This window comes from Felis catus, chromosome D1, assembly GCF_018350175.1.
Source record: "Felis catus isolate Fca126 chromosome D1, F.catus_Fca126_mat1.0, whole genome shotgun sequence".
Taxonomy (NCBI): domain Eukaryota; kingdom Metazoa; phylum Chordata; class Mammalia; order Carnivora; family Felidae; genus Felis; species Felis catus.
Window position 1 is genome coordinate 79414658 of NC_058377.1, and position 1153433 is coordinate 80568090.

General features: G+C 36.2%; 2 protein-coding genes, 1 long non-coding RNA gene, 1 other non-coding gene and 2 pseudogenes across 8 annotated transcripts; 3 read left to right on the top strand and 3 right to left on the bottom strand.

The window, feature by feature from the left end:
* The first annotated feature begins 165700 nt into the window (after nt 1-165700).
* Nucleotides 165701-665847, top strand: LUZP2 (leucine zipper protein 2). 5 transcript variants are annotated; one of them, XM_023239656.2, is made up of 14 exons: nt 165706-166125; nt 399721-399838; nt 403355-403425; nt 408315-408396; nt 414117-414179; nt 523519-523581; nt 529231-529293; nt 576796-576870; nt 586329-586496; nt 632730-632822; nt 657945-658031; nt 658791-658891; nt 662916-663052; nt 663657-665847. In XM_023239656.2, the coding sequence occupies exons 1-14, from the start codon at nt 166064-166066 to the stop codon at nt 663680-663682; spliced, it is 1209 nt and encodes a 402-aa protein (XP_023095424.1). In that variant the 5' UTR covers nt 165706-166063; the 3' UTR covers nt 663683-665847. The 5 variants fall into 5 exon arrangements, with proteins under 5 accessions (XP_023095425.1, XP_023095424.1, XP_023095422.1 ...); XM_023239654.2 differs by lacking the exon at nt 663657-665847 and having other exon boundaries at nt 662916-663402; XM_019812198.3 differs by lacking the exon at nt 663657-665847 and having other exon boundaries at nt 165711-166125; nt 399725-399838; nt 662916-663402.
* On the bottom strand, nt 596742-613731 carry LOC123380505 (annotated as a pseudogene).
* A 16469-nt stretch (nt 665848-682316) lies between the features above and the next one.
* On the bottom strand, nt 682317-705229 carry LOC123380245 (elongin-B-like). Its single transcript, XM_045038097.1, has 5 exons — nt 705178-705229; nt 701536-701628; nt 694516-694568; nt 683391-683471; nt 682317-682721 (listed from the first exon to the last, which is right to left on the bottom strand). The coding sequence occupies exons 1-5, from the start codon at nt 705227-705229 to the stop codon at nt 682317-682319; spliced, it is 684 nt and encodes a 227-aa protein (XP_044894032.1).
* Nucleotides 700085-700157, top strand: TRNAQ-CUG. The gene has a single exon. It is a non-coding gene; the product is annotated as a tRNA-Gln (tRNA).
* A 38549-nt stretch (nt 705230-743778) lies between the features above and the next one.
* On the bottom strand, nt 743779-744613 carry LOC101101335 (annotated as a pseudogene).
* A 354584-nt stretch (nt 744614-1099197) lies between these two features.
* LOC123380547 lies at nt 1099198-1106171 on the top strand. The gene is made up of 3 exons (XR_006586455.1): nt 1099198-1099506; nt 1100621-1100710; nt 1105747-1106171. It is a non-coding gene; the product is annotated as an uncharacterized LOC123380547 (long non-coding RNA).
* The last annotated feature ends 47262 nt before the right edge of the window (nt 1106172-1153433 follow it).

Here is a 1153433-nt window from a genome sequence, read left to right on the forward strand (position 1 = left end):
GGGTCAGTTGAGTATTAGATGGTGTGGTGTTTGCAGAAAGCTACACATATGGTAAAATTGAATTTAGCCATACATGCATACCCTTGACAAATGAGTGAGTGCATTACCTGTGAGGTAGTATTTATTCCATTATGCATATAAAAATACTAAGCCTTAAATTAAATTACTTAATAAAGTTTTTTGATAAGTGAGAACACCAGAATTTTATCTCAGATTTTTCACATTCCAAAACCAATGTCCTAATCACTACAAAGCACTGTTTTCAGGCAATTTTATTTTCTTCTATATCGTTTTATCTATATAGGCTTTTTATGTGTCACTTTCTTACAGAACCTCTGCTGATATGAGCACACAAGTTAGGATCAATGGTGGGCTTAGGAAGGAAATGTAGGTTTTCATGAAGCCCAGTATTTGGAACCAAGTGGATCATGTCCTGAAGAGAAAAAAAAAAAAAAAAGAGAGAGAGAGAGAGAGAAAAAACAAAGCGACACCCTGGCTTAAGGATGTGCAAACCCCTATAGTATAAATACAGCAACTGTGACCAATATCAAGTGCTAATATGACATCAGTGAATGTGGGGCTGGGAAGAACTATGTGTTAAACATCATTGCATGTTGGGGCGCCTGGGTGGCTCAGTCGGTTGAGTGGCCGACTTCGACTCAGGTCATGATCTCGCGGTCCGTGAGTTCGAGCCCCGCATCGGGCTCTGTGCTACCAGCTCAGAGCCTGGAGCCTGTTTCAGATTCTGTGTCTCCCTCTCTCTCTGCCCCTCCCCCGTTCATGCTCTGTCTCTCTCTGTCTCAAAAATAAATAAACGTTAAAAAAAAATTAAAAACATCATTGCATGTTATTTTCACCATTCAGAAACAACAGATATAAACAGCCTGAAGAGCACGCATAATTGTAATATAGAGTGAAATAATGAGGAAGGATGTCTTTTCAGTATTTACTATCTTTTAATGCATTTTTGTTAAATTGTAGGTTGGTGCAAATTAATATTTAATAACAGCTATTTTCAAAAACTGGCTCTCAAAATGCCTGAAAATTGACCAGTTTGCTATTGTGAATCAATACAAGCCGATTCCACTATGCACAACTATATAATCTCATTGTATTTCTACAGTTCTAATTCTCAAACATTTACACTAACATAACCCTAGTTGGTACACATGGTACACATGGTACACATGAAACCCAAAGAAGCCTGCTTTAATGGAGAATATCTGGAGGGGAGATACTAAAATCACCTGAAGCCTATTCTCTCTCTCTTTCTCTCTTCCCAATTATGCTGATTTTAAACACTCATTTCATAATACTGATGCTGATACTTCTTTTAATAAATTTTATTTTAAAAGGCAATACTTTAAATGATTCATATTCTCATGGGTGCATTTTGTTGTTGTTGTTGTTGTTGTTGTTGTTGTTGTTGTTGTTGTTTATTCACAGGTGTATTGAGAAGTTCACTTCTAGTTTGCCTAAAGGTTATCAATGGAATGATAAGACCATCTGAGGGTTTTGCACTAAAAACACAGTATTTTCGCCCACTATAAAATTGCCTTAGCAGAACTAGTTGAACTACTCCCTCATGAGAAAAAGAAAACTGTGGAAAATTCATTAATGTCTTTATTCTATTTATTCAGGATGGATTCCACAATAATTCATGTAGCCACTTTTATTTAAAAAAAAATCACAAAGATTTCTCGGGTTTCAATATCAGGAATATTTAGTCTTTTTGTTGTTGTTTGTTTGTTTAACACTAAAACCACTGAAAACATTTTCCTTTTACTCTGGCAAAAACAAACAAATGAAAAAAAACATAAACTACATTTATTTTGCCCTGATAAAGCAAACACTGCATCCTTGTCTACCCCAAGAATTATACAAGATGCCATAGCAAGTATTTGAAGTGTTCATTCTACCCTTGATTCATCTTCTTCTTTTACATTAATAAGTATTGCTTATTTATTGTAAATTTATCCTATTATATAGAATAAATCCAAGTAAATCATTATAAATCATTTTTTAATTGAGGCAGAATTCCACAGAATGCTTTTGCTACAGCTTAGCCATATAGAAATTGTTCCACAGACAGTTTTCAACTTGAGTATACCTAGCCAGAGGGAAAAAGGATAAATAACGTTTTCCATAATTAAGTTGAATCTTTGAGGAAAATATTACCTTAATCTAAAACAATACTGATACTTTTAGAAAATAGCTTTTCTGCTGCCAACAGAGTTATATTAGTCATTCTATTCATCAGATTTCAGTAAAAGTTTTAAAATGTTTAAAAGATATTATGACAATGTAAAATTAATGGCAGAAGCATTTTTGTCGAATTCCATATTTGCATTTTTAATTATTACACATCTGCTTATATTTTACCTAAATCCTGAAATGGATTTATTTTTTCTCTGTATCTTTTTGGTTTGGTGTTATTAATAATGATTGTGGAACATTTGCTTTACTTACTTCAAAAGACTGCTGTATCAAAGAACATTGGGTATCATTAAAGAACCTTGAAAAAGCTATAAAAATCTATCAAGCATTATTTCTCTTCTCACGTCATTAAAGCTGGTTAGCTTCTCCAGCAGGTCATAAAAGAAAGCCATGAATGATTCCCAGTGATTTGTAAATTCTCTTCCTACTTCATGCCTGACCATCACCCTGACACTCAAAACTTATCTTCCCAATTCCAAATTCCTGACTACAAACACCCAATTCCCTTTCTGCTACAGACACACATCAAATTATTTGTTCTGCAAAACCCTTTATGAAGTGTTGTTCTTTTTTGTTCTCTTTCTTTTTTTATACATTCTGGGAAGGCAAATGGTATTAATATTCATTTAATCAGTCTCTAGAATATTTTTCCAATTGTTTCGAGTAAGAAGTTCCTCACTCTGATGCTAACTGCTGCATTCATTGGCCCAGCACTCTCCAATAAAAGTGGGACAAAGGAGAAATATTCTAATGTCAGGAATTACGCATTTACCAACTTCATAAGAAACTAGAATTAGTACATTCATTACATTCATCCCATCTCTGCCATCATTAGGTCATGTGTTCATTATTTTGTCATCAATTTTACTGAGAAAATGTGAGATACAACAAAATGTACACATTCAAGTGTACTAAATGTGAGTTTAGACAAATATATACACACAAGTATTCACATCCCAAATACAGACTATTTCCATCACCTCAAAATGTTCCCTCCTTCCCCTTTGCTGTCCATCTCCCACCCACTAAATCAGACAATTACTGATCTGATTTCTATCACTAGTGTCCCCTGTTCTAGAACTTCATATGAGTAAGTACACTTCTTTTCCTCAGCACAATATTTATGTTCAACAAAATGTTTTTGAAATGAAATCATGTTGTTACATGTTGTGATACCTTCATGCTTTTATAAAGAGCATACAGCATTCCATTGTATGAATGTGCCTCAGCTTATGTATCCATTCATCTAATGAGGGAGATGTATTTTGTTTCCATATTAGAGGATTACAAACAAAGCTGTAATATATTTTGTAAAAATATTTTTTGACCCTATGTTTTTATTTCTTTTAGATAAATTAGAACTGCAGGGTCTTATGGTTAGTGTATGGTTAACTCCAAAAGAAACACACTTTTTTCCAAAGAGGTTGTATGATGTTGCACACTCATAAACAATGTATTAGAAATTCTAATTTATCTATATTCTTGCTAACCTTTTGTACTGTAGTTTAATTTGCATTTCCCCAGTGACTAATGATCTTATTATGTATTTTTGTATATTCTTTTGTAAAATGCACATTCAAATCTTTTGTTATGTTTATTTTGTATTGGTACATTTATCTTTTTTGATTCACTGAGTTGTAAAATTTATGTATTCTGGATACAAATAATTTGTAAAGTGCATATAATGCCAGTACTTTCTATCGATTTTAATTTTCTTAACAATTACATTTGAAGATAATTTTTAATGAAACAAGTTCTCAATCATCTTTCTTATGTGATTATTAATTTTGTCTGATAATAAATATTTCTATGCTGATAAATATCTACCCCAAAATCATAAAATTTTCCCATGTTTTTTTCTAGGAATTTAAAATTTTTACCTTTATATTATACATATGATGGATTTGGAATTATCTTTTGTGTATGGTGAAAGATAGGGTTCAAGTTTTATTTCTTCTATATAAATACCTATTTTCTATATTAACATCTATATTAGCAACTTTATTAACACTATTTGTTAAGAAGACTCTTTTCCTGATGTAACTACCTTGGCATTATGCAGTGAATAATTAAGGATGTCCAAAGAAAGGTTTGGTCTTGCCCAGCTTCTGGAGAGTAACTTCTAAAACCATGGAAGGTCCTACCTGTTAAGAATGTCTTGTTTACCTGGGCATCTATGACCATGCCAGATAGTCTACATTAACAATGAGTTTTAGAGTGGAGGGCCATGTGACATCATGTGGTATCATCTATACCTCTGTAGGTACTAAAGAATAAGGTTAGTCACACAAGTGGTTCATCATGCATAATTCACTGAGCTCTAATAAAATTCTTGGACTCCAAGGTTTAGGAAAGCTTGTGTTTGACAATAGTCCATTCCTGGAGAAGTGCTGCCTGTGTGACTACTGAAGAGGGCAATCTGAAGCTCACACCTGGACCTCTACTAGACACTGCCCCGTGTGCCTTTTCCCATTGTTGATTTTAATCTGTATCTTTTCATTACAATAAAACATAATCCTGAATATAACAGCTTTGCTGAATTCTGTGAGTCCTTCTAGCAAATTATGAAACCTGAGGATAGTCTTGGAGATCTCTCAAAACCATTAGTTTTCAAAAAAACTAATCAATCATGTATGTGGTCAATTGGACTTTATTTTCTCAATGTATATTTGTCTACTTTTAGTTCTCTTTCTTAATTACTGTAAATTTATATAATTCCTTGATACAATTAACTATAAATCTTACATGTTTCCTTTCTAAAAAAAAAAAATGTTGGCTATTCCAAGTACTTTGCATTTCTGTGTAAATTTTAGAATGAGTCTTTCATTTTATACTAGTAACTCTCCTGGTATGCTGAATGGGATCACGTTAAGTCTAAGAGCAATTCAGAAAGAATTAACATCTTAAAAATATTGAATTTTGGGGCACCTAGGTGGCTCAGTTGGTTGAGTGTACAACTCTTGGTTTAGGCTCAGGTCATGATCCCAGGGATGTGGGCTCCATCCTGAGGTTGGAAGCCCCAGTTGGGCTCTATGCTGAGTGTGGAACATGCTGAAAGATCCTCTCTCTCCCTCTGCCCCTCTCCCCTGCTCATGTTCTCTATCTCTAAAATAAAAATATATATTATATATATATATATATATTGACTTTCTTAATCATGAACCTAGATATCTGTTCATTTATTTAATCCCCTCTATTTTCTCTCATTATTGTAGTCTTATCTCTTAATTTCTTATAAATATTTCTCTTTCTACAGCATCTATTCCCCAGCACAAAAGTCACCATGAGTGCTTTAGAGCTAGGTATGAATATCATGCTTCTGTTGCCAGAGCAATACAAGATCTCACTCCTCAGGCTAAGGAGAGCCTCTATTTAAATCTGAAATAATTTCTCAATATCAACAGTGATGCTAACCTCCCAGTAACTAAAAAATATTAAATATTAGAAAGAGGAAGAAGAGGGGTGCCTGGGTGGCTCAGTCGTTAAGCGTCTGACTTTTGGTTTCAGCTCAGACCATGATCTCCTCGTTTCATGAGTTCAAACCCTGCATCAGTCTCTGCGCTGGAATCACAAAGCTTGTTTGGGATTCTCTCTCTATCTCCATCTCTCTCTGCCCCTCCCCAATTTGCACTATGTCTCTCTAAAAATAAATAAATAGGGGTGCCTGGGTGGCTTAGTCAGTCGGGCACTGACTTCCGCTCAGGTCATGCTCTCACAGCCTGCGAGTTTGAGCCCTGTGTCAGGCTCCGTGCTGACAGCTCAGAGCCTGGAGTCTGCTTCAGACTCTGTATCCCTCTCTTGCTCTGCCCTTCCCTCACTCATGCACTCTCTCTCTCTCGAGAAAAAAAAAAAAAAACATTAAAATAAACTTAAAAAAATTAAAAATTTAAAAAGAGAAAGAAGAAGGAAGGGAAGAAAACAATGAAGGAAGAAAATGTGTTTTCTCTGCTAGACTGTATCCCATACAGTATTCTACTCCATGCATCTACATACATTAGAAGCATTCTATAATGATTAAATAAAATCTGAAGTAAAATCACTAGTTAACTTACCACTTTTATCTGCCTTTTATTTGCCATAAACTAGATTTTTAATATATTCAATATTTAAAAGATAAAAGAATTCTATAGTCACAACTTTGATTTATGTAACATTTTAGTGTGGGTTGTAGCAACTCATATAACCTCAAAGCTATGTAGATAGAAAACACATAGGGGTGCCTGGGTGGCTCAGTTGAGCATCCAACTTCAGCTCAAGTCATGATCTCAGTTTGTGGATTTGAGCCCCAGAGCTAAGAGCCTGCTTCAGATCCTCTGCCCCCCCCCACCCCTCCCATGTTCGTGCCCTCTCTCTCTCTCTCTCTCTCTCTCTCTCTCAAAAAAAAAAAAAAAAAAAAATATATATATATATATAAAGAAATATATAGAAATATATGTGTGTGTGTGCATATATATATATATATATATATGCACATACACATGAATAAAGAAAACATATAGAAAACAATTTCAAACACAACTTATAGAGTTTTTAAAACATTACATGGCTTTCCAGGTTTTATTTGAATACTGGACAAAAAGCAAGATTTGACTGCCAAAAACACATGTATCTACCTGAAGAGACAATTTATACTAACACTTACAGAAAATTTTGTCAAGGATTCATCAAGTATTTTCAATTGATTTTTTTTTAATGAAAATAATGTGGAGGTGCCTGGTTGGCTTAGTCAGTAGAACATGTGACTCTCGATCCCAGGGTCATCCCTTAATTAAAGGGTGCTTGGCTGGCTTAGTTGGTAGGCATGCAACTCTTGATCTCAAAGGGGTTGGGAGTTTACTAAAATGAATAAATAACTAATGTTTTAAAATGAAAATGATATATACTTTAAAATCTTTTTAAAATGTTGATTTTTTTAACTTCATAACACATTTTTCTTTTACTCTGCAGCAAAAATTATGTATCTTTCTGATTTTCAGGGTATTTTCAATGTATAAAGGCAAATTCTGTTAACTGTAAATGAACAGCCACCTGACATACTCAGATCCTGTTCCAAAAGTATGAAATTTCATTAATATGAGGCTAATTTAAAAAAAAACTCAAATAAAGTCTACATAGTAAATTCCAAATCAATATCAAATTTATGTTCTTTGTTGTGCTCTTAACTTCTTTATAGGTGAATAGATAAATCTGTTTATGAAAAATTACAGCAAACAGAAGACTGTAGAGAAAAATGGAGAAGTTATTATCATTCCTCCTTTAAGTATCTATTCTTTTCAATAACAGCAGCATGAGGGAAAAGATGATGTGATGTGGTTTTACGTGTGTGTGTGTTATTTTGACACATTTCTGGTAATGTACTTATAAATGGTAAAATTAAATGTAAAAATTTTTGTGTCATGGCAAAATGTCCCATTGAGAGCATCCATCGCAGAAGGGTCACTAAAAAGCCATATAGACAAAATTATTTGGCCAATTGAAGTCAATTGCTTTCTTTCATCAACCACCTAAAACTGATACAACTGGTACATTAATGGATTAACTGCTGTCACATGTATGGAGGCTTATTTATAGGCCCGACTACATGGATCCCTACTTATGAAGGTAGCTTTAGCTACTGTTGTTAACAACTGCCAGCAACACAACCAAATCTAAGTTCCTAATACAATATCATCCTTCAAGAAAATCAATTGGCCACTTTATAGTAAATTGACTTCAGGTGACACTTTACACCCTGGAAGAGGCTACAATTCATTCTGACAGAGACAGACACAAAATCCAAGTATGGCTTTATCTTTTCTGCCTTTTCTGTTATGGTATCAACTAGCACCACCATCTGAGGGCTTAAAGAATATCTGATCCATAAGCATGAGATACCATATAGCATCATATTAAACCAAGGCACCCACAACAAATAGTAAGTAATATGCAAGAGTAGGTATATAATCATATGACTTACTGATCATATCACCTCTCCTATAACCTAGAGTCTGCCAACATTAAAGGTTTATCAAAATGCCTGTTGAAGGCAAAGCAGAAGTACCAGTTTAGAATAAACTCCTGGATAGAATGCTGAATCCTTAAAGATTCAGTAAACAACTTAAGCCAACAAATTTTATGCAGTGCTGTGTCTCCAACAAATATACAGCATAGGAACCAAAATGGAAACAGGAGTGGCCCCCCCTTAACTTAAATCCCAGTAGCTTATTTGGGGAATGTGTGGTTTCTCTTCCTGTAGCTCTGCATTCTGTAAGTTTCAAGCTTCTATTTCTCAAAAGGGAAATACTTCTTCCAGGGGAAAAACAAGAGACCCACTGAACTATAAACTGCAGTTATGGCTCCAATACCTCAGGGCTCTTTGGCCAGGAAATCATCAGGGGGAAAAAAAAAGAGTTTTTCTCTCACTGGGGAGTTGAGCCACTAATACACACTACAGGCTGAGAAAAATATGTAGTGGTACCCAGGTGACCCATCAGATGTCTCTTGGTATCCCCTTGTTCATTTTTATGGTAAATGACAAGAGAAGCAAGTGTGTCATGATAAAGTTATGGTAATATAGAATTTGGGTCCCCAATGGATGACTCCGGAGCATGACAAAACATAAGCCACAAAACCATTGGAGGTGCTATTCTCATTTAATGTACAATGGAGGGAGATGATGCATATCATTTGCGTCCCCAATACTAGCCACAGTGAAAGAGCCTGCACTTCGGCTCTCTAACTTTTATCCTCTTAAGTTTTTTCCAGGAAAGGAGGCCCACTGGAATACTGGAAGAGCTGTGTCCAGAAATTAATTAAAGTACTCGCATCCATGAAATACAGCCAGATGAACACTAAACCATCCTGCACACCTAGAAAACTGCTTTGAGGATTCACACAACAATCTGCACAACCTAAACCACAGAACTCAGCAGGTATGCGGCACAGAGAGGTGAACCGGGGGAGAGAGAAGCTGCAGAGGGCGGGGAGCTGATTTTCTTGCGGAGAGAGGAGACAGGGGAGAGAGTATGGGAAAAGCACTCCCCCCTGCAAAAGCAGCTGGAGAGAAAGTGGAAGAGTGGAAACAGCCGCAGGGAGATGCCATCTGGTGTCAGATGTGTGTTATGACTTACCATAATCTCTGAAACGCTGCTGCTACACGACGGCGTGAACATTTTCTGGGGACGGGCTGGCATCCAGCCACAGTCTCTGGGCCTTGGCAGCAGCACGGTCCCTCAAACATTCCTGAGTGTGGCCAGAACCGGCCATTGCTCGGTGAGACTCTCCCCCAGAAGGTCTGAGAGGCACAAAGCCACAGTCCCTCAAAAGTGAAGGGGCGGGAAACACAGCCGCATCTGGGATAAAAGTCAGGAGGAAGGTGCCGCCTGGCAACCTGACGGCTTGGCCACCGACGGTATAAAAGCAGGGAATGGAAGGAAGCCGGAGACGAAGGACAGGTGCAGAGTTACTGATCGGGAAGAACAGACTTCGGGTACTAGAGACTGGGAGCTGGGGGACGCCATTTTCACCCCTCTCGCACATGCGCATACACACCTACAGGCGCCTTAAAAATCCACCCCATTAAGCTAAGCAGCGCCATCTAGGGGAAAAGGGGGCTGTTACACTAAGCCCTGCCCAATTGAGCCAACAACACTCTTTAGGAACACCACAAGTCTCTCTGCCTGCTTAGTTTACAGACTACAAACTGCTACATAGTTTGACTTCTAGGGGAAAACGATGTAATTTCTATCGTATTTCAATCTGTTGGCTGGTCTATTCAATTTTCTTTTATTTATTTTTTTTACTTTTTCATTTATTTTCTTTTTCTTGAATACAGAAAGAGAAAAAAGTTTATTTTTATTTTCAATTTTATTAAAAATATTTTCTTTAAAAATATTTTCTTTATTTTTTTAGTATATTTTATACTTTATTGTAAATTTTTCAAATTCTATTTTACTTCCATCATTTCATTCTATTCTATTTCATTGTATTCATTTTTTCAAATTTTCAAACGTTTTCCTTTTGTTTTTTCTTTTCTCCCCCCCCCAACCTTTTTTCTTAATCTATCAAGCTCCTTCCAACAACCAGAACAAAACACACCTAGGATCTAGCATCATTTATTTGATTTGTGTGTGTGTGTTGTTTTTATTTTTTTAATTTTAATTTTTTAACTTATTAATTTCTATTTTTCCTTCAAAATGACGAAATGAAGGAATTCACCCCAAAAGAAAGAGCAGGAAGAAACAACAGCAAGGGACTTCATCAACAGAGACACAAACAAGATGTCTGAACCAGAATTTGGAAACATGGTAATAAGAATACTAGCTGGGGTCAAAAATAGATTAGAATCCCTTTCTGCAGAGATAAAAGAAGTAAAAGATAGGATGAAATAAAAAATGCTATAACTGAGCTACAATCTCAAATGGAGGCTACGGTGGCAAGGATAGATGAGGCAGAGAGGGAGTCAGTGATATAGAGGACAAACATATAGAGAATAATGAAGCAGAAAAAAAAAAAGGGAGACTAAGGCAAAAGAGCACGATTTTAGAATTAGATAAATCAGTGACCCATTAAAAAGGAATAGCATCAGAATCATAGGGGTTGCAGAAGATGAAGACAGAGAAAAAGGGGTAGAAGAAGACAGAGAAAAGGGGCCTTTCCTAGGGAAAGATACAGACATCAAAATCCAGGAAGCACAGAGGACTCCCATTAGATTCAACAAAAACTGCCCATCAACAAGGCATATCATAGTCAAATTCACAAAATATTCAGGCAAGGAGAGAATCATGAAAGCAGCAAGGGAAAAATAGTCCTTAACCTACAAGGAAAGACAGATCAGGTTTGCAGCAGAACTATCCACAGAAACTTGGCAGGCCAGAAAGGAGTGGCGGGATATATTCGGTGTGCTGAATCAGAAAAAATATGCAGCCAAGAATTCTTCAAAATAGAAGGAGAGATAAAAAGTTTCCCAGACAAACAAAAATTAAAGGAGTTCATGACCATTAAACCAGCCCTGCAAGAAATTTTAAGGGGAACTCTCTGAGGGGAGAAAAGCCAAAAAACAAAAAACAAAAAACAAAACAAAAAAAAGCAACAAAGACTAGAAAGGACCAGAGAACACCACCAGAAACTCCAACTCTACAAGCATCGTAATGGCAATAAATTCATACCTTTCAGTACTCACCCTAACGTCAATGGACTCAATGGTCCAATCAAAAGACATAGGGTAACAGAATGGATAAGAAAACAAGATCCATCTATATGCTGTTTACAAGAGACCCACTTTAGACCTAAAGACACCTTCAGATTGAAAGTAAGGGGATTTAGAACCACCTATCATGCTAATGGTTGACAAAAGAAAGCCAGAGTAGCCATACTTACATCAGACCATCTAGACTTAAGTAAAGACTTGAACAAGAGATGAAGAAGGGCATTATATCATAATTAAGGGGTCCATCCACCAAGAAGGCCTAACAATTGTAAACATTTATGCCCCAAAGGTGAAGCACCCAAATATATAAATCACTTAATCACAAACATAAAGAAAATTATTGATAATAATACCATAATAGTAGAGGACTTCAATACTCCACTTACAACAATGGACATATCATCTAAACAGAAAATCGACAAAGAAACAATGGCTTTGAATGACACACTGGACCAGAAGGACTTAACAGATATATTCAGAACATTTATATTACAGCAATAGAATATACATTCTTCTCCAGTGCACATGGAATGTTCTCCAGAATAGATCACATACTGGGACACAAATCAGCCCTCAACAAGTACAAAAAGATTGAGATCATACCATGTATACTGTCAGAACACAATGCTATGAAACTAGAAATCAACCACAAGAAAAAATTTGGAAAGATAACAAATACTTGGAGACAAAGAATATCCTACTAAAGAATGAATGGGCTAACCAAGAAGTTAAAGAGGAAATTAAAAAGTACATGGAGGCCAATGAAAATGATAACACCACTGCCCAAAACCTCTGGAATGCAGCCAAGGTAGTCATAAGAGGAAACTATATAGCAAATCAGGCCTTCCTAAAGAAGGAAGAGAGGTCTCAGATACACAACCTAACCTTACACTTTAAGAGCTAGAAAAGGAACAGCAAATAAAACCCAAGACCAGCAGAATACAGGAAAAAATAAAGATTAGAGCAGAAATCAATGCTATCAAAACCAAAACAAAAAACAACAACAACAACAACAAAACAGTAGAACAGATCAATGAAACCAGAAGTTGTTTCTTTGAAAGAATTAACAAAATTGATAAACCACTAGCCAGTTTGATAAATAAAAAAAAAAAAGGAAAGGAAAGGACCCAAATAAATAAAATCAAGAATGAAAGAAGAGAGATCACAACCAACACAGCAGAAATAAAAACAATAAGAGAATATTATGGGCAATTATATGCCAATAAAATGGCCAATCTGGAAGAAATGGACAAATTCCTAGAAACATATACACTACCAAAACTGAAACAGGAAGAAATAGAAAATTTGAACAGACCCAAAACCAGTAAAGAAATCGAATTAGTAATCAAAAATCTCCCAAAAAAAAAAACAAAACCCAAGGGCCTGATGGCTTTCCAGGGGAATTCCACCAAATATTTAAGGAAGAGTTAACACCTATTCTCTTGAAACTGTTCCAAAAAATAGAAATGGAAGGAAAACTTCCAAACTCTTTCTATGAAGCCAGCATTACCTTGATTCCAAAACCAGACAAAGACCCCAGTAAAAAGGAAAACTATAGACCAATTTCTCTGATGAACATGGATACATAAATTATCAGCAAGATATTAGCCAACTGGATCCAACACTACATTAAAAAATTATTTACCACGACCAAGTGGGATTTACACCTGGGATGCAGGGGTGGTTCAATATCTGCAAAATAATTAACGTAATTCATCACATCAATAAAATAAAGGACAAGAACCACATGATCCTCTCAAAAATGCAGAGAAAGCACTTGACAAAATACAGCGCCCTTTCTTGATAAAACCCCTCAAGAAAGTAGGGATAGAAGGAGCATAACTCGAGATCATAAAAGCCGTATATGAACGACCCAATGCTAATATCATCCTCAATGGGGAAAAACTGAGAGCTTTCCTCCTAAGGGATATCCACTCTCGACACTGTTATTCAACATAATATTGGGCATCCAAATAGGCCAAGAGGATGTCATATTCACTCTTTGCAGATGATGTGATACTCTATGTGGAAAACCCAAAGATTCCACCAAAAAACTGCTAGAACTAATTCATGAATTCAGCAAAGTGGCAGGATATAAAATCAATGCACAGAAATCAGCTGCATTCTTATACACCAATAATGAGCAGCAGAAAGAAAAATCAAGGAATTGATCCCATTTAAAATTGCACCAAAACCATAAAACACCTAGCAATAAATCTAATCAAAGAGGTGGAAAAATCTATACACTGAAAACTATAGAAAGGTTATGGAATAAATTGAAGAAGACACACACACAATAAAGGAAAAATATTCTATGCTCCTACATAGGAAGAACAAATATTGTTAAAATGTCAATACTACCAAAGCAGTCTACATATTCAATGCAATCCCTATCAAAATAACACCAGCATTCTTCACAGAGCTAGAACAAACAATTCTAAAATTTGTATGGAACCACAAAAGACCCTGAATAGCCAAAGTAATCTTGCAAAAGAAAACCAAAGCAGGAGGCATCACAATCCTGGAATTCAAGATGTGTTACTAAGATGTAATCATCAAGACAGTATGGTCCTGGCACAAAAACAGACACTCAGATCAATGGAACAGAATACAGAACCCAGCAATGGACCCACAAATGTATGGCCAACTAATCTTTGACAAAGCAAGGAAGAATTCAATGGAATAAAGACAGTCTCTTCAGCAAGTGGTGCTGGGAAAACTGGATGGCAACATGCAGAACAATGAACCTGGACCACATTCTTACACCATACACAAAAATAAACTCAAAATGGATGAAAGACCTAAATGTAAGACAGGAAGAGTAAAAATCCTCGAGGAGTAAGCAAGCAAAAACCTCTTTGACCTTGGCCCCAGCAACTTCTTACTCAGCACGTCTCTGGAGGCAAGGGAAACAAAAGCAAAAATGAACTATTAATTGGGACTTCATCAAAATAAAAAGCTTCTGCACAGGGAAGGAAACAATCAGCAAAACTAAAAGGCAAGCAACAGAATGGGAGAAGATATTTGCAAATGACTTATCAGATAAAAGGTTAGTATCCAAAATCTATAAAGAACTTATCAAACTCAACACCCAAAAAACAAAAAAATCCAGTGAAGAAATGGCCAAAAGACATGAATAGACACTTCTCCAAAGAAAACATCCAGATGGCCAACCGACACATGAAAAAAATGCTCATCACTCATCCTCAGGGAAATACAAAGCAAAACCACAGTGAGATGCTACCTCACACCTATCAGAATGGCTAACATTAACAACTTAGCCAACAACAGATGTTGGGGAGGATGTGGAGAGAGAAGATCTCTTTTGCACTGCTGGTGGAAATGCAAACTGGTGCAGCCACTCTGGAAAACAGTATGCAGTTTCCTCAAATATTAAAAATAGAACTACCCTACGACCCAGCAATTGCACTACTAAGTATTCATCCAAGGGATATAGGTATGTTGTTTCAAAGAGGCACATGCACCCCAATGTTTACAGGAGCACTATCAACAATAGCCAAAGTATGGAAAGAGCCCATATGTCCATCAATGGATGAATGGTTAAAGAAGGAGTATTACTCGGCAAGAAAAATAATGGAATCTTGCCATTTGCAACCATGCGGATGGAGCTAGAGCGTATTATTCTAAGCAAAATTAGTCAGAGAAATACAAATATCATGTCACTTCACTCATATGAGGTCTTTAAGATACAAAACAGATGAACATAAGGGAAGCAAAAAGAATATCAAAACAGGGAGGGGGACAAAACATAAGAGACTCTTAAATACGGAAAACAAACAGAGGGTTACAGGAGGTGTTGTGGGAGGGGAGATGGTCTAAATGGGTAAGAGGCATTAAGAAATCTACTCCTGAAATCATTGTTGCACTATATGCTAACTAACTTGGATGTAAATTAAAAAAAAAGAAATTAAAGTAGATTTCAATGACTCAAAGTAGATTTCACTGTGATAGACAGTGGGATATACTGCCCATATTCCTCTTCAGGAATGAACAATTTGTAATCCCAGCTGTTGGAAATTCAGCTGAGTAAACTTTAGTTCCCAGTCCATTTTAAAAAGCCCCAACTTAGGGCTCCTGGGTGGCTTAACCAATGCTTAACAGACTGACTTCAGCTCAGGTCATGGTCTCGCATTCATGGATTGGAGCCCCGCATCAAGGCTCTTTGATGACAGATCAGAGCCTGGAGCTTTGTTTCAGATTCTGTGTCTCCCTCTCTCTCTGCCCCTTTCTCTCTCTCTCTCTCTCTCTCTCTCTCTCTCTCTCTCTCTCTCTCAAAAATGAATAAACATAAAAAAAAAAAAAAATACCCCAACTGAAGACAGCTATCTTTCTTGGGAAGAAAGACATATACCTTCTTGGGAAGTATGCATTTATCTGTTTGCTGGAAGAATATAAAATTCTGGGCCTCTTTGTCCCATCTCGGGATAATTCTAAAGTGTTATCTCAGATTTAGAGCTCTCTGCGGAATAAACTGAATCCTTCTTTGTAATCAAGCTTCTTCTCTGCCCAATTCTTCTCCCTTTTCCTTCCACAACAGTTGATCTCAAGAGTATTCCCTAATAAACCTCGTTTTCACTAATCTCCATATCTGACTCTGCTTCCCAGGAAACCCAACCTGGAACATGATCTCATAGGTGCTCAGATGCTGGTTTAAGGTACATAATAAAAATTCAAAAATGTTATTCATTTGAGTTCCTTTCATGAGTATTACAATAAATATAAGTAACAATATGCTTTTTGACTCACATATATGCTATTTGAATTATAATTTAAAGGTTTAATTAAACCAAGACTCTAATTCAAATAAACTTCGGAAGACAATGTTGTAACTATGTTGGCTATAAATCCATAGTGCAAACAAATCTATTTTAACATTGTCTGATTTAGTCACCCATTTAATCTATTTAATGATACCAACAATTTTTATGAAAAACTACATCTTTTTGTGATGCAATATATCAAATAGTTTTTGGCACTTGGTTTATGATCATCTTTTTATTGAAAATCCTGATGGATATTAATTATAAAGATAAATAATTTAAAAATAACTTCAGAAAATGTGATACAATAAATAATATTGGAAAACCATTACCAAGCTAGATTTGCTACAATTGCTCTACTAATTTTATAATAAGGCTACTTAAAATAAAAGTTAAATTGCTTTATTCTAGTTAAAGTAAGATCTGTAAAAACATTTCTAAAGTAATGGCCTTTTAAGTGTGTTCCATAAAGTAAAATTTGCATAAGATATACTATCATTAAAGAGAGACAAAACATTTGCACTTAAATAAATTCTGAAATAAGGGAATATTAAATCCCATCTTGGATAATCACAGTTCACATGAATGTATTAGATCTTTTAAAGTGGAAACCAATGAAATCTGAACTGTAAACCTGTGATTTTTCCAACATAATTGATATGAATTCAGTAACTTCAGGCCATCCATTTATATTTTTATAAGTCATGAGTATTTTTATAAATCACTGTGTAGTGAGCACCTACTGTGTACAAGGAAGGTTGGCTACAAAAGGATATAAGATTAAAAGTTTGGGCCTATCTGGAGCTTGACTCAAGGGAAGAAAAGAGAAGATAAATATTCAAGTAAAATCATTAGAGTAGGTTTATATACTATTAAGAAAATTAAAAATGAGTGGCACCTGGGAGGCTCAGCTGGTTAAGCATGCAACTCTTGATGTCAACTCAGGTCATGTTCCCACAGTTCATGAGGTGGAGCCCAATGTTGGACTCTGCGCTGACAGCACAGAGCCTGCTTGGGATTCTCTCTCTCTCTCTCTCTCTCTCTCTCTCTCTCTCTCTCTCTCTCTTTCTGCCCCTCACCCACTCATGCTCTCCATCCCTCCTCTCTCTCTCTCAAAATAAATAAATAAATTAAAAAAAAAAGAAAATTAAAAAAACATTAAAATATAACTAATAAAATGGAAATAATAAATATGTATAAAATCATGATTCACACCTTCATATACTTACTTGGTATACTTGCCTTCATAACTTAAAATGAAGTACATTTCAGAGATACAACGAACTTTTAGTTATTAATTTTATTTAGACAGAGAATATTTTTTGAACGTCCTATTTCTGAATACCTTGCTTCTTGTAAGCATGAAACAAAGGTAGAATATCAGTTTTGCTGCCTCAAAATATGGTAAGAAGGAAAAATTCCAGAAAGATTAACATCCACGATCAATCTAAAGATGATTTCTTTTTTCCTATAAGTACATTCTATGATGATGTCACCTGGCTTCAGTTTGGATTTATGTACAACATGAATTTTAATCCCCAGCTGTTTGTCCTCTTGCCACAAGATATATTTGGTGTACCTATAGAATTTAGTGTTGGATAAATACTATGCCCCTTTGGAAACTGGCATCCTTCCTCCTTTTCAATAATGAGAACTCTGCAATGTGTCACATGTTCTCTTTCACACAGGCAGTCAAAAAGCTCAATCAGATTTTTAAAGCCCAGTTTCAGTATTGATGTTAACTCTTCTGAATAAAAAATCCGATTATCAATATTTCACTGACTTGTTGCCTCTCTAGTTTCTTTCTTTCTTTTTTTAATTATTAGATATTTCAATCATACAGAAATGAGGCGAAAAGAATATAACAAACAATATAATTAAACAGATATCAAAAATGTTCCTACTAAATTCTCATCTTAAGTCCTAAGAAAGCACACATTTAGATACTGCTTCACAGCCCATCTCATCCTTCTCACACCCTCACCAGAGGGCAACCAGTGATTTGAAGTTCGTGTGCATTGCTCAACTCCACAAAGTATCACTAGACAACCTCTTAATAAGGCAACATGTATTTTATTTAAACTCAATGCAGTAATGGAAAATATTACCTTGACAGAGGATATTTGTAAGTCGTAGGGTTAGGTTGCAAGTGGTTTATGGTTTGTCTTTCAGGTAGGGACATTTATTATAATTGTAAAAAGTTTGCAACCTTGGAGTTTGGGAGATGTACACAGTAAGTTGATGGTCTTGAAATGGGTCTTAGTAGGTACAGCATTTGATATGTAAGTTATTTGCCCAGATGAGCAGATAAATTTCTCTGATAAATTGATTTGTAGAAATTTTCTTGAAGTTGGGGCACCTGGGTGGCGCAGTCGGTTAAGCGTCCAACTTCAGCCAGGTCACGATCTCGCGGTCCGTGAGTTCGAGCCCCGCGTCAGGCTCTGGGCTGATGGCTCAGAGCCTGGAGCCTGTTTCCGATTCTGTGTCTCCCTCTCTCTCTGCCCCTCCCCCGTTCATGCTCTGTCTCTCTCTGTCCCAAAAATAAATAAACGTTGAAAAAAAAAAATTTAAAAAAAAAAAAGAAATTTTCTTGAAGTAAACAATGAAATTTTTTATGGGCTTAGTCTTAATGATGCCAGGCAAATGTTTCCTAGAACTTAAGTCACTATGACAGAGATCTTCTATACTATAGATTGATGCAGATGGGTTTTTTAGTACTGTGTGTATATGTATGTGTGTTTTATATGTACACTATTATGTATACTTCCATGAATAATCTGCTTTTTATCAAAACTAAGGCACTATCAACATGCTATTGGCTATAAGATTCAGAGATATCCCTATTAAAAAATGTGCATTTTAGTATTATTCAAAACTAGATATTCTATATTTTTGTGTATTCAAAAATTTTTGTGAATGACATCATGCGTTCCCTACCATTTCTCCATTGCATATATTTTAGTTAACTTTATGCTTAGAGATACAGTGATATATATACATGTGATGTAATATCTTCATTTCAATTCATGTATTTTTTGCATTAACCAATCAGCTTATTGATTCATCTTTTATTTATAGAGAATCAGAGGGTTGTTAGCATTTTTTATTTATTGTCCCTATTTCCTTAAACTCATATGCAAGATTTGTTACTAAAAATAGTACCAGATTTAAGTTCAAATTTCTAATTGCTTGCCATTTTATACTATTCAGACATCATCCAGAGAGTAGGTACAATTTGGCTTTTCTGTGTATTATGCACTTCTGTGACAAAACTAGTCCTACCAATTCACTTTCTCATATACTAGATATACCTAAGTTTTCCATTTTCCTACATTTATATAAACACTTAATGTTATCAGTTTTATTGATATTTGCCAAACTGTTTGTATAAAATCATACCTCAATATGACTTCAATTTACTTTTCCATTCTTACAGGGGAAGTGAATACCCTTCTGTATGTTTATTGACTAATCGAGTTTCTTCATCTTTATGTCCTTTACCCATTTCCTTTTCTTTATTATAAACTCAGCTCTACATTTAAAGAGACTGTAGGAGTGCCTGGATCGCCCAGTCGGTTGAATGTCCAACTCTTGATTGCAGGTCATGATCTCGTGGTTTGTGGGTTCAAGCCCCGCATTGGGCTCTATAATCATAGTGCAGAGCCTGCTTGGGATTCTCTCTCTCCTCCTCTCTCTATGAGCCTCCGCTGCTTGTGCACATGCACTTTCTCTCTCAAAATAAATAAACTTAAGAAAATAAGAAACAAAAATAAAGAGACTGTAATATGTTATCCAGCATTTCTAGAAGGTTGCAGCAGAAGAAATTTCGTCATACAAGTCTGTCATATTTCTATAACTGGACCTTTGCTCTCCTTTATTACCCTTGTCCTGTAGAACATTGTTACACATCCTAGTTTCAAAAGATATAAAATAGTAATTCTAGAATATATAAAAGAGTGTCAGTAGCACATGGGAATTACATAATATTATTTTGGTTATGTTTTTTTATCAGCCAAGTGTAAATTTCTAATCTCAAAAATAAAGAAACATAGTTTGCAGATCAGTAATTACCAAGAGTAATTTGCAGAATAAGACTTTCCACAAGTATACCCACTACACAGTGCTATTTTGATTATGGATTTTGATCCCAGATGATACAGTTTGAACACAAAGTGTGTTATTGAAAATGGTATCTCAAAACAAAGAAATTTAGCCTATGCAATATTTTTTCAATGTTGATTTATTTTTTTGAGAGAGACAGAGTATGAGCAGAGGAGGGGCAGAGAGGGAGGGAGACACAGAATCTGAAGCAGGCTCCAGGCTCCAAGCTGTCAGCACACAGCCTGACATAGGGCTCAAATCCACAAGCCACTGGATCATGACCTGAGCAGAAGTTGGATGCTCAACCAACTAAGCCACCCAAACACCCCAAGAATGCTTATCTTGAATACAAGTTGGTTTTGTTTTGTTTTGTTTTTTAACTCTGCTAGAAAATGGAAAATAAATAAGTAAAATACTACATTATTTATTTAATTTGTATGCATACATTTTAAATCTTTGATTTTATTAATTCGTTATGCTTTATTTCAAGAAAAAGTTTTCATCTATACAATTCTGTAGCTAAAATTACCTGAGCTGAAGTCAGACACTTAACTGACTGAGCCACCTAACCAACTGAGCCACCCAGACACCCTGAAAATTAGCCCATCTAGGTCTCTCTTAAGAACTCAGCACTGATCTGTGTTTTGATCCACCAGAATTTATGGGAAAGAAACCTTCAACCTTCACACTTAGAGATACATAAACAAACAACCACATATAAGAGCCCAATTATACTTTAAAATTACAGACATGAAAGAAATATACAAGTGGAAATTCAATGGAAGTTTCATTTACAATGAACAAATTATTTGCACATACAAAAAAAAATCCCTTTTTTATCCAAAGTTATTGATAAGTATAAATTAGATATGAAAATCATTTCCATAAAACATGTTCCATGTTTATCTTAATTTTACATATTAGAAAAGTTTTACTATATATACATATATAATACATATAATATAGATTTATATTTAATTTTATCTGAAGAAATAGCTATTAAAAAACAAAAAAAAACATCTTCTGCTTTTGATTTGATTGACTCTTTATCCGCATTTCATCTGTAGAATAATTTTCTTATTAAAAATCCAATGATACAACAATCATTTATCACTGTATCTTAGGGGTAGAAAGAAACCAACAACAACAACAACAACAACAACAACAACAACAACAGACAAAAATCTTCACTATTACAAATTGAAAATTTCGTATATTGAAGGTTTTCAGTGGTAATACTCCCATATTTGAATACATTTTCTAAAAGTTAACATTTTTGAAGTGATGTGGAGAACAAGGCAAAAGAAATGTAGATAAAATTAAATTTCCTTATAACCTGCAGCCCATAGACAAATACTTGAGATTGGCAGAGGATGACCTTCCTCCAGGAATTCCCAACTGTCCTAATGTTAATGCTTCACTAGAGAGAAAAGCAACCTTAGCTTGACAACAGCCAGGCCTCCAGAATCCTGAATCTTCTTTAGCATATGAGAAAGATTTTGGAAACTTTCCTGTGCCTTTACCTCCTCCATGTCCAAAGTATATAATCAGCTGCTCCTCACAATCCCAGTCAGCTCTTTCTGCCTAAGTATCCTATCTCTGTGCTATAATAAAAATACCTTTTTGCACTGAAAATGTCTCCAGAATTCTTTCTTGGCCATTGGCTCCAAACCTCAACACTTCAAAAAACATCATTTTGGTGCCCAGAAAGTGGCCTGAGTCTTCTCGTATGGACTCTGAGCCTCGGTGCAAACTTGATGAGTAATTCCTCTCCCTTCCCTTTACTTTAATTTCAGGGGCTTTTCAAGGAGTATGGTCTTATTGGAACACTTTCATGCTGATTGCTCAGCTCAGGCTGCAGTCCTCATGGCTACTCTACAGGGAGAAGAAAGCTTGCCTTTTGGCTGGAAGTTAGTACCATGTCAGGAATAGTAATAAGATTCAGAAATTTGATGTCCTCTCTTTATTCCTGTCCTTATAAAAGTTGTCTGTCTTGGGCATGGGACAGCCACCTATGTGACCAGGATGACTGCCAGTATTAAGACTCCCAAATGAGGTTCCCTCCTCATTGATCTAATGTGATCCCCTCCACATCCCTGGTCTAACAGTTTCTGGCTCAAGACCTCTACTCGGAGCTGGCCAAAAACCAGTACCCAATTGAATTAAAACCCAACCAAGGCCGTTTCCTAGGGAAGTTGGCTGTAAAACACTACATGTGTTGGAATGTCACTTGGATTTCTGTCTTTACTGTTTTCTATCAATGTGCCCTACTGATTACTTAAACTACAAAATTGGGTAATTTCCCCTTGTAAAAGTTTTCTAATGTTTTCCATGGGTTAAAAACGGTTGGTTCTTCATGGCATGGCCTTCATGGCAAAGCCAGGCATTTCAGGGCTTTCGCCAGCACCCATCTGTATGCAATGGGAAAGTACAGGAACACTAGCATCCCTCCTACAGGGCCTTTACGGTGGGATGGTGATCAACAGTGATTTCATTTGAGGGACCTCTCTGGTTGCTTTTGACACCTGGAGCCTCTAACATATCCTGCATGGGACACCACTAGGGAGTCGGGGGAGACTTGGGGGAATGTACCTTTTCTAAGAGACTTCTTCAGTTCCCAAGGACTATCCATTGGGATGCCTTTTAATCCACTTGAAACAATTCAGATTGTAAAATTGAAATAGGATTGATATTCTGTAACACTTCATGGCCTCAGTATGATCCATCAGTTAGATCTCTTCTGCAGGAAACAGGGCAAATGGACAGAAGTACCCCATGTCCATCCCTGTATGGCCCTAAATCAGTACTCTGGCCTAAGGGTCTTTGCAGAATATATTTGGCTAGTAAGCCACCTGCTGATATATTGGATGTTAATTGTCCAAACAGGCCTCCTTTGAATAAACCCAGGTTGCTGGATGAAACACTGGGCTTTCCAAACAAAGGGGATACTCTCTCTCTCTCTCTCTCTCTCTCTCTCTCTCTCTCTCTCTCTCTTTCCTGATAGACCCAGGTTACTCTAGCTATTTGTGGGGGATTTTCCCTCATTCATTTCCCAAGCTAATGGCTATGATAATTTGAAGCAATTGTCTTTGATAAGTCTACTTCACAATAGGAACTTTAAGGAATATTCCCAAGCAGCTGCCAAAACCCCTTTTGTTTTGGGGACGTACCCTGTCCTCTCTGGCCTGACATAAACTGCCTATTTACACTTTAGTGGAAAGAAAACCTGTCTTTTTATCCATCTAAACATGAGCTTTAGGACCTGGAGGCCTCCTTCTCTGTCCTCTGGAGTTTTATCTGTCTCCAACCTTCCTGGTGGCCCCTCACCTCTTCAGTCTTCCCCTCCCACTCCTCCTGTTTCTGCACCACCTCAGATGTGGCCTGCATAACTGGATCCTATAACATCTCAGTGCCTCAGGCACCATTAGCTGCTCTTCCTCCCCTCACTGTCTAGAAGGAGTCCAGAGCACTCCTTTGGACTTATACCACCCACTTCAGATTTTCCCTCCAGTGTCCCAGGAAAAAATTAAGAATGGGGAACAAATCGATTGACTTATAAATGGACGCAGGTGGAATAAATTTGCTTTTTAAGCTAATTTCAGTTTGTTGGGTTTAATTAAGATAGACGTGTCTTTAGAGTTACCATAGTAGTAAATATGAAACTTTTATTCTACCAAGGTTTACTGAAGGTCAAATATACACATGATCTCTGCTCTGATTTTTCAGTCATCAAAAAGAATTTAAAATGATGGTTATTTTGTCTGTCTCAAAGTTTTCATGGGTAATTGTTAAGATAGGTTTCTAAGTCTTCGGTAACATGAAACTTTATAAAGTTTTGCTTGGATGATAAAATGGGTTTGAATTCATTGGACACCTAGGCCTTTTCTAAATAGGATGGAACACTGAAGCATTAATTACTGAACATAGGTGTGTGCTTTTGGCTTCTTATTGCAGAGAAGCTAAGAATATTTGGATCTGTTGGAAAAGATGCTTTGTGCTTAACAGATTCATAAATTTGCCATCTAAAGAATTCTAGTGTAACACTTCACAAATGGCCACTACTACGTTTTCACTGGTGACTAATGTTTCTAAGAGTTAAAATGTTGCTAAATGTAATTGGACTGATGGAAATAAGGAAAGCAACTCTGAATTTAAAAAGTGGTCATAGAAGGTTTATGAAGGGAAATCTTTGGAAAGGAATTTTATATGTGGTCAAGACTTAAGCTGAAAATAACGGATATTAAAAGTACACTGGTATGAGATTGAAATTCTGCTTTTCTGTTAAAAAAAAGTTTTCTTTTTTTTTTTTTAATTTTTTTTTCAACGTTTATTTATTTTTGGGACAGAGAGAGACAGAGCATGAACGGGGGAGGGGCAGAGAGAGAGGGAGACACAGAATTGGAAACAGGCTCCAGGCTCTGAGCCATCAGCCCAGAGCCTGACGCGGGGCTCGAACTCACAGACCGCGAGATCGTGACCTGGCTGAAGTCGGACGCTTAACCGACTGCGCCACCCAGGCGCCCCAAAAAAGTTTTCTTTGATAGTTGACCTGCATTTGATAAGGAGATGTAAACAAAGTTTATTTCCTCTTTTGTCTGTCCAGAAACCAATTTCTATTTTTGTCTTTATTATGTCCTTGAGTACTTAGTTAAGACTTCTCAATATGAAAGGAGCTAAGTTTTGCTAACAACCATAAAATCCTATATATTTGCCTTTGGAATCTCTTACTGTCACCTTGGTTAAATAATAATTAAGTTTCAAGTTTTATAATGATCCATAATCCTATTTGGACATGTGCTTTATAACTTTATGAGGTTTTTAAACAAACATCCCAGGATTTAAATTGCAAATGAAGTCTTTTGACCAATTAATATTTTGTTTATTTGTTATGTTAAGTTACTTAGAAATAGAAAGCACTGTCAAACAAATAATATGCCTTAGGTTGTATCGCTTGGGTAAATGCTATAACTTTTCAACAATATATATATAATTCCTGAAGTTTTAATATGTTTTGGTAATAAGGTTATCACTTAACATTCTAATTATTGAAGTGTTATATGTCACAGAAATAACTGAATATCCTTGTCAATTGCATTACAGTCTTTTGTCATTTGCAGAGTTTCATCTTCAAAGAGATTCACAAAAAGAACTTTTTTTTTTTATTTTAACCAGTAAAGGTTTTTTGATAGCTTTACAATCATAAAACTAAAATGGGTGAAATTTCCAGAACTAACTAAAAGCTGCATTGAAGCTGAACAAGAATTAGTAATATGGGACTAAATGAATTAAGGAAGATGATTACAGTTTTCATGACTCTTCTTTGAAATATTGTTGGTTCTCTAATGTTTGCTTTTCCAGATTAAGGAAATTTTCTCTTAAGATATTTATGACTGGGTTGCCTGGGTGGCTCAGATGGTTAAGTGTGAGAAGTAAGCCCACTGACCTAATCAAAGGAGGGATGCAGAGACTTGGAGCACAGTGAAGTGAGGCTTTAATCAGTGTTTTTGCAAGAGTGGGTGTCTGATGGACAGACAAACTCTGAGCAGTTGCAGCAGAAAATTTATCTCCTAGTGTGCAAGTCCCTCCTCTGATTCCTCATTGGCGGAGTACTACAGAGGTTACAGCATTATCTGATGTCACCTATGCCTATGTCAGGCAAAAAGTAGTCTGATTGGCCTGAGGTGATGCAGAGTTTCAGTCCCTCCTTCATTCTTTGGTGCATGCTCATTGGAAAGCCCATGAAAATAAGCCCATGAAACAGAGAGGGGAAGAAGAGCCAGGAAGTGAAGTATCCGAGGGCTTGGGAATCCATTATGAGGCTGGGGGTGTTCATATATATTTCCAATAGGTTTTAAATCTACTGTTAAATAGACAGCACAACTTTCATGTGGTATTTCTGAAAACGAATCATCTCCCTTATTTCTCACATTAAGCAACTGACACTTGATCTCGGCTCAGGTCATGATCTCACAGTTTGTAAGTTCGAACCTGTGCACTGACAGCACAAGCCTGCTTGGAATTCTCTCCTTCCCTCATCTCTCTGCCCCTCTCCCCCAAAATAAATAAAAAAATTTAGGGGAAAAATGTATACATGATGTACAGAAATGTGATAAAGTTTTCATTAGTGAACAAATTGAAGAGTTTAACTTTTCTGTCTACCCGAACCCTCTGAAATTCAAAACTTTCTGTGAATATTCTTTCTTTCATGACAATTATAGTTATTCACATAAGTTCAATATGAATCTGTTTTTCTTATAACAGAACACCTTTGGGAATACTGGTTATTTTGCTAAGGCTTTTAACCAGAATGTCATATTTGGGAGCCATGCATAGACTCAGATATGAGCAGACAGCTTTAAGGAACAAAGGTTGACTTTATGAAGCAAATAGAGCCCCTTAGAAATGTTGACCTGATACTTTGCTTAGAGAGTTCCCATCAGCCTTATCGGGTGAGTAAAGAAAGTCATATCCTGGCAGGTGCAGGAACATCAAGAATTTGGGGGACCTCAAGAAAAGAAATTCACCCAAATCTACAGGTATTGCAGGTATGTCTGATGGCAAGTGTTTGGCTTGGCTTCTGGCCTAGAGAGGCTACTAAAAGCTCAATCTAGAGATTTGTTACAAAAAGTTCCAGCGAAGCAAATTTTAAAAGATCTGTATGGTCAATCATTATTCTTTCTGAGCTTATGTAAATAATAAGATCAAGTTTTTTATAATTGGTTTTGTTTTACAAATGAATCAGTCTTCATTTGGCTATTTCTGGAAATGAGGGTAATTATAAAGAAAAGTTATGTTTCAATAACACATCTTTGTAGATATTCAATTCTAATACTATTTATTATAAACTGGACTAGACCCTGAATTTTTCAGGTTTCCTCAAATATTTGGCTATGGCTCTTCAACTAAGGTTTCCAAACTTCTTCCATTCTCTTGACTTAAAGTAATTAAAAACTAAATCTACCTTTTCCCTAAAAGCCCTAAAAACTGATGCTGGACAACTTGAAGTAAACTTTAGAGAAATAGCTCATCTATAGACAATCTTCTTGCTTATTATTCTGGGGGATAATAATAGGTCCTCATGGGCTTATTATTAGATTATTTAAACACCTGGAAAATGGGATGGATTCCCTCAACAATTGTATAGGAAAAGCCTTTTCTCACTATAGACCTATCAATAGATAAGGTGCTTTATTAAACTATTCACTTGAAGATGGGTTAATTCATACATCTCTAAATGAATATGCAAACCATACCCTCCCTAAACATGATCTGACAGTTACTAGCAAACCACTCCATAGAAGCCCAGGGGACATGGTTTATTTAAAAGATTGGAAGTCTAATGCAGAAAGGGATTTAACTCCAAAATGGCAGGCCCTCGACCAGGTCATATTATGTACTCCCACAGCCATAAAATTAGAAAGACATTCTTCATGGACTCATACATCAAGAACTGAAGCTGTATCTTCCTCACATGAATCCAGTGTGCCAGATAATGTGCCTTCTTATACCTGTGAACCTGCAGAAGACTACAAACTTCTTTTCAAATGAAAGTGATGGTTGTATCTTTCTCTTTCTTTCTCTTTTCCCCTATACTGACTATTCCTTCTTACAATGGGCCATTATAAAGGTTCACCAAAGACTTGAATTACAAACCACAAAAACCCATCAGATTCCAGCTGCCTGTTCCCACTCCATCTGGGTGGGATGCTTTAAGCCTAACATCTAAAAATCTTCTCACTGGCAGCACTTGAGGCTAAGGCAGTAGCTTATAATTCGCTTGAACCATTAACTGATATGTTTCTTTTGTTTCCATGGAGGTGTCTCTTAATGTTACCTGATTGCTTGCTAAACAAAACAGTATTTGATGGCTAACACCACTAGCTACACAATTAAGGCCTTAGGTGACTCTCAAAATGGCAATAGATATTTTAACTGCTGTACAGCGTGAAACATGTGGTAGCATAAAAACAGAATGTTGTGTATATATTCCAGATAATCACAAAAATGTAACAGGATTGCCAAAAGATCTAAATATTCAAATTGATGCTCTAAACCATCTCTCTTTCCTATAGTGATTGGTTAAACTCCTGGGTTGGAGGAAAATTTTGGTCAGCTATCAAAATTATTTTATTCAGGCTTCTCCTTCTCATAATAATATTAATCATATTTTGTTGTCTTTTCATGTGTCTTCCTGCCCAGTGCCAAGATTCCTTCACTGCCATAACTTCCAGCTGATGGAGCATCCTTTCTCTTCAAGGATGTTTATATATGTTATCTACCGTGGATTGGCTGCCTCTGCTTTAGTAACTCATGTGTAAATTCCCCAGCTGACCAATGTTGACCCATAGGTAGGGTCTTCTTCAGCAGGAAGAAGTTATAGGAGAGACCTTCGGCCCTCAGCAACCTTAAAGATTTAAGGGTCAAAATGGTTCTGGGGTGGGGCGGGGAGGGGTGGGGAGATGATGTGGAGAAGAAAAGCCAAAGAAATGTAGATAAAATTAAATTTCCTCATAGTCTGCAGTATAGTCAAGTATTGACAAATACTTGAGACAGGCAGAGTATGACCATCCTCCAGGAACTCCCAACTGTCTTAATTTTAATGCTTTGCTAGAGAGAAAAGCAGCCTTAACTTGACAATAGCTAGGCCTCAAGATCCTGTGAGTTTTCTTTAGTGTATGAGAAAGGTTTTGGAAACTATCCTGTGTCTTTACCTCCCCCATCTCCAATGTATATGATCAGTTGCTCCTCACAATCCCAGTCAGCTCTTTCTGCCTAAGGATGCTGTCCCTGTGCTATAATAAAAAGAGTTTTGCACAGACAATGTCTCAATTCTTTCTTGATCATTGGCCCTGAACCCCAAAACTTGAAACCACATCATGAAGTATAAAGGCAAATCTTTCCCACTGGCTTTATTCAAGCAGCCATGACTACTTGTTGCAAATTTCTTACTTAATATATTCTACCAAACTTTGCTCCAGGAATTTTCATTTGTAACCTGAACAGGATATTGTTTTGTGTCAACCACAGTTCACTGGCTGAGAACATAAAGATTAGAGCAGCTGACTACTGGCTGTTGTTAAAAACAAACAACAGGTTCCCAAAAGGAGTCACTTTCGCTAATCCTCACCAAGACTTAATACCTGGCAGCACTTGAGACTCAGGCACTAGCTTATAATTTACTTGAACCATTAATTTACATGTTTCTTTTGTTTCCATGGAGGTGTCTCTTATCATTACCTGGTTGCTACAATTTCAGCCTCAATCAGGAGGGGCATTTTAAACCAATCAGTTTCTTGATCAGCACTAGTTAAGTAATCTGCTTGATAAAAAAAAAAAAAAACCCTGCCTTTCCCTAAGGGAATATAAGTAATCTTCCCTAAAATAATCCATTCTTTCGAATTTCTTGTCCTGACCTCCTTTTTCCCATAAAAGCCTTCCATTTTGTATACCTCCCCAGAACTCCCTCCTGTTTGCTAGATGGGATGCTGCCTGATTCATGGATTGTTGAATAAAACCCATTAGATTTGTTAATTTACTCTATCAAATTTTGTTTTTTAACACACGTAAAGGATTTGCAATTATTACTATTGCAAAATCAATTAGCTCAAGGACAAAACATGGGATAGATTACTTATTTTCCTTCCTGAAAAGTGTAAAAAAAATTTGGCACAAAAAATAATTTTGAGGGGCGCCTGGGTGGCGCAGTCGGTTAAGCGTCCGGCTTCAGCCAGGTCACGATCTCGCGGTCCGTGAGTTCGAGCCCGCGTCGGGCTCTGGGCTGATGGCTCAGAGCCTGGAGCCTGTTTCCGATTCTGTGTCTCCCTCTCTCTCTGCCCCTCCCCCGTTCATGCTCTGTCTCTCTCTGTCCCAAAATTAAATAAATGTTGAAAAAAAAAATAAAAAAATAAATAAAATAATTTTGAACAAAACCACCATGAAAGGCAGCAGAATTTGCCACCTCAAAATATGCCTCTTTGGCATAAGAATTATTTTGAGCTGGTTATTTTTAAGAAACAGCAGGCATAGAAAAAGACCTAAAAACTGAAGTTACTCTTTTACAAACAACATTTACATTTATACCAATGGAAATTTCCATTGAAGAGTGTCTTCCTACCAGAAAGATGAGGATGACTAAATCATTAGTACCTCTTGTCAGTGGAAAGGCAGTGACTCATAAAGGCATAGCAACCTTAGTCTTATGTACTCTGCTTTGTCTGATAACCTTCCATAACTGCCTCCCATTCCATACCCCATTTTCTTTTGTCTTTAGCTGAAGAAGGTGCCTAAAGTGATGGCTTTGAGAAGCATGGGTGGCTCAGTTGTTAAGCGTCTGACTTCAACTCAGGTCATGATCTCACAGTTTATGGGTTCGAGCCCCATGTCAGGCTCTGTGCTGACAGCTCAGAGCCTGGAGCCTGCTTCAGATTCTGTGTGTGTGTCTCTCTCTCTCTCTGTCCATCCCCTGCTAGCTCGCTCTCTCTCTCTCTCTCTCTCTCTCAAAAATAAATAAACAAACAAACAAACAAACAAACAAACAAACATTTTAAAAATAACAAAAAAATGAAGTGATGCTTTGGACCATTTCAGAGAGTTACTCAGTTTTCCTGGGTATCTCCCAAGTATACCTGAAGTATACATGTTACTTAATATCCATTTTTTTTTCTCTTGTTAGTCTATCATTTGGTATTGGTAGCCTTACACTCAATTCTTCCCCAGAACATATTTCTGTTTCTTGTCATATAAGCATATTTTCTATAATTATTAAAATGAGAACTTTGAAAATATATTCTAAGTAAGATTAACATTGGCATAAACATTAAAAGACTAGCTTGTTTCTGTGGATTCTTTGGATAGAGTAGGAGACCCTGAATAGTTAGAGGTGTTTTCCATTTTCTGCATGTATCCTCATCACTTTCTCTTCCCTATGCAAAGTACAATATTAGGTCAGACATACAGATAAAATTTATTTCTGGTTATGATTTTGCTCTTTATTACAATAGGGAGAAAAGTGATGTTTTCAAGACACAGTGTGCACATGTCCAAGAACCTCTAAAAGTTCCAGACCTCATTTAATCCTTAAACCACAGGTGTAGGCCAACTAAGGATATTTGAAGCAATCCTATCTACTTAGCTCACAGTAGGCAAGATCAAGACTTAAAGAAAATGCAGTTGAGCAAAACCAAATACATTTAGCAACTTGTACAAGTCAAAGTCAGTGCATCAATTGGTGCATTCAGAATTGGTAATCGTACATACAAGGATCTATTTTGTACCAATAAGCATCTCTGCTTGCATATGAAAATGTTCTGGTTAATGGAAAAGAAAATTGAAGAGAAATAGCAACATCTGGCATTGAAGTTTAGCTCCTAAATTAATACAGAGTAAGCCTTTTTAAAACTTTCCACCTAAGCATATCTTCTATGCCCTAAGAAGTCTCCTACATTAAAATCTAAGTAAGAATAACCAAACACGTGTTATCAAGCACCTAGTGTGTGTGTTTGTGTGTGTGTGTGTGTGTGTGTATCATGATATACAAATGCTTGCCCTAAGAATGTGAGTAACACTGTTGGAAAGATAGAGTTAAATTTGTAAGTAAAAAAAGAGTTTAACACAGAGTTTTTTGGCCAAGGGTTCTAATGGAAAGAAGAGAGGAATGAGTTGCACAGCCTAGGTTTAAGCCCCAGTTTGGGCAATAACAACGTAATCTTGGACTTCTATAGCCTTCCTTGTTATCAGTTTTCTCCTCTATATAAAAGAGATAGTGCTATTGTAGGTGGAGTGAGGGGTTTCAGAAAAAAAAAAAAAAAAAAGGACAGAGAGAGAGAACATAGCATTCTTGACATAAGAAAAATCATTTTAGACCCCCTGCCATCTTGTGATATCTGCTTGATGGGCACTACTTATCCAAACTCCATTTTTTTTCAGAACTTCTTAATACATGCTGATATTGTAGAGTAATAGACCTCAGCAGCTAATGATTTTAAGAGGAAAAAAGGAATGTAAGAACAAACAGCCACTATCAGTCCAGGAGATAGTTTAATCTATCAGAGAAAATAAATTAGTGGTGAAATTCCCAGTGCTGTTTCAAAAGTAAAGAACTCAGCCATAAAAAAATGAAATCTTGCCATTTGCAAAAACATGGATGGATCTAGAGAGTATAATGTTAAGTGAAATAAGCCAGTTAGAGAAAGACAAATACCATATGATCACACTCATATGTAAATTTAAGAAACAAAACAATAAAAAAAGGTGGGGGGGAGGGAAGAGAATAGAGAACAAAGTGGGGAGGATGGGTAAATTAGGTGCAGGGGATTAAGAGTATGCTTATCATTATAATCACTGAATAATATATAGAATTATTGAATGACTATATTGTACACCTGAAAAGAAAATAACACTGTATGGTAACTACACTTGAATTTAAAAAAGAGGGGAGGGCTCCTGGGTGGGTCAGTAAGTTGAGTGTCTGACTCTTGATTTCGGCTAAGGTCTTCATCTTATGATTTGTGAAATCGAGCCCTCCATCAGGCTTTGCGTGGACAGCACAGGACCTGCTTGGGATCATTTCCTTCCTCTCTCTCTCTGCCCCTCCCCACATAGTGTTATCTCTCTAAATAAATTAATTAATTAATTTTTAAAAAGACTGTGCTGATGTACATTCTTGAGTTATCTTTACAGGATCCAAGCCCCTTTGAGCACTCATACCAAAACAACTATAGCCAGAGAATGAATGGTGCTGACCTCCTGACTTGCACAAGGTCATGATCTCCTGGTCTGTGAGTTCAAACCCCAGGTCAGGCTCTGTACTGACAGCTCAGAGCTTGGAGCCTGCTTCTGATTCCCTCTCTCTCTCTGCCTTTCCCCTGCTCGCTCTCTCTCTCTCTCTCTCTCTCTGTCTCTCAAAAATAAATAAAACATTATTTTTTTTATAAATAGCATAAACTGCAAGCTCTGTCAGAATCCAGGAAAAAAAAAACACTAGAATTTTGGTTAGAGCTGAATGAAGTGACAGAAAAAAAGATAGAGGGATCATTTCAGAAGTGAACAAAAGCTTGAGTGGAGATGAAGCCTGGGATAATCTTGATAATTTGCAGAAAACAGAGTAATGAGAACAAAAGAGCAATCTTTTCTTGTAGCTTCCCTCCCATTCGCTAATGTTATTTGTGCTGCAGGAGAGACTGCAAGGAATTGTTGAGCCAAATCCCAGACACATGTATGGGAACTGAATGGGGGCTGGGACAAACATTTGACAAGACAAGAGAATGATACATGCTATGGATCAAGTGGAAATAACATTGGCCAGGTACCACAGAGTCAGATACAATAGTTATTGACACATTAGGACTCAGGGAGTCACTCAGGATCATCGACCAGAGAAACAAAATGATGAAAGCAATGTTTAGTGAAGTTTAACGGATGGTGCTACCCAATGGAAAGATGATCAAATGGGAGGAATAGAGCTTTAGAAAAAAATGCATGAAGGTAGGGAGATTTGCTGTTCTAGACATGAAGGGATTTAGTCAAAGTTGAAGCAATAGAAAAAGAACATTGTGGAAATATATTTAAGAAACAATCAATAATTTTTATATTTGACTGAATATATAAGAAAGAAAAAAATTAAAAATAACTCCATTATTATGGTCCTTAGTCAAAATAGCATAGATTTCCACTAACAAATGGGAAAAATTGGTGATCTAACATCTGTTACATATTTATCATTTGCAAGGAATTTTTTTTTGGATCCATTATTTTATTTAATATCCATAGCAAACCTATGAGGTATCACCATTTCTCTGTTACAGGCAAAGAAACAGGTTGAGAAAGTTTGGATAATTGGGCCATTGTCTAATAGGGAAAAAAATTAGACAGGTATTCTTCAAGTCTATGTCTAGTTGTAAAGCCCATATTTTTCTGTAATATATTGCTACAAAGTACCTTTCACTACCAAAATATGATATAAAGGAATTAGGGGAAATAATAGTCAAGTCCTGCGAAGAATGTTGTCAGGGTAACAACAGGAAGGAAAACTTATATACTGAAAATTTTCAATACAGAAACTCATGTTAAGCAAGTGAGAGTTAAAAATGTACATACACATAAAATATAAATATTAAAAGTGAAACAAATGGTCAGCTGAAATTAATCGTTCTCCTTGCTATCATAAAAAAAAATAAGGGTTTTTGAGAAATATTTTTTAGACTTAATTTTGAGATGATATGGTCCATTTCTAAATCAGAGGTGATTTATTTGGAATAGAAGGGATGAACAAATGGATTTTTCTATACTATCACCAATCCAAATTTAGCTTGAGAACCTGTATATTTATATATATTTATATTTATAATATTTATATTTATATACACACACATATATGCACACACACACATGTACATACACACTGTTGACTGCAGCCTGCAGAATCAGGAAAGCTAAGGTGTAATTCAGTCACAATCTAAAGAACTGGGAACCAGGAAGCCAATGTCATGAATCCCAGTTCGAATCCAAAGGCCAAGGAACCAAGGGCACCAGTGTCTGAGGCCAGGAGTATATGGATGTCCCAGTTCAGGCAGAAAGGAAAAACTTGCACCCTTCCACTGCCTTTTTATTCTATCTAGGTTCTCAATGGATTGGATGCCCACAAACTTTTGTGAGGGCCAATTTTTTTATTCAATCCATCAATTCTTATGGAAATGTCCTCACAGACACACCCAGAAATAATGTCTTACATGCTATTTGAGCATCTTTTAGTCCAGCCAACTTGACACACAACATTAAACACCACACAGTGGTCACATGAAGAGACAAAAAATGCATAAACCCATATGCATATGCATAAAACTCAAGACTTCTCTCATGGTAGGAGTTTACTGCAACTAGAGACCTGGAAACTAGCTGAAAATGTTGAAATGCTATTTAAAATCTTTACGTATTTTGGGGGTGCAGGGAGGGTAAGGAGAATATGTGGATTTAAACTAAGTTGTGGGGGAAGAGAGAGTATTTGTAACTTTTCAGAGATATACTCTATGTCTTGCTATTCCTGTAAATATGAATAATGTTCAAGTTTTGTATTGCATATGTTGTATGGACTCACACCATTTTCTTTTACACCAATCAAACAATCTGACAAAGAATGCTTATCTTTTTAAAAAAATTTTTAAAAAGTTTATTTGTTTTTGACAGAGACAGAGAGAAACAGAGCATGTGGGAGGGGCAGAGAGGGAAGGAGATACAGAACCCGAAGCAGGCTCCTGGCTCTGAGCTGTCAGCACAGAGCCTGATGCAGGGCTTGACCTCACAGACTATGTATGAGACCATCACCTGAGCCAAAGCCTGACGCTTAACCAACTGAGCCACCCAGGTGCCCCAAGAATGCTTATCTTGAATGCAGATAGGTTTTATTGTTTTGTTTTGTCTTTTAACTCTGCTAGAAAATGGAAAATAAATAAGTAAAATACTGCATCACTTCTTTAATTTGGACACATGTTTTTCAAATCTTTGATTTTATTAATTGGTTATCCTTTATTTCAAGAAAAAGTTTTCATCTATACAATTCTGCAGCTAAAGTGACATTAAAGTAAAATTTCCTGTTTTTAATTTTTTTTAACGTTTATTCATTTTTGAGAGACAGACACAGAGTTCAAGTGCAGGGAGAGGCAGAAAGAGAGGGAGATACAGAATCTGAAGCAGGCTCTAGGCTCTAAGTTGTCAGCTCAGAGCCAGATGCCAGGTTCAAACTCATGAACAATCACCTGAGCCGAAGTCAAAGGGTACTGACTGAACCACCCAGGCACCCCCAAATTTCCTGTTATACAACAAATGAAAGTGTCAAATGATCTTTGAAGGTTTTTAAAACCAGCTTTAAACATCCTGTGACATTGGATGTAAACTTGGTTTCTTCTTTTCTAAGTCAATGGGTAAAAATAAGTAGATTCACTGAGGTGACAAAATGGTGGAGACTTGACCAATGGTTGCTTGATCCAAACTTAAACATTTATTTGGTTGCAGCAGGGTTAGCTCATATGGTAACACACTATTTTAATTTATCAAATGACAATATAAAGTTTCGACTTCTCTAATTAAATTTGGAACCAAATGATATTATAATAAATAACTTAAAAAATAAAAAATAAAATAAATTACTAAAATACATCTGTGAGCTTATAAAAAAATTAAAAGATAAATACATCTTGATGTCAAAACAGTTAAATTTACCTCAGACTTGAATTGTCAATATTGAAATGTAAAATACAATAATTTGAAATAAAAGATTCTATAATTAAATAAATATTTGGCCATTAACTTAACAGCAGAATCTTTGACTCTAAGTTGTAGGAAGACATGATGGGGTGTGTATACTATATATATTAAATCATAAATACTTAAGTCAAAACAATGAAAACTAGTCCAACTTTCATTTTATGGGAGCAGAAATCCAAGCTCAGAGAGCAGACATATCCAAACCTCTTGGTATTTCCTGACCTTTCCTTGGGATATTACATCCACTTGGAAACTTTATAGACCTGTCTGTGATCATTCATTTCCTCCCTACTTTATGGTCTCTACCAGCCTACTTGGGCCTCTCTGCTAATGGAAAAGAGATGCCTGCTCTAAGCAGATAAATTAGAGAAGTTTCCACCATATCCATCTTTCCAGTGGTTTCTGAGAGAAGGGGCACTTTTGTGCAGAAAATGCTCCTCACATTCCTCCTATCAATTTAGTCTTTCCCTGAACACAATGTTAGCCAGCATAAACTAGTTAGAATTTCAGACTCTATTTACACCTCAACCAGATGTCTTTGTGCAATGTGCAAAAAGCACAACCACTTGAGCTTGCTTTGCCATTTTTTGTAAACACACTGTATGTAAACTTTGTTTTCATATGAGTTTAGTGTAATCAACCCAGTTATCGAGTTGTATTTCTAGCAGTGGTAGTTTTTTGTTTTTTTCCTTAGAACAAGGAAAAAACCTTATACTATTATCACCTTGAGCTCGCTTTGCCATTTTTTGTAAACACACTGTATGTAAACTGTCTTTGTTTTCATATGAGTTCAGTAATCAACCCAGTTATCGAGTTATATTTCTAGCAGTGGTAGTTTTTTGTTTATTTCCTTAGAACAAGGAAAAACCCTTATACTATTAGACTTTTCCATTCACTGTGGCATTCTTCTCATGCAATCCTCTTTTCCATTTATCAATATTTAATTAATTTTCAGATCAATTAATTAAAATTAATTAATTTTCTAAATCACTGGTATAACTTGTTTTTCACTCTTCATTCTTATAAAGTTATCTACTTGAACTCAGGAAAACTATCAGACCATGTATAAATAGCTTTCTAAGTAAAGAAACATTTTCCTATAACAACAGTTCATTACTTTAAAATATCCTGAGATTTCTTATGTCTTTATCACCTCAAGTAAAATACAACCTATTTCTTACTCCTAAGCACAGAGCCGTATTCCATTTCCCAACCTCCTTTGCAGTTGAATGTGGCCATGTGATAAGAGTTCTAACCAATGGAATATGAGGGAACTGACTGAACCACTTCCAGCCCTGGCTGGCCAAAACTTCCCAAATTGTAATGTCCTTTTCCCATTCACTTATGCATTAAAGACTAGCACTGCAAAAGTATAGGCCACTTAAAGTAGTGACATTAGAAATGGAGGGAAATCACCAAGTAAGTTAAGAACCCCCTCTATTTACAAGCAAAAAAAACTATTGATGATGTTTAAATAATTATATATTTAGGGGTTATTTTAGCAGGCATTATCTTAACTAATACACAACCATTACTTTAAATTAGAAAATAAAGTAAGGATCTTGCCTTGAAAACAAGAAGAAACCTCTTAAGCAATGATAGCTTCCAAGTTATATATTTATTAAATTTTGATTTGGATGAATATTTCTGTTCACATATGGATATAAATGTGTGTATGAACATATATGAATTTAATATTCTATATCTGTCACATGTATGACATATATATTCTGTATCATATATATAATCTACATAATATATATGTGCAATTTAATAAGATTTTTCAGCAAAAAGAAGAGACAGAGAGAGAGAGAGAAAACAACATAGATTGAGATAAGGAGGTTCTACTAGAAATATAAGGGTCCCAGACAGAAGGAATGAAAGAATTGTTCGTGTGTTTTGTTCAGTTTTATCAGGCGCTATATTAGGTTTGGGTGTTATATTATATTTTTGTCTTACAAAAATTTTTGTGGAAAAATTATACATAAATTTTACAAATAAGAAAGGTGGCGTATGCTATTTTTCTTCCTAGGGTGATGTCATATTTTATTAACTAAATTGTATTCAGGAATTCAATGAAGTCTGAAATTAGAAAGCTGCTTCAGTCTCAGGATGGCTAAAATTTAAACTAAAATAATGTTTAAATATTTTCATGAAACTCTGAAAGGTGAACTTTTCATAAAGTACTAGACTGAGATTCAAGTTAGCCCTTAGTTGTCAAGAACAGATCTTTTGTCTCAATTTGCCTCTGCTACTTGGGAGACCTTTATGTTTTAAAGTGCTGTCCATATGCCCCCTTTGACTAATGACTTTCAAAAAAAGTTGGACTTACTAGGATATCTATATATACATTTTCTAAATTAGAGACAGAGCAGTAATGGTCTTAAGAAAACAGCTGGCAGCAAGACTATTAGACTGTACAGAGTTAGAAAACATTTTAAGTGTAAAACATGTTCATATCTATATAAATGTCCAATAAATAATTTAAGACAACCTTGCTAACAATTTATAGTGTTGAGTCATTTAAATACAATCAGCAACCGTTGCACATATGAGCAATTTATTTCTATAGTATGTTTTTCTCAAAAAATAGCTATTAAATGAGGATATAATATCTCTATCTCTATCCCATGAATTATGAATGATATTTTAATCTAAGATGTTCAATACTATGAGTATAGTATTTCTAAAATTACATGCCTCTTTATAAATTATCTTATGAACTTTCATTTAAAGTAAATGGGAAATACTGAAACTTTAAAGTGACAAATTGCCATCTTCTATTGTATTAAATCAGGAATCATTTCTCTTCACTTTGAAAACAAGAAATGAATATCAAATACAAGAAAGTTATTAGTTCTCAAGTTCAAATCTAAAATAACTTTCAAAAGGACACCATAGACGCATTCTTTAATACATCATTTTAACATGACTTACACTATTTCGTGAAGATAAAATTGGTTTGTTAGGTATTATCACTTTCAAAGCAAAGGGAACCATCAAGAAAACAAACAGGCAACCTACTGAATGGGAGAAGATATTTTCAAATGATGTATCTGATAAGAGTTTAATATGTAAAATATATAAAGAACTTATAAAACTCAACACATATACATACACACACACACAATCCTATTAAAAAATGAGCAGAGGACTTGAATAGACATTTTTCCAAGGAAGACATACAGATGGTCAACAGACACATGAAAACATCACATCATTCCTCATAAGGGAAATAACAATCAAACCACAATGAGATATCACTTCACACAAGCCAAAATGACAGGTACCAAAAAAAAAAAAAAAAAAAAAAAAAAAAAACAAGAAATAATAACTGTTGGCAAGGATATGGAGAGAGGGAACCTTAGTGCACTGTTGGTGGGAATGTTAAGTTGATGTAACCACTGTGGAAAACAGTATGGAGGGTCCTCAAAAGACTGAAAATAGAAATACCATATTCAGTAATTTCACTACTGGGTATTTACCCAAAGAAAACAAAAACAATTTGAAAAGATGCATGCACCCTTATATTTATTGCAGCATTATTTACAATAGCCAAGATATGGAAGCAATCCAAGAGTCCATTGATAGATGAATAAAAAAGATGGGGTGCCTGTGTGGCTCAGTTGGTTAAGCATCCAACTTCAGCTCAAGTCATGATTTCACAGCTTGTGGGGTCAAGCCTCGTGTCGGGCTGTGTGCTGACAGCTGAGAGCCTGGAGCCTGCTTTGGATTCTGTGTCTCCATCTCTCTCTGCCCCTCCCCTGTTCACATTCTGTCTCTCTCGCTCTCAAAAATAAACATAAAAAAATTTTTAAAGAAAGATGTCATATTATATTTATAATAGAATATTACTCACTACAAAAAGAATGAGATCTTGCCATTTGCAACAAAACAAATGGACCTAGAGGGTATTATGCTAAGTAAAATAAATAAGACAGAGAAAGGCAAATAACATACGATGTCACTTATATTTGGAATCTAAAAAACAAAACAAAGAAGAAATAGACTCTTACATACAGTGAACAAACTGGAAATTGCTAGAAGAGAGGTGGAGGGGGGAATGGGTAGAATAGGTGAAGGGGAATAAGAGGTACAAACTGCCATTTATAAAATAACTAAGTCATGGAGATGAAAAGTACAGTATACAGAATGTAGTCAATAATATTATAATAATGTTGTATGATGGCAAATGGTGACTATACTTATGGTGAGCACTGAGTAATGTATAGAATTGTCAAATCACTTAGTTTATACCTGAAATTAACATAACATTGTGTGTCAACAATACTTCAATTTAAAAAAGTAGCTATTTGTCACTCTGCATCAAATATGACTTCAGAGAAAAACATGGGTTTATATATTTGGGTGATGCTCTCTAATACTCCTTGTATTTTCACACAAATTTGGACATATAGCAAATGTTCACATGCTAAGTCAATAGATTGGTTCCCAATGACAAGAATAATATGGACTTCTAATTTACTCATAGTAATGTTCCTGAAAATGGAAATGAAAAATGGAATTTACAAGCAAAACCAGAGTAAAATGCAGTATCATTAGCTATCAAGGTAAAAACTCAATGTACACTTATGCTACACAACAGTAAAAATGTAAAAAGCCTAATCTTTTTAGTCTTACAATGTATACTTTGGGCACAATGTTTTCTTTATTTTTATATTACATTATTAGTTACAATTTGTTGCACTTATTAAGAGCCAAGCACTTGGCTAAGAACTGCATCCATTATCTTCTTCAATGTTTGCAACTATCTCATAAAAGATATAAGAATATGTTCAGTTGTAAAACTTTTTATTTTTTTAAATACTTTTAATGCTTATCTTGGTCTAGGCACTATTTAAGCACTTCATAAATATGAATTCAAGCCTTATTACAACCCTCTAAGTACATGCCATTATTACTCACATCTTGCATATGGAAACTGTGGCAAAGACAGATTAAGTAATTTGCCCAAACTTGCACAGCAATTAACTGGTGGAATAGAGGTTCAAATCTAGGCACTCTGGCTTTAAACTAGAGATTAGAGTGGTTAAAACAGTTATCTAAGAGTAAACAGCTAAAAATTGATAAGAAAGATATTAATGTGATATATACTTATAAAATTATACATATATACCCAGGCAAGAGAGTCTTTTGCCCTGACTCCTAAACTTCTTTTGGGGATGGGGTGGCGATGGGGGGGGGGGTGCTCCTTCAGCTGTGCTCCTTTCTATGAAGAAAGGAATACACAGGATGGAGAGGATATACATCCTAGGAGCCCTTCCAAACCCTCTCTGAACCCTCATACTTGTACTTGAGACTTCAGTGCCCTGTACACAAGGCTCTTGGCTGCTTCCATAGCCTGCTCAAGCCTTTTCTTCAGCAACACTTCCAGTGTGTCCAACATTAGGCCCAAGAAATTACCAAGGGTAGCTTTTGACGTAATGTAAACTGAAATTAGATGTGCAGTCTGAGTGCCCAACAAGTGTGCTGTTAAGGCCAACCCTTGGTACCGGATGGAGCAGGGAATTAAGAAGAAATGGGTAGACCATTTTCTAGGGGATTGCAGCCTATGCCACCATGGTTTCCAAATTTTCTAAATCAAAACCTCGATATCCAGGTCATTATGAAGGTGTATTTGTCAAGGTAGAAGGAAAGAAGGTATTTTATTTATTTTTTAACTCTTGTATCCTAGAAATATTGGTGATTATTCTTTCCAGAAAAAACACATCCTTATTCTTTATGATATTCTACATCTTCAAATCTAGTAGAAAATGTGTGGATAAAAATGGAAGAGCACACAACCTTATTATTAACGTGGTGAAGTGAAAAAGTGTTTCCCCTTTTCCCTCAACTCTATTTTATTAATGTTTTATTTGACAAATCACTCATAAATTAATGATCTGCAGGGGAGTCCTAAATCTGAGAATGGAGGTATAATGCCATGATATAAAGAATGATGAAGCAATTCTTAAATTGTTTAGCTGGTAATGCATCTAAAAACAGTACACTAAAATGTAAACAACTTCAAGTTTCCCAGCCTTGCATCAGCTATCACCATTTTCTCAAATTCTTTGTCAAATGTAAGTAAATACATTGATTTCAAGGTTCTTGAAACCTTTGAAAATCTTTGTAGATTTTTAATCTTGATGGTGAATTTATTGCTCTTGAAATACCCTCCATATATAATTTGCTTTCACCATACTTTATACAAGGAAGCAAAAATTGATTCCTTGTTTTTCCTTCAGGTTAGCTATCTATCTATCATACAGTGTCTTATACTGAAGAAATAGTTGATCCAAAAATGCTTTTGATTTCAAACTAAACACAAATATAAAAACTTAACATTCGATTAACTTTGGCATTAGTACGAATATTTGAAGAACTAAAAACAAACATACTATACTAAGACTAATGCGAAAGAATAAGGAAGAAGAGACAATCATAAAAGGTCAACATTTCTTCTCAAAAGTAAAATGTTCAATTCAAAAAATAACCATTTTTTATTAAAAGTAAAAATATTTCTATTTTGAAAATTCAGCTCTGAAAATCTTAGTCATACATGAGTATAAACAATGTGCGAGACTATACAGAGCCAATCGGTAAGTGAACTTTATATGCTTCAGGAAATAACAGTTAATACAGAAGTTTCGAAACTTTCTGTATTCAATTTAAAAAAAGTTTTCTATGTGATTATTTTGAATAGCTTTTTTATTACAGGATCATTATTTTATGATGATGAAATGAAAATACTAGTGATATATAGCTAGCTCTCTTTAAAACATCCCTAATTCTAGGGGCGCCTGGGTGGCGCAGTCGGTTAAGCGTCCGACTTCACCCAGGTCACGATCTCGCGGTCTGTGAGTTCGAGCCCCGCGTCGGGCTCTGGGCTGATGGCTCAGAGCCTGGAGCCTGTTTCCGATTCTGTGTCTCCCTCTCTCTCTGCCCCTCCCCCGTTCATGCTCTGTCTCTCTCTGTCCCAAAAATAAATAAACGTTGAAAAAAAAAATTAAAAAAAAAAAAAAAAACATCTCTAATTCTATAGCAAGAAGCCAAACTGGAATGCCTAATCAGATTTCCACTTTGCCCTTAAATTCTGCTTTTTCAGCATGTCACTGTTAACATGGTTCATTCAGTTCAGCTGTATAGTTAGAGACCAAGGCACTGCTGTGGAAATGCCTTTGGTTTCCTAAACCTTAGTCTTTGAATTCATCCTTTTCTGGGACAATGAACATTAATTGCCATTTGGCATTGAAAATAAAAATGAAGGAGATAACCAGCAAACTGCCTCCACAGCAAGAATCTGTAGGGGAAAGGAGAAATGGAGTTTATGATTTCATGATTTGTCCATATAGTCCCAGGAATCAGGATGTTTAGACAAATGAAAGATTATATGGATTTTTGATTTTAGGTCAAGTAAAAGCAAAACAAAAACAAACAAAAAACAAAACAAAAACCCAAACCCAAAAAACAACCAAACCAAAAACAAAATAAAACCAGGCACCATGGTCCACTAGAGACCTGCATTCTGTTACTCAAAGAAACATTTAGGCAAACAGATGGCTGTAGAATTTCAGCATAGATTTCAAAAAGTATTCTTATATGTATTGTATTATGCTGTAAACTGTGATTACACAATGCCAGAAAAGTATAATATTGCAACAAATGTTCTATTTGTTGGATAAAATGTTTGAGTAACTTCTTCCCTCTACCCTCACACCCGGCCCTGGGCCTCCTACACACACTAAATCAAGGGATCTGAGAACTTGTGAGTCTTATCACACCAACCTCTAGCTGATGTGGCTAAATGCTAATCAAAAAACCATTTTAGAAAACTTTGTGTTCTGTGGTCAAAATCACTTTTCTTTCACTGTGAGATCTTATACTTTGTAGTAGCATAAATACACACTGATGGCAACATTCAAAGGGCCTATTTATGTACTTGGAGAGGAAGAATAGTTAACGGTGTCGTGACACTTTTTCCATCATTTTTGTCAAAAAATCATTTAAGATTTTTAGCTTCGAAAAAAGCTTTGAGCCCATGTTGGGATTTGCTAAATCTGATTCTAAAGAGAAAAATGAAAGAAGAGTGAAATTCAGGCATGCTTCAAAGAGCTGTTTATTTAGAATAGAAATGGGGGGAGAATGGAAAGCAAAGCAACACATTTCAAGAACCTGCAAATCTTTTATCTTTGCTATGCCTACTTAATCTGTCCTTCTTATTTGGCTAATTCACAATGATGATAGAATACTGATGAATGTTAATGTCTTATACGTATCTGCAACAGTCAACAATTGACACAAGAGTAAATATTCTATGAGAACATAGTCGAGTAGTGATTCTATCTGTACTGCGAATGTGTATGGCGATCTAAATGCTGGATACTGGAGATGAAATAAGTGGAACATTAACTCCTACCTTTTGAAGAGCTGATGACTTATACTTTTGTAATTGCTCTGTTATGATAGATAAGCAAATATGAGACACAAAATATTACCACCAAATCATGTGGGCTATGTTGTATAGGAAAAATTCAGATTAGGTTACAGTGGACTGGGCCCACTGATGTCAGGAATTTTGTAAAATTGGGCACCTGGGTGGCTCAGTTGGTTGAATGTCCAACTTTGGCTCAGGTCATGATCTCAGGGTTCATGAGTTTGAGCCCTGCATCAGGCTCACTCTATCAGCTCAGAACCTGCTTAGGATTCTCTGTGCCACTCTCTCTGCCTGTCCCCTGCTCATGATCTCTCTCTCTAAAATGAGTAAACATTTGGGGCGCCTGGGTGGCGCAGTCGGTTAAGCGTCCGACTGCAGCCAGGTCACGATCTCGCGGTCCCTGAGTTCGAGCCCCGCGTCGGACTCTGGGCTGTTGGCTCAGAGCCTGGAGCCTGTTTCCGATTCTGTGTCTCCCTCTCTCTCTGCCCCTCCCCCATTCATGCTCTGTCTCTCTCTGTCTCAAAAATAAACGTTAAAAAAAAAAAAACTAAAAAAAAAATGAATAAACATTAAAAAAAAAAAGGATTTTGTATAATCATGTCCAATAAAGTTATCAATGTTACATACTTTCCACCATCAGTATGCCAACTGAGAGTATCAATACCTATTTTGGGGTTAGTTTGATATCAACCTCAAAATTATAAAATTGGAAAGCAGGTTTCATTCATATATCTTATATTTCTAATTCATCGACAGTAATCCTGATACCTTCACCATCGGTTCCAGGGTTCCTGAATCTAAATGGTCCTTAATGTCTCACACTGTTGATTTTCTTTTTAAGTTTATTTGTTTTGAGAGAGAAAGGGGAGAGGGACAGAGAGACTGAGAGAGAGAGAGAGAGAGAGAGAGAGAGAGAGAGAGAGAGACTCCCAAGCAAGCCCTACATGGTCAACACTGAGCCCAAAGTGGGGCTCCATCTCATGAACTGTGAGATCATGACTTGAGCTGAAATCAAGAGACAGATGTTTCACCAACTGAGCCACCAGGCACCCCTCCTATTGTTAATGTTAATAATAATTACCAGAATAGCATTTACTCAATGTTTGTACTGTATCATACACTAATCTCAGCATTTTTCATATATTAAACTATTACATCTGTAAAACAACCATATGGAGTAGGGAGTAAAATTATTATCTTTTCATAGATGAGATACTTGTTTTGGGAGTAATCAATATTCAATTAGTTAATTAATTCAATAACAATTTATTGAATACTCTGTTCTAGGCATTGAAATGGGCATGAGGATACAACCTCCCAAAAAACCCATTCTCTTCTTTCACAGAGTTTATAATCCAATAGTGGAGCAGTTACATTTCCCACAGCTATAATAAAATAGCTTCCTAATAAATGTATGTAGAGAATGTCTTTAAGGTCACAAAAGAGGGCCATCTAAAATGTCAGGAAGGGTCCTGAAACATGTCCTAACTTAGACATCCTTAATTAACAGTTATATAGAAGCATGTCTGTGTGGGGAAGCGAAAGTCATTCTGGGCAAAAGGAACAGTATCCATGAATATAACTTGATTGTATGAAAACAGTCACTCTGTATGTAGTCATTTGTACTTTCGATAAATTGGGGATTTTAATCCCATGCTCTGCAAGGGTGATAGAAGAAGAGGATTCTTAACCAGTGAGAAAGCCCAGCCAAATGCCCAGCAGCCAAATTCAAGGGATTATGTGTCCTATTTAAATTCACATCGAATCTCATAATGTGATAAAAACTGTTTATTAAAAATATTTAAAGTTAAGAGTGTAACTAAACTTGATGTGAGCATATAATTAGGATATTTGATGGTGGGTGGGGTGAGATCCTAAAGAAACTGGAAATGTCACATAATTTCTCAGTCATGAAGGTCTTGCAAAATACAGTTCTCCAAACTGTTAACTTTGTGGTTCAATCTAGCTCTGTGTTAAGTATATGTGATTCCCCCCTAATTGCTTCTTGCTGCTAGAATTGTTCAAATATGGCACTGCAGCTTAACAGACAAAAGATATTATCTTGAATAGCAATTTATATACCTTATTTTTATATTTTAATCACTCCATGATCCAAAATTGTCTCATACTGAGTACTCCAAGTAAGCAGGATAGCATAGCATTTAGAGAACGAAGTCTTGAGCCAGGCAGACTTAGACTTCTCTGATGTTGGCAGTACAGGTAATCCCAACAAAGCCTTACTTTGAAGGAACTAATCACCAAAATCTTGCCATTTAGTTTTCTCAGGGCTGGAGGTTAGTTACCAGTTTTAATATTTTAGGTTTTTGCCAGTCATCAGTTCTTTGTAATTATTACTACAGGAAAAACATTTCAAACCTAATCATATGGAACTTTTGAAGTCTTCTCACTGAATTAGGAAACAGAAGGCAGCCCCCTTGTTCTCCTCTCTCTATAGAGACTTACAGCACAGAAACATATCTTTAAATAAATCTCCATCCCAGTATGATTTTCTATTCTTTTGATCCGTTTATATTCTAGAAGTGGGTGAATGAGTTCACCAGTTATGAAACAGGTTCTCCTTTATTCTCTTTATAAAATATATATGGGGTCAGGGGATGCATTCTGTTTTATTTGTCTTTTCATATCATTAATGAAAATGATATCATATCATTAATGAATGTCTTTTCATAACATTCAAAATGGCGGCAAGAAGCATGCATGTTAGTATCTTGCTATATAAGAGTTTGACACTGAATCCAATGCTATGAATTTTAATATTTATTTTAGGAGTTATTTCATAAGTTTTCCATATAATTTTAATACTAGAGAAATAAAAGCTTTGAGCCTATGTTAGAGTCAGATTTAGCAAATCCTAAAGAAGGAAATGAACAACAAAATGAAAATTGAACAACAGTTTTGTGACTTCCTTGTACACTGAGAGTGAGCCAGACTCAGATTACTAAGTAAACACAAAGATATTTGTATTCTCTTGACATCTTCAGCGTCATATAAGCTTTTAAATGCATTAAGTTGATATAACCTCTTCAGAAAAAAAGATGATAAAATACCTAGTAAAAACCATATGAATGTGTATAATTCTTCTTCCTATAGTGTGTATTTTTGTGTGTTCAAAATGTATTATAAGCTTATCTCCAATACAATTAATTATAAAGAGTTAACTAGATAAACAAATACACAATTAGCAAACAACACAAAGACATAACACAAAGCAATTGCATAGTGAATTGTGGAATGTCAACAGAGAGTAATCCAGCATAGGTGTTTATAATTATAAAGTTCCAGAGACACAGGGAGAAGTTTTATTGATTTAAAAAGCAAAAATTCCATGTGTATGATGGTTGCAACTATGTAAATTGCACATGCGGGTATGCATGTGACTTTTTTGATGTTATAACACATTACCAAAACTTGAGCCATGTAAAACAACAGATTTATTATTTCACAGTGCTGAAGATCAGAATTTCCATATGACTCTCATCAGCTAAGAGCAAAGTAACTGCAGGACTGCATTCTTATAGAGTCTCTGAGGAGAATCAGCTTTTAAGCTCATTCAAGTTATTGGGAGAATTCAGTTCCACATGGTATAGGACAAAGATCTTTATTTCCTTGCTGACTGTCACCTGGGGTTATTATCAATTTCTAGAAGGCACCCATATCCCTTGGTTTCTATCCCTCTTCATTGATCTCCAAAGCCAGAAATCATGAGTAGTGCCTTCACATTTTGGATCACATTTTTAGCTTAATCTCTTTTCAGTTTTCTTTTCTTTCTAACTAGATGGAAGATACTCTGCTTTTGAGAGTTCATATTAGATTAGATTGAGCCTACCAGATAATCCAAAATAATCTACCTATTTAAAGCAGTAACTTTAGTTGCATCTGCAAAGTCTCTTTTGCTATATAAGATAACATAGGGTGTGGACATGTTTAGGGGTCCATTAATCTGCTTTTAAAAATGTGGATAGTGGACAAAAGTTCATATGTAAAATGAGAATAATTACATTAAGATAGCAAAAGAGCTTTTCACTTCTTAAAATACTCTTAGTTTTCTCTACTATATTCTCAGAAATAAAAGGCAATTCATCATTTAACATTTATTAAGTTTTGACACATCAGTTCAAGTGTATATATGTGTGTGTGGCTAATTCATAAATAAACTCACAAGACTTTCTGCATTGCAGTAATTATTATCATGGTAGCAGTTTGTTATATAATAAATCTTAAAGATGCAAAATACAGCTTAATAGGAGGCCAGCATTGCAAAATCTAGTCATTTTTAATAAAATTAAACTAACAAAAATTATAATATTTATAAGAAGTTCATAAGAATATGTAGCCAAGGGTATATTTTACAGCAAAACAAAATAGTTTGTGAAATTTTATGCAGCCAAAGAAATAAAAAAGAAAAGTGCCGTTTTAGGTACTTTTACTTAAACTGTTCCAGCATTCTACAAAGTAAGCAAGAGATTAATAATAATCCTGTCACAAAACTTTTTGAAGCAACAATTAGGTATGCAGAAATAGAAAGTGATGCTCAGAAATTAGCTAAGACTTTCTGGGAAGTTTTAGGAAGGAAGAAAGAAAGAAAGAATTCCCTAAAATGCAAAATGTATATAAACACTGGTGCAGACCCATGAAGTAATACCCTAAAAACTGAGCAAAAGCCCCAAATCTTATGTGGATGCTAGTCATACTGAAATTTTTGTCCTACTATTACTGGAGTCATAGAAAACAAGGACAAAAAAAAAAAAAACAAAAAACAAAAAACAAACAAAAAAAAAACAGTTCATTATTATCGCTCCAGTCATCATGTTTTAATAATTTTCGTATCCCTAAAGGTTGCACCAGTCATACAAACAAAACAAACAAACAAACAAACAAAAAGTTATAGAGTGTTAAAAGAAATTAGTTCACAGATAAAAGTAAATCACAGTCCCATAGTTGATTATACTGCCAGGTAAGACATCCTTGCCTCAAATCAGATTAGATAATCTAGCTTAAATACTCCTTTAGAGGAGGATGCTTAATTCAAAAGGGGTTAAGTATTGTTCTGCAGCTGTTCCATTTCTGTTAGGTTTAGTCCCCTCACAAAAGAAAGAAGGAGGAAAAAAAACCCACTGTAAACCCTGGATTTAATGTAGAAGAGTGTGTTTATTCCACATAACTACCTTGTAAAATAGGTATTATTCCTATCATTTCACAGATGAGGCAGTTGGGCTTAGTTGCTTAAGTTACCCAAGGCTAGTTATTTCTGGGAAAATAAACGAGGTGTCTTTCTCTAATTATTTTTTCTCTCTCCTTCTCTCCCGCTTTATCCTTTCTACCATTGCATTAAAAACAAAGAAACAATGGAGGATTTGAATGCATAAAACCATTTAAACTAACAGATTACAATTACCAGTTAAACATTCAGTTATTATGAGACAACTATAGCAGAAAGACATGAATGAGTTATCTGCTATAACTAAGATTCTCTTGGGTAAAGCCAAAAATGTAACATCTCCTTATGATTAAGGAGAGAACTATAGGATTCAAATGGTGGGAGCCACAGGAAATATGTTGCAACATTCTCTTTTTATTGAAAAGCATATTTCAAGTGTGACCAATATTTATACTTCAGGTATAAAAGAAAATAAAAGCATAGTTTTGGTTTCTGGTTAAGAGATAAAGAAATGGAAAGAATACTGCACCTACCCTTACAACAATAAAGTATGCCAAATTGCAAGCTCATGACTTTTCTTGAGTATATTGGACAGCTGAGGCACCCACCTAGCCCAAAATATAAGAAGAGACAGGTGTCTACAAAGGGAGACTGGATGCGAGCAAGTGTTTATGTGGAGCAGGTATAGCCAGACACTATCGGAAGAATTCAATCAGCATGGTTAATGAGTTAGTGGAAGATGAGACATAGGTTGTTGAGTGTGGAATCCTCGGAGGCTGCAGATATAGGGAGAATTTGCACCTTCTTTAAAGCTCTTGTCTTCCCCACCATGTGTCCACAAAACAAGAGTGACAAGAATCCTGAAAAAAGCATCCTTTTTGAGACAGGGTAACAGCAACTACTGTGTGAGGGAGACAAAATCTGCCTGGGCAAATTTTTTCTTATGTTTGCTATGGAACAAAAGCATCATGATGGGAAGGGACATTTAGAACGGGCATAGTTAGCTTGCATTGATGTCAGTGATTTCAGTAGTAGAAATATGTAGATTAGCATTAATGAGAACAATTCCCTGCTATTCTAAACTCCAGAGAGTTTAGAAGTACCTGTGTTCAAGATTTCCAAGTTCATCTACCTATATTCCCAACCCCAGGTTCCAGGGTCCTACAATTTCCCTATTAGTTTCCTGATTTGGGTACACTCGATCTGCTTCATCTGAGAATCCAGATTTCTTTAACTCCTAGTCAATCTTATAATTAGATTGTGTGCCTTATTTTCAAGTCTGTGTGTCCTGAAATTACAAGAGGTAAATGTCTTTTTAAACGATGCAGAGGAAACTCTCCAGTTCTCACATTTTGCTTTAAATTGTAGATTAATAAATCTGAGACTCTCATTTTTCTATTCAGTAAATCGATGGCATTTAGCAACAGGCACTAAGTTCCAGACTACAGAATAGTTATTCATTCTGCCATGCTTTCCAAGTTCCAAAGATTTTGGCCAGATATGTATCCCCTTCATCCTATATCTGTTCCAAATTCACTACAGGTAAACATCTTGGCAAAAAAACTGCTACAGTCTTCCAGGAACTATCAAAACTCCATTTACCACCACTGACGGTGTTCTTATTGCCATTGGTTGGTGCATTCACCTCCAGATTCCTATCCTTAGAGTTGGCTTCCTAGAGCCATGTCTGGCACCAACTCTCTTCAATTAGACTCCCTAGAAACAGAGGCAAAGATAGAATTTCTTTTGAAAGCTATTTATTGATAGATTGCTCTCCAAGAGAGAAAATAAATAAATAAAAACCTGTAGTGAAAGAGCAAAGCAGGACAGTTGGGGGGAGGGGGTGGGCGGGGAGCTGACAAACACTACAGTCTCAGCAAATGCTTGGCTTTGGCTTCACTCATAGTGGGAGATACTTGGGAATAAACTCATCAGCAGTGTTGCCCTCCCTGGTGCTATAAGATTCCTTTTGATTTCCCTGTAGCAATCAATCACTGGCTGTGAGTTATCCAGGGAAGGGGGTAGGGGTGGGGGTAGAAAATACTCTAATCAGTGGAGGGCAATTTTCTGGAAAAGACAGGTAGCTGTGGGCCATTACAAGCTGATGGCAACTGGGGAATGTGTATGTCAGTTAGTTTTGAGCCCAGGGTTTATGGGTGGGGCAACACAATTTCTCTGGTTAGGATAAAGGTCTTCTGATCCTCTCTCCTTCCATCTTCCACAAACTCTTTCCTCCACTCTTGTTCAAACACACAGAGCTTTCCCTTTTGCTTTCAGTATAGGCCAGTTATGCTTGAATATGTGGCATATGAATGGGGACAATGATTAAAACATTGAAATATTTACTGAGACACCAACTTAGATTAAATCTTGTGGAGTATGGAGAAGGTAAGTGCTAAAAGTGGTAAAGAGACACCAAATGCAATAATGGCAGTTGGAACAAGCACAGATTTAGCCTCATCCTGCCATGACAGCCACTGAGTGTTGAGAACACAGATCAGACATCTTCTCAGAACACTGTAACCTTCATTGGCTCTTCCTGAGATTCTATGCCAGATCTCCAGCACATATACAAACAAAGCAAAACCCACAGGGGTGATTTCCCAGTGCATCTTTGAGGCATTCTCCCATGAAATTTTGGTTTCAGAATGTAACAGGGGTGAATCGGACACTGAGTGTAAAAAGAGAGATCAAATTGAATTATCCACATAGATCACGTGCCCATAGTCACCAGAAAATGGTGTTTAATGGTCTCTGGCAGAGTCAACAAATTACAGCCCCAGGTTGAATTCAGCCCATGACCTGTTTTTTGTTGTTGTTGTTTGTTTTTTATTTTCTGTTTTGTTTTGTTTTTGTTTTTAATGGCCAAAGTGATGAGAATGGTTTTTCATATTTTAAAAGATTTTAAAAGAGTAGGGGCGCCTGGGTGGCGCAGTCGGTTAAGCGTCCGACTTCAGCCAGGTCATGATCTCGCGGTCCGGGAGTTCGAGCCCGGCGTCAGGCTCTGGGCTGATGGCTCAGAGCCTGGAACCTGTTTCCGATTCTGTGTCTCCCTCTCTCTCTGCCCCTCTCCCGTTCATGCTCTGTCTCTCTCTGTCCCAAAAATAAATAAACGTTGAAAAAAAAATTAAAAAAAAAAAAAAAAAGAGGAAAAGTAAAGTAGGATAGGGAGCAGGACTGTATGTGACCTCAAAGCATAAAATATTTACTCTCTGGTCCTTCACAGAAGTTTGCCGATGCCTATTTTATGATTCAGGTCTCTGGAAATATCTTCCACTAAAAGAAGGAAAAGCAATATTCTCTGGTACAAAAAATATTCTCTAGTAGTAGAACATAATCTCTATCCCCAACTGCTGACGGTATTTTACTTTGGCCATAGCAGTAAGGATATAGTTTTTTGAATTACTCCCCTCATGAAAACTACACTTGATATGGCCCTAAATAATCAGTAAAATACTACAAAAATGTGTTCCCCATAATTTCTGCATTATCTGAGGTTTGTCATACTTCTGTATGCATGGGAATCACTGGGAATTTTTCTTAAAATGTGGATTCTTAACTTCTATCCCAAGAAATTTCAAATTCATAATATATTGGGTAGGGCACAGGAGTCTGCTTTTCAAACATCCCCAGGTAATTGATACAGGCAGATTATAAACTGCACTTTGAGGAATACATGCATTGTGAAAAAGCATAAATTTAAAAGTCAGGCAGATTTGGATTTCAAGGCTAGTATACTGATTAAATCCACAAATACTTGGAGGACATTCATTACCTTCTATGTTTCAGCTACACTTGTCAGCATTTGGGGATGCAGCAGTGAACAAAACAGAAAAAAAGATCTGTATTCTCATGGCACTTACATATGAGTAAGTATAAACAGATTAAAAACAAGTAAGTAAAATATACAGAGTGTCAGTGTGACGAGTGCCCTGAAAAAAAAGAAGGCAGAGAAATGCAGCAGGGGCTTGGGTGTGGAGGCAGATGGGTAAGGGGTCTCACTGAGATGCATTATAGTAAAGATACATGAAGGTAAGGGGGAAAATATAATTCAGTCTTGAGCTGCTCTGTTCCCAGGAGAGAAAACAGCTAATACTAAGCTTGAAGTTTCGCATATTCAAAAATAAAAGAGTAAGGAGGCAGTATGAGGCGAGGATCACTCTGCTATGTGAAGAATAAACTGTAGGAGAGAATGGAAGGCAGAATAATACCACTCCAGTCCCCCACATATCACCTATATGGCAAAACAAAACAAAACAAAAACAACAAAAACAATTGAAGATGTGCTTGTTAAGGATTTTCAGATGAGGAGGTTAGCCTGTGATATCCAGGTTGGCCCAGTTAATCATTACTGTCCTTATACGTTAAAGAGGGAGCAGGGGGTAAGAGTCAGATCTGAAGATGAAGGGAGAGTCATAGTCAAGAAATGCAGGGAAAGACACCCTGAGAAGTTGGAAAAGGTAAGAGAAAATTTTCTCACCTAGAATTTGAGGAGGGAATGCATCCCTGCTGATACTGTAACTTTCTCCCCGAGACAGACCCATTTTGACATCTGACCTCCAAAAAAGTAAGATAATTTTTTTTTTTTTTTTGGTTTAAGCTACTGTACGTGTGGTTATTTGTTAGAGCAGTCAAAGAAGAATAACACATGGAGTGAAGACATAAGCATGGAGATAACTAGGGACGTCACCGCAGGAATTAATTCAAAAAGTAATAACTAAGTAAAGACTAAGGTGATATTAGAAGAGACAGTATAAAAATGATTGAGTGGTGCTTGGGTGGCTTAGTCATTTGAGCATCTGACTCTTGGTTTCGGCTCAGGTCCTGATCTTGTGGTTGTAAGATCGAGCCCTGCTTCAGGTTCTGAACTGAGCGTGGAGCCTGCTTGGAATTCTTTCTCTCCCTCTGCCCTTATCCCCCACTCTCTAAAATAAATAAAATTTTAAAAATGAATTATAGGTCCTGCCTTGCATTCTGAAGGGGAATCGTAATGATTCACAGAGGGATAGGGTGTTAAATATAAGAGAAAGATCAAAGTCAAGAGTAAAGTCCAGGCTTTTGGCCTCGGATGATGGAAGAAAGTGGCTGTCGTTTATTCAGATGGGGAAAATGCTGGAAGAGCAAAAGGAAGAAATGCCTGTTGGACATCCAAGTGAGTTTGTCAAATAGCCCATTTCCTATTCAAGTCTAATTTTAGGAGTGAAGTCTGGGCTTGAAAGGTAAATTTGTGAGTAACCAGTTTTAAAGAACATTTGGAGCCAGGAGAGAAATCTTCAAATGGCATGAGTAAAGCTAAAAAAAAAAGAGATTTAAAACCTGAGCCCTGTGATTTAATGAGATTTAAAACCTCATTCTAGCTTTGGGAGATTGTGAAAGGAATAACAAGCTAGCAAAGGAAACTGAGGAACAGCAACAAACATGGTAGGAAAATGGAGCAGGTGAATGAGATAAGTCTGGCAAAAAGGGATTTGAAAGATGGGCTGAAGTTAGGGATCTTCAGATGGGGAGGTCCCAATATAACCCCAAACCTCCTTATAAGGGCAAGAGGGGGAGCAGGCAGGCCAGAGATCTGATGATGTCTGGTGCTGGCTGTGAAGACCAAGGGGAGACTCACAATCAAGAAATCCAGGAAAAGGCCCTTTCCCAGAAGGTGAAAAAGGGAAGACAAGACTCACCTACAGCTTTAGGAGGGAATGTGGCCCTGCTGACACCATGATTTTCACCCAGTGAGATCCATTTCAAAGACGTCTGACTTCCACAAAGGTAAGATAATAACTTTGTTGGTTAAGGTACTGCATGTGTAGTAATTTGGTACAGCAGCCAAAGGAGAATAATATAGGGAGTAAAAGTATAAGCTGGGGATAATTTAGAAGGTCATTGCAGTAATTAAGGAGCAACAGTGGGGGCAAATGTAGGAAATATTGATGAGAAGTCAATGTTGAGTACTGAGGGATGACCATTGACTTTAGCAAATTGTGCATTATTTGGGGCCTTGATAAAAGCCCTTTTAGTGACGTGTTAGGGGAGAAAGTTGGAGTGAAGGAGTTTGGGTGGTTCTACCACCTGCTAACTTTAGAACCATGGACACCTTTCTTAACTTCTGGAAATGTTAGTTTCTCCTAAAATATGGCATAATTATTCATGTTACAAAGGTCTTGTGAAGACTAAAGGGAGTAGTGCTTGCATAGTGTCTTCTAAAATTTCTGACACACAGAAAAATGTCAGCTATTTTCCTTCTGTTTCAATACAATATTCCAATGAAATAAACCTATTTGTGTCTGATGTATTCTATAAAGTGAACATGAAATGTTTGTAATCCAGATAAGATGTGAACTTATGCTGTAAGACATTGATCTATTAGGTTAAGGTATCTTCCATTTCTGGATTCATGAAAAGTCTAGAGACCTCTGAAGAATTACTGTAAATTTCTAGAAGTTCATCCAGTGTTCCCACTGATCTGAACACTTAACTGCTTCTCAATTTAAAGATAGTCTTATTTTCTAGAACTAAATCTGTTCACTTACAAATAATGTAAAATCCAAAAAATGATCTACGCATAAGAAAAGTTTTACTCCCCTTTTTAAGACCAAACTGAGTGCTTTCCCCCAAGGTCAGGAACATGACAAGGATGTCCACTCTCACCAGTGTTATTTAACATAGTGTTGGAAGTCCTAGCCTCAGGAATCAGACAACACAAAGAATTAAAAGGCATCCAAGTTGGCAAGGAGGAAGATAAGAAACAGATGAACATAAGGGAAAGGAAAGAAAAATAATATAAAAACAGGGAGGGAAACAAAACATAAGAGGCTCTTAAATACAGAGAACAAACTGAGGGTTGCTGGAGGGGTTTGGGGTGGGGGGATGGGCTAAATGGGCAAGGGGCATTAAGGAGGACACTTGTTGGGATGTTTACTGGGTGTTATATGTGGAGGATGAATCACTGGATTCTTCTGAAATCATTGCACTATATGCTAACTAACTTGGATGTAAATTTTTTAAAAATAAAAGATGGTTTTAGATGGATATTTTTAATAGTAAAAATTTTAAATATCTACTAGAAAATATGTTGAAAAGGAATGTACCTGATTTGTCTTTAAAAAAATTAAAAAACAAACAAACAAACAAAAAACGGGATCCTCTGAAAGCCTAGACTGAAGGTTTTCAATGAACCTTCCAAACACCTCCCCTACTCTAATCCCTGAACTCCCCAGGGGATATTTGACAATGTCTGTAGACATTTTGGGTTATACAACTGGATGGCGGAAGGTATGAGAAGTATCAGGTACATAGGGGCCAAGGCTCCTGCTGAACAGGTTGTAAGGGACATTCTCCACGATCGAGAATTATCCTGCCCAAAATGTCATAGGGTGGAGGTAGAGAAACCTTGATGTAGAAGGAGGTTATGTTTCTGGTCATTTGATTCAGAATCTTTATCCCCGTAACTGCTGCTGCCTCTAGGCATGTTGTACAGAAAAATGACTTAAGACTTTTTTCTGCCATCTCAACTGATATTTTACAAAGCCCAACATTTAGAAGGAAGTTAACTTAATCTTCTGTTTGTGCAATTGCATCAGCCTCCACCCTCTTCTATCTCGCTCTCTGTCCTGGACTGATGATGTATATTAATAAGATTCAGATTCCCTGGGAGTTTGGCCAATGGGACACCCTAATGAAGATGGGGAGAAGGAAAATATGCACTATACTTAGACCTCTTTTCTTATACCTAACTCCCTCTATGTCACATAGTCTGGGTCCTTTTCCAAAAAGTCCTGATCTTGAATTTTTTCTTCCTGGGTCCCCTAACCCATCTTATTTTAAAGGTAGGCACAGTAGGGGCACCTGGGTGGCTCAGTGGGTTAAGTGTCCAACTCTTGATTTCTTTTCAGGTCATGACCCCAGGGTCATGGGACTGAGCCATGCATTGGGCTCCATGTGATTCTGGAGCCTTCTTGGAACTCTGTCTCCCCTACTAATGTGCTCTCTAAAAATAAATAACAAATTAAAAAACAAAGTAGGCATAGTAACATCTCTACTGTTATAAGCTCAGGATCACTGACCTATACATTATGGTCCTTACTATGCATTTACTTCTTGTGTAAATGTCTTGAATTTGAGTGTATTATTGGTTTCCTGATAGAGATCTAATTCAGTTTCGGAGTGTGTCTGTGTCTAGGGCATAGTTGCCCCTTTATATCATGCCCACTTAAATGTTGTAACATCTCTCACAAGAAGTAAGTAACCTCCAAGGAGAAGAAATAAAAATACAACAGTTTAAACACAATAGGACATGAAAGAACATAAAGCAAGTTATACAACTTGTGAAAGATCTCAATTATCTTCTAAGATTAACATGTTACAATTGACCATTTTTATATTAACATGTTAGAATTGACCATTTTTCTTAAGTTAGAGACAAAAAGCACAAACGATACTCCCTCACTGGGAAAACCTTGTACTATCCTTATCAGATTGTACCCTCACCCTACTATATGCTTATCAGGCCTCCCCAAGGTCTTCCTATCCTGCACCTAGACAACAATAGTTGCTTTCTCATTCAAGACCCAGTATCCACTATTTCTACACTAGCCCACTCAGCAACCTATTGCTATTCTAAAATATCAAGGTGATCATTTATCTTCCCTGATTAAACTTATTTTGTTTGTTATTTGCCCAGTGAATACTGTCTAATATTAATATGAAAAAGAAGGCCTTTGGCAATCTGATCTCAAACTTTCTTTCCAATATTCTTTTACATACGTTTAAGAATTTCTTCTACCCAAGTTAGAAGGGCTAGGTTTGCTTCATACCAGTCTTAATTAGTCTACTAAACATCCAATTCTGAATAAACAGTTATCTGCTAATGGTTCTTTTCAAGTAAAAATGGTGTTTGATTAAAAAAAAGTGGAGGGGGCTGGGGCACCTGGGTGGCTCAGTCATTTGAGTGTCTGACTTCAGCTTAGGTCATGATCTTGTGGTCTGTGAGTTTGAGCCCTGTGCCGGGCTCTGTGCTGACAGCTCAGAGCCTGGCTCCTGCTTCAGATTCTGTGTGTCTCTCTCTCTATGCCCCTCCCCTGCTCATGCTCTGTCTCTCTCTCTGTCAAAAATAAATAAACACGAAAAAAAAATTTTTTTTTAATTGCAGGGGGTAGCAGTCTAGCTTACAACTCAAATATTTTTCCTTGAAACAGTCATACTGTGGTTACAGAAGTGTTTTATGCATACCTACTTTCTTATGGTCTCAAATATTTTAAGTTTAATTTATTTTGAAAAAGAGTGTGAGTGAGCAGGGGAGGGGCAGAGAGCGGGAGAGAGAACCCCAAATAGGCTCCGTGCTGTCAGCACAGAGCTCAATGTGGGGGTTGATCTCACAAACTGTGAGACCATGACCTGAGTGGAAATCAAGAGTCAGACGTTTAACTGACTGAGCCACCCAGGTACCCCTCTATTGCCTCAAATATTAAAAGGAGTTAAGACTTAAGTAAAAATATTAACAGTAACTTAAGTGAAGAATACCATGACTCTTTCAGGCTGGTTCGGGCTGAAGCACCAGCAGTTTATCCATTATTTTTACATCTCATAAATCTCAGCATAGAGAGAAAGACTAATAATTAGAAAATGTAGCCCATTACTTCCCATCTCATGGGCTACACCTTGACCTAACTTTTTTGTGTTAAGATACTTGCACTTACTTTTCTTAGTACTACTTAGTATTACTAAGAAAAGTTTTTACCAACAGACCTCTTGAAAGATTTTCAGGAAAATCACGTTCTTATAACTGCTGCTATAAACTTTGAATTAAATTATTGAAGATGCTTTTCCCTTTCTCTAACTCCTGGGTTGTTACCAAAAAAGAGCAAGAAATCACTAGTTGAAGACATGGAAGGTAGAACCATCAACTTCATGTTCTGATTTTCCACATTTGCCCAGGGTTCATTCCTCCATGCCTGTGGAATTGGGCCAAGACACAGCTTCTCTGGAGATTTATTTCCAGCTTTCCACAGCACTTTTTACATGGCATATTAGTGTTTCTATCCTATTGATTTTAGTTATTAATTTGCATGTCTTTCTCATTAGGTAGAAAGTGTGCTTCTGAAAAGCAGGAAGCATGTTGTATTCAAACTGGCACCCTACCACCTAGGGTTGGCACAGAATACACGTTCCAAAAAGGAAAAGCTCAGGGACAGTGGAAGTTTTAAGTGGTTACATTTCATTGTAATGGTTATTTACTGAAATAATAGTGGTAGGTATTTCTCTGTGGAGGTCTTATGATGTTTCAAGCACGGTCCTGGTGAGTTTTGGGGTGATGGTGGGATTCATGGGGTTTGGAGCTGACGGCCAAGAAAGAATTCTTGAAGATGTCTTTGGTGCAAAAATGGTGATTTTATTAAAGTACAAGGACAGGTCCCGTGGGCAGAAAGAGTAACACTGGAGTTGTGTAGAATGACTAGTTACATACTATGGACTTGGGGGAGGTAGTTAAAGGGAAGTTTCCAAAGAGACTTTCATATGCTAAAGACTCACAGAGTACTGGAGGCCTAGCTATGTCAAGCTAAGATTGTTTTTCCCTCTAGCAAAACATTAACATGAATACAGTAGGTAGTTCCTGGAGAAATGTTATACTGTGTACTTGTCTCAGGTATTTGGTCAATGGACTACAGAATATAAGAAAACTTAATTTTACCTGCCATTTCCTTCTTGCCTTTGTTCCCCATGTCACTATAGAGGGGGTGATGTCCAGGCCCCAGGAAACTGAGTCTACAGGTTTCTAGAGATTGGGCTATTGATAAAATTGCCTTTTTCTTGTAATTTACTAGGACATTTGTAAACTGATGGAGACTCATGTCCTGTATGACTGTGATCTCTATCAGTTAACCACTTTTGTCTTTCCTTTGTTTTTAGGCAGTCAGGAGTGCCTGAGGAATATCACACATACCCCACTTTGGGGCTGGGGGATGGTGTGTGCTAGCTTGTACTTTGTCCTCAGCCTGTCTTATGCTCCCTCATCAGTCCTAAGTGCTTTGCATATATCATTTAATCCTTACACAATTTTTAAATTTCTACTTTTTTCCAGTTAACATACAGTGTTATATTAGTTTTAGGTGTAGAATATAGATATTTAACACTTCCATACATCATCAAGTGCTCATTATGACATTACACAATCTTTACATTCACAAATTATTATTCCCAGCTCCTCTCCATCTGCATATTGTTGAAACAGTTGAAACAAAAATAGGGGGTTAAAAGGACAGAGGTGCCTGGGTGGCTCAGTCTGTTAAGCCTCTGACTCTTGGTTTCCATTCAGGTCATCATCTCACAGTCCATCAGATCAGAACCACGCATTGGGCTCTGTGCTGACAGCATGGAGACTGCCTTGGATTTCTCTCTCTCTCTCCCTCTCTCTCTCTCTCTCTGTCCCTCTCCCACTCGCACTCACTCTCTTTCTCTCTCTCTCAAAATAAATTTTAAAAAAATTAAAAATCTTTAAAAGGACAAGTAATATATTTCTTTTCTGTAGTCAGCCAATTAGCAAACATTGGAATCAGTAATTCAATAACACACTTACTGAATGTCAGCTACTTTATATATAAAAAACAAAGCATGCTGCTGGAGACTTGGTTGTAGACTTTTTTTTTTATATCATTTGTGCATCTTCATCTGAGAACATGAATCAAGATCAGGTGGCTTTTACTTTACCCTGATAGGCGGCTGCTAAATATTAGACAGTTTCAGGTAGGCTTCCGTGATATTTCTATGCCTCTGACTGGTTTTCATGTGAATTTTTTTTAATTGAAATATGTCTGTATGAAAACATTTTTCTCCTGATTCTGTTAGCCTCTTCCTGAAACATGTCTAAACTATTGTCATGTAGCCTATCTTATAGCCTATTTAGTTGAAGAGCTTTAATGCTGAATAGTCAGTAACTGTGGCTGAGGAAGAAGAAAAAACAGCCTTAAGATTCTCCACTGATCAATGGAGATTAAGACCTGAATGAGCTTCTCCTGTCCAGAGGCTATGCTGCTGCTATTCAGATGCAATTATCTCTTTGTAGCCAACTTCCCCATGTTAAACTTGGCATGTAAAAATAGGCCAGCACTTCCTTCCTTACTATCCCTCATAGGAAATATCATGATAGGATTCTCTAAAGCCCTGATGCAGGATACACCTTTCCAGCAGGAAGATCTTTAGGTAGGCAGACCTCTCATCAGAGGTGTATTTATAATCATGACTTAGAAGATTGAGAATAATTCCCTTAAAGTCAAAATGAATAATTCTAATAGACCACATCCCGAATTCCTTCTTAGGTTACAGAATACTCAGGGATTTTTGTTTGTATATAAATTTGTCTTTTCCCAATCATCATAGCTCCTTACTATAATACTAGGTTCCATGACAAAGTTTCCTTCTCTGTACTCTGTGATCATTCCCTTATGTTGAGCTCCTTCTGAGCTCAGCAATACCATGGTGATATTATGTGTTGTCAAGAGTATTTCATAGTAGTTTTCAAACTATTTGACTCTTTTTTTTAACCATAGCCCACAGTGAGATTATATATTTTACATCATGACCCATCTAAAAACATACTTTCACAATTTTTTTTCTCTTATTAAGTATAATGTACTGTCCTATATTCTTTCTATAGGTCCACAAAATTGATTTTGTGATTCACAAATAGGTCCTGATCATCAGTTTGAAAATGATAACCTGTTCCAGGGAAGTGGCTTTCAAAGTGTGGGTAAATTAAAGAAAAACCATAATCATAAGAGAATAAGTACATATTTACTGTAAGAAAACCAAAAGAACACCTGTAAAATTTTGCCATGCATCAGAATCACCCCTTGTTAATACAGATTGCCAGGCTCTGCCTCAGAGATTTGATATAGTAGGTAAGGTGAGCAACCCAAGAATTTGCATTTTAAACAAGTTCCTAATACTGCTGGTTTCAGCAATGCACTTTGAGGACCACTAGTCAAGAGGGAAAATCAAGGATTTCCTCCCACTGTTAATCTTATTAGATCTTTCCTCAGAGTTCTATGTATGCCCCCTCGTGGCAATCCAAGGTAAAAGTTTGGAAGATGGTGCTTCCCAAATACTACTGAGTGATAAAGGCAGTAAAAATTAACCCTCACATTTAAGATGTCTCCAACAACCTTAGAACATTCATTGTAAACAGAAAAAAAGGGGGGCGTACTTAAAAGGGCAGAACTAAGAGCCAGATGAACGTGGGTTCAAACTACCACTTTAAATATTTCTTATTAATGTTTATTTATTTTTGAAGGAGAGAGAGAGTGTGAGTGGGGGAGAGGCAGAGAGAGGGAGACACAGAATCTGAAGCAGGCTCCAGGCTGTGAGCTGTCAGCAGAGTCTGACGCAGGACTTGAACTCATGAACTGTGAGATCATGACATGAGCCGAAGTCGGATGCCCAACCGACTGAGCCACCCAGGTGACCCTCAAACTACCACTTTAAAAATGTAAAGTTGGGCAAGTTCTCTAATTCACAGCGGCTCATCCGTAAAGTGATATAGCAGTACTTTATATCTCACATAGTATTGTTGAGAATTAAGCATGTTAATACATGAAGGCTCGAGCATCCTGATAATTTAGAGTGTGAATAACCAGCCTTTAATGTTCCAAAGTACCACACTTGAGCCTATTCATACTCTTATCTACATTGTCAAGCCCACCACCTAATGCATCTTTGCTCCTATATGTCCAGGAATAAGTGTGTATTCACACCATACAGCCTGAATTCAGAAATCAAATATACCCTGGTCTCTGCATAATTCTAAAACTGCTGCTACCACTTGAAGTCGTTTGCTCTAGAATAAGCCATCAAGCTATGCAGACCCTGGCTGGTATTAAAACCTAGAAATGATACAGCTGATACCAAGGCATTCCAAGGGAACTTCTTACTGCTGCAGACATGTCTCCAGTATGTGGTTAGAACTGAGTCCTGTGCCCTGGGACTCTCCAGTGCCACCAATGTAGGTATTTACCCCAGGCTCCAGTGGTTATCAGAGGTAAAACTAGAACCACTTTCCTTTCAGTGCTGTGCTTAGACACAGATGTGCAACAGCAAGATGGGTCTGAGCCCTACCATGCAGCTTTTTAGATACACATTTTCAATAATTTTCATGTTCTACAATCCCATGAATCAAAAAAATATGCTTTAAGAACTAAAAACCATTGGGTGGCCAGGTGGATTAGTCGGTTGAGCATCTGACTTTGGCTCAGGTCATGATCTCATGGTTCATGAATTTGAGCCCCACATCAGGCTTTTTGCTGTCAGCAAGGAGACTACCTCAGATCCTCTGCCCCTCTCTTTCTGCCTCTCCCCCACTCATGCTTGCTCTCTCTTCTCTTTCTCAAAAATAAACATGAAAAAAACCTAAAAGTCATCAAAAAAAGCACAACTTGCTTTAAAAAAAGAGGCAGTAGTCAAAAAAAAGTCAAATCATTACTATTTGAAAATAAAGGAAATTAAAAGGATCAATTCCTGCCCTAAAGGAATTGATTCTATAATAGGAAAGGTAAGCCTGTATTTATTTAATTTGATCTTGGGAATTATTTTTCCTCCTATTTGAAGACAAGGGGATATTTCCAGTGTAATAACTTTCTTTCTTTCCCCCCCTCCCCCCGAAAGTAAACCTGTTAATAAACCAATGCTGTATTTGTAGTCGGTGGCATTTCGGAATCCAGGGCAGGAAAGTTAGAAACAATAATACAATGTGAGGGCTTTTGTAAAGGTCTGGCTGAATATTTTTAGGTTATGTATCTAAGAGAAATTTGAATGGAAATCTTAAATGAAAAACGTCGGCACTGACTTGCACACAAACACACACGATATGCTCAAATACAAACGTGGCTAGTACTATCATCACAGCTCATAATTATATCCCAAAGTGTTTTCATACGGAAGATGTCTGTTCCTCATCTCTAGGAAGCAACCAAACTCAAAGCAATATTAATAAGCATAGAATAGTCCTCAAGTACTTGTAAATAGTAACATAAAAATCTCAGCAAAACAGCCATCATTTCCAACCTAAAATACTGAAAACTGTTAACAAATATAAAGCCTGGCTCTCTAGCATTTGAAAAGAATGTCTTGAAATATATACATGTGCGGAGTTTCAAAACTGAATTTTGGAATTAATTGCTAAATGAAGGTTTAAAAAATGGTTATACTGGAAAGAACGCTTTACAAAGAAGCCTCTGTTTGTCTAGAAAAGGATAGCAAAAAATGAATGCTCCTGTCTGAGAAACACTGTCATTCATGAGCAAAGGTTGGCATCTGGACCTGCTTTTAATCAGGCAGCTCTAAACACTGCAATCAAACTGAATCCTTCTGTGTGGCTTTAAACATCCACTTTCAAATGCATAGTTTAAAATTTTTTTTATTGTTTATTATTTTTGAGAGAGAGACAGACAGACAGAGAGCAAGCAGGGAAGGGGCAGAGAGAGAAGGAGACACAGAATCAGAAGCAGGCTCCAGGCTCTGAGTTCTCAGGACAGAGCCCCACATGGGGCTCAAACTTACAGACCGTGAGATCATGACCTGAGCTGTAGTCGGCCGCCCAACTGACTGAGCCAACCAGGTGCCCTTCAAATGTATAGTTTTAGAAATGCACAATTCTGAGATAGATGTCCAGAATTTATCTGCATGTTTTTAAAATCTGTGATAACAGCCAGGAAAACAAATTCGTCAGTAGAAGCATTTTTCTTTTACAACGTACTTTTTTCCTCTCTCATTTAGTGATGTTACAATCACACGGATATAAAAAATGATTATGAATGCTGCTCATTCTCTATCAGACTAACTCCTTCAATATAAATATGTCTCTTACACCATGCATCCGCTTATCTACAGAACTACCATAAGTGATGCAGTTCAGCATGAAATTTTAGGTGTGGCATTAAGATTTGTGACCTTGGGGGCACCTGGGTGGCTCAGTCAGTTGAGCATCTGACTCTTGCTTTCAGCTCAGTTCATGATCCCAGGGTTATGGGACTGAGCCCCAAGTCAGGCTCTGTTCTGACAGTGTAGACCCTGCTTAAGATTCTCTCTCCCAGGGCGCCTGCGTGGCTCAGTTCAGGTTAAGCATCTGACTTGGGCTCATGTCATGATCTTGAGGTTCATGAGGTTGAGCTCCACATTGAGCTCTGTGCTGATAGCTCAGAGTTTGGAGCCTGCTTCAGATCTATGTCTCCCTGTCTTGCTGCCCCTCCCCTGCTCTCTCACTCCCCCCCCCTTCTCTCTCTCTCAAAATGAATAAAACACTTAAAAAAAAAGATTCTCTCTCTTCCCTCTGCCCCTCTTCCCTGCTTATGTGTTCTTGTGTGCTCTCTGAAATTAAAAAAAAAAAAAATTAAACCCTGCTACTATTAAAAAAAAAATGGCGACTTCAGGCAAATCACTTAAACAATCTAAGCCTTTTTTTTTTTTTTTTTGATCTAAAATAAGGATAACAAATCTATCTGGGTTGTTGAAAGTATTTAATCTATGCAAAATGCTATGTCTGGCATCTGCTCAGTAAATTATACTTTCATAGCTTTTTATAGATACCCAAAGTAGAATAAAAGTCATACAAAGGTATAAATCATGGTTTACCTAAAAACTATATACAGGGAAATATCAAGTAAAATTTATATATGCCCAAAGAAAATGTTAAAGAACGATGATTATCTCTTTACAGATGAATTCAGTAGAGGACTCATGATCACAACTCTTGAATTCACTTAAAACCTGAGATAAAATGTTGATTTGTATGGAATTTATGGGACCACACATCATATGAAGCAAGGTACACCTGTCTTTTCAAAATGCCAAGGTTCATATGGCTCAGTCCTTAAGCATCTGACTTTTGCTCAGGTTATGACCTCCCAGTTCGTGAGTTGGAGCCCTGCTTTGGGTGACCCCTACTTCTTTCTCTCTTTGCCCCTTGTGGGATTCTCTCTCTCTCTCTCTCTCTCTCTCTCTCTCTCTCTCTCTCCCTCTCCCTCTCCCTCTCCCTCCCTCCCTCCCTCCCTCCCTCTCCGCCTCTCACTCACTTGTGTGCGTGCTCTCTCTCTCTCAATAAATGCAAATTTTTTTCTAGTCTGTATTTCTAGGTTTTAGAACTTGTCATGTACAGTAATAAAAAGCTGTACAGTAAGAGTCTGAGGAGTGAAATCTGGGCCGAGGAATTTATAAACAATACCTAGCCATGAGAACGATATGCATATGGCACCCATGTGATCATGACTGTGTCTGTGGGCCTATGGCTGGGGAGACAGAAGGGAGGAGGCAGGACCAGAGTGCACAGACATCCTTTTAGAAATCTGCAACCTGTCAGAACTTAAACAGATTTTTAGCTGGTTGAGTCTCCAAGTTTCTTAGTTAGGAATGCTAAAAAGATAATAATAAACACAAAATGATTTTAGTCCTAGAAGTCATACAAGCTTTGAGCAAAACTGGACTTGAGGTGAGGGAAGAGTGATTTTTTAGAGTACTCAAGAGCATGTGTTGTTAATTATCTTCTGGTTCTTTCTACTTGCACTTTCCCCATTTTTTCCATCTAAGAAGTTAGTGTGGTATTGTACCAGGAAAGAGAAAGGGTAAGAAAAAGGAGGAGGGGTAGGTGGAGAGAAAGGACTACTATTTCTGAACAGCATAAATATGGCAAAGGCTAAGTAGGGAATCTCCCACAGAGAAATTAGGGCCAGCTTTTCATGGGTCATGTTAAAATTCTTAAGTCCTTTATCCTTGAGCTTGTTTTCCTGGCTGAAGTTTGATGAGACAACAGAACGTGCACGAGGGCTCAGGAGATATGCCCAGTGTGTGACCCCTGCCCTGCTTCCTTGCTGCCACTGTTTGCATGTATCACTCATGATGCTTTAGGAGCACAAAATTATGGGAGACCCAGGAGTTGAGTGAAACTCAAAGTCAGTACAGGGTAAGTAAGGTGTGATTACTACTTAAGTCAAGGGTGGCAAAACTTCAGATCCACAAGAAAGTAGCAGTGTTCTAAGAAATGGGAATGACCCAGTAGCTCTATCCTATCCTTTCTTACTCAGCCTTCCCCCACCCACCCCACGTATTAACCAATCAAGTAATATGGGAAAGAGGACATCAGAAAGGGAAAGGTGGGGCAACTGGTGGTTCATCTCCCTTTCAGTCCTTTACCCATGAGTAGACTAAAGGCGGAGGGTATTGGTAGGACGTGGGTGTGTCAAGAGGATGAAGTAAGAGTTGATTGAGTTTGTGCATGCAGAAACTGTAAAACACAAGTTGTGGAATTCCAGTGAGTCTGCATACAAGTGAAATGTTCCTATTTAAAACTAGTACTTAGAATATTTCTAACATGAAAACATTTAAAGCACTTAAAAATGTAAGCAAAAACTTAAACACAAAGCAATTTCAGACTAACACTACCCAACATGAAAGTGAATGGCAACATTCATGCTAATAATATAAAGCGGGTTTCTCTTAGAATACTATCAAATAGTAATAAAACCATCATGGTAGGTAGAGCCTGCATTGAAGAAAGAAAACAAAAAGTTTTATGTGTTAGTACCATTAATAGCATCTGTTTTCCTACTTTGCATTTTCATTTTGCACTAGGCCCTGAAACTTTTGCAGCCACAATATGAAGGTAAGCGAAGGCGCTTTTTCTTACAGCAGCAAAGAAGGCGTGCTATGCCATAACCAGAAATACTTGTCAGAAAAGCCTCTTCTGTCCCTCAGCTGGATTAGCAAGGCTCTGGCTCTTCCTACACATGAGCTCTCAAATATGATTCTCCTGTCTACCACATAACCCCCTCTACCTCTTACTGCCGTTAGTTAACCTCATAGATCTCCATATTTTACTGAAGGGGTGGTGCTTTATGAGTGTCATGGCTACTTGAGTTTCAGATCTGGTGACACACCAGTTATCCTACCTTGATAGGCTATTCATGTGGTTCAAACCATTACTGTCAGTTTCATGGGAAGCTCTGGTGTGAGTTCTTCCAGAAGGGTACTGTGACATCCTCTAGAAAATGGGGATATAGGTTCAGTGTCCGCTTAGCTCATCTGGTATTGAGGTGAAGTCAAAAAAATCAGGGCATAGATTCATTGCCTGTTTGTTGTATGTTCTATTTAGACTTTATTCTTAATCATAACCAAACACCTTAAATGTGTGTCCTTGGTCACAGAAGGCAATTATGGAACTAATAAGGTTTGGGGTCTTCAATGAGTTAGAATCAATATTCTACCACTTGGCAAGTTGATCATTCTCAATCTTTCTTCATTGTGACTCATTTGTTATTTTTCTCACAAAAGACAAAAGATTGTAACTGAAGTGATCACCAGGGAAGGGGAAAAGACAATTGGCTGCTATGCGGACATTTGGATTCTTTTGGTAATTCAGAATCTGAAGCCCTATACTCGTTTAGGAAATGTTATGAAACAAAACCCTCCATCAAAATATAAAATGTTAGATATTCACCCTTCTGAACTCTCTAGCAATGAGGCTGTTTGAGGTAAGCTCCAATCACACACATTCAACTATAGTTTTGACTAATATGCTGTTGAGGTTTAGGGAAAGGGCAACCTGCCCCAAGTGGGCCACTTTGTTATGAACATTATTTTGCGTTAAAGTAATCATAACCCAGCCAGTGCAGGAGAATATCTCTTCAGGGTCCTCAACTGCCCAAACTGACATCGGAAAGGAGAGACTATAACAGGAAGAAAACTATTAACAGATAAGAAACTTATGTGCATAACAGGGTAACCTTCTTCAGAACATCTCCTTCACTTTCTTGCTAAGAGTCTTCTATATATATCCTACCTCTCTCTCTCCTTAGCTCCTGTAAGCATCATGTTGCCTGTCTTTGGAATTTGCGCATCTGCATGGATTCCCCATACATATGCCTAGTAAATTGGACTTTTTCCTATTAATCGGTCTGAGGTCAATTCAATTCTAAGTCCTTCTAGAAGGACCATAGGGCACAGAGTTCTTCCTGGACAGAGGCAAAGAATCGAGGCTACTCCAGAATTCTTTCTGCTCAGCCTGGCATTGGCAGCTCCATCTACCAGGTTAAAGAAGACTCTGTCTGAGGTGACATTTCCAAAGGCAGTGCCATCATCCAATGTTGATGGGTAAATTTTTTTTAATTAATTTATTTATTTTGAGAGAGAGAAAGAGAAAGAACATGAGTGGGAAAGGGGCAGGGAGAGAGAGAATTCTAAGCAGGCTCTGAGGTCTCAGCCCCAATGTGGGGCTCAAACTCCCAAACTGTGACATGATGACCTGAGTGGAGATCAAGAGTCAGACACTTAACCGACCGAGCCACCCAGGCACCCCATAATGGGCAAATTCTGGTGTCCCTTCCTGGTGGCAGCAACAGTAATGTCTCTGCCAGGGCAGCACTCTAGCATAATTTACAGTATTATTCTTCTGTTACATATACCCCTGCCTTGGTTCTAAGTCTTGCCTAGAGATTCTGAGTGGCTTGCTAACCTCTGAATACATTTTGTGCTTATGTCAGCTAGAATTGTTTTCCGTTGCTTGAACCGATAACCCTGACTGATCCAGTAGTTGATGCATATGTTCCGATATTCTAAGAGGCCTTGACAAATGACGTAGAAATAAATAATAATTCATTTCTAGGTGAACAGTTCTATACTCTATTTTAGAAAGGCCAGCCAAATCTTGCTGACTATACTCCGAAGGAAAAACAATGGATATTTATTTAGAAATAACTATGAAATCTGAATATGCAAAGGTCACTGTTAAAGAAATATGTTAAAGGTGAAGAGTGCCTTTTGCTATATGTTTGTGTGAAATATATAAAAATACCCCTACAATATGGCACTGTTGTTCCCAAAAGATGGTAGCAGATCCTGGGCCAAGTTCACAGGCTTTCAGGAAAGGCTTTTGACTTGGTTCCATAAAGCACAGTACATGGAAATGTCCTATGTATATTCTCGGTATCACACTTACTGAACAAGAAGGCTGATGTTTCTGATCTTAAAAAAGATACCGGGAAATCCTATGTTTGGAGCTTTCTGCCTGGGAACCTTCTCCTTTACCCAAGGGGATTTGTCTAGTAAGACACCTAATCAAAGAAGAAGTGAAAGGTGCTATGACCTTAGGAACCAGAATCCACACATCTCTCTCAATTTGTGCTTTCAAAGTAGATTAACTGACTTCTTTGGTAGAAAGAAATCCATTAATTACCAGCTTTGGGCACTCTCAAGTTTTCACTTCATTTACTCCCCTTCCTTATTTGATCCTTGCTCTGTGGCAGCTCTTCTTTCTGGAGATTGAGATTGTTTGGTTTGCCTCTTATGCCAAGACTCATCCTGGACTTTATGTAAAACCTCATTTTCCCTCTGTTTCAAACTATGATATTTTTATAACTTAAAATGACCCTCACCCTCAGGCAGTTTTTATTTTTATTCCCTGTTGGACTTTAGATATCCTCTCCTTCTGACCTAGCTCTTTTTCTGAGCTGCTTCCTGGCATCTGTCAGCCAATATCTCCTCTCTCTCTCCAAGGAGCACGGAGGGAACCATATCCCACTTACCAGTGAAAAGCTTTCAGCTGCAAGAAACACAATTTCCAACTAAAGCAGGCCTAAAACAATAGATACTTCTCACTCAAGAAATCTGTATTAGAAAGTTTCAGTTTCGGAGGAGCCAAGATGGCGGAACAACATAGAAATTTTTTGTGTGTCTTGCATCCATGAAATACAGTCAGACCAACACTAAACCATCCTGCACACCTAGAAAACTGATTTGAGGATTAACACAGCAATCTGCACAACCTGAACCACAGAATTCAGCAGGTATGTGGCGCAGAGAGGTGAACTTGGGGAAAGAGAAGCCGGCAGCGGGCAGGGAGCCGCTTTTGCAGGTGGAGAGAGGACAGAGACTGGGGGTGGGGGAGAATACGGGAAAAGCAGACCTCCCCAGAAGCAGCTGGAGAGACAGTGGAAAATTGGAAACAGCCGCAGGGACTAAACTAAAAAGGGAGAAAGGAGAAAGGAAAGGGTTTCAATCCCATTAAGACTGTAAACAAGGGGAGCACAAAGGCTGCAACCCCGCAACTCCATACCTGGCGGTGCTCTGGTGGGAAGGGCGAATCCCCAGGAGCAGAGTGGGGTCCGGGAGGTTCTCGGGCCACACGGGAAAAAGCAGTTCCACTGCTGGAAGGACATTTGATAGAGACAGTTGAAGCCACTTGGTCCCAGCAGACACCAGAGAATGGCCACATTCACTGGTTCTGGAACAAGGTCGTTAAGGGTGAAGCCTGGTGCCAAAAGTGCGTGGTGATTTTCCATAATGCCTGAAATGCTGCTGCTACACTGTATCGCGAACATTTTCTGGGGTGGGCTGGCACCTGGCCGCAGTCTCAGAGCACTGGCAGCAGCAGGGTCCAGCAAGCGTTCCTGGATGCAGCCGACATTCGGCCATTGCTCATTCGGTCATTGCTCAGTGAGACCCTCCCACAGAGGGGTGGAACAGGTCAAAGCCTCAGTCCTTTGGAAGTAAGGGGCCAGGGAAAACAGCTGCATCTGAGACAAAACTCAGGAGAGAAGTACTGCCTGGGGCCTGGTCATGAAGAATGAAAAAGCAGGGAGTGGAGGAGAGCTGAAGACAGAGGACGGGTGCACAATTGCTGATCCTGGAGAACAGACTGGGTACCTGGGTGACAGCATTTTCACCGCTTCCACGCATGCGCATATGCACCTACAAGCGCTTCAACGATCCACCCCAGTAGGCTCGCAGCGCCATCTAGTGGAGAACGGAGCCATTACACTGAGCCCCACCCACCTGGGCCAACCCCGCTCTCAAGAACACAAGTCTCACTGCCGGCTTAGTTTATGGACTATAAAGCGCTACATAGACTGACTTCTAGGGGAAAACAAAGTAATTTCAGTCCTATTTCAATCTGTTAGCAGGTCCATCTATTCAATTTTTCTTTTTTTTCTCTTTTAGACTTATTTTTCTTGAATACAGAAAGAAAAAAATCATTTTTATTTTCAATTTATATTAAAAATATTTTCTTTAATTTTTATTACTATATTTTTTATTTTGTGTAAATTTTTTCAAATTCTATTTTACTTCCATTTTATTTTAGTCTCATTCAGTGTACTCACCTTTTCAAATTTTCAAACAATTTGCTTTTTTTTCATTTTTCTTTTTTCTTTTTCATTTTTCTTGAATGCAGAAAGAGAAAAACTTCATTTTTAATTTCAATTTGTATTAAAAATATTTTTATTTTATTTTTTACTATATTTTTTGCTTTTGTGTAATTTGTTTCAAATTCTTTTTTACTTCCAGCATTTTAGTCTACTACAGTGTATTCACTTTTTCAAATTTTCAAATGATTTCCTTTTTTTCCTTCCTTTGTTTATCTTTTTTCTCTTTTTCGTTTCTTTCCTTTTTCTTTTTTTTTTTTTAATTTTTTTTTCAACGTTTATTTATTTTTGGGACAGAGAGAGACAGAGCATGAACAGGGGAGGGGCAGAGAGAGAGGGAGACACAGAATCGGAAACAGGCTCCAGGCTCCAAGCCATCAGCCCAGAGCCCGACGCGGGGCTCGAACTCACAGACCACGAGATCGTGACCTGGCTGAAATCGGACGCTCAACCGACTGCGCCACCCAGGCGCCCCTCTTTCCTTTTTCTTAATACAGAAAAAGAAAATACTCTATTCTAAATTTTCATTAAAAATAGTTTTCTTTAATATTTTCCTACTATATTCTTTACTTTTGTGTATATTTTTTCAAATTCTATTTTACCCCCCTCATTTCTTAATACAGAAAAAGAAAATACTCTATTCTAAATTTTATTAAAAATATTTTTCTTTAATATTTTTCTACTATATTCTTTACTTTTGTGTATATTTTTTTCAAATTCTATTTTACCCCCCTCATCTCATTTTAGTCTACTTCAGTGTATTCTTTTTTCAAATTCTCAAATGATTTCCTTTTTTTTCTCCCCCCCTTTTTTCTCCAATCTGTCAAATCACTTTCAACACACGGACCAAAACACACCTAGGATCTAGTATCATCTATTCGATTTGTGTATGTGTGTGTGTTTAATTTTTAATTTTAATATTTTTTAATTCTAATTTTTTTATAATTTCAATTTTTCTACCTCATAAATTCCTTTTCTCCCTTCAAAATGACAAAACGAAGGAAATCACCCCAAAAGAAAGAGCACGAAGAAACAACAGCCAGGGATTTAACCAACACAGATACAAGCAAGATGTCTGAACCAGAATTCAGAATCACTATAATAAGAATACTAGCTGGAGTGTAAAATAGATTAGAATCCCTATCTGCAGAGATAAAAGAAGTAAAAAAAATAGCCAGAAAGAAATTAAAAATTCTGTAACTGAGCTGCAATCATGGATGGATGCAGTGGCGGCAAGGATGGATGAGGCAGAACAGAGAATCAGCGATGTAGAGGACAAACTTCTAGAGAATAATGAAGCAGAAAAAAAGAAGGAGATTAAGGCAAAAGAGCACAATTTAAGAATTAGAGAAACCAGTAACTCATTAAAAAGGAACAACATCAGAATCATAGGGGTCCCAGAAGAGGAAGAGAGAGAAATAGGGGTAGAAGGGTTATGTGAGCAAATCACAGCGGAAAACATTCCTAACCTGGGGAAAGACACAGATATCAAAATCCAGGAAGCACAGAGGAGCCGCATTAGATTCAACAAAAACCGACCATCAACAAGGCATATCATAGTCAAATTCACAATATACTCAGGCAAGGAGAGAATCATGAAAGCAGCAAGGAAAGAAAAAGTCCCTAACTTACAAGGGAAGACAGATCAGGTTTGCAGCAGACATATCCACAGAAACTTGGCAGGCCAGAAAGAGTGGCAGGATATATTCAGTGTGCTGAATCAGAAAAATATGCAGCCAAGAATTCTTTATCCAGCAAGGCTGTCATTCAAAATAGAAGGAGAGAGAAAAATTTTCCCAAACAAAAATTAAAGGAGTTCGTGACCACTAAACCAGCCCTGCAAGAAATTTTAAGGGGAATTCTCTGAGGGGAGAAAAGATAGGGAAAAATAGGTATATAAATACCAAAAGCAACAAAGATTAGAAAGGACCAGAGAACACCACCAGAAACTCCAACTCTACAAGCATCATAATGGCAATAAATTCATATCTTTCAGTATCCTAAATGTCAATGGACTCAATGGTCCAATCAAAAGACATAGGGTAACAGAATGGATAAGAAAACAAGATCCATCTATATGCTGTTTACAAGAGACCCACTTTAGACCTGAAGACACCTTCAGATTGAAAATAAGGGGATGGAGAACCATCTATCATGCTAATGGTGAACAAAAGAAAGCTGGAATAGCCATACTTACATCAAACAATCTAGACTTTAAAATAAATACTGTATCAAGAGATGCAGAAGGGCATTATATCATAATCAAGGGGTCTATCCACCAATAAGACCTAACAATCATAAACATTTATGCACCAAATGTGGAGCACCCAAATCTATAAATCAATTAATCACAAACATAAAGAAACTCATCGATAGTAGTACCATAATACTAGGAGACTTCAACACCGCACTCACAGCAATGGACAGATCATCTAATCAAAAAATCAACAAGGAAACAATGGCTTTGAATGACACACTGGACCAGATAGATTTAACAGATATATTCAGAGCATTTCATCCTAAATTTTTTTTAACATTTATTTATTTTTGAGACAGAGAGAGAGCATGAACAGGGGAGGGTCAGAGGAAGAGGGAGACATAGAATCTGAAACAGGCTCCAGGCTCTGAGCTGTCAGCACAGAGCCCGACGCCGGGCTCGAACCCACAGACCGCGAGATCATGACCTGAGCCGAAGCCGGACGCTTAACCGACTGAGCCACCCAGGCGCCTCTAGAGAGTTTCATCCTAAAGCAGCAGAATATACATTCTTCTCCAGTGCAAATGGAACGTTCTGCAGAATAGATCATATACTGGGACACAAATAGCCCTAAGTAAGCACAAAAAGATCGATATCATACCGTGCATATTTTCAGACCACAACCCTATGAAACTCAAAATCAACCAGAAGAAAAAATTTGGAAAGGTAACAAATGCTTGAAGACTGAAGAACATCCTACCAGAGAATGAATGGGCTAACCAAGCAGTTAAAGAGGAAATTAAAAAGTATATAAAAGTCAATGAAAATGATAACACTACAACCCAAAACCTCTGGGATGCAGCAAAGGCAGTCATAAGAGGAAAATATATAGCAATCCAGGCCTTCCTAAAGAAGGAAGAAAGATCTCATATACACAACCTAACCTTATGCCTTAAGGAGCTGGAAAAAGAACAGCAAATAAAACCCAAAACCAGCAGAAGACAGGAAATAATAAAGATCAGAGCAGAAATTAATGCTATGGAAACAAACAACAACAACAGTAGAACAGCTCAATGAAACCAGAAGCTGTTTCTTTGAAAGAATTAACAAAATTGATAAACCACTAGCCAGTTTGATCAAAAAGAAAAACGAAAGGACCCAAATAAATAAAATCAAGAATAAAAGAGGAGAGATCACAATGAACACAACAGAAATAAAAACAATAATAGAATAATATGAGCAATTATATGCCAATAAAATGGCCAATCTGGAAGAAATGGACAAATTCCTAGAAACATATACACTACCAAAATTGAAACAGGAAGAAATATAAAATTTGAACAGACCCATAACCAGTAAGGAAATCAAATTAGTAATCAAAAATCTCCCAAAAAACAAGAGTCCAGGGCCAGATGGCTTTCCAGGGGAATTATACCAAACACTGAAGGAAGAGTTAACACCTATTCTCTTGAAACTGTTCCAAAAAATAGAAATGGAAGGAAAACTTCCAAACTCTTTCTACGAAGTCAGCATTATTACCTTGATTCCAAAACCAGACAGAGACCCCAGTAAAAAGAACTATAGACCAATTTCCCAGATGAACATGAAAGCAAAAATCCTCAACAAGATATTAGCCAACCAGAGCCAACAATACATTAAAAAATTATTCGCTATGACCAAGCGGGATTTATACCTAGGATGCAGGGCTGGTTCAATATCCGAAAAACAACGTGATTCATCACATCAATAAAAGAAAGGACAAGAACCATTTGATCCTCTCAATAGATGCCGAGAAAGCATTTGACAAAATACAGCATCCTTTCTTGATAAAATCCCTCAAGAAAGTAGGGACAGAAGAAGCATAACTTGAGATCATAAAAGCCATATATGAACGACCCAACACTGATATCATCCTCAATGGGGAAAAACTGAGAGCTTTCCCCCTAAGGTCAGGAAGAAGACAGGGATGTCCACTCTCACCACTGTTATTCAACACAGTATTGGAAGTCTTAGCCTCTGCAATCAGACAACACAAAGAAATAAAAGGCATCCAAATCAGCCAGGAGGAGGTCAAACTTTCACTCTTCCCAGATGACATGATACTCTGTATGGAAAACCCAAAAGATTCCACCAAAAAAGTGCTAGAACTGATTCATGAATTCAGCAAAGTCACAGGATATAAAATCAATGCACAGAAATCGGTTGCATTCCTATACACCAACAATGAAGTGACAGAAAGAGAAATCAAGGATCGATCTCATTTACAGTTGTGCCAAAAGCCATAAAATACTTAGGAATAAATCTAACCAAAGAGGTGAAAAATCTATATACTGAAAACTATAGAAAGCTTATGAAATAAATTGAAGAAGACACACACAATAAAGGAAAAATATTCTATGCTCCTACATAGGAAGAACAAATATTGTTAAAATGTCAATACTACCAAAGCAGTCTACATATTCAATGCAGTCCCTATCAAAATGACACCACCATTCTTCACAGAGCTAGAACAAACAATTCTAAAATTTGTATGGAACCACAAAAGATCCTGAATAGCCAAAGTATTCTTGAAAAAGAAAACCAAAGCAGGAGGCATCACAATTCCTGAATTCAAGCTGTATTACTAAGCTGTAATCATCAAGACAGTATGGTCCTGGCACAAAAACAGACACTCAGATCAATGGAACAGAATACAGAACCCAGCAATGGACCCACAAATGTATGGCCAACTAATCTTTGACAAAGCAAGGAAGAATATCCAATGGAATAAAGACAGTCTCTTCAGCAAGTGGTGCTGGGAAAACTGGACAGCGACATGCAGAAAAATGAACCTGGACCACTTTCTGACACTATCCACAAAAATAAACTCAAAATGGATGAAAGACCTAAATGTAAGACAGGAAGCCTTCAAAATCCTCGAGGAGAAAGCAGGCAAAAACCTCTCTGATCTTGGCCACAGCGTCTTCTTACTCAACAAGTCTCTGGAGGCAAGGGAAACAAAAGCAAAAATGAACTACTGGGACTTCATCAAAATAAAAAGTTTCTGCACAGGGAAGGAAACAATCAGCAAAACTAAAAGGCAAGCGACAGAAGGGGAGAAGATATTTGCAAATGGCATATGAGGTGAAGGGTTAGTATCCAGAATCTATAAAGAACTTATCAAACTCAACACCCAAAAAACAAAGAATCCAGTGAAGAAATGGGCAAAAGACATGAATAGAGACTTCTCCAAAGAAGACATCCAGATGGCCAACTGACACATGAAAAAATGCTCAACATTACTCATCATCAGGGAAATACAAATCAAGACCACAATGAGATACCACCTGACACCTGTCAGAATGGCTAACATTAACAACTCAGGCAACAACAGATGTTGGCAAGGATACGGAGAAAAAGGATCTCTTTTGCATTGTTGGTGGCAATGCAAGCTGGTATAGCCACTCTGGAAAACAGTATGGAGGTTCCTCAAAAAACTAAAAATAAAACTACCCGATGACCAAGCAATTGCATTACTAGGCATTTCTCCACTGGATACAGGTGTGCTGTTTCGAAGGGACACATGCACCCCCATGTTTATAGCAGCATTATCAACAATAGCCAAAGTATGGAAAGAGCCCAAATGTCCATTGATGGATGAATGGTTAAAGAAGAAATAGTATAGATATATACAATGGGGTATTACCCAGCAATCAAAAAGAATGAAATTTTGCCATTTGCAACTACATGGATGCAACTGGAGGGTATTATGCTAAGTGAAATTAGTTAGGCAGAGAAAGACAAAAATCATATGACTTCACTCATATGAGGACTTTAGGAGACAAAACAGATGAACATAAGGGAAGAGAAACAAAAATAATATGAAAACAGGGAGGGGGACAAACCAGAAGAGACTCATAAATATGGAGAACAAACTGAGGGTTATTGGAGGGGTTGTGGGAGGGGGGATGGGCTAAATGGGTAAGGGGAACTAAGGAATCTACTCCTGAAATCATTGTTGGATAATATGCTAACTAATTTGGATGTAAATTAAAAAAAAATTAAAAAAAAATTTAAAAAATCAAGTCCATTGGAGTAAACTAGGGAAAAAAAAGAAAGTTTCAGTTTTGGTACAACCACTTAATAATATGAATGACCCAGAGATATCACATCTTTCACAGTACGGAAAGATGACTGGCAGTATCTCTCTTCATGGTCCCAGTATCTGGCCCTATTTCCAGGCACTTCAGTCTCACAGGACAGCATCCCAAACAGGAAGGAAGGGGGCAGGGATTAAATGAGTTTCTCTGTGTATGGCTATTCATTTTATCAGAAAGCGACAGTTTTCTCAGAATCTAAGAACTACCTTGCGACCCCCTTGCCCTCCCTCTCCTTCATCTTACTCTGTGCCTTCCATACTAATGAATACATGGCTTCCAGCGAGGTAGAGGAAAGTAACATCTTCAATCCAGATATTTCAGCTTAAAATCAGTTTAGGACATTAATTCAGATTTCAGTAAACAGGTTATATTTATTGTGACTAATGCATAAATTGTAGCATTCGGTCCTGAAGGTGGAACTCCTTAGTGTCTGTGATGAATGCCTCTGCCTCTGTTTCCTTTCATTATATCTGAGGCATGATATAAGGTAGAACTGATTGCTGTGACAGAGGAGCGGAGACATCCATATGAAGGAGATGAATCACCCCAGTGCATTTTTCTCCATGATTTTGGATTATGGCAGGTGAAGGAGTGAAAACTGCCTGTAGAGACAGATGAGCCAAAGGCAGATGTAAACCTTGCTTTGTATGAGCCACTCTGCCCTGAAGAGCCTGTGGAGATGTGGCCCCTGGTGATAATTGTTAAAAGAAGAAAGAGGGATTCAGCTGAAAACTATTCTGAGTGTATCACGGAAAACGTTGCTGACTTGCTGGGATCTCTGCTAAAATAGAAGGATTTAGAATAGACATTTAAAACAAAATTTATCACAGCACAAGAAAGTCCTCAGTCAATATCCATGGCTGTTTAACAGTTTGTTATTAATTACCTGTGCTATTGGGATGGGTTGGACCAAAACAATCTCCACATACTAGAATCTCCTTTGTAATCCTTTCCTCTTCCATCCTATTATCTGCTCCAGAAAACAATCTTGAACTTGACTCTTCAACCTTATTTTATCTTTAATAAGTACATTTGAAAAATGTCAATGTTAAATGACCCAGCAATGTCGGTAGCAATCGATTTCAGGGAGTATAACTGTGGCAGTAGTAATAAAACATAAGAATTTTTTACTGACATTTTATTCTCCTGACTGGACGAAATAGCTAATAATAATATTGATCATTTCTTTTTAACCTTGTGCTAAGGACCTTCCCTTTCATGCACTATCTTTAATCATTATAAATACCTTGTCTCAAAAATAACTAAACTGGCTTAATTTACTCAGGGCTATGCAACTAATGAGAGGTGGAACTGGTCTTCAAATCCTATGCTTGTTTTACTTCCAATAGGTTGCTTTAGAGAAACCAGTGTGTCCCCACAACATGTATTTCACTTTAGTACAATAACAGATGTTTTCTTCTTAGGAGTTAGGCACAAGAAAACAAAAAGGACCAGAAAGAGTAACTGCTCTTGTCCAAAATGTAGGGCAAAAGACTAGGAGTAAGACATTAAATGTTGCCTCCTAAGTAGGTATATAAGTCTAGATTCTGTAGAGAGAAAATAGAACTAATAGGGTGTGTAAATATAAATGTGTGTCTAATACATATACATGTGTGTACACATATGTGTGTTTATAGGAGACAGAGGCATTTATGTTAGTGAATCGATTCACACAATTCTAGGGGCTGGTGATTCTGAAATCTGCAGGGCAGGTTGAAGACCCAGGCAAGAGTTAATGTTGCATCTCTAAAGGAATTCTGCAGGCAGAATTCCTTCTAGGACCTGAGACTTGTTTGTTTGTTTTTTTCCTTCTCTAAAGGCCTTCAACTGATTGGATGAGGTATTCATTATGAAGAATAATCTACTTTATTCAGTCTACTGATTTAAGTATACCTAAAATATCTTCACAGCCATGTGTATACTGATATGTCACCTAAACTTGGGTGGAATAACTTCCAAGTTATCCAAGTTGACATATGAAATTACCATGAAAACAGGGAAGTGACAACTGACAAATACTACCCAAAACATTGGGAAAATATCACCTAATATTTTATTTTGCTTCTAAATCTTAATATTGGAAACTTTCACAACACTAATCCTTACCATGTATGGTAATAATCATCTCCCCTTAGTCAAGTTAATGCACAGAAACATCTCCAGGAATATTACTTGAATCATTTAAATGTTATTAAGCCTCTATTAAATGCCATGAAATATGCAAAGCACCAGGACAAAAAGAGAAGACCTAGTCTCTGTCCTCAAGAGGCTTACAATCTGATATGAGGGACTGGGAAACAGAATGTCTATATATTAAAAAAAAAAATCTTTTCACTAATAGCTTCAGTGTCAATGCCAGCGTTACTATATTTATTAAAACTGGATTAAGTCCCCCTTATCAGATAAGGTGATGCAGGTGAATTTTATGCCTCCAAGAATATGTTGTCTTGTCATGGATAACTTCCATGTACCAACAGTGGTATTTTTTTAAAAGAAATTCATATCAGTAATAACGTATTGGGAATGTAGTGCACGCAGTTAAGGATAAAAGAAATATAATTAAGATGATTTATGCAAATTATTTCAATGGAAGTTATTCCACTAATTATGAATTTACATTAGAGTCTTACATGCCCAAATACCACACAGGTACTGAACAAAACTATGGAAAGAACTTTTTTCAAAAAAAAAAATTACAGTCCTTTGTTGTTCCCAGAATCAGTTGGAAAGCAAGTACTTTTGACTTGACTTGAGGTCAAGGATCTACTTGGTTTTCTACTACATTTTGTGACCTCGAGAAAGTTACGTAAGCTGCAGAGTCCTGACTTTTCTGGTAATAAGTTTTTAGAGTTGTAAAAATTAAGTGGGAATCACACATGTGAAAGTGCCAAGCAGCAGTGTGAGAGTAGAAGACATTCAGTAAGGACTATTTCCTTATTTATATTAGACTTGAAATTTAGGAGAATAGCTCATTAATTTATGGTTTCATGAGACTGCCTATTATACTTTGCATCATTTATATCCTTGACTTTGGTATATAAATTGCCAAAGTGAGAGGAGATAAAACTATCTGTTCCCCACCTGTGTTACTGCTGCTGGCACACAAGGACAGGCACACACTTCCTGGTGAAATTATATTCAATTCTACATTACAAAGTTATCATTTTTAGAGATTACTACAATGATTGCATGCTGTCACTTAAAGGTGGCCCATGTTATCCAAAAGACAAAGTATGCTTGAAATACACTGATTTGTACAGGAATAACTCATAGGCTTATAAGAGAAGCTGTTAAATAGTAGACTAACAAGGTGAAGAGAGGAAACACAGACATGAGTTGTGAGCCTGACCTTTGTTCTAGTAATTTTCTGACTATTCCAATGCTCCAGCTAACAGATTTAAGACGTGTGTGTCAATATGAGATCCAGCTGGAGAACATTGTGTCCCTCCAAAGCTGTATAATGATGGATGAACTGTTGTTCATACTTTTTTATTCATTCTGGAAAGCAAGACTCAAATTTTGATAAATGTTTCTTAGAATACCATATAAGGATGAAGGAGTGAGAGACTAAAGACCAAACTTGGGACTTCTCTGCTGAGATTACATACTTTAGACATAGATGAGCTCTATTAGCCTGAGTTTCTCTTTTTAAAGATGTAGTGAGTGAAATTCAGAGAACCTCAGGTATAATTATTGTCAGAGAGAAGGCTTACTTTCTTTTCATTAACTGTAAAAGCAATTAGAAAGATTATGAAAATAACTGTTTTGGGGAGTAGAAAGTTTTAGGACATAAAAATAAACCCATAGTTTTCTCTAGGTGCATTATCATGCTTTTCCATATGGTCTTTTGTCATTACACAGATTAAAAAAAAAACTCCTATATTTAGGAATTAAACTTGTCTTTAATCTTCTGATACAAATGTTGGTAATATGATAAAGGTTACATTACATTTATATTTTTGAGTCACAGGATCGGAAGCTTTCTGGGCAAAAGTCAGTAAATATATCACTAACGTAACTTAATTTTTGTCATGTACATAGATATATACTCTTAAAATTGTTTTAATTTTATGTATATAACTTGTTGCATTTAACTACAAAATATGGAATTACATAAAATGTAACATATAAACTACATGTCAATTAATTATGTAAAGTAACAAATATATAAAGTAAGTTACACATAATTGGTATGTACAATAATATAAACACTTCTGAGTATACTATCTGATTTTAAGGTTTTTTTCCGTGAGGTTTTTTCCTGTTTTTCTGTTTAGAATGTATTGTTTCCTCATTGTGCTTGATTCTGAGTCACTCTCTGTGCATCAGACAAAACCTTCCCTTTCCCAGTCTGGAATGAGTGTCCTCTCACAGAAGATGAACTTTATGGTTCAACCCCGCCCTAGCTCTTGTAGTCTCTGAAACCTTTGCCATTGTCCAAGAAGCCTATTTTATTTTTAAAGGTTCCCCCGCAGTTAGGTGTGTGTTAAGACCTGTCAGTGCCCCAAGGGGAGGTTTTCAGTCAGCACCTAGATCCAGGCTGACTGGAAGCAAGACCTTCAGCAGCTTTAAAGTATGCAAATATATACAGTCCTATGGGACCACAAGCATAAGCCCTGTTAGCCACCGTGCCTAGGGACAGAGGTGTCCAGGAAGCAGGTGCAAAAACCCAGCCACCAGACACTGTAGAATTCCCCCACCAGGGGAAATACCGGCGCTATGGAGCAGCAGGGGGAAAGAGCGCAAACAGCGCCCCCAGCAGTCTCCACTAGGAGAGCGCAACCGCAAGCTCCAGAGGGGTGTCCGTCCAATCAGATGCCTCGCCCTCTGGCCAGCACTACGAGAAGAGACCGCAAATGAGACTGACTCACACGGAGTCCCCGGGCACCTTGGCCGCTGCTTTCTCGCGAGTTCCCAGGGCGGTGAGTCCAAGCGCGAAGCCCTTTAAGGGAAGTTTCTCAGATTGCAATAGTTTTGTGCGTCTCTTGGACGTGAGCTCTGACGGTTTTCAAAGCTAGATTTTTGGGGGGATTCTTTCTCAGGTTCATGTTTTAAAAGTTAGGCATGCCCAATGTGGGGTCCAAACCCTTTGCTCCTGGCGGGGAGAAGCTCCAGGTTTTGAGCTCCCTCCTGACTGTGCGGCCGTCTCCGCGCCGAGGGTAAGGTTGACGGTGGGATTGTGTCTCAGCCTCTCCAGCTGCTTCTACGTGAGCCTTCTGTCCTTTTGCTCGATGTGGAGGGCACTCAGCCGGTGTTCAGTTTGGTGTTTAGAGGACATCTTTTCATTTGGAATTGTGGATTCGGTGTCTTTGTGTTAAAGATGTGAGTTTAGGGTCCTCATTAGTCGCCATCTTGAGCCCGAACTTTTTTTTGACTTAAATAATGATCTTCTAGTAGACTCCCTGATCTTGTCTCCTCCTCCATCCAATCTCCCCTGTTCAAGAAGTAGCCATTATCCTGAATTTGTTTCTTAAAAAAAAAAAAAAAAAAAATTTTTAAGTTCATTTATTTGGAGAGAGCGAGAGTGCGTGTGAGCAAGGGAGGGGAAGAGGCCAAGCAGGCTCCTCATGGTCAGTGGTGAGCCAGACCTTGGGCTCTATCTCAGGGACTGGGAGATCATGACTTAAGCCTGAATCAATCAGACTGAGCCACCTAGGCCCTCCGTTTCTTAAATTTTTTAAACATTTCTTTGCCTGTTTAAAATTTACACATGTATATGCTCATTAAAACAATATTTTAATTTTTCTTGCTTTAAAATCTTAATAGAAATTGTTCTATATTGTATATATGTGTATGTTTGTTTACTCAACGTTATCCAACAATGTTTTTAAGATGCCTCGTGTATGTGTTATGACAGTAAATTGAAGGTTGGCCATAGCAACTCTTATACCATATTTACAATCCAGAAAAATTATTTCGTGAGCAAGCTTTTTTTTTTGTTTTCTTTTTAAGTTAGAGGTATATTAAAATGTTTATTTTTTGATTGCCACTTTCTCTGTTCATGGTCTATTTTGTAGCCTGAAATTCCCAATAGTAAATGCTAATTTTGATTTCAAAGATGGCATCTTTTCTTTCTCAGGCCCAACTGTAAAGTATCCTCATAATTTACCACCCCTCTCCACCCAGGTATTTTGAAAGGTTATGGCCAGAATTACTCATCAGTGCAACTAATAACACTAGGAAGTGTAAAATTAAAAGGGCTTGAATGTATGTGGGAACCAGGGAAGGCCAGGCTCCAGGCAGAGAATTTGAAAGATGCTATCCAGAATTGGAAATATTATATTTAGTTTCATGTAATTTTGGACCATAATATTCTTCCACATTTTAAAATAATTTTATTACATGCATGAAAAAGACAAAAATTGGAGCAATTTCTAAATAAAGAGATTCAAAAGAGCTTTTTCTAAAACATGCAGGTTTTAAAAAAATTATGCAATAATAGTCACATAAATCTTGTTTTTGTTTGCATGACACCACACTTTCAGAATCCCATTGCTGTCTGTGTCCTAATTACTTCACATTCAATGTTCCAATTGCCTGTAGGTGCCTGGTACTGTTATTACAACAGGGAACAAGCAATAATGAAGACTCTGCAGATAAAAAGGAGTCATTGACTGCTTTTGTCAAAAACTAAGCAGATAACTACCTTATCTGGGTTCCACAGGGACTAGACATCTTTACCCTTAGTTTACTGCAAAATAAAAAAAAAATACTCTAGAGTTAGTCTTCAGCCATGAAACATCCGTATGGCAAGTGAAATCATCTGGCATGCCTTAAAATTATATGCTTGAGAAATATGTTCCTGGTTTATAAGTAGAGAGTGCACTCTGTTGGGGACAGAGTGCACATTCTGCAGCAGAAGCTGGCTCCTGACACAGCTTAGCCACACTCGTCTTGAGTAACTCAGCTCACACTCTGAAATTGAGTACCAACAGGTTATTAAAGAAAAAGGTTAAGATTAACTAGAATGGCACCTTTTAGATTTCCTAATTAAATTGAAGCTTTTTGTAAATCTTGTTTAAACATAACTTACTGTACACAGTGCAGGGCAAACACATGAAGTTTTGAACCCTGGAACTCTGTTTTACCTTAGTTTCCTATCCAGAATTCCTATAATTTTCTTAGCTCTTCTATTTTATTAGACATTCAGGTAATCTCAAGCATGTGTTCTATCACTCTAGCCTTCCCTTTGCACTTAAAAATGTACTACTGATAACAAATGAACTGCAGATAAAGAGATCCTCTATTGAAAGTTGGCCAGGAAGAGGTCTGTAAATGGTTGGAGGCACTAGTGATCTCTAGACTTCAATAATAAGGGTATTTCTATAACCTAAGTCCCATTCAGCAGAGCCAGAACAATCCAGATTAGGGCAGGCTAAAGTCCTTGAATCTATAGCCAATCAGGTCAGCTCTGTGCATGAGAACATGCCAAGGAGGGTAGGTCCCATTCTGAGACCAAGTGGAAGACTCCAAATAGGCCAAGAAGCTCTGTAAATGACCACGATTCTGGAAAAGGAGCTCAGAAAAACTTATGCTTTGAACTCTCTCTCTAAGAAATAGCCCTTTTTAAGGTCTATTTAAAAAATTTTTTTTTCTTAATGTTTTTATTTATTTTTGAGACAGAGAGAGACAGATCATGAGCAGGGAAGGGGCAGAGAGAGAGGGAGACACAGAATCGGAAGCAGGCTCCAGGCTCTGAGCCATCAGCACAGAGCCCGATGCAGGGCTCAAACTCACAGACTGTGAGATCATGACCTGAGCTGAAGTAGGACGCTCAACCAACTGAGCCACCCAGACGCCCCTAAGGTCTAATTTTAAATGCTACTAATAGTACTGCTATCATCAACCACTATTGCAAACATCATCCTATCATTTAAGTCCTAACATGTGCCTATCACCACAAGACCCACTCCTCTTATTCCATTTTTGCTAATCTGCAGAACTGGTTTACCAATTATGTTATAACTACAAGTTTTATAAGGGAAAAACAAACATCAGATTATTTCACTTAATTGGCTTCACATTCTGATTTTGTGGTACATGTGTAGACTCAAATAAACACATTCTTGTGCAGACACATCTGTACTGCCTCATGTGCTGCTTAACTTCCTCCACTGTAGGCATCTATGTCCTATTTTTTATTCCTGGTAGTTGTCATTTTATTGTTAAACTGTTGTCTATTTTTTCCCCCAAGAACATAAACTTGAGGGAAAAGAATATGATTTCTTGCTGTATGTACAGAGACTAGAGCAATGTTTGGCACATAGTTGGCACTCAGGAAATACTTGTTGAATAAATGAACAAAATAGTATCCTGAATGATAGATAATCTGGCAAGTGACAGAGCCAGGATATAAGGAAACTCAAGTATTCAGTGGCCAAAATTTATAGTTTCTATCTACTATGTTTCACAGCCTCTTAATGTAGGATTCTCAGATGGTATATACTATGACCTCAATTTTCTCAACAAAGGAAGAATTCTGAGTGGTTAGAACAACCCAGTCCTCCTGGTGTGAGGGAATTATCACCAGTGTTCCTGTGCATAATTCAGTCACATTGTCTGGGTGGATTTGATTCTTGGGATGTGTGGGTTTTTTTAAATGGGTTTTATTTTTAAATTTATTTATTTTTTTATTTTAGAGAGCGCATGGGGGAGAGGGTCAGACAGAGAGAATCCCAAGCAGGCTCCACACTCAGAATGAAGCACCCTGTGGGGCTCAACCCCATAATCCTAGGATCAGGACCTGAGCTGAAGTCAAGAGTCAAAGCTCAACTGACTAAACCACCCAGGCACTAGCTATAGTGATGTGCTTTTTGAGATTCCGTGGATTGTGGCCAAGACTGGACAATGCCAGACCCATCAAGTCCTATCAGGATGTCAACCACAATAATTCTTGAGCACTCCAGGGTTGGAGTTGAGTTCATCTATTTGGAAATACAACATTAAATAGAAATTTTAGGTCACCTAAGTGTCTCAGTCAGTTAAGTGTCCAACCTTGATTTCAACTCAGGTCATGATCTCAGTGGTTCATTAAGTTATGGTTTCATGGTTCATGAGATCGAGCCCTGCGTCAGGTTCTGTGCTGACAGTGTCGAGCTTGCCTGGGATTTCCTCCCCTCTCTTTCTCTCTGCCCTTCTCTCCTCTGCCAACCATGCATGTGTGCACTCTCAAAAATAATGTATATATTTTTGGGAGCTTTAATTATGACATTAATATCAACTGGAATGATCATGTAGTTATAAAAATAGCATAAGTATAGGCCGCATTGAAAAACTGTTTCTAGATGTCAGAATGTTTTGAATTGGCTCTAATGGAGAACCTATCTGGGGAAAAAGATTCATTTATTTCTCTCTCAAATACTGAGTACTGACTGGGTACTTTTGAAAAATACTGGGGACAATATACAGTTACAAATGCCAGCTGTAAGAGGAAATGCTAATTAATATAAGGTCCAAATAGTATATTTCTGCTTGATTTAAAGATATAATAATCACCAGTCTATACTATGTTAATGTTGTACTTCGTGAATTTTTGGTGATTCTTATGAGAAAGTATCACATGTGTTCTTCTGTGCAGTCACTTGTTCTGTAACAATATCCGAAAGACTTACCAAAGTTCCTGCACCTCTGATTTTCTGGCCTGCAAATTCATTTATTCACAAAGTGGAACTTAAATCTGCCCATTTTCCTAACCTCAGGCTATCAATGAACAGTTAGTGCTACTTGCTCATCTTCAGCAGGTCTTTTGCTTACAGAACGGACTGCGGCATTAAGGTGAGGGTTAGCCTTGTCATCTCCAAGATCTTTCTTCTTCTCCCACCTCCTCAGCTCTTGCAAATGCATTCCCTGGCATCTTGAATTTTAACATCACCATCACTATAGCTATCTGGGCTTGATCTCAATGTCATTTTTACTTCTACCTGCTCTATTCTCCATATTAAAAACGTATCAAAATTCATCTCAAGTTTTGTCCTTTATTTGCCTCCTTGGATGCTCAGTCTTTCTAGAATTGTCCTGAAGCGAGGCATCTAAGAGCCTTCATGACTGAGCTCTCACCTGACTTTTTAGTCTCCTCTGGTATTTTCCTGTAACTCTTTCAGAATATGCACCCCCCCCTTGCCCCTGTCCCACCATACACATGCTTTTTGCTTCTTCTTTTTTTTTTTAATTTTAGAGAGTACCAGTTGGGGGAGAGGGGCAAAGGGAGAGAGAGAATCTCAAACAGGCTCCGTGCTCAGAGCAGGGCCTTACGTGGGACTGGACTCCACAATCCTGTGATCATGACTGGACCCCAAATCAAGAGTTGGATGCCCAATCAAGTGAATCACCCAGTGGCCCTGTGCTTCTCTTAATCTGAAATTCATTTTTTTGTCTCCAAATTCCACTCCTATTTTTCTTTGCTTAAGCTCTGATGACTTCATATTCATACCTTAAGCCTGTCACAGGTGCCACCCCTGATGGATCTTTTTCAAAATTAAGTGGATTTGTGGCAATGTGTGTATTTATTAGAAGTTACCACATTTATTATAATAATTGTATTTTTCCTTGGCCTCTTTTGCAATACTGTGTTTTTCTTCACTGTGATGCCACAGTATTTGGAAGAGAGACTTGTATATATTGGGCATTCAATGTCATATGAGTGAATTACATTCTAACAAGATGCTGTGATTACTGGTTATTCTCTTCAGGTAATTAAATGTGAAATTGATTTTAATTTGACAGCTACCACAAAAAGCAACAAAACACATGTCCTAACTTCTTATACATAGCTTTCTTTTCTATTTTTATAACTGTACTAGAGTGTTTTACTACAGAAATATGGCTTTAAACAGTAATAAAACTTTCTGATTATCCTGTTGCTTGCTTAAAAGTAAACTCTCAGTGGTTACACTCTGGTCCAAGATATTATTTAAAGATTTCTGTGATAAATGCATGAAGGGAAAATTTAGTTCCAGGAAGGTGATATGAATCAGATCAATGGATAGAATCACACTATATGCTGTAAGAATTATATGGGTTTAAATTTACATTTCAAATGTGCAAAGCAATATAAAATGGTAAATTGACAAAGCACTCCAGATAAAATACCAAAGAAACCTGGATCAATTCTGAGCTCCAAGAATATTATCAACTTTCCTTTGTGTGCATATATCTCACCAGAGAGAGATAATTGGTTTGACTCCAGAGTCCGGATACCCTGGGCGAATGGTGTTTATGTATTGAAGCTGGAGGCGGTAGCTGCTGTCGCTTATACGCTTCAATCCAGTGAGCATCTGATTTTCCTTATGTAAAAATTTTATCCTGAAACTCTTCTGATTAGAACTGTTCAGTGCTTCCTAAGTAATGAATGGAAACTTCTGAGGTGGTATAGGAAGGTTTTCAAAAACTGATTGCTGTCCACTGTCTACAATCCTATCTTGGCACCTTCTACCTCACACGGCATGCGTCAGTTATATGCTACTGCTGGGTGTCCCACAATTTTCTGTGATTGCAGGCCTCTCTTGGTTTACATGCTGTCATGCCTGCCTGCCCTTCTTTACTCAGCAAGTCAAATCTCCTATTGGAGTTCCCTTCCTGATCTTCAAGGAACCTCTTCTGTTGCCCTTATTTTAAATTCCACTATAACAATTTTTCATTTCCATTTTTTAAGCACTTACCTCATGCTTCCTGCTATACTAGATATAAGGGATAGAGTAATGAACAAATATTTATGGTCCCTGATCTCTGTATGCTTATAGATGAGTCGGGAAGTCAGTATGAAAGCAGTGATGATGATAATAGGATAAAGGAAGGTCTTCTATGAGATTATAAATGAAGGAGACCAAACCAAGTCAGGGATTAAGTCTTCTGTGTGGAAATGTTTAAGTTGAGAACTAAAGGGAGAGTGGAAATAACTCCTACAGAGACTCGGATTCATGAATAAAAATCCTATTTTCTCAATGACCTATGTATTATCTTTGTGAAGAAACTAATATTCTATAAATGTCATTTCTTAATTACAAGTTGAAAAACTATCTTTTTAATGCTGGGAGTTTATGGTCCTGTAATAGTTGTACTTCCACTGTGCTACAGGTTGACTGTGTCCTCCTGAATTCTTCTACTGAAGCCTAATGCCCACTCTGATGGTAGTTGGAGGTGGGGCTTCTGGAAAAGGATTAGGTCATGAGGGGGTGGCCCTCATGGATGGAATTAGTGCCCCTATAAAAGAGGCCTCAGAGCACTCCCTCACCATTTCTACCATGTGAGGATGTAACAGGCAAGATGGTTTATGAATCAGGAAGCAGAACTTGACCCAGAACCTGATGAGGCAGGCAAACCAGTCTTGGACTTACAGCTTCCAAAAATCGTATAAGCAACAGAACTTTGTTTCTCAGTTACCTAGTCTGTGGTATTTTGTTGTTCAAGCTGCTCGAATAGACTGAGACCCACTGTGTGCCACTCTCCTACCTCCAGGACATTTAGCAATCCCAGATGAATATATGATACTTCAGGATATCCTTCACTTGGGTCAGGTTTATGCTCATTACTAAAATACTTTAGTGGTTGTTCCTCACATAGTCACTAACGAAAGAGAAACTCATTTTCAGTTATATAAGAGGCAGCTGCTTGTGGTGTCTGCCTTCTAGACACTGAAACTAAAACTAACCAGCCTGAAAGACCCATCACCCTTTTCATTTTCTGCTGGGCAGAACTTTTTTGGCGTGCTCTGACCAATAACTCTATTCTGTCAATTCGTTTAGAGCAAAATGGACCAAATGTTGTTGTTGTTGTTGTTGTTGTTGTTGTTTAATTTTTTTAATGTTTATTTACTTTTTGAGAGAGGGAAACAGAGCATGAGCGGGGAAGGGTCAGAGAGAGAGAGGGAGATTCAGAATCCGAAGCAGGCTCTGGGCTCCGAGCTGTCAGCCCAGAGCCTGATGTGGGGCTTGAACTCACAAGCTGTGAGATCATGACCCGAGCCGAAGTTGGGCACTCAACCGACTGAGCCACTCAGGCGCCCCAAATGTTGTTGTTTTTAATTTTCTTTTTACTGTTTATTTATTTTTGAGAGACAGAGACAGAGCATGAGTGGGGGCGGGGCAGAGAGAGAGGGAGACACAGAATCCAAAGCAGGCTCCAGGCTCTGAGCTGTCAGCACAGAGCCCGCCACAGGCTCAAACTCACGAACTGTGAGATCATGACCTCAGCCGAAGTTGGATGCTTAACCAGCTGAGCCACCCAGGCACCCCTGGACCAAACATCATTTTAAACACAGAAGTTGTAGACATTAGAGAGTCTGGATCAAATATTTCAATGCCATCAGTTTGTTCCATGTCTACCATTCTTTTAAAGCACTAATTTAGGAGGAACTTGCAATCAACAGGGACAAAAAAACAAACAACAAACACACAAAAACCACCACCGCCACCACCAACAACAAAAAACCTACTGGCATAAATGAGCTGGAAGAGGTGTCCACTGGAGAGGAGAATTTTTTACAATGTATACCAAGCAACTCCTGAAATGGCATAAAGCAACCTAAGTAATTGCTACATAGTCACAACTTTCCTTTGCTTAGCAATGGCCTTTGCTGTATTGTATTCTGCAGCTAGAGATAAAGCATGTATTCTAATGAATGCCAGGCTTTTTTTTTTTCTTTGCTGAAAGCCTGTTCCACCTGAGGCAAACTTGAAAAAAGTTTCACTGACATCATGGCAAGCCATATTTTATCAATCTAAGATGAATTAGTTTAAAAAAATTACAATAGCTTATTCATTTTCACAAATTAAACATTCTACTTTAAAAAATTTTTAACACTTTTTTCCCTTTAACATTACATTTTCCCTAAAAGGACCATCAGGGAAGAAAAAAACAAAAACAAAAACAGGGCTCTGACATAAACTTTGGTTGTAAAGTCTCTTGGCCCTGTGTAGGAAACCACAATGGAGATTCTTCAGAAGAGGGTGAAGCACTGAGTTCCTTTGGGCAACACAAGAGAGGAAAGATATTTTGGGAAAGCCTAGAAGATAGTTGCTGTTGCAGATGTCTGCTGGTTTTTGTAGTGGCAGTACTTTCAGCAGACACCTCAATTGTGTGCCAATGTTGTGTATCCTGGCCTATGAACATGGGAATATTCCATTTTTGGTGCAATTTGTAGAAAGTAACCAGTTCTGGGAGTCCAAACGTGGTGGACTAATTTTCTGTGTCAAGTTTTATATTAAGAGGAGCAGCATGATAATGGGCAACAGATCAAAGGTTTTGAGTCTAAGCAGTGGAAGGAGAACTCTTGTGCTATCTCAGGCAAATCATTTACTTGTTCTAGGCCTAGGTTGTCTCCTATGTAAAATGGGAAACATAAAATCTAAACCCCCTTGAGTTACAAAGAGAATTATATATGACATAATGAATGTTATGTCATGTGTTGGTTGTTGATAGAGTTTAAACCCCTTACCTTTTGCAAAAAATTATGATTTTGGAAAAATGAGATCATTAGCAAATTTTAGGCATGGTTTCTGGAACAGTCTTTGAATTAAATGAAGAAGGGTATGTGAATGGACACGAATGTCTGAAACTTGGTAACAGACTCCTAAGGAGGAGGTATTTAGTAGAGAATGTTTGGAGGAAAGTATTTAAAAAATTTATCTTTAAAGATCAACTTTAGGACTTTGAGATGGAGAAAACAAAAATAGCTTGAAGAAACCTCATCTTTGACCTGTTTGTTTTTGTTTTTGGTTTGTGGAGGAAAAGCATAACTCAAGAAGGACAGCATTTTGAATATATAAATATATACCCAAAAGAAATGACCCCCCAAAAGCTATGAACTGTGAAATTTTAATTTTTTTTCCTATTCCTTTTCCAATATTGAAAATATTGCTTTAGTTAGGCAACTCTTCCATCCAAGTATTAATTATTCTAGATTGGCCATAACCATGAAAGCAAATATATCCTGATTTGCTATGACTTTAACACATTTAATAAACTTTGAATTCAAAAATTTTAAAATCTATTTAGTATGGCGCACCTGGGTGGCTCAGTTGGTTAAATGTCTGACTTCAGCTCAGATAATGGTCTCAAGGTCCGTGAGTTCAAGCCCTGTGTCAGGTTCTGTTCTGACCACTCAGAGCCTGGAGCCTGCTTCGGATTCTGTGTCTCCCTCTCTCTCTCTCTCCGCCCCTCTCCCTCCCCCTCTCTCCCTCCCTCTCTCTCTCAAAAATAAACATAAAAAAATCTATTTAGTTTTATAAAAACATGTATTTTTCCAGTCTGCCAGAGATGTAGTTCAGTCAGTGGTTAAATTAATTGAAATACCAATATTCTAAAATGCAGCCTTCTAAGGCAATTTGAAACAGTAGTAAATAATTGCTTTGAGCAAGTCTACTTACACGGAAAGGCACTCTACTTACAGCAAGGTCACATAGTTTACAAGTCCATGACCTGATGCCTGGACATGACACATAAGGGAATTCAGGTTTTTATAAAAATGTATGAGAGGGCCTCTTATCCTGGGGGTGTGTAATAGTCCATTATTAGTCTCTGATTCTGCTTTCTCTAATGAGTCCCTTTGTCCATTTCTCTCCATGACCTTTGACTAAAATCTATGGGAGTTTTTTTTTTCCATCTTTTTCTCTACCTTGCCATATTTGAAGTAGATATTAAGAAATATATCCTCCTTAAAAGATGGGATGGTGTTCTAAACCTATTTATTGCTTAAAGAAGACTGGGGACTTGAGTGTCTTAAGTCTCAATGAATCTCTAGGGTTTTTAGTCTAACTAATGAGGTCTTTAGTACCTGAAAGTTAGTTTTATTTTTTCCCCTGTCTTTTTCCTTTATGATTATCCTCTTTTCTCTCATTGTTGGGGTGGGGAGAGGGTAATTTAAGACTGTGTAACATCAGGTGTATGGCTACACTTTAATTTGATCTTTGCCCTGAGACATCTTGGCTTTCAGTTCCAGAGGCCTCCATTTTCTCTTTCATTCAGGTCTTCTTCTTCTTCTTCTTCTTCTTCTTCTTCTTCTTCTTCTTCTTCTTCTTCTCCTTCCTCCTCCTCCTCCTCCTCCTCCTCCTCCTCCTCCTCCTCCTCCATTTTTAGAGAGTGAGAGCACGAGGCAGGGCTGGGAGTAGGGTGCAGGCAGAGAGAGAGGGAGAGTGAGAATCTCAAGCAAGCTCCACACTGTCAGCACAGAGCCTGACATGGGGTTCACTCTCACGAACTGTGAAATCGTGACCTGAGCTAAAACCAACAGTTGGAGCCTAACCAACTGAGCTACCTAGGTGCCCCTCAGCTGAGGTCTTCTAAGTGACTTGAGTGTCCCCATGGCAGGGTGGTTAGCTTCTCCCAGAACAAGGTGTCGAAGAGACAAAGGCAGAGAGTGCTAGCATTTTTTTGGTCTAGCCTTGGGAAGTACACACATTATTTCTGCTGTTTGACATTGGTGACACAGAGCTACCCTTGATTTAATATGGGAGGTAGACCACACAAGTGTGAAGGATTATTTGGGGCAAGGATTACTGGGGGCCATATGGGAGGGTCACTATAACAGGACTGATTTTGATTATGGAAGAGTCCTTGACATGGCTACTGCAGACATGACCTCTGTCTGCCCAGGTGATTCTGCTTCAGAAGCATTGACTGATACTGGCTAATTTAGAGGGAATTTGAATGCCAAGTGCACGTCAGGGCTGTGGCTTATGCAGGCACATAACATTAGCCTCTTTACATCACTGGTGAAGACAGTATTACATTAAGGCATTGGACATACCAACATGCTTCAGTGTGGCAGAAAAAAAAAATGTTGGCTGGAGTTTGCCATTAAAAACCTGATATATGGAGGAAGGGAAATTAGAAGAAGGGTGAACCCTTATTGTCCACCTATAAGGAAGCTGATTGCTGTGATACCTTGCTCATTTTATAGCCAAACCAAGGGAATTCTAAGCTTGTACATTTTGAGAACTTTTAAATTTATTTTAGGCCTGAGATATTAGCCTTTTCTTCCAGGAATCTGAGGTTTAATAAATAATATTGTGGTAATGTGGCAAAGTCTGTATTGTCTTGAGCTTTTGCTTAAAAGTACGGTGTTACAGTGAAGGATTAACTATGTGATACTTACAGAATCTATGCAGTGAAAATTATTTACCTGTAAAAAGGCAGGTATTTCTTCACCCTCCTCTGCTTTGAAATCTACTACGGTCAAATAAATCCATAGGATTTGTTTATTTAAATTTAAGTCCATAAATATTATCAGGATTTATTTCATTGTGATGGTACAGAAGGGATACATTTGGTTTCATAGTTAACTACATGGCAGATGGGATATGTTTTTATTCCCAGACTGCCCTTCCTCTTCCCTAAGGAAATGAATACATATTATGAGGTACTGCATGAGCATTTTCCAAATACTGCCTTTTGAACCCTCACAGAAGTCATAAAAGATGTTCTGTGTTTGTATTGTTAAAAGAAGTAGTGATATTTTCCTTAGATCTTTTTATGTTAATTTATAATACATGTATTTAAATACTTTTCATTTAAAATGGAGCTCTTTGAAGACTTCACAGGTTTATAGTATGGAGATCAGAGGAGAACGCTACTGACCTATTTCAGTTAACTATTGCTACTTTAAATCCCCCCCTCAAATGTAATTGGTTAATAGAATATTTTTTGTTCATGAATCTGAATTTTGGGCTAGACTCAGTGGGGACAGTTTATCACTGTTCCATACTGCATCATTTGGGTTGATACAAATGACCTTGGAAGATCCAGTTCCAAGGTGATTCATGTATAACACTGATAAATTGGTGATGTTTCTAGGTTCCTTTCCACTTAGGCCTTTTCATGGGTTGGTTTCTTCATAGTATTTTAGTCAAGTTCCCGAGTGAATATTCCAAAATAGAGGAAGTAGAAGCTAGTAATTTCTTAAAGTGTTGGCCCAGAAACTGCCCTAGTGTCAGTTTTACCACATTCTATTGGTCAAGTAGCAACAGATTCCTGATTCTATGAGTGGTGATATAGACTTAGTTCCCAGTGAGGATACTGGAGGCCTTAAAGTGCAAGAAAATGAGTATTAACTTTAAATATTGGAATTTTGTTTATAATAATTGATTTCACGAAAGTCATAGATGCAAGTGAGTATGTAAATCCGATTTCTTGTATACTGACAATGGGTAAAGACCAGAAATGTGTATGAAATACACCAAATGAGCACTAAAGTAATGAAGAGATATGCTCTCTTCATAGATTAGAAGACACAACATTGTAACATAATTTCTCCCCAAATCTAATAGTAATCAGAAGCCCATCAAACTTTTGTAGATATTAATAGTCTAATTCAGAACTTACTATGAAATATAAATTGAATGACAACAGACAAAATAAATTTGAAGAAGAAAAAAACAGGAAGATTTGCACTGTCTTCAAGGCTTTTCATAAGGCTAAAGTAATGAATACAATGTAATATTGGCAAAATAATAGGGGTGCCTGGGTGGCTCAGTTGGTTGAGTGTCTGACTTTGGTTCAGGTCATGAACTTGCAGTCTGTGAGTTCAAGCCCCGTGTCAGGCTTTGTGCTGACAGCTCAGAGCCCTGAAGCCTACTTCAGATTCTGTCTCCCTGTCTCTCTGCCCCTCCCCTGCTCATGCTCTCTGTCTCTCAAAAATAAATAAACGTTAAAAAAAATTAATGTTGGCAAAATAATAAATGTAGATAAATGGAGCAAAGTATATACATAGAACCACCAAAATTGGTTTAATTGATTTTTGACAGAAGTGCAAAAGAAATTCAGTGAAAAAGAATGGTGCTGGAAATTTTGAATATGCTTATTTGTGTTTAAAAAACCCTCCAGAGGCACCTGGGTGGCTCAGTCACTTGAGTGTCTAACTCTTGATTTTGGCTCAGATCATGATCTCACGGTTCATAAGATCAAGCCCCACACTGGGCTCTGCACTGACGGTGTGGAGCCTACTTGAGATTCTCTGTCTCCCTCTCTCTCTCTCTCTCCCCCTCCCTTACATGGGTGTTCTCTTTCTTTCTGTCTCAAAATAAACATTTAAAAAATTAAAAAACCCTCTATCCTTATTTAGTACCCAATAAAATATCAACTTGAAATAGATCATAAATATAAAAAATATAATACATCTAAAGCAAAACAAACGTGGGAGAAACCTTTGGCTTTGGACAAAAAGCTATCAGATACAAGATCAAAATCACAATAAAAATTGATAAACTGTCAAACATTTGCACTTTTTGGAAGTCTTAAAAATAACGGACATGCAAGAGATTAGGACAAATATCTGTAAATCAGACATCTCACAGATTTGTGTACAAGCTATACAAAGAAACCTCAAAACTCAATGACAAAGGAAGCTATCCGATAATCTGAAGGTTTGACTACACACTTTAAGGAAGCTATACAGATGGCAAGTGAACACATGAGAAGATACTACTACATATGTACTCGAATGGTTAAAAACACAAAACAAAAACTGACAAGTGTTGACAAGGATAGATAGCATCTGGAACTCTTTTATATGTTGATCCTGGGAATGAAAAGTGGTTACAGCTCTTCTAGAAAACAGTTTGGTAGTTTATGTAGTTTAACATATGCTTGCTACACTTCCAAGCAATCTCATTCTGAGGTATTTACCTAATAAAATTGAAAACTTAGGTTCCTACAAAAAACATACATGAAAGTTTATTCAATGTGTATAGCAGTTCTACTCATAACTACCAAAAACTGGAAACAACAAATGCCATTTGGTTGGTGAATGGATAAACAAAATTCAGTACATTAGTACAATGGCATGTTTGAACAATTTGAATTATTAGCAATCAAATTAATAAACTGATGCGTGCAGTGACATAGAGGGGTCTCAAGTAAGTGAAGAGCCAGATTCAAAAAGCTACACACCATGTGTGTCATTTATTTATTTATATCTAATTAATTAATTTATTCTTTATTTTACATCCAAGTTAGTTAGAATATAGTGCAATAATGATTTCAGTGGTTCATTCCCTATGTATAATACCCAGTGCTCATCCAAGCAAGTGTCTTAATACTCCTTATCCATTTAGCCCATCCACCACCCACTTAATTTTTTTTAGGTCTGTTTATTTTTGAGAGACAGCACAAGCAGGGGAGGGGCAGAGGGAGAGGGAGATGCAGAATCCAAAGCAGGCTCCAGGCTCTGAGATGTCAGCACAGAGCACAATGCAGGTCTTGAACTGAGAAACCGCGAGATCATGACCTGAGCCAAAGTTGAAAGGTTAACCAACTGAGCAACCTAGGCGCCCCCATGTATGTCTTTTAATATGAATTTTTGGAGAGGCAAAATTTTAAGAACAAATTAGATCAGTGGCTTCCTGGTTATATGTGGAGATGAGGAACTGACTAAAGAGGGGGATCATTAGGAAATTTTCTGGGGTGATGGAACATTCTGTATCTTATTAGTTGTGGTTACATAACTGTATATGTTTGTCTCAATTCAAAGAACTGTACATTTAAGAGTGAGTTATGCCATATGAAACTTAAAAACTGAAAAAAAGTACTGTAGGCACGTCTGGACATAGTAACACAATACCCCCAACCCACATTTGCTGAACAGGTTCCACGTGCATCTGATCCAACCCAACTACAACCTAAAGATGGGTCAAGGGTAATGCCTGCCTCAGATAACACTCTTACTAAAAAATTACCGGGGAGGGGTGTGTGTAAAAAAATGGAGGAGAATGAGTAGATGTGGGTATCATATATACAAAAGATAGCTATCTGTGTTAAAACTGGCCATGAGATTTAGTGGGAAGGAGGTGACTTAAAGTCCTTGAATGTCATTATTGTCTGGGCTTACATACAGATCTTCCAAAGTTACTCAAACCTTACCTCTTCATCTTATTACACCTTCCCTATATTCAAATTGTATCCTGATTCATATATACATCACTGCTTAGACATGACACCTGTTTACTAGGTTCTTGAAAACCTACTATGTTTTAAAGGTCCAGATTTCTCCCCTGTAATCTGACATTCTGATTTTTTGTTTAAATTGATAGGGTTAGGGGCTGCATTCCAAACACAAGTCACTTCTGCCTTTATTTGACTAACTTTAACTTGCTGGTGACGTAGGTTATGGCCATAGCTGTCTACTTCACTTGCTCATTTTATCCAGCCCGGCAAAACTCACTCATGGATTTTCTTCCTAATATGAACATGCATGCATTTAACCAGCCTCACTCATTTTGTCATTAATCCAAACAGGTGTCCTTAGTTTTGGATGGCAGTTTTCAGGCTGGCAGTTGTCTTGAGACAAAAGTGCTTTCAGCTATGATCAGCGAGAGTGATTGGCAGGAGCCGAGATCCTGCAGATCTCTGTTCTTTAATCACAGCGGAAAGGACATTTGGGAATTTCATCACCATCCACAACAATCTCATTTGGGAGAAACTGCTTAGCATGTCTTGTACTGCAGAGCAGAAGGAAAACAATCAATAATAAGATATACTGTTAAGTAAAGTCAATACAACATCAAATATCTCATTTTTATAAATGAAACTCATCTTACTATAAATAAGACAATGTTTTCACTTTGTATACAAAAAATGAATAAACAAACTTGTTTTTTAAAGCCCAGGAGATAACAATCAGAGTTTATATATCTTTAACTTATAAGTAAAAAGAAATCCAATAGAAAATGGCTTAAACAAAGGAGGGGTTTAACTGCTCAAAGTGACTTGCAAATTTAAAAGTATGGTGACCATCAGCATTAGTTTGATCTAGGTGACTTCCAAGAACCCAGTTTCCTCCTCCTGTTCTTTTCTGCCTTCAAGAGTCAGTTTACCCTCTTTTATTTCCACTAATGGCTAACATCAGCTCCAGAAATAACCTGTTTCTCTGTTTATATTCAGAGATTGCAAGAATGAATATCTTCTTCAAATATCAAATGAAAACTCAAAGCTTTAAACAGGATTGAAAAACCTAAGAGTCTACTCCAGAGCCAGCTATTGTGGGTGTTAATTGACAGGATCCAGGGTTATAACTCATTACCTTAAAAACTAACAATTGTGAAGGAGATAGGATTTTGTTAACTGAGCAGGCCCCTCCAGGTCCAGTCCCTATCAGCTAGGAGTAGGTTCAGCCCTACTATTGTTTGCTGTACAATGAGAGATGGTAAATGAGTGGAAGGTCACCATATCTAAAAGTACATATAGTAAGTGGTAGGCAGAAGTGTAGAATTAGTTGATTAAAGGCCATTCTAGGCTTGCCAGTTAGAGACATAGGCAAAACTCTTCACCGTTCAGTTTATATAACCTCATCTTTCAAATGAACATAATAGCTTGTACAGAGTTATTATGAGACCAGGAAAAGAGAATATATGTAAAAGTTTTTCCCAACTGAAATAAGCTGTTTTTGAAAGAAAAATTTTAAGGACATCTAGCTAAGTCGGTTAACTGTCCAACTCTTGGTTTTGGCTCAGGTCATGATCTCACAGTCCATGAGTTTGAGCCCTGTGTTGGGCTCTGTGCTGACAGTGCAGAGCCTGCTTGGGATTCTCCTTCTCCTCTCTCTGCCCTTCTCCTGCGTGTGTGCACACGCTCTCTCTCTCTCTCTCAAAATAAATAAACCTAAGAAAATTTTCAGTTAACATTCAGTGTAATACAGTTTCAAGTGTACAATATAGTGATTCAACACTTCCATACAATACCCAGTGCTCGTCACAGCAGGTGCACTCCTTAATCCCTGTCACCTATTTAACCCATTCCTCCACCCACCTCCCCTCTGGTAATCATCATTTTGTTCTCTATAGTTAAGACTCTGTTTCTTGGTTTGCTTGTCTTTTTTCCCCTTTGCTCATTTGTTTCTCAGATTCCATATATGACTGTAATCATATGGTATTTGTCTTTCTCTGACTCATTTCGCTTAGCATAATACTCTCTAGCTCCATCAATATCATTCCATTGGCAAGATTTCATTCTTTTTTATGGGTGAACAATATTCCATTGTGTGTGTGTGTGTGTGTGTGTGTGTTTGTGTGTGTGTACACACATATATACATGCACCACATCATCTTTATCAGTTCATCAGATGGTGGATACTTATGCTCTTTCTGTAATTTAGCTATTGTGGATAATGCTGCTATAAACATAGGGGTTCAGGTATCCTTTGAATTGGTATTTTTGTATTCTTTGGGTAAATATATAGTAGTGCTATTGCTAGGTTGTAGTTCTACTTTCAGCTTTTTGAGGAGCCTCTGTACTGTTTCCCAGAGTGGCTGGATGTGGAGAAAGGGGAACCCTCATGCATTCCCACCAACAGTGCAGTAGGGTCCCCCTTTCTCCACATCCTGGCCAATACCTGCTGTTTCTTTTGTTGTTGGTTTTATCCATTCTGCCAGGTATGAGGTGATATCTCCTCGTAGTTTTGATTTGCATTTCCCTGCTGATGAGTAATGTTGAGCATCTTTTCATGTGGCCCTTTGTTGGCTTTCTGTATGTCTTCTTTTGAAAAATGTCTGTTCATGCCTTCTGCCCATTTTTAAATTGATGATTCATTTTGGGGGTGTTGAGTCTTATACTTTATATATTTTGTATACTAACCCTTAATCAGATATGTTATTTACAAATATCCTCTCCCATTCTGTAGGGTGCCTTTTAGATTTCTTGATTGTTTCCTTCACCATGCAGCAGCTTTTTATTTTGTGTGGAACCACAAAAGACCCTGAATAGCCAAAGAAACCTTGAAAAAACAAAGCTGGAGGTACCACAATTCCAGACTTCAAGTTATATTACAAAGTGGTAGTGATCAAAACAGTATGGTACTGGCATGAAAGTAGACCCATAAATCAATAGAACAGAATAGAAAACCCAGAAATGAACCTGCAACTGTATGGTCAGTTAATCTTCAACAAAGCAGGAAAGAATATCTAATGGAGAAAAGACAATGTCTTTAACAAATGGTGTTGGGAAAACTGGATAGCAGCATGCAAAAGAATAAAACTGGACCACTTTCTTATACCAAAATAAAATAAATAAATTCAAAGTAGATTAAAGACCTAAATATGGGACCTGAAACCATAAAAATCCTAGAGGAAAACATAGGCAGTAACCTCTTTGTCATAGGCCACAGAAACTTCCTTCCGGATCTGTCTCCTGAGGCAAGGGAAACAAAAGCAAAAATAAATTGTTGGGACTTTTCTTAATTAGAAAGAAACCATTGTAAAGAAGCGCATAGTGATCAAGTAGAGAATTGCTTTAGAAAAACATTTATAGAAACTTAGTAAATGAGTCCACTTGTATTTTTATGTGTTCTATTTTATCTTTCTTTGTCTTTTTGGGAGAGGGCCAAATTTAATCTCTAAATTCCAGATCTTGACTAAATGTTGGAGGAAAAAAATATACTAGAAAAGAAATTTATCTCCAAGGATAGGCAAATTATTTTTCTGTAAAGAGTTTAAATAATCCTCAACTGAAGAGTCCTGTTGCCAAAAATAGATAAGGTTTATCTTTGTATATTCTGCATACATATTTGAGTTAATATATATGTAAAATAGGAGTTAATGTGTTCTATATTATAAATGAATTTTATATTTAGATATGTATATATCTCTACATGTATAGAGTTAAATAATCTTTAGCAAATAGTCCTTTAATCTTGCCTTTTAGGAATTATGCATTTAATTCATCTGCCCTTTTAGAATTTCAAAGAATAAGAATAAAGTTGCACTGCATTTGAATCATATTTCAAAACAAGTAGAGAGTTTATCAGTTTGCTTATCCAAATAGGTTTTCCTGAAACCAAAACAAAGAATACATTGTATAATACACTGATTATATAATAGTTAAATGCATGCTCACTTCCATTTTTCATAATTAGAATTTTTAATTCCACAACACTGATAACTAATGATTTTGAGAATAAACTTGATGAGAAGGGGCAGTTCCTGGAACAATTACAGAGCTTGATTAACCAGAGTAAGAGGAAGCTCCCCCCTCCCCTTTGGTCTAAGATGATGCCTGTGATGCTTGAAGCCATTAAATATAATAACAAAAATAAGCTTTAAGAGTTCAGAAAACAACAATGCATGAAGCTTAAGATGGCAAATATACAGAAACTCTTAGCTCAGGAAGCCTGCATTTTTGCCTTTTTAAAATATAAAATTCTTTACCAGATCTACAATAAAGGAAACATGACTGTATTACTGAGAACCCTTCTGTGAGGCATGATGATAATCATTGAGACATAAAGAAAAGGTTTGAATTTCACCCCTCTTATGAGCTTTATGAATTGGGTAATTTACTACTTAATCTATCCGTATTTCTGCTTTCTCACCTAAAAATGGAAAATAAGACCTACGTCATAGGTTGTTATGAAAATTACATGATCCAACAGTCTAATTTGGGCTGTGGGCTATCATAGGTGCTTACATAAATAATAACATGTTTTGGTTAGATTTAAAAATAATTTAGAGAATATTATTGCCCTGAACAGTCAGAATTTTAAAGAAAAAAGGAAAAAAGAGAAAGATCTTGGGATATCTATATCCCGAAACACTTTTCCTTAGAATGTATATAGGCAACCAGTTTATATTTTTTGAACTTCTGTTGCATCAGGGCTTCACACAGTTATGGAAAATTTGAAAAGTGGTAAGAAAACAAACATTTTCCCTCAAGGAGCTCACAATCTATAAGCTAGATTTTTTTTAACATTATATCTAATTTAACACCTCACTGTGATAGAATTATATTTAGGTTAGGAAAGATTAAGACTGGACTTTTTGTTATAAAATGCCTTGCACAGCATTTAACCAGCCAGTTGATGGATATTTTTGATTGAACCACTCTGGTTGAAGATGGTCTGTTTTGTTTACAGGGGAAATCAGTATAGGAGGGCCAATGTGTTTTTCTCAACAGTTACAAAATTTCATTCATCCTATTCTTTAATGAGGGTTATTTGTGATAACTTTGAATACATTTCCTATTCAAAGGGAGAGAAATGCTAAAACACAGAGGATATCTTACAACTGGTGAATTTTAGCATGATCCAAATCTCATTTGTATTATAATAAATTATTAGAGCTAATTGTGCTTTGAAGATTTCCCATGTGGTTATATAGCTCTTAATGATGCTGTTAGGAGGCATATTATGCTGATGCTATCAAATTTGAAATTGTTAAACCTACATGATAATTGTAGTGCTACACAATACCAGAGGGTTGTAGGAGGGTTGACATTTTTTCTACATCCTTAACACGGGATGCATTTCTGAGATTCATAACTGTTGAAACCTTTATTTCCCTCACTTTAAGGTATGTATGGCCTTGGACAAACACTAATCTTCTTTCTGTGCCTTGGTTACTCACCTGTAAAATGTGGAGACTATTGCCCTGTCTTTCTTATGAAATTTTGTAGAAATCAGATGGCTCTTTGCATTAAACTAGAGTTTTCTCATCCAGTGCTTGTGTTCTTTTGACCCCTAAGAGCTCTGCAGGTTATCTTGGGGATTAGGTGGAGAGTGGCCCAGTAAGCCAGAATCTTTTTTCTTTTCCCCCTTTACCATTTGTGCCATTCCAATGTCATCAAAATATTCACCAATAGTTTCTTCCAAAAGTTTAAAAGTTCTATTATATTTGGTGCCTATAAATCCGTATATAGATATAAAGAATGTGTCAATGAATGTGAGAGATCCAATCTTACCTTACGTTCCATATTGTCGTGTTACTATAACCCATCTTTCTCTGCTGATTTGTAATCCCACAGCTTTCATATGCAAGTCCCCCTACAGATGGATCTTTTTCTGGGTTCCTTCTTTAGTTTCATTGGTTTGTTTGTCTGTTCTTGTCTCTACCCCACAGCATTTTAAATATTCAAGCTTGGTTAAAATTCCACATATCAATAGCTAAGTCCATTTGTTTTTGTTCTTTAAAATTGGCTTGGGGTGCCTGGGTGGTTCAGTTGGTTAAGCGTCTGACTTTGGCTCAGGTCATGATCTCACGGTTCGTGGGTTTGAGCCCCCCGTCAGGCTCTGTGCTGACAGCTCAGAGCCTAGAGCCTGTTTCAGATTCTGTGTCTCCCTCTCTCTGACCCTCCCCCATTCATGCTCTGTCTCTCTCTGTCTCAAAGGTAAATAAACGTTAAAAAAATTAAAAAAAATAAAATAAAATTGGCTTAACTATTTTGACTTTTATATTCCTGGAAATGGTAGGAGCAACTGGGTAAGAATTTTAATTGGAATTGCATTGAATTCTGGATCAATCTGGGGGATGACTGGCTGCTTTGCCACACTGAATTGACGCACATACGAACATTATATCTCCATTTTTTCAGACCTTCTGTGTCCTGTATTCATATTTGGTAGTTTTTCCCAGCAAACTTGCTTTTAACTTTTATTGGCAAGGGCACACTTAGGGCACATTTATTTCTTAGATAATAGATAATAGCATATAGTTCAACATTATATTCTGAATTTTGCGAGAAATTACATTTTTTTACTTTTCACATTACTTTTTTATTTTACTATTCAGTAATAACATTTGTTTTGAGATTTTGCCTGCCACTGATACCTTGCAAAATTGCTGAGATTAAATCATGACATTTTAGCTTCTATAAAATATTTTAAAGAATATCTATAAATGTAAAATAGCAAAAGTTAGTTTCAAAAAAACATGTAATAATCTGGTATAATCTGATAGTGACCCCTGTATTCAGAGGGCAGAGAGGGACTAAAGAAAGTGGCAGGCCGTTCCAGGTTGACTGCTCGAAATTTTAATAATAACAAAGGGAACAGGGGCCCCTGCGTGGCTCAGTTGGTTAAGTGTTCGACTTCGGCTCAGGTCATGATCTCTCAGCCTGTGGGTTGGAGCCCCATGTTGGGCTCTGTGTTGTCAGCTCAGAGCCTGGAGTCTGCTTCAGATTCTGTGTCTTCCTCTCTCTCTGCCCCTTCCCCACTCGTGCTTGGTCTCTCTCTCTCTCTCTCTCTCAAAAATAAACAAACATTACAAAAATAAATAAAAATAATAACAAAGGGAAGTTACATATGAGACTTATCTTGGGCAGCAGCAAGGTGAAATGGACTCCCATACTTCCCCTCCAAATTAAAGGTTTATATGGAAGCCCCAGCTGGGCTCAGTCGCATATACCATGCGAGTGTTTTCAAAACCATCACCATCTCAAGGCTGTGCCCTTGGAGTAGCCTCTGGGAACTGGAAAGGCCAGTGGAACCTACATTCCAAGGGCAAACAGAGCAGGTGAGGAGCCTCTGAGTGCCCAGGTTCAGCTCAAAGGTCAGTCAGTGGTCACATCTTTTTGATGATGTCCCCCAGTACCCTACAGTGCTTTACAATTCATGTTTTATTATTAAAGTCTGGTAAAACCAATAGATCAGGAAAATATCGACATTAAAATGATAGTTAGGGGGTGCTTAGGTGGCTTAGTCGGTTAAGCTTCTTACTCTTGATTTTGGCTCAGGTCATGATTCCAGAGTCATGGGATTGAGCCCCACATGGGGCTCCATGCTGATCATGGAGCCTGCTTAAGATTCTCTCCCTCTCCCCTCTCTCTGCCCTTCTCCTGCTTGATGCTCTCTCTCTAAAACAAACAAATAAATGAAAAAACAAAGGCAAAAACAAAAAACAACAAAAACAAAAAATGCACAATAGTTTGTTATTCAAGAGGAGGCATGTTACTCTTCACATGGCCACATGGGAAAGCACCAGGGGTGGCCAGGGGGCAAAGGCAATGAGGGCAAAAGATGGACAAGAGCCTTTAATGTAATTTCAACTGGAAGGAACGGAGAGGAAGGGTAAACAGATTTAGGCCTGGCTAGTTTGCATAATGTCAGGGGGCTTGGGAGCAAAAAGGTTATCCCTAGTTGCTTGGTACTTTGCACTGAGGTCATTAAAACAGGGAGAGCAGTAGTGGAAAAGTCTGATAAAGTAGGTGATTAGAGTACACCTCTGGATTGGTTGTTTTGCATATAAAAGGACCACTCATAGGTAAGTCATTTACTATGTGTAGTAGTCAGCTAGCCCTTTAAGAGGCGGTCTCAGCAGAGTTTGCAAGGTCCAGATGTCTGAGCATCAGAAACACAGAAAATATAAAGGCATAGTTGACACTCTCTCTTTTCTCTACCCAGATCTTCTCCCAGGAAGCACACAGAATTAATCATCTTCTTTTCAAAGATAATCCATGTTTTCAAATATAAGTAATTGTGAATTTTTTTACACAGAGAATTACAAGTAAAACATATTTTGCTTTCAGTTAACAGTATTTTTGAATTTCTTTTCATATCAGTACATCTCATTTTTCTTTCATTCATTTTACCAGTTTTGTAAAATTCTATTAGATACATTATGATTTACTTGACCATTCTTTTTCAGAAGGACATTTAGTATGTTTCAATCTTGTGCTATCACAGGTAGCACTGCAATGGGTATGCTTATTCATACATAATTCTCAGAGAGGAAGACCTTACTCTGCCCTACAGTCCTTGTAGCTGGTCTTAGAATCAAATTGACATGAGACAGATTAGGAGGAGAAAATCAAATTTAATAGATGTATGTACAGGGAATCCACATAGACGTGAGATTCCAAAGACAGTGGGGCAACTTGAAGCTTCTGTGAGCTAAAGAGGGAGTAGGGATGGAAGACACAAAAGGGACACAAAAGGGAGAGAGGTGTTAGCAAGAAGGTGAAAGGAGATTCTTGGAAAAGCAAATGTTGCCCATTATGCAGATAAGTCCCTTAGGTAATGAGGAGTCTGCATAGCTCTCTTTCTGGTACAGGCTCTCCTTTCCAATGAAAATTTAGGCAGTTATAAGATAGGCAGAGGGCTTTTACTGCATCTGGTGGGTTTTGATTCCTTGTAAATCAAAATAATCTTTGTGCCAAATTAGCAATTTCTGGGCATCTCATCCTGTACCCCTTTATAACCAACATATGCATGATTACAGAAAAAGGGAAAAACTGAAAAGGTCATGCATCTAAAAGTATATATTGATAATTTTTTTCTTGACAGATAGTACCAATTTATACCACTACCATATTTTACCATTTATACTACTACCAGTGATTGAGAAACACTGTTTCCCTGATTCTCAAGGTCTCTAAAGTATTTATCAAAGGCTTTTTACCTTTACATCATTAAGCAAAATTCAACCAAGTAAATTTGAAGATGTAATTGATGCATGCATCAATTTAAGTGATGCATGCATTAGGCAGCATCCCATCCAGCAAGTAGAGGGGAGCTTTAGAAGTTGTATAATATGGAAGGAGGGTGGGACCAGACCTTATTAGCAAAAGAAAAGGATTCTTTTAGACAAGGTCATCTTCCCTTAGGGGAGAGGCTGGGGTCTTATTAGGTAGATTACCTGAGCTTCCTTTGAGTGTTGGGGAGCTCCTCTGACAGATTACCTCATTAGTGCTGGACCACAAAATTCCACTCCTAGAGAGTTTGAAACAGCGATTAGTCCTTGGTTTGCTGTCTGGGGCCCAAGTGACTCCACCGTGGGCCTATGGCTTTCTTTTTGACATTATAAACCATATTTTTTTGTGTGTGTATGCATATATAAGCATATAAAAAATGCTTATACACATATATAAATGTAGGTGATTTGATATTTAGGATTTTTGTAGTTCTGCTCAAAATATTTGCCTGTAGTATTCCTTTCTTCTGTTCTTCTAGGTTTTTTTTAATTTTTTTTTAACATTTATTTATTATTGAGAGACAGAGAGAGACAGAGTGTGAGCAGGGGAGGGGCAGAGAGAGAGGGAGACACAGAATCTGAGGCAGGTTCCAGGCTCTGAGTTGTCAGCACAGAGCCCAACACGGGGCTCGAACTCACAGACCGTGAGATCATGACCTGATCCAAAGTCGGACAGAGCCGACTGACTGAGCCACCCAGGTGCCCCTCCTTCTATGGTTGTAATATCAATGCCTTACTAGTTTTATAAAATACTTTTGGGAGTCTTTCCTCTCTTTACATTTTTTGAACATACATGTAAGGGATTATATGTTTCTTGAATATGGTAGAACTTTCTTTAAAAATTGTTGTTACTTGTTTCCTTAATATTCAAGTCACGATTCATGAATCTCACCCATGATTTTTATGTAGTTTCTGTCTTGGAATTCTGCACATGGCTCAAGTTTTAATGATGTTGAAAGTAAAAGTTTAGAATTATCTGAGTAGTCCATTTATTTTATTCACAAATAAACAAAATAAATGGTGGCCCAAATTAAAGAAATTATTTGCTCAAGAGTAAGTTATAATTCTCTCAAATCCACAATCTCTCCACTGTGTACACACACTCTCTCTCTCTCTCTCTCTCTCTCTCTCTCTCTCTCTCTCAATGCCATTAGAGATCTCTTGGTGGCACTAAGTTCCAACTACTAAGCATAATTTCCTTGGAGTCCTTTCATTCCCCCCGCCTTTTGGTTAATTTATTGGTGTCTGGGAGATAGGTGAAAGGACTAGGGTAGCCTGGTCCTGTCAGAAAGATTTCATAAGATACCAAAGAACCCAATATGTCACAAGTAAGCATATTAAGACTAACACATTGAGACCAGGTTTGTGACCATCCCTAGCTAGCTTTGATCACTGATCCTTTTCCATTCTACAGGGTCTCAAGAGGAGGAACACACTCACCCATAGGATGTATTCCTCACCTTTACCCATTTTGTTAAGTTTGAGTCCTTGATTGTGTTTTTAAGTGAGGAAATAAAGCCTTTTCTACAGAATGACCAACATTAACATTCCCCTTCCCAAGTTGGCCCTCTCTTCAGTACAGGTGCATGAACACGATAATAACCTAATGAACAAAATTGTTACAGAGCCCCCCAAAATTGTACACAATTCCAATAAGTTTTCCCAGTCACCAAATTTCACAAGCTGAAAATCTTTTCAATAATAATAATAAAACAGCATTTGCACTCCTGATGTCTTAGAAACAGTATGATGCCATAAAAATGTAAATTATTTTGGTTTTGTCCTAGTTTTTATGAATAAAGAAGTGAAACTCTTAGAGGTTTACAGAAGTGCCATTTGGTGAAAGACTGTGCATTTTTTGACCCCCAAGCTGGGCTTTCTCCTGAGTTCGCTGCAGTCGTATTGTTATTAAGCATTTTCCCATGTCTAAGAAAACAGGGTGCTTAGTTGCATTTATAATCAAACATCAACTGAGAAAATTCTTCCCCTTTCTGACAGTTCCATCACGAGTATTACCTTTACAATAAGAGAAGCCAAAAGAATAGTGAGGATACATTAGATATGATTAAGTTCTAAATTTGAATACCTTCATGTCTCAAGACTCGTTCCAGAGCATGGCACTATATTTGTGGAAAGTTAATAGATACAAATTCATATTTAATGTGACATGTCATAGTTTATTTATTTTTTGATGCTGAAGTTATTTTCCTTAGATGGTGTGAATTCATTCAGTAAGCTATAAAAAGCAAACATTGTCCATCCTTTGGAATTTCAAAGGGCCGTGTGTTTAAACAGTGAGTTAATTATGTAAGGATGCCAGAGATCATTAATGAATGCATTTCTAGTGGGGGATTAAAAAACTTCACGCTAGTGACAGTGAAATCCACTCGCTTGGTTTGATTTTTAAGAGCTGTGTTGAAAAAAAAAACAACCAAATATTGCCTTTGTGAGGACACTCTTCTGCCTATAATCATTGAGATGCCACATTTCAAGGGCTGTTTTTAGGCTCCATTTAAGGGACAAGGACTTAGTACTCAAATTGGTTAATTGCACCCATTAATACTCAGCAAATATACACGGAGCTGGAAATGTTCTCTAGGACTTCCTACACTAGAAATGGCATTGTAATTTTAGTAAGTGAGAATTAGAATCATTCTTTCTTCCCCATTTCTAGCAGCACAAAGTTTTTCTTTTGCAAAATTCACAGCTAAGAGAACCACTTGGCTCCAATTCCAGTACCAAGGGTTACCACTTCAGTGACTTTTAACAAAGAAGAATTGGCTAGACTAGATGAGTGAAAATATCTTAGGCTGTTCAGACCCAATGATCCATAAAGCCAAATGTGGTGCCACTTTGCTGTTAGATTACAAAAAAAGTCTTTTTTGTTGTTGTTGTTTCTTTCAGAAGTTGTCCTATTTGATGAATACATGTTTGTAAATTATGTAATAGTTCAAGTAAGTTAAAAACAAGTATTAAAAGATGGGTAATTTCTTACCTAATTGAACTATGCATGTATGGTAAAATAGTGTAATTTTTATTTTTAACTGAAAGGTATCTTCATAATTATCCAGTCTAAAAATTACAGAAACTGAGGCTTAGAGAGATAAAAAGGGACTTTCTCAAAGTCAGACAGCTGAAACTTACAATCCTGCTAGCAACTGCTACATCCTGTTCCCTGATCATGCAGGTGATTCACTTCCTCTGATGTTCCCCTAATGCAGCCACATACATCAAGGGTGCTCCCTGCCCTCTCCCCTAATGCTTTATAGTGTAAAGCATTTCAAATGTTCTTTTAAAGGAAGTTATTATCTTTAAAAAAATTTTTAATGTTTATTTATGTTTTGCGAGGGGGGGGCAGAGAGGGAGACACAGAATCTGAAGCACGTTCCAGGCTTTGAGCTGTCAGCACAGAGCCTGACACAGGGCTCGAATCTAGGGACCCCAAGATCATGACCTGAGCCAAAGTCGGATGCTTAACCTACTGACCCATGCAGGTGCCCCAGGGAGGTTTTTCTTTTTAAAGAAGCCCTTCAAATTCTAGTGGGATATAATCCCTCTTTCTGTATCCCCATATCTTTTCTTACTTAACTTTCCTGGTCTAAGATCAATTCAGTCTTTGTATTGTTTGCCTTAATTCATGCCCCCCCCCCTCCCCAGGCTATAAGTTTCTTGAGGACAACTTTTTATTTTTGATGGTCTCTATTATATCTAATAGAGCATCTGATATTTGAAACAGTAAATACGTTTGGGAACTTTTTATTTGTAGCTGTATTTTATTTTATTTTTTAAGTTTATTTTTGAGAGCATGCACACATGTGTGCATGGGGAGGGGCAAGAGAGAGAGAGAGGGAGAGAGAGGGAGAGAGAGGAAGAGAGAGGATCCCAAGCAGGCTATGCAATGTCAGTGCAGAGACTGACGTGGGACTCAAACTCACAAACAGTGAGATCGTGACCCGAGCTGAAATCATGAGTCAGACTCTTAATCAGCTGAGCCACCCAGGCATCCCTATAGCTATATTTTAAATCTGGTTGCTGACTTGTGACTCTGAAAGCAATTTAGCTTTTTTTATCTGCCACTATATTGCATAGTAGGAAACACCATCAGACAAATTAAATAGACAAGAAAGACTGTATTCATGACTTTATTTATTCAAGACTTTATTGTATTAAAAGAGAGAAATTAAACTCTTCCCTTAAACAAAAGGTAGCATAATTATTAAATGCAGGAAAGAGCTAGTGGAAAACTAGGGTATTAGTGAGGATTTGTGTAAATGTGATTAAATCGTGTGTCTGCCAAATAGCTCTTGTCCACCTTTGTATTTTACACTCCTACAGAGTTTGGGAGATAGGGGTGTTACCTTTTTTGATGATTGCCAAAGATAGCTCCTAGGTCTTGAGAAAGACCTTCCTGGGTTGTAAAACTGCCAAGAGGCTGGAGATTTATATTGAAAAGGGGCAGAGAAAGAATTTACAATTGCAAGTTTTTTAAATAAAGAAAAGGAGGTCTATAGTCTAAGGTGAAGATGAAACCCATCTAAAGTTTAGTCAGTCTGGAAAGAACATTAAGGCTATCTAGGTCACCATCCAGTGTGTTACATTTACTGACACTATATAATTTATGATGTAAGTAATAGAAAACTCAGGTCAAAATGGCTTAATAAAGACATTTCATTTCATATAACCAAAAGTTCTAAGGAAGGTGTGGTTCCAGGATTGGTTAACCAAGCAGTTTAAGGATATCACTAAAGACTTACTTATTTTTATCTCTAATATCCTACTCTGGTATGAACCCCATGTTGCCTAAATCCTCCTTATGGTGAAATAATTAGAACTAAATTTTCAGGCACTCCTTACAATGAAACTACATGCCAGATACAGTCTCTTAATTAGCTTTTAGGGAAGATGCTTGTACATCTCATTGGCTAGAATTTGATCACATGTTCATTTCTAACCTGAATTTAGAAGGATGAATGAGAATCTCTTGATTAGGTAAGCATTACCAGGATTTACTCCTGAATTCCTTGAGAGAAGAATGGATTGAAAAAATATGTATATTGATTCTTCTTTGCCGGAAGAATGTATAAATTAATACTGGGTAAACAATATTGGAAGACACTACAAAAATTATTAAGAGTTAGGACTTCCAGTGATATTCACTTTATTGAACCATTAAATAAATTGGATTAGGATAATATAGAGAATGAGTTCTTGTAAACAATGTTAAAATCTATGTTCTTTCTAAATTTACCAATCTTTCCAAATATATGTCCAGTCTAATTTCTACATGTAATGACAGACTGGGCAATATAACTAAGTCACCTACTCTCCCCAGCAGCCACATGACTTTCTGTCCCATGCCTCCTTTTTATAATTTTGCCATATGTGCGTGCATCTGTATATAGTATATACAATGATTTTACAGGTATAAAATTTTATATAAATGGAATATTGTATGACAAGTATTTTTGCAGTCTGTTTTAATTATTTTCTCAGTTTAATCATGATGTTGATAAAATTTATCCGTGTATATCATGTCAGTACATCTGAAATTGTTTTTCAATTTATCCGTGTATATCATGTCAGTACATCTGAAATTGTTATCCTAAAAGGATAACATTTTTATAGTACAGATAAGTGAATTTTTCAGAACCTTTTATTAAATGTTTTTATAAACTTATTTATTTTCCAATGATATATATCCTCTCTACAGTATATAATACTCCTCATATATTGTATTCCTATATATGTATTTTTCTGAACTCCCGGTTGTGTTGATTTCTGTCAGAGCCAAGTATTCTCAGTTCATATAGCTTTAGAGTAATTCTTGATATTTGGAAACAAAAGCCACTCCCCTTGTTCTTCTTCAGAACTATTTAAAAATTTTATGGGCCATTATTCCTCTTTAAAATTTTTACTTTCAGGGCGCCTGGGTGGCGCAGTCGGTTAAGCGTCCGACTTCAGCCAGGTCACGATCTCGCGGTCCGTGAGTTCGAGCCCCGCGTTAGGCTCTGGGCTGATGGCTCGGAGCCTGGAGCCTGTTTCCGATTCTGTGTCTCCCTCTCTCTCTGCCCCTCCCCCGCTCATGCTCTGTCTCTCTCTGTCCCAAGGAAAAAAATAAAAAAAAAACGAAAAAAAAAATGATAAACTTTAAAAAAAAATAAAATAAAATTTTTACTTTCATGTTTGTCAAACTTCAGTTAAAAAAATTCTGATTATAATTAAAATCTTATTGAAATTAAACAGGTGTCTGAAAACTATTGATGTATTAAATCACTGAGTTCTTTCCAAAATGTGGAAAGTCAAAATTGGGTCTTCTGTGATGTCTCTGATATTTTATATATTTCTCCCCAAATCTTATCTAGCTAGCTAGCTATAGTTGAGGCTCTTATATTTTACATCATTATAAAAATGTATTTTGTATTTTTTAACTTTTTTTTGATAATATAAACTGTGCAACTGATGTTTATGTTGATTTTAAATCTAGAAACTTGAAGAATTCATTACTTGTAATAAATTTTCTGTTTATCTTCTTGATTTTTCTTCTTAGGCTGTCATCAGAACTTCTCCAAATACTGATAGGCCTTTTTTATCAGTCCTTTTATCTTTTGTTCTTATATTATTGCCTTGGTTATGTCTTTGATTCAGTGCTGAGTAGAATTCGTGATATTGGGCTTTCTCTTTTTGTTCCTAATTGCACAGTAAAAGTTTTGACGTTCGAGTTTGTGTAGTTTTTGTTAAGTATTTTTAACAAGTTAAGGTAGTTTTCAGCACCCACCAAAAAACCCTTTGTATACTGTCTTCTCTTTCCCTTCCACCCCAAAACAGTGACTGCTATCACTTTCTAAAACCATAGATCAGTAGTGACTGACTTTAAAATTTTGTAATGATTTTAAACTTTAGATGAATGCCAAGGGTACTCTTGCTTTAGGCCTCCTTTGCTTAGATTATATTTATGATATTCGTGTTATTATGTGTAGTTGTAGTTCTTTCAAAGTGATGTATAATATTCAAAATGTCAAATACATTTATGCATTTCTTTGCTGATGGAAATTTGTGTTTCCAGTTTTTGCATATTATGAATAGCATAGTTCTGAATGCTTGTGCATGTGTATTGTGGAGAACACTTGCATGCACTTATGGATACATACCTGAGAATGGAATTGTTGAAACCTGAAACACGCATGTGTTCAACTGCCAAATAGTTTCCCAAAGTGGTTGCACCAAACTATACATCTATCAGCTGCATATTTTCACAAATTGAATATCTGTCATTCAGTTTAGTCATTCTGGTGACCTTGTAGTAGTCTTAAATTGTTTTTTAATTTGCACTTCTATGATGACTAATGGTATTGACAAATCTGTCATATTTGTAACGTGTTTTGGAATATAAATTAGTACAACCACTATGGAAAACACTATGGAAGCTTCTCAAAAAAAAAAAAAAGAAGTCTATATAAACATTTTTCCAGCAAGTCCATCTCTGAGTATATACCGAAAATGAAATTAGTATCTTGAAGAAATGTCTGCATGCCCATGTTCATTGCAGCATTACTTACATTAGCAAAGACATGGAAACAACCTAAATGTTCATCAATAGATGAACGGATAAAGAAAATGTGGCATATACATATAATAGAATATTATTCAGCCTTTATAAAGAGAAATTCCTGCTATTTGCTACAACATGATGAACTTGGAAGACATTATGCTGAGTGAAATAAGCCAGACATAGAATAAATTCTACAGGATTCTATTTATGTAGGAATCTGAAATAGTTGAACTCGTAGAAGCAGAGAGGAGAACGGTGGTTACCAGGGGCGGGAGGAAAAGGAAATCAGGGAGGTTTTGGTCAAAGGTTTTGATCATCTAGTTCCACTCTATGAGTAAATCCTAGAGACCTGCTGTTTATAGTGTATATAAATAATAATAATGTGTTGTGTACTAAAGTTTGCTAAAAGGATAGGTATATCTTATGTTAACTGTTATAAAAAGAAAGAGGAAACTTCTGGAGGGGATAAGTAAGGTATTGTATAGTGACAGTTTCACAGATGTATACTTCAAATTCATTAAAGTATGTATATTAAATATGTATAGTTTTTTATATGTCAATCATACTGCAATAAAAATTAAAAATATTTTAACTATTCTTCTGTTGTATCATCTGTATCTTTTTAATGTAGAAGATCATTATATATTCTATGTTAAGTCCTTAGAATATATATATACCACAAAATATCTTCATCCAGTCTGTGGTTTACCTTTTATTTTTGATGGCATTTAAAGCAATGAGCATAATGTTTACATATTCCCATTTATTATGTTTCTCTCTTATTAATCAGTGCTTTTATAATTTTAAGAAATTTTGCCTACGTCTGTAGTTTGAAGATAGTCTATTTTGTATTCTAAAAGTTAGCTGTTTCATTTTTTTTTTAAATTCTACCTTTGACATTTAAGTTTAGATTTATAATTCCTCTACTATTGATTTTTTTTCTCTGACCTTGTATTAGTTTTCTGTGACTGATGTAACAGATTTCCACAAGTTTAGTGACTAAGGTATACAAATTTATTATCTTCTAGTTCTTTAGGTCAGAAGTTGGACTCCTGTCTCCATAAACTATAAGCAAGGTGCCGTCGGGCTGCCTTCCTTTCTGGAGGCTGCAGGGGAGAAAGTTTCCTTGTTTTTACCATGCTTCTAAAGTCTGTCCTCAATTATTGGCTCATGACTTCCTTCTATCTTTAAAGTCGATAAAGGCATATTGAATGACCCTCATATTATATCACTCTGACCTCTTCTTTCTCTCCTTCCACTTTTAAAGATCTTTGTGCTTACATTAGGTCCGCTTAGATACTACAGGGTAATTTATCTATTTTGAGGTTAACTGAGTAGTAACCTTAATTTAATTTGCAACCTTAATTCCCCTTTACCATGTCAGGTAATATACTCAGTTTCCAAGGATTAGGATATGAGCATTTCCAGGGGGACATTTTCTGCCTCTTATAGGCATGAAGTGGAATTTGTTTCAGTGTTTTTTTTTTTTTTCTATGTTGGTATCGAATTGGCCCAAAATCACTTCTTAAAGATGTACTGCACAGAAGTATGAAAAGTCAAGTGTTTGGTTCTTTTTATGAACCTTTTCTGTTCCATTTTTCTATTCTTATGTTGATACCATGTTGTCTTCATTCCTTCCTCTTTTTAATTTTGTTTAAGATTTCATTTTTAAGTAATCTCTACTCCCAACGTAGGGCTCAAACTCACAACCCCAACATCAAAAGTCCCATGCTCTATCAACTGAGCCAGCAGGTACCCGGATTCCTTCTCTTTGTAATAACTATTGGTATCTGGTAGTTCTGTGCTTAAATTATTTTACTTCAAGATTGCCTTGGCTTATCTTGGTCTTTTGAATGATTAGAACTATCTTAGAATGAGATTATCAATTTCCAAAAATTCCTAGGATTTTCACTTGGGTTGCATTAAATTTGGAAAACTGACATCTTTGTAATACTAGATATATTTAGATTTTCTGTACATTTCTTCAATACAATTTTATATTCAGTGCAGAGTCTTAGTTTTGTGAGATTTATTCATAGCTATTTGATGTTTTAGGGTGCTATTTTAAGTTGTAACTTCATTTTTCAGGATTTTCTATTTGCTAATCCATGAAATACAATAGATTTTCCTGTTTTTACCTTTTATTCAGTAACCTTTTTTACCTCAGGAATAATGAAAATTAAGCAAATGTCATAACTGGGCATATGAGAAGATCATCAATTCCGATACTTTCACCAAAATCTCTATTGAATCGTCTTCACCAGCTTCCTTTTGCCCAGGCAAAGCCTGGATTCTCAGCCTCCTGTCCTGAGGGGAAAATCAGCTTCAGAAGATCAGCTGACCTCTGTTATATGTCCCTCTGGAAATTTAGCTCTTAGTATTTCAACTTAGTATTTCAGCAGCTCTCTGATACTTTTGAACAGGAGAGTCTTGTATTTTACGACTTGTCTAGTTGTTTCTGGGCTGATCACCATCCTACTTAGAGTGGATATTGTATGATGGATTTTATCCAAATATTTATGTAAATATATTGAAAACAATGATTTTTCCTTAGAGTTTCTAATATTAAATAATATTAACTTCACAAACCCATTTTGAGTAGTATTTTTTATTAAAATTTGATTTCTTCTACATTATTAATTCTTTTACTTATTTAATTGAAAAGTTTAGTCAATTTTTTTAGCTTTTGTTTCAAATATAAATATTCACATGTATAAATTGAACTATAATCACTATTTTTTACACACTCGAAAGTATGAGTACCTTAATTGTATGCAGAGTTAAATATTATAATATATTTTTATGTCATAATTTTTTTACCTTCAGATTCATTTAGAAGGGTGTTTATAATCTCAAAGAATGATTACTTTAGGTATGACCTTAATATTGAATTCTAGTATAATTAAATCATGGTTAAAAATCATGACCTAAAGAATATAAACTCTTTAAAGTCTACTGAAATCTGCTTTTGATCTATTACTTTGTACATTGCTAATAATAGTCTATGTGTTTAAGAATAAATACTCTTAAAAAAAAAAGAATAAATACTCTAAATTTGGGATACACATTTCTCACTCTCCCCCCTCCCTCGCTCCCTTCCTCTCTCTCTCTCTTTCTATACACACACACACACACACACACACACACACACGTATATACACACATATATATACACACACACATATGCATATATGTATATATATATGTATATAGACAGATATATATCATATATGTGTGTGTATATGTATATACATATACACACACATATATACATATATATACACATACATATACATATGTGTGTATATATATATATATATATATATATATATATATCTCCAGATCAACTTTGCAAATAATTGTTTAAATTTTTATATCCTCCTCTTTGTTACTCCTGTACATTGATTGGTTTTTCTATCTCACATATTTTCTTTTTAAAATTTGGCTTGTGGGTTTATGTTCATCATGACTTTAACTGTGGGAATTTTGCAAATGTAAGGTCTGTCCTAAACACTCGTCTTTCCTCCACTCAGGCTTTGGACCGGCTTCTGCTGGAACCCAAAGGTGTACTATCAACCTAGCCTCAGGTTTTCAGTTAAATTCTTTACAAGATTGCATTTTCTTTTTCTCTGTATCAAATTACCTTCAATATTAGAAGCTTAAAACAATAAATGTTATTATTTATTATAGCATTTTGAGATACTGTTGAAGGTCAGGATTTCGGGAGAGGCTTAGCTAGGTGGTTTTGATTCAGGATCTCTTATGAGATTACAGTCAAAGCATTGGTCAGAATTCAGTCATCTGAACACTTGAGTAAGGCTACAGGATCCACTTTCAACATGGCTTGCTCATAGGCTGTTGGCAGAAGGCCTCAAATCCTTGCTTGTTATTGGCAGGATGTTTCCGTTTGTTTTCATATGAACGTTCACATAAGACTATTTTTTGTCTGTACAACATGGTAGAAGATTCCCCCACAGTGAATGACTCAAAAGAGAGAACAAGGAGGAAGCTGCGTGCATTTTATGGCATAGTTTTAGAAGCTACACATTGCCCTTCTGCCATATTCTATTTGTTATGAGTGAGTCATCAAGTCCCACCTTCATGCAAGAGAAGGGAATTAACTCCACCTTCTGAAGGAAGAAGTACCTGGTAATTTGTGTACATATTTTAAAATCACCACAGAAATTTTTACAGAATTTGAATAAAATGTAAATTCCACGCTGGTGGCTAACTAGACCTATTGTTTAATATTTCTAAGGGTAAAGATTTTTTTCTACTTGGTTTTAAGGCTCAATTATCTTTTTCTTTTAGTAGAATTGTATTTTGTTTGCCCTTTTCATTGAGACCTTCAAGGATGAGGCTATATGAAGGGTATCAGTTCCAAATCTGCTTTACAGAAGTCTAAAGCCATTATCTCCACATGGCCATTAATCCTGAAACCATTTGGTCACCAGGATTGCCACACAGGTTTAGGCTACCCAGTGCACTTTTGCTCTGTGATATACTCTCCTTGATTTAGCTCCTGAAGATTTTCTTTGCTTTCTTGAAAGTACAATCATAAGCTTAGAAAATATGTTTATTATATATTATCCTGAATTTTTATGATTTTTCTAGTAAAAGTTGTTATAGGATAACCACTCTGCTTCCTTCCCGGAAATGAAAGTCTCTGAAGAAAGATTTATGGTGCAGACATACACTAAATCTTAATTAGAGTACTAGGTACTACTAATCCATAATAAGTTTTTGGCTCCCCCTCTGGTAGTTAACTTTCATTGACCAATTCCATCTTTCCAAGATTACCTTTATCTTCTCTCTTCTATTCTTCTACATTTGATGATGCATCTCTTTTGCTGGCTTCACACTTTCTTATGGTGTCTAATAACCAAATCGTTTTTAGCCCACCTTGTATGCACAAAATATTTCAAGTTTTCTTTTTTACCCAACCTCATTCCCTTCTAAGAAAAATTCTCTTGAAAGCTATTAACTTATCTCTTTATATAAGTCTATGAATTTTAGCTTTCTACCAACTTACTAGCTGTTACCTCACAGTAAAATATTGACAATTTTTTGTTACCATTTAGCAAAATAATTTTAACTGATCATTATCTACTGGATTATTTATTTAAGCTTTTATTTAATTATTTTTTAAATGTATATTTCAGAGAGAGAGACAGACAGCCAGTAGGGGAGAGTCAGAGAGAGAGAGAGAGACCTAGAATCTGAAGCAGGCTCTGCGCTGACAGCAGATAGCCCAATGCAGAACTTTAACCTAGGAGTGGTGAGATCATGACCTGAGCCAAAGTCAGAGACTTAACCAGCTGAGCCACCCAGGTGCCCCTCTACTGGATTCTTAATATTCAGAAAGCACTAAGCTAGGCGCTGGAGAGAGAAAAGGATGGAAGAGATTCACAGAGCTAAAATTATAAACATTAGAAAAACTATTGGTGACAAAATGCACTGCAATAAATAATGTGCATGAGTGCTTTAAGGAATAATAGGAACATTTTAATTTACATTGGAATAGGAGAGGGAGAGTTAGAGAATGCTTTTGTAGAGACACTTTAGTTAGGGCTTGAGCAAAAAGTTCTTTAGTTGAAACTATGAGTTGGTAATGGAGAAGGAGAGTAGAGTGACAAGTGGTGCGAAGAAAGAAGACAGTGGAAAAGAGGGGAAGAGTCTCAGGAAAACAAATAAGAACAAGGAGACATGAGAGCACAAGGAACATTTGGGCAACAACAAATATTTACTGAAGTGGCTGAAATAGAGTACACAAAGGTGGAATAGGGGAATGACACAGAATGGTAGACAAGGTTGAAATTTTAAAGAGCTTTGAAGAGCAGGATGTGGATTTCACGATTTATCCTGTGGGAAACGGGGGATATGAACAAAGTGGTAAGAGATCTCAGACAAAAATGGGATTTCATGGGTGAAGTCTTAAAATACTGAAATGTTCAAGACCTTTGTTACGGATTGGGTTTCCTAGGCTCAAGTCACATATTGGCCGATTATATTTGCTTCAGAACAAATGTTCTTTTTTTTTTTTTTAATTTTTTTTTCAAGTTTTTATTTATTTTTGGGACAGAGAGAGACAGAGCATGAACGGGGGAGGGGCAGAGAGAGAGGGAGACACAGAATCGGAAACAGGCTCCAGGCTCTGAGCCATCAGCCCAGAGCCTGACGCGGGGCTCGAACTCACAGACCGCGAGATCGTGACCTGGCTGAAGCCGGACGCTTAACCGACTGCACCACCCAGGCGCCCCACAAATGTTCTTTTTATTTTTGTGGCTGGTTGACTATTGTTGATACATGTGAACATACTTTCAGGTTCACAAACTGTTGATACTTTGAGTCTGTTTCCTCATATATTAAACAACTGATGAGAGCAGGGTGTAGCTATCATACGTACTTGATAATGTTGTGAATCCAAGACAACAAGACATGAGAGAAAGTCAAAAGATGACACTGTAATTTTCAACTTAGTACAAAGTGAACTCTCATGAATTTGACTCAAAAGTTTTGTTTTGTCTTTTTTTTAAAAATATATCCTGTGGTCACTACCACCCCCGCCATGCTTAAGATGGTTTTGTAAGAACATTGACTCATTATGGGAGTTATTTTAGGCTGAATCTCTCTATTTAAGAGAAGAAATAGTTCTACCAAAAAACTGACACTGAGACACATCAATTAAGGTGATTTTAGTAAATACTTGTAGAAACTTCTACCAAATAAAACTCTTATGTTTGTATTGCAGTCATGTTTGTTTTATGAGCTATTCACCCTCATCTTGGCTCATTAGGTGATACAAAGACACCCTGACTTTAGCTTGATTAATAAGATTTTTCTCTTTGGAAAATATAAAAGACATTAAGTGAACTGAGTGGAGACACAAAAGACCTCTTGGAAAATCCAAGACTCTAGCTCTGTTTTGTTTCCCATGAATCACCCTGAGTTCTAGTTGTTCAGGATTTAATTGACTTTCATTAAATTCAAGTAACATAAATATTCAGTTAAATAATGAAAAATGTGGGAGAGTGGCTGCAAAATGGAACACACTGAGATCTCTCTTGGCAAGGTTATTAACCATTTACTAGGTTTCATGGGTTTTCTAAACTTGAGATAAAGGGTCTAAAATATGTTAAACATATATCAACCTGTGAGATAATGAATCCCTATAAGATAAACTTTAATATGGAAAATATCCTCAGTGACTTCTCTGAGGATCAGTTTTCCTCTTAACTGCATCTATCTTAATTAGTAAAGAAGAAAGCACTCAATTGATAAGAGGTAGTTTAAGGACTACTTTTCCCTAAGCCATATAATACCCTTTTAAGCAGCCATGAATCACAGTTAATGAAGTTTTAGGTTGCTCTAGAGATCAGCTAGAAGGGATAAACAGGTCTCATTAGGATTATTTTCAAACAATGAGAACTTGAACTCTGAACCTCAGACCAACCTGGTTTCTTCTTCTCTTTGCCATTTACTAAAGCCAAACCTTTGGGTAAGACTGTTGAGACTGTGTCTTAATTTCTTCACCTTATAATGAGAGCATGGGCAAAGCACTTGGCCTGGTGTGTTTCACTGTTGCACAGCACCTAGAACAGCATCTGGTGCATAAGACTTCAATAATATTGAATGAATGGACGAACTGTCTTATGTTTGGCTTTAGGCTTAAGTGAAACAATGTCTTTATTGTTTCTTTATCAGTAAAGTTATCTTCAAGGGTAAGAAAACCCACAAATTGCTAAAACAAAACCAAAAAAAACTGAGAAGCATTATACATGGTTAACCTATTGAAACTGTAGCGTAGATAGTATATCTGGCTACAGAGCTTTAGGGATCTTTGGGCTTTTAAAACAAAAAATGTTTTTTTTCTAAATCCGTTTTCTCTGAATTTTGTCTTTGTTGTATGAGGCGAAATTCTCCATGATTTAGGAGAGCTGGATGCCTAATCCCATGTTCATATCCTGAGAAAAGAAGGCTTTTCTTTCTCAGCTCCAATTAAAAAAAAAAAAAAGTGTTGGGGAAGGCTTCTGATTGAAATGGGAGGTGCATCCCTATTATCTTAGGACAAAAATTCTTTGCAGGTAATGAAACTACAGTCATTAAAAATAACTTTAAGCAATATGGTTTTAGCATGAAACAGACTCATGGATGAATGGAATAGAATGGAGGGCCCAGAAATAATCCCATAAATGGTCAATTAATCCATGACAAAGGAGGCAAGAATATGCAATCAGGGAAAGAATAGTTTGTAATAAATAGTGTTTGGAAAACTGGACAGCTCAATGCAAAAGGATGAAACGGAATCACTGTATTACACCATACACAAAAATAACTTTAAAATGGATTATAGAAGAAAACATAGGCAATGAGTTCTTTGACTATGGTCTTAGCAGTATTTCTTTGGATCAGTCTCCTTAGGCACGGTAAACAAAAGCTAAAATAAACAAGTGGGATTACATCAGACTAAAAAAGCTTTTGCAAAAGCATAGGGAAATCAAAACAAAAAGTTAACCTACTGAGTGGGAAAAGATATTTGCAAATTCTACATCTGATAAGGGGTTAATATCCAGAGTATGTAAAGAACATATACAACTTAAGAGCAAAAGCAAAGAATCAATCACAAATACACAAAGGGCTTGAATATTTTCCCAAAGAAGACGTATAGATAGATGGCCAACAAGCACGTGAGAAGATGTTCAACATCACTAATGAGGAAAATGCAAACAAAACCATGAGATATGGCCTCACACCTGTCAGATTCGCTGTTATCAAAAAGACAAAATTACAAGTGTTCAGAAGGATCTGAAGAAGAGAATCCTCATCTACTGTTGGTGGGAACATAAATTGAACTAGAACTGCCATACAACCCAGCAGTTTCACTTTTGAGAGTTTACCTGAAGAAAACAAAAACAGCAATTCAAGGAAATGTATGCACCCCTCTGTTCATTGCACCATTATTTACAATATCCAAGATATGGAAGCCACATAAGTGTTCACTGATAGATGAAGTTATATTTAATATTTAGATATAAGGGATTATGATAATAGATGAAAAGGTTTTTTCCACCGTTTCACGTTTAAAAAGCTAAAACTCAGCGACTAGGAAAAATAAGCTAAAACTACTATAATGTCATATCACTGGATACTATCTGGTTATGAGATTAACAACATATTCTAATATTAAATCAATTATTGATGTTATATGACTGGTTATGACTAAAGGTATCGATGAGAAATAAAAACGACTAGAAATACGTATATCTTAGGGAAAGCTACAGATGCTACTTCTGCTGGCCTCAGGAAAATCTGTGTTTTAAAAGTGAGGTGTGTTAGCAGGCTTTCAAATCTAGCAGAAGTCTTCATTTATTTACATGGTAGATTCTTAACATCTTTTTCTTTTTTTTTTAATTGAAGTATAGTTGAGCCATGGCATTACATTAGTCTTAGGTGTACAGCATAGTGATTCCATAAGTCTACATGTTATGCTATGCTCACCACAAGTGTAACTACCACCTGTCATGGCACACTATTACAGTATGATTAATTATATCCCCTACGCTGTGTATTTTCTCTCCCTTCAATATCTCCCTTTTCAAAACCTTATATATGCATATTTGAAGAACTATTCCTCACCCATTATGTTAAAAAATATCCTTTGGCATTAAAAAAAAATCTAGTTGCCACAATAGGGAAGACTAGAGATGAATTAATTGAGCAGTACTGGGAGTAGGTGAGAAAGTAAGGTTTATTTTGTCAGAAGGAAGTTTCAACTATATCCGTAGAACTAATACTTCCAAAGTCTCTAAAATTCTCAAGATAAAATGATAAAGACCATATGCTGTGATGAAGTATTACTGAATGAGATCATCAGAGAAGATCTGGGATTTGAGAATTTATGGAGGGTGAATAAGCTGTTGAAGGACTCACTGAAAGTGGTGAGACTTTGAAAGGGAAGTGATGTGTGGTCCTGGAATTCTATCACCTGACTTGGTGAATTCTGGAGAAAACTAAGCTATCAAATTTATTTTGAATTACTTAATTTTATGATATATCTTTCTAGTCATTGATACTCCTTGATCTACTACCCCATGTCACAAGTCACATGCATCCCTGTTTCCGTGTTTTAGCTAATTGTGTTACTCTACCTGGAATGAATTTTGCTTTTCCTTTTTAAAAGGTGACTAATTCAAGACTCTGCAGGTCTCTCTGTTCTTGATGGCTCACTAAAGAACAGAAAGTCTGTCTTCGTTACGTCACAAATTCATCCTTTGCATTTCTGTTGCATTTATTTGGTAGTTTTTTTAGTCCTCATACAGCTCATGATCATTTTACTGGTGTTTATTTTTAAAATTTTTAATTTTAAGATAATTGTAGTTTTACATGCAGTTATAATAATTCAGAGATCCTATGTACGGTTTACCTAGTCTTTCCCAAAGGTAACATCCTGAAAAACTGTAGCGTAATATTAAGTCCAAAATATTGACATTGATAGTCAAGGATCAGAATATTTCATGACCACAAAAATCCCTCATGTTGCCTTTTGATAGTCATACCCATTTTCCTCCTACCCCCAACCCCTACTTTATCCCCAGTAGCCACTAATCTGTTTTCCATTTCTATAATTTTGTCATTTCAGCAATGTTATATAAATGGAATCATGCAAATCCCAAAGGCTACATTTTTTTTTCTTTTTGCCCAGCATGTTTTAGAAATTTGTCCCAAGTTGTTAAATGTATGGCTTGTTTCTTTTCATTACTGAGTTGTCTTCCGTGGTATAGGTCTATCATAGTTTATTTAACCATTCATTTATTGAACATCTGGATTATTGCCAACTTGGGGCTATTAAGAATAACGTTTCTATGAATTTTTGTGCAGAGACTTTCCTGTGATCACAAGTCTTTATTTGGGATAAGTGTCCAGGAAAGTAATGTTGTATTACATGTTAGTTGCATGTTCAGTTTTTTTGTTTGTATGTTTATTTAATAAATTGCCAAACTGTTTTCCAATGTGCTTCTACCATTTACATTCTCACTATCAACGTATAGATGATCCACTTGCTCTACATCCAGCTAGCATTAAATTTTTGTCATTTTTTTTTAAGTTTTAACAATTCTGATAGGTGTATAGTGGTATTCCGTTATGTTTTTCATTTGTATTTCCCTACTGGCTAGTAATGCTGACCATTTTCTCATGTGGTTATTTATGATCTGTATGTTGTTGTAGGTAAAATGTCTCTTGTCTTTTGTCCCATTTTTTGGACTATATTTTTTGAGTTTTGAATATTCAGTATTCTAAACACTAATCCTTTGTATACATAATTTGCAAATATTTTCTTGTAGTCTGTGCCTTTTCATTCTCTTAACAGGATTTTACAGAGAAATAGATGTTAAAATATTTATAAAGTCCAGCTCATCAATTGTTTTCCTTTTATGTATCATACTCTTAGTGTCAAATCTGAAAACTCTTTGCCTATCCTAAATGCTGAAGGTTTACTTTTATTTTTTACCAAGTTTTATAGATTATTTTGCTTTTAAAATTACTGTTTACATTTAAGGGGAGCATTCTATACCTCCTACTTATGATAAATGTCCTGGCTCCCTATTTGGTCTTCTCTGACACCATACTGGTGGGTTTTTTGGTACTTCCTAATAGGATGGTAAGGATGAAAGTCTCACTGTCCAATCAACCTTTCTTGGCATAGGCGGATGTGAGCCATGGTTTCCCCCCTCCCTGCCCCCCCTCCATGGTATTTGAGTGGATTAGAGCAGTTATTGTCCAAACATTTTCTCTTTTGCTAGGCTGCCTCTTTCCTGGTCTTGGCCAGAGAGAGCATGTTTTTGTTGGGCTTTTTGTTTTTGGTGACTCTTAGCATTTCTAGGTTGTTGGCTTCTTCAGCTCTAAGTATAGGATATTTGAAGCAAAAACTCCATGACCTCATAGTCTTTTTTCCCTTGGATCACCATGTTCCAGCCCACCTTCTTCTCTCCACTTCTTATCATCGTCTTTATGTTGTTTTATATAATGTCCAGGGTTTTTCGTTGGTGGGAAGAATAGGGAGATGTATATCTAGGTCATTTTTCCAGTATCTTTCAGTGGTATTTTAAATTATTTATATATAGTCTATCTCCCAGATAGGTCTCAGGTCTTTGAAACAGACATATTATTTTATAGTTTAGCAGGTGTAGCATAGCCCCCGAGTTCATGATTGTGATGGAAATGCTGTTGGTTTGATGATCTAGACTTGCATTTGGCAACTGTAAGCAAAAGTGGTTTTCTGCAGTTACATCTTTGCTACCAGACACCGTTCTTTAGGACATGAATAGACAACTGATTCAGTCTATGCCATTTGAAGTCTAGTATCTGAGCAATTTCAATAAAAGGCAGAGGCATATAGATAGAGGATGAGTGTAGACATTGATGGAGTGATTGAGAAAGATAAGATTGTTTCCCACTCTTTATGTAATTAAAAAACTTTAGAACTGAGGGTATTGTCCCATGTGGGCTTAGGAGGGTAGTCTGTAGAGAAAAAGAGAATGAAGCCAATGCATAGAAAAGTACAGATGAGAGACCTAGAGCACACTGCCTGGGTTGCATGTTGTGCTTAGGTTTTTATTCCAGATCCTTCGTATGCAGGCACCATTTCTACATAATTTTTCATGTCCCATGCTCCATCCTTTTCACGGAAATTAAATTTTGTTTCTTCTTTTAGTCATCAAATAATGATAATTCAATCACTTAGAGATATTGGATGCATCTTTTTTTTTTTTTTTTAACTCTGGAAATATATTCTATAGCTTCTCCCAATTTCACTTAGATTTCTTTTCTTTGTTTCCCTCTAGTTTTCTTAGTTTGTGTTGATAATATAAGAGTAGCAGCATTGCAAGTGGAGGTGTGGTAGATAGTTTCTTTTTCCTACATTTTCCATCCTCAAGACCCACAAAATACATAATATTTATAAAATCTTGTCCTACATCTGGGAATGGCTAGCAGTACATTAAAAAGCATCCATTACTTAGAAGCAATAGAAGATTGATGTTCATTCAGTTTGACAATACATATCTAATTGCCCACTTATGAGTGAAGTAACATTATAGACACTTTAGAGCTATGAAATATTGATATAGAAAGGCCTCTGACTCATTCTGTTAAATTGTTGTGCCAAGTGTGTTTTTAAGGACCTTCTGAAATTTTGAGTTTATCATTAGTTACTTCATCTGCAGGAGATGTGTTAAAGGTATCTATTGAAAGTTGCAAGAAAGGGTGCCTGTTTCTGTAAGCATGATGTTTCATGAACTGGTTGGAATTTTTCTTCTGATAAATGATTTGGTGGAGAGATGCTAGCTGGCTCAGTCAGTTAAGCATTGGCCTTCTTGATTTCAGATCAGGTCATGATCTCACAGCCCATTGTGGAGCCAGCTTAGGATTCTTTGTGTCCTTCTTCTCCTTCACCTCCCCTGCTTGTGCTCTCTCTGTCTCTCTTTCTCTCTCTAAAAAAAAAAAAAAAAGGGAGAGACAAAGGAAAAGATTTGGTGGAATTACTGATAACAACCTAGAAGTCCTAGGTAAGTTCTAGAATCTTTGTTAATGTGAACTTGAGATGTTTTCTTAGTAGGAAAATTAATTGAAAAGATGTACATTTAAGGCCTGTTTAGAAAACTTCCTGTCTTTTATTGTTTAAAGGGGTCCTGTATCAACAACATAACCTCATCAGATCTCTAATAGATTGAATAGATTGGTGACTATGATTTGGTTTCCTTCTAGAAATAACTTATATTTTAGGGTATGTTAACACTGGCAGAATGTTTGGAAAAGGGCTGAAACAATGTCCTTCCTTATCTAGACATGAAGATGAGGGGCATAGGTAATTTTAATTCTAATCACGATAACATGACATGACTTTTCCTTAAGTTCAAAAGACAAAGGAGACACATGTACAACTAATCAAATAACACTAATTTAGAGAGCAGCAACTATGTGCCCTGCATGGTGAAATTAATTCTCTATATTCATTGTCTCCCCAGTTCTCAAACTCCAGTGAAAAAAGTACTGGCCATTTCACATATGAAGAATCTAAGTATTTTAAAGAAGTTAAGCTCCTTGTCCACATTCACATATACAGGAAGCAGCACAGACAGGATCTGAATTCTTACTGACAGGGAAAGGCAGGATAAAATAGGCAGAAAGGGAAAGGTTAGGACCCAAGGTCCCTGGGTGGGGAAAACACATATTTTAAAACAATGCTGAAGTGATCCCCAGGGGTGCCTGTGTGGCTCAATTGGTTAGGCGTCTGACTTTGGCTCAGGTCATGATCTCATGGTTCGTGAGTTTGAGCCCCGCATCAGGCTCTGTGCTGACAGCTCAGAGCCTGAAGCCTGCTTCGGATTGTGTCTCTTCTCTCTCTGCCCCTCCCCTCCTCATGCTCTGTCTCTCTCTGACTCTCAAAAATAAATAAATAAATGTTAAAAAAAGTTAAAAAAAAAACAATGCTGGGAGCTAGTGACCACCAGCAAACTCCCTTCAAATTCTCTCAGGCGTAAGGTTCCTCTTAAGATTGTAACAGATGCCACCTACTTCTCCTCAGGAATTTGACCATCACAATACCTAACTAAAATAGATAAACCATAAAATTTATGTTGTATGAGAGACAGTATGACCAAAGTCTGACTTCTCACACAATGGAATCCAACCAATCAGGAATGGACAGCCCAGCACCTGGAGCTATCAAGTCAATAAGGGTAGAACCTGAGAAGGAACAAGGAGGAAAGGAAACAGGGCTGACCAGAACCTTATAAAACAAAGTCTCTTCCCTATAGTTGAGGGTATTCACTTTCGAATGCCCCCTCTCTGTAAAGAGAGCTTTCATACTATTCTTACTTTCTGGTCTTATACTCTAATAAACTTTTGCCTGCTACTCATTTTATTCTGTGTCTACCTCTTCATTCTTGAAGCTGTGAGACAAAGAACCCCAGGCATTGAGGTAAAAAATCCTGAACACTATCTAACTAGAACACCTGTTGTATTAATGAAATTCCTATATAGTCTCGCCATGACTGGAGCAAAATTCTTTTATTTTTTCCCAGTCTTAGATCATTTCCATTTTCAGCAAATAATTTAAGCAGGAATTAAGTGGTGGCTCAAATGTTGTAGTGTTTCTCTATAATGCACAGCATGCCGCTGGAATTTTCTAATTTCCTTTTGGGAAAAGAAAAAAGGTCTGCAAATGATAAGAATCTGTCTAGTTTATTGTAGGCACTGATCAAGAATTGATTTTCCTCACAACATTTAAGCCACCATGCAATTTATTTAAGTTTTTTTAATGTTTTTATTTATTTTTGAGAGACAGTGTGAGTAAGGGAGGGGTAGAGAGAGGGAGGCAGAGGATCTGAAGCGTGCTCTGGGCTGACATCAGAGAGCCTGATGCTGGGCTTGAACTCACAGACTGTGAGATCATGATCTGAGCCAAAGTGGGACACTTACCTGACTAAGCCACCCAGGTGCCCCAAGGTACCATGCAATTTGGGTAACTGAATTTATATATACCTTCCTCACCTGATCTATAATTTTTATTCATAAATTCTGAGCTTTAAGAGATGAATTCTTTATAAGCCTTGTATTTTACATGGCTATACAAGATGTAATAAATTTAGTCTCGATTAGAATATTAAGAACACAGACTTTGCCACTTTGTTCTAGGTAAAGAGTTTTAATAAAAACAGCAAGAACACATTCAATTAAATTGAGCATGCATTACATTTGCAAACAGTATAGGTGTAGCCCAGAAAAGAGCAGGAACCAGGCCCTATCCTCCAAAGGGGAAAAAATGTATAGTCTATTTGGATGGCAAACTATTCCAAATATTACAAATAAGACCCTGGGGTGCCTGGGTGGCTCAGTCGGTTGAGTGTCCGACTTTGGCTCAGGTCATGATCTTACAGTTCGTAAATTCCAGCCCCATGTCGGGCTCTGTGCTGACAGCTCAGAGCCTGGAGCCTGCTTCGAATTCTGTGTCTCCCTCTCTGTCTTCCCCTAAGCATTCTGTCTCTATCTCTCTCTAAAATAAATAAACATTAAAACAATTTTTAAAAACAAATAAGACACTATCAGATCTCAAATATGAGATCCCATTTGATTGAGAGAAGAAGCAGGGAATGTCCATAGAAGAGACATTTGATGTGGAACTTGGATGATTTAACTTTGGCCATAGTTAGAAGATAAGAGAAAATAGGATGCCCTTGGAAGTGGGATAGACATGAGGAAAGATACAGATATAGGAGAGGCCACAGTATGAGGCATCAGGTACAATGAATCTAGAGTAAGTGACTGAGGAGAGGTTGAAGGCCACACTAAAGCTTTTGTATTTAATTTTATGGGAAGTCTTGAGTCTTTTTGAATTTGTTTTGTTTTGTTCTGAGATGGGATAGTCCAACATTACATGAGCAAGTAGTCACTTGTATATAGGATAGTTAAACCAACCTGGGGTGATGAAGCATTCCCTAGCCCATAAAGCATATCACTTGACTTTGATTTAGGGGGAAGAGAAAATGTGGAAGAGCCAATGACAATTGTCTAGAAAGCATAAAATGCATATCTACCTAAAGGTTTACCAGGAATACAAAAGGAAAAGTCTTTTCTGCAGATGCTATAAAGTTAGAGCCTTAGGTCTTGGCAAATGATTATATGGGAAGGACGGTGAAAACACATGCAGTCGTGAATACTCTAGAAGACTATGAAAGGAAAATAAATGTGTAAAGCTTTTTATCCTTAGAATTGCTCCTATAATAGGGATTTGTTATAATAATCTACATGGTGGCAAAGGAGTTTTGAATCTAATAGGACTCCAGAAACTGTTACACTGCCAGACTCAGAAAGACTAGACTCACAATCCAAGGCTGTGCTACAGGTCAAAATGCCTTGTGGTCCCTGCTGCACCAGGAGGTTGTTGATATTTAATTTAGGACTCAGTTATCACATGGGCACAGCTACTGTGTGTCTTGAGGCAGGCTTTTTTTTTTTTCAGTTCCTAGTATAAACCAATGATCCTCTCTCCAAATCTACATCTTGAATTCTTGAATTCCTAATTAAGAGTATAATGGACCTATTTTGTACTCCTTCATGCTTGCTGTCACTTTCACAGGCCACCGACAAAGGATCTCTTAGAATCATTTTGAGAATAGAAAAGACTCAAAACATCAACACATTAAACAAAGTAAAAGTTTATTTCATTCACCTTAAAGAGGGCTGGAGGTGGTAAAAGCCTGAAAGATGGGTCAAGAAAGCAGTATCCTTCGTGATGTGCCTTTTATTTCCAAGGTAACATTATGGTTGTGGCACTTCAGCCATTATGTTCACTTTCCAGGCAGCAGAAAAGGGAAGGAAAAGGAGAACCTTCATAACGAGAAGAATTTCCATGTGTGTTTCATTCATTGATCTTACTGAAAGAATTTAGGCACAGTTCTTTTTTTTTCCTCCCAGCACAAAAACAGTTTTTATTATAGCACAGGGATGGCATCCTTAGGCAGAAAGAGCTCCACCGGGAATGTGAGGGGCAACTGATCATATACTTTGGAGATGGAGAGGTAAAGACAAAGGGAAATTTCCAAAAGGTTTCTCATATGCTAAAGAAGAGGCAGATGATTGATGCTGGAGGCCTGGCTATTGTCAAATTAAGGTGTTTTTTTTTTTTCTCTAGCAAAGTGTTAACATTAAGATAGTTGGGAGGGAGTTCCTGGAGCAGTGTCCTTCTCTGCCTGTCTTAAGTATTTGTCAATGGGCTGCAAGTTACAAGGAAAGGAAATTTTATTTTATCTGCATTTCCTTTGGCTTTTGTTCTCCACACCATTCCTCCCTGAACAATTTTGACCCTTAAATCTTTAAGGTTGCTGAGAGTATAAAGGTCTCTTCTGTAACTTCTTCCTGCTGTATAGGGCCATGGAGGTGTCCCTACCTACGGGTCAACATTGGTCAGGTGGGGTATTTATAGATAGGACTTACCAAAGGCAGAGGCAGCTGATCCAAGGTAGACAACATATGTGAAGCTCCTTGAATAGAAAGGATCATCTGTCAGCTGGAAATTAGGGCAGTGAAGGAGTCTTGGCACTAGGCTGGGGGACACAGGAAAAAAAAACCCAAAAGGTTAATATTATGAGAAAAAGAAGCCCAATAAAAACAGCCTTTGATAGTTAATCAGAATTTTCCTCTGGTCCAGGAGTTTAACCAATCACTAAGGGAAATGAGCCATTTAAAGCACCTATTTGAGTATTTATATCTTTTAGCAATCTTGTTATATTCTTACGATATTTGGAATATATATACAATATTCTGTTCATTCTTGTGATATTTGGAATATATACACAACATCCTGTTTTTATGCTAGCACATGTTTCACATTGTGAAGCAGTTAAAATATCTAATGCCATTTTGAGAGTCATTTAAGGCCTTAAATGTATAGGACGTGGTGTTAGCCATCATATACTATTTTGTTTAGCAAGCAATCAGGTAATTAATAAGAGGCACCTTTATGGAAACAAAAGAAAAATATAAGTTAATAGTTGGAGCAAATTAGAAACCCAGTATCCTGAGTCTCGAGTGCTTAGAATCTAGTATCTACAAAAATGTGTTATTAAAACATTTTCTCTCTCTACAATCTTGTTCCCAGAGATAGCCAAATCAAGACTATTTCATTTGAAAATCAAGTCCAGTTTTCATAAACTTGGCCTAATTATTTATATAAGCTCAGTAAGAATAGTGATTGATCATCTAAATCTTTTAAAATTTGCTTTGCTGGAACTTTTTATAAGGAATCTTGATTGAATTTTTAGTAGCTTCTCCAGGCCAAAATCCAAGCCAAGTGCTTGCCATCAGACATACCTGCAATCCCTGTAGATTTTGGCAAATTCCTCTTCTTGAGGTCCCCAAAATAGCCTGAGTTTCCTGCACCTGCCAGGAGGTGACATTCTTTACTCATCTGATAAGGCTCCTGGGAACTGACAATTCTAAGCTGCAAAAGAAATGTAATTTTAAAAATTGTTCCTAGTTAAAAATTGGAATTGGTTTACTAGAAGGGGAAAAAAGATAATGAATATTGGGAGAAAAATACCTGGTCCAGTTTTATAATAGATTGTCACTGAGTTAAATGCCCATCACTAGTCCAAGGTGCTATTGTTGATGGAAGAGTTAAATCATCTGGAGACCTGACTATACAGCTGTCTCACTAAGGGATACAGCCAGGCATTTTACCTTAGGTGAAGACCGTGAGCAACACAGACATCATGATTGGCCTGCCCAGAACAAGGAAGTTGAGTAAAGAGCAGATTTGGGGTAGAGTAAGCTTGGCAGTGACAGGTAATTGATGAGATCAATTTTGTTCTCATTAAGTTTTTATTGATGACTGGCACAGTTGCCCATAACTTTGTTTCTGGGGGCCAAATAAAATTATTGCAAACTAGGATATAATAAATATTATAATAGTAATTTTGAGTCTTTGCAATCGTTGTGTATTTCCCAAAGGGGACAGATGGCCTCTTACAGTGTATGTAGGCACAGAATTGCTTTCACTTTCATTCTAGCCATGGGCTTTTCCTGCACTTTCACCTCTGAAATCATGCTTAATGAGAACTCTACATTTACTAGTAAATGGTATTTTGTATGGTTTCAGTCTTGTTGCTTTCCATTGCATACTTCACAAATAATGTTATAGGGATCAGGACTATGACTCATCTGTGCCCTCAAATGAACTAAAAAGGTGCTCAGTGAGAATCCAGAGCATTTTTTTTTCCTTATCAAGGGGCTCCTGTTAGCCAAATAATGAAGGCAGAGTGGAATGGTGAGGTACCAGCAACCCCCATATTTTAAAACTTAGAAATGTCATTTTCTTTTTTTTTTTTAAATTTTTTTCAACGTTTTTTAAATTTATTTTTGGGACAGAGAGAGACAGAGCATGAACGGGGGAGGGGCAGAGAGAGAGGGGGACACAGAATCAGAAACAGGCTCCAGGCTCTGAGCCATCAATCCAGAGCCTGACGCGGGGCTCGACCTCACGGACCGCGAGATCGTGACCTGGCTGAAGTCGGACACTTAACCGACTGCGCCACCCAGGCGCCCCAGAAACGTCATTTTCAACAAATGAGTTACATAGGAGGCTGCACCCAGAAAGACACAGGTGCACTTGGGAGAAACTTCAGGATATCTTGGCAGATTTACATTTGAAGATTTTTTCATGAAGCCTATCTTTAAATGAAAATTTTGCATTGTTTTTGGTGCATGTGCATGTGCACACACACACACACACACACACACACATACACACACACAAATATACATACTCACTGTGCCTTCCAAACTCCCACTCTTTCTGAAAACCTACCCACTGCACTTGAGGTGTTCCATTTATCACCAAAATTGCCAACCCTTTTGTGCTTATATTTAGGTTTATATTTATGTGTCAGATGAACATCTCTGCCTAGACTGTCCCCAGTCTAGTTGTCAGTTCATCCAAATTTCACCTGATTTCTTTTTATTAAATTTTTTTAAATGTTTATTTTTCAGAGAGAGAGAGAGGTGCGGGGGGCGGGGGGCGGAGAGAGAAGAAGACTCAAAATCTGAAGCAGGCATCAGGCTCTGGGCTGCCAGCACAGAGCCTGACACCAGGCTTGAACTCAGGAGCTGTGAGATCATGACCTGAATCAAAGTCCTACGCTTAACCGACTGAGCCACCGAGGTGCCCCTCACCTGACTTCTTATGTTCAAAACTTGACTTTTCCATCTTGTTGAATCTGAGCTGCTGCTACTTTTATTTCTTAGTATTGTCATCTCTTATTATACCTTAGTATAACTTATGTTGTTTTTACTCATCCTATTACCGGCACTTTCAACTACACATTGGAAATAGTGTCTATTGCCAGTTTTTTTTATGGTGGATATAGTTTTTATCTCACATTTTTATTTTCAACTTTCATACAATTTATTCCTCCTTATAGCTTTCATACATGCACAAAGCCAATAATTTGGGTTTATCCAAACATATTGTAATTTAGATTTGTTTCATGTGGTCTTCTGTGACAACGAACCACAGGGTCAGGTAGACAGATGAGTGTGTTGTTGCTTGAAATTGTTAATATCCTTCTTTTGGTGCATAGATTTGTTGTGTTTGGAGATGAAGGTTTTATTACACTTAAAGAATCATCTGAAAAGTGGTATAAATTTTCAAGAGACCTTATGGAAAAAGTTATCAAATGAGGTAAGTCTGTTGGTCGTGTGACTATTTTTAATATAGCTCTGTGAGCTGAAGAAGCAGTGGTCCTACCTCAGTTGCCTTTTTCTCACTCCGTTTCTTTTAAATTGCACTCCCCAGCAACAACAAAATAGCACATAAGCTTTTGTCTTAGGCTTCATTTTCTGAGAACTTGAAAATTATTTTCTAAGGGTAAATAGGTAAAGGAAAGAAAAGATATAATTAGAAAGGTGTCCTCCAAATTTTCCCTTATCTGAGGTCCCTGGCCTCCTTTTCCTCATTCATAAATCATTGGGCACACAGAAAATGACTGAGCTTTATTGGATTCATCAACTGTTCTCCTCTTTGTCCTGTGGCTTGAGATTTATAATGCTGTGTAACCCTAATTAAATATTGTCTCTGCTTCATTCTTTTTAATATATATGTTTTAGAGAGAGATCGAGCATAGGCAGGGGAGAGGGGCAGAGGGAGAGAGAGAGAATCTTAAGCAGGCTCCATACTCAGCATGGAGCTGGATGCAGGGCTCCATCCCACTACCGTGGGATCATGACCTGAACCACAATCAGAAGTCTCAGAAACTCAACCAACTGAGCCACCTAAGCGCCCCCTCTCTGCTTTATTTTTAATCCTTTTAGTTACTTCCTTTATTCTACTTGGCAAGGACCAAATGGAATTCATTCTCAATCATGACTAACACAGAAAAATGTTGTGTCTGTGTGTTAGTCTTCATACTGTTTATTCTGAATTTGATTTGGCGGGGGGGTCCACTCCATTGAGATAACTATGAAAGAGAAGATTTAAAGATGCAGAGCAGAAGCCTGTGCTTTCTGAAGCTGTTGGCAGACCTGGGAAGGATATATGGAGACAAGAAGGAAAAGATTGGAATTTATTCACTCAACATTTTTGTTAAGTGCATCCTATTTGCTAGGCTTTTGAACATTTGTAACTCAATAGATGCATAAAGTCGGTACTACATACATATAATGGTAGTGGTAGCTACAAAAGTTCTGGATTAGCAATAAAAAGGCACACTGCTTTTAGGTTAAATTCTGCCATTGAATAGTGCTGTGACCTTGAGCAAATCAACTGTCCACTCAGGGACTCATTTGTCTTACCCATAAAATAAGAACGTTAAACTGAATAAAACCCACCAGTCTCTTCTCCATCTAAAATTCAGTGATACTAGCTCCTTTGTGTGACATTTTATTATTCATTTGCAAAATGAGAAGGTTTGCAGGGGTGGCTTACTTCAGTGATGGTAAAAATATGTTTTTCAAATATATTGAGTGCTATATAAATGCAAAGTAGTTGCGGGCGAGTTTAGATATGTTTAATGCGTTGCTGTTAGCTTTCATAAAACCACTACAACACTTGAGCATCTGTTATATTTCTAGTTCTATATTTATATATTATGAAGAGAAAAAGAAACTGGCTTATAAACATGTGTTTCCTAGAACAGGTCCAAAGCATTTGTTTAGTTGTCCTGAAAAAGATTGAAAAATAAAAATTAAAACCTGCGAAGATTTTTGTTTCGCTTTTTTTTTGTTGTACTTATTTCTTATAATTTCACTCTTGCTGCTTCAGTGTAGTCCTGTGGTGATATTAGACATCTTTTTTGCATTCTTTCCTCGCAGATGGCCTGCTTGCTGTCCAGAGGCTTCCTTTAGCTGTTGCTCCTGAAAAAGTTTGCGTCTTTCTCCCTTTATGCTTGTATTCTTGTGTAAGTTAATTGGTGCTGTTGGAGGGTCTGAGCAGACCTTGCAGTGAGTAGAAAAATGGGCTAAAAATCCATGTGAAAGTGGAATTGCAACAGTTGAAGCTCTTTTGGGCTCTTTTGTCCTTGGGCTTTTTCTAAGAGTACCTGTTCTTGATAGCCTCCACTACTAGATTATTAGGTACTTTGTGTAACATTTGTGTCTCAAAGATCTTAATAGAATAATAATAATAATAATAATAATAAACAAAAGAGGTAGTTATTTGTGGTATTAAAAAATAGTACCTAGCAGATCACTTGGTTTGTTGTAGATAATTGATATATAGTTGTGCTCCATTATTCTGGATCCTTTGCCATGTCAAAAAAAAAAAATATATATATATATATATATATATATCACCTGTAAATCAAAAAGCTAAATATGTACCAAATGCATACTTATTGACATGTGTATTGTCTGTTTCTTCTGCTAAGATTTCAGGAAGATGGATATGTCTTGACCATTGTTATAGTTCCAGCATCTGTGACGGTGTATAGAACAAAGTGGGTTCTAAATACACATTTGTTAAATGAATGTGTTATGGTTATTAAGATTATTTGTGTTACGGTTTTAAGATTATTACAGAAAGTATCAATAAGTTAGAATTTATGTCTCCGTGAACATAAAAAATAACGAGGACCAAAAAGGCACTGTCAGTTCTTGTACCATCCGCGTCCCTTGCTCACTGGCATTATAATTATTAGGCATTTGAAGAGTTGCAACATGGAGAAGGATCAAACTAAATGAAAAGGGGAGGGGGAGGCAGTGTTTCCTAGTCTTCCATTGTTTTGTTTGTCTCTAAAACCCTACTGATCTATAGAAGTATTGGATTACTGAATTTTAAAGCTGGCAGGGACCATGAAATCTTCAAGCCATTATCATTTTCAGCAATACTGTTAACCATTCCTTTCGGTTGAACAATTATGTCTTGTGAAAATTTAGTCAGGGAAAGCCTGTCTTTCTTTCTGTCCTTGTAAAGTTTGTGCTATTGTGGGTATGTTCAAAAAATTCATTAAATATGCATTCACTGTGTGTCTACAAGTATTTTGGGGGGCCAGATCTCTTGCTATATGTTTGAGACAAAGAGATAAAATAAGTGATTCTTTTTTTAAATGTTTATTTAGTACTTGAGAGAGTGGGTGTGCATGCAAGTTGGTAGGGGGGTCGGGCTGAAACCAAGAGTTGTGTGCTTAACCGACTGAGCCACCCAGGCACCCCAATAAATGACACTTTTATACAAAGAACTCACAGTCTTGAGAAAGGGTCAAACAAATAAACAACAATTATTACATAAAATAATATAAACAGTACTAAACCTGTATATAAAACAATGGCAGAAGGATGGGGTCTGATCATCATCAGTGGCATAGCAGACTATGTAATACACAAGCATAAGCTTGAAATATATGTTATATTTAATTATATACAGAAGGGGGAAAGAGCAATAAGTCAGAAAAACCTGAATGTTAACACAGAAAGGTGAGACAAAGCATGTGTTTTGTGATCAACAAGTAACTCTGTGGGCATAAAAGGTAGGACACTGTGGGAAGCCATAGGTCGTAAAGCTGGAGAAGTGGACAGGATTAATAGCTTGAAGCATATGGTGTGTCAGGCTGAATTTCAACCTTAAATTTCAGGTTGTGAGGACAGGTAGGGTGGTGACATGATAAAGCAGTATGAAGTATAGAGAAGAGGAAGATATGTTATTGAATTAGACTTCTAAAAGAATAAACAGATGATTTAAACACTAAAACCATAGACAGAATAGCATTTGGAATTAAATATATAAAACTTAAAGGCTACATATTGGAAATAGAATACGAACCATGGCAGATGGTAGGATAAATTGCTAAGATCCACTTTATAGAAGGAAGATGTATTATCCCAGCTCCTGGAAGTTTTGCTGGCTGACAACCCTCAGTTGTCAACCTCTTTTAGGAACTGCCTCGAGATCTGAAGTGAGGTTCCTTGCCCAAAGTTGAGCTTCCTACCACAGATCTTCTACATCCAAAGACTGATTGAAGTTGGAGTGCAAAGGTCAAACCCTCTTAACCCAATACTGAAAAACTCTGAAAGGTCATACCATTTTCAGTACTCACCTACGAGCCCACTGAACCCCATCACAACTCCAGGTGTCTCTTTGCTGAACTTTCTTACTCCCCATTCACAAATGTTAATAATTAAAACTTCTTGGGGCGCCTGGGTGGCTCAGTCGGTTAAGCGTCCGACTTCGGCTCAGGTCATGATCTCGCGGTCCGTGAGTTTGAGCGCCGCGTTGGGCTCTGTGCTGACCACTCAGAGCCTGGAGCCTGTTTCAGATTCTGTGTCTCCCTCTCTCTCTGACCCTCCCCCATTCATGCTCTGTCTCTCTCTCTCTCAAAAATAAATAAACGTTAAAAAAAATTATTAAAACTTCCTTAAATCATTTTGCTGCCCACAAACTTCTATCACAGAGTCTGCTTGCCAGTTCCAAACAAGAGACATAAAACTTTATTTTCTGTATTTTACCCTTTGTTGTTTTTTTTTTTTATTCTGCTAAATTCAGTTTAATTCCAGAACCAAATATTTCTTTCTTTTTTTTAAGTTTGTATTTATTTATCTACTTTTGAGAAAGAGAGAGTGAGCACAAGCAGGAGAGGGGCAGAAAGAGAGGGGACAGAGGATCTGAAGCAGGCTGTGTACAGACAGCAGAGAGCCCCATGTGGGGCTTGAACTCATGAACCATGAGATCATGACCTGAGTTGAAGGCAGAGGTTAGTTAACTGACTGAGCCACCCAGATGCCCTAAGAACCAAGTATTTCCATTACTGATTATAACTTCACTCAACTTTTAGAAGTACTCATATCAATTATCCAGCAAGAAAATGTAAAATGTTGATGCAATCTCATTTCTGTGTATGGTTCATAGAGTGAAAAGTGGTTTCTTATACCACACAGGAATAGTTGTAGTTCCATATTTAGATGTTGTAGCTTCAGGGTATTTTAGTTTCATCACCTATTTTTAAAAATTCATATCTGAAGGGTCAGACCAGAAACAGTTACAAAAACCCAGAGAAGAATGGATGATAAGAGTCCTGACAGGATCTGTGGCCTTTGGTAGAAGGACTCTGTCAAGCCTTGAAGAATATCACAAAGTCGGGCCATGGGAAATGAAAATTCCATACATTCTTCTTACCTCTTGGGAGAGCTTACTGATTCCTCCTTTAGTTGACTCCAACCAGAAGCAAAGGGAGAAGGGAAACTGTTGATCAGAGCGCGATGAAAATATATGGAACATAGATTTGAAGGAGAAATAGAAAACATAAAGCACAAGTCACAAAAAGCTAAAGTTGTCACAAGTGATGGATCCTATTAGGAAAGATCTGTAGTAATTATGAAGGTAGTGGACAGTCGCCTAGTGTTTATACCCCATCCTTAATATAACAACCACTCGGTGTTATAATGACACACCTAATCAATATTCGATGAATGAGTGAATTAATGATTATATTTTCTTTCATCATGTAGCTTCAGGCTTTACTTCTTATTTATGGCTCTGTGTTAATCATGAATTTGGTTGTGGTCTATATATCTTGTAGTTATGACATCTGGCTGTAGATGGGCACTGGTTGATATCTTTGTCTCTCCTGATCAGGACTGAATTCATGCGTCCTTTATCCACATTGCCATTCAATTTCTATGACTTGTATTTGGTATTTTAAATAGATCTTTAACCTGTCTATTTCTCTAAAAATCCCACCTGTCGCTGCCCTATTTCATACCACCATGATGTTTTTCCTGGCCTATTAATACAGACTCCATGTTTGACTACTTACTGTAAACAGTTTAACTGCACCAATCTGTTCTCCATCCTGCAATCCTAGTGATTTTCTAAAGTTAAAATTTGATCATAATATCTTCCATTTAACATCTTATGGTGGCTTCCATTAGGGTAAGATGATAGAGGACTTGTATAGCCCTCTGCAATCTGGGTTTTGTTTCATTCTTGTCACTTATATCCTCATTCTCCATTATATTCTCTGAGATCCAGCCAAGCTGAACTTGCCTGATTTCTTCAACAAAGCATATTCTCTCTTAGTTCTGCTGCATGTGGACATCCTTTTTCCTGGAACAAGCCCCACTGGGACCTCCATTCCATCAAAGCTGCAGGGTAAACTCCTTAGTGTCTATATAATGTCCATGTTTTCTGAGAGATTTTAAATTCCATGATGTCTCTTTCTCTGCTGACTCCCATTTCCCAGATATTAGCACAGTACCTGGCATAGAGTATTTAGCTAAATATTTGTGGAATAAATCACATCTTCCTAGAGGGTCATCCATATTAAAAAAAATTAATGCTTGTTTATTTTTGAAAGAGTGCAAGCGGGGGAAAGGCAGAGAAAGAGGAATGCAGAATCTGAAGCAGGCTCGGCACTGTCATTGGGCAGAGCCCAATGCGGGGCTCCAACTCACTAACCGTAAGATCATGACCTGAACCTAAGCTGGATGCTTAACCAGCTGAGCCACTCATGCACCCGTAGAGTGTGATCCATATTATTTTTTAGAAATGTATTGAAATATGTTTTAATTCTAAGAAATTGACAACAGAATTATACATGGAAATTAATGAGCAAAATTGAATACTTATATTCTTTCATAGTAAATGTTACACAGAAGCATCAAATGCTTTAACTTATTTCCAGGTACTGAGATCTGGAAAAATGCAAGATATACCCGCAACAAAAACAACTTTCATGTATTAGGAAAACACAATCTTGTGAATAATATAAGTACTATATATTTATACTATATATTTAAAGTTCTTGACAGAACTTCTGTCATTCTATACAATCTGTATAATGGGAGATATTTTGTTTCTCCTTTCAAAAATTTATTATTTCAGCAAATTTTAATTGAGCATCAGACATTGATGCCCCAGATATTGTAGATAGTAGCGATAAAGTTATGACCAAAAGAAACAAAGACCCTGCTTTTATGAAACTTACATATCTGAAATACAGATAAATAATGGGAGAAAAGAAATCAGAATAGATAAGATCTAGTTACGTGAAAGAAACCACCTAAGTTATGTAAAAAAGGAAATTAAGTATAAAGAATAACTAGGTAAAATGTCATTAACTAGTTAAAGAGGTAAAAATAAAATTCTAAAGTCTATGAGGGTAACAACTACCACAGCACCTGACTAACCCTATGGCTGAGGGAAAATTGAATCAGGAAGAAACAAACTTAGAGGAAGGACCTCACAAGATTGATATTAAGACCACGAAAGTGCTGGTCTACCTGCTGCCAAATTACATTCCTGCTGCCATAGTAAAGGGGAAACTTTCCCAAGATCACCCAGAAACTGGGAGAGCAGCCCACCCCCATGGGGACTGCTAAAGAGACCATCCTGAATTTGCCACTGCAGAAAAAAACAAAATGATGAAGAAAAATGTAGTCCTTTTATCCTCTATCCTTGCCTTCTTATTCCAGTGCCTCCCACTGACGGAATTTGACAGAGAGCCAACTGGCAAAGGAGGAATACAGGTCTCAGAGACAAGTTCCCATAGCAAAAAGTAGGCCATAAAAGGATGGGGGTGGAGTTAGAAGGCAATAAATTAATAACTAGCACAAATCCCTGATAATGTGGGATTTCCTCAGAGGTCTAAATGAAGTAAGGAACACAGCTACATTTTTCTCCGAAGAAAAAAGATTTCAGGCAGAGAAAAGAACAATTTCAGAAAACCTGGAGCTGGATCACAGTTGGTAGGTTTGATAAAGAGCAAGGAAGTCCACAATGCTGGAAGGAACATGAAGGGGTTCAGAGAGATCGCAAGGGAACAGAGCAAGGATAGACCTTTCCTTTGAGTGAAGTGACAGTTGACTTAAAGATTCTGATCAGTGGAAAGATGTGATCTTATTTTATTTATTTTTATTTGAGAGAGAGCATGTATACAAGTGGGGGAGGGAACAGAGAGAGAGAAAGGGGCGGGGAGAGAGAGAGAGAGAGAGAGAGAGAGAGAGAGAGAGAGAGAGAATCTTAAGCAGGCTCCATGCTTAGTGCAGAGCCTGACACAGGGCTTGATCCCATGGACCCTGGGATCATGACCTGAGCCAAAATCAAGAGTCCAGTGCTGGACCTGCTGAGCCACCCAGGCACCCTGATCTTCATTGATTTTAAAAAGATCACTTTGGCTGTCATGTTGAGAAATGACAGTGGGTGGTCATAAGGAGAACCAGAATGTAAAAAAATTCAGTGTGAGAAAGGAAGACGGCATGGACTGAGGTGGATATAGGGAGGTAACGTGAAGACATTGAATTGAGGGTGGAAGTAAAAGCTAGCAGAGGTCACTGATGAATTGTAAAGGAAATACGTGAGAGGAAGAGAAATCAAGAAAATGATGCTGAAGTGTTTTTCTTAATCATCCTTCCTGCTGGAAGAGTGGAGATGTCATGGAACTCTGATGAATAAGCCAGGGAGGGTTGCATTTTAGGGGTGTGGAGAAATCAGGAGGTCATTTTTAGATTTATTGGTTTGTTACGCCTGTTGGACAGGCAAGTGATAACAACGAATAGTCACTAGGGCATACCGTGTGCCGAGGAACATCCAAGCTAGAGTTGTATATTTAAAGTCATTGGCTTAGCGATTGAAGACATTATGTAATCAGTGAGATTGGTTAATATCATCTAGGGATCAAGTGCACATCGATGAAACAAAAGGCTGGAGAGTGAGCTCAGGGACAGGCTGACATTTACAGGTTGGGGATATGTGGAAAAACCAACAAAGAATTTGAGGTTGGCCAGTGAAACACTGGTGTTGCAGAAGTCAAGTAAAACAAGTATTCAAGAAAAGTGATCACCAAGTTGATGTATGGAATTGTTGAAACATTGTATTGTATGGCTGAAACTAACATAAAACTAACTTGAATGAAAATAAAAATATAAGATTTTTTTTTAAAAAAGAAAACATTAAATATAAATAAAAGGAAAAAATGATCATTTTGTTCAAATGTAGCTCATAGGGAAATAGGGAAGGGTAAAAAATTTACCACTGTATTAATACTCTTTTGCTGCCCATATTGCCTCCTCTCTTTAGCTACAGTTTGTACTTCCCCCAATATTTAAGTAACAACCAATTAGATGCAATTTTTCTTTTATGATGCAACTGGATCCCAAACTCAAATTTTAAGTTTTTATTTTCCGGTTAGTTAACATAAGTGTTATATTGCTTTCAGTTGTACAATTTAGTAATTCAACAATTCCATACATCACCCTGTGCTCATCACAACAAGTGCACTGTTTAATTTCCATCACCTATTTAACCCATACCCCCACCCAAAGTCAAATTTTAATTGGTCATCTAGAAATTAGAGACTGCATTTTCCAACCTCCTTTGCTTTGTGTTGTACATAGTGATGTGTTCCTGTTGCAGGATTGGTTTCTTAGAGATTTTTTCATCCATTTTTTCCTGCAGTTTTAGAAATCATGATGACTGAAACACTCTTGGGTTGTTTGGTCATGTCATTATGATAGATAAGCATAGATCAGAGTCTACCCTAACACTCCCTGGGTGAGGATCCACTGGTCCTCTTAAATCTTCAATCATGAAAGGCTCATTTATCCTAGTTTGGCTTCTTTTTTATACTAGGAAGAACAGATATAATTTAATGTTATTATACTTAGCCCTTAGAGGAAATGTTATATAAACAAACTACCATCTTCTTACTTTCCTTCCTTTCGTTCATGTATTTCAGTGATAATGTGATTTTAATATATATGAGTGATTTAAGATAAATTAGGGTAATGCTAAGGCTTAAGATAATATCTCACTGGTATTACTTTCTTTACAAACAAAACTTAATTTGCTGAAGGATTTAGGGAAAATCTGCTTCTAGCATTATCACAATTCTCTAATACAATTTCCTTTGTGGCATATATACATTTCCTTTGGAGGAGATAGCTAATATATCAGAAAGAGTCCTGGTCTTACCTAGAATGAGAAGATCTAGTTCCATGAGAAGCTACGAGGTAACTTTAAATTGCCTTCAGCTGGAACTCCCCATAAATGCATGAAGGCCATTAAATATATCTCCAGGTGACAGGAAAGATGGCAGCTCCAGGTGACAGAAAATGTTCTGTTCTAAGCCATGACTCTGCACCAAGCACCGTTTGCATTATTTGGATTAAATTCACGGGTCCGTCCTTTGACTATGACTACAAGAACTCACTTAGGCAGACTCTTCATGAAAGAAACAAATACCGACTTTCACAATACTGTATCTTGACTCTGTTGCAATATTGTGCAGACCTCTTCTATCTTGAAAATATTGTGCTATTTCTCTCAAAATGCTAGTAGGCTTTTTTTTTTTTCAAATTTGAGATCCTATTAGGATTAGGCTGTATGTAAAAATAATCTCACCACAGGGAGTGATTCTTATATGTGAGATACTATTTAATTACTTTACTCGTTTAATCCTCACAACTCTGTAAAGTGTATACTGTTATTCCCATTTTACATATAAAGTAACTGAGGTAAAGCGAGGAGACTGAGGAATTTACACAAGGTTGTAAAGCTAATACCTTTCAGAGCCAGGTTTCATAGTAGTTAGCATCAAATTCTGGGATTTTAACCCCAACTTTATATTTAAACTATAAAATAATCTATAAAGACAAAGTCTTTATATACTTGTAGCTTACACAGGTGCTTAGTCAAAACTGCCCTTTAAAACTTTGAGAGAAGGTGGAAAAATTCTGTTCCCTGACTGTAAAAGTCTGGGGAATTAATACAACACCTTAATTTTATTTGCTGTCATTAGGTGTTTTGACTGAGAAGTCATTTTATGCTGCTGGATTTCCCCAGGTAAATGACAGTGAGATAATATATTTTGTTCCAGTGGCATCTTTCACCTACGAATCTTCAAGGGCTCTACAAATGTTAGCTCATTAACAATCCTATCTCTTTATCATACATTCTCTCTAGAGTAGATAGCAAATAATTGAAGCTCAGAAGTATTACATGACTTACCCAAGGTCACAGACCCAAACCTTTCTAAACAACAAAGAAAAACATGTGTGGGTTAATTTATTTTCAGTTCTCTTGCCACATTGTTGTATACCAACCAATATCCTTCCTCAGTTATAGTCTTGAAGCAGAATTTCACCCTTATTTCAGTAGGTCCTAAGATAACAAGTTAGATCTTAGGTTGGCCATCTTGCTCTTTGGTACAGTAATAATAGGAAAAATGCTTTATGTTTGTGTAGTAGTTCATAACAGTTTGGTCACTTATTGTATCACTTAATCTCTCAGATGTCCCAGGAGGGATATAAGGTAAGTATTATTCATTTATTGAATAGAAGTACTGAGACTTAGAATAATGATTACAAGCTTTATTATTTACTATATGTGGAATATTTTATAAGTTGTACCTCTTTCTATAAAAAAATCATATATTAGATACTAAAAATATTCTACAGGTAAAGAAACTAGAAACTGGGACTCAGAGAAGTTAAATAGCTTGTTGTTATTGCAACACCCTGTTTTTTCAATACTGTTTAACCCCTATGCTACAGGACCTGAGGTCCCAGCTGGTCACCAGTGGTAATGTTGAGGGTAGATATCATCACCACATCACACACACCCTTCACTATTAGCATCATTTTCAGTGTCCTAGGTTTGGATTCCTGGAATCAGATGAGACAAAGTATTGCATGGAGGTTTATTGAGAAGAACTCTCAGGGGATATACCAAAAGGAAGTAAAAAGGCAGATGGGGCAAGAGAAGAAGGTGATCTGCAATGAAGCCCCAGCAGATTCTCTGAGGAGCTTTGCTGTTTTTCACAGTTTTCCCAAATTGAGCAAGGGAGTTAAGCCTTTGACACGCTCAGTTGTCACAAGCCAAAAGACAACACTTGGAATGGGGAGTAACTTTGGGCAAGGTAGTCGTGAGCCATCTGCAACAGACATAACCATCAAAGAAGGTGGATATGTAAGCCTTGAAGTGTTCAGAGCAAAGCCCCATGGTATCCACAGCAGGCAGTAATATTCATTAGGCATGTACCTGTGTCAGGTACTGCACTAAGATCTTTATGTGCATGATCTCATTCCACCTTTATGAGTTTAAGAGATTAATATTATTCTCACTTTAGGGTTAAGGATATTTTTCCAAAACTACATGAGTACTACCTTTTGCACTTAACCACTGTTATGAATCTCCTGATATTCAAGAGTCTCTTGCCAAGATGAGTGAAGTTTCATGAGTTGATTAATTCCTCTGAAATTTCACAGATATATATCCATTTAAAAATTGGCTGTTGGGCACATTAAATGAAATTAAGTGAAACCACAAATATGGAACTGGTTTAGCTGTTATCAGCTACCACACAAACATAAAACATTTTTTGCTATTATTGGTACATAGAATGTATTCAACAAATGGTAGTTCATTTCCATATCCATCTGTCTCAGAGAGATTGGCTTTAACTGTGCCTACTTCCCCTCAGAATAATATGAAATGATGATCTCCTATCAATTTAAATAAAAAACAGTTATGCAGTGAAACCTTGGTTTGTGGATATAATTCATTCTGGAAACATGCTTGTAATCGAAGGCACTTGTATATCAAAGTGAATTTCAAGAACCATGGCTCAGTTGTGATCATGTCATGTATGGCGTCACATACTACTTGTATTGTAAGACATTGCTCATTTATCAAGTTAAAATTTATTAGAAATGTTTGCTCATCTGGAGGAAGAGTTGCAGAACAAGTTTGTCACAATCCAAGGTTTTACCATTTTACCACATGAGTGACTTAGTCTGCACTATGTGTTGCCTGAAGCTACCAGATCACCTGTCATCTCCTGTAGTACCATCCCCATACAGTACAACACTGAAATTGTCCGTGGAGTAAACCTTAACTCGATTCTTCAGTCACTCCTATTCTGCATCAAGAGCTTTCGCTGTTGCCTTGAGAAAAGGTATCTCTATGTCATGATCAGGCATTTCTGAAATCCATGGCAAAACGGGATGTAGCATTTCCTAAATAGAAGTAGAGGATGGGGAGATGCCCGTAGACTAATTAGGTAACTTTATTTTTAAGTGTTTATATGGCATTTGGTCCATATAAAATCAGCAAAAGAAGAGAAATAAGGAATGTTACGTTTCATCTCAGATGTGAGATGCCAGATTCCTCACTGTACACAACAAAATGCCGAAGCATAGCTGGTACTCCGTTAAAAATTATTATAGAGTAATAATGGTAATCAGTACTGTAAATTTATACTCTTTGTTCTATATCAATATCCCAGATACCTTATCAGCATACAAGTTTCCTTAGATGTCACTTCTCTCTTTGGGCTTTATTTTTCTATCCACTGCAATAGTGCTACATTTTTTTTTATTTCCTACATACTTTGAAAATTCCAGAGTGCTGTAAAGACCAAGTTTTATTATCCAATTACATTTTTATGCAATTGTAACCAAAAACTTGTGCAATCAGTTTCTTTCAAGCAGGTACATTTTCTATTTGAATCTGATTGATTTTGCAATGAATGGCTGAGGTGTTAGCATAAATCCATGTAGTTGTTTAGGACAACCTGATTTCTATAGACACCTTGAAAATGGAATACAGTGAATGTAAACTGAAGATAAATTATCAAATGAAAGAGAGACCTGAACTAAATACAGACTTAAATATTACATGGATTTTATGGTCACTTCCACATTCGGATGCTGAAGTGCTAAAATATAATGAAGGGAAATCTGCCTGAGATAATTCCCATGAAGCAGTGCTTGAAAATAATAGAAATCTCAGTATTACTATCCACAAAACAAAAACCAAGAAAACATAACCAGAAGTTTAGAGAGACAGTATGGGAAACATAAATTTCGGGAGCTGTTTAAAGTAAATGTAATATCTTCCATAAAAGAGGTATCACCACCAGCTGCTAACAGTGGAGGGAAAACAAAATGGAATTGGCAGTTTGGGGCACCTGGGTGGCTCAGTGGATTAAGCATCTGACTCTTGCTCTTGCCTCAGGTCATGATTTCACAGTTGGTGAGATGGAGCCCCTGGTTGGGCTCTGCACTGACAGCGCGGAGCCTGCTTGGCGTTCTGTCTTTTCCTGTGTCCCTCCCCTATGTGCGCTCTCTCACGCTCTCTCAAAAACAACAAAAGGAAAATGGAATTGGCAGTAGACATAGTTTTTGAATATCACGGGAGCCTCAAGGATCAAATAATATGGAAGTTCAAATGTAGTCTGGAAAGGCTTAGCTGACTGATGTGATGTTTGAGGCAGACAGATAGGCATGGATGCTCTATACACAAGAGCCCATCCTTATGCCATGATTGTCACTGGAGTACAGAATATGCTCCTTAGCCAGCCTTGAAGTGTACGCCTACTTCTGAAACCAGGACATTGTGTCAGCCCCATTCAAATCACCGCGGAGAGAAGGAAGACAGAGGTATTTCATCAGAGGAAAATCAGTTTATTTACAGAATCAGGATAATGAAGGGAGAGCAAGCAAGCAAAACAGTAAGTGTCCACTAAGCCTGAATATTACCCAAAGCTTTACATATGAATGTATGTACCTTTTAAAATACAAATTATGAACTGAGAACAAACTGAGGGTTGATGGGGGGTGGGAGGGTGGGGAGGGCGGGTGATGGGTATTGAGGAGGGCACCTTTTGGGATGAGCACTGGGTGTTGTATGGAAACCAATTTGACAATAAATTTCATTAAAAAAATAAAAAATATATCAATTATGTATCTAGAAATATATTACATATATATACATGAACATGAATATGTGTATTATATGTTATATGTAATATATATTTATTTAAATAAGTTATGTGTACAACATAAATATATTTATTTATGTATCTCCTCAGAAAAAGTAGTGGAGCATGAACTATTTAGTGGTTATGATCTTTACACAAAGTCACTTTCTTTTTTTTTTTTTTTTTTCAACATTTATTTATTTTTGGGACAGAGACAGAGCATGAACAGGGGAGGGGCAGAGAGAGAGGGAGACACAGAATCAGAAACAGGCTCCAGGCTCTGAGCCATCAGCCCAGAGCCCGACACGGGGCTCGAACTCACGGACCGCGAGATCGTGACCTGGCTGAAGTCGGACGCTTAACCGACTGCGCCACCCAGGTGCCCCTACACAAAGTCACTTTCGATTGGGTTTTATCCTAACATTGATAAGCTTTTTTTTTTTTTTTTTTTAAGAGAGAGTGAGCAAAGAAGAGGGACAGAGGGCTAGAGAGAGAATCTTAAGCAGGCTCCATGCTCATCACAGGGCCCGATGCAGGGCTCAATCCCACAACCCTGAGATTGTGACCTGAGCCAAAACCAACAGTTGGACACTTACTCGACTGGGCCACCCAGGTGCCACAACATTTTCAGCTTTGATTAAGCACACAGGCATGCTTGAGATCTGTTTTGAAGAGATATAGAATTTTGCCAGTGTGATTCAGAATGATTATGTTTCTTGGTGTGGCTCTTTGGAATAAGTGTCGTAAATACAAAATGGTCCAATTTTGGAGTTTTGTGGAAAAAAAAACAGGATATACTAAAGCAAGTGTTTAAATATTTCTAGCAATGAGAAAGTATCAATAGTATCTTCAGTTCTATTTTATTACTGTATGTTTCCTCTGAAAAAGCTGCATTGAAATAAAACCAAAGTAGTTCATTGTAATAAATAGGCAGTTTTAACGACAGGGAAAGTGGCAAAAATTACCGTAAGAACATCTTTCACAGCAAAAATTTAAGTATGGAATAACAAGTCAATTAGAAAACTTGTATGTTGGTTGTATATAACAGGTATTATAGCTTTTTTAGGCACTTAATATATTTTGATAATATTAAGAGTCAAAAAACTCAAGTAGAACTCAATGTTTCCTTGGTTTACATAATGCTATATTTTTTATCAAGTGTGCAGATTATGTAAAATAAATTAATTTGCTTAAGGAGGAATGATAATGTAGAGGAAAAAAATATTTTTAAATAAAAGCAGAAAAGAAGCAGATTGGAAAGGAAAGAGCCGGAGCTCATACCGTCTATGGTCGTGAGGGAACTATATTGACTTTGGACTGGTTCCTGGCACTCAGATATCCTGTTTGTAAAATAGATAAATTGAGTTCAGATCCAAGCCCTGATTCTTATTAACTGTATGACTGTGAACAAGTTATGTAACTTCTAAGCTCAGCTTTTATATCGATACACTGGAGATAAGAAGTCCTACTCCACAGAATTATAGTGAGGATTAAATTCCTACTCTTAAAAAGCACTGTGTAAATATTAAAAGATTATATGGAAGTTAGTATTCCTTGCTAAAGAATATAATGTGTCCTTGGAAATGAAAATTAATAAATGAAACTTAAAAGTGTTATGCAGCTCTAAAATGCCAAAAATTTAGTAGGATTTAGCAAGTAATAAATTAAATTCTGTGCCCAAAATAATATTACAAAATTTTAAAAATCCATTTGATAATATTACAGGTTGATGTTACCTATTGGACAATCTATTGGAGCGTGAGAAATTACAGTGAAACATAGCAGTGTAAAGCAAAAATACTTTATTATCTGATTATGTGTTTCTATTGGTAAGGAGTAGCTTACCTGAATAGTTCTGGAATTTGTCTTTTAATTAATTAGTAGGGCTATTTACATTGTCTAATTATTCTTGGGTGATTTTTGGTAAGATGCTTTTTCATAAGTGTGTCCATTTTTTCTAAGTTGTAAAATAGGTCAGAGTAATATATCTCATTGTTCATTTAATATCTGTAATATCTGTAATAATGGATCTTTTTATTCATAATGTTGACAGTATACATTGTTATTTTTTGTATCACTAATTTCTACTCTTATTGTTTCTTTCCACGAAATTACTTTGAGTTTAATTTGCTCTTCTTTTTCCAGTTTCTTATGGTGAACATTAGATCACTCTTTAAAAATATTTCATCTTTCTACTATTAGCATTTATCACTTTAATTGTATCACACAGTACTGATATGTTGTTTTTCATTTTTAACTGATTAAAAATCTTTTTTGATTTTTCTGTGATTTCTTCTTTGATTTCTTTCGTTACTTAAGATATCTGGAAACTTTGGCACTGCATTTGTAATTTAATTCTATTTGGTCAGAGTATATGTTCTGGAAACTTCAATTTTTTTCTTCTAATATTTTATTTAAACTCAAGTTAGTTAATATATAGTGTTGTCTTGATTTCAGGAGTAGAATTTAGTGGTTCCTTACTTACATAGAACACCCAATGCTCATCCCAACAAGTGCCCTTCTTAATGCCCATCACCCATTTAGCCCATCCACCCACCCAACACCCATCCAGCAACCCTGAGTTTGTTCTCTTTAGTTAAGAGTTTCTTACAATTTGCCTCCCTCTCTGTTTTTTTAATCTTGTTTTATTTTTCCTTCCCTTCCCCTATGTTAATCTGTTTAATTCCACATATGAGTGAAATCATATAGTATTTGTCTTTCTCTGACTTATTTTGCTTAGCATAATAATTCTAGTTCCATCTACATCATTGCAAATGGCAAGTCTTCATTCTTTCTGATGGCTGAATAATATTCCAGTGTGTATGTGTGTGTGTGTGTGTGTGTGTGTGTGTGTGTGTGTGTGATATCACATCTTCTTTATCCTTTATCAATTGACCCAGCAATTGCACTACTGGGTATTCATCCAAAGGATACAAAATACTGAATCAAAGGGGGCACATGCACCCCAATGCTTATAGCAGCACTATGAACAATAGCCAAATTATGGAAAAAGCACAAATGTTCACTTTTTGTTTACCACATAGAGAATTATATTATGGCATGCCCTATTGTCTTATGGCTAATGTTCCACAGACACTTAGAAAAATGTATTTTCACCATTTTTGATGAGGTATTTGATGAATGTTACTTAGGTAAGGTTGGTTAATAATATTCTTCAAATATTCTCTATCCTGATATTTTGTATATTTATCAGTGATGAGAATGATGTTTTGAAATTTCCATTGATACCTGTATTTGTTTTCCTCTTGAGTCTCTTTTCTTTTGAAATTTTAAGTACATACATTTAAATTTCTTGTCTATTTCTGATTTCATCTTATTATGAAATATCTTTTTATTTTTACTAATATTCTATATCATGAAATCATTTTTCTATTAGTGTAACCACTCAAGCTTTCTAATGTAAAGTGAGTTTTTTTTTTGTCTTTGTATTTAAACTACATTTCTTCTAGACCATTCTTAGTCACATATTTATCCAATTGGACAATCTCTTATTTTTAATTGATACCTAATTGCTTACATTGACTTAATCTAATTACTGATATGGTTTGTTTTATGTCTACTATTTTACTATTTGCTTTCTATTTCTATCATTTGAGCTACTGTTCCTCTGTTCATTCTTTCTCGCCCCATTTTGGCTTCATTGTTTATCATTTTTTTTCTCTACTTTGGAATATTTGTTATAAGTATTTGAACTTGTTCTGTGGTTACTCCAGTGACTATATTATGCATTCATACTTTTCATATTGTGTTTAAAGTTAATATATCCAACTTCATGTAACAGAACAAAAGACCTTTTCAGTAGGATAATTCATTTGCCATAGCTATCTTTTGTGCTATTACTGTCATATATTATTTCTACATATTCCAGCCGTAGAATGTAATGTTACTATTTCTTTTTTAAATAAGGGAAAAAAGAGATAGCCTTTTATATATATCTAAATATGTATTATTTCTGGACCTTCTCATTCTTTCCTATAAATTTACATTTTCATATTGTATCATTTCCCTGTAGCCTGAGCAATCAATCTTTTATTATCTGTGCTAGAGCAGATTCTCTGTTAAGAAATCTTTCCAGTTTTATTTATTTGGAAATAATCTTTATTTTGCCCTTATTTGTGAAGGATATTTTGCTGAATATAAAACTCTGGATTGACAGTTTTATAGCATTTTAAAGATAATTCTTCCATTGTCTCCACTCTATTGTTTGTGTTGAGAATCTGTCATTATTGAGATTCTTTGGTGTATGGTGTTCCTATTTAAGATTTATTTCTTGGGGCACCTGGGTGGCTCAGTTGGTTGAGCGTCTGACTTCAGCCTAGGTCATGATCTCTCCATTATGAGTTCGAGCCCTGCATCATGCTCTGTGCTGACAGCTCAAAGCCTGGAGCCTGTTTCAGATTCTGTGTCTCACTCTGTCTCTGCCCCTTCCCCACTCCCACTCTGTCTCTTCCTCAAAAATAAATAAACATTAAAAAAATAAAAAAAAAAAGATTTACTTCTCTTTTTGGCAGTTTAACTAGGATATATCTAAATAAGGCTATTTTTGTATTCTGCATAAATTTGGTGGAATTTCTCAAATATGTGAATTTGTTTTTTCAACATATCTGTATTTTTGCCATTGCTTTTAAAAAAAATATAATTTATGTCCTAATCTTTTTGTCTTATTCCTCTAGAACTCAAAATATGTTTGTTATACAACTTGATATGATACTACAGTTCACTAAATCCCTGTTCATATATTTATTTCATTATTTTCTTTCTTCAGATAGGATTATTTCTATTTATGTGTCTTTAAGTGCATTAACAATTCACTCTTTGGCATTCAGAATTATGCGTTTTTATTTCATATTGTCAGTTCTGGAATTTATATTTCCTTTTTGTAGTTTTTTTTAAATTTTTATCTTTTGAGGTTTATTTATTTTGAGAGAGAGCGAGTGTGTGAACAGGGGAGAGGCAGAGAGAAAGGGAGAGACAGAATCCCAAGCAGGCTTTGCACTGCCAGCACAGAGCCTAATGCAGGGCTAGATCTCACAAACAGTGAGATCATGACCTGAGCTGAAATCAACAGTCAGATGCTTTACCCACTGAGCCATCGAGGTATCTCTCTTGTTTGTAATTTAAATTTCTCTGTAGTGATTGTCTGCTAATCTCAAAATCTGTGTTGCTGAGTTCTGTTTCCACTGATTGCTTTTATGCTTGATTATGTGTATGTTTTCATGTTTCTGCATGTTTGAAATAATTATATACTTGGCATTGTGTTGGATACACTGTAGAGATTCTGAATTGTGTCCTCTTCTTTTAATGGATGCTGAATTTTCCTCTGTAGGTAGTTAGGTAGCAGGATTTTCAGAGTTGTGACATTGAGGCTTTTCTTTCCAGGGAGCAACTTTAGTGCTGGCACTGCTCAGTAGGGTTCTTACCGGAAGAACTGAGCTCCAAAGGCCACATGGTGTAGTTTTTTATGTATGTTTTTACTTCTTTGTCTCCCATATCTGGTGACACACAAACATGTAGTCTGATTAAGTGGTCTCATGTTACAAGGTCATGAGGGATGGTTGTCCTATAATGTGTATAACCAGGTTGCCTTGAGGTTTGCTTGTTTTTTTCTTTCCTTAGGGAGGGGACCCTACCACAGTTAAGTTACTGGTGGTTCTTTTCATACTGTCAGGCCTTATTTATTTATTTCTACTATAAATCTGTATCAGTTTTATTCATTGTTCTAAGAGTCATCTCTTATCCTTAGGCATGGTTGTTACCCCAAAAGCCTGGCCTTCTGTGAGTCTCAACTGAATACTTGAGGTGTTCATAAAGTGTTGTTGCAGCTTCTCCATTCTGTCCAGATGGGAATTCCAATGTCTCACAGTAGTTCAGAAACTCTGGTATCTGTCTTCCAGATTCACTGCAACTGCAAGTTAGCAGAACGAGGCCTTTCAGAGTCTGGTCTGGTGTATGCAGCCCAGCCCTTGGCCAAGGGCCCATGACAAAGCCCCATGCAGTATCTTGGAGGTTTTTTGCAAAGCATCTCCTTCTCTGGCACTATTTTCCCAAAATCCTAGGAACCTTAGGAAATCGAAACTCTGATTTCTGCCTCTGCTCATTAGGACTATTATTTTCCTGGTATGTACCTCCTTGTACCATGCTAATTAAGATGCTCCTCTTGAAAAAACTCACGTGAGCATGGGCTTGCTTCTGTGACCGTGCTCTTCCTATTTCTCAATGCTTGCAAATGTAGCAGGATTCTGGTACAGAGAGTCGTGACACTGAGGCTTTTCTTTCCAGGAAGCAACTTTATTCATGTGGGCACAGCTCAGTTGGGTTCATACCCAAAGAACTGAGCCCCGAACAACAGGTGACTTAGTTCGTTATATATTTTTTTACTTCTTTGTCTTCTATATATGGTAACACACAAACATGCTGTCTGATTAAGTGGTCTCATGTGACAAGGTCGTGAGGGATGTTGTCACGTATGCATATAGCCAGGTTGCCTTGGTTTTTTCTCCCCACCCCCCACCCCCGCCTTAGGGAAGGGACCCTACCACACTAATAATTATCTTTTTTTGAGTTGAATATAATGTTGATGGGAAGATGTCTTTGAAAACCATATGTCTAATGTTACATACAGTAAAAAGCAGGTATGCATTAAAAATCTTGGTTTAGCAATGGTTCTATAGTGAGAGATAGTCATAAAAGGGACTAAAATGGGTCTTAAATGTATCTGAAGAAGTTCACAGAGACAACTGTGTGTAGCAAAAGGAAGCACACTCTAAATCCCAGAAATAAGAAATGGCATTGATTTTACAAGTTAGGTGGAATTTAACTGAATGGATTGGTTGTGCAGACCAGATTCCTTTATAAATACACAGAGAAATATGAAAATACTTTTTAAAAGACTTAAAATGTATACATTAAAAAATTGTTGTGCTCATTAAGGAAGACTTACTCACTTTACAAGGGGATTAATTGGGGTCACAGTACCCTGGTGAATTCCCAGTGTAATTGTTTGCCAAAAGCAGATTTACAATGTATCGCCTACATTTGGATAAAGGGAAGGAGAGCGACTGTTCTGTGACTGCTTTGTCTATTTTTTTCTTCAAGCAAATAGACTGAGTCCCAGGGCAACTCACACAGTTATGCTAGCCAAGAGGAGGATGTGGCATTATTTCCAGGGCGACTACTATAGGGTAGAAGAGATCCCTGGGTCCTTCCTTCTTGAAGTCCCATTCCAGAGATCTTGCACTGACTTCTCACCATTTGTGTGAACCAAGAGGATGACTTATAAAGGCGGTGGGGAATTCCGTATTTAATTCATATGACTCGGATCAAAAGTACTAGACAGTATAGGATTTGGTCTTCTTGCTTTTGCTTTTCTTGCTTGTTTGATTTTGTGTGGGGCACAGACACTTGCATTGTTTTTTCTCTCTTTTCTTCCTTAGGGTGTGTTTGGCAAAAAGAAATAGCCTTATTAGAGGAAATTTCATTGTAGATAGTTTTCATTAGCAGCAATAAAACAGTAAGTATGGAAATAGGAAACATTTTCGGTGAACCATGTAAAACACTTTGTTTTGTCTTTAGGTCTTTAACACTCACACCTAGAGATACCTGAAAAAATTAGTGATTGGCTTAGAATATACATACATAAAAATATGATTTTTACAGTATCCTCACCTTCCTTAGTACTGAATAAAGTGAGAAATATCCCTCTGGTTCTTAATGTATTTATAGTACAGTGAGGAACAAAAACATATAATGACAAAATGATATTAAGTACCAAGGCAATCTGGCACACATCCTAGACTCAGAAGGGTAGACCTCATCAAGTTTGTGGCATCTGGTAGGCTAGGGAAAGTAGTCTAGAAAAAAGCCTTGATGAGTCTTAAGTGATTAAAGTAAGGGACAGGTAAGTGAATGAGAGAACAGGTCAGGAAAAAAGGAATAACATGAAACATTACAAAATCATATCAAGGAAAACATCTCTCACTCTGTTTGGAGTACAATATGGAAGTTAAAGCACAGAGAAAAGGCATGCATTGAAAACATTATTGAATGTAGTTTCCTAGTTTTAAGGCACTAAAGACATTTGCAGCCAAGGAAGGTCATATTGGGGCAATGAATTTGAGGTAAATACATCTGAAAGCAGGGAACACACTTCAGATCAAAAATATAAACCCTAAATAGAGCCTGCTTACTTTATTTAATATAGGTTCAATATTGGGGTGGCATAAAGAAATACATATGAAGTGATAGGACTTTGTGATTGACTCTATGTAGGAGAAAGGAGGGTTAAAAGTAAATGAACGACCCCCAGGGTTGTAACTCTGATGACTGAGTTGATGAAGGCATGAGGAAATATATAGAAGGCTGATCAGAGAGGAGGAACAAAAGTTTAGTGTGATTGACTTTGAAGTATCCAGAGGAAACCTAGCTAAGGGCTCAGGGAAGAAATGTATGCTGAAGGTAACATTTTTAGACTCATAATCATATTGGCGATGGTAAAAGTCATAAAAAGTGCTGTTCACCTTGGGAGGAAAATACAGAATTTTAAATGTTTATTTACTTATTTTTAGAGATTTAGAGCATGAACAGGGGAGGGGCAGAGAGAAAGAGAGAGAGGGGAGAGAGAATCCCAAGCAGGCTCTGTGCTGCCAGTGCAGAACCCAATGGCAGATTTGATCATGAACTATGAGATCACTACCTGAGCCAAAATCAAGTCAGATGCTCAGCTGACTGAGCCACCCAGGCACCCAAATAGAGAATTTTAAAAGAGGAGGATCAAAGGTGAAACTCTAGAGGATATCAGAGTTTAGTATATAGGAGTAGAAAAAGAAATACAGAAATGATGAAAACATAGTACTGTGAAGGATAATAAATAGCAGGATAATTCCACAGAGGAGATTAAATGGACTTCATGAAAATTAAAACTTTTTGCTACAAATGACACAATCAAGAAGGTGAAAAGATAACCCATGGATTGGGTTAAAACATTTGTAAATCAGTTGTCTAATAAAGGAATTGTATCCAGAATGCACAAAGAGCACTTACCATTCAGAAGTCACAAATTACTCAATGAAAATAGGCAAAGAGTTTGAATAAACAAATGTCCAAAAATTGTGTATGAGTGGCCAGTGGGCACATAAAATTGTGCCCAATATGATAAATCATCAGATAAATACAAATCAAAACCACAATGAGATACCACTTTACATCCCCATAAAAGGCTATAATAATAATCTGAAAATACCAAGTGTTGGCAAGGCTGTACAGAAATTAACATGCATATATTGCCTGTAGGAATGAACAGTGGTATAGCTATTTTCAGAAAGTTTGGCAGTTTCTCAAAAAAATTAAACAGTGTTATTATATAATCCAGCAATTCCTCTCCTAGGTGTATACACAAGGGAATTGGGAACAGATGCTCACATGGGAGCTTTCATATGAATGTTCATAGCAGCATTATGCAAATAGCCAGAACACAGAAACAATCCTAGTGATGAATGGATAAACACAATGTGGTGCATTCCTACAATGGAACATTATTAAAGGAATTAAAAGGAATGAAGTACTGATACATGCTATAACACGGATAAACCTTGAAACAGGAAAGAAACTAGTAATGTAAGACCACATATGGTAGAATTCAATTTATATGAAATGTCAAGAATTAGACACATCTGTAGAGACAGTAATTAGACTGTCAGGGGTTAGGAAAAAGTGAAAAACAAGAGGTATAGTGTGAGTGACTAGTGGGTATGGAGTTTCTTTTGGAGAGATGAAAATGTTCTGGAGTTAGATATTGGTGATTTCATAACCTTGTTGAGTATGTTAAACACTGAATTACACACTTTAGTGATGTTTTAGGTATCTGAATTAAATCTCAGTAAACCTGCTTAAAAAATAGCTACTGTATCTCCCAATCCCAGCATTTTATGGACACCAGCCTCTTGCTGTAACTGCATTGACTTTCTTGATGTCCTTTATCCAGACTTGGGTATAGTTATTGCAACAACTTCTGCTGAGCTCAGTGTTGGGACTCAGCATAGGACAAGTGGTTTCAGCTAAGTGAAACTGCTGTCTGCGCTGCTGCATCTTTAAAATTCATATGCCTATTCTCCGAAGCCATAAAATCAATTCTGGATTTGAGTTTTCCTGTGACAGTGTGGACAGAATGTCATGGGTGATGGAGACTTACAGTCTTGTAATTCCCCAAGAAGAAAAGACTTCTGCCGAACGGCAGATCTATACTTGAATTCAGAATATAATACCGCAATCCTCTAAATCTGCAGGAGTTTCCAAAATCTCACTTAGGCTCACCTTCCAAATGTGCTTTCCTGATGCTTGCGTGCCCTTCTAAGTTCGATGTCTTTTTTTTTTTTTTCCTACTTGCAGAAAATTCACAAAGGCCAACAAACCTTGTGGTTCTTTATTGGTCTCCAATACAGAGGTACAACATAACTGTGAGACACAGTCTAAAAAGAATTCATTCTAATACTTGCCTTTCTTGGTTGACAATCTACAGTTGTCTATTGTTTTATGTTTTATGGCTAATAAAAAGTAATGCAATTTAGGCTGGGGAAGGTCTTTTCTTACATAGGTGTGTTAAAAAAAATTTCCTTCAAAAGAAAGATTATGAAGTGATAAGCCTGAATTTGAATGCTATCTACTAACTAAGTGATCTAGTGACCTTGAGCGAGTGACTTAACCATTTTGAATCTGTCACATCAACTGCTAAAGGGGAGAATAATGAAAACGACTACTACATTTGGTTCCTATAATTAGGACCACAAGATAATGAACTCAAACTTGTTATGTAAACAAATATGTGTTCCACAAGTATGAGCGTTATTTCCTAGTATAGTTTTTTTTTTTTATTACCAAGTAGTCATAGGCTTTTGTTGAGTATACAACTCAAATGTTCACCTTTCAAACTAAGCAGGAAATCTATTGTTAGATAATTCTGGCAGGAGCAAACTGAAATACATATTTTCCTTTGGAGTCAGAGTTCTGTTTTAGCAGAGTGGAGTGCAATTTTTCTTTGTAAATGACATGTTATTCACATGTGAGTTGATTTTATATATGCCTGGTTATATCTATTGTGAATCCGATTGCCCAAGGGACCGGTACCCAGCTTGCAAAAGTTATTATTCATCTATTTTAGTAGTCTGAGGTTTTAAAGCAATATGTGTCCTGTATAAATGTCTTAAACTTCAATCCCATTAAAAACAAAAACAAAAATCATTAAAATAGATGGTTAATTCTTTAAACTTATATCCTCTTTAAAATAAAAGCTTTTTAACGACTATTTTTTCCTACAAATCATGTTTCAAAAATTAGATTAAGGGGATGCTTCATCTAAATTTTACTCTAAGTGTCTTGCCCCTGAAAAAATGGAATGTGAGCTGAATGCTCTGGATAGGAATTACAGTTGACCACCTGACCTTTGCCCCATGGGGTCTTTGGTGCACTCTAGCCGTTACTGAACATCAGCTTTGTGTTGATCACTGGACTACTTGTACTAGGTGTAATGTTTCAGGCAACATTTGCTGGAACTAGGGTTTGCTTAAGATTTAAAACAATGAAATTCTTTGTTAAAAAGAAAAAAAAATCCAGCCCAGATCTTACTGGTCTTCAGTTACCTCATTTCTATAATAGGGACAATATTAATTTATATTTCTCTAGGATGTCTCTGGTGAAGATCAAATGTGTTGATGTATAAAGAAGTGCTTATAAACATTCAACCAAGAAATACTGTTGGAATATCAAAAATAAACCATGTTTTAAGGACCCTAGAGTGAGCATCTCAGTTGAAGTTGGCTTTTTTTTTTCAGAATTGCTTTTACAGAAATATTATTTTGTATTAGTTTCTAAAATTTTTCTCATTTTCCAAAATAAAGCTTAATATCAGATGTTTATTATAGAAAATATGAAAAATATATTAAAAAAATGACAGAGTCTTCTGTCTTCTGATACTGCCACTTTGAGTTAATTACTGTTAGCATTTTGATGAATATTAGTTATGTGTCCTCACCTGAAGGAAAGGACCCCTTCAGGTGAGTGAATTTGGGCCGCCAACTCCAACCCCACTGTCAGCTGCTGGTACAAGGGGACAGATTGAAATTGGAGGAAGGTCAGAAATCTTCAAAACCAGAAGCAGCAGACGTCCTAACTGTCCCGAAACCTCTTTATATTTATATCCACGTTTGCGGCCAAAGAAGCTGGCAGTGGCATTATGGGCTCAGGGTGCGTTTCTGGACACTGCTCACTTCTGCTTCTCTTCAGTCTGCATCAGGCTAATCATTATGCAATTCTAATTAGAATATTTTAAACACTCTTCAGAGCGACGTTTTTCCAAACACTGTGTAATCAGGTGAGGGACACCTGCTTGCGAGTCTGAGCGTGATGGTCTTTCCCAGTGAATTCTGTCTCACATCCTGCTGAGTACTCAGGTTCAATTACTGGAAGGTTAGATTTCTCTCCTCGCCCCCCACCCCTGCTCCGCCCTTCCCCTCCCTCCCTTTCCCCGTCCTCAGGGGAAGGGGAATAAATGGTCAACCCCAGGAGGGTGTGCAGTCCGGGGAGCGGGGAGCGCAGCCCGTAGACCCGAGCGCCGGGCCATCGCTGGGAACCCCTCCCTCTCCCCGCGCCGCCTCCAGCGCGAGTGACAACGCGCCCTCCAGGCTCGGGAGCAGCCGCGTGCCGAACAATCCCGGGCAGGGCTCGCCTCGCTGGTGACATCACTGCCGAAGATACTCCCCGCTCTCTCAGTGCCTGCCTTCACGAGGCGTCCGTCCGTTTGTCCGTTTCCTTCCATCCGCTGCTGGAGAGGGCTCAGCGCTGCCGGGGACAGAGCCGGGCACCGAGGAGCGACAGGACCCGGAGGAGGAGGGAGAGCAAAGGCAGCGAGGGAAGGAGGACCCCGGCAGGCGACAGCATGAAATTCAGCCCAGCGCACTACTTGCTGCCTCTCCTGCCAGCGCTGGTCCTCAGCACCAGGTGAGTCCAGGAGCGTGAGTGACCTGAGCCAACGGGCGCTGTGGGTAGGGGTAAGTTGGTCCTACCGCAGGTCACCTGTCAGGGCCAAGGACAGGCACTTCAGCCCTTTGCACCTCCCGCCTAAGTTAAAGGATATCTCTGTGGTTCGGGCTCTCAGATCCTTCCCGGAGAATAGAGCCCTTTTCTAGTTATCCTAGTCCTTAGAGAAAGTCTGTGTTCTTACCGGCAAGGGAACCAAGAGCTTTCCCTTTCAAAGAAAATATGTTTCCCTCCAGCCCTAGTAGGAGCAAACAGATAACAGGCAGTAATACCAAAATTAAGGAAATGGAGAGACAAGGAGGAAATTGTCACCAGGCAGTGTATTTATATTAGAGCTGACTTAATAGCCACAGAGCGTACTTACCTCCTTCAAGTGTGTCTGATTTTAAGGTAGGAGAATAATCCTGGAAGATAGTAAACCTTGTACAAAAGTTCCTGGACTCATGAAATGGCCTGTTTTAAGGTCTTGAGGAAGCTTAGTGGTAGGCATTTTCATGTGGCTGTCCTGTGAACAGGTCTAATTAGAGAACACACAAGGCGATTAAAAGTTAGAAGGCACTCTCAGTGTGCTGATGCAGAGACCCTAGTCAGAAACAATTAAGTACTGTACTTCATCACTGGCCACTGATGGGACTTTAAGCCCCAGCACAGAGAAGCTATTTTTAGTGGAGGTTTAAAATGCAATGGTTGAAAAGAGTTTTGTGACTCCCCACTGTTGATCAAGTCCCAAAGTTGGTGATGGGCTTGCATTCTTCTTCCTCAAGAGAAGCACAAAGGTGGTCTGTTTCATTGCCCGGGACTGAGCCTTTATTCTGTATGCTCTTAACATCATATTGGCAGCAACCTCTTTCCCTTGGCTACTAGAAAATAAAATAACCCTCACAGCAAGAGCTTCATTTCAAATCTATGTGAATGGAAACATTATCTGATTGTTCATCTGATGGAAAATGAAGAAGGGAAACAGGGTAATATCAAATTCTGAAATTAAGAATGAAAAAAACCTCATTATCTATAAAAACGAGGCAGTAAAATTCTGGATTCCATTTCTAATTTACACATCTTCTTTCAGGTTCTTGTAACCAGACTTTCCTTTTAGAATGAAGACTGTTTGATTTAGCCTTAATCACTGATGAACTTAGTCTTTCCTTGCAGACAAAGCCAGGTGACTTTCCCACAATAAAATAGAATATGAGGTGTGTGTATATATATATATATATTTTTTTTTTCTTTAAAGGTTGTCACTTCAGTACACAAAATGCAGATGGTTTTAAAATCACTTTGCTTCCCAGAATTACAGTAACTTGCTCCAATTACAGAACCCATTTTAATATTTGTGGTTAGCTTTAAATGACTCAGTGCAAATTGTACATCAGTTATTTTTTTTAAGCGTCTTGCCACTTACACTGAACTCTTGTGTTGTAGTTTAATAATTGTAATTTCTAGAAAAGGGAAATTCTCAAAGTTGGACACTCAACTAGATGCCTGTCATCATATGCATAAAATAATAAATATTTAAACAATAGAAACCCTGCCCACAATGATTTTTAAAGACATTGAAAACCCCTAGTGTTCCAAAAGTACATTTGCTTTTTAAGGATGCCATAATTTAAGTGAGTCAGGAAGCTGTATAGTCTCTAGCTTCTGAAGTTTTAGTGTTGGTTACATAATACAAAGAGCCATTATCTATCTTTTGATGGAATGGTTAATTTTTATTAGAATAAAATTTTAAAATAATCAACATTTATTACAACAGAAATTAAAATTAGTCATTCCTAGTTTATTTTAGATATGAAACTTCTGCAGTGTTTTTTATGTAAAACCTATGTCAGGTCTTTACATTTTCCTTCCTGCAAACTCAACAGAAAGAGCAAGCTGGGCTTAAAAAAAGTGAAACTTTTTATAACCAGTGGCCTGTCTTGTTGTGATTGTTGTGTAGAAATTTATTTTATTGGTTATTCAGATTACTTTGTGACAGCAGATTTGACAGTGAATATGGTACTATCAATATGTCATTTTGCAAGAAGAGATTATGTTTTAGTGGTTTCTTTCGGAAGGCCATTCTCTTTGTAATATTTAAGGGTTCTTGTAGGCAATGGTTAACGTGCAGGTTAGAACCTAAACTAAACAGGTTTGTAAGAACAGTTGCATTAGTGGAGGTGAGTTTATTGTCCTGCTGAGAAAAATTGTAGCTCAGCCATGAGCACCCGGGCAGTGGGCTTTCTAGCCAAAGACTTGTTAGTTTCTTAGTCAGTGGTTTTGTATGTGAAGCAAGTGGCATTTCACATGCTTAGGTTATGTTGAAAGCATTAGCACAGGATGGCAGTTGCTAGATACTCTTATATAGCCTCTGGATGTTATCACTTTTATTGTCAAATCTTTTCAAAGTGTGACGAATGTGGATCTGTGGCTCTTCATGCAAAAGAAACCCATGTATTTGTTTCAACATCTCTTTCTCTGGGCAAAGCTCTTTAATACCATACTATTATATTTCCAAGAGGCCTAAAGTTCAGTTGTTTTATAGTAAAGGGATGTGTTCAGCAAAACACATGCTGCAAGTAGGGAAAGATCATTATTATATAATAGTTTCTCTCCACAAGGATGAAAACCCTAAAACGATTTCACCTTTTAAATAGGAATTTTTGGATAGCTGTTTCTGTTTGCTCTTCATCTTTACATCTTTATAACAACTTTAGATGCTAAAGCCTCAAAATGCCATAATTTTCACCATAGTGAACACTTTACTGATGCCCCTCAAGTAAAGTGAGTTACTTTATTTGTCCTGAAAAAAAGTTAAATGTTCGCTATGAACAACAACCAAGAATTGTCCTCTGTTTCACTGGTAAGCCCCATAGAGTTAAAAAGAGCCATTTAATTTTCTGTACATTGTCTCTCCTGTTTATAAAGTTCATGTAAATTCAAAACAGCAAGTTAATGTTATGAATAATGAAGCTAATGCAGAAACCCATTTAACCTGTGCACAAATAAATGTGGTCAAAGAAAGCAAACATATATTGGTTTAATAGCTTTAGAGTAGAATGACTGTACTTTTTAAATAGCTTCATTCTGTAGAAGTATTAAATTGCTATTCCAAGGCATCCAGCAATTCACTTCAGAAAGAGGTAGTATAGGTATTGAAGAGTAGGGTGAAAAAAATCTTTAGAAGTTCTTGGTGAAAAGGGACCCATGGAGTGCTGGGGAAGGCTTGTGCTTTAGTCTGCTGAACCTCTGTTCCTTTATGCTGTGAATCTACTCTTGATGCCTTTGGTTTATTGAGTTTTAAATGACTTAATGGGGAGAGAAACATGGCAGGGGAGAAGTGAAGGTCTACTGACTTCTGGTGGTTTTCCATCAAGCAAGAACTTTAAGCAGATGGTCGCTTATAGTCCTCACAATAGGAGTCACCTTAGAGGTCTCTCCTGGGCCCTCTGATCAGCAGTCACACCACATGTTTACTCTGGAATCTATTTTTAGATGATACTGTATATTGAAGATGCTCCAGGCTCTTATTTGCTCTGTACCTAAATCTAACCTCAGAATCAAGTTGATGTATAGGACAAAGACTAGAATCACAATTAAAACACAATAAGCAGCTTAAAAAAAAACAACAAACAACTTAAGCAAATAAATTTTTGCAGTCTTCCTTGAACCTCCCCCAAGTTGATATGAGATAATGTGGGTTTATTCTCCCAGGGCCTACACAGAGTGAGTCTTGCCACACATATCTTTATATGACCCTACGTACATTCCTTTGTGATAAGAATTACACACTTCTGTGTAATCGAATTGGAGACAGGTCTTTTCTAGGCTAAGACAGTATTAATAAGTAAATGTTTTTGACTTTTCAAATTTTAATTCTGGACCCTAGTTGCCTATTTCCAATAGCAATTTTTTAAAATTACTTATTAGGGGATTTCTTTATGGATTAAATTTATTTCCCTCATGACTAATAAGTGACCCCTCCAACATTTATGATATGACCACAATTGTCCCAGACCAAACTCCATGTGATTCAAAAGGAGGAATATGACCTACCTACCAGGAAGCAAAAATCATTGAAACCACTGAGGGGTATGTGGTTCTAACAATACAGTGTTTTCTCAAGTGTGTGGTAAGGGTGCTCACGAGCCTGTTTTGACTGACTTCTACAGGAAATCCCTTTAATGAATAGGGCTAAATCATTTAACCTGATTAAACATATTTAATACTGAGTTTTCTTCTTTGGAAAAGCAAACAAGTCCATTTGAACTTCATAACCTTCAGATGTCTTTGATGTTTTCATTATCACACATTAAAAGTGTGTCTGCAGTGTGCCAGTCATTGCATATGGCATCAGGACAATAAGATATTTAGTTCCAGATGCGTGTGCTCCTAACCCGGTCATGCACAGAAATTGTTACGGGTAAGACCAAATTGCATAAATAACAACAAGCATTTTGAAGTTCTAGATACAAATAGAGAAGAGAGTGAATAATGATAGTAGAGGAGTATCAGAAGTAACTTCCACTTTGAAGACAGTGAGGGAAGTAATATATTTTAATTTTAAAACTTGAGTATCCTGCAGCACTTGCTAACTGTGTGATGCTAGGTAAATTTCTTACCTCTCTATCTAGTTATCTCATGTAGAAAATAGGACTACTTATAGAAACTACCTGAGCAGTAAGGACTGAATGAGTTTATTTAGAAGAATTGGCCAATATTTCTTAGAACAGAGTAAGTGATCAACAGGGACTAGGCTGTGTAGGTAATACCATGTTTTAATTATTTTCACAAACTTTTTGTATCTATGATTGATCAGGACATATCAAAATAAATGAAAACTTGGATACAAGTCAATTGAATGACAGAATATGAACAAGAGTCACAGTCCTCATTTAAAAGTAGGAAAATATTGGCAAAGAAGAGAGAAGCAGTAGCAGAAGTAATGAGGATTACCTCGTTACTAGGCTGCTTCTTTCAAAAGTGTTTTGGTGGCAAAGTGCCTGGATGGTGCAGTGCACTTTGGCAAACACCGTGAAAAACTGTAGTTTATAATTTATCGTATAGAATATGTTTTAGCACAAAAGTACATATTTAGCTACTTGTATATCTGTTTAAAATTTAGTTGTATATATAGCACATCCATCATATCAAATCAAAGCCATGAGCATCAATAAAAAGATGCTTTGAAACTACATAAGAAGGATTGATGTAAAAGGTTAAATAACTTTATTTTCTACTTTTCAATTGATTTCATAATCTGTTGACAATCTATGAAATACAGTTTCTTCTCAATTTTTCTAAATATATAACAGATTTTTTTCTACTGAGAACAATTTGAAAACCAGTGATACAGAAGAAACACAACTATGTCTTAAGAGTCATCACATGAGTTATTCCCTAAGCTTTTTGAAAATGACTTTAGAAACCATCTAGTTTCAACTAGTTTGCACATATTTCATCATAAAGTTTTCATAGTTTTGCCAAGAAATTCTGACCACTAAATGAAAAAAATTTTTTTTTTGCCATAGATTATTGTGTGTTTGTGAATGTGTGATGTGTATTAATCTAGTGAATCCTGGAAAAGGGTATGATTTGCTGCTGTGGGGAGATAATAAGGCATAGATGATTGTTAAATCTGCATCAAAGAAAGGACACATGTTTACTGGGATGTCTACGAACTTTGCTTCATAATTATAGCAAGCAAAAAATCTAAACTATCACATTCAGATGCAATCTGAAGGTCGACCAAGTAAACAGTGTGCTCTGAGAATGCTTTCATAAACACTGGGAGGCGTCATTATACCATAGGTAGTGATTGCATTGCAATTATGTCTGACTTGTTTGGTGTTGCTTTCGAGTGTTTTAATCTCTTTGAGTGTACTTTAAAGAGTTTGTTATTGAGAAACATACTGTGAATATAAGGTTGTGTTCTATTCTAAAGCCCTTCACTTTAGAGATGAGAAAACTGAGGTCCAAAGTGACAGACTCCTCTAAGGCTGCAGAAGGAAACCAGAACAAGGATGTAACATTGACCCCAATACCCAGCAATCAAGCTATATTTGTACAGTTGGTCCCTACAATATTATCTAGAACTATTGTAGTTATTGTGAAGTTACTCTAAAACAAGTTCTCTGAGCACGTATACTCATGGTAGAACAACAGGCTTTAGTCAAAGGAAATTACAGCAATGGAGAGTTGTTTCACTATATTCAGTTGTTTTTTGAAGAGTGAGATGGCTTAAAAAGAGATCCAGGTCATTTTCAAAACCCAGAGTAGTCATTAATGAGTTCTCACCTTGGTACACAGTTTACTTCTCAAGCAATACACCTCTAATAGTTCCTGTTGATTTTTCCATTCTATTGTGAAGGTGATATTGTTGATGTCTTTGGGATCTTTTCATTGAATCTAGTTCCAATAAACGTGGTTCCTAGCTAGGCATTTGCTTTTATATTCCTTAACTATCAAACCTATGCTGTAACTCTGTGGTATTGTTCAATGGGAAACATATTCAACTATCCTACAATGAATAGTTCCCAGATATGTTCGCATGGAAATTTATGGTGAGCTTTAACACTCCACCTGGTGTTACCTGTCTCTACATTTTCATCATAGCCAGTGAGCAACTTATATAGCATTTTTAGGGTCAGACATACATATTTGTCTTTGGATAGGTTTCTTAACCATTCAGACTTTAATTTCTCATCTATAAAATGGAGAATAATACTGTCTGTCATTTAGGGCATTTAGGATTAAAGAAAATGTACTTAAGTGCTATTTCAGTGCATATAGCTGTATAGCTGTGTTCCGTAGTCTTTAAGAGATCCTAAGACATGTTAGCTATTAGTATCGATAGAGAGTACAATTTAGCGTGTTGATTTTACATTGGACACCTCAAGCAACTGACATTTAATTATTTTATCAAAATTCAAAATAAATTCCTTAAACGAGTTGATTTGTATAGCCAAAACATGAAAAACATTTATTTCCTAAGATTTTGCTGGGGGTAGGCAGGGAGGAATTGAGCCCAGTGATTAATCCTTGGGGGAAAAATGGAACAAGAACATGCAATGACTTGCTGCCCTCCAAAATTGTCCTTGCATCTGAGCTAAGGTATTGCTAGGAGCTATTGCAGATTCTGGACCAGCCTTCATCTCCTATCCTTATAGAAGATGTGACTTCCTCCAGCCTATTCTCCAGAGGATTATTAGGGTTTCTAATTTCCTGTCCTTCCAACTAATATTCAAAATACTCTGAGCAGAAGCACTTAGTGAGCAAGGTTTACAAGAAGTACTTGCCCTGTCATATGGGTTAAATCCAAAGAATGTGAACTCAAACAGACTTTGGAATAGCCCCACTAGCCACTTGACTTAATGTCAATTAACAACTCTTAGCCACATTTTCCTATCAGTAAAAAAGGTGATAATAATGCTCCTCTGATTTAAGAGTATTTAATAAGATAATGTGTATAAAGAATAGTGTCTAGAACAGAGAAATTCAATATATTTTCAGTCTTATCTGACTGAAGGGGATTAGAGCAATTTTACCCTACCAGAGTGTACTTTCATTTCAGAAAGAGCGGTCCCTGATAAATACACACCTGATGCTGGTGTGTGCAAGACAGAGGTATTGGTGAAGAGATTTTAGAGTTCAACCCCATCTTCCCTTATCACAGATGATAAAACTGAATGGAAACTTTATTTTCCTTAGGAGTTCATGAGGATGATTTGAGGCCAAAGTAAAAGCCAATTCTGGATTGTCCTATAACCAATCTCAGTTAGCAACACTGATTTAAACACCTGTAACATCCTCAAGAAAAAAATAAGGAAAACCAGTATGACCTGTCCTAGCTTCTATTTGGGGTCTGAAAGCTCCAAATTATGTTGCTAATAGTTAAACATTAAATACAGTTATTAAATTATATTACCATAATAATGCCTTTAAAGGAAGTTCATGTTTCAAGTTTACCTGAGGATGTTGGAACCAAAGAGATCTATCTTAAACTAGGACAACATAACAGCAACAAGCCTTTTTGACAAATTGAGGGCTCTGGATTCTAATAATTCAGTGTTCTCACATGGGGTAAGGTTGCTCCTGACCTCTGCGGAATGGTGAAGGGGCTGGAATGGAAAAGGGAAACAAGAAACTTAGCATACTAAGACTCTGAATGTGGTATGCGTGGACAAAGATGGTAGGAGTGAACAAGAAAGTCCTCTATCATGTAAGCCTTCCTGTTTTCATTGTTTTTGTTTGTTTGTTACTGTTTTTTAAATGCTCTTCTCTAATGCTTACAGTCATTCATTGGTTGTCTTTGCAGTAAACTAAGCCATTAGCATTGGGCAGGGAAGGGGGCAAAAAAAAAAAAGATTCTGAATTGTAAAAGAAACAAGACAATGCATGAGAAATTGAAGTGATGTGTTGGCAAGAAGCAAATATGGTTGAGGAAGCTTTATATTGTTGAGAGCATGTAGCTTTTCCCTTCAGATGCCACAAAGTGAAATGTGAGCTCATTCTACAGATAAGTTCATATGAAAATGGGGGCACACTTTTTCTGACACTACAATTTAGAAAAATATTGAAAAGCATCAAATCCTTTTTGTAGTAGTATGTATCTTTATTTCAATTGGTAATTTTATACAACATGTAAGTTACAGTTTCAGCCAATAACTAATTAATTCCCTGGCAGTGTTCTAGGTGCTTACTTTGTTACTTAACCCTTCCTTGCAACTGATTTTACTTATATACCTTTATCAGGAGGGAGGCTGAGTTTTAGACACATTAAATGATTAACTTACATTCTCCCAGCTAGAAAGTGGTTAGATTCTAACCCCTTCATTTTGAGAATTGCTTTATGAATGAATTTATAGCACTGCCATAGAATTCAATTTCGGTATAAATACACAATGAAGAAAAATAATATGTGATATACAAATAAGAATGCCAAACTAAACCATTTTGACAAATAACTGTTTTCATGAAGTAGGACAGGCTACATTAAAAATATTCTTAAAATTGTACCTGAAACTGATATGTCATGTACCCGATATACCTCAATTAGAATATATTAAAAATTAAAAGATACAAATGATCTGATATTAAGAAATCAATTCTTAAATCAGCCCAAGAAATTCATTAGTTTGAAGACCAGTCAAATTGAAGCCTTTATAATACACACAGAAGTTTGCCAGCTAACATTCCTATTCCCATGTAGGAAACATGTCTTCAGGCACCTTAGTGGCTCAGTCAGTTGAACATCTGACTCTTGATTTCTGCTTGGGTCATCATTCCAGGTTGGTGGGATCGAGCTCCACTCTTGGGTTCAGTGCTGAATGTGGAGCCTCCTGAAGATTCTCTCTTGCTCTTGTTCTCTCCCTTACCCCCTCTAACCCTCCCCAAGTTCTGGGGAGTTCTAACTCCCCAGAGTTCATGTACTCTGTCTCTAAAATAATAATAAAAACATGTCTTCAGATCAGTGTTTCTCAAAGTATACCCCTTAGTGTACCTAAATTAGAGTACCCTGGGATGCCTGTAAAAAGGCACCTTCCTGGTCGCTGCCTAGACATACTAGATTAGATCCCCTAAGGAAAGGAGGAGGGGGCCCAGGAATTTTCGTTTTAACCTGGACCTCAGATGCTTCCCATGTACTTGAGAGCTTGGAAAGCGCTGCTCCACTATTTGAGAACTATAGAGTCTCGAACACCTTGCCGTCTTCAGCAGTAACGCCATGTGCACATTGCAGCTGAAATCAGGGTGATGGAAATATGGTGATACTTTGCCAAAAACAAAAAAACAAAACACAAAAAACCTGCCTATTTTTACATGGGTATAAATTTAAACTTTTTTATGTTTATTCATTTTTGAGAGAAAGAGACAGAGTGTGAGCAGGAGGAGGGGCAGAGAGAGAGGGAGACACGGAATCCAAAGCAGGCTCCAGGCTCTGTGCTGTTAGCACAGAGCCTGATGTGGGGCTCGAAGCCACAAACCGCAAGATCAATACCTGAGCTGAAGTCTGACACTTAACCATCTAAGCCACCCAGGCACCCCTACATGTATATAAATAAGTGAATATCTTGGTATCAGTCAAGTTACATGAAAATGATTCTCTGCCTCATTAAAAAAAAATGCAAAGGGCTGAAAAGAGCTGAGAAAATAGTCAAACTAAATGATATAAAACTGTATTACATGGATTTATCAAGGAATACAATCTATTTAGAATGTCCTGGAGAGTGAGGTAAAATCTTAGAAACTCTGAAAAGAATGAAGCTTTAACTGTGTCTCCTGTCCTCCTGTGTTGATCTTTTCAAGTTCTATGACAAAGATGCACTGAAAACCAGGACCTACATATAAGGCTGTGCAAATCCTTACTGTTTTTTACTTGGTGCAGGAAATTAGAGTTTTTCAGATGAAGTAGAAGTAATTTTCAGCCTGACAAAAAAGGTTTTGAGCCCCCCCCCCACACATGCTACATTAAATGTACATGTACATGTACACACATGTACATTTCTGGATTAAGCAGAATGTACAGCTATGCTAGCCATATTGTGGCAGTTCTTTTCCACTCTACAGTTTCAGTTCTGGAATAACAAAGGAATCAAAAGATGGTATAATACGTAATAGCTCACAATCACAGAAAACCTTAAACCAAGTTAAGCCTCATAATAAATTTGTGAGGTGGTTCCTGATGTTGCCTTCAGTTTATATATGTGGAAACTAAGGCACCTAGGGGTTAGGTTACCTGCCCAAGGTTATAAGCCCATAAGTGGATTCTGAATTCAAAGGACAAATAGCACTACAGCCCATGCTCTTAATTACTATGCTACAGCGCCTCCTAGCGTGTGATGTAAAGCACTGGAATGAGCCAGTGTCGGCTTGCATCCCTCTCATGTGTGGCTTCTGATTTATATAGTGAGAAAAGGAAAGAAAAATGTAGCGTGCTCTGAGGTATCCCCAAAGCTCACAACTAAAGTTCTAACTAAAATAATGTATGGTGTATTTTGCTTTCATCGTGAAAGAAAATAATAATATTTGTGTGATGTTGCCTTTGCTTGTGGATGTTGTTTTCCAAAGTCAAAACCATTGAACTACAATGTTCTATTGCCTGGCTCCAGATGGCACTTGAATTTTCACTGTGGAGCTGGTGGGAATCAGACTGACCTAATTGCAGCACCTTCCACCTGTGTGATCCCAGGTAGCTGTCTCAACTGCTCAGACTCATAATTTTATTTTTAACATTTATAACAGTGGTTAAAGGTTGTTTACATGTGAGAATTGTGCTACACAGTTCTCTAGGGTAACTTAGTTAATGCTTTTCCATACCTCATGAAGGTATTTGGTAGATGAGAGCATTAAGGATTAGAGAAGTTAATACCTCTAAAGTTACTAAAATGTAGAAGTGGAATTTGAACCTATGATTTAAAAGGCTTAAACTTTAAGGTCTGGATTCTCAGACAAAAAGAGTTTTAACCCTGAAATTTCGTGGCATCTGGCTTTGGGAAGTATCTCAGAAACAATGCTGTTGAGAACCTAACGCAAAAAGGGGACTGTGTTATACACATGGATACCTGAGCTACAGGATTCAGTGCCCTGTTTGTATGCAAACCCTCACAATATCCCCATCTCATAAATAGTATCCCCTTTTGTTTTAAAGCTGTGAGAAAGCAACAGTCTCATCATTTGAACGTTGTCTGTCTTGAAGGCTGACCTGATAATAAGTCAGATTTTCCTTACGAGTTTAAGTGTGATGTTTCACTGGAACTACATTTCCATGGGTAGTCAGAAGATGGCACTGTGAAGTATAAAGTACAGCACAAGCATATCTCTGTTGTAGATTCAACCTCTTTATAGACTGACACATCTCAAAATTGATACCTGAACAAATGACTTGATTTCATATCAAAATCATTAACAGATACATGTATGTATATATAAGTCTAGGTATGGATGTACCTGTATATATGCATATGTATAACATGCTTTATAATATAGTACATATTACATATAATTTTAATTATAAAACATAAGTATTTTAAAGTTTTATGAAAACATATTCTTAAAAATAGGAATTGGGAGCACACTGCTGTTAGCTTAGTTCCATTCATCATTGTAGTAATTCTTATATATCCACTTTTTTCCTTGAGAGTAGACCTGAAAATTGGAGAATGTACCCATTTCCCCTATATACTCTTTTTATTCAAGTGCCCTATTGAAAGGATTCTCAAGGATCGACTTGAAGGGGAGTAGGCATCCTGTGAAGAAGATCTACCTGACACATTTATACTATTTAAATTTTAACTTTCATACGTGTTCATACATTTTCACATCACCCTGTGTAGCAATTAGTAACAACCCCTTTTTATGAAAATGAGGAGACCATTACTAGTGACAGTAAGAGGCCCAGACCTGTGGCTTTGGTACTACTTTTGCAGCAGCAGAGCCAGCGTCTGGTGAGAACCTGCTTTCTGGTCACATGGGTTGTATCCCTATGGGATGGAGAGCACGGCCAGAGGACACACGTGGTGCTTCTTATTTATTTATTATTCTAAAATTATTCATTTATTTATTTTTAATTTACATCCAAGTTAATTAGCATGTAGTACAGTAATGTTTTTCAGGAGTAGATTCCAGTGATTCATCTGCTATGTATAATACCCAGTGCTTATCCCAACAAGTGTCTTCTTTAATGCCCTTTACCCATTTAGCCCATCCCCCACCCACAGCCTCTACAGCAAGCCTCAGTTCTCTGTATTTAAGAGTCTTACATTTTGTCCCCCTCCCTGTTTTTATATTCTTTTTGCTTCCCTTCCCTTCTGTTCATCTGTTTTATATCTTAAATTCCTCATACGAGTGAAGTCATATGATATTTGTCTTTCTCTGACTGACTGACTTTGCTTTGCAAAATACCCTCTAGTTCCATCCATGTTGTTGCAAATGGCATATACCACATCTTCTTTAACCATTCATCCATCGATGGACATTTGGGCTCTTTCCATACTTTAGCTATTGTTGATAGCACTGCTATAAACATTGGGGTGCATGTGCCTCTTTGAAACAGCATACCTGTATCCCTTGAATATATACCTAGTAGTGCAATTGCTGAGTCATAGGGTAGTTCTATTTTTAACTTTTTGAGGACTCTCCATGCTGTTTTCTAGAGTGGCTGCACCAGTTTGCATTCCCACCAACAGTGCAAGAGAGTTCCTCTTTCTCTGCATCTTTACCAACATCTGTTGTTTCCTGAGTTATTAATTTTAGCCATTCTAACTGGTGTGAGGTGGTATCTCATTGTGGTTTTAATTTGTATTTCCCTGATGATGAGTGATGTTGAGCATTTTTTCATGTGTCTGTTAGCCATCTGAATGTCTTCTTTGGAAAAGTGTCTATTCATGTCTTTTGCCCATTTCTTCACTGGACTATTTTATTTATTTATTTATTTATTTATTTATTTATTTATTTGGTGCTGAGTTTGATAAGTTCTTCATAGATTTTGGATACTAATCCTTTAACTGATAGGTCATTTGCAAATATCTTCTCCCATTCCGTCGGTTGCGTTTTAGTTTTGCAGATTGTGTTTCTCCGCTATGCAGAAGCTTTTTATCTTGATGAGGTCCCAAGAGTTCATTTTTGCTTTTGTTTCCCTTGCTTTCGGAGGTGTGTTGAGTAGTAAGTTGCCATGGCCAAGGTCAAAGAGGTTTTTGCCTGCTTTCTCCTCTAGGATTTTTTTTTTAATGTTTATTTATTTTGAGAGAGAGAGAGACAAAGCACAAGCAGGGGAGGAGCAGAGACAGAGAGGGAGACACAGAATCTGAGGCAGGCTCCAGGCTCTGAGCTGTCAGCACAGAGCCTGACACAGGGCTCGAACTCACAAGCTGTAAGATCATGACCTGAGCTGAAGTTGGATGCTCAAACGACTGAGCCACCCAGGCACCCCTCTCCTCTAGGATTTTGATAGCTTCCTATCCTACGTTTAGGTCTTTCATCCATTTTGAGTTTATTTTTATGTATGGTATAAGAAAGTGGTCCAGGTTCATTATTCTGCATGTTGCTGTCTAGTTTTCCCAACACCACTTGCTGAAGAGACTGTATTTATTCCATTGGATGTTCTTTTCCTGCTTTGTCAAAGATTAGTTGACCATAGGTTTGTGGGCATTTCTTTTTATAAGGGCACTAATCTCATCATGAGGGCTCCACCCTTGTAAACTAATTACCTCTCCTGATTCCATCTCAGTAAGGGTTAGGGTTTCAGTATATGAATTTTGGGAGAACCCAGACATATAGTCTATAACACGCCTGTTGGCTAGGAAGGGAAAGGACAGAGTCTGGTAGCTAAGAGTACTCCCAGTTTTCATTTTTGGAAGATGAAGCAAAGGTGACCAGCCTAGTAGCATTAAAGAAGGTGGTACATATGTGGTATCTGATATATATATGTATGTGTGTATATATATATATATATATTTTTTTTTTTTAATACATGGTTTTGGTCCTATTATCTGTGTACCTTTCATAAATCAATGCGAGTACATCCCTGTAAACCTTACCACTTTAGTGAGCTAAGATTCAGTTTCTTGGTATGTATCAGAAAACTGCAAATTACAATGCCTTATACAAAACATACATTTATTTCTCTTACATAAGATATGCATACAGGTAGGAAATTACAGGGTGGTTGATTCTCCATCATCAGCAAGCAGGTTGTATTTATTATCCCTTGCATGGGTCTGAGGTACTTTTATCTTCATCAACTCCTTCCCCCAAGTGTAAATGTGTATATATAGATGTTTGTGTGTGTGTGTGTGTGTGTGTGTGTGTGTGTGTGTAATTTATGTGTGTGTATATATATGTATATATATGTATGTTTTGTAACTGTTATAAAAATGAGTATATTAATATGCTTAAATCTAAAAGTTCATTTTTAATTTTTTTAAAGTTTTTTTTTATTTCAAATCCAGTATACTGGAGTATATATAGTGTGCTATTCATCACAGTAAGTGTATTCTTTAATTCCTGTCACCTATTTCACCCATCTCCCCATCCACCTCCTTTCCAGTTTGTTCTCTATAGTTAAGAGTCTGTTTCTTGGTTTGTCTCTCTTTCTTTTCCTTCGCTCATTTGTTTTGTTTCTTAAATTCCACATGAGTGAAATCATATATTTATCTTTCTCTGATTTATTTTGCTTACAATTATACTTTCTAGCTCAATCCATGTTGTTGTAAATGGCAAGAGTTCATTCTTTTTATGGCTGAATAATATCCCTTATATGTCTACCACTTCTTCTTTATCTGTTCTTCAGTTGATGAATGCTTGGGCTTCTTCCATAATTTGGCTGTTGTAAATAATGCTGCTAAAAACACAGAGATACATATATCCTTTCAAATTAGTGTTTTTATATTCTTTTGGTAAGTACCCAGTAGTGTGATGACTGGATCATAGGATACGTCTATTTTTTAACTTTTTGAGGAACCTCCTTACTGTTTTCCATAGTAATTTCACCAGTTTGCATTCCCACCAACAGTGCAAGAGAGTTCCTTTTTCTCCATATTCTCTCCAAAACTTGTTGTCTCTTGAGTTTTTTGTTTTAGCCACTCTGGAAGGTGTGAGGTGATATCTCATTGTGGTTTAGAGTTGCATTTCCCTGATGATGAGTGATATTGAGCATCTTTTCATGTGTCTGTTGGTCATCTGTATGTCTTCTTTGGAGCAATGTCTATTCATGTCTTCTCATTTTTTTTTTAATGTTTATTTATTTCTGAGACAGGGACAGAGCATGAGTGGAGGAGGGGCAGGGAGAGAGAGGGAGACACAGAATCTGAAGCAGGCTCCAGGCTCTGAGCTGTCAGCTCAGTTCCCGACATTGGGCTTGAACTCACAAACCGTGAGATCATGACCTGAGCTGAAGTCAGTCGCTTAACCGACTGAGCCACCCAGGCACCCCAATGTCTTCTCATTTTTAATCATAGTTTTTAGGGGTTTCCTGGTGTTGGATTGTACAAGGTCTTTATATATTTTGGATTCTAACCCTTTATCACCTATGTCCTTTGCAAATACCTTCTCCCATTACATAGGTTGTCTTTTAGTTTTATTGATTCTTTTTCTGTGCAGCATTTTATTGCGATGTAATCCCAATAGTTTATTTTTGCTTTTATTCCCCTTGCCTCAGGAGACATTATCTAGAAAAATGTTGTTACAGTCAATGTCAGAGAAATGACTGCCTGTTCTCCCTTCTAAGATTTTTATGGTTACAGGTCTCACTTTTAGGTGTTTAATCCATTTTCAGTTTATTTTTATGTATAAGAAAGTAGTTCAGTTTCATTCTTTTGCATGTAGCTGTCCGCTTTAGGCTTTTACTTTAAAATAAATTTTAAAATGTTTATGGGTCCCTAAGAATGTCGTGGATCCTCAGCACTGGGTCCACTGTGCCTAATGACCAAGTTGGCCCTGTCAGTAGGGACCCCATCTCTTTCCAGCTCTCTGTTCTGCTGAAGCCCTTGCCATCATGATCCAAGAGAATTTAATAGAATAGCTGTATTCAACTAAAAGGGAAGCTGGGACTTGCAGTCTTTTTACCTGGGCTGTATGTTCAGGTAAAAATCAGGGTTTTGGTACTAAGTGACAAAAGGATAATAGATATTGGAAGCTCTATTCACATTAGCTTTGTCTTTCCTTTGAACTGCTTTTCCAATTCTCTGCTAGGTAAATGCTTCCCATTACCCCCAAAAGGTTTTCTCTTTTCATTACATTGAAATAGAAGCTAGATGTCTCCCATTAGAAATTACTTTAAAAATGGCAAATTTCCTGAACGAGAGTCATTGTTTTAGTTTATAGATAAAAGCTTCTATCAGTGGGATATAAACTAAGAGGTGGAGACCAACGTAGGACATAGTTGCAGCTTAAAGAGGGGTATTTTTAATTACTTATTTTGTGTGACTCCTATATATTTACCAAGAATAAAATAGTATCAGCAAATGGTTGCATCTTGCATTAAGTACCAGTTTTCTGAAGGTGACCAAGTTAAAGGCAAGGTTCACATGTATTTTATGGCCTTATACTGTGGTTTATATATCACAGGTACCTAAATATGTGCTTAAATGCTCTATCTAAATAATTAAAAGTAGATGCTTTGCTTCAGTGTTTTTTTTTTCTTAAACTTTGTCTTTTTTGTATGTGTGTTCCACCCTCAGGTGGAAAGATAATACGATCTAGGTAATTTTTTAATTTTTAAGTAAATGATGCAATTATTTTTTTAGGGAATTATGTTTCGATTTTATGTTACCAGGAACTGCCATTTTTTTAAATTTGTACCCTTGCAAAGATCCTTCCCTAAGGAAGAAAAGCTAAAGAAATTTCTCTGTACAGTTTTGCCCAGTTGGAATAGGGATGACATGATTATGGTAACACAGTGACTGAAATAATGGATCTTGGATACTAGGCTGAGTAGGGAGGGAAGTGAAGCCAAGACAGTGCTGGAAACAAAGGCAGAGACCAAGGATCTAGATATCTCTATAGGCTCACTGAAGGACGTGGTGGTAGTCACAAGCTGAGAAAGCAAACAGGAGAGGTGGCCATATATCAGTAGTACAAACCTTAAGAACCTTCTTAGCATCATAGCATTTCAGACCTCCGTGGGTCTTTCTACCCAGCCCTTTCTTTTTCTGAATCTATAAATTTAGGCTTCTAGAAATCAAGTAACTTACCAAAAGAGATGAAAACTGTTTAATAGTGTACTCAAGACATAGGGGAAAAAATACATGTTTTTATTGGCAATCCAGCATCAGTATTTCATAAAAATTGAGAACTGTATCATAATCTTGAGCTCACCTGACCATTGTAAAGCATCCTGAAAAAAATTATAAACAAATGTTTATGGTGGCTTTTGTTTCAGATATTTATAATGTTCTGTAACATGAGTGTAAATGGTTAAAAAAAAAAACTTCAGTGACTTTGAATTCTTGGTTCCCTTCTAACACTTGCCACTAAGTTTAACACTAGTTTGTATATAAAAAATATAACTTGGCTTGTCAAAATGGGTCTTTTACTTTCTGGTGCTAATCCTTTCTCCTATCCGGCATAGTTTTACTCTGCTCTGGTTTTCTTTATTATCTTAATAAAATAGATGGTGATTTTTTTTAAACACGATTTTCTTTCAGTTTCTGGAGACAAGCTAATACCACAAACTTCTTTTAAGAGAATGAAAATTATATTGGCTGACAAATAGCAAAACAACCAAATAACCAAAATGAAGCATGTTTGCCTGCTTTTGAATTCATAAAAGATTTGACTATATCTGAATAAAAAAAAACCTACACATGAAAAACAGTCTTATAGAGTTATAAGATGGCTAGTTGTAATCCTGTAGCAATCATTGGTTAAGTTTTATTTCTTAGGATCAGTATAGCAAGTAAAACAAAGTAATGGATGAGACTTGTTTGGGGGCCAACAACTATGTCTTAAAGTACTTTCAGATATTAAGAAAATAAAAATTTATCAATAGCCACTTTTAGATCCTGCTCCTTCATGACTGCCTCATTAAATTAAAAATGTACATTTTTTTTTAATATACTCAGGACTTATGTAATACAAGACCCATATGGTTTTGTCTGTGGCTCTTCTCTGTTCTTTATCCCTTACGGTGACACCAAGTTGCAGGGCCAGCATTTGGACCCGGCCCTCACTCTGAAGTCTAAGTTGTATCCTGGAAGATCAGTGGATGAATCCCATTAGTACCAAACAAAAGCTAAATTCTGGCAGAAATGTGTGATTTTCTCTTTCAAGAAATCACCAGCATTTGCCTACTTGCAACCTTTCAGATGCTGAATGCACAGAGTGTTTATCCCAAAGAAGTGATGAAAAGGTGATAGTCTAGGAAAATAAGAGCTGCTAGACAGAATGCTAAGTGGAAAACCAAGTGGGATGGAATTGATTTAGTGTTTTGATGTGTGCAAGCATAGTACATTTTATAAATATCATCAGGATTCTCTGGCTGTGTTTTGTAATAAGCCCAATTGGTTGGGGGGCAGAGGGGAGGGTGCACAGGCTCTTGGAAAATAGAATGTTTTAAAGATAAAGAGTGACTACAGTGCCTATAAACAGATGCCTGTGATGCATCACTAGTGTTGAGCTTGAGTTTGTGGAAGAGAATGGATTGGTGGAAGAGAAATCCTCCATTGAATACAGACACTATTTCTGGTTTGTTGTTGTTTCCTGGAAATAAAAAAGACATACAAGACAAACTGGCAGAAAGAGGGAGATTAGTCGTTGGTGATGATGAGTCCCTTATTCCTCATCTGTAGTGAAGCAAAGTATAGTGACATGAGAAGAAGGAATTCAGAGTAAGTGTGCTTGCTTTAGAAGTAGTCTCCACGTTTCAGCGGAGCTCAGACGGTAGCTGGACAGAGCTGCAGCAGAATGAGGGAGGCGTGCGGGAGTACTGGCCACAAGCACATAACAAGATCAGGCCCTGCCTCTCTCCAGCCCAACTCCCCACTGGATGATTAGGAATTTCATTTTGTGGGGGATGATATGGTATCCTCTTTATAGGGAGCCTACTGAATTTATGCTGTTTATGTAGAGAAAATGATTAACATAATTCTGTGGTTAGGTTTTGAGGGTGTTTTTTTTATTCTCTCGATGATGAGGCAATGAGATTATGACAACACAGCAGTATTATATGAAACTAATTACCGGGAGCATTTTTTAAAGAATTCTCCCTACTGGTGTTGGAATAAGCAATACTGTTGGAATAAGCCCCTCAGATGAAAACAGCCCTGTTGGAATGTGTAGCTCAGGGAAAGCCAAGTTCATAAAACCAAGGACTGGATAGGACAGTCTTAAGCTAATTAGAGATGAACATAAAAGCTCACTTTTCATATGACTTTAGGTCAGGAGTCCCAAAGAGGAGAGTGAATGAACTATTAATAAGACCAAAAGTTGTAGCAAATAATCATTGTTACTAAGACTTTTCTGCTGATTTGAGCTCTGAGTGCCTGCAAGTGAAGGATGCTGGGAGATGTTACTTGCTGTTCCCAAATTTCTGGGCAAAGACTAAAGCCAGGAAAACAGTCATAATTTTTTTTTTTTTATGGTAAATTCACCCAATTGACCCAGGGCCTCTCTTACAGGGGTTGCACATTCATCCAGAGATTCCCCACCCCCCACCCTGCCCTGGAGTACATTATGGAATCATATACCGTGCCCAGTAGCCCAGGATGTGTGTGGTCAGAGGATAGAAGTGGGTGGTTATGCTGTAGGGGCTACATCTTCCATAATTTACTCTCCTCCTTCTGGAGAGGTTCAGTTTCTCTGAGCTATAAAGGATACTTTTGAGAACCAGCAAGAGGAATAATTTGACAACTGGTTGGTTTAATAGCAAAGAAGGTTATGCAAACTAATGTAATTAATATTTACTAATTAATGTATACTAAGAACCTGATGAATGCCAGGAAATCACATTAAGTGCTTGGCAGCCCAGATGCATAAGAAAGACATCCTTTGGGGAATGGGAGGGACATCAAATGTCCAAATAGGAGCATAAAGAAACCCACCTCTGGGAATGGAGAGGAGAGAGCTGTGGAAGATGTCGGAGAAATCAGTGTCTTTTCTTTGGGTTTCAACACCTAGAGGGACATTTTCAGGAACAGTTTTTGCTCAGGAAAATAAATTCTAGGAATATTCAAACCATGCCTTATAAGCAGAACAGTAAGAAGGGAAAATAGACAGTCAGTTTGCCCATCTTCCATAGTTAAAAAAAAAATATCCCCTCTTTTGGTTATGGAAATCTGGATTAAAGTTTGTCACGTAAATGAATCTTATGTAACTTGAATAGCCCCCAGAAAATTCTACATTAAGTGTTTATATATAACCAGTGTATTATCACTATATACAAACACATTTTTATAGTTTTCAAATATGACTACGACATTTTACCGGGTTCACAAAGAAATGAGACAGATTTGTCTGTGAGTAGGCACTACATACATAAGCATGAGATATCTTCAGCCTTGTATGAAATTGTATACACTTGACCTTAGCCAAAAGTCCGAGAAGCAATTGAAATTGTATACTAACTGTACAAGTCTTGCCTGTATGAGATGGGAGATCCTGATCTCTGAGGATATGGGTGGCCCAAAAAGTCCTCAAGTTTAAGTTTCCATGTCCATAAAAGAAGGATAGGATTAGAATGCCTCAAACAGAGGAGATAAGATAAGGAGTCCATGTCCTGGGAAGCTGACAGGATATTAATTCAGTTCAACATCCAACATTGTAGCATGTGGAAGAAGCAACATAGTGTAATGGAATTCAGAGGCTGTGGAGGGTCTTCTTGGTGCCTGGTCCAGATTCTCTCTACTAGGAGTTCCACTGTTTACCAATTACTGTTTTGGCTCCCAACGGCTAACAAATGCTTATCTCCACAAAAATGCTCATAAGCACAATGAGATTCTTCCCCTAAACCTGAGTTTTATTCACCCTGTCATTCAGCAACACCCTGTCACATTTCTAGCCTCCCCACTAGTGTTCCTTCCCTTTCCCCTGAGTATTACGTATTTTCTCTCCTCTCTTATATATTAATTTGGCCTCATCCCTACCACTGGATAATACGCAACTTCTCCTTTCATGAAGCGGCTGACCCTGGTCTCTCACTCCAAGGTCAACAACCATGTGTCTAACATGCAGGTAAAAACAGAATGCAACCTGCCTCAAGGTAAGTCTGTGGTGCAGTTTGTGCCCCGGAGCTCTCCTAGGGACTGGGTGAAACTAGTCTCTTGCTGGAACCACTTCCGTGTGGAACATTTTTGTCCTGTTATGTTTTCTTTTCAAGTTTTGAAAATCTTTACTCATCCAGGTAAATCACTGCCAAAGGGCGCCCCTCTTAGGCTTCATTTTTAGGAAAACTGACCTGAGACAGATTGAGCTACTTGGGTTGGAATCCCAATCTCCCACATTACTAGTTATGTGACCTAGGATGAGCTATTGAAAATTCCGTTGTAGATATTTCATTTGAATAGGGCAAATAACCAATCTCGAAGACTGGATGTGAAGAATAATGGATAACAGATTTAAAACACCTGGAACTTCTGTATGCTTATTGTATGCTACTTCTCTTCCATTAGTTATGGAAGTGAATGTAAAGCCTAAAGCTATTTCCATGGAAAGTGAGGTTTTCTGGAATATGAAATCCTGTGACCCCCTCAAGGTGGAATAAGCCGTGTGCTGCAATTCCTGCTCCAGAGTTGTATGGTCTTCTTTTCTTTTTCTGAGTTTGGTAAGTTCTTGTTGCTATATATATGATATTTTTCTCACATCATCCTTCCAAACACAAAATACAGTTTTTAAAAATCATGTTTTCTGTGTTCTAAATTGAAATGTGTAAATGAAGTCTTGTTTGAAAAAGGCAGTTGCCTGTCCAGAGAATTATTAGGAAAGGTTAAGAATACTCCCTACCATCTTTTATGTAAGAACTTCAACTTATTTCTTCAATTTCGTATTTGTTTTCGTACATATCTAAGCAATGACTCCAAAAACTCAACCATTTCATTGAGGGCATCAATCATACTGCTTGCATAGCTTTAATTATTTGAGCCAATTTCTACAATTTACTTTCTTAAAAATCCATTTCAGAAGGTTGAGTGTATAAGATGGTGTGAGGTAATTAAAAGAGAGTTTAATCTTATTGAAGTCCGATTTTGTTGCTGCTCAAGGTTATTTTCATGTTGTGTCTGAAGAAAGAAAAATCTTTTATGTGTCTAGTAATTATGGTGTATAAGAATTCTTTTTAATTATATTGAAGTCTTGCCTTTTTATCACTGAGAAAATAATTTCTCTATGGTAAAATAACAATTTCCTTCATTTGGTTTCTAAAATCATTTGTTTTGAAATGTGGGTTACTTAACTCTATTAAAGTTCTACTGATTTGGGAAGTAAAATGGAACTGTTGTAGGCAAACAGATCTTTGAGATGGAGGTACTAAAGGCCTGTAATTCATCACATTTTATTAATATATTTTTTAAATATAAAATAATTTGTACTTATGTGTTAGATATTAACCTCATTAATCTATTTTTGCCTAATTGAGTTAATTTATTACATATGATATATAGCTGAGCATACTAAGGCTCCGATAAATTAAGAAACTTGCTTCATTTAGTCAACTGTTCAATGAGGGAACCAGAATTCAAGTCCAGCGTTGAATGTCTGAACCTAAAGCCTAGGTTATCACTTGAGCCATAACCATTAAATAACCGTTAAAGTCTTCTGATTATTTTGAAAAAATAAATGATATACCTGTTTTCCCTTATAACATTCTGTGTTTACATCTGGCCTAAAATAAAAAATACATAGCTATGTGATGGTACATTATCTTTTCTGTAAATATTCAGGGAGAAATCTGAATTCATTTGATTTTAATGTGGGCTTTGAACACCTGTCTCTCTTTATCTGTCTCTCTTTTTCCTTCCCATTTTCTCTCTGCTGATGATCAACTCAGGTAAAGGGAGCTTCATTCTCCCCTAACCCTAACTAATGTAGTTAAATAGGAATTTGAGTAGTCAAGTAGGTTATTAGATTTAGTTGTTTGGAATAATTGAGGGGGTATTCCAGGGACAGAAGATTATAGTTTGAGAAGCAAGGGATATGTTACCTCAAGAAAGTGTAAGGTAGTACCACAAGCCGAAGTAACGGGAGTGTAGAGCCTCTTCCTTTTCCTTGAAACAAATCTAAGAGAAACTGTATAAAATTTTCAAAGGGCACATTTATTGAGTGTCCCTAATATAGTTGTGAATTTGTTAAGTTGGTGATTGAAATATCAGAAGGTGATAGTAGATCTCGATGCAGATTTATTGAGTTGCTCTCTTCTTAGTCTTTCCGCTATTTATTCCTAACTCAAAGCTAGTTGGTAAACAGAGAATGGCTTCATAAGCTAGTTTGCGCTCCCAGTCCTATTGTCCTCTTGTCTGAGGTCTTGCTTTATATTTTGACTACAGTTATTGTTCAGACATTTTAAGGACTGTTAACACCACTCCTCAATCTGTTAACTTTATTCTGAATGAGTCTTGAGTTTTGGAGAGTACTGTTCATCATTGAGGAGTATAGTCTGCCATCTGGGAGAATCTATGTAGCTGGATATAGGTTTAGGGAGAAAGACAAAGATTTGAATAAAAGATTCTTGAAAGGTTTGAATGAAAGATTCTTTCAAGGTTTTATTTTGTGTAGTTACAACACTTGGTGCTTAGTTCTGTTACAAACAAAATGGAAGAAAGGAAGCATGAGATTTCCAGAATTAGGATTGGATTGTGGCCATGTTAGAAGAACAGGCCTATTACTTTTCTCTATAAAACTCGCCTGTGAACGGGGCGCCTGGGTGGCGCAGTCGGTTAAGAGTCTGACTTCAGCCAGGTCACGATCTTGCGGTCCGTGAGTTCGAGCCCCGCGTCAGGCTCTGTGCTGACGGCTCAGAGCCTGGAGCCTGTTTCAGATTCTGTGTCTCCCTCTCTCTCTGCCCCTCCCCCATTCATGCTCTGTCTCTCTGTCCCCCCAAAAATAAATAAACGTTGATAAAACTCGCCTGTGAATTGGGAAAGAGGTTTTGCCTTCATCTGGGATACAGTTTCAGTGAGTTAGTTCTGCATATCTGCTGAAATTTGTTGTCTTCTTGCATCTGTTTGTGTGTGTTTTTGGCGGAGGGGGATAGAATTTCATTTATTGTGTGCAGAGTTGTCTTTCAGATTTTAGTAGAGTACAACTATTTTAATATAATTACTATATAATATACACTTTCTAAACAAATTAAAACAACTGCATCTTTTCAAGAATGTACTTTGGCTTATTTTTCACCTGTTAGCATCATCATCAGGAAAATTTTCATTTCAGCCAAGCTTTAGACATGAAGATGTTGACAGCACAGACCTGGGATATATCTTCACTCCTCTCTACTAACTCAACATAACAACAAGAACAAAAGCACCTTGGTGTCAGGCAGTTATAAAGGCTTTACTTTTATCTGATTTCTTTCGTTTCATTAGTTTGCTAGATTTATTACCTGATCTTAGAAGCTTCATAGATGTGTGACTGTAAAGTGGCATAACAATGCGTAAAATCTCTAACAGCTAGGTCTTTAATTTTGGAGAGTTTAAATGGGAGGATTTGGGAGATTTTGCTTTCAAAAGGGGAAATCTGGTAGAAAGATAGCTGTCAAGATGCAGTGGACTTATTACCAGCAGAATTAAATGAACCACGCAAAGTTGCTATCTATTCTAAAACTCACTAGTGTATGACCAAAAGGAGTGGTTGAAAATGGAACTGTTATCACCGTGAAGGGAAAGCAGAATTGAAAAATGATTGAAATGAGTATTTGCATCTGTGATTCCATTTGAACATCATTTTGAAGCACTCCCTGCTGTAGAAATCTGGTGTGATTTTTGTGGTTTTCTGCCCATGGGAAGCAGACATATAATTTAAAAAAAAATTTAATGTTTATTTATTTGAGAGAGAGAAACAGAGAGAGAGAGAGAGAGAGAGAGAGAGAGAGAGAGAGAGAGAGAGAGAGTATGAGTGGGGGAGGGGCAAAGAGAGAAGGAAATACAGAATCCAAAGCAGGCTCCAGGCTCTGAACTGTCAGCACAGAACCCGACGTGGAGTTCAAACTCAAGAACTGTGAGATTATGACCTGAACTGAAGTCGGATGCTTAACTGACTGAGCCACCTGGCGTCTCCAGACATATAATTAAAAAAAGATAATAGGGTTGCAAGATTATTGAGCTTGCACAGATCTTTGTGTATAAATTTAAATTTCACTATTTCAATTTAATTTATATTTAAATTTCACTGATTATTCAGCAGCACTAAGTTGCTGACTAGTCATTAACGAAACTCATCGATGGAAAGGGGATTGAAAACACAGTATTGTTTCTTCCTCCTTCTCCCGTGTTCAGTTAACCTCTTTTGGGGGGGGGGGAGATGGGGGACACTGAAGCATGGGCCAACATAAATTACACTTATACAAGAACTAACACCTGGGCCAGACTTGATTTAGGAAATTTGAATTTTGCGGTTAGTCATTTGTGATGCCATTGAAGGGCCAAAAACTCAATTTTTGTCAACGTTCCTCACAAATAAGTCAGCAGAGAAGATAATTCATATTAGTTAAGCCTGTATGAGTTTGAAACATAATCTGAAGTTGCAGCATTGTCATTGAGGAGAAATTAAAATTCAATGGTGATAGATGCTAATGTTTTCCAATCATTGCCTTACCCCTCTGTAGGGAAATATTCCTGGATGGCCACGTTATGATCAGGTCGTAATGACAGTAGTAGCAGCTGTTATGTTTTATCGAAAAAAAATCGTCATGGGTCTTAGCACTGTGCTAAGCTTTTCACATATTTTATTCTCTTACAGCTTCATAGCATAGGTTCTTTTATCACCGTCACTTTACAGATGAGGAAACAAAACCTTGGGAAAGTCCAGAATTTGCACAAACTACATATTCTGTCAATGCCATGGGTAAGATTTAGATACACATCTGTCTTTCAGCAGACAAGTTAAGAGCCCAGGCTTTCTACCGCAATCTAGGTGAGCCTTTACTTGGAAATAGAAGAAGGGCAGTCCCAAAGAATAAGTCATCTAAGGTACACTGGGACTTTATTTCACATCCTCCATTGCTAGGAGGAGCATCTATATAGGGGCTGGTTAGTCACATTACATTTCTCCTTTGGGCCAGTGAAAACTGCTTTTTTTCTTCCTTTTTTTTTTTCTTAGCCTTGAGACTAAATAACTTAGTGTCTTCTTGCTTACTAATACTCATGGGTCTATCTAGTGTTCCTGATATTTTTAAGTGTCTTTGAAGGAGTGTTATATATACCTCACCCTTTTATTCGTAATAGCCTGTCACCTATAGTAGGTACTTAGTTCATCACGAGTGGCCTTCTCCAGGCCATCTCAAAGGTTAACTCTGCACCTCTTCTTGAGGGCATAGCGCTGGGCTACCTCCTCCATGATGGCTTCAGGGTGGCTCTTATCATGGTGGCAACCATATCATTATCTGTTGGACTGAAACCTTACACGAGAGTGACTGTCCCCAGGAAACTTTGAGGTCTTATTTAAAAGACTAATCTAGACCGCATATGCTTAAATAGTTGTGCTTAGAGAGTTGGCTTAATTTGAGAAAGGGAGAATCTGTCTTTAGTAGCATGCAATTATTCTTTCAGAATATACAACCTATACCCTGTACAATCAAGACCTTCTCTCAGAATATATCTTTTGTCAACCTGAATCCCAACAAAATAATGCCCCTATACTTGTCACGGCTTGTTTTGAATAATTTGGGATGTGGCCCAAGATAATGACCTCTCCTTTCAAAACTTGACACTTTGTATTTCACCTAGAACTTGATAATACAGTAATACATCAAAAATACATCTACTTGGGCAGGAGTATCAATTAGAAAAGAATGCCTTAGTAAGCTAACCCTTAACTAAGTAACAGAGTTACATTTTGCCACCAGTCCTCTGAAGGATAAGCACTTGCCAGAGTGGCAGTCCTATAAATCCCAGACATGTAGCAGATCACATGTGCAAGCCTACCTCCAGAACAAAGTTCTCTCCCTCAGACCAGGACAAAAATCCTTTGAGTATTGGTGACAAATGTGAAAAAGAGAAACTTACAAAGGTACTTATAGAAAAGTTTATTTATTTATTTTTATTGTTTATTTGTTTTTGAGAGAGACAGAGACTGAATGCGAGTGGGTTAGGGGCAGAGATAGAGGGAGACACACAATCTGAAGCAGGCTCCAGGCTCTGAGCTGTCAGCACAGAGCCTGACACGGGGCTCGAACTCACAAGCTGTGAGATCATGGCCTGAGCCGAAGTCAGACGCCCAACCGACTGAGCCACCCAGGTGCCCCGTACTTATAGAAAGTTTAAATCATTTTGTAGTTAAAAAGTATCATAAAAAAAATGGAATCTCTTGTGAAATTTTGAAAACCTTATATTAGTATGAAACAAGCTTCTTTATTATTATTGTGGATGTTGAAACTTCATGATTTTGTAAGTGGAATTTTATAAATTGCCTTTTTCATCCCTAGTTTTCTCTTAAGTGCTTGTGGGGGACACTAGTATTCTGCCAGTAGCAAAGTCTTTAGAACATAGAAGTTATCCAAATTTGGGGTACTGAGAATCAGTTTTCTGGTCAGTATTGTGTGTTCACAGATGGATTGGCTAGCAATCCTGCATTTTACAATCACAGTCCAAAGAAAGAAGATATTTTTCCTCTCCCTGTAAAGTTTCCTAATAAATTGTGAAGCGTAGATTATCTTACACAAATATGCATTTAGAGTGTTGCAGAAGTAACAAGGCAGAGCTGACATTTTTCTGTGGTTAGAGACTAATCAAACAAGTTGTAATCAAAGAGCCATCTCTGCCTGGATGGCTCAGTCAGTTAAGCATCCTACTCTTGATCTCACTGTTCGTGAGATCGACCTCTGCTTCGGGTCCTTCACTGATAGCGTGGAGCCTGCTTGGGATTCTCTCTCCCACCCCTCTCTCTGCCCCTCCTCCGCATGTGTTCTTTCTCTCTCAAAATAAATAAACTTAAGAAGAAAAAAAAGACTTCTGTCTTGAGCTTTACATCTTAAGTTGCATTATATAATTGAGTAAATTCTCCCTAAAGATTGCTGGAGGTCCAGATCCTTAAAATCTACCTTGAGTTTTATGGCGAACACAGTGCCAGTTAAGTCCAGGTGGTGGAGATACTGGTGCAGTTTATACCACAGTTAGCCCTGTGGTCCGTTCTAGAAGGAAGAGGGATAATGTTGAAAGTAGACAGTGTGTTCTTAATTCCCTAGATAGGTTTCTGTGCTTAAATATCTCTGTGAATGGCCATTGCCATTTGCTATAAGCTTTTAAGAAAACAGACTGTTGTACAACAACGTAATTATACTTGAGGACACCAGAAGAATAAAAAAGCCAGGTAAACAACCTCTATGCCAGTGGTTTTCGGCGGGGGCAGGGGAAGGAAGCATAGCATTTCAATGGGAAACTTGGTGATGTACTTTGTAGACTTATACGTACTTGACGAATCAATTTGTCATTGCCCACCTTTTCACAAAGTAATGAGATAACTTTCATGGAAATCCTCACATTTAGTTTAAGAAGAAGAAATATATTTGGAATTACAAGTTTTAAAACTCTAGTTCAAGTGAAGCACGTCACAATGAGGAGGCAGCTGCTTTGCAATTCAAAATCACTGGTGTCTTTCTTTTACTAGTCAGATTTCCCTTTTGAAAATGCTACATCCATTGAATACCAGTAAAGCTGTGATTTCAAGACTTCAATGTCATGAAACACGCTTCTGGAGGAATGATGTTGGAAATACAGTTTGCATGCATGTTTCCTTTGACCACTGAAGTGTAACCACCACCAAATGCAATACTGGAAATTGTTGTTTGTTTGTTTGTTTGTTTTGGAGAGGGGGGAGGGGCAGATGGAAAGGGAGAGAGAATCTTAAGCAGGTTCCATGCCTAGTGTGGAGGCCAAGGTTGTGCTCGATCTCATGACCACGAGACCATGACCTGAGCCAAAATGAAGAGTCAGACACTTAACCAACTGAGCCACCCAGGTGCCCCTGTTGTTGTTGTTGTTGTTGTTGTTGTTGTTGTTGTTTAATTTTTTTTCAATGTTTTTTATTTATTTTTGGGACAGAGAGAGACAGAACATGAACGGGGGAGGGGCAGAGAGAGAGGGAGACACAGAATCGGAAACAGACTCCAGGCTCCGAGCCATCAGCCCAGAGCCTGATGCGAGGCTTGAACTCACGGACCGCAAGATCGTGACCTGGCTGAAGTCGGACGCTTAACCGACTGCGCCACCCAGGCGCCCCTGTTGTTGTTGTTTTTTAATGGAAGAAATTTGACTTTCCAGAGGAACCTTTTTTGAGTAGTTTAATATTTGGCAATAATTGACCCAAAGTTTTTCTAATAGGTACAAATAGCCAATTTTATGAGGAAGGTATATTATCTAAGGGGAGAACACTAAAGAAAGTGCCATGGGAAAAAAAAAGCTATGGGACCAATTTGTTTATGATGCTTTCACAACAAGCCTCATACTCTTTAATATCTCATAACAGAACTTATAACACTGTGTCAGAAGACAGTAAATAAATAGTAAATAGTAAATGACATAAATATTTACATGCTTTTATTAACCTATTTCTAAAAACTATTCTTTTTCTCATACTGATTTTTTTTGTAATCTCCCTGAAAGAAGAAAGAAATCTGTTTTCATTCATCTAATTATACAGCGCAAAGCTATGAATATAGCTGTGGAGCTTGTTAAATGCATCTGTAAGCAAATCCTTCATGTGTGAGCAGTTGAGTCTAGATGTCTTCTGAAGGCAGGATCTCAGTCTTAGACTTCTTCATGTTCTTCATAACTCATTGTCAAAAGCTTGGCTCATATGCTGAATAAACATGTAATTTGACAAATTGTCATGCTGTCTACACTTGAGGTGTTATTTAAATCTTACTCCCAATCCTAAAGTATTTTTATGTTGGCTTTTATAGATTCATGTAGGAAAAGGCATGAGCAAATAGGGCTGCACAATTGTCCTTTTGATAAGAAGTTCTTACGACTTCTTAGATGGATATTTGACTTTGATACTACTCAGAAAGGCTATCATAATTTAAAACAAGATTTACATAGTAAAGATACTCTATCTTTGTGATTTAGAGGAGTCAGTAAAGGTACTTTAAAGCATTTAATCTTCCTATTCCCTACTTTTACACCAAAACTTTTTATACACACATGCATAAATACACACACACACACACACACACACACACACACTACTGGGTCCGACTTTATATCCTTTAACCACATAATGTCAAACTGAAGGTCTTTCCTCAATTTTGTCTCCACCAATCTGTACTTGATATTTCAATAAGCATGTCATTGTCTCTAAAAAATAGTTTTTGACAACTTATTGTATAATAAAGCTTCTCTGACCTGCTTTCAATCAGCATATGCTGATACAGTGAGAATCCCTTTGGCATGGATTTTTATTATGTGTGCCTTACAATTACTTTTCAGTTGAAGAAATCCAGGTGTTGTCCATGTTTTATGTCCCTGTAGATTGTGATTAATCTGATATTTTCTCCTCAGATTTGGGGCTTGAAGAAGTAGCTCCCTTTTATTTAAAGTAACGTTTAATTTGAAAATAAAAACACTTTCATAGCATTGTAGACAATGTGGAAAATATAGAAAACATAAATAGGGGAAGAAAAAACCCTTTACTCAATACCTTTAACATTTTATGTGAATTATCCATATGCCAGGGATCATGCACAGTGGGTTTAATGCTGTTTAGTGAATAAATTAATACATGTTAATTCACGTAAAATATCAAGCATTGATTTATTAAAAAACAATTTGAAATATATTAATTCATAGACAGGAGTCTGTTTCACTGTGGATACTAGTAATGCTTCTCATTTTGTCGGGTTAGAGTATTTAGATTGCCTACTTAAGCTCTAATCAGGATCCCAGTAACCAGTATTCACAGGTAAATGAGCCATAGGAAATAACTATATTATTTTAATTCAGGTCTTACCTAATCTCTCTGGGCAGGTGAAGATTCAATGGACTTGGCTTTTATTACAAATCTGCATCATTTACTTGTAATACATTAACTCTGACCCCAATGAAAGATCTTTAATCATAGGTCTTGGAGGCAGTAGGGCATAAATCATTTGATAAAAGTGAAAATATTATTTATATTTTCTATATAATGCAAAATGAAAATTTCTTAATATATTCTTATATCAAGACTCCTTTTTTTAAAAAAAAAAGGTCAGTTGAGGTACAAGAGCAGTGAAAATTTAAATTGATATCTACTTATTTATCTCACGATAAGTCAATTTAATTTACCCTAAACAAAACGTAAGATACTGATATAAGAATCTAGTTCTCAAATTAATTTTCTTAGATATTGGAAGTGTTTCAGAAGTTGAGCTGGCCAGTTCCATCTTCTGCCAAGTGATAAAGATTTTCAAATGCTATGTTTCATTACAAAAATTAATATTGTTAAAATATTTTTAAAATAAAATATAGTTGTGTAGCTTGCATGCTGCATTTCAATTCACAATACCTGTTCTCTTAGGCTGGTCAACCAAGGTGATACAATGTCACTAATGCTATAAATGCATGGCCTGATTATAAGGGTGATGTATCCTTATGAGAATTTCAGCTTTAATGAAACATGCTGACAGCCAGGGCTTTCCTTTATATGCAAGAGCTCTTTAAAAGAGTCTTTTCTATGGACTTCTGAGACATCTCGTTGAAAAAAAGTTACTTTTTCTAATTCAGAACTTAAATCCCTTAGATAGACTTTAGGTAATGATAACCACCTTTTCTGTGAAGTCCGCTGCAAACCCATAGATAGAAATTCTATTTTTACTGAGCAAGAACAATGTTGTTTATACATTAGTCAATAACTCTTTCAAATTCCTTGGCACAGCATCCATGTAGGAGACAATTAATAATGTAGTTACTGCAACATAAATTGATTCACTTAATTATGAAATACTGAAAGCAACCTTTAAAAGTGGAATGGGGACAGTGTGCTAGGTCAGTGAGGAGAATATGAAAGTTCTGGTCTTCAATATTATATCATTTAAATCAATTTTTTATCAGTTTAGAGGATCAAACAAAGTTACATTTCATCCTTCTCTGATGTTCCCCTATCATGATCTCAAAATCATTGAACATTCGACCCTGAATAGTCTGCAGTTTAGAAGCCTTCTGAAAAGGGCTAGGATCATAGAACAGGTACAGTTAAAGTATCCTTGGAAAGACTTCAGCCTTCTTTCTTTGCCTTCCCTAAACTTTGTTAGTAGTCTGTATTTTTTATTGGGGCCTTCACTGAATAATAACCTCTGCTGTAGAGAAATGGACAAAAGTCTTACCAGTTCAGACTCCCTTTGGTGGTTTTCTGATGTGACATGCTGTTGAGGTGATGATGATTTCAGAATGATGTAAATGTAGAATTTGAAAGAACCATAGCGGGATTAAGCTTTTTCAGTCCTCAGACACACTCTGTCTCTCTTCAGTAACTCAACAATTATATTTGTTTTGCTTTTCTTGCTGATTTAAGGTGGCTCAAATTTATAGAGGTACAGTTGTGTTCAAGAATTGCCAAACTGTTTTCCAGGGTGGCAGTAGTATTCTGTATTCACACTGGTTTAGTAAAAGTATTAAAATTGGTGGGCAAATGAGGACAACAGAAAAAATACAGATAAAACGTAAAAACTACAAGATTAAGCTAGGAGGCTTACTAGAAGTTGGTTATAAAATTGGTGTGAAATAATTGGTAGACAGAATATATAATATAGACATATACATGAGAGAGAGATGCTGAAATTATAGAATTCAGCACTTCATAATTTAAGAATGTTCATTTTTTCTCAGGAGGGCACACCTTACCTCTCCCTGAGATCAAGAAAACTGGCTTTCAGCACTTCCCAGAGATAGTAGGGTACAACATAGTTAATAGGATTTTCTTCAAATCCTAAAAATGAATAAAACAATGAATTGCTCGTGACCTTTTTTTACGATCCTCAAAATTAACTGCATAAATTTGAGGTAAAATTCAGCAATAACACTAGAGCACGCAAACACTTCTTGGCATCAAAAACCATCCATAAAAGGAAAAATTAATTCAACTGATCAAAATTTAAAACTGTCAATCTGCAAAAGACCCTGATCTAGCAAGATCAACAAATCAAGCTAGAGATGAGGAGAAAATATCTGCAGCTCACATATCTGAAAAGGGGATAGTATCTAGAAAATAACTCTCAAAACTCATTAGTAATAAAATGAATTATCTAATGAGAACACAGGCAAAGATTAGACAATTCACCAATGAAGACATACAGATGGCAAATAAGCATATGAAAGATGTTCAACATCATCATTCATCAAGTAAATGCAAGCTAAAACCACAATGTGATCCCACTATGTAATTATCAGAATGAGTAAAATATGATGGTATGTCAACATCAAAAGGTGGCAATGATGTAGAGAAACTAGATCACCTGCACACTACTGTTGTGAATGTGAAATGCTGTAGCCACCGTGGAAAAACAGTTTGGCAGTTCTTTAAACTATCAGCTATCATGCTTATAACCCAGCAATTGAACTCTTGGGCATATTGAAGAGAAATGAAAACTTAGGTCCACGCTAAAGCCTGTACAGGTTTATGTACAGCATTTTATTTGTAACAGAAAATTGTTTTCTACAATTTTGTCATTTCAAGAATGTTATATATGAATAGTATTATACAGTACGTGAACTTTAAGGATTGATGTCCTGCCAGCAATATAATTCCCTGAATATTCAACCAAGTCATCGAGTATGTCTGTAGTACTTTGTTTTATATCGTTATATTCTGTGAAAAGGACGTAGCGTGATTTGCATAACCATTCACTTACAGAGGACTATTTCAGTTTTTTTTTAAATTTCAGTGTTTGTTTATTTTTGAGAAAGAGAGAGAAAGAATGAGAATGAGTGGGGGAAGGGCAGAAAGAGAGGGAGACACAGAATCCAAAGCAGGGTCCAGGCTTCGAGCTGTTAGGGCAGAGCCTGAGGTGGGGCTTGAAATCACGGACTACAAAATCATGATCTGAGCTGAAGTCGGACATTTAACTGACTGTGTCATCCAGGCGACCCATAACTACATGTATAATTCAAAAAGAAACTTGATGAGAGAAAGTTTCATGGTGGATGTTTCACATTAGGTTTCTTTAGTCCAATCTAACTGAAGAATGTATTTAAGTTTGGTTTTCCCCTAGAATTGTGTCAATGTTATCCTTCCTTCCTGATCTTGAAAACAACTGGTACCAACAGAAATATTCTTCCTTTTATAGTTTTCTTTAATCCAACTTTCTGTTTTTGACCTAAGTACATTGATATAGAAAGAAACTTTGTTACTATTCATAAAAGAAAACAAATCTAACTTACCATGAGGAAAGAAGAAACCATAAAAATGAATACATAACTAAACTATTCTGTGTGTTTTTGATGTACACTTGTATTCCTTAAAATCTTCACAGCTCAGTCATGTGTACTGGATTTTGGGAAACACTGCATAGCAATATTAAATTCTTTTACAAATCCTTAATTTCTAGCGTTATTTTCTACACCATCACATCTAAAAGGCATAGAGTGGGATTATCTGATATTTCTAATTACATAGTAGTTTTGACATTATTATATCTTTATGAAGATATGGCTGTAACCCAGAGTTGACTTCTAGGCAAAGGAAACCATTTGTGGAAAATGTCTCTCATCTGGGAACAAATTAAGTTCATAGGAGTATAACTTTAGGAACATGCCATCATAGGTAGGATCTGATTGGGAGTCCTTTAATGCAATATGGAGAAATTAGGACTTAGGTTAATGCTAGTGAAACCATGAAGAGAGCCTTTCAAGTCTGCTGGGATACTAGGATTTTTTTTCTTACTTTCATCCCATTAAAATAGTATGCCCCGAACTAAAATAGCATATATAGTTGCAAATGCCAAAGGGCCATTTTAATATTTTTTCACTTAAAAATGTGTCTTTTTCCTCTTTCCCTCTTTCCCTCCTTCCTTGCTTCCTTTCTCTCTGTGTCTTTTTGTCATTTTTTTTCGTAAAGTGGTTTTAAGGGAGATACCCATCACTGTTCATGAGTTGGTCTGTGTGCCTTTGTTCTTGTGAAAGCAATCATTCTATGAAGGGTTTCCCTGCAGGGCTCCAAAGCTAACAAATCAATTAGCACCAATTAATCAGTTATATAACTCATGACACCAGAGAGAAAACAAAAACAACAATCAAAACCACAAATGCGTATTACCACTTCCGGTACTGACAAAGCATTTCTGACTGAAACCTGATCCATTCAGATTTATGAATGAATAAAAGAGGATGTCAAATTTTGGTTTGGAGATGCAATTTTAATCCCCTTCTCTGCCTGTTGTTTTGTTAAATATAATGTTGAGAGGCAATTTAAGAGCTGTAAATTATTCTTTCACTGCTTATTTTCATCTTCGTGATCTCTGATCACAAAACTGTCTTTTTTACTTGACTATGTTCCACATGACTTTGTTATAGCATCTCATGTTTAAGGAGTATGCAGCCAGGTTGTTTTAATACTTGCTAATGCTTGACAGTGCTGTGGTGTATTAGAAACAATTGATTAACAAGGGTTTTATTTCTATTTAAGGGCTTGTCTTTCTTTGCTATGACTTAACTTTGATCTTTTTAGTCTTACTAAGGTAGAAGTTTTCAGTCCTCAATGGAAATTGACCAATCCATCAGAGTTCCCTTGTCCCTTTGCTCCCCATCACAATACAGCAATATTCAGAGGATACATGAAGAAACCCCACTGGGTTTCTTGGTTGGGTTCTGCGTTGTTCTAAGTGGTCTTCCACATAGCCAGTACTTGAACATGGGGATGGTACTCCCAGAGGTTTTTACCCACAGCCAACCTCTGTGGGGAAGGGGATTCTGATGCTGTTTATTATCTTGATTGGAATAAAAGCAAGGAAGCAGTGTTGACCCCAGTCATAACTCTCATCACATTTGGAATTCTGGGAGCCAAACTTTTTTTTCTTCTTTTTTCTTTGCTTTCTTTTTGTTTTGATAGAAACATTGAAAGAAACTGGCATAATTGCCGAAGAGGCTTTGAGGAATATGTCCCAGAGATATTGCTATTCTCCTTCCTCAGTACGGCTTATCTTCCAGAAAAGAGGCAGACGCACCTTGGTATTTATACTTGGCTGAGAAAGAGCAGACAATAGTTAGAACCTCTGAGTGTCTCCATAAGAATATAGATTGCAAGGAAATAGAAGTTAAAAAAATGTTCTAATTAACTATATATTCAAAAGCATTTTCATTAAAATACTATAGTTTTTCCAAGCCTCAAGGGTAAAGAGGTAAAATCGTTTTCTCTCTGACAATTAGCTGTATTATCTGAATAAGGTTTGGGGCATTTCCAGGCTATTCCAGTGTCATGCTAACTGCAGTGTGGGGGTCTTTCTCTACTTTTGTGAAATAGGATTCTCTTCTCTCTCTCTCCCTCTGTGTGAGTGTGCATGTCTTCCTCTCTCACATACACACATACACAATTTGTAATTTGTTGGCCTCTTCTGGAAATTTCCTTATTGTCAGTGCCTTTATTCTTCAGTTTCCACTCTTCCCTCCTACGCACAAACCCCACTTAATCCAGCCTTGAGAAAATAAGACCTTAACACTGAGCCTGCTCTTCTTTTCTTACAAATTGGGTCACTCTGCAGTCTGCTTCTGGGTCATCGCCTCATTTTCTTTGCAAATGCTTTGCTCCTCTTTAGAGCTTTAAAAATTTCTCAGAGAAGTCTTAAAAAAAATCCTTCAAACACACAAAGCTCAGAATACAAATAGAGCTGAATAGGAGTGCAATTTATAATTGGTAGTGCTAGGGGATTTGGGTTTGTGACCATAGAGATCAGCGTCCTAAGAAGCAGGAAATTGCAAATTCATGGGGCTGGACTTCCGTTTCTTGTTAAATGCCTTTGTAGACGTCTCTCCAAGTGGCTGTCACTGAAAATATGGCTCAATCTTCTCTTCATAGTAGGTGTGGGCATTTTGCTTTTCTTGAGGAAGTATAAAAGTTTCCTTTCATGAAAATCTGACGGCTCATTGAAAATGCAAAAGGAAGTAAATGATTCTTTAGAATCAAAATCATGTTTCTCAGCATGTTTCAAGGGACACTAGTTTCAGTAGACATTAATAGGCATTAAATGAACAAAATAATCCTCTTGGGAAACGCTACCAAGGCAGTTAAGCAGGTTTCTTTACTGCAGGAGTTTTCATAATCTTTTATTTATTAATGCGCACGAGCCTCTAAGGAGAGGATACATAGGCAAAAATTAGCAAATTAATTTAGCTACCAAAAGACATCTCATGGAAGCAGAGTTCTTTGAAACATGTTTTAGGAAATGCCGTTATAAATGCTGATGGCAGAAATAAAAAAATTTTAAAGAGTGATTTTAACTGGAGAATCATTTCTTCTCTGGAGGATAGTTAGTGAGTGATGTGACTGAGGGCCAGCTCAGTTCCTTACCAATGCTCAACAAAGGATTCCTTTCATTTGCTCCTACCCTCTGATCCTTTTCTACAGAGTGACTGTCACAAAACAGTTTGGAGATTCTTTTTATAAAGATAAACTAAAGTGTGTTGAAGACATCCATCCTTTCATACTCCCAAATAAATTACTTTACATGGCTTTTCTGGTCACCCTTTTCTGGTTGCTAAGAAACATTCAATATTTGGTAGCATGAAATTAAACTTCCAAACATTCTAACTCTCTTCTTGGTAGATTTTGTACGTAACTTCTTTCTGACCACTGTTCAGCGATACCAGTTCTCAACCTTTTATTCCTGATCAGTCACTATCATTTTCTTCCACTGTACCATATTCATCCTCCTGCATCACAGAACTCATTTCGGTTTGTGATCTAACAGCTCGTTGATAAAATTTTGGAGATTGTTTCATCTCTGGGACAGTAAGTTCTATAAGACAGAAACTATGTTCGTTTTGTTCATTGTGTCTTTATACACAGAACCTAGCCTAGAAATAGGTACAATGTAGCTGTTCAGTAACTATAATGAATGGATAGATGAATGAAGGTATGCATACATGTCTTTATCTAGGGGCTCAGTTCATGAGATCAAATTGCCGAATTCAACCACAGAGCAGAAAACCCTTTATTCATTAGCCCCCCAAGTGGGGAAACATAAGTACTAATCCTTGCGTGCTAATCATAGCCCTCCTGAAAGCATGTGCCCTAAGTTCTGACACCTGAAAAAAATCTGTTATGTAGTGATTTTTGAGGATCACATTAGAATATAAACAAACACAATATTCATCATTAGGAATATTGCTATTCTGCCAATAAATTGCCCTCTTCAAACAAAAGTTAATATATTATTTTTAAAAAATTTTTAACATATATTTATTTTTGAGAGAAAGCATGAGCAGGAGAGGGACAGAGGGAGAGAGGGAGACACCGAATCAGAAGCAGGCTTCAGGCTCTGAGCTTTCAGCACAGAGCCCGATGTGGGGCTTGAACTCACCAACTGCGAGATCCTGACCTGAGCTGAAGTCGGGCGCTCAACCAACTGAGCCACCCAGGAACTCCAAAAGTTAATATATTCTTGTTCAAGGTCAGGAATCCATAAGTATAAGGCTTTTAACTATTTAATTCTAAATTATATAAAAAAATATTTTGCTCAAGCTCACTGGTAGTATTGTAGCAATTTCCCCCCTTTAACAGGGCAAATAGTTATGATTGTTTTTTGTTTTGTTTTTTATTACTAGGTTGCAGTTTTTTCCTTTATTGAATTTCCAGATTTTCAAAAGTGAAACCAAAGCAATCATTAAGTAGTTCAGATAAAGGAGAAGCATCTTTACCTGAGTTACCTACCAGGCCTACTCTGGCCTGCCCTTGCTCCCCTCAGAACAAGTTCTGGGGCTCTAAGATACTGTTTGCAAGGTGACGCCAATTAAAAGTCATCTCTACCATATGACTCAACTGACTATGAGAACAGTTCTTCTCATACCTATTATGTGCACACAGAGTCCACAATTAGATATCTCACTGGCATGAATGTCTTATAAAGTTACTCTCTAATACAAAATTAGATGGCAATCATTATATGCAGAGAATCTGTCAAGTTATATAAATAAATCCATATGGCATTTTAAAATTTTAGAAATTTCATCATCTTTTTGAAAGTTAACAATATTGTTTTGCATATTACTACTAACTTATTATAGATTACTAATAAATAGCTTCATTTTATCTTGAAAATATAAATGATCCCCAAAGCATTCACCAAATTTAAGGGTCTTTTTTTCTGAAAAAAAAAAAAAAAGCAAACCTTTGTTTTTACCTTAGATTACTTTTCTTATGGAAATTTTGATTGAAATATCCTAAAAATCCTAAAAATATCCTAAAAATTTTTCTAAAAATTTAGGAAATATCCTAAAAATATTGGCAATTGACATACTTTAATTATTGTTCTTTTTCTCCCCTCAATTTCCTAGTTGCAAATTTCACTACTAGTATCTTTTTCATTTAATTCAACCAAAAGTAACCTGATTCTAATACTAAGGCATCTAAACATTTTTAAGGCAATGCACACAATTATGAATTCACCAAGAAGATTTGTGTTGTTCTCCTCAGTTTGGGGATTCGGGGCAAGTTACATGCAGAACTTCAGCATCAGAATATCTCATCTGCCAGTTTTTCTGCTTGACATTTTATAACCATTGTTAGATCTGTGATTTGAATCTTGATGTAACTATTATGCATGTGCCAAACACCAGCCTACTCATCATATGCATAGATACACACAAGTAATATATGCAATACATAATATGCAAGTATTAACAAGTACTATCCTGCTTAACATTCCCATGCCCCCATTAACTGATGGGCATAACTAATGTCCCCATTTTACCACAGTCTACAGAATACTTCTGAAAGGTCTATATTGGATCCTTGTGTCCCCTGCACCATCGTCTAGTCAAATGGTCCTCCAATTGATGGACATTTGGTGTAATTCCTAAATATAATTCACACTTGAAGGATAAATTCAATAAATAAAAAAATAAAAATTTTTATTGCAATGTCTTCCACCTTTCTGTAATTAGAGCCCTTCCTGTTTAAGCTACACTGAAATACTTATTTTTTTCTAAACACATTTCTTTACTTTGCTGCCGATGCTGCTCATCCCCTAAGAACAAATGTCACGTACAACACAAACCCTTTCTTCCACTTTGATCCCTCACCCAGGTAGAAAGAAAGCACTACAATTAGTATATCCTCCTTGTGCTATATTTGTATGTATTATGCTCTACTTTTATGTTTGCTTACACAGTGATTTGCTTACACAGTGTGAACTGCTTACAAGTCAGTGGCAGGTGGGGGGATGCTGGCCTAGCAAGCACTTCAAGTGTAATAACACATTTCCCATAGTTCACATATGAAAACTATAGCACACGATTCCATTCTGAAATGATCGTATTAGAGTCTTAATTATATATGTATCTTAGATCGTCTAACAATGCCTTTGGATTTTTCCACTAAGGTTATGTTAAATTCTCAGACAAAATTATAAAATAAAACCTTCTGTTAAGAATTACATCAGACCAAAATTGGATAAACAAAATAGGGAGACGGTTATGTTAAAATTCCCCTTGCTTAATAAAATTAGATTCCCTGAAGGCAAGCTCTCCTACATTCAGTTTGTTCTATATATCTAACCTGAGAAGCATTACTAATACCCTCCTCAAAAAGATAAAAGTGTGTCTATATGAGTTTTCAGTTGAAAATTCCAGAGGTCATATTGTACGTGTGTGGATACAGGAAATGTGGAATCGCTGGTTTTCTCCTGCATATGGAATTCCGTGGGTCATTCTCTTCCTACCTCACACCAAAGGCAGGATCTCCCCCTGGTCTTTGCCAGGTGCTGTGTTTTAAGAAGTTTCATTCAGTTCTGCATGTGGGAGATTCGGTCTGTTTTTTGTTTTTTTTTGTTTTGTTTTTTTGTTTTTTTGGTTTTACTTCTCTGCCATCTGTCAACCATTCAGAAGTGTATGATCTTTTACATCTTTTTGATAAATGGTTATTTCCTATTCATTCAACTCTCTTTATATTGCTTTGAAATTGGTATTTTCATATTCATATATTTATTTGCCAAAAGAATGCTTGCCTAGTTGTTTTATCCTTAGTTTCACTTAAAATAAAACCTCTAAGGTCCTGAATCATTTTATTTGCCTTTCAAATTGTCTTCTCTGTTTCTCTGATGTGCTTTCAAAAGGATATGCCTTGAATTTAAAATATTTTGGTCTCTTGATATAAAACATATGAACATAAAATTTGTTCTTGCTGACTTCTGTTACATATTCCATTTAGTTCTTCGCTCTCAGGGCCCTTGGCATGTGTCTGTTTTATTTATTTTTATTTTTATTTTTTTAAATGTTTATTTTGTGAGACAGAGTAAGTGCACGCACGTGGGCACGAGAGTGGAGGAGGGTCAGAGAAAGGGAGAGAGAGAGTATCCCAAGCAGGCTCTGCACAGTCAGTGCAGAGCCCAGCATAGGGCTCTATCCCACAAACTGTGAAATCATGACTTGAGCCAAAATGAAGAGTCAGATGCTTAGGGGCGCCTGGGTGGCGCAGTCGGTTAAGCGTCCGACTTCAGCCAGGTCACGATCTCATGGTCCGTGAGTTCGAGCCCCGCGTCAGGCTCTGGGCTGATGGCTCAGAGCCTGGAGCCTGTTTCCCATTCTGTGTCTCCCTCTCTCTCTGACCCTCCCCCATTCATGCTCTGTCTCTCTCTGTCCCAAAAATAAATAAACGTTGAAAAAAAAAAAATTAAAAAAAAAAAAAAAAAAAAAAAAAGAGTCAGATGCTTAAATGACTGAGCCACCCAGACACCCCCCCATGTTTTATTATTTTATTTTTTTTTTTTTACATTTTTTTTCAATGTTTTTTATTTATTTTTGGGACAGAGAGAGACAGAGCATGAATGGGGGAGGGCAGAGAGAGAGGGAGACACAGAATCAGAAACAGGCTCCAGGCTCCAAGCCATCCGCCCAGAGCCTGACGCGGGGCTCGAACTCACGGACCGCAAGACCATGACCTGGCTGAAGTTGGATGCTTAACCGACTGCGTCACCCAGGCGCCCCCTGTTTTATTATTTTAAAAAGTAATAATCATTTGCTTCTGTTTGAGTTTTGGAGCTGCCACTTAGTAGCTGTTTGTAGCAATTTATTTAAATTTTCTCATTTTTGTGTACTTATATAAAATTCAGCATAATATTTGCCTTGCCACATATGAAGATTATATGAAATAGTCAATATATAGCACATACACATTCAATGTATTTGTGTCCCCCCTCATTACCTCCTCAGTATGTACTCTGTGTCTTTCTGCTGTGTTATTTTGTAAAAATCACAAGGATTAAAAAGAATTTCACCAGGACAGCAATCATTCCTTGCACTCCTTTTCAAAACAGGAACCTGTTTAAATAAAATAGAGTGAATAAAATTTCCCTAATCCAAATCAACTCTATGGATATGAAAAGGAAATTGCTTCCCCCTATCATTTTCTGTTTGTTGAATACGTGTCTCCAAATCTTCACAATGCAGATGACTGTTGGAGTTTTGAGGTAATTTCATCAAATTTATTTTTATTTTTTCATGTGTCAGACTGTCTTTTTCCATCTTAAGGCTGAATAACATTCCGCATTATGTTTGTGTTTATCTGTTGATAAACACTTCTTTTTTTTATTTTTTTCAAATTAAAAATGTTGCTATAAATTTGGGAATGCAAATATTTTATTTCCCGTTTTCAGTTATTTTTGGAGGGGTATATACAGAGTAGTGCAATTGCTGATCATATGATAATCCTGTTTTTCACCTTTTGAGAATGACCATACTGTTGTTCACACTGTTTGCACCATTTTACTTTCCTACCAACAGTGTATAAGTTTGCACAATCTCCACATCCTTGTCAGCACATGTTATTTTGTTTATTTTGTAGTAGCCCTCCTAATGTATATGAGGTTGTTGTCTCATGAGTTTTGATTTTCATATCCCTAATGATAGGTGATATTGATCATCTTGTGCTTATTTGTCATTTTTATATTATTTTGTCATATGTGATAAATTATTGCCAAAATCAATGTCATAACACTATTTCCTGATAAGGAACACTTTTTATGATAAGTGTTTTATAGTTTTGAAATCCAGAAGTAGGTGTTCAAATTTGTTCATATTCAGTGTTGCTTTGGGTCTCTGAATATGACTGAGATTCCAAAAGCATATTAGAATAAGTTTCTCTATGCCTGAAAACATAATTATGGTTGATATTTTGGTTAGAATGACATTGGGTTTTTTTTAAAAAAAAAATAGCATTGAGTTTGTAGATTTTATTGTATCTAATTGACATCATAAGAATATTGTCTTCCAGTCCTTGAACAAGAAATGTCTTATTTATCTTTATTATTTTCAGCAATGTTTTGTAGTTTTAATTATACAAATATTTTGCTTCCTCTTCAATTGTGTAGGTCAACTCCTATTATCTATAGTTTATGATTCAGTCTTGGTATATTTTGTTTTTATTTTTTATATGTGTAGTTCTATATCATTGTTTTCATTTGCATTTTCCTGATGACATACCAAGTTGTTTTATAATTATATATATATATATATATATATATATATATATATATGTTTTGCTGTGTATCTTCTTTGATAAGGTGTCTGTTAAGGTCTTTGGCCCATTTTTAATTGGGTTTTGTTTTTTGTTGAATCTTAAGCATTCTTTTTATATCTTGGATGGCAAGCCTTTATCAGATGGATTTTATTTCAAGTATTTTGTCCCAGTCTGTGGCTTATCTTCTCATTCTCTTACATTATCTATTTATAGCTAGTTATTTTAGATTTAATAAAGTCTAGATTATCAATTATTTCATGAATCGTGACTTTGGTGTTCTAAACTGTCAACAATATACCCTTGGTCATTTAGACTTTTTTCTGTGTTACAGCAGTTTTATAATATTGCATTTTACAGTTAGGCCTGTGATGTATCTTTCAGTTGTTGTGAAGGGTGTAAGGTCTGTGTCTAGGTTCACCTGTTGTGTGTGGATATCTAGTTGTTTTAGCAGCATTTGTTGAAAAAACGATCTTTGAAACTTTTATTGTCTTTGCTCCTTTTAAAAATCAGTCGACTATATTTATGTGAGTCTATTTTTAGTCTATTTGGTTCTATTGATCTGTTTGTGTATTTTTTCAAAAATAATATACTGCCTTGCTTCTTGTGGCTTTATAGTAATCCTTGAATAGGGGAGTGTCAGTTCTCCAACTTTGTTATTCTACTTCAGTATTGTAATGGCTGTTGGGTTTTTGAGATGCCATATGCACATTAGAAACAGTTTGTCAATATGCACAAAATAACTTGCAGGATTTTGATTGGGATTGCTAATCATCAAGTTGATTTTTGGAATAAGATTTTTTTTTTTATTCCATCTCTTGAACACCTCTGAAATAAAATACAAATATATATATATGTACATATATATGCATATATGTATATATATGTATATATGTATGTATTATATCTATGTATATATGTATATACATACATGCATACACATGCACACCAATCTAACAATAGAACATAAAGGTTTTAAAAAGGAAGGGATAAAGTCTTGATATAGAAAGTAATTGAATCCTAAATATTTCTGAACTTCCTACATCTAGGAGAGATAGGGAAACCACCTATAAGTCTCTTAGCATAATTTCAAAAGAAGGGACATAATCTCTCAAGAAGAAGACAAATTCTTTATGTGTAAATCTAATTTATTGATAATTTATTATTAATATAAGCAATAATATTATAAGACCATCTTTAATCATTTTGAACAATGCCATGGAGAGTGTCATCTAGAAAATATTTATAATGAAGATGCAGATTGGCAGTGCAAATTATGAAAGTGCTACAAATTGAATTTCTAAAACCCCCTTTAGAGATTTCCTACAAAAAGTATATATGAGGAAGAAACTTGCTTATTTATAATGTATCTGTACAAAGATCCTTAAAATGAGTTAATATGTCAACTTACACAATACTACCAATCTAAATATAATCAAACATTTGAATGACATAATGGTATACTCAATAAAAGGCATGCTGTTAAGTAATTAAATGCAGGTCTACATTCTAAAATTCAGTCAGGGATTGTTAAAAGACCCTTTGCCTACATATATAAAATTTTTTCATCCCATAGTTACTTAGCTCTGATAATTCTATGTTCATTTCTTGGAATGTGTTTGTAAGACAGTCCTGCAATTATATAATGGACTGAAGCCAAGTTTTTGAATTACAATGCATGTGCTGTATTTAAATAAAAAAAACCATATTAAGACAAGACCCAAAAAAATTTTTTGGTGCTATAGATGGAGTACCACTAATAAAGTGAACTTTTTAAATAGTTTTGCATCACTTCTTAAACAAAATGTGTTGAAATTTGTCAAGATATATTGTAGAAGTTAGTTACACTCTAATCTGTGAAATTAAAATGGAAAAACTGTTAAAATTCCTTGATCCCATACACAATTGCACCAAGAACCATAAGATACCTAGGGATAAACCTAACCAAAGAGTTAAAAGATCTGTACTCTAAAAACTATAAAACACTGATAAAGAAATTGAAGAGGACACAAAGAAATGGAAAACTATTCCATGCTCATGGATTGCAAGAGACCCAAAGCAATCTACACATTTAATGCAATCTCTATCAACATACCACCAGCATTTTTCACAGAGCTGGAACAAATAATCCTAAAAGTAGTATGGAACCACAAAAGATCCTGAATAGACAAAGCAACCTTGAAAAAGAAGAGCAAAGCTGGATGCATCACAATTCCAGACTTAAGTTATGTTACAAAGCTGTAGTGATCAAAGCAGTATGGTACTGGCACAAAAACAGACACATAGATCAAGGGAAGGAAACCCAGAAATGAATCCACAACTGTATGGTCAACTAATCTGCAACCAAGCAGAAAAGAAAATACAATGGAAAAGTCTCTTCAACAAATGGTGTTGGGAAAACTGGACAGCAACATGCAGACGAATAAAACGAATAAAACTGTCAACTAATCTACAACAAAGCAGAAAAGAAAATACAACGGAAAAGTCTCTTCAACAAATGGTGTTGGGAAAACTGGAGACAGCAACATGCAGACGAATAAAACTGAGCCATTTTATTTGGCTGAATGGATGAAAGATCTAAATGTGAGACAGGAAGCCATCAAAATCCTAGAGGAGAACACAGGCAGCAACCTCTTCGACCTCGGCTATAGCAACTTCTTAGGTATGTCTCTATGTCTCTTGGGGCAAGGGAAACAAAAGCAAAAATGAACTGTTGGGATCTCATCAAGATAAAACCTTCTTCACAGCAAAAGAAGCAATCAATAAAACAAAAGGCAACCTTCAGAATGGGAGAAGATATTTGCAAAGTGACATATCAGATAAAGGGTTAGTATCCAAAATTTGTAAAGTACTTATAAAACTCAACACCCAAAAACCAAATAATTCAATTAAAAAATGGACAGAAGGCATGAATAGACTTTTTTCTGAAGAAGACCTGAAGGTCTGAAGAAGACCAGTTTTCTGAAGATGGCTAACAGACACATGAAAAGATGCTCAACATCACTCATCATCAAGGAAATAAAAATCAAAACCATGATGAGATACCACCTCATATCTGTCAGAAGGCTAAAATTATCAACATAAGAAACAACAGATGTTGGCAAAGATGTGGAGAAAGGGGAACCCTCCTAAATCATTGCTGGGAATGCAAATTGGTGCAGCCACTCTGGGAAAACAGTATGGAGGTTCCTCAATAAGTTAAAAATAGAACTACCCTACAATCCAGCAATTGTACTACTAGGTATTTACCCAAAGGATATAAAAATACTGATCCAAAGGGATACATGCACCCCAAAGCTTATAGCAGCATTATCAACAATAGCCAAATTATGGAAACAACGCAAATGTCCATCAGTGATCTATACACGATGAAATATTACTCTGCGATCAAAAAGAATGAAATCTTGCCATTTGCAATGATGCAGATGGAGCTAGAGAGTATAATGCTAAGTGAAATAAGTCAGAGAAAGATAAATACCATATGATTTCACTCATGTGGATTTTAAGAAACCAAACAGATGAAAATAGGGAGGAATGGGGGGAAAGAGAGGCAAACCAGAGGATAGACTCTTAACTATAGAGAACAACAGGGTTGCTGAATGGGAGATAGGTAGAGGAATGGGCTAAATGGGTGATGGGTATTAAGGACAGCACTTGTGATGAGCACTCGATGTTGTATGTAAATGATGAATCACTAAATTTCACACCTGAAACTCTTATTACACTGTACATTAACTGACTGGAATTTAAATTAAAACTTGGAAGAGAAAAATAAATGAGCAAGCAAACTTCCAGGTAGAAGGGAAAAAAAGAAAACTTTTACAAATTTCTATGAATACTGTTTACAAATACCAGTTATCATAATATTTTAATGCGAAAAACTCTGAATACTACCTGTGACAAAAACTACCAAAACAAAATGAAGTTTTATCCTGAAATAAAATCTACCTTTTATTATAAATACTATATTTTACTACCTTGCTTTAATAGACCAAACTGTGTCTACTAAATACAGAAATTCAATATGGAGCTCCTTGTGTGGTGGTGTTTCTCAAATAATTACTTATAATCAGTTAGTTTGTTTTATAGTCACCTCTCTAAGAAAAGAAATAAGGGGACTGGCACTTTTCCTCTAATGCACTCAAAAAGTTACACACCCCAAAATATAAGTAGATGAAGATATAAAATTGAAATTAAATATATGAATCTATACATACTACAGTTATAATCTACCTTTTACAAATAAAAAGAATAAGGAGATCAGTTTCAAATGTCAAGGTAGCAAAAGTAAGAGTTAATAATGGACAAATGGATATCCACATGCAAAAGAATAAAGTTGGACTCTTCACATCATATTTAATAATTAAAATAGATACATAGACATAAGTATGCATGTTAAAACTATAAAATTCTAAAATGTAAAACATAGGAGTGCATCTTCGCAGCTTTAAGTTAGGCAGTGATTTCTTAGATATAATACAAAACCACAAGCAAGAGTAACTGCTAATGAATACAGGATTTCTTTTTGAAGGTGATGCCAAAAGCCATTTGCTTTAGAGAAGGTCACCCCTTCAGACATATGAAAGGAGAGAAGTAAGTCCAGAATTAATTTTTATATGACATTTACTAAACTGATAGGCCATTACTGAACATTAAATATCAATTTGAAGAATACCCTGTTATGTGGAAGGAATGGTAATTATAGCTGCTATGAAGAGTGTGTATGGGGGTGCCTGGGTTGCTCAGTTGGTTGAATGTCTGATTTCGGCTCAGGTTATGATCTCATGGTTCCTGAGTTTGAGTCCCCCATCACACTCTGCGCTGACAGTACATAGCCTGCTTCTGATCTTCTGTCCCCCACACTCTGCCCCTCCCCCGCTCACTCTGTAAATGAATGAATGAATGAATGAATGAGTGAATAAATAAATAAATAAATGAATAAATAAATAAATAAATGTGTATAGGGAGAGGCAGTGAGGATACACCCTCAATTTTCATAGTCAATGAAAGAATATATGGACAGAGCCCTTATTTGGGTGCTACTGATGATTATACAAGGTAGTTTTGGCCAATATGATAGATTGCTACTTTAATAATGAAAAACAGTCACTGTCATTTATAAAAATAGCTAGTCCTTCATTGTTTTTAATGGCTGTGTAACTTAATTTAGCTGTCACTCATAGATTTGTGGTAAAGATAAGTGCAAAAGACTATATTTAGCAGTGAAACTGTAGGAGGTATGCCCTCAGCTAGGCTTGCCCAATATCATGGTTTTATTGTTTGGTTTCAGTAAAAGGGGGAATTTTTATTGCCTGTATGTCCATGACATTCTAGGAAGGTAAGGAATTGCATAACTATTATACAAGTGAACAATCATAATTGTTGGAAAAATTTGTCTACAAAAGTATGGGGGGGGGAAGTTGGTTTACTTATTTTTGAATGCACATACATTTAATTGTGGATTAATGATCATAGTGGATGGATTAAATTTTTATTGAAGAAAATGGATAGGGAGAATCAGAAAATGTTTGATTTATTTAAAATATGTGGAATGAATTTATAAAAGGGGTACATTGACTTACTCTAGTTACCTTAATCTCACTGGTGTGTATTTGGGAGAACCACTTGCAATCATAGGTCACTTGCAAAAGTACTGTGCCATTTCTGAAAACCCTGAATGCACTTGAAGTAGATAATTTTGAATGAGACAAATTATATGACTAAATGTTCACAACTTTAGCCAAAGACATTTAAATGTTAATGTTGCTGTTTATGGTAGTTTTTGGTATCTCAGTCGGAAGATTCAGTTAAAAATATAAGGAATCAAACTGCTGTTTAGAATGGAAGAATAAGAAGGGTTCACCATGTTGTAGGCTAGAAAGATTCTAACAGCTGGGGATTTGAGAACATTTATGAATCAATGTCATTGTATAGAGTGACATGTCAATTTCATTATAATGACATAGATGTGCTAGCTCTTCTGATACTAATTATTAGAGATAACCATGTGCTAGGCGTTTTAAAATATTTTAAAATAGAACCTATTATGTATGTATTAATTTTATTTATTAAAACATAAATCTAATACATAATTTGAAGAGTAATTTTGAAATTTTACTATCTTAGCTTGAAAACTGTACCCTGGTTTATGTAATAAATCAGTGCTCACATTATGTCAAGTCTGAGTGACACAATTATAAGATATTGATTTTATTAGCTGGATGGTTATTGGAGCTGCACAATATAGAATATTGCATTCTAGAGTTGAAAGAGTATTTGGATATCTTGTAGCCAGATTTTAAGTATCTCAGTGTATATTGGATAGCAACATAACCTGATCACTACTAGAGGCAAGGAATATATTCTGTTATTGAAAATCTCTAAATATTGGCAAATTAAATCTTTTTAATGGACTTCAGTTCCCCCTGAAAGATGTCTTTTCTAACTGGGTCTGCTTTACATTGAGGCACAAAATAAATATCTTTAGTACTTTAAACCTAAATAGAAATTGTTTTTTGTGCATTTAAATGAAACAATAAATTGAGGATAGTTACCGTTTTATTTGAGATTTTGACTGCAGTCGTTCATGAGACTATTTCAAGATTTCAGAATCAGCTTTATTGTTACTTAAGATTACAGAAAAGTTCCCTTAGAATCCAAATTTACATTTATTAGAACATTCCATTCATAATACTCATATATTATGAAAGTGTATAATTAATTTTTTGATAAGAGGAGAGATTAATTTTTCTATCACATATTTGGATACTAAAAAATGGAGTGTTAAATCCTTTGGTAAAAAGATAAATCCTAAACATAGGACATTTTAAAACTGACAAAATAGTGTATGTCTACACTATGGGATATTATTTGGCAATTTAAAGAATGAGGTACAGACACCTATAATATGGATGAACCTTGAAAACATTGTGCTAAGTGAAACAAACTAGTCCTATAAGAAGTATAGTGTATTGTTCAGTTATGAAAATGTCTGGAATTACCAACTCCATGAAATATGAATTAGATTATTTTTCTAGGGGCTGTGGGTTGGAAAGGGAGAAGAGGGGAAAACTACCAATGGCTTTAATGTCTTGTTTTTCGAGTGTTGAAAATGTTCTATATTTAAATTGCAGTGATGTTTGCACAATTCTGTTTATAAACAACAAAAACACTGAAATGGATACTTTAAAAAGGGTGACTATTCTGTGAAATATATCAGTTTAATATCAATATCAATGATAAGAAAATACTCAGGTTAAAAAAAATGGGCCCAAAGTCTTCACAGACACCTCACCAAAAAAGATATACGGATGGCAAATAAATATATGAAAAGATGTTCTACATCATATGTCATTAGGGGAATGCAAATTAAAACAACAGTGAGATACCACTACACATCTCTTGGAATGGTATTTGGTTATTTTTGTGTTATTGTTAGAGTGGAGTTTGGCAACAGTACCCAATGTTGAGAGGGATGTGGAGCGATAGGAACTCTGATTCCTTGCTGATGGGAATGCAAAATGGTACAGTCACTTTGGGTGACAGTTTGGTGGCTTCTTGCAAAACTGAACATGCTCTTACTATACAAGCTGGCAATTGCATTCTTTCATATTAACCCAAAGAAGTGGAAACTTATGTTCCCATAAAAACTTGCACATGGATCTTTATAGCAGCATTATTCATAATTGCCAAAACTTGGAGGCAACCAAGACGTTCTTCAGTAGGTGAATGGACAAACGGGTACATCCAGAGATAATGGAATCTTACTCACTGACAGAAAGAAACGGGCTATCAACTGATAAAGAGACATGGAGGAACACTTCATGCATATCACTAAGTGAAAAAAAAAATCTAAAAAGGCTACAGACTTTATGATTCCAACTATATGACATTCTGTTAAGGCAAAACTATGGAGATAATGCAAAAATCAGTGGTTATCAGGGCTTGGGAGCAAGGAGTGAGGGCTAAGGGCAATGTATGATACCATAATGATGGGTGCATGTCACTATACATTTATCCAAACCCATAGAATGTGCAACACCAAGGACGAACTGTAATGTAAACTGTGGACTTTGGCTGATCGTGATATGTCAGTATGGATTCATCAATTGTTTAAAAAAAAAAAAAAGTACTCCTCTAGTCAGGGGAGAGGGATATGGATAATTGGGAAGACTGTGTATATATGGGGTAAGGATGTATGAGAAATCTGTCTTTCCCTCAGCTTTGTTGTGAACCTAAAACTGTCCCCTAAACAAAGCCTAAATAAAAAATAAATTTAGAAACGACTATTTTTACATATACCAGGAAGGCCATACCACTTACTGGCAACATCGCCCTCTGTGAGAAACAATGAAAAAAACTGCCATTTTCTCGAGTGTCCTCTATCTCTCTTGGGGCTAGAAAGACCTTGAAGAATTTCTCTCTACAGTTCTGAGAAAGAAATTCTTTGTGCAGGCTCTGCAAGGGAACTGTTTTTCCTCCTGGCACATTTGCTCTGTAGTGCACAGGAGACGGGGAGTTTGATGTTTGCTTTTCTTTGTAAACGCGATGCTGAAGTGCTGATAGCTGGGCTTTAACTTCTGTATCCAGTGTAAGGTGCCAAGAGAGAAAGTGTGAAAATCGTAATTGAGAAACTGCAAATGCAGAGAACTGAAATCATGTAGGTAGAAGCAGTCCTATTTTCTTATGCGCTGCTGCGTTTCTTCATCATTCCATGAATTTATGTATGATATGGTTTTAAATGTATCCTGTGGAGTACAGAGTGAAACTGAAGAAAATGTATGTCTTGTGTCCAGAATGAAATAATTCTGTCAAGTGTTCTTTAACATTCACACAATAAAATATTCTCAAGTATACATAGTAAGAGTTAAAGTGGTTTTCTCAAATGATACTCTGTAAGATTTGCATATAACTTTACATCTTTAATTTTTATAACCTAATGATAAGTGTTGCCTTTCAAGTGTTTTCTTTGACTTTGAATGCCTATTCTACAGTCCTTTGAAAATGAAATTTAATCTCCCGGTCGTTCTAACTACTGAAAAAATTCCCAGGATTTTTGTTACAAAATACTTTCTTAATGAGGAATTGTTAATGACAGATTAGGTGAAACCCAGGTGGTGAGTCTGTGGTTTTGTGGCATAAACCTCTAAACCCTTGCTGTTAGATTTTAGTTAAGGACTACTAACCAGAGTAAGGATCTAACAAGTTGGGGGTAGGGAGGCAGCGCCTGGGTGGCTCAGTCAGTTAAGCATCAGACCCTTGAAATTTTGGCTAACGTCATGATCTCACAGTTTGTGAATTCAAGTCCTGTGTCGGCTCCATGCTGACCACATGGAGGCTGCTTGGGATTCTCTCTGTGTCTGTCTCTGTCTCTCAAAATAAATAAGCTTAAAACCAAAAAAGGATATAACAAGTATGCGGCAGGCTGTATTGAAACAGGACCACTTCTAAAGTTATCCCTAAAGTTCATCTTTTTCAGGTCCTACAGTTGGGATGCAAATAATGGTAGCCCAGTTAGAAACCTGGGAGATGCAGTTTTGGTGGTGGCAGGTTAGGAAAACATCTTATAATCGTAGCCATAAATGTAGATCGACATCAATGTAAGTCGGTTTCTCAGAGAACTCATATGGTATTATAAGGCATGGCGTACTATGTTCACAGGAAAGCAAGTGAGGTTCCTACGTGGCTGGTGGAACTCTTTGGTGTGCTGTGTGGATTTGCTTGGCAGACTGTAAGAATGATAAACCCAAAACTAAGCTTATTCAAGTCAGTCATGCCATTTTAAACACATTGTCTTTAAGAACAGCTGAAGAAACAATGTATGAAGGCTACAGTAGGGAAGGTTTTTAAGAGATATGGAAGATACTCCCAAGTATTGACAAACAATATGTAGGAGAAGGTTTTCTCCTCTGCAGAAGTGGGATAGTAAGGATATATAACTCAGGACTTTTATATGGGAAATTAATGATATGTAGTGTTACTTAGTAAATCCTCAATAAATATTACTGTTGCTGTTATACTTTTGTATATCCTTTAACTTTGCACAACGGAAATATCCCCAGATGGCAAAATTCTCAAGTCCGATCAGTCATTTTACAAGTATTGTATTCACACCACTGAAGTAATAAGACATTTTAGAGAACTAAACTCAACCTGTCTCTGCTACCTCTGCTCATCTTCATAGACTAGTTGAGTCCTTGGCATCTAATTGATAAAAAATCAAAGAGAGTCCATTTTCAACATTTATATGAAATTGATGCACTCAGTTCAAGCTGAGTTCAGATTCAAATAGCTGGCTGAACTCATTGTCCTGAGAAAGAAATGCTATCCCACACTGGTTATTACCACCTGCCTTTCAGTCTCTGTTCATTGGTAATTCGCTTATGCATTAGTGGGGTGTTCTTTAATTTCATTGTGAGTGGCTGATGGTGCTTTTTCAAAGGAAAAAGTATTTTAAGTGCAATTTCGATAGCTTCAGCTAAATTAACACTAAGAATAGATGTATTGTCAACTCATTGATTTAATAATGTATGAAGCCCATATAAGAAGAATGCTAAAGTCATTACTTAGTACCTTCTCTCAAGGACCTAGTCTTGTAAGAGAAGGTAAGTTTACAAATACCTCTATGTTGAGGAAGATTTTGACATAGCATATTGGGGGGGGGTGAAAGCATGCAGATTCAGAAAGGAGAAGATGAATTTATTTAATGCAAAGAAAGACTTTATGAGTAATGTGCTATATGAAGGAAGCATCAAGAAATGCGTGGGATTAAAGGAGTGAGAGAGGAGGCATCCTAGAAAGATGGAAAATAATGCTATATTCTTAACTAATATTCTTCCTTGGGGCACCTGGGTGGCTCAGTTAGTTAAGCGTCTGATTCTTGATTTCCAGTCAGGTCATGATCTCACAGTTCGCAGGATCGAGCCCTCTGTGGGGCTTTGCGCTGACAGCACGGATCCTGCTTGGGATTCTCTCTCCCTCTCTCTCAGCCCTTCCTCCCCCTCTCTCAAATAAATAAACTTAAAAAAATCCTCCCTTGACCATAGTTCAGGATACTTGTTTTCCTGGAAAACTAATAGTATATTAGGAATTATATTTCAATACTCACTTAGGTTATATTTATCTCTATCCTACACATAGTTGACAAGGCCCTGAAGGATTTTGCTCCAAACCCACCTTTTGTTACTTCTTTCCTTTCTTGTACTCATATACTGTCTGACCATTTGGTACCAATTTCACTTGTTCAAATCTTCCAAGAATTTTCCATTTCTAGCCTTTGCATTTGCTAATATCTCTCTCTGGTATATTCTGTATTTTCATCTAGCCCCTGCACTCTAACATTCCTGGTTAATTTTCTCTATTCATGTCTTAATTACCATTTTTTCTAAAAAAAAAAAAAAAAACCTTCCTTGATATCCCATCTAAGGAACCTTCTCTGTGCATCCCATACTATCCTGCACTTTTCCACTGGAGGATTTATTCCACTGTGTTATAATTGTTCACTTATCTCCATTCTCCACCAGATTGTAGGTGTTATGACAATAGGACTCCCATTTTTCTTGCCTTTAGATCTCAGCACTGTGGTTGGCTGGTAATAAATAAATAATATTATTGAATCAGTGAATAGATGAGTAATATGTAGTGGAGATATCAGCATCTTGCCAAATTGTGAGTTTTAGAATGTAAGATTATCTTATTCAAGGCTGGTTCGTCAGAGGTGGCATGATTATGGTTCTGAGCAAAGTGACTTGTGCATCTGAAACATTTTCTTGGTTATGACTGTCATTAGAACACAATAACTGGGCAGAAATCTCTCTTTGATTTTAGTCAAATGGAAGCCATTGGAAAACATAAGTGCGTGAAAGATTATGAAGAAGTAATGTAAATGGAAGGGAACAAAGTTGTATTAAGTACCAAACAAAGGCATAAAATTCAAATCTTTATTATTATTTTTTGTTTTAAAAATATTTATTTATTTTGAGAGAGAGAGGGAGTGAGGGAGGGGCAGAGAGTGAGGGAGAGAGAGAGAATTCCAAGCAGGCTCCACACTGTCAGCACGGAGCCTGACACTGGGCTTGATCTCATGAACTGCGAGATCATGACCTGTGCTGAGATCAAGAGTTGGATGCTTAACCAATTGAGCCACACAGATGCCCCAATCCAAATCTTGACCAAAAGAGAAATATCAAAACCTGTGAAAAAAATTGTAACTTTATTTTATTTCATTAACATCTATATCGAATCAAGTAATGAACGATGTCCACTATTGGTAAGCGAAATTGTAGATAAATATGTTGCTCTTAACAAGATCTTTTCTATTGAATAATTGAATTGTTTTTAAACATTTGTGAAATTCCACTTACTACATTTGTAGATAGTACTAAATTAGAAATGTTTACTAATATCCTGAAACACAAGCAAAAAAAAGTTAAGACATTCCTGCAAATGAGAACATTAGTCATATATCTGGATGTTTTAAAGGAATATGGACATAATAGTAGACTTCAGAAAAGCAATGAAACTATAGCCTGTAAACAACTGGCAGGGAATAAATGTATCAGGCAAATTATTGTAGGTTATAGTTGACCACAAATCAAATCCAAATGTATAGAACTATAATGTATTGTAACAACTTATGATAATCAGACTTTCTTTGCAAGAATATAATTTAAGTATATAAAATAAAATATAAATATATAAGTATCACAATTTTACAAAGCAAATACAAATGCACTTGATGTGGAGGGTTAAGCAGATACCAAATTAAGTATGTTACATGTCATGATTCACTCTGAGAGCAAAGGAACTGAATGTGTAAAGGGTGTATCGGAGACAAGAAAGAGGCAGGGCAGCAAGTCAGATTCAACTCTAGGTCCACTTATGAAACACCTGTGTAGTTTTTGAAAAGATAATGAATGCCTTAACCATATCATTTCACATACACTGAAACTGAGGCCCAGAGTCTCAGTAGCAGAACTAGAAATTCAAATCATGCTACCCTTAACTGTTCTTAAGAATTATGTTAAGGGAACCACCGGACACAGATGAGAACCCTAAAAATGTGCGATACCTTAGTTGAGTCTTGAAAGATGTGTAAAGTTTGCCAAATGAAGAAAGATAGGAAGAGCCACCCAGAAAGAGGAAAGAGCCTGTGAAACACTGCATTGTTTTTATGTGAAACAATTGAAAGCATATATGGCTTGAATGTAATATGAGGGGAAGAACATTCAATAGTAAGAGTAAAGATGGGATGAGAGGGAACATAGGGTAGTGGATTTGTTTTTTGTATCGAAAATGGGATAGAGAGGGTTTTAAAACACAAAGATTAACAGTGAATTATATAAAGAATTAAGAATACAGAGGTGTTTGGGTGGCTCAGTTGGTTGAGGGTCTGACTTCGGCTCAGGTCACGATCTTGCAGTTCGTGAGTTCGAGCCTCACATTGGGCTCACTGCTGTCAGCCTGTCGGCGCACAGCCTGCTTCAGATCCTCTGTCCCCCTCTCTCCCTTCCCCTCCCCAGCTTATTATGCTCTGTCTCTCAAAAAATAAATAAAACATTAAAAAATATAAATAGAAAATGTTTTGTAGGAAGCCTTCTGAAACAATGAGAGACGTTGCCATTGTATATTAAATTGAGAAGGCATGCTTTATGGTATAACGTGAAAGATGGTAAAGACCTTAGAATTAGAACGATAACCTCTTGGATGATAAGTCAAGAGTCTCGGTGGTAACTTAGTGATCGTTTCTAAGAGAGAGTACAGTAAAACCTTGGATTGTGAGTAACATGTCCTGCAAGTGTTCTGCAAGACAAGCAAACATTTCAAATATATTTTAAGGCGATAAACAAGTGATATTTTGCAATACGAGTATTATATGATACTGGATATCACATGATCACAACTGAGCCAATGGTTCTTGAAATCTGCTTTGATATTTTGGATTGCAAGCATATTTCCGGAACAAATTATGTTTGCAACCCAAGATTTTACTGTATATCTAATTACTAAGAGGTGGAGTCTGAGGGATACTCTAATTCTTATTTCAAGGGTAGGGCTTTGATCTCAAAATGGTTACTGGCAAGAGAAAATAAGAAATGCAGGTATAAGGGAGTTTTGAGATAGCCGTAAGCCAGCTGTGGCAAGAATCCATCAACAGTGACCAATAAAGAAGAACTACAATTGATGACTGGGTCAAAAGGGGTGATTACAGGGCTTAGGAAGGAGGTAAGAATCAAATAATTGAAACAAAGGTATTGCATTCATGCAGACTAGTTGCAGATACGGCTTGAACAGAAGGCCAATATTTTGACTGGAGCTGAATAAGCACTTTTGATAAAACACTTTTCTTTGCAAAAGTGAAATGGGATGAAACTACCTATGTGAACTGAGGAACTTCACCCATGCAGAGGACAAGGTATGTGGCAGCTAGGGACAGGATGGGTCTGACAATTTCCTCTTCCTATCTGAAATTGGAAAGAATCATTAGAGTAGAAAGAAAGAGTATAAAAGGAATATCAAACACAATTCAAGAAATACAGTTCAAATTAAGAGCCACCCAGTTTCTTATCATGGAATAGGACAAAAAGGACTTTTACATTCTAGGACACTGAAAACATTTCATGAAAAATCAATTTATTAAACATATGTTTATTGAACATCTATACATGGGTGCAGTTTTAATTTTAGAGAGACATAAACAGACACTAATCATGCAAAAAAAAAACCCCACAGAAAACAAAATTACAAAAAACAGACAAATAAAGAAAAACCCACCCTGATCTTACATGTTGCTGTGCCTTTAGTGCTTCTGTTGAAGTGTTGAAATTATGGATAATTTTACTATGTTATTGGAAAGATATGTAGGACCCTGTCAAATTTCATATAATTTCAGTCACTTCATGTCTCTCTTATTTCAGCGTTCCTTCTATCCCTCTTATTATCAACACAATCATATGGCAATATAGATTTTTCTAGTAGTTATTTGACCTTAACCTCAATTTCAGAGAAACCAACTTTTCTTTGTTAGCATTGGAAAATGGAAAAAGATAAGGGAAAAAATGCTTTGTGAACATAGGAGAAAAAAAAAAAAACTAGTGTAATTATAAAGGTAGATAGCTCCTGTTCTATAATTTTCCTATTTATTTTACTTATTTTATGTGTTTATTTCACTTATTTTATGAATTGTGCATTTTATAACTACACTGTCATTAGAGCTACTACTGAGGCAGAATGATGATTAAATAGTATATATCTTAGTCTCTAAAATGAACTCTATTTTCTTCCTCAAAACAGGAAATGAAAACCTATGGAAGGTAAACTAGCAGCTCAAGTTCAGATTTCAAGTTAAACTGAAGAACAGTTTACCTTGACATTTAGTCCACTGAATTACCCTGTTTATTTGATTGCCTTTCCTTAGGTCTTGCTTTAAGATTTGAAAGTGTGTAGGGCTTCAGGTTTGAATATATAATTTTCCTTCTCGAAGACATGTATTCAAATTTAAAAAAAAGGCTTTATGTTCTAGCTGTAAACTCTTTCAATGTACTTTGCAGTCTTTAATATGCAAATATCCTAGTTCTGAAAGTTCTTCTTCTTCAAAGAGTAGAACCAGTATTATGTGACATCTAGCCACCAGACTTTAGTATATTACCACAAAGTGCATCAGTAACAAGGTAAAATTTGTTTTTAATACCACTGGAGTAGGATTTAGACCGTAAAAGAAAGATGTCAAAACTGTATCATACAAATATAAAATTCTGTTTCATTCAAGAGAATGAAAAACAATCTGGACAGGTCATACAAATAATTCCTTTTTAAGGTGGCGTACTCAGGCACATTTTGATATTGAATGTTTTACTCTGCTCCTGTATAAGCCTTCAGAAAGAGTAGATTTGCATGCTCCGTGCCAGAAATGTCAGCGAAATAGGACTGTTAGACCTCACTGGCCCATCTCACTTATCTAGAAGATACATTTGATACAGTGTCTGAGGGACAACCAGGGCTCTGTTTTCAGGAAACAAGTAGATCAATACTTACATTTGTAACCATCAGAAAGTTTCTCAGTATATTGAATGATATTTGATCTTTTCGGCTAAAGTACCCTCTGAGGATGAGTAATAAGGGGCATGTTCTCATTTTGGTTATCATGGATAAAATTTGTTCATTTTTGTGACTTTATAAGCATGTATATGTAGGATAAATTAGATCCAGTGATCCTTATAGGATTGGCTTCCTCAAAGAACACTGCACTGATTTTAAGACTATTCAAATTAGAGATTCGAATTCTATGGTCTATTCATATAGACCATTGAATTCACAAAATAATTGTATTATGGTGTGCTCTACCTATAGAGAATATGGTAATGAAAAAAAAAAAACAACAAAAAAACAAAGGCATCCCCTACCATACAACAGGTGTTGTCACTGATATGCAAGACTGATGACCATGGAGAGGGATAGGTAGAATCATCCTCTGAGCTTTGTGTGCAGACCTAGCTGATGAGAAAGCTTGCTGTATATGCTGGTTCCCTAGAACAGCAGTTATCAAAACAGGAAAGGACCTGAAGACAGTAGCTATTTTAAAATTGTCCCTGATGCTTAAATCCAAAAAAGATTCAAATAAACCATGCATATAGTGAAGGAAACTGAGAATATTTTACTTGACACCCTATGGGCAGATTTTAGATTTGAAGGTAAATATCCAGAGGGTAAATAAGAAAACAAATTCTGGACTAAGAAAACCTATGATGGCCAAAAACAATAAAGCCGTTAAAATCACAGTCTTGAATAGTTTACTAAAGCAAATGGAATGGAAACTATTTTCACCTATGTAGTAAAAGACAACTTTGTTGAGGGTGCACTTCCAAAGTTCTCACCTGTTATCAGAATAATATTTTTAGGGGCACCTGGGTGGCTCAGTTGGTTAAGTGTCTGACTTGGGCTCAGGTCATGATCTCATGGTCTGTGAGTTTGAGCCCCGCATCAGGCTCTGTACTGACAGCTCCGAGCCTGGAGTCTGCTTTAGATTCTGTGTGTGTGTGTGTGTGTGTGTGTGTGTGTGTGTGTGTCTCAAAAATAAAATAAACATTAAAAAAAAGAAGAAGATTTTTAAAGGACAAAAATCTTGCTGATCATCTAGCTGGAAGGAAAGTTTTATAATATAAGCAATATTACAAATAGGTGGACAGAATAAAAACAGTGCCAACAGCAAAATAAAGCTAATAAGTATTTCTTAAAGAAATGTCAAACAACATTAGACTCTTCTCTACAATATTAAAAACTAGAAGATTTATAACTTATGGTTTTCAAGGTTAAAGTTTATTAAACAATAGTTCATTAGTGAAGTCAGGTGATCATACTGGAAGAAAAGGAAAGATAATTCAGTTTATCAGGAGATATAGATAGCATTCATCAATATAGCACAAAACAATTGATACATAAATTATCTAAAATGTCCGGTTTCCACGAGTAATAAAAAATTGCAAAGCATGGAAATATATAAGAAGTGTGACCCATATGTAGAAAAATAGAGCAGATACTAGTGACTGCCTTTGAGTGGGCCTATACATTAGGCCTAGAAGACAAACAATTGAGAGCAGCTATTATAAGTGTGTTCACAGAATCAAAAGTAACTACCTTGAAAGGATGACACTCATCAAATGATGGATAACCAACCAGATAGAAATTATTTTTTTAAGACTAGCGGAGTTATTGGAGTTGAAAATTACAATAAGCTAAATTAAAAAAAAATTCACTAGAGAGTCTCAACAGTAGATTTAAAAAATAATCAGCCCTCTTACCCTGTTGGTGGGAATGAAAGCTGGTACAGCCACTCTGGAAAACAGTATGGGACTTACTCAAAAAGTTAAAAATAGACCTACCTTATGTTCCAGCAATTGCACTACCCAATATTTACCCAAAGGATACAAAAATACTAATTCAAATGGGTACATGCACCCTTATGTTTATAGCAGCACTATCTACAATAGCTAAATTATGGAAATAGCCCAAATGTCCATCGACTGACGAATGGATAAAGAGATGTGGTATATATACACAATGGAATATTACTCAGTCATAAAAAATAATGAAATCTTGACATTTATAATGACATGGATGGGACTAGAGAGTATTATGCTAATTGAAATAAGTCAGAGACAAATACCACATTATTTCACTCATATGTGGAATTTAAGAAACAAAACAGATGAACATAAAGGGGAAGAAAAAGAGAGGAAAGCCAAGAGACACTCTTAACTACAGAGAACAAACTGATATACCAGTAAGCATACCAATATGTGCATAATGAGAGTGCCAGAGAGAAGAAAAAGAAACGAGCAGAATTTTTTTCTGAAGAAATAATAACTAAAAGCCTTCCACATTTGATGAAAACATTAATTGACACATCCACAAAGTTCAAGAAATAACAAGTAGGATAAATACATATAGACCTACACCCAAATACATCATAGTCAAATTTTAAAGCCAAAGAATCCTGAAAACAGCAAGAGAAAAATGGCTTCTCATGTATAAGTTAAACCCAATAAAATTAGTGGGGGATTTATTATCAAAAGCAATGGAGACTAAAACATAGTGAGATAACATTCAAATTGCCTAAAGAGAAAAAAAAATCAATCTTACATGCAGCAAAACCCTTTCCAAAATGGAGACGAAATACATTCCAGGTAAAAACAAACTGAGAAAATGTGTTGCTGGAAGACTTGCCTTAAAATAAATACTCCAGGAAGTCCTTAAGAAAGTGACATTGTAGAAGAATTGTGATACACATACTAAAAGAGAGTAGGTAAAATATAAAGACCAATTAAACTGTTTATTCATTCATCTGTTTATGGATATCTGAATTATTTCCAGTTTTGACTATTTCAAATAAAACTGCTGACTTGAATACAAAAAAAAAGTAAATATAAAAGCCTGCATATATCTTCTTTCTGTTACCAACTGACTTAAAAAGAAATTGTGTAAAACAATGTCTGTGCAATTGTATTATTAGGTATATGACATTATGGGAATGTTACATATTTGACAATAAGCACACAAATATGGGAGGTAGGAATAAAGCCAAATTGAAGTGAATAAGTGACACCAAATGGTAAATTGAATCCACAGGTAGAAATAAAGAGAAGCAGACATTAAATAAGAAGTTTTTTAAAAAATATAATGTGTTTTCCTTTCCTCTCTCAGCTTCTTTAAGGATTAAGATTCTACAAAGCAATAATTATAACATCGTAGTTTTGTCCTGTCATTTATGTACTGAAAAATTAATGAAGTGTAATTCAAATTGCCACTCTGAAATATCTCTATCCTAAGACAGTTACAGTACTTAATGAGTAGAACATGATTGTTTTAAGTGTAATTAACTCTATTCTGAGATTTGAAACCTATTAAAGGGTGAGAAGACAAAGTCTGACAATACTTTGCCTGTACTTTGCTCATTGAATCATGGAAGATGTTGATGGCACTTGCCTCATGCAATAACATGAGAGGATCTATAAAGAAATGTGTTGATACTTCATAGAATTTTCAGAAGTTTGAGTAGGAAAGTATCTTTCTTAAAAAGGCATCTTTTATATGCAAGAATAGATTTTGGGGTAAATTCAACTCACATGTGCATCAATCATCATTCAGGCCATCCAACCTTTAGTATTTGACTGTATGATTAAAGTGTTAACCATTTATGACAGATTATTTTATTTCTCCTGTAATAAAAGTAGGAAAAGAGCCTTCTAGTAAAATAGTTTGCATATCTTGAGTCCAGTTTTGAAATTTATTATTAATGTGGGAAATTTCTTGAAATCCTACCCTTCACTTGGACAAACTGGGCCATGTCCAGAAAAGAGTGAGTCAAATTAAAACTGTCTTAAGCAATGGCTAAAATAAATAGATATCTCACTTTTAAAAATAGTACAGAAATTTACAGGTATACAAACATTTCACATTCACATGTCTCAGTGTATCTAAATCTCTCTTCTGTAAAGCTTTTGACTTCCACAGATGTATTTGCCTGGGGGGTTTCTAGGGCATCCAGTGTGGAAACCAATAGCTGGAGCGCTAAACTTTTCACTTACGTTTCATATATTAAAGTGGCTTTAAACCTTTCCTTTTATAGATTAGAAAATTAAGGCCAGATAAGAAAAGATTTATCTGAAATCATACCCTTAAAAGAGACGTGAAGGGTAATATGGAAGGTAAAACCTATGTTCAAATGTTGAAAAGCTAACATGTGAAGGGAATAGAAGTCATTCTGTGGAGCCGCATAAGACAGCAATAGAATCAGTGGATGGAAGATACAAATTAGAGAGAAACACACTACTACCAAAAAAACATCCCGCAACATAAGCTACAGTTCAGATGGCCTGAACACAAGGAGCACTGATTTATCCAGGTATAGAGATACTGAGGAAGAGTCTGGGATTATGCTCTTGGTGGTGGAATCGAGGATGGATGCATCTTATCAGAGGTTGGATGTGGTGTCTCTTAAGACACATTTTAACTCTTAAGAGTTTGTTTTATATATAAACAAAAAAAACTCTAAGAGTGACCTCTTATATATATATCTGGTATATATATCTCTGGTCTGGGATTCTGCTCTTGGTGGTGGGATCGAGGATGGATGCATCTTATCAGAGGTTGGATGTGGTGTCTCTTAAGACACATTTTAACTCTAAGAGTTTGTTTTATATATAAACAAAAAAAAAACTCTAAGAGTGACCTCTTATATATATATCTGGTATATATATCTCTGGTATAAATCAATAAATGAATAAGTAGTTTGGTACGTGAAAAAAGCAACATGGACATGTGATTTGATAAATTAGGGAAAAATTTAAAATTGCCTTAGGCTTATATTTGTGTTTTTTTTTCTTTTCAGCTATGATTTTGAAGTTCAAGCATTTTCTAATTTCTTGATGAATAGGAAAATTTTTTTGTATCTTCTACTGATTTTATCAGGCTTTTGAAAGTTTTATCCATTTACTGAGATAGGGAAACAATAGGCTATGATTATTAGACTATTTGCTTAGCCCCAAATTTCCTGCCAGAATGAAATGCTTGAAATTCTTGTTTAGAAATTCTAATGAATAAATTTCATTATCCCTTTTAGCGGAGTATACTGGGTGTCCGTTTTTGCAACTCTTTCTGTACTACTGTCTGTGAAATTGTACAAGATTGTCTTTTATTTCCATGTTAACAAGTGAGGACAACTATGTGAATTTTCAGGCTTTAAATTCTGGAGACTGATGGACATACGCACGTAAAATAGCCATTGGTAGAACACATAAGAACCTAACTAATTGTGGATGTACAGGTTGGGAGTCCAACAAGTAATATGATGATGTCAGAGTATATGGTCTCTTTGCTCAGAACAAGCGTATAGCAAGGTTTACTGTCAAACTATCCTAAATTAACTGAACTACTTCTATGAAAACATTATAAAAGTCTTAATTTTTATTCTTGTCAAATCCTTTAAAATTATAACCTGTTTCTTATATTTGCTATTTCATACCTGACCTATCTTCTTGCCATTTTTATCATATTATATAAGCCATAATAGTAATAAAGATTTTTTTTTAATTTTTTTTTCAACGTTTATTTATTTTTGGGACAGAGAGAGACAGAGCATGAACGGGGGAGGGGCAGAGAGAGAGGGAGACACAGAATCGGAAACAGGCTCCAGGCTCTGAGCCATCAGCCCAGAGCCCGACGCGGGGCTCGAACTCATGGACCGCGAGATCGTGACCTGGCTGAAGTTGGACACTTAACCGACTGCGCCACCCAGGCGCCCCAAGATTTTAAGCAATTCACTTGAATTTTTCCCAGAAAACAGAAAAGATTTTACTCTGAAGACTCCTTACAGTCCTGCTTTGCCAAATATAAATAGGGGTTCATTACAGCTCAATGCCAAATGGAAAAGGGGAACCCCATTTCTAATCTGGCAATGCATAAACAATGGACAGCCACTTTTCACAGTTAATCATCACATATGTGACCCTTTTCTGTGTGCAAGGATGGTAGTATGCAAAGGCTGAAAACAAAACTGAAGGGTGAAGTCCGTAATCTGTTTGGCAGCTTGATATCTACTCTTTATGAGGGATCTCACATGAAAATATCCTCAGTCCCTAACCATTCACAGTTTAGAATGGATGGTTCTAATGCCTCAGTTGCAATATGTTTTTATTATCTAAAGACACAAAATATGTTATGCTTTTCAAAAACTTGCACAGAAAAGTTTCCTTTTTCAAGCACAGGGATGCTTTTGAACTTGAGAAGATTCAACTTTAGGTATCTGACACAGTTTTTAAAATCTCTTTATTGACATGATTAACATGTAAAAAGCTGTAGATATTTAAGGTATATGAACCCAATGATTGGCAAATATACAACTGATTATTAAATATACACTCATGAAACCATCACCACCATCATGGCCATAAATCTATCCATCACCTCCCAGAGTTTCTTCCCACCTCTTTATTTATGCGTGTATGTACATATGTATGTATGTATATCATAAGAACACAATATAAGATCTACCCTCATAATAAATTTTACATGTTTATTACAATATTGTTAACTCCAGCCACTATGCTGTATAGTAGATCTCCAGAATTTATCTTGCATAACTTAAACTAGGTACCGTTTGACCATCACGTCCCCATTCTCTCTACTCAGCACCTGGCAATCACCATTCTACTCTGCTTCCACGAGTTTGATTATTTTAGATTCCACATATAAGTGAGGTCATACAGTATTTGTTATTCTACAGACACAATTTTTATAAGTACTTAAGCTCGAGAGAATGTAATATTCTTTAGTTGGCTTTCACTTAGCATGATACCTTCTAGTTCCATTCATGGCAAGATTTCCATAATGGCAAGATTTCATTCTTCTTTATGGCTGAGTATCTTTCCGTGTGTGTGTGAGTGTAAGGATGTGTATAAATGTATATTCTATATTCATTCATCACTTCATCTTAAGTTAGGATGACCAACTGGAACTAGATTCCACTGAAGAGTAGGTCAAACTTAAAAAAAAAAAAGGAAAGGAGGGAAGAATGGATGTGAGGAAGGGAAGGAAGGAAGGAAGGAAGGAAGGAAGGAAGGAAGGAAGGAAGGGTCATCTTTCAGGGTTTTATTGTAGCCCGTTAAAAAAAATAATGTTTATTTTTTGAGAAAGAGAGAGAGAGAGAGACAGAGTGTGAGCAGGGGAGGGGCAGAGAGAGAGGGAGGCACAGGATCTGAAACAGGCTCCAAACTCTGAGCTGTCTGCACAGAGCCCAATGTGGGGCTTGAATTCATGAACCATGAAATCATGACCTGAGTTGAAATCAGATGCTAAACCGGCTCAGCCACCCAGGTTCCCCTTATTGTAGTCCTTTTTAATTCCTCATTTTTCTCATAGCCCATGTTGACCCTACATATTTCCTTCTAAATATCTTTGGTGATTTCTTCCTTTTCCTGTGCTTCCCTAATTGCTGTATGGAAGTTCATTATTTGAACTATATATTTTGGGTGAAATTGCTTGATGTTTATAAATAAGCTCATTTAATTTCACATCATTATCTTATTTCATTGACTTGGTCTTGATTTCTTCATTTATAACACAAATGTAGGATTGAATGAATGTCAAGATTCACAATTCCCACGATGTATTCTGCTATATACTAGTAATTGTCATGTATGAGTGTTTTCTTACCAGACTATGTATTAAACATTTGCCCTTATAATCTGTTTAATCCCCAAAGTACCCAGTGAAGTACATTGGATTATCCAGCATATAAAGGAGAAAATGAGATACCAAGAGAAGAAGAACTTGCATGGTTTGCTAATATAAGAGCCTGTGTTCAAGATTAGGTTTACACCAGACTTCTAATCACCACAGGACACAGACTTATTGCCTTCCATTCTTTCAACCTTTTTCTCTTCCTTCCAGAGCTGCCTCCCCCTCTTTATTTATTCCCTCTCATTTTCTGTTATTCTTTTCTCTGTCACCTCTATTTCCCTATATCCTAGGGGCTAGAGACTCAAAATTAGTTGGACAAAGCCCTGAACTCAGATTCACAAATATCCGTTTTTATCACAATGCTCTATATGTAATTTGGTATCCATTCACAATTTCTAAATGAGTCAATGGGTGAAATAAATTAACCTCTACTTAACCTAAAGAGTAGTCAGTATCACATTTTTCTAGTTAAACATACTGTCTAATCTCTCCAGTCCACTTTTAGTACTTTTTTGTCTGTAGTGTGACATATTTATATTACAAATGTTATATATTTAGGGGAAATAGGGAATGAGTAATCACCAGATTTGTTAAAGAGAAACCATGGATAAATATACCTAAATTGCCAAATACTTCCTTGGAAGTAATTGACGATGTGAAAATCGAAAAGTATGTACATTGTGAATGGAAACCAGTCATCCAAGTAAACTAAGAATAATCATTTTTTTTCTGAATGAATCATAAGAGAATTAACTTTTAGAGTGTACCTGTAAAATAGATGATAGATAGAACGACTAAAATAAGGGGAACCTGTGGAAAATGTACGGAACCAGCAAGTTTAATTCTACAAGACAGATTGACAATAGATATGAATATTCTAATAAACCTGTTAACTTCCATTGGAATTAGACATGTAATGAAATTGAATACAATTAATTTAAAAAACTTAACCATATATTAAATCGGGAGAAACCGATGGCTGTGTTTAAAGGAAAACATCCTACCAGCAATGAATAAATGATGCATCTCTTCATAGAACATTTAAGTCCATTCTTTTGGCATTTATTCCGTCTGATAGATTTTATTTAAACTGCCTCTTTGAATGATTAGCAACTCTGCTATTGTCAGTATCTCAATTCTTTATTTGAAAACTCAGCTGCTGCCTAAAATGATGCTACTTCTATCTCTTAATAGCCTTTTAAAAATCAAAATATTGTGACATTGTTCATTTATGAGGTATGAATTCTTTTATTGAACTTAGTCTTTCTAAGTGATGCTTTCATGAAAACTTTAGTGCATCTGGTTTTGACACAGTGTTCTCTCCTGTATTTTGAGGCAACTAGGAGTTTTTTACTCAAGGGACTTTGCAAGGTTGTACAATTAAAGTAAGTTTTGGAAAAAAACAATAACAAAATGCTTTTAAGATAAGGTATTATGCATTCATTCCACTTTACCAGAGGCATATCATGTCTTGTAAATTTTGTATTTCATGATTAGATGTATTGTTAAAGTCACAAATATAAAAGAGATGGTAATACCAAATTAACCCTATCTGATAATTAGGTCACCAATACTGAATATATACTCTGATCCATCAGATGTAAAATGAAATGAGTAAAAAGTATAAAAAAAGAAATACTTGCTTTTAAGTATGACATAAAAATTACAATGTGAGGTGCCTGGCTGGCTCAGTCGGTCAAGCATCCGACGCCTGATTTTGGCTCAAGTCGTGATCTCACTGTTGTGAGTTTGAGCGCCGCACAGGGTCTCTGCACTGAAAGTGTGGAGCCTGCTTGGGATTCTTTCTCTCCCTCTTTCTCTGCATCTCCCCCGCTCATGCTGTCTGTCTCTCTCTCTCTGAAAATAAATAAACTTAAAAAATAATAAATACAAATTTTGTGGTAGGCATTGTAATCAGTCCAATTAAATGTGTTTTCTGTAATTTTACTGCCCCCAAATATATGTGAGCTAATAAATGTTATTATACCTTCCTTATGAATGAAAACCTAGAATTCAGAGGTAGTTTGATTTATGATTATGCTTGTGGTGGTGCTGTTTTATGTCAGTTAGTAATTACATTCAGTTCCAAGAAGGAAACTTAGAAAATGGTGGCTACAATGAAAGAGAGGTTTTATTTTGCTCCTATCATGAGAACTGTGGAGAAAGTCAATCCAAGCCTGGGATACTGAGCCCATGATGTCAGCCAGGTTCTGGACTTACTTCTTTCCAAGCTCAACCATCCTTGCCATGTGCTTTTTCCCTCCTAGTACAATCTACTAAATTGTGTTTCTCCTATACTGGAAGGAAGAAAAGGAAAAATTCAAAACATAAATACTATTGTTTTATTCCTTAATCTTAAGAAGCATTCTCAGTAACCCCAGGCAACAATTTCTACTTATCTCAGAAATATGTCATATGGGCTGTAGTATACTTTTTTTGTATTCCCACTTTGCTATCATCAACAATATTAGGATGCTTTTAATTTTTTTATTTATTTTTGAGAGAGACAGAGTGCAGGCGGGGGAAGGGCAGAGAGTGAAGGAGACAAAGAATCTGAAGCAGGCTCCGGGCTCCAAGCTGTCAGCACAGAGCCCGATGAAGGGATCAAACCCACAAACTGTGAGATCATGACCTGAGCCGAAGTTGAATGCTTATCTGACTGAGCCACCCAGGCGCCCATCAGAATGCTTTTGATGAAAAAAGTAAGGGTATATTTTTTGGGTAACTAGAAATCTCATTCCTAGTCATTAAGAAGCAGAGCTATGACCTGAAGCCAGATTTGTGTAACTCCCAAACCAAGGCTCTTAAACTCTGTTTTATGGAATATTCTTTCATTTCCCTGGTATACATCATTATTTTAAAACTTAGTTATTAGGAGAGTGCTATGTTAATGCTATATGAAAAGCTTGATTATGTGAATTTGGAAAGTATAACATATTCATTAAATCAGTAGAAATTGGAAAAATCTTAGAAATCTATGTAAATGTGTTGTTATGCAATGTGTATGGGAATATTTTAACCTTCTATTTTATTTTTGTTATTTTGCAGCTAGAACCTATGAATTATTTGTAATTTAGCAGATTAACCCTATTTGAGTGAATTTTAATTTATGTATCAAGTGACCATTTTGAAACTTCAAGAATAGGAGAAATATGCTCTGTAGATATGACACAATTGCCTTCAGAAGTTGGATAGTGTTAAAAGACTAGCATAGCAATTTTATGTATTATAATCTGTATTCTTACCATTTTTGTAGAGCATAGGAGCCTATCTTTGCAAAATTGGAGAGGATAAAGTTACTATAAATGCCTACACTGTTTCTGGTTTCAAGGTTTTTTGTTGTTGTTTTGATCCATTGTCGGCAAGCCCATTTACTCTACTACTGAATAATGGCTAAAGCAAATAATTGTGTGATCATATGGATTTATGTTATTAGTCCTTGTTTAGAAGTCAAGTAGTTTAGATGACCTATTGATTAGTAGAGTGAGTAGCAGTTAGGGGTCACTTGGGAATGAATTGATACTTCGAACAAAATACAAAGATAAATACATTTAAAAAATCACTTGTAGGAATATTGCAGTGTAGAAAATCAATGAGCATCTGTATCCCTTTAGAAAAATTAAAATGTAACAAAATGTAGAAATTGTTTTTAGATAAAAAAATTATAAGATCACATGTTTTTAATTTATTTATTTAAATTCAAGTTAGTTAACATACAGGATCGTATTGGCTTCAAGAGTAGAACCCAGTGATTCATCACTTACATATAACACCCAGTGCTCATCCTGACAAGTGCCCTCCTACTGCCCGTCATCCATTTAGCCCATCCCCCCACCCACCTACCCTCCAGGAACCCTCAGTTTGTTCTCTGTATTTAAGGTCTCTTATGGTTTGCCCCCACCTCTGTTTTTATCTTATTTTTCCTTCCCTTATCCTATGTTCATCTTTTGTTTCTTAAATTCCACATATGAACGAAATCATATGATATCTTTCTCTGACTTATTTCACTTAGCATAATACCCTCCAGTTCCATCCATGTTATTGCAAATGGCAAGATTTCATTCTTTTTGATCTATGTTAATTCATTTATATCACAAATACTCCTTGGATACATATTTTAACACTAGGCAGTAATCTTTTAGTCTGATGAAGACTGTCTTTATCATAGAAATAGCCTACGGAATAGCTACAAGGAACAATACCTTACATTATACCTAAGTTCATAATCAACTAAGTTCATATCAGCATGAAATAGGTATATAATAGATATGGATAAATTAGGAAATTAAGTTTATTAAAATTAATTGGTGACAGATGATTTAAATACCCAATTTTTTTAAATGAGTTTCAAAAGAAATACAGGGTACCATAGTTGTTATTTTCTGTTAGTAAGACTTAAGATTTCCCGAGTTCCCTAATGTTTAATGGTGTTTGAATATAACCCACAGATGTTTCTGCACACATCTGCAAATCCTTTCTTCTTTATTCAGTTCTGGGAGATCAGTTAGCTTACTGAGAAGGAACTTTATATTTTATTACATTCTGGTGCTGCTTAAGGACAACCTTGTTTAAATCCTTTCTAATTGTTTCAAAAGTTGTAGATCAGGCAATTAGAAGTAAAACAGCTGTGTATCTGTTGCCTGCAATACTGGAAAGATTCATTTTCTTTCTGTATTGCCTGTCATATCAAATAAAGAGGCTGAGAGTTTATCTGTGATAAATGCACTCAATTTAATGCAATGGGACAGTCCCTTAATTTGAGCACCTAGCATAGTGTCAGCCTAAATCTCTTTCTGCTGATTTAATTAGCAAAAACTCCGTATTAATGACTTTGCAATTAAACTTTTTTAGTCCCCATTGAAAAAATATAATCCTTTCACAAAACAACAACAAAAATTTAGAATGAGCTCAATAATAAAAGTAATTTGCATTTTTTAAGCAAATGTGTTAAACAGCTGATGAATTATTCAACATTCAGTGTTGGTTCTTCCGACTTAATGAGCCTCTGTAATTTGACTTCCATACCGAATTATAAATTTTATTCTATGTTTATGAATTGAAAAGTATTCATCAGCAAAATGCATGCATCAAAGTACTATACATTGTTAATAAAAAATTTTTTTCTAATTAGGCAGGAAATTCTGTTCTAGCAACACAAGCAGAATTCCTTACTGTGATGACAGCAGTTTTATCACTGTTATTCATTTTACTGCCATATTTATTATGAGCAAAATATAGGTGGAAATCTCATTCTTGTTAATTTTGTGTTTTATTCCTAGATGTCCTATGTTGAATGATCACATGGAACCCAATTATAAATCTATTTCTCAAAACCTCAAGGCTGTTTACTTTATCTCATCTTGAGTGGAATAGTTCAAAGTTCTAGCAAGCTAGAATACTATATATATAAAGCCTAGCATCATAATATTTCTTCCAAAAGAGATAAAGCATTTCTCAGTTCTTGGATGTATACTCTTTTCACTGACAAAATAACAGTTCGTTTAATGATGAAGGAAATTCTGTCAGTAAAACAAGAAACAAAACCCACAAGTGAGCCTAGTTTGTGCATTTTTAAACACTTTATTGCATTTGAAACTCAATGGATATGCTAATAATCTGAAAGTAACAGCAATATACAAATATTTGCTAACCTGTATTGAGGACTTGCTCTGTACCTGGCTCTGTTTGACGTACTTCCACACATTCCTTACAACAAACAACATTAGGAGTTAGATGCTGTTATACTGTATCTTTATGAGGAACCTGAAGGTCAGAGAGTTACTTTCCCTGATAGACGGCAAGTCACTGGCGAAGTAGTTACTCAAGCTTCTGGCCAGGCTGATTCCATAGCCATGTTGGAAACCCCTGACAGCCCTCTCTGAACCATGCTGGACATGCTTCATGCCTCTTGTTGAGCTGCAGCCATTATTCTGTTTCGAATGATTTCATTTCAGGGAATATAAGCTGTTCTACCACATAATGTTAATGAAATGGTTCATAGAAGAATTAAGTGAGTTCTAACTTCTTCTAACTGGAATGATGCTGGTCATCTAACAGATCATCTAAGTGTAGCTCATTTGTAATAAATGATAAAAGTGCAATAAAAACCTTTTTCTTTTTCATGAATCTTTTTAAGTGTGTCTTAGGCAATTCTCTCTTTTTTTTTAAAGAGTATTTTGGCTCACTGTAATCCCTAGATATTTTTTTCTGCCAAAGGACAGATTCTAGAGATGGATGGAAATAGAAACTTATTAAAATCACAGTATGTAAGAGATGTGTGTCTCACATTTTATTGTAAAATTTAGATTTAGGATTTTCTAAAATGGGCTACCCTAATCCAAATCTCTTCTTCCATTTTAATCGATTTGCTGTTTTATGTAAAATAAAAATTCTTAAGAATGTATCTCAAGTCATTACACAAAATAAGAACTCAACAAATACTGGTTTCTTCTTGCCCTCACTTGAAATGTTATAAATAATGTCCAGAAGCAGTGTATGTAGTTAGTACTGTGGTTCTTTATCCCATCTGTAGTTATTGTTCATCACATAGGTCCAGAAAAATGTGTGCTTGATCCCAACAGATTTTGGGGGTCTAGACGGTTGGTAATTTTGAAGTTCTATTTTTTAGTCTTATAATTGTCTTGCATGGAGAGTCATTATATAAATCTATAAATGAGGCGAATTATATCTTCAACCCTGATTGAACAAAGGGGAATATATAAAATTGGGCCAGATACTCCAAGTGTATTTACATTTGAGACAGGGATCTAGAAGAAAGGGCGTAAGACCAACCATATGTAGCCATTTCTTAGATTTGACTAAGTTTGGCAATGGGTGATAACAGCATGAAGGAAAAATTATCAAGGTGGTTTATGGGTTTTTTTCTGTGGCTAACTCTAGTTAGGAACTAGCTTACACTCTTTTGTCTTATTCTCTACTCTGCCAACAGGTTCTCTTCTTTTAACACAGAGATCTAGGCTCCAAATATAATGTGTATTTTAGGAGTGAAATTATAGCATATTGGTTAAGAGCAGAAAGACTGGGATGTGCTTGGGTTGTATGAGGAAACTATCAGGAGACTATCACATGTTAATATGAAATACATTATTTCAGCTTTTAATGTTCCAAATAACCAAGGAGAAGACTGTTTGGCACTCTGTTCCCAAAACATCCAAACTCTCATTCTAGATTTTATTTGCCTAGCAAAGGAAAAGTAGACATTCTTCATCTTTCTTATCTTCAAACTTATTTAGAAGGAAACTAAAGCAGGTTGTAATTTTAGGTAGAGTGACCAGAAAAGGTCAAGGTGTGTCCTGCTTTTAAATTATTTTGAATTGTATTATTTTGTTCTTTCATTAATTCAAATGCATATATATTAGGTACCTACCATATACTAATTCTGGAAGTACTGGTGATAAGCTAGTGAGCAAACTAAAGTCCTGCTATCTGTATACCAAATTCTGGACATGATTGGAAGGAGGAAATGAAACCTACCAGCTTTTTGTTTTTAAATCCCACCCCTACTCATAAACTTCATAATCCCTGTTGTCTTTGTTTCAACCTAACCTCACTTCACCTCCACTTCAGTCCACCTCACTCATTTAGTGACCTAAATTCTTTTGTGACTTCCAATAATCCTCCAGTATTTGAGATGTTAGAAAGTTGTTCTTTATATTTAACTACCAATGCCTATGCTGAAATTGACAACGATTTATTTCTACTCACTGGAGGAGAATCCAGTTGGACACTTACATTCTGTACTTATACATCAGATCTATTGCTCTCTAAGTGGGTAAGTATAAATAAATAACTTCATATCTCATGATCAAACAGAGAGCCCTCAATGATGTTTTGTTGCTACAATGGACTGTTCACAGTTGTTCTGATTTCCTAAGGTACTCAATTCAGATTATTTTCATATTAGTAATTAACATGTGTTCAAGTATCTGTGTGTGAGATGACAAACAAGGTCTGCAGTGATAGTAGTATCCTTGGCACCTACCCAACCACCTCCATACATTGTTGCTTAATAATTTTTTTGCCAATTTGTGTTGTGTGCCTTAGGCAAACTGTACAGTTGATAATTAGGTACTGTTTTGAAAAGGGGCTAGAAGTCAGAAATAACTGATATGAAAACAACAACAACAACAAAAACCCAGTGGAACAGATCAAGAAATGAGGAGCTGATTCTTTGACAAGATCAACAAAATTGATAAATCTTTAGCCAGACTCAAAAAAACAAAAATCAAAAACCAAAAAATAAAAAAGATTCAAAATCACATGAGAGAGGAGAAATAACAACCAACACCACAGAAATACAATTGTAAGAGAATATTAGAAAAATTATATGCCAACAATTGGACAACAACAAAAAAATGGGAAAATCCCTAGAATCATATAACCTACCAAAACTGAAGCAGGAAGAAATAGAAAATTTGAACAGACCAATTACTAGCAAGGAAATTGAATCACTAATCAAAAAAAAACTCCCAACACAGTTCAGGACCAGATGGCTTCACAGGGGAATTATACCAAACATTTAAAGAAGAGTTAATACCTATTCTTCTTAAACTATTCCAAAAAACATACAAATGGAAGGGAAACTTCATAACCCATTCTATGAGGCCAGCGTTACCTTGATACCAAAACGAGGTAAAGAAGAGAGCTATGGGCCAACATCTTTGATAAACATAAATGCAAAAATCCTCAACAAAATACTAGCAAACTAAAGTCCAACATACATTAAAAAAAATTATTCACCCATGATCAAGTGAGGTTTATTCCCAGGAATGAAGGGTGGTTTAATTCACAAATCAATCAACATGAGACATCACATCAATAAGAGAAAGGGTAAAAACTGTATGATCATTTCAATAGGTGCAGAAAATTTGACAAAGTACAACATCCATTCATGATGACTCTCAAAAAAGTGGGTTTAGAGGAAACATACCTCAACATAATAAAGGCTTTATTTGAGAAATCCACTTGCAAACATCATACTCAATAGACAAAAACTGAGAGCTTTTCACCTAGGATGTACACTCTCACCACTTTTATTCAACATAGTACTAGAAGTCCTAGCCACAGAAATCAGACAATAAAAAGAAATAAAAGGCATCCTAATTGGTAGGGAAGAAATGAACATTTCATTATTTGCAGATGACATGGTACTATATACAGAAAACCCTAAAGGCTCCACAAAACAAAACAACAACAACAACAAAAACCTTATGGAACTGATAAATAAATTCAGTAATGTTGTGGGATACAAAATCAATGAACAAAAATCTGTTGCATTCCTAAGTACTAAAAATGAAGCAGTGGAAAGAGAAATTAAGAAAATCCCATTTAAAATTGCACTAAAAAATAATAAGGTACCTGGGAAAAAAACTAACCAAAGAGGTGAAAGATCTGTACTCTGAAAACTATAAAACACTAAAATACTAATGAAAGTAATTGAAGACACAAAGAAATGGAAAGACATTCCATGCTCATGGACTGGAAGAACAAATATTGTCAAAATGTCTATACTACTTAAGGCAATCTACAGATTTAATTCAATCCCAATCAAAATATGAACAGTATTTTTAACAGAACTAGACCAAACAATCCTAAAATGTGTATGGAATCTCAAAAGACCCTGAAAAGCCAGAAGCGATCTTGAAAAACAAAACTGGAGGTATATTAATTCCAGACCTCAAGTTATATTACACAGCTGATGTAATCAAATAGTATGGTACTGTCATAAAAATAGACACATAGATCAATGAAATAGAAAAGAAAATCCAGAAACAAACCCACAATTACATAGTCAATCTTCAACAAAGGGAGAAAGAATATACAATTGGAAAAAGACAGTTTTTTCCACAGAGGGTGTTGGGAAGACTAGACCATTTTCTTACACCATACACAAAAAATAAATTCAAAATGGTTGAAATATCTAAATCTGAGACCTGAATCTATAAATATCCTAGAAAAGAGAATAAGCAGTAATTTCTCTGGCATCAGCCATAGCCACTTTTTTCTAGATATATCTCCTGAGGCAAGGGAAATGAAAGTAAAAATAAACCTTTGTAACTGTATCAAAATAAGTTTCTGTACAGCAAAGCAAACATTTAACAAAACTAAAAGGCAACCTGCTGAAGAGGAGAAGATACTTGCAAATGACATATCTGGTAAAGACTGTGTCCAAAATATAAAAAGAACTTCTAAAACTCAACACCCAAAAAACAATCCAATTAAAAAATGGGCAGAAGACATGAACAGACATTTCACCAAGGAAGACATACAGATGGCCAACACACACGTGAAATGATACACCACACCATTCATCATCAGGAAAATGCAAATCAAAACTACAATGAGACATCACCTCACCCTTGTCTGAATGGCTAAAATCAAAAACACATGAAACAACAAAGTGTTAACAAGGATGTGAAGAAAAAGGAACCCTCTTACACAGTTGGTGGGAATGCAAACTGGTGTAGTCACTCTGGAAAACAGTATGCATGTTCCCCCAAAAAGTTAAAAATAGAAGTACCCTATGATCCAGTAATTGAACTGTGTATTTACCAAAAATATACAAAAACACTCATTCAAAGGGATACATACACCCCAATGTTTTAGCAGCATTGTTTAAGATAGCCAAATTACAGAAGCAGCCCAGATGTCCATTGATAAGTGAATGGATAAAGGAGAAATGGTGTATATACACAATGGAATATTATTCAGCCATAAAAAAGAATGAAATTTTGCCATTTGCAGTAACTTGGATGGAGTGAGAGAGTATAATGCTAACTGATATAAGTCAGTCAACGAAATACAATACCGTATGATCTCAGTCATATGTGGAATATAAGAAAGAAAACAAACGAGCAAAGGAAAAATAGGGGCAAACCAAGAAAGAGAGAGACTCTTAACTATAGAGAACAAACTGATGGTTACCAGAGGAGAGGTGGGTAGGGGGATGGGTAAAATAGGTGATGCGGATTAAGGAGTGCACCTGTGGTGATGAGCACTGAATGCTGTATGGATTGTTGAATTGCTATTTTCTACATCTAAAACCAATATAACACTGTATGTTTACAGGAATTAAAATAACTTAAAAAAGTAGGGGGAGGCTAGAAGAATTGATTCTGGAATCATGTATTTAAGTCTCTTTTTAGTTTTTGGGTACAGTTTTAAGTCTGGAATTGCCTGGGGAATTATATATGACCCTTTCCCTATGAAATTCACAATTTACTTAAAAAAGAGGTTATGAAGACACACACACATACGCATACACAGTCCACTTTAACAACAAAATCGACACAAAATTGCATGGTATGAGTATGGAGCATGCTCCCTGTGATTTAACGTAGTGTTTAAGTAAGAAACTTAGGAAGAAAATGTCACTACTTAGTAACCTCTGATGGTTAGCTAAGAGTCCAAGCCAGGTTCTCTTGGATACACTCACTGGTAAATATACTTATCTCCATAATTCTTGAGTTTTTCTGGTTACTTCTGGTTAAATGAAAGTTTTATTTCTAGCTAAATAAATGGAATAAGAATGTCGCAACGCGTTTTCTTTTCGAAAGGCACCACTTTCCCTTCGGATAAAAGGAATCTCAGGGTTTTGCAGTGGTTTGTTCTTGCCATTGCGATCATTAGCCAAATCCAAACACAGAAGGATTCTTGAAATTAGACTAGACTTATTTCTGAAGTGTATTATTCACAACTCTATCTCTCTTAGGTATCCTTTCAAATGGATTCTGTGGCCATATACCTTTTGGAAATACTATATTTCATATTCTCATCTTGGGAATTCAGCAGGAATGGGAGCATACTGAGTGAAGCAACAAAATCAGACTTGTTTTATCTCAGCTAAATATTTCTCAAACTTACTTGACCACGGACTCTCTTTGCTCTCCCTTCTATTTATAGTTTGAACAACACATGTTCTGAAGACCATCTTAACTCTGGCTGAGTCTGTATAGATACTAGCACAGCTTTTGGAAGTTTCAGTTACTAGTTTGTTTTACCTAAATGTTACGTAGCAGTTTTTTAACTTCCCCACTTATTATTTTCTCTAACAGTATAATGGTGAATATTCAAAAAGATTCTGGCTCCTTGAACTACCAATATTGATATTTTTTTTAAAATGGCAATTTCCCATTTAAGTTGTATATAATCACTGTTAGTCTTTCAGTATGATAAATACAGACGATGCTAAATTGTATTTTATATCCACCATACAATTTTGAGAGTAAGCGTTGAACTTCTTGAAGGGTCTGTGCCTTGCCCTTGTATTTGATGACAAACAGAACTGTTAGGACCTCTCTCCTTCTAAATTAAATAATGGCATATGGTTATCGTTTATTCTGAGAAGGAAACCACAAAGGTGAAAATGGCGTAAAAGCAAATAAAGGCTTTGAAAAAAAGTTTGGAGGACTCAAGACTATAATTGAGAAGGCAAAGACTATTTAATGGACCGTAACTGACCCCTATCCTCACAACCACATTTAGAATTAGTGTCTAAAAAATAGTTGTTATTCAAAGAAAACCAAAAGGAGCTATGTACTTGTATGCATGTCTAATTTCATTCTCCTGAAAACTCTGTGAAATAGATGCTTTCATTCCTGTTTTACCAAGGAACTTATTTTCTCAAGGTCATAGCCAGTAATTGGCAGAGCTTGGGGATAAAAGTGGATGCGTCCTGCCTTCTTTGGTCAGCATGTTCACAGAACACTCAGATGCTCTCTCTGTATGGTCTGAACACTAAAAATTTACGAAGACAGTATAAACATAAGTGAACTTAGTGAACAGTAGACAAAACATGCCAAGAAAATGTCTTACTCCCTCAGATTCCTTTTAGTGTTTTTGGAATTGACTTGCATATCTGGAAACTCAGTAAGGATACCTGAGTGCTGCTGTTTCTATAAAGAAAAGGTTCCACCCCTTTCAGTGGAACCATACATTAGTACATTCAGTGGAACCATATTTGACTAGGCTTGTCCAGTTGCCATCAGCTAGAATTCAGGACTGAGGCTTCTGTGTGAATCAATAGCCAGTGTCAGGTTCAAATTGAATTTTATTGCTGTTAGTTCTTGAGTCATTGTTTTATGTCTCACTGCATTGCTTAAACTAACAGAAAGGATTTTCCAGCTTAGCTGGGCTGTTTTTTTCCACTCTCATCTCTGTACTCTATAGGCTATTTTATTTATCACATTCCTTTTTAAATAAGTGGTATATATTCTTTTTGTTTTAATTGGGAAAATTCACACACCTCTGTTCCTTTGTGTTCCCCGGTCTCTGCTGAAAAAAGCCTTTTTTTATGAGTGCTTTGGAATCCTTTTTAGGCTGCTGAACATGGAAGTGGCATGAGGGTAAAGGCAGAACAAGATTATGAATGTGACTCCTCTTTTTGCAGCTTCTTAAGAAGCTGCTCGTAGGCCTATTTTGTTTAATGTTGTGTTTTACGCTCATAGGAGATGGAATTATTGCAATATGATTTGAGAATACTGTTTTTAACACTAAATGTTAGGTGGTTAATGAACACAAAAATTAGCCAATGCATCTTTAGCCATGTCTAGTAGGAGAGAAATGAACCACAGGAAACTTCAAGGTCCATTTTGTTGTGGTTGTTGAACTGTACTCTTTACTATTTATTCTAAACTTTCTTTCCCAATTTTTTTTACTATGCCTAACAGTGCAACAAAATTAGCTGCTATCATTTCTCTTTTTTTTTCTCAAATTCCTTTTGTAGAAATACAAAGGAGAAACTAAAACCCACAGAATCAATATCAGAAAGAAGGCAATGTTTTCAATTGTGGTTCTCTGTACTTTCTGTAGAAATAAAAAGGGAAGTCAGCAGAAGCTTACATGTTCAATCATACAATGATTGGAGCAATGAATCTAAACTTTGTCTTTCCAACCTCAAACTAAATAATTTCATATCACATTACTCTCTCACTTCTACTGGATCTTGAAGCCATCATGCTTCTGTTTTGTTTTGATTTTTAAAGTGGTCATATTTATGAAGTCCATATAGATATTTGCTTTCTCCAAACGCATCTGAGGAGTTTCATTTTATAAATAAATTCTAAGAAAAAATATATCTTCTCAGGCATAGCAACAAAATCTTTTTAAAGAAGGACTCAGACCATGCCCCCCACCCTGCACCACGAGTTTATTATCTTAGTTTAAGTTGCCTGAACTTCAAAGATGCAATAACCATTAAAATATCATATGTTTTTATAAAATACATCTTAATCTGTTTCTATTATTTTCTTTTTTTAAATGTTTATCTATTTTTAGAAAGAGCACGCAAACAGGGGAGGGGCAGAGAGAGAGGGAGACAGAGAATCCCAAGCAGGCTCCACACTCAGCATGGAGCCCAACACGGGGCTCAACCTCACAACCATGAGATCATGACCTGAACTGAAATCAAGAGTCAGACACTTTACCAACTGAGCCACACAGGTGGTGGCCCTCTGTTTGCATTCTTAATAAAGGAAAAGTAACCTTGTTTTTGATCATTATGATTCAGTAGTCCATTTTAAATTAGAAAACTATGAATGGACCAAGCATTATGCCATTAGTGTTAAAAATCAAATGTGTAAACATTACAGAGAATAATGAATCCTCAATAGGGAGCCCAATCCTGCATTCCCTGTATGCTAAGATTAAATTACACATATTCTTTGGGAACCTATGATTTTCCTATTCCTTTTCTATAATTTTATTAAATCCAGAGCAGATTCTTTCTGACTAGTTCTAATTCACTGTATCAATTTAAAGCCAAATTATATTTGTTGAATTTGAATTATCGAAAGCTTCTGTTCTTCTGTGTGTAGTGCAAATGGGAAATAAATGTGTAGCTTTATTTAACAAAATAATCCTTTAAAAGGTAAGTTGGGACGTTTCTGAAGTCATATGTCAAAACAATTTGAATTATGACTGTTTTCCTTGCAGAAAGTTAGCTAAATGGGCACAAATATGTGAGTTCTTATCCTTTCATTCTTATAATTTACTTTGTATAAATGTGAGCCTATCTAGGTTCTCTGCTCAAGTCAAGTATGTTTCTTCGTGAGCCTGTCCTTGATAGTGTACATAGAATACTTCCTTTGTGAAAGAACCAGAGAGCGTTGTAGCAGGATGAGGATTGGGGAGGGGTGTTAATTTGGTTATTGTGCAAGAGAGAATCCGGTGATGGTTTCACTCACATATCCCATTGCAGACTTTCCTGCCTGGAATTAGATTTACCACTCTTCCAGGATGAGAAAGAGAGCACAAGCGCAAAACATCTGAATGGAGGGCTTTCCTAGGCTTCTGATTCTTAGAGAAACTAAATGGTCAGCTTATTCCATGAGTATGCCCATCTATAATTCTTGGCACAGGGGATGAGATTCCCTCTGTTTCAGGAAACCAGTTGTGAGATACAACAGTATAAAGGTTATAGGAAAATATTTAGAGTATTTTTGAAACTGAAAGCACTTGTGATAACTAAATATAAAGTATTTCTTAAGTACCTAGTAGGTACTTGGCACTGTGCTTAAATAGTGGGGATATAGAAATAAATTTTACACAGTCTCTACCTTCAAGAGATTCTCAGCCTAGACAGCTTTGTTGTTAAGTAGGTTAACTGATGTGTATGTGACCAATGCAAAAAAGCTATGGGAACAAAGGGGAGTGAACTGCACAAATTGTATAGAAGAAGGTTTTCCAAGATGTTGCTGGGATGCTGGACATTTTATGACCTTCTGAATTTTCCTTTTAAGAAGTACAGATGTCCACCTGGATGAGGCCAAGGTCTAATATAGAAAGAAACACAGAAAACTTGAGTGTGGTAGGATATAGGATACCTTTTGATGTTAATTTTTAATTTTTTTTATTTTACTTATCTTTTAAGTTTATTCATTTTGAGAGAGACGGAGACAGTGTGAGCGGGGGAAGTGCAGAGAGAGGAGAGAGAGAATCGCAAGCAGGTTCCACATGGTCAGCACAGAGTCTGATGTGGGGCTCAAGAAACTGTGAGATCATGACCTCAGTCAAAACCAAAAGTCGGATGCTTAACCGACTGAGCCACCCAGGTGCCACTTGATGTTAACTTTTTAAATTTTTTTTAATGTTTATTTAGTTTTGAGAGAGAGACAGAGTGTGAGCAGGGGAGGGATTAGAGAGAGAGGGAGACACAGAATCTGAAACAGGCTCCAGTCTCTGAGCAAGTGGTCAGCACAGAGTCTGATGCGGGGCTCGAACTCACAAACTGCAAGATCATGACCTTGGCTGAAGTCAAACGCTTAACCAACTGAGCCACCCAGGCACCACACTTGATGTTAACTTTTTAAATGTTTTTCTTTTTCCTTGTTTTTCATAAATTATTTACAACTTTGTACTTTATTGTTTTAAATTAGAATGTGTTTTTTTTGTTGCAAATATTTATATTGATGAGGAAAAAATTCCCTTATTAGGTGACTCATCACTTTTCTATGAATTTGCTGAGTCATCCTTGACTCATGATCATATAGTTCATATTCACCAGAAAGTGAAACTTTAAAGGAGGAAATACCAGAGCCTCCTGTTTGTCAGTGGATTAGAAATCTTAGGACAAGCAATAGCAGAGGTCCCTTGAAACTGAGATTGACAGTAATATATGACCTGAGTGGTAACATGTGACTTCATTTAACTAGTCCTTTAAGAATGTTAACAAAATTGAATGTTTTAACCAAAAAACGTTATTGAAGGCAATGTGGATAACAAAAGGAATAAAATATAGCTTTGGAGGAAGGAACTTGGCTTTTCTAGTCTGTCTGTAATGACTTCAGATAAGACACATAAGTTACCAGGGAACTATCCCAGCCTGATCTCCAGATCCCAGGTTCAGGCTCACTTAAAAACAAATAAATAAATAAATGATTTTTTTGAAGACCATATTGTATTTTAAAATAAGGATACTAATAGGAGTAGTAATATAAATAACCTCTTTGTGTTGAACATTTATGGGATTCCAAGCTCTCATTAATAACAATTTATGCTACTTTTCTCATTTTATTTTTTTAAAGTTTATTTATTTGTTTAGAGAGAGAGAGAGAGAGAGAGAGAGAGAGAGAGTCAGGGAGGGGCAGAGAGAGAGAGAGAGAAATTGAGAAAGAGAGAGAGAGAGAGAGAGAGAGAGAGAGAGAGAACCCCAAACAGACTGCACTGTCAGCACAGAAGCACAGAACCCAACACAGGGCTCAGTCCCATGAAATCATGACCTGAGCTGAAATCAGGAGTCAGATGCTCAACCTACTGAGGCACCCAGGTACCCCTGCTTTTCTAATTTTATCCTCATAGTTCTGTGATGAAGTTACTAGTATAGATGAAGCTACTATACTCGGTGAAAAACTGAGGCCTAGAGAGGATATGTGATTGTTTTCAAAGTCGACATTTAATAAAACAAAGATCCTGGCCTCCTATCCATGCGTTTCTCACCTCCAAATACATATAACTGTATCCTATGCACCTTGGACCTCAGGTGCAGCTGAAGTAGCAAAAATCCCTGCTTACTTTCTTGCTGGTGGGGTGTATTTCTGGACCAACTCAAACTTCAGTTATTCATTTGGCCATTTGTGTATCTCATTCTGTTCTCTCACTTCTATAAATAAACTCTGGCCCTGCAAATCCCAGAGCTCATAATGTCATAGCCATTGGATATGCCATCTGATTGTCTTCTGTGAGTGTTCTGTAGATTTCTAGTTATTCCTGGATCTCTAATTCATCACTGTAGATACTCTGAATTTTCTGTGCCCCTCTTTTAGAGCCTGGTGTCTCTCAGGTCTTCTGTCACCTTCAGTGACCTTCCAAAAAATACCCTGTCTTGTTTCCCTAGATAGCTTGTCCCTACTTCACAGAGCTGCTGTGAGAAGTGAGATGATACATGTGAAAATATATTTAAAAAACTTCACATCCTTAATTTCTTCCCCACTAAAATGAACAGGATTGAACTAGATACCCTCTAATGTTCCTGTGGCTCACTGATTCCATTATCAGTGATTTATTAACTTGCCATCAGGTGCAAGGTATTCTGACATCAGACTCCAAATATCTTAAGCTTATTGCGGAGCAGGCTCTAGTAGGTATTGTATACACTGAAGGGGAATTGAATACACTCAGAGGAATTAAAACAATTCTCTTTGTTAGCTTATTCTTAAATTGGTGCTTATGTTACAATTTTTGTCATGGAGTCTTCCCATTTTCTTCAAATCATGTGAAATACATACATAATTGTAGGTTAACATTTAAAAAGTCAGGCCACTGCTTGAAATTATATATGACAGAGAAATTCTTCTTGCCAAGTCCGACCTTGACCTGTTGCCTCATTTATTTTCAACGTGGCTTATAATTGAATGTTCAACAAGATCCTTTTCAACTGATCTTATCCCAAACTGAACATTTTCAATTCAAAGGCTGAATCTTGAGCATGAAATGACAGCAACTGTGTTCATAATTGAAGTGATTGGGGTTTGAAAAAACAAAGTTGAATGCTTTCTCCTAAAGTCTGATATTCTAGTTAGGATTCTAATACTTGGGATATTTTACTTTGGTTTATGTGCATGTAAAATTATCCCATTTTATCCTTTGATTCACAAAAATGAAACTTTATCATCCTGGCATATGTACTTTACATTCAACCTTCCATCAAGAAATGTGCATGTTTCATAGGATACTATTATATTGGAATCATCTACGCCTCAAAATCAATAATTAAACGTATATAATTGTAGCAGAATGTGAGACTCTTTATGTTTCTTTTCATTCTTAATCCGGTAATAGAGCTACTGTGTATACACATCTATATTTTTTCACCAGGTGGTAATGTTTTATTGCACCCATCTATTATTAAAGGCACAGTTATTTTTTACTAATAATGTGAATTAACTTTACTTGTTTTTATATAACCTTTACTTTGTGATAGAGATACAGTATAGTTATTAATGCTTTTTCACTAATTTATAAAGATTTATCCTTTTCCTCTTTATACCATTTAAGATATCCACAGATATGTGTGTCATCTTATTGCTAAATATAGGTGTTATTTATTTATTTATTTATTTATTTATTTATTTATTGAGAGACAGAGTGCAAGCAGGGTAGGGGCAGACAGAGAGGGAAACACAAAATCTGAAGCAAGCTCCAGGCTCTGATCTGTCAGCACAGATCCCGATGCGGGGCTTGAACTCACAGGCCATGAGACCATGACCCGGGCCGAAGTCGGACGCCTAACCAACTGAGCCACCCAAGCTCTCCTAAATATAGGTGTCATTATGATAGCACTTCAGAAAGGTAAAGAATTCAGAGCAGGAAATACATTAACCATATCCAGCCTTTCTAAAATCAATCCTAAAATATATGCTTTTACTTCCGTGAATGTCTTTGGTACTGCCTTGCTGTATTTTCAACATGAGTTATACAAGTAGAGATTTCTAGTAACATTCCTTCCTTGGCTTATGTATAGATTGTAAATGTAATTTTTTTTTTCATTCTACAAATATTTATTAAGCACTATCTATGCTTTAAATGTATTGTTTAAATGGGAATAGAGTAGGGACTATTGCAGTCAAGGTACTTGTCCTCATTCAAGAATTATTAATAGTCACTATTTTTGAACATTTATAATAGACCTATCAGCACATTTACAATATCCTTAATTCTTCAAAATAGCATCATTACCTTATTTTCATGAAGAGATACCAAAATGGAGAAAAAGTAATTACTTGACCAAGATCACACACCAAGTGAAGGGCAAAATCATGCTTCACACCCAACTCAACCCAAGTACAAAAATCAACTTTTGGGGAGCCTGGATGGCTCAGTTGGTTGAGTGTCCAACTCTTGATTTTGGCTCAGGTCATGATCTCACGATTCATGAGTTCACGCCCCCCATCAGGTTCCACACTAACAGTGTGGAGCCCACTTGGGGTTCTCTCTCCCCCGCCCTTTCTCTCTCTCTCAAATAAGTTAACTTAAAACGAAAAGAAATTTAAAAAATCAACTCTTTCCATACCTACTACTGCTGCCTTTCTGGCTTTATTGATAGTTTTGTATATTAGTTGATTCAATTACTTTCTTCTGTAATTTCTCCAATCCAGGTCATAGTCACAATTGCTGTTCTACATTCCTTTGGACAGATAAACAGAAATAAACTGTGGTAATGGGAAACTGCCATCAGAACAGACTCCATAGTTAACTCTGTTCAAATTCTGATGTTGCCTTTTAATTGTTCCATGAAGTTGGAATCTCTAAAATCCATGATATGGCTGCAGCTTAAGATCAATTGTGTGACCTTGAGCAAGTTCTGTAATTTCCTAGTAGTTCTGTTTTGCCCTCTGAAAAACTGTGATCATAATAGGTAACATCTGCACACCATTCGTGAAGCTGAGTGCATTCACATCCATAGGGCAGGCAATACTTTGGGAAAGACAATTCTGGCATTCAAGAAAATAAGAAGTAAAATGAATTTTAAACATGTTTATTGCTAAGATAGTCACTAAAAATTTTTGAATGGTTATTGCCCAGAACATATTATTTTCTAATTGAAAACAAATGCCTGCCAGTTTTCATCACAGCCCCTTTCAGCCACTGGTGACTGTTTCTGTAATATACCTGTCCTATCTCATGAGGATTAACAAAGAGCCATTGGACAAAGTATGCAGTAAATAGTGAGAGTATTAATGAAAATGGAAAAATCCACCAAGGCATATTCTGTGTATGGTTACCTTTTAGCTGTCAGTACTTTTCACTATGAATTTGATTGATTTGCCCTGTGCGAACATTAACTACCTTTAACTGGGATATTGTGCCAGGATCTTTAGAGTCACTCTTCCTGACAACAGGCATTCCTAATGTGCCATGTCATAGCCTTTTGGTGATTCATTCAATCAGATCTACTCTTTTCATGAATGCTGCTAATTAGAATTTGTGGAGCACTTCACATTTGATTTGAGATTTTGATTTTATAACAACCTTGTAGCAGGAGTACTGTCAGCATTACAATATTTTTAAGTGCAATTGTTTAAGAGACAGAACCAAAATGGTAAGAGAAAAAGCATGTGACATACTGATTCAGGGAAGCTGTGTGTTTTATAATATTTCTCTAGGTTTATGTTTCCCTCAGTTCTTATTATCTCAGCATGGCTGCCTATGTTCTACACTACCTGATCTGTGTCTAGAAGACTCTCTCCAGCCTTACTCAGTACCCCTGACACGGTCTTCCAAATGCTAAACCCCAACAAGAGACAGGTTTTCAGCACAGCCTGTGTAAACCAGCTGCAGCAGTGGGAGTGTGCTGGGAGAGGACCTTCATCTGAGTGTCACTCTGTGGATTGCAAAAAAAAAAAAAAGCACAATAGAAATGACCTTCTAAATATGCTGGCAGTGAAGGTTTTACCTAGTGTAAGGAGAGGTAGTAAAATATTCCTTTTAAAAGTCAGAGCCATATAATAACAGGGCTAGACAAAGAGAAATAAAATTACACAGAAAAGAGGCCAGTCTTTCAGTGGAATGCTTTGTACCTTTTAGAATAGAATCCATTATGGACATCTATCAGTGATAGACACAAGTCAAATAATACCCATTCTTTAGTTTCCTGCTGCCTCAAATGGACTTTTACTTTTTTTTTTCCTGTAAAATTTGAACAATTTTAAATGTGAAACTTTGCCTTTAGAGGCTGTTTTTCTTAGTTTCAAATTTTAACGGAAAAGGTAGTGGAATAAATGGAGAATCTGATTCAGAAGGCTTGGCCTGTCCAGTATTTTAAATGGAAGTTCACATTCAGTAAGTCTCGGGGCTATTGGCACTGCTTTTCCAGCAGGACTCTCAACTTCTCCCATGCATCCTATCTGAGCTGGACTGATCAGTTTGGTTCATAAGCTAAAATCAATTTTTCTCTTTACAGACGATGCTGTATCTCCGTCTTTCATATAGCATTTTATCCTTCTCTGCCTTACATTATATTAAGACTTGCATTATAAATATAATTAATGATTATAATTTTTGGCATTGTGTATTATTATTCCTATTGTCTTTAGCTAAGGAACAAATCGCTCTGATAATAATAATTTATTGTCCCTTCTCATGGTTTTGTGGGTTGAGTAAGTTCAGCCGAGTAGTTCTTCCATAGTGTCTGTCATGTGGTTGTGGTCAGATGTCCCCTGACACCTGTCCACAGAAGCTCACTCACATAGCTGCTGCTTGACGCTAGCTATTGAATGGGAGCTCAGCTGAGCCTGTGGTCTACAGTGCTACAAGTGGCTTTTCTTTTAGAATGATCAGTTTGTCCTGGTTTTTCTGAGGGCATTCCTGATTTTCACGCTGAAAGTTGCACATCCTGAGAGCTCCCGTGGTGTTGAGCAAAGTGAGAAAGTTAGTCACCTACTCAGGTTAGGTTTCTTACAACTTAGAAGCTGGGTCCCAGGACAAATATCCAAAGTGTGGGTGTGTTAAGAGCTTCCTGCAGAAGCTGCAAGTGTTTTTACTGACTTTAGACACCACATATCATCACTTATGTTGAATTTTATTAGTGAAGCAAGTCGCTTAGGCCAGCCCCTTCAAAGGGAAGGGAATTAAACCCCATATTGAGGAAGTGGCGAAATAACGTTGCAGTAAAGAAATTGGGAAGGAAGATATTGTTGTGGCCATCTTTGGAAACTGTAACCTTCTACAGTATATATGACCTCATCTTTGAGAGAACAGGATTCAGTTCACATTTGCCTTGTCTCTATGTATCTTTCCCAGAGTACCTTGCACTTAGAGTCGCTTAATGCTTAAAAATAAGGAACATCTTTATTCTAAAGTTATTATTAATCCTTACTTGGATCCAAAATTGCATTCAATTTTGTTTAGATCTTCTCCAATTTATGCAGTTGAAAGTGACAAATTTGGATCGGGAATAAGAGAAGCCAAAAGAAAAAAAAATGTCCTAGAGAAAGTCTGTGCTTCTTATTACAAGATCAGTGCTGTGCACTGTCAAGAGTCTGTTACTGATTTCAATCTTCAGGTGGTGTTTTGATGGAGTCATGGGTAGTGTTTGGAAAGGCGGTAACTAATAGCACTGTTGGGAAACCAATGCATTATTTTACATATCCCCAACTATAGGAATGAAAAAGAAAAACTAACAAGCAACTCCCATTTCTGCTTTCACATTTATATTCACACCTTTGGTGCCCTTAGGAAAACATGCTCTCAAGTTATGCAGGAATATAAACTTTGGTGTGCGAATGAGACATGTCATCACTGTAGGTAGGTAAATAGCCCTACTTTCTCTCTTCTGTGTCCTGTAATAGATCCTATGTGTTTCCTTTCACATGAAATGTGATAAATCCCAGGCCCAATTCTGTAAACAACATTGTACTTACTTATCAGTGATTAACAATTATATCATGTATATTATGATGTACATCATTTATTTAACCTAAGTAAAGAATTTGTACATATATAATGGCGTTGAGTTAACATGGAAATTTGGCATTGCCTGTAGAGGATTCGAATATTCTTGTAGGTCCTTAAAATGTTGTGCTTCTCAAATTCTAGCGAAGGCAGTTTAATCTTTGTAAATATGTAAGGTCAATTCTATTAGATTCTCAAAAAAGGGGCAGTCACAGTTTGTGGGCAGCTCTGATGGCTTTTATTACGTGGGCTGAAGCACAAAAGTTCAGCTCTGTTGAGTACCACCGTAGAGTGCATTTTAGAGATCCAGTGCCCTCTAATTGCTTCAAAATGTCAGGTGCTCCAAGCAGGGGCAAAGAAGCACAGGCAGTGGAAAACTAATTGGCATTGGGACATAAAGCTTTTCTGGGTCACTGATTTACATTAGGCTGAGGTCAGTAGTGAACTCAGATTCATTCTCTTCAATGGCAAACTATTATATGGGAAATCAGGCCTGGACAGACTCCAATTGCTGCTGGCCGTTGTATCACAAACCTGTGTACGATGGTTAACTACACTGGTAGTAGCAACCATTCAACTTTTAGATATTTGACTTCAATATGAAAATATCACACTTTTGAAAATGAGTCCATGCTTCACAAAAGCCAAGAGAAGGCAAAACTGTGGCTATTTATAGCCTGCTGAGGATAGCATCGAAAATTTGGGAGACCCGTAGGGAGAATGCAAGACTGTAAAACAGATTATTGTTTTGTGTATGTTAACGAAAAGATGATAAGTGAGTTTGACAATGGAATCTAAAAGAACGCAAATTTATTACCTTTGTTTTCAAAGGTCATGCTCATGGTCAGCATAGGATTAGGCCTCATGCCTGTGCCCTCTGAAATACTTTTGGCTCCAGAAACATGGAGTAAATGTAGCAAATTTTGATTATTAAAACTTCAAGATCTCATTTGCATAATACTTATCTCAGTTTTCCTAAGGAAACTTATGTGCATATCAGAGTATTACTTAAACCACTTCTACATGCCAAAGTAGCTTAGTGTTATCTGTGTACTGGAGAATTTACAAATATTCCCCCCCTTTTATTTTTTTTGTATTTCAGCTCCATATGCTTTAGCAGAAGGAATATAATCCCAAAGCATCCACTCTATATCTCTCGACATATCAATTCAATAATGTCACGTGTATCCTGCACTTTACTTTTTCTTTATATAACAAATGATATATTACTTCTACAACTATTTCAAATGATCTTACAAATAAAAACATATAAGGTAGAATAAGTTCTAAAGTCAAATTTCAAATTTTGTGGATGTCTTAAGAGAGGGAAAGATTAGGTCTGCTAGGAGATAACATAAAACTCCAGAGTGTTGCATTTGAGCTGGCCTATGAGATGTTGGCAGAGATTTATACCAGCGACAGGATCAGGGAGGATATTTTCAGTTTAAGGAACAGTAGCACCATAATCAGTGATGACAGAATACAGTAAATATATTTAGGCAAATATAAAGTTTATTATTTGGAGTAAGGAGTTTATTAATAAGCGAATTAGGTATTGGCTAAAGTAGCCTGGTGTCTTATTTTAGAACACCAAAAATGACTGCAAGAAAATTGAGTCAAGAATTCCTAGACAAGTGGCAGTTAGCAATACGACTCCAAATCTGTGTTAATCAAAAGACATTTTTGGAGTAATCCCTGTTCCTCAGAGATTCTATAAAATGAAAACTGTTGGCTCAGGAATTATCTAGAACGGAGTGATCTCCAGGGATTAGAATGTAGGGACCCAAACTGCAGGAACAATAATTTCAGAAATGATCTGCTATTGTTCAAGATATCCCTGTTCAGAAAACATGAAACTCTGGCAATTTTTAATCTCTATTTTTGAGCTAAAATGTCAAAATGTAAGGAGGATATATCCAGTTAGTCTGTGTTATCACACTATCTCATAAGTAAGAGGGAATGGGAACACTCTGTATAGTGGTGACTGCAATAAAGGATTGCCATTATGATGAAATGAGTCGAGTCAAAAGCAATACATATGCAATTTGCCAAGGAGTTATTATGCAAACATAAGGTGAAGTTTAAATATTAAATATACATACCTTGTTTCTGTGCATATGTATATGTAGATGTATACAAATACTGTATCTATTTTTAAATGTTTTAATTATCAGCATTAAGTATGTGTGTATATATATATATACACAGATACACTTTCATATTATACATTTAAGATGTGTAATGCTATTCAATGCATAGAAAAATTTCTTGCATAGTAATAGCGCATGTTTGCTACAGTAAAGTTTCCTTCAAAATAGCTCCATATGGTATATAACCTACTTTAATTTTCCTTAATCCAAAATTTCGGTCAGCAGGTAGCTTATATAGTCAAAAATACCAGACTTTCTGACCCTATGCTTAGTGCTTCCCATAGTATGTTGGTGCTACAGTTTTAAAGACCTTTGAGTGGGAGTAAAGTTAAGTGTGCAAATGTAATCAGATTAAAAGGGAGAATGGTATATAATAAGCCTCCAAAAAAAAGCCAATAAATAATTTTTGTGACAAAAATTAGCAAAGCACCCAACTGTAGGTAAGTGTTAGGACTGTCTTTAAACTTTATAGCTAGAAGTTCACCAATAAGTAAAGCAATAAAACTGCATTTTTCTTGCAGTGTTTTTTGTTTTGTTTTGTTTTGTTTTGTTTTGTTTTGTTTTGTTTTGTTTTTGGTTAAACTCTTGCAGCCTTCCACTCCGCCTGTTCGTCTTACATAATATCACAATAAAGGTCAGTTTAGACTGTAAGGAATGATAGTCATTCTTTAGTCATGTGACAAACATTTATCAAGCACCTGTTTTGTGCCTTGTAGAAACAAATTTGGTAGACCAGGCCCTGGAAATGCAGAAAGGAAAATGGGAGTTTCTGCCTCCCAGAAGTAGTCTTGTGGGAGACAAGTAAATAGATGAGTGCCATTAGTGAAAATAAACTATGGAAACGTTTTTGTGCAAGGATCTGTACACTAAGCAAATAAATAAAAACAAAGTGCCTTATTTTGCCTGAAACTTTTATCTGTTGAAACTGTGCAGACACAGGAGAGTTTCCAAAAACTGGATGGAAAAGGGAAACAGTACATTACATGGCTTCCCCTAGAAGCTGCTTTATGATTTAAATCTTTATGCAAAATTTGGCATCAGATGGATGTGAAATGTAATTACGTTGGCAGGTTAGATGGAAGTGTGGGAATAGGAAGAAACTAACATGCAAATAACTACATCTTGGTGTGTTCACAGAAGACTAAAATTCTGATTTCATATCGTCCCTGAAAATAAGCTAATCATTTCCAGAGAAACAAGGATGCTGTTGAGAAATAGGACTTCCAGGCAGATTATTATACCACCTCCAAAGATAGAGCCTTGCAGTAGTCAGAAATCTGTTTGGTTTCGTGTCCATCTCAAGTTTATCCTTATGGTGCAAGGGAAGCTGCGGCTGTTGACAGCACAGTGGGCTGTCTTTGCCTTGAGAGAAGCAACTCCACAGATGGGCTTGTTGCCAGCACCGCAAACCTGCTGACACCAGAAAGTCAGGGCAAATGAGGGATTGGTGTAATGATTAACATAAAATCTTTGGGTCTGTTCAAATGTCCAAATGGTTGTTTTTCATTCTCCAAGCCATTCAGTTTACTTTTTTTTTTTTAATCTGTAATCTAGGTAGATAACAGATGGCAAGATTTCTTTGATGTTGTATTAATTGGATTATCCACTGTGTCATTAGCTGTCAAATGCTGAACCTCCTTTTTAACTAGAAAGTGTTTTCATCAACAAAGCAATGAGGATATGAGCACCCATTAGGTCTTGGGACATTTAAGCTTAGGTAAAGATACTAATACATGGAAAACAAATACATTTACAAAAACAATACATTTACAATACGAAAACAATACATTTACAAAACAATACTGCTTTTCCAAATTAGAAACAGTAAGATGACTGGCCATGGTACAGATTCTTGGGGTGTATCGGTGAGGCATATCATCACCCAGTTTTTAGTTTGTGTAAATCCCTACCACACCATCACCTCCCAGATATCATCTGGCCCCTCTTGATAGCTTACTCCCCACCTTATTCAGAATCCTTTCGTCTTTGGATCACTTTAATTGTCAAAATATCTTTCCATATTTTGCCTGCAATTGTCCTGTCTTGAACTCACCCTCCACAACACTACCCATTGTCTATTTGTTGTTCTGCCTCAGAATCTTCTAATACTCAAATTCAAATGTAACAAGTATGAGAAATTAGCCTTCATCTGTCCAGGCTAAATAGGTGCTAATCCTTTTATTTCATTCTCATTGGTTGTTTTTTTATTAATTATCTTCTCTTCCTCTTCTGTTACCATATTCTACAGTTTTTCTTTGACCCTCCTAAAATTTAGAATTATTTAAGCATCATTATAGCTAAGATATACTGAGATATTTGTCAGTAATACAGTAATAGTCTCACTATTTTTTGACACTACTAATTTTGAGAAGTACATGAAGAAAAAACAAACAAAAAAAACCTTGTGTAGTTACAATATCCTGTAAGTCAAAATCCTTTGCCACTCATTTTCACACGTAAGTATGAATTGTATTTTGTTGTTAGAAAGAAACCTAAATTTTAACACTCTTCTTTGTTTTCAAGTAAGCTTTTGTTATACCAGTATCCCCCTAAATGACATGTTGTTACCCTAACACCTGGTATTTGTGAATGTGACCTTCTTTGAAATGAAATCTTAATGTAACTTAAGATGAGGTCATACTGGAGTAAGGTTGGCCCTTAATCCAATGACTCATGCTCTTATAAGACGAGAATCAGAGCTAAAGGTAAAATTCACATGGGTGAGAATATATCTCCCTGCAGACACACAGGGAAGATGACCATGTGACAAGAAGAAGCAGAGATTGGAAGAATCACTAAGGCTTGTTGGCAACCACCAGAAGCTAGTGGATAGAGCATGACCTTCCCAACACCTTGAATTTGGATTTCTAGTTTTCAAAATGGTGAAAGAACTTATTTCTGTTGTGTTAAGCCACCCAGTTTGCAGTAGTTTGTTATGAAAGGACTAGGAAACTAATATAAGGAGATTAGAGGTTTAAAATAATTTAGAAAGTTCCCCTGAAGCTTTCATTAGTGCTATATGGAAGAAAGCTCAGAGCTCAGAGAAATGTGAGTTCAGATTGCAGTTGTTCCACTGGGAAGATGTGTACTTCTCAGCAAGTTATCAACCTTTCTAAATATCAGGGCTCAGATCTGTGAGATGAAGATAATGGCCACTTAATTGCATTTTTGCAGTGCTGAACCGGAAGTGGTTAGGAGCACCCTACAGACCGGAGCCAGAGAAAAGACTTCTATAAAGTGCAGAAGCAAAGGAAGGAAATTATTTGATTTGCCACTGCTTAAAGCCTAGTAGGCTATTTTTGTGGTTGGCTGTTCTTAAGAGTTTTGATTTTGTAACTTTGAGGCAATTAGACCTAGATTTTGGTTTGCTTACCTAGGCCACTGTGGCATTAGAGAGCCACCTCAGTCAAATGGCCTTCTTGCTTAATTAATTTAACAACAGTATTGGTCTCTCTTTACCAACTCCCTTAATAGATTAATCTGTTATGTTTTAATTTAAACAAGCCTATTTCTCAGAAAGCTGAATGTGAAAAGTCATATATTATTTTTATGACAATTTCCAAATTGTTTTGAATTTTCTCTACCCGATAAATTTTGTTACCATTTAAAAAAAAAAGTATTACTTGGGGTGCATGGATAGCTCAGTCAGGCGTCCGACATCACTCAGGCCATGATCTCATAGGTTGGTGGGTTTGAGCTCCACATTGGGCTCTGTGCCTGCTTAGGATTCTTGCTCTCTCCCCTCTCTCTGCCCCTCCCCTGCTCACACTTTCTCTCCGTCTCAAAATAAATACATAAATAAATCTTTAAAAAAATGTAAATTGTATTCACTGAATATGACGAGGAGGAATTAAATGAGTTCTGTTATTGTTAGCAAATACTAGTGACAAAAACACACTTGAAATTTCTTGAAACCCCTGTGACTTCACAGGGTATGCTAATTCTTGACCGTGACAGCAATTTAAGGTTGTTCAGACTTAGATTCTCACAAATAATCACAGATTAAATATATGTCTCTACATATATGGGAAAAAGAGGTACATGTACTATTGACATGTGATTTCTTTTATAAAGTTAGAAGTATACCTGAATATGAATATATTGAAATGCTATGTGGGCATTTGTCTATTGGAGAATTCATATTTAGAATTCAGAAAGGAGATTTTTGTCTCTCAAGTGCTTCATGTCCAATTTTGTGTGTTGAATTTTGAAGGTGATAATTATGTTTAAATTCCCCCTAACCTAGAATCAATGTAAAAATACAAGAAGGAAATAAAAATACCAGCTTTGTTGCTGAGAATCCTGAACAGAAAAGATGGCTTTGATGTATAGCCATAGCCAGGCTCTCTTACGTTTCCTCTAATCCCTAATTTGCCCACCAATATGAATAATGCCCCTTCAGATAAACCTGTCTCCATTCCTTGAGGGAGAAGTGAAGTGAGAATAAGGAAGGTGGAAGTTTCTTACTATTTCACAAAGGGTAAAATGTATTAATTTGTGGTGTAATGACTATCAAGGGCCACTTTTATAGGGTTATGGTATATTCACTTCCACACATTGTATAAAAAGCTGTATGTCTGGTTCCACAGGTATGAGACTGTACCTTAGGAAAGTGTAAGGGTCTGAGCTTTCCATCACGAAATCCCAAGACACAGTTTTCAGGAAGTGAGGTCGTCTCTTCCTGCCTTTCCACCCAACCCCCAATGTATGATTCTGAAAATTATTTCTGAGTGACCCAAAAAGTCTTAGCTTGACTCTCAGTTTTTGAATGGAAGACAGTTTTCTAGGAGAATATTTGGTTCATTAGCTTACATGTCAGAGGAATATTTATCTAAGCCTTCCAGTGTTAATGTTCTTTGGGGATATTTGAATATCGCCCAAGTGAGAGCCAGAAATATGCCGCAGACACTATAACATTGTGAATTCAGAAGCAGCTATGACCATGCTGCTCTTCGAAAGAACTGTTTTGTAAAGTGTGTGGTGAGAGAAAATGGAAAAATTAATTATCTAGGTATGTATAGATATGTACAATTTTAGTGTAGAATTCTTACGTAGTCATGCATTATTCCACATCTACATTAATCTAATAAATTCACATGTAATCTGAGTCACAAAATAATCTCTTATATGTAGATGTGGATATTTATTGCTTCAGTTATCCATAAGTGAATTTCCTTTCAGGTCCAGCTTTTATGTTTTCTATAAAACCTTCCCATGAGCCAGTAAAGGGGAAGAATACAGGAATACAGGATTTGTAAGTCACTTAAAGTATGTGGTTTCCTATTCCTTTTTTGGCATTTCTTTTAACTTGGTGATATCAGGCACATTAAAATATTACATAAGTTTTCTAGGCCTGAGTTTCACCATTTTTAAGGTGAAATTTAAAGGATGTTTAATTAATTGTGGGGATGGATTTTTGAGATCATTCTGTGTAAATTGCAAGGCAAAAAAAAAAAAAGTGAGTTCAGCTTTTCTTCCAATACAGTATTAAATAAAATGAGGGGTGTCACTCCACCTTCTGACCTTCTCCGAGGTGCAACGTCTCATGATATTTAGATTTTCTACTGTGTCTTACTGGTGTGGCCCTTTTCTACTAAAGTGTGAGGTTCTTGAAAGCATACTTTTATTTATCTTTCATTTCAGGCTGCACATACATCTGGCACATAGCTCTCTCATTACTCTCTGAGGGACAAATTAACTCATTCAACAGATAATTACTGAAGATACAGCATTACCATGGGGAGATATGTGCTAAAACAATGCTGAACAATGTACGAGTGCTGCCCATTATTCCTGAACTGGGAATTTCAACTAAACAAAGATAAACTAACGGTAACATTAAAGTACCTTTTAGTCTTCTAGAACGCATTCGCTGTTTCCTATAGAAATACAGAAATAATGGGGCGCCTGGGTGTCTCAGTTGGTTAAGTGTCGGACTTCGGCTCAGGTCATGATCTCACGGTTCGTGAGTTCAAGCCCCGCGTTGGGCTCTGTGCTGACAGCTCAGAGCTTGGAGCCTGCTTCAGATTCTGTGTCTCCCTCTGTCTCTGCTTTCCCCCCACTCACACTCTGTCTCTTTCTCCTTCAAAAATAAATAAGCATTGGGGCGCCTGGGTGGCGCAGTCGGTTAAGCGTCTGACTTCAGCCAGGTCACGATCTCACGGTCCGCGAGTTCAAGCCCCACATCAGGCTCTGGGCTGATGGCTCAGAGCCTGGAGCTTGTTTCCAATTCTGTGTCTCCCTCTCTCTCTGCCCCTCCCCCGTTCGTGCTCTCTCTGTCCCAAAAATAAATAAATGTTGAAAAACAAAACAAAACAAAACAAAACAAAAAACAAAAATAAATAAGCATTAAAAAAATTTAAAAAAAAAGAAATACAGAATAAGAATTATATGCTATTCTATCAGGAAAGTGAAGCTGACACCGGAGAAGAGCCTGGTCTGTGACACCCAACTGAGTGCTAATTTTAGCTCAGCCATATATCACTTGTTTGACTTTAGCAACCTATTTAAATGTGCGTTTTTGTTTGTTTTGTTTTTGTTTTCTTTTGTTTTAGTTTTCCTGAAGTAATGAAGTTAATGTAGACTAGTAATGATCTGACATACTTCTCAGGTTATCTGTCTTGAATGTTCATTTGTTTGACTTTTTTCTTTAAGAAGTCCATGTGCTAAACTTGAGATACATTTTCAAACACATGCCCACTGTGATTTGGTGGAGGCCAGTCCCAGTTTGTCTATGTACTATGTCTAATATTTAAGGAAGCTATTAACTTTTTTTTTTGGTGGGGTTGGGGTAATAATTCAAATTTTATCCTGATCAAGTTTGAGAGAACTGCCAGAAGAGGACTGGAGATATTTATTATTAAACACCCCAAAGACCAGCCTGTAAATTTAACATTAGTACAAAGCAGAAGTGAGGCCTCTCCTTTCTAAGGCTTTCCTACTGAGTTCTGACTAATAATAAAGACTTTGAAATTATGTTTCATACAGAGTGGCATCAATATGAGAGGGCCATGCTGAGTTTTAGAAGATTATGATGTGGATATTAATCTGAACCATTTAACTTCTTTTTTTTTAATTTTTTTAATGTTTATTTATTTTGAGAGAGTGGAAGTGTGTGCGTGCACAAGTGGGGGAGGGGCAGAGGGGAGAGAGAATCCCACGCATGCTCTGTACCATCAGCACATAGCCCGATGTGGGGCTCAAGCTCCCAAACTGCGAAATCATGACCTGAGCCAAGATCAAGAGTCGGATGCCTAATCAACTGAGCCACCCACGTGCCCCTATAGTAAAGAAACTTCTTTCTATGAGCAAATACCATCCCTAATTTAGTTCAAGAGATCAAATAAAACAAACAATCATAATTATTTCTGAAAACACTGATTCTATTAGACCAAACACTTGAGGATTTATTTTTTGGGGTATTGTAATGCCTTGAATCTGAGCTCTTAAAACTTAAAAACAAAAACAAAAACAAAATTTTAAAGTTTCACCTTAAAAAAACTTGTCAGTGAATTTCTATAAAGCAATGAAGATGGTATCCTGATATCCTCTCTCCTTATGTTCTGAAATATCTTTTAAGAAGTAGAGTATGTGGGGCGCCTGGGTGGCTCCATCGGTTAAGTGTCTGACTTCAGCTCAGGTCATGATCTCACGGTTCATGAGTTCAAGCCCCACGTCGGGTTCTGTGCTGACAGCTCAGAGCCTGGAGCCTGCTTCGGATTCTGTGTCTCCCCCTCTCTCTGCCCCTCTCTTGCCCATTTTCTGTCTCTCTCTGTCTCTCAAAAATAAATAAATTAAAAAAAATTAGAATTAGAGTAGAGATTTGCTTGAAAAAAAAGAATTAGTGTAGAGATTTGCTAATGTTGAACCATGCTTGCAACCCAGGAATAAATCCCATTTGATCATGGTGAATGATCTTTTTAACGTACTGTTGGATTCAATTTGCTAGTATTTTGTTGAGAATTTTTGCATCCATGCTCCTCAGATGTTGGCCTTCAGTTCTCATTTTAGTGGAATCTTTGTTTTTGGCATCAGGGTAATGCTGACCTCATAGAATGAGTTTAGAAGTTTTCCTTCCAGTTCTATTTTTTGGAATACTTTGAGAAGATTAGGTATTAACTTATATTCTTATATTCTTTAAATATTTGGTATAATTCCCCTGTGAAGACATCTTCAGGAGATTTTTGATTACTAGTTCAATTACTTTGTTGGTTATCAGTATAACCAAGTTTTCTTGGTTGTCTATTTTGCGGGGATGGATTAAGTGGGTGAAATTAATATTACACTGTAAGTTAACTAACTGGAATTTAAATAAAAACTTGAAAAAAAAAGAGAGTAGATATAATTATTCTATTAGGGGGATGTTAGTTTTCTCAGAGTTGTAGTGAACAACTTGGTTTTCAAGTTTTCTATTTCTTCCTGTTTCAGTCTGGGTAGTTCATGTGCTTCTAGGAATTTATCATTTCAAATGATATATATTATAAAGGGTTAGTATTCAAATATGTAAAGAACTTATAAACCTCAACCCCAAAAACCAAATAGCCCAGTTAAAAAAGGGGCAGAAGACACGAATAGACATTTTTCCAAAGAAGACATATAGGTGACTGACACATGAAAAGATGCTCAACATCACTCATGATCAGAGAAATACAAATGAAAACTACAATGAGATACCATGCCTGTCAGAATGGCTAAAATTAATGACACAGGAAACAACAGGTATTGGCAAGAATTCAGAGAAAGGGGAACCCTCTTACACTGTTGGTGGGCATGCAGACTGGTGCAACTGGAAAGCAGTACGGAGGTTTCTCAAAAAATTAAAAATATAACTATGCTACAATCCAGCAATGGCACTATTAGCTAGGTATTTGCCCAAAGGATACAAAAATCCTGATTTGAAGGGATACATGCCTATTTATAACAGCATTGTTAATAATAGCCAAATTATGAAAAGAGACCAAGTGTCTATAGACTGATGAATGGATAAAGAACTTGTGGTGTGTACATATATACATATATATATATATACATATGTGTATATATATATATATATATGCAATGGATATATGGATATATATAGATAATGGATATATATAGATAATGCATTATAATATATATATAATGGATATATATATAAAAAGAATGAAATATGACCATTTGCAATGACATGGATGGAGCTAGAGAGTATTATGCTAAACAAATTAAGTCAGAGAAAGGTAAATACTGCATGATTTCATTCATATGTGGGGTTTAAGAAACAAAACAGATGAACATATGGGAAAGGTGGGGGGGGCAAACCAGAAAACAGAGTCTAAACTGTAGAGAACAAACTGAAGGTTGCTGGAAGAGAGGTGGTTGGGGGGATGGATTAAGTGGGTGAAATTAATATTACACTGTTAACTAACTGGAATTTAAATAAAAACTTGAAAAAAAAAGGATTATAGAGTAGATATAATTATTCTATTGAAGGGATATTAGTTTTCTCAGAGTTGTAATGAACATATATTTGTCTCATTTGGGGGAGTATATCTATATATTCATCTATCAATTTATATCTATCATCTCTATTTTAATTTCTCGAGTCATCAACCTTCTAGGGTACAAAATAGCAAATCAAAGGATTGACGGCCCCTATCCCCTCAACACCCACTTGCTGAGTTCACAGTATTAATTGACAATTTAGAATGATGAGAATACATTTCCACAGTATGAAAATAGAATATCATCAGACTCTATACAATTATATGATGTATGAAGTGTTTTTTAATAAAATTCAAAATTTCTGTAATGCTTAAAGAGTTTAGCAAACTATTTTGGGTTGGCTTTATCATTCTCCTGGTAAAATCAAAATGCAATAAAGGAACAAAATATCATTGCATTAACTAAAATTTGTGAATACTTTCAAAGAGACACAAGAAGAATGAGAAGACTAAGATTTTTATGAATTATGGCACAAATGGATTTTCTAAGGAGCAGTTACAGGAGTTGGGATTGTATAGTTAACCAGGGAAAAAGTACCTGAAGTGAGAAGACTCAGTAAATATACCTGCAGACACATCCAAAATGCCCACCATTTTGGGGTCCTTAGAATGGCAATTTGGGGAGCACATTTTAGGCAGCACTAGGAAACAAAAGCCATCAGGTTTTTTTGTTTTGTTTTCATTGACAAAAGCCCATATTTTATTAAGATTTTCTTAGTTCTTCCCTAAAGTCCTTTTCCTGTTCCAAGAGAGATGATACATATATATTTTTTTAATTTGTTCATGACCTGTTTTTTTTTTCAAACAAATATAATTAACACACAATGTTATACCAGTTTCAAGTGTAGAATTTATTGATTCAACAATTCTATGCATTACTCAGTGTAGTCACCCTCTGTCACCAGTCACCATACAATATTACTACAATATTATTGACTGTATTTCCTATGTGGTACTTTTTATCTCTGTGACTTATTTATTTCATAACTGGAAGTTTATACCTCTTAAAGATTAATTTTTTAAATTATTTTTGAGAATGAGAGAGAAAGCACAAGTGGGGTGGGGGCAGAGAGAGAGGGAGACACAGAATCTGAAGCAGGCGCCAGGCTCTCAGCTATCAGCACAGAGCTTGACACAGGGCTCGAATCCACAAACTGCAAGATCATGACCTGAGCCAAAGTCAGATCAGGTGCTTAAAGTCAGTTGATTAACCAACTGAGCCACCCAGGTGCCTGTGGAAGTCTATACCTCTTAATTCTCTATTTCACCCATCCCTCTTAACCACTGTCCCTCTGGCCAACCACCAGTTTGTTCTCTGTATTGAAAAGTCTGCTTTTTAGTTTGTTTGTTTCTTTGTTCAATTTTTTGGATTCCACATATAAGGGAAATCATATGGTATTTGTCTTACTCTACAAGAGAAAGGCCTATCCGTGTCATCGTAAGTGATAAGATCTCAAAAGCCGGGATTTCTAAAGATGAAAAGGGAATATTTTTATGTGTTGTTTACAAAGACTTTGATTGGTGTTGGTGTCAGAAAGAAAACTAGTCTTGGCTAAACATGATTTGTTGCTAACGCTGTCACTAATCAAAAGTCTATTACCATACCAAGTTGCAGGGGTTTGGGCAGAGTCCTTGGAATATTTGTGGTTTGGCCCAGTTCAAAAGTTCATGGTCCCACCCCATGAGGACTTGAATAAGACCCACCTCCTTAATGGCCTTCCAGCTCCATTTTCTTTTTCTTTTTTTTTAATGTTTGTTTATTTTAGAGTGCAAGAAAGTGAGGGGCAAAGAGAAAGAGGGTACAGAAGGTCCGAAGTGGGCTCTGTGCTGACAACAGCAAGCTAGGTGAGGGGCTTGAAGTCACAAACTATGAGATATGAAGTCCTGAGCTGAAGTCCTACACTCAACCTACTGAGCTATCCAGGTGCCCCGCCTCCAGCTCCATTTTCAAACCTCTTAACATAAATGACTCCATTTTATTACACTTTTCACAACACACACACACACACACACAATTTGGTTTTATTTTTCTGTACGCTTTTGTAAAACAACACATTATAATGATTCAAACTAATTAAAAACTATAGACTTAATCCAAAGAAGCTTTCAGTAAGATACAGTTGTCCTGTAAATAAGGTATGGAATAGCAATTTGTTTTGGAAAGTGATAAAACATTTTTGGAGTCATACTTTTCCAATATATGTACATGAGTCCTCTGACCAAACACTTTAAGATATTTTGTGGTGTTTCCTGCTGTAGTAAGTCTTCCATAAGTGATGGAAGAGATTATTTAAAAATACAAGATACTGAGGGATGCCTGGGTGGCTCAGTCCATTGAGCATCTGCCTTTAGCTCAGGTAATGATCTCGCGGTCTGTGAGTTAGAGCCCCGTGTCAGGCTCTGTGCTGACAGCTCAGAGCCTGGAGCCTGCTTTGGATTCTGTGTCTCCCTCTCTCTCTTCCCCTCCAGCAATCATGCTCTGTCTCTCTGTGTGTCAAAAATAAATAAAACATTAAAAAAATTTAAATTAAAAATACAAGATACTGTGTGCACCTTAGTGGCTCAGTAGATTAAGCATCTGACTTCAGCTCAGGTCATGATCTCATGGTTTGTGAGCTCTAGTCACTCTGGGTGACTTTGAGTCCCACTCTGGGCTCCGCACTCTCCCTCTCTCTCTGCACTTCATGAATTCCCTCTCTCTGCTCCCTGTTCACTCATGCTCTCTCTCTCTCTCTCTCTCTCTCTCTCTCTCTCTCTCTCTCTCAAAAATAAATAAATAAATTAATTAATTAAAAAAATAAAAATACAAGATAGAGATGACTTATGGAATGATAGTCCCTACAAATCCACTCCCCAGTAAAGCAACCATAACTGGTTAAGATGACGAATTATTTTTGCAAATTTCTAGAACTTGTTATAAGAGCATAGATAAAATAAAGAACCATTTTTTTAAAATTTAATGTCTATTTTTGACAGAGAGAGAGAGAGAGCATGAATTGGGGAGGGGCAGAGAGTGAGGGAGACATAAAATCTGAAATGGGCTTCAGGCTCCGAGCTGTCAGCACAGAGCCTGATGTGGGGCTTGAACTCACGGACAACGAGATCATGACCTGAGCTGAAGTCGGATGCTCAAATGACTGAGCCACCCAGGCGCCCCAATAAAGAATCATTTATTGAGGTATACCTACTCAATCTCACTGAGAACATTGAGAGTCAGGCATTTGAGCCACAATCTCTGAGCTCAGTGTGATGGAAGTGCTACTTGGGGTGGGTGCAGACTAGAACGTGGATCTCCTCGCCCACCCACATACTCTGAGGGGGAAGGGTGCAGGCTCCACATTGCAGCAGAATCTCTAACCCAGGCAACAGCATAGGAGAGTTCCAGGACTCTTGTCCTCCACCAGACTCAACTCATAGGGTGAAGATTTACCCTAGATGTGGCAGGCTTGGATGACTGGGGCATCAGTCAACCTTGTCCTACCCACTAGTAGGGTAGAAGTTCCAAGATAAGAAGTAAGCTGAAAAAAAAAAAAAAAAAAGCCTACTGCCCCAGCTCAGTGCCTGGTTGGGAAGAGGGTATCACCCTGCGAGAAGTACATCCCTAATTCTAGCTGTGTAGCAGTGGCACAGAGTATTTGCCAAATTTGCGGGCCATAAAAAACAGTGAACTGCTTTTATTTTGAACAGTGTTGGGGGGAAGTTCAAGGATGCTCTGGGAAACAATTTAGATTATAGCATTTAAGAGGAAGATGGGGGCCTTTGAGAGCAACAAGCTAAGCTTCTAAACCAGCTAGAAATTTACCACAAAATCCTGGAAAGAGCAAGCTAAAAAGATCCCTCCCAAGGTCACCACAAAACTCGAAAACTGGCATCAAAAGATTACCCCTCCAACGGGGTCTAAATTTAACTGGATAAAACCGTTTATGCCCCAAGGAAGAATGAGAAATAGTAGAGCAATCAGTTGGCAGCTAGCCAAAGCTAACAACTGAGATTAATAAAAGAAGACAGTGTAAGAGACACTCATGTTCCCAATTTTACAGGAAAGGAAATAGAGGCTCAAAAGAGACTAATAAACATTTATCCCAATTTCCCAGTAAGTGGAAGGAATAAGATGCGGGCACCTTTCCGTTTGTTTTTCTATTCTAAAATTTATAGTTCTCTCATCCGGTCTCTGGCTTGTTAATGACCCTTTTACCTTCCAGGTGGCTGTAACTGAGGGCAAGCCTTCAGGAACATAATTGTCTATAATTGATCAAAAGTCTAAGGTCTTACGGGGTCATTTGTTTCTTAACTTATACAGCATAGTAAGTCTTGGTATATAGGTTGGCAGAGTACAGATTTAAAAAAAATTTTTTTTAATGTTTACTTTTGAAGGAGAGAGAAACAGAGCATGAGTGGGGGAAGAGCAGAGAGAGAAAGGGAGACACAGAATCTGAAGCACGCTCCAGGCTCTGAGCTGTCAGAACAGAGCCGTATGTGGGGCCCAAACTCACAAACTGTGAGATCATGACCCAAGCCAAAGTCAGATGCTCAACCAGCTGAGCCACCCAGGCACCCTGCAAAGTAAAAATTTTTGAAAGCTATCAAGATAATATTCGTTTTTTTTTTTTTTAATGTATCATTTCTCCTGTGGCTTCATGTAAGTATCATGCTTTTCCTTGATGGATTCTGTTTCTGCTGAGTGGTGTTTTGATCTCCTGGATATTGATCCTCTTGGGATACTAAAACAAATGTGTAGCTATTAAAACTCAAAATCTGATGCTTGAACAGGTATTATATAATTATATAATTGTAAAGGTATTGGCAAATACACAATAACTAGTAATGTCTTAATTAACTGGAAAGGATAAATTGTGGTAGAAATTTAGAGATGGTTTTGGATACTTGCTCTGTACAAGTCTGTGTGGGGCATAGTTTTAAGAAGTAGGAATATTTACCCAATGTCCCTTGTGATTCCATATATCTAAACAGCCTTATAATATTTTGAGTCCTACATTTTTCACTTACCTTTTATATCATACTTGCCTACATACTTTGAGTCCTACATTTTTCACTTGCCTTTTATATCATACAGAAGACTGATGTGTTCCCTGCTCTGAGGTATTCTTTACTAAATTCTGTTTCTGGCCTAGGCAACAACTGAAAATAAAGAAAACACTAAAAATTATGCCAGAGAGAAAATAAAAGACCATGATATTTTGTAGGCCTGAGCTTACCTTTTTAGAAGCTTCAGGAATCCACATGATTGATTTGTAGAAGATGTAATTTATGAGATTTGGAGTCAAGTACAACTTGAATTTCACCTTCATCTCAAGCCGGCTATAGATACTTGGGTAATTTACTTAACCTTTATTAGCTGCCTTTGAAAAATGTAAATAATGACATTTTCCTCTCACTAATATGGTGAGTTTTAAATAAAATAATCTATTTGGTGCCTAGCAGAAATCTTAAAATCTAATTGGTGTTGTATCTGTTCTGGTTTCCTTGTCTTTCCACACCCTTGTCATCCTTGATTAGAATTCTATTTTATGGACACATCGATTCATTCCTAAAATTGAGCTCTAATAAAATGACATTTGCCCTTTTCATGGAACACTGTTGCTGCTCAGAGCAATTTTCCTCCTTGGATTCTTTAATTATAAAGCCAGAATCCTGCCTCCTGTGTGTCACAGTAACTGTACCATGACTTCAGTGAAGATTCATCAGTCCCTTAATTATCTTCACTGATATAGTCAGGGCCTTGGGAGTGGATTGTGTGTTTTAGAGAGACCACTAGTTCAGTCATACATGGTAAGTCACATTCTCTTTGAATGACCTCTTTAGATGTAAGTGGAAATATGTAACAGATATATTGTATAACAAAAATGCTTGTAAGGTCATGTATTAACTGGTATGAATACCCACAAATCTCCCATTTAATTAGAGTGGTCACTATGTGGTGAGTCAGAATTCACTTTCATACTTCACAGAAATTTGAATTAAAAAAAAAAAACAACAACTCATAAAAACCAAAAACCCAAACACTTAATTCAGTGGAATAAAACTGTTATCTTTAAAATTTAGTTGCCAGGGGCACCTGGGCAGCTCAGTCGGTTGTGTCTGACTTCAACTCAGCTCATGATCTCACGATTTCTGAGTTCTGAGCCCCACATGGGGCTCTTTGCTCTCAGCACAAAGCCAGCTTCTGATCCTCTGTCTCCCTCTCTCTGCCCCTCCTCCGCTTGCACGTGTGTGTGCCCGCACTCTCTTTCTCTCTCTCTCTAAAATAAATACACATTTTAAAAAATAAACAAAATCCAGTTGCCCAATATCAGAGGTCTCTCTCTCTCTCTCTCTCTCTGTCTCTCTCTCTCTCTTTAATCTGATAAATTGAATTTAGATTGATAAGGCACACCATTCTACTTTTTAAATATTTAATTTCGTCTTCCATTAAAAAAGTGAATCTGTATATTTTTTTCTCATACGAAGACGATGTCAGATACCAGGGTGAGCAAAATGCTGGATAAGGAGACAAGAGAGCCAGACTTCAAGTCTTATCCTTGACACTATTGAGATATGTGATCCTAAAGTTAGTGGCAAGGATGGGATGAGATATATATATTCCCATCCTTGGCCTATTTTTCTGTGTGTAAAATGTTGCTATTAGCCGCTGGAACAATTTGTAAGATTATCCTGAGACTCAAATAAATAAATGATGTTCCTGTATATTAGAAAGAAACATTGAATTACAGATTCCTGGCTTAAAGTCAGTTATGACTCTTAATTGGTTGAATACACTTAGAAAATTACTATTCTGAGACTCATTTGTCTTCCACAAAAAGAGAGATTGAACTAAATCTCTAAGAATTGCTCTGGTTCTGGGGCACCTGGGTGGCTCAATCTGTTAGGCGAACGACTCTTGATTTCGGCTCAGGTCATGAACACATGGTTTGTGGGATTGAGCCTCACATCGGGCTCTGTGCTGATGGTGCTGGGCCTGCTTGGGATTCTCTCTCTCCCTCTCTCTCTGCCCCTCCCACATGCTCTCTCTTTCTCAAAATAAATAAATGTTTAAAAAAAAGTTGCTGTGGTTCTGACTCTTGTATAATGTAACAATAGGTATAAAATTAACATAAATATATAATCAATATGCTATATATATATGTATACACACACAAAATACACATACAGACAGACTTAAATATACATACTTAAGTAGAATACATAAAATTTTACTTAACCCCCCCTTTTTTTTTGAGAGTGTGAGAAGGGGAAAGGGGCAGAGGGAGAGAGAATCTTAAGCAGGCTCCATGCTCAGTGTGGAGCCCCATGCGGAGCTCTGTACCATGACCCTGGGATCATAAGCTGAGCCGAAATCAAGAGTTGGATGCTCTACCCACTAAGCCAAGCAGATGCCCCCAAATTTTACTTAAATGTTTTAATTTTTGTTTAATTATGAGAGATGTACTTTGAATTTACTTAAATGTTTTAATTTTTGTTTATGAGAGAGCTACTTGGAATTTACTTAAATGTTTTAATTTTTGTTTAATTATGAGAGATGTTCTTTGAATTTAGTTATGAGAGATGTACTTTGAAATTCTGGTACAGTATATATTTATTGTGATGAAGATGAATTTATATTGCCCTGTACTTCAGTAATATCTAGATTAATACCAGCATGTGAAATAAGGACTAAGTTTGAATACAGTCTCAGTTATTTGTTATTTATGTAAAACATGGCAAGTTAATTAAGCTCCTTTAAGGTTGTTTTCTCCTGTGAGCCAATACAAATACTTCAGTTGTTGGGGGGCGGGGGGGGGGAGTCTGTGGAACTACACATGTGACAACTTTCTGCAGGATTTGATTTCCTAACACAGTTGTGTCTGGTTGACATGCATGGATGTCCCAGAACTCACAGTGCCTACATCTCTCCCCCTCCATGGTGCCCTGCCCATTCCTCTAGGGAGGTCCATAGAGAGATGGACCACAGAGCACCAGTTCAAGCCATTTCTTACAGAAACAGAGAATGGGATGAGCCAGAGTAAATACAACTGGTCTCCTGGGGATTAGCTACAGGGCGGTAAGCACTGTTTCCAAATGAAGATGACTGTGAAGGCTGGAAACAGGAATCAAAGACAAAAGGATTCAAAGACATGAATCATGAAAATATGCAGGACTTGGGAGCAAGTATAAAAGCAAAACATAAAAGTGAAGACAATTTACCCCATCAAACCACAATACAGGCAGCTTTGTTTATCACCCGAAAGCGATAGTATTGTTTTAGAACCCCAATGAAATCTGTTCTCATAAATCTGACATGTAATCTGTATTGTAGCACTTTAACAATTACTTTCTAGAAACCCTAATGAGAAGAAGTCTTAAGAGTATGCATTCAGGGAGTTGGCACTGTGAGGAGAACTCAGATCACATGGAGTGGTAACTATTTTATTTTCTGCACTCAGGGCTGAGTTTTGTGTTATGGTCAGCTCTGGCGAGTATCGGGTGTATGTTAAGAGAAGTCTTATCACCTTCTTATGAAGACAGTATCTACAGAGTTCTCTGTGTACTGCCTTAAAGACAGATCAAACCCCTGAGATCTTTCTAGATGCTGCAACTGGCTTCATGTATCCAGCCTAGTATCTTTGTATTCTTAAGAGGGAGATGCTGTCTTTCTTAGAGAACTCAGCTCGGCCAACATGAGTGATGGGGCTTTAAACTGGGTAGAGGCCAATGGTCTGTGCAAAATCCTCTCTCTGTAGCACTGTCATCTGTTACTAGGAAGCTGACACATGGGGAATTCAGGTTGAGCCATTATAAGACAGCAGAGTGTGACTGGAGCTGATTGAATGTTGTGTCTCTGCACAATGTGACATATTGCCCAAAGACGTATTGATTAGCTTCTGGTGTTTGGAGAGCTCAAACTCCATTTTTAGCCCTGGTCTGTTGCTCTAAGACCAGTGAGAGGCCATCAAGAATTTGCTGTACCAGGAGCAACTAAGGGTGTTTAACAGTCCATTTCCAGGAACTTTAGGACATCTTAGAAGGCTGACTCTATGGCTTTCTGGTAAAGATTGGGAACTTTGATAAATAGAGCTGGAATAAATTATAACACTGGGAAGCTTATCTAATGGAATATAGACCAGACAAAAGCATATAAGGAATTGTGGGCTGTGGAAAGAGTCCATATGATGTAGGCACATACTCATTTCTACTTAAAAAAAATGTATCTTGGGGGCGCCTGGGTGGCTCAGTCAGTTAAGTGTCCAACTCTTAATTTTGGCTCAGACTATGATCTCATGAGTTAAAGACAGGGATCCTCTGTGTTCCTCTCTCTCTCTGCCCCTTCCCTGCTCATGGGCTCTCTCTCCCTCAAAAATAAATAAACATATTTTAAAAGCTTGTTGGAGATAAGACCTTCTCTGGGGTACAGTATGCCACTTCCCTTAAAAATTCCATAGCTGTTTACTATGCAAAGAGGTCAGCCCATTTATAGAGCAGTTGTCATGGGCAAGTAAGTATGTTAGTTCATGGGGGTATGATGATATTGAAAAGAACAATGCCTATTTAAAGAGTGCCTATTACTGCATCGTCTTATTTGATCCTCATGCAAACACAGTGAGGTAGGCATATTTATATCCCTATTTTACATATAAAAATTATAAGAACCTTACTCAAAATCACACAGCTCATAAATGATAGGGCATGGGCTTGGAATCAATTCTGTCTGAGTCCAAAGTTATTATTTTTTTAATCAAATGATATACTCCCACTGAATGAAGAAAACATATTCCTTGAGTTGAAAGACTCACTGTAGAGGGAGACATATAAATAAATCGCTTTCCTGTTTAATCTTCTTACTGACTGCAAGTGCTCATAAGAGAAGTGCCAAAGTCCCTACCTTGACCTCTAAGTTCCTTCCTGATCTGGTCACTAACTCCTTCTGGACCCTTAGCCCATCAGTGGTCACCTCTTCTGCACTCACTCAGATCCCAGCCATACTCAAATTTCTCAGTCTCTGAAACATACCCCCCCCCCCCAGTCTAGCCCTTATTGTTTAGCTATTATTTGACCTGGGGATCTCAATTTAAGTATAATTTCCTGGAGAAGCCTTTCCAAAGGCACAAATTTAAATTAATTCATACTTTTGTATTCTTTCATTTCACTCTGTACTTCATCTTATGGCCACAATTTGTAATTACATGTTTATTGTGATTATTTATTACCTGCTCCCCCCCGCCTTCCCATGGGGAAGGATTATGTATATTTAGTGTAAAAGTATCTTAGAAAAATATCCCATATTAATGAGTGTGTTACCAGGTAAGTGATTTTTTATCTCTTATATTTAAGAATGTCAACTTTAGGGGCACCTGGGTGGCTCAGTTGATTAAGTGTCCAATTCTTGGTTTTGGCTCAAGTCATGATCTCATGGTTTTGTGAGTTCAAGCCCTGCATTGGGCTCTGTGCTGGCAGCACAGCGCCTGCTTAGGATTTTCTGTTTCCTTTTCTAACCCTCCCCCACTCGTGATATCTCTGTCTCTCTCAAAATAAATAGATAAAAAATAATTTAAAATTAAAAACAATTTTGTCAACTTTAAGAAACAACATGTTTGATGATAGGTTAAAATAAAGTGAAATTTCAAATATCCTTTATACCTGCTCATGCTTTGCTTTATATGAAGAAACTGTGATAAGGTGATAAGAAACAGTGAGAGTAAGTAAATATTTGTTGAATGAGTGAAAATAAATTAATGAATCTGTCTAGGCATCCTTAGCCTACATGGAAGGAAGCATTTGTTTATAGTGGCTTAAAAGTATTTTCAAGGACATACATTAACACAGAATTCAGCAATTCTAATTAATGTTCTAGGAGCTGGTTCCACTCAGGAACTAAACTTCCCTATTCAGAGCTTTCATGAATTTTAGAGTAGCTGAGAAACAGCACAATAGAAAAAGTAACTTTTGATAATATTATTGAGTTTTAGGATTCATGTATTTTTCCCCCTAATATGGATGGATACATTGAGGTTATACCTATGTAACGATATATGTATGGCTGTAAGAATTAATTTGTCTTATATTTGTCTTTTGTCTTATATTTCTAAATCTTGTGAAATTAAAACATTTGCATCCTTCATCCAAAAATTTTCAACCGTTACTGTGTGCCAAGGTTGTGTTAGGAAGTGGGAATATGATACCAGTCTTCACCCTTAAGGAACTCAAAGTTTGAGGGAGGAAAAAAATTATAAAAATTATAATCTCTAAGTGTCATATAAAAATTAACACTTTTAGTCTTCACGAGTATCCCAGATGGAGCTGCCACATTCATCTTCATGTTCCAAATAAGAGAATGAATGCACAGAGACCCAAGTGTTCCTTATATGTTCTGGCTGTCATAGGAGGATGACATATCTAGGAAATAGCAAACATTTCAGGTGGTTGGAATATTAAGATAATCATAGGAGATAATGAATATAAAAATAGTCAGACCATGTATATAGCGCCAAGAAGTTTGGACTTCCCAAAATAGGTAATTGATGACTCATTAAGGAGCATGTTAAGATTTGTGTGTTTTCAGAAAATGATGTAGTGTGAAATGTGAGCAAGAGAGGCCGTAAGAGAAAATTATGAAATTCTCACTGAAGAAGGATGAAAGTTGAAACAGGGAATAGTTTTATGGATAGGAGAAATGAACTCAAACCAATTTAGCATAGAATTGACAGGGGTGATCATTTGGATGGCAAAGGGTTAGAAGAAAAAGAAATTAATGTTGATTACCGTTTCACACGTGGACAAATTGGTGGAGGGATGTGGTTGTTGTCAGAGATAAATACAGCAGAACAAATTTGATGGAAGTTACCTTAGTTTTGAATTGTATTTAAAATATCTGTGGAGTAGGAAAAAATAAATTTGTAGAGCTATCTAAATCTTCCTTTATTTAAAAAATGAAATCATTATGACTTGACAAATCTATACTCTTTATAAGTAAGGGATTATTTTGCCATGATGTATTTTCAGTAAATGTGATCTACTTTTAGTCTGTATTGTAATCACATTTACATCGAAGATCATCTCGTGCTACTAGTGTGTTCCTTCCAAAATATAGTTTGCTTTAGATCTCAACTTTGCTCACCACTGCTGCAGTGTTGTGAATGATACTAGCTTCATTCTCCTTTCAAAGGGGATTGATGGTGAGCAATATCTCTATATAAAGATTTGATTCCTGTCTATTCTTCTGGATAGAAACATTCCAACTGGTTAAGAATATCCTTCATCACTGAATCCATTTTTCTTTGCATAATTAATTATATTTAATTTCTTCTGTACAGATTATTCACATTTCATGGTATATTCTGTTAAGGGTAGAAAACCTGTACATTGGGCTTATTTCTTTAATTTTCTTCAGTGAGGTGTACCTGTCCCTTCCTCCAGTAGAAATCTACCCACTTTTTAAATTATTTAACTTGATCTTTGCTTCCTATTAAGTTAGGGAAAACTAGTGATCCTAATATTTGTTAAATATGGCGCTTAACAAATAAGCTTATTTGAAGCATCTCTTTTGAAGAATTCACAGGAGGAAGTGTTAATGCCATTTCTACTCTAGACCACATAGTGAATATTAACAGAAGAGATCTTCAGCAACCATCTCTTGCTCTCCAGGGGCCTACCTTGGAGACCTGTCTCTCTTAATGTTGTAACAGCTGCTTGGATAGCAATTCTATTTGCATTCTCAATAGTGTTTCCCTGACCTTTGAATTCAAGAACAAATGACATCGCAGATACACCTATTGGTAAAGGGACAACTTCAGTGTGACTTAGAAGTGATGATTTCAGATTTGGCCAGGAAAGGATATTAAAATACGCACCTCTACACACGCCCCTTGTTCTTTCTCCCTCTCTTTTTCTAATCTATTAAAAGCTACTAAAAGGGTAATTTTAAAACCATAAAAGCAAATTAGAAAAAAAATGACTATGACAGAATAAAAGAATTAATATATATATAGTTAAAAGCTTACCACATTTACCCTTTTACATTTATTCATTTCATTTATTCATTAATGAAAAATTTATCACTACTAAGCCCCAGTTCACATTCTTTTGGAAGAAATAAGACTTGGGTATGTTGAATTTGAAGTGCAGATGGGAGAGGAAGCAACAAAAGTCTGGAATTAGGTGAATGTACATTAGTTCGATAAATGAATCCAAATATGGGTAATCTGAACAATGAATATATCTGACTTCAGACTTGAAGTGGTTAAAAATTAAAAAAAAAAAAGAAACAGGGAAGGAAAGGAGAGAGAAATTACAAAGATGCTAAAAGATCACAAGACTATCATTCCAAAACACATTTCTAATTCTGACTCAGCCACTAGATATTTAGCAAATCTTTACATTTTATCTTTGTTTTCTCACGGGAGAAACTTCCAAACTGCTCCCAGTCCATATGTGAAACCTCTGTGCATCCTAAGTGCCCACTAAAAACATTTTCTCAGTAAAAGAGGTTATTCCTAATCTCCCTAGGACAGAAAATTGCCTCCTCTGTGTATGTTCTATTGACCTTTATTGTACATTTTGCTATCAGCATGTTTCTCTTGCTTTGTTAAACTCTTTCTTGACTGACATACCACTTGTCATGTGATGGGCCTAATAGATCATGATAAATGTTGAATAAATGTATGAATTAACTCTATCTTTGATGTCTAATTTCTTTAGCTAGATATACAGCTGTCTAAACAAAAGCCAAAAAATTATACTTCATTCCTCTTTCTTCCCCTTCCCTCTCCCACCCCATCGAGTCCACTCAAGTTTCTATAAATACTGTCTATTCTAGAAAACTTATCTTTAATCAGCTTCTTTCCATCTCTACTGTCTCTCCCACCACAATCCAATCCATCATCATCTGGACTTCCGCAATATATTTTAACTCCTTTTCTTTCTTCTACTCTTGATTCACCTACAATCTGTTATATACTTGGAAATATTTAAAGCATACAATTTCATTTCCTACCATAACTACCCACCAAAAAAAAAAAGGAAAAAAAAAGCTTATCCTCATCATTAGTAGTAAAATTCAAATCCCTAAGGTCTATGAAATAGCTCCCTATGTGAATCATCCTTGGCCTATCTTTCAGATGGCATTGTCTGCTAATTTCTTCATTTATTTTAGCCAAAATGATCTTTGTATTCCTGAAATGCATGAGAATTGTTCCTGATTAAGGTCTTTGTGTTGCATTTTGCCTTTCTTGGAAAAACTCTTTTCCCTGAACTTTTATATGGTTCAGTCCTTTGTGTGAGAGAGGTTACCTGATAATTCACCTAAAAGTAGTCTCTCTTGATTGCCCTCGCCTAACAGTGTTACACCATCAGTCTCTTTTACTTTCTTTGTTCTTTTACTTACTATTTAAAATCACCTTGTTGATTTGATTACTTTTTTTTTAATCTCCATACTCAATTTAAGTGTAAATTCTTGGCATCACAGAATTTATCTGCCTTGTGTATGGTTCTGTTAAAAGAATACAGAACAGTGCTGGCATGTTAAAATAATACTCAAGAATGTGTTTTGGATATATAATTAAATAATGAATGGATCTTCAAGTCCATCTTCAAGTCCAACCTTTCCAGGTTCAATAGTTAAAGTTTAAAGCTCATCACTTAGAGAAGTCTTGTAATTTTAATTTTGGAATCACAGTTCATTTCATTATTGGCTTCAAAATATATTTTATGTATTTATTTATGTATTTATTTATTTATGTATTTTTACTTCGAGATAATTGTAGACCTATATGCAGAGATAATAAGGATTCCCATGTACCTTAACCCAGTTTCTCCAATGGTAACATCTTGCAAAACTATTGTACAATTCCATGACCAGGATACTGACATGGAGAACATCAAGTTACGGAATGGTTCCACACTCACAGTGATCCCTTGTGTTGCCCTTTTATGGTCTTTCTTTACCCACTCACATACTCCAGTCCTTCCTTCCTGGCAATCTTCTACTAATCTCTTCTCCATTTCCAAATTATTTGAGGAATGACATATAAATGAAATAGCACAGTGTATAAGCTTTGGAGTTTGGCTCCCTCATCCTGCAGAACAGTTCTCTGGAGATTCATCCAAACTATTGCTTGAAATCATAGTTTATTGTTTTTGTTGCTGAGAATTTGGATGTACCATTGTTTGTTTAACCATTTGTCTGTTGAAGGATATCTGCGTTTTTTCCGGTTTTAGGGCTATTACCAGTACAGATGCTTTGAACATTTGTGAACAAGCTTTTATGTGAATGTAAGTCTTCATTTCTCTGGGATACATGCCCAGGAAGGCAGTTGCTGGGTTGTATGGTAATAGCATGTTTAGTTTTCACGGGAACTGCCAAACAGATTTTGCAGACCAGTTGTACTGTTTTACCTTCTCACCAACAAGGTGTTAGTGACTCAGTTTCTCCACATCCTTTCCTTTGTTACAGTTTTGAAGAACAATTTATCCACTCTGATAGGTGTATGAGGATACCTCATCGTGCTTTTAATTTGCATTTCCTTAATCGCTTAAGGTGTTGAACATTTTTTCATGTGTTTATTTGCCATCTGTATATCCTTTTTGGTGAAATTTTCCTTTAGATACTCTGTGTGTTTTGTAGCTAGATTTTTTTTTATTGTGGAGTCTAGAGAGTTCTTTCTACAATATATTATAAATACTAGTCTTTCGTGATATACGTGGTTTGCAAATATTTTATCCCAGTCCATAGCTTCTCTTTTCAGTCTCTTTACAGGGTCTTAAAGGTAAATTTTTAATATTTGTGAAATAGCAATTTTTCCTCTTATTGATCTCAGTTTTGGTTTCAAGTCTGTCTAGACCTAGATCCAGAAGATTTTCCTCTAGGTTTTTCCTCTGTGATTCTTGGTTTTCCCAAAAAGGTTTGTTAAATTTTACACTTTCGTCCAAAATTCATTGTGAGTTGAATTTTGAATAAAGTATGGAATTTAAAGTTGAGGAGGGTTTGTTTTGTTTTTGTTTTTGTTTTTGTTTTTGTTTTTGTTTCTGTTTTTGGTTTATCCACAGATGTCTATTTGTCTGGCATCACATTTTGGAAAGGCTACCTTTCCACTATTGAAATTCTTTTGCACTTGTGTCTAAACTCAGTTAAGCATATTTGTTTGGGTGTATTTCTGAGTTCTTTATACTGTTGCAGTGATCTGTGTTTCTATCCCTATGTCAATACCCCACACTCTTGATGACAGTAGCTATATAATGTCTTAAAACTGGCTAGTTTACATCTTACTCTATGCTTTTCAAAATTGTTTTATGTATTATACATACTTGACCTTCCCACATGCATATCTAGATCTATAAAGCATTTAGCTAGGATTTGTATAATAATCGTGTTAAATCTCTATATCAATTTGGAGAGAATTACCATCTTTGTTTTATTGTCTTCCAACCCATGAATAAGGTGAGGTAAGTCCATTTCATGTGGTGTTTTTCATCGGCATTTAAAAATTTTAAGCATAAAAGTCTTGTATGTTTGTTGCTAGACTTACACCTATGTAATTATTTTTTCCCATTTGTAAATGGTATTGTATTTTTAATTTTTGTGTTATTGTGTTCACTGCTAGCACACAGAAATGCAGTTAATTTTTTTATACTTATACACTTCAATCTGTTAAATTCACTTATTCGTTCCAGGACTATATTTGTCCTGCGTTTTTAAAAATTTATTTATTTCTTGGGATTGTCTATGTAGACAGTCATGATATATGCAAATAGGAATTATTTTATTTCTCCCTTATCTATATGTTTTTAATTTCCTTTTGTTGCCTTATTACACTGGCTAGAGTATCTACTATTATGTTAAATTGTTAAATAAGAATGATGAGAACAGATATCTATGCTTTGTTTCCAATCTTAGAGGGAAATAATTCAGTCTTCCACCATTAATTGTTATGATAGTTGTAGTTTGTAGTTTGTTTTTTGTTTATTTGTTTTTTAAATAAATAGTCAATATCAGGTTGAGGAGATTCTCCTCTATTTCCAGTTCTCTGAGAGTTTTACCATGAATGGGAATTAGATTTTGTTAAAGGATTTTTCTGCATAAATTGATGAAATCCTGTGTTGTTTCTTGTTTAGTCTGCTAATATATGAACTGCATTAATTTTTAATATTTAAACAACGTTGCATCTGAGGAATAAACACCATGTGATCAGGGTATATAATTTCTCTTATACATTGTTGAATTCTATTTTTTAATATATTAAATATTTCTGGTCTATATTCTTGAAGGATTTGATCAGCAATTTTTTAATACATATTTTTGGTGTTTTTTTATTATATTTGTCTGTTTTGATAACAGCAGCTTTATAAAATGCATTAAGAAATATTCCTTTCTCCTGTTTTCTATAAGATATTGTATAGAATTTGTGTTAATTCTTCTCTAAACATTTGGTAGAATTCTCCAGTGACACATTCTGGGCTGATAATTTATTTATTAATTTACTTGTGGAGTTTTTAAAATACATATTATAAATAACTGCTGCCTTTAATAAATATAGGGCTCTTTAAATTATTTCATAGTAGATGAGGCATGGTAGTTTGTACTTTCCAAAGAGAAGAACTATAGACAGTTCATCCACACTATCAAATTATGTTTACAGAATTGCTTGTAGCAGTCTGTTTTGGTATCTGTATGGCCTATATAGATATCCCTTGTTTCATTTCAGATGTTGATAATTTGTGTCCTCTCTCATTCTCTCCAGTCTTGGTGAAATTTGTTAAGTGTGTAGATCATTTTAGAGAACCAACTTATAGTTTGTTCGGGTTTTTTTTTTTTTTTTTTCATTTTCTGTATTATCTTTTGTTTTCAATTTAATGGATTCCTATTTTTCATTATTTTTTCTCTTTGCATTTATTTTACTCTGTTTCTAGATTCTTTTGGTAGGAGGTTAGATTATTATTTTGGCTCTTTTTGTCTTCTCTCACATAAGCATTTAGTGGTATAAAATTTCCTCTCAGCACTGCCTTAGCTATGACATTTAGTAATTTTGGTTTGTAGTAATTTCATTTGTATTCAAATCAATGCATTTTATAATTTTGCGTGTGTCTTCACCTTGTTATTTACAAGTGTTTTGTTTAGTTTCTGAGTGTTTAGAGATTTACCTATTGTTCATTTCTAGTTTGGTTCCTTGTGGTCAAAGATTTGTGTGTATGATTTCTGTTGTGTGTGTGTGTGTGTGATTTGCGTGTGTATGGTTTCTATTCTTTAAAATGGCTGAGGTATGTTTCATAGCTAATGGTGTGGTATATCTTGGTATAGGTTCCATGGGTATTTGAAAAGCAAGTATGTATTCTGCTATTGTTAGTACTGCATGAATGTTGATTAGATCCTGTTGGTTAATGGTGCTGAGTTCTTCTATATACTTGCAGATTTTTTCTCTGTAGTAATTCTATCAGTTGAGACATGGATGTCCCATGTTTTATTTTAGTTTCAAAGACAACCAAGTTCCTGAAGAGCTGATGATATATATTTTTTTCAATCTTTTTACTCTCTGTTAGTTATAAAAACTACATTTTTGGTCTTTTCTGTAATATATATTTTGGATTTTCTATTTCCTTGCTGATATTTTCTGTCTTCAATTGTTTCAAGTGTGTTCATAATTACTCATGGAGCCATTTTAATGATGGCTTTTTAAAAATCATTGTCAGGTAATTCTAATATCTCTGGTGTCTCAATTTAGGCTTTTAGTGTCTTTTTCATTCAAGCTGAAAATTCTCATGGTTCTTAGTATGATATGTGATTTTTTTTTCAATTGAAACCTGAACCTGGACATTTTGGGCATTATGTGATGAGACATAGGGTCTTATTTAAACTATTTTAGCTGGTGTCCTTTGAAGCCACTCTGGCAAGATAAGAAGACAATGCCTTATTACTGTCAGGCAGCAGAAGTACCGGTTCCCCACTAGACCTCCTTTGCCACCCTAGGAGAGAGGGGGACTTCTCATTACTGTTGGACAGATATGGGAGTTTTCACTATCTATGCAGCCTGTACTGATGTCACTTAAGGGGTGGGGTATGTGTGACCTTTCTACCACGAGGCAGTGGGAATACCTGTACTCTCTGCGAGGCCACATGTGACAGCATTACAGGTAGGAGTTGGCAGAACATCTCATTACTGCTGGTGGGGTGTAAGTCCAGGCTCCCCACAAGTCTCCATTGATGCTTTGAGTGGAGATTGTCACTTCCCACTGGGGATACAGGTCCTTCTCTGATGCTACCATGTTGCAGGGGTTGGGTTATTTCATTATCACTTGGTGAGGATGGAGGTTAGTCTACTCACTAGGCCTTTGCATGCATGATTTGTGGTGGGCCAGTTGGTTTCTGCTGTGCTTGACTGAAATGGCAAGCTTTATTGCCTGTTTTTTTATGTCTTTAGGCTGTCCACTTTTTTTTTTCTTGGCTGGAGACAGTAAACCTTTGTTGAAACTTTGATTTGCTCTGTGTCTTTGAAGTTTCTAGTTGCAGCTTCTTTTCCATGTCTGAGATACATAAGACAAAAAGAAGACCAAGAAACTCACGAGCATTTGCTTCTTTGGTTCCCAGGTTCATTAGCCAGACTGCTTTCTTCTTTCCACCTTTGAGAGTTTTTCTTTTAATGTTTTTTTTATATATATACAATTACCAGGGATTTTAGTTGTACTTACTGGGAGAAATAGAGAAAAGTGCATCTACTTCATCTTCTTTGGAAGTGGAAACATTTGTAATCTTACACTACTGCTTGCTGAATATCCTTGGGAGATTTATGCAACAATTTCCCTCTACAAAAACTTCTCCATGAGACTTGACATCATACTTCAACTGGGAAGTATTACTTCATTGTTGGGCATTTCTTATCTTTGCCTTTCATAGGACTCTCTTTTTTTGTAATTGTAATCACTTCGCATTTTGCATAAAGTTTCTTTTATATGCATACACAGATCTTCTGAATTAGACAGCTCCTTGAAGAACAAGACCAGGATTTGCTTATCTTCAGAGTACCTGGCCCACTGTCTTACACATGAAAAGCACTTGCATATTTTTCTAAAAAAATAAGTGCTTTATGTTTGCTGACATTTCATCAGATTGTGTAAAATGTTGGAATTTTCATATCCTATTCATGAAAAAAAATAGTCTGAACATTGTAGTCTGGTATTTTGAAAATAGTTTAGTAATTCTTACAAATAGTATGATTATTTTGGAGCTATATTTGCTAAAATAAGCATTGTTTCTGTTTCTATCCTTGTCTGTATCTCATTTGGAAGGTTTGTTATTATTTTCTTTAATGCCAGGAGTGTAGATTCTAGTTTCAGACTTAATTAAATAAACACATTTTAGTTAGTGAGTCTGAAGCCAAAATTGAATTATCTGTAATTCTACAGAAAAGAGTCAACTGAAATAAAAGCTTTTAGGATGATAATTTGATTCCATCATTTGTGTGCTTTACCAACATTAGGAAATTATACTTTTCAGACTTTCACCATAAAAGTTAAAATGGGAATTCTTGCCTCTTTTTAATTCAACATATGAATGTTGTTTAATTTTAAAATTTTATGTTAAAATAAGTTTATATGCATTTTTAGTACAGGAGTATTGAATCTCATATTAGTTTCAACAAAGTGTTGCTATATCTCCCTAGTTCTCAATTTTCTCCTATTTTAAGCAGTAATAATCATAATATCTGCCCTTTTTACCCAATGACAGCATTGCAACAGAAGAAAATCACTTGAAAGTAATTTAGGGGCGCCTGGGTGGCTCAGTCAGTTAAGCGGCCGACTTTGGCCTCAGGTCATGATCTCACGGTCTGTGAGTTCGAGCCCCGCATCGGGCTCTGTGCTGACAGCTCAGAGCCTGGAGCCTGTTTCAGATTCTGTGTCTCCCTCTCTCTGACCCTCCCCCATTCATGCTCTGTCTCTCTCTGTCTCAAAAATAAATAAACATTAAAAAATTTTTTTAAAAAAGAAAATAATTTGTAAATTATTGGATTCTGGCACAGCCTACCCCTATGTAGTTGTGTGAATTGAATAATGTGAAAGTATTTTGAAAATGTCAAAACCTTAAAGTATGTTACCTTCTCTGAAGAGTGGTCCATTTTAGATGACATGGTGCCAAATATGGTAGCAGAATATTGTACCAGAATCACCAAACTTTGAAAAGTTAATTTCATCATATCTTATACATTGTTTGAATATGTGACCCATCTGTTGATAGCAGATAAGTTCTATGGGGAATGCACACACACACACACACACACACACACACACACACACACTCAAAATGGAAGTGGAGATATTAAGTAACAACCGATTAAGTCAAGGCAAAAATCAATTAAGTCATGATTTGATTTGCCAGAATTTTTTTTAAGTTTATTTTTGAGAGAGAGAGAGACAGAATGCAAGCATGGGAGGGGCAGAGAGAGGGAGACAGAATATGAAACAGGCTGTAGGCTCCACCATGTCAGCACAGAGCCTGATGTGGGGCTCAAACCCATGAACCAGAAGATCATGGCCTAAGCCTCAGTCAGGCACTTAACCAACTGAGCCACCCAGACATATTGATTCACCAGAAATTTACCCTAATTATAGATCTGATTTTCAGTGAGTACAGAAAAGATGACCATGCTTTTCTTGCTAAATATTGAAAAATGTTGGGGCGCCTGGGTGGCTCAGTCGGTTAAGCGTCCGACTTCAGCTCAGGTCACGATCTCGCGATCCACGAGTTCGAGCCCCGCGTCAGGCTCTGGGCTGATGGCTCAGAGCCTGGAACCTACTTCCGATTCTGTGTCTCCCTCTCTCTCTGCCCCTCCCCCGTTCATGCTGTGTCTCTCTCTGTCTCAAAAATAAATAAACGTTAAAAAAAATTTTTAAAAAATAAATACTGAAAAATGTCCACACCAGTAGGAAGTAGCCTGCTAAATGTCCAACCCCACTGTTCACCTTTACTTCTTCCCTGGAACTCTTATGCTTAGGACTCTCCAAAGGGTAACACACGTATCAGCAAGAATATCCATGATTCTGCTCCAGTGCTAAAGAAGCTACCTGACTGGTTGTTGCTTTCACTATTTTTGGTGCCTACTCTTTCTTAACTCTTTTTGAAGACAAATGATAAAATATTGGATTTGATTTTTTGTTAGCTTAAAGTCACTGGGTCTTATTGAGGTAAGGGACAGAAATGGGCTGCACTTCCCAAGTTGACTTTTGTTTTACCTCTGGCTTTCACATCTCTCAGCTTCGATATCTGCATTTGGAGACTGACCTACTGGGGTGCCACAATATGCTTTGACACTGGATCTATTCTCTGGCTGACAGTGTTTTTCTTAGTTGTCACTAATTTATATTGATCCTTTATCCAGCTACACAGTGTCTTTGCCTGGAAGTCTTACTGAGACTTCACACAGAGCTGAGTAGTACTCCTGTGTGTTCTCACAGCACATTTACTTATCCTTTTATAGAACATATCCCTCTACATGTAATGACTGCAGTACTTATGTCTCCCCCTCTAGATTTCATCTTTTTTAGGGTAGGAACTATGCTTTCAAGAGCTTCCTACATGGTGTCATGAATGAATACAGAAGTAAACTCATTATATTGAAGTTTAGCTTATAACAGTTTCTGTGCTAGACTCTTACAATTATATCTTGGTTAATTACTGTTATTAAAAGATAAGAGAATGGAGATTCTGAAAAAGATACTAACCTGATCAAGATTAGCAACATTTTCTGGATTTGAACTGGAGTCTGTTTGACTTTAAACCCAAACCTTGTATAGTGATATCACATTGCATTTGTAGGAACAGGTAAATCTCTTCTCATTTAAAACAAAATCATCTGGGGGGTCCCTGGGTGGCTCAGTCGAGTGTCCGACTTTCGCTCAGGTGATGATCTCACGGTCTGTGAGTTCAAGCTCCACATCAGGTTCTGTGATGACAGCTCAGAGCCTACTTCAGATTCCATGTCTCCATCTCTCTCTGCCCCTCCCCTGCTCATGCTCTGTCTCTGGCTCTTTCTCAAAAATAAATACATATTTAAAAAATTTAAAAATGATGTCATGATTATCTGTGTTGTCATGAATGATTTGCTTCATTTCTCTGAACCCCAGTTGTAATAATATAATGTTCTTAGTTTTTTGAAAACATCACCCTCATTACCATTGTTATTATAATTATCATTAGGCTATATTTGAGAAGTGAAATAGGTAGGTAGACTAATTATGGTAAAATGAAGATATCAAGGGCTAGGTGAAGAAGAGTAGTTAATGAGGAAAGGGAGGGGAGAGCAGGAGCAACAAATACTCGTGGTGAACATGAGATGCTAAGACTCAGATTTCATAGGTGGAACATTTGAGGGATATGACACCGTCCAAATGCATCTTCCATTTGTTGAAGTTTAGGTGAAAGTTCTTGGAGAACAGATTAAGAAACAGGTCGAAAAATAACTTGTTGTTATCCACACAGATATTAAAATAGACTAACTCCAGCACCAGAGCCCTCAAATGAAGGAGAGAAATAACCAGACCCACACATGGTATTGATGAAAAGGTCTATAGAGTAGATTAGCTGGGTGGCATGAGACTTGAGAGCATATTTATACATGAAGATGGAGGTACAATGAGCAGCAAGCAGTGAAAGTATCTTGAGGAAGGCCAGTGTTTGTAGTCCACTGGCCTTTGGGTACGTGGGGAGTAGGAAAATAAGTAGTTAAGAGACAGAGCTTGAGAATGCAAAGGTCTCCACATTCTAGCTTTCCAACCTTGAATAATTTCCAAAGAGTCTTCAGAGGTTCAGCTGTTTCTGTCATAAAGCACCAACCTCATATGGTTATTGTCCTCCTAAATGAGGCAATATCTATGAAATGCTGCATAGAGGAGTAGCTGATAGTGATTTTTCAACAAATGGCAGCTATCTGTATTATCCTCCACTTCTAAAAGCTGGACAAGGAGAGTGCTTTTCACTGAAGACAATCATAATAATTATATATATATTATATTGATTATGATATTAATATAAATGTATTTATAATACATAAATTATATAGAATTATGTTATACAATATGTAAATCATATATATTATATGATTGTGTGCGTGTGTGTATATATATATATATATATATATATATATATATATATATACAGTAAGTCAGAAAAGAGCCTGTATTGTCTAAATTGTGTCAATCTATCATCCACAAAGAAATTGAGAAACTGTCATTGCAGCATCCTCCAGTGATCAGCAGGTTTTAAAATACTGACTTACAATTAGGAGTAAACAAATTAAACTACTTCTCAACTATGAAGTCTTAAAATACATTCCCAAGTGTAATTGCATCATGAGTTACAATTGTGTTTTTTCCCCTTTAGACATGCCATCAATAAGTCCCATTGCCTTGTCTCTGGTAGACTTTCATCAATGAGAAGATAACCTTTCAGCCAGTTATAAGGATGAAGTGGGAGACCACAATCAATGAATCACACAGGCTTTGTAAATGACACAGCCTGTTTGATAATTTCCATCTAACCTGTACTGAACTTTAGCCAATTATTTGTAAAGAAAAGACCATTGTGAATTCACTGTACCAGCTAATATAATGATGAAGGGTGGTCAATATCAAAATGACTATTAAAATCGGTAGAAGATGGTATCTTGTTCCTGAACTCTGATCAACATTAAATTAATTAATAGACATGATGAAGTTGAATACACGTTTCCACTTTATATGGTTAGAGAAATCAAGCTTTGATTCGAATTCTGAGTTGGTTGTGACAAAAGACCACAGGCAGTACCACGATATTTCATTTGCCATATGGAATGACCTGTCTTGGGTTTCTTTATGTTAGGGATCTGCTAACTCCAGCCCACAGGCCAAATGTGGCTTGCTGCTTATTTCTGTATATAAAATTGTATTGGGATAGAAATACATTAACTTGTTTATATATTACATTTGGCTAATTTCATGCTAAATTGAGTAGTTGTGTCAAATATGATATGGCTCCCCAAACCTAAAATATTTACAATCTGGTCCTTTACAGAACAACAATAACACAAAATTCAATTCCTGCTCCATGCAATAAGCTTTGAGGAATATTAAGGTATTCTATTTTTTACTACTTTATTAAGGCAAGAATTGGTTTACCAGTCCACATAGGTGATACATTGTTCTCTATTGCATGGATATTAAATTCTATGTTCTACATCTTGAACATACCAATGAGCATTTCACTTTACTTGAACACTGAAATTTCCTATTGTTAGGTATAATTTGTCTGATTGGTAATGCCTTTAGTCTTTATTTAACGAATTAAAGGGGAAAAGTTAATAAATTTACACTTTTCGTTAAGGAAAAACCAAAGTACATCAGCCTCTTTTAATAAAGATATGAGCACACAGGTACTAGAGAGAGATGCTTCCATAGTGCAGGAAAATATGTGAGATGTTATTCTCTGAGAATTGAAATTTTAAATCCATATTTAACACCCCCAAGCAGAGAGGCAGATGCACGTTAAATGGCTCTTAGGCCAGAGGGATTTGACCATCGTCAGATGACTGAATATCAGAAAGATATGACTGTGCAAAGGAGGTTTTCCGGCCTTGGAAAAAAGAACTTCTTGACTTCCTGAGTTGACAGTCTTAATTCAGGTTCTGTCAAGGAAGATATAGCTCTCTCTTTACTGTTAGCCTATCTCCACAGGGTGGCAAGTGTATCAGTAGAGCAAAAGTGTGGATATAAATCTGTTTTTTTAAAAAAATAGGTATGTGACTGTTATAACTGACTTACTTTGCTCTGATCCCACGCTGGCTACAAACATTCTCCTGGCAATTTGCTTTGCCATGCAGAGGCAGAATACGAAAGCCAGATGTTCTCTTGTAGTAGATAGTCAACAAATGTTCTAGTTTAGTCACCATTTCTGAGAGATGGCTTAACATGGATCCTCCTTGCAAAATGGAACCTCTTTGTAGTATTGGCAATTTGAGATGTTTGAGTCTGCCCAGGTGAGAGCCAGACCCTAGTTGGCTGAGGTACCCTTGCAGTATTAATGCTACCCATGAGGCCTCCTGGAGGCCAGACTGTGGCTGTTTCTTGCCAATATGCATAGCATGCCAAATGGCTCACTCCTCTCTAAATGTAATGCGGGAGACCACAACCCCTTCCCCAATATGTGTGTGGGCACTTAACTGAATTTTATCAACTATTATTACATATTCAAAATAGGCTAATCATAATCAGACTAGTCAAACAAATTAGACCCTGAAGTGTTTCCAGTCTGGGGTACTTTCAGTTCTTGGCATTATGTTGAATTGGTGACAGTTCATCTATGTTGAAGAAATGATAAAGTATACTCTGGAATAAGGAGCAAGGGTATTTGGTGCACTTTTTATTTTCATGCTCTCAAATCTTGGAGCGAAGTTAATTCTTGTAAAATTGTCACACTCACACATGCACATATATACCTGCAAGAACTCGTTTCACTACCAAGAGGCTATTATGTCAAATCAAAGGAGAATACTCATCCACATATTCAGGTGCTGTGATGGATATAGGAAAGATGAAGCATTTGGTAATGTTGTGAAGGAGCGTGTCATTTTCTCATCCTATAAGAAGTATTGTTTATACAAATAATTTGAAATAACTCTGGATACACTGTCTTCTAAAACTTTAGATGTCATGAAGCTTGCATGTATGAGAAAAGATGACTGATATTTAGCCTCCTCCACACTATTTCAGCTGTTCTCTTATCAGTATAGGTAGGACAAGTATACTTGATGGATGTCTGCAGGAATTCATGTAGGAATCACAGAATCCTCGTGTGAATCTGTGCTAACAGTCCTTGAAAATCCCTGTCTACTCAACAGGGCAATCCTGATATCATCTCCAACAAACCACACTCATGCATCAAAAACAGGTGTATTCCAATATCTCACAAATCCTACCTAGCATCTGCAGAGAAGGTAAATGATTACAATGTACTAGCCTTAATCACACACAAAGAGACTCTCCAACATCTAAGGAAATGCAAAATATCACAGAATATAAACCAAGCTGATGACATAGCCTAAAATATTCAGATACATTTACCTTTCAGACATTGTGGGATATTAGGATTCTTCCATTCTTGTTTGAGAGTACACAATTTTAAACTCTTTCAACAAAGTGGTGTACTAAAAAGTGATATGGGCTAGAATCAATAGATGGTAAAGGAGTGAAAGATTGTTAGAGCTCTTATTTAGAAAGGAATGATGGAACCTTGAGGAATGATGGGGTCCAGAAAAAAAACCTGAGCTAACAAGTGTTAAATGTTATGTTGTTGTTGTTGTTTTTAAGTTTATGTCTTTTTTTTAATATATGAAATATATTGTCAAATTGGTTTCCATACAACACCTAGTGCTCATCCCAATGCCCTCTTCAATGCCCATCATCCACCCTCTCCTCCCTCCCATCCCCCATCAATCCTCAGTTTGTTCTCAGTTTTTAAGAGTCTCCCATGCTTTGGCTCTCTCTCCCACTCTAACCTCTTTTTTTTTTCCTACACCTCCCATGGGTTTCTGTTCAGTTTCTCAGGATCCACCTAAGAGTGAAAACATATGGTATCTGTCTTTCTCTGTATGACTTATTTCACTTAGCATCACACTCTCCAGTTCCATCCATGTTGCTGCAAAGGGCCATATTTCATTCTTTGTCATTGCCACGTAGTACTCCATTGTGTATATAAACCACAATTTCTTTATCCATTCATCATTGATGGACATTTAGGCTCTTTCCACAATTTGGCTATTGTTGAGAGTGCTGCTATAAACAGCACTCTATGCCGATGCCCCTATGCATCAGCACTCCTGTATCCCTTGGGTAAATTACTAGCAGTGCTACTGCTGGGTCATAGGGTAGGTCTATTTTTAATTTTTTGAGGAACCTCCACACTGTTTTCCAGAGTGGCTCCACCAGTTTGCATTCCCACCAACGGTGCAAGAGGGTTCCCATTTCTCCACATCCTCTCCAGCATCTATAGTCTCCTGATTTGTTCATTTTGGCCACTCTGACTGGCGTAAGGTGGTATCTGAGTGTGGTTTTGATTTGTATTTCCCTGATGAGGAGTGATGTTGAACATCTTTTCATGTGCCTGTTGGCCATCCAGATGTCTTCTTTAGAGAAGTGTCTATTCATGTTTTCTGCCCATTTCTTCACTGGATTATTTGTTTTTCGGGTGTGGAGTTTGGTGAGCTCTTTATAGATTTTGGATACTAGCCCTTTGTCCAATATGTCATTTGCAAATATCTTTTCCCATTCCGTTGGTTGCCTTTTAGTTTTGTTGATTGTTTCCTTTGCTGTGCAGGAGCTTTTTATCTTCATGAGGTCTCAATAGTTCATTTTTGCTTTTAATTCCCTTGCCTTTGGGGATGTGTCAAGTAAGAAATTGCTATGGCTGAGGTCAGAGAGGTCTTTTCCTGCTTTCTCCTCTAAGGTTTTGATGGTTTCCTGTCTCACATTCAGGTCCTTTATCCATTTTGAGTTTATTTTTGTGAATGGTGTAAGAAAGTGTTCTAGTTTCATTCTTCTGCATGTTGCTGTCCAGTTCTCCCAGCACCATTTGTTAAAGAGACTGTCTTTTTTCCATTGGATGTTCTTTCCTGCTTTGTCAAAGATAAGTTGGCCATACTTTTGTGGCTCTAGTTCTGGGGTTTCTATTCTATTCCATTGGTCTATGTGTCTGTTTTCATGCCAATACCATGCTGGCTTGATGATTACAGCTTTGTAGTAGAGGCTAAAGTCTGAGATTGTGATGCCTCCTGCTTTGGTCTTCTTCTTCAAAATTCCTTTGGCTATTCGGGGCCTTTTGTGGTTCCATATGAATTTTAGGATTGCTTGTTCTAGCTTCGAGAAGAATGCTGGTGCCATTTTGAATGGAATTGCATTGAATGTGTAGATAGCTTTGGGTACTATTAACATTTTGACAATATTTATTCTTCCAACCCATGAGCACGGAATGTTTTTCCATTTCTTTATATCTTCTTCAATTTCCTTCATAAGCTTTCTATAGTTTTCAGCATACAGATCTTTTACATCTTTGGCTAGGTTTATTCCTAGGTATTTTATGCTTCTTGGTGCAGTTGTGAATGGGATCAGTTTCTTTATTTGTCTTTCTGTTGCTTCATTATTAGTGTATAAGAATGCAACTGATTTCTGTACATTGATATTGTATCCTGCAACTTTGCTGAATTCATGTTTCAGTTCTAGCAGACTTTTGGTGGAGTCTATTGGATTTTCCATGTATAATATCATGTCATCTGCAAAAAGTGAAAGCTTGACTTCATCTTTGCCAATTTTGATGCCTTTGATTTCCTTTTGTTGTCTGATTGCTGATGCTAGCACTTCCAACACTATGTTAAACAACAGCGGTGAGAGTGGACATCCCTGTCGTGTTCCTGATCTCAGGGGGAAAGCTCTCAGTTTTTCCCCATTGAGGATGATATTAGCTGTGGGCTTTTCATAAATGGCTTTTATGATGTTTAAGTATGTTCCCTCTATCCTGACTTTCTCGAGGGTTTTTATTAAGAAAGGATGCTGAATTTTGTCAAATGCTTTTTCTGCATCGATTGACAGGATCTTATGGTTCTTAGCTTTTCTTAATGTGATGTATCACGTTGATTGATTTGCGAAAGTTGAACCAGCCCTGCCTCCCAGGAATGAATCCCACTTGATCATGGTGAATAATTCTTTTTATAAGCTGTTGAATTTGATTTGCTAGTATCTTATTGAGAATTTTTGTGTCCATATTCATCAGGGATATTGGCCTGTAGTTCTCTTTTTTTCCTGGGTCTCTGTCTGGTTTAGGAAACCAAGTAATACTGGCTTCATAGAATGAGTCTAGAAGTTTTCCTTCTCTTTCTATTTTTTGGAATAGCTTCAGAAGGATAGGTATTATCTCTGCTTTAAATGTCTGGTAGAATTCCCCAGGGAAACCATCTAGTCCTGGACTCTTCCTTGTTGGGAGATTTTTGATAACTGACTCAATTTCTTTGCTGGTTATGGGTCTGTTCAAGCTTTCTATTTCCTCCTGTTTGAGTTTTGGAAGTGTTTTGGTGTTTAGGAATATGTCTATTTCTTCCAGGTTGTCCAGTTTGTTGGCATATAATTTTTCATAGTATTCCCTGATAATTGCTTGTATCTCTGAGGGATTGGTTGTAATAATTCCATTTTCATTCATGATTTTCTCTATTTGGGACTTCTCCCTTTTCCTTTTGAGAAGCATGGTTATCAATTTTGTTTATTTTTTCAAAAAACCAACTATGGTTTCACTGATCTGCTCTACAGCTTTTTTTAGATTCTATATTGTTTATTTCTGCTCTGATCTTTATTATTTCTCTTCTTCTACTGGGTATGGGGTGTCTTTGCTGTTCTGCTTCTATTTCCTTTAGGTGTGGTGTTAGATTTTGTATTTGAGATTTTTCTTGTTTCTTGAGATAGGCCTGGATTGCAATGTATTTTCCTCTCAGGACTGCCTTCACTGCATCCCAAAGCATTTGGATTGTTGTATTTTCATTTTTGTTTGTTTCCATATATTTTTTTTAATTTCTTCTCTAACTGCCTGGTTGACCCATTCATTGTTTAGTAGGGTGTTCTTTAACCTCCATGCTTTTGGAGGTTTTCCAGACTTTTTCCTGTGGTTGATTTCAAGCTTCATAGCATTGTGGTCTAAAGTATGCATGGTATGATCTCAATTCTTGTAAACATGAAGGGCTGTTTTGTGACCCAGTATGTGATCTATCTTGGAGAATGTTCCATGTGCACTCAAGAAGAAAGTATATTCTGTTGCTTTGGGATGCAGAGTTCTAAATATATCTGTCAAGTCCATCTGATCCAATGTATCGTTCAGGGCCCTTGTTTCTTTATTGACCGTGTGTCTAGATGATCTATCCATTGTTGTAAGTGGGGTATTAAAATCCCCTGCAATTACCACATTCTTGTCAATAAGGTTGCTTATGTTTGCGAGTAATTGTTTTATATATTTGGGGGCTCCCGTATTCGGCGCATAGACATTTATAATTGTTAGTTCTTGATGGATAGACCCTGTAATTATTATATAATGCCCTTCTTCATCTCTTGTTACAGCTTTAATTTAAAGTCTAGTTTGTCTGATATAAGTATGGCTACTCCAGCTTTCTTTTGACTTCCAGTGGCATGATAAATAGTTCTCCATCCCCTCACTTTCAATCTGAAAGTGTCCTCAGGTCTAAAATGAGTCTCTTGTAAACAGCAAATAGATGGGTCTTGTTTTTTTATCCATTCTGATACCCTATGTCTTTTGGTTGGCACATTTAGTCCATTTACATTCAGTGTTATTATTGAAAGATATGGGTTTAGAGTCATTGCGATGTCTGTAGGTTTCATGCTTGTAGCGATGTCTCTGGTACTTTGTCTCACAGGATCCCCCTTAGGATCTCTTGTAGGGCTGCTTTAGTGGTGATGAATTCCTTCAGTTTTTGTTTGGGAAGACCTTTATCTCTCCTTCTATTCTAAATGACAAATTTGCTGGATAGAGGATTCTTGGCTGCATATTTTTTTCTGTTCATCACATTGAAGATTTCCTGCCATTCCTTTCTGGCCTGCCAAGTTTCAGTAGAGATATCCATCATGACTCTTATCGGTCTCCCTTTATATGTTAGAGCACGTTTATCCCTAGCTGCTTTCAGAATTTTCTCTTTATCCTTGTATTTTGCCAGTTTCACTGTGATATGTCATGCGAAGATCGATTCAAGTTACATCTGAAAGGAGTTCTCTGTGCCTCTTGGATTTCAATGGCTTTTTCCTTCCCCAGATCAGGGAAGTTCTCAGCTATTATTTCTTCAAGTACACCTTCAGCACCTTTTCCTCTCTCTTCCTCCTCTGGAATACCAATTATGTGTATATTATTTCTCTTTAGTGCATCGCTTAGTTCTCTAATTTTCAGCTCATACTCCTGGATTTTTTTTAATCTCTCTTTTTTTCAGCTTCTTCTTTTTCCATAATTTTATCTTCTAGTTCACCTATTCTCTCCTCTGCCTCTTCAATCCGAACTATGGTCATCTCCATTTTATTTTGCAGCTCATTGATAGCATTTTTAGCTCCTCCTGGCTGTTCCTTAGTCCCTTGATCTCTGTAGCAAGAGATTTTCTGCTGTCCTTTATACTGTTTTCAAGCCCAGCGATTAATTTTATGACTATTATTCTAAATTCACTTTCTGTTATATTGTTTAAATCATTTTTGATCAGTTCGTTAGCTGTTGTTATTCCCTGGACTTTTTTCTGAGGGGAATTCTTCCATTTCGTCATTTTGGATAGTCCCTGGAGTGGTGAGGAACTGCGGGGCACTTCCCCTGTGCTGTCTTGAATAACTTGCGTTGGTGGGCGGGGCCACAGTCAGACCTGATGTCTGCCCCCAGCCCACCGCTGGGGCCACAGTCAGACTGGTGTGTACCTTCTCTTCCCCTCTCCTAGGGGTGGGATTCACTGTGGGGTGGTGTGGCCCATCTGGGCTACTTGCACACTGCCAGGCTTGTGGTGCTGGGGATCTGGCGTATTAGCTGGGGTGAATTGGCAAGGTGCACAGGGGTGGGAGGGGTAGGCTCAGCTCGCTTTTCCTTGGGGGATCTGCTTCAGGAGGGGCCCTGCAGCACCGGGAGGGAGTCAGACCCACCGGAGGGATGGATCCTCAGAAGCTCAGCGTTGGGTGTTTGTGAGGTGCAAGTAAGTTCCCTGACAGGAACCTGTTCCCTTTGGGATTTGGCTGGGGGATGGGCGAGGGAGATGGCGCTGGTGAGCGCCTTTGTTCCCCGCCAAGCTGAGCTCTGTCATCTGGGGCTCAACAGCTCTCCCTCTGGTTGTCCTCCAGTCCTCCAGCCCTCCTGCTCTCTGAGCAGAGCTGTTAACTTATAACCTTCCAGATGTTAAGTCCCTCTTGCTGTCAGAACACACTCCATCCGGCCCCTCGGTTTTTGCAAGCCAGACTCGGGGGCTCTACTTTGCTGGCGGGCTGCCCCTCCGCCCTGGCTCCCTCCTGCCAGTCTGTGTAGCGCACACCCCCTCTCCGCCCTTCCTACCCTCTTCCGTGGACCTCTCATCTACACTTGGCTCCGGAGACTCCATTCTGCTAGTCTTTTGGCGGTTTTCTGGGTTATTTAGTCAGGTGTGGGTGGAATCTAAGTGATCCACAGGACGCGTTGAGCCCAGCGTCCTCCTACACCACCATCTTCCCATTAAGTTTATATCTTGAGTGAGAGAGAGAGAGAGAGAGCACAAGCGAATGCTCACAAGTAGGGGGGAGGGGCAGAAAGGAGGAGAGACAGAATTCCAAGCAGTCTCCCTGCCATCAGTGCAGAACCCAATGTAGGGATCAAAATCACAAACTGTGAGATCATGACTTGAGCCAAGATCAGGAGTCGGACAGTTAACCCACTGCACCACCCAGTTATGGGTGCCCCTGTTATGTTGTTTTCATAAGAATGACTTTCTCAGTCCTAGTTGATTGTCTTGTCTCCTTCACACAAGCCACATGTGAAGTTACCTTTATGTTTATGTAGCATTTTTGCGGTTTTATTTAAACATTTTGTGCTGACATTTAAAGGCATTCAGGAGTAGAGGACATATAAAAACATTCTCTCAAAAACAATAAAATAGAGCTACCACAATGCTTTTAAACATTTAAAAATAACTAGGATATATAGGTCACCTCAAGGCAAACTCAAATATATTAAGGTTGACTTTAGTTGTCACTTTATTCTTAGCAGAGTATACAAGTTATGCCACCCCAAAATTTAAAAATAACTTTTTGAAGGGTCATGTTTCCATTTTAATGATATAGCCACCATATTAAAAACATCAATCAATCAGAATTCAAAAGTCATAAGATAATCGTGAGGAAAAAAATAGTGGGAAAATATGTGTTGTATGGTTTTCTAAGTTGTATTTTGTATATCATTACAAAAGAAATCCTTATGCATATAAATTAAAGTTTTCAATAAGATAATTTAGATCAAAATATATTTTAAAATATCAATTTACCTTTGTCAAGTTTTAAATAGAAAAATGAAAAAAAATAAATGGAAAAATGCATGTTGTCAATTTTTACCTATTTCACATATTAAAGCAGCACAGTTTCTATCTCAAAATGAATTAATAAATGTCCAAAAATGTAAATACTAGTATTTATACATTTATGTAGCAACAATGTGGATTTTATTTTCTCTAATAAAATGAACCATTATTTGTTTTTGTAAATGACATATACAGTAGTTACCATTATTCACTTTGAACAATCATTTTTGATATCTTTCAAATTTTGAAGGAAACATAAAAAATAACTGATAAAACATTTGCATCTGTATATTAAAAGATGATAAAGTGTAAACTAGTTTTACTACAAAATTAAAGAAATTAAGAGCACAGACTTGAGACAGACTACCTGGATTTTATATAGCAAGGCTCAAAATTTACTAGAAGCATTATCTTGAACAAATTAATTTTTTGTGCTTCAAGTTATACATAAATTATTTCTATGTGGGTTATTAAAAATTTAGAACAAAGTCTAAGAAAATAAAACCAAAATTTGGATAAAATATAACATGGCAATAAAAACAAGGTCATTCACAAAATGTGATGCAAAGATCCTGAAAATTGTATTTTAGACCATAAGGGTGAGGAGTAAACATTATGGTAGAGGTCATGAACTGGCAGTCCATGGTCTGCACATGCTTTGTTTGTCTGTCCCAGAACTGGCCTGCATAACTTTTTCTATGTGTGTTTACTTATTTTGAGGGAGGTGGAGGGAAAGACAGAATTCCAAGCAGCCTCCGAGCTGTCAGCACAGAGCCCCAATGGAGCTCGATCCCACAACCTCGAGATCATGACCTGAGGTAAAATCAAGAGTAGGACCCTTAACCAACTGAGTCACCTCGGTGCTCCAGTCCACATAACTTTTTTTTAATTGAGGTAGTCACTAATGCTTTTGTATCAGAATATATACCAAGTATCAGGAATATATTTTAGATAAAGTGTTTGCTTTCTATTTTTTCAAGTTCCCATTCCCTGTTATTGCCCTCATATTGGGACCCAGTATCTTTAAGTTTTCTTACTGTTTTACAGAATTCCTTTTTTCAATTAAATGCTGCTTTTCTGGATTCCTGACAGAGATCTGTTTTCCCACTCTCTATCCCAGCCCTTAGGTTCACATATTTGCATTACCCACCTGCCTGGCCCCTGGAGGCAGTTGACTTTGCAAACCAGAAGCGGTAGGGACCTGTGTTCACAAAATTAAATATGTCATTACCTTTGTTCATACCTTATTTAAAAATCAAATAGATAAATGGAATAATGGCCTTACTTTAATTTTGAACAGTCAAGAACTTCTTACTTTGAATCTAGGAAGGATGAACAATATGCACTGGGGATTAGATGTACACATTGTGACAGTCTCAGTAGATGAGTCATTTGATCTCTGTTACTCACCATAGTATCTTTAAACATAACAGTTATTCTTGTTACTTCAAAAATTATCAAAAGACTGAAATAGCATTCTATCAATTTGACTTTTTATTTCTGTGAATAAAAAAGAATGACACTATATGTATTTTCTTAAATACCACCCAGGGGCACCTGGGTGGCTTAGTCGGTTGAGCGTCCGACTTCGGCTCAGATCATGATCTTGCAGTTTGTGAGTTCAAGCCCCAAGTCAGGCTCTGTGCTGGCAGCTCAGAGCCTGGAGCCTGCTTCAGATTCTGTGTCTCCCCTTCTCTCTGCCCCTCCCATGCTCATGCTCTCTCTCTGTGTCTCAATAATAAAGAAATGTTAAAAGTTTAAATAAAACTAATGCTACTTTGGTTAAAGTTGTCAGAATATAGAGATTTCTATCTCATTGTCTTCTCTGAATAAAAAAGAATGACACCATATGTATTTTCTTAAATACCACCCAGGGGTATTTTTGTCTTCTATAAAACAAATGAAAGGAGACTTAATAAAAGGAGAAAGTTAATCTTTAATGAAAATGGAGGGAAGAGAGACTGTCAGGCACTGTGAAACTTAGGACAAATCAAGTTGGGGTGCTAAGAAGGACATTTGAGGCACACAGACAGCACTGACCAAAAGTGGATCTCAGTGCCCTGAGGGCCACCCAGCAATCCTGTGCCTGGAATTCAAGGCCAGAGGTGCAGACAGTTATTGTAAGATTCCCCAGTGCTTGGTGACTCTGGAATCATAGGGAAGGGAAGGCTGGAAAAAAAAAAATCCAAAAATAAGGAAAGAATATGGGCCAACAATCACAAGACAACCCTTTTAAATACTTGCAAATTAAAGGGATTTTTAAACTTAATTTTATGCAAAATGGATGATTTTTCCAGGAAAAAAATTTAAAAAATCAACCTAGAGAACTTTAAGAATCTAACCAAACCAGAGGGAAAAAGGAGGATTTTTAAAACTTATCCAAAAGCACTAGATGCCTCCCTTCTCTGCACTGCTTCAGCCTTTTTGTCATGTCTTCGCAATGACAGACTTTCCCCCCATGGTAGTAACTTAAGGCTGGATCATGTCATTAGCTGTCGATTCTAATTTTTTTCTAAAATGGGATCCTTTTGCTTATCTGTTTTCTTGATTCTGCAGTATCCATACTTACCTTTCCTTTTTATCTTCACATCTTTGTGATCCGTTGTACTGAATTAATTTTATTAAATATTTACAGCAACACTTTATAATAAATTTTAAATTTCCTTGAGTTCCATATATTTTTAGCCTCAATTTTTTAACTCTTTTCTGCATATATGATATGTTCTCTTTATTTTGTTTCCCCTATGTTTTGTGTTTTTTTTAAATCTGTTTTTTTATTCATTTTCCTGGTTTTTGTTTTGTTTACCATGGGTAGTTCTGGACAATCTATTAACTACCTGTTCTGCAATGTGTGTACGTTCTCAATCATTGCAGTTCCATTTTATCTGGAACCTCCTTGCCGCCGTCTATTACCGTCTGTATGTCCTTTCTTCCTACCTCAATACAACCAGAGGGAGGAATAACTCAGTTGAAGTTTTGTGAATCCTTTGTTTAAGGGAATACTTCCTGTTTTCCTGAATCCGATGTTAAATGTCTTAAGAAAAAGTTATCCATTGTGTTTGATAATTAGTGCGTTATTGCACTTAGGCTACTATCCTCCCACAGGTAACAGAGGTTGGGCATTGTGCATTGTCACCTTTGATGGCTGCATTTCAAAAGGGTGACTCCCAGGTCCTAGAAAGACTTTTCTGGATTGTGAAAGTTTTACATCTTTCTGAGAAGCCCAGAAAGAATTTACAAACGAAAGTTTCTAAAGTAAATGCTCTAAGAGAAGGGAGGTCAAAGGGCTGGAGTCAGGAAGAACGCTACAGAAAGTTTAATGAAATTGACAGAAAAGTTAAGGCTGCCTTAGTCACTAGTGACATATAAACAAATACATACATGGTATTATGAATTACAAGAGACAGGGGAGTTGGGTGGCTGTTTGGGGGTAGTTACTGTTTTACATAAGGGAGCTTCTTATATAAATGGAGGTAATGAGCAGAGAATTGGATTAAGTTGTATATCTAACATATCTGATGATTTGGTTTGAACACGGAGATTGAAAAAATCTGAATAAGAGTTACATGATTTATGTCTGTCCATAAAATATGACACCCAAAAGATAAAGTATTTGCACTTACTTAGTTGAATTTGTAGCGTATTAGTCAAGTTGTGAAAAATACAACTTGTATCAAGGGTGTAAAAGCAGTGTTAGAAAATTTAAGAGTGTCAGGTCTTATTAAAGTTGTTATTGAAAAATACTTAACAGTGATGGAATGTTGTGTAGATAAACATTAATAGATATGAAGATGTTATTAATAAAATGTTAGACTAACAAATTGTGAACTTTTAAAGTTTTTAAATTGCTGACTTTCTGAATTTATCTTTAATGATTTACAACACGATTTACAGAATGTCCTTTTTATACTGAAGTGCCTCGCCTCTTCTAAGACAAGGTGGTGACACAGATTTTGCCAATGAGACAAAAAAAAATCACCATTTTTCCTAATTAAAAAAAATCTGTTACTCAGGTGGTTCTGTGATTTCTCAACTTGCAGGAAGTGATGATTATTTTTAACAATCTAATGAGCTCAATTTGAAGATTCATGCTTACAGAGCTACCCCCTTGCTTAGTACACAATTTATTAAGGGAATTGAAAGAACATATGGTCTCAAGAAGGAATTGACTTCTATAACTCGGAGTGGATTTATGAAAAAAAAAAAACCAAAAACAAAAAACATACACTTTCTGAAATTTTAAAAATGTCTTTGCCAGACATCTCGATATGTTTTAAATGCACTTGAAAAAATATGCTCATCTTTTGGGGGCAGGAAGGGCAGAACTGAACTGGCTGAAGAACCAACCGTTCATCATCTCCCTTAAGATGGAATTTTTAAAGAAAGTGAGTAGGGCATATTTAGTGAGTGGTTCAACACTGACACACAAAGACATTTTTTAAAGAACTTCCAGATCAGTATAGTTGGGTGCCATGTTGCTATTTCTAGTTCACTAACACCATACATGTTATTATTCACAATGATTTATCTTTTTTTTTTAATTTTTTTTTCAACGTTTATTTATTTTTGGGACAGAGAGAGACAGAGCATGAACGGGGGAAGGGCAGAGAGAGAGGGAGACACAGAATTGGAAACAGGCTCCAGGCTCTGAGCCATCAGCCCAGAGCCCGACGCGGGGCTCGAACTCACAGACCGCGAGATAGTGACCTGGCTGAAGTCGGACGCTTAACCGACCGCGCCACCCAGGCGCCCCAACAATGATTTATCTTTGAAAATCAGAGTTTTCTTGATGATTGAATATACAAATTAAAAAGCAGAAACAAATGTATAACATTGCAATTATTATCTAGAATAGCCAATTTTAAAATATTGGTGAAATCAAATGGTTCTCAAATAGATTATTCATTAGCTTTATAAAAGGTAGAGTATTTTTAAGATATATGATTTTTAGTTAAACATACACCTTTACCTGGCATAATTGTAGTACAATTAGGTTGTTGTTACACATTCTGTATTCCATTTTGGTATCTCCTGATTTTTTTAAGTTTCACACATTGTTAACTCCCTGCACAGTAAATTTCATGGGTTTTGACAAATTTGTAGTATCATGTGTCCACAGTTATAGTATCATTATCATACAGAATAATTTCCCTATCCTAAAAAAATCCTCTCTGCTTCACCTATTCAAATCTTCCTCAAATACACTGAAATTTCTTACATCCAATTTTATTTGAATGTATGATTCCACCTCTGTGAATGTTTGAAAACCACTTTTATGGAAAATGAGAAACCATTAAATAATTTTATGGGAGAGGAAAATATGCTCATATTTGAATTTAAATATCTTGCACAGTGGGAAGGTAGAGAGAATTTTGAACCGCTGAAGTCTAGACAAAATGTGATGACAGCCTAAATTATTAGAATTAAAAATACAGATTGAAAAAAAATTAAAGACATGGAGGAATTCAGAAATACTTCACAATTACAACCAAGATGATCTGATAAGTGATGAGTACCAAAGACAGGAAAATAGTGTTCCATAAGAATTATTGGTAGAACCAGAATTAGGAACTAGACATTTCCACTAGAGCACAAAACAAAGATCTTGCCCCATGTGGCTATTACTAGGGAAGTGTTAATTTGCTTGCCAATGCAGAGTGCAGAGTTTGGTTCCCCCTTAAAACTTCTTCCTGTCTCATGCATGGGGCTTACTCATGAACCTTCAGAGCCAGTGCATAATTACAACATGGGTCAAATGATCCTGAACACCTTCTGGGCATTTGTTTTGTAAGGGAAGAGGAAGCAGGTAGATTAGTTATATTATCCTTAATTTATATTTAACACACAAATTAGTAATTACTGGAAGTGACATATCTAAGATGGAATATTCTGTATACCATTTTTGCAGGAGCTTCTTGTTGGATACTTCCAGTGATACACTGTAATGAAAAGAGTATTCTTACTACATTCATATTGTAGCTGTCCTCCATTTATACAGTTGGTACCAGGTCAGCCTAAATTCTAGGACATAAAGAACAAATTTTGTTTCTTCTTCCATATAATATTGTTTCCAAATATGTAGATAATATACATGTTTACCCTTCATGACTAGAAATCATTTCTATAGATTCAATAACTTCCATCCCAGGACCAACTTTTCAGGTAAAATAATTTCACCCCCTGCTTTTTTCCTCCGAAAATGTGCAAACCCCTAGCCTTCCGTACTTTCTAGCCAACGCTCCCATTGTCTGGATAGAATGAAGTTTTGGCTCCTTTTTGTGTTTCTGTAATGTTGATTGCTGGAGGCTGTGCCTGCTTACACACTACCGAGTGCAACTTTCAGATAAGGGCTGAACAGCATGATGGTGAGTCCTTCACAGTCTGCTCTGCCTAGGATCTTCAATACAACCCCCTCAGATGCTGTTTACAACTGTGCAATGAAGGGTGAAACTTCATCTGCTATCCTCCTCCTGTTCATGCTGCATCAAGCAGAATGCCACACATACTTTCCCTTTTTCCAATCCCCCTCCCTTTTTTTTTTGCTCAGCTTCCCGAAACCATATGGATGCAGCTAGAATGGATGGCTAAAATGATAACACGTTGATTTGCAGTGGATCATTTCTTTCATGCACATTTTTTTTTTGCCCTACATGTAGATCACAAAGCAAATGAAAGAGCAATCAAATGGAAGATTCAAACAGGGATAGACCTGCAACATCAACAGTGATACCAGTGTTCAAGTCAGCCAAATCGACATGTACTAGGTCACAGGAAACTAAATCAGAACAAAGGCAGGTGGATTTCTTGTCTGTGTCAGCATATAAATTTCTCCTTCGTTCTTTTTTATCAGTTTGGTTTGGGTCCCTGTTTTATTTCGTTTTTTGTCACTTCAGTGAAATTTTGCTAGAAGTGAGTACAAATAAAACCACAAAAGTGAAATCCAAAGTTGCTGGCAAAGCATTAAAAAAAAAAAAACCTGTTGAAGAAATACAGCATATGTTTATTTTCACTCGGCTGAAGACTCCGTGACTAATGGAAATCACTTCATAGACCCCTGATTCTAATGCCCATTTTGTTATCTTTCCTTGCCTGTGTCTGTCATTTTTATAATTCTATTTTTTACTTCTAAATACCCATTCTGTTTATATATAATATTAGCTACTATGTAGCCTGCTGGCATTGTGTCCAATGGTGATTGGCATTCTTTGCTTAACACCAGATTATTTATGCCTATTAAAAATTTGAGAGAGGGGCATCTGGGTGGCCCAGTCGTTTAAACGTCCGGCTTCAGCTCAGGTAATGATCTCACAGCTTGCTAGTTCAAGCCCCGCGTTGGGCTCTGTGCTGACAGCTCAGAGCCTGGAGCCTGCTTCAGATTCTGTGCCTCCCTCTCTCTCTGCCCCTTGCCTGCTCACTCTCTCTCTCTCTCAAAAATAAAATATTAATAAAATTAAAAAAAGATTTTTTTGAGAGGAAAAGGAAAGAGTGAGTATAGACAGTGATACAGTCAGATATTCAACAATCTCCACCTCCCTTTCCACTGGTGAAAAATATATATTGGATACTTAAATATATTGCAAGGCAATTATCTCATTTGTTTAAAGGCCCCCTTCCTATCAAATTATTCATTTGCATGATCATAGGCTGTTGAACATACAGGACTATGTTTCTTTAAAATGTAGATTGCTGGGAGTTTCTTGTGTAAACAGGGCAGTGGAATTAACTCAAGAGCATTTGACAGCAGTCATCCTTGTGTTCAAAGGTTTCTGCCACCAGGTTCTGAATGAAAGAGAAGCATACTGTCCAATTTATCTAATTAGCAGAATACCTGCTAGTTTGATCTATTAACAATCTGTCAGTATTTTTTTTCTTTAAAATAGCTTTCATGAAAATGAAGACATGTATATTACTTGACTATTTTCAATTTCAACAGTGCTAATGTTTGACACTTTGTTATGCTGTTATAGTTCATTTCTTGAGGGAGTATTAATCATTATGTAGACATCTGCAAAAAGTAAGCAAGAAACACTTACTTTGAAGATCTATATTTTGTGTGTATGGGTATCGGTTATTCTTTTCTTTTTCCAAGAAAAAAAAGCATACATAATCTCATTAACTTGGTCCATTAAACCTTGTGTAATCAAATGGCTCATTCATTTTAGGAGGTGAAGGCTGTACTGAACAGTGATTAAAAGCGGGCTCCCTGGGGGAAACAAACGAGTTCAAACCGAACTCTGTCACTCATGAGTTGTGTGGCCTTGGGCTGGTTACACTGCTCAACTTCTGGTTCGTCATCTGTAAAATGTGAATTGTAAAAGTACCAACCTCACAGTGTTGCTGAGGTGATTATATTGATCCAGCTTTAAGAACTTAGGCTGACCTCCCTAAGAGTTCAATGGAGACTGCTCTCTGCATTTATATTCATTGAGCTCATAGTAGTAATGAAAGTGTGCATTTAAAAATGAGAAAGCAGAATTGGATATTTGACATTTGATTTTCAAAAAAACAGTCAAATATTTACAACAACTTATTATATTAGTGTTTTAAAATATATGTTAGTGTTACTTAATTTTACATGGCAGAAAGCCCAATTATCAAGGTCTTAACAGACTGCGTTTAATTTCCTCATCTAAGCAAGCAGTCAGGAGGTGTATTATTACTGGCATTTGCTCAGAGATGCCATCAGGGTTTTCTATCTTGGTTTCACCATGTTAAGATCTGGACCCCTGCTCTTCTGCTTCATATCTCATGGCTGTCAGAAGACTGCTTCTGCTGAAATCACTACATCCATGAAGGAAATTGAATGTGTAGGATACCAATCATTTCTGTTCCTCTTTCATCAGGAAAGCATGTGACTTCCTACAACCCCTCAAAAAGCTTTTGCTGATGCCTTATTGGCCATCTCTGTGTCCAGTGGTTTCTCCAAGGTGCATGGTAGCTGGGAAAGCAAGTATTTAGTGGAAGGTTGTGTTCCCAACACTGCTCTGTCTGTGTAAGCAGGAAAGAAGTGAAGGAGTGAGCATCAGATAAACTACGTCAGTGGATGCGAGTAATCATCACAGGAAACCACTGTGCTTTCTTAGACTTCCATGCTCTCATCCCATAGTTTAGCATTGTTTTAAATGGATATGAGGAAACAGCCATTAGGTCTTAATTACTTGGGACCTTTGAGATTTTAATTCAGCTCTAGTTGAAGAGGTTATTTATTCTGCAGTTGACATTTTTTTTTAAGTTTATTAATTTATTTTGAGAAAGACAGACAGTGCAAGTGGGGGAGAGGCAGAGAGAGAATCCCAAACAAGCTCCATGCTGTCAGCACAGAGCTTGATGTGGGGCTCAAACCCACGAAGCCTCTAGATCATGACCTGAGCCAAAACCAAGGGTCAGACACTTAACCTACTGAGCCACCCATGTGCCCCGGCAGTTGAGATTTTTATGAGGGGTGTGCAGCGTGTGTGAGCTTCTTCTTTGCCTCAAGATATCAATAGTAGGTGGGAAAAATGCCACTTGAGGAATTATCTCCCATCTCATTTCATTGCGCCATTCTCCTGGGCTCTATGTGACCTTCTGTTTTTCACATACAACAAGCTCATCCTCACTCAGTGAGATTTGCAGCTGCCTTGTCAGTCTGAGAATTTCTCCTTCATCCCTTACATTTACTTAATTTAGCACTTCCTTAATTTCAGCACCTTATTTTTTTACTTTTCTGCCTTCAATCACTGAGGGCTGTTTTTATTGGTAAAAAAAAAGAAGTCAAATTTATACAGAAAATTATGAGGACTCAATGTAGCCAGTCATAAAAGAAAAGAAAAGAAAAAGAAAATTCCAATTGAATAAAAATTCAGAAAACTAATGGCGTTTTTCCAAAGAATGTTCCTAACCAATCCATGACAATCCTAGGGAAGTTCTGGAAATTATTTTCTTTCATGGAAGAAGTAGAGTATTTTCAACTTAATGAAATAACTTGAGATGTAATTACATACTGAACATTTTACCCTTTGTGAATCACACGCAGAAACAAAGCCAATACTTTGGGTATATGGCTTATGCTATTATAAATTTCTCAAATTTTAATCTCCTTTTCTTGTTTATTTTTTCTCATGATTGTCTCATATTTGAGATAATTTGTTGTCCTTTTTGTAATTTCTTTAACTGTTTCAATTATTTTCCTCTTTATTTTAGTCAAATCAAACAGTTATATGTATTTTAATATTTCCTTCCCCCCCCCCGAGTAACCTGGTATTCAAGAGTGATAGTACCCCTCGTGCCCACCACCAGTCATCTTATTTATTTGTGTATGTGTGTGTGTGTTCATTTTTTTAAGAATTTATTTTAATTAGGGGCGCCTGGGTGGCGCAGTCGGTTAAGCATCCGACTTCAGCCAGGTCACGATCTCGCGGTCCGTGAGTTCGAGCCCGGCGTCGGGCTCTGGGCTGATGGCTCGGAGCCTGGAGCCTGTTTCCGATTCTGTGTCTCCCTCTCTCTCTGCCCCTCGCCCGTTCATGCTCTGTCTCTCTCTGTCCCAAAAATAAATCAATGTTGAAAAAAAAAGAATTTATTTTAATTAAAGTTAATTAACATATAATGCAATATTAGTTTTGGGTGTACCATGTAGTGATTTCAGTGCTTCCATGCAATCCCCAGTGCTCATCACGAGTGCCCTCCTTAATCCCGATCCCCTGTTCAACACACCTCCCTTCTGGTAACCATCAGTTTGTTCTCTACAGTTAAGAAACTGTTTCTTAGACACGTGGGTGGCTCAGTGGATTAAGCGTCCGACTCTTGATTTCGGCTCAGGTCATGGACCTAAAAGTTTGTGAGAGCAAGCTCTGGTTAAGGCTCTGCACTGACAGTGGGGAGCCTGCCTGGGTTCTCTCTTTCTCCCTCTCCTCTGTCTCTCTCCTGCTCATGTGAGTGTGTGCTTTCTGTCTCTCTCTCTCTCTCTCTCTCTCTCTCTCTCTCTCAAAATAAGTAAATAAGCATTAAAAAAGAAGAGTCTTTCTTGGTTTGCCTCTCTTTTTTTTCCCTTTGCTAATTTGTTTTGTTTCCTAAATTTCACATATGAGTGAAATCATTCAGTATTTTTCTTCCTCTGACTGACTTGTTTTGCTTAGAGTAATACTCTGTAACTCCATACACGTCATTGTAAGTGACAAGATTTAATTATTTTTTATGGCTGGATAATATATATATGTATAAAATTATACATATACATTATACATATACATATATATAATATATATATACATATACATATATATAATATATATATATATCTCACATCTTTATCCATCCATCTATTGCTGCTTCCATAATTTGGCTAATATAAATAATGCCACTATAAACATAGAGATGCACGTATCCTTTTGAATTAGTATTTTTGTATTCTTTGAGTAAGTACCTAGTAGTGAAATTGCTGGGTCGTAGGCTAGTTCTATTTTTAACTTTTTGAGGAGTCTCCATACTGTTTTCCAGAGTGGCTCTACCAGTTTGCATTTCCACCAATATTGCAAAAGGGTTTCCCTTTCTCTGCATTCTCATGAACACCTGTTGTTTCTTGTGTTGTTGGTTTTAGCCATTCTGACAGGTGTGAGGTAATATCTCATTGTAGTTTTGATTTTCATTTCCCTGATGATGAGTGATATTGAGCATCTTTTAATATGTCAGTTGGTCACCTGAGTGTATTCTTTAGTAAAACGTCTCTTCATGTTTTTTGCCCATTTTTAATTGGATTATTCATTTTGGGGGGTGGTGAGTTCTGTAACTTCTGTGTATATTTTGGATACTAACTTTATCACAAATGTTATTTGCAAATATCTCCTCCCATTCTCTAATTTGTCTTTCAGTTTCTCTGAGTGTTTCTTTTGTTGTGCAGAAGCGTTTTATTTTGTCAATAAGATACTCAAGAATAAACCTAAGCAAAGAGGTGAGAAAACTCTGAAAAGTATTAAACATTGATGAAAGAAATTGAAGATGACACAAAGAAATGGTAAGACATTCTGTATTCATGGATGGGAAGAACAAATACTGTTAAAATGTCTATACTATGAAAGCAATCTACACATTTAATGCAATCTCTATCAAAATGCCAAAGGATTTTCCATAGAGCTAGAACAAACAGTCCTAAAATTTGAAAGCAACCTAGAAAAAGAAAAGGCTGGAGGCATCACAATTCTGGACTTCAAGTTATATTACAAAGCTGTAGTGATCAAAACAGTCTGATACTGCCACAAAAATAGGCATAGATCAGTGTAACAGAATAGAAAACCCAGAAATGAACCCACAACATTATGGTCCATTAATATTTGATAAAGCAGTAAAGAATATCCAATGTGAAAAAGACCATCTCTTCAACAATTGGTGCTGGGAGAACTGGACCAAAGCATGCAAAAGAATGAGACTGGACCACTTTCTTACACCGTACACAAAAATAAATTCAAGATGGATTAAAGAACTAAAGGTGAGACATGAGATATAAAAATCTAGAGGAGAACACAGGCAGTCACCTCTTTGACACTGGCCACAGCAACTTCTTTCTAAATACATTTCCTGAGACAAGGGAAACAAAAGCAAAATTAAACTATTGGGACTTAATCAAAATAGAAACTTCTGCCCACCACCAGTCATTTTAACAAGGCAAGGTGTCTGGAAGAAACTAATGATCTTGCCAAACCATCTGTCTTCATTTCCATCATTGGCCTTACCTTTTGAACCTCCTTCCTCCCCCTGTTCTGCCAACCCATTTTTTCCTCTGAGAATCCATTCTTCACTATACCAGCCTCCCTATGAACCATTCCCATGGTTTTCTTATCTTCTCTGGTAGGGCTTTTAATTCTGTAACCTAAATTCGATCTAAGTGCCAGATTAGTGTGCACCACTGACACAAAAACATTTTGCTGTTTAAATCCATATATTGTCTTTAATTCCATTTTCCCAAAGCTGGTCTTACCTTGTTTTTATAAGCCAAGACGCTTCTCCACTTTTTAAATTTCTGTGGACTGCACATATATTCATGTGCTTATCCAGCATGGAACCTGGTAGTTACAATTATTTCCTCCCTTTTATTCACTGTGGTTGCAAATTGTCTCTTGTTAATATTATCCTTTAATCTAACCCACTCATGGCTCTCTATGAGTGGGTAGCACCAGCAAACACATAGGTGTTTGTTTGTTTTTAGATTAAAAATCTAATTCCTCAGCCTCTTAGCTCTGAAATCCCCCATCCCTACTTTCTCTCTTTCTAATACATATTACACATTTAAGGGATTAGTTGTAAAAACTTTCAGCTGATCTGGTGTGTGTAGCCAATGGTTTCTGTCCTTACTACACATCTAATTTATGTGAACAATCTTTAGCATTCTGTGAAATTAATACAGAATCTAAAGAACACATAGATTCTGATTTATATGAACATCTGTGGTCAACCTGAGATGGATGGGAGGTTACTTCCAGAAGCTAGGGAGCAAGTGGAACTGTGAGCCCCTGGAAGTGACTGCACCATGACCAATGAGTCAGGTGAAAAAGTGCCAGTCTATGATGGAGGCTATGAAGCCTAACTGAGTAATGATGCTGGGAATAGTGCAGATACTAGAAATGGAAACTATAAGGGCTGTATGAATAAAGTAAAATGACTTATTAAATTATCCTACTCTACAAAGTCAGGTGAGCAAGAAATACCCCCCAACTTATTTTTGTTAATGAATTATCCCCAGATACCTTCCAAAAAACCAAAGTGAAATTAATTTTCAGACATTATTGGAGTTTTCTTGTTCCAATAAGGGGATTTTTAGAGAATGCGCTCTCCATCCTGTCACAAGCATAGCCAGGACATCTGCTGAAATTGAGGAAAGAACAGACGTAACAATATTTTCGCATGTTCTTCCCTCTTATAAAACTTTTCAAAAAAAATAAATGTTCATTCTTTGGACATTATTCCTTGCCAGGAAATAGAGACTTTGGTGGGATGGCCATTCTGAGGCTTCCCACTAACATAAACATGCCTGGCTAAGTAGGTGATATTTTTCTAGGGATCCCAAAGAGCTCTGGAGGAACAGTTTGGGTATTAGCTGTCTTCCTTACCTGCTCTCTAAGAGACAGTTTTCCTTGATGAGGATAATTTCTATAAGTATTGGCACAACTCTACCTTGCTTGGAGCATCTCTTGGTTCTGGATGAGTGTGGAAGGTTTTGGTTTAATGGAGTCCATGTGAGTATTCAATTTCCAATTTCAAGTGGTCTTATGTGCAAACCACAATTCTCATCTTTGGAGATATCTTCTTTTTCATAAAGTTATTGTCATTGACGCACTAATTGGAAAAAGGTCTTAATGACTTTTAAGTCCGGACTTTTCAAGTGGTCAGAGAGTCACTATCATATTTTGGATTTTTGGTAATTTCCATCTCTGTTCTGTTTATTACTGCGTCTTCAGTAATAATCAGATGCATCATCCCCTAAATCAGGAATTTCATTTCTGGAGACCCAGTGGTAGGACTACAGGTCTGAAAAAAGATCATTTTTACTAGAGGCAAAAAACCTTTCTCACAGTCTGTTTCAATATAAAATCTTAAGTCACAGGGGGTATTTCCAGGCTTGGGGTAATAGGATTATCATATTTCCTAGGCCGCTGGAAACTTGAGCCATTGTGTGTCCTCCTAAGTTTACCCAATTATCGGGAATCTATAGAGTTGAACAGATTCTTAAAAAATCACCTCTATCTGTTTTCTGCATTTGTATCTTCTTGGAGATCAAAGATAAATTAATCTTTGCAGCAAGTACTGAGATTGCATTTTGCTACTTTCTTACTTCTGCTGACCATCCTATATCTGGTGAGGGCTATTAAGGCCTTCTGGAAAACAACGTGAAATGCATCCATTCACAGTCTTTCATTAGTTGCCAAATTGTACTGGTCTCACTTCTGCAAACACATTTCCATCAGGGTCATGGCCTTTTTCTCAAAATGAGTTAGCTAGATGTGGTAACGTCTCCACAGAAGGCACGTGCTGCACGCACATTCTTACTCAGCCTCTTCGTGAAACGCAAGTGTGAGTCAAAAATATCAGGTGAACTAAGATATTTATAGTTGTACTTTATTTAAATCACCTTAAATTCATCATCCAGTATTTTAGTACATTACACAAAAATACTAGTAAAGTAACTACACACATTTCCCGTATGTGGGGGATGCACGTTTGTGCACTCATACATGTGCACGCGTGCACACACACACACACACACACACACACACTAGAGATGAACAAGGTAAAGAGGGCTACTGTAACTGTTTCACACATATTAAAAGATTCTGAGGAGCCATCATAGAACTAGTAGGCGGGAGATCTTATATGACATAAAATTGAAGAGGCAGAAACCAGCAATGGGAGAAGCCAGATTTATGAGGCCAGAAACAATGCATCCCCAAATGATTAATGAATACCCACCAAATTTTCTCTTAGAGACTTAAGAAGTACTTGAAAGTGCTTTGCAAAGCACTGGAATTTCCACGTAAACATGTGGGATTTAGATCTAGTGAAATCTGTGTTTAACTGCCTAGGTAAGGGATTGTGTTTTCATAAGCTGAAGTCTGACTACTTTTGGATTCATATGCATGATAAACTGTCCATGGGCTTCTTAACATTGTTACCTTGGGCAAATTTCTTAACTTCTATAAGCCTCAATTCCTTATTTCTTATAAACGTAAAACTGGTGAAGTGCCCAGCACAGACTCCATAGGCTCTTAGTAACCGTCAGTTCTTTCCCTCTTTTCTCACACATCACAGCCATTCCCTTCCCCATGCCTTTGTCCTTCTCTCCTTCCTTTTCATGTCTTCCTGGCCCTTTGTGCTATCCAATTCAAAGTTTTTAAGTCCAACTCTGTTTTGTTTCATTTATCTTGTAAACTATGCTTCAGTAGCACTACCCAGCTATTAGACTAATCAACTAGACCATAAACTATATTCTGAAATAATAGGCGATTATTTTCAACCTGGCACCTTTTGATACATTGTTTTTGTCTGTTTTCTATTAGCAGCATATTATTTCACTCTGTGGGAGCTCATTAGCTTTTTGAGAGTAGGAATTATGTCATCTGTTCCATTTGATAAAGTGCCTAGCACAGGGCCTCACATTTAGCTGGCAAGTACTTAAACACACACACACACACACACACACACACACACACAAAAGAATACTTGATGGTTGTTTTCAGTTTAAAAGACTATTGCCAAAGTCAGGGAGAGAGGGAGGGATCAAGTGATGTTTGCTGTTTAGTTGCTCTGTTACTGGGCCAATTTGCATATGCTATGTATTCAAGTATACACAATAACCAGGTAAAATATTTTTATTGTTCTCATTCTGAAAATGGAGAAGCTGAAAATTAAATATTTTAATTAATTTACCTAAACTCTCATAGTGTTTATAATGGCTAATTTTATGTGTCAACTTGGCTAGGCCCTGTTAGCAAGATATTTGATAAAGCATTATTATAGATGTTTCTGTGAAGGTATGTTTTAGTTGAGATTGATGTTTCAATAGGTGGTATTTGAGTAAAGTAGCTTACTCTCCATAATGTGAATGGGCTGCATCCAGTGAGTTGGAGACCCGACTAGAAATAAGCTCTCCTCCCAAGCAAGAAGGGATTGTACGGACTCCAACTGCAGCTCTTCCCTGGGTTTCCAGTCTGCTGGCCTACCCTGCAGATTTTGGACTTGCCAAGCCTCCACAGTACCATAAGCTAATTCCTTAAAGAAAATTAATTTCCGGGCACCTGGGTGGCTCAGTTGGTTAAACATCAGACTTTTGAGCTCACGCTTCCTGGGTTCCAGCCCCATGTTGAGCTCTGTGCTGACAGCTCAGAGCCTGGAGCATGCTTTGGATTCTGTGTCCCCTCTCTCTGCCCCTCCCCCCTCATGTTTTTTCTCTGTCTCTCAAAAGTAAATAAATGTTAAAAAATTAATCTCTCTGTCTAATATAGAAGTACACATATACACATCTTGTTAGTTCTAATAGAGAATTTCATATGAACAGAGGAGATTTAAACAAAAGCCTTCTAAACTACTTTATTGAGATATGACTGACATATAAAGAGTTGTACATATTTAATATATGAGTTTGGAGATAAGCCTACACCTGTGTAACCATCAACACAATCTATGCCGTAAACATATCCATCACCTCTAAAAGTTTCCCTCTGGCCTTTTTATTTATTTATTGTGATAAGAACAATTAATATAAGTCTTACCCTCTGAGCAAAATTTTAAGTATATAATATAGTATTGTTAACTGTTGACACTGTACTGAACATCTCTTTAGGACTTAATCATCTTGCATAACTGAAACTATATTTTTTGATATGAACCCAGTGTCCATGTTCATTGTATTATACCATCTGTCACAGAGATTCCTTTAAAGCATCTTACTAAGTTGGGGAAATACAAAATAATTCAAGGAGGAATATGGTAAGGTACTTAACAGTTTTAATAAGTGGATCCTAAGAGGAAAGGTAATTCAAAAGGAGAGAATTTAGTGGAAGAGCTATCATTGTGGACTGTGAAAAATAGTTAGGGTTTACACACCCCATGTAGAAGGAAGGAAATAAGACTCCATTTGTAGGAAAATAGAAAAGATCAAATATGTAGATCCATAGGTAATATTTAAGAAACTGCATATGTTCTCATGCTAAAGTGAAAGATAAATGAAAATAGTTTGCATTAGATGGAAGTGAAGCACGAATCATACTCAATATTCTCGGTGAACAGTGGCTGAAGCCTAATCTTAAAGATGCATCATGAGGGGCACCTGGGTGGCTCAGTCGGTTAAGCGTCTGACTTCGGCTCAGGTCATGAACCCCCAGTTCGTGGGTTCGAGCCCTGCATCGGGCTCTGTGCTGACAGCTCAGAGCCTAGAGCCTGCTTCAGATTCTGTGTCTCCTTCTCTCTCTGTTCCTCCCATGGTCATGCTCTATCTCTCTCTCTCTCAAAAATAAAGATTAAAAAAAAATTTAAAAAAAAGATGCATAATGATTTAATGAAGCAGGGTTGAAGGGATTGAACTTTCATGACAGAGCTTCAAATAGTTAAAAAAAATCTTCAAATTTGTTTTTACATAATATTATGTTTTAAATGTTGCTCTATGCATTTTGACCCTTGTTCTGCCTGCCTCATTTCTTGATATGTAGCAAATGATGTCATGTCACATAGTTACTAGAGGGCAAGCCACTTGATGGTAAAAGGGCAATAGTGTTAACATCTTAAAACTTTTATTGAAAAATTTTCTATAATAGCAATATACGTCTATTGTGGAAGAGTTGGAATTGTATCAAATTGGAATTAAAAATCCAAGCCAGAAAAGGATGATAGTGGGGAGCAGATTATTTGGGGCTTTAGAGACAAGGAATTTTGATCAGAGAAGAAATGGGGTGTGACAGAGATTCAGAAATCACTCTGGCTGCTGTTCTGAACACAGACTGTAGGTGGGTCAAGGGAAGAAGCATGGAGACCAGTTAGGAGGCTAGAATAATAGAATAGGTAAGAAAAGATGATGGTAGTTTGGACCATGGTGGTAACAGTGGTTACATGTTACTAGGTTCTGGATATATTTTCAAGTGGCTTTTATGATTTTCAGGGCGTTAACTGAACATTGAATGTGAGAGGGATGGGTCAAGGGAAACTTTTTTTTTTTTTTTTTGGGCCTGAGTAAATTAAAGGAGTTGGTATTACAGTCAGAAGGGGTGGGGGATATTGAGGGAGAAGCCGATCATTTTGAGCTATGCAGGGCATTGCCCATTACGTATCCAAATGAAGATGGCAATAGTCACTTCCCTACGTAAGTCTGAATTCAAGGAAGAGTTTCTACATATATTAATTTGGGAGTCTTCAGTATTGCTATGACATTTGCAGCCCATAAGATAACCGAAGTTATCTAGAGAGTGAGAGTAAACAGAGGAGAGAAGTCCTCTAACTAATACCTGGACATTGCCACTGCCCTTGTTTGGTGCTGTATATATGAGAAGGAAATACATGAAAAGCTGGAAAGTAATGCATATTGAGGCAGAATTAAAAACAAAGGTGATCGGGTTCTGAAAGTGAAGTGAAGAGAGTTTTGAGGAGAATAGAGTATTGTGTACTTGAGATTTGCTGAGGGTAGATATTAAGCATTTTTACCACGAATAGACATACGAAACTATGTGAGGTGATTGATGATTTAATTATCTTGATCCTGGCATTATTTCATAATGTATTTCAAATCACCACATTTTAAACTTAAATATACACAATTAGATTCGCAAGCCATTCCTTAATAAAGCTGGGAAAAATGCAAAAAAATGTTTCTGGGGCGCCTGGGTGGCTCAGTCGGTTGAGCAACCAACTTCGGCTCAGGTCATGATCTCACAGTTTGTGAGTTTGAGCCCCACGTTGGACTCTGTGCTGACAGCTTAGAGCCTGGAGCCTGCTTGATTCTGTGCCTCCCTCTCTCTCTGTCCCTCCCCCTCTCATGCTCTGTCTCTCTCTGTCTCAGAAATAAACATTAAAAAATTTTTTTTAAATTAAATAATGTTTCTTTGTTTTTAAATAAGAAGTTGTTTTTTAAAGCGTTTATTTTGAGAAAGAGAGAGAGAGAGAGAGAGAGAGAGAAAGAGAGAGAGAGAGAGAGAGAATCCCGAGAGAGAGAGAGAGAGAGAGAGAGAGAGAGAGGCTCTGTGCTGTCAGCAGAGACCTGAGTCAGAATCAAGAGTCAGACACTTAACTGACTGATTCACCTAGGCGTCTTTTTCTAACTATAATGGTAAACTTAGTGGAATCTTCTGACAGATGTGGGAGCTGATTTAATTAATATTCTTCAAAAATATAATGATAGGTGGAGAAAACAACAAAAGCAAAAAAGGCTATTTAGAAGGCCATTGCAATAGTCAAAGTGAGAGACAATTTAAGCATCATTTGGAGAAATAGTGGAATGATGATAGAAGTGGTTAAATTTGAGTTGTTTGGAGGGGAAAGCTGACAGGACAAACTGATATGTTGAATATAGATTATCAGCAAAAGTAGAAGCAAGACGACTTCTAAATTTTGCACTTTGTAAATGGTATGCTTTTAGACTTAGGATTTTTCATCTTTTTTGTTGTTGTTCCATAAATCATTTTGACGGCAGTAAAATCTAGTGGTCGAACGGTTCTCAGAATAATGTTTTTAAATTTATAGAATAAAATGTACAGGATAAAAAGACAACTAACTCATCAAAATAGTTATAATATTGAAATATTATAAAAACTTGTGATACTGCAACGTGCATGCTTCTTCGTTAAGTGTATTTCATAATGTGGTAGGAAGGATTCTAGGATGATCCCAAGATTCCTTTCTCCTTCCGTATAACCCCCTTCTCCATGGATATGAGTAGAATGCCTGAACATGATGAAGGTTGTTTCTGTGATCATGGTACATGGCAAAGGTAAAGAGACTTTTGCAGATGTAATTAGGTCCACAATCAGTCCACTTGAGAAAGAAGAAGGACGATTAACCTGAGCCGGCTTGACCTAATCAGGTGAACCCTTTGAAACAAAGTCTAAGGTAGGAGACTGGAAGCAGCAGAGAAACTTTTTGCTAGCCTTGAAGAAGCAAGCCACTATGTATTCTTTTTACAGACACCCGTGTGAGCTTGGAACAAGACCTTGAGCCTCAGATGAGATCACAAACACGGCTTGATTTCCATCTCTCAGACCCTGAGCACAGGACCAGTTAAACTGTGCCTGGACACTTGACCTGTATAGTTTTAATGGATAAGTTCGTGCTAAGTTTGCTATAAAGCAGTAAACAGCAAGTCACGTAAGAGGATCTAGCAATAGTGTAATAAAGTCTGTGATTTTAATGTACTAATGAGCATAAGCTACATACGTAGGTTATCTGTCACAAACATAATGTGATATGGAAGTATCTGCTTTTCTACTTGTGATAAATTACAGGAACTGCTGTTGCTGGAATTCATAATGGAAAGAAATACTTAATTTTAGCTACAGGTTAGTAAAAATGTATATTTTTTTCCTCAACCAAGTTCACAGGTTCCCTCAATTTTATGTGAATTGCTTTGGCAGAGGGATGGACTCAGGTGAAAAATTCTGTTTATAAAGTTTCTTTCTGAGTAAGAATGTGCCCTGAGTCTCTTTAGAAAGACTTTAGAAAGACCTATATTGTAACAGAAAATACATGCACCGTAATCTTCAGTTACCCAGAAACATTGAATTAAGCAGATGTGTCCTTTCAGTTAATGTGTTTTTTTATGTCAGTGAATGCAAATAAAGGAACAGTTTGGTAATATTTCTAAGCTCTATTCTTTTTAATTAGACTACTTTCAAAAACCGTGTGGGCATCTTTGGATGAAAGACATAAATTGATTCATATGTTTGGGAGATGGGAGAGATAGCTTTTATCAGAAATCTAGACATTTTAATATCTATATTTTTGTTTCTTCGAGTAAAGAAGTACATTTTCTGCATGAATGATAGTCACACACTGCTCAGTAATTTCACTCTATCATCAACATTGAAGTCACACCTTTCAGAGGAGATTTCACGTTAGACACAATTTTAGCCAAGTTAAATGTATAGGTATGTTATAAAACAGAAATATTTCACATCATTCTTTTCACATTTTCTGAAATTTAATGCACTAACAATCCAAAGCACAATATATTATGTTTTTTCCTTTTTTTCTGTGCTCTCCCTGATCCTCAGGCAATAATAAAATTTTAACTCCCAAGAGAATTGCGGCTTGCTCTACTTTGCTTCGTTGAGATGTGATTGCTAATTGGAAGATAAATCCATTGTTGGCACGTGAAGTTGAACGAAACTTTGAGGACTGTGCCAACTAGAAACACGCTCAACACCTGGTGCCTTTTTGAAACAATTATCATCCTTGCTAGAGTCTGTGGGTTCTGCTCAATGGACTGCAGACAGATGCTTCGATTAGATGTCACCTTGCACAGCTGAAGCTGCCAAGTTCGCATGTACCTATGTGTTCTACTCTGGTCTCCTGGTCGGCACAGCTGTGTGTTTCTGTGCATTGGATATGAGTGTTGCTAGAACACTAGAGGCTCAGTTTTCCTTTGTGTTGAAAATCCATCCTATTATAGGTGTCCATTAGACTATTTCTTGAGGCCCTGAGATGTAGGCTCACATTTCCCTAAGATTCATTATTTGGATATTACATTTTAAAATAATGCTTTTACAAATGTGAAATTTAGGGTGCCTACCTGGCTCAGGCTCAGTCAGTAAAGTATATGACTCTTGATCTTAGGGTCTTGAGTTTGAGCCCCATCTTGGGCATAGAGTATCCTTAAAAAAAATAAGTTAAAAAATTTTGTGGTGAACAGAGAGGAAGGGAGGCAGACCGTAAGACTCTTAAATACAGAGGACACACTGAGGGTTGATGGAGGTTGGAGGAGAGGGGAAAGTGGGTGATGGACATTGAGGAGGGCACTTGTGGGATGAGCACTGGGTGTTGTATGTAAGCCAATTTGACAATAAGTTATATTAAAAAAACAAAAACAAAATGAAACAAAACAAAATTTTGTGATGAAAGTTAACCATTTGTGAACCTAAGTAAAGGACATTTATAGATTCATTATATATTTCTTTTGCCTTTTTTTTAATTGGTTAAGAAACCAAAAACTAACAATAATGCTTGAAAAGAGAAGTGTGTCTGAAGTAGGCTTGTACCAGAAACGGAAGAGGAGATAGCCTATTCCCAAGAGAAAACTTGAATCCAGGGGATACCTCTTTCTCCACTTTCCACAGTAATTTTGGCACTTTTCTCACTATCTGCAGATGCAAATTATAGTGAACTGAAGCCATGTCCACAGCCACCCAACAGAAAATTTCTAAGGCTAAGTAAGCATCAAATCCATGGTTACCAAAAAGTTCTAAAATAATAATACTAATGAAAACATTTGACCAGAAGATGAGAAGCACTATGATCAAAACTAACTCAAACGGTACTAAGTTGCAAATGAGACTTCAGCTTTAGAGATTAGGGAAAATCTCACATTCATAAAACAAAACAGTTTACCATGAGAAATCACCAGTTGTAGATCATGGAGATTTCTTATATAATTTTTTTAAGTACCTAAAGGGATAGTTAAAGGGCATACGCTTAAACATCTAGATTTTAAAATCTATTGTAAAATAGATTCCTAAAGAGCAGAAGGAATTAAGTTGGAACATAGATTAATAAAATATGTAGATTAAAATCTACTAACAATTAGCAAAAAAGGAAAATGAAATTTCAATATAGCTCTAAAAAGTTTTTTAGATAAAAACTGAGATACTAGAGGAAATAAAATGTTCAAAGGAATAGAATTGTTTCAAAAAATTTACCAATTACATTGAAAAATCCAGATCTTCATAGGAGATCATGCATTGATAAAAAAAATAACAATTATAAGACTCATTTGTAGATAACTTATAACATTTGAGAAAAAATTTTACAAAATCTTAAACATTTCTGGGGGAAAAAAAAAAACCCAACCAAGGTTATCTTCAGAAAAGAATTGATTTATAATCATTCATCAAAATGGCAGAATCTTGTCAGAGTTAGAAAACAAAAATTGCTTTTGATTTAAAATCCTGCAACCCGGGGCGCTTGGGTGGCGCAGTCGGTTAAGCGTCCGACTTCAGCCAGGTCACGATCTCGTGGTCCGGGAGTTCGAGCCCTGCGTCGGGCTCTGGGCTGATGGCTCAGAGCCTGGAGCCTGTTTCCGATTCTGTGTCTCCCTCTCTCTCTGCCCCTCCCCCGTTCATGCTCTGTCTCTCTCTGTCCCAAAAATAAATAAATGTTGAAAAAAAAAAATAAAAGGTAAAATCCTGCAACCAAATTAAGTTACGCTTGTGAGGGACAATTAAGACTTTAAATAAATGAGAAATTCACTAAAAATAAATGAATTATTTGAAAAAGAATTAGGAAAGATAAAATGTTCTAAAATTAAAAAAATCTTGCAGTTCAAAGGTAATTACGTTTAACATTTTGATGTGTTCCATGTCATCTTTTTCCTGTTACATATTTAGAATATTGGTTATATAAGAGATTCTTAAAAACTGAGAATAAACTGAGGTTTCATGGGGGGTGGGAGGGAGGGGAAAGTGGGTGATGGGCATTGAGGAGGGCACCTGTTGGGATGAGTACTGGGTGTTGTATGGAAACCAATTTGACAATAAATTTCATATTTAAAAAAGAGAGTTTGAGCAATAGGATAAGTTTACACCAAAATTCCATTTAGAACTGTAATAAGTTTCTGGAATCAGCAAAACTTCACACCACATACTCTAAAAGTTAAATTAAAAATTGTCAAAAAAATACAATATTGATTATTAGGTTTTATACATAATTTCCCCTTAATATTATAATTTTTCCCATAGTAAAAGTACTTTACAAATATCTGTTTAATGTCTAAGTTGTTTCCACTAAGTAGTTATGTACCAACTCACTTATAATCTTATTGGATGTTTCTTTTTTTTTTTTCTTTTTTTACTATCACATATATTGTGATGATCATCTTTATAATATGTTTTTTTCTATGTTTCAGGGGATTTTTTGGTTTTGTTTTGTTTATTTCTAAGTGTAATTTTTCTTTTTTTTTCTTGCCTCCATTTTTTTCGTTGACTGAAGAAGCTATAAATAATGTCATTTTTATAGTAGCAGTAACCTACTGAGTGAAAGAGCTTTAGGATGGTAAGAGCATAAAATTAAATTAGTTTCCTTGGGATTTGATGTAAATTGAGATAATGTTGACAGTGGAAGGTTTTTAATTTGTCTTTTCATCTACTACTTGCCTTTTTTTTTTCTGATGGGGTATTTTATTTTATTTATTTTCTTTTTTTCTTTTTTAATTAATTAATCAATCAATTTATTTATTTATTTATTGTTTAACTTACATCCAAGTTAGTTAGCATATAGTGCAACAATGATTTCAGGAGTAGATTCCTTAATACCCCTTACCCATTTAGCCAGTCCTCCCTTACCATGACCCCTCCAGCAACCCTCTGTTTGTTCTCTATATCTAAGACTCTCTTATGTTTTGTCCCTCTCCCTGTTTTTATATTATTTTTACTTCCCTTCCCCTGTGTTCATCTGTTTTGTATCATAAAGTCCTCATATGAATGAAGTCATATGATATTTTTCTTTCTCTGACTAATTTTGCTTAAAATAATTACCCTCCAGTTCCATGCATGTAGTTGCAAATGTCAAGATTTCATTCTTTTTGATTGTCTAGTAATAGGCCATTGTATGTATATGTATATATGTGTATGTGTATAAAGAAGATGTGGAATAGGTATATATTGTATATTATGTATATATATATAAAGAAGATGTGGTGTGTATGTGTATATATATATGTGTGTGTGTGTGTGTATACATATATATACACATACACATATACATATGTATATATGTATACACACACATATGTATATATATATATATATATATATATATATATATATTTATATACACACATACACACCACATCTTCTTTATCCATTCATCCATTGATGGATATTTAGGCTCTTTCCTTACTTTGGCTATTGTCAGTAGCACTGCTATAAACATTGGGGTGCATGTGTCCCTTCAAAACAGCATACCTATATCCCTTGGAAACATACATAGTAGTTCACTTGCTGACTCATAGGGTAGTTTTATTTTTAATTTTTTGAGGAACCTCCATACTGTTTTCCAGAGTGGCTGCACCAGTTTTCATTCCCACCAGCAGTGCAAAAGAGATCCTCTTTCTCAGTATCCTCGCCAACATCTGTTGTTGCCTGAGTTGTTAATGTTAGCCATTCTGACACAGGTGTCAGGTGGTATCTCATTGTGGTTTTGATTTGTATTTCCTGATGATGAGTGATATTGAACATTTTTTTCATGTGTCATTTGCCATCTGGATGTCTTCTTTGGAGAAGTGTCTATTCATGTCTTTTGCCCATTTCTTCACTGGACTTTTGTTTTTTGGGTGTTGATTTTGATATATTCTTTATAGATTTTGGATACTAACCCTTTAACTGATACGTCATTTGCAAATATCTTCTCCCATTCTATGGATTGCCTTTTAGTTTTGCTGATTGTTTCCTTCAGAAGCTTTTTATTTTGATGAGGTCCCAGTAGTTAATTTTTGCTTTTGTTTCCCTTGCCTCCAGAGATGTGTTGACTAAGAAGTTGCTGTGGCTGAGGTCAAAGGGGTTTTTGCCTGCTTTCTCTTCCATGATTTTCAATTTATTTTTGTGTTTGATGTAAGAAAGTGGTCCAAGTCCATTTTTCTACATGTCGCTGTCCAGTTTTCCCAGCACTATTTTCTGAGGAGACTGTCTTTATTCCATTGGATATTATTTCCTGCTTTGTCAAAGATTAGTTGGCCATACGTTTGTGGGTCCATTTCTGGGTTCTCTATTCTGTTCCATTGATCTCAGTGTCTGTGTGCCATACTGTCTTGATGATTACAGGTTTGTAATATGTCTTGAAGTCTGGTATTGTGATGCCTTGGTTTTGGTTTTGGTTTTCTTTTTCAAGATTGCTTTGGCTATTTGGGGTCTTTTTTTGTTCTATACAAATTTTAGGATTGTTTGTTCTAGCTCTGTGAAGCATGCTGGTGTTATTTTGATAAGAATTGCTCTAAGTGTAATTTTTCTGATGTAGGCAGTCTGATCATTCACCATTTTAAAAATGCAAAAACTTATTTCCTAGGAGATTTGTATTAATTGCATGCACAATGGGTGTGAAGTCTCTACAGTTTCTAAACCTGAAGATCTGTGGGTGAACAAGAGCTATTTGAAAAATCAGGTGTAGGTGGATGTGGGGGTGGGTGTGAGGGTGCAGATTTAAGAGCACAGGAACAAATCAGTAGGTTATATTAAGAACTAGGACCTATAGATGGAAATGGAGAACTTCAGGGAAACAGGTCTTCCTCCTGAGTAGTGGTGGCACACTACTGGGCCACACTCTCTGTGCCTGCAGGGAACTCCTTCCTGTGCAGCCCAGAGTCAAGGAAGAATCTCCTGAGCAATATCTGAAAGCACAGATAGAGTTTGCAGATGAAATGTTACCAAAGCCTTTATACCAGAGGGGTGGAAGTTTCTAAAGAACTTCTCAAGGACTGGAGAAGAAGGAAAGACAGTATGAGATGAGACTTCCATTGAGCAGAGTACGATGCTAACATTGAAACACGAACTTAAAATGAATGCAGGTGCCATTTTGAGGCGATTTAATTTTCCAGCACTGAATATAAAAGCCGTGAAATTAAGGGGAGATTTTATTATTGAATCTTTTTCCCTGACTGAGAGGAGAGGTCTCCCTCAGAGACAGATTCAGATTTGAATCATGGAAAGGGCATTTCCCATAGAATGAATCGTTAATGAAGTTCTTGTCCTCAAAGTTTGGAAGTCAGGACTTTTTTTAGTGTTATTACTACTACATAGGTGGTGAAGGATTGTTTTAGCTAAAAAAACAAACTAAGCAAAAGCCAGTATCTTACTGAAAAAATTGAGGAAGGAGGAAGGCATAGTGGAAAGAATCCATGAACTGACGTACACTTCTGTTTTTTCTAGTCTACAGTCCCATTATTTACTTACTCTATGGCTTTCTACAAGTCACTTAACCTTTTCAGATCTATCATCACTCTTCTTGCACATTTTTTTTTGGAAATGAGATAACATAGAAGCACTCTTAATAACAGCAAAATGCTATATACATGTTAAATAGCATTATTAATATCGACCATGAGGATCTTGTAATTATTCATCTGCATATTCAAAGTACAAAGTATTTTAGCTCCCCAAATTGAAGTGTTTTTGAACATATAAATTTAAACATGCAATTTTAATGCATACTGTGGTAAAGGAATTAGACTATGCACTGTGTAGAATGGGGATCCAGGTAGGGAGGACACAGAGTTTGTACATTCAAAGGGATGATTTTCATAGCTAAAATTTCTGGCTTGTTGTCCAGATTACTTTTTTTTCTTTTTTTAATATTTTATTTATTTTAGAGAGAAAGAGTGCACACAAGTCAGGCAAAGGGGCAGAGGGAGCTCTGAGCCACACAGCTGAGCTACTGAGCTCAGCACAGAGCATGGTGCAGGGCTCAGTCCCATGGCACCGAGATCATGACCTGAGCAGAAATCAAGAGTTGAATGTTCAATCTACTGAGCCTCCTAGGTGCCTCAGGGTTTCTAAGAACACTTAACTCTGAGTAACCCAAAGGCCTGAGCAAACACACCAAGTGATAAATAGGCTTAGTCAAAATATAAAATGTACCATCTAAAGAGCCAGATGTACTCTTAGACTTCAGCAATGGCTTTGAAAAGACTGCTGTTTGCATTAGCTGGACAGAATTGACCTCTTAGCAATCTGTGCACCCTAAAACTCAAATCTTCTGACTTCTTTCAGAGCAGTAAACTCTACAGTGCAAAAAAAGAATGGAGAAAATTCATGGGATGAATACTTTTCTTTATGAGTTTGTTAAGTAATCTTTATGGAAATGAGAACTGGAAAGCAGCAAAACTGGCAATAACTAATACGATGTCAGCATGGCAAACTGTATTGAGTACTGGAGGGGTCAAGTACATCCTGCCTTCAAAGAGTTGATAGTGCAAGTTTGATCAATTTAGTTCAGGGAAACCACTGTGGTTTTCTCAGCTTTGTAATCATTGGTTTCACTGCTGGTACTTGTCTGAAATTTTTTTGCTTGAAAGTAATAGGAACTCAACTCCCAACGCGTCACCATAAAAAGGGATTTTATTGATCTCACTGCAGTCCAGAGTAAATTTTCTGGGCCTCAGGGCATGGCTGGCTGTAGGAACTCAAAGAGTATCCTCAGGATTTGGTGGGTATTTCTTTAGTCTTTCCCCTGGTAGTATATATTTTTTTCTTTTAATTTTATTAATTTATTTTGAGGGGAGGAGAGACAGAGAGAAAGGGAAAGAGAAAAGCCCAAGCAGGCTCCATGCTGTCAGTGCAGAGCCTGACTCAGGGCTCCAACACATGAACTGTGACATCATGACCTGAGCTGAAATCAAGACCCTTAACTGACTGAGCCACCCAGGCGCCTCTCCCCTTATACTTTTATTCTCAAGTTGTCTCTCTCTATGTGGAGGAAAATGACATGCCCGAAGGTCCAGAAAACTATCTCTGAAAGTTAACAACACCTGTAGCAAGAGAATATCCTTTTTTCCACCACTCCTTGAAAAACTTTGGGATATGCTCTGAAAGATTGGGCCCATGTACTCATTACTGAATGAATTTCCATAACCAAAGGTGTGGAATTCTCTGACTGATCAGCTTTCCATGTGACAGAAAGTCATACAAGAGTGATTCCCCTAAATAAATAAAGTAATATGTTTTTTTCTAGGAGGGAAAATAGAGGTGGGGCAGCAAAACCGCAAATGTCTATTATCCTGCAGATCCTCTGCTATTATCAATAGACAGCTTAACTGAAAAACTCAGCTTTCCTCATGAGACATGAAAAGGACAGAAATATAAATGAGAAGAATGGGGAGGGGAAAGGTTAACGTCTAACTTGGCATGGTTAGAACTTGAGTATATAGCATATTTTCCTGGAGAGTCAGGTGTTCATTATGTCCCATTTTCCAACCAGAGGTTTCAAAATGCTCAGAAAATGTAGTCAAACGAGCTTTTTCATTAAACTCTTTTTCCCTTTAGGCGGAAAGGCTGGGTTCAAGTACCTAGTGAGATAGAATCTTATTGACCTGCTATTGGCAAGCAGCAAGGTGCAGCACTAAAAAGGGAAATGAGAAGAACTGAGTCTGAGACCCAGCTCTGACAGTAGGTGCTTAGTGGCCTTGAAAAATGTTCTTTTTGACTTCAGCTTTCTCATCAGGAGAACAAGGGGATCAGGTCAAATGATACTTGTATGCAAGTTTATCTAGAAGCAAAGAAAATTAAAAATAAAACAAAACAAAAAAGGAGTTCAGTTTGTTCCACTCATGCACTAATTTTAACCCTCTTCCAAATTAGCCATTTATTATTCTTGTGCCCAATTGTTTTCAGTTGGATTCAAGTATATTTTAGCACCCAGTCCTTTTCAATCCTGTCCCTGGAGTAAAAAATTAAATCTGTCTGGACTCATACTGCTTTTCTGATTGGTATTAATGATATACTTTTATTTTATTTTTAAAATGTTTTTTAATGCTTATTTATTTATTTTTAGAGAGAGAGATAGGGAATGAGCAGGGGAAGGGCAGAGAAAGAGGGAGACAGAGAATCCCAAGCAGACTCTGCACTGTCAGCACAGAGCTTGATGCGGGGCTGGAACTCTCGAACCAGTGAGATCATGACCTGAGCTGAAATCAGAAGCCAGGTGCTTAACCAACTGAGCCACCCAGGCACCCCAATCATTTACTTTTAAATGAGCCATACATTTTTATAGAGCTCACCTTTGGGGATTACAATCAAGCTAACATTGTTTTAAAATGTTAGAGGAAACTGCCCATGAATCTTCTTTTTTTTTTTTTTTCCAGTCTGTGTTATGAAAATGGACACCCTCAGATACCTAAATGTATTCAGATTTGTGAGTAGGATAGGATATTTTGGTTTATTTGAAGCAGGCACATTTTGTAATAACAGCTAATAGCTATACCTCATTAGTTTTATTGGTATGATCATCCTGTTCAGAATTTGAGGAATCATGTTGTGTTAGTCCTATTAAAGGACTAGTAAAATAAAGACTATTAAAGGACTAGTAAAGGACTAGTAAAGTAAAGACTATTAAAGTCCTATTAAAGGACTAGTAAAGTAACTAGTTTACTAGTTAGTAAAGAGGCACCTGGTCTCTTCCTAGGCTTCAAGTAAAGATTCTTTTGACTTAAGTCATGAATCTTGAAAAATCTTGTCCTAAATAAAGAAAAAGGAGGAGAAAATGAATTTCACTTGTATACCTTACTTACTGATCATATTTCCTATCTTTTGGCCATGAACTTTTCACTTAAAATATCTAATGGTAGAATACTAATCATATGGAGAAATAACAATCGATTATGTGTTTATCTGCCTATAGTCTGAAATAATAATAATTTAAAAGACAACTAAAATGTGTTTCATTACAGCAGTTTATCTCCAGTAAATGACTATATTAAAAAGATGGTATAAATTTAATATGAAAAAGTAAAATGTAGTCTAGTTAATGTTCCTTAGGAAAGTTGCTTGATAAGGTCTTGCATTTTCATTTTCATGGTTAAAAATAGTGTTTATACAGGCAACACTAGGCTTCAAGTTAAACCACTGGATGGAGGTTGTAACTCTGGTACCACAGAAGTCATAGAGTTTCGCTGCTATTAACATTAAGCACATTTTTTTAAAATAGCAATTATTTTATTATGTGAGGATTATTATGGTTTCCATGACCTTATAGACATCAAAAGTTAACTCTATGATGTTATCTCACCCATTTTATGTATGGGCTGAAGCTTCAAATAGTTATATATTTAAGATCAGTCATATCAGCATATGAACCCAGGCCCAGCTGACTCCAGTGTGTGAGCCCTGAATCTATCTCACTTATCATATCAAATGCCCACCCTTCCAGTAGACTACCTGTCAAATTGCTGCCTTAGAATTCTTCCTAGTTTTGCTGCCATTTGAAAGCATGCACACACACACACACACACACACACATGCACACATACATTTATTTCAGGCTATATTTTATAAAATATAAAATATTTTATATTTGTATTGATAAATTTGTAAACCTATTTGACTTCTAGGGCTTTTAATTATGTATAGAAAACATCCTTCACTTAAAAATTAAATGTCTCCAACAGGTTTAGATTTTTATTTCATTTCATTTAAGAAAATTAACCAATCAGGTATTCATTCTGGTTTATGTAAAATTAGAATGTATATTTTTCTCAAAAAGCCTAAGCATTTGTCACCTGACTCCTGATTAAATAATCCAGCTTCCAGATTCCTGAACTGATTTTGAGTATGCTGGCTTCTGGATAGCTGTCTCTCTGTAATTAAGCCAGTGTCAATCTGAATTACTGAATTTTTATAATGAATTTCTGTTTTCCATGAAAGTTAGCTCTCCCTCATTATTCTTCCTTGCCAAAAATGTCCAAGGTTATTTTTTATATTTTTTTCCTAAGTAATTTTTGAATAATTAAAAAATATTTTGTGAAATCCTGTCCATATGTATTTAGTATGGATTCAATTAATATAATTTAGAGTGATTGATACAATTGACATATTTAGTACTGTGAATTTTCCATTTCAACAAAATAATATATATTTGAATCCAAGTCCTCTTTTGTATCTGTGTAGATTTTTAATAATTTCTTTCTACAGGGGTGCCTGGGTGGCTCAGTCGGTTAAGCATCCGACTTCAGCTCAGGTCGTGATCTTGCATTTCATGAGTTCAAGCCCTGAGTCGGACTCTGTATTGACAGCTCAGAGCCTGGAGCCTGCTTTGGAATCTGTGTCTCCCTCTCCCGCTTGTGTTCTGTCTGTCTCTCAAAAATAAGCAAATACTTAAAAAAATACTAATAATTTCTTTCTGTAGATTTTGTCTATTTATTGTTTATCATATTCCTAGTGGCTTTAGTATATTTTCTTTACACATTGTATTTAACATTTTTCTCCTTGGATTGTAGATATTTTCCTTGTGCAACACTGTTAATTCTCATACATATAATTTTATTGATGAATTAGGTTACTTCTCACATCTGTTCTTATAAATAACACTGCTGTGAATATATCTGCATATAAAAATTTGATTTTGAAATCATTGATATTCAGATATAACAAAATACTACATGCTAAAGTACTAAGGATTTTTCTTTCTTGACCAAAGTAGTGTTTCATCTAGTCATCACATACACACACACACACACACACACACACACACACACACACACACACATTTTTGAAGTAAATTTAAGATACTTAATACACAAGACTCTAATGTTTTCTCTTGGATATCATTTTCAATGTGGAGGTGATTATAATGGACACACTGGACAGATGGTATTTTATGCAGGGGGTCTAAGTAGATTCCCATTTTCTGAACATCACCCTAAACTAGTTGATATATGTGTACTGAATTTTCCAGAACATTAGGGCTTACTAATGATTGTAAGACGCAAAGCTAACTGATAGAGTCAATAGGCTAAATAAGTGAGGAGGAAGTAGTTTAATTTAGCTTTCAAAGCAATAGTAAGGGACATTTCTTTTTCTTTTTCTTTTTCACTTGCTCTTAGCAGGGAAAAAGGACACTCTGTTTGGCATGCATAGAACTTATTAACAGACTGACAACAAATGTTGTGAAGGAATGGGATTTCAGCAAAATATATTCTGAAACAGTTGCATTTTTATTGAGAGTTGTCTCTCATAGTGTGTGATTTATTAAATATTATGCAATATAGCTCTATACAAATATTGAACTCACTTACACAGTGCTGACAAAGAATTACATTATTAACTATTCTGAATTGTGCAGTGAGCCCAACTTTTTCTTGCCTACTAGGCAAATATTCTACTTAAGCCTTTAGTCCCTTTAGAAGTAGTTGCACATTTACCAGGATGGCAAAATTCGTCTCCCTGAGCACAAGAAAGTACTAAATGAAAATAGAATTAAAATTACAATTTTTGTTTGTGCAATTTATTATTTTGAGGAAACCACAATGAATTCATTAATTTTTATCTTCTGGCAAGAAGAATTATAGTTGTTATGCAGTTATTGTATACATTAGCATATCCCATTGTATTTAATTTATTATATTTAATTTAATTAAGTCAATAGCTTTAAAAGAGTTGTTTAGGATAAGGCCCCTTAAGGTTAAATGAGTTTTCCAATATCACATAGCATGTAATTAAAGGGGTTATGATTAAGTGTCAGACTTCCCTCTTCAAAATTTCTGATTTACCACTTCATCAGTTATAACTTAATAAGCAAAGGGAAAAATCCTTACCAAACAATACAATGAAGGCTCATATTCTAGAGGGCATATCCAATATAAACAATCCCTTTCAATTTTAAAAACTGTTAAATATCTCTTTCATTAACCCTTTGAGCAGTAGCCTCAAATGAAAACTGTGTATCTCAATCTTTCTTCCTGAAGGAAAGGCCACTATGGTCATGTCCAAACACCTACCAGATACCATTTAAAAACATCTATATCTTTGCTCTCTGTGTCTATGAGACTCTTTCTGTTTTTGTCTCTACAAAGACTAGTGTGGCTAAAGAAGGTATCTAGTGTTTAAATTCTACCCCAGCCTTAGTCTTTCCACTTGGTTCAAGAGGAATCCTGTCTCCCTAGAAGGGATTAGGGGTGGGAAGAGATTTTTTTTTCTTTTTTTTTTTTTTTTTAAATTTACAAATTCTGTTTTCTTAGAGGTCTTGTTTCTTCAGCTGGATTATATGGATTATATGTCTCCCATATATTTTATTTGTGTGAACACTTCATTTTTTTTTTATCCTAAAATTAACAAACTTTCTCTTGAAACTTTTGGCCCAGGGTTCCCAAACTCGTCAATATTGACATTTTGGGTCAGCTAATCTTTTGTCATGAGGTCCTGTCCAGTGCATTTGAGGATGTTCAGCAGATGTGACACATACACCTTTAGTTGTATCAACTAAAATGTCCCTAGGCATGACTTAATGTTCCACGGGGTGAGGTGGGGGGCAAAATTGCCTCCAGGTGAGCAGCACTGTGTTAGCTCCTCCTCTAAAAAAACAGAAGTTCTTGGAATTTATGATTTGTTTTCCTGTTTTTTGTTGTTGAGGTATGATTTAAAGAAAAAAAAACTGTCCATATTCAACGTATACATCTTGATGAATTTGAAGAGAAGTATATACCTGTGGAGCCACACCATAAACAATGTCATGAATAAAACCATCTCCTGTAAAATTTTCCTATCTCCTTCTTTGTGTATGTGTGTGATAAGAACACTTAACATAAGGCCTATCAGCTTACAAATATTTAAGTATACAGCACAGTATTTTTAATTATATGTACAGCAAATTTCTAAAATGTATTGGTCTTGCATAACTGAAACTTTGTACCCTTACACCAATACCTCCCTGATTTCCCCTTCCGCCCAGCCCCTGGCAACTACCTTCTATTTCTGCTTCCATGAGTTTATTTTAGATTTCTTATATATTAAGTGTGATCCTACAGTATTTGTTCTATCTCTGGCTTATTTCACTTAGCATGGTGTCCTCCAAGTTCTATCACGTGGTGCAGATGGCATGGATTTTTTTCAGCTTAGTAGTATTCCATTTTATGCACGTACCATACTTTCTTTATCCATTCATCTGTTTATGGGCATGTAGTTTACTCCATGTGTTTGCTATTATAAATAATGCTGCAGTGAACCTGAGAGTGTAGGTATCTCTTCGAGCTCCTGATTTCAATTCTTCCGGGTATATACATGACGTGGGATTGCTAGGTCATATGCTGGTTCTGTACATAAATTATTTTGACGAATCTCTGTTTTCCATAATGGCTGTACCAATTTACATTCCTTATATATATTATTCCTTATATATATATTATATATATTATTCCTTATATATATATTATACATATAAGTTCCTTATATATATATTATACATATAAGTTCCTTATATATATATTAAACATATAAGTTCCTTATATATATATATTATACATATAAGTTCCTTATATATATATTATACATATAAGTTCCTTATATATATATATTATACATATAAGTTCCTTATATATATATTATACATATAAGTTCCTTATATATATATTATACATATAAGTTCCTTATATATATATTATACATATAAGTTCCTTATATATATATTATACATATAAGTTCCTTATATATATATATTATACATATAAGTTCCTTATATATATATATATATATATATATTATACATATAAGTTCCTTATATATATTAAGTATTATATATAATATATAATATATATATTATATATATAATAGAAATACTTATATAATATATATAAGTTCCTTATATATATTAAGTATTAACCTTTTATCAAATACATGGTTTTAAGTTATTTTCTTCCACTTATAGGTTGCCTTTTAACTTGGTTGATTATTTCTCTTCTTGTGCAGAAGTTTGTATTTGATGTAGTCCTGTTTCTCTAGTATCCTATCCAAGAAATTCTTGCCAAGGCCTCTGTTCCATGATGCCTTTTCCCTATGTTTCCTTCTTGGTGTTTTACAGTTTCAGAATTCTTTTACATTTCTAGTATCCTTACCACACATTCATTCCTCAGTGTATCTCAATTTGGCTTCTAAAACTATATTGGTACTGGGCCACCTGGGTGGCTCAGTCAGTTAAGCATCCGACTCTTGATTTTGGCTCAGGTCATGATCTCACATTTCATGAGATGGAGCCCCATGCTGGGCTCTGCACTGACAATGTGGAGCCTGCTTGGGATTCTCTCTCTCCCTCTCCATCTGCCCCTCCTCCACATGCACATGTGCACTTTCTCTCTCTCTCTCTCAAAATAAATAAACTTAAAAAGAGAAAAAGACAGGGTCACCTGGGTGGCTTAGTCAGTTAAGCATTCCACTTTGGGTCAAGTCATGATCTCGCCATTCATGAGTTTGAGCCCCACGTCAGGCTCTGTGCTGACAGCATGGATCCTGGAGCCTGCTTCAGATTCTGTGTTTCCCTGTCTCTCTACATTCCCCGCCCCACCCCTCTCAAGGTCTGTTTCTCTCTCTCAAAAATAAATAAACATTAAAAAAAAAGACTACCTTGGTACTGAAATTTCTCATTAACATGGCCATAAAATTTCCAATAGCTAAATCATTTGAATGCTTCAGTCTTTCTTTTGAATTCTGAAATATTTGACATTCCCAGTCACCCTCCACTTAATAAAACTACTTTATATATAGGATCAATTTAAAAAAAATAATCTGCTAAGAAATGAGAATTACCATTTATTATTAACTCAGGATGTATTATGTTCTGTTTGTTCTACATGATTTTAGTCTCACAATAAATAGACTGAGAATTATTGGGCACACTTGGTACTGTTGACCATTGTCCTCTTGGAACCTACTTGGCTTTCTCTCAGTCCCAAGGACTTGCCATGTGTCCTGACTCTGGTTTTCTTTTATTTCCTTTTATCAGCTAGCAAGCCTCCTTCCTCCTTTAAATACTTTATTTCCCCTGTACTGTGGCGGCAAAATGAACCATGGTTTCCTCCTCTGCTCCTTCTTTGATGTTCCCATAGCCTGGTGTGCCAGCCTTGTCATTTGGTGAATTTCACTGGATGACCTCAGCAGGAGAACAGCAACAACAAAACAAAAACAAAATGAAAAAACAAAAGTGAAAAGGAACCCAGTTTTTAGAGCTCTAAATATTGTGGGATGTGCCTTGCAATTTATAATTCCTTCAGACACAATAAATAAATGTCCATTTCATTTCTCTCTGACTGTGGTTGAAGGACAGATTGCAGGTGACAGCTGCCAGGTGGTCTCAGGGACTGTTTCTCAAGAGATTTGATTTCCTTGAGCATCTCCCTTCCTCAAAGAAAACAATTGGATAGCATTCTTTCGTGAAAATGATGTTCATATTAATGTGCATAATTTTTGTGTTCCTGGCCCTCATTTCAATGGTAAAATGCTATGTAAGTGAGAAATAATTACCATGATTATTTTTTACTAATTTAACATGTGCAAAGGGACATTTATATCCCTTCATTGTTTTATTTAGTGTATAATTAAATGAGTTCACATTTATTTTCAAATATTCCTTAACAATAAATGCTGCTGCATTCGGGCATATACAGAAAAAAAAAGTATTATAAACAGAGTTAGTTTTCCTATGTCTATATCATTTAACAATTTCATATGCAAGATTCAATGAGATTTACCTTTCTTCCACTGCCACAAGAGTGGAATCAATTAACAGGCATTTCAGATATTTTGGTCTTTCCTCTTTTCATAGAGCAAGGAAAATACAATGTTGCAATCTCAAGTTAAAAATCTAACCTGTTTTTACCTAGAAATATTGTTCATATATCATATATATTACAGCCTGAGTGGAATTTTTATCTGGTTTCTAGGAAGTGAGCCAAGCTTTTAAAACCTACCTCCTTCTTGAGGTTAGAAACTGTGATACAGTCTCATCTTCACTGTAGACATGACCTTGATGTTTGTTTTTTTTTTTTATTCTGTAATCACTTTAAGAAAATTGGGTTGTAGTTCAGGTATAAGGTAAATCAATAAACCCTTTAGAGTAGGATTGGGTTATCTGAACAATAATTTTATACCATGGACCAATGCCTACGTGAAATACAGATCCTGCTTTTTCTAACAGATTTATGAAAAGAAACATGTTTGGCATTTCTGAACTCTGTACTCTGAGGTTTTCAAAATATGCTTGCTATTAAGAGAATAGAAAATATCTTAATTTTCCTGAGAATTTTTATGGCAAATCTAGGGACTATAGATGATTTTGGATTATTGTTATAAATTATGAAGTAATTTCCATAGGGTCAAATTTTTGCTCATTTGTTACAGAATTTTAACATTATGCATAGAGTGTTGCAAATGTTAAATTGTTCAATAAAAAATTGGTTCACCATAGAGGATTTTCAAAATAGAACCATAATGATTGAAAACTTAATATTATCTCTTTACACAACATATAATACATGAGCTTTTGAATAAAAAACTGCTTATTAATACTGTATTAATTGTTGTTAATATGTGGTAACTATTAATGGACACAATATGAAAAAAATCCTTTTAATTTGAGCAGAGGACCTCAACAGACATTTTTCCAAAGAAGACATACAGATGGCCAATAGACACTTGAAAAGATGCCCAACATCACTAATCATAAGGGGAATTCAAATCACAGCCACAATGAGATATCATCTTATACCAGTCAGAATGTCCAGTATCAAAGAGATAAGAAATAATGAATGTGGTGAAGATGAGGAGAAAAGAGAACTCTCATCAAATGTTGGTGGGAATGTAAATTGTGCAGTCACTATAGAAAATAGTATGGAGGTCCCTCAATAAAATAAAAATAGAAGTACCATATGATCTAGTAGTTCTACAACTGGGCATTTACCTGAAGAAAATGAAAATACTAATTCAAAAAGATATATGTATCTCTGTGTTTATTGCAACATTATTTACAATAGCCAAGATATGGAAGCAACCCAAGTATTCATGGATAGATGAATGGAGAAAGAAGGTGTGGGGTGTGTGTGTGTGTGTGTGTGTGTGTGTGTGTGTGCGCGTGTGTGTGATGGAATATTACTTAGCCATAAAAAGAATGAGATCTTGCCATTTGCAACAGCATAGATGGACCTAGAAAATATTATGCTAGGAGAAATAATTTATTTGTTTGTTGTATGAGTGAAATGATTATATGATCAAGTGAGATCATATAATAATCATCTTTCACTGTACTAATAAATTATTATATGATCTTACTTGTATGCAGAAACTAAAAAATCAAAAAGAGCAAAAAAAAAAAAATAGAAACACATAAATACAACAAACTGGTCATTGCCAGAGATGAGGGTGTCAGAGAATGAGTGAAATAGGTGAAGGGGAGTTAGTAGTACAAACTTCCAGTTATGAAATAAGATGTGAGGATGAAAAGTACAACATAGGTAATGCAGTCAATAATATTGTAATAGCTTTGGTGACAGATAGTTACTTCACTTATCATGGTAGGAATTATGCAATGTATGGAATTGTTGAATCACTATGTTATACACTTGAAATTAATATAACATTGTATATCAACTACAATTTTAGAAAAAATGCTTTCACGAAACAACTGGCTATTTTAAAGTTATTATTAGTATCTCCTAAAAATTCCAATTTTCTTTGTATATATCTCAAAGCAGACAGAAATAAAAGTAAAATCTGCTATTAGTATTTTTTTATGTGGCAGAATTATAAGATTAACAATAAGTGAAATATTGGATCATGAAAGAGGTTTTAAAGAGAGGTACTTTTTATAGGCTGCATTTTTTCTATGAAGCCTGAATAATTTTATGATGAGTTTCTGAAAAATCACGTAAATAATATACAGGGTGTCTATTGAAGATAAACACTGTTTAAGTGGGCTTTTTGCAAAAATTTCCCTCAAGCCTCAAAGCATTAGAATATAACCCAAATACTTTTATTTATTTATTCATTTTTTAAAATATGTATTTGTTTTTGAGAGAGAGAATGTGTGCTCACATGCAAAAGGGAGAGGGGCATAGAGGAAGGGGGACAGAGCATCCAAAGCAGGCTCGGCGCTGACAGCTGAGAGCCTGATGTGGGGCTCAAAGCTGAGATCATGACCTGAACTGAAGTTGGGTGCTTGACCTACTGAGCCACCCAGGCACCCCTAACCCAAACACTTTTAAGAAAAGCTATTTAGATTATCATTAATATGTAGCAGTTCAGGGATTCAAATATAGCAAATGCAAAAATGATACTTATTAACTCTAGTGAACCGGTGAGGAAAGTAAATAAAACTGGCTAATCTAGTTAGGATCAGACACATTTTATTTGATGAAGAAGGAGCACCAACACTATCCTCGTGATATCTGATGTTCCCATTTTCTTTAATAAATTCTCTTACAGTTATTGTAAAAGTTACAAGAAACTATTACAAACAGCGGACTTGAAAACTTTCACAGAGAATATAAGCAACAAGTATCAAGTATATTGTTCTACTTTTCTGCCTTCAAATATATATTAGCTGTATTCATTTTTGCCTATTTTCACTGACACCATTTTAACTTAAGCCTCCATTCTTAGCTGATTTGTACCACTTCAAGATCTTCCTTCTTCCTTGTACTATAAACTCCCTCCAATCTATTCTCCATTTACAAACCATCAAAATCTTTGAAATAAAAAATTACTCGCTAAAATCACTTCTTTTTGCACTTAGAATAATGCACCAATACTTTTCTAGGTCTCGTAAGTCCATTAAGATCCTTTCTTTGCCTGACCGTGTATTTAACTTGTCTTGGGCTACCTTCTCCTTTTTTCCAGCTACAGTAGACCCTTTAATGTCCTTGAACACGCCAAGATTGCTTTCATCTCAGAGCCTTCACGCATGCTCTTCCTTCTCTCTGGAATTCTACAGCCCCTGCTCTTTGCACAGTGGTAATACATTCTTCAAAACTCTTCATGACATTTTTCAGCAACATCTTTCCTGACCATTCAACCTAGGTAGATTTATCTGTATTCTTTTCCTTGTTTCTTGTTCATTTTCTGTACATTACCACAGATTTAAAATGTGAATTAAAACAGATACATTTTATACACACATACACATGCATAAACCTCTGTGTGTATCTATCTGTCCGTCTATCTAGGGAGTGAAGGAGGGAGGAAGTAATTGGGGGGGTTTGTAGATAGGTGGATTATTGTTTTTCATTTGTTTATTTGACCACTGATAACTCCATAAAGGCAAGGACCATACATACTTTATTCACTAAAATATTTCCAGTACCTAGGGTAATGCGTGGTCCATAGTAAGTATTCAGTAAATTTTTATATCATCCATGAAGTAATGAATAAAAAGAATGAATGAAAGGGTGAATATGGAAGTTCATATAGCTGAATGGTTGTGAACCACATCTTAGGAATTTTAGTCTAAAACTTTTTCTACTATGCCAGGTTGGATCTGAAACCACAGAAGAATGTCCACCTCCGATACGTGACTTTTTCTTACTTTCTCCTTTTACTGTATCCCCAGTGTGTTTATTATAATTATCCTAAAATCAGATATTTTATTAAACACTCTAATTGCGACTTGTGTTATATATCCTGAACTATTACTCAGCTACTCAGTAGTGAATTCCAAGTGTTAGACGTTATTTCCTTGTGGGGAAAATAATCTAAAGTTCTAACATAATACAGGTCCTTAGGTAGATTCTTATTTTAATATACGCTTATTAACTTTAAAATGTACCAGAAGAGAACAAGGTTGTCTCAAAGGCAGGACTTTCAGTCCCTCTGGAAAGCACAGTATATCTCCCAATGTTAATTTAAGCTTGACAAATGAGGGGTGAATTTATTTGTAAGAGAGTTCATATCATCATTGAGAAGCATTTATTCTTCCTTGAAAGGTTATTTTCTGCAAAATAAGATATAGTGCTGCATCCAGGCATCAGCCTGCTCTGCAAGGGAACAGTCCGTGGCATTTAGACTAAGTGTTATGTCCTCTAGCTAGGAAATGAGTTGTGAGAGGTATTTTTCATTTCTAACTTCTGATCATAGTAACGTTTTCAGTAAGCTTATACGGAGACAGCTGCTGCTAAGCAGGTTTATTTTCACTGGGTCATAAAATAACATATGAGTGGAAATAATTCAGTTATTGCCTTAGTTGAAGGAACTTTTTGTCATGGGAAGAGAGTGGGTCATGTCAGATGTGATGAGTCAGACAGATGAGAATCTGTATCTCAGATTTGAACTTTATTGCATCTGTGACCTTTAGCAAGTTATTTAACCTCTATAAGCCTGTTTACTCATATTTTATTACTTCCCCCTAAGGGTACTAAAATTTTTAATGTCACTTTAAATATTCAACACATGGTAACTTGAAGCAACAGTAATAATAATGCACACAAGTTACATTTCATAAAACACCACAGAGCTGAGACATGGAAATAGAGAAATTTCAGTATGTATCACTAGTTATTTTATGTACTCATTATGTCAAAAATATTGACTAGCCCGTACTAGATTACAGACACTAAGTTATATATGAATTGTTGCATAAAGCCCCCGTGATGTCTTCTCTCATGGAAATATACTTTACTTTTTATTATTTTTGTTTTACCAATTTAAAAAATATATATCTAGTTTGAATGATGTTTTATTTTTAAAAATATGGTGGGATTAATGTTGCAATGTCCCAGTCTTAACTCTTTTTAAAGTGGCACAACCTTGGGAATTGCCCTCGACCTTTAGGACACTCATGGGATATGGAGGTAACACATAGGTGTTTCTGCGATGTGTCCATGTGGTGACCTGTGATTATTTATTACAACCTTTATCTACTCAGATTACAATCACTAGTTTAATTGTTTCCTTTGGCAGAATATAAGCCCTTAGCTATAGGAATTGTGACTGGTTTATTTGCTATTATATATGTACATAATATGTACTTCCTGGAAACTCTTGATTGAATTGATGAGTATTTTCCGTGATTATTCATGCTGTGTGAAGTATGCGTGATTAACACATGCTGGAAGTTACCACCCTATTTTGAAACACTGATGTAAAAAGGAAAAGAAAAATAAATTCTGCAAATTGAAGGATCAACGTTAATAGCATTTTAAAATTACTTTCACTGCAAATGAGTAGAATGTTGAAAAGTACAGTGCAATTAGCCTGACATGTTTGCAGTAAATTGTCAGATTATCAAGGATTTTTAGGAAATCAAGACTCCTAAATAAACAAGCCCCCTCAATCAGCAAAGCTGACCGCCCGTAATACCTACTGATGTGTGACAGGGATAATGAGGTTAATTCAACTCCAAAATAATCCTTTAAGTATTCCCAGTCTTTAATTTAGTCTTTGCTCCAGAAGTTTAGAAATCTGACGAAAAGAAAATGGAGTGAAATGGAGCACTACGGGTTTCAACACTTATCTTTGTCTGGCATGACAACCTGCCTTCTAATAAGGAAAAACAATTGTGTAAATACTGGTTACAGAACCAAAAGAAGAAAATTTAAAAAGCTTAGATGAATTTTCTTTCATATATCATGTCTTGAATTGTTAAGAGCTGGTATAATATTAAATGAGAGGATGTGCTTGGCTTTTTCATAATTGCTGCCTTTCATAGCCATAGCGTACCTCCCTTAATTTGGATAAAAAGATATAAACATAGATCGAACCTTATTAAGCTTGCATTTTTGCTCCCTTTTAACATATAATGCATTATTCATACAGCCATTACTACATTTGCAGTAAAAGCTGGTGAATATGGGATATCCTGGAAATACGACCTGTTGTCATTAACTCAAGACTGTCTGCTTACTCAGAGAAGGACTTCTTGAACTATGAGGAAGATAAGGAAAATCAATGGAAGTAATTTGTGCTGGTAGAAAATTCTTCTTTCTGGCTAGAGAAAATTACAAATGTTTCAATATGCATTTAGATGTTTTGCATTTTCACCAAAGTAACTATTAGCTCAGGGTGATGTCTTCTTATTTCAAGAATGCAATTCATCCCTGGAAAAACACCATCAAATCACAATGAATTAACTTTGTAGTACTTGGTAAGTGGGTGTAGATAATGTGCGGTATAAAAAACTTAAAGCAGTCCACGAATTTTGGGGAGAGTAAAGTGAAGGTTAAAGCATTTTATATTAATATAAACGTTACACATATCCAGTCTATTAATTCAAGAGGTGTTAAAAATGAGGCTAATTCTTCTGTGTAGATCATCTCTATCTGATGAAGAAAGAAATGAATAAGGCCAAAACATATTTAAGACTATAATTAGACTAGATAGGCTAAATAATTCACCAACAAGATGTACTGAGAATCTAGTATCTATTGCATTCCTACCACGGTCTCCTATACCTGAATTAGTAAGAGAAGGGACATTTCAATAGAAATTATAGGGGTCATAAGAGAGTGAAAATTCTTTTAACAATCAGGAAGCTCCAAAGAAATGCTTGTTTTCTTAGTTCTTAATTTACGTGCTTATTACTCTCTTAAGTCTTTCTGTTTTATAAGCAAGTAAAATACCTTAGAACTTCTCTATGAATAAATGTTTGAGAAGTCTGAGTGCCAACAGAATCTAAGAAACATGGTCTTTTGGAGCAATTAAGGAAATCACAGATTTATTCAGAATGTTCACCACTTTATTTCTACAGGACAGTAGGTGTTACAGTAGTCCAAAGTTTAAGAAGCAATTTCTGGGTGTTAGAAAGAGTGTTGACTTTGGAGTCAGGCAAGCTGGGTTCATTCTCATGTTACACTATTGTTAGTTTTGCGACCTTGGACAAGTCAACTACATTTAGATTCTGAGCCATAATTCCCTTACCTGAAAAATAAAGACAATAATGTCTTTTACAAGGGTTTGGTGAATATAGGTGTATATTCTTCGCCAGTGTATAAAGGTCTTTGCCAGTCATTATGATTGTGTTGAGGTCTACGATCATTGTTTGCAGAGCAAAACTTTTCCAGTTAATAACCTCAAAGTTAATAACCTCCAGCTAATAACCTCAAGAAATTTAGTCCAGCAAAACTAAAATAGAAAATTGAGAAGGCGATAAAGACCTTCCTCTACAGTCTCACTCCTTGTCTGATCTTGGGACCTCCTTTTGGTCTGCTGTTTTTCCGCCTTGTAGGAAATGAAGTGGTTAAAGAAGGACCAGACACGGAGAAGTTAGAGGAGATCTGCATTCCTACTGAGAAGCACCTTCAGGGCACTGTTAATGCTGCTAGTGACAGAGAGGCCCTGGGGCAATCTTTTAAAAAGATTTAAAAGCCTTCTGACATGTTCGCCATCTAAGCAAATCTAGTGCTGCTACAGAAGCAGCACCAAGCAGAAGGCAACTTTAGAAAGTGTAAAAATAATGAGACTGCTTCTCTTTTGCAAGAAGGGTGTTAGCGAGACTATGCCTTACTTTTTGTGTGCCTGGAGAGGAAAATTTACTATGGATACTATTCTTCTTGTATTTTATTTTCTCTCTTTTTTTTTCCTTTTTTACCTTTCCCCCTTTTATTCTTGCCCCCCTCCCCACTACCAGTGGAGCAGTATGAATTGATCATCTACTGTTTGTAGGTCCTGGTGGTGCCAGGGTATGCAAAGAATGGAAATGTTAATCACCCTTGTCAGATTCCCACCAGCACCTCTTTGTAGATGGGCAGTGTATTTCCAAGGAATATTGCCTCCTATTTTAGCACTGCTGAACTGGTCCCTTGCCTTTAACTGGTGACACTCGCTTTCTCTGTTCTCAGATACGTCTTCTTTATTTCTCTGCATTGGCACCGCACATGGCCTGCCCTCCAGCAGAGCCTCTTATACTTAGCACCATACGTAAGCTAATTCTGCTGTCTTCTTTTAATAGGTCTAACGTCGTCCATCCCGGTTCATGTCAAGTTCAGGCAAAGGCAGAAGATCCAAAAGAGGACGTATTATCCCTTTATCATTACCACCATTTAGCAGGCAGGATTCTGTCCCTAAGTTCTTAATCTCAGGGGAAGCAAACATTTTTTTTTCCTTATGTTCTACATCAAAACACTAGCCAAATCTTAGAAAGTCTGCTTCCATAATAGCTCTGCTTTCTTCCTCTTCTCTCAATCTCCACGTCATCTTTCTCAAGCCAAAGTCTCAAAACTTCACTCCAGAATGTTTTCAATAGCCTTCTAACTGGCTTCCCAAATCAATACTTTGTCCCCCTTTTGTTACATTCTCCACCTGATTATCCACCCAATCTTTCAGAAGGTTCATTTTGTTTGCATCACTTTACTGCTCAGAAGTGTTTTTTGCTTATAATTTTTCATGGGGGGGGGGGATAAACCTGTTAATCTAGATCCCTTGATTATTCTCTTCCGATCCTGTTTCACCTGATTTCTCTTCACTCCCTTTAAACTTCAGAACTGCTTTGCCTATTGTTCCTATTTTTCCCCTGAGCCTTCCCATCTATGTTCATCTGCTTATGCTGTTCCCCCTTTCCCACAAATTTCTCCCTCCAGTTTTTTTAGGCCTAGTCTAGTGTTCACGGTTGTTGACATATCTGTGGCCTGGATGCTTGTGATTCCAGTGCACACTGAACCACTAGGGAGTTGAGAGCATAGGAGCAGCACCTAGCCAACTCAGATAGGATTTGGAAGAAGAGCTATCCTGGTATATTAGGTTAATCTAAGTTCTCCAGAGAAGCAGAACCAGTAGGAGAAATTTTATATATATATATATATATACATATATATATATATATATATATATGTACATATATATGTACATATGTTTTATGTATATATATATATATACATATATATATATTACACTTATTTCCTTATAGTGTAATATATATATACATATATATATGTAGTGAAATTATTAACCATATATGTATATTTCACTATAAGGATTTGGTTCACATGATTATGAAGTCTGAGGAGTCCCCAGATCTATTGTCAGCAAGCTTGAGACCCAGGAGAGCCAGTGGGATAGTCCAAGTCCAAAGGCTTGACAACCGGGAGAACCAATGATGTAAGTTCCAATCTGAGTCTGAGTTTGAAAGTAGAAGACCACTGAGCTCAAAGAGAGGCAGGGGCGCCTGGGTGACTCAGTCGGTTAAGAGTCAGACTTCAGGTCAGGTCACGATCTCGCAGTCTGTGAGTTCGAGACCTGCGTCGGGCTCTGGGCTGATGGCTCAGACCCTGGAGCCTGCTTCCGATTCTGTTTCTCCCTCTCTCTCTGCCGCTCCCCTATTCATGCTCTGTCTCTCTCTGTCTGTCTCAAAAATAAATAAACTTAAAAAAAAAAAAAAGCTGCTGAGGATTCAACTCAGTTCAAAAAAAAAAAAAAAAAAAGAGAGAGGCAGAGAGAGAATTCTCTTACCCTGACTTTTTGTTCTGTTTGGGCCTTCAGTGAGTTGGATGATGTCCATCTACACTGGAGAGGGCAATTTGCTTTACTCAGTCTAGGGATTCAAATCCCTAGAGATTGTAGGGACTCATACAGAAACCACCTCACAGACACACCTAGAGTAATGTTTTTTAAATATTTTTATTTTTAAAATCTTTTCCAGCTTTAATGAGGTATGATTAACAAAAATTATGTATATTTAGGTTGTACATCTTGACGATTTAATGTATATATGCACTGTGAGATGATTACCACAATCAAGTTAATTAATACATCCATCTATCACCTCATATAGCTACTATTATGTGTGTGTGGTGATAACAATTAAGATCACTCTCTCAGCAAATTTCAAGTATGTAATACAGTCTTATTAACTATAATTACCATGCTATACATAAACCCCCAGAACTCATCACTTTACAACTGAAAATTTGTACCCTTTGACCAACATCATCCCATTTTCTCCATCCCCCATGACCTGGTAACCAACATTCTATTTCCTGGCTCTGTGAGTTCATATTTTTTAGATTCCCACATATGAGTGGAATGATACAGCATTTGTCTTTCTGTGTCCGATTGTTTTTATTGAACATAATGTCAATGGTCTTCCAGGTCCATCCAAGTTGTCATAAATAGCAAAATATACTTCTTGTATAAATGTCTATGTAGATATTTTGTCCTTTTTTTTTGAATTTTTTTCTTTGCTCTAGAGTTGTAGGAGTTTCATATATATTTGGGATATTAACCATGTCTCAGATATTCAGTTTATAGATGAATATTTTGTAGATGGTCTTCTCATTTTGTTGACTTACCTTTGCTGTACAGAAGCTTTTTATTTTGATGTAATCAGTCACATTAGTCTGTGTTTGATTTTGCTGCATATGTTTTCAATATCTCCAAAAATCTATTGCCAAGACCAGTGTCAAGGAGCTTTTCCAGAATAGTGTTTAGCCAAATGTTACCCAGTTGCCCAATCAAGTTGACACAGGAAATTAACCATCTTTCCTGATAGGAAAACAAGCTGAGGTGTGTTCTTTGTCTCCAAGAGGTCTCCAGCTATATCCTTTCCCAGTTGCTCACAGTGTCAAACTATTCCTTAAGTCAACTTTTACTAGTGTCCTTCCATTCCCATTTCACTTCCTAATTCCTTACCTAGGGTTTTGTGGGATCACTCAAGTAAACTGTTAGCACACACATCCCAGTTTTGGAGATAACCTAATAGTTATTCTTAAAAGTCACCCCCATTCTGTCTTCCGATTCTGCAGCTGAGAATGCTTCCTACCATTTTCTACTCTGTTAGAGTCATCACTTCCTTCATTTTACAAATATGTTTTTGTCTTTCCTCATAAAATTTCTTGATAAGCAAGAGTTACGCTACCTTTAACTTTCTATTTCCCATATTCCTCTGTCATACTATGTGATATATTTAGTGATTTTTTTTTCCTGTGTCTGTTTGTCCTACTTATTTATCTAAGTGTTTCCTATATGAGAGAGCAGTTTGATTGTTTGGGTCATCGTTTAAGGTAAATATTTCAGTAGATCCAAAACGAAAATGTTAATTCACAAAATTTTTCCTTTGGGGAGATTCTCAGGATACAGTGGGATTAGAGACATCCTTGTCAAACAGCACTAGGGTCCCTATGCAAGTGAAGTTTGTGTATTGCCTCTATATTCCCCTATTCTCCAACTGTAGAGAAATGTTCCTGTGCTTATTTTCTTCCTATTCCTTTCAATGAATGGAAGAAATCACCTATTCAATTTTAGAAAACCTAATTTCCATTTGAGATGTGGACCAAGATTATCTTTTTATTATTTTTAGAATCATGACCGGGGTGCCTGGGTGGCTCAGTAGGTTAAGCGTCCGACTTCGGCTCAGGTCACGATCTCTAGGTTTGTGAGTTCAAGCCCCGCGTCGGGCTCTGTGCTGACAGCTCAGAGCCTGGAGCCTGCTTCCTATTCTGTGTCTGCCCATCTCTTGGCCCCTCCCATGCTCATGCTCTGTCTCTCTCTGTCTCTCAATAATAAATAAATGTAAAAAAAAAAATCATGACCATTGACTTGTTAAGGTGCCTGTCAACCAGCCTTTTGGATACTACTCTTATTTAATATCTTCTTGATATTATCATTATTATTATTATTATTATTATTATTATTGTTATTACCACCACCCCTAAACAACAAAATCATACACAGACTCCTAGATCACTAATCTATCTCTGGTTCTAGGTCTCAGAGACACAGTTAAGCCCCATCTGGTGATGCAGTTTATTCAGATACCTGCTACCCTGAGTCCTCTTCCTCTGTTATTTGGAGTTAATCTTATCTTAGAGATCTTAAAACTTAACTCAAGCTCCCATTTCAGAAATGTATAGAATTTAGCACTACCCTGTCCTCATTAATATGTCTAGGGGTCTTAAATGCTTATGTTTTTGTTATAATACATTGCTCAGAATTTCCTTTTTTCCTGAATTTCCATTCATACACTGTATCTATTTATTTTTCTATATTCACTTTACTCCCTTAAAATATGATTCCCGAGGCACCTGGGTGGCTCAGTCGGTTAAACGTCAAACTTTTTATTTTGGCTCAGGTCATGATCTCATGGTTGTGAGATCAAACCCTGTGTTGGGCTCTGCACTGAGCATAGAGCCTGCTTGGGATTCTCTCTCTCTTTCTGTCTCTCTCCTTCTGTCTCCTTCTCTCTCAAAATAAATAAATAGGCATTAAAATAAAATACCACTCCCCACAAAGGATTATATGTCTCTGAGGTTTTACTGAGGATTTTGAATTATTGTAACATGATACATAGCATCATAACACTGTACACATTTATTTTCATATAATTCCCTAAACTAAATTGGATACAAAGGAATGCCTTCCTGTTTTTGTTTTTTGTTTTTCCTAGAGTTCTGCCTTCTTGACACTTTTTCTATAGCCCATCCTTACTTGAACCTTACATGTTTTTATCTCAATCCAACTTTCTAACCTTGGTTATCATTGAGAAAATTTTCTCATTTCTTTTGAAAAGTGTTTTGCACCTAAGGCATCAATGCCCAGATGAATCCCAGGGTCATGACAAATAGGTGCCTATCATTCCATGTGCAAAATTCAAATTCCTTAGCTCAGCATATTCTAGCATCTGCCTCCCTATCATTTCTTCTCAACTCCTAACTCTGCCCAGTGTGTGCTCTCCTTACCTACACGTTGAAATATTAGCTCATTTCTGTGGGACCACATATTCTTTCCTCTTCCCACATGCTTTTGCATGTGCTGTGTCATCTAGCTATGACAGTGTATCCATTTCCTCCTTACCCACACTGTTACATCAAACATCATCCTCCTTTTAGAATGCTCTGTAATTGCCCACCCAACACAGTCAGTTTTGGGTATCTCCCTACTCTACTTTTATAACATCCTAGTCAGGCTTCATTTTTCCCCATGAGCTGTCACAGACTGAAAGCTTTTTCAGGGCAGGGATTATGATTTGTTCACTGATGTGCCATCACTCTCCCACAATGGTGGCTTCTGACACGTATGATAAATAACAAATGCTTCTTGAATGAATGAACAAATTTTTGAATAAATAAATTAATTGTGAGTCTGGGCTAATGTGCTTCCTTGAGCTACTCTGAAGTATTTTTGGAGGAAAATTAAGGCAAATATTTGATTATTCCATATTTAGTTGAACTAGAATTGAGGGGTATCATACTTGATTGTCACACTCATATTTTGCTGTGTTAACTGTTGTCAAATGTAAGAAAGTATTTCCCTCTTCAACTTTCCCACTGTGTTCTGTTCTGAATGTTTAAGTACAACTGTCCACACTACATCTGCATCTGACTGGCCATTGAATCTATTGCATGTAATGCATGTAAATCACATCTGTTCTTTGAAACAGGATATCCACCACTCCCTAGGAGTTTGATTTCCATGTGTATAGTCTTGTTGGCAGTAGGGATTGTGTGGTGCTTGTGAGCATAGTCACTTCCAAAAACCAGCTGTTAAGGGAATGCTTTATCGTTCTTGTGGAACGAGTTTCAACCTTCTCACCCATAACTGGAGCCTTTCCACATAATACGCTCTTTCCCTTGACCTCCCTAGAGCTGCTTGTTAAGTTAACATGGAAACTGAGGTTTGAAATGTCTCAGCATAGATTTAGCATTCACCTGTAATGCCAAAGGGACCAGATGGCTTGTGATTAATAAACTGGACTATGAGGAAGGTTTCCTGTTTCCAAGATAAAAATTAGGAAAGGAAAACAAAAGCATTGCTCTGTGAAGTTATCTGGGAAGCTAGGAAGGAAAATAAAAACATTGCACTGTGAAGTTATCCAGGCAGCTAAGTTTTGTTCATTTAAATGATGATATTTATATAGAGAGAATTCCCATTCTTATTGTGCGTTTTGGGTTTCTAACATGACATTGATAACAGTGTTGTAGTTCATTTTCAAATGTCTTTGTTAGGTGAAATAAAAGTTTATCAAATCTGTGTCAGTCACCAAAAACATGCATAAGGGGAATTTTATCTGTCCCTGAATTTAAAAAGTAGAAAAAATATTGTCATAGGCAATACTCACTCTTGAGAAACAATGTACAGTCTAACATTATATAGAATTTACCATATGCCAGATCATCTCCCAAACATTTTACCTATGAATTGAGTCCTCACAATAAACCTGTGAAGTTAACTTTATTAGCCCATTTTACAATGAACACACTGAGGCTCAGAGGGGTTGTATAGCTTGCTGTAGGTCACAGAGCTGCTCGGAAGCAGGGATGGGCTTTGACCTGGTAGAGTTTGACTATGGATCCAGTATCCATAACCATTAGGTTAAACTGCTACCAAAGACAGAATAACTTATTTACACGCTTTGCATGCTACAATGTTTTGAATTGCCTCACTTTATGTCGTCATGCAGGTGCTCTCCTAATCATGCTCAGGCATAATTTTCATTTATATGCTAGTCACAAATTCTGTCTCAGACTCAGTGAAATCTGAATGTATTCCCCTCACAGCTGATATGAAGGGTTAAATATATTTGAATCAATTAGGTCAGCGCTTAATACAGAGAAGTCACTATATAATTGACAGACATCATCATTTTTCTTTTTTTAATTAAAAAAAATTTTTTTAATGTTTATGTATTTTTGAGACAGAGAGAGACAGAGCATGAACAGGGGAGGGTTAGAGAAAGGGAGACATGGAATCCGAAGCAGGCTCCAGGCTCTGAGCTGTCAGCACAGAGCCCGACACGGGGCTTGAACTCACAGACTGTGAGATCATGACCTGAGATGAAGTCGGATGCTTAACCAACTGAGCCACCCAGGCACCCCAGGGATCATCATTCTTCTTAAAGGGAGGCCTTACCCAAGTCTCATCTTTTTTTTCCTGTTGACTGTTGTTTTGTTTTTTTTTTTCTTTGAGATTTAACTTCCACACCATAAAGAATACATGTATTAAATACTAGTTAGTTTTTATACTCAAGTAACCACAACCAGTATCAAGCTATAGAGTATTTCTAGCACCATAGACAGCTCCCCAAGGTCCTTTTCCAGTCACTCTTGTCAAGGGATAACCGTTCTTCTGATTCTATCACTATAGCTTAGTTTTTCCTGTTCATGAACTTCTGTAAGTTGAATCTTCATTCACCTAATGAATTGCATAGTGAAGATTTAATCTCAGGAAATCTGTTTTGGAAGCACCGACTGCTACTGTGAGAAGGTCAGGGCTGACCTTTTGTTAGTCTGTGCTTATTCCATAGGTCTAACACCTGGACTTCAACTTGATACTCGAGTTTTTTGTCTTCACCTTATGCCTGCTTTTGAGAACTTGATCCTGATCATTTATGTATCTTAAAATCAGTTACTGCTCAATTCTCAGGTGATGACTGAGGTACTCTTTTGTCCCTTTATTTGCTTTTGATGAATCTCTTAAAATCCTGTTCCCACCTCCCCTGTCACATAATATTCAGCATTACACTCTTGACTCCAATGCCAGGGTAGATCACTAGATCATTACATATAACTGACCTTCGATTTCCTGCTGTGGTTATATATTAAGAAATCTGTAGCAACACAAGAGTTATAGTGCCAGTTGTGTTATGGGTTTTTTTTCTCTCACATGTCATAATACCTGTTGGGTACCATGCTCTGCTTGTTGGCCATTCATAACCTGCAGTTGTCTCTGCCAAGTCACTTCCAGATTTATTCTGTTTCCCAGCTGGGAGATCTAGTTACAGAGTCCAGCCCTTGCTTCCTTACCTTGTCTCACTATAATCAACAGGAATCCTAACTTCTTTTTTCCCCATCTCTAGCTAATTTATATATACCTGTATATATATTTTTGTTACATCTATAGATATGTTTTTCTCTGTAACTCTTCAGAACTGGGTTATACTTCTGACCCCAAATTGTTCTTCTTTATGTTTTCATTCTCTTTTCTTAATGCTTCCGTTCTTACCTGATTTTTTTTTCTCTCTCCTTCTGTACCTTTTTTAGGCAAATTCATACTTTTTGACTCCTTTAATAATTTACTTCTCAGAGTTTTAGAAACATTAAAAAATAAATACAGGGGCGCCTGGGTGGCGCAGTTGGTTAAGCGTCCGATTTCAGCCAGGTCACGATCTCGCGGTCCGTGAGTTCGAGCCCTGCGTCGGGCTCTGGGCTGATGGCTCAGAGCCTGGAGCCTGTTTCCGATTCTGTGTCTCCCTCTCTCTCTGCCCCTCACCCGTTCATGCTCTGTCTCTCTCTGTCCCAAAAATAAATAAACATTGAAAAAAAAAATTAAAAAATAAATACAGTAAGGATTTGTAGAAAACATCTGAGAAGTTCTAGAAAAAGTGTAGACCTTTTTAATTACGCACATATTTCCCCACTGTTAGCAAGAATGCTATGACACTGGTCTGACTCAGGAAATAAATAGGAACAGACAGCCGTTCTCTTAAATCTGGGATCAAGAATTTTCATTATGATAATAGTTTATTTTTGCTAATGTTTCAGTTCTGTAGTCTTAGATGGTCATATTGAAATAAACTAATAATCACATTAATTATTAATATTAATTTAAATGCCTGATAACCAGTTTGTTTGTTTTTTCTAAAACACTGCTCTTCTTCAGGACCTTGTTCTAGGTCTTCAAGTAAGAAAGCATTGAGTGAATAGACTTTGCATAAGGGCATTCATTTGCTTTTAAAGAATGTTTTATTTCAAGATTTTGGACTTTATTTTAGTCCCACTTTACAAAGGCTCTTTGTAGCTGATTTCCCATGAATCCAATGAAACTGAAACTCTGGATTCTTCCATTGCACCAACTCCTTTCAAGGTCCTGAGAAGGTTCCCAATAATACGTTAACACAGTCTTGGATATTGCAACATTTGCAAAAGTAAAAAAGTTTAACTTCATTTGGTTAAGACTGATTTCTTTCCACTCTGATATTCTTCAGAGTTCCTTTTTCTTGTGTATAGTGTTTTTTGGTCTAGAAGAATTTTGGTGATACATTTAACTCCAGAAGTTGAGATGAAGCTATGTTTAACATGGGTATAATGAGATAAATGTACATGATTCAAAGTCAGTTGTGTTGCTCTATACCATCTAAGGTGTGGAATGATAACACTTCTATCACCCACTGTACCCACCCTCCAAGTATCCTGATAAGAAGATAGAAGGTCAAGGGTCTAGTCAAGAAGTATGCATGTTCTAAATCCTCAGGAGCTGAAATATCTCAATAGTGGAAGAAAAACAAGGTTTGAAATACAAAGAAGTGGACAATGGTAAATGGAAACTTCAGTTTATTAAGAATGAAAATAGTAAGAAGAGGTTCCAGTTCTCACTGATATCTAATCAACACAGAGGTTCTCTTCTCTCCAAACAAGAAAAAAAGATGCAGCACCCACCATTTATAATTTATTTAATACATATACTATACTATATATATTGTACTATATAATTTTGTATAATATAATATAATATAATATCTGTCAATAATATAGTGTATATATTTCTTTTTGATGAGACTCTTAGGAAATAGAATTTATCAGAATTTCTGTATATGGCCAAACCCCATAAAAGTGCAATGAATACATCAATGTGATGACACATATTCTAAGCAGTCTGGTGTTTAAGAGCATGTTGTATAGCATCTGACATCTTTTATCTTGAAAGGTGCTCCCAGAATAAGTGGCATGAAAATTGCCAACCAAGCAGAGAAATGGCCTAAAGAAACAAGTGTCCTCTTAAAAAAAATTCTATACGATCATCTACAAGTCAATTATTAACTGCAGAAGAAAGTATATCAGGTAGTTTATTAACAAGGTATTTAATATGCTGTTTATAAATGTGGTTTTTATTGGTTTCTTTTTTAAGCTTATGAATTATTTTTTTCTTGTTCAAATTAATGTCCATATTGTCCCTTTTTTTTTTTTCTAGTGGAAACCCTGTTTCAGGACTCAGAAATCTGTAATTATTCCTAAAAACAATGGATAGGAAGGTAAAGTAGGTTTTTCCTTCTGGCATTTAAGATCTAGAATTTGGAATGTTTCAGGATTGCATGGAACACGAAGTCTTGTTATGAGAAGAATATTTTTAAAAGAATGAGGAAAAAGGAAGCAAAGATGACCACTCTATTAGAAAGGTGGGGCTGGTGAAAGGGGACTTAACAAGTTGTTATTTAAGAACTTACCCATCTTTAGACAATTACCTGTCTGTGTTATGCCTGGCCTGGAATATTGCGCAATGTTAATTGCACTAGTGGCACTCTGTGGAGAGCCAAATGGAAATTTTTAATAAAAATGTCTTGTGACTTGAGATAAAGCAGGAGCATAAAGATGGCCCCAGCGGATTCTGCTGTCCCAGCTGTACCTGGATACTAAGTGCTGGGAAAAGAAAAAAAAAAAAAAAATCACATAAAGACGCTAAAACTACAGATAAGAAAAGTAGTAAAGGCCGTGCCAGGAATATGGGGTTCTTTCTACCATAAAATTAACTTTTTCGGTATCTATGTAGATGAGCAAGAAATGCACTCACGATGTTTTTAATACTCATTATATATATGTATATTTATATATCATATATTTTTATACATATATAATACACATGTATATTTATATATCATATTTTTATACATATATAATATACATGTATATTTATATATCATATATTTTTATATATATATATACACACACACATATATATATATATATATATATACACGTATATATTATGTATATATCCCAAACAATTGAAAACAACTTGGTATCTTGAGGCTCCAAAACACATTTAATGTCATTATTTCATATTTAGCACAATTTCATCACTGTTCCTAGATGAAAAATCAATAATTTTTACCAAGCATACATAATGTCATTTGGCTACATTTTACCAAAAAAAATTTTTTTAACAGTATGATTTTTTTTCTTACACTAGTACATTATTATATAGGTGAAGTTGACTCAATTTTTATTAAGTATTACCCTTCTCATTTGGGAGAACATTAAAGCATTACTTTCTAATCCATAAAACAAGGAAAATACCCTTAAGGTTAAAATCACTGGGTATTTTCCTTGAAAATAGCTACATATGGGAGTCTATTTGATTTTCACAGCTGCTATTCCATTTTTTCACTGACATTAACTCACTTTTGAGTGACAGTTATTTTTTTTATGTTTCTCCAGGATTTTACAAAATGAGGTTAAATTATATGCTCCTCACTAAAACTGAGTAAAATTCTATTTTTACATGTAACACTAGCTGCCATTGAAATAACTGATTAAGGATTAATAGTCTTGTACATTGTTTGACTTTTATAGTTTTATTTTACTCTCTAATTTCATTCTTCTCTATACCTCACCCTTTTATGCTTGGTAAATATCTTTTGTTAAAAAGAAAAGAAAAGTAATATGGTCTTATAGCATTGGGTGATTTATTACACCATTACACCACTAGAATGACAACATTTTGGGGGAATTTTAACATAATTGATTATAAAGGCAGTTGACTCCCTTCACCCAGGACTAAGTAATACATCTTCAGAATTGGCAAGAGAGAGTGTCTTATTTATTTATTTACTTAAAATTTTTTTTAATTTTTTATTTTTGACAGACAGAGAGAGACAGAGCATGAGTGGGGGAGGGGCAGAGAGAGAGGGAGACACAGAATCCGAAGCAGGCTCCAGGTTCCGAGCTGTCAGTACAGAGCCCGACACGGGGCTTGAACTCATGGACTGTGAGATCATGACCTGAGCCAAAGTTGGATGCTCAAACGACTGAGCCACCCAGGACCCCCAAGATAGAGTGTTTTAAATATGAAGGCTAAGGAGAACTGATATACACTACATGGGCTTAAATTACTCTTCCACATATATTTTACCCTAAATAAAATACATGATTACTGCTGAGCATGGAAAAGAATTAATTCTAAGTTGATTAGAAGGAAATAAACAAAGCAGCTTATTTTCATACAATGAGAATTGCATAATTGAGCATTTTTACAATGGAAACTAAATGTCTTTGCTTTTCATACAAAGGAACTACATATTTCATTTATTATTCCTTTGAACAAAATCTTTCTGCTGTATAGTATTTAAGCTACTTGTACTTTAGTAGGATCTAGAATTTATCAGAGAAAAGCAAGGACAAAGGACAAAATCACTGTACTGCATGTTTTAGAAATGTGTTGGGGGATTATATATGAATATGTTTAAAAGCTGAATATTACCAATTTAAAATAAATGATTCAGGTGAGAAATAGAGTACAATGGTGAATAAATGTAAAACTAATCATGTTTACCCTCTCTAGTTAGGAGGAAAATGCAGTAGAAAGCAATCAGTTTGGAAAAATAAAATAAAAGATAACTAATAGCCCAAATATATTTAGGATGAGCTAGAAGAGACATTATGGGTAGGCTTGTATAATGGTGCAAATTTTAGAGAGGGCCATTTGGCACAGCTTAAAGTGGTCATACCATATGATAGAGAAATTTTACTTATTTTTTATTTCTCTTCAAAACCTTACAGTGGTTTCAGATTTCACCAACAGTAAATGGCAAACACTTTATGATATTCTGAAAGCCCTGCATTCTTTGAACTCTGGCTTTTTCTCCTCCTAGCTATCTGTTGCTCGCTATAACAGCTCCATGGGTCTCTTTGATATTCCTCCACCATGTTATGTTGGTTTCAACTTAAGGATTTTTTCTGACTTCTCTATCTGGAATGTTCTCCCCACATATATCTGTTCAACCAGTTTCTTTACCTGCTTTGACCTTTACTCACATCTTAATACTTACCTTGGCTATCCTACTCAGCACTGTATGTCCTTCCTACTCTTTCCTTTCCACAATGGCAGCCTTTTTATTATTTTTCAGTGATTTATCCCAAGTGTCTAGAACTCATCTTAATATGTCTAGAATAGAAGCATTGTGTACAAAACAATGTTCCCTATTTTAGCATTGCTTAGTAATAAAAACATAGAGATATCCTAATTTAGAGTATAAGTCATGTTTATACTCATTCTAGGAAATATCATACAAGATTTAAACTAATGTGGAGGATTTGTACATTCTCACATATGATGATATCAGAAATGATATCCTGTCATTGGATTGTCTCCTTTACTATTATAGTAGTATCCTTCTTTGTCTCTTATTACAGTCTGTTTTAAAGTCTGTTTTGGCTGACAAAAGTAAGTATTGCTATCTGAGCTCTCTTTTGTTTTTTTGCTTTTAAAAAAATTTTTTATTTTTTTTTAATATGAAATTTATTGCCAGATTGGTTTCCATACAACACCCAGTGCTCATCCCAACAGGTGCCCTCCTCAATGCCTATCACCCACCCTCCCCTGCCTCCCCCCGCCCCTGCCCCCCGCCAATCAACCCTCAGTTTATTCTCAGTTTTCAAAGTCTCTTATGGTTTGGCTCCCTCCCTCTCTAACTTTTTTTTTTTCCTTCCCCTCCCCCATGGTCTTCTGTTAAGTTTCTCAGGATCCACGTAAGAGTGAAAACATATGGTATCTGTCTCCATTTGCACATTAAATGCTTCTCTATCCCCTCACTTTCAGTCTGCATGTATCTTCAATCTGAAATGAGTCTCTTGTGGGCAACATATAAATGGGTCTTGCTTTTTTTATCCACTCTGTCACCCGATGTCTCTTGATTGGAGCATTTAGTCCATTTACATTCAAAGAACTTATTATTGATAGATATGTATTGGTTGCCATTTTGTTACTTGTTTTATGGTTATTTTTGTAGTTTTTCTCTGATCCTTCTCTTGCTCACTTTCATGGTTTGTTGGCTTTCTTTAGTGATATACTTGGATTACTTTCTCTTTATTTTTGTATATCTAGTACTGGTTTTGATGTGTCATTACCATTAGGTTTGTATATAGCATCTTCAGCATAGAGCAGTTTATGTGAACTTGGTGGTCACTTAAGTTTGAACTCATTCCCTCCCCCATCCCCCACATTTTAGGTATATGGGATTATATTTTATATCCTTTTATTTTATGAATCCCTTGATTTATTTTTACAGAAATACTTATTTTTTACTGCTTTTGTGTTTTTTTATTTTTCAGACTCTCACTTATGGTCTTTCCTTTTCACTGAAAATATCTCCTTTAATTTTCTTGTAGGACTGGTGTAGTGGTCCCAAACTCTAGTTTTTGTTGTCTAGGAAACTCTTTATCTTTCCTTCTATTCTGAATGATAGTCTTGGTGGATAGAGTATTCCTGGCTACAGATTTTTCCCTTTTAGCACTTTGAATATATCATGCCACTTCCTTCTGGTCTACAAAGGTTCTGCTGAAAAATCAGCTGACAACCTTATGTATGGGGATTCTCTGGGATGTAATTGCTTTCCTTTCTCTTGCTGCTTTAAAATTTTTTCTTTATCACTACTTTTTGCATTTTAATTATTGTGTGTTTTGGTTCAGACCTCCTTGGGTTGATTTTTTTGGAGGACCTCTGTGTCTCCTGAGTCTGGATACCTATTTCCTTCCCCAGATGTAGGAAATCTTCATCTATTATTTCTTCAAATAAATTGCCCTCTTTTCACTCTCTTCTTCTGGGATGCCTATAATACAAATGTTATTACACTCGATGGAGTCACTGAGTTCCCGAAGACTATTCTCAATTTTCATAATTTATTTTCCTCTGATTTATTCAACTTGATTACTTTTCATGAGTCTGTCTTCCAGGTCATTAATTCATTTCTCTGCTTCCTCTAGCCTGCTATTTATTCCATCAAGTATATTTTTAATTTCAATTATTATGTTCTTCATCACTGGTTGGTTCTTTTTTATCTCTGTGTTAAGGGCCTCATTGAGATCCTCCAATCTCTTCTCAAGTCTAGTGAGTATCTTTGTGATCCTTACTTTAAGTTCTCTATCAGATAGGGGCACCTGGGTGGCTCAGTCAGTTAAGCGTCTGACTCTTGATTTCCAGTCAGGTCATGATCTCGGGGTTTGTGAGTTCGAGCCCCACATCGGGCTCCACGCTGACAGTGCAGAGCCTGTTTGGGATTCTCTCTGCCCCTCCTCTGCTTGTTCTCTATCTCTCTCTCTCTCTCAAAATAAATAAGTAAACATTTAAAAATAAGTAAATTCTCTATCAGATATCTTATCTCCCTTTAACTTAGGTCTCCTGCTGTGATTTTGTTCTGTTCTTTCACTTGAGAAATATTCCTCTGTGTCTTCATTCTGCCTAACTCTCTGTGTCTGTTTCTGTGTGTTAGGAAAGTCGGCTAGGTCTCTTGCTCTTGAAAGTAGTTGGTAGGGTACACACTTTTAAGAAGGTGGTGCTGGTCCTCTTGCACAAGGTGTGTGTATCATCCAGGGAGGATGGGAAATGCCATGTTGGCAAACTTTGCTCTGGTCTTCTGGGGTAGTGGACCCACAGAGCTGAGACTGAGGCAAGACTGTCTGGAGGGGGTGGGACGCAGTGTAAGCAAATTAGGTATGAATGCCAGCACCTCAGGTTGATTTGTGATTACACTGGAGGGGTAGAGGAGGGAAAAGATGCCTGCCAGCTCCTTTGTTCCTGGAGAAATCCCTCAGCAAACTCTGAGATTAGTAACTATCTCTCTTATATGCCCCAGGTGTCTTTCAAACTGCTATTTTAGGCTGTTTGTTGTGCTGTCTCTTTAAGGGTGGGGACTTCTTCTTGCTCCTTCCAGGCTCTCCCAGAGCAGAGCCTGCTGATTTAAATTTCTAGGACTTAAGTTCCTCTGGTTATAAGAAACCAAGAAACTTAGCCCTTCTGATTTTCAAAGCCAACTGCTGTGGGGATTCTTCTCTGTTGTGCAGGCTCCCTGGTATGATAATATTTCTCACCTCTCCACCTCCCTCCAGCACCCACACCCAGGGGGTTTAACTCCCCACTGTGTCTGTCTTTACTACCCTCTTCTATGTGGCCTCTTCTCTACATTTATTCGCAGACTTTGTTCTGCCAGTCGTTGGTTCATTTTCTGGATTATTTGCAATGATGCCTGTTATCTAGTTGTATCCATAGGACAAGGTGAGTTTAGGATCCTCATACTCTGCCATCTTCCCCCAGAAGTCTCAGATTTCAAGAATTTCTGTAAACATTAACAGAATCTTGTGATAGAAAAATATGAGTGGTTAATTTATATATGACCTCTTTAATAAGGTAACATATAAACTGTTATTCTAAGTACATGAGAGAATTAGCCATACATAGATGAAGAAAAGAACCTCTAGATGTATAAATAGGAGTACAAAGGCCTTGTGATGCAGAAAAAAGCTGAGTTACCTTGATTTTTTTTTTTTTTTTTTTTTTTTTTTTAGGATTAGTGTGACTAGAGTTTTGTGAGCTAGGAGAAGTGTATGGATGAAATATGAGATGATTAAAGTTTGTTTAGATCATGAAAAGGACTTTGGATTTCTAAGTGGATTATGATACTAAGAACATTAACCAGGGGACAAAAAAGATTTACATTTTGAAAAAGACTTATTTTAGCTACTTGTGAAAAATTTATTGAAGGGTGAATCATCTGTGTAAGCAGAGGATCTACTTTAGGCAGATTAGAGTATGGACAGGCAAAGTAAAAGATGCATTAATATTTGAAATGCATACTGGAATTAAAATGTACAGAGATTACTGATGGATTGACTACTAAAGGTAGAAAAATAGAGACATAGAATATGACTGTGTTTTGGTTGAGAATTGGAAGTGTTTTATGATTAGCTGTGCTGGGGGAAACATGGGGAAAAGTTTTATCTAGGATAGAAGTCTAAGATACAGGTGGAAATGTGAGGGCAGATGGGTTATAGATATCGAGATCAGAAGAGTACCCTTCTAGAGATAAATATTTGGGAGCTATCAAAAGAGAGATGACACCTAAAATCATGGAATGGATGAGGCCACTAATGGAGAGAATATAGATGAAAGAGACTGTCAGAATTTTGAGCACTGAGGAACCACGGCATAGATTTTTGTTGGAATAGAAGCCAAAAACAACAAAAAGATGGTGGAACTGTCAGTGAGGGAGAAAGAATGTGTCAGTCACAATTGTACCTCCTGGATTTGTACTCACCATTTCTGCTACCTAAAAAGTTATTCTACAGGTTGATGTATGGCCATTTTATTCACCCTTTCAAGTGCCTGGAGCCTGTTTCCGATTCTGTGTCTCCCTCTCTCTCTGCCCCTCCCCTGTTCATGCTCTGTCTCTCTCTGTCCCAAAAATAAATAAACGTTGAAAAAAAAAAACTGCTATAACTCCAGAACTTAAAGCAACATTGGATATATTGGCAGTGTCCAATAATTTGTGGAATGATGTAGAAACTATTCTATAATTTAATAGAAATTATAATAACTGATGTTGGGATTTAGTGGAAAAATTCTACTGGACTAAGGGGTCTTGATGCAAGATGGGAATGGTTTTAAGAATGAGTAGCAGTTGAAGAAATGAAGATTGTACATGACCAGCTGTTAACATATTATGAGTTCATAGGCTGCAGTTAACCAGGCAGGCCACCAGTGGTTACTAAGTACATCTTAAAAATCCATGCATATATTATAGGTTGCTTGGTGGACTCTTATTCCTGAAGGTTATATTGAGAGATGTGGCAGTTTAATACAGAGGACAAAAAGAAAGTGGCATGGGTTTTTTTGCAGGGACCTTCAAGCCTGAATATCCTGATTTTAGAAAGCTTTATTCAGAACAATGATAACAAATGTTACTAAAATAGACATGGTAGTGGTGTTTTCAGGCTTTGAGTAAAGAATCATTCACCAAATATTTTAAGTCTCATAACTGTGAAGCCTGGACTCCAGATACATAGATACAAGGTATGGTTTAATATATTATTTGTTTTTCTAAGTTAACTGATAGTTTAGAACAAATATAAATATAAAATGTAATCCGAATGAGCATAAATATTGATCTTAAATAACTGTCTAACCAACCTCACAACACACACACATATACACACGTACACACACATATGCGCTAACACAGAAGCACATGGGCACTGGAGGAAATCCCTATGATTTAGACACTTAAGAGAGAAAAGGGAGCCTGTATGAACCAAACAAGTTATAATTATTTTAGGAAAAGCTGCAAAAAGTTGAATGTGTATTTAACTATGCTTTGCTAAAAAAAAGCAATATAAGCAACGCTCTTTATTTATGAAAAACATTTCCGTTATCCTTAAGAAGATCCCTGCTGATCTAATGACTTTTTTTTCATCAATTCTCTCATGACCATGAGAGAGATTTGCCTCTCTAGAGTAAAAATAGTCCTGTGGCAGTTTGCCTCTTAGAGCCTCAGAGAGCTCCTGTGAGCCCCTGCGCCTGCCAAACCACTGCACGTTCCATGGTTCCAACTGGGGTGTTTGTAAAGTAAATTATCTAAAGAGAGTGGAACAGACACCACCATGAGATACCACTTTATACCTGTCAGAATGGCTAACATTAACAACTCAGGCAACAACAGATGTTGGCGAGGATGCGGAGAAAGAGGATCTCTTTTGCATTGTTGGTGGGAATGCAAGCTGGTGCAGCCACTCTGGAAAACCGTATGGAGATTCCTCAAAAAACTAAAAGTAGAACTACCCTACGACCCAGCAATTGCACTACTAGGCATTTATCCAAGGGATTCAGGTATGCTGTTTCAAAGGGACACATGCACCCCCATGTTTATAGCAGCACTATCAACAATAGCCAGAGTATGGAAAGAGCCCAAATGTCCATCGATGGATGAATGGATAAAGAAGAAGTGGTATATATATACAATGGAGTATTACTTGGCAATCAAAAAGAATGAAATCTTGCCATTTGCAACTATGTGGATGGAACTGGAGGGTATTATGCTAAGTGAAATTAGTTAAGCAGACATAGACAAAAATCATATGACTTCACTCATATGAGGACTTTAGGAGACAAAACAGATGAACATAAGGGAAGGAAACAAAAATAATATAAAAACAGGGAGGGGGACAAAACAGAAGAGACTCATAAATATGGGGAACAAACTGAGGGTTATGGGAGGGGTTGTGGGAGGAGGGGATGGGCTAAATGGGTAAGGAACACTAAGGAATCTACTCCTGAAATCATTGTTGCACTATATGCTAACTAATTTGGATGTAAATTTAAAAATAAGTAAAAAATAAAATGAAAGAGAATGGAACAGCTTTTCTGTTCCTCAGGATGGGTGGAGCTCTTGCCTAGCTCCTCATTCAATCCACCAAGCAGTTTCCAGTGTGACTTCAACTGAAGAGATTATTCTTTTTTTCCTCTCCTTAAAGATACTGTTTGTGTGGTTTACCCAAAATAGGTCTCCACAGCTTCCTTCAGTGATTTGCTTTTCATGAATGGAGAGAAAAATCCTTACATCTTAGAGTCTTTTGAGGCTGCTCACAAATAGTCTTTAAAATCTGTTACTGGGCTGCCTGGGTGGTTCAGGTGGTTAAGCATCTAACTCCTGATTTTAGGTCAGGTCATGATCTCACTGTTCCTCAGTTCAGGACCCAAGTAAAATACATATATGCTCTGGATTCTCTCTCTTCCTCTCTCTCCACCCCTCCCCTGCTTGTGTGCACATGCTCTCTCTCTCTCTCTAAAAGTAAATAAATAAACTTAAAAACAATAAAAAAATACTATTACTATCCCCTGCTTGCTATGAAAACTGACCAAGGTCAACACAATATTGATCAAATCAGCAATATTTCTATTTTAGATTCTAGCTGTATTGTCATGTGTTAAAAACACAATCTGAAATTATTATTTTCATATATTATTTTGAAAATGTTCTTACAATATGGAAAACAATAATATTATGAATATCATTGAATAAGATTCAAGTTCATGAATGACTACCATATTTCAACTTTGTTTTTGTGATGGCACTCATTATTTTTAACTTATTTGCCTTCATTAGAGTCATGTATATCTGTCAGTGCATTGAATGAGTATATATGAGAGTTTAAGTGTTTTGTGGTATTATTATAATTATTGCTGCATACTAATATTCAAACTCATACATATGCTAATATTTCAAGCAACTACATTTCTAAAGAGAATATTATTATTATGCAGAATTTTAGTCCATTTAGTGTTATGTTGAATGAACAGAGGACAAAAAGGATCATATAATTCCCTAAATTCCCTAAGGAAAAATCATATTAGAAGTGACAGAAAAGGAATACACATAAGGCAAATATGACTTTTTCTGTAGTCACAGAATCTCTACAGATATTTTAACCTTGAAAAGAAACCTTTAGGCAGAAGATGTATTACTCACATAATTTGATTATCAAATTATGAGACTTGAGCTTACGCATTTTTTGAATGAGCAGTCATATCTGTCTATCTCTCTGTCTACCCATACACATGCACTAACACAGAAATATATATGTGCTTACAGTTACTTGATCTATAAATGTCCTTGACATTTATATAAATGTCCTTGAATGTTCTTACTGTATATCCAGGGCATTTCTGTTTTCTTCATTCATTTTCTCCTTAACAAGAATATATAAAATCAAGAAAAGTAAAGATTTGAAAACCTTAACCTTCCTGCAACTCTTTTTGTTCTCTTTAAAATTTTTGTGTTTAGAATAAGTTGTTTTTGCCCTTTAAAAATATGAAGGAGCAACAGACATGGAAAGAGAAGAGAAAGAAATACAAAAGAAGATGTGTAGCAGTGCATTTCAAAGTCACATTTCATTTTCCCTTAATTTTTTCCCAACCCTGTTTGTCATTTAGTGGAAAATGTGAAACTAATCCGGATGTGAAACTAAGAGACAAGTTATGATCACAGAAAGAGTAGCACATTCTAAGACCTAATACTGGGAGATTAAGGATTTGATATCCATTGAAATTAGACTTTCCTTTGTATATTTATTGATAATAAACAGCTGTGCCTGTTGAGACCTAATTTAAATAGCAAGTTGGTGACAACAGAATGACATGTGAATTACCCAGGCTTGAGAACAGAAAGTTGGGGAAAAAGTTGGGCATTTGGAATTATAATGCTGCAACTGACCTCACATGGGTTGGAATCTTGCCTCTGACACTGCTCACCTAGATTAATGAATGTCTCTTCCAGCACTGGGGCCATTGAAAAGTGACATTTTACATTTTCAAGCTTTCTTATTAATTTAATCTGTATAAGCAATGATTCATAATCTGTAATGGGCATGCTCATAATTTCAAATGAAAATGACACATGCAAACTGGAAATAGGACAAACCTGCTACGCAAGATTCCAGAAATGCAAAATGTGAAATAGGTGCTCATAATGCTGGTAGGGGGAAAAAAAAAACATCCTAAAGCTGCTGATTGTCTTTTTAGAAAGTGCTGAGTGAAGGTTTAAACTGGGCTTTGTAAGCCCCAGGGTGAGACTACCTCCTTGGCCACTGGAAAAAGTTTCACTGTGAGCTGTGTGATGACTGGCACTTGACACTTCTTCCCCACATGAGGGGAGGGATAGTCCTATTCTAAGGTACAGAAAATTGCCTGGCAGCCAATGTCCTGTTTTAGAATCTTTTATAAAGAAGAGGATGAAGATGATAACTACCATTCTTTCTAGTATGTTGGCCGTGTTGGGGTGGGGGCTGGAGGTACTAAACTTGTTAACCCCATTATTGAATGTTGGGAGCATGTTACTTATTTTGTTATAACAGAAAGGCTAGCTATGTGGGAGTTGCCAGGGCTCCTGATCTCCTCTTTCATATGCTTTAAAAAAAAAATTGAATCTCCTTTCCATCTGTGGGAAGAGGAAAATGCAGTTCCTCTCTGTCTTTAGTAACACCGGGACTCTGAGGTCTACAGTCTGTTCTAGGAATGTTTGCTCAGATTCCTTGCTTCCACTAAACACTGCTTGCTGCCCTTCTCTCCTCTCTCTTTCAGTGCTGCTTTCTCTTATGTCTTGAATCTCTTGTGTGTAGTGATGAGAAGAGGGCTGAGTAAGGGGCAGCACCACTTTCTTTTAATATGTTCCAAAGTACAGCTAACATGAGATGGACCTTGAAAATTGTAATGATGGAGTGAATACCAGGCACAGCTCAGAAACCTGTATTATATTTAATACTTTATAAGCCAGCCTTATTTTTAAAAGTCTCTGTCTTAACCTGCTGTGAGGTATTTTCTGTGTACCACATTTCTTTTCCTTAGTTCCTGATTTTCCACCATTTTCTAAGTAATTTCTCTCCTTTATACCTCTTTACTTATTATTCCCTCTTCACTTCTCCCCTCTCTGCCATACTAACTCTTTCAGGGTACTTCTCTCGTCCCTTTCTGATTTTTTTTTAATAAAAATAAGCAGTGGGGCACCTGGGTGGCTCAACTGGTTGAGTGTCTGACTCTTGATTTCGGCTCAGGTCATTCCAGGGTCATGGGATTCAGCCCGAGTCAGGCTCCATACGGAGGATGGAGCCTGCTTAATATTCTCTCTCTCTCTCTCTCTCTCTCTCTCTCTCTCTCTCTCTCTCCCTCTCTCTCTCTCTCTCTCTCTCTCTCTCCCCCTCTCCCCCACTTGCTCTATCTTTCTCTGTCTCTAAAATAAAAAAAAAAAAACAATAACAAAAAAGCATTTGTTGGCTTAAATGCTCCTATCAAAAGACATGGGGTATTAGAATGAATAAAAACAAGACCCATGTATATGCTGCCTACAAGAGACTCATTTTAGACCTAAAGACATTGCAATTGAAAGTGAGGAGATTGAGAAACATTTATCACATAAATGGATGTTCAAAATAAAGCACACACTAGACTTTAAAACAAAGACTGCAACAAGAGACAAAGAAGGGCATTATATAATCATAAAGGGGACAATCCAACTAGAAAAGCTAATAATTGTGAATATTTATGCATCAACATGGGAGTACCCAAATATATAAAACAATGACAAACATAAAGGAATTAATTGGTAACAATACAATGGTAGTAGTGAACTTGGACACTCCACTTATATCAATGGATAGATCATCTAAACAGAAAATAAAAAAGGAAATGATGGCTTCAAATGACACACTGGACCAGGTGGACTTAACAGATATATTTAGAATATTCCACTCTAAAACAGAAGACACATGGAACATTCTCCAGAATACATACACTACTGCTCTGTTGATCTTTGACTGATATAAGTAATTGGCACTAGGTGTTTAAGAGCCAAACTCAGGAGTTAAACTTGGTTTGAATATTTCAGTTCTATTACCCACTAGGTGTTGACTGCAGGCAAATCATTTATCCTCTTGGAGCCTTTGCTTCATCATGGAAATCATTTCTATTTATAACTGAACCTAATTATTCACAGATTCCATATTTACAAATTCACGTATTAAAATTTATTTGTACCCCTCCCCCCCCGAAAATAAGCCATTTGTTGATTTAATGCTGTGGTCTGGGGCCCATCTTTACACATACAAATAGTTAAAGTATATTGTTAAAAAAGGAAAAAGAAAAAGAAAGAAGAAAGGGAAGAAATCGAAGTCACTTATTCATTTTCTTTCCTAATCTGCTATCCTTTACAAAAATATTCACAACAGTCTTCAAGAAAGGGTATAATATGTCTAATTTTCAAGTAGGAAAATAAGACTCTAAGGTATTAGCAAAGTGGCCCAATTCACACAAGTAGCATGTGGCAGAGCTGATATTAAAACTGGCCTGTAAAACCAGAGCTCTGGGTGTGTGCGTGCGTGTATGCATGCTGTCTGCATATAGGTGTGTACAATATTTTAAAAACCCTGTATGAAATACACCTTGCAGAACTAGCATTATTAAAAATATCAGAAAATACAGAAGAGCTTTCAAATGTTGTTAGATGAACAATTAAAAATTTTCTGAGTATTAGCATGATTTGTATCTATGTTTTAGATTTATTAAGTTTCTTTATGTATCACATTTACTATCTTTCTTTTGGTCCTCATGTCCCACAAATGTCCTTTGACTATCACCATTGCAAACATGGCCTTGAAAAGCAGGCAGCTCAATTTGGGCTCAGTTCCCCAGTTTACGGGCTGCGGATGATAACAATACAGAGAGTGCAGCACAGAGGCAAAGCACACTCTTACAGACCCACCCAAGTCCAGAGCCCATCCCTGATCTCCCCCAGATCGTTTGTCATTTGGATGTTTCAACTGTACCAAATGAGGCGGTCATAGAGTATCTCTACTTACAAATTGTTGATTTAATTGTCTATTTCTAGCTTCTAGCCATTTTTAACAGAAATGTGCAGGAGCATTGTACCTACTTGATTAAAACGGGAGGGAAGATTTAAAGATACGAGTTAATGTTTAGTTAAGGCATCAGACAAATAAAAGTGACTGTCTTATAACAAATAATGATAAGACACTGTCTTACAAATAGTCAAAGTCACAGTTAGTCAAAATAGTCAAAAATAGTCAAAGTTCATGAATAGTTGATTTATTTGGGAAAAAATAAATAAATAAAGCACAAATGGCCAATGGCCAATACTGCAGGAGAAATCTCAACTATATAAGAAACCAGATCCAGATTAAAAGAAGAGATGCTATTTTTTTGTGAATCACTTGTAATTTTAAATCTTTCATGTGTCTCCATCTGTAGTAGGTTGTATGGTGGTACTGAAAAGACAAATGTCAATGCCCTAACCTCCTGAACCTGTGAATATGTATTTAAATTAAAGATCATCCTAGGGGTCGGGTGGGTCCCAAATCCAATGACAGTTATCTTTGTAAGTGAAAGGCCCACGGAGATTTGAAACTCAGACACACAGTGAGAAAGGTCATGGAAAGATGAAAGTACAGATAGAATCATACGGCCCCCACCTAAGGGACACTAAAGTCACCAGAAACTGGAAAAGGAATGGGAGGATTGTTCTCTAGAGCCTTTTTGCCTACTTCCTGATTTCAGACTTCTGGCCTCCACAGCTGTACTGGGATAAATTTTTCAATCACTCATGTGTAGTTAATTTGTTATGACACTTCGAGGAAACCAGTACTCTGCCTGTGTCTATTTTAAGAATAATAATTCTAGGTGTTTTGTAAAAGTCCCAAAACCTATGGTAGACATTTTTATGCATAGATGGTAGGTAGGTATACAAATTTTATGGAAAATCTTTGGCTATTTATAATCTGAGTCATTTGTTTTTAAGATCATGCTATTGGATAAAATAATTCTTTTAGACTGTCTCTTATGAAATAATCAGAAACTTCGCTCCTGACACCTTTCCCTTAGAAATTTTCATACAGTTGGTCTGTAGTGGGGCCCAGGAATCTATAGTTTTAATAAACACTCTGATTGTTATCTGCCAGCTATTAAAAACACCAATATTATAATTTAGAATTTTTTTGTTTTTGTTTTATATAAAGTATGAAAATCTACAGGGGTGCCTGCGTGGCTCAGTCACTTAAGCATCCAACTCTTGATTTTGGCTCAGGTCATGATCTCACGGTTCCTGGGATTGAGCCCCACATAAGGCTCCATGCTGACAGTGTGGAGCCTGCTTGGGATTCTTTCTCTCTGCTCCTGCCCTGCTCACACTCTTTCTCTCTCTCAAAATAAATAAATAAACTTAAAAAAAAAAAAGGATCTACACTTTTATTGATTTATTATAGAAACAAAATTGAGTATTAAAGAATTGGTTAATTGTGTTTACATTTGAATTATGTAATCGAAAGCATGTATTATTTTTTCATATTTAACATAGATTATACATTCTCTAAAATAATTGTGAATTGTATTCATAATCAGAAACCAACTCTACAGAGATCATTATGCTGTAATGTGATCAGTACTATGATGGAGATGCATACGATGATGGATGGAAACAGGAAATAATAACAATAGAATCGTTTTACCTGAGTTGGGAGGCCATCCAGAATGTTTTACAAGGAGCTGATGTTTATACAGAAACTTGAAGAAGACAAGAGCATTTCAACATGAGAATAAAAATAGAACGGAGAAATTGAGAGCTAAAAGTTCATGTTTTCAGAGTAATAAATTCTATAGCATGTTACTATATTTGTTATCGTAGTTGATGCACAATGTTACATTAGCATCAGATGTACAACACAGTCAGTTGATGACCCTGCATGTTATGCTATGCTCACCACAAGGTGACCATCTGTCACCATACAGTATAGTCTGTTAGTATTTGTGTTAGCAGAGTATTAATAGGTTTTGCAGGATCCTAAATAGCAGAAGACCATTTCTTCAAGAAAAGAAGCAGAGTGACCAGGTGAATGTCCTAGAAGCAAGTCCTAGCGGGAGGAGGAATGAAAGGGGAGAAGTTGAGTTTGTCATCAAGCAGGTAGAAAATAACAAGGATAGAAGGAGGTGAGAGAACAGTTATGAGAAATAGGCGATTATCACCTTTGCTAAAAAAATTTCTACCTCATATTATCCCTCCGTGCATATCATTTTCGAAAACATTAGTAGCCTGAAACAAATCAGGTCCTTCAGGACATCTTGGGTAATTGACTTAAGAAGAAGGTGCGTGAGATTCACTTAAAGCAATTGTTATGAAACTGTATTAATTTTTGACAGTTTGAAATGCTGCTCCTCCTCACAGGCCTGTGGAAATCACCTGCTAAGCTGTTAAAACTGATTTCTGGGTTCTACCTCACCGCGGGAGATTCTGATTCAGAAACTCTGAATGGAATTTGATAATTTTCGCTTCTACTGAATCCTTAGACAATGCGGATAGTCTGGAACTAGGAATATGTGATGAATAATCAGGATGAATTCAAGTGTACTTACCTGAAAGCCTGACAGAGACTTAGAAATAAGAACGTTTAATAGCATCACATAACAAAAAGTCTGCATGTTGGGGCTTGTAGGGTCAGTACTATAGCCTAAATACATCCTTAAATACCAATGTTGTTTTTATACTTCAGATTCCCCATCCAGCAAGCTGGCTTCTCATCTGTCTTTGGGAATAACATGTCATGTTCCCCCAAATGATTGTCACATCTCTAGAAGTAGGAAGGGAGAAGGAGAGGCAAAGATTGTCGAGGCAGGAAAATATTTCCCTTTTTTAAATCTGTTTGTAGTAGAAAAAAGTCCTGAAGACCCAAAAGACATTCTTCTCTCTTATTGTCTAAATCTATCACATGACGTGGCCATCTCTTGTTGCAGAGGAGGCTGAGAAATTGTATATGTGGCATTTGTGACCTCTAATGTGGGTAGATTATGCCAGTAAGAGAGAGAGAGAGAAGGAAATGACTAACAGCTAGGCAACCATACTTAGCACATTCTAGAAGGATAAAAAGAAGAGTTTATTTGGTAGAATGAGTCTCAACATCATTCTTAGCGAAGAACATAGTTTATGAAAGGGTACAGAGTATCAGGAAACGGAACAAAATGTATTTTAACTAGAATGTAGAGTACCTAGAGGGAAGCTAGTAGGGAAATGAAACTGCAGACAGGTAAGCATACTTTTTTTTTATGCAATTGCCTCTACTTTTTTTAGTTATCATACACCTATTCTTATTAAGACAAAATTGTGTTTTATCTCAAGGTACAATCGTAGGATTCTCTTTCAAAGATTTCAGTCATGATTAGGAAAACTCTCTCTAGGTGTAAATCTCCTTTGCTGGTGGGTCCCACTGAATCCTCTGTCTTCGGTAGAGCGGATTACTGGTAGAAACGCACATGGCCTTCCACTACACCGTCTTTCTTTCTGCAGGTGTAGCCTTATCTGTGGGCCTTAAAAGCACTGAGAAGGCAGGAACTAGGAATCGCAAGAATGTATAGTCTTTTCACCAGCAGTGAGTATATGGAGAGGAGCTTGTGGAGTAAATAGCTGCTGTAGTGTCTGCCTGTCTGAGCTGCCGGTTTATCAGATCCTTAGAACATGAGAAGTTTGAGTAAACATGAGCCGGGATCCATTTCTCTTGCTATATCTTTCCACCTTGGGAAGTATAGAAATTCATCCCTCTGGTGAGAGTGTTTCCTTTTGCCCCCTAGTCACCTGTGATTATCATTTTCTGGGATCAGAACCGTTTGACATTTTAATAGGTCTCTGCCAGAGTGGAAGTGAAAATCAGTGGGGTAAGGCTTTTGAAACACTGTGAATTCCTAAAAGGAAGAGATTAATATAAATGAAAGGTGGTGATTTTATTATTGTAAAGATGCCTTTGGACTTTTCCCTCTGTAGAATCACAGATATCATGCAGGCCTTATAGCTTTCTCCCCTCACCTTGCTTTAGAGTCTGACTACACACAACTTGCAGAATGGCAGGATCTGAAACCACTCAGCCTAAGAAGCTTGCAAAATCAATATAACTCCTATCAGTCAGAGATGCCAAGGACAAGATTCATTTCATGCATCAAACAGAAGGCAAAGCCGCGGACTCCTCTACTCCTAGTGAAATGTATTTCTATACAGATACATGAAGTTAATAAAAACTTAACACATTGATTGTGTATTGGCAGGGCTCTTTTTCTCTCTGATTAATGATCTCACATTCCACGCTCATGCTGTAGCAAACCCTTCTGAATTTTTTTCCCACTTTTTGAAGGTAGTCTAGCTATCTATTCTGTGGCAAGGATTTCCTTAATCACAAAGGATTTTTACTACCTGAATTATTCATTAAGAGTGTATCCCACACTCTCTTCACCACTGAACTTAATAAATGTTGTTGGCATAAATTTATCATATAGTGTTGCAATTATATTTTTGTGCCTATCATATTCTAACCTAAGAACTCAGTGAAGGCAGGAACTATGTTTTAGGCATTTCCAATTTTCAGACCTAGCTCTCAAACTGGTTAAGAACACACATGCGTGTGCATGTGCGCACACATACATACACACACACACACACACACACACACACACACACATGCACTGTTCTTAATTAGCATGAATAAATAAGTAATGCTAATATTTTTGGGAAGTGGAATCAAATAAAATAACTCCAGACTCTTTAAAGGCAAGCTAGAATTGCAACTGTACTTAAATGTCTAGTGATTTATTTTATTTTATTTTTTTCATTCCTGGCTAGTTAGATAGCTGTTAACTTCTTTCACCGTGGTCACTGAAAAGGGAAGAACTTCATTACATTTCACTGTGTATTCAAACAATCTAGGACAAAGTCTGTCTTCTCCTTGGATACATTCTCCCTGTACAGCATAAACTTCTAGTCTCTGCAGATATGAGCACTTTTCTGAACCTCCCATTGACAAAATATCTGTAAACCATTTTGCCCCAATTAAGTCATCACTGATTTTAAGAACCATCTTGAATTTGAAGGCAATTTTGAAAAAACAAATATCCCAAATGGCCCTTCCTTCTCTACAAGGAGACTTCAGCTTGTGATATGTCTGCACTGGTATCAGTGTCCGTTTCTTACAAGGAGTTCATGTGCCCTTGGAAATACTATGTAGCTTTGTTAAATTGTAAGTGCATGGAGATTATTCTCTTTCTTTTAAGTTTATTTTTGAGAGAGAGAGAGAGATAGAGAAAGAGAACAGATGAAGAGGGAGAGACTGAGCCTGATGGCAGAATTGAACTCACAAACCATGAGATCATGATCTGAGCCGGAATCAAGAGTTGGAAGCTTAACTGACTGAGCCACCCAGGCACCCTGAGTGTTCATATTTTCAGAAGAGTATCATTGAGGATTATAATACACAAAAGTTTAATAGCCATTCCTTGTGAGTGATTACAGTGCAGATATGCATTCAAACTCTAAAGGCAGGATGTAAGGCAAAATTACCCCTAAATTTTCCTTAGCATTGGAAAAGATTGCTTTTTTCTTTGGTGGAACATCAGATGAACTCAGTTTCTTGTATTTAGGGCTATACTGTCACTGGGAAAGGAGGAGGTTGTTTCTTTAAATAAATCATGTCCAGCATGGCATGATGTTTATATTATAAGGGACATACATCCTCCTGTCACACACTTCTTCACACGCATTTACTCAATAAATGACAGGTGTAATTCTTAGCACTATGAAATTCTTTTTCTCTTATTTTAAAAATCAAGTGATTACTTTTGGGGAAATAGAATTAAAAGTTCCTCCCAACGCAGAAAACATCTCCACAGAGATAGAAGAGAAATAAAGTAATGTCTTCTTGCTGAAAAAGCATTAAAACAGAATAATGATGTGCATGGCAGGCAATCAACTGGACGTTTGCAGGACAGAAAGAAATCTTATCCATCTTGCCAAGCAGATACAACTTATTCTAGACATTTTCTCAATATAAATGAAATCAGGTCTCAAGTAACAAGATTCAACAATACCGTTTTTCACATACAGTTTGTCCTAAATTAATTTGGTGTTTGGGATATCCATCTTCCTTAGCAAATTGGCTTTACCCAAAGGAAAAAATTAGCTGCTTATGCTTTATAAGAGGTAGTTTTGTAACTTGGAGGAAGTACCAGCTGAAGTTAGGCTCCGACCCCTCCCCCTCCCCCCAGAAACTGGGACATAGGAGTCCTATCTTTCTTTTTAATTTTTTTAAAAGATTTTATTTTATTTTTTAAGTAAAATCTACATCCAACATAGGGCTTAAATTTATAACTTCAAGTTCAAGCGTCACATGCTTCACTGACTAAGCCAGCCAGGTGCTCTGCTTTCTTGTTTTTTAAAGCTTTTATTCAAATTACAGTTAGTTAACATACTGGGTAGTATTTGTTTCAGATGTATAATATAGTAATTCAGTACTTCCATACATCACCTGGCACTCATCACGACAAGGGCACTTCTTAATCCCCATCACCTATTGAACCCATCCTTCCACCACCACCCCTTGGATAGCCACCAGTTTGTTCTCTGTAGTCAAAAGTATGACTCTTGATTTGCCTCTCTCTCTGATTTCCTGGCTATGTTCATTTGTTTTGTTTCCTAAATTCCACATATTAGTGGAATCATATGGTACTTGTCTTTCTCTGACTGACTTATTTAATTTAGCATAATACTCTCTGACTCCATCAATGTTGTTACAAATGGCAAGATTTCATTATGGCTAAGTAATAATCCATTGTGTGTGTGTGTGTGTGTGTGTATATATATATATATATATACACAGCACATCTTTGCATTCATTTGTCAATGGATGAACACCTGGACTGTTTCCATTATTTGGCTACTGTAGATAATGCTTCTATAAATGTAGGGGTGCATGTATCCCTTTGAATTAGTATCTCTGTATTATTTGGGTAAATATCAAGTAGTGTGATTGCTGGATTTCAGGGTAGTTCTATTTTTAACTTTTTGAGGGATCTCCATACTGTTTTCCACAGTAGCTGCACCAGTTTACATTCCCACCAATAGTGCAAGAAGACTCCCCTTTCTCTGCATTCTTGCCAAAACCTGTTGTTTCTTGTGTTGTTGATTTTAGCCATTCTGACAGGTGTGCGGTGATATCTCATTGTAGTTTTTAGTTGCATTTTCCTGATGATGAGTGATGTTGAGTATCTTTTCATGTGTCTATTGGCCATATGGATGTCTTCTTTGGAAAAAAATGTCTATTCATGTCTTCTGCCCATTTTTAAATTGATTTTTCATTTTGGGGGTTTTGAGTTTTATAAAAGTTCTTTATATATTTTGGATATTGACCTTTTATTGGATATGTCATTTGCAAATATGTTCTCCCATTCCATCGGTTACCTTTTAGTTTTGTTGATTGTTTCCTTTGCTGTACAGAGGGATGCTATCTTCTTGATGATTACATTTCAAGGAAATGGTTCCCAGGTCAAATGAAAAAGATATTCCTGGATCTCAAAACTGGCAGGTGGCTTATTTACCTTATAAGAAGAACTACATATATTTCAAAGAGAGAGAAAGAGCTTAAAAGTTTTCTGAAGTAAATGCTCTGAGAAAGAGGGAGAGAGTCTTTTCTCCCCTTATTTTCAACAGGGAAAACTAAGCCTCCTATTTTCAACTTCTGTTTTCCCTAACACTACAAAACTCATGCTATTTTCATAAATTTTATCAAGTTGTGAAATACAATCTATTTCACAGATATAGAGACTGAAGCTAGAAAGTTATAATGATTTCCTGATGTCTGACTAGCTGGTTAGTGACAATATCTGGAAATCAAATTTTGATTTTTAAATTTTGTATCAATGTATTGATTGGCTAAAACATGCATGATGACAATGGTTCTTTGCCTTTTTTTATGCTTCCCATGTTTTCAATCCAGAAAATATTTCTCTGATAAGTGTTTTCTAACAACAGGCATCAGGAGATTCATGTAGTGCCTGCATCGCTATGAGAGGTGATGGTGGGGATGGTAATGTCTATGTCAAAATATGTGTGCTTGGATGTATTTATTTGGGAAAATGTAGGGTTTTTTAAATCATTGCTTAATGCTTTTGAGGCCTTTATGGGTATGCGTATACACATATAATTTTATATAAAGGCAACACATTCTATTTTTTCCGTTTCTTTGTTTGCTTGTACCTTCCTTTTATAAACTTCCTCTGTCTGCAACCCTCCTCTACCCCCTCTTAACCTATTTCATTTCAAATTTATATCCTTACTAACATAATCCTGTATAGGTGTACTCAGACACAAACACATATTTGTACATTCACAGGCCATGATTCATTATTACCAGTGTTATATAAATGCATCATACTCTTAATTTTTACTCTTGTTCCTTAAAAGTACCTCATGGAAATCCTTTCAAGTCAATGTGCATGACTCTGATTGACATACAACTTAACCTTAAAATGATATACTATATCGTGTTGTCAAAGAAAACCAGAGCCAGACAGTAGTTAGAGCAATGAAAACAGATTTTATTCAGGGACTATTGCAGTTGGGGAAAAAGGGATCTCCATATAGAACTGGGCTCAATTCTGAATACAGCATGGACAAGTGAGGATTTACAGCGAAGCAGCAGGTTGGGATCTTTGGATGAAAAATTATGAAAAGGAAACATCAGGGGTACGGGAGGGTTCTGATCAACCAAATTTGGCAGGATTCTTGCTGAAAGCAAGCTAGAGTTGTCGGATATCATCTGGAGAATGGTGGAAGGTGGGGAACTAGATCTGATATCCAAGATGCCCAGATATTGGGGGTGGGGGTGCTGGCTAAACTGATTTAGTAAGATTCCTGCTACAACTTGGTGCTGTAGACCAGACAGACACTGAGGAACTTGACTAAAATTTGGTCTCAGAGAGTCCTTGTCAGTATATGTAACATAATTTACTCAGATCTCTTATCTTGTTTCCAGATATTTACCTATGATTAATGCTCCTTTAAATTTATGTTCTCAAGGGCTGGAACTTTTAATTTCTATGAATAAATTCCCAAGTGTAGGATGGTTGGGAGAAGAGTTGTGTATTTTTATTTTAAAACACTCCTGCCAGAAGGCTTGTGATACTTCAGACTTTGACTTTCTTTATATGAGAGACTTTCTTCCTCAAAGGATACTTTTCTAGACATCTTTCACTACACAGGAGTGCAGAACAAATTCCACCACACATCCACAGTGAGCTTTGGCTTCTTCTCTTAGTTTGCAATGGCAAACTTTGAAAGAAAAATACTATGCAAATATCCTGGTGGTCGAACTGGATGTTGGGTCTGATAAAAAGAAAATGGAAAGAGTGGCTTCAGATAATACAGAGGCCTTTTAGCAAAATAATCCATGACCTTTCTGTCAAGATTGAGAGGAGTTTCATGGTTCTGTTGAATTTCCTGAGGGCAGACATTGCAAGCATTTCCCAGGATACAACGCTTCATGGTCACAAATTTAATAATAGCTTGGCCAAGCCAAGTAAAAGTCACTTTTATTCAATCTCTTTGCCTATGAATAAATAAAAATATACACTTTGGAACAGGTTTGACAACTGGAGGGAGAATAATTTTAATCTTTCTTCTTTTTGATATGCTTTTGAGTTATTAATCCGAATATATATTCCTAAATATATCTTTCCTGGCAATTCACAGAGCAGTGAATTTCCAATAGAAAGGATTTAAAACTCTTGAGCTTGGCATTTAAGAATTTTGATCATGTGAATTTAGCAACTTCTTCAGGTTTTACCCAATAGCTCAATGAGTACCCCATATGCAATTTAGACTGTATTACTTGCTGATTTATAATCTGTATGCACTCAGCACTTTCCTTATACGTCGTCATTACCTGTATCATTTCCTCTACTTAGAATACCTTCCCCTTTACTAAATTTAATAATCATATGCATCATTCAAGGCCCAACACAAATATCTTTTCTTCCATGAAATTTTCCAGGATTGTTTAATCTGAAGTTGATCTCTCCTAATGCCTTACTCCTATCACATTTTGTTACATGTTACCCTCATCGTGATGTGTGTTCTAGTTGACCTATATATTACATGCTACTGGATTAGGTATAGTGTATTGCCTTCTTTTAAATAAAGATTCCTAATACATAGGAGGAACCAAGAAAATATCTAGCGGGTTCATTTATTAAAGAGACCACATAATGTCATGTTTTGTCATCAAAGATATCTAGGGTTGAAAACTAATCATTACTGTCTATGTGACCTTGGAGGCATTACTCTGAATCTGTGCTTTCTTGCTTGCAAAATGAATATAATGTCACACTTCTGGGAGATTATGAGAATTAATGATATATGTATAATGTCTACCACAATGTCTGATATACACTTGTATGCAATAAATGTTAGAGATTATTTTGTAAGGATAAATAACATGAAACTATGGTGATGGTTGCCATAATAAATGTTTCTTTAAATGTAGGCAGAAATGCTGCAAACAGGCTGAATGGAAGTTTGCATTTCTGTAATTATTATTATTGTTGTATTTCTGTGCAAAAGTACACCTTGAGATCTCTCAGAACTACTCCAGATCTTCGAATTTTAAAAGGCTTAAATCTGAAGGCATTGGACATACTCTAGAAGATTTTTTCATTTAGAACAAAGGCAAAAAAAAAAAGTGAAGTTGAAACATTAAAAAAAAAAAGACTCCACAATGAGCGTTACTTCTATTGTATTTGCATTTAGAGTAAACAAAAAATATTGGTTCTGACAGGGCATTGAAAGAGCATAAAGTGTAAAGAAGGGTTCCAAGAACAATAGGGACAAGGTGAAGGATACAATAGTCAGTTTGTAAAAGCTTCCAACTGGCCCAGTCTAGGATTAACTAAACATCAAATTAAATAATAATTACTAGAAATACATGGTTCCAAGAACTCATTATCCTTATACAAGCTAATATACAATTATTCATTAAAAATGTGAACTCTGATAATTAATTATAAAAGGAGGGAATGGATAGGATACATAGCCTCGACATTCAGGAAAGAAAGGACCTATATAGCTCTAAGAGGAGACTACATGGCAGAAGTGCAATGAGGTAATTTTTCTATCTAGATTGACAGAGTAGGTTGAAGGCACTCCAGGTTGATGGAAGGATTCAAGCAAAAGCTAGAAGTGAGAATTCATTCAGCCAACCTACATTTCAGAGGCACCTTTCAAAATGTGCTATGAAATAAAAACAATCTTGGCTGATGTAAATAAATCATTTATTCAAAAATTCATTGTGGTAAGGAGAATGCTTTCACCGTTAAATCTTCAAGCACCTTAGAGTAAAGGCAACAAGGCTTCTTTTCTTTTTTTTTAATGTTTATTTTTGAGAGAGGGAGAGAGACAGAGAGACAGAGAAAGAGTGAGAGAGAGAGAGAGAGAGGGAGAGAGAGACAGAGTGTGAGTGGGAGAGGGGCAGAGAGAGAGGGAGACACAGAATCTGAAGCAGGCTCCAGGCTCTGAGCTGTCAACACAGAGCCTGATGTGGGGCTCGAACTCCCAAGCTGTGAGATCATGACCTGAGCCAAAGTCAGATGCTTAATCGACTGAGCCATCCAGGTGCCCCAAAAAGGCTTTCTTCCACAGAGAGAAGTATTCCAAGGCTAGAAAAAAGTGGCTGTGGGGAAGTGGGGTGAACAGGTGGTGTGATGAAACATGTGAACAGGAAATCGTTTATTTACCACCAGCTGATTCTCAGAGGGGATTGCTGAGGCTGCAGAGAGGTGGTGTGGTGTTCCATGCCCCAGTACTTGCTGAGTTGCCAGTGCTTGTTTAAGCTCAAGGTGAGACAAGTGTCAAGGGCCTGAGGGAACAAGAGAAGCCTGATAGCACATTGGACAAATGTCGTTTTGTCCAGATAGGTCAGTGGGGACAAACAAGTCAGCTATTCATTTATGAGACAAAGAATGGGAATTTGAAGGGTCTGTCTCTGACTTTGTCACAAGTAACCAAGAGGGTCATCGGCGAGTCTTACTTAAATCATATAGGAAAGATGGCCCTTTGCAGAAAGGCCTTTCCTGGAACATAAAATGTTGGGAGGATTTCTTAACCATTGGTAATTTCCAGGCGTGCAGGTCTCAGATACAGTTCAGCATTGTCACTGAACAACACTGTGCTAGGTAATAGGACTAGACAACATTCATGCAAAGATTTCAATTTTGTAGTGAGATACATACATAAGTAATATGCTATTAATACAGTATAGAAGCTGTGAAGAGAGATGGGGAATAGAGAAAACCTTGAATGAGAATGAGGTTTGAGAAGACTGGCTTGATGTGTATAGAGGTTTTGTATTGTGGAATTGAAAGCGCTAAGACTGGGGAGAGTCTGATGTTTTGTGGATGGCTTGGCTATTAGAAATAATTTAACATAAGATTATTTGGGGAATTTATTTTAATTTCAGTTTCAGTTAATTCATGTGAATGAAACTAGACCACAATACATTTAAAGACTTTCAAGAAATACACTGGTCGATAATTAAATACAGCACACGTAAGAGGTAAGAGATAAAACCTGAGCAAAGGAAACAGAAGGAGAATAAAGGTAGTTTCAAGCCAGAGGGCATATGGCCTAGACCTTGACGTAGCCAAAGAGCACTGATATTTTAAACTATAAATTGATGCAAATTGAACTTTAAGGTTAGAAATCCTGATTTGAGAGCAGTGCATTAAATGGATTGGAGAAGAAAAAAATGTCAATTAATACAGTGCTATAAATAGATCATGAGGACTTGCACTAGGACAGTAAGACTGGGTAGTTGCACATAACAGTATTCAGATATTCAAAGTTAGAGAAAAAGGTGAGATTGCATCAAGCTATTGATAGTCTTTGAGAACTAAAGAAAATAGTTAGTTAAACAATGGCCCCGAAAGTTCCATTTTTAGTGAAATTGAACATATTTGTTGTCAGTGTGTAAGCCAGTGGAAAACTGAACAGAATGTCAAATCCCTTGGAAGGACTAGGAGGACCACCAGTGAGCAAGGTGGCAAAGTACTCAAAGGGCTAATCTCTGAGAATGAAGTACTGAGAAGTTAACCACTGGGGCTCTGTAGCAGATTATTTAGAAGTATGACCATTATCATTCTTCTGGTGTACATTCTCACTTACATTATGACTTGGATAGTTTTTCAAGAAGAAATGAAGTCTATTTCTCTGCCTCTTAATCTGTCCAGGACTTGTGACCTGCTTTGTGACCAATGCAATGTGGCAGATGTGATATCATAATGCTTTCAGCCTAAACCTGAAAAATACTCCTTTACGTCTGCTAATTTTCTTAGAACTCTAACCAATTGGAATGTGAATAAGCACAGGCTAACTCTCTGGATCCTGAGGAACATATGAGACATGGCTTCCATGACAAGCTGATAGTCAACCACAGAAGCAGAGCCATTTATTTGACCAGAAAACGATCAGGGAAACAAGAGTTAGCTCAGCCTAGAGCAGATGTGTCCGGATGAGCTCAGGCCAAATTTCTGACACTCAGAGTCATGAAATAAATGAATGATGATGAAATGGACAAATTCCTAAAAATAATGTATATTACTCGTATTGACATAGGGAAAATTAAGATATGTGGATAGTTGAATATCTATTTATTTATTTATTTTTTTGTTTAATTTACATCCAAGTTAGTTAGCATACAGTGCAACAATGATTTACCCATTTAGCTCATCCCCCCCCCCCCGACAATCCCTCCAGTAACCCTCTGTTTGTTCTCCATATTTAAGAGTCTCTTTTGTCCCCCTCCCTGTTTTTATATCATTTTTGGTTCCCTTCCCTTGTGTTCATCTGTTCTGTGTCTTAAAGTCCTCATATGAGTGAAGTCATATGGTATTTGTCTTTTTCTGACTAATTTCGCTTAGCTTAATACCCTCTAGTTCCATTCACATAGTTGCAAATGGCAAGATTTCATTCTTTTTGATTGCCGAGTAATACTCCATTGTATATATATACCACTTCTTCTTTATCCATTCATCCATCAATGGACATTTGGGTTCTTTCCATACTTGGGCTATTGTTGATAGTGCTGCTATAAACATTGGGGTACATGTGCCCCTTCGAAACAGCATACCTGTATCCCTTGGATAAATACTTAGTAGTACAATTGCTGGGTCGTAGGGTAGTTCTATTTTTAATTTTTTGAGGAACTTCCATACTGTTTTCCAGAGTGGCTGCACCAGTTTGCATTCCCACCAGCAGTGCAAAAGAGATCCTCTTTCTCTGCATCCTCGCCAACATCTGTTGTTGCCTGAGTTGTTAATGTTAGCCATTCTGACATGTGTAAGGTTGTATCTCATTGTGGTTTTGATTTGTATTTCCCTGATGATGAATCAAGCGTGTTTTCATGTGTCGGTTGGCCATCTGGATGTCTTCTTTGGAGAAGTGTCTATTCATGTCTTTTGCCCATTTCTTCACTTCATTATTTGTTTTATGGGTGTTGAGTTTGATAAGTTCTTTATAGATTTTGGATACTAACCCTTTAACTGATATGTCATTTGCAAATATCTTCTCCCATTTTGTAGTGCCTTTTAGTTTTGCTGATTGTTTCCTTTGCTGTGCAGAAGCTTTTTATTTTGATGAGGGCCCAACAGTTTTTTTTGCTTTTGTTTCCCTTGCCTCTGGAGACTTGTTGAGTAAGAGGCTGCTGTGGCCAAGATCAAAGGGTTTTTGCCTGCTTTCTCCTCCAGGATTTTGATGGCTTCCTGTCTTACATTGGTCTTTCATCCATTTTGAGTTTATTGTTGTGTATGGTGTAAGAAAGTGGTCCAGGTTCATTTTTCTGCATGTCACTGTCCAGTTTTCGCAGCACCACCTGCTGAAGAGACAGTCTTTATTCCATTGGATATTCTTTCCTGCTTTGCCAAAGATTAGTTGGCCATACATTTGTGGGTCCATTCCTGGGTTCTCTGTTTTGTTCAACTGATCTGAGTGTCGGTTTTTGTCCCAGTACCATACTGTCTTGATGATTACAGCTTTGTAATACAGCTTGAAGTTTGTTGAATATCTATTAAAACATTAAATCTGTAACTAAGGACCTCTAACAAAGGAAACTACAGACCAGATGATTTTACTTGTCAATTCTACTCATTCAGATAAGAAATATTACCAACCTTCCACAAATTCTTTCATATAACAGGAAAAGAGAGCATACTTCCCAATTTTTTTATGAGCTAAACATTACCTAGATACAAAGCTTTACATCACTATAATGACAAAGGGCATTTATGACTAAATTGCTCTGTGAAAATTAATGTAAAAATCCTAAATAAAATATTAGCAAATTGAATCTAACATAATTATATATGATAAACAAAGTGATTGATTTCAGTAATGAGAGTTTGATTTAATGTAATCATTAATCGTATGCAAAATGAATCAGTAAGCCTTAATCATATGCAAAACGAGTCAGTGTCATTCGGCACATTAATAGTGTAAAAGAAAAAAATGTATGTGATCTTCTCAATGGATGCATTTATGAGACAAGTTTTTTCTGCTTATTATATATTTATTTATTCATTCATTTATGTAAATTCAAGTTATTTAAGATACAGTGTAGTATTGGTTTCAAGGGTAGAACCCAGTGATTCATTACTTACATATAACACCCAGTGCTCATCCCAACAAGTGCCCTCCTACTGCCCATCACCCGTTTAGCTCATTCCCCCATCCACCTCCCCTCCAGCAACCCTCAATTTGTTCTCTTTAAGCGTTTCTTATGGTTTGCCTCCCTCTCTGTTTTTATATTATTTTTCCTTGACTTTCTCAATGTTCATCTTTTGTGTTACTTAAATTGCACCTATGAGTGAAGTCTTATGATATTTGTCTTTTTCTGACTGATTTATTTCATTTAGCATAATACACTCTAGTTCCATGTTTGTTGTTGCAAATGACAAGATTTCATTCTTTTTGATTGCTGAGTAGTATTCCATTGTGTGTGTATCTTATATATATATATTATATATACACCACATCTTCTTTATCCATTCATCAGTGGATAGACACTTGAGCTCTTCCCATGATTTAGCTATTGTTGATAGTGCTGCCCCTTCAAATCAGCATTTTTGTATCCTTTGGATAAATAGCTAGTAGTACAATTGTTGGGTCATTGGGTAGTTCTATTTTTAATTTTTAAAAAATGTTTATTTATTTCTTTAGAGAGAGAGAGAGAGAAAGAGAGAGAGCAATAGAGAATGAGCAGGGGAGAGGCAGAGAGAGAGAGGGAAAGAGATAATCCCAAGGAGGCTCCTCACTATCAGTACACAGCCTGATGCGGGGCTTGATCCCACAAACCAAAGATCATGACCTGAGGGGAAACCAAGTCAGATGCTTACCCAGCTGAGCCACCCAGGTATGCTTCTGTTTTTAATTTTGTGAGGAATCTCCATACTGTTTTCCAGAGTGGCTGCACCAGTATGTATTCCCACCAACAGTGCAAAAGTGTTCCCCTTTCTTTCTCATTGCTGCATAGTACTCCATTGTGTATATAAACCACAGTTTCTTTATCCATTCATCAGTTGATGGACATTTAGGCTCTTTCCATAATTTGGCCCTTTGTAGCAACATGGACGCAACTGGAGAGTGTGATGCTAAGTGAAATAAGCCATACAGAGAAAGACAGATACCATATGTTTTCACTCTTATGTGGATCCTGAGAAACTTAACAGGAACCCATGGGGGAGGGGAAGGAAAAAAAAAAGAGAGGTGGGAGAGAGGCAAAGCATAAGAGACTCTTAAAAACTGAGAACAAACTGAGGGCTGATGGGGGGTGGGGGGGGAGGGTGGGTGATGGGTATTGAAGAGCGCATCTTTTGGGATGAGCACTGGGTGTTGTATGGAAACCAATTTGACAATAAATTTCATGTATTTAAAAAAAAAGTGTTCCCCTTTCTCCTCATCCTCACCAGCATCTGTTGTCTCCTGAGTTGTTGATTTTAGCCATTCTGACAGGTGTGGGGTGGCATCTCATTGTGGTTTTGATGATGGGTGATGTTGAGCATCTTTTCATGTGGCTGTTGGCCATATGGATGTCTTCTTTGGAAAAATGTCTATTCATGTCTTCTGCCCGTTTTTGAATTGATTATTCATTTTTGGGGTTTTGAGTTTTATAATTCTTTATATATTTTGGATATTGATCCTTTATTGGATATGTCATTTGCAAATATATTCTCCCATTCCATAGGTTGCTTTTCAGTTTTGTTGATTGTTTCATTCACTGAGACAAATTTTTACTGTGATACTGTTATATTACAAATTACTCCAAAAGCTTTATGGCTTAAAATAACAGTGTTTGAACTCATGTTGAAGAGTCGTTGGGGGTGTTTCTGCTTCAGGGTTTGAATCAAATTCAGGTTTGCTCCACATGATTTCTTTTTGAAGAAGCCTGAAGTTGCAGTAGTTATCTGGGGCAATTTCTTCATGTGGTCATTAGCAGGAGAACAAGAAACTAAGAAAAATCAGATAAACATCCTTTACAGTCTTCAGTGTGTCATGTCCCTTAACATTCCATTGAAGTGTCACGTGACCGATTGAATGGTGTGGGGGTTTTTATCCTGCCTACATTTGCAATATGGAAAGGATGGGAGGAATGAAAAAGCAGTGCACAATTAATACATTATACTACAATGAAAAAAAATATGTTTGACACAATTCAGATTCCATTAACGAATAAAATTGAACAGAGTTAGAAACCAGAAATAGAAGAAAACGTGTTTACATTTGATTTTTTAAAAACTTAAAAATTGACCAAAAAGCCTATAGGAAATACCGTATTTGTGGTATTGAAATCTTTTTCCCCTGTAATTGGGAATAAGAAAAAGGTGCAATGTGGAATAAACAAAGGATTTTACATCACAAATTGTATTGAACGTTGTAGAATAGATCTTTGGTCCTTAATAACAAGGTAATATAAAGAAATTAAATAGAAGACTTAAGGATTGAAAAAATAAAAAACTATATTTTTGCAGACAATATGGTTATACTTGTAGAAAATACAAAATATTCCACAAATAATATTTTATAGTTGATAATTTTCTGAATGCAAAATCATATACCAAAATCCATATTTTAATGTACTAGCAATATACAATTATAAATGAATGTGTTCATAAGAGATAACATTTATAATCAGATAAAATTTTTTTCAAATATTTATAGATTTAAGTGGTACAACTCCAGTGAACTACTCTGAATATAAAAGATTAATAAATTAGTCTATATTTATAATGTCAATATCTATTAATCAAAAGACACCATTAAGAGATCAAAAATTCCAACAGCAGAATAATTATATTTTCAACACATTTAACCATGAAAAGGCTCATGTATGGAATATATAAATACAACCTACAAATTAATAAACAGTGGGAAAACCAATGGGAAAAAGGCAAAAGGCATGAGCAGGCATTTTATTGAAAAAAATATTTATTTATTCATTTATATTTAAAGTTTATTTATTTATTTCTGGAAGAGAAAGAAAGTGTGAGTTAGGGAAGAGCAGAAAGAGAGGGAGAGAGAATCCCAAGCAGGCTCCACACTGTCATTGTGGATCCTGATGACTTGAACCCGTGAACCGTGAAATCATGATCTGAGCCAAAGTTGACACTTAGCTGACTGAGCCATCCACGTGCCCTAAAAATAATATTTAAATCATTTTTGTAAAGTACTCACTTTGAGTCAACCAGTAAAATACAAATTACAGCTAAAGCAAACTGTTATTGTGCAACAGGTAGGGTGACTGAAAATTGAAAACTATAATACCGTAGTGTATAAGAATTTGAAACAATTGAAATTCTTCACCTCTCCTATGCTATAGCAGATTTGGAAAATTCTTTGGCAGTATTTACTGAAGTTGAAAATGCATGCCCTCTAATAAGCAATTCCTTTCTTAGATATATACTTGGCATACATTTACTTGCATGTTAAATACAAGACATATGAAATATTCATATCCTTATTCGTAACAGTTGAAAACTGGACAAAAACAAAGGTATGCATCAGCACTAGCATACACACACTGCAATATGATTATTCATTACTATACTGTGTGGTGATAAAACTTAACTATTCTCCAGGGAACCTGACTCCAGAAGCTTCTGACTCTTGGTTTTGGCTCAGGCATGATCCCATGGTTGTGGGATCGAGCCCCACGTCAGGCTCCATGCTGAGCGTGGAGCCTGCTTAAGATTCTCTCTCTCTTCCTCTGCCCCTCTCCCCTGCTCATGCTCTCTCTCTCCAAAAAAACATTTTTTAAATGAACTATTTCTCCACACAATATGGAAGAGTGTTACAAACTCCATGTTGTATAAAACCAAATAAAAGGAAACATATTCAGTAATTTCATTTGCACAGATTTCAAACATAGGCAAATACTTATGAAATAAGAGAAGTAAGAATATTAGTTATATTTGAAGATGAGAAAGAATGTAATAAATGAGTGAAGTTAATATCATCTGGGGTGTATTATCTATTTTTAAAATTCTTATGTATTTACTTTGTGTGAGTTCATGAAATGTGCCTGGGGATTGTGGGTTTTTTTTTTTTCTTTTCTTTTCTGCATAAGTACCACAACTCAATTTCAAAAAAAAAAAGTCCTAAGAAAAATGGTATCATCTGAAAATTACAGCAAATAGTTGCATACATTGTAGTCACTGATGAAGCACAATGAATATAGCTATCTTAAAAACACAAGATAGAAGGTCTGCTATCATTTTTCTCTATTTAGCATTTTTTGGAGCTTTTAGGCAGTACAATTTGCAAAGAAAAAAAAAGTTGTGACTATGAGAATAAAAAATGGTTGATACCATTCAAAGATAATACCACTGCCTAGTTGTAATAGCCAAACAAATCAACTAAGTAACTCCAGCAAGTACTAAGTTTGTTTAATAAGGTATTTGGAATCAAGATCAACTTAGTAGCTTTAAAAGAAACTAACAACATTCATTTAGGCAGTGGAATGGAAAAATCCATCCACAATAACAACAGGTCTAACAAGAAATGAGCAAGAACTCTTTGAAGTAACTTTAAAGCATTTCTGAATCATATAAAAGTTGTTAAATAATATATGAGACCACCTATCTTTGGGATTGAAAGATACTCTCTTGTTATCTATTTCCTTAAATATAATACAAATGCAGTTTCAATTAAATTCCCTATGGAAGTTTATTATGAAATTGACAAGATCATTCCAAAATTCACTGAGAATACACAAATACAGAAAAATTAGCAATAAAACTATAAAAACAAAAGTGGGAAATCTAGAAAATAACAAAATGTAGCACACAGCTTTAATAATTAAACCATGAAATGGTGTTGTAACAAATTCATCAATACATCAGAATAGATCATAACCACTTCTAAAGAACAGCATTGGAGTGGAGAAGATCTATTTGTGCAAGAGCAATATGGAGGCCATAAATTTAGGAAAAGATTTATCTCCATGTATATTTATTTATTTATTTATTTATTTTTTTAATATATATGAAATTTATTGACAAATTGGTTTCCTTACAACACCCAGTGCTCATCCCAAAAGGTGCCCTCCTCAATACCCATCACCCACCCTCCCCTCCCTCCCACCCCCCATCAACCCTCAGTTTGTTCTCAGTTTTTAACAGTCTCTTATGCTTTGGCTCTCTCCCACTCTAACCTCTTTTTTTTTTTTTCCTTCCCCTCCCCCATGGGTTCCTGTTAAGTTTCTCAGGATCCACATAAGAGTGAAACCATATGGTATCTGTCTTTCTCTGTATGGCTTATTTCACTTAGCATCACACTCTCCAGTTCCATCCACGTTGCTACAAAAGGCCATATTTCGTTTTTTCTCATTGCCACGTAGTACTCCATTGTGTATATAAACCACAATTTCTTTATCCATTCATCAGTTGATGGACATTTAAGCTCTTTCCATAATTTGGCTATTGTTGAGAGTGCTGCTATAAACATTGGGGTACAAGTGGCCCTATGCATCAGTACTCCTGTATCCCTTGGATAAATTCCTAGCAGTGCTATTGCTGGGTCATAGGGTAGGTCTATTTTTAATTTTCTGAGGAACCTCCACACTGCTTTCCAGAGCGGCTGCACCAATTTGCATTCCCACCAACAGTGCAAGAGGGTTCCCGTTTCTCCACATCCTCTCCAGCATCTATAGTCTCCTGATTTGTTCATTTTGGCCACTCTGACTGGCGTGAGGTGATACCTGAGTGTGGTTTTGATTTGTATTTCCCTGATAAGGAGCGACGCTGAACATCTTTTCATGTGCCTGTTGGCCATCCGGATGTCTTCTTTAGAGAAGTGTCTATTCATGTTTTCTGCCCATTTCTTCACTGGGTTATTTGTTTTTCGGGTGTGGAGTTTGGTGAGCTCTTTATAGATTTTGGATACTAGCCCTTTGTCCAATATGTCATTTACGAATATCTTTTCCCATTCCGTTGTTTGCCTTTTAGTTTTGTTGGTTGTTTCCTTTGCTGTGCAGAAGCTTTTTATCTTCATAAGGTCCCAGTAATTCACTTTTGCTTTTAATTCCCTTGCCTTTGGGGATGTGTCGAGTAAGAGATTGCTATGGCTGAGGTCAGAGAGGTCTTTTCCTGCTTTCTCCTCTAAGGTTTTGATGGTTTCCTGTCTCACATTTAGGTCCTTTATCCATTTTGAGTTTATTTTTGTGAATGGTGTGAGAAAGTGGTCTAGTTTCAACCTTCTGCATGTTGCTGCCCAGTTCTCCCAGCACCATTTGTTAAAGAGGCTGTCTTTTTTCCATTGAATGTTCTTTCCTGCTTTGTCAAAGATGAGTTGGCCATACGTTTGTGGGTCTAGTTCTGGGGTTTCTATTCTATTCCATTGGTCTATGTGTCTGTTTTTGTGCCATATCTCCATGTGTATTTAAAAGAAATTGGGGAGTTAGGAAATCTAAAAATCAATAACAGACTTACAAAAAATATTTTCCCCATAATAGACAGTTAAAAACCATACTGGGCAGAAATTTCTATAAGTCAATAGATTAAAAAACTGTTAAGGGTTGAGTCATACACCCCAAAATTCATACTTTGAAGTCCTAATCTACAGTACCTTTGATGTAACATCATTGGGAGATGGGTGTTTATAGAAGCTGTCAAGTTAAAATAAGGCACTAGAGTGGGCTCTAAACTAATCTGAGTGATGTCCTTATAAAAATGGAAAATTAGTCACAGAGTCACACATAGAAGACAATGTGAAGACACATAGGAAGAAGACGGCCATCTGTAAGCCAAAGAGAGAGTCTGGGACAGATCTTTCCCTCACGGTCCTCATAAGGAATTGACTCTACCAACATCTTGATTTTTAATTTCTAGTCTCTAGAATTGTGAGACAAATTAAAATTTCTGTTGTTTGAGCTACCCTTTCTGTAGTACTTTGTGACAGCAGCCCCAGCAAGCTAATACAAAAACTAACCCAAAATATGAGTGGGTAAAAGGCATACATAGATCATTCATAAGGGCAGAAATGCAAGTATTAATGAAAGTTATGAAAATATAATCTTTCCAGTGAAGTGATCGAAATTTTGTCCTAGAAAAGGTACAATGTTTCACTCATGCCATGAACATATATTAAGTAAAGGAGGAAAACAATTTCCAGTTCAGGTGAATGTGTTGAGAAGAATACCAGAATACTATACTGATACTAGAAGTATAGACTAGAATAGCAATTTACTAGTACCTATAAAAATTAACACATTAACTTTGGAGTGAAATATTTCTATTTCTAAGAATATATGCCATAAGAATTTTCATTAAGATATATTTGTGAGTTTTTTTCTGGTGAAATATATTTGTACCCACATATGTGGATTTCATTACTTTTTAAGAGAGAAAGAAAACTTGAAAACACCCTAAATGTCCCGTGGTAAAGTATGTTAAAATATAAGTGCGTGGATTTTAATATGTGTAGACATGGAAAGAGCTCTGAGATATACAAGCCAATTGCAGAGTACACTTCTAGGAGGATCATATACATATAAAAAAATATGTATGTTATGGGAAAAATAACCTGCATTGGGAGATAAATATGCACTCATGTGTAAATGCAAGAAAGTGTGAGAAATCCAGTGCTTTCATTAAGGTTACTTTTCTCCTTTTATAAGAACTTTGAATGACTGAATCTGGAGTGGTGCTATTAATTAGCACTTTCGATGATATTTCCCTGTGACTAATATATAATCACAAAATTGTGATATAAAATTTTGATATAATCACAAAAATTATATCCTTTTTGTGGCTTTCAGTTTACTGACCTGAACAAAAAAAGGATCTAAATTGGTTCTCCTTTCCACATGAATTCATCTGAAGGCCAAAATGGTGATAGAATTAAAAGATAATTGTAAATACTAAAACAGGAAATGCTATTCCTAATTTTACTTAATGGTAAATAAAAATGGCAACAATATTCAATACCAAAGACATATATGCAATAGTGAAGGAAGAAGTAATACATAATAAGTTCTACAATAGCACAGTGAATATTTAACTATGATAAATGCCTAGTCAAGTCACGGTATTCTTCCGGAGTACTGGCTAAGACATAGGACTCTGAAGGCTGACTGATCTACCACACCCTTAATAGAAATGTGTTCTGGAAAGTTACCATCCCTGTGACTCAGTTCCTTCAACCCTACTGTGGGGTTCATGCTACTACTTATCTGACAGAGTTGTGCAAATTAAATGAGTCGATATGTATGATATCACATCTTATATGTAATACATTACCAATGCATGTTATCCAACACTGTGATTTATTCTGGTCATTTAAGGTAATTTTGGAGATGTGTTTATTGTCACAAACATTCAGGGGAAACAAATTGGGATATGAACTAAAGCTGAATAATTAGAAATAGATGGAAATCTGCCTTGCCCATCATCATATGACTTTGCTAGAGAGACTGAGAGGAGACCTGGGACACTGTTCACCAGTGGAAATCTAAAGGCCGTGGGGAGATAGTGAGGTTCTTAGCAAGGGAGCATTCCAATTTCCTTCAAACAAGAATACAAAGACCACTAGAAAACAACAGTTAAAAGATGATTAAGGAAAAAAACAAAAACAAAAACAGGGGCACCTGGGTGGCTTAGTTGATTGAGCATCCAAGTCTTGATTTTGGCTCAGGTCACGATATCGAGTTTCATGAGACTGAGCCCCTCGAAGGGCTCTGAGCTGACAGCATGGAGCCTGCTTGGGATTCTCTCTCTGCCTCTCTGCCACTACGTGCACCGTATCTCAGAAAAAGAAATTTACATAACCCAATAATTGTATTAGAAACCTATTGTAGATTCTAGACTTAGTTCCTTTATAGTTCTGCAGTAAGACTGAAAATTTAAAAAACTAGAAAATTGAGCCATTTTCTTACAAGCTTGGAATTGAACTTGTCAACCTGACTTTAACTAAAAAAACTGTTTTTCCTATGACTTCTCTCTCAGTAAAGGGCTGTGTCCAACACTTGCCAAGGCAGAAACAGGCCAGTGCCCTGCCTCTCCTTCCTCATAACACACACAGACAAAAGACATTTTAAAAAATATTATATATTATTGATTCAATTTTGCTTGTTTCGCTGAAATCAGTGCAAGCTTCTCTGTCTCTGCTTCCTCTAACCTTTTTTTAATTGTTTTTCATGTTTTTTTTTTTTTTTGAGAGAGAGAGAGAGTGAGTGAGTTTGTGTGTGGGGGGGAGAGGGAGGGTCAGGAAAAAGAGAGGGAGAGAATCCCAAGCAGGCCTCATTCTGTCAGCACAGACTAGGGGCTCTATCCCAGGACCCCGTGATCATGACCTGAGCTGAAATCAAGAGTCGGATGCTTAACCCACTGAGCCACACAGGTGCCCCTCTGCTGCTTCTAATCTAATTTAAGCCACCACAAATTTTTCTCTGGATTGTTGCTGTGGACTTCCTTTCTCCAGGTTTTTCCCTCTTCCAGTTTACTCTCCAGTTTTTAGCCAGGAAAATCTTTACAAAACATAAATCCGACCATGTCACTCCCTGTGTAATTATTTATTTTCACATTGTGAAAACTCCTGTTACTTAAGCGTCTTGCATCTGTTTTTTTCATGCTTTCCACATCCTCATTTAGCAGGAAGTCCCAACCCCTGAGTTAGGACTCCAAACCTTCTGATACTTATGCACTTTTCAGAAATTCAGTGAGCACATTTTTATTAGTATTTACATGTGCTTTCCCCTTTTCTATAGCTAATTGCTATTTATCTTAACAAGTTCATTTTATATTTTGTATTACTTTTTCCAGGAAGTCTTTCCTGGATTAGCAACTCTCCTATGTGCTCCAATTGATTATTTTAGCCTCTCTCTCTCAGTTACAGTTCTGGGCTGCCCTGGCAATTATCTTTTTCTTTGTCTACATTTTCCCCATACACACACACACACACACACACACACACACACACACACACACACCATAGCATACATAAACATACCCTACCTGCTCATTTATGCCTTGAATAGGAACTTAGCATAGTAACTTGGTCCTTCTGAGCTCAATTCTTTTATATTTGCAAAATGAGAATTACACTACTGGCCTTCTTACAAAGACCATATGAAAAAAGTAAAAGAAAATATGTGTATATATATGATATGGAGTTAAGTAAGTCTTTCTTTCATGAAAATTAACAAGTCTGTTCAATTTTTACTCTGATTACAATATTTATTGACTGATTTCATAGATATTCTGTTTTTTTCCTGTTCCTCTTTAATAGCAATAGACATTCTTAGACATGTTTGCAAAGGGGTGCCTTTTCAGTGGACTTCTTTCCCTACACAGCAGTGATAAAACAAGACCCCGACATTCTGCTCTGGCTCTGTCCCCAAGCGTGTCTCCCTAATGTCAGAATCTGTTTGTGTCCTTGGGATACGTTGGTTCAAATCATATCTCTTTGCTGTTTGGAAAAATATCTGTCTTCCAAGAGGTACCTGATAAGCTATGTTATATCTATCAAAGATATGCAGTATTGTTCTGGAAACTCTCTGTAGCCTGGAGGGTCCTCAATGCAAAATGAAACCTTTGTTATACAGCTCTTTGGTTTTCAGTTTTCCCCTTTTAGATGAAAGAGGACAAATAAAACATCCTAGTAATTAAGGTTTCAATTAATCTTGATTTTGCTTTAAATGCGAGGGCTTGTGATTATTTTTAAAGTGGCCAAAGCCACATGGGAGCATTTGAGGGGCTCTCATGCGATTTTTTTCTGTGTTAGACAGGACTATGAAGATCTAGAAAAGCAGCTGAAAGAAGTCTTTAAGGAGCGAAGCAACATCCTCCATCAGCTGACAAAGACATCAAGAGAACTTGATGGAATTAAAGTCAACCTTCAGGTGAGATGAAAACTAAATTTCCTGGCTGCAAAGGACTTGGCCTGTCTCGGTGGATTAGCATTAAAAGACTCCTGCATTTTTTTCTTTACCAGTTTTGAATATGTTTTCTGGGCTTGACCATGGGAGTTATTTATTATCATATGAGCTTTAAAAAGAAATGCCATTTGAAATGCAGTCTGGGAATCTGTGGTTTGCAAATTCAGAAAGGAGAAAATTGTGTGCTTGGCAAGGCCATCAGTTTCTCAAGCTTCTAAGATCAATTTGCCCCCTGTGTTTTTTATATTATAAAATGATGAAAACTAATTATGACCAAGAGTTGAATGAATATAGGGATGATCTCTAGAAGAGAATTTGAATTCCACAAAGGACAGTTCTCAAGATTCTTTAATAAACCTCATTACTAAAATGGGTAAATGCCTTAGAAAGGTGAGAGTCAGCTATGAAAATGTATGAATACTCAGTGAAATCCCAATCAAAAACCAGAGACAAGATCATTATCTAAAAAAAATTTTTTCTGAAATATCTTATATTTTAATATTTGCTTGAATATTGAAATTATTGAGGACATAATGCATACTAAAAGCTTTGCTGTTTTGTAGAATTTAATTTTCATAATATATCTCTGAGATGTGTACTATTAATGTGATTTTTCTTGTTACACATGAGGAATTATGCTTAGAGAAGATAAGTTATTTTTGAATGTTGCAAGGGAAGCCAGAGTTTCAGTACAGGAAATCTGGCTTCAGGGCTTGTCTGTTAGTTACTGCACTGAACCATGCTTCTGAACCATGTGGAGTCACTGTTATCCTTAGCTTTTTATTCCATGAAGTTGATAAGGATGATGATGGTGTCAGTCGCCACTCCAGTCTATTGAACATGGTCTCAAGGTCTTACATTAGGTATTCTTTGTATAATTTCTATTTAATTTTTACATGAACACTATGCTATGGCTGTCTTGTAAGTGGGAAAACGGGAGTTAGAGAAAGGTTAAGAAACCATGGAGGACACAGTGAGAATTATGTGGCAGAGCAGGTATATGAGCACAGCGCCCAAGCTCTTGTTCCTGAAGTTATGTTACAACTTGAGAACATAAAAAAAAAAAAGGCACAAAACCCACCCACATTCCATTAGAACACAGAGATGAGTATCAGGGCGGTAACAGTGCTAAGATGGAAGAATACATAGAATGTTAGGAAAGCCCTGACTTGGATAAAAAGGAAACTAAGTCAATTTTTACAGGAAGCTGATACCAGAATTACATCTTATCCTTAAGTAGAAATTCACCAGTTACATGGGACTACAAAGAGTGTTCAGTAGGCCTGGCCCCTTCTCAGAGGCATGGAATACCTGCCACTTTGAGATTATTTCAAGCATATGGTTAGATGCCCATGTATGGTCAGGAAACTCAGTGTGTCTACACCAGCAGCCTAAGTCAAGACACCCAAGTACAATCTGGAAAATTGCTTAACAACAATATATAATATCATGGATTCATGGCTTTTAAAAGGGTAACAATCCTACCACTAAATGCCATTTTTTAAAAAGCGTTTTTCCATTTTCTGTAAGCCATTGTGCAAGATATTTTTCATTTTTTATCTTATTAAATCCTCTTAGCAACCTCTTCACAAAATTAAGGTAATATTTCACTCATAAAATGAAGAAGCAAGATTCAAATAGGCCAAGGAAGTGCCCAGTCATACATCTAATAAATGGTGATTCTAGGTTTTAAACTAATAGTGAATAACTACATAACCCATTCCACATTTTCCTCCCAGTGGAACTTCATGAAGAAAGGAGTTTTGAAAGTTGTTATAGTTTTCTCTGTAACCATAGCCCCTGGATGGAATGGTAATATAGGTCAGCCAATAAGCACTACATTGATTAATTTGTACATAAATCAACCTTAGAATCCTTAAAGGAACTAAGAATATTTTCCAAGAAGTGAACCTCACTTCCTCAGATGTTGCTGGATAAATAATAACCAAGATGCCCTAGCTTTTCTCATTATATACATTTTGCTGTATCTACCCTTTTCATTTCTGCATCTCATGTTTTTTTGTTTGTTTGTTTGCTTCTTTTGTTTTGATTGTAAATGTCTTGAAGACAGTCATCCGCTTCATCTTGGTTTCCGTCAGAATGCCCAGAATATAGCAGATGGTCAGCAAATGAATAGGCCTATTTTATTGCACTGTTCATCAAGTGTTTTTCCACATCTGTTTTGCCCTTTGAGTTTTTTTCAATAAATGTCTAAAGTAGACTGTTCAAAAATCTCATCCCTGTTTTTCACCTAAGGAAGTCAGAGGGCAGATTTTGTGACCCACCCCAGGCCATATGACCATGATGCACTTTGAGCTATGAATCCCATGATTGGCAATGCCCTCCATCCCTTCCTCATCCTACCCTCTTTGTATGTTATATAAAGCTATTCTTTCCAAATAAGCAAAACGCCTTTTATTGGCTGCTTCCTAATTATGACCTCTGTCAGTTATTTTAGGGAAGAAGTTTCTCTTATGCAGTTCAGCCCACCACATCCATATCAGAATGCTGATCCTGCTGTATGAAAATTATCTGATTTTAGCCTTAGACTCTACAATTTGTGAAGGCAGATGTCGTCCCTCTGCACAGGACTTTGCATAATTCATGAGAGATATTTGTTAAATAGGTATTAAGTAAACAAAGTATTTGCCATTCCTAAGATTCTTGATTTTCTGCCTGCCACAGCTGCTTTTCCTGCAAATAATATCACTGCCCCTTTCAACATCTAATATCAAGAAAGATAGGTTACCCTGTTAAATAGTTTATTGACTATAAATAAGAAAGTTCTTGGGGAAGGCTTAATGGGCCAGATTCTATAACGAGAATAGCTCAGTGGGCTTTTCTGTTTTAAGTCACAGTCTGTGGATGCTGGATTTGCCAGAGTAAATAAACACTAATGACTGAGGTGGTACATATTGTTTCTCTTAATACCCTATCTTTTCATACCAGTTACAATTTTACATGGCCCTTGTTTTCCTGTGCATGCTGCTGCATTACTCATTAAGAATAAATAGACAAGACCAAACAGGTACATGTTTTTTTGGCTGCTTTGATCTTGCATTATGTTATTACATAGCTTATTCAGAGATGTCTTTTATGTCCCTTTGTATTTGTAGAAACTATGCCAGAGCTGGTTTAATATGGCTGCAAAGAACACAGTTAAACTTCAACGGAAGAGCAAAAGATGTGTTTTCTACTTGCTTGTAAAGAGACCTCAATATTAGGAGAGCATTCTCCCCTCTGTCGAACCTCTAAAGGCTGAGAGACTCAGTATATTCACTTTCACCACTGTGTAGCACCTATACTGTGCTTGGTGTCATGAATTCTCATGGGCACCTTAGAGCCATGAGGACCATGGTGGCCTCATTTGCACATTCTTGTTCCAGGGCCATAAGAGCAGTCACACCTGTGCCATAGAGACAAAAGTGAGCCTCACTGTATCACTTGAATAAGATTTCCTTTTCCCACTTTTCTTATCAGTCTTTGAAAAACGATGAGAAAACTTCCAAAACTGATGTTCAGAAGCTTCTGGAAATAGGTCAGAGACAAAGGTAAGACTGTGCTTTCCTTTAATTTTCTCAATTCTTTCTTTTTCCCCATAGTGTGAAAAACTCCACATTCAGAAATTTCACAAAAATCACTTCATTCTAAATGCATTAATTCATTTATCTTCTTACTTGAATGCATGAGGATCTTGTTCAAATGAAGATTTGTATGCAATAAATCTATGGTGGGGTTTGAAATTGTGCATTTTCAACAGGTTCTCTGGTGATGGTTATGCTATGCTGCTTGTCTGCAGATCACAGAGTGTTCATGGATCTGTGGTATTTTCCTCTATTATCCTAGTAAGACAGACCCTGATAAAGCTGCCCATCAATAGACACATCCAATAACATGTTTAATGGCATCAAAACTTGATCATAGTGTTAATGGTGGGGTGGTAAGGAATGGGGTAATCTTATTAACAGTGTAAGTAGAATTAGTCTAATCTTATTAGTGTTGGATTGTGTTTTTTTTTTTTGAAAGAAGTGTGTTGTGAGTAGATTTCTATGCAATATAATATGATTTGAGATTGCCTCTCAAAGGAAAAAAAAGATATTTTAAGGTAGAAACAAGCTAGCATTTGTATACCTTTACTAGAGGCTCTCTTAGATGCTTTATATATATTCTCCTATTTCACCCTCATAATTACCTTATAAAGTAGATACGATTTCCCTATTTAATGGATAGGAAATCGAGTTGATGAGAGATGTATTAAGTGGAATTTGCTCTGTTGTGTCTTACCCTGTGGCGACACCCTTTCACATTAGTTCATTGATCACAAAACACAAAACTCCAAAAAAGCTTATACATACTATGTAGTCCCTTCTCATCGTCTTGTATCTTCTCCACTGTCCTTGCCTTCTGACCCAGAAACCTCTCATTGGCATATATTCAGATCGAGCTGATGACACATTAAAAATTTCAGATCTACTGTCCTATGTTGACTCTTTTTATTATGTTAATGAAATTATTATTTCTTAACGTGAAATTGTCTTCAAAGTCAAGTATTAAAGAGCTTGTATAAGATAATTCGCTAGCATATTTCCAAAAATAGATCATTTTAAGTGATTGTATTGGTTTGAAATAAACTACCTCTAAAAACATGGTTACATTTATTAAGAATTTCAGATCATCATCTATACACTTGGTATGGTATACAAACTACCAGATGATGGGCCAAGTCTTTCAATTAAATGGCAAAACAAACCTGATATTTTGGTATTACGGTTTCAATGTTTTACTCAAAATTAGAAAGCTTGTTTAAAATGTGCAACTTGTATAATGTACACAAAGTCAGAATGGAAAATTTGGTAAATTCTAACGGTAGGTAATTTCTCAAACGGATATGACATTTGATATATTAGTTTTTGTGATTACTTGCAAAGAGAGATATAAAAATCATGGCTACCTGAAGGTGAAGGAGACTGTGTATCTCATTTGAAAAGAAGAGATACTAATAAACAGTAAAAGAGAAAAAAATATCTTAGAATATAAAAATGTTAACTAATTTCAAATTTAGAAGTTTTATCTGACTCTGAAACAGTGCAATGCATTGTAAATGCCACTTGGCTATACATCCAGCTCTCAGTAACCTTTCATCCTCTGGGATGCTTGCCACCTGACACTTACGTGCACCAGTGTTCCCTAGAAGTCATTAGGACTTCAACGTCACTCACAGTTACAAAAACGAATCAATTAGAATTTCCCTCTTGGAACTGTAACTAAGAGGCATCTAATCAGTCTCTCTGTGTAGCTGAAACCAGACTGTGAGTAAGTAAACTCAGAGGCTATAATTGTGCAGAGAGAGCAGAGAGCACCTTGCTGTTGAGACAGAGAAAGGAATGCGTGTGCACGCATGTGCATATTTTTGTGTGCATGTGCATGTGTATGAGAGAGAGTGAGCACACAAAAGTTGTGTTGGCTCTTGAGTGTTACATTTTGACAGCCTAGATGATACCCACAGAAGAGCTCCAGATCTAAACCATACCATATAAGGAGAGAGTGTGTACTTACAATGTGGAGACTTGGGGGGTTGGAGGGTAACCTAAAGTGTCTGAAAACTGCCTTAGAAAAAGTAATAATACATTTTATTCTCTATGGTGGTTGGTGGGTGGAGATTCTAAGAAGGCAGTTTTGGACTCTCTGTTCCAAAGCATCGTACAGAATCGTGTTCTCTGAAAACAAAAATGATACATGGGGCAGCAGCAAGTTCTCCATCTGAGATGTTTTTACGATACAAGTTGTAAAAAAAATGCCTTCCTGTAGTGTGATTTTGGTGTGTTTTCATATTTATAATTTGACATTGGAGGTGTATGAAACAGCTGGTCCAGATAGGACCCTAGAGTAGCAGCGATAGTTGGGTAAAACCCTGGAGTAGCAGTGATAGTTGGTGGAGGAGGCCTGCCCATGAGCAAGTCAGGAGTCCTCTCTCATAGGAGTGTAACTTTCCAAGGCTGTGAGGCAGAGACTTGGGGCTCGCTAAAGCACAGGAGCAGTGGGAATGTGTAGAGATAAGTCTGGAAGGTGAAAGAGGAGATGGAGATATTCAGAAGGTTCAAAAGATCAACTTTACCGTTCTGATAGCTTTCTTTGATGTGAGAAAATGTGTAGAGTCCTCTACCTTCTCCAGTGTTTGTTAACAGCAGAAAGTGCTTTAACCTTTTAATTTTGTTTTACTCCCTACATTGCCTATAGATGTCAGTATGTGGGAATTTTTGAATATACATAGATACTCATTTTTATTTTTATAAAATATATTTTATAATTTTAAAATGTATGTATCATTTAAAATTCAAAGATATTTTTAATTTTTAAATATTTAAAAATGATAAAAAGTTAAATGATAAAAAATATTTATTTTTTAAATATTTAAAAATTGATTAAAAATGATAAAAAACTTAAAAACTTTTTAAATTTAAAAATGATAAAAATATAATTAATCATTGTAAAATTTTAGTATAATTTTTTTAACAGTTGGAAATATAATAGTTTGTATTTTCATTCAGTGCTTATTAATGATCTGAGTGTTAGGGATAGCATGTAGACCCTTTCTGCCCTCGTTCTTCCCTCCATCCCTCTCTCCCTCCCTCCCTCCCTTTGTTCTTTCCCTCCTCTTTTTCTGTCTCCACAGAGGTAGTGTAATGACTCCAGGGTTTGAACACATAGGTTCTAGAACACAATTTCACTACCTTTCTCCGTATCAGTTTTCTGCCTGTAGTATTATGTCATAGTTTGATGTGAACCTTCTAAGAGTGAGTGCCTGATGCATTGGAAGCCCACAATATATATAGATATTTCTATTCTATTATATTATGCCACAAATGGTCTTTGTGGAAGATAGTAGAAACAATAACGGAAGCCCCAATTTTAAATGTTCATATATGAAACAATCCTGATCAATGCTACCTGTTAGAGGAAGGAATGGGAGCTGAGACTTAAATCCACTCTAAGCACCAGCATGTTACAAGCTTCCCCCAGGTGAACAGTAATTGTCTAAGAACCAACGTGACCATAACTATTTTACAACATGTTTCAGTTATATTGTACTTTGACAAATGAAGTCCAGATTGATTTTAAAAATCCTATGGACTCTCATTGATATTCCTGAAATTGAGACTGAGACCTAAGAGTTTCTAAAGTAAGAAATCTAGGAGCGTCATTAAATCCCATTGGATGAAAGAACGGTCCACGGGTGTGCAAGATGAGATGGTCAAAGAATGAGCTTAGGGACCCAGAGTACTGCTGGAGGTTATGACAGAGATCTCATATTTATTAAATGATTATTTTCTAGTCTTTGTGCTAAGCATTTTGCCTACATTGTGTCATCTAAATGTCACTATAAACCCATGAGGTAGCTCTATTAGTGTTCCCATTTTATAGATGAAGAAAATGGGTCTAAGATGGTACAGTCTTATCTCTGGTCTCTGTAGTGTGGTTACACGCAAAGGTTGCAGGGGTGGGTAGTCTTTTGCCATGAGAATGGGAATTTTAAATTAGTTTGAGTCCTGCTGGTAAGGCTGGGAAAGGTTTCTGTTTGGCTGTTGCTATTGCTTTGAAGGAGTTTATTCCTGTAGCCAGAATAAAACACACGCACGCACACACACACACACACACACACACACACACACACACACACACACACTAACCTTTATCTGCTATCAGAATTTTTTGAAGTGGTAGCTTAGGTAATAAAATGAAGGCACAGAAAGATAGTATGATTTGCCATATGAGTAAATCTTAAACCCTTGAGAGGAATGCGTAATTATGGAAATGTTTATATTTTTAACAAGTGAGGCAACATCCATGCGTAGTAGTGAGCTTGAGACAAATGTGTAATACATGAAAGACATGTATTTCTTTTATTATCCCCAATAAATGAGGCAAGTCCGAAATAAGTCTCTTTTCTCTTTGTTTTTATAAAAAGTCCCAGGCCTTATAAAGCATGTCTAAAGTACACTGTCTTAGAATTAATCAATTAGAAGCATCCACAGGGAGTTGTAATTTTATCCTATCTGCAAGTCTGTGGCAACTTTTTTTTTTCCTAACCAGCATGTTCATACCCTGGCATGCTGTCACTAAAATTAGCTTTTCAACTCTAATTATTATATTGATTTGATTTAACACATTATGCAGCTCACAGATGATTCACTCAGTGGGATTTTTATCAGACACAATAGCAAGGCGATTTTCTTTAAATACAGCTTGCTTTTAGTACTTGTATGGGAGAGAAAACTTTATTACTAGAATCCTTAGATACATCCTGTATGCTTAATCATGTCTCTATATACAGTTCTAGTTATCAGTTTCCTAAATGTATGTAGACACCAAAACCTCCTTTCATAATGTACATAGGAAATAATAGAATTGTGTTTCTCTTTTGCTCTCTATTTTCTGCTAGAGAACAAATGAAGTCTCTCCAGGAGGTCCTGCAAAATCAACTTAAAGAGACATCTGAGAAAGCAGAAAAACAACAAGCTACTGTAAGTATGTTTCTTCTTTGTGTCCTTTGCTTTGGTGCTAGGAGATTTTTTTTTTTTTCTTCCCCAAATCACCATGGAACAAACACTCCTGTAAAAAATAACAATACAATAAGGAAAATTCGGTCACCAAAATCATAAAAATACTTGGTCAGCATTCATTTCAAGGGAAGAGTTTTGTTGTATTTGATTGTTAGGGGTCTTCTAAATCCCAACCCTCATTTATGAATGAAAACAGAGGTCAAGAGTAGGACAAAAGTGCTGGTGTCAGCCCCATACCAATGGCTCCTGACTTGTGGCCTACAACTGACCTTGAGCTGAGTTAAGCTGTATAGATCCCTACCTCTCATCCACTTAGCAGGAATCTCTCAGGGGCGGAGCCATATTCTTCCTGTTGAATCAACTCCACAGGTGATTCTGACACGCCCCTAGGCTTGAGAATCAAACTTCTCTCCAGATATTCTCACTGGATTTCTACTGTATTCTCCAGAATCACCTTATGTACCATTTATGGTGGTTAATGAGCCTTTTATCTTGCTTCTAGGACCCGAGTCTATTTTAAAATATAGTATGTTAATGGAAAGTTTAAGGTGCAGTTAGGCCAACAGATCAGGAAATGACTACCATTGAGAGGATAGTTTATTTCTCACAATTCCCAAGACGGATGACATGCCATGGGACTGGTGACCACCCATCGAAGTACTTGGGTAGGTCATGAGGCAGAGGGAACTGTGGGCAAGAGTCTTTATTGTGGGTTCTGTGGGAAGGAATGGGTGAGAAGGTGTAAGCAGCACTACGAGGAGTCAGTGTGAATGACTTCAGCAGTCTCTGGGATGTAAGGAATGCTTACCTGTACCTGCCCCTGGGGTGATCAGGGCAGGTGTATAGTGAGTGGACTGGCCTGTGAGAGCATGCCAATACAAAGGGGTGGCTCGGGCTATGGGCTCTGTGTTGGTTACTTCGTTTTTGAAAAGCATGTCACCAGGAGGAATTCTTCTGTGCTGGCAATTGAATAACTAATATGCTTTAACCCAGAGTCAGGAAAGAGATGACCACAATCTTGACAAATATGGGATTGAGATACACGTATTAAAACAACGATTATTTTATTAATGTGCATCTGATGGGATCTAGAAGACAGATTTCATAGTACCTCTTCCAAATTGTGGTCATCTCAGAAAGAATGCTTTGTGCTTATTCTCCCTCTTTGAAAATTCTAAGTTGACTAAGAATTTAACTAGTTTGTATTTTTAAGCATTTTGGGGGGGGGTGTGAATAATATTTATTTTCTCTGTTAGACTGTTGGTGTAATTGAAGCCTGGATGATAAGGAGAGATAAAGATAATTGTTCACTCTCAAATACAGGGGAAGAACTGGATTTGCTTCTGCAAACGTTGTGCTATTTTAGATTTAAGAGCTGATAATCTTATGTGCTACCCTTGATTAGATATCTAGTAACTATGCCTTTTTCCATAAAAATAGCAGGTTGTATGTTTTATGCAAAAGATGTTTCAAATATACCATTTGATAAGTCCATAATAAAATCTCATGAAACTTAAATAAGCTTAAATCACAAAAATATGAAAGAAGATAAATTTATGAAAAATTAAACTGAAGAAACAGTAGAGCTGTCATGATCTAATGCTATTTTAAAGTACTTTTTAAGAATATTTTTTATTATCCCTGAGCAAATAATGGAATAGCTTATCTTTCAAACTATGTTCCTCCTAAAAGTCTTAATAGACAGCAAGGAAGAATGAGCTCTCATTCTCTGTAACCAGAGTAATTAAATATATTAATGCTCATTGGATGCATTTCACTACTCTTGTTAATTTTTATGCCTAACTTGCCCTAAGTGAGACATAATTAGTTTAAAGGCAAAAATTAGCTTCTAGCTTTGACTCTCATTAAGAATAAAGAATTGCTATGTTCTTATATTCTTTGTTCAAAGTAAATAAATGATATTTTCTGTTTCTGAGAATTAAATTCATAGCTATCTCTTGAGAATGCTTATTTTTTCCAGGGATGTTAAAACCTGCTGGGATTCGAGATCAATGGTTTCAAAATACTAATACTTTTTGAATATTCTGAATATATTTTAGCTCTTGAATATTGAACACTGACTTCTCAAGATTCTCTGTCCTTGTTTCACATTTAAATAATTATATTCTTTATTAATAAAACTAACTTTAATTAAGATTATAATGAAAACTGGGGCACTGGGCTGGCTCAGTCTGTAGAGCATAAGACTCTTGATCCCAGGGTCTGGAGTTTGAGCCCCACAGTGGGCATAGAGTTTACTTAAAACAAAACAAAACAAAGCAAAACAAAACAAAACAAAACCTGGTCTAGCTACTTCTTAAGGTTGTTTTGAAGTAATGTGTGAGAAAATGCCATGTCATGTGTTTGTATGTAAAAATAAGATAATTATTTTTTTAAGTTGTTAATTATAGAAAACATATTGAATAATATCAAAATATGAGGATTTGGGAAAAGTTGAGGTCCATGAAGGAATAGGTTATTAATATAAACAAGATGGCTTAATTTTTAGATTTTTATTTTATCTTATTTTTAGTAGGCTTCATGCCCAACATGGGCCTTGAACTCAGGACCCCAAGATCAAGAGTCTGTGCTCTACTGACTGAGCCAGTGAGGTGCCCAATATAAGTAAGAGTGCTTTTTGTAGTTCATGACTTAAAGACAAATCTGTAATATATCAGATTTTTCTAGTGCTTATAAAGTGTTTAGGCTCTAAAGTAAGCCCTAACAGTTGGCTTTTTTTTTTGTAATGGGAGTGCTCACTTAAGCTTTGATTGCAGAGGCATCCACTTCAAAGATGGCTATCTGAAATAAACACAGAGGTGCCAGCCACATCACTAGATAAAGAGCAAGGCCAGGCCCTCCCCCTCCCAGACTTAAAGCTCCTAAAAACCCCCAGCTTCCTTTGTTTTGAAGATCTTGGTTGATTTCAGTAATTGACCTTTGGGGCTGCTTGTTTGTTCTCTTCCATTGTTTTAAATTTCCATTCTTATGTTTTAAATTCACCTACCCTCCACCCCAATAAAAAAGCATAACCTCAGGCCTGTGCTCTCCCTGGCTCTTTCTACCTAAGGCTTCACTGTGTGGCCCAGGTGTAACTTGTAATTTCCAGAACTTGTAAGCAATACCTTTATTTTTTATTTTTTTTTGTTTTTGAAATTTTCAGTTTCCTGATGATATTGATGAGGGTGTCTTGCAGTCATACTAAGAACCACAAAGGCCGGTCCAGCCACAAGATTGGTTACCAATAGGCTGAGACAGTATGAAGCAGTAAAAATTGGTGCAAAAGCTGTTTATTGGGGCATACACTATTGCTCTGCATACATATCTTTCGTTTTTTAATTTTTTTTAATGTTTATTTATTTTTGAGAGCCAGAGAGAGACAGCCTGAGCAGGGGAGATGCAGAGAATCTGAAGAATTCAGATTCTGAATCTGAGGCAGGCTCCAGGCTCTGAGCTGTCAGCACAGAGCCAGAGATGAGGCTTTGATCTCATTGACCACAGGATTGTGATCTGAGCTGAAGTCAGACACTTAACCAGCTGAGCCCCCCAGGCGCCCCTGCATTCATATCTAATTTTGAATGGCATTAAGTCCTCCATTGATTCCTTTGCTTTACCAACCAAATCAAATTACCTTCTTAAAGGGACAAAGAGTGTGACTCATGTATTCAGGTTGCTGTCAGTATCTTCATAGTTCAAATTTGCCCTGAAAATTATTACGACCAAGATAACGATCATGGTAGTTCTCAAGCTTCTGCTTGTTTTATATGCAGCTTGACCATTCAAAATTGGTTTAGATTTCTATTACCATTTGAAGGAATGGTACAAGAACCCCTACACAAGCCAGAAGAGAGTGTTATCATCTGTTGTATGGGTTTACACAACAGACAAAAGCAAAATGTACAAAAACATGAACAAGACAAATACACATCAACTTCAGGGTAGTGGTTACTTCTGGAGACAGGGAAGGAAGAAAAATTAGGTAGGACTTTAATAGTAGGTGTTGTTATGCCCAGAATTCGTGATCCCCAAAGACCACTAGGGAGCCGAGTCCGATGCAAAAGCAAAAGAGCCTTTATTCGAGCTAGCTGGAGCTCAGTCCCCTACCTGCACCGACGCAGCAGTGAGATACCAGGGAGAGAGAGCGAGTTTCAAAAGCACAAAGGTTTTATAGGGGTCTAGGGGCAGCCGATTGGCTGGGGAAGGGTCGTGGCCTCGGCCGATTGGCTGGGGAAGGGTCAGAGTCCTGTTATGCAGGTCGCTGGGCGTGTTTTGATCAGGAAGTTTGAACGGGTGAGCGGGAGGTTACTCAAGGGGAGGAAGCGAGGTCTGAGGTTTCTGCGATTTTCCCGGAAAAGGGGTCATGTCGGGGACATAGTCACTCAAGGTGGAGAACACAGAACAAGATGGAGTCGGCTGGCGTAGGCCCGCCCTTTCAGGTGTAATTTTTTTTTTTACATGATTTGAAGGAAGTTTAACTAAATATTTACATTTGTTTATTCTTAAGGTTGGGCCCAGAGACATTTTACATACGACTTCTTGATCATTTGTTTATGTCTGAAATGTGTCAGAACTGTTTTTTTTTCTTTTTTAAATCTGTATATATAGTGAAAATTCATTTTACTCCTAAACTTGATTTGTACTGATTCAGTCTATCTCTGTAGATAATGCACATTACCAGTCTCTTTTGTATTACTTCAGGGATCCTCTAAGACTATGTTGTCCCACTATGTACATAAGACTGCTGAGCATTATAAAATGGCTGGTCCAAATTGAGATATGCTGTTAGTGTAAACCATACAGTGCATTTTAAAGATGTACTGCAAACTCTAATGTCAATTATATCATTAATCCATGACATGTCAAAATGATATCTTGAATATATTGAATTAAATAAAATATAGTAGTGAAATTAATTTTATCTGTGTCCTGTTGCTTTTTTAAAAAATGTGACTACGAGGAAATAAAAAATTGGAGAAATTAAATATTTCATCCACTATCATAAAGTTACTTTTTATCATAGTGAATGCTCAATGGCTATAAAGTCTCAAATTTTAAAACTATGCTATACTGACTTTGTTTTCAAAATACTCAGGCAGATATGCTCAGGGAGAAAAGGTGCTATGTTTATGCAAACATGGCTTGGACAACTGACCTAAGATCACATATCCCAACAATATCACATTCGGAAGGAAACATGGTTTCTTTGATGTAGTATTATAACATTCCGTGTTTTTGAGATCAGAAATATCACCATGCAATTGCTTTCTAACCTGCCACTGATGAAAATTACCTGGAGAGTGTTTTATGAGTGGAGATTTCTAGGCGCAACCCTAGAATCTGGCTTTTTGTTGTTTGTTTTGTTTTGTTTTTTTAAAGGACCACATTTTTTTTTATTCAGGTTTAAATAGTTAGAGAATCACAGTTCTAATATGCACAGTTTCTTAATTAAAAATAATGAATCTTTTACTACATGAGAAAAGGCTTTTTTATGATCAATGGATATATGTATGAATTGGGCAATGAGAGTTTGGTTAATCAAAATTTTAATCCTTTGTTCTTTTTCAGTATTTCTTTATAAAGAAATAATCATTGTATTATGCTTCAAAAATCATGAAAATAAATGGACAAATCCATAGAAATGAGTTTGAAATGTTCTTACATAATATTTTATTCATTTTCAGATTAATTTTTTAAAGACTGAAATGGAAAGAAAGAGCAAAATGATCCGAGATCTCCAGAATGAGGTAAGATGTATTTCAGGGAAATTCTATAAATCAAAAAAAAAAAAAAAAAAAGACAAACCCACATATAGTTTCACCACAAGTTTTGGAGTATTGATCACATGCAAATTTGACCTTATAGTAATGCCCCCGATTTCGAATCCGAGAGACCACCAAGGAGCCGATACCGATGCAAACGCGCGAGGGTTTATTTGCAAGCTCGAGCTTGGGCCCAAGTATACCCGACACAGTGGAGCAGGGACTTGGATCCCTAGGTTAAGAGGCATAGCAGTTTTATAGGGACCAATGGCCAATGAGATTGTAACACACACAGAAAGTTGCATAGTCATGTCAGTCCACATGCAGGTAGCCAATTGAATTACCATTTACCCTATAGTAACTGTTTGAACTAGCCTATCACTCTGGTCAGAATTGGCACGCAAGTTTGGCAGGCAAAAGGCGGGGTTTGAGAATTGGCGCTCAAGTTTGGCGGGCAAAAGGCAGGGTTTACATTCTTTGGTGGTTAGGGGTTCCGAATGCCTATATGAGCTGGTTTCCAGTAAGGGTGTGCTCAGCTTGTCTAGGGTGGGGGAGTGTCTTAAACAATAAGGAGGTCATGTGGGGGTTATACATGAGATGGTGGGTGTAGCACAAAATGGAATTAGTCTTGCTCTGCTTGTCCAGGGGTAGGGGATTTTTGTTAAATTCCTTGGGTCCCACACTTATGTGTGAATGGAAAGGAATTGTAAGGTTAAGAATTTCAAAGAGTAGATAATCCCTACTTCTATCTGTATTTGATAATGTTATTAGTTCATGCCTCCCTATTTCATTTTCCTTCTAATTATATTTTGCTTGGACTACTATTACAAATTAATTTTCATTTCATAAATTTATACACCAAATGACATCAGAGGGGGTGAAGAAGAAGACTAGCTAGAAATTGCCTTCTTGCAAGGAAGAGTTAATCTAGAATGAAAAATTTATTTAGGGTAATCTTCAAGTAACATAAAGTTTAACAGAAATAGGCTGGAACAGCTTTCGCTATAGCCTTCAAAGTATAAGGACCCTATAAAATACTGTATTTTTTTTTCTTCTGATTCTCTGTCTTGTTATACAACCACTTTATTTTCTACAGTTCCTCCATCACATTTCTATTTCTACCTTTTTATTTCCATTTTCTTGAATACAGTTAGTTAATTAAGACTCTTAAACCATGACTAATTAATAATACATTTTCTTTGATCAGTCTCACTAATTATGGTTTAGTTTGAATCCCAAAATAATCACTCTAGATTTTCCTAATCTCTATCTTTTTTAATTCCCTTGTTCATTCATTCATCTATTCCTTCCTTTATTTTTTGAGACATTTGAACAAAGATGAGATACATTATTCACATTATTCCTAAATGTTTTCCATCTTGATATCAAGTTTAAAAAATAAACTTTACAAATGTTTTGGTATCAAGCATTTATCATCAGTACTCTGATTATGACATTAAAGTGGCTTAACAGGTGTGTGAAAAATGTACAGAAGAAAGGAAAGCAAGACAGATTTTAAATGGCTTTCTGATGATTCTATTGTATTTTCATTTCTTTCTAATGAGTTTTACTTCTGAGTGTTCTTAAGAAACTTAAGATGGAAGGGACTTGATAATGGTTTCCCTGAGGGCTAAATCTCGATTTCCTATTTATAGTGGAAAGTATCAGTAGACCAGAGTTACCCCGGAATGCTGAGTGTACTGGATAATGTCTTGTTCACTGGAACTCAGTGAGAGGGTCATATTAGTCCAGTCAAACAGTTCCGGGATTATTTAAGAAAAGGGGAATGTTTAAAACAACATTAAAGTCAATATTAAAACAGGAAATAAAGAACATTTGCCTGTGCATGCACAAATACACATACGAACCACATGAACACAGTTGTATGATAATGAAAGGATTATAGGTTAATTTAGATCACTAAGCTTCATCAGTTAACTTTAAATCTTAGATAATTTTTTTAAGTCTAGACTATAAGAAGAAATCAGTTTTAAAATCAATCTATAAATTATTCATAACAAATATATATGAAGAATGAATGAAATATTTTTTTCTGGAGGATACCTTTATAGTATGATGTTAATTTTCTAAATGTATAGGCTAGAATAATTCTAAAACAAATACAACTTCACAGGAGTAATATCTACTAAATATAAGCTTTGAAATGAAATTTACTACTCACTTTCATCAGATTGAAAATCTGCAAGATGATCTGATTACAAGTAGAGACAGTTTTTGACTTCCCTAATGAAACCTAATGGTGAACATATATCATCAATTGAAATTTTTAAATTTGACTCCTTTCTATGAATTCCTTGAAATTTTAGGCTTATTATTTTGACAAATGATCATTGTGTGTAGAGACTAAACAAAATGATTGACCCATATACGGACAGCTGCCTGGAAGATTTTTAGTTGAAAAGCAAGAAAAAAATCAAACAAGAATTAATTAAACAAAATATAAAGAGGTGAGGGAAACAATACAGGTATAAAGACATTTCTGGAAGAAGCTTGAAGTCCCCAGAGAACTTCTGAGTGAGGGTTTTGGGGAAGTTTCAGTAGAACAAGGGACTTTTGAAAATTATTAAAGAATGATCAACATTTTTTTTCCCATTATGTGAAGGCAACTATTAAAAGACATTTATACATTACCACCTAGGTATTTGGGTTTTAAGACTTAATATATCCCTTGGAGGAGGAAAAATACTCAGATTTTAGAAAAAGCAAATGCTGTGTGAGGCAGAAAGTTTTAAGTTATGACCTGCTTTTCTGCTTATGTTCTCTTGCATGGGACATTCAAGTCACATCTATTCCCCCAGTGTATTTCTTTGTATGAAATTACCACAGTAGGAATTAATAAATGGTGGAAACTCCTTTTGAGATTCTTCATATATGTTAAATCATACGGTATTTGATTTTCTCTTACTTACTTATTTCAGTTACCATAATATACTCTAGGTCCACCTATGGTAAGGTCTCATTCCTTTTTATAGCTGAGTAGCATTCCATTGTATATGTATACACATCTTCTTTATCCTTCATCTATGGGTGTACAGTTAGGTTGCTTCCATACATTGGCTATTGTAATAATGCTACAAAAAACATATGTCGTAGACATGAGTGCATATATCTTTTTAAGTTAGTAGTTTTGTTTTCTTTGAGTAAGTACCAAGTACTGTAATTATTGGATCATATGGTAATTCTATTTTTGGCACTTCCATACTGTTTTCTTCAGTGATTGTAGCAATTTACATCCCCACCAAAAGTACATGAAGATTCTCTTTTCTCCGCATCCTCACCAACACTTGTTATTTCTTGTCTTTTCAATACCAGCCAGCCTAACAGGTGTGAGGTGATATCTCATTGTGGTTGTGATTTGCATTTTTCTGATGATTAGTGATGTTGAGCATTTTTTAGGTATCTGTTGGCCAGCTCTATGGAGAAATGCATATTTAGGTGCCCTGCTAATTTTTTTAACCCTATGTTTTTTTGGTTTTTTTTTTTTTTGGTGTTAAAATGTCTTAGTTCTTAGTTAAAATGTCTCTAGTATATTTTGGATATTAATCCCTCATTGGATATATAATTTGCAAATATCTTCTCCCATTCAGCAGGTTGCATTTTTGTTTTCTTGATGGTTTCCTTTGCTATTCAAAAGCTTTTTTTTTTTTAATTTGATGTAGTCCTAATAGTTTATTTTTGCTTTTGTTTCCCTTGCCTGAGAAGACATATCCATAAACATCTTGCTAAGGGTGATATCAAAGAAATTACTGCCCAATATGTGTTTGTTTGTTTGTTTGTTTTCAGATTTTTATTGTTTTAGGTGTCACATTTAGGTCTTTAATTCATTTTAAGCTTATTTTTGTGTATGGTGTAAGAGAGTGGTCCAGTTTTTTTTTCTCTTTCCTTTTCTTTTCTTTTCTTTTCTTTTCTTTTCTTTTCTTTTCTTTTCTTTTCTTTTCTTTTCTTTTCTTTTCTTTTCTTTCTTTTCTTTTCTTTTCTTTTCTTTTCTTTTCTTTTCTTTTCTTTTCTTTCTTTTTTTTTTTTCCCGCATGTGGCTGTCCAGTTTCCCCAACACTATTTTTTGAAAAGACTATCTTTTCCCCATTGTATATTCTTGACTCCTGTGTCATAGATTAATTAACCATAGAAGCATGGATTTATTTCTGGGCCCTCTATTCTGTTTCATGGATTTATGTGTCTATTTTCGTGTTGGTAATATACTGTTTTGATTACTATAACCTTGTACTATATCTTGAAATTTGGGACTGTAATACTTCTAGTTCTGTTCTTCTTTCTCAAGATTGTTTTGGCTATTCAGGGTTTTTTTGTGGTTCCATACAAATTTTAGGTTATTTTTTCTAGCTCTGTGAAAAAAGCTATTCCTATTTTGATAGGGATTGCATTAAATCTGTAGATTGTTTTGAGTATTATGGTATTTTTAACAATATTAATTTTTTTTCAATCCATGAGCATGGTATATCTTTCCATTTGTTTTGTAATCTTCAATTTCTTTCATCAGTATGTTATAGTTTTCTTAATATATTAAGTTAAAACTTAATATGGTTTTCTTAATGTAGGTCTATTACCTCCTTGGTTAAATTAATCCTAGATAATTTATTCTTCTTGGTGTAATTATGAATGGGATATTTTTCTTGATTTCTCTTTCTTCTGCTTCGTTATTAGTGTGTGGAAATACAACAAACTTCAATACATTGATTTTATATCCTGCAACCTTACTGAATTCATTTATCAGTTCTAGGGAGTTTTTAGGTGTAATCATTAGGATTTTCTACATATTATCGTATCATCTGGAAATATGACAGTTTGACTTTTTTCTTACCAGTTTGGATGCATTTTATTTATTTTTCTTGACTGATTGTTGCAGCTAAGACTTCAGGTTCTATGTTAAATAAAAGTGGTGATAGTAGACCTCATTGTCTTACTCCTGATATAGCAGAAGAACTCTTAGTTTTTCACCTTTGAGTATATATAATATTACCTGTGGATTTTTCATATATGGCCTTTATTACATTGTTTTTTTTTCCCCCACTGAGCCTTCTTTGTTGGTTTTTATCGTAAACGGATGTTGCACTTTGTCAAATGCTTTTTCTGCACCTATTGAGATGGTCATATGGTTTTTATCCCTACTTTATTTATTTATTTTTTTTAATTTTTTTTTTTTTAATGTTTATTTATTTTTGAGACAGAGAGAGGCAGAGCATGAATGGGGGAGGAGCAGAGAGAGAGGGAGACACAGAATCAGAACCAGGCTCCAGGCTCTGGGCCATCAGCCCAGAGCCCGACACGGGGCTCGAACTCACAGACACTTAACTGACTGAGCCACCCAGGCGCCCCTCTACTTTAAATTTTTTTTAATGTTTACTTTGAGAGAGAGAGAGAGAGAGAGAGAGAGAGAGAGAGAGAGAGAGAGAAACAGATCATGAGCAGGGGAGGGGCAGAGAGAGAGGGAGACACAGAATCTGAAGCAGGCTCCAGGCTGTGAGCTGTCAGTACAGAGCCGGATGTGGGGCTCAAACCCATGAACTGTGAGATGATGACCTGAGACGAAGTTGGATGTATAACTGACTGAGCCACGAAGGGACCCCTGTTCTTCCTCTTGTTAATGTGATATATTACATTGACTTATTTGTGAATATTGAACTGCTCTTGCATCCATGGAATAAATTCCACTTTATTGAATGATCTTTTTAATGTATTTTTGAATTATTTTTGCTAATATTTTGTTGAGAATTTTTGCATCTGTTCATCAGCAACATTGTCTTATAGTTTGTTTTTTGTAGTGTCTTTGTCTGATTTTGGTATCAGGGTAATGCTGGCTTCAGAGAATGAATTTGGAAGTTTTCCTTCCTCTATATTTTGGAATAGTTTAAGAAGAATAGGTATTAACTCTAAAAACTAAATGTTTGGTAGAATTCACCTGTGAAGCATCTGGTCCTGGACTTTTGTTTGTTGGCGGTTTTTAGATTATCTGGTTTTGATGTCTCTTATGCAATCAATTTTTATGCATGCAATCACTGATTTTTCATTTTGTATTTGGTTATTTTTATATGATTGGAGCAAATATGAAAATTTGCACCAGGAGTGCCTGGGTAGCTCAGTTAAGTGTTTGACTTTGGCTCAGGTCATGATCTCTCAGTTTGTGAGTTTGAGCCCCGCATCAGTCTCTGTGCTGATAGCTCAGAGCTTGTAGCCTGCTTGGGATTCTGTGTCCTCCTCTCTCTCTGCACCTTCCCTGCTCCTGCTTTGTTTCTCTCTGTGTCTCTCAAAAATAAATAAATATTTTAAAAAGATATGTATGAAAACATTTGAGCCAAAAATGAAACAAAGGAACAAAAAAGTCAGCCTGCCTTCTCTGACTTCCATATATATGATAAGTGCATTATCATGTGATAGAGATAATCTCATGGACTCCAAAGCTTAGAAGCCTCTTTGACTTTGCACTTTCAAAATATGCTGTCTTCACTATTCTTTCCAATGTTTTTTAAAAATTCCTCATTTTACCCCCTAGGATAAAGTAAGTTTATCTATAATGGTCCTAGATATAAGAAAGTCTCAAAGAATGAGTAGGATCATATGTAGATATTGAAATATTGGACAAATTAGACATTATGGTATGCATCTTTGATTAATTGAAACCCCTTAATGAAATGTGTGAGTCTGATTATCTCCAGGACTTTTTACAGGAATATATAGTTGGTAATATTTGATTTAGATTGGTATCAAAACATAGTCTGAATCTAATTAGTAGATGGAGATAAAAGGGAAGGGAGGGGAGAGAAAAAATAAAGGAAGGAGAGAAGTAGGGAGAAAGATGCCCCTCCCTCAACCCCCCAGCACTATTTTTTATAGTGGTTTGTTTTAAGACCGATTCTTATGATTATTTTCCTGAGACTCATTCAGGACGGTTCAAGGTAAGGATGAAATAAGTAATCAAACTAAAAATAATAACGAAATTCAAGAACCATAAAAGTGGGCCACACTCTGCCCAGGTATGTAGATCAGAAATTTGTCAAATCTACCTTTTTTCAGTGGCAGGCTTTCCCTCTCACTATTTTTCATGGCTCTATTTTTTTTTTCTTTCTAGTTTCTCAATTCTTTTGCTCATCTATTTATTGCATGGCTCGTAAAGTTTAACCTGACTCCAAATTACTAATATGACTCCTCTAGCTCCTACTAATAACTGATTTAATCTCTTTTTACATTTGGTTTATTGCTGTTGTTATAAGTGACTGGGAGAAAATTCTTGCCATAGGTCAAGTCACTGACCAATCTGTAGATTTCCAAAGAATTCCAAATAGCCACGGACATATCCAGGCATATGAGAAATAGAACATGTGATTTTAGATGCAGTGTGCCAGTTGCTGTTCTCAGCCTTGACAAAAATAATTCTCTGCTAAAACAAAAAGGATTTGTTAACTCATACAGAGATCATACAAAATTGTTAGGAGAACTGAATACATAGCTTATAGGCTGAACCTTAGGAAATACCACAGTATACCCCAGAACTGGTTGTGTTAAGGCCAGGCTGTCTCTCCCAAGACCAGGAAGCTGCCAGCCAGCTTGATGCTCCCATCCCTGCAGACTCTGGAATCACACAGCCCTATCTATCTCTTGTGCATGAGGCAACGGATAACATCTATACTGTTTTCTCATGTAACAAATTTCTGTCTACACATATATTGCAGGAATCATGTTTGATGAGCAAAGCCCAAGTCATGTCTGCCCTGGAGCTATAATGAATTTTAGAAATGGAGGGAATTGGTTTGTTTTATTTCTAATTTGTTTTCTTTAAGTTTTCTTTAGAGATATGGGTTTAACACTGTAACTTTCACATTGTCAGAACAGCGTTCTAAAATTTGGTAGCCTGTGTTATTAACAACCTTTCTTAATAAAGGTTTAGAGTACATGATAACCAGGTTTAGTATATGGCAGACCATCACTAAAGGGTTTTGAGTACTTGAGGTAAGTACCACTGACAAACCGTTCAGTTATACATATGTGTATGTTACGATATCTTGTGTGTATAAATGTCATTTTACCTATCTTTATAATGTTATTTTAATTTTGCTTTTCTCTGGATTATTTCCTCAATTAGATGATAACTTTTTGAAGTTAGAATCCTACCTTCCCTAAAATATTAGACTTAACATTTTTATTGTAATTTTTTTTAATCTTTCTTTATTTTGAGAGAGAGAATGCTAGCAGGGGAGGGTCAGAGAAAGAAAGAGAGAGAGAGAGAGAGAATCCCAAGTAGGCTCTGTGCTGTCAGTGCAGAGTCTGACATAGGGTTCAAACTCAGGAATCATGAGATTATAACCTGAGCCGAAATCAAGTTAGACACTTAACAGACTTGAGTCACCTAGGCACCCCTATAATTCACAATTTTTAACACACAGAAAACACAGGGCCAAGACTCTGTGCAATGAAAATAAATTAAGACCACACTTAAGACTGTTCTTAGCACCAGTAGATTAAATGAGTTGAATAAACACTGGACATTATCTCCAAATTTGGAGATTGGAGTTGGGTTCCCTAATTTGCTATTCTCTACAATAGCGATGCTTAGAGATCCTGTAAAATATAAAGATTGATATCAGAGAGTCTCTTACCATGCTGAAATTCTAAGATAACAGAAAAAAAGTATAGATACATATGTGTGTTTCTCAAAGGAAAGGGTTTAGATTCTCAGAGGGAGTCCATGGCTCAGAGAAAAATAATAAAGGTCAGTAACCACTGATCTAGAGAAATATCTAGTAAGTTTTAAGAAGAAAACCCATTTTGGTTCAACTCTTATGGCTGTAAATCTCTCTAAAACAAATTATTCCATCTTCTTGCCTCAGTAAACACATTCAAGTGAAGAAGATGGGTTCTTTCATAATGTGACAGAGTGCTTCAGGGTCATCATTCTGCAAATGGATTCTCATGGCTGCCTGCAGATGAATAGGTGTAAAGTTTGAGTCAAATATATACTGAGTCCAGGACATGCCTGAGATGTTTTCAAATAATTCCATTACAACCTTTCACCTTATTCCTGCTGATTTACCTTGTTTTAAGTGATTAGTTCTGAACAATTGTGGTGACTGGTTATTCTGGCTAGTTTTGTTTGTACCTAGTATGTAAAGTTTAACCATCCCCATTAGGTCCTAGGGCTACTGTGATAAAGTACCACAAACTGGCTGGTTTAAAACAATAGAAAGTTACTTTCTTTACAATTCTGAAGGCTAGACGTTCTAAAATCAGTTCTGAAATCAAAGTGCGGCAGGGGCTTGCTCCTTCTGAAGGTTCCAGGAAGTAATTCTTCCTTGCCTCTTTCTAGTTTCTTGTGCCTCCAGAGGAAATCCTTCCCATTCTCTGGCCTGTCAAGAATCTCAGCTTCTTGCCTTCATATGACTTTCTCTATGTGTGTTCTCTTTATGTGTTCTCTCTTCTTCTTATACGAATACCAGTTACCAAATTTAGGCCCTACCATAATGTAGTATAACTTGGTTTTAACTTAATTACATGTGCAAAGGCCCTCTTTTCAAATATGGTCACATTCTGAGATTGTAGGTGGATGTGAATTTGATACATTTCAAACCAGTCCACCATTTATAGCATTTTGTATATTTCAGGTAAACAGCCTAGGCATTTTTGTTTTTTTTGATAGCAAGCAAGGAGAGAACATTTAATAGTTGCAAGTCTTGGGCAGTTTTTTAACAGGGAAAGAGCAAACATTTTATTACACAAAAATCTGTCTATGGAAATACTCTAATATTGTTAATTTAGATGCACATCTAAGATTTATTTATATTTTCATTTCTAAGATAAACAGCTTAATTCCTAACATTGTCCCAACTTTGTGCTAGATTCCTGAAGGATATAATAAATATTATTACATTTAAATTATCTTTGTCTATGACAAAGATCTTTGTCTATAGACAAAACAATCTTTGTCTATGAGGAATATAAAGAACAGAATTTAGTAACATAACATTTTTCAGTATAATATATAATGATACATTAATAATTACAAAACCCACACAAAAACATAATAAATATATTGAAATAAGCATTTTACAATAAAATCTTGTAAGGGGGGAAGATAAGGGTAATACTCAGGTCTGGTGGACACCGAATTCATTGAAGAGGTGACTTTTGAAAGAAATAAAAGGACTAGAATTTATGGCTATTTTATTCACAACCAAGAAAGAAAACCTAAAAAAAGTTGATATTGCAAACATTCCCTTCTAAGTGAAAGGTTATTAACTATTAACTATTTACTGATTTAAAGAAAACAATTAATTTTGATGATTGTGGCTGAATTTAATTCCAGGCCAACTTACTTATAAAGCATGTATGTATTTTTAGTGTCTAAATCAATGCTGTAAGTACGTGTTATAAGAGAGCATTGGGGCAGCCAATGTTATAGAGCCAAAGCATAATACACAGAAAAATAATCTGAAAATGTCCACTGTAAGATACAGCTACATCAGTGAGCTTTCCATTTTGAAGACACATATTTTTTTCTTAGCATTTCAGAAGTAAGCCAGAACTGCTTTTTATGGGAGATTACTATCTAACTTATATTTTATTTTATTTATTGCTACAATCAATTAATTCTGCCTAATTCTAGTTTATTACATCAGAATATTAGCTATATGCTACATCTAAAATTGTCTGCCATTTTAGAAATGATTCTCAGTTGAAATTGTGTGACATGTGCCCTCGGAGGCAAGTGGGTCACTGTTTCTCTTTTCCAGAAGGGGAATAGCCATTGTTCTCTAATGTGCTGCTTCAAGTGAAGGAGAGAGTGTGATTTCTTAATTTCGTGTTTCTTGTAAACATTGTTTATCTTTTTTATGTACCTCAGAATATTCGTTTAGTACATGAGAAAACTGCACATAAGACATTTAGCACATATTTAGCTCTTAACATTGGAAACTTATTATCATTATAATTGCTGTCACTGAGTTCTGAGGTAAAATTAATTCATCAATAAGCAATGCTGTGTACCAATATTTCCTTATGAAATGGTTCTAAACAAACAAAAAATCCCTCCTTATGTCTCCTAAATGAAAACAATAAGGTAAGACATTACTCTACCTCTCTAACTTTTAGACAGTCTCATTCCATCTCTCCAGATGTCTCTCTCCATATGGTAGATGAGAAGACCAAGAGCCATTCAATTAACATCCCACCAGTTTAGAAAACAATAGCCAAACGAGATAGTTCTTTCAGATTGTACCAGCAAAAAAATCCCAGAGAAGATTCTGAATAATTCTATGGACACTCACCATGGCCAGGGGAATGAACACTTTATTTGTCCATGAATGAGTCACATTTCTGCCCTTTAGTTAGATGGGATTAGCTCTATTACAAACTCTTATATATGATCTAGCATTTTGTATATTTCAGGTAAACCGCTTAGGCATTTAAAAAAAAACAGGCAAGAATGGAACATTTTATTAAGTTGGATGCTTAACTGACTGAGCCACTCAGGTGCCCCTGTTTTGTTTTTTAATGTAATGACCTCTGGTTCACAGAATTGGATCAGTCATGATCTGTGGTTCTATGGTTCCTAGAAAATCTCCATCATGTGACACTGATTCTGCAAAGGCCCTTAAAAAATTAATTTAAATAAACACGAGTAAAGACTGACCAACATGTGAACAAAATCTTATTAAAGTCCCTTTTAGCACCATCATCCATAGTTTTTACATGAACAAATTAAGGAATAGAGAGGTAAAAGTCCCACAGTCAGTCGTGGAGTTGGGGTTTGAAACCAGACCAACACAAGAGCTAATACTCTCAGCCTTTAACTAGAGTTTAGACTGTGAATTCAAGTTACTAAGTTCAGGGTTTCAACATTTTTTGCACTAAGCCTAATTGAAGTTTGAAAAACTCTCTACCTCTTTTCAATGTAGTTTCAACCATCAAGTGAAACACTTCACCTTTTGCTCCTTCTTTTTTTTCCCCCTCCTTCCCACTCCTGTGAAAAGTTTATTCACAGGAGTGAATGTAGCTATAACATCATACGTTTCTTTCAACCTCAGGGAAACTTAGTGAATCATTAGCGCAGAGAAACTTTTTGTGCTCTGCACTAAAATAAAAATATTAATATTGTTGAAATAGATTGAACCTACCGTATGTGGGCCCTCAAAATGATAGTGGGGCCTTTTCCACCTTATTTCTGAATGTTGCACAAAGCAACACTAGATGGGGCAATTAATGTGCTCCCTCATTCATTGAGACCTATGTTCCAAGAATGTTTCTAGCCCCAGGTGAGAGAAACTTCCATTTCCATTATCATTTTCCATTTCCCTAAAAAATAGATTTCTTAACCTACCATGGTCCATTTTAATAACATAAAACTGGAATCAGGAAATTACGAATGAGTTAGTTCATAGAAACATTTTTATACATTAAAAACCTTCTAAAACTATGCATTATGCCCTATTTAAATTTAGCAATGACTTCTAATCCCTTTCTTACCCAAAACATTTTTTTTAACTAGGTGTCTTCCTCCATGATTCTGAAACTTCAAGATACATGAGAAGCACCTGGGGATCTTGTAAAAATGCAGATACTGATTAAGAGCAGGATCTGTATTCTGCATTTCTAACAAGTTCCCAAGAGATGTCAATACAGCCAGTGCATGCGCAATACTTTGAATAGAAAGGCACTTAATAAGTGATTCACAAATGCTACTCAGTGTTACTGAGGATCATTTGGGGAGCTTTAATAGACAGACTCTTGAATAATGTTTAGAGATTCAGTGTCAGTGCTGGTGACCTGAGGCTTGGCCATCTGCATTTCTTCAGTGTAGGTAGAAGGGATTCTGTTTTAGATGAAGAGTTCACAGAAATGTTAGGGGATGTGTTCACTTGGTAACTCAGAAAGGTCAAGAAGGGAAATCTCAAAGATTAAGCATTGGAACACTAAAAGTATATTCTGAGGGCATCTGTAGAGTGGGTGTTCTATAGCTATCTTGGGTCTCAGGTACTCTTATTGGCCAAGAAAGAGCAGGACTGATTAAATGGTTTGCTTTAAGCAAGAGAAAGTTCTGCAACACTAGATTTGGATGTGCTGTTAGAACCGAATGCTAGATAGCCAAAGCAATCAATGGACGTGGTGATATTATAGTAAGGATTTAAATAATTTTATAATCACGGGAAATAAGGCATCTGCGATGTTAAGAAATAAGATCCAATTTGGGAACCTGTGCTCGAAAGCATGTATGTCCTCAGTCTCCTGCTGTATGACTGCCTTGTTTTAAAATTTCCCTCCTCCTCCTCATCTTGTATCACCACTATCACAACTATTTAGGAACTTAGTGCCCATCATATAGTTGATATTCAGTAACCACTTGTTGACTATTGCCAGCTTTTTATACATTTTTACAATAAAAATATCTCACCAAAGAAGGAGTCAAAACTGCCACTGTCATCAGTTCTCCTGTAGCTAGCATTTTACACGTGTAATTGCACCTCTTGGTGGCAAGCAAGCCCTTTTATACACATGATTTCACTTTGCACAGTCCGGAAGTCAAGCAGAACACATTCTGAAATGGAAGAAAGAGATAAGGAAAACTAAATTCTAGAGACTGTCCACATTGCTTAATTTCAGAGAGCTAGAAGACAGTAGAGAAGGAATTAGGCACTCCATTTTCCCTCTCCTTTTACGACGTTTTTCTCCTTCCTAGTGTTCTTCCACTCCCATGACTATCGACTTGGACATAAATGTGAAACTAACCACCTAGACAACTGTCTCTTTTAATCTTTCTGCATATCACATGCAGGCATGCATTGTCTAAGCTCACTATTCTTGCTCCAGCTGTGAGAAAATGAACCTCTTTTTTGTATTCTTCTTCATAAAGCTGTCTCTGTCATGTTGGATGTTACACCTCTCCTATTCCCTTTGATTTCTTATTTTCTAGATGAGATTACATCCCCTGTAACATAACAGAGAACAGCTATTTTGGGTTTTCAAGGAAATTACACTTACCCTTTTTGTTTTCTAAACAAGTGTAACAAAATTTTATAACTTTTCTTCATAATCCAAACTTACCTGATATATGAATTTGCTATATTAATTAAAAAAAACTATTTTGATTTTTAAGAGGTAAAAAAAAGGAATTTAAGATTTTCAATGATCTATTTATATTGTATTTGAAATAAGGTTTTAATATTTTTCAGGTTCGAGGAATAAGTTTTCATATCAAAATGACTGTACTAATAATGCATTTTGAATTATTTTACCATTAAAAAAGAAAAAAAAATAGTCCTTTCTTGTGTAGTAAGAGTTGGATATTTGGCCACTGAAAGGCAGTTTGCTTAGGAGAAGTTTTATTTCTTAGGCTATATACTGAAACTAGTTTTTGTGGACAATCAAAGTTTCATACATTTCAGACATTTTTAAGATTTCAGAATACATAATTTATGTATTGTACTCTTTGTGTATATATACTACTTACCCATTGCCTGTCGCTCACTGCCTCCCTTGGTCACCAATAAGTAGAATTTAAAATAAGATAGTGTGATGGAAGCAGACGTGTGTCTGCCAATGCCCATTCCCCCAGTCCTTCATTTGGTAGTACAATAAGTGAGTTTAGCAGGAAACGTATACCGACAGCTCCATTAACTAACCTCTTGGCAACTGTTGCAGTTAGGGCCACGTTACCATGCCCTAGGCAACAGATAAGAACAAAACTGAGTCCATGGTTATATATACAAAGAAAGAGAAAACTGTAGTTGTTTTCTCTTAGATACTTAATTCTTTCTTTTCACTGGGTGGTGTATACCTTTATTCAGTATGACGAAATTGTAAGTTCTTGTTCAGTCTGGAAACTCTTTTTATGCCCCAAATTATCCTTAGGTGTTTCATATCTTATTTGAGAGGAATTTTCCTTTTTTTATGTTTTTGCTCAAATGAGACAAAGTATTGTCACCATAACTGTGTGTTTCTCCTTCAACTTTTGTAGAAAACTTTGCTTCATCCCTGTACTCTTAGAGCTAGATTATTGCCCCCTTCCCTGTGCTCTGGCACAGTTCAGCATTTCTCATATCTTAAAAGTTATCACACTGCATTGCATTTGTCTACGGCAGGGAGGGGCACATACCTATTGTCTCTTCATCCCCAGTTTCTAATGTAGTACATGATACCGGGAAGTTTTTAATAAGCAACTAAAGAATACCTTCCCTGAGTCCTCCTGGAGTACACCTCTATTTTGGAGGAGGAGAGGTGATTATGTTTCTCCTTTCAGAACCAACATTCTGGGGGATGGAATATTAAACCTTGTATTGGTTCTTAAACTATTTGGAATTTTTATTGAAAACTGCTATTGGAGCAGCTTCTAGGCTTTCATTATGTTGCACCATTAAATACACCCCTAGACATAGAACTGAAGATTATTAATGTATCATTTCAAGTTAAATGTCTTATGAGTCAACAGAACATAGGACAACCCTTATGTAAGCAGACATAGAACTTTGTTTTTTCAGCAGTGTCAGAAGCAAGTTTTTTTTTTAAGACAGTTAAGTTTCCTTAATTGGCTATAAAAATCTATCTTTTTTGTATTATACTTTTTTTCTTTTTATGTGTAAGTTTAAAATCCTTATCATTTGAATCATCATTAATATTAAAAACATCTACCAAAACATCTTACTTTTTAATTAAGGGTCTAAAGATTTCCTTCTAAAAAAGAGTGACTATAATAAATTCTAAGGCTACATTTGCATCAGTGTCTTAGTTGCGTTGGTTCTGTTAGATTTTTTGTAAACATCCTTTTCTTCCATCCTTCAGAAGCTGCCCATTGATTTTGCCACAAAATGGTAAATACTCTGCTTCCTTTCAAAAGCAAGCTGAGTGCATTGTCTGGCAACAGTGAATCAGAATCTCCATTCTGTCAGTTTTATCACAAAAAGTCTCTTTTTCTCCAAAGCCTTGGGGGTCAGACACTCTGGATATATAAAATTCCTAGTAATTCAAAGTGTCTGAATCCTCCACCTAAACAGGACGAAGGTGAATTGGTAGCTATGTAGGAGTAGTTCTTGTTACACTGTATGCTCCTCACCGTAGAAAGTTAGACTGCACAAAAGCCCAATTTTGTGTCACTCTTATCTTTCAAAATATTCTCATTTTTTGCTACATGTATACGTTAGGCATTAATGCATGTGCATAAATAAATATATACACATATGTATTGTCACCATATGTAAGTTGTTACCAGATGTAAATACATAAAAGTATTTAGATATTAGATAGAACTCACTTGAGATTGGCCTTTTGGGAAACTGATCCAAATCCAAATATGAATCCAAATGCGAAAATTGATCTAAATACGAATTTCGCAGCTTTGTGAAAATGTAGAACCCATTACAAATGTCTGTAGGTTCCTTGGCTCACAAATACTTTCCCCCCCACGGTCAGACACCATTCAGGCCAAATCTTTGAAAGACACCTCCTGATGACTTTGCAGACTCCTCCCATGTAAATTCATTGACTTTCTCATGTGTTCCCATCCCAGGTGGCATAGGGCTGTCTGTTGTGGCTTCTATCATATTGCTGGCTAGTTTTCATCAAGGTGGCTCTTATCTGCCACACCTGAGGCACTGACACACTCTAAATTCCTCAGGGCAGGAAAGAAGGGAGAAAGGAAAACAGAGTTAACAGTTAACTGAGTTAACGGAGGGAGGCTTGAATAAATGTATGGGTAGGTGGATTTAAGATTAATGACGTGTTAAAAAGGTGAACTGGCTTTGATTGTAAGTGTCAATATGTGCATTATTAAATAAAATGTCGGCCTTGCTTGGCAATGTTTCACTGAGTAATTTAAGTAGTCTGTGACCTGTGAAGACATTGTTATTTACTTGGAAGTATTAACGATATATCTGTAGAAGTGTCTGACATTTCATTAGAAAGTTTAATGAGCTTCTCAAGGTGATCTTGGTGGTCAGTTCAGTCCAAACATGTTATTATAATATGATCAGAATGGGGAAGAAAAACTCAGTGAAGATAAACAAATTATTATGACTGACATTGAAAGTATCGCTAGGATTCTAAGTGATCTTTCATACACCATTGAAGCCAGGGGAGATCTCAGGCAACATCCTACCCACCAGTCTCCTTTCACAGGTGACAAGCTGTAGGCTTTAAAAAGACCAGGCTGATTCTTTGTGTGGTTGCTTTGTTTCCGATTGGCACTACTTAGAACTCACGGAAACTATGACTTCTGGAAACCGTTCTCGAGAAGTGGTTATTTAAGTTTGTGCTTCCAAGCTTTAGGATTTTTAGCCCTTTAAGTAGAGTCAAGGGAGATGGGTACACTGAGCACCCCACTGTATTTATTCACTTATGTTTGTTTTGTGGGACCATTTGTCCCCCACCGGCACTTGATAAATAAGCACATTTTCTTTTCTTTTTTAAATTTTTATTTATTTTATGGGACGCCTGGGTCGCTCAGTCGGTTAGGTGTGCGACTTCGGCTCAAGTCATGATCTCGCAGTCCGTGAGCTCGAGCCCTGCGTCGGGCTCTGTGCTGACAGCTCGGCCCCTGGAGCCTGCTTTGGATTCTGTCTCCCTCTCTCTCTGCCCCTCCTCTGCTCATGGTCTGTCTCTCTTTGTCTCAAAAATAAATAAAAACATTTAAAAAAATTAATTATTTATTTTGATGTTTATTTGATTTTGAGAGAGAGAGAGAGAGAGAGGGAGCATGAGCAGGGGAGGGGCAGAGAGAGGGAGACACAGAATCTGAAACAGGCTCCAGGCTCTGAGCTGCCAGCACAGAGTCAGACGTGGGGCTCCAACTCACGAACCGTGAGATCATAACCTGAGCCTGATGCTTAAACTGACTGAACCACCCAGACACCCCAATAATTACATTTTCTAGCCAAGCCAACACAAAACCCTTTTGTGAAGAGATTATAATGTGTATCTTAAGGCAACCTGAAAACAGGAAGCATATTATATATTTCATGATTTTTATTTCATTATTTCTGTGAATTTATATATGTATATATTTAAAATATATTTAATATATTTTTATATATAAGACATTTTAAAGGGTAAATTTATTTTCCAGCTGTAATTGCAAGCATGCATGTTCAATATAGAAACAAAAAAAAACACAACAAAGAAAATAATAAGAAAACTTTTATTTTTTTCCTTGGAAAGAAGAGTTGGAATATGGGAGCCTATCTAACAAATAGAATCATGATCCTTCTGTAAATGAAATGTATTATGTTTTTCTTTCCAGTTGGTATTTATAAGGATTATCTCACAATACTAAATTTTTTTTTGGTAAACATCAGATTAATGGCTGGTTACTTATAAAACTTGTCCCTCACCTAAAGAAATTATGTACCAAACTAATTATCTACCTAACGATCTATGTATTTGGATAATAATTGATTTAATGTTTTGAAGTCTATCTGTATCCTGGAATGGATTACATATTCACCTACATTTTATTCTGGATATGGCTGTCATGAACAAATTTTCAATAAAAATGGTCTATATCAGTAAATAGAATGAAGTTATTTGTACATTTCTTAGTAGGATTTGTCCACTTGGAAAATAATGTTTGCCACTGAAACATACAAGGACTGATAGCTTTTTTAAAAATCTAATTCAGCCTCAGTTAATAAACATAATTGAAGAATGAGTTGGTTAATTAAATGTTCCTGTTAACTGAAGTTACACAAGCTCTGACCTATGCTTCTTGATCCCCTGTAATGATTTTAAAAAGACCTTATTATTTCCACATCTATAATTGGGCATCCTTCTGAAACTTCAGCCAATTAAGTTCTTATAAAATTAAGCTCCTCTGACTATTTTGTATCTTCCAGAGCCTCGAGCTCAGCATTTAAGTGTCAGTAGTGTTTTTCCATGACTCCAGATATGAAGTTAAAAAAAATGGAGTTGAATGTATATTGGTTGTAAATTCAGCAACTTTGGCAGGCTTATTCATTCTTCTTTCAACTATAAAATACAGATAAACAAAATATCTGTCTCATAAACTTTCTGTGGAACTTAAATGTATGGAAAGTGCTGAGAACAGTCACTGGCTCATAGCTGTCATCACTGTAATTGGTCTTATCATTGGGAATTGATAGTAAAATCAATAAAATTGCATATTGTTGTCAAGTGATTTTCATTTACATCTATTAAAAATATCAGTGTGAGCGGGGCGCCTGGGTGGCTCAGTCGGTTAAGCGTCTGACTTCGGCTCAGGTCCCGATCCGTGAGTTCGAGAGCCTGGAGCCCGTTTCAGATTCTGTGTCTCCCTCTCTCTCTGCCCCTCCCCTGTTCATGCTCTGTCTCTCTCTGTCTCAAAAATAAATAAACGTTAAAAAAATTAAAAAAAAATATCAGTGTGAGCAGTGAAAGGACTGTGGAGGAAGCACTCAGTTGATATTTCTAATTGATTTGTCTTGGGTTACTCACAGTTTTTCATAGCTCTCCTCTAACAACCACCCTTATATGTTTTCTCTGCAAGATCCTTCTTTCTCTCACATGAATTTTCTTTGCAGTATGTTAAAAGCAGATGGGAAGTCATATTCAGTACCTGTCCTTATAGCTAACAAAACTAGGTTCTCAATGTATCACAGTTGACTGTGATATCCTCGGGGTGTAAACCTAATCAGTATTATCGAGACTGTGTTATTACTGCTGACATCTTGCCTGTGTGCACACCTGCCTGTGTGCAAAGCCCTAATCACTGCAAGAGCTGGGGACTGGACACCACCTGAGAGGAACAACCTGGGTTTATTCACTAATTTTCCTTGCTAAATGCTATTTGTGGCAATTACATAGGAACCTCAAAATAAGAATAAGATAATTAAGACTGGACAGAGAGTTCTGGAGTTTGGTTGTTTTCACAACCATTTAGAGCACCGGAGCATGTAAAAAGTGTCAATAAAAATAAGGTGAAAAGGGGGCACCCGGATGACTCAGTCAGTTAAGCATCAGACTCTCGATCTCAGCTCAGATCTTTTTTTTTTTTTAACAATTTATATTTTTTAATTTTTAATTAAATTTTTTTTGAGGTAGGGAGAGAGAGTGCGAGCAGGGGAGGGTCAGAGAGAGAATCTTAAGAAGGCTCCACTGCTCAGCTCTCAGTGCGGAGACAGGCCTGGGACTTGACCTGGGGCTAGATGCAGGTCTCCATCTCACAACCATGAGATCTTAACCTGGCCGGAAATCAAGAGTTGGGTGCTTAACTGACTGAGCCACCCAGGTGCCCCTCAACTCAGGTCTTGATCTCAGGGTCTTGAGTTCAAGCCCCACAGTGGGCTCTGTGCTAGGCATGACACCACTTAAAAAAAGAAAAAGATGAAATGCAAGAATTTATATTTAGAATATCTGTAGCTCCATCTCCAATTCAGTTTTCCATCTTCAACTCTGAATCTTCAGAAACGTGTCTATCCCTATAATATATTGTTTCATATATATATATTTTAACTAAATATTCTTGTATACCAATGCATACATGCATAATATATGTGTGAAGCTTATATCCCCAAAATTTATCTCTCTGTGAAAACATGCTATTTTCCCAAATTTGGGTTTTTTTTTTTTAATTGTATTATCAGATGTAAGACTGCATATTGTTAAAATTCCAATTAAAATAAATTTTTTAATGTTTATTTTTGAGAGAGACAGACAGATAGTGTGAGCAGTGGAGGAGCAGAGAGAGAGGGAGACACAGAATCCAAAGCAGGCTCCAGGCCCTGAGCTGTCAGCACAGAGCCCAACACAGTTCTCGAACTCAGGAACTGCAAGATCATGACCTGAGCCGGAGTCAGAAGGTCAACCAACTGAGCCACCCAGGCACCCTGTTAAAATTCCATTTTTTGAAGATAATTACTATTTACATATTCTCTTCATGACATGGCTACTTAGGGAATCATTTGTAGAACACATTGGCTATTCTACCAATTGACATTCCTTCTATAAACAACGAAATAGATGTCTTCAAGACTAAATACCTAAACATGGTAATTATTTTACTGACTATCAATATGTTCTTAATTCTTAGGTATGGTACCTGTTTGAGTTTTTTTGATTTGTATGTTGGTTTGGCCTTGATTGGCAGCTCCCATTGATCTCTTAACTTTTTCATTGTCCCCTAATCACTTTGTGTTCTTGGGTCTCTTCTTTTTCCATCCCACTTTGTACTACTCATTCTAATAATCACTCCCCCTAGTAATCCTTCATTTACTTCATGCCTCCCTTCTTTTGCCATATACAAATGGCTAAATCCGAAATTTAGTTAAATCTAAATCTCTCTATACCTTCCCCGGTGCAGGAGATTGTGGCTGGTGAGAATCAAACAAGCATGATGACTGATCTCATTTTGAACTTATGATCAATAACCTTAAGTGGGTCCTTGCTGCTAAGCAATCCTGCAATCTTCTACATAGCACAGTCCATTAATTCTCCCAATGTGATACCTATTTTATACTTCCTTCTCTCTCTTCAAACTTTAAACTCCTCTTGCTCAACCAGCTGTATCAGTTGATACACCTGTATGTTAGTCTGGGTTCCAGAAAAACAGAACCAATAAGAAGTGTGCATGTGTATGTGTTCAGGTGTGTGTGTGTGAGAGAGAGAGATTCATATATCTCATTTATATCAATACATTATCTATCTATCTATCTATCTATCTATCTATCTATCTATCTATCTATCTAAGAGACATTTAAGAAATTGCCTCGGGGCGCCTGGGTGGCGCAGTCGGTTAAGCGTCTGACTTCAGCCAGGTCACGATCTCGCGGTCCGTGAGTTCGAGCCCCGCGTCAGGCTCTGGGCTGATGGCTCGGAGCCTGGAGCCTGTTTCTGATTCTGTGTCTCCCTCTCTCTCTGCCCCTCCCCCGTTCATGCTCTGTCTCTCTCTGTCCCAAAAATAAATAAACGTTGAAAAAAAAATTAAAAAAAAAAAAAAAAAGAAATTGCCTCTCATGATTATGGAGACTTATAAGTGCAAAATCTGCAGGATATTGGCAGGTTCAGACCCAGAGGAGAGTCAAAGTCACAGTTCAAGTCTCAAGGCTGTCTGTTGCAGAATCCCCTCTTCCTGGGACATCAGTCTTTTGTCTGATTCTTCCTTCAACTGATTGGATGAGACCCCCCCACCCCCCCAAATTATAGAGGCCAACATGCTTTACTCAGAGTCCATCAATTGAAATGTAAATCTTATCCAAAAACACACTCACAGAAACATCCATAAAAATGTTAGACCAAATATCTGAGCATTGCAGGCCAGCCACGTTGACACATAAAATTAACCATCATGTCATACTTCTTATTTCATCAAGAAAATAGATGCTATCTGTGCTGGACATTGTTCGTTTACCCTCCAGGTCTACTTTCCAGCTATTATCACACTTCTGTGTTCCCCATAAATCTGTACAATATGGACCATATCAGTTTGTCCTTTTGTCTTTTTCTTCCCATTGGGCTTGGGAATTCCTGGCAGCAGATGGAAGAAAGCTGGGGAGTGAGGCCAGTATATTTTGTATTCCACATACATGGTCAACTAGAGCTGTTAGAATTTTCAACCTAAGTACATGGCTCCTGACAAGGTGTATCTCTCTATTTTAACTTTCTTCCCTTGAATATATGTCACCACCTTCCTCTTGTCCCTTCATGCCCAAAGCAGTTATATCTTCAGGCCACTGCACCACCTCTCCCAGTTCTCCTTCACACTTGCTACATCTTGTCAAATACTTCCTCAAACCTACATGAAATGATCTGATTTTGATCGTACGATCTTTTCCGAAGGAACCCTGATTAATACATTTTAAGAAGTAACCTTTTACTTGGTCCTAGCACATCTAGCCATCTATCTACATTGTTACCCATTTGCCTTTACTGCTTATACCGGGTGAATTACTAACCCTCTTTTTTTTTTTTTAATTTTTTTTCAACGTTTTTTATTTATTTTTGGGACAGAGAGAGACAGAGCATGAACGGGGGAGGGGCAGAGAGAGAGGGAGACACAGAATCGGAAACAGGCTCCAGGCTCCGAGCCATCAGCCCAGAGCCTGACGCGGGGCTCGAACTCACGGACCGCGAGATTGTGACCTGGCTGAAGTCGGACGCTTAACTGACTGCGCCACCCAGGCACCCCTCTAACCCTCTTAAGTCAGTCCCTACACTTGTGCATCAGATCTAAACTCCACTCATACTCAAAAATATCTGATAATTATCCTTTCTCTCTTCTGTATCATCAATTTATCTATTTCATAAACAACTATGCTGTTGTATCACCCATCTTTGAAACATTATGGCTCAACCCTGCATTGCCTTACAGTTATTACCTTATTTCTCTCCTCTTTTTTATGGCAAAACTCTTTGAAAGACTGAATATTCTTTATGTGTCATCATCCATATAAATTCATGCTTGACCCCACTTCTATAGACTGCTCTTTCCTTTCAAGGTCCATAGTGAACTCCATATTGCTAACTTGAAATGTTAGTAATAATTCTCCTTTTAAGTTAGCAGCTGTATTTGCAATACTTGACCACTCCCACATTCCTAAAACATTTGCTTCACTTGGATTTCATGACTCCATGTCTCTGGAATCTTTTCTCATTTTACCATTCCTATTCATTCTCTGTTGATAATGATTTTTTGTCTTTTTAGATATTTTATTGTTGGAGTACATCATATCTTAGTCTTCAAACCTCTTTTCCATTCATTCTCTAAATGACCTTTTCTGTGTCAAGTTTGTGAGTAGCACTGACAAATGTATACTTCTCATATTCGTATTTTCTGCTTAGGACACTCCTTTGAATTCCCAAGTACTTGAATCTAACTACTTACTCAACATACCTATTTGTATGCTTAAATGACATCTCAGACTTAACAGGTCCGCAAGCAATGCCTCCTACTTTCTTCCTCTATGGAGGAAGTTGAGACAATGGAGGAATCTATGGAGTTATTGAGACAAACAATTTGTGGTCATCTTTGATGCCTCCCTTATTCTCATACCTTCACATATAAAATCCTTATTAATGTTTCGAAAGAAAAAATAGAATCTTAGTGATCTTATGCTAAATCTGCTATTTTACAGCATTGTCAATACTGACTGAATAAGCAAGTTTAATTCAAATCAGATAAATCTGTCCTACGTTTTTGACCACCATATTTTCAGGAATCATTTTCATTATAAATTTACATTTAGCTTTAAAGCTACATGTTTCAGTGGGATACAATGGCATTTTTAATGACCTCTAGTGTAGTTTCTGTACAATATATATAAAAATTTGCGGGAATACTTGGTAAATAAATATATTTTAGCAATATTTGTCATGATATGCGGTAAACTGAAATCTAGAGACCAGTGTCAAAATCTTTATTATAATCTGCCTACCCATCACCTATTTATTATCCTAAGTATAATCAATAAACAAATGCTTAAATTTTTTACTTTGAATAGTTTTTTGTCTTTCATCCTGTACGACTTCTGTCTTAGGTGTTTTAAAAGCTTTTTTTTCCCCCTGAAATTCACTACTAGAATGTTAAGCAGCTCTTATGTTTTATTTTTATGATATCTCTATCATGGTAACCTCAGTAGTGTATTCAATACATATGTGTCCACTAAGTGTCCAAAGCTTTGGCTTCATGCTACAGGAGACCAAAGAGCAACTGATAAATAACCATATTTCTCAGGATCTCACAAGGTGATAGAATTAATGTAATTACTAGCAAGCTTTTTTATTGGCCATATAAAAGAGCTAAATTAGCCCACTGGTTATCTTAAGTAGAGAACTTACTAGTTGTTTTCTTTTTTAGGAAAGGGGGGACTATTTATGAATCAACATTTTAGCCTTTTCAAAATATAATCCTATTATTTAGAGAGTCTTGAAATTATCAGAAGCATCCTTCCTGTGATCCAAATTTCAAACCACAAAAGCAGCAACTTAAGGAACCAGAATCTTTGACATGGTAAGGATTTTGATGTGATAAGGATATGTCAAGGGTTTTTTCCTAATGCTCAAGTCCCTTTCATTGTGAGTTTCTTTTTGTTCAAATACAAAAGCAGCTTGTTTGTTTGCTCTTTTCTTTTCTTTTCTTTTTTTTCTTTTCTTTTTTTTCTTTTCTTTTTAACCTTTGAGAGCTCTGAAATGGAATCCTTTTTTGGGGGGGTGGGGGTCCTTCATTTTAAAATACTCCAATCATTTTGTTGCTATATACAGAAAAGTTTATTTAGCTTTTGTAACCTGTCTATCTTACACTTCTATTTTCAAAGACATGGAACCTTATGCTAGGCTATAATATAATAAAACCACTTCTAGTACAATTTATTGGGCACTTACTCTAGTGAGGTACTGTATTAGTAGCCTTTTTACATATATTACTTCTCTCATCTTTATAGCAACCAGTAGGACAAATGTTAAAATCTCCAGCTTCATGGAAAATGTAATGAACCTCAATGAAGTTAGGATGCTGAATTTCACCCAAATTAGGAAGCAGAGACTGGATTTGAACCAAGGCTTATGTGGCTCTAAAATCCAGATATACTGTTAAGTGACATTTTCCTTTTGTCAGGTTCTGACATTTTTCTTATGCCCTTATTTTCCCCTTTTTATCTATAATCAAAGTGCTACTGTCATTCCTATTCAGCCCCCATCCTGCTTCTACCTACAAGGTCTCAGTGGTATCCTTGAGAGTGGTGCGGGCTCCAGCTGGAGATGCAGGAAGTTTCTCTTGAAGTAACTTATTCAACCAGCACTTTTGATTCCTCTCTTCTATTTTCTCGATGACAAATCTTGGCTTTTTGCTGCCTGGAAGTCTGGTCCATCTTTTGGATTCATTGTCTTCTATTACCTTATTGCTGAATTCTTTTTTTTTTTCTTAATTTTTTTATGTTTATTTTATTTTTGAGAAAGAGAGAGACAGAGCACAAGCAGCACAAGCAGGAGAGGGGCAGAGAGAGAGGGAGACACAGAATCTGAAACAGGCTCCAGGCTCTCAGCTGTCAGCACAGAACCTGACACGGGGCTTGAACCCACAAACCATGAGATCATGACCTGAACTGAAGTTGGTGCTCAACCGACTGAGCCACCCAGGCACCCCTGATTGCTGAATTATTGTTAGATCTCAGTCTGAGTTTTAGCTGAGCCGCTTAACTGTGGGTTGGTTTCCTTGTAGTAACTTGTGCACAGCAAACTTGTGCACAGCAAAAGGTTCAGTGTCCCATGTTTCCCGAAGTCCCACACTGGACCCAGTTGGATTCTCCCCTCCTCCCCTCTGTATTATTACAGACATGTAATTTCAATATTTCAACTTTTCCTAGTTTCAAAGTTCAGCTCTAAAACATTGAACTATTTTACTTTGTAGAGGTATCATCAACTGTATTTTTATTTGATTTAGCATTTCCTCTAGTGATTAATGTCTAAATGATCCCGAGTAACCCTGTGGGGCTGAATCTGCACTCTACAAGTACTTCCTTCATGTGTAAATACATTCTGTTAATGTTGCTACCTGCCGCTATCTGCAGATATGCTCTGCTCACAGATGGGCTGCAGTGAAAAGATTTGTATGTATCCTCCTGATTCTCAGTTGTAAAAGAACAAAGAAAACCCTGACCAAATCTTGCCAAAGAAAAATTGCACTAGACAAAGTGAAACAGGCATTGAAAATGGTATTCAAACCTAGTACAATAGGGGAGTGAATCAAAACAAAGTCTGAATTCAACTCCCTTGACATAAATGGCAGAAAGGTTGTTATTCTGCAGTGAGCTAGTGGAGATGTACCAAAGGAAGTTAGGGGGAGGATGATCAATGGGATGGGTTAGTGCACACTGAATTGTTCTTCAGTTTGCAAATGTTTTTCCCTGTGATTAGGCCACCTGCGTTTGCTAATCATTGCCCATAGAAATTAGGCCCCTACCTTTCCACAGGGACTGGAAGGTAGGAGTGCTATGTTGTTTGATAAACCGCATTTCAAAGAGATAGCACCCATGTATCCTTGAAGATATTCCTGGGTTGTCAAATTGGTAAGAGCCTTTTTTTCTTTTTTTCTTTTTTCTTTTCTTTTGCTTTTCTTTTTCTTTCTTTCTTTCTTTCTTTCTTTCTTTCTTTCTTTCTTTCTTTCTTTTCTCCCTTTCTTTCTCTTTTTTATTTTTGTAATTAGAGGCTTTTTAAAGATTTACATCTCGAAAGGGCAGGGAAAGAATTTACAATTACAAGATTACTAAAATAATGTCCTAAGAAAAGGGAGGTCAGGGCCCAGAGTCAGGAAGACTATATGTCCAAACTTTAGTCAGGCTGAGGGAGATGTTAAGGCTGTTTAGGTCAGTCTCATTGCTTTTAAGATGTTACTCATTACTTGTAAGTCATTTCCTCTATTTCATTTACCCTCAGGCTACCTATTAAACAACTCAGAGGCAACAACAGCTGTTCTAACCTGATTTTGCTTTTTTGCTTTTTACTAGCTGCCTTGACAGATTTTATCTCCCTTTTTTCAAGTTTTTATTTAAATTCCAGTTAGGGGGCGCCTGGGTGGCTCAGTCGGTTGAGCGTCCGACTTCAGCTCAGGTCACGATCTCGCGGTCAGTGAGTTCGAGCCCCGCGTCGGGCTCTGGGCTGATGGCTCGGAACCTGGAGCCTGCTTCCGATTCTGTGTCTCCCTCTCTCTCTCTGACCCTTCCCCGTTCATGCTCTGCCTCTCTCTGTCTCAAAAATAAAACTTAAAAAAAAAATTAAATTCCAGTTAGTTAAAAAGGGCACCTGCGGGGCACCTGGGTGGCTCCCTCGGTTGAGCGTCTGACTTCAGCTCAGGTCATGATCTCACAGTTTGTGAGTTCAAGCCCCGCGTCGGGCTCTATGCTGACAGCTCGGAGCCTGGAGCCTGCTTCAGAGTCTGCATCTCCGTCTCTCTCTGACCCTCCCCCGTTCATGCTCTGTCTCTCTGTCTCAAAAATAAATAAACATTAAAAAACTAAATTAAAAAAAAAAGGGCACCTGGGTGGCTCAATAAGTTAAGCATCCAACTTCAGCTCAGGTCATGATCTTATGTTCATGGGTTTGAGCCCCGCATTGGGTTGATAGCTCAGAGCCTGGAGCCTGCTTCATATTCTGTGTTTCCTCTCTCTCTGCCCTTCCCATGCTCACACTCTGTCTCTCTCAAAAATAAATAAATATGTAAAAAATTTAAGTTCCAGTTAGTTAACATACAGTGTAATATTAGCTTCCAATGTACAATATAATGAGTCAACAATTCTATACATTACTTATCATAAGTGTATTCTTTAATCCCCATCACCTATTTTACCTATCCCACCACCCAACTCCCTCTTAACCATCAGTTCTCTATAGTTAGGAGTCTGTTTCTTGGTTTGCCTTTCTCTCTCTCTTTTTTTCCTCATTTGTTTTGTTTCTTAAAATCCACACATGAGTGAAATCATATGGTATTTGTCTTTCTCTGACTGACTTCTTTTGCTTAGTATAATACTCTCTAGCTTCATCCATGTCTGCAAACATAGTCATGAGGGAATTATATTTATGTACATTTCTCCTTTTTCTTTTGTGTTCTGATTCTCATTTAGTACTATAAAATGAAAATAATATTCTTACTGAGTTTGAGAAGAAATCGAATCTGTTTTCTTTAACCCTGACCTTGTGTTTGTCATTTCAAGTAACAGGTTAAGTAAGGATAAGACCTTTTAAATGCCAAATTCTCCAGTTGATTCTAACTAGAAGGTTAAGAAATTAATCAAAGAACCTGGCCTTATTACCTTTGTTGGATCCCATTAGCTGACTTAGAAAGAGCTTGAGAAGGAAGTGCTATGGAACCGTGGCCCAACAGAGAAGTCTTGTAGAAAAGGTTTGTAGAAAAGAAAAAAGTTATCCTCAACTCTCCTAGGACTCCTGTCAGGAAATTAAACTGATAAAGACATGCTAATACGAAAAAAAAAGCATCCAGAATTATTTTATTAAAGTTTTATGTGACATGAGAAATTTTATTAGGAAATGACCCAAAGAAACAAGCCTGTGTATTTTTATGCTAGGTTTGATGAACATTGGGCAATTGTATAGAAATACCGTAGTCTAAGGAATATGCAGTAATCATAGAGAACTGGGGGAAATTTGGCAATTCATGGTTAAGATCCTTTTGGCATTTTCTTGTCTTCAGAAATGAAGATGCACCTTTCCTCCAGGTATAGGGAGGGTACCTCTCACATGAGAGTTTTGTGATCTGTTTCAGCTAAGAAGAGTGAGAGGAGGATCAGAATAACCTTCCTGTTTCTGCTGTTTTCTTCAACTCCTTCAGCCTAAAATATTCAATAGGACAAGGTGCCATTTTGGGGGGTTGTGTTTCCTAAGCCCCATCAGGTTGACCGCATACTGTGTACTCTGATACTCCACCTGTTCTACTATAATATTCCACCTACTCCACACCTACTATGCTCAAGTACACAGATAGACTGTTTTCTTTTTTTTTTTTTAAACTTGGATTCCAAAAGTAGGGGGTGAGCGTGTACAAATTGATATTTGTTCTTTCTTCCAATCCTGGGGTGCCCTATAGCGTGTGCATTTTCAGAATGGCTGAGACTGGTACTCATGGAAGTGGAGTCAAGAGACTGACAAGCCTAGTGAAAATTCAAATCCCAACCTCGGACTGTTGTCCTCTAATCACTGGAGCTAAGTACTCCCATATATTGTGATACATAGCACTTCAGAATGAAGTAGGAGCTATGGTTGTATAAACTGGTTATAGATAAAAATCATTCGAGTGTGTTGTAATTTAGATACATGAAGTGTGCCATTTTGCTGTTGTCTCAATTGTGCTTTGCTTTTTCGTCTATAAGATACAAATCATATTCTCTGACTTACCTTTCTCGTAAGGTTCTTTCAGAGTCAAAGAAGGTGTTTTTTGCAAGTACACTTGAAGCTAAAGGATGCAAGATATCATACTATGAATAAAATACAGGAATAAATGTGGCAGTCATAACAACCTTGTTAACCAAGAAGTTAATTTCAAGATTATAGGATTTTAGAGTTTGAATAGATTTGGGGGTAGTTTGGCCATGAATAACATCTTTGATGGTTTCTTTGTTTATTTGTGTTGAAGATAATGTATGAGAAGGAAGTTAAATGTTGTTAAAACTCACCCAGTAACTAGAATTCAAATTTAGTTCTTTAACCTTCTAGCCCATTTCACTTTTTATTTTTGTGCCCATTTCACTTTTCACACTGGTCCTGCTTTACTGGGGCAGCTCATAAATATTTCTGTTTTTTTAGCCACTAATAAGGTGCTCGTGTAGATTATATGCATGATTTAGTGATGAAACCTAGCTTTATGAGAGTTTATGCTGTTTTGTACTATGTGTCATCACTTCTGCCAAACCAGAATCTGATTTCAGATCTTCAGTTTTTTCCCTTTCATTTCTTGGCTTTTCAGTCTGATTGTCTTTTCTTGGGATTAATTGGTAGAAGGTCAGTGATACAATATTTATTTTTGAGTTCAGAAAGTTCACTAATTATTCACTAACTGTGTCTGATATGTACAGCCTTAAAAGAATATAAGAAATATGAATACAATGATAATAGCCATAACAATTAACAAATGTGAAGAGAATACATCTTGCAGAGCATCTTTATAAGTTTTGTTACATATAATTCTCCTAATATCCACGTGAAGGTGAATGTACTAAACTCATTTCACTGTTTTTGGAACAGAGACTCTGATAATTTATAGGAATGAGTGTATATCTCACAAGTAAACCTGATATTCTGACTAGAACCTGAACTCTTTGCAGGATTCTGTACTATTGGTATATATATCAATATTTCAGTGTTCTACAGGTCTCTGTACCATGTTCTTACGTATTTTGGACTTAATCCTGACAGGAGTAGAGAGCTAGGAGAAATATAGAGTGCTAGACTACAATGAGATTATATGATTTACTGCCAATCTGTCATCTCCAAGCACCCCAGAATTGCATACCGCCTCACGGGCTTGTGCACGTCTGCATGATTCTGGTTGGCTACAGAGGGCACTGACATTTAATGACTGACCTTAGTTCTGTTGATTTCATGGTTATGAACTGAACTTCTCACCATGCTGTGTACAGAGTTCTCAAGAGATTCCTTTCTGTCCATAGACCAGGGCTTTGCCTTGAGACATGGCATAAAAATATTTTGAGTTTTCTCAGATGTGTCATAGCTGTGTCTTTTTAGGGCAACTTCGAATATTAGACCCAGAAAGAGTTCATTTGAAGCACAGTGTGATGAATAAACTTGGTGAATAAGCAGGAGCATAATTTTTCAGAATAAAAATTACTCTGGTGCTTTCAGGACCTTAAGCAAATGGGGCGCACAAAGCAAACTGCATTCTTCCAATATCACCTGGGGTTGTCTTTTTTAAGAACTTGGTTAGAATTTTCTGTGGTTAGCATGCTCTACCTTTCTATATTTTCTGCCACTCTTTCAAGTAACACCCATTTTTGGAAATAAGTATGACATTTTATCATTAGCCACAAACAACGTATAGTTCACTTTTCTAATTGATGTATGTTCTTTACAAAATGTGATATCAACTACAATTATTACTTGGTTTTGAAATTGTGTGTCTGTGTGTGCGTGTCATAGCAAGATATAGGACAAAAAGAGCAGAAGTGATAGTAAAAAAGTGGTCCAGAAGATATATACAGTACAGCTTGGCCCTGATTGGAATGCCTAAAATTTACAGGACTGGCTTGTGATCAGGCTACTGGTGAGCTCTGGTTGAGTTCAATTTTCTTATAGCCAAATTGGACTGAACTCCTTTAGATGATAAAAATGCAGATTTCTGTAATAGCTTTTTGAGTGAAATATTTCTTCACAATTGACATAATTTAGACAGTACACAAATTACCTTTGTTTTGAGGTATCTAGCAAAGCTTAGTTGAATGGATTATGCAGATACAGAGAGAAATAAAATAAATCCTTCTCAAGAGTACTGCAAACTACCTACCTTCATGTGTTATCCTGTACAGCAGCCATTTTTATGTGTTGGAAACAGGGCTAGGTTTGGAGACAACAGACTTTGGTGGATAGGGGTTCAGGGTTCAAGTCGGAGCATCTGTGTTGAAATTCCAGCTCATCATTCACTAACTGGGTGACATTAGACAAGTAGTTCAACCAACCTCACCCTCAAACCCTCTTGAATAACACGAAAAAGAAATAGTACCACTCATAGGGCAGTTGTGGGAGTTAAATTAATTCATATGTATAAAACACTTAAGAATTGAGTAGCTATGGCTATAATTAGAACTCAGGCAATGACAGATGTTGGCGAAGATGCAGAGAAAGAGGAACCCTTTTGCACTGTTGGTGGGAATGCAAACTGCTGCAGCCACTCTGGAAAACGGTATGGAGGTTCCTCAAAATATTAAAAATAGACCTATCCTATGATCCAGCAATTGCACTATGAGGTATTTATCCAAAGGTTATAAGTGTGCTGTTTCAAAGGGGCACATGCTCCCCAATGTTTATAGCAGCACTATCAACAATAGCCAAAGTATGGAAAGAGCCCAAATGTCTATCAACAGATGGCTGGGTAAAGAGGATAGGGTATATATATATATATATATATATATATATATATATATATATATACACACACACTGAGATATTACTTGGCAATCAAAAATCTTAACATTGAAACATTGATTAAAATCTTAACATTTGCAACAATGTGGATGGAACTAGAGTATATTATGCTAAGCATAATTAGTCAGAGAAAGACAAATATCATATGACTTCACTCATATGTGGAACTTAAGATACAAAACAGATGAACTTAAGGGAAGGGAATCAAAAATAATATAAAAATAGGGAGGGGACAAAACATAGACTCTTAAATATAGAGAAGAAACTGAGGGTTGTTGGAGGGGCTGTGGGTGGGGGCGTGGGCTAAAGGGGTAAGGGGCATTAAGGAGGACACTTGTTGGGCTGAGTACTGGGTGTTCTGTGTAGGGGATGAATCACTGGATTCTACTTCTGCAGTCATAATTGCACCATATGCTAACTAACTTGGATGTAAATTTAAAAACATAAATAAAAGAATAAATTTTAAAAAAGAATTGAATAGCTATTAGTCCTTACCATTATCACATTATGATATAAAATGATGCAAAATTCTGAATTTTCATCTTTGTTTGAAATGACTGTTTTGTGGCCTGTAGCCTAACATTCATTTGTGTGTACCTTCTAGTTGCACCCTGCCCACCATACAACATAACTTCTAGCTACTAGTAGTACTCTTCTAGCTACACCATGGCCATAACTTTACAACCAAGAAGTATACATATCTCTAATTTTGGTTGTGTCTAGCCGTTAACATTCTCTCACTCCTTTAGCTAGTGTTTTAATAGTTCTTGGCAAGTCTGTTATCGGAAAGCATTATTTTAACTTCTATAAAACAGTTTATTAATGGGATATGTGAGTGTTACACTAAATACTGTGAGTAAAGGTCTAGTAAAGGTGACACTAAAATTTCTGAACATGTGAGATCATAATCAAGCCTGAAGATGAAACTGCATATTTTCTAAATACTGTGTCTGTAAAGGAAGCACGCGGTTTTAAATTTAAATTATATATTTATCATGAGGAGGTGGTGTTGACATGGAGATATTTGGATGACAAGCATCTCCAACACATCATGGACTGTCACTAGTATCTGTCACATAGGAGAGACTTAATAAATGTAAATTTCTTTCTCATTCAGAAGTGTTGTAAATGTTAATTTCAATCTTTGTTAACAAAATTGTCTTTTCATTTGTCAAAAAATTGTGATATCCGCAATTAAGAGTCTGACTTGACTCAGAATTTATATTTGTTAATCTAAGGGAGAAATTTTGAAAGCCATAGTTGATGATGATGGTGTGAAAAAAGAGAATGGCGATCATTGTCACCTTTAATACCTAAAGTTTGGCAACCAGTGTAGGAAGTTGCTTTTATATAAACCATCTCATTTAATCCTAAAAGCAATTTTTCAAGGAATGTACTTTCCTTCCCATTTTACACCTGAGGAACCTGGAGCTCAGGGGTTTAAGAATCTTATTCAAGGTCAGAAAGCAACAGAAATTCAAATCCAAAAGCTCTTCTGCCTGTAAATCTGGCACTCTACAATAAAAATGCTCTCCATCTATTCACTGAAGATAATTTAAGGAAAAGTGTTTTGTCATTAGCATCTTAATTTCATATTGCCAAAATAACAACTTTTAGGATTCATCCCAGAAAACCTCCAAAATAAATTTTTCAGCCTAGAAATCTATTTATTGACAAGTTCGTCTTAAAACACTGCTGACAAGACACTAATAAGAGCCATAGGCAGACATTTAGTGCAATTTACCCAACTGCCCTTTTGTCCACTTATTTTTTTAGATGTTTTAAAGCCTTCATTATTTGTGAGAGAAAACAGTGAGATGTTTCAGAACGTCTGAAAGTAGAACCAGTTTTCCAAACATGATAACCCATAATAATGGGAGGAATTTTGTTTTGATTTTCCTTTGCTTTCTGTTATTAAAAATGTCTCTCCTGAGACATTAAAAATGTCTTTCTCTTGGGGCGCCTGGTGGCGCAGTCGGTTAAGCGTCCGACTTCAGCCAGGTCATGATCTCGCAGTCCGTGAGTTCGAGCCCCGCGTCAGGCTCTGGGCTGATGGCTCAGAGCCTGGAGCCTGTTTCCGATTCTGTGTCTCCCTCTCTCTCTGCCCCTCGCCCGTTCATGCTCTGTCTCTCTCTGTCCCAAAAATAAATAAACGTTGAAAAAAAATATTTAAAAATGTCTTTCTCAGACTGGGTGGCTCAGTCGGTTAAGCGTCCAACTTCAGTTCAGATCATGAACACAAGGTTCGTGGGTTCGATTGAGCCCCACCTTGGGCTCTGTGCTGACAGCTCAGAGCCTGGAGCCTGCCCAGGATTCTGTGTCTCCCTGTCTCTCTTCCCCTCCCCTGCTCAAGCTCTGTGTCTCTCTCAAAAGTAAATAAATATAAAAATGTCTCTCTCTCTCTCTGTTTTTTTTTTTTTTTTTTTTTTTTACTTTTGAGTTTTAATTAATGTTTTTTGTCTCTGATGCTCTGTGAAATACATAGACGCTTTGGTTTCTTATGTTTATTTTTTTTTAATTTGAAACACTAACATGTAATAAGCCTCATTCTTTGTAGCTGTAGCATCTTATGTTTTATGTCACTTTGATTTCAGGAAGTAGCAATCAAATTTACCAACACAGGAGAGGAGCCACTAAGTTCCCATCTGCCTTGTGGGCAACACCAATTCACAATGCACAATGGACATTCAGTGTAGAGACTTCGGATGGAAAATGAAGACTTCCCCTGCAGACTAGGCTTATAAACCATAGGCTCTGGGTCTTTCCATTCTGCCTGCCGACCATCCTCATTCCCCCTGCGTCCCATTAGGACAGGGGAAGGGATTTTCTAGAACTTAGGGAGAGTGGGGCGAGGGAGAGAGTAAGCTACATCTCTGGCTTCTGCAGTGGACCCAACATGCATTTCGCATAAAAATACTGCCGTGCATCATGGGCAGACATGGCCAAAGCGGCACCGCTAGTGTAAGAAGTGCACAAGTGAGGCTGACTTTGGCTGGGTGAGCTTCCTCCCTGTGTGTTTAACACTGCTGCTAAGGCATGAGGCATTTCTGAGGGACAGTTACAAGCTGAATTGTATTGCAGCAGTGGAAACTTCACCCGCTAGAAAAAAAAATCTGTGTCACCATTGCAAGGACTGCGTGTCATTGTCATCTTTTCCTCCTTCTGCTCTTTCTCCACCATCATCATTGTCATCATGGTCATTTTCAGCCTACAAATAAGTAACCCAGCTGAACCCTTTCAATATCCAGGCACTCTTCTAAGTGCTTTACGTACGCGAGCTTATTACTTAATTGTCACAACATTCGTATGAGTTAGAAACCATTTTTACTTTTACACAGAGAGGAAACTGAGGGATGCATAGGGGAAAGAAACTCGTGCAATCTTTTAAATTCAGGCCAGACCACCCGACCCTGCATTGTTTTCCTGGAGAGGATCTGGCTCATAGCTCTTGAGTCTGGCAGAAGTAGGTTCAAGTATTAGCTTTGCCAAATACCAACTTTGTGACTATGGTAAGCTACTCTAGCTAATCTGGGCCTTGGCTTCCTCATCTCTAAAATGGGATAAACGATAACACATATTTCCCAGTAATCTTCTTGATATTAAATAAAATATGGGGAAATCATTTTGGCTTCTGGCAGTGGGAATTGCCATCCAGATACAAAAGTAATACTTCATTATTATTTTTTAATCAGAAAGAACTAAGCAAATTTAATGTTCCCTGAAGTTTAGACATTGAACATATCTTGCTGATTGATTGCTCCAGTAAATGAGAATTTTAATAGAGGTGCTTAATTAATTTAGCTAATTAACTAAACAATCCTAGATATCATTAGAAATAAAACAGGGCAGGAGTCCAGATTTGATGCTTTTAATTCCATTCCAGAGCACTTCAACAGCCCTTTATTTCCTTTGTCCTACTTCCTATATAGTGCTCTCCACCCAGTCCCATCCTTTTCTTTTTGGGTTTGAATGCTAGGGAGGAGAGGACATTTTATCTTCCTTCTCCTACCCACTTCCCATATGTACAACTGAAGCCTTGAAGGTAGTAACACTGAAAGCCTAACCCCTGATAAAACATTCTTGGCAAGCCTTTGATGGGAAATTCTTCTGGAAGATCTATGTGGCATCCTCTTCCTGCCTCACCAACAGTATTTGATTGTATGTTGCATTATGTTATGCTGTGATGTTGCTTAGCTCTAACTTGCAACATGACAGATTCAACAATACCACCTGGGTATGTGATATTATGATGCTATCAAAATTGTTGAATGGGAGAACTGCAGGACAACAGTTCAGGCAGGAGTTACTGAATTCCCTAGGTAAGCATGTCTACAGATTTAGTGAAGGCAAGGTCAACCTTCTGTGTTATTGTCACTTATCTACCATTCAATTCAACAAACACTGGGGAAAGCTAGGGAGGTTGTGTTTTCCAGGCCATATGCTCATTCATCACCAGTCTGTTGTTCCTGCTAAGAGACTGAACAGCTCCTAATAGGACTGATTCTCTGGAACTTTCATTTAGGCAGGTTGGGAAAATCATGCAACTATTAATACAAGCCCAGGTCAAAAGTTTCTGAATAATAAGGATAAAAAGTAAACTCTTTTCTTTAAATTTGCTGTTCCTGAAATTCTTTCTCATACCTTAAAAATAGCATTTTTTTCTGGGAACCTATTTTATGGTGATATATTTTTAGTGTCAAATATATAACTAAAAGCTATTGTGAATTCTATCTGCATTTACCACCAGACCAAAATGACTTGTAAAACTGCAGAATAGATTTAACCTTCCCAAGCCTTTTTTATTTCATGTTACATCATGAAATCTGTTTTTTTTTCTTTTTAAATTGTACTTGGCTCCAAAATGTAAATTTTCAAAAAGGGCTTTTATTTATAAAATGATTTTCTCTGAGGTTTCATGTATAACAACGGAATGTTGCTCCTATAGAATCAACATACAACACTTCACATCAAGGAGGTGCCAATATAAAAGAATTTCTAAAAGCAGGGGTGATTTTTAAAAATCATGACTGGCAAGGGAATATTATTTTCCTGTTCTAGAAATAGAGCTGCCTACCTCCACAGACCAGATCCTAAATGCATTATCAGAGCCTCTTAGATACTCCATTAAAGACCCTTTTATTCAAGTCTTCTGACTGTCATATGTTCATTAATAATAATAGTTGCAGATTTTAGAGATGTGTTATGTTCTGGGAAGATTGTATTGAACATTTTAATGTGTTTATATTGACCATTACAATAATATTGTGGAATGTGTGTCTTTACTATTGTTGTTGTTGTTGCTGTTATACTGAATATATAATGAGGTTTATAACATGTCATCCAGGGTAGCACAATTAATGAAAAAGAGACTTTTCTGGGACAATTCTTATTGCTACTACATATCGATTCCCAAAGGAGACTGAGATAGTGCTATTTTAGATATTATTAGAAGGAATTTACAAGGAATCGGGTAATAATAGCTTAGTATGGGATATATGCAAAATTTTCTTAACTTTGTTTATTGCTTTTTAAATATAAGACAGGATATGAATTGATGACAAGAACCCAGGTTTTAGGTAAATATCTGCCATTTAATAAATGTTCCAAGTTTGGAAATTTACTGCTCTGAGTCCATTTCCTCACCTGCAAAATGGGTCAGTAATGTCTACCCAAAATTGTTTTTACGAGTACGAAAGTATGTAAGAAGCAAAGTGTGTGGTAGAGTTTCCATAAGTGACATAATAAATGGTTTATAATGAAGCTTTTGCTATTAGTGTTCAAGGTACTTTGGAAGGACTTAATGAGAAATGAGTATTTCTTAATCATTGAGCAATAACATTGAGCAAAGGCATTTAGAGGTTAGAGAAAGATATCATGATACTGAAGCACACACCAAGTGCTACAGAGGAGACAAAGAAGTGGGGTGGTAAGTATTGGCAAAGTGAGGGAGCATTGGATACACAGGATATTCAGATAAAGACCAAATATCTATTAAGACCCCCTAAGTTAGAAATGTTGTAGGAAGTATACCCTATCATATTCTTACATTTATCAACATCTCTTGGTTTTGCTCTCAGAAAGACTTAGCTCAGCAAACATTTATTAAGTGACTCATATAAGCCAGGCACAGTGATAAAAGAGTCTGGAAGCTTGCAGTCTGCCAATGTCAGAAATTATCTCTGTATGTATTTTGATCTTTGAAAATTAGAACCACAAGTATGTCACGGAAATTGTTTAGCCCACTGCATTCTAAATTTAGTTTGGATTTTCTTGGGAGCCGACTCTAAGACAAAAATCCAAAACTAAACAGTCAATTTGGGAAGTAGAGTAAAAGTGGCAGGTGCTGGAGAAGTAAGACAAAACATGGAAGGTGGACAATTAAGAGTTATAGAGTTTAATCATCTTGAGAGACTTTTGGATGACATTCTAAAATCTTTGTTAGATATGGCCGAGGCTGATTCCAAGAATCTTGATTCCATATTTCTATCTTGCAACATAAGCAAGAAGAGTGTTTCCTGGCACAAAAGCCCCCAACAAAGAAGTACAGGTAGTGGGAGTTAGATGTTGGATGACTTGCACGGATTGAGAAGATAGGGCCAACTTTATGATCTGTGTGTATTGCGTGGATATTAATTTATGAAAAGTAGTCAATGGTCAAAAATCTTTGGAGATAAATCTAGGTTAAACTCCAGGACTCTTCTTTTTCTATCATTGATGAATGTTTAGCTTCAGCTTAGAAATGCACAAACATTCTGGAACTGGCTCTGATCAGTTGGTGAGTGTTGACTGTTAGATATTAAGGAATTTTGTGAGACCATTTTTAAACTGTCAGTAGCTTGAAATTGGACATTGTAGGAATACTTACACCACGTAGATTGGCAAATGTTACAAATCAGCCTTCACCGTGCCCAGAGCTGGTTTAATAGCACACTGCCAAAATAGTGCAGATTTTTTTCAGATTTAGACCATCAACCCTTAAATTCCATTGTATGGAATCAGTGTACTATGTGGGATTTACTAATAAAATCCAACTGCTTCTTTATATAAAGAAGGAAGCATTAAGTTAATATTGATAGTAATGTATTCATTAAAAACAAAATTTCCATTCTATTTGGAAAGAGATAGAGCAACGTGGACCCAAAATATGTGGTTTCCAGTTGTTTATAACTCTGTTGATAATGTTTTCATGCTATTTTTACAAATTGGCTAATGGATTTTATTCCCTTAGCTTTGTTTTCTGACACAAGATTTGGAATATAAAAGACATCCTAGACAAATTATTTAAAGATCTCTGTTAAGATCTTATACAGTCCTCTATGAAATCATGTATGAGTTCTTTGTAGGGCAGAGACAGGTTGACTTAATAACAGAACAACAACTAAAAATAAACAAAAGACCCATTTAATTGATAATTCTATTAAACATACTGGAGTGTAAACAGACTTACTATTTCTCAAAGAGTACAGACCAGAAGGAGGAGAGAGGTGGTCTAGATGCTTCACACCAGGTCATTACCTGGTTATAGCATAGTGTGATATCAATGCCATTGCCTTTGAAAAGAGATGATGTAGCCCAATGACTATACTGTCTACTTTGAAAAAATAGAGCTGAAGTCAGAAGGGAAATAAAAGTACTATCATCAAATCCAGGTCACTCCTATATAATTGTGAAGTGTGATTTTGCAAGAGGCTTATACTTTGCATTATCAAATTGGTGGATTACTTGTAACACAGAACTTATGATCATAGCATTAAAAATTAAAACAATAATGGATATTTTGAAACCTTTTGGGTTTATAAAGCAGTTTCACTTGTATCATCACCTCCAACTGTAAATTAATAAGTTAACTGTGGAAACAGATGGCAACAATATAGGTACTATTGTCCTATCCATGCGTCCAACTACTTTTAGTAATTTTGGGGATGTAGACAGTATAAATTCCAATAATGTTTAGCTCATGTCTTTGTGAAGGTCACTAATATGTTATCTTGTATTTATTTAGGCTTCTGACTAGATTTTCAGTGTACTTGGTTCTGAAAGTTGGCAAATTCCAATACTCACATAACCTTTCCTGTAGATATTATCTGATAAAATAAGGCTTAGAACATTTAATTCTTTTTCTGCCAATCTGTAGAATTGAAGAAACAGGTTTCAAACCCAACTTCTAACTCTAAAGCCTGATGTCACGTATCCCAGGATAGATAAGATTTAGGATGCATAGCTAAAAATCTAATACCTTGGTTTAATTAAAGTTCTTATATAGAATTACTCTTAGAGTGCACTGCAGGTATAAACCTGTCTGGTTCACATACTAATGTAAAATTTAATTGTGTTTACTGAATAAATTGGCTTCTACCATCAACACCATTCAATGTGAAGTTGAATATCTACAGTCCTTAACTCCTGATGTATCTAACAGTCAAATGTAGCAAATCCCTGCTATCAATTGTAAAATTAAGAAAAAGCTTTTCAGTTTAAATTCCATGTGTGTGTATTTCAGTATAGGGTAATCAATTATGTAAAGTGACAGCAGCTAACATATAGCCAACTGTTCAAATGACTTTAACACATAAGAGCATATACTTGCTCAATTAATGCTCAATGTCATGTATTATATGTAAGGAATCTCCTTCTGTTTGAACAAGTAAATTCCCACGTGAAAAATATGCTGAGAAAGATTTATACGGAAAGAAATATTTTGATGTGGGATTTTATTTCCTTTTTGTTTTTTTAACCTTTCCCTGACCCTGTAAAATTTTTGAAAACACATGTATGAATTAAAAAATACAAAGGGCAGAACACGTCTGATGAGACTTAAACAAACAACAACAAGGAGTGCCTGGGTGGCTCAGTCAGGTAAGCGTCCGACTCAATTTTGGCTCAGGTCATGATCCAGTGGTCCTGAGATTGAGCCCGGAGTCAGGCTCTGCGCTAAGCCTGGAGCCTGCTCCCACTCCCTCTACCCCTCCCTTATATGTGTGTGAACACACGCACACATGCACTCTGTTTCTCTCTTAAAAAAAAAAAAGGAAAAGAAAGAAAAACAACAAACCACCCCCCCCCGTATTCTGAGTTATAGAAATGACCTCTGAAAAAATTGTTAGTGGTCTAGAGCACTAAAAGGTGATCTTACTAAAAAGATAACTTTTTTTTTATGAATTTTTCCGAGGGATACCATGTCAGTTTAGAATTACTATGGCTTAAATTAAAGATGAAGATTTTTTTTTGATGATTTATAGTCATTTCATTTCATTTTGGCAAATGAACAAAGTCCTTTTGTAAAGAGAAAATACAAATCCTTAATATCTTACCTGGTCATTAGCAAGTTTTCATATTAAGAAATTATAACATAGTTTAGCCGACAGAAAGTTAGTTATCAAAAATAGCTGTGTTCCAATGTGAGTGCTATCACTTATGAAATGTGCAATTCTAAAGCTGTTTCAATTTTTTTTTGCCAAAATGCCAACTACAAATAAATAAGCAAATAAATCAGTAAATATATATTACCTTAGATAATGTTATTGACCTCAAATCATTCAAATGTGGAGGTGGAAAAGGACAGTCTTACTTTGCTTAATTGCTGAGGAAGCAAACTAGTCATGTACTAACATGTCACTGGTGATCATTAGTTATTTCCCTTTTTAACTCTTCATTCTCTCAGGATCCTGCTCCTATTCCCATTCAGCATCTCCCCTGAACCTGCCACCTCAAATTTGCAGAATGACACAGTCGATTCTTCAGGTAGACAGAGAAGGAATAATGGTGGAGAAACATGTGAAAATTAGCTTTCTTTTTCTTCTTCTTCTTCTTCTCCTTCTTCTTCTTCTTCTTCTTCTTCTTCTTCTTCTTCTTCTTCTTCTTTCTTCCTTCTTTTCTTTTTCCTTCTTTTCTTCTTCTTCCTTTTTCTTCTGGAGAGAGTGCATGTGTGAGTGAGGGAGAGGGGCAGAAGGAGGAAGAAAGAATCCCAAGCAGGCTCCATGCTGAGCATGGAGCCAGATGCAGGGCTTGATCCCATGACCCTGGAATCATGACCTAAGCTGAAATCAAGAATCAGTTGCTCAACTGACTGAGCCACCCAGGTGCCCCCAAAATTAGCTTTCTTAAAATGATGACCTAAGTAATTTTTAAAAATTTTTCTCTATGAAAAGGGACAAAATACAGACATTTCTTTTGTTCATGTCTGTCTGTGTACACACACATATGTTTTTCCCACTGTGAACTAGTTGGATTTGCTTAGTGGATGACAATATAAAGATAATTTATAATACTATAATACAAGGGTGTAAATGAGAATTTGATTCACTATTTTAAAATAATTCAGTAGGATAGGTTGAATTTTTCTTTTATATTTTTACAATAGGGAGAAGCAGCTATTAAAGGATTATCTTCTCATGATGCTGCAAAAGCACAGTTGAGTCCAGAGATAGTGATTTCCCCGCTAAGGTACTGAGAGCCAGCATTTAATCTGCATAGGACTGCAGAGGAGCAGTTAAATTTACATGTAGTTGTATTCTGGGGAGTTGACAGCCCTTTTTTGTGTGACTTTGTTCTTTTTTATGAAGTTACTGGCATCCTTTTAGTTTGTAGGTTTCCAAATTTGGAACTATATTTGCAAACCTCAAGATGTCAAAGGAGATGGGGCGCCTCAGTGGCTCAGTCGGGTCAGCGGCCGACTTTGGCTCAGGTCATGATCTCGCGGTCAGTGAGTTCGAGCCCTGCGTCGGGCTCTGTGCTGACAGCTCAGAGCCTGGAGCCTGTTTCAGATTCTGTGTCTCTCTCTCTCTGACCCTCCCCCATTCATGCTCTGTGTGTCTCTGTCTCAAAAATAAATAAACGTTAAAAAAATTTTTTTAAAAGATATCAAAGGAGAAATTTAACAAACAATGCAAACACACATGCACACAAACACAAAACACAGATCAGTTTTATTTATATATTTACTCTGATTGCTATGCATTTTTTTCCTGTGCTATATGTAGCATATTAGTTGAGCTGTATAAAATTGCCATTTTTGTGGGTTAAAAAGAATAAAAAGTTAGCAATTTTATATGATTCAACCTTACAGATGAACTAGAACTGTTTTCAAGGATCAACATCAGATAGGAGCCATTCTCTCTGAATGGAATTACACAGAACCTGATTAGTTTGTAAAGTTTTAGGCCATGTTATTTAATTGTAAAACTAGTATTATTCATTTAGTTCAACAAGTATTATTTAATGCTTACCATGTGTCATAACTGAGAAACACGATAGCCAATATACCTGTTCTCATAAAACTTATATTCTACTTGATGAGAGAAAAATTAAGATACATAAGATATATATATATATATATATATATATATATATATATATATATGCATCATAAAAGATGATACAGGCAAAAATGAAGCAGGAAAGAGGATTTTGTGTGAGAGAGTGGGGTTGCTGTTAAAGATGGTGGTTTGGGGGCACCTGGGTGGCTCAGTTGGTTAAGTGTCTGACTCTTGATCTTGGCTGAGGACATGATCTCACAGTTTATGAGATCAAGCCCCACATTGAGCTGTATGCTGACAGCACAGAGCCTGCTTGGGATTATCTCTCTCCCTCTCTCTTTCTGCCCTTCCACCCCCCCGCCCCCCATCTGCTTACTCTCTCTCTCTCAAAATAAATAAACTTAAAAAAAAAACTTTAGAAAGACCTCGGGAAAAAAAAAATGAAGTCCTGAAGAAAATGAAGGGCAAATGATGGGAATGTCTATAAGAAAACAACAGCCATTATGCTCTGAAGGTCCACATAGGATGCCAAGTGCTGCTGCATCCTATGCTTAGTGTCACTGGTCTGCCACAGAACATGTTGATACAACTCCTACAGTTTCCATGGAGTCTTCTCTGTCACCCTCTCTGTGTCCTGAATCAGGAGCTCCATTTTAAACAGTTCCACCTTCTTCTACAAGTCACACTCATTGTCAAAGTTAGAGACAATGAGGAATAGACATGAGTCTCAGTTTGTACACGTGTGTTCCAGTTTGATTTTGTAGGTTTTGGTTTGTTCTTGGGAACTCTGCTTTTCCCTTGATTATCTAGTTTCCCTTCTAGTTTTCTTACTGACTGCCAGCCCCAGTGTCTTGTGATTTTAGGCTCACAATCAGATGCGGAAGTAGTAGCCTTCCATAGATTATTTCACCAGCTTCCATAATTGTGGAAGGTTTAATGCCTAAAGTAAACTCCATATTGCATATCACTTGACTGAGTTTGCTTCCTTGATTGTTAGTTATGTCACTAAATAACCTTTAATGTCTAGTAGGCCCCTCGAATGTTAGCATATACTCAGTTGACTTTGTGATTCCTTCTAAGAAAGACTTGTTATCCTCAGTCTTATCCAGCACAGTTAATGGCAACTCATCTTTTCTATTGTTCAGTCCAAAATCATGGAGTTGCCTTTGGTGGTTCTCTTTTATGTACACCCCATAATGTACATTCTAGAAATTTTGTTCTACCTTTAAAATATATCTAGTATGCAGCTTTTTTTTTTTTTCTTACTTTCTGTGGGACTCCACTGTGGCCTAAGCCACCATCATGTCCTGCCTGGATCAGATAAGATCCTTCATAGAAAGTGAATATAGATAAAAGAGAAGGGTTCTTTAATTTTTCAAGGTCAGGCAATGGAGAGATCAGTGAAGCAAACTGGGAAGGAAGAGCCAGAAGGATGGGAAGAAATTTACTGAGTATGAGAACCTGAAAAATCACATGAAACGAAGGATCAGAAAGGTTATTCAAGGAATAGAAAGCGATCATTTTCCATTGCTCCCCATGACTGGTGAATTATTTTATTGGGAAAGTGGGCTGTAGTGTTTTATCAAAGTTTCCCACCAGGATATAATAAAGAATGTATGGCATACCTCCACAAAACTATTAGGCAATGGTAGAATTTTATGAAATATATTTCTCATGCTATTTTATTAGGATGGATCACAGGGTGTTTGATGTAAAAATCAAATTTTATACAGTGAACATTTTTGTCTGTATTTCTATGGATATTTTGTTGGTATCAAACATCACCTTGAGAGTATTATTTATTGAGAGCACAGGCCAGTGGAAAAGCTTACAAAGAATTAAGGGGGGAAAAGTGCCTGTCTTAAAAAAGCTGTCTTCAGTTCCCTTTCTGCTCCTGTGCTTATGAGCTTCGTTTACTGGTAAATAAAGACTCCAGTAACTCAAGCCACATGAAATATCAATAATCATTTGCCATTTGCTCTTACATAATGGGCTGATTCCAGAGACTGAGCTTCTGTTTCTAGCTCTGCAGATGAGTCAGTTAACCTCTCTTTGCCCTTAAAGATAGGGATAATTGTTCCTTGGATTGTTCCTCATTGGCACACCTCGTGGAGATAATGGGTATTGGTGAGATAACATCCTCAAAGCTATTTGGATATCACACACATATAAAGTGAAATTAGATTCTGGCGAATTTCCATGGACGAGGGATGAAAGGAGTTTTTTGTTTTTTTGCTTGTTTGTTTGTTTATTTTGCAGGGGTGAGGGGCAGTGTTGGTGAGAGACTATAAAAGGGAGCTAAATGTTATGTTTTTGCCCAATGGAAGCATTTAGGAAAATGGCATGCATTCTTAGAGAAATTTCTAGTGCATAGGTGATGCTTTTGCTAGGCATGTGCACATCCTGAAGATGCACATGAAATCCTCAATTGTAAGCGACCTCATGACCTAGCTCCTTGGAAAACAACTCTCGTTCATTTGCTGTAGTTTGCCATAGTTTGTGCTATAGGTGCCACCCAGGTAAGATGTCTATTCTAGTCCTTTCCTTCTTCACTCTCTACATTCACACACTCTCCAAATCTTATCCTCTCTTTCCTCAGCTAATTGCCAGTTACCAACTGAGACTGCTTTATTTCAGACTGCCACTATTTTTTCATATTGACCAATGTGGTCATCTCCCCTCTGATCTCCTGACCTACAATCTTATATCTTTCTATTCCATCCTCAATATCCATGGCATTCACAGGCTTCCTTACTTGGTATATGTTTCTTTCATTCATTTCTATGCCTGCCACTCCCCAAATAGAGCCTTCACTCCAGACATGCTGAGGTATTCAGTGCTATTTTGCATGTCTGGCTTTTGAATATTTATTACTTAAAATACCTCTTCTTCTTTCTCTATGGGGGGCAGCAGAGTATTGTAGATAGGAGGAAAGGCTTTGTCTTGTATTCAAATCCGGTTTCCCTTTACATGACCTTGGGAAAAGTTCTGACTATTCTGTGCCTCCATTTGTCACCTGCAATGTTGAGATGATAATAGTATCTACCACATGGGTGGTAATGAGGATTAAGGGAGATAATTCATTTTTGTAAAGTACTTAACACAGTGCCTAGAACATCACAAGCAATGAGTAATTTTAGTTACTGTCAATTATATTTTGGCCAATTCCAATTTATAGGTTGCGTAAGTCAAAATTTGCTTACTTCTTTTCTTTGGAAACTTTCCTACCATATTTATCCTCTCAATTTCAGAAGAACAGAACACTCCCTCTTTTTCCAGTCTTCTACATTATAGATAATAATACTGACTATTGAAATTATTTATGAATCTGCCTTGTTCACTGGACATTTATGTATCTAACCATATTTATTGGTATAGATCCTGACACATAAGAAGCATTTCATAAACATGTATTGAAGGGTTGAGTGACAAGTGAGATCAGATGGTTTCTATCGTAAAAAGCCTAGAGCCCTCTTTACGCCTGGAGAATATGTATGTGTGTGTTCCTCAAAGTCTTTGTGGAAGAACTGGACTTCTTTCTGTCTTCTTGTTTGTTTGTTTTAAAAAAAAAGCATTTATTTATTTTGAAAGAGAGAGAGAGAGAGTGTGCATGTGAGCAGGAGAGGGGCAGAGAGAGGGAGCAAAAATCCCAAGCAGGCTCTATGCTGTTAGTGCCAAGTCCGATGAGGGGGGCTCGAGCTCATGAGCCATGAGATCATCACATGAGATGAAAACAAGAGTCAGACGCTCAACCAACTGAGCCACTCAGGCTCCCTGAGCTGGACTTCTTTCTGATACATGCCAATATTCTATTTTCCTGTGTGCTGAAATGAATTTTCTATGGAGAATAGCTCTTTTCCCTTGTGGTCACCTCTAAAGAAAGTCCTCCTCCTCTTTCAACTGATTTCTTCATTGCCCCACAAAGCTTAAACTGGTTTGTCAGCACAAAGTTTCTGATGGCTTGTGGTAGTTCCAGTTTAGCATGCTCAAGAGGATCGATTCTACTATGTTAGGAATTTCTCAATGTTATTAAATGATCAAATAAGAGAGCAAATTGATTGCTGTTTGTAAACTACATTGCCTGAACCAAAATTGATTTCTTAGCTTGGGAATAGGAGGTAGAATCTTTGTTATTTAAAAATTTAGTTTTACATTTAAAGTGGAAATGTATTCAGCTCTCCATAATTAGGCCCCTCTCATGCAAGTTTCCTTATAAATGTTATATCAATGGATGCGTGTTATCATTTCTGTAATTTAACTACAACCTGCTAAATTGTTGTAAATTTAATTAAAAGAACTGCAAGTAAATCACCCCTATAGTTTTACTTACTAAAATTAGTGTTGTTTTGGGGCGTGGCTCAGTCGGTTGAGCGTCCGACTTTGGCTCAGGTCACGATCTCGCGGTCCGTGAGTTCGAGCCCCGCGTCAGGCTCTGGGCTGATGGCTCAGAGCCTGGAGCCTGCTTCCGATTCTGTGTCTCCCTCTCTCTCTGACCCTCCCCCGTTCATGCTCTGTCTCTCTCTGTCTCAAAAATAAATAAATGTTAAAAAAAATTAAAAAAATATTAGTGTTGTTTTTACTGTTACTAAAGGTATTTTCTATACTGACTTTGATGAATGCTGAAAGAAATTGAAAAGAAAAAAATCTCAGATGATAGCCAAAAGTTTTAATCACAAGTTTAGCTTTAGGCATTTTGAAGAATAGTGAATTAGATTTCCTAACACATTAATGCTTGCCTTTAGTGAAAAGTTTTTAAAATTCATCATTAATAAGTTTTTATTTGATTCAATAATGTAACTTCCCACGCTGCCGGGGACATATAAAGAAGAGTTGAGGGTAGACTGCCTCTAGAAGTTTCTTGATTCTTTTTGATCAGCCTTTAAGATCTTAAAACAGCATCATTTCTCTTAATGTAGGGACAGATGAGTTGTTTTCATCCTTCAAACCTCTCATTCTCCACTTAGCTCAATGAAACATTTTCCTGAATGGCTGATATGTTTCTTTATCTTGTGTTTGCAAGTGTGTGATGCCCTGTGTATTAAAATAGCTTATCAAAATGTCCTTTATGAAAAAGGGTAATGATGCTCAGTTTTCATCCCAGATGGGTAACAATTAGAGCCACAGGATAACGTCCAGATGTATTTAAATTTTTAATCCAAAAATGCAGTATAATGGATTATACGCACATGGGAATGCTAAAGTCTACTCAAGAGTGAGGTTCGCTTTTATTGGTGTATCTCTCTTATCTCTTCTTTTCTCCTTTATAAATAAATTAATGACTTTTATGAGCCCAGTAGTTCCATTTACAAATTCGGTGATTGGACCATGTTAGCTCTAAGATTTTTTTTTTTTTTTTTAGCTTTAGCATTTCATATTTCTCTGATTGTGACAACAGATAAGGTAAAAATTTATATTCCATGTATGGTGGGATTAAACAGAAATGAGTGCTTTCAAGCTCTTTTAGAGCATGGCTGAGAAAACATGAAAAAAATCTAGTCATGCTAAACCAGGACAGGAACTCAAGTAAAATTTAGTGGCACCTAAAGCATTTCTGTTTTTTATACTGTAAAAAACATCTTGATCTCATTTTACACTATAGTTACATATATATTTATATATACACATACATGTGTATGATACTAAAATATTGCCAGAAAGTATATGGCAATATGTCAAAAATCTTGCCCCAAATCAAGATTGACTTTTTTTTTCTTGTAATTGACGCTATGTAATGGAACATCTGGATTCTGAGTTTGCACCATCATTTGGTAATTTGGTAAGTAAGCCCTGTGTTAAATGCTCTACAAACATTAGCTATCTCCCTTAATTCTCATGACAATCACCGAGGCAGGTAGTATTACTGTCTCCCCTTTCAGACAACAGGTGACATACAGACTATATAGATGAACTTTCTGTAGTAAAGTTTTCTTTTCTTCCAGGATAGTTCATTTAAAACATTTTTTTAGTACTTGTATTAATATTTTAGCTAAAACTAAGAAAGAATCAATTGATTTTTAACATCCTATCACATGCTTTAGACATAATCCTTGCCCTCAGAGATTAAATTTGGAAGTATAATTTTTTTGAAAAATAATTTGAAACAATATAGCACAAAGGTTGTTTCCTAGAAGTCAGACATCTGGATTCGCATTCCATCTTTCATAAACCTGGTAACAGTCCCCTGATAATTACTTTCATCATGTACACAATAAGAATAGTAATATTCCAATTTATGTATTATGAGTGACAAGTGTTATTTTTAATAATAACAATCTACAGAGTATAATGCCAAGTGAAATAACTCAGTGAGAGAAAGACAAATACCATAATTTCACTCATATGTGGAATTTAAGAAACAAAACAAATGAACAAAGGTGTGGCAAGAGGGAGAGAGGCAAACCAAGAAACAGAGTCTAACTATAGAGAACAAACTGATGGTTAACAGAAGGGAGGTGCATGGGAGGGATGAGTTCAATACATATGGGGATTAAGGAGTGCACTTGTGATGAGCACCAGGTGATGGATAGAAGTGTTGAATCACTATTCTGTGCATCTGAAACTAATATTACACTGTATGTTAACTAACTGGAATTTAAGTAAAAACTTAAAAAATTATAGAGATGCCCAAAGTATAATAATTGAGAAGAGAGAAGGATCTTTAAATATTTGGATTTCAAATTCCAACTCTGCCACTTATACCCAAATAGGGTTATCATATAAAGGCATATAATAAACCTAGTTTACAAATGAGAAACAGTCTTGGGTTAGATAGCCCAATGAAAATCAGAATTTACAAATACAGAGTTGGAATCTGAAACCCAGATTTCAAAAGGTTGTTCTGTCTTCAAAGTCCACATACTTTCCAGTGAACCTACAAAGATCAGGAATACAAAATGTTGAAGAACAAAGTCAGTTCTCCCAAATCACTGAGGATATCGTGAGAATTTAGTCTGCTCAAAAAGCCATGAAGTGAGAAACACTGATACTTTCTCAAGTATGAAGCAGAGGGTGAGATCTCTGTCCTCAGTGAAGAAAGACATGGCAGTTTTGTCCAATTGTAGAGTGAAATAGAGTTTAAAAAAGTCACCGTTCAGGAAATGGAATTAGCAAGTGTATCACAATTCCTTGTACTACATATGTTTCCTCTTCCAAGTGGAAGCCTGTCATACACTGTATAATATTTTCATGTATTGTGGACACATCTTCCAACTCATTTTTGCAAATGTGTAGATAATAATATTTACTAGTGTGTTTTTTGTCCCTACTGGCAGATTACATGTGCTTACTGAATTAGTGCTTTATAAAAATGGCAGATATGGGCCACATTATGCTCAAATAAAGATATGATTGAGGCACTAGGCTAAAAAAATCCCCCAAGCTCTTTGAGTGGCAGCAACTTGGTTCTTTAACACAGCTTTAGCTCCATTCCTCTAAATAGGTTGACAAAATAGAATTAGCTGCCAGTGGGAAAATTTTCAAAAAATCTCTGCAGACAGATGCCAAGATGCATAATGTGTCTTACGGGTGGATGATGACCAGGTTCTTTTTCATCAAGAAGGCAGACAACAAAAGTGATTGCCTCTTTAGGAAAATTCAGACAGAACAGTTTTATTTGCCTTTATGAGAATGATTCATTGAATTTATTAGCCAAGTTGAAAAATATCGGGCCACATTTCTATACCATAGCTAAATTATGAGATTTTAGAAATTGGCACAGTCCTGAAAAGTCAACCTAAGAAATACACTTCTGGCTTTAATAAGTAGTAGCCTAGAGCTGGGAGGTGGAGCATAAGTGGGGTCACAGTTGTAAGATTTTACTCTAAATTATCTGTGTTAAAAATATATTTTTACTTTTAATTGAGAGATAAAACCTGGGTTTTTAAACCTTTTTTTTTTTTTAAGTTTATTTATTTTGACAGAGAGAGAGAGAGAGCAAGGTAGGGGCAGAGAGAGGGGGAGAGAGAATCCCAAGCAGGCTCTGTGCTGTCAGTTCAGAGCCCTATGCAGGGCTCAAACTCAGGAACTGTGAGATCATGAGCTGAGCCAAGAATCGGATGCCTAACTGACTGAACCAATTGGGTGCCCGAAACATGGGCCCTGAAACAATCATTTCTTCAAAAAGGTTTCAGAAGTTCTGTGGAAATTATATAGAAAATTGAGGAAAAGTTTTACTTTGCCATTTATTTTGTTCACTCAAAACATATTTATTGTGACCTAGCCACATATCATATCTGTGTTAGGCAATAAACTTAGGTTCTATTTATCCTTACAGTTTCAACTTAAACATCACTTTCACAGAGAAGCCTTCCTTGACCTTTGTACATGGCTTGACTCCTGTAATATATTCTCATTTATCTGTTAATACTCAATTATATATGTTATCATCATTATTGCGTGTGTAGTGTTTGTCTTCCCTAATTGTAAGTTTATAGAGATTAGGAGCCATATATATCCTTTTAATTATTTTAACTCCAGGGCTCATAGTAAGAGCTCTGTGTTTTTGGAAAACATTCAAGAGGCATCCATGCAAACAGTGAAAAAGTGAAATAACATTACGTTTAATACCATTTTGTTAAAAAGTACAGTGGACATAGAGAACAGGCAAAACCTGGGTGTCTGGGAATTGTCAAAAGGACTTCATGGGAGAAGTGACTCAGACAAGAGTTGTTTGTTTCTTGGTAGAAAAGGTGAGGTAGGTGTAACTGGACGTGTAAGAAAATGGAGTCTTCTGGTATAGCATGTTTGGGTAAGTACAGACTGGGGCAGAGGAAGTGCCTGGAAATGACTCTGGACAAGTGGTAGGATCCAGCTTTTGAAAGGCCATCCCTATCACCTATTGGATTCCCAGGTAGGGGTGTGTATATATCACATATCCTTTTGGCTTTAATAAGTGCTATCCTAGAGGTGGGAGGTGGGGCATATATATATATATATATATATATATATATATATATATATTTATGTATATATGTGTGTATATATACACACACACATATATACACATACACACACACACATATATAATAGGAAGACCTTGGGGAGACAAGTGGGAAAATGACAGGTTTCAATTTTTGTCTCAGGAAAAATGCCCCTATAGTGGATTGTGGATGAATAGCTACTTCTGCCTTCAAATATCCAAACACTATATACCTGGAATATATGGACAGCTTAGTCACTTATGTAACTATTGGCATATATGCCCAGAAACTCTTTTGGGAGTCTCCATTTATAATAATGCCTGAATTTTAAAACTTTTCTATTTGGGGGTTTTTATGGATTTTTTTTGTTTGTATTTTATCTTGAGTGCTTTGCCAATTCACCACTTTGAATTACTTTTCACATTTTATATCTTATAGAACTTCAAACATTCGTGGTATGTAATGTGATTCTGTCTGTTAATTTAATTCATATCACCTGCCTGGAAGCTAGATTTTCCCTTCTCACATTCATCAGAGACATGTTTTGTTTTGTTTTGTTTTGTTTTGTTTTGTTTTGTTTTGTTGTTGTTTTCTTTTTTCCCCTTTACAATGACTGACAAGGGAATGGGTACTTTTTTAGTAAGCAATAATATACAAAAAAATTAAGTTGTACAGTTGTTTAACATCTAGGTGTTTCTATAGTAGTATTTTTCACAAAGAAGCTCTTTTTTTTACTCTAAAACAAAATATGAGCAGAAAATATTACATATAGAAAAATAAGAGTGACAATTCCTTTCTTCCTTTGATGAGTGTTAAATAAAAATTACACATACATTTTATTGAGTGAACAGGAAAGCTGTCTGATGCAGTCATGGTAGCCGAGAGTGAGATTGGAAATAATTCCCTCATTTGACATTTATTGAGTGTTTGATAAATGCAAGGAAAGTAACAGTTTGTGTCCTCAAGGAACTTTCAACCTAGAGAGACAAAGAAACCTATTAAAGCATGGAAACTATTGTAATAAGTGAATGCACACAGTGGCAAGAGAGCAATTGACCTGTGGACTTTAGAGAAAGTTTCATCTGGAAGGTGGCATTAGAAGTATATCATGGGGATGCACAGGAGATTATTTGGCAGAGTCTGAAAAGAAACAGCAGAAAATAACATGTCAGACACTATGGATAAGTGAAAATACATGATAGGTTCAATGACACATGGGGTGTCGTGTGTGTTGGCAGAGGGGGCAGGTTCAAAGTGTTCTTGGAAGGGTAATTTCATATCTATGTAGGAGAGTGCATTAGGCAGAAAAGAAATAGGAACAAGACCTGACTAAAAATGAAATGTAGGGGATTGGCAATGGGATTAGTAAAAAAAAAAAAAAGGATTTAAAAAATAATTTCCAAGATGACTTTGGTGACTGTTTGGATAAGGTAATGTGGGAAAAGATGGAGACAAGAACCATCTAGAGATGGCTTAAACACATGACTGGGCAGTGTGTCATAATCCAAGACCAGAGGACATATAGTAAGATGAGCAATTCGGGGACACCTGGGTGGCTCAGCCCATTGGGCATCCACATCTTATCTCAGCTAAGGTCATGATCTCAGGGTTTGGTTTGTGAGTTTGAGCCCCAAGTCAAGGTCTGCCCTCACAGCACGGAACCTGCTTAGGATTCTGTCTCTCCCACTCTCTGTCCCTCCCCTTACTCATGTTCTCCACTCTAAATACATACATACATACATACATACATACATACATACATACATATATAATAAGCTTAAGATGAGGAAGTCTGATGTTATGAGAGGCATAGGATATTAAGAAGATCCTAGAAGTCACCCAAACCAACCTATTTCTTCAAATCTCTTCAGATCTTTCTTCTTCTATGACAGAAGGAATTTTTGAAATTCAGCAATTAACATTAACTTCACTGGAAATTCTAAGCCTAGGTAACAGATATGGACAATCAGATTTATGTCCATTTTGCAGCTCATAAATGGATTTGTAAAATAACAAATCAGTGTGTAGATGACCTTGAAATACCTTTAAAACAGTGTTATAGGAATAATGATTGGTAAAAAAAAAAAAAAAAAAAAAAACAAAAAACAAAAAACACCAAGCACTTTCTCTTTTTAAAGGAAGATATGTCTCAAAAATCAGAAATATTTAAAAAGCAGATACAACACAGCATATAGATTGTTTTGTGTACCTGTTTTCTACTCTTGTGAGGTAGATTAGTTACCAATTATTTGGCTAGTTCATTGTCCTATTACAGTAATTGGCATTTTTTGTGTGGAGTGGCATCCACAAATGTACACATTTCCCAACACTAAACAAGAACCTGGAACCCAGTACATATTCAATAGCTTCTTGTAGAATGAACGAGTGTATGTATAAATATGTGTTTTACTCCAGTTTTCCAGATGCTGTCTGCAGACAATTGTATCAAGAGAATTTTCAGTTCTAACCACTGACTCATTAATTCAAGATACTATTAACTATTTTATCAACTTCATTCCCACCTCATCTGACATTAAGCTGGGATCTTACCTTTATCTTTCACCTATTATGAATAACCTTATGATGTTTTTTGCAGTTGAATCTGGCTGGTTGGTGGCCTTCTATTTGCTACTGGCCTTCTTGGAAAAAACAAAACAAAACAACAACAACAAAAACAAACCTTCCAGTACTATCCTAAAACTTTGAAGATTATCTCCTTATACATTTTCAGGTGTTTTTTTTTTTTAAGCTGCCTGTAAGGGTTAAAGAGCATATTTTCAGGTTTCTTGAATGGACAATATGAAAATAATTTTTAAACAATGATAGTAAATAGGGGCACCTGGGTGGCTCAGTCAGTTAACGTCCAACTCTTGATTTCAGCTCAGGTCATGATCTAATGGTTCATGAGTTCAAGCCCCACATTGAGCTCTGCTCTGACAGTGTGGAGCCTGCTTGGGATTCTCTCTTTGTCCTTCTCTCTCTGCCCCTCCCTCATGTCTCATTCTCTCACTCTCAAAATAAATAAATATATTTTTTTAAATATTATAAAAAATAATGATGATAAGTACAGGTGAGGTGCAGAGAAGTGTAGCTGATTGTAGGCCTTCCAAAAATTTTCACTGCATAGCTCATATTAAAAATAACATTAATACCAACAATGTCAATAGAGATATTTGAGTGCTTATGATTTAATATTAATAACAAAATAGAATGTAAATTCTGGAGTCACTTCTGTTTACATATTGTGAATTTTTTGTATGACTATTGACAGATTACTTAGTATCTCACCATTGTTTTTTTTTCTTTGAATAATTGGGATAGGATATGTCCTTTATAGGGTTATCATGAGGATTGAATGCAAAAGCATTGCATGAAGTGTTATCATGAGGATTGAATGCAAAAGCATTGCATGAAGTGCTTCACACAGTGTAGAATGGAGCAGACCCTCAGTGGATATTATTTATCTGTTGAAAGATTATTTCCTCTGCTATAGAAATCTGAAGTCAAATTATGATTGTCTTTCTTTTTTGTTTCCTTCATCTGGTAATATTTAACATTGGCCCCCATTTTTCTCCTGTCCTAATTTGAATGGAGCCTAACGAGTTTTTGTCACTGTTTTTAGCCTTCTGAGCAGCATATATGTCATACATTCTCACTTAGGTTTCTTCTTGCATATTTTTACTCATATCTTTTTCTGACATATTCTTATCACAGGAGTGGGTGTGTTTGTGTGCATGTGTGTACATATTAGGTGAAAGGCTTTCTATTTTTTCCTCTATCTATTTTTTTATTAAAAAAATTCTTTAATGTTTATTTTAGAGAGAGAGTGTGTGTGAGCAGGGGCAGGGGAGGGGCAGAGAGAGAGGGAGAAACACAGAACTTGAAGTGGGCTCCAGGCTCCATGCTGTCAGCACAGAGCCAGATGTGGGGCTTGAACTCACTAACTGTGAGATCATGACCTGAGCTGAAGTCAGACGCTTAACCGATTGAGCCACCCAGGTGCCCCTTTTCCTCTATTTTTAAAGAAGCTTTATTGAGGTGTAATTGATATACAAATAACTGCAAATACATAATGTGTACAATTTGATTAAACCATTTTCACTATAGAAGTAGCAGACACATCCATCATCTTTTTAACTTTCCTTGTGACCTCCCTTGCTTATGGTAGCAAAAATATTTAACATATCTACCCTCTGAACTTTCTAAGTGCAGCATACAATATTGTTGACTATAGGCCCTATGCTATACAGTAGATTCTTAGATTTAACTCATTGTGCATACTGAAACTGTATCCCTATTCATTGATCAACAGCTCCTCATTTCTCCCTAACCACACAGCCCCTTGTAACCAGTTTCTAGTCTCTGCTTCCATGAGTTTGATTGCATTAAATGCCTCCTATAAGTAGACTTATCTAGTATTTTCTTTCTGTGACTGGCTAATATCACTTACCAAAATGCCCTTAAGTTTCATCCATGTTGTTGCAAATGGCAGAATTCCTTTTTTTTTTAAAGTTGAATAATATCCCATTGAATGTATATAATACTGATTTCTTTTATCTATCCATTCATCTATCCATGACCAAGTTGTTTCCACAACTCGGCTATTGTGAATAGTACTGGAATGATCAATCATGGGAATGCAGATATATCTTTGAGATCCTGACTTCCAATTATCTTGTATATATATCCACATTGAGATTGCTGGACCATATGGTGCTTCTATTTTTAATTTTGTGAAGAACATCCATACTGTCATAGCAACTACACCATTTTACATTCCCACCAGCAGTGTAGAAGAGTTCCAAATTTTCCACATTCTCACCAACATTTGTTATGTTTTGTTTGTTTGTTTTTGATAACAGCCACCCTGGCTGGTGTGAGTGATATCTCATTGTGGTTTTGATTTGCATCTCCCTGATGACTAGTGATGTCGAGAATTTTTGCATATAACTATTGGTCATTTGTATGTCTTATTTGGGGGAAAAAGTCTATTTAGGTCCATTACCAAATTTTAAATTAGATTATTTGCTTCTCTGATGTTGAGTTTTTTTATAGATTTTGGATACTAACCCTTTATCAGATAGATATATGGCTTGCAAGTTTTTTTTCTTCCCCTTCCTTAAGTTGTTTTATTCTTTTTTCATTCTATTCATTGTTTCCTTTGCTGTGTAGAAGTTACAGTATCTAAAACAATATGGCACAAGTATAAAGACAGGCATATAGACCAAGGGAACAGAATAGAGATCCCAGAATGAAAACCATACATAATCAAGTGATGTTCTACAAGGGAACAAGAATACATGATGGAAAAAAAACATAGTCTCTTCAACAAATAACATTGGGAAAACTATATATCCTCCTGCAAAATAATAAAATTAGATCACTACCTACACCATACACAAAAAGAAACTCAAAATGGATGAAAGACTTAAATGTAAGACACAAAGTGTAAAGCTCCTATGAGAAATCATAGGGGAAAACATTTTGGCATTGGTCTTGAGAATGATTTCTTGCATCTGGCATGGAAAGCATAAGCAACAAAAGCAAAAATATACAGGTGGGACTACATCAAAGTAAAAGGTTTTCTTTAAATGACATTTTACTCAAGAGTATTAGTTGTAGGTATTATTACCAGAGTATCTCTTTATAGGTTTCCCATTCTTTGTGTTGGTTATTGTTCTGAGTCCCACAAAGTGGCTGATACTGCATTGTTGCTTCTCAGCTCTAATGGCTCTTATTCAACGGATGCCAATTTTCTTAAGGATTTTAGCATGTCTACCTCCATGACCCATTACTACCCAGTGATGGATTTAAATCTAGGGTGATACTTCTCCATATTGCTGCTTATTCATTTTCAGAAACAAATTGGTAAACATTAAAAAAATAAATCCCTGTATTTGGGTGAATGAGGTTTTTTAGTAGCTTTAAGACTGTTGATTTGTCCTTAATTATTATTTTCCTATATGTTGACTTTAAAATTTATGTTACAAAATCCTCCTCTTCTCTCTTATTTTCGTTAAGTGAACAAAACTTGAAATATTTGTCATTAGTTGTACAGATATGGTCACAATCATACATATATTCAACAAGTATTTTTTTGTTTCTTTCAGTACATGTCAAGAACTCTTCTAGAGTTAGAAAAACAGTGAAGAACTAGCCAGACAGTATCCTTGTTACCTTGGAGCTTATCTTGGGGCATGGATTTCAGGTAGAAGTAAATGCTGTGAAGTTAATATAGCCAGGTTATATGATGCAGAATAATCAGTGGGACCAGTTGTCATAGTGGGTTTCTCTATGCTACAACATTTTAGCTGAGTCCTAAATAATGAGAAGGAAGCAGCCATATGACAATTTGGGTAGGACATGAGTGTTCTCGGGAAGAATTGAAAGCAAATTTAAAGCTACTGGAATTGCAACAGTCATGGTGTGTTTTAGGAATACCTTTATAACTAAAGAGAAATTAATAAAAAGGTAGTTTGAAGATGATGTGCTCAGAGAAGTGGGAAAGATTTCCATCATACAGGGTCTTACACATCATAGAAAAAAGAAACGTTTTGACATATATTAAGTGTAAAATGAAATATTATAGAATTTTAAGTAGTCCTGTAGTATAACCAGATATGCATTAACAAAATGATTATACCCATTTGTGAAGAATAAGTTATAGTGGGTCAGTAGCAGAAGCAATAGGTCCAAGTTGGTGACCTCTGCAATATTCCAAGTGAAGAGGACAGTAACTTAGGCTATGATAGCAACAGTGAAGATAGAGGGAATTGGTCATATGCTAGATAAAAAGGCTATAGTAGTTACTGAAGGTATAGAGGTATGTTTAGATAGATATAAATCAATGATTTCTCCTAATTTTGGGGGATGAGTAAACGAGTGGTATCATTTACTGTGATAGAGAAGACTTGGAGTTATTTTTCTTAGAGAAGACATGTAATATTTGAGAAAGTGCCCTGGAAAACAACTTAGAAGATCTGAGTTGTGGTTACTTTTTCTTTAGAAATAGTGTGCTAAGAAATAAGTCACAAAATAACACATCTTACTTTAAGTAGAGTCTACTTCCAACTCTAAAGTCTTATAATATGATGAAAATAGAATAAATTACAAACCCCTGTAGTTTTCTCCTTCAAAAGCTCTAAATATATTTTTATGTAATTATCTGATTCTTAGAAACTTTAGAAAATGCTTTTTGTGATGTTCAAGTATATGAAGTTTGTGCTTTCAAACGTTATTGTGTATTCATACACAATGCCATAATGAACAACAAATCATCTTCAATTATTAATGATAAAACTAACAAAGGAAGTTATAGCGTTTTACATTTTATGCCAAAATAAAAATGTTGTAATTTTTTTTTTTGGTTAATGAAAATACAGGCTTTGTATTTCATGTCAGTTTTATCCAGTGAAACTGTGTTAAATTTGATATTTGAAAGACACACCAACACATACATGTGGAATCATGTGTAAAGCAACAAACACAAACACATAGAATTCAGTGCAGAATGTTTTATTTGGAATAGTCTAAAATGTCATGTAATTTTTTCGTGTATTCTAATGTGGGCTCTAATTTAAAAAATTAGAATGAAATGTTTCCATTAAATATTTCTATTAGATAAATCAAGTATGAGAAAAGTGTATATTCCATTTACATCTTCACCTCATTAAGGGCAATAACTTAGTGGGACCATTTGTATTGTCCTAGTCCCTCAAGATCACCCTGATAGCTCCATCAACTTCCCTAAAATGATAGTCCAATCACATTGTACTCAGTTTTCCTCTCGTCCCCATCCTCCCCTCTCCTGATCTTCACTCTCCCTATTTTCTCACTCAGTCAGAAAACTGTATCCAGTCTGGTCTTGAGGGTCTGCACAGGGTTCTGCTTCTAAAAGGCACTACACTTGACACTGTCCTTGGTACTGAAAGGTCAGCCATCAGAATGATTCCACTAAAACATAAGTAGGATCCGAAGACAAAAAGGGTAGAGTCTTTCATTTTCTCAAAGAATAAACAGAATATTTAAGAAAAAAATTATAAATTTTCTTCAGGTGGGGGTTCATTCCAGGTTCATGAGTTTAAAAAAATAATGTTTCCTTATCTACTTATTCCACAGTAATCTCATAGGCTAGCCCCCAATTTCTCTCCCTCTTCAATGGGATCAATATTATAGAAAATTCCTACACACTTTGGAGCAAATTCCACTTTCATTGTTTCTTAGAAAAATAGTTTACAGCTTACAACTTCATTATAAATTAATTACATTTAGAAAATCTCTGTAACAGTTGGCTTAAGGAGTGATTTAGGATTTTTTTTATCTGTCTTATTTTATCTTGGATTGGGTTACTAAGCTCTCAAGACTGGTGTTCTATAATTACGTTCTCATGGATTCTGAATGTGGTTTTAGTAGTTGTGTCCCTTTGAGAGTTGGGGCTGACTTAAAGGAAGAGGAAAACTAAATTGACTGTCAGTAAATTGGAAAATCATGCTATCCCTCTGCTGTCAAAAGTCATACAGACGACACGCACTGTGATATATAGAGAGTCCTCCTCAGAGTTGTAAATTCACAGCATACTAGAAAACTTCTCCTAGGAGAGTATTAAAATTTTTTTTTCTTCTTCCCATTTTCAGTCCTCTACCAGTTTTAACACCATCTTCAACATATGGCTGGTGTCTTGACAGAAACTTTAATAATAGGACAAGACAAATCAATTTACCACTACAGTATTCACCGTCTTACTCTAAACACCTACTTGACCATAAACTGAAGGGTCTGGAGTTTCACTGAAGGTATTTCTGCAGTGAATAGACATAATTCTTTAGTAATTGAATAGTAAATAGTATTTTAATGCAGTAAGAGAATAATCTTTTCTAAGCAGGCAACCTGGTTTAGTGTAAGATGTAAGGCAAAGAAATATAGCATTATTTTAGGTAGAACTATTGAAAACTGGGGCGTCTGGGTGGCTCGCTTGGTTAAACATCTGACTTGGGCTCAGGTCATGATGTTGCGGTTTATGAGGTTGAGCCACATGTCAGGCTCTGTGCTGACAGCTTGGAGCCTGGGGCCTAGTTAGGATGCTGTGTCTCCCTCCCTCTCTGCCCCTCCTCTGCTCATTCTTTCTCTCTCTCTCTCAAAAATAAATAAACATTAAAAAAAGAACTATTGAAAACTGATACATCTCCACTTTTGGGCCCCACAGACTTCTGATATTGATGCTTAAGTGAGTAGTCCATAATGTGCAACTCCGCATATTAAAAATATCTTGACATGAGGATATTATTTCATGAGGATAATATCCTCACAAGAGGATGTCAAAATCACATGGAATTCTCCTAATAATATTTACAATGGCATTGTTTTTTTCAATTAGGAAACTAATAAAAATCTCCAACAAGGATACAATTATACAAAAAAAAATACTTAGGTGGGTTTGATTACTTTTTAAAACAAATGTGGAATATTGGATGATTAATTTATGAATTTATGCCGTCTAGCATATTCAAGTCATGAACCTTGGATTTGTACTATTTAAACACCAGTGAGTATGAATATGCTAGGAACTTGTCAAAGCAGAGTGAGTCAGAACTCACAGGTTATACTGAGAAAAACTAGGTAGATTTCTACCTTCTTGAGGTTCAAGAGTACTTAAATATTTTTTATTTTACAATTTTATTTGTATAAAAACTAAAAAGTCACTGGGAAAGCTAAAATATTACTTTGTATATTATTTGTTTATTACCAACAATAATCAGCGCAGAATTCTTGCCTACATGGTTCTTACATTCTGGCGGTGGAATCAGATCTGAGATAGATAATTCATAGCATGTTTTTCTTAAGGACCAGCACATTCAAAGATCTTAAAACAGGAGTGAGCATAACAGACAAAAGAAATTATAGCAGGACAGCTTGGCTAGCCCAGGAAGGGTTTGGGACCATGGTACAATCTGAGTCTGACAAGGGAAGTAGGAACCAGACATGCAAGGACTTATAATGGTATCAACACTGTCTCTGATGATAGGTTCTGAGTCTCTGCATTTATAACAGCAAAAAAAAAAAAAAAAAAAAATCCAGTGGTTCTTATCTATATTAATTTATTAGTCTATGTTTGAGAGACCTGGCTTATGGAGAGTCCTTAGTAACTATCTTTAAAACCCAAACCCAGGCTTTGTGGATAACCAGTCAATGTGAGGTACAATCAGAGAAGGACAGAAATGGATTCCCACACTTTAAACTACAGGGATCCACAGGGATCCATACATGAGACAGGACCAAATGAAATGACATTTCAAGTGTGCTATTGAACCGCAACTTATAGGCTTTAATATGCTAATTCTACAAATTTTAGGACAGTCAAAAAAAAAAGGAAGAAAGAAAAAATTGAAAAGAATTAAAGAAGGAAAAGTTAGGATGATAGATGCGTGATGTCCTCATGACTTAACATGGAGAAGGCAAAGGGATAACACTTTAGCACAAGACCCGAATCTAATAATGACTTTTCACCTCTGCTTTTCTACCAGGTCATGTTAACTTTTTAATCTCTCACCGTGATAGGGCATTTCGATCACAATGCATAAACCTTATGGAATGATTGGTTTGTTTTTAATATTCAAGACCAATAGCGGCCTAGAGTCTTCTGTGAGTAATTTAAGGTAGTTTTTAAATGGCCTTTATAGAAGTTTACTATGTTTACTACCCCATTGAGCATATAAAAATTCACCATTGAGAGAGATTTAGAATGGGAAAATGTAATATAATTCGGAATTAGTAATTGGAAAAAAATATTGATATCCCAGTTGTTGATCTCCTGCCTTACAGATACTTTTCACAATAACCATCCCTGTGGCAGAAAAATTTATCTTCTGATATTGCCCTTCTTGCTTAGATTGATATATTTTTATAAGCTTCTGAATATGTCATAATCTGAACAAATGAAAAAGCAAAATTCAAAACTGTGATGTCTCAGTGTCAAGCCAGTGTTTGTTTTCCCTAAGCCAGAGCTGGAGGAGAGGCAGCTGCCACAAGACCTTCAGGCTGGGCTGGAAACACTGTGGGCAGGCATCAGGGTCAAGAGAGCCATAAAGGAGTCAATTCACTTTTAGCTTCTTTTTAGTTTACCGTGTGTTGTCTGTGACTTAAGATTTGTACAGAGCAACAAATAGGAGGGAAATGGAACTCTGAGATCCTGTGGGTAGGACAGACAATGAGTGGCCCTGGGGTCCAACAGCTAATCAGAGGGGGAGAACAAGGATATTGACAGGTCCTCCTGTGTCTTTTAGAGAAGGAGGCTCTGGCATGATGAAGCCCTGTTAGTTTCCTTTTAGGAAGAGCTATCTGGTTGCTGAGAAAAAAAAAAAAAGCTGCACTGCCAACTACTTTATTCCCTATGAAAAGAGAAGCCGAGGAAGGCAGATACAGCTAAGTGATCAGTTTCAGAGAGCAAATAAAAATTAAATGAAGGAATGAGAATGGAAAGGGGATGAAAATAAGAAAGGGGAAGGGGAAGGGCAGAGAATGTTTAGCAAGACCTTAGCACAAAGCCTGGAAGTAAAGTAAATGTAAAACTCCAGGGTAGGGAAAAATATCTTAAAGGTAGGACGTAGGAAGAAGCACAGCTCTTCTTTTACAAAGAAACGTTTTTAAATTTCAGAGTCACTCTTTGAAAGTACTTCTAGTTGCACAAAGAGAAGTGAGGCTGGAATCTTAGCGTTAATTGATGGTAGTCATTGCTGTGATGAGGTCACTCCTGAAGCAGGTAGATACTGAAATGAACGCATATATATCAGGAGAAATATTGGTAAACTACAAACCAAATGAAAGAAGAGTATTTGACAGTTGTTAAAGTTTCTAGAGAGGAACCTGATCACCTAGAATTTTAGACAGCACGTATGTTACTTTATTGGAAGGATGCCTTTAAATAGAATTTTTTAAGTTCATTTATTTATTTTGAGAGAGAGAGAGAGAACAAGAGGGGAAGGGACAGAGAGAGGGAGAGACAGAATCCCAAGCAGGCTCCACGCTGCCAGTGCAGACCCGAGGCGGGGCTTGAACTCAGAAACCGTGAGATCATGACCTGAGTTAAAATCAAGAGTTGGATGCTTAACCAACTGGGTCACCCAGGCGCCCTGGAGGGCCACCTTTATTTTATTTTTTTATTTTTTTTTTTAACATTTATTCATTTTTGAAAGACCAAGAGAGACAGGGCACAAATGGGAGAGGGCTAGAGAGAGGGAGACACAGAATCGGAAGCAGGCTCCAGGCTCCGAGCTGTCAGCACAGAGCCCGACACGGGGCTCGAACCCATGAACTGCGAGACCATAACCTGAGCTGAAGTCAGCCACTCAACCGACTGAGCCACCCAGGCGCCCCTAGAGGGACACCTTTAAAAAGAGAATGTCATGATATTCTAAGTGAGCATGATTTGATCGTGTGATTTGATTAGCCTAGGGTTAACAGCAGACACAAAATTCTTGGAGACATACTTGTGGATAGATGAAACTTACATATTATTTGAAGTGTTTTTCATTTTAGTGTTTCCTAGAGGAAATTAGATTTCTCATAGAAGATAGGGTAGCATTAATGTTTTAATAGATTTAAAGACTCAATAATTAACAAACCCAGTAGAAAAAAAAATCTGACTTGGTCAATGATAATTAAAGCCTCTCAAATAATTTAAATATAAATTTTGAAAGGAAAAAAATTAAAAAGAAGGTAAAGCCTGTGTATTTGGTTCTGTTGCAGAACTACTTCTATGACATGAATGTTGATTTTTTTTTTTTCTCATTTAAAACACTTTGATAGCCTTCAGGCTTTATCTCAGGGGTTACTTCCTCCTCATCAATTTCCGTCATTTTGAGCCCCATTTTTCTTCCTTGTTTTTGAGTTAAGCTCCCTTTTATATCTTTACTTCACTGTCCCTGTAATTCTCCTAACCTAAAACTTCTCACACCAGATTGTAATTGACCATTTATTTGCTTATAATAGCAACTCAACTGAGGGTCAAGGCCAAGTTCACCTCACTGTTCTGGCTATAGTGAATGACACAGAGAAGACACAAGAAAATAATAAATGGCAATAGTTAATATTAATAGAAAGCTAATTATATGTCAGATATTGTTATGAAGGGTACAAAACCATTAAATTATTCCAAATGCACAACTCTAAAAAGTAGGTACTATATTTATCCCCATTTTAGATATGAATAAACTGGAACTTTGTGACCGTCTAAAGTCTTGCTATTTATAAGAAGTAAAGCTGCAAGTCAAACTCAAGAGGTCTGTGTCCAGCCCTGTGCTCACAACTGTTGTGTTGTTACTCTCTTACATTGAGGAAGTGAAGAGGCTGAGTGCCTAGCACTTACCATGTTATATTGGTATCCTTTCTCTCTGTATCATCTATGGCAGTAAAAACTCTTCAGGAGCAAAACATCTTATTCATGTGTGTTGTACCATGGTGGCATAATGCCTAGTTCATGGTTTGAGTTCTTAAACTCAAAAGGTAGAGCAATTATATAAACTTTATCTGGAGAGGTTTGACATAGAAAAGTGCATTGGATTCATGTGATCTGTATGGGGTCACTTCTGTAGGCATTGTTCTTGAGAAAAATTAGGATCTTAAATAAGACTTACATGTCTGAAGATGGAGTTTTGGAAAAATGTCACAAGCTCACTTTAGGAAGCCAGAACAAGATGCACAGCACATACTCTTTAAAGGAAAGAATAGATCCCATAGTATGTATCTTTAAAAAAAGAAAATTTAGGGAATGAATGAATGATCTTAATTATTCAAGAAACTTACAATGTTAGTAATAGACTATCTCTTAAGATTAGACGTAAAGAAGAGTTTTGGGGGGACGCCTGGGTGGCTCAGGCAGGTAAGCATTCAACTACTGACTTCGGCTCATGTCATGATCTCACAGTTTGTGAGTTTGAGCCCTGGTCATGCTTTAAGATGACAGTGCAGAACCTGCTTGAAATTCTCTCCCTCCCTGTGTCTCTGCCCCTCCCCCATGCTTTCTTTTTCTCTGTCTCTGTCTCTCTCTTTCTGTCTCAAAATAAACAAACGTTAAAAAAAAAGATTTTGGGACTAGGAGTCAAGCACAGACATGTTTGCTATGAAATTGTAGCATGTCTTTTAATGAATATAGGAATTCATTGCTATTGTGTGCACCTTTTATCTTTTAAACAAAGGAAACTAGTTGTAGTGAGAAGAGAAAGTCTTTGAAAATGCTGGGAAAAAACAAAGTAAAACCATTTCTTTTCCCTTTTTTCTGTCTGCTAAAGCAGTGTCTATCATGCATAAATCTTTCGTAGAATAATGTGTGTATTGTGTGCATGCTGGCATTCAAGATTCTGGGAGGAGATCAAGAAATGTCCAATAGAAGATTGTCTCAATGAGGAGCATGTCAGGATATTTATTGATAGATCTCTAGTGCCTATAATAGCAGAAGGCATATATTAGATGTAAGATAAATACATGTAGAATTAATAAATGAATGCATACATAAAATATGAATGTGTCCATCCCTTAAGAGCTTTTACTTAGAATTGGATATTATACAACAGAATACTTGCTATATGTAATAGAATGAAAGAGAAATCAAATCTGTCTATGGAGTAATGAAAGCCATCTTGGAGGAAATGGACCTTGAGAAATGAATTTAAACAAAATATTAGAGGAAATTCCACACTAGAATGTTATCAGTTGACTTGGCATGGACTTATTAAATGATCATATTATCCTCTATAATAGCCTTGACCCCCAACCAGAAGAAAAATGAAATAATAGATAGCAAGTTATTTTTCCCACTCATAGGGAATGAATGTGTGCTTAACATAATGAAACAGATGTTATAATAAATATAACAGCTATTATTTTTCTAAGTAGGGGTTCCCCATTTCAAAAAATGTGCTTTGGAAATACAAAATAGAATACTCTATATTACACTTAGTTTTCTACAATACATTGTTAAGGATCCATTATTTTTTTTCATTCAGAAACAGTGGAACATAACTGAAAATATGCAAAAATGGCAAATAATGCAAAGTCATTAGAATCCATGGCAACTAAAGATTGAAAAAATAGTTTGGTTTAAACAAAATTTGTATATAATTAGAAAAAAATTAGAATATGTTTGTGTCTTATAAAGTGCCTTACTGTAATTTCTAAGAGAGAAGTTTCAAAAATATTTACAATAATATTATTAGAGTTTAAATATAAATAAATAAAATAGAGTGAGTTGGTTGTACTTCAGTATCTTATATTATGACCATGGTTTAATGGAGAGAACACTCAACTTGGAAGCCAGAAATCTGGATGGATTCCAATCCCACTTTTCTGACAAACTTGTTGGGTGATTTTTGGACTAATCACTTCACCTCCTTGGCTTCATTTACCTTAACTGTAAAAAGAAGTTGAATCAGGGCATCAACCCCTGAATAATATCTTGTAATAATGTGTTGTGATCTTCTCATTATAGCCATTATTAGCAAGAGAGAAATTAATGCAATGACATAGAAAAAAACTAAAAGCATATATAGTATTTAGAATAGAAATAATAATAACTGAACCCTTTGTTGTAAACTAGCAAATTGTATCAAATTGGCAAATTGGAGAAATGGGAAACACTCAGTAATGGTAGAACAAGAGAGTATTCTGAAAGGTAACATTCACCAAACCAATGGCAGTTGGTAAAATAAAAACATCACTATTATAAAATTTTGCTGAGCAAAATTTGTTTCAAGTAAGTTTTATTTAGTTTGTTGAAAATGCGGTTTGTGCATTTTCACTCTTAAGGTTGTGCATCATTGCAAGAGTTCTGCAAAGGTTGAGACTCATAGTCTGGTTGCCTAGTTAGACAGCCACAAGCAGAGATTCTTTTCACTGTAACACAGAAGTACCCAAACTTGAATGTCAATCGGAATCATTTGGGGGCACTTTTATTTAGAAAAAGAGAGAGTGGGAAAGAGCAGTTCATTTCTGGGCTTTAGTCCAGAACAAGTGAATCAGAATTTGCAGGTGATGGAGCTCAGATGCCAGTGTTTTTTGAAAGCTTCCTCACCCTTGATTTCATCGTGCAGACAAATAGAGGAACCACTGCAAACTCATGGCACCCCCTCATATAAGCATTTAATGAATTCAGCAACAATTAAATTTAGGGACAGATGGCACAGCTGACCACTTTAACCAATCCCAGTAGGATGGGGACAGCTATTGTGGTCGACCTCAGTTTCTTTTTGAATAGATACATAGGAAATAGTGTGGTTTACTATCTCATGAGGTGAATAAATTATTTGCATTAATAACATACATTTATGGTTCCTTAAATGCCACCTCTTTTATACTTAGTAGAATTTTACATTTTATTAAATGTTGGAGATTTAAAGCTACAGCATACTTTCATCGTCTAATTTAAATTTTCTAGTCTGCAGATAATAAAATTAAGGATTAGAAAGTGAAAATGGCTTGTGTATGGTAACAGGGTCAAAAATTTGCAGAGCTAGATCAGGATCCAAGTTTCTTAATGCCCATTTCATTATACATTAAATCTTGTTGCCCCTGATATTTCATATTCCTAGCACGGAAAAGCCTGAAAATGTAACTGTTATGAAATTTGGCATTCGCAACATCAGAATCTCAAATTCCTTAATATAGAATGGATTTCTGCATATTTGTGGCCAAAGTAATGTGTATCTTATTGATGTGTATTAAGCTTCTAATTGAATGTTTACCTATTACAAAGTTTAGTAATTTATTTACTTTTGCCAAAAATACTTATATGAGTTATCAATCCAAAAGCTATTCATAAAAATTTCACTCTGAAGTTCTGAAGAAAGATACAAAGAAATCTTAATCAGGTCATATTGCCCTCCAGATAGGAATGCAGATGCCATGTGGCACTCTCAATATTGCAGTAGTTACTAACATGTTCTTTGCAATCAGAGTTGGGTTGAAATTCTAGGTATTCAACTTTCAAAGGGCTAGAGCTATAGTGATCACGCACCAGTTACTTAGCGTGGATTTTCTCAAAATCCTATAGATGATGATGTTAGCAATAAGTATCTGATTTAAGCATTGATGAGGATCAGGTGAGAAACAGGGTAGCGGGCGGGGAGGGGGTGTGTTTTACCCCATTGCCAAGCATAGAGTAAGCACTCACTAACTAGCTAATTCTGTTAATATTGTCAATAATTATCAAGCCTTCAATCTTGTTTACTCCAAATAGTATTTAGAGAAACGTCAAATAGGTTGAAAATGTAGTATTTAAAAATCTGATTTCCCAATTAGTGAAGTGAAATTGTATCAAACTTGATAGAGACCAAAGAGGTTGATGTGGATTATCCCAAAGTAAGGGATAGGGGATTGGAGCCTGAGCTAAGAAAACAGGGTGGTCACATGGGAGGGAAGCAAGTACAGGAAGTTGGAACTTGTGTGGAATGAGGATTTCCCCTGTAGACAGGCAATGATAATAATAGGAGATTGCCCATATACAGGGGCATTGCTCAGATAATTAAATATGTAAGTTAAAGGGAGGCAGGTTTCTTACTGTCTGAGGTGGAAAAGAATAGAACCTGTAATGTTAAATTATAATTGGAATAGAACCATGTGTAAATATATATATGTGTGTATATATATGTACACATATATATACACACACACACCAAAGGGCCTGGGATCAGTGATGCACCAAAAGCTATGAGCCCACCTAAAACCCAAATCTCATTTTCTAGATACTATTTTCCAGTATAAAGAATTAAGATTCCAGGACGCCTGGGTGGCTCAGTCGGTTAAGCTAAAGTCCGACTTCGGCTCAGGTCACGATCTCACGGTATGTGAGTACGAGCCCCGCGTCGGGCTCTGTGCTGACTGCTCAGAGCCTGGAGCCTGTTTCGGATTCTGTGTCTCCCCCTCTCTCTGACCCTCCCCCGTTCATGCTCTGTCTCTCTCTGTCTCAAAAGTAAATAAATGTTAAAAAAATTTTTTTTAAAGATTCCTTGGAGAAATAACTAATTACAGGGGAAATACAAGGTGAACCTAGAACATCTCATTGTGCTGGTAAATAAAAAGTTGCTCAAATAATGAGTGCAGAATAGGAAAGCACACAGAAGCCTGTGTGAATAGGTCAGCTGGCCAAATGTGGGACAAATCAAGCATCAAAATAAATATTGATAGTATTAGGTTATAATCCATTAAAATGATAGGAAACCATGAAAACATATTAGTATGGGGAAAAGGAAAAATGGGAGATGGAGGGCAGGAGAGGAGGGAAGGGAAAGAAAGGTAGGGGATCTGAAAGACCAAACCTTCAACCCAAAGAGACTGCAGAAATTATTGAATCAGCAAAAGAATGCTTACCAATATGTTCATGGTGGTCACATTAATAGTGGTAGAATTTTCAGTATTTTTATTGTGTTCTTTTATATATTGTTTGCATTGTTTATAATGAGCATGAATTATTTATGTAGAAAAATATGCTATGTTTATAAAGAAAGAAAGAAAGAAAGAAAGAAAGAAAGAAAGAAAAAGAGAAAGAAAGAAAGAAAGAAAGAAAGAAAGAAAGAAAGAAAGAAAGAAAGAAAAAGAAGTAAAGGAAGGGAGAAGGAAGGAAAGGAAGGATGGAAGGATGGATGGATGATGGGAAGTTTGAGGATTGGGACATTTACATAGTCCTGAAATCCTCTCCCCAAAGTATCTATTATTTACAAAAGAAAAAAGTAATTTTATAGTAGAGAAACCTGGAATCAAAGCTAATATCACCACAAAGGAGCATATCAAATTCATGTGTCATTTTATAGGATGCAATTAGAAAAACACAGCATTATCTCTGTGATCTTTCTTTCAAAGTACTCTTTAATCTTATCAAAAGGAAATACCAGACAAGCCCAAGATAAGAGACATTCTACAAAATAACTGGTTTATAATCCTCAAAAATATTGAGGTCTTGAGAGGATTGAAGGAAACTAAAGAAACCTGAAAACCCATGCAAAATATACTTCTGGACTAGAAGGTTTTATAATGATATTATTGGGAAAATGGAAAAAAAGTTGCGTGGAGTCTAAAGTTCGATGGTAACAATGGATCAGTGCTGTTTTTTTTTATAATTATTATTCTTGTATTAAGGTTTCTTTGAGAAGATCCTTGTTAGAAAATGAACACTAAAATATCTGTGGTCATTATGTTAGCCACTAACTCTCAAATGGTTAAAAAAATAAACTTTTCTTTAACTCTACTTGGGATTTTTATTACCTTCCATGTCTTTCAATATAAAATTAATAATAATAATGACAGTGTCAACAGTAACAGAACACCCATGAGTGAAAGCTTGTGAACTGATCAAGAAGAATGGTGGGTAGAATTTAAATCCTTCCATGTCCATCCCATCTAAAATGCGTCTATGTCCTACCCTACTTTCCCTGCCCTCTGAAATTTCTGATACAGAGAAGATCTCTTATATATCATATTTATCTTTTTTTTTTTTGCTTTTCTTTACAGACATAAGCATACAAATTTCTAGTTAATTGACTTACTAAACTATATTAAATAAGGGGTTTATGTCTGAATGCACAAGGTTTTTAGACATAAAGGTAGACCTAAAATGCAGAGGTTTTAGGTGTACTTGCACAAGAGGAGGTGACTCAGAATGAATAGGGTGTTGTCTAAGGCTTCTGAAGAGATAGGATGGGATACGCACCTTCCGACTGGTATTTATGGATTGAGACCCAAAAAGCTGTTAAAGAAGGCCATTTTTAACTAAAGACCTGTGAAATGAGGACAGAAATGTGATATTGGAACAAAATGATCAGGACTGTGGATAAAATACCAGGACGACTACTGCTCTACATTTAAAAATGATCTGTGGGAAAATAATGTCTCCAACAGGAAATCATGTAACTGGAAACACAGGATGGTTTACCTCACAGTGGATGGATTCTGGTCTTGAGGACAGAGAGAAAATTTTAAACTCCAGCCTTGGTTAAATTGCTTATATTATGAACGGCTCAGTGTCTTTATCTGTAAAATGGACTCAACTTGTGAGTCGTTGTTTTGAAGCTAAATGATTTGGAGTATGAATTGCTCTGCTTGAAATTTCTAGTCATATGTGCTTAAAATACAGCAATGCCCTCCACTGCTTCCCATGTTTAGTACAGTGCTTTCTCATCATCAGTGTTTGTGTTTGATCTTCGCAATACCCTTTTGAGTAGTAACCTAATCTCTTCCAGATAAAGAAACTAGACTAGATACAGTAGCATGATATTTCTGCATAAGGGCAATAAGGATAATACCAGGTAATATGTTTTGAACATACATGCATCAGGTATGATACTATTCCTCATATAATGAAATCCTATTTATTATATGTTATTATTGCCCCCATTTAACATGTGCTGTAACCAAAGCTTAGAAGAAAGTTAAGTAATTTTGCTAAGATTGCCATTGCTGGTATATCCTAGAGCAAGATGAAACTACATCTATCTGATACCGTAATTCAAGGAATTATTTCATTCTATTGGCCTTCATGTGGGAAAATGGGCATATTGTGTCATTACTGTTCATGACAAAAATCCCTATTTTTCAGTATTTAATAGTTTCATAAAATATTCATATATATTCTCATTCGTTTTATTCTTAGAAACTCATGAGGGAGATGTGGCTCAGTTTATTTTAATTTGGTTTTTGAGATAAATTGAGACTCAGATAAATTAAGTCACTTGCCCAAGATTGTAGATTAGCTGAGAGATAGTTCAAGGCTTCTGCTTCTAAACATAGGGCTCTTTCCCAAGCTCTGTTCTCTTTGCATTTTGGTTATGAATGCCTTTCTTACTAAGAGCTCATATGTTGCATGTTTGAAAGTAGTACCAGGCATCTGGCTTTTGTTCCTAGGAAATAAGCTGCAAGCATTTCCATTCATTTTTGTGGCTGATAATTTTGACTTATTTCCGAGATTTTTTTTAAAGAGGTAGTTTTCCTACCCAGTTATTAAATTAAGCATCTTAAATGTGTATTTATTTTCCATTTTAAATTTCATATAGCATTGTGAGATAATACATCAGGGTTTTCTTTTGTTTTAATATGTTGGGACCACGGACACTGAAAGAATGAGAGAGGATTTGGACTCTCTCCTTCAAAAAAGGTGTGTGTTCAAAAAGGATTACTTACAGTTTTAGGGAGTTTCCATCAAGCCCATACTTGTACCTCAAATGAAGAAGCACTTACCTTTTACATCCCTACCACCACCACTGCTGCCAACTTTTAGCATTTATGTCCCAGGCATGGTTCTAAAGGTGTTATCCTTGATATTTCATTTTGTCCTAATGGCAGCCATCTGATCTAGTTACAATTACCATTCCAATTTTATATATAAGGGAATCAAGTTGTGGCTTGTAGTCTAATGAGTATTTTTCAAAATTATCATATCTGTATTCTGTGTATAATTATCCTTCATTTTTGTGTACATATTCTTCTAAATGGCTTATTAAAATGTTGATTCCAACTGGTCTAGAAATGATCCTCTAGAAACTCCATTTTCTGTACTTATGTGCCTTTAGGGAAAATCATCTTTATTGCAAACTTGATTTTTGATCACCAGTCTGGTTTCATTGATAGTATACTCTGAAATAAGGCCCTTGCAAATGGATAAATATCTTTGTTCTGTTTTTTATATCATTTTGTGTTAGGAAGCCATCTATTTTTAGAGGAGTTAAACCTTCTAGGCTGCAGAGACTGAAATACTATGAAAAATGGTGCTAAATATAATCAAGCCAAGTTATGAATCATTAATGTCCCAAATTGCATGTGCTGCTGAATTTAGTACTGTAATACAATTCAATATTGATGAGAAAAATCCTTATGCTTTTATCTTTATGGAATCCTTTGTCACTGCTAAATGAACATCACAAATGTTCCTGAAGGCAGCCTGATGACTTATCTGATCATAGGTGTGTTACTGTTCAACAGTTCCTTTCCTTTCAAAGGATGTGAATTCCCCTGAAACTAACTCAAAATTAAAGACACCATACATTCCAGGGATACCTTTGTATGACAGTCAAATTATAATGGTCTGTGTTTGTTCTTGTATGATCTTTCATGATCCAGAGGAGGGAATCAAAGTGATAGTGAGTTAGGCAGAATATAAATGGGGATAAGTCTTACTCTTATTCTTGATACTTATAACATAGCCTAGTAATATAATTAGAACATTTTGGACGTAAACCATGCCTCAAATCTCTATTGATTACTTACTCAAAGATCATGGCATCTAGCCCTTGTCATATGTTGTCACAGAGAAATAAGAAAAATGATTCACTGTTCCTTTTTAATAATACTGATAAATTAATAAAGATGACAAATATTTCTTAATTTCACGTAACAGCACCTTGAATATGTGTCGGGAGAAGAAAAGAGTGATTTCTTTTTCTCAGATTATATTTAAATAGTAATCTTTTAAAAATATTTATTATTATTTTTAATTTTGAGAGAGACAGAGAAAGAGACAGTGAGAGCAAACAGGAGAAAGGCAGAGAGACAGGGAGAGAAAGAATCCCAAGCAGGCTCCAGACTGCCAGCACGAGCCCCACTTAGGGCTTAAACCCAGTACGGTGAGATCATGACCTGAGCTGAAATTAAGAGTCAGATGCTTAGCCAACTGAGCTACCCAGGCGCCCCTAAATATCAATCTTAAGAAGCCAAGAGCCCTGGATCTCCATACTGTTAGCTTAATTAAAAAAAAAATAATATCCTTCAGTCTTTTAATCTTCAAATACTTTTTCTGATAATGTGTACATGCCCTACCCTTAGGCTTAACACAGAGTAAGGCTCATACCGGTTCAGGACAAACGTCAGTATGCTCTGAAACAGGAGCACACCAGAAAGAGGTGTAGCTTAATAGAGGAAAGATTTGAAAGAGGCCCAGTGGTGCTAAATTATCTTTTATTCAGAGCTTTGTTCAAATCATAAAGCTCTATAAGAATCAGAAAAAAATGATAATATGCAGGAGTAGGAAATTATCTTACTAATTATCTAAGTCCACAGTCCTCTTTGATGAGAAACCCTAGATGAGTTGCTTAAATCAGTGATTTTTTAGTCCTATATGATAATAGCATCAACTGTGAAGCTTGTAAAAATGACCTACACTCATGCCTCTCCCTTGAATATTCTGTTTCTGGACTCTCTCTACTCCTGAAAAATTTATTCAGAATATTTGGAGATGGAGTTTAAGAATTGTATCTTTTTTTTTTTACTTATTTAAGATCCACAGTGAATCAATATGCAAAGTAATATCGATTCTCCCAAGTCTACACATGTATTACAAATGACAAATAAATGACAACAGAAAAAGCATATATCCAAGGACCAGATATTTAGGTCAAGTCTCATTTCATGTCCTTTTAATAAACTGAGTTATCAGTGTCATTCTATCTACAAAGAGCCATAAATTTCCTAACCAAAATGTTAGATCAGCACTAGCCAAAAGGCTCAATTTTTCTGCAGGTTGATAATAAATACCATTATGCAAGTTATCTATTGGAAATTTTGTCATTGGGTTTCATATGCCATTGTCTGCTCCTAGTTCCTGTGAGAACAATGTAGTATACAGTAATGACTTTGGGTCAGAAAGGGTTTTTGTATGGGGCAGATATGGTCTGTAAAAAGAATTCAAAGAAATGTGAGGCAGTAGCAGATGGAATTCTACTTCTGGCCATGTGACAGATTATGTTCAGTAAAATCCTTCTGCTCAATACATTTAGATTCTCTTAAATTATAACACATATTTCTTTGAAATGCTTTTCAGTTTCTCAAGAGAGAAAATCGATTCCCAAGGGCAAATAGACAATTGAAACGAAATTTTTAAATGAACTTGAAGTCAAGAGTATCCTCGGACCAGATGCCACATACAAGGTTAACTGGCACATAGACGTTCTAGGCCTTGAGCCCAGCTGCTAAACTTAGTAAGCCCTTGAATAAAGCTGGGATACCCAGAGGGTCTTCATCCACAGTGAAAGTGTAGACTGAGGGTGAATAAAAGGAGCATCTAAGGAAATATTTCTACCTCTAAACTGTCTCTGGGTTATAAAACATGTAATGAAAGCAGTGGTAATAATATCTCTAAGGCTTTGCAGCACATAAAGTAAATATTAGCATCGTATAAGTAAACCCAAATATGCCATCCCGATGAATGTAAATTGGCTAAAACACCCATTTAAAACATCTAGAATATTGTCAATTATACTTAAAAGTACAAATATATGCTATGAGTACTCAGACATTGAATATAAAAAGATAGAAGAAAATAGATATAACAGTAAAACACTGACTAATAACTAAAGTACATATATTAATATCAGACAAGACTATATTTTAAACAAAAATCATTAACAGAAAAAATCTTGTTTTAAAAAAATTTTTTTAATGTTTGTAATTTATTTTTGAGAGAGAGAGAGACGGAGTGCAAATACAGGAGGGGCAAAGAGAGAGGGAGATACAGAATCTGAAGTGGACTCCAGGCTCTGAGCTGTCAGCACAGAGCCCGATGCAGAGCTCGAACTCATGAACCATGAGATCATGGCCTAAGCTGAAGTCGGATGCTTAACTGACTGAGCCACCCAGGTACCCCGAGAAAATCTTTATTTAGTATGGAAATACTCAGTTACAAGGATGATGTAATGATTCTAAACATACATGAATCAATAAAATAGCTTTATAAATTATAAAGCAAAAGCTATTAGATTTTGAGATACAACACATGAGTCTAGGTATCTGACAGGTCAATTAGAGAAGAAAGTCAATAAAGATATACACTATTTTAAAAACACGGTCAACAAGGTTAATTCAATAAGCAAGTGTTGACCTCTTCACCCAACAATTACAGAATACAAACTGATTTCCCCTACAAAATAAAATTGGTAACCTGCCAATCATAGTCTCTGACTCTTAAGCTACAAATCAATAACAAAAATGTATTTTTGCTTATATATAAACACTTCTAAATAACTCACTTGTCAGAGAAGAAAAAAGATGAAAACTTTAAAATATTTAAACTGAAGCATAATAAAAAAAATAGTAGTGGTATAACACAGCTATAAAAATAGTCCAAGGGAAAGTTATATTTAAATTCTTATATTAAAAAGATTAGCTCAGGGGCGCCTGGGTAGCTTAGTCGGTTAAGCATCTGACTTTAGCTCAGGTCATGAACTTGCAGGTTGTGAGTTCCAGCCCTGCATTAGGCTCTATGCTGACAGCTTGGAGCCTGGAGCCTGCTGCGGATTCTGTGTCTCCCTCTGTCTCTGCTCCTCCCCTGCTCGCTCTCTCCCTCTCTCTCTCTCTCTCTCTCTCTCTCTCTCACATAAGTAAAGATTTAAAAAATTAAAATAAAATAAAAAGATTAGCTAAAATATTAATGAGCCAAGCATGCAACTTAAAAAGAAGAGAAAAATAAAGTAAACCCAAGAAAAGAAATAATAGACAAAAAAGAGATTAGTCAAAAAGAAAGCAAAATAATAATAATAATAATAATAATAATAATAATCACTAATAAATTACCAAATCTAATGAAATAGATTCGGAAGCTATTGGTCAAGAAACTGACTGAAAGAAGCTGTATTATAATGAAAAGGAGGATGTAGCTACAAATGACACAAGATAGTAAAAATATAAAACAAGAGAATACTCTTGAAAGAATTGCATGACAATATATTTTAATATGCAACTATGTAGATACATATCATAACCAAAAACAGACTTAAAAAAATACAGTGAATTGACATAGCCTTTGGAAAAAAACTGAACTGGTAGGGGCACCTGGCTGCCTCAGTCAATGGAGCATCTGACTCTGGATTTCAGCTCAGGTCATGATCTCCTGGTTCCTGAGATCGAGCCCTGCATCAGCTCAGCACTGACTGAGCGGAGCCTGCTTGGGATTCTCTCTTTTCCTCTCTCTGCCCTTTCCCCTCTCTCTCAAATAAATAAATAAACAAACTTTAAAAAAAAAACTGAACTGTTAGAATTATTTCCAAAGGGAAAAAATAAAAAGTCTTTAGAAGTATTATCAAAACTTATTAGAACAAATTTCTTTACACCAGTATTCAGAACTTAGATAATAAGTGAATTCTTCCTAACAATTTTAGCATAATATTAACATGAGGAGCATGACAGTGTTTGAAAAGAAAATTGTAGTGAGACAGCCTAATTATAATCAAACATTTCTCTACATTGAGTAAAAATTTTGTCCACCACACATTTTACTCTTGAGGCTGTACAGCAGAAGAGGGTGTTATCGTGGTCTCTCTAAGCCAGCTCTGTCATTTGGCATCATGGCACTGTTCCTCTCATGCAAATTATTTTTTTTTTTTAATGTTCATTTATTTTTGAGAGAGAGAGACAGAGTGTGAGTGGGAGAAGGGCAGAGAGAGAGGGAGACACAGAATCCGAAGCAGGCTCCAGGATTTCAGCTGTCAGCACAGAGCCCGAGGCGAGGCTTGAACTCACGAACCCTGAGATCATGATCTGAGCCAAAGTCGGGAGCTTAACTGACTGAGCCACCCAGGAGCCCCTTGGTGCAAAATTGTAAACAAGTTATTTTTCTTTATGTCTCATGACACAGAATCTTTCAGAATTGTTGTGAATTAAAAATAATAATAATAATAATATATGTAAAACACTTAGGATGTTACCTAGCACAGTATAAGCACTTGATAAACGTGAACTGTGATTATTTTACCATCTTGACCTGCATTCAGGGATGAACCCATGTAAATTCCATGAAATAGTCCTTTTATAATTTAAAGTCATTTAGCATGCCCCAGGCACCCCTCCCCCACCTTCGTTCTCACTCCATTCACTATGAATTCTATTTTTTTATATTTAATTTTAATTTTTATAATTTTTAAAGTTTATTTATTTATTTTGAGAGAGACAGAGACAGCCCAAGTGGGGGAGGGACACAGAGACAGGGAGACAGAGAATCCCAAGGAGGCTCTGCACTGTCATCTTGAAGCCTGATATAGGACTCAGTGAAACTCACATCATGACCCAAGCTGAAACCAAGAGTCAGACGCTTAACCAAGTGAGCCACCAGGTGCCCCTAAATCTTCTATTTTTTAAGCTAAAACCCTAGTATATTTATCAGTTCTTCATGTAACCTTATATAAACCCAGTAATCTAAGGATTGCCTTCATTGTGGTATAGTCTAGATCCAGTATTCTGAATCCAGCATTCATTCAAGGGATTCAGGTGGTTTTTTTCCAGATGCCTAAAATGACATTCAGATTCTTAGGTGCAGATATGCATATGCTTTTTTCTGGAGAGAGGACTAATAGTTTTCATCACATTTACCAGAATGTCTCTCACATACAAAGTCTAGAATTGTTCCCAGAAAGAAGCACATTCTTTTGCATACCCTGTATCTAAATTAGCTTCAGTAAATACTCTAAGGATCCCTTCCTCAGTGATAATTGCTGAATATACTTTTGGGAGCCTGTCTTTAGAGAAACATCCTTTTCTGTCTTTATGAAACTGAATTTTGTCATCCAAGCCTTGTTCCTTTCCCCAGAATGGAAAATATAATTATTTTCCTGCCTTCTTTTTCATGAAATATTATAACCCACTATATTGTGAGATACTCTCTCTAAAGATAAAACTATTCTTTTCAGACAGCACAGTGGTTTCTAAGGCAACCCAAGTAACTAAGACAAAGTTGTCTTTTCTTACCAGGGGAGAAAGTTTCTAAGAAGTTGCTATCGTTAACACCTAGAGAAAATGGAATGTAAAATAATGTCACATTGCTCTGTAGATCTGTGTTGGCTGTCTCACTAGGAGCATTTGGAAAAATAAAAAGAGCTGTTGCCAAATGTGAAAAACTTTAATGGTCCATACAAAGGTGGAAAATATTGCTACATCCTTGCCTTTTGAATGATAATAACTCTGTGAAGAGTGTAATCCTTAGGACAGAAGGATGTTTCTATGCAAAGGAAGATAAGGTGTAGGGTGAGTGGTGCTGATCCAGCACTATTTGAGGGGAGGGGGCAAACAAATCATAGCAACAAAAATATAAAGAATAAGCAAAATCTTCTAAGCCTCACATCTGCACCTTCCATATTTGAGGCTTCATTCTTGACTTATTTCACCTCTGTTTTGAAATGCAGTGTTGTTGGGAGATATAACACATTATAGCCGAATGCAGCCACAGTTCTGTGGCTTATTATAGTCAACTGAGATATTTTGTATCTACGTCCACTCTCAGCGCACTAGTTGGCTAGAAACTCGGTTAATAATAAATGAGTCCCAGGTGTTCTGGTCCTGTTCTGTACAGACACCTGTTACCGCTCCCTGTTGCCCCACACTTATCACCATTTTCTTTGCTTCTGCTGTTATCTCACTGCCTCTTTCTTTCCAGCTAATTATCTTCAGAAATACATAGCACAGCTGATCAATATCTACACATGCTATTATAATTCAAATAAAACAAAGTTCATGAAGGCCTAAATTAATATTGGAAGAAGAGGAAATTGAGTTAAACAGAATGAATTACTCTTTGTCCTAAATCACTTTCTGTCTATGAATGCACCTTTATTTTAGAGATTAACCACATTTGATTGCACATACTACTTTTCTTGAACGTCTTGTCTCCCCTACTCATCTCATTCAGCTAACATTGTACTTTGGCACAGAGTCAGCATTTAAGACTTTTTTAAAGGTGATTTATTTATTTTGAGAAAGAGTGAGAGAGAAAGCGAGTAGGGGAGGGGCAGAGAGAGAGGGAGAGAGAGAGGGTCCCAAGCAGACTCTGTACTATCAGTGCAGAGCCCAAGGCCGGGCCTGAACTCATGAACCGTGAGATCATGACCTGAATTGAAGTCAAGAGTCGGACGCTTAACTGAGTCATCCGGGATGGATGGCCATTTTTTAAATGGAATGATAGGTGGACTTTAATTGGAAAAATTGGGAAAGAGGGTCACTTGAGGTTTAAGATGTAATAATTAAAAGAAGGCAAGGATTATATTCTACAAGTAAGTGATTTTGAAAAAAATAAACAATATGGATTTTAATGAATCTCCATGTTCTGAGATTTGTGTGTCACAGCAGACAGCTGTTAAATGTGTCATGTTTGTGATAGATGTAAATGAAACGTGAGGGACTTCCCACACTGGGCATATGGGAAGTTTGTCTTCTGACTTATGATGGCTCATCATTATTCATGAAACTCTAACTTGACATTCTTTTTTACACGGAATTATCCCATTCCTCCTGGCTAGATCATCTACAAAAATGATGTCAAATGGATCATAAACATGTATGTGAAAGCCAAAAAAGAGAAGAAAACATGAGTGAATATTTGTGACCATGGTTTAGCCAGTGGTTTCTTAGGTATCGCACAGAAGCATAAGTGGAAAAAGAAAAACACATGAATGGGACTTCCTCAAGATTGAAAATGTGTTTGCTGTAAATGAAAAAATAGAGAAAGTGAGAAAATAACCTTCACAATGGGGAGACTATTTCAACTCATATCTAATAAAGGATTTGTATCTAGAATATATAAAGAACTCTTTCACCTCAATAATAAAAATATAAATAACACGGTTAAAAATAAGCAAAGGATACTTATTTCCTCAAGGAAACTAAGCAAATTACCAATAAGTACATTTAAAATTTGCATTAAGGAAATGCAAATCAAAACCATATTGAGGAGGAGAATGATGTCATCCTCAGGGTGGAATAAGCGTTTTCTGCCATCTCTTCCAAAAAGAACACAGATTTAGAAATTTACCCATTGGGAAGAGTTCCTTGTGGAAGTTCATGAGTCCAGCAAATAAGGTGTAGCACACTATTGAGGAAAAAATATCAGAGATTGGGTACACTGAAGAGGGTGAAAAAACAGTATCCCTTTATCTGCATCACCCCCCTGCCAAGCTGGGGAGCTCAGTGCCAAGAGAGATCTTCTCAGGCCATGATTTCTCCCACCAGGGAAAGTGAAAGTGTGTGAGTGAGTGCATGCTAGGCTTCCCCAGCTTTGCAGGGGGAACTGCTAAAAAGGCCCACTGTTTTTTCTAGCTCTATGCAGAACACTGAGGTGTGTTGTGTAACAGGGAAGGGGAACAGATGTGAGAGTGGGAGATAGAGCTCCAGGGGCATCAGAGAGGACTCAGACAGATATGACTAATCACAGACTTCATCAGGGGTCCTGCCCGCAAGCCCCTGGGAATGCCTCACAAAATGTTGGCTTGACTCTGCGGGCCTGGGAGAAACCACAAAATGGAGCTTTAACATTGACCTCAGGAAAGCAAAAGGGAGGCTGTCAGCACTTCTAGGCCTTGCAAGATCAAGCAAAGGTGTAAAAACTTAAGAATTCTGACATAAGGGGGAATAAGAAGTATGGGACAAACATACTCATAGGAAAAGTCTGAGAGAGTTCCAGAATCCCTAGTACAGTTGGCAGAAGGTATTTCTCTACAAACCCTGTCAGTATAGAATGAAGGAGGTGACTGCTCCTTCAAATGTGAAGACAGCAATGAAAAACTTCAAGGAACACGAATAAATATATTAGGCAAATACTCCTGAAGGGAGAAATAAAAAACAGTACAATATTTGTTAGGAACTTTTAATACCTCACTTTCAACAAACGATAAATTATCCAGACAGAAAATCAGTAAGGAAACATTGGACTTGAATTATACTTTAGACCAAATAGACTTAACAGACATTTACTGAACATTCCATCCAGCAGCCACAGAATACACGTTCTTCCCAAATGCACCCAGAAGATTCTCTAGGATAGCTCACATATTAGCTCACAAAACAAGTCTTAGCATCTTTAAGAAGATTGAAATTGTATTAAGAATTTTTTGTGACCACAATGGTGTGAAACTAGAAATCTATAGAAGGAGAAAAACTGAAAATTTCACAAATAAGGATAAATTAAACAGTACGCTCCTGAACAACAAGGAGAAAATCCAAAGGAATTTTTTTTTAATCCTAAGCAAAAATGGAAACAAAACATGCCAGAACTTAATGGGATGTCACTTATATGTGGAACCTAAAAAAGCTTTCCTTATAGACAGAATAGAATGGTGGTTATCAGAGGTTTGGGGGAGGGCAGAATGGGGAGATGTTGATCAAACGGTACAAACTTCCAGTCATAAGGTGAATAAATGCTGGTGATCTAATATACAACATGGCAACTATAGTTTACCATACTGTATTATATACTTAAAAGTTGTTAAGAGAAATCTTAAATGTTCTCACCACACATACACACACACACACACACACACACACACACACGATAATTACGTGAGGTGATGGAGGTGTTAACTTAGTGTGGTAATCATTTAACAACATGTACCTTTATCAAATTACCTTAAACTCACACAACATTATTTTTCAATTTTTTCTCAATAAAGATGGAAAAAAATTTTGAGAGACCACTCAAAATCATAATTACAGCTAAAATTAAAAAAAAACTAGCAATATTAACTGTGTATGTATTAGGCAGGGTTATCCAGAGAAACATAATCATATATAAAATCATACAAGCCAACTCCTGTCTATCTATCTATCTACCTATCTATCTATCTGTCATCTATCTACCTACCTATCTAGAGATATATAGATATCTATATAGATCTGCCTATATCTATATATCTATATCTATATATCTATATCTATATCTATATCTATATCTATATCTATATCTATATCTATATCTATATCTATATAAACGATTTATTATAGGTTTTGGCTCAGGTGATTTTGGAGGCCTAGAATCCCCAGGATCTGTATAGGCTGCCAGTTGTTTGATTAAGGTAATGTCATCTGAAAACTGGTATTAGATGCTTACCAAAATTCCTAGAACTGGGGAAGTGCTTAGTAAATTTTAACTACTGCTTCTGTCCTGTTTTTGTTAATACTTACATTTTTCCCCTCATTTCCAAAGTAGAATAATTTAGTCTACCTTAAATATGAACATTCCTTGGTCCTCTTTTCTCCTCTAACATCCCCAGAAGACTATAAGTAAAGAGCTCCTCACAATACCTGGCATATTCTCATGAGGGGCTAGTTCTCCGTAAAACTTCCCCATCAGGAAAGTGAGTTAGACATGTTTCTTGCTGAAGCCCGTAGTAGTGCTCTTATTATTCTGTTGGCCATGACAACCAGCCAGGAATAAGATGTTCTAAAGGGAAACTGTTTGAGAGTTTCTTTTAGAAGTAAAGTGACATGTGCCAAATTTAATGATCCATTTTGTGACATACATAAGCCACATTTTTCTTTCTGTGAAATCTATTTGAAGGAGGAGATGTGATAGAAAATGCTTATCAAATACTGAGTGCAAAGCACTGTGCTACATGCAGAGAGGCATAGAGCAAAAGGGATGTCCGACGTCACTTTTACACACATAACTGTGCAGATGGGAAGCCAGATGTGTCGGTCACATAATAGGTCACATGATAAACATAATAAGTCACATGATAAAATTGACAAAGTTGTTTGGAGGTCTTGGGAAATCCAGGAAGGCTTCATAGAAATGGTGATACTTTTGTTAGGTTTTGTAGGACTTCAATCAGTGCAGATGTGTAGAATGTGAGGAGATGGCAGAAATAACAATCATAGTGCTTGAGTGCTACCCAGATTAATTAGGAAACAAGATTGTCAAAACTCTCAGGAGTTTGGTGGGAGAGTAGTCTGAGATAGGAGCTGTTAATGACTATTTGTTTCCTTTGTTGTTGTTGTTGTTAATATGTAAATATTTTTTTTTTCTCATTTCCAAAGTGGAATAATCATCTACCTTCAGTATTTACTGAGAAGTTTTAATAAAAGTGTTCATAATTTTGACCTGGCCTGGTCAATTTGCCCATAGCAAATATTTGTTAAATGATGATTTTTAAAAATTTAAAATTGTTCATGACATGTCCCTTAGGAAGAATATAAGGGACAATTCAAAAGAAATCTAGAAATTATACTTATCATTCCACAGGGCCAAGAGAATTACTGGAAAAGTATGGAAAAAACATTTAGTGTGAATGAGCGGGAACCTGTTAAAGGGTCAGCCAAGGGGACAATGAGGGCTGGCAGCAGGGGAGGAGGTGATTCTGGATAATCCCAGGGGCAGATTATTGACCCACACTTACCCCCACTATACCTCACAGCTGGTGCTGGATGGGCATGTCAGGGACATTGAGAAGGACAAATAAAGAATAAGCAAATTATTTGGGCTCTTTAGATTTTAATTCATAAAAATCATTATTTAAGGATTATTTAATCATTATTTAAGGATAGACTGCGTATCATTTTGAAAAGCTCTTCCTTCCTCCTCTTGTTGCTTCAAAGTGTTTCCCCCTTCTCACATTTGGCTTCCCTAATTAAGCTTCACATTTCAGATGACTTCTTATTCCCTGAGCCACTCCTGTCGACGTTGCAAACTCATGTAAATTTTCTTCTGGTTCTCTCTTCTCCATGCTTATAGTTATAGCTATAGCTATATAGTTATAGCCTCCTTGCTGTCCTGAGTTAAAGGTCCAGGCTTCCTGCTTGCTCAGGTGAGATTACACATCAGTTAGGTAAGAATTAGATTATGTATGCCTTAGTGAGAATGAGAGAGAGAAAGAGAGAGACAGACCCACATACTGCAACTTTCAAAGTAAAATGTAAATATTAATTTTTGAGACACCTTCCCAGTCTCCTAGAAATGCCAATTCTCCTTCCTCTGGCATCCATAACACCTATCTGATATGAATAACTAGCATTTTCCATGTCAGTAGCCTAGCTTGTTCAGTCTATGTCTGTATTTCTCAAGGGATTGTGCATTGAAGGCAGGTGGCAGGCCTCATATCCCAGTTGCAATCAGAAAGTCTGGTATATGGCAGAATCTCTGTAAATGCTGGAATTGTGTAGAATTAAAGGCAGATTGAGGCACAATCTATCTATCTGAATATTCCCGACATATCATCTCTTTAGGGAAATTTTCTTTATAGACGTTTTTAGAATTGTTAATAGACATCAATGATAGAAGGAGACATTGGATATCCTAAGTAAAAGTAGAAAATCACATTGAGAAGTTGCTAGTCAGTTAGAGAAGAATGAGAGAACTGTGTCTCCTCTTAAAAGATAATAGCATCCTAGACTCAGTGAGTGTCATTCCTGGTGAGACAGCCAAGCAGAAGCCAGAGATAATAATCCAAATGGCATGCAGTGATAAATTAAGTACAAGGAGGTGAGACCTGATAGAAAGGGCAGCCTAAGTAGAACTGTCTGACAGGTCATGTAAGCATGATCCAAAAGATACTAATCTCAGATGGGAGTGACCTGGGAACCCCTAAAAAAGGGAGGGAGAGCTTGTATTGCTGTTATAAAGAACATGATCTTGTGTTGAATGGAATATTTCCTGGTTTTTGTAATTGGCCTTGGTGAGTCCAAAGTGGCCCTGGAGGTTATGGGAGCAAACTTTGTCAATTTCTGGCTTTAGCTCTAACCAAAGCCGTTTTACTATTAGTGTCTTATTCTCCCATCTGGGGGAGTTTTCCTTTGGTTGTAATCTTGGTGCTGCCTCCTTCCTTGGCCATCTGTTTACAGGAGCTGAGGGAGGCCAGACCCTTCTATCTGTCTTCTTACACAATCCCCAGACCAAAATTTTTCTGCCAGAATTTTGAATGCTTAGAGAATATTTTGGAGAGCCCATTAATAGTAGCTGCAGTATAATCTTGGTTATTGTTTCTCAGCTGAACGCCCTGCCCGTTTGCTAATAGTATCATATATATACAGATATATGATGTAAAGAGAGCCTGATGAGTCTCAGGGGAAGACTAGACATCATAATACTTATAGTGGAACTCAGGCTCCCATGAAAAGCCTTTCTGGGAAATAAAATCAAAATTGAGGTAGTGCCCAGAGGGGATAAATTATGTTTGACAGCACAATATAGATGATAGGTAGGTAGATAGAGAGATGATAGATATTATATATATATATGTATACACACACACACACACACACACACACACACACACATTTCCTATAAGATAAGAAGCATCTGATTTTGTTACTTGCAAGTAACCTGTCTCTTAAAGGTGTAATTCCCTGGTTTTGGAGTAAAGACTTGAGTGAAGAAAGTTGCAATAAATCCCCCCAAAGTATTCTAAATTCTCTGTGCTTTTGATGCTGCTGGCTCAAAAATTACCCAAGAAATTTGATCTGTTTTAATATTTGTCACAGACTAGCAATTGTACAAAAGTCTTAAGGGAATTCTCTCGCTAATATATCTTATTGAAAACAAAGATTCATTTCATTGGAGTCTTTATCTTGTTCATTTTCTTGGTAAGAAAATGGCTGTTCTGTAGTGGTATCTCAGGGTACAATCTAAATGTAAGAGAAACAATGAGGAGATAAATTAACCATGGGTTGAAGCTCTGTTTATTCAGTTATCCATTTCTTCTGGAAAACATTTGTGTTGCTTTCATGTTTTATATTATTATAAGATATTGAATAATGAATGACATTTTACCTGGTGCTTTTTTTCCCTTATATTGTCTTTAGGTTCATTCTTAACAAATGGTAACACTGGGGGTGCCTGGGTGGCTCAGTCGGTTAAGTGTTTTGGACTCTTGGTTTTGGCTCAGGTCATGATCTCATGATTTATGAGTTCAAGCCCCTCGTCAGCCTCTGTGCTGACAGTGTGGAGACTGCTTGGGATTCTCTGTCTCCCTCTCTCTGCCCCTCCCCTGTTCATGCTCTCTCCTCTCAAAATAAATAAATAGACTTAAAAAAAAAGAAAAAAGAAATGGTAACACTGAATTACAATATAATATGAATCTCAAGATAGTTAAATATATTGTCAAACTATTTCCCAAAGGGGTTATGCAAATTTATTTTCTTTTTAGTAGTAGTTAAAAATACCCTTTCATTATAGTTTCGCTTCCCTTTTCTTACTAAGTGCTTCAGACTCTCTTTACATAAAATAAATTTGATACATAAAAATTTTATTTGTTATGAATTTAAATTATGATGCTTACTATTGATGTTGTCAGCCACCATAAGTCCTTCTGTGAAAATGGTTGATTAATGACTGTAAGCCACTAATATAATGTTCCTTTTTATTTGGTTCTAATTAGTCCCTTGAAATTTTGTCATCTGCCCTATCAATCTGCCAGCATCGATCAGTCGTCATGTATACTTGATTCCAGAAATCCGCATTCTGTATGCTGTGCTCTTACCTGAATTTATCCCCTCTGGGCACGTCAGTCTTGACTTTAATTGCCAGAAAGGCTTTTCAAGGGAGCCTGGCTTCCACCTGACGTACCACAACCTCTAGTCGGCTCCTGCAGACTCATCGGGCTCTCTTTACATCAGTTTCAGAGATGTCCTACTTCAAAGAACAATGCTTCTCCAATTTATCGCAGAATTGTTTGTGATGATATCACTGTTACTCTTTCACAGAACTTGCATCCCTCTGAACGCACATTAAGAATTCTTTAATAGCGTCTGGAGAAATTATTTAACTCAGAACTTTATGCAGTGAATGGGAACACTTCTTTGAGAATAACTGACCTACATTCTGGGGTGAGCTTTATGTATACTGTGCCATGGAGTTTCTTTAGGAAGTAATTTTCCCCAACTAAAATGATACACAGGTCCTCTTACAATCATCTTTTCATTCCTAATCCTATCTTACTAAGGAAGTGATGGAAACTTGGACTTCCCATTAGTTACATCTGATTCTCATCTTCTATGGATCTCCTCCTCTACCTGTCTCTCCTCCCCTTCCACCTTCTCCTCTTCTTTCCTTTTCTTATCCCAGGTCCCCTCTTCCCTCTCCTGTGCCTTTTTCCTCTTTGTTATTGTGAATATCCAGGTGATTCTGATCCCCTTTCCTGTGTTCAGACACTTATCTTTCTCTACATCTGCACTGGGCTGTCAACTTCTTACATTAGTTGTTATCATTTAGAGGCTTTCTTGGTGTTTATTTGCAATTACTGAAAATTCACCTTATATACCAGTGCAGGCCTAACTCAGCAGCATTCTGAAGGAGGTTTGTTCCTTCTAATATGCCTTTCACAGTGTTTGCTACTAATTATGGGTACTTGAATCCATCTGGAATGATTTCACGCAATATTTGTGGCAGACTCAGCTATTCTCCCCAATCTAAGTGCTTTGTTCCCCGCCCTGGCTGTAGGAGCTCAGTAATGCATCTATTACACCATTTGAAGTGATGAAAACATTTGAGAAGATTAAAAAGCGTATGGAAAATGTTAATTACTGATCAATTCTTCCCAATCCCTCTCTTCCTGCATGTTTTGATCCCAATTTTATATTCAAATGGAGAAAAATTTAAGCATGTGGAACCAGTAGAAGCACATAATGGATTTTTTCAATCAACCAGCAGACCCCATATTTTAGGAGAATCCTACCTGTACTCTGTGAGTTGTGGTTTATCCTTCAGCCTCAGTGACAGGAGAATATGTGACATATGCAAAATTGCATTTTTTATATTTACAAAGCACTCACACGTCCATTGCCTCCTTTTTATTCTCACACTAACATAGTGAAAAGGCAGACATAATTACAGATTGAGAAACCAAGGTTTCAAAATGCCACAGTACAGCTGTGTCCACGGTGACAGCTTGTAAATGGGTGACCCAGGACTAAAACATGTCTGATAAATTCTGTTCCATGTTTTTTTCCTCTTTAACACTCTATCAAATAAGAAGTGAAAAAGTCTCAGTTTTGATGGTAAGGACAGTAGTATTAGAAGACTTTCCCCCTTGTTCTTGTCTAATCAGCCAAGTACAGGTGCACACCGCATGAGCAGATGGAAATGCAATGAAGACAGATGTGATGACAGTTCATGCACAGACTCTGATGCTTTAAAACCCCAGTGCTAGTCTGAAAGCACAGCTCATAGCAGGCATAGCACAAGAAGAATCAAATGTGGGCACAAGATTTGTACAGGCTGCATGTCTCTCCAAATTTTGAAAGCAAAATGGCACTAGTGATTTTGAAATCCTGCATCTATTCATAAGTCCTTCAAGTAGCGCATACTTTTGGACATTGTTGATTGAACGTGATTAGAAGAAAATAAAAGTAAATGCAGAATCTTTGACCATTTGTACGCTATCAGCCCAGTGTAAGATAAATCAGAATGACGGAGTAACCAAATCTTTGGTCTTCAGAATGTGAGTTGTATCTGTACTATGTGGGGAGCCTAGATTTGTGCTTTGGCCAGTTATTTAGTATGACTACCCTCCCTCTTCCCTCAGGAAAGCCCTTTGACTTTTAGCATATTAGTTTCAACATTAAACATTGCTAAGTAGCCCCTTCTAGTTGGAGGAAATTGCAGGCACTGAGGGTAAATGTATCAAAATGAACATCCTCTTGGGTCAAAGGTGGCAAAGCTGAAGCCACCTTGGGGTCATGCTTGGGGTCATGCTCTCAACCTTTTTATTATTTGGGAGACAGTTGCAAGAAGGCGAAGACTAGCACAGGGCCTGTGCTCAGGTAAAGACCTAAGCCCACCTGTGCCTCTTAAGAGCCATGGACATTGGGCAAGTCTCTTGACCTCTCTGAGGGTCAGATAAGTTTATTTGTATGCTAAATAGGAACATTATCTTGCTAGCTACCTTACAGTGTTGCTAAGAACCATGTATAAGGGAATAACTGAAAGTTCAGCTATTTTTAGTGGTACCATATATGTTGTTTCTGTACCATTTGAGCTCTGACACCTGCCGGGGATTAAGAACTATAGAAAGACCAACCTGCAGATGTTGCAGAAGGATGTTAGCAATGGGAGAGCATAATATGAGAGAGAGAGATCCCCCCAAAATTAAAATCTAGCCATTTCTTCCCCTTACTCTGCAGTGGTTTTAAAGTTTAATGTGTATAAGACTCTTCTGGGGCAATGCAAAAATGCAGGTTCTATCATGTTACCAGAAACTCTGATTCACCAAGTCTGGGCAGGAACCAGGATTCTGATTTAATATTAAATACCTTAGGTAATTCTGAAGGTGATTTGAGTACTCCCGTGTGAGAAATCTGAAATAAACCCTTCATTTCTGGTGCTTTCTCACCAGTGTATGGGGCAGATAGTTGGTGGACTAATGCTTTCAGCCAAAGAAGGTGCTTCTCATGTGTTTTGCTAATTAACCAGGCATGTGGCTAAGGTCAGCAGTTCTCCAACAACAGCTTTATCTCTGTTGCACTTTCATTTAAGCAAATTAACATCCAGAATAAGCATTTCCCAGCCTCCTTTATAGCTGGCTGGGGTCATGTGCCTAATTTCTGTCCACTGTTCTATAAACAGAAGAGATGTGGGCATCTTTCAGATTGTATCCATAAAGAAAAAAACATTTACTCTCCTTTTTGTCTTTCCCCCTTCCTTGATGGTGGAATGTAGATATAGAGGTGAGGACCAAACAGGCAAAGATGACAGCAGGAAGGATGACACCAGGAAGTGAGAGTGAGTCTGGCTCTTCACACCTGGAAGGAATAGAGTCACAACACTGAATTTTGTGTCAGAAATGTCAGAGAAAGAAACTTCTACTTGCTTAAGATTCTGCTATTCTGAATCTCTTTCACACAGAGCTAAACCCAGTTTGTTCTAACTCATAAAAGTATCAAATGCCCACCCAGGATGAAGACAATGCAATATTATCATATGAAATGCATAGCCTCTCACTGACAAAATAGGCATTCTAGAACCTTCCTCATAAGGCTCGTAGAAGAACCCTAAGAGATAAATATGCATGCAGGTTGCATGATGGGACTCCTACAACTCTGTAAGTGAACAGTTTTATATGTATTTTTATTATTAAGGAGTAATCCATAAATCATTTGTTATGATGGTAAGCCATCAACTCTAGGATAAAGAATTCTGTGCTAAGGTTGGTAGAGTAACTTGGATAGAAAAAAAATATCTACTTCCAACTCTAAGCTCTAAGAGAGACTTGAGTGAATTCCAGGTCCAGAAAACCTTGAGTGGAAAACACTCGCTGAATGTATGTTTGTTAGCAGAACCCTGATGATCTGGGTGGGAACCGTAACTGCAAGTCAAACAGGGGCAATGTTGAGTTCCAGGGCCCTTTACAACATACCAAGGGGATGCCTGTGAGAGTGGATTTTAGTCAGGTTATTTGGATGGCTGACTTCTTATTCATGAGGAGTGTGCAGTGCAAGGTTTGTGTTAAAGGCTTTTTGAATCATATTGCCATCACCATGAAAAATAGCCCAGTCACAGTACTGCAGCCAGAAAGATTTATGGGTGTGCTTTTACCTTATTTTGAGAGGGCTACTTGGCAATGATACTGGAGTAGCCTATGAAGGTAGCCATGTGTTAGTCAGATAATCTGTAGTATTTAAAATCACTCAAGGTGCAGTAGTGGAAATGAAGGAATGAGTTACCGTAGACCTTTGTAAGTGATATCAACCAGACAGATTTTGTAAGCTGTGAGCACAAAACCAGGAATGGAATACCAGTTAGGCTTGCCTGTATAAATCTGGGGCAAATTATTACATTTGCTTTCAGCAGTGCTTCCCAAACTTGAGTGAGCGGCAGAATAGCCAGGCCTTACTCTCAGAGTTTCTGTTTCAGTGTGTTAAGGACTGTTTGGGGCCTAAGAACTTGTATTTCTAGTAAGAACCCAGGTGATGCTTGTGTTTCTGGTCCAGAAAACACATTTTGAGATCCACTGGCTTATAGGAAGTTCCTGGTAAAGTTTGGTACATAAGGAACCCATTTTTGTGTCAGTATAAAAGGTTGTAATGTTCCCTCATTCTCTATACACATAGGGGTTAGATTGTAAAATCATAGATGGTGAAGACTCCATCTTATTTGTTATAACTCTGAGACTTTGTCTGGTGCTAGACATTTCTTAGCTGCTTCAGGTTTTTGTTATTTTGTTTGGTTTTGCTTTGTTTTTGTTTTTGTCTTTGCCAGAAAGTTTCCTTGCCTTCCTTCTTTACTGTGGCACCACTCCAGACAACAATATGTCCTTTCGGATGTACCTATGTTATGGAAAGTGCTTTGTACAAAGCCTGGCAATAATTGCTTCACAGGAGAGGATATTTCCTGAGCTGAGTTGTTATGTTATGATGCACTTTAGGGTGGGAGGCAGAGATATGGTTTTTATAACTCTGAGCCATGGAGACAGGAGAGCTGATGGAGGTCAAAACCTGGATTTGAATCTTGGCTTTGTTTCTTGTTTGCTGTCTGAGCTTAAGAGATTCACCTAATCTAAGTTATCTGACCTTACTGTTACATGGGTTTAATCATTTGGAATAATCGTGCTGGAAGTTATGATATGTCAAGTCTTTAGTTAATACACTTCAATGTGTTAATGCATTTAGAGTTCAATTACTTAACTGAGATATTTTAGTTATAGTTTAAGGGAAATAAAAGTTATTCTTGAATAAAGATACTTAGAAATACAGAAAAGGAGGGGCTGGATATTAGCAAAAAAAATAGGGTTAAAGCAAATGTCTTAGCAATAGAAGTTTATGCAATGGAAAAAGAAATAAAGCTAAATCTGACCATTTCTTTGTGGACAGGATGGGTGAGTCCTGTGTAAGGGCGGGGGCAATAGAGTGCTTTCGCATGAGTTCTTCAAAGCCAAAGGTGAGGCACTTGACTGTGTATTTGGGATAAAAATGAAGAATAACTAGAAAAAGTTGAAAGTAATTTGAGTTTTAAAATCAAATGCTTCCAACAGTCAGAAAAAGGTAAATAATATTTACCTAAAAAAATACTCTCTTTTGCTGGGACCACTCTGTTAGAAGCAGGAGTCAAACTCTAGTCATACAATGAAAATAATCACTTAAAATTCCAATGTGAATACAAACTAAAGTGGAAGAAATGGCTGCTGATGTGGATGATATCTGCAGTAAAGTGTTTCTATAAGTATATTGGAATTTCAGTGAGCAGCTTTTTTTTTTTTAATGTTTATTCTTGAGAGAGAGAGAGAGAGAGAGAGAGAGAGCGAGCATGAGTGGGGGAGGGGCAGAGAGAGAGGGACACAGAGTCAGAAGCAGGCTCCAGGCTCTGAGCTTTGAGCACAGAGCCTGATGTGGGGCTCGAACCTACAAACCATGAGATCATGACCTGAGTCGAAGTCAGACACTTAACTGACTAAGCCAACCAGGTGCCCCTCAGTGAGCAGTTTTTATGAAAAGTTTATAAAGACTAAAGAATATTAATGCAATCAATTGTATATATTTTACTTATTTAAAATAAGTATATTTGTGAAAATATGTCAATTTGAAACATTATTAGTATTCTCTTTATTAGTGTGCTTATGTATTATTTTTTAGTTACTTTAGCAAGTAATAAAAAAGGATATTTATAGCTTAATTTGTGATCTCTGTTATGTAGTCCATTATTTCAATACATTTAAAGTTCTTAACTATTAAACAGCTACTGTGGGAACTTTCAAAGAGCTTTGTGTGGTAGGAAGCCACTTTATCAAAGTTAAGGTAGTTTTATTATAAAGTTGTTTTGTTTATATTTTTTTATTAATATCCATCTCTTTAAGCAATCATATCCTCAAAACATATATTTTACATGGGAGATCCAATATACTGGGTTTAAATGCTAAATAAATGCTATTTCAGTCTATTGTAGATTGTAGATTGTCAGGTATTGTTTGGTTTTTAATAGGTTTAAACAGTGTTGTTTGTTGGTGTATTTTAATAATTTAATATTTTAGAATACTTTAAAATTACATCAAAATTGAGTGGAAAGCACAGAGTTCCCATATACCCGATGTCCTCATAGATCCAGTCTCTTCCACTGTCAACACCCCACACAAAAGTGATATGTTTGTTAAGACTGATGAACCTACATTGGGCATCATTATCACCCAAAGTCCATAGCTTACATTAGGATTTAGTCATGGTGTTTATATTCTGTGGGTTTTGACAGATGTGTAATCACATGTATCCACCATTATGATCTCCTAGAAAGTAGTTTCATTGCCCTTAAAATCCTCTGTGCTCTACCTATTCATCTCCTTTCCTTGACTCCCTAGCAAACAGTTAATGTTTTACTGCCTCCATAATTTTTTCCTTTCTCAGAATGTTGTATAGTTGGGATCTTACAGTAGGTAGCCTTTTCATATTGACTTCTTATACTTAGCGATGTGCATTTAAGTTCACTTTTGTTTTTTCATGGCTTGATAGCTTGTTTGTTTTTAGTGCTGCATAATACTCCATTTCCTGTATATACCACAGTTTATTCATTCATTCACCTACTGAAGAACACCTGGTCACTTCCAAGTTTTGGCAATTATGAATAAAACTGCTATAAGAGTCCCTGTGCAGGTTTTATGTGGAGATAAGTTTTGAACTCCTTTGAGTACATACCAAAGGCCATTATTGCCATACCATATGGTAACATATACATAGTTTTATAAGAAACTGCCGACTGTCTTCCAAAGCGGCTGTACCATTTTGTAATCTCCCCAGCAGTAAATGAGCATTCCTGTTGTTCCATATCCTCGAAAGCATTTGGTGTTGTCAGTATTTGGATTTTTTGTCTTTCTAATAGGTGTGTGGTGGTATCTCATTGTTATTTAATTTTTAATTCCCTAATGACGCATGATGTGGAGCATCAATATTGTATGTTAATACCTTTCTGTACCCACACAGTGTGGTTTAAAGGAGCACTTAGTTAATATTTAACCAGGGTTCTGGCTTTCCTGGTGAAATTTCTGACACCATTAGAGCCCAAACCTGAAATAGAGAGAGACAACTTTGCTCTGAAATCCTTTAGCATCATTCTACGAGCAGCTGCCTCCTCAGTAGTATTTAGAATGTACTCTAAACACAGATGTTTCCTCCAAGATCAAAATACTCATTCACGTGCAAAAAATTCATAGTGACATAATTTCCTTTTGAAGGATCAAGTCTGGATAGCACCAGCCGTCACTCTCCTCACAGCATGCCCTATCTCTTGGAGTGCAATTGCTGTAGCAGGATTATTAAGCTTTAAATAACTAGAAAGGGATACTGGCAAAATACTTGCTATTTAAGGTATATGAGCAGATTTTCAGACAAGACTGAGCAAACTTGTGCTTAAGAAAATGGCAGCAGCAGCTGCGTTTGACCCTAAATAAAGCACGTTGTGATTTTAACATCAAACTTTAAACATTTCTATTGATCCATCTGAACTTCTTTAGGTTAATACAAAATGTGAAGCAGTTATCATCAATTGTTGCCAGCACCTTTAGCCAGGCTCAATCGTGGTTTGTGCAGATATCCAGAAGAAATAATCTAACCCATGCTAAGGTTCTTAGTACAGCTCAATTTCTTCTATTCACTAAGTCAGGTAGAATCCAGATTACTCTGTAACAAAAAGTGTGATACTCTAGTGAACTGAATGATATTAATCATATGAAACTGTTGTGTAAGAACCAGCCTTTGAATTGGTTCAGATTAGGCCCATCTATGACTATAGGCCCTCGGAGTAGAAATTCTATTTTATTTTTGTATATGCCTGTGAAAAAGACACATCTACTGACTGTTTGAAAGAAAGGAAAACTTCCCATCTTCAATATTTCCCCTGATGTATATATAATAAAGCACTTGTGCTTTCTATCTGTAAATACCTTGTTTTTCTTCCTTATTCCAGAGGCCACAATTTAAACTTTTTGGGGCCTGGGGACACTTAATATAGTTTTTAACCTATAGGATGCTGGACGCCAGGGAGCATTATGCTTTTTATACATTGTAGAATATCCCATATAAAATTGTATAGTAGTTTTAGACAAAAGCCTTTCAATTAAAACCTTTCTAGCCAGGGTGCCTGGGTGGCTCAGTCAGATAAGTGTCTGACTTCAGCTCAGGTAATGATCTCACAGTTGGTGAGGTCGAGCCCCGCATGGGGCTGTCTGCTGTCAGCACAGCCGCTTCTGATCCTCTATCCCCCGCTCTCTCTCTCTCTCTAAAATAATAATAATAATAATAATAATAATAATAAAATATATATATGAAAACAAAAAAATCTTTCTAGCCAAACATTCTTATTTCAGAAATATAACAGCTGTTTTGTTTTTTGTTTGTTTGTTTGCCATACCCAGAATTGAGTCCAGCATTAAGGGTTATCATGACACAGCTATGGTGAGCTACGGAAATGAAAGAGACATGTAATTTGAGAATTATCAGAATATAGATAAATGGAATCCATCCCTTATATATTTATTTATGACATAACTACAGTTTTGAGTTTAATATCCAGTACAAACTTTATTATGTTCATACTCTATAAAGAACATTATATAATTGAAGGAAAATGGCCTTGAAAAATCTTTAGAATTTTAAAACAGCCAATAACATAATATAAAATTCAAGACATAAGTATAAGCAAATATCTCATTTAGACAATAACTCAAAGGATGAGGTGCTTATTAGAAAATATACTTAAGGAGAGAATATACTTTAAGGACGAGAATTTGAAAGACTTACCAAATTGGTTACAGAGAAGACAATCTAGGCCATATGAACAATTACTGTATGGCATCATTAGTAATAATAATTTTTATAAATAATAACCTTAGTCACCTACTATATGCAAAATATTGTTAAATGCTTTATAGTCATTCTGTCAATGCGTATAACATATGGGGTAGGTACAATTTTTATCACCATTTAAAATTTTTGCAGAATGGTTAAGTCACCTGGAAAGACTACCTAACCTGAGAATTGTGGAAGGAGTAGTTAAGACAGCTGCTCATGCCCTTAACCACAGTGCAGTCTATATGGTTTTGTTATGTCCCTCTGTAAATGCCTTTAACATGTTGTTTGATCTAAGTCACAAGGTTCATGAACCCAAAGCACATTTTCTTGGAGTATTATAAATATTAGAAAGCCGGAGGAACAGGTAGTGGCAAAACCACACAGCTACCAGGCAAGTATTGATGAGCAGAAATAAAATTAAAGCCAAAATAATAAAAATAAATAAAACCTCCATCACAACGTGAATCTGTGCACCCAAATTCCAGAACACATAAGAAACCTAGTGGTAAGAATGCCAGTAAGTAAAATTAACAAATAAAAATCAGTGTAGATAATATTATTTTTATGGAAGAGCTTGGTAAGAATGTGTGTGTGTGTGTGTGTGTGTGTGTGTGTGTGTGTGCGCGCACGTGTGCACGCATGGTTAAGAAACATGGATAAAAGATTGACAGCCTAAATATGTGTCGAATAAAAGTTCTTGAAAAGAGAGGAGAGTATGATGTAGGTGCAACAGTTAAGTCTGAATATATATTTTATAATGAAGACGATTTTTTGAAAAAAACTTTAACGTTTGTTTTTGAGACAGAGAGAGACAGAGCATGAGTGGAGGAGGGGCGGAGAGAGGGAGGCACAGAATCTGAAGTAGGCTCCAGGCTCCGAGCTGTCAGCACAGACAGTGCACTAGGGTTTACTTTTCTCCATATCCTTGCCAACATTTGTTTTCCCTTCTTGTCTTAGAAGTGAGGTGATAGATATCTCATTGTGGTTTTGCTTTGTACTTTTCTGATAGCTACTGATGTCAAAAACCTTTTCATGTACCTTTTAGCCATTTGCTTGTCTTCTTTGGAAAAACTTCTATTCATTTCCTCTGCCCATTTTTTAGTCAGATTTTGTGGTTGTCATTAAGTTGTATGACTTTCTTATTCTCCCCACAGAATACTGCCTAAAATGTAACTGCTAACAAAACCTAATGGAGGGGTGCCAAGATGGCTTAGTCCACTGAGTGTCTGACTTCGGCTCAGGTCATGGTCTCACAGTTTGTGAGTTTGAGCCCCACTTTGTGCTTGCTGTTGTCAGTGTGGAGCCCACTTTTGATCCCCTGTCCCCCTGTCTCTCTTTCCTTCCCCCTCTCAAGTTCTCTCTCTCCAAAATAAATATTTAAAAAAAAGCTAATGGAGGTAAACTTTAGATTTAGATTTCAAATCCAAAATTAACTTTTCCTATTTTATCTTTCTAAAAAGTAAATCTGCTCGTGTCACTTCACAAGCCCATTCAGTGCCATGGCTTCAGTGGCATACGAGCCCCATGGGGCTAACCCCAATGTACCTCTTTAGTCTCGCTTTTCTACTCTTTCACCGGTACCTTATGCATGATGCCACCAGGCATCATTATAGTTCTAGTGCACATATCCTCCCCTCTCTCTTGCCTCTTCCTGTTATTTAGCTGACTCCTTTACACAGCTCAAGACAGCTCAGTGTCACTCCCTGAGTAGCTGCCTCTCCAGAGCCTATGAGTGCTACCATCAACCTCCTTCATGGATTGCCAACTCCTTGAAGTGCGGGATTGTTTTAGCCCCATTCCTAGTACATAAAAGGTTTTTATAAATGTTGACAAGAATATTAATGCTTTTTTCATAAAGTTATTTCTGGGGTGAATGACATTTCATATATTTAGCCACATTTTTTAACCCATCAGAATGAGAGCTCTCTGATAAGGGAGGGGAGTTATTAGTGACAGCAGAAAAAAGTTCCATTTGCAAAGGAACTATCTATTTTAAAAGAAAAGTCAGCCATATAAAGAAATACCATTGAATACAATGACTTCCACAATAAACTTTTGGGTTATTATTATTTTTTTTTTTGAGAGAGAGAGAGAGAGAGAGCACGAGCACAAGCAGGAGAGGGGCAGAGTGAGAGTGAGAGAGAGAGAATCGTAAGCTGGCTCCACACCCAGTACAGAACCCAATGCAGGGCTTGATCTCAACAACTGTGAGATCATGACCTGAGCCTAAATCAAGAGTTGGACGCTTAATCCATTGAGCCACCCAGGCACACCCACAACAAACTCATTTATCCATAAATCAGAGCTCATTGACTAGAAACTTACCTGCCATCTTCTAATATGTATATATATATATATATATTTATATTTATTTACATATATAAAATATTTATTTATATATTTATATTTTATTTGTGGTGTTGAATCCCTGAAACTTCTGGAGTGCAGTCCTAATCATCAAAAAATATTTTTCCTCTTTTATTTTTACAAGATGAAGTGAGTTTTGTTGAAGTAATAAGAGCTAGTATTTGTTGAGTGCTATGTGACAGTCACTAAGTGTTTTGCTTATATCATCTAATTTAATGCAATCACCCATTAAATTGGTCATGATAGTTGCCTAAGTGTATGGATGAGAAAACAGGTATTATCAGTGGTTACAAGATGCATCTAGAATTACATATCTTATTAAACAGTGGAATTCAAGTACAGTTGTTCTGTCTCAAGAACCCAGCAACTGTGCTTTATTATATTCATACTATTTGAAAAGTGATCTTGCCAGGTATGAGACGAGCGTGAGAAGCACACAGAATATCTAATTAATCAACTCTGTAAGTTGAAATGTCATGCAATTATCTCTTACCCTGACATCAGAAAAAGTCATTAGCTTATGTCTCTCATGTCACAGTCCTGAAGATGCAAGAAATCTAAGAGATGACCTAGAAATTTTCCATTACTTCACATATATTGACACATATGTCTAAAGGTTAAGTGATTTATACTAGATATTAGAGCTAGTCTGGTGCTAAGCTAAGAATAAAACTCTCATGAAGCACTCTTAAATTTTCTAACAAATTAGAGCCAACATCAGTGTCACATCCTCTTCCTGAGTTAACCTCAATGAGGAAACCTATTAGCAATTGTAAAACTTCTGTTACACCTGCAACCAATTTAGAATTCAAGTCGGCAAGGCCAACACTCAACTGGAATATCTGCCATCTCTTGGATGATAGCAAAATTGTCTGGTGGTTTTATTTAAAAGTTTATAGAATGATCCTGTTATTCACTTCTACTCAATTTTAAAGCTTTCTGTGAAAAAATAAATCTCTATTTTTAATTTAATTTAATTTTTAAGTGTATTTATTTATTTTGAGAGAGAGAGATGTGGGAGGGGCAGAGAGAGAGAGGGAGAGAGAGAGAGAATCCCAGGCAGGCTCCCCACCATCAGTGGAGAGCCCATTGTAGGGCTTGAACTCACAAAGTGCAAGTTCATGACCTGAACCAAAACCAAGAGTTGGAGGCTTAACTGCCTGAGCCACACAGGCACCCTGAAAAATATAAATCTTTATTAAAGTAGCAATCCATTTATATACAGATTAAATGATAGCATTATTTCTTAACAGGATGATTCAGAAAAAAATATTAATCAGAATATTTAGTTTGAAGTGTCTTTCTTGCTACGTACATGATATTTTCACATAATTCTCAAGAGAATGGCTTTAAGTCTTTTTGACAAAAGATATTTCAGTTGTCTGAAGACCTACATTTACACTATGATATAAATAGGCTTTTGGCCTTTTTTGCCATTATCAGTTTGAAACTATTTCATAGACAATTTTATCTCTCTCCTTTTTGAAATTATACGTTTGTCTTCTGTGTGTCTTAGAACAAATAGAAGGGCCACATATACATTTCTTATTTTCCCTAGTTTCTCTACAGTTAAGCTTTTCTAAATGGGAGAAAAAATTCTCCCCTTTATTGACCTCTTCACCTCTTATTCTGAAATAAGAACTCTGGAATAACAATCTTTAAATTTTAAAGAGCATCAATTGTAAAATGACTTAACTTTCTTGAGGGAGGTAAACCATAAATACTAAATGAAAAGTTCACAGTGTTCTAGACTGCATCCAGATTTCAGAAACAGTGAGAGGTAAAAAAAAAAAAATACATCTAAGAACTAATAAAACAAACACTCATGATTTAAATTTCAGTGCAGTATCCCATCCCTTTCCTGAGATGTCCTCAATAAGGGACTCTTGTAAAATTTATAAAAATGTCACATCTGCTAATATTTTAAAAGCAAAGTATTTAGGGGCACCTGGGTGGCTCAGTTGGTTAAGCCTCTGACTTCAGCTCACAGTTTGTGAGTTCAAGCCCTGCGTTGGGCTCTGTGGTGACAGCTCAGAGCCTGGAGTCCACTTCAGATTCTGTATCTCCCTCTCTCTTTGCCCCTCCCCTATATTTACCGCCTTCTCTCTCTCTCTCTCTCTCTCTCAAAAATAAATTATAAACATTAAAATAATTTTTTAAAGCAAAGTATTTATGTTACATATTACCCCTAAACCGTATTGTTTTCCTTAATATGGGATATAAGATTTCCAATTACAAAATGACTTACTTGAAAGAGCACCCCCATTCTCTAGCATTTTAAGAATATATTTAAACTGAAACAAATGTGGATCTCAGTCAGATACAGTGGTTTCTGAACAGTCAGTTTTTGGAAATTCTAGGAGATACTTGCCACAGTTAGAGCAGTCTCTGGTTTCATTTTGAATTTCACTGCAGGTGATTTTACTTTTGGTTTACATTTAATTGCATTTTTGAGATATTAACACATGTTTTTGGCTGCCTGGAAACAGTGGTATCTACTTTTTTGATCTAGAAAATAACAGTATAAACACATATACATAATTTATTATATTTGACAATTCTAAGTGGTCCGATGATGGCTTTTTCACCATGAAAATTCTTCGAGAACTCATCATGTCACTTTGTAATTAAGTATAGTGATTTACAGTTGTCTCAATAGGTATATTCTATCTTATAATCATAGATACCTCCTCTTAACTTCGGTGTTACCTTCTTTCTGAGCCTTATTCCCCAGGCTTTATTCTGCCTGAAATCTTCACAATAGATTCATGTTTTGCTTGATTTGACCATTATTGGTTTTTATTATTTACAAACAAAAATACCTCTTAATACCTAATTTCATTTGAAAGCACCATGTAAAATTTATACTCGTAACAATTTTGGATTTTTTACATTTACATACAGAACGATTATAGAGATATACTAGGCTTACATGTCTTTTTGTTTTGTAGCCTAGCATATTTGGTGAGTTTGAGCTACTGTGTAAACTATACTGAAAATGTGATGTGTTAAGTTACCAGCCAAAAGTTAAAACTAGATTAAACAGATCTATGTATTAAGAAAGATATTATGGGGGCACCAGGGTGGCACAGTCAATTGAGCCACCTGACTTTGGCTCAGGTAGTGATCTTGTGTCTTCATAAGTTCGAGCCCCACGTTGGGCTCTCTGCTGGCAGGATAGAGCCTGCTTTGGATCCTCTGTCTCCCTTTCTCTCTGCCCCTCCCCTACTTGTGCTCTCTCTCCCTCTGTCAAAAATAAATAAACATTTAAAAGATTTAAAGATACTATGTTACTATAATATTTGAGTTTGAGATTTATCCTGTAGATAATGGGAAATGTTAAATAACATTTTTAGGCAGGGCTGATATATATACAACCTGGGTTCCCAAGAAGACTATAGATATTTGTTTCATGCCACCCCAAATTTGTACAGCATCCAGTTGGGAGGCAGTCCCTAAATAGGTAGTAAGCAAGGTCTACCTTCCATTTAGAAAAGGCAAAATAGGGGCACCTGGGTGGCTCATTTAGATGAGCACTGGACTCTTGATTTCAGCTCAGGTCATGATCTCTGGGTCATGGGATTGAGCCCCGTGTTGGGTTCCATGCTGATTGTGGAGCCTGATGGAGTCCGTCTCTCTCTCTCTCTCTCTCTCTCTCTTCTCCCCCTCTGTCCCTGCCCCCTGCTAACTCTCTCTAAAATTAAGAATAAAATATTAAAAAAAAATAAAAGGCAAAATAGATGGCCCACATCCTGATAGGCTATTGCATTAAGCGATAGATGTCAGCATGGTTATTTGGATGTTCTTCTTTGCTACTCTGAATCGTAAGGACATGATATGATTATGTGATCATGTAAGGTAGTGTGGACGAAAGGATTTGTTTGGTGTCAAGAGGGCAGAGGGCTGGTGCTGGTAGCATGTAATTGAAACACCCGGGAGTATCCTACCTTCACAGGTATGAAGTAGGGAGAAGGGCCAACACTATTACCAAGATTCAGTAGTTCTCTCTCCATACTCATGTGTTCTTTTTCCAATGTTAGGTGTATTCTCGTATGGGTGATGTGTTTTAATCTAGTAATGACACTCAGCCTCTTTTTCCTTGATAATTCTTGAAAATAAAAGATTTATATTAGTGTCTCATCGGTAGTGATTACATTACTTTACCAAATCTGGACCAAGACTGTTTGGCTGGGCTTGAGCTTGATCCTTTTCCTTGATGGAGTGGTAGAGTTAGGGTCACGCCAGCTACATGGAATTAGCATGGAAAAATATTTCTAATAAGAAAAATCAGATTGTGGTTATTAGAATAACGGATAGCAGAAGTGTGATGGCAGAAGGAACAGATAGTTAAACATTTGATGACTCTGGTAATCTACTTTTCTTCATATTCCCTCAAGTTAGGCATAATCATAATTGGATCCTTGCATCTTGGGTGTAATTATATGTGTACCTTGTTTTAGATCTTGTGAAAGCATCATTAGGTTTGATAGGGATAAGATACATTAATTAGAGGGTGGATGAAACAACACAAGTCTGCTTACCAAACTGTAAAAAACAGTGTTCTCGATGCCAGAATGGTATCAAGCCATGATGGCTTCTGGAATTAAAGAAGTATGATCACTAATCACAAGTGGAAAGGTTAAATCAGTGAATTGTTTGGGAGTCAGTATTCCCTCTTCAGTGCTCTGTGCATTCCATGTTTCTGAAGAGCATGCCATCTGAGAACAATTTTACTATGGGCGTTGACAAGCCTCCCTTGTGTCCTACAATTGGCCCCTTTGTGGGTGATCATGATGATTATCCCCAATTCTGAGTATATTTCAAAGAGTGAAATACTCTAATTCCTAAGCTTGAGAAATCACATGTAGCTTAATGGAAACATACTACTTTAAACACTTTACACAATTGCCCAGAATTATCAACTGTCAGTGTAGACAGTAGATGTGTAATGTAATCACTGCTCATTTTGGGGCAGTCACAAGGGTATCCATGTGGAAAAGCAGCAGTCCCCCCTGTGCAGTTCTAGGTGCATTGTCCAGGGCCATCATAAGCATTTCCAGTGAAATAATATTCTATTCATTGCTTTATCGTCTTTGAATTGAACAGAATGAAAAGGAAGGGAGGAGGAAAGAAATAAGGAAAGAAAGAAAAAAGGAAAAAAGCTTTAAATGAAGGTGCCAACTTTAAATAGTATAGACCACTGAATTGTAAATATATTATTAACTGCATTATCACGCCTAATACACTTACTCAGATGTGGATGGTTTGTGTTGGTACATATATCTTCATATGCAATACACTCCACCTTTCTTGTCTCAGTTATCCTTATATTAATTAATTTTTATTTTACTATTACTTTTTAGTGCACAAAATTTCATTTTATCATCCACCTTCTGAGCTATTACACAGGAGCAAGTGGGGTGTGTGTGGATGGGGAACATTGACAGCAGGGACTTCCTGAGTTGTCACAGGCTAAGTGTCATTCTCACACGGAACACAATGCCATCTACTAGATTGCAGAGATGAATGATATTGGAAAAATGTATCATTTTGTCTGGAACAGTTTGTAGGGAGGTCCTGCTGCCATGTCACAGACCAAGCCTTGTCTTTCACCTCCAGCTTATCTAAGATGCTGTGGATATCCACATGGGTGTCTCCAGTGATTTTGTGCTTAAAAGAAAGCTAATATTTCCCAGAGGTCACTAATGGTGAAAGAGCTTAAAGGAGGGGTAATATTGTTTATGGAATCAGGTGGGCCCCTGTGGAAGCCAAATCATGAGCAGATTTGGGGGAAAAAAAAAGAATTCTCTTCCTCAAACCCAGGTTCAATAAAAGAACAGATTTCCTCTTTCTGGAGACTGCCTTTTTTTTTTTTTTTTCTTTTTCACTTGCAAGACTGGCACTGGCAGGTCCAAGATCTGGGGGGAAATACATTTTCTTATAGTGGCTTATCTGGGATGCAGGTTGAAGGGCAATCCTGTGTTTCCGGCTGTCAGGGCAGAATTCCAGTCCTCCTACACAGCAGGTTCCTGAGGATGGACAAGGTATCAGTCATTCTGGAGGAGACTTGGGAAGGACTCATACTTCCCATTAGGTTGAAGCTGTAGAACCATGTGTCCAGTGGCGTAGGTGTGAGAATAGTCAGGCTCTGGGAAGCTGGAACTGTCTGGGGAGGGGAAATGCCATAGCTTTCCAGACTGAATAGAAAAGGTCCCCACCACGGACACTGGATACTGATCCACAGCCACAGGACCAGTCCCATTCAAGCTGTAGTTGGTGGCAGAATATGCAAAAGATACTCCTTGTGGTTTGGTCCACTGAGAAGAGAAACACCACTGACTTGGAGGCACGCTGCTGTCATTCCTCAAGATCACATCTTCACTCTGGCTCTAGGGGCTCAATCCCTGGGGGCTTGACATGGCTAAGAGCTCTGGAAGTTATTCTCTTCCACCATGCTGCTGATGTCCCCTTGAAAATAGATGAAAAAGGCACACCGGAAATTCCATGCAATCTTCATAGGTCCCTGCATGTTCACAGCAGTCTTCCCTCTTACTCCCATGGCGAGTGACACAGGTGACACCTTAATTCCTGACCGTCACTTGAGACAGCAAGCCACTCCGACTGGGCAGTGGTGTCCTGTGATGGCCAGAGTTGCCTGACCCACTTTCAAGCAGCTCAGTCTTAGTTTTATTTTTGTAGATAATTTAACGTTTTATTTTGAAATAAATTTTGACATAGAAAAGGGCATACTATATCAGTACAGAATGTTCTTGTGTATCTTTACCCAAAACCTCTAATACAACATCATACAGAGTGATAATAATACAATTATTAAACCATAAAATTAGCACTAATACAATACTATTAAACAAACTGTAGACCTTATTTAAATTTCATGTCTTTCCACTAAAAAACTATAGCCATTAAAAAGATGAAAAATCTAAGTATAAGTATGAAATCTTTAGAGCTAGTGAAGATACTTTATCTACAAAGATAATTCAGGAAATCAAAAAGGGAAAAATAGGCCATTGTATGATAAAAAATTAAGATTGCATATGTCAAAAGTATAACTGTACAGGAACAAAAGGAAAACTAGGGTATGTTTTAACCTACAGTCTGAGCAACATTGCGGAGTTAGAACATCAGTATGTATCCCCTCATTATAGTTTACAAGCTTTTAAATATAGGAATAATATATATTAAATTATTTTAAAACCTCTAATCTTGTGCTTTGTGTATGATGAATACAAATATTTACAAGAAAACATTACTTGAGTGAAACAAGTTAACTCCTCATTTGTGTAAACTATTTCACAGTATTAAAATTCTAAGAAATGAGCTTTTTGGAAATGAGCTTTTTAGAATTTTAACTCTTTGCTAAAGAGAAAAATTAGACAAAGGTTTCATTCAAACTGAGGCAGCTGTATCCCCTGTCTGCATGACAGGAAAATAAAATAGGAAACAATTTGTTTCAATGTTCAAAATAAGGTGGGAATTGTAAGTGAAGAACTCTTAACTTTAATGTATTCATTCATTCAGTTATTCATTCATTCTGCATAAATTTTGTTCAGTTTGCTCACGATGCTCATCAGATCGACGTTCTTTAAAGTCATTATGCATGAGATGTACTTTAGCACTAAATGGTTTGCTCCTGCAGAGACAGTACAAAATCTCAATCCAGAGGGTTTCAACAAGATTTCTGTTCTTCTTTACCCTGCCTGTCTAAAAGTACCTCAGTTACCAGGACAAAGAAAAGCCTGAGCATAATGAGGCAGGTATAATTGAATAGCTATAAGGGTTTAGATTCAGATGGCTAAGAACACATGGCTTCTATGTCAGAAGTAACAAACATTCATCTATGAATCAAGGTCAATTATGGTAAGTTAAAAGGGTAATCGTATCTGTCCGTACTCAAGCCCAGCAGAGAGAGTACACTTATACACTTATGAGGCTTAGAAAAAGAAATGGCTTCTGAACATCCATAAGCCCTCTAAGTATAATGCACAGTCCTCCAGAATATAAGAGGATTCAAAAACTATAGTCTTAAAAGGGAATATAGACCCTGATGCATCTATGACTAGATTATACTAGGGTCCAAGGTGACCAGCATCCAGATGACAGTAGGAAAAGAAATATTTGCTGTTTAGGGGCACTTGGGTGGCTCAATCAGTTAAATATCCAACTCTTCAATTTCAGCTTAGGTCATGATCTCATGGTTTGTGAGTTTGAGCCCTATGTCTGGCTCTATGCTGACCACTGACCATGCAGAGCCTGCTTGGGATTCTCTCTCTCCTCTCTCCCCCTCTTTCTCCATCCCTTCCCTACCTATCAGAATAAATAAATAAACATTAAAAAAATACTTGCTGTTTAGAGATGTGCTCTCAGAAACTAACATCTGTTGTAGATTTGAAACTAAAATTATTTTATAACATACCATACATAAATATAATAAAACAGTATTAAATGTAAGGCCAAATAAAGTTCTACCTTTTTAAATAAACATGTTACTACTAATACATCAACATTTTAATTGAATTAAAGAAACATTATTTTACATTACAGATTATACTCAGTTTGTACAGATATATTACATCTCATATCATGAAGGACTTATCCATGAACAGAGAAATGCAGCTGACATGTTTAGGAATTATTAATGCTTTATAATTTCTCAGCAATACACTATGTTTCTTTCATCAGAATAAAAGCTTGAAGAACAAACTCTTGTCAGGAAACAAGCTGTGTGGCATCCATGCAGAAGAGGTGAGTAAATTTTCTCTTCTAGATTCAACAAAATAGAAAGTGCCAGAATATTAGTGCCAGGTTTTTCTTTTAAAACCCAGATACCCGGAGACTTTTCTTTCACTAACATAAAGGAAAACATCGGAATAGGAAAATTAAAACAGATTTTAAACCTTAGATATTTTTGGATGTTTTTGACATAGCATAACCAAGAACAAACAAACAAAAAAAATTAAGCCCGTTAGGCATTACTTCCCTACAGTGATTTTATGGATTCCTTCCTTAATTGGATTATCAGGATTTCCTTAATAGTGAATATCTGAAGGTCCTTGAATTTTTTTGTTTTTAACCATCTATGTGATGTCTACAAAGTTTTGCAATAACAATTAAGTGTCAGAAAGAGGATTCTGGGGTTGATCATAAATCTTAAGGAACAAATACATTCCTCAGTTCTACTTGCTAGGCAGGAAATTTGTCTCATGCATTTCTTAGGGTGGGGTGTGGAAAGTCATTCTGGTTAATCCAGATTTAACTAAAATCAATTTCTTATACTCCTGGTCTCCCAAATCCGTCTGTGATATAATCCCCTATTTAATGTAGTTTAACCCCTTTCCCAAAGCAGTTAGAAGTAAGGCACAGAGCTGGTGAAATACCTCTATAATCTTCTAATGGTGGACTCACATTTTTTGTTCCAATGAACTTTTCCTATTATTATCACCTTATAGCAGGAGGGATAGGGAAGATTACCTGGTGACTCATAAGAATTGCTTTTTAGAACTCCAACTAGGAAGTAGTGATACGTGTTTCATTGTACCATATTTGCCAGACGTAGGTCACATGCCTAGCCAAACTGCAAGGAGTCTGGACAATGTCATTAGGTTGGTGGTCATTAGGTTGAGATAATTTTTTAGTAAACCAGGTGAGAATACTTCCTGATGGACGTGTAAAATTCATCACTCTAAACACTCAAGTTAAAGTCTAACATGAAATATAAGAACCCATTTATAATGTCTTTCCAATAATATTGTGCATGAAATATGAGTATAAATTTTCAATACATGGAAAAGAAAGGTTGATGCTTTATAAATGAATAATCAAACTGAATCTCTTGTAGATATGAGCCAGTGTAGTGTTTCTTTCATTACACTTTTCTATTTGAAGAGTATGCTGCTTAATTTGCTATGATTCTAGAAGTATTACATGTGTAATGTGCAGTTTCTGGATAGGTAAGCAAGTAGAGCCAATTTTTGAGTAAGAACTATGTTGACTCTGCGGATTGAAACTATATTCTGAGATGGTTGCCAGGTTCCCGGAGTCCCCCAGCACTCATGAAAGAGAGATGGCTCCTGGGAGACATTGCCTATAGTGTTTAGAAACAAACAAAACAAACAAACAAAAATCCAATAAACAAGCAGCAACGTCAATCTGGGCCTACCTGTTATATTTTAGCCCCTTAGTTCATTAATGAGTCATTTTAAAAATCCATCTCAATTCCTTAAGACAATATATTATATCTACATTTTAATTTATGAATTCCTAGATGGTTCATATAGTAGTATTGCATAATGTTGAAATAAATTTATTCACTTGACCTATCTCTATTTATTTATGGAAAATAATTTAGAGTTTAAAATTCTGGACAAAGAGGGAGACATGTATATTTTTTTTTCTGTCACAAAAACACTTGCAAAGAATATGGTAACAGATGTAATTATTTGTATTACCACCACCAAAACAAAATAGTAACGTCCTCTATCAGTTTAGAAGCTAAAAAGGAGCTTGTCTTCTAAATCAGTGACTCTAAACTATTTATAGGTACATAAATATCCACATCCCATTGACACATAATGGCTGGACAATGTTTTAATTTGCCAGCGCAGAATATTGAAAAGAGTGGAGGCTACTACCAATACCATTGTCTTTACTGTTATTTCACGAAAGAAATGTTCTTGGACATGAATTGTACAAAAGAAAAACCTCAGAGACTAGCTGAAATATTCTGTCATGGCCACCTTCTTTGTCTTCACCTTCTCCGTTTTTTTTATTTTACTTACAATTATTCTCACAAACTTAATTTTACTGTGGACTTGTGGACTTTACAGGCACCAGGATGTCAAATTACATTTAAAATCATTAGTATAGTTTTGGGGCACCTGAGTAGCTCAGTCGGTTAAGTGTCTGACTTTGGCTCAGGTCATGATCTCACGGTTCATGGGTTCAAGCCCCATGTTGGGCTTTGTGCTGACAGATCAGAGCCTGGAGCCTGCTTTGGATTCTGTCTCCCTCTCTCTCTCTGCCTCTTCCCCACTTGCTCTCTCTCCCTCCCTCTCTCTCTCAAAAATAAATAAACATTTAAAAAATAAAATAAAACCATTAGTATAGTTTTAAAAATTACTAAAATTCCCCAATAGCCCAGTGGTTTGAAGATTATCCCTCTGACAATTCTAATTTTTCAAAATGATGCCAGGAAGCTAAAGGAAAATACAGTGTCATTGGGGTTTTAGATCAATGTGTATTATAAAATGCATGCACCTGAAATGTACTTATTCTTACTTTGTATACCTTCATCAGATCTTTTGATAGGATTTTGCTTTTTACCTCACTGAACATTAGAAGATGGCTGGAATATACAATGCAGAGAAGTGATGAGTGACCGTAATGAAAATTTCTAAGACAAATGTTTCTAAATAACCTTAACTAAACTCAGGAATTCTAGCTGTTCTTCCTCAGTGCAGAACAAAGATGTGTAGGCTTTTATTATAGTTCCTGAATGAATCACTGCCTAACACAAAAATTGATGTTTTAATAATTCAAGTTGTGAATAAAAGTTTAAATTATATTCTGTACATTCAGTATAAATATGCATTAAAATAAATGCCCAAAATGGTTAAAATTAGTCCTTTTTGACACTTTAAAAATAGAGCATTAATTATTTGGAGGGGTAGGAGTGAAATTGGGCATGGGTAGTAGTCATTTCTCATTCCCCATTGATATTGGTCAACATTAGATTGGAAAAATAAATAAAGTCTGTTGACCTAAGAGACTGTCCTGTCTTGCTGATGAGCCCCAGACAGTAGATTGGAACAGTGGGAGACAATGGCAATCAATTGTGCATTTGAAGTTGGAGAAGATCACAGAAATGATTCTTTGCTGGAATCAGTAGCACAAAATTAAGGGTAGCCATGAACAAACCTGCAAATGAAGTTAATGTAACAAAATGAAGTTAATGTAAGGAGAGGGATAAGGTGTCTGAAATATCATTATCTGGGGTTACTTAGGGAATTTTGTGCCAGGAGACCAGCGTTATAATAAGTGTAGAATCCTGAAGTAGAAGTATAAATTCAGGGGACTGGGGGCTTCAAGTGAAAGTTTTTATTCTTAAACCATACACCTGTAACAATGGCTCTTCATCTTCTTATGCATTATATCATGCACGTCACTTTCACTAGTCCTATCAAGTGAAAGAGGATGCCTTTCTTATGGAAATGGAAATTAGTAACTAGTTTGTAAGCAGACAGAAATCTTTACTTCTTCTGGGTATAGAGTTTAACTGCAGAGTTGTGAATTATTAACGTGTCAAGAAGCCCGTTCTTCCTGCTTCCCTTCCTCCATCCCCCTGCCCCTCTCTCCCTCATTCTCTCTCTATTTCAAATCACCACTCTCCCCACTTCACTTTTCCTCTCTCCCTTTTTCCTTGTCTTTTCTTCCTTTCCTTTATCTCATTTCATTTTATTTTATTTTTGTTCTTTCTTATCAACTTCCAGATTCAATAGATCATGAAATGTCGTTGGCTCATAATAGGGATGTCTTTGAAAACTGTTTCTAATATTAGAGCCTTGCAGTGGTGTACCACAGATAGCACTTTTAAGATTGTGCTCTAATTGATGGTGCCTCCAGCATTACCCAATAATTTAGGAATTATACACCATAACATAGCTCCCACTTGGCAAACTCTACTATCTCGCGTCATTAGACATGTCCTGAATATAGTAGGAAACTAAATAATATAGTCGCAGTTGGTTCAGTGAAAGACTCATGTACATTCAATGTAGCTTTGAAAATTATAATATTTAAAAAATATGAGTGGGCTTTATTTTTTGAAAAGGACCTTCATAAAGAGGACCTTAAAGAGGATCTTGTGCTTAGTATGTACTATGGCCAGCTACTTTTGAAATTGAATTTTATTGAGATATAACTTATCTACAATTCATCCCATTTAACTTTACAGTTGGATGGATTTGATCGATGTATATCAAATCAAATGTTAAACATATAGAACATTTCTATCTTCAAAGTTTTCTCTTGCTGTTTTATAACCACTACCACAAACCCGCAGCCATTGTCAACTACTAGCCTGATTTCTGTCCTTCTCCTTTGGTCTTTTTTACAATATAATATAAATGGCATTATACAAAAGATAGCTTCTAGTGACTGGGTTATTTCACACAGTATAATGCTTTGGAAATCCATGCACACTGTTACATGTTTCAGTACTTAATTCATTTTTTTAAATTGCTCAACAGTATGCTAGTACTTCATGATTGTACCAGAAAATGTTTGCTGTGCACCAGTTAATGGGCATGTTGCTTATTTCTAGTTTTTGACTATTACAAATAAAGATACTATAAACATTTGTGTTTATGTTGTAATTTCTCTTGTACAAATACCTAGAAAGCATTGTTGTATAATGCAGTGTGCTCATGTTTAACTTTATAAAAAAACACCAAACTGTATCCCAAAGTGACTATACCATTTTACATTCCTCTTCAACTCGTTTACTATTTTTTCAGTTATCATTCTTTATTTGACGATGATAATCCATTTGTGTTTGTGTTCTCCTACTGAGGAATCAGAACTTGTCATTTTAGATACACAAAGACAAATACCTGAGGTCCTCATGTTAGAATATTTGAAATTGCATCTGTGCTGGAAGAATAGGAAGGCATGATCATCATCTGTGGCTCACCAAGTATATATCCATAGGGTAGTCAACCATGTCTGCTGAGAGAAATGTCCTTGTCATAAAGCCCTTTTATAGTTGGCGTAGTCCTCTCAAAAAGTGCCTTCTTCTGCAGAGCAAACAGCCTTCACCTCAGCTTCCTAGCTGCTTTCTTTACACTCTGTCACATTTGCTTGCTACCCTCCCTTTGGACATACAGCAAATTCAAACTTGGTTGTCAATTTAAATTTACCCTTATTTAATCTTAAAAAATAAGTAATTGCAACTAAACAGTGAAAACTGTAGCCTAGTTATACATAGGTATATCCAGCATCTAAAATTGAATTGTTGGACATGCTCTGGTGACTAAAATTTTGTGTGTGTGTATTCTTTTGTGGGGGGAGATGCTAGACAGAGAAACGATAAATTACTTTCTTTAAATAATGCCTTTAAATAATACGGTTCCTATTGTGTGCCAACTTAAATAAAAAAATTAAATGTTAAATGTCAAATAAAATTTCTACTCCAAAAAATTAAACACTATGGTTCCTTTGCACAGGCTTTGGTTTTCTCTTCCTGCCTGGACTACCTGGATGTCTGACTTCGAAAGCCAAGATTAAGCTTTTGCTTGACTGCAAACTTTATTCTTGTACAGTTTAAAATCATTTTAATCTTCAAGTTTGAAAATATAAATGAAATTAAGGCACTAATCTATGTTTCTGTTCTTGCAGTCAAAAAAAATCCAAGCCCAGCTGAAGGAGCTTCGTTATGGGAAGAAGGATTTATTATTTAAGGTGAGAATCTTTCTCCCTTCCCCCTCCACCAACCCAATAAGTGAACTATAATATTATTTAGCTTACATTTAATTTCTGGATTTTTATAAGAATTATAGCTGTATTTGACTGCATTGAAGATGTTTTCATTTTCTTGCCTTCTTAATTAACGGAGATAAATGCAAATATGATTTCCTGGGTACATTCTTAATCAAAGGTAGGCGTCATTCCAAAGTATTTAAAGTCTCTTTGTAACCTTCAATTACTTTAATTCAATATTGAAGAATACTGTATTTCAGAATATTTGCATTAAGGAGAGCATAGATTGAGTGAATATCCAGAGATGAGATCCACTGGTTACCTACATTCTTGACTTCCAGAGGCCCCTGCATAAATCTCTTTTTTACTGAGAGTCTTCCTATTTAATCATTGTTGATTGATTTTCATCATTGATACTTTTTTTTTTTTTTACAAGACTATCAAATCACCATCTGTGTATAGATAGACATCTACCACAAACTATGGACTAGTGTCCCCCCAAAGGTATCCACTTGCCAATTCCTGGAAGCTGTACTTTATACTTTATGAGAAGGGAAACTTTACAAAGGTGATTAAGTTAAGGATCTTCAGATAGGAAGGTTATTCCAAAATATCCAGGCAAGACCTAAATAGAATCATGCAAGTCCTTATCAGAGTGAAATAAGAAAGCCTAAACAAGAAGGTTGTGCGATCACAGAAGCTGAAAGAGGAAAGGCAATGTAAAAGATTTCCTTCCTATAGCCTCCAGAAAGAACCAGCCCTACCAACACCTTGATCTTAGTCCCATAAAATTTATTTCAGACTTCTGACTTTCAGAACTGTTTGTGAATAAGTTTGTGCTTTTTTAAGCCACTGAATTCAGGGTAGTTTGTTATAGTAGCAAGGTGAAACTTAAACAGATACTTTCTTTTATCTCCCTTGAGCAGGGGGAGACAAGAGGCAAGTGTTGTGCTTGTGGTACATGTGCATTTCCAAACGCAGTAGAGTGATGGAATATTAGGCTGTTAGGAGTAGGAGTAATAATTTGCTTGATAAATAATTACGAATTACATTTTGTATAATATTTTAAAAAATATTTTCATTACAATGATCAGCCCGATCTATATGTGCTAGGTTTAAATTAAAGGGAGATAGTTTCTCATTTTATTTAATGATTGAAAAAACCTACAATTTTTCCAGTGAAAACAGTAAGAAATGACACATTTCCCTTCTTCAGCCCCTTTACTTTTGGTTCGGAGTCAGGGGAAGGTAGTCCTATTATGTCAGCCAGTATTTATTAAAAACTCATTCCATGTGAGGCATGAATCTGGACATATCTTGCCATTGACTCTTACATGAATATGCTACTTTCCTTTTTTTTTTTTTACTTCATTTACAACAAGATATTTCTCTGCACACCAAGAAAAATCTGAATTAATTCTTATTAATGTTTATAGATCCCTGCCTCACAATACTCTGTTCATTTTATGTGATAAGTAGATAAAAGTATAAAACCCAAGGCACTTGTCTTTCATATTGAGACTCGAGCTCAGAGCATTTTAACTCTTAATTTCAGGTTGGCCTTAGCTTTTTGTAAGGTCATCAACAATAAATAAATTGTCAACAACAATAAATAATTGAAATTGGGAAAAAATAAATAAAACGTATGTGCATGTCTGTGTGTGTGTGTGTGTGTGTGTGTGTGTGTGTGCGTGTGTTTTCATTTACAGAGAAATTTCTAGTTTTCTGTGAATTAGTTTAACTTAATAATATCAGGACTGTAATAAAACAAATCCAAGCTCCCTGGAGCTGATAAGTTTTAGGTAGGAGGCTGAGAAATGTATGTAAAGATAGATCATGTAAGCTTTTTAAACTTTTTGAATTTAATTTCCCAAGTTGAAGAAAATTTGGGAAAAGAGATTGAAGAGATCCAATAATTTTCAGTGATTTACTTCTTCATAATATGCCAGTTGTTGAATATACATTAGTAATTTATCAAATTTCAGAAAGTACTGATATCAGGATTTGTTGAAAATCTTTATGACTTGAAAATGAGACATTATTTGTAAGCCTTTGTCACTTTGAAAGAAGCGCTTGTGTATCAAATCAGGTGAATTGTGTATGACCATGAAGTTGCCTAAGTTAGAATGCCTTTAGCGTATACACTCTCTAAGGTGTTAAATAAGATAATGAGAGGTCTATAACTTTTTAACTTATTCAGTAACTAAACAATGTCAACAGGCCGACTTTTTTTTTTTTTTTTTTTTTTTTGGTTTTTCCTACCGTTCCATATCTCGGTCCTCAACTTACTGACTTATTCTAAGTTTTGATCCCTCATTATATATGATAGTAGTTAAAGATTTATATGCTCCTTTGTCCAATTTTGTACAAAGTCAGAGGAGAAAAAGGAAGGAGCAAGCACTTGTCCTTCAGTGTCATAACTTTTATAAGGGAGGAGAATTTTTTAAGATGTTTCTCCAAACATGGTCATGCAACCGTGCAAAACAAGTGAGACCTTAGTGTTTTCAGCTTCCATTGTGAAATAGTATTCATTCATTCATCTTAATGGCATTCACTCATCTGATTTGCCTATTACTATATCAACAGTGTGCATTTTAGGTCTTATATAAGCATGTACTGAATGAATAAATGAATTCATACATACATATAGGCACATGTATATACATATGTGCATACATAAATAGAGGTGTCATGGCAGTACATTGTAGAAATTCATGTATGTAGTCCCAAAGGGCATGTGACTACATGCACCTTTGAAAATGAACCCACAGAATATCTTTGGTAATATTTTGCTGAACTCAGAGATGAGTAATAGAGGATTCTATTTCAAGTAGGTTCCCTGAAAATCTGTTCAGTTTTGAATAGATTTGATCGTTTTTGTTAAAGACAGTCTTTGAAGAGCAATGAGTACTGCTGAAACACTTCAGTTATGTTTTAAAAATAACGGCATGTGCTGACAATTGTCAGACATGTTGATAAATTCAGTGTTCTTATTAATGTTTGAGAACTGGCTTTTGATTAGGAAGGCTGCCAGAGGTAGTACACATTCTCTACTAAAGGAAGAAGTGAGGCCCTGCTGACTGTTAGTTACCCTGACTTGAGTTACTTTTTATCCTCTCTGATTCCACTTGGAGATGATATTCTGTGGAATATCTACTTTCCATTTTGCTGCTCTATTTTACTTTTATATATACAATTGTTTAGTTTCAGAAGTATTATTTTCTCACTTAAAACCCATCACTCAAAACACACAATAGTTTGAAATATTTTATATTTCTGTTTAGTTCCTTTTATATTAGGCATAATCTGCCTTATGATTATATTAGTTAATATAGAGTTTATGTTATCTATTCTCCTTTTTCATGTAATTTTAAAACATAAAACATCCTTTATTTCTTTGTAAAATCTAAATGCATAATATTTCATATGTATTCCAATAGTGACTTAACTTTAACCTTATAAATATTTGTGCATCTGTGTATTCATATATGTGTGTGTTGTGATTTAAACTTAAACTATGATAAAAATTCTGTTGTTATTTTTAACTTGAGGTATATATTGAACATATATATAACTATAAAATAATTCACCAAAATTATTGAACAATTTTAATGTTATTGACACCTAGTACACTGTTTTTGAGTTTAGAACTTTTTTTTTTTTACTTTTTTCAGGAATAATTGATGAATGTAATCATATATATTTAAAGTGTACAACGTAATTATTTGATATTCATGAACCTTGTGGAAAGATTACCAAGATCAAGATTGTTAACACGTTCATCACCTCTGATAATATTTGTGTGTGTGTATATGTGTGTGTGTGTGGTGAGAATGATTTAGATCTACTGTCAGTAACTTTATGTTACACACAATGCTGTACATTTGATCCTCAAAACTTATTTTTCTTTTCTTTTCTTTTCTTTCTTTCTTTCTTTCTTTCTGTCTTTCTTTCTTTCTTTCTTTATTTTTACTTATTTTTCTTTTAATTGCAAATTTCTAAGCTTTGATATCCTTCACCCCATTTCCCTTGTCTCCCTGCCCCTGGCAACCACCATTCTATCCTGTTTCTATAAAATTGGCTTGTTTTGTTTTTGTTTTATTTTGTTTTGTTTTGTTCCATATATTCCATATGTAAGTGATACCATCAATATTTGTCTTTCTCTTAGCTTATGTGGTTGGCTTATTTCACTTAGCCTAGTACCATCCAGGTCCATCTATGTTGTCACAAATGTCAAGGTTTCTTCCTTTTTTATGGCTGAATACTGTTCAATTGAGTGTACCACATTTTCCTTACCCATTTATCCACTGAAGGACATTTAAGTTAATTCTATGGCTTGGCTATTGTGAATTATTCTACAATGAACATGGCTATGCAGGTACTCTTCATGACACTGATTTCATTTTTTTCAGATGTATACACAGAAGTAGGATTACTGCATCATATGGTAGTTTCCTTGGTGTATACATATATTATGTATTGTGTATAAATATATAATATGTTTCCTTTATAAAAATTATATATATGTTTCCTTTTTGTATATATATGTATATATTTCCTTTGTAAAATTATTTTTTATGTATGTTCCTTTGTGTGTATATAATTAAAAATTATACATATATATAATTTTTATGCACAACATAGTGATTTGACAGTTCTATATATTATTCAGTGCTCACCATAAAAAGCTGTTCATCTTTTCGTCTCCAAAACTTATTTATTTTATAACTAGAACTTTCTTTTTAATTTTTTAAGGAACCAAGATACTGATTTCCATAATACCTATACTAATTTACATTCCCGTCAACAGTGATAAGGATTCCCTTTTCTCCACATCCTTCCCAACATCTGTTATCTCTTGTCTCTGAAAATAACAATACTAACAGGTCTTAGGTGCTATTTCATTATGGTTTTGATTTGCATTTTCCTAATGATTGGTGATGTTGAGCACCTTTTCATATATCTGTCGGTCATTTTGGATATTAAGCCGTTATCATATATATGGGGTTTGCAAATATTTTCTTCCATTTTGTAGGTTCCTTTTTCAATTTATTGATTGTTTCCTTTTAGTATAGCAGTTCTTCAGTTTGATGTATTCCTGCTGGTTTATTTTGGCTGTTGCTGTCTTTTTTTTTTTTTTTTTTTGTCTTCTTATCCAAAAAATCATTGCTAAGACCAACGTCAAGAATCATTTTCCCAGTGTTTTATGGTAGAGATTATGTGGTTGCAGGTCTTAAATTTAAGTCTTTAGTTCATGTCAAGGTAATTTTTATGACTGATAAAAAGATAGGGGACCGGTTTTATTCTTTTGCATGTGCCTGTCTAGTTTTCCCAGCATCACTTATTGAAGAGACTGTTGTCCCCTCATTGTGTGTGTGTAAAGCTATGTGTTGGGACCTAGGGAGCGGTGTTCAGAGCAGCAGCAGCACAGTCTTGACACTGACAGGCCAGAACCGTGACCTGAGACCTAGGGGTGAGCCCTCAGGGCACCAACTAGGTGGTCCTCAACAAAGACAGATCAGAGCCAGGACTTGGGGACTTGGAAGGCACGTTCCAAGCAGTGGCAGCTCTGGTCACATTTACGGAAAAGCACTGGGGCATCCCAATCCCAGAAAGTGAGGTTTGGGGACCCTGAGGGCATGTCTCACTGCAACAACAGCTCCAGCCATGGGGAGGAGATGTAACAGCAGGGACTCTGGAAGGTTCTGTCCTCTGGGATCAACACTAGAGAAGACTGTGGGATCCTTGGTAGCAAAGGCTACAAACTTCCACAGTGGTGAGCCTTGCTGGGGCCTCTCCTGTTCTCCCTTTTCCTGTGGGGTGAAATCCCTCTGTGGGGATTCCTCCTGGCACTTAGCTGCTCTGGACTGGGGGTGATGGGGTGACATAGGTAAATCCTTCCTATGGTTTTCTGTGTGGCCATCTTCAGTTTTTGAGTTTCACAGAGTTTTGGCTGCTTCTTCACTGTAGCTCACAGCTTTCCTCTAAGCTGTTTTCATCTGTTCGTAGTTGTTTATTTGTTGTTATTGTTGTTTTGTTCAGGAGACAATTGTTGGGACCTCCTAGCCCCCCATCTTGCTGAGGTCACCTCTCTTAAGAAAATTACAACAGTTGACTCTACCATCAATCAGTACAGTAAGAAAAAAAGAAATGTGGTGTTTAATTAAAACTTCTTTAGTTCTGAGTATTCTTATTAAAGAAACAAGAATACATAGGTAAGTAAATAGTCTGCTCAGGCTGACATAAAAAAATATCATACACTGGGTGGCTTAAACAACAGAAATTTATTTTCTCGGAGTCTGGAGGCTGGAAAGTCTGAAATCAAGGTCTGGCAATGTTTGGTTTCTGGTGAGAGTGCTTTTCTTGGTTGGCAGACAGCCAGCTTTTCACTGTGTCCTCACAGGGAGAGTGACGAGCTCTCTGGTGTCTCTCCTTATAAGGACATTAATCCCACCCAGACCAGGTCCACACCCTTATGACCTTTTTTAACCTTAATTACCCCTTCAAGTAGTTAGGACTTTAACATAGGAATTTTAGCACTGGGGGTAGGGAGGCACAATTCAGTCCACTGTTGTAGTTAAGTAAATAATACCCACAATAAAGCAGCAACAAACTTTCTTTGTTGTTTGAGAGGTTATAAAAGGAAAATTGCTATTTTAATTTACCATAAAATGATTGGACATTTCATGTCCTATAAGCTGACGAATAGCTGTAGTCTGGGTAGAAAGCTTCTTACACGTACATTTTGGTCATGACAGGTTTCCTTAACTGACTTTCTCCGTGTGCAGACTGACCTGTTTTTGCCTTTGCTGAAGGTTTTGTTCAACCTGTCGTTTTGCTAACATTTGGCCTTTTTAAATCATAAGTATAACATCAGTCCTTAATATGTGTATGTGTATTTAATATGTGTATAGTATGTGTATATTTATATAAAATAAAGCATGGCATTTTGTTGATAAATATGTCCAAAATATGTTTTTTAAAAGAATTTTACACTCTCTAAGTGTGTCATTTTGTATCTATAAAACAGAAAATCTTGAGTAATAATAACAACTGGCATATACTAAACACTATGCACTCGTAAGAGATTTTGCTATGTGTTTTTCTTTTTTTTTTTTAGTTTCTTGAGAGAGAGAGAGAGAGCATGCACATGTGTATGCAAGAGAAGGAAGGGCAAAGGGAGAGATAGGGAGAGAATCTTAAGCAGGCTCAGCACTCAGCATGGAGCCTGACTCAGGGTTCAATCTCTTAACTTTAAGATCATGACCTGAGCCAAAATCATGAGTTGGCCACTCAACCAACTGAGCCACCCTGGCTCCCCGTTATGTGTTTTATATGCATTATCTCATTTACTCCTCAAAACAATTTAGGTTTATGTGATGTATCGAGGTATTGGATATGTGTGTATATGTGAATATGCATATACATTCATATATATATACACACACACACACACACACACAAACATACATATGTATACATACATACCGTAAGGTGTGTGTGTGTGTGTGTGCATCTGCATATAAAGTGAGGCCTAAAAAGTTAATGGTCTTCAGTATAGTGTATAACTGAGGAAGGAGTCCCATCTATCATATATGTTCATATTCAGGGTCTATGTCAGTCTTCTTCCCCTGCCTTTTATTGTTATTGTTTTTCTTTCTCTCACTTCCTATGGTCTCCCAGTGGGTAGCTCTTCATTTGGTTGTGTGTCTGCTTTCTTCACTATAAAAAATCCTGTTTGTTTTCCTACTGCTTACTAGTTGTAGTACATATTGAATATTCCGTCATGCTTTGTCCTCTGATATTTATGAACTCTTTGTCAATGTCCTGACCTTAGGTTTCAGATGGACACAATTTGGTCCCAATATCCATCCTTGTCTCCATATTCTAATATTCTGAGACATTCAATTTGTATGCATTCTATTTTTTTATTAAAAGAATTACAACATTAAATTAGATTTCCACTGAGTTATATTGGTTTTGTGATTGTTTCTGTTATTTATTGAGTAAAAACAATTTAATAATATTGTGTGTCCTTCAGTGTTTGAAATAAAGTGGCAAAATGATCAAATTACTGCCCTCAAAGGGACTATATATGTATATATATATATGTATATGTAAAAGGGATTATATATATATATATATATATATGTATATATATATATATATATGTATATATATATAGTTTTCATACAATATTGCATTAGTTTCAGGTGTACAACATAGTGATTCAACTTGTCTATATGTTACGCTGTCTTAACCACAAGTGTAGCTACCATCTGTCACTATACAAAGCTATTATAATACCATCGACTATATTTCCTATGCTGTGCCTTTTATTCCCATGAGTTATTCATTCCATAACTGGAAGCTTGTATCTCCCACGCCACTTCACCCATTTTTCCCACCCTCCACACCACTGCTCCCTGACAGTTATCGGTTTGTTCTCTGTGTTTGTAGGTCTGATTCTGCTTTTTAGTTGTTTGTTTATTTGTCTTTTTGGATTCCATATTTGAGTGAAAGTATATAGCATTTGTCTTTCTTGGTCTGACTTATTTTACCTAGCATAATATCCTCCAGGTCTATCCACATTGTTGCAAATGGCACGATTCCATCATTTTTATGGCTGTGTGATACTCCATTGGGTGTATATGTGTGTATATATATACCACATCTTTCTTGTCCATTTGTATACCTATGGACACTTACGTTGTTTCCATATCTTGGCTATTATAACTTTTAAAGATCACAAGTGTTGGTAATAAAAATTGCTAAAGATTTCAGCTGTTCACTTAGATTTTTACAAACTTAATTTCACTTTATGATTTTTCACTATGGAAAGAAACAAGATAGCCTTTTCATTTAATTCCACAAAAATAGGAAACAGGATGAAAATCACTGTGCCTTATATATATTTAATGTTGGATACATTATTGCATCCTCATGACAACCCCTGTCAAACAGAGAAGTTGGGGGATCCATCTAACAATGAGGGAATTGAGACCTTCAGAGGTTTGACAATAAAGGCCACCAAAATATTTATTTAAAAAGCAATTTTGTTAACAGATTGAAACCATCATAGTAGATTCATTCATTCATGCATTCATTTATTTAAAATTGAACTGACTTGTTTTAGAGTATCATATCAAGTATATTTGACTTGACAGAGATTTATAGTTATTACATTGATAATTATTTCATAGTATATATTTATATCATTGTATCAACATTCTGATATTTATTGCAGCAGATTTGGTGACAGACCAGATGTATCCATTCCTCTGAAACTTAGATATCAACGTGGCATGTGTTCTCATTGGTATTTTCTCTAGAAATAAGATGTGCCCAACTTGATATCCCCACTGTTGTCTGCTCCTAAAAGCAGGGACATTGCCACATGAATTTCCATGTATGAATGCCGGATTATTTTCTGAAGATTTGAGTCTTCTCTAAGAGAATTTGTGAAGCAATTGCCCCATAATTTTTAAACCCCTGTGTAATTTAAGGTAATTTCTGTGCATCTGCCTCTCATTATCTTACATTTATCACATTTATGTGTTAAACCATTTTTGAATGAGCAAAAGCATTTTTGGTGCCAATCATTTGTTACAAGTGTCAAATTATCTCCAGCTAAATGAGCTTTGGCCCTAAAATGTAGGCATCATGCATAAAGGGTGAGAAGGGTTACTGGTTTTACTTTCTTACTTGATTTGACAAACTTTAAGGTTTTCAAAACACGTTCATTTGTGGCTTAAAATAATTTTACAAGTCAGTCGGGGCAGGTAATAATATCACCTTATCCTGAATAGGAAAACAAAGCCTAGGGATGTTAAAAGACTTGTCCGAAATCACAAAACTAGGAAGTGACAGTTTTATTCTAATCTCAGTCTTTGACTCGTCTATATTACATTGTCCCCAGTTATATTCTGTTTCTTAGGGCTATTTATAGATTATACTTTCAAGAAATATTTTCTAATGCACTGAAAGATTTGAAGGCCAAACATGTATAGCTGTAAATATAACTTGATGACAAAAACAAACAAACAAACAAACAAACAAACAAACATTGGTTGACAACTAAAACTCAATGCATTTCCTTAAAACCATAAGCATGTTTCAGTGCAAAAGTATGCTGCTTTCAGTTTAGAATTGGCAACTCCTTGGAGCAGAAGTTTCTTTTCTGACTCCCTATATTTTTGTGATCCTCCCTACTTGTTTTTAAACAACAGATAGGACACAAGAGGAAATGAATTGACCTTCTCCAGAACAAAACAACTTTTCAGGCTTGTTGCTTCCATGCTAAAACACAAAGCCAACAAGCCTCATTGATTTTTTTCATTCGTTACTTGATAATGGAATAGACACACAGATTATATATAAAAGGACACATGTTTCTTATCAGAAGTTGTAACAAATTGAAATTTGGTAAACATTAAACTTTCTCCAAAAACATTGGGATTCTTCAAATACTGAATATCACCAAAAATACAGGTTTTTCAGAAACCAAGCCCAGAGTTTTAAAGTGAATTATCTATGATTATACAACTTCAATCTGAGTTTCCTGACTTCATGTTCATTGATTTGTTCAAAATTATCGATTGAGCACGTGTTATCTGTCAGGCACTGAGTAAAGTTCTTTCCATTTGAATAAGATGTCTTCATGCTTTAGTGAGGGATTTGAAAACAATGGATGCATTTCAGGAAGGTATTGACTCCTTAGAATTTGTTCATAATTTTTATAAGTTTTCATATGGCATTTTTCTTGGAGTGACGTTTGTATAAATTATCAGATTATCAAATGTTCTATCAACACCCAAAGCTTAATGGTTTAAGGACCATTGATTTACAAATTGGTCCTTACCTTCTACCATTCTAAGCTGTTAATGGGCGTAAACCATGCTTCTTCCAAGTTTCTTTCTCTTTCTTAGTCTGTTTACTTATTCAAAAACTGAGAGGTATTATCTGCCAGGTTGATGGTTATGTTAGAAGTGGTTGTTAGAAAGTGTTTATAACTTTATATCGTGTTTTCACATTTTACCATTTTAACCAAATTCTACCGTTAATTCAGGATTTTAAAAAATGTTATCTCACATCTCCTAGGAAAACAAAATATTTTCAATGCTTTCGGACAGCAGTTGTAATACATTTTAAAATATGTATAGCTTTGTGTGTCTCCACCCCACACCCTGTGCCCATTCCGTCATTTGCTCATGTGTCATGGTGCTCTTTCCCACTGAGCTTGGATCTAGCCTCAAAGTCATTCTCATTCCACGTTTTGAAGCAGATTCTAAAAGTCAGTCACAGTTGGTACTTAAGATAAACCTATTTGCCATTTCTGAAAGCGCTCTAAATAGTTTGCCTAGAGCCAGTCTTCAGTTTCTACAGAGCTGCTCTGCAAGGTGCTGTCACCATTGTCTTACTGTTGCAGTAAATAATAATTGTTAAATATATTTCAAAGAGAAGTGGTCTTTATGCTAAGGAACATTAGAGAATAGGGCACAAGTGGGAATCCTTGTGTCAAAAATCAAAGTGAAGACAATATACTTTAGACCAGCCCTGGAACATTTCTCCCTTGGTGTGAGAGGGTGGGTGAGCCTTGGATCGCTGACCTTCCCTGCCTGTTCTTGTCTTAGCGTGTTGCATCTGTATCTTGGCTCAACAAGCTACCCTCCCACCGAGAGGGGCCACAATCTTTACTAGTTTCAGTTGGCTGCACATTTCCTTGCTTGGAGCATATGTAGAACAGTGGCACCATCATGAGACCTTTGGGGGGAATCACTCTCCTTCTGGGACTTGCCTAGTATACTACCATTTCAGACCAAGCACATCTGCCCACTGATGCACTAATTTCTTTAGGTCCTAAGTGGTTTTATTTTCAGTATGTTTACACAGACACACACACACACACATATGTGTGAAACATCCTGTGTTTCTTCTGAGTACATTGAAAGTTCAACACGTTTCTGATCAGAGCCCATCTTAGGTTCGAATTTATAGATTAGAAATTACAAAGACAACAACAACAAAAAAGAGATTACGGTGTTTTGTAGAGTCAAATTTGAATACCCTACAGAAGTACTGCTCAGGGACATACAAACATTCTCAAGTAGCTTTTCATGTCTAATTAAAATACAAAATAATTAAATAATACTTGTATTCTAAACATACACTCTTTTTAAATTTTTTTTAACATTTATTCATTTTTTGAGAGAGAGACAGAGTACAAGTGGGGGAGTGGCAGAAAGCCAGGGAGACAGAAAATCTGAAGCAGGATCCAGGCTCTCAGCACAGAGCCCCATGTAGGGCTTGAACTCACTAACTGGGAGATCATGACCTGAACCAAAGTCGGACGCTTAACCGACTGAGCCACCCAGGCGCCTCATCTAAACATACACTCTTATATTTAATGTAAAATGAAAAGAAAGAACAGTGAAGAAAACATACAGTAATTTCACTTATTATACAATTTTTTAAAAAATTACTTGTGCTCCATATCCTTTGCCCTAGTGGTGATGCCAAATATAATTTCAGAAGACAAGAGCAAGTTACTGTTCTTGTTTGAATACTTCTTTTGGCAATACATTTCGATGTTCCCCTTTGTCAGGGCAGGAGACATTTCAGAAATATATTTGTGAATTTACTTGATTTATTTTATTTCATTTCATTGCTGTTACTCAGTTGCTAGGGTGTTTGTTAATCGTGCATAATAGAAGAAGCCAATTACCTTGGGAGGTAATTGCATAGAAAGCTGCAGCAGTAGACACGATTTAGAGGAATTTTAAAAAGGAGAGTTCTCCATCAATTTCATAGTTTATCACAAGGCATGTACAGCTTCTGAAGGCACCAGCAGAATCCCTAAGTAGTGTGTACAGTGGGAGTCTTTTACAACAGCAGCATCTCCCCTTCAATCATTGACACTAGTATATCTCTTAAAGAGAGATTCCAGGGGTTATCTTAGCCTCTACCACTGCCATTTAGACTTAATAAACCCCATCTTAGAAACAAGTCAGCTCAACTTACTGCAGAAGTTTTCACCAGCATAAGAACCGTCACTTTAGAAGGATCCTGTAACACCTCCAATTCCAGTCCCTTGCACGATACTGGCTGATCTTCCTGACGGCATCACCTCTCCTGATAAATGTTTAGTGATTAAGGTTCTCGACATTCTAAGGCAGATTTTTCTCTCTTACAAAATTCTGACCGTGGGAGAACCCCTTTCTCACTTCCGATTATAGTTGGTTTTTTGTTTGACAGATTGATGAGAGATTTGGATTGTTTTATTTTTTTGTTTTGTTTTGTTTTGTTTGGGGGGGGGGTGGGCAGAAAAGAGAGGGAGAGAGAATCTTAAGCAAATGCTTAAGACTCGATCAGGACCTGAACTGAAATCAAGAGTCCTACTCTTAACCGACTGAGCCACCCAGGCTCCCTCAGAGATTTGTGTTTTTAATGAATTCATTTTATTTGTAATTTTTACAGTTTTTTAAATTAACATTGGGTGTTAACTGCACTCAAACAAAAAATATATAGTTGATTTTTTATATGCTTATCTTATTCCCACAGAGATGCCAAGCTCATATTCTATAAAGTAACGTGTTTTCCCCACAGTCTTCTTGTGTTGGTTTCTTCATTCTTTGTCTCTGTTTGCCCTTTCTATTCTTGATGCCCCCTCTTGTAGACTCCTTCAGAAGGTGAATTTAAGTTCATAATGTAATTTTTTTCAGTCTTAGGAACATTTGTGATCTTAGGCTAGGGTAGAATTCAATATATTGCTAATAGTAAAATAAACTAGGAAGGTGAGTGGGGTATATTATTTGAGTAGGCAGTAAATATCATTTCAGTGCTCTGAAGCCATGCTACTTAGCCAGGAGCCAAAATTTACAGTCACCAACATACGCTTTTTAGTTTGTTTTTTTCCCAGTTGTATCGTCTCTTCTTTTGTCAAAGTCACAACTAGCATATCCTACCATCCTGCCCCCAATCATTGCTACTCCTCCTTTAAAAAGAAATAGGAAAATTCCCTGAGGTTGGAAATATCCATGTGGGTTATAGTGAATGATATATAGAAATTCTATGAACATGTTTTGGGTAAAATCTTTTTATATCATTAGTGCTTCTTGTGACAATTTGGGCAAACCACATAGCACAATTAAGAGGCACCAACTGAGGCCTAGGTATACAAAGACAAACACTTTTATGGAGGACTGTACTGCAGCTTTGACTGATATCTATGTGAAAGTTCTTATTTACATCAAGCCTAATCATCATCTCCTGAACATTTGTCCATTTCTTCTTCCTTAGTAAATAGACATTGAGATGGTTAAAAATATATATGATTGTAGTCAGTCAGGGGATCTGGGTTCTTTTTTTTTATGCTTTTATTTTTGAGAGAGAGGAGAGAGAGAGCGAGAGAGCGAGCGAGCACGGGAGCACGCAGGAGAGGAGCAGAGAGAGGGAGACAGAGAATTCCAAGCAAGCTCTGCGCTGTCAGGCAGAGGCTGATGCGGGGTCCAAACTCACGAACCCTGAGATCATGACCTGAGCCAAAATCTAGAGTCAGACGCTTAAACAACTGATCCACCCAGGTGTCTCAGGGGATCTGGGTTCTTTATTGGCTCTTTCACTTACCTGGAAACTGAACTTAAGTAGTCAGCCTTACTGGATATCAATTCCTCTATCAGTAAACTATGGGTAGGATTTATACACACATGTCAAAGTTATTTAACAGGATCAAATGAGATTATATATACAAATGAATTCTACGCAATATTTTATACACATATTATTATCCATCAATTGATTTTGGTTTTGGTTTTGGTTTTTCTCCAGAGGGAAGTTTATTTCTCAAGGTAATACCAAGTCACTTTTTCAGAGTCTAAACAATTGTACTTAGTCTCACTCAAAAATGCATCACATATTCTCAACTCAGGCCATCCTACTCAGCAGTGTCCAGGATATATATAACTACATCCCAGGCCCCCTTTTTTTCTCCTTTAACTATGGAGCTATCTTGAAAGCCAGGGAAAGAGCAGTTCATCCCCTTCATTTTAGGCAACTGTGTTGCTTTATTTATTTATAAATTAAGGCAAAAGAATCTTCAGAACATTCTGAAAACAGCTGACTTTTTTTTTTTTTTAGTTTTTATATGGCAATCAAGGACCAAGGACATCGTAGCTTTTCAGAAATGAAATTATTGGAATATATATTTTCCTAATAAATTTTTACAGACGTTTCTTTATTAAAGAAAAGAAACCAGTGTAGAGACCAAGAACTGAATGTGATTTCTTAACATAATTGCACTTGACCAGTGTCTGGAATCAGAGATATGAAAGGTTACATTCTCTTTTTCAACTGTCTTTAATATAGTTTTTGTGGAAATAGTAGATGAGAATTGTCTTTAATCTTTGATGTATAAGAAGACTTTGCTATAATAATTTGGTTTCGTGCTTGGTTTTATCTTGGACAAATTTGATATGCTGATATACTGTTAATTTATTCATTAGCATCTGTAAAAAATTCTAAAATAATACTAAAAGTGGATTATTTTGTGTGAAATTGAGCAGGAGCAATGTTAACTCGATATTCCATGACTCCTCTTTTATGTATTAAATTTGTTTTTAGTTTAGATATATTGTGGATAACAGTGATCCCATATTTACATTTTCATTTATTTGAGCTCCTTTATTTGCATGCTGCTTGGATTTAAGTGTTATGTTAGTCTGCAAGAGTTTGTTCCCAATCAAGCACAGTCTTACAGGTTGCCTGTTCAACTCTGGTTGTTTTAATTATAGTTCCCTGCTTCACTAAATGAGGATGTTCTGTTGGTGTCTCATAAATTTTAACACAGGGATCACCTGTGTATCTTGTTAAAAGGATATTCTGGTTCAGTAGGTCTAGGATGAGGTTTGAGATTCTGCATTTCAAACAAGTTCTGAGTGACAGTGCTGACTGTGATGGTCTGTGGACCACACTTTAAATTATAAAGTCCCAGGCTTTTAATTAATCTGATGTGAAGGTGTTTTCTTTTTCTTTTTAAGTAATCTTTACACCCACTGTTGGGCTCAAACTCACAACCTGAAGATCAAGAGTCGTATGCTCTACTGACTGAGCCAGCCAGGTGCCCTTGTTTTTCTTTCATTAAATTTTAAAATTCTACGGACATTGGTGTGGTAGAAAGAACCAGCATTTGAAATCAGGTAATTAAAGTTCCCCTTCAGCGTTCAGCCTTTCATGTAATTTACCGGTGTTTTCTTTAGCACACGAACCTCCAGAAGAGGGTATTTGTATTGATTATTTAACATCTCCTCCCAACCTTTTTGTTCCACTCATCACAGCTGACATTTTGGAGCAGGCAGAGGGAAATCAGAATTGGATGACAGGTCGTCCCGCTCTCAGTCTAGTAAGGGTGATGAGCTAGTTTACAATTAATTTTAATACAATATGGAAAGTGTTTTATAAGAATTTACTGCTCTTGGGAGAGCGGGTCAATGAGTGGAGGGTCAAAGATCAGTAAACCTATTACTACCACCTTGGGACAAACTTCATGTAAGAATGACAATGGATTAGACCTTGAAGGCATTACATCACAGCCTATACTTGGTAGGGTACCCAGTAAATATTTGTAGAAATTAACAGAAGAAGAAAGGAAGGAAAGAGTCAAATGAATCAGTAAGGTCAATTTGGACATGTGTTAGTATTAAATAAATCATCATAGGAACTTTCTGAAATGTGTGGTACATGCAGAGAGACGCAAGAGAATAGACCAGAAAGACAAGATGGTCCAAATCAGGAATGGTATTGATGGTGATGGTAATTCTTAGAGAAAAGCGTCAATAATTTTATGAATGTTGTTTCTCTTTGTTGGTGGGGAAAGGTTCAAGTTCCTCATGGCTTGTATATGGAAACTCTGACTTGTTCTTCTCCTTCCATGGATCCTAGGAGTGCCTTGCTGGTCATTCCAGCTAGTGACGCATATGCGACCCACAACTTCATAACCATGTACGTGCTTCTGACTGATCAGCTGACCCACAGATTCTGGTTCTACTTCTTTTCTGTTTTTTTTTTTCTTTTATTGCTTACCAACTTAAATATCTTTTGACTTCAAAGTGAATATAGGAAAAAAGGAGAAAGGAAAGGAAAGGAAGCTGATGATTTAGCATTATGCTCAGAAAACAGGTCAAAAACAAACAGAAAAACCCACATTACAATCTAATACTTTCATATTTCTTTTTAATAAACAATTTAGTGAGAATGGAAACTGCATTGCTACTTAATGGGGTATACAATTTTTCTCATTTAATGTTATCTACTAGTCTGTGAAAGGAGAAGTAGACTCAAATATTCTGAGTAGTAAAAAAAATGAAAGCACTTGGATTGGTCTTGCCTATTTTGGGCATTCATTAAGCCTGTGTTTTATTCACAACTGAGTTCACTATGCTCAACTTATGGAAAAAGCAGAATTGTGCAGCAGTTAAAAGAGACTGGATCCAGGCCTCTGTGTTTAATACTGACTGTCAGTTTCAGAATGGATTTGAACAAGATAAGTAAATATATATATGTCTCTTTATTTGTCATCTAAACTGAGGTTAGGTATAGCTTCTATACCATATAGTTATTTTGAAATGTAATGAGTATGCACAATTATCAACTTATAATAGTGTTTATAAACGTGCTGATTGCACAGGTATTAGCTATTATTGTTCAAAAACAGGAAATGAAAATTTACTTTGTTTCTATCATAATAATGGGTTCTAGCAGAAGCTTAATAAAACACATGCTCTTCCTACTCTTAAGTGAGTTGTATAACCTCCCTGGGCTATTTTCCCAACTGCAAAATGGAAATCATCACTACACTATAGAAATGGAATGTGAATCAGCAAATGCTGGTTGCCTTCACCTAGCCTTCTAATTTGTTTTTTTGAAGCATAGGCAAACAGAAATAGAAAGATAAACTCTTTCCCTGCTTTTTAATGTTACTCATAGGCAAGCGTGAGAGAGGATTGAGATGTAGTTGTACATCAAAAATAAATGAACATTTTAAAAAGAGCAAGTTCTATTTTTGTATTGGATTGCTTTCTAATTATTGAGTTATAATGGTTCTTTATGTATTCTAGGTATAAGTTCTTTAAGAAATATGTATTTTGCAATTGATGTCTCCCAGTATGTGACTTGGCTTTTCATTTTTTAACCATGACTTTTAAAGAGAAAAAATGTTTCATTTTTGATGAAGTACAAGTTACGTTTCTCTGATACTACAGCTAAGAGATATTTGTCTGACCCAAGGTCATAAATGTTTTTCATTTAGATGTTTTATAATTTTTGGCCCTTATAATTAGGTCTAACATCTACTTCAGGTTGAGTTTTGTGTAAGGTATGAGTTAATGGATTTGGAAGTTTTTCTTTATTGACATTCAATTATTTCAGTTTCATTGTTAATATTAAGCATAGGAATTAATTACTGAGCTGAGAATTGACCAACTGATGGATATAGAAACACCCTGAGTAGGGCACAGATTTTTATTCCACTTAATTCATGGATTCCTGCATAAGAAATCCATATAAAACTCCTTTGATTAGAGGTGTGGGTGATTCTTTGTTCTTACAGTTCAGCACAGCCGTTAAATACTCTGAATCTAGAGCAACAAGAACTGAAAAATCAATCCTGGTTTTGCCAACGACTGGAGTGATTTGGGGCCAAATTTTCAACTTTTGTTTTGTTTTGTTTAATTTTTTTAATGTTTATTTTTGAGAGAGCGAGAGACAGAGACAGAGTGCAAGCAGGAGAGGGTAGAAGGACAGGGAGACACAGAATCCGAAGCAGGCTCCAGGCTCTGAGCTGTCAGCATAGAGCCTGACATGGGGCTCACGAACCATGGGATCATGACCTGAACCGAAATCAGATGCTAAACCGACTGAGCCAGCCAGGTACCCCTCAACTTCTGGGTTTTAACTTCATCTGCAAAGTTCGGGGAATTCACTTTTTTGTGCAATGCCTAGTAGAAACTCTAATGCCTTGTGAGTGGTCTGTCCTATTATCCTCCTCCTCTTTTCCCTCCTCTGCCTTTTTCATTAGCTCCTTGTTTCAGGCAGGAAGGTGCATTGTCCCATTCTTCTCTACACTGCCCTATTGCTCTTGAGCTCAAGTGGCTGTGCTGTGTTTTACTGTAGTTACCTGTGTTTCTGTCCCCTTTTCCTATAGAACTGAAAGATCCTGTTTTGAGGGACATTCATCTAATACTGACTTCTTATACTGAGTGCCACTATTCCTGTACTACATATTTCACCTATGTGCCATAGACAAAAATAAGTAAGGTATGGTTTTTCCATTTGAAAAGTCCACAAATAATAATAGCTTTATTTTAAATGTCTAGTATTGGCTGTGCAACGTGCTAACTCACACACACATGACCACATATAATCCTCACAGCTCCTTAAGGCAGTGGTTCCCAAACTTGTATGCACTTGCATAATCATGTGGAGATATTTTTACATGTCAAAAACCCAGGTGAGACCCTAGACCAATTAAATAAAATGTCTGGGGATGGGACAGAAACATAAGTAGTTTTACTGTTAGCCACAGATTTCAGGTGAGGTAACTGTGGCTCTGAGACATTAAGGCACTTCAATTTTGGAACCCAAGAACCCAAACATCACTGGGAGGGTGGCCAGTGATGTGGGTGGCAAAGAATGGCACAAAAGGGTAGAGCAACAAGCAGGACAGAGATTATTCACTCTCCAAGGGAAGAGGGTGGCCAGACATCTAGGGAAATATCAACCCCAGGTTTCTGTCAGGCTGGGCCTTTTAAGGGGGTTTGAAAGATATGAGAGGTTGCAGCTGCACCCATGGGCATGGGCATGGGGAGGGAGTCAACTGTTGTACAGATAGAGCAGGAAGTTCCAGGTTTTTGAAGGGGCTCTGTCCGGGACTCCTCTGGGTTATGGATTGTGGTCAGGCTACATACGAAGAATATGCTTTGTAGTTGGGGTCTATTTTCCGAGGATGGAGGGCACCATGACCTAGAGAAACAGAGTTAGGGCCAAGTGCAGACACTTGTGAGTTTTGTCTGTAGGTGTGGCTGGGGCTTGGGGGGAGGGGGGCTTTGAATAGATTCCTTTCATTTCCTCCTCTCTTTATTTAAAATTACTCTTGATTAGGAACATGGGAGAAAGTCATTCTTCCATTACTACTTCTTGCTGAGTAAGGGCATAGAGCTGTCCCTACCTGGCTGCAGGAGAGATGGGAGTGAAGGAGATGTTGGTAGGGGACTGTTCTGAAAGCAAGGGCTTGAGTTTAAGCTTGTTAGGTCTTTAGAGAACTACCAACAGCTAAGATGTAATCCCAGATGAAAGAGATGAGATATTTTAAGATACAGGGCCCCAAAATAAGGGCTAGTCCGATAATTGCCAACGGTCCTAGGAAAGGAGTGAGCTATAAGAACCAAGACAAGATATCTAGTTTCTGGGAAAACCAATCAGCCCCCTAGTTTTTATATTTTTCCTGATTGTCTCTAGCTATTTTGATGATTTTATCAAGGCTGTATAAGACCTGGCCTGGCTCATTTACACAGAAGTAACATTCTTCCTGTAATAACCCCTGCAACCCCCCACCCCCACCCCAGCAGTTAACAGGTCTAAAGCCCAACAGTTTTGAAGAACTGCTCCTGCTAGGGAATTAATTTGTCTCTGCACTGCCTGGAGTGTAGAAGCCAAGTTGGCTACTTGTTGACTCAAGGAAAGAGAGAGTTCCCACGTATGGTCAGAATGAGCTACCTGTGCCTAACCCAGTTCCCCTATGAGGAGGGTGAGGATAGACACTGGTTCAGCTCTATGGGGGCAGGATAAAAAAGGTTTGAGTGCCTGTTACAGTCTGCGTTAAGGGTATGAGGACTGGTGACTTGGGAAAGTGTAGGTCAGTAATTAGGTATATGAGGTGTAGTATCCCTTTTAGGTAGGGGCTAAGCAGAGATAGGTCTGTGTCCCAGAGAAAGTGGGTAGGAGAGTCAGGTTCCATGTAGGGCAATATGGTGAGTTGTCCAACTTTGTTATTTTGAGGGGCATATATGGGATAAATTCCCCCTACCAAGACTGCTACCAGCGGAGTGACTTTGTAAGTGCTAAATATAGTTTTGCTAGAAAAATTAACAGGCCCTTAGTGTGGTTCCATTTCCAGTTTATGCCATCAAGGCCTTTATAGGATTGATGCTTTTGTATATTTTGGGGTTGGAAGAAGTTGAGTTTGTAGAGGCAAGAATTGTCCAGGGCTGGGCAGTCTGTTGTATCACTAGTGGAAGAGATTGTCCAGGCAGCCTTGGTTTTGGGTCTTGTGAGCCCAGTTATGTTGGGTTTATAAGAGTAAAAATGTGTGCCCTACTTCTCTGTTTTGGGGAGTGTTTGTTTGTTGTATGAAGGGGTTAGTGAAAGGATTAGGGAAGAGTTAAAGATATTTTGGAAGACCATTTGTGGGTTAGAATATGAAGCATTAATGCAGATAGGCACACTTTATCTCTGATAGAATTGGTCATGATTTAAGAAGGGATTTATTGGATTTAATGATAATATGGGCTTTAATGCTGAAGTCAATATGTTCATCCTTTGAAATGTGTTAGATGTGGAAGGTAGCGTTGGCCAGGTACCAGTCAGTTAAGTTGATGGGAATGGGGACAAGTCCCTTGGTTGGTGAGATGGGGGCACATATCCAACAGTTTTGTATATGTTGTGTTTTTGTTATTTAGAGCTCAGATGGCTGCCTGGTGATCTGGAAATAAGGGTGTTGGAGGACTTGTGAAGAGTGGAGGGTGGATTGGTAGTGAGGGACCCCAGAGTGATGAGGACACTCATAGTAGCCATAGAGAGTGTGGGGAGCCCCATAAAAAGCAAGAGGATTAGCCTGACCTGCAGAGAAAGTGATTCCATCCTGGTGAGAGTAGACAGTTTCTCATGCAGTGATCAAGGATTATAACTAACATCCTAAGAATAAGGACAAACCAGAAAAGCAGGTGAGTCAGGGGCTTATCAGAACTATTGAATGTATTGATATATTTCATCAAAGGAGTAGTTCATGAAATCTCCCTGTAGGAACTTGTCCCAGGCCACAGTAGGAATAAAGGACTATACCTGTCACCTGGAGGTCAGCTAGGATAGAGGCAAAGACGTCTCCTTCCCATGTGGACATGGAGGGGCTTTGACCTTTTTGAAGAGCAGTTTGAGATCACCTGTAGTTTGAGAGGTGTATTGTGGAGGTTCAGATGGTGGGTGGTCTTCTTTTGGTGGTGGGGTTGTTAGCTTGAACCTTGAGAGGTGAATCCAGAAAGGGAATCCAAGGAGTGTGGCTGCTGTGGGAATAACCAAGATTGTTTGAAAGGGTCCCTTCCATGGGGGTTGAAGTGGTTTTGTTTGACCTGGGAGTTCCTTTAAAAGGATCCAGTTGTAATTTTTGTTTGGGTTGGAGGTCACATGAGGGGTTTGGTAGATGTTGCTCTGCATATTCCCTGAGTAGTTTTCAAGTGATTTCAACTGTGGGAGGATAGTCTCCCAAAGGAGGGGCTCTGTTGGTAAGTCAAGGTGTAGCAGGAGAGGCTTGCCATACATAAGCTCAAATGGGCTCAGAAAGGGGAGCTTTGCGAGTAGATTTTATCCTTAGAAGTGCATAAGAGACTCTTGGATACTGAGAACAAACTGAGGGTTGATGGAAGGTGGGGGAGAGGGGAAAGTGCGTGATGGGCTTTGAGGAGGGCACTTGCTGGGATGTGCACTGGGTGTTATATGGAAACCAATTTGACAATAAATTATATTAAAAATTGTTTTTTGATTCCTCTATACATGGTTAATAAAATAAAGGGGATATTCAAAGTAAAAAAAAAAAAAAAGTGCATAAGGGAGGAGGAGTGGGCAGCCTGCATTAAACTCTATGGATAACTTGGTGAGTTGTTGCTGGTTAAGAGTTGAATGAGGACTGTGGGTGGTAAGCTGAGTGTGGTTTGTAAACTATTCCTAAGGACCTAGATAGCTGTGGAGTGATTTGAGAGGCGAACCCTGTACCATCATCACTTTGTAAGGAGGTGGGGAGCCCAAAAGGAGGAATGATCTCATTAAGAAGGACCCAAGTCACTTCTGAGGCTTTTTCTGTAAGGGTGGGGAGGGCTTCAAGCCAGTCTGAGAAAGTATCATTGAGGGTTAGTAGGTATTTGTATCCCTTGTGCTTGGACATGTGAGTGAAGTCTAATGCCAGTCTTGTCCCATTAAGTGTTCATAGAATTGGTGGTTTGAGATGGAAGGTGGTGGTCTAAGGTGTCCTTGTGGGTTTATTGACAAACACATGGGACAATTCTTGGTGATGTTGGTAAGCCTGTTTTGTAAGTGTGTGAACCAGAGGAGAGATCTTAAGAGTATGTAAAGGGGCCTTGGTCCTATATGTAAACAGTTATGAACCTTATTGAAGATTTCCTTCTTTTGTTCTATAGGTAGAATGAGTTTCCCCTGAAATATTATTCATGGTCCTTTCTTGTTGGCCCCCTTGTTTATGAATGTTTTCCTTTCATTGTCTGAGTATCTGGGGGCAACTGAAGTAAGGAAATAGTTGGGTAATACTGCTGTCTCAGTAGCCAGGAAGGGTATTAAGGCAGCTCTCTTTGCTTCTTTATCTGTCATGTTATTTCTTATGGCTTCTAGAGAAGTGTGTCCTTGATGTCTTTTACAGTGTATGACTGCCACAGAGTGGGGAGTTGGGCAGCTTGAGTGAGTTGGAGGATAAGTGAAGCATGTTTGATAGAAGAGCCTTTTTTTGGTACGGAGTCCCCTTTCTTCCCTTATGGCTGCATGTGAGTGCAGGATATGGAAAGTGTACTTAGCATCAGTGTAAATATTGAGTCTTTTTTTCTTTGTCTAAGGTAAGAGCTCTGGTGAGAGTGAAGAGTTCTGCTTTTTGTGCTGATGTCCCTGGTGGTAGGGGTGAACTCTCTATGATTTGTATGATTGTGGTAATTGCATAGCTTGCTTTTCTTTTAACATTTGAGATAAAAATACTCCCATTTATAAACCACGAATACTCTGAGTCTGAAAGGGGAAGGTCTGTCAGATCTGTTTGGACTGCTCAGGATCTCTGGGCATGAATGTTCTACTGGCTCTGTTGTAGGGAGGAGGGTGGCAGAATTTAGGGTATTAGATTATTGAATGGTGATGTCAGAGTTCCCCAGAAGGAGTGTTTGGTATTGTGTGAGGCAGGAGCTCATGAGAAAGTAACAAGCATTGTTTTTTAGGACGTCTATAACCTGATGAGTGGAAAAGACATCTATGTGTCATTCATACATGAATTGGTTAGCCTCCTGACTTAATAGGGCATTAGCTGCTAAAGGCCTGGAGGAATGAAAGCCATCCTTTGGCTATGTTGTCTCATTGTTTTGAGAGAAAAGCCACAAATTTCAAATCCAGTCCATATTTTTGCCCCAATAATCCTACAGCTATTCCTCCCTCTCTATTGTGTGTATGAGAAAATTATTTTGAAGATTGAGAAAGACCAGGGCTAGGGCTCAGAGTAGGGCTTGTTTTAAGGTTTGAAAGGCTATGAGCAAGGGAGAGTGTCAATCTAGAAGTTCATGTTCGCGATCCTGAAGGGCCTCATGGACAGGTTTGGCTATTAGGCAATAGTTGGGAGTCCATATCCTAAAGTACTCTCTGAGACCCAGGAAGGTATGAAGTTCCTTCTTGGATGATGGGGGCTGTAAATTAGAGATGAGTTGTTTTCATTGGGAGGTAATGGCCCTGTGTTCTGGTGTAAGCAAAAATCGTAGAGGGAGACACAATAACCTTTGTTGTTTAGGAAGGTGAGGAGAGTGATGGTTTCAGAAATAGAAGCAGGCAAAGAAGGACTACAGAGGAGGTCATCTATGTATTGGATAAGGATACTATTTGGGATGTAGAGGTTAGAGAGATTAGTTGCCAGAGTTTGTCCAAAGAAGTGGGGGCTATCCCTAAAACCCTATGGGAGAACAGTCCAAATTAATTGTTGGAAGTGTCGAGTGTCACGGTCAGTCCATGTGAAGGTGAGAAGGTCTTGGGGACATGGGAATAGTTAAAAATTGGTCCTTAAGATCTAAGACAATGAAGTCCATTGTGGAGGGTGGAATGGTGGAGTGAGGGGTATATGGGTTGGGAACAATGGAGTGGATAGGGATGACTGCCTCAATAATTCTGAGATCCTGAACTAGTCTATAAGAACTATCTAACTTTTTTACTGGAGGGATTAGAGTATTGTAAGGAAAGTTAGTAGGTTTCAACATATTTAAGATAAGGAATTTGGAAATGAGGGGGTTGTAAGCCTTGCAAAGCCTCAAGTTTGAGTGAATATTGGGGCTTTGAAGGGAAAAAAAGGTAGGATATTTGAGGTGTATGGTGATGGGGTGAGGTGAGTAGCCTTAATTGGCTTGGAGGTGTCCCATATGGATGAGGGAACCAAATTCATAACTGGAGAGAGTGAAGTGGGAGCAGGGTGTGTAGGTTCAGTAAGGAGTCCCAAGAATTGGCATTGGAGGTATATGGGGGTACAGATGAGGGTGAGTTCTAGTTTGGTCATGATGTCTCATCTTAGGAGGGGAATGGGACAGTGTGGCAAAACAAAAAAGGAATGGCTAAAGATCTGATCTCCCAGGGCACTTGACAAGAACAGGGTGGCTTTGAGTTGAGAAAGAACTCTGTAAACTCCAACACAGAGATGGAGGAGGGAAAAGAGAGTCCTAAAAATTCAGGGAGAGTGCTGCAGGTTGCTTCCATGTCTATAAGAAATGATATGCCCTTACCTTCAACAGAGAGAATTACCTTGGGATTGGCCATGGAGATGGCATGTACAGGAGCCATTGCCAATCCTGGGGTGTGTGAATCCATGTCCTGAAGAAGTCCCAAGGGATCGGCCACTGGGGATATGCCTGATACCCCCTGTTTGGGCCCTGAAGACAGGTTTTGGGAGATGGGACCCACCCCTACTTTGAGGGTGAGGCAGTCACTCTTCAGTGGCTAACCTCCTTACAGGTGGCACAAGGGGTTTTAGGTGGCAGTTTTTTTATTGGGACACCGTTTATACCATTGGCCAGGCTTACCAAAGGTGTAACAAGCTCCCCAAGGGGGTTGGTTGAATGTTTGGATTGAGCCAGCAGGGTAAGACTTTTTTTGAATAACTCCACTAAGGGCAGTAGCCAGAAGCTGATAAGCCTGAGATTGTTTTTGATCTCTTTGTCTCTTTTCCTCTTTGATTTCCTCCTCTCTGTTGTTAAAAACCTTAAAGGCCAGGTCTGATAGTTCAGACTGAGGGGTTTGAGAGCCTTTATCTAGTTTTTTTGAAGGTTTTTTTTTTCCTCTAATGTGTGGGCTGATGGGAGATAAAATGCATAGCTAGCATCAATTTTCCTTCATGAGAATTAGGATCAAGGTTGGTGAATTTTTAAGAGCCTCAGTCAGGTAAGTGAGAAAAAGGGCAGAATTTTCATCTGATCTCTGGGTAAGCTCCCTTAATCTTTCATAATTGACCTGTTTAGAAGTTTCCTGTTTCTATAAGGCAGGTGACCATTTGGTTGCATTTGATCTTGTCTCCAGAGGAGGGTTGGTAATTCCAGTTAGGCTTGTCTAGGCAAACCACTTTATTGCCAGGAACATATTGTGCAGGCTATCTGTAGTTAAGTCATCAGCATATTTGGTAGTCTTGGACCAAATTCTGGTCTTTTCCTCTGGGTTGGTGTAGGTGGAGAAAATAACATGTAGGTTTCTCCACGATAAATCATAGGAAAGGGTCAGATATTCAAATTCCTTAGTGAACCTGGAGGGAAGAGTTGAAAAAGAGCCAAGCTTAGATTCTCTATTGGAAAGATGTGGCATGGAGAAGGTAATGTGCACTCTTAAAAATGCCTTCTGTGGGGCGCCTGGGTGGCGCAGTCAGTTAAGCGTCAGACTTCAGCCAGGTCACGATCTCGCGGTCCGTGAGTTCGAGCCCCGCGTCGGGCTCTGGGCTGATGGCTCAGAGCCTGGAGCCTGTTTCCGATTCTGTGTCTCCCTCTCTCTCTGCCCCTCCCCCGTTCATGCTCTGTCTCTCTCTGTCCCAAAAATAAATAAACGTTGAAAAAAAAAATTAAAAAAAAAAATGCCTTCTGCTCCAGCCACCTCCAGAAGAGGAAGTTGAGTGACAGGAGGATCAGGAGGTAAGAGTGGCCAGAATGGCTCAGTCAATGGAGCATGTGACTCTTGACCTCAGGGTCATGAGTTCAAGCCCCACAATGGACATGGAGCCTACTTAAAAAAAATAAATAAATAATTTTTTAAAAATAATTTTTATTTTTTTTTTATTTTTTTTTTCAACGTTTATTTATTTTTGGGACAGAGAGAGACAGAGCATGAATGGGGGAGGGGCAGAGAGAAAGGGAGACACAGAATCGGAAACAGGCTCCAGGCTCCAGGCTCTGAGCCATCAGCCCAGAGCCCGACGCGGGGCTCGAACTCATGGACCGCGAGATCGTGACCTGGCTGAAGTCGGACGCTTAACCGACTGCGCCACCCAGGCGCCCCTAAAAATAATTTTTAAAAAGTCCAGAATGAATGTGGGTGGGAGAAGGATTGGGACCTGGAGGCAAGGGCTGAAGGGGAGGGTAAAGGGGTGCCAATGGGTCTTGAGGGTAAGGAGGGTAAGATCAACTGTCGGTGAGTGGAAAGGCGAAGGTTGGTCAGGAGGGTCAAAGTCCAGGTGGGGAGAATTGGGGAGAGGAAGAGGGGATTTTTAAGGAGATAAAAGGAACATATGACAGGCAGCACATGTCAGAATGATGAGCGAGTTCGAAGAAAGCTTCAACATAAGGAACCTCACATAATTTACCCAGGCAATGACAATACAAACTCATTGGAGAAGAGTATTGTGGTTAAGAGTGCCATTTTATGGCCAGACTTCCTGGTTATCTGATTTATATTGGGGCCAGTGTATATTACAATAAAAAATAAGATGTTTGGGCCAAATATCTCATTTCAGTTGGAGGTTTTTGAGATTTTCAAGGGGACGTCCTTGGGAGGGATGGACAATTGTCCATCAGGAAATCTGGGAAAAGGAGAAGGAAGATTTTGATGACTGGGAACAAAGGGGAAAATGTGAAGGGAGACATCTTGACTCAGAGTCCTGAGAAGATGAAACCCTGACCGATGGGGAGCCTGAGAGAAAGAAGTGTCCCCCAAACTCAAGGGTCTGTGTAAGGTTAAGTGATCAAGGATCCCACACTGTGGAAAGACACAGAGAAGGCATCCCTTGAATGGGCAATATGTTGATTATTGACTGAGTCCAGTACTGGGGCTTGAATCCTCCTGGGGGGAATCAGTCAACCACTAGTGAGTGTTGCCAATGCTTAAGATCTCAAAGACCCCTCCTAAAAATGAAAATTTTGACTCACCTGAAATTAGTCAACAAGAAGATCTGGTTAAGATGGATCCTGGTCAGCAGACAACGGCCAGTCCCTGTACAAGCCACCAAAATGTTAAGGTGGCCAGTGACATGGGCGGCAAAGAATTGCACAAAGAATAGAGCAACATGCAGGACAGAGATTATTCACTCTCCAAGGGAGGAGAGGAAGTCAGACATCTAGAGAGATGTCAGCTCTGGATTTCTGTCAGGCTGGGCCTTTTAAGGAGTTTTGCAGATGTGAGAGGGTTGCAGTTATGCCCATGATGGGCATTTGTGGGGAGGGGGTCAACTTTTAGCCAAGTAGAGAAGGAGGTTCCAGGTTTTTCAAGGGGCTCTGTCTAGGACTCATCCAGGACATGGGTTGTGGTCAGGCTAGAGAAGAATATGTTTTATAGTTGGGGTCTATTTTCTGAGAAGGGAGGGCACTGTGACCTAGAAAAACAAAGAGTTAGGGCCAAGTGCAGATACCTGTGTGGTTGGGGCGGGGGGCTTTGAATAGACTCCTTTCAATCACATTATATAAATTTCAATTAAATGAAAAAATCTTAATATATTTATATACACATGATTCATGCATATGTAAATTATATATACATAAAACATGCTTATACTATATGCATATATACATATATAAGGACAGATTGGAAGTATGTAAGAATTGATCTAGAGAGTAGGAAAATGGGAAAACTTAATATCACTTTTGGGGATGGTTGAGGGTGTAGCATTGTGGCTGGAACATGTAAGAGACATTTTGAAGAGAAGTTGAGCTGTCAACTGAATTTGGAAAAAAAAAGTAGTTATGCAGGTAAAAAAAAAATTGGGGAAGTTTCCTTTGGGGGGGAGATGGATCAGCATGGTCAAAGGCCTGAAGTAGGAGAAGGTGTGAAGAGTTTGCATTTGGCAAATAGTGGGAGGAGCTAGTGGTGATCCTGCAAAAACTGAGACCTGGAGTCAGAGCTGAAACATGTACCTAAGTGCAGTTTTACAGTGTCTTGTGTTCCAGGATCAGGGCTTTAAACGTTAATATTCATTAGCTTTGCTGAGTTTAATTGAAGATTAATGTGTAGAGATGCACCTTTAATGCACATTATGTGCCCCTATCGACATTTATGCAGAGTTTTGATTTGGAGTACACTGCTGTGGAAAGCATTGAGTGCCAGTTCTTCTCTTCAAATCTCTGCAGTGAAATCCTAAGTTCTCTGCAAGCTGGAAACCACATTTCAACATTAATTGCCAGATGCCACTGGCAAGGAGCACATTTCCCTGAATAGACTCCTATTTGCCAGTTCCAGAGATTAGCAATATAATTGGATGTCAAAATGCATCCTTCCTGTTTCTTCCTCCACTCCTCCCTGCTGTTTTCATAATAAGAAAACCTGAAAGCAATGAAGCAGGTGATGTTGCTTGTCTAATTCTGGAACTCAGGAGCCTACAATAAGAGGCAGAGAGAGGTTTCCAGCGTAAGTGCACATTTATTTATAACCACACTATAAAATAATTGTACAATTGCCTTCTAAATATTTCTTTACATCCTCCCATTCTTTGTGTGGGTTCAGACTCTCTCCACCTCTCCTGAATCACTGGCAGTCCTCCTTGACCATCTTTTCCTCTTCCCAACTATCTCCCCCACAGTCAAAGACTTGTCTGCTCAAGTTTTAAACTTGCCCATTATTCCATTTATAAATTCATCATTATGTGTCCAGTCCTCACAGATTAAGTGCAACCTCCTTAGTATGGCTTGCAAGGCTCATCCCTCCCCGCCTCTGCACTCTCGTCAACATCAAATACAGAACCAGAGAAGTCATGCATTTCTTACAGCTTTCCATTTCTTACCTCCGTTTTTCTTCTGTTTGTTTTCTTTGCCTGACATGTTTTTCCAGATTTTCTTGACTTGGTTAATTCTTAACAATTTTAAAAATAGTTTTATTGAGATATACTTCACATAACATAAATCCATCCATTGAAATTGTAAAATTCAGTGGTTTTATTATATTTGCAGACTTCTGCAACCATCACCAGAATCCGATTTTAGAGCATTGTCGTCACTTCAAAAAGATACTCATGTCTATTAGCAGTCACTGTCTATTTTCCTTGTCCCCTAAACCCTTGACAACTGCTAGTCTAATTTTTGTCTTTGTGTGTTTCACATTTTTAAACATTTTATACAAATAGAATCATAACATTTGGTCTTTTGTGACTGGTTTCATTCACTTAGTATGATGTTTTCAAGGCTCTTGTTACAGACTATCCATCAAGTGATAGGTATTAGGTGACTTCCACCTTTTTGTAAATCATGAATAATGCTGAGGTAAAATAGATTTGGTTCTTGCTTTTTATCCATTCTGATGGTCTCTGCATTCTGATTGGGTTGTTTAATCCATTCGCCTTTAATTTTATTGTTTATATAGTTGGATTTGAGTATGTCATTTTCTTTTCTTTTCTATGTGTCTCATGACTATTTTGTAACTCTGATGCTATTTTACTGCCTTCTTTTGTATAATTCAGTGTTTTCTAATGTAACATTTTAATTCCTTTTAATTATTTAACTATCTTTTTTAAGCTTTGCTTTTAATATTTCTTCTAGGGCCTTCAATACACATCAAATTATCAGTATCTACTTCAGATATATAATAACTTATTTCTAGTGAAGGATGTAAATCTTACACCTTTATAGTTCTATTCCCTCCACACACACCCTTTTATTTTCTGTTCTTTTTGTTGATATATTGATCATATGTGTTATTTTTTGTCCGTTAAAGAAGCTGAGAGAAGAAATTATATAATTTCAGAATATGTTTTATTAGCCTTCTTATTTATGAGTTTTTGCTTCTTTTTATTTTCTTTATATCTTCCTATGAATTCAAGTTCCCAAAAGGTGTCATTTTCTTACTCCAAATTAGCTGTTTTCACCCCTCTTTGTTTGCTGTTATTCTCGTCAAATATGTTTCTAACGGGCAAAACAAGATGATAAATAGTTTATATTTTAGTTTATATATTTAGTTTATTATAGTTTATTGTACTGTATATTATAGAAATATATATTTATGTAAAAATATACATGTATGTATAAATATGCAGTTGTTTATAATTAATTAGAAGAGATGCAAACATACTTTTATAATTATTCAAGTACATTTACCAGTGCTTTTTTTTTTTAATGTGTATTTGAATTACTACGTGCCATCACTTGTTTCAGTCTGAAAACCTTCGTCCATGTTTCTTGTAAGGCAGACGTGTTATAACAAAGTCTCTGCTTTTCTTCACCTGGGAATGTGTTTATTTTGCCTTCATTTTTGAAAGATAGGTCTACTGGATTCTTGGGTGAATTTTTTTCTCCTTCACTCTTTTGAATGTGTTGTCACATTGCCTTCTGGCCTTTCTTATGAGAAGAAAGTTGTTAGTTAAAAAAAGAAGGAGGAGGAGGAAGCGGAAGGAGAAGGAGAAGAAAGAAGGAGGAAGGAGGAAGAAGAGGAGGAGGAAGAAAAAGATGTCGACAACGATGACAGTTATTAGTTTTAATAAGGTGGTCTCTCATACATGATGAGTTATTCTCTTGATGCTTTCAACATGTTCTTTTTATGTTTGCCTTTCAACAGTTCAACAGCGATAAGTCTGAGCCCGGATCTCTCTGAGTTTATAGTGTGTGGAGTTTGTTGAGCTTGTTGGATGTGTTAACTATTTTTTTTTTCAAAATTAGAGAATTTTCAGCTATTATTTCTTTTCTTCAAATATATATTTTTTTCTCTTTTAGTTCTGTCCTCTCCTTCTGATGGTTCATTTATGCATATGTCAGTGTTCTTAATTGTGTCCCATGTGTCTTTAAGGTTCTGTTTACTTCTATTCATTCTTCCTTCTGTTTTTTAACTGCATAACCTATCAATCTATCATCACTTTTGTTGATTCTTTCTTCCTCCAGGCGTCTATAGTGTTGAACAAATTAATAACTTTTTTTTAAATTTTTGGTTATTATACGTTCATCTCCAAATTTTTGTTTTGTTCTTTTCAGTAATTCCAATCTTTTTACTGCTATTCTCTCTTTGATAAGATATTGTCTACATTCCTTCATTTGATAATTTAAGCATTATTTCCCTTAGTTCTTTGAGCATATGTATAGTAACTCTTTTAAATTCTTTGTATGCTAGTTCACCATCTGGGCTGCCCCACAGGACATTTCTATTGCCTGTTTTTACCTGTATATGAGTCACATGTTCTGATTTTGTTGCATGTTTCATAATTTTATTATTAAAAAGTGGATATTTTATTTAGTTTTTATTTTTTTAATATAATTTATTATCAAGTTTGCTAACATACAGCATATAGTGCTCTTGGTTTTGGGGGTAGATTCCCATGATTCATCGCTTACATACAACGCCCAGTGCTCATCCCAACAAGTGCCCTCCTCAATGCCCCTCACCCATTTTCCCCTCTCCCCTGCCCCCCCTCATCAACCGTCAGTTTGTTCTCTGTATTTAAGAGTCTCATGGTTTGCCTCCCTCCCTCTCTGTTTGTAACTTTTTTTACCCTTCCCTTTCCCCCATGGTCTTCTGTTAAGTTTCTCAAGTTCCACATATGAGTGAAAATATACGATATGTCTTTCTTTGATTTATTTCACTTAGCATAATACCCTCAATATTGATTCCCAGTACCAGTTTGCACAGCGGCTACACAAGTTTGCATTCCCACCAACAGTGCAAGAGTGTTCCCAAAAAACTGGACATTTTAAATAATATATTGTCCCAAATCTCAATACTGATTCCTTCCCTCTCCTGAGGTTTGGCATCGTTAGTATTTCCTTGTTTATTTACTTCTTTGTTAGTGATTTTGCTAAACTAAATCTGCAAAGCCCGTTTCCTCACTCTTTGTGCAGCCTTGGGCATTCCTGTTCAGAGTTTTTCCCTTGTTTTCAACTTTTAGACTGATTAAACAGGGGACACTACTGGCATAGCATAAGGGACTTGCTGCTTAAAGATTTGCACCTTTTACTGTCAGACCCGTGTATGAGTTGGAAATGTTTTCCATAATTCAGGGAATTTACAATTTGTCTCATTTTAATACAGGGACTAGTACTTTGAAAGTTCCTTTCCACGCTCCAGAGAGGGCACCATTTTTGGTATGGACATAGTCTTCCAGTCTTCTAGATCATCAAAGATGAGTGATTTATTAATAAATGTTGCTTCCTAGGAGTTGTCTAGATCAGAGTTGTTTATTCAGCTAATGTTTGCTCAAAGTTCATGCCAAAAGCCATTGTGCCATTTGAGGCTCCAGGAGCCCTTTGCTGATGAATCTGTGTGTGGCTTAGGGAGCACTTGCACTATCTCATCCCAGAAATCATCTGATTTCTCCTGAGTGGGTACAGCCTAGCACGTGCATGTAGTTTCTTGACCTTCAGGATTATGTGTAAGTCCAGTAGGGCGCTTTCAGACTCTAGCTGGTTTTCCTTGTGAAACTGGCTGTTCTGTTCCTTCCCTTTTTCTACGAATATAATGAGGCTACCGATTCCTCTTTAAACCTCTCCACCAATGTCTCCATTGTTTTCTACAGTGCCTTTAGGCATGAAATTCTTTTAGCTCCTTTCCAGAAGGCTGCACTTTGAGGCATATCTGCAGAGCTCATTGCCCTCATGGTCTGCTCTCCCCTTGGGCAGAATCTGTGTATCACTGCACCGGGGCTGGAGGGTAGGTGCAGAGGACAAATGCCTATTTCTTCCTGAGTGGTACCACAGGGTAGAACATCTGCCTTATGATGGGATATGGGTGGGGGGGAAGTGATCAGGCCCCAACTTGTCATACCCAGAACAATGCTTTCACCAGGCCTTGGGGGGAAGAAGAAACACGGTTTGCCTGCCCCTGACAAGGTGAAACCACAACCATAGTCTCAGAGCATAGAGAATAGGAACCCTATTCTCTTGCTTCATTTTTATGGAGTTTACATTCTGGAATCCTAGCCCAATTCTTTTGTTTTGTTTTGTTTTGTTTTGTTTTGTTTTGTTTTGAGAAAGCAAGCGAGCAAGGGAGGAACAGAGGGAGAGGGAGAGAGAGAATCCCAAGCAGGCTCTGTGCTGTCAGCTCAGAGCGCTATGCAGGGCTCAAACTCAAGAACTGTGAGATCATGACCTGAGCTGAAATCAAAAGTCAGACACTCAACCGATTGAGTCACCCAGGCCTCTTGCCCAATTCTTATTCAATTTTAAAATGTGAGCTCAGGTGTTTATCTCCTCCCAGAAACATTTCCTGAGGTTTGAGGTATGGGGACATCCTCTCTTCTTCCTTCTAATTCTGCAAGCTCTTTCCTATCCATCTATTTCATCAGCCCTACTTAGTCTTCAAAATGCAATTAAGGTCCATACTCATTAGCGCTGTCTCCTGTGTCTCCACCCTGAGGTCTGGGGAGGACCATCCTTTAATGTTCCATGAGCACCCCATATCTCTATGTTAGTGCTTACTGCATGCTTTTTGAATTACATGTTTGTTGGAGTACCTGGGTGGCTCATTTGGGTAAGACTCTGACTCTTGATTTTGGCTCATGTCATGATCTCATGGCTCATGAGTTCAAGCCCTGCATCAGGCTCTGTGCTGACAGCATGGAGCCTGCTTGAGATTCTCTCTCTCTCTCTCTCTCTCTCTCTCTCTCTGCCCCTTCCCAGCTTGTGTGCACACATATGCTTTCTGTCTCTCAAATAAATAAATATACTTAAAAAATACCTATTTGTTTCACCTTACTATTGTCAGTGAACTTCTCAATTACACTTTATTTTCTTTGTATCTCTGGTCTCCAGGTCAGCACCAGACACACAGAAAATAATTATGGGTTAATCCAACATAACATATGGGGGGAAAACTGTGTGCCAAACACTGTACAAACTATTGGATTGGTATGCAAGAACAGATGCCTGTTCTCAGGGACATATGACCTGACCTAGTAGATGAAACAGCAGAGTTACACACTGATTAAGGTGTGAGATTAAAAGAGAGAGAGAGAGAGAGAGAGAAGTACGGAAACGAACGTCCACCTAATGTTCAAAGACTTAATGTCAATGGATGTACTTGGAATTGTGATGAGGAAGGAATAGCTGAGATGAAACAAAAAAGCAAATGCTGTTTAACTAGATAGAAAGGATCAGTGGAGTAAGAGTTCAAAGTGGAGGGTCATACATATCAGCCCCCCTGTGGTTGAGTGAGCCAAGGGCCTGGATCTGAGAGTGTGCTGTGCCCGGAACACCCAGCAGGAGGAGGGTGTGGTGAGGAGTATATTAGAATGATAGGTAGTACTCCAATGATGTAGGGCTTGTAAGGTGCATTCAGGATTTTGGCTTTTATTTCAGAAGACTGGTCAGCCAACCATAGCCAATTCTAACCCATTCCCTCTTTTTGTATGGCCTGTGTGCTAGAAGTGGGTTTTGCATTTTTAATTGATTTTTTTAATGAAAAGAATTTCAGGATGTACGACTATGTCAGGATGTGTGTACATAATATGAAATTCAATTACAGAGTCAAAAAAAAAAGTCCCCTGGTATTGGAATACAGCTATTGTTTATGCACCGTCTGTACTACTTCCGTGCTATAGTGACAGAGTTGAGCTGTTGTAATGGAGACTCAAAGCTATCTAGCCCTTTACAGAAACAAGTCTGTCAACAGCAGTCCTATAGTAATGGAGGGCAGTGACATGTTTTAATCAAAACTTTTAAAGGGCACACAATCACGTAGCCATGTTTTGGTTTTAGGAGGGAAGACAACTTAGAGGAAGGCAGACTCGTTAGAAGGTGCGTCAGCCTGCGTGCTTTGTCAGGACTCAGCATCATGGGACTCAGCAGGTAGACTACTTATGAGGGAGGAGGAAGATCTGGTCTCTTTTCTACTGAGAAACATAAGGCCTCTCCAGGATATATTGTTTTCTCTTCATTCACATCAGTGATTGTACTGGTTTAATTTAAGCAGCTACATTTATAAAACATTTTTTGGTGGTGACTTTTAGGTTGAACATATTTAACATAGAACATTGTGTAATTTTAAGGTGTACAACATGTTAATGTGATAATTTATATATTGTAATATGATTGCCACTGTAGCACTATTTAGTACCTCTAGTCCCATTACATAATTATCCCTTTCTTTTCTTTTTTTTTAAATTTTTTTAACGTTTATTTATTTTTGAGACAGAGAGAGACAGAGCATTAACGGGGGAGGGGCAGAGAGAGAGGGAGACACAGAATCAGAAGCAGGCTCCAGGCTCTGAGCCATCAGCCCAGAGCCCGACGCGGGGCTCGAACTCACGGACTGCGAGATCGTGACCTGAGCTGAAGTCGGACGCTTAGCCGACTGAGCCACCCAGGCACCCCAATTATCCCTTTCTTTTCAATGGTTGGGATAATGAAGTTTTAGTGTCTTAGTAAGTTTGCAGTACAATATCCTTGTGTATATTCATTATAATATTCATTAGATCTCTGGTTTATTTGTTACTTCTTACATGTGTATAAGCTTAAACAACATCAATCTTACCCTCCCCCCATGCTCCATTCCTTTGGGAAACATTTTGAGTGTAGTGATGTTGAGGTTACTCCTGTCTTTGTCTTTTTATACTATTGTCAAGCATAAGTAGGGATGTATATGTTTTACTGAGGCATAGCCAGAGATCATGATAATCAGTGAAAACCATACGGTGTGCTTCCTTTGAAGAGGTGTTTCTGAATGCTGGATTTATATCAAATTTATATGTACATTTGTCAAAACACTGAAGCCCGTGTTAAGCCAGATACGATTCTGCCTTGGATGATTTGGGTGGGAGAATGGTTACTTTTTTTTTTCTTTTCATCTTAAGTGCTCTGAGCTGTTTGAATAGGTTACTGGGTTGAGGAAGTAAATGGGTGGATGCATAGTGGATCATTAGATGAACAGAGAAATGGATGAATGGGGAGATGGATAAGTGGGTGGATATGTGAGAACTGCATGAATAATAGGGTAGGGAGTGTGTAAGTGGAAGGATAAATGATGGCCAAATGAGTTGACTAGTAGCTAATTGATGAATGGAAAAAAATTAATGGATGAATGAATGAGGGAAGAGGGAACACATAAGGATGAGGAGCAGTAAGCCTTATAATACTTCTTATAATATTCAGTTTACCAAATTGCCCAGAAAAAAATAATAATTTTACAGGTTTAGTAAAAATGTATGATTGAGAAGATTCATTCATCATCCAGGTATGAGTTACTCAGATGGTCACTGACACAGAAACACACGAAGCCCTATGGAGGCTAAGTAGGTAAAGCAAAGTGACAGCTGCGAGACCGGCAAAATAAATATCTGACCCCCATTTTGACAGCTACAATGACAAGACATGTAACCTCTCTAACTGTGAGGTTAGACCAGTGACATGTGACAAAGGCCAACAGAAATTAAGCTGTTATTTTTGGTGTCTTTGGAGAAGCAATATAGCTAGTGAATTGGGTTACAAAGACAATTTTTTACTCAAACCAAACTGACAGCTCTAACTTCTAGATAATTTTTCCAAAGACATACCAAAAAAAAAAAAAATCAGAACCAAAACCAACTTGTACTTCAACTTTTTGCATTTATTGCCTCAGTCAGGCCTTAGAACAGCCCTTTGATGTAGTTACACTTGTTAACACTATTTTATTAAGAAGGAAATCCCACTGAGAGATTAGGTTAATTATCTTCCCCAAATTATTTGTACCGCTAAGTTTTTATGACACATTTTTTCACACAAAAAATTAATCAAGACAGTGATTGCAAAATTTCTGGTTTTCGTTTTGTGATATCTACTGGGGTTTCTTGAAATAATTTTGCCATGAAAACTTTCATTCTCATTTCGACATTTTTGTTCTTGGTCAAATGGAAGGAGCGTATTTTATGTCCCACTGAAGCTTACTACCCTTTGGGAAGCAGTGAAGTCCAGAACAATGTAATCACTGGAAGCAAAAATGTGCATTATAGTATACAATCCTAGACAAATAGTCTTAACTAGATACAAGTTTTAGAACCAGGAAGGAGTCTGAACCACCAAATTTGGTAAGGTAACCTTTGGCCGTATAAGAGTAGCCTCATTCAGGTTTTCTTGCCTCCTTTGCTATGTGTAACAATAGTGCTTAGTTTTATAAAAGTTTAAAAAATAACATAGTTAAATATCAGCATGGTTCTTGGCAAATTGTGAGTATTCCATAAATTTTTACTGATGCTGTTATTCTCATCTGACAAATGAAAAAAACAGATTTGAGAAAGTAAAGGCTTTATCAATAACTTAAAGCTGGTAAATCATAAAACAAAGACCAAACACATGCCTTTAAAGGTTATATTTCAGGACTGTTTCCAATTCCCCTTATTATAATCATTTAATGATAAATATTTGTTTTAAAAAAGTCAGTAAAATTTACGTGATTGTTGATGTCGATTTGTCTGTACTGCTGGCTTTAGTCATTATCCTAGTTAGCTCAAGTAAAATATATTTCAGCATTAAAGAAAAAAATATCATGTATGCTATTAAATATCAGAAGATCTTCAATCAGTTTATCCTATCTACTGGTACAATTTGGGAACTAGTTTTCTATAGCATTGAAAGAGAACCTATATTCTCTTGCCACTCTGAATATAACAAAAGTAAGTCAAAATTTAAACTAGAACTTTATGCCATCCTTTATTGTAGCATATGCCCTATTTAAAATAGGAAATAATTGTTAGTTTATGCATCATATCCTCCGCTACAGTGCACATTCTTGGAGTCTATATTTTATGTATCTTTATAGTCCTTATAATTTGCATATTGATTAGCACATAGTAGAGAACTCCTAATTATTTGTGGAATCAACCTGAATTGATTCAAATACAGCTCATCAATGTGTTAACAATTTGACAGTTGTACTGGCAACTGAGTCTGGGCAGAATTTTAGGTCTGGTAATGAGATGACTAAATATTAAATGATGTGATAATAGCCTGACAAAAATTAGATATCTCCCTTTAATCATAAAATAAATTATTATTAGTAATATAAGTTATAATAATATGAGTGATTGTTATCCAAATCATTATTTTTATTGTTTGTTGAACACCACCTATGTGTCCTGATCATATTCAAAAATGTTTCTAATCCTTACAAAGTCCTTTTCAGTCATATTATAATGTAATGATAATGCATTCAATCAACAATTGGGGGGGACTAATGCTGCCTCACTCTTTCCTGGGGACTTACATAATTCATCAGTGAACAAAAGCTTCCTAACTTAGCAGAGCTTATGTTTAAGCAGGTGTGATAGGCAATACTCAATAAACAGAAAACATAATCCATGTAGTATATTAAAAAGTCAAGCACTCTAAGAAAAAGAAAAAGTAGAGAGTTATAGAGGATTGAGAATTCCAGGTGGGAAGTAAGGCAGCTCACAATGTTAAGAGTCTAGAATAGGTTTGTTAAGCAGCTGACACTTATGCCAAGAATTAAGAGATGAGGCATTTGACAAAGACAACGGTAGGCTTTGGAGTTATCAAGAACTGGTTCTGAATATATTTCTTCTACATATCCTCTACCATTTGCTAGAACTCCATAAACTTTTGCACATCTAGAAAAACAGAAAGAGCAGTTACCTTGCCTGGATGTTTGACTATTAAATATAGTCAAATTGTGGAAATTGTATAGCACTTGACTAGCAGATGTTAAGCATGATGTAATATGTTAAAAAAAATACAGTGTGCTAAAAAGGGTAGCTCATGTTATATACTATTCATGGGAAATGAGATATTCACATAGGTTGCAAACTCTGTTCCATCTCTGGGTGATGTGCCACCTTTCTAGGGCTTCGCGTATTCCCTAGAGTTTAGCTCACTCTCTAACTGCTAAATTCTGTGTTTTGGGGTTCCACTTTTAAATTTGAGTGAAAAGAACAAAATAAGTCTGGTGGGAAATAGGTCATGGAAATACATTAAAAGTCTCTACTAAAATTTTAGCATTAAAATGAATTTAAAGGAGGGGCGCCTGGGTGGCGCAGTCGGTTAAGCGTCCGACTTCAGCCAGGTCACAATCTCGCGGTCTGCGAGTCCGAGCCCCGCGTCAGGCTCTGGGCTGATGGCTTGGAGCCTGGAGCCTGTTTCCGATTCTGTGTCTCCCTCTTTCTCTGCCCCTCCCCCATTCATGCTCTGTCTCTCTCTGTCCCAAAAATAAGTAAAAACGTGGAAAAAAAAATTTAAAAAAATGAATTTAAAGGAAAAAAATTCAGATCTAGAGTGGTAGAGAATTTGACAAGCTGGTATGTAGATGTTCAGTACCTGCTGCTTTTAACAAAATTCACTTAGTGGAATGAAAATTTTGAAAGAATGTTTGGGATAAGCATCCAGAGCAGCTGCTGTACTTTGGCAGTAACAAAATTAAAGCAATTGGCTTCATCCAGCCTTCAAGTGGCAGGAGGATTTGCACAGATAGAGGGGACCATGACATTTAGGCAGATTTCACATAGGAAAAAAATACACCTATTCAAAATATTTACCACTGACTTAATCCTGACATCTACAAAATTTTATGCCAGATCTTATCTCTGTCCACTCACCGCTGTTGTCAGTGATGTTAAACCATCACTTCCTGTGCCTGTTAGAAGGAAGTGTAACCATTGCCTGTCATGCCAATTAACTGCCAGGAAAGAGATTTACATGATGGACTGAAAAGGCTCCCAGAAAAGCATTCTGCGGCCTGGAAAAGTAAGGACTCAAAATTTTATCTTCAAAATGTTCAATTAAGTATAGAGTTCTTGTAAACACTGGGGTTCTACAGACACAAATGAGGACAAAACAAATTAAGTTCTCTGGAGGAAGATAAGAAATCTGTTTTCTTAGTACACTACATGGTGTCAGCTCCAAATGTACTCATTTGTTCATTCATTCATTCATCTAATACTTATTAAGCATCTCCTAGGTACCCATCACTAATCTAAGAATTATTGATTCAAGGGTTAGCAAAACAGAAGCAATTTGTGTTCTGAGACTGTTGTCCAATGAGGGAATGAGACGTTAACAAACAGATAAATGGATAGATGACAACTGTAATAAGTAGGGATTGACTTAGCCAGTATATGTTAATATAGACATGCAGATTGTCCAAATATTAAAGTATTTCTGTACCAACTGGTACATAACTATTATCCCCTTCATGCTGGCCCTTCTTGAACCCTTCATCTTTCCTGGCATCTCTCCTAGCTGTCATTCACCCATAAATAGCTAACACCTATTATAGCACGATGGCTCTGCCATAACATCCTGATAACCATGTACATCTACACTTAGATCACATAGGCAAGGCTAGCATGGGGTTTAACTTAAGTCTTGGGGGCATGTCCTGTGACCTTCCATGGAACATAGAAAGACAGGTAGTCTTATTTGGTGATGTTACAGAACTGTTTCTCATCTGCCTCCCTATCTCATAGGAGGTTGCCTTGTAGAATTTCCTATTTGCCTTCCTAATGTCATTAAGGTGTGGGACTTTCCGTATTACACTTCTGTTCCTCCTTTGGGTATAGCTGTGGGCTCTAAATGGCTTTGCTGTAGTTTGGAGTTGGATCCACAATGGCAGAGAGACATATGTTGCCTTTGATATGGCACCCTGGTTTGATGTCATCCAGTGATACTAAAGACATGGAGCCCCAACACCATGCTGATCTTCCTTATGTTTTCAGTGTGAGTAATAAACTGTCCAAATTTATTTGGGCTCCTGTCTCCTTCCTGGCTGAATTGATGGGGATATGGCAAGCCTGCTTAGGAGCTGCCAAAGTGCTGCTGCTTAGGGACTGCTTGACTACTTGACACCTGTCAAGCAAAGAACTCTCAGAACCTTGTTCCAGCATTCAGAGCAGAGTCAGATTTTATTGGGTTGTGTCCATGTCATACCAATCATTTTCTATTTCAAGAATCACAACTGGTAAAAGGAATATAAAAAATACAATATCTCACAAAGAATATAACAAGAATGATGAAATTATGTTTTCAGTCTATGAGAATCAACATTTCAACTGGGCTCTAAAAAGGATGAGTAGGAATTTACCAGGGAAAACAGGGTAACAGAGAATTTTCCATGATTCTAAGTAGAAAGAGCAGGTACATGTGAAGACCCTGAGGTGTGTAAGAAATCTTCTTTATTCGGTAAACTATAAAGAAGGCCATTGACACATCATATAATGCTTTGGGGTCAAAATATCTCTGTCTCTTCTGAGAGCCTAGTAAAACACTTGTAATTCCACCAGTGAAGTTAAAGTGCCTCTGATTTCAAATAGAACACCAATATAATTTTGTTTTCTGACTATGTAGAATACACGCTGATAGCTCTAATGATGAATACAGAAAGGTTTAAGAAGCAATGTGATGTAAAGCAGTTGAAACTGAGCCATGAGTGAAGTTGTCTACTTTGTAGGTATACCAGGACCTGTGTTGCCCAATTTAGCTTTCAAACCATTACTGTAAAAGTAGCTTAGTGTCGTATGTTTGGAGTCAGGCATACTTGGTACCAAAACTTCACTCTAGTTCTGTGTCTATTCTCTCTGCTCCGTTTTCCAAATTAGTCAAAGATGGTAATACTATCTGCCTCCTAGGTTTAATGATAGCATTTGGGAGGTAATATATGGGAATGGACATGGGCCTACCACACCATGGTAATTACAAAATGGTATTTATGATTATTAAATGGGGCTTATCACTATGTATTAGCAAAGAGAGAATAAAACAAAAATACAGATCCATATTAGATAAAAGAATATATGTAAATACCAAAAATACCCATGAATACAATAATACAGAAGCAGAAAGTATTTTATACTTTATTTATATTCACAAAGTATGTATGTGTGTATGTATTCTTTTTTCAAAGAGTAATTGCATATTTACACTTTATTTTTTTATTTTGGAAAATGTTTATATTTTGTTTATTTATTTATTTACTTATTTATTTAAATTCAAGTGAGTTAACATACAGTGTAGTCTTGGCTTCAGGAGTAGAACCCAGTAATTCATCTCTTATGATAGCCAGTGCTCATCCCCAAAATTGCCCTCCTTAATGCCCATCACCCATTTAACCCATCCCCCCACCTATGTCCCCTCCAGCAACCCTCAGTTTGTTCTCTGTGTTTAAGAGTCGCTTATCATTTGCCTGCCTCTGTGTTTGTATCTTATTTTTCCTTCCTTTCCCTTATGTTCATCTGTTGTGTTTCTTAAATTACACATATGAGTGAAGTCATATGATACTTGTTTTACTCTGACTGAATTATTTTGTTTAGCATAATGACATGTAGTTCCAACCATATTGTTGGAGATGGTGAGATTTCATGCTTTTTCATTGCCAAGTAGTATTTAATTGTATTTTTTTTATTTTTTTTTAATGTTTTTATTTATTTTTGAGACAGAGACAGAGCATGAGCAGGGGAAGGGCAGAGAGATAGGGAGACACAGAATCCGAAGCAGGCTCCAGGCTCTGAGCTGTCAGCACAGAGCCCGACATGGGTCTTGAACTCACAGACTGTGCGATCGTGACCTGAGCCAAAGTCGGATGCTTAACCAACTGAGCCACCCAGGAGCCCCATGATTGTATTTTTATGCCACATCTTCTTTATGTATTCATCAGTAGATGGACATTTGGGCTCTTTCCATAATTTGGCTATTGTTGATAGTACTGCTATTAACATTGGGGTGAATGTATACCTTTGAATCAGCACTTTGGGATCCTTTGGATAAATACCTAGTAGTGCAATTGTTGGGTCATAAGGTAGCTCTATTTTTTAATTTTTTGAGGAACTTCCATACTGTTTTCCAGAGTGGCCGCATCAGTTTGCATTCCCACGAACAGTGCAAAAGGGTTCCCCTTTCTTTGCATCCTCACCAACATCTGTTGTTTCCTGAGTTGTTAATTTTAGCCATTCTGACAGGTGTGAGGTGGTATCTCATTGTTTATTTAAACTCATAATTATTTAAAGTAACTATTAAGTAATAAGATTAAGTAGCAAGCTATTTATGTAATTTGAAGGACCACTCCTCATCCAGGATTTTAAGATAGTATATATTGAACTGATGATACCTGCCATAAAAAAGGCACAAAGTAGACAACCTCCATTTTTTCTCGAGCTATTGCAAATGAAAAATTACATATTATATTATGATCTAGAATCATTTTCTAGAAGTTATCATCTAGAAGTTATTTTCTCTTAGAAAATTCATGATAGACAAAGATAAAATAGATTCATACTAATTTAAGGAAGGTTTTTTTATCTTCATGACATAGATAAATATGACAGTAAAGAAAAATGAGATACTTCTAGATCAAATTTCAAAGCAATATGTTCAATCCAGATTTATATAGATCACAGAAACTTCCCAATGCACAGTATAAAAGGAATCATCTGATATCCACCTTTCATGAATGCAATTTTTATTTTTAGTGATAGTCATGATGAATAAAACTTCTAGATGTTTTATAGAATGTTTTATACTTTCTATATGTGTGGTTCAGAGTCTAAGACTCATTAGTTAAGAACAAAAAAGCTAAGTAGAGTACTGGGGAAGTAGCTAGAAAGTGCTGTCATGATTCCCAAGACTAATATAAAGAACAAAAATCTGTAAGGAGATGTTTGGGCATTAAAGATGATTTGCCCACGACTACCATCTATCTCTAATGGCAAATAGTGGATGGGTGGAAACTCATTCTCCCTCCTGGCCTATATCTTTTTCTCCATTTTTCTTTCATATCAATTCTACATACACAATACAAGTTCCATTGCATATTTAAGACTTTTTTTTAGTAACATGAATGACATAGTGCATATTCTATAAAATTCATCTGGCATAAAAATAAACTTGAAAGGGGTGGTTTTCTGCTGAAAGCTTCATTTCTTCAGCTGTTTCCTCAGGCTCATTGGCTACCATTATCTGTTCTTTTGTTTAACTTTAGGGCATATATTTCATTTCTCTGAATACCTAGTAAGATTTTATTCTGTGCTGGACATTGTCATTTATACGTTAGAAAGATGCTGGATTTTATATGCTTTTTAAGATTGTTCATTTTTGTCCAATAATGCAGTTAAAATACTGGTATTGCCTTGATGTAGAGTTGGCTTTATACTTTGTAAGTGCATATATGTTAACGTCCAAGATCATATCTAAGTTCTTCTCACTTGACTGAGCTAAACCTCCAAAACTCTGTCCCCACCTTGACCTCCCAGAATCTTATCTAGGTTTTGATGTAGATATAGTTCAGGTAGGCCGAAAGTAGATTTTATATTAGAGCAGGCCTCAGCAGATATTTTCTAGAATTGACCACATAACAAATACTTCACTCTTTGCAATCTATATGGTCTCCATTGCAGGTACTCAATTCTACCATGGTAGCACAACAGTTCACAATACATAAATAAATAAAGGTGGCTGTGTTCCAATAAAATTTTATTTACAAAAACAGGAAGTAAGCCAGATTTGGCCTTTGGGTTTTAATTTGCCAACCACTGCTCTCGTGCATGGCTGTTCCTTTGTTGCCTATGGTGTGTAAATAAGGCTTATGAATGTGTCTAGAATGCTAACATCCTTCTGCAAGGCTCAATCTCTGATGTGGGTTTTGTTCTGCTCATATAACAGTTATTTGTGATTAGCCTTGTGTAATATATCACCCTGTGTATGTGCAGCCCATTTCTCAGCCAAGGATTTTCAGGAACAACCCCACAAACTGATTTTTGGAAGTGCTGCCCTTGCTTGCCTCCCTCTGTCTCTGCTCCTTTTCCCAGTACACCGTAGGCATTTAATCATCCCCAAACTCTGATCTCTGCCTCCACAGCTCGGTGCAACTACAGTGATCTGCTTGGGCCACAGCCCTTGCAGCTAGGTCAGGAAATTGCCCTGAGGCAAAAAGTCTGGTATAGTGACAGTTCTCACGCAGTGAGTTTTCCATATTTCCTGGTTCACAACCTGACATAGTTAGCTTATAGTTGTTTATGGACAAGGACTAGACCAAGACCAGTTACTGTAAGCAGAAGATTGGAATCTTTTATTTTTAAATAACATAAGTATCTAACAAGAATTTAATTAATGAAAAATGAATCTTATTTACTCACGTTAATGAAAATGCAAAGTTCATTTGATTTCATGTGTGGTTTGGTTGAGAAGTTTTCATTCACCAGATCCTATAATACATTTATTTGCTATTTTCTATGCTCTGCTTTCTTCTCTAGGGCAATTTTAGCCTCATGATGTTCTCGTTTTCTAGAAATGAGGCTATTAGAACTTAGACGTAAACATCCTTATACTATATTACCAAGAAAAATTAAAAAAATATATATGCTGTTTATTCACTCTGATAAAGAAGAGAGACTCCTTTCATTCCAGAAGTCACCAGCATATATCTTCTTGTCTTTGACATGCTGTTAATTAGATGCTCAGGCTGTCATAACAAAAGACTGCCATAACATAAGCCACAGACTGGGTGGCTTAAACAACAGAAATTTATTTTCTCACCATTCTGAGGGCAAGAAATGTGAGACTAAGGTGCTGGCAGACTTGTTTTCTTGTGAGGGCTCTCTCTGCCTTGCAGAGAGTGCCGTCTCACTGTGTCTTCACATGGCCTTTACTCCAGGTGAGCATGGAGAGAGATAGGTCTCTGGTGTCTCTTCTTCTTATCAGGACATCAGTCATATGGGATTAGAGTCACCCCTTTAGGACCTCATCTCACCTTTTTTACCTCGCTAAAGGGCTTGTCTCCAAATCCAACCACGTGGTGGGAGGAGATAGTGTTTCAACATATGAATTTTAAGGAAATAAAATTCAGTCCAGAACAACTAGAAACATAACTGATTTATTTCAGAGTATTTTCAGGGACTTGAACTGGAACTCAGCAACTAGATGTGTTGGTCCAGTAAAGAATTTAGTGTGTATTAATCCAGAACAAACCATTTTCTGAAGCTTAACCACATATAATACAAAACTTTTAACCTGAGTTCTAAATAGATTTCACAAGGTATTTTTTTTTATTCTTTGCAATGAATGAAAGATGCTTAAAGTAAAAAGGGGCATTATAGAATTTACTTAAAAAGATTTGCTTTTTTTCATTTTACAGGCCCAACAACTTACTGATCTGGAACGAAAATTAGCTGTGGCCAAAATTGAGCTGGAGAAAGCAGCTCTTGACCGGGTAAGTTTACATCCATGAATCGCTGCAACTTCAGTTTTAGCAGCAAAACTAGGGTATACCTATTGCTTCACTTGATTTATTAATGCAGTTCCAGATGCCATGCTTGGAAGATGGTTATAGAATTCATGAGTACTTGATATTCTCCTGGGAACCCAATTCTTTCCTTGTTTTTGCTGCTACAGTAAACTGACTCAAGGTTCAGCCTTGTGAGTTCATGGCTTCATTTTCCACCTTACTGGTACATTTGTTCCATAATACTACGAATAAACATGCTTGAAAGCACCAACAAAGATGCCATGTATTAACTCTGGTTGAATGAGTTATGAAACAAATGGAAGTAGTCATTGACACTTTTTATTTTGGAAATTTTAAATCAGAGTTCTGGAGGTAGAGTCATGAATCAGGAAGGTAGCTGTCCTAAACAAATCTGTCCTAACCAAGATAATGAAAGTGTGGGTGACTGTCCATCTTTAGGACAGCTTTTCTTAAATATAATTCATTGCCATGACAGTTGCATTTTTAAAGTTCACAAAGTTGTGCTGCCATCACCACTAATTCCAAAAGATTTTCTTCACCTCTTTTCACCCTACCTATTTCATTTTGGTTTTATTAATCTTTCATTGTGTTACGATTATGTGTTGCCAGGATAAACCACAACTCCAATATGATGCGTACCTGTGCTTTTCAGTACTCTTCATATTAGAGATACATGGAGACTAGGCCATTGGCATATGGAGAGGGAAACATAGAGGAATAAATCGATTATATAATTCAGAATTATGGTATCTGGCAACATTTCTTAATGCCTCTCTTTTTTTCACTTTTAAATCAAGTTTATAGAATTATGGTAAGTAAATATTCCTTTATTCTATAATTCATTCAGAACAAAAGAGTAGAGTTATTTTAAAATAATTTCTTTGTTTCCTCACACCCATTTATCAAATACCCAATTCAATTTTCTGTAATACTTAGGTCATATATCTAGCACATGTTAATATAGGAAACTCTGAATCTGAGAAATCAATCATAGCATTTTAGACTTAAGGAGACAAACACCACATTATTCTCCATCAAAATCTTGGAAAGTAACAGGGCTATCCAGGAGTAATCTGCATTTTACTAGGCCTTCAACACATCCCCCTGAGATCAATTCTTGATTGGATTGGAATTATCAGCCATCATTCTGTCTAACATTGGAAAGGTAGACCCTTTCTTGTGGAAGATATCATCTGGGGAATTTTTGGTTCATTTATACACAGTGTTTGACATGTAATGAAAGCATTCTAGACATGTGGAGAGGGAATACAATCTGATCGGTATACAAAAAGAAAACAAGGAAAGCATAACTGGAACTGATTCAGAGACTGAAATGAGAAGACAAAAATTTTACAAACATGATGTGTGTGTGTCACAATAGTGGAAAGTAATCAAAACAGAAAAAAAAAGATAAAATATTTCACTAGACTCAGAATCTATAAAAAATCAGGTAGATATTCTAGAATTAGAACAATATAATGCACATAATTAAGACTTTAATGCTGTTCAGTAGAAGAGTGGATGATTGGACATAATAGAACCGAAGACAAGTAAAATGTAAGGACAGTTAATGTCCAATACCTTTACTAATATAGAGAAGGTACAGATAAGTGGAAAGTAAATAGAAAGAGAATAAGAAATGTATATCAATTCAAAAAAAAAATTAAAGTATTTATAACTGTTGTCCCAGAAAGAATGACAAACAGAAGCAATATTTGTAGGGATAATGACTTAAAAATTTTCCACATGGAAAATTATAGATCAGTCCAAGAGACAGATGTCACAATCCTAAATCAATATGTAAACAGCAATATTCCTTTAAATTGTGTATAAATTTTTAAAAGTACACTTAAGACCCATGCACTTTTTTCATTATCTTCTATATTTCACTGCAATTTATTAACAAAAGGTATCTAACTTTAGAAAATTTTAAATGCGAATAAAAACAATAAGATGTCATCTCAACACCATCAAATTGGTAAAAATTAAAAAGCCTGATGATACCAAATTCTGATACACTAGTGGTGGGAGTATAATTATTAAATCAGTGTAAATGTATGTATCCTAGAATTTGCACTATCCCTATGTGCTTGGAAACATGCATAAAGACATTGAATACAATAATGTTTGTATTCATAGCAAATTGAAATAATTTAAATGTTTACTGTTAGAATTAGCATATATATTTTATATATTTTCCATACTTATATTTTCAAATAGTAATCAAAATTTAATATTAATGAATAAATATAAAGACATTTATATCAATATTGATACATCTGTAACATATACCGTTGAGTAAAAATATTCAGAATTATACATATAGTATTCAACAATTGTTCAAATACACAAATCACATTTTGTTTTGATTATATATCAGATAAATAGCTGAAGTAGAAAAATACATATCAAATTCAAGGACCCATTGCCTTGGGGAAAGATGGAGTAAAATAACACTAAGAATGCTTTAAAATACTTCTACTAATAATTGTATAAATTCTCTAGTAATTGTATAGACACAGATAAATAATCTTTAATTCATATACACACATATGTGTATTGTACATATTATATACATGCATCATGTTCTATATGCATTGTATATATACGTTAGATACATATAATACATGCCATGCATATGTGTATATTACCAATATGTATATGCATGTTTCATATGTATTTTATAAAATTATAATAAATACCATATGTGACAAATATGTATAATAAACATGATGCTTTTTAACATTTAATTCAGATTGATATTTACCTGATATTTGTTATATTGTTCTCTATATACCCCTATATTTTTCAAAATAAGTTACATTAAAAAATAAAGAAAAGTGTGCTATCTCCCGTCAAGAGCTTTCCATTTTGGAGATCACAGCATAGCAACCATTTTATTTTAAAAAATAAACAAGTAAGATGATCATAGACTTGCTTTGAAATAATACACTGTATACATTTAGCAGTTTTCTAAGGAAAAGAGGTTGCCTTCTAGCCATCAAGTTAAACTATGGGTGTTTTGATACAGGATAGAGTAGATGGAATATTTCAGGCAGATTCATTATGGGGTTCTTAAGGTATCTCCCTTCTATGCAGTAGCTGTGAAGAACCAGGCTAAAATTCTACTTCCCAGGTACTTGGGTCTCACATAGGCATTACCACAGATGGCCAAAAACAATTACATAGCTAGCATAACTAACTTTTCAAACAGGATATACAGAAGGTATTATACTAACAAATTAGTAAGGGCATTTTGTGAATTCTAATGATATTGCTTCTTAAGGTTTAGATCTTTGACAATGAGGCTTTTAAATGAACAACTAGATATTTTAACAACTCCATTCCTTTGTGATTGTCTTATTTTGTGTTTTTCCGAGTATTTAAAATAATATTTAGTAGTTTTGAGGAAGTCTGCTTGCTATTTTGTAAGTGAGGTCAAGTATAATTCATGTTACCAAGATTCCAGCTTTATGAGATTTTTTTTTAATTTATGAAAAGAGAAGTTTATACTAATTTATGTTAATGTGTGTTGACTATATACAACTCATGCTATAAAATACTACTTTTTAAAAAGGGAAAAAAGTCTTTACAGAGTTGAGAGAATCAGAAAATCAGAATACATATGATCCTAAAATTCAACTAGACCATTAAAAAAAAATTTTTTTTAATCCTTTCTCTGGACATCCCTGCCACAATCTCTATAACATGCTTTATATCCTGGGAAGACACTGGATTCCTATGACCCTGAGCCAGTCCAGCCTCCTCTAAGTTTTTAACAATTCTGTTAGAAAGTTCTCCCTTACATTAAATCTTTTCCGTGGTTTGACTTCAAATAATCCACTTAGTCAGGTTTGAAATGGCTACATAGGTTTGACATGCCAGTCCTGTGACTACCATGCAGTAGGATGTATGGGAAACTGAAAACATGTATGAATCATGGTCTGGGATTCCACACCTCTCACATTTCATTGGGCACCAAAAATTAGGAAATAATTGTTTGCAGAGCTAGGAGGTCTCCGAAGCACAGAGAATGAATATTTTAAGTACTTGTGGGTTGTATAAACTGGTATGGTCACATAATACTTCATGGGCAAATTATAATTTGGCCTTAGTCACAGAACCCCAGGTTAACGTAGTTTTTGTGGGTTTTTTTTCCCACCTTTGTCTTACCCATTCTATGCTTTTCTCCACCCCATCTCTATCCATTCCCCACTTAGGTGTGCCTAGCTCACACCGTGCCACAGTCTGGATTCAGCAGGAGAGGCTTGATATTGCAGTATTTATATAAAGGTCTCCAGAATCAGTCTACCTGTGTTCAAATCATAAGTCTTCCACTGAATGACCATGTTCAAATTCCTCAAACTCCTTATGCTTCACTGCAAAATGGAATAATAGTAAAACTTACTTTATAAGGGTAGTGACAAAACCATATGCATCCAACAAAAAAAAAAGTACTGAGAACTTTTGGCATATGGAAAACCCTCAGTGAGCATAGTAATTATTAATATGAGTGAGTGAGATCATAGACACTGCCTCTCTGTGGTGACAGGTTTTTCTCTGTAACCTTCAGGATCTTGTCACTGTTTTTGCTACAGTAAACTATAAATGCATTTTGTATTACTGCAGGTCGGTTTCAAGAAATCTCTTGTACCATATGTATGAGGCTCATAAACTGCAGTCATAAAGGCCGGTGGAAATGCTAGCTCACTTCAAAATGGATAAAAAGTACAGTTTAATGAAATTGCTCTCCACCTCTCTCCATCATCTTTATATGAGACTTTTTTTTTTACTCTCTTCAGTTGCCTAGCGCTCAAGAATGTTATATCTGGGCTTCAAATAACCTTAAGTACCTCATAAATATTATCAAAACACCTTCACACTCTAACGTGGTTCCCACGACATGTTTAATAAAAGAAGTTTCAGTTTACTATCCCAATATACACAATAATAATCTCAAGATCTAAGAATCAACCTTGGTTTTGCAAACAATTATTTATTTGGCAATATCTTATGAATTATCGTTAGCCTCAGCTACTGGCCTGTAAAAAAATAAAAGCTTTATGGTATGGAAATCTATCTCTCAAACTTTCCTATTAAAAAAAGTTTCCCTTGCGTTGGACCCTCACAAAATTTTGCCCAGGAAAGCATACTCTATTACATTCGTAGCAAAGATGACGCACGTTAGGCAATCTTCAGAGATTCCCAGGACTAAGTAGGAAAAGAAGAACAAGTCCTCTTGCCATATGTGTCTGACGCATAGCAGGAGCATAATAGGTTGTTATTGAGTAACTAGATAAATGAAGATACAATGTCGTAAATTAATGAACAAGCTATTTATCTCTCCACCTAGAGCAGAGAATCAAAACTGTCAAAATGGCCTTACAGGATTCATAGAGTTGATTTCATGGCAGAAATAAAAGTTAAGGCGAGAACATTTGGATTCACAGCCCTTCGTAGTCTTTGCAAAGCCAGCAGTCTATATTGCACCCAGATATCTCTGAGGACCTCACACCTTAATGTAAATGAATTAAAAGAGGCATGAATAATGTCTTGTGAATTTCTGTCTATTAGGAAGTGAGAAATTAGAGGCACAGTTGTCCTTGCAAGGTATATCTTGTTCCCAGGAAAAAAAGTGCATTTTTCTGAGAAGAGTCCTCCTATAGACACACACAAAATTGCCTTCTAAATCTCCCACCATGTTAAGATCATCTGTGTACACAATAATTTCTTATCAGCTTCACATACTATATAGCACAAGCTTTAATGTCCAAAAGAATACTTTCTTTATACAATATACAGGATAAAATGAGAAATATTTCATATTTTCTCATGTAAAACAGCACCAGCCTATATCCTCTGGAGGGTTTGCCTTATTTATTAAATGAGCAAACATTTGTTGAGTTAGAAACTGGGATGCTTTACTGGCCATCAATGAAATTAAATTATAATGGATATAGATAAAACACTAACCATATAAACAATAAGGTAGTCTGCAATGACAACAAGGCTCCATAGGACTTAATGTAAGTAATGTGTCAGAGACTTTAAGGAAGGGGTATTGCTTGAAAGTCAGAGACTTTAAGGAAGGGGTATTCAGGAACTGTGTTTCCAAGAAGATAAGATGTGAACTGAGAGAGAAATTTTAAGTGGAAGTTTTCTCGTAGATATTTGGAAAAGCGGTTGTGTAGGCACAAGAAACAGCAAGTGTAAAGGCTCTAGGATACAAATTCGTTTGGAATCTTTGATGGGCTATAAATAAAAGGCGTGTGGCAATCAGGTTTTTCTTAAAAAGTTTGCCTTTTGCTATCATGTGGCAAAACAAAGTGGGAAGAGGGGTTTGGTGCAATGAGAAGAAAAGCAGGGCGAAAACAAGACTGACCTTAGGAGGGAATAGGTTGTAAGATCCTGGGCAAAATATACTTTATACAGTTTCCATCGTATTTCATTAGGTGACATACTGTTAAGGTGAACTTCAAAATGAACAGTAGCCTTCAATTTCAAAACAGACTGCATCCAGCAGTATAAATGAAAATATAATGATGTTGTGGTATAAAATCATTTTCTGAGTCCTGCTCATGGAACTGGGTCAAGCCAAACCCTGCGTAGTATCCTTAACAGTCTCTCTTAAGTCAGAGAAACTAACTAGGAAGATGTTTTTATGGAAGACAGCTGAGCAAATGAGGACAGGGTGGCTCACAGCCAACTGGGGTGTCTGGCAGGAAAAATCTACAGTGTAATCAAGGAGCAGAGACAGAATCTAAGGTAGCAGGTCAAGTTCTTATGGTTCAAAAAAGAAATAAAATCAGGAGGTGAGAGGTTAGGAATCGGTTGAAACAGAAGAGTAAAGATAGTCCTACTACCGTGGCCATGAAAGGTGGTGAGCTGGAGGTTGTGTCATTGTGATGTTGATTCTGTCACGTCAGGAGACCTATGCAAACAGATGAGATTATCGCACCAAGTTCGGATCATTAAAAATATAACATATATGTACCTCTCCCCCCCACCCCTGTATTGTTCTAGTGGAAATTTTATCTTGCCTGAACAGCATTTGCTGGAAATTGATGTTCTAAGCTATTAACTTGATGCAGTTTATTATATAATTTCAGCATCCAAGTTCAGCCATTACTCAGAAATTTGTTTGCTATGGTGAAGTATGCCTTAGGCCTGTTATAGATCCAACTTTTATATACATAGTGTATTTAGAGGGTCCAAGGTATGAATGCAGTGAATAAAATAACCATCATTCCTTCCTGCATGATCTGAGGTGATTGAAAGTCTACATTTCAGAGGCACATTAACCTTGAGTCTGGGCCCAAACCTGCTGACTCTGTCATATTAGCTCTATTTCCATTGTCTTGCTATAATATGTGAGACAGAAAACATGTAAATTATTAAGTACTACCTGGGATATTTCACTTGTGACACAACACACAATGCCATCATCTTCTAGTCCATATTGACGGAAAAAAAGAGTCAGCCGAGATTATAACAAAGCACCAGTAGGGAGAGAAATTTGAACGATTATTTCATTTTTTTTTTCATTGAGATAGCTTGTCACTCTCCTTCCTCGACATAGAGAAACAACACTTTCACTTAAGTGTTTAAGTCGGTTATTCAAAACACTTTCCCTTCTAATGTGTCAAGGATCATGATAAGTGCTAAATACACAGTTTTGAACAAAATAGTCAATTTATACGTGTGTGTGTATATATATATATGCATAAAAATTAAAAATTAGGGATAAATTATATGAAGAAGACAAATACATGATAGAATAGAAAGGAGAAAGGAAAGAAAGTAATGGGGTGGAAGAAGGACAGGAAGTTAGGGGCTCAGGTGAGCAGACAAAAGGGACCATTTTGAGGAAAAAGGTCATCATTCAACTTAGCCATGTCCTGTCCACTTAACAACACTCCTCCATCCTAGTTCTTATCAGATTTTTATGCTGTCTTAGATAACTTGTCAAGGAAATATTAATGAGAAGAAAATACACATTGGTTCTGTTTCTTATATATTTCCAAGTTGCTGCTCTTCTTGCTGCTTTGTTTTGTTTTTAATCTCTTGCTATCACGAAATAGATGTCTTAACTGATGTTCTAGCAAGACATTCTTTCTTGTCTTCAAAAAAAATCTTGTCATGTACCACAGAAGAGTAGGAAGCTCAGAGGGAGACCTTGGGAAGGATCTACGCCATAGAACAGAAAAGAGGAGCAGACGCTACATGGAGGTGTATTCCTGGCATAGTGTATAAAAGACAGTAGATTTTTGAGGAGTATGCTACCTTACCGGGAAGACAACAGACTTCGCCATTCCACTGATCCGTGCATACACTGCATGTGCCGTCTCCACATGTGCCAGCTTGTCCAGGGATCTTGACGCCAGTAACTCATCTCTTCATCTCTCTTGCCCCAAACACCACATCTCATGTGTTGAGACAGATGGTTATGTAACATATTCCTATTTGAGCCTACATCCATACCCAAAATTATCCCTGGGTTACCATAAGATTCCTAAAAGTTGTAGGTCTCTATTTTGGCTCCGGGTGGGTTGGGGGGGTGGGTGGGTCTCTCTGTGATTTGTACTCAGCTTTATATTATTATTATTTTTTTACTCTATCAACTTTTAAAAATATTTTTAGCAGTGGAATCTGGTGGTAAGATGGGAGTTACAGATAGTTGTCTACGTTAGTTCGGTCTGCCTTGTGATATAAACCAGAAAAAAAAAAAAGTCTGAAAACCTTGAGCTTTCATTTCTTTAATTAAAATAGTAACAGTGATACCAGTTTCACAGTTGCTAGAAAACATAAACTTATTTCTCACATGTGAAAGAGTTTGAAATACTGTGATATCCTATGCAAATATAAGAAAGTGTAAATTTTATAATTTATAATCACATCAGAGTAACAAGTACCACTTAACAAGGCCCATAGGAAGTAAGAGTTTTATTAGAAACAAAATTTGTTTTCTCCAGTATGTGGAGAAATTGAGTGGTGCTGCAGGCTAATCCGAGAAACACAGGGGCCTACATTGCCCCTGTGAATAATTTGTAGTAAAAGAGATTAATATTAATAGAAAGATGGCAGGTTTCTAAGGACGTTTTCTACTTGAAGATGACCCTAGCATCTTCATTGCCTTGCCAGCAAACTATCACTATTGAAATCATATCCATTCAAGTAACATGTCTCTCAATTTCAGTGTTCAAAATATATCATGAGACACAGCTCCTAAAAACAGACTGTGTGTGCATTAAACAGCACGTCATAGCGGAATTTAGAAGTTAAGCAATTACATTTGAAAATTGGTAGGCATTTGTGTGGGGAATGAGTGTAGGCTAGGAGGACAGGGAGAATCAAATCAAATAAAATCGAGGACCACCAGAACCACATGTTAACAGTTGTCATCTCTCTCGTTTTATCCATAGGACTCACAGCTGAAAGCAATGAAAGAGACTGTCCATCTCTGCCTGTCAACTGTGTTCCGTAATCAACCGCCTCCCCCTTTGAGTCTAGCCAGGACAAATCCAACTCAGATGTCAGTTCCCCCTGGGACAATTGACAGTATGATTCCTGATGCAAGGACAAAAATCAAGGTACGCTTTAGTCATGCTCTAAAAGTATAATCAAATAATACATTGTCTTTATATTTTATTCTATGTGATCAGCAGAGTGGATCCAAGTAAGGTATCAAATTCACTGAACGATTAGGAAGTAAGTAGAAGTTACTAACCCTTTGTAATGTCTTTGTGGTCACTTGGAGAATATTGGAAGACATCATTTTTTTCTAGAGAGCCAGTTGTTCTTTAGGCAAGATTACATAACTGTAAAATAATCGTCATTATTATTCTAAAATCTAAAATGATTTTAAAATAATATTTTAAGAGCATTTTATTTATACTAACTATAATCGCTTAGTATTATAATTTAATACATTTCTCATTATACAATTTAATTTTATGTTACTTAATAATATCTTAATGATGATAATTATTTTATAATTTAAAATCTCCTTTTTTAAAGGTCTATTTATTTATTTTGAGAGAGTACATGAGCAGGGGAGGGACAGAGAGAGAGGGAGAGGGAGAATCCCAAACAGACTCCCAACATGAGACTCAATCCCACAAACCATGAGATCACCTGCACTGAAATCAAGAGTCAGACGCTTGGGGTGCCTGGGTGGCTAAGTTGGCTGAGCATCTGACTTCAACTCAGGTCGTCTCAAAGTCTGTGAGTTTGAGCCCCACGTCAGGCTCTGAGAGTTCAGAGCCTAGAGCCTGCCTCAGATTCGTTGTCTCCCTCTCTCTCTCTCTGCCCCTCCCCTGATGGCTGTCTCTCTCTCAAAAAATTAAATAAACCTTAAAAAAAATTAAAAATAAAGTTGGACGCTTAACTGACTGAGCCACCCAGGCACCCAAAGAAAACATCTTATACCACATGCACCAGAAGCTTAATATGGAAAATACTTTCTCTTGGGCATAACCATTATCATTCCAAAAGTAGATCGTTTTTAAAAAAATTAAGTCCATAGTTTTCAACGCTTCCTACACGTGAGACTCACTTGAGATACTTGTAAGAAAATCCTCACCCTTGGTACTCCCCCCAAACCCATTAAATTATTTCTGGTTAGGCTCTACTCATCAGTAGCCTCTAAAAGCTCCCCAGGGGATTTTGCGAACAATTGAGTTAAGCAGAGCTTCCTCCAACTCTGCACCACCACACTCCCTTAGACAGGGCAGAGGGGCATTTGTTGCTTTTTGTTTCAGTTGTCAGAACCTCCTATTTACAGGCTCCCACTTAAATAAATCCTGACAATCTGAAAGAGTTATTACAGAAAGTTTAGTTTCAGGCAGTATATTTGAGAGTGCCGGTTCTTTAATCACTTGCCTTAGGACCACTTACTATTACAATGAGTATTCTAGGAGCAGCTGGTGGTCAGTTGGGTAAGCACCCGACTCTCGGTTTTGGCTCAGGTCATGATCTCACCATTACTGGGATGAGGCTCTGTCTGCGCAGAGCCTGCTTGGGATTCTCCCTCTCCCTCTCTCTCTCTCTCTGCTCCTCCCCTGCCTGTGCACATGTGCACATGCTCTCTCTTTCTCTCTCAAAATAAATAAATAAACATTAAAAGCCCAGACACACCCGAGAACCACTGATGCAATTACACAGTGATGTAGTACATACTTTGGGGCTTTTTTTTTTTTTACTGCTTATTCTGATTCCCTACATTTGGATTAAAAGAGGTGTGCACAGATGGCAGATTAGAGAAATATTATTTTCTGAATCAAAAACAAGAGACAAATCTAATGTTTTTAGCTGTTATCAATGTATGGACTGCACAGATTTAGTCTGTGTAATCCCATGTTTCTCTGTCAAAAATCATTTAAAGTATGTATTCCCATTTAATCTTATTCTAGTTTTATTGTATACCTAAGGATCTCTATAATGTTTAGGCCAATATTTTTCTTTTTTTTTTCCTGCCTCTGAAAACTCTAGGTCTAAAGTGTTTATTTACTTAAACAAATTCAGGAAGAAAGTTGCATAATAATATATTTTTTATGTTTCCGAAAAACCCTGAAGAAATTCACTGAAACTGGTTACTCGTAAAATGCCCAGCTTCTCACACAATGTTACCCACCCACCAGGAAGCCACACTCTACTTCCTTAGTGTTGGTCTAAGGGAGGAGCAAATGTTCAGCCTTATTAAGTCTGATGACTTTGGGCAAAGCACTTTGTAATTCTGTGGGCACACAACACTTGTGTCCAACTCAAAATATGTTTGTTTAGGCCCAATTAAAACTGGGCTCTCTATGACCCTGACTGTGTGAAGGAAATTACTGATTGTTACTTACCTGATTTACTATGAATAAATGTAGGTCCTGTCATTGAAATAAATAATAAATATTTATTATTTCCCTTGGCTTATCACAGAAAAAGGTAGGAAGCATTTAGATGAGCCTGGTTTAGCAATTGCTCATTTCTCAAAAAACAATAACAGAAAAATCCAATTGCTTAAGATAAAATTCAGTAAATCTAAGTTGATGTATTGTAGAGCATTCTAGTTTATGGATTGGCATTAAAAGCTTCTCTACGGTTTCTGGTTTGTCCTCATTCTTTATCTTTTCATTAGTGGTGGAGATTGTACTTTATGTGTACTTGGGGCTTAATCTCTATGCAGGCACCTCAGATAACATTTTAAAAATCCTGAATGGTATGATGTCATATAGGGTGTATATAAGAGAAACCCTTCAGTCATAGAACCTTTTCTCTATATATATTAAAAAGGAACTTAAAATTTTTTTAATGTTTACTTATTTTTGAGACAGAGAGAGAGAGAGAGAGAGAGAGCACAAGTGGGGAGGGCAGAGAGGGAGACACAGAGCCTGGGCAGGCTCCAGGCCCTGGGCTGTCAGCACAGAGTCTGATGCAGGGGTTGAGCTCCTAAATCAGGAGATCATGACCTGAGCCGAAGTCGGACACTTAACCAACTGAGCCACCCGGGCAAAAATGGAGCGTTTAAATGAGGGCATTTAACGGGTACATCTTCAGAGTTGGCCAACTGCAGCCACGGGGACATGGTGATGGTATGCCTGTATAATTGTGAGAGGCTCACATCACTTGCCCTCTCTATGCTTCAGTTTCCTCAGTGCCTACCAGAGTGTTGTTGTGACATGAACATTACAAATATGGGCTCCTAAATGTCTTACTTAGGCTCAGGTCATGATCTCGAGGCTCGTGAGTTCTCTGCTGCCAGCACAGAGCCTGCTTCACATCCTTTGCACCCCCCGCTTTCTCTGCCCCTCCCTTTAATGTTTTAAATAAACATTAAAAAATAAAAATAAAAACAAATAATCTCCCTGTTTCCACGATTTATAACTGGTCTCATCTACTTCCATTTGGTTTCTTAAATCTTCAACTTTTGAATGTTTTTTCCTGAAATCTGTGAGACATTTTCAAGTAAGCTATTTTCAACTTACATCTGGAAACAGACAAAATGCCCCCAACCCTCCCCCCAAAAAATGTCATTTTATTTTATTTTTCTGAAAGAAGATTGATAATTCAGTCAAAATTGTCATTGTATTATCCATGTGTGTGTATATGCATATGTGATTCATACATACATACATATATTGTAATATACACGTTATTACAATAAATGTAATATACACATTATTACAATAATGTAATATACACATTATTACATTAAATATATATTTTTTCACTGTGGATTTTAAAAGCACAGATTTCATTAGGTGGGAAGTTCAATATTACAAGAATCTACTAGCAAAAACCTAAAAAATAATTAGTGTGTTGATAACCTCCACTTTTTTAATTCTGGAGGATGGATGCCTTTATATGTTTCTGCTGAGAACACTCAGTCAGGTCAGTCAGCCTCTTTTCCTTCATTATATTCTCCATTCTCTGCTTCTCTCTAATCTGAGTGAATTTTTTCTTAACCTTCCAAGTTAAAATTACTTATCTCTATTCTCAGTGGTTTGATAGCACAGTGTTTATCCCTCACAGCTCTTGGTCATACATTGAATACAGTGATGGCTACATATTGCTCTCTCCTTAAAGGAAATGACTGTGCTTTAGCTCCATGATTTGCTCTACATTTGTCAGTGTCCAGACTGATGTTTCTACAGAATTCATTTGAAATGACACTTGCTGTGTTTCCAGCCAGTTTGGGCTGTTACCACAAAATGCCATAGACTAGGTGCCTTAAATAACAGACACTAATTTCTCACAGTTCTGGAGGCTGTGAAGCCCAAGATCAAGGTGGTCTCAGATTCAGTTCTTGATAAGGGTCCTTCTCTATTGTAGACAGCTGCCTTCTAGCTAAGTGCTAAAATGGTCTTTCTTAGACGTGTGTGAATGGGAAGAAATCTCTCTCTCTCTCTCTCTCTCTCTCTCTCTCTCTCTCTATATATATATATATATATATATATATATTCTTTATAAGGGCACTAATCCCAGCATGAGAACCCCACCATCAGGACTTAATCTAAACCTAATTACCTTCAGAAGGACCATCTCCTAATACCATCATATTGGGGGTTAGGGCTGTAACAGGAATTTTAGAGGACACAAATACTCAATCCATAGCAGTGCTCCTCTTCTTGTATATATTCCTTATTTGGAAGTTAGAGAACATATATTATTGAGTGCTCATTATGGGCTTATTATTCAATTAAATTGTTTTCCATCTGTAAGACAGGCCTGGGATCATCATTGGGGATGCAAATTTGAAATCACACAACCCTGACCTTTTGGACTCTGAAGGCTAATTCTCTGTAAAGAGAGAGAGGAAAAAAATGCAAGGGGTATGTGGTAGGTCAGGACTTTGTTTGTTTTTAGTATTTAGAATTCAATAGCTTTCATTAAAGATAAAAACTAAGGAGACTTGGATTCAAAAGCACATGAGATTATGTCTTTGTTATGAGATTATGTATTTTTTATGTAGAAAATGTTCCAACAGAGAGGCAAAGAGCAAAGGTTCAAGCCAGTAGCTCTGATCTGCATTTGAATAAAATAACTCTAAAGTGCAGTGGAAACAAGCAAACCAGTGACGCTCTATTTCATTGATCAATGCAGGAGATGACGGTGATCTGATGTAGGGTGCAGAAATGGACACAGGGTTCCAGAGCTAATGGGGGCATAGAACTGCTATATATAAGTGGGATCCATAAAGGCAGGAAGTGAAGAACACTCAGTGCTTGCATTCATTCACTGTGATGCAAAAGGCAAGAGGAGAACTCAAATTGGTTTGTTTTTCAACATGCTAAGTGTTTGAGGTCTCTCATGCAATCAAATGTCTATATGCAGCAGACATTAAACATTTGAATCTGAAATTCAGGGAAGACATCTGAGTGCAAATAAAGTATTTAGCATTATCACCGTGGATGGCAATTAAATGTTGGAAGTAGATTAAGTTGCCTGATAAGACAGTGTGGAGTGAAAACAGAGGAGAACCAAAAGGACATCAGAGAAGAGACATGACTTAAGTATGGTTTTATGTGTAGTTTAATAGTGGAATGTTTATGGTAAAAGAACACCTCTTACTTTTCATTGGGATATCCTCTCTTTATTATATACATTTGGGCTGAAGACCATGACATTTTCATGCCATTTTTACCAGTACAAAACAACAGAATATGCGAGCCATTTTGTATATTTAGAAACGTGAATATTCCATGGCTCATACCTGCTTTTAAAAGCTAACTGCTGGGGCGCCTGGGTGCCTCAGTTGGGTGGGCATCTGACTTCAACTCAGGTCATGATCCTGTGGTCTGTGCATCAGGCTCTGTGCTGACAGCTCAGAGCTTGGAGCCTGCTTTAGATTCCGTCTCCCTTTCTCTCTCTGCCCCTCCCCCACTCACCTTCTGTCTCTCCCTTTCTCAAAAATAAATAAACATTAAAAAAAATTTCTTTTAAAGCCAACTGATAAATTTTCAGAATTTGACCTAGTCAGCTTAAATCACAGCTTAAATCACAGCCCTTATTAAATATTAATTATATACACTTACAATTAAGTAAAATTTACTATAAGCAAACATGGTAAATACCAAAACTACCACATTATGATATTATCTCATTTCTTGAGAATATTATGTCTTTTGCGTCCAGAGAGTGAAAATACTACAGCGCCGTGCCACTGATACCTTTCCAATTCATATCCAATAATATCAAGTTGATAGATTGAAAAATGAGTAATATTTATGCCATTGAAATTGACAAACACTACAAATCAGGGTTCTTCTAACCCCAGAGTTAGTAAATAACACTAACTGTGTATGTATGAGTGTGGCTTATGTGTTGGTGCGTTGAATGTTTAAGATAGGTCTACTGGGCATCATAATATACAAACAATATGTGATCAACATATTTATTTTTGTCTTCTGCTTGTGTGGTAGAGCTACATGAATACTAAGTGCTCAGTAAAGGCAAAATAGTTATTTTTAAAAACTGCTCAATTAATGACATGTTCTGAAAAAAAACTAACAATTTTTATATATTTATTATACTGTTTCCCATAATTATTTTCATTTTATTATAAAGTATTAAATGTGACTTTGTGTAAGTTAGGAAATATATAAGCGTATGAGGAAGAACAGGAGGCATATTACTAAAAGGTCTACTTTTAGGTGAAATAATATGAATTACTAATACAGCAATGCCATTGGTGTTTACAGTTGCATGATATGGAGGTTAAGAGCTAGGATTCACTTTACGTGGAGGTAATGATGTTTACCTCTGAGCGTTTCTGGGAACATTAAATAAGATGAGAAAAATGCCAGACACAGGCCTTGGCATGTTAGTCAAAGACAGTTCCCAGCCTCCTTCCTTCCTCTCTCCTCTCCTCTTCAGGGCTGATGTATCTGCATGCAGTACAGGAAGGTCTCGGCTTCTCTCTGCCTTTGTCCCTCTGTAGGGATGATCAGGAAGGTGTACGTGGGCCCTGCCTTCACCGTGACTCCAAGGCAGTGTGCCTCTTGGGGACTTCTGGGTCGTTCTCACCTCCCCACCACGGGGTTATCTTCCTGGTCCAAAACTCACCAGTTACCACATCAGGGCAGAGACCTTCAAAGGGAGAAAACGTTTGTGTTTCTGTCCCACGTGTTTCAGCCAAGACCCTTGAAGTTTCAAGGGGACCGCTGCCCGTGTAAAAGGCTGCACTTTTCATCAACATCTAAGAAATTTAATATAATAAAATACATAACATGAATACAAGGAAAATTATTATTTTTTTAATGTTTATTTCCTTTTGAGAGAGAGAGAAAGACAGAGAGAGAGAGAGAGAGAGAGAGAGAGAGAGAGAGAGCATGTGTGGGGGAGGGGCAGAGAGAGAGAGAGAGGGAGACACAGAATCCAAAGCCCACTCCAGCTCTGAGCTGTCAGCACAGAGCACAGCCCGGGGCTCGAACTCATCAGCTGGGAGATCATGACCTGAGCCGAAGTAGCTCAGGTTAGCTCAGGTTAGCTCAGGTTAGCTCAGGTTAGCTCAGGTTAGTTGGTAGCTCAACCAACTGAGCTACCCAGGTGCCCCGGAAAATTATTTTTTAAACAGAGAGCTAAGATTCACAAGTCATACAGACCAAGTAAAAATCTTTTTTCTGCAATATTCTAACTTTGAAACCTTGATCATATTACTTCTCTGAGACTAATCTTCAATATGTATAAAATAGAGATAGTAACATCCCCAGCCCTACAGAGTTGATATGAAAATTGAATAAGAAAATTCAGTATGGCATTCAGCATATGTAGTAGTGTCTAACACTGAGAAAGAGTAAAGGTATGGAATAAGTATTATATCTAGAAACCAGGATAACATTTGGGGAAGATTCAAAGAAAGTTTTTTGAAATAGAATATTACTTTAATTAAAACAAAACCATGTACCTTGTTTTAGTGTTCATATGTGAGTATAAGATACATCGATACATGTATCCAAATGAGTATAACTACAGTTTTTTTTAGCATAACAGTATGGATAAATTCTCACAATACATTTAATGTCAGTGATCATAATAGTAAATGCCATGAAGAAAGAAAATTGAAAGGCAACAGAAATGAAAAGCAATTCAGATTAGCAATCCTGATAAAATATGAAGAAATTGTGTTACAAAAATCCATTATTTCGTCCCCACCCCAGGCGGTTACCACCTTCTGTCTTTTTCTTTCCATGCAACTCACTGCCTTGGATTTAGCTGCAGTTTACATTGGTAAAGGTCACCACTGTGGTATCTACTTAATTGGACAAGGATGATTTGTTTTTTTGTTTTCTGTGGGTTTTTTTTTTCTAGTTTGTTAGAAATGCCAAAGTCATTCTAGGGCAACAGTCAACAGTGACCCTATTCTGCAGCTTAAAGGCATCCAAGTGAAAAATGTATTCTGTTTGGTGCCCGGCAGTTTAAAGCAAAGTGGATTTGTATTTCCCTCTCTTTTGCCAAAAATCTGTTGCAGTGCAATTTCCAAGAATTCTCAAAGCAGTGCACCTGGAATCATCAGAAGACCAAAGGTTCTCAACCTAGGCTGTATTTTTAATCATTGGGAGTTTCACTGACACCTGAGTGTCAACACTCAGAATTCTTATACAATCCAGCAAAAGAGCAGACTAGTTTGGGTATTATTCAAGGCTCCCCGATTATTCTAATTTACAGCCAAGTTTAAGAACTGTTGAGATCCTTACTCTAAGAATGGGGAAGGAGTATAAGAATTAAGCCTGCACTTTGCACGCGCTTCCCTGCTTCTAGAAGAGATTTCTCAACCAGTTCAGAAGTTTTACACAGATCTGTTTTCTATCAGTTGTCTGTCATTAGCTACCCATTTAGTTACCTTAACATCTACCGGTTATTGGTGGTTTTCCGTGCTACAGAAATATATTTTATATATTGTGTCTAGGTTATTGTAAGGATAAAAAGTAACATATAAGTCTAAACCATTTTCGTCAAATTATAACATTACAACTCAGGAGTTTTGTTTGGATTTCATTTTTGGTCCTAGGAGGTCCTAATGGCTTCTTTGATTACTCCCCAAGAAGATATGGCATATATGTGGCAACAAAGTTAATTTTAAGTTAAAAATACATCATAGTTTACATGTTATTATATGAATATACATGTTATGTGTGCACAGAAATATTTGTAAAATTGTTATAAATTATAAGACATACTTTATCTGGTAAATATAAAAATTTAACCAACAAGGAAGCTTTGATGTATTCTTTTCAGTGCTGGTGTGCAGGTTTGTACCCTGCAATAGGCCAAAACTAAATCCTCATTAGCTCTCATTAATTCTTGATCCTTGATACATATACAATGAGAATATCACTTATAGAAATAAATTAGTTGAGCATCTCTGTGAACTTCTTTCAGAGACATTTGTTAGAAACATGAGGATATAATTCATTTAATTCATTTAAGCTGTTGTGGCGTAAATCTCCTTAACTCACAATATTACATACACTACATACGTAGCACGTTACCAAAGTTACAAGAGAAACTGGACTACCAGGACCAAAGATATTACAGAGTGCATGAAATTCTGACAGTGAGAGCCAAGGTTTTCTTTAGAAAGGAGTGGTTTTCTTTAGAAAACCATTCTACTGAAAGATAACATGAGAAGAGAAGTAATTTAAAATGCTCAAGACTACTCCTGAAACAATACTACACTGTATGTTAACTGCTTTGAATTTAAAAAAATACATTAAAAATGAATAAATAATAAATAAAATGGAGCATTACTCAGCAATCAAAAAAATGAAATCTTGCCATTTTCAACTACGTGGATGGAATTAAGAGGTATTATGATAAGTGAAATTAGAGAAATATACAAATATATGACTTTACTCATATGAGGAATTTAAGACATAAAACAGATGACCATAAGGGAAGGGAAGCAAAAATAATATAAAAACAGGGAGGGGGACAAAACATAGGAGACTCATAAATATAGAGAACAAACAGGGTTACCAGAGGGGTTGTGGGAGGGGGGGGATGGGCTAAATGGGTAAGGGGGCTTAGGGAATCTACTCCTGAAATCATTGTTGCACCATGGATGTAACTAATTTGGATGTAAATTTAAAAATAAATGAATTAATAAATTAATTTAAAAGAAAAGAGTAAATAAAATAAAATGTTCAAGACATATTAAATGCAGATTGTGGCTCCAAGTTGCCATCCAGGGTGCTGAGTATTATAGGATATAACAACTATTTCCCCAACTGGGGAATGATAATCAAGACAATCAACACCTCCCATATTCAATATTCCACTATTTTCTTGCTACCAAAAATAACCAGCAAATGATTTCAACTCTTTAAAAAAAACACACACACAAAATGGGATGAAGCAGAATTCTCTCCTTCTTAAAAATGTCTCTAGAGCTGTTGAAATACTTATATTTATGAGATACCTGTTAAAACTATTCCTCTGGATTGTATCAGAAGAGAGACAGGGACCACTGGTAAGATATGGGGCATGGTGCTAATTGGACTCAGGTTTTTTCTCTCCTGCTTCATCAGAGGCTGAACCCTCCTTGTTTGTAGTTTCTCCACTTTCTGCCAATAAATCTTCTTCAGTTTCTTGGTTAGACATTTTCAACAGTTTTTGCCTTTTGTCTGCACATTTTTGTCTGAATATTTATCCTTTCCTGCTGCCTTTCCTGCCTTTCTTTCCACTTTTGCAGGAGCTTAGATGACAAGTTCCCCTGCTGATCTCCTCCTAGGCTCCTGTTTCACTGCCCCTTTGGCAAGGCCGATTTTCTAATGCATCCTGGTGGCAGCAAGGCAGGGGCCATGTGCCGGGGGCCATATTATGACCAGAAACTTCATGAAGCTGCACTGCTTGGCCTCTACCACTCCTCATGTTGCCACACAATCTTCTGGGACCCACAGTGGGAGAACCAGAAGACTGGTTCCATTTTGTATTCCTATATTTTCAATAACATTTTTAGACACTCATAAAATAGTAATAACTTTCATGGTGCCTCCAGCATGACAGAGCTTATGTTATTTCAAAGGCATTTTAGATTACCTTCTGGTTACCACTTGGCTATTCATAGGTAAGCAAGCCCCAATATACCCTCTATTGATTATCAATGAATGCAAGGGACATTTTGTCTTAGACATTAGAAGTTATTGTCCAACTTTTCTTTTGCCCTTTTAGATGCAATAAAAATTACTAATCCCCAAAAAACTGCATCTACAAGAGATATTTCCTTATTATACTTTCAGAAGAAAAGGATATGTGTAATGAATTTAATCAGCTTGCTTCATTTTAAGTCAATAGTACTTTTCTTTTTCTGCAGGAATTTTTTATTCATTTATTTTTATATCTCCCAGCCACTATCAATCTACTAAAAGTTTTTTAACAAAGGAAATGTGAAGAAATTACAATTTTAAGAAGATAATTCCATTACAGGTGTATCTCAGACATATCGTGGGTTTGGTTCCAGACCACTGTAATAAAGTGAGTCAAATGAATTTTTTCGTTTCCCAGTGTATATAAAAGTTACGTTCATGCTATGCTGTAGACCACTAAGTGTACAATAGCATTATATCTAAAAAATGTACATACCTTAAGTTAAAAATGCTCTATTGCTAAAAAAAAATCAAAAGATAAAGAGACTTGAAAAGCATACAGAAAGAACCCATTACAAAAAATGGAATAGTGATTACCCACAATGTAATAACCATTAGGCCAACGCCCGACTTTTCAGAAGCAATGATGGAAGCCAGAAAGTAGTGGAAAAATATCTTCAATAGGCTGAGATCAAACAACTGCCAATTAGTCTATACCCTTTAAGAACTAGGGGGAATAAAAATAATTTTCAGACAAATAAGAACTGAAAGACTTTACTCCCAAAAGAGCTCACAGAAGGATTTTAAAGGAAGGATTTTAAAGGAAGGATTCAGTTGCAAAAGAAATGTGCTCAAAGATATCAGTAACATGTGGGCAAAATAAAGCAACATTGATTGTAATAATTGATTACATTGATTGCAATGTAATAAAAATCCATGGTTATAATTGGCCTAAAACACCATGATAGTAGCTTATAAGTAGTGAGAGGGTGGTCAGAATTAAAACATTCTAGTCTTTGCATTATCTGGAAAAGTAAAAAATATTGAACGATGGCACACTCTGACAAGTATTCACGTTAAAATATTCTGAATAACCACACATCCATAAAAATACTTTATTGCTAAAAGATGCTAGCCATCAAAAAATAATTCTAGCCATCATCTAAGCTTTCAGCAAGTCATAATCACTGACTACAGAGAACCATAACAAATATGGTAATTATGAAAAGTTTTGAAATATTGTGGGAATTACCAAAATGTGACACATTGATAGGAAGTGAGCAGACGCTATTGGAAAAATGGCACCGTTAGACTTTTTTGATGCAGGGTTGCCGCAAACCTTCAGTTTGTAAAAGAAAGACGGTATCTCCTAAGTGCAATAAAGCAACGCACAATATACAATATGTACAACAAGGTACACCTGTGGCGATGTAGAGAGCATGTGGAGGAGGACAAGATGGTACCAGCAAACAAAATTGTTGGGAGATTAATAGCATTGGTGAGACAGTGAGAGAGTGGTGGTGGGAAGGGAGTGGAGGGGATGGATTTGAGAAGTGCTAAGGGCATAAAATTTGGACAAATTTGTGAGGAATTGTGAGAAGACTAGATGATTCTTTAAAAGATATTAGTCATGAAAAGGAGGAATTTGGACAAATGTGGGGGGTGGGCTTCTTAGCAGGATAGAAGGAGATTGAGTACATTTTTAGTAAGAGAGAAAGGGAGGAATGAAGAAAGATAATGAAGACAAAACTTAGAGACGTATATTAAGGAGTCAAAATTCTAGAAGAAGTACCAAGGGATAGGAATATGATCACAAGGTGAAGAGTTGAATGTGGAGAGCACTAGGAACATAACCAACTTCTGAGATGGAAGATATGTTGGTTAAGAAGAAGGAAGTTATGGATAAATTTTGATGAGATGAAGGTCAGTTCAAAGGAGAAGCTACCCAATGGCCTTTAGTTCAGTAGTGAAAATTAAGCCCTTACTGACTCTGGACAAGCTTCCTGTCTCTCTAGACAAATGCTTTGGAAAACCTTTTTACCCATCACTTGCAGACTAACTCCAATTTCTAAATTCCCTCTCTAGCACTCCTGTTAGTACCCTGTTTTGTTTGCCAGTCCCAGGGGAAGAACAAAACAAAACATCTCCTCAAGAGAGATGAAGTTAGGAAACATGAGACCCAGTAAAATGAAGTATTGCTTCAAAGAAAATATAGCAAAGTAAAAATAATCACTATACTCAAAGATGATACAAACTAAAATTAATTCAAAAGAAAATTAGCAAATTCATTTGTTTCCAGGAAAATGTAAATTTGTTAATATAATGCACTAAAGGATTAAAAACACCTAAAATACTCTAGTTTCCAGTGTATTAAAACCAACTTCTTAAAGATAGGGGTAGGTTCTAATCCATTCTCTCTATACAATATTGTAGACATGTAGAGAGAAACTAATACTGCTTTCTTCAGTTATAGGCATATGCTTCTTTCTAATGGTCCTTTATAGGCACAGACAAGTTCCCTTAGGTGAGCACTCTGAGTATGCTAGGCTCTCTCTTTACCATCACTCTCCTGGAAGCCTGTGTTGGAATCTGTGAGTAAATGTTAGTTACTCAGAATCATGTGTGAGAGGATAGAATTTGGAATTCAACAGACCAATTGCAAATCCTGGCCTCTGCTAATTATTCACTGCACATATGAGATATTGAGAAATTAAACTGGAGATGGTGATTATTCCTATTGAAAGAGAGCTAATGTTACAAAACAATGACCTTGATAAACTAAAATGGTTAATTGCTAAATTTGTACTGTGATACCTGGTATAAAGTATAACTAGCATTTAAAAGCATAGATTCTATTAAGTTTCTCAGGATCCACATCCTGAGAAACTTAACAGAAACCCATGGGGGAGGGGAAGGAAAAAAAAAAAAAGAGGTTAGAGTGGGAGAGAGCCAAAGCATAAGAGACTCTTAAAAACTAAACAAACTGAGGGTTGATGGGGGGTGGGAGGGAGGGGAGGGTGGGTGATGGGTATTGAGGAGGGCACCTTTTGGGATGAGCACTGGGTGTTGTATGGAAACCAATTTGACAATAAATTTCATATGTTGAAAAAAAAAAGCGTAGATTCTAAAGGCAAACTACCTGGATTTGAATTTGTAATTAATCATCTGTGTAACAAAGGCAGTTTTTAAAAAACTAATTTCTTACCAATAGCATGAGGATAATGCTGTTTTCCTCAAAAGGTTGTTATGGGGGCAAACTCAATATGATTAGTTTCAGACTAATTTGTTCTGATGAAATATCATTGTGTGTCCATCCCTGGGGAAGTGTCCATCACAAAATTCTACATGGAGTTTGACAATAAGAAAATAATTTGAGCATTTATCAAAAGAATTTCCATAAAAGAGCTTCCAAAAATGATAGGAAACATAAGATCTTTATATTTGTTGAAAGTAATTATTCTTGGTACTAGATCTGATGAAAGGCCAGAGAATTATTTGTCATCTTGATCCGCCCTCAATGCACTGTGAGTTGAACTTCAATGTTTCAAAGAAAATTAAAAATAGTAGCCTTGCTTTTCATCACTATATGAAGCTCCTTGATATTCAGGATTATGTGAAATTATAGACCGCATTTTTGAATCTCCTAGAGGGCTGGTGTTAAGCTTTCCTATGACATGTTTAGTCTTCTTTGATCTCCTCTTTATGAAAGCAAGAATATTTCCTGAGGGTATATAGCTACCTAACCTAGGAAGTTACTCAAATCAAGCATACTCCAAAGACCAAACTTTTCTCTATTGTAGGCTATTGCATGGGTTCTGAATGCTCAATACTAATAGTAATAATAATAATAGTGATAAATTAATTTGCATAGTTCTTTATGATGATTACTGTAAGAAGTTTAATAGATTATCACAATAAATACAGCAGATCTTACTGTAAGGATTTTACTTAAAAAGGAACTGAAACATGAACCCAGTTTTTTAAAACTTTTTTTAACATTTTTATTTATTGAGAGAGAGAGAGACAGTGTGCGAGCAGAGGAGGGACAAAGAGAGAGAGAGACACAGAATCTGAAGCAGGCTTCTGGCTCTCAGCTGTCAGCACAGAGCCTGATGCAGGGCTCACATTCACAAACCGAAGTCAGATGCTTAACCAAATGAGCCACCCAGGTGCCACATGAACCCAGGTTTTTTATGCTAAATTAGGGCGTCAAATCACCCTCTCAAAATGTACACTACTTAGAAGTTTAAAGATACTCGAACAAAAAGGAATGAGCATTTAAATATGTAGTGCTTTTTATGTTATCACAACACTTACATTTTATAGAGTACTTGCTCTGTAACTGACTTACACAAGTTTTGCACAAGTTTTCTTAGTTAAAATCCAGAAGAACATTTTGAGGTGGTACTGATAATATTCTGATGAATATTAGAGAAAACTAAAGCATTTATAGAGACTAGTGAGCCATCCTAAGTCTCAAAAGTAGGTCATTGGCAACTGAGGTTTTGAAGTCACCTGCCTTTGGCTCTAGAGGCTGAGAGCCTGACAATCACTTTACACCTGAAGATGTGGTTCTGGTAACAACCCCCTTGCATTTAGAAAAGAAGAAAAAAGGAGTAAATAGAAAAAAAAACCCAGAAAACAATTCATAAAATGGCAATAGTAAGTGTGTGCTTATCACTATTCACTTTAAAAGGACTATTTAGTCATGGGGCACCTAGGTGGCTCAGTTGGTTAAGCGTCTGACTTTGGCTCAGGTCATGATCTCACGGTTCGTGGGTTTGAGCCCCTTATCGGGCTCTGTGCTGACAGCTCAAGAGCCTGGAGCCTGCTTTGGATTCTGTGTCTTCCTCTCTCTCTGCTCCTCCCTTGCTCACACTTTGTCTCTCAAAAAAAAAAATGTGAAAAATGTTTTTTTACATTTCATAAAAGGACTATTCAGTCAAAACACATAGGTAGGAAAATGGATACAAAAGCAAGACCTAATTATATGCTGCCTATAACTGACCATTTTCAGCCTCAAGGACACATGCAGAGTGAAAGTGAGGGATAGAAAAAGATATTCTGTGCTTTTGGAAAACAAAAGAAAGCAGAGATAGCTGTACTTACATCAAAAAAAATTGACTTTAAACCAAGGACTGTAAAAAGAGACCAAAAAAGTCATTATAGGAGTATGTGGGTGGCAACATAGGTTGAGTGTCTGACTTTTAATTTCGGCTCAGTCACGATCCCAGGATTAAGGGATTGAGCCCGTGTCAGGCTCTGCACTGAGTCTGGAGCCTACTTAAGACTCTCTCTCTCTCTCGTATCTCTCTCTTTCCCTCTACCCTCTCCCCAACTCATTCATACTCTCTCAAATAATATTTTAAAAGTCATTATGTAATAATAAAGGAGTCAATTCATCAGGAGACTATATAATTAGTAAATATGTACCCAAAATAGGAACACCTAAATATATAGAATTAATATTAGCAAATCTAAAGGGAGAAATAGCAGTATAATATAATGCTAGTACAGGACTTTAGTAGCCCTCTTTCAGCAATGGATTTATCACCCAAACAGAAAAGGATATATTGGACCAAACAGACATTTACAGAATATGCTATCTAACAGAGGCTACATATTCTTCTCAAGCACACATGGAACATTTTCCCAGAAAGATAACATATTAGTCCACAAAACAACTCAATAAATTTGAGAAGATGGAAATAGTATCAAGCATTTTTCTAACCACAATTGTATGAAATTAGAAAAGAATCATAAGAAAACTGAACAACTTACAAATATGTGAAGATTAAACAATATGCTCCTGCATAATCAGTGAGTCAAAAAAAGAGAAATTAAAAAATATTTTCAGGCAAGTAAAAATGGAAACACAATATACCAAAACATAAGGGATGCAATAAAAGGAGTTCTAAGAGTGAAATTTAGAGTGATAAACACTTGCATAAAGAAAAAAAAAAGATCTCAAACAACTTCTAACTCAAAGAACTAGCAAAAGAAAAAACTAAACCCAAAATTAGCAAAAGAAAAGAAATAACAAAGATCATAGTGGAAATAAATGAAATAGAGACTAAAAAGACAATAGAAAAGATCAATGAAACTAAGAGCTGATTTTTTTTTTGAAAAGATAAAATACGCAAAGCTTTACAAAAGTGAATTACTGGGACCTTATGAAGATAAAAAGCTTCTGCACAGCAAAGGAAACAACCAACAAAACTAAAAGGCAACCAACAGAATGGGAAAAGATATTCGCAAATGACATATCGGACAAAGGGCTAGTATCCAAAATCTATAAAGAGCTCACCAAACCCCACACCCGAAAAACAAATAACCCAGTGAAGAAATGGGCAGAAAACATGAATAGACACTTCTCTAAAGAAGACATCCGGATGGCAAACAGGCACATGAAAAGATGTTCAGCGTCACTCCTTATCAGGGAAATACAAATCAAAACCACACTCAGGTATCACCTCACGCCAGTCAGAGTGGCCAAAATGAACAAATCAGGAGACTATAGATGCTGGAGAGGATGTGGAGAAACGGGAACCCTCTTGCACTGTTGGTGGGAATGCAAATTGGTGCAGCCGCTCTGGAAAGCAGTGTGGAGGTTCCTCAGAAAATTAAAAATAGACCTACCCTATGTCCCAGCAATAGCACTGCTAGGAATTTATCCAAGGGATACAGGAGTACTGATGCATAGGGCCACTTGTACCCCAATGTTCATAGCAGCACTCTCAACAATAGCCAAATTATGGAAAGAGCTTAAATGTCCATCAACTGATGAATGGATAAAGAAATTGTGGTTTATATACACAATGGAATTCTACGTGGCAATGAGAAAAAATGAAATAGGGCCTTTTGTAGCAACGTGGATGGAACTGGAGAGTGTGATGCTAAGTGAAATAAGCCATACAGAGAAAGACAGATACCATATGGTTTCACTCTTATGTGGATCCTGAGAAACTTAACAGAAACCCATGGGGGAGGGGAAGGAAAAAAAAAAAAAAGAGGTTAGAGTGCAAGAGAGCCAAAGCATAAGAGACTGTTAAAAACTGAGAACAAACTGAGGGTTGATGGGGGGTGGGAGGGAGGGGAGGGTGGGTGATGGGTATTGAGGAGGGCACCTTTTGGGATGAGCACTGGGTGTTGTATGGAAACCAATTTGTCAATAAATTTCATATAAAAAAATATGCAAACTTTAGCTAAACTTACCAAGAAACATAGAGAACTCAAATAAAATTACAAATGAACGAGGTGGCATTACAACTGATGCCACACAAATAAAAGGGATCATAATACACTACTACAAATAATTATACACCAAAAATTGGGCAACCTAGAAGACATAGATGCATTGCTAGAAACACACAACCTACCAAGACTGAATCATGCTGAGATAGAAAATATGAATAGACCAATTACTACAAAGGAGATTAAATCAGGGATCAAAAACCTCCCAGCAAGTAAAAGTTCAGACCCAGATGCCTCATTGGTAAATTCTGCCAACCATTTAAAGAGGAATTAATACCAATTATATTCAGAGTTCTAAGGAAAAAAAGGAAAGGAGGGAATATTTCCAAATTCATGCTAGGCCAGAATTCTCCTGATACAAAAGTCAGACAAGGACACTACAAGAAAAGAAAATTGTAGGCCTATATCCCTGATGAACATAGATGCAGAAATCCCCTACAAAATATTAGCAAACAGAATTCAACAGTACATTGAAAGGATCCTATACCTTGATCAAGGGAGTTTTATTCCATAGGTGTGTGATTGAACATCCACAAATCAGTCAATGGTTTAAAAATCATATGATCATCTCAATAGATGCAGAAAAAGCATTTAGCAAAATTCAGGATCCCATTATGATAAAAAATTTCCACAAACTGGGTATATAGGAATTCGATGTGATAAAGGCCACATATGACACACCTGCAGCTAACATCATATTCAACTGTGAAAAGCTAATAGCCTTTCCTTTAGGATCCAAACAAGACAAGGATCCACTCTCACAACTTTTATTTAACATAGTATTGGATGTCCTAGACAGAGCATTTAGCAAGAAAAAGAAATAAAAAGCATCTAAATGGGGAAGAAAGAAGTAAACTTATCTCTGTTTGTAGATGACATGATCTTATACATAGAAAACTCTAAAGACTCCAGGAAAAATTGTCAGAACTAATAAATTCAGTAAAGTTGCAGGAAGGCACTTGTAAGCCTTCAGTTTTGATCTGCCACCTCCTGTTGATTCCGAAGATATTAAATATAGAATCTACGCTGCTGAGATACATTTGGAAGATTTTTTTAAATCATTCAACAGTATTCCCTGTGGAGACAATTAATATTTGTAACATGTCCATACTACCCACATCTATCCATAGATTCAATTTACTGTCAAAATTCCGATGGTATTTTTCACAGAAGTAGAAAAAAAGCAAACCTAGAATTTGTATGAAACCACAAAAGACCCCCCAAAGCCAAAGCAATACTAAGAAAGAACAAAATTGGAGGCATCACACTCACTGATTTCAAACTATATTACAAGGCTATTGTAATAAAAAAAGTATAGTAGTGTTATAAAAACAGATATATAGACCAGTGGAATAGAATAGAGAGCCCAGAAGAAAACAAAAACAAAAACAAAACAAAACAACAATGACAAAACAAACAAACAAAATCAGCCATGTTTCTATTCAGGTAAACCTAAATTCAATTGTTTGTTACTTCCTAAACGATTTAATCTTTGACAAGTGCTTTGACATCTTTAAGAATCTGTTATCTCATACAATACAATAATAATAACTTTGTAGGGTTGTAGGTAGGATTGAATGAGGTAATGTATTTAGAGCACCTTCATAAGTATTCAATTAATGTTAGCTTCTTATAAGTGGGTAGATTAAAGAATATCAGTTGAGTATATCTTTATATTATATACAAAATTAAAGTCTCTGATACTTCTGAAATTTCCAATGATACCACTAAAACGGACACATAATAGTTGACAGTTTAATTCTCAGTAGTCAACTCCTGAGGACTTGGGGCATATCTTCATTATTTGAATTCTTCTAAAGTTCGCCATAATGCATTGTAACCAATAGCAAATATTTTATGAATGAACAAACAAATAAATTAATGAATGAGGAATCTGAGAGAGGGAACTGTTCCACATCAGCCAAATTACAGTGTATTCATGAGTGGCTATATCTCTCTGAAAACTTCTTCACAACCATAACGTCATTCTATCACGGAGAATAAACATACTCTTTTTAGTGACAGCAACTGCTGTGAATTTTCATATTAAATACATGCTCTTTTCATGTTTCATCTTCAGTCATGTATGTGTATGTTGTGAAGTTCAGTATCCGTGATGGAAACAGCTGTGCCTTAATCTGGCCTACTATCCTGGTTAGTTACCCCCCTCAAGGCTAGACTAGAGTCAGTGAAAGTGAGCATGAGGTTCAGACCATTTGGTTTCCAATATAGTCTATAAAATATTCTAATTTTATTTTACAACAAAATATAAAGCTGTGAATTTCCATGAATGTCTTTTTCATGGATAATGGTAAAACTACCATATTTAAGTTATCTGAGACACACCAATGTTTAGTTTTCCTAAATAACCTTATGCTTATTGTCCAGACTTTGATTAAAATGCAGAATGTGCCATGTGATCTCATCGAGTCCCTGAGAACTTTTAATTTTGCCGCTGCTCATTCTCCATGGATAATTTTACCATTGGAGTCTAATCCATTCAGGAATCATTCCTGATAAAATTAAAACATATATAGGAGAACCCTTCCCACTACTTGGAGTACCACAGTATCAAAAGATGGAGTTTTGATAACGGAGTTTCCCTGAATGCATATGTAAAGACCCAAGAGGCAACATTTCCTACTCTCTTCCTACAGGGTTGACCATTTGTAAAGCCAACATTCACTTTATTTTCATGGATTAGGAATTCAGTTTCCTCTTATTATTAGGATGAGGGTCCTTCCATGAATGTCAACCTGCTTTGCTGAGCACTTAAGAAATCCTGATTCACATTTTCCCAGGTCTCTCACTTTTGCAAAAGATGACATCCTCCTAGTCCCTATATGTTCATGAGTCCCTAACCTGAATAATAAGATAATGTAAATAATACTGATGCTTTCATTATTACCTGCTGCTTATAATACTATGTTTTAGATGAGTGATTTAAACTCCTTCCTGCTGACCTCCCTACACAGTTGTCTAAACCTGCCATATGCATTAGACATTATAAACATTGGACCCCGCCATTTTACACCTAGGGAGTTGTCCCTATCTCTTTGAAACATCAGTTCTCACTTCTTCCTCATCCTTCCTGCTGATGCTGCAAAAGCCCCAGCAGTGGCCCAGTAAAATCCCAAATGCATTTTGTCACTACTGACATAGTTAAAAACATGCCCTTGGTCACTTTCACTGGAACCACATTACAAGCAGACATTCTCTAGCTTCGCCATATGCTTAATGTTTTGATGGCATAAAACAGATAAAATGTTTAACTTTCAACTTTAAAATGTGTAAAATATATTTAATAAGACTATGTCTGAATTCCTAGTTTCTTTTTTTTTACTTTTAGCCATTTTTAATGCTTTGAGATAAACTAATATTTTGAACATGTATATGGTATCAATACATCAATACATATTTTATATCAATATACCAAATCATATTTATTTTCTCATAGACATAAGGCCACCACCATTTATAATATCAAGTGCTTTTTAAACCTATTATTTTTCTAATAAAACTTATTTTTCACACACAAATTTAGAAAATTTTGTTAATAAACATTAATGATATCAATAGTTGACATTTGTGGAATTGTGCTCTACCCATACGAACATATTTAATCCTCACAAAACTCTAGAAAGAAGAAGTATTATTATCCTCATTCTCTTAAGACTTTATCTTTTGGAAGAATTTTAGAATTAAAAAATTACAAAGATAGTACAGAGAATTCCTGAATAGCCTCCACTCAACTTCCCTTAATGTTGACATCTTCCATAAACAGGGTGCATTTAACAAAACTAAGAAAGTAGCCCTGATATACTGTTACCAAGCTACAGACCTTATCTGAACTTCACCAGTTTTTCTACTAATGTCCTTTTTTTATATTTCAGGATCCAATCCAGGGTACCACACTGCATTTTTAGTCATCATGTCTTCTTAGTCTCCTCTGGTTTGTGACAGTTTTTCAGTCCTTCTTTGTTTTTCATAACCTTGACACTGAGAGAAGTAGTGGTCAAATATTTTGTAGACTATCCATCCTTCTAAGTGGGGCTGTTTGCAGATTTTTATGCTTATACTAGGGTTATGGTGGTGCTCTTTTTATCGTCATGTCAGGTACATGATATCATTGGTGATGTTAATCCTCATCACTTGGTTAAAATGGTTTCTGCAAGATTTCTCCACAAAGTTATCATTCATCCTTTTCCATACTTTATTCTTTGGAAATGAATCATTAAGGGAATGTCAATGTCTCTCTCTCTCTCTCTCTCTCTCTCTATCTCTGTATGTGCATGTATGTGTGTGTGTATATGATTCATTTTACATATATATTTTACACAAACATATATATATAATATTTTATACACACACACACATATATATATATATAGAGAGAGATATATATATATACACACACACATTCCCTCCTGTGGTAGGGAAACTTAAGTACCCTTCCCTTGAGTGTAGGCTGAACTTAATGATTCATTTCCAAAGAATAAAGTTTATATTCAAATTAAATATAAATGTATATATATTTATATATATACACATACATGTGTGTGTGTCTGTTATATATATATAATTTATAATTTTTCTGTAAAGAATATTTGTTCTTCACCCCATTTATTTATTCAGTCATTTGTTTATATCAGAATGGAATTATAGATATTTATTTTAGATTTTAGGTTATAATACAGTAGTATCATTTTTTCCCTTCAAATAGATTTCATTTTTCAGAGCAGTCTCAGATTTATAGCAAAATTTAGCAGAAAGTAGAGAGAGTTCCCATATACTCTCTTGCTCCCCACCTCCCACACAGACTCCTCCACTACCCATATCTCTCACTAGAGTGGTACATTTGTTATACTTGATGAACCTACATGGGCACATCATTATCATCCGAAGCCCATTGTTTACATTAGGTTTCTTGATGGTTTAAATTCTTTGTATTTTGAGAATTGTATAATTACATGTATACATATATACATGTATACATGTATACATTATACATTTATAATTACATGTATAATCATCATACAGAATGTATTCTCATTTTTCATATGAGTAAAATGATTTACAGAGATATTCATTGTTCACAAAGAGTGATACAGTTGGTTAACATTTTACGAGTAAAATAATGACATCTATTGAAATGCATTGTAAATTTTATTTGAATTATTTCATATAATTTCCTTATAGATGTACACTGTAATTGATTCATGTATCTCCTTATTTCTAAGTTTTAGTATTGTCCATTTTTCCATTTTAACAACTATACAAGTAACATTTAGATAAACAGCTGTCTTATACTCTACCATAATTACATATTTACATATTACATATTTATATATTACATAAAGTTAGAAATCCTATTTGTTCATTTTTACATCTCCCTTCCTTTTTCATTCATCCCTCTACTCAGTAGCATTTAATACAGTGTCTAAAACTAATAAGTAACTGATGAATGATTGTTTACTGAATGAATGATTATCTCATAAGTTATTGAGCTTGAGGTTTTGTCAGGCACACCTTTGAAACTGACATTATGGAGGCCTGATTTCTGAGGTTTCTTGAGGCCACTGTCAGAAGTGGCCACTTCTTTCAGAAGACAGAAATATGAATAGAAGGGCATGTTGTTGTGATTTAGTGTCACACAGTTCACCTTCTTAAACATGACTTCAAATTTCACATCCTGGAATGTGTTTTTTTAGAATATTATTTAAAGCCTCATAATAATTTCTAAGTTCCACCTGTATTAACAATCATCTCTGAACTTCATCAGGCATGTAATCAATGTTCCAGACTCTTTTGAAAATCCACAGTGTTTTCTGAAATCTAATATTTTTATGGAATGGTTCCACAGTAGCCTTACTATAATAGACACAAAAGAGAACAGCAACAAAAGACCTTTACCTTGGAAAAGTTAGTCTAATACCACATACTATTCATACAACTAAAGTCGTTTTCTGAGAAATGTTTAAAAGAAATGTCCAAAAATGAATATCTTCCATTTGTGATATTCTAATAAAATATGATTACTCATCTCCTCATTTTTAATTGACCATATTTTCCTCCAGAAAAATCCAGCTATAACCAACCTATTCAGGAACTCAATTTTCTGACGCTAAATATAAGGTTTTTCAAACAAAAGTCCATTATGATTTTTATTTATTTTATTTTATTTTTCCCAACAAGTGCCCTCCTCAATGCCCATCACCCATTTTTCCCTCTCCCCTGTCACCCCACCCCCATCAACCCTCAGTTTGTTTTCTTATGGTTTGCCTCCCTCTCTGTTTGAAATTATTTTCCCCTCCCCTTCCCCCATGGTCTTCTGTTAAATTTCTCAAGTTCCACATATGAGTGAAAACATATGATATCTGTCTTTCTCTGACTGACTTATTTCACTTAACATAATACCCTCCAGTTCCATCCACATTGCAAATGGCAGGATTTTATTCTTTCTCATTGCCAAGTAGTATTCCATTGTATATATAAACCACATCTTCTTTTTCCATTCATCAGTTGGTGAACATTTGGGCTCTTTCAGTAATTTGGCTATTGTTTAAAGAGCTGCTATAAACATTGGGGTACAAGTGCCTCTATGAATCAGCACTTCATATTTGCAAATGATATACCGAATGAAGGGTTAGTATACAAAATCTATAAGAACTTGCCAAACTCAACACCCAAAAAACAAATAATCCAGTGAAGAAATGGGAAGAAGACATAAATAAACCTTCATATTTTTAAAGTAAGCTCTATGCCCAACGTGTGGCTTGAGCTCACAACCCCAAGATCAGGAGTTGCGTGTTCTACCGACTGATCTGGTCAGGCACCACAAAATCCCATTCTTCTTGATTTGGGAGGAATCAGTCTTTATTGAAGCACTATGTATCCTTTTATGTTTTACCAATTGCATCTTCTTTTTTTCTGTTGTCATCTCTATAGAGCTGTTTTCCCTTTTTTAGTGAATATATACAAATAAATGGATTCTCCTATATGAAGTACTGTACATGGGTTTTGATTCTAAATTTAATCACCTGCAAATAGTATTTTCCTCTCTGTTGCTCTAGTACAAAAATTATCTCTTTTTTAAATTTTTTTAAATGTTTATTTACTTTTGAGAGAGAGAGAGAGAGAGAGAGAAAGAGAATGAGCGGGTGAGGGGAAGAGAGAGAGGGAGACACAGAATTTGAAACAAGCTCCAGGTTCTGAACTGTCAGCACAGAGCCTGACATGGGGCTTGAACTCACAAATCATGAGACCATGACCTGAGCCACAGTCAGATGCTTAACCAACTGAGCTACCCATATGCCCCTACAACTATTATCTCTTGAGAATATGAATACTTTGAATTCTTTGAAGCCTTGTGTATCTTTATATTAGGGCCCTCTGAATAAATAATTTCTCTTGGGGTCTAATTTAATAACTTTTAAAATTATTTTGTTACTTGGACTCTACCATCTACAACTGATGAAATATGTAAGGGGCATATAATCATGTATAGCGAAAAGAATAATTCAGAAAGCTATTAAATTAAAATTGCTATAGCCATCTTATAATTATTTGGGAATATTCTGAAAACAGTAAGCAGAAGGATGAAAAATTACTGGACCCTGATGCCATGCCTGGATTACAGAATTATCCAACCTCAGGACTTCACTATATTAGGATTCCTTATGTGAAATAATAACCCTTAGTGTTTAGGCTATTCTTAGTGTGAGGTTATATAACTTGCAACTAAATGATTTCTAACTGATGGAGTTTTCAGTATAGTTAAAGAGAAAGATAATTAAGCATTTTAGAAATGAAAACTGACATATTTCAATGAAAACAAAAAGTCTTTGGGAAGGACAGAATGTGAAAAAAACTGTGGTTTTCCAAGAGAGAATTTGAAAGGATTCATTAGTGCAGGTTATATACTCCAAGAGTGTTTCAAGGGTAAGTGGGAATTTATCAGGAAAAGGATTTGGGAGAAGTAGAACTAAGCATGAGCAGAGGAACAGTCAGGAAGGGACTGTTAACGAATAATGCAAGACCTAAAAACACTGTGCAGCTCCCGTGTGTATGCATTCATGTTCACACACATGTGATTGAGAGAGGAAGGAGAAAGAGGGAGTGTTTGATATATTGAGTATTGACAGTGATCACTATAACCAGGTAACAGGGAAGTATAGAAAGAAAGGTTGGAGAGAGGTTTTGAAGGAGCTTCTGTTTTCATACCCAAGAATTTTTATGTTAACATGAATGTAAAAGTGAGTCAACAGAGGAAGATAAACATGATCCATATCAGCTTTGTCTTTCATCACATTGCTCTGTCAGCATTTTGTAAGATGTGGTATAGGGAGACATAGGGCATCTGCGTGAGGTCAGTTGGGGAAGAAAGCTCTAACTATATAAAATGTGGATGCCTCTGGGGGTAAAGCTAAAAGCTAAAGTTGGGAAAGAGAATCAGGCAGACATTAACGAGACATCCATGGCTACCACTCCAACTGAATCTTTCATCACTCCTCATCTTTCCTCGGGCATACTGCTTTCTTTTGGTTCCTTAAAGTTAGAGAGTTTACGTATTCCCAAAAAGAATCCCATACCTATTCTTCTCCCTCATTTGAAAGGTTCTGCCTGGCCTCTTCACCTGGGGAACTGCTCATCCTTCAGGCCTGGTTTTCAATGCCACTTCTTCAGGAAAACTTACCCGACCCTCCAGATGCATCAGCTCACTCTATTGTGTGCAGTGCTCTCAAAGTTGTATGTAAGCAATGAATCATGGGAATCTACCCCCGAAAGCAAGAGCACACTGTAGACAATGTATGTTAGCTAACTTGACAATAAATTATATTAAAAAATTTTTAAAAATCTTTCATAGTAGTTATACAACTTGTACTTAATTAAATTTTTGTGAAATTACTTGTTTTATATGCAGTTCTTCTAGCAGACTGGCTGCTCCTTGAGCATAGAGATTGCATCTGTTTTGTAGTCGGCCACATTCTGGGCACATCTAGGTCACCCAGCAAGTAGTTTTGAAAGAATGAATGGCATACTTCTTCCTACCCTAAAGAGCAAGGGAGTGTACAAGGAGTTTGAGTTGGGGAAAAAATAAGGGAATGTACTTTAAATCACTTGTCCTCAGTCATTTGAGATTTTGCAGACTCACTCTACTATTGTTGTAAAAGCAATGGACTCTCTCCACAAAAAATAATACCTATAATTTAATATCAGTTGACCTCAGTTTAAGAAGTCCTATTTTATTCAGCAAAACTAAAAGGCAACTGACGGAATAGGAGAAGATATTTGCAAACGACATATCAGATAAAGGGTTAGTATCCAAAATCTATAAAGAACTTATCAAACTCAACACTCAAAAAACAAATAATCCAGTGAAGAAATGGACAAAAGACATGAATAGACACTTCTCCAAAGAAGACATCCAGATGGCCAACTGACATGTGAAAAAATGCTCAACCTCACTCATCATCAGGGAAATACAAATCAAAACCACAATGAGATACAACCTCACACCTGTCAGAATAGCTAACATGAACAACTCAGGCAACAACAGATGTTGGCGAGCATGCAGAGAAAGAGGATCTCTTTGGCGTTGTTGGTGGGAATGCAAGCTGGTGCAGCCATCATGGAAAGCAGTATGCAGATTCCTCAAAAAATTAAAAAAAGAAACTACCCTACAACCCAGCAATTGCACTACTAGGTGTTTATACAAGGGATACAGGTGTGCTGTTTTGAAGGGACACATGCACCCCAATGTTTATAGCAGTACTATCAACAGTAGCCAAAGTATGGAAAGAGCCCAAATGTCCATCGATAGATGAATGGATAAAGAAGATGTGGTGTATATATATATATACAATGGAGTATTACTCGGCAACCAAAAAGAATGAAATCTTGCCATTTGCAACTATGTGGATGGAACTAGAGGGTATTATGCTAAGCGAAAGAGTTAGAGAAAGACAAAAATCATATGACTTCACTCATATGAGGACTTTAAGATACAAAACAGATGAACATAAGGGAAGCTAAAATAATATAAAAACAGGGAGGGGGACAAAATTAAGAGACTCTTAAATACAGAGAACAAACAGAGGGTTACTGGAGGGGTGGTGGGAGGGGGGCATGGGCTAAATGGGTAAGGGGCATTAAGGAATCTACTCCTAAAATCATTGTTGTGCTATATGCTAACTAACTTGAATGTAAATTTAAAAAAGATAAATTAAATAAAAATGTCCTTGTTTTGCCCTAACTCTTAAAAAGAAGAAGTCCTATTTTAAGTTTATTTATTTATTTTGAGAAAGAGGCAAAGAGAGAGAGAGAGAGCACAAGACGGGGAGGGGCAGAGAGAAGAAGAGACAGAATCCCAAGCAGGCTGTGCACCATCAACACAGAGCCTGATGCAGGACTTGAACTCATGAACTGTGAGATCATGCATGACCTGAAAAGAGATCAAGACTCGCCACTTAACCGACCGAACCACCCAGGCGCCCCTAAGAAGCCCAATTTTAAAGTATATCGTTTGAAAGTCACAACATTGAATTTAGACTGGGACTTTGAAAGTTATCTGGGCATTCTATGTTTCTAAGGAAATACTACTGAACAGTACCTTTTAGCTTCTCTGTATTTCTATTAAAATGAGATGAAAGGGAATATATTTGAAAATTTAATAGTAAAGATTCAGACTATGCACTGGAATTAATTTATTAAAGTTTCATAATTACAAACCATTGACCTCTGGAGATGAATTGTTGTACATTGTGAATATTGCTTACATTGTGAATATTGTCACATTGCAAAATGCTCTATTTGGGTAGTGGCATATAAACAATGTAGGCAAAACCAAAGGAAGCTTATTGACTTAAAATGTCAGTTTTTTTCCCCAATTAAATTTTATAATGGTCCCATATTAGGATTCACTGTGATTAAAGAGTGAATATTTGAGTAGGCTCTATGTTTTTTCTACCTGTCGAATCTGGGCAAATTTCTTAAAGCCTCAATTGAGTTTCCTCATTTTAAATGATTAGGGGCATCTGGGTGGCTCAGTAGGTCAAGCCTCTGACTCTTGGTTTCTGCTCAGGTCTTGATCTCAGGGTCTGTGAGTGTGAGCACCGCATCAGGCTCTGTGCTGTCAGCACAGAGCCTTCTTGGGATTCTCTCTTCCTCTCTCTCTGCCCCTCCCCAGCTTGGGTGCAGGCTGGCTCTCTCTCTCTCTCTCTCTCTCTCTCTCTCTCTCTCTCTCTGTCTCTCTCTCTCTCTCTCTCTCTCTCTCAAAATAAGTAAGCTTGAAATAAATTTATTAAAAATAATAAAAAATCATAAAAGGTAGCATGATTAGTTGCTGAGATACAAGCACAAATGAACTTACACTTTTCTGGAATATGGCAGGGACTCTATAAATAGAAACTCTTACGTTATCTCTCCTACCCCAACAAAAAGAAAAAGATAAATAAGCAAACTCAGGGTCTTTAAAATTATTTTAGTTATTTCAGTTTTTTAAACCAGTAAAGTCTTTACTCCCACTTTAATTAACCTTACTGTTTTGAGGGGTTTTATTTATTTATTTTTTAACATTTATTTATTATTGAGAGACAGAGACAGAGCATGAGCAGGGGAGGGGCCGAGAGACTGGGAGACACAGAATGTGAAGCAGGCTCCAGGCTCTGAGCTGTCAGTACAGAGCCTGACCCGGGGCTCAAACTCACAAACGGGGGGAATCATGACTTCAGTGGAAGTTGGACGCTTAACCAATGGAGCCAGCCACCCAGGCGCCCCTGTTTTGAGTTTTAATCAAACATATCCCTGAACTCTTCTAATCCATTAGCATATGGGCCACACACATCCATATATATAACATCAAACAGGTTACTGAGTTATTCTCGGATCTTAAAATTATCAGCAATACCACAGGACATAAGAAATGTATTTTCTAAGTATTCCTAGGCAATTATTAGTATAGGAGAACAAATTACTGTTAAATGATTCTTTCTGATATAAATAAGGATTTACATCCTTTTGAAATATTAATAAACATTACTGATAGAGTAATTAGTCATTCCATTTAGTACAGCAAGTTTCATATTCAAAACACCTTGGAAACACTCATATTCTATTTCTTATAGTTGATTTGGAATAATTCTTCTCTTCAATAAATAATGAAGCTATTATTTACATTATTATGACTTCATTTTTTTTTTACTAATTTCATATTACTTGGTAATGAAGTTTAGAAATACCCATGAAGACTTCTTTCTTTTTCAATCTTTACAGCTGCTGTTGCTTTTTTAAAATATATATGAAATGTTAACTGGATTGTGTAACAAGGACTGATGTTACAAGCACCAATTCTATGAGTAATTATGTCAAACGCTTGTTGAGATATGAAAAACTTGTTTAGATACCATCTAAGTTCTTCATTACCTAGTGGACACAGTCTAAATTCCTCAGTCTGGAAGTCAAATCTATCAACTACTTGATATAACATATTTTCCACTAATGAAACTTTTTCCTTGGGGCATGTTCATGTACTATTTTTTAATTCCCACAGACTCCACTCTAGAACTTTCTTCATTTGACCTTTGCTGAAATCTGACCGCTTTTCCCAAATTCATCTTTCCTCATATCAAACTCCAATCCTGTAAGACAGGGTTTGAGTCTAATATCTAGCCTTGATTTCTCCATCATATAACTGAAAAAAATTTTTGACTAGAATTATTTTTTCTCTTACATGCAGTATTTTATAACTTTATCTTTTTTTTTCTTATTATAGAAAAAGTCTATGCTATTTCATGGAAAAAATAAAGCAGAAACACATACATACAGCATAAAACAATCCCATAATAGCCCCAACTAGGGAAAAAAATGTTTCACATACTTTCTCTCACAAACTCTGTTTTGCACATATCATACAAACTTTTATATATTTTTGCACAAAAGGATACGACACTGTGGATACCTATTTGTGAACTATTTTTTAACAAAGTATGAGCAATTTCTGTGTCAACAGATCTGTTTTTTAACTGGAATAGGATTTAATTATTTTATGTTTTCATCTAAATTGTGTACATAGTAATAAACACGCATACGTCCACCAACCAACATAAAAACAGGATTGGAGCATAATCAGAATACTGACATTAGCTGTGTATTTTTTTTTAATGTTTATTTATTTATTTTTGAGAGGGAGAGAGAAAGAGAGCACAAGCAGGGAAGGGGCAGAGAGAGGGGTGGGGGGAGAGAGAGAGAATTCCAAGCAGGCTCTGTGCTCTCAGCGTGGGGCTTGAACTCATGGACCATGAGATTATGATCTGAGCTGAAGTCAGATGCTTAACTGACTGAGGCACCCAGATGCCCCAGCTGTATATTTTAAAGCAAAAATTTTGCTGATTTAGTATAAAATGATAGCTCCCTTAAGTCTCAATTTGCATTTTCTTGATTGCTAATGAGATAGAGATATCCTGTCCTAATGTAACACAAAATTTGTTTCACCCATTATGAAGCATGACTATATCTTTTCTCTTTAAGTTTTGTCTATTACTTTTTTATTTATAGGGATCCTTTATACATCTGAATATCATTCCTTTTATTTGTAAATAACTATTCTCAATTCCTGTGTGTGCTTTTTTCTTTTTTGACTTTGTTTTTGACGGCTTTTAATAAAAAGGACTAAATTTCCATGTAGTCAAATCAACCTGTCAATCTATTTTATGATTAGTCCTTATTGCTCTTTTTATTTAAAAAAAAATTTCCTGCCCTGAAGTCGTAAAACTGTTCTTCTGTATTTCTTCCAAATATTTTACAGATTATTTTTACTGTATTACTGAATCTACATAGAATTATTCTAGTGTGATTTAGATATGCAAATTAAATGTTAATCTGTACCGTTGATTTTCTCAGTAATTACTAAAGAGTGCACATTTTTCCAGTAACTTGCAATTCACTATATTACTAGTTTCCTCATTTTTATTTCAGTAAGTTTTGCGAAATTATATTTTTCTAGAAATTTGCCAATTTTATATGTGGTTTATAATAGATTGGCTTTAAAGTATTTGTGGTTTTATTGTTAGGTCTTTTAAAATTTTGCTGTAAATATAGTTATACCAACTTTTTCATTCCAAATAGTTTATTTGTGCCTATCAATTTCTTCAAAGTTGTCTATTATATTAATATTTCTTAAAGAATTATTTTTTTCTGCTTAAGTTTTCTAGCCTGGTTTTGCTTTCTAGTTCTACAATTTTTCCTCCTCTCTTTATTGTCAGCATTTTCCTCCTGTATTTGGGTAATTTTCAGACTTCTTGAGAGTTTTATCCTTTTCTCTTTTTTTGATATAAGTATTTTAGAATTATACATTTTCCTACAAAGGGTTTACTTTGGCTACATCCAAAAATTTAAAATATAGCATTTTGAAGGCTACATTATGATCTCCTCTTAGATGTATGAATTATTTATAATATATTTTTTTAATTTAGAAATAGATTGTGGATTTTGTTAGATTATATGACAAATGAGAACTAAGATTGCTGACAGAAATGAAGTTGCCAATTAGCTGATCTTAAAATAGGGAGACTAACCTGGATTATTTGTGTGTGCCCAAAGTAAAACAGGACACCTTAAAAGTGGGCAAAGAAGCAGGGCACCTGGGCGGCTCAGTCAGCTAAGCATCAGACTCCTGATTTCGACTTAGGTCGTGATCTCACCGCTGGCGATATTGAGCCCCACATCAGGCTCTGCACTGACAGTGTGGAGGCTATTTGGGATTCTCTCTCTTCCTCTCTCTCTGCCCCTACCCTGTGCTTGCTTGTTCTCTCTCTGTCTCTCAAAATATATAAATAAATATTTTTTTTAAAAGTGGGCAAGAAGAGCAAAAATGGGGAGTTGTGGCTACGGAAGCCATGGGTGATAAAGATCTGTGGAGTTTGAAGACAAAGGATGAGAGATACGGCTGAAGGACCTGAGTAGGCTATCGCAAATGGAAAAAGAGAACTGTGTTCTTCTCTAGAGCCTCCAGAAGATAACATAGTCCTGCTGAAACCTTGATTTTAATTCATTGAGACCATGTCAAACATCTGACCAACAGAACTTTAAGATAATAAATTTCCTTGCTTTACTCCAATCAGTGTGTTGTAATTTGTTATAGCAGTACTAGGAAACTAATGCAATGGTATTGGACCAAATTTCATAACATTATGACTTTGGACAATGATTTAATCATCATCTGAGTTTTAATTTTCTTTTCTGCAAAAATAGGGATTCTGATACATCTTTTTTCTTCCTCATAGTTTAACACTTTGACATGCAGATTTATCATAAAATTGCCATATAACTTTATTCTAATATCTCCTCTCCTGGGAATGTTATTAAGTGTCATTACATCTTTTTTTGCTCCCTTGGAACCACAGAGCAATTCCTTAGAATCCCTTATCATACCTGCCTCTCAGTCTTTAGAAGTTATTTGTGAAAGGAGTGACTTCAGTGGCATGGGTAGGATTAAGATTACAGAGTGAGGAGAAAGCCAGTTGGGACAGAAGGAGCAAATTGAACAAAAGCACAGGGAGGTTAGTGTGTGGCTTGTTCAGAAGACACTAAATACCCCAATGTTTCTGCAAAGAGTCCTGTCAAACTTCATTTATTTATTTATTTACCTACTTATTTATTTATAGTGTACACATGAGTAGGGGAGAAGGGCAAAGGGAGAGAACAAGAATCTTTTTTTTATTTTTTTTAATGTTTATTTATCTTTGGGAGAGAGAAAGAGTGGAGCAGGAGAGGGGCAGAGAGAGAAGGAGACACAATCTGAAGCAGGCTCCACTCTCTGAGCTGTCAGCACGGAGCCTGACTTGGGGCTCTAACTCCTGGACTGTGAGATCATGACCTGAGCTGAAGTCAGCCGCTTAGCCAGCTGAGCCACCCAGGTGCCCTAAGAACAAGAATCTTAAGCAGGCTCCACGCTCAGCTCCAAACCGGCTGCAGGGCTCAATCCCATGACCTTGGGATCATGACCTGAGTCGTAATCAAGAGTCAGTTGCTCAACTGACTGAGCCACCCAGGCACCCCAAACTAAATAATTTTGGTAATCGGGATAGTGCTTACTTATAGAGTTTATCACAGAAAACTTCTGCTCACATTTAGACTGAAAGGAGATTTGAGCAAACTCCAAGATTTGTTTTTGTTAAGAATCCAGTCAGCTCTGTTAGTTTTTTAGGGAATGATTTGTTGACTCTTATTTAGAGATAACTCTATTATACAGAATCCCACAAGAGGGTTTGTGTTCCCTCTTAGCAATCATCTAACTTTGGTAAACCATCTGAGACTGAAGAACTAGAGAGAAATAAAAGTCTGGAAGTTTGGGCTTTCAAGTTAAAGCTGTCATTCAGGAAATACCATAAGAATGGAAATACGAGGTAACCAAGGACAAGGATGTGTGTTTTCTGCTGTAGAGAAGCAGAAGGACTTTAGTGGAATTGCAAGCACAGAACTAGAAGGACATTAACTGAACTCTGAAAATGATATATTAGCTAATGACAAATTTTATTTGGATCATAGCGTATTATTTTACTTTGAGGATAGACATGGAGGTGGAACAAGGAGAAGCTTTGTTCTTGCACCTTTTTTTTCTTTTTATAACTTCTGAATCATCTCTCTAAAAATTGTTTCAATTATCACCACATGCAGTTTTTCTGGTCACTCTCTTTGCCTCATTTTATATATGTGAGCTAAAGTTTAAAAAGGGATGGTTCTGGGAAAATTATGGGTGGATGACATTCATACCACCTTGCCTTATGACTTTCATTTATCAACAACCTATAAAAACTATCAGAAATTTTTATTAGATCAAACTTAATGAGTATACAGAAAAATAATGTATTTGGCAAATTTAATTTAATAAATATATGTGGGTATTTATGTTCTTCAAATAGAGTGTAATTTTATGTTGACTAATTTTTTTTTTATGAGCAATTACTTGAACCCAAGGCAAGCTTTAATGAAGTTAAAGTACAATGTAGCAAACTAGACACTACAGAAAGAGTACTCTGTAAAGGCCCCCTCCTTTTCATTTATAGCACATAATACAGAAACTAGATGCTTGGGGAAAGTCATTACATAACTTGAGGTTGAAGAGAGGACATACAGTAAATGGTTATGAATCCTGTCAACCATTATCTCTAGTAGGGAGGTATTAAGATGGAGTTGGAAATACAAAGAAATTGGAATATGACAGCTTGAGTTAATCACTAGTTCTGTCATCCCAAAGCTGTTTGATGTGGGTGACTCAGTGAACCTCTCAAAGTCTGTTTCCTTGCCTAGAAGATGGAGCTAATAATAGCTGCCTCACAGAGTTCAGGTGAGTTACAAGATGAAGAGTTCTGTGATGTTTCTATTCTTTGTCCATCTTGATGCTATTTGTGAAAAGTTGTGGAGACGAAAGAGGCATTGTCTTTGCCTTTAAAAAAAGGTCATGATCTCATTTTTCTGTTAAGACCCTGGGAACTAAATTAGGTCAACAAAGCAATTCCAGTCTCTTCACTCATCTTCATTGTCCTCATCACAGGAAAGATAGGGGCCATGGTTTGGTCTTGAGAGGCCACTGCATGTGTAGGCTGTGGCAGAATTCATTCCTAACAGTATTGGTCTTGGTGCCCATCATTTCTGCTTCAGTTCTTCAATACCCCTCTCTTGGTCTCTAGTTGCCCATGATACAGGCCCTGTGCATTTCAATTGCGTTTTGTCTTTAAGGTACCACTGCCCCTCGTTATCTGCTGTCAGTTTTCTTCACACCATTGTTTCCTCTTTTTTCCAGTCCCCCCCCCCCCCGTTTTTTCAGGTAGCAAAGTAAATATAAGCACTGTTATTGAATATTGGTTAGAAATGAAATTTATCCCATTTTATCTTAAGACCATTAAGTGTTATATTAAAGTGCTTACTGCTGCGTCTGGGTGGCTCAGTCACTTGAGCGTCCGACTTCGGCTGAGGTCATGATCTCATGGTCTGCGAGTTCAAGCCCTGCATCAGGCTCTGTGCTGACAGCTCAGAGTCTGGATCCTGCTTCAGATTCTGTGTCTCCCTCTCTCTCTGCCCCTCCCCCACTCATGCTCGCTCGCTCGCTCTCTCTCTCTCTCTCTCTCTCTGTCAAAAATAAATACACATTAAAAAAAATAAAGTACTTAGAGTTGAAAGAAATATATTGTGATATATTATATGTAGTTATATATATATACTTTATCATCACCATGATGATACTATTTGTGAGCCCAGAATCAAAGCTGTTTTTCCATGTCATTCACCTTCACACTCCCTGATTATTTTTCTGGAAACTTCCACTGCTAAGGAAAGAACTTCACATATCACCTATTCCAGTTTCCTCATGTGCTATATTAAAAAAATATGTACACACTACATAAAAATCAAGTTAAATTAGAGAAAAGCCACATGTGTAATATATATGCTATGGTTTCTCCAACAGAATATAGAAATAGACTAAGATTTGCTATTTATTCTGGAATTCTTTCTTGACAAGTATACTGTCAGGGATTCTCATTTTATTTATTTAAAAAAAACCGTTTCTCTAATAGAAATTTTCATGTTTAAGATGGGTTCTCAGTACTATCTGAAAGGTTTAGGCTTTGGGATTTTTCCTCAGAAAAGACAAGAAAACCTTGGATATACTATTGAGGACGTTTAAAATTATTTTGCCTTCTATAGAATGATGGAACATATTCAAGTGCTAGGAAAATGAGTAAGACATTTCTAAATTACTGGAAGGGGTAGTTGTTTAGTTTCCTGTAGTTACCAGAAAGATGATAGCTTAAAATAACAGAAATTTATTCTCTCACATGTTTGGAGACTAGAAGTCTGAATCTGGCAGTACTATACTCTCTCTGGGAGTTTTAGGGGAAAATGTGCTTGCTGCCTCCTTCAATTTCTGGTGCCTTTGTGAACATTCTCAACTTCTGGTGACTTTGTGAACATTCCGAGGCTCGTGACTGTATCCTTCTTGCCTCTATTCTCATCTGCCATTACCTTGTGTTCTGTGTGTCTTTATGAAATCTCCCTCTGTCTTATATAGGCACTCAGGAGGGTATTTAGGGCCCATCCGTATAATCCAGGGTGGTACAGACTGAATTGTGCCCCCCTAAAACTCCCATGTTAAAGCTTTAACTCTATTTGGAGAAGGCACCCTTAAGGAAGTTATTAAGTAATTAAGGTCATAAGGTTACAGCCTTGATCTGGTAGGATTATAAGAAGAGATACCAGAGAGCTTGCTCTCTCTCTCTCTCTCTCTCTCTCTCTCTCTGCCATGTGAGAACAACTTAGAAGGCATCAGTGTCCAAGTAAAGAAGAAAACCTTCACCAACAGCAAACCCTGCTAGATCTTGATCTGGGAATTTTCAGACTCAGGAACTGTGAGAAAATAAATGTTCTGTTATTTAAGCCACCCAGTCTGTGGTATTTTGTTATGGCAGCCTGATTGAACAAGACTGAATAATTTCCTCTTCTCAAAGACCTTAATTTCATCACATCCTTTGCCATATAAAATGACATTTACTCTTCTATCATAGGACATATCATATATATTTCTGTGGGCCCACTATTGTACACCATATAACCTACTAAGTACACAATCTGTTATTTTTTTTTCCTAAGGAAAGTTTATTTTCAACCTGTAATTCAAAAATTCACAACATTAAAGATTATGATTAGAAAATAAATATAATTTTAGTGATATGCCACTATCCAGATTTCTCCTTTTACCCATTCCCCTTTGGAGTTTTTCATTTTTTTATTGAGATATAATTGATGTATAACATTATATTAGTTTCAGGTATACAACATAATGATTTGACATTTGTATATATTGCAAAAGGATCATCACAATAATTTCTAGTTGAAGTCCATCACCGTACATCATTATAAAATTATTTTTTCTTAGGATGAGAACTTTGAAGATCTACTCTCTTAGCAACTTACAAATTATGCATTATAGTATTGTTAACAATAGCCACCATGCTGTACATAATCCTCATAACTTACTTATTTTATAACTGCAAATGTATACCTTTTAACCCCCTTCACCCATTTCTCCCACCACCCAGTCGCTACCTCAGGCAATCACAAATAGGTTCTCTATATTTTTGAGCTTGTTTCTTGGTTTTTGCTTTTTTTGTTTTTAATGAGATCAAAGTATTTGTCATTTTCTGTGTGACGTATTTTACTTAATATTCCCAAGGTCCAACCATGTTGTTACAAGTAACAAAATTTCATTTTATTTATGGCTGAATAATATTGTGTGTCTCTGTGTGTGTGTATTTCTTTATCCATTCATCCATAGATGGACACATAGATTGTTTCTATGCCTTGGCTATTGTAAATAATGCTGCAGTGAACATGGTGGTGCATATATCTTTTCAAGTTAGTGTTTTTGTTTTCTTCAGAAAATACCCACAAGTAGAATTGCTGGATCATATAATAGTTCTATTTTTAAGTTTTTTGAGAAAAATCTGTACTGTTTTTCCTAATGACTACACCAACTTACATTCCTACCAACAGTGCAAGGGAATCCCCTTTTCTCCACATCCTCACCAACAGTTGCTATTTCTTACCGTTTTCATAATAGCCATTCTAAGAGGTATGAGGTGATAGCTCATTGTGCTTTTAATTTGCATTTCCCTTGGGGCGCCTGGGTGGCGCAGTCGGTTAAGCGTCCGACTTCAGCCAGGTCACGATCTCGCGGTCCGTGGGTTCGAGCCCCGCATCGGGCTCTGGGCTGATGGCTCAGAGCCTGGAGCCTGCTTCCGAGTCTGTGTCTCCCTCTCTCTCTGCCCCTCCCCCGTTCATGCTCTGTCTCTCTCTGCCTCAAAAATAAATAAACGTTAAAAAAAATTTTTAATAAAAAAAAATTTGCATTTCCCTGATGATTAGTGATGTTGAACATCTTTTCAAGTACTGTTGGCCATCTGTATGTCTTCTTTGGAAAAAAATGTCTATTCAGATATTTTCATTTTTTAATTGTATGTTTTTTTTGTTTTGTTACTTATTTTTATTTGTTTATTTATTTACTATTGACTTGTGTGAGCTCTTTATGTATTTTGGATATTTATCCCTTATCAGATGTATGATTTCAAAAATATATATTTTTCCCATTCAGTGTATTGCCTTTTCATTTTGGTAATGGTTCCCTTTGCTGTGAAGAAGCTTTTTAGTTTGATGTAATCTCACTTATTTAATTTTGCTAGTGTTGCCTTTGCTTTTCATGTCCGATCATCTCCAAGACCTATGTCAAGGAGCTTACCACCTACATTTTCTTCTAGGAATTTTATAGTCTCATGTCTTAACATTCAAGATTTTAATCCATTTTGAGTTAATTTTTGTGCATGGTACAAGATAACACTCCAGTTTCATTCTTTTGCATGTGGCTGTCTAATTTTCCCACCACCATTTATTGAAGAGATTGTCTTTTCTTCATTGTATATTCTTGGTATTTGTATCATAAATTAATTGAACATATATGTGAGGTATTTTTCTGAGCTCTCTATTCTATTCCATTCATCCATATGTCTCTGTTTTTATACCAATACCATACGTTTGGGATTACTGTAGTTCTTTATATAGTTTGAAATTGGGAAGCCTGATGCCTTCACCTTTGTTCTTTCTCAAGATTGCTTTGGCTATATGGGGTCTTTTTTGATTCCACATGAATTTTAGGATTATTTGACCTATTTCTGTGAAAAATTTCATTAGAATTTTGTTAAGGATTGCACTGAATCTTTAGATTTCTTTGGGTAGTAGCATGGGCATTTTAACAATATTAATTCTTCCAGTTCATGAGCATGGAATATTTCTCCATGTATTTGTGCTTTCTGCAATTATTTAATTAATGTCTTACAGTTTTCAGTGCACAGGTCTTTCATCTCCTTGTTTAAGTTTATTCCTAGGAGTTTTATACTTTTTAATGCTATTGTAACAGATTATTTTCTTAATTTCTCTTTCTGATAATTTATTATTAGTATATAGAAACACAATAGATTTTTGTGTATTGCTTTTATATACTACACCTTTAATGGATTCATTTATTAGTTCTAACAGGCTGTTGGAGTAGTCTTTAGGGTTTTCTATATATAATATGTCATGTGTGAAAAGCAGCAAGTTTACTTCTTTTTTTCCATTTGGACACCTTTATTTATTCTTTCTTGCCTACTTGCTCTGGTTAGAATTTCCAATACTATGGTGAATAAAAATGACAAGCATGGATAGTCTTGTCTTGTTCCTAATCTTAGAGGAAAAGCTTTTAGGTTTTCACCATTGACTGTATTAGCTGTGGGCCTGCCATATATGACCTTTATTGTGTTTAAGTATGTTTCCTCTATACCCATTTTGTTGAGAGTAAATGGATGTTGAATTGTAACAAATGCTTTTTCTGAATCTATTGAGAAGATTCTATGATTTTATCTTTCATGTCGTTAATGTGATGAACCACACTGACGATTTGCAGATATTGAATCATCCTTCATCAATAGAATAAATCCCACTTGATGATGGTATAGGATCTTTTTAATGTAGTTTTGAATTTGATTTGTAATATTTTGTTGAGAATTTTTGCATCTACGTTTATCAGGGGTATTGTCCTGCAACTTTCTTTTTTTTGCAGCGTATTTGTCTGACTTTAGTATTAGGGTGATGTTGGCCTCATGAAATGAGTTTGCAAGCATTCACTTTTCTGTTTTTAGCAAGAGTTTGAGTAGGATCTGTATTAATTATTCATTAAGTTTTTGCTAGAAATCACCACTGAAGTCATCTGGACCTAGACTGTGGTAAATCCAGGCAATGGAATATGAATCCACACCAAAAATAAATGAGCTATTAAGCCATGAAAAGACATGGAGGAAACATAAATGCGTATTACTAAATGAAAGAAGCCAATCTGAAATAGATACATAGTGTATGATTTCAACTATAGGACATTCTGGAAAAGGCAAAACTATGGAAAATATTAAAAGGACAGTGGTTTCCAGGGTTGAAGAAGGTAGGGATGAATAGGCAGAACACAGAGAATTTTTAGATCCATGAAAAATACTCTGATAATGTAATGAGGGATATATGTTATTATACATTAGTCCAAACCAAAGAGTGAACCCTAATGAAAACTATGGACACTAGATGATTATGATGTGCTGCAGGTTTATCTTTCATAACATTTGTATCACTCTGGCATGTGATGTTGATAATGGGGAAGGCTCCGCATGTGTGTGACAGGGACTATGTGAAAATATCTCTGTACCTCTCAATTTTGTTGTGAACCTAAAATTGCTCTAAAAATACAAAGTAAAAAAAATTGACAACAACCAAAAGGAAAAACATACTTCACTTTAGGTGTTCTTGACTTAATTTAGCAAGGCAACGGAGTACAGAGACCCTTCAATATTATATAAGTTTTCCAAGTCCTCAATTTATTTGTGTGCTAATCCAGAATCTGAGTCCTCATTTTTTAACTCCAAAAACACATTATCTTCCCCGAAAGTCAGTTCCCATTCTGTATTAATTCATGAGACTCAACAAGGCTTCTTTCCACCAGGAGCATCTCACTGACATCAAAAGCCTATTTTAAGGAATGCATGTTATTATGTTTAAATGTAAGCAGTTCATCAATTAAATACTACATTTTTCTATTTAAAGCATTTTAACTTTTTACACTTTGTTACACTGTTGAAGCAATGTATCATTTCCTCTAGTTGTTAAAAGTAATTAATATGCACAATATACAAGTCTTTCCCTGTAGCAAAATTGAGATAACTTTAGTATTGATAAAGAAGTGGCCAAACCAGACACCCCAATTTTTTTATGTATTTTTAATTTTTAAAATATTTTTTTTTTTATTTTTAAGAGAGAGAAAGAGAGTGCATGCAAGCAGGGGAGGGGTAGAGAGAGAGGGAGGCAGAGGGACCAAAGCTGGCTCTGCACTGACAGCAGAGATCTCGATGCAGGGCTTGAACTCATGAGCTCTAAGATCATGACCTGAGCTGAAGTTGGATGCTTAACCAACTGAGCCACCCAGGTGCCCCATGATAGCCTGATTTATTAATATATGGAAACAAGGGTGTCCCTGGCAAACGTATGGAAGAGAAAAGTTTCACTGTCATTCCTTTCCCTCAACTTTTTGTGACTTTGATAATTAATGAAGACCTTTCTATCATCTATCCAAAGTAGCAAAAGCCCACAAAAACAGATAGATAGATGATTGATAGATAGATAAAACCTTTTGTTTTGGATATATTCCTTGTCTCAGCCTTACCACCAAAATCTGGGAGCATTTTCACAAATGTACAGTACTTCTGTGAGAAAATATTAAACATTATAATTTATTAATACACTACATATTTATATTTTTAAGAGGATATTGAATATCTACCCTAAAATGTAATCTCCATCATTGGTGGGCCTGGTATTATTCTTCTGAGCTTCTCTAGCTGGGTTAGCTTTCCATCCTGTTAGTTTCCATGCAAAACCTCTGCCTAAACCCTTATGTTATGCTGTCAATTTTATTTTATTGATTTGACTCCTGTTTCATCCAGGCCTCTGTGATTACATGCAAACAGCACTGACCCTTACCAAATTAAATAAAGGGGCTTTATTGGTAGAACCTCAGGAGCTCCTAATACCAAGGAAATGATAGAGGTAACATATCTGGGGATGGGCAGAAACAAAGGCTGCTTCAGAAGACTGGGAGTATGAACCATAAAATGGGTCTTATTGTAGAAACAACTTGGGCAAAGCACCCTATTGGAAAGAATGTACATAACCATTTATAGCCTCCTCTTAATGTAATCAATATTAAATTCTAAGAATGGAGATTTCATGACCTAATTTGGGTCATGTGCCAACATCTTGATAGATCAGGGAACTTGATATATAAAATGATTCCTTGGAAACACCATCCCATGAAAGGTAAACCCCCAGAATGAAATTAGGAGCTCTTAGCAAGGTAGAAGACATGATGAACAGTTAATGAGGAGCTAATGGTAGCTCTTTGAGATCAAGAACTGTGGTTTTAATGTTTGATCTCAGTTCCAAATACACCACTGTCACAGAATGGATGGACAATAAATGTTCACTCATGCTGCAAGAAGTAATTAAGATTGTCACATTTTGGAAAGATTTCTCTAAGCATAAATATCTCTATTCCTCTTGATTTAGTACCTATCTTTAATTCTTATTTTCTTTTTTGTCCTAAGAAATGTATCTTAAATTAATAATGAAAAGAACAACTGAACTTAATGAGTGCAAAATGTGTACTAGCTTCAAAGGATGCAATAATGAATAAAGCATGATACCTTCCCTTCATGGGTTCCCAACCTACGAAGAGAGACAGACGTTTAAACCAATGACTAATATGATATGAGCTGTCTTGAAGACTGGTACCAAGAAGATTAATATTATCACAATATTATAACCTAAAATCCAGAACCACCAATATCCTTAACTGTAATATACATTTTTACAAGTTCATTATAGGAAACATTATTTAGACATGTAAAGGAGAGTTATATCCTTATATTTATGTTTAGGAGATAAAGCATATATATAATCTGTGTAAAAACAATTAAATATGTCATGGGCACTATAATTGTGACTATATAAAATACTCATGTGGATATGGACAAAGACTGGAAGGCAACATTGAGAAGTAAAAGCAGTTATTGCTAGGATGATGGATGAGTTTTATACTTCAATTTCCTTTAATGCTGTTATACAGTAAATAAATTTTCAAAGGTATGTTGGGACTGTTCATTCAATGATTTGATTGTTTAACAGAAACAAAATATGCTAAAATTTCTCCTTGCCTGTTAGTGGGATTTACTCTATCTTTTTGCAGTTGTGGTTTTTGCTGCGAAAGCCAGAGGAGACGATCCTTCACTATTCGTATTTATTTATTCCCCCTGTACTTTTTAACCTATTTCTTCAAACTGTCTGTAATCTGTAGGTTACAAAAAGGCCAGTAGGTTTTAGCTAGATTAAATGGCTCTTTTGATTCATGTTAACATTTTTAACATTGTTACTGAATAGCACCTATCTATTTAAGGGTCACAAGTGCTTTAAACCCTCCTTGCTACAAACCTACTTTTTCACCACGTTTCTCTATTTCTGTAGAATTTTTCAATTCTGTAGGTTCTAATCATTGCTCTCGACAAAGAGCGATCTCTTTTCGATAGCCAGTGCACTTCAGTTTGGCATCTGTTACCATCTACTTGATCGATATCTATCGTTTCTTTCTTGATTTCCACACCCTATGTTCTCTTCCATTTTTGCCTTTATGCTGCTGAAGCACCATGCTCACAGAGCTCTGGCCATTTTATATGCTTGCTTTAAAATATCAAACGAACTTTCATTTGGCTACTAAACTGAAATACATACTTGGCTGCTCAATTTTGGAATTTCCTTGCTACTTGTGGCATTTTTCTTGTGCTCACTCTACTGCTACCCTATAAAGCAACCGAGCAACAGCTGAGTCTTCTTCCTACATACCTTTGCTTGTACTGTTCCCTTCACCTGGAACGTTCTCCTTCATTCTTCCCTTAATCACTCAGGGCTTGTGCCCTCTTTTATTAATCTTTGTGTAAATTCTGTGAAGACAGAAACAATACCTTCTCATCTTTCTATCCACCAAAAACATCTAACACAGAGTACTGGCTTATTCAAAGACATTTTGTTTACCTGTTTAAATTTCTTATCTTAAGTAAGGTATAGTGGGGAGGAAGAAGAGGAGAGAAAGGTGGGCTAAGAGGGGGAAATACTTGTTGTCTTCTGGATCTCCTACAATGAAATTCAATTCCTTTAAGTATAAAGAAATAAGAATTTCATTTACTTACTTTATTTATCTGTTGTTTGTTTGTTTGCTTGTTTTTACCGTTACATGTAAAGCCCAGCATTTGGGTAACTTAATATAGAGACTACTTTAGTCAACTAAGGTGCTTTATTTTCTGTTGTTTCTCTAATGTACTATTAGTTTTGATTTTTTGTTTGATATTCTACTAGTTTTATTAAATATTTTTGTATTTTAAAATACAAATTATACTAGTTTTATTAAATATTTTTGTATTATTAAAGTATTACTTTTGTAAGAAAGTTCCCCTGCTAAGGAATGAAACTGCCTATGGAAAACCATGGCAGTGTTGTGCAGAGAGTAGCAAAGAGAAAATCTGAGTGGGTTCTTGGGCACTTTGATCAGACCATATCTTTGTCTATCTTCCTGGGTCCCCAAAGCTTAGAACCCTCTTTTCTGTTTCCTCTGTGATCCACTGAGATCACAGTTTCAGATCCAAGCAAGTTAGCATTCACTGAGTTTAGTTTCTGTCTATCCTACAATAGTACCCTCGTAGATTGATGAGCCTAACAGCATATTCAAATCAGCTTTGCCCAAGAAATGCACTCTCAGTGGAAAATCTTAGACCAACCTATAGGGATATTTACATATATTAATTATGAATACCCTTCCCTGGACAGAGCCTGAAAAACTGGCTTAAAAAAATTTTAGTGTTCCTAAAGAGATGAATTTTAAAATCGTATTTAAGGTTTCCAGAGATATGAAGCAGTGCTTAATTAATTAGTAAAGCATTGATGTAAATGCAATGCTGTATACAGTGAGCTGTTATGGAGCATTTTCTTTCTTATTGAGAATATGATGTGTGTACTTATACTTCTCAGATATACTTGGAGTTAAAATATAAGAAAAGAGAGGATTCCTGCTTTTTGTGGAACTATTAACCTTAAAATAAAAACTTAATATTCAAGAAATAAATATTTCCAGTGGGAAAATCATACCATTGGACATCACTAATACAAAATTGAACGTATTTTATTTGCTTACAATGTTTAAGGTCTGAGATATATACAGATTTCTATTTTATTCTTTTTCCTTGAGTGTGGTGTTGCCATTTTATCATATTTTATAATAGTCACATGGATCTATTTGTTGAACCTACTTCTCTCTCTCCTTTTCTCTAGCCTCAACAAACCTTTACTGGAAGCAATGAGAGCTCTCAAATTGAGACAACAAAGGAAGAAAATCTGAACACTACTGAGTGCAATCCTCTAAGTGTAAGAATAAGTTAAAGTGGTTTTCACGTATTCAACATGAAATAGACATTTTAACAGTTCTAGTTCATGCCACCATGAAGCTTGCTATTTCTATGTAATATCTACTGTCTATATGTTGTACTTTTTATTACTTTTAATTTTTTTACATTTTATTTATTTTTGATATTGATATAGAGAGACAGAGCACAAGTGGGGGAGAGGCAGAGAGACACGGAGACACAAAATCCGAAGCAGGCTCCAGGCTCTGAGCTGTCAGCACAGAGCCCAATGCGAGGCTCGAACTCACAAACTGCAAGATCATGACCTGAGCCAAAGTCGTACGCTTAACTGACTGAGCCACCCAGGCACCCCTAAACATTGTACTTTAAAATGTGAAAAAGCAGATGTCCTTTGGATGTCAGTGAAGTGTAGGTATTCTGTTAGGAAATGTAATAGACTCTCAGGAGTACTATGTAAGTAAGGGGAAGTAAGGGGGTGACCACAGGCTCCGGAACATGCCCATTCCCATGACCACATGACAAAAAGCTGTTAAAATCTTTAAAACAAACAAAAAAACCCGAGGAAGTGATTCAATAGTATTCTGCCTGTAAAACAAATGAACCCAGCATTACAAAGACATTACATTGAAGGAAGAGAGATTCCTTTTTTTTAAGCTTATTTATTTACTCTATATATATCACAGAGTGATATATATATATATATATATAGAGAGAGAGAGAGAGAGAGAGAGAGAGAGAGGGAGAAAGCATGAGTGGGGGAGAAGAGCAGATGGAAAGAGAAAGAGAGAGAGACAGAGAGAGAGAGAGAGAGAGAGAGAGAAAGCATGAGTGGGGGAGAGGAGCAGAGAGAGAGAGAGAGAGAGAGAGAGAATCTCAATCAGGCTCCATGCTCAGCATGGAGCACGAGGTGGGGCTCAATGTCATTTACTCTGAGATCATGACATAAGCCGAAATCAAGGGTCAGATGCTTAACCAACTGAGCCACCCAGGGGCCCCAAGAAGATAGATTCTTAACCTTCAGATGATAATAGGAGATATGTAGTTTTGTGCTATGGGTGTTTTTTTTTACTCATAATAATGTAATGAAATTTTAATTCTGGGACTTTGGCACACTTACAGACCTATAACGCCTGGATTTGAGAAACAGCAAATGACAATTGTGTTGAGTAGATTCAAAGGTAGGCTTTAATCTAGGTGACAGAATGAAAAGTATTGCTGAAACTATTCATGATTGAAAAGAGATCTGGCTACTGAAAGGAAATAAAGCAGAAGAGACACATTAAGTTAATCAAGTATATCTCTTTTTCTTCTATTGGCTGCTAATGTGAATTTAGAAAGATGAGTTTCTCAACAATTTTGCCTTCAACTCTCATATTTATACATGTACCAATTTAGAACATAATAAAACTAATGAGAAGTAAAAATGAAATTCTTCCAAAGGAAGAAGGTAGGGAGGCTTTGGGCTGGAAGGAACCTTTTGATGAAGACAGGTCTCTAACAGTGTGAGCAAACGTGCGGAAACAAGAAACCATCGGAATAAAATTACTAGAGAATAGAGTGCAGACAGTGGTGGGATCTATCCCTAAAAGGATAATTTGGGACTTAAATGTGAGAGATCCTGGATTCCCATGCTCTAAGGGGTTTGGTTTGAGTTAAGGTTGTAGTTCAGGTTTTTAGATATCTGTGTCCAATTAAGTTATGAGACCATAGGATTAATTTCAAGGAGTGTGTTTTTATTTCTTGATGTATTTTCTTAAAACTACCAAAAAAATAATTTTGCCACATAGGCATATAGCAAATCATTAGACTGTACACTTAAAACTGGGTTATATCTTGGGATGCCTGAGCAGCTCAGTCGGTTGAGTGTTCGACTTCAGCTTAGGTCATGATCTCGTGGTTCATGGGTTCGAGCCCCACGTCACGCTCTGTGCTGACAACTCAGAGCCTGGATCCTACTCCTGCTTGTGCTTTATCTCTCTCTGTCTGTAGAAAATAAATAAAAATAAATGTTAAAAATAAAAAAAATACTGGGTTATATCTTAATGATATATATGAATTTTTTAAAAAAGAAGGAAAAGAATCTTGGAAGCAGCACACTTATGAGTAATGCTCAGGCTTGATCCTTCAAGGTACTGCTTTGAGCTCTTATATTAGGAGGAATTCAGTTGCCTTATTCCTGCCTCTGTACTGACATATGTGTGCCTTGAGCAAACCATTCTTATAATGAGGTGGCCAAAGTATCTGGAAGGACAAAGAACAGGGCTTCGTTAAGCCTACCAAACAAACAAGCAAAATGTTCCCACTGGAGACAAAGCTGAAAAGTTCTGCATATTGTGCCAAGGCTCCCCAAAACAACATTCCGGTCTACTTTTCTTATCAAGAGTGAGACCTACCCAAAATTATAAATTGCTTTTGTTGTTTTTTGTTTGTTTGTTTCACTTTCCTAGTTTTATTGTCCTTTTTTTTTTTTTTTTTTTTTTTTTTGTCACTGGCAATTCCTTTCCCTTCAAAAGTCTCATAAGCAGCTACTACCTGTTTGCAGGTCCCAATCTGAGCCCCTTCAAAAATCTGCGTCCACCTGCACCAAGATGAATGGTCTGTCTCTAACCTGGCCTCACTCTAGATTTTAGTCTTGGAGCTTCTACTTCCAAGAAGTTACACTTTGTAGTGCAGAGAGTGCTCAATATTCACAGGCTGTAGACTCACTTACCTTTAAAGGCTGTGTGAGTAATGTAGGTGAGTGAAATACACCAGATGTAAGCAGTAGGAATTAGTGGCACTGCTGTGAACATCAATTTTCATATTTTACACCTACAGTTCTTAGCTGCCCTCACAATAGTATCACCTCAAGAGTTCTTATAAAATACTGATGCCTGGAATTGACATCCGGAAAATTAATTCAACATCTTGGTATCTGGGGTATAGACATTAGTTATATTTATTTTTTCAATTACTCCAGTGACTCTAATGTGCAACCCAGTTTTAGTATCAATGTATTTCACATGTAAGTGATCATAAACATCATGTGGAGAGCTTTTAAAAATTAAGATTCTGACAAATTCTTCAGGAAATTTTAAATGAATTGGACTAAATGTAACCTGTATTCGTTTTGTTTCGTTTTGCTTTGTTTTGTTTTGTTTTGTTTTTTGTTTTGTTTTGTTTACATGGATCTGGCAACCCTCTTCCCAATCCAGGTGATTCTGAGGCAGATGGCCTATGAGCTATAATGTGCAAAACCTTGGCTTAGATAACACATAATCCCTTTAGTATGTTGTTTAATAATGGATTTTCTGCTTCTCCTGTTCTATTTACCTTCTAAAAAGGGCAATGCTTAAGTAAGGCTCTCTAATTTAAATGATGAAAGACTGTGGTGTGACTTTTGAGAGTGGGTAGGAGAGATCCATCCGCAAACCCTTCATTTACCAGTAACCATGTACTGACGTAGGACTGTGGAACTGAGCAGGAAACTGATGTGTGATTTCATCTGTTGCTAAGGTCTCCATGAGAAATTTAGTGGACCGTCATCACCCAAGCAACAGTAACCAGAGTATGATTAATCTTACGCATGGAGAGCTCTATAGTTCCTTTCCAGGGATTCCCCAATGCTAAGAGACTTCTTCAACCTTACAGAAAGAAAGTCCGGGGACCTTTGGATCTATGAAAAGTATTGTTACTCAGCTTGTCTAAAAACACCAAGAATATTCTTATTTGTGTTGAATATCATGAAATGTGTTTGCTTCCATTTTAATACTGTAATATGAAAATAACTTCAACTTGACTCTAACAAAGCTGGAGACTCAGCCCTAATGTGGGCTGCTTTAATTTAATGTCCAAATGAGGTATCCAAACATAATTTCATAGAGTAAAAGCAAAATAAATGCATCCATTTCTGGGAAAGGGGTTAAGTGTATTTTCTGTTGTAAGATAGTTATATTAGGCAGAATTATGGCCTCCCTATTGTCTTTATTTGGCAATTAAGTATGGTATAAAAGTGATGCATATGGGTCGCAAATTAACAAGGGGTAAATTTGTGATGGTTAATTTTATGTGTCAACATGCCCAGAGAGCTGGTAAAACATTATTCTGGGGATGTCTGACAGGATGTTCCCAGAAGAGATTAGCATTGAGTCAGTAGATGAAGTAAAGAGGATTGGGCAGGAATTCTCTAATCCCTTGAGGGCCCACATAGAACAAAATGATGAAAGAAGTGTGAATTATTTCTTTCTTGAGTTGGCACATGCATCTTCTGCTGCTCGCCCCTGACATCAAAGCTCTTGGATCTTGGCCCTTGCAACTCTGGGACTTAGACCAGCAGCATCCCCCTGACTTCCCTGGTGGAAGTTACATCCTCAGCTCCCCGCGTACTTGAGAGTTGGATTGATATACCACCAGTTTTCCTGATTCTCCAGCCTGCAGAGGGCATTATCATGGTGTATCTCAGCCTTCATAATAGCATGAGCCAAGCCCCATAATAAATCCCCTTATATACGGATGTGTATATCCTATTTCTTCCTCTGGAGAATACTAATACAGTTACTTTCTCATACTTATATCCTGCGTATTTTGGATATATTTTGAAATAATTGGCATCTGCATCTTATGGGAGTTGTCTTTAATCAAAGATTAGTCAGTGTAACTTAAGATTTATAAAATAAAATAAAGTGGATGGTAGTTTTTAAGGTTAAATTTCATTTTAGTGGCCTTATTTGGCAAAATTAATGGTTGGCAGTTTTATCCCCATATCTTTTTTTTAATTTGTTTTCTACTCTATGAAATTCAAAAATCTAGAAACTACCAAATAAGGACATTTTAAAAGTAATGAAAGTATGATAAAATAGGGACCTCAATGAAGCCAGTAACAGAAATAGTTGAGAAAAAGAAGTCAACAGAATATCAAAATGAGAAATCCATACGACTTTGTGATTAAGTGAAGATGCAGAAATAAAGATAAATGTCTAATACGGACCCCGATTTTGATGCTAATTAATGAGGACAATTATATTGTTGTTCTCAGATAAAGTACAGGGGGAAAAGTTTAAGTTAATTTTTGTCCATTTACTTGTAAACAGATAAGGCTCATGTTCTCTTAAAAACTAAAATGAATAAGGTGCCTGTATAGTTCAGTCAGTTAAGTGTCCGACTTCAGCTCAGGTCATGATCTCGCAGTCCGTGAGTTCGAGCCCCGCATCGGGCTCTGTGCTGACAGCTCAGAACCTGGAGGCTGTTTCGGATTCTGTGTCTCCCTCTCTCTCTGACCCTCCCCCATTCATGCTCTGTCTCTCTCTGTCTCAAAAATAAATAAAGATTAAAAAAAATTTTTTTTTAACTAAAATGAGTAAACATGTACATTACAGCTAATTTATTTATTACAAATTATGATAGTTTTTAAGAAACAACTTTATTGAGGTATAATTTGCATACCATACAGTCACACATTTTTAAGTGTGTATTTCAATTATTCATGAAATTTATTGAGTTGTACAGCCATTAACACAGTCCAGTATTGGAACATTTCCATCTCTCTACTAAGATCCCCATGCCTTTTGTACAGTTAATCTGTTCTCAACCTCAGCCCAGACAGACACTAACCTAGTTCTTATCTGTATAGCTTTGTCTTTTTGTAAATCATATGTAAGTTTGTCATATAATATGTAGTATTTTGCATGCACTTCCTTCACATAGTGTAATGATTTTGAGGCTCATACATGTTGTAATACCTATCAGTAGTTTGTTTCTTTTTATTGCTGAATAAGATCCATTGTACAACTATACTGCATTTTCTTTATCCATTCACCAGTTGATACCTTTTGGATTTTTCTACTTTTTGGCCATTATGAATAGTGATGCTACGAATATTCGCATAAACAGCGTTGTGTGGACATATGTTTTAATTTCTTTTAAGTAGATACCTAGAAATGGAATGGAATATAGTTTTTTCTTGAATTTTTAAGAAACAAATGAATTTCCAAAGTGTGTGCACTGTAAATGCAAAATGTTTGCATTTACAACCTAATCAGTAATGTATAGAGTTCCATTTACTCCACATCTTTGTCACTCTTTGTTATTGTCTGAATTTTTGCTTAGAAGGCAAATTCTAGTGAGTGTGAAGTCAAATTTCATTATAGATTTAATTGTTAATTCCCTAATGGTTAATAATATTGAGCACATTTTCATATACTTATTAGCAACTCATATATTTTCTTTGGTGAAATATCTACTCAAAAATTTTCCCCATATTTTGGTTGTGCTGTTTCTCTTCTTAATGTTGACTGGTAAGATTCCTTATGTATTCTGGATATAAATCCTTTGCCAGATATATGACTTAAAAATATTTCTCTCAGTATGTTTTGTATCTCTTCATTTTCTTTTATTTATTTATTTTAACAGAGAGAGAGACTAAAGAGAGAGAGAATGAATGCATGCAAGCAGGGGAGGAGCAGAGAGAGAGAGAGAGAGGGAGAGAGAGAATCCTAAGCAGGTTCCATGTTATCAGAATAAAGTCTGAAGCACGACTTGGTCTCAGAGGCTTGACCTGAGCCAAAATCAAGAGTGAGACGCTTAAGCAACTGAGCTACCCAGGCACCTCTTAACTTTTCATTTTCTTAATGGTATCTTTTCGAAAGTAATTAATAGACTTTTTTTTAGTACAGTTTTAGATTTACAGAATAATTGAGCAATAGTACATAGAGTTCCATATAGCAACCAGCTGTATTTTTGTAATTGACTTGCTGTTTAATTCCATTACAGTCTGATGGCATAGTTTGCATTTGTTAAGGTACGTTGTATGGCCCACAATAGAGTCTACATTGGTAACTATTCCATGTGACCTTGAGAAGAATGTGTATTTCTCCTGTTTGATGAAAAATTCTATAATTGTCAGTTAGGTCCAGTTGATTTATGATGTTGTTCAGATCAACTATATTCTTACAGGTTATCTGTCTGCATGATCTATCAATTAGTGATAGAGAGGGTTGAGGTCTCCATCTATATTAATGGATAGGCCTATTTCTATCAAAATTATTTATTTTTTACTACTGACTTCTTTGAGTTCTTATATATATTGGATATTAACCACTTATTAGGTAACTGGTTTGAAAATATTTCTTCCCACTCCATAGGCTGCCTCTTCATTTGTTTGTTACTTTGCTGTGCAGAAGCTTTTAAGTTTGATGTTGTCCCACCTATTAATTTTTGCTTTTGTTGCTTGTGCTTTTGATGTCATATCCATGAAATTGTTGCCGACACAAATGTCAGAGTTTTTCCCTGTTTTCTGCTAGGAGTTTTCTAGTCAGGGCTTACATTTAAATCTTTATTTCAAGTTAATTTTTGTGAGTGGTGTGAAATAAGGGCCCAGTTTTATTATCATAATATGGTTTGAAATCAGCAAGTGTGATATCGCCACCCTCATTCTTGTTTCTCAAGATAGCTTTGACTATTTGAGATCTTTTGTGGGTTCATTTGAATTTTAGGATGGTTTTTCCTTTTTCTGTAAAAACAGACATTGGAATCGTAATGGAAATTACAGTGAATCTATAGATAGCTGTACATAGCATGGAAATTTTAGCAATATTTATTTTTCCAATCCAAGAAAACAGAGAATCTGTCCATTGATTGGTGCCTTCTTCAATTTCTTTCATTAGTGTCTTATCGTTTTAGTGTATAGCTAGCTCGGTCACATCCTTGGTTAAATTTCTTCCTAATCATTTTTCGTTTTAGATGCTGTTATACAAGAGATTGTTTGCATTATTTCCTTTTTTCCCATGTTGTTTTTCAAGTTTTTATTTAAATTCTGGTTAGTTAACACACAGTGTAATATTAATTTCAGGTATAGAATTTAGTGATTCATCACTTACATACACACCCAGTGCTCAGCACAACAGATACCCTCCTTACTACCTATCACCCATTTTACCCATCCCACTACCCATGTCCTCTCCAGTAACCCTCAGTTTGTTCTCTGTATTAAGAGTTTGCTTTCTGGTTTGCCTCTTTTTTCCCCTCCATATCCATCTGCTTTGTTTCTTAAATTCCACATATAAGTTAAATCATATTGCATTTGTCTTTCTCTTATTTACTTATTTTACTTAGCATAATACTCTCCAGTTCCATCCATGTTGTTGCAAATAGCAAGATTACATTCTTTTTCATCAGTCAGTAGTATTCCTTTGCATTGTATGTATATATACATACCACATCTTCTTTATCTAGTCATCTGTCAATGGACATTTGGGCTCCTTCCATAATTTTCCTATTGTTGATAATGCTGCTATGAACATCGGGGTGCATGTGTCTTTTCAAATCACTATTTTTGTATGCTTTGGGTAAATACCTAATAGTACAGTTGGTAGATCATAGGGCAGTTCTATTTTTAATTTTTTGAGGAACCTTCATATTGTTTTCCAGGGTGGCTGCACAAGTTTGCGTTCTCACCAACTGTGTAAGAGGATTTCCCTTTCTCTGCATCCTTGCCAACATCTGTTGTTTCCTGTGTTAATTTTAGCTATTTTGACAGGTGTGAAGTAATAGCTAACTGTAGTTTAGATTTGTATTTCCCTGATGATGAGTGATGCTAAGCCTTTTTTCATGTGTGTTAGCCATCTGGATGCCATCTTGGAAAAATGTCTATTCATGTCTTCTGCCCATTTCTTAACTGGATTATTTGTTTTTTAGATGTTGACTTTGATAAGTTCTTTTTTTATTTTTTTTAAGTGTATTTATTTTGAGTTGGGGGAGAGGGGTAGAGAGAGATGGAGAGAGAGAGAGAGCTCTAAGCTGAGAGCAGGAGCTCTAAGGTCCTAAGCAGTCTCCACACTGTCAGTACAGAGCCCCATGCAGGCCTTGAACTCAGGAACCATGACATCATCACCTGAGCCGAAGTCAGACACTTAACCAACTGAGCCACCCAGGTGCCCTGAATTTGATAAGCTCCTAATAGATTTTGGATACTAATCCTTTATCAGATATGTCATCTGCAAATGTCTTCTCCCATTTTAAAGGTTGTCTTTTACCTTTGTTGATTGTTTCCTATGTTGTGTAGAAGCTTTTTATCTTGATGAAGTCCCAATAATTGATTTTTGTTCTGTTTCCCTTGCCTCTAGAGACATGTCTACTAGGAAGTTGCTACAGGGGTGCCTGGGTGCCTCAGTTGGTTAAGCTTCTGACTCTTGGTTTCGGCCTGGGTCATGGTCTCATGATCTCACACTTCATGAGTTCGAGCCCCACATCAGGCTTCACACTGACAGGATCCTGCTTGGGATTCTCTCTCTCTCTCTCTCTCTCTCTCTCTCTGCCCCTCCCAGCTCACTCTCTCTGTCTCTCTCCCAGAAATAAATAAATCAGCTTAAATTTTTTTTTTAAAAAAAGAAATTTCTTCAGCTGGTGTCAAAAAGATTATTGCCTGTGTTCTAGGATTTTGATGGTGTCCTGTCTCACATTTAGGTATTTCATTCATTTTGAATTTATTTTTGCATATAGTGTAAGAAAGTGGCCCACTTTCATTCTTTTTCATGTTGCTGTCCAGTTTTCCCAACACCATTTGTTGAAGAGACTTTTTTTTATTGGATATGCTTTCGTGCTTTGTCGACGATTAGTTGACCGTATAGTTGTGGGTCCATTTCTGGATTTTCTGTTATGTTCAGCTGATCTATGTGTCTCTTTTTGTGCCAGTACCATACTGTCTTAATCAGTACACCTTTGTAATATAACTTGAAGTCCGGAATTGTGATAGGTTCCCTACTGCTCAAGGTAGGGCTCAGTCCCACTATCCTGGGATCATGACCTGAAGCTGAAATCAAGAGTCAGATATTCTCAAATGACTGAGCCACCCAAACACCTCTTGAATAGTGTATTTTAAAACACAGAAGTTTTTAATTTCAGTAAAGTCCAGCTTATCTCTTTCTTTTCTTCATCATGATTATGATTTATCTAAAAAATATTTACCAAAGCCAAGAATATAAAGATTTTTCTACAATTTCTTATTAAAATTTTTTTAGTTTTATCTTTCATTTAAATCCATGATCCAATTTGAGTTAACTTTTCTGCGTGATGTGAAATAAGAATCTATTTTCATTATTTGCATGTCGATACCTAGTTAAGCCAGTCTTCACAACAATGTATTGTAATGAATATACTTTCCCTATTAAATTGCTTTGGCATGTTTGTCAAAAATAATTGACTACAAATCTGAATTTATTTCTTAACTTTCAGTTGTTTCATTAATCTATATGTATGTCCTTAAGCCTGTACCATACTGATTTGATTACTGTAGCATTATGGTAAGTTTGGAATTGCGAAGTTAAAGTCCCCTTACTTTATTGTTTATTTTCAAGATTGCTTTGACTATTTTCAATACCTTCCATTTCCTTGTTAATATTAGGTTCAGCTTCTCAGTTATAATAAAAAAGCCTGTTGGGATTTTGACAGAATTTGCATTGAGCCTATAGATAAATTTGGGGACAATTGTAATTTTACAATATTGATTCTTTCAGCCTATCGACATTAGTTATCTCTCCATCTACTTACATCTTTTAAAATTTCCTTCAGGAATATTTTGCAGATTTTCAGTGTACAAATCTTGCACTTCTTTTGTTTTCTTTATTCCTAATTTTTAAATTCCTTTTGATGTTATTATGAATGGGGTTGTTTTCTTAATTTCATCCAGATTCTTAATTGCTAGCATTTAGAAATGGAATTAATTTTTGTATATTTATCTTGTAACAAATTAAAGAGTTTCAAGTGACTGTGAGCTCTGACTCAAACTGTGATGACATTTGCAAAACAGCCACATGAAGTTATAATGTTGATTTCAAGCAATTATGATGCCATACCCAGAATAAGGGAGATAAATCTCTTATCTGATTTTGCTTATCAGTGTAGACTGATACAACATGTTCTATTCTAGAAAGACACTGCTAAGTTCAACAGTGACAAATGGAGTGTGTCTACTATAAAGCTTAAGGGACAAACCTCCAGAGGAAATTCAGTATGTAATGTTGATTGGTTTCATTTCTGTTTCAAACAGTTACCTGATGTGTAACCATGACTATTTAACTCCTTGAGGCTCATTTTCCTCCTTTGACAAAGAGAGATAAATGTTGCCTGTCTTATATAACTTGTTAAAGGTTCCAGTGAGACAGCCAAACTTAACACCTGGTTTATCAAGGACACATAGCAGGTTCTCAGTAATTATCACTTTCCATTCCTTTATTCAAAGCTATACCGTTCACTTAAAACCTCAATAAATATTTTTGAGTTGTATGTTTTAGTTAATTTCTCTAAATAGAAAAGAGATGACGAAAGCAACCGCAAAAACTATAATGTGAAATAAGGAGTGGTCTTATTTACTCCAGAGCAGAACTAGATGTTGCTGGTAAAAACAGCTGTAAGAAGGAGAATATTTCAGTCAAATGTAAAAGTGAACTCTTAATAAAAAGTATACGAATACAGAATTAGCTACAGGAAGACATAGTATATGATTGAGTGAAGAAAAACAACTATTCTGGGATATATTTGGGAATTGAAGCACGAATGTGGAGGAAAAGAATGTGAGTATCTCTTTGAATTCTAGGATTCTATGATCATCAGCAATCTCACTGAGAGCTGATGGGAGTGCATGCAATCTCTTGGTAAATAAATAGCAAAAGAGATGCATTTTGACTGCTGTTGGTACCCTGAGACTAAGCAATAGAGTAGAGAAAGACTTAAAATTACATAAAACCTAGATTTGAACACCAACTTTGCTATTTCCTCACATGCCACTTTGGCAAGTGGTTTTATAATTCGGATCCCTTATTTATATAACATGGATCAGTGATTTTCAGACTTTTGCATGTCTGAATCACCGGGTCAACTGGTAAAACTGCTTGTAAAGCCCTACTCCCATAGACTATTAATCAGTAGATATGGGGCACAGCCCAAGAATGTGTAATGTTTTAATAAACCTACCTAGATTGTCTTCTTTCAATATTTCCTGATAAACATTTTGAGAAACTTGGATGTTGATTTTTTGCAGGTTTGTCATGATAATTCTATATGATATCAAATTAAATGCACAGTATTCAGTAATTTCACAATGTCCTTATTCATTCTAAAAAAAGCTCTTCTGCAATTTTAATATTCAAGGTCTCCATATTTCCATGGTCAAGGTCCCAAACTAGGAATTACAGGCGATGCATTTTCTTTTTTTTTTTAATTTTTAAATTTATTTAAATTTAATTTTTTTCTTTAGAGATAGAGAGAGCATGAGCAGGGGAGAGGGGCAGAGGGAGAGAAAGAGAATCTTAAGCAGGTTCCAAGCCCAGTGCAGAGCCCAACACGGGGATTGATCCCATGACCCTGGAATCATGACCTGAGCCAAAATCAAGAGTTGGATGCTCAACCAGGGCACCCTAAGACCATGCATCTTCTCATATATCTCTGTGGTTTCTTTCCACTTCCTGCCCTATGCAAACCAAAAAAGGTCACCTAGGAAAATGGCCTCTGGATTCCTTGGCCTTTTTTTTTTTTTTTTTAAGTAGCCTTAGAATACTTGAACTAGACCACTAATGCCTTAGCAGAATATTGGTCTATCAGTTTGGTGAGGTTTAAATTATTTTGAAACAGGCTTTGTTTAAATGATAATATTGGAGACACTTGGAGAAAGCAAAGGATGTACCTGTTCCGTTCCATTCACCTGAAGTTTGCAAATGCCTCTCATATTGTTAAAGCATATCAAGAATGAAAGACATGAACATTCACTTTTAATTTTCACTTAGGAATTAAGACTTAATGCTAATGTAAATGTGTTTCACAATATTTCTGACTCCTATACATAGCAAACATTTAATTTTTCTTAATATGCTGAGGAAATGAAAAGCACAATGGCTTCTCTTTAGCACTGAAAGCACCATCTCTGTTTCTTTCTATTACACCTGCCTGCAAGTCCCTAAACGAAGGGAGTTTATTTAACAGCAAAGTATTGTCTAGGGAAGTGAGAGGGGGAAAATATTCAGAAAGTCAATCCTAGAGCTGTGAATGGAAAGATGATGCCAACTTTTTCATGCTAACACAATTCTGACAGATTTAAGAAATCCTAGTTTACCATTATAACCAATATCCATTGTGCAGTATTTGATGGTCCTGATGAGTTGTTGGCAGATGCTTGGCTAACAAAATTTTCTAAGCAAGTCATGCCCTGCTGTAACTGGGCTTGGAGACTACACACCATTGTCATTCTGGGCATCTGAAGAAGTTGACTTTATACAAGGCCTTCTTTATATTGCTACTGCGGTTCCTTCAAGAAAGAATAGACACATCTCGAGATAATGCAGAATGGCAAATAATTTTATCTTCAGAAAATTTTTCTGCTTTGCACATTAAATATAAGTCTGCATGTTTTCCCTACTTTAACATCAATTTAAATTATGCAAAATGTGGACTTAAGTATGAGTTCTTATCAGAAATTGTATAGAAACCATAATAACAATGGTTAATTTATTAATATGATAAATAAAAATACCCAATAAACATGCTAATTTATTATAAGGATATTGACCAGACAGTGATGTACACATAAAGCTTAATCTGGTCAATACTTTCTTGACTCCTCTTATCTTCCCTGAAGGCACAGAATGGCTTTCTTTTCTTGGTTGCCATAATGCTTGCTTTATACACCTATTTTATCCTGTGTCACAGTCCATCTGCATCCTGATTATTTGTACAAAGTTCTCATTTTGCATTACATAACAAGCAGTTTGAGGACAGTAACTATGAAAGTATTGGTATTTCCTTCAGGGCTAAGCAAAATGCTCATCCTAGCAGATGCATATTATTTCTCCAAAACTTCTAAAGTTATGAAATTAGGGCTTTGGTTTCAAAAAGTTTAATTTTTTCATATGGAGTACTAAATACAGTGCTAAAATATCATCCTGTAATAAATATAACAAATTATTTCATACAGAAAGGTGGCATCACAGAAAAATTTAGCCAAAATGCATTCATATTTTTAAGTACCTTGGTATTTAATTCCATTTTTTTTCTCCTTTATAATATTTCAAAAAGCATTCTTTTTAGCCTTCCAGCCTGTCCCAGAAGAATCAACTGGACTTCTGTACCTGCCAGAGATATTTTTTGTTAGTAGAATTTCAGGTTGCCCAGTGATACATTTGCATTAATTATTTTGAGTTCTTTTAATGTTTTAGAGAAAGATCACAAGAGATATAGCTAATCTCTCTTATGAAGTAGAACCAAGTGTTTAATACCAATAACAAAGTTATAGTGATCAGCAGGATCAGAGATGGAAGCTCAAAGATTTTAAATTAATTTATGATAAATCATTTCATCTGCTATAATTCTTAAATATTATTCTTATTTCTGAGAGAAAGAATAGAGTATAATTTAAAATAAGCAAAATGCAAAAGAAGCCATTTTCCTTCCATAGGCTTTCCAATGATTGTTAATTCAGTCATAGACCTCCTTGTGATTTTTATTAAATTAACATTTGTTAAGAAGAGCCCTGGGGTTTCAGATGGTGGTGAGCCAAGATTCGAGAAAGATCACAAGGCAAGGGAAAGTGAAATAGAGAACTTCATTAGTCACAGGTTTTGGAGGACGTACAATGCATTGGTCACTGGGGCAATGGGGAGGTCAAGGCAGGATACCAGCAGAGAGGGAGTAGCAGAAACTGAGGTACATGTTTTTTTTGTTTTTGTTTTTTAGGATTGGTAGGTAGAGTGCTTTGGGCGTCCTGAGTTAGACCTGATTGGTCAACACAAACCAAAAAGAGCAGGACTCTTGGTAAATTCTGAGGAAGGAGGAGGAGAAGCACAAAATGGAAAGGAGCTAGGAGAGACATATGCTTATCTCCAGGGCACTGGGGAGGTTATATCAGGAATTTACACTTCTTGTGACTTTGCTGGCTGTTACCTAGGATAGCACTCCTGGTCAGGGCTAGTGTCAGTTCCAAGTCCCAGCAGACCCCTCTCCACACAAAATGGACTCTAAGGCAGCAATATTATGGATATTTAGCTAAATTCTTAAAAGCACCCTTTTAAAAAGGTCATCCTAAATATGACTTTATTTTCATAATTTCTAAATGGGATATTTGCATTGAAGCCAAAAATGTGCCTGTGTCATAATGAAAACATTTTGAGGCAACTAAATCCCTAAGTTAAATTAATTAGATTGTGATGATTCTGTATTGAGGAGAAACGCACACACACATACACACACACACACACACACACACACATACACACACACGAAGGATGAAAGCATCCTCCAAGGTTAAGCTTGTTTAGGAAGACTGAGTGGCTGGTTAATAAGATTTTTTTCTTGCCCTGTTAAATCATAAATAGAAAAGGATGAGACAGGAAGAACCATAGACTAGTGGGGAGAGGTTCGGAACGGCAACAAATCTTTTGGCAATATCAAGATTGCCTAATGACCTGGGTGTGTTGATACCAACGTGGTAAAATAAGGTGACTGAATATCCGTGTTCCTATTCTCATAGGATCCAAATATTTATTGGCAAAAGAGACACATTTTGATCGAAGGAAGAGGGAGCTGAGGGTGAGAAAGAAAGCATAGAAACAAAACTGATTGAGCACCTAATATGTGCAAGATACTCCATTAGGAACCATTATATATTTTTAATTTAATCTAACTCTTCCCAGGGCACCTGGGTGGCTCAGTCGGTTAAGCGTCTGACTCTTGGTTTGGGCTCAGTTCATGATCTCACGAGCCATGGGTTCGAGCCCCACATTAGGCTCTGCACTGGCAGTGTGCAGAGCGGAGCTTGCTTGGAATTTTCTCTCTCCCTATCTCTCTGCCCCTCCCTGCTCATAATCTCTCTCTCTCTCTCCCTCTCAAAATAAATAAATACATTTTTAAAATATGTAATCTAACTCTTCCAACAACCCTCTCAGGTAGGTATTACTTTGCCAATCTTACAGATAAGGCATCGACCTCAAGAAGATGAAGTAACTTTTCCGAATCCATACAACTTATAAAGGCCAAAGGAATTCAAACCTAGGATGGGCTAACTTGTCATTCCATTCACCTAAGCTGAGTTACCTGCCTTATCTTATTTTGCAATGATGCCAATTTTGAGTGTTGGCATTATTATCCACAATTTACAAATGAAGAAAAATTAAGGTTAAATTGGTATATTTCAAATGCCATTCCACTGGCAAGTGTTAGCCTGTGATGAAGTTTTCAACACTACGAAGATGTAGAAACTTGGCATTGAATAGAGTCAAGTAACAAAATATTAGTGTGTTTTCCATGAATCAGTCAATCTCTCTCCATCTCTCTACCTCTCCATCTCTTTCTTTCTGTCTGCCTCTCAAGAATAATTTCTTTTGATTCTGGATCCTTTATATATTTAGTATTAAAATAGCCTTGCTTCTCAGAAACATTGTCGAAATACAGGTGTGTGTTTGTTTGTTGCTTTATTTGTTCTAATGTCAAACTTTGAAGCTGACAATGCCAATGTTTATTATTGGCGTTTAACTTTATTCTTTTGTAAAATACCAAAGTCCAGGGAACTCCATGTTCATTAACTTGCCCCCATTATCGTAGATGTGGGATATGGAGTTGGGACTCAAAATTCATTTACACATGGCTCCAAAGTCTGGTATCTCCACATTAAAATGAAAGTCCTAATCATTATTAGGATATCCCAGAATTACAGTCTTCCCACTATGTTGTGATTGTGTGTTGTGTGATTATTTCCCACGTATGGTGATAAATAATTAGCTGGGGTTGTCTCAGCTGCATAGTTTTGTTATCATCACTTAGCCTGCTTGTTGGCCATGATACAACATGTGGTCAGATAGCTAGCTGTCCATTGCTCAAAAGCACAGAAACAAACTGGTTACTCTCATGGTGTCAGTGTATATGTGTATGTGAGAGACAAGTGTAATCACTTTAAAAAAGATGTATTCATGGCTTATCCCATTTCATAATTTACAGACCCAGCTGTGCTCCTCCCTAGGTCTCCTGGATAATAGGTGAGCTGCATATTGAAGCAGCTGAATTTGTGCATCATTTGCTCATCAGTCTTCATATTTTATCACTTGAGTTTCTGGATATAGGTATCTTGCTAATCAGATTAAATTTTACCTAACTAAGATGGAATGTTTTGAAGGCCTGTGCTAGCCTTTGATTGCTCAGTTTTATGCAGTTCTCAAGATTAGTATTTAAACCTTTTTGGTCTCTTAAGGCAGCGAACAGTTACTTTGTATAATTAATCAATTATTCACCAAAGCTAGTTATATCTCTATCCATTCTTCCACAAGTAAAATTACATTTCTTAATCACATGCATGAGGGAAAATGATGTCTGAGCTTTTCCCTTTAGTTCAAGAGAATTTGAGATTCAAATTGATAGGGAAGGAAAAGCTTAAGGTTCTAGGCACTTTTCCATCTTAAAATCATGTTTTTTAATGAACATATATATTCTCCCATAGGCAAACTGTACATAGATAAATGGTTCTTCTATAGATGGTCATAGCTCATTGCAAAGTGACAGATCAGCCATGTCCCCCAGGAAAGAAGAAAAAGAAGAAAGAAAAAAAAAAAAGAAATGAGAGGGAGAGGAACAGGGAGAGGGGAAAAAAAGAGGGAGAAAAAGACAGGGAGTGAGGGAAAGAAGAAGGGAGGGAGGTCAGGAGTCAGGGAGGAAGTGGAAGAACAGATAAAGAGAGGAATAGTTTCAGAGATAGAAAGGTAGACAGACGGACAGATAGACGTGTGTTATATGTTATTTTGAAATCAACAAAAATGCTAAAGCACAACAAAATTGTCTGTTTTGGCCTCTTAAACTTTACTGTTGTGCTTTGACATTTGTCAATATAAAAAGTTTGGTGCATTTATTTCTGTTTTACATGCACTATCTTTGTGATTTTAACTGTATAATTTTGAATTATATATTTTAAGCTTAAGTAATTTTCATATTAATAAATAGCCCACAAATGTCTTAACAACTATAAAATATTTCACCTAATTATTTTATCATTATTTAACCAACTTCTTTATGTTCAATGATTATTTTGCTTTCTTTTTCGCTACTATACAAATCCCAAAGTAATATTTCTGAGTGAAAAGTTTTCTTTTTAAATGTGGATTATTTTCTTCAGAGAAAGACTATCCCAAATGAAATATACTGGACAATGAACATATTTGAAACTACTGTATCTATCTTATTAAATTATTTTCCAAAATATCTGCACCAGCATTGTAAAAGAGAGGAGAGAGAGAGGGCGAGAAAGAGAGAGAGAAATCCCTTTCATCATGCTGGAGCCAACAGTAAATGTATAATTTTTGTTTCCTTGTTTAAAAGAAAAAAATCTTATTATTATAGTGATGATAATAATTTTGGGGGGTAATTAGGTTGTATCATTTTTCTTCAATGTCATTGTATTAATGCAAATGCATCTGAAAAAGCTAATGTAGAACTACTTTTCCTTCCAAACTGCATGCACCACATATATCGTTATATGAACAATTATTTGTTGAAAACATAGTATCAGGGAGTCTGCTGGGATATAACAGGTATGATTTACTGCATATCTCATATATTTCAAGTGCTTTGTTCCAGGTGGTTTACAAATTCATTTCTATCTTCATTATCATCATTGCTACTACGATATATTGAGATCTTATTAGTAAGAGGCACTGAGCTAAGTGCTTTAACTCATTCTCTTATGTAGTCTTTACACACATTTATAAAATAATAATGTTCTACATTTTATAAATATGGAAATTTGGATTAAGAAAATAATGCATAACTTATTGAAGACCACAAAGCTAGTAAGCAGTTGATCTAAGGATTTGAACATTGGTTAAGCCAGACTTCGTAGACCATGGGCTTAACCGCTACCTTATTCTGTTTAGTCATAAAATCTCTTGCATGAAATAGAACTTTTCATTTCTTTCCAAGATTTACAGTTCCACTCCTCGTTGTACCAGAAATAATTAAAAGAATTAAAAGTCAATAATTATTCTAGGTAGTGTTGGGCAAGGAGGCAAAAAAAAAAAAAATCAGCATGACAAAAAGCTCTGTCTATGTATGTGTATTTAACAATAGTAATAAGAACAAAATCTATGAGCCTGAGTAGGTGACAGCAGAGACTCATTCTTTTAATGCCCAGTCATTTACCTTCAGAGGCTTTGCTGTGGTTCATCAAGGTGAGTCTGAAGGCCATGCTCCTATATCACATCTTATTTGTTTAAGAAAACTGTCTCCAGCCCCTGCATCTCATCCATGTTCTTGGTCTACTATACTTTATAGGCAATGGGAAATCACAACGTTGTGCACGGGATGATATTTTTCTAAGTTGTTTTGATTTGATTCATTTTTGTACACCGAGTTAGCATGATAGGATATATGTTAGGAAGACATTTCTGGAGACTGACCAACAGATGGATGGCAGAAAGCAAGGTTGGAGTTGGATCATTCAGTTTAATAATCTAGGAATGGAATAAAGAGATAAACCCCATGATCTCTTAAAGAAAGAGGAGGATTAGTGTCTAACATACTGAATTACTTTAATAAACAGTGGTTTACAGACTTAGCCATGGAAAGACTGTTAGCAGCTCTCATCTGCAAGTTTCAATTTTGCAAGCTAAGATAAAGCAATGACCCGTACTGAATCCATATGGGGAAATTAAAGTACATTAGTTATTGTTGTCCTTGTTTCTTTTCTTAGATTCTGGTCAATGAATATGAAAGGAAAAGTCTCAAGATTTACTATCTCTTGAGTTGGGTTGTGATGACAAGCTCAGCATACTTTGATGATATGTAGTGTCTAAGTTTCAGGCACGAATGAACATGAATCACTTGAAAAGGGAATGTTTGTTGTTGTTGTTGTTCTTTCAGCTGCATAATTTAATTTAGTAATGGACTTACGAAATAAGTTCTGAAACTCCAGCTCCACATATTAGATTTTTTAAACCTAATTTCTGAAAAATTTAGCCAAGTTTCAACTTCCTGTCAGCCTGCTGAGAGATGGGAAAGGCAGCTGCCCTCACAAATCTTGGTGGTCTCCAGAATAGTGCAAGTGATAGACAAGTGCTCATAAAAAAATGGCATGGATTCCAAAACTTTCACTGAAAGAGGAGGGTTCTACTAGGAATGATGTTTTTAAGTATGTATTATGTGGATAGATCACTTCAAAGTCCTACTAATGAATCTCTTTAGATATCAGCACAGAGAAAGTATTAACTTGTAAACTTCTTTTAAAAAGTAGGCATATTCTTACAGGATATTTACAGTATAACTGCCTCTTCATAATTGCAAAATTGAGTATAAACATCACTATTTGGCCTGCAAGTTCTTCCATGAACCGTCCCTATTCTAGTCATCTCTTGGTCGTTACTATCTCAGCTGACCTTGACGCTGTGACCTTTGATGCTTTCTCCCACCCGACACCTACTTTAACTTCCCCTTCATCCCACTGACTCTGCCATAAACAACTCTATCCATTCCTCAAGGATGACTTCCTTGTTCACTTCCTTCATGAAGAAATCCCTAGTCATCCTAACTAACCAAGAGTCATCTTTTCTTTTCTTTTCTGGATAATACATCTCATTGATTCATCAGGCCCCCATGTGTACCTACTACCTACTAAGTTATCTTTGTTGAATGTTTAAAAACTATGGGGAACTATTTTGTTGTTAAAAATTGTGTCATTAGCCACAACTGTAAAATGTAATATGACCATTCAAATATAAGATGTTGTAAAGTTAAATAATAAAGTGAAAAAAAGGTGGTATAGAATCTTGGAAAGATCCCAAATTTACGGGAAAGTGGACATGGGTTTTACTTGCAATAATACTTTTATGGCCTTGAGAACCTTTATCTAACCGTTGATCTCCTCATGTGTAAATATGAGGGATTGAGATGAAGGGGACAAAAGAGATTAGATGTTAAGACATTAAGGGAACAGGGCTATCAAACAGAGAATTTTAAGACAGTCAAAGCGCCAGCAATATTAATAGCAACAAAGAGATCAGGAAGAAGAATTGGGAAAGAGATTGTTATTACATTTTAAAAAGGCATCTATATATTGTGTTCACATAATTATTTTTAAATTATCACCCCCAAAAAGAGTTTTTATTTATAATTTAACTACTGCCTACCTTCAAAAAATATGGAACCAATACATTACCTACAATTAAATTATCAAAACAAAGGTAAAGAGACACACTAATAAGATACTTTAGGCTCCCATGATATGACATATAGGTCCCCTGTCATTATATCTGTATTAGTTTTCAATTATAAATGATCAGTTATCATAGAGTAAATGGCCTCAAGAAACACAAGTTAATTATCCCTCATTTTCCATGGATCAGAGGAGTCTGGCAAGTTTTAAGTAGATCCTGCTTATGGTCTCACAAGAGTAAAATTAAGGAGTCGGCCAGTAGCATCCTCAAGCCTGTTTTACTGGATAAATCTTCAAATATATCAACATAATTTTGCAGAACCTTGAAACTTCTAGGTTCTCATCTTTTTTCCTCCCAACAAAAGAACATGGCGTTAATTTTATTATTTTTTATATATAGTGTCAAAAAAAAGTATTGGTACTAAATGTTTTTGCATCCCTCCAAATCCAAATGTATATCTCCATTTCCTTTTCTGTCCCCCTTTCCTCTTCTTCTTCATCATGGGACTTACATGACTTGATTTGGCCCCATACTTCATATTTGTAATGTCAGTGGCAACTTGTCATAATTGTTGGTTTATAATCATTAATGATGCTAATACTAATATGAAAAATAGTAGAAGAGGGGAGAATGTTTATTTGTCAGTATTTATACTGAGTATTTCTGTGCTTTCTCATTTTATCCTCAAAATAATTCTGTGAAGAAGTGACTCCGTTGAACTGAGACCCAAAAATAAGTAATTTATCAAATCACTTTATCAGGATCACCAATGAATAAACATCAGGGCTAAAATTCAAACCAAATTCTACTTTACTCCAAACCAGTATAACCATTAGGAAAAATTGCCTTTATAATACAATATTGTAAATGTTTCCTTTTTCTTTCTTTCTTTTTTTTTCTTTTTTTCTTTTGTTGTCTTCCTAACTACAATTGTTTGGAACTTTTGGCAATCTGGGTGATGTTGGCAACAAATGTAAGAGAGCTCCATGAAGAAACTTCACTTTTGTGTTTTCACCAAGTGAATGCCTGCTTTATCATAGGTTGTACAGTTGATAAGATGCTTATTAAGGCATGATATAACCTGCAAGTTATAATTATGCTGTCTCTCTGAGAAACACTAAGAATTTTATGAACTTCATTTCATGAAACTTCTACAATGCCTGTGAGGCACAGACCAAAATAATTTTAAAGGTAGTGTTCATTGTAAGATCAAAGTATCAAAAAAGGTTCAAGCTATCTTTAAGCCACATAACATTTTCTTTAATGTTGAAATTTAATAAGTTTTCATTGTTCAGATGATCAAAGGCTTGTCTGAAATAGTCAGCCATGCTTGCATTAATGAAAGAGTAGACTCTGCTGAAAATCCTATAGTATGAAGCTTCCTCATGACAATGACCTCAAGTGAAGGGCCACACAAGACAGGGTTTTAAGGTCAAATAGATTTGGGGAACGGTTATATTATATATCCTTCTAAGAGATTTGTAATGCCTTTGTACATTATGAAGAAGTAGGCTTCAAATTTAACTGTGCATTGGAATTGTTGGAGTGCTGACTGGAAATGCAAACCCCATTGCCATAGGACCCAGTTATCACCCAGGAGTGTCATGTTTTGACCATCACCTTATGTAATGATGTGGACAGTTCGTGCAAGACCAGAACTTTAAGAAGTTGCATATTAAAGGCTTTGAGAAGAACTACTTTAAATACAACTGGTTAATTTTCAAAGAAACTTTTCCCCTGAACGTGCATGACCCACAAACACCATTGTTCCTAAAACATACTTTGGGGTACCTTATACTTTGCAGGAAACTTTCTGCATTCATCATGTTTTTTGAGCTTGACTTTATACAATTATTTGTTAATTTTTCAAAGGCTGAATGCAAGCATGATCAAAACACAAGCTGGTTGTATTATCACAACAAAAATAGAATAATTATAATATTCTAGGGAAATGTTAGATTCCAAGTCCTATTCAAACCCATAGAACATAAAAAGAAATGCATTTCTTAGTGTGCAAGATTCCTCTGTGCATCTGCTTAAAATTCTTTGGAATAATGCAGTCAAGGTTTTGACCACTGATTTCTCCTATTATTATTTTTATCTTACCTTTCGACTCTAATAGGCTTATATAGAAGAAGGGGCAATGTGTAACCATTTTGGAGCTTCAATCAAATATGTCTAAATCTGATCATATGAAAAATCAGGCATTTATTAAAATTCTGAAGTTCTAAAATATTTTCATAGCCAATGTTTGTGTTATTCAATTATTATTTACTCAGAGATTTCATATTGACCACTTGTTATCTGCTGGCATGAAGCTGAGATCTAGAGCTGATAAATGTAGTCTCTGTCTTCAAGGAAATGAAGAGCCAGACATGCTTATACATCTAAAAACAATCTTAAGTGATATAATTTTTATATACATTGTGCCTTTAAAGCAGGAAAGTATGACTGAGTCTATCTCGTGGTGGAAATGACATTCTAGGAAGGGAATGAGTAGCTGGTTGTCAAGATGTCACAGTGGAGACTTTTATGAAGGTGGGATGACATACGTATGGACATGGAATGGTAAAAAAACATGGTGTGTATTCAAATAAAAGCAATATAGTGCAAGAATAGCAAGCATAGAAAAATAACATTACTCTAAAATCCAAATTGGAGTAAGTCTCCTTTGGAACCTCTTTATTTATCATCTACTTGTAGAATTTATAGGATGTTAGTATGAGGCCCTCTTAGATCTCCTCCCCCTATTAGATCCCAAGGAAACAAACTGAGTTGTTTATGTTCAGAGCTACCCATGGCCAGGGACTATTAAACTCCTAGGCTCTGTTGTACACATAGAAAGGATTACAGGCAATCACCCCGCCCCCCCCCCCAAAAGAAACATATACTTACAATAAATGATTTTTGTAGTTACTTTTAAAAAGTGTTTACTCCCTCTCTCTGGCCCTCCCCCATTCATGCTCTGTCTCTCTCTGTCTCAAAAATAAATAAACGTTAAAAACAAATTTTTTTTAAAAAAGGGGGCACCTGTCGGTGGCTCAGTCAGTTAAGTGGCCGACTTCAGCTCAGGTCATGATCTCGCGGTCCATGAGTTCGAGCCCCGCATTGGGCTCTGTGCTGACAGCTTGCTCAGAGCCTGGAGCCTGCTTCAGATTCTGTGTCTCCCTCTCTCTGACCCTCCCCGTTCATGCTCTGTCTCTCTCTGTCTCAAAAATAAATAAACGTTAAAAAAATTTTTTTAAAGTGTTTAAAATAAAGAGAAAGAAAAAAGGGAGGAAGAAAGAATGAGAGATAGTATGGAAAGAGAAGAGAAGCAGACAAGGAAGGAGAGAAGAAAGGGATGGAGAGAATGATAGAGCATGGGGGAGAGAGAAGGAAGAGAAGTTCAATATTTTAACCTTAGTTAAAATGGAAATGAAGCCCAATTGGAATACACTGCCAGCAATTCTTCTTCAAAACTGTTGAGGCTAACAAGTAAGATGAGAATTCCTGGTTAGTAAAATCTAAGATCTTATCTTCCAAAATATAATCTTTTTTAAGGTAGTGAGGATTTTTTTTCTACACAGATTGATGATTATATTGTTTAAATTGCTTCCTAGCTTGCAATATTGATGTTCCTGCAGGCATATGGATGACTGACATATTTAATATCTGAGGGTCTAGACGCTTCACAGATATAGTAGTTTATAATTCTTTACTTCCATTTAAGTGCTTTTACAAAGAATTTTCCATTGGAATGGAATTTTGTTGTAGTAGCTGACTGTCCTAAGCACCACTGAGATTCCCGAACCAACTGTGAATGCTTGATCTCTCCTTGGGATCCCACTCAGGTTGCGATGAGTTTATTTTGTCCCTAGCTCTCCCTTCCAACCTGCATCAAAGGGAAAGAAGTTTTACAGAGGGAAGAATTCAAGGGAATTTTTCTATCCCTTTCTTCATTTAACTTAACTTCACTGATCTATTTTCATTTGCAGCTTTTACAAGAGGGCAGGACCTGTTCAATGAAGCACAAAGACAATCACCCAACCAATGCTACAGTAGAGCCAGTGACTACCCCACAGGTATTTTATTTGTTTGCTTGTTTTGATTATGTCAGAAAGAACTTGAATCCTTTGATCCCCATGGTTTTCTCTGTGTCTATAGCTGAAACAGGGGTGTTGTATTGACTAATACAAGATACCTCCTTCACCTAGTGTCTTTGGACACTGTGCCTGCAACTAAGATTTTGGCTTGATCATCTCAGAACTTCAGAAGAACAAGGGTGAAAGAGGTACACCCCACCACACACACACAACCAAGAAACATACCAAAAATATACAGAGAACAAAAAACATGCATCTGTTCCTTATGGAACAAAAAAAGATAAGAAGAGGATTTGGGGAAGCAGATGAGGGAGAAAGAAGTACATATCCGCAACAAAAACAAACAACAAACACAGCTCAGGAACTTAATTATGAACTTCTTTCTGTACTGTTCTTTATATGACCAAAAAAATTATATCATAGTAATTTGTAGGGTTCATTTCACTTAATACAACATTTCCTAACTTATGGGTTAATCAGAGTTGAATGGTTTGGCCAGAGTTTTCTCAAAATCGTTTTTGAAATACCTTGCAACTTGTTGACAGTATTTTTTGTACTTCCATGAATTAGAAATATGGACATATTTACGCTTATTTCATTTGGGTCTAGCATTCACTTGTCTGTAGGATATTTGTTGAGATAAAAAATTTATATTACTATTCTGTTAAGATTTTAATTTTCCCTTAAATGTATATTTATCGCAACTCTCCTAAATGTCTTTTCTGTATTGTTTGACAGAAATTGCAAATCCTTCCTTGTACTGAATGTGAGGTGAAGAAAAACCCGGAAAAACAATTGACCAACTTTGAAGGGAGGGCAACTAGAGAAGAAAAAATACTGTAAATATCAAGAAACTGTGTTAAAAACATCCATTTATGATTGTCTTCATACTCTTTTTCAACCACAAGCTTGATGGAAATACTAAGTTTTTAAAGCATGCAACTTTTTCACAATTTTATGTAACTTTATATAGTCTAAAAATTTTCCAAAAGATTCCAGGCCAATGATGATCCTTGAGCAATAACCTAATTAAAATGGATATCCACAGTCTTAAATAGTCATTGTCATCAGTAAATTGCCCAGTATGGACTGCTCAGTTTTGATCTGAAATGCAGTATGACATTTAATTCTTCTGGTTCATTGGCTATCTAGTAGTTTTATCATCTAGTTTTGAAATTAATTGGAGGATGATAAAATGTTGTGGATCCTTGGCATTCTTAGAATCCAAATTGCAACCATATCATAAAAATTTGTCCACATTGGCCAATGGGAGTCACTTTCTTTAAGGTTGGAATCGGTGTCAACCTATTGTTTATATGAGGGTGTTATTGCTATACTTCTTGTTATTTTGAACCATGTCTAAATAATGTCAAGACAATTCTTTCAGATTTTTAGTCAGCTAATAAAATTTACAAAATGTGTTTGGTATGATGTAGACAAAACATCTGGATGAATATCTAAATTTCTGACATAATTGATGAGATTTTTTTTGGCATTCTATAGACACATCCCTATGGTTGTCTGCTGGAATTACTCCAAGTTAGGAATTGAGTTCTTTGAAAGGCTTGGCAAGATTTTTTTTCAATGAAATTGGGTAGTGGAATGTGGGATTCCAAGAGGGTTGAAAAACATAAATATGCAAGCAGATAATATACATTTTAAAATGGGGATTTGATGAAAGTAAAACAGCCATATAGAACCAATAAACCCAGATTTATATATTTTGAAAACAAAAGTATTACTAAGACAAGTCAATGGCTGTGATCACCTTTGAAGTTGGGTCTCTGCTTAGGAATACCACTAATTAAAGAAATGCACTCCTGAATAATCTGAACGTAGCTCAGAAGCAGCAGGAATTGATACCTAAATCCTATTTGATTGATAGGATTGAAATAGCATCAAACTTAAAGACTCAAGTTAATGGGTTAAATCATCCAGTTAAGTTGTCTGCACTGAATATATTCACTTCTGCTGGATAGATCCCATTTTGCAAATACACAAAGTATATAAAACCACTGGTTTTATAGAAAGGATCTGCCAAGCCACAATTAATATATTTGGAGCACTGTGTCTTGGCATGCTATCTTAGAAGACATTGTTAATTTAAGAAAGAGAAGGGAAGAAAGAAAGAAAGAAAGAAAGAAAGAAAGAAAGAAAGAAAGAAAGAAAGAAAGAAAGAAAGAAAAGAATAGGAAAAAGAAAGAGAAAGAAAGAAAGAAAGAAAGAAAGAAAGAAAGAAAGAAAGAAAGAAAGAAAAAGAAGAAAGAAAGGGAGGAAAGGGGGAAGGGAGAGAGAGAAGATCGAAGGGAATTTGTAATCAATAGATGGACTTAAATTCTGATATATAATGGCACACCTTTGATCATAATGACATATTCCAAGAAATTAGGTAATTTGGAAAAATGGCAAACTATCATTAATAGTATAAGTATTACTGTGATATGATCATGTAGCAGTTATACTTGTGGAGTAATTCAATGTCATTCATCAGTATTATTTTTTTAGATTATGGGCTACCCAAGAGAAAAGAGACTGTACTTTATAGATGGTCCATTAGAGGTTTCAGATGAAGAGACCAGGATAGAAGACAAAAATCAAGGTCTAAAGTTCCTACTGACTCCTCAGCTCTAAAACTCACTTAATTCTGTGAGATGGAATATTGTTAATTTCCAAGTTCTGTTGCTTATAATTTCCCCATTGTGCCTAGAATCCCTAACCATCGCCAAAGGTTTGTAGAAGGAAAGAAGATAATTTAGTTTTCATTTAGGTTCACTTCCCCACCCCCACCCTGTGCTCCAATTTCTCTCCTGGACTCTATAGACCCTGTGGAAAATTAATCACCATTTTACCTTAGCACATGTTTTGAGGCATCTTTGGAACTAATAAAAAGAGAATCAAGCTGATATGTTCTGGGATTTTTAGAACATGCTAAAAAGATGAGAATTTGGCTTAATATGAATCAACTTTGAACAGCCTCATTTGTAAAATTTTCCTATGCTCTAGATCTCTAGTGTGTGACAATAATCAATCTGTTTCTCTCAATTACTGGCATGATCAAGTGGCCTTTACATGAGCATAATGTATACATATTTTTCTTTAAGAATAGATAGCATTATGCATCCTGCAGAGTTTACTGGGGTATATTCATTGCATTATTTGTTTCAAAACAAAAAAAATTGCAGCAGAAGTGCTTTATAAATATTTAGAAATATTCTGGGAGTTCCTTTTAATAGTCAAGCATGGAATTTCTTTTTTCTTAGTATGTGTGATTTTAACGAACACATTTTATTTCTCTCAATTCTTTAATTGCTTTAAAATAGCATCAGAAAGGCTTAAAATGCTTTACTTATATGTGTGGCTTTGTCCATAAAAGATGCCATTACTTATTATTTCTTTTAGTTAGCAGCTACACAAATTGATGTTGTTCTTGAGGAGTTAATATTCCTAGCCTAACTACCCTCATGGGGAAGAACATATTAACCTAAATGTTGAATTCAGATACTATAACTGTACCTATAATGGTAAACAGTGAAAGATAACTTAACCTTTGCAGAGTATAAATGGACTCCTACTGAGAAATTAACATCCTTTCCAATGGAATAATTTGTTTCAATATAGGTACTAACAAAACTAACAAAAACATATTTCTCTAGCTATATTAAAATACTAGTCAATGCTATATATGCAGAGTTAGGAATTTGTTTTGGACTTTGTGTCTCCTTTTATATGCATTAACTATGTAAATTGGGTGAGTGCCTAAAATGTGTAAGACCTAACTGAATGCTGATTATGTCTATCCAATGCCAACATGCTCAGAAACAAAGTGAATAATTCAGTAACTCATCTAGATGTGGTTTTCTGTGTGATCTTAAATCTCTGACTACTGAATATACTAGATGGCTAACCTTTTTTATTCCCTTTATTCTTTAAGCGGATATTTAGCATTATAGTGTTATTTCAGACACAATTCTATTTCATAAAATATACTGGATTACAAGTCTAAGACAGTTATAAGAAAAGCACACCTTTACTGTTTTAGATTACAGTGTGGATAGCTGAATTAAAACAATTATTTGTGAACTTTGCTATAATGGAATCTTATTTTTATAGCTCAGGTACTATAATTAGCACTAATTGCAAGCAGAGGCTGAAATTATTATTGACACCATAGAAAAAAATGAGCTGGCCAGACCTGGAGAGTTATGAAAACATATACTTGTTTGCTTAGGGGACATTTTCGTAGTCATATGTACAGTCTTAAATTTCCCCAAACTATTTGTTGGATTATGTTACACAATATTAATGGTCAATGATGAAGAATAAAAGTTACTGAAAGATGGCCTATTTTTGCTCAATAAAGATTTGTTACCAAGACTGCAATGTATATCCTCCTACATAAGCTAATCGAAAAAGCAAATATTAACATTAAAAATAGTACTTGCTTCTGTGTATCAAGAGCTAAGGACCTTCGTGAAATGTCACCCTGAGAGTATCTTCAAACTCTTTGCCAGTGCCCCAGAAATCCTTCATTTCATTTAGAGGTGTTTTGTTTTGTTTTGTTTTGTTTTGTTTTGTTTTGTTTTGTTTTGTTTCGTTTCGTTTAATAGAGTTTCCTGATGACGAAGATTTTTGTCCTTTTGTTTGCAAATGAGTTTCAAGCGCTTAGAACTGGCTTCCTCATAGAAGGTGCTCAAATATTTGTTGAATGAATTAATTCAGAACCTGAAGCAGCAAGGGAAGAAAAAGGAAGCAGCAGGAAGCATATTCTCCTGTGATAATAGAGAATCATAAGATGTAGTCTTTTAGGAAGAGAAAATAAATACAATGTTTTAGTTTTGTTTTTTTGTTTTGTTTTGTTTTCAGGTTATTTGTCCTTGCTTTTTTCTCTGAAAGATATATCTATGGGCCTGTGGCTGTGACTTCTAGAAAAGTAGATGTAGCATTTCTGGATGAATTTTGGAATGCTGCTCGATGTGATAGACACAATTCACCTGGCATAGGTGCGTCTTTAATTGGAATCTACCTTTGACATTCGCCTGGACGGAGGCAGGGCCACTTGATTTCTTTTAGTATTAGTTTCTAACCTCTTGGGCCTTAAATTGTTGGACTTAAATCAGAGATTTTCTTCTGCATTCTGCTGCATTCATACTCCTAGTCCTAAAGCAGACACAGCTCCAGGACTGTGAGGATGGGGGCTCTGGCCTCCATAAACCCTCACTTTCAACTAGAGTACCTATTCTTTTATATAATGTATTTGTTGGGCTTCCACATTCTCAATATACTTTTAATGAAGAAAGGGAACCCAAGACTAATGTGATTTGAAAAACCCTAAATAAAATAATCTCTGTGATCCCTTCTCCCCATTTGTTCCTTCAGTCAGCCAACCATTCAGCTACTCAAAAAATATTTGTTGAGATTCTAAAATGTTCCTATTCCTTTTTTTTTTTGCTTAAAAAAAAGCAATGGCAAGAGAAAGTAATAATTATGAATTCTAATATTGCACATAATAGGTGCCAGCCACTGTTTTTTAGATCTTTTGAAAAAAAATGATTAAATATTCTAGGCTTCTTTGAGACCAATATTACAGTTATCTTTATTTCACAGAGGAAATTGAAGTAGAAAAATGTTAATTGCATTGCCCAAGATGTCACGGGAAGAAGGAGAGGTTGCATACAGACCTGGCAGTGAGTTGCTGGAATCCCCTGTGCTTCACCCCATTACCACATTGCGTCTCCTCAAAGGCCAGAGTCCTGCCTTCTTGGAACTTACGGTTTAGAAGAAGAGACATCACTAATGAAGGAAACACACAGATAAATGCATGACTGTCTAGGACAGGAACATTGTTCCTTTTTCCCCTTCAAGTTTTTTCATCTGGTTTAAGAATTAAATTGACACGAGACAGATGAACAGGAATAAAAAAATAAATAAAAACACCAAAATTTTATTACATGTGCATAATGAAATTGAATCCTAGAGAAATCGCCAAAGCAGGCAGTTTTTATACTTTCTTAGACAAAGAGACAATAAATCTGTGAGAAATTGACAGAACAAGGAAAACTTAATTTTGAAAGCTGCAGTTAATAAGGAATTTTAAACAGAATTAGGACTGGGGTAGTAAATTAGTAGAAAATAACAAGGGATGTTTATACAGCCTTTATGGGTCTGAATTTCTTATCTCTGGTGATGAGGATTTTCTTTACCTCCTGGTACAAGGAGGGTAACTTTCACATGAGAGATTTATATCTCATTTTCTGGAGACAGAGTGGGGGAGGGTCATAGGATGCATTTTGCATTGCTATTTCTTAAGAACTTTCATTTAAAACCATCAGTATACCAAAGTGGCACATTTTGGGGTAGCCAGCACTTGGCCCCTAAAATTGCTATGAAAACAAAACAAAACAAGACAGGGTCCTCTTGACTGCATGACACAAGGCAGGGAGCAGCATGTGAACGTATCTTGTATGTGTGAAGTCTCCACCGAGAGAATTCTATTAAACAGATTAATGAATATATAATATTTTGCGTGGATGTCCAAAGCTTCAAACGTAATTTTTTTTGTTGTTCCTAGATACTAGCTAACAATATTTTAAAGAGGATATTTGAGTTGAAATAACTAGAGAGTTGTGAATTAGTGCTTTTCAAAAAACAAAAGCATCCTATGGGAAAATTGCCAATGCTTTCTATTCCCTGAAGTCTAGGACATAGGAGTCTTTTAGGTATAGATGACAATGAAATGTGGATTTCTTCCATGAAAAACTTCCAAACAGGTTTCTTCTGTTTTCTGTCACAAAAATAGAAATTTTATTTCTCAGCCTTATACTTGAGGTAGTGCCTCCCTGCACGCTCCTCAGAAGAGCCATACATTTGCTAGCACAATGATTGACCCACGGTGTCTGTATGGTACTTCTCTAGTGCTGTGATGCCATTTGCATCAGAAGTAATTGTGGTGTGTATGTTTTCCCCCTTTCCCCACTCCTAAATTCCTTAATTCCTTTGAGAACACCATTTCACTTCATGTCATAGGGATACTGACATCCTGGGAAGGTCATAAATGCAATATATTTGTTCCTAGAACAAATCAGACTCTATTTGGGGCTCCAGGAAGAAGCAGTTAACCTGTGCACTTGATTAACTGACGAATGAACATACATTCACAGGCCATATTTCTACCGAGGGTGAGAAGAAAAAAGAGTAATCTGTAGTGGGTCATGCCCTTTTTCTGACTCTGGCTTATATTTACCACTTTTTCATGATAAAGTGCCCATTGAAATTAAGTCAAGAGATGGATATTCAGCAGAAAGTCCCAGCTGGAATTTAGAAGATGCAGCAGAATTGAGCAGAAGATGAACACTCCTAATAAGTTCCTGTTAAATTAGCATCGTGTTCAAAATGATAAGTTGGTGCTTTTTACCCTGCAAATTTCTGTTTTATTCTTTATACTTCTTCAGTCTTGATCCCAAAGTTTAAAGATTTGGGGGCTGGAAATCCCCAAAGCTGCTCCTCAAGTCTTTCCTTGGAATAATGTGTCAAGTATGTAAATCTTAATGTCTGCTTGGCAGAAAGTTCACAACTTTTTAAATGGTCATGTTTCCAACATGAGTAAAATGAGATGCTGACGATTTGCTTATGAAAGCCACTGGGAATGACTTCAGGTGATTCTGACTCCATGAAAAAAGAACAACACAATATGGTAAGAGGAACAGGTAATGAAGAGCGCGTTTTAAATCTATTCTTTAAGTCCCTGACATAGATCCTTCTTAAGTAGATGTGGCATAAATAAAATTGAATATATTTACTGCATGTGTTTCTGGTCATTTATTACACAGCAAATAAGTAAATAGTTTAATGCATATTAGAACAATTAATGTTTGCAAATTTGAAAAAGTTATGAGATAAAGAATAAACATCTTCTGAATCAGTGGAAATGAGGACCAGCTAGATGTGTTGAAAAAAGTAAATTAGACCATTATTAAGTTGACGTAATGACTCTTACCAGCCTTGGCAAAGAATGTACACAGGGCGCCTGGGTGGCTCAGTCGGTTAAACGTCCAACTTTGGCTCAGGTCATGATCTCGAGGTTCCTGAGTTCGAGTCCCAAACTGGGCTATGCTGACACCTCAGAGCCTGGAGCCTGCTTCAGATTCTGTGTCCCTCTCTCTCTGCCCCATCCCTGCTTGTTCTCTGTCTCTTTCAAAAATGAATAAAACATTTAAGAAAATGCACCTTCTCATTTTATCCTCCTGGTTGTATATTAAGCAGCCTGTTTATGTGTTTTATGTGTTTATGCATTTCCACCTTGATATGATTAAAGAGATAAGAAGTTAGGGGAAATATGAACCCTAAAAGAACTCTCGTCTTTCATCCCATAATGGAGACACAGACTAGTTGTTTGAATGAAGGCATGGAACAAATCTTCCTTCCCTACAGTGCTAATCCTACTGTCTGCCATTTCCTCTTTCATTTTACTTTATTTGGTGGGAGGTGTCAGGGTATGCATTTAAAGGTCGCTTTGTTTTTGTTTCTGTTTCTGTTTTTTTGTATTGGAATTCACAAATTCAGAGATTTCTAGGGTACATTTGTTTTATCTATGGACATACCATCTAGTAACTTAATCCTAACAATTATTCATGTATCTTCTCATATTGTGTATGTGTGCTGTATGTTTTTATGCATGTTCCTGTTTGCAGTATACATTGCAAGCATCATTGTAGTGATAGCCATACACATCTATGCTTACTGGAATTTTTTAACATCATTATTGGTAGTTGCATAAATTTAGTATATGAATACCTTCATATGTTTGCGTCTCTATCCACGTATGTATGTGTCTGTATTCATGTGTTCGTGGATATAAATTCAGCAAAATACGCATATACCAGTCAGATGCCTTTTTTTCTGCCATAATTTCATTCCTATTTACATCTTTCATGTCGTTTTAACACAGGGATTGTCTTTTGTCTTCTTTCCAAGTTTTTATTTAAATTCCAGTTAGATGACATACATCTTGTTTCAGGTTAACACAAGAATTTTAAAAGCATAATAGATAACTGTGTATGTGTAGTTAAGTAACCATCCAATACAGTTGCAATGAGTACAATATGCTAATTTAGGCTGTACAAATGGACACAACAAATTAGCGTCTCAAATCAGCCATTAGATACAGTCATCCCCATCCCTCTTATACACAGGTGTGGCTCATATACTTCTTCACATCTATTGCTTTGTGTAAGGTTTGACCTAGACTACGGAATTATATTTGCTAGATGTTCTAAAAGGGGGAATTCTTTTCAGCATGGTTTTGTATGCATGGAGACTCAAAGGAATTTTAACACCTATCCTTATGGTAACCAAAGTATGTTTTATTTGGAGAAAGTGAGGTGAGTAATTACACTATCCACTTTGACTATACTAGAGCAAAGGTACACAGAGAAATAAGAAAGAAGTCAAGGAAAGTTCATTTCTCTCAAATGATAATGAGAGAATGTCCTCAATGACAGGGAATTGTTGTAGGAATTTCCAGGAATTGTTGTAGAAAGCACAACACATTTGAAAATATAAGAAAATTATATTTTTTGTTTATAAGAAAATACTTTGCTGAAGTTTTTTTGTTTTTCCTTTTAAAATAAAGTTACACAGTTACTTTGTTCTCTAAGTGTTTAATTTGAAATTTGGGTTAAGTACAGTTAAGTGCATGGCTATATTTTGCAGAGTGAAATACTAATTAGTCCATGCTGCAGCTTCCAGGGGGTAATTGGCTTTTACTTAAGTTCTGGTATGCTTTGTATAATTTTCTTTTCTTGGACAAATCTGAAGACAGATTTGTCTGATTGACTTATACTGCACAATTCTAGGAACTCCCACTTCACCAGCTGACCTGGTAGGTAATTATTATTCTTTGACACATCAGAGAATGTAATGTTTTCTATTATTCCCTTAGTCACAAACAATTCAAACTCAATGGTTTTCTCTAAAGGTTGATCTATGTGCTCTGTTTAGGCCAACGGTTAGGCAGACATGATGGTGGTGGTAGATTTTTAAAAGAAATCTTCTGAAATCTTCCTGAGATTGGGTCTCAATTTTGTGTCTTGGAACACACTACTTCCAGGTCAACTATTCTAAAAGTTACTTTGCTGCATACATGGGAATAAGGTTAGGAATTCTCTGAGCTTGCACCAGTGGGTTAACAAGGTTCAGGGTGGAAAGCTGTCACAGGGCGACAGCACCTGGCATAGGACAAAGCATAGAGAGGAAAGCCGCTTCCACAGGACAAAAGCATTGGAGAACAAGTAGAGGTGGAAAGCTGCCGCAGCAGGGCGAAAGTGCCTAGGATTCATCGTTAAGTAAAGCAAAGCATAGACCCAAACGCCGCTACAGGGTGAAAGTGCCCAGAGACACTTGCTAATTAGCAAGAAAAATGCCTTGTTAACCCTCAGGTAGCAGGCTCTGTCTTAGCCCCTGCACAAGTTAAGATAAACAGACACAGTGCCTGGTGCTTGCAGTAAACAGCCGTCTGCTCAGAGCTGGGACTTTGATTTGTATTGACCCTAACTCCTAACATGCACACCTTCGAAACCCCTTTCTCTCACACACGTGAGTTAATGATCACTGTTTTATTGTCTCTTTCTGCACGTCCATCATGTATGTAAGCCTTCTGATTCTAATAAATACAGAGCAAGGACCCTTACTCAGAGCTCTTGTCTCCTCCTGGACATTAGCCTCTCTCGTATTCAGTTCTGTGCCCACTCTCTTGCTGGACAAGAGAGAACTCCAGACTCAAAGTCTATGACACATACATATATCTAAACCTTTAGGTATGTACACATTACTACACTAGAACTGGTATGACATGATTATAAGAGAAGACTTTGGAGTCAAACTTTGCATTAAATTCTTCATGCAGCTTGTTAATTATGTGACCTCAAAAAAGTAGCTAACCTCTGTGTGTTTCAGAGTCTTCACTGGTAAATTGGGAATTATGAGATGGTGTAACTTGTGATAATAATAGCTGTTTCCAAAGAGTAATAATAATAGCTATTTTTATTAAATATTAAATGAGAACATAAATGGGGCAAATAATAAGCATTTTACAAATATGACTTATTCCTATTTTAAAGGTATCTACACATACCTAAATTCATTCAGAGATGCCAAAAAGGAAAATTATTATGCATATGGAGCTGGATACATGTATGGTACATCTCTCTCTCTCTCTCACTGTGTGTGTGTGTGTGTGTGTGTGTGCACGTGCGGGTGTCTTGTTTCCAAAAAAACTCTCCTAATTGTGCCTGTCTGAAGAAAAAGACTGGATTTGTCCAGATAGTGCAAGGTGAATGAGTCAAGATATGATCTTCCTTTTAAAATTTGTGGGTAATGTGGCATCAGTCGCCTCTCCATTTATTCACATAATGTCACCACACAACTTTTCTTTTCAAGCCATCTAATTTCTGTCTCCTATTGAGAGTCTAAAATACTAATTAAGGGACTCTGTTTATTTGCTTCCTAAAAATTTTATAAGCATATAATTATTTTCTTTACCCATCTGGTGTGAGTTATTTCTTAGATTGTTTTTTTTTTATTATTTATCTTAATAGGTAATGAATAACATCTGAAGGAAAATGAGAGGAAATTTACCCTAACTCACAACCATAATAATTTTAGTAAGATGTATATATCATTGCCTATAATCCAGGGATACATGAAGAAGTTCTCTTTAAAAATTAAATGAGTAGGTATATGAATAGAATATTTACATGTTTCAATGATACTTTTCTGTAGAAGAAGAAAAATATATGCATTCCAGATTGTCTTTTGCTTTCCAAGTTTTAAACTTGCAGAAACCCAGTACTAGTTTTGCTGGGGCCTTAAAAAAACCAATAAAACATTAATCAAAACCAAGCCTCATTTCAGATTTTATGGTAGAAATGATTCTACGCACATTCATTACTTTTTTGAAATTAGATTTTTATTCTCATTTGGGAAATAGAAGCATCCACTTTCCTTTTCAATCTTTCTTCATTCCCACTTCAAAGCTTCAAAGCCTAGTGGACTTCTTTATACCCTCCCTTTTTCCAATTCTCTCTTTTATTAAAGGAAAGTATGTGAACAGACTTCTTCCTGATGTACCCTGAAATTTCTTTTGAGGGAGTAAATGAGATAAGGTCTCTGTGGACCTAAAAGCCCCTTGAAAAGTTTAGAATTCTTACAACCACTCATTAAATACGAAGTTTTTATACTTCTAAACTACTCAGACAGTTTTCTAAATTGTCATTCCATATCACCCTTGACCCCATGATCTATTCACCGCATAGTGTCCTTACTGATTCTTTAAAAAGAAATGGGACGCCTGGGTGGCTCAGTCGGTGAAGCGTCCAACTCTCAGTTTCAGCTCAGGTCATGATCATGGTTTCATGAGTTGGAGGCCCCCGTCGGGCTCTGCACTGACAGTGCGGAGCCTGCGTGAGATTCTCTCTCTCCCTCTCTCTCTCTGCCCCTTCCCCACTCACACTGTCTCTGTTTCTCAAAATAAATAAAATTCTAAACATATTTTTAAAAGGTTACATCATGACATTCCTCTCCTTAAAACTATCCAGTTTTCAGGATCACTGAGAATTCTGTTTTAAAAAACTTGACACTCATCATGGCTTATGAGGCTCTGCATCTTCATTTCCCATCACCCTCCCCATGGCTCACTTGGCATTTCTACCAGCTTCTTTGCTGTGCAATAAACTTGCCATGTATTTAGTAACTGCCAATTTCTCCGACTGGGATGTTGTTTTTCTAAATATTTATTCAGCATACTCGATTCTATTACTCTACTCAATTATTTCTGTATAAGAAGGATTATCCTTGATTTTCCTACCAAAAATAAGGACCAGTGATGTCACTACCCTGCTGCCATTGCTGTCTATCCCCTAGTCTTGCTGTCCCCTCTGCATAAATTGCACCACTGTATGACATTGTATTACATATGTACTTGGATATATGTTTTGTCAGTGCCTGCTTCTAAAATGCTATCTCCAGGAAAGTAGGGCTTCGTCTGTTTTCTCCATTGCCTTATCCCCAGAATCTGACACAAGTAGGTGTTCAATGGACTCTTTCTCAAAGAGTTTTAAAGCTTTCTCGTGAGGGGCAGTGAGCTGAGACTCACCCTAAAGATTGAAAGAAAAAGAAAATCCTTAGTCCGGTCCATAGGTTGTGACTTGAAGGATATTCAGCTTTATTGGCCTTGCATAAGTCACTCAAGATAGAAGAGTGGTTTAGGTGTTTATATTTTATGGAGCTATAAGTTCTGGCGCTTACCCTCCTCCACCCAAATTTCCCTAAAATCCCTGATGGAAGTAAGCACTAAAAAATGAAAACAAATAAAAAGCTTGACTCTAAACTTAATATAGAAAGAGAATGGATGTAGCATTTCCAACATAGAAAAAAAGGATTTGAAGCAAGGATAGGTGAGTTGTAGCAAAATTTTGTTGTTATAGGAGATCATCTTATCATCTTATCAGATCATCTTATCATCTTCAATAAGATTATTTAATCTTAGCAGATTAAAATGCTTTAGGTGACTTGCTCAAGGCACATGAAACCAGAACCCAGAAAGTCAGTATTTCCATACCCACCTAGCACCTGATGGACCCCTGCACCCAACCTGAACATTAGCATTGCACAAGCCCGGTCCTGGTCCATACCCTAGATTTACTGAACAGACTTTCTTGTGCTGGAGCTGAGGACTCTGAATTTTTATTTGTACTCAAGACGAACCTTTGTGAACTGAAGTTTAAAGCACTGAAGTATGCGTGACATGCCACCTATATAATTTCTATTCCTTAAATTCCAGAGTTGGCTCACTTTCCTATTTTGACATTGGCCTGGCTATACAAATCTGCCCTCTTCTAAGGTGTGTTTTTTTTTTTTTTCCTTTCACTACACTTACAGATTCTTTATGATAGAAAATATGCCCCACCGCCTTTCAAATACTGCAGCTTTTCAGCCAGGGGTGAAGCAAAGTTGCTAGTCTCCCCATTTCTGGTCTCCTTCTGATACAGAAACGAGCATGCCAGATGATGTCACCCAGTTGGCAAGGCAATGGCTTTGTTCCACCTTCCTGCTTGGATGTATTAAAATATTGAACATGGTCACTGACAGCTGATAATGCTAATAATTATTCCAATTGCAATTATCTAATTGACTGCCATAGAGGAGGACTGTAATGGGATTTCCGTAGCAACAGTCCCTTTGGAAGCAACCGATTTCATTATTTTTATGGAATTGAAAACTGTTTCGAACTGTGATTTTATTTCCCCCTTCAGGATAAGGAGTTTTTGTAGTTGGCAATAGATGTTAGCTATTGCAGGGAACTACAGATTTTAGAGGAGGAACAAAAGCTGAAGACCTAACCAGGAAAAGAGGATTAGAGAGGGAAATAACTTGTAGGAGCTAGAAGTTTGCCTTCACCATTGTCAGTAAAGTAACAAATTAGTCATTACTGATGACTGTGAGAGGAATTATAATGTGAGAATTTCCAGCAAGTTTGCTGGTGGGTACGTCATTAAGGAACCTGAACTTAGACCATTTCTTGAATATATTATAATGCTGGCCTCAGGCCCTTCCACACCTTCAAAGAAGATTAAGAAGTGCAGCTTGCCTTGAATTCAGTAAAGTTATTTTGTATCCCTCAAGAGGCAGCAGAAATTCCAAAACTTTTATTTTTTCTTGAGTGACCTTTGAATCAAGTTACTAACCTAAATCTTTAATAAAGAGCTGGGATCGAAGGGAATACAATGCAAATCAAACATGTCACTCTTGTGGCACCTGGGTGGTTCAGTCCGTTAAGCATCCGACTTCAGCTCAGGGCATGATCTCATGGCTCGTGAGTTCAAGACCCATGTCGGGCTCTGTGCTGACAGCTCGGAGCCTGGAGCCTACTTCAGATTCTGTGTCTCCCTCTATCTCTCCTCCTTCTCCACTTGTGCTCTGTGTCTCTCAAAAATAAATAGAATGTTGGGGTGCCTGGGCGGTTCAGTTGGTTAAGTGTCCAACTTCAGCTCAGGTCATGATCACACAGCTCGTGAGTTCGAGTCCCACGTCGGGCTCTGTGCTGCCAGCTCTGAACCTGGAACCTGGGGCCTGCTTTAGATTCTGTGCCTTCCTAGCTCTCTGCGCCTCCCCCACTCATATTCTCTCTCTCTCTCTCTCTCTCGCTCCAAAAATACATAACTATGAAATATATATATGCCACTCTTATTCTCAAGTGTCCATTACTTAAAGTGCAAACTTCTCAACAAGAACCACAAAGCCCTACAAGATCTGGCCTCTGGTTATTTCAAACTTGACCATATCCCTTGCCACCTGCTCACTGCTTCTCTCACTGCTCTCTGGCAAAATGGCTGACAAAATGCTTACATATACTAGGAAAACCTGGCCAGTGCTCCTAATCGTAATAGCAAACAAATACATGGTTCTTATAATGTTCCAGTAGTTCTAACCAATCATATGTATGTTCACCACAACCAGTGAGGTAAGTTGTATCAACTTCCCATTTTATGCCTGAAGACACTGAAGTACAGAGAATTTAACTCATCCAAGATCACGTACCTAAGAAGTTAGCAAAGTTGGGTTTGAACCCAGGCAGTCTGATTTCAGAGTTGCTCTTCTTAACCACTGTGCCTCTCTACAAACCAGACCACAACTCTCCCTTGCTTCATGTACTCCAATGTCTGGCCATCACACTTCAAATAAAATCCAGTGTAGGGGTTCTTTGAGTTCCAGTTCCTGTCCTATCCCTTTAAGCCTGTCCTCCCCCATAAAACCAGCTACATAATATGCGGGGCCCAAGGCAGAGTGAAAATATGGAACAACTGTTAAAAAATTATGAATGGTTTCATGACAGTGACAGGAGAGCTAGAAGTAAAGGAGAGTGACACAGGGGCAGAAAGAACTTTTGAGAAAGCAGTGGCATAAAGCCTTTTCAAATTCCACTTAAAAATAATTAATCTTGGCCTCTAATAACCTCAGTGAACTCTCTTGAATTTAAAGTCAAAGAAATCCAGACCTTAACACTTCATAAACTGTGGAAAGCCAAAGATAAAGAGATAAAAGTGACTCAGCACATTCAAAGAATTTTCAATAGCATTAACAACATATTTTTCATCAAAACCAGTGCACTCAGAAGGCTATGGATTACATATTCAATGCACTGAAAGGAAAGTCTGTCAACCAAGAATTTCATATCCAGCCCAAAATGGCTATATGGGGATTAATTAAAAGATTAGCATATAAATAACACTGGGAAACTTGTTGCTAGCAAACCTGCCCTACAAGGAAAAAGCTACAAGAAGACATTTAAACTGAAACGGAAAGGCAGTAGACAGTAACTCAAATCCACCTAAAGAAATAAAATGCACATAAAATGTAAAAGATAATATAAATACATTTTTCTGGTAATTCTTTATTTTCTCCTGTCTTACTTAAAATATAATTGCATGGAATAATAATTAGAAGTCTGTGTTGATGGGAAATCAGTGAATAAAGGTATAATTTGTATGACAACAGTAGCTCAAAGGAAGAGGGAGGCAATGGAAGAATATAGGAGCAGTTTGTTATATTATTGATATAAAATTTTTATTAGTCTCATCTAGATTATTATAAAATAAAATGTTAACTGCAGCATCCAGATAAACCACTAAGAAAAATAAGTAAAAAAAAAAAAAAAGGAAAAGAAATGAGAACTGAATTAAAATGGTACACTAGAAAAAATCTAACATGAAAAAATGCACTCAGAGAGAGAGAAACAAAAGAACCTGAGACATATGGAAAACAATTAGCAAAATTACACATAAATCCTACTTTATAAGTAATGACCCTAAATATAAATGGAATAAACACTCCAAAAGGCAAGGGATGTCTGGGTGGCTCAGTTGGTTCAGCCACAGACTTCAGCTCAGGTAATTATCTCACAGTTTGTGAGTTCCAGCCCCGTGAAGGGCTCTATTCTGACAGCTTGGAGCCTGGAGCCTGCTTCGGATTCTGTGTCTCCTTTTCTCTCTGCATCTCCCCTGCTCATGCTCTGTCTCTCAAAAATAAATAAATGTTAAAAAAAAAACCCTCCAAAATGCAAAATTAGCAGATTGTATAAAATAAACCTTGACCTGGGGTACTTGGGTAGCTCAGTTGGTTAAGTGTCTGGCTTCGGGAGCATCACGATCTCGAGGTTTGTGGGTTTGAGCCCTGCAGCGGGCTCTCTGCTGACAGCTCAGAGCCTGGTGCCTGCTTTTTGGATCCTGTGTCTCCCTCTCGCTCTGCCCTTCACCTCTTTTCTCTCTCTCTCTCTCTCAAATAAACATTAAAAAATTGTTTTTAAATAAAAAATAAATAAACCGTGACCCAACTATATGTATTGGAGATGAACTTTAGATTAAAGGACAGTTTCTATAATCATCAAGACAGCATGGTATTAGCACAAAAACAGACACATAGACCAATGGAATAGAATAGAGACTCCAGAACTAGACCCACAAAAGTATGGCCAACTAATCTTTGACAAAGCAGGAAAGAGTATCCACTGGAAAAAAGACAGTCTGTTTAACAAATGGTGCTGGGAGAACTGGACAGCAACATGCAGAAGGATGAAACTAGACCACTTTCTTACACCATTCACAAAAATGAACTCAAAATGGATGAAGGACCTGAATGTGAGACAAGAAACCATCAAAACCCTAGAGGAGAAAGGAGGAAAAAACCTCTCTGACCTCAGCCATAGCAATTTCTTACTTGACACACCTCCACAGGCAAGGGAATTAAAAGCAAAAATGAACTATTGGGACCTCATGAAGATAAAAGGCTTCTGCACTGCAAAGGAAACAATCAACAAAACTAAAAGGCAACTAACGGAATGGGAAAAGATATTTGCAAATGACATATCGGACAAAGGGCTAGTATCCAAAATCTATAAAGAACTCACCAAACTCCACACCCGAAAAACAAATAATCCAGTGAAGAAATGGGCAGAAAACATGAATAGACACTTCTCTAAAGAAGACATCCAGATGGCCAACAGGCACATGAAAAGATGCTCAACGTTGCTCCTCATCAGGGAAATGCAAATCAAAACCACACTGAGATATCACCTCAGGCCAGTCAGAGTGGCCAAAATGAACAAATCAGGAGACTATAGATGATGGAGAGGATGTGGAGAAACAGGAACCCTCTTGCACTGTTGGTGGGAATGCAAATTGGTGCAGCCACTCTGGAAAACAGTGTGGAGATTCCTCAAAAAATTAAAAATAAACCTACCCTATGACCCAGCAATAGCACTGTTAGGAATTTACCCAAAGGATACAGGAGTGCTGATGCATAGGGAAACTTGTACCCCAATGTTTATAGCAGCACTCTCAACAATAGCCAAATTATGGAAAGAGCCTAAATTTCCACCAACTGATGAATGGATAAAGAAGTTGTGGTTTATATACACAATGGAATACTACTTGGCCATGAGAAAGAATGAAATATGGCCCTTTGTAGCAACGTGGATGGAACTGGAGAGTGTGATGCTAAGTGAAATAAGCCATACAGAGAAAGACAGATACCATATGTTCTCACTCTCATGTGGATCCTGAGAAACTTAACAGAAGACCATGGGGGAGGGGAAAGGGAAAAAAAAAAAGTTAGAGAGGGAGGGAGCCAAACCATAAGAGACTCTTAAAAACTGAGAATAAACTGAGGGCTGATGGGGGGTGGGAGGGAGAGGAGAGTGGGTGATGGGCATTGAGGAGGGCACCTTTTGGGATGAGCACTGGGTGTTGTATGGAGACCAATTTGACAATAAAGTTCATATTAAAAAAATAAATTAAGGGGTGCCTGGGTGGTGCAGTCAGTTAAGCATCCGACTTCAGCCAGGTCACGATCTCGCGGTCCGTGAGTTTGAGCCCCGCGTCAGGCTCTGGGCTGATGGCTCAGAGCCTGGAGCCTGTTTCCGATTCTGTGTCTCCCTCTCTCTCTGCCCCTCCCCCGTTCATGCTCTGTCTCTCTCTGTCCCAAAAATAAATAAACGTTGAAAAAAAATTAAAAAAAAATAAATTAAAAAAATTAAAAAATTAAAAATAATTAAACTGTGACCCAACTATATGTGTTGGAGATGAATTTTAGTTTAAAAGACAGTTTGCAAGTAATATGATGGAAAATATAATATCATGAAAACCACAAACATGAGAAATATGAAGTTGCTATACTAATATCAGACAAAATAGACTGTAAAAGAAAAAAAAGGGGGCGCCTGGGTGGTTTAGTCGGTTAAGCATCTGACTTCAGCTCAGGTCATGACCTCATGGTTCGTGAGTTTGAGGCCCACATCCGACTCGGTGCTGACACCTCAGAGCCTGAACCCTGCTTCAGATTCTGTGTCCCCCACTTTCTCTGCTTCACCCACCCCTGCTTGTCCTCTGTCTCTCTCTGTCTTTCAAAAATGAATAAACGTTAAAAAATTATTTAAAAAAATAAAATAATAAGGACTTTTTATTGTTATTTTTTTAATGTTTATTCTTGACAGAGAGACAGAGACAGAGCACGAGCTGGGGAAGGGCAGAGTGAGAGAGGGACACAGTATCTGAAGCAGGCTCCAGGTTCTGAGCTGTCAGCACTGAGCCCAACGTGGGGCTCGAACTCACAAACTGTTGATCATGACCTAAGCCGAAGTCAGACACTTAACCAACTGAGTCACCCAGGTGCCCCACAAAAAATAAGGACATTTTAGAATGATAAGATGGTTAAGCCATCAGAAAAAATACAATAATTATAAACATACATGCATCTAACATCAAAGCTCCAAGATGCATAGAGCAAAAAAGGACATACATGAAGGGAGGCATAGTTAGTTGAAAATCACTGGACATGTCAAAACCACCATGAGATACCACCTCATGCCCATTAGGATGGCTATTATAAAAAAAAAAAACTGAAAAGTTTTGACAATGATGCTGAGAAATTGGAATCACTTTGACTGTTGGCAGGAATGTTAAATGATGTAGGTGCCATGGAAAACAGTTTGGTGGGCCCTCAAAAAGCTAAAGGTAAAATTTAAATGATACAGAAATTCCACCTCTGCATATACCCAAGATATATGAAAATAGGATCTCAAAGGGATATTTGTACATTCATGTTCATAGCAGCATTATTAACAGTAGCTAAAAGGTAGAAGCAATTCAGGTGTTCATTGACAATATACAATATTGACAATAAAACAATATGACAATATACAATAAAATGTTATATTCAGCCCCTAAAAAGAGAGAAATTCTGACATAATCCCACATGGTGTGAACCTTGAAAACATTATGTTAAGCATAGTAAGCCACACATACAAGGACAAATAATGTGTAATTCCATTATTCCTAGCAATACTTTGTATAAGCTTTGAACAGAGCTTACCAGGTTTTAGGCGGAAGAAAGAATGGGGAATTATTGTTTAATGGTTAGAGTTTCAGTTTTGCAAAATGAAAAAGAGTTCCATAGATTGATGGTAGTGATGGTTGCATAATATAAATATATCACTGAGCTGTTCATTTAAAAATGGTAAAGATGGTAAATTTTATGTATATTATACCACGATAAAAAATTTAAAGGAAAATGCAATAGAAGATTTATGTCATTAAAAATAATAGCCATTGGAGACCTCAGTACCACATTTTCAAAAATTAATAGTATAACTGGAAAGAACATCAACAAGACAATAGAAGATTTGAACAGCACTATAAAACAAATCGATTTAACAGGTATCTATATAGCACTTGACTACCAACAAAATATACATTTCTCTCAAGTGCACATGAATCATTCTCCAAGATAGACTGCATGCTAAGCCATAAAATAAGAATAAATAAATTTAAGATGGGTAGGATTACACAAAGTTCATTAACCATCATAGAATAATATAATAAAGAAATAGCAAAGGAGGCATCTGGGTGGCTCAGTCAGTTGAGGGCCCAACTTTGGCTCAGGTCATGATCTTGTGTCCATGGGTTCAAGCACCGCATTGGGCCCTATGCTGACAGCTCAAAGCCTGGAGCTTGCTTTGGATTCTGGGTCTCCCTCTTTCTCCGCCCACTTCCTGCTAATGCTCTGTCTCTCTCTGTCTCTCAAAAAATAAAATAAAATAATGTAAAAAATTAAAAAAAAAAGAAATAGCAAAAAAACTTAGTGAGTTCATAAATATGTAAACAATTAAACAACACACTCTTAAATAGCCTGTAGGTCAAGGAAAAAAAATAAGGAAAATTAGAAAATATGTTAAGATGAATTAAGATGAAAAAACAACATAGTAAAACGAATGGGATCCAGCTAAAAGGATACATAGAGATAAATGAAATAAATCAGTCATAGAAAGACAAACACCATATAATTGATTTCACTCATGTGTAGAATTTAAGAAACAAAATAGATGAGCATAGGGAAAAAAATAAAGAGAGAGAGAGAGACAAATCAAGAAACAGACTCTTAGCTCTGGAGAACAAACTGATGGTTACCAGAGGGGAAGCAGATGGGGGGATGGGTTAAACAGGTGATTAGGATTAAGGAGCGCACTTGTGATGAGCACTGGGTGTTGTATGAAAGTGTTGAATCACTATATTGTACAGCTGAAACTAGTATCACACTGTATGTTAGCTAATGGGAATTTAAATAAACACTAAAAAAGTGTGTACATGTAAATGCCTATATTAAAAAAGAAAAAAATTTCAAATGAAAAATGTATCTCCTATTGGTTCTCCTTCTCCAAAGAACTCTGAGAAACTCTGAGAGGTACAGATTTGGTATGAGAAGTGGTTCCACAGGAATGAAATATTAATGATGAGTTTTCTGAACTTGTTCTGGAGTATCTGGGATTAGTTCTCTAGTCTACTTATATTCAAGGCATAAATGGCTCTATTTTTAATGGTAAAGAAAGTACTGGTGGTTCATTTCATGATGGGTCAATAGAAATACACAAAGTACCACCACTGGATACTCTTAATCAAAAACTCATAAAACTCATATTCTGATTGGCTATGTATTCAATATCTTAGAAAACGTTTGCCAATTTAATGGGTATAATGAGATTTCTGGTTGCTCTTAATTGCACTGGAGAAAGTGGGAAGATAAAATAATGAGTTCAGGGATTCAAATTCCCAGCTTAAATTCCTTACAAATAACCTGAAAGTGTCTATAACTTCCCTGAAAGAAATCCTTATCTCCTATAGCCACAGAGCTAACAGTTCTAAAAACCCAACCCAGAGTCTCATCTTGCAAGCAGCTGCATTATAACACAAATTGAATCCCCAACCTCACAGGATGTCTGAAATTAAAGTGAGGACAATCACTGGGGAAGAATGGAATCCTGATAGTTCCAGAGTTGAGCCAGTTTATAGACCTTTAATCCCTTGAATGAAGGGAGGTCAGGTCCCCTTCAGGATGGACCCTGCCAAATTTTACACTGTTAATCTTTCTCCACACCTTCCCCAAAGAGACCTATGGCCTTTTATTAAGTGACTGTGTGTTGGGGAAAAAAAAAAAGAGATAATCAGATTTTTAAAAGATTACTAGACACAGGCTCTGAAGTGTAGCTAAATCCAGGAGATCCAAAATGTCACTCAAGTTTATCTCAATATGGGTCCAGTGTGTGTCCAGAAATCCCTCATGTGGTTATTTTTTTAGTGCCAGAATGCATAATTAGAATAGACAGACTTAGCAATTGAATAATTTCCACCAAAGTTCTCCAACCTGCAGTGTAAGTGCTATTGCATTAGGAAAGGCCATGTGTAAGCCATTAGAAATGCCTCTACCTAAGTAGTAAAGAGTAAACTAAAAGCAATACTACGTACCTGGAAGGACTATTGAGATTAATGTCACTATCAATGACTTGAAGGGTGCATTCCCATTACATCCTCATTCAAATCTGCCAATTTGTCCAGTTTAGAAAGCAGATGTATCATGGAGATTGACAGTGGGTTATTGTAAACTTTACTAGGTATAAACTCTAATTTCATCTGCCCTTCCACATGTGGTTTCGCAGCTTGAGTAAATTAATATTTTTCCTTGTACCTGATATGCAGCTATAGAGTTGTCAAGTTCTTTTTTCTCAACACTTGCTGGTAAAGACCATCAAAACCAGTTTCCTTTTAGTTGGCAAGGCTGGCCATACAGCTTCACTGTTTTACCACAGCGGTATATCAGCTTTTCGGCCCTATATCGTAACTGATTCCACAGGAAACTTAATTGCTGGCCGTCCAGAAGACGTCATACTGGCCCATGTAGGTTGACATTATGTAGTGATTAAGAAGTACCAACTCTCTAGACGTGGTGGTAAAACATTTACCTGTTAGAGACTGAGAAATAAATTCAATAAAAATTCATGGGCCTTCTACCCTCATGGAATTTCTAGGAGTCCAGTGGTGTATACAGGGCATCCCTTCCAAGGTGAAAAAGAAGTTATTGCATCTAGCTGCATTTAAAAATAAAAACGAAGCACAACAACTAGTGGGGCCCTTTAGCTTATAGAGGCAATAATATATTTTGTCATCTGGGTGTGCTAACTCTGGCCCATTTACAAGCGACCCCCCCCAAAATGCTAGTTTTGAATGAAGATCAGAGCAAAGGAAGGTTTGCTACAGCAGGTTCACTGTTCTGTCACTTGAGCCATATGATCTAGCTGACAGAATGGAGCATGAAGTGTCGATGGCACTTTTTTTTTGGGGGGGGGGTCTATAGATTATTTATTAGGGGTGGAGAGAGAGCAGTCTTTCCACTTTGAATGTGCCTCCCGCCCCCAGAGCCTTAGAAGACTCAAGTAAGGCGACTGTAGGCGGTGAGTCCCCCATGGAACCACACTGGCTCCAGCTGACATTTTTGCCCCTGGCCTCTGCCCCTCAGCCCAGAGGCTGCCCGGGAGCCTGTGAGAGCTTGCTTGCTGGAAGTCACAGTAGGAACCTTTGTCCCCAGGCTGAGCAGAAGGCTGGCCCCCGGGCCGGGGGTTCCTCCCAGGTCTCTGCGCACAGCCCCTGAGGGGCAGGCTGGAGTGGGTGTGGACAGTGGGGGCCCACAGAGCTTGGGGTCGGTCCCACAGCCACAGCCAGCCTAGCAAGCACATGGGGCTGAGAAGGAGCCTTGCAGGAGAGCAGACCCCATCCCAGGTAAGGTGACGCCCGAGTCAGGAGAGGGTGCGCAGAAAAAGGCAGCAACCAGGCAGACACCCAAATCTCTTTTATTGGTAGGGGGGCCACTGGGGGCGGGCCCGGGGCCCTCTCACTGCACCGCTTGTTCATTGGTGCTGCTTCCTGAGTCCTGTGGCTTCATTACATCGGGCAGCTCGGGTGGACTGGAGAAGGGCTCGATGTGCAGGGTCTCGAAAGCTTCATCTGCCCAGAAGGCCAGCCCCACGGTGGCTGGGGCCTGCGGCCGTGCCATCTGACTGGTGAAGCCGCACTCTCCCAGTGTCTGGCCATCATCCAGAAGTTGGTCGTTCTTGTACAGCGGCTGCTCGTCGGGCGGCCACTCGACGCCCTCGACGATGCGCTTCAGCTCGAACAAGGTGCTGGACTCCTTGGCGTACGGGAAGATGGTGGTCTTGTGGGGCCTGATCATGAGGAACACGTCCTGCCAGGTCCTGGCTTGCTGCGATGCTGAGAACTCCCTCTGCTGGCCTCCCGACTAAACGAGGTTTCCTTTTACTTTTGGAAACTTTGGCAGAGCTCTACAGGTGAATCATGGAATTTTCTGGGACATTCCTGTAGGGCGGTCTTGAAGAAAAATTCATCCAGTGATCAGAACTTTGGCCAATGTATCTGGTGATTCATTTTACATAGGGGAAAAAAAAAAGGTTTGAGTGTATACTGATTCACGAGTGGTAGCCAATCGTTGGACTGGACGTTCAAGTGCTTGGAAGGAACATGAGCAGAAACTTGGTGAAAAGGAGATTTGTGGAAGAGGCACATTTGCAGACCTCAAATGTGACTAGGATATTAGGAAACTATATTTCAAAAATAATTAATGCATAGCAAGAAAGATTACATTGTAAGAAACTATTATATAGCATATAGAAAACAAGTTTAATGGTGAAATCAAATTTATAGCACAATTAAATATTACTTCAATATCTGCCTTGAAAAACTATATGTATCTGAGTCAGTTTCCCACACCTTTTTTTCTTCTTTAGTAGGTTTGAATTTTTCAGATGAGAGAGTTTCATTTATTACACAAAAAGTAATTAAATGAAACACCTAAGTAAGTAACTATTTTGCACACAGCAATACTACAAGAATAAAATTTCATTTGCCCACAACCAAACAGATTTTTTCTACAGTTCTCTAACTGTAATACCTCTAGAATGACTTCATTCCTGGCTTGAGTGATAACTTCTGCATCAAAAGTCACATATCGGTTCACGCAGAGATGTGAGATCTATCACACAGAAAGAAAAGTGAAATGATATTACAATGCAGGAACTCTGGATGACCTCAGCTGTCTCTGTTAGCAAACTTCATTGGTAAGAAAAATAAGCAGTGACAATAAAAAATGTCTATTTTTTAGTGTATGATTGTGGGACAGAGAGAGAGAGAAAATAGAAAGTAATAACAAATCATTATTTTAAACCTAACCATTAATTACCCACTTCCATATTATAATACTATCAAAGAACACTCCCAAATCCTAGGGAATCTTCTGTACCTTTGCAGAGATTTTTCCACACTTGGTTGTGTTTTGATATCAGTATGTGGTGTATGTGATATCAGCCTTCCATTAATTAATCATTCACGTAATACGTTTCTTGCAACTTTCTTGTGCCTTGTTCTGATCACATCTAGGTTGGGAGGAGAAAGAAGAGGTAACATAGGTTAATATAGGGAACAATGAAGGAGGAGGTATCCCACAGAAGCTGGTATCTTAAAATGTAGTAACTATCAGGCCCTCATCAAGGCAGGAAGGGAATATCCAAAACAGAGTGTGGGGATCAATATCCCAAGGTCTCTCCTCCTATATCCACTATTATTCTTCCAGATTCTCCCGTTAGTCAACCTGGAAGGCAGAGGGCAAGAAAGCACAGATGATGCAGCCCACAGAATTCAGTTTTCTGGATCACAGAAGAGGTGAATTAATATGGACGGCAACAGAGAATACCAACACGGCCAACTCTTTGTTCCACTTAGCATCTATTCTTGTCTGTGCTAAGAACTTACACCTTGAATTTACACCTTGAACCCAGCCACAATATTCATGGAAGGATGACATCAATTCAGATATACTTCCAACTGGAATTTAAATTGTAAAGCAACCCACTACCAGAACTCTTCAAGTAAGACAGCAAATAAAAGTATTAAAACCAAATCTACAATTATAGTTGGGAGATTTTAAAACTTCTTTTACAGTAAAAGACAAAAATCGTGGGGAGAAAATAAGCAAGGTTAACAAAAAGGACCTATTTCTTTTTTTTTTTTTTTAATTTTTTTTCCACATTTTTTATTTATTTTTGGGACAGAGAGAGACAGAGCATGAACGGGGGAGGGGCAGAGAGAGAGGGAGACACAGAATCGGAAACAGGCTCCAGGCTCCGAGCCATCAGCCCAGAGCCTGACGCGGGGCTCGAACTCACGGACCGTGAGATCGTGACCTGGCTGAAGTCGACGCTTAACCGATTGCGCCACCCAGGTGCCCCAAAAAGGACCTATTTCTAAAAGCTGCTTCTTGAATCTAAGGCTCTACCTTAAGAAACTTAAAGGGCAAAAGAAATGCAAATCAGAAGACAAAGGCAATTGAAGACAGTAAGCAAGATAGCAGACATCAATGAATGTGAAAGCAGAAAGAAACAAAACAGAAAATAACCAAAAAGAGAAAGTCAGTTTATTGTGAAGATAAAATAAAAATGATAAACATCTAGGAAAACTAACAAATATAAAGGGGAGGAGACACAAATTATTTATGAGTACTGAAAGAAGGGATATTCCTACAGACTCTTAGGACATATATAGGATAATATAGAAAACTATAAAGAACTCTACATACACAAATTTGACAATTTATACAAATGTACCTAAGCCTCAAAAACTATAAAATATCAAAATTCACTGAAGAAGAAATATATAGCATTAATATTCAAATAACTCTTAAAAATGAATTCATATTTAATCCTTCAGATTAAAAACAAGACCCATTGGTTTCACTGGAAAACTTTATCACACATTTAAAGACAAATAACACTAATTCTAAACAACTTCTTCAAGAAAATTGAAGAATGAAAAATAAAAACTTCCAGTTTCATTTTATGAGTTCAGAATAACATATCAAAACTAGATAAAGACAGCACAAAAAAGAAAACTACAAACCACTATCCCTTGTTACTATGGCTACAAAAACTTCAACAATATATAAACAGCAACAACAACAACAACAACAACAACAACATACCTAGCCATATATGAAGAGAAAAATATACTATGATCAACTAAAATTTACCCTAGAAATGCAATGGTAATTGAACGTGTGAAAATTTGGTCAATGAAAACTTGTGTAATAATAGTGTGAAAAAGAAGGAAAAAACACACAATCCTTTTGATACTGAAAAGGCATTTCATAAAACACAATATTTATTTATGATAAAAATTCTCAGCAGCTAAGAATACAAAGAAACCATTGCTTTGTAGAGAAAGTGATATGCCCCGATTCGAGAGACCCCCCGAAAACAAACCACCAGAGTCCAGAGCCAAAGCCAAGCGGCAAGGGTCCTTTATTGCAGGTTCGAACCCGGTCCTCCGCGCAAGAGGCCCCGAGCAAGGATCTTACAGCTTTTTTTATAGACAGGCACAAACAAGTTAGGGATTTTTTTGAGGTTACAGAGTTGTTATAGGTTGACATTTAAATTTGAACACTCAGCAGAACTTGATTGGTTCCCGCCTTTATTTCAAACCATTCAGCAGAACTTGATTGGTTCCCGCCTTTATGTCAGACTACCACCGGGCGTGCCCTGGCTGGTTTCCGGAATGGCAGAGGAGGGGAAAGATCTTTTCTTTGCAGTTGTGAGTACACCTGGTAATTTTTCTCTTAGCCTCTCAAAAGGTCGTCAAAAAAACCTGCAGCTAACATCATATTTCATAATTAAAGAGTGACTGCCTTACCCATAAAATTGGGAGGAAGGCAAAAATGTCCATTGCAGTCCCATTTAACATCATACTGGAAGTCTAAATCGATGCAATAACACAAGAAAAAGAAATGCAAGTTAAATTGATTGGAAATGAATTTATTTTCTATTTACAGATATTATGGCTGTATATCTAGACAATTTCAACCAATCAAAAAACAAAAACAAAAAACTCCTAAAATTAATGTGTGTTAAGGAAGAATATAGATACAGTGTTAGCACACACACAAAAAGTCAACTGTATTTCTTCATACTGGTAATGTAAATGGAAACCAAAATTTTAAAATAACAGTTAAGATATCTGAAAAAAGTAATATTGGGTAAAATCAAAGAAAATACATAAATAAGGTCTGTATGCTGAAAAATATGAATACCAGTGAAAGAAATTAAACAGCACATAAGAAAATGGAGAGACATATTGTGCTCAGTTGGAAGTCTAAACATGATAAAGATGTGAATTCTCTTAAAATTGACTTATAGATCAAAAATCTTGTCTAACCACATTGCCATGTGTAGATGAAGGAGTGTCTGTTGACCAACAGCAGCCAGAAATCTGATTCCCTTCAAAATGTATAGGGATATAAACTTCACCTGGCCTCCTGGAAACTTCAGGCAAGAGCTCACCACTGCTTACAAAAATACTGTGACATAATAAAAGTTTCTTTCTTTGACAAGTGTAAATTTACATCTCCTAATAGTCTCTGATTCAATTCAAATTTTTTGAATTCCAAGTAAAGTTGTAAAGTAAAGTTGTGTTTCACTGTCTTTTTAGCTCTCTATACATCCAGTTGATATGATCTAACCTGCCTTCTGTATTTTCTTTACAATACCCATTTTCTTTATTATATTTATTGCCAAGAGTAGTCTATTTCTAAAAATGTTCAGAGTATATATGATTATGAAGCACTGTACTAACAGTTTATAAGAATAAAATATTTTACAACTTCACCCAAGTAGTCCTTGTTACATTATATAACCCTCTAAAAGGAAGAGAAGTTTTATAGAGATCATATAATATGTATATATAAATTTATTATAGCTATTTATACTATAATAACTATATATACTATATATATAAATAAGATTGAATTCTGCTAGTGCATAGGAATCATTTAACATGATTTATTACTCATATTACTCATACTGTTACATATAACTCATACACACAAGAGTTGCTATAAAATATACATACACACATATTATATGTACTATATATACTGTACACACTATATACTATATGTACTATATATACTATGTGTACTATATGTACAGATATACTATATGTACTATACAAAGACAGAGAGAGAGAAAGAGAGATAATAGCAAGCATTATTTGTACAATTCACATTACAATTATGTTGCATTACTGATAGAATTTTACTTTTGTATCTTATACTGCAATATTCTTATGTTTCATCAGAAAATTGAAATACAAAAAATAACTCACTTGTCCAATGCTATGATACCTGGAAATAATAGAACTGTAATGTAAACATCTTATTCCAATTTTCATGTCAGTTTTAATGGAACTCATAATTTCTCAATTATAGAAATATTGTTGGCTTTTATCTCACTAAGTTACATACATAATACAACTTTATATCTAAATGAAAATTTATTTAAATACAAAGTTTGATTCTACTTGTAAAGTGATTTGAAGATATAATGAGGAACCTTGGGGTTAACAAATTTTGTTTTGTTGTGAATGAGGGTCATGTCAGAATGAGAGACTTTAATCATGATAATTCCCCAAAGACAAACCTGAAATTGGTTTATACTAATGTGGGATGTGTTATAAATGTCATTCTAGATGTGAGCCAATGGAGAGACAGGTAATGATTCAAAACTATAATTTAAAATCTATTTTAAAACTAATTGAAACAAACTATAGTTACCCCTTTGGGGAAATTTTTTGTACAACTCATTCTTTTGAAAATTGCATTTGAGAAAGTGGTATGTGTGGGACATTACATTATCCATTTTTAAAATGGAAGTTGTAAAAATGAGTATTACTTAGGATAAAAAGACATTAAGAGAAATTTATTCTGCAAAGTAATTTCAACCTGCATTTCTATGCTATTTAAGAGCAACTTGCTGGTTGAGTCACTGTCTATGCTAGATTAAAGAACTTAAGGCAAACAAGGTACATTCACATAGAATCATGACAATGATTTAAATCTATAAAGTGAGCTTGAATTTATTTATTTATTGCATTGATTGTAGGCAGTTAAGCTGTCTTATTGCACATATATTTCCTAATTCACTGACAGAATCACCCAGAAAAATAAGTGTAGATAAATTACCAGTCAGTGATAAATGAAAGTGTATCCTGGGACAATTCTGACACTTACCCAAATGCTTTGAATTTCCAGAGAAACAAGGCTTATATGCAGCTACCTCTCTGATGACTCATATCTAGGAGCTAAGGATTAGCCAAATAATAGTATGTCATGGAAACCCTGGGAGTGAATCCATGAGGAGGGCACTACTCTGTTCATACAAGCAAAGTAGACAGAGTTTATTCTATGCCCTGTCAGTTAGGGGAAAAAAAAAAAAAAAGAGGAGACCCTAACTCAGGAGCTGATTTCCTAAAGTTATGATATGATACACCAATGATAATTATAGGAAATCATATTAAATGATCTCTATGCTCTAGGTGCAGTGCAATTCTAACACCCCATGAAAGGGATTCTTAAAAGACTAGCTGAACTATTTGATTCCCTTTAACCAACCAGACACAATGATAAACATTTTCTCTTCATGTGACTAAGGATTCCCTTATAAATCACTCTCTTGTAATCAGCCATCTGTGTACTCCTTCCTATAAAATATAAGGCAAAACCACCTCACCAAGATATTCTAATCTTTGGATATGTAGCCTCACCCTATGGCAATAGCCTTGATGAAATTAGTTCCCATACTTATTTGTTTTTTGTCTTTGACACACCTAATGACCCTTTACATTTGATATGAATCGCAATTTTATCTACAGTTCTACAAAGTATCTCATTTGATTCTTATAGATACTCTTTTTAAAGTCACAGAAACTATGGCTCAAAAAGTTGTATAACTATGAAGAGTATTTGTTATTCCCCACAATTGTACACATATATTTTTGTTTCTGATATGTGCCTGAGAGGGCTCCCTAACCTTATGTATAAGTGGTTCATTTCTATAAAGGAAGACTGTTAACTCCAAAGCTAACTATGCATAAAGAGGGAAGAGACCTCTTCATCTTGGAGTGATTCCAGAGTTGTAACAAGAACCGTAGGTTTCAGAACCGTGAAGGATTCTTTAGTCATTTTGTTGCTTACCAAAAACTATCAGTATTACTTATAAGATAATGTTTAGGAATGATTATAGCTTAGATAGCCTATAATTCTGGCTAATTGGCTTGAGTAAACTTAAATTTTATGCTTAGCAATATAAGTAATGGGAATTTAATAGTGTTAGCTTTGTTCTGCATAAAGAAATAAGTATAAAATGACAAAGATGGAAGTGAAGCTTAGCCCATGCAATGTGACACCCTCCGTGCCATGCAGGTCAGACAGGGCCACACCCCGTGTGCTTCTCTTGAAAGTGACCACTTTGTAATTGTTGTTAACTAGGTAAAATGAACATCAATCAAATACAACTTAATTTCTTGTTGGAGAGTAAAGACATTTCACAACATATTCTCTTCAGTAGTTTGGGCATCTTGTAAAATCCTAATTGAAAATCTTCCTCAGGACGCATAGAATGCAGGCTATGGAATCAGGTGAGTTCCTTAAATATAAAGTGTTAGGTAAGTGCCTGGGTAGCTCAGTTGGTTAAGCCCCCAACTCTTGATTTTGGCTCAGATCATGATATCACAGTTTGTGAGATCAAGCCCCACATCGGGCTCTCTGCAGTGACAGCAAGCAGCCTGCTTGAGACTCTCTCTCTCCTTCTCTCTCTGGGCCCCTACCTCTCTCCCTCAAAAAAAAAAAAAAGATATATCTTTTAAGACAGATATTAATTCAATTTTTAAAATATATATTTCCCTGATATTAAATATAGGGTTCACCAAAGATCAGTGGTCTAAATCTCATTTTATGAAGATATCATATGTGCCAACGGTCTAATGTAGTCAGAAGGTTGCAGAATGATTTATCCTTATCATTTTCATTACTTTCTTTTTTTCCATTTTTTAATTAAATTGTTTTATTCAAACTTTATTTTATTCACTTTTAATCACTCATTTTAAATACCAACATGTGATATAGCTAAAATATATTAATTATTCAACATGCCAGAGCATAACAAACATATTTTCACACAAAAACTCATTCACCTGTCCTTCTTTTCATTCATGCAACAAATACTTAATGTTTTCTACAGGGGGCTCCTGGGTGACTCAGTCTGTTGAGTGTCTGATTTGGGCTCAGGTCATGATCTTATGGTTCACGGGGTCAAGCCCCAGGTCAGGCTTTGTGCTGACAACACTGGACCTGCTTTGGATTCTCTGTCTCCTTCTCTCTGTCTCTCTCTTTCTTTCTGTCTCTATGTCAAAAAGAAATAAACATTCAGAAAATTTTTAAAAAGATTAAGTCTTTCTACGTGTAAGATAATGTTCTAAGCACAATCTAGACACAAAAATAATAGACACAACACTCTGACCTCAAAGACCTCATGAAGCTTACAATCTTTGGTGACAGTAAGGGAGCAGGGATGGACAGACAATAGACAACTACACAAGTAGCAAAACATATAGTATCCCAAATTGTGGAGACATAGAGAAAATACAACAGGAAATGAGAATAAAAATTATGGACGTGGGTAGACTGCAGGTGAATGCAATAATACAGGGCTATACAGGCCATTTATTAAGATTTTGTCTTTCTCTGAGTGAAATGGAAAATCATTGGATGTTTTATAGCAAAGAATTTTGAACAAAGAATTTTAAGCAAAAAAATTACAAAGAACTACATTTAAAAATAATTACTTGGTCAGTCTTGAGAATACAGAGAAGCAAGGGCTAAAGTAAAAAGTCTATTAAGGAAGCCGTTAGAATAATCTAGATGAAGATTATATTGAATCATTGAGGGAAGTAGTAAGACCTTCAACAAGTTTTGGTCTCCATTTAAATGTATATTTCCAATTTCCACAAAGAATCAATGTTCGAAATGAAACTATCAGATAAGAAAATTTGTTTTTTTTTTTTAATTTTGTGAATGGTTTTAAATAATCAAAAACACTTTTCCAATGAAATGTTATCTTTCAAAGTAGTAGATATTGGAAATTAGATTGTATATTTCTCTAAAATAGTTATGGATCTTTTTGGCATTTGATTTTATATTCAATAAATAACAGTGGTATGTTAAAAGAAGAAAAAGAATCATAAAAGCCAACTAGTTCAATACTACTGCCTTTGATATCAGGACACTTGGTTACAGGTGACAAACTTCAACTCAAAATAATTTATGCAACCAGGGAAAAGTATTAATTCATGTGATTGAGAATTTCCAGTGGTCAAAAAGATATACCTGGCCTCCAGTACTTTTATATGAAGAATTTAGTGAAATTCTCATTTATTCTTTTTCTGTACATGTCATTCCACATTTTCCCCCTTTTCTATTAGCTTCATGTTTTTGGCATAACTTCCTAGAATTGTAGCAAAGTTGTTCTGTAGAACTTCCTCAAAAAGTCTTAGTCTTTAGCTATCACTCTTTTGTCTTCTCTCATGACCCTAGCCCTAAGCAATTACTTACCTACTTTATGTGTCTATAGTATTACTGATTCATTTAAGTGGACTCATACAATCCATAGTCTTTGAGGGCTGGCTTTCTTTCACTTATCATAAAATTTTCAAAGTTCGTACATGTTATAAAATATTTCAGTACTTCTTTCTTTTTAGGAGCACATACTATCTATTGCATGGCTATATTGTATTTTGTTCATCCATTCATCAGTTAATGGGCAATTCATTTGTTCCCATCTTTTGACTCTTATGTGTAATGTTGCTATCAATATCATGTGCATGTTTTTGTGCAGTCATATGTTTTTATTTCTCTTAAATATTTACCTAAAAGTAGAATTGCTATGTTGCATGATCCTCAGTGTTTATTTGAGGAAGTACCAGACTATTCTCCAAAGTTTCTGGCATTATTTTGTTTCCACCAACAATGTATAAGTGTTCCAACGTTTCCACATCCTTGCCAGCAGTGGTCAATATGTGGCTCTTCCATTATAGCCACCCTAGCGGTGTGAAGTGATATCTCCCTGTGGTTTTGATTTGCATATACACAATGACTAATGATGTTGAGCATCTTTTTGTGTGTTTGTTAGTAATCTTTATATCTTTGTTCAAGAAATGTCTATTCAGATCCTTTGGCCATTTCCAAAGATTGGATTATTTGTAGTATTGTTATTGAGTTTGAAGAGTTCTTTGAATATTCTAGATATAAGTCCCATCAGTTCTGTAATATTTTCACCCATTCTCTGGGTTACCTTTTTATTTTCTAATATTGTCCTTTGAAGCATACATGTATCTAATTTATATTTTATATTTATATAGCCATTAAAGATTTCTTATGAGGATTATTTGCATGATGTTTTTCTAACTCTTCTTTGAATCTATATTTAAGTGTTTCTTTATTAGAAAACATACACTTTCATTTTGCTTTTTTATCCAGGTTGTATATAAGGTATATTTAGACCATTTACAGTTAATATAAATGTTGATATAGATTTGTTTAACTCTTAGTCTTATTTTTTGTTTTCTAATTGTTTCAGTTATTCCTTGTTCCATTTTCCCTATTTTATGCCTTGTTTTAAAATAATTATATTAAAATTTTAACACCCATTTTATCTCCACTGTTATGTTTTTTGTGCTATATTTTACACTGCTGCTCTAGAATTTGAAACATATATTTTTATCATATCAGTTTATTTTTTTAAATATCATAGTGTTTAATGTATATTGTAGAAAACTAACAATAGTGTAATTAATCCCATTTGTCCCTTCCAACCTTAGAACTATATTTATCAAACATTAAAATTATATATATATATACATATATATATATATATAAGCCCCCAAATATATTTATATTAATTTTCTTTGAATAGGATTTTGAAGACTTTTAAAGAAAGATGAAGAAATTGTATATTTATATTTTATATGTATTTTACCATATCTAGTACTGTTTGTTTCTTCACATACCACAAAGTTACCAACTGGCTTATTTTCTTCAGTCTAAGGTGCTTCGTTTAATATGTCTCAAAGTGCAAGTTTTCTCAAGACATTCTTGAGGTAGTTTTTGGTCTGCAATGGGTCTTTATTTCCCCTTCATTTATAAATGCTGCTTTCATTGGATAAAGAATTCAACACTGACAGATTGTTTTTAGAAAGTTAAAGATATATCATTTTCTTCATCTCTGCATTGTTTCTGATAAGTAAGCAGCAATTCTTAAAATTTCTTTCTTTGCAAATAATTTGTCTCTTTTTCTGGCTGATCATAGGATTTTCTTTTTATGACCGTATTTCACCCATTTGATTATGAACTGCCTTGATATTTTTATTTTTGCTTATCCTGCTTCACTTTTATTGAGCATTTTTGGATTTATGGATTTATAGTTTTCATGAATGTTGAAATGAACTATATTTCTTCAGATATCTTTGTGGCCTACCTTCACTTATTTCCTTCTGTGATTCCAGGTACACATGTATGAGAATGCTTGATATTATCCCACAAATGTATCTTTTTTTATTCTCACTTTTCTAACGTCAGGTTCACTAATCTTTTGGTCTGTGGGATCCTAAGTATTGGTAAACTCATCCAGTGATTTTTAAAAGTATTTTTTTTAGCAGTTCTATTTCCTCCATTTTTATATCTTCCATTTCTCTCTTGGTATGTTCATTTATCTCTTTACATTCCTGACCATCCTTATACTAGCTTGGTTAAAGTATGTGGGACGACTGCACCCTACAATTAAGATGTGACAATTCTGGAGTTTGAACCACCACTCCAGCTGGTCAGAATTTGAACATCTCCCAGTGTTCGGTGAATGCTAAGAATTGGTCATCTGGTAGAATCCCAGTAGTTATTTAACTGGCCATGTGTGATGTTAGTCTGCAAATGCATAGCTGTTATTTAGCTGTAAAGGGAACATAGTTTTCTTTTACTCTTCTGATTTCTTGACGGGAACCCTTATAAAAAAGGACAGATAAACAAGAGGAAGACAAACACAAGCTTATTAGTAGTACATGAATACATAGGCAATACCTATGGAAAAATGAGGAAAAACTTGGGAAGCAAGAGTAAACTTTGTTATGTACACTTAAGTCTGTACCTTCTCCATTGATAAGGCCCTACAGTATCTCTGGTAACTAGCCTTTACTCTTCCTGGTAGAAAGGGAAAGAGGGATAGTTGGTAAATTTGTACCCTGCTTTTAGGCAAATATGGGGAGCACAGGGAACTTTTCTTGTATCTGCCTCTTATCAAATGCCTTCAGCTTATAACAGTCCTCAAGCCAAGCTGGTGTATTGTGAGGTGGAATATTCTGCCACCTTTAGAGCCAAAACTTAAGTGGACATCCATGAAAATTTCTGGAACTTTCTCTCTACAGCTTTCTCTTCCCTGATATTTTTCTCTATAAATCCTAGCTCCCTCCAACTCTGATATCTGTCCTATTATTTCAGAAAGACCTTCATGCTCTAGTTAGCTCTCATCTACCTCCTCTTAAGCCATAGAGTGCCTCCATACAGAAAGATATGACAATAATAGAAGTCGTCTCATTTGTTAGTTCAAAGATTTCAGTCAATACTGTCTATGGTCCCATATCTAAAAATGGAAATTTCATATATTTTGTCTAATTATTTCACTGTTCATGATGGCAGCCCATGTCCTATATTTGTTACTTTTTCACAATTATCTTTTTAATTTTTTTATCTTTTTTAATGTTTATTTATTTTTGAGAGAGACAGAGACAGAATGCGAGTGGGTTAGGGGCAGAGAGAGAGAGAGGGAGATACAGAATCTGAATCAGGCTCCAGGCTCCAAGCTGTCAGCACAGAGCCCAACGTGGGGCTTGAACTCACAAGCTGTGAGATCATGAATGACCTGAGCTGAAGCTGGACGCTTAACTGACAGAACCACCCAGGCACCCCAAGCTTTTTAGTTTTTTAAATGTGCATTGGGCATGGTTGATTTATACCATACAGATCTTGCAATCTTTTTTCTTCCTTAGAAAAGAGTCAGTTTTATTATAGTATGCAGTTCATTTGCTGGTCGATCACCTTGAATTGTGGAATATAAAGGAACATTTCTGAAAGGCTAGAATGTTACCCAAGTCCTTCTACATGCAAAGGATTCAATTTCAAAATATTGTTTGATTCATTGGATCTTATCAGGGCCTGGTTTTATTGTCTAATTCCTTGAAAACATTGTTTTTTTAAATTTTAATGCTAGTATGATTAACATACATTGTTATATTAGTTTCAGGTGTACTATCTAGTGATTCAACAATTCTATACACTACTCAGTGCTCATCATGATAAGTGTACTCTTAATCCCTATCACCTATTTCAACCATCCCCCCCACCACCTCCCCTCTGATAACCATCGGTTTGTTCTCTATAGTTAAGTTTTTTGGTTTGTCTCTTTTTTTTCTTTGTTTTGTTTCTTAATTTCCACATATGAGTGAAATCATATGGTATTTAAATGTCTTTCCTTGACTGACTTAGTTCACTTAGCATTGCACCCTCGAGATCCATCCATGTTATTGCAAATGGCAAGATTTCATTCTTTTTTATAACTAAGTAATATTCTATTATACATGTATGTGTATACATACACACATCACTTCTTCTGTATCCAGTCATTGATCCTTGGACACTTGGACTGCTTCTACAATTTGGCTATTGTAAATAATGCTCCAATAAACATACAGGTGCATATATCTTTTCAAGTAGTTTTTTTCATATTTTTTAGATAAATGTCCAGTAGTGCAATTCCTGGATCATATGGTGATTCTATTTTTAAGGAGCCTCCATACTGTTTTTCACAGTGACTGCACCACTTTGCATTCCCACCAACAGTGCATGAGGGTTCCTTTTTCTACATCCTCACCAACATTTGTTGGGAAGGGAGGGAAATGGCACCTGCCAGCTCTTTTGTTCTTGGAGAAGTCCCCCAAAGATCCCTCCAGCCCCTCCAGCACATGTTCTGAGATTAGTAAATAAATCTCCTTCCATATATCCCAGGTGTTTTTTAAACTGCTGCTTTTATGCTGTAGGTTATTTGGGGTTCTTTGTTGTGCTTTCTTTTTAAGGGTAGGGACTCTACCCTCCTAATTCTCCCAGAACTGAGCCAGCTAATTTTGAAAGTTCTGAGTGTTAGGCTCCACTAATTGTTAGGTCCCTCTGGTTTTCACAGTCAAATGTTACGGGGATTTGTCTTCTCCATGTAGGTCCCCCATGCCTGGAGTACCTGGCATGGGGCTCTGCTCTTTTCCCTTCTCCAAGCCTGCTAAATCCCTCCCTCCCAGGACAGTGCTGTGAGTCCATTTGGCTCCCTACCATACCTCCACCCTTCATACCCTTCTTCATGTGGTCTCTTCTCTATTTTTAGTTGTGAAGTCTGTTCTTTCGTCTTTGAGTCATTTTCTGCATTATTTACATGATGTAGGCATTATCCAGTTATATCCATGGGAAGAGGTGAGTTTAGGATTCTCCACCTCTGCTCACTTCCCCAGAAATCCCTCATTATCTACTTAATACATTTTTGTGGGCACTTAAAGTGGGCCAGCAATTCCAAAATCAGCTATTCCATTATAGATGGAATAGAAATCAAGCCATAGAATTTGGTGATGCCTTGTTATGCATCATTATTTTAGGAAGAGTTTACTAATCCAGTGCCCCTCCTATACGCTACCACAGTATAATGTACTTTGCATACCATATCCTCAATAAACCTATGTAGCAATGGCCTTTTGTTATTTTATGATCCCCTACTAGACTGTACACTCTAAGAGAGAAGGGGTCCTGTTTAAATTGTTTTCTCTTATAACTTTGGCAGTTAGCACTATTCTGGGCACAAAAATAGATGCATAAAAATCTAGTTTGGTGTTGATTGACAGATTAAAAGATTTCAGAAAATTTAGGCAGAAAATTGTCACTGGAATTTTACAAATGATTCTCCCCGAATAGCACAGAATATCTTAAATAAAAGAGTATTAAGAAGGTCAATGCTGAGAGCTAACCCTACTGTTCAACTTTATGAATAAAAAGGTTTTACCTCTCTCAGCCTTAGGCTCTATCTCATTTCCATAAATCAAAATAGCATAGTTAACATTTGCCACCTTTAATTTCAAACTTCACTTTTACACCAGTTATTTAAAATATGTAAAATGAGTTCTGACCCATGCTATACAGTTTAAATAGTCACTGACTAAAGTGTGGATGAGGGCACCCTGAAAATGTTTGATAAGCATTATTATAAGGCATCATTATAACTAGAAATATTTTTATTTTGTGTGATATGACAGTCCAAAGATTCTGATGCCCAGCTGAGAAAATTAGTTAATCTGTCAAAGGCTTTTTTAAATGTATACAACCAAACAACTGGATGGGATGACATATAAAGTTGTTTTTGGCTCTGAAATGTTATGACTATTAAGACAACCTAATTTATTACAGTAACAAGTAGTTTGCCCTATGGCAAAAAAAAAACCCTTCTTGTTTATTAGGAAAGATTTTAAGGTAGTACTTTTTGCACTTGGCCTAAACACTTTTTCCTTGGTAAGATCTTATCCAAGCCTTCCTTCAGAGCAGAAAGAATTTTCTAATTCAATGTTTTTTTTTTTAATTTTTTAAAAAAGTAATTGTATTACTCCTAAGAGATCAGTGTGGGTGCCAACTAATTCATCTTAAATAAAAATTGCATTATGTCAATTGTTGTTAAAGAATGTGAAAATCTTGTGAAAAATCTATTTACCCCATGGCCCTATCATCCACACACATTACGCACCATTAATAATTACATGTCACCAGAACAATATTTATATTTGGCAAATCTAACACTTAGTGGGGATTACTATTGCTAGCAAAATAGCATATTTTTCTTAACAAAAAGCTGTGGGGGTGCCTGGCTGGCTCAATGGGTAGAGCATGTGACTCTTGATCTTGGAGTTGTGATTCAAGACCTATGTTGGGTGTAGAGATTGCTTAAAAATAAAATTGTAAAAAAATAGTTGTGAAAATTACTCTTTATTTTTCTTTTTTTAAATGACTCTTTACATAATCTAAAATATCCTATACATATCTGATGTACATGTTAGTGGTAGGTCCCTTGTAATAAGCAATGTATCAGTGGCTTATTTGCCTTTTTTGATATTCAGTGTACTCTTCTAATCCTTCCATGAGAGTAAATAACATTATCCATGGAAACTATGTCAAAATGGGAAAGAAGTATTTGGTGTAGATCTAGACAGCTATTGTTAAGATAAGATCTTGAGGTTACCTAGGTTAGAAGGAGAGAGAAAATAAAATAAACAATTCTACTACAGAGATATATGTTTTAATGATTTTTAAAGACACACATGAGAATAATAATTTAATAGACAAATATTGCATTATGTAACAAGTTCTAACCCCTTTAAAAGATATATTTAGTCAGTGGGGTTTTTTTGTCCAAAATTGTGCACCTTACTACTTTGATCTTCATTTCTTTTCCTATAAATATCTACATACTCTCATGTCTATTAAGTTTATGTTTGAATCCATAACCTAATAGTATGTATTATAATGCTGTTTTCATACTATCTTTTGTCTCTAAGAACTAAGCAAACCCCCAAAATATTATTTCATTTTAAAACAACTCAAGCTGATAAGAAAAATTGCAAACATCATACACTTCTGTCTGACCTTCATCCTATTTCTCAAATATTAACATCTCACATAAACAGAGAATAAAGGCCAACAACCCAGAGTCTCACATCTTGAGTGCAGTGTAGTTTTTCTGTTTCTTTCATCTCCTTTCATCCTGGAAAATGTGACCATCTTCTTTTGTCTAAATGACTATTTTGAAAAGTAGTGGTCCATTATGTCCTAGAACACCATTCAATTTGGCTTTGTCTGTTGTTTATTCACGTTTAAAAATACGGTTTTTGTGGGGCACCTAGGTGGCTCAGTTGGTTAAGTGTCCTATTTTGGCTCAGTCATGATCTCGTGATTCAAGAGTTCAAGTCCCCCATTAGGATCTCTGCTATCAGAGTGGAGTCCCTGCTTTGGAGTCTTTATCTCCCTCTCTCTGTCCCTTACGTGCTCTTCCTCTCTCTCTCTCTCTCTCAAATATAGAAATATTAAAAATTAAAAAAATAAAGCTATTTAAAGTTTTTTTTTTAATACCACATGACTGATATTGTGTGCCTTATGTTTGCATCCTATCAGGAGATACATAATGTCAACATGTGTAACTACAGATGTTGTTGCCTTCCATCAGTTGGTTGAGGTGGCGGCTCCAGGGTTTTGAATTGCAAATTTAGCTAATTTCCATTTATGGTTTAAAATTACTCCACTGGATGACACTTTAAGAATATGTGATTATCCTGTTCCTTGTGATAATTGGAGGATAAATTAATGTAGTATACCTTAAATGGTGAATATTTTTATCATTCCTTCTACCTTTATTAATTAGAAGCCTATGAAAATGAACTGCTCTTTCTCATTTATTATTATTCACTTAATTATTTATATCAGTCTGAAATTGAAGATATTTATTTTTTCTATAGATCGTAATCCGTTATTATCATTGTTATTAACATTCTTTTATTGTGATAAGACCACTTAACATGAAATGTACCCACTTACATTGTTAAGTTTACAATCCAGTATTGTTAAAAGTAGGCACAACATGGGATGCCTGGCTGGCTCACTTGGTAGAGCATGAGACTCTGGATCTCAGGGTTGTGAGTTCAAGCCCCATGTTGGGCATGCAACTTACTGAAGATAAAAAAAAAATAAGCATTGTACATAGGTTTCTAGAATATATTCATCTTATATAACATCTTGGTTTTACCTGACAAACCACAAACCAGGCCAGCTCCCTTCCTGGGGCATTTCTAAACAGAATATATACACTAGAATAATGTTTTCAGATTGCAAGTGTGAAGAACCAGAGTAATTTAAAAAATCTAACAAGTATCATATTTGTCTACATTTACTCCCTACTCATGGGCATCACCTTAATTCAACCACCATGATTTTTAAAGTTATCTTCCATTTAACTATTATGCTATCCTATTGCTCTCAGAATTAGATAATCAGAGTGACAGTCAACTTCCCGTTACTCTCCCTGTATTAAACATACCTTTTAGCAAAAATGTCTTAAATTGGGGTATTTCTTAACTAATTTATTTTTTTCTGAGACATGTGAAACCAAACATCTTTTGTATCAGCTTGAATAATAGTGAATACAAATGCTTGAAGAGAAATCTAATTATACTTCTATGGAAGCACAGGAAGGGAAAAAATCAAATTACAGATGTGAACTGACAAGTAGTTAAAATAAACAAATAAACACATTAATAAGCTGAGATACCCTATGTTTAAAAAAAAAACTCAGGGGGTGAGAATTAACTAAATTACTCTCTCAACTGCTAGTGTTTGACATTAAAGTGAGTACTATCTGACTGGGCATCTTTGTTTGTGGCTACTTGTACATCAACTCTGTTTCTGAGTTAAATTTATTATTATACCTTTATTTTCAAGTGTAGGATTCTAGGACTCCTATAATTGCTTTACTGACCATATTCTTGGGTCCCCAACCTGAGGCTGTTTGCCTAAACACAGAACTGACAACTTGCATGCTCTGACAGGCAAAAAGCCAAACCAAGCTTTTAAAACACAAGACAAAACGTGGGGCGCCTGGGTGGCGCAGTCGGTTAAGCGTCCGACTTCAGCCAGGTCACAATCTCGCGGTCCGGGAGTTCGAGCCCCGCGTCAGGCTCTGGGCTGATGGCTCAGAGCCTGGAGCCTGTTTCCGATTCTGTGTCTCCCTCTCTCTCTGCCCCTCCCCCGTTCATGCTCTGTCTCTCTCTGTCCCAAAAATAAATAAAAAACGTTGAAAAAAAAACACAAGACAAAACAAACAGAAAAACAATAGTTGTCCCTTGGAGGAAACAGATTGATAACTGATGTGTACCCCAAAACCAAATTTAATCAGAGTTGCCATCCAAAGAGCTGAGTTTTACAATGTTTTTCTCCTGCTAATCTGAATTCAAAAGGAAGAGACAAATGGAATTTTTACCTTTGCTTCTCAAGTGGGCGCCACAGAGATCCGGAAGAGTTGACCTTGGTCAGAATTCCTAACCTTCACTGGCTCCTGCTAGCTTTCCCAAATTTTCATCCGTCTGCTTCAGAGTGAATGGGGTGTCCAGCCAACCCCTCATGGTTTCACCAGAAACTGTAGGAGAGGAAAAAAATATCTTTTTACTCTTTCAAATTGTTGACTGGGAGTCCATAATAAAAGAGAAAAACCATATACATTTATTTAATATAAGTTTTATATGACACAGGAGCCTTCAAAGAAAATGAAGACACAAGGACACAGTTAAATTTCAGTGTTTTTGTGCTAGGTTTGATGAAGAGTGGATCATCATGGAAAGATATGTAGGACAATGATGAGCTAGGTGTAACTGGGGCAAGGCTTGTTCATTTTGATTCCTCCCTGTATCCCTTCATCTTCATAGAAAGATGCTCCTGTCTTTAAGGTATAAGGAGGTCACCTCTCATATAATGATTTTTTTTATGACTTTTTTCAGGAGAATATCAGAAAAACCTTCCTAGCTTTAATGACCTGCCACATGGAAAGGTCAGAAAGCCACTTTTGCACATGGCAGTTCTCAAATTCCTTTAGCTTGAAATTTCTGTATGTCAAGGAGCCATGTTTTAGAGTAGTATGTTCTGAACTCTATCACAGGGAACACCTCTCAACAGAAAATAAGATGATCCTTACACTCAAGATTCATTGATGACCTAGGGTTACAATTGTGTTTAATGAGCTTGTTCTTGCTTTTCTTTCCTTGCTTTGTTGGTTTCTTACTTATTAGAATAGTTACTATACTAATTATGGCCATTTTAGTTTGCTATCTTAATTATACTTCTGAGTATAATGAACTGGAAAAATGCTAATTTTTCATGCCAGAAATTTGAGGTCCAAGGACAAAGCTGAAATAAATGTCCAACTGCTGCATAAACTGAGTATAGGTCAAGGAACCCAAAACAAAACCAAAGTGACTCTTAGAATTAACTCTGCAGATAAATCTTTATTTGTATAGTGAAGGTAGATATGGTCTCCCCACAAACAGGATTGGAAAGTGTGTGTGTGTCTGTGTGTGTGTGTGTGTGTGTGTGTGTGTGTGTGTTCTTGGTGAGGGGGTCTTGTCAAAGGATATAACATATATGCATATATGAAGTCCAGAGAAATGTTTGCTTTCTTCTTTAAAGAAGAAGGGGATATGGGCTTCTGGATGACTCAGTGGGTTAAGTGTCCAACTTGCTGTTGGCTCAGGTCATGATCTCATGGTTTATGGGTTGAAGCTCCACATTGGGCTCAGTGTGGGGAGTGAATCCTGCTTTGGATTATCTCCCTCTCCCTCTTGCTCTCTCTCTCTCTTTCTCTGCCCCATCCCCATTTGTGCTATCTCTCTCAAGATAAATAAACTTAAAAAAAAGAAAAAGACAGGAATCTATTCTGAAGATTTTTGTTTGGCTTGAAATCTCTGTGAGTTCCCTTGACTAAGAATAATGTGGCTGAGTGAAGTCTTAAGCTGTTCCTAGGAGGCTCTGGGAGAACTAGTTGAAAGATCCTTTGAACCCTCCAAACTCTTGATATAAATCCAAACACCACACAAAATCTGTCTTTCTGAGACATTATTCCTCTGTCTTCCATAAAATTGCTGGTGATTATATTGGTCTAAAGAGCTTGCTGCAGGAAAATAACTATATAAAACTCTGGAATTCTATGGCACCTAACAATTATTTGTTAAAAACTTAGTAGGAACCTCAGAAGATATATGGAAAAGTTAGAGACATTTTGCAAGTGAATTTACAATTACATAATCAACAAAAACCATAATAATATAGTTCTTAGCACTTGAGATTCCATTTTTATATTTTCTCATCTTTTTTTTCCTGAAACATGAGAACACCATTTATTTTCTCATCTTTTTCAGTAATTTACAGAATGTGTTCTAAATTCATCACTGTTTTCATGCAAGTTGAAAATAAGTGTGAATGAGCCATTCAGTGCACACATGTCACAGGTTCTTGATTCTTAAAATGACAATTAAAACCAGGCACTAGAGGGTTTTTTTTCTTTCAAAAATATCTAAGTAAACCTTCAAAAATGATGTTATAGTTGTATTTCTTTAGTGAGTTTTAAATTTACAAGTTACAAACAAGCATTAAGGCAGTGTGATACAGACAAAATGATATTGAATGGGGATTCAGAAATGGATTGAGGAACTATCTCTACGACTTACTTGTTTTGGATTACTTAACCTTTCTGGGTGTCATTCCTCTTAAAATGATAACACTACATTTTGCACAGGATTATTGTAACAATCAATGATAGTGCATATGAAAGCATATGAGAAAACTTCTTAGTGCTATAGCAAGGTAAGGAAGAAGTCTTCATTTTATTTCCAGTGTATTCTTCAGGAAAGCAGTAACATATTTTCTAAGGTTTTTATGCACAATAGGTGAGAAAGAATTAGCAGACCTGCAATTGACTATCTTCGTTTATGGGAATTGCTCAATAAAGAAAAATAAACCAGCCAATTCTTCTTGTAAATGCTAATAGCAGACCTCTTGGCAAAGACATAAATGGTATGTATGTACCATCAGAAGGGTCCACATCTATGAAATGTCTGGTTCAATTAAAATTGCTTATGGCTGGGGCACCTGAGTGTCTCAGTCAGTTAACCACCCCACTTCGGCTCAGGTCATACATGATCTCATGGTTTGTGAGTTCAAGCCCCGCCTACAGCTCTGTGCTGACAACTCAGAGCCTGGAGCCTGCTTCGGATTCTGTGTCTCCTTCTCTCTCTGCCCCTCCCTCACTCGTGTTCTGTCTCTCAAAAATAAATAAATGTTAAGAAAAATAAAGTAAGTGAATAAATAAAATTGTTTATGGCTAAATAAAAACAAACAAAAACTAAGCCCTGTAATCTGGGACATGCATGCTATTAAAATATCAGAATAAAAATGGGTATATTTCATGACCAAAATGTTTTTCTTCTAGTGTGAGATAGACACACACACACACACACACACACACACACACATACACACACATAAACTTACAGAGTAAGATCTTTTAAATCTTGTGAGTCTGATTCATATGGCAATTTAGTTACTTCTGCTCTCACAAGATTTTTAAAAAATTGTTTTTAAAATCATTATCAGCTCATTTGCTCAAGCTAGAATCCTGGGAATCATCATTGATATTTTTTTTTCACATTTTCACTGTAATATTTAGTCAATAGTCATATGCTAGCAATTATACTTGTAATTTTGTCTTGAATGCATTTATTTCCTCTGCTATCATGGAAAACTAAGGTACCATCGTCTCATTTACAGTTGATGGGATGACCTCCTAACTTGTCTATCTCCACTGCTCTTTCCAATCCACTTTATTTTTTTTAAGTTTGCTTATTTACTTTAGAGAAAGAGAGCATGCACACATGTGAGCAGGAGAGGAGCAGAAAAAGAGAGAGAGGGAGAGGGAGAGAGAGAAAGAATCCCAAACAGGCTGCACACCATCAACACAGAGGCTGACAAGGGGCTCGACCTGAGTCAAGAGTCGGGTGCTTAATCAACTGAACCACCCAGGCACCCCTCCAATCCACATTCAACACCACAGACAAACAAAAATTAAGCCCTGGAATCCTCTGCTCAAATCCTATCCATGGCTTCCCATGGCTTTCCTTCTAAGGGCCAAAATCTTTACCACTTCTCCTGATTCGGCCACTAGCACTATACTCTCGGGAGCTCAATCGCATCAATCCTAACATCACTCTTCCATCCCCTCAAGCTTCCTCGCACCCTTGCACCTCTGTCTGGAACATTTTCCCCAGCTAACTCATATGTTATGTTAAATTTCACTCTCTACTGCAAGATTCCCCTGAATCCAGTAACTTTATTGTATAATCTTATAGCTTTCTCTTTATCAGAGACCTTACTAAAGCCGCATGTAATTAGCTGGTGACTTGTGAAACATTTAATTTCATCAGTTCCCTTAGTAGTGCAAGCTCTGCAGGGCTAGGATGTTATCCTCCTGTTAGTTGCTACACCTCCAGGGCATAACAAAGACGTTAACACAGGGACATCCTCAGAAAGGTTTACTGAGTGAATGTAACAGCTCAATTCCAGGTGATGAAAGAACAATTATTAGTTTCTATGTTTTTCTAGATATTTAGGACAGAATTATTCCTGGCTCGTTCCTCATTGTTATTTTGATTAAAAAAGTGCTGTAGTACAATTCTACCTTCATGGTGAAGGAGTGAATATAGCAGTCTTTCAAGGTGCATATACAGCTTCCAATAAACAGGCAAATCCCCCAGGGAATTTAGTAAAGGAATTTGTTGAGAATGAAGACTATGAAGTATTTTATTTTCTTGAAAAAGAAATATGAAACATTCAGAGAACTATGGTGGATGACTCTCTTAGGAATTAAATGAGCACAACATTGTGGATGGATGTGTAGCAGGATTCTTGTGGAAGTCGACTCTGAGCCTTTTCTTTTCAACTTTATTCAGGCTGGCACCACTCATCTGGGTTCCTACCCAAAGAACTGAGCCCCGAACGTCACATGGCGTAATTTTTTATATATTTTCTACTTCTTTTGTCTCCCATGTAAGGTAACACACAAATGCGCAGACTGATTAAGTGGTCTCATGTTGCAAGGTCATGAGGGATGTTGTCACCTTTGCGCATAGCCAGGTTATCATGAGTTTGTTTTCTGTTTTTTCTCTCCTTAGGGAGGGGACCCTACCACAGATGTAGACTCAACACATACTTTCAAATGTTCATGAGCCTGAACTTGTCATGTAGAACAAATCTATTTGCTAAACAAATCTAAATAATACCCCTATTACAACTCTATCTGGATCTTCAATCCAGAACTCTATTTTGAATTCCTACTTGCTACTCTGCATAGTTTTATAATCTGTGCGTTTGTGCTAATATTATAATCTGTGGGTTTGTACTAATATAATCTGTAGGTTTGTGCTAATATTGTGAAATATTTATTCAAAGACAAAGGAAAGATATCTGAAGAAAATGACAAGAAAAGCAGTCAGTTTCTAGCAAAAGAAGTAAACATCTGCTTGTTCTCAAAAATGCTCTGGTTTTTAACAAGCTCCAAAGTGTGGAAAACCCTTGTAAACAAGACAAAAGAGCTTTTTCACCAGTTTTAGCTTCCATTCCACCACCAGGAAGGATTGATGGGTTCCTGAGTTTGGTCTATCACTTATGCAAAGGTCTCAGTAGATTGGTACCCATCATTAGTTTGCTTTATTAAGTCATCCAGGAAATGTTTGGTTTTATGGACTCATATAATCTTTCTTATTAATTATATATGGCCTTTTTCTCTTTTATGGGTATATCATTAAGTATGTAATATTTAAGAGCTTTTATGTGTCACAGAAAACTAATTATGATAGGATTGCAATTATATTACTTTCATTCATGTGCAAATAAGCAATAAGTAACATATTAGGTGAATAGACATATGTGCATTAGTGTCCAGGTATTATTAGATAGTGATTTCATCTTAAATATTTAATCACTGAAACGTCTAATCACTTTGGTTTTGATTTTTTGATGTGTCACCGTGACATAAGGATTGTTCTGATCTGAAGATAGCTGAGAATCTACAAATGCAGGGAGAGGCTTTCTCTGAGATCCCCTTATCCACCTAAAAACAGATCTTCCCCCAAGAAAACCTTGATTATCATAAATCTCCAGAAGAATTTCATCCACCCAGGGAGACTGGCTCATCATAGGAGAAGAGAGAAGTGGGTGCCACACTCAGACAGACATGGACACACACTATCGTATATTCCATTTGTTCTTCTAAGGACTCACTTATCTTTGCTAAAATTCATTTATTCTCCCTTTTCCCCCATTTCTTTGCCTTTTTAAAATGTCCTATCAGTTCTCAAATCTCACCATTTCTTTGGTTATTCAACTCTTTTTGTGATGTCCCTGTGCATGCAAAATTAAAAATTGATAAATTTGGGGCACCTGGGTGGCTCAGTCTGTCAGCTCAGTTCATGATCTCAGGGTTCGTGAGTTTGAGTCCCACATCAGACTTGCTGCTCATCACAGAGTCCGCTTCAGATCCTCTGTCCTCCTCTCTGTCTCTGCCCCTCCCCCACTCATGCTTGCTCTCTCCCAAAAATAAACATTAAAAAATAATGTAAAATTTTATAAATTTTTATGCTTTTACCCCTGTTATTTTGTCTGTAGTCAGTTTAGTTCACAGGCCCCAGGTACTGAACCTAAGAGGTCAAGGAAAATTTTTCCTCTCCTACACCAGCATTACTGGCCATCTCTACATGGCCCAGACTGCTTTACTAGTTTCATTTAAGGTCCTTGTTGATTTCTTAGATGTTTCTTTTTTGTTTCCTTCCTCCTTTCTTTTTTTTCCTCCTTCCCTTCCTTCCTTCTTTCCTCGCATCCTTCTATTCTTCAGTTCTCTTTCTCTGTGTCATCCTCTGTCCCTGTGTCCCTGTGTCTGTTTCTTTCCCATTAAGTTCTATTTGGTCTGCCATAGTAAGTTTTACTTCTCGCCATTAATAGTATAATTGCCTCTATTCTAATCTTCCATGGGAGGAAAAACTAAATGGCCATATGTTTTATAATTATTTCCAGAAGCAGACTGAACAGGTTTCACCCGAACACTCTTAAACTCTTCTGTAAGTAATGTACATAGATTTAATATTCTTTTGTAATATTTATTTTTGAGGGAGAGAGAGAGAGAGAGAGAGAGAGAGAGAGAGAATGAGCAGGGAAAGGGCAGAGAGAGGGAGACACAGAATCCAAAGGAAACTCCAAGCTCTGAGCTGTCAGCACAGAACCTGACATGGGACTCGAACCCACAAACTGTGAGATCATGACATGGAGCTGAAGTCAGATGCTTAACCATCTGAGCCACACAGAGACCTGTGTGCATGACTTTTAGCATATAGCCCTCATAATGTCGATCTTACTTCCTCAAAAGAGATTTTCCTTTCCATCTAAATTTGATCGTTGTAGATAATTTATGTAGCTACAAATATTTTCTAGGTAAATAAGGCATTGTGTATGAAATACACATGTGCATTTTGAAGAAGCTATTGTCATTTTATGTACACAATACATGTACATCTACGCACATACATATTCATATATATTGTATATGTATATGTGTGTGTAGCAAATTGCACATTTAAACAAATTAGCCCATCAGTTTCTTCTGGTGCTTCTATTTTAATCTAATCACCTGTATATTCTTAGTCTAATTTTCTAATATTGATTCATAGTTTATGACAGGTTTTTTTGTATCAGTTGAGTTACAATCAATTTGACTATCAAGGAAACAAATATCCTATCAACTTTACCCTAAAAATAAGTTATTTTATTGATAGCATGTTGCTCAGCTTATATAAAGTGTTTTTCAATTAGAAAAGACTTTTGTAGGGGCACCTGGGTAGCTCAGTCGGTTAAGCCTGCCTCTCGATTTCGGCTCATGTCGTGATCTCATGGTTCGTGAGTTTGAGCCCCACGTCAGGCTCTGTGCTGGCAATGCAAAACCTGCCTGGGATTCTTTCTCTCTCTGCCAATCTCTTTGCCCCTCCCTTGCTTGAGAACTCTCTCTCTCTCTCAAAATAAATAAATAAACATTTTTTAAAAATTGAAAAGAAGAAAAGACTTGTATATACTAGGTTCTAGACATTGTTCTGGTTAGTAGTTGCAGGGAGATTGAAGGGAGATTAATTGATAAGGCTTCTGAACTACAGGTGTTATTTGGGTGTTAGGTGTGAGGAAAGCTGCATAGAGACAATAACTTTTAAGTATCTGTGGTAGATCAAGTAGGAATACTGCATTGTTGACCACTCATTCCAACAAAAACGAGCCGCAATGGAAACAATAGTACCAAAGACTCAGGTAAGAAACATATACATATTTTTGGAATTGTAAGTAGCTCAGTAAAACTCAAAATTCTCCCTCTCTTTCTCTCTCTCTCTCTCGTAAATAAATGTGTGCAATCAGATTGTCATTGTTTTATCTGCCTATTTAGTTATTTTTCTTGGAATAACTCTGTTATTATTGTTACTGCTATGTACCTGTATAAAGACTGTTAGTCACATAGAGGACATTTGTGAGTAAGAATGACCTTCATTATGTGGCACCATGGAGCAAATGAGTATCCATGGAGATTATGTTGCTAATTCCCCACTCTAAATATTTTCATAATGTGAAGACATTTGGTTTTTGTTTGTTCCCTTTTTATGTGTTTAATGCATTTATTTGTTAGCCCTCTTCTTTGTTAGTTATTTTAAAGAGGTTATTATCTGATGTATACTCTTAGTACTTAAGAAAAAAAAAATCACATACATCCCAGAGATTGCTATTCAAACCTTCCCTCTATCATTAACTATCTGTGAGAGGTCAGGCAATTCCTTCAAACTCCCTGGGCCTCATTGTCCTCATTTGTATAAATTGAGGGTTTGAGTCAAATGACTCCCATGACTGCCTGAATCAAAGTGATCATTACCTTGGTTTCTTTGCAGCCCAAACTGATATTCAATTAAAAAGTTTCTCAGCTACCAGTCCCTGTACTTTTAAAACAGTGGAATTTAGAAAGATTTGTGACTGCTTTGTATATCTCCCTCTTGATGTCTGTATTAGCCTCTTTGAGTATTAATAAAAATGTGAACACATGTTGAGATAGCTTTCTAATTAGATTTGTTTATACAGTGATTTCAATTATAACATTCTTGAAAAATAGAAAAGGAAAATGATCATTTATTTAAATCATTGAATTTACCATACATTTTACCTATATTTTAATTAAGCAAGCTAGGTGGTTTTGTTCTCAGTTTGCAAATGAGAAAAATGATTTTAAAGAGTTGTTAGGTTTATATTATGCTCTTTTTATCACATAAATTTGTTTTTAAGAATTGTTGGATGGGGCGCCTGGATAGTTCAGTCAGTTAAGTATCTGACTTCGACTTAGGTCATGATCTCAGGGTTCTTGGGTTTGAGACCCACATCAGTCAGTTCAGAGCCTGTTTGGGATTCTTTCTCTCCCTCTCTCTTTCTGCCCCTCCCCCACTTGCTCTCTCTCTCTCTCTCTCTCTCTCTCAAAATAAATAAATAAATAACTTAAAAGAAAAGAATTGTTAGATGCCTAAGATGTGAAGTATTTGAATACATATATGACTTCAACCCAGATCTGTAGGGAGACCAAGTCTATACTGTATCATAGTCTTTCTGTATTATGAATCAGGATCAATTATATATCCTTTGACTCTTGACTGTATCTGATTCAGGGGATGCCTTCTATCTTATCCGTCTCCCTCTTTTGCCCCTAAGTTCTCTATTTTCCATCTTTTATTACGCTTTTTTATCTTCCAGAACACTTTCACTAACTTTGTGATATCCGGTAGAAAAGCAAAAGCTTTGCTGGCCTTGTATCACACCAGTCACTAAAATGTAGTGAAATGTGAAACAGCAGAGTGCTTAAGTGCACACACTATGGAATGGACATGTTTGTGTTTGAACACAGTTTCTAAGGCTTTATTAGGTTTGCAATCTGTGCAAGTTATGCAGAGTCCTGTGCTTTAATTTCCTTGCTGGTAGAGTGTGGGTATTAAGAATAGTGTTTAGGGATGCCTGGTGGCTCAGTCGGTTAGGCATCTTACTCTTGATTGCTACTTAGGTCATGATCTCATGGTCATGAGATCCTACCATGGCTCCATGCTGAACATGGAGACTGCTTTGGATTCTTTCTCTCCCCCCTAAGCCTCTCCCTCGCTTGTGCATTCTCTCTCTGTCCCTAAAATAAATTAAAAAAAAAGAATAGTGTTTACTTGAAGGATTGATAGTTGGATGAAGTGGACTAATTTCATAAGAATAAAGTATTAAATATGGAAAATTAAGTAATAATCCTACACATTCTCCTTACATTGGAAGCTTATACTAATGGAGCCTTTAAGCTATTCCATTTATTTTCAGCTTCCTGTACTCATATTAATAACAATTCGTGCATTTGCGGGGCTTATGTAACTTCCAAATTCTTTTTCCTGTTTTTTTTAACCTCATAACTCTATACCATAGCATTAGTTCAGATTCTGATCTCAGCATCTTTGACCCCAAATTATAATCAAACCTATACTTGCATTGCTTCACTTTCTAGCATTGGTCTAAGTTCTTGATGCCTGAACTGTACCCAATATCTTAGCCCAGTTGTGATTGCTTTGAAGGAAAAGCCTGAGCCATTTCCCTTATTCCAAACAACTTTATCATATTGACCACAATTCTGAAAAATGAGGCCTGTGAACTTACATTTGGCTGAGAGGTAGAAGGAAGGAAATAGATTATTTCTCAGTAAAGATGGACTGACCCTTTGTTCAGAATGTGGAGGATGGAGGTACAATCTGTTGGGTTGATGGAAGTTCATCCACAAGATGGTGCACACTGCTTATCTTTGTTTATAGATTTTCTACCTTGAACAAAAATGTTAGATATTATATTTTCACAGAAAGGATAGAATAATAGCTTTTGTTTGACAGATTATATGTCATGTGTTATAATCTGTCATACTTTGTATTTCAAACTCTATTATGTTTTGGACCTTTATTGTGTGTGTGTGTGTGTGTGTGTGTGTGTGTGTGTGTGTGTGTTGTGTGTATGTATTATTTCAACAATATAAGAATTGACCCATATTACATAATCATTACTAAATAATGTAGACCTAGAAAATTCTGGAGGCTGGGAGGGGGTAGATAGATTCTACAAGAAGGGAGGACTGTTGTTTTTTTGTATTTTACCAAAAGTGGAATAATAAGGATGTATTGACTATTTCAAAACAATAAGGATGTAGTGACTATTCTGAAACACCAGCAAAGAAACATGTGTGCATTTGTGTATTCTTCATCTTTTTTTTTAATGTTTATTTCTGAGACAGAGAGACACGAGTGGGGGAGGGACAGAGAGAGAGGGAGATACAGAATCCCAAGCAGGCTTCAGGCTCTGAGCTGTCAGCACAGAGCCCCAGGCGGGGCTCGCACTCATGAACCCTGAGATCATGACCTGAGCCGAAGTCGGTCGCTCAACTGACTGAGCCACCCAGGCGCCCCTCTTCATCTTTTTAATTATATAGTTATTTATAAATGCAATGTGTGTGCCTTTTGGTTCCTTTGTAATTCTCTCAAGCTTTGTGAACTTGTGCTTCACGGTTATCATTTAGATGTGACTGATAACTTAAACTAGCAATAGCTACAGCTAAAAATGGGAAAGAAATACAGGTGCCATAGGAACCAATTACAAAAAGGATATAATACAACAGAAACAGCAGCCACAGAAATGGAGCCAGATGCTCATGCATTTAGAGTTTGCTTGAACTTTATTTTATGCATACCACTTCATTAGGTGGAGTGTTGCTACACATGTCCAGCGTTATATCTTTGTAGATAAGACGTCACCTAGATAGGGAGGTCAAGTCACATGATAATTTAATGGACTATAAAAAGCTTTATATGTTTTCTGAGACCATACAAACCAGAAACTGCTTTTTCATAGAATATAGAGAGAGACTAGAATAGCATTGTTCCCAAATCCTAGAGACTTGTGCTATGATCACTCCCATAGGGCCCCTCCAAAGCCTTCATGTAGCATCCCTATTCAATATATAGACTTCAAAAATACTCATTATCTTCAAAGTTCATATGGCCCACGTAGCAGAATTGCTTGCCCAGCAGCCAAGATCCATTAATAAGACTTTGTGCATTGAGTCCCACTTTTGGGTTCCTTAGCAAATGAATTGAAATAGCATGCCCAAAAGGGGCATATGGTCCTCTAAAATTCAAAGGGGCTCACTAAGGATTATGTTACCCTGCACTTAGAAGAGATATATCTATAATATAATAAATATATCTGTATATAAGTATATATGTATATATAACTGTATATATATTATATATATCATATATATAAACTTTATCAATGTGAAAGGCCATTAAATTTCTCCATACTTATTTCCTACCCTTAAGTACACATATATCTTATGAAGGTTTTTTTTTTTAATTTAAGTTTATTTATTTTTGAGAGAGAGAGAGAGAGAGAGAGAGAGAGAGGAGTGGGGGAGGGGCAGAGAGAGAGGGAGAGAATCTACAGTGGCTCCACACTGTCAGCACAGAGCCTGATGTGGGGCTGGAACTCACAAACCATGAGATCATGACCTGAGCTGAAACCAATAGTTAGACACTTAATCAACTGAGCCACCCAGGCGACTCTTATCAAGGTATTTAAGCTTGTTATTACTCCTGCTCATCAATGCAATCACCATGACATCACCAATATAAAGGATACACATGATGTATGAAATAGAGAAGAGATCAATGCCCCTGTGGCTAGATTATGAAATAATTGATACAGCTCTGAGGTAAGAGAATGAAGCTGTGTTATTGGATCTGTTAGCTGTATGCAAACTGTTTCTTGTGTCCTTACTAATAGGCACAGAAGAAAAAAAACACATTCACCAGATCAATACTTGAATATGAGGTGCCAGGATGTGTTGATTTGCTCCAGGAAAGAAATTGCAACTGGAGCAGCAGTTGAAATTGAAGTCACCACCCGATTAGGTTTACAATGACCTACTCTCTTTCTCCAAGATCCATTTGTTGCTGGCACAGAAAAATAAGCAAGGGAAATTGAAACGTGAGTAGAATCACCAACCTTGCATAATTCAAGTTTACAATGGCGAAACTAATCAATCCCTCTAGAAAAGCAAATCTAGGGGCTTCTACATTTCCTTTTCTTTCATAGTAGCTTATTCCACAGGTCAGGTAAGGTAAGTAGGGTTTCTGCTATTTTCTGGATATATCTGTTTCAACTATGCATATCAGAATTAAGAAAATAAGTATAGCCTGGGGTTGGGGTCTCACTGCATCCACTGTGACTTGGGCCTGAGGTGGTTCTGTTTACCACAAGATTCCAACAATACCTTGTGCTGACAGGTGGACCTCAGCAACACTTTTGATTTCAGGAATTAGTGTTAGTTCACAGTGTCCAATTATCTCTGAATTCTGGTTAATTGTCCTTTCCTAAAGCATAACCACCATGATGTCTGATGAAGATTCATTGGGGAAAGACTAACCAAAGATTTATAGAATACGTTTCTTGGTAGGGCAGTACTCTTTCCTCAACAATTGCTCAACCTTCCTTTCTTTCTAAGTGTTATGATTTGTAAACTGATTCAAACCTAGAAAATGGTACAGGAGCCAGAAGTCTCTACCCTGATCATTTTTTTTTAATTTTTTAAGAATGTTTATTTATTTTGAGAGAGAGACATAAACAGTGAGAGAGAGAGAGAGAGAGAGAGAGAGAGAGAGAGAGAGAGAGAGACACACTAAGCATACATGCGTGCTAGCAGGGGAGGGGCAGAGAGAGGAAGAGAGAGAATCCTAAGCAGGTTCTGCACTGTCTGTACAGAGCCGGACTTGGGCTCAATTCCATGAACCGTGAAATCATGACCTGGACCAAAATCAAGAATCAGATGCTTAACTGACTGTGCCAAGCCACCAAGGTGCCTCTCTACCCCGATCTTTTAAGTAGGACTTCTGTTCATTGAACTTTGGACTTTCAAGTAAAAATTTAATATGTTGCTCATCTATTTCAGTTCCAGGGATACCGTGATATGTTAGCCAGAATTAAAGATCTCTTTAGGTTTCTGCCACCCAGTAACCATTACACAACCTGTCTCCGGCAGTTAAGTGTAGGTCACTTTCCTCCTACAACTCCAATACTTATCAGCTCCATTAAATTCTGGTAATTCGTTTGATAACAATTTCCACTATCACTACTGGCCTGTAGAAACTAGCCATTGCAGAACTCATCAAGAATATTGGTGTTCCACTTACAATGTATGCTTTTATGCCTTAAGAGCTTATCCTCCTCCAAGAGACAAAGTTAGGGGTTGAGTAAGCAGATGCCCGCCCTGGTATTCCAATCTCTAAGTGCTTTGGGATGCTCTTCTCTAGAGCAGGACTATTTAATAAAATCTCCTGCCATGATGGGAATAGTCTATATATGTGTTATTGCATATGGCAGCCACTAGCTCTATTTGGCTGTTTAACTCTTGCAATATGGTTAGAACAACTATGAAATGGAACTTTAATTTTACTAATTCTAATTAACCTTGATTTGTTTATTTTCTTTTATTTCTTTTAAAATTTTATTCACATTAAATAATTGTGCTTCCCAATATGAAACTAAAATAGCAATAAATCCCATTAGTATATATGATTTATGTGTGTTTATTTTGAAAACAATGTTATAGAATTTATTTTTTGTTAAGACCCTCTAATTTGCTCTTTGTGATAGAGGTATACGAAGTGCTGGTCTAAGTTCAATCTGTTTTGATGCCTTAATTTTTTTATTTATTTATTCATTTTTTATTACTTTATCCAATTTTTGATATTTATTCACTTCTATTTTATTTTCTAAAATCACGATCACCTGTAATATTGTAGCATAATATTATTTTAATAAGCAAATGTATATAATGCTATCACATTGGAAAGCACAACTTCATAGTACAGAAAGGAAGTTCTGGCATCTCAACTTTTTTGGCCATAAGTTATATCTGAGTCCATGTTTCAGGCAGCCAACCAAGCAGACTCCCAGCTGCTTGAGCAAATACACTGATGTCAGACTCTCTGATTACTGCACTCCTCTCAATAATATCTGTTTGACCCAAAATTAGGTTCATCCTGACTTAGCAACCTTAGAATCCATTATGCCTTTTAATCTTGTCAAATCAAGGAACCAATTCCAGATTTCTAGCATTTAGGTTCTATTTTCCAGGGAGCACTTCTGGTGGTAACCACTGTTTTAGTCAAGCTCCAGTCAGAGAAGCAGAGTTACAGCATCACTGTATTATGTAGTAAGAGATTTACTTTTAGCAATTAGACCTTAAAGTTATTTGAAAAACTCTGGACAGGAGAGCTGGAGGTTCAGAAAAAGAGTAATTAACCTGACTGGCTTAAGCACTCGCTTAGATGGATGCATTGGAGCTTACCAGGAAATGTGAGGAGCCAAGCACATTCAGTCACTGAAATACAACCATGAAGGGTAGGTAGCCTTTGGATTTGTCTATGGTAAGCTGTTGACTGGTTAGTTATCACCTCTGAGGGTCTGCAGGCAAGTGTCTGGTGGTGGAATGAGAGTCCCTATTTGTCAGCCAGGCAAACAATTGAAAATATGAGGAGGACATGAGCAGAAGAGAGAAAAGATGGGGCGAGTTGCCTGGGTGGCCCAGTTGGTTAAGTGGCCTACTTTAGCTCAGGTTGTTACCTCGAGGTTCACGAATTCAATCCCACTGTTGTTAGTGCAAAGCCTGCTTCGGATCGTCTGTCCCCCTGTCTCTCTGCCCCTTCCCCTTTCCTGCTCTCTCTCTCAAAAATAAACATTAAAAAATTTTTGTGAAGAGAGAAAGGATGAACTAAGACTTCCTGGGTCCTCTCCAACTGCCTATCACCATATCTGATGGTGAAAACCTCAGATTAATGATGACTGCTTCATTTACATCTTTCAAAAATCATTGGACCTTCTCTCCTGCTCAACTCTAACCTGAGAACATACTCGTGGTTTAGAGAAATGCAATTTCCATCTTGGTTGACATTAGTTAAAACCAACGCACTTCCCAATTTGAATATATATTTCATGGATTAACAATAATATATCCAAAACAATATCCATCTCAGAGTTTTAATGAATAATTGATCATAATTGACGAGATCTGAGGAGGGAAATTTAGTGTATGATGTTAAAAACTACCAACTATATTTTTCTTTAATAACACTGATATGCCATAACTCTGTGTTCCCTACTGTGAAATAGTCTCTGCATTGACGTCGCTGCAATGCTTACTGCTATTCTGATCATATTCACTAGTCTGCAAAAGCTTTATAAATTCCTGATTTATAGAAATCACATTCTATAAGTGTATTTTCACTTTATAAAGTCTCCTCTGATAATAACTGATGAGACGCAAATATATGCACCTAATTAGAGCCAATGACATTCTTTCTTCTGGGAGACTGGAGTTAGGGTGAAGAGAGACTGCGTCCTTCTAAAGTGAATTGCAAACTCAGGATAAGTAAAATATCATGATCTACCCAGAGAAGCAAAGTGAATCATTCTGTCCTGGAGTGAGAAAAACAGATCTAAAACTCATTTGCTGTGTGATGTGGAATATGAACAAAAAGAAATATTCCTCAACACTTTTTAGTCACTAATTTTATTTTCTTTCTGAGGTTCATTTCTTTCCTAGCTTTAATGTAAAACAACTGTCCCACCACACTGCCATGAACTCACTTGCTATGCTTAGGCTAACTTGGGATAGTTTCTATTAAAAATGCCCTAACTAATATGGTCTCCATATTTAAATTCCTCCATGGAACATTATAACATCAGCAATAATCAAGAAATCATTTATCAATTCATTTTTACTCACAGTAGAGTACTAATATAGTTCAGCAATGCCCATTTCTCAAAATTGCCAGTGTATTACAGCTTCATGAACATAGTTCAGAAATGCTATCATATGTACAAAGAAAAGCAGGATTAAATATTCCATATCAGTGAATCAGTGAAATGCAGTGGTTAAAAGAGCAAAAGCTAGAGCTAGACAGCCTCGAGTCAAATCGTGGTTCTTCCTCTTATGAGCTGTGACTTTGGACACCTTATCTTCATTTCTCATTTCTCTTATAGGTCAAATGAAGATTTTATAAGAGTGTCTACCTGATAGGGTTGTTGTGATCATTATTTGAGGTAATACATATAATATATAAAGCATATGGTAAACACTTAATATGTGTTAAATAATGTTATTAATAGCTATCATGTAATCCTGTATCTTCAATATGAACACATTTTCCCTCATTTTGAGAGAATAATTTTATAATAAAACTGTATCTACATGGTGTTTCAGGATCATTATTTTATAGAGACAGGATGGCATTTCTCAAGTTGAACAAAAGCTACTTTTTTACATTCTTTGTGCTGACTTCCAGTAACTTACAACAAAGATAAGATTACAAATCTCCTCCTGGATCTTGAGTCCCAATTATGTTGAAACAAAAGCCTTTGAAAATAGGAGGATAAAAATGGCAATTTTCCAATTTGTTCATTGGACAAACCATGTTCCTTAGCTGTCTTATCACATATTAAAACGATGTTTGAGTCTTTTGTTTTGACAAGGAAAGAAAGAGTAGTGAAAATACAGAAGGATGGGCAGCAGCTCTGAAAGAAAGGAAGAAATAGACAAAGAAAAGAAAGAAAGAAAGAAAGAAAGAAAGAAAGAAAGAAAGAAAGAAAAGGAAAATTTTATTTCGAAGAATATGTCAGAGTAAGTGTCAAAAGAAGACTATCTAAGATTAGGAAACTAGCGTATAACTTTCAGGAAGTTGCATCTAAGGCACCTAAGAGCAAGGAAGAGGAACAGCGGAAACCGTCTTCGCCCGGGCAGCTCCTACTGCGGAAAGGCCATCAGGACATGAACTCCCGCGGCCCTGGCCCGTATCCCGGACATGCCCTCTGTGCAAATAACCACCAAGAGGCTGATCAGTTGTCCTCACCCTGCAAGACGACGACGGCACTTCCCCATCACAACACACAATTGGACGCCAATAGGATAATCATCCCTGACAACACAATTAGCTATTTATATTGTTTGTAAAGTAATATCTGTGTTATATCTCAGGTCATTTGATAATCATTGCTTTCAATCTTCTCTAGTCTAGAAATCAGTGATGCTTCTAAAATCAGTGATATGCAATATTTTTGTCCATTCTTACCATAGATTGCTCATAAACTAGTATACAAGTATGAGGGTGTCTGTAAATAGTTCTAAGACTGAATCACTCAATGGAAGGCTTTGTTTGTTTGCTGTATTTGTATCTCTTCGTGTGTATCTATAAAACCTAAACTTTCATTGTGGCTTTCTTAATACCTCCATCTACACACTTAATCCTCTTCTCTCTAAATACGATAAAATGTATCAGATGACAGGAAAACAAGAAGATAAGGCAGCTGAGAGCTATGTATTTTTAACAATTCCCACTTCCAGAAACCCTCTGAACAGTAATGTGATCTTCATCTCCTTAGACAATTTTGTAGGACTCTTCCTTATGGATAGGAGATATCAGATACTAGCACCAGTTTCCACAGCTCAAAGGGGCTTTATAGACTACATTAGAAATAACACAACTACTCAGCCAGAGAAAAGAATGAAATCTTGTCATTTGTAATGACGTGGATGGATCTAGAGAGTATAATACTAAGCAAAATAAGTCAGTCGGAGAAAGACAAACACCATATGATTTCACTCAGATGTGGAATTTTAGGAAACTAAACAGGTGAACATAGGGTGGGGGGGAAAGAGAGGAAAATCAAGAAACATGCTCCTAACTATAAAGAACAAACTGATAATTACCGGAGTATGGGTTAAATGGGTGATGGGTGTTAAGGAGGACTGTTGTGATGAGCACTGATGTTGTATATCAGTGTTGAATAACTAAATTCTACACCTGAAATTAATATTACACTGTATGTTAATGAATTAAAAAATAGTTTTTTTAAAGAAAGAAGTGACACAACAGAGCATGATGTGTGGGTCTGAGTTGCCACACATCCTGGAACCCAGGATCTTAATTCCCATTCTGCACCTGTTGCCACTGCCTTACATTTATGACTTCTCAATAACTAACCAAATTTGTTCACTTGTGATGATATACTCACAATGATAAAAATTAAGGAAAAAATTAGTTGAATCTATGTTGCTGATAAATCAGCATTTACACTGATGAGCTCACCACTGCTTAATTCTGATTCCAAATTTGGCTAAATAAATGCTCTCTACCCACACAGTAGATTGCTAATTTGAGCCTCTGATTTGGTTGAAATCTGTGCAAGATTCTGTGGCTTGACATCAGTTTGCCCTCCATTTGTCATTGCTTCTGAGGAGGCTCAAACCAGAGCCTAACTCATTCTGTCGACAAACTAGGAGAATCGAGCTCAGGAAAATCCTCTCAGATCTGCACTTGGGTTAGTTCACTAGCATCATAAATTAGTCACATGAGGGATTGTCAGTAGTTACCCTGCTTACATATGCTTGGACCCAACACTTCTTCCCTACTGTCTTTATTATCACTGTAACTGCCCAATATTCCCTGGGAACAATAGTTTGGCAAAATTTGCCAGGATAAAAACTTTGTGGAGTAGGTGAGTGCTGAATTTGGGGAGGATATTAAGATTTGCTAATTAAGTATTAAGAGTAGTGTGTGTGGCCCTATCCTAGATAATAGATATTATAGAGAAAGTTATAACTTTTTCATGTTTAACGTTATCTCCCTATTATAGGTGAAAAATAAATATCTTTATATTAATTTGCATTTGATTCAACTTAATATTAGGTCAAGGCAATCACAAGCAATAGGTAGAGATATAAAATAGCAGTATGTCTAACAACATATTATTTTATTTCACCATCATAAAAAAAAGTTACAGATAACCAGGTCTGTTATGATGAATTTACCACCACTCTTCTCCCTTGTACATCCTGCATATGCAGCTACCATCTTTTGGTTCAAGAGGGCTGCACAAGCTCCAGCCATTGCTTCCATGTTATAGCAGACAGGAGTGAAAAGTCACAAAGGACACACCCGTTCTTATTAGTGTGGTTAGGTGGTCATAACCAAATATCACAGGCTGAGTGGCTTAATAAAAACTATTTTTCTCACAGTTGTGGAGGCTAGAAGTGTAATATCAAGGCGATGGCAGGTTGGTTTCATTCTGAGGTCTCTCTTTCTGCCTTGTAGATGACCCTCTTATTTCTTTGTCTTCGGATAGTTTTTTCTCCATGTGTATCTCCTCTACTTATAAGAACAGAAGCCATATTGAAATAGGACCAACCGTAAAAACTTTGTTTTGTCTTTATTAACTCTTTAAAGACCTTTTCTTCAAGTATGGTTACATTTTGAGATATGAGGGATAAACACTTCAACATATGAATTTTGGGCGCATAGGATTCAGCCTTAATTCCTTCCCTTTAATGATATTTCTCTATAGTTGCACATACTAGTGATATTTGCATTTTATTGACTAGAACATACTCAAATGACTATATATGTGAGACTATGTGACTAAATTAAGAATCCAGATTTCTATTAGTGAGAAAGGAAATGTAAGCAGTTGTTACACAATGCATAGGCATCTCAATCACATATATTATTTTTAAAAAATCACAGCTGAAACAGAACTAAAGACATGATCACTACTTACATACTTTACATGACTAAGAGAATTATTTGGTTACACACAAAAAAGGAGAAAGAGGAGATGAAGGGAAGGAGGAAGAAGAAGGAGACAACTAGTCAGGAAAAAACAAGGGAATGCTCAAAGAAAAAAATGAAGATCCTTGCATCAGAGAAGTAGAGTAGAGCAAGATCAGAAGTCTAGACAGATGGACATAATTAATGAGAGCATCTTCAAGGTGTGACAAGTGGAATGGATCGGATCCCCCAGTTTTCAATCCAATTTCAACCTTGAAAGTTCAAATTCCTAGGTTCAAGACTCTGACTGTGTGGACTGTGACACATCTGAGTGAAGGGCTGGTTGGGGATATTGAGAGAAAGCAATACAACTGAATGCAATGGTGGGTTGGGGAGGGGAAGGTGGATGGGTAGAACAAAATCAATGTGCCAATGATGCTCTTACCAGAGAGACATGAAATAGGTGCTGAACAGGACAAGAAACAAATAAACAAAACCCTACTACTCAAAGCTAGAGATTCCAAAATATACGGCTCCTAAAAACAAGAAGATAATCTAAATATTAAATCCCAGTGCATAGAAGGTCATAAGCATGAAAAATGAGAAATGCCAGTAAAAGGAGCTTAAGCCCTGTGATTGTGAATAATAAATAGGAATTAAATGCAACAAAATTATAATTATATTAAAAGTACTTAGAATTAAATTACCTTTATAAAAATACAAACACATAAGGCATTAATTAAATATCCAAAATTAAAACATTGTTAGAAAATAATGTATATGAGTGTTGTCTTGAGGCAAAGAGGGTAGTCCAAAAAGAGACCTAAGCCTCATACAAGAGAAATAAATGATAGCATAAAAATTGCAAAAGCTTATGTAGTCAACAAACCATGTACTCTCATCTCATTAGAGTCTTCTGTGACAGCTTGTATTTTTTAAGAGGAGAATAAAAGCTAGCAGAAAAAAACACATGAAATCAGAATCAGCCTATGTCTGATCCTATAGAAAATTCTAAAGTTCGTATTTCTGAAGCCCTTCAGTATAGATCTCCAACTTCTATTTGATACCAGTGCCAAATCAAGTAACATATAGCTGTCTTTAAGGGCCTGCTAAGAGGAGGATTTGCTGTTAGCATAAGGGATTAGAGAGAGTTCCAAGCAAGCTATTCTGCCCCGTGTGTGTGTCTCCCTTTTAATAAGTGACTTTGTTAGCTGGTCTAAAACAGTAGAAGTAGGGATTAGGCACGTTGTACAATGGATGCTATATTCAGGAAAGTGAAGTCATTACAAAGTAATGCCAAATCTGAAACATTTCCAGAGAGCATTCTTTTTTTATAAAGTGGAGACTCTTTAAAATAAAATTGATATTTAAGTGTGTCATTGCTATCTTTGATCCCAGCGCAAATAACCTAAAAACGTGAATTGTGCTACTCCTGACTAATTCCGGTGGCATATGGTTTGCCTGGTTTCCATGTTCTGCTTTTTGAATTTTTTGTTAAAAATTTCAAATTAAAATTCCTGCTATAATCATATATACCAATATATACATATACATATGTATGTAAATATGCGTATGTATGCACAGAGTGATATGTATATACAAATATATAGACACATATATACCTGTATACATATGCATATAAACACACACACGTGTTATTACATGTAGATGATATGCAAATACATATGCATCTCTGCATATGTATTTTTATTTATATATAAACATATATGTACATATATACATTATATATAACATAAATACATAACTACATATTACAAATTACAAATTTTGATATATATATAATTTATGAGGGAAAGAGTGTCTTATTTATTTTTCAAAATATCTACCTTTTTCCCACTTGTTTCTGTGAGAAATATTTTCCCAGCCGTAAATGCTTAAATCTTTTTTGATGCAGAATCTGTTTTTGAGAGACCATTTTGTACTTCTGATTCACAGGCCTTCTCCAAAATTGATCTTCTACAGTGGTTTTGTGACAGGCTTCTTCTGAAGCAGGCAAAGAAATAGATGAGATAACGCAACCTTATTTATTTACGAGGATTGTGTTTTCATTGATTGACATCTGAACCCAGAGGAAATATTGTTTCATTTTCCACCAACAGGGTGAATCAAGATTAACTGTCACCTACATTCTCCCAAGTCAAGAATTCTTTTTATCATTCCAAAAACAATAGAATGGTTTCCATTAGCCTGAGCATGAAGCCTGAAGCTTAGTTCCTTACTCCAATTTATCATGATTTGTATATAATTGAGAGGAAACCAATCAATGTACTCTATATTTTTGCTGTTAATTAGTAGACATTCTGGAAACTTCTGTCAGAATTAGAATGTCTCTTAGACTTTTTAAAAATTTTTTCCCTTTAGCTTTTTGGAAATGATGTTACAACTTATTTTCTTTGAAGGTAACTGGAATTCTTTGCTTGGATACTAGCACTCACAGTTGAACATTGTACTACAAAGCTAAAAACTTTTTCCCCACTATTATTTGAATCGTTATAATGGGAGAAAGAAGAATAATTGGTTGTTGTGTCTATTCTGTGACAGATTTTGAAAACTATTTTGAAGTGTTTACTCTTTTATTCTTTAACATTCTTTATATGAAGGTAAAATAACCAAAATCAATCATGTAGAGAAAAAACAACCCTCATTTCCTTGAGGGAATGAAAGATTTAATTATGGTCAAACTAAATAGTGTTCCAAATTTTTCATATTTAAGGGGAAGATACTCAGACAGTCTCATTTATAAGAGTTATACAACTCAGCTGCTTTCTAGCCTGGTCAGAGTTTTAATTGGTCTTTATCATAACTTGGCCGTAAAAGAAAAAAAAATCCTAACTGAAGACTTTGGATGTCAAAAATGTTCCAGCATTTCAGCTGCCACATGCAATTTGCTGAAATCCATATAACAATTCAGCATGTCTCTAATGCAAGTATCTCAGGAAAAGTTTTTACTTCCAACAATATTAAGGAAGACAACAGAGGACTAACAGAGAATGAAAGAATACCACGAAAAGGCTGCAAGCAAAAGGCCTGTATTAACCTTTTGTGTGTGTGTCATAAATATCATTACGAGAGGCAGAAATTAGGCAGCATGTTTGTGCGTTTGGGATTTCCTTGTCTTTAGAGAAGGCAATTCATTTTCCCTCACTGACGCCTCAAAAGATTTTTCTTTTTTGTCAGGGTGAAGAAGATAATTCCTAACCAAGCAGCAGGTTTACTTATAGCATACTTAGCAATAAAGTCTAATAAATTCTCAGGCCTCAAATAAAATTTAAATCACCTATTTCGAGGTACCAATTAAATGTATTTAATTGTTCTACATGCTTGCTACTCAAAGTGTGAGCAATATACTAGAAGCATCCGCATCGCCTAGACAGTTCTTAGGAATGTAAGATCACACTTTTGCCTTCACAGACTTTTTCACAATCTTCATTTAACAAGACCCCCCAGTGATGCATGTGCATATAAGTCTAAGAAACCCTGCTTGACGATATTTCTTCCAAATGCTTATCCAGATCCAACACCTTCATTTACTGGGTAATCAGTACCTCAGGTACCCTCTTTCACTATTGGATAACTCCAATGATTATGGAGATCTTCCTTACATTGAAGCAAAACTCTGCTTCTCTGTAATATACAGCCAGTTGGTCCAAATTCTTAAAGGGCCAATCACAATAAGGTTTATTTCTCTTTCAGGATAGTCTGTTAGATACTTAAATTTATTTCTTGTTCGTTTCCTTACTCTTTTCCAATTCCTTTAGTCAGTGCTCACATTACAAAGTAGTTATTTCCCCAGCCATGTTGGATGCTCTATATGAATGCATCTTGATGAGTTGGGAATCAACATATTATCTCTCAATTTAAAAAGCAATACTCCTGTGATCATTGCAGAGTTGAGCAAATGTTGTCTCCTGCATTATGCACATTCTATTAATGAAAATTACATAATATATCCACATACACTATATAGGTCACAATAAATACTATATACTATATTCTTAGACCACTTCAGAAAATATACTGTAAACATTTTATATTGTTTTTTAAGTCAATGTGCATGTCATATCTTTTTTTTAAAACACTAAGCAAACTCCATTAGATTATGTTGTTGGGAACCTCTTGTTTTTAATTTTTTTAATGTTTGTTTGTTTATTTATTTATTTATTTATTTAATTTTATGTTTTACATTTATTTTTGAGAAACAGAGTGAGACAAAGCATGAACGGGGGAGGGGCAGAGAGAGTAGGAGACACAGAATCTGAAGCAGGCTCCAGGTTCTGAGCTGTCAGCACAGAGCCCTACGTGGGGCTCAAACTCACAAATTGCGAGATCATGACCTGAGTCGATGTTGGACACAACCGATTGAGCCACCCAGGCACCCCAGGAACTTCTTGGAAAGGACACAGCTCTTACCTTTCAGTCTTACTACCTGCCATAATCTCTAGTACATGTTAGCTTTAAAATATTGATTTCCTTTTTTTTTTGTCTAACTTTGATGTATAGAGGTAAAATCACGTGCATAGTGAACACTGGCATGTATGGAGATTCTGAGTTGTGGACCAGCTTTATTTCACTGGTTATTTGACTTTGAATGAGTTTAAGCCTGTCTGGACTTTGTATTTCTCTGTTGTGAGAGAAGGTACTAGAATCCACTAACTTTCAATCATTCTTTTAAAATATGGATTGTTTTTCTTCTTCAAAGGAAACCTTATGTGGGCCTTACTTGGAACAGAAATCTCATAAAAAGCTAAATTGTTCAAGTTAAAGAGGGGGATTGAAGATCCTCCTGGAAAATGGGAAGGAATGTACTCTAAGCTAATATGTATTTCAGTATCTCAAGTAAATATTATTTATGAAAAGCAAAAGCTCTAATATATGTTATAGACTCAGGATTAAGCTTTACTTTTCTACGAAGAATGACTTACATTAGTTTGGATACCTCTTGTATTTTGAATATCCTCTTATATTCTCTTACTTTGGATCTTTCAATAGTTCACTTATTTCTGTCTCTATTTTTTTTAAGTTTATTTATTCATTTTAAGAGAGAGGGGGGAGAGAATCCTGAGCAGATTCTATGCTGTCAGTGCAGAGTCCAAGACAGGGCTCAGTCCCACGAACCGTGAGACCATGACCTGGGCCAAAATTAAGATCCAGACGCACGCCAATAATTCACTAATGTCTTAATGTTTAGAAAGTTGAAACAGAACTCTTTCATAAACATTTTTTTTATTTTAGTAGAAATAAACATGAAATTTTCTCTCAAATTTTTAAATATGCAGTACAGTACTGTAAAATATATACACATTGTTGTACAGCAAACCTCTAGAATATTTTTTCCCACATGTCTGTAACTCTATACCCATGAAGCAAAAACTCTGCATTTCCACCTTTCATTTCCTAACACCTGGCATCCATCATTCTAATTTTGTGCTTTTATGTTCAACCACTTTTATGTACCGCATATAAGTAGAATCATGGAGTATTTTTCCTTCTGCTGCTGTCTTATTTCATTTATCATAATGTCCTCAAAGCTTATTCATGTGTAGTATGACAGGATTTCCTTTTTTTTTTAAGCTGACTAATATTCCACTGCGTGTCTCTACTGTACTTCTTTATCCATATTCTCCAATGGACATTTAAGTTGTTTGCATTTCTTGGCTGTTGTGAATAATGCTGCAAAACATATAAGAATGCAAATCATTTCTAGCTTTTGTTTTCAATTATTTTGGATAAATACTCAGAAGTAGGATTGCTGGATAATATGATAGTTCTATTTTTTTTTTATTTTTTTATTTTTTTGAAGGGGAAGCTCTATACTGTTTTCCATAGCAACCACACCACTTTGCATTCCCACTAATAGTGCACAAAGTTCCAATGTCTATACATTCTTACTAACATTTAAAAAATTTTTCTTTGTGTATGTCTGTGTTTGATAATGGTCAGTGTGATAATTCATTGTGTGGGGTCATATTTCATTGTGTATCACTAATCACTGATGATTAGTGATATGAGCATGTTTTTATATACTTGTTGACCATTTGTATATCTTCTTTAGAAAAATGTCTACTCAATTTCTTTGTCCATTTAAAAAATTGTGTTGTTTCTTAATATTGAGTTGCATGAGTTCTTCATATATTTTGAATACTAACCCAGTATCATATAAATGGCTTGCAAAATTTTTCCTATTCCATAGGTTCCCCTGTTACTCTGTTGATTATTTCCTTTGATGTGTAGAAATACTTCAGCTTGACGCACTCCCACTTGCCTATTTCTGTTTTGGTTGAATGCGCTTTTGGTACCATACCCAAGAAGTTATTGCCATGATCAGTGTCATGAAGATTTCTCTCCATGCTTTCTGCTAAGAATTTATAATTGTAGGTCTTACATTTAAGTTCTGAAGCCATTTTGAGTTGCTTTCTTTTTTGTACGGTGATAAATAAGGTTCTCATTTCATTCTTTTGCCCGTGAATATCCAGTTTTCCCAGCACCAGTTTTTGAAGAGACTATTGTTTCCCCATTTTGTGTTCTTGGCACTCTTGTGAAGATTATATGACTTTTTATGTGCAGGAATTTATTTCTGGGCCTTCTACTCTGTTCTATTGGTCCATGATGTTAGTTTTTATGCTAGTACAATATTCATTTGATAGCTGTGGCTTTGTAATATATCTTGAAGTCAGGAAGTGTGAGGCCTCTGGTTTTTCTCTTTTTTCAAAATGTGTTTTTGACTATTTGAGGTCCTTTGTAGCTCCATATGAATGCTAAGATTGTTTTTCTATTTCTTCAAAATGCTATTGGGATTTGGCTAAGGATTGCACTGAATCTGTAGATTGCTTTGGTGGGGTGAATATTTTAACAATATTAAATCTTCCAATCCATGAACAAGAAATGTCTTTCCATTTGTTTGTGTTTTCCTTAATTCTTGAAACAATGCTTTGTAGTTTTCAGCATACAGGTTTTTTGCCTCCTTTAAGTTTATTCTGAAGTATTTTATCCTTTTTTTGGCTTTTATAAATGGGATACTTTTCTTAATTTCCTCCCAGAGGGTTCTGATCTGATCTGTATCTGATCATGGTTCTCTGATTTAACCATTTTTTCCTATTACCTGCTCACCCTAGTGTCATTGGACAAAATCCTCCTGGGGTGTATTACATATAAAGCATCTTTACAATTCATGACTGCAATCACTGTCAATACAGCTCACTCTCATCCATTATACTACAAAGTCAGAGGAGAAAAGAAGCTGATGTTACTTGTTTTGGGTTGTAGTCACTTATTTCTTAAGGATGTCAGAAAAATCAAATGTATTGGGATATTTCAATCCTGGAAACTAGTAGAAACATTTTCAAATGAATGTTATTTTCTTGTGATTTAAATTTGGTTAACACATAACTTTAATAGTGTTTTGAGTTTTCCAGAGTGTGTCTTGTTTTGCAAAGTTTCTTATTGATGCCTCCCTTGGAGATGCAAAGACAGCAATTTGCATCCCCCAAACAAAAAGACCATTTAGTGTAACTAGACCCATGAATATTAGAAGAAAATGTAACTTATCCCTTTAAAAACGAATGTACAGAATATCTAATTCATCTTCATTCTATTTCCCAATCAACAGGGCCAGTGAAGTAGGAAAATGGTTTCAAAAATAAGTTCATGTCATGTAACTGTTATGCCCAGAATTCGTGATCTCCAAAGACCGCCAGGGAGCCGAGTCCGATGCAAAAGCAAAGAGCCTTTATTCGAGCTAGCTCGAGCTCAATCCCCTACCTGCACTGACACAGTGGTGAGATACCAGGGAGAGAGAGCGAGTTTCAAAAGCACAAAGGTTTTATAGGGGTCTAGGGGCAGCCGATTGGCTGGGGAAGGGTCGTGGCCTCGGCCGATTGGCTGGGGAAGGGTCGGAGTCCTGTTACGCAGGTCGCTGGGCGTGTTTTGATCAGGAAGTTTGAACGGGTGAGCGGGAGGTTACTCAAGGGGAAGAGGCGCAGTCTGAGGTTTCTGCGATTTTCCCGGAAAAGGGGTCATGTCGGGGACATAGTCACTCAAGGTGGAGGACACAGAACAAGATGGAGTCGGCTGGCATAGGCCTGCCCTTTCATAACCTATTTATAATTTTAGAAATCCTGAAAATAATTTTTATGAAATCCAAAAGTAGCCTTTAAGACTTCTGATATACTTTGATATACCTTATTGATACACCTCATGATTTTTTTTTCTTTCTGGCCACTGATTGAAATCTGATTTCTTCAGGAAATTGTTATGTAGTTGAGACCTAAGAACAGTTGAAAAACAGTTCAGGATAAAAGTATGCTTTTTCACAGCTGGGGTTTTATTTTTTTATGTTTATTTTTGAGAGAGAGAGAGAGATAGAGAGAGAGAGAATAGGAGGGTCAGAGAGAAAGAATCTGAAGTGGGCTCCCCACTGTCAGCACGCAGCCCAATATGGGGCCTGATCTCACAAACCAGATCATGACCTTGGCTGAAGTCAGACACGCAACTGACTGAGCCACTCAGGCTCCCCACAGCTGGATTTTATTATGGATTTATATGTATTGCAAATTCAAATAATACCATGTTTCATTTCATCATCTGTTTTAGAAAGAACCAGTCTGACTCTGGGTCTCTGGAGAATTTATCATATTTCCTCCTTATGAGAAGTAATGTAATACATTTGAACTGCAGAGGATTTTGCATAATACTTAGTACATTTCTGCCCCTTATGAGCACACACCAGGCACCCAAAATGAAAATATTCAGACTTGAAAAACTGACTGGCTCTTTAATTTTTGTGGCTGGGATGAAAACAATGTGGTGTGTGTGTGTGTGTGTGTGTGTGTGCACGCGCGCTTGATTTTCATAATGGTTGATGAAGCATGGATATATGTCTATGTCTCCTACTTCTGCTACCTGGGAAGAAACAGTCATTTTATAAGATGATATCAGACTGCTATTTTTAAAATTAAGTCAACATTTCTGCAGTGGTTCTTGCCTTTAGCAAAAAAAGATCATTAAATTTTTGTGAAAAATTAATGGCTAATGTATGCTTTTATGTATGTATGTATTTTTTGCTTTGCTTTCTCTCTGTACTTAATTCTCAACCAAATGTCATTAAAGGAATATGATTTCTGATATTTCTCTTTTTACAAAGGTAGAAAATTCTCTACGTTCTCTTAATGATAATTATTTAGGTATTATATATTGTTGAGTTTCTAAAGGAAATTCTTCATAACACATCTTCCAACTATCCTGAAAGGGAGCCGCCCCAGGTGCATGGTGTCTCGTGATGGTGAGACACTTTAGATCCAGCCTCAGCACGTGAATTGCTCTAAGTTCTTCAATGCCTGAGATGGAAACACAAGCAAGGTTAATTTATTTGCTTATGCCTGACCTCCCTCATCACAAGATAATTTTTTCTTAAAATGTCCTGATATATAAAATATAAACACAAGACAAAAATATAAGCAATCTATTTAGCTATCCACCTCTTCGGTAAAGCTTGAAAGAACTTCTTGCCATTAAAGAATGGGCATTGCTGGAGGATTATCTAAAATTGGCAACACTAACATTTTCTCTCCCTTTCTTTTTTTCTATTGCAAAGCAGGCATTTGGTACAAACGAGACAGTATAGGGAAAACAAGAGACTTAATTTCTGTAAAGCTGCAGATCTCAGGCAAGGGTTAAAAGTTTCCATATATTTAGAGACAAATACCTTCTTTTGGGACAGAGAACAAAGCAGAGATAACAGCCAACAGGGAGTAATGGTTGTCTGGCAAAATTAGAAGTAACAATTTAAAGCCTGTTTGCACAAGTATTTCTATTTTCCAGGAGCCCTAAAAGAATATCAACCATGAAGAAAGGTATCCTGTGATTGTCTTGTGCCCACTGGAAAGTAAAGACCACAAAATAATGACCAGGGGACTGAAGGATGCTTCCCCACTCCCAGCCTCTCACCCTTTGGAAAAGTGCTTTTTTAAGCCTGGCACGCTACCCCATCAGAGAACGACATTCCTCTTTCTTGTCAGCTCCCCGTTGACAAGCTATCTCTAATAAACTCTGCCTGCTTCCTTTCTCTCAAACTCAGTGGTCTTTTCTATGACATTGAGACTTAAGAACCTGGTCTTGGGAGTCTGGTAACTCAAAAGCATTTAATTTTTTAGGGAAGTTTTCCTAAAGAATCATGGATGTTCTTTATGTTTTTTAGACCTAGACCACTTTCCCCCTGAGAACCAGTACTACCCTTGAGATGCTATAAAAAATTTATTTCCAAATTTTGAAGGGCTGTGGGACAAATTTTGGATTACAATGAATTTATTACAATGATGTCACTGGAAGTGAACAACTCTTCTCTACACTTCGGCTTTTCTTTGTATTTTAATCATTAGGGGCCACATTTAGTTATTGCCTTGTATCATCTTGACCCAAGCTTCAATATAGCTGTGCACATGGTAGCTGCTTAGAAAGTATTTCATTTGACTGTATCGGAACTGCTTTCTAGAGAAATTCTTAGTAGCCTTCCTTGGATGAAATATTTGTTAACATCTAAGTCTCATTGACATTGTGTACATCTCCTGTGTCAGTATGGCTTGGATATATGCTGTCTTTCTTCTTAGACTGACAATAAGAATAGGAAAATTCAAGGTTTGTAATAAGACCCAGACCTGAATATTTGTCTTACCATGTATCAGCAGTAGATCTTTCAAAAGTCACTGTCCTGAGCTTCCTTCACCTCATCATCAACATGGAGATGGTACTCCTCATCTTGGAGATTTACTATAAAGATTAAATAATATAGTGATAATAACATGTATGAGCTCCTTATAGTACACATTAGAACCTCACAACATCTCAGTGTAGTGAATATTGTTTTTGCCCTCAATTTATAATAAGGAAATTGAGAGAATATTTAAATTATCCACGGTCACACAGCAGTTATTGACAGACTTGCGCTTTGAATCAGGCAGATTGGTTCTGGATCCTGTGCTTTTACTCCCTATGCTAAGAAAAATGCCTGGCATAGAGCTCGTGGCCATTAAATATTTGATGCTCTCTTTTCCACTGACTCCATCCACTCACATACCAGACAATACATTAATTTTAGGATGCATATTTAAGTTCTTTTCATTGCATTTTAATAATCCATGGTCCTTCTTGCTAGTTGGATGCTGAAGAGGTTCAGCATTCTGGCTATGATATAAATTCCTTCCTTCAGTATCTTCCATCAAATTCTTATCTTCTACAGGAGACTCCCTGGGTAATTTTAGATGTTTTCCTCCTTATTTGAGTATTTTAAGAATTTATACTTTTAATTTAGGTCTTTTTGGTTTCAAAGAATTTTTTTTCTCTTGGCTTCTATGATAATATATACTTCCAGTTATATTCCTATCTCTCTGACTGTATTTTCTATCTTTCTTGCTGATTCTTCCTCTTCTGTGCTGCCTCCCTAAATGTTGGCATTCTCCCTCCTGGATTGGACCCTAACTTCTCTACACATTTATTAACATTATAATGGGAAAGCCTAGATTTATCCTGATTAAAAAAAAAACACATGAAAATTAGAATTGGGACTCCAGATATTGAAGGACATGGTGTAGATTTATAGATTCACTACTAGCTCTCTCCTTTATGTGGTACACGCCTTCTCATTCATTGTACCTTTCATTCTCAATGTTGTCTACATATTCACCTTTCTATGGTGACTAGATGCCTCCACCTATTCTATTTTCTTGTTTCTGTACTTTTGTATTGCTTCCACTGCAAAACAATCTATTCTGTTACCTCCTCAAATTTCTAAGACAGTAAATACTTTTTGGTGACACATGACATTCTCTATGATCTGGCAGCTGCTTCCATCTCTAACCTCATTGGGAGCTATGTAATGCTATGCTCACTGTAGCCTGTCACATCACCTTACTTTCCGTTAATCAAATGCCCCAGACTTGTGCCCCTCTTATCACCTTTGTAACTGCTGTTTCTTGTGTCTGGAATAGACTTCTGCTTTTATTTTTCATGACCAACACTTTTATCCAAAAATATACCTTTGGAACACTTGATCTGGTAAATCGATCTAAAGTCATTTCATATCCCTTTGTTTTGTTTACTGCACTTACTTATCTACATACTTAATTTTCTTTTCAATATATATTTCCTTCTACTACCACTAGAATTCAAAGTTCATGGAAAGAAAGACTGGGTTTGTTCTTTCATGATTGTATTCCTAGCACTTCCTGCAATGTCTAACAAAGTTATTTCATTTATATATGAATTTAGAGCTATTTCAATAAGATGTTAAATTGAACACATCTCTAAATTGCCACAAGACAATCATTTTAGTAAGACTAAAAGTATTATTTGGTCTTAGAATCCTTCCATTTAATGGGGCCTCCCGGGTAGCTTTGTTGGTTGAGCATCTGACTTAGCTCAGGTCATGATCTTGCGGTTCATGAGTTTGAGCCCTGAGTCGGGCTCTGTGCTGACAAATCAGGACCTGGAGCCTGCTTTGGATTCTGTTTTCTTCTTTCTGCCTCTCCCTGCTTGTGCTCTCTCTTTCTCAAAAATAAACAAACATTAAAAAAAATCCTTCCATTTAAAAGAAACTGTTGTGATCTGGGCAGATAGGGAAATATCCTGCCCATAGTTTCCTTTAAGAGGATCATCTGTCAGCATTTCCAAGATTGACTTCAACTGCAGATAGCCATCTTGCCCAAGGTCATGCCCTTCACAAGGCAGCCCACATTCGTCAATCAAGTTGTGGTATTAAGCATGCCATGGTGATAGAACAATTTCCCCCATATATAGAGACTAGGTGGTAGCACTTAGTCACAGATGCCAGATGATTTCAATTATTACAATGGCCAACATAGAGTGGTAGCCAAGGGGGGCTCAACCCAGAGATTATGATAAAGGTTAAATGGACACAGAATTCTGAAGCAAAAATTGATAGACATCAAGTTTCCTCCTCCAATTGTACCTGCAGAAGAAATCAAGGATTAATTACAGGCAACCTAATAGTGGTCAGCTCAATAAAAATGATATCAGTGTAATTTCTTTTACAGTATTCAGACCTGAGATGGTTTTTATACCCATAATCTGATGACAGAAGTGATGTCTCTTTGTGTAGGAGGTAGGAACCGGCAACACCACAGCAAGTGTATGCAATGCTTCTCCTAGTTCTTCCCCAAAGGGACCTAGGCCATTTTTCAGTCCATTGCACAATGGGGAAAGGGAAATACTTAGGTATTTTCAGGATCTTTGAACACAGGGTATGAATTGAATTTGAAACCAAGAGACCAGTGTGTCATGATGGCCTCTCCATTATAGTGGGATGACATGGGAGTCAGGTCACAAATGGCATCCTAGGAAAGCTGTGGCTTGCAATGAGCTTACTAGGTTTGTAAGTCCAATCGGTCATTGATTGATTCTAGGATCCAATCGATCCTAGTACGTGTCATTGGGTTTGACATATTTGGTAGATAATGAAACCAAAACATTGGATTCTCTTTCTGTGGGATCACAATTATCCTAAAAGGGAAGACCAAGTAGAAGTCTCAGAAATTAACACTTTCACCCCCACCCCACATACACTACAACCAAGATAGGAAATCACATGCAAAATTGCATCTCTGGGAACATGACAGAGATTTGTACTGCTGTTCAAGATCCGAAAGATCCAGGTGTGGTGGCCCCATCATGTCTTCTCTTAATTCACCAGTCAGGCTCCTACAGAAACCAGAGTAATACTGGGTGATAAATGTAGAATATTCCAAGTTCAAACAAATAGTAGCTCCACTTGCAACATCCTTACAAGATATAGTATCTCTGCTAGGACATACTAACATGAGTTCAAGTTTATGGTCTATAGTCATTGATATGGAAAATTAATTTTTTTCTATCCAAATCAATAATGAGAAACAGAATGTTTTCTCATGAAATGGACAGCAATATACATTTACTTTTTCTCTTGGCTATCATGATTCTCTTACCCTCTCTCACAAGATACTTTGAAAGTTGAGAGTAGTTTGGATATTCAGCAACATATCACATTAATTCATTACATTGTTAATACTATGTTCATCTGGCCAGATAAGCAGAATATTACTACCGAGCTGAAGGCCTTAATGAGACTCAAGTACTCATGAAGTTAGGAAATAAACCCTACTAATATTTTTTTAAAGCCCGAAGGTCAGATGCTTGTCAAGACATCCATACAAATGAGACATTTAAGTATCATTTGTAGTATTGTATTTTGCAACTTGTACCAAAAAGAAGGAAACCAGTGTCTCAAGAGTTTTTTTCAGGTTGTGTGGGAAACATATTCTACATGCTGGGATATGATTCTGGCCCTTCTGCTGTGTGAAATATAAGGTTACCAGCTTTGAGTGTGGCTAAGAATATGAAAATAATCTGTGGTATGTCCAGCATGTGGCGTGAGCAACCCTACTAGCAATGTACTAGTAATCGTAGTACTTGTACTGATAATACAAGCTGGAAGGTGTCATATGGATTAGAATTAATGTGCAAAGGATAATGTACCTTGTGGAAAATAGCTCTTGACATGCTATAACACCCTTATAGAGACATAACTCTAGATCTTGGCCATGTGTCCAGAACTATCCATCGTAAGCTACATCATCTTAGACTTACCATATCATAAGTTTTTGTAGCTGGGCAACAAACCACTGTATGATAGAAGTGATACATCTATGACTGAGCATGAATGAGACCAGAGGATTCCAACAAATGACATGAGCAGGTTAGCCCAGAACCCCATGGGGCTCACTGCTTCTTTATCAATGTGTTTCATAAATCTATGCCTATAATTTATGTGAGATCCACCTGGAGGGGAAAAAAGCCTGAGCTCATTTTACGGATAAGTCAACTCTCTATACATGAGTGAAAATATATGTACACAATGAGTGGCCTTGAAAGACTGTAGTAAAGAAAATTCAGCCCAAAAGTCAGTACATCTATCTACCTTATGTGGAAGGAGAACCGACCCAAGTTTAGAGTCCATGCCCACTCATAAGATTGGCAAATAGCTTGCCTGGCTGGTCAGGGGGCTAAGCAAAAAGACTCGTAAGTCATGGACCAGAAAGTATAGAGAATTGGCATGTGGACAGATATATGGATATAAGCATAAAGTGTAAAGATATTTGTGTCATATGGTAATTCCCATCAGAGACAATCTACCGTTAATGAGGCATAAAATATCCTAGTAGACACAGTTGTCTGACTGAGAGACATCAACCATACTATCAGTGGCCAATCCATTAACAGCACAATAGCAAAATGGACCATTTCGACAAAATGGTAGAGATTACGGTTATACATTAGCCTAACAGCATAGAGTGTTACTACCAAGTCTAATTTAGTTATTCATATTGTCAAATACCTAACCAGCCAGCCCACAGAGGTCAGTGTTGAAACTCTGATATGGAACTTTTCTTTGATGTGACTAATTAGTCTCTTGGTATCAAGTTGATCACATAGATCCTCTACCAGTTATGAATGATCAAAAGTTTTGTTTTTGTTTTCTTCCAGGAGTAGATATAATTGCTCATGGGCTTTTAGGCAGCACTAATATCTGAGGGTTTATTGAGTATTTGATCCACTAGCCTGAGATCCCATACAATACTACATCAGGCCAGGCGGGCATTTTGAAGCAAAGGAGATATGTGAGAATGCCCAGGATCATGGAATCCATTGGTCATATCACAGCACATGTTGCATCACCCAAAATCAGTTGACCAGATAAAACATTGCAGTAGTCTATTGTAGTCTTAGCTGAACCACTTAGCTCAGAGGCAGTACTTTATAAGTATGGGTTGACACTGCACAGGTTGCACATATATATTAAGTCAAAGACTTTTATATGTCACTATTTCTGCAATAGGGAGAATATATAGATCCTGGAACCAATAGGTTTAAGAAGTAGTGCCCCATGTTCCATAATTCTCGATGAGCCATTTGGGAACACTGTACTTCCCATCCCTGCAACGTTAGTTTCTGTAATGCTACAAGTTCCATTCTTTAATGGGAGAAGAATTTTTCTACATGATATAACAAGTATTGACTTGAATTACAAGCTGTGGCTGTTACCTTGACATTTTGTATCAAAGGAGTAACAGGCCAGAAGAGGAATTATTTTTCAGCAAGAAGAATTGATCACAATACTCAGGAGGAGGCAGGGCTGCAATTTTACAATAAGGCAAGAAGGAATACATGTGAGACTCAGCTCTCTTTTGGTTCCTGTATGCCCAATTTGACCATAAATGAACAGATGCAATTACCCCAGGCTAGGAAAGACATGGTGAATAGGGCTTTAGTTCTCTCAGGGATAAGAAACTGGAGGTAATAGTTGACTTTGCAAAGAATAGGATACGGAATAAAAGATGGAGGGAGAAGATGAATGTCGATTAAAGCACCAAGAACGAGTCTAGTGAGAGGTATAGTAGTACTTATAGAATTTTTCTATTTTCCCTCAGGAAGAGAGGCCCTCCAGAACACTGGAGAGTTGGCTATTCAAATGTACAGAGAGAAGTGGATCTCAATGGCACAAAGAGTATACTGACCTTAATCCCTCTTCAAGAAAGTATTTGTCCAGAGGTGGGGATGGTAAGAAGCAGACAATCTAAGTGTCAGTTCCTCAGGATCATTCTCATCAGGAGAGAGTCACTTCATTTGACATCATGTACTTTTCAGGGCAACTTATCTATAGTGATTGAGAGACAGAAGCATAAAATCCCAGCAATTTTAGACTGATTCAGGGTAAGCCTAACAGGCAATATTCACTCCAGAGAGCCTTTCTTGGTTGACTGAGTCTGTATCACAGTTCAACTTCTTCTGTTTGATCCTGTTTCCATACTCTTTGTAGGATAAGCATGTACTAAACATCTTATACCTAATCTCCATCTAATTATTAGACTCTGGAGCACACAACATAGAACATATTGCTATGTCTTTTAAATAAACTGGATGTCTAGTCTTCTGCTAAAATAATAGAAACATACATATCCCCCATAGAGCAGCGATTATTAAACTTGGGACCATGGCTGTGTGGAGGGTCAGGAAATGTATGGGTTTATGTGGTGATATATACTGCTACCTCTTCTTCAGGGAGAGAATGCATGCATATTCACAAGAGAGAATCCATACTTTCCATCTAATTGCCAAAGTGGTATACAACTAAGAAATTTGACTCACTGCCATGTATGATGAAAGCAGTTATTACTTTTCTTTTTATAATCTTGGTCATCTAACTGCATCAGAATTGACAAGACAGTAATTTAAACGTTGAACAGTTGCTCTATGTGTGTTCATATCAATTAATAATATACTTATGAATACCACATGCAAATGTGAAGTTGAGAATGAAATGGTCACGGCGGGGAGGCAAAAGCAGAAAGGAAAGATGAGTAAGCCTTCTTCAGGAATGTCCACTATAGATGCTTCATCCATGAATATTATTTACATTATTTTTATACAATGGAATACTTATTTTTTTTAATGAATGAAGAAAATTCCGTACAATATTTTGTAGTGTGGCCATGAAGCATTTTGGAAGCATTTTCTGGCTTTAAATTAACACTGAATTTGCTTTCATATGTATGAGAATACCAGAGGCTAATTTCTTTGTAATTTTATTAACAAGTTACAGAAAAGTATGCAAATTTTATTCATTATATAATTAAAGCTATCCCAAAATATCTCAGAATCTGACAGTCACCTTAATGCCCTGTGGCTTCCTGGACTCCGTAATTATTCAGCTTTGACTGCTCCAGTTGTGACTGACTTTGAAACAGCAATCCAACAAAAGGTCACGTGCACACATATGCATCAAATGTTTTGTATTACCACTTTAAGATTTAAATAAGCTTATTCAGAATCTCCATTTAAAAATAATTACAACTAAAAAAATAATAATTAAAACTTTAAAACTATTGTGTGTGTATATACATATCTTTGTATATAAGGATTATAATTTATGTAAGGCTTAGAGTTTCTTTGTCCAGTCCACTGTTTTTCCTAAAGAAAGTAATAGTCATTCTACATGAACATTAATTTTTTAACAGCATATAAAGAATTTTAATTTAGAATGTGTTTCAGTGATGCAACACTGTGATAACATGCATTAAAAGAAGCAAACAAACCAAAATATTAATGATTAAAGAAATGTGTCTTCTAATTATTCTAATCATTTTCTATTCTTTCACTTCTCTGTAATATTAACCCTATAAATAAGAAGGAAGTCAAGAGCATTGACATAATACTTAGATATAACCCAAACATAATTGACCATGATTGAGGGAAATTCAGACCTCTAAAAATAGGGAAAATTCTCTAGAGAGAGATGTCCTGGCAGGTGTTTATCTTCTGCCTTTATCATCACAAAGAGTCAAGTGAAAACAATTCAGAAAAGTCAAACCTAGTGGTAATAAAATAATCCATCAATAGGAAGTTATTCTCGCTGAAGAAACAGTGAGCTTGAAGGGCTGATAGGAGACTCCCATAGTGTGGTGTGGACTGCCTCACGCGATGTGTCACATACAGGCTTGCCTGGGGAATCACTGGTTGTAGCAGGGAACAGGACGACTTGTAAGGCAAGTAAAAGCAATGCATGCCTTTCTGTACTGAGACGCCCTCATTTAATCTCTGTAGCATTTTCAGCTGGAGATAGCAGGAAGGAGGCAGCGCTAGAAGGTAATGATTCCCAAGTGTAAGCGTCATTTAACAATGGGGAGCCTGAAGCTCTTTGAGCAGATTGGCTGACCCAATGTGGTATTTTATGTTCCAACCAGGCAAGGCAAAGGCAAAGCCAAGACAACAGTCCAGCTCCCTGGCTTCTCAGTCTTGATCTCTCTCCAAGATCAACAACCAAAATGCACTCCTTACGTTTTTGGTTTAAAAAATCTATTTCATGCTGTGAAAAGTTTACTTCTACACTATCTCCTGTGCAATATTAGATTATTAGATGCTTTCACATTTTCATTTAATTATTATGACTTCCTAATGAGATAAGTGTTGTCCCCATTTGACAGATAAGAAACAAACAACCAAAAATGAGATCCACCAAGGTCAGGAAGGTAATAAATGAAGGAGTAGATAAAATGACTCAGAATTCTCTGTTCTTGAATATAAAAATCTGCCACTTTGCTTTCATTTAGATTTCACAAATTTAGGGATACTATTTAAAATTGTTTTATATCCCTGGTGTAGTCAACATTTTCAATATTATAAAATCTTCTCTTTATCTTTAGTAATGAAGGTCTATTTTATCTTACATTAATATAGTACATATAATATATAAACATTTGCATGCTATATAATTTTTATTCTTTCTCAGCCTTTCTTTATCCTTGTATTTTAGCTGGAAGCATCTCTTTTAATCTATACAGTGTTCGACCCAGCAATTGCACTAGGTATTTATCCAAAGGATACAAAAATATGGATTCAAAGGGATACATGCACCCCGATGTTTATAGCAGCACTATCAACAATAGCCAAATTATGGAAAGAGCCCAAATGTCCATCCACTGATCGACAGATAAAGAAGATGTGGTATGTATATACGATGGTATATTATTCAGCCATCAAAAAGAATGAAATCTTGTCATTTGCAACAACGTGGATAGAGACAGTGTATTGTGCTCAGTGAAATAAGTTAGAGAAGGACAAATACCATATGATTTCACTCATATGTGGAATTTAAAAAACAAAGGAAAAAAGAGAGGGAGGCAAACTATAAAAGATTCTTAAGTACAGATAACTGAGGGTTGATGGAGGGGAGGTGGGTGGGGACAAGGGCTAGATAGGTGATGGACATTAAGGAAGGCACATGTGATGAGCACTAGGTGTTATATATAAATAATGAATCACTGAATTCTACTCCTGAAACCAATATTACACTGTTAGCTTACGAGAATTTAAATAAAAACTTGAGGGGTGCCTGGGTGGGTTAGTTGGTTAAGTGTCGGACTTTGGCTCAGGTCATGATCTCATGACTTCTGGATTCAAGTCCCACATTGGGCTCTGTGCTGACAACTCAGAGCCCAGAGCCTGCTTCAGATACTGTGTCTGTCTCTCCTCCTTCTCCACTCACGTTCTGCCTCTCCTTCTCTCGTAAAAATAAATAAAACAATAAAAAATAAATAAAAACTTGAAGCAAAAAAGCAAAACAAAACAAAACCTTTTCAGGGAGTCAGTCGGTGAAGTGGCCGACTTCGGCTCAGGTCATGATTTCGCTGTTTGTGTGTTCGAGCCCCGCGTCGGGCTCTGTGCTGACAGCGTGGAGCCTGGAGCCTGCTTCAGATTCTGTGTCTCCCTCTCTCTCTGCCCCTTCCCTGCCCCTGCTCTCTGTCTCTCTCTCTCAAAAATAAATAAACATTAAATAAATTTTTTTCAGGGGCGCCTGGGTGGCGCAGTCGGTTAAGCGTCCGACTTCAGCCAGGTCACGATCTCATGGTCCGTGAGTTCGAGCCCCGCGTCAGGCTCTGGGCTGATGGCTCAGAGCCTGGAGCCTGTTTCCGATTCTGTGTCTCCCTCTCTCTCTGCCCCTTGCCCGTTCATGCTCTGTCTCTCTCTGTCCCAAAAATAAATAAACGTTGAAAACAAAATTAAAAAAATTTTTTTTAAACAAAACCTTTCACTCTCTGGTACAGTAATAATAATAATAACAATCGGTATGGTGCTTTTTAATGCATCTAACAGTTTTCACTTTTCATAAGAGAATTTAGATGATTTAAATTTAATCACTGATATGTTTGGGTTTAAATCTACCATCTAACTATATGTTTTCTATTTGTCCTACCTTTCTCCCTTCACTTGCATTCTTTCTGGTTAATCACTTTACAAAATTTTGTTTTCTCTATATTTATTCATATATTATACACTCATTTATAACTTTGGCTCAGGGCTGCCTACAGTTTCAAAGTCCATCGCTATCTTAAGAAACTCTAATGTTAAGTGATACCTACCCCCTCTTCCTGAATAAGGAAAAGAACTTTATTTATCCAATTCCTAAAATATATGCTACTTTTGATGTAATTTTATAACATCCATTTTATTTATTTATTTATTTGTTTATTTATTTACTATTTATTTAGGAGGAAAAACTAAATCAAAATTTTTTATTTATAACTAAACCACTAGGAAAATAATCACAGTCTTGAAACACCAAATGCAGGCTATATTATCATTTCAACAGTTGGTAATAATATGTAAATGCAATCATAATAAATATATTATCATTTATCAACAGTTGGTAAAAAGACAACATGGTCCTTATCAAAATGATAAGGTTCTAGAATTGGGGCAGGAACACTGCTTGCTGCAAAGGTCCCAGGCAAATGTGGTATTTGGTAGAGTGGGGGTTGCCCCTCTTGTGTTTTAAGTGAATCACAGCTCATCCCTGAGTTGCTTACTTTTTCTCTTTTGACCTTCCTGTCGCCAAGGGATTGTCTCAATAGTGCTCTTTGATTTCAGGGAGCTAAATAAGCAATACTGAGTTTAGGCTTTCCTTTCATTCTGTTCTATGAACACCAGGTTTTTCCAAATCCAGTGCTTAATAACTCCGTTAACTAAGAAAGTAACAGCTCCTCCTTCAATGTTCATTCCTGGATACCAGTATACAGGGCAAGCAGACCCCCCTTTCCCTTCGATGGAGAGTGTCGCTGTGAGACTGTCCTGTCGCAGATAGCCTCAGGGTCCATCATGGCAGCCAGTGAGAGGGAAGGTCTGCTTCCCGTTCCCAGTGGGGATTTTGCAGGGTTTCCTAGCTAAAAGATGTGATGTGTATTTCAAGAAATGAATATCCACGTCTTGATGATAGCCAGAAACAGACATCCACAAGGAACTGTTGAAAGTCCTAAACTCCCTGTCTCACCTCTACATCTTAAATCAACTTCATGCCCTTGTATATAAAACAAAACAAAACAAAACAAAGGCCCAGAAACCCCCTTTCTAAAAATTTTCTAAATTAGTGACCTTGTAGATTCTGTTTTGCACCTCATGGAAAACGATTTGGTTGGCAACACACAGAAACACCTCTGCTCACACTCCGCCAGATCATAGGCAGGTTAGAGAAACCTACCAGCCTGTTGGTACCTGTGCACTAAGAAGAATCTGGTACCTTGGGGGGCTCCGGCTTGATACAAGGGAGATCTTTAGAGGTAGGATAGATAGGTGAAATTTAGGCTATCAAAAACTCTTCTGCACTCCGACCCAAATTTCAGCACCAGTTTTTTTCCATTTCACGTTTTAGGGTTGAAACATAAAGGAACCAGTGTCCAGAGGCAAGCGACACACACCTCAAATTGCTGCCATCCTTAATTTCTTCAAAAATTTCACTTAAAAGACCAAAACTCCCATTTCTCTTTTTAAATCGATTCCTGCCATCGGCCCGATGGCCAATTGCAAAGACTTCTATCTCCCAATGGACAGGAGAGACTCCTCATCTTCTTGGTCACGGTCAGTATGACCTGCATGTGGTCATCCACGCACCTGGTCACACAACTCTCCAGCTGCTGTTTCACCCGAAGGTCTTTACTTCCCGCATCTATTGAAGCTTTGGCTTTGTTATTTCAGTACACGGTACACCTGGCCAGGAAGCCCTGGAACTTCTCCAACTCACTGATCACCAGTGTCTGGGCTGAAGCCAGAGACGCGTGGCAGCGCTCCATGCACTGTTGCGCCTGATGCATGGACGCCTGGCTGTTCCCACAACAGTTGGCACTGCGCCGGAACATGAGGTCTGCATCTTCCGGGTGGCTTTCTCTCCAGACTCTTCACCACGGAGTCTGCTGCCTCCTGCACCTGGAGCTGCTGCAGCTACGCCATGGCGACCTCGTGCTGAACCCCCTCCATGCTGGCTCCCACTTGGACTCTGACCCAATTCATATTACTTAAACACTACTAGATACTACTAGTAACATTGTATATAGTCAACAGCCATTTAGATTAACCAAACCATATACTTAGGATCTCTTCCTTGTTTGTTGTTGTTTTCTGTATCTCCGAATTTACACCTGACATCATGTTCCTTCACTGGAGGAATATTCTTTAGTATCTAACTTGGTGCAGGTTTGCTAATTTCAAGATATCTATATATTTTGTTTTCTAAACATCTATTTTGTTTCTGAATGAGATTTTCACTAAGTATGAAATTCTATGTAGGTAGATCTTTTCTTTAAGCATTATAAAAATACTATCAGACCCCTTGATTATGTTATAAAATCGTCTACAATTCTACCTGTTGCTCCTTTGAAAACAGCCTCCATTTATTTTCTGATTGCTTTTAAGAATAGTTCTGTCTTGTATTTACTGAAGTATCACTGTGATTTTTAATGGATTATGTGCTGGATTTATTTATTTTTTGTAATTTGCATTATTTTATTTACAATTTTTTAATATTTTTATTTATAATCTTCTGTGGATTTTTATTTTACATCAAATTCAGGAATTTGTCAGCATATATGTCTTGCTGTATTTATTTCCTATCCCCATGATCACTTCCCTCTTCACTAGGACTCAAATCACTTATGTTAGACCCACTCACTATATATAACACTCTGTCTTTTAATTCTTTCTAATCACTACTCATCTAATAAAGACCCAAGGGCCTGTTATTGGGGAAAAAAATCTGCTAGAACTTTTACGCTAAATAAAAGTCCATGAATACTGTATATTTTTGGTCTCTATAATAACTGCTTTAATTAGCAATTTGGTATATAATATTTCAAGTTCCCATTTATGTGATTATGTGTAATTCTCAAAATATACGTGGGATTTCTGTCTGTATAAGTGTGTTTAGGGAATACTGAATAATTTCTTGGTTCAGCAAGTATCTCTAAGTGGTTTTTCTTTAATACTTGTAAAATAGTTTCTTAATAAAATCACAAGTTGATACAGCATCTTTTATACTACTTTTAGGATTCATTTTAATTTCAAAACTTATTTTTCTATGGATATGAAACTAATGCCAATAGCTAAAATGATCTATTGCTATCTCATACCACACAATGAATTATCTAGAATGTTTTATATATGATATATATTCAAATGAATGTTGGTAATTGAAAGCCATTCTTTAAAAGTATAAAGAATTTATAGGTTATTTTCTTGAATAAAGAGAGAGAAATTAGTTGCTGTGGCATGAGTTTAAAATCTATACCTCTGAGGGAAATTTAATTTGTTTTTTTTACATTTATTTATTTTTGAGACACAGAGAGAGATACAGAGCATGAGTTGGGGAGGGGCCGAGACAGAAAGGGTCACAGAATCTGAAGCAGGGTCCAGGCTCTGAGCTGTCAGCACAGAGCCCAAGGACACGGGGCTCAAACTCACAAACCGTGAGATCATGACCTGAGCTGAAGTCAGACACTTAACCAACTGAGCCACCCAGGCACCCCTGAGGGAAATTTAATTAAAACATTCCCTGGTTCTACTGCTCCTAAGCCCTTTACCCTCCACTGGCCCTTAATATGCACTTTGCCAAATAGCCCATTTTCACCAGCCAGCATCTAATATCTGTAGTACAGATGTTGAGTGCTTATGTAAAGACTGGGTTACCCCTTGCGCAGGGAGGATAGAAGCAGGGTTTAAGCCTTTCATCATGAGTGGATTGGATAACTAAGTTTCCTTGTGTTTATGAGATTCTGTAATTCAGTCAATCTGTAAAATCTGCTGAGTCAGGATGTTAAGGTCCATGGGGAATTTGGAATCTTTTTTCAGTAATAGACTCCCAGCTTCTTTATAAGTACCACTAGTTTACTAATTTGTGTTTATTGATTGCCTCTGCGTGTCCTGGGCTCTTACCCAGATGGTTGGGGATAATTCATGATTAATTAAGATTAAAACGAGCAAATATGGAAAGGGTTGACTTATAAAATCAAATAAAACTCTACGTAAATTGTGTTTGAAGTTTGTTTCCAGAGATTTAAAGGTCTACAAATGCCAGTGTTGAACTTTTTATTAAATACTATTTTTAAGATGTGGATTTTTTCGTAGGTCAATAAAACTCTCAGTCTTCAAGAGTTTCTTTCTCAGCTTTTAGTTTTCTTCATTTTGTTTAGAACATCATAGAACTAAAGGATTTTAAGAGCAGTTTGATTAAACGATTAAATTCCCTGATGAAAAAGAAATATCTAGAGAGGCGGAATGGGATGTATAACAAACTCAAAATTAGGTCATGGGATTTTGGATTTTGCCTTCTATAGTCTTTAAAACCTGGACTCTAACAATCAAATCTTTCCAAAGACGGACAGATTTAAACTTTTTAAAAATAGCGATTTGGACCATTATTAAATCTCTCAAGCATAGTTTTTGGGAAGAGGCTATGTGTTCATTTTTCAGAGATGTGACACAAGTTTTAAGTGTTTAATGAAGTAGATAGGGTTTGGGTTCAATTTAAATGATCTGTATAGTCCCAACCAAGGGTAAAAAGTTTTAACTCAGTAATTACCTAAAATCTCATGTACTTCTCATAATGCTAATTCTGAATTGATAAACATGAAGATCACTTTTTTAAGACATGGGGATTTGAGCCCCTTGTATTAAGTTTCTACCTTTATAATATTTGCCATTCGTTTACTAGTTAGCATTTTAATTACCTTTTGTGTGTATCAGAATCCTACCTAGATCTATGACAATTACTGGTGATTACCTAAGCTTAGAGAAAAGCAAATATGGAGAATGTGATCTCTGGAAAGATATAGTTGTATCACTAACTATATTTGGAAAAATTCCTGTAGATGGGGAAGTTTGCAAATAGCGTTTAAGCCTTTGACATATTTGTTCGGGTGTGCATAATTCAAGGACTGAAAAATAAATTCTGTAGAGGTAGGAGTTTTTCTCTGTTTTACTTAGATTTTTTTTTACATTTAAATTTTATTAGTGCATTCAATATTTTTCATTGAATGCCTCCTCTCTGCCGTAAAATAAATTTAAAACTGTCTATATTCTTATAGGTGACATACTAATCAGTTTCACTGATCAAAATGGGAAGGGATGTTAAGTTTTTCTAACCATTCTCCGGGCACCTGGGTGGCTCAGTTGGTTAAGCATCTGACTCTTGGTTTCGGCTCGGGTCATGATCTCACAGTTTGTGAGATAAAGCCCTGCGTTGGGCTCTGCACTGATAGTGTGGAGCTTACTTGGGATTCTCTCTCTCTGCCTTGCTCTCTGCTCCTCTCCTGCTCTCGCTCAAAATAATTAAACTTAACTCTTTAACCATTTTCATTTATTTTGAGATAAAGGTCTCTGTAGGCATTGATACAGTGTATAGTGCAATTCATGCACCCAGAATTCTTGGAAGGTTCTGACGATGTTGGGTGTGCTTTATTGACTTAACTTATTTTGTCCGTTCTTTCTCTTCAAAAATTCCCTTCATTCTCTGCATTTACTTTGTTAATATTCCCTCCTTTGATTTGTTCTTGAAATATTTTTTTAAATGTAGCTTTTAGTCACCTGTCAGGTGTCAACAAAAATGTTACTTTTTCTTGTAATTAACTCCTCACCTTCTGTGTCATGCATACATTTTATTTATTTATTTATTTATTTATTTTGGTGATCAGAGAAAGAACATGTTTGGAGAAATTAGTAAGTCAAATAGACTTTCTATGAGGCCAGGAAGAAACTAAAATCTTTGTCTTCTTATAAATAAAGTTGATGTAAAATTGGAGAATCCAATTAAGCAAATTTTATTTCAAAATGTCAAGTTTAACTTCTGCCAGATCATAAGACACACCTGGCCAACTCTTTTGTCTTAAAAATAAACAAACAGACAAAAAAATAGACAAAATACTTATAATCTGAAGGGTTAACTGAGATAAGGATACCCCCAATGCTAATACCCCTAAAGCCTCACAAAGGTTACAGATTATTTATAAATTTTACAAAAAGTGTTAATGATGCTTTATAAGTGAAAAGACAGAAAAGGGAAAAAATATGTATAGGTAAAAAGCTATAATTATCAAAATATTGGTTTCATTTTCATTGTTCTAAATAGTGTGAAGTATCCAAATATACATATGAATTAAATACAGTTCCTACTCTCAAGAAAAATATAATATGATAGATTAAAGTGAGTAAATGACTATAGCTGATATCATGGCACTAATCATTTAATACTCAGTTTGTGACAGATAAATACATTCTCACATAAGAATCAGAATAACTCTGTAAAGTAAGTGCTATTGTGCTCTATACATGCACACAGTACATATACATATATACATGTACTGAATATACACAGTACTCACTTCCCCCTCCTTATGAATGAATGTTCTATGCTAATGTCAAACATGCTCCCTAATTTTCCAGCCTCTCTTGAAGTGAAATCTGACTGAAATCTGCTAGTGGGAGTTAGTTGGAGTCTTGAAATTTTTGTTTTCTGATAAGGGGGCAGAGCCTTAGCTGGTACCTCGAATGCTGATGTGAAATATGGAGCTGAAGCAGCCATTTTATGACTAAGAAAGAACAAACCTGAGGAAAAGCTCCCTTTCACTACAGATGACAGAGAAGAAGCAGTGGAAGAGGTTGTATTCCTCCTGGCGATACGGAATAGTTGAACCAACAATTGTAAGGATTTCTGGTGAGAAAAATACACCAATATTTGTTTCAGTAGCTGTTTAGTTAAGTTTTTTTGCTTGTACCTAAACGCATTTCTAACAAATAAAATTTTATCTCATTGGAAGTATGTAGTTTACAGAGGCTATGTGACCCTAAGTGAAGAGCTTGAGAACTGAGTTGACTCCAGAATTCAGGTTCCTTCATTGTACATATTAAGCTAGAAGAAAATAAAGGAAAAAAGTATTATGTGAAGTACAGCAGATCAAGGAATGATCTTCAGAGACAATATGGTATGTGGACCATCTTTTAGTAGAATGACAATGCTCATTTTTAGAATGTTTTTGGTATATGAAGGTATTTAGTTAGGGCACAATCTTCATCATCCAGCAAGATTTAGAAAAAAAAGTCATTAATATTTGAAAAAACACATTAGAAATAATAAAAAATGTGCATAGTATATCTCTCTTAATTTGCCAAAAGTAAGCTATATTTCTTAGTGACTATCTAAACATTTTTTAAAACTTGGATACAAATTTTACTCTTTTTTTATGAAGGCAACTAGACATTTATGTGAGCAGCACTTCTAATTCACTTTTGGGGTGCTTCAGTCATGTACATTATTATGCAGAAAATATATATGGATCCTTCAGAGAGCAAGCCCTGGTTGAAGCTTTACCTTGGTGAATTGCTGATTGTGTTCTATGATGACCATTTTTTTTAGCCTGTTCATATTATTTGACATTTAAAAACAGATGGGCAAATATTGGTGATGCAAGTAGAACACAGTGTTCAAACCATAAAGAAATAGGGGTGTCCAGATGGCTCAGTCAGTTGAACATCTGACTCTTGATTTTAGTTCAGGTCATGATCCCAGGGTCATGGGATTGAGTCCCAAGACTGGCTCTGTGCTGAGCGTTGAGCCTGCTTGGGATTCTCTCTCTTTCCTTCTCTTCCCTTCCCCCTCCCAAATTAAAAAACAAAACAAACAAACAAACAAAAACCCAAAACACCCACACATATAAAATGGACTATGTGGCCCCAGAGGCCATTCTTACCTTGAATCTGTATAGTTCTGTGATATTTCTTTGAGCTTAACTGAGCTCTGCTGATGCAGCTACTGAAAAACTTTGAGATAATTTGTCAGAGGTTTATGAAGATAACCACCTACTTTTTACTTTTGTCCTCTTTCATTAAGGCTGTTTTTTTTTCTTTTCTTTTTTGCGTTTCTATGTGGTAGTCTGTGATCTTTAGAATATCTTCCCTTTTGTAATATTCAAAGATGTTATTTTAGTTTATTACCCTTCTCCCTATATCTTCTTGTGACTGTTATTTCTTTTTTTTTTAATTTTTTTAACGTTTTTATTTATTTTTGAGACAGAGAGAGACAGAGCATGAACAGGGGAGGGGCAGAGAGAGGGAGACACAGAATCTGAAACAGGCTCCAGGCTCTGAGCTGTCAGCACAGAGCCAGACGCGGGGCTTGAACTCACAGACCGCGAGATCGTGACCTGGCTGAAGTCGAATGCTTAACCGACTGAGCCACCCAGGCGCCCCTGACTGTTATTTCATATACTAAAGAATTTGAGACTTCCAAAGAAATATATTCAATAAAATAGGTGAAAACAAATTTAAAGTATAAAATTAGGAACTGGAAAATCATGAATGACAGGAAGGGAATAAAATGTAGTTATATAAGCCTGAATTTCAAAGAAGTTCTTAAAATGAGCTACAAAAACAGTTTCTATAGATTATACCATTATACCATCCCACCCACTCCTCTCTTCCCCCCTCCCAAAACACACATGGGCTGCACAGTTACAGAAATCCCCATTTATTCATAGTTTCAACCAGTGCTTGGACACTGACATATCACAGTTAATTTGCCAATTATAATTAGGAGGCTATTTCAGTTTAATGATTTAGGGTCATGGGTGATATCCTTCTTGGAAATATTTAAGCTGATTAAAATTTATTATTAAGTTGTTTATATATTATTTTAATGTTTATTTATTTTTGAGAGGCAGAGAGACAGAGCGTGAGTAGGGAGGGACAGAGAAAGAGAGAGGGAGACACAGAATCTTGAAACAGGCTCCAGGCTCTGAGCTGTCAGCACAGAGCCCTACACGGGGTTCGAACCCAAGAACCGCAAGATCATGACCTGAGCTGAAGTCAAATGCTTAATCAACTGAGCCACTCAGGCTCCCCAGGTTGTATATGTTTTGTACAACATCTATCCTCTATTTACCTTATATGATAGTCTGCAAAGGGTTCAAAATCTGCCTGATTATGAAGAAAACCACCTCTATTTTCACCTGGGCTAGATACTTCTTTTTTCAGATAATGCCAAGAGTGTATTTTTGAATTACTCACAATTCTTGTTCTTCACAATTTACACAGAGATAATTTTTTCTCATGTAAGTAAAAACTTTTAATGATCAAAACAAGTAAAGTATATACATTTCAAATATATATGTATGTGTATATACACATATATATGCACATATATTTAAATGATTTTAATAGTTAATTAGCACATCCATCACAGTTTCTTTTATTTATTTATTTATTTTTATTTTGGTGAAAATACTTAAACTCAAGTTTTAAGTACAACACTATATATGACTATGGTCACCTCTGTTACACATGAGAGCATCAGAACTTGTCTATAACTGAAAGCTTGTACCCTTTTCCCAATCTCTTCCTATTTCTCCACTCTCCTGTCTCTGTCAACCATAATCCTACTCTCTATTTTGATTAGTTGGATTTTTTTTTTTTTTTTTTAGATTCCATACATAAGTGATGCCATGCAGTATTTGTCTTTTTCTGGTCTGGCTTATTACAGAGATCTATTGCTATTTTCTTCATTAAAATTTTGAAAACAGTAATGTAATTCCTCCATTCTTTCTTTTTTAAAATTTGTTTTATTGTGGGTCCTTTGCACTTCACCACACATTTTATACTCAGTTGGTAAAGTTCCAAATCAAACCCTGTTGAGATTTTAACTGAGTTTGTCTTGGGCGATGATCTGTGAATTTATAGTTTTAATCAGGTTTGGAAACATTTTCAACAAATATTTCATAAAATGTTTTCTTCCATCCTCCTTTGTTTCCCCCCTATTTTGGAGACTCCAATTTCATGCTTATTAGGCTCCTCAGCAATATCCTATTGGACACCTGGGTGGCTCATTTGGTTAAGTGCCAGACGTAGGCTCATTTCATGATCTCATCATTCATGAGTTTGAGCCCTACATCGAGCTTTCTGTTGTCAGTGTGGAGCCCACTTCAGACCCTCTGTCCCCCCCTCTTTCTGCTACTCCCCACTCATGTTTTTTTCCCTCTCTCTCTCTCTCTCTCTCAAAAATAAGTACACATAAAAAAATCCTACAGTACAGGAATATTTTGTTTATGGTTATAAAAAACATACCTCTTTTTAAAATTTGAAGTATTTTCTATTGCTGTTTCTTCGTATGCACTACAAATATCCTATTCTTCTGTGTCTAATCTATTGTCATGACATTCCATGTATATTTTGTAAAACTAAGGTATTCCATTTTTTGTCTGCAGAAATTTAATGAAAACTGTTTTTTAATACTTCTCCTGTCTTTCTCTTTATCACACTCTTGCTGTCTTCTACCTTCTTGAACATATTGATTATAATTATATGAACTGTTTTGACATTATTTCTATTAATTCTACCATCTGTTAAGTCTCTGATTCTATTGATTTTTTCCCCATTATGGCTTATATTTTCCTGATTTTTTGCATGTCATAATTTTTTTCATTGTATGTCAAACAAATTGTTTTGATTATATGTCAAATATAAACCTTATCCTCTTTGATACTATATAACTTTTTTATACCATTAAATATTCTTAAATCTATCTCTTGGGTATATTTAAATTAAATATACATGTTACAATTAACACCAACACCACAGTGTAGTATTTATCAAAGCTGCAATAAAGAGGGAAAATATTTATTGGTTAGGAGACTTTATTATAAGAAAGCATTCAAAAACTATAGAGACTCACAAACATAACAGAAGAAGGTTTAGAAAATGTATCAGAGAGAGTTGCAAATGAGAAATTGCCAATGGCCAGGATGGTCTCTGGGGGACTTAAGAGAGGAATATATAATAATCGATCTTATGTTCTTTATAGTTGTCTGTTGTGCTACATATGACTTAATAATTACAAAATCCACCCTTATTATAGCAGTACCTAAAACCCTCAATAAAATTAACAGTTTACACATTCTTTGATGTAATGACATTTAGGGTCATTAAAAGAAAATATACATTTTGGTTTATGTCCAGTTAGAGACAATAGTATATCCACAGGTGTCAAGATAGAATGATTTCTAATATTCAAATAAGAGGAAATTTAACATAGATTTAACCATTTTGTGAGGTGTCCATTTCCCATAATGTGGGAGTCACTTTCAAGGGCTTTACAGCAAAGGAAATGGTAATCCACAATGGCTTGAGAACTTGTGCTCGTGAAACCTAGAGATGTTAATATTACAATTTTAATTTTTTTAACGTTTTATTTATTTTTGAGACAGAGAGAGACAGAGCATGAACGGGGGAGGGGCAGAGAGAGAGGGAGACACACACAGAATCGGAAGCAGGCTCCAGGCTCCGAGCCATCAGCCCAGAGCCCGACGCGGGGCTCGAACTCATGGACCGCGAGATTGTGACCTGAACTGAAGTCGGACGCCCAACCGACTGAGCCACCCAGGCGCCCCTACAATTTTAAAGATTAGGAGAATATCTATGAAAAAACTTGGCAGAAACTATGATAAGCTGCACATACAATTTCATGGTATAATCTTTGGGAATCAGAAAATATGGCTTTAATTTTTGCTTCTGATACCAACTCTCTGAATGATTTAGATAGATTGTTTAATCTCCAGATCTGCAAAGCAGTATGTCTAACTTCCCATCCTACTCTAAAATATGAGAACTATAAACACCACAAAATCATTACCAACCATGGTGTAGGAGAGCCCTGAAAAATAAATAATCATTAGCTCTTCTTTTTTCATTGAATTATAAATTTGTGTACAGGCCTGATCTAGGTTTTCCTGGAGCCAGCGATAGAAGAGCAGTAACATCCTTAAAATGATTCAGATTAAACAAAAGTTGTTATCATGTATTAAGCACCTACTAAGTACTGTTACATGATGAGTTTTTGCTCAATTAATTGCTAATACGATACCATACAGTAGTCTTTGTGAACACATCTGACATATGAGCAAAAATGAGCTCTGTGAAAGCTTATACTCAAACAGGATAGTTGTTTAGTGTATGTCATAGGAAATGTCATACACATAAGCTTCATAGTTTCATCCAGGAATTGCAAGGAAAACAAACAAAACAAAATAAAGGAAAACTAGTATGGCCCAAACAGTCATTTGATACTCTCTTAACTCTGTTAAGCAGAAGAACTTCTGTTCCCAGGAGCTGTTTTTCACATATCGCATGGCAACATTTGCATTCCCTAGGAACAGCTTGAAATGAGGCGACAGCAACTCTTAAGAGAATTGCCTGCATGTTTTGCTAAATTCTTAAATGTAATGCTACTTGGGTTTTCAGATGTCCTGGGAATATTTCCAACTGTTTTCTCCATATTTCTACTTGGTTCAATCAATACCCTATTAGGCACAATGGTTTTCTAGAACTCAGCCATGAAATTTTATGACTAGGTTTTCCATCCTCTTGCATCATTAAAAGACAAAGAGTCTCTTTGCACAATTTGCTAGAAAACTTCAGACAAAAAGTTCCTTTGATTATAGTGAATTAAGGCCATAGTCGTAGTCATTGTCTGATATTAACTTTAATGAAAAGCAATCTTCACCATTACTATAGATCATCAGGGATCTCTTATAGGTTTAGTTGGACTTGTTCAAAGAGAGGTTCTTGGCAGTATTATATAAATTTTAGTATGGTCAATTTGCCTGAATGACATCTAGGAGGCCACATGAAATATTATTAAAAGCAGCTTAGTGTGAGATTTATGGAAAATTGTTCTTGGTTTTATGAAAAAATAATCCATTGTATTTTATGTGGTTCAGAGAGGTAGGGAGATAGCTAATGTTTTGATTTCAAAATAATATCTCTACCATACTAAGACTTATACATTGTCTAAGAAAGAGTAATGTCATATGCAATATTTCCTTATTGAGAATTTAAACTGAATCTTCCCAATAAGGGGCTTGAAGAAATTTACAAATGGACAGATCCAGTAGGACTTATAAAATAAAAAATAAATAAAATCCACAGAGATTATGAAAGAGTTGTTATCTCTGAAAACTAGGCCCATATGGCTACTGTATTTGAGCATTGACTTTACCTCAGAGTCTTTTCCAAGTCTAAGTTAAATAAGGAATACACACATAGATACACACAGAAAGAATACACACACAGACACACATGTTTATACAAGAATTTTACTATGTATTATAAATTTCATGTTATGCATACATAAGTTACTTGTGATATATATATATATATATGTATATATATTTAACTTTCTCATCACAATTATAATATTGGAATGTATTTCTTGTTTACTATGTTAATATTTGTTGAGCCTAGATTATCACCTGCTCATTTTAATTCTCACAATAAATCTGTGAACTTTATGCGCTTCTTTTCCCTACTTTATAGGCAAGGAAAATATAGCCTTAAAGAGGTTAAAGTGTCCAAAGTCCCACAACTTATTGTATGTCAGAAATAGGTTACAAATTCAAATGTGTCTGATTCAATAACCTGAATATTATTTTTTCCATAAGGCTAAGAACCTCAGGTCCCTGTTGGTTAATCATAATATGGATCTATGTTGGGTTTCTGAATTACATTATGGGCTATATTTATAATTTTATTGCTATTACTGTCTTTTTGGGAAAGAGGGGTTTAGAAAGCTAATGGTGTAAATTTTAAATATTTCAAATATTTAAGTCTTGCCTTGACTATATAAATTTGCAATGATGCATTTAATACCAATGTCTACACATGAACGTTAAATAAAATGAATAGATCACTGTGAGCCTCAGTTTCGAAGTATCTAAAGCAAGGACCATAATAACTAATTACACATGTGTTGGGAATGTTTAAATGTAAATTTACTAATACAATCACTCACATACTCGTGTTCAATACTATTCCTCTTTGTAATTTCTCCCACTGTTACGTGAGTAAAGATATTCCTGTGTGAACACATACCACAACTAATTTTCCTTGACCTTATTGGTAGTGTTGATTCTCTCCATAATTAATTTATAATAAATGAATGTTGTGTTGGATCGTGTTATATCAACTTTTGCAGGTTGCAGGTTAGAGAAAACTACCTTTACTTGAACTAGTTAAATACAAAGAGAAATCTATTAGAAGGATATTGAGGTGTCTTTCAGAACCCAAGGAGAGTTGAATTTACTTAGTAATCACATTTCAAAGTAGAAAATAGTCAGGTAGAGGTGCCTGGGTGTCTCAATTGCTTAAGTGTCCGACTTCAGCTCAGGCTATAATCTCACGGTTTGTGAGTTTGAGTTTTGAGCCCTGCATTGGGCTCACTTTCAGTGCGAGAGCCCCCTTCAAATCCTGTCTCCCTTTCTCTCTGCCCCTCCGCTGCTCATCTGCAGGCTCTCTCTCTCTCTCTCTCTCTCTCTCTCTCAAAAATAAATAAACATTTAAAAGAATAAAAATCTAGATGAGGGACATAATTACCTCTCCCACTCCCTCCCCAAATTCCAAAACATGCACACATTGTGTACAGCCTTAATATAGTAAACTAAAACCTTTTATAAATAACCCATTAATTTTTCTTGGTCCCAACTTTGTATTTGCTTTGAGAAAACATGTATGTCTACACACGTGATAATTATGCATATATAATTATATTTTATGATTTTTATGTAACATTACAAAAGTCTCCCCCCTCCATGGTTCCTCTTTGTCTTTATAGTACATACATATTAAGTAACTACGTAAATATCAGTGATATTAACATACTGTTTCAATATGACTTTGCATTTCAGTTATATCAGCCTTGATTCATCAATGAGCATTTTTTAAATGTTTATTTTGAGAGAGAGATAAAGAGCTAGCAGGGGAGGGGCAGAGAGAGAGGGAGATGCAGAATCACAAATCAGCTCCACACTGTTAGCGCCAAGCCCCATGAGGGGATCCAACTCAAGAACTGAGATCATGACCTGAGCCAAAATCAAGAGTAGGAGGCTTAACTGACTGAGCCAACCAAACACCCCAAAAAGCATTTTTCATGACATAATATATTATGTTTGTTGAGTTATAGCCTCAGAATAAAGTCCTGGGGTCAGATCACAAGGTCTTTACACACGTATGTTTGTGTAAGTACTTAATATCTTATCTTGCTACTTTTAAGAAGTTTATATCAATTTGAGTACTAATGATTCTATATCTATGCTTCAGTATTACTGAAACTTTGTTAGCAATGCATATTTTAATTGATTTTTCTAATAATAGTAACTCAGGGTAACTTCAATAAACATTTCTTTTATGATTTCCAAGGATAAGCGTTTTCCCATATGTATGTTTACTCTTGCTTTTCTTCATGTGTCAATTGTCGTTTCCTATTCATTTAACTTTGAAAAGTACACCCCCAAATGTGTACGTTCAAATTTAGGTGTTTTCTTCTTTGGTAGTTATGAATTGCTGGGAAGGCTAAAAGAGAAAAAAATGTATCATTCGGCATTTCCATTTGCAACATTGTTACATCCATTAGGATGAATGACACATTGTGTCAGAGTGAGTGAAATTTGATAGATGACTGGGAAGGTTGGAGAACAAAACTCTTTAGACCATGTTTATAGCTTCAATGCTGCCAGATGCTCTTTTCCTAAAGCTGCCTTATTGACTGAATTTGAAATAGCTAACAGGCAAAACAAAATTAAAGAGAAAAAGCATGATAAATGAGCATTTGGAAGGCAAAGTCAAGGATATAAACAGGTAACCTTTCCCTTGAAACCATGTTTTAAAAGACAGACTATAATTCTTCTGAACTATATAATGTAAATAACATGGAAGTTGGCTTTAAAGTATAATTGATTGCACTGTTTACAGGAAAACATAAATCAAGAGACATGCAAAACAAGGGTGGGACATATCAAAAGAAACAGAATATGGAATTATGGCAAAAGAATGATGAAGAGAGATCCTGAGTTGTTAAGAAAATTACAAGCCATTCATTTTTATTTCCATTGTTTTCTAGATAGTGATGGTTAAAGCTATTAACACCAGGATGGGAATATGACAAATAGCATGCCTGGGCTAGGAGTTCTCCGGAGTAGACAATTCTACAGTATAATTTTTATTTGGCCATAATTAAACACCCTGTTTCTTTTGTTTATAATAGAAGGCGGTGAGTAAATGCTGAAGAAAGGTTCTGAAAGAGTGCAGAATTCCCTCACAACTGTCTCTCCAACTTTGGCTGATAAAACACTCCTTGTGTTTGATTTCTGCACTGAGGCTGATTCACAAAACTCAGGACCTCAGGGCCATCTGCACTGGTGCTGTTTTGCCATCTAGCCAATATGGGTAAGCAAAGATGTCTCTTGTCACCAGCCCTTCAAAACAGAACCTTCAATACATTTTTGTATGGCTGGGAAAAATAGTTCTAGTATGAGTCAGTGGGTGTCCTGGAAATTTTTCCTGTGATAACTTTTTGAAGCAGAACAGAGACTGTTATTTTGGGAATTCAGTTGTCCTTCCAGATGATCTAGACATGTAGCGGGCCCCAGTCAGGCAGAACCACGTTCACGCTCCAAATCTGCCACTATCTTAGGTGGTGTGGATCCTGACATATGACTTAATCTTTTTGGTACTCATTTTTTCCCACATGTAATATTTAGATAAAATGGTGTGTGACATCACTGGGAGGATTACAAAGAATTCTATTTTAGGCAATCTTCCGATAAAAAAGCAAAACACAACAAACAAAAAACACTGCCCCTGGGAGAAAAGTGGCCCTACAAATGATGCGTCTTCTTTCCTTGTATTTATATTTTAGCTGATGGTACTTCAGCTGATCTACATTTAGTGTCCAAGGAATCTCATTTGGTCTCACCATTTATCTGTGTCTTCTGGAAAATTGCATAAATATTCAATTGACTTTGACTATGCAAACGCACCTACATTTGGAAGGCTGGTTAATGATTTTAACAGTTTGGAAAGATTTGGAAACAATTAATCTTAGAAATAGGCCTGTTTGTTGGAGGTCAAACATGGCTAAACATAATGCAGAGACTAGCAGTTTTGATAGATGATAGATAGATAGATAGATAGATAGACAGATAGATATAATATCTGTATAAAGTATATAGAGATAGACATTTTATATGTATAAGTGTGTATATTCTCACATAAACATACTCAGAAAGTGAATTTACCACATACATATATAATAGTACGATCTGACTTCCTCTTTGTAATACTGATTTATGAAAAATTTCCAATTTTGTTTTTTAGAAATTCCTTAAACACAACTTTTTTAATGGCTATAGAACATATAATTTTTGAATGCATCATATTTTTAATAATTCCTTTATTAAAAGACATTTTGATTTCCTCTGGATTTCGTGATTAACATTGGGAGGATGATATTTGCAATAATCTTTAGTAAGTTGCATGTCTTTCTCTAGGATAGATTTATAGAATTATTATCTTTAAATTTGTTAAATTAACAGGATAGCATTACCAACTCACCTTATAGTACACTATATATTTTTTTAACTTTTTTTAATGTTTATTTATTTTTGAGAGAGAGAGACAGAGTGTGAGCGGGGGAGGGGCAGAGAGAAAGGGAGACACAGAATCTGAAGCAGGCTCCAGGCTCTGAGCTGTTAGCACAGAGCCTGATGTGGGGCTTGAACTCACGAACCATGAGATCATGACCTGAGCCGAAGTCGGACGCTCAACCTACTGAGCCACCCAGGCACCCCAGTACACTATATTTTAAATGCAGCCGCCATAGAAATATCCATAAAAGGTAAATATCATTTTTTAAACTTTTCAGCTTAAATCCTTCAATGGGTGTCCATTACTCTCAGAATAAAATATACCATTGTTTTTCTCATTGAGATGTGCAATTTACATATAACATTGCACTAGTTTTAGGTGTGCAGCATAATGATTTGATGTATAAATTGCAAAAAGATTACCAAAATAAGTTTAGTTAACATCCACCACTGCATAGTTACAAACTTTTTTTCTTGTGATGAGAGCTTTTACGATCTCTCTTAGCAACTTTCAAATATACAGTACAGTATCGTTTATGACAGTCACTATACCTTACACAAAATGCAGAATCTTAAACGTAATCCAGGGTTCTTTATGATTTGGCTTCTGCTCACCTCCCTAACCTTATCCCAAACCACACTCCCACCTCCTCACCTTCCTTCAGCCATGCTTGTCTTCATTTGGTTTCTCAACAAATCAGGGCATTTCTCACCTCAAGTCCAGGGGGCCCGCTCTTGCCTGGATATTGCATTCTTGATCACTTCCTTCATATCTCAATTTAAATATCACTTCTATGGGAGATTTCCCTAGATCACCTTCTCTAAAAGTCACTTTCTCCAGCTGCTTCCCATTGCATCAGTGAGTTTATGTATTTATTTATTTTATCGCTCTAATCCTAGTAGAAGGAAAGCCCCCTGAGGGGAGGAACAGGGATCTAGGCACAATGTGAAATATATTGTAAGTGCTCACTATTTGACAAATAGCCATTGCTTGCAAAGGATGGTTACAAATTAGCTGTCAAATATGCTGCAACTATTTCCTCATCATTTTCTTTTATTTATATATTTTTGTGAGATAATATTTTACATATTTATACAGTCAAATATTATATTCATTTATTATTTTTATTTTAATCTTTGTGCTTGCAAAATCTTGGGCTATCTGAGATGAGTTCCTAATGATATCTTCTTCCACATGTTTATGACTTCAATTTTTACATAAAACTGCTTTCGTCTTTCTAAAATTTATTTTGGTATATAGTGCATGGTAATGACTTATCTCCTATAAGTATCAATATTTGGAATACTCTTATCACCATTGATACATGATCCGTACATTCTCCATTGGTCAGAAATGTGTGGTAGAGAGAGTAACGTTCCCTTCCAAAGTGTCTGTGTCTTTACCTTTAAAACCTATGAATAGCCTATTGCCTGGAACAAGGGGCTTTCCTCGTGTGATTAAGTTAAGGGTTTTGACATGAGGAAATCTTGAATTATCTAGGTGGGCTCAATATGATCACAAGAGTCCTTATAAGTCGGAGGCAGAAGGGTCAGGGCCCAGAAGCATATGTGATAACAGAAGTCAGAGAGAGATTGGAAGATGGTAGGCTGCTGCTGACTTTGAAACAGAGGATGGGGCCACAAGCAGAGAAATGTAGGTGACTTTTTTTTTTTTTTTTAGAGAGAGAAAGACAGAAAGAAAGGCAGAGAGAGAGAAATCGAGGAGGGGATGGGCAGAGAGAGAGGGAGAGAGAGAGAGAATTTTAAGGAGGCTCCATGCCCAGAATGGAGCCTCAACAGGGGTCATGAGTTCACGACTTGAGCCAAAATCAAGTGTCAGACACTTAACCGACTGAGCCACCCAGGCGCCCCAATGTAGGCAACTTTTAAAACCAGAAAAGGCAAGGAAACAGATTCTATCCTGGAGCAAGCAATGCAGCCACACTGACACCTTTATTTTAGCCCTGTTAGACTCAGTTCAGACTTCTGATCACACAATAGTTTTCACCGTGTGTTGTTTTATGTCACTAAGTTTGTTATATTTTGTTACATCCTTAAAAATCTAATACAAAATGCTTATTTGAATATCTTCTGTTCTAATATGTAGTATAAGTGTAATACCTGTATCAATCTGTCTTCCAAAGACTTGCCTATCATCTATCTATCATGTATCTTTCACCTATCTTTCATCTATCATCTATGTATCTATCAATATATATATCTATCTATATTATCTATCTTATCTCTATATATATCATGTATATATCATCTATCATCTATCTTCTTTCCTTGGAACAAATACTTGTACAAGGTCTTTTCCAAACTTGAATTTTTTTTTGTAATTTCTTAAACACTTTATTTTAGTTACTGTAAATATAAAAGAGTGAGATACATGTAAAAGCATATATAGATTATACACACATATACATATACATGAATATATATAAGAATTTTGCTAACAAAAGTCCAACTTTATTTGGGACGACCTTGTGATATTCATCTTTGCTAATAGGTGTAACCACGTGATCACATTATGGACTATGGAATGGAAAGAGTTCTCATGACCACTACAGTTTTCTTGAAAAACTGGGACAGATTCTGGCAGCAGTATTCCTCTTCTTCATGCCCTCATCAGGAATAGAGATGGGATTTCTCAAGTGAAGAGTCAGTTTGTGCTTGAAACAGAGACACTAGAAAATCTGCTTAACTTATAGTTTGAGTTCGGCTGAAGCCAATTCTAACTGATGAAATTTAAATTGCTCCCCTACCCTAATGATTCTCTTAACTTTCAATCTTTTTTTTAAAGTAATTTAAAAAAATTTTTTATTAAAAAATAATTTTTCTGTGTCAACTTTCAAAACAAATCATTTTTTTTTTGCTTGCAAAAACATTCCACTGGCATTTTGTTTGGAATTATAGTAAACCAAACAATAAATAAATGTGAGAGAGTGAACATGTTAATGGTGTTCAGTCTCGCTACCTAACACGGCACATGGTATACTTTTCCATTTACTCATATATTTTGTTTTTGTCTCTCAGGAAAGTAATTTTATTTCTTCTCGTGAGATTTCTCAGATTTTGGCTTACCAACTCTCTAATGACTTTGATTTTTATTGAACCAAATGGAAAAGATGGAATCAGTAGGATCATTTAAGAGATGTTGTGCACCAAGGAAACCAAAATGAATAATCAGCAATTTATTCATATTAGTGAGGGAAATCACTGTCATCAGAAATTAAACTAACATTAAAAATAGGTATGTTTTCTATGTATACATAGTAACCAAATAATGATGTGAAAGACCATTGCATGCCCTATGCACAATAATCACACAACTATAAAAACTCAACATATTCAGGAAAAAAAAGAAAGAGAGAAAAAGTAGATTACCTACAAAAATATAGCCAATTGTCTCCCTGGGTTAAGTTCAAATATAATATTTGTCTTTCTCTGTCTGATTTGTTTCATTTAACATCATGCCCTCAGAGTTCATCCATGTTGTTGCAAAAGGCAGGGTTTCCTTCTTATTGAAGTCTGAATAATATGTGTGTGTGTGTGTGTGTGTGTGTGTGTGTGTGTGTGTGTGTGTGTTTAGGGTTATACATTCAAAACCAGAAATGTGTCTTTCCTGGGAAGAGGAACCTTCTCTGGTATGGACTGATTGGAAAACGTCTTTGGAGAGCTTACTCATGTTTAAGAATTCCTGCTGACATTTCTTTGCCATATATTACCAGTCTATGAAGCCTCCTGATGATTCTGATTCGAGATCAGCCATTGAACAGGACAACGAAGCTATGTGGAAGTGTCAGTCAGCAGGGAACATGTCTATTACCTGACTCATTTCTTTGATAGTACGGGGCCAATTTTTGAACAATGAGATGGATAACTCGTGTTTTGCGAGGGACTGTAATGAAAAGAGGCTTGGATGAAAATAGAGTAAAATTTAATTTAATGATAAATATAAAATACTAATGTTTTCTATCATTTCCAATTAATTACTAAGGCTGCTAAAGGTTTGCACAATAGTCAGGAAGTGAATATTTGAGTCTGGAATATCCTATTGTACTTTGATATAAGAATAATGTAGTCCTTTGGGTGTTGAGTTTGATAAGTTCTTTATAGATTTTGGATACTAACCCTTTATAAGATATGTCAACTGCAAATATCTTCTCCCATTCCAATGGTTGCCTTTTATTTTTGCTGATTGTTTCCTTTGCTGTGCAGAAGCTTTTTATCTTACTGAGATCCCAGTCATTCAGTTTTGCTTTTATTTCCCTCGCCTCTGGAGACATGTTGAGTAAGTAGTTGCTGCGGCCAAGGTCAAAGAAGTTGCTGCCTGTTTTCTCCTGTAGGATTTTGATGGTTTCCTGTCTCACATACAGGTCTTCCATCCATTTTGAATTTATTTTTGTGTATGATGTAGAAAGTGGTCCAGTTACATTCTTCTGCATTTTGCTGTCCAGTTTTCCCAGCACCATTTGCTAGAGACTTTTTCCCAATGGATACTCTTTCCTGCTTTGTTGATGATACATTGGCCATAGATTTGTGGGCCCATTTCTGGGTTCTTTATTCAGTTCCATTGACCTGTGTATCCATTTTTGTGCCAGTACCATACTGTCTTGAAGATTACAGCTTTGTAACACAGCTTGAAATCTGGAATTGTGATGCCTTCAGCTTTGGTTTCCTTTTTCTACATTACTTTGGGTATTTAGAATATTTTCTGGCTCTATACAAATTTTAGAATTGTTTGTTATAGCTCTGTGAAGAATGCTGGCGTTATTTTGATAGGGGTTGCATTGAATGCATAGATTGTCTTAAGTAGTATAGACATTTTCACAATATTTGTTCTTCTAATCCATAAGCATGGAATGATTTTCCATATTTTTGTGTCTTCTTCAATTTCTTTCATAAGCTTTCTATATATAGTTTTCAGAATAGAGATTTTACCTCTTTGTTTAGGTTTGTTCTTAGGTATTTTATGGGTTTTGGTGCAATTGTAAATGGGATTGAGTCCTTGATTTCTCTTTCTGCCGCTTCATTATTGGTGCATAGAAATCTAACTGATTTCTGTATGTTGATTTTATATCTTGGGGCTTTGTAGAATTCATGTAACAGCTCTAGTATTTTTTGGTGGAATCTCTCAGGTTTTCAATGTGGAGAATCACATCATCTGCAAAGAGTAAAAGTTTGACTTCTTCTTTGACAATTTGTATGCCTTTTACTCCTTTTTGTTGTCTGATTGCTGAGGCTAGGACTTCCAGTATTATTCTGAACAATAGTGATGAGAGTAGACATCCCTGTCATTTTCCTGACCTTAGGGGGAAAGCTCTCAGTTTTTCCCCATTGAGGACGATATTAGCTGTGGGCTTTTCATATATGGCTTTTATGATGTTGAGGATATTGGCCTGTGATTCTTTTTAGAATTCCTTGATTTTGGAATCAAGGTAATGCTGTCTTCCTAGAATGAGTTTGGAAGCTTTCCTTCCATTTCTATTTTTTGGAACAGTTTGAGAAGAATACTTATTAACTCTTCTTTAAGTCTGGTAGAATTCCCCTGGGAAGGCATCTGGCCCAGGACTCTTATTTGTTGGAAGGTTTTTATAATTGATTCAATTTCTTTGCTAGTTATGCATCTGTTCAAATTTTCTATCTCTTCTTGTTTGAGTTTTGGTAGTGTGTGAGTGTCTGGGAATTTGTCAATTTCTTCCAGATTGTTCAGTTTGTTGGCTTATAATTTTGCATAGTATTCTCTTATAATTGTTTCCATTTCTGTGTTGTTGGTTGTGATGTCTCCTCCTTTATTCATGATTTTATCTATTTGGGTCCTCTCTCCTTTCTTTTGGAGAAGTCTGGCTAGGGTTTATCAATTTTGCTTATTCTTTTAAAAAACCAGCTCTTAGTTTCATTGATTGGTTCTACTGTTTTTGTTTGTTTGTTTTGGATTCTATATCATTTATTTCTGCTCTAATCTTTATTATATCCCTTCTTCTGCTGGCTTTTGGCTTTATTTGCTGCTCCTTTTCCAGTTCTTTTAGATGTAAGGTTAGGTTGTGTATTTGGGACCTTTCTTGCTTCACAAGATAGGCCTGAATTGCAATATACTTTTCTTTTAGGACTGCCTTTGTTGCATCCCAAAGGTTTTGGGCTATCGTGTATTCATTTTCATTTGCTACCATGTATTTTTAAATTTCTCCTTTAATTTCCTGGTTAACCCATTCATTATTTAGTAGGATGTCCTTCAACCTCCAAGTATTTGCAGACTTTCTAAATTCTTTTCTGTGGTTGATTTCAAGTTTCATAGTGTTGTGATATGAAAATATGTATGGTATGATCTTGATCTTTTTGTATCTGTTGAGGGCTGATTTGTGACCCAGTGTGTGATCTATTCTGGAAAATGTTCCATGTGCACTTGAGAAGAATGTGTAGATTCAATCCAGTGAAGAAATATGCAGAAGACATGAATAGACATTTTTCCAAAGACATCCAGATGGCTAACAGACACATGAAAAGATGTTCAACGTTACTCATCATCAGGCAAATACAAATGAAAACCACAACGAGATACAACCTCACACCTGTCAGAATGGCTAAAATTAACAGCTCAGGAAACAACAGATGTTGGCAAGGATATGGAGAAACGGAAACCCTTTGCAATGTTGTTGGGAATGCAAACTGGGGCAGCCACTCTAGAAAACGGTATGGAAGTTTCTCAAAAAATTAAAAATAGAACTGCCCTATGACCCAGCAATTGCACTACTAAGCATTTATCCAGAGCATCCAAAAATGCTGATTTAATGGGGTACATGCACCCCAATGTTTATAGCAGTGCTATCAACAATAGCCAAATTATGGGAAGAGCCCAAATGTCCTCAACTGATGAATATATAAAGAAGATGTGGTACATATATACAAGAGAGTACTACTCAGTGATGAAAAAGAATAAAATCTTGTTATTTGCAACAACATGGATAAAACTAGAGTGTATTTTGCTAAGCAAAATAAGTCAGAGAAAGACAAATATATGATTTCCCTCATATGTGGAATTTGGGAAATGTAACAGATGAGCACATGGGAAAGGAAGGAAAAATAAGATAAAAACAGAGAGGGAGAAAAATCATAAGATACTTTTAAACATAGAGAACAAACTGAGGGTTGCTGGATTGCAGGTGGGTGAGGGATGGGCTCAATGGGCGATAGGCATTAAGGAGGTCACTTCTTGGGATGAGCACTGAGTATCTTATGTAAGAGATGAATTACTGGGCTCTACTCCTGAAACCAAGATGACACTGTATCTTAACAAACTTTAATTTAAAATATGAAAAATAAAATAAAATAATAAAATAAAATAATGTGGTCCTGTTATTTTACTTTTTTAAGCTTTAAATGTGTTCAAGATATGAACATGCAGTCTCCCAAATGTTTTGAGCAGATCTTAGCCTCTCAATAACCAATGCTGTGGCTGGACCAGCCTTGTGATTCTTAATACGATTGCAAGGCACCCTTCAAAAATAATCACCAAGAAACTTTGACAAACAAAAAGTTTAATACCTACAAGTCCTATAAATATACCCAGGTATACCTGGGGCCACACAGTGAGGTCGCAGGTCGAAAGAGAGAGGAAGAGAACATTGACCTGTGTTCTGCTTTTATATTGGGGTCTAGAGTAGGGGTATAGGGTTTTGGGGCTCACTTTTTATTAGTGAATTTAAAATATAAAATTGGGAATTTAAAGCACAGGAAGAGGACAAAAAAAAGTGGTCCAAATGGTCAATTTTCAAAATCAACCAAGATCTTTAAAGCCAAGGATCCTGCTGTGGGAGGAGGGAGTAGAAAGTTGCCTGACCTAGTCCTGGCTGGCAATGTGTTTATTCAAAATAGCCATCTTTGAAGTAAATATTTCTTTGAAGTGGATGCCTCTTTGAAGTAGATGCTTCTGCAATCGAAGTTTAAGTCAGGAACTTGCATTACAAAGAGAGAGAACAGCCAACCTTGAAGGCTTACACTATACCAAATTAAAGTGACTTCATAAAGTGACTTCCCCATAAAAGTGGGAACTCAAACAGCATCATAAAGAACCATACTGCAAAGGCTTGGACTTCACACAATATGCATTTTATTTTAGCAGTGGCTCACAGCATGCTCTGTGTAATTACACTGTGATATAACTTACTACCTATATTGACTGCCTTTCATCCTTCTCTATATCAAGAAACAGGCTGTCTGAATAAAATGCATGTCTTTGCATCAGTTTGTAAAGCAGTTGGCATCAGTGTGTTGAAACAATGACAATGTTTCAATCAAGCTCAAATAGAGTATATTCTTTAGACAGCTTTTATTGACTTTTTCAATTTTTTTTTCAGGGTGAGGATCGTAAGCCTTAAAATAATAACACACATTTTAAAATTCAAATAAAAATTTTGTGATTTTTTTTATTGAGTGATCTCTTGTATTTTTAGAGTACCTTATAGCTTTCTAACACATATGCATTATCTTATTTTGATTCTAATTCTAACAAAAACTTTATATGGAAGGAAGAACTGACCTTCTGATACCATTTTTAAATGTAAAAAAAAAACCCTGATAATTAGAAAATTTACATAACTTGTCCAAGATCATGCACTAAGAACCAAACCTGGAGCTAATAGCCAGATCCTGAAATGGTGTCCTGGAAAGTACTTTAATCCTAAGAGAGCATCTCCTACAAATAAATAAGAGTGAGACAATTCAATAGAAAAAGGACAAAGATCTTCATCAGACATCACAAAACATAATACTGAAGCGGTCAATAAACATAAGAAGAGGTTCATAACATCATTACTTGATCATCAGAAAAACGCAAAATACAATCACAAAGAAATACCATTACTTATCCACTAGAGTATTCAAAAATAAAAAAAAAATGATAAGGATATATAGCAGGTAGAAAATCATATATTGCTGGCCTTATCTGCAAAAATAAATATACTATCTTATGGCCCCAAAATTCCATTTCAAAATGTAAGGTCAAAGTAAACTCATAGCAGTATATATATATATATATATATATATATATAATTATATTATTATATTTTATAGTATATATTGTAGTTACTTATTATATCTCATAGTATATATTATAATTATCTTTCTTTAGTATATCTTATAATATCATATCTTATATGTAGATATTATATATCTGTCTATAGGGAGTAGCTATATTTTTAATGTATATTTGGGAAGAAGTGTTTAGGATCTTGGGGGTGTCCATATTAATATGTCCATCCATATTAATGTGGATAATAGTTATATGGGTGTCTACAAATACAAAAGTATGATGAGAAGTACACTTAATATTTGTACACTTTATTGCATATATGTTACTACCTCAGTAGCTCTAAACTATGAATTGACAGCAGGTAATGATCAATGAGATATTTTAGGACAAATTTTAACACTAATGCCAGAGAGCCTTCTTGCTCAACTATAGACCCTAAAAGTCAAAACTAGAAAGAGACAAGAATGCTTAACTCATGCTTTGACTGAAACTCATTGTTCTTATTTCTTGTTGCACTTTCTTCAGACATTGATGAAGGTGTTTTGCAATGACTGGAACATTCCAGCTGCCAGGCCTGAAAAACCCTGATAGCAATGGAATGCCTTCTCTTCTGTGCCCATAATCGTATGCTGAACACATACCCACCCCTACCCATGATCACATGCTCCCTGCCTGTTCTCTTGCACATGCCCCCCTGAACCTCTTCCTATAAAACCCTAGAAGTCCATCTGGCCAGCAGAGAGATCAGTTGTTAAGGCTTGAGGCTGTCAGCTTCCTTGGCTGCCAGTACCCAAAACAAATCTCTCCCTTTCTCTTTTCCAAACCCTTGTCTCTTGAATTATTGGCTTCTCTTGTGATGAGTTTGAGTTTGTTTTCCAACAGTATTGGCAAACCCTCATTGCCGGGAGGTATACTTTCGATTTATCCTCCCCTTTGGGATTCCTGGGATGGAGCAGTTGACCATGGCAGCGGGGCAGGGCTCACCCGTTCCTTTCCTGAGTTAGCGGCTGTGACAGATGGGTAACACCAGCACAATAATTAAAAAAAAAAAAAAAAAAAAACAACAAAAAAAACAAAACTACAAAAAAATCAGCAAGATTTTCTCTTAACAAAATGGAGCATTGTAATTTATATCATTAAAGAGAAATAAGGAATTATATCCAGTAAAATCATGAGAAATTATCAACACAATTAAAAGGAATATCCATAAAGTATTATTTAGATATTAATAATGAATACATAAAAATAAAATCAACAGTAATGTAAGAAAGTAGTCTTCCAGAAATTTAATGATGAAGAAAATAGTTGGATTTTTTTTAATTTAAGAAATTAATCCAATTAAGAAATTAATCCAAATTAATACAGTAGCTTCTGACTACTGTATGTATTCTGGAAAATAGATTTTTTTTAATATAAGAAATCATTCCAAAAGCACTAACTTCTGACTACTATGTGTATTCTGGACAGGTTAAAAAAATGGAGAGGAACAAGTTACAAGAGAATTAAAAGAGATAATATATAAGAAAATATCCAATTTAGCAAATTAAAAAATTTTTGCTATTTTATTCCCAGTACCTGAAAGGAAGATTGACAAATAATTAGCACTTAAAAATATTTAATGAATAAAGGGCTTTTCCAGGTCTTATTTACACCTTTAAATAGAAAGCTCCCAGCAACTTCCCAACTCAAAGAATGGTAAAAAGACATTTTTTAAAATGTTGATCTATTTATTTTGGGGGGGGGAGGGAAAGAGAGAGACAGAGACAGAGAATCTGAAGTAGGCTCGTGCTGTTAGCACAGAGCTAGATGCAGGTCTCCACCAAGGGCTCAAACCCACGAACCAAACTCACACACTGTGAGATGATGACCTGAGCCAAAGTCAGATGCTTAACTGACTGATGTGCCCCCAAAAGACTTTTTTTTAATTTTTTTTTCAACGTTTATTTATTTTTGGGACAGAGACAGAGCATGAACGGGGGAGGGGCAGAGAGAGAGGGAGACACAGAATCGGAAAAAGGCTCCAGGCTCTGAGCCATCAGCCCAGAGCCTGACGCGGGGCTCGAACTCACAGACCGCGAGATCGTGACCTGGCTGAAGTCGGAGGCTTAACCGACTGCGCCACCCAGGCGCCCCATCAAAAGACTTTTTAAAGCAAATCATTACAAACATTCTGAACACTAAAAATAAACAGCCTCAGGTGCTAGAAGGGTCCAGAGAAAAAAATCAGCTTAAAAATCAAAGAATACAGGTGTTTGACCTACTCAATTACTGTGGTGGTAAATATTTCATACAACTTTCACTCCCACCACCACAGCCCAGTCCTCCATTGCATGGTATCCTAGTAATGGCTGCCATGTACAAATAGTGAACCATTCTTATTACATTGTCACGGCCCACTGTGGCAGAGTTGTCCGAATACGATAAATTACAGAGCTAGTAACAGGAGTGAACGGGAGATTAGGTTCATTGTGAGAAGTGATATCTCACACTGTCCTAAATATTGGAAATTTACTCTGTGGATTTGGAATGGGTGCCTTAAGCAAACGAAAGTGACAAATTATTATGAGAAATAAATAACATTGACAGCATCTCTAAACAGAAGACTATTCCTCGAACGTACATGGATGTGATGATTTACAGCAGTCTCATGATGGGGCAGTATCATTAGGATTTCATGCACCACCACCAACTCCTTAAAGAATAGTGTCTGATAACCCATCTGGTTATCTTCTCCCTCATTAGAGATAGCACGTTGACCATTTTAGAACACAGAATTAAAATTGAATAATGAGACTTCCAGTTTGGGCCCAACATGTAACAAGCTTAGATATTGTTGCTCCATTCTAGCAACAAGTGAAACACTGAACAAACAGAAAAACCAACAACTCTTCTTAAATCTGTAAAATAAGTGAGGTCACAGGGCAAAACAAGTATACCATGTGTTTTCCAAGACATTTCCAAGGCAAGTGTAAAGATAGTTCTCTTGTGTGAATTTCAACCTATGGAGATGTTTGAGTCATGAGAAATTTGGAAGTACAGACAGATGCCATAGTTAATATTAAATGAAGAGGACAATTGTATCATTTTTGAGAAAGAAAAAAGCATATCCACTGACATTTGCAAATTGTCCTGTAGCTCACTGGTAGGCCATGACAATCTTCCATTAGACATAAACAATCTCGGAGAATACCAACTTCCAATGAGGTTGCTCTGAAAATGTGATAAAATGTGGCAAAGTCATTTTATAATTTTAAGCACAAATAAAAACAAGGCATCTGTGCTACTTGCTGCTTACCTAATACTGCACATCCCTCTCTCTTGGCTAAAATGAGTAGCTATTACATCTTTATTAATGACAGCTTTATTATCCCTCTTATCTGTCATCCCTATAAATAAGATTTATTGAGATATTTTATCCTACAACTTCCATCACTTTCTGAGAGCATCCAATCTAAAGCAAACTCCACTTCCTTAGACCTCCCTCAAATCTCCCAGCTGAATATCATACAATAGATTCTTTCTAATGGTCTCTTTTAGGGGCACCCAGTGGTTTCCCCAAGGTATGTGTCCACCTTCACTGCAACTTGTTCAACTATAGGTGTGTTCCTGGTGGTCTAGCCTGGACGATAACTGACATTTCCATGAAGAGACATAGATTATATTACTTTCAATAAAATCCTTTGTGCCTCTAAGTAAATCTGTGAGGTCTGGAAATGTTTGCTGTATTTCCTTTCTTACAATTTTCCTTTTATTTCAAAAAAATGGGAAAATATTATCATTTAAAATGGCTAAATAGTGCCATAGTGCCAAACATGTCAAAAGATTGGCAAAATTAATTTGTGAAATGAGACTTCTTTACTGGTGACTCATATCGGCAGATTAGATCTATATAGCTGACAGATAAACCCGTTCTGAATGAAAAATTTAAGTAACACTGTTCATCTATTATATGCTTAGAAATTGACTTAGTGATTGCTCTGAGAATCTTCATAAAGTATGTGACATTGATAAATAAAGTTAGTGAACAGTGATGCAAAAGTGAACTGATTATTCAAAGGCCAAAAAGGTAACAGGTGATAAAGGTGCAATTTATGTAGAATGATCCAGAATCAAATTAATTAAATCTGCCCCTTGTTATATTTCTACATGGATAAAGTAACATTTTCTGAACAGCTAATATTAAGTCATCAATTATTCTATTCTTTATGAACTCCATTAACACTTAAATAATATATTTTTTTCAGTTGAAAATGGTTGCTTTCAGTGGTCAAATATTTGACTCTTTAAACAGTGCATTCCTTAATGCTATGCACATTGGCATTTTAGGGGTGAGATAACAGAAAAATGAATTTTTTAATCTTTACTCCCATATTTTCCAGGGTCTTTTTAAATAGTTTCACTGTTTTTTGCAGTTTGTACTATTGTTTTCTAAAGCAACTATAGGTTATTGTAAAAGAGCTGATAACTGGAAAAGATCAAGGTAGCAATTTAAAAAATATATCCATTAAAAACTGAAAGAAATTTCCCTTTAGAAGAATGTGAAGCTCAGAACACTGTATAATGAAGTTCTCTAAGGAACGGCCCTCTGTAACTTGCAACTATTGACTTGGAACACTTACTAAACAATGGACTACATAAAGCAATGTGTGCAGTTAATTCTCCCAAAAGTTTTGGGGACATATAGTAATATCCCTCTTCCACAAGTGGAAAATAAGAAGGCTAAACTTAACTTTATCAAGCTGAAGAAGCAAATGAATATTGGTACAGATTTCAACTTTGGTTTACATAGAATAATTAATGAGTCTTTTGAAAATCAGAAAATCTCATTAAGTGGAATTAGAATGTCTTCTGCTCCTCCCACTTACCCCTCACCCCCACACCACTGTTCTTACTTTATAATTACATGAAATCTAAAATTTTCAAATTGAAATTCAAGGATCTATACATTCTGATCCAGTGGACCATCCACTGTCCTCTGCCTTAGCCATGCAAAGTCTTCAGCTCTATCTGAGGTTATAAGTTCACTCCATGTGGCACGTGAATATTCATTTTGGCCTCTAAACCCCAAATTCAAGTTGAAGTTCCTTCTTCCTGAGGACACCTTCTTAGATTACTCTAACCGAGAATGAGAAAATTTTCTCTGGAATTATCTGGTATTTATTTTCTACAAACGTACCGCTTCATTATAATTCCATTATTGTATTTTGATAAAAATTTGAATATGTAATATCTATATGATACAACTAATTAAGAGGGAAAAAAGAAACAGATCTTTTTCTTGCTCTAGGGGGGTGGTCATTTCTATTGAATAACTTATTTTAAAAATCTAGCCAGTGAAAGATAAATTCAGATTATTTAGGTATTAAATAAGCTCTTTCTGGCTATTCCAGCCACTTTGGGGTAAATACCAGCTAAATCAAATTCCACACTCTTTTGCAGGGACCCTTTCTTTGTTTTCTCAACGATTTTCTCTCTTCTTACTCCTTCTCAGGATAGTATAGAAGCATAGAGAGGATATAAATCTTCACGGAGATGGAGGGAAAGATCTCTGGTCCAGAAGCTGGTCATTGCAAACTTGATGGCTTTCACTGTAACGTGTTTGGTTGCAAGATCTTGAGATATGATTGCCAAGTGTTTGTTAATGCCACCTCTCTCTTGGGGCACTGTGTGGTTTTCACTGGATTAAGTTTACAATTCCTCTATTTTATACATAGTTATGAGACTCTTAGGCTCTTTGACTTCATCCAGCACCAGATCTCTATTATATGTCTCCTCATCACTTCTACCTACCCCCCCCCAACCTTCAGTGCAGTTACCTCAGGAGGAGTACTCCTTATGCCATGCATAGGCTATAGGAATTTTGGTGCTACCTTAGGACCATTTTTCTAGATTTTTTTTCTTTAAAAATGTTCCTTCTATGAATGGTAAGTAATGCATGAAAGTGGAGCATTGAGTTGCTTCTGTTTCTTTCTATATATGTAGGAATTACTTTGGAGTCTCAATAACCTCATCTTCATCTTTAACCAAGGCCAAAGTAATCAGAATCCTGGGCCCACCCTCAGACACCTTCTCACTCAAATGTCTTCCCTTGTTCCCATGGTAACTTCCTGTTTCCTCTCAGTAACGAAAACTTCCCTTGTATCAATTCTGTTTTCCCTACATTAGGGCTTATGGTAAATTTCTACGAATTAAATAACTCTTTATATGTAAAATAGAGCTTTTGCAAATTAGGAATCATTTGTCTCAATAATAATGAGATTTCAAGGCAAATGTACACTAAACGCTGGAAGTATATTTTCTAATTTGAAACTTAAACATTGACTGATTATTTCTATTTACCATATTCTTTTGGTCTCTAGCTAAGTAGGGGAAATGTTTTATACAATTACGGAGAAGAGAAGCACATTAATATATTTCCAAATATATAATCTCAATTAAAGATTTTATAGCGTGTATAACTTTTCCCCGTGGTGCTTCCTTCTTCCTATCTTCATTTTCCAAATGGCTGTCGTGAATCTTTTATGTCTTGGAAATTGTGTTGGACATCGGATTTAAAATGTCTTATAGTCAGGTCTACTAGGTGCAGAACTACTTTTATATATATCTGACATGCGCCCAGAACCTAGAGCCGGGGTATTTACGTGTATCTACACAGTAATTATGCTTTGCCTAACCTATTCTAATGTCCCTGCCACTAACTTTTCTGAATTTATTTAATCCCTAAACTGTAATCTATTCTCCACAGAGAAGCCAAAGCAATTATTAATATATAAAGAACAAAACATGTCAGTCCATAGTTTCAAAGCCTTTGGTGGCTTCTCATTACCTTTGAATTAAAACTAAGATTCTTACTATTGTCTATAAGGTTTTTCATGAACTAGTTCTTACCTATTATGCTATAATATTTTTAAGTGGGTAAATACATAACATTCTTTTTTCCTGACCTAAGATTTGGAATAATTAAGAGATAGACAAGAGCCAAGAATAAGGCAATAAAATATCCTCTTATTAGTAGTAATATTAAGATTGGTTTATATATATGGCACATATACACTCTCCAGTGATCTTGGAAATATTCATCTCAAAATTAGATGGCAGACCTATCCATGGGAGATTGGATCTTTGAAATTTGTAACAAGGAGAAGTACAGTAATATGTGCACTTCTTGAGGACCAGTTGGCTTCCAAAATAGACAGGAAGGGGCTGGTTCACGTAAGCTTATTTCCCACTCTCAAACCTCACAATTAGATAATTTAGTCCACTTGCATATCATAAAAACAAAGGAGGCTTGGGGCCCTTGGGTGAGTCAGTTGGTTAAGTGGCTGACTTTGGCTCAGGTCATGATCTCGTGGTTCATGAGTTCAGGCCCTGCGTCGGGCTCTGTGCTGACAGCTCAGAGCCTGGAGCCTGCTTCAGATTCTGTGTCTCCCTCTCTCTCCGCCCCTCCCCTGCTTGTGCTCTATCTCTCTCTCTCAAAAATAAATACACATTAAAAATATATTTAAAAAAAGAAAGGCCAGAAGTGTTATCTAATAGATGTTCTCTTTCAAGAAGAAAAGTATCCACTCAATACTTTATAGAAATGTCTACACCACTCTACTTTCATTCTCTAGCTATGCTGACTTTTAAATTTCTTGCTTGTTTCTATAGCAGGAGTTGCATATGTTTCCTCTACTTGGACCTGTTCAGCTTTCATTGAGCTCTGACTCACCTTCATCTCTAGGTGGATCTCCCTCTAATTAGTCTAATAACACATTGCATTTTTCATGAGATTTTTATGATTTGAATTCATATATACATATATATATACACACACACACACATATATACACATATATATGTTTAAGATTTTAATTTTTTATATTTTAATTTAACTTATTTTTTAAATTTACATCCAAGTTAGTTATATATTTTTATATTTTTTGATTAATACAGATGTCTTTCCATATACACTTTAGGTTCTATGAGGTCTTATATTGTAATCTTGCTAACCTAGTTATTCCTTGATGTGTTATCATAGTGCTTGGCATACTGCAGATGTACAATAAGTATTTGCCGAGTAGATGAATAACTGTATGAATAATTTCAGAATTAGTTTGAAGTCTACTGAAGTGCTGTCATTGTTCTTAGATTAATACCAAATCACATATTTCTAGATATGAATTCCTAAAAGCCAAAGTCCATCAGAAGCATGAATATTATAAATTTGAGTAATATTTTTCTAGGCTCTGGAAGTCTGGGGAAATATGGTTAGAGTTCACAATGATTGCAACACAGTTGCATCAAGGCTCTGTTTCTACTAGTTGGATAACTCCTACCCCAACCCATCTCCCAGTACCAGCCCAGTCAAATGGAATGTAGGCACGCTTATAGAAAAAGACGTTCCTGACATTTTTCTCCAAACAGAAATCTTTCTCCATTTCTCAACATGTAATTTTTCTCTCTTAACAGTACCAATCCCTCTATCAACTTTAGTGGGAATAGGTGTTTTGGGGTCCACTTGGAGAATGTACCAATAAATCTGTAAGCTTATCATCCTTTGGTTTCTATCCAGTAGTTAAGGGGCTAAAATGCCAGTTCTTTAATCATAGTAAGTGCATAATTACAGACAATCTATCCAAGAAATGTTGGAGAATATTGACATCCAGAGGTGTTTTAGGTGGTTAGATATACAATATACAGTTATTTCTTAGAAACTGTTGGACAGAAATACTTTTCTCTCCACTTCTCAGACCAACTCTTCTAAATTATCTCAAAACATTTCCGATTTTTAATTCACTTAACTTTTGATTACTAAATAGTGATCTAACAATATTTTCTTTATTTTCATAGAAACCTAACTTTGACCTCCAATTTGCAACTGTCTTCATTCTTTATCAAATTTAGAAGGATGATGGTAGCTGAAGAAAGAAGTGGAAAATGTACTTGCCTTGATGTAGTTACAACTGTATGTTTTCATGTGGGTAAACATATGAACCATGGCCTAAGACAGTGTCTAGTACATAGTAGATTTTGAAATAAATATTGGATAAATGACTGCAAGACCACTGAGTGGAAGGCAGGTCATCAGTATCAAGATTAGGAGGGTATTCCCTCGCTGCATTGGGGTGCTCCTTACACTTGAAATCAAAAGACTTGGCTCTAGTTGGTGCTCCAGCTTAGATTACCTTTGTCTCTCTCATTACGTTCACTTTCATTTGTTTGTTTATTTATGTATTAGCTTCTTCCATATAAGCAAATATCATATGGTGATCTCATTCTTTTTTTTCTCATGAAAATAAACCTAAATACCAAGGGAAAGCATTCTTTCTTAAGTACAGCCATTGAACTCTAATACATTAGCTACAGGAGCAATGAACAAGTAAAAGCGAATGTTTACCCCTTAAGACTGACATCAATATTGAGTCTTCCATGTGTCCTTTGTGTTACCTTCGAGACAGGATGGATGGAGAGAAATCGTTGAGCTCCCCAGAAAAATTCAAAGATGTGGTCAACAAGGACTTTAAAGACTCAGGGTATGCCAAACTCACTATAATGACCAACAACACTGTATCTTGCTGACCACTCTTGACAACTTCGCATCTTTTGTTTTTCTTCAGTTTCACTCTCTTCTTGGTGTTGTTTGCACACAGGAGGCATTAACCCCCTTCCAGGGTTTTTGCTCTGCCTGTGAAGCCTTCCCTTGAATACTTATACAAAGCCTCCCTCAAGGCTTTCCTCTTAGTCTTTACTTGGCCAGTACATTCAGGGATAAGCCGAGGATTGGTTTGAAAGTTTAACTCTAAATACCTCTGCTTCAATATTTACTCCTATTTATCATGGGGAATAGAATGAGAACAGGATGAATTTAAAAAGATAATGGATCCTTGAGCTGATGTTGATCATATCATTAGAAAAATCTTCAGGAGAATTCAAAGACTCTGAAGGAAACTTTTTTTCCCTTTCTCTCTTTGTGTAAAAATAAAGAAAAACAAATTAGGCTGTCAGGCAAATGCATGAACTCCATTTAAGGGGCTGAAGTTTTCATCATTTTGTCAGACTAGCTGCATCTTCATACCCAAGGTAGATTCACACCCAGTAATGATAGAAATGCTGCCATAGAAATTCAAGGAAAAACTCTGATGAATGAATGATAGAGAGGGCTTGTTCACATATAGTAATGCAATTAATGTTAAGAAATGAACTAAGAAAAAGCTTGTGAAAGATCAGAGGTGACAAAGAATAGAGGTGACAGTAATCCTCCAGTAATTTGTTTCCATTAATAAACAACATGGAGAAAGTTCCTCAGATAGAACTCTCAGAGGATAAGCAAAACCTACTAACTCCTAACCCAAGTTTGTTAGTTGTGAATGAATCAATTCTCTCAATATATATGGGGGAGAAGGGTGGAGAGGGAATTCAGGCCAAATGTTGGGAATTAACAACAATAAAGACTTTATTTGGAGAAAAATAATTCAAGATTGTGGCAAAGCTGGCATAAATGTCTTTTCTCAAGAAAAATAAGAGATCAGGTATTCTCAAACACAAATAGCTTACATAAATCACAGGATCGTTAAGCCTGATTTTAATCCAGTGAGAACAATTGGCAACTTTATGCCTTGGGTTATGATACGTTGTAAGCATATCATACATTCTCACTTTCAAGTACGGAAATTGGTACCCAGTACATATAATGTGAACTGCATCCTTTTCTCTCTGAAGAATGTAGAGTTATTCACAGAAGGATTGTTAATATCATTGACAGGCCCAGATGTCTCTGCTTGTAGCACAAAAGAGAAAATTTGGGAGAGAAACAGTCACCCTTACCTACCCCAGCTAACAAATCTTATTTTGCAGAGCTGTTCTTAAACCTTGATATTATCTGCTACAACTGTGTATGTGAAGGATGACTCTGTCCTTTTTGGCTTTCATGTTCCAAAATCTTATTCTGTCTGTGCAGTTAAAACAGCTGTGCCCTTTGTTTTTAATCAACAATGAAGAATTCATTTGGGTTCACTGCAGTGCCTGGTGATTCATCTGGTTTTCCATTCAAAGATTGGGAGATGGATATACTTTGTACCACCCAATGGTACTAGATGATTCTGACCTTAATTGAATAAATCTTCAGTGGTGGATAAGGGTTATTATGATTCAAAGCCCATCATTTAAGCTGCAACCCTCATCTACAACTATCACAGAAAATTTTCCAAATAATCACATACTTTCCTTGTGAGAAACCGCAAAGCCCCTTTGAAGACTTTCACCTATACAATAAATTCTAGATTAGATTGTGAACCAGTTATTTTATCAATCTTGTGCTCACAATTGAAACAGCCTTAGGAAGAATAGTAAAAGAGATGCACAGAGAACAAACAAAAAGGAAGAAGAAAAACTGAGATTAGTGGATGTGAATGGCAGGATTTTGTAGATGGTTGATTTTGTAAGGTTCTTTGAAAGATATAAAAGAAGCCGATGAAAACAAATTCAGGTAATGACTATGTACTCATACTCTGAAGAGAAGACCAAGACCTGTTTAAAAGAGGCTGAGTAAATTCATTTATTCATTCATTCATCCAACAAATGTCTACTGTGCAATTGAGTCATATACCTAAAAGATAATCAATCTTACTACTATAATTCCTAACCTCATGAAACTTAGTTTAGTTGTAAAACATGGATATTAATAATTCCGCAAATAATAACGTAAATGCAATTGTAACAGAATGATGCAGACCAAAGCATTTCCAGAATGTTATGTTGCTTTCTGAGATAAAGTCATCCTGGATGGAGCTGACATAATAATATATGTTTAGGATGCCGACTGGAATAGCTACCCTGTATCTTTCTGGTACAACTGTGCTGACAGACTAATTTGCTATTGTCAGGGAGGAAGACCTTCCTCTGTCCTATGGTCCTTGTAGCTGGACAGAATCAAAATGACACAAGACAGATTAACAGGAGAAAATCAAATCTAACAGGTGTATGGGTGGGGAATCCACACAGACATGGGATTCCAAAGGTAATGAGGAAACATGAAGCTTATATGAGCTAAGGAGAGGGGTAGGGGCCTGAGGACACAAAGGAGAGGAAGACCATTAGCAAGAAGGAGATGTTTGGAAAAACAAGGTTGCCTTATTATGCAGATACGTTCCTTAGGTAAAGGGGAGTCTCTGTTAGTAAGTCTCTTCCTGGTGCAGACTCTCCTTTCCAATGTAAATTTAGGCAGAGAGTTTTTCCTGCATCTGCTTGAGTTTTGATTACTTTTAACTGAAAACAATCTTTACCCCCAAGTGGCCCATCTTGGGGCAACCTACCTTGGGCCCCTACACTATGAATTTTTATCTTGAATGTTTACATTTCCTCTTATCTCTTTGGAACTTCAGAAGGGAACAGTTGAGAGCTATCTCAAAAAAAAAGGAAAAAAAGCATTATATTCAAGAAATAGAACTAAATTGTATACTTAGTTCATAGTCTTCACCATGGCTAGTATAGTCCTGGTCATTTTATGATATTCTCGAAAATTTAGCATTAATGAAGTCTTCCACAGACTTATACTGATGTAGTAAGCTGGAGGATCCACTGTTTAAATATATTCAATTACAATTATTCTGAGAATCAGGGATTTATCACAAAGTTAAATCATATTATGCATGGAAAGAGAAGGATTAGATAAATTGGTAAAGCATAAAATAGTAACTATTCTGATTTAAAGGTGATATTCAACCAGGGATAGAATTAAAGCAATGAGGAAGTTTCTAGGTCATTTTGGAATCCCACACATAAGGAAGCATACATTTTTAAATGAAAATGTGTTACTCATGAAACGGAGCCCTATCTATAGAGGCCCTTATTTGGAAATCCTCATAGGCAAGTCATAGGATGTCTGGAATATTCAACTAGTATAACATTTTTAGTAATACTCAAATTTGTCTAAAGGATCCTGTAACTGCTAGAGCAGATCTGAGCCAAGACCTGAATTGCTCTTTTCTTCATTGCCAGACAGCTGTAGACAGGTGACCTGCTTTGCATTTATAAACAACTATTTGCGACTACAGTGCTCTTTAGTGAGTGGTTTTCTCTTAGGAAATTATGATACAAAAAAAAATTATTATGTTATGTTTTAATAAAATTGACTAAAAGCAATAATATATAGCAAAAAGATAAAGGACGGCCTAAATATTAGAAATCATTCCTTTTTATCCTTATGTGTAAGATAGAGACAAAATCTGCCCTGCTTGAGTTTCATGTTGCTTCACTTTTGTAATGCCTCCTCTTACTCTAAAAATGTTAACAGTCTTTACTGGGTGCTTCCTATGTGACAGGTCATTTCTTTTTTTTTAATTTTTAAATTTTTTTAACTTGTTCTATTTTTTTAATTTACACCCAAATTAGTTAGCATATAGTGCAAAAATGATTTCAGGAGTAGATTTCTTAGTGCTCCTTACCCATTTAGCCCATCCCCCCTCCAGTGACCCTCAGTTTGTTCTCCGTATTTATGAGTCTCGTCTGTTTTGTTCCCCTCCCTGTTTTTTATATTATTTTTGTTTCCCTTCCCTTATATTCATCTGTTTTGTCACTTAAAGTCTTCATATGAGTGAAGTCATATGATTTTTGTCTTTGACTGACTAATTTCACTTAGCATAATACCCTCCAGTTCCATCCATGTAGTTGCAAATGGCAAGATTTCATTCTTTTTGATTGCTGAGTAATACTCCATTACGTATATACACCACATCTTCTTTATCCATTCATCCATTGATGGACATTTGGGCTCTTTCCATACTTTGGCTATTGTCGACGGTGCTGCTGTAAACACGAGGGTGCATGTGTCCCTTCCAAACAGCACACCTGTTTCCTGTGGATAAACGCCTATAGTGCAATTGCTGGGTTTAGGGTAGTTCTATTTTTAGTTTTTTTGAGGAACCTCCATACTGTTTTCCAGAGTGGCTGCACCAGCTTGCATTCCCACCAACAATGCAAAAGAGATCCTTTTTCTCCACATCCTTGCCAACATCTGTTGTTGCCTGAGTTGTTAATGTTAGCCATTCTGACAGATGTAAGGTGGTATCTCATGTTGGTTTTGATTTGTATTTCCCTGATGATGAGTGATGTTGAGCATTTTTTCATGTGTTGGTTGGCCATTTGGTTGTCTTCTTTGGAGAATTGTCTATTCATGTCTTTTGCCCATTCCTTCACTGGATTATTTGTTTTTTGGGTGTTGAGTTTGATAAGTTCTTTATAGATTTTGGATACTAACCCTTTATCTGATATGTCCCTTGCAAATATCTTCTCCCATTCTGTCAGTTGCCTTTTAATTTTGCTGATTGTTTCCTTCGCTGTGCAAAAGCTTTTTATTTTGATGAGGTCCAGTAGTTCATTTTTGCTTTTGTTTCCCTTGACTCTGGAGATGTGTTGAGTAAGAAGTTGCTGCGGCCAAGATCAAAGAGGTTTTTGCTTGCTTTCTTCTCGAGGATTTTGATGGCTTCCTGTCTTACATTGAGGTCTTTCATCCATTTTGAGTTTATTTTTGTGTATGGTGTAAGAAAGTCGCCCAGGTTCATTGTTCTGCATGTCGCTATCCAGTTTTCCCAGCACCACTTGCTGAAAAGACTGTCTTTATTCCATTAGATATTCTTTCCTGCTTTGTCAAAGATTAGTTGGCCATACATTTGTGGGTACATTTCTGGGTTCTCTATTCTGTTTCACTGATCTGAGTGTCTGTTCTTGTGCCAATACCATACTGTCTTGATGATTACAGCTTTGTAGTATAGCTTGAAGTCTGGGATTGTGATGCCTCCTGCTTTGGTTTTCTGTTTCAAGATTGCTTTGGCTATTCGGGGTCTTTTTGGGTTCCATACAAATTTTAGGATTATTTGTTCTAGCTCTGTGAAGAATGCTGGTGTTATTTTAATAGGGATTTCATTGAATATGAAGATTGCTTTGTGTAGTATCGACATTTTAACAATATTTGTTCTTCCTATCCAGGAGCATGGAATCTTTTTCAAATTTTTTGTCTTCTTCAATTCATAAGCTTTCTATAGTTTTCAGCATATAGATTTTTCACCTCTTTGGTTAGATTTATTCCTAGGTATTTTATGGTTTTTTGTGCAACTGTAAATGGAATCGATTCCTTGATTTCTCTTTCTGTTGCTTCATTGTTGGTGTATAGGAATGCAACCGATTTATGTGCATTAATTTTATATCCTGCAACTTTGCTGAATTCACGAATCAATTCTAGAAATTTTTTGGTGGAATCTTTAGGATTTTCCATATAGAGTATCATGTCATCTGCGAAGAGTGAAAGTTTGACCTCCTTCTGGATGATTTGGATGCCTTTTATTTCTTGGTGTTGTCTGATTGCAAAGGCTAAGACTTCCAATACTATGTTGAATAACAGAGGTGAGAGTGGACACCCCTGTCTTGTTCCTGACCTTGGGGGGAAAGCTCTGTTTTTCCCCATTGAGGATATTAGTGTTGGGTCTTTTCCGATATGCCTTTTATGATCTCGAGGTATGCTCCTTCTATCCCTACTTTCTTGAGGGTTTTTATCAAGAAAGGATGCTGTATTTTGTCAAATGCTTTCTCTGCATCTATTGAGAGAATCATATGGTTCTTGTCCTTTCTTTTATTGATGTGATGAATCACGTTAATTGTTTTGTGGATATTGAACCAGCCCTGCATCTCAGGTATAAATCCCACTTGGTCGTGGTGAATGATTTTTTTAATGTATTGTGTGTCAGTTCATTTTTAAGTGCTTTCCACATACTGACCCATTAAATACTTACAACAGTTCCTAGGGAGCATATGCTACTACTGTCTCCATTTTATAGATGAGTGACTGCATCCCAGGGAGGTATTTGAGGAAGGCGGTACAACTAGTATGATGCTAACACAAGTTTATGCACTTGTACCTTCTGGTTCAGGAGTCTCTTAGCTATCCTACGTGTCTTCATATATCCATGAATTTGCCACGGTTTCCTCCTTGCTGGAGAGATTTCCTCTGCAACTTCTCCTAAGTAGAACCTAATTTAAAAACAATTGAATTTCAAGTTTCCATTCAAATATACTCTTCTCAGGGGCACCTGGGTGACGCAGTCGGTTAAGCGTCTGACTTCAGCCAGGTCACGATCTCGCGGTCCGTGAGTTCAAGCCCCGCATCGGGCTCTGGGCTGATGGCTCAGAGCCTGGAGCCTGTTTCCGATTCTGTGTCTCCCTCTCTCTCTGCCCCTCCCCCGTTCATGCTCTGTCTCTCTCTGTCCCAAAAATAAATAAACGTTGAAAAAAAAATAAAAAAAAAACAAATATACTCTTCTCAAAGATTCATGTTTTTCTGACTGCTAGCTGGATAAGAAGCACTTGTGGGTACTGCTAAAGAACTCCATTTAACAGAACTCATCACACTATGTTTAACCTCTTTGTTTTCCCTATTAACTTGAGATCCTTAAGAGCAGACATGTGTGTCCCTAATAAATGTTTATCAAATCTATCCATGAGCCTACAAGAATCATGTGACATAATCTGGTAAATCTTCTTTGAAAACAGTAAGTGGCATGTCAATATCATAGGTTATTATTCCTCATAATCACAATAAATGGATCCTGTGGCATTAACGTATCTCAGAAAGGGGTTTTCCCCTATATACATAATATAGAGAAATAAAAGTAAAGAAAAAATGGTTCAAAAATGGCAAGCACTGATTTATGTCCACTGTCATAAGAAACCACAGTCAAGTCTTCTAGATATAAAAGCATATGAGCCTAGTACTCCTAGATTTTATATCTGGAAGGCTTGACAGTGGTTTCTTATCATGGCTTGCCTAAGAAAAATAGAAAGGGTCATGGAGAATCATGATTTAACTCTTTTTTATTCTATTGAACTCAAGAATGCAATAGGTGACACTCAATTTTGATGTATTTATATTAATAAGAATACATGACATAAAATACTGGTAGCATAGAAAATAGGCATCAAATGAAGAAATTTTCATGGCAAAGAGTATCATGAAATATATGGCAGAAATTAAAGAACAGCTATAGTACAATGTAGATTAATAATACTTACATTTCTAAAAAAAATAACTGATGGCCAATTCAGTACTTGAATCAGTGCTGTTATTTCAATCAACATATTTCTATGGGGGTTCTAAGTATATTGATATCACAAATGCTAAAACATCTAAAAATAGCCTTTCACGGGCCCCTGTGTAGTTCAGTCAATTAAGCATCTGACTCAATTTTGACTCAGCTCATGGTTTCATGGTTCAAGGCCACCTTGGGCTCTGTGCTCACAGTGCAGAGCCTGCTTGGAATTCTCTTTCTCCCTTTCTTTCTGCCATTACCCTGCTTGTTCTTGCTCTCTCTCTCTCAAAACAAATAAATAAACATTTTTAAAAATCTTAAAAAAATAACTTCTCAGTTTTAAAAGTCATATGCTATATTTAGCTTTAATAATAAAAATAAAGGCTACCGTTTATTGCACCAAAACTTGTAATATTATCTCATATAATCTCCAACATCCCCTAACCATTTCATTTTAGCAAGTGAGACCACTAGGATTCAAGCTCAGATTTATAAATTCAAAAGAGCCTTGGAATTTTACATTATATCTACCTTCTTTCTTAACTATAATCAATTATTTCATTTTTCACTGCTTACAAATTGCATATATTATAAAACACAGTTAATTTTATAGGGTTTCTTAATCAATTATACTTATTTGGATACACTAATGCAATCACTATAGTGGTTACCTGAGACAAGGTTAATCATCTCAGCAGGTGATTAAATCTGTAGTTATTTTAGTCTTGATTCTCGTTGGTAATCTTGCATCATTAAAAAGTCCAATAGTGATAGAACATTAACTATTCACCATGAGATATGAAATCTTGTTTTTTTTTTATCAATTGCTTTAATACATATTAGGCAAAAATGAAAGTACAGAGTTGAAATAGACTGTGGAGGATAGCATGAATCTTTGCAACAACATAAACATCCACTTCTAACAGGTGATTTACAGTTTTAAAAAAATTACCACTTGCCCTAAAAATTGCTTGGTGCACATGGTGAAAATCATCCCAGTTACTGAGTGGAATGAATTGGTTAATAGGCCTACAGCTATGAATGGTATGGTTTAATTAAAGGGCCATGTATTCATGTGTGGCATTGAGAAAGCTGAAATATGTAAAATGAAACTTTTATTATTTATTTGCTGTCACATGTATCAACTCAGATATCGAAGGAATACAATTTTTCTCATTTTTACAGGGGAGAAAATAGGTTCAGAGGATTTAATGCCCTGAAGAAAGTAACAGAGAATGAATACGAGCCTTAAAATTTCTAATGCCTGTCAAGCCAAGAAGAGACAATAAATTATCCATGATAGCGACATTGCATGTCTCAAATTGCCAGGCACCATTCTAACTGCTGGAGATACAGAAGTGAACAAGACAAATTTCTTGAATTCACAGAGCTTATATTTTAGTGAGGAAGGTAGGAAATAAAGCACGACAACACATAAATAACGATTGTACTTCTAAAAGTGATGGCTACAAAATAAGTAAAGCAGCAAAACAGAATGGAGTGTGATGAGGAAAGTGCTTGCGGTTTAGATAGTTAGGTCCTAAGTTTCACGGGTGAAATGTGAGCGCTACTTGAACGATGCCAAGGAGCAAATTTATTCAATGGGTTGCAGCAGGTCTTTTAGGTCAAGACTCTGCGTTGGAAATGAGCTTACGATGTTCTAGAAATTGCAAGAAGACCAGTGTGGCTGGGCCAGAATGAACAAGGAGGAGAGTAATAGCATAGAAAGTCAGAGAAAGAGGCAGCTGTGTGATCACACCTGGCTTTGCAGGGACTTCAGATGGTGTGAGCACGGGGTTGACATGATATGATCTTAGTATTAAAAGCATTGCTTCTGATATAGTGTGAAGGATAGACCTAGGTTGCCATCAATAGCAACAGGTGGATGAGAAGTGATTGGATTTAGAATACTTTTAAGGCAGAAGCAACAAGTCCAACAAGTGCCGCTGATGAAATGGAAAGAGGGAGAGAGAGAAAGAAAGGAATCAAGGTTTCTAGACTGATCAACTCAGTGACTGATATTACCATAAGATACGAAAAGTTGAGCAATTTTTTTTTCTTTATTTTGTTTGAGCCAGGAGGTTCTAATTTATAAATTTTGCTTCATATAGTTCATAGGTTTTATGTACTTTTACATATTCACATGTAATCAATTGTAGTATGCTAGCATACAGATGTTAAGAACCAAAGTCTTCACTTGTTTAAATTTGTTAAGGAAATAAGAAATATTGCACATCCCGGGATTGTAGACAGAGGGAAGCCATGGCAACAAGGCAATAACTCACAAAAAGCACCCACTGAACCTACTGGTTTTCTAATAAAGTGCTTGTAGTAGGCACATAGCATTCTGTCTTCTGTTTGGTAGTCAGGGCCAATCGCTCAGACTAGTAGAAGGACCGCTTTTTCTACAACTTGGGTGAGCAGGATATATACAGAACATCATGTGACCATGGCTATGGAAGTATTCCTGTTTAGAGTGCTAGATCTGCCAAGTTCAGCCAGCTCAAGCTTTAACAATCAGAAGCAAATCCCTTAGGCGAGTTATTAGGTGAATGGTGGCAGTGACCACTCTCATTTGCACTTCTTGACTTCTGGACATGTGTATTGTTGCTACCAGAAAGACCATGCCATATATTGTCTGTGTGTTTAAAGCATATGCCTCATGCCACCAGACAGGGCTCTTCTCTTGCATAGTGTTTTCTCCCAGTTGGTACTATAGTGAAGATTTTAGAAACCTATTTCACAGCTCCATCAAGCCAGCTCCTTCTGAGTGGTAAGGCACGAATAAAGACTGTTAAGGCAGCTCCATATGCTTGAATCAACTCATTAATTCTCAGTCAAGTACATCTATGTTGACAAACTCACCTTATCAAATTGGTTTGGTTTAGCTTTCCTTTCGCTAGATTGAGTTTTGTCCTCTTCATTCCAGCACCCTTAGAGTTCACTCTCACATGTGTCCCAAACATCCTTAATATTTAAATTACCAAAGTCTTGTCATTCTTTCCTCATTAGTCTAGGCCCTGTCAGATAAGGCCTTCTATTTATGACCTTAGCTAGGCTGGATCCAGCTCTCTTTAAGGGATGAAGAGAATAATAGAATAATTAGGCATGAATAGAAGTGTGTCTTTCCTGGAAAAGAAGGTTCACGGGGGTTTGGCATCAGAGTTCCCAATTTTGTCTTCATTTACCCTAATGCCCCATCTCATGTCTCAGGCTCCAGCTCCTTCCCCACCATTGCTGCACTTTTAATAAGAGAACTTGCATTTGTGAGCACTGAATTGTTTTTTGCAATCCTAAAAAGCTTTACATTCAGGCCTTTGGTACTGCTAGGTTGTGTCTGCTCTGTACCTACATGAAATAAGGACTTTTTAAAAAACTGCTATAAACACTTTCTGATTTTCTTCCTGTGCCTTAAGTTGGGCATTAAACATTTTACTTTGTACTTTCCTTTGTATATATATATATATATATATATATATATATATATATATATATTTCTACTTTTTCTGGAAGCAACAGGCTATACCACATTTCTCTTCAATTACCCTTGTCATAACAGCGGCCAGATGCCACGGTCATCTCATTTTCCAACAACTTGTCCTCTATTCCCACCATTTCTCATCCATTCCTAGATAAAAATGTGAGTAATCATGATGCCAACACAAGCCATGGGTTATCAATAACTTAATCCATCTATCAAGAAAGATACACATGAGTTCATCAAATATATGACCAACCGCATTCGAGATTCCTGTTTTTAGGATCTGTTTTCCCAGGTCAATTCCTGGTACCAATTACTACCAGGTAATTGATTGATTAGGATCCCAGACAAAAAATAGATGCACTCTCAAAAACAGTAGAGTATAATGAAGACACTATTTAAAGCACAAACAGGGTTACACAATCTAAGAAGGATGTGGAAGCTCTTTGGAGCTAACAGCAGTGGGAAGAGGCCACCAACACTACATCTGAATGGGCAAAGGTGGAGGTGAACAGAGTTATTGTGAGGAAGCTCTGGTTGGAGATAAGGACCAGCCTTCAGGAGCTGTGACCCTCAAGAAAGGAACTCACTTCCTGCCAACCCAGAGCCCAGAAAGGACAGAATCAGGACCTAAATCTCTCTCTCATCTCCAACCTTCTAATCTCTTGTTGTTGCCTCCCCCCAGCAAAAACCCAAACACAGGGCAAGTGCAAGACATCCCAGGGATATGTTCCATAAAATTGCACTGCATCAAATCAGAAAAAGGTGAAGAAGAATGGAAAAAGGATCTAAAATGGCATAGAGCCTATGTGCAGCACTCTCATTTTTCTCTCCCATGCACATAATTGTACATTCGGCAGTATCGATCAAAAAGATGTGGCATCTATGAATTTAATGCCCTGAAGCTTCAGATGTATTGAATGAAACCCACTACTCCTCATTTGTTCTCAGTCTCTGAAACTTAAAGTTTAGGTGTCTCAGCCTAGATATTGCTTAACTGATCTGCAATATCGCATATATTCCTCATGAGCTCTTTTGCATAGTGATAAGCAAGCTTTGGAATCATTTGAAAGTAACTATGTTTTGTTCTTTCTTTCTTGAAAAGCAAATTGGCCAGTTGGGAACTAAAATTACATCAAATCACTGAAATGCCATGGCTATGATAACTACTGCACAGGCAACAAATTAGAAATGTCAGAGATAACACCCTGCACGGTCTCTTATTATATCAGACGCCTTGGTTTCTTGAGGACATAAAGGCATCATGATGAAAAAAAAAGAGTTTGAAAGATAAAAAACCTAACTAAACACATTTTAAAATATGGACCTTGATAACTTGGTGAGAAAATATTCATAATTCTCCAAAGACAATATTTGTAAACAGCCTATAATTAGTAATATTAGTATCAGTCAATCTATAATTATGGATTTATCATCGACTACATGTCTAGCACTGTTCTAATACATATTTTAACACACAAAAACTACTATCTACCTCACTTAAAGAGGAAATTTAATTGACTGTGAAAATAAGGAGGAAAAGTGTTCACTTCTGAACCAGTCGGATTTTCCGTTTGTAAACAACACTTTCTATGCTGACTAGTTTAAGTATAAAAGGACTTTATTAGAGGATGTCAAATAGCTCACCATAGTTCTGAGAGGTCAAGGTCCAGGCTGTGACATGTGCACTCATGGAAATCCCTCAAACTAAACAGAGAAATGTTGCAGCAAAGACCCTCTTCAGCCAGTCAGGGTGCATCATCTGACATGGGGCTCAGGCATGTGTTTCCATGCTCTGCCCAAAACTGAACGTCTTCACTATCAACCCCACCGGATAAATGAATTAATGAAACCCACTTTACACTGTTTTTACAAGTAAACAAGGTGCTTCTTTTTTTATTTATTTTATTTTGTTTTTTTTTTAAATATGAACTTTATTGTCATTCCATAAAAAGAAATAATTTCCTGCCTGGTTTGCTACCTTTCAGATCTATGTGAATGACCTATTCTTAATTTAGTTAGACCCCATGTATTACTCTCCTTATGTCAAACACTGTATAAATTCTCATGTAATCTTCATGACCCTTCCATACTTTATTGTCACCATTTTACAAAAACAGTATTGACATGAAGTCACCTGCCACAGTCATTCAAGTTAGTCCATTATTAGGCAGAAGATATGAACAGACATTTTTCCAAAGATGACATTCAGATGGCCAACAGACAGGTGAAAAGATACTCAATATCACTCATCATCAGGGAAATGCAAAAGTACAATGAGATATTACCTCATACAAGTCAGAATGGCTAAAATAAAAAACATAAGAAACATCAAGTGTAGATGAAGATGTGGTGAAATAGGAACCCTTGTGCCTTGTTGATGGGAATGCAAACTGGTGCAGCCATTGTGGAAAACAGTATGGAGTTTCTTCAAAAAGTTAGAAATAGAACTACCCTATGATCCAGTAATCACACTACTGAGTATTTAGTTAAAAATACAAAAGCACTAACTCAAAAGGATACATGCACTCCTATGTGTATAGCAGCATTACTTACAATTGCCAAATTAGGGACACTGCCCACATGTCCATTGATAGATGAATGGTATATATATATATATATATATATATATATATAGCCATTCCATTGTATATATGGAATGGCATTCACCAATAAAATTCTCTTTGAGACTTCCTGTTCCCACCAAAGTCTTCCCTCTAGTCTATGTAAAATTTTGCCTTATAAAAATTATGATGCTGTATATGATTTAAACTGCTGCTGTTTCTTAAATTCCTTGGCTTTGGATATGAGTTTTCTTGAAAAATTCTTTATTTCAGCTGAAGAGTACAAACTCAGCTTCCTGAAACAAGTATGATTTAGGCAGATCAAGAGATACATTTCCTACAATACATATGCTTCACAAGATTTGTGTTCTGCGTTAACCTTGAGGTTACAGATTATTTATTTATATTCTCTAAGGATTAGATGAAATTTTGTAGTTGAGATGAACTATCATGACAACAAGAAAAAAGATCATTCATGGTTTCACTTAAATACAACCTTTGCCTCACCTGGCTGGTCTCCAACAATGCTCTTTATGTCTATAGTAATCCAAATGTAAAGATGCCCTGCATTTTCTCTTTAACTTGTTGAAAAGATAAATAATCAATTGGCTTGAGTCATTAAGATATTTATTCCTCTCAAGATTCATTTCAATTACAACTATGAGCTAGGCTTTATTACAATTAAAACTTTTTAAAATTTGTTTTACAAATATTTTATTTTTGACAGAATGAGAGTGCAAGACTAGGAAGGGGCAGAGAGGGAAGGCGACAAAGGATCCAAAGTGGGCTCTGCACTGACAGCAGTGAGCCCAATGCAGGGCTCGAACATACAAACCATGGGATGATGACTTGAGCCAAAGTCAGACGTTCAACCGATTGAACCACCCAGACTTTCCTACAAATTTTATGAGTTTCAGATTTATAATTTTTTATTGATATCCAAACTTTTGGGGAGAAAAAGAAAACAGAAAGAATACGGAATTTGTTAATACATTCAACTCAATTCAGCAAACAATTCTTAATGAAATTTCTAAAAGCAAGGAGATACAAATATTGTCATTGGTTTTCCCAAATACACCATGTGCTGGTGCTCTGGGATTCTCACCTTGCCACCTCTAACCACATCATTGTCACTTTACCAGCTTCTGCCTTGAGGCTTTGAGTTGCCCTAAGCCTTATCACATATCCTTCCAGTAATGCCTCGAGTGCATCCAAGATGAGTCAAGTTTCTTCAAAGATTCGAAATAAGGATAGCTACTTTTAGCGGAGGACTTGTTAAAATTATTTATTGTGTTATCTAGGAGAGGTTTGGGTTTCTTGTGTAGTCTGGATCTTGTGTACTTAGGAGTCTGTTTTTAAGAAAAAAATGCAAAATGGTAGAAATGAAGTTTTTCTTTTCTTTCATATCCAAGGCATAGTCTCTGCTTGTTTCAACCCTTCTATCAATTGCTTGAAAGATAATTTTCAAGCAATTTGACCACTGGGCACACCATTGAACCACTTTTCTTCATAAAATGTTTTATATTAAAGTCTTGGAAGTGATTTATGTCATGAATATTCAATGACAATTCTTACAGTCTCCAATGACTAGAATAATCACTCATTGATTGTTGAACGTCTACCCAGTGCCTATGCCACGCGTGGTTCCAATCAATGCTTATGACAATGACTGACGTACATGATATTTTCCCCATTTTACACATTAGAAAAAGAAGAGTTATTTAATTTGCTCCAAATTATAGAGCTAATAACGTAAGTAGGGATTTGGATTTGCATAAGGTAACCTAGCTACTAGTACAATAAAAACAGCACTCAGAAATGAGTATTTATTGAACATCTCCCAAGACGGCACTCTAGACTTAATGGGTGTTAAAGAGAAAAATAGAAAACAAATTACATTCTACCCTGCTCAAAATCATCCAATGGCTTCTTGTTATACTCAATGATATGACTTCTTGACTCTCACCTCACTCTGTACCACTCTTTTTCTCTTTCATTGTGAAACAGACACACTACCTTTTCTGAAACTCAGAATAAGCGAATTCCAGTCTTCTCTCTGGTCTATTTTACTTGACTGGAATTCTGCTCCCTGGGAGAATCACATAGCTTATTCCATTATTGTACTTATGTCTCTTCCAGACACATATTTTTCTGCCATAAACCAGCAGTATGGGCAGATAGAATTCAGGAACTCCCTGTCTAATTCTTTTTCTTCTTTTGAGATTGCCCTTTCTTTCTGGCAACTCTGATTGCTGTGACTCAGTACTCTCCTAAAAAGCCAGGAAGACTACTCTTTTCCTCCAGCTTCCGGGTCCTCAGGCTAAAAGTCACAAAAATGGAAACTTAATCCAGATAACTCCTCTTAGTGTATGTGCTTGCCACAAGAATCCGCATGCCTTTCATTATTCTCCATTCCTTTCTGGTATGTGCTTTAAGTATTCTTTCTACATTTTCTACCTGTTATCTGTGGAGATATTGATCTAGTAGGATCTTAGCCATACTAGCTGTGAAAGAGGACCTATCTAACTTAAAGATAAATTTTTCACTTTGACTAATATTCTACAAGTATAATGACTAAAGAACCCATCCTTTCATCATCTGCATCTTCTTCCATCATTTAAAAACTGACTTTATAAATTTTGTTTATTTTAAATGTTGCCTGAGGTGATGGGAAGCATCTAAATTGAAATTTCCAGTATGAGGTTGAAGGTACAGAACTATCAAGGAGATGGGCAAAACTGGGCCTGAAAAGAAAGTGATGGTATAAACTGGGGCATAGATTTCGTAGAGAATGTGGAGAGAGAAAAAGATCAATGAAAGTGTAAAATCTAGTGATTAAAATAGTGGTTATGTCTGCTACTCCATAGTACTGTCATTTGGGCAGGTTACTTAATCTCTTTAAATTTTAATTCCTGTGTGTGAAATGAAGTTTATAGAACTTAGTGGTATTTTATATGTAAATTTTTACCTTTTTATTCGGAGTTAGCTTTTATTTATATAATGCTTATTTATTCTACAAAGTATTGTTAAGCTATTCTATGACCTATTCTATGTCATTCCCAGTGACACTATTTTATTTTATTTTATTTTTAATGTTTATTTATTTTTGAAGGAAGAGAGAGACAGAGTGTGAGTGGGGAAGGGGCAGAGAGAGAGAGGGAGACACAGAATCCGAAGCAGGTTCCAGGTTCTGAGCTGTCAGCACAGAGCCTGACATGGGGCTCGAACCCACAAACCACAAGATCATGATCTGAGCTGAAGTCAGACGCTTAATCTGCTGAGCCACCCAGGTGCTCCTCAGTGATACTACTTTATTTATTTATTTATTAAAAATTTTTTTTTTAATGTTTATTTTTGAGAAGAGAAAGACAGAGCATGAGCAGAGGAGGGGTAGAGAGAGAGGGAAAGACAGGATCCAAAGAAGGCTCCAGGCTCTGAGCTGTTAGCACAGAGCCTGATGTGGGGATCGAACTCACAAGGAGTGAGATCATGACCTGAGCTGAAGTCAGATGCTTAATCCACCAAGCCACCCAGGTGCCCCGATACTATTTTAAATAGATGAAAAGAAATGTCTACCCACATGAAACTCAAATGGTAAAGACACTGTCACAGTAGAGTGAAACACATGCCTTACTGAGAGCCGCAGTATGAGCCATGAAAGCAGAGAGTGGAGTCATCTAACCTAGATTTGGGAAATCTAGGTAGGCTTTTCAGAGGAAGTGTCACTCAAACTAAGATTGAAGGGTCAGTTAGGTGGGTGAAAAGGGAGGTCAGCAAAGGATGAGTGTTACAAGATTTGTAAGAAACTGTAGTATATGATTTTACAGAGCCACCACACATAAATCTTTTGGTCATTTTCAGAGGCTAACATAATTTTATACATATTTTTGGTATATATATATATATATATATATATACACACACACACACATACATTTCAATAAAAGCTAAATTGCTTTGAAAAAAATGAAAGCTTCCTGAACATTTTTGTTGATTTTGTTTGTAATTATTTTCCAATAAGTATTTTCCAAACAGTATTCTAATGAAGTGATTGTTAACAGGAAAATAACAAAACATTCTGATCTTCATCTGTTAAAACTTATCAACATGGGTTATAGCTACAGTCTTTACATGCTAAAGGCAATAAATGAGCAAGAAAATTTTTAAAAGTTTCACAAGTTCTAAGATATATTGCAATGTTTTCCCTAGTCAATAAAAGAAGTAGAGAGGAAAGAACAAAAATTTAGGAGTCAGATCACCTGAGTTCTGGTCCTATCATTTGGCAACTCAATTAGTCATGATATCTTTGATTCCTCTTCAGATAAAATTCAGATGTGATGTTGCCCAGGGCTTTCCTCAACAAAATTCTCAGGAGCCCTAGCTTTGCCATATTCTTCTGCCTTCATGTATCTGCTGTATTTTGAGAAAATTTCTAGGAACTTCCAAACATCTTTACCGCTTACATCTCATTGACAGGAACTTAGCACTTGTCCATACCTCTCAGCAAGGAAGGTTGGGCAGTGCAGTCTATGCAAGTGTGTCGTGTTTCCAAACAATAATCCATGTTTCTATTATTCCGAAAGTAAATATTGATTATTCAGTTACATCTAGTGTTTTTCTCCACAGAATAATCAATAATAATATTAATAAGAATAGAACAGAAAAATATTTAAAATAGACGTAATTTGTATTTATTTTTTAAGTTTATTCATTTTTTTAGGTAATCTCTACACCCAGTGTGGGGCTCGAACTCATGATCCCGAGATGAAGAGTCACGCTCCTCCAACGTGAGCCAACCAGGCACCCTCATAATTTATACTTATAAACTATTCCAAGTGTTCGGTTCCATTTTTTTGCGTGAGAAATCAGTTTTATTACTTCAATGACTAAATAGCCCTCTCTTGCCTTATCCCCCCTACTCTTAAAATTTCTTTCCAGGCAGTAATAGTCTCAGGTAGGGAAGTTGAGGTAGTGTTTGTGAAGTTTTTGCATACATTGGCATTGAAAAAAACATTTTAGTATTTTCAGTCCATTTACTAAAAGCATGTGATACTTTGCACTATTCAACATTCATTCATTTTCCCCTCCCATGATGGGCAGAATTTACTTGTTCACTTCATTGATGTTGACTTTAGTTTGTGATTTGTTTTGGCCATGATAGCGTTAGAGGAACCGTCAGAAAGAGAGACCCAAAATGGACTTAGCTTTGGTATTCTAATCTGCCATGAAAGTGAGACAGAGCAGGGACTGTACTCAGGTCCCCTAACCTAATGTCCAGCATTCCTTGACAACTGAGACTTCATGCCTCTTGAGTACCATATCTTGTGGAATGCGGAGGCAGGAAGTTTACCAAAGGAGGGATTCGACTACAGAGGCAAGCGAAGACTGAACCAAACCAGTCTGTGCTAAGGTGGACCCTTGGCTGGGCTTTCACTGACTTTTTCCCCACGATGATATTAAAAATCATGCCCAAGGTAGAGATTTAACATGCTAGTTACACATGCAATGCATAAAGAAGTATGGCTTTTAATTGCCCAGGTGCTAATAAATCCCTGCCTCTACATACTTGAACATCACCCTTTATCCTGCCCAAGCCTTTTAAATTTCCCCAACCTCTCTTCTCAGGGAGTCAGCCTAAGGATTCTTTCCTTTGTACTCTCTCCCTCTGTGCTCCAGCATAAACCTCATAAAGCCTTGCCTGAAACTCCCACTTTGATGCCAGACAGACCGATGCCCCAAGAGGGAGGACCTCAGGCTCTCACCAAGAAGGTTCTTGGCTTTGTGTAAGAAATAATTCAAGAGTGAGCTGTTTAGAGAAAGGAGCAAAAATTTATTAAGTATATAGATGTAAGAAAGGAACTTCTACACAGACAAATTGTAGTATCTCCTCCCAAGTGAGGAGGAGGACCCCACTTTGCCTTTAAAGAAGGATTTTATACGTTTTTGGAAAATTAGCTAACTGTATAAGGAGGGGCTTACTCTTTAACTTTGGGTTTGTCATGTATAATAGGTGGTTTTTCCTTTGCCTTAGGGTTATGGCATTACCCATAGGGGCCAATGTAAAGAATATCCAGGCTATGTGTCTCTCCCCGCAAAGTTTTATTTAAATTCTAGTTAACATGTATAGTAAAATTGGTTTCAGGTGTAGAATTTAGTGATTCACCACTTCCTTATAACACCCAGTGCTCATCACAGCAAGTGGCCTCCTTAATAGTCATTTCCCATTTAGCCCATCCCCTGCCTACTTCGTTCCATCAATCTTCAGTTTATTCTCTATAGTTAAAAGTCTCCTGGGGCACCTGGGTGTCTCAGTCGGTTAAGCATCTGACTCTTGGTTTCAGCTCAGGTCATGGTCTCACATTTCATGAGTTCAAGCCCCACATAGGGCTCTGTTCTGACACTGCAGAGCCTGCTTGGGATTTTCTCTCTCTCCCTCTCTTTCTGCCCCTCCCTCTCTTGCTCTCTCTGTCCCTCTAGAAATGAATAAATACACTTAAGAGTCTTATGGTTTGCTTCCCTCTCTCTTGTTTTTTCTCCTCTCCCTATGTTCATGTGTTTTGTTTCTTAAATTACACATGTGAGTGAAATCATAGGTTGTTTTTCTTTTTCTGACTTATTTCTTTCAGCATAATACTCTCTAGCGATATCCACATCATTGCAAATGGCAAGATCTCATTCTTTTTATGGTTGAGTAATATTCCATTGTATGTATATACTATATCTTTATCCATTCATCAGTGGATGGATATTTGGGTTCTTTCCATTGTTTGGCTATTGTTGATAGTGCTGCCATAAACATTGAGGTGCATGTACCCCTTTGAATCAGTATTTTTGTATCCTTTGGGGAAATACCTACTAGAGCAATTGCTGGGTTGTAGGGTAGTTCTATTTTTAACTTTTTGAGGAAATTTCATACTGTTTTCCAGCATCAGCCTATGTGCCTTTTACTGCCAGAGGGTCTTGTGGTCTTCCATATGTCGGATCTTGTGACTCTTCTTATGACTCACTGACTTTTAGGTTAAGGATTAGCCTAAAACCAAAATCGCTTTACTTTTGTCAACCTATCTCCCTAATCTTTTTCTCCTTCTTCCTTAGTTTGGCCTCTTGTCAGTGTCTATTGTTGGAAAGCCCAAGGACCCAGTTTAGTAACAAGAAGAACATGGCTTAGCTGCTTTCTGCCATGTTCCCAGCATGAAAAATAATTTAAAAGACCTAAACTCAACCTACGGCCTAAAACAGAACCACAGTCTCCATCACATTTCACTAGCTCGGAGATCCATGAGCAAGAGATAAATACATATCTCTTGAGAAATCATGAGATTTCTGGGTTTGTTTGTTGCGTAGAAAAGCTGACAGATACACACTGTTACCTCTATCTCATTCAACTTAATAGATTTTCATTTTGATTCATACTGCCATTTAAGAGTTAGCAAGCAATTCTATCTTTGGGACTTATTTCATCAAAGTTCTTCTATCTGGATGAGACATTTCTGTTTGTGCTTTATCTTCTAGATTAGTCAATATCTAGTGAGATTGTAACTGGCAAGGCTGTAATGGACATTGAATTCCTGAAGGCCTTTTAATCAAAATGAGACCACAGGCAAGTTCAATAAGATTACTTTTGTCATTCAATGTGCTAAAGATCTAAGTAAGATCCCCAAATAACTCCTCAAGGAAACTTCTGGTTTGGATGAAGTTGTCCCAGATTGCTGGTCAGCTGATACTTTGCAGGGTAACTTTGCTATTGAGGAGATGATCTGTCTATCCAAAAGACATCAATCAGTATTTCAGCATACCCATATACAGAATGCCAAAACAAATTACTATTACTCTGTTTAGTTTGTTATTAATCAATTCCTTTCCTTCAATATTTAATTGATCTATGAGTGTAGCTTAATTAATTCTGAAGAGCTAGAAGTACAAAATAACTAATAGCATCTTCTTTTATTGGATTGCTGCTGTTTTCTTTATGCAACTAAATTATTATAGTATTGTTAACCATTGGTATGCCCTGAAATTATTTCCCAGTGTAATCATAATTCTAGAACATGACTGCTTGTAAGTCTTCCAGATTAATTTCTATGTATATATAAAACACAAATGATTAATTGCTTAAATGATTAAATGATTAATTGCTTACCAATAAATTTACCTGCACTTTAAGGAAACTGAAAGATTCAGTTGGAGCTACATAAAACTGAGAACGCAAAATTTGAGCAGGGTTCAGATCCAAATTGTTTACAGAAATAGACAATTCGTTTATTATTTTTTTCTTCCTATAAGGGCAAATATTAGTTTCAAGATACAAATAGACAGTTTCTTTTCAAGACATTCTAAAATCTTATTTTGCCCCGTAGAGCATTTTTCTAGTGCTAAAGACTTAATGTCGTCTCTTAAGTCATTTACTTCATTTACTTCAGGAAAGCAACTGAATTAGACAAACACTGAAGAAAATCTGGAAGGTATTTTCACATATTTAATCTTTACTCTCTATTACTTTATCTAAAAATATCTTACAAAATATGTTAATAAATATCAAGTTGGAAACTCTTGCTGACCTCATCTCATATCCTTTGGCACTAATGACCTCATTTTATCCATTGTTTATACTATTAAATGTGTTGAGATCCAGCTAAGTCCCAGTATCATGATAGATTGAGGAGTAGCTCTCTGCTCGCAAGGTCTTTGATAGACCTTGACAGATTGAGGAATAGCTCTCTACTCTCAAGGTCTTTGAAGTCCAACAGAGGAAGTCCCAGAAAAACTAACAATTCCAAAATACTGGGGAAACTTTTATAAAGACAAAGGATGATACAGTGATTTTGAAAGAAGAATAATCATCTTTGCCTAAAAAAGTCTAATAGAACTTCTCTGAGGCTCAGGGACATGAACTGACCATGAATTTGTGGGCAAAGAAGGAGAAAGTATCACTGTGCAGACAGAAGTATGTTCAGTGTTGTGAATTTTTAGAAGAGTTTTTAGAAGATGAGAGCATTTAGGTGGATCACAGTGCAGTGCATAAAACTAAGAATCTGCCTGGACATAAAGAATGCAAGTTGATGTGTGCTCTATGTCAGCTAAAGGTCTTGGATAACCAACTTTGCATCTGAAAAGTGCTAAGAAATGAGGGGTGCCTAGGTGGCTCAGTCGGTTAAGCGTCCAGCTTAGGCTCAGGTTACAATCTTGTTCCTGAGCTGAGCCCTGTGTTGGGCTCTGTGTTGACAGCTCAGAGTCTGGAGCCTGCTTCTGATGGGTTCTGTGTCTCCGTCTCTCTCTGCCCCTCCCTCATGCTCCATCTCTCTCTGTCTCTCTGTCTCTCTCTCTCAAAAATAAATAAACATTAAAAAATTAAAAATAATATTAAGGTGGCTAAAAGCCAAAAGTCATCTTTATTTGTAATCTTCTAATTTTTAAAAAAGAAAGACAATGCCTTTGAATACTGCTCATAATATTTTTCAAATCCCGATTAAAATGAACAATGTTAGAAACAAATACATCAAAATGTTTAAGACAGTTGATTCTGAAATTAGGAATGTGGGTAATTTGTAGAGTCTTCTTTGAACCCTGTAGGCATGTGTTTTCAATTCTTGAATATTAAAGACAAAAACCAAAACAGAAATCATCATGAGTTTAGACATTTGGATGATGAATTAATGCCAGTAGAAAGAGAAATATAAAAGCAATACTCTGAGTGAGAAGTGATGGGATTCCAAATGAAGACAGTAGACCTTGAGGAGACCTAGTCTAACAGCTCACTTCTGTATCATTCAAGCAAGAAGAGGAAGGAGAGGAAGAGAAAGAGAAGGGGGAGGGGCAAAAGCAGGAGGAGAAGCAGTGGCCTTTTATAAATGATTCCCTTCCATCACAGTGAGTCCCAGTTTTTTTTCTTATGAAAGTAGAAACACGTTTGCCTTGAGATTTGTAGTTTTTTTTGTTACTGTTATAATAAGAAAAATATTACAAACCCCAAATGGATCAAATATGATAATCACAATTATTTTTTCTGGATTCTTGCAATGAAGCTCTTAAACTGGCAAAGAAAAGTTGATGTTTAGAAGGGTTAAAGCTAAGTACGAAGAGGAATCAACCCACTCTTTTAAGACACACGATAAAGATAAAGATGTTGCTGGCCTTATTTAAGCTTGAAAAGAAAGAGGAAAGGATTCTAAAGATATGTTTGTGTCTCATATTTATTCAACCTTAAGCATTACAATTTATATCTCTATCATCTGAGATGAACTCGGTGAAAATTCACGGGGTGTAAATCCTTTGGTATGTGACTTAATTTCAAATATTTGAAAAAAGTTATGACTCAGTCTTTCAATTTTCAGTCTCTTCTCAACTTGTCCATTTTGTGGGAGCTGAGAAAATCTGGCAGACCAAAACATTCACCTAGTTTTTTTATCCAGATCAAAATGAAGAGGAAGCAAAGTCCTGAATATGAGAGTGGGGAGGGTTTAGAGGGGCAGGAAAAATAGGTGAAGAAGACTAAGAGGTACAGATTTCTAGTTATAAAATATATGAGTCAGGGGGATGTAATAATATAGCACAGGGAAGAGAATCAACAATATTACAATAACCTTGTATTGTGACAGATGGTAGGTAACTAGACTTATGGGGATCATTCTGTAATGTATAAAAGCATCAAATCACTCTGGTATACACCTGAAACGAATAAGATTTGCATGTCAATTATGCTTCAATTTTTAAAAAAGGGAAGCAGATGGAGTAAGTTCAAATCATAGTTTTTAATAACAATAGTAAAAATACCAGAGGATTATTATTAAGCATCGAGTCCAAGCATCTAAGGATAAAAAAGATGAGGACTCAGGAGCTAAGGAGGCTTAAAAGTGAGAGCTCAAAACAGGGTGAGGTGATTGGATTCATCATAAAGGTATATTTTAAATAAAACACAAAAGGGGGAGGTCTGTTTTTGTTGTTGTTGTTGTTGTTGTTCTTGTTTTTGTTTTTCAGTGGGTGAGAAGTATATGGGAAACTAATGCCATCCTGATTTTTTAAACAAGGAAACTGAGGCTCAGAGTGGCATCCTTCTCTTCACATGTCCATACTTTGAGGAATCATGGCTTTTGTCCAAAGTAAATTTTGCTGACTCCCATGTTCAGAACTTAGGACAATACATATAAACCCTGAGGAACGTTAAAACATTTTGAAATGTGGGTTTTAGGGTGATTTGATTTTATCTTTTTTTTTTTTTTTGAGAAAGCCTGCTGGTGTAGTATATAAGTAGAAAAAGTAGCTATATCTCATCTCCTGTCTAAATAAATCTCAATTTTCTCTTATACCATGTGTCTTGACTCCTCAAAAACCTCACTGCCCTTTGTTACTCACTATCTAGTTTGCCAATGACTTAGATTCAAGAGTTTTGAACCTTGAAAAGCTGCCAGAGACCATCCATCTTATATATTTGCAGCCTATGATTATTAGATGGTGATAGGTATAGAGACTCACTCATGTTTTTCTTAGGAATTTCATATACTTGGATGAATTCCATGGCAAAATATTGTAAAGATTACTTAAAAGTTCAAAATTCCAGATGAATTGAAGATGAAATAGAACGAGCAAAACTAACTTACAATGGTGAAAGGCATATTTACGTTTCAAAGTTGAGTAATCTGATTCTAAAACCAAGAACATAAAATTTTTTTTACATTTATTTATTTTTGAGAAACAGAGTGAAACAAAGCATGAGCGGGGGAGGGGCAGAGAGAGAAGGAGAAACAGTATCTGAAGCAGGCTCCAGGCTCTGAGCAAGTGGTCAGCACAGAGCCTGATGTGGGGCTCGAACCCACGAACTGCAAAATCATGACCTGAGCCAAGTTGGGGGCTCAACTGACTGAGCCACCCAGGTGCCCCTAGAACCAAGAACATTAAATGGTTCTATGGAATACTGTCTTAGGAATAATTTATTTCCACAGAAAAAATGACATGCAAAATTTATTGAATTTCTTCTAAAAAGTAGAAAGATGATGGGATTGAAAGGAATAAGAATTTTGCATGCCTTCCATATGCCAGAAATTACTTGTGACTTTTAAAGTCATTAAGTGATTTGAAATTTTAATTTTATTTAATCTCTATAATGAGCGTGGTAGAAAATTATCAGTCACATTTTATAGATGAAGAATTGAGGCTCCTAGTGTCACTGCTTAGAGTCACACAGGTAGAAAATAGAAGTCATGCAAATAGGCAGTGGTAAAAATCATATGTAAACCAAAGTGGGCATGGCTTTGAAACTAAAATCTTTCTAATCCTAGAAATGCTATTCATCAATGAAAATCTTGCCAGGTAACTGTCATATCACTAACATCAATCTGTACACTATGAGTGATGCAAATACGAATAAGCCTCAATCCATTAGTCAACGGGTTTACAATCTAATCAGAAAGCACAATCCAGTTATAATTATACTGAATATAAAATACAAATTTAGCCGAACCCTCACATGATTGAGAGATCTCATCAACGTGAGCTGAAATCATTGATTAGGGCTTTATGGTAGATTTGCAAAGAAGTGAGAGATTAGGAACATTCACAATTAAAAATAATACATGTATGGAATTAACTCTAGCACAGGAACACAGTGCTACACCAACCTAGAGAAAAACGTAAGATCGATTTTCCAGGTAATCATTTAGAACACAGTTATCTTATATTATTTGTAATATACCTTAGTTTCTACACCTGCAAAACAGAGATAGTGATACTTCACAGGGTTGTTGTCAGGATTACATAGGAAAATATATGGGAAAGCAAACAGGGAACTGTTATTCTAAAATTCAAAAGTCACCAGAGGGCATTTTCGCACTTATGAGAATGTGGAATTCTAGCCACATTTAGAGTAAATAGTTATCACAAACTGTCAAAAGTTTTATAAAAACACTAAAGAAACATACACTTAAATTTTAAAATTCTTCTTTGAGTTTTTGTAATTCATCAATTATTGAGATGTTTGCTTTTTATAGATCACTGATGTTCAAGGGAAAACGTACCTCTTACATAAGATTCTGAAAGAAGACATCATCCAAACTCTACCTCAAAGATACTCAAAAGTACAACAAAAAGAGCAGGGTAGGCAGAAGAATGAAACTGGACCACTTTCTTACAGCATATACAAAAATATATTCAAAATAGATTAAAGACATAAATGTGAGACCTTAAACTATAAAAATCCTAGATGAGAACACAGACAGCAACTTATTTAACATTGGCCATAGCAACTTCTTTCTAGATATGTCTCTTGATGCAAGGGAAACAAAAGCAAACATAAACTATTGGGACTGCATCAAAACAAGGAACTTCAGTCCAGTGAAGGAAACAATCAACAAAACTAAAAGACAACCTACAGAAGGAAAAAGATATTTGCAAGTGACATATCTGATAAAGGGTCAGTATCCAAAATATCTAAAGAAATTTAAAAACTCAACACCTAAAAAACCAAATAATTCAATTAAAAAATGGGCAGAAGACATGAACAGACATTTCTCCAAAGAAGACATACAGATGGCCAATAGCGGCATGAAAAGATGCCCACTATCACATATCATCAGGGAAATGCAAATCAAAACTACAATGAGATATCCTCTCACACTTGGCAAAATGGCTAGAGTCAACAACACAAGAAACAACAGGTGTTGGCAAGGATGTGGAGAAAGGGGAACTCTCTTGCATTGTTGGTGGGGATGCAAACTGGTAAGGCCACTGTGGAAAACAGTATGGAGGTCAGGTCTCTCAAAAAGTTAAAAGTAGAACTACCTTGCAATCCAGCAATTGCAAAGAATTGCAAAGAATACAAAAACACTAATTCACAGGGATACATGCACCCCTATGCTTATAGCAGCATTGTTTACAGTAGCCGAGATAAGGAGGCAGTCCAAATGTCCGTCGATTGACGAATGGATAAAGATGTGGTCTATGTATATATGTGTATATATCAATATGTTGATAGACGCATCAATATCTTTATACACACACATATTCCTTTAATTTTTAAATAAAGCCTTTGAGATATGTGTCCCTATTTTCTAGATGAGAAAAGTTAGGCACAGAGAGGTTGAAATGTTAAATTTCCTGGCCAATGTGGAACCAGAATGTAAACTTGACAGTGTGGCTACAGCGAATGTCCTAGCACTACACGCTAGTGTAACACAATTCACAAAGTACAGGTGCAGTAGAATGTCTCATAATCCCTGCGACAGTAAACCTTTCTTCCTATACAAAATAATGACTGGGACTGAAAATAAACAATGTCCATGATTTCTGTGGTCCCTTTGGTACAGAACAAATAAAAACTTTATATATAGAGTAAGACAGCCTAAGATTAAGATCTAGGCTTGCCACTTATTGATTTTGTGACATTAGGGTGATTTGAGGAACAACAACAGCTAACATTTATTGAGAATTTACCATTTGCAGAATTCCACATCAGAAGCCTTATGCCTGCCATATTATACAATCCTTATGAGAAAAATCTGAGGTTATAGTAGTGGTATCTTCATTTTGCCATTGGGAAAACTGAGAGGCAAAAAGTGTAAGAACTTCCCACAATCACCCTAGGGAGTGACAAGGTCAAGATTGTTCCAGACACTCAGCTTTTAGCTACTGTGACACACTTTCTCCCTTTGGGTGTGAACTTCATTTCTCTCTTCTGTTAAAAGAGGGTAAGAGCCTCTACATATGTGATTATTATAATGATCAGTGGATGGATTTGGGGCATTGTGTTCTATAGTGAGGCATGAAAAGTCTTGGAGGTTAAAAGCTCTATGGAGGGATCCATATTGTAGCCTCTCACCAGTTCTGCTTCACTGTTCATTTCTTGAATTGGAAACAGTAACAAAGTGTCCATTGTCAACAGTGCAGAAAAAGAACCTGATATGGTAGGAATGCTCTGTATAGAACATCGCTATGGAACTTCCATGGCTTCTGTCCAGACTTACTGGAGACCAAGTTGAGGACTAGTTACACTGTTGAGAAATTAACCAACTGAAAAATACACATTATTCTGTCTTCTATATTTATCTCTATATTTAAAAGGCTGCACTTTAGTCTTAAATAAATAATTCAATTAAGAACCAACTAGGCACCAGGGAATTTATTTAGTACATGCTCAATAACACACAATACTGACACATTGCTGAAACATCCTGAGGCATCAACAGCCTAGTCTTTAGAAAAGAATGACATTTTATTACATCAAAATGCAATAATATGTGTATGTATTAACATACATGCATATAATAACAACATATAAAAGCATATTAATAAATAAGATGATTTATGTTCAAGTTATATGAAAGTATGAGAAACAATCAACAGTTTTTGTATTTATTCATGGGGCACCTGGGTGGCTCAGTCAGTTGAGTGTTTGACTCTTGATTTCAGTTCAGCTCATGATCTTACTGTTTGTGGGTTTGAGCCCTGCACTCAGCTTCGTGCTGACAGTGTGGAGCCTGCTTGAGATTCTCTCTCCCTCTCTCTTTGCCCCTCCCATGAGCACTCTGTGTCCTTCAAAATTAAAACAAAACAAAACACAACACAACACAACACAACAAAACTAAAACTAAAAAAAAGGTTTATATTTATTCATAAACTCCTTGCAAACCCTATGGGAACTACAAGAAAATCAGTAAAATTTATGGAGTAAGAGCATGCATTTTATAATTCCAGAAAGTGGAGATATGAATCATAGCCCTGACATTTATTAACTCTGTGACCTTATGTGAATTACTTGATCTTCTAAACTTTATACTTTCCACTTGGAAATTGGTTTAGTAAAGATCTATTTTGTAGAGTTGTGAGAATAAATTGTAACAACATCTATCAGTCATTTATTGTGCATTGGTGGGTGCACAATAAATAGTACATTATGTTAATGGAAGCCCTTAGGTATGTAGATTCTAGTAAGGTCATAAGTGTTCAAAAAAGTAAAACAATAACAGAGCTACATTAACTGATTTGACCTAAATTTGAATTAATAAAAGGATAGCTGAAGAATACATTGTGAAAGAGTAAGTCCTTTTTGTAAATGCACTTAGTATCTGACATTGTTTCATCCCAAGTATCTGCTAGGATGTATCCAATATCACTGTTGTGACCCTGTGAGAGTGAATAGATAAGAATACCTTGTTTGAAGAAATGTATATAACTTACAAATACATCTATCTTTTTAAATTTAAAAATGGTTACTAGAAAGTATTTTAGTTTGGGCTCAAATTTTCAATTAGAAAAGTGTACGTAAATAAAATATTACTCAATAATTTCTTTAACCCAGCTAAACGTTGTATTTTTTTAGAAGACAGGAGACTAATCAGCTAAGAATATTCATAGTGATTTTGATAACCTTTAAATTTTATAAAGTTGCCACACACAAGTATCAGATGAAATCAAACTGTATTATTACTATTTTACATATATTTTTAAGAATGCTATTTACTAGCTACAAATATTAGTTTTACTACAAGGTCATCTGTTATAGAGGCTAAGAACATGAGCTCTAGCCACTCTAAGGCTGTGAGAAAGGTTAAGTACATGGGCTCTATAATGGGGATGATAATTGTACCCATCTCTTGGATATACTGTTCTGGTGTATACTAAACATTCAAAATGATAGCTGCCGGAAACCTCAAATCATCGTTGACACTTTTCTTTTCTTTTTTTCCATACTCCACAGTGATTCCATTAGCACATCTATCTTGCCAACTACAGTTTCAAAATACATCACATCGCTGAACCCATCTCACCACAACCACTGCTAACACTATGTCTAAGTCCACCATTATCTCTCATGTCCATTACTGCATTAGCATGTTAATTAGTCTCCCTGCTGCTGCTCTTAGCAGTAAAGCCCATTTCCACACAGTCATGATAATGGTAATTTAATTCATAAAACAGATTATGTGACTTCCCTACTCATACTAATTCCCCTCCCAACAGACTTATATGAACAATCCAAAGTTTTCATGTACAACGATCCTATATGGTCTTCGCCTTGCTCAGTCCCTTCCAGGCTCACTGACCCTCACACTTGTCCAGCACATTCCCTCTTCATAGAACTTGCCTGGAGACTCCTTCCCTCAAATCCTCATTCCTTCACCTCTTCAAGTCTTTATTGAGGAAATACTTTCCAAGAGCACTTTGCCTCCACTTTACATGCTTTCTTTTTACCCAGTTTTGTTTTTCTTTAAAGGGCGTATTGCTACTGGTGTTTCACTATGTATTCTACTGCTATCTGTCTTCCTCACCAGCATATACATTCCGTAAAGCTAGAATGTTTATTTTGTTTAAAAATGTTTTTTAACATTTATTCACTTTTGAAAGAGAGAGACAGAGCATGAGTTGGGGGTGGGGTGCGGTAGAGCAAGAGGGAGACACAGAATCTGAAGCAGGTTCCAGGCTGTGCTGTCAGCACAGAGCCTTACACGGGGCTCGAACCCAGGAACCATGACATCATGACCAGAGCTGAAGTCAGAGGCTTAATGGACTGAGCCACCCAGGCATCCCTAGAATTTTTACTTTAACAGCTAATGTCTTACCTGTGCCTGGTGAAGTGCCTGGCAAATAAGGGACCATAAACATGTGTTGAGTGAATGGGTGATGGTAAGCTAGATAATATGCTAGGTATTTTGAATATATTATTCACTCTTCAAAACATTCCTGAAAGGAGATTACATTCTTCCTGTTTTCACACCTCAAAAAAACTGAGTCGAGAAGGTCAGATTAATTCCCCCGAGGCACACAACACTTCACTTTGTGTCAGGATATACTTTCAAATCTTAAGGATTTCAGAGTGTTCACTATTTCCATCGTGCTATACTTTTCATTTGATATTTATGAATCAGAAGTCAGGCAAATGGTGCTTGTTTTTCTGCAGCAAGCCATTATCATGAACCTGTAAGTCAGTGTAAGTTCTCCATTAAGCACCAATTTTGTAAGGACCTCATCTTCAGGCCATGAAAATCAAACCAAGGTACGGTTTGGTTTTGATAAGACACTTCTGCTATCTTATTTATTCTACCCAAGTATTTACTATGAATATCCATTTAAACATTGTTTAGGGTTTTTGTTTTTGTTTTTGTTTTTGTTTTTGTTTTTTTTGAGAGAGAGACAGAGACAGAGCACGAGCAGGGGAGGGGCAGATAAAGAGACACACAGGATCTGAAGCAGCTCCAGACTCAAAGCTGTCAGAGCAGAGTCCAATGCAAGGCTCTAACTCACAAACTGAGACATAATGACCTGAACGAAAGTCGGACATTTAACCAACTGAACCACCCAAACACCCCTATTCATTTTTTAAAAAGTGTGCAAATTTTGAATATTATATTTCAAATGTAGGATTTCATATTTCTCCATAACCTTAGGGACCTTGGGTCTGACTCAGGTTTAGAGCTCAGGTTTAGAGCTCTTCTTAGAATGGAATTGAGAGTTGGCTGTAATACACTTTCTTGGAACATTGACATTTTGCCCCACTTAGTGCAAAGCCACTGTTTTCTTCTGCTTTAGTCCTTTAGTCCTTGTAATTGTATATCACAAAGTCTTTCAACTGTTCTCAAATAAAATTATGACATAGTCTTATGATTTTTCAATAGCTGATTGCTTGGCACCAAAACTCATTTTTAGAAACACCCAAACCCTCATTCCTCCTTCATTGAGTGGACACCTTTTATTTAGGAAAACATTTTGGTAATTTGAGAAATGAAGATGTGGATTGATAACCAAATGATATCTTCCCTGAGAGATCAGTTGTAAAGCTAATGTAAATGTTTCACAGGATCAGTGACTCCAAATAAATATTTTTTTTGCTATATTCTGTTACATGTTGAAACCAGTGATAAGCTGGCTAGCTGAAATGTTTCCATTGGAACTATAATTTTCAACTCCTTTGTGTGTATGATTTCTTTTCATAAATTAATTTCTGAAATCTGCTTTGAGAAGATCAGGAAGCAGAATCACAATATTATGGGGACATGCATCACCTACATGCTCTGTGTGTTTTAATAAGGAAGGATGTCTGTATTCTAAGTAAGTAAACATTAAATTTGGAAAAGATATGTGAAGATGGAGAATCAATTTGATTGATTATGGGATCTTGAGCAATTGCACTTTAATATGTGAATATTACATGTGCGAAAAACGGTACAGAGCAAGTTCTGAAAAATTTACTAGAAGGGATAAAATTACTAATCTTTAGATTTGGAACCAAAAACCATTCTGGTTAAAGAAGGAGTAGAATTACTATAATTAAAGTGAATACTGATCCACAAAATATCTTTTCAGACTTGTCTCTGATTATATTTCACACAGTCTTTCATAAATATACCAAATTTCACTGACCTCTGGATTCAGGCTGGACAGAGCCTTGAACTTCTCCTTTAGTAATTGGTTGTGGGAAATCAGTCATAACAGCCAATTTCTACAAATTATTTGATAAGATAAAATTAGAATTTTAGATGATTTAAGATCCCTTCAAACTCAAAACTGAATTATTTGGAGCTAACCAGGATCAAGAATCTGGAATTTAGTATCAGAGAATTTTTTTTAATGCTCATTTATTTATCTATGTTGAGAGAGAGAGAGAGAGAGAGAGAGAGAGAGAGAGAGAGAGAATCCCAAGCAGGCTTCATGATGTCAATGCAGAGCCTGATGTGGGACTCAATCTCATGAACCATTAGATCATGACCTGAGCCAAAATCAACAGTTGGACGCTTAACCAATTGACGCACCCAGGCACCCCTGTATCAGAGTATTTTAAAGAACTGAAAGAACTGAATATATTTGATTAAAAGTGTCCGAAATTAGTATTATGTAGGGGGCTGTTGAAACTGTAGCCTCAGTCCCAGAATTCCTGGTGTAGTAAGTGTGAGATGGTGCTAGGGAAAGTGCAACTTTTCGCATTCCCTAGACAAACCTGTTGATCGACTGAATTTGGAAACCATGATTCTAAGCTCCATTTGCTAGTTCTGAAAATACAGAAGTTCAGAAGACTGACCTATTGTCTCAATCTTTTAAGACAGTTTTGTGTGAGTCGTTAGCAGGGAAAAATGCACTCGTGTGAAAGAAAGAGAAGATTTGCTTGCTTAAATATTTATGTGTTTCCATGAATTTTGTAGAAGGTGAAACTCTAATGCTGATGTTGGCAGGGTGGAGGGGGGCGGGTAAAGAGTTACCACATTCTGTATGTAAAAGTAATCAGAGGTTGAATGAAGATTTCAGTGAGAGCCAAAACAAAACATAAGGTGACAATATGTAAAGAGAGAATATGAAGTACTTTAAAACATGTCGACCAGCATTGTGGTTACTAAGTTTTGAGGCATGTGTTTTAAAAATTTAATGCTTTATAGGTAATAAATAGTATTTTCAACAGGTTGTGTGCTATGTAGTTTCTTTAAAAAATTTTTAATGTTTATTTATTTTTGAGAGAGAGAGAGAGAAACAGAGCACGTGTAGGGGAGGAGCAGAGAGAGAAGACACAAAATCTGAAGCAGGCTCCAAGCTCTGAGCTGTCAGCACAGAGCCCAACGTGGGGCTCGAACTCATGAACTGTGACATCATGACCTGACCCGAAGTCTGATGCTTAACTGAGTCACCCACACATCCCTGGGGAATGTAGTTTTAATGTATAATATTTTCATTAATTAGATTTGGTAACCATAGAAAATTCATCTGGTCCAGGTGACTTGATGAGGTCGAAAATGAGATGAACCAGTTTAGATCATTTAGTTTGAGTTTAAACAAAATAGCATCTCTCAGAAAATAAACAGCTGGAAAACATAGTTTCAGGATTAGAAGAACATAGATTGCCCAGAGAATTTGCTTCACAAGCTTGAATGTAGATTTTTAAGACTTTGAAACTCATTGGGATTTACCCACATTTAACTTGTAGATTGCTCCTTTCTTCCTATATAAATTCATAAATGCAATGAGATGAGACAGGGAGTGAGCTCCCCAAATCCACAGGCAAAAATACAAATTAAAAAAATGGACAATGTGGGATGCTTACCTGCACATTAGACAGGGTTTAGGCTGCAAGTTCCAGAATACTGCTCATATGTCCCATTAAATATATTTGCATTCAGAAGCAATCACAAAAGAAAATGTACCGAACAGAAGTTTAGCAGCAGTAAATAAATACAGTTCCCAGGAAGCAGGAATTCTCAAATCCTCATGAAAACAGAACTTAAATTTCCCCAGTGGTTGAGATCATACAGAATATAGCAAATTCCTCTTGTTTATCCCGTTACATTTTTTTCCAACAGATTTCCAAATATTTTAATATAGTTTAAAGTTTAAATAAAGTCCAAGTGGATAATAGATTTCATAATGTTCAAACTATGGTTGAATCAACTTACTTTGTTAATAAACTTAAAAAGGGAAGCAATTTGTAAATTTTAACTTTCTCCAAAATACTGGGGCATTTAACCTTTTCATAAAGGCGGGATGTGAGGTTCAGAAAAGTCAAACGAGAAGCTGCTGGTGACACAGCCAGTTGTTTACAAATCTGAGACTGAAATTTAACTCACCTGTCTACAGATCAATTTTTACAGATTAACTGTGAGTCTGTCCCGAGACTGTTGCTTAAGAGAAAGGTGAGTTAATATAGGAAAAGCATTTGTGGGTTAGGTGCAAGGATCCACTTAGTAATAAAAACGAAGGCTCATATTTCAGGTGGCCATATACCCCAGTTTGTCAATATTAGTTCTGATTGATGTTTACTGTCCCCACGTCCTATGTGGTTTTGCATTTTTGTTCTGAGGTTTTTTTTTTTCATTTCTTAACAAACTCTTACCATTAATAGTTGCCTTACAATGGAATGGGCTTGGAAGAACTTCATTGAGCACCTGCAACTTTTGCCAAGGTCTCATCTAATGGTGTGAGACCATGTGCAGTGAACAGAATTCTCACTATCAACACAAAGTTAAAACTGGAAGAAAATCATCAACAACACACCTTTTCTTTACCAAACATTTCTAGATCAAAATAACATAAAGCATCAGTTTCAAGGAAGTTGTCCTCTGATAAGACAAAGTACATTCTGATAGAAAAACAAAAACAAAAACAAAACTAGGTATACATAACTCCATTCCAAGTTTGGGGTTGAGTTTGTGGGGTGCTGTGTTTTATGAGCCTGTACCTGGAAGCTACTTGGTGGATAAGTGAGAAAGCCTGTAGGAGGCATCAGTGAGCCAGGGTCAAGAGGAAAATGTAGGAGACGATGGCATCCGTTTGTAAAATGTGTGTGGCACAAAAAGCTTAGTGAGCCTGCCATAGAGCAGGTAGAGTAGTCTACAACCTTGCCACTCAGCATGCTGTTCTCAGACTACAGTCCCCTTCCACTTTTCCAGAAATGCAGAATTCACATTAGATATGGCCAGCTTTTTGTATGTTAATCTTACCTCAACAAAGTGGTTAAAAAAGAAATAGAAAGCAGAATTGCAGGTCTCATACCAGACTTGATGCATTGCATGTTCATTAAAATCTGAAAAGTGCTATTGTAAACATTTTTGCTGGAGAATTTGTGACTTACTGCATGGAAAATGGACAATTACATTTAAAAAAATTTTATGCTTCTTAATTTGCAATTAACCCACTTGACAGCATTTAGCAGAAAATTGTTCACATTTAACAAAAAATCAATAAATGATGTCTCCATTTCTCAAGAAAGTTGATAATAACAAAAGTGTAACTATCACAAACTATCCATGTAGGTTGAACATCTACTGTAGGGGTCATAATGGCATCGCTAACCACACGCAACTGTAGGCAAAAATCTGTTGAAGAGTCATGGATATTTATTTCAAAAGTTATTAGAGGAGAACCTGGGTGGCTCAGTCAGTTAAGCAACTGACTCTTGATTTCAGCTCAGGTCATGATCTCGAGGGTCATGGGACCAAGCCCTGTGTGGGGCTCCACACAGAGAGAGGAGCCTGCTTGGGATACTCTCTCCCCTTCTCCCTCTGCACCTCCCCCGTGCTCACGCTCTCTCTCTCTCTCTCTCTCTCTCTCTCTCTCTCAAAAACAGTTATTAGTTATTTTCAGAAAACCATGCCCAAAGATGATAATTTAAAAAGAAAACTCAATAAGGTACTGTAACATATCACTTCATAAGGCAGCATTTTCATTTAAGCTTTTCATTTGTTAAAAGTTATTTTACTCATGTTATTCCAAATATGTGCTACCTATGTGTGTATGGTCTGTAAGCATACATTTATGAAAATATAGTCAGAGTTGTTGATATGATGGTTTCATTATCACAGGAATTTTGTAAACTGTTAAATGATGGTTGTTTTGTATCAGTATCATCAATATTTCAAACAAAAATGTAAGATTTATTAATTCCAATAATTTAATTTTTTATTCACACCTATTTATTTATTTATGTTTTTACTGTTTACTAAAGGTCCATGCCTAGCGTGGAGCCCAATGCAAGGCTTGAACTCATGACCCTGAGATCAAGACCTGGGCTGAGATCAAGAGTCAGATGCTTAACTTACTCACCTGCCCCAGTGTCCCAATAATTTAATTTTTAAAAATCCAATACATAATATACTGCTTTGAAAAGTTCATTTTGTAAAAGATGAAGCGTTCAATGTTATTGTGAATTCTCTCTCATATATGTTTAAAAGTTCAAAGTTAAAAAAAATTGCAGTGATAAAAATAAGTGAATTTCAATATCACAGAGGGTCAGTTAAAGGTAACGCTCTAAGAAACGAACAGGAGAGAAATACCCTTGAATTTAGTTATGGAGGACAGGCAATCTAAAATTTTGTTCAAACCAACAGAGATCATCTGCTTTATAGATAGAAGCAATCTCATATGTCAGACATGCAGCATATAAGTGTGAATTCTTCATTTTTTATAACTGAACTATAAATTTCAGGGCCAAATTTGATGTTACAAAAGTTACCATGGCAGTTTGCAATTTTTCTTTTGCAGCCCAACATCAGTATGATTTTAGAAACTTTTTAATCTTTAAAAACTACTATTCATGTCAATCTAAGTGCCTGGCAATGCTTTTGAGATGACTTTTTAAGTAAAATCTTTTTAATTTAGTTGTACTTTCTTCAAAATCAGCTGAAAATCTTTAACCAAATAGAAATGATGGAACACCAAAAACTTTATATTTGAAGCTTTAATAATTTTCAGTCCCTGAAAAATATTTTGTAAACAAAAATTGATTAAAGCATAATTCCTTCAAAATTAAAGAAAGAACTGAACAAATTAAATGGTGGTAAATACAGAGTACAAGATCTAAGTTTGAAATTCCACAATGCATGTTGAAATGTTTTACCTTGGAAAATAGGATTTTGAGGAAACTAAGTTCTAATTGGTTAATTTGCTTTCTGGACTGATATTGAACGGAGAATGAATGCCTGCAATTTTGTAGCACCTGAATTTTATTAAACATTTAGAGTATCCTAAATATAATGGAAAAGAGATTATTTGTTGAAGAATATATTCTGAAGGGGATACAAAATCGTAGAACTTGTAAAAATATTGGGGCTATTTACACACTTTAGTCTAAAATGTTTCAGGGGCGCCTGGGTGGCTCAGTCGGTAAAAGTGTCTGACTTTGGCTCAGGTCGTTATCTCACGGTTTGTGGGTTCAAGCCCCACTTCATTCTCTGTACTACAACTAAGAGCCTGGAGCCTGCTTCAGATTCTGTCTCCCTCTCTCTCTGTCCCTCCCCTGCTCAGGCTCTGTCTCTCTCTCTCTCTCAAAAATAAAATAAACATGAAAAAAAAATTTTAAATAAAATGTTTCATTAAAAATGTCTCATTAGCAGAATTTGCTGTGAGTTACCACTTCCATTAGTACTCTGGCAAAGAGCATATTCTAGGTAAAATATTCATCCAAAGAATGAATAATGTTCTATATAGTAATGATGGATTAGTTTGCCGCAGACTAACTTTTCCCAAAGACCAATTGCAAAGCTGAAACAATACACAAAAACTATTTTGAGGTTTGGTTTTTAGTTTTTTGTTTTTGTTTTTGTTTTTTTGTTTTTTGTTTTTTCTTTTTTGTTTGTTTTGTTTTGTTTTGTTTTTTTTTTGGCATTTGAGAACTTTCAAGACAGCTTTGTTTAAGAAACTGGAGCATAGAAGAAAAGAGAAGTTCTTTAAGGTAAAACCATTATTTTGTGTTGGTTTTGTTAACTTGCAGCCATTTGTTACTTTGTAAATTCTGTGGGGCTGAGAACCTATGAAATTAATCAGAAAAGGATAATTGAAATATTGGAACCTGACCATGAGCTGCTCCTTTCATGAGCCTGGAGGAAATAAAATTTAGAATTCAGAGCAACGAAGGAAACAGTATCAGACAAAGACACTGACTGAATGGAAGAAAAGCACACAGAGGTAAGCCAGATATTTTGTGCCACTTTTCCCAAAGAAGACTATCTCTCTCTATATATATATTTCTATGTATCTATATCTATATCATCTATATCTATATCTATATCTATATCTATATCATCTATATACATATAATATAGAAAGAATTAAATATATATATATATATATATACAGACACAGATAAAATTTTAAATCAATTAATTAATTTATTTATTTATTTTGAGAGAGAGAGAGCACTGGAGGGGCAGACAGAGAGAGAATCTCAAGCAAGCTCCACACTACCAGCACAGAGCCCGATGTCGGGCTCAAACCCATGAACCACGAGATCATGACCTTAGCCAAAACCAAGAGTCATCCAGGAACCCCTCAAAAGACACTTTCAGTAAAGGTCTATGAAGCAGATCTGAAAGTTGCAACCCACAAAGCCAAAGCAAGAAGTCATCTCTCTGAACTTGAGTTGTTAACAATTAGAGCTTATGCATTATGAAGAAGGAAGGTGCATGGTTGATAATCCATATTTCCAGTTAAGAACCTGGGATGGCTATGTTCTGGAAATAAATGAGAACCAGATATAGACCACAAAGACTGTAGCATGCTTTAATAAAGATATATTTTAGTATGAATTAAGGTAATATGTCCCTAGTCTAACTCTCTGTCAAAAAGCACAAATAAATCCATTTAGAGGGGCCGATAAGGATAACTTCATCTTCAAATGTCTTTTTAGATCAATAAGAATTATGACGCAGCTTTCCAGGAAATAAGAAAAAAATCAAAAGTCAAAAAATCAAACAAACAAAACAGATAACAGAAACAAAAGCAAAAGTGATCCAAATAATGGAATTATCAAACTTATTTCCAAATAACTGTTATTCATATATTCAAGAAAGCAAATGAAAACATTAAAATTTTGACCAGAAAACTGAAATCTAGAATAAAATAATAAAAAATTGTGGAACTTCAAAACAAATAAAAGAGATTAAGTCTCCAATGAATAACTATAGATTAAACAACAGAAATAAAGATAAGCCTGCTTATAAAGACCTGCTGCTGAAACTTCTTTTAATTTTTTTAAATGTTTATTTATTTTTGAGAGAGAGAGAGAGAGAGAGAGAGAGAGAGAGAGAGAAGTAGAGGCAGAGAGAGAGAGGGAGACACAGAATCCGAAGCAGACTCCAGGCTCTGAGCTATCAGCACAGAGCCCCACCTGGGGCTTGAAACCACAAACTATGAGATCATAACCTGAGCCGAAGTCTGCTGTTCAAACCAACTGAGCCTCCCAGGTGCCCCTGCTGCTGGAACTTCTTAATATTATTTTATAACAAAATGTGATATATTTATATAATGGGACATATTTGACCATAAAAATGAATGTAGGACTGATACATGCTACCACATGAAGGCATTTTGAAAACAGTATGCCAAGTCAAAGGCCAGTCACAAAGATCACATATCATATGATTACGTTTATGCATAATGTAGGGGATAGGCAAATGTATAACAACAGAAAGTAGACTAGAATTGTTTAGGGCTGGAAGGGATGGGTGGATAGGGGACTGAAACATTCTTTCTCTTCTAGAAGAGTTGAATACACTCAGACCCTGAGATATGTAAGTTATACCATTAAAATAAAAACTTAGGTTGTGAAGGAGCAATGTTATGTCAGTTGTAAAACTGGAACTTGATAAGGCTGAACGTGATTTTAAGGCAAATTAGACTTAACCTTTTTTAGTGAACTCTGGTTATTATGGTCAATTGGGGCCTCAATGATCTAATTCTTGCCTTACTGGTAAAGTTGCTTTTAGATTGATTTTTATTTTATTTTTTAATCAGTTTTATTGGGATGTAATTTATATAAAATAAAATTTACTCACTTGAAAAGTACAGCTTGGGGCGCCTGGGTGGCTCCGACCATTAAGCGTCTCACTCTTGATCTTGAGTCAGGTAATGATCTCACAGTCCCTGGGATCCAGTCGCACGTCAGGCTCTGTGCGGACATGGTGGAGCCTTTGGGATTCTCTCTCGCGCTCTCCGTCTCCACTGTTCTCACTCTGTCTTTCAAAATAAGTAAATAAACTTAAAAAAAAAAGTACAGCTTGATGAATTTGATTAAATATAAACACCCAACAAACTCTAAAACAATCTGAATATAGAACATTCCACCTTAAGATGTTACCGCGTGCCTAATCGAAATCATTTATAACCCACTTCTATTTCCAGGCAACCTACTTTCAGGTTTGTCTATTTTAAGTTATCACATAATAATTCATAATGAATGTACTCGAATTATGCCTGGCCTTTTTTCTTTTTTTTATTTGTTTATTTATTTATTTATTTATTTATTTATTTATTTTTCAATATATGAAGTTTATTGTCAAATCGGTTTCCATACAACACCCAGTGCTCATCCCAAAAGGTGCTCTCCTCAATACCCATCACCCACCCCCCCCATCCCCCCCATCAACCCTCAGTTTGTTCTCAATTTTTAAGAGTCTCTTATGCTTTGGCTCTCTTCCACTTTAACCTCTTTTTTGCCTGGCCTTTCTTCAACCAGCACAATGTTTAGGACATTCATTGTTTTTTATTATAGAATAATACTATACAACATGTGGACCTGACCCAACTTATTTTTCCATGCATCTGTTAATGGACATTTGAGTAATTTTCAGGTTTTCTAAGATTTTATCTATTATGAAGATGGCTATTATAAATATTTTTATGTGGACACATATATTAATTTGTTTTGTATTAATATGTAAAATGAAATAAGAGAATTATATGGAAAATGTGTATTTAACTTTCAAGGAAGCTGTCAAATTGTTCTTTAGAGTGTTTGTACAGTTTTATACTCCCTCCAGCAATATATGAGATTTGAGTGTTTAGAGGCATTATGACATTAGTATGCATTTTCCTGGTGACTACCAATGATGAGCATTTTTTCATACACTTATTGGACATTTATACATATTCTTTGCAAAGTATCTCTTCAAATATTTTGTTCAATATTTTTTTTTCTTTGTCCTTTTATTGAGCTGGTTTTGTTCTTTATATACTGTGGATATAAGGCCCTACAGGCACACTTGCATATACAATTCCTCCAAATTTATGGCTTGCCATTTTGTTTATTAGTAATGTCTATTGAGGAAGAGAAGGTATTTTTGAAATCATATTTTCATTGATTTATTTTTTCCTTCTGTGGTTATTGCTTCTTGCATCATAGCTAAAAAATGTTGACCTATTTTTGGAAAAAAAATATTTCCTCAATGAATTATCATGATTTTTGTTTAAAATCAATTATCCTGAACAATAAAAATGTCCAAGATTATTCTGGATTTGTTTTGATACATTGGTGTATGTTTCTATCATTATTGCAATATCATACTGTTATGATTACTGTTTTTTTAATAATAGTTCTTAAAATCAGATAGTATAGTCCTCCAGTATCATTCTTTTTGTTCAAAATTGTTCTGACTATTCTAGTTCCTTTGCATTTCCACTTGAATGTTAAAATCAGTTTGCCAATTTGTCACCCTTCCCCTGACCCCCTCAAATAATTCTTGGTCTATTGCCTGGGTTGAGGAATCAGTCTATATAGTTCATTTAGGAATGAATTGATATTATGAAACATTTTGTGTTTCAAATTCAGGAACATAATACATTTCTCCATTTTTAGGAATTTGACTTTGTAAACAACATTTTTATTTTAATTTGTTGATTGATTTGCCAGCATTTAAAATTGCAACTGATGTTTATTTAGCTGGTTTTTATGCATTTTACCAAATGCAGATAAATTTCTGGGTATGTAGAGGAACAGATATTCGTTTATCACAGGAAGACTATAGATAGAAATTTCACAGAGTGGTTACCCAATGGCAATACTAAAAGTTTTCAATATCAGTTAGATCCATTCATTTTTCCCCTGAAATTTCCTGTTGGGGGTTTCCTGTGTATTATTGTAGCATTTTATCAATAGTGGTCCACAGGTAACTATGAACAAGGGAATATATTTTATAAAAACAATGTCGGTACCCAAAATACTTGAAAAATGTTTCAATCACCATCTCTTCCTTTAGAGTCACAATGCACTATTTCATATTGTAGATTGTGAGTAGTGTTGCTTTAAAGAAGCAACTTGATGAATTATTCTCTCAAAGTAGCAAATTTTATACTTCCTTATGAACACAAATAAATGTTGACCATTCAAAACATAGCTTTATATTCTTCAGTAGAAGCCAGGACTGGGAATGTGAATTCTTTACCAACGCTGAGGAAAATTTAATACACAAAGGCAAGTTGAATTATCGATGAGGATTTCATTTCTTTGAAATGAAAGAGTTCCCTTAGCACAGTGGCATTTATCTCTAACACTGCAGTTAATGAAACTGAACAAGTTGTGTATAGAAAAATCTTTGTTAACAATGGAGAAGGAAACATTTTTTTCAATGAGCAGGCATTGATTGAACATTTTGTATAACAGGCTATGTGTGAAAATAAAAAAGAAAAATATTAGCAAGACCAGGTCTTTTCACTTAGAAGTATAAGATCCAATAAACTTCATCACAGCATGGGTCATTTTTTTCCCCACACCTGTGTCCTGTGTACCTACCACACTGTTAACTGTCTGTAACCTGGCTGATGGAAATGTAACAACTATTGAACATCCATCATGTTCCAGAAATCAAAAAATCTTATTTGATTCTCACAAAAACACAATAAAACATACTTTATTTGTGTTTTACTGTTGGATACTAAACAAGAGGTTAAGTAACTTGTCCAAATTTAAGCATAAGGTAAAAAAGGCAGGGCCAGTAATCTAACTCCAAAGCCCAATAGGTTAGTCAGCTCAGGCTGCCGTAACAAAATACTAAAGACTGTGTGGCTTAAACAGCAGAGATTTATTTTCTCACAGTTCTGAAGGCTAGAAGTCCCAGATCAAGAAGGAAGAGAATTGGTTTTTGGTAAAGGCTCTGTTCCTGGCTTGCAGATGAATGCTTTCTTGCTGTGTGTTCACGTGGTGTATGTGTGAAAAACAAAAACAGATCTCTCCTTATTTTCTTATGAGGACACTGGTCATATTGGATTAGAACCCCACCCTTATAACCTCATGTGACCTTAACTGCCTCCTAAAAGCCTATCTCCAGTATAATCACATTGAGGGTTAGGACTTCAACATTGGAATTTGGAGAGAATACAATTCAGTCGTTAGCACCAACCTTACTGTTTCTTAGGTTTTATCATTTTCTTACTCTAAAAAACATCAAGGATCAAAAGCCTAAATTTACATTACCTACCACATTGAGGCTGAAGTGGTGTAGTTTCCATTTTTCCTCTTAATCAATTAATTTCATATCTTACTCTCCTTCGGTCACTTTCAAAGGAAAGACCTACATTTCAGAAGATTCTTCAAAAAACTCAGAGGATTTAGTTTCTCTACCGACATTTAAATATGCTTAGTTGTTAAGCAAAGACCCTAATAATTTCTAATATCTGTAATTTTAGGTAAAAATTGACTTGGCTGGAAATAGAAAATAAAAACACGTCCATGCTTTTTTGTTTTGTCTGTTTTGTTTTGTTTAGACTCTCTGAAGGTTCATATTGCTGTTGGCTAAGTGAGAAACTTCCATGATATATCCCTGGATACCATGTCTTTAGCAATCAGCCCCTGAGGAATGGTACTTGAGACAAAACACAAAGGCTAATTACTTTATTGTGTCTTCCACTAGTTACTTTTCTTCTCAAAATAAATAATTGAAGTTTCATCTTTATTTAAACCAAGTGTTGTTCTAAAAATAAGCTTAGATAATTAAGCTTTCTGGGAAGTATGACACTTCCAGGGTCTCAGAGGCATGAAAGTCCTTGGAGATGCTCTGGACACATCTGCTACTCCACTCACCTCTCCCACGGTATGCATTATTATAATCTATTCCAGACTTGGTTTGCTCATTTTCAAAATAAAAACTATTCCACGAGGTAGTTGCACGGGTGTTTGTTTCTCTATTCAATATGTATTACTGAACACTGAGGATAAAAACTAGGTAACTCTTCCCCCTGCCCAGTTGCTCTCATACAATTTGGTGTACAAATTAGGATGATTTTACTATTGCACTGTCTTCATTACCATAACTACAATTCCAGGAAACTCTTTATCAGGCAATTGTCTTCATTGATCATAATAAAAATTTCCCCCAAATTAGGATAAAACCTAAAAGTGATCCAATACCTCTTCAATAGAGAACCTTACCAGATAAGGCATTTTTGAAACTACCACCCTGATGGCACCCCTGATGTACCAATCCTAGTCTGTTGAGAAACAAAAAAGCAGCTCCTAATATATCTAAGATCTGTCCTGGTACTATCAGCTAGATCTTGATGTTCTCTTGCTGAACATAAGCAACTTCATAGAACAATTTCAGACAAGGCCATTCTGTGACTATAATAGATCAGGACAAAAGAGGACCAACTTGTAATGAGTCTGTAAAGAGGCAAAAACTGTTACTTTACCAATTACAATTTTAACCCCAATCTGGTCTTCCCTCTTTCTAGATAAGGTTGTTAAGATTATCATATAATTATCCCCACTTCCTGAAAGTATGCAATTCCATGCAGAACTGCTATTCTTTGGATCCTCCCCTCAAATCACCTAACACAAGCCCACAACCTATAATTAATCATTCCTAACGTCTTCTTACTGAGTGAGAGGTTCCCTTGTTCTGAGTGGTGTGCATTTTGCCTCTCTGCAACAAGTAATTAACCCAACCTGTGCAATTACACAAGTTGTTGTTCTTTGTCTGGAAGACTTTGTCATTGTTATATCATGATTCTTACTCAACCTTAATCTAACTCCACTCTCCCCGAAACCCCTCACATTCTAACTATAGCCCCCCACATTGAAAGGCCTGCCTTAAACCAAACTTTAAATTCTCAATTAATTCAGATCTTACCTTTCCACCTCAGAGACACTAACAAAGCTCTGCTGAGATAGTATTCTCCCTGTAAACAATAAATCTATTTTTGTCAAAAATATATATGTAATATATATTAATATAATACAATATTTAATATAATTATTAAATAATATAATTAAATATATAAAACATGTTTAAATATATGTAAAATAATTAAATAATATAATGCAATAAATATATATATACATATATAAGGATATATGTATATATATGTATATATATATATAAGTTATGTAGCTGACATTTGACCCCATTCTGAAATAGGCATTCTTCTAGGCTGATAAGACAACTGATACAATGTAATTGAAGTAGATTAAAGTCTCCATGGGGTGCCTGGGTGGCTCAGTCAGGTAAACATCAGACTCTTGACTTCAGTTCAGGTGCTGATCTCAAGGTTCATGAGTTCAAACCCTGTGTCTGGCTCTGCACTGAGAGCATGGAGCCTGTTGGGATTCTCTCTCTCCCTCTCTCTCCCTTTCCCTGACTTGCACATGGCACACGCTCTCTCTCTTTCTCTCTCAAAATAAATAAATAAATAAACATTTAAAACAATAATGTCCTCTCAACATTTTCTTCTACAATTTCTGGTGTGTGATTATGTTTCTGGGAAATATGCTGTTATTTACTTTATTTATAATTTATCATGTTTATGAAGACACAACTCAAATTTTTAGAATTGACTTCCTTCCACATGGCAGTCTGTGTGATCTAAATTGTTCATTATGTGTACATTTTTCAAACTTCACACTTGCTTCCGGTTACACTTAAAATGTAATCTCATTCCTTACTTTGGCCTATAAGACTCTAAATGATACGGCCCCTCCGTATCTATCAACTCATCTCCTAACACTTTCTCCTCTGAGTTCAGCACCATTGATATTCTTTTCCCCTCTAATGCATATTAAACTTAGCCCTGCCTTACACTCTGGCACTCATTACCTCCTCGGCATAGAATCTCCTGCCCAAAAACCTTGCATGGATTTTCAACATTCAGGGATTATTCAGTGGACATCTTGGTTCCATATAGTACCACAAAGCAAACCTCATCTTGTGCATTTTTTTCGATTACCATATCTTGCTGCTTATTTCAGTTTGTAAAAAATCTCAAGCACAACAATGAAAACTACAAAGCTATATCATCAGGTTTTGTATAGTAGCAAATTAAGGTAATATGGTGGCTGAATTTAATTTACTAAACCATGAACCCAAGAAGTGTTGATCAAAGACCAAAGTCAACAGCTCCATTTATGTCATCTGCTTTAAATCTTTATTTCTTTGTATGTACATAAAGAAACATATATATAAAACATTTCATATTTTGCTTGTTTATTTTTTGCTGGGATTAGCTTAAATATCACCATAAAATTTATCTTAGGTCATTTCCGATTTGGGGTTAAAAATTAATAAGTGAATATGATGACATAACTGGAAATTAGGTTTGGCAAGTTATTATTGTTATTGCTATTGTTGTTGTTGTTGTTGTTGCTGTTACTGTTATTACTAATCACTGCAAAAATGCAGTTTTATGTTATGACTCTAATATCTTATGTTTGTGAACGACCAATTTGAGCTTTGGGATTATATTAACTGACTTGTGGTTATTACTGGGTTGTCATGCGGTGTAACGTAAGAGTGTAATAGAGATGATGACTAGAAAATGCTGCCCATTCTTTTCACACAATCATTAATATAATAGTTTGGGTGCCGACATCTTGAAGGGCAGTGATTACTACATTAGATGGTGAATATAAATGATCTCACCGAGGAAATCATCAAAATAATCAAAACAGCATTCCCTGATCTGTGTGTCTATTAGTAGTCTGTGTATTTTAAAAGTGAAAGCTATTCGGTGTCATTTTATTGTGTATATTCTAAAAAGCTATAATGAAGACCAATATTTGATGACCACATTTTTGTTTTAAGTGTGGTTTGGAGCTAGGGCATGCTTTGTATGGGACACTAGATGACTATTTTGCTGAATCAACTATAATAAAACTTTTTCATGAGGAAAATAACATGATGAAAACTACTTTTAGGAGAGTTGGAATTTCACTGGTTTTTAACCATGGTAGACAAAAATCTACTTCCAAGATGATTGTGTGTGACTTAGTGCTCCTAAGTAAAGACACAAGCGTGATGAATACTTGAGTTAAAAGTGAACAAACATTTAAATGTCAATATCATAGTATCATTGACTAAATTGTTGTGTTTAAAAATTTTTTAACATATACTCATTCTTGAGAAACAGTGAGAGACACAGCAAAAGAAGGAGAGGGGCAGAGAGAGAGGGAGACACAGAATCAGAAGCAGGCTCCAGGCTCTGAGCTGTCAGCACAGAGTCTGATGCGGGGCTCGAAGTAGCAAACCGTGAGATCATGACCTGAGCGGAAATCAGACATTTAACTAAGCCACCCAGATGCCCCTAAATTGTTGTGTTTTTAATTCTGTATCAGAGCTATATTATTTTTCTTAGTACTTTTCTTTGTCATTTAACTTATCTGCATTAAAATTTTTAGATTTGTGGATTTACAGATAAAATATATCAAAATATATCAATGAAGCTATTAGTGAACACAAAGCAAGAGATGAAGAATTCCTTGACTTCCTGACTTGCCAGAAAGGAAGACTGAGGATAAGTGAAAAGGGATTTAGATATTTGTGTGAGCATTGCCACTAGGTTGTAGAGTGAACACTGAAATACCCTAATGTGTAATATAAGACATTAGGTTTGCAACAGTTCTAGTATTATATGCAAATTATAGGTCCGATGTGGCCAATAGTCATGATACTGTTACTTGGATATGTTTACATTCTGAATATTTATTTAGTCATACACTAATGATTTGTGTTTCAATTAAAACAATAAAAATAGTGGAATGCCTGGGTGGCTCAGTTGGTTGGGCATCGGAGTCTTGGTTTCGACTCAGGTCATGATCTTAGGGTTCATGAGTTCAAAGCTACGAGCACAGAGCCTGCTTTAGATTCTCACTCTCTATCTGCCCCTTCCCCCACCCCTCTCAAAAATAAATAAATAAACATTAAAAAATAAAAAATAAAAAATAAAATAATAAAAATAGTAATGGCTAATATGCATAAGCCTGTAATGATCTAGATGCTCTTTTAAGCACAGTATCAGTGTAAAACCTCTGATGGGTAGGAACTATATTATCTTCCTTTTATGGATGAAAGCTGAGGCAAAGAAATATTCATTTTATCAAGGTTACTCAGCTGGTAAGTTATCAGCATGGTATTGAAAACCAAGAGTCAATTCTGTTAACTGAAACATTATATTCTTTTGTTTGTCTAATATATGTTTATGGTTTAGCCTATTATGGTACATTACACCTTATCTGGTATAGTAGTGAATAAAATAAATGAGGTCGCTGCCTTTTTGTGGCTTACAAAGAAACCGAAAAGGAAGTATAATACAAAAGGAAGTAGAGGTAGACCTTGCTAGGCACCAATATCCAGGTCTTCCTACTTCCTGGCACCTGGATGATAACACTGTCTGGTATTTTGAAGTTAGGGCTAATACGTAACTGGTTCTGGCCAAGAAATAGGAGCAAAAGGGACATGTTTCACATGTTTTCTTAGGCAAGGAATAATTTAAGGGATTCTAAAGGCTCCTGCTTTTCCTGCCAACATAACCTAAGGGATTTTTGGTTAGAGAGTGGCAGACATATGATGTCCGATTCTGCATCACCCTGGATCTCTGAGTGGTTCTGGAACATCACTTTACGCAAACCCTCTCAAGCTACAATGAATAGATGGTCAGAGTGAGAAACAAACTTTGGTTGTACAGATACTTGGATTTAATGATTATTTATCGTCACATTCTGTAGTCAGTCCTGACAAAACAATAGGCATCAAACAAGTGATGACTATTATTAATGTGGTTAGTGGTTAGCATTTGTTCTCCCGAAGAAGTGACCTGTAAATGACACCCGAATTATAAACGAGAGTTAGCTTGGCAAATGGGATAGTAAGTACAAACCACAACGCAAGCAAAGAAGAATAAATCATGGGTAAATCATAGACACAAGAGTAGAGTAAAATAAAAATAAGGTTGGGACTTTAAAATACCACTCTACTAGTAATGTGCCAAATAAACTGGAGAAAGCAAAAATGCATGCAATATTTAAATTAAGAGATTATAGCTGTAGTCAGGTAAGCAGTGACAGAGACAGGGTAGATGTGCCAGCAGTGAACACAGGAAAAAGCGGACAAATTTAATAAACATTTGGGATTTGGTTACCAGTGGAGTGGGGAGGATGTTATTGAGGGAGAGTGTTCAAAGGTACAGCTCAGCTTCCTACTTTGACCAACTATTTTTTTTTCTTTTAGTAAAACTGACTAAAAAAATGAACATTGTAGAAAAAGAGACTTCACAAGATGAGATAGGAAAGTGCATTCAGATGTTGAGTCTGTTAAATTCAAGATGCCTCATGATATCCAAATGGAGATGTCAAGTATTTATGCTTTGTTTTGTTTTGTTTTTAAGAGGGAAGAGGCTTGAATATGCTTCAACTCCAGCGGAAATGAATCTAATGATGGAATTTTTTGATGAAAAAAAAAGACCTAATAAATGGACAGAGAGAAACTATGATTGCTGATATAGTGGGAATAAAAAATGTACAGTTCAAACTCTGTTACATCTCCAAACTTCTCTGGCAGGTGATGAGACATCTCCACAATTAGATTACTCTATAATCATCAGGGAGGTTTTGACATTAAGTATCTTCTTTGAATATTACTCATTAGAGTAACCATCTTTTCCGTCCAAAACACGTATCAGAATTCTTCTACTGGTCTTGAACCAAAATAAAATTCTTTTCTAATCATCTTTGAATTCAGCTCATCTCTATGATTTCAAGTATTTCAGCATACCAAGGTATCTTTTCTAAACTTCCATCACAATATTTTTATGCAGTTAGGCATAAATTCTTTGAGTTGATATCCAAGGTACACATGCTTATTTAACATAAAAATGGTTCAACAAGAAAACAAAACAAAGCAACCTAATTGCTCTGCCATATGTTGCTGTGGAAATGTAGGCTAGAGTAACTGGTATTTATAAACAAACAAACAAACAAATTTGGTGCTAGAAGATGAGCTGCTCTTGGTCTGGGACGACTATTTTTCTGATATGGGGTAAGATACTTTTTAATATTTCTGAATTCTTTTACCTTTTCCCCTTAGATATAGATGAAGGCAATATCTGATACGGGTTTCAGGCAGAGTGAGAATCAACTAAATAACGCATGAAAAATGATAAAAATTACACATATAAACTGTAAAGTGCTTTATAAATGTCAGCTATTAGTGTTTTTAATTGGTCTACCAAAATGCATTTCCTGAAGCTAAAGGATGTTGAGAGGTAAAAGGGAGGAGAGGGTCCAAAATGAAGACAGCTTCTGGCTTCAAAAATATGCGACGTTGGTAAAAGACAAGGAGGTATAGGTCTCTACCCGACCCTGAGATGTGGGCTGTGCGAGGTGGAGGAGGGCCTGGGAAAGGAACAGTAATTCTCACTCTTAAGTCAAAACCTTGTCATACATTTGTTCCCAGTTACGCCCTAACTGTTCTTAGTCTTTGACAAACTGCAGGTAGAAATGAGTGGAGTTCTAACTTAACATTTAATATATTCCAGATTCAAAGTCACACAGTGGTCTAATACAATGCGCTTTTCTTTCATCATTATTCTCCTTATGGTGATTTTCCTTTTAATCAGTTGAAACTCATCAGGAGAAAGGAAAGGAGCAAACCTACACTTACTGGGAATTAAATGTACCAGCAAATGTGCTAAGTGTTGGAGATCAAACATTACTTAATAAAGATTCCTGTCCTCCTGTAATTTGATCTGTTCAAGAAAACAAAGATATATACAAATGAACAAAGGATATTTTGAAATAAAAAAAATCAATAAACAACAAAATATAGACGAAGCATGGAAAAGAGATAAATTCGTACAGAGTGAAGATTGCCTCTATTCAGTGTGTTTGATGAGGACTTCATAAAGGAAGGGGTACCGAAATTGAGTTCTAAAGGACAAAACAGGAATTCACTAAACAATGCCAGATGGACCATATCATAATTTTCCTCCTCCTGCTTGTCCTCCTTTTCTATACTTCCTGTTGATACTGTGTCTGACATCATTGTGCTTATTTAGTATTTACTGAGCCATTAGCCTGTAACTGTCAGTGCTTGGATGTTTTGCAGTAATTTTCTTATTGGCTCCTTACCCTAACCCTGTGACTGCTCATACTTTGCTAATAAGCAAAATGAGGTTCATAAAACCGAACACATTGCAATCAGACAATTAGAAAGAAAAAGATAAAACTTCAGGCTAAAGGAATAGTAAAAAAAAAAATTGGGCTTTATTGGTGCAGTGTATCTTTATGGTTCGAGGTAATCAGTGTTTATTATCTGTGCTTCTGTGATTCTTCAATGTTTCTTTAAACATATTTGGAAAACCTTTTTTGAGTCACTTATTCCTTTTTTTAATATATTTTTTAACATTTATTTATTTTTGAGACAGAAGGAGACAGAGCATGAACGGGGGATGGTCAGAGAGAGAGGGAGACACAGAATCCAAAGCAGGCTCCAGGCTCTGAGCTGTCAGCACAGAGCCCGACACAGGGCTGGAACTCACAAACCAGGGGATCATGACTTGAGCCAAAGTCGGATGCTTAACTGACTGAGCCACCAGGCGCCCCAAAATTTTGATATTTTTGAATAATTTATTATCTTTCTCAAGAATAAGTGCTTGTCTCTGTCTCTCTCTGTCTCAAAATTAAATAAACATTACAAATTTTTTTAAAAAAATCAAAATTTCGAATGCAAAAACTTGACAACCTGCAGAATATAATTTTATATCCTTTGTTTCATTTACCTTTAAAAGTGTAGTCTGGAAAGAGTAATATACTGTTAACAGAATATAAGATTCAGAAACAAACATAAATGTCAGTTTTACTAATATGACTGAAGGACATACATTACATTCTGAAAGTAATTAGAACATTTTTATTTTAAGTTTTTACAAAATTTTAAATATAGGAATTTTGTTCATATAAGTGCAGAAAGCAGGTAAGATACCATGAATTTTAGAGTTGGTTTTAAAATTTTTAAGGTCTGTTTTGGTGGACCTGGGTGTCTCAGTGGGTTAAGTGTTTGACTTCAGCTCAGGTCATGATCTCGTGGGTTCGTGAGTTCGAACACTGAGTCGGGCTCTGTGCTGACAGCTCAGAGCCTGGAGCCTGCTTCAGATTCTGTCTCCCTCTGTCTCTGCCCTTCTCCGCTCCCACTCTGTGTGTCTCTCTCTCAAAAATAAAATAAAACATTAAGAGCATTTTAAAAATAAATAAAAATTTTAAGGTCTGTTTCAACTCAAAGCTTGGATCCAGGTCGCTAATGTCATGTGCGCATTCTGTTACTTATATAAAGGAGGTAATAATTCAACTTTAGGATAGTTTTACAATGCAAAATAACTGTGTCTCAGATTAGTTTCCAGAAAGTAATAACAGTGAATGCATATTTGTCTCAACAACTACATACTGTGGAAAAGTTCAGCACACTCGTATAATATGAACAGCATGTGAAAAATTTTTTTGATCCATAGTGAAAAGTTCACGGAGAAAAATAAACCAACATTTTATTTTGCACAAATGTGAGAGGATGGAATCTCATCAAGGATGATGTGAAAACAACTTCAGGCATAAACATCTTTATATAATCAATTGAAAACACAAAAATAGAAAAAAATATTTTGGATGAAATTGAAAAGCAGGTGCAATCAAAACCATAATCTCAGAAAAGAGTTTCCCAGCAAAGCAAAAATGATCCCTTGTAAGAAAAAAGTCTGAGAAGCAGAGCCAAGTGCACAGAAGAGATTCTTTGATGACCAAATTACTGCTAGTCTGTAATGAACATATATCCCAAAACATAAAACACAATAAATTAAATCCATAATTTTACCAAATTATGGATAGGAAATATACATGACAGAAAGTAATATCAAAGTACCATAATTGATATTTTTTTCTTCAACGTTTTTATTTATTTTTGGGACAGAGAGAGACAGAGCATGAACGGGGGAGGGCCAGAGAGAGAGGGAGACACAGAATCGGAAACAGGCTCCAGGCTCTGAGCCATCAGCCCAGAGCCTGACGCGGGGCTCGAACTCACAGACCGCGAGATAGTGACCTGGCTGAAGTCGGTCGCTTAACCGACTGTGCCACCCAGGCGCCCCAATATTTTTAAATAAAGTAACAGGATGATTGAAACGGAAAGTACATAATTATATAATGGAAGAATTTCAAAATAAAATGGAGAACTTCCCAAACACAAATGAATTGCTGAATTCAGAAATTGAAAGTCTTCCCTGCATTTCAGAGAAAAAAATACTGTAGACTAATAAAAAGCATTTACCATTTTTGGTATCATCTAGTCCTTATTTTCCTTCCACCGCAGTGTACTTGAATCATAAATTGTTTGAACATTTCAAAAATGTAACCCTATGTTTACTTCTCTAATTATCTTTTCATTATTTAAAAATTTTTTTCTGTTATTTTTATTGAGTCCAAAAAATAGGTATTATTTAGTCAGTGCTTAAAAGTGGATGCAGAATTTCTTTAGCTTAATAGATGATCAGCATATACAACTGTTCTATGAATGCTTTAATTAAATGCATGAATTCTGTAATGTTAGATTTGTTATCTCTGTATCATGAGATCAAGTTTACTAATAAGTTGTTCCCCAAAATATCCTATAATCTTCCTTATTTTTTTCTGTTCTTAGTCTATCAACTAGTAAATCAGGAACATTAAAATTATTTTTGAGATGGATTTGTGAATTATTCTGCTTAATTCTGTTCTTATTTGCTTTCTATATTTGGAGGACATAATAAGAGATCTATATATGTTTAGAACTTTATATCTTCCTGGTGAAATAAAATCCATTATATATATGGTCTCTTTAACTCTAATGAAGCTATAACGTTTATTTCATTTGACGAGGACGATAATACTAACTGCAAAAATAATAATAGCCAACAGATTTTGAATATCTACCAAGTGACAAACATTTTTTAGTTGCTTTATCTGTATCATCTTACTTAATCCTCACAATAAAATAATGAATAGACACTATTATTATCAAAATCCTCCAAAGTAGATGATGAAGGTAAGTAACTTGACCATTTTGACAAAATTCACAAGCACAAACATCCTAAATCAATGCAGTTTGGCTCCAAACTCCATGCTCTCAAACACACATCAGCTTCCTAATGATTAGTGTTGCTAGAAATACTTCTTTCCATTCTTTAATTCACAAACTTACTTTGCGAACATTTTAAGTATCCCTTGCAAATATACAGCTGGATTTATTTTTATCCACTGTAAACTTTCTATCTTTTAGTTGGGACTTTATTCATTTCAAATATATTGTCCTATTTCTACTTATTTCTACCATCGAACTTTATTTTACATTTGTTCTGCTTTTCCAATACATCTTCTGTCCTCCTTTCTTTCATTCTTTTTTAAAAATTGAGGTAGGGGTGCCTAGGTGGCTCAGTCAGTTAAGCATCTGACTTAGGCTCAGGTCGTGATCTCGTGGTTCGTGGGTTTGAGCCCTGCACTGGGCTCTGTGCTGACAGCTCAGGGCCTGGAGTCCGCTTCAGATTCTGTGTTTCTCTCTTCCTCTGTCCCTCCCCAACTCATGCTCTGTCTCTCTATGTCTCTCAAAAAATGAATAAAAGTTTAAAAAAAATTGAGGTATACCATATGTAAAGTGCATCAATATTAAATGCACATCCTGCTGAGTTTTGATGTGTCTATATAATTGTATAATTACCAGCTAAGTCAAGACACAGTGTGATGGTTAATTTTAAGTTCCAACTTGACAGGTCCACATGGTCACCAAATATTTGGTTAAACATTATACTGAGCGTGTCTGTGAAGGTGTTTCTGGGTGAGATTAACACTTGAATTCATAGACTGAGTAAAACAGATTGCCCTTCCCAGTGTAGGTGACCCTCATTGAATCTGTTAAAGCCCCAAACAGAGCAAAAAGGCTGAGAAAGGGAGAACTTTCTCCCTCCTTTTCTCTGCCTCTCTCAGAGCTAAGACATTGGTCTTCTACTGCCTTTGGACACAGAATGGAGATTATACCATTGACTTTTCCACTTCTTGGACTTTGGCCTCAGACTGGAAGATGTATATCATCACCTCTCTTGGGTCTTTATTTTTATTTATTTATTTATTTTTTTATTTATTTATTTATATTAATTCATTAATTTTTTTTTTTTTTTTGAGAGAGCACAACCAGGGGAGAGACAGAGGGAAAGGGAGAGAGAAAACCCTGAGCAGGCTTCCTGCCCAGCACGAAACCCAACACAGGGCTCCATCTCAGGACCATGAGTGAGATCATGACCTGAACCAGAATTAAAAGTCCAGTGTTCAACTGACTTAGTCACCCAGGCTCTCTTTCTGGGTCTTTAGCATGCTGATTGAGGAATCTTAGAATTTCTCAGCCTCCATAATCATGTAAGCCAATTCCTTATAATAAATCTCTCTTTCTGTGTGTGTGTATTTCCACATGTGTACGCTCATGTGTCCTATCAGTACTATTTCTCTGAAAACTCTAATGCGTGTTGTCTTTTAAAATTTTTATTTTGTATTTTCTTTTTAGTTCTTCGAAAGTCGTGGAATTCTATTTTTATTTTTTTAGTGATATTCCTCAATTTTTAATGTCAGTACATAACTTAGTATCTAAAATTTGCCTGTATCTATAACAATCTTAAAACATTTTAACTTCAACTGTCCCCTGACATCTTAATTAGTTACCTTTCAACATCTTAATTCTATTCCAGGGATGATTTTATTACTTATATTTGTCATCATCATCATCCTGATCCACATCATCATTGTCATCTTAATTTTTGTTTCTGTTCAGTGTAACACAATTTGCTAAGATTCAAACCCACGTCTGTCTGATACCAGAAAGGGAACTATTTTATTTTATTTTATTTTATTTTATTTTATTTTATTTTATTTTATGTATTTATTTTGAGAGAGACAGTGTGTGTGAGCAGGGGGAGGGGCAGAGAGAAAGAGAGAAAGAATCCCAAGCAGGCTCCATGCTAAAAGCATAGGCTTGACTCGGGGCTCCAGTGTCATGAACCATGAAATGACGACCTGAGCCGAAATCAAGATTTGAGTGTTTACCTGACTGACCCAGCCAGGTGCCCCTAGAATAATTTTCTTAACATCTAACTTGGTCTATATTCCCAAGTAAACACTCTTATGCACTGTTTTAATCTTGAGTTTTGCCACATTATAAAAAGCATTGTTCAGCGCGCCTGAGTGGCACAGTCGGTTAAGTGTCAGACTTTTGCTCAGGTCATGACCTCATGGTTCGTGAGTTCGAGCCCCTCAGTGGGCTCTGTGCTGACAGCTCGGAGCCTGAAACCTGCTTTCAATTATGTGCCTCCCTCTTCTCTGCCCCTTTCTCGCTCATGCTCTCTGTCTCTCTCTCTCTCAAAATAAATAAATAAATAAATAAATAAACACTAAAACAAATTTTTTAAAAGTGTCATTCAGGGGCACCTGGGTGCCTCAGTCAGTTAAACACTGACTTTGGTTCAGGTCACCATCTCAGGGTTCCTGAGTTTGAGCCCCGTGTTGGGCTCTGAGTGACAGCTCAGAGCCCAGAGGCTGCTTTGGATTCTGTGTCTCAGTCTCTCTCTGCCCCACCCTCTCTCACACTCTGCCTCTCTCTGTGTCTCAAAAATAAACAAAAACATTAAAGAAAAAATATCAATCAAATTAATCCCTCTGTTTTGGTGGCAAACGGAATCTTACTTTATTTTAAGATAGAAGATTGTCCCCAAGGAGGAGACACGGGCATGCATAAGGGTTATCAGCATGCATACCCTTCTACAGATGAAAATAATGTTATTATATTTTTGCTATAAAGTTCTTTCCCTTCACAGATTGTGAAATGTGTAGAAAGATAGATTAATCAAAATATTCTCAATCAAAACCATGTGACTAAAGGTTAGTAAATGACTTACTCTCTTTTAAGGAATAGTTGTACTTTTTTTTTTTTGGCATTAATAAGCGTTGTATGTAAGGAAATTTACCTAAGAGTTGAATAGTTTAATAAACATATAAAAAAGGAATATTTTGTGCAAACACATGTAAAGTTTAGCTTTAAAAGGGTAAATATCTATGAAATAAATCATTCCTAAGGTACTGATATTTGGGTTTTCTTTGTTACCATTAATAGTTTAACTATTTTTTTAAAGCCTCTTAATTATCACTTTGTAAAAAGTAAAGAATTGCTGCAATATCAGTGGGGGAACTTCTGTAGCTATAGCTTCATTTATATTGTTTATAAATATTTGTCTTAATTATAAATTCTAAAGGAAGTGTTAAAATGTCTAGATTCATTTACCTCTATTCAGCACCCTGAACTAAAAAAAAAAAAAATCTTCCAACTATTTTCATGATTTTTTTTTTAATTTTTTTTTTCCTTCAACGTTTATTTATTTTTGGGACAGAGAGAGACAGAGCATGAACGGGGGAGGGGCAGAGAGAGAGGGAGACACAGAATCGGAAACAGGCTCCAGGCTCTGTGCCATCAGCCCAGAGCCTGACGCGGGGCTCAAACTCACGGACCGCGAGATCATGACCTGGCTGAAGTCGGACACTTAACCGACTGCGCCACCCAGGCGCCCCATGATTTTCTTATCTTTATAAATAATTGTAAAAATAAATAAGAATAAATATTTACTTTGCAGTTACTTTGGGTCAGCCATAGTTCTAACTCATTTAACTTTTACAACGATCTGATTTGGATGCTGCCTATAGAGATAAGAACTGAAATAGTTAACAAACTGAGGCATAGTTAATAGCATTAATAAAGTTTTAAATGTACAATGGAAACAAGTTTGATTTGTTAAAGAACAAAATTCACCTGAGTATGTTTTAAAGATCTTATGGCTTTATTCAACGTTTCCTGAATTGGGTGGCATCCCATCGAGCAGATAGAAAGGAGCCCCAAGGAACTTTATAAAACGAAAGCCTTTTATCACCATAAGGGGATGGGAACAAGGAAGGTACACTAGGCAAAAGTGTAGGTTGGTTATTGCAAGGTCACCTCCCTTTAGGTGATGACAGCAGTCTATCAGGCAGACGAACTAACTAGTGCTGATCAGGCAATTCTTAAATGACTGGTTTCAGATTCCACTTCTGAGAGAGCCTAAACTCTCACTGTCTCAGTTTGGTGACATGCGGCTTGGCATAAGTGACTCCTTTTGAGCCTGTTGTCTTGTTTTTAATAACTCCTTCCTTCTGATCAGACTTTCAGCCTGAGAGATGTGGTCAAAGTTAAGGCATTTTCACTGCTGCCAGCCAGTGCTATGGAGTTCTTGCAGTTTTGTTCTGAAGCTCTGTGCATAGTCACAGGTCGTGACATCGGGATCACATTCTTTGCATTGGTCCTTCCCTTGTTTCTTTTCTGATGTCCTGTTCTTACTGTTTTAATCATTTCCAGAAGGTTGTTATAAACATTAAATTAGTTACTTGATAAAAATTTGCCTGATACACTGCAAAGTACTAGTCACACATGGTTCGTTGTTAATAATAATAATTCTAAAAGTATTAATGAAACTAGCTACATCAGTAGCTTCTCAACAGTTAACACAAAAAATATCTAATTTTATAAACAGACTTTTTGTACTGCTTTATTTTAATCACAGAAGAGCTTCAATTTTCCTGCCAATGGTTGGTTGTTTTGATATTTTACGATGTAGCTATTATAGTCTTGACAAGGTCGCAAGCTCACTTGGAAGTTCAGATGTGAAATGTCTATGACAAGAAAATAGCTTACACTGCTCCTCAGGATGGATGACTTTGAGCCAAAAGTTGTCTTTGGGGTCCAAACAAAAGACTTCTTCAACTGAACTGACCAGTCCAGGAGTTTCTTATGCTCAAATAGCTGCTGTTTATAAAAGTGTCTATAACCTACCCGACCTTGCCCATTAGTGACATTCAGACTTCTACACATTTGATAAGAATAGCACCAAGTCACCAGGGAATAAATGCTCTTTAAGTGCAGCCATTGTGTCTGTACTTCTCAGCCACTGAACTCCCAGGTGTATGCACATTCTATTTTAACCGGTCGCATCCAGGGTGCCACTTTACTCTAAATGGCTTGCTAGTTAGTCAGAGAAAGCAGATACGTGGTTCTGCTCACCAAAACCCACTGCAATCGCAATCAGGTACTATTATCCAATTTGTCTTGAGATAGGCAGGTGGGCCAGTGGTCAATTTTAAGTGCTGTATAAAGGTCAAGTTTATTTCTTTTTCAAGATGTACCTTTTCCTAAAGAGTCTGCAGTGGTTCTTGGGAATAAATAATTTTTTTTAGCTTGAATTAGTAATTATTATACCTCCTTACCCTACAGGTTAGTCAGATCTGATTATCTATAAGGATATGTGACATAGCTAACATACTGGCTCTGGTGATAAGACTGATTTGTTTTAGGGAAAGTAGATTTAATATTTATACCACTGCAAGTCACTGAGACAGGATGATACTATTTGTTATTCAATATGATCTATCAATTACTAATAAGTCCTTAACTTGGTTAAGATTGATCAAGTTTTACTAATAATTGTAATGTGAATGATATTAACTTATGTTCCTAATTTGATGGTAAAGTTTTGAATATGCACTAATCAGTATGTTTAAGTGAATTTATAAAATAGTATCTAAGTCAAGAACTAGTGACTTTTTTCAGGCTGAAAATAATGAATTATTTCATGTTGTTTGATATTTTTTCAAGTTCACTGTGTTAGTTTGGGTCTTCTGCGAAGTGGACACCAAGGTAGAATTTAGAAGTACAGGAGATTTCCAGGGCGCTTGGGTGGCTCAGTAGGTTAAATGTCCAAATTCAGCTCAGGTCATGATCTCGGTTTGTGGGTTCAAGCCCCGCATCCAGCTCTGCACTGACAGCTCAGAGCTTGGAGCCTGCTTCAGATTCTGTGTCTCCCTCTCTCTTTCTGCCCCTCCCCCACTTGTGTGCTCTTTCTCTCTCTCTCAAAAATAAATAAATAAACATTAAAAAAAAGAAGTACAAGAGATTTATTGGAGGTACTACCTGTGAGAGGTAGAGGAGGAAGCAGGAGGAGACAGAGAAAGATCTCAGAAAGCAATGCAGACCCAATAACTGTGAAAGAAATTAGGAAGGAAGACCAGTTAGGACAATCCTCACAGCATAGTGCAGTTCACAGAAAGTTGCAGCCATTGCAATGGGGAACTCTATTGTAAATGTTGCCCATTGATGAGCCTCACTTTGGGCAAAAAGGCCAGAATCTACCCTTCTTCCATGCACACTTGTGGTAGACGGAATAATGACCTCCAAATCTACTTACATCCTAATTCTCCAAAGTTGTCATTAACATTGTAAAGAGAAATTAAACTTGGAGATGGAATTAGGCTCCTTCCTAATCAGTTAAGTTTGTTATTTTTTTAAGTTTATCTATTTACTTTGAGAGAGACAGAGAGGGAGAGAGAGAACATGAGTGGGGGCGGGTCAGAGAGAGGGAGAGAGAGAATCCCAAACAGGCTCCGTGCTGACAGCATAGGCTTTATCCCAAGAACCATGAGATCATGACGAGCTGAAATCAAGAGTCAGATGCTTAACCAACTGAGCCACCCAGATGCCCCTCTTTCCTAATCAGTTAACTTCAAAATAGGGAGAATATCCTGGATTATTCAAGTGTTCACAATGTAATCACCTTGTCTTGAGAGGTAGAGGCTATAGGGGGGAAAAAAAGAAGAAAAAAAACTATAATTGTTGAGTATTCAAATATTGTCAACAGATTGGAACACAGAAATCCTATAGACTCTTGTTCAGAATTAATTATGGGAATTTTAAACAGTAGGTTTATATATATTGTCTCGTTTCTAATTTCTCCCTCATTTTTCCTTTGTCTTCCTGTAAGACATTTCATAAACACAAGTGAAATGGATCTTATGTACTATTTTGTTTACATGGGAAATTTTCTTCTCAATTCAGATTAATGCCTCCAAGTGTGATGTAATAAAGGCTCTGACTCCATTTTTTGATGTTTGAAGTCCCCATCTGCCCCCTTTCCTCTTATCCCACATATAGGGAAGCCAAAAAAGAAAGCTCAAACACTCCCTTCTTGGCACCAGTATGGAATTCAAACCATACAAGTGTCACAATGTAAGCCAAAGGGAATTTTACCCAGTCTTACCCCAATAACAAAAAATACCAAAGCCACAAGTCCCTCCTGCTGTCTAGTCTATTTAGAACCAATGTGAATGGCTTGTCTTATAAACCTTTTTGTATCCTCTTGATGTATATGGGATCTTACCCTCATTATCAGAACCACTTCTGGGTGGGGAACTGAGCCCATCATCTGCAGGGTGGCCATACCATATGCAAATATACCAATATTAATATCTAAATGTTCAAAGTCTTAAGACAGTCTCCACTATCAACCATACATTCTCCACTTATTCTAAGACCACCTGAAACACAGAGGAAAAAGAGAAACCTAGAAACAATAATGTTAGTTTTATCAGCATTTATTTTGGGGTTTGATTATAAAACTGATAATGCTACTACTTTCCCTGTGATAGTAAATTCCTAAGTTACAGATATTTGGCCAAAGTCATAAGAATTGCCACTGGGAGGTCTCTCAAGTTCATTGTGCTTCATAAACAAACACAAAAGCTGAGTTCATCTTTTAATCAGCCCTTCAATGAGTTCATACTCTACTTAAAATAACTTTGAATAAGGTTTAGAATAAGAAAAGCACTGGGAAGAATAAAAAAATGAATAGGTAGGTTCCTGTTTCCCGGGAAGAAGAAATCACATAAGGCAATAATGGTCCTAGAGTGGGTAGAGTGGTTCAGGTGCAAAGTGGACCCCTAGAGTGGGTAGAGTGGTTCAAAGTGACTTGGGTTTGAATACAGCTCCATTGTTTACCAGTAGAGGAAATTTGGGTAATTTTCTTAACCATTCTATGCTTCAGTTTTCTTTATTTACAAAATAAGGGTCATAATTTTACCTGTCCCCCAGGGCTGAATTGCTGCTGTGCTGGAACTAACTTGTACACATTCATCAGAGCATTTTGTTAAATATTTGCAAAATTTTCAAGCTGGTCATTAAACCCCTGGTAGTTGAAATCGATCACACTGGGAGCATTTTCACCCTGGAAAATGATAAATACTACAAACCACCATGAGAGAAGCTGTTTACCAGCACAACACTGGTTGTAGTGATGGTTATGTATATTGTGAAGCATTTGTACTTGTCTGTACAGTAATTGTTCAATATTATAATGTTCAACGCTATATGTTTAGTTATTTTCCAGAAAGAAATTAAAAAATAACTGAAGCATATAAAGTTAGCAAAAGACATGCACAGGATATATAGACCTGGGACAGAATTAACAGCACATGGGGATAGTGAAAAGAAGAAACTTAGTGATTGTGGAGTATAATAAACACAATATCAATCTTCATTGAGACATTATCAGTGAGACTGTAGTGTTTGGAATCCTTTGATGGCCTACTGTGTCTGTTTTGGTGATTTGTACTTTTTTGAGAATTTGTGTTTCCATTTAGTTAAGCTTGTTGAGTATATTGGCTTTAAGTTGTAAATATTATTCCCTTATAATTTTTTTTTATTACCTGTACCACTTGCAGTGGTAACACCCCTTGGTATTGGTAATTTGTGTTATTTTCCATATTTTTTTCTTCAACATAGAAGGTGTTTATCAATATATTTTTTTTCACTCTAACAGCTTTTGGGCTTTGTTAACTTTCTCCATTGCTTGCTTTCTATTTTATTGATTTCTTATGTGTATTATTTTCTTCTATCTACTTACATTTGGTTTATTATACTGTTCTTAAAATTTTGAATGCAGAATTACATTCACTAGTGATTTCTAATTTAATCCTAGTTAGATGAGAAGATATACTCTGTATGATTTCAAAGATTTTACATTTAATGAGACTAGTTTATGGACTAGCATATGGTTCATAGGTTTATAGGTAAACATTCCATATACGCTTGAAAATAATGTGTACTCTATGGTTGTTGGGTGAATATAAAGTTTCATGATTATCATGCAGTCCAAGGTGGTTGTCTTTACAGATATTTCGCCTACTGCTTCTTTATTGTTATTTTAATAGCTGTGGAGAGACAGATGTAAAATATCTATTATTGGGAAACTGTCTTTCCATATGAAATCTAATATTTTTTGCTTTATTTATTTTAAGGCTTTTTTATTAGACACCAATACTTTTATGGTTTTTATGCCTCCCAGATGAATTGGTCTTCTTCTCATTATTAAATGGCTATCTTTTTCTCTCAGTTGAATTTACCTGATATTAGCATTCCACTCTAGCCTTAAATTATTGATATTTGCTTGGTATAACCTATTCATCCATATATTTTTAAATAACCTATATTATTACAATTGTAGTACTAGATAGCATTGAAGTTAATGCTTGCTTTTAAAACATTTATATTAGTAATCTCTGCCATTAACTAAAGTATTTTGTCCAATAACATTTACTGTAATTATTTGTGATGGCTAATTTAATGTGTCAACTTGGCTGGGCTATGGTGCCCAGTTAGTTCATCAAACACTAATCTATGTGTTGTGGTGAATGTATTTTTAATTGTGTTTAACATCCATAATCAGTTGATTTTAAGTAAATGAGTTAGTATGAACAATATGGGTGGCTCATCCAATCAGTTGAAGGTCTTAAAAACAAAAACTAAGGTTTCTAATAGAAGAAGAAACCCTGCCTAAAATTGCAACATTAATTCCTACCTTGGTAGGAATGAGTCTGACCTATGGATTTTGGACTTGCCAGACCCCACAATCTCATGAAGCGATTCTTAAAAAAACAAACAAGCAAAGAAACAAAACACACTTTATCTATGGCTAGATCAGTACCAGTGTGGAGGTATGGAGATAAATACAGATATAGCTATAGGTAGATATATGTAAAATATATTTGGTTCTGTTTCTCTGGAAAACACGGACTGATACTTTATTCATGATACTAATTCCTTTTAAATTGTCCTTCAGTTCTATGTTCTCTATGTTGTTTTGGATTATTTAAATAATTTCTAGAATTTGATTATATTAATCTATTTGATATTTGGCTACAACTTTTTGCAAAATTGTTTACTAGTTGCTCTGGGGATTAAAATTTATATCAAAATTAATATTCACACCTTATTTAGAATTAATAATCTATCACTTCATATAAGCTATACAAACTTTGCCTGCAAATAGGCCCATTTGCCCTCATATCATGTTATACAGTAGTTTTCATGTGGAGTATATCTACTGCATTATATCCTTCACAAGTTGGCAGTATAATTTGAAATTCATAAGTATTTTAAAGATATTAAGATGAAAAGTAATATTTTATATTTACCCAAATACATATATCATTTATAATATTCTTAATTCCTCAGTGAAAATCTATAGCTCCAACTCTTACCATTTTTCTTAAGCCTTAAAAATACCCATAATCATTACTTGGAGTGCAAACTTGCTGTCAGTGAGTTTTCTTAGTGCTCTTTTATCTGAAAAGTTCTTTACTTTATCTTTGTTCTTAGATGATATTTTCACTTGGTAAAGAATTCTCAACTTAGTGTTGTTTCAGGCATTTCAAAGTTCTTTCCACAGTCTTCTGGCTCCTCTAATGAGAAGTGAACGTTCATTTGAATTGTTACATTTCTATGTAATTTGTCATTTTTCGTGGTGGTCTCAAGATTTTCTTTCTGTCTTTAATTTTCAACAGTTTGACTATGATGTATGTAGGCATTGTTTCCTTCATATTTATCCTTCTTATTGTTTGTTGGTCTTATAGAGTCTAAGTAATCTCCATATTGGGGAAACTTTGTGCAATAATGTTGTGAAACATTTTACTTTTTTCTATGATCTCATGTCTCTCCTTCTGGCATTCCACTTATAGATATGTGAGAACTTTTCATACTGTCTCATAGGTCCCTGAGGTTCTATTCATTATCTTCAATGGTTTTATCTTGATTTACCTTTCCTGCAGAGAAAATGGCTATCATTTTCAATTGGAGAAGCAGTGTGTGACGTAGAAGGCACATAAACACAAATGAAGATTGTGTGTACAGTGCACAAAAAAATAAACAATCCCCTATGCCTGTGCATAGGCTGTGAACATATAGTCTACAATATTTTTGTGATAGTGACCCCAGTGGACTAAGACAAGCCACTTATGCTGAAAATGGCACCATAAAAGGAAACAGAAGGTTGGGCAACTTATATTTTTCTTTTTAATCTTTCCTTACTCATCAGGAAACAGAAGGTAGATCGTGTTAACCATAATATGTGCAAATCAAAATTAAATTAAAAAAAAAAAAACTTGGGATAGTCAGCTTTTCCAGTGTTATAATATGAATGAAATACATATGCATGTATACACTGCAAAATAAAAATTGTACAATTTCCTATTTCACCAAAAATGAACCTTAATGTAAGCTATGGATGTAATAGTGATAGTGATGTATCAGTGTAGGTTCATTGATTATAACAAAGGAACTACTGTGGTGTGGGAGGTTATAAAGGAGGAGGATGTACGTAGAGGAAGCATGAGTACATGGAAAATGAGAAATCTCTATACCTCTGCTCAATTTTATGGTGAGCCTAAAACTTGTCTAAAGTGTAATGTATTTTAAACAAAAACAAAACAAAACAAAAAGAAACACAATTTTTTCTAAAATGAAAGTTGCTGCTGTAATATTTCTGTAATAGTGTCATTGCCAAATAATATTGAATGTCTATCTCTATATCTTTCTGTTCTTCCTTGGGAATTAAGTTTAATATTGACGCATACAATGAAATAAAACCAATCTGTAGAGGATATTTTTGTGGATGATATCAAGAAGTTATTTCTTCCCTGTTTTTTAAAAGCTCTAAAGCTCCATTTATTCATTCTATGCTATAAAAATCAGAGGTGACAAATCTTTGATTACATAGTTCCGTTTGTGATTTCCACATTCCCATGGCATGCATCTCTTTTTAATCATGGCAGTTGATTTCTCCAAGATTTCAGATTTCTTTTCAGCACAGCAATGCGGACAGACAGACCCAATTATGTTTGATCAATAAGTTGAAACCTGGTTGACATCTCTGCAAAAAGTGGTGAATCCTTTTAACATGATTTTAATTCCTTTATCCTCTTGCTTAAGGAATGGAATTTAGGTTAGTTTTGCTGGTATGGCATTCCAGGAGGAAGGGGAAAACACCCAATGGTTTTAAAACAAAACAAAATCCCATAAAAGTCTATTTGGGTTAAACACAGATAAGGTCTTTGCTGATGAATACACAAGTTTTCTCTCTAAGTCAGTCACAATGCATCCTAATACACTGAGCTCCCAGGTATTTAGTCTTGACCATAAGACTAAGACTTTGTAGGGGAACCTGGGTGGCTCAGTCAGTTTAGCATCCGACTTCAGCTCAGGTCTGATTTTACAGTCCCTGGGTTCGAGCCCCACAGTGGGTTCTGTGCTGACAACTCAGAGCCTGAGCCTGCTTCAGATTCTGTTTCTCCCTTTCTCTGCACCTCCCCTGCTCACACTCTGTCTTTCTGTATCTCTCAAAAATAAATAAATCTTAAAAAAAAAAGACTAAGACCTTGGAGTTTGCATTTTGCTTGGCAGAAAAGGGGTACTTTTATATAACTTGATGGAGTTAATGAAATCTGACTCAAAGATAAAAGTTGGCAGAATTTTGAAATATTTTTCATATTTCAATCATTTTTTCAGATGATTAATGAATTATAACTATTAAAAATAGTGTCCTATAACTAACAAAGTTATAATACTCAATGGTCACAGAACTTGAAAAATAAAATATGTTAGCATTTTCATCCATCCATCATCATCAGCATCTAACATTCATTTACTATTTACTATGTTCCAGGCATTTTGCTATGTGCTGTACATATACATTGCATTTGATCCACATGATAAACCTATGGGCTAGTTATTATTAATCTCCTTTACAGATGAAACTGTTTGCCCACCATCATAGAATATAAATGAAGTTACTAGAGCTTGAATTCAAGCAATCTACCTCCAGAACCTCAGGGACCTCTTAATATCAAATTCTATATACAGAAAGAGAATATATAGCCTCTATTTCAAGAAATGAATCTAACATTTCTCAAGCTCTTTAAAGTGTTCACAGTACTTTCATGTTCTCTTTATATTTTATCTTCATAACAATCCTAAGAGATAGTTATGATGACAATCCTAACTTTGCAGGAGAAGAAGCTGAGATTCAGGGAGAATAAGTGATATACACACAATCCCAAACTAGTAAGTGGCAAAGTTTTTACTTGAAAACATAATGTTTCACTATAAAGCTCACCCCTAACATTGTTTTGAATTTAAATATAAGCCTATGAAAGTTCAAGACTCAAAATCATTGCTTAGGATAGAAGCATAGGTAGTAAACTATTGATTAAAGATATTTATACTTTAAATCTCATGCAAAGAACTCAAGCCATTGAATAGTATTTATGTGGGAAGAAGGCACCTATGTGCACTATTGTCACAAGGTTTGAGCTGGCATCTTAAAGCAGTTTAAAGATGTAAGGCAAATGGAGGCATTTTGGGCGGAAAAACTTTTCTCTGGAAAAAGAAAACCATCAATCACACTACTGAGTACCAGTTAGCAGAACAAACTTTGTGTAGATTTCATGGTAAGGCTTAATATCAACCAAATATCTCCCCTACTGACCTTTTATGGTATCTCAATTCTACTGCCAGAAAATTTCCCCTTGAATTAGGATATTCTGTTTTCAAGACAGGCATACCAGAGTACTAACACCATGCAGCCTACTTCTCCTATGTGTATGGGGAGGAGAGTGAACATGGCATCATTGAGCATGCTAGACTTTTGGAAGTGAAACGCAAGAAGTGGTTTCTAGAATAAGCATTTAAAAAAGATGTTATGGGGTGCCTGGGTGGCTCAGTAGGATAAGTGTCTGACTCTTGATTTCAGCTCAGGTCAATCATTTCAGAGTCCTGATTGAGTCCTGAGATGGGCATAATGCTGGGTGTGGAGCCTGCTTGAGATTCTCTCCTTCTGTCTCTATCTTACTCTTTCTCCCTCTGCCCCTCCCCCCACGCAAGGTCACTTGCTCTCTCTCTCTAAAATAAATAAATAAATAAATAAATAAATAAATAAATAAATAAATAAATAAAATATGAAAAAAGATATTAGGCCTCAAATACAAATTTCTCCCAACTACAGATGTTATCCTGGGCAAATTTTAAAGGTGGAAATAAGATAACCGTACATAAATGTCCTTTAGCAAAAGATAAGACTGCTGATGTTTACTTCACAGGTACTCCTGCAAGGCAGGAAACATGCCTGATTCAAACACAGTGAATGAAAAGGATAAGAGGATGAGAGAGACCCTTGTCATAATCATGGAATCATGTGTCTAGTGATCGATACATGCATTTATCTTTGTACTTCTCTTTATTCGACCTAACATGTTTTATCTTCTCTAAAAGGTAAGTTCCTCAAGTATATTTGGGGGCTGATTGTTATTGCTGTCTCATAGAGTTGTGTAGATTACCTGAATGGACATGGGGCTTGGTATATAGTAAACATTTAATAACTGTTACTTGCTAAACCTAAAGTCCTATACCATTATCTCAGTGTTTCTGGGACAATGAAACAATTAGATCCTCTGTAGTAATTAGGCTCCTACTCCATGTTCTGTATCACATTAGCTGTCAACTCTCTAGTAAACCCAGATTCTTCCAGTTGAAAAATCTAGAGAAAAAAATCAAGTGTCCAATATTGATATGAAAAAATTCTTGTTTATCTGAGTAAAAATGGTAAGATGAAAACCTAGAACTAACAGGACAACAATGCTTACTAAGGAACAAATATACATTTATTTTACCATTTCTCCAACATTTATGGAGACAGGTCTTCTAGCTTATAGACAAGATTGTCATAGATCCCTGATTTTCTAGGTATTCTCAAATTCAAGGAGCTCACTTTTTCTCTATGATGGAAACTGAGTAATTCTATACATAAAATGTATGTCTTTCTATGTACTCATAAAATGTTTTGTTTAACAGATTTCCCAAATTAAATTATAAGTGTGATCTGTTGGTCCCAACATCACAGAGAATAATTTGGCTTTATCTAGCAGATTGAAGACATATATCTTCTCTGTCAACATCTGTCATTATTCTGGTTAAAGTGCTCAGAAATGTTTTAATGAATACTTTGCCACTTTGTGATGGTTTAAGCTTAGTGTAATGGATTCAAAGTCATTTGTTCTGGTGTGGACATGTGATTTAATTCGGGCCAACTAGAGTTAGATTTAGTGGTTCCACTCAAAATACTGATATAGAGGAGCACCTCGGTGGCTCAGTCGGTTAAACGTCGGACTTCAGCTCAGGTCATGATCTCACCATTCATGGACTTGAGCCTCTGTGTTGGGTTCTGTGCTGACAGGTCAGAGCTTGGAGCCTGCTTTGGATTCTGTGTCTTCCTGTCTCTCGAACCCCTCCCCTGCTCACGCTCTGTTTCTCTCTGTCTCAGAAATAAATAAACATTATAAAAATTCAAAATAGTGATATGGAAAAGTTCTCGTTTATCTGAGTAAAAATGGTATGATGAAAACCTAGAACTAACAGGGACAAAAATGGCTATTCTGTAGGCATATCCTTCTTGAGAATAAAGCCAACATAAAAGAGAGAAAGGGAGCAGACTCAAGAAAAGGAGATCACATTCTGATTATGGAATTTAGGCCCTTTAAGCTAATTGCAAACAAATTAGTCTATGATGTCATAGAGGATTTACAATCCTCTTAAATAGTTGCTCATCAATTACTTATTAGACCTTTACTATGCCAGCCATTCCTATGGGTGTTATAATTACGGAGGGAATTGAATATCATTACATGACCTGATTTATATTTTGAAGAAATCATTTATATTGTACTTGGGAGAATAGGCTGTGGATGGAAGAAGGGCCGTCTTCGTGGGCATGAGAGGCATGCAATTGCATAAAGCTTCACTTTCAGATGTCTCCACATTTAGTTTAATATTCTACTTTTGTTGTCTTGAAATTTTTGATAATTTTATTTTTGACTTTGTTGTGTAAGTTAAATCTGATGAGACAATAGACCATGCACAAGAGCAGAGGAGGTATTCACAATGTGCATGTCTATTGTCCTTGCCACCTCGTTAACATACAGCAGGTGTGATGCCCCAAAAGTGGAGAGACCACAAAAGAAAGGGAAAAAGCTTTATATTTTAGAACATTTTTAAAAACACAACTTTCTTTTTTTTCTTTTTGAACAAAAGGACTCACACTTTAATTTTGCTTTGGGATTTGCAAATTACGAAGCTTGTATAGGGTGTCAGTTTAGAAGGCAGAAATCACTATAACAGTGACATTATTAATCTCATATTCAGCCTAAGAAGCAAAGTGAACAAATAAAGAGGGCTTCAAAGGAGAATAACCTCAGGAACAGAAACAAAGCCAGTGTAGCTGGGTTGATAAATCCATTTATAGTGAGATATACCATAGATTCAAGACCCAGCCAGTATCCAGGTCATATAAATTCTTGTGAGAAGAGTGTGCATTTGAATTTTTAAAAATTATGATGTGAGCTATGGGAAAGCTTCAAGCAGTGAGGCAGGGGCAATAGAATTAGATCTAAAGATTTTAAGTGGTTTTCTCTTTTTGCACGAAGATCTTAAAGAAAGAAGAGAGTGGAAATAGTCAACCAGATGGTGAAACCATTTTAAGTCCCCTCTTTAATGCTCTATAGAATTTTTATTATTATGTAATTAACATGATTAAAACTTAATAAAACCCTATATTAGTAAATGTTAATAATTAGTCATTTTAATTATTTTGTATACTTACTACTGATGTTAATGGATTTATATAAATTTATTCCTTTTTTATGTCTTCGGAACTCTACTAAGCTTTTTACATGAACATGTATTTTGTTTCATATCTTTTTTAATCTATTTAACTGAACTTACCTCATCTATGATTTTTTTTTAAGTGGATGAACATAGTTCCCAGTAAATACGTGTTAAGTGAATAAATGAGTATCAGGGCAGATACGATGAATTGAAAGGAACTGCAATATATAGAAGTTTATGGAATATACAACACATCAAAAAGTTTAAATGATTTAGAGATTAGCGAAACAGCCAGGAAGAAATGTGGATTAGGCTGCCAGAAATATAAGGCTGGACCTAGAGAGTGGATAAAGTTCCAGACATGGATCTCTGACTCATTCAAAAAGAAGCAAAACGGAGCGAATAAATCTGTGCCAGAAAAGTCAAGAAATCCAAAGAGAGGAGAACTTTGGTTAAATTTTAATAAGCTCATTTAGACTGTATTCAGGTTCAGTGTTTATTTAGTAAAGTTCATAAAGTATCTTCTATAAGTGTGTTCCAAATGTTAACAATATCATTCTGAGTCACTTGCATATGAGATATAAAAGAAGATGATGACAATGTCCGTATCTCTAATTATAGATGAGAAAATGGAGGCTCAGAGCGGTGGCTAATTTGCCCAAGGTTATGAGAGACAGAAGCAGAATTTCACTCCACATTGTGCAGATTCCAAAAAAGCCAGATGGCTTGGTGCTCTAATCATTGTCCACAGTGGGATCGCTTCTGTGAGATGTTTCTTCCTCCCATAACTGAAGGACACACCATGTTTCATGGTGGCCACGCATGCATGGAGAGCTCTGATACGTGTTTCAGGAAAGAAACCTGTTTCATTTTGCCTGATGGGGTCCTCCCCCATTTTGCCTGGTCACGGACGCCCTTTCTTTCTGCAGAACATCTGTTGTACTTCCAAGAGTCACAGTGTATAGCCTCCACTGGCATTTTTAGGAAATGGGATTTTCTACTCTGGCACAGATATTTCACAAGGGGGTCACTGTGACCAGCTTCTTGAGTAATAAGCATTCATTTTTATAGAGAAAGAGAAAAATGAGGTCACATTTGATACTGAGTCATTCTTATTTGAGAACTGACTTTTCTGAATAGGCCACAACATACTTAGCCACGTCCTATATTGTGCCTGGCATAAAATAAAATAATTTCAGGGGCATGTCTCACCATGCCCTACATCCCACCAACAAAACACCAGCTTTTCTTCTTATGAGAGGAGTTAATTTGGTAACGATTGCAATTTTCACACCCTCAGTGAGTTTCCTCGGATACAAATACCTGTCCCTGATATTGGAGCAGTTGGTTACTTTTGATATTTTCTCTTTCCAAAGTTCCTAAAATAACACACTAGTGTCTATATTTTTATTAAGTATTCTATGCATTACATAGATACATTTTTTTTCATTCAGTTCACTATGCCCAGAGCTACTTCAATGTACAAGAAGTGGAGCCCCGAAGGCTTCTTGGGTTGAGAGGGTGTCATCTGCTCAGTTTTCCAATGGAGGATTCTGACCTACTATTATCATTTTGGAGATGAAGAACCACAAAAGCAGAGAACTGAGGGACTTGTCCGGAATTATGGAAACAAACTAATTCTTCCTGTCTGCCTGCATCCTGATAACAAAACCCAGGTACATTTCTAAATTAATCCTTCTTTAATGTATTTAATCATCAGCAAAACAGAGATGGGTGCATTTGTTAACTTCATTTTACAGATGGGAAAACAGAGGAATATTAAGTTGCCTAAAATCATGTAGCTGTTAAGTGGGTGACCAGTATTATAATTCAGAGAATCTGGCTCCCAAACCCATGCTTTTAACCACTATGCTCTAAGACCATTATTTCATCTATCACCTTCTTGTCTTTTTGTATTGAAACTAAAAAAAAAACTAGTATACAAATCTGTTTGGCTTAAAATAACTAAGATTGCCCATGGTCATTTCTGGCAGTATTAAAATGGTATGCATATCTGTTTGCCTCCAAGAAGTCTAAATGTATAAACAGAATAGAAAATTTTCCAAACAGAAATACTGTGGTGGTTTCCTCATGCTGACATGTGAGAGCTGATAGTCTCAAAATATCACTTTGAGAGCCTCTGCAAAATCCCCAGCCATCAGATAAATAGTATACTTGTTATATTGATTTATTTTGTGAACCTTATATTTCTAGAAGGGTAACAGGTATTTCTAAAAGGTTTATTAGTTTGTAGAAAAAAAGGCATATTAGGTCAAAGACCTAATCAAAATTTTTATTTAAACAAATTTCTCTTTCTCTGCTAGTCTCCTTCTCACCCCTCTTAGCACACAGTAGAGAATGGTTATACGTTTAATAACTGAGTCAATCAAAACTTGATTTGCATCCAGTATTTCTCACTTTGTAGTCAAAGACAACTTGTTCATTTTTCTCTGTCTCAACCTTGCCACTAATGAAACTCAAGTTTCATACTTTCTTTGCCAGATATTTTGAATATTGAAAAGAACAATCTATGTAAAATCTTTAATGGCCAGAAAATGTATACATAGGATTAGATTAGGGTAAATGTTAATATATGCTCGTTCCTTCCTTGAGTCATTTTGGATCATTGGGATTTGACCACAGTTTGATCACAGTACATGTTTTTATTTTATTGCTGGTATTCATACATATGTTCATAAATTAGGTCACACTTAGGTATGTCTTTTTCTCTTGCTTGATGAATCAGTAAGATCTTATACAAATATTTTATTTTTCCAAAATCACTTTTCAAAATAAGGCTGTCCACAATCATGATAAATAAGTCTTTTTAAAATTATTTATATTCAAATTAGTTAACAAGCAGTGTAGTCTTGGGTTCAGGAGTAGAACCCATTGACTGATCTCTTACATATGACATCCAGCGCTCATCCCAAAAAGTACTCTCCTTAATGCCTGTCACCCATTTAACCCATTGCCCCCCCCCCCCAGCCACCGTCCATCAACCCTTAGTTTGTTCTGTGTATTTAAGAGTCTCTTATGGTTTGCCTCCCTCTCTGTTTTTATCTTGTTTTCCCTTCCCTTCCCCTATGTTCATCTGTTGAGCTTCTCAAATTCCACATGAGTGAATAAATCTTAACTAAATTCCTATTTTAGAAGGGAGTTTTCTAAACCATGCCAACAATTATGAATACTTTTCCCTTTCAAAATAGCATGAGTCATTGAAGGTTATCTAAAAATGTGAAAGTAAGTGCTTCTGGGGGTGACGTTTATTCTGGGGAGTAAAGAAGACTATAAAGGTTTTTTTTAAATGCATTTATTACCTTTGTAAATAAAGAAGTTAAGACAGGGAAAAATTATATACTAAAGGCGTGAATGGAAGTTTAGATCTCAGTCCCTATTTATGAGCTACACTAAAAATAAGTGATTTAGCACATTGACTGTAGATGATTTATCTTTATTTTATTTTGAAAATCTACTAAGTTTATTTTTTTTTCTGAGAGACAGAGTGGGAGAGGGCAGAGGGAGAGAGAGAGAATTCCAAGCAGGCTCCGTGCTCAGCACAGAGCCCCATGTGGGGCTTGATCCCACATGGGGGATCATGATCTGAGCCAAAATCAAGAGTCAGACGCTCACCCACTAAGCCACCCAGGCATCCCTAAAATCTACTAAGTTTAAATGAAAGTGTTTACAGATGTCAGATATTAATGGGGTAATTGCAATTCTGAAATAAATAAAATTTATCTTGTGTATTTAGGGAGGCAAGAGCTGTCTTGTTTTATACGGATATGGACTGAACATAAGCATCATAAACATAAATTTCCAAGTGTAAATATGCTGAAGACTTGCCTCTTCCTCCATAGCACCAGCGTTTTGTGACTTGTGTGTTTTGTGTGTTGGTATGTACTTGCACATTCACAAAGCAAATACAGTCAGTTCAATTAAACCAGTTTTTTGAAGTCTTAATTCTCGCAGGATTTTAAAAATCTCAAAGAAGAAATTGCTACCAAAAAGGTAAAGCTCATCCATTTTGCCTATATACATTTTAGAGATTCATAAAAAGAAAAAAAAGTGTTTAATGGAAAACTAAAAAATATTTCACAACATATTTACTTAGAGTATGCATATGTATGTTTGTATGTATATATTTAGAACATTCACAAGTAGATGTTAAACTAAATGGTTGTGACATAGAATCCTGGATTATTATGGCTTAAACATTTTTAAGAGATGACCCACTCAACTATTGGGCTCTTTCTAAAATATTCACACTTTCTGTTGTCCTAGCCCTCCCCAAAACTATACCTATATAATTTTGAATTTGTAGCCACTAAACACCATTTTAAATTCATTCATGCATTAGTCCTTTTACTTATTCGATATCTATTAAGCACCTACTATCTATCAAACATTTTTCTGGGTTCTACTGAACAACACAGATAATAATCTCTGCATTTATGAAGCTCATATTCTATAGGGAGTAAAAATCCATAAACAATAATGGCAAAATTTGTTAATTATATTGTGTGTTAAAAAGTAATAGATTTATAAGATAAATAATGGGTAAAACAGAGAAAGGAAGATTCAAGGTACTGATGTCAGTTTATTTAATGTAAAATTATTCATATATATATATATAAAGACTATGTGATTCTATATGATAATGCATTGCTTTATAAGTAGAAGAAATATTTTTAAATGAGAAAGATCACCCTCTATCGATTACCTGGAAATAATCTTAATTGGTTTTCAAGGAGAGTTTGACTTCACAAGCCAAAAATTCTAATTAGTATGGAAACACAGGCTGGTGACCTTCCATTCATGCTTGTTAGGAATTTTGTCATGGCACTGAGAAAACAAGTAGAAATTGTAGACCTCAATTTTAAAGTCTCCATATAATTTCATGAAATCTCCTGAAATTGATTCTGAGACTTGGTGCAGAGTTCTCTAACATTTGTTGGGAATACCAAGCAAGTAGCCTCTTTATTTGCTTCCCTCATTCACTGCCTAGAACACTCCAACCATAGGTTTCTTCCATATCTGGAGTTCTATTATCAAAGTGTCACCCAAATATCTCACTTTCTAAGATTGCATTCTGCCACTCTATTTCAAGCAATCTCTTCTCTCTGTCTGGACACTTTGTGTCATGTTACATCTTTTACTTTGTTTTAGCACTGAAGCTAATTTTTTTTTTTTGCTTTGTTTCTTTATACTGCTCCCCTCCCTCCTTGAGTCCAGATTCAACTCCCCAGGAGCCCATTTGCTGACTGTCTCATTTACAGCTATTATCCAAGGTGTTGCCCAAGACCAGGCAGAGTAAATGTTCAATAAATATTTGTTGAATGAATGATGAACCTCTTCAATTGTTCATGGTTAAAATTTTATGATGACTTTACTTTTCCCATTAAATTAGCATTTATACATCAGTTGAATGTGAAGTTCAAGATCAAGTGGAATTATGGAAATTCACTGCTGGTACAAGTGAAAAATGGTGTAGCTTAGTGGTCATGAATGGATACAGGAATCCAAGTGCTGGCTTTGCCACTCTTTCTCTCTACCTCCATTTCTTTAACTGTAAAATAGAGATAATTTTTTAACGTTTTTTTTTTTTTTTTTTGGACAGAGAGAGACAGAGCATGAACGGGGGAGGGGCAGAGAGAGAGGGAGACACAGAATCGGAAACAGGCTCCAGGCTCTGAGCCATCAGCCCAGAGCCTGACGCGGGGCTCGAACTCACGGACCTCGAGATTGTGACCTGGCTGAAGTCGGACGCTCAACCGACTGCACCACCCAGGCGCCCCAATAGAGATAATTTTAATGTTCACCTTAAATTTTATAAGATAGCTATAATTCTCGTCTTTGTGATTGCACCTGTGAATATTACAGAAGGAACACGAGAACAAGTATGATGTAATTGCTCACATTTTCAGCCACACTAGCCTTGTCTTCTACAGTATAGCTGTTTTCAGAGACTCGTTAAACTTGGTTCTTTTTAGGAAAAAAGGAAGAAAAAATAGTGCATACAGATGAGGCATATTAAAGCTGCTGAGTATATGGCTACCGACATCAGTATTCACTGGAAATTATCTAGAATTTCTGCAACACACTTTGATCTGATGTTCCTCAGTTCTGCGCTGTGTCCCTAGAGATATCAAATGTCAAAATCAAGGTTTACTGCAGTACATACTTTCAATGTGTTTTCCCTTCTGCAATCCATATTTATTAAGAAAAATGTTTTTGCTGCCTGGGTAAATATTGTGAGTTAAATTTTATCTATACATGTTATGTGATAGTAGCTTAATAATTCTCTTGGCCCAGTCATTCAGCAGAATTTATATTTAAGTAGGGCCACTTACTGAAAATAAATATTCTCATTATACCTGAATAAACATTCTTTTTATCACTGTGGGAAATTCCTTGGGACTCCAATGTGTCCATCAAGTCCTTTTATAAAAGCAGAGATCAGACTCAAAGCTATTATGAAAATATAAATATTTAGAAGAAAATACATCAGAAAAAATTGGTAATGTTCTTCCAGACCTGAGAAATTCCAATGACTCTTGGATAAAATGACCTTGAGAGTTGAGTTGTTTTGCAAATGTCACATTCTATGAAGAGAGAGAATTATTTAGATAGGATACTCTGTATTAAAATTTTTAGTTCAGGGGCATCTGGGTGGCTCAGTTGAGCATCTGACTTCGGCTCAGGTCATGATCTCGTGGTGAAGCCTCACATTGGGCTCTGTGCTGACAGCTCAGAGCCTGGAGCCTGCTTCAGATTCTGTGTCTCTCTCTCTCTCTCTCTCTCTGCCCCTCTCCCCCCCCCCACACACACTCTCTCTCTCTCTCTGTCTCTCAAAAATGAGTAAAAGTTAAAAAAAATAAAATAGAGGCACCTGTGTGGCTCAGTCGGTTAAGGATCCGACCTCAGCTCAGGTCATGATCTCACAGTTTGTGAGTTTGAGCCCCGCGTCAGGCTCTGTGCTGACAACTCAGAGCCTGGGGCCTGCTTCGGATTCTGTGTCTGCCTCTCTCTCTCTGCCCATCCCCCACTCTCACTCTGTGTCTCAAAAATAAGCAAACATTTAAAAAAATTAAATAAATAAATAAATAAATAAATAAATAAATAAATTTATTCTATCTGTTGTAGGTTAAATTGAATCCCCTCCTCCCACCCCAAATTCATAAGAAGTCCTAACCTTCAGAATGTGACCTGATTTGGAAATTGCTTTGCTGCAGGCGTACTTAGTTGAGATGAAGCCATTAGTGTGGGCCCTAAACCAATGTGACCAGTGACTTTATGAAAAGGGGAATTTTCACAAATACCACACATGTGCACACACACGCGCACGTGCACACACACACACGCACGCACACACACACACACAGGGAGAAAGCCATGTGAAGATGAGAGCAGAGAATTGGGTGCTATTTCTCCAAGCCAAGAAACCCTAGGGATGGCTAGACATCAACAGCCACAGGGTAGGATATAAGTATGAAAAAGCTTAATCCGGCACAGCCTTCAGAAGAAATCACCTGCTGCCACCTTGATTTTGGACTACTATCCTCCAGAATTGTGAGACAGGAAATTTCTGTTTAAACCTCTCCATTTGTGGTCCTTTGTTATAGCAACACTAGCAAACTAATATACTAGCATAATAAAATATGTGAGAATATGAGATTTGGCAACTATTCTGGCTTTAGACAGAAGAGTAGTCTACCTGGTATAGGTCCTAGAAAAAAACTTTTGTATGAAGGAGTCCTTTATGACTCCTTCTTAATGTACTTGTGAATGATTTATGCAGTCACAAAACAATGTTTTCCTTATATCACTGTCCTCATATCACTGATTAATGCTGGACCATAAAGGATTGGGCTGGAATTATAATTCTAATCTTCCCATCAATCTAGTTAACATTTACTGTGTAACAACTACACCCAAGTTACTGTTCATAGGTGCTTTTTCCACTTGTATTCATACATATTTCCATCCTTTAAAAAACTGCTGTTTAGTTAGCAAAACAGATATAGACCAGTGGCTTTAGTTCAATGTAGTAAGTGCCATATAGCGGCAATTAATGGCTAAAATCTATAGAACATTACTATGTTCCAGACCCTCTTCTAACACTTTATATAGGTTATTCCAATTAATGCTCCCAAGACTAATTGGCATAGGTACTCTTTTAAAAAAAAAACCTCATTGTACAAATGAAGAATTTCAGGCCCATTCCCTTAACCAAAATCCTAAAATCAAGGGTTGATATTATTCTATGATAACAGAGATGAGCAAGAATTATGCATTTAAAAGAAAGGCAATGCAGAAAGGTTTCAGAGAAAAACAAACAAACAAAAATATGTGGCATTTTAAGAGGAACTCAAGATGTATAGGAGTTTCCAGGCACATAATGAGAGGAAGAAGAATGCAAGTCTTTGAGCAAAGACAGGGTACAAGAGTACATGGTGGCTTTTGTGTGTGCCTCGCTTCCCTAGCATATGACAAGGAATAACTAGATGGATAACATTCCAAACCCTTAATCCCCAACCGCTCCCCTCCAGTCTTGTGAATAATTTAACAATTAGTTATGCTGGTATTTCAGACCTAACTGGCTGAACCCCCAGTCTAAATGCCTCATCCTGTCTTCTGCTACTCTGACCCTTTGCATGTTGAATCGGTTGCACCAGCCCCGTGCCCATCCCACCTCTATTACTTACACTATCTCTCAACATACAACATACCTAGCTGCCATACAGCAATCTTCTTTTCTTGAATGCACCCAGGTGATTCTGGTTCAGTTGAAGCATTGACCATAATTTGAGGAAACAAATTATGAGTTGGTGTGTCTGATGTACATTAACTAGAATGGCGGCATGCTTATCTAGTTAAATACTGCTGTCCTAGATAAAGATTTTTAAATTCTTTTAAATTTTTTGTTTATCTCTTTTTCATCTAATCTTAGAGGAAAAAAGACTGCTTGTTTTTTCTTACAATATCTGCCTAGTTTGTATATACCTTGCTTCAAAGGGTGACAAGAACGTTACAATAATAAGATAGCAATAATAAATCTACACACTAATTGTGAAAGTGAAATTGAGTTATTGCTTACAACAAATGTTCGCTTCAACTTTTGTAGACTGAAACTGACTTTGTTCTGAAAGTGCAATTTAACGTGACTCCATGAGATATCTAACTTTTTTTAAAAAAGCATGCTTTGTTCCACAGAAAGCTACCACAAATGTCCGTGGTACATGATAATGTAAACTAACACTGATTCCCAAATCAGAATTCTACAGAGATAGGTTTTGTTTCCATGCTTCCTTGTTTTGCGTCCTTGAGATTTTCAAAGTACAAGACTTGGATCTCATTTTAGAAAGTCTGAGTAAATAGGTCTTAGCAGAGAAATCCATAATTTTAAAAACCTCTTCAGGTAAGTCTATGATCAGTCAGGTTTGGGAAACACCAGCTATCGAATATGTGTTTCTTAAATCAATAACTTCAGACCACAACAGAGGATTCCTATGGGAAACTGCATACTAAACACACAGATTCCTCAACTCTTTTTTGACACTATTGCACTGGAACCTCATTGCTAGGGTAGCAATCCTAGGAGTATACTTTTAAACAAATGTTTCTGTTTATTCTAATGTATGCCAGGCTTGAGAATGATAGCTTGAGAATGATAGCATTGCTCCTAATACAATTCTAATTGGTTAAGTGAGGAAGTTATTACACGAATAGTTTCCCAGGCATGCATTTTTACTATTGCAGTACATATTTTTCAAAGAGAACCCTATCTATAAAACAGATATAAGGGAAGCTACTCTAATTGAATCGGGCCAAAACTCCCTATGTCAGTCTCAGAGGCTCTTTTACACATGTGAGGGGTCTAAGGAAAAAACAATTTGAAAAGCAATGAACTAGATGATCTTGATGATTCTTCGTCTTATATTGTATATTTGCACAGTTTTGGAGAGAGAATGGAGCTAGTTTTATCTTCCTTTTGTAGGTCAGAATTAATAATTCCATAGAAACATAGACTAATCTGTAAGTTGAATTTCCCTTGAAAGAGAAAACTGTGTCCTAGAAGTTTTCTATTGTTTAAACAATAAAGACAACAGTAAAGATCTTTAAAAAGCTGAGTTAGTGCCGTGCAAAAATAAACCCCAAAATATTCTCATGTTATCCCTTCTTCATGGGAAATATTGTGTGTCCTCGAATAGTTTTGACATTTCTGTTTAAAAATACAAAATGAGGAGGCTTGTTACCTTGTGCAACGTATCATGTTTCCGTGTTCATAAAACCAGATTTATCCTAAACCCTTGTGCCAGAAGAGACACTAACAGTCCTTTTCATGAGCACAGGTAACAAACACATGGTTGTTTTTCAGATTATGATTCAAATTAATGCTGGAGGATAAACTATCCACAACATTAATTAAGAAGTTACATTAGAAGGACTTCATGTTAACCAAATTCATAAGTTATTGGATGCCTTGAAATCTTTTTTCCTAATGTTGTTATCACCTGTGTATCCCCCAACATTTACCATAAAAATTTTCAAATTTATGGAAACTTTGAAAGAACTATGTAATACCATATACAGTCCATAATAAATACTTTGCTGTATTTGCATTAACACGGGTATATTCTTCTAGGCATTTCTCTATCCTGTCATCTATATGTCCTTTTTGTGGATGCAGTTCATCCATCCATCATAGTTTCGACGTGTTTAACCCCTAATTATAAACTCGGTACACGTCACTGCTAGAGACTTCAGCCTGAATATCATTAACCAGAGTTCAATATTTTCATTTGTTTGTTTTAGTGGAAGTATCATTAATAAAATGCACAGATCACAAATTTGCCATTTGTTGAGTTTTGACAAATGAATATACTTTTGTTACATCAAGATATTGAACATCCCACCATCCCCCACCAAAAGGCATTTGTGTCCCTTCCCAATCAATTTCTGTTTCTCCCAACCCCAGCCAGATGCAGTGACAGTTATAATGATTTTCATCACAGATTAACTTCATATATTCTAAAGTTTTCTTTCACTCTGCATAATGTTTTTAAGATACATCAATATTTTTGCATGTACCCATGACTTGTTCTATTTTTATATTCTGGAATATTCCATTTTATGAATATATTGCAGCTGTTTCCTTTTTCATTCTCTTGTTGATGAACTTTTTAGCTGTGTAAAATTGTCAGTTATCATGAATAAAGCTGTTGTGAACAATTGTATGGATTTCTTTTTGTGAATACATGTATTTTTTTTCAAATATGAGTCACTGAGGAATTTTATATTTAGCTTTATAAGAAAGTACCAGATTTTTTCAAAGTTGCTGATAGTGTACACATTCAACCACCTTCAGTGTGAGAAAGTTCTGTTACCCCATATCCATATAAATATTTGATGCTGTTAATATTTTCAATTTAAGCCCTTCTCTTCTTGGTGCTGTAATTTTAATTTGAAAGTCATTGATGAGTAATAATGTTGAGTGCATTTTAATATGCTTACTAGTGATTGTATAACTTATTTTTTAAAGTACTCAAACATTTTGACCATATTTCTATCAGGTAGTTGCTAGGTTATAGAAATTATACATTCTAGACACCAGTTCCTTGTCAGACACACACACATGCACACACATGTACACACACATACACATCTCACAAGATAACAAGTAGGTATTACCCCATTTGAGGGAACCAAGGCTAAGAGAGATGAAGTGTTTTACCCAAAGTCACACAGCTGATGAACGGAAAATCCAGGTTCATTGTATTCCACCCTACTGACATTGTAAAGACAGTTTCTAAGTGTCTCTAAGGATGCAGAAGACGTAGGCTAGGCGCAGACCTAATACAGTGCCCAGGACCCTTCTCACTATTATGCTCTGGCAGGATGTTGGCATAGATATGTTTTTACTCTCGAAAATCAGAGTCTTGGCAATTTACGTGTGGCATGTGAAAAATGTAGACACCAAACTTAGGTTTATGAGGGGATGATCAATTTCAGAAATAGTTAAAAGAGACCGAACTTTGGATCAGAAAATTTTGTGTTTAAATACCAGTTCAACCACTCACTAGCTAAACAATCCTCAGCAAGCTGTTTGCCTTCCCTGAACGTCAGTCTCCGCATGTATAGCATGGAGGAGCAGCCTTTTCATCATGGCGTTGTCCTGTAAATTGCAAGAACTAATGTACGTAAATCCCTAAGTACAGGGTCAGTTATAGTCCGAATAATGACTTGTGCACTGGTTTCTGATGATTTTTACAGCTTCATACCTTGGTACATGTTTTACTTCTGGACTTAGGATATATTTTTGGTTTTTCATCCATGTTTTAATATTCATTTTAAGGAAAGCTTTTCTGGGGCTCTCAATCAGTTGAGCGTCTGACTCCCGGTGTCATGGGTTACAACCCCACAGCAGGCTCTGTGCTGATAGTGTGGAGCCTCCTTGGGATTCTCTCTCTCTCCCTTTCTGCCCCTCCCCTGCTCATGTTGTCTATGTTTCTCCCAAAATAAATGAGTAAACTTAAAAAAAAAAGAAAAGCTTTTCTTTCTCACTTCAATTTTTTTCTGTCTGATTGCAAAAAACAAAAGCCCAAACAGGCAACATATTAGAGTTAGGAGACTAAGATTCTTTCAAGATTTTATGTTACTGTATTCATTCATCAAACATCTCATGAGAAACTCCTATAAATCTAGGAGCCAATTTCATTGTATTAAATAGGACTTAATGGCCATTATTTGTTATTTTTTATGTTTATTGGTATATTTGACATACCTAGCCCAGGTTTAATAGAAAGTTAATTCTTTTTTTTTTCCTTTAGAGAGAGAGAGAGAGCATTAGCCACAGAGAAGGGCAGAGGGAGAGAGAGAAAGAATCTTGAACAGGCTCCATTCTCAGCACAGAGCCTGACATGAGACTCAATCTCATGACCATGGGATCATGGCCTGTGAAATCAAGAGTCGTACACTCAACCAACTGAGCCACCCAGGTGCCCCAGAAGATAATTCATTTTATAAAATCCTTAACTTTTATTGGAAATTGAAAAAAAAAGCCCATCTCAGTAATCAAAAAACAAATGCTTGTTATTAAAGAGTTATCTTGTCACAAAATCCTTAACTTGGAATTATTCTCAAACATTGGGAGCTAGGTAATAGAAATGAAAGTTTCATCAGAATTCCAACTACTAAATAATACCAATAATAATTATCCAAGAAAACATTTATTGAAATTAGTTGACATCCATAATTAAATTCAGCTTTCTTTCAATGTTGGTCCTGTGAAAAACAGTAGATAGGAGTGTCTATATAAAAAAGTATACATTCATGAAGACTGTAGGCTACAGTGAATATAACATGTTCAATGTTCCTAATTTTCTTGTAATGATTAGTAATGTATAATATATTTTTAATAATTGTTTCCAGACTACAATGGAATAACAGTATAATGGCTTCTGTAATATACAGTGGTATATATTCAATATATCATTAGGATAGTCTTATAACAGTATAATAGAATAATTGTATAAGTTATATACATATTACAATTTTCTATTTACATAACATCTATATGTATTACTGCTGTTCAATAAACTTTACCTGTTAGTCTTAAAAATAACAACAACCACAACAACAACAACAAAACCCACCAAATCAATACCAGGAAGATCTTACCTGAAATATTGTGTTTGTGGCTTAATATTTTTAGATATAAGTTGTCCAAAATATAATTAAACCTTCCTAGGGCCAACTTTCTAGAGGCATCTTCCTAAGCCTGAACTTTCAGAGGTCAAACATTGCCACTATTTATTACATTAAGGTAGAAAAGCAAAGCAAATAGGATACTTTTAGTCAGAAATACCTTGTTTCAAATTTCAAGTTAGTGTGTGATTTCAGTGTGTAACCTTGGATGAATTATTATTTGATCTTTATCTCAATTTCTGTACTAAAAAACTAAAAATCAAATATCCTTTACAGAGTTGGGGGTTATTTTGTGGGTGGGGGGTGAGTGTAGTTCAATTAAATATTTTATTTACATAGGACAATGAAGGATACAGAATAGGCACTCTTTAAATGTCGGATCACTTTTATTCCTTTTCTAAATTTTAAGATGTTTTCCCTAGATTCCGGATCTTTCCTCCATTATCCAATGAATACTCTTTGCCCTATTAAAACTGCATTGGTTTACTGGGCTCTTCGTCATTCACAGATTGCTTTTTTCACGACCCAAAATAGTTTCTATTCTAATTTTTCATTTTAGCATAACATCCAAAGTTAAACATCAAGTACTTGCAGAGAAGTAATAAAGTGACGTAAAACACACACACTCACACAATCCAGTGGAGACAATTGGGGTAAGTAGGAGCTTCTGCTGCCGAGATATTCTCCTAGTAGAAATGCTAGAAGTAACATGTGTAAAGATACACACAGGCATTATGTTGAGTAGCAGAAAGAAAGTGAGAAATTGCCACATTTAACTGGCGTCTACCTGAACAGTAGAATTGACCTAACTACTGCTGAGTTGAAAATAGATGTCTGCTCTTCTTTTTAAAGCAATAAGATAACATTATGGAGAATGAGAGTGATTGTACTCACAAAATGTTTCCTATCCTCTCACCTGATAGCAGTATTTTTAGAGTAGTTGATGAAAATATGAAAAAAAAGGGATTGTGTGTAAAATAACCTGCTGTAGTAAAGGTAGAATAAAGGACTTTGAGAAATCAGAGAAATAATCTTTTAAGTTACAGTTTTACCACATTCATTCTCAAATATGAGGATTTCTTAACATAAACTTTCTATAAGTATAATGCCTAGATGTACAGGTAATCACATGATTTAAATTATTAATGATAACATTTCTGACATGAGGTTTGAGGTTACATCAAGCATTTTGGTTTTTGGTATATTACCTCTGCACTTTCTTATAAATACTGTAAAAGAACAATTTTTGAAGCTGTTAATAATATATGAATATCACAGATAAATTAGGTTTGTTCTTTGCACATTGTTCATTTCTGGTTTGTTTCTGTGCCCATGTCCATCTTAACTTTTATGGATATGAAAGTCAAAAATTTTTAAACTTACCATAAATAATAAGCAGTAACACAGTCCTTAGAAAAATTCACATTTGAAGTCTGAATAAACTTTTCATTGTCATAATATGTGTCATTTGACCAGTAATCTGATCTACTGGGTTCCTTGTTGTTGTTGTTTGTGTTTTTAGAGAGAGCATGTGCAAGTACAGGAGAGTGGCAGAGAGAGAAAGAGAGAGAGAGAGAGAGAGAGAGAGAGAGAGAGAGAGAGAGAGAGAGAGAATCTTAAGCAGTCTCCATGCTCAGGGCAGAGTTTGATATGGGGCTCGATCCCATAACTCTGGCATCATGACCTGAACTGAAATCAAGAGCCAGATGCTCAACCAACTGAGCCACCCAGGCGCTCCTGATCTATTTTACTCAAAGGTATACTCTCTGTGCCTAGAAGAGTGTTTTTGTATAGTAGTTGCTCAGTTAATAATGTGTAAATACATTAATAAATGCTTTAAAAGTAATAAATCTTCTTGTATCTGAAATAGTGTTCTGGGAAAGGAGAGAGAGAGAAAGGGAGAGAATTAAGAACTGATATGTTATCATGAACAACTTTGGAAGAACTTTTTTTCCCAAATGGAAGGACTTGACAAAGTTAAACTCACAAATCCTCCTGGATAACTCAGAGAGATTTCCTGAGTCCCAGAGTAAACATCCGGTTCTATGACTGCACTGGGTCATGAATATCATCCAAGAGATGAGAGGCAGAAAACATCTTTGAAAAAATGTCTTTCATGTCCCAGGCAGATTCTGATAAAGGTGAGCCGACAATGACAGGCTGACTTCTCCCTTCCTTGTGGTTTACAGAATATAATAGTTATAATTGTCTTAAAGTTTTGGTTGAATTTATTCCATTTATCATTGACCACTTCTGAAATGTAAAAAAAATGTCGTCTTTGGCTTTTTCTTCCTTATAAGTTAGCATATATTGTATATAAGAGAAAATTAATTTGCCCTGAATAAACTTATTTTCTTCACCTGTTCTCTGAGAAAGGGCTTTAAGGTTCAGAATGATTGATTCACTTTATAGCTCTGGTTTGGGGTCACTGTCATTTGTCACGTTAAAAGCTACTAAGACAAAAAGAAGCTTTTGCCCAAATAATAGAACATCAGACTTACTCGTGATATCCTACCCAACTATATAGCAGGCACCTAGGGATGCCTTTTCACGGTTGTGCCTGGTGGTGCTGCTGGTGTAGACAGCAGGTGCCTTTGTCATTGCTTTCAGTAGTCTTTCTTCAGTTTGCGCAGGTCATGACGGCAGGCACTCATGTCTGGTGTTTTATCATCAGAGCCTGTCACAGCGCCTGATATATAGTAAGTAGGTGTTTATTGTTGAATGATGTATCAAGTTGATAGCATTAAGAGGTGCCAGGATAGATGTCAGTGATGAGAAATGGAATAGACTCTCGTTGTCGTCAGAGACCCTCTGTCTCATGGAGGAAATAGATGTGTGTGTGTGTGATTATTATACCTATTGGTAAAAACAACCACGATTGCCAAACAGCCCAACGCCATGCCGGCATTAATTCAGACTCATGTGGGTGGACAAGATCAAGTAAAGTTTCCGGGAGATAGCACCTGAGTAAACTGTTGAAATAAATCTAGGACTCAGCCAATTAGGGAGAAATAGTATTCTAGGAAGAGACAATACCCACCAGTGTGAGAAGGAATGCCTGACTGGTATACACCTGAGTTCAATATAGCATGAGGACACTTTTCTCTCTTTTTCTTTTCTTTTCAATTCCTCACTATTTCTCTTCTTCTCCCTTTACTCCAACAGCAGTACCAACACCAGCCCAAATATATATTCCCTCCGAAGAAAATAGAAACTCAGTTACTATAAGGATAATCACAGCATTCCCCCCAATGGCATAAAAGTCAGATTCTCACTACAGAAAGTGTAAAAGTAGGGATCCTGCATAGAGTGTCTAGCACATTAACGACTATGTCTTGTTAATGCTGTTTGATTTTTAATTACAGGGCTTGTATCTGGAAAATCCTATTTTTGCCAAGGCTGTACGGTGCTAAACTTTCCAGAGGGCATTGGTTGAAAGTGTAAGCAAGATTTTCTATGCAAGATCTGGAGCACATGGATTATGAGGCAAAATTTGGAGAAAAAGAATTCCCTATGATTATAGTGAATCTCAATTCTATTTTCCTCTGTTGGTGCTTAAAACCTTGGAGTCATTTTTTGATGCTTTTTTTCCCTCTCATATCCCACTTCCAACTGTCACATTCATTTTGGCCTTAACATATAAATATATTCAGAATCCCGAACTATTGAGCATTTTTCCACCTTCAGCCTATAGCCAAACCCTCTTTACCTTTTACCGAGATTATTATAATAGCCTTCTGATGAACTCATCCTCCTAATTTTCTCCACTCACTCAACATACACTTGACCAAAGATGCTAAAACTTCTGTTAAGGTATAATTGAGATTGTGTCACTCCTCTGCTCAAAACCCTGTAATGGTTTCTCTTCTCTCTCTGAATAAGAACAAGGACGCCTGGGTGGCTCAGTCGGTTAAGTGTCCGACTTCAGCTCAGGTCATGATCTTGCAGTCTGTGAGTTCGAGCAGTGCGTCGGGCTCTGTACTGACAGCTCAGAGCCTGGAGCGTGTTTCAGATTCTGTGTCTCCCTCTCTCTCTGGCCCTCCCCCGTTCATGCTCTGTCTCAAAAATAAACGTTAAAAAATTAAAAAAAAAAATAAGAACAAAGTCCTTAGAGTGATTTAAAAGACGACCTACATGATCTGCCTCCCACTCACCTTTCAGTCTTTATCCTTTCTATTTTTCCTTCCTTACTGCTCTGTCCCTGCCAACCTGGCTTCTTACGATTTCTATAACTTGTTAGGCCTGCCTCTGTCTCAGGGCCTTTGCATATGAGGTCCCTTTCAAATGGAATGCTTCTCATCTGTTAGGTCCCTATTCAAATATCATGATCCCTTAAACGATCAAATCTTTTATCCAGCTAATCTATTTGTAGAATGTTTTCTTTTTTTTAAATTTTTTAATGTTTATTTATTATTTTTGAGAGAGACAGAGACAGAATGCTAGTGGGTTATGGTCAGAGAGAGAGGGAGACACAGAATCAGAAGCAGGCTCCAGGCTCTGAGCTGTCAGCACAGAACCTGACGCGGGGCTTGAACTCACGATCTGTGAGATCATGACCTGAGCCGAAGTCAGATGCTCAACCTACTGAGCCACCCAGGCGCCCCTAGAATGTTTTCTTTAAACAAAAAACAATGTTCACAAAAATATTGTATGAAAAAATAATAAATGTAAAGCAATACACACACACACATTTGTGTGTGTGCACTTTTAGAAATATTCTGTAGAATTTTTAAAAAGGCATTGCTAGTCATTGGTTAGAAATTAGGGGGGAGCCTGTGTGGCTCAGTCAATTAAGCCTCTGACTTCAATTTAGGTCAAAATCTCACAGTTTGTGTTCGAGGTCTGCATCGGACTGTGTGCTGACAGCTCAGAGCCTGGGGACTGCTTTGGATTCTGTGTCTCCCTCTCTCTCTGCCCTTCCCCCTGTCCCCAGCAGTCTCTTTCTTTCTCAAAAATACAAAAACATAAAAAAAAGAAATTGGGAATATTGAACATGTTATATTTTCTAAGTAGACTATAAGTCTCTGTGAAAATATACATTTATATATACACTCCTAGCCACTGATTTTACAGGACCAATACTGAAGAAAAATAATCTAATTATTGATGTCAACTAACTTCAGTAAATGTTTTTCTGTTTAATTATTACTGGTTTTATTGGTAATTGCAATTCTGATGAAATTATCATTTCTATTATCTATCTCCCAATGCTTGAGAATAATTCCAAGTTAAAGATGTTGTAACAAGATAATTCTTTAATAACAAACATTTGTTTTTTAAGTAGCGGAATGGGCTTTTCTTCAATTTCCAATGAAAGTTAAAGATTTTAAAAAATGAATTAACTTTCTATTAAATGTGGGTCAGGTATGTCAAATGCAGGTACAAACACAAAAAAGAACAAATAATGGTCATTAAGTCCCATTTAATACAACAAAATTAAGCTTCCAGATTTATGAGCTAATACTGGCTCTGTAGTTGAAAGCCGGACACAGTAAGATGTTATGCTAGTGATTATGAGTATCCAATTATAACCACTTTGTTTATTCATTAGGCCCATGTCCGTTATTATTACTTAAATTTGTAAGCAGATTACTAGTAAGAATTGTAGTCAACATGATTACAGAGATTCATGTGGAACCATAATAGTCTTTAAGGAAACACCAGGAAAACCTCATCCTGACCTTGAAAGTTTTGCTACCCATCTCTCTAAAGTCTACTCTCTGAGAGACTGTATTTGTCAGGATAAAAACAAGAAAACAAAAACATCTGCAAATATTTATGATGGGAGGAAATTTAATCTAGAAAAAAAAAGTTATGGAAGAGATGAGAGGCCAAAAAGGGAAGGGGAGAAAATCCAGAAATAATTAACAGTAGGAAGTCCCTCTCACTCCTAGACTGGAGAAACTGAGGGAGGAGGTAAGGTTATTGGAGCCGGGGTTTGGTCTCGTATCTGAGCCTGGATCCATGACAGGGTTTTTCGTTGTGTTTTGAACGGTATAAGTTAGGAGCAAGGGATCAAGAGGGACCAGCAGTGAAGCAGCTGGTGAAAGAAAGCTGCCTTTTGATGGGGAAAAGAGGATAAATTGCAGAATGGTCGTGAATATTGTTGAGTTGAAAATAAGGGCAAACAGGAAGTACACCTGATAAGAGTAGTCATTTGTTCAGTCAACAAACATTCATTGAGCACTAACATCATGTGCTGAGAAAGGAAAATAATAGGACATCAGTTTCTGTGGACCAACAGTCCTTAGAGCCTTATAGAAGAGACTACAATTGCAATGGCAATTCAATGTATACGATAAACTAATGGAGGTATACTTGGCGGACTGTTGGAGCTCAGAAAAGTAAGAACCAAGCTAGAATGAGAGTCAAGAAAGGAAGTAAGACTTAATCTTGATTTAAAAATGTTAATGTGGGGAGAGGGGGCTGGTTGGACAGTTGGTTGAGTGTCTGACTCTTGATCTTGGCTCAGGTCATGATCTCATGATTCTTGAATTTGAGCCCTGCATCAGGCTCTGTGCTGATGGTGCACAGCCTGCTTGGGATTCTGTCTCTTCTTCTCTTTGCCCCTCCCCAGCCTGTGCTTTCTATCTCAAAATAAATAAATACAAACATTAAAAAATATTAATTGGCTTTCACTGGTTGAAATGAATGCTGACAGGTGTGTGCTCCCATAGAAGTATAATAAGTATATTTTGATGGTGGAATCATAGGGGTTCAAGAAATCTGAAATGGCTAAGACAAAAAGCATTTTTGTAGTATTGGGTAATGCTAGAGAGGTCAGCAGAGCCCTGTGGGCTGAACTGCATTGATATTTTGCCTCAGTCAAGCCCTGCAATGACCAGCTATCTTTCTCATTTAGACTCACTCCATGGATTTATAGAGCATGCCATTGTGGGCAATGAAACTGACGCTTAAAATTTGAAAACTATTCAACATTACACATCCTCCATCCAAAGAACTCACGCAAATGATTATCTTTTTACAGTCTCTACTGGTGACTTATTTTACTTTACTTTACTTTACTTTACTTTACTTTACTTTATTTTAGACAGAGAGAGTGTATGAGCAGGGGAGGGAGGCAGAGGGAGAGAGAGAGTGTGGGAGAATTTTAAGCAGGCTCCACACTCAGCATGATCCCACACAGAGCAGGATCCCACAGCTCTGGATTATGACCTGAGCTGAAACCAAGAGTCGGACGCTCAACCCACTGAGCCACCCAGGCACTCCCATTATTCTGGAATCTGGGTAAAATTTTACTGAGTTAGATTCAAGATCTTTTGTATTCTTTAACATTCCCAATATCCACAGTTGTGATCTACATCCCTTTGTTCTGAGCAAACTCTCTTACTGCTTTGGCCAATAAAATGCTGATAAAGAAAGCCCTGTGAAATTAGGGACCAGAACTTAAGAAACTGTCAGATTCCATTTCATGCTCCGTGAGCACTGTCTGGGAGAGCAATAAGAAGTCCACTTACTTTGAGAACAGCAAGTGTAGGCGCTCTGGCTGAGAGACCCAGATGAGCTCATCCTTCCAGCTATCCAAACAATGACACCAAATACATGAATAAAGCCAACTGGCTGCTCCAGACAATCAAGATTTCTAGCTGACTAAAAATGTTAATCAAAACCATGTGATGGGGAAGAATCACCTAGCAGACCCAGCCTGAATTTCTTTTATGTCTTTTGATTAAGGCTTTTTTTTTGGGGGGGAGCATTTTACAATAAAATTGAGATGAAGTACCAAGATTGCCCATATATCTCCAGCCTCCACATATGCATAGTTTCCTTTGCGATCAACATCACTCCCCAGATGGTGCATTTTTTTTTTACCAAGAATGAACATATATGGGCACATCATTATTACCCAAAGTCCATAATTTTATCTTAGTGCTCAGTTTTTCCTATCTTGACACTGGTTATTGTTGTGGTTTCAGCTCAGGAGTCTCTACTCTGGTAAACTGTATCACTCTGTCCATCTTTACCTGTTCATCTCTTCAGTCCTAGTAGCAACTTGCCCTGTGTATTCTTCTCTCTATGGGTCCAAGAAGATTTGTTGATTTTTCGGTCTGTTCATCTTCTTACTTATTAGGGTGGTACAGTGACTTGCAAGCTCCCAACGTAAGAAAGTGGAAACTTAAAATCCCCCTGCCTGCTGCCTGACTTTCTGACCCTGACAGTAATCCACCAGCTATAATAAAATGTGCTGTTTTAAGGCACTATGTTTTGGGGTTATTTGCTATACAGCAGGACTCAACCAGAAGCATTGGCTAAATAAAAATCTTTAGGATCCAGCCAGATGTGCAAATCTATACATTGAACCATTGATTTTTCAAAACAAAATTATTCTCTTTCTTTCAAAATTCCAAACTTGTTTTTTGTTGTTTTATTTTGTTTTTCTGTGAAATGAAGTTCATAGTCAAGCTGATATTGGTCACTTTATCTTGTTAGTTATTGTCTGGCAGTTATAGATGTGATATATGGGAAAGAAGCACTAAGGATGTCAGTTCCAGGTAATCATAGGTCAAATATTCAGACAGTGACTGTTAGGAGACCACAGGGACTGGTGAGAAGAGACAGATGGGAGATCCAAATAACTCAGAAGGAGAGCTGCAGTAATGTGAGACATAGGGAAAGGCAAGGAAAATGAATTTTGGAGAAAGAAATAAGCTCAAGGCCTTTACGTTTTTTCAACAGCTTTGTGAGCCAGTTCCAATATACATCCTTCCAGGGTCAAAAAAAATTTGCAGGGGATACCTGGCCATAGACATATAAGGAACATAAATTATTTATGTCTTGATAAAGAGCAAAAAACAGGAGGGGGAGAAGGAAGGCTGTTCGTTAAATTCCTGGGCATGTACAAGTCTAGAGACTGGTAACACAATGTCACATGAGACTTTTGCTTTCCAGAACAAGAAAAAAAAATCATCCTAAAGTGACCTTTTAAATGAAACTTGATGAATAGAGCTAGTTGGACATGTTCTTTACAACAAATTTCAGACAGCTTAGAATGATCTAAATGTCAAGGTTTTAGGGTTTTTTTTGTTTTTTTCTTTTTTTACTTTGTTCATGATGTTCTCTGTGGAAGGTTATACTTATCTTTTGACATGAAGCGAGGTTTCTGCATGGAAAGAATGATCTGCTAAACCATGTGATGTTGTGATTTCATTTTTTTAATTTTGTTGTTCAGAGATAAGTTTTTGGAAATAATACATTATGCTTCTTAAGTTTCTGTGCCTTTGTGATTTCTATCTGAGCTACTGTATAAAAGATCTTCTGCATCACGAATTATTACACCAGTAAAAGTTTCTCACAAGGGTCTCCAGACTTTTCCATTTCATTCCATTCCATTCCATTCCTTTCCTTTCCATTCTCTATCACCTAATGACCAAGTTCCCTTTTTCATATATAAATAATTGCATTTTTCTCCTTCCAAGTTATATTACGATAAAACTAACCACGTACTTAGACTTAATACATAGCAAGGAATATATTTTATCTGTAGTTATATTAAAATAAAATGAATAAACTTTCTAAAAGGCAGTATCCATGTAGCATGTAAGTGGAATATAGTTCTGCCATTGATTAAAGAAATAGGGTCTTAATTTTTTAAATAAAAATAAATCCTTTTTTAAATGGAATCTTATCAAACTGAAAAGTAGAACTTAATGTTGGGACAGAGGATGCAATATGTATCCCAGCTGCCTGGTTAAGATGAGACTCATCCCTTTCATATAAGTTAAAAAAAAAAGAATGTGTGTGTTTTCCATCTATTAGTTACACCTGAAATTAGAATGTTATTTGTACTCAGAAACTGGCTTTGTTCCCTTTTCATCCACTGATAGCACAGGTTTAGCCAAAGAACCAAAAGACATATAACTTTTATTTGCAGATAAACTTCAAATTCAGAACTGAAATTTTAAATGGACTCTATGATGTTGAATAAAATATCATTATTGTTTATACTCTTATTGTCATGATGATTATAAGGGATTTTTATGAGTGGATATCAAAAAAAAAGAAAACAAGAAGTCCTTGTATTTTCTCACTTTAAATTTTTTAACATTTATTTATTTTTAAGAAACAGAGAGAGACAGAGCATGAGTGCAGGAGGGGCAGAGAGAGAGGGAGACACAGAATCTGAAGCAGGCTCCAGGCTCCAAGCTGTCAGCACAGAGCCCGATGCGGGGCTTAAACCCACAAACCATGAGGTCATGTCCTGAGCCGAAGTCAGATGCTTAACCAACTGAGCTACGCAGGCTCCCCTATTTTCTCACTTTAAAGTGAGTTGTTTTCTTAATAAATCATTTCAGTTATCTATTTTTGTAGAAGAAACTGACCCAAATACAATGACTTAAAGCAACAGTGATTTATTATGTCTCATGTGTTGACTAAGCTCATCTGGTAGTTCTGTTCCATGTCACGTCAACTGGGGTCATCATGTGACAGCACCAGAGAAGGTCTAATCATATGTCTGTCAGTGCTTATTTTTGGCATGGGCACTTGAATTCTATACATGGAAGAATAGCTCTTTTCTACTCTGTTCTCTTCTATGTTTTCTGAAGTCTAAGAGCATTAAAGCAGAAAATTTTATGTCTTTGAAGGGTAAACACAGAACTAATATAAATTGACCACATTCTATTTGCCAAAGCAGATCACAAGGTCAGTTCATCTTACAGGGGAAGAACATCTCTTATGCATACAGGCTGAAGAAAGATTATTGATACGTATTTAAAGTGCAATCTGCCACAGTTCACCCTCTGGTAAAAGAATCCATGTCTTCTCCACTTACAAAATACATTTACTCACTTCCCTGGAAGCCTCACCCTGTTAAGGGATCAGGTTCAAAGTCCAAGACCTTATGATTTACTTTACTTCCAAACGTGGATGAAAGTTCTGTTCTCAATATGCAGACCTATGAACTACAGTGACAAGTTATTTACCTCAAATAGACCTAATATACAAAGTTAAGATTGGGACAAGTTAGCCACCATAGGCAATCCCCTTCACAAGGCTGTGAGTGGAACATAGGGCACATAGTTATGTCTAAGGCAATTCTGATATCCAGCCAGCCATATGTCACCAAAACTGCTGACTTGAGGCAGGAAGTGGTCCCTGTCAGAACCTATTTGGGAGCTGGTTTCTTCTGCATTGTTTTCCATAGTTTCTGGTTCTCTCCTTTATATTTGGGGCCATGTCCTTTGAGTCATGTGTGTCCATGAGAAATGGCCTATATTTTCAGCTGAGAGTCTTTCTTGGCCTGTTACCTACCTATGGAAAGTTGAGGTCCCAAAAGTGGAACTCTTTGCTCTTTTTACTTCAAACTGGGACACCTCCTTTAAAAACATTGTGGGATTCCTATGTAACAAATTACAATTTGTTCATTAGAAAAAAGTCTTTGAGCCACCCAGAAATCTGAGACACTCACATTTGTACTCTGGGCTCTAAGATTCATAGAAATTATTTTGCCTAGCTGAGAAAGTCTAACAGGCAATTACTCAAGTTCTTCAGACACACAAAAGAAAAGTCTGACAGCCTGTGGCCATATTTCACTGTCATTGCCCTGGATTTGGTCTTTGCCTATCATGCATTTCTTTGGTTGACTTGGACTGAGGTCCTAGCATATATATTTTTTCTCTAATTTCTGCTTGCAAATTTAACAGTTCTTTTATGCTTCTAAAAGATGCTAATTGGCACATTTAATGTTTGTCTATAAATCTCCTTAGCCAGATCCCCAATTTCAGTGGGTACATTTCTATCTTTTATGTTGCCATAGTTAATAGCCTCGCTAATTGATATGCCAGTAATAATCAGGACAATGGAAGCATCTTGTTAGTGTTACTGAGAAGTCTAAATGAGATATTTTATGTTAATTGTCTATGCCAGTGCCTGACACATGGAAAGACCTTAAATATGTGTAGCTATTTTTTTAACTGTTTTAATTACCAAAGCTTACAATCTGTATCCTGGCATTCAAGGCTAGATCAATCAATATATTAAAAAAAATTGCTATCTAGCAACTTGTTCTGTAGTTTTTACAAGAATCTCCTATTAGAGTCAAAGTAGTGTCTCACCATACACCAAATTTATCTCTGACTTTCACATACATTTCTTCCTATATATGTTTGCCCAATTTTTATAAAATTTATTTTTTAATATTTCTTTTATTTTTATTTGAGAGACAGAGAGAGAGAGAGAGAGAGAGAAAGCAAGGGAGAGGCAGAGTGAGAGGGAGAGAGAGAATCTCAAGCAGGCTATGCACTGTCAGTGTGGAGCCTGATGCAGGGCTTGAACTCACGATCTATGAGATCATGACCTGAGATGAAATCAAGAGTCCAACGGTTAACAGACTGAGCCACACCAGTGCCTCTATAAAACTTAGTTGCTTCTCTGGTAATCTGGGGACAACTCTCTCCATCCTCTCTTTGAAGAATTCTCAAACCCTCTCAGAGTACACTGAGTTTCTATTTCATTTCTTTTCTGTGTCATATAATACCTGTTTGTGGTAGTAGTCAAGAGACTTTACATTTCAAATCAATAATATTCTCTTTTGTAAAAGAAATGCTAATGACTATGGTATACCCCAGGGTATACCCCATGAATGCTCTGTGGATTCATATTTAGTATCTAAAAGTGAATGGTAAATCCCTAAGTATTAAAGCACAAGTCTGAACCTCAGGTGCCTGACGCCAGTACTTTAATTCAACCACTAGGTTCTGCCACTTTCAGCCCATCAGTTCTGAAAACTTTTAGCAGATCCATATCAGAGATGGAAACCTGCCATCATCCACACTCATACTATCTTCTCGTTCCTCCATTGTAGAAGAGAAAGTTTTCCAACTGTTGTATAAGTCTAATTCCTACACACGTGCTTGAGAGCACATACCCATGTCATTCTCCCTTATTTTCAGAAACCCTCAAGCAACTATTGTCATTAATTGAAGGTCTTAAGTGATTTCCAGCATAATTCTCATGACGAATGAAGAATAAAAACTAAAGATTTATATGCCTGTAATTGAAAATGGTTTAAACTATACTGTTTAGATAACACCATGAAATGCTCTATTTAAGCTTGAATGTTAAACTGTGATTTCACCCTATATGCTAGATGTGATTAATTCACACTGCAAAGACTGTTACAACCACAAATAAGCAAGTGGGTTTTAAAATATTTACAGTCAATTATGTTTGGAACTTTTTGAGTTATTTATGATAATATTTCTTTGATACTTATTCTCCGGATTAAGAGTGTTGCACAAACTTTGATTTATTTTGTTTCATGAATTGGAAAAGAAGGCATTACTTCATGGAAGCAAGAAACATCAGCTCTGTGTTAGAACCTGGGATGGGTGAGGGAATAGAGATTATCACAGGGTTGATCAGAATTCATTATTAGACCCGATGTAGTCACAAAGCTTATAAATAATTGATTTCTTATGTAACTTGTGCCCACTAGGAGAAAAGGCATGAAACAATGATGAACAAAGCAAAAGCATATCAGAACACGGCAGACCGTGCTTCCTCCTCTCTCAAAGGCAGGATAGCCGTTACTAGACACGTAAATGTTCACTTTTTAATGACCAACGGTAAAGGTAGTTTTGTACTCTGCCTTACCACTGAAATTATGCATTTTTTTAGGAAATTTTTTTGTCACGTACGTTTGGAATGATGAAGCTATTTACAAAAACAAGGAAGAGGAAAAAAATAATGTGAGACAAAGGCAGATATACAAAGGCTGATCAGAAGATTTTCAGATCTGAAAAAAAAATAATTGTATATTCTTTGCATTTATCAAACCTGATCTAAAAATAACATATGGACATGTGTGTATGTGTTGATACATATTCTGTTCAGTATTGTTTCTGATGAAATATGTGAAATATGTGAGACCATCGAAAGTATTCATCAATAGAAAAAGGGTTACATAAATTAGAGTGCATTCATATTGTGGACTACTATTCAGTCGTTAAAAATTGTTAAAGGGGCACTTGGGTGGCTCAGTTGGTTAAGCATCCGACTTCGGCTCAGGTCATGATCTCACAGTTCATGGGTTCAAGAGCCCACATTGGGCTCTTGCTGACAGCTCAGACAGAGGCTGGAGCTGTTTCAGATCCTGTCTCCCTCTCTCTCTGACCCTCCCCCACTTGCATTTTCTCTCTCTCACAAATAAATAAACATTTAATAAATAAATAAATAAAATAGTTAGATGTGACAGATTATATTAGTGTTTGAAATATCCTCTGTTAAAATTCTATTCTAAAATACATATCTGTCTTGATGATGACCAACTTGGCCATGAGTCTTGCTTCACCAATGAAATGTGAGTAGAAGTAATACATATAGCATCCAAGATGGAGATTTAAGAGCCCACATATCCTTCCTACATGTTATTTGTAGAGAAACTATTCCAAATTGGGCTGCTCCATCATTCTGAGTCCCACAGAGAAGAATTCATGAAGCTGGGGGAGTAGTTGTCCCTGGTAGATGTGTAGCAAAGAAACCAGTGTGATAGGGATAAGTCAACCGGATTCTGACATTATAGAATCATTCATGATTAGCATAGCAAGGTTTATCCTAAACTTAACTGATAATGTAGATTTGTGTGTGATAGATAAATGGTTGGGTAGTGGTGGAAAATCAAAAGACATACATGCTAGTTAGGTCTTTGGAGTATTAGGGTTTTTCTTCCATTATCCAGTTCAGCATATTTCAAGCTGGGTCATGCTGTGACCTGACTTTAGTTATAGACCTAGTAAAGCGGAGGGGAAGAGGGGCAGGTCTTAAAAGCAGCTGTTTTCTTGTGGAGGGGAGGCATCTACATTTTCTTCAATCATGAGGGAGATCATTGCTGCCACTTAACAGGGAGGGGTCAGCCATATGTTTAAGTTGAAGGGATTCAGAGAATTCAGGAGAATAAAAAAAATCTCATGGGGCGCCTGGGTGGCTCAGTTGGTTAAGCGTCCGACTTCGGCTCAAGTCATGATCTCAGGGTTTGTGAGTTCGAGCCCCGCGTCGGGCTGTGTGCTGACAGCTCGGAGCCTGAAACCTGCTTCGGATTCTGTGTCTCCCTCTCTCTGCCCCTCCTCCACTTGTGCTCTGTCTCTCTCTGTCTCTCAAAAATAAATAAATGTAAAAAAAAATTAAAAAAAATATCTTCATAGGCACCCACTCAGATGTTTTCATCATGTGAGTCAGGGTTTTCTCAGCCTGGGCTTGTCAATACAGACCTGTCTTAGTTCAGCATTTAGCTGTCTTTGATATTAAGTCTCTCTAGTGGGTCCTGTGCTTGGTCTCTTATGTCTCCCATCTTCCTGCAGTGGATGATGAAAGCTCACCAAAAAGTCCCCCTGGATTTCATACCTTTATTTTAACTGGCTGTTACCTATCCTGGAATGTTCGTTACCTTTTTCTGTATATAAATGGCACTTTGTAATAGCCATAGATCTCACCATTCTTTATAGCTACAAATGTTTCACACACCTTGAATACCTGATACATTGCACCTGCTAGTCCAGTGTCTCATGGGATATTAGTACATTCAGCACCAGTGATATATTTTAAACAACTGGACTACCACCTGTGTCCAGGGATAGAATGTTTCTTTTCACAGTGGTAAAAATATTTTAAATAAGATTGTCCTGATGGCTGTACAGTTCTGTGAATATACTAAAAACATTGAATTATATGGCATGGGAATTACATCTCAATAAAGCTGCTCAAAAACTTAGAAAAACAGGTTTTGTAAAAAGGATGGTGATATAAAGGTGCCTGGGTGACTGGGTTGGTTAAGTGTCCGACTCTCGATTTCAGTGAAGGTCATGTTCATGGGTTCGAGCTCTGCATTGGATTCTGCACTGACATCACAGAGCCTTCTTGGGATTCTCTCTCTCCTTCTCTTTCTACCCCTTCCCTGGTCTCTCTCTCTCTTTCAAAATAAATAAACATTAAAAAAAATAATGGTGATATAAATTTAATAATATCCTATTCCCCATTAATTGTTGATGTTAACTCCCAAATATTTTCTGATATTGTTTCCCAGGGAATATGCAATTTTTGGGAAGGTCCAATATGCTCTATTTTAAATATCATTTTATTTTAGTAGCTACTATTATAAGTTAGTGTATTGTACCATGTATATCCATTTTCTAGTAAATAATGAGGACCTTTGTGTCAAGTATTGTACCGTATGCTTTTATACCTGGTTCATACAAATATCCAATGAATGCTTGACAGAGGAATGAGTGTATGGTAATGCAACTATAAACAAAGGTGCAAATATCAAAGGTGATATTTGAAGGGCTTTTCCAGACCATTGTAGATATGCAGAAAGGTAGCCTTGAGCTTGGAGTACTTGAAGTATCATCATATAAGAGAATCATCTATAATGCTTCTGTAATGTAGACACACAATGATGCCCGGAAAATGAAAATATCCATTCACATGTGGAAAGTTCATATGTAGGTAACTGACTTTCAAAAGAGAACATTTGTACAGGGCAACGTGTTTCCTATAAGCAGCCATGGTTCCTCTCACAACATGCTTGGTCATTTGGCATGCAATTACTGTGATATTATGATTCTGTTTTTAAAGAGCTAGAAAGGGGCGCCTGGGTGGCTAGGTCAGTTAAGTGTCCAACTTTGGCTCAGGTCATGATCTCATGGTTCCTTAGTTTGAGCCCCGCAACAGGCGGTGTGCTGTCAGCACAGAGCTGCTTTGGATCCTCTGTCTTCCTCTCTCTGTCACATGCTCTCTCAAAATAAATATTTAAAAAATAAATAAATAAAAATAAAGAGCTAGATAAAGGAAGACAAACTGGTGGCATACTTATTTAGGATTTAAAGTTATGAACAAAAGCATGTGGACAGGACTAAGCAAGCATGTGCTTAAGATGATGGCTGTAGCAGATAAGTGCTGTGCTAGTTAAGGTGCATTTTGACTGGTGTCAAACTGCTTTCATCCTTTCCCATCTAAATCCCTGAACTAATTTTGTTTAATGGAAAATGCTAAGCAGTTCATCTTAAACTGTCTGTTAGACCTCCTCAGACTCAAGAAGGATTTGAACGAACATCAAACTGAAAACATCTAACCAGTGGTAAAGACAACACAACTCAATTTGTTCTATTCTCCACGTTAAGTAGATCCAAATTGCTCTGCAATAGATGACATACAGCAGTCCTAGGAAAGGGAATGATATTAATCATTCCAAGCTGTATTCTAAGCAAGAACCAGGGTTTCAATCAATACCAACTTGACCTGCCCACGGAACCAGCTTGTAAACAGGTTTGTCTCTCTAAAGAGTGTACAAAACCGCCTTTATCAATCCCACGTATTCCTCGGGCTAACATTAAACATTGGGAGATTCTTACTACTATAATTTTTTTTTCCCATTTCAATGTCTTAAATCCACATATGTCTAAGTATAATTAATTTAGTATTCCTCTGTAGCATGCTAAACTTTAAGAAATTATTGGGCTTGTACTTTATTTTCAGGTAGCTTAAATGAAATTTCATCCTTATCTTTTGAGAATATTATCTCACTGCACTGTTCCAGCCAAGCAGATTCTCCATTAAGAAATGACTACTCTTTTTTTTTTTCTAGACTTAAATTCTGTACGGCACTGAGGAATATGATGGCACAGATGAAATAAATGCATACCTTGTGAACTATTTATAAATGGGTCAATGTGTAGCTTACATATTCTACTACTGCACAGTTTCAGGTTTGGTTGTATGTGCTAAACCAAAATTTTCTTAAGTGCATTCTGTTTGAAGAACACTGTCTGTGGCATTGAGAAAAACATAGTTTTGATTTAATGTAACACATAACCTTTTTCAAGACTTCGTTCTTTTTAAAAAGACTTCAGATTACAAAGCTAAAGGAAAAAAGCACAACACCAAGCTGAAAGCAACAATAACAATATGGAATTGAGAAGAATGCAGTGATAAGGGGCTATTCAGTAAGAAGTTTCTAGGGGTGCCTGGGTGGCTCAGTGGGTATGTGTCTGACTTTGGCTCAAGTCATGATCTTGACCTCTGCGAGTTTGAGCCATGTGTCTGTCGGGGTCTGTGCTGAGAGCTCAGAGTCTGGGGCCTGCTTTGGTTTCTGTCTTCCTCTCCCCTCCCTCTGCCCCTCCCCTGCTCACCCTCTGTCTCTCTTTCTATTTCAAAAATACATTAACATTTTTTTTTAAGTTTCTAGAAGGGGGAAATTTGCATCTGGGGTTTGAAGGTCATGTTCAACTTGGAAAGTACAAGGTGGGGTGGTAAATAGATATTCTAAGCCAGTCTTTATGAGTAAGGAAAGGCAAACAGAAATGTGTAAACTATAGAGATCTATACTGATAATTATGAATAAGGGCAGCTACTATTTATTGAATACTTTTTTTTTTCCAAAATGCTTCCTAAGTGCTTTACAGCTCTGTTATCTCAATACCCTTATTGACTCTAAGGGACAGGTACTATCATCATTCTCGTACCCATGACTAGGGCCTCTAGGCCAGAGAGGTCAGTCCAAATAGCTAGTGATTTATGGAGCCATGGTTTCAGACCAGCTGAATTTAACTGAGAGCTCATTCTATATTCCACAGTGTACTTTATATCCTTACTCTAATCAAATAGATTTTGGGTAATAGATATCATTTCTGAAAACCCCTTAAAATAATTATTTAATCTTACCCCAAACACTTATAAAACTAATAAATATACTTTTTAAAATAATTCTTAGAATACTTACTTTAGCACTCTTGTATGAAAAAAAATAATGATTGAGGGCCTGAATTCTGTTTTGTTCCAGACATTATCCTACACAGAAAAAGAAAAAAAAATGAGCATATACTTGCTGGATTAATTCACTTATTAATCAAAGAGAATGCTTCTAATATGAAAATAATATAGGGGGGACAGTGTTTTTGGAAAAAAATGCCTGAGGAACTGATACTTGATATAACAATTAGATGTCATTATGGTCTTCTTCAATAGGGACATAATATGATGAAAGTGAAACTATATATGTAAACCACAATAAATGTTTATATACATATATACTTAGTTTTTAATTAAGTTATATATAGGTACATAGTTGGGGATAGGAATAGACTTTGAATTGTAGATACATATAATTAAAAAAAAAAACTGATCTTTTCTAGCCATGCCAAAAGAAACAAACTTGAGGAGGTAGAAAGCAGGTGGAGAGTAACTCTTGATCCCAATAACTTGAATTGAGACTACCTTTGATTAGATAAAGGAAGAAAATTTCATTATTTGCTGTACAGAATCATTTCAAAAGATTTAGAAAAATATCTAAACATATAAAGAGGAATGGACAAGTGATATACAAGTGCATATCATAAATCAAAAGATATTTATTTATTTAGTTATTTAAAAAATAATATTTATTTATTTATTTTTTGAGAGAGAGAGAGAGAGAGAGACAGGGTGTAAGCAGGGGAGGGGCAGAGAGAGAAGGAAGCACAGAATCTGAAGCAGGCTCCAGGCTCTGAGCTGTCAGCAGAGAGCCCAATGAGGGGCTTGAACTCTGAATTGTGAGACCATGACCTGAGCCAAAGTCGGCCTCCCAACTGACTGAGCTACCCAGGCACCCCAAAGGATATTTGGAAATTAATGGTGGATTCCTTGAAAACACAAAAGTCCTAGAAGAGAGCACAGACAGTAATTTCTTTGATATCATACATAGAAACATTTTTCTAGATATGTCTCCTGAAGCAAGGAAAACAAAAACCAAAAATAAACTATTGGTACTACATTAAAATAATACCTAATGCAAAGGAAAAGAAACAATCAGCAAAACTAAAAGATAACCTACTGGGAAATCATATTTTATAAATCTAATAAATCTAACTAATCTGCTAAAGGGTTATTATCCAAAATATATAAAGAACTTACACAACACAACAGAACACACACATAAAAATAACAAATAACCAATTTAAAAATGGGCAGACATTACTCCAAAGAAGACATACAGATGGCCAATAGACACGTAAAAAGATGCTCGACATCACTAATCATCAGCGAAATGCAAATCAAAACCACAATAAAATATCATCTCACATTTCTCAGGATGGCTAAAATCAAAAACACAAAAAACAAGTGTTGATGAGGATGTGGAAAAAAAGGAAATTTCACACACTGTTGATGGTAATGAGAACTGCTGCAGCCACTGTGAAAAAACAATGTGGAGGTTCGTCAAATAATTAAAAATAGAATTACCATGCAATCCAGTAATGTACTATTGGGTGTTTACCAAAGAAACACTAATTTGAAGAAATATATGCACCCCTATGTTTATTGAAGAATTAATTAAAATAACCAACACATGGAAGCAATCCATGTGTCCATCAATAGATGAATGGATGAAAAGGATGTGGTATGTGTATATCTATTACTCTGCTATTAAAAAAAAGAATGAAATGTTGCCATTTGCAACTACATTGGATGGATCTTGAGGGTATAATAACTAAGTGAAGTAAGTCAGGAAAGAAAGAAAAATATATGAATTCAGTCATATGTGGAAGTTAAGAAACAAAACAAAGAAAAAGATACAAACAAAACCAACCGAACAAACAAAAACCAAAAAAACCCAGACTCCTTTAATATAGAGAACAAACTGATGGTTACCAGAGGGGAGGTGGGTGTGGGGGTGAGGTGAAACAGGTGATAAGGATTAAGAATACACTGATTATCATGATGTGCACTCAGTAATATATAGAATGGGTTAATCACTATATTATACACCTGACACCAATAAAGCACTCACCGTATGTTAACTATACTGGAATTAGAATAAAAATTAAAAAAATAATTTCAAAAATAAGTTAATAGTGGATTCCATAAGTTTAGACTCAGTTGTATAACACATAGCAATAGCAAAATAAAATAAAAAAGGCCCATAAAGAAAACCAAAGCGAAATACGTTGGCTTAAAAAGAATATAAACATTTTCTTGGGACAACAGCAGGAGAGATTCAGAGCAGAAGTTTGCTGCTTTCCGAACTTGACAAAATGTGGAGGCAGCTGAGAGTTCCTCTTCCAATAACTGTAAGAACAAAATATGCCCAAGCAAGAGAACACTAAAGACAAGCTCATAGGTTGAAAGGAGGACCAGCTTGGGATTTCTCTACTTGTAAAAGGAGCACCTCATAATCTGCAAAGAAGAAGAAAAAGAAAGGGAAGGGAAGGAAAGGAAAGGGAAGGGGAAGAAAGAGAAAGAAAGAAAGAAAGAAAGAAAGAAAGAAAGAAAGAAAGAGAAAGAAAGAGAGAAAGAAAGAAAGAAAGAAATAGAGAAAGAAAGAAAGAAAAAGAAAAGAGAAGAAAAAAAGAAAAAAAAGAAAAGAAAAGAAAAGAAAAGAAAAGAAAGGAAAAGAAAAGAAAAGAAAAGGAAAGGAAAGGAAAGGAAAGGAAAGGAAAGGAAAGGAAAGGAGAGAAAAGGAAAGGAAAGAAGAGAAAAGAGGCGCCTGGCTGGCTCAGTTGGTTAAGCATCTGACTTCGGCTCAGGTCGTGATCCCATGGTTTGTGAGTTTGAGCTCGGCCTCAGGCTCTGTGCTGGCAGCTCAGAGCCTAGAGCTGTTTCGGATTCTGTGTCTCCCTCTATCTCTGTGTTCCTCCTCTGATCATACTCTGTATATGTCACTCAAAACTGAATAAACGTTAAAAAAAAATTTAAAGAAGAGAAAGAAAAAAAGAAAAAAATGTGTCTCAGAATGGTCAATATTTGTATAAATACACAGCGTGTAACTTGTGGCTGAGATGAGTTACTAGCTTCTTGATGGTTAGACCTCTGATATTGTTTACAATATATCCCTGTTTTTATTCATTTGTTTTGTTTTTTTAGATTCCACATATAAGTGAAATTGTATGGTATTTGTCTTTTCCTGTCTGACTTATTTCACTTAGCATAACTTCCTCTAGGTCCATCCATGTGGCAAATGGCAAAACCTCTTTTTTTCACAGTTGAATAACATTCAATTGTACCATGACAGCGAATATTTGGCAAGTTTCAATTAAAGCAAACATTATAAACCAAGTATGAATTTATTCTCTTTAATAAATTAACTGATACTTTTGCTATATTGAGTTTACTAACAATGGTTTGACCTAACACTATTATTTAAACAAGTTACCTGAATGTGGCTTGAGAAGCTAACACATTTTCCCCATGAATGTGGAAATATGTAGCATACGTCTCTATTCTGGGCCTGGGGAAAAGGGAATGATAATTTTCCTGATAACATTCAAAAAAACAATTTGCTTTTCCTGTAGGTTGAGAGGAGAGATTATCTGTTTTCAACCACAGCAGTCAGTCACTGTGGTTCCTAATTGGGTAGGCGGGGAAGAGAATACCCCTGGCAGTAATTCTGATGGAATTACTAACCCTTTCTAATGATTTCACAATGTATTTTTTTTCAGTTTCTTTTCTAGGAACCAAGATGCTTTTTAAAGCATAATTACTTACATTGCCTCTCCAGGGGGCTGTAGCCTTCTTAGAATAAAAATTCATTAATGATCAAATCAATGGATATATGTTTTGTTCCCTGAGATTCAGCTCGTTTGTCCATGAGTTACACTGTAGACCTAAAGTATTTGACTTTTTACGTTTTTTCTCCTTAAGATAGAGAAATTTGAAAAGACCGCATAGTTGACAGAGAAGATTCTGTGTTTTATCAATAGCTAGACAAAACTTAAAGCTCAGCTTTGCAATTTATCATTTTGGTGGCAAGAGGGAAAGAAGATTAACTGTCTGAGCCTCAGATTTATCCTCTACAAAATGAAGACTATAATATTTGCCTTGCCAAGTAGATACGAATATTAAGTAAAGCCATGTATTAAAACACTGTGCAGTGTCTGTGTACCAGTTATCCATTGCTATAATAATGTGCATTCTATATCTACTGAGCTCCAATGGCTTCTAACAATTAACATTTATATTTTCCCATAAGTCTTTGCATCTGCTGACAGGTTTTTCATTGGTGCCACACTCAACTGACCTCAGCTGGATTTCTTCATGGGTATGTGGTCACTTGGTAGGTCAAGGAAGGGATACCTGGGTTTCAGATGCCCTTAACTGAGGTGAACTGACTCTCCCCCATGTGGTCTCATTGTTCAATATCCCATCCTGCTTGCTACAGGTATGCAAAGTGATGACGGTACTGGAGAGAGGGGTCTGGGATTCAAGAATAAAAGTAGAAATGTATGTCTTTTGAGTCCTTAGGCTTGGAACTAGCACACAGCTCTTCCTGCTTCTTTCTACCAGCCAAATGAAGTTATAGGGGCCTCTCAGATCTGAGGTATGGAGAAATAGATTCCTCCTCTTCTTAGGAGGGTGGTGGAGTCTATTAAAAGGAGCACAGATACAGATGGGGAAAATTCTGTGCACATTTGCAATCAATCTACTAAAATTTGGTCCAAATGAAGCAAAACATAAACAGGATCATTCTATTCTCCATCTGTAAACACTGTGCATAAGTTAACTTCCAGATGCCCCTTAAAGTGCCATATCAGACATGTAAATGAATTAAGAATCCAGAATACTTATCTTTCTAAAGTGTAAGCATGATAATGTGATTTCCAGTAAATATTTTCAAATATTTTAGCTTTCATCTGGTGCAATGGACCATACATAGCTCATGGCTAGGCTACCTCTTCAGTCTTATCGCTCATGCCTCTCACCAGTCCCTTGTATGTAGCCACAGGACTTCTACACATACTTTGTTCTGTTCATTTCTCCTTGTCTGGCCGGTATCTTCACTCTCATGAACTTTCAGCTCAGGCATCTGCTGGTTTGATGTTCAGTTACCTCCTGTGCTTATGTCTTTCACAGCTTGGGATTTCTCTGTCAGCCTCCTCTACTGGATCACAATTTTTCACCTTTACTTCTGTTACCCCAGTGCCTGGAACATACAAGGGCTTAATACATGTTTGATGAAGGAAAGCTTGTCTTTCACAAAATAATCCTCTGTAGTGAATGGCTTGCCATATATGTACTCTCAATGTCTAACCCAGGAGGCCAGGGCACTGTACTAAAGGCAGAGATATAATGACAGAAGGAGCAGATTCTATTGCCAAGGGGATTGCTATTTTAGGGGAGGAAAAAAATAGATCTAGAGAGAATACTATGAAGTACAGTAAAACCTTAGTTTATGAGCGTAATTCATTCCAGAAACATGCTTGTAATCCAAAGCACTCGCATAGCAAAGCAAATTTCAAGAACCATTTGCCCAGTTGTGATCATGTGATGTTCAGCATCATGTACTACTCGTATTGCAAGACATCACTCATTTATCAAGTTAAAATTTATTGGAAATTTTAACTCTCAGAACAAGTTACTCACAATCCAAGGTTTTGCTATACTAGTTTTCCACAAGGGTGTCAAGTTTGGAAGTGTGCAAATAAAGGGCAGCCCCATTTAAAATGGAGTCAGGGGCCACAAGGGGGAGCCCGCAGCAATACCACTCCATCTCAATTACAGATCCCCGCAGGAAGGATCATCAATTACAGACCTCAACAGGAAGAGATGCACCTTGTAAGTACATACTGCTTTCCTACTTCAACAGGAGTAAGGACAATTTCCTTCCTTGCCCAGCAATTCAGTCAATGAGAAATGGTTACCACCATGAACCCTCACTTTCCTCCAATGGACTTTCATTTGAAACAACCCTTCTCCTTTTTCTCTATAAAGTAACATTCCTTTCCTTTGCTTATTGGACTTGCCTATGGTTTTTGCTATAGCTTGTTTGTCCCCAACTGCAATTCCTTTGCTGATAAACCCAGTTTGTTATTGAAATAACTGGCCGTTTTATTTTTAAGGTTTAAGGTCTATGTTTTAAGGTTTTGAAAACTCAAAATCAGGCAATACTTAATTTCAAATACCTGCAATATGCCTAGTATTTAGTTATGTTTTAGAGACTGATATTCTTATCATCTCAAGGAATGCTCTAGAGCCCAGTTGGTGAGGTAGATTTGTAAACTGATCATTTCACCACTATATGCTAAGTGTAAGAGCAAAGAAAGAGTCTGTGTAAAATGAAGGAAAGGCACGGGATCAGGATTGGAGAGTTAGAGGAGTATTCCTAGGGAAGGAATTCCTCCACTAACGCTTAAAAAGTGAATAGTTTTATCAAAAGGCGATGAAGAATTTTATAGGCAAGGTAAGAACCTCATTTCAGGTGAAATTGTATGTTGTTTTGGGCAAATATTTTATAACTGACTACAATTACTTTAAGTCCTCAGAAGTGAAAATGGATTACTCACCTATAAATCTATCTAGAATCTGTTATTTTTAACATTGGTGGTAACACCCACAAAAGGTGTTGTGGGAATTGCAGGGGAGAGTACACTATTGCAGTTTTCACAATGATTAGGAAGAAATGGTGGCATGGGTCACCCTACAATGCCCAGGACTGTATTAAACAAAGGAGTATTGTTCCACACCCAACATGGCTTTCAAATCCTTACCACATGATCATGAGGATGAAACACACAAACACATTCACCTATTACCTGAGTCTAGACTATAGACTGTTTCTATAGATCAGCATAAAGTGTTTCTCGAGGATTTTATCTATTTTGGAAGTTATTTAATTTACAATAAATAAATGCGTTCAACTACAAAACAAATAAAGGAAAATAATACCTGTGTCACTCAGAGCTTTACCAAGGACTGTTCAAATCCCACACAATCATGTCAGTAAGAGCACTGCTAATTATGTGATTTGAGTTGTAACAACTCGCCTGTGACAGTCTTCGCTGGAAATTGTTGCATTAATGACTACTTTACATATAGGTGCAAACCTCTAGTCACTTAATTAGGTTTTCAAAGTAGTCACACTTACTCATTTACATATTGAAATAGGTCTTAATTTGTTATAACTTCCCACTCATATTTCTTTTATATTAAAATGAGGGCATTATTTTGATTGTTTAAATCATGATGTGGGTAAGTTATATTACCCATGAATAGCTTCTTCAACAAGTGAGTGTTGATTTTTGTGAAAAAGGGACACAGCTTTGATAAGATTAAAAGCCATCCATAGTTGAAGATAAAGATATGATTCATCTGTGTTTGCAAAGTGCAGAGATTCTGTTCTTGATGTGCATACACTAGCAAAGTGTAATTGACCCTGAAATTACAAACAAACTGTATCAGAAGGGAAAAAGAGATATATTAGTGAATGGTTTGAGAGTTAAAATCCTCTCTTCAGTTACCTGTGCTATCCATGGATCTAATGTGATTGGGATTAAGAAAATCACAGTGGGAGACTTGATAAGGCACTCCCTCCCTACCTTCACCACAGATAATTTTCAGGTACATATGGATCAGCTGGTAATTTGGCTTCTGATAACGATGCCTAGTTACAAATATCTTTGAAAAGAAGATTTTTCTTAAAGTGTGGTCCTGAGACCAGCAGCTTTGATATCACATGGGAACTTGTTAGAAATGCAAGATACCTGGACCCATCACAGAATTACTGATTCTGGGGGCTTTTCAAAGAAATCTGTGTTTTAACAGTTTTCCAGGCCACTCTGGTATTGTGCTCTAAGGTTTGAGAAACTTTGTGCTAGCTTTTAAACTCTGAGTATGAAATTTAGCATGATGGAAATATGTTGCCTTACCCTGTTACCTAGAATTCCTGCCTTCCAGAGGGCAACACAATCATTGCCAATTTCTAGGTAGCTACATGGAGAGACATGTTGAGGTTCCTGAGCCTCCTGTATACCAGTCCAGGTGTATTGGCCAAAACAGTAAATTTTTTTTTTTTTTTTACTAAAACACTCACTGTGCTGCCTAGTTACCTTGGAATATGACAACGTACAGGAGAGATCTAAATGAACTTACCTTCGCTAAAACTAAAATACATTTTTTTTCCAATTTGAATTCTTTAAAAAATTTTATTTAAGTATAGTTGACACTCAATGTTATTTAGTTTCAGGTATAAAACATGATGATTTTACCTTCTCTATACCTTATGCTATGCTCACCACAAGTGTGTATACCATTTGTCACTATACAATGCTATTAAAATATCATTGACTATATTCCCTATGCTGTTTTCCTTTTTATTCCCATAACTTATTAATTACCTAACTGGAAACTTGTACCTCCTACTCCCATTGACCCATTTGGCCCATCCCTTCACTCCTACCCCTCGGGCAACCATCAGGTTGTTCTCTGTATTGATTGGTCTGATTCTGCGTTTTATTTGTTTGCTCATTGGTTTTGTTTTTTAGATTTTTTTTAGATTTGTTTTTTAGATTCCACATGGGAGTGATTTTTTCTTTCTCAGCCTGATTTATTTCACTTAGCTTAATACCCTGTAGGTCTATCCATGTCATCACAAATGACAAGATCTCACCTTTTTTATGGTTGTGTAATATTCCTGTGTATGTGTTTGTGTGTGTGTGTGTATTTATGTACATCTTCCTTATCCATTCATCTATAAATGGAAACTTAGGTTGTGTCCATATCTTGACTATAGTAAGTGCTGCAACAAACCAGGGGGTATGTATATATCTTTTTGAATTAGTGCTGTCATTTCTTTGGGTAAATACTCAGTAGTGGAATTATTGGTTCGGTTGGTATTTCTGCTATTAATTTTTTGAGCAACCTCCTTACTGGTTTCCACAGTGGCTGTAAAAATATATATTTCCAACAATATTGCAGGAATGTCCTTTTTTTTTTCCCACATCCTCAGCTACACTTGTTATTTTCTTGTCTTTCTGATAATAGCCATATTGACAGGTATAAGGTGAGATCCCACTGTGGTTTGGATTTGCATTTCCCTGATGATTGGTGATGTTGAGCATATTTACATGTGTCTGTTGGCCATCCAAATATCTTCTTTGGAAAATGTTTATTTAGCTTCTCTGTCCAGTTTTTAACTGGATTATTTGTTTGTTTGTTTGTTTGTTTTTTGATATTGTATAAGTTCTTTATATATTTTGGATGGGTGAGTGGATTATGGCACCTGATTCAAGCACCTGCTTTAATTTGGATTATTGCATTTTAATTAAAGGAAGTTGATTGGACCACATAGTATACAAGATCCCCTCTAGAAATAAAAATGGTATTAGTACTAAAAGCACTGCTAATTACGAATTTTAAAATTAGACAACCACACATAAATATGATCCTATGGAAATAGAGCATCCTGAAATCATATTAGGACATAGCTGTGTTAACAAGAACATGCACTTCTCAAAATATGTCTGAAATTTAATAATAACAGAACAAACAAGTTAAACACACAATAAAGAGGCAATCGCTGTGGCATCTATAAGAGCCAACCAATTAAATGATTTCATTTTGAACAATGTGATTCTGTATGAATGTTATACACATGATTAGATAGCAATCATTTTTCCATAAGGTATTTATGGATGTTACACACAGGCATAGACTCATGATTTTGCTTGTTAAAATGACCAAATGGAATCATTGTTTGTAAACTAGTCAGGTGCTCAGTGATGAATAGCAAACAGTATGTAACTTAACCCTGATTTATGAATAAGGATTTGTAATGAGTAGATGTTGAGCCCTGAGAGCACATCAGAGTTGGGTCATGGGGAACTTCATACATAAATTAAGTATAATGAGATTCTGGGGACACTGTTCATTGGCATCAACTGAGAAGATGATTCATTTAGACAGTAATATAACTTTAATTGTTTTATCTAAAATAAGTCATTGCAAAAATGCTTACTCCTGAACATATAATTTTAAATATTCTATAATGACAAAATTGTACACATAGGAAAATACCTTTTACAATTGTTTATATACATTATACACATCTGGGGCCACTCACAGGAGCAAAAATATCATCATTCGAATCTCACAAATTAATTCACTTTCATAATAGAGATCTAAATATCAAAAAGAAGGTACAAATATATTCAGCATATGGACACATGTAAAACATTTTTGTTAATACTTATTCCTAAAATATTATATTTTGAGAAAAAATATTCTAATATTTCTGTTAAATGGTAATATTTGGAATGTATTTGGATTAAAGAAACAACTGAGCACATTCCATACTGAGTAGCCAGTGGTGTGAATACATCTGACTATATTTGGCATTTCATTTCATTTCATTTCATTTCATTTCATTTTTTTATTGATGTTTAATCTTATTTATTTCATACTTTTAGAAACTCTCATTGTTGACTGGACCTAGAAGGAGAAACTCTCAGAAATGACAGCCTTTGTCTCTTGGCAATCTGTTCCTGCCTTTTTTTTTTTTTTTTTTTGGCCTCCTTCATTCTTTTGGACAAAAGTTTAGCATATCCTGTAGCTTCTTCCTTATTTTTCTTAGTAGGCTGTTTTTTTTTTTTTTTTCAGAGCAATGCAATAATGTTTTGTTGGAGGACACGTGAAATAATAAGACGTTGAAACTCGGTTCTAGGTTCTTATCTTCTTTGGTTGGTGGCTTTCTCACAACAGACTGGTGGACATCAGGTTTAGAGAGATCGAAAAGTTTGCAGATTTGCCTAGCTCTTTTGGGCCCCAGACGAGGCACAGTAGTATCAGTGAATCCAGAAATACCCTTCTCCTCTTTTTTTTTTTTTTTTCTTAACAATGACCAAGTTGATAAGGCTGAGATTGGCATCCACAATGCAACCCTGGATAGATTTTCCATTTTTTTTTCTCCAGTCCTCCTTGCTCTGTACCAGGAATGCCTCTTACTAAGCAACAGGTGGACATGGCCATGAATCGAGACACACTTCATGGGGAAGCCTTGTTCATCACTGCCGCCAGAGATTTGGACCACATAAACTATTCCATTCTTCACTCAGAACATCAGCAGCAATTTCTGTGGCTGTATGCTTCTCATAAAAGTTACAATGTTTGGGGAGCCTGGGTGGCTTTGTCGGTTGAGCGTCTGACTTTGGGTCAAGTCATGATCTCTCGGTTTACAAGTTCGAGCCCCGCATCAGGATCTCTGCTGACAGCTCAGAGCCTGGAACCCGCTTCAGATTCTGCGTCTCCCTATCTCTCTGCCTCTCTCTCTCTCCTGCTCGCGCTCTGTCTCTTTTTATCAAAAATAAATAAAAACATTAAATCTTTTTTTAAAAAGGTATAAAGTTTGCATTCATCATCCACTTCAATGAGTTTCTGGCAGCCAGTAGCTGGGAAAGAGATGTTCAGCTTCAACCTTAAGCAGACTATCACCCACCAGTTACCACAAAAAAGAGCTGTATTTGGCACTTTTTTAAATTATTTTTAAAATGTTTATTTATTTTGAGAAAGAATGAGCAGGAGAGGGGCAGAGAAAAAAGGAGAGAGAGAATCCTAAGCAGAGTCTGCTCTGTCAGCTCAGAGCCTCATGTGGATCTTGAACCCATGAACCTTGAGATCATGACCTGAGCCCAAATCAAGAGTTGGACGCTTAACCAATGGAACCACCCATGTAGCCAAATACAGGTACATATACACTTTTCATGGTTGTTTTAAAACACATGGCTACATTACATGTAGCCAAACACAGGTACATATACACTTTTCATGGTTGTTTTAAAAAATGAAATCAAAACTCCTGTGTTTGTCTACTACCTGAATTTCTTATATGATAATGTAAAACAGGACATCAATTATAGATCCAATTCATTGCTTTTAATATGTATGTAATTTTCATTTGGTATATATTATATATGTAATTAAAACTACATGTGTACACATTTATTTTGTGTATATGTTACTTATATGTGTGTGTATTAAACTACCTGGTTTTAATTGCTTATCTAGGTATGTATTGCACCTTACCTGAAAGTGTAAGATCTGTGAGTGCCAACAGCCCCCATATATATATATATGTATATATATATATATATGTATATATATATACACATATATATATATATATACATATATATATATATATTTCTATACCTGTGTTTAGACATAATGGATCATTCCAGTGGACTATCCAATTTGCTCTTTTGCTCATTTGCTAATCACTGAATGGCACCAATTGTTTTTATCCAGTTAAGGCTGAAAAATAGAAACTCAATTCACTTCTGTCCGGATGACACCAACTTCATTTTTTTGGTAAGAGGCTTTTCTGGATTTTTTTTCTGAGGAAATTAATAGATTTATTACTGAGAATAAATTGTTGTGAATATGTTTCTGATGTGCAAATATCCTCTATTGTCAAACACTTTTGTGATAGGACAGCTTCTTGCATTCAACCAGGTGACCAATATCCCTCAGTAAAGAAATGCCACAAAGAATTAAATATGGCCCTTTGTAGCAACGTGGATGGAACTGGAGAGTGTGATGCTAAGTGAAATAAGCCATACAGAGAAAGACAGATACCATATGTTTTCACTCTTATGTGGATCCTGAGAAACTTAACAGGAACCAATGGGGGAGGGGAAGGAAAAATATAGGTTAGAGTGGGAGAGAGCCAAAGCCTAAGAGACTCTTAAAAACTGAGAACAAACTGAGGGTTAATGGGGGGTGGGAGGGAGGGGAGGGTGGGTAATGGGTATTGAGGAGGTGCACCTTTTGGGATGAGCACTGGGTGTTGTATGGAAACCAATTTGACAATAAATTTCATATATTAAAAAAAAAAGAAAGAAATGCCACTGAGGGAGGGAGCAAAATTGAGTTACTGGTGAAAAGAGACGGAAAAAAATAATTTAAAAATTATTTTGTAACTTTAAATATTAGTCTTATAAAATAATGTATTTACAATTTATGTCATATGTATATGTGTGCATATGTATGCATGTGTGTGGCATTGTCTTCTGAATATTTTATAATTTCTTATCATTTTTGAAAAAATGTAACTGATGATTGTTTTCATTCAGATCGTCTGGGTCCCATTTTAGCTCTTGTGATCGATATATGCTCTTCAATGTTATTTGATAGGTTCAATGAAAGTATATGAGTATTTGAATCTAAACATTATTTTACTACTCTTATGCAAGACATTCGATTAAGCCTTGTATTTGAAACTCACTTTCTTTCTTCATTATTAATGAACTGCTATCCACTTTTCAAAAATGTTGTATTTCTCAAGGAATTTTCAGACTATTTTATCAGAGCCTAAAACTATTACTCTTTCCTTTTCAAGAAATATGTTGCACCTTTTTAATTCAGAACCTTGTACTTTTCAATCTTTGTGTTTTGTGGAACTGTATTCCAGGCCAATATTTCCTCTAGCCACATAGCTGCCCTTGTAGGTCAGTTGAGAGCAATTTAATCATTTCACCCGAGGTAAAGCATTTGTTTTGTTTATTTAACACTGTAGAAGCAAAAGTTTCCTCAGCCCATTCAAGAGGGGACTCAGCTTATCAAAAAGCAAGATCTTTATAAAGCTTTTCTAAAATGAGATTAGCACCGATTATTTTGTCCAAGTAGAAGTTTTACATAAGCTTATTTATTAAAGAAGAGAAATGGATATTGAGAATAAGCACTAAATGCAGTTATTAACTTAGCTGCTGCCAATTGCTATTTGGAAAAAAAGATCTAAAAGGTTATATTTTTTCTTATCAACAGCTAATAATATATTTTTCTGGGAATAATAGATAAAAGCTCTAACTTTGATTATATATGTAGGAGTTTTTGCTACAATAGTCTTGTTATTTTACTTAAGCTTCTCTTTTTTAAAAAAAAATTTTTTTCAACGTTTATTTATTTTTGGGACAGACAGAGACAGAGCATGAACGGGGGAAGGGCAGAGAGAGAGGGAGACACAGAATCGGAAACAGGCTCCAGGCTCTGAGCCATCAGCCCAGAGCCTGACGCGGGGCTCGAACCCACTGCTCCACACAGGCGCCCCAAAGCTTCTCTTAAGTAAACTTAAATGCTGATTTGCTGATCATATGTGTATTAAAATTTGTCAAATTCTCAAAATAAACTGGAAAAATGTGGAATTGGAAAACTGTATAGATTATGGGGATAGTGTGAGGGGGCTGAAATGGTTGAAGAGTAGTGTAAGAACTATTTCAAAGAGAAATTAAACTTCGAAGTGAATTTAGAAGAAGGAATCAGCCGAGTGTAGGAATGGGGGAGCATAGAGGTCATTGCATGAACAAATGCACAAATCCAAAAAGAGCTTGGATAAGATAAATGACACAAGGTAGCAGATGTGTTCTGTCTGGAGTTCAAAAGGTATTGGGAGCCTTGTATGACAGGCTTAAACTTTACTACTCATGAGTAGTAGTAGCCTTCTAAGTTTAATTGCAATTTGATATGGATAGAGCACCTTAAATGAGATTTATATGCTCGTAACTGCATCCAGACAAAGTTCTGATTCAGGTCAATGATGTTGAAAGCAACAAAAGCAAATTATTTCCCCTGAAATCTTTGTAGGGAAATTCTAAGTCCTTTGCAACCTGGAAAACCTCTCAAAATGACCTGCCGGATGCTACTGGTCACAAGTATATTTCTCAGAGTAGACTCCCATTTGCCGGTTTCGGAGATTTAGCAACATAGTCAGATGTCAAAATATATCCCTTCTACATCTTTCTCCCTGTTATTTTCATAATCAGAAATCCCCAGAACAAGAAGCAGATGATCTTACTTGTCTAATTCTGGAAATCAGAAGCAGGAGGTATAAGAGACATTCCATAATATTCAGCATAATATTTCTGAGATCCATTCATTTTGTTATGGGTTTAAGAAGGCCATTGTTGCAATTGTGAAGTATTATTCTACTGCATAAGAAGGTCACAGTATAGGTTTCCATTCACTTTCTCGCATTTTTCATCAATTTAATTTAATTTAATTTAATTTAAAATTTAATTTTACTTTATTTCATCATGATAAGTATACTCTTTAATCCTCATCCCCTATTTCACCCATTTTCCCACCCACCTCCCTTCTGGTAACCATCAGTATGTTCTCTGTAGTTAAGAGTCTGTTTCTTGGTTTGCCTCTTTTTTTCCCTTTGCTCACTTTTTTTGTTTCTTAAATTCCACATATGAATGAAATCACATGGTATTTATCTTTCTCTAACTGGCTTATTTCACTTAGCATTATACTTTCCAGCTCCATTCATGTTGCTGTAAATGGCAAGATTTCATTCTTTTCTAGGGATGAATAATATTCATATTATATATATATATATATATATATATATATATATATGCCACATCTTCTTTATCCATTCATCTATCGATGGATACTTGTGTTGCTTCCATAGTTTGGTTATTGTAAATAATGCTGCTATCAACATAGGAGTACATATATCCCTTCAAATTAGTGGGTTTCTTTGGGTAAATGTTTTTAAGAGTTCAAACAATTTTGAAAAATGTTTTGCATTGGTAAAATATTTTATGCTTATCATAAACTTATAGGATCTAACTTGATCTGACCCCTCACTATTAGCACTACCCATCAGACTGATAGAACAGCATTGGCATTCCTTCTCTGTGGGAGAGAAGTGATAAACACATTGAGAACTAATATCATTTTCAGACCTATGTGCTTGGAGATGGAACCAGGACTAGACCCAGGCCTTTGCACTCTTCCTCAAAATCAGTTTTTAGAATAATAGTGTAATTTCTTCATCTTGATATTTCCTTATGCACTTAGTAAATGAGCTATATTAAATAAATTTTTAACTCCATTTAATTAATAAATATTTATTTTAATTAATTTTTGGAATATGTATATCAGGATTCAGGAGTCTTAAGCCAGATTCCACAACTTCTCCCCCCCTAGCTTACACACTGAAGAAATTTGTTCTTGGTCATATGTGCACATGTCCTGTTTTGAATAAATAATTCTTGATTGCTACTGGTTCCATGAATCTTCTTTTAATCTTAACATTTATATTGAGGTATACTTGAAAATACAAGTATAACATATGCGTCATTAACAAATATATTTTGGAAGTTATCTGTTAAATGATTAAAAGGTAACTCCAAAACTAAAAGGATGAAATGGAGAAATTCACAAACACAGTAACAAAATTTTAACACACCAATCTTGGTAACTGGTGATGTAACAAGTTCATAGAATAAATAGAATAAAAATCAAGAGAGATCCAAAAAATTTCAACAATATTACAGAAAATGACTCCAAGAATTGAGGAGAGCTTTACACCTGGGAAACAAGATACCTAGATGTCAAATAAATTGGTAGCAGTCTGATTACAAAAAAAAAAAAAAGAGAGAGACCATATATCTTTAATACTAATATTAATATTATTATTATATTTATTGCTTATTGAACACTGACTCAATTCCAATGAAATGTTTTGATAGCAATTTTTAGTATAGGATCTAAAACCTTACAGTTACCTGCCATAGCATATTACAGTGTAACTGTCATACTCATTTAATTGAATATATATGGAGGTCCTTCTATATTCTAAATGTTTATGACACATCAGACAACAAAGAAGACATGATTCCTCACTTGATCTAGCTTATATTAGAGTGAGTGGAGACAGGCATTGATTAGTAAACAAATAAATAAATCTCAATAAACATAATTATATAGTATATCAAAGAGTTAAATGTTACATTTAAAAAGGAAGAGGAATGATATTTAGGCAGTTTGGAGAGAAAACAAAGGAAGGGAAGGTTGCAGCATCCACAAGGTACTGATGAGGCCTCTTTGACAAAATAATACTATGGGCTAAAGGAGATGAAGTAGAGGGAAATGAAATTGAGGTTTAGATCATTAAGACTTGGGTTATGATTATGTTTTGTAATTTACTAGCCATAAAGCTTCCTTAGACTCTACGAGTCTCATGGAGAAAGTGAAAATTGGAATATTCACTTATAATTTTTTAATTAAAGTTTTAAGTTGAAAGCTGTTTTAAAGGTAACAATATTTTTAATTGCTTGAAATATGACTTGCATAAAATAAACATTACATATGTTTTTCTTAAAAAGCATATTGAATACACAATATAGAATCCGTATGTAAGACATTGAACACAGTCTTATATAGAATTACATAAGACACTGAATACTAACATAAAATTCACAAGGTTTTCTAATCCCTCTCTACCAGGTGCCCCCATATTTTGGAGGCTCCAGATAAATTATAGGGTTTGTGTTCTACTTTGATCACTAGATTCCACATATGTTGCAGATTCAAGGGAAAATAAATAACAAATAATTAACATTGAGCAACAAGACAGAAGAATGTATTAAAATCCCTAGAGTTAGTAAAAATGAATTCATATAAAAACAGTTTTGGAATGATGGGGAATTTGAAAGGCTAATATTTGGTAATTTAATTACCTGCTAACTTTGAGACAATTCTTTTAGTTAAAGCAAACACTGTTAAAGTATTTAGGGGATGGAGTGACTGGGTCGGTCAGTCAGTTAAGCATCTGACTCTTGATTTCAGCTCAGGTAATGATCTCTCCACCCAGGTCATGATCTCACAGTCATGAGTTTGAGTGCCTCATCAGGCTCTGCATTGACAGTACGGAGCCTGCTTGGGATTCTCTTTCTCTCTCTCTCTGTCCCTCCCCGGTGCTCTGTCTCTCTCTCTAAAAATAAAAAATAAATAAATAAACGGAAAAAAATAAAATTTAAGATATTGATTTAAAAAAATTAAAAAAAAAGGATTTGGCACATAAACATCAATGCAGCTATTAGGTTTGTTAGTGACATACTCAAAAATTGTCTCTGTTCAGGCTTCAAGTGGCAGTATTTGCTCAAATAGAAAGGACCATTATCTTCAATCATATTCAACTAGATTAAAGTGCCTATAGAACATATTCACAATTGACTTAGTAATTTTAACATCTATACAATTTTGTTATATACTTTATCTCTGGCTTCTCAGCACGATTCTTCATAGTATTAATAAACCACCCATTCCTGTGCTTTGTAGAAGGAAGTATAGCCATTGTCTGTCAGGTTAATTTCATGGTGAACCATAATAGTTCTAGAGAAGCATTCTTCATTCTGTTATGGGGTGAATTCAAGCTTTCCCAAGTTGCTAAACTAGGCTGACTACCCCGACTTATATGGACTGGGCTTTTGAAATGCAAATTGAGAAACAGTAATTCCAGATTCTTCGGAAGAGAATGTAGAACTTTCTTTTAGTAGAATATGTAGTCGAGTATCAAGCATCAGCATCAGTCATCTATTTATTCATTAGTCATCTCTAATTATTACAGTTTAAATGGCTATTAAAACAGAGGCAGTGTTTATTGTGATGGAGAATAGTATCTAGTGAGAGTTATGAACAATAAAGACTAACACAGGTAGAGAGACAAATGAAAATTTGTGAAGACTGATATTGAACTATATGTGCCAGTATAAACTTGAGAATGCTTCAAATATTGAAATGCTTCTGTAACACTTGGTAAATAGTCACTACGTCATCCTGACCTATTCCTCTGAATTGTCCTGAACTTACTATTATTCAGAAACTTAGTGGTTAATAACCCTTCCAAAAGAGCATTCCAGGACTCAAGCATAAAAGTAGCACAGTTCTGTTGTTTGATGTCTGCTGCTATGTAATTTGCTGTATATATTATAATAATATACCTAGTAAAAATACTTGAAAGAAAAATATGACATACTAAAAAAAACCCCACAGTAATACGACAAAATTATAGTGGGGTGATCAGAGATGCACATCTTTGAGAAAATGGATTTAGAGCTAAAATCCAAAGAATGAGTAAGAGTTAGGCAGTAAATATTTCTAATTGAGAAGCTAGTAAATATTTTTAAGTGTATAGTCTTTGGGGCAGAAGGAACATGGCCGTGCAAAGGTCCTGAGATGTGACGAAGCTTGGCATAGTCAGTCAAAAAAAGAAAACCAAAGTTTTTATTATAGATGGATATTACCTGGGGCAAGGCACAGCACAATGTGGCTGTGATCTTGACATTCCAGACTTAGCTTGGCTGCTCTGAAAATACAATATAAAATTCAATTATGAACATTTTCATAATTGATTGATGCCCAAAATGCTTGGTGTTGAATTTTTAATGTTTACTCTGCCATAAAAAAAATAAAATAAAGAATGAAATCTTGCCATTTGCAACACCGGGGATGGAGCTAGAGAGTATTATGCAAAGGGAAATAAGTCAGTCAAATACAAATACCATATGATTTCACTCATATGTGGAATTTAAGGAACAAAATAAACATGCAAAGAAAAAAAAGAGAGAGGGGGACACCAAGAAATGGACTCTTAACTATAGAAAAGATTGCTACCAGAGAAGAGCTGGGGGGAAGTGGGTGAAATAAGTGATAGGGATTAAAAAGTGCACTTGCTGTGATGAGCACCGGGTGTTATGTGTAAGTATTGAATCACTATATTGTACACTTGAAACTACTATTACACTGTATGTTAACTAACTGCACTTTAAATAAAAACTTAAAAAATACATTGTTACATGCTTAGTCCTAAAATTTAGTAGGGAAGACAATCACCACTTTGAAGCGGATTGAGTAGCTAAGAAGAGAACCACTGAAAAAATCAAAGTATTTTTTATGACAATAAATTCTAATAGTAAAGGTGAAGGTCCAGATACATGAAATATAGCTTCAAAATGCATTTTGGTACACTGCTATGGGCAAGACAGAGGTTTATGTGAATATGAGACTATTTGAAAAACCTGCTTATTATAAGCCTCATAGAGTCTGAGATTTTATCTTATTTTGTATTTTACTTGTCTCTTCTCTAGCTAAATAAAGAATAAAACTAAATAAAGGGGTGAAGAAAGGAAGAAAATAAAGAAGGGAGAAAAAGACACAAAACATTTCTTTTCTTGAATAGCCTGAAAATTACAAATGCCATCAACTTAATAGGTTGTTATTAAAGATTTGTGAAAAATTGAATGAAAGAAGAGAATGCATATTATGAAGAAATTATATCTAAAACTTTTTGCTGTACTTTCCTCATGGGATTAGATACTCCAGAAAAGCTTCCATTCTTTGTGATTATACATATAACAGGACCATCATTTTTCATACACACTCTGTGTGTGTATGTGTGTATGTATGTGTGTGTGTGTGTGTGTGTGTGTGTGTGTGTGTGTATGTACATACTGTTTTAAAAAGAGAATAGACTTTAGGTAAGAAGGAATGATATGAAATAAGATTTAACAAATCTGTCTACACTGTAATTTCTTTAAAATAGCTAAAAGCCAACTGAGGATTCATCAAAACTCCATTAATAAATAGAATTGCATATCATTATGCCATGGAAAATCTGTATTAAAGTTTACAATGTTAACAATTAGCTCATTTATTAGAAACAATAATTTTAACTTTAGAAATAACAGTAACTTTAGAAACAAAGTTATTACTTATTAATAAAGTCAATAAATAACAATAACTTTAAAAAGTTGAAATAAGGGGCACCTGGGTGGCTCATTCGGTTGAGTATCCGACTTCAGCTCAGGTCATGATCTCACAAGTCCGTGAGTTTGAGCCCCGCTCTGTGCTGACAGCTCAGAGCCTGGAGCCTGCTTCGGATTCTGTGTCTCCCCCTCTCTCTCTGTCCCTCCCCTGCTCATGCTCTGTCTCTCTCTGTCTCAGAAAAAAAAAAAAAAAACAACATTAAAAAAAAGTTGAAATAAATAGCCATTGGTTAGGTAAATTTAAATCTGAGAATATTTTATTTCTGTACATGAGCTAGGAATGTTTACTACTTTGTAATGAACCCAAACACGCATAGACTCTTATAACTAGAAAAGACACTAAAAGTAAAAGTAAACATAGTCCAAAGTACTTGCCTTCCAGATGAATTAACTGAAGTCACTAATTGAGTGTTTGAGATGCTGTAACAACTTAGTTCTGACCTGAGAAAACTAATCACTACTGGAATGGCTTTTGAAGAAATTCAATATTGATCTACAGCATTACACTTATTTCTTTTCCTAATGCTTGATCATCTGAGAATCTTGTAAAAACCACAAATCCTCTCCAGAGAAAAATGTACCCGTATTTATACACACATAATATAATTATTCACCTTAAGTCTATCCATAGATATTTATTATTCAAATGAACGAGAAAGGGGGGCATAAGAGGTGTCTTCAATGTCTCAAATTAATCATCCACAAGGTATTTCAAATTAACCAACTGTACGACGGATGCCACAGAAAATTGGAGAACCTTCAAGGAAATATTAGAATGACAGATTTAAGCAACAATAGGTCCCTGTTGTATATATGAAGCAATCTCCTCCAAAATCCATTATCAAAGCTGGAGGTAGAGCAGATCCCTCCATTCTCCCAAAATACATACCAAAAATAAATAAATAAATACATACATACATAAAAAACCAACACGTTCTCTTGAAAGAAAAAAAAGGAAATTGATACAAAACATGAGAAAATAGTCATTATTTTAGATTTTTATAAGTCTAAACTGTTACATATATACATACCCCACTTCAATAATAATGTTCTCACTTACAGAAATTTGTATTACACATAATTCTTACATTTTAGAAAAATTCAATTTGTCTGCTCCTTCTCCCAAAGGAGACTTATATAACTTTAATCTATTAAAATGAAATTCATTTTTAGTAGCACATTAACCAGATGTTATGCCAAGCTATTTCTGTGTAATTTAGAAACTAAATCAGCTTCTTACACATATGTTAGTGATTCAAGGCCAACTCTCTCAATGTTAATCACAAGATATTATCATTGACAGGACCAGATGTTTCAGCAAAACCTGAGGTTAAAGTTAATCTTAATTTTAACGTGTGTGGGGTGTGTGTGTGTGTGTGTGTGTGTGTGTGTGTGTGTGTGTTCAGGGATTGTTGACTTTCAACCTCCTTAAAAAGATGGCAAAGTGACAAGCAGACATGATCTATAGATGTATGCCATAAATATCAACTATTTACCATAGGGTGTAGATCAGTGCTACTGAACAGAATGCATATGCTTAGTAAATACTTATAAGGAGCTGAATGGTATATAATAACAATTCACTCTTATTGTCATTCTTCCAACCACTAGTAAGTACTCCCATTTCATTAACTCATAAGTCTCATTAGATGAATAATCTTAAACACATTAAGATAGTCTGTCTGGTCTTCAATATTTTAAGAAGCTTATTATTCCCATTAAATTTCTTGAGCACATGCCCCTAGATATGTTCATATTTTATTAATTACATATTATATACATATATCCCTGTTGTGCTCATAAACCAATTCTGGAGTCAGACTGTTTAGATTTGAATCATGCCTCTGTCATTTTCTAGATTTGTGACCTTAGGTAAGTTATTTTACCAGTAGGTACTACTGTTAACTTCATCCTAAGAGATGGGTAGTAATGCTAACTATTTTATTAAGTAAAACATGCATAAACACACTGAAATCCTTATTGTGAGGATTGAACTGTTAAATATATGTTAAGTGCGTACAATAAATGTGGGCATATATTAAACACTCAATAAGTGAGAGATATTATTCATATATTATTATGGTTAATATGGTATATTATTACATTATAAACAAATTCCCAAAAAGAGAAATTACACACACACTACTAATGCACACATGATCTAGATGTTATTAAATTATTTGTTTTACTTATTTTTATAAATATATTATTTATATTCATGTATAAATCATTAAATATATTTTTATATGTAATGTATGCATGAGTGTGTGTGTATATATATGTATATGTATATGTATATGTATATGTATATGTATATATATCTATATATATACACATACAAAGAGAGAGAGAGAGAAGTAGGAGGAGGAAGAGGAGGAAAAGCAATTTCTTTCCACAACCCATCTTATGCACCTCTAGGGTGACTACAACCCAGTTTGGAGATCACTACTCAGAGCTCTTTTGTTGTTGTTGCTGTTGTTAGCATTGATTTATTTTTGAGAGATAGAGAGAGACAGAGCATGAGTGGGTAAGGGGCAGAAAGGGAGGCACAGAATCCGAAGCAGGCTCCAGGCTCTGAACTGTCAGTACAGAGCCCGACCCGGGGCTCGAACTCACAAACCGCAAGATCATGACCTAAGCTGAAGTTGGACGCTTAACGGACTGAGCCACCCAGTCACCCCCCACTACTCATAGTTCTAATCATTATGTTGAAACACATTTGTGCTCTGTTATTGTTTCCAAAGTGACTGACAAGTTCATTTTTTTTTAATAATAGTTAAAATAACAACTTCATGTATATAGAGGTCTCTCCTAGAATTTTCTGATCTTGGTTCACTTTTGCCAGATGCAAACCTGTTGCACATCCTGTTGTCTTTGCTTTGCTCTCAAGATCTCTTTCTCGTGCTGCGGTGACTAAAGTTCTTGAAGGTTGTGTCATCAAAGTTCCCCAAATTTTGGAAAAATTCTGTACTTTTTCATTAGGATGTTGGAGAGATGGTGTGTTTGTAAAAAACCAAATATTCCCTGGATCTGTTTTTAACTACGTGTTTGAAAAATCTGATCCACTTGACCTTCTGGATCTTGCCTGTTAGTACTACAGACCCCAGCTGTCTCTCCAAGCAGGAGGCAGTGCCATAAGGAGTCTGCGGGTCTGAATATCTTGATTCTTAGTTTCTGTTGCGTCAGACTTCCCCACCAGGCTTTGTCATCGGATAAATTAGAATTTAGGCAACATTCAGAGATCCGTGCTTGCCCCTACATCCCCTTAGTTTAATTCAATATTATTCAAGACTGATTTTTAGACATTTAAAATTGTCTATTTATACAAAATATTGACTGTGTGTCAGACACTGCTAGCTGTTAAGAATGTACCACTGAGGAAACTGTGCTAGCCTCACATATCACAGAGTGCAGAACCAACTCTCCCTGGCTTTCATTGTTCATTGTCTAGCGTAAGAACACGTGACATGGAGCGTGCACAACGGCAAAAAAGAAAGTTCTGACTTTTCATGCCACTTTGCATGTGTTGAGAGGTAAAACAAAATATTTCAGTGTTATCTTTGGTTTAAGAAAAGCCATGAATTTGGACTATATTATCTTGGTTTCTGGAATAGTTCATTTTCTTGAGTGGAATTATGGTCTTGATTTGTAAGAATTCTCTTTTACAGCCTACTGCTTGGAATAGTTTTGCTCCTTCTATGTCTCTGGTATCTTTTCTATTCCTTGATGATGAGGATTGTAAAACAGGCTATGTTTTACTTTATATTTGGCTTAGAAGAAGGTTGGAATTAAATTTACACCTCAACTATGCAAATTCCTTGAATATTATGACCTTATTACCAGAGCAATTTTCTCCCACCTTCCACTTGCACCCCTATAGCCACACCCCATCACACTCTATAATTTATGTTTTTTTCTGTATCTATTGTGCTTCTGTTTACATTTCAGATTTTATTTGTTTTTGAAGTTGGATTGTATGATATTATAACCTATAAACATCAGAAAAATTCATACTGGAATTATGTAATTTTTTAGTTAACGTCATGTAAAATAAAACAAATCTAACAAAGGCTCTTGGCCTTCATACGTCTTCTGTTAGTTTAACACTCTGGAATCATGTTCTTTTATTATGTTTTATGACTTTAATGCAACAATAATGCAAGCAGATGATTCTTTTAGGAATAGGATCAAATCTATCACAACATGGGACATTAATCACCATGCCAGTAATTATCCTGACTTACTCTTTCTGTAATAATTCAACCCCCAAGATCCCTTAGCTAGTTTATATGAGGTTCACGGAGGCCCTCAGCAATTTAAATAGTGGAAATCCTGTGAGCTTATGGGTCTGTAGCTCTGGACACATTTGCAATGCCTGTTAGAATCTATTATCCCTGCCAGATCACAAACTTGCAAGATTGCTTCTTTTGACTCTTTTTATGATATATCGATAGCAAGCAAAAGAAATCTAGAAACCAAATTCATTTTTACTTATATATGATAAGTACATATACATAGTATACTGATACATATGTGTGTATATATATATATATATACATATATATATATATGTATGTATCAGCTAATATTCAAAGTGCTTTATGAATACTGATTTATTATTTTATTATTTAATTTTAAAAAAATAATTTATTGTCAAGTAGCTCACATACAGTGTAGTCCTGGCTTCAGGAGTAGATTCCTGTGATTCATCACTTACATACAACACCCAGTGCTCATCCCAACAACTTCCTCCTCAATGCCCATCACCCATTTTCCCTGACCCCTCAAACTCCCACCCCTATCAAACCACAGTTTGTTCTCTGTATTTAAGAGTCTCTTGTGGTTTGCCTCGCTCTCTGTTTGAAACTATTTTTTTTTCTTTTCTTCCCCCATGGTCTTCTATTAAGTTTCTCAAGTTCCACATATGAGTAAAAACATATGATAGCTGTCTCTCTCTGACTTACTTCACTTAGCATAATACCCTTCAATTTCATCCATGTTGTTGAAAATGGCAAGATTTCATTTAATTTGCTTACTAGTTTAATTCTTTAAAAATCGTATGAGGAGGTTTCTGACATTATCCTCATTTTACAGAAGTGAGACTTGAGGCATAGAGAGGTTAGTAAGTTGCCCAAGTTACATAACCAGAAAGTGATAAGAGTCAGTATTTAAACTCCAGCTCTCTTATTCCAAGTTTCACCTCCTACCAGCTCAGCTCTGCTATCTCTCTAGAAATAAATAATTAGCATATTCAAAGAGAGAAAACGGGGAGAGTTGATTCTGTCTAAGTAGTTTTGTACATTAATTGTGAAAAACTTCTAGAAGGCTGGATCTCAGCTTTACAATGGAACATGTGACACTCAACGAGAGTTCCCAGCTACTCCATAACCAATTTCCCCATTATTAACATATGAACTATGGTATAGAACTAATGAACCAATGTCAATACATTATTATTAGCTAAAATTCACACTTGATTCACTTTTCTTATTCTTCACCTTATATCCTTTTTCTTTTCAGATCCCATCGAAGATACCCCATTACATTTAGTCATTAAGCCATCTTAGTCTTATTTTGTCTGTGAGTTTCTCAGATTATCCTTGTTTTGAGAACATGGACATATTTGAGGAGTATTGGTTAAGTATTTTCCAGAATGCCAATTAAATGGCTTTTTCTGATGTTTTTCTCATGATTAGACTCATGTTATATGTTTAGGGGTGGAAAACCACAGAGATAAAATGTCATTTTCACCTCTTACTATCAAAAGTGCATACTATCAACATGACTTGCCACTGTTGATGTTGAACTTAATCACAATGCTGTTTGTGAGACTTCTATACTGAGATCACTATAAAGTGACTTTATTCCCATTTCTGTCTGTACTTTGGGAAGGAAGTTACTCTTGAAGGAAGACACTTAAGAGGTAAAGAGTTAGACTCCACCTCCTTGAAGGCAGAGTATCTTACAGATAATTTGGAGTTCTCCTGAACAAGGGTTGTGTTTATCCTCTCTCATTAATTTATGTCTTCAGTCACTTATTTATATCACTATGGTCTTATGGATATTTATTTTACACATTGGGTTATAATGCAAAATTCTTTTTATTTCTTTTGTTGTCCAAATTGTCTGAACTTGGGCAATTAGGAACTCTTCCCATTTCAGTTGGTTCCTGGATACTTTTTACATACCTCTAATACTGTGGTGTGTGTGTGTGTGTGTGTGTGTGTGTGTGTGTGTGTTTTAAGCACTTTCTGACTTTCTGGCACTTTGAGATTCTCTTGTATATTTCTAATGCCTGTCCTAGAACAAGCCTTTTCTCTAAGGAGCTCTAGTACTTTTATTGGGGGGTGGCTTTAGAAACCAACATTTAGCCACTAGGTTTAGGCATTGCTCTTGAAGGGTGATTGTTTTAGTCCCACTCATATATATTTCTGTGTATAGCTATTAAGTAAATTTATTAAGCGAAATATGAGTTCCTTCTGATGATTCCAACTCTAACCCATTACTATCTGGATCATTCTAAATTCCTTTTTCTTGTTTATCTGAAAATTCTCACTCCACCAAGAAGAAACCTGGTTCCTATAATCATCATCTATTTGTTTAATTGTTCAATTCTAGGGTCATGATTCTTAAATCTTGCCCCTTCGAGAAACAACTCTGCCATCTAGAGAAGAGCACTCTGTACGGTTCCTTTTGCCTCTAGTCCTATTAGACACTCCATTTATTTCCACGATGACGATGCCTTGGTCTGCTCCTTTATATTCCAACTCCTTTCAGTGGTATTGTTTCACACATTTGTAATGCAGCTAGACTGGTCCCTTTTGTATCCTGCATTCCATGCCATGATCCTCCAATGTCCTACGTGGTTTGTTTCTAATTTGTAAGTTTTACTTCTTGTGCTTAAAGTTCTTTGAGTTCATACAAAAGGAGAGTGTCATGTATTCCCCCATTGCAGTATCATGCAGAATAGTGTCACCTCCTTAAAAATTGTGTGTGTTTCACCTGTTCAACTTCTGTCTTCCTCTGACCTCTTTAGGTTCAGAAGGAGCCACTGATCTGTTTACCAACACCATTGTTTCGTCTTTTTTAAAACTTAATATGATTGGAATCATACACAATGTAGCCCTTTCAGACTAGTTTCTTTCACATACCAACATACATTTAATATTTATTCTTACATTTTTATTGTTTTCTGGCTATGAAAATAAAAATGTATCAATTTTTCACATGGATCATGTTTTTGCTATTGTATCTAAAAACTCATCATCAATCCAAGGCTGCAGAGAGTTTCTCTTATTTTTTCCTCCAAAAGTTTTATGAGCTTTTATCTTTTATTTGGATTTATGATCTATTTTGAGTAATATTTGTGAAAAGTGTAAAATCTGTTTCTAGGTTGAATTTTCTGCCTATGAATGCCCACTTTTTCTAGCATCATGTGTTGAACAGATCATTCAGTTCCATTGAATTGTGTTGTTCCTTTTTCAAAGATCAGCTCACTACATTTATGTGGACCTATTTCTGAGTTCTCTGTTCTATTACATTGATCTATATATACACCTATACTCTCACCAGTACCTCCGCTGTCTGGTTTATAGTAGATTTATAATACAATTTGAAACTGAGTAGGAGGGGTCTTCCCACTTTGTTCTTTAGGCATGCCTTTTTATGATGATGCAGAAGTGATATAGAAAATCCAAGCATAAGCTCTTTAAAAGTGTTTGCTTACATTATGTATGCTGACATCTCACTTGCCAATGTAAATTAAGTGGCCAATTTCAGGAACAATAGGATGGGAAGTATATTTCACTTCTTGATGGGGGAAAAACCACCTTAATCATATGCAAAGGGGTGGTTTCAGAGAAGGATGAAAAATTGCTTTCATTAATTATATCTGCTACATTCTAGTTTCTTTTGCAGCTTTGTTTTCTTCATAGAACCGCTGTCTACAATTACCTTTTTATATTTACATGTGACTTTTTATATTTCCATTTAGAACATAAACTTCATGAAGGGATGGGATTTTCTTTTTAATCATTATACCTGTAGTACATGGAAAAGCAATTAGTATATATTAAGAACTCAGTGAACATTTGATGAATAACATATAACAGCAACCACGAGATGTATTTCTAATGTTGACATCAGGTATTTAAACCGTAACTAAAGGCTGGCTCTGTTCCTACACTTTGACAGCAAAAGTAGAATTTCAAAACAGTTTGGATTGTAGACTAGGACAGAAAGATAAAATAATTATAAATTAAGAAGACAAATTAAATGGCTTCTCTTCTCACCTGTCTCTCCTGGACTCCTCCTTAGCCCATCACACTGTAGACACAACTGCCTCATGGAAATTGTTTTGTTGCCTTCTCATCCGGGATGGCTCACTGTCTTGATGATCTATTTACACATTTGTCTGCCTATTCAGTTGGCTCTGCACCCTAGTCTCTCTTCCACAACTTGTGACTTTCTCAGTATTCTTTGCTTTCATTTTCCCTGCACAATCATTCACATGGCTTCAGCTATGCTTTTCATTAGACATTTCTTAGTTTTCCATCTAATAACTCATCTTTATTTTTGAACACTCATTTCTGAGTGAGAGCTTGTTACCTGCTCCTGAATATAAAACATATTCCCTAAGTTTCCAGCTCAAGCTTATTGACACAATTCCACAATTCTTTATAGTGGTCAGTATTTTCCTAGCCCACCTCCCTCACGTACATGTGCCCCTGATTTACACCAACACATCAGTGAGACAGTATAGGAGAAGCAAGAAGGACTTAATTCCTGTGAAGCTACTGGTCTGAGGCAAAGGTTAAAAGTTTGCTTACATTTTGAGACAGATATCTCCTTCTGGGGAAGAGAACAATGAGAGATAACAGCTGATGGGGAGTGATGGTTCTCTGGGCAAAATCAAAAGTAACCATTTAAAGCCTGTTGGTGCCAGTATTTCTATTTTCCAGGAGCTCTGGAAGAATGTTGACCATGGAGAAAGGCATCCTGTGATCGTCTCGTGTCCACTAAACAGCAACAACATAATGACCGTGGGACTGACAGACTTCCCCACTCCCAGCCTCTCACCCTTTGGAAAAGTGCCTTTATAAGCCTGGCATGCTACCCCTGTGGGGGGCAACGTTTATCTTTCTTGCCAGCTCCCTTGCATGCAAGCTCTCTCTAATAAACTCGGCCTTTTTTCTTTATCTCCAGTTCAGTATTCATTTCTGTGACATTGAGACTCAAGAACCTGATCTTGGGGGTCCAGTAACAGTAAGGATAAAGTTTTCTGACCCCCATTGCTCATGTTTATTATGTGGTCATTGGTTGATTTGTACCCAGATCATCGGGGAACTTTGTATGTTCATGTGAAGTTAAAGGGATAAATTCTGCCATATTAATTTCCATTTGGTCAGCAATTACCTGATCAAGTCTAAATATGGCTCCTTATAGTCTGGCCCCAATCCACCCTTGTAGCCCATAATTTCTTCCTTTCAGTCTCACTTACCCTCTTTCCTATTCACTTCTGAATACAAGTTAATGACTTTTATGATTAGAGACCTAAATTCATTTTGTTCTCTTAGTTTGGAATATCCAAACCAGAGTAAATTACTTTCTAGAAGATGCCTACTTACAGAGCAAGTTCATTACAAATCTGTTTTCATAGAGAATGCTTCTTCTCACTCACCAAATTAAATTGTCCAGGAAACATTACTATGCTATCCTGATAGCCTAAGGGAGATTCTCCATGACTTTAACTAAATGCAGTCTGCATTTCTTTTAGTATTTATGAATCAAACTATATGGGTTTAAAATTGAATTTCTAGGGGCACCTGAGTGACTCAGTAAGTTAAGCGACTGACTCTTGGTTTCAACTAAGGTCATGATCTCACATTTTGTGAGTTCAAGCTCCGTGTCAGGCTCTGTGCTAACAGTGCAGAGCCTGCTTGGTATTTTCTGTCTCCCTCTCTCTCACCCCTCCCCTACTCTCTCTCTTTCTCTGTCTCAAAATAAATAAACATTTTTTAAAAATTAAAAAATAAACTTGAATTTCTATTGCATAAACATTCCTTATTATTTTTTTCACTTATTTCCTGAATCTCTTGAAAATGTTGTCTAACTAACCACTTTCATATTCAGAGTAGCACAGAAAATATGTTTTCTATTTTTTAAAGCCCATTAAATAATAATAATGATAATAATAATAATAATAGGTAAATATTAATTAAAGTAATTTGCTGGAAACTTATAATGCAGAAAGTACTATTACAAAACCAACCCAGTACTGAAGCTTTAATTCTAGTGCAGAGTATCTTTTTCCAAGTTCTGCAAATGATGAACTCATCCTCAAATATACCTTCCTTGTCTATATTAGGAAATAGGGGGATTATTATGTTTTATTTAGAAAGAGAAGGAAATAGTTGTTTTATGCTCCTTTTTTCAAGGGACTGAATTGAATTTTATATTAAATTATATACATTTTTTGGATTTCAAAATTATGGCACAGAAATATAATAATATGCCCCAAATTCGTACAGCAAGTATCAGCTAACAATTGCTATACTTATTACATAACAATTTCCCTTTTCCTTCAAGTATAAAATAGTGTCAGTTTGTCCAAATGTGTGAACCCTTTCAGTATCTAGCACATTGTTCACTAAGAGCCTTCAATAAGTGTTTGTTGACATGTAAATATACTTTTCAAAAATGCATAAATTTATAAAAGTTTTCCTTCACATAATCATGCAGGATCAAGGGGAAAATTTGTCATTTAATAATTTTTCATTATAATCATTATTGTTAATTTAATTACTTTATTTATGGACAGTATATTATAATTCCAAATGACCAATATCCCCCTACCTTATCCACTTTTTCCTATGCCAATACATGTTAGATAGAACCCTGAGACAGTCATATTAAATGTGATTTTATTTCACCCTCAGCACAAAAAAAATTTTGAGATTTTTTTTCATAAATTCCATTAGTAATTAAATTCAGAGTCAATGTGAACAATTTTACTTGAACTATCTCTTTGTGCCTAATTATAACCAGTTCTCCTGATGTGTAGTATCACACACTCTCAAATCTTGGAACTCTAACTATTGAAAAGCAAATTAAAATCTAACTTTTTTTAGAATATTAATTATAATACTTTATACTCTGTTAGTATCTTTCATCTAAGGACTTCAAAAAACCATACAAGTGTTAATTAAAACTTTGTGGGATTTTATTTTCTTTTAGATATATGTGGAAAGGAGTCATAATATAATTATATATTATTAGACATTAGAGTCACCCAAATGACTTTAAAGAAAACCCTACTGTTTTGCTATTTTCTCCTTTTGTGAGTTTTGAGTATATATGAGAGACCCATGATTAACCAAATGTAGTACCTTTTAAAAAGCCTTAACACATTAGAATTTAATATTTCAAAATTGATCAAAAGGAAGAGCTTTATCTTCATGGACTAGAAAAAAAGAATAATAACTTTGGTCACAGTTAATGCAACTTTTTTCCCAGTCACTGCTTTGTAGGAACTTTCTTTTTTCCACCTTCATTTTACCCTCACTGTGGGTACCCTTTTAAAGATATTTCTTTTTTTTTTTCAACGTTTTTTATTTATTTTGGGACAGACAGAGACAGAGCATGAACGGGGGAGGGGCAGAGAGAGAGGGAGGCACAGAATCGGAAACAGGCTCCAGGCTCCAAGCCATCAGCCCAGAGCCTGACACGGGGCTCGAACTCACGGACCGCGAGATTGTGACCTGGCTGAAGTCGGACGCTTAACCGACTGCGCCACCCAGGCGCCCCTAAAGATATTTCAATCTTGAGTTTAATATTCCCCTCAGATGTGCTTAAATAATATTTGTTGCAAGAAGCTTTATGTTTTATTTCCTAAATCATTAATTACTTAATACTCAATGTGGGCAATATCACACATTCTCAAATCCAGACTTTGCCTAACATGAACAGTCACATCACACTCCATGCCTCTTCCCAATAAGATGGCACAGGGGGGAATTTACAAAGATGAAAGAGGCACTATTTTTGCCCTGAAAAAGCTCACAGTTTTATTTTAGCCAGAAATTCTGAGACTGAGATGAGTCAGTCACATCATAATTCCAATAACTGCATTTATGTCTGTGTTCCTCATCACAAGAGGAGTTAGCATGGTCTGCCTACAGTTAGGTTGGCTTCTTGGAAATTCCATTTCATTTATTGGCCTTCGCAACTAAAAAAGGAAAATTTCCTTAGGGAGCAAACAATTTCATGGTGCTCACCCTATGTTTTCCTTGCTCTAGTTAGTAGTCTAGGCAAATATTTATAGATAGTGCTCATTGTCAGAAGGCTGACAAGCCTTGAAGTTTGGCATAATCAGAAAGACCATGAAGGAATGCTTCAAAGTCCATGATGGACTTCCTCTGCTGATACTGTCTAGTGAATAACTATAACTGATACCGTATTTTCTCACTCTTGAATTCCTGGGTGAAAAATATATATTGAACCCAATTTAAGTGAACAATTAGGTGAATTTTGACAAATACAACCACAATCATAATTATATGGAACATTTCTATCACCCCAGAAAATTTTCACATATTTATTTAAAGGCAATCCCATCTGCTTCTCAACACCTGGCAACAACTGATCTGCTTGCTGTCACTATGGATATAAACCTATTGTGTTTGGTGTATGGCTTCTTTCGCATAGCATGCTTGTGAAATGTATCTGTAATGTTGCTTGTATGTGTACCAGTTCTGCTTTGTTGAGTGTAATATTCCATTGAATACATATTCCACAATTTCTTTATCCATAAACCTGGTGATGGGTGTGGGGAATAAGCTTAGATATCCCCTGGGCTGACACCAATAGGTTAACAAGGCATAAAGAATTACAAAGCCATAGGATGCTCACACCTGAGTTTGAGTAAACAAGACAAGGCAACCAAGAATAGGGAGGTGCATAGGCACCCCAGAATACAGAGGGGCTGCAGAGCCCCCAGAATAGAGAGGGAGGGGCAAAGACCCCAAAATAGAGAGGGATGAAAGTTGCTCAATACATAGGTATATGAAATAAACAAGATTATTTAGGGTGGAAGCACCCCCAATTTAGTACTATAGCAGAAAGCTGCTTTCACAGGAAGAAAGGACCAAATTAGGTAAACAGGTAAATTGGGCTATAGACTGCTGCACTGCAGGTGTAGCAGCCCAGAACAGAGATGATCAACAAAAGAAAGGTGCCTTGTTAACTCTGAGGTTATTTGTCCTTTCTTATCCCCTAGGTTAGCTAAGATAAACAGAGGTGGTGCCTCTGTTATGGCTCTCTCTTATGGAGTTTTGAGATCATTAAATGAAGGTTTGCATGCACCATGCTTATAAATCTACCTGGAGTAAAATAAGTATTTAATATATATCATTAATATGTTTAAATTGAGAGCCCAGAGGAGTCAAAACTAATGACCAGCATCACCACCTTCACCATCACAACACAGATCATCATTGTGGATCCTTCTACTGCTGAGAGATTGGTGTTGGCCTCACTTAGTTATTTCCTTTAATGACATTACTCCCTTAAAGAATTTTAGACATGATTTGTCACATTTTTTATTTTACAGAAAAATATGTACTAAAGAATATTAAAAAGCAGGTAAAATTATTGCAAAATAATTTGTGTGATTGCATGCTATGCATTCTACTTAAGGACATGGGAAGGAGCCATGACATCATTTTTCCTGGAAGTTTGGATTTGACAAGTACCTACTATGGATTAGAGTTTGATCAGTTTAGAAAGCATCTTACATAAATGAAACTTCCAGAATACTTAACATGGATTCTCAGGCAGGTTTTAACTTTGGGTTTTGGGCTTTTTCAGAAGAGAATACAAATGAAGGCCTGGGAACTCTACTAAGGAATTATTTAAATGTGTAGCTTTGACTTGGGTCCTAAAAAACATTCAAAGTGGAGGGAATGAGTCTCTAAAATGTTTCTAAATTACTGGAAGGAATAGCCAGTTTCCTCAGGTCTACATCTCTCCAGGAATGCAGAACCCTATTTGTTCAGATAAGCGACTTCAAATAACAGTTGTTACAATGTGGTGTCGAATAGATGCCAAGCATTTAATGCCCATTTTCTCCATTTGTAACAAAAAACTCGAAGCTAAAGGTTTTCTTGTCCCCATTTGGCAGAGAAGGAAACCGAGACTGAAAAGTTACACAGTTTGGATGGTGTCCCATTGCTTCTAACTGCCAAGCCAGAGTCAGAATACAATTTTTCTTGACCCCAAAACTCATTGTATTTCCCTGAGTTCAGTGGTATCTTATTCTGGCATTAATGTATCAGAGTCAATAAAATTTCTTTCCAGAAATATCCATCCCATTTTCAGAAGAGACTCATTTTGAAGATTATATTCATTTTTGTGTAATTAGAAGTCACCCTGTAATCAGCAAATAATATTTGTCAAAATTTAAGGAAATTTAATTTTTTTATCTTTATGTTTCATTCTGTAGAGAAAGTCTGAGAATGGAGAAGCTGTATATAAATCTTTCTCCTTGTTTGAATTCTTACATAGCTTTCCGCCTCCTGCTTTATTTATTTATTTTTTTTTTATAATTTTTTTTTTCAACGTTTATTTATTTTTGGGACAGAGAGAGACAGAGCATGAACGGGGGAGGGGCAGAGAGAGAGGGAGACACAGAATCGGAAACAGGCTCCAGGCTCCAAGCCATCAGCCCAGAGCCTGACGCGGGGCTCGAACTCACGGACCGCGAGATGGTGACCTGGCTGAAGTCGGACGCTTAACCGACTGCGCCACCCAGGCGCCCCGACGCCTCCTGCTTTATTGACAAATAAAATTCTAAGCACTTAAAGTATACAATGTGGTCATTTAATATATGGATACGTTATAAAAGGGTTTCACCATCTAGTTAATTAATACATTAATCACTTTCTTTCTACTCTCTTGGCAAGTTTCACTTATATAATATAGCGTTACCACCTAGTGTAGCCACCATGTCTTAAATATGGCTTTTTATTTCTTGTCAAGTGGATGCGATAACTTTCCTGCTCTTACACAAGTTAACAAGTCAGGCTTGTCAGTTGCTAAATGGGTAGCGTTAATTGAAGAGTTGAAGTGACCCTGCCATTCATGCCCATTCTCTGTAAACCGGCGTCATTATTTCAACCTTTTTAGTCTTCTGTGTGGTTAACAAGGACCTTCAACTCAGCATGACAAATAAATAAACTGTAAAATGAAAATGGCAAAGGCACCTTATATTCTGGACACATTTCTTCTTTCGGACTCCCCATTAAAAGCTAGGATAATTCCCTTAAATACACAATATTTGCAGGAGATAATACAATTAACAAACATAGGTATGCAAATTAAAACAATAATATTTATCTTAGAAATATATTAAATGAGGTAATATAGCCATCTGTCTTGGATAGGCTGCTGTTACTCTCTGAGCTGGGTTACTGCTGTTACTCTCCACAGCTGAACAAATTCTCTCATTTGGATTCATTGGTTTGATTAATTATGTACACAGACCTCGTTGGTTACAAGCAAAAACACTGATTCTGGACAAGTTCAACTAAACAAAGGAGTTTTGGAACACCTGGGTGGCTCTGTTGGTTGATGATCTAATTTTGGCTCAGGTCATAATCGCTCGGCTTGTGAGTTCAAGCCCCACATGGGGCTCACTGCTGTCACCACATAGCCTGCTTTGGATCCTTTGTCTCCCTCTCCCTCTGCCCCACCCCCTCTCTATGTCTCAAAAATAAATAAACATTAAAAAAAAAAAAGGAAAGGAGTTTATTGACAGAACATTAGGATATTGCAGTAAGAGAGAATGGGAGAGACAAGCTTCTCTAGAACAAAGCCTGTTCCAGAAGATTGGGAAGGAAGAATAGAAGAAAAAAAAAAGTTTTGTAACTGGAAAATCTGGAATGGAAGTACTCAATCACTTGTAGATGTTTCCTACATTCACTTCCCTTCCATTCAGTACATGTTCTTTATTTTCCTCTTCTCCCTACTCTAATGAGTGATGAAAAGGAAACAAAAACAAAAACAAAAACAACATAATACAAGCACTTTTTAGGGGCACAGTATATGCAAGGTTCAGGAGATACAATGGGGAATAAGGCAAAATGTCCTCCGAGTGGGTAGTTAGCAGTCTAGCAGAGAGGTTTAGGGAAACACCTGAGATGAACTGACAGGATGTAGAGAAGAGGCTTGTAGTATGCAGGTTGATGTTAAGCACAATATTAATTCTAATGATTGAAAACCTCAAAAGAGTAACACTTCAACCACTGAAGAATAAATCTACATTTGTATCACAAATTTAATCAATGGAATATTGTTTGGACATTTAAAATATAAATCTATAGGGGCACCTGGGTGACTCAGTCTGTTAAGCGTCTGACTTCGGCTCAGGTCATGATGTCACAAGTTCGAGCCCCGCATTGGGCTGTGTGCTGACAGCTCAGAGCCTGAAGCCTGCTTCAGATTCTGTGTCTCTCTCTTTGCCCCTCTCCTGCTTGTGTTCTGTATCTCTGTCTCTCTCAAAAATAAATAAATGTTAAATTTTTTTAAAATTTTAAATATAAGTGTATAAACCACAAAGCAATATGAAAAACACTTATAATTTATATGTGTAAAAATAGAATACAAAATACTATAGGCATCATAATTATACCTGTATAAAATATGCACACATAAGGATATGGACAACCCAGAAAAATAAAAATAACTAATGCTAAAATAGTTGATGAGCTTTATTTTTAATTTTGTTTAGTGTAGTTATAATTATACAATAAATATTATTTAGAGAAATAAGTTGGACTATTTACTCCATTTCGTGATTATTCAACAAAAATAAAACATGCTACAAATGCTCTGATGCCAGTTAATGTAATTTAATTCCATTCTTTAACCTAGCCTATTTGCAGCTAGAGTTTTGTTGTGAATGTCAGGAGAGACAAATGTTTAAATGTTAGTGTTTACATATGCTTCTTTGTTTCTTACCAGCTTTATACCCTAAATGTACCTACAGTTTTTCAGCCATAGGAAAAACCTATTGAATGTCAAATAAATTTTAGTTGGAATAAATGCTTCCCCTGACTCTTGCATTCTGCATTTTACTGTTCTCAATCTTTTCTGAAAGTTGTGAGTGCTTTAAAATCTTTTTTTTTAATTTAAACTAAATACATACCCTTTCCTTTTGACTCTATTTAAGTTGACTTTTCCAAATTATGCAGGTTCTTTTTTTTTAATGTTTATTTATTTTTCAGAGAGAAAGAGCACAGCAGGGGAGGGACAGAGAGAGGGGGACAGAGAATCCGAAATGGGCTCTGTGCTGTCAGCACACAGCCCTTGCAAGGCTCAAAGCCACGAACTGTGAGATGCTGACCTGAGCTGAAGTTGGACACTCAACAACTGAGCCACCTAGGCTCCCCCAAGTTATACAGGTTCTAATCTTTCTTTCTCCAAATAAGAGAAGTGCACTATTATCACATCTCCACTGTTGACACTTTAATTCAGCCCTTCAAGATTTACTGATCTGAAGTAGCTCTTTAACTGGATTCATCCACCAAAATCTTTGCCATTTCCAATTTTCCATTTTTGCACTGACAGCTGCCACATCATTCTGTCAGGAACCTAATGATGACGTACACCTCCATTAAAAACATGTAGTTGGCTCCACATGAATTACTTAAGTACATACTCACTAGCTAAACATTTGATCCCCCTTTCTTCCTTTCAAGCATTATCTTCCTGGTATATACCCATCTTATCCCATAACCAGCCAAATTGGCCAATATACTGTTTCTTGATTGTAATTCTGACTTGCCCACCTCTATGTCTTTGTTCATGTTATTTCATTTACCTGGCATGCCCTCCCTCATTGTTGCCAAATTTGTCAAACTTTGTTCTATCCTTCAGAGCCAAACATACAGGGTGCCTAGGTTGCTCAGGTTAAGCGGCCAATTCTTGATTTCGGCTCAGGACATAATCACCCAGTTCATGGGTTTGAGCTTCGCATTGGGCTCTGCATGGAGCCTGCTTCAGATCCTTTGTCTCCCTCTCTCTGCCTGCCCCCACTCACTTGCTCACTCTATCTCTCCAAAAACAAACAAAAACATTAAAAGTTTTAAAAAAAAGCCCAACACAAATTTTCTTATTAACCCAAATAGATTTGCTTTTAAACCTTTCAGTCAAAACAAAATTTGCTTCCATTTCTTGGCTATTGCAAATAATGCTACAATGAACATAGGGGTGCACATCTCTGGATTAGCCTTTTTGCTTACTGGATAAACATCCATAGTGGAATTACTGGATCATATCATAATTCTATTTTTAACTTTTTGAGGAACCTCTATAGTGCTTTCCACAGTGGCTGTACCAATTTACATTTCCACCAACAGGGCACAGTGTTCCCTTCCCTCCACATCCTCACAACATTTGTTATGTATTGTTTTTCTGACATTAGCCACTCTGATAGGTGTTAGGTGATATCCCAGTGTGGTTCTGATTTGCATTTTCCTGATGATTAGTGATGTTGAGCATCTTTCTGTGTGTCTGTTGGCCATCTGTATGTTTTCTTTGGAAAAATGTCTGTTCAGATCCACTGCCCCTTTTTAAATCATTGGCTTTCTGGTGTTGAGTAGTATAAGTTCTTTATCATTTGCAATATCTTCTCCTAGTCAGTAGGTTGCCCTTTTGCTTTGTTGATGGTTTCCTTTGCTGTGTGCTTTTCTGCAACAACATGGATAAACCTAGACAGAGAAAGACAAACACCATACAATTTCACTTATATGTGGAAAAAATTTTTTAAATGAACACACACACACACACACACAAAATTAAATACAGAGAACAAACTGGTGGTTGCCAGAGGGTAGGTGGGGGAGGATGAGTGAAATAGGTGAAAGAATTATAAGGTATAAACTTTCAACTATAATATAAATAAGTCATTGAGATTAAAAGTACAGCATAGGGAATATAGTCAATAATACTGTAATAATACTGTAGGGTGACAGATGGTGACTACACTTTGTGTGGTGAGCACTGCATAATGTATGAAATTGTTGAATTAACATATTGTGCACCTGACACTAACCTAACTTTGTATGTCAACTATATTTCAATAACAAAAATTGAAAAATAAAAACGCAACTCTGATTGTGTTCCCTTTTGCAATATTTAATCTGCTTTGTATTGAAGTCATTTGTGTAACAATGAGATTTTATAATCTCTGTGAGAACAAGGGCTACCCATTTCTGATCTTGGATCGACCCTTAACATCTAACTCAGAGTCATGGCTTATTTACTAGTTTAGAGGCCACTCCAAAGCTTGATTTCCAGCTTAATCAGCTTAGTTAGTTTTCCTAGCTTAGGGGAATATTCGGAGTGGATAACAGAAAGCACAAATGTGCAGAAGGAGGACAAAAACAGAAAGATTGAAAAAAACAAGGAAAGAGCAATATACCCATAAGCATGCCACATACAACAAAGTGAAACTTGTATAAATACAAATCAAGAGAGATACCTTGTTCAGTTGTTTGCTTGTTTGTTACTTAAGACCAAACAGGTGAGGTTAGCATATTTAGGTACTATTTTCGTGAAATGGGTGCCTTATTTTATTTTGGATTCATATGATGCCCTGCCTGCTGACATATTCTTCCTCCAATCCTGGGATCACTAACCATTTGTTTTCCTTTTTCCACCTGTCAGGGTTCCCTCTTAATCTTACACTATATTCAAAGATTACAGTCATATGGGGCTCCTGGGTGGCTCAGTTGGTTACGTGTACGACTTCGACTTCAACTTGTGGGTTCCAGTCCCGCATCGGGCCCTGTGCTGACAGCTCAGAGCCTGGAGCCTGCTTCAGATTCTGGGTCTCCCTTTCTGCCCCTTCCCTGCTTGTGCTCTCTCTCTCTCTCTCTCTCTCTCTCTCACTCTCAAAAATAAATAAATAAACATTTAAGAAAAGATTACAGCTGTGCTTTATGGACATGGAACTTCATCATCTTATCAAGTGAGAAGTCTCATAAATAGAATTTTAATTACCTTTAAAGGTTCTCTGTTTGTTTTGGGTTGAAAGAAATTTGATAATGTGGAGTATACAAATCATTATGTTCCCTTCAACACTTATCAACATACTTGTCATAGAAAATGTTTAATATTATTTATCAAATAGAAGTGCATGTATTTGAAGCTAGAGGAGAGGTATATCTCAGAAACATAATAATTTAAGTACAAACTTGAGAAAAGAAGGAGTGAAGACTGTCTAGGGTCCGCAGGTCAGGTAATGGAGAAGGAGAATGAAACTTCCAAACTCATTCCTAGTCTAACATCTTAGTGGTTTCATCCACTGGCCTCAGATTATTGCTTTCATGCAAAGTCGTACTTTTCTTTTGTAACTTCTTTGTTTCTCCCGATTTAATTCCAATATCTGAAGGTTTCTGAATAAACACGACTAAAGTGCACTTTGTAATAAATGAAACAATCGGTGGTAGTATCACAGAAAAATTGTCTCAAAAAGCACGCATTTCTAAGCAACTCAGAATTGAGTTGCGATTTTTTCTCCTTTGTAAATTCTAGAAAACAAACACTTAATTTCAGCTTCTAGTCTCATCTCCCTCTTAATTAAGTGGGTATGGAGTGTTGATTTGCTCTGTCATAGATAATTTTAGTTGCTATAGTTTCTGTTTATCAATTATGCATTTTCTTTTGATTTTGGAGTGTTTTTTAAGGGTTTTACAGAAAATGAGTTAGAATCAATTTAATGTGCCTCTCTTGCCATATAGAACCAAAGTAAGACAGACAAAGAGGATAGGCACAAACTCAACCAAGACTTGTCAACAAATCACTGCAAAATTTTAACCCCTCTATTGGTTTTACTTATGTCTGTTTCAAGACATAAGCTGTTAAAGAGCTTCTTGGTACAAGCCCTTCCGTTTTTGTTTGTTTTGTTTATTTTTTAAGTTTATTTATTTATTTTGAGAGGGAGAGAGAGACATGGGGAGGAGCAGAGAGAGAGGGAGGGAGAGAGACTCCCAGGCAGGCTCCGCACTGTCAGCACAGAGCCTGATGACAGGCTGGAACCCCCAAACTGTGAGACTATAACCTGAGCCAAAGTCAAGATTTGGGCGCTTAACTGACTGAGCCACCCAGGTGCTCCAGTACTTGCCCTTCTTAATACAAATTAGATTCAACAAACATTTTCAAATGAGATATTTGCATTGAAACCAAACAGGTGCATATTAAAGTATGAAATATAATTTAAAAATTCTAAAGGATAGATAAGATGGTCTAGACTGATTAACTGATAGCTATGTTTTAGCCAATGTAATGCCATAAAAAACTGCTTACTATTGGATATATCTTGTGTTTTCAGTGTTAACATATGAAAGGTAGTAGTTGGGTTTGCTATTTAGTTTGTTTTAAAGTCAAATTTTGCACTTAGTAACCTAATTATTGTTATTCGTTATTGTTATTGGTAATTAATTTTACTGTTCCATACAATACCAAAGTTTTGAAATCTATTTGTTTTTAACTTCTATTTTCACAGCTGGTACTAGGTGGGGTTCAAACTCAAATCCAGATCAAAGAGTGTCTCTCCCCACTGCAATGGCTCTCCGTTGACTATTTGGGAATGCACCACTATAACACCCCTCCCATCGTGGACTGTGTGTTGTTTCTCAGCAAAGAGGTAAGTAATTAGGGGGATTTACTTATTTATGTAAGTACTTATCTTTATTTACTTATGTAAGAGTTTTGGTGTTACCTTACAGACTTTTGTTGCTAGATTGTCACATTTTGGCAGATGGCAGATTGTTGTCTAAAAGCACAGAAATAAACAGATCATTCTGATATCTTTTGGTGGAGATTTGTATGTAGGAGAGAGGTTGTATAATCATTTTAATAAAGATGCATTCGTGGTTCATCCCATTTCATAATGTACAGACCTAGCTGTGCTCCTCCCTAGGTCTCCTGTATAATTAAATGGGCAAGCTGCATGTTGAAGCAGCTGAATTTGTGCATGATTTCCTGATCAAACTGCATATTTTATTACGTGAATTTCCAAAGGCAGGTACTTTTTCTAATCAAGCTGAATTTTTAACTAATCAAGATAATTGTTTCCATGACCTGTTCTTAGACTTTCACTGTACTCTTTTGTTCAATTCTTAAGCTTACTACTTTCATATTTTTTGTTTCCTTTAATATAAATAGTACTTCTTCCATAAATTTAATCAATGACCTACTATATCTAGATACATGTGGATTCATTATTTCAAAATTATAGTATATTGCTTAGTTTAATGTGGATAAAGGGGAGATATCAACTTTTTATGTATTCAAGAAAGATAATCTTTGGTTCAAATTGATGCAGAATGGAGAGCCTATGTTCTCAAACTCTATACTGGTTTAAATATACATATGAAGAAGTATACAGGCCACCTGTTTGCAAATACACTGCTTTTAGAAATGGCTGTACTTCTTCTTAAAGTGACAGAATAATTCTGTTCTTATGAAACTATTTTTTTTTACTTATAGCTAGATTGGTAGATTGATATGCACTAGTTTAAAAATAACTTAATCGTAAAAATGTAAAATAAGAGAAAGTGGAAAGGAAAGAGGAAGTGGGGATTCAGAAAAGAGAAAGAGAAAGAGAGATTGAACTAGTATTAAATGTTTGGCACATTAAATGCCTACCTTAAATATATCATTTAAAATAATCCTATGAGCTATACATTATTAACCTTTTTCTGACGATGACACTAAAATTGAGTCCTTAAGTAGCTTTTCCAAGGTCATACATCATCAAGCAACAGATCTAAAACTTAGCTGAAGCCTGTCTAATGTCAAATCTCATATTTTTACCTTAACTGATGCTGTATTTTCCCAGAGTCTGGTTGCTGCTGACTAGAAATAGCACGAAGTTTCAAGTCAGATCCAACCAGGTTGAATTTTCATTCTAATATGTATTAGAAGTTTGATTTACTGCTAGTGGATTAAATTTTATTGTCCTTTTCTCCTCCTTTGCTAAGTATGAAAAAACGAAGGAGAGGAAGAGGGTCATAGTTGAAGGGCGGAGGGGGAATAGACATAAAAAGAGCAGGAGGAAATGAGCAATTTGATAGTTTTAATTTTCTCTTTCATTCTCCCTCTTCCACCCTCATTTTCACCCTTCTTTCTTCCTTCTTTCCCTCCCTTCTTCTCTCTTCTGCCTCCCTCCTCATCTTATGGTTATTCCAAAGTGTATCCATTACAAAGGGCTTATTCTGGGCTCTTAGGTCTGTGATGATTAATGAATAGGTTACTTCTTAGTAGACATTTACCAAAACGCGGAACGTCCATGTTCTATGATCAGTGCACAATCAGTCCATTCCCCGATATCCCCTTTAGCAGCATCAAAACACTTGTGATTTTCATCAGTATATTCAGAAAGCTTATCTCCAGAAGCATGAAGATTTTCAGTTATATAAGGTGTCATTACACGTCCCCAGAAATTTGCAAAAATGATGAGCAGTAGAGGTGTCTACCTAAGACAGATCACCCTCGAAGTATTCCACCTAAAGATAACTGTATTAAAATTTTTATCTTTTCATTTCCAATCTTTTTTACAATAAACAGCTGATTTTGGATAGTCATAATAATCATCTAAACAATTTGCATTTTATCCTATACACATTTTTAATATTTCTAAACATTTTTAAGAAATGCTGGCTCCATTACTAAAAATATGTCATGTTATTGTGATATCATTAATTAATCATCCAATATTGAACCATTTATTTATTTCCTGTCTTTCTAATCATATAAAGTTTTAGTATAATTGAAGATTATTTGCTTCAAAGAGGAAGTTCCAGAGTAGAAATAAATTTATTCATAAATATATTGATGATATTTTCATTTTTAAATTGCATCCAAAATTATGCATTAATTTATTATTATAAAAGGATTGCAAGTAAAGAATATGAGGATTTATTTAATTTTATTTATTTATTTACTTATTTGAGAGTGAGAGGAGGAGGAAGGGAGAGGGAAAGAGAGAGGGAGGGAGGAGTGAGAGAGAGAGTGAGAGAGAGAAAGAGAGAGAGAGAGAGAGAGAGAGAGAAAATGAAGCAGGCTCCATGCTCAGTGTAGAGCTCCACACAGGTCTCAATCCCATGACCTTGGGATCATGACCTGAGCTGAAATCAAGAGTCAGATGCTCAACCAACTGAACCACCCAAGTGTCCCCCCCCCCCAAATAATGATTTAATTTAATTATGTTCTAGCCAACAGTGAGAATATTTGTTGTATTTATTTGACAGGCAAAAGTACTGAGGTGGGCATCTGATACACATAAATATGACTGAAAAGATTAATTCATAATGAATTATTTTTATAAATTAGACAGGTCACAATAATCTTAATTGGTAGACAACTACCATTTAGCAAATGTGTGTGTATGTGTGTCTTGTGTACATAAGGAAAAATGCCAAAATAGTGATAATAGATAAGGTTTATTGAGAATGTAGCATGTTCCAGGAACTATTTAAGTACTTTTTAGTGTTATTTCATTTAATCCTTACATGAATCCCATGAAATGAGTTCTATTTTTGTGTGCTTTCCTTCATCATGTTAGAAGCGTGGATAATAAACACAAGGCTCAAAGAGATTGAGTAACTAGCCCAATATCATATGGATAACAAGTGATAACTTGCAATAAATATTATCACACTGATTTTATTGTTTCACACTGATTTTATACCTAAGGAAATTCTAAATAAAATTCACACCCAGAACTTCCTATTCAAAAGTCCATTGTGCTGAATTGTTGCAATTCTCACTGAATTCATTTAGTTCATAACTTCCATATTAGTTTTAGTTTATAACATACCAAATACTACTGTTTTTTTAATCTTTCCCATTTTTACTCTCTGTACTGATTTTCTTTAAGGAAAAGAGACTTTTTAAAAATTTATTTATTTATTTGGAGAGAGAGAGAGCTGGAGGAGGGGCAGAGAGAGGGGGGCAGAGAGAAAATCCCAAGCAGGCTCTACGTTGCCTGTACAGAGCCCCCCGTGGGGCTCCAGTTAATTAATTTCAAGATCATACCTGAGATGAAACCAAGAGGTGGACCCTTAGCCAACTGAGCCACCCAGGATCCCTGTAAAACATACATTTATATATTCATCTTTTACCTATAATGTTTAGCCCAATTATCAACTCTAAAATAGTGTTGATATACATTTTGCAGAGTTTTAGTTAGAATAAGATATATAATGTGTATTAAACTACCTAGTACTTTAACTGATTGTTGAATCTCACTTTCTGTTGTCATTACTTTCCTTATCCTTTTTCTTAGTTCATTGTATAAAATAAATCACTTAAGAAATATGAGCAGGATATAACTTTCTATATGTTAACAGGACAAATTTCAACAGCTTGATGTCAGTTATTCTTCTCCTAGCAAACTATGATTACCAAATATTAGGAGATACCTTTGGGTTATGGCACCCAGCAGATCAACATGGCCAACTTTTTTTTTTCATACCATTTGACAGAGTCTCAAAGTTAGGTGTGTGTGAGGCAGGGAGCCGGGGGTAATGGGTGGATTGGGATATGACTGAATCCAGCAATTACATGAATCTGACAGCCCTGGAGGGAGCTATTCTGGTTTGGCATAAATGTTTACAAAGCTGGGTACTTCAGTTTGCCCTCAGATGGTTCATTCCATTTGGGGATACACCTAAATTGGAGAAATGCTACTTTGGTAAAGGTTTCAATCCATCTTCTCCATATTGCCCACTCCATTATCCTAGATAAATCTGTGAAGGAACACCTACTACGTCTAGCCCTTCTTCTCTCATGACCACCATTTTAAATATTCGAGATATTTCTCACCACATTGATAGTATTTTTGTGACTAGAATTGCCTAATATTAGCCAACTCTTTGAATGATAGCAATTACTTTTTCCAAGAGATATGACAATACATTCAGACAAAACAGTAATACTTACCAAATAGCGAGGACAATAGAATTGTTTGCGTTATTTTATACAGAAGAAATGTGTGTGTAAAATAGTTAAGTACTTATCCAAGGCCATAAATTAAATTTTTTAATGGTTATTTATTTTTGACAGAGAGACAGAGAGAGAGAGAGAGAGAGAGAGAGACAGAGCATGAGTGGGGAGGGGTCAGAGAGAGAGGGAGACACAGAAGCTGAAGCAGGCTCCAGGTTCTGAGCCGTCAGCGTAGAGCCAGACACAGGGCTAGAACCCATGAGCCATGAGCTCATGACCTGAGCCAAAGTCAGATACTTAGCTGACTGAGCCAGACAGGTGCCTCCCAAGGCCACAAATTTAGCACAAAGTAGATTTTAGAACTTGAACATTAGATTGGCCAATGTGTTCAATAGCATGCACTTGTTCTGTCTTAAAATATTTTATGTGAGACATTCTCTGCATCTAACCAAGGGTTATATATTTAAATAGATTACACCAGGCAGAAATAAAGGGGTGAAAATTTACTAATTATTCTAGTCAGTGTTGGAGAATGAAGGAAAGACTGTATTAGGGGCAATTACATTTCTTGTTTATGCTTTTGCTCATGTTTAACAATATAATAAATAAGCCTGTGCTTCTAAAGAGGTGAGTGCAGATTCTTTGGTTGTTGTTATTCTTTTTTTTTTTGTTTCTTTTTTTTTAAAGTAAGCTCCACATCCAGCATGGAGCGCAATGTGGAGCTTGAACGCAAGACACTGAGATCAAGACCTGAGCTGAGGTCAAGAGTTGAACACTTAAGTGACTGAGCCACCCAGGCTCCCTGTTATTGTTGTTTTTAATTGCAGTGCTACTAATCTTATCATGCCTTTGCTATCATTTATCAAGGTGAGTATGTTGGCCACAATTCTGAATCTCATCTCACTTTTTAAATAAAATAGTCTCACCATCTTTTTTTAAATTCTCTTTCTTTCTTTCTTTCTTTCTTTCTTTCTTTCTTTTCTTTCTTTCTTTCTTTCTTTTCTTTCTTTTAAACTAGGCTCCACACCCAGCATGAAGCCCAATGCAGGGCTTGAACTCATGACCTTGAGATCAAGACCTGAGCTGAGATCAAGAGTCAGAAACTTAATCAACTGAGCCACGCAGGCATCTTATCGTCCATCTTTTTATCTTGCCTTACCTTCCTCCTCTCTCATCATTCCAGGTACAAACAAGAAAAGAATTTGCATGGAAAATTTGTCAAAACATTTCTTTACAATTTTGCCATAAAAAGCACACAGACTTCCAAATGTCCATTTGCTCAAATATGGAAAACTAGAAGAGCCAGTGTGGGATATTTTCTCAGTAGGGAAGGCACTGTCATTTTTTTGAGTTGTTTGTTCTTTCCTTCACACCCAGTCTTTTGGAACTCAAGAATCCCCTACTCTTCTTTGGCATTATGCACAAGAATATTTAAGGAAGAGTCCCATTTACATGAAGTTACTTTAAGGTTCTGTGATCATATTTTCTGGTGGAAGGACCAGGGGAAACAGCAGATTGAAAAGGATGCCTACAACCTTTCAACTCCACAGAAGTTAATTAGCCTTAGGGATTTGTCATTTAAACTGTTCATGAAAAGACAGATAGTCAGTAGGCATGTGGACCACCTTAGAGAGTACCTGGGCTAAGTCCTGCAAAGGTGAACTTGCAGGACAGGATAGGAGAACAAGTGAGATGCTGAGTCTCCAGCATTTAGTGCACTGTAGTTATGGGGACCGGAAGCAATAGTGTTCTTGGATAAAAGGCTCCGAATGTAGGCAGGCTGGATTATGAAGTTTGGATGTTATCCTATAGGGAAATGCGAAGTAATCAGTTTTGACAGAAAATAAACACTTTTGGAGCACCTGGGTGGGTCAGCGGTTATGTGTCCAGCTCTTGGTTTCTGCTCAGGTCATGATTTCACGGTTCGTGAGTTTGAGCCCCACGTCAGGCTCTGCACTGTCAGTGTGGAGTCTGCTTGAGATTCTCTCTCTCTCTCTCTCTCTCTCTCTCTCTGTCTCTCTCCCTCTCTTTGCCCCTCTCTCCCCACCTCAAAATAAATAAATAAATAAATAACTTTAAAAAAGCAAGAAAATGAGTACTTTTTGTCTTATTTATTTCAATTTGGTTCCATTTTTGTGTATTACCTAATACAATAAAATCTCTGATTTAGGAACAAAACCTTTTTAGGTTGATTTGAGATAGGTTAGAGAAATAGGCAGCTAAAGAGAGTTAGAGTATTGAATGTAACAATTCAGGAAAGAGATGCTGGGAGCTGACCTAAGGTGTTAGAAGGTAAGTGGAAAAGCAGAACCTAAAATAAACACTGGCAGAGAGTACACCAATATCTAATCTTTCTCCAAGTCAACCCACCCTCATATTTATTAGAATTCTCTAGAGGATTCAAGCTTTCTCTTAGATAGCTTTTATAAAACTCTCCCCCAAACGTGGAGCAGGATTGAAGGTGACCCCCATTGTTGGCGGCTAGAAAAAACTCCAGAGTGCAAAGTAGAATGCTCACAGGGTAGGAGTTCTTGGCAAACTCATTGAATCCTATCAGATATGAGACATGCTAATTAAAATAACTTTATTTACAATGACAATCTTGGACCCATCTATCCAGAGTGAGAAAATAGATGCAGTAGCTCAGGGTTTCATGAGAAATAGTTTACAGGCTTGCACACAGAAAAACGGCCTCCTGCAATCACCAGCAACATCCATTGTCTATCTTCAAGACACAGCTTTCTTTTTAGGGCAATGCAACAATAAATACATATGTGGCAAGTAAACTGGATAAAGTTTGTGGCTTAGTTGGTTTTTCTTTTGCATAAAGTAGCACTTGCTTAATTATTAACAATTCATTACTTTATAGGTTTCATCACAACTAATAATGTAAGTATTAAAATTGTCCTGTATTTTTCTAGTATGTAGTATGTACATATAAAATGCTAAAATGATATTATATATGATTTTTTGCTACATAATGCCATCTAAAATAGACTTTGTGTCACATCATTATTATTAGAATAAAATAAGAAGGAAATCTGTGATAGAACTGGGAAGTTGCAATGCACCCAATATCATTGGAATATGACCCACCAGACTGATTTCAATGTCAGATTGTTAGTAAAATATTAATTGGGTATATTTGCATAGCTCCATATCTGAGAGCCTTATTTGGTTCTGTAGATATGTATATCCCTCAGCCAATTCCTACACAGTCGTAATTATATCATCAGGAAGAGTGTTTCTTCCCACTTCATTTTTCTTTTTTTTTGAAACTTGTTTTAGCTATTTTAGGGCCTTTTTCTTCCAATATGAACTTTAAAATAAATTTTTCTATTTCTATAAAAACTTTGCTGAAATTTTGACAGGAGCAGTGTAGAAAGCTATAGATCAGTTTAGGGAGCATCTTTGCTATATTGAACCTTCCAATCTAACACTGCCTGTTTTTCCAATTGAGATCCTTTTAAATTTATTTCATCAACATTTTGTAAGTTCCAGGATATAAGTCCTGCACACCTATTATTAGATTAACAACTGGTTGTTTTATTTTGGAATGATTATTGCTTGTCCTTAGGAGTACAATTTATATAGGTAGGTTTTATCCTGCGGAAAAACTGAACTCAATGATTTTTTTTTTTTTGTAGATACCTTGGAATTTTCTAAATCAACAATCATGCCATCTGCAAGTAGGGGCTATACCTTTTCAAACTGTAACTGTTTCATTTCATTTTCTTGACATACTGAACTGGCTAGAAGTTATAATATTCTGTTGAGTAGCACTGGTAAATGTGGACACTCTTGCCTTGTCCCTCATCATAGGAAGAAAGCCTTTTGTCTTTGCTGTATGATGTTAGCTGTAGTTTGGGGTTTTTTTTTGTTAGTTTTTTCTTTTAATGGATGTTCTTTAGCAACTGAAGAAATTTCCTTCTATTTTTAGTTTTCTAATAGTTTTTTTTTTTCATGAATACTTTGGGTTTTTTTTTTTTTTGAGCAGTTTAATGTTTACAGCAAAATTGAAAGGGTGATACAGAGATTTCACATTTAGCACCTGGTCCCACTCATGCATTATCAACATCCCCTACCAAAGTGGTCTTATTACACTTGGTGAACGTACACTGGCACACCATAATCACCAAAAGTCCACAGTTCATGCTAAATTTGACTCTTGGTGTTGTACATTCTATGGGGCTGGAAAAATGGAAGATGACCTGTATCAGTTAATCATTTCAGTATCATACAGAGTAGTTTCAGAGCCCTGAAACTCTTCTGTGCTCCACCTATTTATCGTCCCTACATCTACCACCCAAAACCACTGATTTTTTTTTTGCTTGTCTTTCATAGTTTTGCATTTTCCAAATGCCATACGGTTGAAATCATAGAGTATGTGGCCTTTTCAGATTGGTTTCTTTCACTTGGTAATATGCATTTAGGCCTGACCATTCATTTTTTTTCATTTTTTTAATGTTTATTTATTTTTGAGAGAGAGAGACAGAGCATGAGGGTGGGGTGGGACAGAGACATAGGGAGACAGGGAATCTGAAACAGGCTCCAGGCTCCAAGCTGTCAGCACAGAGCTTGCCATGGGCTCCAACTCATGAACTGTGAGATCATGACCTGAGTCGAAGTCGGAGGCTTAACCAACTGAGCCACCCAGGTTTCCCAGCTCATTTATTTTTAACGCTGAATAATACTTAATTTTCTTGAATTTTTTTTTTTGTCATTTCTCATGTATTTTCTGTAGAGATGATCATGTTATCTGCAAATACAGAAAATTTTCCCTTTTCCCAATTTGGATACCTTTTATTTCCATTCAGCATATTACACATTTTTAGTTGTCCCATATACCTTAGATATTCTGTTTTGTATTTTCAGTCTTTGATCTCTTTGCTTTCCAATTTTTGAAGATTCTATTGATAAATTCTCTAGCTTAGAGATTCTTTCCATGTCCAGTCTACGACTTAGCCCATCAAAGGCATTCTTTATCTTTGTCACAGTTCTTTTGATCTCTAACGTTTCTTTATCATACTTTCTTAGGATTTCCATTTGTCTGCTTACATTGCCTGTTTGTCTTATATGTTGTCTACTTGAGAAACCTTAGCATATTAATCAGAGTTGTTTAAAAATTTTTTATTTATTATTTGAGAGCAAGAGAGCACACACAAACAGGAGAGGCAGAGAAAGACAGAGAGAGAAAGAATCCCAAGCAATTCTGTGAATGAGGAGCCCACCTTGGGGCTCAATCTGAGGACTGCGACATCATGACCTGAGCCAAAACCAAAAGCTGGACGCTTAATCAACTGAGCCACCTAGGCGTCCCAAATCAGAGTTGTTTTAAATGTGTGACCTGATACATGATCTCATGGTTCATGAGTTCTAGCCCTGCCTTGATCCCTGCACTCACCCTGCAGAACCTGTTTGGGATTCTCTCTCTTTCCTTCTCTCTCTCTTCCCCTTCCCCACTCACACTTTCTCTCTCCCTCAAAATAATTAAATAAATGTTAGATAAATAAATAAATAAATGACATGATAATTCCTGTGTCCCTGCCATGTATGGTTCTGATGCTTGCTTTGTTTCTCCAAACTGTGTTTTTCTGCCTATTGTTATGACTTGTAATTTTTTTTTCTTGATTGCTAGATATGATGTAAGGGGTAAAAGATACTGCCATAAATAGATGTTTTGAAATGTGGTGACAACGTGAGTGGGGAGTGGAAGCAGTCCATAGTCCTGTCATTCAGTCATTGCCTTTTATCAAGCCTGTGCCTCTGGAATGTGAACATCACAGTTTTTTCCTCCTTCCTTTGGTGGGACAGGATAGAGTTGGATGTTTCCCTTGTTCAACTCGGAAGCCTAGAACAAGTTGGAGTTGAGTATTTCCTTTCCCCCAGGCCAGTTAGGCACTCTAACACCCCATAGGTTAGGCTCTGGTTAATCAGTTTCTCATGAAGGTATGCTTTGCTAAGAAAAGTTCTGCCATATGTTGGGGTGCCTGGGTGGCTCAGCTGGTTAAGCATCTGACTCCTGATTTCAGTTCAAGTTGTGATCTCAAGGTGGTGGGGTTGAGTCCCACATTGGGCTCTCTGGTGACAGTGCGGAGCCTGCTTGGGATTCTCCCCTCTCTCCCTGCCCCACCTCTGCTCTCTCTCTCTCTCTCTCTCCCCCTCTCTGTCTCTCTCTTAAAATAAACTTAAAAAAAACAGGAAAGCTCTGGAGTATGTCAAAATGGTTTCTCTTCCCCTCCCTCTGCTAGAAGAAGGAAATTTTTCTTTTACATTTATGTGGGACTTTTATTTTAGGTTCTCAAGATAAATATCACAATATTATTGCTGTCCCCTCTTAACTGGATCCACATGGAGATTCTAACTTTTGGGGTTATTTATGTGCACAAGGCCTCCAGCAATTTGTCAATGACAGTTCAGGTTTTCTTACCCCTGCACTGCTTCTGGGGTGGTTTCGAGTCCTGAGTCCCTGCTCTGGTAAACTTCAACTCCTTATATTCACCTGTTTGCTTCTCTAATCTTGGGGGCAGCTATTTGCTTTGTGTCCTTCCCTCTTGCAGGGATCAATCAAGGAGAGCTGTTCATTATTTATCTAGTTTTGTTTTTTACTTATTCTTTGTGATGGAGTAGTGATTTCCAAGCTCCTTACATAGGGTGCCAGATTTTTTTTTTTTATCATGAATGGGTGTTGAATTTTGTCAAATGATAGGAACAGGTTATTTTTCTTCTTTAAACTGTCTTTTCTATAGCATTCATTGCTTTATAATTTCTTCTCTAATAAAGAGGTGAGGGGCACTTGGGTAGCTCAATCGGTTAAGCGTCTGACTTCGGCTTCGGTCATGATCTCGTGGTTTGTGGATTTGAGCCCTGCATCGGGCTCTGTGCTGACCGCTCAGAGCCTAAAGTCTGCTTTGGATTCTGTCTCCCTCTCTATCTGCCCCCAACCCTCCCACCCCCACCATACACACCCTGTCTCTCTCTTTCTCTCTCAAAAATAAACAAACGTTTTTTTTTTTTTTTTTTTTAAAGAGGTGAGATTTTTAATTCCTTTTTTTCTTCAAGAGAATTTTAAAATAGAGTTTTGGAACATTTTTTTGACAGCTGCTTTAAAATCCTTGTCAGGTAATTTTAACATCTGATGCACCATGTTATTGGCATCAGTTGATTATCTTTCCTTATTCAAATTGTGGTATTCCTGGATTTTCGTTTGGGTAGTAATATTTAGGATTCTAGGAAGAATCCTGTAGATGCAGGTTATTATGTCAGGAGAGTTTCCAGAAGTATTTAATGCTTCTATTTAGTAGACAATACCCTGATTAAGTTTAGCATGTAGGGTCTGGCCTACTTATTGGGCTTTAGTTCCAAGGACAGTTTGCTTTTCTGCTGTTTTGATTTTCTGTTTCTGTAGATTTCCATTCAAAATCGGCTGGTGCCATCTGTCGGTAAAGTGACTCCCTGGGTAATACACAGTCCCTGGGGTAACTTCTCAAGCCAAGTTCTATCTTTAGCATGAGAGTGTTGCCTTTTTATCACAATACTGGAGAGGGGCAGTTTGCCTGGATTTCAGCATATGCAATCATCTGAGGCATTTTCTGTGATCTCTTTTTTTCCTTCTAAGGCAAGGTGAGTGCTCTTTGCCCTGAGATTGAGGTGGAGAGAAATCCATCAAGAATCCATCTCCCCTTGGTATTCTCCCAGAGTAAAACCTGGCTTCAACAATAGCTATAGCGCTGATAAGATAGTTAAGACATGACACAAGACATAATGATTTTGGACTTATCTCTTGTTTTCTCCTTGAGAAACACTGAAAATTTTATGAACACTACCTTGCTAAGCTTTCATAATGCCTGAGGAACACAAAGAAAACAAATTTAAAGGGATTTTTGTCAATAATATCAAGTTTCCAGACAAGGCTGTTGCTGATATCCAGCCATTAATTATGTTGCTTACTTTTCAAATTTAATAAATGGTGTTAGGAAGATAGAAGAATTTTATCCTCATACCATCTATACTTACATTTATGAAGGAACTGTGAAAAATAAACTCAGTGACCCAATCAAAGGAGGAACACAGACTCTGAGTATAGCTAAGCAAGGCTTTAATCAACGTTTTTGCAGGAGTGGGTGTCTGATGGACAGGCACACCGGGGCAGTTGCAGCAGACAATTTATCTCTTAGCACACAAGTCCCTCCCCTGGCTCCTCATTGGCTGAGTACTACAGAGGTTACGGTTCTCCTGGACTTCCTCTATGCCCATGTAAGGCAAAAAGTAGTCTGATTGGAACAAATGTACATTCCCTGAGGGGGTGCAGAGACTTTCAGTCCCTCCTCCTTTTATTGGATGACTCATACTCATTGCAAAGCCCAGAGGAAAAAAAGCCCTCGAAAATAAGCCTGCTGAATGGGAAAGGGGAAGAAGAACCATGAAGTGAAATGTCTAAAGGTCTAGTACTCCATTGGTGGGAGTGGGGGGAGGTTATACATATTTCCAGTAGGTCATAGACCTACTGTTCACTAGACAGCACAGCTTTTATTTAGTACTTCTGAAAATGAATCATCTCCCTTACTTCTCACAGGAGCCCAAACCTCAGCATATTCTAAAGTGCCTTTCCCATGTCTATAGTTTCAAGGGATATGCTACACCAAAAGGGTTTCAGGGTAAGGAAATAGATTCCTAAAAGTTTTCCCACTGTATCTACCTCTTAGAGATTCATATTATATTTGACAATTATCAAGTAGTACAATTCAAACCTCACTGGGCTTCTGAATTGCCTAGGATGCTGACTAAACACATGGGTTCAAATAATAAACGCTTGCTACGTTTTTAGAATACAAGTACTCAATCTTATCATAAAATACCAAATTTAATAGATGAGATGAGATTTCCTGATGAACAAAAGATTGTATCTTAGTTTCCAATGATGCCATTATCTTTTATAAGATATGGAGGAGTTTTCTAGACAGATTGATGATTATGGTTTCACATTACTTTATGATTTCTATTAATGTATCTAAATGCGTATGGGTCATTACCATTTTCTTAAATTGTACTGTCTAGACACCTTATGGATTCAATGTTTCTCTAATTCTTTTATATAAAAATATTTTACTTGTTACAAAGAAAGAACTTTCTAGTGGAAACTTGTTTGTATTGACTGAATGCCTTTATGTCCATTGAAAGCCACTACGGATACTTCTTGCAGATCCCATTAATGTTTGTGATTTTGTTTCTATTTTGTCTTTCACACATGTATTAAAGTGATGAGACTTTCTCAAACATGAAGAATTCAAGTGAATTTGTTGTTTCTTTTCCTCCTCAAATTTAACTTCTCCAGTCTGTTCACAATTGCTGTACTTATAAGGCCTGTTCAATAAAGCACAAAGAATGTTTCCCAAGCAACATTACTGCCTAGATACTTCTGGATCAATTATAAAAAGCATTTACTAGATCCACTATAGTAGATCCTTTCCTGTGGACTTCTAGCCCAGATGTAATGCCAGAAGTGGTCAATTTCCTCACCTGGCACTTTACACACACCTTGCCTCGTGTTAGGCTTATGACATGATCCCATTTGTTTATGTGAAGACCACAAAAGTTTGAGAGTGAGGGAAATGCTTCCCTCCCATAAAAACCGAAACAAAAACAAAACTAAAATAAAGCGTGCACACATTTTTTTCTTATGAAACAAAATAGATAAATAGAACTTTGGGAGAGGTTAAAATACAAACTCTTAGACCTATGCCGCAAAAAATAAGGCAACTGAAGAAATAATTTTGAATTTCAACTACCATCATTCTGTATTTGACAAAGTCTATTGTACCATGAAAAGACTTAACTTTTATTTCTTTCAATATGACATTTCTTATTCTTTTGTTTGCACAGATCAGAGATAAATGGTTTGTTTAGATCCTTCTCAGAATCATTATTAAAATATCTGGCCATTTAGAAACAAAATATTTTTGCACATTTCATAAGTAGAAATATATGGTATTAAATTTTAAAAATGTCTCATGTTAGTTTTCTTTGTGACTTTGTTTGATAACTTGCCAAGCCAAAAAATAATTGTTAAATTGCTAGGAATATAGATTTTTATTTATTAAATTATATTAATTTTAATTCTTCTATTTTTGTAAATATTTTGAAAGAAATTTCAAAAGTGTCCTTGCACTAGAAAGTGAGACACACACACACACACACACACACAGGAAAACAATTGAACAGCTTCTAAGGAATAATAAATATAGAAGAAAAACTATAAACAAACAACTGTTCAGATAGAATCAAAGCTGAGTTTTATACACTCAGTTTCTATTTTCTTCATATACTTTTAGACTATAATTAAAAATAATTTTATGTGTTATATGCATAATTTGTACGTATTTATTTACATAAATAAAAGTAGTCTATTTTTTCCCCTAAAATATAGCAGACCAATTGTGATCCTTCAAAAATAATCTATTTGGAATAGGTGTCCACAGATATAATTTCATAAAAACTATGTTGCCTTTCTTAGTAACTTGCCAATTATGAATTCATCTGTTTGAACCCAGTGTTATGTAACAGTTAATGTTTCCAATGCACTCTATTTTATAATCCTTCTATGATCCAGTTATTAAAATCATTTTGTGGCTTATAAAATTCTATGGATCCTTAGCATTATTAGGATCAAACTTACAACCGTCCCATAAATGTTTGGTCTAAGCAACCAGTTAGATCCATTTTTCTCAAGTCTGGAGTCTGTGCTAACTTGTTATATCATTTATTTTGAGTTTGATTTCTCTATTTACTTTATACTAGTAAGTCTATGTAATGCTAAAAAAACAATTAAATAATTTAGTTTTAGCTAAACAATTCATTACAAATGATATTAGGCAGGCTATTTGAAAAATAATTTTTGGATGAATGATTCAAGTAGGTTATGCATAGTATTCTAAAGACATTTCTCCTATGTATATCTCATGGAATTACCACAACTTAGAAAAATTGTTGGCTTGTTAGAAGTGTTTAACATTATTTTCTGTGTAAATCAGATAGTGGAAGGTGGACTGGGAAGGACAGTTCTCTGCCCTGAATGTATTCACTTTTTCTGGATAGATACCTTTTGCAAAGAAAAAGCGTGAACAAACATTGGTTTTACAAACTAAGTGCACAAAGACACAATAAGCACATTCAAATAATGTAAGTGGTGGGCCCTGTGCCATGTACATTGTCTCAAAAATGCCTTTCAGGTGTGGAACCAGAGGCTTTAGAGGGATATAGAATTTTGTATATTAAAAGATTAAATAAAAGCTCAAATCAATAGGTAACCTTCCATTTTGGGATACACAGCTTTGGTTATGACATATCAAAACAATTTAGCGATCTGGAGAATTAGAAATCTATTACTAGTACTAAATTATTGTTTTAAAATATAGAAACTTTACTTAAAGAGTAATTTAGTGTCATTTGTGATCTAATTTTCACCTTTTTCATAGCACAGCTAGAGACAAAGAATGAGAGAGAGAGGAAAAAAAACGAGTGTTTTTCAAAAAAAAATTTTAAGTTTACTTTGAGAAAGAGAGAGAAAGTGAGTGGGGGAAGGGCAAAGAGAGAGGGAGAGAGAGAATCCCAATAAGTCTTGGTACTTCAGTGCAGAGCCCCATGTGGAGGTTGAACTCATTAACTATAAGATCATGACCTGAGCCAAAGTAGGATGCTTAACCAACTGAGCCACCCAGGATCCAGAAAGAACCAGTTTTATAGATGATATTTAAAGTTTCCAGATGAAGTGCTCAGGGTAAAATGAAGGATCAGAAATCTCTGCTGGCTCTGTCACACCCCTTCACAGCTCTTAAAAATATGTGATTCTGTGAATGAATATTGCAGCCCACAAGTCTCCTTCATTTTTCACCTTTCTCAGGGGAGAGGCTTAACTATCCTTACAGGTTTATAACAGAGAATCAGGAAATTAAAAAAAATTACATTTATTTATTTTTGAGAGACAGAGAAAGACAGAGCACAAGTGGGGAAGGGGCAGAGAGAGAATGAGACACAGAATCCGAAGCAGGCTCCAGGCTCTGAACTGTCAGCACAGAGCCCAATTCAGGGCTCAAACTCACAAACCATGAGATCTTGACCTGAGCCAAAGTCAAAGCTTAACCAACTAAGCCACCCAGGTGCCCAAGGAAATTTATTTTTAGGGTCTACCCCTCATCCTACCCTCCTCCACCCTATGCAATATAAAGCAAAATTGGTCGACATTTCACATTAGCATGACATATTTTTGAAGTATTTGTAAGACTTGACAGGGGAAGCAGGCTGATTTTGCCAGGAATTACTTGGGAGTAATGTACCGACAAAAAAAAAAAAATTTAGTCTAATATTTTTCTGGATGGAGAATCAAATTTGAACAAGCTTACTTTTTACGATTTGTTTTCTTCAAGTCTGTTCTAAATTTTCAATCTGAGATATGACAGTATATTCAAATTTGCATCTTTTGATTTCTGGCATGATCAAGTGGGCATTGTAGCACTGAGTGTTGTTCTATATCAAAGATACACAAAACCATGCATCCTTAACTGTTCATTGTAGTGGACTCATTCCATCATTTGTTCTACCAAAAAAGCAATTGATAATAGGAGTGGCTTTTGAATGATTTTAAAAGAAAGATGTATATTTCTTTAGCAATAGAAAGCACTAGATTAATTTAACTGTATGCTATGACGTAAATTTGATACATTTTTACTTGCTTAAATTAGCACTGATAAATTTTGAATTGACTTATTTAATGTCTATAACTTTTTGACAAAATATAGGTATCATATTTTTTAAACATGTAGCTACACACGCCCACACACACACATACACACACACACACACACACACACACACACACACGAGGGAAAAAGTGTGTCTACCTAGTGCCCAATGCAAATATGTTTTTGAAAAAAATATGAGGACAAAATATACTCAGTGGACAGGTAATCAGAAGGATTTCATTCTTGACTGGGCATAGGGAAGTTTTTCCTCTTGATCTTTATGGGTTGGATTGAAATTATTGATTTTCCTATTCCTTTCTGTGGATGCTTAGTCTCTTGGCAGAAACTGGAACTGCTTAGGGGGTAAAGGGACTCTTAGGAGGTAAAGAGTAGAACTCTGAGCTCCACAAATTTTTCTCCTCCACATTAAATTATGGTATCTTCTCTTTTATTTCAGGTATTATTGGGCTAACACATTGGTATCTCATATGCATTTTTTTTAAATTTAAAAATGGGATCCATGAAGGGACACCTGGGTGGCTCAGTTGGGTGAGCGTCTGACTTTGGCTCAGGTCATGATCTCACAGTTTGTGAGTCTGAGTGAGTTTGAGTCCTGCATTGGGCTCTGTGCTGACAGCACGGAGCCTGGAGCCTGGTTTGGGTTCTCTGTCTCTGTCTCTGTCTCTCTCTGCCCCTCCCCAGCTCACGCTCTGTCTTTCCATCTCCAAAATAAATAAAAAAAATTTTTTAATGGGATCCATGGCTAAAATCCTTTGATAATGATCAAAGAAGATGTCTATGATGTCTTTCCTATCATTTAATCTTAAAAAAAATTAGACATCAAACTATTCTAGAATCACTTTTTGTATACTCAGAATGTGCCAGGAAGTATACAACCTACTGGAAATACTATAATAAAGAAAAAATATAATAAAGCATGAATATTCTTATGATCCAGGTACTGTTGAAAATGTTTCTTTGTAAACTAACTTCTTAAATCTTCACAACACCCAGGAAGGAGATACTATATTTGTCCTTATGTTATAGAGGAGGAAACTGAATTACAAAGATGTTGCATAATTTGCCGATGGTTACACTTGTAGTGAGGAGACGAGCCGGACATTAGCCTGCTGATACTCTGTAGAATCCATGTGTTTAACTAGCATTTCGGAGTTTGCTTCTGCAGGAAAAGGCCAGAGCCCTGTCTTAACACAGCCTGAATTCTGGTGGAAGAGACAAACTGTAAACAACATAGCATGCAATTAAACACGTAATTACTAACAGTGGTAACTACTACCAAGGAAAGCATTTAAGATCCTAGCAAGAAGGGAACAGGATGTGTTTGGGTTGTCTGATGATTTCACTGAGGAAGCGGAATTTGAATTCAGTTTAACTGACACCTTCCTCCGTGTGGATTTTCAAAACCTCCAAAATGATATTTTGTATTTTATTCAGATACTGCCGTGAAATATTTGAAAGTATATGCTGGGATTCAAATAACCAAGTCATTTTGCAAACGTGGTGGGTAGAGAATGATAACATCACTTGAGAGCAATGCCACTGCTCTTGATTCTGTGCAAGCTGAGACTTCCGAGGCTCATTAAGTTAGCTGCCTTTCCAACTTAACATATTCCATAGATATTTTTTATTCTCTCTTTGTATGTCTCTCTCTGGCTCTGTGTCTCTTTTTCTCGCTCCATTATATCTCTAGAGTGTGTGCATGTCAGAAGGCCAGAAGTTTCATACTGAAATTATTGGTCCAACAGTTTCTATACCATGTACCATGAGAGCATGAAAATAAATGAAAATGTTGTGTGCATGTGTTTTCTTTCATCAAACCCAACTGTTTAATCCTTTGAGTACACCATTCTACTTACTGCCACTTAGACACAGCAGTGTCTTGAGAACAGGTGATGCTATATACTTATAGCCAGCAACGTCTCCCCTTGATCCTCACAGGGCTAGTAAACTCTACTCCTGGTTGTGCAATGAGCATATCTCTAGCTTCTATTGGCAGTATCTTTACCAAAAGAGAGAATAAAAAGCAAGGGCATGTGCTTCTTTTTTTTTTTTTTCTTTTTCTTTTTTTTATTCTAGCCAGTCCATAATGTAACAAGATTCTCGCACAGAGAGTCATGACACAGAGGCTTTTCTTGCCAGGAAGCAACTTTATTCCTGCCGGCACTGCTCAATTGGGTTCGTACCCAAAGAACTGAGCCCACGTGGCATAGCTTTTTATATATTTTTACTTCTTTGTCTTCCATATATGGTAACACACAAACATGCAGTTTGATTAAGTGGTCTTCTGTGACAAGGTCCTGAGGGCTGTTACATATGCATACAGCCAGGTTGCCTTGAGGTTTTTTTTTTTTTTCTTTCCTTAGGGAGGGGACCCTACCACAATAACACTATTATTATGTAAAATCTGGCTATTAGATGAATATTTCATCCACATAAGTCTAGTGACATGTATTTTTAATTTTTTAAAAAAAATTTCTAATGTTTATTCATTTTTGAGAGACAGAGAGAGACAGTGCAAGTGGGGGAAGGGAGAGAGAGAGGAAAACGCAGAATCTGAAGCAGGCTCCAAGCTCTGAGCTGTCAGCACAGAGCCCGAAGCAGGACTTGAACCCACTAGTGAGATCATGACCTGAGCCGAAGTTGGACTCCCAATCAACTGAGCCACACAGGCACTCCGTGACATATATTTAACAGATTGGTCCTGCCTAAGTTTCAAGGAAACAGCAAAATTGAATACAGGAGTTTTAGCTCTGCTCAGGCTCTACTCTTACCCATTGTTAAAGGAGCAGCACATCTAAGATGATAAACATCCATCCTTTAAATTTCAGATCCTCTCCTCTTTGGCTATTCTAATATATGTCCCAAGACTCACAGGAATATTTGGGCAGAAACTTTCCAAAGCTCCTACTCATGTTCTTTACTGAAATAGTCATCTGCATCTGAAACCTGATGTCTCTGTGTTCCCCAATTTCCATGTTCTAAGATGGTTGTATTTCCCAGATAAGCCAAATGCACTGTAGGTTGGTCGTTGAGGAGCCATGGGGCATGTTCTTTTTGAGAAAGAGTAATGGAAACGGAGGAGAGATCTTGGCAAGTGGAAGGGTGGGTAACACATCAACGCTGTTAGTATTTAGTCTTCATTCCTGAAATAGATGTAGCTAGGGATTCTTGCTATCATGAATTAATGTTTAAATAAATTTTACTTACTGGATTTGGGTTCAGCCATTGAATTTTATACATGCACACATTAGCCCAGGAAATGTTTAAAAGATTGAGTGGGTCTGAAAGAAAGAAATTTAGCCTTTTTAAAAAAAATACGTTAGTGCAGGCTATATTTTTACTATTTTCCCTTACTTGAATGAGCAAAACAAGAATAACTAGGTGTGCCAGGAAAGTGAAGTGGGTGATAACGAAGGTGCTAAACTCTAGAATCCTTGAAAAAAAGAAAAAGGAATCCTCTCAAAATGTGGTAGTAAATTGAGAGTTTCCTTTATGTGTTTCAGATTAACTTGAACCTGCAGAGTAAGGAATTAAGGAATTGATTACAGTTTGGGGAAATCAGAACTCTGGAAGACACCTTCTCTGGAGAAAGAGAACATCTTTTGAATGAACACCTAGGACAGCTCTTTCTACCTCACAGTATTACGTCCACTGTCTGTGATCTCTCCTTACACTATCAGTTATTTGGAGGAGTACAAAGATAAAGATTTTCTGGTGTTTGAGTTCCCTAATAAATTTCACTTCTTTTAGAAAGAAGTATATTTATATGTATATGTGTATGTGTGTATATATATATATGTGTGTGTGCATATATATATACATATATATGTACGTATGTATACATATATATATATATATATATATACACACACACACACATATATATGTCTCCTTTTGTGAGTATGTATTTCTCTGTATAGTCTCACTGTGGACATTCTCATAGGCATGTGTTTCTACATTTGTTTGTGGTTTCCAGCATTTGTGCACATTCATAGTTGCTGGCACATACATTAGGTACATGTATATATACACCCCTGTCATCAGTGTGTACATGTATCTATACATGCGTCTATGCCTAATAACATAGATCCAGGAAATGTACAGACAAGTGTTGTACATCTTTTTATTTGTTTTATTTATTTTATTTTCATTGAAACTGTTCACAGGATTATATACTAAATATTAGAATTCTAAAAGCATTAGACACTATCTTGCAAATACCTCAGTGCAATGATACCTGAGATGTTAAAAACACTGATAAAGCATTAATCTGAACAACCACAATTCATATATTATAATAGAAAGTTTCAACTCATATTTACGCTTTTGTGGCATAGACAATAGAAATTTATTTTCTCACGGTTCTGGAGGTTAGAAGTCTAAGATCAAAGTAGCAGAAAGTTTGGTTTCTCTAGAGGCCTACCATCTCCTCAGCTTGCAGACAGCCACCTGCTAGCTGTGTCTTCACAAGGCCTTTTCTCTGTGTGTGTGGGTCCCTGGTGTCTCTTCCTCTTAAGGACATCAGTCGCATTGGACTAGGGCCTCATCCCTATAACCTCATCTAATAAGCTGTAAAATAAATAAACTGTACTTATTAACCCTTATGAACCTATACACTGTAAAAGCAAGACTTTTTGGCCAAAGACAGGCCTGCCAACTTTAATACGATTGATACTCTTCGTTTCACTTTTTAAAAAATAATTTTTTTTCAACGTTTATTTATTTTTGGGACAGAGAGAGACAGAGCATGAACGGGGGAGGGGCAGAGAGAGAGGGAGACACAGAATCGGAAACAGCCTCCAGGCTCTGAGCCATCAGCCCAGAGCCGACGCGGGGCTCGAACTCCCGGACTGCGAGATCGTGACCTGGCTGAAGTCGGACGCTTAACCGACTGCGCCACCCAGGCGCCCCTGTTTCACTTTTAACTGGAGCCAAATTGGTGGTCTGAAACCGAAGTTCTCTTTTAAAATAAGTAAAACTGCTTCACAGGTAAAGCAAAGCTTTCAAATGTAAAGACATGCCTTGCACATTTCTGTTTTGTAAATTATCTTCCCTATCAAAATCAATCTGTAGCTAATGCAAGTCTCCTACCGGGTCCTTTCCTCTCCAGCCTCTTCCATTTTCTCAAGCTATCACCTCATCTCTTTGGGCTGTCTGCTAGAGTCTATTAGTGTGGTTTGGTCAAAGCTATTATTCTCTGAAGACATCTCTCAAGTTAGGGTATACAGATCTCTGGGAGCTCTCAGACACTGGAATTCATCCTGATCAGAGAGGCAATGGATGTAGTTGCCTTCAGGCCATTTATAGTTGTGTTATTCTTGTATGTTAAACTCCAAATCCAAAGGCTATAAGAATTAGAGAGCCTATTGGCCTTGCCAGAAGTGGGGTTACTTAGTAGTTTGTCTGATCTGGAGAAATACAGTTAATTCAATAATTTGGGGAGACATTATCCCTACTCAGAAGTTCCATCCTTTAATGAAAGCCCATCCTCCCTAACAGACCACTTAATCCCTGGGTTTATCTATATGTGCATAATTATGGCTACACTTTTCTATGGCATGCCCCTTGTAAATGCATTTACATTAATTTTTAAATTTAAAGAAATATGCACTTTTTTAGTAGTATAATTTTTTATCTAAGAAATAATATATCTTTTCCAGAAGTAATATGTCACTGACATATTGGGAGTCAGAGACCCCACCTGGCTCTGCTGGCATGAATCATGGTATCTTGGACAAGTCACTTTATGCTTGACCTACCTTGGTTTCATGGCTGATCAAATAAAGAAACTGGATTTGGTTAAACTCGAAAATCCTTTCTAGACTTAATATTTACTAAACCAGAGAAACTGAAGTAGCTCAATGACCTTGTTTACTAAAAGTGTATCAGAAAGATGCTTAAGAAGAAATCCCTCCATGAAAATGAAAACTCCAATAAGCTGCAGTAGTTCTGTGGTCTACAGGGACAAAAATCCCTGGTTCACTGTCATTTTTTAAAGAATATTATTTTAATGCCTGGTTAAATGTCATGCAATTGAAATGATATAAATTTGGGGCATTTTAATGCAGGTGAAGATTAGACAGGGACTAAAGGAAAGAAAACTGGAATAAAGGAAGAGAATATTCAGGAGGAAATTCATGGGTGTACGTAGTAGGCACAATACTGGGAGGAAACAGATGGGAAATTCAAAGATTTTAACTGAAGAGAATTTAATGAAAGGTTATTTATGGTAGATAAGGTATCTAACTAGCGATCTGAAGTCCCCAGGGTCTGGGAACATCAAGAAGCTGTTACCACATCTGGAAATAGAGAAGAGAAAGGAAGAAGTTATTGAAGGTTAATGATGCCTAGAGAGATGTTAAAGTCATGAAAAAAAAAAAAGAGCAACCAACAGGAGCTTGTATGTTAGAATTCAGTAGAACCATAACTAAGTTCCATAGTGGAAATGTTCCTATTCAGGTTAGCAGGCCTCCATATATATTAATTGCAAAGTAGTTGGGAGAGGAAACAAAATTTCTTTATAAGTGGGCTATTAAGTAAAACACTAAAATAAGCTACACTTGCCTCCACTTCTTGGTTTCTAGACCCATCTATTCTGGCTATGGGGAAAAAAAGACACAAAATAAAATGGCTCCTGGTTTAAGATATAGATCACATACTACAGGACAGGGCCCAAAATTCCAGGCGTTTTCCCATCCAATGACGAAAATTAATGTCTATAAACCGTTGGCCATCCTATCAGGTCAGCTTCTTTAAGTGAGATTGAATATGGTAAGATTAGTCAATTCTGTGTGTAAGCCTATTACCATTACTTACATATCATTTATTTTAATACAACTAATTCCTTAATAAAGACAACGTTGTATGGAATATCATGTATATTAATACACACTTTATAAGCCCAGAAGATGGTAGACACGCTTTTTGTCCAGGCAAGGAAAAAATCTATCTAGAGTAAGCATCTATTTCTTTGAGGCAACTTTGCCATCATCTTCCTTCACATGTCTAAATCAAACAGCCTACATCCTGGTTGGCAGGTTAGTCTCTCTGAGTAATCAAGCCATGATAGGAACTCAGCACTGGCCTCTAATGTTATCGTTTTGGTCACTCAGACACGGTAATAGCAAGGCAGTCTTGGTAAACTAGTAATGTTGTTAGGCTCATTGATATACACCATTCTAGCCACCATAGCCATTTTGTATCTGGAGTCATCGAGTAAACTCTGGAGTCTGAGAAAGAGGCAGAACACCTTCAAAGGAGGGATTATCTTTTCTTTCTGATTATGAAGAGACTAATAGACTGTATTTAATGAGTATTTATGTTGAACACAGACATCTTCACATTTGTTTTCGTTACAAGAAGTTTAACTTTACACTTTACCCTAAGACTTCGATGCCAATCTAATTCAACTCCAATTTCATAACCAGCTAGCCAACTCATGAGATAGTGTGCATTGATTCGTCTAGCTCTACACTTTTGGCCATCCCTCACGTTGAAGGAGACCACAAGATGCATTGCCTGTAGATTTGTTAACTGGAAGAATATTTTTTTCACCACTGTCTTTCAGAGACATCCCTGAAGGCAGCTATAAGGCAGGAAGGACCATCTTTTTCCTGTCGAGTGCCAACACACAGTACGTTCCCATCTGCAAAGTAAGCCTGAGCTTTATCTTTTCTAAACAATTGGTCACAGGGAATTCTTCATGGAGCCACTGGATTGTGTTGAGGGAGAGATTAACAGCAGTGAAAGAGTTACTATTAGAGTATATGTTCTCTTCATTAAATTTCTTTGTGTATTTCGGGCAAACTTAATCACTTCATTCATATTACTTGTGCTTAAGAATAAAAGGCAATTGTGTGCATCCCACTTTATCATTTAGTGGATCAGGTAACTCATAGTTTGTGGTATCTGTTACCATTGTCACTTGGTATCCCATTCATAAGTCTTTACCTGGGTCCAGAAGCAGCCACTTTTCAAATGGAGACTATTTAACACAGATAGGCAGGGTTGCATCATTCCACAATCCTAGGGAAATCCATTCAGTTTCTCCTATTGGAAGGAACATCCCTGAGACTCCATACACCTTTCCTGTCAGTGTTACCCCAACTATCATTTGGATCCTGAAGTTGGTTTTTTTTTGTCTTTTTGTTTGCTTGTTTTTGTTTTTGTAAGTCAAGTAATGCTATTGTTTGTGTACTGCAAAACTTTCTCTTGATCTAGACCTCATAGTAAGCTGTTAGCCTTATGGTTTCCCTGGTAAATGAATTGGGACATAACACAAATTATGGTGGATGGATATCCACCAGGCATACAGCATGGATATCTGTATCAGAGTATAACCATCCCAGTGGGAGTAAGTGAATAGAGTTAGCTGTGGGAATTAAAAATAAAGACCCCCTAATATCTGTCTCCTCTCTTCCTATGATCTACTTCCAGTTACTCTCAGTTCCTGAATCTAACTGGGAACCAGTGTGAACTTCAGTTTATATCCTGTAACATACGGTCAGACTCTTTGGCACAGAACAAGGCAGAAAAGAATAGACAGAAAATCTGGTGGAGCAAATGGAGAATAACAAGTAAAATGTGCCTAAAATGTATTTTCATTAGACAAAGAATAGGAAATGCTTTCAAAGTGGAGAATATTATAGGCAAATATTCAAAATATCACTTCATTCCCTTATGTACAACACATAGCAGGTGAACAGAACAGACCCTTACAGAGTCACACACAAAAATAACTGGAAAGATTATGATTGAATATTGACCTTGGATTCATATTTTATATTTTAGCATCATGGTTGAAAGCTGAGACTCAAACCTAATTTTTCATCATAGAATAAAAGTAGAGGATAAAAAAGGGGGAAAAAAGATTCCTCATTGTAGTATGGGGGCAGAAGAAAAAATTATTATAAACAAAGTTATTGAATAATTAGAAAGTTCTTACATCCTTTTCTGTTAGAAAAAATTACTTGCTGTTATTTTACCCTTTTTTTCCTGATCAACGCAAAGAAATATTTTCCACTTCTGTGGCATGCTAAAGAAACTGGAATTAAAGTTTATGTTAAACTAGTTTGCACCATTACAGCCACATGAGCTGTTTATGACCAAAATTCATTTTTATTTGTTGTACCCGTTTAAGTTGGATAGTACCTATTCTTTCCTACTTGTTAAATATTTTAATAATGTCTCCATGTGTAAATGTGATAATAACCTTAAATTCTCAATTCTCTTTCATGGATAACCCTGCAGAGTTTGCTCCATACATTTGGATAATAAATTCTTACAATCCCTCCCCTCTTCTTTATATAATTATTAAGAGGAGAATTGTTTGCTTACGACCTCCTCTCTCTTCTCTACTTGATATCATAATCTGTTGCCACATAGTTTAGGTTTTTGCTAAAGCAGTATTCCCTTTTTGTTACCAATTTCTGTATTTATTAGGCATAGCATTGTATAACAAACCACACAAACTCAGTGACTTAAAGCAACAATTTATTCTAGTTGTGATAACTGTAGGTCTACTAAGGTGTTAGCTGACACAAGCTGGGTTTGCTTGAGTGACTCTGTCTCTAGCTGCACGATTAGCTGTAAATTTCATCCTGATATTCTCAGAATGAACTTATTTTGGTCCCAGATTGAAAGAGGTGCAGCTCCCTGAGGCATATTTACTTTTTCATAGATATAACAGATTTGCAAAAGACGTGTTCAACGCCACAAGCACACTTTAAACCTCTGCTCATCTCACATCTGCTAACATCCCCTTGCCTACAGCAAAATACATGACCAACCAAACTGGTAAAACCATCTTTCCATAGAGAAGGGAAGGGAGAGTGCATATTTTGAAACATAATCTGCCAAAATGCCCCGATCTGTATCTGTGGGTTTTCCTGTCCATAAAAGCAGTTTGAAATATCATTACTTTCTATAACATACTGGGAAACAGTGTTAGCTCTCTCCATGCTAATTCCATGGTAGAGCTCATCAGTACATTTCATAGTAGCCTGACCTGGCAACATTAGCTCTGTCTTACATTAATATCAACTTTGTCACCTATTAGACCAAGACTCCCTGAAAAGATTTGAGATTTCTTTGCCTCAACTTTATTTGCTAAGGCTTTCAAAGAAAAATATCCTGGATTTTGTTAAACATTCAGGTTTCTCTCATTATTTTTCCCATATGGAACTTAAGCATATCTCTTATCTTAGAGAGTATATGATAAAATGCATTATATGAACAGTGTATAATAATTAGGGTTCATTAGGCACATTTTTAAATTAACTCCATGGGGACAAAGATCATGACTTACTCCATTCACCACTTTATACCCAGTGCGTAGCCCTGTATTTGGGCATTTTAATCTGTCATTAAATGCATGGTTAATAAATGAGGTATCTTATATTTATTATGAAATTCTTGTCTGTCAGGCATTTTTTTTATTTCATTTAGCTTATATCATATACATTATGTTTGTTTTCTTACTTTCTATACTTTATCATGTTGATATGTAGATTTAATACCTAATAAATAAAAGTGAAAATTCACTGATTAAAAAAAAAAGACTACCTCAAAGTCATGGCCCTTGCAAGTGGCAGAAATAAAGTTTATTTCTGACTTTATAACCCTTATAATATAACCTAAAGCTTCTTATCTGCTTCAGTTGACTGTTGTTCCAGCACATTAGTTTGTGGAGAAAATTTTATTTAAAGTATACTTTAATTCCACTGGCAAAATAAATTGAAGATTCAGAAAGGGACGTTGAAATTAATAAGCACTATGTTACTTAGTGAATCAAGGTCATGTCAGAATGAAGGTCTTTAATCAATATAATTTTACCTACAGGAGTCTAAATTTACTTGAGTATGAAGTCTTAAAAAGTCAGAGATGTTCTATTAGAAAATCTAAGACTATAAACTTCAATATAGATATAAACTAATGAAAAAGCATGTAATGATTTAATATTACATTTTAAAAACTACATGTAGGCCAATTTAATAAAGAACTACAGTCACTGTTCTTAGGAATATGTAAACACTTGTGTTTAAAATTACAGTTGAGAAAATGATACAGGTTTAAAATCACTTTTTCGAAGTCTAACCGAAATGAAGAGAAAGAGGACATTGATTGAAAACTCTCCTGATTAATTTCAGTCAGGGATTGGTGTACTATTGAAGAGCAGGCTCCCTGTTTGAATAACTCTCCATGCTGAATGGACCAGCCTACCTCCAATTTTACCAAACACAATGGTCCCAGGCAGCGATAATGATGGTTTGCATTAAAAAGTGTGTGCATTATTTATATGTTTATTTCCTTACAGCTATCTCATAATGCATAAAATCCCTAATTCACTGATAGAATCTCCCATGGAGATTAATGTGGGTAAATAACTAAGCAATAGATAATAAGTGGAAGGCAGCACACTGGAGGTGCTAAGGACTACCCACATGTTTGGAGGGTCCAGGGAGCTAAGAATTAGGAGAAGCTGATTAGAGTTTCAAAAATGTGAAATAAAGTTCAGCCAGGCAACAGCATATCACAGAAGTCTGATGAATGAATCCGTCAAGAGGACACAAATTGTCAAGACAAGTAGAATGGCCAAAACCTTTATTCTACACTATGAGCAAAAGAAAGTGGAAATGCTACCTCAGGAACTAATACCCTTAGCTATAGGAAAGAATAATATGATTTAATAATTATGGTAATGCAGTAGGTAGTATTATTCAATTTTTATGCCCAGGAACTGTGCTAAGAGCTTCATAAGTCTCATTTAATTCTTAAAATAACCCCATAAGAAGATTCTTTTATCAATCCTATTTTATATATAAGGAAACTGATGTTCAGTGAGGTTGAATGCCTTCATGAGGTGACTGGTACCAAAGAGACTTTTCATTTTCAGCAGAATCACATTTTTTTTTCATTAGGCAAAACTCATGTCATTTATTACTCAAAACCATCTGCTTTAAAGTTCAGAAATTATGACTTGAAGATAGAAGTCCTAATGTGGAAATTTTTAAATTTTCAGGAGGTTCATGAGCAAATTGTTAAGGTTGTTAAATGCAGCCATTATTAAAAATTAATGTATGTAAAAATTTAGACTTAAATATGTTATGTGAAGCATAAAAGTATGAAAGTGATACATATGCAAAACTCATAATTTCATAATCATTTTACTATATTTACCATAACCTGTATTCTGGGGATTGTTTGAATCCTTTGTGTGTGTGTATATATATATATGGTGAAAATACAGACCTTTTCACAGTGTAAAATCTCAGTAGTGTCATGTTGGCAGGTTGAAATAGGCCATATTGGAAATTTACAAATTTTTAAAACAGAAATTGGCAAATACAACAAATTAGGGCTTCAGTCATCATTATGTTGAATCTCTAGAGTGATGAGGAAAATGTTCATAGGGCAAGTTAAAGTTAAAAGTGCATCATATCTTTAGCCACTACATTGTGAATACAAAAAATAAAAATAAAAAAGGAAAAAATAAAGAAAGAGGGAATTTCTTCCAGCATTCAAAAATTACTTGTATTCAGTAAAGATGTCATTTACATCTATGATAAACAAATAAAAATTTGTCATGTCTTTCTTGTTCACTTGGGTTTTACACATAACTGTAAGTAAAAACAATCAATATTCATGTCAGAACTCTCTTTGCTTTTTAATTGCAAGCATAGGTTGGCTACGGTGTAAGAGTTTGGAAAAAACTGATGAATACATAATGGAGTATATCAATTAGGCATAGAGTATTTACAATAAAGTGTCTTCTACATTTATTATTTATTAATTGTTTCTCTCCATATTGTTTCCTCTGTTGGTTTTGTTTCCAGCCAGACAAAAATGGCTACCAGCCTTAACCTAAAATTCTACCCCCTTCAAAATCTCAGCAGGAAGAGGATTTGTCTTTCCAAAATGTCAGCAAAACTTTCAGGATTGATTCTATTGGCCTGGATTGGGTCATAGTCAATCACTGAAAAAGTGATTGTTGCCATGGAAATGGAGTTCAGCTTGGCCAACCTGGAGTTCCTTTTATCACTCTCCAGATTTGGGATAGGTGTCAGTTTTATCAAAGCCATACTGAGTTTTAGGATATGTGAGTTCCCCCAGAAGAATACTGCATAGGATACACACATTGGGCCATGGTAAATACATTCATTTGGAACTCCAGGGTCTAGAATGTGAAAGTAATTTGCCTCATGTCACAAAGGGAATTACTAGGAGAACTGGCATAGCTCCTTATACCCAGATCATCAATCTGATAACCCCATGCTGTCTGGGGTACAGATTTTTAAATCTAAGCCTGGTATCTTTACAAAAGTGTATTCTTTGAAAAGCATAGTGGTGCATGTTTAATGCTTTTTTTAAAAAGGTAAAGTAATTCAGACCCAAATTTATTAAATAAGATTTATGATTGACCTGAATGATGTATAAGATAGGAAGAAAAAGAGTTAGCATAATTTAATAAAAATATTCACCATGTGTCTCAGAAAATAATTTGAAAAAAATCTGCTAAACTGAAAGAAACAATATATATATAGTAATTTTGAGTAAAACATGTAATATATCATATAACCATAGTTATTTATCATACAAAATAATCTTGTAAAACAGCATTATCTCTAATTTATATACACAATTTACTTTGTTATAAAAGATAAACAAAGACAGCAAGATTTAATTCAATTGCATGTGATTTCTACTTGAAAAATATGAATGATAAAGCTTGTTCCTTAATTATAATAATAGTAACAATAAAAAAAAACAAATAAATGAACAACTCTGAAGTGAGCTTTCCTATGTACAGTGATAGAGAAATGTTAAAAAAATCAACATATAAAATAATTGTCTACTACCAAAATAAAATAAAAAGTATCAAAAATATTACCAAAAGATTACCAAAATAAAATATGGACGTTTAACAAGAATTTAAAATTTGCATAATGGAAAGGCAGATAATGTTCTTGGAGGAAAAATACTAAATATTCTCCCCTGGAGAGTTTTCACTAATTCGATCAATAAATTTAGTACGGTAGAATAGCAATACCAGTAAGATAATTTTACAGGCTGAAAAAATATATATTTAAATGCTTCTGAAAAATAGATTTTAAGTTCAGAAAATAATATTTTTGAAAAGAAACAAAGGATAAAGAGTAGGCTAAGAAAAAAAATGTAGGCTATTAAAATATGTTAATGTCTGTGAAGTTCTCTCTCAGAAAAGAAATCCTAGAAACATTGAATATTAGATATAAATTTAATATATATTGGTAATCCTGGTAGCACAGCAAAAATAGATTTAATTAGTTATATCAATATTATTGGATAGGTACTAGGGAAAATAATATCTAAAATTTATATCATTTATCAAATGATTCTTTAGATGGATAACAAAATTAAACTTTTTTAAATATCAAAAATGCTATACTAGCAAATCCAATGAATTAATCCACTAGTTAATGATCCAGAGAAAGGAATTCATGGTAAAAAGTAAGTGTGAGAACTTGACTACTCCTCTTGTCCTCATTATTAGTAACATTTTATAGACATGAAGAATTGCAGTGGGAGAAACATATTTAACTTTGTTTAACCCAAATGTTACCAAACATCAGATTATAAAACATGTTTCCAGTAATACAGACTTTATCTTATTTGGTACAAGTGTCCAGAGAGACAACACTTTGAGAAACATAAATCACAGTCATTGGAAAATTATTCTAAAGATGTAAATATTTTAGAAATTTGGAAACATTTATATGTTTGACTATGAACATTGCTTATACTTCTAAGAAATGTAGGTGGATTTAATAATAAAAGTAACTGCAGGACAGTGTGACCAGATTTTCTTGTTCACTATATATTCTCAGCAGTAGTTTCTTTATATCCGATAATTTCTGAAAAATAACGAACCAATTAAAAAGATACAGAAAAATGAGGAAGCGCATTCATTTTTAGAATATAAAACCCAACAGCATTTAAAATAAATGGACAAGAGGCATAAAAAGGCAATTCACTTGAGAAATGATGGTGCAAAAGTAATATGCATAAAACAATGTTTGACCATACTAGGAATGACTCCACTAAAGAGACTAAATCACTAAAAAATAAATTATAATTTTCTAGACATAAATTTATGATAAACATAAAATAATATTAACAATGATGAAATTAATGTAAAAGTGGTTTATTCAACTATTCTATGTCTTTATGCAAAATATGTCATTCTTTTAGGAAAACAATATGGCAATACTAATAAAGGCAGGGAAATGTGAGTGCATATCTGTTAATCCCATAAAGATATTCTTGAGTGTTTCCTAAGTAAACATTTAAAAAAGAAAAGAAAAAGAAAAAAGTATATTTTTCAATATTTACAATGAGTCACATTTTGTATTTTACTTCCTATCTTCTTTTATTTCATCATATAGATGGGATTACCTTTCCTTTTTCTTATTTTTCTATCAGGAATTAATTTAAGTAATCAATGTGATTATAGTAAATCTATCTATCACAAAGAATCTTCAGACAAAAGAAGGGACTTAATCCTGACTATAGATTGCCCGTGATTTATGATGGTTCAATTACAAATTTTCCACTTCATGATGATGCAAAAGCAATACACATTCAGTAGAAACCCTCCTGTGAATTCTTTTTTTTTAAGTTATTTATTTATTTTGAGAGAGAGAGTGAGAGCGGAGGAGAGGCACAGAGAGAGGGAAAGAATCCCAAGCAGGCTCAGTGCTGTCAGCACAGAACCTGATCCAGGGTTCAAACTCACAAACCTTGAGTAATGACCTGAGTTGAAATCAAGAATCAGATGCCCAACTGACTAACCCACGCGGGCACCCTCCTACTTCAATTCTGATTTTGGATCTTTTCCTGGGCTAGTGATATGCAGGAGGATCCTCTCTGGTGATGCTGGGCAGGAAGCCACATGATCATGAGGGTAAACAGCCAATACACTCACAACTGTTCTGTAGCCACACAACCATTTTGTCTTTCACTTTCAAGTACAATATTCAATATATTTCATGAGATAGTCATCACTTTATTATAAAATAAGATTTGCATTAGATGATTTTGCCTACCAGTAGGCTAATAACACATAAGTACATTTTGACCATTTATTTATTTATTTATTTAATTTTTTAACCATTTTATTTATTTTTTATTTTTTTTAAATATGAAATTTATTGTCAAATTGGTTTCCATACAACACCCAATGCTCATCCCAACAGGTGCCCTCCTCAATACCCATCACCCATCAACCCTCCCATCTCCCATCTCCCATCTCCCAACAGTTTGTTCTCAGTTTTTAAGAGTCTCTTATGTTTTGGCCACTTTTAAAGTAGATTAATTTAAGTTATAATGTTTGGTAGGTTAGGTGAATTAAATGTTATTTTTTTACTTATGATATTTTCAACCTAAAATGGGTTTATAAGGATGTAACCCCATCATAAATTGTGGAAGATCTATAGTTTATGAGAGCCCTCCATCTGTGTGGTACCAATTATTGGCTTGAAGATTGGTGTGTGACCTTAACTAAGCCAATGAGACTGATCCTTAACAGCTGATATATATTTGATGGGAAAGAAATGGTATTTCTCATTACTAGAATTATAAGCTATCAAAGCATTCAAAGCTGGACTTGCTTGAATCCATCTTTTATGGCCACTTGGAGTAAACTGACCAGAGAATGAAACCAACACTGAGAGGAGAGCAGAGCCAAGATAAGAAAAGAAGCCTCAATATTATTTGCTGAGATCCTGGATCTAGTGATACCTGAAAGTAAGTGTTCTTTTTACCCTGTTTCAACTTTTGTTTCTTCAGAGGTTGTTCTGCTAGTAATGTGTATGAGCAGATCATTTTAAGCAACCTATCCTCCATATGATAGAATTGTTTTAAAAAATAATTATATGATACTTACTAATGATTATCATTTTCTTGATTCATTGTTTAGCTTTAAAATATAATTAACCATAATTAAGAAGAATGATTTTCAGGTTTTTTCTTTTAGGTTTATTTAGTTTTGAGAGAGAGAGAAATAGAGAGAGACAGAGAGACAGAGTGAGTGGGGGAGGGGCAGAGAGAGAGAGGAAGACACCAAACCCAAAACAGGCTCCAGGCTCCAAGCTGTCAGCACAGAGCTGCACCCAGGGCTCGAACTCAATAGTCGGGAGATCATGAACTGAGCCCAAGTCAGAGGCTCAGCCAACTGAGCCATCCAGGCGCCATGGTTTTCAGTTTTAAAGGTGTTATTTACATTTAGTAAAACTGTTTTCATATGAACTGAAATTTAGACTTATCAAACAACACAACACTTTGAACTGTTTCATTGTTTTAAATTCTGAACAAGAATAGAAACCCCAAATTGTTCCTATAGAATTTCAAAATTGAGTACTCAGAGATTTTATTTTTTGTAAATATTCTGCTATCACTGTTTATTTTGAATATTCTGCTTATAAGCAAGAATCTATACTGCCACAGGGTTTAGACGAATAGCTGCAATGGAAAAGAGGCCAGATGAATCCGAGGCACTGGGTATTCTCCAAAGAAACAAGAAAAGCTGAATCTGCCTGTGTCAGAAGCAGACTGTCCACTGTGAGTTATCTGAATTAACTTCTATATAGAATGAGAGGTTTATTCCAAGGTAAATGAAAAGATGCCTTAATTTAAATTTACTTATATTTAAAAGCAATGGTAATCGGAGAAAATATTTAAAATTTATAGCAAAGTTTTTTAGGGAGAAATATCTTTTGTCATAGACATTGTTTAGGTTTCCCGTTGCTCAGTTAAGACGTTAAGTGTTTTTGTGAGGTTTTAAAATTCTTTACAGAAAGTACAGCCACTTAATACCTAAGCCAGGCAGACCATTTCTGCTGTTTCCCTATGGGTACGGTTGGTGCTGGCACATGTTAGCACTCACGACATCGCTTGCATAAATTAATGAGAAGGGATCCAGAAGGAGCAATCTGAGGGAGGTAGATACAGCTATAGTTCTGATTTGGCTATTTATGAACTATTTAAATATTTAAATGCAGAAGTCAAGGAAGCAGTTGGATATAGTACATCAGAGCTCAGAGCATTCCTGGCTAAAGATATGGATTCAAAATTCATCAATTTGCGCATCTTACTTCAGTCCATGGGATTCCATACATAAAAGAGGGTGGGGCACTGAACCCTGGGACACGCAGACATTTGCAGGCCTTCTGGAAGGAAAACAAAGAAAACTGAGATAGGGCAGATGATGAAGAAGGAACGATATGGATAGGTGTGGTGTCCAGGGAGGTTTAGAAAATAGATCCTTACAAAAAATATAAAAGAAGGGAGATGCCAACCACACCAAATTCTGTTGAGAGACTGAGTTGAAGGAGAATTAAAAAGTATTCACTGACTTCAGCCTCATAATTGCCATTGGGGACTTTAATAAGTCTGAAAGGAATAAGTTGTGGAAAGAATGAGTTGTGCAGTAGAGACAGCAAATGTAAGCAAATACTTTGCAATTCGGGATACAGGCAATATATAGAGAGTAGGGTGGAAGAGTATTTTTTTACATAATGGTTATTTTTAAGGCATTTGTGTATCCAAAAAAAATTAAAAGGACAGAATAAACACAGGAAATTAATGACACAGTGAGAAAGAAATGAATTCCAGAACAATCTATTTGAAAATAAAGGACAATTTAGTGGAGGGCACAAAGAGGGACAATTATATTGTTACAGAAAGGAAGGTCACCATAAATTAAATGATCATGCATCAGTTCCATGGAATCATATGAATCATTAAATCATGAAATGTGATCTATAATATAAATAGAAACAGAACAACACAACATGTTATATTAAAAACTATATAAAATCTATATGGATAAAGAACTTAAGGGAAGATACACTATTTCATTCAGCATAGAAGTTACTTATTTGACAATATTTTTACCCAGCATTTTAATCAGATGTTACTCCTCTTCAATTCTTCTGCAGAGAGCTTTTGACAAGTTATTTAAAGACGAATTCTTGTAGGCATAATAAAACTGATTAAATAGTTCAGTAAGATTAAAATGAAATTTAATTTGTCTCAAAGTGTGACTGACATGTAAAACAGTGAATTTCATAGCACAAAAGGATAAGGAACATATCAGAAGTACTCATAATAAAAATGAAAGAATAGAATACTTACTTTCATATTCAACTTTCATTTAAAGCATTTCCACATATGAAATTTGTTCCTAAATCTAGAAAATAAATGTCAAATTCTAGAATAGCTATGAAAATTTTCAATTTTCTGTTTTTCTTATGACAGATGCTGCTCAATTTCTACTAGCTCATTAAATTTATGGTAAGATAAATCATGTGGTGAGTGTATTTATCTTATTTTTATTACACCACAATTCTTTTGCTGGCTTAATTCATTTTACATGGGTGCTTCAATTTAAAGGAAATAGTTTATTGCTTTCATCAACGATGCAGTCCCTCCCATAGAAATTCTCTTTGTTCTTCAGTTTAGAAGGGACTTTAATCCTAAGTGGAATCAATGTTACTTAAAATAAATATACAATCTTTGCCATTTGTATTAAAAAAATTCTTACCCAGGTGGATTTTACCAATGATTTCCCTAATTCAGAAAATCTGAAGTAACTTTTGCCTTTCTTTCAAAGACCACACCCAGTGAGGCAGAAAATCTCACATATTCTATAATTTTCTCATATCTTAACTACATCTCCTCATACTTTTTTTTCCTTTCAAAATTAGTGTCACTTCTTACAAGGAATGATGAGGCAGGAATTGGACTTATTACCTATAATCTAGACCTCCTTCAAATTGTAGTTCTATCTTATCTTGAGTGAAAAAACATATTTTTAAAATTTCACCTTCAAAGAGATTCAGGAAGCAGTTTATTTCCCTCAAAGTTCATTGAAGAACAACTGACAAATACAATTATGTATATTTAAGGTGTATAACATGATGATTGGATGCACATATATGCTGTGGGATGATTAACAAGATCAAGATAATTAACGTGGCCTTCACAATGGTAACTTTTTGTGTATGTGATGAGAGCACTTGCAAATGTACAATACTTTGTTATTAACTATAGTCACTATGTCCTGCACGAGATCCTCAAAACATATTTTTGTAACTGAGAATTTGACCTATATCCCCCTCCCCCTAGTCCCTGGAAGTCACCATTCTAGTCTCTGTTACTATGAAGTTAGCTATTTTTTTTTAATTTCACATCTAATTTATACCATACAGTAAGCAAATTTTTGATAACCTGATTCTTCTTCAGAGCTTGAAGGAGGCATATTAGGTGTCAGACGCATATGATAACGACTTGGGGAGATTTCAAAAGCCTTGTCATCCTTCCTTTAGGTGGTTCTATTTCTTTTACGTTGAAAAGAAGGTAATAGCAGCAAAACTGAAATCTAATTCCTACTTTTCCAGTGGAAGTCCAAGAATGAAAGATTGGAAGGAAAAATGAGAGAAGGAAATGGTGGAAAGGATGAAGGGAGGGAAAATGATTACTAAATATAATGACAGGCTTTCTAGCAAACACACTAATGAGAATTACTAGTGGGAAAATAAGTAAGTACGGAATACCTTTAGCAGGGTGAACCTTTTCTGTCTAGGAGTGACTATAATAAATAAACATGGAATGTCTAGATTTACATGCTATTCATCCCTACAAAATGTCACATTATATAATTATCAGAATATAAAATGGAGATGTTTGATCACCAAAATTACATCATTCTCTGTAAGGGATACTCTGTTTGCAATATTTAGAGAGAGCCATAACAAAAATATGGTCCAAAGGACATTCTTACGTGGACAGATAGGACCTAAGATTATTTTTCTTTCTTTTCCTGTAGCTCAGAAATAACCTATATCACTGAATGTATTATTGAAGTTTGATACCGGGTAAGTTATCTGCATTGTATGTGTCTGATTGGATAATTTGTTATCTTACATTCATAGATAATTGAGGACATTTCCTTTTAATCTTGACCCTCAGGATAAACACTTAAGAAATTGGCATGCTATTTTTCTGACTCGTTTTCAAATTTTTACCAATAAGTAGGCATTTTATATACATTGTTAATAAAAAAAAAAAAGAAGCCAAATAGGAAATAAAATAAATCAAGTGTGGCAATTGGATTTAGTCAAGTAGAATGCAATTACTAACACATTCCTCACACATTGTCACTAAATCAATTATTCGGAGAATGTGATTTTTTTTTTCAGTAATACAAAACATCTTAGGAAATCAACTATAGTATTGCAACTGCACACATTATTGAGATATATATATATATATATATATATATATATATATATGTATATATATATAAAATAAACAGAACAAATAAACACATTATGAGAAAGAGATTGTGGGAACTCACTCATAGAATCATGTTCACTTCTTTCCATAGCAGATATAAGGAGTTGATTAATAAATATATTTTCAATGTATTTTTAAATTTTTTTAACGTTTATTTATTTTGGAGAGAGAGAGAGAAAATGTATAAGCGGGGGAGGGGCACAGAGAGAGGGAGACACAGGATCTGAAGCAGGCTGCAGGCTGTGAGCTGTCAGCACAGAGCCCAACGCGGGGCTCGAATCCAGGAACCATGAGATCATGATCTGAGCCAAAGTCAGAAGCTTAACTGATTGAGCCACCCAGGTACCCCTCAATATATTTTAATGTCTTTTAACTTACTAAGGCTTTTAACAAATCTTTTTTTGTGTGTGTGGCATTTGTTTTGTTTTTACTTCCTGGTAAATGGAATAAATACTTGAAAATACAACTTGTAGTCAGTGGGCCCTATTGGACATACTATTTTAGGAAAATAGCTAATTATAAATGCTCATTCTTTTTTCCTCTTGGGACTGAAAACCAGCTAGGTATTTATTTTATTAAACATTATTTCAAAGTGATCAATAAAGATCTGAATCTTTAAATTACATACATACTAATTAGAACAATTGTTCAAGTAGAGAAGTCAAAATTAGTCATGGTAAATCTAGGAATCTTTACAATTATTTCTAGCCTGACATTATGTATGTTAGATTATGTATATTTTTTTCAAAACTTTAAGCCCCATTTGAAATAGACTAAAATATTTTCATTGGCTTTCTTTTGTTACATCAATTTGTAACTATTCCAGTTAATTTATGTTCTCTATTTAAAATCATCTATAAATCTAACCTAATCCCAATTGTAATAATTAAGTGCAATATTTCCTAATTATTAAGTCTGTCAAGTAGAAATTATTTCTGTAGGCCACCAGGGAGCATTAAAGTGTTATAGGCCATTGCATCAAATTATATCAATTCTTTGAGTTTCTATTCAAAGCATTTAAATGACTTATTCTCATGTAATTTTGATAGCTTTAATTGGAAATTTTTTTATGTTAGATTCTAAAAGCTGTTTTCTCTGTTTTGATGAAAAGAACTTAGGTCACAGTTTCCAGTTTCTTCGTTAACTATGTAATGTTTATTTTTTACCTGTCAATTTTAATTTAATTAAAACTCTTTTAAAAACACGGTAGTTGAATGAAAATGGAAATTACCTGAAATTAATTTTAGTTTAGAGATCCCAGTTTAGGTAATAAAGACATAAAGTTTGTTATATTAGTACTGTATTTCTAGGTAAGCGATTATTATTTTCCTCTCCATGAGAGTAAAACCATTAATATATTCAAAACAGTGACAGGCAAAATATCATCAGGATGTATCTAGACTTAATAAAATTTTATAATGATGCATTTCAAAGAAACAGATGCAAAATGAAAATGCTCCCAACTCACAGGTCAAAAACTTCCAAATCACCTTTTCTTTTATTTTCTTTTTTTAAAATTTATTTATTTTTGAGAGAGACAAAGATAGACCGTGAGCAGGGGAGGGGCAGAGACAGAGGGAGACACAGAATCTGAAGCAGGCTCCAGGCTCTGAGCTGTCAGCACAGAGCCTGATGCGGGCTCCAACTCACTGATTGGGAGATCATGACCTGACCTGAAGTCAGACACTTGACAAACTGAGCCACCCAGGCATCCCACCTTTACTTTTCATTCTCCCTCCAGCCAGCTTATGATTCACCAAAATACTTCATCTCCATCTTCAAAATACAACTCATTTGACAAATATTTCACTAGATTTATACCTGGCTTCTTAGAATAGCTTCTCAAATCTCCTTCCTGCTCCTGGTCTTGAAGCTCACTTCTCTACTGTCAACATAGTGGTCCTTGTAATTTTTCATACGTAAGTGTGATTGCCACTCTTGCTCAAAACTTTTGTTGGCACCTTATTTCTCTCAGAAATAAAAGTCAAAGTTGTTAAAAAATGTCTACCAAATGGCGTCTCAATCTGCTCTGGCTCTGCTGTCCATCTGGGTGTTCCTTAAACCCAGAAGGCTCATTTCTGCCTCAGGTCTCGTCTGTGCTGTTCAATTTATCTGTAACTCTTTCCCCTTGATATACACATGGTTCACTCCTCACCTCTTCATGTCTCCACTGAAACATAATTTCCTTAATGTTGAATGTGCTGTCTGTTCTTTAAAAAAAAAAATAAAAACCAAATTCTTTTCATTCTCAATTATTTTTGGATTTATTTATCTCAAAAGCTTAAGTTACTATCTTTTAAATTAATTATTTTTATTGACTATCTCTCTCCACAATGACATCAACTCCAGGAGGACAAACATTTTGCCTAGTTTGATAACTGCTCCATTCTCATGGGCTGTAAGTAAGCCTGGCACATAAAGACAGGATTGTATGGTGCACAGATAGACAGGCAAAGAATGGTTCTGTAGGAGCCTAACTTCTATAAGGCCAATTAGCAACACAGATGGTGTAATCACAGAGATAAACCTTTGAAAACTCAGGGGTGACTCATTGTGCTGGACGTGTCCCATTAACCAATCTCCCTCAAGGACTCCAGTATTTTCCACTAACTCATCCTAGTGCTTAAATGTTTTACTGGAGTTGCATTCAATCCCTCTTACATATTGTGTAGAGTCCAATAAGGTCTTCTTTGTATAACTCTGTCTGGTGTATTATGTCTTCCACAATGTGTAGATGAATGTTTGTTACAACAAAGTGTATATTATCAAAATATTAGCAACAATAACCTCTCTGACAAGAAGGATGGGCAAATTTAGTTATTTAAAATTATGTAATAAGTTTCTTTTTTTTAAATTTTTTTCAATGTTTATGTATTTTTGAAAGACAGAGAGAGACACAGAATGTGAGTGGGGGAGAGGCAGAGAGAGAGGGAGACACAGAATTCGAAGCAGGCTCCAGTCTCTGAGCTGTCAGCACAGAGCCCGACACAGGGCTTGAACTCACAACCGTGTCTGAAGTCAGACACAACCGACTGAGCCACCCAGGTGCCCCTAAAATTATGTAAGAAATTCCTATCCGATAAGTAAATGAGTAAACTAAAATTAGAGTACACAATATTGAGTGAAATAAATAGGACACAAAATATATATTGAATGTGATATATGTATACATATATATATATTCAAAACATATCAGCAGTATTTTAAACTATAGCAGGTCCATATATAGAAAAATACAAACATTTGGATAGAAAGAGACACCAATTTCAATATTTTATCCTCTCCAACCCCTACCCTCAAGAGAAAAAAAAAGATGGGTAGAGAGATAATTAGCAATATCTATGAAATATCTGGCAATATCTGTAAGAAAAATCAATCTTGAATCTTATAAAGATCAGGGTTGCTATTTTAAATCTGGTGCTTACATGGGTTTCTATATTTCTAAAAAGAACATGAATAAGAATTTTCAGCCTCTGGTTTTAGATTTCAAATCTTTTGTCACTGTGAAACATATATTTCACAAGAAATGGAGGAGGAAACAAGGAAAATAAGCACAAAAACTCATTACTAAATGCACTACTAAACTATAAGAATTTATATTCTCTGTAATAAAAGATGTGACGTTTGTGGGCACTTTACTGGGCAAATCATTCAATGGCTCTGGGCTCAGTATCCTTGACTATAAAATCAAACAGTTGGATGACAAGGCATATAAAGCCCTTAAAATGCTGATGCTGTGAATATAAAGACAACCTAAGTGACAAGTAACTTGCACTCTGGTAAAATCCTTCTTGATTACTCAAAAAAAAAAAAGAGTCTTATTACTATACTCCTGGTGCTTGCTATAAACATTTTTCCTCATAAAGAACACAGTAAGTGCTTTCACAGAGCTCAAATAATTTTCTAATCAGGAGTTTCTCAACTAATATCCCCCCCCCCCTTTTTTTATTCCTCCAAAGAGTACTGTGGAAACCAAGTAGTATAGCCTAAATAAGAATTGCAAAAGTTTATTCTACCTTAGCATGTGCTAAATAATGTGAAAAACAATTGTCTCAGAGATTCTGTGCATCCTTACAATAACAGAATGTTAGTAATTGCATGACACTAAGAAGAATGAGTGGTGGACAGTAAATCTGATATTTAACATAGATCACTTCTATTCGTAAAACAGAATTTTTTTCCACCAAAATGTTTAGGTAATGAAGTCTTGTATTGCAGAAAATGACATCTAGAAATATGATGAATAATAGATGCTCTTCCAGAAGCAAAATATGGTTTATATAAATTGCCAGGCTTTCAGTGGATTTTTCCTTGTTTCCCTTGTGAAAGGAAATGAGACATTTTTCCCCGATATTTTCTTGAAATGGGCATGCAGAGCGTGGGGTTCGTCATCTGAGAGCATTTGAATAAAGCTATCTAGTGTTGAATAAAGCACATAATCAGTTACAATATATTGCTGTATTATTAAGAAATAATTCAAACATATAAAAATTCATTAAAAAATATAATACACAGTATTAACAAACACTAACATTTTGCCAAATTTATTTTGGGCTTTGGGAAACTTGATTATAAAAATTAAAAATAGATATGTCTATATATTCACACTGTCTAATAGCTATCACTAAATGATGACTGCAGAATGATGTGCTGAATTATATCCTCAACTTTGCATTCTATCTATCTATCTATCTATCTATCTATCTATCTACATACATACCTGCCTACCTATCCTGTATTTTGTGAGATCTTTTTCTGGTATGTAAAAACAAATACTTTCATACTCGGCAGAAACTTACAGGGAACAATTTTGTAAGGATATAAGATTACCAGGGTCTATTGGCATTGTGATTTAACTATAAATTTCTCTCTACAAATCATTGAAAGAGCAGAAAGAACATGCATTTAGATAATATTGTTAGTTCTAAGTGGAAGGAGCCAGCCCAATATGCCTGTAACATAAACAAGAACAAATCTATCCCAAATGAAATGTCAAAGTTTCCCCTGCTCTACTGCCATCCATTTATTTACAAACCAAATAGTTCTAAAGTTTATACAAAGCACCTTATGAAATAGGAAGAACAGACAGAGGCTATGTGGACATGTGGACATAATTCCAGAGGAATTCAGGAAAATACAAAAAATAAACTTACAGCTGTTGACTAACAACTATTCAACCAAATGAATATATGAAACAAGAAAATAAATAAATAAACAAACAAATAAATAAAGTAAATAACTTGATTACTAGTTAAGAAAAGGTAAATTGAGGAGTACCATTTACGTAGGGACTCTTGCTTAACATTTTCTCACTAAGATGACTGGGTTTCTTTGCTATGGCTACTCATGACCCAACTATTAACTTGGGTTTTACTTACTAATCCTTAGTGATCTATGGCTGCCATATATTAATGAATCCGTTGAACCTATACTAGCTTTATCATTTATACTGTAACATGGTTTTACTATTTTTGAATTTTTTAAATATATTTACTTATTTTCTGAGAGACAGAGATAGCATGAGTGGGGCAGGGACATAGATAGAGGGAGAATCCCAAGCAGGCTCCTTGTTGCCAGAGCGAAGCCCAATGCAGGGCTGGTGAGATCATGACCTGAGTTGAAAACAAGTATCAGATGCTTAACCAGCTTAGCCACCCAGGCACCCGGGATTTTACCATTTTTGATATAAAGTCCTGTGTTTTATTTCATTCTGGTGTATTTTTTAGTGTAAAACTGGTACTTCTTGAAAGGATTTTTGATAAGAGTGTATTCTAAGCTCTAAAGAGCTACATGTGTACCTGGACTGGGGGTGGGTATTCAAGGGAGTTAGAGTAATTGGTGACTGATAAAGTTACTGACTAAGGCATTCAGTGTACCAACTGTATTTCTAATATTAAGTGTGCAAAATATTTCTTACAAGAGAAGAAGAATTCCTTCAGGGCCAAGGCTTAGAGTTCTGATGTTATAATTTTAGTTTATTTTTGGTTTTGATTGTATTTTCAGCTTATCACTTAAATATATTCATTATCCATGCTTATAATGATCATTTCAATTTGCTATATTGATTCTATTTCTAAGAAGTACAAATAAAATTATCAGGGAATGAAAACTAGTCCCAACAAGATGGTACAAACTTGTCTCTTTCTAATTGTCCCCTAAAAACAAACAAACAAACAACAACAAAACAAAAACCAAAAAAACTATAAAACATGGAAATAAGATGATAGACAAACAAAAAAGGATGCTGAAAAATGTTAAGATAAGGAGGAGGGGCTGGCGATTACAGGATTGGAAGAATAGAGTCTCATGACTTCTACTCTGCTTCAGACCCAGTATCTCCTGAATCCTAACAAAGCAGCAGCAGAAGAAAGCTCAGGTAAAGGCGTTCACCATGGGTTGTATGGGAGTCCTACTGAAAACATAGGGAAACCCATGTGCCAGCAGGTGATTTCTACCAAAAACAAGTGTCTTGGCTTATGGAAGCACTCTCAGCCCCCAGGAGCTATAGACTTTGTTTGGGATTGAACCAGTAAGAAGAAAACAAACGTGCATGATATCAACTGATACAGAAAAAAGGTATTTGACAAAAATCCAATACTAATTTATGATAATAATTCTCAGTAAGTAAGGAATAGAATGGAATGATCTCACCTTGATAAAGAACTTCTGTAAGAAATCTCGAGTTAACAATATCCTTAATGATGAAAGACTTTTCTTCTAAGATCAGGAAAAAGGCAAGAATGACCTCTGTTTACTTTTACTCAACAAATAAATAAAAGTCATACATATGAGAAAGGGAAAAAAAAAAAACCCTGGCCCTATACAAAAATGGTATGATTACCTGCTTAGAAAATCCCAAGGAATCAATAAGAACAGTAATATAACAACAATAAAAGAAAAATCTCTGAGAATTAGGAAACGTTATCAAGGTCACAGGATAAAAGATCAATATACAAAAATAAATCACGGTTTTAAACTTTTCTTAGATCTATCATCTATCTATCTATCTATCTATCTATCTATCTATCTATCTATCTATCTGTTTTGAGTTATCTCTTACGCCCAGTGTGGGCTTGAACTCTCAACCCTGAGATCAAGAGTCACATGCTCTACCGACTAAGGCAGACAAGTGCCCCTCAATCATGTTTTTATATACTAATTAGAAGCACAATGCCACTTTTAATGGCTCCAAAGAAAAGGAAATATTTTGTCTAAATCTAACAAAGCATGTATAGGATTTATACATGAAAATTACAAAAGGCTGATGAAGAAAATCAAAGACCTAAATAAATAGAGTCATATTGTGTTTATGGATTGGAAGACCCAATTGTAATAAAGAAATCAAAATGTAAAGTTGGTGCAATTGCAAATCTGAATAAGGTCAGTGGATTGTATTAAAGTCATTTTCCTGTTGTAATATTAACTTATAGTTATGCAAGATACTACCATTGAGAGGAATTGGGTGAAAAGTCTAAAGGATTTGTCTGTGTTCTTTCTTGAAATAGCCTATGGATCTAAAATTACCTTAGGCTAAATATTTATACACACCTACACATAGCTACACACATAATTAGATTTGTAGATAGAGATATATAGATATAATCAACAGAAAATGTTCTTTTGTTATTGCCTTCTATGCTTTGTTGTTTGTAGAAGCTTGAGCTGTGAGCACATTATAAGAGCAATGGCTGATGAACACAGAAAACAAATTGCAGTTGAAGAACCACAAAGGAAAGAAGCACACTAAATACTGGTCATGCAGATAGATCTATGTTTGCAGAATGAAACTGGACAAGTTCTTCCCATGGGTGCTGTTTGTGAGGAAGGCATGTGTGTATTTGTCTGAGCAGGCAGGTGAGGGCATGTAAGTATGGGCGTGCCAGCTCAAAAAACAGTTGCTTTCTTCTAGAAAGAAGATGGAATTTATCCTTGGGCTACTTCTTTTCCTTAAAACTTGATGGAGCCATTATGCCTAAGAATATATATATAATATCGATGATCATATTCAAATAAAAGGATGGCTGTGTGAAATAAACTGTGTTTAAAACATGGAAGTGGGCTATGCATTCTCGTACATAGAGATTATTGTTATTTACAAAAAATAATTTTATTTTTTTTATTTAAAAAAAAATTTTAACATTTATTTATTTTTGAGACAGAGAGAGACAGAGCATGGACAGGGGAGGGTCAGAGAGAGAGGGAGACACAGAATCTGAAACAGGCTCCAGGCTCTGAGCAGTCAGCACAGAGCCCGACGCGGGGCTCGAACTCACAGACCGCGGGATCATGACCTGAGCCGAAGTCGGAGGCTTAACCGACTGAGCCACCCACGCGCCCCTCAAAAAATAATTTTAAATGATACAGAGAAAAGTTAAAGTTGTTTAGGCAGAATATTTTAATTAATTTAATTAAAATTAAAATTTTAAATTTAATTTAAAAACATACTATCATATATTCTTTGATACCTCAAATCCAAGAGGAACACTTTTTAATATTGTCATACATTTTTCCAATACCCCACTTAATATGTTCTCAGTTCATAAGTGCCATCATGTAACTTTAGAAATAGCTGAGATTGAATTCTTCAGTACACAAGAAAATGACAGGTTCTAGATTTTTAGAATTTTTTTTAACGTTTATTTATTTTTGAGAGAAAGAGAGCGTGAGTGGGAGAGGGGCAGAGAGAGAGAGAGGGAGCCAGATAATTGGAAGGAGGCTTCAGGCTCTGAGCTGTCAGCAGAGATCCTGATGCAGGGCTCAAACTCATGAACCATGAGATCATGGCCTGAGCTGAAGTTGGACACTTAACTGACTGAGTCACCAAGGCGACCTTACAGGTTCTTGGTTATTGAAAATGACAGTTTAAAACTGCACATGAGCATTTTCTTATTCAAATATATGCAATTCAAATTGTAAAAAATGTAAAAATTTACATTTGTATTATTTTTAGCATTTTAAATTTACAAATTAGCTAACACCAAGGAGGCAGTGTGATCTAAATAATAATAATAATAATAATAATAATAATAATAATAATAATTGTAAATTTTGATCAGAATGAATTTTTCAAAAGGTTTAACTAATCTCTACACCCAACACGGAGATCAAACTCACAACCCCAGATCTAGTCATGTGCTCTACCAGCTGAGCCAATCAGGCACCTCTGACCAGAAACAAATTTGAGAACTATTTTCACCATTTACTTGAGCACATTATTTAACCTGAGTGTTAGGGCCTTTAGTTTCATTCTAATAAATATTATCTGTTGTGTAAGGATGTATGTATTAATAACAATGCCCCATTAAAATGTTCTTGAGTATGTTATAGAAATTGTTCATTTTTCCAGTAAGTATTTTTTTAGGAAACTATAAACTAGGAACTTCCTAACAATTTTTATGAAACAGCCACACTTTTAAGGATAAAATACTGACTACGACAGTGTTAAGTATAATGATATACCAAGGTTAATGCCTACCTCTAAATGGTCAAGTTCCTTGAGCATTTAGGGAGAGCTTTTGTTGAGGATGAAATACCTAGTTATAAAAAGAATATTAAGACTGAGAAGTCTGTGCCATTGGAGTCTTTGAGACATTGTAGTTCCCTTCCTGTCCTTAACACCAACTCCACACATGTCTAGCTCCATTTCTCTCCCCAGTACTGACCTCCTGTGATCTTGGTTTCATCTCAGTGCCACCACTATTTTACTCTGGATTATGTCCATTCTTGGCAAACAGACTCAAACCCCTATTTACTTTGACTTATGATTTGGGTGTGGAGTTCTTGGCACTGAGATTGCATTTCCAAATCCTATTAACTTCACTGAAATATATCCTAAAGAAATGATTGAAGCCTTTTATCTGTCCTATGGTGGCAAATCATATTGGCTTCATATGTAAGTTCTTCAAAGAACTAAGGGAAATTGGGGTATGGAGTCAAGAGCTCAAAACAAAAAGAGGTGACAAGTAAAAGTAACAAAACAAAACAAAACAACAACAGGGGTTAATTCTCAGCAGAGCCATTTTTTTCAGGGTATGGACCATGGAGGTATAATCGAAAGGGTTCATGGGAATTTTATCCATGAGATGGTATACATTTCTTCCTGTGCTTTACAGACCCTCCACCATGAAGAAAATTTGAAATGTTTGTGTACTTACAGACCAAATATAACATTTTATATTTTATGATTTTTATTTTTAAATGTCATTTTATGCTCTTTTTATGTGCTTTTTGTTTTATATTCTATTCTATATGGAAGTTGTGTGTGTGTGTGTGTTTTATCTTAGAATACAAGGCCATTACCTTTATTACATTGCTGTTTATTAGGTAACGTAGATCTTGGCAAAGCCAGTGTGGATAGATACTACAAGAAGAAAAACAACTTCTGTTTTAATGTTAATGGGTGGTGGGGCACCTGGTAGCTCAGTGGGTTGAGCATCTGACTTCAGCTCAGGTCATGATCTCATAGTTCATGGGTTTGAGCCCCACGTAGGGCTCTGTGCTGACAGCTCAGAGCCTGGAGCCTGCTTCGGATTCTGTGTCTCCCTCTCTCTCTGCCCCTCTCCTGCTCATGATCTGTCTCTCAAAATTAAAAAAAAAAAAACGTTAAAAATTTTTTTAAAAAAGATTGTTTATTGTTAATGGGTGGCTAAGCATGATATGAGTTGCCGTTTTCTATTTTTGTTTATAAGGGCAGATTCTATTTTTTCTATTACTTTTCTGTGTCACAAACCATTCCACCAAAACTTCAGTGGCAGGAAACAATTTTATTATGCACATGGTTTCTGTAGGTTAGGGATTCAGAAGCTCTAAAAGGATATTCCTCTTCAGTGGCTTACTTAGTTGGCACTCATTAACTAAAGAAAGCCTTTTGTGTGCATCTTTTCCCGTCTTTATGTTCAGTGATGTCGCGTTAGTAGCTTGAAAGGATCTAAAGAGCCATGATGGGGATTTTCACACTATGGAAATTGGAAAATTCTGCAGATCAAGGTTCCCCCTCCCTTACCTCAGACAGCCAGGTGTTAATAATTTACCCACACACCAATGGTTCTTTTCTACTACATAGAGTCTGGGGAACTAGCTGTTATAATCCCAAATTTTTGTGGCTACTTGACTCATTAGGGTCATTATAATACCTTATCTGCATAAAACCCCACTAATGAGCTCTTAAAGCTTTTTGGCACCTTAATATGTTTTTCAAAGCCTTGGGTCCTAGATGCTAAAGATAGAAGATAATAAATCCTAGATAATGTAACTGTTCTAACATTCTGATCTCCTTAAGCCATTGAGTATTGTTCTGTATAATATTCCAAGGGAATCGTACAATGTCTCTACTTAATTTGGGGCAGTCAACTTTTGGATCTTGGTTTTGATTAGCCAACCAAGTAAACTCTTAGTACCCCCAGGCACTTGAGGTAATATCTGAATTAAGAATCTGTGCTGGGAGATTGGCACTGAGACAAAGATTAGTTGATTCAACCTCACTGTGGGAGCTGTGAAGAGCCATGTTTCTGCCCTGTAGGCCAGAGAAGTCTGGGGGTCAAACGAGTAAAACAGAAATGATACTGGCTCACAGAGAGATACAGAAACTGAAAAGGGGAATCTTAACATTGCCACACACTAATTCCATGTTCCTCCTGAGTTCCTTACCTCACTTACTTCCGTGGAAAACTCAGCATCTTTACAAGAGATCTCTGAATTTGTTTCAGCTACCTTAGATTGGATTTTACTAAAATTCTCCTGACTTATACATTCCTTACACAGTAGACCCTTGACCAACATGGGTTTGTACTGCATGGGTCCACTTACAGGCAGATTTTTTTGTGTATATGGACAGCTCTGTAAATGCATTTTCTTTTCCTTATGCTTTTCTTAGTAACATTTTCTTTTCTCTAGTTTGCTTTATTGTAAGAATACAGAATGGAGTAAATATATACAAACTATGTGTTAATCGACTGTTTATGTTATCAGTAAGGCTTCTGGGCAACAACAGGCTATTAGTAGCTAAATTTTGGGGAGTGGGAAGTTTTATGCAGACTTTTGAATATGCAAGAGTCTGCACCCCAGCCACCATATTGTTCAAAGGTCACCTGCAATTGAATTTCCCAATTTAGCATATAACTGAGGCTGAAGCTGGGAGTCTTTCATCAAGCTATCTCTACTGGAGTGCAGAAATGTGGCAACAGGGTGGATTCTCAAGACCGAACATCTTCCACAGCTTTGTGAAAATAAGACAGAATGCTATCAACTGTCCAAATAGATGTATCTATCTATTTGTGAAAAGATGTAGTAGAAAGATGCATAAAGACAGCTCTGGTTAAATTTCTGTTCCACCAGTATGAACTGTCCGAACTTTTATGGATCATTCTCTCTCCTTGAACCTCAGTTTTCTTACTTTTCAATTAATTAGGAATGATAATAAAACCTATCTTATAGTGTTGTGAGAATTAAATTATTAAAGAAATGTAGCCCACTCAGAAGAGTGCTTCAGACATAGTAAACATATAATACAATGCTAAATTTACTGTTTTTCTTATTGGTCATATAATCATGTATCCCCTGGGTTATTTGGCAATATAAACATAACCAAGTTGACAGGCTAAGAAATACACACTCACACATATGCACATGCACACACACACACACACACACATACACAAAGTGTACACACCTCTCTTTCCTCTCTATTGCTTCTCCCCTTCTCAATATGATACATATTTAAATACATAAATAAGAATATCTATATTTGCCAATATCTATATTTGCCAAATACCTTTATAATGAAAAAACTGTGTGTATTACCATATCTCTATTTTGCAGAGATGATGGCATTTTACAAGTTGAACCGACTGTATTTTCCTACTCTGCACTGCTTGCTGTTTCCTTTCCAATAGTTCTAAGATCATAAATTTCACCTATAATCGTAAGCCCCAATTATGCTGGTACATAAGTCTTTGAGAAAAATAGCATCCTAATGTTGATGAACTATTTGCTTAGCAGGGCCATTCATTGTTCTTTGTTTCCTTATCACATATTAATGTGTCACTAGGTTTTAGTGAAATAACCAAGGAAAATAAAGAGATTTTAAAAGAAACAATTTCAGTAACAGTGATGCTACCACTACTATGGAAGACTACAGCCTTCTGTATCCAAGAACGCATTTCTGTCGCTGTCAAAACAGTTCCACCATAACAGAAACTAGGACATTACTTTTGGGAATTATAGTCTAAGGAACATGTGATGTATGGACACACACAGTGCAGAATAATAGCCTATAATTATCTATAACGATATTGTTCATATTTAAAGTGTTTTCCAAGTCATATTTATCTTATATGTAAAACAGTTTCAATTTTTTTGTTTTCTACATCTCTAGAAATCACTGATCTTCATATATATATATACACATATATATATAGTATATATGTATATATACATATTTGTTTACATATATATACATATATATGTATACATATACATATTTGTTTTCTATGTGTGTAGGTAGGATCTATCTGTCTGTCTATCTATCTATCTATTTATCTATCTATATCTATCTATCATCTATCATCTATCTATTTTGAATGTGTACCATTCAACCCTAAACAACTTTCTCTGGGTTTTGCCAATAACACTATATAAAACACACTGAACTCGTGACACTGTCTTCTATATATTCAATAAAAGCTGTAGGAAGATAATAGAACAAAAAGCATGGCAAGAGAAAACTATGCATTTTAAGCATTTTCTTCATTCTGTCATCAGAAGCTTATTGAGGAACTATGTGATTTCCACCATCTCAGTGAATTTTCACAGGATTTCTTTCAGTTAAAATATGAGAATCATAGATTTCAGAGCTGCAAGAGAACTTAAAAAGATTCCTTTGTAAATAAGAAACTTGCACCCCAACCATAATCATTACCTTAACCCCAACACACACACACACACACACACACACACACACACACACACACAAACACACATGCACATGTGCACGGGAGCACACATAAATTACATGTATGTAGCAAATATATATGCTACATATGTAACAATTGTATGTAACTTATATATCAGAATGATTTTATGTAATTTTCTATGACCTAAAACACCCTACAGTTTATTTTCCCCATTGAGTTTTTGAAGAAATTTATTTTCCATCTTTTGTAAAACTAAAACTCTATGGAACTGGTTTTTGATAGATCATCAGGCAATTCTGAGACATGGACCTGTACCAAGATTGCTTTTCTAAAATATTTTTGTGACAGTCTCATTCTAAAGTAGGCAGGAAGATAGATGAAATAACTAGAAACCATTTATTTATAAGAATTGTTTTTTCATTGATTGACATCTGAACGCAAAGAATATATGGTTTTATTTTCCCCTAAGAGGATGAATCAAATCTGTCAACCTAAATTCTTCTAAGGCAAATAAATATTCTTCATTTCATCTGATGAACCAAAGACTGGTTTCTACAACAGGACACAAAGCTTAGAGCTTAGCTCCTTGCTCCAGATTAAAATTATTATGATTTGCCATGCAATCTGGAATAAGCCAATTAGTATATTTTCTGTCCCGATTTTTCTTTGATTAGACTTATTGGGGACTTGTGTTAAAAAAATTAAAACCCTTTCAATTTGTCTTATTCTCCCCACTCTTTTAAGCTTTCTGGAATTTATTGGGACAGACTAGTTCATTAAAAGTGATAGAGATCTTAGCTTGGACATTAAAAGAGTAAAATATGAGATAAACATATAACCATATGACTTTTTGTTTGTTTGTTTACCATAAACTTCAAAGTGAGACAGCAAAAATGTTGATTGTTTTGCCTGTTCTCTTATAAGGTCTGAAAGTAATTTTTAAATCTTTACTTTTTATTCTTTGATACTCCTTATATAAACTAAAACTGAAATCAACCATCTAGCTGAGAAGCACATGCTAAACTCCATGAATGAAATTTTCTGAAGCAGCAAATATGGCATTTAATCTTCAAAGAAAAGAAGAGATTTAATCATGGCCAAATCAAGTCAGATTTAGATTCTTCCATGTGTTAATAAAAGATACAGTACTCAGACGTTCTCATCCAAAAGATTTAGATGATTCGACCACCATCTTTCAAATTTATAGCCAAGCGTCTGACGTTTTAATTGTCCTCCGTTATAACTGGAACGGCAAAGAAATAAAATCACAAGAAAAGCCTTTGAATGTTGAGTAATGTTTCAAATCCTCACCTGCCACATGCAATTTGTTGAAATCCATATGCAGTTAAGTATGACCTTGATGTAGTCATCTTAGTGAAGAGTTTCTAACAATATTAATGGAAGCAAGGAGCAGTGACACGAAATGCAAGTATTTACTAAAATGCACTAGAAAATAGTACATGAGCTGCGTTTGTCTTCAAACGCTTAAAGTTGGAAGGCAAAAATAATGTGGTGTGTGTGGTAACACACATACTGGGATGAAGATGCCCTCTCCATTAGGCAATGTAATCTCACTTGCTCTTCTTGCATATTCTGTGAAACATTTCACCTCTTTCATCGCCAAAGTGGGGTGAGTGAGCAAATGTCTAACCTGAGAAACTTCTGGGTTCATGGTATGCCCATCAGGAACTAGTGCACTCTCAAGTTTAAAAAAAACTTTCAAAAAAGTCTATGCAAACTCTCTACCTTATATTCCAAGTGCAGTCCATAGACAAGCAGTATTAATATCAAAATGAACTGTTTAGAAATAAAAAACAATCCATTCCCTCTCGCACCTATAGAATCAAGATCTTCATCTTAACAAGGTCCCCAGGTGATTTGGGACATATTGAATCTGAGAGGCATTGCTCTCCAGCATTTGCACATCCTTACCATAATGAAACATTTTCCAGCTATTGGGAAATCATCGTCGGGGATAACCTATTTCATAGTTGAACAGGTCTAATCATTTTCAAATTCTTTCCTATATTAAGGGAAAATCTGCTTCTCTGTGCATCTATCAAGTGAGGAATAGTTCTGCAGTCTAGATTTCTGGACAGATATGGGCAGATGATCATTTTCCCCCCTACTCTTTCTCACTTCTTTCAGTCATTCCTCAACTTACATCATGTTCACATCATGTTAGATGTACTTGCTACTCTGAACACTTTGGTGATTGTCACTAATATGAAAGCAACTGAATCCAGGAGTCAAGGTTTGGTCTAATTAAAGAGGTGACTGACTTATTTTGCTTAGCATGATACGCCCCACCTCCGTCCGTGTCCTTCCAAAAGGCAAGATTTCATTTTTTTTAATAGCTGACCATATGATGTCACTCATGTGTGGAGTTTAAGAAACAAAACAAATGAGCAAAAGGGAAAAAAAGAGAGAGAGAGGCAAACCAAGAAACAGGCTCTTAACTATATAGAACAAACTGATGGTTACTAGAAGGGAGGTAGATGGGGGAATGGGTTGAATAGATGATGAGGATTAAGCACTTGCAGTGACAATTGCTGAGTGTTGTATGAAAGTTTGAATCACTATATTAGTTTCACACATGAAACCAATATAACTGTTCATTGGAATTCAAATAACTTAAAAAAAAAGAAGATACGAGAAAATTAACATTTATTTCGTTCTTACTGTTTAAAACTTATTAAACTTACTATGTTTTAATTGGCCTTATTCTGGGAGTGATGAGCGGTGGGGTGCACCATCATGAGATCTCATATTAAGTTTACATATACCAAGAATCCTGTATCCTTTTTGAGCTTCTGACACAGTGCTAAGCTATAAGCTGCTCTTTTCTTCCTCTCCTCTATATATTGATTTGATATTTGATCCCAAAGATAAACTTTCTCTTTTTTCAAGTTTATTTATTTATTTTGAGAGAGAGAGAGAGAGAGAGAGATTGGGAGAGAGACAGAGCAAGTGGGGGAGGGGCAGAGAGAGAGGGAGAGAGAGAATCCCAAGCAGGCTCTGCACTGTCAGCACAGAGCCCGAGTGGGGGCTAGAACTTGCGAACCATGAGATCATGATTTGAGCGTGAGATCAAGAGAGGGACACTTAACTGACTGAGCCGCCCGGATGCCCCAAAGACAAAACTTTCTAAACGCTGACCCTGTGAAGTTACATGCAAATATCTGCCGACTCCTCTGAAGTAGCTTTGGATAGCTAGCTGCAATTACTTGTATCTGTCCCTTTAAAATTCAGCACATCAAATCAGCCAACTCACATGATTCAAAATCATGATTGTTTTGTCTAAGAAATTTTTATTCCTTCTACCTTAATTTTTTAAGCTGAAAACTGTTATTATTAACCACATCTAAGAAATTTAGATTTTGATGTAGTTTCCTATATAGCAGTTCTTAACATTTATAAATTGTATTGAATAACTCTGACCACACACAGGATGTGTTTTATTTGATGCCAGAAATGCACAACCCCGTTATAAATCTATGTATATATATTTTTTGAAATTATGTGTTTTGTACTCAGAATGCTAACTAACTTGAATTTAGGACTTCTATATGTCAAAAGGCCTCAAGGCCCAGTGGCCATCAGTGTATTGTCTCATTCCCAAGCTTGTGGCAGACATTACTCATCTTTCAACAAGATTCAGAATACAGGTACCTTTTTTAGAAAAATAGGTTAACTGAGCGCCTGGGTGGCTCAGTCGGGTCAGTATCTGACTTTGGCTCAGGTCATGATCTCGTGGTTCGTGGGTTGGAGCCCCCCGTTGGGCTCTGTGCTGACAGCTTGGAGGTTAGAACCTGCTTCAGATTCTGTGTCTCCCTCTCTCTCTGCTCATGTTCTGCATCTTTCTCTCTCTCTCTCTCTCTCTCTCTCTCTCTCTCTCTCTCAAGAATAAATAAACATTAAAAAAAGTTAAAAATTAAAAAAATAGGTTAATTGTGTATAAAGTATTACATAGAATGCTATTGTAAATGCTTTTGAGATGATTTCGGATGGAAGTACTAAAAACACTTTCAGATCTTTTGTTACTAAGATATTAGATGCATTTTTTTCCTGACTGTTGTTAGAAACTTTTCTTTGAAATTATTCTGTTAGCTAACACCCAAAGCAGTTCCAAAGTGATTAGGCAGCATCTTAGAATAAGAGCATGCCATTTCACACCAGGGATCTCACATTATTACATTACCTTCACTAAATTCACATAATTGCCTAATCTAATATAGGTTCTTTCATTATCAATGTCTGAGAAATCAGAATATGTATACATATATATACACATATATATGCACAATGCACATATATATATACACATATGCACTATATATATATATATACATATATATGTGTGTGTGTGTGTGTGTGTGTGTGTGTATCTAGAATAGTGTCCTGTTTAGTTACCATAGATAATGGGATTCAGGACATGACACTCCATAAAGATGGACCTTGGCAAATTGAATATATTAAGCTGAAAAAGTTTGAGAAACTACAGGTGCAGTAAGGACTTTCTGACCTTCCTCTGAAGTAGGTCATAAGACCCTTATCCTCATGCGAGAGGTATTCTCCCTATACTTGGAGGAAAGGAGCATCCTTATCTCTGGACACACAGGAACCATGAGAACAATATAAACACAGCCTTGCTAATTTTCCCCATTTGTTCCACTTAGCTCATATCCCCTTGGTTCTGTCACATTTTTTGACAGCTTTCCATACATCATCAATTCTAGCATAAAAACATTCAGGTTCAGCTTCTTTTTTAAGTATTCATTTTCTTACTAAGGCTCACATATCACACCAAACTTATGTTACATAAATAAATTTGTATGCTTTGCTCTTGTTAATTTGCCTTTTGTTATAAGGACTCCAGCCACAAACTTAGAACAGCAGAGGAAAATTTATCTGTCCTCCCCTATACAGGTGTTTAAAGGTTATTAGTTTTATTACTTGCCTTCTCCCCAACCACTGTTCACAAAGTAAAAGCATTCAGGCTTCATTAACTAACTCTTTAATCCTTGTGGCTGTGAAAATAATTTAAGTGTGTGTGTTTTCAGGATGATTGATTAAGCATGAATGTAACTTTATGTCTGCCACTTTTTGTTGCCTTGCCAAAAACAGCCTGTCACACAGTAAGAATTTTGTGTTGGGCCTCCTGATTTTGAAATGGTTTCTGAAGTTAACAAATGAGATCATTAACATTTTGTAAAAAGTGAACTGTTATGAGATGGCTTTGTGCTTTGGTTTCCTTCTGTGATAAATTCCCAACTAAATACCATTAGAAGGTTGTCATTTCTGACATTATTTCCGAGTATAATACTTGGTTCATGTGTTCACCATGGTGGACATTTCTTTTGCAGTCTTTTAATTTTTTTAATGTTTATTTATTTTTGACACACAGAGAGAAACAGAGCATGAGTGGGGCATGGGACACAGAGAGAGGGAGACACCCTCTCTGGAAGCAGGGTTGGAAGCAGGGTTGGAAGCAGGGTCCAGGCTCTGAGCTGTCAGCACAGAGCCCAAAGTGGGGCTCAAACTCACAGACTGTGAGATCATGACCTGAGCTGAAGTCGGACATTCAACCAACTGAGCCACCCAGGCGCCCCTCTTTTGCAATCTTTTAATAATTCCTTAGGTGCCACAATCATGTGGATTTTTAAATATATATCATAGAGTTATATATTACTCATCTCCTAAAAGGCCTGTAATATACCTTCTTTAACACCTCCTGATATATGATGTATAGACACAGAACGATAAGATCTCTACGTAGTTCTCTGAACTTTTCACTAAAATACTTTATTTCAGCCCCTCTAGTTTTTCTGTCTCAGATAATGAGGGTTAAAAAAATAGAATAAGTCTAATGAGCATTATGACAGCCACATTCATATCTCAGGCCCATTAAAAGATGGAGATTTAATTATAAAATCATAGAACGTTTCTCCTCTCTGACATGTTACCATCACATTAACAAGGGTCCAAGATGATAACAAGAGATTGTAGCTCAAGCAGCTGTAAGACATGACACTGACTAAGAGGGGTTCTTATGAAAAGGTAAACACAACGGGTGACAGAAACAAGGACACTGGAAGCATTCGAAGCCCTGACACTTAAAGCTACCGCCAACATTAAAAACAGCCCAATTCCAAGGCATATTCACGTTAAATCTTCCACAAAGGTCTGTTAACCTCAGTACCTGTTACCCAATACACCATGCCTGGCTTTCAGCGGAAAGTTCATAGTATAGTGAAAGGAAAGAAAAACAGGGCCTGAGAAGTTTAAGCAAGCATCAGAAGATAAGTAGGCGGAGTGCAGAGGATTTTTCGGGCACTGAAAATACTCTGTATGGTGTTACAAAGGTGGATACATATCATTAAACATGTATGCAAACCCACAGAATGTGCACCACCAAGAAGGAATCTTAATGTTAACTATGGACTTTGGGTGATTATAATAGGTCAATGTGAATTCATTGGTTGTAACAAATATACCATTCTTGTGGGGGATGTTGAACATGGAGGAAGCTGTGCATGCTTGGGGGCATGGGTAGACGGGAAATCTCTGTACCTTGCTCTCCATTTCACTGTAAAACTAAATCAGCTGTAAAAAACAGTCTTAAAATTTTAAATAAAAATTACAAACTCAGTTCCATCACTGCTCTAACAACATTTCAAGTGTTCAATGATCACATGTGGGTAATGGCTTCCTCACTGAACAATTCAGATACAGAACATCACACAAAAGTCTATTGAACAGGACCACATAGGTCTGTATTTTTGCCCAATCTGCTGTGCCAAATGCCTGGCACAGAATGGGATCATTATGTTATTTGATTCACACATTAGTCTTTGCTTAGCAAATCCTCAAGGTTATTATTATCTTAGAATAAATATTGTACAATTTCACCAACAGATAATCAGAAAACTGTTCATTATCACTCTGCTGGTAAGGGTGTACGTGTTTTTTGTATCTTAGGTTCTTCTAATTTGTCAAATGCTTTCATGATCTGCTTGTTGCTTTAGGTAAACTGGCCAGACACCCTTCTGAATGAGTATATAGTAAGTAGCCTACTTCCATGTATCAAGTATTATAAACTTGGACCACACTGAAATCTTAGGGGATCTTGGAATCCCCTGAAATCATAGGCAAATTACAGGCATTTGGGTTTATGTGTGTGGATTTCTATAAATGTGTTATGAGTATTGCCTTTTCCAATGAAAGAATGTATACATACTCTCAGGAGAAAATTCATGGTTTCTATCAGTTTTTCAAAAAAATCTCAGACTCAAAGGAATATTAAATCACTGACCTATAAAGCAGAGTTATTTTATCAGCATGCAAGATATCAAACAACTTACAGCTTAAAGAATAATTGTTTAAATAACTCAAGACTCATTCCTTAGATGTTCAAGGCAATTTTTGGTAGTTTGTTTAAATAACTGACATGTTTAAATATGGAGAGTGAAATGAGTTGGAGGTGAATATTTGAAAGAAAGATGAATAAACTACCACCAGGAGTGTTCATTAAAAATGCTCACTATGTGGGGCACCTGGGTGGCTCAGTCAGTTAAGACTTCTGCTCAGGTCATGATCTCATGGTTCATGAGTTTGAGCCCCGCGTCAGGCTCTGCGCTGACAGCTCAGAGCCTGGAGCCTGCTTTGGATTCTGTGTCTCCTTCTCTCTCTGCCCCTCCTCCACTTGTGTTCTGTCTCACTCTGTCTCTTAAAAATAAATAAATGTAAAAAAAATTCTCACTACGTAAAAAAGGATTCCATGTATTTTGTAGATGGAAATGCTCAGAAAATATTTTTCATTAACAAAGGAAAAGCATCACCTTCAGAACAGTTGCACAGCATTTTGGAAGCTATCACTTAGTTATCAAATGAAACTGGATCTTATTCAATGTGTTTGTGAAAAAGAGAAGATAAACTCTTGTTGATTTTAACAAGCTATAGCTACTATGTAAATTGTATTTTATTAAGGCAATCCTAAAGTCACTTTATGCCCTGTGCCTTCTCGAATTCAGAAATTAATTATCTTTATTTTATTCCAGCTGAAAATGTCTTTGACACTGAATCCCAGCCTAGAGTCACATGGAACACAATGCTTTAATCATTTTGCAATACTCTTTTTTTAAATTATATGACATTATTCAGATTCTTAAATTAAATTTAAATTGTTTAAACGTCTGTGCACCAAAAGAATGGAATATATTATTCTCTCATCACAGTTTTCCACAGGAAGCCATAGTTGTAATATTCTATGATAATTCATGAATTGCCTTTTTAATTATCATGTGGCAAACCTTAGAAATTATTCCAGTGACGGCATCACAGTGACATGCATCAAAACAAACAAAAATAACATTTAGTAAGAGAGTTCTCTTCTAATGACTCTTACAGTTCTATATCTTTCAATTTCTCTTGAAAATATAAATTTTCTGTCATTTAGGATATGATAGTTTTTTTTTATATTGGAATTAGGAAGTCACGAAATTGAAGGAATTTCTGGATACCTTGTCAAAATCATTGCTATAAGAATATGTTTAAATATAACTGAAACTTAATTGACACTGAGTTCGGAAAATTTAGATTTGCATAAGTAGGGAAAATTCTCCAATGAGAAGGATCCTGACAAGTGTTTAGCTTCTACCTTTATCGTAGTGTCAATTAAAAACAATTTAAAAGATTCAGTCTTAGCTATGACAAAACTTCTCCATGTGTGAGGACTCATTCCAACTATGAAGTGATGGGTTTGATACGCTGACATAGAGTTCTCACAATCCTGCACGGGCTGCCTGATATGGATGAGGTGCATACAGCTCAGCAGGGAAAGCAGTGGGTGCAGACAGCAGGAGGTGATGCCCTAATCAAAAATGGGCAGCTTCAGAGTAGATCATTTTCGACTGGGAAAGGCCAATTATTTACACACAGGCCCTCATTTTATCATAATGGCATTCTTGGTTGGAGGTAGCAAGAAGAGAGAAGTGGCAATGGGCAGGAAGGGCATAAGTTAGTACCACATTGTGGGGTGCAGAACCCGAAGCCCCTTGAGACACATACTGACCCCTTGTGGCATCATGTTCATGACCAGCTAAATCAAAGGCAGAGCCAAGACAAAAACCTACCTCCAGGCTTCTCAGTCTTTATCTTTTCTCCAATTTATCAGTCACCAAACTATCCCTTAAATTTCTACCTTTTTAAATGTTTATTTTTTTTTTTTTTGACAGAGAGAGAGAGAGAGAGAGAGAGAGAGAGAGAGAGAGAGCGATTAGAAGGAGACAGGGACAGAGGATCTGAAGCAGGCTCTGTGCTAACAGCAGAGAGCCCAAAGCATATCTTGAACCCACAAACTATGAGATCATGACCTGATCTGAAGTTGGACGCTTAACCAACTGAGCCACCCAGATGCCCCAATTTTCTGCCTTTTTTTAAACTATCATTTTTCATTTGAAATTCACGGGAGAAGCGGCAAGATGGCGGCTTAGGAGGACGCTGGGCTCACCGCGCGTCCTGCTGATCACTTAGATTCCACCTACACCTGCCTAAATAACCCAGAAAATCGTCAGAGGATTAGCAGAACGGAGTCGCTGGAGCCAAACGCAGACGAGAGGCCCACGGAATAGGGTAGGAAGGGCGGCGAGGCGGTGCGCGCTCCACGGACTGGCGGGAGGGAGCCGGGGCGGAGGGGCGGCTCGCCGGCCAAGCAGAGCCCCCGAGTCTGGCTTGCAAAAGCGGAGGGGCCTGAAGGACTGTGTTCCCACAACAAGCGCGACTTAGCGTCTGGGAGGTCATAAGTTAACAGCTCTGCTTGGAAAGCGGGAAGGCTGGAGGACAAAGGGAGGGAGAGCTGCTGAGCCCCCTGACGACAGAGCTCAGCTTGGTGGGGAACAAAGGCGCTCGCCAGCGCCATCTCCCCCGCCCATCCCCCAGCCAAAATCCTAAAGAGAACCAGTTCCTGCCAGGGAACTTGCTCGCTCCGCGCAAACACCCAACTCTGTGCTTCTGTGGAGCCAAACCTCCGGCAGCGGATCTGACTCCCTCCCGCTGTCACAGGGCCCCTCCTGAAGAGGATCACCTAAGGAGAAGCGATCTAAGCCTGCCCCTCCTGCCCCCGTGCACCTTGCCTACCCACCCCAGCTAATACACCAGATCCCCAGCATCACAAGCCCGGCAGTGTGCAAGTAGCCCAGACGGGCCACACCACCCCACAGTGAATCCTGCCCCTAGGAGAGGGGAAGAGAAGGCACACACCAGTCTGACTGTGGCCCCAGCGGTGGGCTGGGGGCAGACATCAGGTCTGACTGCGGCCCCGCCCACCAACTCCAGTTATACACCACAACACAGGGGAAGGGCCCTGCAGGTCCTCACCACGCCAGGGACTATCCAAAATGACCAAGCGGAAGAATTCCCCTCAGAAGAATCTCCAGGAAATAACAACAGCTAATGAGCTGATCAAAAAGGATTTAAATAATATCACAGAAAGTGAATTTAGAATAATAGTCATAAAATTAATCGCTGGGCTTGAAAACAGTATACAGGACAGCAGAGAATCTCTTGCTACAGAGATCAAGGGACTAAGGAACAGTCACGAGGAGCTGAAAAACGCTTTAAACGAAATGCATAACAAAATGGAAACCACCACAGCTCGGCTTGAAGAGGCAGAGGAGAGAATAGGTGAACTAGAGGATAAAGTTATGGAAAAAGAGGAAGCTGAGAAAAAGAGAGATAAAAAAATCCAGGAGTATGAGGGGAAAATTAGAGAACTAAGTGATACACTAAAAAGAAATAATATACGCATAATTGGTATCCCAGAGGAGGAAGAGAGAGGGAAAGGTGCTGAAGGGGTACTTGAAGAAATAATAGCTGAGAACTTCCCTGAACTGGGGAAGGAAAAAGGCATTGAAATCCAAGAGGCACAGAGAACTCCCTTCAGACGTAACTTGAATCGATCTTCTGCACGACATATCATAGTGAAACTGGCAAAATACAAGGATAAAGAGAAAATTCTGAAAGCAGCAAGGGGTAAACGTGCCCTCACATATAAAGGGAGACCTATAAGACTCGTGACTGATCTCTCTTTTGAAACTTGGCAGGCCAGAAAGAATTGGCAGGAGATTTTCAGGGTGCTAGACAGAAAAAATATGCAGCCGAGAATCCTTTACCCAGCAAGTCTGTCATTTAGAATAGAAGGAGAGATAAAGGTTTTCCCAAACAAACAAAAACTGAAGGAATTTGTCACCACTAAACCAGCCCTACAAGAGATCCTAAGGGGGACCCTGTGAGACAAAGTCCCAGAGACATCACTACAAGCATAAAACATACAGACATCACAATGACTCTCAACCTGTATCTTTCTATAATAACACTGAATGTAAATGGATTAAATGCACCAACCAAAAGACATAGGGTATCAGAATGGATAAAAAAACAAGACCCATCTATTTGCTGTCTACAAGAGACTCATTTTAGACCTGAGGACACCTTTAGATTGAGAGTGAGGGGATGGAGAACTATTTATCATGCGACTGGAAGCCAAAAGAAAGCTGGAGTAGCCATACTTATATCAGACAAACTAGACTTTAAATTAAAGGCCATAACAAGAGATGAAGAAGGACATTATATAATAGTTACAGGGTCTATCCATCAGGAAGAGCTAACAATTATAAATGTCTATGCGCCGAATACCGGAGCCCCCAAATATATAAAACAATTACTCATAAACATAAGCAACCTTATTGATAAGAATGTGGTAATTGCAGGGGACTTTAACACCCCACTCACAGAAATGGACAGATCATCTAGACACACGGTCAATAAAGAAACAAGGGCCCTGAATGAGACATTGGATCAGATGGACTTGACAGATATATTTAGAACTCTACATCCCAAAGCAACAGAATATACTTTCTTCTCGAGTGCACATGGAACATTCTCCAAGATAGATCATATACTGGGTCACAAAACAGCCCTTCATAAGTTTACAAGAATTGAAATTATACCATGCATACTTTCAGACCACAATGCTATGAAGCTTGAAATCAACCACAGGAAAAAGTCTGGAAAACCTCCAAAGGCATGGAGGTTAAAGAACACCCTACTAACGAATGAGTGGGTCAACCAGGCAATTAGAGAAGAAATTAAAAAATATATGGAAACAAACGAAAATGAAAATACAACAATCCAAACGCTTTGGGACGCAGCGAAGGCAGTCCTGAGAGGAAAATACATTGCAATCCAGGCCTATCTCAAGAAACAAGAAAAATCCCAAATACAAAATCTAACAGCACACCTAAAGGAACTAGAAGCAGAACAGCAAAGGCAGCCTAAACCCAGCAGAAGAAGAGAAATAATAAAGATCAGAGCAGAAATAAACAATATAGAATCTAAAAAAACTGTAGAGCAGATCAACGAAACCAAGAGTTGGTTTTTTGAAAAAATAAACAAAATTGACAAACCTCTAGCCAGGCTTCTCAAAAAGAAAAGGGAAATGACCCAAATAGATAAAATCATGAATGAAAATGGAATGATTACAACCAATCCCTCAGAGATACAAACAATTATCAGGGAATACTATGAAAAATTATATGCCAACAAATTGGACAACCTGGAAGAAATGGACAAATTCCTGAACACCCACACTCTTCCAAAACTCAATCAGGAGGAAATAGAAAGCTTGAACAGACCCATAACCAGCGAAGAAATTGAATCGGTTATCTAAAATCTCCCAACAAATAAGAGTCCAGGACCAGACGGCTTCCCAGGGGAGTTCTACCAGACGTTTAAAGCAGAGATAATACCTATCCTTCTCAAGCTATTCCAAGAAATAGAAAGGGAAGGAAAACTTCCAGACTCATTCTATGAAGCCAGTATTACTTTGATTCCTAAACCAGACAGAGACCCAGTCAAAAAAGAGAACTACAGGCCAATATCCCTGATGAATACGGATGCAAAAATTCTCAATAAGATACTAGCAAATCGAATTCAACGGCATATAAATAGAATTATTCACCATGATCAAGTGGGATTCATTCCTGGGATGCAGGGCTGGTTCAACATCCGCAAATCAATCAATGTGATACATCACATCAACAAAAAAAAAGAGAAGAACCATATGATCCTGTCAATCGATGCAGAAAAGGCCTTTGACAAAATCCAGCACCCTTTCTTAATAAAAACCCTTGAGAAAGTCGGGATAGAAGGAACATACTTAAAGATCATAAAAGCCATTTATGAAAAGCCCACAGCTAACATCATCCTCAACGGGGAAAAACTGAGAGCTTTTTCCCCGAGATCAGGAACACGACAAGGATGCCCACTCTCACCGCTGCTGTTTAACATAGTGCTGGAAGTTCTAGCATCAGCAATCAGACAACAAAAGGAAATCAAAGGCATCAAAATTGGCAAAGACGAAGTCAAGCTTTCGCTTTTTGCAGATGACATGATATTATACATGGAAAATCCGATAGACTCCACCAAAAGTCTACTAGAACTGATACATGAATTCAGCAAAGTTGCAGGATACAAAATCAATGTACAGAAATCAGTTGCATTCTTATACACTAACAATGAAGCAACAGAAAGACAAATAAAGAAACTGATCCCATTCACAATTGCACCAAGAAGCATAAAATACCTAGGAATAAATCTAACCAAAGATGTAAAGGATCTGTATGCTGAAAACTATAGAAAGCTTATGAAGGAAATTGAAGAAGATTTAAAGAAATGGAAAGACATTCCCTGCTCATGGATTGGAAAAATAAATATTGTCAAAATGTCAATACTACCCAAAGCTATCTACACATTCAATGCAATCCCAATAAAAATTGCACCAGCATTCTTCTCGAAGCTAGAACAAGCAATCCTAAAATTCATATGGAACCACAAAAGGCCCCGAATAGCCAAAGGAATTTTGAAGAAGACCAAAGCAGGAGGCATCACAATCCCAGACTTTAGCCTCTACTACAAAGCTGTCATCATCAAGACAGCATGGTATTGGCACAGAAACAGACACATAGACCAATGGAATAGAATAGAAACCCCAGAACTAGACCCACAAACGTATGGCCAACTCATCTTCGACAAAGCAGGAAAGAACATCCAATGGAAAAAAGACAGCCTCTTTAACAAATGGTGCTGGGAGAACTGGACAGCAACATGCAGAAGGTTGAAACTAGACCACTTTCTCACACCATTTACAAAAATAAACTCCAAATGGATAAAGGACCTAAACGTGAGACAGGAAACCATCAAAACCTTAGAGGAGAAAGCAGGAAAAGACCTCTCTGACCTCAGCCGTAGCAATCTCTTACTCGACACATCCCCAAAGGCAAGGGAATTAAAAGCAAAATTGAATTATTGGGACCTTATGAAGATAAAAAGCTTCTGCACAGCAAAGGAAACAACCAACAAAACTAAAAGGCAACCAACGGAATGGGAAAAGATATTCGCAAATGACATATCGGACAAAGGGCTAGTATCCAAAATCTATAAAGAGCTCACCAAACTCCACACCCGAAAAACAAATAACCCAGTGAAGAAATGGGCAGAAAACATGAATAGACACTTCTCTAAAGAGGACATCCGGATGGCCAACAGGCACATGAAAAGATGTTCAGCGTCGCTCCTTATCAGGGAAATACAAATCAAAACCACACTCAGGTATCACCTCACGCCAGTCAGAGTGGCCAAAATGAACAAATCAGGAGACTCTAGATGCTGGAGAGGATGTGGAGAAACGGGAACCCTCTTGCACTGTTGGTGGGAATGCAAATTGGTGCAGCCGCTCTGGAAAGCAGTGTGGAGGTTCCTCAGAAAATTAAAAATAGACCTACCCTATGACCCAGCAATAGCACTGCTAGGAATTTATCCAAGGGATACAGGAGTACTGATGCATAGGGCCACTTGTACCCCAATGTTCATAGCAGCACTCTCAACAATAGCCAAATTATGGAAAGAGCCTAAATGTCCATCAGTTGATGAATGGATAAAGAAATTGTGGTTTATATACACAATGGAATATTACGTGGCAATGAGAAAAAATGAAATATGGCCTTTTGTAGCAACGTGGATGGAACTGGAGAGTGTGATGCTAAGTGAAATAAGCCATACAGAGAAAGACAGATACCATATGGTTTCACTCTTATGTGGACCCTGAGAAATTAACAGGAACCCATGGGGGAGGGGAAGGAAAAAAAAAAAAAAAACAGGTTAGAGTGGGAGAGAGCCAAAGCATAAGAGACTCTTAAAAACTGAGAACAAACTGAGGGTTGATGGGGGGTGGGAGGGAGGAGAGGGTGGGTGATGGGTAATGAGGAGGGCACCTTTTGGGATGAGCACTGGGTGTTGTATGGAAACTAATTTGTCAATAAATTTCATAAAAAAAAAAAAAAAAATGAAATTCACAAAAAAAGCACTCTTTTCCTGACTCTTGATGAACTGTTACTTTAGGCTAAGAACAATATTATACACTTTCATGCATGCAACTATACTTAACTCTGATGACAACCTTTTGTGAACTATGAGATAGATGTTATTGTCCTCATTTAACATATGAAACATTAAGAGTCACTGAGGCCAGGAAGACAATAATTAAAGTGCTAAAAGGGTGGTTGCCAAATCTGATTAATTGACTCTGGTGATCAGGTTCTTGATGGTGATTAGTAGTGATTACCTAAGCTTAACTTGAGCAAACATGAAGACTATTTATTCTAGAGGCTAATATAACCATATCAAAATCAATGTGGTTCCCTCAAGAATTATTCTAACAGCATAATTTGGAATGTTACCTCTTTGTTGACACACATAGGAGTTTCTGAGTGCCCCTTTGCTAAGGATCTATGGCTTTATAATAATTGTTATCAACTCACTAATTAACATTTACTAATTGCTTTCTATGTGTAACAGGGTCTACCCTAGATTTATAATGATTCCTAGTGATTCTTAAGGTTAAAGCTGAGTAAACATGGGAATTGTCTCCAGAGGTAAATATAGCTTTGTCACTAAACAAATTTGGCACAGAGAGACATAAATTTATATCTATAATAGTGCACAAAGTCTTGGGCATATTTTCTGCATGCACATATTTTAAGGTCTAGAATTATCCCTATGGGCTCCTACAACTAGGAGTTTCTCAGTTTTATTTTACATATTATTCTTTTCTCACTCATTAAGGAGAGTTTTTAAAAATTTTCATCCAAGTATTCTTAATTGAGCACCAATTGTGCCCTAGAGACTACTGGAATCTGAAATTTGTGAACGAAACAGGATCCATTTCTCATGGCTTTTATATTCTATTAAAATTACAGATCTCTTGAAGGAAGAAACTTTGGAAATCAACCAAGTATTTGCAGGCCTTTTTGTTTTTTTTTGTTTTTGTTTGTTTTTTTTTTTTTTGTCTCCTCCCCCCGCACCCCCAACCCCTGATGAAAGTCACTGTATGAAAGCCCTGATGAAAGGGCTCTGTAATATTGATGCGCTGTGTGAGGGCACTCAGGGTTCTCTAAGGAGCTCTTGCTATTTGCCTGTGCTTATTTTGATTTTTGGATTTGACTTTAAGAACCAAGTAAGGCAAAGCTGTCTGGACACTTGCCTGTGGCAACATCTAGATGGTTTCAATCCTTAGATTGTGCAGGATATTCAAGGGACACCTTAAGAATAACAGAATGCACTAAGTGGTCTGTCAATATCACACAGAAATTAATAAGAGAACTGAGATTTGAGAAGACTCCAAAACTCATGTTTCTTTTTCTCATACATAGTTTCCTGTGAAAAGACAGATGGATGACTTATTTTGCCTGACTCCAGAGATCAAGGAGGTCTCCTCTGGGGAAATGCCCATGCACCATCTCAGTGGAAAGTAACAATTGTCAATTTCTGAAAGTCATTCAGAAAGGAAAACATTTACCATGAATCACAGAGATCACATTTTGATGTTAATATGGGAGGACTGATAAAACAGATCTCCTTGAGATTAAAAAAAAGTGTTAGAAATGCAGAGATATGTATATATCTGTCTTTCCCAATTAGCCAACATTAACTTATTCATTTAGTAAGCAGTGTATTCTTATCTAATTGTTTTTGAAATCTGATCTGAAGCGTTGCTCTTTTTTCTGAAGATAAGAATCTCTGAGAGCAAAATGTTCAGACATTTCCTCAAGTGCTAGTATACTTTCAAGCGAACAAATCATAAAGATTCTTTTCAAAGCAAAAGACAAATGTTGGCATATTGCTGAGATCTGATATTTGCTGATTACGCTTTGCGATGGTGATTTTTGCCTGCATGGGTTTACATTATCTGACATTTTACACCAGATAAGAAAATATACTGCAAAATTAAGTAGGGCACCACCTTCTGGTAGTTTAAGAACAGACTGTGTGATTGACCTCAGAGGTCTTTCCCATCTGGAATGTAAGTGGCTATATGATTTTTCTGTGAATTTAAATGAACTCTGCTAATGTCGATATTGAAAAACTTATTTTGTTTGGATTAGTTTGTCTGAGGTTTGGAGAAGTCTAACTCTTATCCTTTGCCCCTGTGTTCTTTCATTAAGAATATATATGTTTTCATATCTTTGCTCTCTTTTAATAAGGACTATTTTTTATATTTTTGTATGTGTGTAATTTTTAAAACATTTTCATTTTTTATTTTAATAAAAAAAGTCAGGGGTGCTTAGGTGGCTCAGTCAGTAGAACATGGAACTCTTGATCTCAGGGTTGTAGGTTTGAGACCCATGTTGGGTGTAGAAACTACTTAAAAATAAGAAATCTTTGTGGGCGCCTAGATGGCTCAGTCTGTAGGCATCCGACTTCAGCTCAGGTCAATGATCTCACAGTTTGTCAATTCAAGCCCCGCATTGGGCTCTGTGCTCACAGCTCAGAGCCTGGAGCCTGCTTCGGAATATGTGTCTCCCTCTCTCTCTGCTCCTCTCCCCCTCACGCTCTGTCTGTCTCTGTCTCTCAAAAATAAATAAATATTTTTAAATAATTAAAAAAAAGAAATCTTTAAAAAACCAAGCACAAAAGTCAGATCTTTGTTTTTAGTAGAAAGAGGTCAAATCCTAGCTCATTGCTCTCTTAATCATTAATTTTATATTTAAACGTGTGTTTACATATTCCTGCTTCATACAGTAAAATATTTGACAAAGCATTTGTGTAACTAGCTAATTGTTGTATTGATATTTACTGAATATTTACCATATTGTAGGCATTTGCTTTAGACCAGTGAATTTATTGATGAGACACTAAAATGCCTTGGAGCAAGGACAGCAGAGAATTTCGGTTGTACTAAAACCAGAAGCTGGAAATGTTCTGGGCCTTGGTTTCTTCCTCTAATCTGTTTTCCTTTTTGAGCTGTTTCATTCTTGCTCTTTTTGTTTATTTTGTTTTGGCAGAGACCCTACTTTTTACCAATACAGCATTACAATTCACATCTTTTCTCTTCACTAATTTCTCGAATCTGCAGCTATCTTTCCATCAGCTACACAATCATCTCTGGATCTGTTGCCATGGATGTAGGGTAATAGTTATCAGGATTCTTTCTGTTGGGTGGCATTCTTTTATTTATTTTTTTCAACATTTATTTATTTTTGGGACAGAGAGAGACAGAGCATGAACGGGGGAGGGGCAGAGAGAGAGAGGGAGACACAGAATCGGAAACAGGCTCCAGGCTCCGAGCCATCAGCCCAGAGCCCGACGCGGGGCTCGAACTCACGGACCGTGAGATCGTGACCTGAGCTGAAGCCGGATGCTCAACCGACTGCGCCACCTAGGCGCCCCTGTTGGGTGACATTCTTAAAGGAAGAGTGTCATTGTGAACTCAGTGAACACTCCAAAAGATGTTAGTTGAAATACCATGCTGAGAGGCTGACATATGTTATCTGAGTCTGTCCTTTCAACAACATTCAGTTAGGAAGGTGAATCAGAAGGTTTATACACTTTGCCCAAGGTGACACAATTGATCAACAGATCCATGATTTAACTTCAACCTGTTTTAACTTCTGAGTTCCCTCAAAGCATACAGTCCATATAAAACAGATATGATAGGTAAATACATCACCTATAAGTGGAAAAATTTTTCTAAAATTGAGGCATTTATAATATAGCTACCTTTAAATGACAAATGTATCAGATCTTGTATTGATGAATCTTATCTATCAGATCTTACATTGACACTTGTACTGACACTCCCCCTTTTCCCATGGGGGAAAGGAAACTACCAGCCTTCTATTTTAAGAAAAAAAGATAAAAATGGTGATATATCCAATTAGGGATTCAGTGTCACTTTTCTCTTATCCTACGCATCAGATTTGATGGAACTGTGTGTGGATAAATGACACCACAAAACACAGTAGTAGCAGCGGTTGGTAGTGCCGGGAGTTACCTATAAGTGCAAACTCTCTTCAAGTGATGTATTTCCATATGTTAGGGGATGCCTGCAGTCCATTCATAAATGTAACCTGGGGAGTTCAGCAAAGCATGAAGAGACATTACTATTCTTCTTCTTATTATTATTACTACTACTATATTAAGAGGAGACTTTAAAATGAGAAAGGTTGGCACCTCCGTGTGACTGCGTGACTCTTAATTAATGGCACATATCCCTCTTCTCCTTCTGTAGCCCTCAGTACCCTGCCCTGCATCACCCAAAATACACTACACATAATATGATCGTGCAAATATGAATGAGGATAAAAATCGAGAGGGAAGCCCATGTGAAATCCCATGTCAAACAAATGCCTCTTACTCCTTCCTCATTTTATGACTCTCATTGGCACAGCATAGATAAAATCGGGCTGCATGGTGACTTACCAGGCAACGTGGAAGATGGACTTTGTTGAACAGAAGAATATTATAATCAGAGTTATAATTAGGGAGTACATAGCATAGTCCCTGGATCATAGAAAAGATCAGTAATGTCAGTGCATTTACATCTATGGAAAATATTATATTAATAATATTCTAAAGAATCTACTAATTATATGTCTCATTTAATATAATTAGTCACAAAATTGTGAGTTTTCTCTCTGCATAAGAATGGCCGTAGGATAATGAGCCATGAAAACAGAACTGTGTTTTCCTTAAAATTCCAGGATAGTAGACTCTTTAGCCAAATTAAACAGTCTAAAAATTAGATCTGCAAATGCAGATGTTAGATCGAATTAGAGCAGGAATATTTTTTAGTGTATAAATACATACTTTGTGCTTGCAGAAGCATTCTGGCATACTGAGTTCTCAATTGTTCAGGAGTAAGCTGATTTTGTATGAAAATAGTCCATTATGGTTGCAAGATATGAAAATACAGATGCATTCAAAAATGAATATTGGATATTCTGGGCTGGCAACAAAAAGTAATTTCAAATGATTGTTTCCATCAGCTTGGCCTTAAATCAAGAAAATTGGCCTTTCCAGCAACTTTCCAGCCATAATGATATTTGTTTTTCTCAGAAGCCCTACAGGAATGGTTCAAATTTGCAGATTAGGGATAAATAAACACAGTATATACAGAAATGTAACATGTATTTTCACTATGACCTCTACTGAGAATATGATCTCTTCAGAATAAATCATATGAAACAGCTGATGTCTGCCAAGAGCGAGACTCACCCTAATGTAGAGGTGCTGGTCACATATGGGACACAGGCTACTCACCAATATTACTGGAAATTCCCTCAACTCTCCAGGGTATAAAATACCTGACTCATGGGTGTGTTCTATTTACTTCATATACAGGTGGAAATTTTCACTACAAAAATACAAATGAAAAGTAAATAGATCTATCTATCTGTCTATGTATAGATATACCTATGTATAGATATGTATAGATATATCTATCTATATATGCTTCATTAGTAGGTTAGGGTTTAAATCTTCAATTAATCAATGGCAAACTCTGTGTCTTTGAGTAAATCACAGAAAACGCTGAGCCTCAGTTTCTCCAACTCTAAAGACTGGATATCACTCGTTTAAAAAAAGGTTGCTATGAGAATAAATCGATTATATATGTGATTTTTTAAAGTTTATTTAGAGAGAGAGAGAGACAGAGAGAGAAAGAGAGAGAGCAGGTGGAGGGGGAACAGAGAGAGAGAGAGGGAAAGAGAGAACCCCATGCAGGCTTCACACTATCAGCTCAGAGCCTGATGTGGGGCTCAACCTCATGAACTGTGAGATGGTGACCTGAGCCAAAATCAAGAGTCAGACACTTATCCTACTAAGCCACCCAAGTGCCCCTCTATGTGTATTTTAAAGGAGAGTATGAGCCACTATGTGCATCTATGTTCTCTTTACGAGAATGATAAGATAGCTTATCTGGTCAAGCCATGTTTCTACCATCCTTCAGAAAAATTATCAAAAAAAATATATATATACATATTCATAATGAACAAAAAGTATATTGGCCTCCTAGTGTTGATACATAATCTATAGATCATATAGTTATATATAACTGTATGCAGGATTTTTAAGTACCTACCCTAAAATAAGCACCCAAACCATCATTGTTCCATTAATTCCTAACCTCCAAAACCTGTAAGGCAGCGGGTAGGATGTTGTGGTCCTGGAATTGCAGACCAGCCAGTGCATGGGAGAGGAACTCAGGATCATGAAGCTATGTGTTATATCCCCAAATCTCCGCTGAGATCTGACAAAAATGTCAGCTTTCCAACTTGTAAATCTACCATAATTAAACCATAGTTGTTAATCAGAAAATGAAAACAAAACAAAACAAAACAAAACTTAGGCCAGCTTTGCTCATTTTCTTCAGCTGCTGAAAAACTGTGAAGTGGGTTCCTGGCGGGTCCCAAACTACTTACTAGTCTCTCCCAAGAAGACTGCGTGCTCCTCTGATGGGTCTTGTCTCTTTGGTTCTGCTTTTATCTCTAGGTGTCCTATTTTACATCGTGTTTGCCCTGTGAGCTGCTTCACATTATTTTGAATTAGAGAAAATGGGATTTAAATCTAAAATAAACACTTTCACAAATACACTTTATGTTTGAAATAGAATTTGGAGGAAGCTTCACAGTTTCCAGGATTGTTAAGGAGAGAAACAGCTAATGAACGGTGAACTGGCATGACGTGGGAATGCTAATGAGGTAGTGAGAGCTGTAATTCCGTGCTCGGTGCTACCCTAAAAATGTACCAAAAACCGAGTGGCTTCAACAACAGAAATTTACCATCTCACAATTCCAGAGGCTAGAAATCCAAGATCGAAGTTTTGGCAGGGCCACATTTCCTCTGAGGACACCAGGGAGATAAGTGTTCCAGGTCTCCTAGCTTCTGGCAGGTCTGGGGCTCAGCCTTCACATGACATTCTCCCTCTGTAAGTCTGTTCGTCCAAATTACCCCTCTTTATAAAGATGCCAATTACATTAGAGTGGGGACCCATTATACTCTGGCATGACCTCATCTTAATTTGGCTAATTACATCTGCAAAGATCTTATTTCCAAATGCACTAACATTCTACGATCCTGTAAATTAGGACGTCAACAGATTTAATTTGGGGGAGGACACTATTCAACCCATAACACGAATTCCATATTTCACTTAGAATCAGGATTCTAATATAACGTATATTTGGGACTCAAGGATACCACAAGTGTTGCCCTTTTTTTCTTAAACTTCATTTTTGTACCTTCATTTTGAAACTATACCCAGTAAAGACACAATGCCATATATATTTGGGATATCAGAAGTGTTCTCCTTTTCTTCTTAAACTCTATTTTTATAACCTCACTTTGAAACTGTACCAAGTAAAGACACAATTTTAATGTTAACCAAAAGCAAGACATGGAATATATTTTTTTTATTTTGATGTTTTTAATTTTATTGACCCTAGGTATCATTTAGAAAGCCATTCATTTAATGTGCTATTTTTTCTCAGCATAAATCTAGATAATATCATTTATCTTCACAGACAAAAATTATTTTTATTAATTTTGTTTAGTATAAGTTAAGTAATTCCTATGGAAAATAAAATTATTTAGATGATTAATTCACTGGTTCACATTTTACAACTATATCTTTAAGTTTTAAACATAACTAGAGAATTTCTCTGTATACTAGAGCAATACAACAATGATATTGCTTATGATCTTGTTCTGTCACTGATAAAGATTACAATTTTATACAAGAATTTTATAGTAAATAAATTAAAAATGTGTTTAACACATATAATTTTGCCTTGAAAACTGAAGTTGTTTACTATACATATAACGTGTTAATTTAGTCTAATGAAATATAGTAAAACTTTGATATAAAAATCTACTATATGCCAGGCAGTCTACATGCATTTTCTAATTTAATCTTAACTCCATGAAAAATCCACTATTATTTTCATCACAGATTGACAGATGAGAAGAACAAAGGAAAAGGAAAGAAAGTATCTCTCACAAGTCCCACAAGTAGCAATAGAATCCAGGTTCCAAAGCCTGTGCTATTAGCATGGCCCTACAACTTTGTAGGTTAGGCAGATGAAGTCATACATGAGGTCACGTAGGCAGGAGAATGGATATTTTTGGAGAAACAGAGGTTACTACTCTTCATGGCAGAAAGTGACATATATATTTATTTATTTTTAAACATTTATTTTTGAGAGAGAGAGAGACAGCGTGAGTGGAGGAGGGTCAGAGAGAGAGGGAGACACAGAATCCAAAGCAGGCTCCAGGCTCTGAGCTGTCAGCACAGAACCTGACGTGGGGCTCGAACCCATGAACCGTGAGATCATGACCGGAGCTGAAGTCTGACACTTAGCTGACTGAGTAAACCAGGTGCCCCAGAAAGTGACCTATATTTAAGAAATTATTTTTTTAAAAAGATAGAAAGATAAAGTATCTAAAGGAAAAAAAATCCCTAATCCCCTCATATTTTTCAAATTGTTTAAATTAATTTCAAATATTTTTTAAATAATTTTATAATTAATTTTAATATAAATAACACTAAACGAGTGATAGGAATGGGACTCAGAAGCTGGTTCGATCTCAACTATTTACACAGACATGACATCTGAAAATACCCACTCTCTTGCCCTCTATCCCACAAATAATAGGTAGGGTACCTGGATCCCAGAGAGGCAGAATGGAGAAGAAAAGCCTTGTGAAGTTTCAGAATGTTCCACAATAATTGGAACATTGGAATGGATTTTCTTGGTCAGGCCAGTTGAGGGGCACTGGTCTAATCCCCATTTGAAAGGTGTTGTAATAAAAAGCAGTCAAAAAGGAGAAGGCTCAGATCGCAACTCTCTTTAAAGACTGAGCTGTCCTGTCACTGGAGACTAAATAGATACTTTTCCTGTTATAGAAGAGATTATTTAATCCAAAATTATATAAAATCGCTAAAAAATAATTAGGAGAATAACTAATTCCATACTATCGAATTAAAGTCAAGTACGTCTATACTTAACACAGTATAAACACAAATAAGATTATATTAAACTGAAATAATAATTAGATGATACTGCGGATTTTCTACTACTTGGTCTAATTCTACTACTTTGTCATATTCTGGATCTTCTGACTCATTACTTTAATTGTAACATCTGTCACTGGCACTGGAACTTGATACTAATTATAAAGAAATCTCAGCCTTTTATCTAAAATAACTCAGGTTTTCCACAGTGAATTTATATTGACCAACCTATTCTGGTTCCAATTAGCTGCTGCAAAGCTTCATGTGGTCCTGAAACTTAGGAGATTTTTCTTCAAAATTTCCTTCAGGGCTGTCTGAATCACCTCCTTTGCAGCTCAGCAAATTTTGAAGTGGTAACGGAGGCTGACTTTCAGCAGGAAAATAGCATCTAAACAGAATCTTTTCTAGTAGTGTATAGAAATCATTAATTCAATGATTTCCTTTTTATCAAGTATCCCCCTTTTTCCTTGCCCAGGATTTGGTTGTGTAATCATTTATTTTATGTGCATGTATAGAATTTTTGTTGTAAATAATAACAGTGATCATGATTATCCTATTATCGCTAATTTTCTTTATAACACTTCAGCAGACACATGTGTGTCTAACCTAAGGCAGTTAACATTTGAAGCTCTCCGATCACTTATGCGTTACCCAGGGATGGTGTACTAAAAGTGCTTCGACTATGGCTATGTCTTCAATAGGACATTTTCTACCTTCTATAAATAATTATAAATATTTTTTCATTGGGGAAATGGTAGGTAATACATGGAGTTTGGTCAGGAAAATTCTACAGACATCTCTGCCTTTGTAAGAATCTCATAAGGTGATCTTAGCAGCCTGCAACCTCAGACTAATCTTTTTAGTTTAGGGCTCCAAAATGGCACTGTGTCCTTGCAGCTAAGAGACAATTCTGTTGCTTGATCAGACCATTAAATTAGCCTAACCAACCATTAAATATTGTTGCATCTTCCTCAAGAGATACTTTTCAGAGCACTTATAAGACAGACAACTGAAGCTTTGTCAAGTTTACAATAATGTTGCATTACTTGAGTGTGTATATATTTGTACAAAAGCATTCTTCCAAAACATGTTTCTATGAACAGCAGAACTCAAGCTTAGGACTGATTTCAGTAACACCTGGTACCTGATTAGTGGAGTTGTGGGAATGGAGACTTTATAAAGATCACCTAACAAAAATCTTATTAAAGCCACTGAATTTTACAAAAAAAAAAAAAAAAAAAAAAAAAAAAAAAGCAAACCAAAGAATAAAATAAAATAAAATAAAATAAAATAAAATAAAATAAAATAAAATAACTGCAAAAGTAAAATTGGGTTATGTCATTTCACAACAACAATGCAATGATAAACTATGTTGAAGGCTTATTATGAGCTAGACACTTCTGAGCACTTTATATTATTGCATTTAATTCCCCAAACAAACCTATAATGTTTTATTTCCATTCTTAAATTTGAGCAAATCCATACAAATATATTATTGCAATTTTAATAATTGGATAAATATAAATTCATCTTATGATTTTATGTAACATTTCAAAATGGTTCCCACATTATCTTTAGCCTCCATTATAATTATACATTTAATGATAGGGTAATAATTGTTTGCATTGATGCTCCATTTTAATATCATTGTGTACTTCAGTTGTTTCCAAGTTTTCTTTTTCCTTCTGTTTAAATAATGGATAATGCCTCAACAAGTATCTTGTGAATTAAAATTTTGTCTATTTTTTATATATACTTAGAAACACAAGCCCCCAACCATCTCAAGATGGCATATAAATACAAGGTCAGAATATATAAATATCTTTATAAGTATTGCTACATATTCCCTGATTGATTTTCAAAAGTTTAAAGCCGTTTACAATTTCTAAAACTCTCCTTTTATTTTACTAAATCTTCTCGCAATTAGCATTATAATTGTAATATTGTCTAGTGTTCTCAGTATAAATATGGTGCCTCAAGGTTGATTAAATATGCATTTTGTTGATTACTCAAAAGGATGAATATTTTTTCCATTTGCTTTCAGTATTTGCTTCTTTTCTTATGTTAATTGACCTCTTTGCTTTCATTTAACTTTAAAAAATTCAGCACCAAATGCAGAAAGAAATGCATGAGGTATTTATTTTATATTTATCATTTACTTGCAAGAGCAAAAGAAAAATTCATTTGTCACTTCCATTCACAAAGATGTTGTATCCATTATAACATGTCAAGTTGTAATGGCACGGCATTTGAGAGATATTTTTGACAGTTGGAGAACACAATTTGAGCATGCATAGAGTTTAGAGTTTGTTTAAACTTCCTTATTGACTGGCTTGGAATGTCTAAAGGGCAAAATAAAAATGAAAAGGAAAAGTATTTTTTTAAGTATCTGAAAGGTAAAATTAAAAAAGTAAACAAGTTACATTCCCCTTCAAATGGCATTTTGAAAACAAAGATTATAATTCCTCTGAAGTCCATAATGCATATAGTATGGATGGCTGTTTAAGGTGTAATTGGTTACAATGTTCACAGGAAAAATAAATCAAGAGACAAGCAATAAACAAATAGGAACAATTACAAAGAAAGGGAAATGGAATGATGGCCTGACCATGATAACATGGAGATCCTTCCTGAGTTTTCAAGGAAATAATAAATCATGTATTTAAATGTTCCAAATATTTTCCACAGCAGTATGGTTAAAATGATCAGACACAGTAAAAACATCGATAATTAGAAAATCTAAGCAAGGAGCTTTCCCTGGGTTTGATTAGTCCACAGTATATTTTAACTTGACCATGCTTAAATAGCTTTCCTTCTCTCACCTGTAATGTAAGGCATAAGGTAAGAGCTGAAAGAATATTCTGAAGGAGCAGGAAGCTTTCCCTACAGATTATGCTTCCCATTCTGGTAAAGAAAATAATCCCCACAAGTTTCACTATTCCATGGATACTGGCACATGCTCCTTAGGACAATGGGACACTGTCTTGTCATCAAGATACTTGTTCTGTCTCTAAATCTGTCAGATTAGTACCTATATTGAAGTGATTTAAAACCGTGAAATACGAGTCTGCGTAGGAATAATGACTTTATTGCAATTTTGCTTTGGGATGATTTCTGAGGTGGAACAGAAAGCAGTGAGATGGACACTCACTTGTCCAGGCTTCCAGGGTACACACTAAGGTCAGAGAGAACCAAATTGAAATCCCAGCTCCACTCTCCTTGGTTGTGTTGCTCTGGAAACTACCTTAACTTGTCTGATCTTTATATTTTCCTCACATTAAAAATGGGTATAAATACTGCCTTAAATCTTTGGAAAGATTTCAATTAAACTGCTTATAGAAATCGAATAAAGACTTTGGTCTCTGGGCATAAAACAGCCCCTCATTGATGGTGGTCGTGGTGCTAGTAGTAGGTCTGATAAGTTTCCTGACGGCAGCTGATGCCTGCGACTGGAGAAGTTGAAGAGCATCTAAAAGCCCCCAGCTCATTGTGAGACTCTTAATACCTTGGGAAACCAGTGGACCGTGCAGATCTGTCCTCTCTCTTAACAAAGGAAGAAACCAGGGCCCAGGACAGAGCAGGGACTGGCCAAAGTTACACAAAGAGATTATACAGAGCAAGACCTGACATCCAGCTTTTCGGCTTCCCTATATGTGCATGTGTATGAGAATCCTTCTTTTCTATGTCTGCATGTGGTACTTTTAGATGATCCATATATTGGAGTATCAGATATTTTATTTAGATTCATTAATCCTGGATAAATATATAAACTTCAATCCACATTGATTAAGGAAATCTACTTGTGTTTGGCAGGCTCCTTAATTCTTCTAAAATATCGTGTGATAAAATGAAAGAAAATTGGTTCCTGAAATTCTGCATCAAGGGATGCAGCACTAGAAGTAGGAAAAAAATGTTGACTAATCTACTCAGGGTCAAATATGTGACATAGTTTAGGAAGGGAGTATGACTCTGAGGGTGGAGAGGGAGGAAATTTCTGTGCAGAGGTTGCAGACTTGGACACAGGGGTGAAGCCATGGGTACAGAGGGTGGAGCCTCAAACCACCAAGGATTCTTCCCAGGTTTTGAATACAGATGGATTTGCCAAGTGGATTTCAAAATTTTAAGGAATCAGTGACTACTCTCTTAATTCCACTTTCTTTCTTTTGGAGTGGGAATGTTGTACTGTTATCCTATGTCTGGCCCATTACTGTAACTTGAAAGCATATAACATAACTTGTTTTATACTTTCACAGGTACACAACTGGAGATAAATTTTGCTCCAAGGAGAATCCTACCTAGAGTCCCACCCATACCTGATTTAGACTACTTAAGTGATGATTTGGGGACTTTTGAGGTCATGGTATTTAGGTGAGATTTTGTACTTTAAACCGATTTTATAATAAGTGAGACTTTGCGGGGGGTATTGGGATAGGGTGAATATATTTTGCTTGTGAGCTGGACATGAATCATTGTGTGCCAGAGAGTAGATTATTATAGGATGAACGATGACCCCCAAAGATTTCTACATCCTAATCTCTGGAAACCGTGGAAGTTATGGTACAGAAATGGAGATGTGAATATATGAATAAACGAAGTATTGGGGGATAAGGAGATTATTCTGGATTATCTGTGTGATATATCAATGTAAACATGAGTGTCCCTATTAGAGGGAGGCAGAGGGAGATTTGACTACAGAAGAGGTGAAGGTGATGTGAAGATGCTATGCTACTGGCCTTGAAAACTCGAAAAGGAGTCACAAGTTAGGGAATTCAAGGGATGCAGCACTACAAGTTGGAAAAGACAAGAGGACAGACAGATCTCCCTCTTAGAGCCCAGAGGAAGCCTGGCTCTGCTGACACTTAGTTTCAAACCCAGTGAAACCCACTTCAGACTTCTGATCCCACCAAGGGAGAAAAAAACAAATGTGTCATTTTAAGTCGTTAGGTTTGTGGCAAATTGTTATAGCAGCAATGTAAAACTAATACGTGTTCTGTTCCTATAGTCTAATCATGTAAAAGTATAAGAATTCAGTTATTGGTATCAAGGAAGTTACAAATTATTTGAAGAGATAATACGTAAATGGATGTTTAAATAAACAGTACAAGAGAAAGGCTAAAGTTTGCAGGAATGATAAGTGGTATAGACAGAAATTAAGGATGCTGGCAAAAATGATTATGGTGATCATGATGCTCTTGAGAGTTTTTGTGGGCATTTAACATATGGATATGCACTGCCCAATGTCATTTCCATGAAATCCTCATAACAACTTTACTGGAAACACTCTGAGATGCCTCACTTTTCAGGTAAGGAAATGGTGACATGAGAGATTAGGTAACTTCCCATCACACAGTTGATAACGGATAAAGTCAAGATTTCAGTTGAGGTATGTCTGCCTCCAGAGACAAAGCTATAAATCTCGTAACTTTGGTTAGGATTCAGAATAATCAAAAATAGCTTTCAGAGTGGGGTAGAAGCTCAGATATCTTAAAACATATTATGATTTATATTGGAAAAGAAACGGGGAAAAAAGAACAAGTCAAGCCCAGTGAAGCCAAGTAAATTTTTTACTTCATCTTGGCAGTAATCAGAATGTCTTCTCTCAGTTTGTATTTCCAGGGCTTAGCAAAGGAAGTGGATTTGAGGGTTGACTATAAATAGCTTCATATTTACTGCAGTTAATCATGGTTTGGAATAAGAACAAACTGAATGTGAAATATATTAGGCTCTTTGAGCTGATACTGATCATACCATCTGGATAATACTTAGGAGAACAGAGTCCAAAGGAAATTCCTTTTTCTAATCCTCCTTGTATGAAAGCAAAGAGAAAAATGATTCCATCCTGTCCAGACAAATCCATGAAGTCTCCTTTAGGAGCCTGAAAGATTCAGCATTCTGTCATGGCAGCTAAATTTCCATAACGTGTGCATAATGATTCCCAAGAGAGAAATGTTGTTGAAGATGCCCAAGAAACAATTTGAGTTAACAACAAATGTAGTTATTTTTCTATAAGATACTCTCTCAATAAATAGTAAAAGATGAGCTATAATAATGCAGTTCATGAAAAACTAGAAGTGATAAAGCTTTGAAAACCAAAACTTGGCCCAACGCTTTAGTGATTTGTTTCCATTTATGACAAAAACAAGAACTTGTCCAGATGGAACACTCAGAAACATGATCAGCCGCCACCAGCTCCTAACTCCTGTTTGCTTGGTAATAGAAGATGAATTACTACTTTATGGGAAAAAATGAGTCTGGCTGTTATGCATTAGCAAATCTATGCCTCACAATTAAAAAATCAGAAATCGTGCAAAAACTCACATCATCTTACTTTATTATTATATTTTAGGAACAGAGAGAAAAAGTATTCCCTGAAATAAGGAGCTAGCACAGCTAACAGGACAACTGAGTTCAATGTAAATCAAGAAGTTAGGGGAAAATTGTGTGTTTGTTGTGGTTAGTTGTGAGTACACAGTCCAATGCTTCCAACTGTAGCTCTACACACCCTCTCAAATACATACATGCTACAACATGGATGAACCGTGAAGACATTCCTTAAGTGAAATAAGTCAAACACAGAAGGGCTGATATATTATTTTAAATATATGAGGTAAGTGGCATAGTCAAATTCATACAGACAGAAAGTAGAATGTTGGCTGTCAGGGGTGAGGGGAGGGAGCAAGGGGGGATTATTGTTCCGTGAATACGGAGTGCCAGTTTGGGAAGATGAAAGAGTTCTGGAGATGGATGGTAGTGATGGTTGTACAATGTAAATGTGCTCAATGCCACTGAACTGTGCACTTACTAATGGTTAAAATTATAGTTAATTTTATGTTATGTATATGCTACCACAATTTAAAAAAAAACCCACAATCCCGTGTTAAGCATCAAGTCTTCTATGTTCATTGAACTGAATGTTACAGGGAAAAGGTGCCAAACTTTCTTAAGTGAGTTATTAAATGGAATAATGAGACAATAGTTGCCCAGTATGCCTAGGCAAAGTAAAACTGGAGAAAAACTGGTGGAAGTTCATAGTGCTCTACAGACAAATCAGTCCTCCGATTCTCATCTTTATCTTTTGGTTCCTGAACACATGTATTCCAGCTCCAGGAGTAACTTCACTATTTGTTCACATGTTTGAGTCATATGTCAAATCCTGTCTGAATGGACCACACTTTTGTGGGGCATTTTCTTTCAGATTATAGTGTAACAGCTGTCAGCTAACTTTTAATTCTGTCAAGTCAACTCCTCTCGTTGATGGGACTTGAGACTGTAATGTTAATACAACTCTAAGCACACCAGCCAGTGCATTAAATCCCAGGTGAGAGCCTCCATATTGTCACATATAAAGGCCCTAAGCATGATTCTCAACCACAGCAACTCCTAAAGAGATTTTAGGCTTTTTCTCTTTGTCTCAATGTTGGCAATCAAACTTTTACTTTGCTGTTTACTCTATGTGACCTCTCTAGTGTTGTCCACCTGAATTTTTGTTTAATGCCATTGTTGCCACAGTAACAAGTTGCCTTGAGCACTTTTCCCATGCCCTTCTACTTGCCCTTCTACTACTTCCCATGCAACTTGAATGAGTCTCATAATCATGATATCCATTCTTGGCAAAGACAATCCTCATTCTCTTTTCCCTGCAAAAAGAAGATCCATTCATTTGTTAAGTGTGTGGACAACCCCATGCTACAGACTCATATTGGGCATCTCTTCCTGGGGCCACTCATGGAATTATTTAGTACATTAAATGGGATCTCTGAAAAATAGTAGACGAATGATCAAAAGAAATGACTGTTTAGCACTTAATGGAAAATTTATTAACAGAGGTGTGGACAAAGTTAAAGTTAACAAGAGATAGGAAAATACTTAAGGTTAATAGCAGGGAGAAGTAGGTCTTAGATCCCTAGGTCTAAAAGCATAAGGAGGGACGCCTGGTTGGCTCAGTCTGTAGAGTGTGTGGTTTTTGATCTCAGAGCCATCAGTTCAAGCCCCACATTGGCAATTACTTAAATAAATAAACTTAAAAAATAAAGGGACAGGGAAAGGAAGTGCCATTAGAGACTTGGAGAAATATCTAACTGTTGATGAAGACTACTGGAGAGGACGTGTGGCCTTCAATAGAAGAACTCATCCACTTCCAACCACAGCCCAGATAGGAGGGAGTCAGGAGGTAAATGCTTCTAATGAAAGCAGGCTGGGTCCAAGGAACCAGAGAGGGGGTCTTAGAGGATCAGCCAAGAGGGTCCTTGGCCTCACACAGGATGGAAATCAAATGGGAGTGAGTAGGAAATGAAAGCAGAGTTTATTGAAAAAATATATATCTTAAGATATATACATATCATAAGATAGATATATAGGTAGATAGATACATGATATAGATATATAGATATAGACACAGATATAGATATAGATATAGATAATATATAGATATATCTTAGAGAGAGAGATACAGACAGAGTATACAGGAGACTAGGAAAGGAAAAGAATATGAGTCTCCTCTTTTCTTGGGACCTGGGGTTTTTATTGGCGATTGTGGTCTCGTGTCCTCTTAGGCATCCAGGAGATGGTCAGACCAAGGACAGGGTCTAGGTGTCCTTCCTAAGTCATTCATTCCCTGAAGCTAGGGGCTTTGGCGTCAAAGCATTTGGAGTCCATGTTCTTGGAGTTTATGAGGACCCCGTCTAGTTACTCCTTAGATGTTATTGATTGTGCTGGAAGACTCTAAAGACATAATTCTCTCTTTGTCCCTTACACGGGAGACATACGCTATTTGCATTACAAGACATGTGTGGAGTGGGTGGGGGTGCAGACCCTAGCAAGAATAGAAGCAGGAGCAAAGGAAAAAATGGCTATTTTATGGAGTCCTTCAGTTTCCCTGTCTCATTTCTACTGTGTTTTCCTCTCTCTGTCATGTCTCCTGCTGGTTCTTCTTAATGACAACCCAACCCAAACCCAGAGTACAAAGTATCCTTAAAGATCACACTTCTGGGACACAGGAAAGTAGAAAGAAGAACAGATCTGGAAGAATGAACAGAATATACTCAGCTCAGCCATCTTTCCTTTCTGTGAATAAAACTGTCTGGGTGCTGAAACCTAGGTATATAAAGCCAGGACACCTAAGCTTCATTTGTTCTTTAATATCTAAACTGCAAGTTTAAGTACCTCAGTTGGGCTGCCATCCTGCTGAATCACAATTTTACATACAGATTGTATGAATTATTCTACAGGAAGACAGCAGGCATAAGGAGCATTTGCCAATGACAGTCTTTCTCTCTTTTCCTCCCTTCTTTCCTTCCTTCTTTCCTTCCTTGCAAAACTCCTGACATCAGGGTTGTGAGTTCAAGCCCTGTGTTGGGTGTAGGGCCTATTTTTAACAAAGAAAAAAAGATGATGCTTTAAATATTATGTTTTATTTTATATTTGAGGGAGAAAGAGAGAGAGAGAGAGAGAGAGCGAGCAGGGGAAGGGCAGAGAGACTGAGACGGAATCCGAAGCAGGCTCCAGGCTTTGAGCTGTCAGCACAGAGCCCAACGTGGGGCTCAAACTCATGAACAGTGAGATCATGACCTGCGCCGAAGTAGGACGCTTAACCGACTGGGCCACTCAGGCGCCCCCCCAAATTTTTTACCTTAAATAATATTAAGCATTTATTATTATCTCTCATGTGTTATACTGATTAGGTACCCAAGGTGGCTTGCTGGGGTCTCTCAAGGGATTGTAATCATATGTTGTCTGCAGCTACAGTTGTACTTACATAGCATGCATAACCATTCCCATTATTCAGTGTACTGTGTTCCTTATATCTGTTTTACTCTAGTAATTAAACAAGAAAACATGTGTTCATAGCTTCTCCATCATTTTCTATATCTAACCATATTAATACTCTTCAGAGAATATGCATTTACATGAAAGGCCAATGTGGTTTGTATAATGGTGATATAAATCGCTTATTACAATCAAGTGTAGTATAGTAATTGCTCTCTATCTTCAACAGTGAGATCTCTGAAGTCACCTGTAGTTTCTCATGATTCTTTTCATTTAATGTTTGAAGAACGAGTGAATGATGGAATAACAATGATGGAACACAGACCCCACTTACAATTCAGAGTACTAACCTTAATAATGCCTTTGCAGACACCATTGGAAGTTAGCACTGAGATGGACAGAGGTGGCCTTGATGGAGTGTCTCGGCTAGATCATGATAGGAGCTGTCTGTTCTGCGGCATACAAAGTGTGCTCTAAACACAGGTGTTTCCTCCAAGAATAAAATAGTCATTGGCATGTAGAAAAATGCAAAGTGATAAAACATTTCAAAAGGGAAAATCTGCCATAAAATTCGTACTATATGACAAGTGTCCTTTAAATGGCACCTGTTCCTATCATGGCATTATGAAGATTTGCTGCTGCTCAATTGCTGTAAAATTACTAATTTCAGTTTTATAAGAACTAGGAAAGGCACAGAACCAGCAGTCGAGTTATTACATAAAAATCAGGAACAAAACATGAAGACAGGAATGAACAAACTTGTACATAAGAGATGAGGTGCACAGCAGAGGAATGAAACACCAGATATCGTTATTTTGATTTTGGTGTCAAATTGCCTTTAAATTTTCCAATCCCTTCCTTTAAGCTGATTTTAGTAGAAAATTCTAAGTAGTTTATCTTAAATTATCTGTAATCTGTATCCAGATTCAAGAATGGCTTCAACATTCAAATAAAACCACCTGGCCAGTGATGAGGGCTAACACATTAATTTTTCTATTCTTCAATTCCAGGGATATCCAAATTACTCCACTGTAAATGGAATAGAATAGCCCTATTGTGTTTTTAAGGAACCAATAGATTTTAATTTTTTTAAATGTTTATTTTTGAGAGAGAGAAAGAGCATGAGCTGGGGAGGGGCAGAGAGAGAGGGACACACAGAATCCGAAGCAGTCTCCAGGCTCTGAGCTGTTAGCACAGAGCCTGACGTGGGATCAAACTCATGAACCAAGAGATTGTGACCTGAGCCGAAGTCAGATGCTTCATCGACTGAGCCACCCAGGTGCCATGGAACCAACAGGTTTTAAATAAGTGCAGTCTTGCTCTGAGCACTTCTACAGTCCATTAGATCTCTTTACCTACATCTATGACATCAACATATCTTTCTGAAGATCACAGGCAAATAAAATCTTCCTATCTCAAATTCTATTCTTTCTATAGGCTTACATTAAACTTTCAGAGTTTCTCATCTTAAGAACTCTTGTTTACTTTTTCATTTCAATAAATTTAATTTGCATATGTACATTTGGATTTGTACTTAGAATAATTAATATAGTTCACACTCCAAAGCATCCTAGACTGCATGAAACTATTATGCTTGTAATACATTTTAGTGTAGATGAAAATAAAATACAATTTTATCTTTATTTTTTGAGAGAGAAATTCATTGAAAATCCTTCATCAAAACAGAGCTCCCTTTAAGAAATACTATCTTTTTAAAAGCATTAAGGAATAGAATATCACAGCTATAAATCTTATAGAAAGGTGTAATTTGAGAATTATCATAATACAAATGGGTGAAATTTATATGTTACATATTCCCCTAATGTAAACTTTCAGACTTTGAGTGTCCATATTTGCCCATGCCTTTATTAAGCACATTCTGTGTGAAGAACATTGTATCTGATATTGAGGAAATAAAATGCTAATGAAGTAATAGAATTTAACCTTAAGGAAATGGGGTCCTGTTAAAGAGTAGAAATATGAAAAGGCATTAGAATGTAAACCTGAAAAATAGCATGACACAAAGCTCAAGTCAAAAGTACAATCAAGGAATGGACTTGGGGAAAATGCAGTGATGTGGTGCTAATTAGAATGAAAGTTTTTTTAAAAAGGTAAGTTTTCACTAGGCCTGGAAGGCATGCTTCAATTAGAAAGGCGCAAGGAGGAAGAATCATATATACCACAAGCGGATGCTTGTGAGTTAGGAAAGGCAGACACAAATGAGCAAGAATGTTGAGAATAAAAATGATATTTATAAAGCATGGTTGTTAATATTTATTGATCGTCTGCTATATGCGAAACAGTTGTTCAGTGCTATACGTTCATCACCTCAATCCCCTCAATTATCAATCACGTTTTAAAGATTAGGACATCGGGGCCAAAGAAATTAAGTAACTTGGACAAGGTCAAATAACTGTTAATAAAATTGGGGTTCAGAGTTTCAAACCTTGTATATTTCATTGCAGAGCTCAGACTTCTAAACATAATATATTCTATAGTATTATTTAATCACAAACAGATGAATTTAGGTTAAATGTTCTATAGTATTTATTAAGAACATATTTTGGCAGCTCTATTTGATGATAGTATCCTGGTGTCTGAAGTTATCTTTTACTCACCTCTGCATGTCCCAGCACAGTGCATGTTACATATAAGTATGGTACCAATGACAAGTTGAGAGTCTCTCATATAGATGAAATAGAGCAGATATGATACTAGATGCTGAATATATTCATAAAATCAAGGTGGTAATGTTTTTGAAAAAAATATTTAAATGGTGAGTTATGAAAATAATAGCCTTTGTTTGGGATATTCAGAAAGACAGTCTTGTCACTGGGTGGAATAGGTTTGGAGAGACAGATCACCAATTGGGACTGTTAGTTTTAGGTTTGATATGGTTAAATCCAAGTAGATACGTCAGGGAAGCATTTGGAATTTGGAAGCCATACGTTTGGAATTCATTAACATAGATGGTAATTAAGGCCTGTGCCTTAATGACAGCACTGAGACAGTGAGTCTATATAGACAGGAACAAGTACTGAGACAAGGGTCATTTAGAGGTTGAAAGTTTGGGGAGCAATAGAAACTGACAAGGAGAGAGGGCAGGAAAAACTGCAAGTGCCTTGGCAAACAAACATAACAGTAAAAATCCACTTGCGTGAAAGAGTGAGGTATCTCTGAAGCGGTCTGGGAAGAATTTGTTTCCTTTACTCCCACCCTCACAGTACTTGTGACCCCAGACATATCCCCATACCGATCATTCCTCTGATACCAGCCTGGTGTCTTACAGTTCACATCAGTTCTGACATTATCTACCTGGAGCTAGCGTCAGATCCCAGAAGTTAGAGGTTTTGTTCCACAAGATTGTTCCACTTCAAATAGTGATTACATGTCCCAGGTTGTCATTGAATTTTGACTGACTATAAATTAGGGATTGCACAACCCTCTTTCCCTATATGTATCTAATGCTTTTGAAAAGTACAAAAATATATCCATCAAATTCAGTATTGTTGTTACCAATGGAGAGGAAAGGAAACATGGGATCACCGTGTAAGAGGCAAACTTGATCTCCTTTATGTTTTGCTAAGACTTCTTCATTATTTTTTCAGACTCTTTTTTTTCAGTTTATTTATTTATTTTGAGAGACAGAGAGAGACAGAGAAAGCGAGCATAAGTAGGGGAGGGGCAGAGTCAGAGAAGATCAGAGAGAATCCCAAGCAGGCTCTACACTATCAGTGCAGAGCCTGACACAAGGTTTGATCTCATGAACCATGAGATCATGTCCTGAACTGAAGTCAGGAGCCACCTAGGTGCCCCCTTCTTCATTATTTTTATGATCACTTTCAGGGAATAAGTTCAACATTGTTGTTTTAACAATACCCCCCAAATGGTGCTATATGTTTATACAATAGGCAAAAATAACTTATTCTGCTTTGGAATAATGAGGGAGGTGACTTTGCAATTCCTTATTCATGACAAGTCCCTACCCTTTCCACCCAGGATTCAAAACTTTCAAATGCTGCTGATGGAAGGAAATAAACTAAATGCATTATATAAAACATCTTGCCTTTTAAATATGCAACAGCATTTGATTGTCTGCTTGAGGTATCCATGAGAACCTACCTACTAATCAATTAAAAATAAATTGTCCAGGGGTGCCTGGGTGGCTCAGTCCATTAAGCGTCTGACTCTTGGTTTCAGCTCAGGTCATGATCTTGACAGCTCAGAGCTTACTTGTGATTCTTCCTCTCTTCCTCTCTCTCTGCCCCTCCCCAGCTCTCTCTCTCTCTCTCTCTCTCCCTCTCCTTTTTGCTCACTCTCACTCACTCTCTAAATAATAAATAAACTTTTTTGGGGTGCCTGGGTGGCGCAGTCGGTTAAGCGTCCGACTTCAGCCAGGTCACGATCTCGCGATCCGTGAGTTCGAGCCCCACGTCAGGCTCTGGGCTGATGGCTCAGAGCCTGGAGCCTGTTTCCGATTCTGTGTCTCCCTCTCTCTCTGCCCCTCCCCCGTTCATGCTCTGTCTCTCTCTGTCCCAAAAAAATAAAAAATAAATAAATAAACGTTGAAAAAAATTAAAAAAAAACTTTTTTTAAAAAAAGGAATTGTATACAACAATATTTGGCAAGTTTTAATCAATGTATTCATAATAAATGAGGTGTTCGCTTATTCTAACAAATTCTCTTTGATGCCTTTTATATGTCTGATTTACTGTTATCATGTGAGCATAACATTTTTAAAGTAGGTTTTACACCCAGTGTGGAGCCCAATGCAGGGCTTGAACTCAAGATCTTGAGATCAAGGCCTGAGCTGGGATCAAAAGTTGGATGCTTAGCCAATTGAGCCACCTAGGTGCTGCCTGAGTATAACATTTTTAAAGCAGAGCATACTTACATGTATTAATGCACCTAGCAAATTTATCTTGTTATTTGGAAGTATGTACTGTATTTTTATATCTTTGGCCTGAACAATAAGGAAAAGCAATTTGGCAAAACTCCAAGAATTTTCCACAAATTTGAGATAAGAGTGAGATCTGTTTTTAATCACTGCAGTCATCCAGCCATGTTCCTGGGATAAAATGGTTTTATTGGCCAGGGGATTCCCAGCAGAATAGTTAGGAAAAGGTGGCAGGTGTTCAGGCCTTAACTGAGTAGGTCAAGGCACAAATATCCTCAGCAGTAATTATGAGTGAATTAACTAATTTTTCTTAGTGATTTCACAGCAAATTTATCTTGCCTAGTTACTGCTCTAGTTATAAGTTACTTCTTGAATCATAATATTTTATATTGCTTTATAGAGAGGTGCGTTGACTTTGAAAACTGCAGACTTCTGATGAAAAAAATGTATATTAAAGTTTAATTCAACACATACATAATTTTGGGTATAGAGCTCTAGCTTTTGTGTTTTTTTTCAAAACAAGAGCTTCTGTGAATCTTTCTGTGAATCATTTATCTTACAATGTGTATTTTATTTTTTTTTAAATTTTTTTTTAACGTTTATTTATTTTTGAGACAGAGAGAGACAGAGCATGAACGGGGGAGGGGCAGAGAGAGAGGGAGACACAGAATCGGAAACAGGCTCCAGGCTCTGAGCCATCAGCCCGGAGCCCGACGCGGGGCTCCAACTCATGGACCGCGAGATCGTGACCTGGCTGAAGTCGGACGCTTAACCGACTGCGCCACCCAGGCGCCCCTTTTTTTTTTTTAATTTTACAATGTGTATTTTAACTAAGATGATGACCTACCGACAACATTCTAAAATTAAAAGAAACAATACATGAAGAGCTTTCAACTTTTGCAAGCTATATCCTGGAATCAAAACCGTTAAGAGTGAAAAATGTATTTCTGAACTGATGAAATACAATGTATACATTTCAGAATAACCACTATGCACTATGAATTTTCTTATTTTTGATGCATATAATTCTACATCATTTGCAAACTAACATCTTTGAAAGGCATGTGTCACTTTCCAAAAGGTTGAGAAATTAATTTGGCTATGTGTAGAGCCCAAGCAGTCTTATGAAGTGGCAGCTGTACAGTTTAGAACATTTTATTTTTTTTTTTAATTTTTTTTTCAACTTTTATTTTATTTTTGGGACAGAGAGAGAGAGAGCATGAACGGGGGAGGGGCAGAGAGAGAGGGAGACACAGAATCGGAAGCAGGCTCCAGGCTCTGAGCCATCAGCCCAGAGCCTGACGCAGGGCTCAAACTCACAGACCGCGAGATCGTGACCTGGCTGAAGTCGGACGCTTAACCGACTGCGCCACCCAGGCGCCCCTGTACAGTTTAGAACATTTTAAATAGGAGATGCTTTGCACACTGTAAGACATGGCAAAGTCTAGTTTTAGACTGAATGTTTCTGCAGGTGTTTTTGCTCTCATTTCAAATTCAATTATACTTAGGAAATCTAATGGTATATTTTCAGTTGAGGGCAATGTTCAGTTTTATTTAGACCAAAAATAATGTGATGCACACGCTTTCATAATTTATAATTTATGCAACCATAATTAGTCTAAGATTCTGAAATTTGCTGTGAAAACCTATTGAAGTTCAATTATGCCACTTAATAGTTATGTATAGTGCTTTAATCCCATCTTTTAACCTTAGGTATATACTAGAATTTATAGTGGTTTGTATTGTTTGTTTCTTATTCATGTTCCAAGACTTGATCCCCAAGCTTTCTCTTAATTTTACCCAAAATTCTTCCAAAAGAATCCTATTAAATATGAAAGAATGATATAAATTGGAGGATCATAGTGATTTTGCAATTAATGAATTTTTATGCAGGAAGATTACAGAGATGTACTAGAAAAATGGTGACCCATTTCTGTTTCATGGACTGAAAACATTTTGGGGATTTTAGCTATATACATATGCTCTACTAAATTTGTAATATTTTAGGTTTTCTTTCAACAGTCAAATCTAAATTAAATGGGTTTGTTTTCAAATAAATTTCTCAATACCATTATCAGATTGAGAGATATTTTTTAAGACAGTACATTTTATTTGGCATCAGACATATTCTCTAATTTGTCTCAGTTGTGATGTGTAGATGGCCTTCGATTGCTTTTTGGTAGTCACCCAGACTGAGCAAGACTTTTCAATCTACAGAACACTCAAGGCTCAGAGAGTCTGCATTTCACATCAGTTCACAAATCATCATATATCTTTCCATTTATCAGAGCATTTTGGCATAGATTTCCTCTGAAGTAGAAGGGTAGAGATGAAGTTCTTTTCTTTAAAATGGATTTTTTCACAACTTCACCTATGCCACAAAAGTCAGGTAATGATGCCATTCTCCTATTCTTGTTTTATCAGTGGTGGTGGTCTTAGGATTCCCAAAACAAAGAAAGGAAGGCTTTTAGTTATTATCTCCTTTGCACTTTCCAATAATGGGTCCACCACCCCTACCTGAAGACAGGGCTGTTACAAAGTCCAGCTAACATCACCTATTAAAAGCCAAACATTATTATTTCAGATGTATCTGATGCCTAGATAAAAAATGTACAAAGCAAAAACTAGAAACATCACCTCTAAATCCTCTTCCACTTTGCTCCCTCCACCAATTATCCTTTGCCAATCATTTGCTTCCTTCTCCACTTATAAATGTTCTTGCTGGTTTGCTGCATAAACTACAGTTTAGATTCCTTCAAAATATGTATGAATTACAACAAACAATACAGTCCTCTTTCTTTAGAGTGAATTTTAACTTTAGCTTTAAGACTACCTTCTGATCGAGGCTATACTGATTTAATTAATAAATCCCATAATTGGGATTGAGAGATTTTTAATGTGTATAGGAAAACATATAATAATAAATTAATAAATATGATAAAATAAGCAAATAATGATAGATTAGGCAGGACTTATAAAGTTGTGTTTCAGAAAGATTATAGTGGACATTTAGTCTATACAACATTTGACTAAACTTCATATTTGGAGCCATTCCTAAATATTTGGTCAGAAGAATCTGCCTTCTGCTATAGAAAACAATGATAAAAAGATTTTAACTTTCTCTTTCCTTGGCAGCTATGTCATGGGCATGTGTATGATCTAAGCTTGGCCAATTGTATATTTCCATTTACTATTTTGATTTATACGTAGTAAAAAAAATGACATTAAAAAAAGCCAGAATATTCATGGCAGAGTAAAAAAAAGTCAAATATTGTGGAAAATAACTAATGACAATAGTTCTAGATACACGTAACTGAAAACTTCAGAAATGTTGAGCTTGAGGAATAGCTGTATCCAGGCATGCTGTATCATTCAAATCAATATTTCTCTTTCTGCATCTTGACTCTGCTTTCTCCTTTGTTGACTTTATTCATTGACAAGCTCTGTTCTACTGGTAATCTCTACTCTCTTCCTATTAAGTCTAGCAAAAATTATGTATTCACAACTAGGTAGTCAGGCTTGTGCAGGAAACTGTAAACTGAAGTTTTCATTGACTACCACTGTGCCATGCATTACTCACCAATTTACTGAGAAAGGTCAATGAAACCCACATCAAACAAGCTTACTGTGAAGGAATTGTACATCCTCTAGGAAGAAAATCATGGTGTGATGACAAGAAGAAACAATGTAGGCTAGCTGACAGGTAGAAACAGCAAATATTTGTTACATTTGATAAAGACTCTTCTAAAGTACTTTTCTTTATATCCCTTCAAATGCAGATGAGCAATTTCAGATTCTTGAAGGACAAAGGACATGATAGCTGTAGGTCATGGGGGTCAGTATAGTTACTGGTTTTAAAATTATAATGCAAATTTTATTCAAGCCCACAATCTAAGAAGCTTAAGAAAACTATTTGTCTTAAGTATCAATACATCATCTTGGTTGAACAAATGTTGGGCTAAAGTTAATCATTTCTAGAAATCGTTATAAAACGGTATAGTTAAGCAAATAAATGCCATGACGAGGACAATTAGTGTGTGTTCCACACTTCAAAAACAAGTTCACAGCACTTATTTAATTCAGCCAGTTCATATGTCCCCCAACTTTCCCTATCCCTACACCAACAAAGTATTCCTATTGTTCTTTAAACCAGAAGAGGATGAACAGCAATAATGAAAAAATACTTATGTATATTTTATAGTGCATTAAAATTTTCACATTCATCATCCTACTAGAATATAAACTCCATGAAGCTAGAAGTTTTCATTTCCTTATTCACTTCTATATCCCCAGCTCCTAAAACAGAGTATAGAATGAAAAAATAAATATGTAATTTTAGTAGTATTAATTGACAAAGCACATTTCAGTTGCCAAACTAGAAAAAAGATATTTTGGTATTTATTAACCAATTTAATATTTAATTAAACATATATTTTTACAAAGAACCATGTATATATACATTTACATATATATTTATAAATATACACACATATACAAAATATATAGCATTATATATATATATATATATATATATATATATATCTTTGTAAATCAGACTTGTTTTATTTCTCAATCATTCCAATATCTGAAGAAAAATAACTTTAAAAGTTAGAAGACCACTAATGAGTTTCTTAGGTGCAGGAACTGAAGTCATAGCTTACCAGCTATCCAAAACAAGTTAAAACAAAAAACAAAACTTTTAGTTAAGTGGGAAACATAATGATAAATGACTAAATTCATCCTCAGCACTAAATAACAATTAATGCTTACTTTAAACAGACACTAATTATGGGGACACTTCTGTCTTGTGAGATTGCTTATAGCTGATTCAGGGAGATAGATTTGGTAACCAATTATTTCACTCTAAGGTCAGTATGAGGACCAAGAAATCTATTCTTAGTAACCTATAAGAAGGGTACATCGCTTAACTGAATCTTAAAGAAGTAGGAGAGAAAAAAAAAGAAGAAGAAGAAGAAGACAAAGACAACAAAGGAGAAGAAGAAGAAGAAGAAGAAGAAGAAGAAGAAGAAGAAGAAGAAGGAGGAGGAGGGGGAGGAGGAGGAGGAGGAGGAGGGAAAGAACTTTGCACAAGGTAAGAAAGGCATCCCAGGTGAAATTTTCACTTATTGTGGGCAAATATTTTGTGACTGGCTGTAATTAATTTATCTGTCAGTAGTCTAAGCATGAAATCCATTTAGAGCTGTGCTTTTCAGTGTGAGTGGTACCATCTCCAAAAGATATTTTGAAAATTGATGGTGATGGGGTGGTCATGTGATTTGCACAATGACTGGGAAACACTATTGCCAAGTGGGGACAGTGTGGGGTGGGGATAGTGGGGATGGGGAAGATAGGTTTTCTGCCAAGCCCAGCCAGGACTGTCCTCCACAATAGGCAAATATCCAAACACTCATACAACTTTTGAATGCCCTGCAGTCCTTCATATAGAAAACCAATCCAACAAACGAAAGGAGCTATTTATAACAATCTTAATCTAGAACCTAACACTCATTTTATATAAACAGAAAGATTTTTTATGAGTTTAAATATACACTAAATTTTCCAAGCATGCAATTGCTAGCTGAGCTTAGGAAATACTTCTTTTTTTTTTTAAGGAAACACATTTGTTTTTCTTCTGCTCAGAACTTTACCAATGTTAGTGCTGCTTGTGATGCCTGAATTGCGGTACAATATTCCATAACTTTCTACACTTCAAGCTGTTGCTATCATGTAATTCTACATGTAGGTACATGTCTCTACTTTATTAGTTTTTTCAGAAGATTGTGCCCAAAAATTTACATCTTGAGGTACATATTCATCATATATTACTTTTCACCGATGTTTCTTTTATATTACAGTTAGAGCTTTATTTTGTAGTTTTCATTTGTAATTATGTCAGGATGGTTTGATAATGTATGGACCTCTTCTCAGGAGAGTTAGAGAGAATCACAATGTATTGGTTATCTAAATGATCTGATAGGAATAAGGACTGTCACTGAAAGCACAGATGAGTATGATTCAAGTCTCATAAAACTGTAGAAAGTTATTTCTCAAGGCGTATGCATCACTGAGTTATATTTTTTGTATATTAAAAAAATAAGGTGCACTAATTACAAGGGAACAGGCTGTATCTGCCATTGATTTCACAGTCAGCACTGCCTCTTCTGTCACCTGTACCATATATGGTACAGATGGAAATGACTGTTCCTATCCTGAGAACAACCACAACAGGAGCCTTGACACGAAGCTGCCATAAGTCCCTTTCAGCTTTCAGGCTAAACTGGCCCAGCTGTGGCTGTTTTTAATCATACACTATTCTGGATATCTTCCCAGAGAGTGAAATACCTTGAAGTTCTGGGAATATGGCTTAAAGGAAACATGTTACTTTAAAATTTTTTTTCAACGTTTTTTTATTTATTTTTGGTACAGAGAGAGACAGAGCATGAACAGGGGAGGGGCAGAGAGAGAGGGAGACACAGAATCGGAAACAGGCTCCAAGCTCCGAGCCATCAGCCCAGAGCCTGACGCGGGGCTCGAACTCACGGACCGCGAGATCGTGACCTGGCTGAAGTCGGACGCTTAACCGACTGCGCCACCCAGGCGCCCCTAAACATGTTACTTTAGACAGTTGCTCAGAACCATTGGATGTTGGAATGAACTGTGGAATGCGTCAAAATCACTGCCCATTTCTGGGTGGCCTTACGTACACCCATATCCAGGCATAAAAATCTTCCCCATGCCCCTCCAGCTTTGTTGTCCAAGTGTAGTATAAACATTTATGCTGAAACCCTGTGAATTATGCTGCCTAATTATCTTAGAGTCTGATGGAATAAACAGAGGGGGTTATCAGTGAATTTCTCTTGGTGTTAACTGAGATAAAGAACTCAGACACAAACAGCTGAACACTGGACATCTAAAGGAGGTGTAAAAAAAGTTACTATAAATCTCACTAATGCCCAATGATATCACTATTACAGTGTAGAACAGAAGCTGATGATCTAAGTTTATGGATAAATCTGGTCCTGCTGCCTGATTCTGTAAACAAAGTTTAATAGAACACCACTATGCCATTAAAAAAAAATAAATTGTCTATGACTGCTTTTGTGTTATGACAACAGCACTGAGTAGTTGTGACAGAAACCATATGACCCTCAAGGCCTAAAACATTTACTGTTTTTCTCTGTGCAGAAAAGATTTGCCAATCCCTCATACAGAGTATTTTTCATTCACAACACAGCTCTGAACCATAAAAATTTCATATGTTTACTATGTTGCATTATTCCCTTTAATAAAACAGAGGCATGTGTGACACCTTTTGGTAATGATTCTACACCCAAAATGTTATACTCCTACATAAGCCCTTTTAAATGCTAATCTCCTGAATGTGTCTGGACTCAGCAGGCAGCTCATTATATTCTATCCATCCTGACAACCAAGTAAGGTGGATATTTGTGACTCAATTATATGTTTTAGATAAAAGGACCTCCCACTGAGGCCACAAACTATTCCAGTACACTTAATTTGCTTATTCAACATGTTTATTGATCACCTCCCTTAGGCTGTCACTGAGAACATTTCCTGATTTTATATATTTAAACAAAACAAAACAAAACAGGATTCTCAAACTAAAGGGGCTCAGCCTGGTGAGAAGTTCCCAAAAAGGAGCCATTATCACAATTCTGTTTGGTTCAAGCTGATACTTCACTCGAGTAACCCAGTGCAGTGTTCTGTGAACCCACTGCAGTTTGTAGGAGTGCCAAAACATCAGGGAAAGAGAGATGACTTAAATTATTGCATAGTATTTATAAAGTTCTCTGTTTTGTTTTCTCTGGAAGCAAAATCTAGACCAATAGAGTAGATGCTTTAGGTATTTTCCAGATCCAGATTCAAGGCACTGAGTTTCCAGTTCTTTCTTTAGTATTTGAATTGTCCTCAGTGACAAATCTATCTTGAGCATGAACGATAAGTAGAATACTATTACTGGCACTGGAAAGGAAGAGAAAAGTCAGATTCAGACTAAGTCCTAAGCTTGCATGAGGAAATGAGACTTAAATATAACCAGTAACGGGGGCACCTGGGTGGGTTAAATGTCCGACTTCGGCTCAGGCCAGGATCTCACCGTTTGTGAGTTCAAGCCCTGAATCGGGCTCTGTGCTGACATCTCACAGCCTGGAGCCTGCTTCGGGTTTTAGGTCTCTCTCTCTCTCTCTCTTTGCCCCTCTCCTGCTTTCTCTCTCTCTCTCTCTCTCAAAAATAAACATTAATTTTTTTTAAATATAACCAGTAACAATAATAGAAGTTATTGTTTTAGTATTGTTTAAGTTTTACCACTTGCATATTAAATGCTTTTATTTTTATATGCTTTCATAAGCACTAATGTATCATTTTAGCTATGATCTATTTGTATCTTTATTTTATTTTATTTTATTTTATTTTGTCTTATTTCAAATTTCACTTTAATTTCAAAACTATATTTAAAATGATGGTTTAAATTATGAAAACTATACTGAAATAAAAACTTATATTAAATTTACAATCATGAAGAAAATTAGTTGCAATCATATATATCACCAAAACACATAAAGATGTTCATTTGCTCATCATGACATCTAGCTACTCAATGTGTGCTTGTTCAAAGATTACATATTTGGATCAATATTACATAATGTTAATCACAGATTTTACCCCCAAATTTTGCAAATTTTGCAAAGATTTCCTACTCTGCTGTATGTACCTCCTCATTTTTATCAAATTTCTTGCAGCCACACACATATATGTATAAACAATTTTATTAATTTTTTAATTTAATTAATAAAAATGTTATTTAATTTTATTTTTGAGAAGTGGAATCACAGTCCACAAGTTTCTTGCCACAGTTTTCATCAAAGAAAGAAATGCAGGCCAGGGTATCTTTCCAGCGTATCATTTATAGGCCTGCTTTATTGTTTTTAATGCTATATGATTTGTAAAGCAGCTAGTGCGTTTAAATTCTGCTCCCTGACTCCTCTCTAGTGTAAATTGTACACTGGAAAAGAGAGGGCCTCCAGTTAATATTTGTATGCCAGGACCCACACACTGAATACCTAGAAAGGGAAGAGTGAATTAATACATTATTTACTGAACATTAAATGGCGAGTGCCACCAATATGTGGCAGAAATTTAGAGCAGAGAGCTGGGGCAGAGGCTGGAGAGGCTAGTCACAGACAACTTTCTGAAGGAAACCTAGGCTCTGAAGGAAGAATAATAGGTGTAAGATTCACGGAAGAAGGAAAGGAAAGATATGCAAATGGAGGGAATGATTGTTTTTGGAAGCGAGTAACTAGGTCAGTTGGGGTCCCGGCAGGGAAGAAGCAGGTCTTTAGCCTTCAAGGCACTTGCTGACCACCACTAGAGCAGAGATAAACTGACCCTGAGAAGCCTACCAAAATGCAGACGCGTGAGCAAAATATCTACTAAGGACAAAACAACCAAGTAAGACTTGATGGTTGCCTTTTCTGTAACGCAAGTGCCTGACTTAAGCTTTGATTGCTGAGGTATCTGCTGCAGAGATGGCTATCTTGAATAAATGCATTGCCAGCCACAGGACTAAATGAAGAGACAGGCTGCCTCCCCTCATGTGGCTCCTTTGTTGTAGAGATCTTGGTTGATCTCCTTTAACAGACCATTGGGTTCCCTTGTTTTTACTCTCCCTGCATTTTTAATTCTCACTCTTATGTTTTAAATTCATCGATGCAGAATGAGCCCTGGAAACCCTAGGCCCCTACCCTGACACCAACTGAAACCGAACCACAGGCACACATTGCTCTGCCACTCCATCCCCCCCAAATGTGTGGCCCCAGGTGTGTCATGTGCTTATCAGTACTTGTGAGTAATACACCTCTTTTTTGTCCTTCAGTTTCCTGCTATTATTGCTGAGGGTGTCTTGAAATCATAAGAACCACAATGGCCGGTCCAGCCACCACAGTATCGACAGGCTGAGAGCTACACCCAACACCAAGACACCCAGTTAACTACTCATGAGATGCTAGAGTCTAAGGATGAGACCAGACTCCACAGATTCACCCAATTGTTTTAAAAAAATCTGTCAAGATACATAGAAACATAGTCTTTGTATAATAAGTCTGAAACTTGGTTGGAGTGAAGTGTTGAAAACATACAACCACAATATCACATTTCTCTTCTGAAGATAATTTCAGGCAATATCCTAACCATATAAGGAAAATGAAAGTTCCTGTTAGGTATACTTTTGCAAGGACTCTGAAATATTTCCATGGGACCTGGCAAAAGACAAGAGTTATGTCTGTAATAGGCAAGTACCAGAAGCAGAAAACACAGGTTAGCATTGTCATATGTGACTAAGTGGGAAGCAGAGATTTCCTTTGGACCTGGTAAAAAACATAGAAGTTGCTTTAAAGTATTTTTTCCAGGACTAATTTAATTGCTTTGAATTTTTTTCCACCTATGTGAACTGGATGTAGAAGAGTGCACAAAAGGAAAGCCCCTGATCTCACATGCCTGGGTGTGTGTATTAGTTTTCCAAAATAAGACATTCACATTTAGAGATCATCTCTGAATTCCTCCTTAGAAAGTTCTTGACTCTTCCAACCAAATTGGATGTTCTTTATTTTTCCTTAGCTCATGAATTTCAGCTCCATTATGCATGTTATATTTTGTAATTTTATGGTTATATGTCAATTTATTTAAGCATTTCTGTGTATCTGTATATCCATACACACATATACACATACAGATATACACAGATGTATATGTACATATGCATACACGTTTGTATACATATATATGTGTATGTATGGCATACATATAAAAATTTATTTTTGTTTTTTTCTTACTGGACTAAAATCTAAATCAGGGCTTAGAATCACATGTCCCATAGTACCTTCTCCAAAATACCAGTAAGAGATAAGTTCTCCATTTAAAAGTGGTCCATGAGAAAATGAATACAGGAAAATACTGTGCACTGTGCACATTACTACAACAAAGGATCTGAGAAGTCTGACAGTCAGGGAAACCTTTTGTTCTCTTGGTTCAGTCAAATTTTGTCTCTGCCTTGTGATTAAACGTGCCTATCCTGATATCCTGCCCTCTCAACACACATTCTTTGCTATAATCACTACTAGCATCTACTTCAATTATTTTTGTGAAGCAACATTTTTTTTTAAACTCTGACTCTTCTTATTAAATAAAAAGGGGACTAGATGTTCATTGATAGTGTGGAAAGTTTAGCACTGCAGATTTTCTATAAATTTGGCAGATGCAACCTGGTCTCATTTACATTAGTTAGAAATTATTTTTACTCAAAACTCTACCTGCTAAGGAGAAAGGAAAAGCCCTTAATCATATCCATGTTGAAGGGTTAAAATTAGTATAAAACTTTTATTTGTTTTAAAAATGAGATGCAAATTATATGCGATAAAGAATAGGATCAGTTTTTAAATATGCCATCAATTTTACTTCTTTATTAACCTATAATAATTTTCAAGATTAATATATCAAGGAGTCATTGGTGTATATTGATTACATGGATATGCAAGAACAATACCCTTGACTCACATCACCTACTTTTATCTACAATTTAAGCAACATTCTAGCATTAGGACATTTTAATATACATTTCCTTATTCTACTTTACATGCCTTCGAATATAGGGACAACATATATCAGAATCTGTTTGAAACTTACAATTCGTTACTTTGCCCTATGATGACCTATCTCCTTAGATTCCCTGGAATTAAAAATTTTAAACAAGATTTTAGCATGCTAACCCTCAGCCTCATTGGAAAAATAAGCAATTTACTCAAACAGCCCTGAATGGCTAAATATAAAATAGAAAAAAAGTTATTCAAAATCAGTAAATATTAATGAAAAAACACTTACATTTGATACACTAATTCAACTATTTATTCGTTTTGTATAGAATTTTGTACAATTTCTTTATGCTACTAATAAAATTGTCTTCCTCTTAAAATAATTGTGCATAAAATGTATATTTAATTTTATACTTTTTACCTCTATAAACATAGCACTAGGGGGTCTAAACCCTGTGGGTTACATAAAGTTTGTTATCTCCAATTACATCCATATTAGAAGAGAAAGTTTTATTGATGACTATATCAGGATAAGTATAATGTGTGTAAATGTGACAGAATAATATTGAAGTTAGTTTAGATTCAGATAGTTAAGACATGGCTAATATAGCTTGTGAAACTTGTAAGGAATAGGCATGTCTATAAACTCGATCAGGTGGACTGGATTCTGAGGGTCACCAGGTCTCCAGTAGCCTCAACCACCAGGGAAAACATGCATCTGAGAACGGAAAATGGTCTCAAAGAATCAAGGAGCCCTTATAGTACAAAAAACTGATGTTCTCTGAGCCCTAAGAATGTTTAAGGCCTTCTGAGAAATACAGAACTATTGATGAACATTAGATGAATGATAATAGGATACAAAGATCTAGTACTTATAATATTTTAATAAAAATTAGATGTATGGTGGTGCTTTCACAAATTGTAAACTGTCTCAGATTAAAAAGAAAAAAAAAGGAGCGCCTGGTGGCTTAGTTGGTTAAGCATCTGACTTTGCCTCACATCATGGTCTCACAGTTTGTGGGTTCGAGCCCCACGTAGGGCTCTGTGCTGACAGCTCAGAGCATGGAGCCTACTTCAGATTCTGTGTCTCCTTCTCTCTCTGCCCCTCCCCTGCTTGTGCTCTGTCTCTCTCTCTCCTTCAAAAATAAATAAACCTTAAAAAAAAGAAAAAGAAAAAATATAACATATATATATATGCACACATATATATATTTAAATGTGAAACACACAACTTTTAGATATTTGACTCATTAATCCAACATTGTTTAAGAATAAATAAGAATCTTTCAATGATGAAGGTTTTGTAATTAAAATTCAAAATTTCTCAATAGATGCAGAAAAAGCATTTGACAAAGTACAACATCTATATTCATGATAAAAACCCTCTGTGAAGTAGGTCTAGAGGGAACATATCTCAACATAATGAAAACCTTATATGAGGGGCGCCTGGCTAGTTCAATCAGTTAGATATCAGACTCCTGATTTTGGCTCAGGTCATGATCCTGCAGTCTTGAGATGAAGCCCTGTGTCAGGATTCACACTGAGCGTGGAGCCTGTTTAAGATTCTTTCTCTCTCTCCCACTGCCCCTCTCCCCTGCTTGTGCTCTCTCTCTCTCAAATTAAGAACAAAACAAACAAACAAACAAACAAACCAAAAGTCTTATATGAAAAATCCACAACCAACATCATACTTAACGGTGAAAAACTGAGAGCTTTTCCCCTACGGTCAGGAGAAATAAAAGGATGTCCACTCTCACCACTTTTATTCAACATAGTACTGGAAGTCCTAGCCACAGCAATCAGGCAACAAAAAGAAATAAAGGCATCCAAATCTGAAAGGAAGAAGTAAAACTTTCACTCTTTGCTGATGACATACTATATATAGAAAACCCAAAAAGACTACATCAAAAAACTGCTAGAACAAATACACAAATTCAGTAAAGTTGCAAGATACAAAATCAATGTACAGAAATCTGTTTCAATTCTATATACCAATAATGAGCAGCATAAAGAGAAATTAAGAAAACAATTCCATTTATAATCACACCAAAAAAATAAGATGTCTAGGAATAAACCTAACTAAAGAGGTGAAAGCCCTGTACTCTGAAAACTATAAAACACTGATGAAAGAAATTGAAGACAACATAAGGAAATAAAAAGACATTCCTTGCTCATGGATTGGAGGAAAAAAAATGTTAAAATATTTATACTACCCAAAGCAACCTACAGATTTGATACAATCCCAATCCAAATACCAACAGTATTTTTCACAGAACTAGAACAAAGAATTCTAAAATTTGTAGAGAACTAGAAAGACTCTGAAAACCAGAGCAATCTTGAAAAAGAAGAGCAAAGCTGGAGGCATCACAATTCTGGACTTCAAGTTATATTACAAAGCTGTAATATTTCACGCAGTATGGTACTGGCACAAAAATGGACACACAGATCAGTGGAACAGAAGAGAAAACCCAGAAATAAACCCACAATTATATGATCAATTAATATTGGACAAAGCAAGAAAGAATATCAATGGGAAAAAGTCTCTTCAACAAATGGTGTTGAGAAAACTAGACAGGTACATGGAAAAGCAACTGGACCACTTTCTTACATCATACACAAAAATAAACTTGAAATGGATTAAAGACCTAAATGTGAGACTCCAAACCATAAAAATCCTAGATGAGAACACAGGCACTAACTTCTCTGACATGAGCTAAAACAACTTTTTTTAAGATATGTATCCTGAGGCAAGGGAAACGAAAGCAAAAATAAACTACTGGGACTTCATCAAGATAAAAAGCTTCTGCACAGCGAATGAAACAATCAACAAAACTAAATGGCAACCTATGGCATAGGAGAAGATATTTGCAAATGACATATCTGATAAAGGCATAGTATCTAACATATATAAAGAACTTAAAGAATTTAACACTGAGAAAACAAATAATCCAATTAAAAAATGGGCGGAAGACATGAGAAGACATTTCTCCAAATAAGACATACAGATGGCCAACAAACACATGAAAAAGATGTTCATAAACACTTACCATAAGGGAAATACAAGTCAAAACTATAATGAGATATCACTTCACACTTGTCAGAATGGCTTAAACCAACGACACAAGAAACAACAGGTATTGGCAAGGATATGAAGAAAAGGGAACCCTTGTGCACTGATGGTGGGAATGTAAACTGGTGCAGCCACCCTAGAAAACAGCATGGAGGTTCCCTGAAAAGTTAAAAATAGAACTGTCCTATGACCTATCAATTACACTACTGGGTATTTACCCAAAGAGTACAGAAAGGATACTTCAAAATAATACATGCACCCCTATGTTTACTTTACAGTATTCAAACTATGGAAGCAGCCCAAGTGTCCATTGACTAATGAATGGATAAAGAAGAGGTATATATATACAATGGAATATTATTCAGCCATAAAAGAATTAAGTCTTGCCATTTGCAAAACATAATAGAGTTAGAGAGTACAGTGTTAAGCAAAATGAGTCAGAAATACAAATGCCATACTATCTCACTCATGTGGAATTTAAGAGACAAAATAAATGAGCAAAGGAAAAAAAGAGAGACAAACCAAGAAACAAACTCTTAACTATAGAGAATGAACTGACACTTAAAAGAGAGCAGATGGGTTAGGGGAATGAGGGAAATAGGGGATTGGAATTAGAGTACACGTGTCATGATGAACAAATAAAATTAAAAACATGACAAAAAGTTAAAAATGAAAGCATACCAATGATCTAAAAAAATAAAATTCAAAGATTTCCTGAATATTGGCATATATTATATTGGCGTATAAAAAAGTGTCATGCTAGTTGCTGTATTTCTATAAAAATACTATAAAGTTATAAATTTTCATCCTTTTCATGTATAGGTTGATATTAATTAATCAAAACTTTTCATTTAATAAAGGAGCCATACTTCTACATTAAATATTTAACTTAGTCTTATATGAATTCTTAAGTTTAAACAATGGTTATTTTTGTTTTTAAGTTCAATATGAAAGCCAGAAATGGAAATCTTGTCATGAAATCAGCTAGGAGGCATCCATGCTGAAGAGGTGAGTTGCATTTCTATTCTTCTAGGCTTAATCAGATAAAAACAACATTAGAACTTTTTTTCTCCTTTTAAATCTCAGACACTTACTATCTCGCATAATTGTTCTTTTCTTCTCCTAGAAGTTCCATTAATTTTAGTATATTTTCCAATATAATTGCAAACATTTTTATAAGAAAGAAAAACATTGTACACCTCTAGACATCAGTAAATGTTTTAAAGTCATATGCCTAAGAAATGTCTGATTAATGAAGATTTTCATTGTCTTTTTCTACCTCATGTGCTGAAGTTCTCTGAAATACTTTATTAAATTGTTTAACAGTTGTCTATAATAATAAATACCTGTCATTCCATTTATATTCTAGTGAATTTTTATAACTTTTCTATGTCAATCCTACAGATCTGTGTCATGACAATCAATTATCAGATTGAGAAATCTGTGGTTGACGATAAATCTTATTTCTTCTTGCCTGAGGCAAGTAAATGGTTTCATGCACCTCTTAAAAATAAGTAAGTAAATGCATACATACATATATCCATAAATACACACATAAATAAACCTAGTTGTTCCAGTGTTAATTAGAATAATCAAATATCCTCTTCTCCCTAATAACCAAATGTCACCATTCAGTATGATTCCCTATTTATTGTGGTAGAAACATAACTTCTTTATTGAGTGTGATTTTTCCCACCTCGGGAATACGAGATTCACTAAGGTATGTTCTGACCTGGCTTTGTATCCCTCTTCCAAAATGGCACAATATCCCTTAAATGTATATAGAATTCTGAAAAGACATTCTGTAGAAAAACATCCTGTTAATCTAATACTTCATTTCAGAAAAACTAAAAAAAAACTGTACTAATAATTTAACATTTCTGAGGTCTCAACCACAAGATCAATTATATGAACTCAAAGATCCATGGAAAGGCCAATAAAATTTTCATTTAAAGGAAGAGAATGTTTTAACAGGAAAGGAAATAGTACAGAAATCGTATAAATCAAGGCACCTAGGTGGCTCAGTCAGTTAACTTTTAGACTCTTGATTTATGCTCAGGTCATGATCTCTTGGTTTGTGAATTTGAGCCCCGTATCAGCTCTGCACTGAGATTCTTTCTTGGGATTCTCTCTCTCATTGTCTCTCTGCTCCTTCCTCTCTCTCTCTCTTTCTCTCTCTGTCTCAAAATTTTTAAAAAAATAGTATAAATCTATGCAATTAACGGCAAGGGTTTTTAGTAAGTTGAAATTACTTCTATTCACCAAGTATGTTGAAGCACCAAAAATAAGATACACAAAAGGAAGAGTTTTTGACACCGGACAGTATGTTTCTTAAAATCAATACCCTAAGAAGATTTTTTAGATTGAAAACAGGTAGATAGATATAAATTGCGTAAACTTCTTCTCAGATTAAATCTCACATACTAAGAAGAGTTTAGCATCTTTGGGAAAACATCCCTATAAGAAGGTGAGAACTGACATTAATGCCATTATTGCAATTATTGAAGAGCAATAGTCCTTAGTACAAAAGTTAAAAAAGGCAATAGTAGTCAATAATATCCTTGAAAATATGAATGGAAATATTGAAAATCTAGAAACTGTGTGTCAGTGCTCCAGTGCTCCATAAGATAAAATACAAAAGTGAATGGCTCTGAAATATTAATTTGTGTTTCTTCTATTTTCATCGTATAGAGAGACAGGCTTCTTCACTTTCTATACTTGCCATATTCTTAGTAATGTTATAAATATGGATTGTGCATGTCCTGAATATTACTAGAAGGTTTTGAATTAGAAAGATCTGGATACAAATCAGTCTTTTCCACTTGTTCATAGGGAATTCACAATTCTCATGTGTATGGTAGGGTAGTGGAGCCTGGGAGAATTTCTTTGGTGTTAGAAAAAAATATGTCCTTCCTTATATTTGTATATCTTAAATTAATGAGTGATTTATATTTTTTCTTCCTTAAAAGAGCAGATTATATATTATCTGTGAATTTATTTCTACATGCTTTATATTGATACCATAAAATGCTGAAATGCATGGCAATATTCCCACTTTTCTGATTTAGTTCCTTTTATAGTATTTAATATTAAAATTATAGTTTAATGCCTATGTAGTACATAGTACTGAACATCTACATAAACACCTTAAAATTCCTTAATGTAGATACCAAATATATATTGTTGGAGACATAGGTTTATTGATGTTGAAATATATCAATGAGTAAACAGAATCTAGTGTATTTTCTCAACAATATTAGCATATCCCATATGAAAATATGATACTTTCTATAGAGTAGGCAGAGATTTGGAGATATATACTTTTGCTCAGACTCATATAACCTCCCTCCTATTTCCTCCAATCTTTATAATCAACAAAAACAATAAACAAATAGTACTGTTTTAAAAGACCTATGGTCGGGGCGCCTGGGTGGCTCAGTCGGTTAAGCGTCCGACTTCGGCTCAGGTCACGATCTCGCACTCCGTGAGTTCGAGCCCCGCGTCGGGCTCTGGGCTGACGGCTCAGAGCCTGGAGCCTGCTTCCGATTCTGTGTCTCCCTCTCTCTCTGCCCCTCCCCCGTTCATGCTCTGTCTCTCTCTGTCTCAAAAATAAATAAACGTTAAAAAAATAAAAAAATAAATTAAAAAAACCCAAAAGATCTATGGTCATCATCATCAGGGAAATACAAATCAAAAACACATTGCGATACCACCTCACACTGGTCAGAGTGGCCTAAATTAACAACACGAGAAACAACAGATATTGGCAAGCATGTGGAGAAAAGGGGACCCTCTTGAACTGTTGGTGGGAATGCAAACTGGTGCAGCCACTCTGGAAAACAGAGTGGAGATTCCTGAAAAAATTAAAAATAGAATTACACTATGACTCAGCAATTGAACTACTAGGAACTTATCCAAAGGATATGGAAGTGCTGATTCGAAGGGGTACATGCATCCCAATGTTTTTAGCAGCAGATCAACAATAATCAAATTATGTAAAGACCCCAAATGCCCATTAACTGATGAACATATTAAGAAGATGTGGTAATATATACAATGGAATACTACTTGGCAATGAAAAAAGAATGAAATCTTGCCATTTGCAACAACATGGATGGAACTGGAAGGTATTATACTAAGCAAAATAAGCCATTCAGAGAAAGACAGATATATTTTTTTCACTCATATGTGAAACTTGAGAAACTTAACAGATGATCATAGGGAGAGGGTAGGAAAAATAAGATAAAAATAGAGAGGGAGACAAACTATAAGAGACGTAAATACAGAGAACAAACTGAGGGTTGATGGGGGTGGAGGAGTGAGGAAAATGGGTGATGGGAATTATGGAGGACACTTGTTGGGATGAACACTGGGGTTATATGTAAGTGATGAATCACTGGACTCTACTCCTGAAGCCAAGACTACATTATATGTTAGCTAACTTGAGAATAAATTCAAATGATAATAATAAGAAGAAGACTGTAAATAGAAAAAAAAAGATCTATGGTCAGAGTTGGAATGTATGTCATATGACTAGGAAATACCTGTCAAACCAGCTCTTTGGACCTCACTACTATCACATTCAAAGCCTAAACGTCCATTGGTCAACGTTATTTTTTATCACTTACCAGATAAAGTGCTATTTATGTAGATTAGGGTATATTTGTTATGTATGTATATACATAAACACATCTGTTGCTTTTCAAATATCATGTCACTCCAAAGTGTATGCAGACATGACTTTTCCTACACACATTTAGGATTTCCCTTAAATATACAGAATCCCTAAAGATAGGGCTATCCAAGAGAATTTAGAGGTAATATAGCCTATCAATCATATTTTAAAGGCAAAAAGAAGCAAAATAAAGTAAAATGAGAGATTGAGAAAATTATGTAAGGTCATACAACTTCAATCTAAATCTCATATTTCCAAGTTTATCCATTTGTTTATTTATTTGGGAACTATTTACTGAGGCTGCATTGTTTATGTGGCAATAAGTGCTCTTTCTAGCCATTCTCTTTAGGAAGATTTCTTAACCCAGAAATCAACATACAACATTTGTTCCAAGTTTCTCTCTTTCTCTTACTCCTATTCAGTTTACTGGTTTGAGGACCAAAGGGGATGATTTCATTGCCAAGTTGGTAGTTGTACCGTTGGCCATCTAAGGAATGTATTCTCAACCATAAATAGCTGACTCATAGCTATTGTATATAATATTTGATATTATTATATAATATTTAGTATGAATATAACATTTATATATTGCCAGTAGTTCAAATTTAAAAACTATACTACAGCTCACAGGAAAATATAAAAGTTAGCTGATATAATCAAGGTATGAAAAAATATTTAAAAGTATTAATATGGGGGGTGCCTGGGTAGCTCAGTCTGTTAAGCATCTGACTCTTGATTTCAGTTCAGGGCATGATTCTAGGGTTATGGGATCAAGCTCCAAGTAGGGCTCTGAGTTGAGTGTGGAACCTGCTTGAGATTCTCTCTCTGTTTCTTTCTCTCTCTTTCTCTCAATCTCTTTCCCTCAGCCTCTCCCCCCACCCATATATGCACACACCCTCTTTCTTAAATAAATAAATAAATAAATAAATAAATAAGTAAGTAAATCAAACGATTAATATATGTATGTCCCACTCTGTGCTTATTACAGAATTTGCTAAGGGGTTGTAGTATCCTTCTTACAGGGTTTGGATCCAGGCTGAGAATCTTTCTCAATTCAGGACTTTGAGTAGTTTCCCAAAACCAGTAAGTGTTAGAATTCAACACTGAACTACTGTCATGCCTAGGTGAGCCTTAGTTGTATTTTTCTAGTAGCCAGTCTTGAATCTCCAGATAGCTTCTCCATGAAAATCTGCTCACCATTCTCTTGTACAGGCCATAAGTCACATTCATTATTTTCACCCTGATGTTGGAGACATCATATGTTCACGCATATTGGAGACAATATGCCTGGTAATCCACAGGATACAAATGAAACTTTTCATGCAGGGAAGCAGGACATAGAAAACAGTTTAGACTGGCTGCAAAGCATTTCTCACTGTTCCTGGGAAGGAAGGATGAATTACAATGCTGGTCTTCCTTCCCAAAGGGTCTACAGGGGTATCAGTGGTTGGCATGCTATTCCAATTGGGCCCACAGAGTAACACTACAATTAATCAAAGTTTGAAAATATCACAGTTGAGAATATATATAGTAACAGTGGAGTTCTCTTCAGTCCTTTTAGGGGAAATGATCAAGCTGCAGAAATTGCCTATTTATTACTATTACTCATCCTAAGTAATTTAGCATTTAATTGGTGAAACCATCACTTCAGGCCCCTCATGCTTCCTGTGCAATTACTTTTTGAAAAACTTAATTGTAATGTGTCTTCTAAATCTTTTCAGTGACTTTTGAGTGACTTTTTGAAAGACTGTATACCACGTTCTGAAAATTATGGCCTTTTTTAGAGTTGTAGTTAGACATTGTGGGATCACTGCCCAGGGAATTATTTCATCCATAAATAGCAGGGGATCCCTAGATAAAATGTAGAAAATTCCAATGTGGATCTGTTTATTAAATAGCAAATTTTATTATAAAATTTTATTGTAAAATAAAAGAAAGGTCATTGATGAAAATATGCACCGATTTTATTCATTAAATACTTTTAAAATTATGCCCTGTTTTTACCTTAATAGTGATACTGTCTGCAATTACTTTTTGTGTAATTTTTTAAATGTTTATTTATTTTGAGAGAGAGTGCATGCACGCATGAGCAGGGGAGGGGCAGAGAGAGAGGGGAGACACAGAATCTGAAGCAGGCTCCAGGATCTAAGCTGTCATCACTGAGCCCAACACGGGGCTCAAACCCATAAACTGCCAGATCATGTCCTGAGCTGAAGTCGGCTGCTCAACCAGTTGAGCCATCCAGGAACCCCTGTAATTTCTAAAACAGGAACAAATTTTATTTCTCCTTTGGATACCATTTCCTTAGGCACTATATTCAGATGTTCTCTTCTACATGTTACAGAATGATTGATCTTTCAAAAATTGTACAAAATCATGCCTGTCTTACAGACAAAATAGGCATGTGCTAAAGATTTTATTTACTGCTTTATTAAGCAGGAAGCTAGGCAACACAAGCAGCTTAAGGAAAATTCAAAAAGTCATTTATAAATCAGAATACTGATGTCAATTCAGAAATGGATGCTAAACTGGTTTCTTCCTCAATAGGGTAAACAAGTCAACTGAAACTCCACTGGACAGAATTTATTTACATGCATAAAGATAGGGATTATGTTTTGTCCTGGTATCAGTTATCCACAACTTAGAAAGTTGTGACATAGCCCATAGCGAATCATGGAGTCTCCATGGAATGAAAATCAGGTAATCCAAAAAGATGTGCTCTACACAATGCATAACTTCACATTTCACAATATTTTTTCTATAAAGTCCTAGCAGGGGTCATTTTGAAACCAAATTTATGGATTTATTTAGTTTATTTTACTTCATTTTCTCGATCTTTTAGTACAAGGTGATGTGGGAAGTTATTGAATAAAAAAGAGAAAAAGAGGGGCACCTGGGTGGCTCAGTAGGTTAGGTGTCTGACTTCGACTCAGGTCATGATCTCGCGGTTTGTGAGTTCCAGCCCTGTGTTGGGCTCTGTGCTGACAGCTCAGAGCCTGGAGCCTGCTTCTGATTCTGTGTCTCCCTCTTGCTCTCTGCCCCTCCCCTGATCATGCTCTGTCTGTCTATCTGTCTCTCTCTGCCAAAAATAAACATTTAAAAGAGAAAGAAAAAGAGGGGTGCCTAGGTGGCTCAGTCAGTTAAAAGTTCGACCTAGGCTGGGGTCAAGGTCTTGAAGTTTGCCAGTTGGGGCCCTGCGTCTAGCTCTGTGCTGGTGGCTCAGAGCCCCGAGCTTGCTTCGGATTCTGTGTCTCCCTCTCTCTTTCTGTCCCTCCCCCGCTCACACTGTGTCTCTGTAAAATAACTAAACATTTAAAAATTAAAAAAAAATAAAAAAGAAGACATTCACCTCTAAAAAGTAGTTACAAGTAAAGATCCAGCAACAAATACAGCTAAGAAACACGTTAGAAAGAGGAAGAAGAGGAAGAAGCCTCCTTCCTCCTTTTCCTTTCACTTAAAGACTTAACTTGGTCAGGTCTCTCAACATCATTGCTCATCAATATACCTGGATGCAAATAGGGGATACAATTCACATACCCACTCAGGATTGTTCGACAGGGACAAATGTGATTATATTTGTAAATGCACCTTACAAAATACTTTACTACACACATGCAAGAAAATCTTCTAAGTCAAAGATGTGAAAACTTCATGTAACAATGGTTTGCTTTCTATTTTTCTGAGAGAAATAATGTATTCCTGAAGAAAGTTTCTTTTTTTATAATGTTTATTTCTTTTGAGAGAGAGAGCACACGCGTGCACGCATGCGTGCAGGTAGGGGAGGGGCAGAGAAAAAGAGTGAGAATCCCAAGCAGACTCTGTTCCCGTCAGTGCAGAGACTGACTCGGGCTCCATCCCACGAACTGTGATCATAACCTGAGCTGAAATCAAGAACCAGATGCTTAACCGACTGAGCCACCCAGGCACCCCAATAAAGTTTCTTACCACTTTTTCAGAATTTAAGAAAATGATCTTTCTTTCACTCAGTACATGTGTCACAGCTCCTCATTTCATGGTTTACTTTTTAATCTCTGGATTGTATACAAGTATATCCTAGATAGAACATTTAGGTTCCCTGTCCCTTATTTACCTTAAGGGAACAATCTACCCAGTTCACTTGAGGCAGAGTTCTTTTAGTTTAATTAAACATTATAAAGGCAAAACACCTCTTGAACACATTCAGTAGAGTCCAGAACTCATGTGCTCTGTTATTTCTTAGGCAACCAAAAAGGAGGGTGTTAGCTTTTCACATAAGGTTTTCATTTTGATTTTATTTTTTTCTTATAAAGGGTTTACATGAGTCTTCTTATTAAAGAGAACCAATACATGAGGTACCAAGAAATAAATTCAAATTATTACCATGATTTCATTTGACTGGTGTCTGGAGACAGATCTGAAAGATTAAATTCTCATTTCCAATTGCCTTTTACATACTGGCCCAGAACTAATCCCTTAACCTCTCTGTGTCTATTTCTACAGCAGAATGAAAATTACAATTGTTGTACAGGAGTATTGTGAGGGTCAAAATAAAAACTATTCATATATTAATGCAAAGCCTGGGACATAGTAGGCACTAAGAAAGCGTTAACCTCTTCTAATTTTTTCTAATATATTTTAACAAAATTTCATTTAGATTATTGTATATTACTGAAGACAGATATAGTGAAGGGTAAAATATTTTGCCCTTTTTCATGATACTTCACAGGTAAATCTGAGCTAGCCTTGACCAGTACACTTCTATTTTAGACATGAGGGAGACCGATGACATTCACAAGGGAATCCATTGAGAGTAGTGTTTCATGGTCTTTTATTATCACAAGGTAAGTTCTTAAAGTCCACATCACTCTGGCATAGCAAACCATGATTCCTGTGTCATCCCATGCAATCGATTATGAACTTGTTACTGTTTATAACTCTTAACAAGTCATGTTTCCTGCCATGGTTGAGTTGGCAGTTTTTTTTTCCCTGTGTATTATGTATCCCCAAACCACTAGTAGCACTTTCATTTCTATTTCAAATTCAATAAATAAGAAGGTTGTTTATGATTTCCTTGCCTCTGCTAACAAAGAAAATAATTATGATTCATTAATTTTGAATGTGAAAATGAAAAAAAAAAGCATGCTTGCTATAATGTTATAGCTGCACAGCTGGGCTCAAGCAGAGATTAATTCATTCAACAGATGTTTATTGAGTACCTGGTTTTATAGTACTAACGAAGCTAATTATATGACATTTGTACTCAAGAAGCTTATGGGGATAAGTGAAGGCTTTGGGTAAACTAAAACACTGCTATTTAATTTTTATGTTTTTATACTCTAAACTTCCACACAGCCCTCAACACACCTAAAAGGATGTGTCCTTAATAGATGCCAAATTGGCTGCTACAATAGAGGAGGGGAGTCAGTTTAAAATCAACCAGACAGAATATATATGCATGTCTATAAAAAGAACCATTTACATTATTTCCAGTTTCCACAATGAAATTTCTATCTCAACGAAGCTGTAAAACAGATCATAGAAAATGAAAATCACAAAACCCATAGAAATAAATACCCCCAGAAAAATGTACTCTAAACAGTGCTTGGTTTTCCACAGTGAAATGCCCTTTTGAGAAAAAAAAACAATGAATTTAAAAACAGACCTTTTTCTTTTCACAGAAATTAATTCAACATGGATCACGTACTTAAATGTAAAATACAAAATTGTAAAACTGTTAGAAAATAATATGGAGGAAAATCGGGATGACCTTGGTTATGGTGATAACTTTTAGGTACAACATCAAAGGCATTATCCATGAAATAAATAATTAATAAGTTGGACTTCATTAAAATAATACATAAAAAAAAAAACTTTTACCCTGCAAAAGACATTGTCAAGAGAATGAAAATATAAGCCACAAGCTGGGAGTAAATATTTGCAAGACACATATGATAAAGGACTATTATACAAAATGCACAATGAACTCTTAAAAGTCAACAATAGGAAAATGAACTGACCAGTTAACAAATGGGCCAATGACCCGAACAGACACTTCCTGAAAGAAAATACACACATGGCAAATACTCATATGTAAAGATGTTCAACATTATCTCACATTAAGGAGTTGCAACCTAAAACAACAATAAGATTGGCAGCCTGGGTGGCTCAGTTGGTTAAGTGTCATACTCTTGGTTTTGGCTTAGGTCATGATCTCACGGTTTCATGGGTTTGACCCTAGTGTCAGCCTCTGCACTGGTAGTGCTCCTTCCCAACTTGTGCTGTCTCTGTCTCTCTCAAAAAAAAAAAAAAAAATAAATAAATAAATAAACTTAAAAAAAATAAAACAACAAGACGCCAATATTTCTATTGTAATGGTCAAAGTCCAGAAGACCAAATGCTGGCCAGGATATGGAGCAACAAAAACTCTCATTCATTGTTGGTGGGAATGCAAAATAGTATACCCACTTTGGAAGACAGTTTGGTACTTTCTTACAAAGCTAAACATATTCTTATACAATCCACCAATCACAGTCCTTGGCACTCACCCAAATGAGTTGAAAACTTGTGCCTACTCAGAAATCTGCATATAAATATTTATAATGGCTTTATATATAATTACCAAACTTTGAAGCAAGCAATCTGTGCTTTAATAGGCAAATAAATAAACAGTGGTACTGCAGTTGATGGAATCATATTTGCCATTAAAAAAATTGGCTATATTATAAAGCTATAGTAATGAACACAATGTGGTATCGGCATAAAAACAGATGTATAGGTCAATAGAGAGCCGAGAAATGAGCTCATACAGATAGTCTCAATTAATGTATGACAGAGAAGGCAAGAATATACAATGGGGAAAAGACATTCTCTTCAATAAATGGTGTTGGGAAACTGGGTTGCTACATGCAGAAGAATGAAACTGGACCACTGTCTTACACCACCCACAAAAATCAACTCAAAATGGATTAAGGACATGAACATAAGACCTGAAACCCTAAAACTCATACAAGATAGCATAGGTGGTAATAAACTCCTTGACATGGGTCTCAGTAATGATTATCTGGATTTGACACCAAAAGAAAGGAACAGAGGCAAAAATAAGCAAGTGGACTATATAAAATTAAAAAAAAAACAACACTTATGCACAGCAGAGGAAACTTCAGCAAAGAGAGAGGATGGTGAAAGATACAGCCTGAGGAGCTGGTATGATCCAGATTATGTAGGACCCACAGGGGTTTGTTTGTTTGCTTTTAGGATTTTCTTCTTAAAACTGGATAAACGCAAAATTTTAAAATATTTTCAGGAAGCTGTTTAAGAGCCCACAATCAAAATAGTACTGGAGAAAAAATACACACACTCTCTCTCTTTCTCTCTCTCTCTCTCTCTCTCTCTCTCTCTCTGTCACACACACACACACACACACACACACACACACACACACAGTTTTTGTTTTTGTTTTTTTTTCCTGGAGTGGAAGAAAAAAGTGGATAAAGGTATACTGGTTACATTGTTTAGAGGCTAATCAGTCTCTCTCGATGGGAGATGGGAGTAACTTGGACTAGGTCTTTGATGTTGACACGGAGTAGGGAAGATATGGGAAAGAACAGCAAAGGTGAAGGACATTTAAGAGGTGAATATACAGGACTTGTTCAGGGACTAGTTATGGCAGATGACAGGGAGGAGTCTATCAGGATAACACAGATATCCGTCTTAGTAAATGTTCATCAGAGTGACCTGTTCTAAGGTATGCTTTCAAAATAAGAAATGGCTCTAAAAAGTGAAAGAAATATCTCTGATAATAAATTAAAATCTTACATCTCAAAAATACTATAATAATCAATCACACATAAATTATGCATGTAGTATATAGAGAAGTTGAAAGTTTCTCTAAGGATACTATTTAATCCCACTGTTTTCATTTTTATGATCTAAACAATTTGTTTAGGAATTCTGCTAAGGACATAGAAATCTAATATAAGCTTTGTTGGTAAATTGGAGAATGGGATTATAAACTATAGCCAAATTTTAGCATTCTAATTACTTCCCCAATTTACTTCTAACCTATGCCCCGAATCCATGCATGAGGGAAATGAATCTATAAGGCAGTACCAGGCTAACTAAAAGCAGATTATATCTTACATGCTCCAGAACTGACTCTAGAAGGCACAATCTGGGTCCTTATGCAGGTACACTTACCATACAGAGGTTAGGAGTAGAAAAATGTTAGCTCCTTGTAAGTTCCAAAAGAGGGTATAAAGTAAAGCCATGGGGAAACATAGTGTTTCAATACCTTAACCCTAATATATATTGAAAAAAGTGACCAGTGCATTTTTAGATTTTGGTAGCCTACCACTCATAAATATACCTCTACCCTGAGTAAGAAAAGAAGGGTAAGGGCTGCCTGGGTGGCTCACTCAGTTAAGCATCGGACTTCCACTCAGGTCATGATCTCCAGGTTCATGAGTTCAAGCCCCGCATCAGACTGTGTACTGACAGCTCAGATTCTGTGTCTCCCTCTCTTTCTCTCAAGATCTGACAGCTCAGATTCTGCTTTGGATTCTCTCTCTCTCTCTCTCTCAAAAATAAATAAACATAAAAAAAAGAAACGTAAGAGTAAGTCCAGAAGTGTTTCTTCAACATCACTCCCTTTTGGAAAATGAAAAGAGAGTTTTCTCATGAAACCATGAATAGAAAGATCTATTCTGAAAGCTGGCACTTATTTTCATTTAGTAAATATGTCAGTTTCAAACATACTCCTTTTCTCTTCACTAATATGTTTTTTTTTAATTTTTTAAAAAAGTATATTTACTACATATTTTAGTATGTTAATATTTACTTTTACTCTCCCTTTGGATTATATAGTGTTTTCATTGGATGCTAAAAATGTCTAAAATATGTAAGTGTTTTACTGAGCTGTGCCAGGGGAAATATTGTATTGAATGAAGATTATGTGATATGCTTGCTCTGAGCCAGAAGTGCTCAGTGTTTGATGTGCACCAAAATCTATATGCAGGTATCTAAAAGCATTGATACCCTATCTATGCTGCTAGTTAGTCTGCTTTAGGACATTTAAATCATTACTTTTTGCAAATACTTGAAATAGTTTCTGTGTGCAGCTAGAATAGGAAATAATGTACTTAAGAAGTCCTGATTTAGGCAAGTAGAAGATAATAACCACACTTTGATTAGAATTCTTTGAAAAACATTTGCAAGAAATTCTTCATTTTCTAACTAAATGAAATCAAACATGTCTCCTCTCTTGTCTAGATAAGCTCAATGTAATTATTTCTTGTAGTTCAAGTGCCTGGGTATGCCTAACTTATAACTGGCTTTAATGAAAATTAGGTGAGAAAGTGGGTGGATGGATCAGTGAACAAGTGGACAAATACAGAGGTGGACAAGTGGATGAATACACAATCAAAAATTGGTAGATGGGTAAGTGGGTAGAAGGATGGACACACAAACAATGGATTGATAAGGGAGTAACTGAGTGAAAAGGTAAAGAAAGAATGGAGGAGTGAATGAATAGATGGACTTACGAATAGGTTGGTAAATGAATGAACAAATAGAGGATGAAAAAAGAGAAAGACTTATGGACACTTAAACACATCCTTGTATTGTTCAATTTACCAATTTTCCCAGAATAAACCAAACTTTATATTTGTTTTTCTTATGCTTAATCGAAATGATTCATTTTGAAGATGTTGGGTAAGTAATTAATTATCTGGTGATGGAATACCCAGAATTAGATTATGATTAAAGTATCACTGTAAATTCAATCTCAGTAGGAGCCAAAGTAAAAGTGGTTTGATGACCACCAGCAAGAATGTTTATATCAACATTTTGACATCCTAAGTATGATTTTAAGGGATGTAGTCTGTTTGAAGTATAGACAGGGAGAGATAAAGAAAGTTTAAGAAATGAAGCAGTCCTTTTTAAAATAACTTGGGAAGCAATAAAGGGTTTACAAAGGAATATATTTAGAGCTTAGATTCTAAATCCCAGATAATTAGCCCAAAGATAAGATCCCATAGAACCCACAGATTTTTATCAGCCTAAGACACCATTATGAGCCAGGAACTATACAATTGTGATTTATATTTGTGAATTAGGTCCTACAAAAAGAATGACTTCCAGGTGTCTTTCATCGGAGAGATCTTTACAAATACAGAGAAATATTGTATCTAAGCCATACACATAAAAATAGTTATGATTTGGGGAGGTTACCTTTAAAAGATTATGCAATGAATTTAAAATAAACACATATGTCAACTGTTTCTTCGTATATTTTTAATACATTTCATTCTTTTTTTTAAAAAAATGTTTATTTATTTTTGAGAGATAGAGCATGAGCAGGAGAGGGGCAGAGAGAGAGGAAGACAAGAATACTAAGCAGGCTCCAGGATCTGAGCTGTCAGCAGAGTCTGATGCGGAGCTCGAACTCACGAACCATGAGATCACGACCTAAGCCAAAGTCAGATGCTTAACCGACTGAGCCACACAGGCATCCCAATACATTTCATTCTTAAAACAGTTTTACATTCACAGAAAAATTGCAAAGAAAGTACAGAGAGTTACCATATACTCCACACCCAGTTCCCCCAATTATTAACATAGTACATTAGTTGGTACATTGGGTAAAATTAATGACCCCAAATTGATAGATTTTCATTAACTAAACTCCATCTTTTCATGCACATTTCCTTAGCATTTGCCTAATGTCCTTTTTCTGTTCCACGATCCTATCTAGGATAACACATTACATTTAGTCTTTGTGTCTCCTTACGGCCAGTCTTGGCGGTGACTGTTTCTCAGACTTTCTTTGTTCTTAATTTTGAGGAGTAATACTTGGATATTTTGTAGGATACCCCTCTGTTGGACTATGTCTGATGTTTTTCTCATGATAAAACTGAGGTTATGGTTTTGTGGAGAAAGATCACAAAGTGCTGTTTTCATTACATCATATCAAGGGTGCATACTATCTACATGATTTATGGGTGTTGACATTGACTGTGATATTGTGTCTGAAGGAGTTAATGTCAGATTTCTCCACTGCAAAATTACTTTTTATTCCCTTTTCTATACTGTACATTTTAGAAGAGGTCATAATGCACAGCCCTTACTTAAGAAAAAGGAACTTATACTCCACCTTTTTGAGGGAAGAGCATCTACATGAATTATTTGAAGCAATTTTGCATGGAAGGTTTGTCTCTTTCTCTCATTTATTTATTTGTTCAACCACTTAATTACAATTCTTTGAGACTAAGCTCTGTGTTTTTTCTCCTCCAGCATTGAGAATGCAGGCTTTTATTTTCAAAGCTACCACTGAGCAAGGGAGCCAAAATGAAAATAGAATAAGTTAAATGCCACAAAGCCCACTATTCTTATGTGAAGCAGCCTGAATATGATCAAACTGGCACCAAGAAAACAACTGATGGATGGATGAAGTTAGTATCATAATATCTGGGATCTTGGATAATGCTATAAAAGTATTTTAAGAAGGTTTTTTGATAGAATAATATCTTCCCCACCCCCAAATTAAGGTCTTATCTAATTTTATTGTTCATGTGAGAACATATCTAATTAAGTGACTGGTTTTCCTAAAAGTACAGCAGAATTCTCAAGTACATTTTACTTTAGGGATAATAACAGCAAATGCTATAAAGTACAGCAGAAATAAAAGATGGGGATGAGAAGCAATTCAGACAAGAAATGCAGATAAAGAAGCAATGACATTAAATTATTAGAACCCAGAATTCCATCTCTCACCCAACCCTAAGCTGTTTTCTTCATCCCGTGTAACTCATTGGCTTAAATTTAGTTAAACTTTACAATTTGAAGGCCATGGCTGGTAAATCTGCTTAATTTGACAAGAGCTATTTGTCAATTTTTCAAATTTGTTGGGAAGGTAAAGTCATGTTAGGGCATCAAGCCCTATCCCGGAGCTTGAAGACATCCAAATGCAAATTATGTTCTGCTTGGCATCTGCATATTTAGAGCAAGGAGTTTTTGTATTTCCTTCTCCTTTGCCAAAAATCTGTTGTAGAGCATTTTCAGGAATTCTCAATAGATGCACCTGGAGTCATAATAGATCAGTGGTTTTCAACCTGTGCCATGCATTTTAATCACCATGGAGCTGTAAATATTCTCATGCCAAAGTCTCATCTCCAGAGATGTTAATTTAATTGGACTGGAGTGCATTCTGGGAAATGAGTTTTTAAAAGCCCCTAGGTATTTTAATTTACAGCCAAGATTGTGAAACCTGGAAAAATTAAGGGGATTCTATGACTAAGCCTGTTCATTCTCACCATTTATCTGCCTCTAGATTAGATCATTTCTCACCTAGCCTAAATATCAGTTATCAGTCTTCAATAGCTCCCTTTCTGACCAGTTGTTTGTATTTAGCTAATCATTCCATTCCTTCTAGGGTCTATCATTTATCAAACTATAGTATCTACATACTGTTTCTGTAAGCATATACATCTAAATAAATATTTTCCGAAGATATGGCTAGGGAAATTTTTAGGTTGACAATGAATGCAGAGGTATAAAGAACTTCTGCGCAGTATTACATAAATCTAAGGATTTATTTATTTATTTTTGGTAGGGCTTAAGCTCTTAACTACATACCTACATCAGTAGACATGGCATTTTAGAGACAATAAACATATTATAACCCCAAAATTATTTACTTTTTGAGTCAATAAATGCACATGAACATGTGTGTAATTTTCTCTAGTTTTGAATGTATAAATAATAAGGTATGTCACCGAACTAGTCAATATTAATATATTGACTAAAATTAACTTTATGATCTCTAAGCTACATTGTTTAGTGTCCAAGAATGGTTTGAAACTATATGCTAATAAATGTTTTACTCTTTTATCTACTTTGGTGAATATCAAATAAAAAAAATGCTTCTAGAACTAGATTCCCTGGAACATAGATTTGAGTTCTTTTCAAGGTATTTGTAGCAATCTGAAAAGAAAATTAACTATTCTCCCACCAAATTAAAAAAAAGAGAGGGGCGCCTGGGTGGCGCAGTAGGTTGAGCGTCCGACTTCAGCCAGGTCACGATCTCGCGGTCCGTGAGTTCGAGCCCCGCGTCAGGCTCTGGGCTGATGGCTCGGAGCCTGGAGCCTGTTTCCGATTCTGTGTCTCCCTCTCTCTCTGCCCCTCCCCCGTTCATGCTCTGTCTCTCTCTGTCCCAAAAATAAATAAAAACGCTGAAAAAAGAAAAAAAAATTTAAAAAAAAAATAGAGAGCAACAATAAATTCTTGGCAGATGTGTGCTTGGCTGGCTCAGTCAATAGAACAGCAGCAGTTCTTGATGTTGGGGTCATGAGTTCAAGCCCCACATTGGGGAGTAGATTGTACTTAAAAAAGAAATCTTAAAAATATTCTTGGTGGAGATTTATTGTATATAATTCCAATAAGTCATATTTATATTCATAATAAATATCACTATCCAATTCCTATGAGTGTTAGATAATTCCTTTTAATATATCAATTATTTTTAATATATTGGCATTTTAATTGTTAGGGCATCCCTCTCAGTAGGAATAACATCTTCAATGGCCCTAAAGTAGCAAACACCAAGCAGACATAAAGGTGTTTCAGGTAAATTTTTGTTTACCAATTACCTAGGCATAAGTTAGAAAGATTGCCCAGATGGTCTCACTGATAATGAACCAAACCTAGTCTTATCAAGCTTAAGGGCTTTTGAGATAGAAATTATTGAACCACTTTCCTTCTGTTTCTTTTTATCCCATGAAAATCACTAAGCATAAAATACCAACTATAAGATTTTATTTCCTTATAGCATGTGGAAAGAATATTCGATGTGATTTATTTTTTCCTCTCCAGGGATAATTTATCATTCTATTATTTAGACCATACTAGGAAGCCACCAGAAAGTGAATAAAAGAAGTTAAGGGAAACACTGACAAGATTAAAGTTTTAGAAAAAATACCTCATGTAGTTAAATAAAGAAAAGGATCAGAGGCAAGAAACTGGAGGAAAAGAAAGTGAAAAGAAGATTGCCATATTCTGGGTGATGAAAAGGGGGACAGTGATATCTGAAAATGACAATAGGAGAAAGATTTGAGAACAGATTAGCATTATTTTGTAAGGATATTGGCAGGAATTTGTGAGGAAGTAAGAAAAGATCCGTCTAAAAAATTTGGTAGTGAAAAGAAGGGCAGACATATCTAGGGAGGCTTCATTTTTTGGCAAATAGTTGAACACATTTTTAATTAGAGAGAAAGGACACTGAAGAAAAAGACACTGAAATCCTATGTGAAAGAGACAGGTAACAATTGGTATGAAGTCCCATAAGAAGCAACAAGGAATGTGGCCATGGACCCAAGAAGAGTAGATAGACAATGAAAGAAAAGACATAGTAGCATTTGAGAAGAGAGGCTGATCAGGAAGAATATAGATCTTATACATTTTTATGTAAAAATTAAACAAGCAGGAGGGCCTGGGTAGCTCAGTTGGCTAAGCATCCAACTCTTGATTTCGGCTCAGGTCATGACCTCACAGTTTGTGAGATCAAGCCCCACATCTGGCTCTGTGCTGACAGCACAGAGCCTGCTTGGGATTTTCTGTCTCCCTCTCTCTGCACATCCCTGCTTGTGCACGCACTCTCTCTCAAAAATAAATAAAACATTTAAAAAATAAAAATAAATGAAAATAAAAAAAACAAATAAAAAACTGAGGTGCCAAGGGCCTATATTTTCTCAATGAAAGATGTATTTAGGGAAGGAGCCTTTTTGACCTTAAAGAGAAAACACTGAACATCTCCATGTGACCCTCACCCCATAGCAAACACTCTGACTCCAAAATTGCAATCTGTCTTAAAGTATTTCTTCTTTCTGCTGAGTAGCTGTACAGCTTCTACTTTGTTTTCAAATCCTGAAAAACAGAATGCATGAGGGAGCATACTTGTTCCCCAAGAGAATGAACATTAGGATAGATAAGTGATGTAATGAAACGTGCCTTCTAACAAGAAGTAGCAAAACTCATAATCATAATCATATACCAAAAAGTGATACCCATGAAATTTAAAAATTAATTAAATGTAAGCTTATTAAGGTGAAATATAAACACTTTAACATCCTGAGCAAAATACATTATGAGACTAAATTTACCTGGAGTTTACCACCTTCTTGAGTCCTTGTTTAGCTTCTAAAGACAGGGATGGTTTCTATTCTGATCTATACAAATAATATTTTATGCAGGCAGAGAGAAGCTAAAAGCGTTCTTTGAGTTTTGGCTAATGCACAGCCCTGCTGTGCTGTAAGGCATTTGCAAGCCACAATAATGAGGTCTCCCTCATTATTCCAGACCCTGTTATACATCAACCCCTTGATAATGGTGTTGGAATCTGTTACTAAATGCCTTTTATGTTATGATATTAAGAAATTTAACATTAGTATAAGGAACTTAGGGCCAAGCAACAAGCATAAGAGTGTAGACTCTGAATTTTGATAGGTTGTATTCTCATCCTATTTTTTGCTACTTCATCCCTGGCTATGTGAGACTTTACAAACTTACTCAAAGTTTTGATTCATCATCTATGAAATGGAGGGGACCATACAAAAACAATGAATATAATGCAATGGGATTATATGTTGTATTTCTAGCACGTAGCATGTCTAGATATTAAGAGCAGACTCTGTAGCTATACTACCTGGTTTGAATCTCAATTCTGCCGACTAGCTGTATGTAAAAGAAAAAAAATAAATAAATCAACCCCTGCCTTAGATTCTTCACTTTTAAATTGAAAATAGTAATAGTGATTTCTTATTATGGTTGTTATGAAGATTTCATGAATAAATGCAGGTTAAATAAATGCTTAGAACAATGGCGGAGAAAAGTTTAGTTTTGACTGTGATTTCTCTGAGGTTTGTGTGTGTGTATGATAGAGAAAGCACTAATGACATTCTGATTGACTATTCAACTTAATAAATGCTGCACTTAGCCCTATACAAATAAAAATAACAAGTCTTATAAATCGTTCCATAAGTGTTACACAATGACTAAGATTAGAACTTATTAAGAAAATACTGAACTGGATATTTATTTAGCTTCTTACTGAGATGTCAAATGAGTATGTTAGAATTTGTTTGTGTGGGGAGTGTCTGGGTGGCTCTGTCAGTTAAGTGTCTGACTTTGGCTCAGGTCATGGTTTCATGGTTCACGAGTTAGAGCCTCGCATCAGGCTCTGTGCTGATAGCTTGGAGGCTGAAGCCTGCTTTGGATTCTGTGTCTCCCTCTTTCTCTGCCCCTCCTCTCACTCTGTCTCTGTCTCTCTTTCTTTCAAACATAAAAAATATTTCAAAAATAATTTGTGTGTACGTGTGTGTGTGTGCGTGTGTGCATGTGTATGTGTGTGTGTGCGTGTGTGTGTGTGTGTGTGTGTGTTAGAAGCAAAGAGTAGAAAAAGAGAAAATATGCCCAGTCCCAGTCATGCAAAGATTTCCAGGTGTCTTCCAGGAATGTAGGCTTTAATTTACTTTTATTTGTTAACCACACTCAACTGGGATATCAGGATCATTTATCTCATACATCCTTAACATTTTTATACAATAAAAGTATGGTATGAGGTCTCTCTCTCAAGTAATGTTCAATAACCTTTTGAAATTAGAACAACAAAGGAAAAGTCAAGTCTTGAAGACAGATAGCTAATATTTATGCTGGCATTCATTTTTAATGTGTATCTCTAGGTTTCAACAGAGAATCATATTTATCCATATCAAATTGAAATGAACCTTATTGTTGTATCTGAAAATCAAAATTAAAAGATTTATGTGGTTTTTAGAGCAGCGCAATTTTTCTACTTAATTTTCATATTTTCAAATACATTTCATGCAAGAAGTTCAATATTTGAACATAGGTAAAGAATAGGACTTTTTCCTTTCATGTCAGGTGATAAGCACCAGCATCTCCCCTCCTTCCTCCACATCCTCTACCCTCTTCAGGGACCTCTAACAACCCTGCATCATCCAGAAATTTAAAGAATTAATTCAAAAACATCCTTATAGACTAATATTCTCACGTCATATCTCAACATTTCAGTTAAAATTATTATAGTTTCAAATCTATTATGTATGAATAGAATGTTGCATAACCATCTATGAGAAAGTATCCAATGTAGAGGTCTAAATGGAGTTTAAACAATTAAAATTAAAACAAAACAAAACAAATAAAAATAATTCCAACTATCACCAAAAGAATTTCCCCAAGGAGCACCTGGGTGGTTCAGTCATTAAGCATCCAACTCTTGATTTCGGTTCACGTCATGATCTCACAGCTCGTGAGTTTGAGCCCTGCATCGGGTTGTGCCCTGCTTGGGATTCTTTCTCACCTTCGCTCTCTGCCTCTCTCTCTCTCTCTCTCTCTCTCTCTCTCTCTCTCTCTCTCTCAAAATAAGTAAATAAACCTAAAAAAAGAACTTCCCCAAATCATAGGAAACAGATATTTTTATGTGTTGAAATTAATTACAGGTTGTTGATCATGCTGAAAACATTCCAGGAAATTTGCATTATTGATCCATCCTGAAAGTAGTGACAATGAGACCTGTTTTCAAAGACAGTTAGAACCCTGTTTTTCATCACCGCATGAAGGTGGTTGAATTATTCAGCATTTTGTGAAATCATGACAGATTTTGTTGGGCTTTCACAGTGTTACCTTTAGGGTATATTACATATGTAATCACCTTTGATATAAAAGCAAAGATATTTTGTGAGTCTTGAAAAATTCTTAAAATCAATCGTATATATTTGTTAAACTAGGAAGTTATTCCCATCGATTATAATCTTATCAGCAACTCTGACCCTGTGCATCATTCCTTCATGAAGAAGCAATACACATGTCATTATAACCTTGATTTTCTGTGCCTTTTGCAAATTATGAGAGGAAAATATTTGTGTGTTTGTGTGTGTGTACATATATAAATATTTTTCTTTAAGATACCTCAGTTATTACAAGACAGTAGCAAGTTTATTTTTGGAGGTGATCAATATTACTGCATACTGTTACCACCTAACATAGTACATGTAATAGATTAGACATCCATGATGAATTTGTAGTTTTTCACACATATAAACTATACAGGAATCCTTTTTTTTTTCACTTTGGGAAATAGTTGATTTTTACATATTTTCTTTATCTACAATAACAGAGTACAGCATATGAAGTTCTTTGTGTAGGCTAACCTGCTTGAATTTCAGCAGAAAACTTAGTTCTTTTTTTCTTTATATATCTAGGACCTAAAAATGTGGTAGATATTTGAGATGGCTGTGCCTGAAATAGTTTGGTAATGAAGTAGACAAAGGGGAAGGAGAGTGTAAAGGAAAATTAATGACAGTTACATTTCTAAGATTACAAACTAATCATGCTTTGGGATTATATGTCTCAGTTTACCTATAAACTTAATTCCAGAATATAAAATTTATCTTACAATATTTGAAAAGCATCACCAACCAGATCCCAAATGCGTAATTTAATTGGCATTTTCAAATTAACTGAAATGCACTCCTAGAGATTTTAATGCCACACTTTAATTTGAAAGTATTCTAATATTATTAATGTTTTTTAAAAAATATCCTGGTCAAAAAAACCACCAAAATTTAAAAAATAAAGTATCCTGGTAAAAAAAGGCTATAGAAATATAACTACTACTAATACTGCTAATAACAATGATAATAATTTTAATAATAGCTACAACAATTACATCACCCACAAAAACAGAGACAACAGTAGCAGGAATAATTAGTTTCTATGGTTTTTGTTGTTAAAATATTTTATAACACATATATTTTAAGATTATCACAACAAAAGAGAGCAGCTATTATTATACCCTTTTTCTAAACAAAGAAGAGGGAGAAGGAAGAGAAGGAGGAAGTGGAGGAAGAGGAGGAGGAGGAAGAAGAAAAAAGGGGAGAAGAAGAGGAAGAATAAAAAGGAGGAGGTGGAGGGGGAAGAAGAGGAGGAAGTGAAGGAGGGGGAGAAGGCAGAGAAGAAGCAGAGGAGGATGGGAAGAAGAAGAAGAAATCCTAAATCGACATCTTTTGAACCAAGTCTAGGCCATCAAAACACTTCTCCTCATAGTCTTATGTGCACACAGCTTACTACATTATAGAAATTCTATTAAAATGTAAGTGACAATTAAACGTATATGTTGTTTCATATGCTCTCACAGCTAATATTTATTGAGCATTTTTCTATATGCCAGGCTCAGTATATACATTACATCACTTAAACTTCAGAACAAGTTCATGAGGTGGTCTAATGTTTTTTTTACAAGTGAGAAATCTAGGTCTCAAAGGGATTATGAACCTATCGCAGATAACACAACTAAAGTAAAGGGCAGAGGAGGGATTTGAATGTGCGTCTCTCTGGCTTCAGAGCCTAAGATGCTACTTATGTCTTCTCTAGTATCCTTCCACCTTAAATAGTTCCTTAATCTTTCCCTGACTTTCTCGACATTGAAATTTTTGGAAGTATGAGCCATTTTCCAGAATGTCCATCAGTCTCTGTTCATCTGATACTTCCTTAGGATTAGAAACAAGGTCGTACAAAAATAAGATGATGGAACAAATTTCATTTTAAGTCCTAAGCATGACATTAAGAAAGTTTTCACGGTCCATTTTCCCCTGTGTTATAAACTATGCTTTACTGAAAGATAGCTCAATGTATAGAATGCAAAATGCCTGAAACTCTCACACAAAGACATTTTAGTAAACCAAAGAGCGTGACTGTGAAATATAGTTAGTTATAGCCTAGTAATAAGAAGGCAAAGATTATGAGTTTGATCCTCATATTGCCCCAGTTGCTGTCCCAGTCAACACGATTCAGTCTAAATAGCCTTGAATAAGAATATTCTGAGTCATGAGGCACTTGGGTGGTTCAGTCTGTTAAGTGACCAACTTTGGCTCAGGTCATGACCATGGTCTGCTGGCACTGGGCTCTGTGTTGACAGTTCAGAGCCTGGAGCCTGCTTTGGATTCTGTGTCTCTCTCTATCCCTGCCCCTACCCCGCTCACACTCTGTCTCTCTCTCAAAAATAAATAAACGTTAATTTTTAAAAAAAGAATACTCTGAGCCATGTACTTATAAACACTAATCAAGATATATCAGCCTATGAAACTCTGGCTTGGAATTTATTATGCATTATCTTTTCTCACTGCAACCACTCTGCAATGAAGATACTGTTTTGTATTTCTACACTTGAGGAAAATAGTTTTACAGTTTTAGAAAGTTTCCTCTGAACTGCCAGTTTCTGTTTTTGCTGTCATTTCTAGAGATTTCATATCCCCCCTCCAATTCCTTAACATTTTGAGATACTTGCCAGAATGTAATTCCAAAAATTACAGAGAAATCCTCCTCCATGTCTCTGTAGTTTGGCTTCACTCCAGTATTTACTTGTTTCAAAAGTTGTTGTTGCCAATAGGATGGGAGATTAACAGAAATTAGTTTTGGGGACCTTTACTCTAAGTCCAAAGTGATATTAAATATATCCCATATAGCTTGTCTGCCATGTGAAGGCAGACCTGGCAGTCTGTTTTTTTCTGATCAAAGTTATCATGATACATATGTTTTACACATCTTACCTTCTCTCTCTCTCTCTCTCTCTCTCTCTCTCTCTCTCTCTCTCTCTCTCACACACACACACACACACACACACACACACACAAGCTATACACACATATCCTTAGCAACGTTTTCCTTTTTTGAAATCTATACTTTATATCTATACATGTACCCATCCCTCCATCCATCAACCTAATGTTCCTATATCATTTAAAGGGGAAAATGTGAGTGAAGCATACGGGCATTTAGGGTCATGTGAGACTGAGCACCTCAGATTTCAAGACTTTGACTCGTAGGCTTCTACTCAAAGGAATGTGTCAGTGCTCTTGTTCAACTTGCTTAGCAGGCAGGTTAAATTTGCCTGAGGTCACACAACTAGTACAACAGGTGTAAACTAAGGTCTGATGGTTCTAAAGCCATCAATCTTTCTACTTTTTCTGTGTTGCCAAACAAAGGAGACATAAATTATCTTTTCCTATTAATACTCAAACTAGTTATTTGTTATTTCAAAAGTGTGAAGATTTTCCTCCCCATGAAATGCAAGGTTCCTAAGTTTTTATGATTTCTAGAATCATAAATCCAAGAATAGATTTCTAGAACTTTCTCTTTTTCCCTTCCACTCCCCTTCCAACCTTCTCCTAAAAGATATTTATTATCATTTACTCTGGGTAAGTCAGTGTGTCAGGTGGTAATGATAATGCTGTGAGCTTGATACAGACTGTTCCAACTGCATGAATTCCATGTATTAAAAGTCCCTTTTTTTGTTTTGACTTTCAATCATGAGAACTGTTGCAAAGGAAAACTGCAGTGTGAAACAAAAAGACAAAACTGAAGATGTATTCAAATATGTGTACAAGTCATGGCCAGTTATCCTGCTTTGAAATGAAGTGTCAGCTTAGCTTTGAAGTATGAATAGAAATGTATTAGGTAGAAAAAAGAGAAAGGTGGGAAGAACAATTCTTATGAAAAACTCGCATCTGGAAAGAGCACACTGTACTCTAGGAAATGACAGAAGACCCCTATGGGTAAAAGTAGGCAGGGAGACCTACGCCATAGGAAACTATTAAGGGTTTTAAAGGAGGAGACAACTTCATCAGAAAACATTTTTAAACTTCAATGTAAAAATGGGTTACCTATTAAATGTTAATTAGAAACTGTGGCTTTTTAATAAAAAGTGGGGAGGTTGATCAGTTTCCTATCAAAAGCATTGACATATATAATAATAGCAAGGACACCTGGGTGGCTCAGTTGGTTAATTATCCGACTTGGTTCTCATGAGGTTACGTGTCTTACAAGGTTCATGAGTTCGAGCCCTGCATTGGGCTCTGTGCTGACAGCACAGAGCTTGCTTGGGATTCTCTCTCTCTCTCTCTCTCTGCTCCTCCATTGCTTACTCTCTTTCTTTCTCTCTCTCAAAAATAAATAAATACATTTAAAAAATTATAAGTATGGGGTGCCTGGGTGTCTCAGTCAAACTTCCAACTTTGGCTCAGGCCATGAGCCCACGGTTCGTGAGTTCGAGTCCCGCATTGGTCTCTGTGCTGATAGCTCAGAGCCTAGAGCCTGCTTAGGATTCTGTGTCTCCCTCTCTCTCCCTCTGACCCTCCCCCACTCATACTCTGTCTCTCTCTCTCTCTTAAGAATAAATAAACATTAAAAAAATTAAAAAAAATAAAAGCATTTGTTTTTTACGTTTATAATTTATCCTCAATTAAAAAATTATGTTTATTTATTTTTGAGAGAGAAATAGAGCATGAGTGGGGGAGGGGCAGAGAGAGAGGGAGACACAGAATCTGAAGCAGGCTTCAGGCTCTGAGCTATCTGCACAGAGCCTGATGTGAGAGTCAAATTCACGAACCATGAGATCATGACCTGAGCCTAAGTCAGACGCTTAACTGACTGAGTCACCCAGGCGTTCCTATCCTTAATTTTTTAATTGAGATATAATTGACATATACCATTATATTAGTTTCAGATGTACAACAAAATGATTTGATATTTGTATATATTACAAAATGATCACAATAAATCTAGTTAACATTCTTTACCATACATAGTTATAAAATTTTATTTTTCTGTCCTGAGAACTTTCAAGATCTACTCTCTCAATAACTTTCAAATATGCAGTACAGTGTTATTAACTACAGTTACCATGCCTTATGTTACATTTCCATGACTTATTCTATGACTTACAAACTGGAAGTTCATACCTTTTCTGCACTACACCCATTCCTTCTGTCCTCCATCCCCACCTGTGGCAACCACCACTTTGTTCTCTGTATCTAGGAGCTCTTATCTATTTTTTTTAAAAAGATTCCACATGTAAGTGAAATCATTTGGTATTTGTCCTTTTCTGTCTGACTTGTTTCACTTAGCATAAGGCCCTCAAGGTCCATTCATGTTGTTGCTAATTGCAATCTTTCTTTTTTATGGTAAAAAATCTCTCTCTCTCTCTCTCTCTCTCTCTCTCTCTCTCTGTATATATATTCTTTTCTCTTTAAAAAATGTTTATTTATTTTGAGTGAGAGAGACTGTGAACAAGGAGGGGCAGAGAGAGAGAGAGAGAGAGAGGGAGAGGGAGAGAGAGAGAATCCCAAGCAGTCTCCGAAACAGAACCCTATACGGGGCTCAATCTCACAAACCATGAGATCATGACCAGAGCCGAAATCAAGTCAGTCACTTAATTGATTGAGCCACCCTGCGCCCCATAAATATTATTTTCTATAGTGGCTATACCCATTTACATTCCCACCAACAGTGCGCAAGTGTCCCCTTTTCTCCACATACTCGACAATACTTAGTATTTCCTTTCCTTTTGATAATAGCCATCCTAACAGGTATGGGATAATATCTTATTGTGGTTTTGATTTGCATTTCCCTGATGATTAGTAATGTTGAGCACATTTTCATGAATGTATTGGCCATCTATGTGTCTTCTTTGGAAATGCATGTATTCAGATCCTCTGCCCATTTTTAAATAAGATAGCTTTTTCTTTTCTATTGAGTTGTAGGGTTTTAAAATATATTTTGGATATTAACCCCTTAACAGATATATGATTTGGAAAAAGTATTTTAGAGCACATTTTCTAGAGAAAATTCCTTTAGTACTTTGCAAAATGTGCCTCTTCATAAATAACATGAATGCTGTTGTCATTAATGTTGTCAACTTTTATTATTTCTAGACTTTCCAAACGGTTTAATAAAATTAAATTATAATATACACAGTTTTTGACATTGTTTAATTTTTCTTCTTCTTCTTGGTCTTTGGCAAGATGAATAAAAACATTGACCATAGCTATTTAAATCTACCCACGTTACCATATTTGACATGTGAAGGAATTCTTTAATCCACTGAATCTTGACTTGTTTTTTCTTTCCTTTTTCTACAAATGACTTTGATATTTTTAAAAAATATATAAACTAAGCTTTAATTTTTGAATATTTGGAAACTACTCAAATAGAGAGAAGAAAACCACATACACACACCTCCCTTATACACACAAGTATCCATAATGCCAGTACTTAGAAAGATGTGATTAAATATACACATTTGAAATAATTTTTACCACATGCAAATATTTGAATGAAAAAGAACATGATATTTAGTATCTAAAAGTATACTAAACTATATTTCCATATCTTTAGTCTTCACTTCCATCATTCCTTTAATGGCTACATAAAATTCCTTCCACTGTTTTTCTCTAATTTTCACATTGCTTTTTATCTCATAACTTTCTTCTTTTGCTACAGGGCACATTTTATAAATGATTGTCTTGAAAGCTTCTTGTTGATGAGAAAAGTACAGTACATACTAAGGCAAAAGTAAGAAGTATGACATTCTTAATTAAGAACACTGGAAAGTTTAGGTGTATTGTGTAAGTTCAGAGTATTCAATTACTAGCTTTTCAAATATAGTAAATACTAACATACTGGAATAAATAAAGTGCGCAAAGATTTTCTTGAAAAACTATTTATAGTAGCATTACTTGTAGTATTGAAATGACAACAAATATTTATTTAAAAGAAGGGAGATTAAATTAAAATTTATATTCATACAGTGCTTTATTAAGGAGTCAATAAATGTAATGCTATAAATAAAATGTTGGAGAGCTTGGGGAATACTCCAACATTAATTACTCAAAAGAAATTTGACTCTTTCTAAATAGTCTATAGATGATGGTAAAATACATTTACAAAAAATTGGGAAGATAAAATAGGGATTTTGTTTTATATCTGGATTAAAGTTTTACATAAAATTTTAACTATCTTTTTTCCCAATTGTGTTATTGAAAGCACATATTATTTAACAGAAAAAAAATATTCATCATTAAATGAAAGAGTCTTGAAATAGATGAATCATTACTGCATCCTCTAAAAGAAAATTAAGAAATAGTGTAAAGTGATATATTTGTATTTTCTCTCTCATCCTTGGTGCTGAAAATAACTCAGTTCCCCCTCCAAATATTGTCACATGAACATGTTAACACAGAATGGATATAATCACTCACAAATAAGAGAATTTGTTTCTCGTGATACCCAATCCAGAAATCATGGAAACTTGCATCTTTAAAAACACCTTTTGAAACATACAATTTCAGTCCACTTTCTTTCCTAAAACTAACAGATTGACATCTTCTCACTATATAGTAGAAAATATTTAAAAACCATTCTCGTTGGTTTGAAAGCCAAAGCTAGTTTCACAAAAGGTTGATAATTATTACATTTCTTATGAGAAAATGGTTTTAGGAGGTGTGCTTTAATTTCTGCTGGATACAATTTGAAATTGGAACACAAACAATAAATGGGTATTACATTTTAATGTAAAATATGTTCTTCTTGCCATCATCATAACAGGAAAACTTCTAACTGCCTGTAATTCAAAGTCAAGCCTCTGTCTTGTGTCCTTATCTTTATTACTATTTGTCAGTTTTGAAATTAGTTTTATATGCTTATGTATAATTTTGTTAAATATGGCTCTGACCATAAAATAATGTTCATCTAAGGTGTAATTGTATTCATTTATTGGTAAAATCTTATAAACATTCTTATGAAGTGAAGTGGAAAACAGAATGTGTCAAAAATAATTTAGGGCAAAAAACTTTTACAAAATATTAACTACACTACTAGTTTGTGTTATCACATGATTCCTCAATTTACACATCATTCCGTATAATTTCCTCAACTAACAATTCATTGTTGTCTGTGCAGATAACAGGTAACATGGTAGGTTACACTGTATGTATTTCTTTCATTATTGTATTACTCATTAAATAAGGCCATGTTGCAAGGATGTTAGGGATGGTTAAGTCACTCTCTTATTCTGCTTCACTGTTAACAAGGTCAGGTCCATTGAGGAGAACAAGACTGTTCAATTATGAGCAAAGTGGAATCCTAAAGTTGGATTAATAATAACGTTGTAAAAAACGTTATAAGAAAAATAATGTCATGAAAAACAGTAACAGTAATAACAATGAACATCTTAACATCTGACAGTAATTGTGTTAAAAATACAAATTGTGATTGTTGATCCTCACAAAATTTTAAGGAACAAACAAACCATACATACCCCCTAGGTTAGAGAGATTATGTAATTTATCTCAGTGCAGACCTGACAAATAGCAGAGCCAAGATTTGAATCAGCAACAACCACTGATTGTGCAGATAAGCAGAAATAAGTACAAAAAGAAGAAAATTGCAAATCTATGAGTTGGAAGAATCATTAGGAGACTGTTACCAAGATCAATATACACAATTTTATGAACAGAAGCAAGACAGAGGGGCGCCTGGGTGGTTCAGTAGGTTGAGCATCTAACTCATGATTTCGGCCCACGTCATGATCCCGAGGTAGTGGGCTCTATGCAGAGTGTGTAGCCTGCTTAGGATCTTCTCTCTCTTTCCCTCTTAGTTCTTTCAGAACTAAGAAGCAGGGCAAATTCTTGAATGAAGAAATAAGTAACACAATGAAAGATTCAAAACTATTATCATATATATATTTGATACAAGAATGTGTTGATCACAGGATCTGGTTAGAAAAACTCACAATCAAGGCTTTTGCTTTCTAGTAGAGAAGCTAAAGCAAAATTGGAAACAGTGGTTCAAAGTGTGTAGCTAATGAGTGTGAAGTGATGGAATAAAGAATGTATCCATTTAATGTTTGTGCCCCTGTGTATATGTATAAACATTACTAGAAGTGGATTTCTCCATGTCAGTAAGGTGAAAAAGATCTATGTATCCCACACTATTTTATTTATTGGATTATAACCTAATGTATAAAATAAATTTCCACGAGTCAATACTAATATAAACGAATAATTGAATGAATATATAAATTATGGAGAAGAGACAAATCTTTACAAGCAAAATCCAAATAATTTATGTTGGTATTCAACATTTAAGAAGTTGGAGCAAAACCCCTCACTCTTTAAATGTGGGACACACAAAGTGACTTCCTTTGAAAGAGAAAGGTATGGGAAGGGGTAAAACGACTAACTTTACCATGGAGAAACTTGAAAAACACACCCTCATGGCCAGGTGATCAAAATTAACAATGATGTCATGTTAATAGTACTTGCCCTTGTTATAATATGATGACGATAGCACTTCTGTATTCTTCTTTCCCAAAACCCATAACTTCAATCTTATGGAAAAAAATATGTAAGTCAATCTCCATTTAAGGGGCATTCTATAAAATACCTGGCCAAAGAGATCTCAAAACTATCCAGGCTATCAAAAACAAAAAGTCTATAAAAATTCTAAGAAGACATGACTAACAAATGTAATGTAGTATCCTGAATAAGCATGGGGAGGAAAGGACATTAGTTAAAGACTAAGAATATATTAATCCTATGTGGACTCTAATCTGTAAGATTCTCATATACTCAGAATGTCAGTGGTAGCCTAATGCTATAGTGCAATGCCTATGTTATTCACCTCACTTCATCTCATTACTTAGGCATTTTATCATCTCACATCATCACAAGAAGTGTGAGTACAGTCCAGTAAGATATTTGAGGGAGAAAGAGACTACCTCACATAACTTTTATTACAGTATATTGTTATAACTACTCAATTTTATTATTGTTGTTGTTAGTCTCTTATTCTGCCTAATTTATAAATTAAACTTTATCATAGGTAGGCATGTATAAGAAGAAGCAATAAATATAGTGCTTGATACTAACTGCTGTTTCAGGCATTCACTGGGGTCTTTGGACATACCTTTATGGAAAGCGGAGGACTACCTGATATGAAGAATACTTAAAACCAGTGTATATAGAAAGTGAATAATTTGCATGCAAATGGATGTAGCCAAAGACTGGATCGCACCACTAATAAATAAAGGCTACTATTGCTATACTAATAGATGTTTAATTTCCATTTTATTTTAATGCTATTACAATACTATTAAGTGATAAATAAAATTTATAGAGAAGAATTGGAATTGTTTTTTCAAGTCTCCTATACAGAAGAAACAAAACACAATAAAATTGCCCCCTTGCTGTTACTATGATTTAATTCCTTTCTTTAATTTACCCTTTGGGTATCTATTGGTCTTTGGTTGGAAGACTTGGGGAAACTGGAGAGTGCTAGTGTGTACTTAACCCTCCTGAGTTCTTTGTTCTCTGGGATCACCTGAAGTAAGGGGAAAAAAAGAGGTTTGGGCACTCATTAGATTTTAGTTAAAGTAAATGGGTGTTTTTGACTCTTGCTAATGTTTTGTTTTCTACAGCTCTTTCCTAGTTTATCTCTGGTAGGCATCCAAAAGTTTTGAATTGTCTTTGTCCAAACTAAAATTATCCTCTTTCTACATCCTTTCTTCCATTGCCTTTTCCATTTCTGTTAAATTCTCTACACTGTACAGTTTCTATTTTTTTCCAGCATACGATTGGTTCTCAAGTTCTATAGACTTTACTTCATTGCCATTGCCACTTCACTTCCTCCTTTGCTATGCCATCTGATTTTTGTTTGTCTTTAGTAGAACAGTTTTAGGTTTACATAAAATGAGCTGAAAGTACACAGCACCCATATATATACTCTCTATCCCCACATATGCACAACCTCCTCCACTATCAACATCCCATACTGCAGGGATACATTCGTTACAATTGATGAACCTACCTGACACGTCATTATTACCCAAAGTCTATGGTTTTCATTAGGGTTCATTTTTGGTGTTGTGTATTCTATGGGTTTTAACAAATGCATGTCGACATGACCTGTATTTACAACTGTAATTTTACACAGGATAGTTTCATTGCCTTAAAAATCCTCTGTGCTCTGCCTATTCATCCTTCCCTCCTCCATAACCACTGGCAACCACTGGTCTTTTTATCGTCTCCATAGTTTTGCCTTTTCTGGAATGTCATATAGTTAGAATCATCCAGTACGCATATTTTTCAGATTGGCTGGCTTTCACTTACTTTTTTGTATTTACATTTCCTCCATGTCTTTTCATGGCTCGATAGGCCACTTCTTTTTAGTACTGGATAACATTTTATAATCTGGACCTACTACAATTTATTTATCCATTCACCTACTAAAGGACAAGTTGGTAGCTTCCAGCTTTGGGCGATTATCAGTAAGGTTGCTATAAGGTTATCAGTAAGGTTGCTATAAACATTTATGAGCAGTGTTTTGTGTACATCTAACTTTCAACTTTTGAGTAGTATTTGAGTATCTACTCTAAAGTAAATGCCAGTGAGCATGACTGTTGTGTAATCGTATGCTAAGAATACATTTAGATATGTAAGAAAATGCAGAACTGTCTTCCTCAGTGGCTGCACCATTTTTCAGTCTCACCAGCCACAAATGAGAATTCCTGTTCCTCCACATCCTTGCTAGCAATCGCTGTTGTCAGTGTTTTGGATTTTGAGCCATTCTAATAGATATGTAGTGATACTTCATTGTTTTAGTTTGCAATTCCCTAATAACATATAATGCTAAATGTCTTTTCATATGCTTTTTGTCATCTATGTATCTTCTTTGATGAGATGTCTGTGGAAGCCTTTAGCCCATTTTTTTTCAATCTAGTTGTTTATTTTCTTATTGTTGAGTTTTAAACGTTCCATGTGTATTTTGGATAACAGTCCTTTATCAGATGTGTCTTTTACAAATATTTACTCCCAGTCTGTAGCTTATCTTCTTGTACTCTTGATGATGCATTTTGCAGAACAGAAGATTTTAATTTTAATAAATTCCAGTTCATCAACTATTTATTTCATGCATCATGACTTTGGTGTTACATCTAAATGTCATCACCATAGGCAAGGCCATCTCGATTTTCTCCTGTGCTATATTCTATGAGTTTTATAGTTTTGAGTTTTACATTTAGGTCTATGATTTATTTTGATTTAGTTTTATTAAAGGGTATAGGGTCTTTGCCCTGATTTGCTTATTTATCTGTTGGTTTGTTTATTACATTGAATGTTCACTTGTTCCTGCACCATTTATTTAAAGACTATCTTTTTTCCATCGTATTCCTTTCATTCTTTGTCAAAGATCAGTTGACTACATGTAAGTGAGTCTATTTTTCAGCTCTCTATTTTGTTCCATTGGTCTATTCTTCACGATCACAATGTTGTGGTTACTGTAGGTTTATATTAAGCATTGAAGTTGGGTAGTAACGAGTTTTTTTTTTTTAAATATTCTTTATCACTAAATCATTTTGATAAGGGCTCTCATCATGTCATATCCTTCTCTCAAAACTCTAAGGGCTCCCGTGGTTTTTCAACTAAGTACACACTGTGTAGTTCAATTTTTGAACTCCCTGCTAATCCTCATAGCATTATGTTTCATGAATACCGTATTTTACCCTATAGTACCGATCAAACTGGCTGACCTTATTCGTAATTCACTTTGACAACAGTGGCATGTCTTCGCTTATCCTGTTTCTTTCGCTGGACTGTCCTTGCTCATTCTTTACATAATCATCCCAAATTTCATCTCTCCTTAAATGAAAACATGCATTTGTTTTGCTCTGTCCCAAATAGACTTGATATGTATTGCTTCATTCGAAATACAAACATACTTAGACCCCTTTTTATAATCCAAAGCTTCTTTGTACTATAGTTAGTCCTGTAAATAATTGGAGTGTGGACATCAAACACAAAGGCAACTCTTGCTCATTTTTGTATCCTCAACATCAGTGTTTCAGTGCCTGGGTTTATTTGTTGTTTTAATGAAAGGCCAACTCCAAAAATGTTGAAAATTCATAATGATTAGGGAAGAAACTCTTATTTCCAATTTAATGTTCCATGAATTTAGGGGGCAGACACAATGTGAGATAAAAAAGCAGGGGCCTTGTAGAAGGAAGGAAATTATAAAAAAAATGGAATAAGGCTGAGATTTAGTGCCTGTTTAGAGTCTATAATTAAGTTAACTTAGAAAGAGGCTAGGAGGAGTATCTTTCATTTATTTATTTTTCAACCCCAAACCAAGAAATTTGTGTGAAAACTGAAATAACGTCCTTTAGCTTCTCTAGTTCCCCTGAGGTTTTGCTCGGAATTATTTTTAATAGTTTTTTTCCCTTAATAATGGCCTTTGATTTTTAATTTCATTATAGTTATCATTTAAAATTTTTTTTAATGTTTATGTATTTTTGAGAGACTGAGATAGAGTGTGAGCAGGGGAAGGGCAGAGAGAGACACACACAGAATCCAAAGCAGACTCCAGGCTCTGAGCTGTCAGCACAGAGCCCAATGCAGGGCTCGAACTCAGAAACCATGAGATCATGACCTGAGCCAAAGTTGGACACTTAACTGACTAAGCCACCCAGGCGCTCCTCATAGTGATCATTTTTATAAGAATGTTTATATACTAACATATCTTGTTTTATTAAGGCAAAAATTGTACTAGGCAATGTGAAACTGGCAAAGGATACTTTATTCAAGGCCATTACAATAGGCAGCACAGGCCAGAACTGAAGTCTGAATTCAGCTGAGCTGAAATACAGTTAAAGAGGCTGAGCTAGTGGAAAAGTGCTAGAGGACTTTGGGAACCGTCTGTCACTGGAACGTGTGGAACATATTGAGTTATTCTTAAGTTTGCAAATGTTTTGCTCTGCGATTAAGCCATCTGTGTTTGCTAATTGGTGCCGATCCAAGTTAGGTTTCTACTCTCCCACGTTGCCTCTGAGATAGGGTGATATCTTGCTTGACGACTATATTTCAAAAGGATGGCTCTCGGGTCCTTAACAAAGATATCCCTGAGTCTTAAAATAGGCAAGGGCCTTTTAAAAAGTTTTACATTACATCTCAAAGGGACAGGGAAAGAATTTACAATTATAAGTTTTCGAAAGTAAATGCTTTAAGAAAAAGGAAGTCAGGCGCCTAGAATCAGAAAGAAGCCTATCTAAAGTTTATTCAAGCAATGAAAGACTTCAGATCTTTGCCTGCTTTTGTCAAAGGCTGAAGGCACACTCTCTTGATTCTGGGAATGCGCCTTCTTTTTCGCCACATGCAAAGCTGTTTCGTAGTTGTTTTCCACAGTACATAAAAGTTACTATTAAAAGTCTTCAAAACTAAGATAAAATGACCTTTTCATATATTGCAGGGTTTTTCATGTGGCATTCACAATTAATCTAGAGTGTGTGCACTACTATTATCCCAACTTTAAAAAGGAATTCTTTCATATGTTACAACGTGGATGAAACTTAAGACATAGTTCTATAGGTGAAATAAGTCAGTCACAGAAGTCCAAATACTGCATGACTGCACCTAAATGGTGTATCTAAAGTAATCAAGCTCATGGAAGCAGCAGGTAGAATGGTGGTTGCCAGGAGCTGCAGGGAAGAGGGATGGGGAGTTGCTATTCAGTAAAGCCAGAGGTTCAGTCACACAAGATGCAAAAGTCTAGAGATCTGCTGTACGGCACCGTGCATAGAGTTAACAGTATTGCATTCTACACTTAAACATTTATTAAGAGAGGAGATTTAATGTGATGTGTTCTTTAATCACAGTTTACAAAAAACAAAAAGAAATTAACTCAGAGAGAGGCTCAAAATATGGGTATTTGCCTATAAGGAACAATCCAGTAATTCATAGTCAAACACCAGCAGCCCACAACAAAACCCTAACACTTAGCCATCAGTTTTATTTGAATTCCCTTATACTTAGGAATTTGGAGCACTCAAAATAAGGAGGATGGAGTTGGGGAGGTGTGAGGTCACTTTAATAATCAACATGTGAGGGGTAACTAAGGGTCCCAAATGGATTCTAGGACATCACGTAATTGCCATTTGTCCTAGGGCATATCATTAACATTTCTGAGACTCACTCTTCTCATCTATACAAAGGTAATAGTGATACTTTCTCCCCACTGTGTTCTATTAAGGATAAGATTAGATCATACAAAACAAAGTATTCCTAAACTCCATGAATGGTAGTAATTGGTATTCTAACTACGAAATCTCAATCTGTGTTGATGCCAACCTTCATCCCTCACACCAGTGCAACCCCCTGCCATATGGAGATACTTAAGGAAAAGAGGAAAACTAAGGACACACACATCTTCAAAGTTAGTAATCAAATCCAAACATCCTTAGAATCAGATATACAAGTATCATTTACATTTGTCTTTCCTTAGAAGAACACTATCCAGGAGAAATAAATGATACACACAACTGTAACTTCAAATTTATTAGTAGCCAAGTGTCTGAGAAAAAACCTAAATAGCTGAAAGTAATTTGATGTTAAACTTTTTTTTAACTCATATTGAAAATATTATCATTTCAGCCTATGGTCAAGATAAAAATTATTAATGAGGGGCACCTGGCTGGCTCAGTCGATAGAGCATCTGAGTCACTCTTAATCTCAAGATCGTGAGTTTGAGCACCACATTGTCTATAGACACTACTTTAAAAAGTAAAAATAAATAAAAGTTATTAATTAGATTGCTTAAATTTTTTCTCTGAGTCATTAAATCCAGTGTTTATGTTAGATTAACAGCATTTCAACCTAAATGTTAAATTTGTATCTATATAATTGATCTGTATTTAAGTTTCATTAAATTTAAAGTTCAAAAAGGCAATTTAGAGATCTAAGTTGCTGCAAAGGTGCTTGAGTTTGTCCAACAAATATAGTACCAGTTTTTAATTTAAATTCATTAAAATTAAATGAAATTTAAAATTCAGTTCCTCCTTTGCACTCGTTAAGTTGCAAAATAACCACGTGGGCCTGGGGACTGTAAATGAAACAATGTTCCATAGAGAGAGAGAATTACATGATGGTCTTTTTAAATTCATTTTTTTAAATGTTTATTTATTTTTGAGAGAGGGAAAGACAGAGAGTGGGTGGGGAGGGTCAGAGAGAGAAACACTGAATCCGAAGCAGGCTCCAGGCTCTGAGCTGTCAGCACAGAGCCTGATGTGGGGCTCAAACCCACGAACCATGAGATCGTGACCTGAGCCAAAGTCGGATGCTTAACCAACTAAGCCACCCAGGCACCCCTGCATAATGGTCTTTTTTGGAGTAGATCTATTTATTCCAACCTCATTTACATTATTAATCAGTGAGAGTTGTTGTTTCACAACTCCTGGAAGGAGAGATCTATATGTTTGATTCTGCCAAAAATCCTAGTATCAAATTTTCATCACATTTCCTTGTTGGGGATGGGGACAACAATCTTCTAGGGGTCCATGAGTTTCCTATAATTGTGCATTTGTGCACACATGTATTTGCTGGGGATATGACCCACTCCTTTTTTAAAAAAATTAAAAAGTGTTTAAATAGTAGATCACTAAATTAAAGAAGAAAGCATGCTATTAATTTATACTTGGCAATATAACTGTGCATGAATGAAAATAGTGCACATAGCTAATGCATTTGTTCTTTTGAATTAATTTTATCATTATAAAAATGAATGCTTTTTTATGCATGGGATGAGAACTAGCAAATTTGGGAAATCTCAATGTATTGTGCCAGTCTGCATAAGTCTGCAACAAATATTTTTACTGTATGACTAGGCTTGCCAAGACAATAGGGATATTTCCACTCACTGGTCATATCATACTCTCACTTGGAAAAGTTGAGAAATGTTGCTATTTTTTTTCTTTAAGATTCATTAAAGGGAATACATTGTAAGTCACAGATTATTTTTGTTAGTGAAACATAAGCATGAGTGTAATCCCTTATGTATATTTCCATAAAATCATACAAAGTATTCTACCCTTAAGGAAATATTTGTCTTTTTAATAGAATATAAAATATATATATATATATACATAAATATTTATTTACAAATTACATATTATATATAAATATATGTGATTTACATATAAATACATATTTATATGTAAACACTTTGTCTTTTGCATTTTGGAGATTATGAAATGACAAAAGAATAGAGGACTTTGGGATAAAATTAATTTATCCAAATAATGCAATAATGTCATTTGGAATATAATTTCATTGAACACCAGTGGTTCAAGTTTGAATAGAAATTATATAATTTAATTTCAAAGTTAAGAATTTTACAATTCACCCTATTTGATGTTTCTGATATATAGAATATATACTTTGGGGGCGCCTGGGTGGCGCAGTCGATTAAGCGTCCGACTTCAGCCAGGTCACGATCTCGCGGTCCGTGAGTTCGAGCCCCGCGTCAGGCTCTGGGCTCGGAGCCTGGAGCCTGTTTCCGATTCTGTGTCTCCCTCTCTCTCTGCCCCTCCCCCGTTCATGCTCTGTCTCTCTCTGTCCCAAAAATAAATAAACGTTAAAAAAAAAAAAAGAATATATACTTTGGCTTTATTTTTGTTTGCAATGTTGTAATTGTATCATATTTTCCATCAACCATATATATCTAATTGTTGAAACTAATTCTATTTTTTTGTTCATTATTTTTCTATTTTTCTTTTCTCAAGTCTTTATAGTGTGATCACAATGGAAACAATGAGAGTTGAATCCAGCATGGGAAGAAAACCCAAGTACTACCGTGTTTGACTCCAAATACATAAGATTAAGTTTAAAAGGGGTTGAATGGCACTCAATGTGAAACTGTGACATAAATATCTGCACAATACTAATCCATGCCACCATGAAGCTTTCTATTCGTACATAATATGAACTACTTAAACATTTTACTTTCAAGCATCGGAATGCAAATGCTTTTTGGATGTGAAGTATGCAAGCATTCCTTTAGAAAGTGTAGCCTGGCTTTTAGAGCTTTGTGAATGTGACCTTTCAGTTAAGTAGGTGACAAGAGGGCTCAGTAACCTGTTCCTACATCCACTGTATGAAAGCTGTTGAAATATAAGGAAAGTGGGATATGATTTTGTAGTTTTCTCTCTGAAAGTAAATACAACCTATATTATAGAGACATTATATTTTGTCATACAAAAAAGAGAGAGATTTTTTTACTTAAAATGATAGAAACTTTTAAAATGTGAAGCTGAACCCTGCTTTTTTCACATAAAAGAAATGTGACAGTTTTAATCCTAGGACTTTAGGAGATTCAAGGTTATAGTAACAATCTGCTTGAACTTGAGAAAGAAGGAAAAATGATGATATTGAATAGATTCAGAATGAGAGCTTCAGTAGAGTTCACAAATTTGAAAGAGTCTGCTAAAACTGTTGATGCTTGAAAAGAAATTGGGTTGTATCTAAAGAAATGAAGCAGAGAACAAAAGTAAATTAACCATTCAGTTTCTTTGTCTCAAGCCGGTCGCCAAAGATTTTAAAAAAGATGAATGGATCAGACATCTCACCATCAAATTTCAGATACTTACGTAATTATATCAATGATACAAGGTAGAACATAACAAGGTTAACAAAAAGTAAACATAAACTATTTCACTGGTTAAAGAAAGTGTAATTTACTTTATGAGTCAAAAGGAAGGGAAAGACAACTTCAAATAAGAGGGGACGTTGGTGCTGTACTTTGAAAGGTTGCTATGTATGTCTTTGACAGTGTGAGCAAATGTGCGGAGTGGGAAATTTCAGGATCACATTCAGCATGGCTAGGGTACACAGTACACGAGAGTGTATAATGAGACATCCTAGGAAAAAGAAAAGCTGACTAGTTCGTGGAAGACCTTAAATGGAGGCTAAGGAATATGGGCTAATTATGGAGACCACAGAGGTTTGTCAAAGTGGGTGTATAATGGAGTGACAGGTCCAGAACATTGATTTTAGGGACAAAGACAGCTGATGTGCATGCAAACTATACTTTTGCACCGGGCTCTTGCTCAGAAGGGTAAGTGCGTCTGCAGTCACTATCTCAAAAATTATGATTTTATTTTGTCTTATAGGAGAAATGTAATGACATAATGAAACATTTGTGGTGGGAGAAACCTTGTAATATGCACCCTTGCTTATCATCCATGCACTAAAATTCTGATTGAGCCAGGCTGCATGCAAGTTCAGCTAGAACTAAAGCCAATGCAAGATAAGTATGTTATGTCTAGAATAACTGCTAAGAAGGGGCACAGACAACCTAAGAGGTCACACTTTGCATTTAAACTAGAATATGTGCATCAAAAACAAAAAGAAAGTAATTCTGTTTTAAGAAACACAAACAACCGAGCAATCCTGCCTTTCTTATGCATTACACCTTGTATCAGCCAATCACTTAGGCTGCAAATGATGTTCCAGAAACAAAAGGGAAAGGGAAAACCACCCAGGGGACCATTTTGTTTCAATCATTCCTTACTCACCAGTAAGCCAAACGTAGAGCATATTGGCAGAATGTTCATATGTCGATAGCTAAACGAAAGTAAAAACAGTTGATTTAGTTTTGTCCAGTATTTCATTCCATTAGGAATTAGATACACACATATGTATAAGCTGCAAAATATATCTAACCTTGATGATCTGCATGCAAGTTAAATGTTCTTACATTTGCATGTACAACTGGAATGGCCAAAATAAACAGTGAAGTTGATGCTAATAATTTAGATCATAACTTTTATTTAATTAAACCAATCTTAAATAGCTTTAAAAAAAAAACATGAGAAGCAGGAAGGAATAGAGAAGTGCTTTCCTTATTCCTCCCACTGAGTACATTTTAAATACCGAGACATTATATAGAAAGCAAACATAGAAGGCTGAAATATGGAGAGAAAAGGCAGAAGAGTTAGAGACCACAGGAATGACATAGTGGGTAAGTTTCCTGGGGTTTCATTATATCATAAATATATCTCCAAAGCTTAGAGTGGAAAAAAGCCAGCAACCTAAAGTTGCAGAAAAAAACATAACAAGGCAACAAACAAACAGCTCTTTCTGTTCAAAACAACAGAAAAATAGTAGCCTTGCAAGACAAAACATTTTAGACTATAATCTCTCTATCCCAGCCAAACGCCAAAGCAAAAAACTGAGCCCCACACCATTCAGGTCAAGGAACTTTACAAGAGGAGCCTAAACTTCCACCCACTCTGAGAATAATGAAGCACTCCTCCGCTCTCAGCTGTGGCGATGTCAAAGGTGGCCTAACTGCAGATTCAGGACCTTCAAGCCTCCTGATGATGACAAGGCCACCCCCTCCCTGGCATCAAATGCAGCCCACATGGGCAGTGATGTCTAGGCAGTCCTACCCCCCCCCCTTCAGGGTGACATCAGCAGCGACCCAGCTGAGAGCCTGAACTGGCTGTACTCCTACCTGATTTGGGAAGGGCTTCCCAAATCAGGTGTCAACAGGGACCAATTGAGGAACTTGAACTTTTACTCCCACCCAGAAGTAATGAGGTGGCAGTCCCTTTCTCCCCTACCAGGACAGCATGAGAAGAAGCCTGCTAAAACAGAATACTTAAATTAGACCCAAAGTCTCATAATGTAATAGCCAAAATGTCACTGTTCAGGAAAAAAGAAATTACTCATCATAACAAGAACAAGAAAGCACATGTGGGATTTAGATTATTCAAAGTTTATACGCTGACACCAAAAGCACAATCCATAACCAGACAACTGATAATAAATAAACACCAATTTAATAAATTGATATTAGAAACTTTTGTTCTCTGAAAGACCTTGCTAAAAGAGGATGAAAAAGACAGGCTAAATTTGAGAGAAAACATTTGCAAACCATATATCTGATTAAAGATGACTATTTAGCATACATGCAAAACTCTCAAAACTCGGCAGTAAAAATAGAAACCATCCAGTTTTAAAATGGGCAATGACAAGTACAGTGCTTTCACTAAATACAGAGATGGCAAATAAGCACATAAAATTATATTTAATATCTTTAGTCACTGATGAAATGCAAAATAAAACCACAGTGATAGATGACTGCACACCTATCCCAATGGCTAAAAGGCAAACAAAAACAAAAACAGCAAGTACTTCCAAGAATAGGACAAATTATGATCATATATACAATGTTGATAGGAATATAAAATGATACATAAACTTTGGAAAACAGGCTTGTAGTTTCTTTACAAACTACATGTGTAATTGCCATATGATCAGTCAAACTCCTGGGCATTTAACCCAGAAAAATGAAGACTTAGGCTCACACAAAAACCTGTCCACGGATGTTCACAGCAATTCTATTCATGTTGCCAGAAACTGGAAACAGCCCAGCTGTTCTTCAATGGGTAAATGGTTAAACAAACTGGTACATCCATACCTGGAATCCCGCTGAACATGAAATAGGAATGAGCTACCGATATGTAACTAGAATGGGTCTCTTGAGAATTGTGCTGAATGAAATTTTTAAAAAGCTACTCCTAAGAGATTATGTTTTCTGATTCAATTTACATAACATTCATGAAATGATAAAATTATAGACCTAGGGTAACAGTTAATGGTTGCCAGGGGTTAAGTGGTAGGAAGGGTGGGTTTGGGAAGGAAGTACAAATGACTGTAAAAGGCCAAGATGAGGGGTCCTTATGACGAGCATGGCGATGCTCTGTACTTCATATCAATTTAATATCCTTGTTGTGATAGAGTTTTACAAGACGTAGTTTTACCAGATGCTACTGTTGAAGGATAGTGGGTAAAAGATACACGGGATCACTGTGGATTATGTCTTATACTTGCATGTGGGTATCTCTACATGCAAAAAAAATTAAGACTCATCAAAAAACAAAAACAAAACAAAAACAAAAGTTGCCATTAAAGTTGAGAGAAGCGGACCATAGACAAAAGGAACAAGCTTTATATTTAGCACATTTAACCGTACGTTTTTACTTTTTATTCAGGATGTCCCCATATTTTAAATTGGCAGTGGGGTCCACAAATTAGGTACTTGTTATTATTTAGGGAAGATGTGTTTGTGTTTTGTCCTCATTTTCCAACATTTTCCAAAAATGTGTGAGACCATCAGGTAGGATGCTGATAAGGCACACCTAGAATTTGCTCTCTACTCGGGCAATCTTAAATGACTTTCAATCTCTGCCGCATGTAGAAAGGGTGATGATATCTGTTCAGAACCTCAATATCTCCCCAATTCATTCATCTTCTGTTTCTGTCAGGTGCCCTCCCCTCTACTGTGTCTCTTCTCCCAGCACTACATTCCCGGATTCTACTCTGGCTTATTTTGTAAGTGAACTAATGTGAGTTCGCTCCTTGGTAAGTTACAGATAGTGACTACACCAGGTGGAGTTGTCACACAAAGGAAACTCTTTGCAGCAAATAAGATCATGGGGAATAACTTTCAAGATGTGACTCTCTGAGTGGGGGTGAGTGAGTTTCTTTTATTTAAGGTTAGAATAAATATTCAGAAAGGGGAGTTTTGTCATTGCATGCAAAGGCAGGCAAAAGGTTGTGCAGCTGTACTTAGAAAACATGCCTATACATGCATCCTATGTATGTTAATGAAGTGTGTGTTTCTCCTTGGGTGGAATTTTTAACTTTATAATGAGGTAGAGGTAACTGACACTGTATGGTCCACCTGCGCAGGTGGGAGTCCGTCCTTGAGCTAAAACTGGATTAGGCCAGCCAGGGTACTTCCTTTATGTACTTCTAAAAGATAAGGCTAACATTCCTGTGAAGAAGGGGGATCTGGGAGGAGAGTTCTTGCTGGTGACAGTTTTAACTTCATTCAGTTTCAGAAACCTGTACCCTATCAGCCCCATCTGGAATTACTCTCTCTAACCATGCCCCAGTAAGCTGTGTGGCTTTTCTGTCTCTATTTCCAAAAAGCTACAGCTTCTAGTGTCAGGAATATTCAAAATTCAGAGGCTGCAGGATCAAAGTCGCTTATGGGACAAGGCAGCAATGAAACTGAGTGAAATGAGCCGGATGTAAGAAGGAAGGCACTGGTAAAGATTGCGTTGAATGTGTTTGCAAGGCTGCTCGGTACTCTGTATGTCTGGCTATACAGTGATATCACCTGTTTCTGTTTGCCTGCTTGCTTTTTACCATACATTGATGTCCAGCAGCAATTCCAGAACAACTAAATCAGAATTGTCATGGGTAGAGTCCAGGCATAGTATATATATATTTTTTATATTTTTCTAGGAGAACAGATGTGCAGACAAGGTTAAAAAAAAACAATCAATTGCTCCTAAGTGTAAATGAGCATAAGTCATCCTAAATGGTTTGAAATATGTGGATTATACAGGCAATTTCTCAGACAATTCCAAATGAAAGAAATATGTGATCATCAGAAATTGTCACTTTGACACACCCACCCCCCACCCTCCCCAACATCGCATGTCCCAAGAGTGATTCTGATGCAGAGGGTCTGTTGATCAGTATTTCAGACACAGTAATAGTGGAACATCTAATAATAATAATAATAATAATAATAATAATAATAATAATAGGTTCAATAATAATTATTGAACGCTGTACTAGAAAAGATATGTTTATCTTCTGGTACAATGTTCAATAATAGGTGTTCCACATTCCCCTGCCCTTATATATTTACATTTTAAAGAGGTCGAAGTTCTAATAAACTCCCTAAATTGTAGGTTTGTTGGTAGAGATGATAGACTAGTTTTTAGACTACGTTACTTCAACAGTGGGTAAGGGGGTGACTCCAGGCTCTTTGTTACACAACTACACGTAAATTGTGTTCTCTTGTGAGATTGAGGGATTCTAGGAGAATCATTTTTTTTTAATCACTTAACTAATGCTTTCAGAACCAGAATCAAGTTTGTAGTGAGGGTAGTTACTCTTGGGCAGGGTTGTACCTGGCCTGCTTGTTTTGTATCGAGCATGACAGAGCAACATATTCAGATCAACCTTTAAATTAATACAAAACACATAATGGGGTAGAGGGAGGAACCACAAGACACCTGGAACATAGGGAAAAAGTAGCATTTATTAAGTGTCTGCTCTTTCCCGGGTATTTTGCTAGATATCTTATGTAAGTTGTCTAATTTATTTCCCTCTTATCAACACACTGCCATGACAGATATGTTATTTAATTTTTCTAAGATGCAACTCAAGCTCAGAGAGGTTAAGCAATTTGCCTAGGGTTCCATAGCTGATGCTAACTATAATAATAACTGTATTAATAAAACTATAACTGCTGCGTGCCGAGTCTTTATTCTATTAAGCAATTTAATTTACACAAACTATCTCCTTTGTGCCTCACAACAACCCCAGGGTGCGGTATGGGAAAACAGATGCTTAGAGAGATTAGGAAATGTGTGTAAAGCCTCATATTACCAATGTCAGTGCTGGGAGTTGAACACAGGGTGTCTGTCCCTGGGGTCTTTTTACCTCCTCCTTATGATAATCACAAGGCACGGCTTGCATCTCTCTACAAGGTAAGGGATCTGCAGGTCTGCTCTTCATAAAGAAACAGGGATCATAGAGAATCTAGGCAGGGAGGATGTGAATGAAAACCTTTTCTTATAATTCCACTTGCTCTGTGGTAACTCATAGTAGTAAGTGAATGGCATCTAGCCCTGCATCTGGCTCTTCGCTGAGGGTGGAACCTGCTATGGATGCTTTTTCTCCCTCTCCCTCTGCCTACCCCCAACCCAACATACATGCTCCCTCTGGCTCTCAAAAAGACATTTTAAAAATTAAAAAAAAAAACCCTCAATGGTATACATATAGTGAAAGAGTAAGGATTTGGAAAGCAGAAAAAAATCTGGGTTCAAATGCTTTTTTTTTCCTTTTTTTTTTTTTTTGCTAGGTAACTAAACCTCAGTTTATCTTTTAAGTATGTGAGTAGATACTTTCAATAGGCCACTGGAAAGGGGGGTTGTAAATGAGATCAATATGCCCAGCTCCTGTCACATGGTAGGCATTTGCTAAATGTTAGTTTCACATTATTTTCTATGATCGGTGTTTTCTAATATAATTTTAAGTGGTTGTTTTGAGTGGTTATACCAGCTAATATTTTATCTATTTATATTTTCCTATATTCCATGTTACTCTTTGGAGGGTATTTGGAGAGGCTATAATAACAGAATGTACTAGTGAATGACACAAAGAAAATACAGCACTAAGGGATGTTTTCAGACACCAAAGCATTGTTGAAGGAGAAAAGAAATAGGTAAATGTTAAAGAAAAAAAAGACTCTCAATTCTGGGACTCTATGGCCATCAGAGACCTTATGAAAGCTGATAGGAGCTCCTCAGATGTCTCAGTGGAAAATAGTTGCTTCTGGTTCTGAACAGAAAGGACAAATCAATCCCTGTTTTAATTAAAATGATCATGGTTGTCTTCTCTCAAGATCAGTCAGCTATTCTGTTTCCCCCTCACTTGGGAAAACAAAGAAGCAAAGAAATACATGCATTTATTGAGGTATGCATATCCTTCAATATGAAGGAAACATCCTTGAGGAAGAAGTAAAAAAAAAAAACAACAACACTAAACAAACCGTGTTTGTGAGAGAGCTCTCACATGACCGTGAGAGCTAAGGATAGACTGGTGACTACAGTGAGCCCTTTCTCATTAGGGGAGTACATCTGAGCTTTCCAGGAAGGACAGCCAACCCGGCCACGGCTAGTTACACCTGACACTGAACCATATCTGTGGGAATGCTCCGGGCTTCTATTCAAGGGGACTTAACACTTTAATCCCATTTTTGCTGATTCCTAATTGTGTCACTTTAGGCAAGTGGCTTCAATATTCTGAATTTCTCCTCATTTATAAAATGTAAAACTATAGGTCTCAAACTTTATGGTACTTAAAACTCCCCTGACAAACATGTTTTAAAACACTGTATATACAGATTATGTCTTTCCTATCAGGATGTGGTAGGTCAGGGGTAGGGCCCAGGAATCAAAACCGTTTTAAGAAACAGTATTCTTTTGTATATATAAACCACAATTTCCTCATCCATTCATCAGTTGATGGACATTTAGGTTCTTTCCATAATTTGTCTATTGTTGAAAGTGCTGCTATAAACATTGGGGCACAAGTGCCCCTAAGCATCAGCACTCCTGTATCCCTTGGGTAGATCCCTAGCAGTGCTATTGCTGGGTCATAGGGTAGATCTATTTTTAATTCTTTGAGGAACTTCCACACTGTTTTCCAGAGTCGTTGCACCAGTTTGCATTCCCACCAACAGTGCAAGAGGGTTCTCATTTCTCCACATCCTCTCCAGCATCTATAGTCTCCTGATTTGTTCATTTTAGCCACTCTGACTGGCGTGAGGTGATATCTCAGTATGGTTTTGATTTGTATTTACCTGATGAGGAGTGACATTGAGCATATTTTCATGTTCCTGTATATATACAATGGAATACTACTTGGCAATGAGAAAGAATGAAATATGGCCTTTTGTAGCAAAGTGGATGGAACTGGAGAGTGTTATGCTAAGTGAAATAAGTCATACAGAGAAAGACAGATACCATATGTTTTCACTCTTATGTGGATCCTGAGAAACTTAACAGAAGACCATGGGGGAGATGAAGGGGAAAAAGGAAAGTTAGAGAGGGAGGGAGGCAAACCATAAGAGACTCTTAAAAAACAGAATAAACAGGGTTGATGGGGGGTGGGAGGGAAGGGAAAATGTGTGATGGGCATTGAAGAGGGCACTTGTTGAGATGAGCACTGGGTGTTGTATGGAAACCAATTTGACAATAAATGTCATATTAAAAAAAAAGAAACAGTATTCTTTGATAAATGTCTTATGTCCAAGCTTTAGAGAACATTGACACTGATGTCTTTCAAGTTTATGGCGACTACAGGTGTGTATATATATATCTATATATATATATATATCTATATATATATATATATATCTATATATATCTTATTACTATTATTAGTTCTTTCTCACAAAAATCGCTTTCTGGAATTTTAATACTAAAGTTTTGCGAACCATGAACAAGTTTCTTTGGTTGGTGTCAGTGATCATACTCACTCTCCTGCTTTCCCAGTTTCCATATGGTGCCTGTAGCCTCTTCAAGGAACATAGGAATTAGCCTTGGTCCTTTGATTCTCTTTAATAGACTTAATAGAGTTAGAAAATTTGAAATGGATCATTGAGAGCTTAGGGAAATATTAAATTTTCAGTTTGAGGTGTACTTAAATTACTTTAAAATGACTTGTTATTCTCAGAAGTTTTGCTTAAATGATAACGTTGAAGTCAAATGAAGGGAGAAAGATACACCTTCTCCTATCCCATTTCCTCCGGCTCGTAAACGTGCCTCATATTGTTTCATAGCATATCTACAATTAAACAAATTGTGCATTTTATTTTAACTTAGGGATTAAGACTTAATGTTCAATTTAAATGGGTCTTGTAATGTTTCCAACTCCTAGAGGTAAAAAACATTAATTTTTTTTTTTAATGCATTGAGGCAATGAGAAGCAACAATGGCTTTTGCTCAGCACTGGGAGCCATGCTTGGTTTTCTGTTGTTACACTTGCTTGCCCATTCTGGCCGGGAGGAGTTTATTCAATGGCATGGTATTGTCTAAGAACAATGAAAGGAGAAAATGTGTAAAAAGTAGTAAGTACTAGAGCAGAGAAGAAAATTTGTGCCAGATTTTCAAGCTAAAACTGAATTTTGGCAGAGATTTGCAAAATTCTTGTTTGCTATTATATCATGTTTATTGTGTGACATTTTTAGTCTCAAATATGTTGTTGGCAGATTGTTGGTTTAAAAAAAAATCCATGGAAGAAGATATTTGCAAATGACATATCTGATAAAGGGTTAGTGTCCAAAACATATAAAGAACTTGTAAAACTAGGGGGCATCCGAGGGTGGCTTGCTCACTCGGTTACGCTTCGACTTTGGCTCAGGTCATGATCTTATGAGTTCGTGGGTTCGAGCCCTGCATTGGTCTCTGTCCTGACAGCTCAGAGCCTGGAACCTGCTTCGGATTCTGTGTCTCCCTTTTTCTCACTGCCTCTCCCCCACTTGTGTTCTGTCTCTCTCTCTCAAAAATAAACATTAAAAAAATAATTAAAAAAAATAACTTGTAAAACTCAACACCCAAAAAACAAATAATCTAGTTAAAAAATAGAAGACATGAATAGACATTTTTCCAAAGAAGGCATCCAGATGGCCAACAGACACATGAAAAGATGCTCAACATCACTCATCATTAGAGAAATACAAATCAAAACTACTAAGAAATATCACCTCACACCTGTCAGAATGGCTAAAATTGACAATACAGGAAATAACTGATGTTGGCAAGGATGCAAACAAAGGGGATCACTTCTACGTTGTTGGTGGGAATGGAAACTGGTACAACCACTCTGGAAAAGAGCATGGAGGTTTTTCGAAAAGTTAAAAATAGAGGGGCGCCAGGGTGGCTCAGTTGGTTAACTGGCAGACTTCGGCTCAGGTCATGATCTCATGGCTGGTGGGTTCGAGCCCTGCATCAGACTCTGTGCTGACAGCTCAGAGCCTGGAACCTGGAGCCTGGAGCCTGCTTTAGATTCTGTGTGTCTCTCTCTCTTTCTCTGCCCCTCCCCTACTCGTGCTCCATCTCTCAAAAATAAAAAATAAACGTTAAAAAACTTGTGAAAAATTTTAAAAATAAAAATAAAAAAGTTAAAAAGAAACTACACTATAATCCAGGAATTGTACTACTAGGTATTTACTCAAAGGGTACAAAAATACTAATTTGAAGTGACACATGCATCCCAATGTTTATAGCAGCATTATCATCAATAGCCAAACTTATTAAAAGAGCCCAAATGTCCATCAACTGATGAATCGTTAAAGGCGACGTGGTATATATATATAAAATGGAATACTTCTCAGCCATAAAAATGAATGAAATCTTGTCATTTGCAAGGACATGGATGGGGCTAGAGAGTATTATTCTGAATGAAATAAGTCAGCCAAAGAAAGACTAATACCATATAATTTCACTCATATATGGAATTTAAGAAACAAAACCAAATGAACACGGGGGAAGAAAAAGAGAGAGGCAAGCCAACAAACAGATCTTCACTATAGAGAACAAATTGATGGTTACTGGACGGGCGGTGGTCAAGGGGATAAGTTAAATATGTTATGGATATTAAGGAGGTCACTAGTTGTGATGATCACTGGTTGTTGCAGGTAAGTGATGGATCACTAAATTCTACACTTGAAACTAATATTACGCCGTATGTTTTTAAAAAAAAATTTAATATTTATTTGAGACAGAGAGAGACACAGCATGAGTAGAAGAAGGTCAGAGACAGGGAGATACAGAATCTGAACAGGCCCCAGGCTCTGAGCTGTCAGCACAGAGCCCAACATGGGGCTCAAACTCACGAGCCATGAGATCATGACCTGAGCCAAAGTCAGACACTTAACCAACTGAGCCACCTAGGCACCCCCTATTGCCCTGTATGTTAACTAACAGGAATTTATATAAAAACTAGGGCAAAAAGCTCCAGAGGGGGCCTAGGTGGTTCAGTATGTGGAACTGATCTTGATCTTGATCTTGAGGTCATGAGTTTGAACCCCAAGTGGGGTGTGGAGATTACTTAAAAAAATTCCATAGGACTTACACAAAAGAGACCACATACTATCATTACTTTGGGGAATACTTCATCAGGCCATCTATAGGTTAACTTCATATACAGCTACTGGACAACTGTGGCATTTTTAAGTTAACAAGCTTTCCTCCAGGTCTTGCAGAGCTGCTGTATAACTTCTAAGGTCTTTGGATCAGTTGGTCTTTGGATATTTGTCATATAATGCCTGAATTGAGACAGTGTCCTAACGTGACACTGATTTTCTTCTCTCTTTTTTTTTCTAATTTTATTTCCTTGTTAGTCATGAGGGATGATTTATTAATTTGAGGGAATAAAATTAAAAATATAAAGTATGCTAAAATTTATGATAGGGAGATGGCCAAATAAATTCTGCACAAATACAGAACGCAATCTCAACCTTAATGTTGTATCTGTTCACACCTTAAATCCGACCATCAAACTCATAATGGTGTCTCAGAGTACTTTTTATACTAGTAGTAGAGTATCAAAGCCTATCTGCATACTTATATAAAGCTTTCTTGGTTACTTTTAGAAGACTTCTCTTCTTGCATTAGATTATTAGCAATTTGTCACTAGTAGACATGGGAATTTTTTTTATTAATTTCATCATCTAGCAAAATGTTTGCCTTTAATATATACTTAATAATTTTGTTTAATTCCATACTTTTCAAGATAGATGGCACTATAGATTGTAATAAAATTACTATTTACTTTTCACTTTTCAGATGAGAAAATTAAGGTTCAAAAAAGTGTTATTTCCTAGAATTTACATAGACACTTAGTGGTTAATCTGTATCACAATCTGCATGTCTTGTACTGCCTATGAGTCTAAGATTTACAACATAGTCTCCACAACTATATTCAACCATTGTTTAGTCAAGCATCTAGTATTTCATCTTGTGATTTTTTTCTTTTTTCCTGTTTTTGCTTATTTCTCACTTTTCCTGAATAATAATGCAGTTTTAAAATAATATTTTAATAAATGGAATGTGGAAAATACTATTTGGTTCAAATAATACTATCATTGATAAATTTGCTAAAAATGCAAAGATCATATTTCTAAGCAACATGATTCTTGATACTAATTATTTCCCTGTAGAATATCCTAATATTATTCTTGTTTCTAGCCTCCAAACTTTCTCATTCTTAGTTAAATTACCAATGGATACTGGAGTTGGTTTTCAAAAAAGTTTTTTTTTCTCCCCTGATATATATTTCTTACATACTAGAACTTCTAGTTGCTTGCTTATATATTTAACTTAATTATCCTGAGTTATTTAAATATGTTTGGGAAAAGTCTCAAGAGATTAAACTGGTATTTTGCAATGTAGAACAAAGTAATAAACAAACACAGGATTAGGGCAATAAGCAGACAGTATAGAATTGAATTGAATTGAAATCAAACAAGAATTGATGATGAAAAGTTGATAATCCACTGTTTCTGCCCTATTACAAAAACCAACAAACAAAATTATCAGTCCTTATTTATCGAGATGGGAAAAACAGTTAAAAATAAACAAAAAACAAAAACAAAAAAGCAAATAGGGATTCTTTGGCACAAGCTCTACTTAAAAATGGAGGGAAAATGGGAAATAAGAAACATATACAGAGAGAATATTTCTCAAGAAGGCAAGATGTTTGAAGAAAATTTCCCTTGCCCTGTTGAATCATAAACAGAAAAGCAATGAGAAATAAAAAAACACACATGCTTGGAGGAAAATCAATAGCAAATCCTTTGATAATCTCAAGATTATCAAATGTACTCTAATAGATTTATTATTATAAAACAGGTTTTAATGGAAGACTGGGAAATGGCTGGAAGGAAAGAAACTAAACTGATGAGCTCAAATGAGCTTTAACTGTGCTCCATCTTCTGACTATATGCAAGAATCTTCATATAAGGAATCTATCTATCTATCTATCTGTCTGTCTTCTATCTATCTATCATGTATCTATCTGGTTGTCTTCTCTCTACCTATCTATATAGTTTAACTTAAAATTTAACAATCCTTTTAAACGGTTATTATTTTGTCTGCTTTAATGTTGAGAAATCAGAACATCAGTGGGATAATGTAACTTCTCCAAGTTCATACAACTAATGAATGTTCAAGGAATTCTAACCTGAGATAGTCTAACACAGCTGTTCTCATTACATTGTGTTACCTTACTGAAGGGGCCAGAAATTAATTCATGCAGTTGAGCAATTTCAACATTTACTTTCTTGAGTTGAGTTGTAGACATTATCTCATTTCACTGTGATATCAATGTTGAGAAAAAGAGCCGGATTTTAAATGAGGAAGAAAGGTTAAGTCTGGGTTTCCTGAACACTGATCCACATATAAGTATTACTTGTGGTGAAATTTTTACACTCCCTAGATGTAGAAAAAAATGATGTAGAAAAATTAGAAACATGATCACAAGGTGATTTTTCTATGGAACTTGTTCTCTCCCTGTTTTGAGAGTTAAGAAGTCATTTATTTGTCATTTTTGAAACTTTGGTAAAAAGACAGCAGTTAGTAGTGCTTCTTGTTTTAACATGGAATTTAAAAGTTAATAATTACAATATTATTTTTCTTAATTTTACTCTGTGTTCATTAACATATAATTCCAATGAGAAATGGAAAGTTTTTTAAAAAATTGATTAGACATAAGAATAAAAACACTTATTTTATTTATTTATTTATTTATTTATTTATTTATTTATTTATCAGAGTGAGAGAGAGCATGAATGGGGGCTCCATGCTCAGTGTGAAGCCTGACACAGGGCTGGATCCCACGACCCTGAGATCATGACCTGAGCCAAAATCAAGAGTGGGGCACTCAACTGACTGAGCCACCCAGGCTACCCAAGAGTAAACTTTTAAAGTTACAAGTTTTATTTGACATTTTATAAGGAAAATTGAAACCTTTAACACAGTGATAAAACAATCAAAAGAACCATATTTCAAATTTTATGGTAGAAATGATTCTACTAGCTTCCATATCCTTTTTCTAATGAGATTTTTATTCTCGTTTGGAAAATTGAGAATTTGCTTTCCTTTTAAATTTTCCTTTATTCCAACTTCAAAGCTTCAATGCCTAATAAATAGACTAGTTCTTCTCTTTCCACCATCACTTTTAAAATGATTGCTTATTAATAGAACCATCTCTGATTCACACTAAATTTTATTTGAAAGAAATAAATGAGACAGGATTTCTGTAGAACTGAACAACTCATGAAAGGTTTGGATCTTCCAAAATCCATCAAAATCTTAAAATTAAACCCTTTTTAAACTTCCTGAATGACTATATTCATCCCTTGAATTGCCCTTCTATTCACCCCTTCTCCTAAGTCTATAAAACACAAAATGACATAACTCTTTAAAAACATAAATGAAATTATGGCACCCCTCCCTCTAAAACCTTCAAATGGTTTCCCATTGATTTGACAAAATATGTTCCTCATGGTGTGCTAGACCTTACTGTGCCTTTCTTGGCCTCATCTACTTACTATTCTATCCATGGCTCACTTGGCTCCAATTACCCTGGTCTCCTTGCTGTGAGTGGAGGTCCCAAATATCCCTTGTCTTAGGTCTTTGCACTCTTTTCTTTTCCTATGGCTGCTATTCCTCTAATATAAAATGTCTCATTCCTTTTTAGGCTTCATTCAACTATCACCCTAATAGAAATGTGTTCAATGATTATCTTATCTAAATAGTATCTCTACTCTACCACCGTAATTCTATCACTTGTTATCTCCATGTCTTTAATTATCTATGTCTTTATATCTCCATATCTTCATAATATTTGTTACTTGACATTACACTGTATAGTGATTTGTTGATTTTTTTTTTTGGCTGTATGAAATATAATCTACTTGATATGGGGGATTTTATCTCTATCACCAATGGCAGTATTTTTAGGATGTGGCACAAAGTATTGGCTCAATAAATAATGCTGGAATAAATGAATCAAAAGCTGACTTTCTCATTGTTCCCATTGCTTCCTTTTCATGACACTATAGTGAGAATTGCTCTGACATTAGCTCAATATATTTTCAGTCTAGACCTGTCTCTGCCCCTTGCAGGGTAATTAGCCTTGTGAACTGAGGCAATTCATTCATCCTCCCTAAAATTAACCACCCTTGCCTATAAATAATAAGATCCACACATGACTTCCTTACCTCACAAGATTACTAGAAGGACCAAATGAGACAACAAAAGGTAAAAATGCATTATAAACTTCCAAGTTGTGTTCTAAAAAGGACAAATTTAAAAGGATGACTGAGGCATACCAAAGACAGCTATGGTGTGTACATTAACTACCCTAGTTTGATAATTTAATGTCTTATTAAATTAAATACTGGAATGATGCACTGAACAATCTTTTTAGAATTTCAGCTTTTTTTTATGTTTTATTTATTTTTGACAGAGAGCGAGAGACAGAGCATGAGTGGGGGAGGGGCAGAGAGAGAGGGAGACACTGAATCTGAAGCAGGCTCCAGGCTCTGAGCTGTCAGCACAGAGCCCGACGCGGGGCTCGAACTCACAAGCCATGAGATCATGACCTGAGCCGAAGTCGGAGGCTCAACTGACTAAGCCACCCAGGCGCCCCAGGATTGCAGCTTTTTATTTTATTTTTTATTTTATTTTATTTTTTAACATTTATTTATTTTTGAGACAGAGAAACACAGAGCATGAACGGGGGAGGGGCAGAGAGAGAGAGACACACAGAATCAGAAGCAGGCTCCAGGCTCCGGGCCATCAGCCCAGAGCCTGATGCGGGGCTCGAACTCACGGACCGCAAGATCGTGACCTGAGCCGAAGTCGGACGCTCAACCGACTGAGCCACCCAGGCGCCCCGGATTGCAGCTTTTTACACATAATTTTCTTAGTACAATTGGCAATACATTTTTTTCTGGCGTAATCATTTGTTTCTCTGGCATATTTGGTATTCCTACAAGATTTTACTCTGTGTGTGTGTGTGTGTGTGTGTGTGTGTGTGTACACCAACAACTCTTCTTCAGATTAAAAAAGAATGGCTAGATAAATAATAATGAACTGACAGATTTAAAAAAAAACCTCAAGGTTACATGCCAATGGCAATAAAGGGTAAGTTTTGTTGAGTGATGATGAAGTGTTCAGAAAAACAGGTGGGCATTTGAGATGATTATTTAAAATGTAATGGGACATAAAGGTGTTATCACTTTATTTTTCCCTTCTAAATTACTAGACTACTTCAGAGAAAATGTTAAAGAAATTAGACAAGATTAAAGAGTCTGAATACATAGAAAAATCAAAGAAAGGAGAGACATAAATTATGCTAACCAGAATGGTGCAAGGATTTAAAATAAGGATAGATCGATAGATGGATAGATAGGTAGATAGGCAGGCAGATAATAGATAAATGATACAAAGATTGATACATATAAACATAGTATAGATATGTTTCAGATTGACCTTATTACTTATGCTATCCACACAAAGAATGTAGGTTGACTCATTCAAGGTCACATGAAAGTAGAACTGAGATTCAAGTGAAAAAAAAACAGTGTTGCCTGAACTATCTTAGCATTGAAATGTTAGATATGACGTCTGCGTCTGAATAATAAGTTATTATTACAAACACAGATTGCTGCATCATACCTTAGATTTACTACAAGAGATTTTCTCAAGCTAGATGCTAGGAAGCTGCTTTTTATTATGTACTCATAAAGAGTGAACACACAATTTTAAGAATCACTGTTATTTATATGTCATACCGCCTATATATTCAATATTTTTAGCTATTTTCCCTTTATATGAATTCTACCTTGTTATCCAAATTTGTCTTGCTCTAAGGAAAAAGCAGTGTATTACAAATTCCTTACAAAGGAGGTATTTATTCCCCTGTACTCCCCTTTTCTTTTCTTTTTTTTTGGGGGGGGGGCTAGTATTGAAGCCAATTTGCTTTTTTCCTCTCTCTTGATCTACCTCTTGCATAGCAAACAGTATGCCACACTGTGTCACTTAGTCATCAGATTGGCAACTTAATGGGCTTTATGTTTTCTTCCTGCCTGAATGTATAATAATGTTTTAGGTGGTGACTGACAACTGGAAATAATAATAATCATTCTAATAATCATCTAATCATCCTCCATGTGGGATGTTTCTGATGAGATCTCCATAGCAACAGTCCTTTTTGGAAGCTACTGGTGTCATTTTTTGCTTGTAAATGATAATCAACTGTGATATTATTTTTTCTTAAAAATAAGTTTTGACTTTTACATTGTATTTTAAGTATTATAGAAAACTGAGAATGTCTACTGGAGTGGAGATAGAGCCTTGATCATGAAAAAGGAGATATGAGGGATCTTAAATTATAACTTTCAAAAAAAAATCATTACTCCATACAAATATAAAATGCACACATATCAAAGCCTTATGCAACTCATCAATTAAGAACAAAAACCCACTAAGATGTTGTGCACAGTTCAAAGAGCACTTGAGAAGCTAAGTGTATATGGAAAATTTAACAAAGAAATGCTGGGTTAAGGATGCTGATTTATACAGAAATCTAATTAAAGCCCAGAAAGGCTATAAACCACAACCTCTCAGGTGATCTGTTCCACCAGAAAGAAATGATTTGCCTTTTGGCCTAACAAAAATTTGTAAGTTAATACCTGTCCTTACATAATAATATCCTAGTCACTATAAATTCTAGCTAATTTGGAAGCACAGAATTGCACTGAAAGAAACACACCTCATAATCTGTTTGCCTATTTCCAAGTTTCAGATAACTTTTCCGACAGGAGGAATAAGCTTCAGAAGCAATAAGTTTGTCTTCATCAAATTCAGTGTATTGTGAAATAACCATTAGGCCAGTATCAATGTAAAAGGGCTCATACAGTGACAATTTGTGATGAGGTAGCTGTTGGACAGATTCTTAAAGGACTTCAAATTGGATGATTTCTTGAATATAATATAAATTTTGCTTCAGGCTCTTTTGTGTCTGTAAGGAAGATTAAGAAATACAGCTGAGATGAAATTCAGTGAAGTTCTGCTTTGTATCTCTTAAGAAAATGCCAGATTCCACAGTAATTCTTATTTCAGTATAAGAAACTACTTTCTGAGGGGCTATACATATGGGCAAATCTGGATTAAATGACTGAATTAAATTCTTAATAAAGAGAAGGAGAGCTAAAGAGAATAAAGTAAAAAAAAAATTATCATGTCACTCAGTTTTTATAATTCCAGACGCTCTCAATTACTTACAGTCCAAACTTCCCATGGCTGACAAGGCACTGCGGGATCTGGTTTCTGGCTATTCCTCTGATCTCTTTTCCTAAGACTCCCTGCTCTCACTGCTCTTCATCCTCAATCACTGGGCACATACTTTTAAAATACACTATGACTGGGGTACCTGGGTGGCTCAGTCGATTAAACATCCAACTTAGGCTCATGTCATGATCTTGTGATTGGTGGGTTGGAGCCCCGCGTCAGGCTTTGTGCTGACAGCTCAGAGTCTGGAACCTGCTTCATTCAGTGTCTCCTTCTCTCTCTGCTCCTCCCTCGCTCATGCTCCGTCTCTCTCTCTCTCTCTCTCTCTCTCTCTCTCTCTCTCTCTCTCTCAAAAATAAACATTAAATGGGGCGCCAGGGTGGTTCAGTCGGTTAAGTGTCTGACTTTGGCTCAGGTCATGATCTCACAGTCCTTGAGTTCAAGCCCTGCGTCAGGCTTTGTGCTGACAGCTCAGAGCCTGGAGCCTGCTTCAGATTCTGTGTCTCCCTCTGACCCTCTCCTGTTCATGCTCTGTCTCTCTCTGTCTCAAAATAAATAAACATTAAAAAAATAAAAAAAAAATAAGCAAACATTAAAAACATACACTATGACCATTCCCAAGAATTGTAGCTATCATAGAGTTTATCTATGTGCCAGACACATTCCTTATCTTTTTATTGTGGTAAACAAACACATTACATGAAGTCTAACCTCTAAACACATTTTCAAGTGCATAGTACAATATTGTTAACTATTAGTACAATGTTGTACAGCACATTTCTAGAACTTTTTCATCTTCTATGACTGGAACCCTGTAGCCCTTGAACAAACACTGCCAACTCCGCCCCCCCACCCCAGCCCCTGGTCACCACCATGCTGCTTCCTGCTTCTATGAGTTGGACTACTTTAGAGGAGTCATCTGAGTGGAACCATGTAATATTTGTGACTGGCTTGTTTCACTCAGTTAATGCCTTCAAGGTTCATGCCTGTTATGCAATTATTTATAGCTTTGTAATATATTTTGAAATCAGGAAGTTTGATGCCTCCAGCTTTGTTCTTGCTCAAAATTGCTTTGGCTATTTACTGCATTTTGTGGTTTCATAAAAAATATTAAAATTGTTCTTTCTATTTCTATAAAACTGCCATTGAGATTTTGGTAGGGATGTGTAGATTCTATAGATTGCTAGGGGTAGTATGAACATTGTGATATTACTTTTCCAATCCATAGATATGAAATATCTTTCCATTCCAAGCTCCTAACCACCAGGTTATATAATGTTGAAACAAAAGAGTTTAAAAGTCTCTTGATTTTGAGTACTATGGTGTAACATTAAATCAAAGTTGAAACCTCGATTAAAAATTAATGTCAGTGAATCAGTTTAATTTATATCTATCTTGCTCATTCTTTATGAATACATTATTCATTTTATTATTTCACTTTTCTCAAAGATTGTCATTTTTATGATACAGAGGCTTGTGTCACCTACATATTAATCATGATATTACATGTTAAATATGTCTAAAACTGGCACTTGTCCCTATCCTTCAAGAAACCCACAAATACTGGGATACAACAAATGAAAATTTAGTCAAATATATTTTCAGTGATCCAGAGAGCCTTGTTTCCTTGAGGTGGCATTTATTTTATTTTTTATTTTTTTGGTATGAAGAGGATAGGTATCAATATTGATTATTAACCACTGAAATACAATATCAACCTCTATCAATATTAATCTAATAATCTTGAACTATCAGTATCAACTATATGTTAACCTACCTACCAATTTGTCAATCCACACATTACTTTTGCATTTAATTCTATATTATTTTGAATTATAATGTATTATGTATTATATTGAATACATAATTTATTTTAAATGATGTAAACTATAAAGACTATAAAAACTAATGCAAAAATGGATGGGGATTCATAAAGGAAAATCTAAGCTCGAGGACTCTAATGAATACTCCAGAAGGCAGAAAACAATTCCAAAAAGAATATTATCCATACTGGATGAAATAATTTAAAATAATGATGATCATCATCATCGTAAAAATATTTGTTCAAGTGTACAGTCAATAGAGATAAAAAACCCTGGCATGAATTAGCTATTCCTTTTGCTTCAAACACATGCAGAATATGAAGTTAGCCTTTCTCAGTGCCTTAAGGACGTTTAGTAGGTTCTCAGTGAGTATTTTCTGAATGAAAGAAATAACGTTAAATAACAGAATGGAAATTTTCTCCTGTTGTCTTTCTTGGGGTCATTTATTGCTTCTTAAATAAAAGGTAATTTTGAGTGACCAAACTCTCTTGTTATAGCTTTTTTCCTGTTTATTCTGAGCTACTTTATTTAAAAGATTTTATTATAAAAACAGACTTCTAGTTTTAAAGCTAGTTAAAACCCTAAGGGAAATGGGCAACAATAGGAAAGAAAGGAAGGAAGAATATATGTGATTTTATTGTTGTTACTGATTTGACATACAAGATTTAGGCAATTCAAGATTTTGATGTATGGCATGAAGACACCAGGGATCAGGGACATGGGCTTATTGAAATATCAAAAAATGATACTGGTATAATGTGTCTTTCAAGTAACATCTTTGTTCATTAAGATCTTTGTAAACTTATGAGTAGGAGCCTTTAGGAATACACTAATGCTAAACTCATTAAAACTACCCTGTATACAAAAATAATGAGACTAGACAATTAAAAAAAAATAGTATCATAGACTCCTTCCGATGAGAGCCAAATTGGGAAGATAATCTAGTCCTTGCTGGTACTGTCCCATTCACTGAGAGTAGTTATTTGTCAAGTATAACAAGGTTTTGATTAAAAAAAAAAACTGTTGAAGAATCTTTTCTGGTACTGAATTCTATTCAGATCTGACAAGCTTAGGGTAATTAGGTAAACTACGTAGAGTAATATACTCATATATAGATCAATGCCTCCAAAACCAAATTGGTCCCCAAAATACTGTCTCTTATTACTGGCAAAGGATGAAAAGTGATACAACACATTTTTTATTTTGTAGGAAATGATTCAATAGGCTCCAAATCACTGGGCTTACCGGACATATAATGTGATTCGGTTACACTTTGAGTGTGGAAATACAGACCCACTGATTCAACTCAATTGGTATGGAGGGTGGGAAATAGGGGAACATCACTCCAACAACAAATATAAGACTTGGCTAAAACATATAATTCACATTTTTCTATATCTTTTATATTGTTTTTCTAGTCTCTATTTCATTTATTTCTTCTCTAACTCTTATTATTTCCTTTGTCTGATAACTTAGGTCTTAGTTTATTCTTCTTCTAGTTTCTTGAGGTGTAAAGTTCAGTTCTTTATTGAGATCTGCTTTTTTCTTATTGTAGGTGCTTATCCCTCTCAGAACTACTTTTGTTGCATCCAATAAGTTTCGTTATGTTGTGATGCCATTTTTATTTTTTGAAAAGATAAATAAAATTGCAAAACTCTTAACCAGACTAAGAAAAAAAGAAAAGGCTCAAATAAATAAAATTATAAATGAAATAGAGGACATTACAGTGGACACCACAGAAATGCAATGAACTGTGAGACTACTATGAAGAACTATACACCAATAAAATGGACAACCTAGAAAAAAATGGAGAAATTCCTAGGAACATTCAACCTACCATGACTAAATCATGAGGAAACAGAATATCTGAGCAGACTAATGATAAGTAAAGAAAGTGAATCAGCAAACTGCACTCAGCCACACAGTAAGAAGATTATATACCATGATCAAGTAAAATTTAACCCTGGAATGCAAGGATGATTCAGTTTGTAAATCAATAAATGTGATATACAACATTAACAAATTCAAGATAAAAATCATATGATAATCTCAATAGATGCATAAAAAAGCATTTGATAAAATTCAACACTCTCATGATAAAAAATCTCAAAAATCAGATATGCAAAGAATATACTTCAACATAATAAATGTTATAGCTGACATGCCCACAGCTAACATCATACTTAATGGTGAAAACATAAAAACTTTTCATCCAAGATCAAGAATAAGACAAGGGTTCCCACTCACACCACTTCTATTCACCATAGACTAGAAAGTCCTAGCCAGAGCAATCAAGTAAATGAATGAATGAATAGCATCCAAATCAGAAAGGAAGAAGAAAAATTGTCTCTATTTACATATAGTATGATATTATATATAGAAACCCCTAAAAATGTCACCCCCAAAAACTTAGAATTATTAAGTAAATTCAGGAAAATTGCAGGATACAAAGTCAATATACAAAAATCTGTTGTATTACTATATACTAACAATCAACTATCAGAAAGAGAAATTAAGAAAACAATCCTATTAACAATAGCACCAAAAAGAACAAGATACTTAGGAATGAATTTAACCAAGGAGGTGGATGATCTGCATACTTAAAACTATAAGATATTGATGAAAGCAATGAATGAAGACACAAGTAAATGGAAAGATACTCTATGTTCATAGATTGGTAGAATTAATATTGTTAAATACCTATACTACTCTAACCAATCTACAGATCCAATAATCCCTATCAAAACCCAATGGCATTTTCCACTGACATAGAAAAAAAACAAATCTAAGATTGGAACAGAACTACAAAAGACCTCAGGTAGCCAAACAATCTTAAAAAAGAACAAAACTTGAGACATCACATTTTCTGATTTCAAACTACAGTTGACCCTTGAACAACATGGGTTTGAATGGCATGGGTCCACTTGTATGTAGATTTTCTTGATAAATAGAATATAGTGCTATAAATGCATTTCCTCTTCCTTATGATTTTCTTTATAACATTTTTTTCTCTAGCTTATTTAAGAATGCAGTACATAATTCATGTAATATACAAAATATGTTTTAATCAATTGTTTATGTTATTGGTAAGGTTTCTGGTCAAGAGTTGGCTATTGGTAATTAAGTTCCATAAAAATTGATTAAGTTTAATGTTATATGTATTCTGATACAATAAAAATACAAAAATTTAAAAAAGGGTAGCCCAGAAATAACCCCATTCATATACAGTCAATTAATCTGGACAAGGATGCCAAGAACACAAAATAGGGAAAGGTTAGTCTCATCAATAAATGATGTTGGAAAAATTGGATATCCACATACAAAAGAATGAAGTTGACCCATAGCAAACACAATACATAAAAAATCAACTCAAGTGTGTTAAAGACTTAGAGACCTAAGATTAAAACCATAAATCTCCAAGGATAAAACATAAAGGAAAAGGCCTTGACATTTGTTTTATATTTTTTTGACTATGACACCAAAAACCTAGGCAACAAAATAAAAAATAAATAAATATGACTATATCAAACTAAAAAGCTTTTGTAGCACAAAGTAAACAGAGTGAAAAGGTAACACTTGAGTAGAAAATATTTGTAAGCCATATATATAATGAGTTAAACCCAAAATTTGTATAAAAAACAGTAACAACAACAAAAAGCTCTTATACCTCAGACACACACACACACACACACACACACATATGATTTTTGTGTTGCCCCAAAATTGGGTCAGGTATCTGAATAGATATTTCTCCAAAGACATACAAATAGTCCACAGGCATATGGATAGTTACTCAACTGTACTATTCATCAGGTTGAGATATAACCTCAGTGAAATTAATCACAGTGAGTTATCACCTCATACCTGTTAGAATGGCTATTAAACAAACAAAAGATAAAAAGTGTTGTCAATGATATGGAGAAAAGGGAACTCTGGTATACTGTTGTACGAATGTAATTTGGCATAGCCACTATGAAAAACAGTATAAACGTTTCTCAAAAAATTAAAAATAGAACTACTATATGATTGAGCAATCCTACTTCTGGATATTTTTCCAAAGAAATTGAAATCTGGATCTTGAACAGGTACCTGCACTCTCATGATAACTGCAGATAATTCACAATAGAAAAGATAGGAAAAGAAAACAAATATCCATCAACAGGTGAATAAATTTAAAAAGCACGGCATATACATACAATGGAATATTATTCAGCTTTTATTTTTTATTATTTTTTTTAACATTTATTTATTTTTGAGACAGGGAGAGACAGCATGAAGGGGGGAGGGTCAGAGAGAGAGGGAGACACAGAATCCTGAACAGGCCCCAGGCTCTGAGCTGTCAGCACAGAGCCCGACGCCGGGCTCAAACTCACGGACCGCGAGATCATGACCTGAGCGGAAGTCGGATGCTTAACCGACTGAGCCACCCAGGCGCCCCATATTATTCAGCTTTTAAAAACAAGGAAATCCTGCCACTTGTGACACATGGATGAACCTGGAGGACACTATACTAAGTGAAATAAGCCAAATGCAGAAAGACAAATACTGTATGATCTCACTTATATGTGGATTCTATAATAATAACACTAATAGATACAGAGAATAAATGGTGATTGCCAGGGGCTAGGAGGAGGAGGAAATGGGGAGGTGATAATCAAAGAGTACAAAGTTTCAAATAGGCAGGATAAATAAGTTCTGAAGATTTACTACAGCATAGTGTCTATAGCTAACCATACTGTATTGTATACTTAAAACTTTATAAGATTATAGACCTTATGTTTAGAGTTCCTATCACACACATAATAATAACAGCAATAATAATGAGAGCAAGAAGAAACTTTGACAGTTGATGGATTGGATATGTCTTTGGCCTTCATGGTGATAATGATGCATGGGTATACACTTATCTCCATACTTATTGAGTTCTATACATAAAAATACAGAGTTTTTTTTTTACTTGTAAATAATACCTCATAAGGTAATTTAAAAATGAAGGGGATTGTATCAAAGAAAATAAAGTTAAACGTGTAATTCAATTATCCTTTTATCTTTTCCAACTATATAGCCACACATACCTAGTACTTGCTAAGAAATTATGCTCTGTTATTATGACCTTGGTAGAGATATGGATATTGATTTGAACAAGTAATATTCTGGTTAGATTTAGAGACAATATTTCATTTAGTGTTTCAAATATGACTATACTACTAAGTGAGTAAGAATCACTCTGAGAGCCTTCGAGAGATATATTCCCTTGTCAATCAAAAAGGTTGTGAAATAATGAGCAGGTAGGAGATAAAACTATTCTATATTGATCATGCATTTAAAATTCCTTGGCATAAGAATGTGAACTAATCTCCTTAAAGGAGAGGAATCACACAAGTATCAAGATAAAGTAATCTTCATGAAGAATAACTATTGAATAAATGTAGCTGTTTAGATTGGGGCACCTTGGTGGCTCAGTGGGTTAAGCGTCCGATTTTGGCTCAGGTCATGATCTTGTGTTTTGTTGAGTTCAAGCCCCGCATTGGGCTCTGTGCTGTCTTGCGTCAGATTCTGTGTTTCCCCCTCTCTCTGCCCCTCCCATGCTCATGCTCTGTCTCTCTCTGTCTCTCAATAATAAATAAATGTTAAAATGTACCTATTTGGATAAACTTAAAAGAATATGTCTCTCATACATATTTTTTTCATTTCTAACTTCCTTTTATATTTACCCATATTATATTTTTTTCCTTTTCCTCTCTCCCTCCAACCTTTCTCTATCTTTTATATACTTTCATATTATTTGAGTCACTTTACTAGGCAAATCAAATAATGAGCAAATGGATGCAAATCCAACTATGGATGCAGTTCACTGGATGCAGGTCAAAAAGATTGGTCAGGTAAGTTTAGTATATTTCAATGTGTTGAGACTTGACTCTAGAAAAGAACAGGAAAAGTCTGTGTTTTAGCTGAGGAGACTGATATGTGTGTTTTAAAATGCTTAATACCCTCAAGTGCCTGTGTTCAATGTCACTTTTCCTACATAGAATACTACTCACTCCTGAATCATTAACTTCCACCTTGGAGAAGTCTGAATCCATCAATCTATGTCAAACCCCCTTACCATAGTCTCCTGTTTTAGTTTATTTACTTATTATTAATAGCTTTGAATTAGCTATTACTTTAATAGCTTTTAATAGATTGCTGTTAATGTACACTTACATTCTGTGAAAAAAAAATCTGCTTATATCTATCTTATCTGGGTCTTCATTGTCACCTACGCCCTGGAACAGATTATATTCCTGCACTTCGAGTTCTTTGACAAACAATTCCTTTTTAATACTCCTATGAATGTTTATGTAATTTTTACCATAACCAGAAGAATTCATCCATTTTAGATAAGGAAATTATTTTCTTCTGCCCTCAGTGCTAAATCATGGACTACAAATATCAACCGTATTTATATTTAATGAAAGTAATACTTAAAATACAGGCACATAATTTTGAAATTGTGAAATGTAAAAAAAAAAAGAAACAAAAGCTATAATTTTGAAATTGTGGAATGTGATACTGTGATTTATAATAAAAATCTATACATATTTGTTCTTTTTTTTCTATTTCTAGCACAGAGCTTCTAAAAGCCTTAGGATATCCTAAATGGTAAGAAAGATAAATGTGTCTTTTATTACCTTAATGAGAGGACTTTTGGAATTCCCCTAGGTCACACATTGTTGATGGCTGGTTGCCAAGGGAACCAAACTTGTCCTCAAGGGTAAAACTTTAAGTCCGACCTGAGGCCTGCAGATAGGGGCGTGGAGCGAGAGGTTGAATCTGTTCCAACTAGCAATGATTTCATCAATCATGCCAATATAGTGAAGTCTCCATAAAAACCCAAAAGGATGAGGTTTGGAGAGCTTCCAGGTTGTGAACCCATGGAGGTGCTGGAGTGATGTGCCTGAAGAGGTTATCCGGAGCTCTGTGGCCTTTCCCTATACTTTACCCATGGCATCTCTTCTATCTAGATTTTCTAAGTTATATCCTCTTATAATAAGCCAGTAATCTAGTAAGTAAAATGTTTCTGTGAGTTGTGTGAACCACTCTAGCTAACTAATTGAAGTATCAAAAAGGAAATCCTGGGTACTTCTGATCTATAGGCAGTAAGTCAGAAGTACAAGAAACAACTTGGACTTGTACCCAACATCTGGAGTTGGAGGTGGGGTAGTCTTGTAGGACTGACCTCTTCCCAGTGGAATCTGATACTATCTCTGGGTAGAAAGTGTCCGAACTGAGTTGAATTCTTGCATATCCTGCTGGTGTCTGAGAATTGATTGGTGTTGAGTGGCAACATCAGCCCTCATGTATTCACACACACTGGAATCCCAAAGATGGGGGCATACCACTAGAGATAGGTATAAAGTTATGCTAAATTTATTTGAATCTATTTTTTTTATTTTTTTAATATTTTGCATATGAAAGGATATTAAATGATATATCAAAAAAAGTCTGTACCCACCACCAGTTCAAAAGTAATCGAGTAATATATAATAATTAGTAACACAGTAACAAAATAGCAATATAGTGTATAGATATAATTATGGCTTACTTTACTTTTCACACTGAATTATACTCTATCTGTGGGTTTTGTTTGTTTTGTTGTTGTTTTGCTCTGTTTGGCATTACTCTAGGATTATTGATTAGTACTTCTTACTACTATTAGTCATGGTCCTTTAGCAGGGAGCAATTTTGTAAGAATCAGACCAAAAACTTGACATTTAATAAAGGTTACTACACAATAGAATCCCAGTGTATAACCATTCAACAGACTTCAAGGGTAGTTAGATTATTATAAAGTAATAAGATTGATAGATACACAGAAAATGCTATACATTTATAGTGAAAGGAAATATGTTATGATGTAGTATTATGGATAAATTAAGGTAGATTAACATTTACTTTATATCATATTTATATATTTCTGTCACATCACATTTTCTTTGAAAAGACATATTTATTTGAGCAGTTAGTCTCATAGCCTTTCCCTCTTAGACAAATTTGCAAATGTGTTATACCGTGTGATGACCTTAACTGAACAGAATGTAACTGAACAAAAGACACAAACAGGTAAATCTACTGTATCTAAAGTCTAAACAAACCTATTTTTGCTTATGACCTAACAGATTTTTGAAAATACTGTTTTCTCTAACTTTGAAACTTTAGAATTTCTACATGCTTGTCTTCAGTACTATTTTCTCCATCGGTGGTCACAGGTAAGTTCACAGAGAGGCAAAGGATACAACACATCAGAGAGAAAGTGAAATAATCTTACCTTTCATCAACTCTAAATGACCCCTTCTATTTCCATTATCCCACTAAATTCATTCATAAAAGTAAATAAGTAATGTTATAAAACTGGTCTATTATTTATTATATGATTGAAAAAGTAAGAAAGAGGTGGGGATTCTTTATCCAAACCATGCCCTATACAATAATGATACTATCTGAGCCACTTCCAAAATTCTGAAGAATCTTCCAAGTTTTTGCAGAGAGAATGGTAGTCTTTTGTTATCAATGTGTGGTATATGTGACATCAGCCTTCCACTCATGTAATCATTCCTTCTGACATTTTCCGAGAAATCCCCTGTGTCCTGTTCCTGCGTTAGGCTCCAATCAACCTTACAGCACCCACTGCAAAGCAAGGAATTAGATGCTGTTGCCAAAGAAACTTGTTTCAGTACTAATTTTGTTCTTTGTGTTTAATTGTTCCTAAATTGATGACCAGGGTTTTATTTTTTTCCCCCACAATCAGGGCAAGATTTAAAGTATAAGGTTGTTGCACATTTTACATTTTGTTTTTAACAACTTGCTCATCAGAATCAATCTGTAATAAATCCAAAACCCTGCCATGTCATTTCCCTCTGTTTTTCCTTTTTATGTGTTTTATTTCTGAGCTCATCCCTCAGGCTGCCTACTGTCTCATCATCTAAGAAGGAATCTAAGAGGGCAGTTTGCTCAAAGCTCCTGTTCTCTGAAAACACTTCCCAAGTGTAGCCCTTGCAGGATCTCTGGGAGGGCTCCACGACTGCGATTTTGGTCTTCATCACTGGAAGGAGAGGTAATAAATCAGTTGTAGTCCCTTCAGGCCATTCACTGTTGTCTCATGCCCTCTTGGTGAAACCAATTGGAACATTCTAAGAATGACAAAGCTTATTGGACCTGACAGAGCCAGGGCTACTGGTTGTTTCTCTGATCTTTGGAGAAAATATTGTCATAAATGATCAGGGCTGGTCATTAATCCTTTTCAGAACTCTTGCACTTGAATGAACCCCTTCCTCCCTTACTAGCAGACCTCTTTATTCTAGAATATCTCTATCTACATCTTCATATCTGTAGCTCTATGTTGTAATAGATATCCCTATTCCTACCTGTATTCCTATTCATATATCCATAAATGTTGACATGTACCATAACATGTGATATGTTAAATATACATTTACATTTACAAAACACAATTATCATAAGGACAATTTATAGATAAGAGCTGTATGTCTTGTTGCCCATGGATGCCCTCATTGCACTTAGAATCAAGGACCCACACACACCAGGCTTTGCTGGTCATAAACTGCAGGATCATGGCCAAGTTTCTTCACTCTTGGCCTTGTTTTCTGGATCAGCTAAATAAAGAAATGGACTAAGTGATCACTAAAATCTTTTCCAACTCTAATCATCATTACATTACATTGGTACAATAGGGAGATTGTAGCAGCTCAATAAACATGTTCCACAACATGTAAAAAGAAAGATATTTAATAAAAAAATGTCTCTGAGAAAGAAAAGGGTCCATGAAGCTGAAGTAACTCTAATGTCTACATTCTATTGTCCAGTGTCTCATCAATCCTGGATTCGTTTTTATTTTTTCACAGTAAAATATTTAACCACATCATTTTCGGTAAATCTTTTCTTAACTGAGATTGTTATTTAACCTGTTTGTTTTATGAAATGTTACCAATAGCACAGGCTAAAAGTACCTTCTGCAGAAAAGTTAAGCGTAGATGGAAATGAACAGACGCTATAGGAGAAAATATTAGCAGGAAGGTGATGTGTATTGAGGAAAAATTTCATTCATTTGGGTAGTAGTCAAGTACCCAGCAGACAACACTGAGTATGTCAAAGTTTTCTCTGAGGAGGGTTCAATGAAGGGACTACTTACAGAGGTATAAGCAAAGGGAAGGTTTTAAGCTACCTACTCACCCAATGTGTGTTGGATGTGAAGAGGACAATAGCAATCATGAAGCGACCATTACCGTATCTAGACCTAAAATTAAAGACGCATGAACAAGATTACGGTAGCCAGGAGAGAAATGATGAAAAATAAGCCACCCTCCAGAAGCTGGTTCCTTGTAACACAGCCACCACCAGGAAATGACAGGAACAGAGTATGGGAATCATTACTTTACTTTTTCTCTTCTTTTATTTTCTGATATTCTGCCAGTCCCTTCCATTGGCTATCTGCACCCCAGAGGGTGACAGAGCCCAAATGACATAGGGTATAGTGGTAACAGCAAGTTAAAGAGAATGGTAATTAAACATGCAAAATAAACAGAGAATAACTAGCACATCCAATCAGTTTTGCCATTGAGCATCCATTCATGCCCTCTACTAGGAGTAAGAAATTCACATTCCACCCCCTTGTCACCACCACCACCGGTAAACATGGAAAGCCTGAACTATTCCTGTTATGGCAGGATGGAGTCAACTCAGTCATATTTTCAGCAGGATTTTAAATTGTAAAGGGAGGTACCATGGATACTCGATATAAAATTTAAGAGAGAAGCATTACAGTAAATAGCAGGAATAACATCAAAAACATTGCTCCTATAATTTTTCTTCTCTAGCACCCATTTAGCTGAACTAGATCATCACAGCTTGCTTCCATCACTGTTTTTATTGTATCCTTACCTCTTCTAACAACTCAGCAGGTTGATGTCATTATTTTTCTGTGAGGAAATACTTTTATTATTTTTTATTTTTTAATTATTTTATTTTATTATTTTATTATTTTATTTTATTATTTTTTATTTTATAATAATTTTATTATTTTATTTTATTTTTAGTAAATGACTCTATCTTCATAATTTTTATTTTCTTTTTTAAAGACTTTTTTATGTTTATTTTTGAGAGATAGAGAGAGATAGAGAGAGCAAGCAGTGATAGGGTGGGTCAGAGAGAGGGAGAGAGAAAATCCTGAGCAGGATCCCCGCTGTCAGCTCAGAGCCCAACATGAGTCTCAAACTCATAAATCGTGAGATTATGACCTGAGCTGAAATCAAGAGTCAGACACTTAACTGACTGAGCTACCCAGGTGCCCCTGTATGCTTTATTTTTCAATGAGAACTACAGTTCTCATTAACAATTATTACTTGGGAATAAATGTACTATGACATGACTAGTGAATCCTATAGATTGCAGACATAGTTCCTCTTGCCACCACTCTTCAGTGGCAACCCCATTTCTCTTTGATAATCAGAATCAATTGTCCCAGCCAGTACAGCAGTTTTTTCGATATTTATTGGTTCAGCTATATGAGGGGATTAAAATGGTATATATTCCACCCCATGTTAGACAGAGATTCTATTCAACTCTTATAATTTCTTGGCCTTACCTTTATATTATTCCTATGAATTCTATGTAAAATATCTATACTAGGCAAATATCTATACTCTGCTAGGCATTTCCTCTCTAGCTCTCCTCAATAAAATAGAGTTCCATCTTTTATAATTATTCCCAGTAGAAACTTGTGATTGCATCTTAGACTGTTGATAGTATGTGAACAATTATCTGAGCTTATTATATTAATAATTTTGAGGGCATCATTTTATAAATTGAAATGTTCAATCTGCAGTAGATAGTGACAAGTCATTAACACATGCTGGATGAATGGGTGGAATAACATAAATTGTGACCCTAAGCTGCAAGGGAAACTGTATATTATTTGAGCTTTTTGTGCCAGGAAGAATTTTTAATCATTTGATTATAATTGTGATGCATTGATTATATTTTCCTTGCAAACTGTATCTTATAATATTGATATATTTTGTTTACAAACAAAACTGAATTGCAAGACAGCAAATAAGTTCTCGTGGCCATAACACGGATGGCAGAATGGTGACATGAAGGCAGAACATCTTATTTTAAGTTTCATTTTCCTTTTAAAACAAAATGGAGTTTTCTATATGCCAAAGTATCGATTGTTTTTTCTCTATGTTCTTCACGTAATAAAACTTAGTAATTTAAAGGAAACTTTGTTTAAAGATAACTCAATTCCACTTTCAAAGTAGAAATTTAGGAAGAGAAGCTAAGGCAAGTGAACTTGAGTATCATATCACTTGATGGAAGGTCTTTTAATTACTATCATTCCACACAAAGGAGCCTGAAATTGCCCGAGATGAGAAGTTAATAGTTGAGAAATGCTCTGTAAAAAATGCTAAAATGGCAATTCAGATGTGAGCCCATAAAAAAGGAAGGTAATGATTTAAAACTGTATTTTAAAAACTATATTTAGGGTAATTTCTTAAGAATTGCAACTACTTTTGGGGGGAATAACTTTTATACAACCAATAATTCTGAAAACTGCAATTGAGAAAATGGTATCAGTGTGAACTTACGTTAGTTTTATTTTTTTTTATTTTTATTTTTTGGAGGAAACCTAGTAGATTTTTTTTAATATATGAAATTTATTGTCAAATTGGTTTCCATACAATACCCAGTGCTCATCCCAAAAGGTGCCCTCCTCAATAACCATCACCCACCCTCCCCTCCCTCCCACCCCCCATCATCAAGACAGCATGGTATTGGCACAAAAACAGACACATAGACCAATGGAATAGAATAGAAACCCCAGAACTAGACCCACAAACGTATGGCCAACTCATCTTTGACAAAGCAGGAAAGAACATCCAATGGAAAAAAGACAGTCTCTTTAACAAATGGTGCTGGGAGAACTGGACAGCAACATGCAGAAGGTTGAAACTAGACCACTTTCTCACACCATTCACAAAAATAAACGTTAGTCAGTTTTAAATGAAAGTTGCAAAAAGCAGTATTATTTGGGAGAAAAGAACATTATATGAAATAATTCCAGCATGCATTCAATAGACCGGTGAAGAGTAACCTGATGTTTGAATCACGGTCCACACTGTATGGAACAATCTAAAGCTATTCATACAAACAGAGCACAAACAGAGTGATGACAGTGATTTACTTTTTCAGGTGAGCAGTATTTCATGTATTTTCATGTTTTCTGCAGTCAAGCTCTCTCAAAGTACCTCACTGGCAGACTCAGCCTGAAGGTAAATGTGGATAAATTACCAAGTCACAGATGATGAATGCAAGAAAACTCTTGGGAGGTACTTTTACTTCCCCAAAGATTTTGGGTGCCCAGAGAACCCAGATTATAAGTGGCTGACTGGAGTCTTACAGCTGGAAGACATGTTCCAACCAAGTGACTGATTTTATTTGTCACTGAATGTCTGACTGATTTCATCAAAATTTCTACTCTGTCCAGACAAGCAGGAGAATAAAGTTTTCGGTAAGACAATATTCCGTGCTTTTTCTATGTGTAGTGCGGAGGAGTGAAAAGAACACTATCTCAATATAATTGTAATAAAAATAATAATAAATCGGGTGCCTAGGTGGCTCAGTCGGTTGAGCGTCCGACTTCGGCCCAGGTCATGATCTCACAGTTTGTGGGTTCGAGCCCTGCATCGGACTCTATGCTGACAGCTCAGAGCCTGGAGCCTGCTTTGATTTCTGTGCCTCCCTCTCTCTCTGCCCCTTCCCTACTCACGCTCTGTCTCTCTCTCTCTCAAAAATAAATAAACATTGAAAAAAATGTTTATAAAAATAATAATGGACAATTTATACTGAATGTGTTCTATGTCCTACTCACCAGCTAAAGCATTTATAACAACCCTAAAAAAAGAATCCTTTGTATTACCACTATTTACATATAATGAAAAAGAGGATTAGAGAGGTTAAGTGACTTCTTAAGGTTTTTTGTATACCAAAGAGCCTTTCCTTCAACTGGAATTATATATATATGATTACATATTTTTATTATATATAAATATTTTTGCAAATAGTACATATAAATATTTTAAATAAAATAAATATTTTAAATATAAAAACTTACAATATATAATTTTTATATAATAAAAATTTTGTGTAACAAAAATTATATATTTATATAAAAGTGTATATAATATATAATTGGTTTAATATACAATATATTTATATAATATATATTATATTATAAATCTATATATTTACTTTATAATTCTGCCCTGATTATCTCACTTGTTCCTCACAGCTACTCATTTTAAAGTAGAAGATATTGTAGCTCAAAGAAGATATTTGTCTTAGCATGGAAATGTATCTCCCCACATGAGATGATTTTAATTAGTGATCTGAAATGTGTCCAAGAGGACTCCTTATCCCTGTCAACAACTAGTTCACTTCTTCAAAGATGATCTTATCTCTTGAGATACTTCATGCTTTGAGAAGTCCTCTTAATTTTTAGATATCGAGTGACCAGTGAGCTGTGCAGAGTCTCTAGGATCAGGGACTGTGAATGGATCTTTATTATAATTGGAACACACTGCATGTTCGAATTATTAATTACAGAACATTTTTCATAATTTATTTTGGTCTATATATTTCAGTTAATTGGCTTTACTTAGTGTACACATCATCCTGAGCAATACTTAGATGTGAATTTTAAGTGTTAGCTTTATATTTTCTGATGATGAAAGCTACAGATTACAGAGTAGGCTAAAATATAAATAACATAAGCTAGGATGTATCCTGCAGGCCATGGAAGAATGAGAGGTCTATAAGCTATACAGGTGACGTGCAAATGACTAAATGACAATTGTATAGAAAATAAAATGGCAGCTGGCCTAAATACAAGTGCCCTCTCTGGTAGGGAAAAGGCCCTTCCTGTGAGAATTTTCTCTTTGGTCCAGCTGTTTGAAACTTCTACACATTTATTACCCAGGGAATGGGGTTTAGGATTCTGTGATTTTTTCGAGAATAAACATATCAATGATTTGAAATATGGCCATAATTTTAGTGGTGGTACATTAAAAGGGTGTATCATTGCAAATACAGAACCCTATCACATATATAACAATTTAATGTCCAAAGTGAATTTGAGAGAAGAGGAATAAGTAAATCCATTTTATGGTTCAGATGAGAAACCTAAGGCTCACATAAAGTTAAGCTGCCCCTCACTGGTAAAACAGGACATCTGATACTGATTTGTGTCAGTTGGATTAAAGTCAGGAGATGGAACCACTCTACAATTTGAATGAAAAAATAATATAACATTAGGTAGAAACAGGTCATGGGGCGCCTGGATGGCTCAGTTGGTTGAGCGTCTGACTTCGGCTCAGGTCATGATCTCACGGCTCGGGAGTTCGAGCCCCGCGTCGGTCTCTGTGCTGACAGAGCCTGGAGCCTCCTTCATATTATGGGTCTCCCTCTCTCTCTCTGCCCTCTCCCGCTCATGCTGTCTCCCTCTGTCTCTCAAAAAGAAATAAACATTAAAAATTGTTTTTAAAAATCCTTAAAAAAAAAGTAGAAACAGGTTGTTAATTCCTAAGAGATAAAAAGAATTGCCAAGATTATGGGAACAGCAGATACAGGGAATGGTCACTATCTCAATGGCTGAGGCAGAGTGTCCAAGAAAGAAACACACATGGTAGACTACTACCATAAACACACCAAATTAAGATCTTGTTGGATAGACTGTGCCCACCAAATGGTGAAATTTATGAAGGTGCCACAGGCTGGGGCTGCCAAATGGGAAAACACCCATTGTGATGCCAGAAGAACTCTCTTCAAAATGGCCGCTGGGTTGTCATTGAAATCCACGGGAAGGTATTACCCTAGATGTTCCACACACCTGGCTGCTGAATCATGCAGGAGCCAGCAGATAGTAAAAGAAACACTTTTCTCCTCACTACTCCTCCTGTAGCCTCTAAAAGAAAGCATAACATTGTGCCAGCTGGCAACGGAGAAAGTTTTATAAGCTCTAGCTGTGGTATCATAAAACAAGCAAAGGAAATTAAATTTAAATTGAAGAATAAATTGGTAACTGGCAGATTATCTCATAAGGGTGTTTTATGAATGATATTAAGATATTTTGAAAAAAATCTAAGAATGTGTATATAAATATAAGATGGCATCGTCAATTTGCCATCAAACTGCAAAATCTATGCCACATCATAACACACTGCTTTCTGCTTAGTATGGTCAGCGTATACCAGAAATTCATTTATCCATATGATGGTAATTTTATATGTCAAACTGACTAGGAGGCCCAGATATCTCTTAAAACTTTATTTCTGGGTGTGTCTCTGAGAGTGTTTCTGCAAGAGATTAGCATTTGAATTGGTAGACTGAGGGCAAAGAAGTTTGCTCTTGCCAATGTGGGTAGGCATCATCCAATCTATTGAGGATCTTAAAAGAAAAAAAAAAGTGCAAGAAGAGTGGATTTAATCTCTGCTTGAGCTGGGACATCCATCTTTTCCTGCCTTTGGACATTGGTGCTCCTGGTTCTCTGGCCTTTGGACTCAGAGCAAGACTTACATCATCAGCCCTCCATAGCTTAGGGCCTAGTCTAGTTTTGGACTGGAACTACATACCGGCTTACAGATGGCAGACCGTGAGACTTCTCAGTGCCTATAATCACATGAACCAATCTCTTATAACAAATCTCTTTTTCTATATCTCTATATATCTTACAGTTCTGTTTTTCTGGAAAACTCTTGCCAATAATAATCCTTTCATTTTTATTTAACTATTTATTCATTTATGTATCAACCAATAAATAGTTATTTACCAGCTATATGAAATGTAATGTCAATGAACAACCAATACATCATTAATCTTTTAATTCAATAAATATCTCAACTTTACCTATTTGCAAGTCAGTGTTCTGAGTACTGAGTGTTCATTTATGAACAAAATACATATTTTAAAAATTTGGCCCTCATGGCCACAAAGAGTTGGCATTCTGACAGGGGTTGGGGATAAAGGAAATAATTTAAATAAATAATTAAATAAATACACACATAAATAAATCATCGTATTAATTGGAGCTAAGTGATACAAGGAAAAATGCAGTCAAATGCTCTACCACTGAGCTATACCCCCCGATACAGGGAAAAATGAAGCAGAGACAGGGGATAGAAATTCCAAGGGATTTTGCAATTTTCAATTCAGTTGTCAGGGAAATCCTCACTGAGAAAATGACATTTATGCAATACTTTAAAAGAGATGGGAAGGAAGCCACAGACATATTTGCAGGAAGAATGATGCAGGCACTTGGGAAAGGAGAATATCTTGTATATTTGAAGAAAAGCAAGGAGACCACTATGGGAGGGTGGGTAGAGGGACAGTGGTAGTATCTAAAGCCACAGAGGTCTTAGAGGATAAGATTGGAGGGGGCCATAGAGGACATTATTAGGGCTTTTAAAATTCGCTTTGAGTGAGCCATTAGAATGTTTTGAGAAGAGCAATATGATTTATATTCTAAAGCAGCTAACTTCATATAATGTATTGAGGAAAAAAAAAACCTATATGGGAACATAGATAGAAATGGAACAAACAGGAGATTATTATAATTATCCAAGTAAAATATGATAGATAATTGGACTGTGTCAGTAATGAGATCTATAACAGGTATTTGTTTTATTTTCAGTTAAATATTTACCTTACATTCTTGTTAGGAACTCAATGCTTGGGTCTCCCTCAAATTCAAATGTTGAAATCATAACCACCACCATGCTGGTGTTAGGAGGTGGGGCCACTGGGAAGTAATTAGGTCATGAATGTGGAGCCCTCAATGAACAGGATTAGTGCCCTCATAAGAAAAAAAAGGGGGGGTTGCTTGCTCTCTCTCTCCCTCTCCCAGGTAAAAATATGGAGAGAAAGGAGCCATTTACAAGCCAGAAAATAGCCCTCAACAAACTGGATCTAACAACCCCTTGAGACTTGCAGCCTCAAGAACTGTGAAAAATAAATATTGTTAAGCCACTTAGTCTAGGTAATTTGTTATAGCAGGTGAAACAGACTAAGACAACTGTGAATCAAGATTTGAAATGTAATCATCAGATAAGTATAGTCATTTATTCTGTTAAGTAAACATTCAAAACTTATTTACCTAAAGAAGTACTAGCTTTCAAAGAAAGCTAAATTTTGTAGGTGAAGTGTCACTTCTCATAAGAGTTTTAAATCTTTTTTTTCCCTCTGTAAATGGCTGTAGGATCTAGAACCATCATTGGAATACTGAATCCTAAATTGTATCTAATCCAAGACTGTATTTTATACATCAGAACACTGTGCTACATGTGGCAAACATTCCTTACAGATAAGCTTATTCAGAAAGTTTTTGTTTTCATCTTTGTATTAATTCTTTCTCTGCGTGGCTTTCTTTTACTGACTTGATTCTCAGGTATAGTGACCCAGAGTTGTGGCCAGGATATGCACTAGAATTTAGCTTACTTCCCATTAACTGTGTAACCTCAGTAGAAAGCATATTACTCATTCAAGAATTCTAACAAAATTTCCAGAATCAATTTGGTTGGGCCTAGTCTGGGTCACAGTAACTACTGAATGAATAACTATGGCAATGAAGATATAATTCCTATTGGCTGGATTTGGATCATCTCCACAAACAAATAGTTGAACTTCTGTCTCATCAGAGTCAAATGAACTGAGAACAGAGTGGATTCCCCAAATAATGCTGCATCTGCAGTAAATTGATGTGAATCATAGATGATTTGATTTTATATACAGAAAGATTAAATAATTTGTTTCAAATCACAAAGTGGGTCTACTAACAAAACCTGACCCCATTTACATCTAAGTCATTTATCTTTTCATTAAGCTAAGCTGTCTGTGGTAAAGATCTTTAAATCATTTTTTAAAGTTTATTTTTTATTTATTTTGAAAGATAGAAAGAGAAAGAGAGAGAGAGGGAGCACAAATGGGGGGAGGGGCAGAGAGAGAAGGAGAGAGAGAATCCCACATAGCCTCTGCACTGTCAACACAGAGCCCGATGTGGGGCTTTATCCTACAAATAGTGAGATCATGACCTGAGCCAAAATCAAGAGTCAGACACTTAACAGACTGAGCCACCTAGGTGTCCCTGTGGTAGAAATTTTTAATCATCTAATATCACACACACACACACACACACACACACACACACACACACACAAAACCCCATCATTCTTTGTTAAGGAAGTGTAACAGTGTTTTTAAAGTAATTAAAAATCACCTAAAGCCCTGCACCAGAAAAGAGTTAGGATTATGGTTAATTTTTCTTTTTATGTTTATTTATTTTTGAGACAGAGACAGAGTGTGAGTAGAGGAGGGGCAGAGAGAGAGGGAGACACAGAATCTGAAGTAGGCTCCAGACTCTGACTGTCAGCACAGAGTCTGACATGGGGTTCGAACCCATAAATGGTGAGATCATGACCTGAGTCGAAGCTGGACCCTTAACTGACTGAGCAACCCAGGCACCCCATGTTTAATCTAAATAATACATAAGGTAGTGGTGAAAAAGAGTTCCTTTAATTTAATAAAAATACTTTTTTTGTATCTTAAAAACATCTGAAAGACATTTAAAAAAAAAAGGCTATACAGAAAGTATGCACATCATTTTTGGTATATTTAGTTCAAATATGTAGATATTTTATAATCATAGTCATCAATATTAAACATAATGTTGTTCCCAAATAACCTTTATCTGTCTAATTTACATACATATGTAATTTTGCCATCAAAGATAAAATATGTCGATGTTATTGAGTTAAAATGCAAATACTTTATTTTTTTGTAAACAGATATTTTATTTTTTAAAGAGAAATGTAGTATATGGATCAGAATAGTAATAGACAAAGTATGCAAATTTATATGTGAAATTAATAGATAAATGGATAAAAAGATACATGAAAAATGATATTTGGTAAACATAGTGGTATAACTGGAAAAACTGAGGAAAGTCATTTTAGAACTATATTTTATGTCATATGTGAAAAGAAGATTTAGGTGGGTTATAAAATAAAAGCTTTTGAAAGATAGATAGATAATAGATAGAGGCTAGATGCTAGTTAGATTATAGACAGATAAATGATATATAGGTATATATTCCAGAGAAGAATTTTAAAAACTGGAATGTTATTGAGTACTTGCAGTAATTATTGCTTCCTAAAAGAAATATTTTGTGGAGAAATATTTTGGAAACACTACCTATTATAATTCTAAGAGATTCCTAGTACATGGTAATGTTTTAAAGAATTGGAGGAGAATACAAATAAAAATAAATATATCTGATTTTGTTTAACTTTCTTTTGTTTATGGTACACTTTTCTATAATATTTATTTTATTTTATTTTTAATTTTTAATGTTTGTTTATTTTTGAGACAGAGACAGAGCACAAGCAGGGAACGGGAAGAGAGAGGGAGACACAGAATCTGAAGCAATCTCCAGGCTCCGAGCTGTCAGCAGAGAGCCCAGTGTGGGGCTTGAACCCACAAACCGTGGGATCATGACCTGAGCCAAAGTCGGAGGCTCAACCAACTGAACCACCCAGGCTCCCCTCCTGTAATATTTAAAGTATCTTATTTTGCCATAAGTATCTAGAGAAACAAGATTTGAGTCATATTGGACTAGATGAATCACAGTTATTGAAAAGATTGAAACAATATTTATTTGATTTTAATATAAACATGTATAAAACTCACGAAAATGTAAGAGTTCAAATCTACAGTAAACTCCATGGATAGAAGGAACATACCTTTTGCCATATATCTAGAACATAGCTCAGTTGATGGTTATTTCATGAATCAAAATGAATTAATCAAAAATAATTTATTAAATAAGAGAAATGAGAATGAGTATTTTTTTCATTTAAAATGACAAGTGTTGATATTAATATCCCAGCAGGTTCTTTCCTTTTCAGTATATAAAATACACAATAGACAATAGCAAGCAAAGGGAATGAATAGACAACTTACACGAGATTAATAATAAAAATATATGTGAAGCAATATTTACCCAAACTGAGAATTTAAATATTCTATATTTTATTTGTGAATAAATAATATTGTGAAAGAAAATATTCAAAATATTAAATAATGAGCTACAATTTTCCCTAGGGTACTTTCAAAATATATAAAATAATGACAATGAAATTAAGGTAAATTGGTACACTCATACATGGCATATGACCTTGTAAAACATATTGATTGTTTAGGCTTCAACATGTAAGCATATATACATTTATTATTTACATAATATACTCAAAAGCATATTTCCTAATGAGATAATTCAAAGGAGAAAAATATTAAGATGCTTATAGTGGACATTAGTTTTTTAATTCACTAGTCCTTGGTTAGAGTTTATATCCAGATTAACTTTGGAGAACTAATCCTAAATATTTTCTCTATGATTATGGTAAAGCAATTCAGACTAGTTCATGAGAACTTCAATCACTATAGTCCCAGTGATCACATTGAGGATGAGTATGTGACCTCAACAGATGAGAGTCATTCTTGATTCTAAGACATAAATGGTACTCTTTACTAGACTTATGAACTATAAATACATTTGAGGCTGAAGTTGCTCACATCCATCTTTTCTGGACTCAAAAGAGGAAAATGACTACATACTTTAATCAATGCCTAGAAGACAGGAGAACCAAGATGAGAAAGGAAAGTTAAAAAACCTGACGTCACTTGAGTTCCTAGATCTAGCAAATGATTTGCCCACTATCTGAGAACTGGAAAAATGGGCATGTGTTCAGGTTCCCGAGTGGCCGAGATGGAAGCTGCACATAGGCCAAATAGCATGCAATCCTTCTTTTCAAGGGCAGTTTAGCTACTCCTTGCCTTTGAATAGCAAATTTACCAACAGTAGTGATCAATCCTGAATCTCCAGTATGATTCTATTTCCTGAGGAAACGAAGTAGCTGCTTGATGGAGAATCAATTACACTGTGCCCTTTCCATTCTGGAAAGAGAAGGAATTTCCCCTCACAGAAAAAGACACCTATTCCTGATATGGACTTCCCTTTCTTGACTAGAAGGCTTCAGCCAACACCATTATACATGGGCTTATACAATACCTGATTCACAAGTATGGAATACCACACAAATTAGCATTTGGCCAAGAAACTGACTTCAGAGCAAAAGAGATATAGGAGCGAATCCATAATCATGTGATTCACTCATCAAATCATGTATTGCACCACTTAGAAGCAACCAGTCTCCTAGGGTGTTCAAATGACATTCTAACAGCACATTTGAAATAGTAACTTTCTGAGTATAGGATTCTATCCTGCAGGATGTGGTATACACACTGAATCTGAAACCTCTATATGGAGCTATGTCTACAACGGGAAGAACACAAGAGTCCAGACAGAAAGGGATAGAAGAGTAGCTTCACTTACCATGATTTCCAGTGAGTCACTGAGGGATGTACTTTTTGTCCTTGCAACTCTCGGGTCTGCAGGATTAGAAGTTCTGATCCTAAAGGTAATATACTTTTTTCAAGAAACATAGCAAAAATTCCTTAAACTAGAAATCTGTGGCCATTGCCTGAGCAATTTAGACTCCTTTAGTCACTGAACCAGCATGCAAAAAAGAGAAGTCACCAGCTTTGCATGGGTAATTGACCCAGATGAGAAAGAGAAATTAGGGCTGCTATTACACAATTGGGTTAGAGAAGATTGTAGAACATGGTCATCTATTTGGGTAGCTCTTAGTAATCCCTTATCCAACTGGGACTCTGAATGGTAGGTATAACAATATGGCCTGAGAAAAGCATGGTTAACAGGGTCTCAAACCCTTCTAGAAAGAATATTTGGGCTACAATATCTGACAGTCCATTGAAAACAGCAGAGGTCTCAATAGTAAGAGAAATTAAGACTGGAAAGTGAAGGAGGAGAATAATGAGTGCCAACTGGGGTCCAGAAACTAACTGTGATGAGGGGGCTGTAGTTCAGCCCACTACTTTCTGTCTTCTAAGTATCTTTCCAGGAAGAAAGACCCAGAAAAGTTTTGTAGGAGTGGACCCTTAAACATTTATAGACAGGTTGATGGATGTGTCACAAAGAGTGTACTGTGACATTCAAGGTGATCTGCTATTTTTATAACCTATCAAGAAAAAAAAATATCTGTGCTGTTACAAGAGTATAGTTAGTTGACTGCTTCCATCTGGAAGTGCACTGAGAACTAACCTCCATGTTCAAGCCAATGCCATGGTCATGCATGGCTGGATCAGTGACTGAGAATTGGCTTATCCATTTCCATCCTATGCATGACTTCTCTATCAGACAATCTTCGTCCTGTTGGATGGCTCCACATTGAATTGATCAATTGTCAACTGACATCATTATGAAGGCTCTTCCTGTCCACTCCCGATTTCTTTTCCCTGTCCTTTCACAGACTGCAAATCCACATCATCCCCTGAAGGCTTGCTTTCTTTGTCCAATCTGACTTTCTCTCACTTCTATCTTTCGTGGGAATCACTTACCAAAACCCTTATCCATTCCTAACTTTGTCTCAATGTCTATGCTCTGGTGACCCAAATGACACAGAAAATGCCTTTTAAGGTAAGTCACAGTAAAAGACAGAAGATAATTGTGCAGAAGAGTCTTGAGTAAAAAGGAAGCAATAGGGCTTAGGATATATTCAGGTAGAATAAGGGTCAATGATATCAGATGGATAATTGTAACAGCAGAGAGAACTGTTGAAGGATAATTGTAACAGAAAATCAACTGTGACACAGAAACCAGGTGAAATGACATGAATTCATTAAATTTTAAAATGAAATTTGTGATATAAAACTAAAATAAAAATATGTATATATTTTGTTTAAAATTATGTTCAAGGTGCATGTATATAAACAAAGACTGTCAAGAAAGACAGAAGCATGCCTATTTTATTCTGTCAGGAAGCTAATTACATGAATTAATTTTCCCCAGAATTTGCATCATATCCTACTCTTCCCTAATTACCCTCCAGAGAGCTCTTTCTAAGCTATTTTAAGAAGGAATAGTTGTAGGCATAATACAGGAGTCTAAGCAATTCAGTAAAATTGAAATAAATTTAATTTTTTCATAGTGTGACTGACATATAAAACAGTTCATTTCATAGCAGGGAATAGATCTATATCAGTATTGTGTGGTTTTTTTCAACTCACAGAATAAGTCGCTCCAATTAATACAATTTCTAAATACGAAATATTTTTAGGTTTGTAAAATAAGTATAGAAGTTTACGGTGTCCTTGGTGCTAATTTCCAACTTTTTTAATAACATGATTTCCCTTTATGAATATCTAAATTAATTTATGATGAATTCAACTTACAAATACCATTCATGTATTTACATTATCCCCAAGATGTTTTACTGATTTGACCTACCCCAGTTTAGGGCTTCACTTTTAACAATACACTTAATTTTATTTGGTAACTAGTGTAGCACATGAAAATTATGTTAATACATGCACTATTAAAGTGAAATCAATGTTAGTTCAAATTCATATTCTTTTTTCTTTTCAAATCCCTCATATTACCAAATGAAAGCTGTGATTCTCAATCCAGAATTCTCAATATTTGACCTTTTCCCTAATTCTATATCCAATAGACTAGCAAATGTTGTGGAATCCATGACTTTCTCATACATTGAATGTTTCCCCACCTGAATTTTTTCACAATCAGTTCCTTAGAAAAGACTCACTTTAGTCATCACTAGGGTCACAAGAATAATATTCCATTGCCTCCTCTCCAGTGCTCCTCCAAATTCTACTTGTCAATGCTTAAAATTCAAGAATTATTTTTTCTAACTGCACATTCACATGAGTTTCAGTGAGTAAAAAAAAAATTTAATAAGCCCTTTCTGTATAGTGAGGGGTCTGTAGTTAGGGATGTCTGTGAAGAATTCAGGTTCAAGGAATAGAGAGGGCAAGGGGTATCTTCAGAACACAATGAAGAGCAGACATTATTGAAAGATGACAGGGATGGAAGAAGAGAATGGGAAAAGAGCATCAGACTGCAAGACAACTCTAAAAAAGTTTTGGCAAGGCCTATGGAAGTCCTTGAACAAAATCTTGCTCAGTTTTATACTCTTATAACCCATAAATCAGTCAATTGTCTTATACAAAAAAATAAATATAAATAAATAAACAGAAAACCCTTAGGTGTATCATTATTTCATAAATTAATACAAAATTTGATGCAGTTTGGGTAAGAAAGCAGACTTGGAACTTTCCTAATTCATTGTTCTTAAAGGATAAAAGTATTTGTCAAAAATCATTTACATGAGTTCTATGAAAAAGATGAGAGCTAACAACTTAACTTTTATAGAAGGATAAAAGTCTTAAAATCTTTCCAATTTGACTTAAAAAGCAAGTGGAGAAGATATCTACTCTCTTATTCCACACATTATTTTTAGTACCAAGGAATACATTAATATTCCTGCATTGAAAAAAAAAAGTGGAAAAGGTTTTGACTCAACCTATTCAGAATAAACCTACTAGATTTGAAGAAATGTGGTAGAGAGTACATTGAAAGTGGCAGAAAAGCATTTCTACAACTAGAGGTTATTTGATTCTTTGTGATAGTTAACTCCAATGTTGATGGCTGACTGAACAAATTACCTACTTCTTCTAGGCCCTGAATTCCTTGCCTACCTAACAGAAAAGATGTTGTATAGAACCCCTGTAGCTCTGAGTCTCTGTAATTATTAAGATAACATTAAATTTATCACTAGTGGCAAGCAGCTTGACTTTGTCATTCATGTGTGTGTGTGTGTGTGTGTGTGTGTGTGTAGTCTTCTAATTTGATGCTTCTGCATTAATATGTATCACTTTTTTTAAAAGTTTAGGTAAGCACATTAGATGCCAAGTAATTCATCATAAATCAGAATTTGCCTTCCTTTATTCTTCTTTAACAGTAAGTTAAATCTTGTAAAATACCTCATTGGGCAATGACCTTATTCATCATCATATCCAATTCCATCAGGAAAAAAATATATCAGTGAATATTTTATTGTCAAAAAACTTTGATAATGTGACTTTCAATAGAAATTATTAACAATATTGATAAATCAGTAATGGTAAATCTCTTTCCAAGAAGACAAACATGAGTGATGTATTTAACTTCAGGGTCTACAGTGGATTCATCTTTATTCCTCAAGTGAGAGTATAAAGAAGACCATCCCTGGCTACTGTCTTGAAATGGGAAAGCATAATCTGTGGTGGGTCAGAGGACTGCACATCAGATAATATTTTGAGGTCACTCTGGCTAGTGGGAGATATAGACAAGAAGGTAGACGATTACAGTGTAGGGCTAGATGTCTTTTGAAAATTTCAAACACATAAATATATAGAAAGTTTTGTAACACAGTTATAATACTATCTAACAAACAATAACATTTACCATATTTTAACAGGAACAGACTAAAGAGACATGATAACGGCAGCCATTTGCAGTACTTTCATCACCTGAAACGAGTGTTTCCTGAAAGCTAGCTGTTGTTTCGCTGGGGGAAATAGCAGAAAACGGCAAAGAGAAATCTTGCAAGGTGCAATATGTTTGAATCTGTCCATATCTCACCATTTTCACTGCTGTCACTCAAGCAAAGCCGGAATCTCATGTAGATGTTGATAACTTTCTAAATTGTCCTATTTCAGGAATTTAATGCAATCTATTTACTCTACCCAGTACACTCTTCTCCAGTTAACCAGTATCTTATCTTGCCTTAAATTTTGCTTCCTTTGAGAAGATTCTCCTGACCCCAGACAGATTAGTCATCTCCATTATCCTGAGGTTACTCTGTATTTCTATAGAGCATATACCACACTTATAATGAACCAGTTGATGACTTATGTGAGGATCTATTCAATTTTTATATTTCCCTTTGCTTCACCTCACCTGACAGCCCTATGAAGTCAGGATTTTCTCTTTCCTGTTCTCTGCTATACCCCACATGTATAACATAGCAAGCATTTCTTAGTGAGGGTTCCCAGGGATGGAAGAATCACAAAGGACTGCCATATTGTCTTTGACTCTGAAATACAATTAACTTACATTCTTTCCTTTCTAATCCCTTCTTTGATATAAATTCTATGGTAACAGTGCCCTTTTATCTGTGAAAGAATAAATAAGGTAATCTTTTGATAATAGCAACTGGTTTAAAACAAAGACAGACAGTTGAAATATTTTTCTTCTATGAATGCAAAAAAAAATGTTTATAGAGATTATTGGTGAATGCCTTCTTTAGAAGAGGAAGATAAGCCATACATTTGTGAATAGATGCAGGACAAATACTTTATATTTCAAATTTCTTGGGGGTGAATTTTTCAGATAAAATGAGTATACTCTGAATACTCCTATTAACATTCTATTCTTCTTAACCACAGAACTGTCTTTTTTTTGCATTTGTCTGTGCTTAGACATCCAGATGGCCAACAGGTACATGAAAAGAGGCTCAACGTCACTCTTCATCAGGTAAATGCAAATCAAAACCACACTCAGATATCACCTCATGCCAGTCAAAGTGGCTAAAATGAACAAATCAGGAGACAATAAATGCTGGAGAGGATGTGGAGAAATGGGAACACTCTTGCACTGTTGCTGGGAATGCAAACTGGTGCAGCCACTCTAGAAAACAGTGTGGAGGTTCCTCAAAAAATTAAATATAGATCTATCCTATGACCCAGCAATAGCACTGCTAGGAATTTACCCAAGGGATATAGGAGTGCTGATGCATAGGGGCACTTGTACCCCAATGCTTATAGCAGCACTTTGAACAATAGCCAAAGTATGGAAAGATCTAAATGTCCATCAACTGATGAATGGATAAAGAAGTTGTGGTTTATCCATACAATGGAATACTACTTGGCAAAGAGAAAGCATGAAATACGGCCTTTTGTAGCAACGTGGATGGAACTGGAGAGTGTTACGCTAAGTGAAATAAATCATACAGAGAAAGACAGATACCATATGTTTTCACTCTCATGTGGATCCTGAGAAACTTAACAGAAGACCATGGGGGAGGGGAAGGAAAAAAAAAGAGAGGGAGGAAGGCAAACCATAAGAGACTCTTAAAAATTGAGAATAAACTGAGGATTGATGGGGGGTGGGAGGGAGGGGAAAGTGGGTGATGGGCATTGCGAAAGGCACCTGTTGGGATGAGCACTGGGTGTTGTATGGAAACCAATTTGACAATAAATTTCATATTAAAAAATAAAATAAAGCAAAGATATATTATATATATATACACATAAAAGAATCTGTGGGTTTATACTCATCTTTCGAGCCATCATTTACCTGAGGGGCAAATGGAAGAACTGAATAAATTTACACAAGTGCAACTAATTTCTGGTAGAAGAAGTGAACATCTGCTTGTTCTCAAGGATCCTTCTGGCATTTAACAAGTGGCAAAGCCTGGAATAAATAGCTCAAAACAAATGAGCTAATTTACCTGAATTTAGCTTCCAATTCACTACCAGAATGGATGAGAAGGTTTTAAGTTTGACATGTCACTTGTAGGAGGTTCTTAGTGGACTAATAGGAACATTTAATTACAAACAAAACAACAAAACAAAACAAAACAAAACTCTCTCAACTGGCCTAAATAGCCATAAAATGCTTTGTGTTTTGTACATCACCTCTATTTTTTTCTTTCTTTTCCCTTTTTTTCCCTCTGTCTCTCTCTCTTTCTCTCTCTCAAGGAATTTTTCGGTCTCATCCCTCAGTCAGGTTTCATTCCCTGTTGTAAAAATGTGTAATCGCTTCAAGTCAAATCTCCTATAGGCTGAAAAACTAAATACCTGGAAGAATTAAAATAATTTCTAAAATGGAGTTAATGGGCTTTCAGTAACAGTTTTGGGGGCTCTTCAATTGTTCAAGGGCATAATTTCTAGTGCATGACATCTACGGATTGGTCATGACATCTGATTGGTCGAAAAACAATTTTACTACTTTCTGGATTAAATGTATGTTTTAGATCACAGATGTAGCTGGAAAACTGAATAATTATAAATCTAATTGAAGGAGTGCCGGATGAGATGCCCCAAAATGGGCCACTTTGGCAGAAAGATTATTTCAAGTTAAAAATGAGCATTACAAAAAAAAAAAAAAAGAAAGAAAGAAAGAAAAGAAAAAAAAAAGGCGCCTGGGTGGCTCAGTCAGTTTAGCATCTGACTTTGGCTCAAGTCATGATCCCATGGTTTGCAGGCTCCAGCCTCACTTCAGGCTCTGTGCTGACAGCTCAGTGCCTGGAGCCTGCTTCAGATTCTGTGTCTCCCTCTCTCTCCTTCTCCTTTCCCCTCTAGCACTCTGTCTCTCTTTCAAAAATAAGTAAACAGTAAAAAAAAAAAATTAAAAGTAATAAAAACCCAGCAGATTCAGGAGGCTCTCTGCCTCCCCTAACTGCCTAAATTTAGATTGGAAAAGAGAGTCTGTATCAGGAAAAAAGTCCTTAACTGAGATTCCCCTTTCTCTAAGGAACTTATCTGTATAACAGATGTTTTCTAAACATATCCTTTTACCTTCTTGCTAATGAGCTTTCTCCCTTTTGTGTCCTCAGGTCCCTCCCTTCTCCTTAGTTAATAGAAGCTTTATGTTGCCTCATTGTCTTTGGAATCTCATGTCTGTGTGGATTCCTTATGCAATCATCTATTAAATTAGATTTTCTCTTATTAATCTTTCTCATGTTAATTTGCTTCTAAGTCCAGACAGAAAAAACATGGAGCAGAAGAGGACTTTCGCCCCATCATAACACACACATGTATTATATTTTCTTGATAAGTGGACATCTTTATATCGCAGAAACAGATATATACATTATACAGTAGAGTTCATCTTTGAACGGATTAGCTGACTGTTTTGTGATACTTTTATTATGATTTTAATTATTTAGGTAATGGCTATACCTCATCACAATCTTCTTTAAACTGAGAAGTCATTTAATAGAACAATTAAATAATAATCAAATGAGTTTCAAGAGTTAACTTATTCAATTCCACTTAAAAGTCCATTTTGCAAAATGATAGCTGGTTGTACATAAAATACTTTTCATTTAGAGGTTTTGTTTTGTTTTGTTTTGTTTTTTGTTTTTTACCTACTATAATTTAGGCTTTATACCAGCAGTAGCTGTAGGGAGTTATTCAGGAATTGGAGTCAGGGAATCTATATAGAAGAGTGTCTTTTATGCATTTTGGACATGCAAGAATAAGTGACATTATGTATTTTGACACTTGTCTCTTAATAAGATAGACATCCTAGCAATGGGAATTCTGTTGATCAAGACACTCAAATAAGAGACATAAAGTACTCATTTGAATGTAATAAAAGTATGAATTCATGTTAAGACTCTTGTATGAATTCATGTTAAGACTCCTTATTAGTTCCATTTACATAGATATTTGATGAAAAAGATTTGGAAGAAGAAATGTGATTGCTATTCATTGAAAACTACATTTTAGCTTTTACATATGTATTTTAATTAATAAAGTAGGTGGCTTTACCCTCACTTTGTGAATAAACATTAATTTTAAAGATTGTTGTTAAAAATTTCAAAGTATTAAAGATTCAAAATATTAAAAAAAAACAGTTCACATCTGTATGTCAGAAATAACTACAAAATTTACAGTGTGTGTAGATAGATATGATGAGAGATGGATAGATTTGATAGATTTGATAGATATGGTCTTGAACTAAATGCTATTTTAATATAAATGTAAAGTAATTAAAATACTGTGATATTAATATAGCAGCAGAAAAACATGAATGAAATAAAATATAGAAATAAACACATATGTGTGTATATATATCTATATCTTTTTTCTCTCTGATTTAATTTCATATTTAAAAAGGATACAGAACCCCTTTTAAATAAAACTGATGCTTAAATGTGCTTTTCTTTTTTTTCAACAGACATAATATGACAAATGTATCAAAATACAGGTGCTATTACCCTTGAACAATTCCTACAGAAAAATCCTAATTTCAGATCTTTTTCCTCTTCTTCCTTCCTTCCATCTGTCTCTCCTTCCTTCTTTCCTTTCTTCCTTCCTTCCTCTTTCCTTCCTTCCTTCTTTCCATTCTTCCTTCCTTTCTTCCTTCCTTTCTCCTTCCTTTCTTCATACTTTCCTTCCTTTCTTTTGTGTACCACCTCACTATGAGCATCTTGTCCTAGTTTCCTCCCATCTCTATAGGCTTTCCTCATATTACCTGGAATTCATCTTCCTAAATAATCCTCCATTGCTATCACACACTATCCTCAAACACAATGCTGCCATATAAGCATAGTAAAGACATCCTCAAACACACACACACACACTTATATATAGGTATATATAGGTATATACATAGTGGTAACATAGTTTTATACCTCAATGGTCTCAAATCAATTAGACCTCCCCATCTCCCCATCCATCTTGGTTGGGTTCCGTGGAAATTTTATTTTCCCAACTGTTCAAAACTTAAATTTCTTCAGCTACAAAATTCATTTTTGAGAGACCATTTTGGTCCTCTGAGACATGAACCTGTACCAAGATTATTCTTCCAAATTGGTTTTGTGACAGTCTTCTTTTAAGGGGACAGGAAGATAGATGGCATAACAAGAAACTATTTATAGGCATTGATTTTTAAATGATTGACAGCTAAATGCAAAGGAAATATGGTTTCATTTTCTCCTAATATGGTAAATCAAATCTGTCAACCTAAATTTCCCTCAACTCACTGTCCCTTTCATCATCCTAAAATAAGAGAATGGTTTCCATTAATCAGAGCCATAGCTTGAAGCCTACCTCCGTGCACCAATTTATCATGATTTTCTATATAATCTGGAACAAACCCATTAAATTATGTTCTCTCTTCAGTTTCTATTGATCAGTAGACACACTGGAAACAAAGGCCTAGAATTAGACTATTTCTTAGTATTTTTATTATTTTCCTTTCAGCTTTCTTGAACTGTAGGGTGTCAATTCTTTCTTTGAAATTTAGTGGATCTTAGCCTGGATATTGGCAGCAGGAGTTGAAAAGTAAACTGTATTAAAGATAATTTTTTTTACTCTAATTTGAAGCTAGAAGACTTCAAAATTAGAGTACAAAGAATAAATAGTTGTTTTGTCTGTTTTGTGACAGGTTTTAACAATTATGTGAAAACCTTACTTTTTTTAAAAAAAATTTTTTTTTCAACATTTATTTATTTTTGGGACAGAGAGAGACAGAGCATGAACGGGGGAGGGCCAGAGAGAGAGGGAGACACAGAATCGGAAGCAAGCTCCAGGCTCTGAGCCATCAGCCCAGAGCCTGACGCGGGGCTCGAACTCAGGGACCGCGAGATCGTGACCTGGCTGAAGTCGGACGCTTAACCGGCTGCGCCACCCAGGCGCCCCTGAAAACCTTACTTTTATCCTCCTTTGACATTTCCCACACAACACCAAAACAAGTAACTGGAATACATCATGTAGTGATAAAACCATCATTACCTTCTTTGAAGGAAACTTTCTTAATGTAGCAGAAACTACATTGCATCTTAGAGACAATATTTAATTATGGTCAAACTACGTATGGTTTATAATCCATGTGTCAACAAAGATATAGTGCTTAGACATTTATGTAGAGAAGATTTATACAGTTTAGTCCCCATGCTTCTACTTGATAGCCAATGAACGTAGATTTAATGGCCCACTCTTTACAGGTAGACCACAGCAGGAATAAAATAACAAAAGGCTTTGGAAGTTAAATAATATTGCCATATCATGCCTGCCACATGTAATTTGCCAAAACTCATTTGGCATTTAAGCATGATCCAAATATAACATCCTAACAAAGAGTTTCCCTTCAAATATACTAAATAAGGCCAGGGAGCAGTGACACAAAATGAAATGACAACACTAAGGGAAACAAAAGATTGCTTCTGATCAACATTTGTTGTCAAAAACCTCAACATAAGAGACAGAAATAATACAGGGTGTAGAGAAATGCTTATTAAGTCCCAGATATCTTCCTCTTTAGGCAATGTAATCTCATCTTCTCTGATTGACCCTTCCTTGTAAAAGGTCACCTATGTCTTTTGCAAAAGTGGAAAAGATGATACAAGTTCCTTAACCAACAAAAGAACGGCATTTTAAATCCTGGTATGTCAACAGGATTTCATAAAGCATCAGGGGTGAATGGAACGTTAGATGCTCAGTTCACTCTGCTATACCGTGCATGCAATCCTTCCACAACACTGCTACTCAAAGTGGGGTGTGAGGATCACCAGTAACCTGCATCGATCACCTGGGACAGCTTAGAAAAGCAGAATCATTGGTATGTGTATTCAAGTTGGAGAAGCACTGCTGTTCTATCATATTGCCTCCAAATATTCATCCAGACCTACTTGAATATCTCCAGTTGCTAGGAAGTCACTCCCCAGGGTACCTTTTTCAATGTTGAACAGCTTCCCAAGTAATACGGTTATTTCTTACATTAATTACAGCACAGATCTGCTTCTCTGTTACTTCTACCAAATCAGTCAAAAATCTTCCCTTTAAACTTGCTCAGAAAACACTAAGTCCCTCTTTTTCTCTCAGGAATTTAGATAACCGTAATTAGAACTTGACCTATCCTCTTACTCTTCTCGTTACTTTAACCATTCCTCAAGTGTCACGTTTTATCACTCTTAACATGATGCTCTATGCCAAAATCCATCCTATGTATTGCCATCAAAGTGTGATTTCTAGAATTGAACATAACATTCTCAATCCAGTCAATGTGGAATTGGGAAGGATTATCTCCTTACTCCATGTATTCTACCACTATTAATACAGCCTAACAACTGCATTGTCTTTATGGAAGAGGGAAGAAGGGGGATAGCATCATTCTGTAAATGCCTACTGCATTTTGACAGATCTAGAATCCTAATTACTTTCCACTTTACAAAAGGACTTTCTTTCTCTCTGTACTGCCCATGTCAAATAGATTCTTTGCACTTTTCACTGTCCTCCACTAACCTCAACTCCATTCAATAACAGAGGACAGAAGGCCATTTGTCTGGATCCCTAGACCTCGAAAGAATGCTGTTTGCAAGATACTGGAAAACAAATTGTTGCACTTAAAAGAGGGATATATAAGAAGCTGGACATTCAGAAATGGATATTTATCTGGCTCTTACCTGAAGCAACCACTACTTACTGTATTTATTCCCTTCAAAATAATTAGATTCAGTACATCAGTTGGTTCATTTCAGATGATTTAGATAAGGATCTTTGCATGTTAGGAATATATTATTTCTTCTAGGCTAATGTTTTTAAAAAAAAATTTTTAACGTTTTTATTTATTTTTGAGAGAGATAGAGACAGAGTGCGGTGGGGGAGGGGCAGAGAGACAGGGAATCACAGAATCTGAAGCAGGCTCCAGGCTCCAAGCTGTCAGCACAGAGCCCAATGCGGGGCTCGAACTCATGAACCGTGAGATCATGACCTGAGCCGAAGTCGGACACCCAACCGACAGAGCCACCCAGGCGCCCCAAGGCTAAAGATGATGTATTATGTGGCATCATGCCTCATGCCTAGATATTAATATTTTGATATACTATCATATATAACAGTTTTTAAAATGTATGATTTGAAATATTCTACTTTGGGGATTTATTTGGTTAAAATCTATTTTTCTTGCTGGCTGATATATAAAACTTCCTAGTAAATAAACATGATCGGAAAATACGTGCTCTGATTTCCAAACAATGATCTTCTTTTAATAAAGGACCCTCTGAAGAACTGATGTGGTAAGCAGAATGACCTCCTAAAGAGGCCTATGACCTAGTCCCAGTAGCCTGTAAATACGTATTCATTACATGGCAAAGCGGGCTCCGAAGATGTAATTAAGATTACTGACCTTAAAAAGAGAGATTATTCTGGATTATCATTTAATTCCAATGTAATCGCACAAGCCCTTAATAACAGAGATATTTCTTGTGCTAAAGGCAGAAGAAATGAGGCAGAAGGAGCAGTTAAAAGAGATTCAATGTATGAGAAGGACTCAGAGCACCTTCGATGGCTTGAAAATGAAGAGGGAAACATGATAAGGAATGCAGGTGGCCAAAGAGTTGAGTCTCCCTCATAACAGCCAGAAAGGAAAGAGGGATCTATCTCTGCATGCAACTGAATTCTACCAGCAACCTAAAAGGAATGAAGCCCTGCTGATGCCTTGATTTTTACATTGTAAGACGTATCTTACAACAAAGACCCTAGCTGTGCCAGACTTCTGACCTACAGACGTGTGAGGTAATAAATGGATGTTGTTGTAAGCCACTACATTTCTTACTTGTTATAATAACAATAAACAAGACAACTTGGTTCAGGGCTTCAGGGGCTGGGTGCTCTCATTCCTAAGATGATGGCAGACATGGCTATTTTATCACAGTGTACTTTCTTCATCAGTTTGGAAATATAGCCTTAAAATACTTCATAACAAAGAATCCCTATAAAACATTAGAATACTTTCAAAGAAGACACCAGATGAAATTATCTGAGCTTTGGATGATATTCAGTGAGTATTACTTGTACAAAGTGCCTTCTTCATAATTATTTTCTAATTGCTTTCCTCAATTTGATTTCCATAGCAAGAAATAACAAAGGGAGAGATGGAGAGGAAATGTGAAAATACGTGAGTTGAGAACCAGCTCTGACTCTAACTAAGTTGGGAAATTTAAATGAATCTTTCAATGAATGTTTCTTAATTTTTTCAACTATAAAAGGGTACACGTAATATCTGAGGAGTTTAAAATATATTTTTTTTCTTACAAAAAAAACCCCATTATGTGGGAGGCTACTCTCTAAAGAGGGAAATGCTGACCTTCTCATGGTGGAAGTGGAGGAATACCCCAACTCCAGCTGCTAGACTCTTCTCCACTAACCCCGACTCCATCCACCAACAGAGGAATGTGAGTATTTTGCCTGGAATCCTACACCTCAAGAGAATCCTGGTTGCAAGCCACTGGACAACAAATTGTTTCATGTATCTTTCATCTCCAATGTTTTATGTTTTAAAAAATAGACATATAGATTAAAAGGATGAAAATGAAGCTTCTGTAGTTCACACTGACCCTCGTGTTCCATTTACTATCATGATGCTACCTAATTTTCATGAGCACACATTTATGCATAAATATATATATTCAGTGTGTATTATTGATTATACAAACTAATGGCTATGTTCTCTGCCTTGCTGTAGACATATAGCCTTATTTATCTAGTGGTGTTTGTCTAATGAAAGTGCTAGAGGTGACTGATTCATTCTTTCTTTGATTCATTCTTTATCCAGTAATTCATTTCTTATTCATATATAATGTGAGAAAATAGCCTGTCTGGTACCAAATCTATACTTTAATATTAAATGCAATTTTTCTTTAAAAGTCAGATACAAATATAAACTATCAATGTGAAGTGTTAATATTAGGAGTACACCATAAGAAATTCAAGGTAATACTACTGTACTTAGTCATTTCAAGTTCTATGAGAGGCAGACCATCCTGGTTGTGTTAAAGATTCAAGATTAAATAGTGCATTGATACCAAGTAGGCCTTAATACAGTATAACTTGCAGACATTCAAAAATTTCAACCGTATGATCTCTTTAAAATCAACACTTTAACTGACACACTGGACTAACTGATGGACTTTCTCCCTTCTCTACACCACAGTGACCAATATCCTTCCCCGCCGCCCCCCACCATGGAACTTTCAGGTTCTGAGGCTGTTCTCCAGCATATCAGTGCATGTCTTCTTTGGTCTTTGCAACTCATGCTGCCAAGACATTATACAATTTGTACTCGTTATTGTAATTGTACAACCAAATTAAGTTAAATAAACATACAGGTAAATACAATTAAAGACATGAAGATGGCTTTTATATGAACATATAAAGGATTAGTAAAAGCTACTCAGTACAGTAATTGATAATTTATTATAGACATTTGAGGGTAATTGTAACATCTAGACATATTTTGCATCCAGATTGTTTCTCAAGTGTCTTTAAGTCTTGCTTCAGTGAAAAGTGTCAAGAGTGCATCACAGCTGTGATTGTGTCAGACAGGCCATAAAGAGTTGTGCTGTGGAGGGCAACTGAATGTTCAACTATAAGATTCAGGTGCAAAGGAAATAGACATTGCATGCATATATACAAATGTGTGAGCTTTACAGGCTCTCTGTTTTAACTGACATGTTTTTCTTAACGGAGTCACTTTTCATTCTGATCCCTTTGGTTAAAAAGACTCCTGTGGCACACCAAATGACCAGCTTCAATAGACCACTCAAATTCATCAGTACACACAACACTGCACATCATCAGCATGAAGGACACCGTGAAGGACAAAAGGGACTAGTTGGAGTGACTGGGAAGAGAGAGATCCCTCTCTTGACTACTCACTCATATGAACTGGAAAATCTGAACTCTATCAGAAAATAATTAAAATGTTTCATTTTCATAGTGATTTCAACCTTACTAACAGGTTACCTGAACAGAGCATTTGTGTTTGTCAGCTCATATTTTGTTTTAGAAAACATTTTTTTTCCCAAAGAATTGAGAGCTAGCATATTTCATCCTCAAAAACAAAGGAAGAAACTTTACTGACTATAAATCTAGGCAGAATAAAAATATGTAAAATGAGTAGCTGGAAAAGTTATAAATATCAGCTCATTCTTCTTTTCTTATATTTCTCACTAAATAAGTTCCAATGAGCTAGGTCAATTATTTGGGAAAAATAAGTTTATTTTAAATAATCTGTTAAAACCACATTTATCATGATACAAGTAAAGGTTTGCATAAAATTACTGAAACAGCATTTTAAGACCCTTTGATGTTTGGATGCCCCATTAGGTTTACTTGTTTGTTGGTTGGTTGGTTTCTGGCCTTGAGTAAAATTGCAATGTTGGGATAAAACATTTCAGGATTTCAGGATAAAAGCACACATTTCACATCTGGGTCTTAAATTTTCAAGCTACCATCCCATGCCAAATAGAAATAATTAAAGTTGTCTTCTACCTCATATTTTAGAAAATAATTGAAGTTTCTTCATGGAAACTATTATATTTGCATCACATGATAAATGAAGTCAGATATTTAAATACATTTTGCCTAATAAACCCTAGTTATTGACAGTTGTTTAAAACACACTAGTACTGGTTGTTGCTCTCTCCACCATCATTCCCCCCAAAGTGAAGTGAATTAGTTTCAATAATTCTGTTCAATCTGTGGAGCTATAAAACTAAGTTTTACATGTATGAGCATGTGTCAGTGTTTGTGTGATTGTGTATTTGTGTGTGTGTTACCGATGACTAATGAAGCATGCATTTGATTCTGTTTCTGTGACTTTTTGCTGTCTTGACAGTTGGATATTGAATCCTTGTTTTTGAAATCATTACAGATTTTGAAAATGGTCTGGATTTAACAAACGGGATCATTCACATTTTGTGCAAAACTAATTGCTCCTAGATGGGTTTGTGCTATGAATTCCTTTTGTGCTAAATTCTTGATCATATATCATTAGAGGAATGTAATTTTGACAGTTCTCATCTCAGAGTTTGTTATTTAGTTCAACTGTTTAAATTTTTCATAGGCATGGAATCTCGTCAGCAATTTCTTTTTGAAAATAATTTTTTAAAATCTTTATTTATTTTTGTGAGAGAGAGAAAGCACATATGCACATGAGCTAGAGAGGGCCAGAGAGAAAGAAGGAGACAGAGAATCCCAAGCAAGCTCTGCACTGTCACCGCAGAGCCCAACTCATGAACTCATGAACCACGAGATCATGACGTGAGCCAAAGTCAGAGGCTTAAGTGACTGAGCCACTCAGATGCCCCTCTCCTAAGCAATCTCTTAATAATTTCTTAGATTAGCAGATAATGTTAAATTTTTTAAAACGAGCTCATAAAATGATCTCCCAATATTCCTGTAAAAAGATTCTTCTTGCCATCTCCTGATACAGAAGTATAAATACAAAATCAAAATATAAAGACTATATGTGGTTACACAAATTATTTCAGTAAAACTTGAAAATACCATCCTTCTGGGAACCTGGGTGGCTAAGTAATTAAACATCTGACTTCGGCTCACGTCATGATCTCACTGTTCGTGAGTTTGAGACCCACATCGGTGAGCATGAGCCCCACTTCCGTAAGCTCGAGCCCTGTGTTGGGTGAGCTCATGTCCCACCTTGGGTAAGCCCCACTTCTCTCTCTCTCTCCCCAACTCTATCTATTCCTGGGATTCTGCCTCTCTGTCTTGCTCATTTGCGCTCGTTCTCTCTCTCAAAATTAAAAAAAGAAAAAGAAAATAAAGAAAAGAAAATACCATCCTTCAGTTAAAAGAGGGTATTTTTGGTGACAATGCACAATTTACAACAGTTGCATTTTCTCTCCCTTATCTTTGTCAAAGAACTAAAGAGCAGTTTGGTGCATTTAATGTTTCAGAGAAGTTTCCTGGAGCGTTGGGATCAATCCTCATGTCTCCAGACCTTGGTCACTGTAAGTTTGTCCTGGGCCTGAGACCCACATTTACTCTTCAGGTGCTGCCAAACCTGCTTTCTCAACTCTGAAGAATGTAGGACATAACTTGGGGTGCAGAGAATCGAATACAGTGATGTCTATAGGAAGAGAACAGCTCTCTCTGCCATCACTGTGCACCATGAGTTTGCTTTGAAATGTAATCTATCAGGATCACATTTTAATTATCTCTGTACCTCTCACACCCAGGTCCTATGACAAAACTGTACATACAGTTGCGTTTGAAAGTATGAATCAACTTGGTGTACATGGAATTGCTTCTCAAGCAATTTGGCAGTTGTACTTGAATGAAAATTTCATCTCGATGTGGTATTGCATCCACATACTGAGTCAGTGCAGCCGGAGGAAAGCTCTCCTTCACCCATCAGCAGCAAGAGATCAGGGAAAAATCACAGACTGAACTGGAATACCGGAATTTGATTTTTGCTCTCTACCAGACACAGAAAGTGCAGCCTTCAGAAGGTCACCTTAACACTCCTGACTTTATCCTCATTATTGAAATGGATGTGATAATATTTACAGTAACAACATTAGTAATAATAATAATGATGATGGAAGTACTTACAGTATGTCTGGCATGATTTTAAGAATACTTAAAACTCACAACAAACTGATTCAGTAGATATGACGATTTTCCCAAATTTAAAAAAATGTTTTTAATGTTTTTTAATTTATTTTTGAGACAGAGAGCGTGAGCAGGGGAGGGGCAGAGAGAGAGCAAGACACAGAAACCGAAGCAGGCTCCAGGCTCTGAGCTGTCAGCACAGAGCCCGACACGGGGCTCCAACTCACAAACCGCAAGATGGTGACCTGAGCCGAAGTTGGACGCCTAACCAACTGAGCCACCCAGGCACCCCGTATCCCAAATTTAAAGTGAGTAAACCAAGGCACAGAGAAATAAAATAAAATAAAATAAAATAAAATAAAATAAAATAGTAAAATAAAATAATGCAGCTGTCAATATCTATCCTCAAATTCTTATTTTCTCTTCTATATTAAAAACCATGGCTGCTTTTATTTATTTATTTTTTGAGATTCTTCTGTTTTCAAACACGGTTTTGTCTTGGTTTCCATGACAACTCTTTCTCCTGGCTTTCTTTCTACCTGTCTGGCTGGTAAGAAGTGGATCTAGGGATCTGGGTATCATGAGTCCGAGGGAAACTCTGTCACATGGCTTCTCTTTTGCAGTGTCTTTACATCTTGTAACCGGTGCATACCTATTCATGTTTGTTCTCTGCTAACTTGAGTTCATACGTGGTTCATGATCACTTATTTCTTTACTGGGAATTTGGAACTCTGGCTTCCATTGCTAAAGGGCCCATTCTTTTGGTTTCCTTGTTTGACTCTGCATACAGAAAACCTTCCCCATGGCCTGTGCTGCTCTGTGCTCTCTGCTTGCCTCCTCCTTTGATCTACTTTCGAACTCTGATCTAGCTCTCATGCTCACCACTGCTCCCAAAATATGTCAAACTTTATCCACCCTCAGAATCTTTGGGTTTTCTGTTCTTTCCGCCTAGAACACTCTTATGTTACATAAGATTTACCTGCCATGCTCACATCTTTAAGGTCTACAAAGTCATTTTCTATCACAGTGCTATATTTTATTTGTGTTCCTTGTAGCAAAAATGCATATATCTTTATTTGCCGACCTGCTCATTATTTATCTCCCTAAACCAGAAATCCAGGAACAAAGACAAAACCAAGGTTGTTTCGTTCATAGCAGTATCACCAAAACCTTCTGCAATATCTAGCATGTAGTAGAGCTGCACTAAATATTTATTAAATTGATTAAATAACTGAGAGGAAATAAGGTTACCATGTCCTCGTTATTATTTATTGTCATATTAAAACTATATTTATGGCTCTCTCAATAACAGAATAAGACAAATGCATCTTCAATTGCCCAAACAGTCTAGTAAGGACAAATCGCAGGTAAATGATATGTGAGTTTTTATGTGTGTTTTCTCTAGCAAGGAATTCATGATTTTCATGAGTACGTCAAATATTTGAGTAGGCTATTTTAAAGAAGTTTTAATCACTGTCTCCTTATATAGTGAAAGCGTAGTTATATATCTTGATTTTAGATATATAACTGCTTTCAGAATTGACAAGATGATAGTTTACATAGTTGAAGCTTAATTTCTCAGATTCTCAAATAATTTATGATATTTTTATTAAATATCTGCTTTGTACAAGTATGGCATAGAGGATGAAATGGCCATGGAGTGGAGGTGAATTCATGACTGGAGGAAGGCTATCACACTGCCAGTAGCTTGTAATAGAGATACTTCTTATTTTGAAAAAATGGGATTTTTTTATAATCTATACTCAGTATTACTCAGTGTATATTATTTTTCATAGAGACAATGCTTCATATAAAATATCAAGCAGTATTTGCTACCTTATCAAATTAAGCTCCATTTATCCATGCAGTTGAAAATATCAGAGATTGGTCTTTTGATAATGTTATTAATAAGATATAGCTATGATGCAAATTTTATTTGTTATATTATTGAAGACCCTCCAAAATGGCTCTGAACCTGAAAATGACTTTAAAAGCCTAGAGCCTTTTAAACTCAATGATTAATTAGGTTTGATTGTCCCAGATTTTGTGGCTGGTTTTAAAGGATAGTCTGAAACAAGATACCAGGTAAATAGATACATTATTCCTTTGGTACCACCACTTTCAAAATTAGAATTCCCATCTACCCCGCTTTCTCCTTGTTTCCAGTAAATACCTTGAACTTGTGATGGGGAGATTTATATATACCTAAATAAAATAAAACACATTTATAATTTGGATACAAATAAACACTATGAGGAAAAAGAGGATAAAATCTAATAATTATAACTCAGGGATCCAGAAGACTGTATTTCGAAAGTGCATTTAAGTCAGTCTATGTAAGAACTAACTAACTAGCTAGCTAAGTAAATAAATAAATAAAACTTCAACAACTGAAACTTGGAGAGAATATACCTGCAACCATTATAGTGTACCTGGAACCAATTTTAGCTTCCTCCTCTAACAAACAAACAAAAAACAAAGGAGGAAAAAAATCTATGAAACTTTCTCTCAAACACTGAAACCTAGGAAATGAAGGGCTGTGACCTCTAAGAGAAGAAAAAAAAAAATGAGGTGAGCTCATATGATCTATCCTGGCTTTCTGCCTAAAGGTGACTTCTGAGCCACAGCACAGGGAGGGGAATCAAAGCAGAACACAGCAATTTCACTAAGTTGACAAGAGTTTGCAAAATGGGGAAGCTGAAGTGGCTAAATGTGCAGAACATATTAGATGTTTCCCAGGGGATGGGACGACTCACAGAAAGAGCTCCATAAATTTTCACAACACTCCCCCTCTGTATCTGTTACTGAATACTATGTACAGGATATCGAAGTGAGTTTCATAGAAAATAAATGGTAGATTAAAAGTCATTGGTGTTAAGTGACCATTACAGTCTTGACAGAAGAGCTGCCAAAAAAACAAACAAACAAAAGACAAACAAAATCCTTTCTTAAAATTTAGGGAAGAGACACAGAAATGTGTATATGTGTGTGTGTGTGTGTGTGTGTGTGTGTGTGTGTGTGTGCGTATTATATATGCATATGCATATATATACACACATCTATATTTATATATATGTATGTATGTATATATATGTATACACACATACATACACACACATATATATGTACATTTCTAGCATTTCTTTTTTTTAATGTTTTTTGTTTGTTTGTTTTTGAGAGAGAGAGAAAGAGAGAGAGAGAGAGAGAGAGAGAGAGAGAGAGATACAGAGCATGAGCAGGGGAGGGGCAGAGAAAGAGGGAGACACAGAATCCAAAGCAGGCTCCAGGATCTGAGATGTCAGCACAGAGCCCAATGTGGAGGTTGGATTTATGAGCTGAAAGATCATGACATGAGCCGAAGTCGGCCACTTAACCGACTGAGCCACCCCAGCACCCCATTTTTAACATTTCTGTTTCACTCTTAACTATATCTGCCATAATTAAACCTTTTTTCGACTTACTGAATATTCTCAATCTAGTGTTTTTTTTCAAGTTTATTTATTTATTTTGAGAGAGAGCAGGGGAGGGGCAGAGAGTGCAGAGCCCGACACAGGGCTCGAACTCAGAAACTGTGAGATCAAGAAATCAAGAGCCAAAATCAAGTCAGATGCTTGGCTGACCAAGCCACCCAAGCATCCCTCAATCTAGTGTTTCTAATCACAGGTGAAATAATACTTTCTATCTCTGAAGACAACTGTACATCTCTGTGGGAACCATCTCTCTGACTTCTTAATGGTGAGTGCTCAATTAGACAATTTGGACAACTTTTGTGATTGACCTTCATGAAGTCTACATAGGCCTGTTGTTTCATATTGTCTGATTTAAAATCAGATGGGTGAATATCCTATATAGCAAGCACAATCTTCTAACAGATAAAGAATCAACTGCATGACCTCGGGGGTCGTTCCATCTTAAATGTGTACGTATCTGTGATTTTTCTTTGAGTTTAAATCAACTCTGATCATATAGATACTAAAAATCTCATGAGGTTAGAACCCATTTGCCATAGGTTTAGGTAAGCCTTTCAAAATCTCTGTACTTTTATCCCTCTCCATTAAGAATATATATATATATTCTTATGTATACACACATATACACATATATATGTATGTGTGGATATATATATATGTATGTATGTATATATATGTATGTATATATATTATTTTCTAATTTGATATTGTTTTTCTATCTTCTTTACTTTTTTTTTTATTTTTTTAAAATTTTTTTTTTCAACGTTTATTTATTTTTTTGGGACAGAGAGAGACAGAGCATGAACGGGGGAGGGGCAGAGAGAGAGGGAGACACAGAATCGGAAACAGGCTCCAGGCTCTGAGCCATCAGCCCAGAGCCTGATGCGGGGCTCGAACTCACGGACCGCAAGATCGTGACCTGACTGAAGTCGGACGCTTAACCGACTGCGCCACCCAGGCGCCCCATATCTTCTTTACTTTTAAAATAAATGGTAAAAGAGATCAATCCTGTTTCATTTCTCTTTTAACAAATTCATGTGTGTGTTCATGCACTTCTCTTTCATATAAAATATTTAAGGCAGCTTACAATTCGGTTACATATTGTAATTAGATTTTTTAAAGCATAAGACTAAGAGCTCAAGGAAATAAAATTAGAAGAAAAATCCTGAATAGAAGTGTAGATGAAACATGCTGAGAAGAAAATTAATAGTTGTTGAAGCTGAGTGGTGGGTATATGGAGAGTTGATATAGTTTGTTTTTACATTTGAATGTTTGCAATTTCTATAATAAAATATTTTTTTAAGATTTTAGAATTAGAATAATGACACCTCAAGTCACAGATTTGTCAATGACTGGCTCTATGACCTTGGACAAATTTTAATCTTCCTTAGGCTCAATTTCTTCCTCTATAAAATGAACATACATTTGCAGTATAAAGGGTTTCCATAAGAACAAAATAATGTATTTAACCTTCTAAGCCCCGTTCAGAGCCATGATTTATCCGTGTGGTATCTTTGTGTTCATTAAAACAGATTCCCTTCCTCAAAACATCTTACTGTCATTTAAAAAAATGAATTAAACATATGTATTTAAGTTGAGTACAATAGTAGCAGGGTGCCAGTGTTGTGCAGTGCGGAACATGCTCAACTATATGCGGCAGCACTAAATTGTCACAAAGTGTGTTATAATTTTTCCCAGTCATCAAAACCACATAGGAATGGTAGGAAGTTGGGAACGTGGAATTTAACATCAGTTCGTGCACTTCTACCCTTGACTTGATCGATATTCTGTTTTCATATATCCAAATCGCCTTAAACTGTATTTGTTAGTCAGGAAGTGAGAACAATATTCCACAGCTCTAACCACCAGCCTCTCCACGGAGTGAGTACTACCCCCTCCTTCTGATGACTTGGATCACTTTCTAAGGTTTCCTTTTTGGTTTTTATCCCCTAGTGTCCTTTTTCTTTTTGACTATTACATTTTTCCTTTTGAGGTGCTTCAAATCATTCTTTCTCAGAGAAAAAGTGGTATATTTAGATAAACACAATAAATATAAATTCTATTTAAAATGGAAAATGGGCAAAGTTTCACCTTTTCTGCAATTGCCGAGCAGGAAAACGTTCATTTTATGAATTGTGGAACTCTGTTGAGCAGAATACCAATGAGATATGGTGACTCAGCATGCTTTATAATGTGTCACTCCTGCTCTTTCTGGAATTGAGATTACACGATAACGGAAGTGGTTTTCACTGATTGTTATGAGATGAATGACATCATTCTTGAAATGATCCTATCTGTTTTGAACCTCCACAAACCGAATTCACACCTTTTACATCGACAAAAAAAATACAGAGCTGGGAATTTAAACTGTTATTTTGACCTTTTATTTTTATTGATCCTAAATCCCACTTAGTAATTTATTAATTATACTTTCTCATCATAACTTTAGAATGTTATTTATTTATTGTGCATAAATTGATTTTATTTTGAATAAGTATTATATTAATAAAATCCTGCCTTCTGAAATTTATTTTTAGATAAAATGACTATTGCTTTACTTTTTACTAGGAAGACTTTAAATATTCCCACAGGAGTTTTCACTAGTCTGTAAGCAATGTGAATTGAGATTATTAATAAGCTTGATCTTAATGTTATCAATAAGGGCTATAATTATATAAAATAGTTATGTTAGGAATTATAAAAGGAGTTTATTTTTGCAAAAATAACTTAATGGTAGAAAATATATTTCCTGTGTAACATGTTTCAATGTATTTAAATAAGGTATTAATAAAGACATTATTTTAAAAGCAATTATTCTGTGGCAAGCAATTTGCATGCATTTTATCATTTAATAAAAGAAACCTACTAAATAGGTATCATTACTATTTTCAACTTATAGATGAAGAAACAAGGCACAAAATAAACAAGTAATTCTCCCATGTCCCCAAGCTAGTAAGTGACAGAACCAATACTCTAACCTTGGTCTCTCTGGTACCAAACACTCTGTCTTCATCACCTTGTGTCCTAGGTAGTAATGAGTCATTAGCTGACAGAAGGCATCCATCCACAAGCTTATGTAGGTAGAATAAGAAACCTCAGAAGTGCAAGCATTTCTATCTTCCATGACAGAGAGCTGTTTAGCTTAAATATTAAAATGTGAGCATCTTTATAAATGAGGGAGATGGCCATACTTTTAAAGAAAAAAGGACCCCAAACCTCTTTACCCTAACAGAATTATTTTAGTTCACTTTGAGTTAGAATATAGAATATGGATGAGTGTGATTGAAAAACTCAGAGTCCTGTTTAACCTCCAGCTCCTTACGAAGACAATGAAATCCTGATGACAGGGGGAGGTGGCTGAAGCCAGAAAAGGAGGGGAGAAGGGTATGTGCAGGTCTCCCAAACCACTCAGGTGACTGAGATGAAGTTCCTTCAACAAGTCACTTGAGACTACTCTCGTCTTTTTTAGAAAGTGCATATAATAAGAGGCAGAGCCAAAGAGGATGAGGGCTGATAGAGCCACTCTTTGCAAGAGATGGGCTGACTGATTAGCCTCTGGAAGCACCAGAATGTTGCTTCCAGTGGCAGGTAGAAGCTTAAATACACATCATTAAAATCACTAGATGAGAATATTTAATCCAATAGAATATAAAATCACTAGGAGGAACTGTGAGAATGTCTGATCTTGCTCTATGGAACTAAAATACTTTTTTTTAAAGCAAGTAAAGAGATGGATAGATAAATTCTGAATTTAAAAAACAATATCAAGTTCTAATATTGATGACATTAATCGGCAGGACCTTACTAAGAGAGACTGGTGAGACCAGTAAGTGGTTATTGTGAAAGCAAATAGGATGGAGCTGATCCTACTCAGGTTTCTTTTCTCTAATTTATCCTAATCCTATGCCACCTACTGAACTTCTGACTTTTGCAATACTTTGTGTTAAAACGGGTATTTCTTGGTACTGGGGCTTCTATATTAATTATAAAATCTCATTTTTTTCTGTCTATCGCAGCTCAACCAGCACCTCCATCAGATATTTATATTGTTTTATCTACTCTAGTTCTTAACTAGCTACAGCTGGATTTTATGTAAAGCTGAAACTTAAGAAAGTTTGTTTTTTGTTTTTTGTTTTTTTTCCCAAAACATCTACAAGTGCTCATGGGATCATTTCCTTTGTGGCTCAGTAGCATTAGAACTGGTACCAGAAACAAACTTTTACCACAAATTTAATGTATACATAGACTAATCTTTCCTCCCAGGTTTTACCCTGCAGAAGTGACTGATTTGATTCCTTCATTTATTAAACTATCGAGCCCTCCACCACAGCAATAGGATTTTTTACTATAAAAATAATTATAATAATCACTAACAACAGCAATTGCAGCAATTATATAATCTGTAGTTTGCTTTAAAACACTTCAGTGTAGCCAGTGCAATATTTCTCTGTGTGTTCATTAGTTTTCATCACTACCGTAGAAGCAGTTAGTTAATAGATGAAGCTCTTTAATCAAATGTACTATGAAGGCTTCAACTATGTCTAAAGGGGCTTCCCTACAATGTTTGTCAGTTGCCGTAGAGATATTAGTACTAATTTTTCCATGGCTAGCAGTAGTAATAAATTTATAGAATAAATAGAAATACTGTACATATTGTATTTTTATATGGCCAAGGATATAAAAATCAGGTGAGTTTAGCAATTTCTACTCTGTGAGTGGATCTGTTATCTGGGGGCACAGATAAAGATGAGCCTTGCTTGTTCTAACCAGAAAGATTCACTCAATCTGCCACTATATAAAAACAAAAACAAAAAAAAAAACAAAAAAACAAAAAAACAAACAAAAAAAAAACCCGCCTCAAGGGAAAGGGAAACTTTAATGAATGATATTTGTGGAATTCCTTGAGACAGAGAACTTAAATTTCAACAAGTTTCGAGGATAAGGTTGTGTAAATACTGGCTTGTGTCTGTATCTTCTTCCTAATAAATATTCCTAGGTGCAGATTTAATCTGAAACTTGATTTAATGAAACAAACCAGCTGGAGGTAAAGCTGTGGTTACAACTTCTTACTATCCTCTTGTGCTATTCTGTAATTGGTAATTTTCATAACAACAATCCATTTAGTATTTACCACGTGAAACCAACTTTATGGTACTGTGTAGAGTGGAGCCACTTGTGTATAGGAACCAGTCATCCACAAGTCATTATTAAGAGCTCACAATATCTACCACAAATGACCCAAATACTATGAAAGTCACACTGACTTAAGTAAGTGTAAAATAATAATAACAATAATAAGCCAGCATCTATTGAAGGTTTGTTATGAGCCAGAGAGCATTTTGAGTACTTTATATGCAGTGCCACATTTAATTGTCACAATAAACCTAGAAATTTAAGGAACTTTTTATCCCTACATTCAGAAGGATGCGACATACATACATTTAAGTAAACATAACCATTGCATTAATAAAAATATATTTATGATCTTAGATAACATGCAAAAAGCCCACATCTCCTCTCACTGTTCTGCTTTGACTTCATAATAATTAAATATTTAATGGCCATTTAATGGCTGCTTTTATTAACTTATCATTTTTATAATACTGCATAATTCAGTTATTTCCAAAATTTAAAAAAAATTTAACCATACAGAATCCACCTATAAGTATCTCTGTATTAAATTCTGGAACTTCTGTTGACATATAATCATAAACTTCTGGAGTTATGGTGCGCCTGGGTGGCTCAGTAGGTTAAGCATCCGACTTTAGCTCAGGTCATGATCTTGCAGTTCACAAGTTTGAGCCCCGCATCAGGCTCTGTGCTGACAGCTCAGACCCTGGAGCCTTATTCAGATTCTGTGTCTCCCCCTCTCCATCCCTCCCCAACTCGCGCTCTGTTTCTCTCTCTCTCTCTAAAATAAATATACATTAAAAAAATTAATAAGTAAGTAAATAAATAAATAAATAAATAAATAAATAAATAAAGTAAATTCCTGGAATTAGCTTTCCAGTTTAGAGTATATACATGTGTGTGTAACTATTGTTACATACTACCTCCTTACCTTTTGAAAGGAATACACCAATTTACCTTGGCAACAGCAATGTAACTGTGGTTCAATGGGTGTTGTAACTATAATTACGTTTATTTTGTTAGAGTAAAATTGAGGCTAAGAAGTTGTTTTAATATACTTTTTTTTCATCAGTGACAAGGATGATTTACTATTTACTTTTCCTAATGTTAATTGACTCTTTGTATTCATTTACTTTTTCAAAATTCAGTAGCAAATGTAAATGGTTCATTTAAGCTCTATGTTTGTTAGTGTTTTAAGAATATATAAAAAAGTTAACAACCAAAAGACCTGTTTCATGAGCATCCATCCGGGGTTTCCTTGATCCCAGCTGTCTAATGGACTAGGCTTCAAATGGTTAAATATAGGGAACAATGTGCTTCTACTAGAAAGCCACCGAAATCCTTAGAGTAGACCTTCTATGTAGGCATCCCAGATGTTTTCATATAAACCGCATCTAGCAACTGATATCTGGTTCCTATGTGCTCAAAATGTAATTCCTAAAATTTCAGTTTCTCCATGTGTGACACTTTCCCCACAGTCTCTGTACATGTCATTTTCTGCCTAAAATACTGTTCCAAACCTTCCTGCAACTAACTAGGCCAGACCCCAGCTTATCGTTTCAGCAGGGGGAGTATCCTTACCTCTGCCAAATTAGGTTAGTTGCCCATTCTATGGTCCACCAACACCATGTTCCCTTTTCTTCTATAACACTTGTTCAATACCTGTATATCCTAGTAGAATATTTGTTGAATGATGGCAGGGATATGTCTTGTTCATTGTAGTACAGTGTCTGTCATAGTCTAGGATCTTAATAAGTAATTTTAAATGCATGGAGAAGTGGAAAGAGCCAACAGATACATGGAGAGCACCAACATTATTTGCTGTGTTATCAGCTCTAAGATCTGTTTCTTTACAATAACTATACTCCCCAAGATATAGTTTTGTCCCTCAAATTAGAGCAGACACAACTCTAGAGTAATGATTTCAAATATATTCTTCAACAAGATAAGAGTAAGGCACAAGACAGAGATGACATTTATTCCAGGGAAAGAATTCTTTAGAATTTATCCCCGTTTCTAGACTCAGGGGCTGTCAGTCATTAAGGGTTTCCAAAATCTGAAAATAGATTGCCTGGCAGAGGGCCGGCTCTCTAGGGTAAAATTACTTCCAAATATATTTGAAGGAGTTTTTAGAGGTTTAAAATGCTGCAATGACCTATCCCAATTAAAATGGCCCATCAAATGATGTTCTCACACTGACTCCTTGATGCCAAAGTGTAAAGTGTCAGAATAGTCTGCAGGAGATCCAGACTGGCAAGAAAGTCATTGTCCAGATCGCACTCTAAAATATTATTATTCAATGTTAGCCAATCAGGTTGATAAATTCTTCTTCTGTAGAGATTGTAAGGAATAAAAGTAAGTAAACAGAGTTAAACTTAATCTAACAGGATGTATACACTCCTAACATTGATTTCTTTTTAATTAGGCAAACAGGGGATTAAGAAATTGTTGAAAAGTGTATACTTTTGTTCTTGAATATATTTATTTGCTCTTTACAGAAGAAATGAGTTCCCAGTTTAGTTTAATTCTGTAAACTGGAAAGGTATTTCCATATTTTAAGCAGTCCTTTGTCAAGGCAATACAAATTCATAGAAGTGGGAACTTACTTTTCTTATAAAAAGTGATACTTGAAAAGTGTGAGATTCATGCTGCACATCCTGTGTAAGCAATGGAACCCAGTACACTCGGTATAATCATTTCTATCACCATCTATATTGACTGTTGTTCACTCTTTACTCTGCATAATAAAAGAGACCCTAGGGAAAATATATGGTTCTTTAGCAGTTTGTAAATTTTGGTGACAGATTTTAATGACTTATAAGCCAATTTTTTTCCTAAACAAAATGTGTTGTTTTTATTTCCTTCTATTTAAATGCAGTTTATAATTTCATTTACAGGCATTTTTTTTTAATTTTTTTTAATGTTTATTTATTTTTGAGAGAGAGAGAGAGAGAGAGAGAGAGAGAGAGAGAGAGAGCGCGAGCAGGAGAGGAGCAGAGAGAGGGAGACACAGAATCGGAAGCGGGCTCCAGGCTCTGAGCTCAGCTGTTAGCACAGAGCCCGACGAAGGGCTCGAACTCACAGAGTGTGAGATCATGACCTGAGCTGAAGTCGGACGCTTAACCGATGGAGCCATCCAGACACCCCAGTACAGGCATTCTCTTAATTGTTTATATGCCAGAACTCTTTTTCTGCTTATTTTCACAGGTCTTATCCTTATTTTGCTACTTCTTTTTATATATTTCTGTTAGGATGACAATCTATTTTACTCTACCACCCACACCTTTGTTATTTGTATTCTGTACAAGAGAATTCCAGTCTGTGTTTTTAAAAGCTGTTGTAGGGAATGTAACCTTTGGCTCTGGGCTTTTCCCAAAGCTACACTCAAACTGCCATCTGGGGCTTCAGTCATCTCAAGGTCTGACTGGGAAAGGATTTTCTTCCAATTTTATGTGCTTGTTGGCATGATTCAGTTCCTTGCAGATTATTGCACGGCAAGCTCTTTTCCTTGCTGACTCTTGGGCAAAGGCCACTCTCTGCTCCTTACTGCATGATGCCTCTCTAGAAGGCTAGTTCATAAGAGAGCCAGTAAGGTAAGGAGAGAGTGAGCAAGCCAGAAACCACTGCCTTTGGTGACTTAGTATCAGATGTGATTGATACCCCATCACTTTTGCCAGATTCTAGGCATTAGAAAAGATCACTAGGTCTAGCCCATTCTCAAAGAGAGGGGATTACATAGGGGGAAGAATGCCATGAGGCAGGGATTTATCAGGAGCAGTTTCAGAAGCTGTCTACTACAGACATACAGGTTGAAGTGAAAAAATAACACTGCATTCACATGTTGAAGACATTCTCATCTATGCAGAGTGCTACTGGAGCCACGGAAATGCCAATAGAAGTAATAACTGAGTTCAATAGGGTTGTAAAATATAATATCAATATACAGAAATCAAATCTATGTCCATGCACTTGCAACAACTAGTATTAATTTATAATAGTATCAAACATATTAAGTATAACAAAATATATGCAAGATCTATACATTGAAAACTACAAAACACTGCTGATAAATTAAATAATATCTAAATAAATGAAGAGATATACCACCTATGTTAATTTGAGAGATTCAATACAGGCGCTATTTCTTCCCCAAATTGATCAACAGACTCAATGAAATCCCTATCAATATCCTAGGTATTTTTGTAGAAATTAACAACATGATTCTAAATATTTTTTTGAAGTGCAAATGACCAAGAATATTGATTTTTTTAAAGAAGAATAAAGGCTGAGTAATCACACTAACTGATTTCAAGAATTACCATAAAGCTAAGGAAATCATGACACTGTTATATAAGCATAAGATTAGATATATGGACCAATATAACAGAATATAACTTCCATAGCTCGGTATTCAGTTGAGCTTTCAAAAATGCAGACAATTTAACCCAATGGTGGAAAGGGAATCTCCAAAAAATGTTTTTGTTAGAACAATCATTTATTCACATGTAAAAACATATTAAATTACCTAGAACTTTGCCTTGCACCGTACACAAAATTTAACTCTAAATATATTATAGGGGGAGCCTGGGTGACACATTTGGTTAAGTGTCTCCCTCTTGATTTTGGCTGAGGGCATGATTTCATGGTTGGTTTGTGAGTTTGAGCCCTGCATCAGGCTCCATGCTGACAGCGCAGAGCCTGACTGAGATTCTCTGTCTCCCTCTCTTTCTGCCCCTCCTCCGCTCACTCTCTAACTCTCTCTCTCTCTCAAAATAAAAAAAAAAATAAAATAAAATAAACATTAAAAAATAAATAAATATATCATAGACCTAATGTGAAGCCTAAAACACTAAACTTTAAATTTTTTTTAATGTTTATTTATTTTTGAGGAGAGAGAGAGAGATAGAATGTGAGAGACAGAATAATGATAACAATTGAAAATAATCTATCACCCCCCACAGTTTACTGTTCCACCCTATGGGTCCCAAATAAGAGCTGCCATGTCTAAATAATCTCACCTGACATGCAAGGGCAATTGCTGCTGAAATTTCTGACCATGATGAGTTACAGTGCTAATGAGGCAGTGAGTGGGAGATGGGTTTATTGTGAGAAATGTTTTGTCACACCGTCCTCAAATTTTGGAAATTCTGCTGTAAGCTTTGGAATTAGAAAGTAAAGTTACTCTGGTGATTTCAGCAAAGGAAATTAATTAACTATGTCTGGTATCAAACAGCACTGAAAATTTTTCAGAGAATCATTTCTCTGCCCATTAGCATCTTTGCAATGAAATACCTCACAGCCACTTGAATGGGATGTTACCATGCATTCTCCCTGTGGCATGTAAAAAGATCAGGTTTGTTATCTTCGGTTTCGTGCATAATTAACTGATTGAGAGAATAACCCCGAATAATTTATTCCTATATTTTCCTTCTCACCATCATTTTAGAAGTGCCTATTGGCAAAATGTATGCCCCAAATTCACTCAATTCGCTTGCTAAAAAATACCTACAAGCAAGTGTTAAGGCAGTTACAGAATTCTATTGCAAACTACCAGAAAGAGAAGCCTTGTGGTTTTTTGTTTGTTTGTTTGTTTTGTTTTAAGACAGTGGGCTAAAAATTCCAGAATCAATAGATGTATGTCATCCTTCAATTACTTTCCTTTTAACTTCCTTGTCTGACAAAGGAGCTGATTTAGAACACATGGTGATTGATGATTCCCCTTCAGCACAATATATCACTGCTCTTTCCAGACATTTCCAATGCTGAGTAGAAAGCTTGTGTGTGCAGTCCAACCTAAGGGAATGACTAAATCATTTGGGGAAAAAAAGACAACTTAGAAATGTGTAGAGGTGTCATCATTGATACAAAGTGAAGGAGATACCCTGCCATTTTCAGAAAAAGACTTGTATTATGCAACACTTCAGACATACTCTTCATGTATTTGAGAGAAAAGTGTGAGATTGAGAAACAACACATGCTTTTCTAAAAGGAAAGAGACAGTATCAGTATTTGTAGCACCTCTGTTTCATAAGGCCAATTGTCCTGTGATATAAAGTATGTCAAATCACTGTCATAATTAAACTGGGAAATCATTTCTTTCTGCCAAAGGATTTATGCCAGTGGTTTGAATCTATATCTCTGACCACTTTCATACTTTTGGCATGAAGATTTCAAGCAATGCTGATCATTTTTTCCATCATTAGTGCCTCACCTTAGGCTTCTTAGACGTGTATGACCTTGAAAAATAAAGTTAGTGAAGTGTGAAGGAAAAGTAATATTCTGCAAAGACAAAAGTGGTAGCGCATGAAGTGGTAAAATGTGATGGGAAGGATACAAAATGAAATTTAAGCGGGCACCAACTTTCTTGGTTAATGTTTCATCTTTAGTGTATATTTTTAAGTGAATAAATGTAGACACACGTTCTGAATAAGTAACATAGGTCTCCAATTTTTCCATTCTTTTTGAGCTTCATTAAAGCCAGAGAATATCTTCTTTTCAGATGAGAATTCCTTGTTTCAATGGTCAGAGCTTTGACTCTAATATGTGCACTTTAAAAATATTTTGCACATGAACACTTAGGGAGTATAGTAAAACCATCATGTATATATAATAGAAAAGTGAGGATTTTTATCTTTTCCTCCTTCATTTTACACATTCAGTAAATTGCTTGAATTTGGTTTTGCTGTGTGCTCATTTTGTATTTTTAATAAATAACTAGTTTATTTTAAGGTCTCTGAATAGGAAAACACAAACATTTTAATTTTATCAAACATACATAGATTTTTTTTTACCTTACAGAAATCAGTAGATAGTATTTGAAGAAGTATGTAATGTTATATATCAAAGGGAAAATTCCTCTTATAACTCACCCTCTACTTTGGAATCCTACAGACTCAAATTGGACAGAACCAGCACTGATCAGCCATACAGTCTAACTCTACCCATTAAACTTCATTTCAGGCCATTTCAGGCCATGGTAAAAACCAGAATGCCTTCAGATGATACCAGTTCCAGACTCCAAATTGTGGCAAACACATTGGTGACCATGAACAAAAATTAATCACCCAGTAGAGCTCAGTCCTGGTTTTGTGTGTGTGTGTGTGTGTGTGTGTGTGTGTGTGTGTGTGTGCCTGCATGTATACCTAAACAAACAACTGGGAGAAAATTAGGTAACTTTGGGTTAGACTGTTTATTATGTGATACTGTTTTTGGTGGATGTGAACAATGGTTTTATGATCACATAGAAAAATGTCTGTTTTTGAGATCTGCTTGCAATTGTAGCCAAGGTTGAAGTCTCATTATATAAATAATTTGCTTTGATAGTATCCAGTCAAATGGGTGTTTATTCACTTTGAATAAAAAGGCAAATATTTAACACAAAATATTATAGTGCTTAATTTTTTGCCTGTGATGTCTCATATGAACGATGAGTTTCTTCATAATCAAATCATTTCATACTGATTTACTTATTCAGTTCAATAAATGAATGAAGTGAAACATATTAAATCAGTGCTGAGAATGTGTCATGAAGCAAAAACTATAATTAGTCCCAGTTTGTGTACCTGAAATTTGAAAAAAAATAGCCAAATGACCAAGGAATACTTATTTAAGCTTTGATTAAGGCATTTCTTAGCCAAACTGAGTCCTTTTCTTTATGGACTTCATGGTCAATGTCAGGTCAAGGCAACAGGAAAATAGTTTAGATTCAGGGAAATCCAAAGTAAGCACTTCGGAACCAGTGTTTGAGGCCTGAAATAGTCAGTAGGTTAGAATTTGTTCTAAAACCAGAAACAGAGATTCTATGAAGCAGGAACAAAGTCCCAAAGGTCATGGGGACAATTCAGGGTCAGGGAACATATTTAGGAACCAGGTCTCCAGACAAGGAAGGTAGGGAGAAATAACCAGAAGGTGAGCACATTTCTACTCAACTACTCTAGTAGGTAGTGCTCCTTCCTCCCTTAACATGTATGTTTTAATTGATCTATTTACTGCTTCTAAATTTCTGAGTGCGCCATAAAACTACTCCCACATTTGAGTTTGTACAACACAGCAAACTCCCCCTAGGGTATAATGTCCCCTCTTCTTCAGATTTAGATAAAGTCTTCTAACCTCTCAGGTTTCCATGCCCATAACAATGAATACATTTGATTACATATTTGTCCAAAGTCATAGAACAACATCACGAGTGAACCATAATGTAACCCATGGAACTTAGGATAAAAATGACATGTCAATATAGGTTCATCAATTGTAGCAAATGTGCCATTCTGATGGGGGATATTGATAATGGGGAGGCTATGCATATGTGGAGGCAGCAGATATATGGGAAATCTCTACCCTTGCCCCTCAATTTTGCTGTGAATCCAAAACTGCTCTATAAAAATAAAATCTTTAAAAAATCTGGTCTCTAAGGTATGTTATAAATTGTGAAGAACATGACTGGGATTCATAAGGAGAGAGCACATATCAATGAATTTTCTCACAGCTAAGTTTAGAAAAATACAATATTATTTTGCATTCTAATTATTCTAGTAAAACTCTTAAAGGAAAGAAAAAAAAAAAAAGAATCCCTGGCCTTCCAATGTAATTTTATTTAAATTCAATCCCATTTTCACCTGCCATATAATATGGATGAGAATAAGGTATGGCTTGAAGTTTGAATTCTACCTGTCCCTACTGTTTTACTCTGTAGAATCCCACAAAAAGCCATAGTAAAATGAAAAACTATCATAATATAAATACCCTCTGCCCAGTAAATCCTCTTCTAGGTTTTAATACAAACGACTCATATCCTAATGCTCAGAGAGGGTTGGCTATATAACTTTGGAAGCAAATGTAAAATGAAAATGCTAGGCCTCTTGTGAAAAAGAGAGGAATAAGAATACCTTAAAGCTACTAAAATAGGGGCACCAGGGTGGCTGAATCAGTTGAGCATGTGACTCTTGATTTTGGCTCAGGTCATGATTCCAGGGTCATGGGATCAAGCACCCTGTTGGTAAGGTTCTTTCTCTCCCCTGTTCACACTCTCTCTCTAAAAACAACAACAACAACAACAACAACAACAACAACAACAACAAAGCTACTAAAATATCTAGTGCTTCTCTTAGAAATAGTTTATTGCTGATAAAACATAACAGGGGTAACAGTGACCTATGGCAACAGCATAAATTTACAAACTGCATAAAATATTTTTGGTGTCATATTATTTTATAAAATCAATAATACTATTTTTTAAATGTACACTTTGACCATGAGCTTTGTAAGATGGTTTTCCACAAAATCAGCTTTTTTGGTCTCCAAAATTTATGATCTAGCCACTTATTTTTTTAACTTTATGGTACAAAATGTTTATTTTTAATTCATTTTTTTAATTTCAAGTTTTATTTAAATTTGAATTAGTTAACATATATGGTAAAATCGGTTTCAGGTGTAAAATTGAGCGATTCATCACTTACATATAACAGCCACTTATTTTTAATTGATATATTTGAAAAGAAGTATCAATTGCTCCTGACAATTGCAAGATGACAATTTTTCATAATTTTTAATTTTAAGAAGTATCTTTCTGATGTGACTATTCCTGGAGCTGTAAGATTTTTTTTATAGGCTAAAACTATTGGAATAAATTTTTAAAATAACACTTCAAAATATAAGTTGCATGCATCTATGGTGATTCTCATGCATCAGTGTTTCTACAAATAGTGAATACCCCTTACAAATCAGTTTCTTGCATGTTTGAATACACTTTTATTTATTTTATTTTTTTACTTTTTTAATGTTTATTTATTTTTGAGAGAGAGAGAGAGAGAGAGAGAGAGAGAGAGAGACAGAGTGTGAGTGGGGGATGGTCAGAGAGAGAGGTAGACACAGAATCTGAAAGGGGCTCCAGGCTCTGAGCTGTCAGCACAGAGCCCAATGTGGGGCTTGAACTCACAAACAGTGAGATCAGACCCTAGCTGAAGTAGGATGCTTAACCAACTGAGCCACCCAGGTGCTCCTGGATCTACTTTTAAATTTAAATTTATAGTATGATATTTTTAATGCTCCTTCTAACATTCCTTATAAATTATGAAGATTCTACAAAATAAAAACAGAAGTGAATTCATAATTTGTACATAATTCAAAGTGCCTGTTTATGAATTCTATTGTTGTGTCTTCAATTATAAGTGCCTGAGGGCTTGTGTCAACCAGCATGGCTACTGTTCTCTAATCTATATGCATATCTCTATTTCTCACACTGATGCTCTGTCTCCCATTAGATTTCACTTATCAAGTCCAAAGGTAAAATTTTCGAGAATTTTCAAACAGCCACAGCAAAGCATATAACCAATCAGGGGTTTTCTGGGAAAGGGGGTGGGCTGCATGACTGCACAGGACCCAGCCCCATGAAGCCAGCCCTGGATTTAGGTTCAAGGATGCAAAGTGAATTCCTGTCTGTACATATGACAGAGGAGAACTGAGACCACTGGCATGCTTGGATACATAGATGAGGAAAGTAAAGCTAAGAGGCCAATTCCCATAGGCTTACAAATGTGGGGGGAAAAAAAGAAAAGAAAAGAAAAGCAAGCAAGCAAGCACGCACAGGATAGCTTGAGCCACTTTGAAGTAAGGCTTTGCTCAGGAGGGCTCACTCCATTAGAATGGGATGGAGGTTATCACCAGACTCTCCCTATCTCCAGAGCACACTAGCACAGATCATAAGTAAAATGTAACCCAATGGGTCAAACACTAAAGAATCTGTTTAGATATTCTTCATCCCTTGGGAAGGAGTTACTGACTCATTCATTAAAAAGTACAACCAAACTCAAGTTTTGGATCTAATTATTCCTATATTTTCATTTATAAGTAATTAGCCTAATAGACAGTAACTCATCTAAAATGAAGGAAATTATTCAATCATGTTGCATTGGTATTAAATCAGCAATTATGGAGTTAAGTAATGTCTTCTAAGATATGAAACAAGGCAAGGATGCCCATTCCTGCCACTTCTATTTGACACAGTACTTGAAGTGTTAGAGCAATTAGATAAGAAAAAGAAATAAAAGGCATCCAAGTGGAAAGAAAAAAAGTAAAATTGTCTCTGTTTGCAGATGACATGTTCCTATATGTAAAAACCCTAAAGACTCCATCAAAAAATTATTATAACTAATATACAAATCAGTAAAGGTAAAGGATACAAAATCAAAATACAAAAATTGGTTGTATTCCTATATACTAACAATGAACTATTAGAAAACAAGAAAAGAAAAATAATTCCACTTACACGTAAGTACCAAAAGGACTAAAATACCTAGGAATAAGTTCAAGGAAGGAGATAAAACATCTGCGTGCTGAAAACTACAAACATTGATGACAAAATTAAACAAGACACAAACAAATGAAAAGACATCCTGCATTCATTAACTGAGAAACTTATTAAAATGCCCATACTACCCAGAGGAATCTACAGTTTCAATGCAAACCCTATCAACATCCCAATAGTGTTTTTTAAAACATAGTTTTTTGTTTGTTTGTTTGTTTGTTTGTTTGTTTTCCCTCACAACTTTGAGAACACCAGAGAACATATGCCACATTAATTCAGAATCAGTTTCTGGACTATAACAGGAAATAATAACATAAATACTTTCCTCTTCATTAACATGATACTTTGGATCCTGAAACACATTTAGTTGTTTTAGGCTAACAAGGGCCTTTTATTCTTGAGCCTCATGACCAAGCACAATGTTTTCATAGCACCAAGAATAAGTTCATCTTTTTCTGCCTTCCTCCCACCTCCTTCCCTCATGTTTTTCCTCCCTCTCTCTCTTTCGTAATGATACATTATTTTTTAAAGTTTGTATAGTAAGTGTTTTCCAAAATCTACCTATGGAACACCTATTCATTCATTATTTATTTGATAAATATTTATCGGGCATTTTATTAGATTCCTAGGACTACCATAACAAAGTACCACAAGCTGTGTGGCTTAAAATAAAATAAACTTATTGTATCAGAACTTATTGTATCCAAACTTATTGTATGGAAGCTAGAAGACAGTATTCCTTGTGAAACTTGAGGAGAATCCTTCCGTGCTTCTTCCTAGCTACCTTCCTAGGTAGTTTGGTGACAATCTATGGCTTTTTTTTTTTTGTGAGCTGCATTACTTAAATCGCCTATCTTCACATGACATTCTCAAGGTGTGTCTTCACATTGTCTTCTC

Coding starts and splice junctions, on each gene's coding strand:
- LUZP2 (XM_023239654.2), top strand. CDS start 166,064: ATGAAATTCAGCCCAGCGCACTACTTGCTGCCTCTCCTGCCAGCGCTG. Junction 399,839..403,354: donor GAATTAAAGTCAACCTTCAG/GTGAGATGAAAA, acceptor TTTTCTTATCAG/TCTTTGAAAAACGATGAGAA. Junction 576,871..586,328: donor AGAAAGCAGCTCTTGACCGG/GTAAGTTTACAT, acceptor TTTTATCCATAG/GACTCACAGCTGAAAGCAAT.
- LOC123380245 (XM_045038097.1), bottom strand. CDS start 705,229: ATGCGATTGAGCTCCCGAGAGTATAGTGCTAGTGGCCGAATCAGGAGA. Junction 694,569..701,535: donor GCTAGCAGGAGCCAGTGAAG/GTTAGGAATTCT, acceptor CCTTTCTACCAG/GAAGAGTAAAGGCTAGTTAC. Junction 682,722..683,390: donor GGAATGAAGTCATTCTAGAG/GTATTACAGTTA, acceptor AACCTCGTTTAG/TCGGGAGGCCAGCAGAGGGA.